This window comes from Lissotriton helveticus, chromosome 2_1 (genome assembly GCF_964261635.1).
Source record: "Lissotriton helveticus chromosome 2_1, aLisHel1.1, whole genome shotgun sequence".
In the NCBI taxonomy this organism is placed as follows: domain Eukaryota; kingdom Metazoa; phylum Chordata; class Amphibia; order Caudata; family Salamandridae; genus Lissotriton; species Lissotriton helveticus.
Window position 1 is genome coordinate 436,393,734 of NC_136059.1, and position 1,153,433 is coordinate 437,547,166.

The 1,153,433-nt window shown below is 43.8% G+C and overlaps 2 protein-coding genes across 2 annotated transcripts; both read left to right on the forward strand.

The window, feature by feature from the left end:
- Positions 1-16,866: 16,866 nt before the first annotated feature.
- Positions 16,867-215,030, forward strand: LOC144820123 (uncharacterized). The gene is made up of 6 exons (XM_078677759.1): positions 16,867-17,105; positions 36,365-36,638; positions 106,804-106,991; positions 132,527-132,841; positions 213,581-213,754; positions 214,998-215,030. The coding sequence occupies exons 2-6, from the start codon at positions 36,521-36,523 to the stop codon at positions 215,028-215,030; spliced, it is 828 nt and encodes a 275-aa protein (XP_078533885.1). The 5' UTR covers positions 16,867-17,105; positions 36,365-36,520.
- A 49,847-nt stretch (positions 215,031-264,877) lies between these two features.
- LOC144818033 (sodium channel protein 1 brain-like) lies at positions 264,878-753,104 on the forward strand. Its single transcript, XM_078675065.1, has 9 exons — positions 264,878-264,975; positions 265,074-265,134; positions 330,719-330,835; positions 358,243-358,515; positions 421,122-421,175; positions 437,868-438,005; positions 469,703-469,816; positions 693,788-694,058; positions 751,916-753,104. The coding sequence occupies exons 2-9, from the start codon at positions 265,132-265,134 to the stop codon at positions 752,875-752,877; spliced, it is 1,932 nt and encodes a 643-aa protein (XP_078531191.1). The 5' UTR covers positions 264,878-264,975; positions 265,074-265,131; the 3' UTR covers positions 752,878-753,104.
- The last annotated feature ends 400,329 nt before the right edge of the window (positions 753,105-1,153,433 follow it).

Sequence of the window (1,153,433 nt, forward strand, 5' to 3'; positions counted from 1 at the left end):
TGTAGGAATGAATGAATGAATGAATGTAATCTTGTTAAGCGCAGACTTAGCCCAAGGGCATCAAGGCGCTGGTGCGGAGAAAGGAACGGAACACAGAAAGGAATAGAGCGAAAGAAGGAATGTCAAGGAAAGAGCCAATTTTTTAAGGCATTGCGAAATAAAAGGAGAGAGACCAGGCCAGAAATCTCTAGAGGGAGAGAGTTCCACAGTTTGGGCGCAACCTAGGGACCACGAGTAGGTTTTTGTGAGCGGATCGAAGGGGTCTACTGGGGGCATAATGCTGGACAAGTGACATGATGTTTTCTGCGCCGGTATCGTAGAAGGCTTCATGGGTCAAACATAGGATTTTAAAAGTAATCCTACGATCCATCAGAAGCCAATGGAGGCTCCTAAGCGTGGCCTTGGCAGAACTGTATCTCAGGAGATTCAGTACTAATCTTGCTGCCGCATTTTGTGCCAACTGGAGCTGGTGGATAAGGCCCTTGTTAATGCCCATATAAAGGGCATTGCAATAGTCCAGTCTAGAGGACACTAATGCCATAGTGGCCTGCTCAAGTGCATGGGGGATAGATAGTGGGAGATCTTCTTAAGGGTCCTAATTCCCGAGCACGGAGGGCCACCACTCACTGGACCAGATTTCTGATCCTTCCCAAAGATCAGGGCCTCTGTCTTCTCTCTTTTTAACTTCAAGAAGTTCTCTACCATCCACTGAGAGACAGCCTCCATACAATTCCTGAAGTTGAGGGCACAGTCCCTTACCGTATGTGTGATAGAAACCATAATTTGGGTGTCATCCGCATAGGAAAACACCTCTAGCCCGAAAGATCTCACCACCCTTGCAAGGGGGGGCCACATAAATGTTAAAAAGCGTAGGGCTTAAGGCGGAGCCCTGAGGGACCCCACAGTGCAAAGGTTTGGGGGGAGAAGGAAACTGGCCCATCTTCACCCTCTGTTCCCTGTCACACAGGAAGGAGGCAAGGAGACTCAAGGCCGGACCCTCGACACCTATCTCTCCCAATCTGGATACCAGTATATGGGGAGACAGTGTGTTGAAGGCTGCGGTAAGGTCCAGCAGAATCAGGAGAGTAGTACGGCCAGAATCAACCTGGGTACGGATGTTATTAAAGACTGCCGTAAGGGCAGTCTCCGTACTATGATATCTCCTGAAGCCATGTTGGGATCTGTCAAGAAGATGATGGTCTTTTAAATAGGTGATGAGATGGCGATTTAAATGAGCCTCCAGCATCTTAGCAGGGGCAGGCAGTAGGGAAATGGGCCGAAACTTTTTCAACTCGCCCGGATCAAGGGAGGGTTTCTTTAATAAAGGCTTCACAATCGTGTCTTCCATACAGTGGGGGAAAAGCTCCCTCGGAAATGGCAAGATTCATGACCTCCATAAGATAAGGAATAACAGCTTCCGGGCAGGTTTTAAGCACCTTAAGAGTACAGGGGTCCAGGTGAGAACCTGAGGTGACACTATCAAGGAGCCTGTCAACCATCTCTGGGGACAGCCGGGGGAAGTTGGATAGTCTCGGGGTCGACCTCCTAAGCAGGCCCTCTTCAGGAGGAATGAGGATCGGAGAGGCCCGGGCTGATAGAAGAATTTGGAAGACCACGATGGGAGCACACTGCTAACCTCTCCTCCGGATCGCCCCTCTGCATTCTGGTATATGCAGTGCGTATAACTTGAAGAGTTTCGAAAAAAAATTGTGAATGTTTCACCAAAGTTGGTGTAAGTAAGTACTTAATATTTCCAGTATCTCTAGACACGAGACATGGCTCGTGTTTCGGAATAGTATCCCTCATCAGTAGAGAAAAGTTCTGGGGTGGTTGAGAAGGCCGCCAAACAACCGTCACAGGCTTCGTTGCCCATCTGGCGCGCAGGTGCATCTCCAAAAGCTCATCAGCTTAGGGGCTCACGGGAGCCCTTTAACAGGAAAACCACGATGGGAGCACACTGCTAGCCTCTCCTCCGGATCGCCCCTCTGCATTCTGGTATATGCAGTGCGTATAACTTGAAGAGTTTCAAAAAAGTTTGTGACTGTTTCACCAAAGTTGGTGTAAGTAAGCACTTAATATTTCCTGTATCTCTAGACACGCGACATGGCTTGTGTTTCGGGATAGTATCCCTCATCAGTAGAGAAAAGTTCTGGGGTGGTTGATAAGGCCGCCAAACAACCGTCACAGGCTTCGTTGCCCCTCTGGCACGCAGGTGCATCTCCAAAAGCCCGTCAGCTTAGGGGCTCACAGGAGCACTTAAACAGGAAAACCACAATGGGAGCACACTGCTAGCCTCTCCTCCGGATCGCCCCTCTGCATTTTGGTATATGCAGTCCGTATAACTTGAAGAGGGGCGATCTAGAGGAGAGGCTAGCAGTGTGCTCCCATCGTGGTTTCCTGTTAAAGGGCTCACGTGAGCCCCTAAGCTGACGAGCTTTTGGAGATGCATCTGCGCGCCTAAGAGGCAACAAGGCCTGTGACGGTTGTTTGGCGGCCTTCTCAACCACCCCAGAACTTTTCTCTACTGATGAGGGATACTATCCTGAAACACGAGCCATGTCTCGTGTCTAGAGATGCTGGAAATATTAAGTACTTACTTGCACCAACTTTGGTGAACCACACACGAACTTTTTCCGAAACTCTTCAAGTTATACGCACTGCATTTACCACAATGCAGAGGGGCGATCCGGAGGAGAGGCTAGCAGTGTGCTCCCATCGTGGTTTCATGTTAAAGGGCACCTGTGAGCCCCTAAGCTGACGAGTTTTGTAGATGCACCTGCGCGTCTAAGAGGCAACGAGGCCTGTGACGGTTGTTTTGCGGCCTTCTCAACCACCCCAGAACTTTTCTCTACTGATGAGGGATACTATCCCGAAACACGAGCCATGTCTCGTGTCTAGGTAATGCTGGAAATATTAAGTACTTACTTGTACCAACTTGGGTGAATCACACACGAACTTTTTCCGAAACTCTTCAAGTTATACGCACTGCATATACCACAATGCAGAGGGGCGATCCGGAAGAGAGGCTAGCAGTGTGCTCCCATCGTGGTTTCCTGTTAAAGGGCTCCCGTGAGCCCCTAAGCTGACGAGCTTTTGGAGATGCACCTGTGCGCCTAAGAGGCAACGAGGCCTGTGACGGTTGTTTGGCGGCCTTCTCAACCACCCCAGAACTTTTCTCTACTGATGAGGGATACTATCCCAGAACACGAGCCATATCTCGTGTCTAGAGATGCTGGAAATATTAAGTACTTACTTGCACCAACTTTGGTGAATCACACACAAACTTTTTCAGAAACTCTTCAAGTTATACGCACTGCATATACCACAATGCAGAGGGGCGATCCGGAGGAGAGGCTAGTGTTGTGCTCCCATCGTGGTTTCCTGATAGAAGAAGTTGCTGCTTCAAGTGAGATGTAAATGTCAAAATTTTTGGTGTGGCAGAAGCCAGAGATTTTATCACAAAGTTCTTGGGAACCTTCTGTGGAGTCCGCTGCCTGTGGAGAGGTAAGAGAATCAACGATCTTAAAAAGATCCCTGCGGAGTTTAACGAGGCTGTGACCAAAAGTATGATTTTTTTTTCTCAAGGATAGCGGATTTATATACTTTCAGGCAGAGCTTATTACGTTCTTTCTCCAGGGGCTCTATGTGGGCGCGCCACAGCCTCTCCTGTTTCCGACACGCTTGTCTCAGTGTTCTAAGTCTGTCAGAAAACCAGGGAGCGGACGGGCTTTTTCTACCAGAATAGAGTCTCTTCACAGGGGCAAGGGTGTCCATCGCTAGAGTAAGAGTATTGGAGAGCTCCAGGGCCACCGAGTTAGCATCAGCCTGATTAGAGAATACCAGCTTATTCAAAAAAGGCGAAAGGGTGTCAGTGCTTATAAGATTGAAATTCCTTCCTTCCTTGTATGTACTACCACCAGAAATAGGAGGTGAGGCTGCCTGATAATACAAATCAAATGAAACAGGGGGGTAGGCTGCCCCACCTTCAACCTCTGATCGTTAGAAAAAACCCCATCAAGGGTATGCCCTGCAGAATGGATAGGGCCTTCCACCCGCTGTCCCAAGCCGCAGCAGCCCAGTGTTTCCAGGAGAGCTTGAGTGTCTCTACATGAGGTGTTCTCCAAATGAAAGTTGAAGTCCCCCAGAACAGTAATATTAGGAGTCATAATAGGAGTCAAACTATTCCATAAGTAGGGGGACACAAATGATCCGTCAAAATATCCTTTCATCAGTAACATTGATCCTCTATCTAAAGTATGTGCTAGAGTAGTGGGTAAACGCCTGATATCTTGGCTTGTCAGAATGGGTATAGTACCTTATGAAAAGTGTGGCTTTTGAGAAATGTATTCACCTGTTGACTATTGCTTGGACCTTTTGGCAATTGCCCAAAAGTCAATTGAAGTAGCAAGGTAGGTTTGGATGCTACTGTTTCATAGACTTTCAAGCATTCAGCCTAGTAGATGATGAAATATTATGAGGTAAACATCAGCACTGAGAAAATCCATCATGGCTCTTAGTAAACTTACAGAGACTTCACTAAGGTAACTAGACCAGGGTGGAATTTGCTCAAAAAGCACATTCTAATTAAGAATGAATTAAAACAACGGTGTGAGTTAGCCCCTGCAGTTTCTGGATTGTATTTGGCAGATTTAGCTGAGATGTTTACTAATATCCAGACATACTCTCAATATAAAGGCCAAGCACATGCCCGCCACCCTGACTAATAGATGTGGATGATCTTCTCATCATGTACTATAAACACTTGAGCCTAAAGAATAAATTTGGAGAGGGAGAGACTGTGTGTGTGCGTACGTGTGTGTGTGCGTGTGTGTTTGTGTGTGTTGTGTGTTTTTGTGTGTGTGTGGCCAGCCCTCTTTGAGGACCATTTCCTATAGTGTCAACAAGTGTGTAAAAAAATGAACTGCACAGTTATATTTTCTTTGGTCCACTTTATAACCTACCATGGTATCAAAGTGCTTTTGGTGTTAGAATAGTAAGGACACACTCTATTACTGACAATTTTCCAGTTGTCAACGCTGTGTGTCACTCGTAGACATGCCAGAAGGAAAAAGGACAATAGAAATAAATACGTTTGACACTTCTCCTGATGACTGACAAACAATCTTGCTATCTTGTGATCTCTCAAAAATCCATACATCAATGAAATTATTTGGTGTGACCTTGAATTCAAGGAGAAGGAGTGGACTAAGCAAATATACTGCTGTCTCCATTAATTAGTTCTACAGTCTTGTGATTTCTTAACAATACCTGTGAGTGATTTAGCAAATACCCTTCTTACTTATCTAAACACCCCACTGTCCAAAATATATTTTGGATACTTCAATGTGCAGTGGATCATTATTGTCATAGGTTAAGCGTTTCAAACAAGAGGTACTTGCATTGAATAGTATAGGGTGTGAATTTCAGTTCAATCTACATTACAGAAAATTTAACATGATGGGGTTGATAGGGATGAAACATTTAACAAGGAAAATGTTAGCTTTCAGGGCTAAACTAGGGACAACAAAGCAGCCCTGGTAAAAGAAACTCAATCCAGCCCCGTTCTCTTCCTCTCCTCGCACAATCTGGCTACTGTGATGCATCCATTCTCTCTTTTCTCCCTCTCTGATTCCTTTTTCTCTACCTTCCTCCTCTGTCCCTCCCTCTTTTGAAGATTCCCCATGCTTGCTGCAATTAACCACAGGGGAACTGAGGAAAGTGACTGAGGCACAGGAGGTGTCCCGAGGCTTTCAAAATGGGTGGAATAAAAGCCCTTTCGACAGGGTGGCACCCAGTGCGACAATCTTTGTTAGCATCACACCATTAAAAAAAACATACTTCTCCACGAATTACTTCACTACCCCTCTCCACCAGTGCCACTCATCTCTTCATAGCCCCTCTATCACATGCATTGTAGCGCTACTCCGTCCTGTGTAGGTTGTCAGATTACTTTACATCACACACATTATACAGAGAAAATTAATCATACATGTGTAAATCAGTCTACAGGTAATGTTACATAAAACAATGAGGATTACAAGGTGTAGGAATTTCATCATCCATACTAGTGGGCCGTATATTTTAAGAGTGTTTGTTCTTGAGAAGCACAAACTTGGGACTTAAAACGTACCACAGTGGTTGACTTTACTAATAAGAATGTATTTCTACCCAAATTAACCCTTTATGACAATATAGGCTAACGAAAGACGTGGAAAAAACATAACATGCTACCCTATACAATGCTGTTTGCAAGCAGCTTTTTAATGACAGTCCATAGCTCACCGTGTTATAGAAGGGTTGGATATATGAACTGCAAGTAACAAAAATATCTCTGTGCCAAAAGCAATAACCTACTTAGCTATCCACTTAAAATTCAGTTCTGTGATTCGTGTGGTTACACATTCTTTGCAGCAGGAGCATTGACGTTCTTTTCTACTTTATGATGACTCAAAGCAGCTACTAGACAAAACTCTGATCTCTCTCCAGCAGGAACACTATCACAATATTTACAATTTTGAGCCACAGTTATATTGAGTGCCTTGGGCAGAATCACACAGTTTTGGCCAAACTAGGTTTAGAGCTCAGTTTTTTGTTAAAAAGTCATTACTGTTGACACTAGGCTATACAGCCAGTTGAATTCACTATGTTTATTACATTGGAATATCAACTTGTTTACTCGTCCATGTTTCTGAATAATCTCTGATGAGCATTACCGGATTTTTCCGAGCCGATGTTCATTTTACAAAATGTTGAATGCTATTCCAGACAGCTTAAAAAACAAACACGAACCACTGCTGCCTGCCTATGGCTAAATAAAGAGAATGCCTGACGCAGCTAATCAGATTTTGTGGTCAGTACTTTTACTAACAGTTTAGCATGGCATAGGAAGTTATGATTCCAAACCTGGCATAGTAATTATATTTCTAAATACATATGTTGGAATGTATATCTTTAGAGCCGTGTTCGGTCCGTGAATAAACATTACCAGTGCAGTGAATACCTGTAGCAAAAGGTTTGGGTACAAGAAGAAAATGCCTTATGGGTAATGTGAAGTAATTTAAAATCATTGCTCTTTTCGAAACAGTGAATCACTGCCTCCCTCTTCTCTTCGCATTCTCTGCTGCGCTGCTGTTAAAATAAATAATTTCTGCTGGGACTCATTTTCTCAGACTTTTTGATAAGGGGGCACCTTTATATTAGTCATAAATTGTGGCTATTGTTTGTGAAGCCACGAAGGCACAACTTTTCCTGGAAGTATCAAAAGCTAGACATGCAGTGCTGTAGTTAAAACATTATTACCATAATAGAGCGGTTTTATAAGATCCCGACTGAAAAGTGAGTAAAGTGTGTCCAACATTTATAGCATATTCATAAGACTGCATTTCAGCAGACGAATATGCAAATGTAGCTCGTTATTACAATTGTATATTCAAGTTCAATTTTCAGAATGGCGTTATGTGGTGTTGGCTTAAATTATACAATCTTTATCCTCCTGAACTGTGATCCAGTAGCAACACGTTGTGTTATTCTGCACTTATCATTTTGTTGGCGATGTGTCTTTCATGCCAGATGTCTGCAGGTTGATGGTTGTATCACCTCCGCAAACACGTTGATAGACAGACAAACAGATAGGCGGACGGACGGACAGATGGACGGATGCATGGATGGATGGATATATCCTTCGGTTTGGAATTGTTAGGTTTTGTGATTGTTGCTGGCTGTGGACGGAATGAGTATTAGCTCCTATTATATTTTTATGACAGTTCATCTCAGACAAGTGTCCTTGTAGTTCTATATTAACTCCTTAAACTGCTTAGGCGACCCCCTGACCACCATTTGTGGTGGGCCCTTTTTGGCTATTTGGGGTAGTTCACGCTTAGGCCCTCATAGCTTTTTGTCCTCATAAAGTACCATTGCAAATTTGTATCCTTGTTTTTTACACCATACTGGGGTTATCCAGGGTTTGTGGAGTCCCCAGGTAGAGACCCAGAAAGAATACAAAATATAACTACATTTTGAATTTTGGGGGAAATATTTAAAACAAGGGCTCTGGATAAAAGTGTGTGAATTGTTTTCTTAAAAATGTCATGGACTAACGGTTTGCTGTCCTAAAGCCACTCTCATCACAGCTTTCAAGAACATGCAAAGCTAACTTGAAAACCTAAATGTTTTCCACAATTATGGAATTTTTTCAAAGAGGTAGGGCATTTTTCCTATTTTTTGTGCTTTTAACCTACTTCCAGTTTGTGATGGAAACCATTGCAACACTCATAGGTGATCCAGTAAAGCTATACATCTCTGAACAATAGACACAATTATGAGTTCAGCAAGGGGTCATATGTGTAGATCACTCAATATTTTCCCAAAGAAACCAACTGTTGAAAGAAAAACAAATACTGAAAATGAGAAGGAAGAAACAGCAGAAGTGAGTGCTCTACTATCAAAAGCGGTGGTCTTCACATCTTTCCACCCCATTTTCTTTACTAACAAGGATCCCAGTCCAATAGTTCTCACATCAACAATTAATTCTGATTCTTTGGCTGTGTCAAAATACACCATGGTCGTGTAATATGCTGCAGAATATCTTCTCTTCTTTTTCTCACAATTGCCATGTTCCTAAAGTCTTAGGGCCAGAAATACGACCATGTTTGCATGCGCAAATGGGTTTGCATTTGCAAAAACAGCATGGGTAATGTACAAACGCTATTTTGCAAAATAGGGTTTTGCCACTAGCTATAGGAAGGGGTGTTCCTTTCCAAATAGTGAGCACAACCCTATGTAAGAATGTTTTGCGTCCGTAATTGCGGGCGCAAAACACTTGCAAATTACCACCCTCTTTAAGAGGGTGGTAATAGGGTCGCAAAAGGGAAGGGGTCCGCGGGGGACCCTTCTCCATTGGCAAATTTGCCAATGCAGGTGAAAATATTTTTTAAGGGCATTCAGTGGTCCCAGGAACCACAACCTGCCCTTGAAAAATTAAACGAAACGTTTAGTTTTTTTCTTTTTTAAATGCATCCCGTTTTTCTTTGAGGAAAACGTGCTGCATTTAAAAATAACTGCTTTATTTAAAAGCAGTCCCAGACATGGTGGTCTGCTGAGCCCAGCAACCATACCTGGGAGGGCCTGCCATTCCCAATGGGGTCGCAAATTGTGAGAGGCTCATTAATATTCATGAGCCTCTCTATTTGCGACCCCTTTGGGAATCGCTAACAGTGTGAAAAACACTGTTGTACATTGGAAACAGCGCCTCGCAAATTGCGAGTCGCAATTTGCGAGGCGCTATTACCTCGGTCGTACGTCTGCCCCTTAGTGAGTTACCAAAGTGACCAGGGAGGGTGGGCAGCCAGTTTCAGGTTGAATCTCCCACAGTAGGTGGCAAGACCAAGGAAATGTCTGACTTCCGATGGTGTCACAGGGGTCTGATTCTCTGATTTCAATCACTATATCTTGATCATACGGATACTGTCCCATGAAAATATGCAACCATAGAACTTTGCCTCTTGGTTTATGAAATTATATTTGACCTTGTTGCGTGTCAGATCCATTTCTGTGATCCGCTGGAGCATAGCTGTGGGTTACCAATGAGGCTCTTCAATGGATGATGCATAGACTAGAATGTCATCACTAACGTTTAAGACTCCAACAAGGCCTGACAATATCTCCCACACTGACTTATGGAATATTTTGGCCGCTAAAAAAATTCCAAAGTTGAGACAACAGTATCGAAAGAGGTGTTGAGAAGGCCATGACATAATGACAGTCTTCACTCAGCCCTAGTTGGTGATAGCTGGCATTTGGTTCCATGCTCATGAACCAGTGGGCAGCATTAAGATTGTGAATTGGGCATCAGTTGACGGCGAGATATGTTTTTCCTGCCAAATACCCTGGTTCTGCATTCTCATGTCAAAGCTGATGGGGATGCAGTTGTGTTGTTTGGACTTGTGAGCTAACACCATTTTAGAGACTTGTTTTCATCTATATAGGTACATTTAATGTGCATTTTAAATAAATAGGGACTGACTGGTTAAAGGATTGACTTTTTTTTACATATTAGGCAATTTGAAATCAAGTTGAATGCCACTGGGGAGATACTTAAATACTTGATAAAGACTTTAAACAACTACATTTTCTGGTAAGATATGCTAACTTTCTGTTTCAGGGGTTACCCACTGGGGACACTGTTATAGTGTCATTTATGCGAACCCACTGGACTTTTAGAAAAGAGGATAAAAAGGTTTTCGATTTTTTTGCTGAACATATATAATTTTTAGGTTGTGAAAATAGTGTAAATTTATGTATAATAATTGTGATATATGTATATGTGTTATTTGTAGCTCTGAAGAAGTCCGATGAAGGATGAAATGCGTTGGCTACGGCTACAGTCTTTTATTTCAAGAATAAATAAAGAAATAAAGAATGCACTGCAAACAACTCCACTGAATTGTTATCGTCGATTTGGAATAAGCATTGTACATAAGTTGTTATCACTGTTGAAATATTAGGGTATTAAAACAATTAGTGTGCTGGACCCTTGTGTGCTGTAATTCTTAAGGTGCTGTGCCAGTGGCATTATACTCCAGCACACCTAGCTAAAATGACGACAGGGAACAGTTCTCTCGACTGGGAGGGTGCATGGAGGAGGGGTCTCTCACTCATATAATCTGGTCTGATCTCAAAATAAAATCTTTTTGGACGTCAATATTATTGCCAAACCAGATTCCCTGAAGTAATTTTTGGGGGGTTCCCCATACCAGAAATGCTTTGGGCAAGTTCAAACAAACCTTATTGTGCCTTTGGGGACAGCAACTTTTGCCCACCAAACATATATGAGTCAAAAGACTATGGTGACATCGAAGAATGGTAAAAGTATTGAAACTGACACAATGTGAGAAGAAGGTGTAACTTAAGCAATGGGTCCTCCTTTTGGAATACTTTAGTGGATACTTTAAAAAACTATCCTGCCCAAACGTTTCTGAGCCCTAAAGTTGCTACAATCCTCAAAGCTAGATGACTACTATACAACAATATATTGGTGCCATGAAGGCCTGAGAAGTTCAGACGTACTTGCACTTAACACTTATGGGGGAGAGAATTCAGGCACTGGAAACTTGAATGTTTTCCTTTTTATAATCTAGGAATGGTGTGGCGGGTGTGGGGGGGAGTTATTTAGGGATAGCCTGCTGTTCATTGGCAGAGCCTGAGATATACATTTCTGTGGTTCAATGGATAATGAAAGTTCGTAACAAAATAATAATAAAAATGTATTCAAACTTACAGACGTTCTGGCGTGGTGCTGCTGTTGTTGGGTCACTCAGTTTGCCGAACAAAGGAAAGTGGGTTGCTGTTCCCCATAGAGTGAAACAGGAACACCCCACCAGATGGTCCCTCTCACAGTTGCATCATGTTGAGGCGCCTGGTATGCAGGGCAGCTGGTGTCTCTCCTGTCCTGAGCAGCAACTACATGCTTCACATAGGTGCTATAATATGGCCGACTGTCATCTGTGATTTAGCTGATAAAGTTTGACATCTAGGCCTACACCGTTAGGAGGGATATGACCGCTGCAGCCAGGGGGGTGATATGAAGGAAGGTGCATGAGGTGCATGAGGTGGCGTCTAAGCTGGCACACCGTGAGCTGAACTGAGTTATCTGTGCACAGATAATTTAACACTTGGTAGCAGTGGGTTATACTAACTTCTCATCCAATAAAATGTAAGGCAATATAGCCCAAACACACAATGTAATAGTAAAGGACCAAATATAAATGGGTTTTATATCAAATATAATTCCAAGATGTCCAAGAGCACACACTGGTATCTCATTAACCCGTCCGCATGAAATATGTATTTTGTTCTTTTTCCAATTCCACAATAGAAGGTGCTTTCACATAAGTTCAGCATACATTGGTGAAACATCTGTATTGCCTGGTAGAAATTGTATGTAAACAGGATCAGTAATGAAGTGCTGTGATCAGATTTTATTGCAGACTTCATGAAATACAAGTACCAGTTATGTGATGAGATGTATATGCATTTGAAAACTTTTTAAAAGGGAGAAACAGCAAACATGTGTTTTGTCTGAGCAACTTTTTCAAGGCTGTAAGATATCTATAGACAGATAATGGTTATCATATTAAAGTACCCGAAACCAGGAAGGTGGGAGGGAGTGCATTGTTACCAAAAGTCATGCTGAAAATAAAAGCAAAGAAGTGATATCAGAAGGGGTGTTTGTGAATAGTAAGAGAAAGACTATTCCCAAAGTAGATTTGTGAATAGAGTGTGAGAAATATGGTGTGCACAGAACGGAATAGGAGCATCCCTAAAAGTGTAGCCGGAGGAACAATGGTATTGATTGTAAGCACATGGTGGATGGAAAGTGTAGCAAGCAAGTCACATAATCACCATCTCACTTAGTGTCCCATAAAAGAAAATCATGTATCTGACTGGGTACCTTAAATCCATGAAGGAGCATGTAAGAATGAATGGTGTTTGTTAGGTAAACAATGTACTGAAAAAAAATGTCATACGGGTTAAGTAACAATAACTACTCAGGGAGATTATATGTAAATTAATATATGCATAGCATGAGACTAGTACTCCCTGAAAGTTGGGCAAAACTTCAACTAAGGTAAGAGTGATGACATGGTATGTGTCGTAGTATGTTGTAGTACACAGATGAATGGATAGGTCATCATTGTCTATAATAATTATGGCAACTAGCAGTAACAAGTTGGTTGCTGATATCACCTACGAGTAAAAAGTCTTTTGGTGGTCATGTCAAGGGGTGCGGTGAGGTCGGTGAAGTGATTGCATATGTTCTATAAAAGTGGCTTCTCGGTCGGTGTAAGAGGTCTACTTAATGGTGTCTCTGTGGATAATGGCAAGTCCTCTTTCTGGTTTATGGGGTCGTTCCTGGTGCAGGATTTAGCATCCAGAAGGGATTACTGTGGTGATGTCCGGTGCAGATGTGGGTTTGAGCCAGGTTTCGGTGAGGAAGGGGAGGTCCGGTGCATTGGAGTCAATGAGTTTCCAAATCTTGGTTGAGTGCTTGACATGTGAGAGTGTATTGAGGAGCATGCATGCGAGTGAGTGTTGTTGTCCAAGGTGGGTGTGTGGAGCTGTGTGAGGTCTTGACCAGGTGGAATTCATTGGTCGTGTAGATGCAGGAAGCGTATGGACCAAGGTTCTTGGTGCTGAGTATGATCAAGGCACAGACAGACACAGACAAGCTTGCCTTTGGCGAGCTGGTGGCATGCTCCCTTTGCAACCGCACTGCGTCCTTCATTAAGTAGGGCCTTGGAGAGTGAGAGATGCAGGGGGGGGGGGCATTGGTAATCTCAGCAAGAGTAGAAAAGCCTGGTGGGGAGAGTGGGAAAGTCCAGCGGGAGCATCAAGGCCAGAAAACATAATTAATGGAGCAAGTCGAGGTCACAAACTGACAGAAGAAGCAAGATGCAAGACGGAGCAGTAAGAGGAGCAAAAGATGCAACAAGGAACAGTTAAGAGAAACAAAGAATGAAGAGCAGTTACCGAGTCAAAAGCAGAACACGCTGCAAACAAGAAAAACAGCAGAAGACAGACACCAAGGTCAGTCAGAAGGGCAAGGCGAGGGCAATGCCGTACTGAAGGAGACAGGAGGCATCTGGGCACCTGTGGATGAAGAGAGAGGGGATGGTTTTAATATTTTTTACCAGGGCTGCTTTTCATTCCCAGTCTTTCCCTGATACCGGCCCATTTTGCATCCGACTTATAATGGGGTTCTTGTTATGGTCTAACTTGACAGTGCAGCTGTCGCCAGATAACTTTGTGTTAATCACCAGAAGAGGGCCTTTGGTTGTTGCTTGGATATGAATTTACATTGAAGAAACAAAGACAAGAGGTGTTTGCCAAAACAGTGGTTTGAAGAAACACTGTGGCGGGGAGTGCAGCATACAGATACGGGTCTGATAACTGACTCAAAGTATAATCGTTTCCAGGGTCTTTTTATACATTTCTTGAAGCATACATTTTTAAGGAGAGGAATGCAGGGCTAGTCATAGAGCCATAAATTATTCCTATCTGATGACAAATGCAGGTCGGTGCAACCTTGTGTGGACATAACGAGGGCCAGTAAGTAATGTGTCAAGATGTCCGGCATAGGGAGTGAGTGATCACTGCGTGTGCTATGTGTGCACAGCGGCATCTGCCAAAAACAAAAAGTGGTGGGGTGGTTGGAGGGAGTGCCTGAGGAGCATGGGCCATTGCGGAGGAGCTGCCCCTGTGTGTGCTATGTCCTGATTGGCTGAGTGTTCCTAACTTAAAGTGGCATCTAACTTTGTGGTGTTTTAGAAACGGGTGCGCCTCGGCCACGTACGTTTTTATTCGGGCCAATCTCCTTTGACCATTGTGGTGTGGGACTAATCTGGGTATTTGCTGTTCACACTACGTGCCACCCCACAAATACATATCCATTCCCATGCTATTTGTAATGCATCACCACCCCCTTTGCTGAATCGTTTTTGGCCACTATAGGTGTGGCAGGGTATACTCAGACATGAGTCCCTTGCTCACTGCTCCATCAGGATTCAAGCAAGCCGGGCCGACGAGGCTGAAATGCCAGAAACCGGTCCCCGGTAGCTTGTCTCCTTTCTGGTGAAGAATTGGCTTGGTAGTTTGGTCTGCCCTGTTCCCATGATGCACTGGGCCAGGGACAGACTAATTTGCAGATAGCCAGGTTCTGAGCTGGGATGGGGCAGTGAGCTAAATAACGGTGATGGATCAAGCCCTGATCTTTGGACTGGGTAAGAGTGGTCTGCTTAATTCAGACACTCTGTTCATCACCACCCCCTTTGCTGAATCACAATACCATACAACATTCCTTTAAAGCCAGACCAGTTGGCATTGCCAGTGCTTGTTGATAAGTAGACCAAATGGTCTGCTTTATTTCTCACCACTTCAAGATAAATTCGGGTATGTAATCCCTTCTCGTCCGGTTTTATTTTACAGGCGATACTTATTTCTCAGGTTAGTCGAATCATGGCGCATTATCAACTATCACTGTAAATATTTCTGCAATAGTGCAGCTATCCAAACAATAGCGGCTCCTCGAGGGAGTACTGCGGGTCGGTGGAGGGGCGGGGGTGGGGGAGTGGGGGGGAGGGGTAGTAAACTAAGGCATACGGCCGAACGGGGGTAAGTAAATCAATAAATAAAACGAATTACATTGGGCACGCTGCAACGCCAAATGGCGATGCAGCGTGCGCAATGTAATCCAGATCCAACCACAGATATTTCTCCCCTGGAAGAACATTTAGTGGCGCTTCACGTGCCCTCCCTCTCAATCCCTTCCCGTCAGTTTGCATGATAGCATGTTTATCACAACATGCTGGAAACTATATGAAGCAATTTGTTTCAGTAAAATAAGCTAAAACAACGCGTTCACTATATTGTTGAAGATAATATTAGACCGAGGACATTTTCTGAGGTACTCATAATGACGCACATCGAAATGAATGGCACACGCTGTCCTTACCATTAATGTTTGTTTGTTTTCTTTTAGCGCGCATTTGATGACTTAAAGATCCCCAGATGGAATTTTACTTCCTTCTACGCATCTTTCTTAATGGTTTTTCGGATTCTCTGCGGCGAGTATATGGAACCGCTGTTTGACTGCATGAGATGCTCCAATGCTTATTTTTGCATACCTTTATTCCTGATAACCTACGTAGCAGGAAACTTTTTGGTAAGATGTTTATATCATAAAACGGTATTAGATATACGTAGAAATGCTTATTTAGTTTGATAACCTAGTGGCCAAATTCATTTGATCGTGGTAAGTGACTGACAGAAGTATGATTTTGCTCCAAGTTACGTGTTGAACGGGAGTGAGCGCTATTTTGGTTGATTTTTAGTTTTGTTTGAAAGAGCACCTCAGTTCGAATTAGAACCACATGGACAGTTTGTGTATCTCTGATCCAGATATGCCGTTTTCTGCATGTGCAATGCCTGCAATGTTCTGCTCCATTGTCCACTATAATATTTTCATAGTGTTCTGTATAGAAATTCAAAGCATTGCTTGTCTTGCCTTAGAATCAATGTCAGCATATGCTCCCCATCCTCCAGATATAAAAACAAAAAACTTGCATCTATGTTCTTTACTGAGTTGCACCCTTATTTTGAAGAGCCACCTCACATTTTTAAAACATGTTTTTATTGATGTATTTCATATTCATTTGCATACAATTGTATTACCGTAGACGTTTTAGAAGATCCACGGCCTTAGGTTAGGGGCTCATTATAACCGGGGTGGAGTAAAGTTATATTATGATTTCATGAGTTAATTTCACACCATTTGATTAATTGTTGTTTGGTTTTTCGTCACCCCTTCATACAATGATTCTCCTTGCTAGAAAAACACTTTGCCTTCCCTATTCTATTCCCAACACTCTCCACCGAAGCAGCGACCCCTTCATACATTTACCAGCTCTTAAAAGTAGATGGTAAATGTTAGTGGAAAAATCTCTCGGAATGGCGACATCTGTGAGAATTTACACCAGGAAAAGTCAGCCTCACGTGGTAATTCCCTACTCCATTTGGAAAACGCCGTCAGGTGAGCAAAGCAAGTAACCGCTACCCACTCTAGATGAGGTCCCATAATCCAGCCTTCTGACTTGCGTACAGAGAAGCACCACCCATTCTCTTCACGGAGCAGAGCAGCAGAGCAGTAGAGCTGTAGAGCCGCCACCGCCTCCACCGACCGTGCCGCACTGCCCAGCCTCGGCCCCAGCATGAGCGAGAGCCGGTGATAGCCGCCAATAGCTGCGGAGAGCTGAGAAGCCCCGGCGCCGAGCTGTAGGGCAAAAGCAGTAGTTATCCACGGCTGAAGAAACGCGGCTGCAGCATACCGCAGGCCGCGGGGGGTCCGGTGAGCACCGCGAGTTGTGGGAGCTGTGGGTGAGCGGGAGCCTCGCCCGAGACCCGCAGCTGCAGCAGGACCGCCGGAGAGAGCCGGAGAGAGCTGGAGAGAGCGGCACAAGACCCGCAACCGAGGCGGGAGAGGAGGGAACAGCGAGTGGCGAGTCTCGGTGGAAGGAGCAGTCCAGCCTAGCTAGCTCTACCCCACGTGGGAGGTAAGTCCTGGAGGCGAGCGTGGCCGCCGATAGAGGCGGCTGCGAAGTAAGAGCCCGGGGGTGGACCAAGGGCCTGCCTGACTAGGTCTCCCAGCCCGCGGTTTCCCCTGAGTGCACCGCTTGCCCTCTCCTCCCTTTTAAGAAGAACAATGCATTTTGGATAAGTCTCGTCCAGAACCCGTTAAAAAACTTTGCACAGACTCGTTCTGACATTTCCTGACTCTCCTAAGGCCCATTACCTGTGCCTATTCCGTCATCCCTTTACACGCTCATCGCCGCTCCCGAAAGCAGGCCAAGCGCCGTGGGAGGCCAATCATTTCATCGGGTCGACTTCAGCACCCCTTTGCCAAGAGCACCCTAACGCATTCATTCCAAAACTTAAAGCTGCCGCAATTACACCACGATCCACGCCACGACACCCACCTCTAGTTCGAGCAACTAAGTGCTGACATAAAGGACTCTGGGTACTGTAGTCCTCCTCAGTAACTGTGTGCTTGCAGAATCAGGCATACAAATTAAAACCCGGGCCACTTTTCAAGGTCCATAAGCACTGAGTTACATCGCTCTGAGCCCCAGCAGGGGTGCCCGAGGATGTCGCTCAAGAAGACCCTGCCAAGCACGGAGGCAGGGCCGGGGGTGAACTCCGAAAGCACAGCACAAAGACGGATAACAAGGAGCATCAGCTCTCAAAAATCCCAGGAATTAGTTAATGGCAATACCCTCCCTCAAGGACTCATCACTCATTTTTTCCAGGCTTCCAGTGGCTCTACAGCCTTGGATGAGGGTCAAGTAGAGATAGTGCCAGAGATCATCCTTAAACTGGGTCCTCCAAAGACAATTAAAGATCAGAGGTGTCCTCCTCCCTGTGAGCTTGCTACCACTCAGAAAACTGGGTGTCCCGAGGCATGCCTCCAGCCTGTCGCTAGGGCGAAGAGCCCGATATGGATCACAGCCGGCATTCATGTGAGACCTATAGCGAGGGAGAGTGAGGAGACAGAGCATAAGGAGGCAGCTGCAGCTACTTCCCCAAAGAGTATACACAAACGATCGACCCCAATGGAGACTCCCCGCGAAAAACAGAAGACAACCCCATGGACGCATTAACAACATCATTCCTGAAAAAACTAGAACAGTCTATCGAACGAACACTGTAAGCAACACCAATAAACCCGGGCAGAACTGCCGTCCCGGGAACGTCTCAAACAGAGGGATGGAGCCCGCTGGGCCTAGCACATCAGCAAGACGCAGCGGAAGAAGTTACATTCAAAAAGTTAAATCTGTCAGCAATAAGAGAAGTACAGGACACAAGGGCTAGGGCGTTGTTATGGCAGTCCACAAAGATGGAAGTACAAATGGACCTGCTGTACTCAATTGCTCAGCACCTGGCGTGTCAAGACGATAAGTTGGCTAAACTAGACGTCCTACTCGAAGCCCAACATGCCAACGTGGTTAACACCGACGCTAATGCTGCCATCATTGAAAAATGGGCAAGTCTACCAGAAGTTTTAAAGGACATGTTGGCACTAGCCAAAGGACGAAGTGAGACGTCCCCCCCAGAACAAGCTACTCAAAAGCCATCAGCCTTGAAGACGGTGCATTCCGAACTGTCAAACTATTGCACTGCGGCTAGCAGCCCACGAAGGAGTCACAGGTAGGGCTAAGCAATAACCTCTCTTCGGTAGCACAAGGGAATGGGGAGCTCGAGGTCCTGGCACCTGATACTGCAAGTGATGACTCATTTGACACTGCCCCCCCAGAGGCGAAGGCCGAAGGTGCATCGGCAGGAATGAAAGCCCCACTGTCAGGGAGGGCCAAAAAAAGATTAAAGAAACAAATGAAGAAATCCAAAGCGAAAAGCAGACAAATATTACCAGTAACACAAGCTTTTGGCGACACGGTAAATAAAAGCAGTCCAAAACCTCTTTATCCCATTTTCAACTTCAAACAGGAAACCAAGGCCACGAAGCCAAGAGTTGTACCTCCCGTCCCAGATAAGGCCCAAAGTCTTCAGATCACCCATCGGGAGAGCAGACACGATGAGGAAGTTCAGCTGAGGATGGCACAGGAGGTACTCGGTACTCAACTCGGCGCCCCCAGCCCCCCTGGCTTGGTGTATCATCACAAGACTGTAATTAACTCCAACGTAAACCAGGGTGAGCTGCTAAGAGTCCAAAGAGAGGATGGTTCACTAAATGAGGTGTCAGGCAGACTGCGGCCAGGAGTCACCTACAAAAACCCTCTGATCACAAACTGCCAGAGTCACATCATTCTGGGAGAAGGGCAGACCTTGCACCCTCTTCAACATAAAAACCAACCTGCCATATACGAGGTGCTGCTGACCCCCAGATACACCGCCAGAGCCTCCTACGACATCTTAAACAGGTCTGATATTGTTCGCCTCTTTGGCTCCATTGCATCTTTGGCACAAATCACCTCAGATGAGATCGAGTGGGTAATGTTCAAAAGTCTGGAGACGGACACCCATGGCTACCCCACCTTACTCGGATTCGCACAACAGCAGGTCCAATATGCGGTCCTCAAGGAAGCCACACAACTCGCAGAATGGGGAATTGAAGTCACTGCCCCCAGGGCGCAAAAATATCCACATGTTCTCACGCCTAACCATGGCCAGCAAGAATCTACCTCAGTCCTCAAAGGAACTAGGCCCATAAGCCTAGACGGGGGATCGAAAATAGGGGGGAGGCCAAGAACTCCGCTAAAAATTAACATCTTGCATAAAGACACGCAGCGGAGAGTGCAGCGGCTTCAACAAGGTCTGGACAATCCGGAGGTTACACGGAGACAGGGTCCCTAACCAAATACATACCTATGGAAATAGTGCATACTTACATCCACCCAGGGGACAAGACCGTAAGCTCACCATCATTTCATAGAACGTAGCAGGGCTAAGCAACATTTTCGGAGACATAGCCTCACTTGAATACCTCGCATAGGGAGACATATTGTGCATCCAGTAGACCTGGGCGAGGTCAACCACTCCAATTGGAGGCTTCTACGAACACTTTAAATCAGCGACCAAAAGAACCATCTTTGGACGCCCGTCAGGGGGCCTTTCCATCTTTGTAAGCCACGCCTGCAAATTCAATATCACAGAACTAAAAGTGGCGTCACCCGATCCTCAAGCCATTACAATAGAGGGGTTGAAAACGGGTCAAAAGTCCCACCCCCTTTTATTAATCAACTGTTACATCAATCCAACTAAATCTCAAACGCATCAGGCCATGGAAGCACTCATTACCACGTTGGAAGATCTACTCATAAGCTCAGAGCAACATGACGTGATAATAGTGGGCGATTTCAACACTAGAGGCCTGGGTCTGTTCCCCGCTGCGCCTTCAAGCAAGAAGTCAGCCCCATTGACCGAATTCCTCACAAACTTTAACCTGCAATCTACTCATGGGTCACAAAAAATGCGCCATCCCTCCTGGACCGCTAAACCGACCTCCAGGAATATATCCACCGTAGACTATATCTTTACTAACGAAGGGCTGGCCCATAAACTTTGTGACTTCACTGTGGACGATAGAGAGGAAAGCCACCACAGGCCCCTCCGCGCCACTTTCAACCTGGTGCGGGAACAGGTGGAAGCTCAGCAAATAATCGGAGCAACCTCAGGCGAAGAACACCTTCGAGTCCTCAAAAGAATAAAATGGCCGACCAACCTCAGCCACAGCCTGTCACAGTTTGTAGCCAGCAGGGAGGCAGATCTAAAGACACAAGACATAAAGAACATCACATACTTCTGGGAAATACTGACCATGGATTTACTGAAGAGCTTGGGTAACTCCAACCAACCAAGAAACCATCAAAATAACACCAGGCCAAGACGCAAAAAACCACGGAGTTTGATACAAAGCAAGAAAGCGCTTAATAAGGCAATCAAGGAAAAAAAGAAAGGCATTCACCTGCCAGCAAAGACCCCTATCTCTGCCCTGCGAGCCAATTACAAAAAGAAAGTCTGGGAGCTCAAAAGGCAGTGGTCAGAAAAGAACTGGCTCAAAGTGTTTTCCCTAATGAAAGAAAAGGACAATAGCAAGCTATGGCGTCATATTAATAGCCTGACCCCCAGAGGCGAGCATAAGGAAAACAGTGTTGCAGGGGCTGTGTGGGAAGAATACGCAAAGGGGCTGTACACCAGTGGGGTAAACCAGACCATCCCTGGCAGCTCAGAGTGGTCCAAGGAGGCCGCTGTAACTATTAAAACTCAAAGCACGCCGAAAGACTCCTCAGGGCCCAGCCAATCCGTAAAGTACACAGAGGAGGAGATCTTAAAGTACATTAGGGCTATTAGAACAGATGGGGCTCCCGGCCCAAACGGTATTCCTGCCCAGGTCTTTAAAACTGCCCCTGCCTTTTTTGCAACCATTCTCACCCTGCTATTCAATCACTCATTTGCCACTGCAATCCTGCCAACATCCTGGAAAGGCTCGGTCCTATTTCCTATACATAAGAAGGGTGACCACTCGAATCCGGCTAACTATAGGCTCATAGCGCTTCTTGATATAGAAGCCAAGGTATACGCCCGCCTACTATTAAGGGACCTGGAGGCCTCGGTTGATAAGAACGGCATTCTCCTGCCTCCTGCCCTCACAGACTGGCTTTAGGGCCAATAGTTCCACCTTGGACAATATCATAGCGCTCTCTTACCTTGCGAAGCAAGCCAACATGAGGAATAAGTTGCCCCCTTTTGTTGTTTCATAGACTATTCTACCGCCTTCGACCGAGTAAATAGGAGTCGGCTTTGGGCAAAGCTTGAGACCTGGGGGCTCCCTCAAATTCTGCTCAAAGCCATAAAAGCTCTTTATGAGGGGACATGGGTCCAGGTGAAATTAAGTCCAACAATTACAACAGCAAGAATCGACACCAACTCCGGACTTAAGCAGGGGTGCGTGTTGGCCCCCTACTTTTCAACTTGTACACAGCAGACATGGGGCTAGCTTTGAAAGATGCAAACTTAGTACCCCCAAGACTAGGGAAGCTGGCCCTGGGCACCCTTCAGTACGCAGACGACATGGTGGTCATGGACCACACCAGGGTGGGGCTCCAAAGAGCTTTAAATAGTCTGGCAACATACAATAAGGAAAACAGCCTTCAGATCAACGAGAGCAAGACAAAGATAGTAATCTTCGGCAAATACCACCACAAAAAACAAGCAACATGGTCCTTGGGGGAGCTCAGAATCAGCACAGCCCCTTCCTATAATTATCTGGGTGTCTGGGTGTCAGAGAGGGCCACAGCAGTCAAACATCTAAAGGAGTTAAAACCTAGAATCGATAAAATAATTCTGTCCCTGAGATGTTTAAGCCACCGCCTAGCCAGCCCCTCGGTAGAACCTATGCTGACCATACTTAGGGCAAAACTGATCCCCTCTAATACGTACGGCCACATAGCTTATCCAGGAACATTTGAGAAAAAGATCAACGCGGCCCAGGTGAAAGCGTATAAACTCGTGCTACTTGCCCCAAAACAGGCAAGGAATAACAGGCTAAGGCTAGAAATAGGCTTGAATCGCCAAAACTGACTCTACAGGGGGACTTGTTAAAATATTACATCAGAGTGCTGAAAGCGCCCGAAAACAACCTTAAACACTTACTAAAAATAATTTTTGGACAAGCGGGCACCCCATGGCACGCTATGGTGGAAAAAGGTATTGCCTCTCTGAAAATCGAGGGCAAGAGCTTACCCCTCCTTGAAATTCCCTATTCAGCCTGGGCCCAAGCCGTAAAAGCGCCAAGTCCAGATCATCTCATTTGAGCTTGACTGCTCATAACTTCGGCACAACTCATTAACTCTGGCCCTGGATAAGTCTTATATTCCAGGCAAACCTCAACCATACTTGCAAGACTCGCTATCAATTCAAGCGAGGAAGAAAATTCTGCATCTGCGCCTCTTGGCCCTCAGGATTGTGGACTTTAACCCAAAATGGGCACGCACGGATGGTGCCATCGCCTGCCGGCTATGCAGCTACCGCAGAGAATCCTGGTTGCATCTTCTGTGCTGCTGTGCCAAGCTGGACAGCGATCGACATCGTCTGCTGCGCCCGGCCCTACGGAACCTAGGCTACAGAACCTATAGAGAGGTCTCGGACTGGTGCTTCTCGGTAACTACGACCTGCATACTATCTAGGGTCGGCAAGTTCATCCACCAAGTCAGGATGGCACTTGAGCTCCACCAAAAGGCCACAGACCCCAAGGGTCCTGATATTGTTTAAGGAGTACCATCTGGAATCCCCAACCATACTAGCTGATGGTTAATTTAGCTTGTAAAGTAAGTGGATTCACCGGACTCAAAAATCAAAGCAGGGTTGGTTTAGGGCCTCATGAAGAACACTCCGACTGACAGCTGGTATTGTGTCGAGAATAACCACGCCGAACTCCCACACAAGCTCTAAATTCTCGAAGGTGGGAAGACCAGGACCAAACAAAAAAAAAATTCTTTTTTTTTTTGTATTTCTTTTTTCTTTTTTTAATAGAAGTTTTAATGGACATAAAGTAGTGAAAATACTCGTTATGTTTTAAAGTTGTACACAGGGTTTTATTGGGCAAGGGCTCTTCGGGGGGGGACGTTCATGTGTTTTATATTGTAAAGATTTTAATTAATCGCACAGTTAATAAAGATTAATGCTTCCTATTCCATTTGCTTTTACGCTCGGTCCGATTTTACCCCATTGCAGTGGCAGATAATGTATTGCACAAACCTTATTTAATATGCAAATTCTTCTGACAGTAGTGATTTCCATATCTGGGAGACTTTGTCAAATTTCTATAGGCCCAGTGCTGCTTTTGTTTTAATTCAATACATTTCAGGTAGTAAGGTCCACCAATTCACATTGATAATACGCCCACTTCTTTTTACTATTGTCTGTAATATTTATAGCTCATTAGGAGTGATTATACATGTTAATTTGGTAATTGGGTTAGAATTAGGCCTGGGAGTAATTTTAATCACACTGAAGTAATCAGAGTATGTTCGGTAATACTGCATTACTCTTTGATGCAGAATTCCCAATAAGTATGCAATTACACCTGCTCATGTATTTAAGAATAAGTTGGCAGAGAAAATAATCTCAACATTGAATTTAGCGAGTGTGAGTGCCTGCTGATGTGCTCACGCTGCGGTTTCTGTAGTTTTGCATTTAGCTCCATTTTCATTTTGCAAAATGCATCCTTGTGTCCATTTTGGACACAAGAGTGCATTTTTTATCAAGAATTTAGCGGATAATTCCAGGAGTAAGGTGGGGGAAAATGACACTGCTATTCATGTTCTGTTGCATTTATATTTCCTAGTGAAAAATGCATTCTCAGGTCCATTTTGGATGAAAGGAGTCATTTTGGCCCTAAGAAAATAGAGCTAAGTTCTGAATTACTCTTCTTGCGAAATTAAGTGGAGTTCAAGTAAAATTATGCAAGATTCCACTGCTGCAAATTACCTGTGTTACGCCAAAGAGCAGAAAACAAGGCAGATGGAATTATTATTATTATATTTATTAAAGGGGCTTTTAAAGCGCCTGGTGATGCCTCCCGGCGTGTCCCCGCGCTGTGGAGAGAGAATCTAAACCAACCCGGGAAGGTGGCGGTTTAGAGGGTGAACAGATGTGTCTTCAGCAGTTTCCTGAAAGAGGCCTCATTATTTAAATAAGCCATTAGGAATAAGCCATGTTAGACCTGTTAGCCTTGGGGGGCTCTTCCCCCCAACTTTTTGCCTTCCTCCTCCATTTATCCAGACCTCGTTTTTGCTGGCCTTAGAACTGAGAGCACTGTATCACTGCTAACCAGTACTAAAGTGCATGTGCTGTCTCCTCTAAACATGATAATATTGGCTTATGCCAAATTGGCATATTTAATTTACGTACAAGTTACTAGTAAAGTGGTACTATATGTAACGAGGGCCTGTAAGTTAAATGCTACAAGTGGACCAGTAGCACTGATTGTGCCACTCACTTAAGTAGCCCTTTAAACATGTCTCAGGGCTGTCATTGCATAACCTGTGAGCACAGTTTTACCTACAATTTCAACCTGGCAATCAAACCTTTTGCCAGACCGAAACCTTCCCTTTATATACATATAAGTCACTTGCAGAGTCGGCCCTGGACGACCAAGCCAGCAGAGTGCAGTGTATTTAAAAGATAGTGCATGTACTTTTAAGTTTTACATTACCTGGTAGTAAAAAAACTCTTCAATTAGTTTTTTCAATACTGCTAGGCCTATCGCTCCGATAGGATAACATTGGAGTTACATTATTACATTTTAATGGTGGAATTTCCAAGTGGGAAGAGATAATCAGATAATATTTAGTGTCTTTGGAATTGTGGCAAACAGCCCTATTTTATGGTAAAGTCGGGTTTTCGACCGCAATTATAAAAAGCCACTATTAGAAAGTTGCCATTTTTCTGCCCTTAGTCCTTTTGCGCCTATAGTCTGGCCTGGGTCAGATGACTCGTTGTAATTGTCAGTTAGAGATTGGGAATTCATCCCAGACATTTGCCCAATTTAGGGTTAGGTGTCCCAGGATGGGGCATCTGCTGTCACAATGGGGGCGGAGGTGAGCACAGCCACACTTACACCTGAATAGGCTGTGTCCTGTCTCTAACGACCATGCACTGTCACTCCAGCCAGCTTTGAATGAGGGAAGGCAGGACAATCCATGCACTTCAGAGCCACTGCCTAAAAGCTTCTCCCACCTTCCAGAACCATGGGACCATGGTATAAAAGATGGACCTCAGGCTCCACCACTTCAGTACACTTCTGGACTTGTGGATACTCTGCGAGGAAGGACTGCTGTGCTGATAAAGGCCTGGCACTCTGCTGGATGGCTCTCTGCTGGACTCCTACTTTGCTTTGCTGACCTGCTGCCTGCTGCCCTGTGAGAGACGGACCAAACCTGCATCTCTTGAACCTAGAGTGATTCCAAGAGCTAGTTGGCTGGCCTCCTGATCTGAAGCCTCAGGGACACAGCATGCTTCCAACAACCTTACATCTGCGCCTGGACTCTGCCATCTGTGAGTTTCCCTGCTAACCAGTGGCATCTTCATCCTGGACCCTTGATAGTGGGCCTAAGATGCTCTGCGAGTCTGTGAAACCAGCAGAACTTCCATCTCCTCTGCTGCACGGTGCAAACCCGAGCAGAACCGATGCATCACAGCAGCTGTGTGTGTTGAACCTGCCGCAAAGCCTCGTATCACATTTCAGCCTGTTGCCGCTTTAAAGCCACCACTGCGCAACACATCCTCAGCGCTGGTCCTCACATCCCTCATCAATGGCAGCCTCAGTGATGGCGAAAAACTCCGCATCGCAGCCCTGTAAGCTCTTCAGAATCGCCGAATTGCCCCGCATGTGCACTTCATCATCGCCGCTGGACTTCACATCGCAAGCCCTGTTGGTGGGATCCTTAATGATGATGCAGGCCCTCGCATTGCAGCCTCATCGCATCTTGGAACCAGCGCATCGCCCGGCTGTGTGGTGCATCTTCAAAGCAGATCCAGGCAATGCTACACAAACCAGGTTTGAAGTTTCTGTGTTAAGCGGGCCTAACTGGGTCCCTGTAGTCGGCCTGCACTCCATGAAGATCAGTCTGAACTTGTGACTTTGTCCCATCCGGTGCAACCAAATACCCATAACTTTTGGCACTATTTTTTACTATGGGCCAGATGTACAACGGTTTTTTGTGTGCGCCAATGGGTTTTAACCCGTTTGCGCCCAAAAAAAACCTGTGGCCCATGTACTAATCCTATTTTGCGAATCAATAGGATTAGCGACCCGCTGTTAGGAAGGGACGTTCCAGGGGCATCCCATCCGAATAGCAAATCCTAAGCTATGTAGGTATGTTTTGTGTCCACAATTGTGGTTGCAAAACACTCGCAGTTTACCACGCTTCTCAGAAGGGTGGTAAAGCACTCGCAAACAGGGGACCCCTTCCCATTTGTGAATGCATGTGGAAATATTTTTCAAGGTCTGGCAGTGTTCCCAGGGACCACTGCCTGCCCTAAAAAATGAAACTGAAAAGTTTTTTTTTTCTTTAAATGCATTTTTTTTAAACTTGCTTTATTTTAAAAGCAGTCCCAGGCATGGAGGTCTGCTGACCCCAGCAGGCCACCATCCCTGGGAGTGCCAGCCCTACCCAAAGGGGTCACACAGTGCGACAGCCTCATTAATATGCATAAGGCATGCAATTTGCGACCGCATTGGGAATCGCAAACAGTTTCTCAGACACTGTTGTGCATCTCAATTAGCGAGTCGCAAATTGTGAGTCATGAATGCGACACAATTTGCAACTCGCTAATTGGCGGGTCGTACACCTGACCCTAAAATATTTAAAAATCAGTATCTTTAGTTCTACTAATTAATTATTTGTTGTTTTCATCTGGTTTTATTAATTAAATTCAGCTATATTTTCTGACCTGGTGAGGGATATTTGTGTGTGGTGTTTTCACAGTTTTACTGTTTGAAGTGTTGCACAAATATTATACACATTGCTTCTAAGTTAGGCTTTACTGCTCTGTGCCCTGCTACCAGGAGGTGTGCACAGGTTAATTAGGGGTTTGCTGGTGCCATAACCAGGTACGGAAAGTGCAACAATCGGTGACAGCCAGGTGCAAGAGAACACTGTAATTAGATGCAGAGAAACGCAGAAAAACATCAGCGGTGGCGAGAACCAGATATATAGAGAATATAATAACGTTTACCAGACCCCGAGTAAAGAGAACCATCTGACCTCAGCACCAGTTTCCACAATCCAAGCAGAAGCACAGGTTGTTCTTACGAGGCTGGTGAATCATGTCGGACTGACTCAATGGCCGTGGGCAGTGGTCAGAATAGTGAAGCTTTTTAATGGCTGCTGAAAAGAAGGGCAAATATGACGCTGACACTTCCTTAAAACCACCACTGCTGGATTGAAACCTTCAATGGTTTAATTGATGCGCTGCAAGAAACAAATGACAAAAATAACATTAAATATCTTAAGAATTTGGTGATGAAGGAGTGAAAGAAGTGATAAAAAAACTACCACATTGTGATGAAGTGACGCACCATCAAATCAAAGAGCTGTCAAACACCAACTTCAATCCAATGCCAAATGTCGACTATGAAAGGTAAATTACTACCTTTTTGATTTATGTTGACTTATTTAGATATAAACGTTTTGGAGTGTCATCAGCTGCCAAACTCTTTCAGGATGTCATTTGTAGCAAAATACACCCAGTTACAAATGCTTTCAATGACATTGATGACATACTGGTTTTTGGGGCCACACGAAAGGAACATGGTAATGCACTAAGCGTGTTGTATACTTACTGATGTAGGTCTCACTTTAACTGCAGCAAAGTGTGAGTTTCATAAAACAAAACTCAAGTTCTTTGGTCATATCTTTTCTGAAGGGGGGAATGACTCCAGATCTAAATAAAGGACACACTTTGTCATCCCCTTCTCCCCCGCAAGATGTAACTATGCTGCAATACGTCCTTGGTATGGGCAGTTACGGTTCAAGGTACATATGTGACTTTGCCACTGAAAGTGCCCCATTAAGAGACTTAACTAAATGTAATGCTCCATTTAGATGGTCATGTAAATGTGAACAAAGTTGCAAGAACATCAAGCATACGATTGAGAAAGCCACTGAAATGCCACACTTTGATCCGAAACTACAAACAAAGATTGTTGTTGATACCAGCCCACTGGGGTTAGGTGGCAGCAACATAGACATCCTCATGCACTAATGCACATTGGGGGAAATTCTCAAGAACGGGCGATAATTATCGCCAACCTAGATTAACGCAATTATGCATAACGCGTCTATCATGGGAAACTAACGGTGTGTTAACGGCGTATTCTCAACAGGCGATAGTTTCCCGATAAGTCGTCAAATGTCTGTGTTAAAATTACTGAGACGCCGATAAAAAAGGAAACCCAGACGTGAAAAAAGAGGCGATGGGCCCAAAATCGATAAAAATAACAGCGATAAGCAACGCCAAGCTAGCTATTCCCACATCATGTTGGAAAAATCACCATAAGAGCTGCAAAGAAAAAAAACACAAAACCCAAACAACTGAGAAGCACTATGGAGGAACCTGGAGCGACTGCAGAGGCCACACAGAAACCCACAACCTCCCCCCCCCCCCCAGGGGAACCATCCAGGGACTTCGGGGAATGGCATGGAGAAGAAGAAGAGCGACCCGCAATTCAGTCCGCAGGAAAACAAGATCCTGATTACGGTGTTGATAGAACACCAACAACTGTTCATCACCTCCACTGTGTCATTGGCAACTAAAAATGCGATATGGCAGTCCATCTTGGCAAAGGTGAGTGCAGTCGGAGTGAAGTGCCAAGTAGCGCTGGAATGATGTGAAGCGCAAAACCTAGCTGAAACTCGCTAACAACCCGAAAGCAATAATGCAGACTTAAGGTGGGAGTCCAGTGCCATAGCAGGAGATTGATAAGATGGAAGAAATGATGGTGTCCACAGTCATCAGTGGGGAGACGGTGGCAGGAGTTGGGGGACCAGACACTGCTCAACATGACCCGACCCAACAGCAACAGGGTGAGTAATGACCAGGGGAGATGGGCACAATGGCGCACATGTACATTTACAACTAAGTATAGCACAGTGCTCACCCACAATGACTCTGGATCATGTCCCTGATCTCCTCGGCATGCTGCAGCACACATAGAAACACCAAGTAGGCCCCTGTCAACAATGTGCCCAGAGGGGGCCCTCCGCACACATCACTAATCTTACAACAAACCCATGCACATGTGCTGAACCCAGCAAAGCTGATGGTCCATGAGCCACACTGACAATGCAAGCTACACTGCATGACAATTAGCATTGCTGCAGTCCAATTATTATGACATGGTGCACGCCATAACACTGAGGTGGCTGAGTGTGGACCACATCCTTAAAGGAGCAGGTCACACTCTGACACATCCACATGCACAAACAACCCCTGACATCATTCCCCTTACGTCCATGTTGCTCATGTTGTGGGACATGAGTCACAGGGTGCATCTCTGCATCAGGGTGGTTCATATTTGCTCCCAAATGACACCCTGTTGTCTTTGAACACCAATGACAGCCTTCATGTTATGTTTTTGTACACATGTGATACGCTGATGAGTGGGATTACGTACTACATTTGACACCCTGAAATGGCATTGCGAATACGTGACACCCTAAACAGCCTCTCTGTACAGAGGTGACATACCTACCATCTATTTGCTATTCATGAGCTTGTTAGCACCTAATGTTGCACTTACACTTGTCAGAGTGATGTGCTAATGTAGAGGACTGACATGCACACAGGGAATGTGCGTTGCAGTATATTTATTTGCACATGCTGTTCATGTGGGCATTTTGTACTGTTCTAAGATTGCTAAGGACAGTGACAATGTGACGTGTTAATGCTAAGAAATTGTTAATGATTGTGTTCCTTCGGCTATTCCTGCTGCAGCTGCAGTGGGGTGTTGTCCAACTGCCTCATCTTCCTCATCATCGTCCGGTGCATCTGGCACTTGGATCCATGGGGCATTGGTGCGTACACATATATTGTGCAATACACAACATGCAATGATCATCTTGCGCATTATTTCTGAGCTGTATGGGAGTCTTCCACCTGTGATGTCTAGGCATCTGAAACGTGAATTTAACACACCAAATGTGCGCTCAACAATGCCCCTGGTGCATTTGTGGCCCACATTGTACTGCCTCTGGGCCGGGGTGTTCGGGGCTCGGAGGGGTGTCATCATCCATGGGAAGAATGCATATCCTTGATCACCCGTGAGAGGTGAAATTAGTGTAAATTGGTGGCTCTGCATGCTGTGTTGGCAGACTTACAAGTTTTGTGGCATGTGATTTGTGCGACTTTGATATTCATGTTTGCCATGTATTGCTTCTGGCAAATGTGCGGGATCAATGTGTATTACATAGCCTCACAGCTGCTCCTCCCTCACCCGAGCCTATTTCCTTGTGTGCGCTGCGTGTTGCATCACTTGCACTCCAATGGCACACCATTGTCATGCCTGTCTGCGCTTGTCCACAAGCCTGACAACAACACTGTAATTTTGGCCGATGAAGGTGGGCGGCCATGTGTGTGTAGGCCTATGGTAAGGATATGGCAGACGCAGATGTAGAGTTCAGGCCTGGCTGAACTTGCACTGCGATTGAGGCTAGGCCTTTCGCTTATGCTGCGGCAATGAAGATACGCACACAACCATTTGCATGTATGAACCAAGACCCAGAGCGGGCTTGAGCTCCTTTATTTATCCATTCCAGGGAGCCCGACCTCCGGGTGCATGCTACATTGCAACATTGTCGATTAAGGGCCGGATGGCGCCAACACTACAACAGAGAAACCCGCCATTGTTACTTTTGTGGTCAGCCCAGAACGGAACCATGCCCATAGCCCAGATCTGAACTACGCCCAGAGCCCTGGGTCATTTCTTTCCACTCCTCACATGCCTATGCGTGGGCTGCCGCCACGGCGCTGGGATGTCATGTGCTTCTGAGTACGTATCCAGACGTTCCACCCAGGCTTTCCAGTGCCCTGCCTGGGACAGGGGTGGTCGGTGACTGTGAATGGCTCCAGTGGTGTTACCGAGGACATGCTGTTGGATACTGGAGGCGGACTTGAGGGGTAGCCTCACGGTACGATGACTTGTGGTGCACAGAGGTAGTGGCACCTGAGGCACTGCGTTCGGCACGGACCTACTGCCACATGGCGATGACTTGCGGTGCACTGAGGTAGGCCCACCTGAAGAGCTGAGTGGGTGCGCAGCCTGCGATGATGCAGTGGGCCTAGAGGTCCGGACTGGATTGGATTTGTCTGAGACCTGCTGGACCGCAGTGTAGGCCAGAGGGAGCAGTCAGCACACAGAGAACTCCGCAGTGCGGTGCTGCAGGGTGCGCTGGGGGCATGTTGCGTGGAAGCCCGCGATCTGCTGAGGAGGCTGCCAAGCTTGCAGGCCTTGGGCTTGAAGATTGCACCGGCACGTGGTGAACCCTCTTGGAGACATGCCGGTGGTGGCAGGTGAGCAGTGAGGCCTGGGTTCGCAGGTATGGGCAAACACCACTGGGTGCCTGACGGGTCTCGGGACCAGCGAGCTGGGGTGCTGCAGGCACACAGGATCATGCAGGCACCATCTGTCACGGCGGCGGCCTCATGGCAGGGTGAGGGGCGCCGCCCTGGCAGACATGCCCCTGCATGCGATGACGAGATGTGCACCTGGTGGCGTGTGACGTAGCCTCCTCGTTGCTGGTGTAAATTTGGCTGTTGAAGGTGTTCGGCCATGTGTGTGTAGGCTTATGGTCAGGATATGGCGGACACAGAGACACACGCAGTAGTTACTTTGGTGGCCATCCTGGAAGTGAACGACGCCCAGAGCCCCGGGCTCTTTATTCACACTCCTATGCTGGACTGGTGTACTCCGGCCCAGAGCACTACGCTTACGCTTACAGAGGGGGCTACATTGCTACATGTCAAAGGTCTTCCCCACTGCCTGAGGTAACATGGTTGCGTCCACTGTCTACAACACTACAAACACCAGCAGTATATGTCCACATTAACATGTCTGTGCTCTGCATACTCAAGACTGTTCAGCACATCATCGCCACACTTGGCATTGTGTACATTCTTATTCATGGATCCATTGCCTCCTTCACACATTCTTGGTTCCCACCTCTCCCCACATTCAGCAATTGTGTGGCAGAGGGGCTATGCCTTTGGGGATGGTTTGTCTACATGTTAGGCCCCAGTTACCACAGTTACTTGTGATGTCATGTCTGGTAGGTGGGCATGTTGATTGGCATGTTATATGTGACTTTGTTACGTGTGCATTCCCACAGTTGTGAGTTGTATGATTGTGGAGTTGAGGTGTGTGGTGTGTTCTGTTGGTACTTACCAACGAGCAGTGCATTTCCATAGGTGCCATCCTGAGAGCGCTGGTTGATGATGGACTGTTGGAAGATGTAGGAATCATGCACACTGTCTGGGAAATTGGCAACAACATTGGTGAACAGTCCCCGGTGGTCCACTATTGCCTGCACATCGATGGAACGCGTGTGCTTTTTGTTGCAGTAATTGTGTGCAATGTAGGCAGGGGGCACAAGTAGGACATGTGCGGGAAGCCAGCTATGGCGTAGAAGCCTTGCTTGGTCTCCATCTGTTCCTGCACAGTGTGGGGGAAGTGGAGGTGCTGGGGTATCAAGCTGATGATGGCATCCACGACAAGTGTGAAGAACTTTGATAGGGCTGGCTGTGAGATTCCTCCGACTCTGGCAATTTTTGGTTGGAAGGTACCAGAGGCCAACAAGTGCAGCACAGCCAGCAGCCTTGTCTGCTGGGGAATGTTGGTTGTCCGCTGTGTTGGTACTGTCAGCCTGTGGGCAATGTGGGTCAGTATGCAGAGGATGGTTGTCCTCTTGAGCCTGTAGTGGGCAATGACATCCTCTGGCGTTAAGTCTTTGAGGCTGGGGCATTTTCGGAAGGTTCGCTGTCTTGTTCTGCGCTACCTCGGTGGCATTCTGGTGGGGGTGGTCCTGGGGGTGGTAGTGGTCCTGAGGGTGGTGGCGGTGGGTGTTGGACCCTCGTGGGTCTCCACGCTGCATGATTAGTAGCTCCATGGCATCTGTTGGTCTTCAGATGCGGCTCTGGGCTGGACTCCCTTTAAACTGTAGGTTTTCGTCCTACTTAAGACCAGAAAAAAGCAGCTCTTATGTCCCTGCTGCTAATGTGCCTTATTGCCTGTTTTTGGGCCGTATCGCCGATCTGGCTGGTTATTGAGAATATCGCGAAGTGGTGTTATCATGAGTTTTTGCACCGGAACGCCTACTCGGCATATGATTAGCGTTGGTGGTCGCTATCAGCCTTGGCGATGTTTTTAGCTGTAGCTATTGCAGGCAAACTGATGATGTTGGCTGTTAGCGCAGGCTTGTGAATAAGGCGATTAATATATTGCCCCTAAATCGGCGATGAGTCCTTGAGAATATGCCCCATTGAGGCTTATGCTAGCAGGAGCTTGTCACTGATGGAACATGCTTATTCACAACCTGAAAAAGAAAGCCTCACTGTAGTGTTTGGCTTCTGAGAATTTTAATGTGTTCCTCGATGGAAAGCTCTTCACTGTTGTCACAAACTACCAAGAATTACTCACCATTTTCGGCATACTTAAAACCAAGATGTCCCCTTGCATTGAGACATGGGGTTTGCAACTGCAGAAGTATGAGTGTACGATTATGCTTCAACCAGGTAAAGATCAAAACCCTGCTGACTACTTCTCACATGTAACAATACCATGTCATAGCACCACTTCTAAAGCAACCGATGCTTATGTTATCTCCATCATAAAATACAGCACCTCTTCTGCCATATCAGTGGAACAAATGAATGCTACCTCGAGCAATAACAGAGATTTAATAATCCTCAAAGACATAATTTCCATTCAATTTTGTAGAAAACATACTTGACCTCTTCATGATGACTTTGAATACCAGAAGTTCAAAAGTGTGCAGAAAGAACTTTCAGTTACCCCAGAAGGCATTATATTACGAGGGTCAAGAATTGTTATGTCTGAGAGCATGAGACAACAAGTCATTGAACTAGCACATGAGAGACATAGTGGAGTTGTTGCTATAAATGAGCTCTCTGGGACCAAGTGAGGTTACCTTGTCTTGATGAAAGAGTTGAAAAGCAACTAAAGGCATGTCTATTGTGCAACTGCTTGTCATCCATAAAAACCTGCATCCGTTGCAAAACATGCCTAATCTTCCAAAGCAGGCATGGGAGAAGATTGTCATCATCTAATTGTAATTGTTTGGCAAAGACTCCTGTTTCGATCTGTTGTCAACCACTCACAGCAGTCAATGAGAGATTAGAAACTATTTCTGCAACTTGTGGTGTTCCTTCGGTTCTGAAATCTGACTATGGCCTACCTTTCAATAGTCGAGAATTTAAAGATATTCTCACTCCCCTAAATGCCAAGCATCAGAAAAGCACCCCTCTCTGGCCCCAGGCAAATGGTGTTGTCGAGCAATTTATGAGCACACTCAAGAAGACCATTAGAGCGCTACACAGTAAAGACTTGAAATCAAATTAGTTCTTCACTTTACTCTTCGTGCTTACAGGTCAACTCCTCAGGTGAATGCCCTGCCACCTTAATATTTGGGAGGGCCATTGAAACCAAATTGGACCACTGAAATATCTTTTGACATTGACAAACTTTGCACTACTGATTCGTCTTACAAATGCAAAATGAATAAATATGCAGATAGACACCACTGTGCTCAGAGTAGTGTTCGAAAGAGGAGACCAAGTCTTTGTCAAGCAGAAATGGAAACACAAGTCTGATTCACCTTTTGATGCTGACCAACTGAGAGTTGTCACTAGCAAAGGCCCTATGGTGACTGCTCATAATCCCGGAAAGTCCACAACAAGAGTTTCTTATTATTTCAAACACCTGCCTCACGGTTTGCTGACTTTAGATTTTCAGAGTGATACTCTTCCATCTAGGAGTCAGGAGAGCCCAAAGAATGCACCTGTGTTCTGTGTCATCTGTGCCTGCCGCAGATGCCTCTCCCATGTCTCCTCAACCTCACGCAATTAATTCTAGCACTTTTCGACAACTCATTTGTTATGATGTACATATGATTTTTTGCATACTTTTTTATTTAACAAGGGGTAGATGTAGTGTTGTGTGTGTTAGAGATAGCGGGACCCGTCTGGTCCCTGATGGACTCCGTGCAATAATGACTTAGATAATTGGGTGTGGTTAAGAAAATTCATGACAAAGTACAGGCTGTTAACAGTTACACCTTGAAGAATAAAGATGTGTAATACCGAGCTCAGTGTGTGGCGTGATCATTTACATGTATCCTGGCTGGGGAGGATGCTACAAGAGGCACCTTGAAGTTCCAATAACATTTATAGGTGATAAAGGGTGTGAGTGCCAGAGAAGTACAATGCTCGAGTAAAAGACAAAGAAAGAGAAAGGATGGCACGCATTTCCGTGCTTTACTAAGTCACAATTGTTTTTTTAAATGAAGTAGTCGATGAAAGCTAAATTCTTCAGGGGCACGACAAAATTAGAAATAGTAAGGAAGGTCTTTGATTCAAGAGCAGGGAAGTGAGATCGACATGAAAGCAATTGAATGATGATTTAGAGGCAAACCCGAAGACTACTTTAATAAGTATTGGTTATAATGCTAACTGTAACAGATAGCTACAACTGGCTTATGCTTGTTTAATTTCCCTGTAGGTGCTGAACTTATTTCTTGCTGTCTTGCTAAATCGTTTTTCTGCTGATCAGCTGACTTCAAAGCAAGAGAAAAAGCCTGTGCATTTTAAAAAACAAATTCGTAAGATAATCCTATTGGCAAGATTTAGAAAATCAAAAAAACTGTATCCTGGCAAAATGAATTCTGAAGAAAATATCCTCTCATCCTCAATGAACACTCTAAAAGATGAAGAGTTGGGGAATAAGAATGTTGCATTTGTGGGAATTACCTTTAACACAGAACCCATGGCACCAGGTAGGTCACATTTGTTTATCCTGTAGAGTAAAAACAACTAAAGCATATTTATATGAATTAATTATTGTTGTGTCGTTGTAAGCACAGCAGGTGCTAACACCAAAATGTTATTTTGTTTGCATTTACACAGTATACATAGAACAAAACACGGAACAGTATTACAAATGTTAATTATGGTATATTGAGAGAAGAGAAGATAACAGATAACATATATGTTTCATCTTATAGTGCATTTTAGGTCATCGTCACTTGTACAATTTTATATAGGAAGCTCAGAATTGTAAGCGTTGTAGATGCATGTTTTGCTATGTTGGGCTTATGACATCTGGATTTGTATTTTAGTGGGAATTGTTTTGTGTCATCTTTAAATGTTTATGTTTGTATCACTATGGCTTGTGCATTGGCTTTTGTCTAAAGATTCTAACTGGCCTCTGTCAGTTAATGCCAGGATCCTGACCATGTACGTGACATCCCTGTTTGGATTCTGTCTTTGAAATAAACATACCTTCCACTTTATACATTTTCTGTCCATGATTATAGTTCGGAGTATTTGCAAGTGTAAACTGCTAAACAATTAGGGAACTCAGGGGCATATTTAGGAGGGCCTTGCCTCATGCTTGTTCCACGCAAAGTGGTACATGTACAACGCAAATCCACAAATCAAATTTATGTAGTCACGCAAAGCCACTTTGTGTGGCTTTGAATGGGTTCACAAATATGGAGTAATACATCGCAGCGCAAATCACTGCATTGACCTATTCTGCTCAAGGGAGGCATCCATGGACATTGCAGTGGGTATTCCCAAACAACTCCCATGGTTTTTTAAGAATTCCAAGATTTACTAGGACAAAACAATCGTGGACAATTTGTATGGGAACATCAAAGAGGTGCAGGCATTTCAGGATGACATTATAGTGTGGGCAAGCATAGTACTAGATCACATTTATATGCTGCATAAATCTTTGCACATCTGTGAGAAAATGGTTTATTAGTTGGAGTGGATTGATTTCAATACAAGTAATAAAGTCAGTATCTTGCTATGTTCAGTGAAAGGTTTCACTCATTTTAAACCTGGGCTGAGCCCCTTGTAGCTGTGGAACAGAGCAGGCAGTCTTAATTTTGAGCAAATGTGTAAATCATTCAGAAGTACTTAAACAATTACAAAGTTGATAACAAAACACAGGAAAAATCCAGCTCTAATTTATGAAACTGCAGCAGAATTCAATAAACATCCAACAAGGAGAACTGGAGATGTGATTTTTTATGATTTAAGTGAAAACAGAGCCGGAAAGCCAAAATGCCAATGGTGGTCAAGGGTGGTGGTAGACTAGACCTAGATGTGATTTGAGGCCAATCATATTGTAATGTGTGTAGGATACACCATGCAGATTGGCCTAGTTAGGGCCTGGAAATAGGAAAGTTTGAAAATGTTTGTAGATCATAATTTTAAAATTGACTAACCTGAAATTCAGTCTGACACTGTGGAATTGCTGGTGTGATACTTTTCAAAGTTGATCCCCTTGAAGGTCTCGACCAAAGGTTTTGTAAAAGTTCTCAACTTCTTTAGGTGCTCAAACAACCACAGAGTACACTTCCAATGATCCTATGATGTCAGAGAAGCATGTAGTAACTCTCATGGTGTCAGAGCAACAGCAAAATTCAGTCTGGGATCAGTTACCAGTGGCCAGATGGGAATCACACAGTAATGTTCCTTTCAGATTTTTATGATCCTGCAGTCACCCAATGGAATAGACTTATGATTCTTGGAGAAACGTTTGTCTTTGGTCCTTTTCCCAGGTCACATATGGCAGGTACAGCAGGTTTAGTCTGCCTCGTATCCTTTCACAAGTTCAGCTGTATTATGAGGACGGCTGAGTAAGGAAGCAACTTTGTAGGGTTCAACAGCCTATGGGTGGGGGACACCCTAAAACACCCATAGTTCCTCTCTGACTGGTAGCGTAAAGGCTCCAGGGCCTGACCTACCTACTTTTGCAGTAGTTCCTGTTTTTTATGCAAACAGGCCAGAAATGCAATTGGAAGGGCAAATAGAAGATGACAAAATGATGTGGCCACACTAACCTTGGGTTGAAATTACGGGGGTGTGAGTGGGGAGTATATTATGGTAATCCTACTTTCCTCCCACATCTAACACTTATCTCCAGTCTGAAGCAGATGCTGTACCGACATCAAACCCAGAGATAGATGTCTGGTAGGGCAGAAGAGGGAACTTCAGCAACTTCAGCAACACGACAGGTGATATATAAGAATTGTCCTGGCATCCTGTTTGCTCCCTTTGAAGGACGCAAAAAATGTGCATGTGCTTCCGAAACAATAGTCAAGTAGTTTTTGACACTTGCATGCCAACAAGAGGGGCAAAGCCTTCACCTTGCATATACTTTTGAGCTCAGAGTAGTCTAGTCATGTCTGCTCATTCAGGACAGCCTATTGTGTGCTCCTACGAGAAATTGAACACCTCATTCCAGACTGAGCACTGGACGTAGCTGACAAGCTAATGCCTATTAACCTCCTGCAAGCTCGGGAAGGTGACTTTCTAAAAGTTACTTTTCCTAAAATCTCTAAATATTTGACGTCACCATTGAATTTAATTTTTAATAACTATTAAAAAATAGTAGTTTATGTTTTTTTCTAGCTAGTCCCTTTCCTGAGTAAACAGTAGTAGTATTTTACTTTGCAGTTAAACCTGCCACAATGAAAATAGTTTTCTGGGCCTTGTCCAGCGCTTAATTTGTAAAAACAAAATACGTGCAGGGGCACTTGTCTGCATGCCACTGCAGCTTGCACCATCCATTGCTCCTGCCAGTGCTGCCAATGACAATACACACTCAACTACTAACCATCACACAGTATGCCAATTCATACTATTTCAGCCTCCCAAATCTCAAAGGAATGGCTTGGGTGGCAGTTACTAGTCATTGTTAATGTATATTTAGTTAATTAATAATTGTTGTTGTGCTCATCCAAAGTTAGGCAGACTGTCATAAAAGCTGGTGCTGACATTTAAGTACCAGTGACGAGCACCTGAAACCACCGGCTCAAATTAAGCACTGTGGGGACTTTAACATTCATTTTCTATCTGTTCCACATTAAAATACATTTCACCCTACTTTGTGGGCTACACGGTCCAAACAGGGGGTGACTTAACATGCACTCTGCAGGTCTAAAACGCAGCAGTCAGGGCGCAATGGTAGACCTGGAGTCATGTTTTCCTTGTCACACTAGTGGATGGCATAATAAGTGCTGCACTCCACAGGTGACATTTAACTTTCCATGCCATAGGGGCAGTTTCTTTACCATATACTATTGTTTTTTTAGGAGAGTTAAATAAAAATCCAATTAAAGGTTAGCATATTCTACATGTTTGTGGGTGCTAGGAGCACACACACTGGGCAGTGCACAGAAAATAAATGCAAGGTTTAATCAGATGGGTTATCTTGGTCAAAATAGTCTCAATAACTAAAGAGAAGGATTGTTTTAAGTCCTTTTTAGGAATTAGTGAATATTATGCGTGGTTCATTTGTGGTTATGCCGAGAGTATTGAAACATTAAGTATGATACTGAGAAAAGGTAGAAAGTATGCTTAGGGTAAGGGACAAGATGAAGCATTTGTACAAGTTAAAGATTAGGGGCCTCATTTATGAAAAGTGACACATGGCAGCAAGAAAACAGCAATGCCTCATTTTTCATTGTGCCCTCCGTGGGACACCAATTTTCCATTATATTTACAATGTGACGCATTATGTAGCTAGGACTTACAGATACCTCAGTATTTCTGACGTATCTGCAGGCGTAAAAATGACGCATTGCTGGAGTGTGTCACAAAAGTGATGCAACTCCAGCAATGGGTCATTACACATGGGCAAGTCCCATGTTAAATGTTTCTGCGTCAGTCTTACACCTGCAGGCGTAAGATATTGACGCATTTGAGTCCTAGAAGTGGAGCAGTGAAATCTTATAGATTTACAGCGTCACTTCTACAACCCTTTCTTGCATCGGAACGCCCCCCCCCCCCGGCATACATTATACCTAGTGCAGGTAAAATGTGGCACATGGGTTTACGAAGTGACACATCTACCTAGATGTGTCACTTTGTAAATATAAGGGCCCATATATAAGCCCCTTGATTGTGACTGCACCAGTTTTAAAACCATATGTGAGTGGTGTAAAATGCACATTAACTGCTGATGGTAGTTCTGTTAGAATCACAGCATTTTTCTTCAAAAGGTGAACAACAAAGAGAACAATGTAGTGTGTATTTAACATGCTTTGCATTGTGCCTAAAAAAAATTATAGCACCATCAAGAGAGCGGCACAGCCTGTATGTGGGCTGTTGAGTAATGTAAAACTAATCTCTAGTGGTCTTGTTTTAATTTTGACATGCATGACAAGCAGTTGGTGTACTTGATGAGTGATATTGATGTGGGAGATGGCTGTCCCTAGTAAGGAGTGGATAGAGTCAAATGGTAATGATTTTAGGTCCTATTCAAAAACTGCATTTTGTAGTATGTTTTGTAGTGCTGCAAAACGTACTAAAAATGCTATTCACAATCCCTTTGCAGAGTTTACACTACCACCTCTCCTGACTTTTTCTGTGCAGAGATCTCCACCACGAGTGAGGAGTCTCCCCACACATAAGTCTATGCTTTAGTAATAACGGTGGAAGTGACAGAGGGGAATTGCTGGAAATCTAGAATACTTTCTACTAAAGAGAAAGAGACCTAGGAAGGGTTGCAGAGGTCTTTAGAGAGGGTTGTCCACCGCAGTGCTTAATTTGTAAAATATTAAGTGCAGGTGCTCAAATTTGTTTGAGAGGCCAGACCCACTACCCCTCGGCTTCACCCACTTCTTCCAATGGCCCCACCCACTTACTCTATCAGTACTCCACATATGTCCTCAACTGGCACTGATGAAAGCAGATGTAATAGTGTGAAATAATCTATCCTGCAATCCTAGATCGTGCACAGGGTAGGTGGTGTTCTCCGCAGCGCTGAAGGTAGGATAGTTGTGCATGTGTGCCACTGCTTTAATAATGGGGTTCCTTTTAAGTGGTTGCGATAGACACCCAAAGAGGATAGAGGGATTCCTGCTTTGTTGCAGTTTCCTGTGTTTGCGAGGGCGGGCTAAGTAAGTTGCTTTCAGGGCTGGAAAGGCAGACCCTTTCTGGAAGTAGCCTCCTAGCCACCATTGAAACAGGGTAAATAACCCTTACAATCTAGTGGCTCAGCCCCTCTGTGTATTCAAACCCTGTGACACATACTAGGGGTAGTTAGATAACACTTGGAACCACATTACATTTTGGAAAATACATATAGTAACATAGTTGAACAGTTACATTCAGGGTTATTTTTGTTTTGGTACCTGTATATGTTTATAGTTGTCTTTTTTAGATTCTCACACTCTGAGGCAAACAGCGAGTTTCAGGTGGCTGGATTTCTATAGAACACCACATAACACATGATCGGATCACTGCTCACCAAACTATGCTGTGACCCCATGAAGGCAGAAGGTTGAAGAGATGAGATCCCTTGTTTCAGTGGCTAGATTGCTTTGCTGGAATGCAAACCAAGGGAAACAATAGTCAAAATAGAACACAACTGTGACCAACTTTCCAACAGGATAAACGACCCCGCACAAACCGCAGCCAAAGAACCATGTGCTACTCAATCCAACAAGACAGATATACTACTATTTCACCCAGAGTACAAATCCAGAGGCAGAATGGACGTCCTAAACAGAGGGAACATAATTAAATTGATCAACTCACTTGAAGGCCTGGAGGGCATTTCCTCAACCGACCTACTCAAACTTGAATTTCAACCGGCTCTGGCACAGAATAAATCAGAAACAACTAAGACAACATGGTCATCGAACAACCTGGTCGATCGCATATTAGGAAAACTGAACAAATTTGCACAGTGGGGAATAAAACTAGAACCAGGAAGAAGACCATTCTACCCAACACCATTTTTAATCGAAAGCGCAACAGAGCAACGTCCCAAAGCTACATCAATATTGAGAGGAGCACTCAGTCAGACACCGGACCACCTAGGGAGGCCTCTACACATGAAAGCGGGACTAACAAAACCACCAGCCTTGAACTCAGGTACAATACTACGTACAATAACAAACAAAGGTGAGCAGTGACAAGAATGCCTAGCAAAGCCCCGGGAACTCGCAAACATGACCACCCTTAGAATATGCATCTGGAACATCAACGGACTGACTGACAAATTGGAAGATGAGTAAACATCAAAATATCTGAGGTCATTTGATATAATATTACTGCAAGAAACCTGGGAAACAGAAGAGATAGCCCTGGAAGGATATACAACGCAAACTGTCCCAGCAACCAGGTCCTCATCGTTTGGACACAGCTCAGGAGGATTGACGATCCTTGCCTCAGTACTCACAATAGGAACAATGAAGGAAATCAAAACTAAAACCATAGCCCCAAACATGATACAAGCGGCTGATATTACAATCAACCCAATGAAGCACGACCACCAACTTGTAATAATTAACTCTTATATACACCCGAAACACAAGCAGAGGGGAGCAAGAGAGCTGGTTAGGGAAACAGCAAGAATCTTGGATGAGGGGGACGCCGACGATCTAATCTTGGCAGGAGATTTTAACCTCTTTCTGCTTGGAAGCACAGAGGACGAGGAACTCGCACAAGAACTCAATAGAGCCTGGGGAATCCCAACGCAAGCACAAGTGCAGGCGATCAAACAAACAAAGTGCTCAAAGCAATTATTAAAAGATTTAGAGCAACTAAACCTGAGGGCACTGAACGGCCGGTTTAAATAAGATACCCCTCCAGCATCGACCTATCATACTTCCACAACCTCCTCTTACCTAGACTACACATTTGTAACCCTCTCTTTCTTCGACAGCATTAGATCATTGCAACTAGGCGCCAGTGAACAAAGCGACCATCTGTCGCAAGAAATCGTTTTAAAAACCCCTAGTGAGAACCCCAACGAACCCAGTGCAACTATAGGTAATGAGTACACAACAGACTTCAAACGTATCAGACTTAAACAAAATAACAATGAAGTTCTGTTCGCCGACGTGCAGGTGATACTACAGCAAGGCCACATGGCTGCAAACGAAATAGAGGCCTGGGAAGGGTTCACCAAGGCCCTCGGGATAAAATACGCAACCAAATCAAAGACATCAAAAGGCAAACCCCGATGAACATACTAAGAAAGACATCTACACCGGAGATAAAAAGCCTTAAAAGGGACATAAAGCACACCCTAAAACAACTACGAATAAAGCCTATAAAAGAACCTCTACAACACACCCTACATGGTCTAAAAGTAAGCTTAAAAAAAGCAATTTGGGAAAACAAAAGGCAAGCGAACGACGAACTATGGGCAAAAATAAAGCACGATTCCAAACTAAAGAACAGCGCCAACTTTTGGAAAACAATTTACAGCTTGCAACACCCAGGGCACCAAGGGATAAGCTCATACATAGCAGAGCCAGCCTGGGCAGACTACCTGCATAAACATTTTAACAAACTAAACGAAGATACAACCACATCCTCATCAGCAAAAAAAAGAGACCACAGCAAAGAGAACAGAGTAGCAATAAAGGTAGAAAAAGGGCTCAGTAACGTAGCAGAAGGCAAAAGATCACTAGTCAACGAAAAAAAGGCAAGGGGAGAAAAGGATAACAGCACCCTAACACTCAACACTGATTATGACATCAAAATATCCGCGACCCGGCTAAAAACTCAAATAAAGAAGGGGAAAACGGAGGGAGCCCCGGGTCCTAATGGGATTCCACCGTCAATATTTAAGCACGATACCGAGTTCTGGAGCAACACACTAGTTCCACTTTTTACTAGCATACTGGAACTAGAAGCATGCCCGGAATCCTGGAAAGGCTCCATTATAAGTCCAATTTATAAGCAAGGAGACAGGAGCAACCCAGGCAACTATCGGCTGATAGCCCTTTTGGACATAGAGGCAAAGTTCTATGCCGGCATAATACTAGAAGAACTGACACAGTGGGCGGAGACAGAGCACATAATCCCACCAACTCAAACAGGATTCTGTAGAGGGCAGGGAACAACCACCAACATCATGGCTCTGTCGTTACTAACAGATGCGGCAAAACTAGGAAAAACCCCACTGTTCCTATGCTTCATTGACTATAGCTCAGCGTTTGACCATGTGGACCGGGGCAAACTATGGCAAAAACTTAAAAAATGGGGGATTCCAGAACTACTCTTGAAACAACTCATCCTACTCCACACCAACACCTGGGTCAGGATCAAGCTGGGAAAAGGGACACACCTCTCAAGGCGAATCAACACCTACAATGGCCTAAAACAAGGGTGCGTCCTAGCCCCCACCTTATTCAACCTTTACCTGGCAGACCTCCCAGAGAAATTGGATAAAACCAACTCGCACGCGCCCCGGTTGGGGGACATCACGCTGACCAATCTCCTTTATGCAGACGACCTTGTCCTAATAAGCCGCACCCCAACAGGCCTTCAACATCTCATAAACACCACCAGCTCATTTTCACATCGTAACGGCCTAACCATAAACTTGAAAAAAACAAGAACCATGGCAGTGAACAACAATAAGACCAGGAAGAACAGCTGGTTCTTGGATGGCCACAAATTGGACCAAGTGATGTGCTACAAGTACCTGGGTGTTCTGGTGGACAGCAGAGGGTCATTCAAACCCCAACTAGAGACACTTTACCAAAAAGGAACCATGAGTTATCTCGCAATGAAACCCTTTAAGAAGATTCTGCCAGACCACACGCTCGATCCCTTCCTACAAGTACTGAGAGCTCGTCTCCAACCAACATTAACATACAGGAGCGAATCAACCCTAGGAAAGGATGCACAGACACTAGACAAAGTGATCGGCAAAACCTACAGGTCACTCTTTCAGCTTCCTAATTATGTCTCACCAGCACAAATTTGTCTCGAATTTGGGATACAAAAGCAAACGGTGGAAAGAAGGGGCAGCTTTATAAAATGTTGGCACAAGATCAGAAACGGAGAGCCAGGCACCCTAAACAACCACCTCTGGACTGAACTGCAAAAACGTGAACGATCACATGCTAGAGAGTACTTGATGCAATCACTAGAAAGCCTAGAACTGACCGGCCTCTGGAACAGCTCAGTAGATCACAAAAGTTTTAAAAAGCAAGTAACAAAAACAACGAAAATAGTATCGCTACTTGAAGACAGAGAAACCCTGGCGAAAAGAGCCCATGGCTGGATAGTCTTAAACGACTATAAAACCCTCAAACCACAAGCATACTTAGACCACGGCTTCAAGCAAAGGACAAAGGAGAAATTCTTAAAATTCCGACTAGGTGTACTACCGATCCTCCCTCATCTGGCGCCATGGGAAAGGAACCTTAAAGATCAAACCTGCCGTCTCTGCGGGGCAGGACCGGAAGACCTAACTCACATAATATGTATTTGTCCCAGCTTAATGGACATATGGAGAACACTACTACATGTAAAATGGAACCAGGAGGGGGTCAGGTCGTGCCGACAGGCAGTTAAACTGTGCTTCAACCCAAGCGAGATCCAACTAAACTGCAGAACTACAAAATTTCTTGATGCAGTGGCAAAGAGAATCAAGGAGGCACAAAAAGAAACACCTGCCCCATAGCTGGAAACAAGTCCTAGGACATTTTTAGAACTTACGGCCTGAATGCAGAAGAAGTAGAACTAGTGAATCATCTCAACTTTTGATACTTATACTTTTATTTCCGTCAGCAACCACTTTTTCTTTTAACAATGTATTTTAAATTGTGAGTTTTAATTAACTGTGCAATAAAATTTACCTTACAGCTTTGCTGGAATGCAACCAACCTTGGTTTTGCAGCTTTTTTGCATATGTCGCAAACTCAACCCAAAGGTTTTGTAGCTCCTTAGATGAGCACCAGTTACATTACACAAGGATAGGTCAATTTCTGGTAGGCACAGGGAGATTAAGTGATTTGCCCAGAATCACAAGATGTTGAGCTGACGCCATTTCATTTATGCAATGATTAATACCTGCATTTATCTCTTTGCCTGCCACCCTACCTCATCATCTTGTATCCATGACGGTGACACATGATTCCTTACAACATGAGATATATAATCTGCTGGATGACACGCTGCTTGCGCAGTTTGCTGGGGCGGGCAAAACAAAGTGGGGACATTGATCACATTGGTCAACTTGGGACCCTTGACTGTACAACTCCAAGAAGGGCCATGCTAATAATTATTTGCAGCAGTCCTTGGTAATGCCCTAGCACAACTATGATTGATGATGGATGGACCAGTTACGGTCTCTGAGGCAGAAACCCCCCCACGCAGTTTCTGGCACTGTGTACTTCATCTTAAGGCGGATGGCGTAAAATTTAAAAAACGTCTACGCACTGTTCGGCACACAGTGCCAAATCCAGCCCAATCAGTGATCCAGTGGGGCTTTTTTCCTGCACAAATGAGAAAAATGTCACCCATTTGTCTGTGAAATCACACATTCTAGCAACACTGAACACAGGCATGGATTTACCACATGTATGGTATCAGCTAATCACCGAGAGTCTGGAGACCGTGTGAAGTGAGCCTATATCGCGTGTGACACACATTGCTACTAAGTGAGTTGGCACGTGGCAGGCAGGAATGTCAATAGACCATGAGAACTAAGTGCTGTTGCTAAGCACCACAAACCAAAGGCAAAAATTAAGCACTTAAAAAGGGGAGTTGCTCTAGCCCACTGGTTAAAACGAAATTTGGGTTGTGCAAACTGTTTATGCCATTTAGTATGGGATGTGACCGTAATGCCTTGATAATCTATGTCCCGAACCCTGTCAATCGAATTACTATAATGGTGCAAGTTGATTTTAAATATGGGTTTAAAAGAGGTTGTCCCTCAGTAACTGGACATGAAGTTGGTGCATCACTCCATGTTTTCAGTTAAGTAATCCACGTATAACAACACATTTCAAAATCTCAGCACTGGAAACAAGATCCTTTTTCAGTACTGAAAGATGTGGCAAACTTACTAGTAATTGTCAGCACAGGGACCATGCTAACAACCCAACAGATACAACTGCAAGAAAGTTGGCAGACTGCTGTACCCAGCTGAAGTACAGTTAATCACTCACTTCTGTCTTTTGCCACCTCCAGTATTCAGAACTGAAATTTGCTGCACATGAAACACAGGTTCAACACCAGTTTACATTGCAGTGAGTAGCATTATTTGAACAAATGCACTTCTCATTAAAGGCACTATGGGGCATATTACCAACAACTAGCGATAATTTTTGTCTCTAACTTGTTTAGAGACAAAAATTATCGTCGCACATCGGCGATTTTTATCGCAGATAAACCTTGCTATTAGCAAGGTTTATCGCAAATGCGATAAAAAACGGCTGCAATGCATGAATATCGCTGAAAAGTCAGCGATATTCATGCATTATCGAGCAAATGCTCTTAGCCATGTTATCCACCTCCCATTGGATAACATGGTGAAGAACTGCTCAGGGCAGGTGTTAGCTTTTGGAGATATTCGCGCTTAGCGCGAATATCTCCAAAAGTTGGTAATAGGAGATAGCGATGTTAGCGACTGTTTCCAGTCGCTAACATCTTGGCACGCCCACTTTGCATGTCATTAGTGATAAATATCACTGACATGCAAAGCGGGGCCCAAGATGGTCGCTATCTCCTATTAGCTGTCACTAACTGGTGTTAGCGACAGCTTGGTAATAGGGAGATAATTTTATCTCCGCTTTCTTGGCTTTTAAAGCCAAAAAAGCGGAGATAAACCCCCTTGATAATATGCCCCTATGTTTGTCTGCTTTCTGGGAGTCATAAGGACAGAGCACAAAGCACCATGATAAGACTAGTCGAATGGAAATGTATGGGCTTGTTTAGAGTGTGACAGGTGACCTGCCAGCCTATTGGGTCAACAAAGGATACCTGCCACATTTAGTGATCACTAGCCACCTGGTGGAGATCTCTAGGATAAGTCTATCATCCACTTCAACACAACTCAGTATCGAATAAGTCACAATGAATTTTCGCAAACTCTGTACTTGGACCAAGTAGTGAAGGTTTATGCTACTCTAAGGTTGGTGAAATGCATGACTTTTGCATGAATTCTATACAGTAGTGGCCATGGTGGAAGTGCAGCCGCGCGCTGACATGGGGAGGGGCAGGGTGGGGGGTAGTAGACTACAGAGTATGGTCGAAGAGAGGTAAGTAAACATATAAATAAATAGAACAAATTTCATTGCGCACGCTGCGTCCTCAAATGCAAAGATTCGTCAACTGGCGCCAAAGTTATTGGGAAAAGAAAAAATGCTTTTCCTATGGAAACTAGGTCCTAATTATAACTACCTACTGGCGACCGCCAGTAGGATATATATATATATATATATATATATATATATATATGTATATATATATATATATATATATATATATATATATATATATTAATTGAAAAAACCATAGGTTTCACACCAGTTATAGTTATCTGGACATTTTACTCATACAAAACCATTGAAATTCCCCCATTATAGTTAGTTGTACTCACTATAACTTGCGCGCCCGCGATCCACGGCTGATGATGTCACATATTACATCATTCATGACATGGTCAGTGACATCACTGATGACATCACTGATGACATCTCAAATGACATCACTGATGACATCACTGATGACATCATCCATGTGACAATCAAATACACCTCATCACACACTAGTATAATCTTTCATCACTCACTGTAAAATAGAAAGAGCCATATTTGAAACCATTGAGACACCAATAGAAATTTCTAAACACCCACTCAGTTATTCATAGAACTATACACACATCTAATCACTTACCTATAGATTTAGTGTTATATGCAGTAAATAATCAACAGAACACTATCAAATATACTTATACACCTATTTCAACATTACACACCAGCACACATTGTATTCACTTATAAAGACATCCTTCTGACTTATGCAAACAATTGATTATACTTACATTTTCTCACCCTCATACTTATACAAACACCACTTCATCTATTTATATAGATAGTAACTCACACTTAGTGTGCTATAAAATCACTATTACAAGTATACAGTTATCCATATAGTGACTCATACAATCACTAAGTCTTAGGCACACTTAATTAGATATAACTGTCACATACACTGCCTTTTTTTCAAGTTTAATGGAGATGTACCATTGAGAGAAATATTTCATCACCACCACACCCATAAACATATACACTCACTGAAACAACTGTTATAACATGTAGTCTTAACCTCATATACCTACTGAATGATCTATTCAAATATTTTCTGGCAATCACACCCCCCCCACCAAACCACATAGACATTCATTTACCCATACAAATACTCAGTTAAGAAACCAATAACAAAAATAGTCTTTAACATAGCTATTAAGACAAAGCAATAAAGACTTTCACACAGTTTAGTAACTACACATTATATATAGTGAGACTCTACAAATTAGTCAAGGAAACAGTCAATCACACTGTTACTAAATCCACCCTCCACACATTTATATTTATATATCCACTCATTCTTCAATGCAAAGTAGTGTATTTATAATACATATTTAAATATCAAAGCAAACCACATTCACTGGATGATGTAATCAGTGATGTCATTTGAGATGTCATCAGTGATGTCACTGACCATGTCATGAATGATGTAATATGTGACATCATCAGCAGTGGATTGCGGGCGCGCAAGTTATAGTGAGTACAACTAACTATAACGGGGGAATTTCAATGGTTTTGTATGAGTAAAATGTCCAGCTAATTATAACTGGTGTGAAACCTATGTTTTTTTCAGTGAATTTCAAAGGTTTTTTAAATGCTAATTCCTAACTATAACGAGTGTGAGACCTATGGGGCCTTATTTACGAGCCCCTCCGCCTCCGGAACGTCACTTTTTGTGACGTTCCGGTGGCGCAGAAGACTGAGTGATATTTATCAGGCAGGACTTAAGCCACTTTTTGTGGCGTAATCCTGCCTGATAAATATCAGTCCCTTTAACGCAGTGTCCTGCATTAAAGGGGCGTGCAATGGGTGTTGCTGGGGGCGTTCCCAGCAGCATCCATGGACTTGAGTAATTTAAAGCATCCTCAAAGTCAGTCTTTCAAAAATTCCAAAGTATAGGACATGATAATCCAAATCCAAATGTTTCTCAAGAAAAGTCATAAACCGTGTCCGTGGGTCATATCTGCCAAACGCCGATATTCCGAACGATTGAAAATGACTTTTCTTGAGAAACATTTGGATTATCATGTCCTGTACTTTGGAATTTTTGAAAGACTAACTTTGAGGATGCTATAAATTACTCAAGTCTGCCCAAGTTATGTGGGTAAAATTGATACCTAGTCACTTTGAATAAGAATGTACTTACGACTCGTCTAACATTTGGAAGAAATATCTAGCTATATGACAGCAGGATACCGACATAACTTGATGGAAATGAGAACGCCCTGAAGAAGTTCTGTTGTACAGAACGAAACGCGTCGGCTGGCTGTGGTACATAAACTTAAGGAAAATAAAAGCATTTGAATATACACCATTATTCAGCGCTTCAATAAGGACTCTAAGTGATATGATTTGATTGGACTTGTTGTGCAAGTGGTGCTGTGCCAAACTTTGGAATATTCTCCACTACTCTCTACTATTCACTCTCTACTACTGCACTACTCTCTAATACTCACTCTCTGCTACTCTTTCTCTACTACTCTACTACTCTCTACTACTCTCTCTCTACTACTCACTCCCTACTACTCACTATCAACTACTCTCTACTACTCACTCTCTACTACTCTCTACTACTCACTCTCTACTACTCTCTCTCTACTACTCACTCTCTACTACTCACTCTCTACTACTCTCTCTCTACTACTCACTCTTTACTACTCACTCTCTACTACTCTCTACTACTCACTCTCTACTTCTCACTCTCTAACACTCTCTACTACTCAGTCTCTACTACTCTCTCTCTACTACTCTCTACTACTCACTCTACTACTCACTCTCTACTACTCTCTACTATTCTCTCTCTCTGCTACTCACTCTCTACTACTCCCTCTCTACTACTCCCCCTCTACTACTCACTCTCTATTACTCACTCTTTACTACTCACTCTCTACTACTCTCTACTACTCACTCTACTATTCACTCTACTACTCTCTACCACTCACTCTCTGCTACTCTCTCTTCTGCTCTCTACTACTCTCTACTACTCACTCTCTACTCTCTATTACTCACTCTCTACTCTCTATCTCTCTCTACTTCTCTCTCTACTAGTCTCTACCTCTCTACCTCTACCTCTCTACCTCTACCTCTCTACCTCTACACCTCTACCTCTCTACCTCTCTCTACACGCACACATATACACATATATATATACATATATATGCATATGCATTTATATATATGTATGCGTATATATATATATATATACATATATATATAAACATATATAATCTGCATATCTATATAAATACAAATATAGATGCATGCATACATATACATATATGCATACATATGCACGTTATTTACATGAAAATTTGAAAAACACTAATAAAAGCAAAGCTAAAAAGCCACCTCATTACAAACAGAATGGCTTCAACTTAAACGAGGGCGAGATCTATTGCATTTTCAATGCTTGTTTACTTTGGTTCCATCAAGAAGGCATTCAGTTGTGTCACACATTTGCCATACATTCTGAATGTTAGCACTCTAGTTGCTCATTAGATCACTGGAGTAAAGCTACTGCTCACCAGGGAAGTCTGCTGCTGGTATTCAAAGTGCATGTTTCAGTCTGCATGTCAGAATTTTTTTAATGAAATAGAAGAGGATTTGAGAAGTCAAAATGTGCCCTAATTTTTCTTTCTTCAGCACTAATCATAATTTCTATGGCAAAATGAACCCCCTCATTTTGTTCCTTTGCAAATTAAATGTTTTAAGTGTTACCACTTTATTCCAATCAAGATGACTTCAGGTGTGCCATACTTTTGTCATAAGTAAGACTGTTAGCGCTCTAGTTGTTCTTTAGAACACTCTGGGACATTCTGTCATTGGGCTATACTTGGGCTACATCTGGGGGATATTTGTGCTACATTTGGGCTCTTTTGTCTCTGGTGGCCATCTTGGGAGACTTATTTGTTATGAAGTTTCCTAATTTCCTCATTTACTACAGTCCCCTCAGTAGGAAATACTTTCAGTGTTCTACTTTGATTCCATCAAGAAGGCATTCAGATTTGACACACATTTGCCATAAATTCAGAATGTTAGCACGCTAGTTGCTTATTAGATCACTGTAGTAAAGCTACTGCTCACCAGGGAAGTCTGCTGCTGGTATTGAAAGTGCATGTTTCAGTCTGCATGTCAGAATTTTTTAATGAAATAGAAGAGGATTTGAGAAGTCACTCAAAATGTGCCCTAATTTTTCTTTCTGAAGCACTAATCATACTTTCTATGGCAAAATGAACCCCCTCATTTTGTTCCTTTTTAAATTAAATGTTTTCAGACTTACCACTTCATTCCAATCAAGATGGCTTCTGGTGTGCCATACTTTTGTCATAAGTAAGACTGTTAGCGCTCTAGTTGTTCTTTAGAACACTCTGGGACATTCTGTCATTGGGCTATACTTGGGCTACATCTGGGTTATATTTGGGCTACATTTGGGCTATTTTGTCTCTTGTGGCCATCTTGGGAGACTGCATGTCAGAATGTTTTAATGAAACAGAAGAAGATTTGAGAAGTCACACAAAATGTGCCCTAATTTTTCTTTCCGCAGCACTAATCATACTTTCTATGGCACAATATACCCCCTCATTTTGTTCCTTTTTAAATTAAATGTTTTAAGAGTTACCACTTTATTCCAATCAAGATGGCTTCAGGTGTGCCATACCTTTGTAATAAGTAGGACTGTTAGCGCTCTAGTTGTTCTTTAGAACTCTCTGGGAAGCTGCAGTAGAACACAAAGGAATCAACTGACAGTCTCTGTCCTTGTTGGATGTACATGTTTTACTGAGAATGTCAGACTTCATTCTCACATGACTGAGAAAGATAATGTGAATTTACAGAAAATATGCTTTCAGTTTAGCTTATAGATCCCCTTCCAAACCACTGTGGGAAAAGCATGAGATAATAGTTTTCTTTCAAACATGATTCATGATATCCCAGCAGAAGGCTTTTTCACATGGTAAAATCACCTTAGAACATACTACAATTCCTAAAATGAGTATGGTACCATCAACAAATGATTTATAATGTAACTAAAGTCCTAAAACCTTCTATTAACTGCAATTCTTTTTAATGAGGTGCTATCATGTATATTGGTCCCAAGATGGCTGCCAACACTTCTTGGATGAAGTGCTGACAGCCAATCAGATCTCACGATGAGATGTGTGGTTAGGCTCCGCCCAGATATATAAATTGTCTCACATTTGATTTTCTCAACAACTACTGGAGTGATATACACCATTTAAAAAAAGGCTCATCTGCAAATCAGACTCTACCATTTTGCCAAATTTCTTGTAATTCCGTTCAGCCGTTCGGGCTGTAGCCGTGTCTAATCGTCCTATGGAAATTAACATGGGGAAAACACGTTTTGGGACCCCCTTTTTTCTCGGCCCCCGCTCGACACATCTTCCCAAAACTTTCAGGGAAGGAGCGGAGCGGGCCATCTTCTTTGAGAAATTCGCGAAGATTCAACATCCGGCGCCAAAGTTGTTCCCAATAGAATATTTCGGATTTCCTATGAAAACTAGGTCCTACCGACCGCCAGTAGGTAATATATATGTATGTATATATATATATATATATATATATATATATATATATATATATATATATATATATATATATATATATATTACCTACTGGCGGTCGCCAGTAGGTATATATAGTTAGGATTTTTTCTCTATGGGATTTTTGAAAATTCTATGTCGAATAACTTTGGCGTTTGAGGACGGAATTGGCTGAAATATTCCGGAAAATGGAACATTTTGTTTCTGAGCAGCCCCTGAAAATTGGGGGGGGTTTTGTCAAGGGGGGGCCGAGAAAAAAGGGGGGTCCCAAAACGCGTTTTTCCCATGCAATTTTCCATAGGGCGGTTGGCCTCACTTTTAGCTCGAACGGCTGAATGGATTTCCACGAAACTTGGCAAAATTGTAGGGACTGGTAGCCCGATGTGCCTTTGCTAGGTCTCAATATATGTGTTCCAGTGGATTTTGAGAAATTAACGTTAAAAAAAAAATATATATCTGTAAGCGCGCTCCAGGCAGCGCCCCGGTTCGCGTACCTGACGCGTAACGGAACTTCGCGAAGCGAAGCTGATTGGCTCTCCGGTGTCTGTCAACATTCTAAACAGTCCGGAGCGCCCGCCATCTTGTCTCTCGGTAGGATCGAGAGACAAGAGGAGGCCAAAACAAAGGGGTAAATGACCATAAGGGGGCATAGCAGATCCTCCCTGACCCCCTGGGTTTGATGTGGAGGCTTTAAAAGGGCCCCGCGAGGGAAAATAAAAATTTTTTTTTTTTCGTTTTTTTTGCGTGGGGAGCGCCCAGTACGCGCACCGGGAAGCGGTCCGGGGAGCGTATTATAAGGAAAAAAGAATGATAGACTTTTTAAATATTGTATGTTTATTGATTGTTCGTTTTGTTGTTTTTTTTTCGTTTTTTTTATTTAAGTAGCAATATGTAGGTACCAATGCAGAGTCAAAAAATTAATATACACCGTCTCCTTTGTAGATATCTTGCATGTTGTTTCAGAAGTTATTGTGGAATATGGAATTTATACCATAGTGTGTCAGGAAAGCAGAAACACTATGGAGGCAGGAGATGATAAAGAGATGTTAAATACACATTGGAGATAATATAAAGTTGCACAGTATACTATAAGTCTGACTTTACATTATAATCAATTTGGTACTAGTTTATGAATTAGATATAAAAATGATTAAAGACTCGAACAATTTTTGATTATTAAATATAAATGTATTTTTCTGATTCTTTTTCAAAATTTAATAGAACGTCTAACATTTGACTGTCCGATATGTCTTCTTTTTGACTGAACATAACTTCCCACATTTGACCGTCCTCATATTGAAGTAAGAAATCCACAGATTCTACACATTGTAGAAGTTCATGGTCTCGTGATTCATCCATGAATTCCAAGTCAATGGGTTCAATGATTTCCTCATTGTTCATCTCTAGGACAATTTCAAAGGAAACGTTCTGTTCTCCTTCCATTTTTGTGCTGAAATTTGCATAAAAAATAAATATATCAGTAGAGATAGGGCACTGTTGGGTTTAAGTTCAGACAGGTACTTTTCAGGCGTGAAGTAGTACTATTAAAAAGTGCCTGTCAAAAAGCCTAAGTAAATTCATAATTATACCACAGAAACCTAAATCAATCCATAATTATAATAAACAAGCCTTTCTCAATGTCTAACTCTTACAGAGGGATAGTATATAACTATCTGAAAATGTTTTCAAATTTATAAAATAACATCTTACCTTTTAAAAACAAGTTTAAGTTGTCAGTGAAAATGATCTTGCAATGTAGTTCAGGAAGTAGTAGTCAAAATGGTTGTGTTTCTCTCTCTTTCTTTATATATATTCAGGTACATAACCAATCAAATGTCAGGTAAAAAAAGTAGAAAATGAAAGTAGCATTTTAATTGGTTGTCAATTCCAACACTTCAGATGTGTTTTGTGAAGTAATTTACCTCAGGGTATTTAGAGAGGTCTACAGGCTAAATGGCTAAATGGAATTCCAACCAAATTTGTGAAAATGGTAGGGATTGGTATGTAGTATGAGCTAATCTATATTTGGTGAAAGTGTCTCCAGTGGTTTTTCTGTATATTACTTTCCCACCTTTTTTGAGCGAGCGCTTCCCGGTGCGCGCCCCGGTACGCGAACCGGCAGCGTTACGGGAGTCCTCCATTTTGTGTTTCGGTAGATTTGAGATACAAGATGGAGGGCAAATAATGTTGAGAATGGGTAGAAGGGGGCACGGTAGACGTATCCTGACCCCCTAGGTTTTCTGAGGGTGGCTGAGGAGGCCCATATGTGCGAAAAAAAAACATTTTTTTTCAAATTTTCGCGCGGTTAGCGTCCGGTGCGCATACCGGGTAGCGCTCCGGGGAGCGTACTTTGGTGAAAATTAGTGAAAAAAGTTAGAGTAAAACAATAATTGTGAGTGATCAGATGTAGGGTAGCTCTGAAAAGAGCTTTTGGGTCCTGTGGCTGATGTAGGTACCTACAAGTAGGTACCAATACACAGTCTTAAATTGAGGATTAAAATTCTGTTCCCCTCATCTGAGAAGTGAACTCCATCTGCTCTGTAGATATCTTGCATGTAGTAACGCAAGTTATTGTTGTAGATGGAGCCCATTCCATGGTCTCTCATGTAAGCTGAAACAGATTTATTTACATGCTTCCTCGATTTCTCAATTTGTGGACAACATTGGTTTGACCACCTCCATTTCTGTCTTTGGCATATATTTGAATATACCAAGGCAGTTTGAGGAAATAGTGCCATCAATTGCTCAAAGGTGTCCTTTAAAAGCATTTCCAGACCTACCCCAGTCAAAGTGCCCAAGTCATTTCCTCCACAGTGCACAATTAACAGGTCAGGTTTTGGCAAATGCAAAAAGGTTTTCACCAATGGTATCAATTGGTGACATCTTAATCCTCTGTGGCCAATCCAGTTGATTTCCACATTTTGTAAATTGAGGTTGTGTAAATTTCTGTTATCAGCATACCTTTGAGCCCAGTGGATATAACTATGTCCAACAATCCAGACAGAAAACATGGTGAGAGGAGGTTCTGCTGCAGTCAGATGAAGTGTGGTAATGAAATGGCAGTTGAAACAGTAGGAGTATGTAATGAAAAAAACTGTGGAGTTTCTGTGGTAATTAATCAGTAGCAGTGATTGGTGGATTTTGATTGCTGAAAACAGAAAGTTAGGGTGCATGGATGAGTTCTTTGAAAGATGTAATTTGAATGGTCAAGAAAAAATCATTTTATGAAAGATTGCACTGGATACGCAGGTGTACTGAGAGTTCAGAGTTCAATTGAAACATTGTTGTGTGAACTTGCAAAGATGAGAGGTCTTTCAGGAGGTGGTTGCTATGGAAAAAAGGCAGAAAGGGAAGAGGGGGGAAGGGTGTTGATTTGAAAAAAGTGAGGGAAGAGTTTTGATTGGGTGACATGAGAGATATGTGTGATGAATTACAGCATTTCTGTGCCATTGTTGGTTGCAGCCTCTGGAGTGCATACCTTTTGCTCTGCTGAAGACAAATTGGTGTGTGTCTGAGACTGTTTTGAAACTCAAAAAGTATTTGCTAAGGTGAGAAAAAATTCATTTAATTTAGATAGAGAATAGTATGCTTTAAGGAGAAAATTACGAAGAAAGTTGTGTATTTAAAATGTTGCTAGAGTTTCATAGGTTGCTTGGGGCATATTTACAAGGTCTTTGAGTCCCTTTGATGTTATTTTCCCCATTTTAATTTAAGTCATTTCCCCGTGGTGCAAGGTCCTTGTAAATACGCCCCCATGTGTGCTTGGCAAATTTAGATTTTGTTGTTTGAGTTACATAGCCATGTTAAAATTGATGGAAAAATGGTGCAAGGGCCTTCAAAATACGCTTTCATGTGTGTTAGGGCATTTTAAGTCACTTCCCCTTGAATGTAGTTGAATAACTGCTTTAGTTGATGTGTTTAAAAACGTTTATTGAAGTCATTTAAGTTTCTTGATATGTACTGCTAGAGTTTCATAGGTTGCTTGGGGCATATTTACAAGGTCTTTGAGTCCCTTTGATTTTATTTTTCCCATTTTAATTTAAGACATTTCCCCGTGGTGCAAGGTCCTTGTAAATACGCTCCCATGTGTGCTTGGCAAATTTAGATTTTGTTTCTTTGAGTTACATAGCCATGTTAAAAGTGATGCAAAAATGGTTTAAGGGCCTTCAAAATACGCTTTCATGTGTGTTAGGGCATTTTAAGTCACTTCCCCATGAATGTAGTTGAATAACTGCTTTACTTGATGTGTTTAAAAACGTTTATTGAAGTCATTTAAGTTTCTTGATATGTACTGCTAGAGTTTCATAGGCTGCTTGGGGCATATTTAAAAGGCCTTTGAGTCCCTTTGATGTTATTTTCCCCATTTTAATTTAAGTTATTTCCCTGTGGTGTAAGGTCCTTGTAAATACGCCCCCATGTGTGCTTGGCTAATTTAAGTACTGATAGGATGTGCTTCTACATAGGACCTGTGTTGTGTTTTCAAATTATGACCAGAAAATCGTTTTTTTTTTTTTTTAAAAACGCTTTTCACATTTATGAGAAGGTCATATTTTGTGGGCTTATTTAAATAAATATTGAACTGAGAAATATTAAACTGAGGCTTCTGTAAGTGTCAAAGGAGGTGAGTAATGTACATTGGTCTGTTGGATACAGTCCTCATCCTCTGCGTACTCTTGGATATGCTAGACTAAATCTGCTCAATGAGATAACTAAGCTGAGGAAACACAGGTTATGTGATTCTGAAATGAGGAAAAGAAATTCCACATTTTTCGATTACATCACCTGTGTTTCCTAACTTTACGAATCACATTGTGCAGATGAGGTTTAGGCCTGTCCACGGACACAGAAGAGGTCTGGCCTTTGTTCAAGAGTGAAGTGGACATGACTCACTTCATTGGTAGGCCTGCACATGTATTATCTCCTCTGTACTCTTCAACAAGCCTAAATTTCATCTGCAACCCTGAGTAGGCCTCACCTCAAACAAACCTCTGGATAGGCCACACCTTATCGTCATCCTGAATCAATCATTTAAAATGTTAGGGGCAGATTTATGATGGCCGTGTGCCTCTTTTGCACCACTGTGCGTCACTTTTGTGACGCAGCGGCGGTGCAAAAGATTTGCTATGTTGCGACATATTTACAACTTGATGCATCTAGGCAGATGTGTCATGCTGTAAAGTCCTGTGCCACATGAAACCGATGCAGCAGTGATGCAAAAGATGCACCATGTTGCAAGATAGGCCTCACTTCATCTCCAACAAGATACCGTCAGTTTAAACTGTAAACATTTAGGACTGTGTAGGGGGCATGGAGAAGCTGAATCTTCTGTAAATGTCAAAATTGTTGTATACAGTGCTCAACTTCTGTGTACTCTTTGATATGCTAGTCTCCATCTGCACAATGAGATACCTAAGCAAAGGAAACACAGGTGATGTGATTGTGAAATGAGGAAAAGAAATTCCACATTTTTCAATTACATAACCTGTGTTTCCTAACTTTACGAATCACATTGTGCAGATGAGGTTTAGGCCTGCCCACGGACACAGAAGAGGTCTGGCCTTTGTTCAAGAGTGAAGTGGACATGACTCACTTCATTGGTAGGCCTGAACATGTATTATCTCCTCTGTACTCTTCAACAAGCCTAAATTTCATCTGCAACCCTGAGTAGGCCTCACCTCAAACAAACCTCTGGATAGGCCACACCTTATCGTCATCCTGAATCAATCATTTAAAATGTTAGGGACAGATTGATGATAGCCGTGTGCCTCTTTTGCGCCACTGTGCGTCACTTTTGTGACGCAGCGGCGGTGCAAAAGATTTGCTATGTTGCGACATATTTACAACTTGATGCATCTAGGCAGATGTGTCATGCTGTAAAGTCCTGTGCCACATGAAACCGATGCAGCAGTGATGCAAAAGATGCACCATTTTGCAAGACAGGCCTCACTTCATCTCCAACAAGATACCGTCAGTTTAAACTGTAAACATTTAGGACTGTGTAGGGGGCATGGAGAAGCTGAATCTTCTGTAAATGTCAAAATTGTTGTATACAGTGCTCAACTTCTGTGTACTCTTTGATATGCTAGACTCCATCTGCACTATGAGATACCTAAGCAAAGGAAACACAGGTGGTGTGATTGTGAAATGAGGAAAAGAAATTCCACATTTTTCAATTACATCACCTGTGTTTCCTAACTTTACGAATCACATTGTGCAGATGAGGTTTAGGCCTGTCCACGGACACAGAAGAGGTCTGGCCTTTGTTCAAGAGTGAAGTGGACATGACTCACTTCATTGGTAGGCCTGCACATGTATTATCTCCTCTGTACTCTTCAACAGCCTAAATTTCATCTGCAACCCTGAGTAGGCCTCACCTCAAACAAACCTCTGGATAGGCCACACCTTATCGTCATCCTGAATCAATCATTTAAAATGTTAGGGACAGATTTATGATAGCCGTGTGCCTCTTTTGCGCCACTGTGCGTCACTTTTGTGACGCAGCGGCGGTGCAAAAGATTTGCTATGTTGCGACATATTTACAACTTGATGCATCTAGGCAGATGTGTCATGCTGTAAAGTCCTGTGCCACATGAAACCGATGCAGCAGTGATGCAAAAGATGCACCATGTTGCAAGACAGGCCTCACTTCATCTCCAACAAGATACCGTCAGTTTAAACTGTAAACATTTAGGACTGTGTAGGGGGCATGGAGAAGCTGAATCTTCTGTAAATGTCAAAATTGTTGTATACAGTGCTCAACTTCTGTGTACTCTTTGATATGCTAGACTCCATCTGCACAATGAGATACCTAAGCAAAGGAAACACAGGTGATGTGATTGTGAAATGAGGAAAAGAAATTCCACATTTTTCAATTACATCACCTGTGTTTACTAACTTTACGAATCACATTGTGCAGATGAGGTTTAGGCCTGTCCACGGACACAGAAGAGGTCTGGCCTTTGTTCAAGAGTGAAGTGGACATGACTCACTTCATTGGTAGGCCTGCACATGTATTATCTCCTCTGTACTCTTCAACAAGACTAAATTTCATCTGCAACCCTGAGTAGGCCTCACCTCAAACAAACCTCTGGACAGGCCACACCTTAAAATGTTGGGGACAGATTTATGATAGCCGTGTGCCTCTTTTGCGCCACTGTGCGTCACTTTTGTGACGCAGCGGCGGTGCAAAAGATTTGTTATGTTGCGACATATTTACAACTTGATGCATCTAGGCAGATGTGTCATGCTGTAAAGTCCTGTGCCACATGAAACCTGCGTCAGATTTCATGTGAGCGTTTTGTTGTAGGGTGGCCAGTCATTTGCATGAAAGCCCTGTAAAACTAACACAGTAAAATTAAGAAGATTTCACTGAGTCACATTTATGGCATTGCTGAATCAAATCCTTACGCTTGTTTGAAACAGGCATAAGGAGTGATGCACCATGCAATGTGTGGCTTGCCCCTGTGCATTGCAGTAGACATGTCGCGCTTACGACGTGATTCGTGCAATGCGCCGTTTTTGTGGAACAGATGCGTGACGCATCTGTGCTGTTTTTGCTCAATGGTGCTCTGCATTGTAAATGCCGCACATCATGGGTGGCAGAGCAGTGGCGCACGTTAACTGGTGCATCCCTGGGGATGCGCCAGTTAACATAAATCTGCTCCTTTAAATTTAAGTATTAGCAGGGGACACAGTGTTGGTGAGGCTTATCCAAGGTTAAGAAGAGATGAGTCCTGTTCACTGAAAAATTGGACATAGGCCTCACCTCCTCAGCATCGCTGGACATGGTTAAATAATATCTGCAAAATGTTACTCTTGTTAAACAATTTTACAATTATAGTCTCTGAGATTTGTCTCTTACTCTGCAACATCTCATTGTTGTTCTCTTTCTTTAAAGATAACGACAATATCAAGCATGAGTGATAATGAGCAATCTGTTGATCTCGATATTATCATTGAAATTGTGATTGAAACATCAGTGGAAGTAGATCCCTTGGATGATTTAAATCCTGAGGATGATGAAGAACATGATGAGGATGCCGATTTGTCACAATTGTATGACATAGGGTGGGAAGCTGACCTGCTTGAGCCTATGGAACTATAAACATTTATTTTTAAAAGTTACTGGAAATGAAAAGTAAACATGTAAACCGTTTCATTTAAAATTAAACACAACTTCAAAAACAGTTTGTGTGTAGTGTCTTTAATAAAATAGTCAAATATGCTCATAAAATTAGTTCAGATTCACATATAAAAGAGCACAGGTCAAATGTAGAAGCATTCCATTTCTTTGCTACTATTTGTGACTACTAAATTTGCCAATGCACTAAAAATTATTGTATGTAAAATTGACAAGTAGTGTGTTAAATTTTTGACGACTGTTATTGATTTACTGTTTGGTAATAGTGGTTAATAACATTTTTTATTATATTTGACCACAGATTCAACTGCAGATCATTTCAAAAGTACATAATGCCATCTAAAGAACGAAACCGAAAGGCTACAAAACGTCAAAGACAGCAGATTACTAAATGCTTGCAGCAGTCCTCTACAATAAAAACTCGTCAAGTCACCAAGAAAGCTCCGGGTAAGACAACAAAATCATTCCTAAGAAACATTTGTAGAAAAAAAAGTAGTACTACAGAAAATGTTTTAGTCCAGAAAAAGAGAACCAATTGAAACGGAAAGGAAAGGCCAATCAAAAATGTTACTGCTAGAGCAGGAGATAACTCTGTGCATGGTAGTAGAAGGAAAAATCAGTTTAGGGACATTCGTAGACGAATGTTCCGCAACAGGATAATTGGCAATTTGTTAAAAAATATTAAGAAAGGTCAACAGAAAGTGGTTTTTTATAAGAGAAAAAAAAGTTGAGAAAATTATTGATCAGGCATTTGAAATTAAGCGAAAGTTATTTATTTTGATAATCAATAGAATTAGGAAGCTAAACAAGGCAATTTATGATTTCAAAAGAAATAGTAGATGGAAGAGAACAGTTAATCGTAGTCATTTTTGTGAAGTTTTTTCAGGAGAATGGATGCATAGTTCAAGTTGTGAGGCATTTTTTAATGAGGAGAGTTATTTCCAGGATAATGATTTGGTGCATGCAGTTGACACCAGTGGTCGAGCTTATGAGGTGAAAGATGGTTGTCCAGTTGAAAAAGAAAAACTTGTGACAACAGAGGCAGAAGAGGTGTTAGGTAATGAGGTTTTAGGAAGACGTCCTAAGGGACCAGTGTATACCTGGAAGTGTAGTAGTATTTGCAGTGTGCGACAGGATTCCATCAATTTGCTTTGTGATTTTGTACGGACATTTAATAAGAAAACTTTAAAACAGAAAATGAAGTTGTTGCAAGAATTAGATCCTTGCAGAGTGAGAGAAGTGACTGGTTTGCATGGTCATTCACTGGCTTGTCTTTCCAGGAGAGTATGCCAGAGTGTTTTTCATCATTTCAGGATGCTAGCAGTGCATCATAATAAAGTGAGGAAATTAGTTAGAATGTTGTATTATGCTAAGAGTCCAGCAATTATGCTTAAACAATTATGCACTGCTCTTTTGCATGGTTCTGAAGTAGATGTGAAGAATATTTGTGAAGAAATTGAGTTTTGTTACTTTGCAAGTAAAGAGGAGAATGTTGAAATTGACCCAGAAGAAGAAGGTAATGTGGAAGATAGTGTACAGGTTTCCAGTACAGATAATTTTCAGAAAGAAATTGCCACGTTTCAGGTGAAATCAAGTGAGAGGCCTAATTTTACTTGTGTGTGTTGTCGACGCACTTATTATAAGAATCAGACTAAGTTAGTGGATTTATATGCGAAAAGTGAAAGTGAAAATAATAGTGAATGGAAGGATTTTGCAACATACTTGATGGTAGAAAATTGTTTTGATTTGGGATTGGATCAACGTGTGTGTACTTATTGTTGTAACAAATTAAATCAAAACCGGATGCCTGCTAGAGCGGTTCATAATAATCTGGAATTGGTTGAGATTCCTTCTGAATTGAAGGATTTAAATACTTATGAATCTATTTTGATTCAAAGTATCCATCCCTTTCAGGCTATTGTACGAATGGAGCCAAAGACAGGGAAATTGCCTCCATCAGATTTACAGAGAGGATTAAAGGGAAGAGTTGTTTATTTGCCTCTAGATTTGAAGAAAAACATTAATACAATTGGAGTAGAGAAAGTGGAAGAGGAACCTCTGGTTATCTTAGTTAATGGGGTTCCGACAAAGAGTAAGAAAATCTGGCAAGATTTAGTGGATGTTAGGAAAGTCAAAAAGGCAACATTGTATTTGAAGAAAAACAATGAGTACTACAAGAATGTATATGTTGCAGAAGAGGAAGTAAGTGAATAAGAGGATAGCGATTTGTGTGCTGGTCAAATTGAGAAAGTAGAAGCCTCTAAAAATGAAGAAATATATGAACACTATAGTGTTCATCCTTTGCATTCCAAGGAAGTCATGGGGAATGCTATTGAGTTGTTTCAAATGAAACAAGCCAAAGGAAGTCCCATTAGTGTTTGGGAGGAAAGTTTGGAAGCTCGGTGTTTCCCACAGCTATTTCCAACAGGTCAAGGAGGAAGATATGATGAGCGACCTGATCAAATTCCTGCTTCTGAATACCGGACTTTACGATTGTATGCAGAAGATCCTAGGTTTCGTCAATGCATTCCCTATTTCTTTCATCTACTGTTTGAAAGCGATCTGTCTGGACTGTCATATGCAGTGAACCACATCTTGAAAAGTGGTGTACAGAAGCAAAATATCTCGGCAAGTGACTTTATGGATAAAGTCAATGTGCAAGACAGTATTTTGGATTCTCACCTGATTAATCTCATGGCGTGTCAGCGTGGTACTAATGAGTACTGGTACCGTCGTCATGGTGATTTAAAATGTATGCTGAGGAACTTAGGAACTCCCACATGGTTCCTCACTCTCAGCTGTGCCGAGTATGGCTGGGAAGATTTACTTGAATTTCTACGAGAGGCAAATGGAAACATTGAAAATATCGAATTCAAGACACCCGGAGAACTGTGCTCCTTGGATCCAGTGAATGTATGCAGGTACTTCAATCATAAATTTGAAGCTATGATGTCTTTCATCATGAACAAGAAAAATCCACCTCTTGGAGAGGTGTTGGATTTCGTCTGGAGAAAGGAGTACCAAGCAAGAGGTGCTCCTCATATACATATGCTGCTGTGGATCAAAGATGCATCCAATTTTGGAACAGATCCGGATGACTTAGTGATACATAGAACAGTATTCTACATGTGCTGTTCCAAAGGCAAAGGAACACAAAAGCCTAAGAGAACAAGTTTTACGCTTCCAAAGCCATCGTTGTGGAAAGTACTGTTGTCGTAAATTCAGAAACAAGGACAAGTTCTACACAAAATGTCGTTTCGCCTTTCCACGACCGGTGATTTCTAAAGGAAGAGTGAACAGTTTGATGTCTTCACTGCGACATAATGTGATGAAGAAATCACCCAAAAATACGTACAATTTGAAAAGGAACGAAGAGTCCAAGTACATCAACGACTACAACCCAGTGATTTTGTCCATGTGGAATGCTAACATGATATACAGTTTGTGGCTGATAACTGTATGGCTGTGGCTCGGTATGTGACATCTTACATCACCAAAAAAGAAAAGACAGAATTGAAGGATATGTGGGAGGACATTTCCCATGAAAAGAGCCTCAGTAAGAAGTTGTACAGTTTCAGTCTGAAGATGTTGTCGCATCAAGAAATCGGAGCTTACGAATGTTCTGACCGGTTGTCTTCAGCAAGTCTCTATGCCAAATCCAGGAGTATCATTTGGGCGAGTCTTGGTCTTGCTGCAACGCGTAATCGAGTTCTGAAACCTGTACGGGAAATTGAGTATTTGGCGGAAAAGGAGCCAAACAGTACAGATATTTTGAAGACCAACATGTTGGATACATATTATCCAAATAGAAGCAGTCACCTCGAGAATGTTTGTCTGTATGAGGTTCTACAAAATTACATATTCAAGAGGAACATCAAAGAAGATATTGATAAAGGAGTGTATGCTGTAATTGGAAGTGAGGGATGTCTGGCCAAGCAAAGAAAATGCCACTTGGTAAACCATCGAAAATTGATTGGCGAATCTCCTGAAAGAAAAGAGTTTTTCTATTTAGCACTTTTGCAACTTTTCAAGCCTTCGCGTGCAGAAGAGGAACTGCTTGGAGATTTCCTCTGTTACGAAGACTCTTTCAATGCCGCCAAGGAGACCATAGAATGTCCTGTTTTTCCCAAATATCTAGAAATGTTGAATGCGGAAATCGAGCAGGAAGCAACGATTGCAGCCGAGATTGCTAGAGGCAGTTCTCAGGACAGTCAGAGTTCTGTTTCATTGAGTCTGGATCCACTAGGAGGACTAGTTATCGAAAATGAAGCTGCCACTGCCATGATTGAAGTGGAAAGAGCCATGGCACATGCTCAGGAGGATGCGGTTAACTTAGAAGACTTTGAAAGACAACTCAACGTTGAGCAGAGGAAAATATATGACGAAGTTACCAACCAAATAGATCATGGATTAAGTCATGAGAAGAAAGAGTGCTCATGTACGTCGTTGTAGCCTGTCCGACTGTACGTGAGTGGAGAAGCGGGAACTGGAAAAAGTTTCCTCATTAAAGCAATTTCATGTTATTTGCAGAAAAGGACTGAGTCATCGCTGTCTTGTGTTGTCACCGCTCCAACTGGACTGGCAGCACATAACATTAAAGGTATTACTTTGCATCGTCTACTGATGCTGCCAGTGGAGCATGATAACAAATTACAATACCACAAGTTATCTGGAGATGCTTGTTGTGAAGTTTCAAGAGTCTTGAGGAAAATGAAACTTCTTATCATTGACGAAGTAAGCATGGTTTCCAATGTCATGCTTGCCTTTGTGCATTTTAGAATGCAAGAAGTTCTCAAAACAGAGTATGAGGTGTTATTTGGTGGCAAACACATCATTGTTTTCGGTGATCTTCTGCAGCTTACACCAGTGAAAGGACAACCTGTGTTCAAAATGCTCACGCATGAAGATACCAGGAAGTGCCTAGGGAGTATTGGCAACGTCAATATATGGTTAAACTTCAATTATGCTGAACTGCGTGAAAATATGCGTCAAGCGAAGGATGAAGATTATAAGAATATTCTACAAGATGTTAGAATCGGAAAAGTGACCGAGCATGGGAAAGAAGCTTTACATGCACGATTTCTGTCAAATTTGTATCCAGAAGAAGACGTTGTGCCTGAGAATATATTTCAGAAAATTACTGAGAAGAAATCTGGAATATGTTTGATGCCAACTCTTGCAGAATGTGCCATCTTCAACAACAAAATGTTTCATTTAGAAAACCAAGAGATTGTGAAACTGGAAGCTATTGACAGAGTAGAGCATATGGGAGCAACAATTATTTTGTCTGAGAATTTGAAATCAAAATTGGATTCATTAGAGAAGACTATATCTAAAACTGCTGGTTTTGAAAAGACTCTGAATGTGTGCTTAAATTGCCGTATAATTTTAAGAAGGAATTTACATGTTGAAAGAGGTCTGGTAAATGGATCAATGGGTAATGTTGTTGATTTTGAGAAATACAGAAATAGAGATGGAATTGAATTTTTAAAAATTAAATTTGATGGCATTGAGGAAGTACAGCTAATTGGTCGTTGCTCTGCTAGGTTTTTGCTTGTAAAAGACTTATATGTTCGCCGTAAGCAGTTTCCTGTTTGCTTGGCATATGCGGTGACAATCCATAAATCGCAAGGTTTAAGTGTAGACAGTGCATTGGTGAATATTGGCAGTTCTGTGTTCAAGGAGGGTATGGCATATGTGGCATTGTCACGAGTCAGAACTTTATCGGGATTGTACTTGATTGAGTGTGATGTCACAAACATTTGTGCGGATCTAGATTGTGTTAAGGAATACAATAGGTTAAGAAGAGAGTATGCGCCACATTTGCCTCAATATCCTTTGTTTGAGAAACGTGTGGTAGGCCGGAAACGAAGAAATGTGACCAATAGTAGAGAGGTTGTAGCAAAAAGACGAAAAGTCGATGAACCAGAAATTATAAGCAGAAAGAAAAAGGATTTTGTTGAAGATCTTTTTGGTTTTCAATTTGAAAACAGTTCTGGTGTCAACTGCTATGCTAATGTAGTGGTTAATGTTTTGTTTTCTCTAGAAAATTTAAAAGAAGAGATTGTGGTCAATTCGGATCAAAGATTTTGCAGTTTGTTGAATTCTGTGTTAGAGAAATGTAGCACTGATAGAACAAAAATAGAAAGTGTGTCTGAAATTCGAAATCTGTTAGACAAATGTTCAGGTCAAACGCAATTCTCTCAAAATATTCAGCAAGATTGTCAGGAGTTTTTAATGTATATGCTTGATGTATTGCAAGATGAAGGTGTAGATGTAGATCACCTGTTTGGCCTTTCTTACCAATGGCAGCATGACTGCGAGAACTGTAGGGTATCAAGTACTACTAGTGTAGACTCAGAAAAATGTATATATTTAACTTTGCCAGACAGTAAATCAGTGTCCTTTAATAAGCTAGTAAAAGCAGTCGATCACAACATGGAGTGTAGCCAATGTAAGTCTGAAATGTTGTCCACATTATTTATATGAACATATGGCCAGTATGTCATTTTAATGTTCCAACGATGTAGGCCTGATGGAACAAAATTGACAACTTTAATTAAAAATGTTGTGGCTTCGCAGTTGTCAATATCAGGAAGGACTTTTGTAACTGCAGCAATTATATATCATGACGGTCCTTCAACAACATCAGGACATTACACAGCTTATTTGAAGTCTAGAAACGGCTGGTCATTCTGCAATGATTCTGTTTTAACTTTCAGAAAAAAATTGCCTTTTGACCTTAAAAATTCTTACCTGGTGTTTTTACAACCAAAATTTTAGGGAAAGAATCTCGGGATTTGCTCTGAGGAATTTCAAGAGGTTCTAATGGCTCCTACACTATTTGGCCTTGAGGATAAGTGTAGTACAGAGTCAAAAGTTATTTTTCAGTTTTAAGTAGTTCCTGAAAAAAAAGAAGGTTTTCTTACAGAAAGTGGTGGGCACGGATTAGTTAAAGGACAACAGAGTATTTCCCAAAGCAAACGGTGTTCTTACCATAACACTTGACATCATGGAAAAATAACTGCACTTTGAATGTTTCTTTTAATAAGCTAATTCAAGCAGCCAATCAAAACATGGAGTAGAGGTAATGTAAGTCTGCAATGCTGTCAACATATTTTGAACAAACTTTTGGTTATAATGTCATTTAAAAATTCCAACTATATAAACCTGATGAAAATAAGTTTTCAACTTTAATTTCAAATGTTGTGGCTACACACTCGTTGATTTTAGAAAAAAAATTCTAACTGCAGCTATTATATGACATGATGGTCCTTTGACAACATCCACTTATTACACATCTTATTAAAAATATTCTTACTTCCTGTTTTCAGAAGAAAGAATTTAGGGTAGGTAACTGGCCTATAATGATTCTAGGGGTTGATATAATTTTATGTACTGTTTTAAATTGCTTTGTGATTAAAAGTGATGTAGAGAATTAAATAATTGTAGTAGTCATAGAGGTAGTGTAAGTCTGCTTCATAGTAAGCAGTATCAGTTCATAGGAAATGTGGAACATGAGTGAGCAAGAAGGGTGAGATATTACTAGTACAGGATTCTGAAAGTGATCTTGAACGTTTACTTTCTGAAAGTTGCGGAAAAAGAAAATGACGGGATTTGCTTAGAAGAATTCCAAGAGTTATAAATGGCTCTTACACGATTTGGCCTTGTGGAAAAGTGTGGTAGAGAGCGAGAAGTCATTTATTGTATGTAACATATTTGTCAAAACGATGGAGCTTTTCTTTCAGAAAGTGGCGGGCTGAAAATAATAACAGCACAACAGAGTGTAAGCTGTTCATAGGATATCCTTCGACGTCATGGAAAGTAAGTTAATTTTAAGGAGTTCTGATTTTTGATTGGTTATGTTATATGGGTTTTTTAAACACAATCATTTTGATTGTGGGTTTTTTTCCCCGCTGTTATATGATGAATACCTTTAAGTCACTGTTTTTAGTGAAATTTGATATATTCTGAGAACAGCAAAAATAAACCATTTAACATGTATAATTAATTCTGTACTTTTTGTATTTATGATATACATTTAGAACTGTGTAGGAGGCATGGAGAAGCTGAGGCTTCTGTAAGTGTCAAAGTTGTTGCATACAGTGCTCACCTTCTGCGTAGTCTTTCATATGATAGACTACATCTGCACAATGACATACCTAAGCAAAGGAAACACAGGTGATGTGATTGTGGAATGAGCAAAAAAAATTGCACGTTTTTCAATTACATTACCTGTGTTTCCTAACATTACGCATCACATTGTGTAGATGAGGTTTAGGCCTGTTCCAGGAGACAGAGGAGGTCTGACGTTTGTTCAAGAGTGCAGTGGACATGACTCACTTCCTTGGTAGGCCTGCACATGTATTATCTCCTCTGTACTCTTCAACAAGCCTAAATTTCATCTTCAACCCTGAGTAGGACTCACCTGAAACAAATCTGTGGATAGGCCACACCTTATCAGCATCTAGAAACAATCATTTAAAATGTTAAGGGCAGATTTATGATGGCCGTGCGCCTCTTTTGCGCCGCTGTTCCGTCACTTTTGTGACGCAGCAGCAGTGTAAAAGATGCACCATGTAGCAAGATAGGTCTCACTTCATCTCCAACAAGATACCGTCAGTTTAAAATGTATATAATTAGTACTGTGTAGGGGGCATGGAGAAGCTGAGGCTTCAGTAAGTGTCAAAGTTGTTGCATGCAGTGCTGAACTTCTGCGTACTCTTTCATATGCTGGACTACATCTGCACAATGAGATACCTAAGCAAAGGAAACACAAGTGATGTGATTGTGAAATGAGCAAAAGAAATTGCACGTTTTTCAATTACATCACCTGTGTTTCCTAACATTACGAATCACATTGTGCAGATCAGGTTTAGGCCTGTCCAGGGAGACAGAGGAGGTCTGGCCTTTGTTAAAGAGTGCAGTGGACATGACTCACTTCATTGGTAGGCATGCACATGTATTATCTCCTCTGTACTCAACAAGTCTAAATTTCATCTGTAACCCTGAGTAGGCCTCACCTCAAACAAGCCCCTGGATAGGCCACACCTTATCGGCATCCTGAATCAATCATTTAAAATGTTAGGGGCCGATTTATGATGGCCGTGCGCCTCTTTCGTGCCGCTGTTGCATCACTTATGTGATGCAGCAGTGATGCAAAAGATGCACCATGTTGCAAGATAGGCCTCACTTCATCTGCAACAAGATACTGTTAGTTTAAAATGTATATATTTAGGACTGTGTAGGGGGCATGGAGAAGCAGAGGCTTCTGTAAGTGTCAAAGTTGTTGAAAAACTGTTTGTCCTTCAATCTTTTCCCTTGTCTTTTCTAATTTTTAAATACATGTTTTAATATTTTTCAAATTTTTGTTCTTTCTTTCACAGATTGAAAGTATAAAAATAACAAGTGACTAAGTTAACGACAATTATAAGGTAAATGTTTTGTACTCTTTTCATTACATTTCTATCACATTTAACTTCTATTAGTTCCACTGCTTCATTTCTTTAACCCTCAGTTTCCTGCCTTTGCTACTTCTCTCATTCCTTTCTCTATTACTTACTTACTCTACTCCTTCCACTCCTTTTCTCAGTCCCTCTGTTCTCATAGTTCCTCGCTCCTGTTCACTCACTCCGTCTCTATTACTCTCACTGTCTCTGACTGATCACTCTTTCACTAATAGTTCATTATGCTTTCTCCCTGTAGTTCAAGCACACTAAGGGGCATATTATCAACACAGGCAATAAAATTATCGCTGCTTTTATCGGCAGAAAACTGCCGCAAAAGCGGCTTTAGCGGCAGATTTCTGCCGATAAAAGCAGTGATTATCGGCAGTTTTCTGCCGCAAAAGCGGCTTTAGCGGCAGTTTTCTGCCGCAAAAGCGGCTTTAGCGGCAGATTTCTGCCGATAAAAGCAGTGATAATTTTATCACCTATGTTGATAATATGCCCCTATGTTATTTACATTTCTTTGCTGTTTCAATCATTCCTTTTCTGTTACTTCTTCTTTTCTGCTTTCTGTTTTTTCTCTCTGTTATTCCACATGTTTTAATCTTATTTTGAACATTCACTCACATTCTCTAAGAAACTCTTGTTTATTATTCTTCTACTCTCCTTTTTTTCTTTCACTTCCTTATCTATTTTGTTTTTCACAATTATACCCTCTTCCATCTTTTCTTCGGTAAATAGATCTATTATACAGTATCTCTGTGTTACTCCCTATAGCTGTCTTTCTTTTAACATTACTCTCTGTTTCCTTCCCTTACACTTACTCTTCTTTTTTTTAAAAAAAAAAAAAATTTGTTTCGCTTCCGGTTCGCGTACAGGCGAGCGAACCGGGAAGCGAACCAAAAGAAATAGAGGTTGCCAGAGTGCTAAACATTTTAGCAATTTTTAATATAAAGGGGAAGTAGTTCTGAAAAGAACTTTTTTTTAATTATGTTTGTTGTTTTATATTTTTTTATTATTTTTCTGATATTTTTAAAACTTTTTTTGTATTTTTTGAACGGTTTTATATATATATTTTTTTTTTTGGGGGGGGAAACGAAAACGATTCATTGTAAAGGGCTCAACAGGAGCAACAAAAAAAAAAGAATTTATTCTCTGGGGCGTTTCGGACAATCATGATTATCAATTGCTAAGTTGATTAAATTGATGCTACTTTCTCTGTAGCAAATCAACTGACCGCAACGCACGCACACTTGTTTGATTGTCCCGAACCTCATCTGTATATTTGGGACCATGTCCCTTGCCTCTGGTCCCGTCACTTCCTCTACATTTGATCTTCGGACCACAGGAGGGGGGTTGTCCTGCAGGTCATGTAGCTGCCCAGCACTGTAGTTGATAGGGTGCCACCTCTCCATATGGCGATGCATCGTATAATTGCCATAACTGTATTTTTTATTTGTCCCTCTGGACAGATCTTTCTTGCATATAAGGCAAGTTACATACCGGGCATTCACTTTTTTTTGGCCCCAGGGATATTTAAAAAATTGCCAAATGAAACTCTCTTTGACACAGGACGTCCTAGGCTGTTCTTGCAAAAACTGCCTCCTCTCTTGCTCCTCTTCCTCTTCTTCCTCTTCTTCCTCCTCTTGATTGAGGATTACCTGAGGAGGTGGTCCTCTCTTCCTAGGAGGTGGTGGTGGTGGTGGGGGTGCACCAGCTGAAGCTACAACACTTGCCATTGCTAAGTGATGAAAAAAGGTCTTCCTCTCACAAAGATGAAAGTCAGAGTGAGGAAACAAGGAGGGGTTTTCATCATTTGGGAAAAAAAATAGTTCTTAACCAATGAAAAGTGTTATTTTTAGGTCACATGACCTAGCCTTACATCATTAGGAAACCAAAAGTGAAATGAACCAATGAAAAGTGTTATTAACAAGTCACATGACCTGTTATGCTTACGTTACGCGCTCCGCGCCGCGTCCCGGATCGCTTCCGGGAAGCTGCGCTTCGCGTACCGGAGCACTTCCGGGTGCGCTAACGCGACGCGTCATATGACGCATTACGCGACAACGCGATACGTCGCGTTTACGCGACGCGTCACCATGTTGTTTTCTAACGCGGCAGTTGCGCAAACAGAACGTTTACCGGTTCGCGGACCGGGTCGCGGCAGCAAATTGAGCTAACGGGAAGCTACCCGGTTCGCGGACCGGGAGCGAAACAAAAAAAAATATTAAAAACAAATACATTAAAAAATTGTATTAAAACATATAAAATATATTTTTCGATTTAAAGAAGAATACATTTTAAAGCTTTTGATATTTACTATTAAAAAGCCATTGAAATTCACTGAAAAAACCATAGGTTATAGACCATATATAGTTAGGAATTAGCATTTACAAAACCTTGAAAATTCACTGAAAAAACCATAGGTTATAGACCATATATAGTTAGGAATTAGCATTTACAAAACCTTATTTTACTCACACAAAACCATTGAAATTCCATATATAGTTAGTTGCACTAACTATATATCGCGCACCCGCAATCCACTGCTGATGATGTCACATATTACATCATTCATGACATGGTCAGTGACATCACTGATGACATCACTGATGACATCTCAAATGACATCACTGATGACATCACTGATGACATCTCAAATGACATCACTGATGACATCACTGATGACAACATCCAGTGACTGTATGTTTCTGTAAAGTTAAAATATGTCTTACATATTGAAGAATGAGTGGATTTATAAGTATCTGGATGAAGGATTTAGTAGGTGCATGACTGACTGTATGAGTGAGTGATTAAATGTGTCTCACTGAGTGCATGGGTTAGTGACTAAACTGTCTTAATTTGTGCATCATCATTATATCTGTTGTTCTGTAAACTGCTGCATGTGTTGATCAGTAGCTATATGAGTAACTATATGGGTTATTGATTGGTTGCCCATGTATTTGTATGGGAGACTGAGTGTGTGTGTGTGGGTGTCTGGGAGGTGTATGACTCTGTGCATAGATGTGTGAGCAGTTGATTCACTAGATGTATGGGTTCAAAAGTGCATGTGGAAACAGCTGTATGGGCGGTTGACTGTGTGCATGTATTGGTGAGTGAATGGATATCTCAGTGCTACATGTCAAAGTAAGTACATATGTAAAACACAGTACATGTGAGAGTTGACATATATAAATAACTGTGCATAAGAGCCAGTGAATGTGTGAGTGGCTGTATGGATCATTGTGAACTTGTATCCGGGATTGTATAAGAGAGTAAATATGTGTTAGTATGTGTTTGAATAAGTAAGGTGTGTATAACTGTATAGTTGAGAAAATGGAGGTGTGATTGATTCTTTGCATGACTGACTAGGTGTGTGTGTAACTTCATGGATGAGTGACAGTCTGTGAGTGTCTGTTTACACTGAGTGTATCTAAGGTTATATTAGAGTCTGAAGAGGTTCATCGTATTATCACATGAATGATGTCATCAGTGATGTGATCAGTAATGTCAAATGAGATGTCATCAGTTATGTCATCAGTGATGTCATTTGAGATGTCATCAGTGATGTCATCAGTGATGTCATTTGAGATGTCATCAGTGATGTCATCAGTGATGTCACTGACCATGTCATGAATGATGTAATATGTGACATCATCAGCAGTGGAGTGCAGGTGCGCGATATATAGTTAGTGCAACTAACTATATATGGAATTTCAATGGTTTTGTGTGAGTAAAATAAGGTTTTGTAAATGCTAATTCCTAACTATATATGGTCTATAACCTATGGTTTTTTCAGTGAATATATATATATATACACATGTATATATATATATGTGTATATATACATATTATATATATATATATAACCTACTGGCGGTTACTGATGTATATATTATATATATATATATAGAAGTTAAGGCGTCGATTCGGAAATGAAATCCAGAAATATGACAGCGGACCCAAATTTTCAAAGGTGCGATTTTATTCGTGCATGAAACCCTACACCTCAGCCATGACGCGTTTCGGGCCTCCTTGGCCCTTGATCACATGACGCGTTTTGGAGTACAGATCAGATATTTAAAGTGACAATGCAGTTACGTTTTGATAGTGTCATCATAGACATAGAAAAGTGATTTGATGTCCATCAACTCGCCATGAATTCAAGGCATGAACAGTATTAATATTAAAACCTGTTTGTATGCAGTGACATGTAACAACACTCAAATAGTGCATATTGTATTAATATTAAAACCTGTTTGTATGCAGTGACATGTAACAACACTCAAATAGTGCATATTGTAAAAAGGTAAGGGTCAGTAAAATTGTGGCTAAAATAGCGATAGATCTATTACAACACTGACTGACTGTATATATATACCTTACCTTTTTGTCATTGCGCCTGGAAGATTATTGTGAAATACAATAAGACTAAGTAAAAACTTGCTTCATATATTGATAAAAACAAGCCATCAATGACATTGCTGACTTCTTAAGTATCAAAAACAGCCCGTAACTAGCAAAGATATATACAATTAATAAATAAATAGAAGAAGCCTGTGCAAACCGCAAAAATGTGCAAAAATGTGCTAATAAAATATATAAGTAACCACTTAAAAGCTTTTAAATAGAAAAATTACTTATATATGATATTGGAATAAAGGAAAACATTTTTTTATATATTATTCTTTGATAGATAATTATATAATCAATTTGTATCAAAAAAGTTTTCCTAAAAAACTAGAAAATACATAGACAAACATTTTTGGTAACAGATAGACTCGAATAAAATACCAGCAATGAATGAAGGTTTGGTTAATGCTCACAACAATGATGTAACCTTATTTTATAAACATGTATACAGATCCTCCCATGCATTCAGACCATTAGGTTGTTTGCTATCCAGATTGAGAATGTAGTGGGTTTCCAGTCTGTGGAGAATTCCTTCTCTATCGCCACCTCTTCTGAGTGGCATAACCGCATCTACCACATAATATTGGAGTAACTGGAGATCTCTATTATGGCAGGCATTAAAATGTCTTGCGACAGGATAAGCCTCATCACAATGAGTAATAGCCCTCATGTGTTGAAGTATCCTCCTGTGGACGGGGAGCTTAGTACTCCCTATGTACCTTAGTCCACAAGGGCACTCCAACACATAGATTGCAAATTCAGTTTTGCAAGTTAGGTATTTAGAAATATTGATCTGTCTATCTGAGAAAGGGGAGGTATAGCTTTTTTTGTTAACCCCATGCTGGCAGGCTTTACAAGTGGTGCATTTGTAGAAACCTTTGCGGCTACTCAGCCAGTCGGTCTTGGCCAAGACCTCCGGACAACTGCTAACCAGGCTATTCTGCATTGACCCTGACTTTCTGTAGGTAATGGTGGGTGACCTGACAGTTCCCATGTTAAGTACTGGATCATTTTGAATTAATGACCAATGCTTGCTCATAATTTTTCTTATAGACTGGTGTTGTTGACTATAAGCGGTAATAAAACGAATGGTGTTATCTTCATTCACAGGTTGGTTATCTTGTCTCATGGCTCTGGTAATGAGGGCTTCATTCCTAGATATAGTCTGGGTACGTGCCATAGCTGACTTGATGGTTTTCTCACTGTACCCCCTTGCCAAAAAGCGTAAACGAGAAGCAGATTGTGCCTCTTTCAGATCTTCTGCTCTACTACAGATACGCTTAATGCGCAGCATCTCTCCATAGGGGATGCTGTGGATCAGGTGACGGGGGTGATGACTAGTGGCATGTAATACTGTGTTACCTGCAGTGGCCTTACGATGCAATCTAGTATGTATTGTCTGTTGGTCAATAAATACTTCAACATCTAAAAAGTTCACTGTAGACTTATTGACATTGGAGGTAAACTTAAGATTTAAGGAGTTACTGTTGAGATTCTCAATGAACTCATTCGCCAAATTTTCCTCCCCTCTCCAAATCATAAACAAGTCGTCAATGTATCTATATATGCATACAATGTTACTACGTACTATCTCAGCAAATTGGACTCCGAGGACCTGCTTCTCCCACAGTCCCATATGCAAACAAGCATAACGGGGGGAGAAGCAGGAACCCATCGCCACCCCTCTCGTCTGCTGAAAGCACATCTGCTGAAACATAAAAAAGTTATTGTACAGACACATTTCAATCATGTTGATAATCATGGTATTATGGGCATGGCAATGTAATGGCCGTTTGTCCAAGAAGTGTTTTACAGCTTTAATGCCGTCCACATGATTAATACTCGTGTATAAAGATGTTACATCTAGGGTTATGAGTAGAAAGTCCTCCTGCCATGAGATGTCTTTTAATTTCCTGAGGAAATCCCCAGTATCCTGGATATAGGTAGGCAAGCCCATCATGTGTTCCTGAAGGAAAAAGTCAATATATTTCGAAGTGTTCTCTAATAAACTGCCACAGGCAGAGATTATAGGTCTACCCGGAGGATTTAAAGGGTCTTTGTGTATCTTGGGTATAAAATATATACAAGGTACAACTGGGTGTTCGTTCTTCAAAAATTTAAGTTCATCAGAGCTTAACAATCCCAAGCCTTTCCAGGCCACTAACTTCATATAAAAATTGTTCCAAAATAGTTTGATGGTGGCTACATCTACCCTTCTATAGCAGTCTTTGTCATTCAGATGCCGCCACGCTTCCTCCATATATTTTTCCCTCGGCCACATGATCACATTGCCGCCCTTGCCCGCTTGGCGGATAATCACCGATTTATTGGCTTGTAGTTTATTTATGAGCGCATGGTATTGTTGGTCACGTTTGGAGTAGTAAGATTTGTTGCGTGACACCTTATGATGTAACTTCTTAATGTCAGTGGTAACCAGATCATGAAAATAGTCAATATTGTCCTTGACCAATATCGGACAAAAAGTAGATTTCGCTTTAAAATCAGTTAGGCCTGCTCCCACTGGGGCCAAATTCGTTTCCTTAGCTGACAGTTGAGTACTATCACTTTGTAGGCTAATCAAATCCATTCTAAGGTTCATATCACCTGCTGTGAGAGCCACAGGGCAAGCAACTACAGCCGCAGTAATGCCTGAAATCGTATCGTTTGTGGATTTTGATGCAAAATACTTTCTAAGTTTCATTTTACGCACAAATTGAAATATATCAACCCTGGTTTGTGCGTACCTAAAGTTGTATACAGGGCTATATGACAAACCTAAGGATAAAATCTCTATCTCTGCCTTACTCAATTCAACGTCAGATAAATTTACCAGAGATAATGCATCTATATATATATCACGCTCAAAATTTTCACCTTCAGCAAAAATTACAGCACTCTGGAGGGTCAGGTCCAACAGTTTTCTTTATTTAGGAAGCACACAACAAACGCGTTTCGGCGTTTAGCCTTCGTCAGTGTCAATGACACTACGTTCATGAGCTGTTAATAAAGTTAGTCGAATCATAGTGGAAACAGATAAGGGACTCACTCCTCTGTGAAAACACCAGCGCCATATTTGAGTGTATATTCTCCTTTTACGTATACGCAAATATTATATAGCTGTGCATCCGTTTTTGTGTAAAAACAGAGGGTATAAACACGTTAACGAATGGAACATACCATACTATCTAGCCGTCGATCGGCTGATATCCCTCATCAAATTATCCACTTTGTTGTAAACTTTATCAATCATCACAAAAACTGAAATTCATGATTATACCTACTATCTTTTTATCAGAATCAACACTGTGCAGCTAAACTTCAAATTTCCTCAAACAATTCATTAGTTCCTACATCTAATTAATCATTTATATCCCCATACCTAAATTCATACAATAATGCATAAACAGTACATGTGGGATTCACTCTATCTCATATGAAAAATCATATTCGTAACATATCAGATGATGTGTCATACATTTATCTTCATTCCCTTTTACTTTCCTAGGTGAACCGCCATCTCCTCACCACTGTTCAGTCCTCTAGGATGTTTGGTCGACACATCTATAATATATCTCGACTCTAGCCTGCGCAGTCTTCTCAGCCGGTCCCCTCCCCTTACATTCAATGACACAGAGTCCAATCCGAAATACTGCAGCTTGCTCCTATCCTTTCCATGTAGTTCCGAAAAGTGGCGAGCTACCGGATATGCCGGATCTGCCTTATCGATAGCTCGGAGATGTTCGAGTATTCTCATTTTTAATTGGTTGATTGTACTCCCAATGTAGCGTAAGCCACATGGGCAAACCAAGCAATAAACTACATAGGAGGTACTTCAGGTGAAGAATTTCTGTATCTTCATGGTTTTCCCAGTGTCATATATATCATATGTGAGGACCCTTCTGCTAGCCGCACAGGCCTTGCAGCGGCCACAGGGGTAAAATCCCTTCATTTCCCGTAAGGTATTGGTCCTGGGAGTAGGTTTCTCTAGATGATGTCCCACCAACATGTCCCTCAATGACCTAGCTTTGCTAAAGGTCACCAAGGGATGTGGTGGTAGGTCGTCCTTCAGCACATTATCCGTCAGGAGAATGTGCCAATTTTTCTTCAACATAGCTCTCAACTGGTTTTCCCCAGAAGAGAATGGGGTTACCATCCTGAATTTCCCTTCATTCTTAGAACAGTCATTCTTAGGAGATTTCTTACTCAGAAGTTCTTTCCTTGGGATTCGTCTCACCTTTTTAAGAGTGCTTTGTAGCAATTTTTCATCATACCCACTAAGGCTGAACCGTGTAAGACATTCCGAGGCAGCCGCCTTGAAATCCTGATATCTCGAGCTGTTTCTACGCAGTCTTAATAGTTCGCCATAGGGTATGCTTCTGACCAACTGGGGTGGATGACTACTGCTGGCAAACAGAATAGAATTACCTGCAGTTTCTGTTCTAAAGAGTGCAGTCTGTATGTGGCCACTATCAATAAACACCCTCAGGTCCAAATAGCCCACTGCCACTGGACTAATGGATCCTGAGAAATGTAAATTGTAGTCATTCTTATTCAGGATCTCAATATATTCCTCTGCCGTATTCACTGCCCATTGCCACACAATGAATAGGTCCTCTATATAGCGGTACCAGCATACAACTTTCCCACTATCCTAACCAACCTTACAGCTCCTGGGCACCTGCTCCTCCCACCAGCCAACGAACAGGTTCGCACAGCTGGGGGCAAAGCAGGTGCCCATCGCCGTCCCAGACCTTTGTATGAACAGTTGTTCTTCAAACAGAAATATATTATTGGTGGGGCAGAATTCCACAAATTCAAGAATCATCCTATTATGTTGCGCAAAGTGCATTTGTCTTTGGTCCAGGAAGTGCTGTACCGCATTCAAGCCATGTTGATGTTCTATACAAGTATATAGGCTAGCAATGTCCAGCACCATTAATTGATAATCAGGGTCCCATACCATGTCCTCGATTTTATTTAGGAAGTCCTTGGTGTCCTGTATATAGGACTCTAAATTTGCCACAAAAAGGAACAGGATATTGTCCACAAATCTGGACATATTTTCCATGAGGCTGTGGATAGAAGACACGATTGGTTGACCGGGTGGACATACCCTGTTCTTATGTAGTTTGGGAAGATGATAAAAGGTGGGAGTCATCGGATTGCTGTTGCGCAGAAAAAGATGTTCATCCCTGCCCAGCATAGATAGATCATACCACTTGCGGATTAGGATAGCATATTCTTTAATACTTTGTTGATATGCTACGTTGTTGCTCGCCATATAGTATTTCTCATCCGATAACTGTCTGATAGCTTCTTGCCTGTAGTAGTCTCTACTGAGAATGACTACATTTCCTCCTTTATCGGAGGGTTTCACTACGATAGTATTGTCATCCATCAGATCTTGTAGCGCAATCCTCTGGGCATCAGTTAGATTGTGACTGTTCAAATTTGTAGCCTTTCTGTACCTTAGTAGGTCGTTGGTCATTGCCTCAGTAAAAACATCAATCGCATCCCACGGTGTTTGCGGGATGAAAATAAAAACCGGTTTTAAATGGCTTTCTTCCCTCTCTTGGTCCACTCCTTGCAGTATTGCTTGCTCAGCCATATCCAAGGCACTAATATTGGAATCTTGTTCCATTCTTAAATCCTCAAGGGCCTCCAGACCAGGTAAATCTCTGCTGCTAAGCACGTCTGTTACTGTCAATCTGGCACCTTTTTTTATTGGATCTTTGATGTGTGGTCTCAGCTTGAAGTGTTTATGGAGTTTCAACTTCCGTGTGAACCGAAAGAGGTCAATGTGCGTCTGGGTATACTCCAGACTGTGACTTGGGCAGAACGTGAGACCGAGGCTTAAAAGTTCCATTTCTGTGTCTGTCAATGATCTTTGCGTGAGATTGACCACAGTCAAGTTGGTCACATCCCTTTGTTCTTGATCCATTACTTTTTCATGTTGCGACTGGCCCAGCTCGAGGTTTTTGCTTTTGCTCTTCCTCTTCCTCTTGCTGCCGCCCCCTGCCCTTCTGATCTTCCTGTTGTGGCCTCCGGTGGTTTGTTTTTCCCCCCTCGTAGCCACGACTGCTTTATTATTTTGAACTCATTGTGAAAAGGGGTTGTACTACCCCTGCCCCTTTGGGTGCCCTTGGGGTCTAGTTGAGCATCGCTGGAATCATTCTCCGTTACCTCTGATTCCAAGGTTACTGCGTCAGGGTCTGTTGATATTTGTGTGTTCTGGAGGAGTGACTTTCTAGCGGCGTCAAACTTCTTCGCAAAAGTCAGTACGCGACCTTGTAGCCATTTTCGTCGTGATCATATTTCTCCAGCTTTCTGACTTTTATTTTTTGTTCATACTTCATCAAGCGAGATTTCAGCAACCCCTTAAGTTCTGCCACTTTATCAGTATCTTCCTCCTTTTCCAGCTCTTCCTCAATACTTTTAATCTCCGCCAGAGCCTTCTCCCTATCGCTCCAGGCGTATTTGATGAGAATTTTCAATGTTCCCTCACAGTATAGGGCTGTATGTTCCGCCCAGTCTGTGAGGAAATGGGGGTCAGGGTGTTCATATGACAGCACAGTATACACTCTTAAGCCACGTGGCACCCGATTCTCCTCAATATAGCTTGTCAGACTAGTTGCCTCCCACCACTTGCGAACTTCACGTTCGTAAAGTCTCTCAAGCTTAGACATTTTGTCCTTCAATTCGTTGCTTTGTGGCTCTGCTGCTTTCGCTGCTGATTCCGTCTGCTTTTCATGCCGTTTAAACATACCTTTCGCCGCAGCGCGGCGTTCAGTCTCAGAAAACATGCTCATGTATAGAAGTCAAGCTCTTTCAATTGTCGATTCCTCTGTGGATACTGATGCCCTCCAAGATGCCCTGCCGCTGTGTTAAACTGCTCCATGTTGTAAATACAAGAAAAGGGCTCACCGGCAGACTTATGCGTTGGAGACCCACCTGAACTCCCAACGGCGCGGTCCTTTGCTCCGTATATGTATATATCTTACGAAGGGACGGGAGGCAAACGCAAGACCAAGGTGCCAACAACATCAAACAGACAAAGGCTGAACTAGAAGCAGAAAGAACAGAGAAAGTGTGCAGCCAGAGGTACAAAGCCAAAACAGCAAAATGGACCTGTGTTTGCGGCCTTTGGTACGTAGGTAGCACCATATTGTAAGTACATTGCTGCATTCTTCAACATCTGAAAACGGTCAAGAACAGAGACTGTTCATATCCAGTGGCTAGATATGTTCATGATATACACAATATCAATATGGAGTCCCTAAGGTATTTTGTGATTGATGTGGTTCTGAAATCCATTAGAGGAGGGAACAGTTGGAATGCAAGTATATACCAAGTTCCCAAATGGGTTAAATGTTGAGGAAGAATGATATACATTTCTCTAAAATTGGTTACACTGGTATGGAACTTCCCGGTCAAAGGTGCCCAAGAATGATCTTAGTATATATTTTAATGCAGAGAGGGGGACTCTTCAACCATGCAATACAAGATTATGTAACATGAAGGTTCATGGATATACATTCAAGATTCTGAAATCAACCTACATGGGTTAAAGTAATTTGTAAAAGCATTTATGCAGGTATTATTTTGAACAATATACATTCACAGTAATCGTAGTGGACATTGGTTGGCTTTAATAATCAGTTAATGCATATAAGCAGATATTATTGTGAAAAACAATCAATCAACATGCACATGCCAAGCAGCAGGTTCTTTGAGATGTTAAATATACAATATGACCTTAACATTTGGGTATTTACAATTTTGATTAAGTTGTCATCGTAGAAGGAAAGTGCAAGAACACAGTATTTTGCAGTTATATAACTGTTTGATTTATAATCAAATGAGGCAATACTGGTTAGCAATTTAATTAAATGAATTTTGATAATGGAGTACAAACAAAATTACCTAAATACCACAATAACCAAAGTTAAATGCATCAACATCTTGACTGTGATTTAATAACATTGCAAATGATATGTGACTATATTTTAAGGGCAGTCAATAGCCACTCGTTGTGTGAACAAGGTCACTTGGTTGACCGAAACTCGTTACGGCGGAGTGGAAAAATAACCAACTTTAATTTAGAAGAATTGTGGAGTCTGTGTCTGGTCAATTTGGATAAAACAAATACGGGAGGAAATATATATATATATATATATATATATATATATATATATATATATATATATATATATATATATATATATATATTCACTGAAAAAACCATAGGTTTCACACCAGTTATAGTTACCTGGAAATTTTACTGACATAAAACCAATGAAATTCCCACGTTATAGTTAGTTGGACTCACTATAACTCGCGCGCCCGCAATGCACTGCTGATGATGTCACATATTACATCATTCATGACATGGTTAGTGACATCACTGATGACATCTCAAATGACATCACTGATGACATCTCAAATGACATCACTGATGACATCACTGATGACATCATCCATGTGATAATACAATACACCTCCTCACACTGTAATCTAACACATTATGCACCTAGTGTTAAATAGAAACTACCATTCTTGAAACCATTGACACAGTAAAACCACTTAACCACATATGCACTCACTGATTTTTAGGTCTACACACATATCCACTCATTCACCCATACAATCTTTCATACATACAGTCACTCATCAATACAAGACCAACATATACACTCATACACCAATACAGGGACTCACACACTGCCACTCATCCATTGAGTTACTTCTACACCTAGTCAGTTATGTAGAGAATCAATCACACTCCCATTTCCACAACTATACAGTTATACACACAAAACCTTGCTTATTTAAACATAGACTAACATATACTTACTGTGTTTTACAATCACTGATACAAGTACATATTGATAGATATAGTCACTTATGCAATCACAGGCTGTTAGATATAGTCATTTATATATGACAACTCTCACATGCAGCAGCTTACACAACAACAAACATAATGATGTACACATTCAGACAGTTTAGTCAGATACCCATGCATTCACTAAGACACATTTAATTACTCACTCATGCAGTCAGTCATGCACCTACTAAATCCTTCATCCAGACACTCATTGATACACTTACTCTTTAATATGTAAAACATATTTTAACTTTTACAGAAACACACAGACACTGGATGAGGTCATCAGTGATGTCATTTGAGATGTCATCAGTGATGTCGCTAACCATGTCATGAATGATGTAATATGTGACATCATCAGCAGTGCATTGCGGGCACGTGAGTTATAGTGAGTCCAACTAACTATAACGTGGGAATTTCATTGGTTTTATGTCAGTAAAATTTCCAGGTAACTATAACTGGTGTGAAACCTATGGTTTTTTCAGTGAATTTAATAGGTTTTTTAAATGCTAATTCCTAACTATAACTGGTCTGAAACCTATGGTTTTTTCAGTGAATTTCAATGGTTTTTTAAAAACTAATTCCTAACTATAACGTTTGTGAAACCTATGGTTTTTTCACTGAATTTCATAGTTTTTTTAAAAGCTCATTTCTTTGCATATCGACTTTGCAACCTAAGTTTTTTTTTATTAGCTGTTTTTTACAACAATTAATTATCAAGTTTTTTTGTAAAAAAAAATTATTTGTTCAATGTATATATATATTTTTTTTAAATTTCCTCGGTGCGCTCATGGTGCGCGCACCGGTGTGCTCACCGGTGCGCTCACCCGAGAGTGCACCTGAAGCGCTATTTCCCCGTGCGTAAAAAAAAGATCGTCAAACGTCATTTAGGCGCTCCGCGTAAGCGCCCCCGGAAGCGCATCCAAAAGCGCCCACGTTCGCGCCGCGTACGCTTACCCGGAAGTGCTCCAGAGCGCGTAGCGTAAGCGTAACAAGTCATATGACCTTGAAATAACTCTTTTCATTGGTTCCTAACTTTTTTTTTTTACAAAGACTGAAATCCCCACCCATTTCCTTCACTTCTTGTTTCACTTTTGTGAGTGCAAGACCTGCTTTTGGCACCTGTGTCATATTTACTTCTATTATCATGGCTGCAAGAGCATCCAGCAGCAGTGAAGAGACTGAGGGTTTCATTGATGAGGAGGTTCCTGAACGAACTGTGAAGGAAAATTTCATTTGGAAATTTTTCAAAATTCCAGAGGGGGAGAAGAAGGTAAATGCTCCAAAGGTGGAGTGTAAAATATGCCACACCATCTTATCGAGAGGAAATCCCAGAAAAAAATACAGCTTCGGGAACTGGACGATGATACGCCACGTGGCAAGGAAACATCCCCAGAACTATGCATGGGAGAGTGTCAGGGCTCTGGCACGAGAGGCTCCCAGGGATGGTGGCTCTACTTCTACCGGTGGAGCAACACCTTCTGTGCGTCGGCGTGAGCAGGAGATGATACCAAATATTCAGCCTGCTTTTAATCAGGCTATAATAAAATGCCGAAAATGTGACCATCTTCTTTGCTATGGGGAGCAAAGTGTCACACTCATGGTTCGAGCTCTCGAGAACCACCGCTGCTTTTTTTTGGCTCCTGTTGAGCTGTTTCCAGTTTCCAGTTCCCTGTTTTTGTTTTTGTTAAAAAAAAGATGAAAAACAAAAGTTCTTTTCAGAGCTACCTCCAATTCTCATCAAAGAGCTGTGTTCTTAAAAAAATGAAAAAGAACTACCTCCAATGTATTAAAAAATGCTACATTTGTAAAGAAGTCTGTCATTGTTTTTTCTCCAGGGTACGCTCCCCGGTACGCGCACGGGGGCGCGTACCGGGCGCTCCCCTCGCGAAAATGCGGCGGGGCCCTTTTATGACGCCCCCATCAAACCTAGCGGGTCAGGGGGGTCTACCCTGCCCTCTTTTGGTTATTTCCCCCTTTGTTTTGGCATCTCTTGTGTCTCGATCCTACCGAGACACAAGATGGCGGCCGCTCCGGTCTGTTTGGAATATTGACAGACACCCGTGAACCAATCAGCTTTCCGCTCGCGTACTCTCGTTACGTGTACGGTACGCGCCCCGGTGCGCGTACCGGTGCGCGCTTATAGATATATATATTTTTTTGAACCTAAATTACTCAAAATTCACTGGAGCAAATATCTTGAGACATAGCAAAGGCACATCGGGCTACCAGTCCCTACAATTTTGCCAAGTTTTGTGGAAATCCATTCAGCCGTTCGGGCTAAAAGTGAGTCCAACCGCCCTATGGAAATTAACATGGGGAAAACACGTTTTGGGACCCCCCTTTTATCTCAGCCCCCCGCTTGACAAATCCCCCCGAAACTTCCAGGGAAGCAGCGGAGCGCAGCGAGGCAAATTTGAGGAAAATTACAGGCAGATTCCTCAATCGACGCCAGAGTTATTCTCAATAGAATGTTGCGGATTTCCTATGGAAAACAATCCTAACTATAACTACCTACTGGCGACCGCCAGTAGGTAATATATATATATATATATTTATATATATGAACAAACGATCCGCTCCAATGGGAAAGATCAGAGGACACAGCAGGGGATGTTCAGGCAGCTGTTTATTCACAGAGTGCAGGGCATAATGCATTTCGGCGGGTGTGCCTTCCTCAGATGCCTGTTGCACTGAGCCTTGCTCTGTCCCTTCTTTAAATGCTACACGGCCCTCCCATGTGTGGGAGTCCAGCTTGAATCACTATTGATTGGTAGCAGCTGCAGCCTTGATGTCCCGGACTCCAGTTCCCATAATACATCACTTCAGTGAGTGTCAATAGCAGCTCATCGTATGCTGTTGTCAGCGCTATGGTACCTGTGTTGTAAGGAGGGAAAGGTTTAATGGCAACCTAGCGAGTCCCAAATTCAAAGTGTTCCCGGTTGCCTTGGGTCCCCAAACGCCTCAGCCACAGTTCTGGATCCAAAGTATATATATATATATATATATATATATATATATATTCGTTCCAATTCCTGATAGCCACCGGGAAAGATGCTTCTTGCCGTTGGCCCTTGAGTCGAGGGAGGGGTCCGCTGCTACTGAGGAAGCTATCCCGGTAATAAATCCCAACAGTTCTCGCCACGCCAACAGATGAAAGGACGAAAAATGCAGACCCAAAATTTAGTGCAAAGTTGGTTTATTCCAGAAACTCCCGCACATCCACCATTACGCGTTTCAGCCTCAAACGAGGCCTTAATTACATGACACGGATCAGAGAAATTTTTTCATTTTTAAAGTGCAAGTGCAAAGAAACATACGTGAATTGGCATCATGGACATGGAAGAAATATTCAATAGTTGTAGACTTCTCTCTGTACAAAATATATAGTTCTTAAATAGAGTATAATAAATATGTGCAAAAAAGTGGAATGAGCAATTAATAAATATTCAAAATAATATATAAATATTTAAAACAGAAAACACATAGTTATTATTTGGGTAAAATGCAATAAAATTATATCCCGTAAAACCATATGCCATTTTGTCGCCATGTTTTTTCTCTCCCTGTAAAAAGGGGGCATGGCCTTGGACCACCTCCCTGCAATGCAGCTCTCTGGTGCATAGTGGAAGTTTCTGGTGAGCTAGTTGGCCTCCAGGGACCCTTAGGGGCAGATTTATGTTAACTGGCGCATCCCCAGGGATGCGCCAGTTAACATGCGCCACAGTGCGCCACAGCTCCGCCACCCATGGTGCGCCGCATTTATGATGCGGCGCACCATAGGGCAAAAACGGCACAGATGCGTGACGCATCTGTGCCGTAAAGGTGACGCATTGCTGGAGTTGCGTCGCAAGCGCGACGCAGCTCCAGCAAGGCTGGGGGGTGCCCCATCTCCACAATGCTGCGTCAAGACCTACGCCTGCTTCAAGCAGGTGCAGGCTTTTGACGCAGCATTGGCCTGAAAGTGACTGAGTGAAATCTTATAGATTTCACTCAGCCACTTTTGCGAGGCGCACCTGCCCCGGAACGCCCACCCTGCGCCGGAACGCCCACAAGCGGCGCAGGGCTTTACAACGTGACGCATCTGCCTAGATGCGTCACGTTGTAAATCGTTCGTAGGGATGCGCCACGTTTACGCCGCCTTGCGTGACGCAACAGCGGCATAAACGTGGCACAAGTGCTTCATAAATCTGCCCCTTAGTATTCAAGGGGAACTAATTCCCCAACATACAACACGCGAGGGGGGGCGCGTTTGCAGAGTGCTGCAGGGAGGGGGCAGGGCCTCCGGCACGATGCTGGCTTTTTTTTCACTCAGAAGGGTGGCTGTGTGCCCCCCTTCTTGTCCCATTTTTTGGTCCCTGGTGACCCCATCCCCCAGGGCCTGACCCCTATTTTAAAAAATGTTTTTATTATAAATAATTGGGAAGGGGGCCGCCTGGCCCCCCTCCCGAGGCCATTTCGGCCCCGGGGACCCCATCTCCCGGGGCATGGCCAGACTTTTGTTTAAAAAAAAAGATATATTATTTGGAGGGGGGTCGTGTGGCCCCCCTCCCAGGCCACTTCTGGCTCCGGGGACCCCATCCCCTGGGGTCTGGCTGCCCCATTGGGAACCGGTGGGGGAGCCGCAATGTCCCCATGGTCCCTGCCTGCTCCCTGCCTCCTGCGGGAGCTGGAATTGCTTTTCACAAGGGGAGCTGCTGACATGCAGCTCCCCTTGTGGAAAAGCAATTCTGCTGTGCTTCATTGAAGCGAGAGCAGGTTTCCCTGCTCTCGCTTCAATGAAGCAAAGCAGAGTTTGCTATGACAGGGCGGGAGCCGCACTTCTCCCGCGATGCCATAGCAAACAGCAGGGTCCCAGGGGTGGGCACCCCGGGACACTGCAGGAGCCTTCCTTTGGGGGTGGCGGTCTCCAGGGCCATCAAGGGCTCCTGGAGGGGGGCCACGCGGCCCCCCTCCCTTTGTCAAAATAGCCCTGGGGTGGTGGTGGTCCCCAGGGCTGGTGGTCCGCTACAGCCCCCCGAATTCAAATAAGTATGTTCCCCGGGGAGGTGGGGGTCCCCGGGGCATGTGGGGGGGCTCTTGCCCTCCCACAAATATATATAGTTTTTTAAACAAGAGCCCCTGGAAGGTGGCTGTCCCCGGGGTTGCGGGGGGGGCACGTGCCTCCCGCATCCAATTAACAATGCCCTGGGGAGGTGGCGATCCCTGGGGCAGCGAGGGGGGTGGGACCCCCAAACATTATTTCTGCAATAAGCCACGGGGAGGTGGCGGTCCCTCCACTATTATTTTCACACAATGCTCCCAGGACCTGGCCAACCCGGCGGCCTCATTAAAATGAAGCACAGGAGTTACATATATGCATAGATAAATGTATACATATATAATTAGATGCATATATAGGCATGTATAATACTAATAATCCAACCTTATGATCATTGGAGAACTTTCTGTGCTTGGATTTCAAGTGGAAGGGATCCAAACTCTGCAGATGCCAAGTGCAGTAGGTTCATACTGCCTGATATGCTTTCACAAGTCCAGCAACGTACGCCGGGTGAGTGTCCAGCTATGCAGGGTTCACCATCCAGTGGGTGGATGAAATCCATAAGCAGTCCTAGTTCCTCTCTGACCAATAGAGTAATGGCTGTGCGCACTTAGGACACTTGGCATCCCCTTTCCTGTTGACACTCATAACACCAAGAGGAGGAAATTAAACTTCGCGCAGCTCGCGCCCACAATAAAAAGAAGCAGCATGCTCACCACATTTGGGCGAAAAGCATGCTTGTCAAATCGCAGCCAACATCGCACATCTCACAGCGGCTGTTGACATAGGGTGCTTTGAACCTTTATACCTGTTTTTTATTACAATCATGTCCACCATAGTTGCAATTAAATGTGTATTGCTTGCATGTGTATGAGTGTCCTTGCACGTATAAGGGACACTAAGTGTATTCAGCACCATTTGGGCAATAATGGAATGGCAGTTAAATATCATACAGAGCCTATGTTTACAAACGTTCTCATATATGTTATATGTTGTATTGTCCTGTCTATTCTCTTTTTTACAGGTATTTTACCCATGATGGACCCTACACCACGGTTTGTCCATCTCAGCATGACATGCACACCTTAGCGCGTGTGCTAAATATGTATTGACACGTGGTGATATTTTTATCACTCAATTTTGCACTTGACACCACCATTCACTAGAGAGGTCCTGAGGAAAGATCCTTTATTTTTACCGTGATCTGAAACATGTTGACCAAGGGATAATTCAGACACAACTAGTAGCTCTGACACATTATCCATCTTGTTTATTCATTTTTTTAATAAACCCTGGGCCACTAGCAATAAAGTTTTGGTTAGTGAGATTCCCAGAGGTATTTTTCATTCTAGGTTCACTGCACTTTATCACTTCATCACACATAACATCTCAAAAAACCCCGCTTCACTGTAATCAGGTGTCGTAGCGCAGCTGGGTAGCATGCAACTACCCAGCTGGGAACCCGATGATGAAGCATGACACCAATCAGGTTGGCGTGTGAGGGTTCTTTTAAAAGCCGATTCGGTGCCATACACTAATAGGGTGACCCCACCACTCTTCAGTGGTCCGTCTCAAGGACGGTCCACCTACTGTCCTAACTCTCCCTTTTGTTTACTGCACGAAAGAACTGCTGCAATCACTTGACTTTGTTTCCTTAGCTCTGATGTCCAGTTCATTTAAACTCAGCTCATGGGCCATTCTCCTTTCCGCCATGGCAACTTCTTCTCCTCTAAGGCTCTCTCAGCCTTTGCTTTCTCAATTGTGCTTTGCTCTGTATCCCCCCTCCAACTTTAGTTTGGCAAGTTCCAACCTACATTTTTTCTCCTCCCTCCTGTCCGCCTGCTCCTTTGGGTACAGGGCCTGGTGGGAACCCCTACTCCTACAGGATGTTGGACCTCTGCTCCATGGGGAGACCCATACTTTCATTTGAGTCCTAGTTCAGCTCCTCCTAATCATTCTGAGATGCGGCTGTTGCGAAGGCACTGCGCCGGGTTTCTACATGCTTTAGAGGCAATGCGTCGATCTTCTCCAAAAAATGGTGGGCATGCGTTGGTTTCGAAGCTGCGTTTCTGGAAGCAAGCATGGGTTCAGGCAGATGATGCACTTTATACTCACTTCCAAGACCCAAGAACTGGGTTGGCACCACCTGGCAATGCAATTCCTGCAACAAGCAAAGTCTAGGTGCTGTTTGTAGGGTGAAGAGATGTGTTTGATATCCCTGAGACTTCAGAACAGGAGGCAAGCCTACAAGCCCTTGGTGATACTTATGATCTGGGATGTAGAAGTACAGGTCTAACAAAGCAAGCCAGCACAACAAAGCAGTCCAGCACAGTGGCATCCCCTCCAGCAGCACAGCAGTCCTTCTTTCTGGTAGAATGTCCTCATTTCCAGAAGTGTTCTGAGCTGGTGGTGCCAGAGGTCCAGTAGTTATACCCAGTTGGGCCTTTGAAGTGGGGAAGATTTCAAAGAGACGCCTTTGAAGTGCACAAGTCCCTGCCTTTCCTGCCCTGGCTCCAGACTCACTAAAGGGGAATTGGGAGCCCTTTGTGTGCAAGTGTCAGCTCCTCCCGTCTAGCCTGCCTAGTGTTGCCCATCAGAATGTGGATGGCCTATCAGTCACACCTAGGCTCCCACTGTGTGTGGCTGACTAGAGGGAATCCACAAAGCCAACTGTCTCCCACCCCAGATGTGTCTTCCGTTACAAGCTGAAGACACCAAATGGTTATAGTAAAAAAATGCCAATGTTTCAAAAGTGCCATTTTCGGAATTGCAATTTAAAATCCAACATCTTTATAAGTTGTATTTTTAAATTGTGGTTCCCGGGATACCAAATGTGGGGTTCCCACCTCTTCCCAATTGTAAATTTCACTTTCAAAATGTAATAAGGCAATCCCAATGTTATTTTATGGGAGAGATAGGCATTGCTGTAGTGAAAACAAATGTAAAGAGTATTTCACTACCAGGACATGTAGAACTTAAAAAGTACCGGGCCTGCTTTTCAAATACACTGCACTCTGCTCATGGACTGTCCAGGGCCTACCTTGGGGGTGACCTATATGTAATAAAAAAGGAGGGTCTGGGCCTGGCAAGTGGGTTAACTTGCCAGGTCGACATGGCAGTTTAAAACTGCACACAGGCTCTGCGGTGGCAGGCCAGAGACAGTTTTAAAGGGGTACTTAAGTGGGTGGCACAATCAGTGCTATAGGGCCACTAGTAGCATTTAATTTACTGGCCAGGGGCACATGTAGTGCACTTTACTAGGGACTTATAACTAAATGAAAGCCAATGTTACTATGTTTTAAGTACAGAACACATGCACTTTAAAACTGATTAGCCATGGTAAAGTGCCCAAATTCCTAAAGCCAGCAAAACAAGATCAGCAAAAACAGTAAAAACAGGATATAGTGCATCAATGAATTGTCTGGTATAGAGATTCTTGAAGGAGGGAGTACAGACTGCTTTGGCTGCAGGAACTCATTTGTGATAAGAAGAACTCTTGGTATATATATCAACAATACTCATACCACAACAGGGGTTTCTCCATTTGTGTTGTTAGGGAGGAATAATGAAAGAACCACATTTAAACTATGTTCTCATGCAGATATTTGTTTTCCTATTCCTGTATTACATCTGTGACAAAGCAGTGATGCAGTGCTTCTCAGTGTACCCTCCTTGCGACAAGATGGATGCGTGATATTTACTGTATGACGCATCATGTCGCAAGGAATGACAGATACGTCAGTATTACTGATGTGCCTGTCAGCACAAAACTATCATTGCTGGAGTTGCGTTGAAAGTGTGTCCCAACTCCAGCAATGCAGGGGAGCGGGTTATCATTATAGTAGTGCGTCACCCTTATGCCTGCTATGAGGCAGGCGTAGGGTTTTCACGCAATGGCGTCCTAGAAGTAAAAGACACACGATTGATGGACGGAATGCAGACCAAATCAAACCATTCACCCCCAGTCAAGTGATCTTGGTTAAATCTAACATTGTCTTGCTCACCATGACACCCCAGTTTAGACCTGGTCATATTCAAATCAGTCTTGACCCTGTGCCTCATGAGAACAGTGCAGCCCGAACTGCCAAGCCAGGTCCTCCCTGGACCGGAAACAAGCATCCTAGGACCGGTTTCGGAGTTTCACCCCTCATCAGCCAGGATAGCTTGATTCCGGTAGCACAGTGAGCCCAGGACCCACGTCTGGGCATACCTGGCGCACTTAGGGTGAGAAAGCAAAAGACACACAATTGATGGACGGAATGCAGAATAAATCAAAACATTCACCCCAGTCAAGAGATCTGGGTTAAATCCATCATTATTTTGCTCACCATGCCACCCCAGTTTAGACCTGGCCATATGCAAATCAATCTTGACCCTGTGCCTCATGGAAACAATCCAGCCCGAACTGCCAAGACAGGTCCTTCCTGGACCGGAAACAAGCATCCTAGGACCAGTTTCGGGGTTTCACCCTTCTTCAGCCAGGATAGCTTGACTCCAGTGGCACAGTGAGCCCAGGACCCACGTCTGGGCATACCTGGCGAACTAAGGGCGAGAAAGCAAAAGACACACAATTGATGGATGGAAGGCAGAATAAATTAAAACATTGTTTTGATTTGTTCTGCATTCCGTCCATAAAATGTCTTTTGGGTCCTAGAAGTGGCACACTGAAATCTTATAGATTTCAATGTGCCACTGCTAAGAGGCTTTGATGTGGAGTAACGCCCACGTGATGCAGGTATAATGTGGTGCAGGGGTTTACAAAGACTTGCATCTGCCTAGATGCATCTCTTTGGAAATAGGGTCCAAAATGGCGCATTTTTTACGTCACCGGTGCATCACAACAAGTGATGCAAAGGTGACACAACTGTGTCGCAAGGGCTCATAAATAAGGCCCTATAAGCCTCATTCAAAGATTAGTGGACAGAGTACTGTCTGTTGGGATGTCAAACCACTTTTACCTCCAATATCTAAAGGGTACTCTGCCCACCAAATTTAGAGATTACTGCCTGTCCTGCACTCATCTCTCTACGTTCAAAGAAACTGCCACCAGAGGGGTTCCTTTCAATGTATTAAATGTTTGGTGCACTACATTATTTTATTTTTCAAAAGCAATGTCCCAAAACAGGAGTTTGTTTATGAAAAAAAATAATCTAATGACCTTCAGATTCTGGAAGTTTTCTTCCAGAGTGTAGCACCATTATTATTTTTTTCCTGTTCTTTACTGCTAGGTTTTCTTGAGGGTGACGATTAGGAGAAAAAGGTGTTAAACCATCCGACCGAAATAGGATGAACAGTGTAATGTCCTTCCTCCTGAGGTCCCTACTGCATCGAGCATTCTGAAGACGTATTCTGTTAATGGAGCCAACGGGGGCACCAGCAATGAAATATTTACGATTAAGCCGTCTCTAAACGAAGCACCCAGACACACAGTTTGACAGGCAGGGTACTTCTTTGCATTTGCAACGGAGTACATTGTCTGACAATCTCTAAATTTGGCCCAATATTACATATTTTATTCATTTATTTTTCGAAGCCTTAATTAGCATTTTATTTGTAAATTCACCTAATTTTTCCTTAAGATGGAAATTATTGTATGTGCTTACCGGCACGTTTTGCTATAATGGTCTTGCAACCTCTGGCTCTGTATTCTATTGAGATTTGTTCAGTGTCATCTTTGAATGTTTCTGTCTGTTTCTCTAGGGTTCCTGCATTGATTAGCATCGTATGGCTCTAACTGAACTCTGTCACCTGGTGCCAGGATCTTATCCAGATGTGTAGCCTTTCTGTGGACTCCTAACAGGCGCGCACCACCCATTGGACTCACCGGGCTTCAGCCCCCCCTCGTGTGTGGCAGCCCGGGATGAGACAGATCCAGGGCACACACAGAGCCGCACCCGAACGTTTCACAGATCTTTAAAAGACCATTTGAATGTTAATTAGGCCTTGCAGTTGTTTCACCCCTTCCAAGAGCCCCTGCAGCTCCACTCTGCCTACTGATTAAAGGTTCACCCCCCCCCCGAAATATTTTCTAAGCCCCCCGCCCGTCCCCCCCCCCCCCCGCGCCCCCCCCCGAAATTTGGCTCTAGTTGCACCTCTGACTCCTAACAATCTTTGGGATAAACCAAGTTTCTACTTTATCCGTTTACTGTCTATTATTCCACTTTTCAATAAATAGTGTTGAATAATAAATATACCTTTGAGTTTAATCCTTTGTCTATGTTGCCAGGAAAAACCTTTTGAAATGAATGCGGGGTTGGGGAGGGGGATTTGTTCGTAGGAAGGGGGTGTTGGGCTGGGGAGCACAACATGGGAGAAATACCGGTGAGATTTAGGACCAAACAGCAACTCCCACGGTAAATCCTCATTTTCCAGTTAGAAGATCAGAATACTATACTAATTCTGCAAGCGTAGCTTATGCAGTATTAAACTTTTGGTGCGGTTGTACCATCTTGCTCGATTACACATGCTACATTTTATGTCGAGAATGAAAGAGCAATTCAGACAGAATTTCTGGTCTTTTTCTTTAAGGTGCCTCTCAACACACCTTGCAGTGTTTTACCCACTCAAATCATCGGATATTTTGAATGTGTACAGTGGCTACAAACCTTAGCAACAAATGCACCGTTACACTACTGCTGTAATATTGAATAGCGGGCACACTAATTTGTGAGGACCTGTTAACTGCAGTCTCAACTGGGAAGAAGAGGCGACCATTGCCCTGAAATCATTTGGTGTAGGGAAGATGCTTGCCATATTAGGGTTTGGTTATATATATATGGATGTATGGAGATGTTCTCCATGTACCAAGTAGCAGTGTTTTTGACCGTATTGCAGGAAATCAGCACTTGCCGGAAGACCTTGAGGCATTTATCGGATGTCAGTTTTAAATAGGGCTCCTCTAAGCACGAGAGTGCAGTAGACAAAGTCAGCTCGAAGTAATTGCTCACTGACGTATGCGATCAATTTTCTTTAAAAACGTACTCAAGCAGTGACTCAGGCAGTGTGTTTACTGCTCATCCAAATGCCTCTTCAAGGCGGATCCGGTAAGAGGGGTAACAAAGGAAGCAAGAGGTCGGCGCGCTGCGTTTTGTTTGGTATCAAAGAAAGTGAACACTGAGGGGTAGATTTTGAAACATTCAGCGCTGGAGTTGCATCTTCAAGAGTGAAGCTAACCACCACAAAAGGTTTTTTTTGAAGAATTTATTTCAAACAAGTTTTGCGCTGGAAAGTTCCCCTAAAAGTAGCACTGCTTTGCGTCATTTAGCACCAAGGCGTTGGTACATGGGTGGTACATGGGTGTTCCCATGCAACCACTCTGCCTTTTGACGCAAAAACCTACCTACAAACAATTGTAGAGAGGATTGAGCACTAAAGTTAACACTAAAAGGAGAAAAGTTTTCATTTCTCCTTTTTTTCGACTTTGCATGTGTGCCACACAGTGCAACACATATACAAAGTGGGAATTGCTTTAAAACTTGCCTAGGTTTGGTATTTTATACAGGAAGGCTAGCCTTCCTTTACAAAACCTATGTTAGATTCCCACCCACACCCTAGCGCTATGGCTCTACGGTGTGTGCGTGGCGCTCGGCTGCTGAAGTCAGCGGCGGCGCTAGGAAGGGATGAGGAGAGCGCCATATCTCTAAAGATATGGCACTCTCCTGCTCCCGCCCTGTCATGCAATGCAGTGTAGCCTCTTTGGATGCTGCGCTGTGTTCCATGACTTTCTTGACCATCTGCCCTTGCAAGTGCTAATTTAAGGTGGGTCAGAGGTGTGTATCACAGAGAATGAGATCTAGGGAGGGCTATGTTAAATCAAGGACTAGATCAACAAACATTACTGAGTCGCACTATCTCATGTTCTTTTTACCGTATTATGAAAACGGTATTCTGGAGGTGGTAATATGTGATAAGAACATGTGTATGCATTTGTTGTGTGGTATATTGCAGGGGTGATGTCTGTTATTTGTTGTGCTGCTGTGGTTTCGTTCTGCATTACTGCAATGTGATTTTGTTGTGTTGTACTGAAGTTGTGCTGCTTTTTTTAAAAACTATTTTGCTGTGATATGCCATGTCTTGGTTTAATTGTGTTTTGTTGCCTATCCAGCAGAATGTTCAAATGTTTAAGTAGGAGAGTGTTACATGCATAAAGAATAGAAACATCTGATGGATCTTTCTTGTAAGAGATTCTTTCTCATTTTCCTAGCCTCAAAAAAATTTATTTGCTACAGGGACAGATTACATTCCGCAGAGATGCTATTTTCCATTGTGCTAGTTGTTAGAAATGGGGGTCTCCAGTTGGCAGAGATAGGTACCTATTGCCCCAATAGGGACCCTTGCTTCTAGTCAGGGTAAGGGGATACATACTTTAGATAACCCCTGCTCACCTCCTGGGTAGCTTGGCACGAGCACACAGACTTATCCCAAAGTCAATGTGTAAAGTATTTGTACTCAAAACACACAGTAATATAGTGATAACTCCAGTTTAGGAAAAATAAAGTGTCTTTATCTAAATTCAACAAGACCAAAAATCCAACAGACATGTAATAAGAATTTGACTTTAAAAAGGTTTCAAACAACTAAGTTCATACAAAACTAAGGATGTGTGATTTCTAACAAAGTACCTGTAGATGATTCAAAATTCACACAGTCAAACAGCCGCAGACAGGGGAAGCATTAAAAAACAAAGAGATGAATCAGTTCCTGAGACTATGGGGAGGCAATACGTCAGTTCTGCTGCATGCTGGAGAAGTGATGAGTCAAGTCTGGTCTGTAGGGGGAAGTGATGTGTCGACTCCAAGACAATTCTGGTCCGTGGGTGAAGCATCGGGAAAACTTGCCGCACAGGTGCAATGCATGGAAATACCGGATGCGGCGGTGGAGTGGGGTGGCGCTGTGTCAGTTCTTGCAGCGGCGACAGGCGCTGCATGCATGGAAATTCTTCCCGCACAGCAGTGCTGCTTCGGAAAAACAGCCACAAGAAGAGAGATGCATCGATTGCTTCAGTTCATTAGGTTTCTTACAGCTCCCAGCAGCAAACACAACCTCATGAAGGCCCGGAACTGGAACAGGCAACTCCTGGCAAGTTAGAACTCTCAGCAGCAGAGTCAGGGGTGCTGTGGGTGAAGTATTTGTGTGCCTGAGCCTTCAGAACGGGGTCTAGCACACACAGGCCCTAGGAGATCTTCTTCAAGCAGGTTCAAAGCAAAGATTCAGTCTTTGTCCTCTTCTTGGCAGAAACAGCCACTGCAGGCCAACCCCACACAGCACACAGCAAAGGGGCAGTCTCCTCCTTACAGCTCTTCAGCTCTTCTCCATGGCAAAGGTTATTCCTGAGTCCAGAAGTGAGCTAAAGTTCTGGGGTTTTTGGTCTAATACTTATATTCCAAAATGTATTTGTTCTCTTTGTGCAGGGGTCTCTTAGCCCAGTCAAAACCAGTTCTGTCCTCACTGGTACAGTTTGACCACAGGGGGTGGAGACAGCATTGTGCAAGGAAGCCAGGCCCTGCTAAAGTGCAAGGAAATCTCCTCCCACTACTCTAAATTCAGCCCAAGTATATTCAGCCCAGCTCTGAGTCATCCAGGAAGGGACAGACATACCTAAACCCCTCCAGTGGCTGTCTACAGTGCATGCACATCCCCAGCCCCTGTCACTCCAAAACCAGAGAGTCAATACACAAACAGGTAGAAGCACACAAAATGGTTAACCAAGATGATGCCTACTTTCTAAAAGTGGCTTTTCAAACACACAATTTAAAAACCATATTTACTAAAACATGTGTTATATAATCCTGAGTTCAGAGAGACTAAACTTTATTTCTCTCTCTTGTCCCAATGGGAAGTTATACTTGTAAGATGTTACAAAGTATTTACCTTTCTATCCTATGAGGCAGATAGACTTTCAATATTGAAAAATGAAATTGGCAGTATTTCACTATGAGGACATGTCACACACACCTGTACATGTCCTACCTTTCACATACACTGCACCCTGCTCAGGGGGGTACCTTGGGCCTACCATAGGGGTACATTACATGTAAGAAAAAGGAAGGTTAGGGACTGGCAAGATGCACTTGCCAAGTCGACATGGCAGTTGACTAACTGCGCACAGACACTGCAGTGGCAGGTCTGTAATACCGTTTCAGGACAGCTCGGGTGGCACAATCTGTGCTGCAGCCCACCCTGGCACACTTCAGTGCACTTTACTGAGGACTTACCAGTACATCAAATATGCCAATCAGGGAGAACCAATTGTAACAACAATTACACAGGGAGAATTTCCACTTTGATACTGATCAGCATTGGTAAAGTGCCCAAAGCATCTAAGCCAGCAAAACCAAATCCAGTACTGCATCAAAATATAGGCGGCAGAGGCAAAAAGTGAGAGGAAACCATGCAAAAAGATGCCAAATCTAACACTAGTAGTAAGTGTTGTTAGAGGCCAGAAAGAGTCTACCGGCCTGCCTCTCATAAACATGTAGACCTCTTCAAGCAGGGGTGTGCATACAACCCACAAAGGGCACAACACAATGAAACTAATATGTAATTCCTTAGTTGATCCCTTTACCTGACCACTTAAAGACTACCAGAGCCCAGAACCTAGCACTGTTCTACCTCCTTCACCACTGAGAAGTCCAACAGTTGAAGAACACATTCATCACCAAAGCTAAATAAAATTGCTAAGCAGCATTAGTATGTTCAATTTGACAAGATAAGTGCGACAGACGCCTGCACTCCCTCCCCAGAGCGTCTGTCATTGACACTGGGGAGATACTTAAAGGAGTCCCTATTAGCCTAAACCGCAGGTTGCAATTAGCTCAAAATCAGACAGCTGGGCTGGTTTTTTGTTAGCCTAGACATTGCCGCACTAACCCTTTGATGGAAAAGCTACAATGGCTTCCTTCAGCTCAGAGGACTATCTTCAAAACACCTAGCATTATTTTCTAATCTTTTCATGGTGAAAGCCCGGCCTTCTTGTCCTCTAGAATTCAGCGCTAGACCCCTTATTGCCATCTTACAAAAGCCCACCTGAATGTACTAACTGTTTCTAGAAGTGAAAGGAAGAGGATGAGATGGGTTAAGTTTTCAGCATTTGCTCCCCACACCTGCAACACTCTTAACTCTGACATTAGAACTTCAGGCAATTAAGTGGGATTTAGGAAACTCCTAAAAACCAGGCTGTTGGCTAACTTTGATGCTAATTGCTGCCTCAGAGGCCTCACAAGCAAAAATACCATCCTGCTTGAGGTATCCAATTTGAGAACTACATCTGCACAGGAACTATCCTTAATTGGTAACCCCTCTGCCATCTGGAACTTTTTACTGGTCGGAATTAGAAAGACGCTCTTCAGAAAGCATCTCAAAATCCAGCTTTTACACAAGCTCCTAAATTAATTTTCCCTGAACATAAAAGCCAAGAGAACCAGTCAGATCTGTGCAAATGCTGTCAGTGAGCTTGAAGTTGAGTTACATGTAAAGTGCCCTGTTACCATTGCTGTCATGGAGCACTATATAATATTTTTAAAATAAAGTAAATATCTGACAGCCATGTAAAATATGTGATCTGAGGGAGAGCAGATATGATAGTGCATGCAACAATCTGCAGTGAAAGGCGAGAATCTCATGATTAAAAGGATTAAAAAGCACAGGTATTCGCTTCGCGAAAAAAGCAGTCAGATAACACAAAAATACCACCCACACAGAAATAAGATCACAGTGGACATTATAATAAGTGAAGCAGGGCCAAATACACAAATTATTAACCAAAAAGCAAACCACGCAATACTCAATATTTACCATATACACTTACTCCTATGGTTTAGTTAGAATATTCTGACAATTCAAAATAGTATCAAACAGTGATCTCTTAGCAAAGTATATACAACAATGCATTTCTTTAGTACAGTAAAGTTATGGGTTGTGCATGCAACATATCTCCTGATACGAATATTGCATCCACTACATCGATCTACACTATATCGTAACGTAAATATATAATTACTGTTCTTAAGTCCACCTATACTTTCCTACTTGTGTAACTATAGGTAGAGTTAAAAACAGTAAATGTGTACCTAACTTACCACGTAGCAGAAGATCAATGTAGTGGATTTTACAGTGTTGTAGGTTGGCATTGTTGACCTTGATATATTTTTATTGTACTTTATTTAATGTATTTTGTAAAGTGGTGCATACCACTCAGTAGTGGCTTTGGAGAGGGGGTCGCATGATTAGAAAATGCATTCGGGTTTCACTGCAGGGTCAGAGAAGGAACCTATAATACAATTTTCAGCAGAGACTGATGCAAAAGAAAGTACACCAATAAATGCAACCAGTTAAGAAGTTACATTTATTTTACAAGAAGAGTGAGTCCATATGTCCTGGTGGAAATGGGCCAACAAGTCTTGGGCGATTGTAGACGGGACGACCTAACTGACGTGTAATGTGAGGTAATGATGAATTTGCAATCAAAAACCTAGGTGGAGCAATACTTTTTTAAGGCTTGTATGAACTTGAGATGGCAACTTTCTAGACTGAGATGAAAGGGCAGGGAATTCCAGAAGGAAGAGTCTTGGATGTGAAAAGACCTGAGACACTGAGATAGTTAGCAGTCATGCAAGATAGTTAAGCATCACTAAGCAGAGAGCTCCAATGTTGCTCTGTACTTTACCAAAAGCCATTTAGGGGATATGGGAGCAGGAGCGACTCGGTCCATCTCACTCAGGCTAAGCAACAGTGGAGAATAAATAGTATTCTTAGACTCGCTGGAGTTTCATGAGTGAAGTGAGAAGGAGATCCTTCCACCGCTATTGAAGTAGTGGGACTTCATCACTGTGAGGATAATGGTGATTGCCTGGGAGCAATAACGTAGGGGCAGGTCCCTCTTCAACAGTCAAAAGTGATGGAATGCCAGTTGGAAAACTGTATTTTTCCGGGATGAAGGTGTGATTGCCACAGAGAATCACGCCAATGTGACAGGCCTTACCTAGTATGGTTGGAGAGGTGCCTAAGACTAAGAGCCAAGTTAGGTGGAATAGCACAGGATTTACTGAGATCAAAAGTGGAATTTCAGTTGTGTTGGCATTAAAGCAGTTGGGCTTTACTGGCATTTTATTCTCTTGGGCAATAAGTCTGGCATAAATAAGGAAACTGTTTTAATTTCTCTAAAGATTTTAGACGTGCATGTCTGCTGCACTATTAAACATACATGCTAATTGTCTCAGGATAGTATTTTGTACTGGAATGGTAGCCTTCCAGTACAAAACCTATGTTGGCATGGCGCAGACACCTTTGCTCCATAGTGCCTGATTGTGTGCCTGTCTATAGAGAGAGCAAGACTGCACCATATCTTAGTACACTTGGCAACTTTGGTTTCTTGAGTTGTTAGTAAATCTACCCTGTAAGGCAGATGTTTCCCAACTGTGTGGTGTGCACCCCCCTAGGTGTCCGTGGCTGCATTCACAAGGGCGGGGGGGGCAAAAATGTATCTCCAAGGCCTTGTAAATGAAGAACGTCTGGAAGCACGACCTTGTTTATTGACACGTTTTCAGAGTGTCTATATTTATATGCAGAGATTGAAGTGCATAAAAATAGGGGAACTTTAATCTTGAGTTGCCAGGGGCACAGTCAGTAAGAGTGGCGTGGTGGGATCAAAGATGTGGCTAAAAAGAACAACATACTCAGTCAATATTTTGGTGTTTTGTGCACTTTGAAGTAACTGCATGTAAAAAAACACACATATACCTGAAATGAAAAAAAAAAATGCAAGTTAAACTAATCAGTGGAAAATGTACTCATACATTATGAATCCTGTGCGTGACCTGAAACTCAAAGTTTTGAATCCTGGTTGGTGCAGTGTGTAATAGTGACTTGTGTATTTTCAGCACTATGAGGTCCCAGCCAGTGGCAAAAAGCAACGGGCATATGTCAATCATTATTTATATTTACTTTAATAAAAGTAGCCTTAAATCAGCCTTAAAGTTTTGTGGTTTACCAATTGCACGGAGCTAAAAAGCATGAGTGGCCAACTACATCCAGGGCCACTGGAATTATGTGGCAGGGGAGTACTAAGTCATTTGGCAGGCTTGACTAAATTATGTGGCAAAAAAAAAATGATGTGGCGTAATGCAATACTTTTTATGATAGTATCACTTCATTATTTTGTCATTTATACATTTGCTAAACACTGCCTGGCATAAGTTTCACCTCATCAGTACCAGTTTACAATCAAATCTAACAATAAGAAACAGAAAGACAACCAGTCAACTTTTGCATAGGGACTTTTACTGTGCAGTAACATATGTTGCCATGTTTTTAGCAACTTTTGATCCATTTGAGCTACGAAACACATTTTTTGTTGTTGAATTCTACAGAATTTTGAGCAGACCATGGAATATTTTATGTGGTAAATATGACAGCCCGATCTCGGCGGAGCGAGGGGTAGGACTATAGCCTGACACGCGGAAAGCTAAAGCCTAAATCTAGAGGCATCTTTCACGCTGTACAACCCGCCGAGTATTGATGGGGCGGATTATTCCTGACCTTTAGGCAAGGAACATTATAACTGAGGTAAAAACTCTTCCCACAATTTGATGTATGAGCCATCTCAGTTGACAGAAGTCAATTTCTTTTGTAGACAACACCACACAGGTCCTGACGAATCGCAGTCATTGCACATAGCGAGAAACATGTCGACCATCTTTTTACATCCTAGTCTAGTCTAGTACAAGGAAACATTATTTTCCAGATAGTCTAGTCTAGCTTCACCTTTTAATTGTAACGAGGGACCACCCGAATAAAGTAGTCTCAGGTACCCTACGCTACATTTTAACTCAGTAACTAGTCTACAATCCCCCTGGCCCCATACCCACACTTCACCCATAGGCAGTTGGATTCAAAGGATCTCCGCCAAAGAGCCCCTCTTTGAGGTGAGCCCGTTGGGAATTGCACCGCCTACCCGACGAGGAGCAACGCCTATGATGAAGCATGACACCTGCAAGGGTGTGTGAGGCAAACATACCAACATGTTTGCAAAATCGCATAATTACAATGGCCTTTTACTGTCCTTCTTTCCAAACATGAGGTCCCCTTGCTGTGCCTGTGTTGCTTTTGATCTCAAAACAATGGCCCATGGACGGGGAAAATTGAAGCAGAGGAGAAACCTTTGTTTGGGCGCCAGAGAGGTGGCAGCAAGTGGGATGGGGCAAGATGGGAGCCCATTTGTTTAAAAAAAGGGCAAAGGATACAGCCCACTTCACAAAGCAGTAACTATTATTAATGAAGAAGGTGCAGCATCACTGGGGTCCAGGGACCCACTGTATCACAATTATGACTTTCCTTCTCTGAACAAAAGTATGGGTGTTCAATTTCATTGGTTGCATTACACCAGAATGCACTTTTGATACAAAATGGGGGAAGAAACACATTAAAGCTATTTTTTTTCTAAAAGGGAGGAAATGTGGCCTAACACTGTGAGCTGCTGACTTTGGAACTGGGGAACTAGGTTCAAGTCCTCGCGTCAGCTCGATATTCTTGGATTTACTCCCCGTGTCTAAAAAAATTAAAAGAATGAACTTGACCTTTGACAATGTTTCTGGTGCTCATGTAAAGTGTTCCTGTGCCCTTGCGCTGAGTCCACTATATAATAAACTGATGCACAAATTACAAAAAAGGGACAGAGAACCTACTTCAAGATTGGAGTGATCGGGCATGGCGGGTAAGGGGTGAAAGAGGCAAAGGAGATAGAATGCTACTCAGTGCCACAGTTATCATTAATGCACTAGGTGCAGTTGCATTGGGGCGCCGGAGTGCAGTGGACTCACAACACCCAAATTATAGGGAGCACATTTTTTTGGTCAATTCCTGTTTCCGTTTGATGAGTTTGCTCTAGTCTATATCTCACATTATTGTGGATTATAAACTGTGGGAAAAGTATCTATGAAATGATCTCATAAGCCCCACCCCACTGCTCATCCCTGCTTCTCCAAGTTTGGAGGGCAGGGCCTGACTTCAAAACCTTTTGCTTTGAGGGCTCAGAGCAAAAAACAGTTTGAAGACCTCTGCTGGAGGGTCTCATTCTGAAGGTGCTCAGTTTTCAGTCCATATGCAAACATAGGCTGTTTATGACATGCACAATTTATCTTACCATTTAAGAAATAAATAGATGACTGCCAAAAAGTAGAATTGGCTAACAGACCTGGTGGGGGAAGGTAAGACTTATAAAAAATGTATTAATGAAATATATGTTTTAAAAATATGTAAGATATGTTTTAACATCAACCCAAGTTAAAATAAATAACATTTGCAAATCAAAAGTGATAGTGGGCAACATTGCTCTGACCTCAAATTTGTAATTCTAATGTGTCATCCCTTTCAATTTAGCCATTAATATCAGGAATATAGTGACCAAAGGCGACGGAGACTGTACATCATGTGGACCAGCATGTCACTGCCACACTGACCATTTCACTCCGGGTTCGCTGCCTCAGATAGAAGTGTCAACAGTCAGCGCTCTGTGTGACACGACATCATTCCCACATGAGGGAGACAAAGGGACGACTCCATTGGAGGTAACCACCTATGAGGTGTTAAACAATTGTTATTGAAAATCTCGCTATTGAACTTTGACTGCATTGTATAACATATTGCTTGACCAGGGATCGTTATAGGCATTATGACACCTAGAACAGAATTTCAAACTGCTGTTTCTTGTATCACAGGGTATTTTACTTTGAGCTGGAACATTTTATCAGGTTAGTGCTGCTTAATCTGTGCCTCTGCAATACATTAATTGGTTCCATTGGACGGATTTAATACCATTTCTTGAAACGCAGTGCAGCAACCAAAGTTGTTGCGCCGCTTCGTGTGAAGGAGAGAGAGCAGCACGGCGCCATATCTACTAAGATATGGTGCTGTTCTTTCGGTCTCCGTCCGCTGGGACACTAAAGGCTGCATGCACCAATGTGCACATCCCTTACACTACTATTGTGTGTTCTCTTAAGCATAAGTTTTGTCTTGGAGGAGACACTTTCAGTACAAAAACTATGCTTTAATACTTTTCTCACTTCGTAAGTGTGCTGTAAAGTGCAGCACACATACAAAGTTGGAAGAAGAAGAGTTTTAAAACTTGCTCCACTCTTATACCTACCTCAAGGAGAAATTCAGGCACATGCATCAAACTCAAAAATAGCGATTCCAAAAAAGTGAAAAAGAAGGAATCGCAATTTAGAAATCGCTATCCGCAATGCATGAAGCAGTAATGAAAAAATACTGATTCACTAAAAATCACAAAAACGATTTGTGAGATACCAAATGCGACGCGCTAAAACAGAAAAATACTATTTGCGATTTCACTTTTAGGGAAATCGCAAATAGCGAAATCGCTATTTGCGATTTTGCAAAAAGCGTGTCGCATTGGAAGCATGCTGATGACATCACAACAAGGAAGTCATCCAGCCCATGCTTCATTTAGTGCTCAGAGGAGCTCAGAGGAGGAGGAAGAGTACCGGAGCTGAGCTGAAACACACCCAAATCTGTTTCCTGCAACATTCTGTGCCCCAGGATGGACAAAACAGCATCAGGGGATTCTGCCACGCCCAGAAAGAGGAAGATGAAGTTCAGTGAGAGAGAATTTGGAAATCTCATTGAGGAGGTCTGCAAGAGCCATGACAAGCTCTTTGGGAAAATGTCACTTAAAGTGCCAGAGGCTGAAAAAAGAAGCATATGGCTGCGCATAAAGACCAAGGTGAATGCTGCGGGTGTCACAAACCGCAGCATCGATGACCTAAAAAAACAGTGGTACGACCTGCGGAGCCGTGCCAAGGAGCACATTGCCGAAAGGCTGAAGGAGGCAAGTGGCACTGGAGGGGCCCCATCTACTGTACCCAACAACACAGCTCTGGAGAACCTGGTGGAGGTGACAATTCAGCCTGAGGCAGTGGTTGGAGTCACCCAGGTGGACACATCCAGTGCAGCAAGTATCCCACACTGTAAGATGCATGCAACCATAAACCTCTACATAATGCTTAATCATGCACATACACACAGGCAAAACACAGTGTACAGGTCAGACTCCAGTCCTCGTTTTCTCTCATACACCCAATGCATAATTGGAGCAGTAGGCATGTCAGTCAAGTGGGCATTCCAACCCAAAAATGGCAAGCAGAACACGCCAACACTGCATGGCAGTCAGTAATTTAATGTGAGCCAAGGATACAATTGTATTTATTTATTTATAAATTTTTGTATAGCGCGAGCAAGATCCCGAAAGATATCAGAGCGATTTACAGTTGTATGAAAGAGAGGACATGAATGAGATATCAACATCAATTGGGAAAAAGAAAATAATACAGTAAACTGATGAATTCAAACAACAAAAGGGTGTAAAAATATGCAGTAAAGAGGAGCCATATCAAATGGAGGTAACCCTGGTGATAGCAACAAAGTCAACCAGTCAAGTGAGCCTAGCCACTTAAGGTAGGCATTTGCTCATCAGAAATCTCTTAGCTTCCATGTTGAACTCCGTCATCGAGGAGAGACTAAGTACTTCCGGTGGGAGAGAGTTCCATATCTTTGGGGCAGCACCAGAGAAGGCTCGGTGACAAGTTCTCTTTTTGCTAAGGAAAAGTTCATGGGTCACACACTACTCCACCTCAACAGCGGGTGTAACCCAAGAGCATCACGGTAGATGCAGTCCTTCTAGGCGTGTGCGCCTTTCGTAGACCTGGAAGTGTAGAAAGCAAAGTTGCAGCACCAACTCTGTACACCGGTGTTTCGGAATTATTGTTCCTCATCAGCAGAGCGTAGGTTTCTTCAGGGTTTGCTGTGCAGGCTGCCAAAGTATTAACAGGTCTGGTACCACTCATGGCGCGTAGGTGCGTTGTCCGACCTCGTCAGCTCAATGGTTCGAGGGAACTATTTATAAGTGAAAAGTTCATGGGTCGCACACTACTCCACCTCAACAGCGGGTGTAACCCAAGAGCATCACGGTAGATGCAGACCTTCTAGGAGTGTGCGCCTTTCGTAGATCTGGAATTGTAGAAAGCAAAGTTGCAGCACCAACTCTGTACACCGGTGTTTCGGACTTATTGTTCCTCATCAGCAGAGTGTAGGTTTCTTCAGGGTTTGCTGTGCAGGCTGCCAAAGTATTAACAGGTTTGTTACCACTCATGGCGCGTAGGTGCGTTGTCTGAGCATGTCAGCTTAATGGTTCGGGGTAACCATTTATAAGTGAAAAGTTCAAGGGTCGCACACTACTCCACCTCAACAGCGGGTGTAACCCAGAGCATCACGGTAGATGCAGTCCTTCTAGGCATGTGCGCCTTTCGTAGATCTGGAAGTGTAGAAAGCAAAGTTGCAGCATCAACTCTGTACACCGGTGTTTCAGAATTATTGTTCCTCATCAGCAGAGTGTAGGTTTCTTCAGGGTTTGCTGTGCAGGCTGCCAAAGTATTAACAGGTCTGGTACCACTCATGGCGCGTAGTTGCGTTGTCCGAGCTCGTCAGCTCAATGGTTCGAGGGAACTATTTATAAGTGAAAAGTTCATGGGTCGCACCCTACTCCACCTCAACAGCGGGTGTAACCCAAGAGCATCAAGGTAGATGCAGTCCTTCTAGGCGTGTGCGCCTTTCATAGATCTGGTAGTGTAGAAAGCAAAGTTGCAGCACCAACTCTGTACACCGGTGTTTCGGAATTATTGTTCCTCATCAGCAGAGTGTAGGTTTCTTCAGGGTTTGCTGTGCAGGCTGCCAAAATATTAACAGGTCTGGTACCACTCATGGCGCATAGGTGCGTTGTCCGAGCTCGTCAGCTCAATGGTTCGAGGGAATCATTTATAAGTGAAAAGTTCATGGGTCGCACACTACTCCGCCTCAACAGCGGGTGTAACCCATGAGGATCTCGGTAGATGCAGTCCTTCTAGGCGTGTGCGCCTTTCGTAGATCTGGAAGTATAGAAAGCAAAGTTGCAGCACCAACTCTGTACACCGGTGTTTCGGAATTATTGTTCCTCATCAGCAGAGTGTAGGTTTCTTCAGGGTTTGCGGTGCAGGCTGCTAAAGTATTAACAGGTCTGGTACCACTCATGGCGCGTAGGTGCGTTGTCCGAGCTCGTCAGCTCAATGGTTCGAGGGAACCATTTATAAGTGAAAAGTTCATGGGTCGCACACTACTCCACCTCAACAGCGGGTGTAACCCAAGAGCATCACGGTAGATGCAGTCCTTCTAGGTGTGTGCGCCTTTCGTAGATCTGGAAGTGTAGAAAGCAAAGTTGCAGCACCAACTCTGTACACCGGTGTTTCGGAATTATTGTTCCTCATCAGCAGAGTGTAGGTTTCTTCAGGGTTTGCTGTGCAGGCTGCCAAAGTATTAACAGGTCTGGTACCACTCATGGCGCGTAGGTGCGTTGTCCGAGCTCGTCAGCTCAATGGTTCGAGGGAACCATTTATAAGTGAAAAGTTCATGGGTCACACACTACTCCACCTCAACAGCGGGTGTAACCCAAGAGCATCACGGTAGATGCAGTCCTTCTAGGCGTGTGCGCCTTTCGTAGATCTGGAAGAGTAGAAAGCAAAGTTGCAGCACCAACTCTGTACACCGGTGTTTCGGAATTATTGTTCCTCATCAGCAGAGTGTAGGTTTCTTCAGCGTTTGCTGTGCAGGCTGCCAAAGTATTAACAGGTCTGGTACCACTCATGGCGCGTAGGTGCGTTGTCCGAGCTCGTCAGCTCAATGGTTCGAGGGAACCATTTATAAGTGAAAAGTTCATGGGTCGCACACTACTCCACCTCAACAGCGGGTGTAACCCAAGAGCATCACGGTAGATGCAGTCCTTCTAGGCGTGTGCGCCTTTCGTAGACCTGGAAGTGTAGAAAGCAAAGTTGCAGCACCAACTCTGTACACCGGTGTTTCGGAATTATTGTTCCTCATCAGCAGAGTGTAGGTTTCTTCAGGGTTTGCTGTGCAGGCTGCCAAAGTATTAACAGGTCTGGTACCACTCATGGCGCGTAGGTGCGTTGTCCGAGCTCGTCAGCTCAATGGTTCGAGGGAACTATTTATAAGTGAAAAGTTCATGGGTCGCACACTACTCCACCTCAACAGCGGGTGTAACCCAAGAGCATCACGGTAGATGCAGACCTTCTAGGCGTGTGCGCCTTTCGTAGATCTGGAAGTGTAGAAAGCAAAGTTGCAGCACCAACTCTGTACACCGGTGTTTCGGACTTATTGTTCCTCATCAGCAGAGTGTAGGTTTCTTCAGGGTTTGCTGTGCAGGCTGCCAAAGTATTAACAGGTCTGGTACCACTCATGGCACGTAGGTGCGTTGTCTGAGCATGTCAGCTTAATGGTTCGAGGGAACCATTTATAAGTGAAAAGTTCATGGGTCGCACACTACTCCACCTCAACAGCGGGTGTAACCTAAGAGCATCACGGTAGATGCAGTCCTTCTAGGCGTGTGCGCCTTTCGTAGATCTGGAAGTGTAGAAAGCAAAGTTGCAGCACCAACTCTGTACACCGGTGTTTCGGAATTATTGTTCCTCATCAGCAGAGTGTAGGTTTCTTCAGGGTTTGCTGTGCAGGCTGCCAAAGTATTAACAGGTCTGGTACCACTCATGGCGCGTAGGTGCGTTGTCCGAGCTCGTCAGCTCAATGGTTCGAGGGAACCATTTATAAGTGAAAAGGTCATGGGTCGCAAACTACTCCACCTCAACAGCGGGTGTAACCCAAGAGCATCACGGTAGATGCAGTCCTTCTAGGCGTGTGCGCCTTTCGTAGATCTGAAAGTGTAGAAAGCAAAGTTGCAGCATCAACTCTGTACACCGGTGTCTCAGAATTATTGTTCCTCATCAGCAGAGTGTAGGTTTCTTCAGGGTTTGCTGTGCAGGCTGCCAAAGTATTAACAGGTCTGGTACCACTCATGGCGCGTAGTTGCGTTGTCCGAGCTCGTCAGCTCAATGGTTCGAGGGAACCATTTATAAGTGAAAAGTTCATGGGTCGCACACTACTCCACCTCAACAGCGGGTGTAACCCAAGAGCATCACGGTAGATGCAGTCCTTCTAGGCGTGTGCGCCTTTCGTAGATCTGGAAGTGTAGAAAGCAAAGTTGCAGCATCAACTCTGTACACCGGTGTTTCGGAATTATTGTTCCTCATCAGCAGAGTGTAGGTTTCTTCAGGGTTTGCTGTGCAGGCTGCCAAAGTATTAACAGGTCTGGTACCACTCATGGCGCGTAGGTGCGTTGTCCGAGCTCATCAGCTCAATGGTTCGAGGGAACCATTTATAAGTGAAAAGTTCATGGGTCGCACACTACTCCACCTCAACAGCGGGTGTAACCCAAGAGCATCACGGTAGATGCAGTCCTTCTAGGCGTGTGCGCCTTTCGTAGATCTGGAATAGTAGAAAGCAAAGTTGCAGCACCAACTCTGTACATCGGTGTTTCGGAATTATTGTTCCTCATCAGCAGAGTGTAGGTTTCTTCAGGGTTTGCTGTGCAGGCTGCCAAAGTATTAACAGGTCTGGTACCACTCATGGCGCGTAGGTGCGTTGTCCGAGCTCGTCAGCTCAATGGTTCGAGGGAACCATTTATAAGTGAAAAGTTCATGGGTCGCACACTACTCCACCTCAACAGCGGGTGTAACCCAAGAGCATCACGGTAGATGCAGACCTTCTAGGCGTGTGCGCCTTTCGTAGATCTGGAATTGTAGAAAGCAAAGTTGCAGCACCAACTCTGTACACCGGTGTTTCAGAATTATTGTTCCTCATCAGCAGAGTGTAGGTTTCTTCAGGGTTTGCTGTGCAGGCTGCCAAAGTATTAACAGGTCTGGTTCCACTCATGGCGCGTAGGTGCGTTGTCCGAGCTCGTCAGCTCAATGGTTCGAGGGAACCATTTATAAGTGAAAAGTTCATGGGTCGCACACTACTCCACCTCAACAGCGGGTCTAACCCAAGAGCATCACAGTAGATGCAGTCCTTCTAGGCGTGTGCGCCTTTCGTAGATCTGGAAGTGTAGAAAGCCAAGTTGCAGCACCAACTCTGTACACCGGTGTTTCGGAATTATTGTTCCTCATCAGCAGAGTGTAGGTTTCTTCAGGGTTTGCTGTGCAGGCTGCCAAAGTATTAACAGGTCTGGTACCACTCATGACGCGTAGGTGCGTTGTCTGAGCTCGTCAGCTCTTTGCTAAGGTTTCAGGAGGTAATTTGTGGTGCTTCTTGAAGCTCTCTCCCCACAGGATAGTTCACGTTTTTGCGCCAGGTACCTGTCAGTCTTGAAGTGGATGGCTGTGTGCGCCAGAACTGCAATCTTTGGCTGAATTCGTGCTTCAAAGTGTAGCCATTTGAGAGATTTTAAGACTGGGGATATGTGCTTGTTTCATTTGAAACCTGCCACCGGTCTAGCTGCAGTGTTCAGAGAGGCCCTTAGTGGAGCCAGGGCGTATTTGGGAAGGCCACAGAGGGTAGCACTGCCATAGTCTAGCCTCGGCAAGACAAGCGCTAGGACCACCTGCTTGATATCACTTTGTGGAAGGAATGGTTTGATATTTCTGAGAGTCCTCATCAAGTGGTCTGCTCCCTTATATACATTGCTGATATGAATATTCATATTCAGGTGCTTGTCCAAGGTAACTCTGAGAGATTCGGCTGTGTCTATGATGATCGGCGTGCAGTTGAAGGCAGTGAGCTGAGTCAGCCAGAGATCTAGCTCGGGGAGGTGGTTCGACGGGGAGATGAACAGGAACTACGTTTTGGAGGTGTTGAGCAGGAGATGGTTCTCGGTTAACCAATTTTGAGTAGACGTTAGGATAGTGTTGAGTGAAATGATGTTATCCGGGGATGAGATTTTCAAGTATGGTTGTGTGTCGTCGGCATACATGTGGAAGAGAATGTTTGTGGAGTTTAGTGAGTTAGCAAGAGGTTCCTAGAAGAGGTTGAATAGGATAGGAGGAAGGGGGGACCCTTGGGGGAACCCCCATGAGAACTGGAGAGGGCTGGGAGAGGGAGTGGTTTGCCTTGAATATTTGTGTTCTGTGATGAAGGAAGGATGAGAACCATTCTAGCACCAGATCGGAGAAGCCCATTCTGTTTTGCAGGCTGGATAGGAGATTGACATGATTAACCATGTCGAAAGCTGAGGACAGGTCAAGGATGATAAGTAGACAAGATTCACTTTGGTCGAGCATTTTCAGAATGTCATCCATAACGTGTGAGAGGGCCGATTCGGTACTGTGCAGCTTCCGAAAACCGGATTGATGCTGGTCTAGAAGTTGATAGTTCTCTATGTGAGCTCATAGTTGGGATTGTACACATTTTTCTAGGAGTTTCGCTAGGGTGGGTATGTTGGAGATGGGACGGAAATTATTGAGTTCGGATCTCTCCGCGTTGTTTTTTAAAAAAATAGGTGATACCTGAGCTGCTTTTAGGCAGTCAGGGATCATGCCTTGAGATAAGGAAGCATTTACAATCCTAGTCCAGGTGGCGATGAGAGTGAACTTGATCTCTTTGAAGATGGCCGGAGGCAGAGGGTCACCAAAGTGGTTGGACTGCTTGATAGTCTGAAGAATTTTGTAAATGTCTTTTTCACTAAATGGGGTAAAGGAGCCCCATGACACATTGTTCTTGTTGATAATGAAGGTCGGGTTGCACTTTTCAAAGAGGTTAGTGGGTGCGGCTGCAATAGAAGAGGGTAATAGGGCCTTCTTGAAAGCGAGGTCAGCGGAGATGAGTTGAGATTTCTCCGTGAAGAAAGCATCAAATTCTTCGCAGGAGGGAGGATTGCCACCCGAGTCTAAGAGGTTTGGACCAATAACTGATTGCTGTTTGACCAATTCGAAAAGTTTCTTGGGGTGGTTTGCCGCTTGGTCTAGTTGTAATCGGAAATAGTTCACCTTGGCTTTCTTGATCTGCTTGTTGTAGAGGCTCCTGATAACTCTAAGGAGTTTTAGTTGGTCCGAGGAGGGATTTGATCGCCAGGAGCGTTCAGCTGCCCTAAGGTTGCGGCGTTCAGTGTTTAAGTTATTATTAGACCACGGTTTGGATATTTTTGAAGAGGCATGTTTTTGTTGGAGTGGAGCAATGTCATCCATGATGCCTATGGTCACACTGTAGGCGTCAGTGAGTGTTTGCACCTCAAACAAGTCAGCCTGGGAGGAGAGGATGGATTTAAAGTGGGCTGCGAGATCATTGTGGTTTATTGATCTGAGGTCCCTTTTCCATATCTTTGATTTCAGAGGTTGAGCCTTCCTCAATACCACCTCCTTGTTAATATATAAGAGGATGCGGTGGTGGTCGGACCAGTCCCACAGTGTTATGGAATCTAAGGTGATGGTCTGTTCCTTGGAGATGATGAGGTCTAGAGTTTCTCCCTTAGTGTGAGTTGGTTGGACACAGTGTTGAGTAAATTCTAGATCATAAAGAAATGATTTAAGGCAAGAGACTGTGGGGTCATTGGAGTTAGACCAATGCAAGTTGAAGTCACCAAGGAAGATTTTTGGCATAGCTGAGTTGACATTGCTGGAGATAATTTCCATTAATTGGTCAATGAAAGGGAGATTGTCTACCGGGGGGGTGGTAAAAGGTGTGTAGTAGTTTGCAGATTGGTAGGTTCTCACTTGAGTGGGGGGTACAAGGAGGTCTAAGATAGTAGTGGAAGCATGATTAAGCCAAGTTTCAGTGAGGATGATAATATCTAAATCATTGTGTTGGATGAGGAAGAAGATAACTGAGGCGTGTTTACTGGCTGATCTGCAATTTAGCAGAACACATTTGAGACATAGTGGATTAGGGGGGCAAGGAGTCTGGGTGACATTGACCCTGATGAGGTTGACCGTTTTGCTGCATCTCAGATTGCGGGGAGGTTCTCTGTAAGGGTTGGAAAGGATAGAATTAATTGCCTATTCAAGATCGTGTTCATTTTAGACCAGATAGTGCTAGAGTTGACACGGTCATGGAAATCAGAGGGCCCGGGTGCGTCTCACTTTTGGGGCTGGATGGGGAGTTTAGAGACGGAATAGATTTCGAGATGGGGTTGGGAGGGAAGATAGAAGAGGGAATAGAACTAAAAAAGGAAGGGGCTAACAACTGACCACTGTTCTCGCTATCAAAAGTAGCGGATCTGGGCCATTTTGTAGAGGTGAGGAGAGGGCTGATCATGGGGAAGAGATCATTTGAGAGGGCTTTCATATAGCTCCGAATTGAGATGGCTCAGCTGTAGAGATATATAATCTATGCGCCCCACCAGGTCTGAGTGTTGGGCGAGGGTTGTAAGGTGTGAAGGAGAGGCTACCAGCGATGGGGGGAGTCAGGGAAAGCCTGAGAGGTCCGTGATGGTGGTGAGTATTTCATGAGAAGGAAGATGAGCAGTAAGTATTAGAGGGTCTTTTAATGGTGATGAAGGGACCTTAGCCCAGGGGGAGAAGTCAATGAGCTGAGGGTTGGTTAGAATAGGTGCCAAGGAGGAACGTTGCCAAGATTCGATCGGCGAGGAGTTTGAACCCAACTGAATGTCGGCCGTCTGGCTTGGAGTTCTCGGAGGTTCACATAAACCAAATGGGGACGAGGCAACTCTGGGGTCATCTGTCAGGGAGAGGCTTGGGGAGAGTGGAGAACTCAAAACTGTTAAGGGGGAAGTACTGGATAAATGCAGCGAAGTGGTAGTGGTTGTCGTGACCACAAGAATCTCCTCAGGATCTGGGTGATGCTCAAAGGGGTCCACCTCTTGTCATCCCACAGCTTTGACCAGATAGCCACAGAATAATAAGGCGATCAAGCAAGGAATAGGAATTAGGATAGGAACAGCGGGGAAAGGGATACCTGTAACAAAAAATCATAAGATTAGTATACTTTTACCATCCCACTGTCTACTGTCATATGGTCTCACTAGTGTAATTCAATACCTGTTTACTGCTCCCTTCGCTGTGGAGAACTTCCTCTATTCTCAGTGAGATATCTTCTCTCAACCGGAGGACAACTATCTATAGATAAAACCAAAACTATTACAACACCACTCCAAGAAATGAGGAACCACAAAACACATACATACCCTTTTTCTCATTCCTTAGGTATACTAGGACAAAACAATAAAGTACAGGACAGGAAAGAATAAGGAAATAATGTCTTGCAAAATTAAACGGAGAGAAAGGTAATCACAAGCTAGCACAGAAAGGTGCTTCTGATTCTGTTTGCTCCAAATAATCCTGAAGGAGAAAAGCCAGCACAAAAGTCTTGATCCCTAAATGTCCAGAATGATTAAGAACTTCCCAGCGTTCCCGCCAGGGATTCACACTGAAATGACAGCTTTCAGGGAAAGTTGCTACTGACTTACGTGACCTTTTCCTGGTGATAAAACCGACTCTTCCAGAAGTCGACCGGTACCTCCACACCAATGTTCTTTTCTGCAGCCGCAGAAAAGAAAACCAAACCCAGATGTTTCCGCTCCTCCGAGCGGTGAATGGAACAGTGATTCCCCTCAAGCAGAACAGCTCAATGGATCGCAGGCAATGCAGCTCCTATCCCGGACAGCACCAAAAACCCAGCGTGCGCTTGATCACGGCACGCAACTAAGTTTTACTCACAGAGCAACCACTCTGCAACAATTGAAAGCCAGAATTGAGCACAACACTCTGCGTGCTGGCCATAATTTGAACAAGACATTGCCCCTCCCAGAAGGATGGCCTTCTGGGACGGGTAGTTCCTCTGATATATGCCCAGTTTCCTACATGTAGCTGGTGCAATCAGTCATGGCCTGACAGTACGCACACCTCCCCGGCGCCTCCTAGATCCAGGCTTGCCCGGATTGCGAGCATGGAAGAGCCGGACTGCCCGAGGGGCATGCACATTGGTGCAAGGGTCCCAGGAATCATCTTCAGATGGGTACCCCTTCCAAGAGATCAGATTCCACAACCACCCCCACAGTACTTGGAGTCCAGGATGCGCTGCACCTCGTCTTCTTGGTAGAGAGCCATACCCGGTCTCCTGTTTGATACATGGGCTCTTCTTGTCTATGCCGATCTGCCCACTTCTTGTAGAACTGTTTGGCCCACTCCAGATTAGTTTGGATAACGCTGTGTATCTTCCGGGGAGCCGAGATTCTGGCCATGACCATAGGGTGATTCATAACCTCGCTGGGTATAGTCAGAGGTAAAGTGTTGGCATCAAACCCTGTGTTGGCCCTCAATCGGGTTTCCTTGATGGGACTATACCAGGCATTGTTGTACAACAGTTCAGCCAACCACAGTAAGGACACCCATGATTCAGTTGCCTCTATGGAATAGCATCGCATATACTTCCTTAGAGTCTGGTTCAAACACTCCATTTGGCCATCAGTTTGTGGGTGAAAGCTAGTCAACAGGGCCACCTCCACGTGCAAGGCTTTGCACCACATGCTCCAGAACCTAGCAATAAACTGAGACCCTCTGTTTGACACAATGACCTTAGGAAGCCCATGTAAGCTAACCATGTGAGACAGTAGTAATTAGGCTGTTTGACCAGCCGTGGGAAGGATCTTACAAGGAATAGAATATCCCATCTTAGTGAGACTGTCGATGACAACAAGAATCACATCATATCCCTGATCCAAAGGCAATCCTACGACAAAGTCTATACTGATCGTTTGCCATGGCTGTGATGGTTTGGGTAATGGCATCAGTTTCCCCTTGGCCTTGGCTTGTTCCCCTTTAGCACGGGCACATGTCTCGCATTGTGAGACCAATTGCGCTACCTCCTTCTCCATTTTCTCCCACCAGAAACAACGTTGAAGTAGATGTGAGGTCTTCTTATGACCTGGGTGTCCAGCCAGCACCGCATCGTGACACCAGTTAAAGGCCTTCAATCGGAGTACATGAGTAGGTAGGTACAATTTGTTGTTGTGCAGTGGCACCCCATGTTTGAGAGTTCGAAATTGTTTTGTTCAACCCATCGTTGCCATTGATCTTGAGGTTGATGATTGATGATCTGATCAATGAGTTGGTTCACGGTTACAGCACATAACACTCTGTCAGGACTGACAATGGCTTCAGTAAGTTCTTGTCTTGGCTTATTGCTTTCTTCCTGTCGGGACAGCGAGTCCGCCTTCCTGTTCTCGGATCCTGTCCTGAATGTGATGGTGAAGTCATATTCTGCGAAGAATAACATCCACCGCATTTGTCTTTGTGAGAGGTGTCGGGCGGAGGTTTCTGTGGTAAGTGTACACTGTGATCGGATGGTGTGCCCCACACAAGTATTGTCTCTATTCTTGAAAAGCCTTCTTGATAGCCAACAGCTCTTTTTCGGCTACTGTATAGTTGATTTCTGTGGTGTTCAATTTACGAGACAAGAAGGCCACTGGATGCAGTTGTCCTGTATGTTTATCTCGTTGAGACATGCATCCGCTTGCACTATGAAAGGAATGTCGGTGTGTGGATGTCGTAGGATAGGTGCAGTGCAAAAAGTAGTTTTCAGATGATTGAAGGCCTCCACGGCTTCTGCGTTCCAGAGAAGAGGCGGTCCTTTTCTCAACAACCGGGTGACTGGGGAAACCAACTGAGAAAAATGAGAGATGAATCTTCAATAGTAGTTGGGGAACCCTAGCAATCACTGCACTTCTCTCACGTTTTTGAGAACCAGCCACTCTTGACCGCCTTTACCTTTCGCTCTGCCATACTAAAACCCAGGGGACTCAGAATAACTCCCAAAAACTCAACCTCGGCCACACTAAACTCACACTTGCTGAGCTTACAAAACAGGCTATGTTCTTGCAACCTTTGAAGGATTAGTGTCACATGTGTCACATGTTTATCATGGGAGGATGAATATATCAGTATGTCATCTATGTATACGATGACAAACCAATCCACATACTCTTTGAGTTCGTCGTTGAGAAAATACTGGAAGTCTGCCAGGGTGTTGCAGAGCCCGAACGGCATTACCAAGTATTCAAACAAACCGTTTTGCGTTTTGAACACCGTCTTCCACTCATCCCCTTCGCGTATCCAAACCAGGTGGTAGGCCACTCTCAGATCAAGCTGGGTGTAAACAAACGCCTCTCTTACCTGATCCAGCAACAGGGGTATGAGTGGAAGCGGGTGCAGATTTCTCACTGTTTTTTTGTTCAACGGGTGGTAAATTATACTAACCCTGGGCGAAGCACTACGCTACGCTCGCGTAGTTTGCGAAGTTAGCGCAACTTTGCACTACGCGAGCTGCACGTAGCACAGTGCGAACACGCGTAGGGCAGCGGTCATTTTTTGCTTGTTCGCGGTACTCAACGTCATGTTCGCGACCGCGAGCAAGCAAAATGACATCCCGGCGAGATTCTCAACGCGGGGAGGTCAGGTTTCTCATTGCGAGTGGTCATGCATGCTCGCGACCGCTCGCGATGAGAAACTACCAGTCCGCGTTGAGAAAGCTGCCGCTCTAGTAAAAATCTACTCGCGCGGCAGAAAACTACAGCTTGCACTGTGCAAGATGCCAATTTCAATGATTGCACAGTGCCGGATGCTTGTCTGCACTGTGCAATCATCGAAAACGCATTTTGCACAGTGCGAACATGCTACTACGCAGCTCGCGTAGTGCTATGTGAAGTTTGCGTATTTCGAAGTGCACTTCGTGTAGCGCTACTTTGTGAACTACGCCCACTGTGAAATGATACACATCCTTAGCTCACCGTTCGCCTTCACGGTGAAGAAAAGAGAGGCAGCAGGCGAACAAGAGGGTCGGATGAAGCCAATATCTATGAAATGATCCACGTACTCACGCAGGTATTTGGTCTCGGGTTGGGACAAAGCATAGACTCTGCAGGAAGGAATAGTGGCTCCTGCAACCAAGTCTATGCAACAGTTGTAGTCCCTGTGGGGAGGTAACACATCTGCCTTGGTTTCACAGACCACATCTCTGTATAATGAATACTCTGGGGGAAGGTCTGTCTCTTTCTCTGCGCTGCAGAAGCAACATGGTATACCTGTGCCAGAGCCAAGGGTTGAGAACAGGCTTTTCTCATGCAATGTGACTTACACTCAAGTGATCGAAAACATAAGGTCTTCAAGCTCCAAACGATGGTGAGGTTGTGTTGCCACAACCAGGGCATGCCCAATATAACCTCATATTGAGGGGCCTCTATGATTTACAGTGTTAGATCATCTATATTGTCTAGGCCCTTCAACACCAGTTCCACCACTTCTGTGTGCTCCGTAATGGGTCCTGACTTCAGTGGAGTACCGTCCACTGCCAACACCTTTTCAGGCTTCTCACTGGTTACTCTTTGCAATCCCAGAAGCTGTACCAGCCCACAATCGATAAAGTTCCCGGTGGCCCCTGAATCTATTATACTCGACACCTGGTGTCGTTGTTGACCTGTCTTAAGGATCATGGATAACACTATGTGTGGTTATGTGTTTTTCACTTCCGCTAACGCTAGTGAGGGTAATTTCAGTTCTCTCTCTTGCCTTTCCTCTATGGGTGTAAATGGCTCTGTATTATCTCGGTTCTCGGCGGACAGTACCTCCACCACGGCTACCTTCTTCCACGATTAATAGACATTCTTTTTCTTGGGCTTAAGGGTGCAGTCTCTCACATAGTGGCCTTTCTTCCCACAGTACATGCAGTCCTTGAACTCTACGAGCCTCCCTCTCAGTTTTCAATAATGGAGGTATAACAGCTCACAGATCCATGGGTTCTGGCCCTATTTCTGATGAGGTATGTGTGTTTCGGCTGTCCTGTTCCCAGCCGGCTACAGATCTCTCTCCTCTTTTCTGCTCCCCACCCCTTTTTGCTATTCTATGATCCAATCTCAAAGTGAGATTGATCAAATCAGTGCAAGTGGTGGGTTGGGGGTTTATTTGCACTAACACATCCTTCATCTCGTCCCTTAGTCCCTGGTAATACAGAGACATTCTTTTCTCCTCTGGCCAGGCAGTTTTGGTCACCAGTCGATCAAAAGCAGTCAGGTAGATAATCAAATCTCTCTTCCCCTGTCTTAGCTCTAGTAGCTCTCTGCTCTGAAAGTAGTGGCCCTGCGATCAAGCACCCTCTCGAATTCTCTATGGAAAGCCGTCCAATCAGTGAGCAAAGGATCATCGTTTTTAACCAAAGGCACTGCCCAATTGGCAGCATCACCGGTCAAATACGAGATGGCAAAAGCTACCCTTGACAGATTGTTAGGAAAGGAAGCCGGTTTACAGGAGGAGTGTAATGCTCTCTGGGTTAGGAATGTTGTATTTTCAAAGGGTCGCCGGAGTACCTTTCCGGGCTAGCCAAAGGAATGGGCGGAGATAGCGTCACTTGTATTTGAGGATTAGACGTTGAGGCATCAAAGGGATTCCTGGATTGTCTGTCCACTCTCTCCCTAAGTGCCAGTGTTTCTGCTCTAGAAGTAACCAACTCTTTCTGTACTGCCACCAATGCCTGTAGTACGTCATCCAAGGGCGCCATCCTTGTGAATGGCCCAGACCGGGAGGAGAAGTATTCGTGGGTGCCTAATTCTGTCGTGACCACAAGAATCTCCTCAGGATCTGGGCGATGCTCAAAGGGGTCCACCTCTTGACATCCCACAACTCTGACCAGATAGACACAGAGTAATAAGGCGATCAAGCGAGGGATAGGAATTAGGGTAGGAACAGCGGGGAAAGGGATACCTGTAACAAAAAAACATAAGATTAGTATACTCTTACTATCCCACTGTCTACTCTCATATGGTCTCACTAGTATAATTCAATACCTGTTTACTGCTCCCTCCGCTGTGGAGAACGTCCTCTATTCTCAGTGAGATATCTTCTCTCAACCAGAGGACAACCACCTATAGATAAAACCAAAACTATTAGAACTCCACTCTCCTTCCAAAGAAATGAGGAACCACAAAACACATACATACCCTTTTCTCATTCCTTAGGTATACTAGGACAAAACCATAAAGTACAGGACTGGAAAGAATAAGGAAATAATGTCTTTCAAAATTAAACGGAGAGAAAGGGAATCACAAGTTAGCACTGAAAGGTGCTTCGGATTCTGTTTGCTCCCAATAATCTTGAAGGAAAAAAGGCAGCACAAAAGTCTTGATCCTTAAAAAGCCCAGAATGATTAAGAACTGCCCACTGTTCCGCCAGGGATTCCCACTGACAGCTTTCAGGGGAAGTTGCCGCTGACTTACATGACCTTTTCCTGGTGATAAAACCGACTCATCCAGAAGTCGACCGGAACCTCCACACCAATATTCTTTCCTGCAGCCGCAGAAAAGAAAACCGAACCCAGATGTTTCCGCTTCTCCGAGCGGTGAATGGAACAGCGATTCCCCTCAAGCACAACAGCTCAAGGGATCGGGGGCAATGCAGCTCCTATCCTGGACTGCACCAAAAACCCAGCATGCGCTTGATCACGGCACATAACGAAGTTTCACTCACAGAGCAACCGCTCTGCAACAAGAATCCATTGAAAGCCAGAATTACGCACAACGCTTTGCAAGCTGGCCGTAATTTGAACAAGACGTTGCCCCTCCCAGAAGGATGGCCTGCTGGGAGATGTAGTTCCTCTGATATATGCCCAGTTTCCTACATGTAAAAGAGAAACAAGGGAGACCCTACTCACGACGGAACCAGGGTAATGTGTTTATACAAAGAACAGTGGTTCCTGTGGTATAGTAACTTGTACAATTTATATTTAGTACAACAGCTAAATAGCGTTTCTAAGTTAACAAAGAGGAGGGGTTTGGCAAAGAAAAAAGCACACTCATAGCAAATTATAGAAAATGCTTTTGTATTTCAGATAAGACAGATAATACTGTAATCATATCAGCGACATATATACAAAAAGGTGCGATGTGTCCCCAGTGATATTGTGAGCGAAAAAACACAAAACATAGACAGTAAGTGGTCTGTACAATTTTCAGCTATGGATATTTACAAAAGGGAAATGACCAAACGCAATAATAAATCAATTTATAGTCAGTGACTATCTACAATCAAAGAACACTGTGTTTGAGGGGTTCATTCCCTATGGCGTCAACGGCGTTTCGACCTATTGGATGAGGGTCTCGTCAGGACTAAACATTGAGGGACATCTAAAGAAAAAAGTGAAAAGTGTATAAATATGTATATAGTCACATTAATTGATGATTGTATATGGATAGGATTTTAGGAAATGTACCTCGTGGTGTCTTTTAATAACACAACCCATGCGTGACTAATTACTTGAATCAACTTACAGTGAACCCAGCCGGGCACTGTCAGGGAGCAAAGCAAAACAAACATTAGTGATGCAGCACTGACTTCAGTGTAGGCATTTATTTATATATGAGCAATTGTCACGGTCTATGACTTACCACTGTCGTGGAATTACGTGGTAGTCCTATATAGAGGACTGGCGGTCAGTGCCGTTAAAGCGAGGAATGAACAGGGGTGTGCCTGTTAATAAAAAATGCGCTTGTTAGTAAAAGTGCGCCCTAGTGTTAGCATAAAGTTCCGATGTTATTCGTGATGTCTATAAGGATCTTAGAGTAAGCTCCTACCTGCTCGCAAGGATAGAACCGCTTGATCGCGTTTTCCCGGTCGTCTGTGTAATAACAGAATGAGTTCCCGGTGCTAACGTCATCACGCTTATAACGTGATGCGCGCGGTGCGCGCGCAGTGAGCAAGGGGTGGGGGAATGCACAAATCCATTGTTTGTAAACATGATAAGACTTCCTGCTTCGATTTTGCTCATGTAATCTTAATGAAATTGTTCATTATTTACAAGCATGATATAACATATAGCGATTTTGTACTTAGTCAATGATGCTCGATATTTTACAAACAATTCAAACTCAAATACACATGACAGTTGAGAAAAAGAAATGCATTTACAAAAAACATTCACAAGTACCCCGTACTTCATATCATCATTGTTACAATGCACAATTCAAAAAAATGAACCTTTTATCTCATCTTTACATTATTAGAGATCTTTACAAGAGCCAATAGAGATCCCTTATTCTCATTATCAGAGTACACCCCACATTTTATCTCAATTATGCAGCTCTTAATTAGAGATAATTAGTTCTACCAGGTCTAATCAGGTCGTCAGAGTAGAGACAAAACCCCTCCATTCATCTGCAGAGTTTAACCCTTCATTAATTGAATTGATTCTATCAATCCAGTGGCACTCACATCGTTGTAATATTTGTGAAATGTCACCCCCTCTCTCAGGCATCCACAAAACGCAGAGCCCAGACCCCTTCACTGCAGCCAATAGAATGCGAGCTGTCTTCTGCACCCACTACAGGGACCAGCCAGCCTTGTGTGGCAAAACCACCTACACCACAGACACAGGTCCAACGTAAATGGCGGCGCAGGTCAAGGGCCCGTATTGCTGCACATGAAGACCAGGCTCCGAATGTGTTTGGTGGCATAGTGTCCCAGATGTTACGCGTTCAGCAAATGCAGGGAAGACACTTGGGCTTAATACAGCTACAGATTCCCAAACTTGCAAAGAACATCAGCATAATGACAGACAGTGTGCATGAGCTGACCACAGCGGTTGTTGAGGGGAATAGGCAGACAAACTCAAGCCTACAGGAGCTCACCCGGGCGATGCTTGTGGAACAAAGCACAAAGAGGAGAAGGCATCGCCAGAGCATGATGCGCATGTCAGCCTATACAAGGGCCAACAACAAGCTCTGCAACACCACTCTGCTGCTGGCATGTTGCTCCGCGGCCCGCAAATCGATCTGGGCCATTGCTGTGGGGATGTTGCCAGGGCCCTAGGACAAGTGTCCACTGCTGTGGAACATGTCCAGTCCGGGACTGTTGGTGGCATCAACTTGACAGGGGAGGAGGGGAGTGAGGAGGCATCCAGTCTTAGCAGCCTGTCGGTGCCAGTGACCTCTGCTAGGAGGCGCAGTTCACGCAGCACAACATCTTCCGTTACACATCAGGGTGATATAACCGAAGCAGGCGAAAGGCATCTGGGGGCGCGTAGCAGGAGACGCTAGCCAGGCAGGTCCTCCTTTGTTTGGCCATGGTGACGTAACCATGGTCAATGACATCCTAGTGATTGCTATCCAGTGCGTGGAATTGTTCATTTGACTTTATACCTCAATGCAATCACAGTTAGAATTTTCACACATCTCTGTGTGGCTACACATTGATACATGGGCTCATGTTAATAAATACGTGTGTGTTCGCCATTTAGGTGTTATATCTCATTATTGCCTACCTCAGAAATAATGTTGGGTGATGTGTGAACGTCTCCTTTGCCCTTCTGCTGAGTTCGCCACATGCACTTGTCGGTGTTGTGCGGGTGGTTGGTTGTCCCCATCAGACCCACTGTCGGACATCTCGATGTGTATGCCTCTTCTGGAGGCAATATTGTGCAACATGACACATGTAGTCACGTTTCGGCAGCAGGTCTCTGAACGGTACTGCAACTCTCCACCAGTTTTGTGCAGAATGCGAAAGCGACTTTTCGGTATTCCAAACGTGCGTTCAATCACATTCCGTGTGCTGATGTATGCAGCATTGTACCTCTGCTCATGTGGTGCGGTTGGGTTGAGGTATGGTGTCAAAATGTAGTTCTGCACGGCGCATTCGCTGTCACCTACAGGGTGGAAAACAAAGGGTTAGCCACAGTTATGCATTTACATTTGTTTGATTAATGTTGTAAATAGGTATATGTGTGTACCAAGTAGATGTCCTTTGCCAAATTCACACCTGAGCAGACGGGTGTGGATGCCACAGTGTAGGAATATATAGGAGTCATGGGTGCTTCCAGTGAATTGTGCCACGATGTCCGTTATGATATTCTTAGCATTGCACACAACTTGTACATTGATCGAGTGACAGGATTTCCTGTTCCCGAAGATGTATTCATTAGCTGCTGGGGGACAGATAGGGACATGCGTACAGTCTATGCAGCCGATCACATGAGGGAATTGTGCTACCTGGTAGAAGTCCAGTTTTGTCTTATTCAAATCCTGTGGGGTTGTGGGGAAGGTGATGTGGGTGTAGATCCTTGTCATCATAAAGCTTCAGTTTTAGAGTGGCATTGTGTCTCTCTACCATGCCCTCTGATTGGGGGTGGAAAACGGCATGGAACTTTTGCTTTACCCCCAACCCTTTCATTATGTTCTGTATAACTTCTGCTACGAAGTGGGGGCCATTGTCGCTCCATAAAATTCTACAAAGGCCATATCGGGGGAAGAACTCTTTCAGTAATACCTTCGCAGTAGCTAAGGCGGTGTTGTCACGGGTGGGGTAGGCCTCCACCCATTTGCTAAAGGCGCACACGATCACTAGTACGTATTTTAGACCATAGCACCTCTCTAGCTGGATGTAATCCATCTGGAGGACTTCGAAGGGGTGATCAGGGATTCCAAACCCTCCCCGTGGTACTACGGTTCCTTTCCCTGGGTTGTGTTGCAGCCATACTATGCATTGCTGTACTAGGCGTTTTGCTGATTCTGCTATCTTGCTGTTATGCCATACACTGGTGATCAGTTCGGTCATGGGGGCAGATCCTATGTGTGCTGGTAAATGTGCCATGGTCAATATGGGGATCAGATAGGCATTAGTCTCGTGGTTCTGTCTTGGGCTGTGGTTCGGGCAGTAATGTCGGCTAATGCATTTCCCTGTCCAATGAGGTCGGTCACTTTCTTATGTGCCTGGCATTTATTCACTGCTAGCTGCTTGGGGAGGAGGACTGCTTCCGTCAATGCGGAGACTAGATCTCCATGTTGGATGGGTGTGCCCAGTGAAGTCAGGAACCCTCTTTCTCTCCACAGGAGCCCAAAATGGTGAACCACCCCGAAGGCATTCTGGCTGTCGGTGTATATGTTTACTGTCTTACCAGATGCTAAAATACATGCTCGTGTGAGGGCAATGAGCTCTGCTGCTTGGGCGTATTGTTGGGCAATGCGGGCTGTCTCTAGGATAGTTCGGGCTGTGGTGACGGCATATGCAGCTGAGGTGGTGCCATCGGGAAGTTTGATGCACGAGACGTCTACCCATAGTTCCCCATCTGGCTCTGGAAAGGCAGCATCTCGGAGCTCTACTCTACTCTTTGTCTGTTCGTCAGTGAGGGTTACACAGTCGTGCAGGGGAGTCACACCAGGGTCAGTTTCGGGTAGAGGTAACAATGTGGCTGGATTGAAAGTGGTGCATCGCTTCAGGGTGATGTGTGGTGCTAGCAGGGTCAACTCGTAACCTGTTAGACGTGCGCTAGTCAATTGTTGGGTTTTGGTCTGGTTTAGTAGCGTGTCGACTGCATGGGATACTAACACAGTGATTGGATTGGAGAGCACTATTCCTTCGCTCTGGCGTATGGATACTGCTGCAGCTGCCACAGCGCGCAAACCGGCTGGCAACGCTCTAGCTACTGGGTCGAGGGTGGCAGAGAAATATGCACAAGGGCGATGTTTGTGACCAATTGTTTGCGCTAAGACGGACAATGCACATCCCTCCCTTTCATGTGGGTAGAGGAAGAATGGTTTGGAGTAATCTGGGGTTCCTAGAACAGGTGCCGAACAAAGGGCATCTCGCAATTCTTTGAATGCGGACTGGCATTCCGGTGTCCAGGGGAAAGGTGAGGGGGTGTCTTTGGCTAGGAGGGAGAGAAGGGGTTTGACAATGAGGCTAAAGTTTGGTAACCACTGTCGGCAGAATGAGGTGAGGCCTATCAGAGAGCAGACTTGCTTCTGATTCTTGGGAACGGGAGTCTCTAGAATTGCCTGGATCCTGTCGGGTGTGAGTTTTCTCCCTTCTTTCGATAAGAGGTGACCCAAATATGTTACCTGTGGTTTGCAGAACTGCAATTTCTTTCGAGAAACTTTGTGGCCCTTTTCTGCAAGGAAGTGTAGGAGTTGGATGGTGGCTGTGATGGCTAGTGGAGTGGTGTCTGCTGCTAGAAGGATATCGTCTACATACTGTATCAACACCACCCCGTCAGGTAAGTTTATGGCATCTAACTGTCTTTTGAGTGCCTGGCTATAGATGCTCGGGCTCTCGGTGTATCCCTGGGGTGCTCGACAAAATCTATATGAGCGGGATCTTAGAGTGAATCCGAAAAGATAGCGACTGTCTTGGTGAATGGGTATGGAGAAGAAGGCATTCTTGAGATCAATAACGGTGAAAGTGGTAGCAGTTGACGGAATTAGGGTCAGGATGGTGGTGATGTCAGAAACGACTGGGTACTGTGGTACTACTATTTTGTTTATCTCCCGCAGGTCGATGATGAAGCGGTATGCTTTTCCATCTCCCTCTCCCTGTCTCTTTATGATCGGTAAAATAGGACTATTACAAACATTTCTCACTACCTCTTCTACCACTCCTGCCTCTACTAGTGACTATATGATTTCGGTCAAGTCTCTGCCATGAATGCGGAGAACTCGCAATCATAAAGATGCTAGTCGTAAAATTCCTTCGTGAATTGCAAAAAAATGTAAACCTACACAAAATATGTACCTTTACTTTTGTCACTCAGTTGCTTTATGCGTAGACATACTTCCAAGATTTCCAAGTTTGGATGTGTGCTGTGCTTAACAGCGCACATGTGAAGTTTGAAAAGTTCAGAAAAAAGCAAACCTTCTCCAGCGTTATGCCTGTTTCGAAGAAGCATACACTTTTGCCACAATGCCAGTCTACCATCATTTTCATAGATAGGGTTCTGCATTGAAAAACACACATAGTTACATAGGAATGCCCATGTAAAACCCATGCGATGCCCCTTTGATGCAAATTAGTACACAGTAGTATCAGGGTCGGACTGGCCACTAGGCGTTTCATTCTAAGCAATCAATCCAAAAACAAATGGCTTTAAAGTATGCTTTAAGCCTTTGTCATGGTTTGCGTCACTTTGCACCTACACAAAAGTTTCATAAATGTAGCCCTAACTATTTTTTAAAGGCATGTATAACAATTGCTTCTGCATAGAGGCTGTTATGAATTTGGTTTAAAAGTTGTTCCATTGACATGGGAGGAGCCGGTTGCCACCCTTTTTTGTAGACTCAGCCCACTACACCAGGCCAAAATATTTTCACAGTCAAGGCTCCGGAAAGAGAAGTTGGCTTTAAAAAACAAAAATGCCATGTCCCTAGCACGCTGGAGGTTTGCTTCCAGGGAGTGGATCAATAAAGCATATTTCACGCCCTGGGTCACCATGGTGCACATGTTTTTTCTGAGCATGAAATATACTGTTAAGAATTATGTTAAAAGGACCACTTTAAGGTGCCCCATCCAACACCATTCTAACAGACTGGTTATGAGCGATAAAGACAGTTTCTAGTACTGGAGCTGGCTCGGACTACAAATTCAGGTAAGCTGTTTGTCATCCTTCTATAAATGTGATTGAGATATCAATATTTGGGAGGACAGGGCATCTGACAATGTTTGGTGAATGCTCCATCATTATCTAACGCCAAACAAGGCTGTATTAGACTTACTTTTGTTTAAGCCGAGGGAGAATTTTCGTTAGGCGGATTTATTCGTAGTAAAACATATGCTTTAGTATTAGCAGTATCACATGTATGTATGTAACACCTCAAAAAACGTTCTATAAAAATGACTTTAAGTTGGAAGACAGCACAATAAGTGACATCACAATGTTTGGGTAGTAACATCACAGGAAGCAGATATAAAAAGCATGTGCAATGCAATAGGTCTTTAATTTCTGATAGTTTGCGGTATCGACATTGCAAATAATAATGCAACGCCAATAGCTCATACTTTCTGCAATGTGAGACCTAGTGCATTGTAAATGCTTCTGTAGTGAACCAAGAACCACTATTTTATGTCTCAGTGCAGTACCGCAAGCCTTTCCTAGAGGTTCAAAGTGAGCAAGGCACTAGCATTGTATGTCTCTGTGCAGTGCCGCAAACTGCTCCTAGATGTCCCTAGTGAGCAAGGCACCAGCACTGCATGTCTTGGTGCAGGACCTCAAACTGCTAGTAGAGGTCCTTAGTGAGCAAGGCACCAGCACTGCATGTCTAGGCGCAGTACCGCAAGCCGCTCCTAGAGGCCCCTAGTGAGCAAGGCACCAGCCCTCTATGTCCCGGTGCATTCCCGCAAACTGCTCCTAGACATCACTAGTGAGCAAGGCACCAGCAGTGTTGACTTCTTTTGGTCACATATGGTACTGCACCCTGCAGAAAATATGGTAAATCCACCCTACCCATAATGCATTGCATGCAGGACAGTACTACGAGTACATTCAAATAGCTATGTCCATATATACAATTAGTAGCTTTAAAACATGACAAAAGAATTATTACATTAATTTCGTTCTAGATTGTACTCTGTGTGGAGCTGATAAATGGAAATTTATAGACAGTCTCATATAAATGTGAGATGTTCTAGTGAGCGAAGTAACCCCTGCCAGCTTAGCTTATGACCAAATGTGTGTCTTGCCTGAAGCCTTTTAAGAACGTAGTGCCTCAAGGCTGTAATTAAAACCTAGGGAGTAACAAGACATGTAACAGGGGGTGTGCTCATGGTAGGCTATAAGGAGAGAAAAGGCGGTAATAACGGCGGACTACTAGGCCTATTGACCAATGAAAAGCCACCATTTTCAAAGGACAGGGACAGGAGCCAATTAAAAAGATGGGTGAGAAGTTGGCGGATCTTTTTATGCAAGCACGTCCCTAGGCGAGACCTTAAATGATGGAGTAAAATAAAAAAATAAGTACAATATCTCAGATAAATAAATAGAGAGAGGCACCAAAGTTTGAAGCAAAAGTAATGGGTTCCTAGTTACAACTCACTGACCCCTAAATAAGGCCCATGACATTTACTGTGCAACGGAATGGCTGGTGGTCAGTTTTTAGCTGGTTACTGCAGTTGGGGGGGTGGAGAAAATAATTGTGAATGTCTTTGGTCCAGTGAGTGATAGATACTCAGATGAAAGCTCATCTGAAAACCTACGGTTTGGTTTGAAATTTAGTGGCAGCTGAAACTCATTTATTTTATGCAGGAAGTGCTAAATGTAGTGGACACAGCTCAGGAAAAATGTTCTTTGTTATATGGATGGTATGGTGGAGGAAATCCTGCTAGTGGTTCTCCACCACTGCATCTCAGAAGATTTTCAATTGAAATGAAATACCCGAAAAGAAGGCACTGATTCTCTTTGGAAAAAAACATTTGTATCAATACCCGTTTTAAACTGAAACATGTTATTTTTCCAACAGTTGGAATGTATAAAAGGATTGCCTTCAAAAACTCCGAATGATCCAAAATCAACAGCTATCAAGAAACTACAGCCACTCAAGAATGGCCTTCGCAAACCCAAGGCAGTAGTGGTAATAGCTAACCAGGAAGAAATGAAGCCATGCGTCCCTGACTCCTGGTCCCATTGCTGCTGTCGTTGTTGTGGAGATGCATTTTGGAATTCCCGCCTTGGACGGACCTTTCAATTATCGAGAAAACTGGCTTTCAAAGTTGTTCAAAATGGAATATATAACAACGTGGTCTTTGTTGTAATTCTGGTGAGCACAATAACTCTGGTAAGTTTTTTTGATTGAATGTGATATGCTGGTTTGCCTCATTCTGAATTGTTCTAATTCACATGTAATTTACAGATATGACCCCTCGGGATATCCTGAGGATCTGTACTGTACTGCATTGAACTGTATTGTGGCTTCACAAACATTACCCCCCTTTATTCACGATTATGCAGTGCTACACTCAATTCACATTTTTATGCCTGAAAAATTGCACAAATTCTTACAAAGATGAGACCCTAACACCCGTGCAAATCTCAAGTGGGCCTGATGTGTATAGGTATAGGCCATAAACATGTTTAAGGAAGATGATTTGATGGAATTGATGTATGCCTATTTTGGAGATGAGTGGTGTCTGGGACAAGACTCCTGACAGTAGACAATGTTTTAGTTAAGGTCGAGGTTAGGTGTTTGTGTGCCTTGGTCCACGCTGTGCTGCCTCCTGGGGCTGCTCCACAGCTCATTAAATGTGGTCCCTAGCCGGGGACATAACAGCACGTATGTTTACAACAGTACTTCAATGCATGGAGCGTCAAATATATAAAAAATAAATTTTTGTTTCTGCAAACGGCGGTTGTCACTATGGGCCTCATTGCAAAAACCCTAGAATAGCATCACAAGGAGCCAGATGTACGACCATTCACTTTTGCGAGTCGCAAATTGCGTCGACTTGCACCTCACAATTTTTCACTCGCAAAAGTGCATATATAACAGTGTCTCAGACACTGTCTGCGATTCCCAATGGGGCCGCAAATCGTATGCCTCATTAATATTCATGAAGCAAGATCAATTTGCGACCCCATTGGGTCCCAGCACTCCCTGGGATGGTGGCCTGATGGGGTCAGCAGACCACCATGTCTGTGACTGCTTTTTCAATAAAGCAGTTTCTTTTTTTTAAATGCAGCCCATTTTCCTTAAAGAAAAACAGAATGCATTTAAAAAAGAAAAATGAAACTTTTCAGTTTCATTTTTTAAGAAAACACTGCCTGCTCTTGGGCATGATCACCCTGCTTTTCTACTGTTTACTAGAGAAGACATGCATGTCTGTCTCGCTCGCCATTTTTGCCTGCTGAATGTCTATTGCAATACCTTGCCTGTTTCTTATGTTTTAAAACTCAATAAAAACACTTTGAAATTAATTTAAAAATATTTTCGCACACACTCACAAAGGGGAAGGGGTCCACTGGGGTACCCTTCCCATTTGAGAGTGGTTTACAACCTACTTGTAGTCAGTGACTTTCAAAACAGCGTTTGTACATTCCAGGACCCCAAACGGGCCGATCTCTTGATTGCAAGCGCAAAAAAAGGTTGTTAATATGGCCCAAGATCTTTATGTTTCTGCTCCCAGAGAAACCGGGGATAACTGGGCAGAGACACAGCTCCACCTCCCTCCATATTATCCCTCTGGCTGTACCCTGCTATGCCGTCCCATCACTTATCAACCCCTTCTCCTCGAGTAACATCCAGCAGGCACCATTTGCCACCTGCTGAAATTGGAAAACGAGTGAGGTACCAGTCCCACAATAGCTGTGGGAATCAGGAATGACATGCAGAAAAAAACCTAGGGCCTCATTTATGAGGCCGTGCGTCACTTTTACGCCGCCGGTGCGTCACTTTTTGTGACGCACCAGCAGCGTAAATAATGTGCCTTGTTGCACCATATTTACAAAGTGACGCATCTAGGTAGATGCGTCACTTTGTAAACCCCTGCGCCACATTATACCTGCGCCAGGTATAATGTATGCAAGGGGGCGTATTGACGCAAAGAAGGGTCGTAGAAGTGACGCAGTGGAATCTATGAGATTCCACTGCGTCACTTTTAGGACGCCGTTGCGTCAAAATCTTGCACCTGCCTCACAGCAGGCGTAAGACTGACGCAGGCCCTTTCACATGGGGCTTGCCCCATGTGAAAGGGCGCATTGCTGGGGTTGCGTCACTTTTGTGACACACTCCAGCAATGCGTCACTTTTGCGCCTACAGATACGTCAGAAATACTGACGTATCTGTAACTCCTTGCGACATGATGCGTCATACATTAAATATGACGCATCATTGGTGTCGCAGGGAGTGCGCAGTGAAAAGTGACGCATCGCTGTTTTCACACAGCGATGCGTCACTTTTCATAAATGAGGCCCCTAGTATCCCCAAGTCTGCATCCTAGTCACCATTCTAGGGTTAACTACTTGTAATTCCTGTTATTTTGTGCCAGACACTAGCTTGATTCCCCTCCCCAAATTAATGGCCCACTCATAATTAGTGCGTGTTTAATATACTTCTCAACATTTTTAGATAAGAGGGAGATTGAGATTCAGTTGTTAAGAAGGCACACATATTGTTATCGATTGATATTCTTTTTAAATGGAGGGTGGGGAAGATGGTAGCTGTGGTTCACCCCATCAATGTCTGTGATAGGCACTGTGCCTGTTTTGAGGGTGATTATGAGTCGAAGGACAATGATTCCCTTGGGTAAGAGAACAAGTTGAGAGTTATGATACAGTAGGGAACTGATTGGAGGGAATTCACCTTTTTTGCTTGGTCATCTAAGATTTCTCACCTATTTCTGGACCCTTCTATGCTGTTCTTAAAACTCTGTATACAGTAACCCAGGCTAAACAAGAGTATAGTGCCGGTGCTCCCCCTATAAACATGTCAAAATTGATCTAAACCTGATTGGATATATTTTCTTTCCTATAAGGCTATAGTATATGATTTAGAAATACACATCTGGTGTGAAAAGTTGCATGCCGCCTGCAAAGTGCAGCACCTCCTGTACCATCCTCTACAGTGATAAGGAAAACATGGCTTCTGATTTACCCTATGCAGCAAGACAGCAGCACTTTCAACCCAGTTGCACAGACCTGTCAAAGGTAGCCCTTTTTATCAATTAGAAAAACCTGATTTTAAAGATTAAGTAGGTCACCTCTGAGGACACCTTGCTGTTTACAAGGTGGGGTGCATACTATTCAAGAGTGAAATATAAATGACATTAGCAATGGTATATGTCCCCAGTGACTAAGCCCAAAACGACATTGTCACTACTCAGGTTGTAACTTACACAAAGAAAAGGTCAAATTATAGATTATATACCTTATTCCATGAATATTGACATGTGCCAGCTGTAGACTCTCTTCAAAGATTCAAGACTTTTTTTATATTTAATTAAGATCAAATTGTAGCACGTTGGGCTCCACCCATTTAGTCCCCTATAATTTTTCACATTTGTCTACCCAGTTTTGGCCCTTTGTTGTGAGTGAGCCTCACTACATGAGTCTCACTGAGTGTGCTAATCCCCAGTGTCCGCCTTTTACATTAGGACCGCTGCTACACAACTAGGGTAATAGGATCTAGGCTGTTTATGTGCGAATAAATAAACACACATACGTGTGCATGTGAATGGGCTGCATGTGTGAGACTATTGTTGAGCTCATCCCAAAATGTGCACACAGGTATCCCATCACAGAGATACTCTGCAAGGATTGGAATTAACCTGGGGTAGGACTTTTAATGTGAGTTGGCATCCATAGTGTAGGTCTGTAGAGTTTACTGAGGTAAGTGGTGTTTTATAGGTGAAATCTTTCCTAAAGTCCAGTTTTGCTCCAATTACATCAACATGATCCAGCGATGTATCAATGTGGAGTAAAACCTGCTCACCAATTTTGAATCTGCAGTCCCCAATAACCTACATCTTATGGGACGTTAGGATTTATTATATTTCCGTGGCTGAGCCCTTAATCAGATTCCAGGCCTTCCCCCTCCTACTGAGATAAGTTAATTACTCTGCTCCCCAGCAGATGTATTAAAGGCCTCACAGTCATTAACAGTGATTCTCCCAGTCCCTGGGAAAAGAAGGGGAGGGTAGGAAATCTGCATTTTTCATTATCTTGTCTCACTACACCTGGTCCAGGACAGCCCATGCCCAGTAGGACAAAAGAGGAAGCCTGAACTCTGATGTCATCACAGGAGGGGCTCATCTTTGAAGTTTTGGTAGGAAGTGAGCAGGCAGGTGTGTCAGTGCATAGCTTTCAGGGAACTCTTTCCAGTGACAACTTGAAGTCTCCATTTTGGATTGCCCCAGAATGCTGGGCTGGAGGGTTTGGACAGGATTGGAGGGATGAGGCAGGATTTGAGAATTGGCTAGGGGTGCTTGGCCCCTAAAACTTTCTGCCTCCACTTAGATAGCCCTATACATGTAAGAGATATTTGAAAAGATGCTGGGCCTGGGAGAGATTACGGTGAAAGAAACCCCAGCTGGAAGGAGAAGCCACCTAGTGCCTTTCAAGGACTTTGACTTGAGCTAAACCCCAAGGACTAGAATGGTTCTCTCCAGGACCAGTGCTGATGGCCCTTTTTGTCTCCTGAGGAACAGTTGGGGGGAAGACCTGCTGGGGGACACTGGATGGCTCAGCTAGGACTTCTGTGGACTGGCACTTGACTTTGCTAGCGCTCTGGTGCTCTTCAAGAAGCTAGGAGGCTGTGTGGCCTGGCGACTGCACCAGGAAGCGTAATTTGGAGGCTGCCTTTGAAAGGGCCGCTCGCAGCAGTAGTGTGTGGACAACCTGTTGGAACTATCACGTTATTTCTCCTACCTGCTTTGAAGTTCGCCGGGGTCAATTGGAGGCATAGGCGTACTCCTGCTCTGGGTGCGGGACTGCGAGGACCAGCAGCCGCAGCGAGAGAGATCATTGGGCACAGCTGGACTCTTCCCGCCCGCTTCTGCCTGCTTCCTATGAAAACTGCTCACGGCCCCCGCTTCGCAGAAGCCGCTCGCAGCAGTAGTGTGTGGACGACCTGTTGGAACTATCACGTCATTTCTCCTACCTGCTTTGAAGTTCACCGGGGTCAATTGGAGGCATAGGCGTACTCCTGCTCTGGGTGCGGGACTGCGAGGACCAGCAGCGAGAGAGATCATTGGGCACAGCTGGACTCTTCCGCCCGCTTCCGCCTGCTTCCTATGAAAACTGCTCACGGCCCCCGCTTCGCAGGAGCCGCTCGCAGCAGTAGTGTGTGGACGACCTGTTGGAACTATCACGTCATTTCTCCTGCCTGCTTTGAAGTTCACCGGGGTCAATTGGAGGCATAGGCGTACTCCTGCTCTGGGTGCGGGACTGCGAGGACCAGCAGCAGCAGCGAGAGAGATCATTGGGCACAGCTGGACTCTTCCCGCCCGCTTCCGCCTGCTTCTCTTGAAAACTGCTCGCGGCCCCCGATTCGTGGGAGCCGCTCGCAGCAGTAGTGTGTGGACGACCTGTTGGAACTATCAAGTCATTTCTCCTACCTGCTTTGAAGTTCGTCGGGGTCAATTGGAGACATAGACGTACTCCTGCTCTGGGTGCGGGACTGCGAGGACCAGCAGCCGCAGCGAGAGAGATCATTGGGCACAGCTGAACTCTTCCCGCCCACTCCCGCTTGTATTTAGGAACGCCCACAGGCACGCATCGCGGGACGTGCGCGGGAGAAGCCTGGGACAAGGGCGGGACCGTCTGAGGCCGTCCGAGGATGATTGAGGCCGGGCAGGGCTACCTCCCCTTAAGTTATGGGTCGTTCTGTGAGTGTTTTTGTACATTTCTCCATTCTCTTGTTAATACCTTGTGTATATTGCTTGTATTCCTCCCTGTGTTTCTCAAGAATTAATCCCAAATGGCGTTACGCTCTGGGAAGAGAAGAAATGTTACACTCTCCACCACTGGGGGGGGCGGTAACTGGGACGATTGATCAATTTATTACGAGGCCTGCCGCGGTATTGGAAAAGGAAATAGCCCTAACAGAGAAACGCCTGTTCCTATACCTGTTAACGGGGAAGCGTTCGTCATTGGGAACCATTGGGTCTGCGGTCACTCCGGAACAAGCAAGACCTAAAGATCTCCCAGGTGCCTCGAGTCCTAGTCCCAGCTTACTGCTGGTAGGGCTTGACAGTCCTGTGGCATGTACTTCTCTAAACTTAACCTCTGACAGTACTGTATCTAGAGGATCCCGGAGAAGGGACTCCAAATCGCCATCTCCACCTAGCCTCCCAAACAATAAGCAAACCCCTGTTACACTAGTAAGCAAAGATTCTAAGGTCACTCATCTATCAGGCAAAAGGAAAAGAGGGGGTGGCCCCCAAAAAGGTGGCTTTTCAAAAATATTTTTTTTAAAAACAGTTTAAACCTTGCGCCACCACATCCAGTACAGTCCCCAGCCCGACTACAACTACCCTCCAATCAAACCACTCATCTACTCAATGTACAGTAAACGAGGGGTTTCTAGGAAAAATGGAAAAATTAGTGAAATCGCTAATGTTACCACTTCTGGAAAGAACTAAACTGATAAACAAAAAATTGGAGCATCTTGAAAAGTTAGTTCTAGCGAATTCCAGTACACTAAATAAAGCAGTGAAGGGTATGGAGGGTTTTAATCCCAAAACCCCTGGAGGTCAAGTCCCAGGGCCTGGAGTTAGTGATATGGTTTCCCAGCCAGTTCAAACTGATTGGGCCGATAACCGGAAATCCCTGCCTTGTGCTGAGATGTGTCCGGTAAAGAGTGAATCACTGTGTACAATTAAGGAGGGGGATTCAGGGGCAGGAAAGGTAGCAGGAAACCAGCCTGCTACATATGTGCAGGTAGCAGAGAGGATGTCAAACGGGATAACATCCTTGGGAAACGAGGGTATAAAACAGCGGCTGCCCTGTATAAACCTCCCCCCAGAGTCCATACTGTATACCGTTATATTGGCAGGAGTTCCCGGGATTAGTGTAGATAAACAGGAATCACACAGGGAGCTGAAAAATAAGGCCACTTACTGGCTTAATAGGAACAGAACACTCCCAGCCGTCTCTAACGCTGAGATTTTAAACGTCAGAAGGGTGAGTTGGCTTGGCTGCAGGGTAAAGGACATTGAGGGTGACTGCGTAATTGTAAATGTTAGAGATCCATGGGTGGTTGAGTACATATGCTATGAGGCTGGGACAGGTAGAATGGGAGATATCCAAACCCTGGACCTCAAATATTTCTATGCTTGTCCTTCTCGAGGCCCAACCAACCACACTTATAACCATCAGACAAAGAGACCCCATGGTATCAATCGTGACAGAGTTGAGCCTTTTCTCTCTCTGGCAAATCGTTTTGAGCCATTTATTGGTCTAGAGGGGGTGGATTGACACGAAAAAATCTCCACTGGCAATAGTGTGGTCCAGCTATTGGGCAGGGATCATGATGATGGACGACATAGCAGGGAGGTGGCTCAATTGGATGGAGGTACGACTTTGGTTGGCGAACGCGCTAGTAGTGGTATAGGCTTCTGTCTTTCCCCCGGGGTAGTCCCAGCGCTTTTTGGGGAAATTGCTCTGGAGATGAGTAGGGGAGGTTGGAGGGATGGCCAAGGCTTGGAGAGGTTGATTGCAGCTCCCCCTGACAGTGGGGCCCCCACTGTGGGAAGCAGGGTAATAGGGCAAAATCCGATGGAGAGTGTACAAAAAAAGCTGTATAAATCGGAACCCCCCCACCTGCTTAAAATTGTCACCTGGAACATTGCAGGGTTGAAGAGTAAAACCTCTGTAGCAGAGTGGTTGGATTTCGTGGACGATCACAATATCCTGATCTTTCAAGAAAGCTGGGCTCTGGACCCTATTCACCGCCAGGGGTATCTACATTTCTATAAACCTGCCATTAGAGGCAAAAAAGGTAGATCCTCAGGTGGTTTAACAATCTGGGCGAGGCAGTCTCTTAGTTATAATCCCTTTGAAATAACGGAGGACACCATGACATCCTTGTGGTAAAGCTGATTCGGCCCAACCAAATGGAGATTACCATTGTTAACATCTATGCTAGAGGCCAGCCGGGAGGGCGGAGCTCGGGAATCACAAAAGAGCTGGATCTCTTCTTTAAATCTGTTGGGCTGGAAGGCCTTGTGATTGTGGCAGGGGACTTCAACTCCACATTTGAACCCTTAAACCTTGAGGGGGAAGATATCTTAGCAGAGGAGGACGCACAATGGAATATCCCCCACCTTGACCTAAACCCAATAAAGAAGTGGACAGAGGCCGCCCTACAATGGTTGGGTCTCTGCCTCGAGTGGGGTCTGAGAGCTGTAAATGGACATTCTATCTCTGATAAAACTTGTATGGCAACGTTCGATAATGGCACCAATAAAAGTAGAATATATTATATCTTATTAAAGGTCGAGTACTGGTCCTTTCTTGAGGAAATGATAATATCTGCTCGTCCTGAGAGCGACCACAACCCGCTTATACTTGGCCTAAGAATTGATGGCGGCCCGGAGAGTGTTAAAGCTACCGAGATTGCCACAGCGGAGGCCTTGATTACAAACGATATGCGCAGGGTTCGGTGGGATAGGGTATTTGACGACCCCTCTACCTAAGGTAAGATTTCTCTTGAGGTTTCTAGCACCCTGAGTGCCCTACAGGCACTGAAAAGCCAAGATGAAATCATTGCAAAATCTACTGCACTTCATGAGCAGCTTTTCAGGGAAATTAAATCCCATTTCTTTAAACGTGGCAAACCCAGTAAGCTGCCATCTAAAAAACCAGGTAACTCATGGTACAACAAATCGTGCCGCGTGGCCTATGGCTGTCTGGTGATAGCCATAAAATCACGAATCACAGAGGACATTAGGAGAGCAAGGCTTGCTTATAGGAAAACCCAAAGACAGGCCAAAAAGGATTGGGATAACCAGCACTGGCAGGAACTACTCGAGGCTAGCAGGTTGAAAAACCAGACAATGTTCTGGCAGATAGTCAAATGGGGAAAGTCTGCGGAAACGCAAGTCCCAGCAAACTATGGGGCCGATTAGGATGGCGGTTAATCCGCATCCCCCGGGCCGGCGGAAGCCACCGCCGGCCTGGAGGATGCGGATTAACCGCCGCGGCCACAGACAACACCCACTGCCAGATTAGGATGGAGGTGGGATTGCGGTGAGACCAGCGGCGGACGGCTGGTCTGTCCGTCGCTGATCCGCAGGGTGGGGAGGGCTATTTGGTGACGGTGTCTTCAAGACACCGTCAGCCAAATTAGGATGTACACGGACATATGCTTTTCCGTGGCTGCTTTTCCGCCGTGGACATTGGTGTTTGGGGTCCTGTTGCGGGCCCCCAGAGTGTCGGGGGATGGTGGGTGCACATGGGGGTTACCTATGCCGCTTTGTGCATGTAAATGTAAAACATGCAGTTTTAACATTGCGGCGTGTGCTGCTTCAAGCAGCACCCGCCGCAATGTTAAACATACAGGATGTGACCGCCAGGGTGGCGGTCACATCCTAATTTGCACGGAGGGACCGCCGCTGCCCCTGCGGACGGTCCCTCCACCTCTGGGGTGGCGGACGGACGCAGGTCTGTCCGCCATCCTAATCGGCCCCTAAGTGTCTGCCGGAGATTGGGTCGAATATTTTGAAGTCCAGTTTAGGGGTCCGGTAGCAGAAATAGTTTTTGCCTGTGATTAATTTTTTTCAAAGCTATCGACTCCCATCCACCCCCTGGTGTTTGATAGAAAAGATGTAGAGAATGCACTTAGGATGGTTCAAGGTGGAAAAGCACCAGGGATGGACTGCATTCCGGCAGATCTTTTTAAATCTGACTTAACTAATTGGGTGCCCTATATCACCTTTCTAGCCAATGCTATTGTGAAGGGGGCCTCGATCCCGGATTCTTGGCAGGGTGCTGAAATCTTGCCCATATTTAAAGAGGGGGTTCGTTCAGTTCCGGGGAACTATCGCCCCATAAGTTTAATAGATGCTATTCAGAAAATCCTTGCCAGGATGGTGCTTGCTAAGATCCAGTCCTGGATGGATCTAGAGAATGTTTTATCCCCATTACAAGCAGGCTTTAGACCCGTGTCAGCATGATTGAACAGGTGTTTAAGTTTATAATAATTTATCGGAAGGTTGTTATTTTGGGTGGAGGCACTATTTATGCAGCGTTTGTAGACCTAAAGTCTGCCTTCGACTTAGTTCCGAGAGCTAAGCTATGGGCTGCTCTAGGAAACATGGGAATGCCACGAGAACTCCTTGATATGGTAATCAGACTTTATGAAGCAAATTTTGCACAGGTCAGATGGGGCAAACAAGGGCAGGTTACAGAGAGATTCCCGGTGTCCCGCGGTGTACGCCAAGGGTGTGTACTTGCACCAACCCTGTTCTTGTTATTTATCAACAGGGTCGTGCAGCACTTTGCAGCATTTCCAACCCATGCCCCCACCTTAGGTGGCACCAAATTCCTGCTACTTATTTTTGCGGATGACACCTTAATTTTATCAAAAACTCAGATGGGTCTCCAGTCCGCCCTAGACAAGTTTGAGGAATTCTGCCAATCCAACGACCTGCAGGTCAACGTTACAAAAACTAAATTCATGGTTCTAACTAAAAATGGGCTGCAGCAGGGCCTTGTTATTATGAATGGCTGTGATCTAGAGCAGGTAAAAGTCATGACATACCTAGGGGTTGTGTTGGAAAACCGGCTCAGCTGGAAACCGCAGCTTGATATACGCGCCCTCAAGTTTGCTCAGTTAACAGGGTACCTGATCAAGGAGCAGAGATCTTCATTGACAAAAAGGATAGGCCCTGCTATAAAAATCTACAATGCTCAAATTAGTGCAGCGATTTTGTACGGCGCGGACTTATGGGCTTACGCGGACTTATCACCGCTAGTCAGAGTCCAAAACAAATTCTTAAGAAAACTTGTAGGCCTTCCCCAATCTAGTCCCTTGAAGCCCTTATTAATTGATCTAGGCTGTCACTCTATTGATGATGTGACGCGTTTTAAAACAGTGGCCCTGTGGAGAAGAAGTTGGACAAACCCTGAATTGGCACTTTTTGCCAATGACTTTTTGGACGTTAGATCTGCTTTGGGCTCGGGTAATATCCCATGGTTTAGACAAGTTAGATTGCTCTTAGAAGATATGGGCCTGAGCAACCTGTGGACAGACCCGAATAAAAATGCTTTTCCTTCAAAAAAGGTTTTTAAAGCACTGTATTGGTCTATAGTAAGACACCAATATATTGACCAGATAGATACTACATCCTTGTCCGGCAGGTTCTTGGAGCATAAACTCGATCCTGCCCTAGAAGAATACTGGGATGTTATTGTTAAGAGTGGAGACAGGAAGCTATACCACCAGTTCAGAGTCGGGTCGCTTCCGATAAGATCATTCACTTCCAAATGGCGAGGACAGGCAAATGAGTCCTGCCCTTGGTGTAGGGACCAAAAAGAGTCACTTGGTCACTTCTTCTTTGCCTGCCCCGCATACTCAGCCCCCCGGTGTAAATGGTTAAAACCTATTTGTAAAAATATGGGCACGAGGGTGGGGATAGAGGCCTTGCGGATCATGAGGGCAGACACTACAGAACCACTGGTCATTGCAGTAGCAAAGTTTCTGGGTTGGTCGTGGATAATTAGAGCCAAGCACTCAATAGATAGTTAAATTGTTGTCCTATTCATGTTCTTATACACACCCTTGCATGTTTTACATTTATCTTATGTCATACCTGCTGCAACTGCAAAAAAAAGAACAATGGAGAAAGGAGGAACAAATACTACACTCTTTAAAAATAGGAGACTACTAATTCACTCATTTTATGCCAAATGTGCATTATGAAATTAATCAAACATTCTGTACTTCATCACTCATACACGGGGACATGATTACACATTTTTATTTTTTGTAATCAGCATAAATTATTTTTCTCTTATTTCTTATTCTCTTTTTTTCTCTCTACAAAACAAGAAGTGTTTAGCCAACTCTTAATACATCATACAACACTATATACATATCTATATACACACCTATGTACAACAGAAAGCAACACAAACAATTTTGACAAAAAGGAAAAACAAAACAAATAAAACTAAATAGTTTTTCACCCTCAAAGAACAAATGTAGCAACAGCTAAGTGCCCTCCTATTAACTCTAGGGGGTGCACTAGGAGGTAGTCCGACATCACTGGTTCAGTGCACAGATTTGCAGAACCTAAATCCAAAAGTGTGTCACAAGGCATTAATCTCCAAAATTAATTTTCATATAAAGACTCCTCCGTATGGAAACTGTCGACGCGGTCGCATTTCGGCCTTCCAATAGGTCTGGCCTCTTCAGGACAGGGCGATAAACAACAAGCAAGCTCAATCCGGCAGCGGCAGGAGAACAATCATTTAGGGTACAATCACTATTTCTTATGACTCCCTGGCAGGGGTGCGTCTTCATTCATATCGAAATTAGTCTCTTCTACAAGCTGTCAACTTTCCAAGGGTCACTCCGCTGTACGTGATGTTCCTTTAATCTACAACACACGGGGCCGCCATCGTGGTCGGGATAAACTGCAACAGCACCTTGCCTGTTTGTTACCTCGTGTAATTTTATATAGACGTCAATTGTGTCTCTTAACCCTTATTTTTAGTATTCAATGTTATATTAGATTGTTTTTTAATATATATGATTATAATGTGTCAAAGGATGATGTACGAGCCTATTTTTATGATTGTCTTTTATGATGAAATACTTCGAAATAAAGACGTATGAACTGAACTGAAAGGGCTGTGTAAGTTTCCCCCACCAGCAGGAGAAAAGCTCCAGGAGCCAGACAGAGGAAAGGACTGGAGCAGGGAGAGAGAAATCCTGCTTCCCACAAACTGTGTTACCTTTTAGAGATAAGGAGGCCTAAAGAGAATCCTCCTGGTGGCTAGGGTGGTCCAACAGGAGCAACACAGCTTTTCGAGCCAGGGATTTGCCGCTCTAAACATTTGCCTGCTTAAAACCAAAATTGAAATCAAACTGCTGCATAGCACTCTGCTATACTTTCTCATATTACTCCAAGTTGGAACTGTTTTTATTAAAATTTCTTGGGGAAGGGGTGCATGTGAAGCCCCCTCCCCAAGCCAACTTGTCTGCCCCAGGCAACCCATTCCCTGGGGCACAACACAACAATGTCACTATTTCTCCATTCCTTGGGAGTGAAAGCAGCATTTACTGGGTGTGTTACCTGCCCCGTGAACAATGCTTGTGCTTGGTAGTTTGGTCTGCCCTGTTCCCATGATGCACTGGGCCAGGGACAGACTAATTTGCATATAGCCAGGTTCTGAGCTGGGATGGGGCAGTGAGATAAATAACGGTGATGGATCAAGCCCTGATCTTTGGACTGGGTAAGAGTGGTCTGCTTAATTCAGACACTCTGTTCATCACCACCCCCTTTTCTGTATCGTGTGTGGGTGGAGGCAGGTTGTACTGCCCATTCAACTCCCTGCTCACAATCAACAAAGGCAGGTGTTATTGCCCAGCTCTTCCTGCAGGCAGGCCAGATGAAAAATACCATGCTCCGCGCACAGTCTAGGAGGGCCACATATCATCATAGCTAGCAAGGATGAAGCGGCCTTGTGACCCCCCTACAAATCTCACCAGCATGTGGGTGTTGTAGTTAGACAGGGACACCTAAGATAAAAACAAAAGGAAAGAACGGGCAAGTAGCAAAAAATCGCAGTGAACAACGAACAGCAGGCAAACCCACTATTCAGATATTCACAAACATGAGGAAAGAGCATCCTTTAATGTTCTGTAGGGGCTTGAATTTACATGTCATACTTGTTTGTCAGCCCCACAATGGGGAGGGACACTACCAACAAGCTTCAAACATGTTGTGGGGGCTACAAGAGTTGGAGCAGCCCCCAACCGAGATATATTACCAAATTACCCTAAGTGTCCTGGGGACTTATGCACATGGCTCCTGGGGAATTTCCCTACCATTTTAAGCACTCATAGAGTCTGTACCTCTGTACAGAGTCTCTAGATTGTAGGTATCTCTTGTAGTTGGTTATGTTATTGCAATAGCATTCTAGTAGAATTAAAAATACTTTATTTGAAATGTTCATCTTAACAATATAACATTTACTAGTACAATGAATGCTTGTCGCTATTGATATTGTCATCAACATAAATTATTTTGTATTATGACTTGTAGTGATTGTTCTTAGTGAGGTGGCACCTTAAAAAAGCCAGTAGGCCTGTCTTATACATACTGACACCCCTTATGTTGTGATATTGCATGTGGTATAGGTGGGGGTATTATGATTAGGATTATAGGGTTCAGGACCCTGATATGTGATATGAAGGTGGCACCAAAGATATTTGCATCTATCTAATATACATATGTGTAACATAATGCGTAGTATTTCGTAGGTGTGTGTGATAACCCCTTTCAGAGGGCAAATGGGGCTAGCAGATGTTACTGGTCCCAAATGGGGAGGTTGTGCCCTTTTACTAATGCTGTCCTAATTGGAACCCAACCTACTATGGATCTAGAGTAACTGGGCGAAGTACTACCCCGTTCAGCGCTTGACTCTTGGTTGAAGTGTGGGTTGAGCAGACTAAGGCTCTTCCTGAGGGAGGCTCAAGACTGAAAGTACAAACAGTAGTGTTAATAAGATGATTATCTAGCCTATCTGAAAAAAGTAGTATTTTAATGTGATCTCACAACGCAAAGAATCGACACACTAAATAATCCCAAAAGTCTCTTAGGATCAGCGCGCTAGTCTCAATATTCATAACAATAACACCTCTCTGCCTCTAGTTCTTGTACTTTCTCAGCATATCGCAGGAGGTGATTCTCAGTGTTTAATATCACAAACCAATCACTACAGAGCTGATGCAGCCATCATGGTTGTGGATAGATTCCATCTCCTAAGGGTCCTTGCTAAATCCCATGACACCTGACACAGCCTTCTCCACCTATGGTGAAAGGTAGTGTTGAATAAGAGGAGCAAATGTGCAGCATCTTAAGGGAAAATTCTTCTGGTTTCTTTCAAACAAACAGCAAGGTTTAGCTCTATGTGCTCTTTGCAGCTCAATGTGGCTCAGTTAAGACCCATAGGCCCAATAGCCCCAGTGCAGTCCCATCTGAGGTATAACAATTTGTGGTCAGTCATAATGTTTTTGCTAATACATATTCACAGATAAAGTTCAATGTAAGAGCTTTTTTAAATAAAAATACACCTCCACATTAAACATTAAATAAAGACCTCGCAGTTTTTATTGGGGCTTGAGAGATATCCCTTCTACTGACCTTTTTGTTTTCCCCTTTCATTTAGAGTGCTGCTATCAGCTCTGCCATTTTGACCATCATGAGATCACTTGCAATGGACACAACACTTGCAGAAATGGCATTGAGGCATCCTATTTAGGGAGGCCACTCCTGATAGTGTCCATTCTGTTCTGGAATGACATGTCAACAAAGGTGGTCCCAGACACCTAGGGGCAGATTTATGTTAACTGGCGCATCCCCAGGGATGCGCCAGTTAACATGCGCCACAGCTCCGCCACCCATGGTGCGCCGCATTTATGATGCGGTGCACCATGGGGCAAAAACGGCACAGATGCGTGACGCATCTGTGCCGTAAAGGTGACGCATTGCTGGAGTTGCGTCGCAAGCGCGACGTAGCTCCAGCAAGGCTTGGGGGTGCCCCATCTCCACAATGCTGCGTCAAGACCTACGCCTGCTTCAAGCAGGCGCAGGCTTTTGACGCAGCATTGGCCTGAAAGTGACTGAGCGAAATCTTTAAGGGGCAGATTTATGAGGCCCTTGCGCCACGTTTACGCCACTGTTGCATCACGCAAGGCGGCGTAAACGTGGCGCATCCCTACGAACGATTTACAACGTGACGCATCTAGGCAGATGCGTCACGTTGTAAAGCCCTGCGCCGCTTGTGGGCGTTCCGGCGCAGGGTGGGCGTTCAGGGGCAGGTGTGCCTCGCAAAAGTGGCTGAGTGAAATCTATAAGATTTCACTCAGTCACTTTCAGGCTGTGGCGCACTGTGGCGCATGTTAACTGGCGCATCCCTGGGAATGCGCCAGTTAACATAAATCTGCCCCGTAGATTTCACTCAGCCACTTTTGCGAGGCGCACCAGCCCCGTAACGCCCACCCTGCGCCGGAACGCCCACAAGCGGCGCAGGGCTTTACAACGTGACGCATCTGCCTAGATGCGTCATGTTGTAAATCGTTCGTAGGGATGCGCCACGTTTACGCCGCCTTGCGTGACGCAACAGCGGCGTAAACATGGCGCAAGTGCCTCATAAATCTGCCCCCTAAAATTTAGAAATGTCAACCAGGCTCTAGGAAAAAATTACAGCAGCTGGTATATATTATGGATGTCATTTCTGAAGATGATGCCCATTTTGAGGAAGGGGCGTTGTCTTTAGAAATTCGGTAAGTGGCATGGGAGACCTACTGTTAAGTTTTTATTCCCCAAACATTTGTGGGAAGTTCTCTAACAACAAAATGGCCCCTTTTATAATTGGAAGACTAGCCACAACTAGGAGGGTGGAGTTGTTGCCCCTGCCGTACTAGCTATATACTGCTCAGCCCGTCAATCTCAAGTGGCTTTCTGTCATGAAAGGCTCTATTTTCAAAGCCATTTGCTATTGCCATAAAGCTTTCTTCAACAAGGACACATGCGGTTACAGAAATACCTTCCTTCTCTCCCTTTGCTTTCTGCCATCTGATTAGCATTTCAAAAATACAGAAGGGTCCATCTGCTGCTTTAGTGCTCAATACTGGAATCATCTCCTTCCTTCATTACACCACAACCAAATCCTTTTTCTTATTGTAAAAAGCTCAAGACTTTTCTTTTGCCTTTTCATGGGTGTTTCATAAGTGGTTGGTTTTGAGCTTCAGCTAGAGGACAGCTTTTTGGTTCACGGAAAGCCCTATAAATATGTAACCACACTTAAAATGATGCCCTACATACTTATTTGATGTATTCTAGCTAGTCATGGTGTTTACTTCTTGAGTTTTGACGAGCCTTGGAAAAAGAGAGAATGTAAACACATAGAAATCGTCTACATTTCTTGACATCAAGAGGTCGTGGTAGGGCCCTATCCTTATTCTCTTAAATTAAAGAGTGATTTCTTCCTGACGCTTTACTGTTTGTTCCAACAGTACCATAGACAGCAGATAGATGTCCACCGGTTAATAATATCAAATAGCACAAACATGAAAAAGTCACTAATGCACAATAACTCTTCTGTGAGAAAGTCCCTAAGGCAGGACCAGTTCATGTACTGTAATTTCTATCTTTTTAAATACTCACTTGAAATTGTATGATAGACATCTGAACATCAGAAGTAGTCATAACTGTAGGTTAATGAAATTGAGTATTTAGTGATAAAACTGTAGTGGCAAACAGCAGACAGGAATTCTCAGTTCTGCAGCACTAACAAAATATGTAAGGATTGAACCTGATATCTCAGAGGGACAAACTAAAACAACTGTAGCACAACGAGGCATGACATCAGAACTGTTGAAAAAGGCATATTAGAGGAAACACTTGACAGAAAGAGGCAGATTTAAAAGAGGCATGTTGGATTTGTCTTAATTCCAAACAGACAATGAGCTAAGCACTACAATTGATGAACTTTTATAAGCACACTGGTTAAACTCCTGTGCTAAAATGGAAATTTACTATATTTTAATACGTAGGAAAAATTTGAATTTACCTGACTCCTAGTCAACACATTTAAAATATTAATCTAGTACTTGATCGACACATTTCTTTTACCATGATAACCAGAGGTTATCACACATTGGGTTCACAAAAACCAATCAACATTTCACAATTGACTGAATGTCACAATCAAATATGAATTTATTTGTTGGTAAAGAAGACAGAACAAAAATCCAAAATAAACATATCCACTATTTCAGATAGTGTGAAGAATTTCTTGGACATATCCAACAAATGAATAATTGTACATCTCAATTTCAAATGTCGTCATCTCAGATGTACACAAAATTACACCAGTAGTATTATCAAAGGCATTGGTCCCCTCCTAGAAGTCTTTTGGCCAGATTGACCCAGGTGAATATACACACGTATAGTTCATATGTAATGTTTGATTGATGCTAAAAGTGGCAAACAATGAAAGCACAATAAAATATTTACATTCATTCACATTTTCCCTTTTTTTTCCAATTTCACAATTTTTAACATCAAATATTATTTCAGCCAAACAATCAATACTAAACAATGAATTTAAAACTTATTGATTTGAAATAATCTACATGATGACTGATATTTATTTTTAATAAATACCTCATTTTTAAAACTACCTCTTATACCTTTTAAATTAATGAATATTTTATAAAAATGCTTCTCAAATATTGCAATGTGTATATGTTTTCAGATGTCAATATGTATTCTAACATGGGTAATATGTGAGAAATATTCAGTTTCTTCACTGTAAGTATAAGCCCAATCTTCCCATCAGAATGCAAAATGGTGCAAAACAGATATGGTGCTGTAAAGTTAAGTGTTCCTTCTTACACAATAGCATGACATAGATGTCTTGTTTTCACTGCTCATGGACGACAAAAACTGATAGCAGGATTTTTCACCCCCAGTGCAGGGGGCCATGAGGATGCAAAGCTCTCTTCTCCTGATGGCCCTTGATAAGGTGCAAAACCTAATGAAAAAAAGAAGGCTACACTGCACAAGCAGGAAAGACACAAGAAAGTGGAATACCACCCCATCCCACCCCCAGCTACAAAGGGTGAAAACCACATCAGAAGAAGGCGGAAGTGCCAATGCATTCACCCAAGACATTTCGGAAGAGGGGGAGATGGAGGCAAGATAATCCAGGAGTATTTCACTCCCCTGAGGAAACAAATCTTTCCAGAAAGCCCCTAGAGCAGAAGCTGCCCTATTAGGACACCATGGTTGGAGATCTTTCAGTGATATCGCTGTCACCTTGGGCTCAATATGGGGAAAAAAGCCCACCTACAATCGAGTGCAAACGTCAGTGCCAGATCTCTTGAAACAAGCAGGATCTCCAACAAAAAATCCACAAACTAGTTGATTATAGCAGAACACCAGTTCACCCAAATGGTGTCAACCGTTATCTCCAATTGTAATTTCAAAGGGTCGGTAGGAGCCTCCCATGGTAACAACTGGGTCCCCAGCAACAAGTTGGAAAACAGACAAGGAAGCTCAATCAAAACAACCAGACAGGTTCTCCTGGGCGAACTCACTCACTCAAGAAGTACTAGAGGAAGTCCTCAACCATGAGAGAGGGACGGTCCAAGAGAACGCTAATGCCCAAAATGACTCTCTGGAGGAACATTTTAAGCAGTGCCCTCCAACTCTACAACAATTATCAGGAATAACCCCAAAAAGAGGGGGCGCAGTTACAGCAGAAACACCCCTCTTGTCAGGTCGGGAGCCTCTAAACAAACTCTGATTGCCATTACTATTTCAAAAATACTAAACACAGATAAACACAGGCAACTATCTCAGTGGCAACAGATATTAAGTTAGACAAGTTAAACGCACTAATCAAGAGAGCACAGTCTCAGTTGGAAGCAAAGGCTGCTTTAGCAATCCAGGCCGGTTAATTCAGGGCCATTCTTGGTAAAAAACCTACCTTTGTACATCAGGGACACTAAACACATTTTAGGTATCCTATCGGACCTCAACTGGGATGACAGTATGTACTTAGTAACCCTAGACGTTACAGCATTATACACCAGCATTAAGAGGGAACCTGGATTATTAGCTATAAGGAGGATGCTAAACAAAAGGGCAGCAAGTGCATGAAAACACACAGAAATGCTTATTGAGATGGTTGAACTTCTCCTCGACAATAATGTTTTCTTATTTAAGGATAAATGGTTCAGACAAAAACAGGGAGTGGCCATGGGCTCCAGATTTTCTCCCTCGTATGCTAATCTCTTCATGGGTTGGCTCGAGGATAGGAGAATCTGGGGTCCAGAGGGCCAACAGTGGAATGACTCCATTTTATACTGGGGACGCTATATAGATTACTGTATAATCATATGGACAGCACCCAGGAGAAACTAACAGGTTTTATCAAATATATGAATGACAATGACTGCAATATTCAATTCACCTCAGATTTTAGTAAAACTAACATTTCTTTCTTGGATATTGAACTCTTTATAAAAGAAGGAAAAATTAAGAGCAGGATTTTCAGAAAAGAAACAGCATGTAATGCACTATTGCATGCCACAAGTGCGCATCTGCCACATCAAATTAATGCAATCCCTTATGGGGAATTGATGAGGGTAAGGCGCAATTGCAGTGTTAATACGGACTTTGAAGAACAGAAGAAAGGAACCATAAGAAGATTCCGCAATACAGGCTATGATGGAATCACGCTAAGGAAGGCTGAGTCTAGAATAGACAAAATTAAAAATGAGGATACGTTAAGGGACTACCAGAAAAAGAGTAAGGGGGAAGACACCATTAGGTTAGTTACTGGATACACTAATTGGTCTAAAATATTGAGTTGTCGCTTGAACAAACACTGGCACCTACTAAGAGCAGAATGATGTCTAGAAAAATACGTGACGAAAAGGCCCGCAATCACTTATAGAAGGTGACTCACACTCAGGAACATTTTGAGGCCAAGTTACCCTACAATGCCCCATAATGATAACTGGTTAACAAAACATGGCAAGGGTTTTCACAGTTGCAACCAATGCACAGCGTGCAAATGGGCAACCCCCAGAGTAACACATTTTAACAGTCCCAATGGCAAGAAATATGAGATAAGGACCAACATCAATTGCCTTTTCAAATTCGTTGTGTATGCTATTGAGTGCAAGTGCAAGAAAATATACATTGGTAGCACAATTAGAGCATTACGAGAAAGGATATGTGAGCATATGAGGGCGGTCAAACTAGGGGATATGAGGTACCCCCTAGCAGCGCACATGTCAATATGTCCATTACAAACTACAAACAGGCGCTTTGAATAATATTTAATAGACCAGACTCCCAAGAGGGGGTAATAGAGAACGTATGTTGCGCAGGAAAGAAGCATTATGGATACTGAAAATGCGTAGCACTGAGTGGGGCCTTAACATTGATCAAGAATTACATTACTTTCTGGGTGATGGTAGATGACAACTATCACGCATGATTGCGAGTATGCCTGAACATATTACTTTATGCAGTCATTTACTGTTACATGTAAAAGGAAACGTTCCATATGTTAATGTGCTATTCTCACTGTATTGTGAACATAATGAATGACCAGTAATTCTGCAATTTATGACATTCACCTTTCAACTTTGGTGACACTTATCGTTTTATTAACTACTCATCTGAATCTTGGATAAATGTCGCTATAGTACCGTGTTAGGTACAGTAGGTGATGGAGAGTTCTTGGTTATGCATATTTCCCTTACTCGATTATAAATTTAGACACTTCATAGTTCACCCTAGAATATGATTTTTATTTTTAGCGAAGAAATGATAGATGTTTCATATATACCACTATTTAACTGAGGCGAACATCACATCACTAATGTCCTGAAACACACAATTTCAAATACCATATTTTATTGCCACAAATATAATGAATTGCTAACTATTTTGTTTTGTTTATTTTCCTAACTGAAGTTTAGCTATCATCTTAAAATTTGGGAATCACGATATAAATTACTGTATCAACTCCATGACATACAAGAGAGTTGCATTAAACACTTATAGATCGATATGTGGTGTTTTAAGACTTCCAAAGGTTACTTCCAAGATGTCTGCCTCATTAGACAACAACTCGACGGTCCGTTGTATATGTTCTCATTTCCGTAATCGGAAAGAGCATCCAATAGGAAGTAAGGTTAGTAAGCTTAAAAACAAATGGCGCCGAACGCTGGGAGCGTACACACGGGACACAGGAGAAGCAGGAAGTACTCTTCTTGACGAAGTAGGTAAGAGGAAACCACGATTCTGAGTGTACTATACAAATAACGCTGTTGTGAGATTTGTAGTTAGCGGGGGACTTTTGAAATCAATACCATGGTTGCTATTTGAGGATTTAAATGCATGGCGCAGCACTATGCCGATGTTTAAAACTTGCACCATAGAATAACTATTGTTTTACTGTAGTTCTGTTGTTATCATTTAAGGTGCTAATATGAATTAGCCATAATATATATATTGCCAATTAGGAGGTGACTCAATATATGGGCTGTTTTGTGACAAACTTTGAACGACTTAGTGGATTACGAAATCAGCCGTTGGCATGATATTATATGGGTTTATGTGATTGACTCATTTGGTCTTCGGGTGTTATTGTACCCAGTCTGCCTGTGTATGGATAGTCAAATACACAGCTTTCTGATTAGATGATATTAATTTTAGAAAGAAAGGATTTAAATGGATGAATAACCTTGACTGGATGTACTAAGGATTTGCGCATATATAGCGACTTCCACGATCATCAGAACACCTGTGTGGGTCGGAAGTATCACCGCACTTACAGTAGGTTGATCTTACATATATACTTAACTAGCACTAACTAGCTAGTACTTTGTGGTACTTATAATATACTTACAGTTGCTTTCATTTTCTCCACAGAGATTTTACTCTGGATTTCATAGGTATTGTAACTTAAATATAAACATCACATAATCTGAATTAGTGGCTTACTCATTCCACTTTCCTGCACAAATCATGATGAAAATAACTATGACACTACGGACATTGCTACATGTCTCTCAACACGGGTGAAAAGTATTTGATTAATGAGCACAGTTTCCAAATTATCTTATTCTTTGGGGGATAAGGTTTGAAATATCGCGAACAATTGGTAGCTTTTATTTTCCGTTCACTCCATCGTATACTTTGCCTTGAATCTCATGTTACTATATGTTACTATATGCTTTGGAAGTGAGTCATGTTTTGAATTTAATAATCAGGATTATCACTGAGATGAACCCTCTGTTTTGAGCTTAATACTCACTGAAATTGTATATTCTGTATTTATGCTGATTGAGAAAATGGACGGTACGAGTAAATACAACACAATTTTGTATGTTTATTTTGTACAGCCTTGAGAAAGTCGCAGGATTATAACCTGTTGCGACGAAACGCGTTGGCTGTTGCTGGCTGTTTTGGAAAAGATCCGAATAAAACGAGACAAAGAACATTGGAAATAAATACTGTTTACTTGTGTCATCATATCTCTGCATATGTTTAGTATATAAATTGGGTGATTGGTGGAGTCCAGTCTCTGATGGTCTGGATCTTGCTCTCCAGTGTTTGAACCTGACCCCCACCTACCAGGTGGCCCAGGTACACAACCTTGCTCTGCCCTATCTGGCACTTTGTAGCCTTGATAGTGAGGCCTGCCTTTTGCAGAGCCTCTAAAACATTCCTCAGGTGGCCCAGGTGATCCTCCCAGGTGGAGCTAAAGACAGCAATATCCTCTAGATAAGCTGCACAATAATCATCCAGTCCTATGAGAACTTGATTCACCAACCTTTGGAAAGTGGCAGGTGCATTCTTCAAACCAAAGGGCATTACCACAAATTGATAATGTCCTCCTAGGGTCGAAAATGCTGTCTTGGCTTTTGCATCCTCAGCTAACCTGATTTTCCAGTAGCCTGCTGTCAGGTCAAATGTGCTCAAGAACTTGCAGAAGCCAATATAGACAGCATTGAGACCTCTGTAGTTCACACAAAACCTCATCTCTCTCTTACCATCTTGGGTGTGAGGTTTTGGCACCAGGACTACTGGACTGGTCCAAGGGCTCTCTGAGGGCTCAATAACTCCCAGCTCCAACATCTTTTGGACCTCTGTCCTAATGCAGTCCCTGACATGGTCAGGTTGTCTGTAGATTTTACTCTTGACAGGCAGACTGTCACCAGTGTCCACCTCATGGGTGCACCAGCTTGTCTGACTTAGGGTCAGGGAAAACAGATGTCTGAAGGACTGAAGAACTTGTCTGCAGTCCTGTTGCTGATGTTCAGAGAGGCTGTCAGCAAAGACAACACCATCTACTGACCCATCATCAGGGTTCTGAGTAAGCAGGTCTGGGAGAGGGTCACTCTCTTCCTCCTGCCCCTCATCTGTAGCCATGAGCAAGTCCATGTCTGCCCTGTCGACAAATGCTTTTAATCTGTTGACGTGAAGCACCCTGTGGGGGCTTCTGGGAGTCCCAAGGTCCACCAAGTAGGTGACATCTCCCTTCTGTTCAACTATTGTATGGGGTCCAGACCATTTGTCCTGGAGTGCTGCTGTGGCCACCGGCTCCAACACCCATACTTTCTGTCCTGGCTGGTACACAGTCAGCACAGCCTTTTGGTCATGCCAAGCTTTCTGAAGTTCTTGGCTGGCCTCAAGGTTTTTGGAAGCCTTCTCCATATACTCAGCCATCCTGGAGCGGAGACCAAGTACATAGTCCACTATGTCAAGTTTAGGCTTTTTGAGAGGTAACTCCCATCCTTCCTTCACAAGACATAGGTGTCCTCATACAGGATGCCCAAACAAAAGCTCAAAAGGGCTGTAGCCAACCCCCTTCTGTGGGACCTCTCTGTAAGCAAACAGAAGGCAGGGTAAAAGGATGTCCCATCTTTGCCTCAGCTTTTCAGGTAACCCTTTTATGATCCCTTTGAGGGTCTTTTTGAATCTCTCCACAAGCCTATTGCACTGTGGGTGATAGGGGGTGGTGAACTTATAGTTGACACCACACTCCTTCCACATTGCAGTTAGATATCCTGACATTAAGTTTGCACCTCTGTCAGAGACAACCTCCTTTGGAAAGCCCACTCTGGAGAAAACTCCAAGTAGGGCTCTTGCCACAACAGGAGCTGTTGTGGTCCTCAGGGGAATAGCTTCTGGATACCTGGTGGCATGATCCACTACCACCAGTATAAATCTGTGCCCAGATACTGTTTCGGGGTCCATTGGTCCTACAATGTCTATCCCCACTCTCTCAAAGGTATCCCCACCACAGGTAGTGGTATGAGGGGGGCCTTTGTTGTGCCACCTGATTTGCCACTGGCTTGGCAGGTAACACTGGAGCGTCAAAACTCCTTGGTATCTTCTGACATATGGGGCCAGTGAAAGTGAGGGACAAGCCTGTCCCAAGTCTTGTTCTGGCCCAAGTGTCCTGCAAGGGGAATATCATGGGCCAAGGTAAAAAGGAAGCCCCTAAATTGCAGAGGTATAACCAACCTCCTGGAAGCACCAGGCTTGGGGTCTCTAGCCTCTGAATAAAGGAGCCCATCATCCCAATACACTTTATGGGTACCTTGAGCATTCCCAGCAGCCTGTTGTCTGAGGGGTTCAAGAGAGGAACAATCTAATTGAGCCTGCCTCAGATCTGCCCTTGAGGGTCCCACTGTCCCAAAAAACTCAACCTGATCAGGTTCAAGTTCTTCCAGGACAGTTCCCTCTTGGATCTCAGAATCATCCTCCAGGGAGGGCTGATCCTCAACCTGAGGCAGGGGGGAAGGCACTGCCTTAACCCTCTTGCTCTTTCTCTTAGGTAGTGTCTGGTCTATTGTTCCAAGATCCAGCACTTGTTCAGGTAAGCACTTTTTGGTCTGTGACCTGGTCACAGCAAGGACATGTTCTGATATTCCCAGCATTTCTGCATGGGTCCTATACTCCACCTCAGACCAAACTGAGGTTTCAAGATCATTACCTAACAGATACTCTACTGGAAGGTCTGAACTCACAACAACTCTTATGAGGCCATTTACCCCTCCTAGGAGAAGTTAACAACTGCCATACAATGGGAGGTAGTGGCATTGCTAGCGTTGGTCACTAGGTAGGTTTCACCTAGTATGATCTGGTCAGGGTTCACAAAGTTAGGTGTCACCATAGTGACACTGGCACATGTGTCCCTGTAGGCCTGAGCCATCTTGTCATTAATAAAAGGTGTCTGTCTGTACTTGCTCAGATTACTGGGACTTACAGTAGAGGACATTGCTATGTCCCCATCACAGACAAGAACAGCCTGAGTTGGTACTCTGACTAGGCCAGAGTCCATCTCAGTTCCCAGGGTTAACCCTACTACACCCTTTTGCTGGGAACCACCACTTACAGCTGGACTAGGGGGAACAGTTGCCTTAGGGGCATTGAGGGTTGGTGCTGTGCCCTTCTTGGTGCACTCACTAAACCAGTGAGAGACTGACTTACAGTATCCACACCAGGGCTTCTTTGGACCTTCTTGTTTCTGTTTGTTCTTTTTGGAGCCACCCTCCCCCTGTGCCTTTTGGGGGCCTGGTGAAGACTTCTGGTCTTTTTGTTTCTGCTCATTACCCTCTGGTCTGCCTTTTTCTGATCACCCCCTTGGTTTGGTTTTTCTGCTTGATCCTGGTTCTGACCCATTTGTCTGCCTTCTTTCGCAATTCTTGGTGAGAGATCAGATCAGAGTCAATCAGGTACTGATGCAATAGCTGGTTTTGACAGTTGCTAAGGATTTGCTCTCTCATGATCAAATTATACAATCCTGTATAGTCCCTAACTTGACTTCCCAATAACCAGCCTTCCAGAGCCTTAGTGGCACAATCAACAAAATCAGTCCAGTCCTGAGTCTGTGTCTTCTGGGTATCTCTGAACATCAACCTATACTGTTCAGTGGTTAGGCCAAACCCATCAATCAGAGCACTCTTCAGGACAGAGTAGTTGTTAGCATCCCCATCACTAACTGTGAGGAGCTTATCTCTACCTTTTTCAGAAAAGGAGAGCCATAAGATTGCTGCCCACTGACTTTGGGGTACCTGCTGCACTTTGCAGGCCCCCTCCAAAGAAGTAATCCACTTGTGGATGTCATCCCCTTCTTTATAGGGGGGCACAATCTTGCTTAGGTGTCTATTTTCATAGGACGTATCTTTATCCTTAGGGATATTGCTGCCACCAGTGGGTTCTAACCCACTCTCTCTATGCACCCTAACACGAGCAAGCTTCTCTTTGGCCAGGGCAACCTCAAGTTCCTGTCTTTCAATCCTAAGAGCAGCCTCTCTCATCTTTGCCTCATGGTCCCTTCTCTGAGGGGAAGTCATCCCTCTCTGAGGAAGGCCATGAGAGCTATTGAAGCATGAGATCTGAGAGAGTCCCTGGAGTGGGATCACCCTCTTCTCCGCCCCTGGTTAAGCCCACTTGGGGGTCTGTATGAGGGCTGCCCATACTGACTCCCATGTATGCTTAAGTTAGCCTGACTAAGTCTTCTGAGTATGGTCTGACTGTTTGTCTCAGGATCAGAATCATCTCCCTCTCCCCCTTCCTCCTCTTCCTCATCTGGAACTGGAGTATCAGTGGTATCATCTGTGGAGGGTAGGACTTCCTCTGAGCTACCTGAAGCACCTGAGTCAGGTGTCTTTTAAGCATCATACTCTTCTAAGAGCTCAACTAAGAACTTTAGGGTAGGGGTTGAAACCTGTTTTAGCCTTCTAGAAGTACACAGTTGTCTCAATTCTTGGAAGGCTAAGGCTTCATATCTTGAGGCAGTCCCCAAGGGATCTACCTATGCAGGCAGAGAACCACTGGGGTTCGCTGTCTGAGACATGGTTTCTAGTGTGGTGGGGTGTTGCACCTACCTACACTATGTGTTTTCCTACATAACCTATCTAGGAGTTGTAGTCAGGGTGTGCTAGGCCCAGGCTCTACAACAGCTAAATTCAGTAGAACTTAAGTATACTAAGACTTGTTTTTATATGTACCTACAGGTACCTATGTGATCTTTCAAATGATATCTCAAGATTACAAGTGGTAAAACAACAGCAAGCTCTAATCCCAACCGCTGCACACCAATGTGAGAAGTTGGCCTGGAATATGAAGTTCACTATTCTAGTGAGCACCTTGCACCAGTCCAAACAACCCTTATGGTGATGGTTGTAAGTCAACCTTATAGACCAGCCATCCTAGTGGTAGCGTGGACAGATCAGTCTTAGGCTAAAAGACTCTTGAGGGCATGTAAAGCCAGCTGTTTTACCCTATGTAACCCCTTGAATATCAAATGAAAGGACACCACACAGGATATATATAAAATATATATGTATTTATTCACTAACACACTCCTCTGAACTCTTTATGAGGTCAGAGGCAAAAGCACATAAGTTATACTCAGAAATACTTTAAATAGCACAATTTACAGTTAGGCCCTAGGGGCGCGTAAAACCATATACTAAGTAAGTGGTATAAGAACCACGACTTTGGAAAGGGAAAGGCCTAGGGCCTAGAGGATCGCTGGGGCTACACTATCTGACCCTTAGGTTAGGAGGCCCACAGGCGGCAGAGTCAGTACTCTCACGCGAGAGTCAATAGAAAGTCAATAGGAACGTAAAAAGGTAAGTAATGAAGTTTTAGGACACTTCCGGTCCAACTAGGATTACACAACTAGCAAAACTGGACACTAGTATAGTCAATCCCTACAGGAGCACCGAAGTACTCGCGTTAACTCACCCACGGTCGGCGGGTGCATAGGTGTCAAAGTGTGTCGGGTTTTCTCGTAGTTTCCTATGGAGCCTCGGAAGAAGATGCTACAGGCGACCAGGAGGAAGATGTACGGGTGGATCCCAGGGTGGATCTAGGATGAAGAGGACCTGAAAGCAGAGGGGACAGAGTCTAGGTCACTAGCCAGTGACCGGGTGGAACCAGGAAGGAACCAGATGTCGTCGAGGAGCAATCAGGTGCAGATGTGAAGCTTGTCGTTGCAGCCATGCGGACCAGGAGGGGTGGAGGACAACCAGGTGCTGGAGGGGAGCTGTCCCACGAAGGTTCTCGCAGATGGAGGGATCGACTTCAAGATTGGAGCCGACAAGCCTAAGCAAAGGCAACCCACGCAGGATACACAAAAGGCTTCTGGTGCAGACCAGGAGGTTCTGAGGTACTTCACCTTTTCAGGGAAGCGAGGGACAGTCTGGAGCAACCAGACCAGCGATGGATTTTCACAGAAGTCGTCGTCAGAGGGCTACTAGCCAACGGGCCAGCAACCGGAAAACGCATCGAGCAGAACACAAGCAGAAGGGCCCCACGCAGATCTCGTGAAGTGTGGAGGGCTGGTCTTCGGTGCAGGTGGAGCTCCGTGCCGGGGTGTCTCAGTCCCCAGGGCACAGCTTCAAGGTAGCCTCAGGAGCTGCGCTGTTATCAAGTTGAAGACTTTCCAAGTTGCCTGCTTCCACGAATTCCGACGCCTTCCACGGAGCTCAGCTGTGATGGAGTCGTGCAATGGGGTCAGAGGAGTCCGGGAGTTGAGGTCTTGTCAGGCTCTGCGCTCGAGTTCCGGTGGGAACAAGGACAAAGCAAGTTGTCGAGTTGCTGGATGGTGCCTGGTTGCCCAGGGTGGTCACTCCTTGGCCACAAGGGAGATTCTTCAGTCTTCAGCTTCAGTTGAATGTCGAAGGGTCCAGAGTTTCGTCTTCAGTTCGATTCCAGGATTAATCTAAAGTCTCCTGGGTCAGCTCCTGCCTTTATACAACTAAATGGGGCTGGTTTACTCACTAGGTCCCTCCTATGGGTGGGACCAGGAAGGGGGGTGGTTACACCCCCTTTCCTTTGTCCAGTTTCGCGCCAGAGCTGGGGCTGGAGTGCCCCAGCACCAGTTTGAACTGGACTATGCATGGAGCACCTAGTGTGCCCCAGGCAGTGTCAGTTTCTTTTCAGCCCTCCCTGTCCCAATACACAAAATCCTGTCTGGGGTGGTGCTCGCACCTCTCCAGGCAGTAAACCTATTGTCCAGGCCTCCCTCGCTCGAAGGACTCCCAGCACCAGGAGGTCAGACTTGTGTAAGTGGCAGCAGCATCCATTTTGTGACGCTGGGGCTCTGGTTAACTTTAACCGGGATAGTCAGAACTAACATGTCTTCTCCCTCTAGAAGGGTGGAATGCTACCCCCGTCGCCAGAATTGGCGAGGGGGTAGTATTCCAAAGCGTATGACACCTTACACGACATGTTTGGATAAAGCCAAACCAAAGTTAGCATTTAACCGCGAGGTTCATAATGCACTTAAGAGTATATGGTATGGCAATATCATAGAACAGCTAATAGGACATGGTTCTGAAAGCTGCAGACAGGCTCAGCTCATGCTAGAGCACCATTTCACACATAACCAAGCACTCTGCCTCAAGGATTGTTAAGGCCTGCCATAGGAGTGACTTATAGGTTACTGTGTGTCTATATTTAAGGGTAGCTTTAAAGGACTACTATACATAAGCAAGGGGTGATTACACAACCTTGCCCCAGCTGAGTGATCAGCCAGTTGTGTCAGTTTGAGTGGCCAGCCAGGGGTGGCATAATACATGCTGCAGCCCCTGGTAGGCCTTAGTTACACCTATGCCCTGAATACCAAGGGTACACTTCTACAGGGGCTGATAAGGTGAGCCAATTCCCAATTGTGGATGTACCTAGAGTACATTGTGTGAATTTTGAGAGAGTGCATCTGGGCTGTGGGTTGGATTAGCAGGCCCACAGCCACATCTAAGTCGAAAACCAGTAAAGCAAAAGCAAAAAGTGGGGGTGACCATAGGAAGCAGATCCTACTCTCCTACACTTCCGTCCTCCATGTATCCAGCTGCCAGCAGCAGTCAACCACTCAATTAGCTGCAACAGGCGCAAAGTGATCTCAAGGTCTTATCTTCTGCTTTAGGTATAGCTCACAGGGCCTCTGAGATAGCCTCAAAAGGGGCAACATACTGAGATATGCAATTCACTGCAAGGCCTAGAACATGTGAAGAGTAAAGATCCAGAATATGTCACTTTTCCAGGTCCTGAGAACAAGGAACCTAACCAGAGCACTGAGCAATCAGGAGATCGTGTTGGTACTGATGTCCAACTTTTTTAAAGAGATAATGGAAACCCAAATACACTAGGGACCTTGGGTGCGTAATTATTACTAAAGACAGGGGTCCCTAGAAAATTAATATTGGAAGGTGAATCAACATATGCTAGATAGACAATATGCTCTTTGTCCAGCCGGACAGAGTTTATTTGATCAATATAAGTAGTGACACAATTATTATCAAGGGAGCAGAGCCTGTGACCTACACAGACAAGACAAAACAACAATAGGGAAGGGAGGATTCAGGCAAAAGGAAAAGAGGTCTGTTTTCTAGTAATCAGTAGACAAACTCGATTGTGTGTATGTAACATTGCGCAATACATTCAGAATATTGTAAGCCATATGGTACATTAGTGTCGATGTTTCGATCCCTTAACTCAGATATATGGGATCATCTTCAGGAGAGTGGGTATAAAACATGCCTGTCTTGAATACATGAAGATCCTTTTATACATGCATAAAAACATAAATCAGTAACAAGAAAGATTGGAGAAAGGGGGCAAGAAGAAAGAGATAATGTTAAAACATTTGCTAGGCATGGACCAAGACTAGACAATTAAATGGTGACTTTAAGTGATTTTTGGTGAGCGAGTGGAAAATCAAGCAACTTCAGTCAATTCCTATGACTCGACGAATATAGGCAGGAAATTCAGTGACTTTTTGTGACTAGTTATATACATATTGACAAAGTAGAAGGAGGAGATCCAACTTTCTGGTAGCCCGGATTTAAAAAATGGAAGGCGATAGGCTCAGAAACATGTTTGAGGCACAGCGAGTGGCTATAAACGGTGAAGAAAACCCGTGTCTAAGCGAGGTGTAGTACGCGAAAACATAGTGAGCATGGTGAAATGGTTGTAACGTCAGTGAATATTAGTGCCATAAACCGACAGATATGGTTGAGCCAATGCAGCGAATATTAGTGCCTGAAGGCAACATGTGTGCCTGGGTCTAAGGAGGAGGATATTCGATGCAACCGGAGTAGGGCTCGAGTGACGTGACAGGATAATGATCCAATGATATTAAGTCAGACAAATAGCCAATTTTCTTAATTTCCCAAAGGGGCAAAGAAACGGTTCGACGTGTTTCACTAATCAAAAACTGGTCTGAAAATAAGAAGTCAGTACTGCACCACGCCCAGCGCACAACATCAGACTTTACCAGCCCCCCACTGGAATGTATTGTAACCACAACCCCATGTCCATCAGGCAAATGTTACTGCAGGATATTGAATCTCCAAAACAAGTAGTCTTCTCAGCCGGATGATCTTCATCACCAGTCCGGACACGGTCAAAAGCAAAGGGATATTTCCCCAATCAACAATGCCAAAGAAAACCCTGATCATCCAAACCCCCACCAACTCTGAACCGCAAATGATAAAGCTGATTTCATGGAACATAGCTGGGGCCAACAAAATGACTTGAGATCCAACTCTTGTACAGTTCCTGTGAAATTTCCATATCATCTGTCTTCAAGAAACCTGGTACGAAATTAAGAATCTGTTTCCAGGATGTGTGGAACTTTCAAAGACAGCAGAAAAAAGCAAAAACCAAAGGACACTTGAAAAGGGGCTATCAATTTATATAACAACCAGCAAAATCCTTAACATGAGTCAACTTGATTTGAGATGCTCTCACATGTGAGCAATTATTATTATGAATTGGGAATCAGGATTGGATGCAACTCAGAATCGACTTTTGGCTATACCTTCATCCCTACCACAGTATTTCCGGAACACATAGAGGTCAGATGTGAGAATTATCATCATCCTCGGATGACAAGAATATCTAACAACAAACGGCTTGCGGACTACCTGAAACATCTTGGAACACAGGATTTAGGAAGCCGCTGGCTGTGAATAAAATGGTCTAAACTATCTGGAAACCTTTGAGACATGGAAAGCCAACAAAGCAAAAGAGAAACATGGACACTTTCTCAAACTGAAAGTCCATGCTGGCTTCACTGATGGGTCCCCAACAATGGCAACCCTTAGCAAAGGGGTTCATAAAAAGTGACGGTTTTTATGATAGTTTAAAATTCTCTTAACTTTTTAAATTTTTATTTACCAAACCCAATTCTAATCTTAGAACGTGCACTGGAGAACCTTGCCTTAGACCCATTCATTTTTGCCAGATAGCTCGAATTTACGTTTCCTCTTTGTTCTTAAACAGCAGGACACTGAGGGCCTGATTCAATAAGGCAAACTTACCCTTTTGTTTAAGTTTACTATTTTTCTTTCATTGCTTATTGTTAGGATTTCACAGGCTTTTGAGAAGGTGGCTTTAGATTGAGTGACTTGACTATTCAGTACCAAACTGGTATTTTTTTGTCCAAGTGAATCCTCTTTTCTAGTCCTGTTTTTGTAATTATTATATTTCTTTTTGGGTTAAACTTTTCATCCTCATATTTTTTGTTGTATTTAGTTGGGAAATCGCAAACTGACTTCAAATGATTTTTTAAAGATTGTTTTTATTGAGGTTTTGCATATATTAACAAAGCTTATCAAGGAGAGCAGTAGACAGATATTCTTAAATAACCAGGTACCATAGGAAATATCAAGTCTCAGCGTGTTTTTCTGGGTTACTATCTATAGTATAGCCTCCAATGATATCAGAGTATATATAAAAAGGGAGGAAAAGGGGGAGGAGGGAATAAGTGAACTGGGGAACTAGAACTGAGGAGTGGGGCGAGGGTTTGGAGGCCAAGAAGGCAAATAAGCAGGAACTGCTAGTCTGAAGAGCAGATAGTTAATTGATCATGGTCTAGGAGAGGTGTAAGGATGAGGTCCCCTGTGTCTAAGGAGCAAATGCAGGCTGGGGGCGAGAAGGAGGTGTTGCCAAAGTGAGTTAAGTGGTCAGTCATGTCGGGGTAGGAGAACGGGCAGGGGGTGAGCTACAGGCTCGTGGACCAAAGGTGGTCAGGTAGGGGAGTCAAGGAGAGAGGTCGCCTGTTATGTTAGGTTAGGTTATGTTATATAATTTGTCGGGCGCATGGCTGCCCCTGCAAAGGGGCGTCCCAGTGCTAATCACAGACAGTAAAAGGAAAACCGGCGGAGCCAATGCTCCAATCCATTAATTAGAGAAAAGATAGGTTTTTATAGCCTTACGGAAAGCTATATGGTCATAAATGCATCTAATGTTCACCGGGAGGGAGTTCCAAAGTTTAGGACCTAAAGCTCAAAACAAACGTCCTCCGGCTCTGGCTTTCTTAACCAGCGGTATAACCGCCAGGTGTTGAATAAAGGAGTGCAAGAGACGGGATGGCATGTACAGTGTAAGAAGATCTGCAAAACATTCTGGGGATTGGGAGTTGAAAATCCGGTGAGTAATACACAGAATTTTAAAAAGAACACTCTTTTCCACAGGGTGCCAGTGGAGTCTATTAATGAATTCTGAAATATGGCAAGTCCTGGGGAGCCCAAACACCAGTTAGGATGCTGCATTCTGTATTCTCAGTAGGCACTGGGTCTCTGCTCTATGAACTCCCAAATATAGAGCGCTAGCATAGTCCTGCCTTCCAATATGGTAGCCTGGACAATGACCTGCTGGATTTTGGGTTAAGACAATACCAACAGAGGTTTAAGACCTCGAAAGAGTCTGCAGCAACCTCTGACCACAGCCTTCGTTTGTGGCTGTAAGGAAAGGGCTGAATCAAACCAGATGCCCACATTTTTAACTGTTTGCTTAGCTGAGGGTGGAGAACCAAGAACAGAAGGCCACTGTTGCTCACTCCACAAATGTGTGTTTTTTCCCACCAGCAAGATTTCTGATTTGGTGGTGTTAAGTTGAAGGCAATTTGATGTCATCTAGTATGCAACCTCGGTTAAATCCTCCCTAAACTTAGCAGCATCCAGGTCGGGGTTATTAGACAGAGCGATCACTAACTGTGTGTCATATGTGTAGGAGACAACAGTCAGGACCCTGATGCCAAGGGCTGGATATAAATGTAAAAAAGGGTCAGACTCAGGGCAGAGCCCTGTGCAACACCCTGGCGGATACTGTGCGTCTGAGAGCAGAAGGGGGGGGGTGATCCCTTGAAATGATCTTTCCGAAAGGAAAGAGGAAAGCCACCCCAGGTCAGTGCCACTGATGCCGATGTCCTCCAGGTGCTGCAGAAGAATGTGGTGAGACACAATGTCAAATGCGGCACTTAAGTCTAATAAAATCAGAGCACAAGTGCCTCCAGAGTCCAGAGAGTGCCGCAGATGTTCCTTGACCGCCAGGAGAGCTGACTCCGTCCTATGATGTGGATGAAAACCATTCTGAGAATGGTCCAGCATATTGTGGGTGTCAATGTAGCTAGAAAGAATATAATTGATGTAAACTTTGGTGATTTTGGCCATCAAGGGAAGGAGGGAAATAGGTAGAAAATTAGAAGGCTTGGAGTCATCCAGTGTGGGTTTCTTGAGGAGAGGAATCACTTTGGCATGTTTCCAGGCCCTGGGAACCGTAGCAGAGGTTAGGTACGAATTTATAAGGTCACAAAATACAGGCAATAACTGTGGTAAAAAAGCCTTGAATTGGTCTGGTTTAAGAAGATCCACCAGCGATACCGATTTAAGTTTGTTGCAGATAGACCTCATGGCTTTCTGGGGAAGTGCTGGAAAAACTGAAAGTGATGCACCAGTAGCTACCAAAGGATAGAACCGACCTGTACGGGGCATTATGTGAGGGAAAGTTGTTTAGATATTGTCAACCTTTTTAATAAAAAAGGCAGCAAGGATCTCTTATGGCTCATTTAAGTGAGGGGGGATGATGTGGAAGCGAGGGGGAATGAAGTGAGTTGCCCAGAAGTTCTAAGATCCTTAAGAAGGGAAAATATACATTTAGTGGGGTTACTGCTGTTTTAAATTTCCCTGGAAAAACGTCTGCTCTGACTTTCAGGATGGACTTATGATATTGTTTATTGCGTGCTCGATATTGGAGTTTCAGAATGGGGTCATACTGTCTTCTCCAAACCCTTTCCAGGGCTTTACACGCCCTCCTATCCTGGGCTAGTTTGTCGTTGAACCATGGGCAATATCATGTTCTACGGCTGTTGGTCGACTTAGCCGGGATCAGGGTGTCCAATGTGGATGAGAGCCAGTCTGATAGAATACTGTTAGCTCTGTCCGGGTTATTAGGGAGACTAGGCCTTTGAGTAACAAGGAGATCGCAGGAGCGATCAGCGTCCAACTTATGTCATGGACGTTTCAGAATAGGTCTCTGCGGAGCCTCTGAGGGAGGGCCTTTACCTTGTAGCATCAATGACACCAGATAGTGATCCATCCAGCTCATAGGGAGGGGATGGCGGGCTATGAAAGTCGGTATATTAAAAAAAAAGGGCCTAACAGGAGGCCGTCTGCATGCGTACTATTGGGGACATATTGGGCCCGATTCACAGAACTAACTTAAGACTAAATCCTAAACTTACTACCATTTTCGTATTCACAGAAGGCACTTACTCATTTTGGTATTCACAGAAGACACTTACTCATTTCGGTATTCACAGAAGTCAGGAGTCCTAACTTTAGTACTCCTAAATGCCTTCTGTGAATACCGAAAGTCTTAAAATTAGGATTTTTCTCAATTTAGTAGTAGTAAAGTTAGGACTCCTAACTTTAGGGCTCCTAAATGCCTTCTGTGACTACCGAAAGTCTTAAAATTAGGATTTTTCTCAGTTTAGTAGTAGTAAAGTTGAGAAAAATCCAAATGTTAAGATTTTCGGTATTCACAGAATGCATTTAGGAGTCTGAAAGTTAGGAGTCCTAACTTTACTACTACCTAATTGAGAAAAATCCTAATTTTAAGACTTTCGGTATTCACAGAAGGCATTTAGGAGTTCTAAAGTTAGGAGTCCTAACTTTACTTCTACTAAATTGAGGAAAATCCTAATTTTAAGACTTTCCGTATTCACAGAAGGCATTTAGGAGTCCGAAAGTTAGGAGTCCTAACTTTACTACTTCTAAATTGAGAAAAATCCTAATTTTAAGACTTTCGATATTCACAGAAGGCATTTAGGAGTCCTAAAGTTAGGAGTCCTAACTTTACTACTACTAAATTGAGAAACATCCTAACTTTAAGACTTTCGGTATTCACAGAAGGCATTTAGGAGTCCTAAAGTTAGGACTCCTAACTTCTGTGAATACCGAAATGAGTAAGTGCCTTCTGTGAATACCAAAATGGTAGTAAGTTTAGGATTTTGTCTTAAGTTGGTTCTGTGAATCGGGCCCTTCGTCTCAGTTGGAACGCAGCTAGATCCGCTAACAAATTGCTTCTCCCTATACTGATTGACTTCCAGATGGAGATTGAGGTCCCCAACAATATTGAAGTTGGCCGTCCAAGTAGCCAGCAGCCCCACTTTAATAACCAGGGCTTCCATAAAATCTTTAGACAGCTCTTGGGACCGGTAGATTAGAAGGCCCAAAAGGGTAAAATTGGCGTTAACCCCAATTTGAAATAGCGTACATTGAGAATCTGTAATGCTTTATGTCTGGAGACAAAGGGGCTCATTAGGATGGCGGGCAGACTTTGTCCGCTTGCCATCCCGTTGTAAAAAGGGACCGCCCGCCATAAAGGCGGGGGTCCCGTGGGTGCCATTAGGATGCGCCCGCCAGAGTGGCGGGCGCATCCTGCATTCCTAACATTGTGGTTTGCGGTGCACTCAGCACTGCCCACCACAATGCCAGGAAGGCATGTCATGCACTCCCATGCACAACATGGCAGGCACCGCGCGGTGCCTGCCATGTTGTGCATGGAACTGCAGGGGGGATCCATAGGTACACCCCATGTGCTCCCCTCAGAGTCCCTGGGGGCCAGGCAACGGGCCCCCACAATCAATTCCCCCATGCCTTTCGTGGCAGCAATGCTGCCACGGAAGGGCATGTTTCCGCCCGCATAGTAATTTGGCTGGCGGTGTCTAACAGACACCACCACCATATAAACTGCTTTTACGCCCGGTAGGCAATCAGGCAGATTGCCTACCGGCAGAAAACCGGGGGACGGTCTTCCAGTTTTACGGGGTCCCCCCACCATGCCAAAAATGACCATGGCGGTGGTGAAATTGGTAGCAGGCAGATGTTTTTGGCGGGCGGATTGCCACCGCCATACAGGCGGTGGCGATCTACCCGTTATCCTAATGTGCACCTCAATGTGTAGGAATTGTTAACAGGCCGTTTCATTCCGGGGTTTTAGGACACCTTTGAAAAGAGCATGGCTCTTCATAGCGAAGGGCAGCACCATCTGCAGTTCCACATTTGCAGAGAGTGGTGGAGCTGAGAGTGTTCTCTTGGCCAACAACAAGGCCAGGCCAACGAAACAGGTGTGAATGGTGTGTCGCTTTGTATGTTTCAAAATGCCGAGGGCGCATGCTTCCCTAGTACAGATGTCAGGGAGTTCAGTAAGTTCACGGAGCGCAGCATGGACATCCCACCAGTCGCTGGCCCAGAAGGTGCAAGACCACAGCATGTACTGGGAATCTGCACTGTCTGTGTGGCAGCGGGCAAGTGGAGGTCGGCAGTGGGAAAATTTTGGTTAAGCTTTGTAGGTATCAAATAGGGGCGAAGGAGAATATGGATCCAAATATTTTTAAATCTGCCATTTACAGAAACTGTGTGAGGGAACACTAACGCTTGTGTCCATTCTGCATCATTTAGCACCATTCCGATATCTTCTTCCCACTTAGTACGAAAGAGCCCTATGGAAATGCTGTTGTGTCTGCAAATTGCCCTATAGAGCTAAGTCACCAATGACTGCCTTCCTCTATGATGAGGAGAGCTTGCAGCACTGCATGTGTGCAGGGCTAGTTGTCTCTAGTTCACCAAAGTGTATGACATGTGCTGTGGAGTTCACAGCAGGTGAGAAACTGTCCCACTGGGAGAATAAAGTCTGTTTGGAGCTGCTGTCTGAAAACAGGTTGCCAGTTGTGGTCAGGAAGAACTCCTGCCAGTTGTGCAAGTCAGAGGCGGTGTATGTGCCAAGGTAACAGGGGAGGCCATGCTGAGAAAATCCTTGAGCATACGGGAGAATGTGTTGTGTTTAGGTGCAGGCTCTAACCAGACATTTGTGGGCTATCTGCATTTGCAATAAACATGGAGGAGACAACTGCTGCGCCTGTGATAGTGAAAGGATTCTAATGGTTGTGGTGGAGAGCGGTAGAGATTGGTGGCAGGTTTTCCCAAGATTAATCGAATACCCCCTGCAGTTGAGCCACCAAAAAGTAGACCTCAAAGGAAGGGGCACCTAGTCCATCACATGTGGTAGGCAGCCTGCGACTTCTTTAAGGCAATTTGACTAGGACCACTCCCCCATATAAGTTCAGTGAGTATGGAGTAATGTTCCGGGAGGCAACTGTGGCAGTAGGGTATCACTGGGAGATTGGCAATATAATTCAGAAGCAGAGGAGGGATCACCATTTTCGATAGTGCAATCCTCTTATTTGTCACCAGGGTAAGTCTCTTCCAGAAAAAAACCTAGGATTTCAGGGAAGCCAGGGAAGGACTCAAGTTACCATTGGACTGATCAGCCTAGGTATAATAGAGGTGGATACCTAAGTATTGAACTGCAGACTGGTGCCAGGTAAGGGGGGTACCTCGCAGAATGATCTCTTGAGGAGGCAGGTCAATATGCAGTGGGTATACAGAGAATTTGTTCCAATTGACCGGTGGAGAAGATGCTTTGGCAAATTACTGTAGTGCTGTTTGGATGGGGGCAAGGTCCGTGCTGGCGTCCCGGAGGAACGGTAAAAGATCTCCTGCGTATAGTGGTACTGTCCGTGTCCTATCTGCAAGGTAGATGCACCAGTATGTGTCTTCCTTGCAAAGGTGGATGGCAAAGGGTTCAATAGCTATCTCAAAGAGCAAGGGTGAGACCCTTGCTGAATGCCACGTTCAACCGAGAAAGTGTTAGGGATATATTGGTCTATCCAAACATGCAAAAGTTGGTTTGTGTATAAAAGTCTAGTGCAGACTAGAAGATGCTTGCCTATACATTGAAAAGGACTCAAAAAAGATAATTCCATTTATTGAGTCAAATACTTTTTCCAAGTCCAGGATCAGTCTCAACGTGAAGGGGAACCATCCCTGTACCTGGTCCTGAACAGTGGAAGAGAAGGCTAAGGTTTTGGAAGTGCTGCAGCCAGGAACAAGCCCATTATGGTCAGGATGTAGGAGTTCCGGTATCAACTGAGCCTATCTGTTGAATAAGGTTTATGCAGTATTTTGTAGTCCGTTCCAAACATAGTGATTAGGCGATAGTAGGCAGCATTAGTTGGACAGTGGTCAGGCTTGGAGATGGAGACTAGCAGAGATATACTGAGGGAAACTGGTGCCAGGATATTGGCATATGTCCTGTTTTGCAATAGGAGGGACACCAAGACCCACAGGCTTGTTCCTTTGCCTGTTTAACATTCTCTGGTGTTATGATTGCTTGAGGGTGTCTCGTTAAGTCGCAAGGGGTCTGAGAAAAGAATCAGCAGTTCTCTGTGTAATCGCCCAGGGTGCCCTAAAAATGTGGGAGTAATATCTATGAAACTCTGAAAGATGTCATGTTGTGTGGGAAGGACAGTATTACCTAAGGAGAGATCAATTTGAGGATGGGAGCTTCCCTTTGTTCTTGGAATAGTAATCATGCTAAAGGCAACCTGATCTCTAGGTTTTGGCTCTGTAGGTTGTGAAGTTCAAATAGCGTAAGTGATCCAGTAGGGAGGCATGTTGATGCCTGGCTTGTTCCAATGCGGGCTGTCCTTGTACCACCTACTCAGTGGCACGTTCTAACGATGTTAAGTAGCACTTTAGCTCTGTGAGCTCTGTGTTAAGGGTGCACTTGACTCCCACTATTTCTTTAAGGCAGATACCTCCTGTAACCACCCTAGTTATCAGCAAAGCAGTAGCACATTTGTGTTTCCTGGGTGACCCGCAATGCAGGGTCTTCGAGGCAGCCTTGGGGTAGATGCCATGTGAGGTCTGGAGGTTGGAGGGCTCCCCACAGTAAGTCAACGTAATGGGCATTTTGGTCACACACTATGCAGTGTAGGTAGTTTGCTGCTAGGAAGGAGGATGACAGGGCATTGGAGTACAGTATGCGATTGAGGCACAAATACAGATTGTGGAGCTCTGAATGAAAGGGTAGATTCTGGTAGCAGGATGGAGAGCTCGCTGTCAGCTCTCAGTGTGTTACTCAGATCACAAAGGGGTCTCTCTGAGCATAAGGCAAGGGCAGGTGCCAGCTGCCGAGCTATACGTCTAGGATGCAATTGTAATCCCCTATTAGGATTCATGAGATAAGAGTCTTCTGGGCCAGTTCTGCTGATAATGTCATCTAAAATGTCTCTTGGTCAGTATTAGGAGCGTGTATACTCCCAAATAAAAAAGGCAGGCCGTTGAGGTGCCCCTCAAGTAGGACACAACCCTGTGAACTACCACATCCGAGGCATAGAAAGAAATCGCTACCCAGACCCAGATCATAGCACCCAAGGCGTATGTGGAGAATGTGGTAGCATAGATAGATCCACACCAGCATTTTTGAAAGCAGAGCAGTGCTGTAGAAGTAATGTGTATTTCTTGAAGAATGGCTATGTGGATTTGGTGCCGTATAAGATAAGAGTATATAGAATACCACTTGCATGCAGTGTGTATTCCCCTAACATTGAGTGTAAGAATCCTGGTGGTAGTCATTGGCACCATGTGGACTGTGGTGAGAGAGCAGCAGCATTAAAGTCAGGGCGAGAGGGATAGGCTCTGCCTTGTGACTGTAGTATAGCTTATGGGTCCATTGTCGACATTTGCTAAGTTAGCATGAGCTTCGCTGCCATGAAGCTGCTTTACGCGCACAATACTGCAATCATATATTTCGCAAGACTCTGTTTGTGCACATTTCACATGAGAACTGTCTGCTTTTTGCATACTCTGCCGTGTTCTGAGGTTTAGTCTGCACACCATGTACAAGGTCGATCAACAATGCCCCTTGTTATTCTGTTCTAGTCAGTCCCTCGCACCTAGACATAACATACTACCCACAGCTGTATTACTGAAAATCGTGTGATTTAATATTGCAAGCTAAACATGTTTTATGCTTGTGCTGTGACGTGAGCCTTTCATCTAGGCTTTGAGATGTGGGGTCTACTGACAAAGCCCAGAAGTCTTCTTTTTTATAATAAACTATTTCTTACAACGGGAAGAGGGGTTAGGTCTCTTAATCCTTTTTCCACTCTCTTTATAAAATGATATCCCCGTTTGTATTCTATGGAATTGTGACAATGCTGACTATATTGTGTTTATGCATTTTGCTGCTAGTAACAGCACATGTACTGTAGGGACCACTGACAGAATATCGAGGAGCAAAATATTGACCTGCCAAAATATCAAGCAAAAAATATAGAATGCCAGAATATCGAATTGCTATCTGCAAACAGGTAAGTACAAAAATATTGAATCCACAATGTTGTTGTAAATAATATAGGGGCATATTATCTAGATGTGCGTTAAAAAACGCACATCGCACATTTTCATATCGCCTGATTTTTTCGCCGTGATAGCGCGTAAATATTAACGTGCATCACGTAGGCGAATTCAAATCCGGCGATAGTCGGTGATATGGAACATTAGCGCATGAAAACAAGCGTTGTTTTCACGCGCTAATGTGTGCCTTGATAATATGGGGGGGTGGATTCAGCTTTATGATCCACACCCCCATGTTATCTATGCCTAACACCTGATCAAAGCAGACGTTGGGAGACCTGCGATAAACGAGTTTATCGCAGGTCTCCTTCTCCCAACGCCTGCATTGATGATAGGGTGTTAACACCTCCAACCACATTTAACATGTGGTTGGACGTGGGAATGCCCACCCTGCATCCCATTAGCGTTATCTATCGCCCCCAGCGCGGGGCGATAGATAACGTCAAGAATACGTCTCTAACTCAGGTTAGAGACGTATTGGGAATAGTGCGAAATGAAAATAAATGCGTTAGCGACTTTAAAAAGTCGCTAACGCATTTATCGAGGGCTTGGTAATATGCCCCATAGTTTGTTAAAATATCGAATATTTTAAATGTCTTAAAAGTAATGTAAAATTAATGAAATAATAAATATAATTAATTAAAACATAGTTCAAAATACTTAAATTAATAAATAATATGTACGTTAAATAAAAATAAACATGCATTTTTATTTTTTAATACATATATATATATATATTACCTACTGGCGGTCGCCAGTAGGTATATATAGTTAGGATTTTTTCTCTATGGGTTTTTTGAAAATTCTATGTCTAATAACTTTGGCGTTTGTGGACGGAATTGGCTGAAATTTTCAGGAAAATGGCACATTTTGTTTCTGAGCAGCCCTTGAAAATTTGGGGGGGGTTCGTCCAGTGGGGGCCGAGAAAAAAGGGGGGTCCCAAAACGTGTTTTTAACATTGAGTTTTCCATAGGGCGGTTGGCCTCACTTTTAGCCCGAACGGCTGAATGGATTTGCACGAAACTTGGCAAAATTGTAGGGACTGGTAGCCCGATGTGCCTTTTGTAGGTCTCAATATATGTGCTCCAGTGGATTTTGAGAAATTAACGTTTAAAAAAAGATATATATCTGTAACAGCGGACCGGTTAGCGCTCTGGTTCGCGGACTTTTCGCGCAACGGAGCTTTGTGAAGCGAAGCTGATTGGTTCTCCGGCGTCTGTCAACATTCCAAACAGTCCGTAGCGGCCGCCATCTTGTCTCTCGGTAGGATCGAGAGACAAGAGGAGGTCAAAACAAAGGGGGAAATAACTATAAGGGGGCATAGTAGATCCTCGCTGACCCCCTAGGTTTGATGTGGAGGTTTTAAAAGGGCCCCGCGGGGCAAAAAAAAATAATAAAAATAATAATTGAACGGCTGAATGGATTTGCACGAAACTTGGCAAAATATTAGGGACTGGTAGCCCGATGTGCCTTTGCTAGGTCTCAATATATGTGCTCCAGTGGATTTTGAGAAATTAACGTTCAAAAAAAGATATATATCTGTAACAGCGCTCCGCTTCGCGTAACGGAGGTTTGCGAAGCTGATTGGTCATTCTGTCACTGGGCTATAGTTGGGCTACATCTGGCTGATATTTGGGCTACATTTGTTTTTTTGTGTGTCTGGCGGCCATCTTTGGGCTACATTGGGCTACATTGGGCTTCATTGGGCTACATTCGGCTAATTAGCAAATAGCTCATCGCAAACTAGGAATGGTAAAGAATCGCTATTTATTCCTTAAAGTTCGCTATTTAGGAAATGCAAATAACTTTGATGATACATATGGCGGTTCATCTCTAACAAGATAAGAAGCATAGGGATAGATTTATGATGACTGGCGCATCACCAGGGATGTGTTAGTCATTCTGTGCCGCTGTTCCGTCACCTATGGTGTGCTGCATTTACAATGCGGCGCATCACGGGGCAAAAACAGCACAGATGCGTGATGTATCTGTGCCGTAAAGGTGGCGCATTGCTGGAGTTGTATCGCAAGTGTGATGAAGGTCCAGCAAGGGTCGGGGGTGCCCCTGTCGCAGGGTTTCTGTTCTCACACAGAACTGTGGACAGAGGATTGGAACCTCGGCGAATTAGGGTGTCCCAAAACTCACGTTAGTAATCAAAAACTATTTAGCAAGCTAGGTACAGTGTCACATTGGATATAACAAACTCTCAATGTTTAGACAATCCAGAATATGAACTTATAGTACCTCAGGATACGTGGAACTCATGAACAGTCGGTCGTTATATATTTCTTAGAAACCAGAACATGGAGTTAAGAAGAACACATGTGTATTTGAAATGTTTATTTACTAATGCCGTCTTCTCAGGCGTAGTACCTTAGATAATAAAAGTACACATATTATCAGTAGCAAAATTACCAGCATAGTTACTAGTACATAAAAAGTGAATGGTGATAGTATGTTAACATGCTGTAAATGAATAAGAGTTAGCAACACTTATAAGCAGCCGCGGGCCGTGGAGGGAGTTACGGTGAGGCAGGGAGGCGGGGAGGGGGAGAAGCAGGGTGGAGAATACAAGTACACATATTATCAGTAGCAAAATTACCAGCATAGTTACTAGTACATAAAAAGCGAATGGTGACAGTATGTTAACATGCTGTAAATGAATAAGAGTTAGCAACACTTATAAGCAGCCGCGGGCCGTGGAGGGAGTTACGGTGGGGCAGGGAGGCGGGGAGGGGGAGGGGCAAGGTAGAGAGGGCTCCACCCTGCTTCTCCCCCTCCCCGCCTCCCTGCCTCACCGTAACTCCCTCCACGGCCCGCGGCTGCTTATATCTCACCCTCCCTAATACACATATTATATTATTTGCTAAGAAGGTCTCTTTGTGTTGGTTTAGGGCGTGTCCATACTTTAGTGTCTTAGATTTGAAGGAATCACATCAGCATACACCAGCTCTCTCTTCATGTGAACCGCATCAACTGTTGTGTATGTGTGTTCGGCAAAGCAATATAAAACCCGCCTCATGCCCAGAATTGGCAGAAGTTGCACTTATGTTATGAGTATGAAGTCGTGGAGATCAGACCTCATAACAATTCTGTATCGTGTTGTTCTTGAAACTTTAGCACTCGCTGTACAGATATAGTTTAACAAGTAAAGCAGATAGTAGACCAATAACATATTATTCTCATGTAAACCACGATGAACTACTAGGTGGAAAGCTAAAGCAACAACTAAATGTCGTGTGCAGAAGTTGCAAAAAAGGAAAAATGGCGTTTAAACCGGTAATGAGCCCATGCTAACTTAACACGGTGTAAAGATATCCAGGACCTAGATGACACCTCCTCATGATCCGGAAACGAACTGAATAAGATAATAGAAGTGCCATCTCATGAGAGCAGATTGCAAGTTTATATGTGGACGGTCCGCAAGGTAAAGCATTAAAAACTAGGAAAATTCAATGCTAAAGAAAAATAAAACAGCCAAGTACTTTATCGAGTCTTAAGCCAATAGGCAAGGTAAATAATAAAAACTTGACAATTAAGTCAATGAATTGTCAATGAAATGCTAGTACTCAGCATATGAAACATGAAAAAGGTCTATGACATAACTGTGTATGCAAAATAAGCTGCAACAGCCTCCAACAGAAAGTCACCGTCTTCATCCGAAAACAGTTCAGCCATCCAATTTAAAAGCGGAAAAGAACATACGTGCTCTCCCAGCACCGGATCCTCTATCACCATCAGAGGACAGCTCGGTGGGTTTTCAAGAAAGCTGTGTTCCAAGAAAGACTGTGCTGCCGCCAGTAAATTCCAGGGACCAAGTAGTCCATGCATCAATGCCACAGCCATAATCCTTTCGCCAGGACAAATCAACTCGTGAGTAATGATAGGAGTCATCAGCTGATTAAAGTCGACGTCAGGAGAAACCGGTCCGCAGAGACACAAATCAATGGCCCAATCGAAATCACAGGTCAGGCAGTGAAATACAGGCTGGACACAGGTGAAGTAGGAGAACCGAAAAGATAATCCATATGCCGTGCTTAATATCGCCAACGGCATTGTGCCATAATATTCTAGCATGCGATTGCGGAACAGTGTCAGCAGCTGCAGGGTCGGAGGTTGCATAGGAGGGACATCCATATTTAAAAATGTAAAAAAGCACAAGAGCGTCCGCTGGTAATGCAAGTAAAAATGCAATCCACGAACCAGAGTGGAGAAAATGGAATGAAAGGGAGCAGGGATGACTCCAAAGATTTTCTCAAATGAAGTCACGAGACCACTGGTAACAACTTTAAAAAAGTGTGCCAGGGATTTTGTGGAGGATGCGTTAAAGATAGTCGGAAACATGTTGCTGAAATTGAAAGGCAAACCTGTGTACGGGTGTTCGCTATGTGAAGTACGAAAGTTTCACGGGCCGAACTCAAGGCCACCTCTCTCTGAGACAAAAGAGCTCTTATTCTTGTCATGCCGTTGAAACGTGTCCCAAGGTTGGTATTTGTGGCCAGATTGAAAACTCCCTATGTTCATGTGTGGGAGGAAATAGAACATTTCTGCAGCAAATAACCCGTTCACTTACTGTTACGATAAAAGGAATACTTTTAATTAACTCAGAACAATCTTCATTATTGAGCATCAAATAACTACCATTTTCCAACAACTTGAACGTGGGGATGATAGCAGGAACTGGCGTGCCTTGCAACACGCAAGCCATATTTGGTCGGTGTTTGTTGCATGAATCGTGTAACTGTATGTGCCTACACATTAGTGAATGATCTGGCGTCTCAGTGCATTCCTCTCCATTCAGATAAACTTCTTGATCATCTTTGAAACATCTGTATGTGTATGGAAGCGACCAGACCTCATGAACAAAAGCACTACCTAAAGGTTCATAAAGACCTATTGGTATATATTTCATACAATTTGAAAACTTATATAAAGCAAAAGGCAGCGTTATTAAACCGTGGATAAGGCATGTTGCCAAAAAACCCGCAATCCTCTGCTGATGATGTCACTGAGCATGTCATGAATGATGTAATATGTGACATCATCAGTAGTGGATTATGGGTAATAGTATCTCTAGTTTACTCCCCTATAGCTGTCTTTCTTTTAACATAAGTGTGTGTTTCCTTCCCTTATACTTACTGTTTTTGGTTCGCTTCCAGTTCGCGTACCAGCGAGCGAACTAGGAAGCGAACTAAGAGAAATAGAGGTTGGCACAGTTCCAAATATTGTACCAATTTTTTAATAACGGGGAGGTAGTTCTGAAAAGAACTTTTTTTTTTATTTTTCTGAACATTTTTTTAATGTTTTTGAATTTTTCGGAACAGTTTTATATTTTTTTGGGTTTTTCTTGGAGGGGGCAATGAAAACGATTCATTGTAAAGGGCTCAACAGGAGCAACAAAACAAAAAAAAGAAGTATTTATTATTTTGGGCGTTTCGGACAAACTTGCATATGATAGTCAATAGCTCTGTTGATCAGAGTGATGCTTCTTTCTCCGTAGGAAATGAATCCATCGCAAAATACGCAGGTGTGTTTTACTTCACCAAATCTCATTTGTATATTTGGCACCATCTCCCTGCCCTCTGGTCCCGTTACTTCCGGTACAACAGATCTTCTGGCCATAATAGGGAGATTATCTAGGTCGTTCCGAAACTGTGCAGCACTGTAGTTGTTAGGATGCCACCTAGTCATATGGCGATGCATTGTGTAGTTTCCGAAACTGTATTTTTTGTCGGTCCCTCTGGACAGTCTATCTTGACATATAAGGCAAGTTACGTATCTTGCATTTACTTTTTTCTGACCTTTGGGAATTTTAAAAAATTGCCAAATGAAGTTTTCTTTCCGGTGAGACGTCTTGGGCTGCTCAGGCAAAAACTGCCTCTCTTCGTGCTCGTCCTCCTGTTCCTCTTCTTCTTCTTCTTGTTGAATTACAACTTGAGCAGGTGGTCCACTCTTCCTTGGATGTGGTGGAGGTGGTGGGGAAGCACCAGCTGAAGCTACTAAAGAAGCCATTGCTCAGTGATCACAAAGGGTCTTTCTCTCACAATGATGAAAGTCAGAGTGAGGAAAGAAGGAGGGATTTTCATCATTTGGGAAAAACAAGAGTTCTCAACCAATCAAAAGTGTTCATTTTAGATTATATGACCTAGTCTTACATCATTAGGAAACCAAAAGTGAAATGAACCAATGAAAAGTGTTATTACCAAGTCACATGACTTGCTGTGTTTACGTTAAGCGCTTTGCAGGGCCTCCCGGTTTGCTTCCAGAAACCTGCGCTTTGGCACTCGCTTCGCGTACCAGTTCGCTAACGTAGCACGTCATATGACGTATCACGCGACAACGTGGAACGTCATGCGGACGGGAGGCGTCACGATGTTGTTTTCTAACGCGGCACTTGCGGTAAAGAAACGTTTACCGGCTCGCGGTCTATTTCGCGGCATCAAGGTCAGCTAACGGGAAGCTTCCCGATTCGCGAAGCGGGAACGAAGAAAAAAAAATATTTTTAAAAAAAATTATTCATAAACATATAAAATATATTTTTGGATTTAAAGAAGAATACATTTTACAGCTACAGATATTAGCTGTTAAAAAACCAATGAAATTCACTGAAAAAACCATAGGTTATAGACCATATATAGTTAGGAATTAGCATTTACAAAACCTTGAAAATTCACTGAAAAAACCATAGGTTATAGACCATATATAGTCAGGAATTAGCATTTACAAAACCTTATTTTACTCACACAAAACCATTGAAATTCCATATATAGTTAGTTGCACTAACTATATATCGCGCATCCGCAATCCACTGCTGATGATGTCACATATTACATCATTCATGACATGGTCAGTGACATCACTGATGACATCACTGATGACATCTCAAATGACATCACTGATGACAACATCCAGTGACTGTATGTTTCTGTAAAGTTAAAATATGTTTTACATATTGAAGAATGAGTAGATGTATAAGTGTCTGAATGAAGGTTTTTAGTAGGTGCGTGGTTGACTGTATGAGTGAGTGATTAAATGCGTCCTACTGAATGCATAGGTTAGTGACTAAACTGTGTGAAACTTTGCATCAGTATGTCTGTTGTTGTGCAAGCTGCTGCATGTGTTGATCAGTAGCTATATGAGTGGCTATATGGGTTATTGATTGGTTGGCCAAGTATTTGTATGGGAGACTGAGTGTGTGTGTGGCTGGTTGGGAGGTGTGTGACTCTGTGCAGATCAATGTGTACTTGTATCAGTGATTGTATAAGAGAGTAAGTATGTGTTAGTATATGTTTGAAAATGTAAGATGTATGTTTAACTGTATAGATTAGAAAATGGAGGTGTGATTGATTCTTTGCATGACTGACTAGGTGTGTGAGTAACTCCATGTATGAGCAACAGAGTGTAAATGTCTGTATAGGTGTATGAGTGCATATGATAGTGTTGTAAAGATGAGTGATTGTATGTATGAATGATTGTATGGATGAATGAGTGAATGTGTGTGTAGACGTAGGAATCAGTGAGTGCGTATGTAGTAACTAGTATTGGTGTGTCAATGGTTTCAAAAATTATACTCTGTATTTAACACTGGTTGTAACAGAGGTTATATTAAAATGTGAGGAGATGCATTGTATTGTCACATGAATGATATCATCAGTGATGTGGTCAATGATGTCAAATGAGATGTCATCAGTGATGTCATCAGTGATGTCATTTGAGATGTCATCAGTGATGTCATCAGTGATGTCACTGACCATGTCATGAATGATGTAATATGTGACATCATCAGCAGTGGATTGCGGATGCGCGATATATAGTTAGTGCAACTAACTATATATGGAATTTCAATGGTTTTGTGTGAGTAAAATAAGGTTTTGTAAATGCTAATTCCTGACTATATATGGTCTATAACCTATGGTTTTTTCAGTGAATTTTCAAGGTTTTGTAAATGCTAATTCCTAACTATATATGGTCTATAACCTATGGTTTTTTCAGTGAATATATATATATATATATATATATATATATATATATATATATATATATATATATATATATATATATATATATATATATAACTTATTATTAATAAAAAATATTCAATATTTTTAGCATAGGATAGCGGGAGGGTAAAATGTACTATTCCTACTCCAGTGAGTGCAACAGTAGAGAAAGCGTTGGATAGTGGGACGGTTAAAATTACTATTCCCACTCCAGTGAGTGCAACAGTAGGGAAAGCGTTGGATAGCGGAAGAGTAAAAATTACTATTCCTACTCCAGTGAGTGCAACAGTAGGGAAAGCGTTGGATAGCGAGAGGGTAAAAATTACTATTCCCACTCCAGTGAGTGCAACAGTAGGGAAATTGTTGGATAGTGGAAGGGTAAAAATTATTATTCCCACTCCAGTGAGTGCAAAAATAGGGAAAGTGTTGGATAGCGTAGGGGTAAAATTTACTATTCACACGCCAGAGAGTGCAACAGTAGGGAAAGTGTTGGATAGCGGGAGGGTAAAAATTACTATTCCCACTCCAGTGAGTGCAACAGTAGGGAAAGTGTTGGATAGCGTAGGGGTAAGAATTACTATTCCCACTCTAGAGAGTGCAACAGTGGGGAAATGTTGGATAGCGTAGGAGTAAAAATTACTATTCCCACTCCAGTGTGTGCAATGGTAGGGAAGGTAATGATTTAATATTTAAATAAAAATAAATGAACTATCAATACTAATACAATTGTAATTAAAATTAATGACATATTACTAACTATTCAATAATGATTTAATTATAAATATCAATAAATATTATTATTAAAAGTTAATGACCTATTAATAATTATTTAACAACTAATTAATTTTCAATACCAAAAATTAATAAGTATTAAAACAATTACTAATTAATAAATAATTAACATTACATTAATTATCAATACACAAAAATGATTTCAATAATTACTTAATTACAATTAAATTACTACCCACACTTTTCCCCTATAAACCCACAACCCACTCTGAATAATAAATTAATACAATTAATATAATTATCAATTACTCAATTAATGAAAATTAATTATCAATTAATAAAAAATAGTTACCAATTAACAAAAAATAATTACCAATTAATAATTAATTACCAATAACTTAATTATCAATACCAATACATAAAAAAATAATTACTTATTAACAATTAAATTACTTCCCACCCTATTCCCCTATAAACACACAACCCACTACATAACTAAAACGCAAAATTAAATTAAAAATAATTATTAATTCCTAAAAATGTATGTTTAATTGACTATAATTAAATTACTTTCCACCCTATTTCCTTATAAACCTACAACCCGCTACGGAATAAAAATATGCAAACATTAAATAACATAAAATTCATTACTTTAAAAAAATTCAAACATACATTACAAAAATAATACATACTTTTAACACATATACTAACACTTAAAACGCTAGAAAAAAAATCAATATTTTTAACAATTATATTATGACTGTCGATATTACTAACTTTGATATTATGGAAATCGATATTTCTTACCTGAATTTCGATAGTCTGCACCACTATATTTTGCAATTCGATATTTTTTCCATTCTATATACAAAACTTAATATTCTGTCCAGTCGATATTTTTTTTCCGATATTATGACTGTTCACGGTACTTTAGCATAGAGCGTGTTAGTTAAAATAAACATTTTAAACTTTACTGCGTCTCTGATTATTCACAATGTGGACAAATATGAGTGAGTGAGCGAAAGAGTTGTCTGGCTCCCGCAATTCCCAAGACAGTGTGACATGTTCTATTCACTGAGGTCCCATTTTCCTGTGCATAGTTCTGTATATGTGCAGAATCCCTGCAACATGGCGCTGCCAACATTTGGTCTGGCTCTTATCTGCAAGACGCTTGAGTACTGCTTGTGCTTGTCCACAATCCCCTCACTTCTGCCTCCGGAGACAGCTGTGACGGTGTAGCCTCCTATATTGATGTTATTATAGGCTCTTTTACGCTTGAAGTTTTAATAAAAAGGTTTCTCTCTTTATTCTTAACCCTTGTTGTGCTGCCGCTTTTAAAGTTGTACTGCTTTGCTTTTCGTGATGGCGCATAATATTTCGCCACATAATCGCACTCCGCTCATGGATTATTTACGACTTCATGGAGCCCCTCGAATGGAACTGATTTTTGTAGTAGAAGCAGATCCAGCATACCGCTTTGAAGTCCTTTACTCTTGGGTCACCTTTCCGGCGGTGGACAGAGCAGATAATCTGTTTCATGAATACACTGCCAAGGCTGTTCCAATTGCGTATCAGCCTTATCGGACCCTTGAGGTTCCACTCACAGCTTGACAACATCTAATGTGGTTTAATGGCACCATTCCACACTCATACATGCTGGTCCGTTTAGTTCCTTTATCAATTGAAGGTGCCACTTGGTCAGTGTTGGCTGGGTATACCCATCACCCGCGTGGGTTGACGGCAGCTTCGCACTCCGGGTGTTATATGCTTCTTTGATACAAGTGCATGGAGCTGTTATACAGTTCATGTTGCGCAATTCCCAGGTGGCTCCACCTGGCGTTGCTGTGCAGCCTGCGGGACCTGTTGGGGTAACAATCAGTCTCATCATGGTTAATTCAGTGATGGGCAAGCGCCCACAAAATAAGGATGAATTACCTTATTGGCTTGCCGAAAAATTTGGACAGCTTGATGCTGTTTTTCCGAATACATCTCCTGTAGAAAAACACCGGATTTTAACTATTAGTTTGCCTTAAGACTGACTTCCTGAGTTAGCCGATTGCAACACCTGGGGTAAGGTTATCGCAGCTGTGTTTTCAAAGTGTTTCGGCACTCCCTCTTTGACTGTACTCCCTCCAAGCTTAAACGTGTTCAAGATGTACGCGGTGCTGAAGCGGCTGTGGAATTGGGGATGAAACTGGTGGGAGTGTTGGACGTGGTTGTTGATATGACCCTTGCCAATGTCAAGGGCGATGCAGTAAGCTTTCATGTCGCTAACGGCTTAGAGGCTATCCCTGATGTGGACAAATCACGCAAATTACCAAAAACTATTGCAAAAGCTTATAAAACCATTGGCCGCAATAGTTTGGGAGTTAAGCCTTTTACTCATACTCAAACACAGTCACAAATACAACAGAAAGCTCAATCTGACACATGGGCATCCAGTCTTTTCTAAAAAAGAACTGGAAAAATAAAAAAACTGTGACAGAAGCAGTGGTTGCGTGCTGGATCACCGACTCTTGAAGCTTCTGAGCCTACTTATGACTAGCGCAACCGCACCAAAAATAAGACTCCTGATAGATTTCAGGTTTTTGATCCGCGTTCTCCTCGTTCTTCACAGGACTCATCTGACTTACTGGTTAGTGGTGGGGAGCACCAGGATCGTGGCAAAAGTCTTAGGGGCATATTAGGATGGCGGGCAGGTTTTCGTCCGCCCGCCACCCTAGTGGTGCTGGGACAGGCCGCTGGGACTATACTGCGTCTCTGATTATTTGCATTGTGGATAAGTATGAGTGAGTGAGCGAAAGAGTTGTCTGACTTCTGCGATTCCCAAGAGAGAGTGACGTGTTCTGGGTTGTCTAATCATTGATAGCTTTGCTGTAGGCGGACCACAAATGAGACACTATAGCTGGTCGGTTTCGAATTTTGGGTACTAATGTGGTAGGTTGGTACACCCCTATTCACTGAGGTCCCGATTTCCTGTGTATACTTCTGAATATGTGTAGAATCCATTGATTCATACCAGATGGAGTAGAATTATTCCAATAGCCTCCATGGTCTGGGATCAAGAAGAGGTGGTAGTTAGGGTTAATTGTGAAATGAGGAACTCGCAGAGTCTACCGCAACAGGCAGAATGCCCAAACTGTGTGTCAACAATAGCCAATCGTTTGTGGGGTCAGCCATAGCAAGGCTGAGGAAGCAGCTGAATGGAGTCTACCCTATGTGCATCGAGGCAGTTATCATGTGCCTATCATCATGAGTATAATGCAATTTGGAGTACAATGTTCGGTGCCGGGGCTTCTGGATATGTGGGTTAGGCAATGAGGTACAAAAATGGGAGGGGGCAGAAGGATGGAAAGACAAAGAGAGCGTTTACATTATAGTTTCTGCGGTTTGGGGTGTTACCAGTTGGGGTGATTTTTTTGTAGAAACAAGTGAAGAGTCACATTCTCAGGCAGCTGAGAAGATGAGTGGAACACTGTCCATGTCCATGTTCCATGGGTCTGCTTCCGACCCCAGGTTTGCCACTGCCCGGAAAGCCTGTCTACTGTCTTTAAATATTTGTTCCAGTGCTGGGGTTTTCAAAAAGGATGACCACAAGGAGGATGGATGTGAGTCTCCCAGAGAGTGGCTCCGACGTTTCCGGTGTGGTCTGGATGGCTTGCTCATTTTGTAGTTTTTTCATGGTAGGGAGGTGCCAGCGTTGGTATCTATCCAGTCCCACAGCTCCTCGGGCTCTGTAAAGAAATGAGATACCCCCAGATGAAGGATTTTAGCTCTGGCTGGGACCGGAGGGAGTTTGAGACCCCCATTTGCCTTAGACATTACTTGACTCCTAGGAAGGTAGTGCGTTGAAGTTGGACTTTCAGGGCATAATCCGGAAACAGCATAACAAGCTTGTCCTCCAACAGCAAGTGATCATGTAGTCTGGCCTCTCATTGAATGGAAACCCAGTCCTGAAAATGAAAGAGTTTGGACAGCATTGGTCGAGTCAGCACTCCCAGCGGAGGCGAATTGCTGGGTTTCGGTGGGCCCACTCCAGGGCAAAGAAGATGGTGAGGTCAGAAGCGGGGTTAAAGGTGCAAAACCAATTATCCAGGAAATTGAGTTGGTCAGTCCCATCCGCCTCCTCCCTCTCCCCACCGGGTACACCCAGGATTTCTACATTGCTTCTATGGGAACAGCATTCCCCATCATCCACTCCATTAAATAGACCTGTTCTTGCAGGTCCTGGAGAGATTATAGGTAACCTACCATTTGAGGTTGTATTGTCCCCAATGTCTTCTCACTCTCAGTCACTGCATCAGCGAGTTTCAAATGATCATCTCTGAGGAAGTTCAGTTCGGAGGCCAGAGATCCTAGAGCAGTCTCCATGGATTTCTGAGAGCTTTCATTTGCTGCAAGAACTTGATTCAGTGTATCCAATCATGGCTCTGGGAGCTCACTAGTTGAGTCTTGTTGAGGAAAGTCAGGCACAGTAGAAGGTTGATCTGGTTCTTCTGGTTTCATTGTGGTCATAGAAGTTTTCATGCAGCCCATGGTGCAATATGCCCGGCAGCAGATCACGCTGTAATTGGCAATATGCCCGGCAGCAGATCACGCTGTAATTGGTTGCTGAGATGCTATAGAAGTAAGGTGTCAGTTCCGAAGGCCACATGCCTCTAGTGAAGATAGAATCACAGGTCAGAGGATCACTGTAGGTCTAATTGAAGCTGCATGAGAGAAAGGTAGGGGGGTTGTCTCAACCGTGTTCTTGGGTGGCGATAACATGGGGAGTGGTAGCTCATGCAGAGTAGGGGGCACAAATGCTAATGCCATTGATCCACAGGGCCTGGGGGCTCTATCCAGAACCCCAGGCAATGCCCGAGCTGGACATCAAAGGCGTAGAATCGATGCAGACACAGACTGCAGTCACTGCAGGTGGTCAGTACCAGGAACTGGCTTCTGAAATTTCTAAGGGAGAGACGGGGAAACACCCTTGCAAGGTGCAAGTTGGAAAGAGCAAGGATGTCACTCCGGTCACATATCTCTCCTGGGGCGTTGAGGGTGGCCACGCTCCCCGTAATCAGCAGCCCAGAGGATCATGTATCTTTCCACAGTTCCAGGAGGCAATAGCAAAGAGAAGGTCAGTGTATTCTGAGGTAAGTATCCAGAGTTTCTGCTGAAGGTGCCACACCCTATCAACAGGGTCAGAGAGTCTTAGGTTCAGTACAGTGTGGGGATTCTCCTCATGTTCATGTGATGGAAGATATGCTACCATACATGCTATCTGCAACCTGGTCAAGCAGCCAGAGGAATGGCATCAAGTGGGAAGGCAGGCAGAAGGGACCAACGCCTGAGTTCTGGAGCAGTGGGGGACTGCACAGCCCACAGGGTCTCCCCTCTACCAGGTACAGCTCCATACCTGTCTCCATCTAGTATTTGTGGTGATCTTAAACTCCACCTGGACCAGATCCAGGAAAATGCCACTTTTATAGCAGACTTAGGTGCCCTCCAGTTGGATCAATTAGTCCCTGGACCCACGCACTCAGCGGTACACCTGCTTGACCCAGTATTTTCCAATCTTCATTCTATAACTATGGAACGACCCACTCCCATGGGCTGGACTGACCACTTCCTGGTCAGATGGTTCATCCCGCTCACTGAGCCCTCTCACAACGGAACCCCAAGATCGGTCTTTAAACGCCCTTGGCACAAACTGAAGCTTGATGATTTTCATCACTTCTTAACGCCAATCCTCTCGACAATTGCCTAGACTACGACCGGTTTTGCAAATGGATCTTATGAGGTCTTGATGCCCTAATTCCGGCCAAATGGGTGAAAGGTCGCATTTCCACTTCCAATCCTTGGTATAACAACTCTTTAACCATCTTGCGAAAAGCCTGTAAACAGGCTGAACGCTATTGGAGGAAAGATTACGCATTGGAGAAAAAAAGGTACTACCTGGTGAAGATTAAACTCTATCACAGGGCGATCTGTAAAACACGCGCATCTTTCTATTCCATGGAGATTAGCTCCAGCCAGAACCCCACTAAATGTATTTTTAAAATCCTTAAAGACCTCAGGACCAGGAGAGTGAATACTCCTGTTGTACCATCCACGCTTTAATGTGACGAATTAGAAACCTTCTTCGTCAACAAAGTGCGTACCATCTATCTATCCTTTCCCGATCCCTACACCCCTCCGGCTCATGTTAGACCTAGTGCAGAACCTAGGATCTCCTTGATGTTTATCCCGCCCCTTTTGGAGGCCGAATTTATTCGACTTAGTGGCAAAATCAGATCGAGTTCCCCTCGGGACCACCTGCAGCCATCACAATTTAAGGATTCCCTTTCCATCTTTTGGGAGCCCCTTTGCAATATAATCAACAGCTCCTTCTTATCCGGGACTGTCCCGGCACCCTGGAAGCATGCCTGGGTGTCTCTCATTCTGAAAAAACCCAACGCAGACCCCAATAAACCGGAGAATTTCCGACCAATATCCCTCCTGCCTTGGGTGGCAAAAATCGCTGAAGCTCATGTTAACAACGTACTAACTCAGTTCGTGAATAATAACAACATTTTAGATCCCTCCCAGAATGGGTTCAGACCGGGCCATAGCACAGAAACCGCCCTCCTGGCCACTACCGAGCGATTGCGATCTCTCATGGACAAAGGTCAAAATGCGGCGCTGATTTTGTTAGAACTCAGCGCCGCCTTTGATACGGTGTCCCATGAGATTCTACTTCGGAGGCTCGAGGAAGCAGGGATAGAGGGCTTAGCCTTAGATTGGCTTCGCTCATTCCTGACTAATAGATCCTTTCGAGTCTCGGTACCCCCCTATTCCTCTCAGATCCATGCCATTGATCAGGGGGTGCCTCAGGGCTCGACATTGAGCCCACTGCTCTTCAACTTATACGTCCAGCCTCTAGCTGCGGTTGCCAAGCTTTGGGACCTTACGATAGTCTCTTATGCTGACGACACGCAGCTAGTGGTCACCTTGGCGGACGGTTCTTCCGCCTCAGCCTCCAAATTCAAGGAGGCATGACGGCAGTGGCCGATTGGATGGCAGCCAATTGTCTACAGTTAAACGCCGGGAAAACGGAGGTTCTGTTGGTGGGTAAGAACGCCAACCTGTGGAATGAGCAGTGGTGGCCGTCAGCCTTAGGAGCAATTCCATCCCCCAAAAATGTAGTAAAAAATCTTGGGGTCATGATGGACTCTTCCTTTTCCTTTCAGGCCCACACCAAGCAGTTAGCTGCTGCATGTTTTGGCACCTTGCGAGGCCTGAGACCCATCTTAAAATACTTTGCCCCCTCGGTGCGCCAACTCATCGTGCAAGCCACCATCCTCTCACGCTTTGACTATTCGAGCTCCCTCCTTCTGGGGGCGAATAAGGCAGAAATAATGAGAATGCAGCGCGTTCAAAATGCTGCTGCTAGAGCTTTGGTGGGCTTGCCGCGTTTTTGCTCGGCCTCCAGCACCATTCGTAAGCTGCATTGGCTTCCCATTGATAGACGCATTCACTTCAAGACACTTTGTCTTTCTTTAAAAATTCTGAAATGCTCAAGTCCTGCCCTGTTGAGCAATCTGATCTCCCATTATGTTCCATCTCGCCCTCTCTGTTCGGCAGAAATACATCTGGCAACGGTGCCCAGAATTAGGCTCTCTAGGACCGGCGGTCGGGCTTTCCGGTACCTTGCGCCCAAGCTTTGGAGCTCTCTCCCCGTACATATCCGTGCCATCGATTGTCTGTCTTCTTTTAGGAAGGCCATCAAGACTCTTTTGTTTCCTTCACCCTAGCTTATCTCCAGGTTGCTTTTTCTGTTTTTCTGTTAGGTTGGTCTTCATAGTTGTTTTGTCCTCCCGTGGCAGCGCCGGGACGCCCCTTTGCTGGGGCAGCTGTGCGCTTTACAAAACGGATAACATAACATAACATAACCTGAATGGGTCTGGGACATGTTAAGGGCCTCTACTGTTACTGTCAAGGTGTTCCAATTAGAGGGGTGGCTGCAGAGCACTGCCATCACTGTAAGGGGTCCTTGCAACCTTAAACCAGGTGTGGTCCAGATAGGGGTCCTTCGAAGCACCAACGCTCCCCACTGAATCAGTGGTGGCCAGAAAGGAAGATAAGGCAAAGTGAGAGAGGCCATGATGTCCCTGGGCTCCCCGTCACTCAAGGAACCGGGAGTGCTGGACAGGACAACCTTCAATACTTGCCTGAAGGTCTCGCAGGGCAATGCTAGTGTCTTGGGGGGCCTCCTCTAAAGGCAGAATAGCTTGGCAATTGCAGTGGGCTCGGAGCAGCTCACCAGCACTCAGACCGCCGCGTAACGGCGTGCCAAAGCAGTAAGTGTGGAAGTGACCGTATCCTTATTCGGACACCCAGGGCCCGCAGTTGGCTGATCTTTCCTCAATCGGTCTGCAATTATCAGGCGCATGTAAGCAGATGGTCGAGGTGAATGCGGGGAATGTCAGGCAGGGTGACCCCCCCATGTGTCCCCAGGGACTAGGTCACCAGTTCTTAGGGGGGCCCTTCTCTCAAGGCATGATGGTCCAGTGGTGGTGATGGGTTTAGTGCCAGCCTATTAGCAAGTATGCAGCCATGCAGCCTCGAGCTGACAGTGGGCATGGAGCAGTGGTAGTGTCCTTATATACACACTGAGGGTCCACTGTATTCTGCTCACCTCCTCTCCATTCCTTGGGGGCAGCAGCATACCGGGAGACAGTTGAGGTAGATGTGGCTCCTACTGGTGTGCCTCAGCGAGCCACGTCGTCCATCATGACAGAGGCCAGGGCAAGGAGACCCACAAAGTAGCAAGGCAAGGAGAGGAAAAGATTTGCCCTTTCTCAGGAAAGCTGTCTGCGCACTCATAACCAGCAGACTGGACTATGGTAACGCCCTCTATGCCAGAATCTACAAAACCTTGCTACAAACACCGCAGCCAGACTCATCCTCGGAACCCCAAAACACTAGCACATGACCCAGCACCTACGGGACCTCCACTGGCTCCCCATTGAGAAAAGAGTAACATTCAAATTACTCCCCCCTGCCTACAAATCTCTCTACAACACCGGACCCAAATACCACAACAAAAGAGTCTCCTTCCACATACCCAAAAGGAACCTCTGCTCCGCCGACCTCGCCCTGGCAGAGAACCCATGCAACCGCAGAACCAGAACAGGTGGAAGAGCCTTTTCCTACATCGCAACAAAGACCTGGAACAAGCTCCCAGTCAACATCAGATGCTCCCCCACACTGCACACCTTCTGGAAGAGCCTCAAAACCTGGCACTTTGACTGATCCGGAGCTGCACTCCCCCCAAAGCACCTTGAGACCCTAACGGGTCAGTAGCGCGCATTATAAACACATGATTAATTTATTGTTTCGATGATTCCCAGGGAACAGAAACTGTTTGACTTTAAAAAGATAGTCCAATCATTCTTGTTTTTAGGGAAGCACACTTTTTTGATATCACCAGATCGTATATTCTACAGGTGGAGTGCAGAATTGTTAATTGTCTTCAGCAATTTAAACTTCCGATTTCTTCATCAAATAAATATAATGGAAGATTAAAACTTTTGAGTAAGCAGAGGTTTCATTATTTGAGATATTATGTTTGACCATTTATAGATCTGTTAATGATTTATCATTAATTACTACCTCAGCAACATCATTTGTCTCCATCTCTTCCACATTAACTCTCTTCTCTATTTCACATTGTTACTTATTGCTCTGCAACTGCAACTTACTTCACCCCTGTTAACAGCCCATGGTCTTGAAAATGCTTCATCAATTTTCATCTAATGAAAAATTTATCTTGGACAAACAAAATTTGCCAATGGATTTGATATTTAGTTATTGTGTTCTCTCGAACTCCCTCATCCTTTTCATTACCATATAGAAATCTGAGTTTACACTTTTTTGTAACCTTTTTTCTCCTCTGATTGATACTTTTTATAATGTTAATTTTTTTCAGTTTTTACATTTATATTGCGCCTGCGCTTTACCATTAAAGATTATGAACAAATTCAGTCTCAGTTAATTTTCAAAACAAACACAAGGAGATGAAGGACGGAGCGCAGAAACTTTTCAGACACTCACCCCCAGTCACAGATCTGGCTTTAATCCATCATCATTCCCCTTCCTAAAACCTCCGAAGTTAGTCTTACACCATTGAAAAACACTGTACTGTACTTCTTAGGTAACTGAAGAGATGAAAAATACCAATAAAACACCTAAATTGTGGTAATATGCTGCTAATGAACATCAAAGAATGACAACGACAAAATCCATCATTGTTTTAGTCCCAAAAATATACAACACAATCATAGTCAGTCAAAATTCTTTATTCAGCTGTAGGCCAGCCATAAAAGCGAACATCTTAAAACATTTCATATAATAAAACTACAAATAGATCAATGGCAATAACAATTAGAGGTAGCCCGATGTCATTCTCTTGTAGCAAGCTGGTCAGTATTAAAGCCAAAACATAGCAGCATTTTAGTCTGATCGATACCGGGCACACGGTCTAACATCTATATACAAAAACCATGTAAGTGTTAATAATAATTCCCTTAGTAAACAATATCATGTTATATTTCCACATAAATAGTCTTAAATCTTTAGGCATGGAACAGTAAACAAAGACGCACAATGATCATTTTCCAACAATATTCCGATGCCAAACAGCCGAGGAAATGTACTTATACACCATGAGACAGATACATTTGTCATTTAAAAGTTGTAAATGATGTAAAGCAGCCCGACACTTTGATACATTTAAAAATCGTAAAAGTGGTTTGAAAAAGGCACGTCTTAATTTCATATAAAGTTTGCAAAAAAACATAAAATGCAAGGTGCTCTGAGCTGACTTTGAATCACCAGGGCACAGATCCAAGTTAGCATCACAGTGCGCATTACGTGGCTATGACACTAATAAGTGGGAAGTGCCCATCCTAAATCTTATCAGGTAAAACATTTTGACATGATTAAAATATAAAGAGAGATAAGGCACAGATTGAAGAACCCTGCTCTATGTTCTATATTCAATATCAAATATGATTGGCAACTTTTCGGCCGACCTCCGGAAAGTTCAATGCAGGGTCCCTCAAGGCTCCTCCCTTTCCCCTCTTTTATTTAATTTGTATATTGCCCCTCTCATTTTGCCCTTCAGCAAATGGAGGTCTCCGTCTATAACTATGCGGATGACCTCCAGCTTATCTTTAACCTATCCCCTTCCCCTGAGTCCATGGTTAATTTCCAGTCTATCATGATCTTTATCCGGGACTGGATGAATCACAACCACCTTAAGTTAAACCCAGATAAAACAGAACTGGTTTTGACAGGTGGTTGCTCCAGTCCCTGGACTTCTCTCTTCTGGCCCCCTTCCCTAGGTTCCCCCCCTTCTCCATCTTCCTCTGTGAAAACACTTGGGATCAAGCTGAACGACCAACTCACTCTGCACTCCCAGGTCAGCCTAGTGGTGTCCTCTTCTTTTCTTTCACTCCGCATCATCCACAAAGTTTCCCGTTTCTTCTCTTTCTCTGCCTTAAAACTCATCGTTCTGGCGATGGTAATCTCGCGCTTAGATTACGGCAACGCTCTATACTGTGGCATGCCAGCCTACAGCATGCGTCGGCTACAGTTGGTTCAAAACCAGGTTTACAATCTGGCCAAATTTCACCACGTTACTCCGCTCCTCAAATCCTTGCACTGGCTCCCCATCCGAGAGCGAGCTCAGTTCAAGATGGGTTGTATCACTTTTCAGGCCCGGGTCGGCGAAGCCCCTGCATTCATCTCCTTGGAAATCAAAGCCTATGCCCCCGCCAGGGAACTGCGCTCATCTTCCCAACAACTGTTGACAGTTCCCCGCTTTAGGCGCAAAAAGTGGGGGGGCATGAAATTTTCCACTCTTGCCCCTGCCTTTTGGAACTCTCTCCCTGCTCACCTCAGATCTTTTACTCAATATGCACTCTTCCGAAAGGAGCTAAAACTTTACTTTTTTCACAAGCCTTTCCTTTATAAACCCTTTTCTTTGCTTTTCCCCTGATCTTCCTGCCTCTCTAGGTTTTGTACACCACAGCGCCATGAAACCGCCAGGTGAACGCGCGCTCTATAAATGCTTTAAACTCAAACTCAAACTATGATTGCATTCTCCTCATCATTTAAGAAGCCAGAATTACAACATATGTAGTATTTATACAACAGGAAGCCATGTCTAATTCCATGCTGAGAGCTGGACTGTTTTTTTTTTAAGGTAGATCTTAAGTTTCACCATAGACACAGATTCCAACAAGACTGTATAGAAATTCCTCCTAAAAACATTGTCTTGCTTTTGCTCGATAAAGAACTCCCTTCAGAGTATTCTGCTTAAGGAATTCACATCTGATTGACTCAGTTTGAGACCCTTTCATAACACTGACGCCAGGCCCTGGACAAAAGTACTTGCAAGCCCTAGTCCTAAGTGGAGGGCAGCAATGGTGTGTAAGGTACATAGTCTCCTTTAAACGTTTTCCTTCAGCCAAGTTCATGAAAGACCAAATAATAATTGACAAGACTTCCATCACGTACAGCATGGTAAGAGAGGTTTTTAAGCGATAAAGCTGAATTACAAATGAAAAATGTCTGCGGCCATTGGCATTAAAAAAAATCTCAGTCTATTTGTGTGGCACATTGCTTTATTGTGTAAGTGGGAAATAGGATTTCTATCAGATAAATTGGAACTGAAAAATGTCCCTAAATACATATAGAACGTAACCACCTTTAAAATGTCCAACTCCAGATGCCACATATACTTTATTTTCTTTGCAAGATATTTTCCTGCAAAAATTTACATTTTACTTTTTGAAATATTTATTTTTAGAAACTGATCTTCAGCAAAGGATTTAAGGAGGTCCTACCTTTTTTGCAGTCTCCTGCAGTCTCCTGGGCATCAAGTTTAACATTATTGTCATACGCATACAGCAGGCAAGGTATTTTCTCACCGCCTACCTTGGTGGAATTTCTCCCACATACAGAGAGGACGTAGGAAGATTTATTACATATAGGGAAAACAGTAAAGGTGCTAAACTGCAGCCTTGTTTCATTTCATTTTATTGTGCGTATTTTATTTGAAAGGACTTGGTTCCTTCTCAATGACACTTGGCACCATGTGGAGGAATATAGGTTCAGTTTAAAATGTAGTGGAATTTTTTTTCCATAACATGGACCTATCCACTTAGTCAAAATTGGTTGGGAAGTCACTAAATGCTGCCTAAATGCATTGACCTCTTGTCTTCAAATATTTTTCTGCGATAGCCTGGACAATGGAAATATTATCCAGTGTAACACAGTTGGACCCAAACCCTGCTTGTTCCCTAAAGAGAACACCCTGAGTGTCCACCCATCATTGCAGATGGTTTAAAAGGCTTTTACTGAAGACCTTTTCCACTTCATCGAAGAGTGCTATTTGGTAATCGATAGTGGGAGAAGCTCTATCACCCCTTTTCCACTTCATCGAAGGGTGCTATTTGGTAATCGATAGTGGGAGAAGCTCTATCACCCTTTTTATACAAGGGTACAATAATACTGCCTTGCCAAGATGGTGGAACTACACTCTTCTCGTAACAATGTTTAAAAATCAGGGCAGAGATCAGGGACCAGAGCGAAGCCACTTTTTCAAAAATATACTTGAGACAGAGATTTTGATTGGCCCCATTTCACTATAGTAACATACTTTCAGAATAAGGATTTTTATTGCAGCTGCTGATAGGGACCATATTAATTTTTATGGATGCCATTGTAGTCCTCCACCCCTATAGCCATAGCATTGGTATTATAAGTAGCTGCATACAGTTCCTTTAAATACTACATCCAGGTTGAACTGCTGCTGGATGATGGTGTAACTGCCTTACTGTTTTCACAGGTTGCCACTACCAAAGATCAAAAATTCCTAGTGTTTTTAGTGACAACTGCCTCTCTCATGGCTATCCATTTTAAGTCAGCTTTGCATTGCTTATAGACTGCTTTAAGCCTGCTACTCTTTTTATTACTGGCCTAATTATTTTGCCTCTTACTGCAGAATAAGACAGGAATTGATCTCTGATCATTCAGTCTATGACCCTTCATAAATCTGTAATTACTTTTGGATCTTGACTAGGGACTATGTATTGCTTAGTTGGAATAAACATTAAAGAGTCAAATTTCTTCCTTACAAATGATTTCATCCAAATGCCAAATTTTTCCATAGGGCAAACTGGCATGGACCTTAAAAATTCTGTAGCCTTATTGAGATTTTTTTTTAAGCAATTACCCCACTCTCATTCCAATTGGTATGCCCATTATTGGTGTTCGGTGAGAGATGTACACCATGGTATTTCCAAAGGAGGCATTTCTCCACAGACAAGTCAAATTAAAAAAAGGAAAATATGTTATGGCCACTCAACGAGTTGTCAATGACTTTAAAATTAGAGAGTAGCCCAAACATGAGAAAAGAGCAAGTTACATAGTGTAAAACAGATAATTTTGACTTACATTTGTAGATGAAGTTAGCCAGAATATCACTCTAAATTCTCCCATTGGAGATTAGACAATAATGTTTCTGCAATAATTGTAGGCGCTTGGAGCATCAGCCTCTAGCATTTAATATATATGTGGCTGGGACTACTTAAAGCGTCTCGTTTTCCAAAATCTTCAAAGCCTTTGAAAGTGGAATTAGATGCCTTTGCATTCAAGTGCCCTACCATAAGAACGAATGCCCTCTCATTCCTATTGGTAAATAATATAAAAAAAATACTGAATACTTCTAAAATTAAATGATGGCTTCAATGTTTCACAGTCAAAATTACATTGGCTTTTCATCATCATCATCATTTGACTTGATTTCAGTTATAAAAAACTATAAAAGTATACATAGCAGCAAAGGTTTAAAAACATGACAGAGTATGATGAACATTTCAATCCAACAAACTGCTTTAAAAGAAAATTATATTTCCAATGAACAAGAAACTTAATAAAGCCATTTGACAAAACCCTATCATCTAGCAGCAGTTCATGTGCAAGAGAATAAAAGTCACTTAAAATCACTTACAAGGACCCATAAACCCAATTAGATTTAAGGTGCATGGTGCTTTAGGGTATTAATATCTCTTTTTCTGAGCTCCCATATAGAGTTTAAGTAGCAAATGAGTAAACAACACAGGGGCATATTAACAAGGCGGCGTTATAAAATTATTGCCGCTTTTGCGGCAGTTTTCGGCCGAAAAGTGTAAATAATCTTTTCGCCTTATCAGCAAAGACACACTATTTCGTGTTTTGCTGACTTAGCGCCCGTTTCCAGCACGCATAACTTTGGATCGGTAATGAGATGCAAAGAAGGCGTGGCTGTGAAACCAACCTGGGAAATTATTACGAAGGCAGCTTTGCGATATTAACTAGGAAGGGTAGCGATTATTTAAATCGCGTTAAGTATGCCATAACGCAGGAATTTAACGTCTGTTAAATTCCTGACTAAGGCATACTTAATGTATGGGGAGGATTCTGTGGCCTAGACCACAGGCCCTATCATCTAGGAGATCGCTATTTTCCACCATGGAAAACAGCGATATCCCCACTATCTCTGTTATTTTTATCGCCTCGGCAATGCACGTTGTTGATAACACGTTAACCAGGCGATAAATTCCAGAGATAGCCGGCGATAAATATGCAAGCGCTAAGGGCGCTTTGTGATATTTATCGCTCGCCCTTGTTAATATGCCCCATAGTTTGTAGTATCTGCCCTGCAAATCTTCAAGGCATAGTGCCTATCATCAAGCCCAAGGAGAGGAAACAGAGGGTTAATCCAGCGGGCACGCTGTTTGTTGTAGAATAGTAGATGCTCATCATCCTCTACTGACTGACAACCCATGGGGCAAAGATTGAAGGTGTTAACATTGGTCCTCCAAGAGGAGGTAAAAAAAAGCAGCTGGTAAAATCACATCTAAATTTAATATAAAGAGACCTAAGAAATGGCGTATTCACATAGTCCATAAAATCTTTGAAATAAAAAACACATTTAAAAGATAGGTACTGGTCCATTATACTGCCCGAAGGAATGACAGACATTTTATAGCCAAACACAACATTCCAGTAGTGGTCCTTAATAAGACCGCAGGAGCCGCTGATCATTGATGTTGGTTGGAGTCAAAAGTTGGGCAATCATAGCTTAACCAGCCATACTTTAACATGGGTTATCCATGGGATCCTACAGGTCAAGGGGTGAGGTAAGATTTCGGGAAGGCATTTTGTATATGGTGCAATTTGTTTGGAAGTCCATAACCTTGCCCAAAATAAAATAGGCTTAAGATGGGCTGTGTCTGAAATTTGCCTAACATTTAGGTCAAACCTGATGGGAAGTCATGGTGGACCTTTTGGTAGCTACGAAGATAATCGTATAAAGTATTATTCACCTTTATCTAACACATCAAGATTACAGTAGCCCCACAAATCTAAACCATAGAGAGCAGCACTATAAGTTTAGGCTCTATATTTTTCCTTTGCCAGTGATACGTGATAAAAAGAGGTTTTATCCGCTAATCTGGGGATAGACCCGGCTTTGTGGTTAAGGGACAGGGAGCTTTTACCTATCTGCACTGACCAACAAGTGGAGTCAGATAACCTCACCCCTAGAGAGTCAAGTTATATCTCCATATCTAATTTGGTTAATATAGAGGCACATTCCCTTTAATTTTATTGCTATGTATGAAAATCATGTATTTTGTTTTGGACTTGTTTATTACAAGGATGTGGTATTTACAAAATTTGTTGACCTTCCTCAAAAGGACGTTAAGACCCACAGCAGTAATGGATAAGAGAAGTATGCCATCTGCAAAGAGCAGGCTTGGTATTTTGTAGCCGGCAATTTTGGGAGCATCATTCACACAATTAATTAAATGGGGTATACTTTCATTAATGAATAACTAATGTGTGTTTCCCCCCCATGGGCCCCATCTGACTCTGGCAAAAAAAACTGTGTACAGATTCTGATTCAAAATCAGTAGATTTGAGGAAACCCTGATTTTTCTAAGGACCTCCTAAAGTTTTGCCCTTTTTATAAGGTTAAATGCTGCACAAAGTCCAACGAAGGCTACAAAGAGCGCGCCCCATTCCAGGTCGACAACGTTCCATTTTAAGGTAAAAAAACAAAATATCTGGTCCACAGTTCTTGTTTTGAGAATGAAGCTGGCTTGAACGTGAGATAGGGCCTTATTGCATCTAATCCAACCACAAAGTTTTGCCAGGAATTGTTTGCTGTGTATTTCTTGGATGTTATCGATCAGGGATATTGGGAGATAATTTTCAGGTTCTTGCCAACAACCCTTTTTATAAATAGGTATTATATCGGCCCCTCTCCATGAGTTAGGGATAGGGGCACCCACTGTGATTGAATTTGTCATGATAATATATAGGGAGCCCATATAAGAGGTTTGGCACAAAACAAGTCCAAAGGGATCCCGTCAATGCCAAGAGCTTTCCCCACTTTCTGGTCCTTCAATGCATCCAAGGATTCTTCGATGGTAAAAGACACTACCTTCTCGGTGGAGTGAGCAGCACAGCATGTGAGCTCCAGTCGACGGGCCGCCATGCAGCTCCATCCTGAGATCTCCAATGCAGAAAAACCCTCACAAGGAACTACCATGGATGCGGAGAGTGTAATGCAGTTGCTGCTGCCGGCAAAAACGTCTTTCCTGGCAGGAAACGAAGCAGCGGCCCTTAGGCTCCCAAAATGGCCGCACCTGCCGGACAGCAAGTAAGAACAACACAGCAGTAAAATCGATAAGAGCGAGGGCAGCGGTGAGATACTTGGTGGAAAAGAGATGTGCCCTCTTCTGTGGGCTGTGCATTGAGCCTTCCCTCCCTGCTGGAGAGCGCTGGGGAGCGAAACACTAACCGCCAGAGGGTCTGCGAGACCCTCAAGAACACTGCTCCTGAGAAATATAGAAGGGCAGCTCCAGGGGCGGAGCTGGCAATGGTTGCCACGGCCCTGCAAATGGACAAGACAAAGGCGTGGAAAGGCAAACACCTGACATACAGCCCGCTGAGCAGGGGGCTCCCTCTGAGCAACGACACCCCCCCTTCCCTACCAGAGAGTGTGGCGGCGAGAGGCAATGGAACAGCAGGAGCCGTGAAGGGGCCTAGGAGGCACCTTGGAAGACCCATCCTGACACAGGCAGTGAGGCTACTGCTGAGGTGAGACGTGTCACGGCTGCGGACTGCAGTGAGGGAAAACAACGGAGGCCCAAGACAGCGGGCCCTCAGGCCTTATTACGTTAAAAAGGGACCCGGCGGGAGAAGGAAGACAGAAGGGGACCTCTACAACTGTCCCAGCACGGCCTGGGAATACCGGAAAGGACAAAGTGGTCAACCTGGGGATCGAGCAGACAAGATGGTGAGGTAAAGGCCAGGCGCAACAACAGAGACTTTCAGGCCTCAGAACTGTGGGGAGTGGGCCCGGCCTTTAGCGGGGTGGTGGGGCTGGCAGAGGAGACCGTGTCACCCCCAAAGTAAAGTGGCCAAATGTGCAGGGACAATCATAGCAGGAACTGACTCAGGCTGGGTGCAGCCCTAGGAGTGGACTGGGTACACACCCGAAACTGGGACCTTGAGTAAGAAGCAGTAGGGAGAAGGTGCAGCACGTGCTAATTGTGAAGCTGAACCCCGATGCTGAAGGGTCCTCGAGGGTGCTGGAGAGGCCAAACCTATTACACCACATACTCAGCCCACGCAAGGGGCGTGTTATACACTGGTTCCTGGGAAGATTTATGGTCCTGGTTCTGTACCCGTACGATTGATACGGCAATCGACAGTAGGGCTGAGAGTTTTTCCTTGCCAGCCGGTATGAGAGGACGTGGGAAACATCCTATACAACGCAACTTTTACCACGCAGTGCTATTACAACGCAGGTTTTACAACGAAAACCATTACAACGCATTGCGCTGGGGGGCGCTCTAGGATAGGGAATAGATTTAATTTACTATCCAACACCTTCCCTAGTGTCCACGGGGACTGGAGTTGGAATAGTAAATTAAACTATTCACTATCCAGCACCCCAAAGCGCTATGCGTTGTAATGGTATGCGTTGTAAAAACTGCGTTGTAACAGCATGCGTGGTAAAAGCATGCGTTGTAACGTCATACATCCGAGGACATGGCTGGTTGAGGTTTCCATAATGAAGATGTCCAACATTGGTGCGGTGACCGAGTGATGAGCCCTGATGAATCTGCCATAAAGTGTATAAGGCAGTGATACATGTTGGTTACAGGTATTGGTATGCGACATTAAGCTGTAGTGTGTTTATATAGGGACCGGTATCGATACTCCAATTTCTGACCCTTGTCCGGTTATAAATCACTATTATCCATAAAACGGCACAGAAACCCGTTTCATAAATCAGTCATAGCGCATGCTGTCACATTAAGCAAGCACTATTCCTCCAGCCCCCTAGAAAGCACACCGAGTTCTCTAAACAAACCAAGCCTCCAGCAAACCTGGGAAATCCCCACTGCTATTGTTTTGATTTCGTTCGAGAACTCCTGCAAAGAATGTAAGAACGACCAGTTCTTAATTGACGTCTTATGTCCATCCTTACGTCAAATCCGGCACCTCTCAGGTATAAATATACCGGCACTGCCCTAAGTAAACACACGGTGGTGATGAGCTTGGAGCAGCGACTACTTGCCAGAGAGCCCAGCTGATGCGAGAGCCCACGGACGCTGCCCCTCCCTTTTTGACGCGCTGAGGAAAGACGCTGTCTTTTCTCTTGCCGAGAAATCCAGCCTCCAGCGTTTCCAGCCCACCTTCGCGGGTGACTGGGATACCGAGTCCTGAGAAAGAGATACCAGCCCTCCTGCCTTCTAAATCCCAGGTACTGAACTGACTAACCCCTTACAGAGAATTCTTGAGTCAGACTCTTGGCAAAACAAACTTAACTTAAACTGCTACTTACTTACTCCCTCCCATGTATTAGGCTTAGGTCAGGTACACCGGGGTAGGCGTAGTTAGAAGCACCAGTTGAGTACAATTAGTCAATGTATATATGTATGTATATCTTTTATCCATTTTAAAGTAACATATGGCTAAGAAACCATATCAATGCTTTTACAGTATTATTTTATAATCCTGCTCTTACTGTATGCATTTTACTTAACCATCAGTATTACAATTGTAGCAATTCATTTCTCTTGTATGAGAAAAGAGACTGATCAATAAATAACACCTTTTATTGAAAACGCCCATCTCTTCTTTTCTCTACAATCTGGTGAAACTAAGTATGCACGTATTGACTGAGTAAAATAGCTGTCTTTTGTTTTCACACGACTCTAGAGATATACTCTTGATCAGGGAGAGCAAAGTTGTCATGTTCTATGGTTGTCAGAAACGAAATCCCTTCTTGTCTATCCAGGGAGGTTAAACTCCTCCTCGATTATTCGAGAAAGTTTCTAGTGAACTCTGAGCTAGCTGGCACATAAAACTTTAAGTCTAATATCGTCAGTAAAAGACCTAGTTAACCTCAGTCCTACGTCTACACTACTGAAAATATTATTCCAATGCGCAGAGCCTATTGGGAATATAGGAACTACACTACAAAGCTACCAGCCTTTTTATTTCACCAGTACACACCAGATCTAGTAATAAAGTTGTACCATTGGTGTGTCTGCTGATTTTAATCACTTTCTTTTGTCACATCAGGGAGCGATTCCTTGAGCTTCTTGTTTTGCACCTGTCTTTCTGCACAATTCGGATGGTTTTGTTTTGGACACCTGTTTTTCTTCATTTTACTTTGAAAAGGAATGGCGACCGATGATGAGAAAGGGGCAGGGAATTGGTAACATCTGCCAAACGCCCCGAGGGTTGTTCGCCCATGAGGGGCCTTCCTTTTCACCACACATTTTTCATTGTGTTTATTTTTCAGGTGTGGGTTGATGAACTGTCTTAGGTGAGCAGACATCATTGGATGTGTCGAGTTGAATTCTGCCCGGAATCTCCCGCTTGCAGTTACAAACAACGGTTTGATTTGGACGGTCAGGCACAAGATAGCGTACACCGATCTACATATAGAGAGGGGTGGGGCTGGATTTAAAGAGTGTATTTTTTCCAGTAAATAGTGTTTTGATGCCTATTAGATGAATGCTAACCAACGTCCAGGGTACAGGGATTTTTTGGTATTAAGGGTAGTTGAGTGGAGGGCTATCCCGGAGGTTACCTTATTTCCCTCTTAGCTCCTTTGTGTATTATATGGTTCCCACACACAACCAAAAACAAAATGACTGGGAAATTCAAAGACCTCGCATATGTTCTGGCCAAACTGGAGATAGCTAGGAACTGGAAAACTCAAGGAGGAGTGCGGGCGGAAACATGGAAAAAGGAGTTAGAAAAATGGGCGGGCGGAAGGAAGTCTCTTACATAGAGAAGCGAGGTGGGGTATAGGTAACGTGGACCAGGCGAGAGCATGGGAGCACCTAGTGGGAGAATTAACAGCTAACAAGCATGGATCCAGTAGAGCGGAATCCCCGAAGCCAGCAGCACCAGACCGAAAGGAGGGAGGAAGTGAAGTGGCAGACCAGGGACAGGGTCTGACTCAAGGGGCAATTATAGCTACATATGCACCTTAACATCTAGAATCAAGGCAAGGTCCATAGCGCGTGCAATGCTTGACCAAACATTTTTTTGGAACCAACTGCAACTCAAGGGAGGGAGGGGGGAGAGTTTCTTAGTATTAAGATTAGAGTGTACTGGAGGATAGATGCCTAATTGTACATGCATAAAGTTGATGGATGTTTGAAAACCCAATAAATCTGGTTTAAAAAAAAATAACACTATCTCCTCCATTTCGGCCCTCCTAGGGAACTGGGCATTAGGGTTAGTTGGGGGTGTTTTGAGGAGTGGCTCTGCATAGAGGGTCATGAAGTGCTCCACCCAGACAGTCTCTGGGATGTGGCATTCAGGTGAAGTATACTCTTTGCAGCCATTGTGTGTACCCAAATGCCAGAACAATCTAGCGTCTCTCCCCCTAGCTGCTTCCAACAGATCCTCCCAAACCTTGGTGTACCACTGGGGCTTACTAGATTTAATTGGTTGGGCATTGTTTTGTATGGCTTGTAAAATATCTAGCCTCAAGTTGCTTTTTAAGGCTTCCACTAGGGCTGTGTTTATCGACACTGCATTTTTTGTCAAACCATTCACGTGTTCTAGTGGCCACTCTACGAGGTAGGCTTTTTCTCTCAATAAATGGTTTCAATTCCCCAAATAAAGATTTGTACCTCGACAGTATCTGAAGGGGAGTGCAAGCCTGATCTATACAATTAGTTAGTGCGCTATTAGCAGCACCACACACCTCTTTTGCACCTGTTGTTGCTTAGGGCCACGGTGTTAAGGGATGTTATCCCCATATAAGCTCTATCCATGATGTGGGTCCTTTGTAGTGTAAGGGCAACGGTAGGTGATTGCTCTCCAGGTTATCAATAATTTTAATATTCTTCATTTCATGCAAGATCTTAAGGTCGAGAGATATGTAATATGTAATCAATGTCACTAGAGAAGTCACCCCTCTTAAGGGTTGGCTTGGCTGTAAGATTCGATGGGGTTCTCCAGTTACAAGCTGTTTGGCCATGGGTTGCGATAATGTGTAAAATCTAGATGGTTGTTGCACTCATCTTGGGTCTCTTCCTGGCTGCAGAGTAGGTGGGAACCCCCCAATCTGTACTTCGATGTTTAGATACATGTTGCCACACTCTGCTGTTTCCTAGATGACTTGCACACATATACATGGGGGACAGGCAGAGGCTTGAGACTGCAATGTATTGTGGTTTTTAATATTGAACTTCTGTATGTAGTACTAGAATATGTACTACATTATATGGTGTCTGATTCTGGACCTGTGTGCAGAGGCTCGTGCCTAATTTTACCTTAAAGTTTTAAAACCGCTTCTTTTCTAACCATTTTAACAAGTGCCCACTGCACAGAAGTTTCTGTGACAAAAAGCAGACCCCACAATCTATAAGTAAATTCTCAGGCTTAAGCCAAGGTTTTATACATATGTAGCAGTTCTTGGGTGTAATAACAAGAACACCTTGAACCATTTCCTTTAGTCTTCCAAAACTACATTTAGTTTCGTAGTCTGAATCTTGAATGTATCAGAAGCCAAAATGGTTTCATTCCCAATCCCAGCAAGTAACAGACCCACTCTTTTTGTCTCAATATTTCCAATAGTTTCTTGAGTCACCATTGTATGATTTACATTTGAGAAGCTTCCTAATCAGGAGCACAGAAACTCACAAGAGGCACTATAAGAACATTTTAGTTGTGATTAGAATAAAAACAAAGGGGCATATTACCAAGCAATAGCGATAATTATCGCTATTGCTTGGTTAGAGACAAAATTTTACCGCTGAGCTGTGGCGATTTTTATCGCAGATAAACCTTGGTATTACCAAGGTTTATCGCAAATGCGATAAAAAACGGCCGCAATGCATGAATATCGCTGAAAAGTCAGCGATATTCATGCATTACCGAGCTAATGCTCTTAGCCATGTTATCCACCTCCCATGGATAACATAGCTAAGAACTGCTCAGGGCAGGTGTTAGCTTTTGGAGATATTCGCGCTTAGCGCGAATATCTCCAAAAGTTGGTAATAGGAGATAGCGATGTTAGCGACTGTTTCCAGTCGCTAGCATCTTGGCACGCCCACTTTGCATGTCATTAGTGATAAATATCACTGACATGCAAAGTGGGGCCCAAGATGGTCGCTATCTCCTACTAGCTGTCGCTAACTGGTGTTAGCGACAGCTAGGTAATAGGGAGATAATTTTATCTCCGCTTTCTTGGCTTTTAAAGCCAAAAAAGCGGAGATAAATCCCCTTGATAATATGCCCCAAAGTAGCTCCACCTGCATGATCGGTATGATTATTTTTTATCAAGATATTGAAGAATCTTGAAATGTGTTTGAGACCTTGGAAAGCTCCCCTTCTCACTAAGGGGCAGATCGATGCTAGCCATAAGAGGTCTCTGCTTCTTATTTGCATAGTTTAATTTACAGAATTAGAGAAAAGCCCAGAGTTAAATACCAACACATGCTTATAGATCAAGACAGATTAGGGTGACTATCCTTTAATTGTTCCATTTCCCTCCTTCTTTCAAATACTGAATTATGAATATGCAGGATCAGACGAATCAATGTAGCAAAAGCAAAGCAATTCATATTCAATCTCTGCTTGTTGAGCTTTTCTTTGAAGTGTCATCTAATAGTTATCTGTTTAAGGCCATTTATGTGTAAATGAACCATACTCTTGAGTTTTCAAAAAGAGGGTAGATTTTCACTCAGAAAAAGAAAATTGTGAATATAACCACTTGTTTTTAACATGAGTCCAAAGCAGCAAATATGAGTGCCCTGGAATGGAAGGTGATATTTATCGCACCTGATAAACCCTATACCCTGGGGTTCTGAAGTTATCATGTGTCACAAATAGCACCTAGTACAGGGTTTGTCCTAAAATGGGACATGAGATGTGGATGTTAATACTGTCTGTTCAAAATTCAATGTGTAAATTCAAAAAGGAAAGGGTCCCCCTGCAACAAGCTATCTTGCCCAAAGCAGGAAATTGAACAAATATATTTCAAAAAACAACTTCAGGCAAGTGATAATAAACTCAGGATAAGGGCACAATCAAGGTCGCAAAACAATATAATTATATTGATACAAACATAGAAAAATCATGTTCATTTTATAAATAACAATGTCATTGTGTTATTAGAAATACATTTTGACTATAAGGAATTCTTGTATACATAATATAAACAGGCTATATACTCTAAAACAGAAATACTGATTCTCATGAATACCCATGCATTCATCCAATTGTTGGTTGATATATCTAAATACGCACGTTTCAGCAAATTGCCTTCATCAGGAAGCCACAGGATGGATATATAAAAGAGATGTCTTGAAGGTTCATGTTTATAGTCAGGATCTGCTGTACAATGTAGGCATAAATAAACGATTAATTCCTCCGGGAATGTACTCCGAGATATTGTATGTAGGACTCTGACGAACAATGTTTTGAGCATATGTTCATAAATGTTTATGCCAAAAGTCAATCCAGATTACATAGACTGGCGAAGATCTTCAAGTGAAAAGAGTCGGATGAAATCAGTGCATAGATTACAATTTTTGAAAAAATACTTGCCGACTCTCTGAGATGCTAGACGCGAAGGCGAAATGGGGGTGCCACATAACAGGGCCCGATACTGAAAGAAGAAGATACTAGACACGCCTTTCATGCTGCTTTGAGCATATAGAATATAGTTTATCAGCTTATACATATGGAGCTGCACCAAGTGTACAGGGTTTTGCATGGGCATATTAGTATGTACCCAAGCATGTGGGAATATGCCTGTGATTTTGGAGTGCAAGAAATTGGGTTATTAGGTGAGATAGATAAGGACCCAAATCAAATATTAATCTTAGCCCTTGTCAGGTGAACACCTAAAGTCACCAATAAACCTGAATTTAACTGCCTGGCAGCTATGGCACAGAGCAGATTGGCTTAATTTAAAAACAATGTGTAAAGTATTGATGCAGTACTAAAATAGTAATAAAGTCAAAATGCAAAACAATAAAAATCCCAAAATGAATGTAGAAAATAGAGTAAAATGTTATAAACAAAATTATATAAAAATGACAAAAATCCCCTCCTGGCGGATGGGGTGGGAGAGACGAATTTTTAAAGTTTTAAGTAGAAATAGTGCCTAGATAGTCAAAGGTTACTGTAGAACAGAACGTCGTTGCAATTTGATGGTGACCTTGATAGGTTGTTGGGTTGAATACAGTAATGCCGTTTGTCCTGGTGCAACATTTTACCTTCTGACTTTAGTCCTGTAAGTCCCTATGCACCACAGGAGTACAATTTTAAAGACCTCCAGGACATCATTCGAGGTATTTAGAGACTCACATGGTGGCAGGCATAGACAAACACTACGAGCCAGTGTAGGTCAAGTTGGCACTAGTCAGATGGGGAGTTGCAGGAAAATGCCTCTTTTAGCTGTTGTGTCCATGTAGCTTTAAAAGGAGGTCAGCCTTACCCCCCTTGAAGCCCTCTTCTTTGTCATGGGTATAAGGGAGAGAGCAGGTCCAGTCCTCCAGCGTGCTTCTTCTTTTGCAGACAGCAGGTTCAGTCCTCTTCTTATCTTCCTCAGGCCCAGGAGTGTTCTGAAGTGCATGCCTAGAGATGCCACATTTATGCCCAGCATGAGATAGCACATGGAAATGACCTCTAGGAAAGCCCTACCCACATTTTTGAAGATGTCAAACAAAAATAGGGGAAGAGCGAGGAAAGGTCGGGGGACATCCCTATCCCCAAGTTTAAAATACAAACAATGTAGACGTACCTACTTGATGAGCAAAAGGTTATGGACTCACTGTAGTAGTACCCAGTGCCGAAGAACGATTAGGTTTTATTAAAAGACCCCTGATACACCAACCTGGTTGGTGTCATGCTTCATCATTGGGGTCCCAACAGGGTGGCGGAATGTCGCCCGGTTGTGCTATGACGCCTGATTACAGTGGAGCTGGAGTGGTGTATTATTGTAATGTGATAATGTGCAGGTTAAACATATCTCTGGGAATCCTTGCCAAATGTGTTTATTTGTGGCGGCCTAGGATACGTTAAAATCCAAGAGCTCAACTAATAGAGTGATTTGACTCATAGTTGTCTGTAGTAGGTCTACATGTTTCAGCTCAGAAAGAAATTGGATTGGGCTTTCGTCCGGACTGTGTGAAAAAAGTGAGTGAGTGGCAAAATCTGGCCACATGAATAGTGAAATCTCAGCACACGTGCTAAGGTGTGTTGGGAAAAATTACATATTTTTAACCAGCATGTTATCACATCACACTAATACACCACACCAGCTCCGCTGTAATCAGGTGTCGTAGCACAACCTGGCGGCATTCGGCCACCCGGTTGGGACCCCAAGCATGACACTAACCAGGTTGGTGTGTGAGGGGTCTTTTAATAGAACCTAATGGTTCTTTGGCACTGGTTACTACTGCAGTGAGTCCATAACCTTTTCCTCATCAAGTGGGTATGTCCACAGTGTTTGTAAATTTTTGAAGATGGCCAATGTCTTCAGCCAAACTCAAATTGGGCTCTGACTGTTGTGTGTATGTGTGTGAGGGGAAGCACACTATGGTAATCCTTGTGTCCTCCCACATCTACCATTAAATTCCAGTTTTAGGCAGTTCCTGTACCCCCAACAAACTCAGGGAAAGAGGTCTGGTATAACAAAGCTGAGCTTTCAGCAACCTCAGTGGATATACACAAATTGTTTTGCCATTTTGTTTCCCTCCACCCCAAATTTCGTATTAAAAACCCCAGCAGACCTATCAAGCATAATATGATATTGAACTTGACACTTTCATGTAAAAAATTATCTTCTCAGCCCCCAACACATTTTATCAGGTTCTGAGGGATAATATCTGCCATTTAGGTCAGCCTCTTGTTTTGCTCCTGGGGGAATGTCACGCCTCTTTCATACCTATTTAAATGCTAATCACTGACTAGCCGAAGTGGGAGAATAAATGCAGATTTAACTTCCAGGGACATTAGGCACTGCAAAGCTAACTTTCTGAAAGTTACTTTTCCATAATATTCTGAAAAATATAACTTTACTATTGAATTGGAGTTTTAATAACTATTAAAATAGTTATTTAATTCATTTTCTAGCTTGTCCCATTCTTTGAGATACTCTATAGGTTTTTAATGCTGCATTTCAGTGCTTCACTATGGAAAAGCCAGCCCTGCTACAGTCAAAATACATTTAAGGTGGAAGTCACTGTTAGTACATGTTTAGCATTAAACCTTTACATGTTCTACTTTTAAATACCATGCACCCTGCCTTTATGGGCAATTAGGCCTACTTAGGGGTGTCCTATAAATATTCAAAAGTGAAGGTTTAGTCCTGTCAAAAGGGTTTATTTAGACAGGTCAAATTTGCAATTTTCAAACTGCACAGCCAGGCTACAATAGTAGGCCTGGAGGTACTGCAGTAGGTGTCACAATAAGTGCTACAACCCATTGGTATTATTTAATTTACCCCCCTTGGGTACACTTGGTGCTATATACTAGGGCCAAACACAAATTGCCCTAATTTTCAAGGCAGTTTTTATTTACTGATCTGTAGACATCACTGGTTGTATCACAATTACAACACACCTCTCCTTTTGCAGAAAATGAAAGTAGGGGATGTCTCAGTCTGCTGCCATTATTAAAATAGCCCACCTCTGATTAACAAACATTTACACCAACATACAGCCCACATTCACCTAGACTGACAACAGGAAAAGGTGAGAAAGGCAGAATGGCACCTCACGGACGCACCACCAATGGGACCCCTGGTAGGTACTCACCAGGATGGCCCTATTATCATCATTGGTGCCATCAAGCCCAAACGGAAACGTGTCCTAAACCCAAATAAATGACAGTGAATGGTGCAGTGAACAAAAATTATATGTACAACACTTACAACATTTAACACTTAACATATAACCACTGAGCAACCAGGACGAACAACTTTACTAATGTTCCTTTTTGTTGCAAACAGCACACAAAACACTTATAAAAAGGAAGGTGTGGATACTCCCTATCGATTCACACCTTACTACCAGCCGACATGTTTCATTGCCTTGGTCTTTATCAGACAATTTCCTCAGGGCAAACCAATTTTTCAATGCCACTGCGAAGGACACTGGGCCTTCAAACAGCTACGCCTCTCATACCAGCCGAGAGGAATAAAAACGGAATCCGGCCCCGTGGGTGAGCACGGTCCAATCTCCCCTCGTTTCGGTGGAGAGTAACTATTCGGCGTCTTCTCAGCACTCGAACCTTTACACGCTATATACTAGGGACCTATAGGCAAGATAAATAACCATCAGGTATATATATAACTTGTAACATATTGAAAAGAGGAGTACAAGCATTTTTCCACTGGTTAGCAGGAGTAAAGTCCATTGGGATCTATAGGCAGCAAAAATAAGGTTCAGCAAAAAAGGTAACAGAATACCAGATGACTCTACATAAAGTGCACATTTCCAACATGGAGCTATAACTGTGCACATAGCACATGGTTGGACCAGAAATATTTCAAATCAAATCCATGAAAGACGTAGATTTTGTTTGCAGCAATTAGTGATGGATTGTTGAGCATGTCTGGCGAGTTTACCAGCTTTCACATGTACGTGAGTCGCAATGGTTAAGAATTTGATCAACTCAGCTTTTCCATCTGAGCTTCCTTAAAACTCGTACACAAATCCATTGGATATTTCCCAAGTGGACTATGCTATTGACATTTATGGTTGGGTGTCAGCACATCGGTTAAGTGACTAGATACTCCTGACCAATGGTACCAGGAGTGGCTCAAGGAGACCTAAATTGACAAAGTTAGGTAGGATGCTCGTATACCCTTTTAGCTAAGATGGACTGCTTCTGTTGCATTCTTAAAAGTCTTGTGAAATTCAGGTGCGTTAGACAAGTAGAATAGGCATTCACCAAGTAAATCATTGCATTCTAGTACATTTTACAGAGAAAACCTCAATAAAGGCAGAGTAAAGTTTGTGTTTGAAGCAATAATTCTCTGTAATATACAAACATTTGAACTTCACTGAAAACACTTTAATTGAAGTAGCACTGTGGTTCTTATGAAAAATGTCTAAACTTCTGAAAATCACCTGTTATTCACTCATTACATCGCCATGGACCTGGCTTCTCAATTTGCCAAGCTACACTAGGCTGCACTAGCCACTCTCTATCAACAGAATACCCTCACAGGTGATAGTGAGCTTTACAAATACACATAACATAACATTGCTTATGACATCAACAATTACAATAGCAATGACATTTGAGAACACATAATTTAACATTTCCTAAAATTACAGTTTCCACTTCCTTACAGGATACCTTTTGTTTAGAAAAAAAGGCATTACTGATCAAACTTTTGGGATATAACTGAATTTAATGTTTTTTCTTCATTTAGACAATGGATGATAAATTTGCAAAGAACAATGAAACTATGCAGCTGGCATTGAGATACCTGGATTTCTTCTACACCACCTGTTTTGTTCTGGACATGTTAATCAAAATGTTGGGCCTAGGTCTTGCACAATATTTTACAGATAGTTGGATGCTTTTAGAATTTGGTCTTACTGTGGTAAGTTATTGTTTATATTCACTTCATTTATTTCATTTAGACAATGTAAACATTTTCTTCAGACTCTTTTTTTATGTTGTACTGACCATCTAGTGTGTTTTTAGTAATTTATGGGAAGTTCTAGGAACTGTAAATATACACTTAGAATTATCTCCTGTTGTAATAGAAGCAATGAATTGTGTGTAACCTTCACGCCACAGTCTTTACCCAACATTGCTTTTACCCCGAAGTCTTTACAGCGGTAAGTACAATGCAGGTAAGTACATATGAGTTTTTAACTTCACCATGCTTCCTTTACCCCATCGTGTTTGACAACATAGGTAATTATATATATTTTTTTGAATAATGAAAAGGTATATAGTATTTAAAAACAAAGGGGTTAGGTGCAGGTAGGGGTAACACGGCTGATTTTTAGGGTAAAAGGGTGGCATTAGACCCGGTAAATTTTTAAAGTTTACTTGTCCTGGTAGTGAAAAACTCTTAAACCCGTTTTTCATTACTGCACAGCCTATCTTTCCCAACAGACTTTGAAGGTGCCTTATTACATTTTATAAGTGTCATTTCTAAATGGAAAGAGATAACCCGTCCATGTATGGTGTCTTTGGAATTGAGGTGAAAAGTCATTTTTAATGGTGGGATTGGGTTTTTGTTCACAATTAAAAAAAAGAGACTTTTAGAAAGTTTTTTTATTTTTTTATTTATTTTCTATTGAGAGTTTAATTCATGATTCAATATACATATACATAGTAAAGTTCTTAAGTGCTCGATATAAATTATGGTTATTATCTTCTTACCACAGATATAGATCAATCTTAGAACAAATCAAAATAAAAAAACAATGAATTAAGAGTACATAAAAACAGAAATATCAAAAGCAAAAGAAAGTCGTAAATTGGCACAGTTCCTAATTAAAAATTATTTTTACCATGATCACACACTAATTTCCTATGGAATTCCAGCGTTTCTCAAATTTTTTAAGAGACCCTAATCTTACAGCATAACATCTCTCTCACTATTTAACTGTATAGAGTTTAGCTCTCCAGGCTTGGAAAGTGGGTACAGTATTGCTAAGCCACTTTTGCAAAATTAATGATCTTGCCACCAGGCCTGATATAAATACACACTCTTCTTGTATTTTATTCATCGTTGTTTTTGGAGTGCATCCCAGAACTGCAGTGTAGTTACCAATAGTTAGGGATTGTCCTTTAGTAGTTCTGAGATATTTCTCAACTTCCTCCCATAGGTGCTTGATCTTTGGACAATCCAGAGAATATGAGACCCAGTGCCTCCTCCCTCCCTGGAGCAGCGAAAACACCTATCTTTAATCTGAGGGTATATATTATGTAGAAATGATGGGGTCCTACATATTAACCCTTTCATAAAAAATTGCCTTCACTTACAATTAGCACCTCTAATTGTTTTTGCATTACGTTTATTAATTCTTTTCTACGCTGCTCTAGATATTGGCAGACCTTCTTTTTTCTGCCATTTATCTTGAGCTTTTTCATAAATAGTGGTAGATTTGCTATCATTAAAAATTCTCACCTAAGTGCTTACTGACCGTTGGTATGTGGTTTCTAGTGCTCCGCTTAATTCTAAACTTGCTATTAACACTCTAATGTCAATACTTTCTAAAAAATGACTGGTTTAGATAAATTAACATTTAAGCATGTCCCTGGAGTGAAGCAGCCCAATTTCTATCTTGGGCCACTTGTTCCAGGAATCTGAGTTAAGAAAGCCTTTCACTTGCCTATACCCGTTCTCCTCCCATTTGTTTAATACACTGGTTTGCAACAACTCGTCCTCCCCGGTGTAGAGATGAGCCAATCTTTTGGAGCCATTTAGCCGGGGGATACTATAAAATGCTAACAATTGTGTTTTTTGTTTAAAAATCCATTTGGAGAAGTTTATACCACACTTTCTTCAGGTTCTTGACTATCCTCATTGGGTCTGTAATTTTGTACTCATTTAACATTTTATTCATAAAAAAGTTATCCATCTCTGGAAAGTCAGGCAGGTATAAAATCTGTGGTTATGTGCAAATTTGCGTGATAATCTTTGGGAGGGACAATCCTCGCTCCTCAGTTGGGTAGTTTAAAGTGGGTAATGCTAGTCTTGGTACCTTATTGGCCCATAGGAAAGATGTAAACAAATTATCCATCTCTTTTAAAAAAAGATGTTTGTTGTGCACATGGGGCTGCTGAAAATAAAAAGTTGAAAAGTGGTAGGATTGTCATCCGTATAAGTGCTGCCCGGCATATTATTGATATTGGAAGTTGATTCCATTTTGATACTTTGGGGCCTATTCCGATGTGGGACGGACCTAAGTCGGTCCGACATCGGGCAGGAGCTGTAACCAACCAAACTGCTGTCGTCGGTTACAGCCCTGCTAGTGCGATGCGACCGTACAGGGTTTGGTCACATTCATACACCTTACAACGCAAGCATGCTTTCCGACCGGAAAGCATGCTTGCAATGTAGGACGCAGAGGTGCAGTTCATCCCTGCACTCTGTGGCGGGCACCCAAAGGTGCCTGCCACCGGGTGCAGGGATCAACGGAGGGTCTCCATTAGTGCCCCCAGGCCGCCACCTGGTGGCCTCAAACCCATGGGGGCCCTGCCGGGGGCCCCCAGAGACAGCTTCCGACTGCCTTTTTGTGCCAGACAGACCGGCATGAAAAGGCAGTGAAAAGCTGCCATCGTACTTCCTCGGTCGCACAGAGGCGACCGGGGGAGTACTAGAGGATTTCCGGTCTGCAGACAGGCTCGTCTGCAATCCGGAAATCTGAGTCTGATTCCTTCCTGACTGAGCCCATCGGAATGGCTCTGTCGGGAAGGAATCCGTCCGGCACTGACCGGAAGGGCTCCAAACATCGTTCGGAGCTCTTCCGGCTGAAATCGAAATTGGCCCCTAAGTGTTTAACTTTTTGCCCCAGGGGGACATCGTTCAAAATATATAGCTCCTCTACCCTTTCAGACATCCCCAGGTATCTCTTCATATGGGAGTTATATACTAGTCTGAGACTTGGCAGTAAAGTATCAGCGGAGCAGTTACATAACAGAATTTCTGTCTTGGCCCTATTTATTTTATAGCCACCTATCTCCTGAAATGCTGAAAAGATCACTAATATTTCCTCCTGAGTATGCTCACCGGATTTAAAAATAGAACAATGTCATTGGCATAAAGTTTTATATTGGTCATGCCTTGTAGGGGTGCAGTGTGTGGTAATTGGTGTCTAAAAGCTATTGCCAGGGGTTCTATGAGTAGGGCAAATAAAATAGAGGATAAGGCACACCCTTGCCTTGTGCCCCTGCTTATTCTGCAGGTGCCCACATTTCTAGAGTTGATTGTTATTTGTGCCTGTGAACCCTGATAGAAGCTTCATACTATTTGTATAATTCCTTCTGGGAAGCCAAATCTAGCGAGGATTAAATAAAGATAGCCCTAAGACTCCAAATCAAAAGCTTTCCCTGCATCTAAAAACAACACCTGAGCCTCTATACTATTCTTAATAAAATAATCCAATGCTTTTATTAAGAATTTCGTATTAGTAGAGAGTTGCCTTCTCTTCTATTAAGCCTGTTTATAAGGAGCTTTGTAAAAATCTTATAGTCAACATTAAGAAGACTTAATGGTGTATAGGAGTTGATATTTTCCCTGTTTTTATCCCTTCTTCAGAATGCTGACTGCCACTGCTGTGTGGAGGGAAGCCGGAGGTACACCTCCCTTTAATAAGTGATCAAAAAGTTTAAGGAGTTGTTCGTGGGGCAAACCTTTTGTAGAATTCTACTGGCAATACATCCTTCCCAGTCGCTTTGCAATTAGCCATTGAACCTATCGCTATATCTATTTCTTCAATAGTGAAATCTTCAAGTAATGTTCCTCCATTCTCACTGTTCAGTGATGGGATTGGCAGATTGTCAAGAAAGCTTACAATGTGGTCTGGCAGTTTTCGTTGAACTGTCTGCTAAATTTCCTTATAGTGCCTCAAAAATGCCTCCCTTATGTCCCAGGAACTGGTTAATTGTGCTTTTGATTGCTCATCTCTAAGGGATTCAATTTTATTTTGGACCTGTTTCTCTTTTGCCTGCCATGCAAGTAATCTCCCTGTGTATTCGCTCTCCTCGTATGTCTTTTGGAGATATGCCATATTTGCTGTGTCCCCTAGCTGGTAATAATATTACTGCATTTCTAGTTTTGCTTGCAGCAGCTCTTGTTTTGTTGCTGGGTTTCTATCATTATTATACTTTGTATTTGCTTGTGCAAGCCTTAACTCGATCTCCAGCCTTTTTTTCCTTTTTGGCCCTTTGGTGAGAGATTTATTTAGATGTGATTATCCCTCATAGCGTAGCCTTGAACGCATCCCACACTGTGCTTATCAAGGCAGTATCTGTATTACTAACAAAGAAACAACTAATTTTGTTAGCTACCTCTGTGCACCAGTTCTTGTTTTCTAAGTTAATTTTATTAAAATACCATCTCTTAGGCATTTTATCTGGCCCTGCTCCAGCTATTACCATTTTAATAATACATGGTGTGAGAAGGCATTCTGAATGTGATCGTTTATATTCATTGCAAGACAATGGGAGATCAGCAAGAAATCTATCCTGTAATCTGTATTGTATTTTGCTGAGAAGCATGAGAAATCCTGTTTCCCTGTATTTTGGAGGCGCCACGGATCCATCATGGCTAAAGCACTTTTACAGCTGGCCATAGCATTAGCCACCAGGGGCCTGTTTGAAGTACTGGGTTTTTCAGAACCGGTACTGAACCGGTAACCCAGCGGTGCCAGGGAAACACCCTATGACTTAGGGTCCTTCCTGTTCCAGACTACAGAAACACAGAGTCTTCTAGGTGAAGTCAAAGATCGAATTTATTGGCTGCAACCAAGTAACAGGTATCCTAGAAGTACAACACAGTGTATATTCTTAGGAGACTGCTCAACCTTACAAAGCCAGCCTTCTCTTTTTATACAAAATATTATGCTTCAGGCAAACATTCTTTACATTACAGTTGACCATTCACATATTTTCACTACAAAGAAAAAGCAGAGTCATGATGACAAGCCCATATTTTAGTTTGTTCAGCCCACAATCAATTACCCGGCAAGGCCCAGTATTTTCATCAGATATCGACGGACCCCCAATAAAAACGGGCACCTCCTCCTTGTAAAGCAAGTCATAAAGTAGGAAACAGGGACAGGTGTGTGCAAGATTAGGCGTGGGTTGTGTGCGATGAAAGGTTTATGGCATGTTGTGCCTTGATACTATCTCGTTCGGCCACTGGGAGAGGAACTGACCGAACAGGTTTGGCCTTGGGCAGTGGAGTCAGCTTGCCCAGGTCGCAGAGAAGTCAACAAAGGTGTACGTGTCCTTCAGGACCGTGTTTGGCCTTAATCATTGGCCTATGTGAGGGCAACTCACAAAATGGCTGCCGTACACAAAATGGAACCCGAGGGTTCAGGACGAAAACTATGATTTCAAGGTGAAATCGTCACTCGAATATGACGAAATTGCTTGTGCATAGTGTACTAACCATTCTCGGTCTTCTGATATCAAAATCGTCATGATACGATGATGTTTATAACATGGGCCCAGAATTTCAAGTACTACAGACCCTCCTTTTGCCCTTACATAGGCAATAACCTATACTCATGCTAATCTGAGTCCAGGTCTATATTCGTAAAGTCATTGAGATGTTGCTGTAGCATCATCCTATTACTTAGCTCGTCCCTCGATACAGGCTTCCTTACACACGATGTAGCACAGAGGCCACATATAGCAGGAGCACACTGTACGCACAGATAGAACAGGAAAAGAATGGCTAAGATCATCCCAATGACCATCAGAATTTTCCAACCCCAGCCGGATACCAGTTCCCAGAACCATCCCATTAACGACCAATCTCATTTGTCTACATGAATAGATTCGGAAATCTTATGCAGTTTGGAGATGGCCTGGTACACTGTTGGAGCGTTATCTGGAATGAAAACACAGCAACTCGATTGGATCACCCTACATAAACCACCTCGGTCTGCAAGTATGACGTCTAACGCAACCCTGTTCTGAAGGGTCATAAGACGATCCGACTGGAGCTCAGCAGTCAAGTTACTAAGGGCACCGGCAGTTTCAACCACGGTGGATTCTACCACCCTTGTTAATTGCCTTATGTTCCTGCTGCTACCCATGGGTCCCCAGAACGGCAGAAAACCCCTCACGAAGTCCCCAAATTCTTGTTCTGCAGTGTTCTCTTCACTGAAGACACCTCTAACTATCCTTGTCTTATGGTAATCTGCCGCAGCTGTGTAGGTGGGAGGCAACAGGAACGAAACAAAGCATGTGCCCGAAAAGTCAGGGGGCAACCATGTATAGGCTCTATCATGGCAGATGAAATAGGTACCCTTAGCTGCTAAGAACGAAGGGGAAGTCTGGGATGCAAAAACATATGTTTCAGTACAGATACTTTTCCCTAATTGAGCTCTGGGATTCTTGCCAGTACCTTGCAGACATAGATGACCTTGATGGGGTACAATCCAAATCGGGGAAGATCTCTCCGCTTGCTGTTTCTCACTCAGAGTAACTCCATATCCGGTCACGTTCCATCCTATATATACTAGTGTCTCTTCCCTCGGGATAGTCTCATAAGAAATATCTTCCTTAATCATGTCTACTATACCCTTAACTAGAGCACTATTCTTAGGATTATCTTCCACAGAACGTAGGGGGTAGGTCTCATGTGCGTAAATGAACATAGTTCTGTATGCCCACAAGGAACCATTATGGCTGAAAGGCAGAACCAGATAAGGGATACCTTTATCTGTTGTGTGAGGCATAAGACCACACACCCAACAGTTAGTCGTGTTCATTACTAGTTGGTGTTGCTGCAAAAGCTGAACGAAGGAGTTATTAATAAACTCTAATCTCCTAGCGGATTCATGTTCAGGAAAAGGGTGGAAAGAATGCGAGGAAACAGTAGGAGGAGGTATGGGCGATGTAGTGGGTGCAAATGTCACTCGAAAAGAGAATAAAACATATCCTACTAGAAACATCATGACAATGAACAACACAAAAATGCACAGTATCAAAAAACGTTTAGTGGTCATCATTTTACACATTCTGGCTTTAAAGTTCATTGTTTTGGCAGGTCTCTCCATCTCGAAAAACTCCATCCTCTCTAAAATGCTGCTCGCGATGGTAGGGTGTTCTATGCTAAGGAATGCTTCTGTCAGTCCAGGGCAAACTCCCTTAGACCAACCAGAACTGTCGACCTAAGCTGCACCCCAAAGACTTGGGCAACCGCGACCCTACAGCGGAAACCGGATGATGGTTCGAAAAACAAAAATAAAAAAGTTTCTCAGATGAGAGAGCTGCGCTTTCAAAATTTTAGCAAAGAAAGGAAAGTTTTTTTTATTTGTCCATAGTTTTCGGCCTCAGATTATAGTGTTGCTTCCCAGATACTGTCTGGTCTTGAAACAGGAGTTCAGGCTCTGTAGTGTCCAATCGAATTGACGGTGGCACGGCTTCCTGCAAAAGATTGTCACTTTCTTGTTCAGAAATTGTTCCTTTTATGCGTGCATCACTGAAAGGCAGAAATCGAGGAACAGTCTCAGTCTCAGAGTCAGCAACACCCTCCTGGACCCACCGGTCGTACGGTAGAGGCAAAGGCACCCTCTTGCAGTGTACGCCGTGGATCCAGTTCTTTTTGCCTTCCACTCGCACGGCGGATCTCGTTGACAGCAGGACTAGGTGGGGGCCGGTCCAGCGGGGCTGATCGTTTTTCGTCCGCTGGAAATTTTTCACCAGAATCCACGAACCAGGATTGATGGTGTGGCCTGGATCTTCAGTTACCTGAGGCAGAGAATCGTGAACCTGTTGGTGTAAAACACGCAATTTAGCCGTCAATTCGTACAAATAGTCAAGCAGTACAGGGTGTTCGATCTCACTGAATTTTTTCGGCCTTGGCACTCCCCATATGTTGGCCGGACGGCCGAACACTATTTTGTACGGACTAAGTCCCACTCGCGAATGCACAGTCATTCTTGTTGATAGGAGTGCCAAAGGCAGAGCGTCAGGCCATTTAAGACCAGAGCTCGCTTGAATTTTGGCCAATTTTAGCTTTAACTTGCCATTGTAACATTCTACTAGTCCAGCTGATTGGGGGTGATTTGCAGCGTGAAATTTCTGTTGGATGCCTAGCCCTTCACATACTTTCTTCATCACTCGACCCACAAATTCACTCCCATTGTCACTCCAGACCATTCTCGGCATTCCAAATCTAGGGAAGAACTCTTTCACAAGGGCTTTAGCTGTAGATAAGGCAGTGTTGTCCTTCAAGGGATACGCTTCTACCCATCTTGAAAAGGCACAAACAACAACGAGTACGTTTTACAGATTGTTGCACCTCTCCATGTGGATGAAATCTAGCTGCAAAACCTCGAACGGATACTTCGGAGGCGTAAAATGACCAGCTGGAGTTGGGGTTCCCCTACCAGGATTGTATTTCAGGCACACCATACAATTTTTGACCACATTCTCTGCACACTTGGGAATTCCAGCGTTTTGCCATACTGGAGCCAACAACTTACAAATCCCTTTCACACTGATGTGAGCCATTCCATGAGCCATTGTAACAACTGCAGGCACATACGCATCGGGTAACAACCATCTCTGATGCTCTGACAATTCAACCCAACAACCATTCACATCCAATTTCCCCTTACTCTCTCTCCATGTACTCAACTCTTTCTCTGTAGCTTCAGCTTGAATAGACTTTACACTCTCTATCGTGTCTTCACACATTCCAACGTCACCAATCCATCTTGCTGGGCCTGCAACATACATTCGACTCATCACATCCCTCGCTGTTTCTTTTGCGACTTCGTCAGCAAATGCATTTCCACGACCAACATCATCAGTCACCTTCTTGTGTGCACTGCATTTCACAATCGCGACTTGCAACAGCAAAGTAAGTGACTCGAGGAGCTCATTAACCAATTGACCATGCTGAATCTTAGTTCCATGCGAAGTCAGGAACCCACGTTCTTTCCACAATCGTCCAAAACTGTGGGCCACACCGAATGCATACTGGCTGTCAGTATATATGGTCACTTTCATTCCTTTCGACAACACACACGCTCGTGTAAGTGCAATCAATTCTGCTGCTTGAGCTGAACTATGTGGGATATGTGCAGCTTCAACAATCGTATGCAAAGTCGTAACAGCATATGCCGCAGTCGTATCTCCATTCGGAAGCTTGAAGCATGAACCATCCACCCATAAGGTACCATCACACTTTGCAAGGGGAGTGTCACTAAGATCTATTCTCCCTTTCGTTTCTTCTTCTGTTCTGAGAAAACAATCATGCTGTTCAGAATTATCTAACTCTATTTCAATCGGCAACAACGTAGCTGGGTTAAGCGTGTTGCATCTTTTTATGTGCACATGGCTCGCTAACAGTGTTAACTCGTAACCTGACAATCGAGCACTAGTTAAGTGCTGTGTCTTGGTCTGGTTTAACAACGTGTCCACTGCATGTGGAACCATCACAACCAATGTATTATTCATGACTAAACCAGCAGACTGCCGAATAGAAACAGCTGCTGCCGCTCTCAAGCAACTCGGCAATGCTTTAGCTACCGGGTCCAAAGTTGATGAAAAATACGCACATGGACGCTGCCTGTTTCCGAACAACTGTGTCAACACTGATAATGCACAACCTTCTTTCTCATGGACATACAATGTAAAAGGCTTACTGTAGTCGGGGGTACCCAACACAGGAGCCGAACATAATGCATTGCGCAATTCGGAAAAACTTTTCTGACATTCTTCAGACCATAGAAGGGGATTCGGTGTATCTTTACAAGTTAATGCCACCAAAGGTTTGGCCAACAACGAAAAATTTGGTATCCATTGTCTATAATATGATGTAATACCCAAGAAAGCACGCACTTCTCTCTGTGTCTTTGGCACACTCAATTTCGCTATTGCCTGAATTCTCTCTGGGGTCAGTTTCCTTCCCTCCTTCGATAAGAGATGACCTAGGTAGGTCACTTCTTGTCGACAATATTGCAACTTTGAAAGAGACACTTTGTGGTGTAACTCAGACAAATGATGCAACAATGACAACGTTGCTTCTTTACAGATTTCCTCAGTATCTGCAGCAACAAGTAAATCATCGACGTACTGAATAAGGGTAGCACCATCAGGTAAAACAATCGTATCAAGTTGTGTTTTCAAAGCTTGACTATATATTGATGGGCTTTTACAGTAGCCCTGGGGAGCGCGTTTGAAGCGGAAGCTTCGACCTCCTAAACTGAAGCCGAAAATATCCCTACTTTCCTCAGCAATCGGGATGCTGAAGAAAGCATTCTTCAAGTCAATCACCGAGAACCAAGTCGCAGAAGCTGGAATCATAGTCAATAGGGCAGTGATATCAGGAACAACTGGAAATTGTGGCACAACTATTTTATTGACCTCTCTAAGATCAATCACGAATCTATAAACAGGTGGCTGAGAAGGATCGGTACGCTTCAAAACAGGCAGAACAGGTCTATTGCAAACGTTGCCTCTTGTCACTTCAATTACATCCTTTTCAATCAAATCGTAAATGATCGCTAGCAACGCTTTCTCACCTTCACTAGAAATCTTATATTGGGGAATGCGTGGCATTTTCACATTGGCTTTCAATGTTACAACATATGGCGGTATTTCCAAAAGACCCACATCATTAGGACCAGTAGCCCAAAGAATATCAGGAAGAAATGACAATTCTGTTGGAAGTTTGTCCTTTGACAAATACATCGGAGAAATCACTTTCTTACCCAGTGTAAGTTGCACTCCTGAAGGAGAACAATACAAAGTCGCATACAATCTTTTTAAAAAATCCAATCCCAACAAATTTTCACCACAACCTGTTGTCAGAATAAGGGGTGCTTCTAATTCACAAGGTCCAACAGAAAGGGACATAGGACTAGAAACTGGGTTCCTAACCGGGGCGCCAGAAAAACCTACTGTAACATTCGTTTCGCCAGACAAAGGTGCGCCAGGGAGTTTAGAGTGCATAATAGAACTCTTTGTAGCACCAGTATCCAACAGAAAAGGTTCTGACACACCTGATGTAATTACCTCAACATAAGGTCCACTCTGATCTACTGGAACTGAAACAACTCCCTCTCTTTGTCTACGGCTGTCCTAGCAATCATTACCTTCCATGTGCTCATCTTCTGCATAGAAGTCATCAGCATAGTACTGAGCTGTCCTACCAGACTCATTATTCTGCTGATCAAACCTATTCATTGAATTTTGAGGCGGAAAGGAACGCGCGTTCTGGGGGAAATTTCCACGTCCTCTACCTCTAGGTGCTTGTGAAATACCTCGACCTCTTGCGCTAGAAACACCATTCATACGCTGTAATAAAGCAGGAGAGCTACTTTTAAAATGGCCCTCTTCTTTACAATATGCACACTGATTAGGGCCTACAGGAAAACGTTGTTGAGGATATTCGGTCCTTTGTGTGTCTCTCTGAAACTGCTGAGGCTGCTGATAGTTACTCTGACCACTACGAGGCGGGTACGCCTGCTGTAAAAGAACCTTTGTTTTTAACTCTTTCGTTTTCTTGTCTGCTCTATCTTTCTCATCTTTATCTCTATGTTCATAATACTGTGAAGTAGCCAATATCTGTGCTGAAGAGGAAACGGCCCAAGAACCCTCTGAATCTTTCAATTTCTTACACAATTCGGGAAGCAAATTATGTACAAACTTGTCAACGAGCAACCGTTGACCACCTTCTGTACTCATATCCTGACCGCTGTAGTCGATAAACGTCTCTTCAAACCTAGTGAAGAAATCAGACACTGTTTCATCTTTCTTCTGCTTACACGCAGACAATTTGTCCCAATTCACTCGCATCGCAGGCATTAAAGTCTTCATGTAAGTAATTATCCTACCAGGGAGGTCTGCCACTAAAGGTTCGGGTTTAGCACCACCAACTTGTCGGTCATTTGCAGCACTAATATTAGCCCATGAGTCACCTAACTCTTGATCATGATCCGCATGACAAATCTTTCCCCATAAAGGCTGTGGAACAACATTTCCAAACAACATGTCTATGTCAGCTAAATTCATAATACATGAGCCTGCAGTCTGTGACAATTCCTTGTAATACCCTGCAGGATTTTTACGGGGATCAGGTAAAGTCTGCTTAAGGGCCAATACTTCAGCGCGCTTCCATGGAACATGTACCCAAACACGCTGAAAGTGTGCTGGAACAGCGTCAATATTACGACCCGCATCAGCCTGCACTGCTTCCTTCCATACCGGAGGAACTTCTCTCATTGGATACTGTCTTACCTTCTTCTTGACAGAGGAATCAGACTCAAACAACGACCGAGAAACACCTTCACTCCTAAATGACAACAATGTCGCAACTGCTTTCTTAACATCTGAACCCACAATTGCGCCTTTCCCAAACTCGAACCGTATATGACATAACTCAGATGGATTGGGCTCCAAATCATTCTCCTCTAAATCCTCACTCAGGAAAGTACACATTTTCTCAAAAAGGTATCTCTGTTTTGGTGCTTCCCACTGATGGAAGACATCCATAACAGACTCTAGCTCATATCTCGGCGGTTCGGTAACCCATTTATGTGCCAAATAATTCAATGTTTCCTTCTCCCTAGAATCAGGCAGTTGGCTACATAACTGTTTACGCTCTGAGACAGGAGATACACCTGTTGCTCCAAAGAGAGGATATAGAAGGCTAGCAACAGTGCTAGTCATTCTCTGGCGAACAGAGGGAGAAGTTGATGAAAGGACAGGCGGAGGAGCAGAGTGAGGCAAGGCAGATGCAGAGGCAGTGTCAGGAGGAATACCAGGAGTGGTAGTCGATATAGTGGTCAAAGTTGTAGGAAGTAAAGGCAGAGCAGATGTCAAAGTCGGTGGCCCTTGAGGAGGCTGCACCGGAAGAGTAGGAGCCAACTGAAGAGCAGCTGGTGGCTGTGGAAGAACTTGAGGCACAACAATCGGGGGTTGCACAACTAAAGGTTGCGGAGGTGCTGTAGCACTCTGCGCATAAGGGGGTGGCGAACTCAATAAATGCGACATTAGGGGGTCTTTTTCAAGTTCTTTTGCTGCATCTTGCTGAAGAGGCGGCAAAACTGGATAACATTTATCGATTGCCATTTTATGTTGCCTGCGCAACTGTTCATTCATCTGTTCTTCTTCGTTATCTTTAAACTGCATGGCAGCTTGCATTATCAAGATACCCTTTTCTCTTTTATTTTTCTTCTCTAATTTAATTTCCTTCTGTTTGGCTTCCTTTCGCCATAGGCGGAAAGAGTCAAACATCGCCGGCCGGGCTTTCTTCTTAAAAAGTTTCACCTCGAGATTATCTAAAACCTCCGTGTCAAAGCTACCATATTGGGGCCATTTTAAAACACCATCCTTCCTGGTGTATTTGATCCATACTTCATTATATGTGATGGGGCCTACTCCATGTTTCACATATAATTCATAAGTCGGAGTTCCAATCGGAGGAACCGGACACGAGTCCTCCAATCGGGAATCCCTATTACAACCAAGACAAAACAAATTTCCAAGTCTGCTAAGACCAGGCATCTTCGCTCTCTAGTCTAGCTGCAAACTTCAGGGGGTTATCGATTACGATAGTCTCGTGAATACACGAGTTCCTCGGCTTTGGTACTTGCAAGTTCCAAATCAAAGATCCCAAGGGGATACCAAAAACTAAGAACCAACTAAGGACTGGGAGACGCTCCACACTTATACTTAACTGAGGTATCGATGACGTCAACAGAAGACTCGTCTATCGTTTCACTCTACCAACATCAAGGGTCCAAAACAGGGCGATAGTCAGGGCAGCAGTCCTTCGTAGCCGTCGGGAAGCGGGGAACCTCGCAGCAAAGACTTTCGGACCACGTCGACATGCAGGGTGTTCGATGAAGTGGCGGCCTTCCTCCAGAATTTTCACACGAAGCTCCTCACGAACCTCTGGCTTGGACCGGTACCGCTGATATCGCCCCACGTTGGGCGCAAACTGAAGTACTGGGTTTTTCAGAACCGGTACTGAACCGGTAACCCAGCGGTGCCAGGGAAACACCCTATGACTTCGGGTCCTTCCTGTTCCAGACTACAGAAACACAGAGTCTTCTAGGTGAAGTCAAAGATCGAATTTATTGGCTGCAACCAAGTAACAGGTATCCTAGAAGTACAACACAGTGTATATTCTCAGGAGACTGCTCAACCTTACAAAGCCAGCCTTCTCTTTTTATACAAAATAGTATGCTTCAGGCAAACATTCTTTACATTACAGTTGACCATTCACATATTTTCACTACAAAGAAAAAGCAGAGTCATGATGACAAGCCCATATTTTAGTTTGTTCAGCCCACAATCAATTACCCGGCAAGGCCCAGTATTTTCATCAGATATCGACGGACCCCCAATAAAAACGGGCACCTCCTCCTTGTAAAGCAAGTCATAAAGTAGGAAACAGGGACAGGTGTGTGCAAGATTAGGCGTGGGTTGTGTGCGATGAAAGGTTTATGGCATGTTGTGCCTTGATACTATCTCGTTCGGCCACTGGGAGAGGAACTGACCGAACAGGTTTGGCCTTGAGCAGTGGAGTCAGCTTGGCCAGGTCGCAGAGAAGTCAACAAAGGTGTACGTGTCCTTCAGGACCGTGTTTGGCCTTAATCATTGGCCTATGTGAGGACAACTCACAAAATGGCTGGCGTACACAAAATGGAACCCGAGGGTTCAGGACGAAAACTATGATTTCAAGGTGAAATCGTCACTCGAATATGACGAAATTGCTTGTGCATAGTGTACTAACCATTCTCGGTCTTCTGATATCAAAATCGTCATGATACGATGATGTTTATAACATGGGCCCAGAATTTCAAGTACTACATGTTTTGTTTTCAAGCCCCCTTGATAGAATCAACTGATGGATCCTGGAGAAAATTAAAATCGCCCCCCCCCCCCATATGATAGGACCAGGGATACAGGATAGAGCCTGCTTAAGCTGAAGTTGCGGTAAAGAATTGGTGCATAAATTGTAGTCAAATAAGATTTCACTGATTCAGGTGTCCGTGCGCGAGAACCCATCTGCCCCCTGGGTCCACCTGCGTACCTTTTACTTGGAATTGCACGTGTTTACCTACATATATTCACACACCTTTCTGCGCACACCCAGCGCTTGATGAACAATGGAAGGCGGCCCATTTCTGGAAGATCTTCTTCTCATCCAATGCATTCTGGAAGTGGGTTTCTGGTAGAAGTATAGCATCCAGATTGTGGCTTCTGAGCCAGCTTTCTTATGCCTGGAATTTACGTTTATTATTCAGTCCATAGGCATTAAAAGAGAGTACAGTAGAGTATTTTCTACTTAGTATCAATTAGTACTTAAGCTGAGAATGGCCCGCATTATTCTAAGCACCAAATGCTGTAAACATATATACCCCAACCTCTCAAACAGCGCTAAGTGTGAGCCTGACTCCCCATTATATCTAACAGTTTTTCCATGTAGATGCCGCAGCAGCTGGGATAATCTAAAGGAACTTATGCAGACACAATAGATAAACAGGTCTCCAATCCGTAGAGAGATTATTACACATATACCCTGCTGATCTTATCCTGCATCTTGACATAGTTAAAATCCCTCCAGTCAGATACTTCAGCAGCTGAGGATATAAAATACATGTCAAAGGGCATCTGAAGTGCATAAAGTGCATAGATTAATTAAATTTCATAGCAGCTAGGGATCTAAAGTGCATGCAAGGTACATAAAGTACCTAAAATATCTAAAGTGGCTAGTGCTATCATTGGCCAATACTGCAGACTTAGACTGTACCCCCCCCCAGACTAGCTTAGCAGGCGCTATATACAGATAGGGCGTTCTAAAGTGTATATGCATATTTTAAAAGTGACATGAGTCTTCTTATTAACCTATCCCTTATTGTGAGGTGCATCTCAAGTACATCTACAGTACATAAAGTGCATAAAGTGACTTGCGCTGTACAGAGAGCATCCAATTGAATGTCACAGCAGATAGGGATCTAAAGTGCATACAAGGTATATATATTACCTAAAGTATCTTAAGTGATTAGTGCTATCATAGACCAATGCTGTATGCACAGAGTGGTAGAGTGATCAATTGTGATAAGGTTGGTCTCTCTGTGCGTGCAAGTGTATAATGCTTGGAATGTACAGAGGTCTCAGGGTCCAGCAGTAAGAAAGTTCAATTCACCAGTCCAATAACTCCTTTCTCCTGCATTGTACTGCGCTGTATTATAGAGGAGACCAGAGAAATGATAGGGGGAGTGGCGTAATAGATCTGCAGTATTGCGTGAAAGTTATTTGCTATAGTTATTGTCCAACTTGATTCCAGTTTTGCAGCTTACTCTCCCCACCACCTGGCTTACTTGACCCATGCCTGGGTACTCGTGCTCATTTTGCTGTGACAGCACTTGTAGGCGGCTTCCTTCCCCCAGCCTGCTGCGCTTTGTAGAGGGGGGCTGCAGTGAACAGCTGCCGCTATTTCCCTCCCGTTGTCCTCATCCTTGCCCGTAGCCCACACAGTCTTCACTCGATCTTCAGAGACATGGAGATACGTGGAGGGGATTGCCGCCGCTTTCTGTTGTTTCTGTCATTCACAAATAAAATACACGGTGCCTCCTGACTCTGCGAAGGAACTCCGACCTGCTTCAGGACATACAGCGGTCAGTCGTCATCGATCAGCGCTTGGAACAGCAAGTGGGCAGAGTGGGGGAAGCCGCGGGCGCTAGCGGCGACATGCGTGGGCCACATCTGCCGCCCCCATGTTCCGATACTTTTAGAAAGTTGCCATTTTTCTGCCCTTAGAACTTAGCCCTTTTATGAATATAGCCTGCCCATATTCTTTGTGAATTCCTCTCAGACAGTCAAGAGGATTTAGGTGTGCCAGAGTGGGTCACCTTCTGGCAGGATGGGGGTGGAGCTGAGCACAATCCCACTCTCACCTGATTAGCCTCGTCTCTGACTTCACACATAGTGCCTAAAATCTCTGCATTGTCACTTAAGCCAACTTGGAACCAGGGCAGGGGAGTCAGGAAATTACATTCACTTCAAAGCTACTGTCTAGAAGCTTCTTTAACCTTCCAGAACCAAGGCACCAGGTTATAAAGGAAGGACCTCAGACACCAACTCTTCAGTAGAATCTGGACCTGTGGATACTCTGACAGGAAGAAGAACTTCTGTGCTGCTACAAGGACTGCCATTCTTCTGGACTTCTTTTCTAAAGGAACAGCTGCACTGCTGTGCTGACCTGCCGCACTCTTGTTAAGGGGTCTAAGAACTGGATCTGCAACTTCATCTTGACCCAAAGACCCTGGAGTGACTCATAGGGCTACTCTGCTGGACTCCTGATCTGAGAACCAGGTACATAAAAAGCTCCTCAGCCAGCTCTTGAACATAGCTGCAGTAAGCTCCCGTTCCCCAAGTTTTGCTTACCAGATCCAGACCCTTGGTGTGGCTCAAGGGCTCTTGCAATGAAACTTTTGAGCTTTTCTTGACTATGAACAGGCCTGTTCACACCAGAACCACGCCTCTCTCACTGAAATTCAGCACGAGCCACCTCCAGACAATCTTTTCACACAAATAGCTTTGTTCGCCTGTGAAGCTTCTGGAGGCCAGACCAGCCAATCCGTCTGTGACACCCAGCCTGCCCTTCTCACCACGCCAACCACTGCCCACACCGCTCTCTCTACTCCCTGTGATCCTCTTCAACATGAACCAGACTCGGGCACAAATTTTAGAAGGTAAAACTTCAGTGGGACTAATCTGGGACTGTATCCAACACACGCTCCATCGCAGTCGGCCTAAACTTTTGACTTTGACCCAGTCCAGTGTGACCAGATGACCTTGGTTGGTACTTTCTGCTTTTGAAAGATATTTTACAGAGTATGCTCTGATTCTACTGATTAGAGTTTTGTACTTTTGGTCTTTTTGATTGTTAAATTTTGCTTTATTATTCTAATCTGGTGTGGGATCCCCCCCCCGTTAAAGTTAGTTCAGCTAACTATATCTCGCGCGCCCGCAATGCACTGCTGATGACGTCACATAATACATCACTCATGACATGGTCAGTGACATCACTCATGACATCACTGATGACATCTCAAATGACATCACAAATGACATCACTCATGACATCATCCAGTGAATGTTTGTCTTTCTGAAAAATAAATATTTTTATTATATGTATATCTAAAGGTCGATGGAAGACTAAATGGGTAAATAAGTGTCTAAATGGATGTTTTTTTTGTAAAAATGATTGCATAACTGACTTATTAAGTGTATCTTAGGGAATACATGTATTAGCGAGTAATGTTTAAATATGTAAATATCTGTATCAGTGTCTCACTTTGTCTTTAAGTGATTGCATGGTTGGTGAGTAGCTACATGAGTGTCTATATGGGTTATTAGTTGGTTTTTTGAGTATCAGTATGAGTGTCTGTATGGTTCGGTGGGGGGTATTACTTAGCGCATAGATGCATGAATGAGTGACTCACTGCTTGTATTTGGTTTGAAGACAGCATGTGTGCAGGACTCTATGGGTGGATGAGTGTGTGTATGGGTGTGTTAGTGAGTGAATGACTATCTCAATAGTATCTTTATGAGTAACTACATATGTTTTAATCTAGTATATGTGAGTATTGATGTATATAAGTCTTTATATGTGAGAGTGAGAGATTGGAAGAGATCCTGTATAAATAAGCATGTGTTTCTATAAGTGATTGTTTGAGAGAGTAAGTATGTATACGTTTCTGTAAAAGTAAGTGTAGTGGTGTGTGTATAGCTGTATATGCAAATAAATGGATGTTTGATAGTTTATTTGCATGTGTGAGTAACTATGGATGAGTGTCGGTGTGTAACAGGATGTGTAGGTGTATGAGTACATATGATGAGTAAGTACATGTACGAGTGACTATATAGAACTGTTGGGGAATGAGTGGATGTGTATGTAGATGGTGGAATTACTGAATATGTTGTAACTGGTATTGGTATCTCAATTTTTTTGCAAATTTTAATTTCTATTTTTGAATGTGTGTATCAAAGGTTATATTATGCTGAGAGGAGGTCTGCCACTCTTTCACAAGGATGATGTCATCAGTGATGTCATCAGTGATGTCATTTGAGATGTCATCAGTGATGTCATGAGTGATGTCACTGACCATGTCACGAGTGATGTAATGTGTGACGTCATCAGCAGTGCATTGCGGGCACACGAGTTATAGTTAGCTGAACTAACTATAACGGGGGAATTTCAATGGTTTTGTATGAGTGAAATGTCCAGCTAACTATACCATGTGTGAAACCTATGGTTTTTTCAGTGAATTTCTAAGGTTTTTTAAATGCTAATTCCTAACTATAACGTGGCTGAAACCTATGTTTTTTTCAGTGAATTTCTACGTTTTTTTAAATGCTAATTGCTAACTATAACGTGGCTGAAACCTATGGTTTTTTCAGTGAAATTCAAAGGTTTTGTAAATGATAATTTTTAAATGTATTAATTGTTATTTTTTTAATACTGATTTACTGTATTGTTTTAAAGTATTTATTTTTAGATATTTTATTTTTTAAATTACATTACATATTTTTAAATTTGAAAAAAAATGTTTTTAAAAATATTGATAATATTTATTCTTTTATTTTATATTTTTTTAATTTAGATACATTTTATATAGCAGGCAATGATATCCTATGGAAGGAAATTCAAGTTACTGGTAAGTACGGTTAAAATTACTTTTCAGGGACAGTGGGGCATATTATCAAGGGGGTTAATATCCGCTTTTTTGGCTTTAAAAGCCAAGAAAGCGGAGATAAAATTATCTCCCTATTACCTAGCTGTCGCTAACACCAGTTAGCGGCAGCTAGTAGGAGATAGCGACCATCTTGGACCCCGCTTTGCATGTCAGTAATATTTATCACTAATGACATGCACAGTGGGCGTGCCAAGATGTTAGCGACTGGAAACAGCCGCTAACATCGCTATCTCCTATTACCAACCTATTACCAACTTTTGGAGATATTCGCGCTAAGCGCGAATATCTCCAAAAGCTAACATCTGCCCCTGAGCAGTTCTTAGCCATGTTATCCAATGGTAGGTGGATAACATGGCTAAGAGCATTAGCTCGGTAATGCATGAATATCGCTGACTTTTCAGCGATATTCATGCATTTCGGTTGATTTTTATCGCTTAGGAGATAAACCTTGATAATATCAAGGCTCCTAAGCGATAAAAATCGCCGCAGCTCGGCGATAAAAATATCGCCGCTAAACCAACATAGCGATAATTATCGCTAGTTGTTGGTAATATGCCCCAGTATTGAGCTGAAAGATGCAGCACTGAGGTTTCTCCTGATAACAGGTGAGTAAATCGGAATTCGTAGTTCCGCTGGTTTTAGAGGAATATTGGGGCATATTACCAACGTTAAGCGATATTTATCGCTAACGATGCTTAGCAACGAATTTTTTAACGCTAAGCATCGTCAGAAATTATCGCAGATAAACCTTGCTATTATCAAGGTTTATCGCAAATGCGATAAAAAACGGCCGCAATGCATGAATATCGCTGAAAAGGCAGCGATATTCATGCATTACCGAGCTAATGCTCTTAGCCATGTTATCCAACTCCCATTGGATAACATGGCTAAGAACTGCTCAGGGCAGGTGTTAGTTTTTGGAGATATTCGCTCTTAGCGCGAATATCTCCAAAAGTTGGTAATAGGAGATAGCGATGTTAGCGACTGTTTCCAGTCGCTAACATCTTGGCACGCCCACTTTGCATGTCATTAGTGATAAATATCACTGACATGCAAAGTGGGGCCCAAGATGGTCGCTATCTCCTACTAGCTGTCGCTAACTGGTGTTAGCGACAGCTAGGTAATAGGGAGATAATTTTATCTCCGCTTTCTTGGCTTTTAAAGCCAAAAAAGCGGAGATAAACCCCCTTGATAATATGCCCCATTGTGCTTAATAGTGAAGGAAGGGGGCGGGACCTGAGTTGACATGTGTGCAAACACACCCTGTGGCACGTTTTAGGTTGGGGAATTAATTCCTCTTCAATCCTGAGTTCCCCTGTGAGCCAACTAGCCCACCAGGTGCCTCCAGTATGCGCCAGGGAGCTGTGTTGCAGTGAGGTATTCAGAGGGCACGCCCCCTTTTTGCAACACTCTGCAACGCAGCTCCGTGGCGCTTACTGGAGGTACCTGCTGGACTAGTTGGACCCTGGGGGACCTGTGGATTAAAGAGGAATTAATTCCCCAAATTAAAAAGCACCACAGGGCATGTTTGCACACATATCACCTCAAGCCCCGCCCCCTACCTTCACTACTGTGCAAACGCACCCCGTAGCACGTTCTAAGTTGGAGAATTAAGTCCCCTTGCATACTGGGGGTCCCTGGAGGCCAACTTGCTCACCAGGAACCTCCAGTATGCGCCAGGGGGCTGCACTTCCGAGAGGTGTAAAAAGGGGCGTGGCCTCATTACACCTCTCTGCAATGCAGCCCCCTGGCGCGTTTGCAGAGGGGAAACTAATTCCCCTTGCATACTGGGGGTCCCTGGGGGCCAACTAGCAGACCAAGATCCTCCAGTATGCACCAGGGGGTTGCGTTGCAGAGAGGTGTAATGAGGCCAAGCCCCTTTTTACACAGCCCCTGGGCGTGTTTGCAGAGGGGGAACTAATTCCCCTTGCAACTGGGGGTCCCTAGGGACCAACTAGCCCACAAGAAACCTCCAGTATGCGCCAGGGGGCTGCGTTGCAGAGAGGTGTAATGTGGCAATGCCCCTTTTTACACCTCTCTGCAACGCAGCCAACTGGCGCGTTTGCAGAGGGGGAATTAATTCCCCTTGCATACTGGGGGTCCCTGGGGGCCAACTAGCCCACCAGGAACCTCCAGTATGTGCCAGGGGGATGCATTGCAGAGAGGTGTAAAAAGGGGCGTGACCTCATTACACCTCTCTGCAGCGCAGTCCCCTGGTGCATTTGCTGAGGGGAAACTAATTCCCCTTGCATACTGGGGGTCCAGGGGGCCAACTAGCCCACCAGGAACCTCCTGTATGCGCCAGGGGGCTGCATTGCAGAGAGGTGTAATGAGGCCACGCCCCTTTTTACACCTCTCTGTAATGCAGCCCCTTGGCGTGTTTGCAGAGGGGGAACTAATTCCCCTTGCATACTCTGGGTCCCTGGGGGCCAACTAGCCCACCAGGAACCTCCAGTATGCGCCAGGGGGCTGCTTTGCAGAGAGGTGTTCTGAGGTCATGTCCCTTTTTACACATCTCAGCAAGGCAGCCCCCCGGCACGTTTGCAGAGGGGGAACTAATTCCCCTTGAATACTAGGAGTCCCTGGGGGCCAACTAGCCCTCGAGGAACCTCCAGTATGCGTCAGGGGGCTGCGTTGCAGAGAGGTGTAAAAAGGGGCGTGGCCTCTTTACATGTCTCTGCAAGGCAGCCCCCTGGCGCGTTTGCAGAGGGACAACTAATTCCCCTTGAATACTGGGGGTCTTTGGGGCCAACTAGCTCACCAGGAACCTCCAGTGTGCGCCAGGGGGCTGCGTTGCAGAGAGGTGTAAAGAGGCCACGCCCCTTTTTACACCTCTCTGTAACACAGCCCCCTGGCGTGTTTGCAGAGGGGGAACTAATTCCCCTTGCATACTGGGGGTTCCTGGGGGCCAACTAGCCCACCAAGAACCTCCAGTATGCGCTAGGGAGCTGTGTTGCAGAGAGGTGTAATGAGGCCCTGCCCCTTTTTACACCTCTCTGCAAGGCAGCCCCCTGGCACGTTTGCAGAGGGGGAACTAATTCCCCTTGCATACTCTGGGTCCCCGGGGGCCAACTAGCCCACCAGGAACCTCCAGTATGCGCCAGGGGGCTGCTTTGCAGAGAGGTGTTCTGAGGTCACGCCCCTTTGTACACATCTCAGCAAGGCAGCCCCCTGTCGTGTTTGCAGAGGGGGAACTAATTCCGCTTGAATACTGGGATTCCCTGGGGGCCAACTAGCCCACGAGGAACCTCCAGTATGCGTCAGGGGGCTGCGTTGCAGAGAGGTGTACAAAGGGGTGTGGACTCTTTACACGTCTCTGCAAGGCAGCCCCCTGGCGCGTTTGCAGAGAGGCAACTAATTCCCCTTGAATACTGGGGGTCCCTGGGGCCAACTAGCCCACCAGGAACCTCCAGTATGCGCCAGGGGGCTGCGTTGCAGAGAGGTGTAAAAAGGGGCATGGCCTATTTACACGTCTCTGCAAGGCAGCCCCCTGGCGGGTTTGCAGAGGGGGAACTAATTCCCGTAGAATACTGGGGGTCCCTGGGGGCCAACTAGCCTACCAGGAACCTCCAGTATGCGCCAGGGGGCTGCGTTGCAGAGAGGTGTAAAAAGGGGTGTGGCCTCTTTACACATCCCCGCAAGGCAGCCCTCTGGCGCATACTGGAGGTTTCTGGTGGGCTATTTGGCGCCCAAGGGCCCCCAGTTTTCAAGGGGAAATATTTCCCCCTCCTCAAATGCACCAGGGGGTGCGTTTGCAGAGTGGTGCCTTAATTTTTTGGGGGGATCGGCAGGGTACGCATACCCTATGCATGTCCCTAGATTTCCCCCCCCCCAAATTTTTGGGGGGGCCTTGGGGGTCCTGATGGGACCCCCTGCAGCAGGCCTAGGTCAGGAACCTCCAGTATGCGCCAGGGGGCTGCCTTGCAGAGAGGTGTAAAAAGGGGCGTGGCCTTTTTACACGTCTCTGCAAGGCAGCCCCCTGGCACGTTTGCAGAGGGACAACTAATTCCCCTTGAATACTGGGGGTCTTTGGGGCCAACTAGCTCACCAGGAACCTCCAGTGTGCGCCAGGGGGCTGCGTTGCAGAGAGGTGTAAAGAGGCCACGCCCCTTTTTACACCTCTCTGTAACACAGCCCCCTGGCGTGTTTGCAGAGGGGGAACTAATTCCCCTTGCATACTGGGGGTTCCTGGGGGCCAACTAGCCCACCAAGAACCTCCAGTATGCGCTAGGGAGCTGTGTTGCAGAGAGGTGTAATGAGGCCCTGCCCCTTTTTACACCTCTCTGCAAGGCAGCCCCCTGGCACGTTTGCAGAGGGGGAACTAATTCCCCTTGCATACTCTGGGTCCCCGGGGGCCAACTAGCCCACCAGGAACCTCCAGTATGCGCCAGGGGGCTGCTTTGCAGAGAGGTGTTCTGAGGTCACGCCCCTTTGTACACATCTCAGCAAGGCAGCCCCCTGTCGTGTTTGCAGAGGGGGAACTAATTCCGCTTGAATACTGGGATTCCCTGGGGGCCAACTAGCCCACGAGGAACCTCCAGTATGCGTCAGGGGGCTGCGTTGCAGAGAGGTGTACAAAGGGGTGTGGACTCTTTACACGTCTCTGCAAGGCAGCCCCCTGGCGCGTTTGCAGAGAGGCAACTAATTCCCCTTGAATACTGGGGGTCCCTGGGGCCAACTAGCCCACCAGGAACCTCCAGTATGCGCCAGGGGGCTGCGTTGCAGAGAGGTGTAAAAAGGGGCATGGCCTATTTACACGTCTCTGCAAGGCAGCCCCCTGGCGGGTTTGCAGAGGGGGAACTAATTCCCGTAGAATACTGGGGGTCCCTGGGGGCCAACTAGCCTACCAGGAACCTCCAGTATGCGCCAGGGGGCTGCGTTGCAGAGAGGTGTAAAAAGGGGTGTGGCCTCTTTACACATCCCCGCAAGGCAGCCCTCTGGCGCATACTGGAGGTTTCTGGTGGGCTATTTGGCGCCCAAGGGCCCCCAGTTTTCAAGGGGAAATATTTCCCCCTCCTCAAATGCACCAGGGGGTGCGTTTGCAGAGTGGTGCCTTAATTTTTTGGGGGGATCGGCAGGGTACGCATACCCTATGCATGTCCCTAGATTTCCCCCCCCCCAAATTTTTGGGGGGGCCTTGGGGGTCCTGATGGGACCCCCTGCAGCAGGCCTAGGTCAGGAACCTCCAGTATGCGCCAGGGGGCTGCCTTGCAGAGAGGTGTAAAAAGGGGCGTGGCCTTTTTACACGTCTCTGCAAGGCAGCCCCCTGGCACGTTTGCAGAGGGACAACTAATTCCCCTTGAATACTGGGGGTCTTTGGGGCCAACTAGCCCACCAGGAACCTCCAGTGTGCGCCAGGGGGCTGCGTTGCAGAGAGGTGTAAAGAGGCCACGCCCCTTTTTACACCTCTCTGTAACACAGCCCCCTGGGGTGTTTGCAGAGGGGGAACTAATTCCCCTTGCATACTGGGGGTTCCTGGGGGCCAACTAGCCCACCAAGAACCTCCAGTATGCGCTAGGGAGCTGTGTTTCAGAGAGGTGTAATGAGGCCCTCCCCCTTTTTACACCTCTCTGCAAGGCAGCCCCCTGGCACGTTTGCAGAGGGGGAACTAATTCCCCTTGAATACTGGGGGTTCCTGGGGGCCAACTATCCCACCAGGAGCCTCCAGTATGCACCAGGGGGCTGCGTTGCAGAGAGGTGTAAAAAGGGGCATGGCCTCTTTACACGTCTCTGCAAGGCAGCCCCCTGGCGGGTTTGCAGAGGGGTAACTAATTCCCTTAGAATACTGGGGGTCCCTGGGGGCCAACTAACCCACCAGGAACCTCCAATATGCGCCAGGGGGCTGCGTTGCAGAAAGGTGTAAAAAGGGGCATGGCCTCTTTACACGTCTTTGCAAGGCAGCCTCCTGGCACATAATGGAGGTTCCTGGTGGGCTATTTGGCCCCCAAGGGCCCCCAGTTTTCAAGGGGAAATATTTCCCCCTCCTCAAGTGCACCAGGGGTGCGTTTGCAGAGTGGTGCCTTCATTTTTTTGGGGGGGATTGGCAGGGTACGGATACCCTATGCGTATCCCTAGATTTTTAAAAAATATATATATATTTTTTTGGCCTTGGGGGTCCTGATGGGACCCCCTGAGCAGGCCTAGGAGGTCAGGAACCTCCAGTATGCGCCAGGGGGCTGCCTTGCAGAGAGGTGTACAAAGGGGCGTGGCCTCTTTACACGTCTCTGCAAGGCAGCCCCCTGGCGCATTTGCAGAGGGGAAACTAATTCCCCTTGAATACTGGGGGTTCCTGGGGGCCAACTGGCCCACCAGGAGCCTCCAGTATGCGCCAGGGGGCAGTGTTGCAGAGAGCTGTAAAAAGAGGCATGGCCTCTTTACACGTCTCTGCAAGGCAGCCCCCAGACGCATACTGGAGGTTGCTGGTGGGCTACTTGGCCCCCAGGGACCGCCAGTATTCAAGGGGAATTATTTCCCCCTCTGTAAATGCGCCAGGGGTGCGTTTGCAGAATAGTGCCTTAATTTTTTTCCTCAAAGTAGAAGTTAACAGAAACGCTGGTCACAGACAAAAGGGGAAATGCCAAGAGTCAGGGCTGTGGGTGACTAACCAGAGCACATCCTGCAGGGAGAAGTTGATTCAAGATTGGGTAATGCATGGACGTCAATTCATCAAAATGCCAGGTGCAGCGGAAGTGACATCACATGCCCTTTGACCTTTCAATTTCACTCACACACATGCTAAAATGTACACATGCATTTACACTTACAAATACTCTCTCTTTCACACACAAACACTCTTTCAAACGCAACATGCACAAAACATTAATTTGAAAGCATATTTTACTTACATCAGCTGCCATGGAAGGTCACATTCCAGCTAATTATAGTCCATTTTTTTATTACACTAATAGTGAATCATTTGGATCAGTGACTAAATATTGAGGGACAGAATATTGATTGTCCACAATATCGATTCAAAAATATCGAGGAACAGAATATAGAATCCCTATCTACAAACTGGTAAGTACTAAAATATCGATATTTAAAATATAGTTAACTAAAATATTGAATTTTTTAAATGTATAAAAATAATATAAAAGTAATTAAATACAAAACACAATTAAGAAAACATAGTTAAAATAATGTAAAAAAAAGCTTAAAATATAAAAATAATAAATGTAATGTCAATAAAAACATATTTTTTTAACATTTATGTTTACCTAATAATATTATAAAATAATTATTAATCTTAATTATAAAATATTTAAAACATTATTAAAGATATATTTACATATATATAAATAAACCTATTATATCAATATCAAAATAAATATTATATAATAATGTTAAAAATTAAAGTAATACTTTTTATGTTAATTAATAATTTACACTACATTAAATATCACAAAATTAAAAACATTACATAGCTAAGGGAATCAAATTAGTATTCACATTCCAACAAGTGCAAAAATAGAGAATTTGTTGGATAGTAGGTGGAACAGTAGGGAAAGTGTTGAATAGTGGGAGGGTAAAAATTACTATTCCCACTCCAGTGAGTGCAACAGTAGGGAAAGCATTGGATAGGGTAGGGGTAAAAATTACTATTCCCACTCCAGTGAGTGGAACAGGAGGGAAATCATTGGATACCGGGAAGATAAAAATTACTATTCCCACTCCAGTGAGTTCAATAGTAGGGAAAGTGTTGGATAGCGTAGAGGTAAAAATTACTATTCCCACTCCAGTGAGTGCAACAGTAGGGAAAGTGTTGGATAGCGGGTAGGTAAAAACTACTATTCCAACTCCAGTGAGTGGAACAGAAGGGAAAGAGTTGGATAGCGTAGGGGTAAAAAGTACTATTCCCACGCCAGTGAGTACAACAGTAGGAAAAGAGTTGGATAGCATAGGGGTAAAAATTACTATTGTCACTCCAAGGAGTGCAACAGTAGGGAAAGTGTTGGATAGCGTAGAGGAATAATTTAGGAGACCCAGTCCTGCAATTTAATTAAAATGAATTTAAAAAAAAATTATTATTTACATTTTTCTACCTCCCACTATTATCCACTATAAACATCACCTCCAATAATCTAAAATATTAATAAATTAACATGATTAGTTGACATTTAATTAATTAGCTAATCACAATTAACAAAAATATAAAAACAATGATATATAAATTAACACAATTACCAGTATGAAAGAACTTCGATTAAATATTATATAAATGTTAATAAAAATGTATTTTCAAATATTTTAATAAACACCATACTCCCCTATAAACACTCAACACACTCCTCAAAAAATGTACAGAATTAACATATTAATACATGAATTATTAATATTTAATATTTAAATAATTAATAATTAATAATTTACACAATTTACATATTTATCAATTAATTAAACAATTTTATTAATAACTTTATAAATATTTAATAATAAATTAATTAACTTAATTCGCAATATTAATTATTAACCATACATTATTGATTAATAAATTATAATTAATTTTTCAATTTAAATCACATTACTCCCTACCCTATTCCCCATAAACCCACAATGCGCTACGGAACTAATATACGCAAACATTAATTACCAATATTAATTATTAACCATAAAATATTAAGTAATAAATTATGTTTGTTTTTTTTTATTAAATTACTTCCCACCCTAGTCCCCTATAAACCCACAACCCACTACGGAACTAATATACGCGAAAATGAATTACCAATATTAATTATTAAACACATTATTAATTAATACATTATGATTTTTTTTATTTAAATTAAAATACTTCCCACACTATTCCCCTATAAACCCACAACCCGCTATGGAACTAATATACGCAAAAATTCATTAACATAAAATTAACTATCTTAAAAAAATTGTAACATACATTAAAAAAATATTGTATACTTTTAGCACATATACTATCATATAATAAAATTTAAGAAAATTCAATATAATAACATTCTATATCATAACATACTATATAATGACATTCGATATAATAACATTTGATATTATTTACCTATATGTCGATATTATTTCCAACTATATTATGTCCATTCTATATTCTGTCCTCTCGATTTTTTTGATTCAATATTATGTCCTCTCGATATTTTTTATTCTATATTTTGGATGTTTACTGAATCATTTAATATCATTTACTATTAGTTTGATTAAACAAAGTTGACAGAACGCAGAGTGGATCACCAGCCAGTGTCCATAAAGACAGACGAGCTGCCACTGTATTCCTGGTTCTGATTTTGTCACCTCTGAGGCCACGGATCACTAAGGCAGTGCCAGTGGTCGCAACTGTGACCCTCTGCCAACCCTAAATGATGTTTTTTGGGTAATCCTACTGTATGGATCACCAGCAGCACTGAATGGCCTAAATCTTGGACATAGGAATGCAGGGAGCAACAGAAAGAGGGTGCTTTTAGCAACTGCCTCTGGCAGTGTTTTCAATAATTAACTGTGGCTTATCCTGCCGTTCAGTTTGTCATTAGCAAAACCAGGACTCAGCCTCTGGAGAACAATGGGGGCCCCGTGTGAGTGTCATGGGCAGAGACACAGAGGAGAACCTTGGCAAGGGCCATCCCCTTCTGAGAAAGTCTTTTTTGTTCTTTCTTTATTATTTGCCATCAGCAAACATACTGAATCAGTGAAACAGAGCTCAAAGAACCATCCAGGGCTTCCTATGAGCCCAAACAGTCAGGAGCCCAAGGGTAAGGAGGCTTAGGATTCCTAACTTTACTACTCCTAAACTAAGACAAAATCTAACTTTACGACTTCGGTATTCACAAAAGGCATTTAAGAGTAGTAAAGTTAGGATTCCTAACTTTACCACTCCTAAATGCCTTTTGTGAATACCGAACGTCGTAAAGTTAGGATTTTGTCTCTTATTACTTTCATGCCCTACATGTGATGCTTTTTAAGTAGATTGCATCCTGTCTTGTGGGCTGTTTAAATCCTACTCTAGGGTTGGTTTGTATATATTAAAAAGACAGGTTTCTGTCAGGTCAAAAGGGTAGTTTAAATTGCACAAATATGCTGCAATGGCAGTCCTGAGATATGTGTAAAATGACTGCATAAGTGGGTGGCACAATCAGACACATTATATTTACATGTATTACTACTTTATTAGGGACATATAAGTAAATTAAAAATGCCAATTAGAGATAGGCCAATGTCACCTTTGAGGAAAGACCACCGTAAGGCTTACAGGTCTAACACTCCCCAATTAAGAGGCAGAAAATAATAGCGACAATGAAGCCAACAAATGGTAGTCAAAGCCCATTTCGTAAACAATATCTCTTGTAAGGAAGACGGCATGCAGCATATGCGCTGTCAAAGATTAGACCTAACTAGCTCAAAGGCCTCTTTATTTCTCATACCTTGCTAAACTACTACAGGATTATCTTGGGGTTGCTGTAGTACCTCTCACACCCCTACTTCCTTCTCCCCGAACTCCAGTTATCTTGAAATCTCCATCTAGAAGAATTATGAATCCAATTGCAGCCTGTAAATACATCAAAGAGAAATTTGTGGGGCACAAAATAATGCCCAGAAGTAGCTAACAAACATTGACAAAGCACATGGGTCTAATGTTTCATGGATGTAAAACTTGTCTTGCATGGTTTAACCACTTGTTCCAAGATATAAAGCTTCCTACCCATAAATGCTCAAAAACTGAGCAGCCAACTATGCTGAAAGTTCCAATAATATAGCACATACATTGGTCAAATATGCACAAATGGATCGACAAACACTGTTACAGAAAATAGAGCAATTAATACTGAATAGTTGCTTCATACTGACCAAAACGTCACCCAGGATTTTAAAGGTGAATTCCAAAAACATTTAAATGAAATAAAAAAAGATGAGAGTTAAACCAAAACAACTCTACAAATTTCAGAGAGACTGCAACAATAATGTGAATGGATGAATATATAATTTTTTCCAAACAATTTACACTAAGGGGCATATTCTCAAGGACTTATCGCCGATTTATCTGCACTTTAGCGCCGCAAAAGTAGCTATAGATTTTTAGCCCAATTCCCAAGCTGGTGCAAACTGCCGATATCACCAGTTTTCCAGTGATAGCTGCCGCAAAAAACGTCGCCACGGGTGAGAGCGACATCTAACGCTAATGATATGCAGAGTAGGCGTTCCCGTGCAAAAACACCACTTTGCGATATTCTCAACAACCAGCCAGATCAGCGATGCGATCTAAAACCTGGCGATAAGGCACCTTAGCAGCAGCCATTTAACACCTGCCTTTTACTGGTGTTAAGCAGGACGACAACCTGCAGTATGAAAGAAAGCCCAACCTAGAGCCACATCTGAAGCCCAAAACATGTCATGGAGCTACTGATCATGCAGCTTGGAGTCCTAAGAGGGACATAATATCCACCCTCACCCCTCCCATGTCACCTCCACCGTTATCACTGGCTGCACACCTGCTGAGCGCTTCAGGTGCCACTAACTCTGTGCAGCTCAGTCAATGCCACGTGGCTGTGGGCCCTTGCTGACCGCTGCCTCCAGCCTACACTGTGGTCAGCAGGGCTCACACATATCAAGTCCAATCCTGGCCTGCAAGGACACGACACTATCGCTGGCTGCGCACACGCTGAGCTCATCAGGTACCACTAAATCCGTGCATCTCAAATGAACGCCACATGGCTGTGGGCCCTTGCTGACCGCTGCCTCCGGCCTACACTGTGGTCAGCAGAGCTCACACATATCAAATCTGTTAGAATTGGGGGTCTCTGGTTGGCACAGGTAGGTACTTGTAACAAGCAGGGACCCTCTCCTCTAGTCAGGGCAAGGGAATTACTCTCTCAAAATAACCCCTGCTCACCCTCTAGGTGGCGTGGCGCGAGCAGTCAAGGCTTATTTTCAGAGACGCTGTAAGTTAAGCATTTGTGACCACATACAGTAACCTAGTGACAACACTACAAATGGACACCACACAGGTTTTATATCAAAAGTAAGTTATACTTTATATAGAGTTACCACAAGACCAATAAACAACAAACAGAATCCACAGTACTATTACATTTCAAGAGTTCTGGTTAAAACGGTGTAAATCAAAGTTCTGTGCGAGTCGGTAGCCTTGTCTGGCTACAGCGTGCTGAAAGAACACTGAGTCTAACAAATCCAGTGGACCGCGGTGGTCCGGGCCCACTCAAATGTCGACCGACTCAAACACAACACCTTTTCCTTGGGGTGGCCGGCACGGATGTGCAAGCCGGTTCCGGTGATCGTTGCGGTGCAGAAAGGAAGCATTGCAGGTCGCGTTGTCCCTGGATGCGGTGCAGGCAGCGGCCCATTGACAGAGTCGGTGGATCCAAGGCTTGTGTTGCAGGGCGAGACGGTGCTTCGGTGCAGGGCTTGCAGCTTGCGGTGCGGCGAACGAGCCGAAGTTTGGGAGCTGGCGTCGATCAGTCCGGATAGCGGTGCGAGTCGGGCGGTGCGTTTGCAAAGCATGCAAGGCGGTGCCCAACTCCGGTGCGGTCACAGGACTTGAAGTCAGCAGCAGTGACCGCGTCTGTCAGACCAGTTTGATTCAGTGTAGCGAGGCGTTGCACGTTGCGGTGTCCTTCCAGTCGCGGTGCAGGCTACGGCTCGTAGACGGCGTCAGGACAGAGTCGGTGAGCGCAGAGCTTGCGTTGTTCGAGGCAGACGTTGCTTGGTGCGGTGCCTACAGGACACCGGGCCGGTCGTGAGAGTCGGTCACAGCTCCCTGCCTCTGTAGCCACTGGAATAGTAGCAATTCACAAAGGCTGGTGAAGTCCACTGGTCCTGTGACTTCGGTCAGGGGGCAAGCTCGCTTCCAAGCCCTTGGAGATCTTTTTAGCACAAGTTGAAAAGCAAAGGTAAAATCCACAAAGCCTTTCTCCTCTCTAGGCATCCAGGCAAACACTACAGGCCAATCCCCAATCTTGTGAATGGTCTCTCCTCAGTTTCTTCAGGTTCCTTCTCCTCAGCAGAGGTTTCTTCTTGTCAGTTCCAGGAGTGATCTAATTTCATGGGATCAGGGTGCCAGTACTTATACCCCAAAATCCTTCGTTCTATGAGGGGAGAGGGGCCTGTGCCCAGGTCAAGCCAGTTCTGAAGCACTCTGTTTACCAGACTTCTCCTTCCCTTTCACAGCACAGGGCAGGCACATCAGACGCCCCACAGGAGGTGGAGCCAGCATTGTGGAAGGCAAGTACAGTCCAGGAGCACTTTGTTGACAGTCTTCCTACTCTTCTTTCAGTGTGCAGGGCAGAGACATCAGATGCAACACAGGGGGTGGAGCAGCACTGTGGGGGCGGGCACAGTCCTATTCAAGTCCCAGGTGCAACTCCTCTCTCCTATCTGGTTGCAGATCTCCCTATTCTCCACCGGGCTGCCCCAGCTTGTCTCCCGGAATTCCCCAGTCCTGTCACACACAAACCCAGACAAGGAATACATAACCTAGCAGAGGCGGGCTCAAATGGTTAGGCATGCAAATACCTACTTTCTAAAAGTGGTATTTGCAAACACAGAATATTAAAATAAACTTTACTAAAAGATGTATTTTATTATTCTGAGTCCAGGCATACTAAACCCGAATTTCTACCATGTTCTCTGAGTCTGCTAGGATTATAAACATGTAACAATTCAGCAGCCCATTCTAGCCTATGGAGAACAGGTAGCCTTGCAATAGTGAAAAACGAAAATAGCTGTAATTCACTATTAGGACATGCCACACACATCAGGGCTTGTCCTACCTTATACTTACAATGCACCCTGCCCTTGGGCCTACCATAAGGGTGTCTAATATGAAGACAAGAGAAGGTTTAGGAACTGGCAAGTGGATGCACTTGCCCAGTCAGCAAGACAGCACCAGACTGCACGCAGGCTCTGCAATGGCAGACCTTAGACACATTTTACAAGGCTGCTTCTGTGGGTGGCACAATCAGTGCTGCAAACCCACTAGCAGCATTTGGATATACATGCCCTGGGCACACTTAGTGCACTGTACTAGGGGCTGATAAGTAAACCAACAAGGCCAATCAGGGAACCACTAATCAATACATCAATTTACAGTAGGGAGCACTTGCACTGTGGCACTGAATAGCAGTGGCACAGTGCCCAAAGCATCTAACACCAGAAAAACACATGAAGCAACAGCAAAAAATGGAAGGGAGACCCACGCCAATGGTGCCAGGTCTAGCAAAATCCAATCCTGACCTGCAAGGACACGCCATCATCGCTGGCTGCGCACATGCTGAGCTCATAAGGTGCCAATAACTCAGTGCACCACAACCCAAGGACCCTTTATGATTGTGTTTTGTGCTGTGGACAGCGGACGCAACAATGTCACCTCAGGCAGTGGAGAAGACCTGGGATGAGGATGATGAAGATGAGGCAAGTGTATCACACCCCACTGCAGCTGCAGCAGGAATATCCCAAAGGGACACAACCATTAACAATTTCTTCACATGAGCACACTCAGCTCTGGTGCCCCTACCTCAGTGCAGCTCAAGTCATCGCCACGTTGCGGTAGGCCCGTGCTGTCCACAGTACATCCGGTGCCACTAACTCAGTGCACCACAAGTCTTGGACCCTTTATGATTGAATCTTGTGTGTGTGAATTCAGATCTAGTGCCCCTACCTCAGTTCACCACAAGTCATGGACCCTTTATGATTGAATCTTGTGTGTGTGATTTCAGATCTGGTGCCCTTACCTCAGTGCACCACAAGTAATGGACCCTTTATGATCGAAACTTGTATGTGTGATTTCAGATCTGGTGCCCCTACCTCAGCGCACTGCAAGTCATGGACCCTTCATGATTGAATCTGTGTGTGTGATCCGATGATCACTGTTCTCTATTGTTGCCAGCACCAACCACTCCCTGAGGGCTGGCTTACACTCAGCCCACACCCCTCAAGCACAGGTGTCACTGGACATGTGACCCTGATAATAAAAAGGGGCCAGGCACACGTGCCCGTAACCAGTTCCACTATCTATCTAAGTGTGTCTGTGTGGTCATTATGTATGCATGATGGCCCGAGCCCTACCACATTACATTGTGCTGTGGACAGCAGACGCAACCATGTCACCCCCAGGCAGTGGGTAAGACCTCGGAAATGTAGCTTTGTCGACCCCTCTGTAAGTGTAAGCGGAGTGGGCTGGGCCAGCATACGCCAGTCCAGGGTAGGGGTGTGAAGAATTTGCCCAGGGCTCTGGGAGTGGTTCAGTTCTGGCCTGGACAAGGAAGTAACTAATGCGTGTGTCTCTGTTGTAGTGTCGGCGCAACCGATCCTGCAATCAACAATGTTGCAATGTAGCATGCAACTGGAGGGCGGACTCGCACGAACGGAAAAATGAAGAAGCGCAAGACAGCTCAGGGCCCTGGGTTCTACATGCCAAGTATTGTGTGTATTTACCCTGGGCATAATTCTACACTGGAGCATGCAAAGTTTGTACTAATTCGCACTTCACAAATTGCACGTAGTACATGATCACGTAAATCAACAACATCCTCAGATGCTTTGAAAAAGCAATTTTACATGCTTAAAAGCATTTCACAAAAGTGAACTATTACAATGACAACATTAGGCAATGAGAGAGCTGATGATTTCGGGGTCCCCCCTAACCTAGGGGGAGGACCAATCAGATGTCTTGAACACAAAGCGCATATACAAAAGCACGTCAGTGGTGGTCCCATCCTCTTAGGACCACCCCAAGCACAGTTATTGGCAAAAAAAATCCCAACCAAAGGCCCTGCAAAGCATTATGGGACGAGATTAGCAGTGGGCAGTGAATATTATAGTATCCAATATCAAAATAATTCTACAAAGAGCTGCAGTTCACCTAGTCGTTACTAGATGTCCCTCAAGAGTCAAATGCAAAGCATTGAAATTGTTCTTACATCAAGCTGCAGTTCCTCTAGTCGTTACTAGATGTCCCTCATGAGTCAAATGCAAAACAATTGAAACCCTTTCATCAAGCATTTGCGCCACCACCAGCTTCGCTATGAGCGTGCTCATGTCCACCAGTCTGCGCGTCGCCCTAGGTAGCTTTTTGGAGTATCCCAGGAGTGCTGCCGCGGGATCCGGGTCCAGCGTCACCTCAACTATTCTACTCAGTTCCCTGAATATATCTACCCAGTATGCGTATATTCGAGGGCATAGCCACGCTAAATGTAGGAAGTCTGCTGTTGGAGCACGGCATCTCTCCCATGTCGCTTCCTCCCATAGCCCGTACCTACATAGACGCTCCCGGGTGTAGTATACCCTATTGATGTACTTGAAGTGTATGAGTCGGTGCCTACCATGAAGTGAGATTCTTCTAGTGTTCGTGCAGCAGTATCGCCACATATCATCATCTATCGGTACTTGCAGATCTCTTTGCCATGCAAGCCTCGCTGCTGTGTATCGGTTCTTCCTATGGGACATTGCAATTTTATAAATATTGATTAATATCTGACGCGGTGAGTCTGCCTTAATCACATAGGTGAGTTCCGGCACCTCTGGTGGCTCATCTAGGTCCTCACCTAACTGTTCTGACAGGGCCCTGCACACTCTGTAGAAATGGAATTGCTGTAATGCGGTACACGCTCCGGCCGTCCCCTTTGCCTGTTCCCAGGTCTTTACCTTCCCGTCTTGGAACATATCCCTTGCCGTCCGAATGTTCAGTTCGTGAAGTGCATTTATCACTCCCTTGTCTCTACAGGGGGTCAATCAGAGGGCCCACTCCATCGGCATAGATGGGGAATATAGTAGTGCTCCCCTTGTTGCTTCAATAGGCAATGCCATGCATGATTAGTGGTAGTTATAGAATCTAGTATCCCAGTTCTGTGGTCGACCGGTTTGAATATCATCGCTGCTAAAGGGAGTGGGTCTGCAAATAATCTTTCCATTCTAACATGTGGGATATTTGAGAGTCCATGGATCCAGGTGTGCATATGCGCCCCTGTGAGACTCTGTAATAGAGCTCAAAGTCTGGAGCGCCCAGGCCTCCCATACCGTACGGTAGCTTGAGGACTTGCCATTTGACCCGTGCCTGTTTGCCCGCCCAGGCGAACTTAAGCATGGATTGTTTCAGTCTCTGAAAAAAGACTTGCGGAAGCACCATGGGGATATTTATGAACAAGAACAGCAGCCTAGGTAACACCACCATCTTCATAATTGAGATGCTCCGCCATCAACTTTTCTCTGCGGGAATGCTGGCCATTTCAAAATGGATGACAGAATGTTGTCTTCAACTCAACCCAGAAAAAAAGAGCTTATGCTCCTGGGAAGAGCCATTAACATCTGCGTGACCGACTGGTGGCCATCCCAGTTAGGTGTGGCCCCCAGCCCTTCTCCTCGGTAAAAAGTTTGGGAATACAACTGGATGATAAGTTCACCATGAAGGATAGTGTCAAAAACATCACTGGCTCCTGTTATTACAGTCTTCGCCTACTACGTAGGCTACTCCTCTACCTGCCAATGGAACATCGCAGAACGGTGGTCCAGGAGATGGTTGTGAGTTGCCTGGACTACGGGAATGCGCAACTGGAAGAAGTGGGAGAAACTATGCTAGCCAAGCTTCAAGTTATTCAAAATACTGCAGCAAGGTTGGTCCTAAATCGTCCCCCAGGATCTCCATCAGTCTCCTTGCTTAGAGAGCTTCACTGGCTTTCAGTGAAAAAGAGATCCTTTTTTAAGATTTTCTGCCTCACCTTTAAAGCCATCAACGGAACGGGTCCTGGCTATTTGCAAAATAAGATCTGTAAGCAGACATCTAGTCGTAATCTTAGATCAAACTCATTGGCACTTCTGAAGATCCCCCGTATTCGGCGTGGCCACACAGGGGGCAAAGCTTTCTCATACATTGCTCCTAAGTATTGGAACTCGTTACCTGAGGCTTTACGTAAATCTACCTCTTACTTGGTTTTTAGAAAACAACTTAAAGCTTTCTTGTTTTAATGCTGTCTCCCTGACAATGTTCCCTGTGTCTGGATTTTCCTTTTTGGTTTTCCTCTAGGTAAGCACTGGGATGCCCCTGGGTGAGTCATGCGCTATATAAGAGGTTACTAACATAACATAACATAACATAACATAACATAACATAACATCAATGACAGTGGGAGGCGACACCAGGCTACCTCATCCTCCAATCTGCTAATGGGCACACCATAGTTCTCCCGAAGCACTATCTCCGAGTCCATATGCAGTTGGATTCCCAAGTATCTAACGGAATCCACAGACCACTGCAGGGGGAACTCCATCTCAAATTCTTTTGTGGTCCGCATGAGAGGGAAAGCTATGGACTTCGCCCAGTTAACTCTCAAGCCTGAGAGTGCTCCAAAGTGTACTACTTCTCTAAGTACCACTGGCAAGTTATTCTCTGGGTTGCGAACATATAGCAGCATATCGTCAGCATAACTGGACACCACGATTTCGAATGTAGGGAAGCCAATGCCCTCGTTCCCATGATATTCTCGGAGCGCACATGCTAGTGGTTCCACCACTAAGGCATACAGCAAGGGCGACAGTGGGCAGCCCCGTCTAGTCCCTCTGGTTATGGCAAAGGGTTCCGTAACTAAATTGCCCACTCTAACCCTCGCTCTGGGGCTGTTATACAAGGTGCCAATCATTTGCAAGTATACCGTCCCTAATCCCATCCTCGTATGTACCTGCCTCATGAAGGGCCACTCCACGGAGTCAAAAGCCTTCTCCATGTCTAAGAATACCGCTATTGCCTTAGTTTCCTACCTGACATGCTGCATCGCCCCGAAAACCATGCGCTGTTATAAATCCAACCTGTTCTGGGGCTACTAGCTGTGGAGCCAGGAGTGCCAGTCTATTAGTCAAGATTTTTGCATAGATCTTAGTGTCCATGTTCAAGAGTGAAAGGGGGTGGTACGTGCTACACTCCTCCGGAGGCTTACCCTGCTTGCGGATAGCCACAAAAATTGCTTCTTGCATCATCTGTGGCATGCAGCCCATTGTGCACAAGTCGTCAAAGAATACTGCCAGGTATGGGAGCAGAAGATCTATAAACTCCTTATGGAAACCCACTGTGAGGCCGTCAGCGCCTGGGGCGCTCCCAGACCTCATGTGTGCCAGGGCCTCCACTATCTCGTCCTTCTCTATGGGAAGCATTAGGAATTCCCTATGCGTGTTTGTGAGTAATGGGAGGTCGATGTGTTCCAAGTAGTCTAGGATCTCCTCATCTAGGTCCCCTTCTCTTGAGGTGTACAAGTCTGCGTAGTAATGTCAGAACCTCTTTGCTATGTCAGCTTCTTCTGTTAGGGTCTTTCCCTCCTCTGACTTCACTGCAGTGATTTGTGTTCTTCTCCGTTTCTCACTTAGCTCCCTTGCAAGTACCGATCCTCGTCTGTCACTCTCTTCATACGTGCGTGCTGACGCATATTTCCCCATATGCTTAACTTCCGTGTCTGCCTCCTAATGGTATTCGTCTAGCAATACCTTAATCTCCTCCTCTAGTTCCCTACCATTGACCGTCACCTGACGCATTTCCAATTGCCCCAGTTTCTGTTCCAAGTCGCTCAATCTTTGTCTTATAGCCTTAAGGACCCCTGAGTATTTAGTCATCGCTGTGCCTCGAATATAAACCTTAAACGCCTCCCTTATTGTTTGAAAGCTGTCAACTGAGCCTACGTTTGCCTCAAAGTACGTTTCTATCAAGCTCCACCTTGAAAAGTCGGTTTAGAAGCAAGTAGGGTGGAAAACGCCATGTGAATGGTCGTATCGTTTTCTTAGGGGTAGTGAGGGTTAGCAGTAACTATGAACGGTCTGAGAGCGTACGTGGCAGAACTCTGCATTCTCAGATCTGGCCTAGCAGTGACGCAGAGTCAAACCAATAATCTATGCGGGTGTGTATGTTGTGGAAGGCCGAGTAGTGTGTGTAACCAGCCGGTTCCAGATTGCGTATTCTCCACACTTCCTCGAGGCCCATACTGACCATCCCGATGTCTAACATTTTCGCAGCCGCAGCTGACCTCCGTGTGGGGCCCGCCAATCTGTCCAGGTCCAGGTCCCTCACCATATTGAAATCCCCACCCCATAAAAACTGTGCTGTGTGGTATCTACGAGTGGCTGCTGCCATCATTGTGTAAAACTCTGGGCAATCATTGATAGGACCGTATACGTTCACTAACACCAGGTCCATCCCCTGTCCCACACATCAAGATATTACAAAACGCCCTTCCAAGTCCGCCCTCAGCAATTCTAGTGAGTACGCTGACCTGGGGTTCACCCATGTCAGCACGCCCCTGGAATGTGTAGTGAAGCCTGCCGAGGTTATATTGCCTGCAAGTCCCTTGCTACGCAGCTTCGCGCTCGCCTGCGGGAGGTGGGTCTCCTGGAGCATGGCTATGTCGATATTCTGCCTGTGCAGGTAGCTCAAAACCTTGCGCAGCTTGCGGTGGTTGTTGAGCCCCCTGACATTCCACATCAGCGCTGTTATACTGTCTGCCCTGCAAGCGCTATACGCCTCCGCCTGTCCTGCCATCTGTGCCATCACTGTATATAGTCGGTTCTAGTGTGCCGTGCGTACTCAAATTGTGTCCTGTATTCAAAAACCAAAGCAATCCCTCTGAACATTCCTCAATCCCCTTTCGCATCTCATCCTTCCCCTCCCCCCTCCCACAGTTGACCTCCCCCAACATTGTCACACAGTACCCCAAGACCCACCCTACCCGCCCCTTAACACTCCCTCCAAACACACCCCGCAACCAGTTCTTTGTGGAGCTTAGCACACGTGGGCAGAGGTCGCTCCGTATACAAAAAATTTAGTTTTATCTTCCTTTGTCCTGTGCCCTTGCACCCCGTGGTCGTGCCACCCCATATGCATCATTTGATACTAGAAAGTCTCATGCACGCCTGGTGCATACTCGTACACTTTGCATCGCCTATGAGCCCCTTCACTCCTTAGGGGGGCAGTGCGTTCTCTGGTCCAGGCCAGAACAGTCTCACTCTGTTGGCTCCTAGCGGCTCTCTAATCCCTCCCTTCCATAACTGTGTCTGGCGCTTCCGCCCCGCAGCGATTTGAGCACTTCACTTTGTCACCCATCCGTCCCTCCCCCCCACCAGCAGGGAGCGGGACCAGTCCCCACAGGGCTACGGCCCCCCCGACTTCCCTCCCCACTGCAAATGTTCTGCATTATCAGTCCTGCTCCTCCATCGAGCCACCAGTTGCCTCATCAACCACCTGCTGCTCCGGGACTTTGAGTTGCTCTTTCAACCACCCCTTTAGTGCCTGCTGTAAGGCCTTCAGGTCCGTGAAGATGTGGGATCGTCCCTGCCGGTTCACTCGTAACTTTGCAGGGTACAGCATAGCATAGTCGGTACCCAGGTCTCGCAGTTGCCTCTTTATGGGTGAGTGTTTACGTGCTTCCTGCACCTTCGCTGTAAATTCTGGATAGATCGCAATATCCGAACCCTCAAACTACAGTGACTTCTTCTCCCGTGCCATGTGCAACGCCGCATCTCTGTCCCTATAATTCAGCAGTTTTGCAATTATGGGACACGGAGGGGCACCGAGCCGAGGCCGGGGGGCCGAGGGATCGATGTGCTCGTTCCACTACGAACATTGCAGAAAATCCTCCTTCTCCAAGCAGCGTGACCAACAGCTTCTCTACAAACAGTTCCATATTCCCAGTGGGGGTCGTCTCTGGCAGGCCAGTAATTCTCAGGTGGCAGCACCGCGAGTGGGCATCCAAATCCTCAGTCTTATCCTGCAATGTTTGCATGAGTTTCCCCAGTGTCTTATGGTCTGAGTCCAGAGTGGTTTGCGCCTCTTCCACCTCCGTGATCCGTCTTTCCTACATGTCCAGTCTTTCTGCGTGCTTGTCCATCCTTTTCGCCATTCTATCCATTCTGTAGGTCAGAGCGTCCATTTTCATGCCCAGTGACGCTATCCCGGTCTGTAAACTTTTCTCCATAGATAAGAGTAAACTGCATATGTCCGTGCCAGCTGGTTCGTTCTCTGCTGCAGGCATTCTCGCAGCATCCGCATCAGCTGTGTCGTGGGATTTCGAGCGTTTTTGTTCAAACGACAGTTTTGCCTGTGTCTTATCTCCTCTTCCCATGTTGCCCCGAGATCCAAAGGGCCCGCACGCGGATCCCCAATCCCAGTCTCGTTCATGGGTTGCCTGCACTACACAGAGGCAGGGGGGAGGGGCAGGAGGGGAGAAGACTCCCCCCAGCGACTTTCTCAGGAGGATAACTTGTACGTATTGGCCGGTTCTAGTTGGCGCTGGGACTGTTATGTTCCTGGTACTTTTCGCTTCCTCTTCGCATCACAGGTCACTCGCCCCTACGGTTAGCTGCAGCTTATCCTCCTGTGCCTTTGCGGGCCTGTCTCCTCCGTGGGACAGCTTCCGACCTGTTTGTATAGGAGTTGGGCGGCTCCAGCCATTCATAAAATGCGGTATTCGGGTTATAAGGCACTCTTCTGCCATCTGTATAGTTTTAATCTGCCCACAGCCTCGTTAGTCCTGCCCCCGCTCCCCTAGCCAGGGCCTCTCCAGACCCCCCCACCCCCAGCTCGTGCGTATACCATCCGCTGCACAGAGAGGGGGGAACTCGCCGCCTCTTTGCGCTCCCCGCACCAATATGCCTCACCGCAGGGCAGCAGATACCGTCCTCGCTCCATACTCGCGTCTGCCAGGGGCACATCTCGTGCTCTACTGCTCGTCTCTCAAGCGGTGTCGAGGCACCTCCTGTCTTCCTGCTCGCATCAGCTCTCCCTGCACAATAATTCTCACTCCATGGGGGCAAACACCCGCTGCTTCTCCTCTCTCTGGGGGCCTCCGAACCCACCGCAGGCTCCCCTCACTTTCCCCGCTGACTTCGGCACCAAGGGGGTCAGCTGCCACAACTCCTCCTTCCCTCCGGCACTCGCAGTATCTTCAGGGCACCGGAGTCCATAGCCAGATGCCACGCTTGCCGCCACCACACGCCCAGTGACTGAGCTCCGTCTCACTACCCACTCCAGTCTTGGCGGCCCGGGAGCCGCTCCTGCTTCCCTCTGCGCGTTCTCCGGGTTGCCACTGCCGAATTCTCTCGGGGTTTCGCCCGCCTGCGTCGCTCAACCTCCGGTTACTTTATCCGGGACGTAGAGCCCATGGAACATCAAATGATGCAGGATAATTGATGAATATATGCACGAGTAGACAGAGCTCTGGGCTCAAGCGGCCATCTTGGTCGCGAGCAAGCTCCGCCCCCCCCGGTGTCCTATTTCCTCATAGCAGTACTAAATATGGATTAAAAAATCCACTGCAATATATTGGTTAAGCAGGTAGGAGTCATGTGGTCCATTGCTGAGAAAGGTACAGCATCTAATAGACATGAGAAGAGAGATCACATGATTGAATAGGTTGTACACCACAGCCGTAGTGAAACATAGAAACTATGTTGATGTTAAAGTCAATGTACTGATCTCTGACATGTAGAAGATTTATTAGTGGCCAGACACAAAACTGTTGAGAGGATATGTAGTAAACATGTGGCTTTGGCCAAGAAGTTAATGGACAGGAGAATCGCAAAGGCAGTAAAGTGAACTACACGATGTAAGTGCATATGTATCTAATTAGTTGAGGTAGGATCAAATCATATGGTAGGGGAGAGGACAACATCTTAGGAAAAAAAAATTGGAAAAAGGTTAATAATGTAAAAAGTTTCCATGACGAAATGAAGCCAGATAGAAATTCATTCTATTGTATGTGTTAATTTTGTCAAGTGTAACAAAAAGCTGTGAGCAAAAAACATGTTAAACATATCATAATTAATTAATAATAGTTTCCCCAAAAAATTCCAGATAGTATATTTTGAGTAATACTTGTTTTATGTGTTTAGAAGTCAAAATCAGTTTGAGATATATTTTGGCTTGTTGACATTTAAAAAAAACTGGAAATGTAGGGGTGGGCAGTTTCTAGACAATATGTGTTGCAACCAGTAATGCATCTCAGCATCTTTGTTGGGGCCCTTCTTGATGGTATTTAATATCAAGATCAATTCGCATTCATGTCTTCTCATACGTAGTTCACCTGAAATGTCTGGTTATGGGGAAGAAACTGGTTATAGTGCTCTATTAGCGGTGGGCCCAATTTTAGTTTGTTGCTGTTTCTAAAATGTTCTTGGATACAAGCTTTAATGGTTGAATTGTGCTTCCCACATATAATTGGGAGCACGGGCAAATGATGATATAGGTAATATATGTGCTGTTGATGTGTATCCAATCTTTCATCAGGAATTTCGCCCCTAGAGTTGGTTTGAAGTGTTTATTTTAACGAATGCCCAGTTTGCATATGTTGCAGTTGTGATAGCTATAGAAATCCACTGGTTTGTCTAGAACAGTGTCTTGTGTTTTTGTTTTGTTGGTGTATTGTTTTTGACTCATCTGAAGCCAATTTCTGGATATTCATTATGTTGGTGTTGCTAGATGGGTTATTAGTAAGTAGATGCCAGTAACGTTTTTGTATTTTTATGGTAGTCTTTTAGGAAGGGATATTTTTTTAATGTTTGTCTGTGCCTTGAAGATGTTTTGTTTGTAACAGTGTTAGACAATATGGGCGTTCACAGAACTAACTTAAGACAAAATCCTAAACTTACTACCATTTTGGTATTCACAGAAGGCACTTACTCATTTTGGTATTCACAGAAGACACTTACTCATTTCGGTATTCACAGAAGTTAGGAGACCTAACTTTAGGACTCCTAAATGCCTTCTGTGAATACCGAAAGTCTTAAAATTAGGATTTTTCTCAGTTTAGTAGTAGTAAAGTTAAGACTCCTAACTTTAGGACTACTAAATGCCTTCTGTGAATACCTAAAGTCTTGAAATTGGCATTTTTCTCAGTTTATTAGTAGTAAAGTTAGGACTCTTAACTTCAGGACTCCTAAATGCCTTCTGTGAATACCTAAAGTCTTAAAATGAGGAATTTTTCTCAATTTAGTAGTAGTAAAGTTAGGAGTCCTAACTTTACTACTACTAAATTGAGAAAAATCCTAACTTTAAGACTTTCGGTATTCACAGAAGGCATTTAGGAGTCCTAAAGTTAGGACTCCTAACTTCTGTGAATACCGAAATGAGTAAGTGTCTTCTGTGAATACCAAAATGAGTAAGTGCCTTCTGTGAATACCAAAATGGTAGTAGGTTTAGGATTTTGTCTTTTGTTAGTTCTGTGAACCGGGCCCTATGTTCTTTCTATTGTTTTTTGCTGCTGTCTGTAAGTGAGTTTTTTTGTATCCTCTTTCTTGTAGTCTATCAATTAAGTAATTCGAAGCTGCTCGGTATGGCTCCTCATCATTGCAATTACATTTGATTTGTTGTAAATCTCCTTTTTGGGATATTTACAATAGTACTGCATGGGTGACAGTTATCTGCTCTTAAGTTTGAGTTTGCTATTGTACCTTTTCCAAATATCTTTTGTGTTTAATTTCTTCTCTTCAATGTAGATTGTGATGTTCAAAAAGTCTACTTGTTTGGTAGAAAGGTTGAGGTTGTCCTGCTGCTCCATATATTTTTGTTAATTTTGTCCAGGTTTGTTCTCGGGGTTTGGTTGTGGGTCTTGCCTGATGCACAGCCTATCGTCAATATATCTGCCCAAAAATATTATGTGGTAGGTTTGGTCACTGAAGCGACTGCCCCAAAGCCAGTATCACTCCGCTTCGCCCATGAATATAAAGGCGTACGAAAGAGCAAATTTTGCAACCCTCACTGCCCCTTTTATCTACCTATACTACTCTCCAATTCAATTTAAAGTATTGTTTGATAGACCAAATGACAACATTCCAATGATAATTTTGTTGTATTCCAGAAATTCAACTAGCTTGCTGCTCAGAACCTTTCATACCGCATTCATTTCATCTCTATGTTTTATTGAAGCGTAAAGGTTTACTATGTCTATGATGACCAGTGTACAATCTGGTTCCCATGTTACAGCTTGTAATTTCCCCAAGATGTTTTTGGTATCTCATACATATGAGGGAAGATCCTTCATGAATGGCTTAGATATCATTGTCAATAATTTCACCATAACAGGAGCAGATTGAATTGATGCCTGCTATGATAGGACATCCAGGCAGCGGGAAAACTTTTTTGTGGATTTTTGGTAATAAGTATAAAGTTTCCATGAGAGGGTGATCAATATGGAGATGGCATTTTTCCCATGTTAGTAGCTCGTGGTATACTACTCATCTAGTTTGGGTTTCAAATGTATTTGTATTTCTTTGGTTGGAGTGTTAGGAGGTTTCTCATAGCAGTTTTTGTCTGAAATTAGTCATAGTGCTTGTTGTTCATAGTTTTCTGTATGGAGGAGGACTATGTTGCCTCCTGTACTGCGTCTTTGATAATCACAACTTTATTGTCTGGGAGCAGTCTTTTCCCTTTGACCTAAATCCCTAGGTAGAAATCTGCTTTTTTATTGTAAGTGACAAACCGAATATTCAGGTCATGAGTAACTGCAATGTGGAATAGATCTATTGTGTTGCCAAGTGACCACTGAGGAGTGAGGGTTGATTTTTTTCGAATGGTGTAGATCATAGTTAAGAATTTGCCAATCCCCATTTCTTGTGCTAATTGTGCAATGTCAAAGCGGAATCTACTGAGTGTTAGGTGATTAGATGTATATCTACCAAATCTTCCATGGTAGTAGATCCAAAGTTCAAATTGTGTTCCTTCATTGTTTGTGGTAGTTTCTCATTGAAAATTGAGGTAAGTTTGAGTTTATGTATACATTTGAAAAGCTCAACTTAAGTTTTGACAAGGTCCCAAAAAGCTTTTGGGCAAAAAGGTAATCTCTGGTCTAGTACCTCTGTCAGGTGATTTGTCAGTGTTGTATTAGATACATTGATTGTTAGTTGCTGGAGGTGTTCTCTTGTTCCATTCCCCTTCTGCCTCATGTTGTTGCTCATGAGGGAGTTGATTTGTTTCCTTTTGCTTGTGATGTATCTGGGCATGTTTTTGCATCCATGGTGTTTATATTCCTTATAAATAATGAGTAAAAACCTGACTTCCTCTAAGAAATCCATTAATGTTTTAGAAGTAGTAGCATGATTGTCGCTAACTGGTGAGTCTAGATCCATCTGGGTTCTGTGGAAAACCTAGTGTCGTCTGGTTCTTTTGAGGTCCCAGTTGTAATATTGTTGAATTGTTTGGCAAGTGTGCATACTCTCCCCTGTTGGTAATCGTATTGATGCTTGTGAAACTTTTTTTTCCTATTTATGAAATCTTTCTCCATCATTTCTACCCGCGGTGACCTATTTCAGGATGGCCATTTACATGATTTTCTAACGCTATATCTGCACCTTGACTTCCATAAAGCCCAGTTCTTCTCCTATACAGCTATTAGTCGTGCCCTTCAGGGACAGTGGGGTACCCGAACCTATCACTCAACAACTGTTTCACAACCTTCAGACATGGGAGAGGCCGCTAACATATACAATGGTTTACCAGGGCCTCAGTCATCTAGTTCCAAAATCTCCTCCTTTTGCTGAGAGAGTCCTTGGAGAAAGAATTCAATAGGGTGCTTCATGACAAAGAGTGAGCAAGGGCTCTGGATTATCTTCGAAAGATTTCCTTTGATATCTGTATATACTTATCCAATTCCATGTTCTACAGAGGGCTTACTTTTCCATCAAGTGTCTCCACAGAATTTTCCCTGGAATCTCTCACAGATGCCCCAGAAGGGACTCGGCGGTGGCAGATCCCACACATGATTTGGAACTGTTTCTGTTTATTGTCATACTTGGGGAAGTGTAAAAAGAGTGTCACTCACACACTTGCCTTGGGGGGCTTTGTGGGTATCTACAAAGGCTCTAAAAAACTAAAGATGGCCACCACACAATTTTATGACCTAGCTCATATCATCCTGTAGCACACGATCACAAAATATTGGAAAAGTCAACAACCTCCTCTCACGGTGGCCAGTCATAGTTTCCTGACGCCTGGGCCAGAGTAAATTATGTGGTACTCCACAGCAAAGAGGTTAAGGGCATGCAATGCATCCTATTGGTCACACATAAGATGACCTTTTCGCCAGATTCTTGATGACCCAGCCCAAAGTTGCCAGGTCCCAATATTCCTGCCCTATCCACTTCCCTGATGAAAAGGTACCCTCCTCTCCTTCACGTTAGTCCTGTTTTGTCCAGGTTGTCAGCAGTTTTGGTTGGGTAGACTTCTCATTACCCCTACGAGGTACCATAGAATTTTTGGACACATACCCTCAATTATTTTGGGTTTTGCGCCTCACATATCCCTTTTCCAATTTATGATACCTTGATAACAGGTCCACACACCCAGTAACACACAAACTAGTGTAGGTATCTCTTTCGGTTCTTCAGGCCCTCTCTATCTATGATGAACTGCATGAGATTGTGATAGGGCAGCCCAGAAACATGAAGAGGCAGGTGCTACTTTGTGCCCTACTAAGTGTTGCAGATAGCACAATTTGAGCAAACAGGTGCTTGGACCTGTTCTGAGCCTGTTCACCAAAGTGAAACATGTTCATAATGCGACTCAGGATCAGCAAGTTTAACTTCCATTGCTTCTGCGCGCATGTCAAAAACAAGCCTGGAACTTACACTGCCTGAAATAGGATTGACAGTCAGCAAAATTACCTGTACAACCATTGCCACCTTATTTAACGGAAACACATTGAGCTGTGTCTATTCTTTCGCCCAAGATGGAAAATGCACTAGAATAGTGAATGCTGCACAGAACACAAAGGTAAAGTGTTTTGGGCAACTCTCACACAAGCCACGTGAGAGCACTTACCCAGCAGTGCTTTCAATTAAACAAACACACACATGCGTGGCTAAAATAAATGCTGAGCAATCCTCACGCTGCCTTTTAAATAAACACAGAACCCCCATAGGGATAGCACAACAAATTAAAAGAAACTTCACAGTTTGAGCTGCACAGGCAAACAACCGAAGGCATCATGCAAATTAAGAAGTTCGGGACATATTAACAAGGGCTTTATCTCCGCTTTTTTGGCAGAGATAAAACTATCACCCTATTTACAAGAGGGTGCTAAGATGAATAATCGCAGGTTAGCACCCTTTTTCCCAACGCCTCCCTTTGCATCTCTAATGAGATGCAAAGTGAGCATCACTGGGCGTACCCCGGATGGACTGCCTTGCAAATATCGCTCATGTTCACATAGCAATATTTACAAGGCTGCCCCAGCATTTTAGCACATGTTAGTTTTTGGAGAAAACGTCTGCTAAAATGCAGAATTACCTATCCCTAACATTGGGGTGGATTATGCTGATACGACCCTCAGCAAGGTTATCGCGGTTTTGCAAAGAACATCGCTGGAAAACCAGCGCTGTTCCCTGCAAAATGGCGATAACCTCACTATCTCTGGAATTTTTATCGCCCTGAAGAAACGCGTTGTTAATAACGCGCTACCAGGACGATGATTTCCAGAGAAAGCCTGCGACGCGGACGCGCTCGAGGTTAGCTATCAGTGTTGATAAGGCGAATACTGGTGAAAGGCTCCACATTGACTCTCCCCCTCTGATGCTCACATGCTCGCTATTACCAGATTGCTCTGTGCGCTATAGAGACCGCTCTGTTTGATGCTATTGCCTCTGCATTTTTTTTCAATCATAGACTGCACATGCATTTTTAAAAGAAGTCACAGATTGCACACTCGCTTTTAATAAAACTTACTGTACTTTGCTCTACTGTGCCTCATGTAAGAGCGCCTCCCCGTTCTACCACGGAAAGTTCTGCTTGTGTGGAGGGAGTTTCACGCCACTGGAAGTGACAGGCAGTGACCAGGTCAGCTGGTCTCTGCTGGGAACTTGAAATTCCCATGCCCTGGTCGACGCGCTTTACAGAAATAAGGGTAGACCCTTGGGAGTCACTGGGTCCTGGGTTCGAACTGGTACATGTAAAGGGGTCCCAGAACTAAATGTGTCTAAGAAAAACTAAAAAAACTTGAATATACATATACATAACAATTCCACAGTATTACAGTTTGTGAAGGACTTAAGAGTGACTTTGTGATGGTTGTGTATGAACTCTTTAGTCTGAATTGTATTTGCACACACTTTACATGTTCCACATCTGTGGTGGCCCAAAATGGGCGGTAGATTCCATAGGGTAAGAATTGTTGTTGGTTCCGGTTCTGGTGGTTCCAAAAAGGAACGAACTGTAATACTGCAAACGTAATCTACCTGATAAGATGTCCCTGCGGCCTGGTGTATGTTGGGCAGACCCAACAGAAAATTAAAGTTAGGATAATGCAACATTGCAGCAGGATACGTTGTACTGTACTCGGGACACCCCTTATTGAACATTTCACGAGTCAAAGGCATGCACCTGAGGATTTCGAATGGATTGTACTGGAGAAAGTATCCCTAGGAGCACGGGGAGGCAACATGAACATGATACTAAACATCCGTGAATCCAAGTGGATGACAATTCTGGACTCCATTAACAGCGGTTTAAACGAACTGGACAGTAGCCATGCACAATTAGCTACAATATGCTGATAGATCAGGGCCCTATCTGAGGTTATCCCCTTCTTTAAATCCACAGGTCAGCTAACAGCTTCACACACTGTTTCCATTTTTGTTCTTTTGACCCTATAAATACATCAGTTTACATTTCTCTTCCGACTATGTCATATATGAGACGCTTTTACCCTCATGCTTGAGAGGTACGTGTCTCTGTTTAATTCACTGATTGATTGTTTGTTGAACATTTGAATGACTTTCTTGCATTACCCATTATGTTTAGGCTTTTTCATTTATTTTGAATTACTTCCATTTCATTGACCCTGTTATTGGATCGGCGCTTATGCTAAATATGTTTGGCTTTCCATAATTCAGTGTGTTGTGTGCTTTTTAAGTATTATTACCCTCCAGTCTGCCGTCACCCTCATGCTCGAGAGGTGCGCGACTTGCAATGAACACAATGCCATATGTTTACCGGCCCTCTGTAAAAGAATCGTGTCATTTACAAACATGTTGGGGATGTTTTTACATTGATACAATACATATTTCTTTTACTGTCCCTCCCTGAATATTATTGACTAACACTGAGTGCACAGTCTTTTTACTGTGGCTGTCTACACTTCCTGCGTGAGACAGCGTGCACGCGCTCAACGTGCTGCTCCGTCTTAAAACGCTGCCCGCATACCTCTCGGATGACTTCCCCGTCAAGAGGTTTCCCGGAACCAAGCTCGTCCGAGCTCGAAGGTATGCCCAGCCCCACCCAAAATTCTGTCTGCATTAAGACCCGAGCGCCTCCTAGATGCTCTTCAGCTAACGCTATTCCCTCCGTGTCCTTGTTTTGTAGAATTCTGCTGATTCACTCGGCAGTGTGTTTACGCTGACCCTCGTGGCGGCGGTGATCTGGAATAATGTATGCTGGATTTGACTCGCACTAATCCACGTGAGTGTAAACGGCTTCATGTCTGTTTCTGGCTTCTCTAGTTTAACCGCATTTTTGCTGGCATTTTGGAGCTCATGAGCCCATATTTGTTTTCCCAGATATTTCCGGATCTCGTGGTTTTGGAGCCGGCTGGCCCATACTTATCCTTTGAAGTCCATGGTACAAACTTTCGCCTTTATTCATTTTGTGTTTTTTAACCCAGTAATTCACGTTCCTGTTTTAACGACTATGTTCACCACATTTCCGTAGGTTCCCTTGCCCCTCAATACAACCCCAGTCCTGATGAAGACCCCTTCCTAGGGTCCAAGGGCACCTAGCTTTGTTTACGGGGTCGAAACGTTGACAACTTTACCCCCACACCAGCTTGCGCCAATTCTAAAGAATAACCGACTAGGCCCTTAAGCGTGGTCATGTTTAAATATTTTACTGTACATTTATTGTGTTCTCTGGCTCTGTAATGCCGTCAGTGTACAACGGTATTTGAGAAACTTGATCTCACGACTAAGCACTTATTTACCTATTAACGCTTCCTTGAATCTTTTGCACGTACTTCTGCACACCTCCTTTTACCTTTCCTTCACGTCCTACTTGGGGCACAAATGCGTTTGAATTCATGTAATTTATGGATGATGAATTGTACATCACAGGACATTGTGAATAAATAACAGTGTACCTCTTAAGCTGTGGAATTGTTTTGTATATGTATATTCAAGTTTTTTCAGTTTTTCTTAGACACATTTAGTTCTGGGACCCCTCTTACATGTACCTGGTCGACACGCAGCAGACGCGCTAGAGGTTAACTATCAGTGTTGATAAGGCGAACGCTGTTGAAAGGCTCCACTTTGACTCTCCCCCTCTGTTGCTCGCACGCTAGCTATTGCCAGATTGCTCTGTTTGATTCTATTGCCTCTGCATTTTTTTTAATCACAGACTGCACATGCATTTTTAAAAGAAGTCACAGATTGTAAACTCGCTTTTAATAAAACTTACTGTACTTTTCTCTACTGCGCCTCATGTAAGGGCGCCTCCCCGTTCCACCACGGAATGTTCCACTTGTGTGGAGGGAGTGTCATGCCACCGGAAGTGATGTGCAGGAACGAGGTCAGCTGGTCTCTGCTGGGAACTTGAAATTCCCATGCCCTGGCTGACACGCCTAAGGCAAGTTCGTATGCGCCCGTCAGCGCTAGACCGTCGCCAGGAGCCAAGAACCGTACCGGTTTCTCCCCTGGTCAGGCCAATGAACCCAAGGTGAGCGCTATCTACTCTAGGCAGGAGCTGCTACTTATTAGGGATCTCACCCCCTCTCCTATCTCTGGCAAAGGAACCTACCCATGTACTTACCAATTTCCTCCTACTATTGAAGCCCCTCTAACGTGTATTCATTGTGTTTTTCAAATATACCACCATTATCCGATGATCCCACCATGCTTACAGCCACAACACAATCAAAGCCAGCTGGGACTGCTTCCTGGCCAATGTTTTCTCACTCCCCAATCATACCATCAATATCTGGGAGTTACTCTCTTCATCCCTTCCAGATATTGGATTCCTGACGGAAACATGGTTAAAACCATCCTTCACCCTAGCCATCGCTACCGCCCTACCAGATGGCTACCGTATTCTGAAACTCGACAGGCCACACAAGGCGAGCGGTGGGACTGCTGTTATATACAAAGACCCAATAAAAGCCACAATTTTGGACCAATATAGTAGTGACATAATAGAAATTCTCATATTTCATTTAGACCTCCACTCACAGCTGAGCTGGAAGGAAACCCTCGTCTACCGCCCCCCCCGGGTGTCTCCCCAATTCCATTTCACATCTTCTGGACATGATTGCTCCCTGATCATGTGATTTCCTCCAATAAATCTCTTCTTCTGGGTGACTTCGATTTCCTCAGTGTAAACCCCTTAGACTCAGAGGCTGCTTTTTTCTGAGGGAAATGTCAGCCCTAGGCCTCACTAAAAGGAACGATGCTCCCACACACATCGCAGGCCATACTCTGGACCTCTCCATTTCATCTGATACAGTCTATAAATCTACTAATTCTTTCACATGGTTCGATAATCTCATTTGACCTTGTTGGCCCTCAGGAACATAGTTAAAAAAGTTCCAGTAACTCGTACCTACAGACGGTGGCACAAATTAACAGCAACTCTTTTTCATGATGCATTTATCCCTCTCTGTCTGTCATCTTTTGACACAGTTGATAAATGCCTGACGGCTTTCCAAGACACTATCAAATCCACCATAGATGCCCTGATCCCTGAGAAAAAATCTACCGTGGCCTCCACCCGCATCTAGACCCACGGGTATTCGTCGGATCTTCGATCAGAAAAAAGTAAAAGCAAAAAGCTTGAACGCCAATGGCGCAGAACCAAAGACCCCATGGACAAGGGAAAGTTCAAATCGGCCTTAGATACATACCATAAAAATTTTAAATCCACTCGGAAAAATCACATAGCCACCCAACTTGAGCAATCGGATAACACATCTAAAACTATTTTTCACATTCTCAACACCCTTATTAACCCCAAAGCCTGCAATCCTGATGAGGAACCAACCCAATTACTATGCGACAACCTATGCGACAACATAACTGATCATTTTTCACAAAAAATTGAGGACATCTACAACAATATAACTACTTTTAACACCAACTCCAGTCACAACCTGATGATTGATTATGCCCCTTACCACCCACCCAGACTGCTCACTTTAAAAGAATTTCCTCTGCTCACTATTCAGGACACAGAATCCTTATTAAAATCTGCCAAATCGGGCTCTCCCAAGGACCTAATTCCGGCTAAAACTGCTAAAAAACTTGCAGCTGAACTGGTCGAGCCTATCTGTTCCATTCTCAACAGCTCAATTAAAGAATGTAAACTCCCTAAAGAATGGAAAGCTACTCAGATTATGCCTATCAGGAAAAACCTTAAACTGCCTCCTAACGTCATAACCAACTTCATCTCACTACTCCCCCAATACAGTAAACTGTTGGAAAAGCACATTAACACACATCTATCTGCATTTATCAAATCCTCCAACTGCCTTGATCATTCTCAGTCAGGATTTCATCCCAGGCACAGCACTGAATTAGCCCTGGTTAATGTAACAGATGACATTCGAAAGCAGACGGACACCGGCCGAGCAGTAATTCTCATACTGTTCAACTTGTCCGCCGCATTCGATACTATCTCACACCAGATTCTGCTGGATAGAATGCACTCTATGGCATTCAGAACACAGCTTTAGACTGGTTGAGGGACTTTCTCAAAGGCAGAACTGAAACGGTGAACCTCGAACCCTTCCAATCCTAGACCACCTTAGTAACTAAAGGGGTACCCCAGGGCTCCTGTCTTAGCCCCTCCCTTTTCAATGTGTTTGTTGCCCCTCTTGAAGCACTCCTTAGGAACATCGGGTTTACCCAGATTTCCTACGCAAACGACACACAACTCCTTCTTTCTTACAATAAAGACACCTCCAGCATCCAAAACATATTCGCAGAAGGCATGAAAGCTATAACATCTTGGATGAGCAGCAATTTCTTGCAGCTAAACGCAGGAAAAACAGAAATAATGTTCTTCAAAGACGCAGTCACCAGCTGGTCCCCAAGCTGTTGACCAGAGGAACTAGGCCAGGCATCATCTCCTAAGCCAGTAGTTAAAAGTCTAGGGGTCCTAATAGACAACAAATTGAATTTGGATGAGCACATAGCGGCAACAAAAGGAGTTTGCTTTCATGCCCTCAGCCTGCTCCGTAAGGTCTTCCATTTCCTCCCTTCTTCAACATGCGAATCCCTGATTCATGCCCTAGTACTTAGCCACCTGGATTTCAGCACTGCTTAGCTGATCTCTGCTAAGGAATCTGCCTTGCATAGTCTTCAGGTGGTGCAGAACACAGCAGCCCGCTTGGTAACCAGTGCACCCTACTGTGCCTCCTCACTTCCCCTACTATGTAAACTCCACTGACTACCCATACGCAAAAGAATCAATTTCAAAATCTGCTGCATAGTGTTCAAAGGAATCTATGACATATCGAAAGACACAATATCGTAGTACAAAAAATTGACACAAATATATCGACATCAATAATATCGACATCCTATACATAACTAAAAACATACAAAAATATCGGACATTAAATATCAAGCTACATAAACCTCGATATCACTAATATCGACAACATATATATCACAATATTTAATTATCGACTACTAAAAAATATAAACACTAAGTAAAAAATATTGAGAGTAAAATTATCGACAAAATAATATAGTAATTTTAGAAATATCGAAAAAATGTATTAATATTCTATAACACTTTTTAACATTTAAAAATACAATTCACACTAAAATACACATCTCATAACAAACTAAAAATATAATTACATTTCACAATTAAAATATAATAAATTCAATTGAAATTTAAATAAAAGTATTTCAACACATTATATAAAATTATCTCTGCAAAACATTAATTAGCGTTTGCCTTATATGGAAAATAAATACACAAACTGTTTTTCAAAAATACAAACGAACCAATAAAAACACTGCTAACATAAATTAACCAATAGCAAACTAATTACTAACTCCAAACCACTATATAAACAATTAAATCCTACAAACAAACTACCTAACAAAAAGAAAGACAGGAGAAAATACTGTGGATACATTCAACTACACCTACAAGAACATCAAGATTCAACCTACAAATCAGAGGATTAAAAGTAAGTAGCTAAAATAAACTTAATTAAAGTAACTGCTAAAATGTTAAAAATAACAAACAAGAATAACTAACTCATACATATCTATTGTATATTATCTCCTACCACTACAGAATACTCTACTAATAAAGAACAGAGAACAACACTGAGAAAACCAAGATACAACTAACAAAGTAAGCATGTCCATAGATTTGTATAAAAACATTAAATAAGTTAAAAATAAAACCTAGAGCATAAAACGTAACTGCTACCTAAACGATGTATCTAAAAATTTAACAGAAATAAATGTGTTTTTTTACAGATAAAGAAAAAAAAGAAAATACAGGCCACAACTGAAGATTAGATACATTCGACTACACCTACAAGAACATCAAAACTCAACATAAAAAACATTTAATAAAAAGTAAGTAAATAAAATGATGTCACTAAAACTAACTGCTACATTGCTAAAAATTACAAACATGATTTAATAACTAATACATATCTACTTTTTATTTTCTAGCACCACTAGAACATACCCTACCAACAAATATCAAAGAACAGAATTCAGAAAACCAAGATACAACTAACAAAGTAAGTATATCCAAAGTCTTTTCAAAAAGCTAAAATAAGTCTAAGATAAAACCTATAACAAAAACTGTAACAGAAACCCAAAAAATATACCTGAACAATTAACACAAATAAATGCATTCTTTTTTCAGGTAAAGAAAAAACTGAAAATACAGACGACAAGTAAAAAGTAAAGAACATCAAAATCACAGACTGAATTTCAACAAAGGTAAGCATGCACAATATAAATGTTTTTAATTTCACCTTAAAATACATATATCTATACTTTAATTAACTATAAAATATATTTCTTATAGATTAACAAACAACAAAATGACAGAAGGAGCAGAATTTGTAACCAGCCAAAAAGGAAAACTATTACTCTGCTACATGGGTTACACTTATACCCAAGAGAAACAATTTGGGAGGAAAGTTAATTGGAAATGTTGCAAATATTACTCCAACAAATGTTATGGAAGGGCAACAACTAGAGAAGCAACTGTCCTTTTTACCAGGGAACACAACCACCCACCAAATATAACCGAAATAGAAGTCATAACAGCATTAGAAAAACATTAAAGAAGCAAGTACAGGTTCCCAAAAACCAACAAGCATAATCTTAAAATAACAAATTCCCCAAATACCTAAAACAGCCACTACCCAAATGCCTAATATAGTTTCCTTCAAAAGAACAATATCACGTACCAAAAGAACAACTACCACTACCACTCCACCTCCTAAAACATATAGCAATATAAATTTAACTCCTGACCAAACTATAACTTTAAACAAAAGACCTTTTATTATTTACAACAACGAAAACAACGAGAAAAGACTAATAATTTTTGGTACATCCATAAACCTAATCAAACTCCAACAATGCCAATATTGGATGATGGATGGAACTTTTAACATCTGTCCCAAACCTTTTTACCAACTCTACACAATACATGGCTTATATCAAAACTGTAACATACCTCTACATTATGCACTGCTTCCAAATAAAACTAATTCAACATTTATGGAATTATTAAACAAAAACTAATGACTATTCCCCAGAAAAAATCATACTGGATTTTGAACAAGCAATGCTCTCAAGTATTTTAAAAATACACACCCATACCTGTATCCAAGGCTGCTATTATCACTTTAATCAGTGTCTTTGGAGGCATTTACAAAAGACAACCCTAAGCATAGAATATGCAACAAATTCATCTTTTGCATATCAAATAAAAAAAAACTGACAGCACTAGCTTACGTTCCTGAAACAGATGTGGCCGAACACTACAGCATTTTAATAGACAGCACATTTTACAAACAAAATGAAGCAAAATTAAGTCCCCTCTTAGACTACTTTGAGGATACTTGAGTAGGTAGGCTCCATAGATCTGGCCACAGGAGAAATCCAAAATTCTTAATACCCTGGTGGAACGTTTACAGAAACACCTTAAATGGAGAATCTAAAACAAACAACGCTGTTGAAGGTTGGCACAATGCCTTCCTCCAATCAACAGGCAGAACTAAACCAACATTAGAAAAATGTATTAAATGCCTCCAGAAAGAGCAAAGTTATCAAGAATTCAGAATGGACCAATCCATTACTGAACTAACTCCAAAAACATCAGAAAAAAACAAGCAAATGCACAAATACCTAGAGCAACAAGTAAAGCTCTACCCTAGCACAAAAGGCATAGAATACCTCAATATAATAGCCAAAACACTACTCTAAAGTACTCTAAGCAACAAATAATTCCTTTAAAAATATAAAAAAATACAATATAATACCAATCATATATTTTATCTCGAAAATAATTAAGGTGTGCATTTTATATTATATTTAAAAAAATATATATACACACATTAATAATCTTTGAAATAAATAAAACAAAACAATATTCATAAAAGCATTACCCACCCACAATAAATAACATTTAAAACACTTACCAAGCATATCCCAAAAGCTGTAGAATCCATTTCCACCAAAACAATCCAGTTTCGAAAAAAAGTTGCCCAAAAAAAAATGAAAAAATACAACTGTCCCACAACAGATAAATCCATTCTACGAAGGTCATTCGAAATACCATAAAAAACCTGAAAAATATAGAATACGCTCCAGGAAAACCGAAAAATTTAAAGAAGTGTATAAAAAACATTAGCTGATAAAACTAACAAACACTTCTTTAAAAAAAAAACTCTTCCTTCCGACATCACAAACTCCTGCAACAGAAATACATAAAACATACATTCCCACCCACATAAAATAACACATAAAGTCCTACTAAAAGTAATACTAACATAAAATTTCACTTATTAAACTTTAAGCCTATACAACGCTAAAAAGTACGTAAATTCATCACACGCAAATACAACATATCAAAACGCCTAATACAACAAACTTACATCTAACAACACTAAATAGTACCAAACTACTCTCTAAATTAGTTTAAAACACACTTGAAAGATATAAAACAAACCTTACCTTCAGCGACGTGAAGTGTTTCCCAACCGCGAGCTCAACTTCATCCAAATGACACAAAACGACCTAAAGCGGTTACAAAATAAATGACCCAAAACTAAATAAAAAGATAGAAATGACAAACTTATTAATTAATGTAAACAAATTATTCCTTTACAAAATAAAAAATAAATACTATGTTAAAACAATTGTCTTTTTTTACTTGTATTAAAATACTTAACACAATGTACATATTTTGTAAAATTATAAAAATAAATATTATAAAATACATAATATTTATTATTATAATTGTAAAAATCTTGAAATTGTGTTTAAAAATGTTTCAAAAAGGTTTTTCAAAATGTATATAAATAAAGCTGTAATACAATATTTTCTTCATTTAAAAATATTGTTTAAAAAATTAATATTAATATTTTTATATTAATATTAAGAGAAAACTATTATGTACAACATGTATTTCAATATATACATTGTATATATTTTTTGCAAACATAGGGACCCATTATGATAAGTCCGCCCGCCATCATATCGGGACCCGGGACCGCCCGCCATAAGGGTGGGGGTCCCGATCAGGGCATTAGGATGCGCTCGCCACAAAGGCGGGCGCATCCTGTATGCCGAGCAGAAATCTTCGCCCGCCGCATTGTTAAAAGTGCACGTTGTGCTTTTCAAAGCGCAACATGACAGGCACCGCGCGGTGCCTGCCATGTTGCACTTTGAAATGCGGGGGGGTACCATAGGTACCCCCATGTGCAACCCCCCAAGCCAGGGACTACCAGGGGGCCCGCAACGGGCCCCCGCAGGGAGTCTTCGCATTCCGCCACGGAAATACATTGGTGAAAGCCCATTGTAATATGGCGGGCGGTGTCTAACAGTTTTCCGCCCGGCCGCAAGGCGACCGAGGCGGAAAACATGCGGGCGGTGTTTCTCACCGCCACGGTCCCCCCCGCCATACTAATATGGCGGGGGGGAATTGGGCTGTGGATGTCGGGTGGATTTCCTCCACCAGGCTGGCAGTGGCTACCTCCAGCCTGGCGGAGGAAATCCGCCCGACATCCTAATGGAACCCTTAGTATTTTTTTTTTTATTCTAACAATACTTATATCTATATTAAACATGTTTTCTTTTTAGAAAAAAGTAATATTTCAAAACCAATTGAAAATGGAAAATGAAACATAAAATATTTTAACAAATATATGAATAAATATATTTGTATTAAATAAAAATGTCATACTAATGTTTAATGTTTATTTTTTGTGATGTTAATAAAAAAATAAAATTTTCCAACAACACACAAATTGTATGAAATGTTTTAATTCTCATAAATAATGTTCTAGTTCCATTCCAATCTACATTAATTGGGGTAAATGCTAGACACTAATTACTTAGAAATTCCTATTCCCACTCAAATCTACATTAATTTGGGGTAGGTGCTGGACACTAATTAAATATAAATTACTATTCCCACTCCAGTCTACATTAATTTGGGGTAGGTGCTGAACACTAATTAAATATAATTTAATATTCCCACTCCAGTCTACATTAATTTGGGGTAGGTGCTGGACACTAATTAAATATAATTTACTATTCCCACTCCAGTCTACATTAATTTGGGGTACGTGCTGGACACTAATTAAATATAATTTAATATTCCCACTGCAGTCTACATTATTTTGGGGTAGGTGCTGGACACTAATTAAATATAATTTACCATTCCCACTCCAGTCTACATTAATTTGGGGTAGGTGCTGGACACTAATTAAATATAATTTACTATTCCCACTCCAGTCTACATTAATTTGGGGTACGTGCTGGACACTAATTAAATATAATTTAATATTCCCACTGCAGTCTACATTATTTTGGGGTAGGTGCTGGACACTAATTAAATATAATTTACCATTCCCACTCCAGTCTACATTAATTTGGGGTAGGTGCTGGACACTAATTAAATATAATTTACTATTCCCACCCCAATCTACATTAATTTGTGGTAGGTGCTGGACACTAATTACATATAATTTACTAGTCCTACTCCAGTCTACATTATATTGGGGTAGGTGCCGGACACAAATTAAACATAATTTACTATTCCCACTCCAGTTTACATTAATTTTTGGGAGGTGCTGGACACTAATTACATATAAATTACTATTCCCACTCCAGTCTACATTAATTTGGGGTAGGTGCCTATAATATATGTTTTTTCCTAAAATAAAAACAACCCTTAAACACTATATACACTACTACTGTATCCTATTTATTATTTTTAATTATTACATTTTAAATTTACATTTAAATTTTTTTAAATTGTTCAAAATTGTATTCATTATAGATTTTGTACAAACTAACTCATTCCTTATCCTCTATGAACAAGACAACTCCATCATAATTTTTTAAAAATATTAAATACATTTTACAAATAATAGTTGAAATATTTTTAAATTTTAAAAATTCTTCATACAATAAATACATGTTACAATTTTATTTAAATTTTAGTTAAATTTGTGTAAATTATTTTCAAATTTAATTTAAATTTTAAATTTTGATTTTTTTTAGTTTTTTTAATTTAAAATTTAATAAAAAACATTTTAAAAATTACAAAATGTATTCAAATTACTATATTTTTGAAAAATGATTTTCATTTTTTTAAATTTTTTAAAATTCAATATAATTTTTTAAAACACTCCCCACCCTTATCCCCTAAAAACCCAACATCCCGCTCCTAAAATATTTAGTAAATTAGTAAATTTAATTATATAAAATTTTTACAATATTATTGGTTTTTAATTTTTTTTGATAATTTACATTTTTAAATATATACATTTTTAAAACACTCCCCACCCTTATCCCCTATAAACCCAACATCCCACTCCTAAAATTATATATGATTTTTTTAAATAACATAAAAAATATATTTATATATACACATAACTATTACAATATTTGAAAAAAAAAATTTTTTTTAACAAAAAACAACACATATTACTAAAAACTACACATTATCGATATTTTAGCACATTATCGATATTTTAACACAACGATATTTTGTCTTCGATATTTTTACTTACGATATTTAAACAAACATACTAACTTTGATATTTTTGTTGTCGATATTTGGAATTTCGATATATTTGACCATCGATATTTAAACATCGATATTATGTCACATCGATATTTAAATTTCGATATTATGCCTAGTTACCGTTCAAAGGCCTAAACCAGATGGGTCCTGTATATCTGGCCGATAAACTGGTCAAATACACACCATCGCGTACCCTTCGCTCGGAAGGGAAAGGCCTTCTTGTCATCCCCAGTATCAAGCAAACCAGATTGGGAGTAAAACCTTACCTGGCCCCCGAACTATGGAACCAACTACCCCTGGATATCCGCCTCTCCACTAACTATCTAGGCTTCAGGAAAAAACTTAAAACCTTGCTTTTCTAAATACTGCATGCCTTACCTCTATACGTTCTCAGCCCAGAGATACCCCCATTTGGGGTGATTCATGCGCTCTACAAATGATAGAAATAAAAATAAATAAATAAAATACCAAAATTATCGCTAAGCACGGCCAGCGATAATTATCGCTGGCCATTGATAAAATGCCCCTTCCTTTGGTAACGCAGCTGCTTCTTTATGCTGCAGCACACTTTCCTGTTACCAATGCCCACCTAATTACTCGTGTGCATATTAATCAAGCAGGCCTCATCCTCTAATCATGTAGTACCAAATTAGATTCAGAACAGATGATAGAACTATGGGGCATATTAGCAAGAGCTTTAACGCCGCTTTAGCGGCACTTTTTGCCGCTAAAGCAGCGATTTCTTTTATCGCCCTATCCGCAAGCTGTCGCTAACAGGCGTTAGCTACAGCTTTCTGGCGATAGCGGCCAGTTTTCCTATCGCCTCGCATGCCAGCGATGATTATCGCTAATGACATGCAAGGTAGGCGATCCCAACTAGAAGCGACTGAAAACAGTCGGTAACACAACTTCCTCCTATTAGCAACGCAGGCAAAGCGATAAAAAAAGCTGCGCTTAGCGCGATTATCGCTAGTATTTAACACCTGCTGAAAACCTGACTTACCTGTATCCTCAATGGGAGGAAGATTTTCAGGCCACCATCGCGTTAATGCGTGAATATTGCTGGATTTACAGCGATATTCAGGCATTTCGCCGCTATCGCTGGATAGTTTATCACAGTGGAGATAAACGTTGCTAATAGCATGTTATCTCAGCTAAAATATCCAGCGATAGGCGGCAATAAAAACAAACACGCTAAGCGCGTTTTGCGATAAATATCGCACGTTCTTGCTAATATTCCCCTATATTAGCCCATTCCGTTCTTGGTATCTCTAGGGAAAAAAACTGGGCTGTGTGACAAGGTTTGCACAAAGCACTCAACAATACATATTTCGTGTAATCTCCTAAACAGAAAACCTTCAGTCGACCTTTGTCGTTTTTCTGAGGAACAGAGCCGCATGACGTTGTCTTAAATGTTCACCATTATTTTTTTATTGGCTGCAGTCATATCTAAAAGAGGGTTAAACCTATAGGCATCCTTTCACATTCTGGAAATGGGTGGTTCAGCTTGCCTGAAAAAGGAGCTTACCTGCGGAAAAATTACGCCAGTGACGTTTTATCTGTGAAGTAGCTGACTTCGTTTGCCATCCACCGGCTGCATACATCGTTATGATTAGGACCCAGCATTGTCATCAATGCGCAGATCGTGTGTGCAATTGCCTCTTGTCCATTCTCCAGGTGTTTGCAGTAAAGTGTGCGTATTTCTGGTTCCTGAGTTTCCATCCCTCAAATCGGTAGTGCAGCTCTTTTCACACCACTATAGATCAAACATTGCCCTGTGAGATGCCAAAAGCCTTGCTTACGTCTGAAAAAGGTTTGCAGCAAACCAAAGGCTGAGGGTGCGTATGCTCGAACAGATTTGGTTTACTTTGGGCCACTTCCCCAGACGTAGCGTGGATCCCATTCGTGAAAGTGAACGGTTTTTATTGATGCTTGCCACATCACATTGGTTCAGTGCAACCGATATAAGTTATTATTCAACGGCCATATCATCTTTGACGAATAAAATATTGTTACCAAGGCATTACCAGGGGCAGTCTTGTTGACTTTCGATCCAAATACCCTTGAAGAAAACTAATGACTGAAACGTGCCGGAGATTAATTTACAATTATTTTCTCTTTTTAAGTGACCCTATCTCACCTGAAAAACAGCTCACCTGTATAATAGCACTTCCAGCCTCAAAGCTGTGACTTTTACTCGTCTTTTATCATTCAACATTTTTTTAATTGAACTGTAAAGATTTTATTATTAGAATGATCAACTTTATCTTATTATGTGAATGTATATTTATCTCGTACAACTTTTATTGCAATGGTTTTAAGTAACCTCGCAATTGTTTAAAGAAACCTAGTGGCATGGTAAAGTGTAGGGAAATATTCGAAATTACTTCACTCAAAAGTAAATATTAAACATACTTTTATGTTAAATACTAATGTAAATTTAAATGTACACCAAAACGGAAAAAATGCTACAGCACTATTAAAATAATTTGGAATTAAAGCTTACATTTTTTTCTAAAGTTTAACTTAAAAAATAGATTCCCACCTGAAGAAAAAAATATTTTTAATGTAATTCATAATTATTAAAAGTGACATATACAATTAATCAAAATGAACACAATTATTTTTAATACAATTGAATGTTACATTGTGTTTTACATTAAAAATAGGTTATTAAATATTGTATTATTAAATATTTTAAATAATGTAATATCATTTAGCATTATTCCCTATTGGATTTTATTTTAATTCGCAAACTCTGTTATTTTTATTGGAGGATGTGGCAGTACTACTAGTTGGCCATGTTTAGTGCTAGACATACTACAAAAGAGTAAATGAATGCAAAAGTGCAGTTCGTGCATAGCACTTTGTAGAAGGTTTTAGGACTACCTTTGAACTACAAATCTTACTACAAAGTAACGTTTGTGAATCAGGCACATTCTCTAATGTCACATGTACATATGCTCGTATTCAAGCATGTTCTGCATGTAACATATACCATTAGCATGCAACACAAGACACATCCGAAGGCTGCGAGAAATAGTAGGAAAGGAGGGGGAAGCTGCTTGAATGTCGCTTCTGAATATTCTGCAGTGATTCCTCTATCCGTTGTTAATCCCTATCTCTTTTCTCCATGATAAAGTCAAATTTAATAACATGTTAATTTATTCAACCTTTGACCTGCACCTCTTCAAAAGTGAAAAGCTCATGCTTCAGGCAGCCAAGCAAACTATTAATTGATTTCCCTTTGCTTACTGTAGCCAAAACTTATGCTTTTGAGACCCACTTGACAAATACTCTTTCTGTGATTCTTAGAACTGCATCTTCAGTCAGTCTTGTCATATCAAATATGTGTAACTTAGACATGTCTGGGGCCATTGTCACAGATGGTTGAAAAAAGCCCTGGGTGTGTCATTGTTATATAAGACAACTTCCGACCTCCTATATTCTCTGCAAATATGTGTCCTATGTCACGCCTCCGTTTCTTTGTAAAGCTCTTGAAAAGCATATCAATACCTGCTATGCATTCCATGTCAATGTACTGTCTGTTCAGGACCTTGCCGAATCAGAGTTTTAGCCCATTCTTTGCATCAAATTTGCATTACTCTTTGCTGCAGACGAGCTCAGCATGGTGGTACACAGACTAGTTGTGCTGCCTTGATCCTCCTTTATCTGTCCTTGGCTTCTGATATGGTGCTTCATTCCAATTTTCTGGCCCATCACAAAGCTTGGTGCATACAAATAAAAGCTCTGGTCTAACTTTCTGCATGTGTTACTCATCATTTCAAGCAGTTCAACTCTCACATTTCGTTCTGCATTTCACACTGTATCCTGTGGACTGCCACAGGGTTCTTCTCTTAGCCCTACTCTATTCAATATCTACATGACAGCCTTGGTCAAATTATCCAGTCCTGTGTAATTCAACAATATCATATGCAAATGCCACTGAGCTAGACTATGACTAGATGGTGACTGTTTTCTCTCAACATGACCTCTGCTCAGTTTGTCTGTAGCCACCAAGTGAATGGATAACAACCTATCTTAAACTTAACTCTGAAACAAATTAAGAAACTTATTGTGGGAGGTCCAATGTTTATATGGTCACTAGAGTGGTGGCCTTTGAGTCTGGGTTCCCTCCCTAATCCGTCAAAAATCTGGGATTTCTTTTTGACTGAGGCTTGTCTTCATCTGTAGAAGTCAAACGAGGACCTCCTCCTCGTTTTATTGAATTTGTATTTTATCTTCTGACTGTCAGAAAGAGCATTCTTGGAGTAATTTTATTAATGCCTGTGTAATCTGAGTAATTTTTATATATCTGCTGTGTTCTTTAGAGTGGAATTAGCAATGATTACGCAATTACACCCCTAAAGAAACAACGTCTCAAGTAAATGTGAGCAGCGACATGCACTGCTGTTCATACTGTTGTGCATTTCACATGATTTTTTGGTGTAAAATGTTTTCTCGCGTCCATTTTAGATGCAAGGGTGCATTTTGCACTAATAAAATAGCGCTAAATGCCAGGATTAAGATGGGGAAAAATTGCGATGCTATTTGTACTCTGGGGCATATTACCAACAAGTAGCGATAATTATCACTAAATAGGCTTAGCGACAATTTCTTTTATCGCTGCCTATCGCTGGATATGTTAGCGGAGAAAACATGCTATTAGCAATGTTTTTCTCCATTGTGCTAAAATATCCAGCGATAGCGGCGAAATGTGTGAATATTGCTGAGAATACAGCGATATTCACTCATTAGCGACGAAATGCTCTTAGCCATGTTATCCACCTCCCATTGGATAACATGGCTAAGAACTGGTCTGAGCAGGCGTTGGTTTTTGGCGATAGCGGGAATATTTCCATCGCTATGCCTGCCTTGCTAATAGGCGATAGCAACATTAGCGACTGCTTTCAGTCGCTAACAGGTTGGGTACGCCCACTTTGCATGTCATTAGTGATAAATATCGCTGACATGCAAAGCGGGCCCCAAACCGCTCGCTATCGCCTAAAAGCTGTCGCTAACATCAGTTAGCGACAGCTTGCTAATAGAGCGATAGAATTATCGCCGCTTAGCGGCCAAAAATGGCCGCTAAACCAGCGATAATTGCCTATCGCCACCCTTGGTAATATGCCCCTCTGTTCCTTTAGCTCTATTTCTTAGCGCACAATGTATCCTCTGGCTCATTTTTGATATGAGGGGGAATTTTTGCTCTAAGAAAATAGAGCTAAATTACTCTTATCGCGTAATTTCAGAGAATCTCGCATAAATTTGCATAAAACTGCTACAGAAAATTAAGTGAGTTAAGCCCACCCCTAATTCTTTGTTGTGTGGACTATGGGAATTCTTTCTATCTGGACCTACCTCTTTACCTCATCAGTCAGCCTCAGATAATCCAGAATATGTGAATCCTCCTCCTCTTCTGCCTCCCTTGTCCCTACTCTGTTTCCTCTTCTCAGAAAAATCTCCAGTAGCTCCTACTAAATAAGCGCATTGCCTTGAAGGCCATTTGTTTTTGTCATCAAACCTTACATGGCATCTGCCCTGCCTACATTTAACAGAAACTTAAGAGTTATATCTTAGCATGCTGCCTATGACAACAGATAATCTTTCTTAGACCACAAGATCAGTAAGCGCAGAGTAGAAGGACATTCCAAACTTGAAAAACTCTCTCTTTAAAGCCCCACCAATAATGTTTTTTTGTAGTATTCTATAAAAACTGAAAAACACGTGGGTTTATTTAGCATAGCCGTTTTTTTCTTTGTGTTTCCTTCCATGTATCGTCTGGACACCCTTTGGGATAATCATACGGTCTACAAAACACCAAGTTAATCAATCAATCAATGGTTACAATTATTGACCCCCCCACCAGAGCAGGACAAGTTCGGGATGACACCCTCATCATGAACCACAACAAGTCAGGCTGATATTGTTCATTTCAAACCTGAAAGCAGTTACATTGTTTTGGAAATTGCCACCAGTAGGACTTTGAATAATCTATACAGAACGTGCAGTAGTGTCAGGAACAACAGGACAAGAGCTGCTCCATGGCTTGATGCTCTTCATATTCTTCATTGAGAACTGACTGGAAAAAGAAGCCACAGCTTCTATGTTACTTAGCTGTCAGAATATTCTGAAGTGAAGAAAGGCCACTACCATTTGCACTGCACACAGTGGTCAACCACAAATTATGTGCTATAATTCTTGTGGGTCCATACATATCTTTACTTTAATCAATGATTCCAGATCATTTTGAGTTTTGCAGATGTAGGGCCCTATTGATGAATTTGTGCATACATATCTCTCCGATAATGTTCCACATGCCAGAAGCAGCCACCCTCCAGCTGTAGAAAAATGGTAGGAAAAGAAAGGGAAACTGCTTGAATGTTCGGTGCACTTAAATAATCTGATTGACGCCCACAAGTGACCACTGTTGCTGCTGTACTCCTTGGGTGAACTCTCAGAAAATCACAGATGTGTAGTCTTGATACCACCAAGGGTCTTATTGGCTGGCCCGTTGTAGAATGTGATTGTGGTAGATTTAAATGATGAGTCAGGCACTGATGGGGAATGTGTAAGCCTCAAATGGGGATAGTGGGACTGTGGCCTTGTTATGCACCTTTGGGAGGACCCCTTGTTGTTAGAACTATTTCGAAGTGTTGTGTCTAGGACATCTCTCTCTGTTTTCAGCATGAAATATGAAAAATGCAATTTCTGCTATACCCTCTTTAATCTGTAATTTGAGGATGTTGTTTGTAAGATCCTGATTGATCATTTTTCACTTTTGCAGAAGGTTTACGTAGGTCTTTTCATAGTAGACCAACATTGATTGCAAATAACTTGTTTTTACTATCCAAAACGGTGCCTTGAGGATCATCCACAGTCAGTCAGGGTCCTTAAGACCAGGTGTTAGACATAGAGAAATATTAATTGACAATGCTGGTGAAGCACTGACCAATAAACACCACTGGGTTCGGGCTCCCAACAGTAAGGCAAAAACCACTGACCACTAGAAAACTGAACAATGGTCTATTTCCGCAAATGTAGATGTTCGGAAGGACCTCCAAATGGTCCTCCGGAAGAAGCCAAAGCCAAACCACTCTGCGTGTGGGCTTGTTTGTGCACTGCTATGCAGAGTCGAAGTACTTTGGCTTCTTCTGGAGGACCATTTGGAGGTCCTTCCGAACATCTATATTTGCGGAAATAGACCACCTTTCAACAAAACAAGTTTGCGAATTAAAGAGCGGACATACTAGCCGAGGGTGATCGTGTTGGATCACTTGTCAAGCGACAGCTAGGATTTGTCTAGTTTGTCCTCATTTAAGCTCTGGGTCCTGATGAGAACTCCCAAAACAGATATTCGAAACGCGTAGACCAGTCTATTGTTGAGCCATAAGATTCTCGAATCTAAAAACAATTTATAGCTCCAAATTGAAGAAAATAAGATCAATTCTTTTTTCTATGGCTTTTGTATAAAATTGTAATGTATTTTCAAATGTATATATGAGTGTTTGGGTGTTTGTGGATTTCAAATGGTAGAATGTGTGAATGATTGTGAAGAATGAGTATTTGTGAATATGTACAAAATTGATGTGTTTTTTAAAGTAATGTGTTCTGTGTTGTAGATGTTTATGAGGCAAATTTGGTGAAATGTAACCAACAAATGTATATGAAGTAAATAAAGTAAATGATTAATTCAAAGTGAAGTATAATTCTCACATTCACATGCAGTGTATGTCTAATCAAATGTGGATTAGAAAATAATTGAGTGAAGAGAACAGTATTGGCAATTCTTCTGGTGAAGCAATGAGGCATCAAGTTGCAGAGTGATTTTATCCAAATAACTCCAGGTTTTCATCTGGATGTGAGACCAGCAAGAGGTTGATGCAAGGGCTCCACTAAACCAGGTTCCATCAATGACTGCCAACCATTACATTTAAGTGAAAAAGCTGTTCCTGTAAAAGCAGAGCTCCTAGCCATGTCTGCAATATTGTTCACATTTATCATTAATTAATTAGGTCCTTTCACTGACATTGGATTTTTATTACAGAGACTCGAGTTCACATCGATATTTAATCTTCTTCTTAAACCAGTCCTTTGGCAACAGCAGTTAGATCTCTAGTGGGGTGTGTATGTATTGAGCAGGATAGGGTAATTTGAGATCATTCAGGGTAACACATGGTAAGTTATTTTCATATTTTGTAAAATGCCATGCAGATTAACTTTTCTTCAAAGCAATCGAGATCGTGGTTATTGCCTCCTTTGAGGCTGCTGGGCACATTAGAGCAAAGCCAGCAGTTCAAGGAAGTAAGACCCTTTCAATAATGATGATCATGGATCTGTGAAGTACATTTTCCTAACTCCAAGGCGCAGGAACAGTTGAGTAAAATGTATGTAAGTAAAGGCTTGTCAGAATTAGTTGCAGTAGCTAATCATTGTTTAGCAACCCAGGAGAGAAAGAAATAATAAACTTAACTTATCTGAACTGGATTAATATTTGTCCAGTTGAAATCTTTCTAGCAGATTGGAGTGAGTACATGAGGACTGAGAGTCAGTCAAGGGAGGGGTCAAGCGAGGGAACTCCTTCAGTTTCAGCTGTGACTCATTAGGCCACTGTAAGAGGGACTCCCCAATTGCCCCCAGGTGTCATATGAGCAGCATGAAAAGTAAAGTTTTCTGTCTCCTCATACTACACAGTGGCTCCCTGCCTCCAAGGTTAGTCCAAAAGAAACTAACTGCTCCTCGCACACCTTAATACCCGTAAATCAAAAGGGGTCATCCAATGTATGATTAAAGGTAGGCCCTCTCCCTGCCTTATTGATACTGACACAAGCCGATCAGCAGTATAGGTTTCTGATTTTACTGGGCAAAACTGTTGATATAGTTGGCATTAGTAATTAGAGCATACCTCTCAGTCAATCAATCAAGTGTATTTGTAAGGCGTTCGGCTGTTTCAGCAGAAGTGCCCTGGCACTTAAAGGAGAGACTGGAAACGTGCCAGGTCATCAAGTACTAATCTTGTAAAAAGCCTGGTTTTATGCTCTTTTTTAAAGCTATCAACTGACTGAGCTATGTGAAGTTTAAGCAGTAACATGTTCCAAAGCTTCGCAGTCAGTACAGTGAATGAGCTGCCTCCGCACCGGACCTTGGAATATCTGGGGATTCAAATGAGCCAGGGGTTATTGGACCTCAGCATTCTCTCGTGCTTGTACAGTCTGAGTCTGTTCCTTGGGAAGAAAGGGCCCTTGCCTTCGAGGGCTAAGAAGGCCAGGGCCTGACAATGTTACTTGCAATGTCACTGCATCCTTAGTTCCTTGAAATAACAAGAAAGCTTTCCTGCAACGTATGCCATCCTCTGCTCATTTTTCCAGAGGAGATCTTTTTGTGCGATTTGTACTGTGTATTGTATTCCTTATGGTGTTTATTTCAATGTATCGTTAAAAATGTAAATGCTTCTTTGGCTTTTTAAGTGAATGTTGTTCCTCTAACACAAGTGGAGCTGCAAACGCTTGAGAGGTTTATCTGCTCTGTTAGAACAGGTTCTCTCTTCCCTGTTGGCAAATCTTGCTAGCATAGTAGTATGAAGTGGTAGAACCACAGGAAGAAGCTCTACTATATGCTCTAATATATTCTGCGATGTTAAATTGAAGAAGGAATTCAGCCATTTATATCGACATTATTATATATGGGATAAAGTACCCCCTGCCGTATATTATAAAGATACTGCAAGTATGAGGATACTGCAAGTCACAGAGGAAGTCCCTAACCATGTAGAGTAATGAGGCTGAAGGCCAAGCATCTTTATAAGGTTATGAAACACTAAGATGGCTTACAATATCTTTATCAAGTACGGCAGAGAGTACTTTATCCTATATAATATAGAGTCCCAGCATCATCTTTCCCACAAACAACTTAAAACCTTGGGACATAGCTTTTTTATTCGAAAGAGAGATTATGTTTGCAAACATGAAGAATAAAGTAGAACCTCTAGTGCAAAATTGAAAACATCAAAAACCTTTTAGATATTTGTTGAAAAAAGATATATGAACTGAGATTTCCAGCATGGATATAAAGTCAATCCACCACTTCCTCTTCAACTGCTGTCAGTAAGTGCACATTGTCCTAGTTGAGTTTTCAACTCAAAATATGACATGGCCTTCCACAGGGTCCTCTCTCTCTCACCCCTTCTATTCAACTTGTATGGGGTTCTAATGGGTCAAATACCAGAGACTGCCCAGTCAAAATTCAAATGTACATCAACAATACCTACATTGTTGAGTTTCAAAACAACGAACCATTAAACCTGATGAACATTACTGAATGTATTTGTCACATATTCTTTTGAATATAGGACAACTTTATTGATCTAAAAGGAGCAAAAACTGAGATCCTCGTAGTTTGAGCTATTGCCTTTTGGAACTTCTGTTTGAAGAGCTCACAAGTCACACCACGGCCAAGTATGAAGTAAAAAAATCTGGAAGGATGTGGTTCATTTGTGGCACAGATTGGCCATTCCCATCACAAATCAACTCAGTAGTCAGAGTCATGAACCCACAACTATGTATAGTTTGCAAAGTATACCATTACTGCAAGTCAATCACTACTAGAGCTGAGCTAATAAATAGAGATGCTGGACTATATTCTGCACATGGCTCCCTAGAACTCTCACTGACGGACTACAAAGGATTGAAAACGTTGAAGCCAAATTATGCCTCAGCCTCGGTAAACTAGCCCTGAAAGAACTACACTAGCTTCCAGTGGAGTGAAGGATAGCCTTAAAAACGCACTGTACCATCCACAAGGCATTCTGGAACAAAGGAGCCAGACATCTTTAAAACATGGGTCCCAACACACCATTATGCACATTCAGTTAAAAGCAATACAGTGGCAAATCACTGTCACTCCACGGCCCCAAACTCGGAACTAATTTGACTCATATTTTGAGAGCAGAACTTACCACACCCCTTTTAGTAAATTCCTGAAAACTAAAATATTCAAGACAGCATTCGGATAAAGGCTTGTAAACTTAGTGTAGTACGCAAGATTGAAATGGTGGTGAGCAAGGAATATTGAATCAGGATCATGGTTTTCATTCAGTTAGACTCTTATTATCTCAAATGTTCAGAACTGTATGGTGCTCTGAAAAACTGCAACGCAACATGTAAAAACCAAATAGATAAATGGGATAGAGGCTATTCAGTAGGATTCCATGATATACTATGCAATCGGCTATTGAGAGCCCTGACAGTATCTGAATAGTGTCCAAACCATTATCTAGGCTGATATTTTCTAGAACAGTTTTTGTGCCTTGCATAGTTCAGACGACTGGTTGTAGGTCATGCAGGAGGTGGTTTTGCTTCATATAGTATGCATCCTGCTTATTAGCTTCTTCTCCAGGTTTCTGCTAGGAAGAAATCGGCTGGTAGTGGGAGAGGCCTTGTGAGGTTGCAGCTGTTTTAAATACGTTTATTATGTCAGCTCCTAATATAGGGAGGCAATTGTTTGAAATTGGCTGCAGGACATAGCTCTGCTTCCAAGATGCTTTGATTTTCCTTGCTACAAGCAGGTCATCGTCCATCCAAATCAATATGGAGGGGAATTCCCAGAACAAGAGGGTGTGTGTTGATGGAACATTAGTTTTTGGAGGTGTGCACCACTTACTGACCTCTGCAAGCAGGCCTCTTTGAGAGCATTAGTCGTACAATTCTACCCTGCTTACTCTCAGGGTTCCAAGAGGTTAATGCATTATGGGTGAATTCCCTGTGTTTCCCTTGATCTCCTCTTCTGATCTATGCTTTGTTACCATTTTCCCTGATTTTCACAGGTTGGCCCTATCTTGCCTCTTTATGGGAGGATTTTTCCTGCTGTGTTCCATTGCTGTGGCCCTGGAGATGAAATTGCTTATGGATCCTTTACCTCTGTCAAGTCCTCTTCTTACTCCAATCTCCTTGCTGGCTGCTTGGATCTTGAAAGGATGGAACTTCAGTAGTTAGGATCCTGATCTTTCTTAGTGGGTCTCAGAGGGATCCGATCTGGAAGTCTTAAAAGAAACATGAGGCCTCCATTAGTTCTTGCGAATCATTGTGACTGTCTTCCATGATGCAGTTTGCCTTCAACAGCGGCCTCGGGGCCTATTTAACAAGGATTCACTCAGGGCAGCAAGACACCTTGCTGCTCTATTTTGCGTGGGTGGGCAGGAATGTGCCATATTTAATATCATATGGCACACTCCTGTCCTCTCCTTGCGCTGGAACACAACTTGTGGCAATGTAGGCAGCCTTGTGCCATGGTGCTTGTGTTGTAGGCGGGATTGTTTTTGTGCAGGAAGGAGCACCTTCCGGTACTATATCATTCCTCAAAGGCATTTTCTTAATTCTAAGCATGCTGCAGAGTGCACAATTTGGATATATAAAGGAAATACAACATATTTCTCCTTATTGTGCCTCCCCTAGGAAAGTGTAGCATTTTGACACACTCCCAGGTTTACCAAGCTTACTAAACCTGTGAAAGTGCCATAATCCATGGGTGGATGTGTAGGAACAACCATGCTCCACCCATGAAACGCCTTCCCAGGCCACAGTAACGCAAGCCAGTGCAAATGCTGCCTTGCATTACTCTAGATTTACCAAGCTGTGCAGGGCCACGCAATGTGGCCTTGCATAGCTTGGTAAATATCATTCAAGGTTTTGCTGTGCCCTGCACAGCCTTGAATGGTGCAAGGGCATTGCAAAACATTGTGGTGGCTTTGCTGACACAGATGTTTTTAGTAGCCTTCTCCAATGAGGTTTTCTCTTCATTTGCCTCCTGTTGTGAACACTGTAACATGGCTTGTTTAGAACACTTCTATTTTTAGCATGTGATTGCTTCTATGTTCTTTTATCTCTTTTATGAGAAAGTGTTAAGTTGTAGCCACACACAGGAATGTAAGTATCATGTCTGCCTCCTATCTAGCCTGACAAAATATGTGGTTTATGTTATGGTCGCTTCCATAACATTATAGAGGCTTATTGTCAAAGCTGACATGTGTCTATTGTTTTATAGATATAGAGCTAAATTATCTACATTTAAATCTAGATCATGTATTATTTGGTTTTCTTTGTTGAGACTTTAGTTTCTCTAAGTGTGGTTTTATTTTATAAACATGAGAGAAAATTGGCGGTCAGATACTCTAAACCATTTATTCATGCTGAAACTATCAAGCCATAGGTCACATCGGTTTGCAGCTGCAACCAGCCTCAGTTGGGGACTGGTCTGAGAGCAGTGCAGCAAAGTGGCCTTCAGCCTGCCACTGATTTTGTTCAAGGTCAAGAGCTAGAGACCTACTTTTTACTGGGGGAAGAAAAACTCTGTGACCCATCTTAAGAAACAAAATTGATAGGCTTGCTAGTTTATTCTTAAGCAAAGTATTTGAATAGCGCTTATGCATAGCGATAGGGCCTTGGGAGCTAGAAACATGCTAACCATGTTAGGAATGTTCACATTGTTTTTGCTGGCTCTGTGAAGCATGGCTGCATTATTCTCTCATTCTGTGTGGTTACAGTTTTATGCATGAGACTCGAATTTTGGAAATAAACAGCTTGAAATTTCTCATCCCTTGTTTCTTAGTGCTATTTCAAGGGTATTATAAATTTAATAAAGGGGGTTTGGAGTTCCACTGTTCCACTGTGCCCATGAACAGTGTAGAGTCAAAATATCGAGTTTTAAATACCGACTGGACACAATATCGAGTAAAAAATATAGAATGGACATAATATCGACTAGACATAATATAGACAACCAAAATATCGACTTGAAAAAATTAATATCGAATAGAATGGACATAATATCTAATCAAAAATATAGAATGGGACATAATATCGACTAGACATAATATAGACGACAAAAATATCGAATTTAAGGTAAGTTGTTATTATTTTTTTATTTTTTGTGTAATATAATTCTGTAGCGGGTTGTGGGTTTATAGGGGAATAGGGTGGGAAGTAATTTAATTATAATTAATTAAATATGTTAATTTATTTATTGTTATTTAATAAGAATTAATTGTTAATTAATTATTAATTGGTAATTAATTAAAATATAATTGAAAATTAATTACAAATGACTAATTGATAAATATGTTAATTATAGTAATTTATTTTCTGTAGCGGGTTGTGGGTTTATAGTGGAATTGGGTGGGAAGTAATTTAATTATAATTAAATATGTTAATTTATTTATTGATATTTATTTTCAATTAATTGTTAATTAATTATTAATTGGTAATTAATTAAAATATAATTGGTAATTAATTATAATTGAATAATTGATAAATATGTTAATTGTATTTTAAAAAATTCAGTAGCGGGTTGTGGGTTTATAGGGGAATAGGGTGGGAAGTAATTTAATTATAATGAATTAAATATGTCATTTAATTTATTGGTATTTATTTAGAATTAAATGTTAATTAATTATCAATAGGTAAATAATTAAAATATAATTGGTAATTAAAATTAATTGATTAATTATTAAATTGTAAATTAATGTATTGTTAATAGGTAATTAATTAGTATTAGTAGGTAATTTTTATAATTCAATAATTATAATTTGTATTTATAAATAATTATTTAATATATTTTATACAATTGTAAAATATTTTAATAAATTTGTAATTGATATTACTATTTATGTTACTTCTATTTATATATGAAGTATTTACTTCCCCTACTATTGCACTCACTGGAGTTGGAATAGTAATTTTTACCCCTACGCTATCCAACTCTTTCCCTACTGTTGCACTCTCTGGAGTTGGAATAGTAATTTTAACGTCTACGCTATCCAACGCTTTCCCTACTGTTGCACTCTCTGGAGTGGGAATAGTAATTTTAACCCCTACGCTATCCAACTCTTTCCCTACTGTTGCACTCTCTGGAGTGGGAATAGTCATTTTAACCTCTACGCTATCCAACTCTTTCCTTACTGTTGCACTCTCTGAAGTTGGAATAGTAATTTTAACCCCTACGCTATCCAACGCTTTCCCTACTGTTGCACTCTCTGGAGTGGGAATAGTAATTTTTACCCCTGCGCTATCCAACGCTTTCCCTACTGTTGCACTCTCTGGAGTGGGAATAGTAATTTTAACCTCTACGCTATCCAACTCTTTCCCTACTGTTGCACTCTCTGGACTGGGAATAGTAATTTTAACTCCTACGCTATCCAATGCTTTCCCTACTGTTGCACTTTCTGGAGTGGGAATAGTAATTTTTACCCCTACCCTATCCAACGCTTTCCCTACTGTTGCACTCTCTGGAGTGGGAATAGTAATTTTTACCCCTACGCTATCCAACGCTTTCCCTAATGTTGCACTCTCTGGAATGGGAATAGTAATTTTTACCCCTATGCTATCCAACGCTTCCCCTACTGTTGCACTCTCTGGAGTGGGAATATTAATTTTTACCCCTACGCTATCCAACGTTTTCCCTACTGTTGCACTCTCTGGAGTGGGAATAGTAATTTTTACCCCTATGCTATCCAACGCTTTCCTTACTGTTGCACTCCCTGGAGTGAGAATAGTAATTTTTACCCCTACGCTATCCAACGCTTTCCCTACTGTTGCACTCTCTGGAGTGGAAATAGTGATTTTTACCCCTACGCTATGCAACGCTTTACCTATTGTTGCACTCGCTGGAGTTGGAATAGTAATTTTTACCCCTACGCTATCCAACTCTTTTCCTACTGTTGCACTCTCTGGAGTGGGAATAGTAATTTTTACCCCTACGCTATCCTACGCTTTCCCTACTGTTGCTCTCTCTGGAGTGGGAATAGTAATTTTTACCCCCCCGCTATCCAACGTTTTCCCTACTGTTGCACTCTCTGGAGCGGGAATAGTAATTTTTACCCCTACGCTATCCAACGATTTCCATACTGTTGCACTCTCTGGAGTGGAAATAGTAATTTTTACCCCTACGCTATGCAACGCTTTACCTACTGTTGCACTCGCTGGAGTGGTAATAGTAATTTTTACCCCTACGCTATCCAACGCTTTCCCTACTGTTGCACTCACTGGAGTCGTTACAGTAAATTTAAACCTCTTGCTATCCTACGGTAAAAATATTGTATATGTCTTGTTAATAATATGTAAATATATATATATGTATTGAAAATAAATAAAAATTTTTAAAGTTACATTAATTATTTTTTAATGTTACGTTAAAGTAAGAAATAAAGCTTTTCCCCTCCTTATTATGTGGTTAGGTGATTTTAACTGCGATCTGTGTAAATTTAGTGGGTCCAGAGCCTGTGGGATGATGGACTTAGATGACCACCCTATGGCCCATTTTTCCCATACAAAACAAGGCGAGGCCCTAAATAGTATTTTAGTAAACAATAATTTATCTATCCTTGATGCGAATAATTTTATGGGTAATATGAATATGAATATGAACATACCCACTTTTCAGGGCATAAGGGGCAGAACTAGCACAATTGATTTTGCTATAGTATCCATGTTTTTTTTTAGTTATCTAAATGATTTTAAAATTGAGGTAAATCCGGCTAGTGATCATAACCCCCTAACCCTGAGTTTCATTATTGCTGCTGATTCAAAATCGTATCAGGAACAACCAGTAGCATATAATAGGAATCAGGGTATTACTGTAAAATGGAATAAAGTAGCCGTGGGGGAATTGGAAAAGGACATTTTTAAAGAAAATGTGGCTGAGATAGACATATGTCTATCATCCGATCCCGACCCAGTTTATATAATTAGGAGCTTTGAGAAGCTAATGGAAAATGTAGCTACACATTTACTAGTAAAGGTAGGGGGGAAGAATCAAGATCATGGGCCCAAATGGTTTAACGCAGAATGCTCTGCAGCCCAAACTACCTTGGCTAAAGCATTGCGTAAAAAACCTAGAGATGGAAACATGGTTATACTAGCTAGGAAACAATATAGGCAGGCAATTAAAAAAAGGAAAAATGAATTGAAGTCCAAAGCATGGGAAGATTTGGATAAGGCATCTGACTTAAGGGATAACAGACTCTTTTGGGAAGTTATAAATAGGCCCTTTTTAAAATCAGGGGAAGAAAATACTATCCGAGTTCACCTACCAGAGGGAACTTGGGTAACTCATTATAACAAAATCTTTAATCCCAAAGAGAAATTATATACTACTGTCCTGGAGGAGGATGATTCCCGTTATCTTAATATGGACTCAGCTAAGAAGTTTAGCGAATCAATAACGCTTACCGAAGTAAAGTTAACTTTGACTCTGGGGGCAGCTTCAAAGGCCCCAGGCCCTGATTCAGTACCTCTAGATCTTTTTAAATCTAATCAAGAGTTTTGGTCTCCTCTACTCATGAATGTATTTAAGGCAATAATAACTGGCCCCATTCCAACCTCATGGAAAGAGGCAGTTCTGGTCCCAATTTTTAAAAAAGGCGACAAGTATGATCCAAGATGCTATAGACCAATATCGCTAATAGACTCAACATGTAAGTTGATGGGTCGGGTGATATTGGCACGGTTGGAAACATGGGCGGAGTCATCAGGGGTAATTGTAGAATCACAATATGGTTTTAGGAAAGGGAAAGGAACCACCGAGCAATGCTTGAACCTTGCTTTGATTATGGGCAAGTACATGGGTGCCAAGAATGGTTCTATACACTTGGCATTCATGGACTTGTCCAGCGCCTTCGATACAGTGTGTAGGGAAAAATTATGGCGTATGATGGACTCCATGGGTTTTGAAGAACCACTGGTTACCCTGCTGCGCAGGCTACACACTGCTACAACGGTCAGGGTCAGATATGGCCGCGGTGGGGAAAAATCACAACCAATTTTATCTACTGAAGGCGTCCGACAAGGATGTATTTTAGCACCTTTCTTATTCTTGATTTATACAAATGGTTTGGAGGGTTTTTTGTTAGAAACATCTGCTGATTTCCCAAAGATAAATGGAAAAAGAATCCCAATGTTGTCTTATGCTGATGACACTGTTTTAATGGCACTTACCCCGAATAGCATGCAGATTTCTCTGAATGCTTTTGACACTTTCATGGGCAACTTAGAATTAGGTGTTAATTTTACTAAATCTTTTGCCATGACCTGCGGTCCAAAAAATGTTAAAACACGGAAATATATGGTAAACAATGCTACCATTGAGAAGGTGGATAACTTCTGTTATCTGGGTAACCTCTTTAATAAAAAACTGAGTTGGGAACCACTGCTGACAGCACGGGTTCAGAAGGTTGCACAGTTAACCGAAGCTCTTTTCCGCTTTTCTAGTAAATTAGGCCAGCGGCGTGTAGCAGAGATTATATCATTATACAAGGCCAAGTGTGTTTCCGTTTTGACCTATGGTTCAGGGGTGTGGGGTTCGGATAAATGCGAAAAAATACAAATTGTGGAAAATAAGTTCATCAAGCGTTTGTTATCTGTCCCAATGGGTACATCTAATATATTTTGCCATGGAGAAGTTGGTATCGAGTTTATAAGTGACATCATTTACGTTGCCCCTCTAATACTATGGGCAAAGGTTTGGCAATCTGAAGATCTAAAATTAACAAAAGACATCATCCAAGATTGTCTTAAACTTGATTATTATACCCAAATCCCGTAGCTACGATATGTTAGAGAGACCTTTTCTAACATAGGTCTAGGTAAAATGTTTACAAACCCGGAACTACTTGGTAGGGATGCCAAGGAGATTATTAAAAACGCCTTTAAAACTAGTTTGGGTTCTCTTAGGACAAATGACTATGCACTGAGCGCACGAGGAAAGCCAGTTTGCCAGTTTTATTTGTCATATATTATGAACACGCAATGGCGTTTTTATCTAACAAGATTTCGTCTTGGTACCCTACATTTTTTGTTCGCTTTTCCAAAGCAGGGGGGCTGGTGGGAAAAGCTACCCCACTGCCCCTGTAACAACAGGGTCTCACAGAATACTCTCCACCTTTTGTTTTTCTGTACCTTGTATAAAGTACCAAGAAATGTTTTTCTTAAACCTTTATTGGCATCATTTCAAACACGTTATTATAAAGAAGCGTATGATTGTTTGTTATCCCTGTCAACTGCACATATCTGTAATGCCGTCTTAAATTTTATCAGATCAGCTCTGGTGATTCGAAATAGATACTGTTGACATTTGGTTTTAAGAAAAGTGTGTAAACATGTACAATGTCTGATCAATTTCATTGTTTTTTAAATTTTTTTTGCTATGTATACTTTTATGGTTTCTATATGAAATCGAAATAAAGTTTTTTGAAATGAAAAGTATTTTAAATAAGTTAAAATCAATTTTTTTTATTATTATATTACTTTTAAATTACATTTAAGACATTTAAAAAATTCGATATTTTGACAGTCTATATTTTTTACACTCGATATTTGTACCTGTTTGAAGATAGGAAGTCGATATTTTGGCAGTTGATATTTTTACCTCGATATTTTGTCCTCTCGATATTTTGACTGTCGATATTCTGTCAGTGATCCCCCATGAACACATCCTACACAGTATTGTTCAGCGGTTTGTGTAGGAGTTGCAGTCTATTTGGATATTGCATTTGTTTTAGTGCATTAGACTGAGTCCTTGCAACTGGGTGTTACTAATGGGACCCCTGAAGACCTGGGAGGGCACAGATCGTAACACTCTGTCATTTATCACTCCTTCCTGGGCTTTTCCTTTTCTTTTCATGGTCTTTCAGTGTCCCCTATTTGAAATTCTGGCTAAGATTGCATTTAACTTTATCAACCATTTGAGAGGCTTATGTAAGTGAACACCTTGCACTGATCCAGAAAACCCTTACAGTGATTTTAGAGGTCTTAGACAACCTTAGAAACCTTCTAAGTGGTAGTTGTGGGGACCAGCCTTCAGGCTTAGTCCAAAAGGAGTGTGAAGCAGCTTGTTTTACCAGCATATAATCTTATAGGGATAGATTAAGTGAAAAAGTACCACCCAGTGTATTTATAAAAAGATATCTTTTTGCATTGTGAATCTTTCTGGATTCACTATGATGTGCATTATCCGCGGTCTAGTGGTTGGGTCCGGAATCATAGTCTTTTCTCTTTTTTTGTTTTTCTTAGCCCAGGTGGGCGTCAACGTCCCACCTTTTGGTGTCCTTCCTGTGATGTCGACACGCTTCCTGCGGAAGCTCCCACCCTTGGGCGCCATCTTCAGATTCTTTTTTCCGCCGCTGAGTCTGGATCGTCACCATGAGGTTCCAGAGTTTTTGGGAGAAAGGAAAAGGAAAAAGACACCAAAACCACGAAAAGGATTGGAGAATACTTCTCCAAGCAAGACCACAGAACCAGGACGACGAAGAGGAAAGAGAACATCGAAAACTTCAATGTCCAAGGGAGAATGCGCACACAGGGGGCCCCTTGAGTGCAGGAATGGACAAAACACCTTTCAAATTCTGCCGCAATAGCCACCACAAGTACACGCAGAAGGACCGCCATCCGGTTTGCAACCTCTGCCTGCCTGTCGACCACGAGAGCAAAGATTGCAACGCCTGTTCTGTTTTTTCCCCGAAGACGCTCAGGGTAAGAGAGAGACAGAAGAGAGCCAACTACAACATGCAAGGGCAAGGTCAAACCCCGTTGCTCCGGGACTTGGGCCTCTCCAATGGGGAAGAAGACAACATCGTTGAGGGACCAGTTGACTACACGGTCGTAGAGACCGATGCTAAAACAACCAAGGAGATAAGAGAGACGTCGACCCCTAAGACCCTGACAGATTCTTGAAAATCATAGTCAGACTCTCGAAAAACAGAGTCTAAGGCCACAAAAGGAGCACTGGCACCGAATATTCGACGGACGCAGCCACCGTTCCCTCTAGGGCGCACCTCCCCTTACATCACCGCACACCGAGTCGCTAGGAGCGCGCACACAGGACGTCGCGCGACAGAGTCGCGCCGCCGGCCGCTTTGAAGAAGCGAGCGGCGGGAACATGACAAGTGTAGGTAAGGAGGCAGGAGGGCTGGTGGCTATGTGGGAGCTCGGGGCAGACTGTGGCCTTTTGTTTAAATATTGCTGTTAATCGGAGCCCCTTCACGGGCTCCGATTAACATCAATACTTAAACAAAAAGCCACAGTCTGCCCCGCGCTTTAATAACAAAAGCGTAGAGACAGTTTCCAAACACAGCGTGTGCTAAAGTACACGCTGTGTTTGGAAAGTGTCTACGCTTTTGTCATTAAAGCGCAGGGCAGACTGTGGCTTTTTGTTTAAGTATTGATGTTAATCGGAGCCCTTGAAGGGGCTCTGATTAACAGCAATATTTAAACAAAAGGCCACAGTGGGCAGTCAGGAGGGCGGGGCTGCAGGGGGCACAGCAGCCGGGTAAACGAGCGGAACCAAAGGCAAGTGGGACATAAAACAAGGAAAAAAACGAGTGGGACAGAGGGCAGAAGGGCACAAAAATGAGTGGGACAGATGGCAGAAAGGCACAAAAACTAGTGGGACAGAGGGAAGAAGAGCACAAAAACGAGTGGGACAGATGGCAGAAGGGCAAAAAAACGAGTGGGACAGAGGGCAGAAGGTCACAAAAACGAGTGGGACAGAGGGCAGAAGGACACAAAAACGAGTGGGACAAAGGGCAGAAGGGCACAAAAACGAGTGGCAGAAGGGCACAAAAACGAGTGGGACAGATGGCAGAAAGGCAAAAAACAAGTGGGACAGATGGCAGAAAGGCACAAACGCGAGTGGGATAGAGGGCAGAAGGTCACAAAAACGAGTGGGACAGAGGGCATAAGGGCACAAAAACGAGTGGGACAGATGGCAGAAAGGCACAAAAACGAGTGGGACAGAGGGCAGAAAGGCACAAAAATGAGTGGGACAGAGGGCAGAAGGGCACAAAAACGAGTGGAACAGAGGGCAGAAGAGGGCACAAAAACGAGTGGGACAGATGGCAGAAAGGCACAAAAACAAGTGGGACAGAGGGCAGAAGGGCACAAAAACAAGTGGGACAGATGGCAGAAAGGCACAAAAACAAGTGGGACAGATCGCAGAAAGGCACAAAAATTAGTGGGGCAGAGGGCGGAAGGGCACAAAACGAGTGGGACAGAGGGCAGAAGGGCACAAAAACGAGCAGGACAGAGGGCAGAAGGGCACAAAAACGAGTGGGACAGATGGCAGAAAGGCACAAAAACGAGTGGGACAGAAGGCAGAAGGGCACAAAAACGAGTGAGACAGATGGCAGAAAGGCACAAAAACAAGTGGGACAGAGGGCAGAAGGGCACAAAAACAAGTGGGACAGAGGGCAGAAGGGCACAAAAATGAGTGGAACAGAGGGCAGAAGGGCACAAAAATGAGTGGGACAGAGGGCAGAAGGGCACAAAAACGAGTGGGACAGATGGCAGAAGGGCACAAAAAACAGTGGGACAGAGGGCAGAAGGGCACAAAAACGAGTGGGACAGATGGCAGAAGGGCACATAAACGAGTGGGACAGATGGCAGAAAGGCACAAAAACGAGTGGGACAGAGGGCAGAAAGGCACAAAAATGAGTGGGACAGAGGGCAGAAGGGCACAAAAACGAGTGGAACAGAGGGCAGAAGAGGGCACGAAAACGAGTGGGACAGATGGCAGAAAGGCACAAAAACAAGTGGGACAGAGGGCAGAAGGGCACAAAAACAAGTGGGACAGATGGCAGAAAGGCACAAAAACAAGTGGGACAGATGGCAGAAAGGCACAAAAATTAGTGGGGCAGAGGGCGGAAGGGCACAAAACGAGTGGGACAGAGGGCAGAAGGGCACAAAAACGAGCAGGACAGAGGGCAGAAGGGCACAAAAACGAGTGGGACAGATGGCAGAAAGGCACAAAAACGAGTGGGACAGAAGGCAGAAGGGCACAAAAACGAGTGAGACAGATGGCAGAAAGGCACAAAAACTAGTGGGACAGAGGGCAGAAGGGCACAAAAACGAGTGGAACAGAGGGCAGAAGGGCACAAAAACGAGTGGAACAGAGGGCAAAAGGGCACAAAAATGAGTGGGACAGAGGGCAGAAGGGCACAAAAACGAGTGGGACAGATGGCAGAAGGGCACAAAAAACAGTGGGACAGATGGCAGAAGGGCACATAAACGAGTGGGACAGATGGCAGAAAGGCACAAAAACGAGTGGGACAGAGGGCAGAAGGGCACAAAAACGAGTGGGACTGATGGCAGAAGGGCACAAAAACGAGTGGGACAGAGGGCAGAGGGGCACAAAAACGAGTGGGGCAGAGATGCCGAAAGGCACAAAAACGAGTGGGACAGAGGGCAGAAGGGCACAAAAACGAGAGGGACAGATGGTAGAAAGACACAAAAACGAGTGGGACAGTGGGCAGAAGGGCACAAAAACGAGTGGGACAGATGGCAGAAAGGCACAAAAACGAGTGGGACAGAGGGCAGAAGGGCACAAAAATGAGTGGAACAGTGGGTAGAAGGGCACAAAAACGAGTGGGACAGAGGGCAGAAGGGCACAAAAACGAGTGAGACAGATGGCAGAAAGGCACAAAAACGAGTGGGACAGTTGGCAGAAAGGCACACAAATAAGTGGGACAGAAGGCAGAAGGGCACAAAACGAGTGGGACAGAGGGCAGAAAGACCCAAAAACGAGTGGGGCAAAGGGCAGAAGGGCACAAAATGAGTGGGACAGAGGGCAGAAGGGCACAAAAACGAGTAGGACAGAGTGCAGAAGGGCACAAAAACGAGTCGGACAGATGGCAGAAAGGCACAAAAACGAGTGGGGCAGAAGGGCACAAAAACGAGTGGGACAGATGGCAGAAAGGCACAAAAACGAGTGGGACAGAAGGCAGAAGGGCACAAAAACGAGTGGGACAGATGGCAGAAAGGCACAAAAACGAGTGGGACAGAGGGCAGAAGGGCACAAAAACGAGTGGGACAGATGGCAGAAGGGCACAAAAATGAGTGGGACAGAGGGCAGAAGGGCACAAAAACGAGTCAGACAGATGGTGGAAAGGCACAAAAACGAGTGGGACAGAGGGCAGAAGGGCACAAAAACGAGTGGGACAGATGGCAGAAAGCCACAAAAACAAGTGGGATAGAGGGCAGAAGGGCATAAAAACGAGTGGGACAGAGGGCAGAAGGGCACAAAAGCGAGTGGGACAGAGGGCAGTAGGGTACAAAAACGAGTGGGACAGATGGCAGAAAGGTACAAAAACGAGTGGGACAGAAGGCAGAAGGGCACAAAAACGAGTGGGACAGATGGCAGAAAGGCACAAAAATGAGTGGGGCAGATGGCAGAAAGGCACAAAAACGAGTGGGACAGAGGGCAGAAGGACACAAAAACGAGTGGGACAGAGGGCAGAAGGGCACAAAAATGAGTGGGACAAAGGGCAGAAGGGCACAAAACGAGTGGCAGAAGGGCACAAAAACGAGTGGGACAGATGCCAGAAAGGCAAAAACCAAGTGGGACAGATGGCAGAAAGGCACAAACGGGAGTGGGATAGAGGGCAGAAGGTCACAAAAACGAGTGGGACAGAGGGCAGAAGGGCACAAAAACGAGTGGGACAGAGGGCAGAAAGGCACAAAAACGAGTGGGACAGAGGGCAGAAAGGCACACAAATGAGTGGGACAGAGGGCAGAAGGGCACAAAAACGAGTGGAACAGAGGGCAGAAGAGGGCACAAAAACGAGTGGGACAGATGGCAGAAAGGCACAAAAACAAGTGGGACAGAGGGCAGAAGGGCACAAAAACAAGTGGGACAGATGGCAGAAAGGCACAAAAACAAGTGGGACAGATGGCAGAAAGGCACAAAAATGAGTGGGGCAGAGGGCAGAAGGGCACAAAACGAGTGGGACAGATGGCAGAAGGGCACAAAAACGAGCAGGACAGAGGGCAGAAGGGCACAAAAACGAGTGGGACAGATGGCAGAAAGGCACAAAAACGAGTGGGACAGAAGGCAGAAGGGCACAAAAACGAGTGAGACAGATGGCAGAAAGGCACAAAAACGAGTGGGACCGAGGGCAGAAGGGCACAAAAACGAGTGGAACAGAGGGCAGAAAGGCACAAAAACGACTGGAACAGAGGGCAGAAGGGCACAAAAATGAGTGGGACAGAGGGCAGAAGGGCACAAAAATGAGTGTGACAGATGGCAGAAGGGCACAAAAACAGTGGGACAGAGGGCAGAAGGGCACAAAAACGAGTGTGACAGATGGCAGACGGGCACATAAACGAGTGGGACAGATGGCAGAAAGGCACAAAAACGAGTGGGACAGAGGGCAGAAGGGCACAAAAACGAGTGGGACTGATGGCAGAAGGGCACAAAAACGAGTGGGACAGAGGGCAGAGGGGCACAAAAACGAGTGGGGCAGAGATGCCGAAAGGCACAAAAACGAGTGGGACAGATGGTAGAAAGGCACAAAAACGAGTGGGACAGTGGGCAGAAGGGCACAAAAACGAGTGGGACAGATGGCAGAAAGGCATAAAAACAAGTGGGACAGAGGGCAGAAGGGCATAAAAACGAGTGGGACAGAGGGCAGAAGGGCACAAAAGCGAGTGGGACAGAGGGCAGAAGGGTACAAAAACGAGTGGGACAGATGGCAGAAAGGTACAAAAACGAGTGGGACAGAAGGCAGAAGGGCACAAAAACGAGTGGGACAGATGGCAGAAAGTCACAAAAATGAGTGGGACAGATGGCAGAAAGGCACAAAAACGAGTGGGACAGAGGGCAGAAGGACACAAAAACGAGTGGGACAGAGGGCAGAAGGGCACAAAAATGAGTGGGACAAAGGGCAGAAGGGCACAAAACGAGTGGCAGAAGGGCACAAAAACGAGTGGGACAGATGGCAGAAAGGCAAAAAACAAGTGGGACAGATGGCAGAAAGGCACAAACGGGAGTGGGATAGAGGGCAGAAGGTCACAAAAACGAGTGGGACAGAGGGCGTAAGGGCACAAAAACGAGTGGGACAGATGGCAGAAAGGCACAAAAACGAGTGGGACAGAGGGCAGAAAGGCACACAAATGAGTGGGACAGAGGGCAGAAGGGCACAAAAACGAGTGGGGCAGAGGGCGGAAGGGCACAAAACGAGTGGGACAGACGGCAGAAGGGCACAAAAACGAGCAGGACAGAGGGCAGAAGGGCACAAAAACGAGTGGGGCAGATGGCAGAAAGGCACAAAAACGAGTGGGACAGAAGGCAGAAGGGCACAAAAACGAGTGAGACAGATGGCAGAAAGGCACAAAAACGAGTGGGACAGAGGGCAGAAGGGCACAAAAACGAGTGGAACAGAGGGCAGAAGGGCACAAAAATGACTGGAACAGAGGGCAGAAGGGCACAAAAATGAGTGGGACAGAGGGCAGAAGGGCACAAAAATGAGTGGGTCAGATGGCAGAAGGGCACAAAAACAGTGGGAGAGAGGGCAGAAGGGCACAAAATCGAGTGGGACAGATGGCAGAAGGGCACAAAATCGAGTGGGACAGATGGCAGAAGGGCACATAAACGAGTGGGACAGATGGCAGAAAGGCACAAAAACGAGTGGGACAGAGGGCAGAAGGGCACAAAAACGAGTGGGACTGATGGCAGAAGGGCACAAAAACGAGTGGGACAGAGGGCAGAGGGGCACAAAAACGAGTGGGGCAGAGGTGCCGAAAGGCACAAAAACGAGTGGGACAGAGGGCAGAAGGGCACAAAAACGAGTGGGACAGATGGCAGAAAGGCACAAAAACTAGTGGGACAGTGGGCAGAAGGGCACAAAAACGAGTGGGACAGATGGCAGAAAGGCACAAAAACGAGTGGGACAGAGGGCAGAAGGGCACAAAAACGTGTGGAACAGTGGGCAGAAGGGCACAAAAACGAGTGGGACATAGGGCAGAAGGGCACAAAAACGAGTGGGACAGATGGCAGAAAGGCACAAACAAAAACGAGTGGAACAGTTGGCAGAAAGGCACAAAAACGAGTGGGACAGAAGGCAGAAGGGCACAAAACGAGTGGGACAGAGGGCAGAAAGACCCAAAAACGAGTGGGGCAGAGGGCAGAAGGGCACAAAATGAGTGGGACAGAGGGCAGAAGGGCACAAAAACGAGTAGGACAGAGTGCAGAAGGGCACAAAAAAGAGTCGGACAGATGGCAGAAAGGCACAAAAACGAGTGGGACAGAAGGCAGAAGGGCACAAAAACGAGTGGGACAGATGGCAGAAAGGCACAAAAACGAGTGGGACAGAAGGCAGAAGGGCACAAAAACGAGTGGGACAGATGGCAGAAAGGCACAAAAACGAGTGGGACAGAGGGCAGAAGGGCACAAAAACGAGTGGGACAGATGGCAGAAGGGCACAAAAATGAGTGGGACAGAGGGCAGAAGGGCACAAAAACGAGTCAGACAGATGGTAGAAAGGCACAAAAACAAGTCGGGCAGATGGCAGAAATGCACAAAAACGAGTGGGACAGAGGGCAGAAGGGCACAAAAACGAGTGGAACAGATGGCAGAAAGGCACAAAAACGAGTGGGACAGAGGGCAGAAGGGCACAAAAACTAGTGGGACAGAGGGCAGAAGGGCCCAAAAACGAGTGGGACAGAGGGCATAAGGGCACAAAAACGAGTAGGACAGAGTGCAGAAGGGCACAAAAACGAGTCGGACAGATGGCAGAAAGGCACAAAAACGAGTGGGACAGAAGGGCACAAAAACGAGTGGGACAGATGGCAGAAAGGCACAAAAACGAGTGGGACAGAAGGCAGAAGGGCACAAAAATGAGTGGGACAGATGGCAGAAAGGCACAAAAATGAGTGGGACAGAGGGCAGAAGGGCACAAAAACGAGTGGGACAGATGGCAGAAGGGCACAAAAATGAGTGGGACAGAGGGCAGAAGGGCACAAAAACGAGTCAGACAGATGGTAGAAAGGCACAAAAACAAGTCGGACAGATGGCAGAAAGGCACAAAAATGAGTGGGACAGAGGGCAGAAGGGCACAAAAACGAGTGGAACAGATGGCAGAAAGGCACAAAAATGAGTGGGGCAGAGGGCGGAAGGGCACAAAACGAGTGGGACAGATGGCAGAAGGGCACAAAAACGAGCAGGACAGAGGGCAGAAGGGCACAAAAACGAGTGGGACAGATGGCAGAAAGGCACAAAAACGAGTGGGACAGAAGGCAGAAGGGCACAAAAACGAGTGAGACAGATGGCAGAAAGGCACAAAAACGAGTGGGACAGAGGGCAGAAGGGCACAAAAACGAGTGGAACAGAGGGCAGAAAGGCACAAAAACGACTGGAACAGAGGGCAGAAGGGCACAAAAATGAGTGGGACAGAGGGCAGAAGGGCACAAAAATGAGTGTGACAGATGGCAGAAGGGCACAAAAACAGTGGGACAGAGGGCAGAAGGGCACAAAAACGAGTGGGACAGATAGCAGACGGGCACATAAACGAGTGGGACAGATGGCAGAAAGGCACAAAAACGAGTGGGACAGAGGGCAGAAGGGCACAAAAACGAGTGGGACTGATGGCAGAAGGGCACAAAAACAAGTGGGACAGAGGGCAGAGGGGCACAAAAACGAGTGGGGCAGAGATGCCGAAAGGCACAAAAACGAGTGGGACAGAGGGCAGAAGGGCAAAAAAACGAGTGGGACAGATGGTAGAAAGGCACAAAAACGAGTGGGACAGTGGGCAGAAGGGCACAAAAACGAGTGGGACAGATGGCAGAAAGGCATAAAAACAAGTGGGACAGAGGGCAGAAGGGCATAAAAACGAGTGGGACAGAGGGCAGAAGGGCACAAAAGCGAGTGGGACAGAGGGCAGAAGGGTACAAAAACGAGTGGGACAGATGGCAGAAAGGTACAAAAACGAGTGGGACAGAAGGCAGAAGGGCACAAAAACGAGTGGGACAGATGGCAGAAAGGCACAAAAATGAGTGGGACAGATGGCAGAAAGGCACAAAAACGAGTGGGACAGAGGGCAGAAGGACACAAAAACGAGTGGGACAGAGGGCAGAAGGGCACAAAAATGAGTGGGACAAAGGGCAGAAGGGCACAAAACGAGTGGCAGAAGGGCACAAAAACGAGTGGGACAGATGGCAGAAAGGCAAAAAACAAGTGGGACAGATGGCAGAAAGGCACAAACGGGAGTGGGATAGAGGGCAGAAGGTCACAAAAACGAGTGGGACAGAGGGCGTAAGGGCACAAAAACGAGTGGGACAGATGGCAGAAAGGCACTAAAACGAGTGGGACAGAGGGCAGAAAGGCACACAAATGAGTGGGACAGAGGGCAGAAGGGCACAAAAACGAGTGGAACAGAGGGCAGAAGAGGGCACAAAAACGAGTGGGACAGATGGCAGAAAGGCACAAAAACAAGTGGGACAGAGGGCGGAAGGGCACAAAACGAGTGGGACAGATGGCAGAAGGGCACAAAAACGAGCAGGACAGAGGGCAGAAGGGCACAAAAACAAGTGGGACAGATGGCAGAAAGGCACAAAAACGAGTGGGACAGAAGGCAGAAGGGCACAAAAACGAGTGGGACAGATGGCAGAAAGGCACAAAAACGAGTGGGACAGAGGGCAGAAGGGCACAAAAATGAGTGGGACAGATGGCAGAAGGGCACAAAAATGAGTGGGACAGAGGGCAGAAGGGCACAAAAATGAGTCAGACAGATGGTAGAAAGGCACAAAAACAAGTCGGACAGATGGCAGAAAGGCACAAAAATGAGTGGGACAGAGGGCAGAAGGGCACAAAAACGAGTGGAACAGATGGCAGAAAGGCACAAAAATGAGTGGGGCAGAGGGCGGAAGGGCACAAAACGAGTGGGACAGATGGCAGAAGGGCACAAAAACGAGCAGGACAGAGGGCAGAAGGGCACAAAAACAAGTGGGACAGATGGCAGAAAGGCACAAAAACGAGTGGGACAGAAGGCAGAAGGGCACAAAAACGAGTGAGACAGATGGCAGAAAGGCACAAAAACGAGTGGGACAGAGGGCAGAAGGGCACAAAAACGAGTGGAACAGAGGGCAGAAAGGCACAAAAACGACTGGAACAGAGGGCAGAAGGGCACAAAAATGAGTGGGACAGAGGGCAGAAGGGCACAAAAATGAGAGGGACAGATGGCAGAAGGGCACAAAAACAGTGGGACAGAGGGCAGAAGGGCACAAAAACGAGTGGGACAGATGGCAGACGGGCACATAAACGAGTGGGACAGATGGCAGAAAGGCACAAAAACGAGTGGGACAGAGGGCAGAAGGGCACAAAAACGAGTGGGACTGATGGCAGAAGGGCACAAAAACGAGTGGGACAGAGGGCAGAGGGGCACAAAAACGAGTGGGGCAGAGATGCCGAAAGGCACAAAAACGAGTGGGACAGAGGGCAGAAGGGCACAAAAACGAGTGGGACAGATGGTAGAAAGGCACAAAAACGAGTGGGACAGTGGGCAGAAGGGCACAAAAACGAGTGGGACAGATGGCAGAAAGGCATAAAAACAAGTGGGACAGAGGGCAGAAGGGCATAAAAACGAGTGGGACAGAGGGCAGAAGGGCACAAAAGCGAGTGGGACAGAGGGCAGAAGGGTACAAAAACGAGTGGGACAGATGGCAGAAAGGTACAAAAACGAGTGGGACAGAAGGCAGAAGGGCACAAAAACGAGTGGGACAGATGGCAGAAAGGCACAAAAATGAGTGGGACAGATGGCAGAAAGGCACAAAAACGAGTGGGACAGAGGGCAGAAGGACACAAAAACGAGTGGGACAGAGGGCAGAAGGGCACAAAAATGAGTGGGACAAAGGGCAGAAGGGCACAAAATGAGTGGCAGAAGGGCACAAAAACGAGTGGGACAGATGGCAGAAAGGCAAAAAACAAGTAGGACAGATGGCAGAAAGGCACAAACGGGAGTGGGATAGAGGGCAGAAGGTCACAAAAACGAGTGGGACAGAGGGCGTAAGGGCACAAAAACGAGTGGGACAGATGGCAGGAAGGCACTAAAACGAGTGGGACAGAGGGCAGAAAGGCACACAAATGAGTGGGACAGAGGGCAGAAGGGCACAAAAACGAGTGGAACAGAGGGCAGAAGAGGGCACAAAAACGAGTGGGACAGATGGCAGAAAGGCACAAAAACAAGTGGGACAGAGGGCAGAAGGGCACAAAGACAAGTGGGACAGATGGCAGAAAGGCACAAAAACGAGTGGGACAGAAGGCAGAAGGGCACAAAAACGAGTGGGACAGATGGCAGAAAGGCACAAAAACGAGTGGGACAGAGGGCAGAAGGGCACAAAAACGAGTGGGACAGATGGCAGAAGGGCACAAAAATGAGTGGGACAGAGGGCAGAAGGGCACAAAAACGAGTCAGACAGATGGTAGAAAGGCACAAAAACAAGTCGGACAGATGGCAGAAAGGCACAAAAACGAGTGGGACAGAGGGCAGAAGGGCACAAAAACCAGTGGAACAGATGGCAGAAAGGCACAAAAATGAGTGGGACAGATGGCAGAAGGGCACAAAAACGAGTGGGACAGAGGGCAGAAGGGAACAAAAACAAGTGGGACAGAGGGCAGAAGGGCACGAAAACGAGTGGGACAGACGGCAGAAAGGCACAAAAACGAGTGGGACAGATGGCAGAAAGGCACAAAAACGAGTGGAACAAAAGGCAAAAGGGGCACAAAAACAAGGAAAAAAACGAGGAGGGCAGAAGGCACAAAAACGAGTGGGGCAGAAGGGCATAAAAACGAGTGAGACAGAAGGCAGAAGGGTACAAAAACGAGTGGGAAAGATGGCAGAAAGGTACAAAAACGAGTGGGACAGAAGGCAGAAAGGCACAAAAATGAGTGGGACAGATGGCAGAAAGGCACAAAAACGAGTGGGACAGAGGGCAGAAGGACACAAAAACGAGTGGGACAGAGGGCAGAAGGGCACAAAAATGAGTGGGACAAAGGGCAGAAGGGCACAAAACGAGTGGCAGAAGGGCACAAAAACGAGTGGGACAGATGGCAGAAAGGCAAAAAACGAGTGGGACAGATGGCAGAAAGGCACAAACGGGAGTGGGATAGAGGGCAGAAGGTCACAAAAACGAGTGGGACAGAGGGCGTAAGGGCACAAAAACAAGTGGGACAGATGGCAGAAAGGCACAAAAACGAGTGGGACAGAGGGCAGAAAGGCAAAAAATGAGTGGGACAGAGGGCAGAAAGACCCAAAAACGAGTGGGGCAGAGGGCAGAAGGGCACAAAATGAGTGGGACAGAGGGCAGAAGGGCACAAAAACGAGTAGGACAGAGTGCAGAAGGGCACAAAAACGAGTCGGACAGATGGCAGAAAGGCACAAAAACGAGTGGGACAGAAGGCAGAAGGGCACAAAAACGAGTGGGACAGATGGCAGAAAGGCACAAAAACGAGTGGGACAGAAGGCAGAAGGGCACAAAAATGAGTGGGACAGATGGCAGAAAGGCAAAAAAACGAGTGGGACAGAGGGCAGAAGGGCACATAAACGAGTGGGACAGATGGCAGAAGGGCACAAAAATGAGTGGGACAGAGGGCAGAAGGGCACAAAAACGAGTGGGACAGATGGCAGAAGGGCACAAAAATGAGTGGGACAGAGGGCAGAAGGGCACAAAAACGAGTCAGACAGATGGTGGAAAGGCACAAAAACGAGTGGGACAGAGGGCAGAAGGGCACAAAAACGAGTGGGACAGATGGCAGAAAGCCACAAAAATAAGTGGGACAGAGGGCAGAAGGGCATAAAAACGAGTGGGACAGAGGGCAGAAGGGCAAAAAAGCGAGTGGGACAGAGGGCAGAAGGGTACAAAAATGAGTGGGACAGATGGCAGAAAGGTACAAAAACGAGTGGGACAGAAGGCAGAAGGGCCCAAAAACGAGTGGGACAGAGGGCATAAGGGCACAAAAATGAGTGGGACAGATGGCAGAAAGGCACAAAAACGAGTGGGACAGAGGGCAGAAGGACACAAAAACGAGTGGGACAGAGGGCAGAAGGGCACAAAAATGAGTGGGACAAAGGGCAGAAGGGCACAAAACGAGTGGCAGAAGGGCACAAAAACGAGTGGGACAGATGGCAGAAAGGCAAAAAACAAGTGGGACAGATGGCAGAAAGGCACAAACGGGAGTGGGATAGAGGGCAGAAGGTCGCAAAAATGAGTGGGACAGAGGGCGTAAGGGCACAAAAACGAGTGGGACAGATGGCAGAAAGGCACAAAAATGAGTGGGACAGAGGGCAGAAAGGCACACAAATGAGTGGGACAGAGGGCAGAAGGGCACAAAAACGAGTGGAACAGAGGGCAGAAGAGGGCACAAAAACGAGTGGGACAGATGGCAGAAAGGCACAAAAACAAGTGGAACAGAGGGCAGAAGGGCACAAAAACAAGTGGGACAGATGGCAGAAAGGCACAAAAACAAGTGGGACAGATGGCAGAAAGGCACAAAAATGAGTGGGGCAGAGGGCGGAAGGGCACAAAACGAGTGGGACAGACGGCAGAAGGGCGCAAAAACGAGCAGGACAGAGGGCAGAAGGGCACAAAAATGAGTGGGACAGTTGGCAGAAAGGCACAAAAACGAGTGGGACAGAAGGCAGAAGGGCACAAAAACGAGTGAGACAGATGGCAGAAAGGCACAAAAACGAGTGGGACAGAAGGCAGAAGGGCACAAAAACGAGTGGAACAGAGGGCAGAAGGGCACAAAAACGACTGGAACAGAGGGCAGAAGGGCACAAAAATGAGTGGGACAGAGGGCAGAAGGGCACAAAAATGAGTGGGACAGATGGCAGAAGGGCACAAAAACAGTGGGACAGAGGGCAGAAGGGCACAAAAACGAGTGGGACAGAGGGCAGAAGGGCACAAAAACATGTGGAACAGTGGGCAGAAGGGCACAAAAACGAGTGGGACATAGGGCAGAAGGGCACAAAAACGAGTGGGACAGATGGCAGAAAGGCACAAACAAAAACGAGTGGAACAGTTGGCAGAAAGGCACAAAAACGAGTGGGACAGAAGGCAGAAGGGCACAAAACGAGTGGGACAGAGGGCAGAAAGACCCAAAAACGAGTGGGGCAGAGGGCAGAAGGGCACAAAATGAGTGGGACAGAGGGCAGAAGGGCACAAAAACGAGTAGGACAGTGTGCAGAAGGGCACAAAAACGAGTCGGACAGATGGCAGAAAGGCACAAAAACGAGTGGGACAGAAGGCAGAAGGGCACAAAAACGAGTGGGACAGATGGCAGAAAGGCACAAAAACGAGTGGGACAGAAGGCAGAAGGGCACAAAAACGAGTGGGACAGATGGCAGAAAGGCACAAAAACGAGTGGGACAGAGGGCAGAAGGGCACAAAAACGAGTGGGACAGATGGCAGAAGGGCACAAAAATGAGTGGGACAGAGGGCAGAAGGGCACAAAAACGAGTGAGACAGATGGTAGGAAGGCACAAAAACAAGTCGGACAGATGGCAGAAAGGCACAAAAACGAGTGGGACAGAGGGCAGAAGGGCACAAAAACGAGTGGAACAGATGGCAGAAAGGCACAAAAACGAGTGGGACAGAGGGCAGAAGGGCACAAAAACGAGTGGAACAGAGGGCAGAAGGGCCCAAAAACGAGTGGGACAGAGGGCATAAGGGCACAAAAACGAGTAGGACGGAGTGCAGAAGGGCACAAAAACGAGTCGGACAGATGGCAGAAAGGCACAAAAATGAGTGGGACAGAAGGGCACAAAAACGAGTGGGACAGATGGCAGAAAGGCACAAAAACGAGTGGGACAGAAGGCAGAAGGGCACAAAAACGAGTGGGACAGATGGCAGAAGGGCACAAAAATGAGTGGGACAGAGGGCAGAAGGGCACAAAAACGAGTCAGACAAATGGTAGAAAGGCACAAAAACAAGTCGGACAGATGGCAGAAAGGCACAAAAACGAGTGGGACAGAGGGCAGAAGGGCACAAAAACGAGTGGAACAGATGGCAGAAAGGCACAAAAACGAGTGGGACAGAGGGCAGAAGGGCCCAAGAATGAGTGGGACAGAGGGCAGAAGGGCCCAAAAACGAGTGGGACAGAGGGCATAAGGGCACAAAAACGAGTGGGACAGATGGCAGAAAGGCACAAAAACGAGTGGGACAGAGGGCAGAAGGACACAAAAACGAGTGGGACAGAGGGCAGAAGGGCACAAAAATGAGTGGGACAGATGGCAGAAAGGCAAAAAACAAGTGGGACAGATGGCAGAAAGGCACAAACGGGAGTGGGATAGAGGGCAGAAGGTCGCAAAAATGAGTGGGACAGAGGGCGTAAGGGCACAAAAACGAGTGGGACAGATGGCAGAAAGGCACAAAAATGAGTGGGACAGAGGGCAGAAAGGCACACAAATGAGTGGGACAGAGGGCAGAAGGGCACAAAAACGAGTGGAACAGAGGGCAGAAGAGGGCACAAAAACGAGTGGGACAGATGGCAGAAAGGCACAAAAACAAGTGGAACAGAGGGCAGAAGGGCACAAAAACAAGTGGGACAGATGGCAGAAAGGCACAAAAACAAGTGGGACAGATGGCAGAAAGGCACAAAAATGAGTGGGGCAGAGGGCGGAAGGGCACAAAACGAGTGGGACAGACGGCAGAAGGGCGCAAAAACGAGCAGGACAGAGGGCAGAAGGGCACAAAAATGAGTGGGACAGTTGGCAGAAAGGCACAAAAACGAGTGGGACAGAAGGCAGAAGGGCACAAAAACGAGTGAGACAGATGGCAGAAAGGCACAAAAACGAGTGGGACAGAAGGCAGAAGGGCACAAAAACGAGTGGAACAGAGGGCAGAAGGGCACAAAAACGACTGGAACAGAGGGCAGAAGGGCACAAAAATGAGTGGGACAGAGGGCAGAAGGGCACAAAAATGAGTGGGACAGATGGCAGAAGGGCACAAAAACAGTGGGACAGAGGGCAGAAGGGCACAAAAACGAGTGGGACAGATGGCAGAAGGGCACATAAACGAGTGGGACAGATGGCAGAAAGGCACAAAAACAAGTGGGACAGAGGGCAGAAGGGCACAAAAACGAGTGGGACAGAGGGCAGAGGGGCACAAAAACGAGTGGGGCAGAGATGCCGAAAGGCACAAAAATGAGTGGGACAGAGGGCAGAAGGGCACAAAAACGAGTGGGACAGATGGTAGAAAGGCACAAAAACGAGTGGGACAGTGGGCAGAAGGGCACAAAAACGAGTGGGACAGATGGCAGAAAGGCACAAAAACGAGTGGGACAGAGGGCAGAAGGGCACAAAAACATGTGGAACAGTGGGCAGAAGGGCACAAAAACGAGTGGGACATAGGGCAGAAGGGCACAAAAACGAGTGGGACAGATGGCAGAAAGGCACAAACAAAAACGAGTGGAACAGTTGGCAGAAAGGCACAAAAACGAGTGGGACAGAAGGCAGAAGGGCACAAAACGAGTGGGACAGAGGGCAGAAAGACCCAAAAACGAGTGGGGCAGAGGGCAGAAGGGCACAAAATGAGTGGGACAGAGGGCAGAAGGGCACAAAAACGAGTAGGACAGTGTGCAGAAGGGCACAAAAACGAGTCGGACAGATGGCAGAAAGGCACAAAAACGAGTGGGACAGAAGGCAGAAGGGCACAAAAACGAGTGGGACAGATGGCAGAAAGGCACAAAAACGAGTGGGACAGAAGGCAGAAGGGCACAAAAACGAGTGGGACAGATGGCAGAAAGGCACAAAAACGAGTGGGACAGAGGGCAGAAGGGCACAAAAACGAGTGGGACAGATGGCAGAAGGGCACAAAAATGAGTGGGACAGAGGGCAGAAGGGCACAAAAACGAGTGAGACAGATGGTAGAAAGGCACAAAAACAAGTCGGACAGATGGCAGAAAGGCACAAAAACGAGTGGGACAGAGGGCAGAAGGGCACAAAAACGAGTGGAACAGATGGCAGAAAGGCACAAAAACGAGTGGGACAGAGGGCAGAAGGGCACAAAAACGAGTGGAACAGAGGGCAGAAGGGCCCAAAAACGAGTGGGACAGAGGGCATAAGGGCACAAAAACGAGTAGGACGGAGTGCAGAAGGGCACAAAAACGAGTCGGACAGATGGCAGAAAGGCACAAAAATGAGTGGGACAGAAGGGCACAAAAACGAGTGGGACAGATGGCAGAAAGGCACAAAAACGAGTGGGACAGAAGGCAGAAGGGCACAAAAACGAGTGGGACAGATGGCAGAAAGGCACAAAAACGAGTGGGACAGAGGGCAGAAGGGCACAAAAACGACTTGAACAGAGGGCAGAAGGGCACAAAAATGAGTGGGACAGAGGGTAGAAGGGCACAAAAATGAGTGGGACAGATGGCAGAAGGGCACAAAAACAGTGGGACAGAGGGCAGAAGGGCACAAAAACGAGTGGGACAGATGGCAGAAGGGCACATAAACGAGTGGGACAGATGGCAGAAAGGCACAAAAACGAGTGGGACAGAGGGCAGAAGGGCACAAAAACGAGTGGGACTGATGGCAGAAGGGCACAAAAACGAGTGGGACAGAGGGCAGAGGGGCACAAAAACGAGTGGGGCAGAGATGCCGAAAGGCACAAAAACGAGTGGGACAGAGGGCAGAAGGGCACAAAAACGAGTGGGACAGATGGTAGAAAGGCACAAAAACGAGTGGGACAGATGGCAGAAAGGCACAAAAACGAGTGGGACAGAGGGCAGAAGGGCACAAAAACGAGTGGAACAGATGGCAGAAAGGCACAAAAACGAGTGGGACAGAGGGCAGAAGGGCACAAAAACGAGTGGAACAGAGGGCAGAAGGGCCCAAAAACGAGTGGGACAGAGGGCATAAGGGCACAAAAACGAGTAGGACAGAGTGCAGAAGGGCACAAAAACGAGTCGGACAGATGGCAGAAAGGCACAAAAACGAGTGGGACAGAAGGGCACAAAAACGAGTGGGACAGATGGCAGAAAGGCACAAAAACGAGTGGGACAGAAGGCAGAAGGGCACAAAAACGAGTGGGACAGATGGCAGAAAGGCACAAAAACGAGTGGGACAGAGGGCAGAAGGGCACAAAAGCGAGTGGGACAGATGGCAGAAGGGCACAAAAATGAGTGGGACAGAGGGCAGAAGGGCACAAAAACGAGTCAGACAAATGGTAGAAAGGCACAAAAACAAGTCGGACAGATGGCAGAAAGGCACAAAAACGAGTGGGACAGAGGGCAGAAGGGCACAAAAACGAGTGGAACAGATGGCAGAAAGGCACAAAAACGAGTGGGACAGAGGGCAGAAGGGCCCAAGAATGAGTGGGACAGAGGGCAGAAGGGCCCAAAAACGAGTGGGACAGAGGGCATAAGGGCACAAAAACGAGTGGGACAGATGGCAGAAAGGCACAAAAACGAGTGGGACAGAGGGCAGAAGGGCACAAAACGAGTGGGACAGATGGCAGAAAGGCACAAAAACGAGTGGGACAGAGGGCAGAAGGGCATAAAAACGAGTGGGACAGAGGGCAGAAGGGCACAAAAACAAGTGGGACCGAGGGCAGAAGGGCACAAAAGTGAGTGGGACAGATGGCAGAAAGGCACAAAAACAAGTGGGACAGTTGGCAGAAAGGAACAAAAACAGGCACAAAAACGAGTGGGACAGAGGGCAGAAGGGCACAAAAAAAGGTGGGACAGAGGGCAGAAGGTCACAAAAACGTGTGGAACAGAGGGCAGAAGTGCACAAAAACGAGTGGGATAGATGGCAGAAGGGCACAAAAATGAGTGGGACAGATGGCAGAAGGGCACAAAAACGAGTGGGACAGAGGGCAGAAGGGAACAAAAACGAGTGGGACAGAGGGCAGAGGGGCACAAAAACGAGTGGGGCAGAGATGCCGAAAGGCACAAAAATGAGTGGGACAGAGGGCAGAAGGGCACAAAAACGAGTGGGACAGATGGTAGAAAGGCACAAAAACGAGTGGGACAGTGGGCAGAAGGGCACAAAAACGAGTGGGACAGATGGCAGAAAGGCACAAAAACGAGTGGGACAGAGGGCAGAAGGGCACAAAAACATGTGGAACAGTGGGCAGAAGGGCACAAAAACGAGTGGGACATAGGGCAGAAGGGCACAAAAACGAGTGGGACAGATGGCAGAAAGGCACAAACAAAAACGAGTGGAACAGTTGGCAGAAAGGCACAAAAACGAGTGGGACAGAAGGCAGAAGGGCACAAAACGAGTGGGACAGAGGGCAGAAAGACCCAAAAACGAGTGGGGCAGAGGGCAGAAGGGCACAAAATGAGTGGGACAGAGGGCAGAAGGGCACAAAAACGAGTAGGACAGTGTGCAGAAGGGCACAAAAACGAGTCGGACAGATGGCAGAAAGGCACAAAAACGAGTGGGACAGAAGGCAGAAGGGCACAAAAACGAGTGGGACAGATGGCAGAAAGGCACAAAAACGAGTGGGACAGAAGGCAGAAGGGCACAAAAACGACTTGAACAGAGGGCAGAAGGGCACAAAAATGAGTGGGACAGAGGGTAGAAGGGCACAAAAATGAGTGGGACAGATGGCAGAAGGGCACAAAAACAGTGGGACAGAGGGCAGAAGGGCACAAAAACGAGTGGGACAGATGGCAGAAGGGCACATAAACGAGTGGGACAGATGGCAGAAAGGCACAAAAACGAGTGGGACAGAGGGCAGAAGGGCACAAAAACGAGTGGGACTGATGGCAGAAGGGCACAAAAACGAGTGGGACAGAGGGCAGAGGGGCACAAAAACGAGTGGGGCAGAGATGCCGAAAGGCACAAAAACGAGTGGGACAGAGGGCAGAAGGGCACAAAAACGAGTGGGACAGATGGTAGAAAGGCACAAAAACGAGTGGGACAGAAGGCAGAAGGGCACAAAAACGACTTGAACAGAGGGCAGAAGGGCACAAAAATGAGTGGGACAGAGGGTAGAAGGGCACAAAAATGAGTGGGACAGATGGCAGAAGGGCACAAAAACAGTGGGACAGAGGGCAGAAGGGCACAAAAACGAGTGGGACAGATGGCAGAAGGGCACATAAACGAGTGGGACAGATGGCAGAAAGGCACAAAAACGAGTGGGACAGAGGGCAGAAGGGCACAAAAACGAGTGGGACTGATGGCAGAAGGGCACAAAAACGAGTGGGACAGAGGGCAGAGGGGCACAAAAACGAGTGGGGCAGAGATGCCGAAAGGCACAAAAACGAGTGGGACAGAGGGCAGAAGGGCACAAAAACGAGTGGGACAGATGGTAGAAAGGCACAAAAACGAGTGGGACAGTGGGCAGAAGGGCACAAAAACGAGTGGGACAGATGGCAGAAAGGCACAAAAACGAGTGGGACAGAGGGCAGAAGGGCACAAAAACATGTGGAACAGTGGGCATAAGGGCACAAAAACGAGTGGGACATAGGGCAGAAGGGCACAAAAACGAGTGGGACAGATGGCAGAAAGGCACAAACAAAAACGAGTGGAACAGTTGGCAGAAAGGCACAAAAACGAGTGGGACAGAAGGCAGAAGGGCACAAAACGAGTGGGACAGAGGGCAGAAAGACCCAAAAACGAGTGGGGCAGAGGGCAGAAGGGCACAAAAACGAGTAGGACAGAGTGCAGAAGGGCACAAAAACGAGTCGAACAGATGGCAGAAAGGCACAAAAACAAGTGGGACAGAAGGCAGAAGGGCACAAAAACGAGTGGGACAGATGGCAGAAAGGCACAAAAACGAGTGGGACAGAAGGCAGAAGGGCACAAAAACGAGTGGGACAGATGGCAGAAAGGCACAAAAACGAGTGGAACAGAGGGCAGAAGGGCACAAAAACGAGTGGGACAGATGGCAGAAGGGCACAAAAATGAGTGGGACAGAGGGCAGAAGGGCACAAAAACGAGTGAGACAGATGGTAGAAAGGCACAAAAACAAGTCGGACAGATGGCAGAAAGGCACAAAAACGAGTGGGACAGAGGGCAGAAGGGCACAAAAACGAGTGGAACAGATGGCAGAAAGGCACAAAAACGAGTGGGACAGAGGGCAGAAGGGCACAAAAACGAGTGGAACAGAGGGCAGAAGGGCCCAAAAACGAGTGGGACAGAGGGCATAAGGGCACAAAAACGAGTAGGACAGAGTGCAGAAGGGCACAAAAACGAGTCGGACAGATGGCAGAAAGGCACAAAAACGAGTGGGACAGAAGGGCACAAAAACGAGTGGGACAGATGGCAGAAAGGCACAAAAACGAGTGGGACAGAAGGCAGAAGGGCACAAAAACGAGTGGGACAGATGGCAGAAAGGCACAAAAACGAGTGGGACAGAGGGCAGAAGGGCACAAAAGCGAGTGGGACAGATGGCAGAAGGGCACAAAAATGAGTGGGACAGAGGGCAGAAGGGCACAAAAACGAGTCAGACAAATGGTAGAAAGGCACAAAAACAAGTCGGACAGATGGCAGAAAGGCACAAAAACGAGTGGGACAGAGGGCAGAAGGGCACAAAAACGAGTGGAACAGATGGCAGAAAGGCACAAAAACGAGTGGGACAGAGGGCAGAAGGGCCCAAGAATGAGTGGGACAGAGGGCAGAAGGGCCCAAAAACGAGTGGGACAGAGGGCATAAGGGCACAAAAACGAGTGGGACAGATGGCAGAAAGGCACAAAAACGAGTGGGACAGAGGGCAGAAGGGCACAAAACGAGTGGGACAGATGGCAGAAAGGCACAAAAACGAGTGGGACAGAGGGCAGAAGGGCATAAAAACGAGTGGGACAGAGGGCAGAAGGGCACAAAAACAAGTGGGACCGAGGGCAGAAGGGCACAAAAGTGAGTGGGACAGATGGCAGAAAGGCACAAAAACAAGTGGGACAGTTGGCAGAAAGGAACAAAAACAGGCACAAAAACGAGTGGGACAGAGGGCAGAAGGGCACAAAAAAAGGTGGGACAGAGGGCAGAAGGTCACAAAAACGTGTGGAACAGAGGGCAGAAGTGCACAAAAACGAGTGGGATAGATGGCAGAAGGGCACAAAAATGAGTGGGACAGATGGCAGAAGGGCACAAAAACGAGTGGGACAGAGGGCAGAAGGGAACAAAAACGAGTGGGACAGAGGGCAGAAGGGCACGAAAACGAGTGGGACAGACGGCAGAAAGGCACAAAAACGAGTGGGACAGATGGCAGAAAGGCACAAAAACGAGTGGAACAAAAGGCAAAAGGGGCACAAAAACAAGGAAAAAAACGAGGAGGGCAGAAGGCACAAAAACGAGTGGGACAGATGGCAGAAGGGCACAAAAACGAGTGGGACAGAAGGCAGAAGGGCATAAAAACGAGTGGGCAGATGGCAGAAGGGCACAAAAACGAGTTGGACAGATGGCAGAAGGGCACAAAAACGAGTGGAACAGAGGGCAGAAGGGACCAAAAACGAGTGGAACAGAGGGCAGAAAGGTACAAAAACGAGTGGGACAGAAGGCAGAAAGGCAAAAAACGAGGGGAAAGTGAGGTGGAACAGAGGGCGGAAAGGCACAAAAAACGAGGGGAAAACTAAGTGGATAAGGCAGAAGGGCACAAAAATGAGTGGGACAGTGGGCAGAAGGTCACAAAAAAGAGTGGCACAGAGGGCAGATGGGCTCAAAAAACTAATGGCACAGAGGCAAAATACAGAATACAGAAATATAGGGGCAGCTACGGGCAGAGAGGCACGGGGCAGCGAGGGGAACAGAAGGGAAAACTGTGCAGAGACACGGGCAGCGAGGGGTACAGAAGGAAAGGCCGGGCAGAGAGAGCACAGGGACAGCGAGGGGAACAGAGGGAAGAAAAAGGGGCACGGACCACGTACAGGCAGCAGGGAAGACAGACAACAGCAGTCAGAGACACAACAATGAAAATACAGGCAATACAATAAATTTGCAAACTGCCTTTAAGACCTTTATTTTGGCTCTGTATGTGTGAAAATGCACCATCTTTTCACTTTTTAAAGTAAACGTTTTGAGTGCCATTTGGCGCCGCAGACACGCACGTTTTTATTACTGGTGCACATAGCCATGGTGGCAGCGCACAGAGACCCTCCACTGCCGCACACAGAGGAAAAAAATTAGAGGGAACATTGGACGCAGCTACATCCAGGGACAAACAGCCCAGCAAATCCTTCGAAAAGGACTCCCAGTCGGCAAAATCCCAAAACAAACCTAGGTCGTCGAAGCTTGTCCCCGAAAAGGTGCGCACGACGCCGAAGGAAAAAGACCCAAAAGCGACTTCGACGTCGACATCAAAGAGATCTTCCGAAACCCTCGACGCCGAACAGGTCACCGAGATGGAGAGGAAGAAGAGAAGGCTCGAGGCCGAAGTGGACAACATCCTGCAAAGGAAAAAGGATTCCGGCGAACGGATGAAAAGATTCACCATCCCGTCGAAGCCGACGACCATCGTCGAGGTCGAGGACGAAGAGGAGTTCGACGCCGAAGAGCCGCCGAAAACTCCGGAGCCCCAAGAACACCAAGCGGAAGAAGGCCTGTACTATTGCAAGGGAGAATGCGAGGAAGACCGGCAAACAAGTTTGGGCTCGGCATCCTCGATGGCACAGGACCTAGATTGGCAGGACCTCGACGCCGAAAGCCCAGATGAGGCCGTTGATATGTATCCTTCGAGGCCTTTGCCGCCAGATGACATTGACATCTATAATATGGTCATCAGAAACGCAGCAACAGCATATGGGTTGAAACTTGAGGAAGAAAAACCTGAACCCTGCTTCCTCTCAGAGACACTGCTCCCAACACAAACTAGAAGTCAATTCCTCCCCATGCTCCCAAGTGTCCCGACCAGGGAAGGGAAGCATTCAAGGAGCCCTCAATCTGCAGGTCTGCCATACCTAGGACAGAGAAGAAGTACAAACACTCCTCTAAGGATCCACCATACATACAGGGATCCATCACAGCTGACTCCATCATTGCAGCAACAGCCAGAAAGAGGGCCAATGTTCCCACAAACTCGGGTCCACTACCAGACAAGGGTACTAAGAGGATAGACCTCACTGGGAGGAAAATGGAGAGGAATGCAGCAGTCCACTGGCGCATTGCCAACTATAATGCCCTACTCAACAGGCATACGTACCAGCATTGGGAGGAGGTCGGACAGCTACTCAAACACCTCCCTGAGCAATACCAACAGAGAGCAACACACCTGGTGGAGGAAGGCAAGAATATAGCAAACTCATGCCTAAAATCAGCCCTGGATGCGGCAGACACATCCAGCAGACTCATGATGATTGGGGTTCGGATATTGCATAGAACTGGAAAAGAGGCCTCCAAACAGGAAACCAAAAAGAAAGGCGCGCTCTGCAAAAGAACTAGCGCTACTCCTGGAGGAAGCACAAGAACTTCTCCACAAGGAGGCAATAGAAACAGTACCATTCAAAGAAAGAAACAAGGGAGTGTACTCCAACTACTTCCTCGTGCCAAAATTGGACGAAACATTAAGACCCATCCTGGATCTACGGTTCCTTAAACCAATACATAAAAACTCAGAAATTCACAATGACATCCCTACAAGAAGTCATCCCTCAGATAAGGGACGAAGATTTTATGTCCACCATAGACCCCAAAGATGCCTACCTACTCATACCCAACAGACAACACAAACATCTACTGAGATTTGCCATAGACGAAGCGCACTACCAGTTCACCGCCCTGGCCTTCGACTAAAATCTGGACCATGGGTCTTCATCAAGTGCCTCGCTGCAGTAGCAGTGCACCTACGAAGGGAAGGGATTCATGCATACCCCTACCTCAACGACTGGCTAATAAAAGCAAGTTCCTACAAACAATGCCAAAGACATGCACAGTGGGTCACACAGGCGCTGACAGAACTAGGACTCTCCATACACTGGGGCAAATCCTCTATGGAACCAGAACAAGTGAAGATCTTCCTAGCAGCACAGATCAACACCATACAGAGCAAGGTGTTCCCCCGTGACAAGAGAACACTTGCCCTGCTGAAGGAGACACGTCTATACCAGAAGGGGCGAGCTTTGACAGTGAGGACAATGAGCAAGATCATGGGGAGAATGGCGTCCTGCATACACCTAGTCCCCAATTTACGACTCTACATGAGACCATTCTAGGATTGGCTCCAAAAGCAATGGTCACAAGCTACAGGGAGTTGGGAAGATCTAGTGGTTGTAACACACGCAGTGCAAGAGGAGATAGCGTGGTGGAACAAGGAGAACATAACAAAGGGGAAGCCTTTAACACCACCAAACCCAACAGTGACCATCACAACAGACGCATCCCAGAGGGGATGGGAAGCACACATGAACCAGCGCAAGGTGCGGAGTCTGTGGACTACAACAGGTGCGATCAAGCACATCAACTACCTAGAACTAAAGACTGTGGGACATATTATCAAGACAGGCGAAAATATTATTGCCGCTTTAGCTGCAGAAAACTGCTAAAACGGTGATAATGGGCTTTATAATATGCTCTATGGAATTCCAATTGAAGCCCATGTTAGATGTCCTACACATCTATCATGGGCTTCAACTGGAATTCCATAGAGCATTTTATCAAGTCCATTATCGCTGTTTTAGCATCAGTTTTCTGCCGCTAAAGCGGCGATAAATTCATCGCCTTTTTGATAATATGCCCCGTGTTCCTTGCCCTAAAAGCCTTCCAGAAAAAACTGTACAAGCAGAGAGTGTTGATACAAACTGACAACACAACAACAATGTTCTACATCAACAAACAGGGAGGAACACAGTCAGTTGCACTATCCAACCTAGCGCAGGATATATGGAGATGGGCCATCCCACTAGAAATAGACCTCCTGGCTATACACCTACCAGGAAAGGACAACGTGGAGGCAGACAGGCTCAGCAGCTCAGCAGGCATCCATCAGCATCCCACGAGTGGGAACTCAATGCACAGGAAGCGCAAAAGCTATTCAAAAAGTGGGGGACACCGAAAATAGACCTATTTGCAACATGCCAGAATGCAAAATGCCAATACTTCGCATCCAAGCAACCAGGGGAACAGTCCCAGGGGAATGCCCTATGGATAAGCTGGTCGAAAACATTTGCCTATGCTTTTCCCCTAATACCACTGATACACAGGGTACTCAGCAAATGCAGAACCAGCAACATGACACTGATTCTGGTGGCACCACAGTGGGCCAGACAGTCCTGATACTCACAAATAGTGGAGATGGCATAGGGACCACCTCACAAGTTCGCGAAAAGAAAAGACTTGCTCACCATGCAAAACGGGGAGGAACTCCACCACGAGCCAGAGAGCCTCTGCCTGGCGGATGTATGACATTACAACGCATGCTTTTACCACGCATGCCTTTACATCGCGGTTTTTACAACGCATGCCTTTACAACGCATAGCGCTTTGGGGTGCTGGATAGTGAATAGTTTCATTTACTACTCCAACTCCAGTCCCCGTGGACACTAGGGAAGGTGTTGGATAGTAAATTAAATCTATTCCCTATCCTAGAGCGCCCCCCAGCGCAATGCGTTGTAATGGTTTGCGTTGTAAAAGTTGCGTCGTAAAGGCACTGCGTGGTAAAAGTTGCATTGTAAAGGATGCTCATCTTCCACCCAGCCGCCACAAACATAACAAACCGCTGCAAAGTCTATGCACAGCATAGTGAATCCAGAAAGATTCACGCTGCAAAATGAATAGTTTCTTACCTGTCGTGTTGTTTTGCAGCTTGAAGATCTTTCTGGATTCACAAGCGAACCTACCCTTCTGCACCAAAAAGATGAGACAGGAGGAAAAGAGACTACAAAGACAACATACAGTCAAACTCTTTAAAAGAGACAAATCAGGAGTTCCTTAAAAAGAAGAAATAACCTGAAATGATTGGAAAAGGATGAATAACAATGACAAAAAAACAGGAGAAAAAAGAATCCGAAGATGGCGCCCAAGGGTGGGAGCTTCCGCAGGAAGCGTGCCGACATCACAGGAAGGACACCAAAAGGTGGGACGTCGACACCCACCTGGGCTACAAAAAAGAAAAAAGAGAAAAGACTACAATTCCGGACCCAACCAATAGACCGCGGAATAATGCACATCATGGTGAATCCAGAAAGATCTTCAAGCAGCAAAACAACACCGACAGGTAAGAAACTATTTGTTATTAAAAGACACTTCACTAACACATACAGATATTTCCTAGCCGGAGATATACACAAAGCACAAAGGGCCATATTACCAAGGTGAAGTATCGCCGCTTTTTCGGCGAATTGTGCCGAGAAAGCGGCAATACTTCTAGCACCCTATTAACAAGGGCCTGCTAACGCCTGCCTCAAGCCCACTTCGCATGTTAGCGAGAAACATCGCTAATGACATGCAAAGTGGGCGTTCCCACGTCCAACCACATGTAAAATGTGGTTGGATGTGGTAACACCCTATTACCAAGGCAGGGGTTGGGAGAAGGAGACCTGCGATAAACTTGTTTATCGCAGGTCTCCCAATGCCTTCTCTGATCAGGTGTTAGGCATTGATAACATTGGGGTGTGGATCATAAAGCTGAATCCACCCCCCCAAATTATCAAGGCACACATTAGCGCGTGACAACAGTGCTTGTTTTCACGCGCTAATGTTCCCCATCACCGGATTTAATATCGCCTACGTGTTGCGCGTTGATAATGACGCGGTAACACGGCGATAAAATCCGGCGATAGGGAAATGTGCGATGTGCGTTTTTTTAAAGCACATCTTGGTAATATGGCCCAAAATACTTTGCGAATGAAACAGGTAAGTAACACAGAATACACAGTGGTCCCCAGGAGGAGACCAAACCATATACTTAAATAGTGGTATGCCAACCACGACTTGAGTCAAGACAATTTTCAGTGGAGGTACAAGTGTCGGGTACACAAGGAACCACCCAAGGTGAGTATCGTGGAACCCCACGGAGGTTGTGTGCAGTGTATGAACCTAATTGCATTCCCGGTACAAATCAACCTGTGAGGCCTGGTTGCAATTATAAAGAAAGAGGACCCTTCCCCGTGGACCCTGAAGAAACCCTGTGGCAGACACGAGGCTGGAGAGCCACCCCACCCGTGGATAACTTATGAACCAGGATACCTGCTCCAGGGAAGCCGGGTGTATAGATGTGGAATGGTGTCGGAAGCTGCCGTTGAATCCAATGGAGGACTTCAGAAAGATGCCGCAGCTGGAGCAGGTGAAAGTATTCGGTGGAACACAAAGGTGGATTTAAGATGTGAAGAACCTGAAAGCAGGGGGAAGACTCTATGCCACTCAGGAGTGACCATGAGGCACCGAAGAAGAATGCCCACATATGTCAGGTGTTGCCGGAGAGCTGATGGTGACCTTGGAACTGCAGCTGTGTGGGCTAGGCAATGCTTTGGTTTACCAGGAGCTGTATAGAAGCTGTCCCACGTCAGATGTTGAGAGTTGAGGGGTCAGTGTCCTACGGGGGCACCAACGACCCTTGGCAACTGCAATCAACGTGGAAGTTGAAGAAGGTGCAATGTCAAGACCAGCAAGGTCCAGTACACTCACCACAAGTAGGAGAGTCAAGGCAGGCCCGAGCAATCAGGGGAGCACAAAGAATTTAAATGTGACCCTCGATAAGACCCACAGGCTGGAGGCCCTGGAGTCGCAAGAGGACCTCGAGCAGCTTACCAAAGAAGCAGGCCCACGGTGCAAGCACTGCGGTGTGGTCAAAAATTCTGGTCACTGGAGATGCTTGTGGTTGAGGCTATTTGGAGCCGGCAGTTCTTGATGGAAGGAAGCCAACAAGCCTTTGCAATGGCAAGTCGACACAGTGCACAGCCGTTCAGTTCCTGCAGCTCCGATGAGGCATACTGGCCTCAAACTTGGTGAGAGGACCTGGCAGGCCTCGAGGGATGTAGAGAACCATCACCTGTGTTCCTGAGCATTTCGTAGTCTGAAGGAGCCCAGGATCAGAAGACCAGTCAGCTTAGTTGCAATGCCTGCAGATGTTGGGAAGGTACTTCTTCACTTCAAGGGAGATTCCTTCAGATGTCTTGGATGCCAACAGGCCTTGGAAGTTTTCCTGTATGGAGCACAGGCACGGATGTTGCAGCAGACGGGCAGGTTGAAGAGATCAGGAGCAGAAGGAGTCTTCCCGGTTGCAGCCTTGATGCCCAAAGCGAAGTCCAGAATGCCCAGACAGTCGTAGTCAAAGTGGTGTTGAATTGAATTTTGTCCCATGACGAATCTAGGGACCCACTCTCAGGTAAGCCCTTAAGTACCCTATGGAAAGGGTTGGGGCGATTTATGATTCCCTCCCCGGAGAGGGTTTGGACAGTGGAAAGGATACTCCTATGTCCAGTTTTGCACCCGAGTGGGAGACAACTGCTCCCTGAGCTGGTTTGAACTGGACTATGCAAGGAGGGCACCAAATGTGCCCCTCAAGCAGACTAAGTGGAGCTGGCAAGAGCTCCTACCCGGCCCCAATATGCTAAACCCTGTCTGAGAGGTGGTCGAGCTTGGCTCAGCAGCAGGAGGGCAGAATTGTGTCTCTTGTCGGCAGTCTGGAAGACTGGCATCAGGAGCACTGAGGACCTAACAGAGGGTTTTACAGTGCTTGGAATCATACCTCCCACACCCTTTACAGTGTGGAAGGTATGGTTCCAACATGTTTGATACCAAACACAATAGGGTTCGTTACAGTCAGTTTTGAGATGGTCATCGCGTAATGACGCAGTACCCCTCTATAGGTGTAATGGCTTCTCACTGACAACCCAGGAGAATTTTCTCCATAGGATGTAGGGGTGTCCTGCTCACGCCAGGGCTCCCACACACTTAGAACCAAGCACCCTGCCTTCAGGATTGAAAAGGCCTGCCGTAGGGGTGAGTTATAGGTTTTAAGTGCCGTGACCTTAGATATAGGGAAACTATATCTTTCATGAGTGGTGCTAGCACCAGATTACACAGGCTGCAATGGCAGGCCTGTAGTTACAGTTTGAGTGGTCCCGAATGGGTGGTATAATGTATGCTTCAACCCATTGGGGAGCCCTGTAGTACCTACACCCTGGGTCCCTTAGTGCCATATACCAGGGACTTATAAGAGTACCCCAATATCCAATCTGGGACGTACCTAAGTATTTACTAAACCAATTTGGCTGGGGGAAACTGGGGTATTCATTTGCAGGATCCCAGTCAGACTAGTCAGAAACAGCATAGAACCAGGCAAAAAGTGGAGGTAACCAGAAACGCGGACCCTACATTCCTACAAACCTCTACGAAAATTCTTTATTGTGGCTATTACATCTTCCAGGAGGACATGGTAGTAGGGATCTTAGTCTATCTGGGTTCCCCTTTTGGGCTGTGTTCCCAACCTCATTCTGCTGTTCCTGGATAAAGGGTTTAATTTTAATGTTATCTTTGCTTCTGTCAAGGCGGCAACTTGGCAAATTCTTGATATCACTAGTTTTGCGCACGTCTAACTCTCCAGGACTTCTTCCTCTCTGTAAATGGCTTTTTGTCATGTATGGTGTTTTGTAACATGACTATGGGCCAGATGTAGGTAATCACAATTTACCGATTCTTTACCCCTCCCATGCTCATGACGAGCTGAGCTCGTCATGAGCCACGGTGGCTGTGTGCTCATGACGAGCTGAGCTCATCATAACTGCCACAACGCTCGCATGCGGGGCTAATTCCCCCGCTGTGCTGAACGTTCCACAGAAATGGGACTGGCCGTGATGAGCTGAGCTCGTCATGAGCACCGGGGAGCTGTGCGCGCCCCCAGCACAGCAGGGGAATTAGCCTCGCAGGCAAGGGGTTAAATACTGAGTTTTACCGATTCGGTATTTAAGAATCGGTAAATGTGATGTAGGTAATAAATCGGTAACATTTACCCATTCGGTACTATTCCTTATTACCTACATCTAGCCCTAGATCCGTGGTTCTCAAACTGTGCACCGCGGCACCCCGGTGCACCGTTATGAGTTGTCAGGGGAGCCGCGGGACGATGTGGGAAATTCCAGTGGCAAATATGCAACAACAGCGTGCCTCTGACACCATGAATTGAACAAATATTTGGAAAACCAATGGCAGCGCTAGAAATTTAGAAATGCCACCTGCATTATCGTGTAAAATCCACTGCTTTAAGGAAACAGAAATGGAAAGAAAGGGTAGTATGATCTTTAAGCAACATGCGGAGTGTGTGCCCAGGATGTCTTATCCCCAGGCTGCCACACATGACTGGGGGAGGGGGCTGAGGGGGCTGAAGCCCTTTGAGTCCAATGGGAGTTGCGCGCCTGAGTCTTAGGGCACAAAGAGAACAGGCATGGAGATAATGGATAGAGGGCACGAAGGGAGCAGACATTGAGAAAAGGGGCAGACTTAGAGCACGAAGGGAGCAGGCATGGAGGAAAGGGGCAGACTTAGAGCATGAAGGGAGCACTCATGGAGGAAAGGGGCAGTCTCAGCGCACAATGGGGGCAGGCATGGAGGAAAGGGGCAGTCTCAGGGCACAAAGGGAGCAGGCTTGGAGGAAAGGGGCAGTCTCAGGGCACAAAGGGAGAAATCATGGAGGGAAGGGGCAGTCTCAGGGCATGAAGGGAGCAGGCATGGAGGAAAGCGGCAGTCTCAGGCAGTCTCAGGGCACGAAGGAAGAAGGCATGGAGGAAAGGGGCAGTCTCAGGGCAGGAAGGGAGGAAAGGGGCAGTCTCAGGGCACGAAGGGAGAAGGGATGGAGGAAAGGGGCAGTCTCAGGGCACGAAGGGAGCAGGCATGGAGGAAAGGGGAAGTCTCAGGCAGTCTCAGGGCACGAAGGAAGAAGGCATGGAGGAAAGGGGCAGTCTCAGGGCAGGAAGGGAGGATAGGGGCAGTCTCAGGCAGTCTCAGGGCACGAAGGAAGAAAGGCATGGAGGAAAGGAGCAGTCTCAGGGCACAAAGGGAGCAGGCATGGAGGAAAGGGGCAGTCTCAGGGCACAAAGGGAGAAGGCATGGAGGGAAGGGGAAGGGGAAGCCTCAGGGCACAAAGGGAGCAGGCATGGATAGAAGGGGGAGTCAGAAGGCACGTATGGAGATGGCATGGACAGAAGGGGTAGTCGAAGGTCATGAAGAAAGGTGGCATGCACAGAAGGGGCAGTCTGAGGGCGCGAGGGCAGGCATGGACAGAGGGGGCAGTCAGAGTGCAACAGAAAGTACTCCCGAGGTCGTGCTTACATCCCCACCCACCCGTCTACCGGTAAAAAAATGGGGTGGAGCCACGGCCAACTGCCAATTAGGTCAAAGGGCCACGGGTCAAAAAAGTTTGGGAACCACTGCCCTAGATGACGACTTCTTCCCCGCTGAATCAGGTCTGTGACCTGTAATGTTTATGACAGCCAGAGCCTAGTGCAGTGCATGTGCAGTCCACTCATGGTGTTGTTACCTTGTGGATGGGTGGCACCTCTATCTAGGATATCTAGGTTCACTGTCTGAATATAATCTACAGAAGAGTTGTCTGACACAACAGTGTCCTAAATTTCGTTTACATACATATTCTCCCATTGGGTGTAGATTTTGTATAAACAACAATAATGTGGTATTATACTTTGATGTCTTCTGCTCTGCTTTTACCATCTTTACTTCCCATTATCGGCTAGATATTGGGGAGCGATGGACGTGGGAGAGCCTGAGTCTTTGGGGATTGAGACCTGACGGCTTGTGGATGTTCTTCCTGATTTAGTGTACTCCTGTTGTACTGGGATTCTTGTGTGAGCGTACTTTGTTGGGATCGGGTCCTGGATTTACTGCTCTGGTATAGTAAGGACTTGGATGAGGATGGGTGATCGGGGTATTGAAGATCAGAACATCAAAGCAAGAGTGTAAGCCTCAGTGTCTTTTACTGGCAAACGAGTGAAAGGTGGAATAAAATTTGAAGGGAGATTTGGTTAATAGCAGAACAAAACCGAGTGCAATATCTAGTACATAATTACAAAAAGGGGGTGATGATGGACAGAGTATCTGAGTTAATCAGAACACTCCTACCCAGTCAACAGATCAGGGCTTGATCCATCACCGTTTTTTAGCTCACTGCACCATCCCAGTTCAGAACCTGGCTATATGCAAATTAGTCTGTCCCTGGCCCAGTGCATCATGGGAACAGGGCAGACCAAACTACCAAGCCAATTCTTCACTGGAAAGGAAACAAGCTTCCGGGGACCGGTTTCTGGCATTACAGCCGTCTTCGGCCCGGCTTGCTTGAATCCTGATGGTGCAATGAGCAAGGGACTCATGTCTGAGCATACCCTTCCACACTCATGGTGGCCAAAATAATTACAAAAAGGGGGTGGTGATGGACAGAGTATCTGAGTTAATCAGAACACTCCTACCCAGTCAACAGATCAGGGCTTGATCCATCACCGTTTTTTAGCTCACTGCACCATCCCAGTTCAGAACCTGGCTATATGCAAATTAGTCTGTCCCTGGCCCAGTGCATCATGGGAACAGGGCAGTGGAAGGGTATGCTCAGACATGAGTCCCTTGCTCATTGCACCATCAGGATTCAAGCAAGCCGGGCCGAAGACGGCTGTAATGCCAGAAACCGGTCCCCGGAAGCTTGGGATGGTGCAATGAGCTAAAAAACGGTGTTGGATCTAGCCCTGATCTCTTGACTGGGTAAGAGTATTCTGCTTAATTCAGAGACTCTGTCCATCACCACCCCTTGTTGTAAATAATTTTGTCCACCCTAAGCGTGGAAGGGTATACTCAGATGTGAGTCCCTTGCTCATTGCACCATCAGGATTCAAGCAAGCCGGGCCGAAGACGGCTGAAATGCCAGAAACCGGTCCCCGGAAGCTTGTTTCCTTCCCAGTGTAAGAATTGGCTTTTGTAGTCTGGTCTGCCCTGTTCCCATGATGCACTGGGCCAGGGACAGACTAATTTGCATACAGCCAGGTTCTGAAACTGGGATGGTGCAATGAGCTAAAAAACGGTGTTGGATCTAGCCCTGATCTCTTGACTGGGTGAGAGTATTCTGCTTAATTCAGAGACTCTGTCCATCACCACCCCTTGTTGTAAATAATTTTGTCCACCCTAAGCGTGGAAGGGTATACTCAGATGTGAGTCCCTTGCTCATTGCACCATCAGGATTCAAGCAAGCCGGGCCGAAGACGGCTGAAATGCCAGAAACCGGTCCCCGGAAGCTTGTTTCCTTCCCAGTGTAAGAATTGGCTTTTGTAGTCTGGTCTGCCCTGTTCCCATGATGCACTGGGCCAGGGACAGACTAATTTGCATACAGCCAGGTTCTGAAACTGGGATGGTGCAATGAGCTAAAAAACGGTGTTGGATCTAGCCCTGATCTCTTGACTGGGTGAGAGTATTCTGCTTAATTCAGAGACTCTGTCCATCACCACCCCTTGTTGTAAATAATTTTGTCCACCCTAAGCGTGGAAGGGTATACTCAGATGTGAGTCCCTTGCTCATTGCACCATCAGGATTCAAGCAAGCCGGGCCGAAGACGGCTGAAATGCCAGAAACCGGTCCCCGGAAGCTTGTTTCCTTCCCAGTGTAAGAATTGGCTTTTGTAGTCTGGTCTGCCCTGTTCCCATGATGCACTGGGCCAGGGACAGACTAATTTGCATACAGCCAGGTTCTGAAACTGGGATGGTGCAATGAGCTAAAAAACGGTGTTGGATCTAGCCCTGATCTCTTGACTGGGTGAGAGTATTCTGCTTAATTCAGAGACTCTGTCCATCACCACCCCTTGTTGTAAATAATTTTGTCCACCCTAAGCGTGGAAGGGTATACTCAGATGTGAGTCCCTTGCTCATTGCACCATCAGGATTCAAGCAAGCTGGGCCGAAGACGGCTGAAATGCCAGAAACCGGTCCCCGGAAGCTTGTTTCCTTCCCAGTGTAAGAATTGGCTTTTGTAGTCTGGTCTGCCCTGTTCCCATGATGCACTGGGCCAGGGACAGACTAATTTGCATACAGCCAGGTTCTGAAACTGGGATGGTGCAATGAGCTAAAAAACGGTGTTGGATCTAGCCCTGATCTCTTGACTGGGTGAGAGTATTCTGCTTAATTCAGAGACTCTGTCCATCACCACCCCTTGTTGTAAGCAATATCTAGTACAACAGCTATTGTGTGTCAAACCACTTTAAAAGCCTCGTCCTTGTGTTTTTTTTCCCTGCAGAATGGTGCCCTGGCAATTTTAGGGAACAACATTCCATCGCTTAGGTCCCTAAGTATCCTTCGGCCGGTGAGAGCCTTGAGACCACTGCGAATCATTTCCCGCTGGGAAGGAATGCGGGTAAGGTGATTCTAACAAACCATATTTACCACGTCTCTTTGTAATATCAATGGATAGACAAAAGATGGTGTGCTCCAAATAATGGCACTGTGTATTATCTTGAGTTTCATCGGAAAACTCGGAAAGTTTAAAGTCTATAAGTGAACACATCAGCTACTGACAATAAGAAGGGACAACTCCAATAGAGCTGGCATTGTTACAGTGTGAACAGTTAGACAAATGTACAGGCATACACAGAGAACATACATTTAATCACAAATGCCAGTATAGCTGGTGGCTGGGCACTCCACTTACTGAGGCTACATTACAATCACACATAGCCAACATTGTGGAATGATACTGTTTATTGTGGTACGTGTTTTTGCTAATATATTAAAGAAACTAAAGTAAACTAAATGTAACATGTTAGTTCATCAGTCGGAGCGGTCAGTAATGCGGGGAAAGGTAGATGAAGAAAAGAGAATCCTCTTCATTAAAGGCATACTAGATGGTCTGCTTAGAAATTTAGAAAAAGATAGATGTTCACAAATAAAAAAACACACCAGCTAAAATAGCTCAGAATATTTGCTTATATCTGTGTATTGCAACATACAATTGCCCTCCTAATTTAAGTTCCACATCCCAGCTGAGGGTTAATGTTCCTTGTCCTAAATATCAGTGAGTGGCACATCACAGGTTTGAATTCCAGCACGATAAAGTAATTACAACAAAGTTAGGTAAAACAAACATCTGTTATGTCTAGTGCTATGTAACCACAATACTGTAGCAAAAAGAAAACAGAACCATGAACATTGAATTGGTGAAATGCTGTATTATTCTCAGGCACTGGTACATACTCTGGGCCACATTCCAGGCCATCATTTCTTTTCTTTGCTCAATCTATTTTTGGGTTGGGGTAGTGTAGGGGTGGGAGTAGTGTGGGTTGTGTAGTAGTGTTTTAGGGTTTTGGGTAGTGTAGGGGTGGGAGTAGTGTAGGTAGTGTAGTGTGGTAGTGTTTTTGGGTTAGGGGTAGTATAGGAGTGGGAGGAGTGTGTTGTGTAGGTGTAGGGGTAGGGTTGTCACTTGCATACTTTTACCACAAGTATAGCTTTACCACGCATGCCTTTGCGTTGTAATGGCATGCGTGGTAAAGGCATACTCGTGGTAAAAGTATGCGATGTAATGGAATGCGATGTCATTGACATTGCGTAGTAATACCCGTGTTGTAATGGCATGCGTGGTATTAGTATGCGATGTAATGACATACATCCGTCTAAAGGGGCAGGAGGAAAAAAAATAATTTACTACGGTTCATACAAGATGGACAAGACACCGCTGCTGATTCCCTAGCTGTATGACTCAGAGCTGAAAACACAGAGCTCCATGCATTAGGAGAAATTGGTGCACACTGGTGTACCAGCAGTTATTGGCAGATTCAGGACCGTAAATGTCAAGTTGGCATTTCAGAATGGAAGTTTACCATACAGTGCCACAAGAGCCTCAGCTTTAAAAGGGAAATGTAGAACAAACTGGTTCAAACAATTAAAATTTCATGTAAGTATTTTAGCATCGTTTACACAATACACAAGGCCTGATTTGCTGACTGCTATGGAGGATTTTAGGCAGGGACATGCACCCACCCACAAAGGGGTAAGCACACTGCTCTTCACAAACTGCCCTTCTAAAGTTATTTCAGCCAAAAGGACACAAAACAATAGTAAATATATGTGATTCCAGTACCACATATAGCCAATCATTGATGCTGCAACGCCCTCCTGTAGAAAATAATGACAATAGGGACTTCAAATAAATCTTCAGTGGAAATAATGATGTATTACATTGAATTATTTAAGCTAGTGAAATCATGAAATACATTTAATTTAATGTTAACTAAATTAACTAAAAATAAAACCTTAACAGGATTATTTACAAACTTCTTGCGCCACCTGTGCATCACTTTTTGTGACGCACCAGCAGCGCATTTTACTGCGCTTTCAAGGACAGGAAAAGCAACCCTCTGTGGCTTTTTTTGTCCTTGTAAATACTGCCTCTTTACATGCAGCACTTTTCATGAAAGGAGCGTTCCATGGGTGTTGCTGTGGTTGTTCCCATGCAACACCCATGGAACCTGACACATTTCCAAATCTACGAGAAATCATAAACCTGGAAATGCATTTGAATGCTGCGCCTCCCCACGGGAGGCGCAACAAGGAGAAAAGTATTAATTTCTCCTCTTTTTTTTCTCTTTCTATGCATGCTGCCTTTTGAGGCACGCATAGAACGAGGAAATCACCTCTTATTATTGTTTATGTGCAGGAAGGTGTCCCTCTCGAGGAGCCTTACAAACGCAATCAAATTGGATAAAAATAAAAATGGGCAAATCCACGCTTACAGCTGACCTAGAAGTCTACTTACAGGTCAACAATGCCTCTACGACGGAAAGGCAGGGATTTGCCTTGTTTGAAATGATGGGAGCATCACCGAATTATAGCACTGGTACTACTATTTAACCTTCCATCGTGGATTACTTTGAATTTCCTGAAAAAACTTCAAAGGAGATAGATTACTTCCAAACAGGGCTGTCATGACTGAGATAAGTCCAATTAATCTTGACTGACTAATACCCTATTGTCTTACCACCCAGGGAATGGTCTCAGCAATAGGTTCTCAGCCAAATGTAATTCAGCAGGCAATACAAGCAAACAGCTGACAGATACTGCTGAAACACCAGCATTTGAGTTGAGTTCTCCCTCAATAATTGTAAAGGCTCAAGTACATTGCAACCAAGGTGTTTGTCTCACAAGCCTCTCCCAGTAAAGTCCTGCTTTACCTTCAACATTGAGTCAGCAAAAATAGCAGAAAGTTCTATTGAAAGAAGGTTATAGATCTGCCGTCCGGAATACAAAAAAGTTTGGATTTGAGTATGAATATGAATAAAACCATTATTAAATTATCATCCGGCACCGATACAAACATAAGCCCACAGACACCCTTACGCCCAGTAATGCCACTGCCACAGCTGCCACTGGTTGATAGGACTATACCAGGTGCTAACTTTGTTCAGGAGGTGCAAGATGTAACAGGCCTCAGGTGGCCCAATTGGAAGCCAGATATAGATCCCTTTAGTGTAGGTCCTATAACTGGAAGGAAACAGCTTGATTTAAAACTGATCCTCATCCACAGAAAATAAACTTTGATCACTTTCTTACAGAGCCAGGCCCTTTTAAAGAGGATCACTCAGATTCTATGAATAATTCGCTCAAATCAGCCAATCTCTCCCTTCTGGCAAAATAGGACATAAGCAACTATGTGGATGTTAACTTTCCTTAAGCACTTCCTCAGGCCCATACCAGTATTTGGAGAAATATACTTAATACTATGAATGTGATAACTGCAGCATCACATTTTCATTCAGATAAACTGAATATACAAGGACACCTTAGGAAGTCTAAACGATAAGCTAACGAGGGGTGACCTTCCGAAAAATATAGGCAAAGGGATGTAAGAGAGGGAGAAATAGATCTAACTCTTAATGAAACACCTAGATCCTCCATTGCAGTAAAAACTCCACGGAAGGAAAAAACAGGGGGGGTGGTGGAAGGCAAGAGATTGGACACTGATGAAAATGGCTCACACAAGGGCCCCGGTAATGAAGGGCTAGGAAAGATCAGTGTAAAGAAATTGCACCCTAATTTAAATTTACCCCCAGATTGTGCCCCATACGTCGCGGTCTTAATGGGGATCCCGGAATTGAATGCAGAAGTGTAGGAATCCTATGACCATTTAAAAAACAAAACAATACATTGGTTAAACTGTAATAGGCCTCTGCCCCAAGAAGCAAAATGTAAGATCTTGCACGCTAGGAGAGTGGGTTGGGTGGGAAATAACAAGAAAAATAAAACTGGTGACTGTATTGTGGTAAACTTTAATGATCCCAGGGCAGTCCAGCATGTTACTACCACCCAACAGAAAGATATGCGTACTAACATAGAAGTGCAAGACCTAAGTTATTTTTATAAGCCTCATCAGCTTGGGACCACCGGAGGGCAACGGGGAGACTGCGAGGGGTGGACACAGCAATCTAATAGAGGGAGGGGCTGGATACATAGAGTTAGGAATGAGAACCCGGTTTATCAAACCAAGGGGTTACAGACACTTGAGAGTTGGGATGCCCAAAAAAAGGAAGGTTGTGCCATATCACTATATAACAAATATGCTCCACTGAGCTGGGGTTCACACCTGACCGAAGTGGACTGACTGTCCAAGACTACAACAGCTAAGGAAAGTGACCCACAGTTAAGGAAAAATGATAATGAGATAATAAATGGAGTGCTGCCAAATATGACACAGGGGGCACACAGCAATATACCAGGAGGAAGAGTAAGTGACACTAATATAGTTAACGGACCCACCTCTGCTACTGGTTCTATATCGATGAGCAAATGGAACACCCTAGAATTACTGTCCTGGAACGTGGCGAGGCTTTCAGCCAAATTTCAAAATACTGAGTGGCTGGAATATGTAAATAATTATAATGTAATTTGTGCCCAAGAAACCTGGGAAGTCGAACCGACTAATTTTAATTTGGACGGGTTTAAAATTTTCGGAATCCCAGCTGTCAGATCCACGGCAGGTAGAGCTAAAGGGGTCCTCCTTTTGTGGGTCCGTCTGACTCTGGAAGGGACCTGGAAGGATCTTAACTGGAAGTCAGACTGTATGTTAGCGGTACAGTATAAAACCAAGGATTTAAATCTGATTATAGTTAATTTTACAACGCTGGCGGTTGTAGAGTGGGGGAGCTGGAGGAAAGACTAGGGATACAGAGAGAGCGGGGGAAGGATGCTTTGGCTCTATGGATTTTAATTGCAGGGGATTTTAATTGTCATTTGTGCCCCCAGTTGATACCTTTCACGGAAAATTGATCTTCTTGTAATATAGAGGAGGGAGCCAATTTTGACCATACGGTACAAGGGGTCAAACTCAGCATGATGATGAAAATTTTGATTTGGAACATTCTATGGACCTGTTATCTTTCAATTCCAATAGAGAGGTCAACCCTACCTTTAAAGGAAGAGGGTACTGTTCCTTCATTGATTTTGTAATTGTTTGGCACCTGCTAAGACAACGTATTCTGGGATTCAATATTGACTGTAGTGGTGTTAGTGACCATAACCCCCTAACAGTGACAGTGGCAGTGTCACGGGTGATCACTGAAATAAGGATGAGAACATCAGATGTTAGGGAGACGGTCACGGACCAGGGCCGACGTCTAAAATGGGCAAAATTGGATGGAGATAGCTTTTACAAATCACTACTGGCAGAGGGGAAACAACACCTAGAGGTGTGCCTAAACCTAGAGATAAATGGGCCCCCGCTGATCGAGGCATTTGAAGGAATACGACGGTTGATGGAGGATGCTCCCTAGCCCAAAGAAATCTTAGAGCAGCCCTCAAACATAAACCCAGAGATTGTCTAAGGGTCATTCACTGTAGATTACAGTACAAACAAGAAGTAAGACGCCGGAAGAAAGCCCTCCAAATTCAAACGTGGGAAGACCTACATGAGGAAGCAGAAAGAAAGGATCTTTCCACTTTTTGGTCAATAATCAACAGACCCTGCTTCCAAGACGGAAATAGCCCTAATATAGCACCGGATGTACTCCTAGAACAGTGGGTGGAACATTTTGGTGGTCTATATAATAGAGGGACACCGATGGATGGTGAACAGGATGTAAACAGGGAGTTTGGCTCAGAGGCGACAGTATTCACACTAAAGGAAATTGAGGGGGGTATTAAGGGCCTAACCCGAAACAAAGCCCCTAGCCCAGATGGGATCCCGCCAGACCTCTTTTTAAGTAAGGTATAATTATTTGGTCCGGTATTGACTAGAGTAATAAATGCGGCCACAGTCACGGGCCTACCCCGGTCATGGTCGACGGTCACAATAGTACCAATATTTAAGAAGGGCAGTAGGGATAGCCCCCAATGTTATAGGCCCATTTCTCTGATAGATGTAACAGCTAAAGTAATGGGTAGGGCCATCCTGAACCGTCTGATGAGCTGGGAAGAGGAAAACCATATCCTTACAGATGTTCAGAATGGTTTCCGGGCTGGCAGATCCACGACAGACCAGTGCTTAAATTTATATTTATTGGTCACAAAGTATACAGTAGCTAGTAATGAAAAAGTATAACTAGCTTTCATGGACCTGGCAGCAGCATTCGATTGTGTAAACAGAACAAAGCTGTGGGCCATAATGTCTGGTTTTGTGGTCGATGTTGGTCTCATTAATATCTTGAGAGCCCTTCACCAAAATACAACAGCTAAAGTGAGGTACAACTTGGAGGGAGGTCAAACTGAGTCTTTTAAATGTACGAGTGGGGTCAGGCAAGGATGTATATTGTCACCCTTCCTGTTCTCCATTTATATTAATGGTCTAGAAAGTTTTTAAACTAATTTAAAAGTGGACTCACCAAGAATTGGAAGCAGATCAGTCCCCGTCTTGCTCTACGTGGACGACGCGGTCCTGTTGGCGCGCACACCATTGGGACTGCAGTGTCTGATAGATGGGTTCGTGGAGTTTATGAACAGTTTAGACCTATCTGCTAATCTGACGAAACCATATGTCATGGAGGTGGTTCCAAAACATTCTGGGAACAATTTTAACTACAGAATAGGCTCTGCAAGCTTGGCAAAGGTACAGACCTTTTTATATTTGGGCATTTTATTTGATAGGAATTTGAGTTTTAAACCATTGATCGAGGAACACTGTAATAAGTTAGCAGCTAGCTCAGGAGCTGTAATTAATTTTGGCCGCAGATTGGGGCGATGGTTCCCTGAGCAAATGCGGACTATGTATAACTCAATCACTTCCGCCAAAGTTTCATATGGGGCAGAACTGTGGGGGATGGCGGATGTTACCAAATTACAGACAGAGGAAAACAAATACCTGAGGAGGCTCCTTAAAGTTGCCCAATGCGTATCATCATACATAGTACATGAGGAACTAGGCTGTAAGTATCTGGAGGATAGGGTGAGGAACAGGCCCCTTGTGGCTTGTTAACGATATGGGTAAATCATGAAGCAAACCTGACTCAGCAGATAATTACAGACTGTTTGGGTAGGGAGAAAGGAATGTCCATTCCTTGGCTGAAATATGTGAAGGTGGGCCTTAAGAGTATTGGCTGTGCAAATCTTTTTTTAAACCCACTGCGTATTACTAAACAGGACCAAGTCAGAATAAATGAGACACTCCAAAAATATAAAGCTACAGCAAGGGAAGTGGATGTGAGCAATAAGCAGTCAGTTCAGGCACACGCTGTAGTGAGGTCCTGCAGCGGGTTGGAGCCCTACCTTGCCCATGTATATAATCCCCAGGATAGGTTTTTATTAACACGTTTTAGGCTCAACCTCTTCCATCATTTATTAGCTGAGCCTGCGGGTTTCACTAATTCAGTTGAGTCAAAGGGTCCCTGTGGCTGCGATCATCGATCTCCGCAGGACACCCTTCATTTTGTATTATTATGCCCATTTAATCAAATGCCCAGGCGTCGCTTTTTAGTAGATCTATTTAAAAAAGGCCAACCTTAGCTCAGTGAAAGATGCTCTTGTATTTTAAAAAGTGTCCAGAGATCCCCTGACTCTATTTTGTGTGACAAATTTTCTAAGAACCTCAGTTAGAAACCCCTTCCACGCTAATGACAAAGCCAGCTCGTCATGGGCGTTACCTGTGCTGCGCTCATGACGAGCTGGCTTTGTCATGTAAAGTGGGATTTATGAACCTTCAGTGCACAGCGGGAAACCCCGCTAGCACTGTAGTGGTTAAGGGCTACTATCGAAACGGGAGAAATGACACTGTAACACCTTGATTTAAAATATTGTTTTTATATACGCCTGATGAACTATGTGAGATGTATCATCGTGGATGTCATTTTAAAGGAATGTTTGTATATTTTTAATAGTGTACTTTTATGGTGTTAATGAAATACCGAATAAAGAATATGAATAAGAATATACAAGTAGACTTATTTAATACACTTGCTCTCTATGTCATTTGGATAGACTCTGAGCTACTTAAACTGACCAATTTAGCGATGAAGGTGCAATCAGATAGAAACAACCAATGAATCACTTGTGCTCATATTATTGACAAAGTCTCAGACCTCCCACAAAATAGTTAATCCCTTGTTGGACAAAGTCAAAACCTTGTACGGTACACAGACATAATATCGACTCCAAAATATCGTTTGGACAGAATATCGAGTTTTAAATATCGTTTGGAGAAAATATCGACAGGACAGAATATCGACAGCCAAAATATCGTTTTTAAGGTAAGTGAAGTAATATCGACTGTAAATAATATCGAAAGTAAAAAATATCGTTTTTTATATAATATGTAATTATTTATAGTGTTTTTATGTTATAATATGTGTGAAAAGTGTCATTTTATGTTATAATTATTTTTAATTAATGATTTTTTTTAAATTATTGTGTAATTTTATTCTGTAGCGGGTTGTGGGTTTATAGGGGAATAGGGTGGGAAGTAATTTAATTATAATTAATTAAATATGTAAATGTATTAATTGGTAGTAATAATTAATTAATTGGTAATTAAATAATATATGTTAATTATTTAAAATTTAATTGGTAATTAATTTAATTTAATTTATTAATTGCTAATTATGTAAATTAAATTAATGTATTTCCTGTAGCGGGTTGTGGGTTTATAGGGGAATAGGGTGGGAAGTAATTTAATTATTATTTATTAAATATGTAAATGTATTAATTGGTAGTAATATTTAATGAATTGGTAATTAAATAATATTTGTTAATTAATTAAAATGTAATTGGTAATTATTTTAATTTAATTGATTAATTGCTAATTATGTTAAATTAAAGGGGTATTTTTAGGGTTCAGGGTCACTTTTTAGTTTTTGGGTAAAGGGGTATTTTTAGGGTTCAGGGTCAGTTTTTAGTTTTTGGGTAAAGGGGTATTTTTAGGGTTCAGGGTCAGTTTTTAGTTTTTGGGTAAAGGGGTATTTTTAGGGTTCAGGGGGTATTTTTAGGGTTCAGGGTCTGTTTTTAGTTTTTGGGTAAAGGGGTATTTTTAGGGTTCAGGGTCAGTTTTTAGTTTTTGGGTAAAGGGGTATTTTTAGGGTTCAGGGTCAGTCTTTAGTTTTTGGGTAAAGGGGTATTTTTAGGGTTCAGGGTCAGTTTTTAGTTTTTGGGTAAAGGGGTATTTTTAGGGTTCAGGGTCAGTTTTTAGTTTTTGGGTAAAGGGGTATGTTTAGGGTTCAGGGTCAGTTTTTAGTTTTTGGGTAAAGGGGTATTTTTAGGGTTCAGGGTCAGTTTTTAGTTTTTGGGTAAAGGGGTATTTTTAGGGTTCAGGGTCAGTTTTTAGTTTTTGGGTAAAGGGGTATGTTTAGGGTTCAGGGTCAGTTTTTAGTTTTTGGGTAAAGGGGTATTTTTAGGGTTCAGGGTCAGTTTTGGGTTTTTGGGTAAAGGGTTTTTTTAGGGTTCAGGGTCAGTTTTGGGGTACAGGGGTACAGTGTAAAAATAAAGTAAAATTAAATTTACATTAATTTAATTTAATGAAATGAAATTAAATAAAATTATATTTAAATATTTTTAAATAATTTAAATTAAAAAAAATTATTATATACTTACCAATACTTACGTTGTAATGGTAGTGCGTTGTAAAAGTTGTGTTGTAACGTCATATATCCACTGTTGCACTCTTTGCAGTGGGAATAGTAATTTTTACTCTTTTGTATTTGTACGTTAATAATATTGGCTATTATTTAATTAAATTTTGTTACTATATATATATATGTTTTAAGAAATATGATAAAAAAATATTATTTTTTTACTTTCATTAATTATTTAATTATTAAAAGTTAATTTAAGTATTGTTAATTATATTTTAGTAATTAATTTTTTATATTAATGTAATTAAACATTGTTTTTATTAAAGTCGATATTTTTTACAACGATATTTTTGTAAACGATATTTTGTACTCGATATTTTTGTACTTACCTGTTTGTACATACAAACTCGATATTTTGGTTGTAGATATTTTTTCCTCGATATTTTGGGTAGTCGATATTTTGGTAGTCGATATTATTTCAGTGATCCCCTTGTACATCTAACAAAGACCTGAGCCAGTAGCAACATTGGGTCCAAAACAAAGTGTCTGTCAAGTTCATGATGAGTCCATGGTACAGTCCACCCAGTTGAGTCTGAGTGATAAAATCCTTAGGGTAGAGTCAGACAAATCACTTAATGTTCAGGATAATATAATAATTGAAAAGTCCAAAGTGGTGGCATTAGTGACGAAGCAAGAAAGTGGTTCTTCATTTAATAAATACTACAAGCTCATCACCTTCCTCTAAAATAAATGGCTAACAAAAAGAGCCAGGAAAAGGCTAAGAAAAGCAAAGAACAAAGTTAAGAGATAGGCTAATACTGTCACGGTTGATAGACCAAATGATTGCGACCCAATTTTTAAAACTACTATACAGGATAATTGTCAGTCTAAAACTCCTGCGGTTGAGAAGGGCAAAGTTCAACTAATCCCTAACCAGATTATACCTTCTGAGGACAAAAGAGGAGATGTTCCCCTAAATATCAGTGGCAGGGCTTTGGCTGACCATCATACAGGTACCTGAAAAGAGGTAGTGTTATTGGTAAATGAGAGAGTTCTGGAAGCGCCTTAAAAAAAAAAAGAAGGATAGAAAAAAAAGTCATAGCAGTGCTACAAAAAAATATTGTAAATGAGACTGAATCAATAATTAATTGCTTTACCACACAAACAAATAAATTAGAGCGATCACAAAACACCCTAATTGATAGATAAACATCATCCCTACATAGAGGGTCCCCTATGCGACTAGTGATACAGGGCTCGAAATGTTATGTTATGTTAATTGGGCTCTTCTATAGCGCAACGGCTACTCACGATGGAGTGTCCCGGCGCTTTGGCGAAGAGGACCTTTATTGGAAAGGAAACATAACTGGGATTAAAAGACTTCACAATTCATACGTAAAAAGCCAGGTTTTTAATGCCTTTCTAAAGGACATCAGACTAGGGGCCTGTCTAAGAGCGAAAGGCAGTTCATTCCAAGCGCGTGGAGCCAGGTAGTGGAACGAGCGCCCCCCTTGTCGAGTGCGTTTGATGGGTGGAACAAACATTTTGAGCAAGGAGGCAGAGCGAAGAGCTCTGCTCGGTTTGTAAAGAACAAGACGCTTTCTAATATACCTGGGGCCCAAGTCATGAAGAGCCATCAGAAATCAGAATCTGAGTATCTCATCAGCAAAGAATCAAGCACAAATCAGGCTAATCTCTCCACTACTCCTATCAAGAGCCTCTTCCTCCCTCTGTACAAATCAAGAGGACCACATGATTTTCTTAATTGTGTCAATATTTTTTAATTAATTGCTTCAATTCTAGTGCTGTCATATCTTCCATCCAATGATCTTGAATCATTTCAATTCAAACCAGACCCCTCCATCTCCTCACGAGAAATTGCCTGCACTGCATGACGAAATAATAATATTGCTAACCTGGTATTATAATGTGGTCCGTATTTTACAGGGTTGGGTATTGAGGTTAGGAAGTGTGATAATGCAAATTGTCCAACATTACTGATCCCTACAGTGCAACCAAAGAATAATTAGCAGCTATTGACCCACTTTCTAATTTAAAAATATCATCAGGTCTTATAATTACAGATTCGATTTCTGGTCCACGTAATTGTGAACAAATTCCAAAGAGGCAAGTTCTTATGGAGCATTGGGCTTGGCTTCCAACAATCCTTACAAAAGCAAAATCTTAGGGAGATTGATGGTTAAATAGTCCAGCCAAATCTCCATTGTCCATCAGTATATGTTCCTGGAATGTGCATGGCCTTACAAGGCTGCTGCAAGATTGAGATACCACCACTTTTTTACAGAATGTAGAAATGTTGATGTTCCAGGAAACTTTGAAAGAAGTTGACATCCCAATATTTTGATTAAAAAAATCTCCATCTCAGCCACTCGGTCATCTTCGCTTGGCCGTGCGAAAGGACGCCTTTCAATATACATATTTCTGGAATTATATACCAAGGTCCAAGAAACTGATCAATTGCTGTGGCTGCAATACGTAAAAGTAAATTTCTATACTCGAGTTATTCTATTGGACATCTATTTGAGTACAAAGAGATCTATTAAGATAACCACTGTTTGGGAAATTGCTAACACTCTTACCTATCAATAATACACAGTTGCAAGTCTAATTATTTTGGGTGATTTCAATACTCACATTGCAGAAAGGAAAACAATTGATAATTATAGAAGTGCTATAATTAAGTCTTGTCATGACCATCTACAAAAACTGGGCTTAATAATTCTGATTGATAATTCTCCAAATGAATTAACAACTATGCCAACTTTCAGAAACTCCAAGCTCCACTCTATAATAGACTATACAATCTTTTCCACGGACTTAGCCTCCCTTATTGTTGGGTATGATGTTGATCCATAAGTTGAAAGTGATCACAACCCCCAAGTGATAACATTGGAGCTAAACGTACGTCGCCAGCTGAAATCTAATATTTTCCATCGAGTCTCAGGATCCTATAATTTGAAAAGGCTGGATTGGAAGTCGATGAAACTGCCTGAAATATTGAGCTTTGTGGTAAAAAAAATTAAAGCTGCTTCATCTGAGGCATAAAATGAAGCATCTATGGTGGTGGTCTGCCACTAAGTATGTAAATCTTTAATTAAAAACGTTCCAGCCAAAAACACATGAAGGGGAATCCGTATTGTAAAATCCCGCAATGGGTGGTATTCGGTTTAGCTCTACCAACAAAAGAAAGACCTCAATAGAGCGAAAAGAGCAGTTTTCCGGCAAATATTTCTGAACAGAAACTCTTCCCAAAAGCACACATTGAAATCCCTGATAAAGGCACACAGACAAGAATTATAGAAGGGAAAGAGGGCATATCACAAGGTGATATGGAAGAAACTGCATTTTGCAAGTACGACAAATAATATTAAGGAGTTTTCCAGGTATCTTTAATGACCTGGAAGATGGTGGATGTAGGGCCAGAAAGCTTTTATCTCTGGCTTGTATGGTGAGCACTCTGAATCCAACATAGAACAAGGTGTTAAGTAGAGAATATTAACCCTGGTGGGTTTAAATGACCAACAAGAAAATATACCCTGAGAAGCTGGAGCTCTCACACAGAACCAACTTCATCAAATGAGCTATTCATTGAGGATTTAGTATTACCCTTATCAGTTGGATTAGGTCAAATAGAACACTGGGCCTAAACGCCCTCCCCAATGCCATTCTTAAAACTAATCTAGCACTGTGGGCATCAGTGCTGACCCCATTATTTAATGAGATCTGATTGACAAGATTGGTCACATAATCATGGCAAGGGAGCATTTTGCAGCCAATTAATAAGAACGGTCCCCTGGACAATCCAGCAAAAAACAGCGTATAGCTCTAACAAATGTCGAGGCAAAGGTTTTTGAATTATGCTTACTTAAGGATCTCGAAGAGTGGGCAACATCATGTCACGTAATACATATCTATGAAAAGGAAAGTCAACAACTATAGATCTACACTCTTACTCTAATGGCTGAGAGAGCAATTTATAAAAGGCAAAAATTATACATCTGCTTTGTTGATCTGACTGCAGCCTTTGACACTGTTCAATGCAAGCTGTTATGGTCAAAGCTTGCGACATGGCGAGTTCCGTGTAAACCCCTTGATATGATTATACTCCTATATTCACATAACATATGGGTCCAGGTGAAGTTGGGAGAAGGTACCCGCTTGACCCAATGATTTAACAGCTTTAGCGGCCTAACACAAGGGTGCATGCGCGCACTATCACTATTTAACCTCTTCATGGCGGCTAGTCCTCTCCAACTGCAAAATGTAAACGCACACTCTCCTAATTTTGAACGTTGTAATGTAAAGTACATACAATATGCCGATGATACAATACTACTCAGTCATACTCCAATAGGCCTACAGTGTCTAATCGAGTACTTTGATGAATATATATCCGAAATCGCCTTGAGTTGATTATAAAGAAAAACAAACTAATGTCAGTAGTGCGATTCAGTCCCAGATCTGTGAATGGAGTGTGCAGGGGATGTCGATTGACTCAGTCAGGTCTTATCAATATCTCGGCTTTTTATTTGATAATACAGTGTCATTTATGAGCCATTTTAACCTTCTAATGGCTAAATCTGCTTATCTCGTCTTTGCTTTTCGAACATTGCGGGACAAGCTAATCTGCCCTAGCTACAAGCATCTAGCAAAAATCATGAAGGTAATTCTTATTCATGGCTCGGTAATCTTTTGAGGTCTGGATGCTAAATTATGTGACCTTCTACAAATTAAAGATTACAAATCTGTCTTCAAGATACCGCAGAACATAGGCCACGTGGCAATTCGCTTGGAGTACGGTCTACAAAGGTATGCTAGTGAGACATGCCACCTTTTTAAAAAGTCTTCATGTCTTGTTTTTATCCGAAGCTGGCTCTCTGGCAAATTTGTGTTGAAAATTACTTACCAATCCTGATTTTGCAAGTCTTTTGGGATTCAACTTATCTACGTGCCTCCATACCTTTAACTACCATCCATTTTTGCTCTCAGAAACAAATAAAGCCTCTTTTGAGAGCTTTATAAATCAAGTTACAAATCTTCTATCTCTTACATTAGATAAAGAGGCCTTTTCTGCAAAAAAGCAAGCCTGTACTGTAATGAATTCATTTGAAAAGCTTGAGGTCCAGCCTTATCTACGGGCACACTTTCCACCATATATGAGGGACTCATTTCTCATATTAAGACTCAACAAGTATTTAACTGAGTACGGCACTCCAAGGTGGGTGCAACAATGGTCAACACATTGTTGTAAAGGCTGTGGCCATGCAAAAGAATCTATATGTGTCTGCCATTATCTACTTCAAACAAGACAACATTTGCTGAAACCGTTGTTTATAGAAGCAGGTGTGAGAATTTGCAGTCAAGTCATCATGCTTTGCTTATCTGGCAGATCAACTCCTTTAATTTGCCGATTTATCAAGTTTATGCTTTTGGTGGATAATATGTTGAATCAGTTTCATAACTAGCCAATCTAAATGGATCATTATGGAGAGGAAGCATTTCACTTTAGTTCTACCTTATACATGTTTTTATTATTATTACCAATTTCTATTAATATTATTGCCCAGAACTATCTGACACAATTTGAAGAGTTGGTGTACTTACTTGGTTTGCAGTATTTTCAGGAGCTTAGTTTTATTTTTCTGGTGTTATTGTTGCAAATGTTCCACAAAATGTAAGCACTTTAGGCAATTTGCTCTAACTCATGAAATTTCAAATTTGTAGCAAATAGTGGCTATGAGCTGCCTGTAACTGCTCGAGCACTTTAAAGTTACTTTGCACTATTCTGATGTCGAGCCGATTCTAGGTTCATCGCAATTAATGTTCTATTATGGATTGAAACTGTTGAAGCACTTTACGTTATTTTTCACTCATTTCTGAATAATAATTGATAATGTTTGAGAAGTGAACCTTTATTGACTAATGAATTTGAAAATCTCTCTTTTTATAGGTAAGTACCATATTTTGTTTGTGGTTTGATCCTGATTGTGACTGATGTATTGTTGAGTGAAATGTTGTAATTAATGTTTTGATATGTATTGTAATGTTTTTTATTAATCAGACAGTAAATCTAATTACTGTGAATTTAAATCAAAATCATTCCTTAAAGAAAATTGAGGACCCAGAGTATGCCATGAGTGCTTATTTTTCTGCAGGACTAGCAACGCGCACATGGGGGCTTGTCTGGATTGTCCTCCTTTTTGCTTCTCACGTTGTGTACGACCAGGACCATATTGTCAGCCTTGACCCTAGGCTTATTGTAATTGGCATCTGGGGCTTCTTCAGATATAATTTCTACTTTTTAAAAATATTATAACACACCCTGGAGAGGTGACCCAGTCCGTCACAGTTGGTATACTCACATCTGAGTCTTGGACATCACTTGAATGATGCCACGTGGTTTCTGTTAACACAGCTGTAGCAGGCACTTTTATTCTCCTGCTGGTTTTATCTTGGGTATCATTTGATTGTCTATGTTTTGCCCTACAGACATCACTGGCATGTTTCCTTTCAGTTTTCTCTTCATTAATCTCTTCGACACATGAAACAGATTATTCATAAGCCTTTGCTATCTTTATGAGCTCTTCCAGAGTGGGTTTCTTGGTACCCAGAGTATTTATTTTATTCATCTGCCCATGGAGGAGATATTGAGTTGGTTTCCTAGTATTTCATCATTGAATGCTCCAACTCTACATGTGGTACACAGGCTCCTAAGAGCAGTTAGAGTATCAAAAGTGTCACCCTCCTTTTGTCGCCTAGTGTAGAAGTGGTATCTTTGTAAAGTGATGATTATGGCAGGTTGGAAGTAATTTTCTAGGCTTAGCATTACCTAGTGTAGAAGAAGGGACCTAGCCATAACTGCCTCATTACCACAGCCCTGTTGGCACTGGTAGAAAGGTATGGGTTGCTTGGGTGTTAGGTGTGTGGCTCATGGTCTCAAGGCCTATGTGTGCCTTCTGCCCACACAGGTCCGGCTGTGAGTGTGGTTGGGCAGATTAGGCACAGCCTGTTTTAAAGAACAGGCTCTGATTACAGTGACATTCTGTGAAATGTGCTGCATATAAAAAACAATCTCGCCAATAGTGTGTGTGGGACTCTTCAAGGAGGGGGGTCTGAGGTTATTTGCCCATTCCCCTTCCTCTTCTGATGCTGGTGAACGTGCTCTATGAACTAGGAACTCTTCATTAATTGCAATTGCAAAAGGGGGTTGGCTGTTTCATCCTGGAGTTTTGTACTTCTTGTAATATGTATGTTTACATAAATCGTACAACAGTCCTTTAATGCCTTTCATTCCCTCTTTATTGTGTTAGATACCTGTGTTGTACCAGTATATGTAAGCTAATTGTGTGGTGTTCCTTATGCTACTACCACCTCTCCTCAACCTATGTTTATGTTAGGGAAGGTTGTGCTGCTGCTTTCCATATTGTGCCTCTATTGTGTAATAGAGGCAGCTACACAGAAAACAACGATTTGTATTACCAATGCTTGAAATGAGTGAAACAGTGAACCCTCACAATATATTTGAGCAGAGATTACTTTTGGTTTCATATATGAAATGGACTGGATGACTTTGGAATTGTTTTTAAACATGGCTGGTAAGTGACTCCTTGACAAGTATAGCCCTTTCATACAATTCTGGAATTTTAGGCAACAACACTTTGCATTGTGAAATTTTGAATCTTAATTGAAATTGTCAAAAGAAAAACTAAAATTCCCCCAATGCAACACGCTGCTGGCTGAAAAGCCATGAAAGATGCAAGTATCATACATCATTGTGACTTTGAAAGACATTTATATTCACTGTGCACCAGCCTTGAACATATGTTGCAGGGGCTGCCCAGCAAGGGCCGCCAATGGAAGGGAGATACAGAGGGGGAGAATGTAGCGTGGGGAGGATGTAGAGGTGAACTGAACACCAGCACAATGCATGGGAGGAGGGAATGGGGAGGAGGGAATGGAGAGAAGGAGGCAGGGTCTATGAGTGAAAGCAGGTATGAAAGAAGGCAGAGAGAATGGCAAAGTTGTAGAAGGAGGGTGTGTTAAAAGTTGGCGTGGGTAGTGCTCCAAAAGGATCGAGCTACTAAGTGGAGATTCAAAAATTGAATAGTCCCATTGAGTTTTCTATAAGTGAAAATGCCATTGAAACCAAGAAAAGGAAGGTTCCTTGACATTACTAGGGGAAGCAAGGATACAAGTCAGCCAATCAAAACACTCTGGGGCATACGTAGAAGCCCCTATCACCACCACAGTGTCACTTTTCCCGACATTGTAGTGGTGATAGGGGCTGCTCTATATGTACAAGGCAACACTGCTTGTACATAAGGCACCCTTTCACGCTATGGTCAGCGTGAAAGGGGTGTGCAGTGGGATTTGTGGTGGGCGTTCCACCGCAACACCCATTGTATTTGACAATACCCCTTATGTAGAAGGGTGGCGTACATAAGAGGCAGCGCCAAAATTAAGTCCTGGTCTTAAGTTGGCGAAACAAGAGAAATGCATTATTTCTCTTTGTTTTTGCTTTTTCCATGTGTGCTCCCTTGTACCATGGTTTGTTTATGTACAGGAAGGTGGGAGGTTAATCAATTTAGGATATGCTCTTTAGTTGTATTTTAATGGAGGGTATTATTCTTTATGCACGATCATTGTTTATATCACTGAGAATTTTCAAAGTCTTTGTGAATCATAACACTGAGTATGCTGATCGGCTTAAAGGATGGGCGCAGACATATAAGTGAGTCCCTCTTTGCTATCTGTAGTCGAATAGATGAAAGGGTTATGCCGGCCTTTCCGAAGATTGCACAGCTTCATTTTTTGTTCTGGTGAAGTCGTCGTTTTGCAGTAGCTCGGGTGACTGTTATTCATTTAATTGGTTTTCCGACAAGGTTAAAGTCGCGTTTTGAAGATACAGAGATTTTACATCCGAGTGAGACTATAGATAAGATAGATAAGATATTGAGAGTCATATTTATCGTGTTACTTAGTCTAACCTGTAAGGATCTCCTTGATATATGCAATATGTGCAGAGTAAAGGGAAATCTTTTAAGTTGGCGGCAGTGCAATTTGTGTGTCTTTAGGCCTGGCACGGTATTCAATACATTGTTAGTGAAGGTTAGCAAGTTAACGGGTCATAGATTTAGTAACAGATAACACAGTCACGGGGCATGAGCTTCACAAATAAAGGGAGCTGCAGTTTGTTTTTGACGACCCGATTTCGAAAAGACAATAAATGTAGGCGATCAGAATACAGTTTTAAATAGATGGGAAGTTAGATCTATCTATACCTAGGTTTAGACATGGGCAACATAATTAATTTTGTCCAATAAGATAGAGTGTTATTATCCTTCTGAATTTTTTTATAAAGCTGATGGAATAACAATGAATAGATGTCTATCCCCTAAATAAAGATAGAAATATTATGATGCGAGAGAACATATGTTGTCTCCATACTGTGTAAATGAATAATTATTATTCAGCTTGACAACAGGATCAACAAAAGAGGTAAAAACTATACTTTAGAATAGACATCCCTCATGAGTCAGAGTTTAATAAATAAGTGGTGAGATGACAAATATAAGAACATATCTCATCCATGTTATTCACAGGGCATTTTCTTTGGATCAATTACTGACCACGAATTGTCTAAACCCGAATATCTATTTTGTGAGGTATGTGTGATACCTGGCTGTTGTGTCATCCGCCTGACCTTGTATGTGTACAGGGCAGGCGGAAGCGGTTAGGAGGGGCAAGGGAAAGGGAAATTAGTTCGGGGATCGAGGCAAAGAATAAAGCCACTTTAAACCCCAGCTCCGGGTATGAGTCTTCTCTAAAAGGGGGCCCGCAACAGAACACTGGCGACGAGTGTGGGATATTGCTGATCCACGCTTTGCCCCTCGCTGCAGCCGCAGTGCATGTGTCTGCAACCAGAGACCTGTACGAGACGTCGAAAAGAGCGCGAAAAATGCGATCGCAATCGCGCTGCAGGCTGTGAGCCACGGGGGTGCCAGGCAGCAGAAATCAGCAGCACATGAAGGGTGAGTCTGAGTAACGACTACCCTTGTTTTGACCACTGCCAGAAATGAAAGCAAACACTGTGTAAAGAAGGACCTGTGTCCTCCTCAGCAGCCATTTTGAAGTCAGGCACCGTGCATAGGACTTCATCAGCTCCTGACACGGCGGCCATCTTGAGGTCAGGCAAGTGCAAGAAACCCTTGAAATAAAGCTTTGCAAAGCCAAGTGAGCCTATTTCTACACTCAAGATGCCTGGTGAACCTGACACTTCATGCACAGAAGCAACAGGGTCCACCCTGCAAGCCCCGCAACCGCACCCGATGATGATGGGAGTGTCAGACCTACGCCCGCCGTAGCCCCTAGAATAAACGTCTGGGAACAGCATGGGGCCGAAATGGAAGAGCTGGGCAGAAGATTTTGAGGACTTTATGACAGGGTCCCAGGTGCAAGACTCCAAGCAGAAGCTGATAGCGTTGCGAAATCTGATAGGAAAGGACATCGCGCAGATTATAAAAGAATTACCCGCCACCACTGCCATTTAATATGAGGATGTGAAAGGAGCCCTGGATCGGAAGTTTCTCCACAAACGAAACTTAGACTACGAGCGGTACACGTTCAACCTTGCTTCCCAAGAAAAAGATGAACCAATGTGCGATTTCATCGCTCGCATTCGGCGTCTAGCCGGTACTGCGAGTTTGACGCATTTAATACTGAAGATGCCCTACGACTGCGCATTATTGAGGGATGCCAATCAGAATCACTGCGCCGCAGATTGCTGAAGAAACATTACACGCTGGAAGAAATCTAAGAACTCACTCGCATTAACAATCAAGCCGAAGACCGTGCTAAGAAAATGGAAGCCAGCAAGTCGGAAAAAAAGAACAAGCTTTTCGAATGCAATCGCACATGGACTCGAAGCGCTATCGTGACCGTCTCAAATCAGAAAGGCCGACGCCGAAAACCCGAGCGACTTCATCACACCATGGAACCCGAAGTTATCCCACAAATAGGCCAGCCTCAAAATGTTACAGATGCGGTCAAGACTACCCACACTTGGGACAATGTCCTGCCATAGGACAACAGTGTCACCGATGCAGGAGAGAAAATCACTTTGAAGCAACCTGACAAACACGTCGGTCAGAAACAAAGACAGCCAAGTCAAGTCCAGAACCCGCCACCACGCCAGAGCAGTAAGAGGGAGAAAAAGTCGCTCCTCTAGCTCGTCAAGGTCAAGCCCTCACTCAACTGTTTCACGTAAATCTCAGAGGTCGACGTCCCGGGAATCATCCTCCCCCACGCCTGTGTCACAAGACAGTGACGAATATGTATATATGGTGTCGGACCCCGACAGACTGAAAAAATACCCACGGATGAACATTCGAATAGGAAGTCACCCGGCCAAATTTGTTTTAGACTCAGGAGCATCCTTAAACTACATTTGTGCCATGGAATACAACAGTATGAAGCCTCTGCCAAAATTAGAACCGTCCGCTGTTCGAGTTTACACGTGGATGTCCAGGAAGCCCCTACCCTGCCTAGGACAATAACGCACGACTCTAACTTATAAAGACCGACAGATCCAAGCACATATCCATGTGATTGAGGGTCCTGATGCAGGGTATTGCCTCCTCAGTCTGCCGACAGCAGAGCGCCTCAAAGTTGTTGAACTTTTGTACACCGTGAATGATTCCCGGAAATATCGTCAGCAATTTCCCGAACCTATTCAAGGGCCTCGGAAAACTCAACCAATTCAAGGTCAAATTACACATTAATGAGCAGGTGTCCCCGGTAGCGCAACACCACAGAAAGGTGCCATTTCATTTACAACAGGATTCAAAAGGGGGTGGTGATGGACAGAGTATCTGAATTAAGCAGAACACTCCTACCCAGTCAAAAGATCAGGGCTTGATCCATCACCGTATTTTAGCTCACTGCACCATCCCAGTTCAGAACCTGGCTACATGCAAATTAGTCTGACCCTGGCCCAGTGCATCATGGGAACAGGGCAGACCAAACTACTAAGCCAATTCTTTACTGGAAAGGAAACAAGCTTCCGGGGACCGGATTCTGGCATTACAGCCGTCTTCGGCCTGGCTTGCTTGAATCCTGATGGTGCAGTGAGCAAGGGACTCACATCTGAGCATACCCTTCCACACTTGTGGTGGCCAAAACGATTCAAAAGGGGGTGGTGATGGACAGAGTATCTGAATTAAGCAGAACACTCCTACCCAGTCAAAAGATCAGGGCTTGATCCATCACCGTTTTTTAGCTCACTGCACCATCCCAGTTCAGAACCTTGCTACATGCAAATTAGTCTGACCCTGGCCCAGTGCATCATGGGAACAGGGCAGACCAAACTACCAAGCCAATTCTTTACTGGAAAGGAAACAAGCTTCCGGGGACCGGTTTCTGGCATTACAGTAGTCTTCGGCCCGGCTTGCTTGAATCCTGATGGTGCAGTGAGCAAGGAACTCACATCTGAGCATACCCTTCCACACTTGTGGTGGCCAAAACGATTCAAAAGGGGGTGGTGATGGACAGAGTATCTGAATTAAACAGAAAACTCCTACCCAGTCAAAAGATCAGGGCTTGATCCATCACCGTTTTTTTTAGCTCACTGCACCATCCCAGTTCAGAACCTGGCTACATGCAAATTAGTCTGACCCTGGCCCAGTGCATCATGGGAACAGGGCAGACCAAACTACCAAGCCAATTCTTTACTGGAAAGGAAACAAGCTTCCGGGGACCGGTTTCTGGCATTACAGCCGTCTTCGGCCCGGCTTGCTTGAATCCTGATGGTGCAGTGAGCAAGGGACTCACATCTGAGCATACCCTTCCACACTTGTGGTGGCCAAAACGATTCAAAAGGGGGTGGTGATGGACAGAGTATCTGAATTAAGCAGAACACTCCTACCCAGTCAAAAGATCAGGGCTTGATCCATCACCGTTTTTTAGCTCACTGCACCATCCCAGTTCAGAACCTGGCTACATGCAAATTAGTCTGACCCTGGCCCAGTGCATCATGAAATTATTTCATTTACAACAAGCAGTGGATGTAGAGCTCCAAGACCTACTGCGGACGGACATCATTCGAAAGATCCACAGGGCCCACTCCTTGGGTGTCTCCTCTGGTAGTAGTACCTAAGAAAGGACATGACAATAAAGTACGCCTCTGCGTTGACATGCGTGCCAACGAACACAGCCATCGAGAGGGAAAGACATCCTGGACCTCATATCAGTGATATGATTGCTCGTCTCAATGGAGCAACTGTGTTCCCAAAGCTAGACCTCAACAAGGGATACCACAAATTGGAACTACATGAGCAATCCCGTTATATCACCACTTTCACCACCCATCAAGGTCTATTCCGATATAAACGCCTAAACTTCGGAATATCTTCCGCTGCGGAGATCTCTCTGGAGGCCATTCGGAGGGTCATACAGGGCATCTCAAATGCCTTTAATTACAGCGACGACATCCTAGTGTTTGGGGAGAACCAAGTGGAGCACGACAAAGCCTTGGACCGGGTGTGCCACGCCTTACTCAACGCCAACCTCACCCTCAATCCGGACAAGGGTGAATTCCACAAGTCCACGCTCAAATTTTACGGACATATTTTCTCCGGATGTATGTCAGTACAACGCGATCTTTTAGATCGCGGTACTTGACATCGCAGGTTTTACAACGCAAGTCGTTACAACGACTTGCGTTGGAGGGCGCGGATTTAGGAATTTTTTAATTTTATATTCCAACACCAGTCCCCGTAACAGTAGGGAAGGTGTTGGACTATAAAATTAAAACATTCCTTATCCCACAGCGCCATCCAGCACAAGTCGTAGTAACGACTTGCGTTGTAATAGCTGCGGGGAAAAGGTCGTGCGGTGTAAACACCGCGTTGTAAACGACGTTTCCCATTTTCTCCAAAGACGGCATGAAACCAGATCCTGAGAAAGTGTCTGCCCTCGCAGACACTCCACAACCGCAGGACGTCAGTGATCTCCGCTCCTTCCTGGGAATGGCAAGCTAATGTGCCCGCTACATTAAAGACTATGCCACCATCAGCTACCCACTCCGGGAACTCACCCACCAAGGCCAACAATTCCTGTGGTCACCTGCATGGGAACACGCATTCAACACAATCAAGGACGCTGTGAGCACTGCCATCAATGTAGCCTATTTTGACAACAAACGAAAAACCGAAATCACTGTAGACGCCAGTCCGGTGGGATTGGGTTCCATCCTGGCTCAGTACAACGATGACACAGATCAACGCCACGTGGTCGCCTATGCCAGCCATAGTCTCACTGACACGGAGAAGGCTTACTCTCAGCCCGAGAAGGAAAGCCTCGCGGTCGTCTGGGCCTGTGAGCACTTTCATCTGTTTATATACGGAAAGCACTTCACTCTCATTACGGACCCCCAAGCACTCATCACCATCTTTGGCACTCCACGGGCGAAAATGCCACCATGAATAGAAAGATGGGGCCTCCGTTTACAAGATTACATCTACACCATCATTCATAAACCTGGAAAAGCCAAAAACCCAGCAGACTACATGTCAAGGCATCCGCAATCCCACACGCGTGAACGATCCTCTGTAGTGGAGGAGTACATTCACTTTGTCATCTACAGGGCACGTCCCCCAGCTGTGCCCCTGGAAGCCATTCAAGAAGCCTTGGTCCAGGATCCTACTGTTCAGGCCATCACAGGTCGGATACGCACCAACTCCTGGAGACACCTAGACACCAGCCGCCACGATTCCTCTGCGGATGCTCAGGATTTGATAGCATTTAAGCATGTTCAGGCAGAGCTATTGATCAGCACGGATGGTCTACTGTTAAGAGGAGGGAGGATAGTCATTCCTCAACGACTTCGCCAAGGAATCATCAATCTCGCTCATGAAGAGCACAGAGGAGTCGTAGCCACCAAGAAAGCACTCCGAGAACGTGTCTGGTTCCCATCCCTCAATCACATGGTGGAAGCCACGCTCAAAGACTGCGCCTCATGTCAGCTCGTTGGTCGAGAGGAACCACCTGCCCCACTGCAGATGTCTGAACTACCTGATGGGGTATGGCAACAAGTGGTCATCGATTTCTTTGGGCCATTGAAGTACATCATCGTCATCATGGACGAATACTCCCGCTTCCCCATCGCACAACAAGTGTCTTCCACGAAAGTGTTGGCCGTCATCCCTGTCATTGATGAAGCGTTCGCAGCATGGGGAATACCCATAGGAGTAAAGACAGACAATGGACCACCCTTCAACAGTCACGAATTTGCTGAATTCGCGAAACACCTCAACTTCAAACATCGGAAAATCACTCCCCTGTGGCCCCAGTCCAATGGTATGGTCGAGCGATTCATGGGGACTCTTAAGAAGACAGATCAGCAAGCGGAACTCGCTCACCGTGACATTCAGCAAGCACTAAACGAAGTGTTGCGAGCGTACAGGACCACACCACACAGCAACACAAATCAATGCCCTGCCACTCTGATGCTCGGGCGAGTTCCTCGCACGCGACTGCCTACATCAAACACCGTCCCGCAACCCCGAATTGTGACCACCGATCATGACACCCTGGTAAAACTAGACCAGGCAAAGAAAGCAAAAATGAAAGACTACGCCGATCAGCGCAGGCATGCGCCACAGAGGGACATTCATTTAGGAGACTGGGTGCTGGTGAAGCAAGACGCAAGACTAAGGCAGACAGCCGATACCTCGCCCACCCAATGCGAGTCTCCAGTCGAGTCGGAAGGAAAAAGGATAACTCGAAAAAGATCCCATTTCAAGAGATGCCACTCCTCAGCTCATGTTCGATCCCAAGACAGTGAGTCCAACACAGACTCATCGTGCCATGGAGGAAACAGTGATGGAGCACGCCCTAAGTCAGTGAGGTTAGAAGACACACAAGACTGTCCCACTCCTGATCAAGCACGAAACAGTTGCCCAAGAAGAGTGGTCAAACGACCTGTTCGACTCATTGAAGAACTCTGAGAGACAGTAAGCTTTATTGTATAAAGGGGGAGGTGTCTTGTCGTCCGCCTGACCTTGTCTGTGTACAGGGCAGGTGGAAGCGGATGGGGAGGGGCAAGGGAAAGGGAAGTTAGTTCGAGGATCGAGGCAAAGAATAAAGCCACGACAAACCCCAGCACCTGGTATGAATCTTCTCTATAAGGGGGGCCCGCAACAGAACACTGGCTAATAAACCAAGCAGGAAAGTTTAATGTATATTTTTTCTATATTGATATAAATGTGGGCTATCCCATGTCTCAAATAGGAGCTTTTATCTTAATGTAAAACCGTGACCGGTTGGTTGGTTTTGAACAGGAAGGAGGAGAAATAAATTTACTTCCCTCTGTTGTTTTGATGTCCACACGTTGATATTACAGTGGGTTCTTAGTTGTTAATCCCTTTTATTAGTAAAATGTGGGAACATCTTGAGAAGTTCAATTTGTCATGCGCCCATCCTAAGACAGGGGGACCCCATTTGGCACATGTGTCTGTCTTCCAACAAATAATTGATACCGTTCTAAGCTATATTTATAGCTCGAGCTTATCGGAAGACATATATAAATGAAAATATATTCCTGGACTGTATGATATATGGTATGTGTGGCACATAGAAGTGTTTCAAATATGGCAATGCCAATGGTTCTGTATATGGGTATTTTTTTCAATGGGAATGCTTTGTTTAAAATATAAGATGGTGTTGTTAAACAAAATGCCATATCCATATACATATATATTATTCTCTTTTAATATAGATGTTAGAATTCCTGGACACATTTTTATAGAAAGCCTGAAGAAGGTGGTTTGGACCTGTTACTGCCACCGAAACGCATGGCCTTTGGTCGTCTTTTGTATCAGATTGATGTATATTTCTCTGTGATGCTATTTAAAGAAATGTTTTTTAAGCATACAATATGGTTTTAACTGTGAATTAAATATCAATGTTGACTGATTAAATTGTACACATTTTGATACACTAACCTGCTTAATGTGCATTGTAGGAAAACTTTTTAAATGTTAGATTGTATTTTATCTTATGATTTTTATTAATCCTTGTTTAATGCATCTAATTTATTTATTTTAGAAAAAGGTTATTAACGTTTTGCATTCACCTTGTTAATAAAGCATTGATATACTGTCCTTTTAGCGATTGCTATAGTTTTTATAAGAATGAGGTGTGATTGAAATATTGGTATGTCCATTTTTCCTTTCAGAATATTAATATTGCTTTAAGGATTTTTTAACCTTAAAGCAATAATGTGGCTTCAAATCTTTAAAATATAGTTCTGCAATTAGCACGATCGGATTTAAGATTTCTGGTCTTTGAAATAAGAGTGATCAGGACATATTCCATAGAGAATGGTTTGACAAAAGTCCAAAAATAACACTGCGTACATAGCAAAGCAAAGAAGCAATCATTGAGTAAAATTAGGAGCAAAACTCATTTAGTGAATCACGAAGCTATGGCACCTTCCTTAACCAGCTTCGCCAAAGGTAGGAATTACATTTTCTCCTATTGTATATTCATGGCTTACAACAGCTTCTTATTATCCTAACTTATAACAGGGACACAGTTGCACTCGAAAAAGATGTTATTGTTCCACCTTACTGTATTTTCTCTGTGGCCCACTACTCGTCACTGATTTTACTTACCAAATTAATAAATCAAGACTATTTTAGGTTCCTTAAAAAAAAAATCTTATGTTTGCAATCCTAATATATTTTTTTCTTTTTTCCATTAGCTTGTTGTAAATTCATTGGTATCATCAATTCCATCAATTTCCAATGTAATGCTTGTATGCCTTATTTTTTGGCTGATTTTTGGCATTGTTGGTGTTCAGCTGTTTGGTGGAAAATTCTTTGCATGTTTCGATAAGAATGGAATCCGCCTTCCCATAACGATTGTGAATAACCGTACAGATTGTGAAGCCAATTTTAACAATGGATATTCTTGGAGGAATTCAGAAACGGGCTTTGACAATATACTTTTCGCATATGTGTCACTCTTTCAGGTGGTAAGTATAATTGTGCCAGCTTTCAGCTTCCCAAATGTAATGTATAGTTAATGTTATTGATGGATTAAAAAATAAATATTGTTATGGATGAAATTATGAATGATGTGCGGTAGTAACCGGGCGCATGTAGTAAATGTGTGAGTTAATTGTGCTTTTATTGTGCAAACATACACTGCACATCTCTTTAGATCAAATGTTTAATAATATACCTTTTTTCTGTTTAAATTCTCTCACACATGCACAGGTGAGTATGTATCTTGGTGGACGTTTACAATTAAACTATAGAAGTCACAACTTTGTACTTCAATGTCTCATGTAACCCATTACAAAGCCATACATTTCTGAGCCTGTTTGGTGAATACAATATAATTGAACCTTTACAGCTGCTCTTGAGATTGTACAATGTCAAAATTGTATAGGTAGAGTTAATGATGCATATAATGTCATTTTATTTAACCTTGAGACCACAGTTTGACTGTCTGTTGATTGTATCACCCAAGGGAGTCACCCCCTTCCACACTTGCTTTTTGTACCCTGTACAAGCATGCAGTGAAAATACAAATAACATACAAATGTGTTTACAAAAGAAGTTCTAATACTTCAATATATCAAAATTCCTATGCAACTCTGCATAGGAGATATCAGCCCCATAATAAAGACAATTTACTTAGTTTCACCCGGGGACACTGGCAGCTTAAAAAGCAGTCACAATATCTGAGTTAGTTTCTGGAGTGGCTAGGTGAATTCGACTTCTATTCCAAATGTGTCTGACCTTCAGTGTCACTGGTAACTCTACACCTGTTGCGCTACTGGTTATTCAAGTATTTTTAACTGTAGTTGCATGGAGTTACTACTACCAAATCCAAGACACTTGTACTGAGCCCCTTAAGGGTGTTGATTTTGGCCCAAAACCAACTCCTCTTGTAAGGCTCAGAAAATCTTGCAACCCACTACCAACAGTTGTTGCTGTGCTGATCCACCACTGCTAACTGTGAAAAAAGTCTATGCAGGTATTGTGTTTATACAAGTAACGTATCATAAGAGATAGTGCTATGAGTGCTGTGTCTCAGTGAAGAGCCTATCGCTACAGAGCCACTTCACCTCCTTTCTTTTCTTGATGCCATATTTTTTGCCTTAAAACTTCCCATTGCCCCCTCCTTTTTTTAACATCTGCCCAAGATCCATTGTGTGCACACTGAGGCACCAGGCATCAAAGATGTGTTGATGAGTATGCTGCCTCCAAATGAATACTTAAGTTCGCCTACTTGCCTTAACCCTTTACTGAATCCTGAAGGGGTACTGATTGTTGTGTGTCCATTATTCCCACCTTCTGAGACTTCTTTAGATTCCTTTACCGGCTTTCTTGGTTTCCTATTATCTTTGTCTTCTCACATGGTGTTATGTACTTGCTGCTCCTGCTGCTCATGACACTGAATCTACAGAGCTAGGCTGACTTATTATTGCCTACTCTTGATGTACACAGCCTGTCTATCTGGGAAGTTGCTAGCAGATCTGGGTACCAAAGCTAATTGATGTTTGATATGTTTCTTTTCTTTATGATATGCCAATAAAAAGATTCAAACACAGATATGTGTTGTTAGACCACTTTCAAAACTAACAGAGACATGGTTATGCTTTTGACATTGGTCTTTTCAAGATCTACAATGTAGGAGACGAGCAGCAACATACATTGTTTCCTTTATCACTTCCACAGAGCCACAGCCAGCCCGCAAAGCTGTGGGATTTGAGCATCTTCTTGCTTCCTGCTGTCAAGAGGGTTGAAGTGAATCTAAGCACTGGTCAAGAAAGCTTGAAACACCTAGAATATTCCTTTGCATCCAGAAAATCTTTGATCTGTCCTAGAAAGCCAGCCATACCCCAACCGATCTTGGGAAAAATAGAGGTGACTAGGACCTGTGGGTAGGCAAGGTCGGAACCAAGGATGGATGCATTATGATAAAATGCAAGTATTTTTCCCTGGTTGTTTCCAGTGCTCTATCTGGTGGAGGTTTAGGAAGTTCATATAGTTTTTTGGTAGGGCTGCCACCCTTGTGCAAAGACTTGTATTGCCAGGGTCTCTGACTCTTAAAGTGTCGCAGGGATTCTTCTCCTACACATAATTGTGCACAGAGACCCAGGACCTCAGTGATTTGGGGTGTACCAAAAAACTCACCTTAGTGCCTGGAAACCCTAACCAGCTAGCATCAGTGTCACATAAGCTCTTCGTCCTATAGCAAAGGAACCAATGATTAGACAACCCAGAACATGCAACTTAGGTTATACTCAGGAATGGTGGGAAGCAAGAATACTCTTTCATTATACTCTCATACCAGTCCACAACAGGAGTAAAAAAGAGACATGGAAAGGTTCAAATATTTATTTTAATGACATGCTTTAAGATGCAGTATCTTTGCTAACCCATGCAGACATATAATTAGAAATATTATGAGCAGCATTGTTACAATTCCATAAAACACAAAGGGAGAAATCATATTACAATGATGGTGAAAAAGGTCCTATAGCGCCTAGTAAATCACCCTCCCTAGCTAGAAACTATATTTTATAAAATATAGAAGGTCTCTTAGGCTTGTTTGGGGGACCCCATGCATCCAAGATCAGCAGGTGTGAATCACATCAGGATCTGCAAAAGCTCTCTGTCTCTTTGGAAGAATGGGCTTCTTCCAAGTGTCTGAAATCATGCCTACAGTGTGATATTAAAGACGCCAGAATCACGTTGGTTTGCAGCTGCATATATGTTATGGCTAGAACGTGAGCCGATCAGCCCGGACAATAGCTACCTTGTTATGATAACCTTGGAGGCTTTAACATTCAGTGTGCAGACTAGAGTCACGATGTAAGTCTAGGGATGCTGAAAACAAGCCATTCTCATATGAAGCATTTCATGCAGCCTAACTTACAACAGTTATATTGAAGGTCGTGTGCAAAAGCGGCAAAAAGGAAAAATGGCGTTTAAACTTCAAATAAGTCTATGCTAACTTCACAATGTGCGCAATAAAGCCCAGCCCACACTACACCCTCCCTTGATCGGAGAACGGACAATAGCGGGGGCAATTTCTAGAACGCAGAGTTCAAGTTCGAATAAGATCGAACCAAGTTCAACATTTTGCCAAAGTGGATAATTGGGAGTACAATCCGAATTAGTAACCCACATTTTTTTTTAAATCCATCAGGGATGTATAGTGTCAAAACACATTTAACTTGAAAAGTGAAAGAGAAAAAAAGTGAAGGAAAAAAATAATCAGTCCTTTACGTGTCTATGAAGCAGAAAAAAGATCATAACTTCAATCCAACAGAGTATAGACACAGTACGTTGCAACCGCCTCCAATAGGAAGTTGTTGTTATCGACTGCGAACATTTCAGCCACCCAATTCAGTAAAGGAAAACAACACACATGTTCTTCAACAGCCGGAGGTTCTAGCACCATCAGAGGTCAACTCGGGTTTTCTTCAAGATAACTGCGTGCCAGAAAGTCATTGGCTGCAGTCCAAATGTTCCAATTGCCTAGGACTCCATGAGCCGCTGCGCAGGCCATAATCCAGACTCCAGAACAGTCTAGTTCATGAGCAACTAAGAGACTCATTAGTAGATCATAATCAGGGTTAGGAGACACCGTGTTGCGGAGTCACAATTCCAGGGCCCATTCAAATCTGCAATCCAAGCAGTGGAAAACTGGCTGCATGCATGTAAAGTAAGAGAACCAGAATGATAAACCATATGTTACACTCAAGAGTCACCAGAGGTAGTGATCCATAGTATTCAAGCATCCGGTTATGAAGTTGGAGCAGCCGGGGCAGACCGTCTTGGGTCACAGAATGTTCTACCATTTTGGAGTAAGCAAATTAACAGCAGTACACTGGCATTCAAAGCGAGAATTAATGGGAAACGGCCAAAGACTCTGGAAGAAATAGAATGAAAAAATGGCGGTATCACACCAAATATAGCTTGGAATTAAGTCACAAGGCCAGAACTTACTACTTTAAAAAAATGTGCCAAGCCTGTGGTCGATGAGGCATCAAAGATAGTGTGAATACACGCTCCAAAATGCAGGGGGAGATCTGTGTTTAATTAGGCGTGTACCTCAGTACGAGTATTAGCCACGTGAAGGACGAATGTTTCACGCGCAGATGTACGGGCGACTTCTTTTTGAGACAAAAGGGCCCTTATTCGACTCATCTTGTTGTGGAATGGAAGGCCAGATGGATACATCGAGCTTCGCATGTGGAGGTAGAAACAGTACATTTTTACAACAGACAACACGTTAAGAAACAGTCACTATGTATGGAATTCCCGCCAGCATACCACAGCAATCTTCATTATTCAATAATAAATAACTACCATTTGCTAACAATGTGAAAGTCGGTGTAATAGCTGGAGCTGGTGTACCTTTTAAAATGCACGCTAAATTCAGTGCTACCTGGTTGCAAGAACCGTGCAATTGTATATTCCTACAGACCAATGAGTGATCGGGTGTGGATGGCAATCATCACCTTTTAAATAAACTTCTTTACCCTCCCTCAGACACCTATAGGGGAACGGAAGAGACCAAACTTCATGGAGATTTGCGCCACCTAATGGCTCATATCTGCCTATGGCATAGTGTTACATGCATGCTTTAAATTTAAGTCACTGACATAAATTGTTGTTTAACAGTCAGAGTAAATGGTAAAAACAGTGAAGAAGTGTTCTATAGTCCTAAGGCACCTTCCCAGCCCTTAACGTTTGTAAAGTCCATGCAAACTGCATAATAGAACGCAATTGATTTTGACCATGGTACAAAACTGAGATTTCATCTTGCACAATATCAACAACAGAAGAAACAGTATTATCTAATGTATAAATCCTGGAAGAAAGTGTGTTAATGCTATTATCTACAACTGCAAGCACTTTTTCTAAATTAGCTTGATCAATAGCTCTCAACCTAGAAGCAACTTCAATTTGGGACTGCTTCCAAACGTTGTTATAAACTGCATAAATCCATCTTTTGGACCTGCCTCTTGAAGGACCTTTCACAAAATCGTTCAAATCAACATCATCAGATAATTTGGACAACTGATGCTAAGGTGGAGTGTTTAAGCCATTTCTGACATTTATTTATTTATTTTATTTATTTTGAGAGTTTTATATAGCGCGAACAAGATCTTTGCAGATAACAGAGCGCTTTACAAAGGCAGATGGAAGGGTAGGGAAACAAGGGGGCATAGTAGGGAGGTAGATCATCAAGTTCATGTACATAGCAAAATATTACGTATAGTACAGGTATGAGGTAGCAAGGCATAGTTGGAGCGTAGGCCATTAAAACGCTGTAAATAATACAGAATATTATTATTATAAAAAATATTACGTATAGTACAGGTATGAGGTAGCAAGGCATAGTTGGAGCGTAGGCCATCAAAACGCTGTGAATAATACAGACATCGAGAAAAAACTGATATGAGGGAACAAGGATCTTAGGGGCAGATTTATGAGGCCCTTGCGCCACGTTTACGCCGCTGTTGCGTCACGCAAGACGGCGTAAACGTGGCGCATCCCTACGACCGATTTACAACGTGACGCATCTAGGCAGATGCGTCACATTGTAAAGCCCTGCGCCGCTTGTGGGCGTTCCGGCGAAGGGTGGGCGTTCCGGGGCAGGTGCGCCTCTCAAAAGTGGCTGAGTGAAATCTATAAGATTTCACTCAGTCACTTTCAGGCCAATGCTGCGTCAAAACCCTGCGACTGCTTGAAGCAGGCGTAGGTCTTGACGCAGCATTGCAAAGATGGGGCACCCCCGAGCCTTGCTGGAGCTGCGTCGCGCTTGCGACGCAACTCCAGCAATGCGCCACCTTAACAGCACAGATGCGTCACGCATCTGTGCCGTTTTTGCCCCATGGTGCGCCGCATTGTAAATGCGGCGCACCATGGGTGGCGGAGCAGCGGCGCAAGATAACTGGCGCATCCCTGGGGATGCGCCAGTTATCATAAATCTGCCCCTAAGCACTTTAGTCTAATATAAGTCAAAACACACGTGCATAGGAATATATAGGCTATATCATAACAAAATACTGATAGTACTGTTCGCAATGTAAATCAAACGAATTGTTCAAGTGTATTTAGCCATAAGGATACTTTTGACTTCTTTCTTAAAAAGAATGGAGGAAGAGAGGAGCCTCGTTTCAGGAGGAAGTGCGTTCCAGATCCTGGGCGCCATTCCAGAGAAGGAGCATTTGTAAGTTTTTTCCTTCCGGAATCTTCGCGGTTTCAGCAGAAGATTGTTTGTGCTCCTGGTAGTTCTGGAACCACCGGAAATTGTCAACTTATGAGTGAGGTAGCTGGGTGATTTCAGGTGTATAGCCTTGTGCGTCATGCAGGCAATTTTCAGCTGTATTCTGGCTTCCAGAGGCAACCAGTTCAAGGATTTGAAGTCAGGGGAGATATGCGAATGCTTTTTTGATCCAGTGATGAGTCTTGCAGCCGCATTTAGTGACGCTCTGAGGGGTGCAGTTGTCGTTAGGGGGAGGCCGCAGAGGGCCACGCTGCCGTAGTCTATGCGAGGGATGACTAGAGCTTGTACTGCTGTTTGGAAGTCTTTTGCTGGGAGGAAGGGTTTCAGTTTCCTCAAGGTATTTATTTGGAAGTTCGCCCCCTTAGTAGCCTTGCTGATATGCTGCTGCATGTTGAGGTTGGTGTCGAGTGTTATGCCTAGGGATTTTGCTGAGTCCACGATGGTCGGTTGGACATTGAGTGCTGTTAGGTGCTTAAGCCATGTTTGTGCGGAAGATATTTTCGTGGGAGATGAGATTAGGAGGAACTCAGACTTCATTGCATTGAGTTTGAGGTGGTTGTCGGCCAGCCAAGATTGGGTGCTTCTGATCGTTGAATTCAGACTCAGGATGTCTGTGGGGGATTGTAACTTGAGATATATTTGAGTGTCATCAGCGTACATGTGAAAGTGTACATTGGATGCTTGTAACAGGGTGGTGAGAGGTTCCATAACAAGGTTAAACAGAGTAGGGGATAGGCAGGATCCTTGAGGGACACCTAACGATACCGGTACTGGGGAAGACATCAGGTTTTTGCTCTTGAATTTTTGAGACCTGTTGTGTAGAAAGGAAGTGAACCAACGAAGCACAGTCCCAGAGAAGCCCATTCTTGTCTTAAGGAGTTCGAGTAAGTTCTCATGTTTCACTGTGTCGAATGCTGAAGAGAGATCAAGAAGGATGAGGAGGCAGGTATTATTTTGATCTAAGATTTGGATGGCGTCGTCAATTATGTGAGTCATCGCTGTTTCAGTACTGTGTCCTGCTCGGAAGCCTGATTGGTGTGGGTTGAGGAGATCAAACTGTTCTATGTGCTTTGTCATTTGTAGTTGGACGCATTTTTCTAAAAGTTTGGCGAGAGTGGGAATGTTGGTAATCGGACGGTAGTTGTTTAGATCCGTGGGGTCGGCTGTTGGTTTCTTCAATAACGGTGTAACTTGTCCAACTTTGAGGGAGTCCGGGATGGTTCCTTGTTGTAGTGAGCTATTGATAATTTTAGTCCAGAGTGGGAGTAGCAAAGGGATGAAGTCTTTTACGGCGTTAGCAGGAAGAGGGTCAGTGAGGTGATTCGATGGTTTTAGGGTGCTGAGTATTCTGTCAATTTCTTCTTCAGAGTAGGTGTCAAAGGATGACCATGTCACATTGTTTTTTAGTTTATTTGGTGTTATGCAGTTGGGTATTGAGTAAAGGCTTACATCAATGAGGAGGTCGCTCCTTATATTGTCAGTTTTTTTGTTAAAGAAAGCTGAGAAATCTTCACAGGAAGGAGTAGTGCTCATGATGTCGACAGCTGGGGGTTGTTCCTTAGATTGAGATCGGATTAGCTCGAACAATTTACTTGGACGGTTTTTTGCTTGGTCTAGCTGCATTCTGAAGAACTCTGACTTTGAGCGTTTTATTTTCCTGAAGTATGCATTTCTCTTTTTCCTCAGAGTTTTGAGATGCAATGTCGAGGGAACTGCTCTCCAGGTGCGCTCTGCCGTTCGCATAGCCCGTCTCTCACCGTTGAGACTCCCGTTGTACCAGGGGTTGGATATCTTAGTGGATACTCTTTTCAGTTGCATTGGAGCGGCCTCATTGATTATTGAGGCCATGGAGTTGAGATAGTGGTCAGTTAGGTCCTGAACGTCAATACCGTCGGTAGGGGGGAGTAGGAGATTGCAGCTGTTGGGGGGTAGAGAGTTTGGATTGAGTTACCTCATGTCTGTTTTCCAAACTTTGGGCATGGCGAATTGCACCGGGATGAGTTTTACTTTTTCCTTGATGAGGAATGTGATAATATGGTGGTCTGACCAGTCACAAGGTTGTATTGAGTCAAGTTGAGTGGTGCCTTCTTTGGAAATGACCAGGTCGAGGATAGAGCCTTTGTCATGTGTCGGGGTGTTGCAAATTTGAGTGAGGTCAGAAGCGGTAAGGAAACTTTTGAGGCTATTAACTACTGCGTCACGCAATCATTCCAATGGAGATTGTAGTCACCAAGGTAAATTTGTGTGTTTTGCCGTCCTGCGTTGATTGATATTGTGTCCATGAGTTGTTGGGAGAAGACGAGGTTGTCCCCCGGGGGGTGGTACATGATGTGTAGTGAGCATACAGGTTTGTTCTCACTGGTGACATCAAGGCAGAAGTATTCACAGGAGGTAAGAGAAGGAGCGGTGACTTTATTAATAGAGAGGTTGCTCTTGTAAATGCAGGCGATTCCGCCACCTGTCTTGTTGTTGGACCTGTCAAGTCTAGTGATGCAGTAGTTGGGGGGGACTAGGATATCCATGATAGTATTGGAGGATTCAGTTAACCATGTTTCAGTTAGTATGGCCAGGTCAAGGTTCCTAGACAAGATGAGGTCAGCGACCTCCGTCGAGTGTTTTTGGGCCGATCTACAGTTGAGAAGTGTGCATTTGAGTCTGGGGGTACAAGGGGAGGTGGAGGGTTCCGTAGCGAGAGGGACTTTAGTGAGGTTGTTGGGAACATCTGTTGCTATGCGTGGGGTGCCTGATAGGGTTGGAGAGAATCGTGGGAATGGACATGTTCGTGGTGGCTAAGCTGTTTTGGGTTGCCGGGACATATGTGCTGAGTAGGGTGTGTATGTCGGGGTCCGATAGAGTCTTGATTGCACGCTGGGGGCGGTTGGCGGTATTGCGAGAGGGGATAGAGGTCCAATGCAAGGAGCGATTAGGATGTGTCTTGATAGTGCGCTTAGGCCTGTTGGAGGTATTGCGAGAGGGGTTAGAAGTCCCATGTAAGGGGTGCCTAGGATGTGGGGGGGAGTTGATCATTCGTTGAGAAATGGTGGTGAGGGGGGGTGCTCGTTGTGCGTGAGGAGTAACTCTTTGAGTGAGTGGAGCTCTTCTTTCACTTGGAGGAGGGTAGTCATGATTGTATCCAGCGTGCCGTTGGGAATGGGTTTAGAGTTATTCGAAGGGTAATCAGCGACAGGAGGGGTAGGGCAAATGCGGGACGAGTGGAGACTGGTCATTGCGGGGGGGCAAGTGTAGTAATGGGGAGTGAGAGTGGGGGGAGATGTTGAGGGGGGAGTGGGGACCAGGAGTGGAGGGGGGGCTAGGGGTGGGGAGTGAACTGTTGAGGGAAGAGTGGAGGCTTGGAGTGGCGGGGGTGCAGGTGGTGGGGGGGAGATGTTGAGGGTGGGGTGTAGGTCTGGCATGGGTTGAGTGCCGAGAATATGGGGGGCGCTGATGAGGGAGGAGTGAAGGCTAGGAGTGGCGGGAGTGCAGGGGGTGGGGGGGGAGATGTTGAGGGAGGGGTGTATGTCAGGAGTTGTTTGAGTGGGGGTGGGGGGGAGATGTTGAGGGTGGGGTGTAGGTCTGGAATGGGTTGAGTGCCGAGACTGGAGGGGGCGCTGTTGAGTGAGGAGTGAGGGCTTGTTGAAAATGGCAATGTGTATGTACATAAGCGGCGTTCATTTTGTGTTCAATGTACCCCTTGTTGTAAGCAGAACGGATATCGCTAAAACACTGACTGTGTTATCCCGCTAGCATAGACCTATGCACACACGTACACGACAGCCATTTTAGGTATCATGGTCCCCTTGTTCACGATCGATCATCAGCCCCTTCCCTGACCCTGCAAGCTTCCCCCATGCACCCTGACTGCCCCCCCCCGCTCTCACATGTACAAGTCATGAGCACCTCCCCTCCCGCATGACTCTGTCTCTAGGGATCACACCCCGCGCCTGACCAACACCTCCTTTCCTTCCATGAATACCCCTCCTTTGATGACCTCTTCCTCTGAACCTAATTGTTTGCACGGACCGCTGGTCATCCCTTAGCCCGAGGATACAGTTTATTGCCCACTACTGTATGCACTCGTCTTTCTTGAAAGAAGCCACTATTGATCATGGCCACCCCACCCCCTGAGATTTGATCAGACACACACATTCCAATGGAATCAGCAGAACTCTCAGCTGCGTGACAGCCCCCTCCTATTGCATGAAGGATAAGGGCCCCTACTGTAGCCACGTGTTGGAATATCTCCATACTTCACAATGTATTGATTGTAATAAAGGATGCCTGTGTGCCACAAACCTGTGTATAAAAGGCAAAGCCTCAGAGAAACTTGTTAGAGCACCTCCCGAAGACACTATGCGAGTGTCCGAAATGACATGCTCTCCTCATGAGTAATAAACTCTGTTCTTATTTTCCTACTTCCAGTGCCCGTCTCTTCATTTGGTAATTATTTATGATGGGAACGAAGAGTCGCCCTGCACCAGCAGCCTGGGCATCGGGTGCGATATGGGCTGACTTTTCTACAATTGGCGTCCCAACGCGGGGTCCATCAGCGACATAAGGTCCGGTAAGAGAGGTCCAGACGATGAGGTGAACATCTAAATGATTGGAGTATACCTGCCTTGAGAGAGCCCTCGTCCGGCTGCCGATTGAATGAACTTCACCGATTCCGAACGGACCTCTCTCAAATGACCTATTGTCCTGACTGGAATCCCACAGGAATGCTGCGGTAAAAACATGGAGAAAGAGAACGATCGGGCGCTGGAAAAAGGAAGGCGAAGAACTGTCCACATGGTCCGGTCCGGGTAAGGTCGTGACACACGACAAATTGCGAAATTGATTGATTGATTGTTTGAAAATACTAGTATTACTTATTGATTGTCTCTGAGAGATTCTCTATTTGCAAACAAGCACAGAGTCGCCATACTCTGTTTAGTCTTTGCAGATAGTGAAGGATAGGTAATGCAGACTTTTGTCCCCATTGTAATCCGTCATACCTATTTTTCTCCCCATTGATTGATTGTTTGAATCGAGCATTGAATTGTTCGAAGTTGGTTCTCTTAAGGATCTTCTCTGCCTGCAAACGGGGAAGAATAGGAATATTCTCTCTCCCTTTGCAGATAGTGAAGGGTAGGTAACGCAAACCTTTAACACGTCGTGCCTATTTCGTTCCTCATTGATTGATTGTTTGCCCGAACATTGACTGTTAGGGAATTGGTTCTTTTTGGAGGTATTCCCTGTTTGCAAATAAACGTAGGAAAATCTTTGCAAGTAGTGAAAGGGTAGGTAATGCGGACCTTTGTCCCCCGTTGTAATCTGTCATGCCTATCTACTCCCCACTGATTGATACGCCAGTTTCACCCGGACCATTTACTAGAGGTAGGTCATCTGGCCCGACCAGAGAGCACCCCTAGTGAAAAGGACATATGCAATAATAACGAAGTGATCACTGTATCCTGTTAATAGAAACTTTAGCATGAAACAACCTGGAAAGAAAGGAATAGGAAAACGAAATCAGTAGGCCACTGATGAACTTTTTATTAAATAACGAACAAGGAAACGATAACAATACTTAATGATAAAACCTATTATTGTCCTAGAAACAAGAAACGTTAGAAATAAGCCCGTAATAAGAAACCTGAAAACAGTAAGAGAAACCAAGCGTGACATTACAACGGCCACAAGGCAACGAGGCTTCATCGCCCCTCACTGCCCCAAACATGTCTGTCCCACCGCCTGCCACGCCCAATAACGGCAACCTGAGAAAGATACAAAGCAACAGACATCCGCCCCCATTCTGGAAACTTCCAAAGTGCAACAGGTTTGCGGCTACGCCCAGCCGGAAGCAACACATATAGGGCGGGTCCTACTGCCAACCGTCGGCCGGAGATCATCACATAAGGTGTAGCCGGAGGAGAGGCCGAGGCCGAAGGGACCCGGCCAAGGGGACTGCTACGACAACCCTGGAGAGTTGCAGGGGGGGGAATGTCTATGTCCTCGACCCTCCCCTCTCTCTCCCAGTCTGGACCAGCATCCATGGAGGGCCTGGGAGTGGAGAGGCCACTACACGAAAGGCCCAGGAGAGGCGCCAAGCGCCATGGTCTGTCCCAAGCATGGACTAAGGGACCCGTTCCTGGGGCCAGGGCGAAGAGCGTCCGGCCGCCATCAACCGGAGGCCCGACCCGAAAACATGCCAGGCGCCACTTCTTTCTTTTTTCTTCCATAATGGCAGCGACAACACTGGGGGGGGATGTCTTGCACATGCCTCCGACCCCCCCCCTCGTCCTCATCGCCTGGTCCGGCCATAACAAATGTCAAGCGAGACGCCGTGGGGTGCACTGGGAGGGAGAGACGGTGCGAACAAGCCTCTCCCGCCTCCCCAGGTGGAGGCTTCCCAGCTGCACCCTCAGCGCTCCAGGCGCCCGGAAAAGGGTTCTTCCACTGTGGCGATGCTACAACACCTCGCCCGGCAGGGTGGAGCCCGTCCGCTCATTTGACCCCGCGATCGCCGGTAGCTGCCGAACTCTCAAAATGGCGATCGACCTGGCAAGAGCGGGCCCAGCATGAAGGAATGGCCCGGTCACTTGTTGACTCCACCATCATAATTCTCCACGACCTTGAAGATTCTAGAGGAGCCGCGGGAGTCCCCGACCCCCGCAGATACCCCCGATGGGGAATGACTGCCATGATTGCCCACGGAACGATGGAAATGTAGCCGCAGGACGTCGGCGCTCCCATGCTGTCGCCAGCCTCAGTTTGAATGACTAGAATCCTGCAGACTACAGTTCGGATCAGTTCCGGTGAAAGCACAGTATGACCCGGTAGGAACATTGTTGCCTCCCTCCCCTTTTGATTGATGGTTCAGACCACCGATCCTTTCTTTTGCCCTTTTAACGGAACTTTTGGACTGCCAAAAGAAGCTCTGGGCCAACCACGAGTTAGTAGAAATTTAGACTATGCCTGGTTCTGCCTGACCGCACCCAAAATGGCGCCGATGCAAATGAAACTTTCAACTCCTTGTTATACCCCGATTGTTCAGCCCTGGTGTCATGAGATATGTATGCAGGGTTTTTAACCACATGGATTGATATAGGATGTGTACTGATTATATGTTCGGACAATTAATTGATTCAGGATGTGTACTGTCAGTTCGGGAAATGAATTGATATGGGATGGGTACTGGCTATATGTTCGGACAATGAATTGATATTGGGTGGGTACTGATTATGTGTTCAGACGGTAAATTGACATCAGATGGGTATTAATTGAACATTCGGACAATGAATTGTTGTTAAGTTTGGCGCATCATGATTATTGAAAGTTGGAAGCCCAGCACTCATGACACTCGCTCACACTGAAGTCTCGACATGATTTTGTTGCACTTGTCGCACTTTTAGATTATGAAATAAACGACCACCGACTCCACTAAAGTTTTTACTAATAAAGTATCCCCACATCTACAGTTCCAGCCTGCTCCGTGGCCGGCCCACGGAGTTGTAAGCCCATATTTATGCACCGACATTCTTATTAAAGATTTTCTGGAAAAAGCAAACGTAGTTGTCACGTGTGAATTAGTAAGTTTCGAATAAATGACCACTGTTTAAGGATTAAAAAGTATAGTACGCAGAGATACTGCAAAAATGAATGGTACAGGTTTTGTTGTATGTACTTTGCACATCTTTGTACGGCCTAAAGCAACCGCTAAAAGACCCTGGAATTCAGTCTATACTTTATATGCTACCTGTATCAGAAAAATTGTGCTAAAATGCCCCTAAGTCGCTCCAAAGGAGTGCCATCTGGCCTCCCTACATACGATCCGTAATACCACACTTGGGTGACCTATGCTATCCACCGGCTTCCGATAATCATCTCTCGCACACTAAAAGGTTCATCTGGGCTTAAATGCCGAATTGGCAAGAACTGCGTTCCGGGGAGATAGACCGCGTATGTAGTAAGTAAAAGCCTTTTCGGGTTTATGCGCGCTGATGTATTCTTAAATGCTGCCCCCACCCCCTTCTTTTTCCCTCTTTTCTGCAGGTCACTTTGGAACATCGGTTAAAAATACGAAAAAAGAAAATGGTGATCTAACGGACGAAAAGACGGGAAAAAGGCGTTCGATTATGGTGCCCACGCACTCCGAATAATACAATCTAAACTAATGTGCGCACATGATTAAACACCCCACACTTAACTAAATAGGGAAACGTTAAGGAAAATTCCGAGGTAAGGATTACACAAGTACCCTCCGACGGGAGGACTAGGGATATTGCCGACACTTAAAGACCTACTACCTCCTTTTCGCATCCTCATAGACAAGTAACTAAAAGCTGCCCCATTGTTCTCCAATTGACACCAACCGTTGTCTCAGCCTGGAAACACATTTGCTAAAATAACTCGAAAATACCGCCGTGAGCATTAGCTCGACCAGGTCAGTTCATGACCAATTGCCAACGGCGTAAGTGTGTACAATCAAAGCCACCAGTAAGGGCAGCCGACGAATAAAAGAGAAGAAAAAGGTCAAAAAAAAGAGCTTAGGATGACAAGGATGCACAGCATACAGAAAAGGATAATTTTGGCCAATAACTGTTTTATGTTTTGTCGTGGATTTTTGTGTATAATACATGTACTGTCTTCCCCGTCTGAGTTTGTGTGTACGTAATGTATGGATTTCCGTATTACTTAACCCCTGTTGTTCTATGTTGTGCGCGCACTGAATGGTCCATTATTGTACACGTCTCTCTCTCCCTCTCCCCCTCTCTTTCTCTCTCCATGTCACACGTGTACTGAATGAACCACTTAGAGTGCGGTCTCTCTCTCTCTCTCTCTCTCTCTCTCTCTCTCTCTCTCTCTCTCTCTCTCTCTCACCCTCTCTCTCTCTCTCTCTCTCTCTCTCTCCCTCTTTCCTCTCTCTCTCTCTCCCTCTCTCTCTCTCTCTCTCTCTCACTCTCTAAAACCCCCCTGTTCCCTCTTTCCTTGTATGGTAACGTTGTGCCCCTCCCGGCACAACACCTAATTGGGTTTCCTCGAACACAAAGGTGTTTGGAAAAATTGACAGGAACTAAAACGACTGTAACTTGCCATATTACTACCTCTCCTTTCTGCAAAACAATAGAACCCGAGTTGGTCATGAAAGAAAGGACGGGTCAGACGACTAACGTCCCCTAATCTGCCCTTTATAGGGGGACTATAACGTCAATGGCCTCCTGTTTCTCAGTTCGCTAAAAATGCAATTCCCAATGCACAGATTACTTCGCTCCTCTGCACTTAAGTGTGGATGTCCAGAGTACCCCACTTCTCCCGATCGACCCCAGCTCCCTGCCCAAAACGTCCCCGTTTCCCCCGATTAACCCCAGCTTCATGTCATTTACCCTCGAGAGCGAAATTGATGACCTTGATTAACGTTCACTCCCCAAGAAGAGCATGTTTTACGTCCACCCACTCCCCCTTCTTCATGCCGATAACGCCCCACTTACAAGAGTTAGCCGACCCCGAAGGGAGATGTAAGATTGTCGATGCTTGGGTTAAAGGGAAGGGCGAGTCTCTACATAAGGACTCGACTTTGAGTTTGATATAATACACTGTGTATAAAAGTCCAATTTCTCTCCACGTACGTCACGAATGAGCGCCGAACAGGGTTATGAATTCCATAGCAATGCACTCCTACAGACTCCATAAATGACGACTTCTGACTGTGACCGATGAACTTATCCCCCACCTACCTAGGATTGGGGACGGAATTGAGATGTATAAATGTCTTCTCCTGCCAGTTTTTCTAAAAACTTGTTTTCTACTCATTTAAAGATATAATAACCGGAGGAAAGGAGCTGGACGTGACGCACTGTCTGGCCACAGATCATGAAGCACATGTGACCGCAACCAAAGGTGGAGCCGCAGAGCAACGAGACGCGGGACGAGGCACAACTCTCAAACTCGGCAGATGAAAGAATGAAGGGCTACCTTGAAGCCCTCGACTTGCTGACCCACTCGTGCCTGAAGTCCCCGTCCCCTTTTGAGTCCGACTGATGGGCCTGCCTGCTCATTGTCCTTTGCTCCCTTGGTCTCTTGGTGTGTTCGAAGATCTGGCCCCACTCCGCCCTCTCCTCCCTCGATTATTCAACAAACTCTTTCATATAAACTTTTGACTATGGAATGGGATTTTGCCACGGAAAAAGAAAGACACGCAGGTGCCCAGCATGAGGCACCCCTAAGAAAATGAGTTAGGAAACAGGACTGTGATCTAACAGCAGAGGACTGATCACACCCTGCAACGCGTAAGGATGATTCCGAGCTGGACTTATAGCTCCACCGCCGGTGCTCAAAAGCGCCAACGAAAAGAAAACGGACTACCAGAGTCTACCAGTGGTGGCTCGTCGTTGAAAAAGACATTTTCACTAAGACCCCCCCTTCCTGAACTTTCTACCCACCCCTTGACTAGTTGCTTACATCGAATTGCATTCCCCCCCTCAATTTTATTGCTTACAAAAATGTTTCATCGGTCACCCATGTATCTAGCTTTCCAAAGTACTGATAAGACCAGAAGGTATCAGATTACTCTTAATTAATGTCACCGGAGAAAAAGTCTGAACTTGATGCTGTAATGTTTCGGAACCTCTTTTCTTGACTCCGACTAAAATATTATGCCGATCTCTAGGATTGTATGAAGAATCCAACAAATGTAAATTAACATGTAGTGCATTTTGCCTATCGCATTTAACTATGTAGAAACTGAACTTGCTTATGTAAAAAAGCGGCGACTGTTGAAAATGGCAATGTGTATGTACATAAGCGGGGTTCATTTTGTGTTCAATGTACCCCTTGTTGTAAGCAGAACGGATATCGCTAAAACACTGACTGTGTTATCCCGCTAGCATAGACCTATGCACACACGTACACGACAGCCATTTTAGGTATCATGGTCTCCTTGTTCACGATCGATCATCAGCCCCTTCCCTGACCCTGAAAGCTTCCCCCATGCACCCTGACTGCCCCCCCCCCCCGCTCTCACATGTACAAGTCATGAGCACCTCCCCTCCCGCATGACTCTGTCTCTAGGGATCACACCCCGCGCCTGACCAACACCTCCTTTCCTTCCATGAATACCCCTCCTTTGATGACCTCTTCCTCTGAACCTAATTGTTTGCACGGACCGCTGGTCATCCCTTAGCCCGAGGATACAGTTTATTGCCCACTACTGTATGCACTCGTCTTTCTTGAAAGAAGCCACTATTGATCATGGCCACCCCACCCCCTGAGATTCGATCAGGCACACACATTCCAATGGAATCAGCAGAACTCTCAGCTGCGTGACAGCCCCCTCCTATTGCATGAAGGATAAGGGCCCCTACTGTAGCCACGTGTTGTAATATCTCCATACTTCACAATGTATTGATTGTAATAAAGGATGCCTGTGTGCCACAAACCTGTGTATAAAAGGCGAAGCCTCAGAGAAACTTGTTAGAGCACCTCCCGAAGACACTATGCGAGTGTCCGAAATGACATGCTCTCCTCATGAGTAATAAACTCTGTTCTTGTTTTCCTACTTCCAGTGCCCGTCTCTTCATTTGGTAATTATTTATGATGGGAACGAAGAGTCGCCCTGCACCAGCAGCCTGGGCATCGGGTGCGATATGGGCTGACTTTTCTACAGGCTAGGAGTGGCAGGAGTGCAGGGAGTGAGGGGAGAGATGTTGAGGGAGGGGTGTATGACAGGAGTTGTTTGAGTGCAAAGAGTAGGGGGGGGTGTTGAGGGAGGAGTGGGGGCCAGGAGGGGGGCGCAGGGAGTGGGGGGAGAGAGGACACGGCTAGGGGGGGAGCTAGGTGCGGCGGGGGTGTAGGGAGTGGCGGGGGTGGAGAGATTGGGGGGTATTTGGGATGGCATAGAGTCGGGTTGTGAGGGTCAGAGGCGGTGGGTCGTTCTGAGACGTTAGTTGGAAATGAGGAGTTCTGGTTCAGTTGGATTGGGGTATGTGTGGAGGGCCGACGATTGGAGAGGTGCTCTTTGAAAGTGGGGAACAGGTTGTCGAGTAGTTCCAGGTTCCTGTCTGTGGATTGAATTAGAACAATCCCGTTATTGTAAATAGTGATGGCTGTAATGCCTGGGAAGAGTTTGGATGGAGCGATGGAGAGTGATAGTCCATGAGCGGATTTCCTGATGGTGGAGACGTTGAGTAAGGCATGGAAAGTTTTTCTCCATTGAGCTCTGCGTGCGGTGTGGAAGAAGATATCAGTGTTCAGGGATCCATTTACCGGAGAGAAGTAGGTGTCGGCAAAGGGTCTTTCAGGGTGGGACCTCAGGAGGTTGTGTTTAAAGCGTTTAGCGGCTTTTTTTGTGAGTGCAGGTGGGTAGATTATTTTATATGTGTGCTTGCCGCAGTGATCCATGTTAGGAAGGCGAAAGGTGGGTGTGGGAGAGTGAGCAGAAGAGATGTGCAGGATCGCAGATATATGCAGACAAAATGTAACAAATAACTGTAGACAGTATGTTACATAGGTCAACAAAGATAACTGCAGACCATATGTTACAAGGGTCAGAAGAGGCACTAGTGAGACAGTATGTTACATAGGTCAAAAGAGATAGCTGCAGACCATATGTTACAAGGGTCAGAAGAGGCACTAGTGAGAGAATTAAATATATGTGTTAGCAACTAGGTGCATTATAGGCATAAAAAGAGATGGGAGCAGCAAACATAGATATATTACTATATATATAAAACAATCAGATATGCGTATAATACTGCTGAAATATTGTAGCAAAAAACATATGCCCACTGCAAGTTAATGCGTCAAGTGACGCTAATGAGCAGGGTGAGTTAGGTGCAGAGTGAGTTAGGGGTAGGTAAATATATCCAAGGTACACGTAGAAGTATAATACTGCAATAAAGGCATACACTCTATCACACGGAGGTGTAGGTACATAGATATGTGAAAGTGCGCTGTAGATGACATTAGTCTCAAAGAGTCCAGATCTTACAGTAGGGTCACTTTAAAGTGGAAATTACTGGTCCATAATGGGGGTACGGCAAGGGAGATATTACTACAGATTACTGTCCCCAGACAAATTAGACAATTATGAGCAGATGTGGTAAACAATGTACTCGAGTGTGGTGATGTAAATACCTTTTTTTTTTTGCAATCACTGCTGCTTAGCAGGTTGTTCAAGATGGCTGCCAAAAAAGTATATAAGGCAGCAGTGTTAGTCCTTTGTCAGTTGTTGTCAGTATTCGGATTGAACAGTTTCCCTTTCTGCTGAGGGCGAGTTAGTCCTATTTCTGTGTTGCTACTTCCTGGTTGCTGCTTGGAGGGAGGAACGAGACTTATCTTCGTTTTAGTGCCCCTTGAACTAGTTGGAATGTATCCTCGTGGCCGAAGTAGGGGCGGTGGTGTAATTTATTGCTTGTTTGATGATGCTTTTATGGCCCCCGCCATTTTACACAAAGGAGACCATGGCGATGCAATCCAGCCGGCGAAAATCGTTTAAAATGCACATCCCCCGATAGAAAGTCTGGCGGCCGATCGCAGCGTCCCTGGACCCTCTGCAGCTCCGCTTCCGCTAGTTCTCTGTGGCATCCGGGGGGGCACATGGGGGGTGTCTATATTCGATGGGGGCGGCCGGGCTCCGTCCAGCTCCCGCTCCAGCCGCCCGACCATGCGCGGCGCTCCCTGTGAGCGCGCCCTCCCAAGCTCGAGCTGATGGTGGTGAACCTCTCCTCAGGAACTGTAGCAGACCCACCGTCCCGCCCTGGGATCCGTCGTCGGTCCGGTGCAGGCAAGAGGACCCTCCGATGAGGACCCTGCTCCAGCCCCTCTCACCAGCCGGACATCTCCGGGGCTCCGGTGCAGGCAAGAGGACCCTCCGATGAGGACCCTGCTCCAGCCCCTCTCACCAGCCGGACATCTCCGGGGCTCCCGCAAATCTCCCGCCGAGCTCAGGCTGTGCCCCGCGGCGCCGGTGGTTGCAAGTGCTCAGATGGCCCACTTGCTCGGGACACCCGGGGCGATCACGTCGGCTGTCACAGGTGGGCAGGACTGCTCCGCACTACGTTCCCGCTGTCCTACCGGCGCCTCTTGGGGTCGGTCCCTCGGGTGACGGCAGCCGATCCGAGTCCACTTCTACGCCGTCATAGCTTACCTACTGAATAGGTAGTGACAGAATAGTCACTCTGAAAACGAGGATCAACTCTAACCTGTGTATAGCCAGGGTCCTAACCCAGAAAACGATGCTGGCATGCATCTACACTTTTGTGCCACAACAGCCAACCTTGGGGATGATCCATACTGGAAATGTTAAAGGACGAATTTAGTAACATTGCATTTAAGTCACTAAGGGACCTACTGGTGTGATTGTTTCAATTAGGGTAATCTCCCAAATCAGGAAAAGACGGGCATTTAATTTTTTAGATGTAGCCAATCAAAAGCAGGTGGTTTGTGAAATAGTCGAGTTCAGAAACAACATATGGTTCGGGATGAGACATGCACGATGCAAATCCTCAGTGCCTTGCACTTGCCAATGTTTAGAACCCCAAACAGATTTAAGATCAATGGTATCTTTCCACAGCTCATAGCCCCCTATGGCCAATGGCCTATAAAGGACTTTGAATACAATAATTTAGTGTGGGTAAGTCTAATCTTGGAAGAGGACTTTTCAGTCATCTTAAAATAAAATGGCTCAGGGTTGGATTGATTAAAATCAGTAAAATACGAAATCTTTTTAAAAAGAGTTTTGAAGCTGCCTTCAATAGAAGGGGGGCAATGTTCCTACTGTGTGCAATTAACCACATTTCTAAATGTGTTTGCTTTGTGCAGGAAGTGATTTCCCTACTGTTGGTAACAAAACAAATCAGCATAGTTAGCAGAATCTAAATACAAATCTTCAGCATCAAAGGCAGCATAATATTTCAAATCAGAAAATAAAGCCACTACGGCTTGGACGTCCCAATCATCAGAGCAAATATTGTGTTTAACCACATCCCCCATTGAAACACGAAGCACATTAGGGATATTAATAACCTCTGTGGGTCCGTGGATTTGAAATTTTACAGCATCCTATGCTATCCCATCCAGGACAGGGCAAGCAGTGATATTCACAAAAGTCTGGTCCCTCTTCATTCTCTGTGAAGAGGAGTGGGGAGCCAAAGTTCCATCAATTAGTCTAATTGTAGTTCTTTTTTTAGCATAGTGTCCATTCACAAGACAGAAAAAATACACCACAAATCCAATGGACATGAATAAAAAATTGAAAAAAGCACCAGCCAAATGTAAGTCCATGGGGGAATTAAAAATGTTTTTTAAACCAAACAGCAAAAATCGAAACTTTCAAAGGAGACTTTGATGTGGTAGAGTTAGTGTCAAATGAAAAACGTGATTGATTAGCCACACAGGTCTCTAAATCAGGCATGGATAAATCTGTGGGATATGTGTACTCAGTATCATCAAGAGGATCAGCTGCTGGAGGATTCAATAAAGGATTTGTAACTGTAGGCATCTCGATGGCAACATCGGGTCTGGCTGCAGGTGTCGGAACCAAAACAGAATTTCGCATCATAGCTGGACAAGAGACCGCAGGTGTCGTGCTAAGAAGAACCGGCCACTCTGTGTACTTTGACATTGTCAATGGAGATGTACCTGTTTTCCTTTCGGCCAGGAAGTGGAGACAAAATTACTGTTCTTGTACCCTGCATGCCAAGCACAGGAACTGGAGCACTACATGAGGGACCAAACTCCTTCTTGTTTGCGTCCTTTTCTTGGACCAGTTCACCAACTCGGGGTAGCCAGCCAACTAACGGAATCTGCAAAGCAGCATCAGATGTGGAGGGCAAATGTTCCTTTGCAAGACAGTCTCTGGTCTTTTCTAGGTTCTGTAAAATATTAGAATGTTCATCTACGTCAAAGGGTGCGGCATGCACCGCCATGTCTAGACCCTCAAGGTCCGGAACAAACATTTTGATGCCAAAGAGCATTCGTATGGGGTCTGCCCACCCAGAGACCTTCTAGGGAGATTATTACGTCACAGTCTTGATGGTCAAAAAATTAAACACAGCCTGGATAATAGATATCAACCTCTCTAGAGAGAGGAAATACCTTTGACGTTCATTTTTTAGAATTTTCCTTACGAACTGAATCATTTTTACTACAACCAGGTAAGACAGAAAGAGAGAATACAGATCTTTAGTTTAACTTCTTTCCATTAACAGTGATCTCTGTATGGGTAACAGTGGACTTTCTGCTGTTTCTTGAAGGCTATAGAGGATATTTCTCATGGTCCAGTGGTGCCACTGAGTCCAAATGGGATCATTCTATACTATTATTATTGATTTGCTACCATTAACTAATGTTACTACCTGTGCTCCTTCAGGACAGGAACATGAAATTAAGTCATTTAAGCAATATGCCATATGCGATAGCCTAAGCAGCTGCCAGAACCTGATCCAAAGTTATTGCTGTTATAATCTGAAGGAGTATTTACATGTTCATAATATTAAGGCCTAAGATGGGCTGAACCCTACTCCCCTTTCTTCTAGAATTATTTAACACAAATAGTATCCCTGTCCACTTTCTGGTAGTGGAGCCAGCTTATTTGTTTCTGAAAGTGGAAGTATCTTTACATCCTGTAGAAGTAATTGGGGGGCAGATTGGGGCAGTGGAAACCTGCATAGTGTTTGCCATATAGACTACAGAGATTTGTCATTTATGTATGTAGTTGTGTTGTATCATATTTTATTGCAGAGTTTCAATGAAATATTTACAATGTAAAACAAAATGGCCAGGACAGACTTAGCCCTCCTTTAAACAGAAGTACAAAACTGTTAGTCTCAGTCTCAACTGTCAGTCTAAGTTAGACCAAATTACTGATCAAATGGTCTAGTACTACTGTAAAGTCAGCTTTATCATATGTGTTTAAAATAGACGATGAGGCTGAGAAAGATGGCTACCAGAGTCAGGGGCTCTACAACTATGAGAGACAATCTGGACGCACCCAACCTTTGCAAGCACTGGTTTTGGACCAAAACTACCTCAGAGCCTTACCAGACTGAAAAATTACCAAACATACAGAATTTACCTGTTGGTGCAGTTGTAATGTATATAGTCAGAATCTGAGAACTTCAGACTGTCAGTTCCACTCAAGATGTTGCTTATAAGTAAATATCCCTGCAATCCCAATTGATTACTTTTTGTGAATCTTCCATCAGAGGCTGTGATCTGACTCTGAATTCTACACTTCTGCCAGTCTCATTGTCTGTTCCTGACTTACCATTGTGGCTTAGCACTTTGGACTGAAAAGGTAAGTAGGTTTGCATCTGCTGGCTAAGAATGATCTCCTCTAAATCTATGCAGGGCTGTGCTACTCTGCACTGTGCCATACTACACTGCCCCAGGACTTACAGCTAGTGCAACTTGAGTACACGTTGAGTACAGGTAAAGCTTTTAAAGTAGGCAGTGTACGTAGTCAGGACAATTCATATCAATTAAACAAGATTCTGTTTGCTCTCTTCTTAGTTGTTTAATAGCGTTGATCTTCAACCAGCTTCCAACAGCCAACATTTGTTTCGTCGCATACTGGGAGGTTATCCTGGGACTTTTTCAAGGCTATATCTCCTTAGTAGAAAACCTTTAATTTGTGGTGATACTTCCAACTCACAAAGGGTTTCAGTCCAGGCGGCGTCACAAAGTCCGTATTTCTATAAATATCTAGGGATATCAGTATGTCCCTTCTCCAATAGGCTTAAATTCAAATTTTCAAAATTGCCGGATGCCGCTACTTGTGCGGTGCTGAGTACCGTACATATGGGTGGATATTATCAAGGACTGCCGATAACTATGGCTAACCTAGGTTAGCGTTAGTTTTTATAATGCTGTCTATCGCCTTTTTCATTCGCCTTGTTAGCAACGTATTATCAACATGTCGCTAACAGGTGATAGCTTCTGCGAAAACTGCCGCTAACCGCTCCGCGATGGCGATAGGAAAACCGGCAATAGCGGGAAAATCAAGCTACAAGCTTTTAGCGATAATAAAATGCACGCTAACCCGCAAGTGCGGACTTTGAAAAAATAGCCTATCAATCCAACTACCATAGGAAAGATGAACAAAAAAAAAGTTAAATGCAGATTTGAGCACCCAGGGCCAAGTGCAGCACACATCAACAACCCCCTCAAGCCACCCAACATCCAGGATTACCAGGATGAGAGCCTGGATGCCCCGCTGTGCAAGAGGTGTGGCGTAGCGGCCAGGGCAACTGATGCTGGATGTTGGGGATCACGGTTCGATCCCCGGCTCCGGTGGCAGGGGTCTGCCCAGCATCATGTGACGTTGGGCAATATCTTTTGGGCTTAATCTTCCATACCGCCCCCAACGCCTTGACACCTTTGGGGAATTGTTCGCGCTTTACATTTACTGAACTGGCACCTGGATGCCCCGCTGGACTTGCGCCTGGAGCCTGGATGCCTCACTGGACTTGCGCTTGGAGCCTGGATGCCTCGCTGGACTTGCGTTATGTGCCTGGATGCCTTGCTTAACTTGCGTCTTGCGCCTGGAAGCCTTGTTGGACTTGCGTCTAGTGCCTGGATGCTTGATGGACCTGCGTCAGGTGCCTGGATGCCTGCTGGACCTGCGTCTGGTGCTTGGATGCTTGCTGGACCTGCGTCTGGTGCCTTGAGTGGGATATGGAGTAGCTGTGGAGTCGATGACCCGTGGCGGGATACCTTGATGTATGACGATCGCCCGTACCTGGTGGTGAAGTCTGACAGGTCGCATGGAGACACCTTGATGTCCTGTGTGAGAAGTCTGCCTTGCTCATTTTGGAGTAGTCAATGATAGAGGCACTGCTGCGCACCAACGTAGTGAGGCCCGCATCGCATACTACAATCCACCACCACAACGGGGTGCACAAAGTGGATTACCAACGGAAGGTGCCGTCTCCCTGCATCACAGGACGGATGATGTTGGGATGGCCAGACACTGTGGAGGGTGAGGCCCCTGTGCTACGCACAACTTGTGTGGTCTAAGTGCTGCAACTTCACGCCTAAGGGAGCCTTGCTGCATCAACTGCATCGGGAGATCCACCAGCGGACTAGGTGGTGACTACTGTACCCTACCCAGTGAAATCACACTTGGCTGAGGCTCTTGCTGGCTAAATCATAGATTTGGAGAGAGTGCCATGGATTGTGCCACGGTGTCAATGTCCAGGTAAGGAGAAGGTGGGACAGGTAGCGCAGGAGAGCCGGGGGGTGAGTCACTCATGCCTATCACACGTAGACAACGCACCCCCAGTAGCGGCCATACCGCTATGGCGGAAGAGCTTTGCCCCACCGCCTCAAGCAGTGCAGTAGAGGAACAATCATCACATGACGACAACTTAATACATCAATCAATCATGGGAATTGTAAACACGCTACTCCCTGTGAGGGTCTCAATGCACTGAGGGGGTGGCAGCAGATCTGTTAGCCGAAGAACCAGGTCTTGAGGGTCTTCCTGATGGTGCACCACTGATGTCTGCCGGCAGCTCTTTCCAGGTCTTGAATGCAATGTGGGAGAAGGATCTTCTGCCTGCTGTGACGATGCACAGGGTTTTGGCCAGTGTGAGGTTGTAAGATTGGATGTCTCATTTGGGTACGTGGAAGTAGAGTCTGCCATTGATGTATTTGGTTACGTTGTTGTGTAGGCATTTGTAGGCGAGAGTGAGGATTTTGAAGGTGAATCTTCTCTCCACGGGGAGCCAGTGGAGTCTACGTAGGTGTTGGCTGATGTGTCTGTGCCAGAGGATGCCGAGGATGAGTCTGTTGGCGGTGTACTGTAATGTCTGGAGTTTGCGGAGTAGGGACTTGTAAATGCTGGCATAAAGTGTGTTTCCATAGTCCAGTCTGCTAGTGATGAGTGCATGGGTGACTGTCTTCCTTGACTCCGGCGGGCTCCATTTGAAGGTCTTTTGGAGGATGTGGAGGATATGGAGGGTGCTGAATCAGCTGGAGGTGAAGGTGTGGACCTGTTGTTTCATGTTGAAGGATGGGTTGAGTACGATGCCGAGGTTTTTGGCGTGGTCCGAGGGGTTAGGTGGAAGTCCGAGGGTGGCGGACACCAGTTGTTGTCCCATGCTAAAGGGTTGGTTCCATGGACGAGGACAAATGTCTTCTCGGCGTTGAGCTACAGGCAGCCGTTGGTCATCCAGACTTCGATTTCGTGCATTCCTTTCAGGAAGTTGAGTCTGGAGGTGGTGGGGTCTTTGGTGAGGAAGAGGATGAGCTGGATGTTATCAGCGTAGGATACGATGTTGAGGCCATGTTGTCGGACGATGATGGCGAGGAGGGCCATGTAGATGTTGAAGAGGGTCGGGCTCAGAGATGACACCTGTGGGACTCCGCAGGTGATTTATGTGGGATCGGAGAGGAAGGGTGGCAGTCTGATCTTTTGACTTGTTCCGGTGAGGAAAGATCAGATCCAGTCTCGGTCTGTTCCTTGTATGCCGGCATCGTGTAGTCTGGCGACTAGTGTGCTGTGGGAAACGGTGTCGAAGGCCGATGAAAGGTTGAGTAGGATGGGGGATGCAGAGTGGGCCTGGTCCAGGAGGGTGCGAATGTCATCTGTGGTGGCGAGTAGGGCAATCTCGGTGCTATGGTAAATGTGAGGATGGCAGGGGTCGGTGGGGACCCCCGAGTGGATGCCTTTCATGGTTGAGGCAGTGTATACGGGTGTGACCGGCATCCAGGTGGAGATGGTGGGCTGGCTGGTGTGTCGGAGGAGCCAGATGTGGTGTCGGGTGGATGGTCAGCGAAGTTGTTGTAGAGTTTGTTGATCTTGAGGTGGAAATAGGTTCCATGCTAATCGCAGAGGTCTTGGGAGGGGTGATGTCTGTGGCTTTGCTGTGTGGGTTGGTGAATTCATGAATGACCTTGAAGGGTTGCTTCTAGTTGGTGGAGGTGTTGAGGATTTGGTTGTGGTAGTCCATCATGGCGTCCTTGTAGGTGGTGTAGATTTCGGGTGTCTTGGTATTTCTCCAGTTCTACTCCAAGCATCTGCAGGTGCGTCTTGCTTTTTGGAGATCTGTGGTGAACCAGGCGGGTTTCCTGGGACTGTTTGTTGGACTTGCATAGTGGAGCGAGCTTGTATGCGCAGTTGGAGATCCAAGTGTGGAGTTCTCTGGCTGCGATGCTGGCATCAGATGTGTTAGAGGCTGGGGTGGTGGTTAAGGTCTGGCGGTAGTGGAGCCAGGAGAACTGGCCATGGGTCGTGTTTTATCGAGACCTGTTGTCAGTCTCTGAGTTTTCTGTGGTTGAGTGCGTGGAGGGTGGCTGAGCTGTAGCAGTGGCTGGCTCGAGATCCAGGGTTTCTGGCGCTGGTCGCGGTTGGGTCATGGACGGACCCAGACGGGTTTGGCTTGCGCTCGCCTTCTGTGCAGCATCCGCCATTTAGTAGGGGAGGGGGGAGGAACGATCAGCTGGGAGGCGCCAATAGGCAAGGATAGTGGTGCAGGTCCACAGGGGCAGCAGCGGAGTGAAGCGGGAAGTGCGGGCTCTGAGAGACCAAAAAACAGATCAAAAGTTAATAACAAGCAATAACTAACCAATGTAATCATGCTATGTATTCTCAGGGGGTGGCAGGGTGGTAGGACGGCTCTAAACACAGAGCAGGGCATGAGCGGATTGGCATGCCCACTTAAGTGCGCAATACCTGTTTGGTCGGCCCACTCAGGCCACCCAAAGCAGTCATGCACACTTCCCTGTTCCCAATGCAGGCTGCAATGCAGCCTGCATGGAGAACATGGCCACCCCTCCAGCCCCTGGCTGCATGACTTGTCCCATTGCCGATTACCAATCCCTCTGCTGCTGCTGCATCACAGCATTGTGATTGACTCAGGGGAGGGAGTCTGGCTGCCTACTTCCCTTTCCTGGAAGCAGATGCAGGAGAGCAGGAGCTACAAAGACACAGGACACAGCTTCAAGGTAAGACTTCCCTCGAAATATTCTTACCAAAACACGCTCACACACACATCCCCGCGTCCACGCACCATCCAGTGTTATTTCCCGCATTTACCACCTCACAGCTGTCCAGCCCCCCGCACTTCTCAATGGTGGCCGCTGTGCGCCCAAGCACAGCTGGCATACCAATCGTGTGCCAAAGGCACATACATAGTTGCGATGCATGCCATCACCTCACGTTACATTCCAATCCATACTAATACTAGGCACATTGCAACAGTAGAGTGGGTGTTGCGTAGCGCAGACATAAAGATTACTGTTCCCACTTCAGTGATTGCAACCCAAAACTAACCTTTGCACCACAAACCCAACCGTGGACCCTGGAATTTCTTTTTTACCCCAAAATACACCCCATTTTTCATATTGTACCCCAAAATGCACCACATTTTTCGTAATTTACAACAAAATACACCCAAAATGTAAAATTTTAATTCCGAAACCCATACCCACCTGAAAAACGTTTAATTACCCCATTACTGTCCTCACAATGCATTGTAATCAAATACGGAGTTGCGATGTTGACGATGTACTGCCTGCGTTGTAATGGTCGTCTCCCGAGCCAAAGGCAACCATAGGGTATGCCGTTTGCATCCGACTGCCCTTGGACCGCACTCAGCAACAAGGATCATTCCTTTTGGACCCTCCACCGATACGACGCCAGCAACCTTCTCGCCATCAACCCTGGACGCCACCTCACCTGCCAGGACAAACCTCTGCTCCGGACAGCGCCATCGCTATCACAGACGGCTGCAGTGTCACCCGCAAGGAGCCCCCCCCCACTGTCAGAGAGGAGGGATTGCCATCACCTACAGAAGCACACTCTGACTGACCATGCATTCTAATGACTCAAGGGTGATTATGGACTACGGCAACTCCAAGATCCGGACCAGACCCATGAACATGCTTTGTGGCACCCTCATTTGCAAGCCCCCTGGGCCATGACCCGTTCTCCAATTCATTGTATACCTCATTGCACCCCAGACTCTCCTATCCACAGACGACATCCAACTCAGTCACCGACATCAGATGCAAGCAGCAAGGCACCACAACAGGCCACATAGCAAGACACACAGTCGATCATGTCAGCTACGCCAGCGGGTACTTCCACTACAGCCGTGACTCTGGACTCTCCTGGTACTACCATCATTGGATGAATCATGTCTTCACCTTGCCCGCCAGCGCCATCATCGCACCCCCTCGTAGCTCAATCAAGGCCACCGCAGAACATCTCGTCAACTCCCTCCGCACCGACAGTCCACCAATGCTTCCAAATGATGACACCGCAGTGCACAACCACCACCGATGGATCCAACAAGGCAGACATTCGGGCACCCCTCATGAACGGCACTGTGTCAGTGGGGCAGTGCCATAGGGATAGGCGGACCCCATGCATTGCTGGAGTTGCACCATGGTTATGACACAACTGCAGCAATGCGTGACTTTAGTGCAGAGAGATATGTCAGGATTCCTGATGTATCTGACATTAATTGCATCATAGAGCGCTGTTCAGTGAGTACAGCGCATGCATGGTGTTGCAAGGTGGGGCGTAATGACAAGTGTTGCAGCACTGTCTTGTCGCAACGCAGCAACACTTTTCATGACTGGGGCCCAGGAATGCGCACTATCTTATTGATGGTGCGCATTCCTGCACTATATTTTTGTCACAGGGCAGCACTGCAACATTGCTTGCAGCGCTGTCCAGCACCAAAAACATGCATAGATGTGGGCCCAAGTCTTATTCACCTTCTTAAGACCAGCTATTTTCTGGTCTTAGGTTCCTGCAGCTGACTGGACTTAGCGCAACTTTTTTCGTCGCTTCGCGGGTCCGGGCAATGCTTTCTAATAGGGCGAAGTGCAGTTAGCTGGAGTTTTTGAGATATTTAGAACGCCTACCTTGGATGTCATTAGCAAAATTTATCGCTGGCATTCAAGGCGATAAAAAAACGTCTGCTATCGCCTGAAAGCTGTCGCTAATGCCTGTTAGTGACAGCTTGCTAATGGGGAGATAAATACATCGCCACTTTAGCGGCAAAAAAGTGCTGCTAAAGTGGCAATACGCCCTTGCTAATATGCCCCATTGTTCCCTATCCACATGGTTGGTTCATGCCACACTGTCTACAGTCTTACAACACAACTGGGTGCACTATCCTAAGTCATTGACTTGTCATTATGCTTAACACATAATCCTAACCATAAAGAGCACTAAAATATATCATCCTTTCAACTTAAATGCTTCTCTAAATCACATACAAAAAATAAATGTGCTACCAACCATACTTTACACACACACTTTCTGTACACAATTCAGACACATCAACTTATAACAATACTGCCAAATAACATGAGGCTACTGGCAAATCCTCCTGGTATTCACACTAATTGGATTATCAATAATGAATCACCAAAAATATTATTCATGTTTTCTAATTCTATTGGTCTTTCATTGAATCTGAGAAAGATTTTCCTTTGAGCTAACTAAATTAATCAATGAAATGGAGTTCTTTGTAAAGTCCTATAGATAAGATCACACCGGTAACACTTCACTATCTAATATTGGGGTGTACAATTTTTTAATATTTATTCATAAAGTTACTTCTTTTATTAAACAGTGTGAGCTGTCTAGCTTGGTTGATGTTATAATATACCTTTTTCAATGCTGCTTCACTATTTGACAATGTGGCACAACTCTATGCTTTTGTAAGCTGAATATTCAAGTTAGTTCTTCCATGTAAATTTAGAACTGTCTCACTTTGGCTACGAAGGTTATTTCTGCTCATTGCCAGAATCTTTGAGGGGAAAGATACAGAGGAGGGATGGAGACAGACTTTCATAATTCATTTGCTTACTTGCATTTTCTCTCCTTATCTTTACTCTTTTTATCATCTCAAGACTAACACTCTGGATTCCTGGTCATCAACACAGTCCGGTATAGAAAGGCCCTGACTGGTCATAGTGGGCACTGGGCATTTTCCTATTGGGCCGCTAGGTTGGGGGACGATTTTGGGCCCCTAGGGGCCGTTTTTGTTACAGGGACGTTTTTGCAGCATATCGGCCCGTGTAACAACATCGGCAGAAACTGGCCCTGTCAAACAGCTCGGCCTCTCCCCCAATCACCCGGGGGGCCGGCCGGCTTTGGTTCCTAGTCCGGCCGCCCTGGATATAGATCTACAGGGTGGGCCCGCTAGACTTACACTCAGTACTGCCAATGCTCCACTAAAGTTTTACCAATTTGAAGACAGACGATGCACTCAATATACTGTCTCTGAATTCCAGGGGGCTCAATCATTCAGTGGAATGAAAAGAGATAACAGAATACTGTCACAAGTGTAATTATATATTATTCTACTGCAAGAGAACAGTATTAGAAAGAAATAAGCTCTTGGCATGCGGAGCTTATGGATTCAGGCTTCTACTTCCCCGACTGTGACCATATAACCTATAGTTGTCACTTATGAGTCTACCTTTTACATATCCTGTTTGTGTAGGGTGTATTAATATTGTGAAGGTATTACATACATACACCAGACCTAGGGTCCTCAAATGACCCTCTGTGTTTGCAACTTTGCAGCAAAAAAACAAATTACCTAAACTTGACTTGTATTCATTCCTTAATCTCAAAGCTGCCCTGAGTAACTTCAACAAACGACATGTGGCCAAACATCTCGTTTGGCTTCCCAAATTGTCTATGCAGTGACACACAGCCTCACATATTTATGAAATGAATGACAATAATATTGCAAATTTCAGCACAAATTCCGAGGGTAAATGGAACAACACCTGCTCTAAACTGAAATCCCAATCTTTAGTTGACAATGCCTTGGGCAAAATATTGACATTTTCAAATGTAATCACTGCTAGCCTACTGCAAATTCTTGGGGTACTCGCTTGCCCCAACTTGCTGGTATACTATTGGGTGTCGCATGTTCATTATATCTCGGAGTGGGTGTCTCACGCAAGCAAAAAATATTGGTTTCATATGTAATAGGCGGTGGCATATAGACCTCTCTGGTACTTGACGTGTCTCCCAAAACAGACTCTACCCCGCAGCACATACATAGCCACCCCCATAAAAAAGGTCCTAGACATCTTGGACACAATTGCAATTCCCAAGGGCCTCACATCCTTTCCTTCACCCAATACCGCACTGGCCCTTAATCCTAGCTTCCCCTTGGCCTTACAACCCCACTCCTTTCCAGCGAGGGGGAGCACAACGAAGGAGTTGGAGCAGGCTCTTCCACCCGCTCTGGTTCTGCGGATGCATGGGTTTTCTGCCAGGGTGAGGTTGGTAGAGTAGAGAATTCTTTTGGGTATATGGAAGGAGACTCTTTTGTTGAGGTATTTGGGCCCGGTCTTGTAGAGAGACTTGTAGGCATGGGTGAGTAGCTTGAAGGTTATTTTCTTGTCGATGTGGAGTCAGGGGAGCTCTCACAGGTGTTGGGTGATGTGCTCATATCGTGGGATGTCGAGGATGAGCCTGGCCACAGTGTTCTGGATGGTCTCGAGTTTATGTTGCAGGGATTTGTTGATTCCAGTGTAGAGGCCGTTTCCTTAGTCCAGTCTGCTCGTTATGAGTGTGTGGGTGACGAACCTTCTAGCTTCGAGGGTATCCACTTGAAGGTCTTGCAAAGGATGCCGAGGGTGTTTAAGCAGTTGGAGGTGACGGCGTTGATTTGGTGGCTCATGCTGAGGGAGGAGTCAAGTATGATGCCGAGGTTCAGGGCATGGTCTGTGGGGTGGAAGGGTTGCAGAGGGCAGTGGGATACCAGGAAGTATGGGCGAAATTTGCGAATTCGCGGTCCTCGAATTCGGGCGAAATTGCAAAAAAAGTCAGCGAGTTGGCAAATTTTCCGGCGAACTCACGTATTTTTGTGCCATTTGCACAAATATGTGACCACGTGTGCCTGTAACTTTGCCAGCGTGCCAAAAGTCGCCGAGGTCCCTTGAGTGAGCTGCCCATTATAGTGGGGACGGGTGGGAAGACGTTTCATACCGCTAGTGTGTGGTGGATGGGGCCAAACGGGCGGGGCTGCTATGCGAGTTCACATGCATCTTGTTTATAAAGGGTCAGAGACCGAGCAGAGCAGCAGATGAGGAGAAAGCAGCCTCCTGGTCACAGGAGCTACACGGGGATGGCGCTCGGGAAACTCATGGATGCAAAAATACGTTTGGCACAGGACCTCAGAATACTTCAGATGTCCAAGATAGCTCTGCTGCACGTTTTGGTACAAAGCCATTCTGATTCTGCTCAGTGGGTTCAGGCGCATGCAGCTGCAGCTGCTGGACAATGTCCCATCTCATACTAAACTACCCCGTACAGGCTTTTGCTGGCGCTGGGCAGTAGGGTGCAGTGGCATGCGGGTGCTCCACGCCTGGTACATGCGCATACCGGTGCCAGGGGTGACACATGTTTATTGGTGCTGTGTAGCAAGTTATGACTTTACATTTTGACTGTACCAGACGGTGGTACCACCTACACGGATCAGGAGCATCCAGGCACCAGACTTCATGGTGCAAGAGCATAATGGTGCTGTGCGGTACGGGTATATATGTACTGCGGGCAGGGGGACACTTAGCACAATGTGTGCTCACACCCAGAGGGCTCCCAGGCAATTGAGCACGAATGATTTTCACACTGAGAGGGCTCCTGGGCAGTTCAGCAGCACGGGGGCTCACACCCACTGGGCCCCGGGGGAGTTCAGTAGCGTGTGGGCTCCCAACCCCTGGGCAGCTCAGCAGCACAGGGTCTCACACCCACAGGGCTCCTGGGCAGTTTAGCAGTGCCACCCTCTGGTTCATCACTGCCACCCTCTGGTTCATCACTGCCACCCTCTGGTTCACCACTGCCACCCACTCGTTCATCACTGCCACTCTCTGGTTTACCACTGCCACCCTCTGGTTCACCACTGTCACCCTCTGGTTCATCACTGTCACCCTGTGGTGTATCACTGCCACCCTCTGGTTCATCACTGCCACCCTGTGGTTCACCACTGCCACCGTCTGGTTCACCTCTGCCACCCTCTGGTTCATCACTGCCACCCTCTGGTTCATCACTGCCAACATCTGGTTCATCACTGCCACCCTCTGGTTCACCACTGCCACCCTCTGGTTCACCACTGCCACCCCCTGATTCACCCCTGCCACCCTCTGGTTCATCACTGCCACCCTCTGGTTCATCACTGCCAACATCTGGTTCATCACCGCCACCCTCTGGTTCACCACTGCCACCCTCTGGTTCACCACTGCCACCCCCTGGTTCACCCCTGCCACCCTCTGGTTAATCACAGTACTCTCTGGTTCACCACTGTCACCCTCTGGTTCACCACTGACACCCTCTGGTTCACCACTGCCACCCTCTGGTTCATCACTGCCACCCTCTGGATCACCACTGCCACCCTCTGGTTCATCACTGTCAGCCTCTGGTTCATCACTGCCACCCTCTGGTTCATCACTGCCACCCTCTGGTTCATCACAGCACCCTCTGGTTCACCACTGCCCCCCTCTGGTTCACCAATGCCACCCTCTGGTTCATCACAGCACCCTCTGGTTCACAACTGAACCTTCTGGTTCATCACAGCACCCTCTGGTTCACCACTGTAGATTATGGTGAGAAAGCACACCTGCACAGACTCAACCGGGGGCTGGTTAATGTGTTACTGAATTTGAGCTTCAAGTCCGGCACCTGCTTCCTTATCTGTAAGTGCTTCCTGTTGTGGTTTAATTTTTGTGACAGCCTGGAGCATTGTGCCATGTTGCAACTATTCTCTGACCCTGCTTCGAGGGTCAGAGCAGGGTCAGAGAATAGTTGCAAGTAGGCAACAACTCTGGAGGCGCCGCTCAGGAAGCACGTACAAGGTTACAGCAGGTGCCCAAGTTCAAGTTAATTTCTTTGTAACCATTTTGTAAATGGTTACAAAGAAATTAGCTTCAACTTGGGCACCTGCTGTAACCCTGTAAGTGCTTCATGTACTTCAATTTTTGCAAATCCGTCCCGAACGCGATTTAGCGGATTTTTCTGCAATTTCGTGAGATTCGCGGACCGCGAAATTGCAGAAAATCCGCAAATTCCACGAACGGAACGGATTTTACGCCCATGCTTAGATACCAGGTGTTATCCCATGCTGAGGGGGTGGTTCCGAGGACAAGGACTTCTGTCATCTCCAAGTTGAGCTTCAGGCAGCTGCTGCTCATCCAGGCTGCAAAGTCTTTCATTCCTTCCTGGAAGCTGAGTCTGGTGGCTTCGGGGTCCTTTGTGAGGAAAAGGATGAGCTGGGTGTCATCTGCGTAGGGTACTATGCTGAGTCCATACTATCTGATGAAGGTTGCAAGGGAGGCTATGTACATGTTGATGAGAGTGAGACTGAGTGACAATCCTTAGAGTACTCCACAGTTGATATCTGTGGGCTCGCTGGGAAACGCGGGAGTCTGATCCTCTGGGTTCTGCCGGCGAGGAAGGAGCAGAGACACATGAGGCTGATTCCCTGCATGCCGCCATCGTGGAGTCTGAGAGCGAGAGTGCAGTGGGAGACGCACTTTTGTCTCCCACCGCATGTCATATATATCACACCTTTACACTCATTACTCCTAGAAGCCCATGATGTAAACTAGACCTATATATACGAAAAACTAAACCAGCCAGCATCATATGGCCAGACTATGAGTGCTACACAGTCACTCATCCATATTTCACAACTTACTTACATATCTGGTTCTTTTTAGAGCCCTAACTCCCTCCTCTGTTGTTGTTGTCATGCAGAGATTATGGATTCAGGCTTCTACTTCCCAGACTGGCCATATAACCTATAGTTGTCACTTATGAGTTTACCTACTACATATCCAGTTTTGTGGGTGTATTATTATTGTGAAGGTATTATATACATACACCAGACCTAGGGTCCTCAAATGACCCTCTGTGTTTGCAACTTTGCAGCAAAAAAAAACAAATTACCTAATGCATTCCTTAATCTCAAAGCTGCCCTGAGTAACCTCAACAAACCACATGTGTCCAAACGTCTCTTTTGCCTTCCCAAATTGTCTATGCAGTGACACACATATTTACAAAATAAATGACAATAATATTGCAAATTTCAGCACAAATTCCCAGGGTAAATGGAACAACACCTGCTCTAAATTGGAATCCTAATCTTTAGTTGACAATGCCTTGGACAAAATATTGACATTTTCAAATATAATCGCTGCTAGCCTAATATAAATTCTTGGGGGACTCGCTTGCCCCAACTTGCTATCGTGGAGTCTGAGAGCGAGATGCCCATACATACGAAAAACGAAACCAGCCAGCATCATATGGCCTGACTATGAGTGCTACACAGTCACTTATCCATATTTCACAAGTTACTTGCATATCTGGTTCTTTTTAGAGCCCTCTCCCCCTCATTTGTTGTTACAAATTTTCTGAAAATTTTCAGCCCAAAAGTGCATAAGGGAAGACGTGGTTTACCCTCTGTAACCCTCTCCTTCAATTAAAACAACGTTACTTGAATGTATCTGTAAAGTTTTATGAACTCCTAAAATTCGTTTCTGAGTGTATACCTAATTGTTATTTGGAAGGGGCATGTTGTAGGAGTACCTTACAAACTGTTTTTCAGATCCTTATGTATCAATGTTTCCCAATCACAAACAATTGATTAGCTATCGACTCCTGAGTTGGGATGGTAACTCACTCTAACAATGGGAAGGTGTGACCCTTTTACCTTACAAGATCAGGGTGACAGCTTCACAGGGGGTAAACAGTGGTTATTAGACCACTTAAAATTCTCTCTGAACTTTTCCAAACATGTTTTTTAGTTTTTAAAGCAGCCCCGATTATCTTAAATAAAAGCATGCTTCTTTACAAAAAGAAAGGTTTCATTTTTTAAAAGCCCCCAGAGGGTTGGTTGTCTGTTGGCCCTTGCAGGCCACCATCCTTGTGACTGGAGTAGAGCAGTAGTGGGTCCTAATTTGCAACTTGCCTTATTAATATTTATTAAGCAGGCTAGACTGCAAACCACTACAACGCAGTGTTTTGCAAACCAACCTTCAAAGTGAGATCTCACAAAAACAGTTGTTGGTTGCAAAAAAAGAATCACAATTTGCTACCACTTTTTTTATGGCTAGTATCTTCATATGTCTAGCCTCTAATTGTTAAATTGAGTTTAGCACAACCGATACACAAAGGGGGCAGATCTACAAGAAACTAACTCAGCGCGATGCAGCAAGTCATTTTGCTGCGCTGTGCTGCGCTGAGTTAGTTTCGAAGCACAGGGATGCAACATATTTACAACAATATTTTGCATCTCTGTGCTTCCCACCGCGCTGGAGTACAAACTGCTGCCATGAGCCGACGCAGCCACCCTTGCACCATGGTGCAAGGATGCCTGCGTTGTGGGGAGATTGTTTTTGTGCAGGAAGGGGTACCTTCCTGCACAAAAACAATCAATTGAGGTGATTTCTTCTTCCAATGTGTGCTGTAGAATGCAGCCCGCATTGAAAGAGGAAAAAAATGAGGACTCAACATATATCTTATTTGGTCATTATGAAGTGATTGTTCGCCTGTTTTCTTGCCTGTAGAAGTTTCATACTTGATTTATTCTAGCTATTTTGGCTTTCCCATGAGTCAATTAAGGGTGGGCGTAGTTGGCAGAGCATCACCACACAGAATTCTGCGGAATTGATCATAAACTCTGTGTATTTCGCTCCGTTGCATCTCACCCCCATTATTATGATAGAAACCTCACATGCCCTTGGGAAATCAACAAGTATCTCTATCATTACATGCAAAAATGGATATAGTCATCTCACAAAAGTGAAAATTAAAATATAGTAAGCAGTGAGAGAGGTGATGATTTTGGTGTCCTCACTAACCTAAGGAGAGAACCAAGCAGATGCCTTGAACACAAAGAGCACATCATGCTGAACGATTGGTGGTGGTCCCATCCTCCTTGGACGAGATTGTAGAGTGCAGTGAATATAATAGTATCCAATATCAAAACATTTCTCAAGGGGCAGGCTCTCCAGGCTCAGCTGAGAGCTAATACTACAATATTCACTGCACTCTAGAATCTCGCCCCATAATGCTTTGCTGGGCCTTTGGTTGGCATTGTATTTTTGTCCAAAACTTTGCTTGGGGTGGTCCTAGGAGGGTGGGACCACCACAATCATTGAGGATGATATGCTCCTTGTGTTCAAGGCACCTGCGTGATCCTCCCCCTAGGTTAGGGGGGACCCCAAAATCATCACCTCGCTCATTGCCTGATATTTTTCAAAGCTCACTTTTGTGAATTGGTTATATGATTTTTAGCATGTAAATGTTAAGTTGTTTTATCCAAGGGTTGTGGGTGCAGTAGCTTACTCCAGAGTGTTGGCATGTGCTCTGTGTTATGCATATTAATAAATAATGCCCTATATTAATATGAGCATATTAATAAAACAGAAATCTCACATACCTTTAATAAAAATAAAAAAAAGATATTCTTACATGCTAAAATACATATAGACATGTCATGAAAATGAAAATATAACATGCAGTGCCTTCACCTAAACAATAATCAATTCTATCATTACATGCTAAAATGCATATTGTCATCTCACAAATGTGAAAAAGAAAATATAGCAAGCAGTGAGAGGTGATTACTTTGGAGTTCTCCCTAACTATGGGGTCGATTATGTTGGCGGTGAATCCGTATCCTCCGGGCCGGTGGAAGCCACCGCCGGCCCGGAGGATGTGGATTCACTGCCGCGGACATTGCAAACACCCACCGCGACATTAGGATGCCGGTGGGATCAGCGGCGGACGGAAAGTCCGTCCGCCGCAGATCCGTGGTGTATGCACGCAAATATGGTGGCGGTGTCTGCAAGACACCGCCAGCCATATTAGGTTGCAGGCGGAAACATGCTTTTCCACGGCGGCTTATCTGCCGTGGAAAAGCATGTGGTCTTTTGTGTTTGGGGGCCCGTTGCGGGCCCCCAGGGTGTTGGGGGGTGCACGTGGGGGGTACCTATGTTACCCCCCTCCTTTGGCATGCACAAGGTGGCAGGCACCACGCGGTGCCTGCCAAGTTGTGCATGCCAAAGTGAAACATGCATATTTTAGATTGCGGCGGGTGCTGCTCAAAGCAGCACCCGCCGCAATGTAAAATATACGGGATGTGACCGCTAGGGTGGCGGTCACATCCTAATTGCTATGGAGGGACCGCCGCTGCCCCTGCGGTCGGTCCCTCCAACTCGAGGGTGGCGGACGGACGCAAGTCTGTCCGCCATCCTAATCGACCACCTAGTCAAAGAACCAAGCAGATGCCTTGAACACAAAGAGAGCATCATGCTGAAATGATTCGGTGGTGGTCCCATCCTCCTAGGACCACCCCAAGCACAGTAATGGGCAAAAATACAATCCCAACCAAAGGCCCTGCAAAAAATTATGGGGCGATATTCTAGAGTGCAGTGAATATTACCACCAAAAGTTAGAGTATGATGCTATGATAGAATTTGGTAGGTAAATAATCTTCATAGTTGCTGTCAACAGTCTCAGGAGGTAACATGTAAAATTATTGCAGAAATATGACCTTCAGTGAAAAGACCATGACAAAAAGACCAAATTGAGAAAAAACATCATGCAGAAAGCATTGAAAGGAGATAAGACTGATTGTAGGAGATATATTTTAAAGTGTAAATGGATGATGTAGATGAGCAGCAGAAACAATACGTTGGAATAGTCTGCTGTAAATCATTGTAACTGGGGGGCTGGGTGGTCTCTTCCCCAGTTGATAGTTTGTAATGCCGTAACAACATGGATGCACCCTGACCAAGCGCTGAGGCCAACTCAAACCCCAAAATCCCCACAGACTACCAGCAAGGAACAACAGGGTCAGGGACGGTCAAGGAGAAGTGGGAGAGGAAGATGGGCTGCAGACCGCAGGAAAACAAGACCAGTGTCACGGAGGTGACAGAACACTACCAGCCACGACCCACTAGCAGACCACCAAGATTGCAGTCGGAGTGCCGAGGAGGCCAATCAAGGAGGCCAAGAGGTGCATGACGTGAGAAACTAAACCAGGCACCAACCTGATGCCAACAGGAAGACAGCAATGACAACAGGAGATGGCAGTCCAGCGCCACCGGAGGAGCTGGAGGAAACCCAGGCCACAGTCATCAGTGTGGGGACGGTGCAAGGAGAAAGGAGTACGGACACAGCTCGAGAGGACCTGACACAACATCAACAGGGAGTTCAACGAACAGGGACTAGGGGGGCGGGGGGAGATGGGCATAATGGCATACACGCACAACGGGGTGTAGCACACTGCACACCCACAATTACCCAGGATCATGTACCAAACCCCCTTGGCATACTGCAGCACACACACATAGCAAGAACAGCACACCCACATTGACAACAATGTGGTAGAATGCGCATAGCTGACACTGCAGAACAGAGGACACAACTGGCTCCGCACATGCACAGAAACATGCCTACTACATCTGACAGAGCCGGAAACTGTGATATTAAAATCTACTTGTACGACCTCATATCTGTCATGCTGTCCAAGTGTACACAGTCCCACAGAAGAATCCAGCTCCCCAAACAGTCACAATATACATTGCCATACAGTCTGCATGCAAACCAGCACAATGCGCCAACATACAAGTCAACACAAAGTCAACATACATCTCCCCTTCACATCGCATAGGGGCACACAACACCTTCAGCGGAGCACAGAACACAACACATCTGTGATGCCAGAGATGAACACAACACTGTCGACGCCAACACCCTACATCAGCCCATGGATAACCCACGCAACCCCCCACCAGGACCCGGCCAGCCAAGATACTCAGAGGAGAACACCGAGCCTGCAACAGACCACACAGCAGGAAGCACCCGCATGCACAGCTGGCTCACAACATTTCACCCACCCACACATTGGCACCCCAATGCCATGTGTCAGCATACCAAAAGGAGGTGGCCCAACAGGTGTTGGTGGGGGCTGAACCCATGGAATGTGAACCAGGACACATACATAGGTGTCTATCACCCTTCAGGGCCCACGTACACCCCACTAAGGAGACCCACACTGCTATAGAGACACATGCAGATGCACATTCACAGTACAGAACCACACCCATGTTGGCTCTGCGTACTACGTCCCTGGCCACTCCCCTTACAAATTGAGTGTGTGACGACAAAACTACATGTCCAAGCTCCAACCTGCTTCCTGTGGGGCATGTCTGTATCTGATGTACACAGCACAATGTAATGTCTTAGGGCCCAGGGCCCTCATGCATACAACAAGACCACAGGGACACACAAAGATATCATGTTGAACTGGCTACGACCACATGCGCCGGCCCTCTTCATTGGCAGGGCCACATGTACAGTGACGCCTGTGCTGGATGTGTTTGGGGTGAGTGTAAGCCATTCCGCATGGAATGTCTGGTGCTGGCAACCACTTGAACATTGGACACCAGTGCATTGGAAACAGAAAACACATGCATCACAGAATCAACTTCGGAGCAACATGGAGTGAGCCAGAGAAAGTCCAGAGGACAGCCAACATGCAAATAGCAGTGTCCATGAGTTGAAGTGCACTGGGGTTGGGACACTTGAGATGTGCGCACTCATGTGAAGAAAAAGTCTTGGATTGTGTCCCTCGATACATTCCTGATGTAGATGCAGTTGGGTGTGTTAGACCTGCATCATCTTCCGCATCAACGTTTCAGGGCTGGAGTATAGGCAGGAGGCAGCGGTCAGCAGTGGCCCACAGTCACGTGGCGTTGGCTTGTGCAACACAGAGTGAGTGGCACCAGGGCAGTTGTCGGTAGTGTACAATCACCTCCGTAACAATGCTCCGTTTTTCTCCGCTAAGATGCAACGCCTCATCCTTTTGCGCCTCTCCTTGTGTGTAATTATATGTAATCTGCCTTTGCATAATCAATGTTCAGTTCCAAATCTGTGACCTACTCCAGCGTAGCCTAAGCCGAGAGCAGTGTAGGCCGGAGGCACTTGTCAGCACAGGCCATTCACCGAGTGTCGCCGCCATAGGTTGATGGCCCCACCAACCTGGGTAGTTCAGGTTCAGTGGCACCACGTGTCCGGTCACCTTTGTGACTGTGACCCGGATTTTGTCCGGACTGAGCCGCATCTTCCTCTTACTTCTCTCCATGCGACCACTGGTGTGGACTCCGCCATTCGTGATTCGCGAATGGGTGCTGGATGTAAGACCTACTGGTCCACAGGGTAGTCCTGGTCCCTCATCCACGGGTCGCCGGCTGGTGTTGAACAGGGTTTGTGGCAGCACGTGTTGCCGGCTGGCGCTGAACAGGGTTAGTGCCAGCATGCGTCGCAAGATGCTCATATGGAACTATGCCTCACTGATTGGGGGTCCGGGGCTGTGGGCGCTGGCCCTGATTTGGGGTCATTGCCGTTCAGGACCCAGGACACCATTTCACATATGGGAGCTACTGGGCAGCATTGGACTCCGGTGGAGTATGTAAATGAGGAAGGAGTAATGTGAACCAGCGTCAGGGGGCCAGCGATGATCTGAGAGACTGGCAGGGTCACAGGCCTCAAGCCTGGAGCTTACACAGGCACCTGGTGGGCCCTCCTTGACACACACCGGGTTAGTGGCCCAGCGGGCCGGGGTGCGGCAGGCACACAGGATGGCAGGCAACTCCTCTAATAAGGACAGCATCGGTCTCATGCCGGGGTGGGAGGCACCGCCCTGGCAGAGATGTTGGGCTTTCTGGGAGACGACCATGCCCAGGGTTATGTGCTTTTTATTCACACCCCTACGCTGGCCTGGCGTATGCCGGGCCATCCCACTCTGCTCATGCTTACAGGGGGGGGCACAACAGGTAAAATTTCCCGAGAGGACCCCCCTGGCTGGGGTGACATGGTTGCATCCACTGACCACTACACTCCATACACCAGAGGTGTATATCACCGTGGATATGGGGGTGCTCTGCATACTGTGGTCTGTCCAGCACATTGCCGCCACTCTTGGCATTGTGTACTTTCCCAATCATGGTTCTACTGCATCCTTCATACATGCCTGGTTGGCACCTCTACCCACATTCAGCTATTGTGTAGCTGAGGTGCCATGCCATTGATTGGTCAAATTCACCGCTTGCCCAGGTTACCATTGTAAGTTGTTCTGTCGTGTCTGGTGGGTGGGCATGTTGTTGTGCATGTTGGTTGTGATTTCGTGACGTGTGAATTGCCAGAGTTGTGAAATGCATGGTTGTGGAGTTGAGGTGAGTGGGGTGTTAATTTGTAACTTGCCAAGGGGCTGTGCATTTCCCTTGGAGCCATCCTGGGAACGCTGGTTGCTGATGGACTGTCGGAGGGTGAATGTTTCATCCACACTGGCTGTATATTTGGAGGCGACATTGGTTAAGGTCCCACGGTATTCTGATGTTGCCTGCAAATTGATGTGTGACGTGTGTTTCCTGAAGCGGTGATTGTGTGCTGTGTCACCAGGGGGCACAGGTGGGACATGTGTGCAGTGGATTGCCCCCAGCACGTGAGGCATCCGGCTATGGCGTATAGTCCTTGCTTGGTCTCCAGCGGTTCCTGCGTTGGACGTATTGGGACTGGGGTGCCAGGTTGATAGTGATGTCCAGGACAGGTGTGGGGGACTTGGATGTGGCTGGCTGTGAGACTCCGCTAAATCTGGCGGTTGTTGGTTGGGGTGTGCCAGGGGCCAACAGGTGCAGCACAACCAACAGCTTGGTGTGGGGTGGGATGTTGGTTGTCAGCTGTGTTGGTACAGTTGGCCTGTTAGCCGATGATGGTCATGGTGCGTAGAGTGGCTGTCCCTTTCAGCCTGTAGTGGGAAGTGACATTGTCATATGTTGGGCCCGTGCGGCAGGTGCGTTTCTTAGGGGGCCGCTGTCTTTGTCTGCGCTGCCTCTGTGGTGGTCCAGGGTGGTGCCAGGTGGGTGTTGTGGCCCTCTTGGGTGTCCGGGCTGCATGATGAGTGGCTCCATGGCATCTGTTGCCTTTCCGATGACGTCCTAGGCTGAGCTCCCTTTTGTGGTGCAGGTTGTGGTCCGACTTTACACCAGGTCAGAGCAGGTGTAAATTTCCTGTTGTTAACATGCCTTATCGTGTGTTTTGTGGTTTTATCACCGATCTGGCTGGATGTTGTGAATGTTGAGGTATGGTGTTGTCGCGGCTTTTTGCACGGGAACGCCTACTCTGCATCTCATTAGCAATAGTTGCGGGATCCTCTGTGATGCTGTTTTTTGCGGCTTCTATCGCGGGAAAACTGGTACTGTGGGCTGTTAGCACCAGCTTGTGAATGGGGGGGATAACGTATCACGGCTTTGGCTGCGATAAAGTGCCGTTAATTTGTTGATAGTTCCTTGTGAATATGCCTCTAACTTTTTCAAGTAAATACAACTTCAGAAATTCCTTGACTTGGTAAAGGTCAGTTGACCAGCTGTTTCACCTTTCAGATACATGCTTCCCACAAATCTTCAAGAAAGTTCCTTTAGGAGCAATGTTTAAAATACTTACTATAAACCTAAGATAAAACATCATTAAACACAGAAGAATTTTCCAGAAGAACTCAGGACATCTTACTTATGACCACTCTTTTAGAAAAACAACCTTAATCCTCCTGACCCAAACTATCATAGACCGTTCCTCAAAAAACTGATAGAAGGAGCAGCTCTCATCCACATTTCAAACTTCATTGAAGAGTACATGCTTCTATCTGACCAACAGACAAGTCTCCTCTCAGGGAGGTGGCACAGAGTGTGCACTGATCTCCACCTGGTCTGATCTCAAAACCATGATAAATATATAATTCAATGCCTGCAATTCTACTGATAGATGTATCTGCAGCTTCTAACACAGTGCATCATGAGGAAGTGAAAAAAGAAGCCAGCTTCGATGCAGCCATCATACACTGGGTCATTCTTCTAACTTACCGGCATATATAGTATTATTTCCATTCCACTATTTTTCTCTGCACCTTATAACCTTAAGCAAGGCAAATTCCAGTGACCTCTCCTCTCTTCCTCAACGTATACATTAACCAACGTCTATGTTATCCCAGAGAGTATTAAATATTTTCATTAGATATTCTGTGACTATGCTAATGATCCTCAAACTAGAAAAACCTACAGTTAATAGATAGGTGAGTGACTTAGATCTACTGAACTCCGGATAATATCCATCCAGCTAAAAATAAAAGGCATCAAAATCAGAGATTCTTACATGTAGAGAATAAAAGGCTTTGGTCCAATCTCTATTTGAGCAAAAACAAGAGGGTCCCCTCAAACCAAGGGGACAGAACACTGTTTAAAACTTATATATCACACAGCATATAGATCAGCACATCAAACTAAAACCAATCAATCAACACACAGACTCAATCTCTCAATGAAACAAGGACCACAGGGATATAATAAATGCACAAAGTGTTAATGGTTTGTCTTTTACTCAATATCCTTAGACATATATCAATATGCAGAATTCATCATGTTATGCATATCACATCACAATGAGAAGAATTTGCATTACACCATCTAAAACAATCTCATTAGAAACCACCCCAATTTGGTGCAAATTAACACCCACAAAACAAACAAAACATGTTCTTTAAAAGCAGAATCAAAGAGAGAAGCATGAAACAGTACAAATATGTCTATTTAACTGTTGCTGATCGGCTATAAGCATAAAAAAGAATCCTGGTGAATAAGGTTTATTGCAATTACACAAAAATATTTTACTAAAATAATGTGAGAACAAGGCCTATATTTTATTGTCATTCTACCATATATACACTCATGAAAATAATTAAGCAAAGGTTAAATATTATAGTTCGGTGTAATAGAATATATCTTTTTTGTTTTTAAAAAACCTTAGAAATACACTAAAAAACTAAAGGTTAAAGTAACATTGTAGTTAGGTGTTAGGTGAATTTGCCAGTATGAAGATTAACATTTAAAAAAAAAAACACAGAAATTCACCAGTTATAGTTAGAAGCTCTAGCTATAGCCTGCCCCCTGCCATTCACCGCTTATGTCATCACATATGACATCACTCATGACATGTTCTATGACATCATTGGCAATGTAAAAAATGTTAAACCAAAAAAGACATTTGCAAAAAATCATAAACATTAAAAAAAACTAAAAATATAATCACATATTATAACATTTTAAAATAAAATAATATTAATAAATATATTTAGCCAATACTAGGAAGAGTATTAGAGTCTGGAAATACTGTATATGCTATTCCCACTCCAGTGTTACAGTTGGGAAAGTGTAAGACTATGTAGGGGTCAAATGTATTATTCCCACTCCAAACAGCACAACATTAGGGAATGCGCTGGACTTGGTTTGGGTATGATTTACTATTCCCACTCCAGTCTAAGCAACAGTAGGGAAATCTTTAGATATTTGAGAAATTAGATTTACTATTCACACTCCAGTCAGCGCAACATCAGAGGAAGTATTGCACTGCTGATTTAAATGTACTATTCCCACTCCAAACTGAGCAATAGTAGGTAAAGTGTTGGATTTCAGAGGTGGAAGATTTACAATTCCCATTCCAGTCAGCACAATAGCAGGGAAAGTAGGGACTTTGGAGCGTTTAGAGGGGTTATATGTACTAATCCCACTCCAAACAGCAGAATTGTAGGGAAAGTACTGAACTTCAAAGGTGTAAGATTTACTATTCACACTTCAGTCTGTGCAACAGTAGACCAGTAAACGTTCTGGTTTGACTTTGTATACCTACGCCGACGACTCACAAATAGTCTTTTCCCTATATCAATCTGACCAGACCTCCACTTCCCCCTTCAAGTAGGTCTTAGGGAGATATCCGACTGGATGAATCTCAACCTACTAAAACTAAATGGTGGGAAGACTGAAGTCCTGGTCCTTGGGCAAAAACTCGACCTTTGGAGTTCTAGGCATTGGTCATCTGAGATGGGTTTACTTCCATCTCCTTCAGAGTATGTGCGCAACCTGGGTGTAATTATAGATAATGGATTAACAATGAAATGTCAGGCCAATAAGGTGGCACCCACTTGTTTCACCATCCTGCGCTGGCTAAGGAAAATTTCTAGTGAACTCTGAGCTAAGCTGGCAAACCCAAAACTTTAAGTCTAGTATCGACAGTAGTAGACCTAGTTAACGTCTGGCCTAGGCCTTTACTGCTGTAGGTATTATTCCAATGCGCAGAGCCTATTGGGATGATAGGAACTACACTACATGGCGCCCAACGCGTTTGGAAAGGGCGATAAAACTAACGTAAGACATTTAGAGTAACTCAGTCGTGCTTTCTCACTCAGACCCATTTTCCAAAATACTCCAAAGACGTCTGGAGTGGGTGAAAGGTTATATCCGCCAGACCTCGCAGGAGGGAACTCCTATGTATGGTTCTTGGTATAGTCAACGTTGAAGGATACACTGTTCCAAAATATTGTGCATCTAATCTTTGTTTCCATAAGAAACCTGATCTGCAAACAAAAGAAATAACCTTCAGGACAGTAAAATGTCAGACAATGAAGAAGAAAGAGAGGCAGTTAGATTAGCAGCTGAACTCGCAGCGGCTGATGCTGCAGCACTAGATGCGGACGGGGATATAATACTCATCCCGGTCATCAAAAGGAGATCTATAACCCTGAAACTTATAGAAAATGGACACCTAGAGGTGGCACAGTCATATTCGTAATTGAGGCACACGAATATCGGCAGACAGAGGTATACTATTCATGGATACATTTTCCAGCAGCAAATGCTGTAACAAAGTACTTCCACTATTACAAAATAGAGGAACCTCCTAATGAGTACACTCCTTTCGAGGAGGTGGAAGTACCACTCAAATTTCAAGAGCATTTGCTCTTATTTGATGGCGCCCTAAAACATAACAATCACATCACCAGGCTCGGTCCTTTAGGTAGACCAGGAGCAACGTGGCCGGTCCTAGCCGGATACACACCACATCCAGACATCAATGGGATGTCTGCAGCAGAGCTGTTAACACAGCTAAAACAATTAATAAAAATTCATAGACAATTAGTTCAGTATGTGATGCGGACATCAACAATTCAGCCAGCGATTAAACTTCCACAGCTGACCCCTCACCAGGGGAACACAAATAAAATTACACCACAGAACATCCAATCCTGCCTAGGTAAAGTACCGGCTAAACGGGAACAAATACCATTCTGGCTAGCGCAAAAAATCACCCAAATAGAGGCGGTGTTTCCTGACACCACCCCGCTAGAAAAGCACAGGATTCTGACTATCTGCCTTCCAATGGGAATCGCACCACACATTGAGGACTGTGACACTTGGGGTACAGTCTTTGCTTCCACCTACACAAAAACGCACGGTGTTCCATCCATTTCGGTAATACCAGATGTGCTAAAACAAATTCAAGATGAATATGGACCTGAACCCGCTTTAACTCTTGGTATGAAATTACTAAAAGACTTCAAGCAGGTCTCGGCTATATTATTAGCCAACATAAAGGGAGAAGCAGCAAACGTGGCGATCCGCCAGAGGTTAAAAGAGACAGATATAGCAGACCAACCAGCTGAAATTGCCAGAATCATAGAAAAATCCTATGAGGAACTAGGTAGAGATAGTTTAGGTGGAATACCAATAAAACCACAACTGACTGAAAGTCCAGAAAAAATATTTTTTAATAATAATTCACCAAAAAAGAACTGGGATGGAAACAAACAATCCAATCCTAAAGAAAAGAAATTCCAGTCCAGAGGAAGGTCTCCTAGGCGAAGAGAGAAATCTCCGAACCAAAGACACAGGTCACCCCAGAGTGACCCCTCTGGGAAAAGATATAACCTTAGAAATAGGGATAATATAAAAAAGCCTGATAGATATCAAGACATTGATACACGTCCCTCTCAATCTTTTCAGACTTCCTCGCAGAAATCGGAAAGAAGAGGACGATCAGAACAAAGAGAAGAGCACGCCAAGTCCAAAGACAAGGAACCTGCTCAACTAAAAAAGAAATTACAATTTCCAAAAAAGAAGGTAGCCAGTATCAAGGTAGTTAACAATGCCGAGAATACTGAGGACACAACTGAAAAACGGAGAGTGGGCTCAGACAATGCTAGACAGCGCAGCAGAAGTGAGCATAGCTCGCAAAGTCCTTATGAATCATCTGGAGACAGTGGACACGAATGAATATCTTCAAGTGGAAACTGCGGACACCAGAATTAGCAAACCTCACAAAATATACGAAATAACATTGCGTATAGAGGGGGATAAGACTAGGAAAATAAGGGGACTATTTTGGGATAATCTCTCCAAGGGCTATGATATCCTTCTAGCTGAAAAAGACTGGCCACCAGAGTTTGTCAGGGAGTGCCCTCATGGCGAAGAAGTAATTATGCCTGCCTTCTCAAATCAAATTCCAATTCATAAAAAATACACACTTGCTAGAAAGTGGGCAGTGGCTCTAGCTCCTGCCTTATATAAAAATCATGTAGGATGGGATGAGGACTCTCCTCCTCACAAAATCCAGTTAAAATCACAACCAACTGCACAAAGGCAGTACCCAATTAAGCAAGAAGCTAAAACACAGGTAAATGAAATACTAGATCAGCTAGAATACCAGGGGGTGATTGAAACTTGCACCTCACAAATGAACAACCCTTTGTTTCCGGTCTCCAAACCAGACAATTCATATCGTCTAGTTTTGGATTACCGACACCTTAACACATGTTGCAAAACTTTTGCAGTGCAAAACTCACACAGTGCTGCACTAATGAATAACATAGTGTGCAAAAAATACAAAACAACCTTGGACATCTCTAATGGATTCTTTTGTCAAAACATAGCACCAGAGAGCAGATATTTAACTGCATTCTCAATAAATGGCACTCAAAAACAATTCTGTCGGTTAGCCCAGGGGTACAAGAACAGCCCGGGGGTATTCTCAGCGAGAGTAACAGAATTACTACAACTATATGATGATGAAGCATTATCTTATGTCGATGACATTTACTTAACAGATGATGACTTGGAGACTCACTTGAAGAGAGTGAACACCATAATACTTGGGTTCGCAGCAGAGGGTTACAAATTCAATTTTAAAAAATCCAGAATTGCCCATCTAACAGTCTTGTACGTAGGATATGAATTATCAAGTATAGCCTGGTTGACAATTTTCTAAGAACTAGAAGAATTGAAAAATCTAGAATATGAAGAAACATATCCTCTGCCAATCGATATTCTGCCTTTACGACATTACGCCTGTGTAATTTATACAGACGGACATGCTCAACCTCCCGTTTGGGGAGAACAAGCATACAACCCCACATGTGGGATTACAAAAGAAGTGTGGCGCGGAGGTAAACTAAAACCTCTATTAACAAAAACACACTCAGTAGAAACTAATTCTGAACAACAAACAGAAATAATAGCATTGAAAATGGCGCTAGATAATGCGGATCGCGAATTCCCGACACTTATAGTGTCAGATTCATATTACTGCGTCAAATCATATAACAAGGATTTGCAGACATGGATTCAAAACGGTTACAAAGATGACACAAATGCACCAATAAAGCAGAAACTGCTCTGGGAACAAATAGCTCTTTTACAAAAAGAACTACCAAAGACTCACGTGACACACTCACTGAGTCATCAGCGTGATGGCGTTCACGTTGCAGGGAATTCATTGGCTGAAACAGCCACAGCGGCAGCAACTAAAACGGCTCCCGTAGATCGAAAAAAGCGTACATTAAAATACATTGACGGTGAAACAGTGCTGGCAGTGAAAACGTCATCAAAAGGCGACTGCTCAGCGTTACCGATCAACTATCCACTCAATTATACATACATAATCGATGCAAACTCCGTCCCTTTTGCTCGAATCCCTGGAGTGGGGGATAGAGTGATTCCAAACATGGACAGGAGAAACTTGTTAATCGCAGACGCACATATGGGCGAGGGTCTCAGACACCTCAAACTAAAAAATTCTCTGGAAGAATTACAATCAAGGTACTGGTGGCCAGGCATGAGCCTGCGTCACACCATGTTTGTAAAAAACTGCCCAAACTGCAACAGAGATCGCAGTGGGGAGAGAAACAGTTTAATACCTCGTCGGTTTACTCCAGGAAAAATCAGGAGTAAAAAGGAAGGGTTGCGATTAACTTATACAGGCTAGTTCCACTTATAATGTAGATCACCAGCACTCGGCTGACGTCCGGACTGTTATACAAAGATTTGCGAGTCTAAATGGCATATACGCTAAGAGCATGCTATGTTTGACCATTGTCTCCACTCTAGCCCTCAAGCATGGGGGGAAACATGGCCAAATGAGCATAGCCCAGCGGGAATCTTCTCACTTCCTTCCTGAGGGTACGGGATGGTGTAAAGAAAAAACCAAGGCATAAAGCAATCTATAACGGAAAGGATATTAGGTACGGGAGCTGGGTGGGTCAAACATCTAATAAGTGTCCAACGTAGTCTCAATAACTTGCCAAGAAATTCTCTGAAGGGATTCAGTCCGTACGAATTATTATTCGGAACTAGGATGATTATCTCTGACCTTGACAGTCAGACTTCAGTGGTGAAAGAAAAAAGCTTTGATATCAAAGACCGTTTGGCTATTTTGCAGGACTTAAACAAAACAAGAAAAGACCTGAGCAACATAAAGTTGATACAACAGCCAACAACCACTGAAGAACCACCACCTGTCCCAGCAAGACCTGTCTGGATTCCTAAAGTCGGGAATCTAGTCAGGGAGAAGATCGCGGTGAAGAAGGAATTTGGGCCTTCTTACAGAAAAGCAGTTCCTGTCTTGTCTGTCAACGGGACAAGATCAGTTGTACTACCGCCACTTGCTGGTAAAAAGGAGTACCGAGTTGTATCCATCGACCTGGTAAAACCACAACATGTGGCCGATAACAAACAGTAGGCCAAGTGGACTCCCAATAAGTAGCAGAACACCAAGGTTTGCTACCAGTACAGAGGTCCTAACGAAGAGGCTCATCACATTCGAAACGCCTACAGAAGAACAACAAGGACTATGCAACAATGCAATAGAACTCAGACCTCTGAAAACCCAAATAAAAACATTTAGCAGAGACACACCAATCTATAATGAAGTACCAAGTGAAAATGCAAGAAACAGTAATCCTGAAGCAATTGGAACAATTGACAGAACAGCATCTGGCTACTTCATAAACTTCGATGATTCCTCTGAAGGCTTCAGTGAATCAAAGACACAGCCATCATCAAAAACCTTTAAAGATAAAGCCAAAGAACTTTTGAAACAACTGAAAGAAACATATCTGATTTCTCCATGGATTGAATTTTGGGTGGGTTTTGGTGCATTTATCCTCATACTTTGGCTCATCATGATACTAACATTGGGACGCTTTATTGAGGGAAAATATGCAAGAATGGACACAGCAAGTCAGAAAATCAACTTGATCCTCAAACCACACACATCTTCACACGTCGAGAAAAGAGAACTTTCTTCAGCCAACTTCACAGCCAATCCGATACCTGGTGGGGTAGCCTGGGACAACACTGACTATGAAATTTATGGTCCGGTCGAGATCCTGAAATATCCACACCAAATTAAGATCTCCTTGGGTGACTTTGTAAAACCAAACTCATTTGCTGATGATTGGGACTTCGAAAGCATTAATAATATGATGTCTGATTTAGTAATGTCTGCTAAATTTACCAAACATGATTATTTGCAGGGTTCTACCAATTATGATAGTATGTACTGTTATAACCACTATGGTAACCATTTTTTACATAGATCTGCACAACCTAGAAATGTTTTAAACTATAATCAATGGGAACATTGTGCAACACCTCCAAAAGGGAGCTCAAGAACCGTTTACGACAAATATTCATATTTTTCAGGTTTTAACACAAGTAATGCTGAAGCATTTTATTTTAAATTATCAAATAAGACAGGGACCAAGACCATGATAACCAACACAAAATTGTTATATTCAGACTCATTCTTTGAAAAAATGAATACCTTTGGATTTGATTATTGGGACAAAAATGTTGAATTGAAAAGTGTTTGGGGTACAAAAGATTGGCAAGTACAGGGTATAGAAGCTTTGTTTAGAGCCTGCATGATCCCAGAACAAATGATATTTTTAAATGACACTGTTCAACAGACCACCTGTCTTGGCTTAGCCAAAATCAAAGATTTAAATAAACCGTCCATTCCAAAGCCAACAATGTTTAGCAATAACTCTGATACAGATGAAGAGATAGACGTAAACCATATATTAAACCAAAACAGAACACATCCTGATTGGAAACAGTGGTTGATCTGGCCCACAGATACTAATAACTGTCAAGACAGATTCCTGAACAAAACGCAGGGGTTCAAAATGACCAGGCCAGACCCTAGATATCCTCAAAGACATCACCCAGGGATAATAACCACCTACAGTGTGGGCAAATTATGCCTTCAATGGCTACAAACTTCCACACTGGCAGAAATTAAGCAACACCTAACTTTACTTACTGATGGTGCTAACTTGCGTGATTTCACTATGGGACCACGCAAACAGCGTCAAAAGCGTTTCATAGCAGCCTCTGTATATGCAGCATACAATGAGGCCTGGAAGGTTACTCAAATTGAAACAGCAGAGAGAATACGGGAAATTGACCGTATTAATTTGGAAAAATCACTTTCTGTAGTGGACAATGGGTTAATGACTCTGTCCTCCAGAATTTTTTCTTTGGACAGCATTGTGTCTTCAGCAATCGATATATTATCGCAAGACTTACTGTTATTACAACACGGTCAGTCACAATTGCGTTCTATTGTACAGCTTGGCTGGACGTAACAAAATCTGCGTTCAGGCTATGTGCCTTGGCGTCTAATCAACACAACGTCATTATTCCAAATCTTTAACCTTACTGATAGACAAATCAGTATGGCACAAAAGGGTGCTGATTATACAATCTTGAGCATTGAAAAACTCGAAAGATTACCAGTGACAATGTCAGAACGACCTGTCAGTGAATGGATAATACATGGGATAATAAATATTCCAATCTCAACCTTCAGGTTTCAATACTGCCAAAAATATATACAGGCTGGCATGTACGAGAAATTGGGAAAGGGGTACCTTAAAACAACATGGAACCTGCCCTATTCACATGCATGTGTCAGTAATAAAGGACAGAAAGTGTTTCTTAGTGGCAACAATTGTGCGATGTCACTAAGTGGCACACTTCTATGTAACGGAATTAGTTTGCATGGAGCCTGTGAAGGGAATTCATACAACCTTTCATGTCACCAGCAAGGCGCACCTGCAACAGAAATAGAACCATTCTTTCAAAGACTCTATAATGGGAATTACATTCTAATTGTAGACCGCAGATGTTGTAGTCTTATGCCCGGGACTCCTTATCTAGTAACTACCACTGCGAAGGTCAAGTGCTGTGGACGCTCGTTGTTCCCCCGCTCCTTCCCAGACAGGGAGGCAAGGGCATGGCCCGATTTGAAAATTACTTCTATTCGAATAGATACTTTAAGCAGAATGAAAACAGTGCTTCTTCAGACGCCTACCAGGCTCTCGTCATCAAAAGAAACGTATGATCTACAAGTCGCAAGGACGACTGCAGAGATACATACATTATTATCAACTAATTCCCCCGTACATTTCGCGGAAATCCTGAATGAAATCTTAAATATTTCTGATACCAATGGGGTCTCAAAGGTATTTAAGACAGTATTTTCAATGGCATTAACACCATTCAAAGCCATACTGGGTATTTTTCCAGATTTCGTCCATTCGATTTTTGGCGGACTTCCCCTGATCTTGGGACTAATTGCAGGAATTCTATTCTTAGTCCTTATTTTTCGTTATGGCAACCCATGTCACAGACAAAACTCTGGCGACAAGAGAAGAAACAATCCTAGCCATTGGATACCGGGACCGGATATCAAAAATCCTGGGACTCACCTGAACATGACTTGGTTTCTATCATTTCGACCAATGTGGCAAAGATGTGTTTTACCTGTATTGAGGTGTCTGCTATGCGGAGAAGAATGCGTGTTAGACACATGTCTGACGCTACAATCGGATGCGCCGATGGATGCAGAAACATTGTTGAGCCCGATCAAGGTTCATGCTTTGTGCTGCCCTCAAAGGCTACCAATCCTGATGACGGCATTCGTGGAAGCTTCACCACTGCGATTGATGGGTAGTGAAGTTCAAGATGAAAGCAGCATCGAACAGGTACGACCTTCTGTCAGCAATGCGAATCAGAATGTCAATGGAGACAATCATGCACAAGAATGCATGATTACACCTATTTCCGAGTCAGTAGAACTTTCCCAGGAAGCTGTTGACAGTTTTTTCGAAAGCCTAAATGATATGATGTTCTCACCCGAACAGAAATAGAGACTTTTGAGCAAGCTCGCACACGGCGTTCCCTGAATTCGGCCTTCAACTTTAAATAATAAAGTCACATGAACTATTTTTCACTCCAGTTCACGGACAGCAACTCTTTCAGAAGCCCCAATTCTTTTTTTCGGTTTTTCGGGACACTTATCTTCTGCTTAAAGTAAGAAACTATTCCTAAAGAACTAAGATTTCTATTTTTAGATACTTTATAGACTTTAGCTGCCCGCTGGTATGTTCACAAATATTTTATTCTGTGATGGAATGGTCTCGAAACTTTTTTCTGTATTTGAGAAACCATTTCATGTGTAATTCTCATATACCAAATAAGCAATAATGTATACAAATGCGTGATTACTTTAGCATTATTCCATAGCTTGAGTGCATACAATATATATGTCTGCAAATTTTCCGTATATATTTGAAGAATTTCAAAATGCATTTATGTATTTTGGGGTAGTAAGGTATACACACTACTCTATAGTATGTTGTACTATGTTATACTATGCCTAGATTAGTAAATATGTCCATAGTTAGCGTGGAGAGGGTGTCATGTATTCCTATAGGTTCTGAATCGATCCCCCTATTCCTGACCCTATTCTAGTTAAACAAACCAACAAGTTAACTAGCAGTCAGCCCATGAGGCAGAAAACCCCCATGATGCAGATACCGTTATCTGACGCAGTCACACTACGGCACAGGAACGTGTTATCTGATTAGGTCATAACGCTTGCGATCTAATTAGACAAGCGATATTCCTCCAGCCCCTGATAAGGCATACGGAGTTCTCATAACAAATCAAACCTATGACAACCTGGGCAAAACCCTGCGGCCATTGTTTTGATTTCACCGAGAACTTCAGTAAAAGAATGTGCTAACGAGCAAGTCGTATGACATCCTTATTGACGTATCTATGTCCATCCTTACGTCAATCTCGGCACCTTAAAGGTATAAATATTACCGATCTTGCCCTATGCAAACACACGCGTGGTGACGAGACGGAGCAGCCATACTTGCCGAAGCCAAGAGCAGAGCAGACCCCGCTGGCAGCAGCCCCGCCTTCCTGACGCGCTGAGAGACGCGCTGATTTCTCCTGCCGAGAATCCAGCACCGGCGTTTCTGGGTAGCCCTCGCAGGCAGCCTGGAATATCGAGACCAGAGAGAGAGATACCATTCCTCATTCATCCTAACTTCCAGGTACAGAACTGAATAACCCCTCACAGAGAATTCTTTAGTTATTCACTTGGCAAAAACAAACTTAACTTAAACTGTAACTTTCTATTCCCGCCCACGTATTAGGCTTAGGTCAGGTACACGGGGTAGGCGTATCTAGAAACACCAGTTGAGCACGTTTAGTCAAATGTATATGTGTTTGTAATATATTTTATTCATTTTAAAACATCTTATGGCTTAGAAACCATATCAATGTTTTTACAGTATTATTTTATACTATTGCTTTTAATGTATGCACTTTACTTAGCTATAAGTATTGCAATAATATCGATCCATTTCTCTTGTATGAGAAAAGAGACTGATCAATAAATAACACCTTTTTATTGAACACGCCCGTCTCTTCCTTTTCTCTACATTCTGATGAGACTAAGAATGCACGTACTGACTGAGTAAAATAAATTGCCTTTTGTTCACACGACTCTCGAGATTTACTCTTGATTAGGGGAGAGCAAAGTTGTCATGTTCTATGGTTGTCAGAAACTAAATCCCTTCTTGTCTAATCAGGGAAGTTAAGTCCTCCTTGAACATTCGAGAAAGTTTCTAGTGAACTCTGAGCTAAGCTGGCAAACCCAAAACTTTAAGTCTAGTATCGACAGTAGTAGACCTAGTTAACGTCTGGCCTAGGCCTTTACTGCTGTAGGTATTATTCCAATGCGCAGAGCCTATTGGGATGATAGGAACTACACTACAATATGACGCATCATGTCGCAAGGAGTTACAGATACGTCAGTATTTCTGACGTATCTGTAAGCGCAAAAGTGACGCATTGCTGGAGTGTGTCTCAAAAGTGACTCAACTCCAGCAATGCGCCCTTTCATATGGGGCAAGCCCCATGTGAAAGGGCCTGCGTCAGTCTTACACCTGCTGTGAGGCAGGCGCAATATTTTGATGCAACGGCGTCCTAAAAGTGACGCAGTGAAATCTCATAGATTTCACTGCGTCACTTCTACGACCCTTCCTTGCGTCAATACGCCCTCCTTGCATACATTACACCTGGCGTAGGTATAATGTAGCGCAGGGGTTTACAAAGTGACGCATCTACCTAGATGCGTCACTTTGTAAATATGGTGCAACAAGGCACATTTTTTACGCTGCTGGTGCGTCACACAAAGTGACGCACCGGCAGTGTAAAAGTGACGCACAGCCTCATAAATGAGGCCCCATGTTGTTAAATGTATTGCACGATTTGAAATGGTCACATTTATCGAAAATGTCAACAGAAGTTAATTTCAGAGTGCTGATCCTCGAATGCAATACGATCCACCTCCCTACTGTGGGATTTTTTTGTTTGGCACAAGAAAAGTGATCTCAATAGTCAAGTGGGTGAATGTTTCACGAATCTGTCAGAGCAGAAAAGATGGCATTGAATGTTTTGTGCATTAGGCAGATTATCTTGAACTGTAAACTTGTATTCACATAACTAATACTGTTGTTCACTGTGAAAGGTGACAAGGTAATAACCAGCCTAACTGCCGTATTTTGCAGTTTGGGAGACCCAGGTACACATAATTCCGATAATCCTCATGTCACTGGATAAATGAGTTAGCTACATCAACTCTTTAGGTAAAAGAGCGATATGGAAAAAATCCCTATGAGTTGTTTCAGTGACAAAAAACAGGATTGTGTACTAGCTGAGGTCAGAGACTGTAAAGATTGATTGGAGTCAAATATGATGCCAAGATAGCGGGCAATGTCCACAGGAATAGAACAGGGGCCCAAAGTATATGGCCAAGGGTTAGGTTCCCAGATGTTTATCTTATTGGTCCTACTAGGCTAAGTTTATAAAAAGGTAGATTTCATCCATTATTTTGGGTCATCTCTAGCACAGTGGCGACATCCGGGTAATTCATATCTGAATTGGGTTACAAACAGATAGGTTGTGTGTCATATGCATAATATAAGATTCACTATCATATTATTGTAACAAAAATACCAAAAGTGCCAGGGGACTCCGATGTAAATTACAAAGGTACCGGAGAAATTATGGTCCTTTGAAGAGGCAATTTCTTCACTGTTATGTAATCTGCAAGTATTTGAATATTAGTTTTGACCCAGTATTACCGTTGAGCCATTGCTCACAATTGCCTGGATTTGTCACCCTCTGTGTTTTTTTTCGAGGGTATGATGTTTGTTTCAAGAACAGCTGCACATTAAGCTCAATTTCAAAGGATAGGAGCATCTTTTCCTCTTAGGTGAAACCAGGCCTCATGCTTGTAACAGCATGTGTGGTACAAGGTGGTGTCACTGGGTGTTGTCTCCAGTGCTTAGAGAAACGTGCTGTTGTAGCCTGATGACTGTGTAGGGGGAAGCCATGGGCTGCTGCTTTGTGAGGTCGTCCTTGAATGTGCCCTCTTGATGTTCTGGTCAATTGTGAGAGTATGCAGCTGTAGAGGTGAATACATTTATCTGAATGTATACTGAAACCAGTTCATGGCACAGACATGTACAGAATGAGTACGGAAACCAACTTGTAGTGAATTAGTTATTTTAGAATCCTAATCTGGGAGGAGTATGTGCTAATTTGCTGGATTCAGTAGGATGCGGTATAGGTGTGGGTGGGTTGTTTGTAAGTATCAGATGCAAAGTAGATAGTGATTGCTTTTCTAGAGGTCACAATGGCTAGCCAGTGTCACCTTTGCATGGTGAGAATCATGCTGTGAATGGGGTCAGATATATCTTCAGTGTGTACTATCTATCGTTAGGAGGCCTGTTGTGGGCAACACACCGGCTGACTTTGGTAACATGCAGTTCTACTTACAGAGGAGTTGCATTGCAAGTCCTTTGTAAGTGTGGTATAGGAAGGACTGTGACCATTAGGCAGGACTGTGAGCATTCATAGTGTTGTGTATTGTGTTTATTTCCAAACAAATGAGTGAAGCAATATTTGCATAATTACCAACTAGATGCATCTTTGGAATGCTGAATCCTAAATGCCTTTTTTCCTAGCATTCAGCTAATGTGAGTGTGTGTATATTCTGCTGTGAAGTTCCCAGTGACTTTGTGTGCCATTAAGGCTCAGATAGAAACTCCGGGGCTTATTTATGAGCCCCTGCATCACTTTTGCGCCACTGGTGCATCACTTTTGGTGATGCACCAGTGGCATAAAAAATGCACCATGTTGCGCCATATTTACGAAGTGACGCATCTAGGTAGATGAGTCACTTCATAAACCCCTGTGCTACATTATACCTGCGCCAGGTATAATATATGCAGGATGGGCGTTCCCCCGCAAGAAAGGGTCATAGGAGTGGCGCAGCGAAATCTATGAGATTTTGCTGTGCCACTTCTAGGACGCCAATGCGTCAAAACCTTACGCCTGCCTCATGGCAGGCATGAGGGTGATGCAGGCCCTTTCACATGGGGCTTACCCCATGTGAAAGGAACATTGCTGGAGTTGCGTCAGGATTCCGACACAACTCCATCAATGCACCACTTTTGTGCTGTCATAAAGTAAAGGAGGACCCCGCTCAGACTTGTAGGGGACTGGGGGGGAAACAACGTTTAAAAGGACATAAAGGTGTCCCCACAAAGAATGGACCGATGATCAACGTCCAGTGACAAGAGTCATCACCCAAGTGGAATCTAGTAATTTTTGTTTTTAACACAGCATGCCATCAATTGGGCGGAAAAGGTAAAGTTACAATGTTGTATCTTCAATTTCTTGTGGGAGATTCAACGTTTTTACAGAACCCTAGGAACACACTCACATTGCTTGTAATAGTCTAATACAAATTTAAAAGTGAACTTCAAACTAATAGAGTTCAATTTCTAAAGGACTAGAGGAAAAACTTTGTATAAAAAAACATGCATAAATTCAAAGAAGAGAGAGATGTATTTTCCACACTATGTCTTGTAAAAATATATATTTGCACTTTATTACATCACATTTATTTTACAATTTTACAATGTTAAAATCACATGATCACACATTTAAAAAAATTCATCTTTTTATAAAAACAAAGAATCAAAACAGTCGACGCGGCGTTTCGGTAATTTTTGATGGTAGACCTTCCTCAGGACTGATTCTTATTCATTGAAGATGTTATTCCTTCAATCAATGGTCATATTGCCTTCCCATGTATCAATTGTGGGTTTCGGGAGGCTCTGGAGCATGAAAACGGACCGAATTTAAAACGGACCCTTGCACTGAACCTGAACCCGTACTCAAACACCCAAATCATAAAGGGAAAGAGACAGCAACCAGTAATCTGAAAACGGTGGCTCCTCCTGGTAGTCAAAGATACGGCAAACGGAATAACGAAACCAGAAATATACGTGCTGAGTGGAAGAATCGAGGGGAAAACTAACTACTTCATGGAAGTTTGAGTAAATCTCCCCTACTATAGAGGAACAGTATAATCTTACCTGGTGCAACACGGTCTATGATCCCGAAACCCACAATTGATACATGGGAAGGCAATATGACCATTGATTGAAGGAATAACATCTTCAATGAATAAGAATCAGTCCTGAGGAAGGTCTACCATCAAAAATTACCGAAACGCCGCGTCGACTGTTTTGATTCTTTGTTTTTATAAAAAGATGAATTTTTTTAAATGTGTGATCATGTGATTTTAACATTGTAAAATTGTAAAATAAATGTGATGTAATAAAGTGCAAATATATATTTTTACAAGACATAGTGTGGAAAATACATCTCTCTCTTCTTTGAATTTATGCATGTTTTTTTATACAAAGTTTTTCCTCTAGTCCTTTAGAAATTGAACTCTATTAGTTTGAAGTTCACTTTTAAATTTGTATTAGACTATTACAAGCAATGTGAGTGTGTTCCTAGGGTTCTGTAAAAACGTTGAATCTCCCACAAGAAATTGAAGATACAACATTGTAACTTTACCTTTTCCGCCCAATTGATGGCATGCTGTGTTAAAAACAAAAATTACTAGATTCCACTTGGGTGATGACTCTTGTCACTGGACGTTGATCATCGGTCCATTCTTTGTGGGGACACCTTTATGTCCTTTTAAACCACTTTTGTGCTGACCTTCCTTGTCCTTCCTTGCGACATGATGCGTCATATTGTAAATATGACACATCATTGGTTTCGCAAGGAGGGCGCACTGAGAAGTGACGCATCGCTGCTTTCACGCAGCGATGCGCCACTTCTCGTAAATGAGGCCCTCCATGTTTTTTCTAAAGTGTCTTTCACTATGTAATGTATTTGCCCACAACATGTTTACTATGCGCTATAAATGTTATCACTATCATTGCTTCTTGGCCATATGTTAGCTGTCATACACAATTGTCTTCAATTTGACTCCTTGTTTGGAAGTGTGTGTGTGTGTGTGTGTGTGTGGTTGTGTCTGTGTGTGTGTGTGTGTGTAATTTGCAGTTAATTTCATGGAAGAAATCCGTGGTGCTCAAATACCCATACAAAGAGCAAGGTGCATGAGCGTGCTAGTTATGGCTCTCTAGTTGTTGTGCAATCAGAGGAACGTTGTGGGATTTGAATATGTGCATGCATGAAAGATATTTGACATATTACTAATTATATATTTGTCAGGGTACTTTCTACAGATGGATATGTGCACATTGTCATTTTACCTAATGAATTTAAATAATTGGTCCAGAACTTTGACTAACATAGGCTTACAATGTACAGAAAGAAAAAAATTGTATGGAAATTTATGAGCAACACACATAACTATCTATTAGCAATAATTCATTTGAATAAACTAAATAAAGAGTCAGTAAATTCAGTTAACATCCTCTATTTGTATTTCATATTCAGGCTACCTTTGAAGGATGGATGGAGCTAATGGCTAGTTCTTCTGATGCTAGAGGGGTAAGTGTGTTAATTTCTGAATAAGCAAAAATGGAGAGATGCATTATGCATCGTTTAAGAGGACTTTAGAAATGTGAGACTAAAATTATTTCTAAATCTCTTTTGCAATGATGCAAAAACCATAGCATAACCTTCTACCTTAGGATCACTCCTATGTTGGGTTTAGACTGCCTTCTTGTATAAGATTAGATGGCTAGGTAGATAGCACATTTATATAGTGCACTATAGAGCCAAGAATGCCTCAAGGCACTAGACTGAGAAGAGAGTGCAGCCAATATTTTTTAGCTCTTTCTTAAAATGTAAAACGTTTTTTGGGGCATGTCGGATATGAGCCCCAAGAGACATGAACTGTTTATACTGGTGGTTACCAAATTATATAGCAGAGGTGAACACATTGACAAAGAATCAGGTGAAATTTCCACTGTGTGTGTAAAATATTCAACATGAGTAAATTATTTTAAAATACACATTTTCAAAATTACATATTTTCCTGAAGGTTAATTATTTACCGGTTGAATTTGAATGGCCCATTAATTGTGCTCCTTATCATAAACGTCTGAATGTCTTGCGTGTATCACAATAGTGGATTTTCTGCATTCATATGTGGCTATCTGGATTCATATGTGATCCGTGTAAATCAGGATTTCTTTTTGTTTTTGTGCATTCTTATTTCTGTTCACCTATGTGGAGCTTATGTATACAAAATCCATGAATCAAGCAACATATGTTTTCATATTGTGCAGGTGGTCCTGCAGAAGTGTGTGGAATTGAGATATCTACCTTTAACTGGTGCATATCCCTTACTGTCCAGCTTGCTGATCCCCGCCTCATTTAGATTTGGGAAGCTTCTTTGTTACCAATTTCAGAGCCTCATCTGACCCGTCCCATTGGGATCAATCTGAATTATTCTGCCCAGGGCAGCCACTGTGCTTTTGGCATGTGCCTCATTGGTAAAACTGTGCGTTTGTTGGACAACATAATAGTCCTGCTAGCTCACAGTGCACCATTTGCACCTCTAACCTCACAGGGTAACAAATGTCTGTACAACTTCAGAACATGACAACCCTGACTCTCCAAAGAACATTTGTGTGTTGCAATGTGTTAGAATTCGAGGTCTCTGGTTGGCATAGGTATGCACTTGCGACAAGCAGGGACCTTCTCCTCTAGTCAGGGCAAGGGAACTACTCCGTAAGAATAACCCCTGCTCACCCTCTAGGTTGCGTGGCACGAGCAGACAAGGCTAATCCTCTTTCATGTGGGAATAGGAATTGTAATCTTCGGAGGGAAGATCTAGCAGGGTGTCCCGCCCCTCAATAAGGAACCACCCCCACAACCCCGCTCCCCAATCTCTCTCAGGGACCCGGTGGGAGGACATGGCTACCTCGTAGGCCCGAAACGACTGCCCTATGTCATCCCCCTTAAAGTATTCCTTAACCACATCTTTCGGTACGTAGACCCTTGACTCTACCTGCACCGGCGTTGTGCTGCCACCAGGGGGAGTTGTTTCCAAACTTTTGGCTTTCAGTTCCAACTCCTTCACTCTCATTTCGTGGTCTAACTGGAGTTTCTTTTCCTCCATTGCCAATCTTTGCTTTTCCATCTCCATCTGTCCATTCAATCTTGCCATCTCTACTTCATGCGCTCTTGTTGCGGCCCTGTCCGCCAGCTCCTCTGACGACAGGACTCCGTGCACCTCGACAAGGCTATCTGGTGGATACACCACCAGCTAATTCTCTGGTTCTCTTGATTCTTTCCAGGCTCTCAGCGCCTTGATGAGTTAGGCTTTAATTTTGCACCCGGTTTGGGCGACTCGGAACTTTAGGCAGAAACCTTTTAGCAGCTCCACTTTGTAGCTTTCAAGCCCTTACCAATCGACATCATCTAATCCAGAGATGATAGAGGCTGCTCTCACGGGGAGTGAACCAGGCATGATTCGAAGATACGAGATCTCTCGACAAGAATTAAAAGACAATAAATCTGTGGCTTCGTTATAGGTCTGCACTCACTATGTGGTGATCAATAATTTACTGTACATAAACCATAAATACAAATTCGGAATCCCCACCACTGCCTCCAATGTTAGAATCAGAGGTCCCTGGTTGGCACAGTTATGCACGTGTGACAAGCAGGGACCTTCTCCTCTAGTCAGGGCAAGGGAACTACTCCGTAAGAATAATCCTTGCTCACCCTCTAGGTTGCGTGGCGCGAGCAGACAAGGCTAATCCTCAGGGCGATAGTTAGTTAAGCATTTATGATCACGTACAGTAAACCCAATGACCCACCACAGACGGACACCAGCCATAAGGTTGTATCAAAAATACGTAGACTTTATACAAAAATACTTAGTTGCAGGATTATCACAAGACCATATAACGTTTAGCGAATGAGGCCACCAGATTTAAATAGGCAAAAGTTCTTAAGTGTTCTTATCAGCAAGGTACGCTGCGGGTCGATGCGCGCTTCGCGCTGGTGAAGCGACCCGATGATGAATGACGGATGACAGGGAAAACAAACGTTGCGGACCCTGGATCCGATGTGAACTCGAGATCGAGTTCAAATGTATCTTGTTGTGGGTGTCTGAGGCGTTTCAGGCGCAGCCACTGGTGAGGGCGGACCCGGGACTGGGCTGACGGTTCTCTGAAGAATCTATCCGGCTCGAAGCCCACTCGAGGTGCGAGGCGGGTGAACGGGACGGTGTGGAGGGTTGCGACTATCCGGGGTCTGGAGCAACTCACAGGGCGAGGCACCGTTCAGGCCTGCGGGGCATACTACTTATTAGTACGCCGGGTCGTACCTGTGGATCTGTGTGGGGCGTCGCGATCTCGGTCAGACAGGTGCAGCACCGGGCCTCCGGTACCAATGTACGGAAGGCCTTCTTGAGGTGTTGCACGAGCCTTGGTATGCAGGAGGGCAAAGCGAGACAGTCGGGTACGTAGCGAAGTACGGACCATCCAGGGCTATCAGATGCGCTCCATGCAGATTCCGGCGGGAGCAGATGAGAGGCGCACAATGCGCTCCGTAGCAGGTGAGGTGACAGGAGAGCGGGCGGCCCGGCACTGAAGCAGGGAGCGACTCAAGCTTGAGCGGGGCTCTCGGTGGCGGGGCGACCAGGCTCCGAGCTGTCACGACCTTAGGAGGGGCGAAGGCACCTGGGTCACAACTCCGGCGAGGGAAGAGAACTTAAGGCCCAGCAGCAGAAGGGCACAGGCAAAATTGAACCCACTGGTCCTGGGGTTCAGTTCAGGGGGCAAGCTCGAGATCAAGCCCTTGGAGATCGTTTCAGGCACAAGTCTTCAAAGTCCTCTCTAGTCTTTTCCTCTCCTTTCTCAGCAAGGGACCACTGCAGGCCAGTCCCTCAAGACAGGGACAGGTTTCCTTCCTTCAGCTTATCTTGGTCCTTCTAGTCAGGCAGAGGTTCATCGTGGTCAACACAGGATCTGATTTGCTAGGAGCAGGGCTCCTACTTTTATACACGGTTTCTTTTGTCTTTGCAGGCCAGCGGGCCTGAGCCTGGTTCAACTCGGTTTTGGAGCACTCTGTTGACAGGAAGCTGCCATCTTCTTTCAGGGTGCAGGGCAGGGACATCAGACGCTCCGCTGGAGGTGGAGCCAGCATTGTGGTGGTGAAGCACAACCCTATTCAGAGTCAAGGGCTACCCCGCCCACCCATCCTGGTGTAAGTACTCTATTCACCACCTGGTAGCCCAGACTGTCCCCTGGAATTCGCCCAGCCCTGTCACTCACACAATCCAGACAGCAGATACACATCCTCCCAGAGGCGGGCTGAAATAGTCAGTTGTGAAAAGGCTAACTTTCTAAAAGTAGCATTTGCAAACACAGGATATTAAAGTAAACCTTATTGAAGGAAGTATTTTATTATTCTGAGTTCAGGCATACTAAACTTGACGTGCCACCGTGTTCCCTGAGCCTGCTGGGACTATAGCGTGTAATAATTCCGGCAGCCCATTCTGGCCTATAAGAACAGGTAGCCCTTCAATAGTGAAGAACGAAAAAGGGCGGCAATTCACTATTAGGACATGCCACACACCTCAGGGCTTGTCCTACCTTATGCTTACAATGCACCCTGCCCTTGGGCCTACCATAGGGGTGACTGATAGGAAGTTAAGGAAAGGTTTAGGGACTGGCAAGTGTGTGCGCTTGCGCAGTCAGCGTGGCAGTACCAGACTGCACGCAGGTTCTGCAATGGCAGACCCTAGACACATCTTACGAGGCCGCTTCTGTGGGTGGCGCAACCAGCGCTGCAGGCCCACTATTAGCATTTGTATTTACAAGCCCTGGCACTCCTAGTGCACGTTACTGGGGACTGATAGTAAACCAAATAAGCCATTCATGGAAATAAATTACGGATATACTTTACATTGGGAGCACTTGCACTGCAGCACGGACTGGCCATGGCGCAGTGCCCTGAGCAGCGAACCAGCAAAACATCTGAGGCACATCAGCAAAAAAGTGGAAGGGAAACTCACGCCAAGGTGCCAGGTCCAACACAATGACTAATAGAATGAAACATATTAGCATGATTAGCAAAATGAGAACAGTGGAGAGGATAAATAATTCCAGCATTGTACTAAAACAATGAATATATGCCTGCATGTATGTGGTGTAATATAGTGTGCTCCATTTTAGCGCAAACCTAGTTTTGCCCAGGGTGGGTGATCTGACTAACTGCCCATTACCTTCAGGCAAGTGTCATCAGGCTGTCCGTCCTGTTGTAGAGCGGGACATACTTCGTGGAGATGACAGGGATCAGCTGAGCTGGAATTCCGGCTTTCCATGACCTCATGGTGACAGCAGAGTGCTCCTCTGATTTAAACAATGAAGCAGATTTGTATATGTAATAAACAGTGCCCATGCTGACATGTCGAGGGCTATGTCAGGCCTCAATTTTTTTATATTAGCTAGATAATTTGTTGCCTACCGGGCAAAAATAGCCGTGCCGTGAAGTCCATACATCATACTGAATGTTCAAGGTGTCATGACAGTGTGCCTACAAAGTTGAAATGGAAGCAAAAACATTTTCAGAAAACGCTATCCTGACTTGTTACATACGCAAACGTATGTCAAAAGTCACCGCCTTGCAGAAAGAAGGCAACTTAAGAAACATGAGCATGAAACTAGTTTTGTTACTGACCAGGCCACATGACACCCACACCTTGAATGTAAGGCAATGCAAACAAGTGCTAAAACAAAAGGGTCATGAAATAAAAAGAACCCCTAAAATCTAGAAGGCATCAATGCCTCTTTGATACCTAAAAGCATAATTAAAGCTACATATTTCTTAACATTTCAAAAATATTAAATAGCCATTCAAGTAAAGGCACTATAAAAGAAAGGGTTAAAAAGGCATATGTTTAGCAAGAAAAGCAAAGCTGAATTAAAAAGATCCCCCTACTCAAAATGGGTGACTGTTTAAATGTTCCGAGAAGTAGACTAAACATTGCTGCTCCCAGCTACCGCACACGATGTTCCAATATTCACCCATCAAATCAAATCCATGGAGCAAATATGTTTTCATCCAGCCCCCTCAGAAGCCACTAAAGGGGGTGCAGCCAGTGCATAAATAGAAGCAAAATCCAGTTCACCAGGAGTAGAAGCATCCAAGGAGGACTTGTAAAATGCATTCAAGAGGAGCAATGGCAAGGGCCATGGAAAACAGCACAGGTGGACCATCAACGGACCTACCAATAGGTCAATGTCCTGTGACTGAACCATTTTCTTCCCTAGGCATATGTCCAAAGTACACTTGAAAGTGCAGAGAAGACAGCAGAATATGTGCTGTGTGCAGTGTAGCCACACAGGCTGGAATGGCAAGACCCAATGTGCAAGGGTGCGCCAAAGCACTGCATTATTCGTTAATTGCACAGAAGCACATGTTGAGCTGCAAGTGAAATTCAGCCTCATAATGGGACATCCATTGTGGAGCTGAAAAAATAAAAACACAGGTCTGACAATCAGAAGCAGGAGCATGACCAGCGGAAGACCTCCAAAAACACAGAGTATACGACTGATGGAATAACTCTGAAGACTGTCTGGAACGTGCTAAAGAAACCAGTGCCATGGGCCTTAAAAAGTACACTACTCTTGCTATATTTGACATATTAAATGCAGTTCACAAGCTCGCCAAAATGGTGTGAGAAATTTGCGCATAGTAGCGACTGTATATCAGAAGAGGACCGTGCAACTTGAATATCAAATATCTCCCACTGCTCCCACTCCGCATTTTCATTTGGTTCACTTCCTGCTCGGCTCTAGCGGTACACGCATGTTAGGCGGGTCCGCACTGCACCAGGGTCGACGCACTAGTTGTTTACGCATCAGAAACCATTTAAGGCACACTGGTGCGTCCGCACAGCGGGCACGCCAAAGGCGCGCCAAAGGCAAGCCCGTCGGCGCCTGGAGCGCATCCAGCGCCAGAACCCCTGGCCGTTTAAAATCAGGGATGTACAGCAGACAGCAGTTGCTGTACCTAGATTCAGGTTCATTCAGATGGCATGATATGGCTCTGCAAGACAAGAACTTAGGTGAGCCTGCCTGCCCAAATGCTCTTTTTGGCTGAGTCTAGCCACTACCAACAGCCTTGACCAAGCAGGGAGGAAGGGGAGACTCTTGAATGCTGGAAGGCCGGAAGCTCTGAGGGACAGAAATGCGGGAGATACACTTAATAAACCCCCCCCCCCAGGGCAAGACCTTCTCAGAGGCCCTAAGCTAGCCCAGGAACAGCATAGACAATGCGTTCTGTTGAATGTACGGTCTGTAGGGAGGCACAAATATCAGATTGAAGATCTGATTCAAAACACAACACCCAATATAATTTTTCTGACTGAGACCTGGAGGGATAATGCCTCTAGTCCAGACTGGACTATAATGCTACTGAAGGGCTATGCAGTCACCTCACAGGATAGGGAGGAAGATAGAGGAGGGGGCATAGCGATAATCTACCGAGATCATTTAAAGCTGCGAGTAGAGGGGCGTGGCTTGAGGCGTCAAGATGGCAGCCGCACTCTAAGAGTGCTCCGGACCCCCTCCGTCATCCGCCTCCTATCCGCCTGCTTCCAGCTGCCATCGGTCCCTGTTACCGACTGCTGTGGCTCCCCGGCTCGCCTGCCTTTCCCCGGTTTCTTTGTGGGGCTGCCCGGTCCCTCCACAGCCCTCGCTGGAGGCCTTCTCTCCTGAGGCCAAACACACCTAAGATGGCGGCCCCCTCCTCACCTCGACTCGGGCCTGAGACTCCTGCCGGGGCGGCCCAACGTGCTGTGTGCCCTCGTTGCCTGTGACTCTCTGGCGGCGGGGGATTGAGTGGCGCCTGCGAGCTGGTACTGTTGGGAGCGTCCCGCTCCTGTGGCGATAACCTGAGCGACGCCGGGGCGAGCGCGGACACACTGCATTACGGGAGCGGCCCGCCGCCCGGCGTTGCCTGGGGCCTCCGGATGAAACTGCGCCCCTGAGGGGTTGGGCTTTCCTCCGGCCTCTGCTAGAGGCTTCCCTCGACACCCGGCTGGTGAGCTGCCTGGAGCGCTGTGGTTGCTGATCCCAGGGAGGCATGGCCTACGGCCCTGGGTTGGCGCCCGGATCGTTGGGGGCCCTGAGGTGGGGTCCCTGCCTGCTCCGGACTGAGTTGGTCCTTCTGCGCTGCCTGCCTCGAGTTGGGGGCGGGCCCTTGCCCCTCGGAATTAGAATTTGTGAATTTGTGAATAGCAAAAAAAAAGTAATACCCTAAAAGCGTATGTTTAATTTTGTGAATAAGGTTCTTAATGTTCACTAATACAGATTGTACATCGTGTAATGAGAAAATGTTGCAAAGAGAGCCCTGAGTCTTCTGCCTTTACCTGCAATCAAAAGACTGTACATCTAAAGATTACTTGCTTCATGTGGGATACAATCTAGCAATAAGTTCAAGTAATAATTTGTATCAATATCTAACACAGCGTGGGGCAGATTTATCTTATTGTTGCATTGCCCATGTTTATTTAAAGTAACACAAGGGCAACACAAGTCTAAAGTCACATTTGCCAAGCAATGCAATTCCACCTTGTGTGCCCTTGTGGTGCTTGGTAAATCTGGGGTTACACAAGGCAGTGCAAGTCACTGCTTTGCGTTACTGTGTGCCAGGGAGGCATTCCATGGTGACTGGCTGTTCCCACACATCCACCCATGTTGGCCCAGTTACAGATTTACAGTGAGTGGTAAACCTGGGAATGCATCAAAATTCTATGCCTCTCCAGGAGAGTAGTACGTTCAGAAATATGCTTATTTCTCCTTGTTTTTCATCTTTCAACATGTGCAGTATTCTGCAGCACACTTCGAGAGAGTGAAAGGCTTCATAGGATTGTTTTCCTGCAGTAAAGTGCTCCTTACTGCACAAAAATAATCCTGCCTACAACACAATCACCTCAGCACCATGGTGCAAGAGTGCCTGCTTTAGCGCAAGGCAACACATTATGCACCAGCGCAAGGAGAGGACAGGACTGTGCCATATAATGTTAAATATTGATGCATTCTGCCATTTCACACAGTGCAGCAAGGTGTGTTGTATATTTCCCTTATTTATTGTTTTAATGTAGGTCCTTGAGTTTATGACATTTTCTCTGGGATGACAGTGACTAAACAGAACTCTGGCATAAGTTATCTTTCATAACTGTGTGTCTTAGATATCGCAGTGCAGCTCCTCCTACTCTGCAACAGGTCTGACTGCTTGTTAAGGTCACAGACTGGCACTAGAGGATAACTTCTTATTAACATCTAGGGCATTTTAAGAAAACTATAAAAGTGCTGTTCAAATGGCCTGCTGTAAAGGAATCCATAAATTATGTAGGCCATTTTTCTACTATTTCTAGTGAGTGCCATGCAGCTAATAACAGGTCTGCCACTACTGAAGATAAAGTCTTAATTAGGCTCTCAAACATCGTGGTTCCTGCCAGTGGATTTCCCTACAAGGCAATTCTGGAATTAGCAAAGTCTCCAAAGCATGTTTGATGTGAAAACCCGCTGAGCTAAGCGTCACATTTTTTAAATTTGTTAAGTTTGGTAATTGGGGAACTATGACAAATTGCAAAATTACCCAGTGTTAATTGACATGAAAGAAACTCTACTTTTAAATATTAAGTAAGTCATTGCTAAGTAGGCCTTGAATGCCATAAGGTAGGATCCCTGGTATTTAAAAGTGGAACATGTAAGAATGACACCTTTTTCGTGTTCACAAACAGCCCAATTTTCAGAATCTTGCTGTTTGGAAGCTCCAAAAGGCTTTTTATATTTCGTATGGACACAAACTGTGCGTCAGTAGCATATCACTAAATTTCAATTTGGATTTGCCAACAAATACTGATCCAGTATGTGAAAGGGGCATGTTTAGGGTATCCTTTCCAAATACTGAATCAGATTGGTATGTACCAATGTTGTGCAACCAAATCTGGTCAAAAGACAATGATGCTTTGCCAAGTACTGAAAGGTAGTGTTAGGGCATTCCTAAATAGGAAGAGGTCACCAAGGATACAAATGCCTTATCTAAAAGCAATCACGGACTTGGTGGGTCTGCTGACCTCAGCGGGCCACTAGCCCTGGTTTTGTAGTGAGACTGGTATACAGTGACATAGTTTGTAGTGAGGTCAACAGAATATGCTGCACAAGTGGGAAGGCTTGTCCTTTGGAACCATTTGCCCATTGATCAGGAAGTGGACAGGAGTCACCCCCACCCAATGGCTAATGAATTAAACAAAAGTAGCACCTCCACACAGTCCCTCTGTAACACTTTCTTAACCGGGGCCAGAAGAAGATTGGACCTGCTGTATGTAACCCTGTGTGGAGGCCTGACGGGTGGGACTTGCTCCCACTTGTTCCTAGGACTACGAAATAGACTCCAGGGTGCAATTGCCTGTTCTCCTGTTTGGCTACAGGGAAATAAAAAGCTCCACATTACTTTTTTCATGGAGTGACCATTGGACCAATTACAACTGGAACTGGACTGGACCTTGCTGGTGGCCTCTGCTGGAGTGTGTCCTGACCATTTTGTGCTGCTTCAGAGGTCATGAGAGCCTTTGAAGTGGCATAGAGGTACTACCCCAGAAAGTATGAAAAATTGGGACTAGCTCCGGAGCTTCAGTGGGAACATGCGGCAAAGGTGTTCATTTACAGGGCACAGTTGGAACTGGCTTCAGGCTTGCACTGCTGGAAGAGATTGATCTCCAAGAGAAGAGAGTAAGTCTGAAGGTTGAAAACGTGGCCTGATGAAGGCACGAAAATTACCTCCCTGACGAGGCAACTTTGCCAGCCACGAAAGTTGAATTTTCCCGATCAGATTTTTCCTGAAAACCCAAATACTTCTATGGGACCTTATCCAGTGGTTATCAGGATTCTTAGAGAATTTGTTGGATACTGCCTTCAATCGAGCTTTCCTTGAGTATTTTGACTTTCATGAAAAAGTCTAATTCAGATGGTAAAAACTTTAACCGTGGTGATCGGCCTGGTGTGTCCAACCTGTGCTTCATTGTGGTTGCCCTGAAATTGCTACTAGTTCCCAGTGAACTGCAAACAGTGATTTCTGGTTTGTGTTTTACTTTTTCTTCTGTTATTTCCCCTAATGTTTTTTAATTCATAGCTCTATTCCCCTTTATTGGAAGCTAGTCATTTAAGTATAAGGTGTGTTATTACTTGTTTCTTAATTTATAGAAAATGCGTATGAGATGTTACTGGATTGTGTTTTGAATGTTTGAATGTTTTATTGTTTCTAAATATGTTACATATTTCCCTAAACCTGACTGCTCTTTGTCATAGCTTCCAGGGGTTGTTGAAATGAATGAAACTGTGTGTTTGACCTAACAGTATTTTGGAACTTTTTACTTGGGTAAGACGCACATCCTCCCCAACTTGGAACACATTTTCTTACAACATATATTGCCATTTTCTCCAGCAAATAACTGACAAGCAAAATAGGACTCTCTGAAAATGTAACTGCAACTCTCGTGCTAGCACCAGGAAACACAAGAAAACCATCTGTAATGAAGCCCCTGGCATCGCAGACAGCCTGCATGTTGATGGAGTTCCAGTGGTGTCCGTTTTGAAAGTGGTTGTTCCTATGGTAGATTGGCTGAAGTGCAATGAATGGCAACTAATACCCAAAGTTGGGCAATGAAATTAAACTCCATTGCTACCCATTGCCTTTCCACCAGTGATGGGTATGGGGATAAACTGGTGCACCCGCCTGGGGATTCATTGCAGTATCTTGCACAAGCAACACATTTGGCTTGCCTGGGAGATGTCTACCGTCCCCACTGACTTTGTGCAGGGATGGCCTGTGAGCAGGCTATAGGTGAAATTAGTTGCTCCCAGTCTACCACCATATTAAGGTTAACACCAGGAGAGAAGCTGTATGTAGCAATTTCTCCTTCCCCTGACATACCTAAGATGTTGCCCATCTGCCTCTTTTGATCCCCAGCTAGTAGTTACTCCACTAGATGAGCAACAAGGCAACAAAGTACTTCACTAACATTGTAAAAACAATTTTTGTGTCTGTGGAATTCTCTCTTATGTATTCTCACTGTGTGTGATTGGTCCATGTTGTAGTACGATTTATCTGATGATGGGTGTGGTAGCGTAATGACTTTTGAATCCCCCGCCCCCTTTCATTAATAGGCACACTGAATGTGACTGAATCTGTGCTCATATATGTGTTGTTTACTAATTCTATTTATCTTTTCTGTTATGTGCCTGTGTTTGTACTGGAAAATGACATTTTAAATGTAAAAAACTAAATAAAGTAAATGTAATAATATATATGTTTCCCTACATTTCTCTGTGTGCTGCTAGTCGTTTTCCCAGCTACCATTGATTTCTGTGAGGTTTTCCTTCTGCTATTAGTGAGAGACCATATGTGGCATGTAACATACTTCAAGGCTAGGCTGTTGTAGATTTGAGCCTTTTTGGACTGTAGTACTGTTGGAATATATACAGGTGTAAATCTGGTGAAAATCAACAGACTTACTGTTTAGTGGGTGTATTTTTGTATGTGCCTCCATGTACCTCTCCTTATTCGTCCCTTCCCTCCTCCCATTTTGTAGTAGACAGTCTCAGTTGTTCTACTGCTTCCCAACCCCTCCCACATTTGCAGCACAAATTTAAACTTCTATACCTGGAGTTCTCTGCACAATGGAGAATTCTGCACATAAGAGATATGGTGGATGTAGGCATAGATTTCTTCCTGCATGGTATTAAATAGCATTTATGAGTAAACAATATACTACTACTGGATTACAACTATATGTAATCGAAAATGCTTTGGTGAATGGGTAACTGTGAGTTTAAACGTTCATAGTTCATGCATTTATACAATTTGGGCTTTCTGCTTTAGAACTGATGATTTTTTTAGTTGTCAGTTTGAAGTCTCATTCAGCATTATCTACCCCTCATGTGCTAATAGTGTCTGTTGATAGTTTACAATCTGCAAATAAAGTTATTAAATATCCCTTAATTCTATGTAGGACGATTTGCTTTTGAGCTTCTTCCTAATGGGGTAAGCCGTTGTATACCGCAAAAATCGCTAGATCGATTTAGCACCATGGACTATCTTGCTGAATTCTTTTGCATATTTGTAATTACTTGAGCCTTAGGCTGTTATGTAGGTGTGCTATGTTATGTAGATTTGTATGGCACAGCTTATCACCTGTGAGGGTATCCAGACTCTGGAGCACAAGCGAGCCTTGACGGTTCTCCTAATTTAACAGCCAAGGGGCTTATTTACAAGCCCCTTGCGCTGCCAGTACGTCACTTTTTCCCATTTTAAAGTGACGCACCGATGGCGCAAGGGACTTGTAAATAAGCCCCCAAGTCTTTAGTTTCTTGCAGTAGTTCAGAAGTGGAGTGGCAGCCCTTATATGTTGAGGAAGTTTGTTCCATTTTTTGCAGCGATGAAGGAGAAAAAAGTCCCTCCCATCTTGCTTCTGCAGAAGTTGGGGATTTGTACAAGGGAGAGAGAGGTGGAGTGTAGCTGTTTGGAGCGTTGGTTGAATTGGAGTCGGTCAGTGAGTTACACTGGTCCTTGTTCGGGGAGGGCTTTGTAGGAGTGGATGAGCAGCTTGAATTTGCAACATTTCTGAATGGGAAGTCAGTGTAATTCAGGGATGTAGAGAGTGATGTGAGCACTGCTGGGGATGTCTAGAATTAGTCTGGAGGTGGTGTTTTGGATTATCTGGAGTCTTTGCCTGAGTTGGTTGGGAATGCAGATGCAGAGTGTATTACCATAGTTGAGTCTGCTAGTGATGAGGGTCTGGGTGACCTTGCGTCTTGTGTGCTTGGCAGCAGGATGCAATAACAGCATTGACCTGTTCATCTGGAGTTTTTTGTGAAGGATGATGCCAAGTTTCCTGATGTGGTTTGTAGGGGTGGACATTGGACTTAGGTCAGGTGGCCACTAGGAGTAATCCTAGGGGGAGCTCTTACTTCTGAATATCAGGATCTCCATTTTGCCCATGTTGCGTTTGAGTCAGTACTCTCGCACCCAATGGGCCATGTTAGGCATTCAGGCAGTGAAGCTGGTCCTAGTGATGCTATTCATGTCAGTGAGGGAGAGGATGAGCTGAATGGCATCGGTGTAGGAGATAATGTTGATGCTGTGGGTTCTTCTGATGAGGACGAAAGGTACCATGTACACATTAAACATGGTTTGCTAAGGGTAAAGCCGTGTGAAACTCCGCAGATGAGCTTCTTGCATGCAGAGGTGAAAATGGAGAATCTGACCCACTGAATCCTATTGGAGAGGAAGGAAGGTGATTCAGCTCAGGGTGGGGCCTTTGATTCCTGAGTCCTGGAATCTGGAGATGAGGATGCCATGGAAGACATTGTTGAACGTTACTGAGAGGTTGAGCAAGATAAGAGTGGCAGTTTCTCCTCTGTACATCATGGACCGCATGTCATCTGTTGCTGCCAGGAGGGCGGTTGAATGCTATGGTTTCTGCAGAACCCTGACTGGCACTACTGTTATGGGTGAAACCCATTGCATCGGACCAGAAGAGTGCTCGATGATGTTGAACTTTCATAATGTTTCAAGCTCTTTCTCAACAGCCTCCTGTAGAGGAAAATCAATCTGACAGTTTTTGATGAGGAACAGGACAAATGTCCTCCTTAATGGGAAGTTGCTCCTTCATTGCCCTGAGTTTCATTAGTCCATAAAATAATGACAGGAATTGACTTACTATTTTAGAATGTGTATTGAGGTTGTAGTTACTGGATATCAGTCTCATGTCAGCAGCAGTGCTGAAACTGAGTAAACATGCACTTGACAAAATACCTTGAAGAACATTAATTGATGCTTGAAAAGTTTTCTTAAGCCTCATGGTCACTACTATTGACCCTTGACTTGTCAATGGCATAGAAGCAGCCCACATTTACACCTTTGTTTTCAATGGCATTAAATGTGGTACCAGAGACAGTTTGTTGTTCTGCTGGCACGATATTGATCAATGCAACACAGTCTATAATAAAAGTTTAGGACAGCCATTCAGCTTTAGCGTGATCTTTAGGCATCGGCTAAATGAGTTCACGCAGCAATCTCTCTTTGACTAGTGTTCTTTTTTGCAAGCAGCCAATCCTACATGTGCATGTTTTTCTGTGGTTGACATCATCAATGCACACACATCGTCTTCACTGTCACAAGGTGATGACGCTGAAGAACTTTTGGAAGAGGACTTTAATGATGATTGACTTTGTTTAGTGTCTACTTGTTTCAATTGTTGTTGCTGTTTGGCCTTGTGGCCATGGCTAGAATGCATCTTTTCTCATTGTGACACACTTAGTTTCTCTTTTGCTTTACAGACTGTTATGAAATGGTTTTCTTTTCCACAGCCTTTGCATATGTGTCCAATGGCGGGACATTTACCTTCTTGTGGATGCAAGAATCCACTTGGGAAGCACAATTTCTCTTTCTTTTGAGACATCTTCTAGGCTTCCACTTTATGTTTCTGCTTACTTTTCATGATCAGCGCTGATTCATTCTGTGTTGTCACAGCTTCCAGATCAGTAGACTGTCCATCTGCATGTTCCTCAGCTCTCGCAGCCATGAGTACCTTTTCTAGAATGAGTGTCTCTCTGTGCATGCATCGTCTGAATAATTCGGAGAGGCAACCATTGATGGCTCTGAGACCCATGGCTTCTTCATCATGTAATTCACTGAACTCGCGAAGCTTAATGAGAGTATCAGGTCTTTCAACAAACGCATCCATGATTTAACCAGTTTGCTGTCTTGCCTGGTTCAAAAAGTGTCTTTCATAGTCGACATTAGGTAGTTGATTAAACGTGGCTTCCAACGTTTCCTGAATTTGACAGTACAATATTTCGTCAACTTGTGAGATTTTCTTCATCACTTTTTCACTCAATCACCTGCAAGGTTCTTTAAGTATTGTATTATGTTTTTGTCATTTACGTCTTCAAAGGCATCAATCTATGAAGTCAGCAAACATTTAGATTCATGCAATACATCTGGCACCAGTAGTCTGCTATTTGACATTATTGAATGGTGGTGGGGGTTTCAGGAACACGGCTGCGCTGCATTTGGTGCTCTTTTCACCAACCATTGAAAGCCTTTCAGTGTATTGTATGCCACTTGCCACTTTGCATGCATCAGCGGCTCAACCGGGGTTGGTCGTTGGGCCTGATTAAATGTTGTGTTGCACGTCCCTCGCTCATACTGGCAAGTACAATTGTACTTCTGTACTTTCTGTACCCGGTTGTCACTGCCTTTAGAGCTTTCTCATACTTGGTTGCCTATTGCTTTAGTGCTTCTTCGTACCTGGTTGTCGCTGCCTTCAGGGCTTCTTTGCATCTCATCTCTGCGTCAAGCGCTTTCATGCACCTGGCTGTCTCTGCCTTTAGCGCTTATTCGTATCTGGTTGTAGCTCCCTTTTGCTTTTCTGTTTTGTACAGTTTCGGCTTTACTCTGTGGTTCAGTATCTCTTCTTTCTGGCTTACCAGCAGGCTTACCGTTGGCTTTCTGACGGTCCTCCTCTGTAGGGTCTTCACTTTCTTTGATGCTCTTGTATGAGCTAGAGCAGCACTTTGACTCCAAATACTCCAACTGTAGCTTACTTCTTGGGGCAAACGTGGCACGCACAAACAGTTTTCTGGACCTCTGCAAACTCTCAGAGTGAGCAGACTCGTTTCTTCAGGGCACCGACCCCTTACTTCTTGCCAGTTGTAGCCTTCACCCCAACTCTGGAGCACGCAAATGACAACACCACACACAGAGTTCTGTACGACATGTCTACTTTCCTCGACACACACTTGTTAACTGGATTTACTATGTTATAGACTTTATTGAACAAACCCAGACACACCCTAATACCTCCTAACTGACTAGGTAACTTTGGAAGGAGTCTGCCTAGGACGACAAGGGTCCTACTGCACATGATCACACAACACTACACCCCGCACCATGCAATTCATAATCATGCAATGGTAGGGTTTGTCACTGAAAATATTGCACAGGGCTACACATATAGTACTCCACTTGCACTTGCACATGCAGGATCTTATCACTGAACAAACGTTTTTTGCCTTGTAGTCATGATGTAAGGAATCAACCGTTCTGCAAATTGCAATATTTAAAACAAAAATATAATGTTCGTGGATTCACCAACGTGTGCGTATATCTGCTAGATAACTGTACTCAATATGCTTTCGCTTTCAGGTTGACTTGCAGCCCGACACTGATTCAAATACCTACAGTCTACTATATTTTGTTGCGTTCATCGTTGTGGGAACCTTCTTCATACTGAATCTTTTCATTGGAGTTATCATTGAAAATTTTAATACAATGCGCAAAAAGGTAAGTGTTTCTTTTGTTCCTTTTTTTATAAATGTTTATTCTATTAAATAAATAGTATAGGAATTAGAGGATAATTGAAAATTATTGATCACATTTGGGCACATACAGAACTTGTAATCAGTCACACACATAGGTAACCAATTGCAATGTATTTTAAATGCTCTTTAATTAGAGAAATGTTTGCTTCAGTAATTGAGATGAGCTGAGTATTTCCAAACATTTATTAACAATCACCAAATAGCCACACCATCTCAGATAAAAAAGGGTTCATATTGCAAATGGGATGCATCGCCCCATTTTGTTCATGTGTGTATTCAAAGTGGGTGCAATACAGGAATGCCAGGGTGTTGCCCATTGTTAACAAAAACAGTCTCATGAACATACACAAACAGTCAGAGTTGCTGCATCCCAAGCGATTGAGCACCGGACACGTTTTTGGGAGTGAAAGCACCATGTTATGTGGACCTTGTCTCCTTCCCCTTGTGTGTAGGACCTGAAGGCCCCACTACAGTAAGCATGGTCATTACTACCCACGCCCTTAAAAGAAGAACACAGCATTCCCATGCACCAATACTGACAGTGCTTCCTCACAAGTGTGCACTATGGACCAGATGTACTAACACTAGTAATAGGGATGTTTTAGGAATTACTATTTGGAAATTGCTATTTTTAATGTCTTATGAACATACACAAACAGTCAGAGTTGCTGCATCCCAAACGATTGAGCACCGGACACGTTTTTGGGAGTGAAAGCACCATTTTATGTGGACCTTGTCTGCGTCCCCTTGTGTGTAGGACCTGAAGGCCACACTACAGTAGGCATGGTCATTACTACCCACCCCCTTAAAAGAAGAACACAGCATTCCCATGCACCAATACTGACAGTAATAGACCTAATAGACCTACCTCATAATTATTTATGGGGTAGATCGCAATTTGTGATCCACTAGGATTCACTGCCATCTCCGGGTTGTGGCATGCTGGGGGCAGCAGATCACCATGCCTGTGATTGCTTTTCAATAAAGATATTGTTTGTTTTTTAAATACAACCTGTTTTCCTTCAATTGAAGAAAAAAAAGAAAACATTTATTTTTTATTTTTGTGCAACCACTACTTGCTCACAAAAAATATATATTTCAAACATTCTCAAAGGGGAAGGCGCCCCAAGGGAATGTTTTGCAACCACATTTCTGTCACAAAGAATTAGTACATACCATTCGAATTCCTTGAACACGCCCCTTCCAAATAGCTACCCTGTTTTTCTTCACCAACCCAAGCTGCGATTCACCAGAATTGCAGTTTGGTCTTTGTACATTTGAAGTACCATTACTTGAGTTGCAAACAGCCTGATTGCAACCGAGAAAATGCTTGGTACATCTGGCCTTACGTCTTTTGCAAGTCGTGGGCACAGAGCCTGGCAGAAGACCATGCCATGCTTGTACTACGTACAAGGTTTGGTAAGAGACCATGCATATCTTGTATGCTCTAGTCACCTGTTAACAGAAGGCAAAAAAACTGAATGACACAGTGCTCCTGAAAGCAAAATCATATTCTAAATAAAAATCCACTGTTAAGTGTACTATGTACAGGGTATTTCTACAGGGACTTGCCAAAGAGCACTGTAATAGACAGTATAACCAGGATAAGTATTGAAGGACGTCAGGTCATGCACTGTGCATTATATGCATTGCCAGCTTGGATGCTTGAATCACAACTAATCTACAGGCCACACCTTCTGCCCAGTACCCACAGGGTAAAGCTGCAGGCTCTGCCCAAAAAATATAATGTAGAAAGTATATAATTACAAAAAATCTCACTCAAAACATTGACAAAAAGACCGTTGCGGTTCTCTACCAAGTAGATATATTAACTTTCAGTTGAAGGAAGATTATGTTTTTGGTCCAAAATTAAGAAACCATTGAATTTCCCCAGTCACGATTTGCCTTATACTACTTATAACATTAAATTTGAGATTGCCTATGCTATCATAAATATTATTAGCATGTTATTGCTACATGTAGTTCATAGGGACTCAGTGGCTCATAACTAATACATCCACTGCAGGAACCTGTGGTAGTCATCATGGCCATTTGTATAACTGATGTGGTCACTCTGCCTTCCATCCTTCTATGGTTCGCTAAAATGAGTATCAATGGGTTTGGTTACAATAATAATCTGTCATCTGTCAATAGCATCAGGATACCACTTGAGGTGTATATACACATTACAAATACACATAAATTAGGCTAGGTTATGCCGTATATCTACATCTGCTAACTTCTTGTCTGGACAATTCCCTGTTGTCTGTTCTTTGTGAACTTCCTGCTATGTTATTTTCAAAGCATACATAGAAAAATCGGAGTACCTGTCACTGCAAGAGGTTTTTGATATAGTTACATCAGGACACAGCCTTAACAACGCAGGCTGAGCCACACGTGTCATTGATATAGTTACATCAGGAAACAGACTTAACAACACAGGCTGAGCGACGCGTATCATTTCCTTGCAAGCCATTCCTCGATTGCCTTTACCACCATGTGCATTAACAATGCATATAAGCTTTCCAGTTGCAGATCAGCGGCACAGGAAGGTGAAAACAGGTAGAGGAAGGACTATTAGTAATTGGGAGAGGAGACGTGAGGTAAGTGGGGCTGGGGCTTTGTCTTGGGGAGTGAAGGGTTAGTTTTTCGGGGTGGGGTAGGTTTTAGGATTCAGGAGGGGGTCAGGGTAGCTTTTAGTGTGGCAGACAGTTTTTAGGGCTAAGGATACGATCAGGTAAGTGGAGCTGAGGCTGGTCTTTGGCTATGTAAGGGTAGTTGTTTGGGGTGTGGATAGGTTTTAGGACTCAGGAGGGGGCTGTGGTAGTTTTTAGGGTGGACTAAGACCAGAGTAAGAAGAGACAGTTGGAGTAGTTTAGGGATGTAGGGGATAGCTTTTGGGCTCAGGGCAGAGGCTCAGGGGTCAGGGTTGCGTTTGGGTCATGGGCTGATTTTTTAGGGCTCAGGGCAGGGAAAGAAGGGATAGTTTACAGGGCAGTGTCAGAATCGGTATAATTTGGGAATGTAGGTGATGTCTAGGGCTTAGGGCCGGGGGGCGAGGGTCGGTGTATTTTTTGGGGTGTGGGTTTTATTTTTTGAGGGCAGGGGGGGAAAGGACGGTTTACAGGGCAGGGGGCAGAGGTATGATCTTTATACTGCATGCCCCTTTACCCATCATGTCTTTACCACAAAGAAATTGTAGAGACAGTGTGGTACAGGCATACATTGTTCAGACATGCATTGTACAATCATACAACCAGTATCTATTGCTTCATTTGATTTACAACTTGTTCTTATGAAAAACCTAAAGGCACATTTTTATCAAGATTTTACACATTGCAGTGCAGTAAGACGCTGCGCTGCGTCAAATGGAGATGGCAGGAATGCATCATATTTGCTAACATATCTGTTCTGGCACACTCGTGGCTGCTAAGTGCCAACACAGGCCCCCATGCCCCATGGTGCAAGAGTGCCTGTTCTACACCCATTATTGTTTTTGTACATGAATGGGCACTTTACTGCACAAAAACAATCCAGTTGTTGCCTCTTTTAAGAGTGCTGCAGACGCCTAGGCAACACAATGCTTTGATAAATCTGGCCCTTAATATCTTGCATTGCTGAGTTAAAGTCCTGCCATATAAACTGTACAATAATAACATACACAAACACATGAATAAATAACTAAATACATAAATAAATAAATATTAAGTTCAAAGTTCTTGGTAAAACATAAAAATATGTGCCCAAAAGTGGCACACTTCATATACTAGTGAGCAGTCATAAGGAATAAACATGTAGCACAGGGACCAAGACATTGACCATACTGTACCCATTTGCCATGACTAACCCGAACTACCTCCTTTTCTGGAAATGGCAAAACACAGAACCCTACCATTATGCTTTCAGCTAAACCCTACGTTCACATGGAGTAACCTTTCTTTTTCTTACTCTTTCCTCAATTATTATTTCAGCAGGTGGCTGGCAAACATACTGGCTTCCCATTGTGGGCTGAAGGCAGCATGATATCCTCCATAATTGCTGATGTTGCCATAAAACACTGTTTCTGTAGGTATTTGTAGACCGCTGAGCAGTGAATTGCAGCTAGTCACCCAGTGATGAAGCTTTCTGACTAGAGAGGCTCAGTCATGCAACCCTTTTTAGACGTTTAAGGATGTTAAGAGTAAAATGTATTTCTACCCAGTCCATAAACAAGCTAGGAAAGAGTTTATTTAAATGTTCTAATAGGAATGCACCAACCAAGACTGATATACTCTCAAATGAACAAGTAAAGCTAGAATGCATCACCTCTTACAAGTTTACTATACCCATTGGTGATAATAGCAACCCCAACTTGAACACTGTGGATTGTTTCAAATACTCTGCCACTTGCAATAGGTAGCATTCGAGTTGTAACATATCTTAAATATAGGCCTATATTCCCAGATTGCAAACAACCCAACTGAAAGACTCACAGGGAAGAATGGGAGGTTGTCTGACCTTACAGATTTAGGTGGCAAATGATGAACAAGGAGGCAGGTTTGACTTTGAATGCCGACAAATGTAAGTTCCTTAAGACAAAGCTAAAACTGTTTGGCCAAATCTTTTCTGTTGGGAGCATGACATACGATCTAGCTAAAGGGCAAGCGCTGTCCACTGCCAATTCCCTCACAGGATGTTTCCATGTTACATTCATTCTTTGGCATGGCCAGCTACTGTTACAAATACAAAGACTTTGCTACTGTAAGTGCTCTGTTGAGAAACTTGATGAAAAAGAATGTTTAATTTCATTGGTCACATAAATGCGAGCAAACTTTCAAGAGATTCAAACATGGTATTGAGAATGCTGCTGTAATGGCATTCTTTGATCCAAAGCTTCATACAGAGGTTGCTGTTGGCGCCTGTCCCTTTCGATAGGCACCATCCTTGCACAGCAAAGCATACACCCAAATGCTGAAAGGCATATTGTGGCATATGCAAGCACAAGTTTGTCCCAAACAGAACATACTTATTCATAACCTGAGAAAGAAAGTTTAGCAGTGGTGTGTGCTTTTGAACATTTCCATGTGTTCTTATATGGAAAGTGTTGGACCCGGGATCTCCGGTCCACTTAGGGTAGCTTGACTTCAAGTGGAAAGGCTTAACTCCAAGACATTTGTGTTGTACTTGCGTCACACTCAATGCAGTAACACAGTGAATCACCACTAAAAATGACACTACACCATATTAGAAAAGAATGAAATACTTTATAAAGAACTTCAATTTGGTTTACTCTCTAACAGGGTATAACGTAAGCACAATTTGCACTTCTACATTTGAACAATTGTTTCAATAGATCATCACCTTAGTTATCAACTTTCTCTCCCAGAAGGAAGAATTCCAAAAGATCTCTTAATACTTCCCCCCCAGTAAATACTACACAGCTTACATAAAGCCAACAGTGAGCAATAGGTTTTCACTTAGTAAAACCAGGCAAAACATTACTTTGATATGAAAACAGTATTACATCGTCCTTCAGTCAGATGGGTTTCTGCTGTAATAAAACAGGACCAGAACTCTCATGGAAACGAGATATGCCTTAGTGTCGATCAATGCATGTAACCTCTCCAATTTCTAATCAGTTGTAGAAATAGGTCAGAAGGGTTTTTAGGACTGGTAGGACCCCAAGCTTCTACAGGGGTGGTTTCAATAATGTAAGCTCATTCAGTTCTTGTCACATCTACAACCAGAGAACAGGATGTTTGATCAACCACTGGGCTCTACAGCGTTATCTCCTGGGTATATGTCCCACACCAGCCCCAAGTCCCCGCTTACGTATAAGTTCAAGGCTGTCAAGGAAGATCTTAGCTGTTACCAGTAGCTTGGGGAGCTTAATTCTTTGCCATTCGGCCCCCGGCGAGTTCGCACCGAGACCCAAGCCTTCTCTCCAAACCACGAAAACCCTCACGGGGCCCACACGGTTGGCGGTCACCTCAGCACTGTACCGCCTCTACTCCGTGGAACCGCCCAGCCCTCCACCAGACCTGCGCAGCAATCGAGACACTGCCGCGCTGCTTCCCCTCCTCAGTGCAAAGCGGATGTAGCCCAGTCTCCACCACCAGTTCCCCGCTCCGGGCAGAGAGTTGCGGCGCCCCACAGGAGGGCGCTGCCAGCCTCTTCTCATAACGGCCTTGCAGAGCTCCCAGCCCGTCACCACCACCGGGGACCAGACGCGAGGGCGCTGCCGGCTCCAACCCACAGGGAGACTCGAAGTCTGGAGGCAAGTAATCCAGTAAGTTCCTTGTCACAGAGTTCAGTCTTAGGCGGGACACGTCGGAATAGCCATGAGTTTGGTCACGCAGGGCACTTGGGGACAGCAAGAGTAGGAGACTACATCCCCACGGGTCTTGGCTTCATTAAGAGGTCAGCCTCAGTCGCCCTCACCTGGCAATCTCTCACAGTCCTCGCCTCGACCGCCCCACCTTAGGTACCCACAGGCCTCTTCTGCGTCAGTGGTACCACATGTCAATGTTCTTGCAGGGTCAGGTCAGCAGGTGAGGGATAGCATTGACCAGCAGGGATAGCAGCCCCAAGAGGCTATCAAACGCCCACAGTGCGCCAACCTCCTCACTCCACAGCCCGTACTCCAGACTGTTCACTCTCCTCTCTAAAATGGCCGCTCAATGTTCCACCTTTTATTGCCTGTGCTCAGAGTGACCAGAAAGGTCCAGAAGGTTCTGGAACCCCTCGTGGTACCCTATGGCCCAGAATTATGAGGTGAAACTTGACAGCTGGTGGTCTCCATTTTGTAGTTGAACCATTACTCCTACCTCCATCTCAAAAGGAGCACCTGTGCCTCTTGTTGTTGTAGGAATAAGGAGGCACCTAAAACCCTAAAGACAACACCAAAAACTTTAGTGGACATAAAAATAAAAGAAGGTTAGGAGGCAAAAAGGAGACAAAATAAATAAATAAATAAATAAATAGGAGGGACCACCCAAAGGGCTGACAGGTCTAACAGAAAGCATTTCACGTGTGTGATCGATCATCAAGAGTTGTTGACCATCTGTAGCAATCCAAAGGCCAAGATGCTTCCTCGCATTGAACGCCAGGGTCTATGACTACAAGCATACAACTACACAATTCTGCACTGTCCAGGGAAAGATCGTAACCCTGCTAACTGCTTCTCATGAGTGCCTCTACAGTGCCATGGTAACCTTACTAAGACAGCTGAAGCCTACATAAATTTCATTGTGCAATCAAGCACACCTGCTGCAATTTCATTGGAAAAAATTGTCACTGCCACAAGTCAAGATAGTGACATGTTAAGACCTCTTACCAGTGACAGTGAATACCAGAAGATTAAAAATGTCAAAGATGAACTGTAGCTTACTCAAGAAGACATTTTCCTTAGAGGTTCAAGAATTGTTATTTCAGAGAGTCTGCAACAAGAGATTATTGAAGTGGCCCGTGAAGGACATAATGGAATTGTTGCCACAAAACGAGCTCTGCTAGATGAATTCTGATTTCTCCATCTCAATGAGAGAGTTGAAGGCCTGTCATCTATGCAACTGACTATCATAGAAAACCACTCATCAAACCTTACACATGTCAGGGCTGCTATAGGATGCATGGAAACAATTTGCCATTGACTTCTTTGGTCATTTTGACAATGGACATCACCTGATGTTAATTGTTGATGAATACTCCCACTTTCCATTGTTACAAGATCTCTCATGCACCACTCAAGAAAGAGTCTTCAAGAGATTACACAGCATCTCCCCGACATATGGTGTTTCTGCGATCCTAAAATCTGACAACGGCCCACCTTTCAACAGTCAAGAATTCAGAGACTTTCTCATCATCTTAATGTAGATATCAGAAAAGAACACCTCTTTGGTCACATACCAATGGTCTTGTTGAATGTTTCATGTGTACCCTCAAGAAAGCTGTTCAGCGTGCCTTAGTGGAAAAGCTCAACCTTAAAACTGTTTTAAATTCTACTCTTCGAGCTTACTGTTTGACTCGTCACTCAACCATAGTTGAAAGCCCTGCAACCTTAATGTTTGAAAGAGCCATGAACCCAAGTTACCTAAATGGACCAACAGATCAAGTACTGAGTGTAGGAGAGTAGGGCCTGCTTCCTATGGTCACCCCCACTTTTTGCTGTGATTCTCTGGTTTTTCGACTTTAGTGTGGCTGTGGGCCTGCTAATCAGACCCACAGCCCAGCTGTTCTCTCTCTAAATTGATACCATGTACTTTAGGTACATACCAGATTGGTTACTGGGTCACTCTTGTGAGCCCTGTATAGTGTACCATAGGTACCCAGGGCATAGGTGTACCTTAGGCCTACCAGGGGCTGCAGCATGCAGTGTGCCACCCCTGGCTTGCCTTCCAACTGACACCACAGGTCTGTTCACACTGCCTGGGTAAGGTGGTGTAATCACCCCTTACTTAGATATAGTATACCTATATCTACCTTTATATATAGACACATATACACCTATAAGTCACTCCTATGGTAGGCATCGACAATCCTGGAGGCAAAGTGCTTGGTTTTATGTGAGAGGGAGCCCTAGCATGAGCTGAGCCCCTCTGCAGCTTTCGGAACCATCTCCTTATAGCTGTTCTATGATATAGCCATACCATATACTCTTAAGTGCATTATAATCCTCGCGGTTAATGCTAACTTTGGTTTGGCTTTATCAAAACATATTGTGTAAGGTGTCAAACACTTTGGCGGCAGTGGTAGCATTCCACCCTCTAGAGGGAAAAGACATGTAGCTTACTGCTTTACCCGGTTAAAGTTAAACAGAGCCTCAGCATCACAAAATGGATGCTGCTGCAACAGACACGAGTCTGACCATCTGTTGCTGGACGAAACTCTGGCAGGGGAGGCCTGGACAATAGGTTTCCTGTCCAGGGAGGTGCTGGCACCTCCCCAGACAGGGGTTTTGTGTATTGGGGCAGGGAGGGCTGCGTTCAGTGAATGCATCTAGACACTGCCTGGGACACATAAGGTGCTCCATGCATAGTCCGGTTCAAACCAGTTACTGCGGCACTCCAGCCCTGCTCTGGTGCGAAACTGGACAAAGGGAAAGGGTTGTAACCACCCCCTTCTCAGGTCCACCCATAGGAGGGACCTAGGGCTAGATGTAGGTAAATAATTTTTACAGATTCTAAAATACCGAATTTTACCGGTTCAGTATTTTAGAATTGGTAAATCTGATGTAGGTAATTTTTCGGTATCTTTTACCGAATCGGTAAGATTCGGTAATTACCAGATCGGTATTTACCGTTTTGGTAATTGCCATTCATTCCTATGGGCCTTGAGGCCCATAGGAATGAATGGCAGTTACCGAATCGGTAAATACCGATTTGGTAAATACCGAAAAATTCAAGGGTGGCAGGGTGTCACTTTGACACCTTAGGGCATGTATGTGTGCCACATGGCACAGGTGTCAATGCACATATTTGCATTTGCATAGGAATTCGTTATTTACCACCAACTAATAGTTGGTGGTAAATAACGAATACTGAAAGCCCTGTAGTACTGTTTAAAGTGCTACCTACATGTCAAAATAGAGATTCTGTAATTTTACCGAATCGGTAATTTTACTGAATCGGTAAATTTACCGAATTGGTAAATTTACCGATTCGGTAAAATTGCCAATTCGGTAAAATTACTGAATCTCTATATTGACATCCCCTACATCTCAGTATCCAAATACCGGGTGGTAACGGCCGAAAATCTGTATTTTCAGCCGTGACCGACAGGTATTTGGATACCTACATCTTACCCCTAGTCAGGTAATCCAACCCCCATCCTTAGTATAAGTATAGGAGCTGTGTCCCCGGGACTTTAGATTATCCTGGACGAATCTTTGAAAAACATATCTTGGACCTTCGACATTCCATTCTGACTGGAAGACAGAAGACATTTTCCTTGTGGTCAAGGAGTGCCCACCCAGTGCAAACAGGCACCAACAACAACTTTGCAAGTCTGCAGTTTTAAGGCTCCCGTTAGAACCCGAAGACTTTGTGACTCAAGAACTGGACTTCCAGACTTCTGTGACCTAGATCCACATCCACAGCAAAGCTGAGACCCGTGGCTGACACGAGAGACGTGGGACCGGACATCATGGACATCCTACATTTTGCTACCTGCACTCTTTTTCTGAAGCCTCAGTAAGTTGTGCATTGGGGTACGAGAAGCCCCAGCCCCGAGTACCATTTGAACCAAAGCCTAGGCCCCCACACTCTGCGAGTGTCTCGTCGGCCCCGCCTTTGCATTTGAGCTCGACGTGTCTACCTGGTTCCTTGCCCATTGGCTAGTGAGGCCCCTGAAGATGCCATATTGAATTTACTTTGCTTTCCTGGTTGCTTCAGGATTTCTCCAGCTTCCCTAAAAAGGAGAAGTACCACAGACCTTGCTGGTCTGCAACAGAGCCAACCTTGACATCCTGCCTGGGTTGAGGCTACCGACACTCCAGTCATCTAGATCCATTGTTGGACAGCTTAAATCCAGCCCCTGGTCATCATCAATGCCGGACCTCGTGGCTGAAGAGACAAACTCACCTTCTTCACCTTCAAACACCCAACATCGCCCGGTTCCTTCCTGGTACCTTCCTGGTCACTGGCTAGTGACTCAGACTCTGTCTCCTCTGCTTTCAGGTTCTTCACATCACCGATCCACCCTTGGATCCACCCGGACACTTTTCCTCTGGTCACCTGCAGCACTTCTTTGCAGCTCTCCATAGAAAACGACAACGAAACCCGACACGAAAAGAAACCTATGCACCTGGCTTCCCTGGGTGAGGTAACACGAGTACTCCAGTGCACCTGTGGGTCTTGACCCTCGAAGTGTCCAAGTTTAAAAGGGTTCTATCCTAGTCCATCCGGAAGTGCCCTCAAATTGCATATTTGTAACTTCTTCGTTTCCCATAGAAAGCACGTTGTTTAGCTTTCTATAAGGTTGACTTTACAACCGCCATCAATAAGGGTCGATTAGACTGGTGCAAGGTGCCCACTAGAACTAGTGGACATCATATGCCAGGCTAACTTACCACATTGGTGTGCAGCGGTTGGGATAAGAGCTTGCAATTTGTTTTACCAAATAATCTTGAGATACCATCTGAAAGATCATATCAAGGTACCTGTAGGTACATATAAATCAAGTCTTAGATATACATACCTTCTACTGAACTTAGTAGTTGTAGGTGGTAAGGGCTTAGCACACCCTGACTACAACTCCTAGAGAGGTTCTAGTAGGAAACCATTTAGTGTAGGTAGGTGCACACACCACACCTCACTAGAAAATGTCCTTGGAAGCAGACCCTAGTGGACCTCTTCAAGAGGAAACGCAGAGGGTGCCTTCTAAGTATGACTCATTCACTTTTCAAGAACTGAGAAGCCTGTTTGCAATCAGAAAGTTGAGACAAGGACAGAGTCAACCTTTAACCACCTGGTAGATATCTTAATGGCTCATGATGTAGAGAATGTATCAGACCCAGGTAGCCAAGGGTGTAGAGAGGGGGGCCATCTCTCAACAGAGGAAAATACAACTGGGGAAGATCCAGTATTCTCTGATGAGGATGATGACCAGGATGCAGTTGATGAAACTGACCTGGGCAACCTAGGACTATCTGGAGGTGGAGAGGGCCAAGAGAGGCTCCCCTCCACTCACCCCAGTAGGCCTAACCTTGGAAACAGAAGGCGCAGATCACTGTCCAGTGGTTCTGATCATTCTGATTCCTCAGTAGGGTCCAATGCCTCTGCTCTGAGAAGGATGTCTTCCCCTCAGAGAAGAGAGCATAACGCTAGGATGAGAGAAGCCAAGAGGCAATAATTTCCCCCTGCAAAGGAGACCCCAGTTCTTGAGAGAGAGAAGAAATTGAGTGGGCTAGAGCCCACTGGTGGCAGCATAATTCCTAGAGATAGGGAAAGGTCTCATGACCATAACCTGAACAAGATTGTCCCTCCCTATCAGATTGGGGATGACATCCACAAATGGATAACTTCTTTGGAGAGGGCTTGCAAAGTACAGCAGGTACCGCAAAGTCAGTGGGCAGCAATCTTGTGGCTCTCCTTTTCAGATAAAGGCAGAGATAAGCTCCTGACAGTTAATGAACAGGATGCTGACTACTATGTCCTGAAGAGTGCTCTGATAGATGGGCTTAGCCTAACCACTGAGCAGTACAGATTGCTGTTCAGGGATACCCAAAAGACACAGACTCAGCACTGGACTGATTTTGAAGATTGTGCTACTAAGGCTCTGGAAGGCTAGTTGCTGGGCAGTAAAGTAAGTGAATATACAGGATTGTATAACCTTATTATGAGAAAACAAATTCTTAACAACTGTCAAAACCAGTTATTGCATCAGCACTTGGTTGACTCTGATCTGACCTCTCCCCGAAAATTGGGAACGAAGGCAGACAAATGGGTCAGAACCAGGGTGAAGCAGAAGGTACAGAACCAAGGTGGCTAACAGAAGAAGCAAGACTAAAAGGGTGGGGAGAAAGCAAAAGACCAGAAGTCTTCTCAAGGTCCCCAAAAAGCTTCTAATGGAGGGGTTCCCAACAATCTAAGAAGAAAGAAGGCCCAAAGAAACCTTGGTGTAAGATTTGTACAGTAAATACTCACTGGACCAGTGATTGTGCCAAAAAGGAGACAGCTCCAGCCACCATTGCCCCTAAGGCAACTGTTCCCCCTAGTTCAGCTTCAAGTGGTGGTTCTCAATATAAGGGTGTAGTAGGGTTAACCCTGGGAAATAAGATGTATTCTAGCCTAGTCAGAATAACAACTCAGGCTGTTTTGATCTGTGATGGGGACACAATTCTGTCCTCTACTCTGAGTCCCAATAACTTGGGCAAGTACAGACAAACTCCTTTAATTAATGACAAAGTGGTTCAGGCCTACAGGGACACCTTTGCTAGTGTCACAATGGTGACACCTGGCTTTGTGGAGCCTGGACAGATCATACTAGGTGAAAATTACATAGTGACCAATGTTAGCAATATCACTACCACTCATAGTATTGAAATTGTTAATTTCTCCTGGGAAGGGGTAACTGGCCTCAAAAAGGTTGTGGTTAGCTCAGACCTCCCTGTAGAATGTTTGCTCGGCAATGACCTGGAGACTTCAGCTTTGGCTGAAGTGGAGTATAGGACCCATGCAGAAATGTTAGGGATATCAGCAGATGTCCTTGCTGTGACTAGGTCACAGGTCAGCAATTGCAACACTGAACAGGCACTGGATTCTGGAACAATGGACCAGTTGCCTACTAGGAGGAGAAGCAGTAGGGTTAAGGCAGTGCCTTCCCCCTTGCCTCAGGAAGAGGATCAGCCTTCGCAGGAAGCTGATTGTGAGACCCAGGAGGAAACTGTCCTAGAAGAGCTTGAGCCTGACCAGGTTGAGTTTCTTGGGACAGGGGGATCCTCCGGGACAAATTTTCAGGCAGGCGCAGTTGGATTGCCCTTCTCGTGAACCCCTCAGACAGCAAGCTGCTGCTAAGGCTGCAGGGAATGCTAGTGGGACCCACAACATTTACTGGGATGGTGGGCTCCTGTATTCAGAGGCTAGAGACCCCAAGCCTGGAGCTTCCAGGAGGTTGGTCATACATATGGCATTCAGGGGCTTCCTTCTCACACTAGCCCATGATATTTCCCTTGCAGGACATCTTGACCAGAACAAGACTTGGGACAGGCTTGTCCCTCACTTTCACTGGCCCCATATGTCAGAGGATACCAAGGGGTTTTGTCGCTCCTGTGTCAACTGCCAAGCCAGTGGAAAATAAGGCGGCACCTCAAAGGCCTCCCTTATACCACTACCTGAGGTGGGGGTTACCTTTGAACGTGTAGGGATTGACATTGTTGGACCAATGGATCCACAAACAGCCTCTGGGCACAGATTTATTCTGGTGGTAGTGGATCATGCCACTAGATACCCAGAAGCTATTCCCCTAAGGACCACAACAGCACCTTTTGTGGCAAGAGCCCACCAGGGAGTTTTCTCAAGAGTGGGTTTTCCAATGGAGGTTGTCTCAGACAGAGGTGCAAACTTTATGTCTGGATATCTGACTGCTATGTGGAAAGAGTGTGGAGTGAACTACAAGTTCACCACACCCTATCTTCCACAATGCAATGGTCTAGTTGAGAGATTCAACAAGACCATAAAGGACATGATTAAGGGTCTCAGGTGGAGATGGGACATCCTGCTGCCCTGCCTTTTGTTTGCTTACAGAGAGGTCCCACAGAAGGGGGTTGGCTACAGCCCTTTTGAACTTCTGTTTGGGCATCCTGTAAGAGGACCCCTTTGTCTGGGTAAGGAGGGATGGAAGTTACCTCTCAAACCTCCCAAACAAGACATTGTGGACTATGTACTTGGTCTCCGCTCCAGGATGGCCGAGTACATGAAAAAGGCATAAAAAAACCTTGAGGCTAGTCAGGAATTGCAAAAGGCCTGGCATGACCAAAAGGCTGTGCTGACTGTTTACCAGCCAGGACAGAAAGTGTGGGTGTTGGAGCCTGTGGCCCCAGCAGCTCTCCAAGACAAGTGGAGTGGACCCCACACTATTGTTGAGCAGAAGGGAGAAGTCACCTATTTGGTTGACCTTGGAACTCCAAGGAGCCCCCACAGGGTGCTTCATGTCAACAGATTGAAACCATATGTTGACAGGGCAGACATGGGCGTGCTCTTTGCTACAGATGAGGGACAGGAGGAAGAGAGTGACCCTCTCCCAGACCTGCTTTCTCCGAGCCCTGATGATGGTTCAGTTGATGGTGTAGCCTTGGCAGGCAGCCTCACTGACCAACAGCAGCAGGACTGCAGACAAGTTCTACAGTCCTACAGACATATGTTTTCTCTGACTCCAAGTCAGACTACCTGGTGCGTGCACTCATAAAGTGGACACTGGGGACAGTCTGCCTGTTAAAAGTAAGATTTACAGGCAACCTGATCATGTTAGGGACTGTATCAGAACAGAGGTCCAAAGGATGTTGGATTTGGGAGTCATTGAGCCCTCAGAGAGCCCTTGGGCCAGTCCAGTAGTCCTGGTGCCTAAAACCTTACACCCAAGATGGTAAGAGAGAAATTAGGTTTTGCGTGGATTACAGAGGCCTCAATGCTGTCACTAGGACAGATGCCCATCCAATACCCAGTGCAGATGAACTGATTGACAGATTGGCATCTGCCAAGTTTTTGAGTACCTTTGACCTGACAGCTGGCTATTGGCAGATCAGCCTAGCTGATGATGCAAAAGCCAAGACAGCATTTTCAACCCCAAGAGGACATTATCAATTTGTGGTAATGCCCTTTGGTCTGACAAATGCACCTGCCACATTCCAAAGGTTGGTGAACCAAGTCATCTCAGGTCTGGATGATTATTGTGCAGTTTATCTACATGATATTGTTGTATTTAGCTCCACTTGGGAAGACCACCTGAAGAATGTTTTGGAGGCCCTGCAGAAGTCAGGCCTAACTATCTAGGCTACCAAGTGCCAGATAGGGCAGAGTCGGGTTGTATACCTGGGACACCTTGTAGGTGGAGGCCAGGTTCAACCATTGCACAGCAAAATCCAGACCATAATGGACTGGACTGCTCCAACCACCCAGACTCAGGTCAGAGCTTTCTTGGGCCTGACAGGGTATTACAGGAAATTTGTCAAGGGGTATGGTTCCATAGTGACACCCCTGAATGACCTAACGTCCGAGAAAATGCCAAAGAAAGTTTAGTGGACAGTCAGCTGTCAAAAGGCATTTGATGACCTGAAGCAGGGCATGTGCACTGCTCCTATTCTGCAAAGTCCAGACTACTCCAAAGAATTCATTGTTCAAACAGATGCTTCTGAGTTGGGGGTGGGTGCTGTGCTTTCACAACTGAATAAAGATGGTCAATACCAGCCAGTAGCTTTTATTAGCAGAAGCGTGACCCCTAGAGAGAATCATTGGTCAGCTATTGATAGGGAGGCCTTTGCTGTGGTTTGGGCACTGAAGAAGCTGAGGCCATACTTGTTTGGTACTTACTTCAAGATTCAGACAGACCATAAGCCCCTCTCGTGGCTAAATCAGATGACTGGTGAAAATCCCAAACTGCTTAGGTGGTCCATTTCCCTACAGGGGATGGACTTTACAGTGGAACATAGACCTGGGACTGACCATGCCAATGCAGATGGACTCGTCAGATATTTCCACATAGAACATGAAGACTCAACTGGTCAAGGTCAGTTTAATGTCCCTGCGGTTGGGGGTGGGGGTGTGTGTAGGAGAGTAGGGTCTGCTTCCTATGGTCACCCCCACTTTTTGCTGTGATTCTCAGGTTTTTCGACTTGAGTGTGGCTGTGGGCCTGCTAATCAGACCCACAGCCCAGCTGTTCTCTCTCTAAATTGATACCATGTACTTTAGGTACATACCAGAATGGTTACTGGGTCACTCTTGTGAGCCCCTGTATAGTGTACCATAGGTACCCAGGGCATAGGTGCACGTTAGGCCTACCAGGGGCTGCAGCATGTATAGTGCCACCCCTGGTTTGCCTTCCAAACTGACACCACAGGTCTGTTCAGACAGCCTGGGTAAGATGGTGTAATCACCCCTTACTTAGATATAGTATACCTATATCTACCTTTATATATAGACACATATACTGTTAAAAGGTAGGGCCGAATTCGACCAAGAACCCTTCAGTGTTTGCCCGGCGTTAGCCGCCTCTCATACCATTCGAGATTACCAAACAAAAAGGCAGGCGCTGGAGACGGTAGGCAGGAAACAGGAGTTTATTCCGACGGAGCAGAGCACGTCAAATCAGACAACAGGGTATCTGCTCGAGGTGCTCTAAACGCATCCTTGAGGCCTGGCCTCTTATACACAGGTTTATTGCTTTATTACATGAAACACATTCTTGTCAATACTTTGATGTACGGAAAGGCATCTCTGGAATCCCCGGTTCAGGCCCGTTCTCACACATATCTACAGTAGGGGTCCCCACCCAAGTCTCAGCATGATGGCTATCGCGTAGCTGGACATTCCGCTGGGAACAGGAATGCGGGCGATCGGTCGGATCTAAGGGTGTGGAGGCATTGATTAATCCCCGCTCCTTTGATGTGAGGCGAGGTCTTACTGGAGGGGGCAATAAACCGTATCTGTTGGGCTAGGTGATGTCCTGGGATCAGGCCGGACAATCGGGCAGGGAGGAAGAGGTTATCAAAAGGGCCTGTTCTATGAATGAGATGAAAGAGTGAGGGGGTTCAGTACGGGATGTGGCCCGGGGACAGGGTCGCGCTGGAGGTGCGTTTATGGCCCAAGCAGGAGAGGCCGGGGGCTGTCGGGGCGCGGGGGGTGCTTGCGAGGCCGGGGAGTGAGGGGGAGAGAGACACGCAGGCTATTGACAGTGGGCAGAGAGACCATGGCAATCAAAATGGCTGCTGCTTACGCGCACGTATGGATTTGAAAAGGACAAGATGGCGCCGATAATGTTTACGCCACAATCCAGATTTTAACAGTCCTCCCTTTTCAACATATCTAGCCAGCTTGTCACTTTATGTCTATCCCCATTATATTACGTATTTCGATATCATACAAAGCTTTCATGCGTTCAGCTTCGAAGTTCGGAGTCTTTGGGCAAATACAGTTAGCAAACAGTGAGCACAGAGGCGGCAAGCATTGAATACCCAGGCAGAGTCCACATATTACGACGATTGGTATCAGTACGATCATGAACAACCTCCATCCCCAGTCTTTTACAGCACTCCAGAACCAACTCCCAAGTGACCATCCGTCTTGTTCCTGATGAACTTCTGAGGAGAGTCTGTGGAGGTGTTCAATGGATTTGTAGACTGATGGCGAATTGTCTGGTATGTAGGTACAACAGCTGGACCCGATGATACGGCATGCTCCTCCACGGTCCGCCAGAACTACATCTAGAACAAGGCGGTTTTGAAGAGCCACCAGACGGACCGATTGAAGCTCGGCTGTATTGTTTGTGAGGATGCCAGCTGTAATGTTCATCGTTGTTTCGACTGCCTGGGACAAATGCCGAATGGCACGACTGTTCGCCATCGGACCCCAAAGTGGAACAAGTCCCTTTATTGCATCCAAGAATTGTGCTCCAGTGGAGTCCGCCTGCTCAATGTCCTTTGCTCGTTTTTGTCGGTGATGGTTTTCCGGAGCCACATAGGTCGGAGGAAGGATGAAGGCAATGTAGCAGGTACCTCCCCAGCCCTTTGGGAGCCAGGTGTAGGCTTTTGTACCGCAGATGAAGTACATGTTTGGAGAGGTGACAAAAGAGGGCGGGTCGGTTGAGTCCAAAGTTCTGGTGATGCGGCAAGCGCTGTGGCCCACCAGTTGTGTCCCATGGCCTGTGATGCATACAAGGCCCGAGACATTGACGACAGATAGGGCCACAGTCAGGGTGGCAGCCGTTCGTTTCCAGAGGTAGGAGAAGGTGGGTCTGGCTGGATTGTTGAATACTTGCATCTCCACCCTTTCTTTAGCGGGGATGTCCATGTGAACAGAAGCATTGGCGGATAGAGGGCAGAAGGGAGCAGCAGTTCTTCCGGTTTTCTTCAGCCAGACCCCATGATAAAAGTGCGACATAGTTCTGCTGGAAGTGGCATTGTCTCTGTAGCTCTCTTGCAAGAGGATCAGCCAAGCAAGGCAGGAACCATGAACAGAGAAAGGTGAAGGGATGAAGGGGATGGAATGTCCGGTGGCATGTGGTATCAACCCACAGATCCAGCAATTCGTGGCATTGGCAGCAAGGTTGTGTTGGTGCAGCAACTGTACGAAGGAGTTGTTCCAGAACTCCTTACGCCTTTCTTGGATTTGAGGTGAAAGAGAGACCAGGTAGTGTTCTTTCATGGTGGTAGGCTGTGCAGTCGTTAGAAATGTCTTATGAGCCGGTGCGTTCTCTTCCACGATCTAGAAGGTAGTCATGAGAAGGAGGCAAAAAAGAAGAGCGATAAAAAGAGCAATAGTCTTTGAGCTGTGCAACCTGTCAGTTTTCGGGTTTCTGTAGTGGGTCTTCGGATGTCCGGTTGCTTCCATCATCTTCGTATTGGGCGCTTCCATCATCTTCAAGGTGCTCGGTAGTGGGCAGAACCACAAACTTCGTTGGGCTTTTCTCCTGGCAGCCTTAGTAGTGTTAGGCCACCAGTCTGAGAATTGTAACTTAGTCAGTGGTCTGCTTAGCCGAAGCTCCCTTCTTTCGTCGCAGGTTATACCCTTCTCTGGATGGCACAGTGGGATCAGGGAATTCCGCCAATTCGAGTGTCTCTGTCTCAGGGTAGCAGCTCAGGGATGGTTGGTCTTTGTTCAGGAGTTCTTCTTGGGTGGTCACGTCTTCGGTCGACGTCAGGGTCGGAGAGATTTTCTTGCAATGATGTGCATGCAGCCAATTTCGCTTCCCCTCCACTCGAAGAGCTGTTCGGGTGGTGATCAGGACTTGCCAGGGGCCCGTCCAGCGGGGTTCCAGACTCTTCTCCCGCTGGAAGTTCCGAATCAGGACGAAATCTCCAGGCTGGATGGTATGTCCGGGGCCCCTGGAAGCATCGGGGATGGCCTGCAGCACCTGGTGATGAATAACAGACAGTGTTTTAGTTAGGTTATACAGATAGTCAGACATTAGGACGTCCGGGACGTCGTGAATAGATGTCGGTTTGGGTGCAGACCAGATACTCATGGGTCGGCCAAAAACAACCTCGTAAGGGGTCAAGTGGTGTTTGGTGGGGCTGGAACGCATTGACAGCAATGCCAGGGGAAGAGCGTCTGGCCATTTTAGTCCTGTGGTAGCCACTATTTTTGCCAGTTTTAGTTTCAATGTGGCGTTGTGTCGCTCGACCAGTCCAGCTGATTGGGGGGGAAAAACTGCGTGGAACTTCTGTCGTACCCCCAGCCCCTTCAGGATAAGCTGGATAACCTCGGCTACGAAATGGGGGCCATTGTCACTCCATAAAATACGACAAAGGCCGTAGCGAGGGAAGAACTCTTTCAGTAGTACTTTTGCAGTGGCAATGGCAGTGTTGTCACGCGTCGGGTAGGCTTCCACCCATTTGCTAAAAGCGCATACAACAACAAGTACATACTTCAGTCCTTGACATCTCTCTAACTGAATATAGTCCATCTGTAGGACTTCAAATGGATGGTTGGGGACCCCGAACCCTCCCCGGGGTACGACAGTTCCTTTCCCAGGGTTGTGTTGCAGACAAACTAGGCATTGTTGGACAAGACGTTTGGCTGCGTCTGTAATTTTGTCGTTATGCCACACTCGGGAGACAAGTTCAGCAATAGGGGCTGCTCCTATGTGTGCAGGGGAGTGAGCCATAGTCAGTATAGGGATCAAGTATGAATTGGGTAGCAACCATTTGTTCGTGTCTTTTGTCCGCCAGCAGCCTTCATCGTCCTTCAGTCCCACCCGTGCCCATTCAGTCAATTCGTGTGGTGCACTGGCTATCTGGATGTCCCTAATGGTCTCCCTAGCGTCCTTCCATTTTTCTGTTTGTGACCTGGTCACGTATATGCGTGTTGTCGTCCTATTCTCTGCTGTCGTCCAGGCGGTGATGTCCGCCAGTGCATTCCCCTGTCCGACAATATCTGTCACCCTTTTGTGTGCCTGACATTTGATCACAGCAAGTCGTTTGGGAAGGAGAACTGCTTCGGTCAGAGCGGAGACTAGATCTCCGTGTAGGATGGGGGTGCCGTGTGAGGTCAGGAATCCCCTTTCTTTCCACAGGAGCCCAAAATGATGCACCACCCCGAAGGCATACTGGCTGTCCGTGTAAATGTTTGCTGTCGTCCCTGCTGCTAGGATACAAGCTTGTGTGAGGGCAATCAGTTCTGCTGCCTGTGCAGATTTCTGTGTGATGCGGGCGGTCTCAACTACAGTTCGGGCTGTGGTGACTGCATACGAAGCTGAGGTGGTGCCATCGGTGAGTTTGATGCAAGAGCCATCCACCCATAGCTCTCCGTCAGGATCTGGGAAAGCTGTGTCTCGAAGGTCCACTCTACTCCTAGTCTGCTCGTCCGTGAGGGTCACACAGTCATGTATAGGGGGCACATCGGGATCATTCTCAGGCAGAGGCAACAAGGTGGCTGGGTTCAGTGTGGTGCATCGTTTCAACGTGATGTGAGGTGCGAGCAGTGTCAGTTCGTACCCAGTCAGTCGTGCGCTGGTCAGGTGTTGTGTCTTGGTCTGGTTTAGGAGGGTGTCAACAGCATGGGGCACTAGTACAGTGAGGGAATTCGAGAGTACGATCCCCTCACTTTGTCGGATAGAGACAGCAGCAGCAGCTACTGCTCAAAGGCAGGCAGGCAAAGCTCTCGCTACAGGGTCAAGAGTGGCAGAGAAATAGGCACATGGTCGTTGTTTGGGGCCGATGGGTTGGGTCAGGACAGACAAAGCGCATCCCTCCCTTTCGTGAGTGTAGAGAGAGAAGGGTTTTGTATAATCAGGGGTTCCTAGGACTGGTGCTGAACAAAGGGCGTCTCGTAGTTCCTTGAAGGAGGATTGGCATTCAGGGGTCCAAGGGAGCGGGAAGGGGACATCTTTAGACAGTAGGGAAAGTAGTGGTTTCACAATGAGGCTGAAATTTGGCAACCATTGTCGACAGAAGGAGGTGAGGCCTACCAAAGAGCGGACTTGCTTCGGGGTTTTAGGGATAGGGGTCTCTAGAATAGCCTGAATTCGATCGGGTGTGAGTTTTCTCCCATCTTTGGACAAGAGGTGGCCTAGGTAAGTGACTTGAGGTTGGCAGAATTGCAACTTCTTCTTGGAGACCTTGTGGCCGTTTTCCGCGAGGAAGTGCAGGAGTTGGATGGTGGCTGTGACTGCGAGTGGAGTGGTGTCGGCCGCCAAAAGGATATCATCGACGTACTGTATCAATACCACTCCATCCGGCAACTGGACGGCATCCAGCTGTCTCTTGAGGGCCTGACTGTAGATGCTTGGACTTTCAGTGTAGCCCTGGGGTGCTCTACAAAATCTATATGAGCGGGATTTTAAAGTGAAGCCGAAAAGGTAGCGGCTGTCTGAGTGGATGGGGATGGAGAAAAATGCGTTTTTGAGATCGATTACCGTGAAGGTGGTGGCAGTGGAAGGAATCAGAGTCAGAATGGTGGGGATGTCTGAGACTACAGGATACTGAGGTACGACTACTTTGTTGACTTCTCGTAGGTCGATGATGAAGCGGTATGCTTTTTCATCTCCCTCACCCTGCTTCTTTACAATGGGTAGGATAGGGCTGTGGCAAACATTGCTAACTACTTCTTCTACCACTCCTGCGTCTACCAGGGACTGGATGATTTTTACCAATGCCTTCTCGCCTTCGGGCGATATCCGATACTGTGGGAGTTTTGGGAGCACTGCGTCCTGTCGAACAGTTATGTGTACAGGGTCTATCATCATGCGTCCTACGTCCGAGTCAGTCTTTGCCCATAGGTACAGAGGTAGGGTGTCGAGTAAGGACAAGTCAGCGTCAGTGATGGAAAACATGCGTTGTGTGTGACAAGATCTGAGCAGCGTTGGGTTGTCATACAGGATGACTCGAACTCCGTCTTGTGAACACCTAATAGTAGCTCGAAAATGTTTCAACAAGTCAAGTCCCATAATAGTGTCGGGGGTGTTGGAGGAGAGCAGAAACGTCGTGTTAGTAGTGTTATTGTCCAAGTTAAAAGAGATCGGTGTGGACAAGGGATTAGTGGAGGGCGTTCCATCAAAACCTATTGATGTCACATGTGAGCCAGACAAGGGTGCCCTGGGAATCAATCGTTTAGACAACGCGCTACGTGTTGCACCAGTATCTACCAGAAATGGAGACTTCGTACCTAGGACCTTAGCGGTGACATAAGGACCTTGCTGGTCAACATAGAGCTCGACTGGATCCCTTCCTTGCCCTTGGCAGTCCTATGCAAAGTCGTGGGCATTGTCGCAGTCAGACTGTTGGCACTGATTCTGTCGGGGACGGTCAAACATGTTCGGTCTGCCAGGTCTGTCATTGTTGGTGTCGTTTGTGTGCCCTCGTCCCTGTCCTCTATTTCTCGGCCCGCCCGCTACGTCTCTCGTGTCTTTATTTCTGAGCGCTTCTTGCAGCGCTGGACATTGAGATTTCCAATGGCCAAATCCTTTGCAAAACGCACACTGGTTCTCATCGAGGTCTGTTCGTGGTGCGCCAGGTGCGGGTGTGCGGTCTCTAGGGGGTGGATTTCTAGGAGCATTCGACTGGTAGTTCCCTCTATACTGTTCCCTTCCTATAGTCACCCCTTGCAACTTAGCAATCATTACCCTCTCTTTCAAGTCCTTTTTCTTTTTCTCAGTCGCTTGATCATTCTCGTTCTTTTGTCGCTCACAGTATTGAGCCATCTGAAGGATAGCTGCGGGCTTGGAGGCCGCGCAACTACTCTCGCTAGTCTGTAGTTTCTGCGAGACTTCTGGTGTCAGGCCTTTCACATAGTTCTGGACAAACAAGTGATGTCCGGTTGCAGTGGTCATGTCCTGGCCGCTGTAATCGGAGAACACCGTTTCAAACCGGGAGAAGTATTCTGATACGTCTTCCTGGGGTTTCTGGCGACAGGCCGTTACTACCGACCAGTCCACCTTCCTTTCTGGGACTAAGGTTTTTAATTTCTGCACGATCTTATCTGGTAGGTCTAGAATGGCTTTCATAGGTTTCTGTCCCGGCTCTCGCTGTTTGTCTACATCACCGAGTTGTATCCAGGTATGTCCAAACAGCTCAAGGTGGTCGACTTTCCGGATTTGCTTCCACACATCAGCTGGCAGACATAACCCGAAAAACAAATCGATATCCGCTAGGGTCATAATCGTTGAACCCAAAGCGGTGGCTAATTCTGTATAGAAGGCTGTGGGGTTCTTTCGCAGATCAGGCAAGGAGTTTCGGAAAGTCAGGATGTCTTGCCGATCCCATGGTTGGTAAACCCAGTTGTAAACTACCCTCCCTCTCGCATCTTGGTGGTTAATATCGTCGTGTGTTCCCTGTCCTCGTGGGGGGACCCAATAGGGAGCGGCCTCCTTTATGGGCATCATAGTGTCAATTTTTTCTACTCTGGCTTCAGTCGCTGCAGGAGTCGTGGTGTTAGTCTGTGGTTTCAGTTCCGTGAGGTGGCGGAAAACTTCAAGCGTACGCGTGAAGAGGTTCGCCACATCACACTCGCCTCCATCTCCGACATCAATTTTCCTATACAGAGTCGTTAGGTTTTCAGGGCCTTTTCCTTGGTATCGGTCCTCGTAGGCATTAAGGGTGTGGTAACAAAGGCGTACGACAAAGTGTCGTCTGTGGCTATTGGCATATGTTTTGTACATATCCGTTACATAATCCTCACTTTCCTTTCGCACCACCAGTGTCTTTACAATCTTATCGATCCCAGCTCGTTCGTCCTTACTTAATCTATTCGATCTCGCGGGGTCTTTCCTCCCCGCTTCAGGATCACCTGAAGTTGCTGCTTGTGCTGCACTGAGTGCAAGGGGTTCGGTCGGCGCAGAGGCCGTGAGGACCGAGGCTCCGGCACTACTCTCGCCTGTCGTTGGGGGTTGCGGGTGCTGTGCTAAGGGTTGGGAAGGGGCATATGGAGGGGGCAAGTAGATGATCGGGGGACCTAGTAGTAAATCATCGTTTGTTCGCTGTTTCGAAGGTAGCTCGGGGTAAAGTGGAGAGGGTGTCCTGATGGGACACTGGCCCGATGATTCGGAATCTTGTTTTAGCTTGGTTTCCTCTCTTTCTTTTATTTCTTCCTTCAATTTGTTAGCGGCTAGGTGAGCTGCTTTGCGCAATTCCTTTTCTAACCTGACCTCATTTCTCTTTTTCCGTTGTTCTGTTTCTTTGCGCCACATGCCGAAGCTATCGAGCATAGTGGGTGTTGTCTTATTGTTATAAAGGGCTGTTCCCAGTGCGTTTATTTTATCGTTATCAAAGGATCCTATCAGTGGCCACTGATTTTCCCGACCCTTTCTCGTGTATTTATGCCACAGCTTACTATAAGCCATGGCGACTAGTCCATATTTAGTAAACATGTCCTTATTAGGGGTGCCCTCCAGTGAAGCCGGATGGTTCACCTCTAATAAGCGGTCCGGGCTGAACCAACTACCAACAAACGGGGTGAAGACAGGCATGACGGGTTACAAAGGGGACAAAAGTCTGCACTACCTATCCTTCACTATCCGCAAAGACTAAACAGAGTATTGCGACCCTGTGCTTATTTGTGAATAGAGAATAACCCAAAGAGAACCAATTCCGAACGATCAATGTTCGGATAAACAATCAATTAAATGAGGGATAAAAATAGGCACGACGTATTACAATGGGGGCAAAAGCCTGCGTTACCTATCCTTCACTATCTGCAAAGACTAAACAGAGTATTGCGACTCTGTGCTTGTTTGCAAATAGAGAATGATCGAAAGAGAACCAATTCCAAAACAGTAAATGCTTGGATAACAATCAATCAAATGGAGAGGGAAGCAGGCACGACGGGTTACAATGGGGGCAAAGGCCCGCGTTACCTACCCTTCACTATCTGAAAAGAGAGAATACTCCTATTCTTCCCTGTTTGCAGACAGAGAATCTCTCAGAAACAATCAAATGAGTAATACTAGTATTTTCAAACAATCAAACAATCAATTTGCAATTCGTCGTGTTACACGACCTTACCCGGACCGCATGGACGGTTTCTCGTATTCCGCTTCCAGCGCCCGATCGTCCTCTATTCTCCGTAATTGCCGTGGCACTCCAGATGGTTCCCAGTCAGGACCGTAGATCACTCGAGAGAGGTCTGCTCAGAACCGGTGAAGTTCGGATGATCGGCTGCCAGACGAGGGTCTATCGGGCAGGAGCTCTTCCCGATTGTTGCAGTTGTTCACACTGTCGTCGGGACCTCTCCCACTGGATCCACGTGTCGCTGATGGGCCCCACGTTTGGGACGCCAATTGTTAAAAGGTAGGGCCGAATTCGACCAAGAACCCTTCAGTGTTTGCCCGGCGTTAGCCGCCTCTCATACCATTCGAGATTACCAAACAAAAAGGCAGGTGCTGGAGACGGAAGGCAGGAAACAGGAGTTTATTCCGACGGAGCAGAACACGTCAAATCAGACAACAGGGTATCTTCTCGAGGTGCTCTAAACGCATCCTTGAGGCCTGGCCTCTTATACACAGGTTTATTGCTTTATTACATGAAACACATTCTTGTCAATACTTTGATGTACGGAAAGGCATCTCTGGAATCCCCGGTTCAGGCCCGTTCTCACACATATCTACAGTAGGGGTCCCCACCCAAGTCTCAGCATGATGGCTATCGCGCAGCTGGACATTCCGCTGGGAACAGGAATGCGGGCGATCGGTCGGAGCTAAGGGTGTGGAGGCATTGATTAATCCCCGCTCCTTTGATGTGAGGCGAGGTCTTACTGGAGGGGGCAATAAACCGTATCTGTTGGGCTAGGTGATGGCCTGGGATCAGGCCGGACAATCGGGCCGGGAGGAAGAGGTTATCAAAAGGGCCTGTTCTATGAATGAGATGAAAGAGTGAGGGGGTTCAGCACGGGATGTGGCCCGGGGACAGGGTTGTGCTGGAGGTGCGTTTATGGCCCAAGCAGGAGAGACCGGGGGCTGTCGGGGCGCGGGGGGTGCTTGCGAGGCCGGGGAGTGAGGGGGAGAGAGACGCGCAGGCTATTGACAGTGGGCAGAGAGACCATGGCAATCAAAATGGCTGCTGCTTACGCGCACGTATGGATTTGAAAAGGACAAGATGGCGCCGATAAGGTTTACGCCACAATCCAGATTTTAACAATACACCTATAAGCCACTCCTATGGGAGGTCTCGATAATCCTGAAGGCAGAGTGCTCGGTTTTATGTGAGAGGGTGTCCTAGCATGAGCTGAGCCCCTCTGCAGCTTTTGAAACCATCTCCTTATAGCTGTTCTATGATATAGCCATACCATATACTCTTAAGTGCATTATATTCCTCGCGGTTAATGCTAACTTTGGTTTGGCTTTATCAAAACATGTTGTGTAAGGTGTCAAACACTTTGGAATACTACCCCCCTGCCAATTCTGGCGGCGGAGGTAGCATTCCACCCTTCGAGAGGGAAAAGACATGTAGCTTACTGCTTTACCCGGTTAAAGTTTAACAGACCCTCAGCATCACAAAATGGATGCTGCTGCCACAGACACGAGTCTGACCTCCTGTTGCTGGATGAAACTCCAGCAGGGGAGGCCTGGACAATTGGTTTCCTGTCCAGGGAGGTGAATGCATCTAGACACTGCCTCGGGCACACAAGGTGCTCCATGCATAGCCCGGTTCAAACCAGTTTCTGGGGCACTCCAGCCCTGCTCTGGCACGAAACTGGACAGGAGGGACCTAGTCAGGTAATCCAGCCCCCATACTTAGTATAAGTATAGGAGCTGTGTCCGTGGGACTTTAGATTATCCTGGACGAATCTTTAAAAGACATATCTTGGACCTTCGACATTCCATTCTGACTGGAAGATGGAAGACATCTCCCTTGTGGTCAAGGAGTGACAACCCTGTGCAAACAGGCACCAACAGCAACTTTGCTGGTCTGAAGTTTCAAGGCTCCCATCGGAACCCGAAGACTTTGCGACTCAAGAACTAGACTTCCAGACTTCTCTGTCCCCGATCCACATCCACAGCAAAGCTGAGACCCGTGGCAGACATGAGAGACGTGGGACCGGATATCTTGAACATCATGCATTTTGCTACCTGCTCTCCTTTCCTGAAGCCTCAGTAAGTTGTGCATTGGGGTTCAAGAAGCCCCAGCCCCGAGCACCATTTGCACCAAAGCCCAGGCTCCCACACTCCGCGAGTGTCCCATGGGCCCCACCTTTGCATTTGAGCTTGACATATCTTTCCAGTTCCTTGCCCGTTGGCTAGTGAGCCCCCTGAAGATGCCATCTTGAATTTACTTTGCTTTCCTGGTTGCTCAAGGCTTGCTCCAGCTTCCCTGAAAAGGAGAAGTGCCACAGACCTTGCTGGTCTGCAACAGAGCCAATCTTGGCATCCTGCATGGGTTGCAACTGCCAAGGCTTGTTGGGTCCAATCTGGATACCAACACTGCAGTCATCTAGATCCATTGTGGACAGCTCGAATCCAGCACCTGATCATCGTCGATGCCTCCTGGACCTCGTGGCTGAAGAGACAAACTCACCTTCTTCACCTTCAAGCACCCAACATCGCATGGTTCTTTCCTGGTACCTTCCTGGTCACTGGTTAGTGACCCAGACTCTGTCCCCTCTGCTTTTAGGTTCTTCACATCACCGATCCACCCTTGGATCCACCCGGACACTTTTCTTCTGGTCGCCTGCAGCACTTCTTTGCAGCTCTCCATAGAAAACGATGACGAAACCCGACACGAAAAGACACCTATGCACCCGGCTTCCCTGGGTGAGGTAACACAAGTACTCCAGTGCTCCCGTGGGTCTTGACCCTCGAAGTGTCCTAGTTTAAAAGGGTTCCATCCTAGTCCATCTGGAAGTGTCCTTAAATTGCATATTTGTAACTTCTTCGTTTCCCATAGAAAGTCAATTGTAACTCGCGACCCTGTTTAGACACTGCACGCGTCTCCTGTGGGCCTCCTACTTCCTAAACTTTGGTTGCTTAGTGTAGCCCCAGCGATTCCACAGGCCCCAGGCCTGATTTCTAACTCTCATATGGTACTTATACCACTTTCTTAGTATATGGTTTGTGAGGCCCCTAGGGCATTACGTATACTGTGCAACTTATCGTATATTAACTGTGTGACTTGTATTGTATTTTTACCTCAGACTTCATAAAGAGTGCAGAGGAGTTGTGTTTTGATTAAATACATATATATTTGATATATACCTTGTGTGGTGTCCTTTCATTTGGTATTCAAGGGATTATATATGGTAAAACAACTTGCTTAAATCGCCTACTGAAGTCTTAGCCTGAAGACTGCTAGTTCATGCTACCACTAGGATAGCTTTCTATAAGGTTGACTTTACAACCACCATCAATAAGGGTCGCTTAGACTGGTGCAAGGTGCCCACTAGAACTAGTGGACATCATATGCCAGGCTAACTTCTCACACTGAGGAAGAAAAATAAAAGCCTATGCAGATAAGCACCAACATGCAGAGGACATTACCGTCACTAGAATAGATCGAGTGCTTGTCCGTCAGCCTAGAAAACGGAAATCTGAGGCTCCCTTCTATGCGGAGCCATTTCATATTGTGACCAGAAAAGGACAACGCCCTAGGAAGTCTATCATGTAAGATTCCTTGCATTTCCAACATTTGGCTCATCGCTCATCAGGACAATTGGAGACCTCCTGGCTGCTGTTGTTCCTATGTTGTCAATGCAGATCATGGACCCTACTACTGCCTGTCCTCAGTTTTTGAACACACGGGCGGGACGTGTGATCAGAGCACCATGAAGACTCATTGAAGAGTTATCTATATATATAAAAACGAATGTATGTCTGTCTGTCTGTTTATCCTTTTTGCATTACTACACCATTCATCCGATCGCCATGAAACTTTGGGAAGTTGTTGAGTACACTCCCGCGAAGGTTTCAGGCATACATTTTTTTAAAGTATCGGCCCCCCAGGTCCCTCATAATCTTTCGAATATCTCGCGGAATTACAAAAATCATCAGTGGCTCAGTGCACGTGCTATATTAGCAGCTACGAACAACGATGTAAATACCATCAATTTCAGCATTCAAAACGGAATACCAGGCGAAGCGACAACGTATAAGTCCATCGATACTGTGATGAAACAAGACGAAGTTGTCAATTACCCAACGGAATTCTTGAATTCACTGGATTTGCCCAGTATGCCACCGCACATTTTGACATTGAAATTTGGCGTGCCTATCATTCTTCTCCGAAACATCAATCCACCACGACTTTGCAACGGTACAAGACTTTCGGTGAAAAAGATGATTAATAATGTCATTGAATCTACAATTTTGAATGGGAAATTCAACGGGGAAGATGTACTGTTGCCACATATTCCAATGATACCAACAGATATGCCATTTGAATTCAAACGTTTACAGTTTCCGGTGCGACTCGCTTTTGCAATGACCATCAACAAAGCACAAGGACAATCGCTGCAAGTGTGTGGACTCCATTTGGAGAATCTGTGCTTCTCACAGGGACAACTGTATGTGGCCAGCTTACACGTCGGAAAACCTTCTGATTTATTGGTGTTCGCACCAGACGGAAAAACAAAAAATATCGTGTATCCACAAGCACTCGAATAAATAAATAGAATTAAAACGATACTTTGAAATGTTTTTAATATTAAAATGAATACGTTTCAATAAAAATGACACAATGTAAATTGAATGTCATCATAACAACTTTCCTTGAATTTCCTTTCTTCTGAGATCGCAGCAACGCGCGACGGGTAAGCTAGTAATTATATATATATTGATGGAACATTTTTGGTTACTGATGGACTCCGTAGAACTGTGACGTAAGCATTAGAGAATAGTGAAGTGAATTTAAAATTTAAAATGTTGAGTTCAATATTACATGCAGAAGAATAAAGATGTTTTATACTAAGCTCCATGTGCAGCGTAGTAATTAGTGGGTACCTGGGCTGGGGAAGACACTACAGGAATGACCTTCTCTCAGACCTGGAATATCGAATCATACTAGTGATGCCCTTATTGCTACGTTGGTGAGGGGCTACTAGGCTCTTCTGATTCATCTTTAATTCCATTACAGAAATCAAGTTTTCACTCTCCTTTTTACTGAGACTGCTGTGATACATTTTCTTAAATGTGCCATGTGCTATGACAGAAGGCTGCAAGGAGATTGAGCATCCCGCCATACTAAATGTAACATAAACAAATGTGTGCCAAAGCACACCCGCTGCAATATCTTCTGCAAAAATGCATTTCACTTCCTGTCAGATCTTATTTCATGCAATTTTTTTTTGTTTTTGGACTGGCACCTTCCTGCACAAACATCTACCAGCGCTTGCCCACATATGCCCCTAAACATTGCGCACTAACAGCTAATACATCAGCATGTTGGTGCCATAGTATTTGGCCCTATTACGAGCATGCCAATAAATTGCCATATGTGTGGTATCTCCTTTTACCGCACATACTGGATTTATGAGTTTTGTAATAAATAGAGACCGTCACCAATACAGCCAATAGTTACAATGGGGGGAATTATCTGGCAAACACCAGCACAGATGGATTTGAGTTGGTAAGCAAAATCCGGAAGTTATTCTCCAAAAGCTCAATATCGACCACCTCAGTGTTGAACGTTTACAGTGCGATAATTGTAGCATCTAATAGTGGCCAGCACGTAATCCGGGCCTTATACCTAGTAGTTGAGCAATTTTAAGCAGTTCTTGCACTGTAGTAGAAAGTGGAGCACCTTAATTTGCACCGTTGTTAACGCTTGCACGATAAGCATGTTTCTCCTGTTGATGGTGCTTAATATGTTTTCCAGGACAGAAAAGAAGGACATAAAGTGTGAAAAGTGCAAAGACAATGGGAAATCTACTGCATATTGAAGCGTTGTATATGTGTAGTAGAGTTATTAACAAAAAAGACAATACATCAAACTCATTGTCCATTAAGTTACTTGACAAAATTCCAGAGCTGCACACATATTGACTGAGTTATATATCTATGGTATTTCAGATTTTTTTTCTTGTTTCTTGCCTTTCCTACTTACACTGCAGACTGGAAAGGAAGGAGCACTTGTTATGCTGCTTAGTGAAGATCAGAAAAGGTTGTATAACACCCTTAAAATTCTTACAAAAGCAAGACCCATCAAAGTAATTCCTCCACCTAAGGTAAATTAGGCTTTTAAAATTGCCTTGCATTTTATCAATTGAATCAAAGGTTTTCCACAAAAAATTGCGTTTAAAATGCACACATCTTAAATGTTGTAGGAACGTACAAATGATATTTATCAAAATATGTTTTCGAATATTAACTAAGCTACTATTTATCATTTGAGCTAACAACTATCTCAGCTGGCATTCAAACGTTTACTGGTCCAATTGGCGCGAATTTCTGTGTTAATTTTGCTACTGTTTTCTTTTTTTAAATTGTCTAAATATGTCTGATACACGCACAAATGCAGATGCCCAGTCTTACACATTACGAAGTTGACTCTTTTCTCCGTTGGTCAGTAAATCAGTCAAAATATTGATTAACTAAATTGACTTGAAAGCTGTTAGGTGAGTTAGATCACCTCCTTTGTCTTTGACATAAAAAGCACTTCGGGGTATATTACCAACAACTAGCGATAATTTTTGTCTCTAACTTGTTTAGAGACAAAAATTATCGCCGCACATCGGCGATTTTTATCGCAGATAAACCTTGCTATTAGCAAGGTTTATCGCAAATGCGATAGAAAACTCCCGCAATGCATGAATATCGCTGAAAAGTCAGCGATATTCATGCATTATCGAGCAAATGCTCTTAGCCATGTTATCCACCTCCCATTGGATAACATGGCTAAGAACTGCTCAGGGCAGGTGTTAGCTTTTGGAGATATTCGCGCTTAGCGCGAATATCTCCAAAAGTTGGTAATAGGAGATAGCGATGTTAGCGACTGTTTCCAGTCGCTAACATCTTGGCACGCCCACTTTGCATGTCATTAGTGATAAATATCACTGACATGCAAAGCGGGGCCCAAGATGGTCGCTATCTCCTATTAGCTGTCGCTAACTGGTGTTAGCGACAGCTTGGTAATAGGGAGATAATTTTATCTCCGCTTTCTTGGCTTTTAAAGCCAAAAAGCGGAGATAAACCCCCTTGATAATATGCCCCTTCGTTTTTCCTACAGTGCCTTGAATTGGAATGTTTAGCTCCGTTATGCTAGGTTATTCGTTTAATTATCTTGCTGGCGCTATTTTGTAAAGAACTAAGGGGCATATTATCAAGGGCTTTATCTCTGCTTTTTTGGCTTTAAAAGCCAAGAAAGCGGAGATAAAATTATCTCCCTATTACCAAGCTGTCGCTAACACCAGTTAGCGACAGCTAATAGGAGATAGTGACCATCTTGGGCCCCGCTTTGCATGTCAGTGATATTTATCACTAATGACATGCAAAGTGGGCGTGCCAAGATGTTAGCGACTGGAAACAGTCGCTAACATCGCTATCTCCTATTACCAACTTTTGGAGATATTCGCGCAAAGCGCGAATATCTCCAAAAGCTAACACCTGCCCAGGAGCATTTCTTAGCCATGTTATCCAATGGGAGGTGGATAACATGGCTAAGAGCATTTGCTCGATAATGCATGAATATCGCTGACTTTTCAGCGATATTCATGCATTGCGGCCGTTTTTTATCGCATTTGCGATAAACCTTGCTAATAGCAAGGTTTATCTGCGATAAAAATCGCCGATTTGCGGCGATAATGTTTGTCTCTAAGCAAGTTAGAGACAAAAATTATCTCTATTGGTTGGTAATATGCCCCTAAAGGAAATATTAAAGGAAATATTGGGGCATATTACCAACCAATAGAGATAATTTTTGTCTCTAACTTGTTTAGAGACAAAAATTATCGCCGCAAATCGGCAATTTTTATCGCAGATAAACCTTGCTATTAGCAAGGTTTATCGCAAATGCGATAAAAAACGGCCGCAATGCATGAATATCGCTGAAAAGTCAGCGATATTCATGCATTATCGAGCAAATGCTCTTAGCCATGTTATCCACCTCCCATTGGATAACATGGCTTAGAACTGCTCCTGGGCAAGGGTTAGCTTTTGGAGATATTCGCGCTTAGCGCGAATATCTCCAAAAGTTGGTAATAGGAGATAGCGATGTTAGCGACTGTTTCCAGTTGCTAACATCTTGGCACGCCCACTTTGCATGTCATTAGTGATAAATATCACTGACATGCAAAGCGGGGCCCAAGATGGTCACTATCTCCTATTAGCTGTCGCTAACTGGTGTTAGCGACAGCTTGGTAATAGGGAGATAATTTTATCTCCGCTTTCTTGGCTTTTAAAGCCAAAAAAGCGGAGATAAAGCCCCTTGATAATATGCCCCATTATTTTACCATGATGGGCTGGAATGTGAGAGGAGAAAAAATTCTCAGGTTTACTGGAGCTATATTATATCGGTATTAAAAAGGAAACCAATGACAGATAATAACAGAGCCAATAAAGAGTCTTTTACTGAATTAGAGTGCAGTAGCCAAAAGGTCTTTCTTGCAGATTTTGGAATAGAACCACATTAGAATTAACAAAGTCAACAGCCCAGGAAAATAGTGAATTTTTATTGGAAGCATATGTGACAAAAATAAAACAAGCATTTACAATGCAACGGTTTCGCCCTTGGAAAAGTTTGAGCTATTGGCATTGTGAATGACAAACTTTTTATTTATGTGTTGGTTTTGAAAACAGATAAATAAATGGCATTGTCATTTACAATGGCAATAGCTTAATCTCTCGCAAATGCGATTTCAACGTTCCAAGCACATCAGCCAGCGTAGTGAGGCCAAGCTGTGATAGAAGACTGTCCCGGGAAATATGGACCCCTCAGGACTAAAGGCCTGCAATATTAACTGGACTCTTCCCAGGAGCGACTCGGAAAATAGTTGTTCTTGTTGAAAGAGATAACAACTACAGCACTAATACTCTGAAAAGTGGTCACCATGGAGAGAAAGCAGACAGAAAAAGTGGTAAACAGAGATTAAGCACTGCACCGAGTCTTGTCCAAAGACACCGCTTGTTTTTTTCCTTTCATTTTTAAAAAAAAAAGTGAATTTATTATCCATGCTTTCTTTTACAAAGTAGAAAAAAGAGCGATGCAAGAAGGGTCTGGAGAAATTTGGAGCAAATATACTGGCATCTGACCAATAATATATTGTATACATAAAACTGTCAGCTAGCCAGAGATATTTCCTCAAGCCTTATGAAGCATACTCGACTTTCTTTGGAAATCAAGGACCTGCCTGCAAATGAACAACTGGTCTGGCAACACTGATCAACCAAACCAGACCACCTTCCAAGTAGATTAACGCTTTTGGGTGAGGCACAGAGAACAGAAAATGGGAAACTGCTTGAGGACATAAGGCTGGTCCAGACCCTATACTCTTAAATGAGCTGTGTGACAGAGATGCTGCGGATTCCTTCTAAGGCGCAAAAAATCCAGATGATTGTTATAGATGTGAATATTAGCTCCTGAAAGGCTACGTAGACGATGATGTAAACTCATAAACCATTAAATGAAAATGCTGTCAGGCTCTCTAACCCCTCCTTCATGCTGATATGAGATATTAACAGAATATACATATTTAGTTCAGTAATATTTCTCTATTGCAAGTAAAAGTGAGCAGTAGAAATAGAAAGCTTGTGGAAAGGTTAATATAGAAAAAAGGGATATGGGGATATGAAAAACAGTAAATAGGACAAAGTGATATAAATGTGACTTTAGAAATAGATGAAAGAGAGAGGGCGAAAGAAAGGGGTAGTGTGCTGGGGAGCATACATTTAGGAGTAGCAAAAGATAATGAGTTTGAGGAAATTAGAGACAATAAATAGATGTAATAGTGATATAAAGAACAGAGGGAGTGTTGCAAAGGATTAATAGGAAAAGTGATGGAAGATAAACAGACGAGAGGGTGCAGGGAAAAGTGCAAAGGAGTGAGTGGCAGAAAGAGGGATCTAACAAGAAAGACAGGAAGAGGATTTGTGAAGAGGCTGATAGCCGGAGTGGGATGTCAGGACTGCAGTACGCCTTTGCCCTTGATGAATGAAGCTTACTTACTTGAGTTTTACATTTAAAATATACATTTATTTTCTCTTATTGATTTTGAATAAATTCTCCTGACGGAGACAAGGAAGTGGATCTATTATTCTGCAAGTAGATGGTATAAATAAGACATAGATCAAGGGCAAGTTCTAATCTCCAAGCGCTACTCAGGTCCACCAACAGCAGGCAACAGAAACTGCAAATGTCACACAATTAACATCACGTTGACTCGTGGCAACACTGTCAAACACACACATGAAGCTACACACCCATTCGTCGCACATGCAACCATACACACACATTGCTGCATGTTAACTCTCACACATACACATACAGCAAACACCAGCAATCTCATGCCCACCTGTCATTAAACTATCAATCACACACACATGGTCACACGTCCATTCATTAGACACCTGTCCCTCACACACAGTCACATATTCACTCTCAGACATACAGATTTCCATATAGGGTGACCTAAAGTCGTCTATGGAGGCATGGTACTTTCAGATGGATACATTTTAGGGAAATGAGTGTAACTCGATTCGTATGTTAGTTATTCCTGTCACTTTTTCTGAAGGAATCCATACTTTTTTGCACACTGTAAACCATTTATTTTAACATACCGAACTTGTCTTTCCTTAATGTACGAGGCCCATAATTTCCCACCCATACACTTTGTATTAGTCAGCGACTGCCAGGCAGGGTGTCCCCTCGTGCGATGCGCTCGCCGCAGGCCTTGCAGACGGAGATCCAAAAGCCTTTAAAGTCTGGGTAATAAAAAAAGGTCAACACTTAAAGGAAAACCATAAAAGCACGCATGTCAGAGCATAAAAATAGAAATTTGGGAAACGAGAGCAGGTCATGGGATGAACAGGAGCGAAATGCAGCTGGAGGAGAGCAAGGGAAGGAGGGACGAAAGGAGGAGGAGAGGGTGAAAGGAGAAGGAGGAGAGGGTGAAAGGAGGAGGGGAAGAGAGGGTGAAAGGAGGAGGGGAAGAGAGGGTGAAAGGAAGAAGGAAGGTGGGACGAAAGGAAGAGGGGAGGGACGAAAGGAGGAGAGGGCTAAAGGAAGAGAGAAGGAGCGGGCAAAAGGAGGAGGGAAAGTGGGCGAAAGGAGGGGAGGAGAGGGCGCAAGAAAGAGGGTGAAAGGAGGAGGGGAAGAGGGCGAAAGGAAGAGGGGCGGGGAGGGACGAAAGGAGGAGGAGAGGGCAAAAGGAAGAGGGAAAATGAGGACGAAAGGAAGAGGGAAAGCAGAAGGATAGGTGCAGGCCTGTTTGACATCTGAGCTGCCAAAATCCAGATGTAGAAATGACCCGTCCAAGGGCTTACGTCAGAGGGCAGCTAGGATTTCAATTTACGAAGTGCCTTTCCAGTACCTAGGGTCTGACACATGCCTCTAGCCTGCTTCTGCTTAGAAGCGGGTAGCAGATTGGTTGTATTGGAGGCGAAGGGGGGGCGGGTGAGGCCCCCGTGTGTACACTGTACACGGAAAGCAGTAAAGCGCCGGCAGGGTGTCCCCTCGTGCGATGCGATCGCCGCAGGCCTTGCAGACGGAGATCCAAAAGCCTTTAAAGTCTGGGTAATAAAAAAGGTCAACACTTAAAGGAAAACCATAAAAGCACGCATGTCAGAGCATAAAAATAGAAATTTGGGAAACGAGAGCAGGTCATGGGATGAACAGGACCGAAATGCAGCTGGAGGAGAGCAAGGGAAGGAGGGACGAAAGGAGGAGGAGAGGGTGAAAGGAGAAGGAGGAGAGGGTGAAAGGAGGAGGGGGAGAGAGGGTGAAAGGAGGAGTGGAAGAGAGGGTGAAAGGAAGAAGGAAGGTGGGACGAAAGGAAGAGGGGAGGAGAGGACGAAAGGAAGAGGGGAGGGACGAAAGGAGGAGAGGGCCAAAGGAAGAGAGAAGGAGCGGGCAAAAGGAGGAGGGAAAGTGGGCAAAAGGAGGGGAGGAGAGGGCGCAAGAAAGAGGGTGAAAGGAGGAGGGGAAGAGGGCGAAAGGAAGAGGGGCGGGGAGGGACGAAAGGAGGAGGAGAGGGCAAAAGGAAGAGGGAAAATGAGGACGAAAGGAAGAGGGAAAGAGGGTGAAAGGAGGAGGGTGAAAGGAGGAGGGGAGGAGAGGGCAAAAGGAGGAGGGTAGGAGAGGAAGAGGGAAGGAGAGGAAAAAAGAAGAGGGCGAAAGGAGGGGGGAGGGTGAGAGGAAGCGAGAGGAGAGGAGAAGAAGGGACACAGCGTCCTGAGCAAAGTTCTCTGGTTAGGATTTGACCTCATAATTAGCAGGGCTTCCTGTTTTCCTGCCTTATGTCTGGACACTTAGGACCTCATTTATGAAAAGTGACGCATCGCTGCGTGAAAACAGCGATGTGTCACTTTTCATTGCGCCCTCCTTGCGACACCAATGATGCGTCATATTTACAGTATGACCTATCATGTCGCAAGGAGTTACAGATACGTCAGTATTTCTGACGTATCTGTAGGCGCAAAAGTGATGCATTGCTGGAGTGTGTCACAAAAGTGACGCAACTCCAGCAATGTGTCCTTTCACATGGGGCAAGCCCCATGTGAAAGGGGTTGCGGCATTCTTATGCCTGCTGTGAGGCAGGCGTAAGATTTTGACGCATTTGAGTCCTCATAGATTTCACTGCATCACTTCCATGACCCTTTCTTGCGTCAAAATGCCCCCCTGCATACATTATACCTGGAGCAGGTATAATGTGGAGCAGGGGTTTACAAAGTGACGCATCTACCTTGATGCGTCACTTTGTAAATATGGCGCAACAAGGTGCATTTTTTACGCCACTGCTGCGCCACAAAAAGTGACGCACCGGCGGAGTAAAAGTGACGCACAGCCTCATAAATGAGGCCCTTAATATTTCCTTTTGAGTGCTGTAGGCAGTGTTGGTATTGGATGCACTGGATTGATGTTCGCAATGTTGTATTTTTCTCCAAAACCTTAAAAAGAACACTCATGTCCTAAAAATCGAACTGCAGGAAGCAATCCTATTATTTCTCAGAAATACAGAAAGTTTACTTGTCAACAACATTGACACCCCCCTTCTCTCTCCCCCCTTACTCACGACGACGCATCGAGCAGTGGAACATACATGCCACGGTATAACTAGGTTAGATTTCCAGTCGTAGGCACGGACATTTTTGTGAAAATTCAGAAAGTCGGAAACCTAAACAGATTGTAGGTGTAAGCCTATGATTAATAGGGTTGAGACTTTCCGGTACTTTTTTATTATGAGGCGGGTCCACACGACAGATGCACCGGATTGTGCATGTGACTGCTGGAGTGCACTCTGCATAAACACAGAGTGCACTTTGCATCCTTCTAGAAGCCAGCCTGGGGCAGGCAGGGGACAAGGTGAGGTCTTTCTTGTCAGGGTGAGGGTGCTGAGGGGCACAGGAGATCAGGTGAGTCTGAGAAGATTCTGAAGAGGAGAGTCATGCTGCAATGCTGCATTCCATGCACCAAACAAGCAGTCCTACATTTGAGGACACTTTGGGAGTTGAAGGGGCGTTTGGGGTCCCATGCCAATTGCCCAGAGCGGCAACCCTGGGTGAGTGGTATGGTATTGCTAAAGTCAAATCAGGAGTTTCTGGACCCCACATTACTGAGGCTGGAAGCACCAAACCTGATTTCACCAGCTGCAGTGAGCACCCTGAAAAACATTGACCAACTTACATGACCTCCACAGTCCCTGCCAACACTCCAGATGTGCACAAACACCCTCTCAGCACCTGCAGAAATTTGTCACTTACTTATCTCACATGGTGTCTATCAGTGTTCAGCCAGAATCAGAGAAATCCTGTGCAAAAGGACCTACTAATTCAGGGTCCAGCAGGTTATGCCCAGTCTGGGCAACTTACTGGCCATCCCTGTTACTTCAGATGGAGCGACCTACCAGAAGTGGTAATTCTAGGATCTGTACCTCCCTGCAGAGGTAATAAGATAGAAGGTGGAGGGGACTTTCCTTACTGATCCCTAGAATGAGGAAACAGTATAGGAGCGCACCCAGATCAGACTGGCCTGGAAGAGCTTGGGAGAAGTGCAGCTAGCACCTTAAGAGCCACCTATGTTACAGCACTGTGTGACATCCTGTTTCAGGTCTGTGAGCAAAGGACTCACTAGGAGGAAGTCCTTGAATTTGACACATCGCAGATGTAGCACTCCTTCGTGTATGTGTTCCGCTAAATGATACAAAGGGCGGGGCTTGGCTGGCTGCAAGATGGCCGCACTTTGAGTGAGCTCTGCTGTCGTAATCTGCCATTATCCTGTAGACATTTGGGTCTTACATGACTACAACCGGCATTTCCTGAGTCAGGATCCTCTGCTAACCAGACTGCTGCCATTCTGATCTCCTGGAGGTGATCGGGGACCAAAGAACCCTGCTCCGACGTCGGCGCCAGCTCTGGGTGCCTGGGCCGTCGGGCCCAACCTTCCTCCACTGTGTCCCGAGTGCGGCTGCTGAGGCTCACTGCTGCTGACTGGAGGACATGGGTCCTGACGTGGCATGATCCAGTGAGTGGTGCTGTTGTGGAGGGGGCCTCTGGCGGGGTGGGGATTGCGGGCTGTACCACCCGGCCCGGTGCCGTAGTCCCATCATCCTGACCCGGCTGTGCCGCATGGAGGCTGAGCGTGTCTGGGCCGGGCGACGGGAGCGGTGAGCCCCCCGCATCTCCCTGCTGACGGGGCTGCTGACCGCTGCGCATCCCCCCGGTCTCTCGCCTGCAGTGTTGCTGGCGGCGTCCACACCTCCGATATGCCTCTGCCTCTCCTGACTGCGGACTGAGGTACGCGGACGTTTGCCACAGCGGAGGCCTACCTTTCCCTGACTGCCTGGCCCTGGAGTGATTACTGCCATGATCAGACTTGCTGGGTCGCTGCGCCTGATATTTGGGCGGGCCTGTGAGTTGGCCCTCGGCCCTGGTGCACTTCTCAGCAGCTCGCCTAGTTTGCCGCATCAAGGCCTCCGCCATTAGCGCCTGATAATGCTGGGGCTCCTATCTCCCCATTTGCCTTGCACCTCCCCTGCTACTCACCCCCCGGAGTGGGGGCCTGTTCATCTACCTCAGCATTGCCTGCTCTACTTGGGGCCCATGCCGCATTGACCTGCCCCTTGGCATGGTGTGTTCTTGCCCCAGGGTTCCTTCATCAATGTGATTGCGTCCTTTCAATCTGCACTGCCATCCAGTACTCCACCAGGATTTCCCAATTTTCCACGCGACCCCGCAGCCTCCGGCTTGGGGTCCGCCCGGCCTCCCTTGGTGCCTTCTTCTCTTGTATGGCGCTTCGTAGGTGGGACATTCACTGGTGTTATTGCTTCCTAAGACCCTCCTCACCATTTGTCTCCTCCACTGCCCCTCCTGGTCTCGCTCAGCTTGGTGGCGAGGAGAGGCCCGTTAGTCACACTTCTTCCTGCAGCGCACCTGGGTTACTCCAACGCTCCTCTGCTGCCCGGTGAGGCCCGAGGTCTGTCATTGGTGGGACGGATCCAAAGCAGCCCAAAATTACATTTGAGCAACGCAGGTCAACGCACCAGGACGGCGCCAGCTCGGACATTGGTGACTCTGCCCCATTATGGATGCGCCTCTAGCTCGCGACGATGATTTAAAGGCAATCTAGCTTGATGTGAAGTGTACAGTCACTGGTAACAACGCTCAACTGGATCAGCTCTCCGCCCGCCTGGACTCAGTTAAGGCTCAGGTTGATTCCCACGACAATCGCCTCCTCCACGTCAAGTCTAGGGTCTTGGATGTCGAGAATGCCGCCACACAAGATCACCAGAAACTGCTGCAGATGAACAAGATTTTGGCAGTCATCCGTAAGAAAAATGAGGATTTGAAGGCGCGCTCCCGTCTGAGCAATCTCCGCATTACTGGTGTTCCAGAATTCACAAACATCGCTCGCATGGAGGACTTCGTGGAGCAACTGCTCAAGGAACTCTTCAGCGATGTTCTTTCCTCAGTTTTTATTGTTGAACGCGTGCATCGCTCCATTGGTCCTCGTCCGGGCCCAGAGCTTCCACCTCATCCCATCATCGCAAAAATACTCAACTTTAGAGACCGGGACGCTATCCTGCGTGAAGCACGCGACAGGGGCAAAATCACTCATCAAGGCAACTCGCTGTCTATTTACCAGGATTACACTCAATGGGCCCGATTCACAGAACTAACTTAAGACAAAATCCTAAACTTACTACTTTTGGTATTCACAGAAGGCACTTACTCATTTTGGTATTTACAGAAGGCACTTACTCATTTCGGTATTCACAGAAGTTAGGAGTCCTAACTTTAGGACTCCTAAATGCCTTCTGTGAATACCGAAAGTCTTAAAGTTAGGATTTTTCTCAATTTATTACAAGTAAAGTTAGGACTCCTAACTTTAGGACTCCTAAATGCCTTCTGTGAATACCGAAAGTCTTACAATTCTAATTTTTCTCAATTTAGAAGTAGTAAAGTTAGGACTCCTAACTTTCGGACTCCTAAATGCCTTCTGTGAATACCGAAAGTCTTAAAATTAGGATTTTTCTCAGTTTAGTAGTAGTAAATTTAGGACTCCTAACTTTAGGACTCCTAAATGCCTTCTGTGAATACCGAAAGTCTTAAAAATAGGATTTTCCTCAATTTAGTAGTAGTAAAGTTAGGACTCCTAACTTTTGGACTCTTAAATGCCTTCTGTGAATACCGAAAGTCTTTAAATTAGGATTTTTCTCAACTTTACTACAACTAAACTGAGAAAAATCTTAATTATAAGACTTTCGGTATTCACAAAAGGCATTTAGGAGTCCGAAAGTTAGGAGTCCTAACTTTACTACTACTAAATTGAGAAAAATCCTAATTTTAAGACTTTTGGTATTCACAGAAGGCATTTAGGAGTCCTAAAGTTAGGACTCCTAACTTCTGTGAATACCGAAAAGAGTAAGTGTTTTCTGTGAATACCAAAATGAGTAAGTGCCTTCTGTGAATACGAAAATGGTAGTAAGTTTAGGATTTTGACAAAATCCTGGGTCTGTGGGATTGCCCCACGTTTCACTGGGGTCTGGATTTTGATGTTTTGATTTGCTTATAATCAGACTGCATCTCTTTACTGTTACTCCTGTCTTCCACTGCTGCAGGAAAATATATGACATTCCTCTCTGTTCAATGGCACTGTGCTTTCCCCATATTCACTTCTTCCTTGGTACCTGTGCACCGGGGGTTCCCATATGGACTCGGCCTGCCTATATAACTAGCTCCCAACCTGCCCAAGAGTTTGCTGGGGACGACCAGTCTGCTTCCTGCGCGTTCCGCGCCCTTGAGCAACTGCTCGCCAACCAGTGTCATCTGTTATCTATCCTATACGCTCAGAGACACATCGCTCTCACATACATACATGACTGACAACATTTGTTGGACCTGGAACATCCGTGGTCTTAACGATCACCGAAAAGCAAGGCTCAATCACTCTCAACTGCAGCGACATAAGGTAGACATTTGCCTGCTTCAAGAGACACATCTTCTGACCGCAACCTCCTCCAGACTCCGGTTGCGCTATTGGGGAGAATCACACTTCTCGTTCTATTCCACATATGTGCGGGGTTTACATTCTGATACGTAGGGGCCTCCCCTGGCAGGCTCTGCAGGTACTCACGGATCCTGAAGGTAGATACGTGACTTTGCATGGCGTCTTATTGTCCAAGCCCTTGACGATCGCCACGGTGTACGGTCCCAACTCAGATGATCCTGACTTTTTTATAAATGTATGGCACCTTATTTCATCCCTCGGCCCGGCGGCTCTTCTCTGGGGGGGGGGATTTTAATGTTACTCTTTCAGCGGCATTGGACGGTTCGGGCCCTCATTCCTCCCACCCCCACGCTACCAGCCTGTTCCAGTCTTTACTGATTGACAATTCGCTGTACGACGCCTGGCGCCATGTTTGACCCAACGCCCGCGAGGGCACCTGCATCACAGGGGCTCAGGGCTGCTGGTCCCGCATTGATCTTTGGATTACTTCCCCTGATGTCCTCACTTGGCTCACATCAGCTACTCTTATGGCGCCCACCTTTTCGGACCATGCTCCGGTTCAGGTCTCTCTCCATCTCCTTCACTCCACCCAGCGGGCATTTACATGGCGACTCCCCCCGAATGCTCTCCACGCCACAGTCTTTTGTGCCGAGATCCAAACAGCAATTATCAACTATTTAGACCTCAATGTGGGCTCTGTAGACTCTGCTTCTGTCCTGTGGGAGGGTTTCAAAACAGTTATTCAGGGCAAGTACATCTCTAAACAGGCTGGGGTCCTTCGTTCCATCCGTACTGCTTTGGACAAGGAGGAAGCCGAAATTAGGGCTCTGGACGCCGCTCAGGCGGCCCTCCCTGGGCCGGAGAATCCTGCGCTTCTACAACAAAAACACACTGCATTCACTGGAGAAGCTGACAGAGAGCTCACCTTCATGGGCAGAGCGGCTCGCACCTGCCGTTTTGGAGAGGGCGATCGGCCCGGAAAGACATTGGTGAACTGTCTTCACCCTCCCGCGCCGCGTCATACAACATTTTACGGACTAATATTCGCACCTTTACACCGCTGGTACCCCCCATTGCCCGAGGCCTATGAGCAATATTTTGACACCATCGGGTTGGTATGTTTGGAGGACTATCATCGGAAATCTTTAGACGAGCCCTTCACTAAGGAGGAGATACCGGCTGCCATTAATAGCCTACCCAGAGATAAGGCCCCCGGTTTGGATGGTCTTCCAGCCTCTTTTTATAAAACTTTTGCATCGCTTCTGGAAACATACTTGGCTGCCATGTACAACGAATCCTTTGATAATGGCCTCTTCCCTCCGTCCCTCCATGAGGCATTGATTACGCTTCCACCCAACCCCGACAAACCAGCTGACAGTCGTGACTCATACCGCCCCCTCTCCCTCATTAATATACATAATAAAATCTTTGCTAAGTTCGTGGCCTCCCGCCATCTCCTCCTCATGCCCATCATTGCTCTCCCGGACCAGTCTGGCTTCATTTCTGGTCGCGCCATCACATAATCTTAGGACGATTTTCTCGGTCCTCCACCAGATCAACCCCGGTCTTCCCGCGGTGGCCGCCCTTCTCGATGCCACCAAGGCATATGACACACTTGAATGGCCCTTTATATTCTTTCTCCTACCGCGCCTTGGTTTTAGTAATATATTCATACGAAAGATATCCCTTCTCTATACCCGCCTCTTGGCTCGCCTCCGAATTAATGGTCAGATATCGGGCCTCATCTTGATTGAACGCCGTACTCGGCAGGGATGCCCCTAATTGCCCATGCTCTTCGCCATTGCAATGACGCCCCTGGTGGCCAGAATCCGGCAGCATCACACTCAGAGGGGTATAGGTTTTTCGTTGCAAGCCCTCCTGGTTTCCATGTACACTGACGATTTTACACTGTACGTTCGCCATCCCCAAGACAATCTCAGCCCTCTGGTGCGTGGATAATTCGCTTTGGTGGTTTGTCGGGCATTCAGGTGAACTGGAGCAAGTCTGTGTTGTTCCCCTCACAGATGCCACTAAGCCATTTCAGCTGGATTTTCCCTTTGTCTGGGCTTCTGGCCCCACCCGCTACCTGGGCATCTGGTTGAGTAGGGATTTGGATGACCTCTGGAGGTCTAACTTTGGGCGTGAGGTGGATTGGCATTGGAGACGGCTTCCGCTGTCCTTGGCCGGCCGTATAGCCATTGCTAAGATGGTTATCCTGCCGAAATTTCTCGACCTCTTTTTAAACATCCCCCTTCTCCTTACTGCTCATTTCTTTCGTAAAATTTGTTCTTTGATTAGGCTAGCTTTCTGCATTTTGTGATCCACCCTTCGCCGTATCAACCTCATGTGGCTGTGGAGACTGATATCGCATCCCCCTGGCCGTTGACTACCGCCCTGTTTGCTAAGGCGGTCGAGACTTTGCGCTGGGCCTGGTCCTGTCTGCGCCAACTCTCTAATGCCCCGCTGTTATCAGCAGACACCATGCGAATCGTGCGGCATCCTGCTTTTTCCCGATTCCAACCATCTGGTATGTTTAAACATGCCTCACGCCTGGGCCTGTCGACACTGGCAGATCTCTACCCTGTTGGCTTTTTCTACTCCCTTTCCACCCCCTCTGCCTTGCTGGATACCATCTTATTCTATCAACTGTATGCTATATGCAGGAAGTTGCACCCTCCATTTCCCCTGCCCCCGCCTACGATGCCTGCTCTGGATCTCATCTAGACTTCCCCGGCCACCCACAAAATCATCACTAAATTATACGCCCTCACCTTGTCATCCACTTCCAACTCGGCAGACCGGGCCCGTGTGGCTTGGGGTGAGGACTTGGGAATGGAAATCGCTCAGACTGACTGGCTCTACTGCTGCAATCAGACGAAGAATCTGTCACCTAATTACAGGCTTCGTCTTATCCATTTCAAATATCTGCATAGACTGTATCGCACTCCTGCCCAACTTCACAGACTTGGACTCATTCCTAGCGATAGCTGCAGGAGGTGTGCCTCCCCTACTGCAGATTTTGCACATCTTGCCTGGCTGTGCCCTAAGGTATCTGATTTCTGCCAAGCGTTGTGCGCTGCCATCTCTGAGACGACGTCTGCATCGGGGCACCATTGTGTCTGCTAGTCTTCGTTAAATTCTGTCCGGATTATTCTCACCGCCTGATTGCAATGCTGCTTGTTCTGGCCATGCTGGGTGGCTATGTGCTGGGGGCGCAGACCGGCACCTCAATTCGCTCACTGACTTGAGGACGCCTCAAGGTACCAGATGTTGCTTTCTGAATTCTGGGACTTACTCCCCATGAGATCTTGGCCGTTGGTCATATGTTGTCCTTTAGTCACATATCTTCATGCCCGCCTCCCCTCGAGCGGTGCTGCCTCTCCCGTGCTCCCTGCCTGCACCCCGCCCGCGGTGGCCACCGGTGCTGGTCAGTAACTGTCTCCCTTTATTTCTATGCTTTACCTGCTCACTGTGTCTGCCATTACTTTTATATTGTTTCCCCTTCCCCCTCCTGTACCTGCAGGTGTTGTGGTGCACTAGCAGCACCTCATGGTCTTCTAGTATTGGTATGCTGGTAATGTCATTACATTTATGATATTTGGCTATAATCTCACTATGTAAGTTGCTCTGATTTGATGCAATTGTATCCTGACTGTAATGAATTTGTCAAATAAAGGTTTTGAAAATTAAAACAAAAAATGATACATAGGGCACAGGGCTCACAGTCTCTGTGCAAGCCTGTTTGATTTTTCTGATAAATTTGGCTCTTGTGGCATATTTGCTATACCAGAGTGACAGGCAATAACATCACACTCCCTTCTTTCTTCACTGTAGTTTCTCTTTCCTTTGCCCATTTCCTTAGATTTTGTCTTGCTGGTACTTGCTCCTCTTTCCCGTCCCACCTTGTAGCAATGTGTGAGTAGGCATGAGGGTGGGGTGACCATCTCACTCCTTGGAAGTAGACTACCACGTTTACCACCAAGTTTTACTGTTCTGACTCCACATACATTTAGATCACCATGAAAGTTGCAACATTAGAACAAAGTAAATGTTCCTGCATTGAGTTTGAACAGAAATGGACTTTTAAAGCATCATTTCCTGTGTCCTGGAATTGTTGAATGATGTGACATGTGACAGGATCACCAGCCCCATCAGGAATTTGCAGGTCAATAGACTCTCCACTTGAATTGGGAAAGTAAACACTGAAGCCGGGCAGGCATTTACAAATAGCAAATTCTCAAAAAACGGACTCTGCTGGAGGGTGCTGTTGTGCAGTTGAGTCGCGGAGCAGCGGAGCAGTCGAGAGCGGGACCGAGGAAACGAGGAACGAGGAGGTGTAACCCGGTGCAACCCGGTGTGACCCGTGTGCATAGGGGAACCCGGTACCGGTACCGGTACGGCATCCTGAACTCCCAGAAGTATATTGGAGCAGTATCTAAGCTGTGCTGGTGCTGCGTTGGTGCACGCAGAGTGGTGGGCCGGGAGTCGGGAGCCGGGAGCCAGGAGCCGGTGCCGGGTGCCTGGAGCCGGGAACCGAAGCGCCCCGCCTGAACCCACGACAAGGTTGGAGCCTGAATAGGAGCAGGGGCCAGGGGCAGAGCTGGATGCAGAGCCAGTTGCAGAGCCGCGTCACCAGCCGAGCCGAGCCACCAGCTACTAGTCGGTAGCAACTTTCAGCCAGCCAGCCAGCCCTGAGTGTGGAGCAGGAGCAGGGCGTAACCCAGGCAGAGCAGTGATCGTGGAGGGAATAGAACAGCCCGAAGACTGCACCAACCAAACCAGCGAAGGAGTAGCGGCTCTCATCAAGCAGCAGACACGGTGAGGAGCGGCGGAGGGAGCAGAGCAGTGTGGGCAGATTGAGTGGAAGCGGCAACTGAGGTGGGAGAGGTGGTAGAGGTGGTGTCTAACAGCAAGGCAGACGCAAACTATTTTCAACTATTCTCACTGATCAACTTGGAATTATTTTCAAGGAATCACCGCCTGCAGGGGTTGAGAAGCCACGGAATTAAGCCAGCTGGAACAATGAGTTCCATTGACCACGAAACGGAAATCTAAAACTAAAGGCCTCACTGGCCCCTCCGAAGGCATTGCAGCCAATCCTCCTACTACCCCACTGTTGCCCCCTATTTTTCCATCTTCGGCCCATCGAAGCCTATTGGAAAATTTACTTTTTTCAAAGATCCCGTAACAGCAATCTACACAATGCCAATATTACCAAATGGTCTTCAAAAACCCTTGACGCCGAGCAAAGCATCTGCACAATTAGCAGTTCCACTAATGCCCTTGTCTGGATTAAACACTACTTTATCAAAGGGCATTATACCAGCATCCCAGACATTGCCTATAAGGAACAGCCAGACAATCACTCGACTCCAAGAATGGAGTCATGTCTAAACCAAATCAAGCAAAAACCTAGCAAAGGGAGTGAGAGGTGTTACTCCAGGTTGGAGTGCAAAATGTCCCCCGGGAGGAAACAAAGCAAACTGTTTTGCGATGTAAATCGGGACGAATAAACAAGAGCATTAGGCCCTAAGCAAATGAAACTACTTAATAATTCGGCAGAGTTCGCAACAGAGGCACATAAAGGAAGTTTAAAAGTACAGCACCCAAGCAACTTAACGAACTCAACGAACCAGGAACCAGCAAACAATAATTTAATTGAGATATCTAGTGGGTCGAATTGTGAAGTGGAAATTCACGGTCACATAGACTTGGCTCTGATGCTGATCGTCATCAGGAACCTCTAATTATAGAAATCTCAAGCGTGTCAATATTAAATGATCAAATATCTACAAAAACTGTCGGAAATATTAGTCCTCCTAGCAAATATAATGTTGATCGTCGAAATTCCGTGTTTCTCAATGAACATTCAAATCGTAAACCCATCACAAATATTAACAAAGTAGACAAAATCCAGCAAGTAGGAATGTCCGGTCTTAATAAAAACCTGGAATCCATAATCACCCTACATAGTGCATTAGGCAATATACTGGAAACTTCAATCAAAACTTTGAATATGCAATCTGACAAACTCAATATTCAAATACACTTGATGAGTACAATAGCAGAACATATTTCCAGCATAAACGAAAAATTGGATATTATGGCAAATAAGTATGATACCCTTCGGGGGCCCTGCACACAGTCCCCAAAATGCACCTGTAGTCCTATACTAGATAAATTAAAGGATTTGCCTTCGATTCTCAAAGACAAACTTCAGGAACGCAAATATGCAAATCATGGCCCCAATAGAACACTAAATGAAAGAGACCTCATTACCTTTGCCAACCACAAAGACGAGGACAAAGAAGAAATAGCTATACGTGATAAGAGGAATGAAGCCCTGTCTACTGTAGTAGATTCGCAAACAATACATAAAAAAATGACTCAACAAAGGTTGATAAAAAACAGAAATCAATGAGCCATTGGTTGAACAAAACCTAATAAAGGGCAACCGAGTCGCCCGAAATAACAACAGTCACGAATTCTTGGAATATGAACAGTTCGAACAGGGCGGCGAAAAAAAATTAGAACATCAAACAACCGCTCACTAAACGACAGAAAAAACGTGCGAGGAAAAATAGAAATCAGCGACTAAGCCGCATACTAGTAACCAAGCAGCCCGTGACCAACTTCACGATTTTCAATTGTCCAAACAAGTTATTAAAGCCTAAAGTAGACATTGAAGAGGGGACACATCAGTCACCAATAACATCAAAACTCAAGGTAGACCTCGGACGCACAGCTCAAAAGAAGAAGGGCAACAGTTCATCGCCGGTGAAGCAAGTGCCAATGAGTAAGCCCAAATCAAAAGGCTAAAAACATCAACGCACATAGAGGAGATCGTCCACGCAACAAGCTTAGGTACGGAGAACTCAAATAAGGTCCATTCTGCGACCCCATCGACAACATCAAGTAACGCAGACTGGAGTCTGGAAAGTACCGATGGTGATCCTTCACAACTGAACATAACACAAGGGAGGCAAAAGGGTGAACGGAAAAATAATGGGAACAAACTACGACAAAAACTTTGGTCCATTGAGCAAGGGATTAATCACTACACAAGGACACAGGAGTGCAGTAGGCTCGAGTCAAATAAGCATGGTGGCCAAAGGGCAGTGACTCCTAAAAAGGATAACAAAAACATAAGACAAGTTACAGCAAAAGTTGATAAGACTAAGCAGGATCGGTTACAAGTAAAGACACTTACAGAGCACTATGTTGACCAACGAAGCATAGGACTGAAAAAAGACGTAAGGTCAGATCTTACTACTACCACTAATGACTACACGTTTAATACTGAATTACGCGGTCACAAAAGAGCAGGACTGAAAGTAAAAATGAATGCGGGCAAACAGTGAATGATGATGATCATAGCCAGCAGAGAAAAAATACAAAGGATATTGCAAAGGCTAATGGAAGCAACAAATCAATGAGAATTCGACCGGTTAACAACTCACGGCTCATTCCAGAGCAGCAGAATATCACAAACTCTACAGCAATGGCAAAGTTACTTTTTATACACAATTACGAAACACAAGGCGCACAAGACTATCTAAACCGAGGAAACATCTTACATTTGATATCGGCAATTCGGAGCCTCACCCACATAACATCTACCGACCTACTAGAAATTGAATTTATTAACCTTGGCAATAACGCAATCAAGGAAGGTACCCTCACAACTTGGAGGAATGCGGAAATCGTCAAGGACATACTCAATGAAATTACAAAATTGGAAGAGTGGGGGATCACGCTCAAAGAAGAGGAAACCCCAGGTTATCCTTCTCCCCTGTTAAGAAAGCGTATTAAAAGAGATGATTATATTTGGGCACGTCGAACAACATACTCGGTACTGCAAGGTGCCAGGGGTGCGAAAACTACAAAAATTGGACAGCAGGCTAGACAAAAGCACAGTCTAAACGACCACTGAATAAACAGTGGTGCGGGTAAAACAGAACGAAGCATCGAAAAAGTTCTTTCCTGGAATATTGCTGGTGCTAGAGAAATATTAAATGATAATAGTAAAATGGAAATCTGGGGTTCCTATGACATCATAGCCCTGCAAGAAACATGGCTAACAGAACCAATTGATGTTCCAGGCAGAATAAGTTTTCATGTCAACGCTACACGCACACAGCGCTATGGTCGAGCGAAGGGGGGTCTGGCGGTCCATATAACAACTGCATTAAACATCAAGGCCTCTCAGTTGGCCGCCACCACAGAAGAGATGCAAATTATTAAATTTGAGAGAACAACACATACTAGCATCAGTACCATCATCTTAATAAATGTTTACGCTCACCCAAAAATTAAAGTAAAAAAAGATTTATTCCAACATATCAACAACGTTATATCTGGGATCCGTCTTGATCAGCCTGCATGGGAGATAATCCTTACGGGTGACTTTAACGCAAATCTAATACAGTTATCAGAAGATGAGGAGAACATCATTACCGCCAACGAATTCTGGGCTGTTGAAGTACAGGAGATTCCGCCAGCTAAGAAGATTGATAAAGCTGGCAGGCAGCTGATGTGGGACCTCGAGAATCAAGGGTTGAGAGTACTAAACGGAAAAATTAAACAGCATAACCCCCCTCAAGTACCTATATAGGCCCTAGCACAAGTACAATGTCGCTCCCCTTGTTGGGATTGATAAAAAGTTTCAAAATTATAGGTGCCGCAGATAGCGATCACTCAATGCAGCATATTGAGATCAATTTGCCACTGTGTCAACATCTACAGGCCCCAACATATGTGGGGGAAATATCAACAATCAATCTAAAACGTTTAAGGTGGACTTCCGCAAATAGCACAGGAGGCAAAGCATCTACTACAAACAATAAGTAAGGAAAACGAATTGTCTATAGAAACATGGTCCGCCTTCGTGAATAAATTACCTAAGACTGGCACCAACCTGAGCGAGAAGGCTAATCAAAAGAAATATGGTAATTTCAACAAGACCACACTTGCAATAAGAAGACGTCTGAGGAAGTCAATGAGAGTAGTGCGAGGCCATAGCTTAAATTCTCACGTCTGGCAAACAGTCCGATTAATAAGGAAACAATATAGGAAACAAATTTGGACGGAAAAAAAAGATCGTACTACTGACTTCTGGACCAAAATGCTGCACAATATAAAAAAATCTGATTCCAGAGCATTTTGGACACAGGTAAATTCATTAAGCAGGTCAGTGCAAGCAATAAACATGACCTGTGATACGGAAAAGGCTTGGGTTCAACATTTAATTGACTCTTTTCGATAAATAGAGTGATGCCGCCACTCCGAGAAGCTTGGGGTTTGGCATGATTTCGGTGATCTTCTCCTTTGTACTGATTCGGCTGTTTACACCATAAGCGCTTAGAGACCTATCGGTGATAATTGCGCTATACAAGTTGAATAAATAAATAAATAAATAAATAAAACAAAGCACACTGCACACCTAATCAAGAGAATCAGGAGAGCTTTGTTCTAGAACACTCAAACAACCCAAGTTATGAACAGCAAGGCACTGATCATATATCCAATTCACACGTGGAACAAGAAATCTTAAGAATAATAAAGAGAAGCTGGCAAGACAGTGGACCAGGACCGAATGGTGTCCCTCAGGCTATCTACAAGGAGGATCCCCAGTTTTGGGCCTGTAAGTTCAACAGCCTGTTCAAATCAATAAACAACACAAGTCGGCTCCCGGAAAGTTGGAGAGGGGCGATTATAAATCCGATCTATAAAGGGGGAGATCGTAAAAATCCAGCCAATTACCGCCTGATAGCACTTATAGACGCCGAAGCAAAATATTACGCGTCGCTAGTGTTAATCGACCTCATAAAATGGTCTGAAGCTAATAACAAAATTCCGGCCAATCAGACAGGATTTCGTCGTGGCACAGGCACCATGGCCAATGCAATGGCGATAAGTATGATCGCCGAAAAAAGCAGTCAAAGTCATCAAGCACTGTATTCTTGCTTTGTAGACTTCAAGGCAGCTTTTGACCGTGTTAGCCGACAGCTACTCTGGTCAAAGTTAAAGCAGCAGGGCCTGCCAGACACAATACTGAATCCTATAATGGCTCTGTATACGGATACCTGGATGCAGGTCAAGATCGATAATGGGCGCCGGCTAACAAGGACGATCATCACTTATGATGGATTAAATCAAGGCTGCGTCTTGGCCCCGCAATCTTTTCAATGTATTTATGGCTGACCTGACAACAATGCTGGATGGGATTAATGCCCACCCACCCCGGCTAGGAATCCTACTGTTAACACATCTTTCCTATGCCGATGATGTTGTCCTTCTCAGCCAGACGAAAATAGGCCTGCAACGCCTTCTGCTCGAACTAGCTGGATATACAAAACAGAACCTTCTTGAAATAAATAGCAAGAAAACAAAGATCATGGTAATAACTCACCGTCATAAAGCATCGCCACTCTTCGTAATAGATAATAAAAAACTGGAAGTGGTAGATAGCTGTAAATATTTGGGAATACAACTGGACAGGCACCTCAATTTTTCTTTGCATTTTTAGGACATCGAAAAGAAGGGAATAACATTGTTGTATGCTTTAAACAGTTTATCGAAGCAATTAAAAGGTCCCCTACTTAGTCCCCTTTTGACAGTCATCAAGGCCAAGCTGCTTCCTACAATATCTGGCAGTGTGTTACATCACGGTAGAAGCGCCAAGCTTCTAGATAAAATTCAAACGAGTGTCTACAAGCGTGTCTTTAATTTACCGTGCAATGCTTCGCCGGCACAGGTTCGGCTCGAGTTCGGCCTGCAGTCTCAAGAACTGCAAAAAAATATGAGACTGGTAAGTTTTGGTATGACATCTGGATGCATAGGGAAATAGAAATCAATTCTGCAATGTGGGAAGCAATGCAAAACAGCCCCGATTCTCTATATACCAAGTTTTTAAAAATCTCCCTAGAAACCACCGAACTAACATCCCTGTGGCACACCAAGCTACCTGTATCGACTTTCAAGCTGGTAGCTAAAAAGGCGGCAAAAAGCCAAACCCTGATTAATGATAAGTCAATCCTTAGCCACCGTTCACATGCCTGGATGATACTTCAATCGTATAACAAGCCCAAACCTGTGGCCTATCTAGGGCTTGCCTTTCCATCATACATCAAATTAAAATACCTTAGCATAAAGATGGGCAGCCTTCCAACAAATGCCGACTGACCGGACTGGAGGACCCCAGGCACCAAGGAGTGTGACCTATGTGGTGCCGCAAAACAAGACTTTATTCACCTGATTTGCATCTGTCCGGCTTTGGATCAGGAACGTCGGAGCTGGTTAAAGGCCAAGTTCAATGAACACGGAATACGTACTTGCCGTTCCGCAATAATATATGTCCTGTGTACAGCGGACCCACAAATGATCTGTAGAACAGTCAAATTTATTAAGAAGTTTGAGAACAAAAGAACATTTATCGTACAGAGCTAATAAATAACATCGAACTATACATGAACTCTTGCGGATCCATACAAATCATGACCATGTGATCTGTAACAGCATTGATAATGCATAGTAGTTTTTTCTTTTTTTTTGGTTTTAATTTTCAATTAAGCATGCACACTGATCAATTTTAAATGAGGTATTTTAATTTTGTAATGGTTTTTATTAACTATACAATAAAAAGAATTACTATTTGACTCTGCTGGTGCAGGGCAGACAGGACCACCTCACCTTGGCCACTCAGTTGCCCCTCTGGTATCTATGCCCCTGATGGAGCAGAAAGACAAGATCACTCTTGTGTGCTTGTGGTAAGTTCTGACAAGGCCTAAGATTCTGCAACCAGTGAACACCTGTAAGTAAACAAACATGTCTAAAACCCCAAATAGAGTATACCATAACAGACTTCTGCAGATAGCTTATTAACAATTATATAAACACACACACACAGATATTCACACATACACACACACCAAAGGCACAGGCACAACTCATCTAAGCATTTCCACTCCTACATCTGCTTTTAAACAATAACCTGCAATCTCACTAATGCTACAGGTATCAAAACACCAGCACATCTACCAATCTCATCTCCCCCACCAATTAACACGCCAACATACACTGCTAAGTTATAACCTGCAACCTCACTAAAACTCATAACTCATTGATTCTTTATTGGACACTCAGTAGAGAAAATAGACGCCATATGATAAACCTGACCCACATTTCATCATTGATATCTGGTTGAATCCCGCCTCCCTTTGTTAGTGCGCTCACACCTCTGCAATATCGAACAATTTTTCACAAAACAGAAAGTGTCACAATCATCTTTGCTTAAAAAAAAATACAGTGGCTCAATATTACTGCCATACATTCGAATCTGGACCAGGCCTGGACAGGCCATTCTGCCACTCCATATATTTCCTGGTGGTATGCATGTTAGGGAGCTGTTTTCAACACTCAAGGGAACGCCATGACCCGACTATGCCATCCATGCCCCCATACTTTTTGCAGCCTTCAGCAGTGTGGGGCTGACTTGAACATTGTTGCCAGGGCTAAAGATCATTTCCAGTACAGCCGTGATATGGACCTTTCATTTTGTCATTTTGCCACTGACATGTGCTCTGGATTTACAACATACATAAAAATTCCAGCCCACACCAGGACCATGAAGTAACATTGCTTGGTCTCCCAAAGTCACTGAACTTCACCCCACACATGCATTTCCAAAAGGTAACTGCTAAATCTCATTGTGTATTGAATTTAACATACTTTGCAAGCACATCAATATGTTTACACTCATGCTATTACCGTGTCTCACATCCCAAATTTACTAAAATCATCCACCAAAATCATCCCACTCAACTCTGTGAAACATGCACTACTCTTAATAATATGCTCCAAAGAAAGCCTCAAGACCATGCTAGACTACTCAACAAAAAAGTTTAGATGTTGCTTGGATGTAGGTGATTGATGGGTAACAAAAGGTACTTTCAGTAGAGCTTAAAATAATGGGTTGTTCCCTAGGATATTTTTTTAATGCAGTGTGCCACATGCAACAGCTACGTATTTTACTGAGATGGGGAACATCAGTAGGCCTGTCTCTGCTCAGGGAGGATGTAATAGTGGTGATGGGGGCAACAGTGGGCAAGGAATCTGTCGGCGTTGTGATAGCATCTGCCCTTGTACATAGTACAGAACTAATCATAAGTAGCAATTCAATTGGTCTACCCATACCTTTCTCATTCACCTGGTAGAAGGGCCTTGACTTCTTCTACACAACCGGGGAAGTGTGTTGCTTCTTTGAAGTACTTCACTGGCTGTAGTGAGGAAAGGAGCACATGGGTGGGGATGGTGTGCCACTCTCTGTCTTTTGTAAGGTGAAAAAACAATATCTACTATCATTAATTCCCACAAGTGATTGACACTCATCATTTATACTGGACAATCAAGCCCACGTTCACAAATCCGTGTACAATCAATGTCTTCATAAGAGGAATATTTAAACTGGAGAAACACTGGAATGCATTTAAACAAGAGCTCATCTGCTAAACATGACTATCTATCTGAAAGACAGGGACACCTTGTCACCTTTATGCTATTGATAAAGCCAATAATGAAAGCATGATACTCTTTAGATCACTGCATAATCTCATTACTGTTAGAAATGGGGGTCTCTAGTTGGCAGATGTAGGTACCGTTGTCCAAATAGAGACACTTGCTTCTAGTCAGGGTAAAGGGGATACCCTTCTAAAATAACCACTGCTCACCCCCTTAGTAGCGTGGCACAAGCAGACAGGCTTATCTCAGAGGCAGTGTAAAAAGTATTTGTGACCACATACAGTAATACAGTGAAAACATTACAAATGGACACTACGCCAGTTTAGAAATATAAGTAATCTTTATCCAAACCAAAACAAGACCAACGATAAAAATTCACAATACAGTATTACAAATATGATTCTTAAAAGGTAGAAAATGTTCAGATCCAAGAAAATGTAAGATGCAACACTTTTACACAAAGTACCTTGGAAGCGTCGAAAAATGCAAGCAAAAAGGGTCACAGGAAAGGTGATGCATCAGTTCCTTACACTCAGGGAAGGTGATGCGTTGGTTCCTTGCTCCGGGGGAGGTGATGCTTCGGCTCCTTACTGCTGCGCAGGGGAGGTGATGTGTTGGTTCCTTACCAGAGAGGAGGTGATGAGTCGGTTTCCTACTGCGTAGTGAGGTGATGCGTCATTTTTTATGCATCCCCAAACGATGCAACAGACTTGGCACTTTGATGTGATACGTGACGATCCTGTACGTTCCATTGTTTCTTCTCCCACTGGGCCTGGTCAGAATCGGTGTGGTGATCTCCGACATCCGAGATTGATGCACAGGATTCGTCACACTGTAGACACTTCAGCCGCGAGCAAACGCTGCGTCGATTCTTTGGGGGCGGCGATGCGTCAAAACATATCTCTCGCACTGCTGCCATGTGTTGGAAACAGGTGATGGGTCAGCAACAGGCGATGCATCGATGTTCACAGTTCTTGCAGTTTCCAGTCCCAAAACAACCTCCAGAAGCCCTGAACACTGGCAGGCATTTCACAGCAGGTCGAAACTCCCAGCAAAGGAGTTCAGGGAGGATTGGGGGTGAAGTGTCCCTGAGACTTCAGAACAGGAGGCGCGCTCAATTCAAGCCCTTGGGAATCTTCCTCAAGCAGGGGATGCAGCAAACAGTCAAGCCCTTTTCTCTTTTCCTTGGCAGCATGTAGCCACCGTGGGCCAACCCCAGACAGCAAACAGCACAGGGGCAGTATTCCTCCTCAGCTTCTCTGGCTTTTCTCCTTGGCAAAGGTTCCTCTTGATTCCCAGAAGTGATCTAAAGGTCTGGGGTCTGGACCCCAATATTTATACTATAAAGTTCTTTATTCTCTGGTGGCAGAGATGCCCTGTGCTCAGTCAAAACCATTTCTGTCCTCTCTGGTGCAGATTACTGGCAGGAGTTGGAGACAGCATTGGCCTTGGCAGACAAGGCCCATTCAGGTGAAAGGAAATCTCCTCCCCCCACTCTATATGCAGCTCAGGTTTATTCAGCCCAGCCCCGACTCATCAGACTCTCTGGAGCCACTGCAACCTCCCCATCCCCTGTCATCCCAATACACATCCTGGCAGAGGGACACTGGATGGCTAAGCAAGAAAAGACCTACATTCTAAAAGTGGTATTTTCAAACACAGAATGTAACAAGCATTAGAAATGCAATAGGTCTCGCATTTTTTGAGTAAGAGCTATTGGCATAGCTCAATAGCTACTGAACAGAAATTGCCACTTTGCAGGTGCCGGACAAAAAATTGCTCGGTGAAACGGCTTGAAAGCCTTAAACGATGTTGACAGCCTACAACTGCCATATGCAAATGGTCCCAGGATGCTTGTTTCCAGTCCAGGGAAGGCCTGGCTTGGCAGTTCGGGCTGGACTGTTCCCATGAGGTACAGGGGCAAAACTGATTTGCATATAGCTGGGTCTGAACTGAGGTGGTGAAGTGAGCTAAACAACGAAGATAGATTCAACCCAGATCTCTGACTGGGGGTGAGTGTCTAAAACGTTTCAGCGCTCCGTTCATCATCACCTTGTGATTGCCTTAGCAGTAACACTTGTCATTTCCCTATGAAAAGGGCATACAAAAGTGCAGAGAAACTGCAGCCAAAAAAGCATAGCGGGCAATACAAAGGACAAATTGGATAGAAAATAAAAAACACGTTATTTGCAGAGCTTCTATCTTACAGGCACATGCATCAAAGGATTTTGTGATCGCAAACGGTGTGAATCGCAAAAATCGTCCGTTTGCGATCGCAAAATCTGCTTTTGGAATGCATGAAGGGTGAAGGCCCTCGCAATTTGAGAATTCGCAAATATTTGCGAATTCTCAAATTGCGATTGCATTTAAGGAATCACATTTTGCGATTCCTTAAATGCAATGCATGAAACTTAAAAAATTGTGATTTCGCAGTTAGGCGGTGCAAATTACCATGAGGTTAAACCTGATGGTAATTTGCGAAAACTTTGAAAAATGCACTTTTGTGCATTTTTCAAAGTTTCATGTTGTTCACATGCCCTTAGGGCATGTGTGTGCACAACATATGTGCACAGATTGATTTCAGGGGTGCAACAGGGTGTCCTTTGGACACCCCTGCACCCTTGAAATCGCATTCTCAATTTGCGATTCGCTAATTGCTAATCACATATTGAGAATGTCTTCCCATTCATTCCTATGGGCCTTTTGGCCCATAGGAATGAATGGGGAGGTATTCCTTAATTGCGACTCGCAATTAAGGAATATTAATAAATCGCAATTTTTTTTGCTATTTCTTGATGCATTGCATTTTGCGATTCCTTAATTGCGATTCCTTATTTTTTGCAGGTAAGGAATCGCAAAAAGCAATATTGATGCATGTGCCCCTTAGTGTTTCACGTTTATTGACAAAGCTCTTGCAGATTCATGGGCACATCAACCATTTTGCATAATGCTCCAAGTCTCTTCAATGTCACTGCAAGCTGACCACTGTTCTGGTGACTATTTCAGCTCTAGGACTTTCCCCTGCAGCACACGAGTCTTGTGCTGATCTTATTTAAAATATTTAAAATTTCAGCAGGATCAGCTTCTTTTGCTCCTGGTAAAAAGTTTACAAGTTTTTTAAAAATAGATGTGAAATCAATGCAACACGAAATCAAAAGGCAACTAACTGAAAATTTAAGAGCAAGGGTTTATAGCTTAAAATGGGTGGGGACAATGATAAATAGTTAGTGTTGAGAATATCCTTAGTTCTCAGCTATTACTTAAGTAGCATGTAATGCAATTTGGTAAATTTACATGAAAAGCAAAAGGACCACCACATACTCTTGAGAGAGGGTTTCTGTGTCTCCTAAGAGTATTCCTAACAAAATAAAAAAGTATCGTAAGCCATTTTAGGATGTACTGAATTGACATTCTCTGGCCACCGGAGAGCAAAGTCTTTCCTTGCTAGCATCTGGGATTGTCTATGTATCACCAAGTTTTCGAATGGAGGTCTTGTGAATTCCCACTTGACACGTCATGGCCTTGTTGCTCCAGGCTGGCACAGGACTAAAATCAACGCAGAACTTTTTAGCTTAGCACAAAGTCAACTTCAGAGGACCCAAAAAGAATTCATGTTTAGCATATCTGTGCAACTAGGTTTCAATGAAGTGGCCACACCACCCCAACCCATTACTCTCTTTGTGTTTGCAGAGGACTGGAAAAAAATTACGCTCTGCAGTGCGGTTTTGAGGGCTTCAGGGTAGAGTATGATATAGTATGGGAAAAAAAATAGTCCAACAGGCATATTAAAGCAGATTCAATCCAGGGTTGGAGGAAATCCAGCAAAATACCCAGATTTGTGTGAAACACCGCAACATTTAGCACTAATATACAGTCAACGTTCAACAACCTTACTCTCTTTGCCAAAGACCCAGAAATTGCTTCGCCTTGGCCTTTTGTGCCAACGCACTTCCTATCTCTGCATCCGACCAAGTGCCGGTGGACCTAGCAGTGGATGGTGGGTGGGGGTGGGGTTGAGGGTGCATGGGGGGCAAAATGTGTAGCCTATGAAGGTTGATGGCGTTTCTCTAAGTGGAACTAGCAACAGTGTATGATATAAAGTGAATGGTGAAGTGCTTTGCCGCAGTAAACGCTAGCCTACCAGCCTGACATAGATACAGTACAGCATATCAGTCTCAACACTGAACAATGAACAAAATCCTTTACTCTGAGGCACATCGCTTTCTAGGGCTGGTATCCTCAGCACAATCACCACATCCTCTGCGTGGCTGGAACACCATAGCCATGTGACCTACTATACAGCACCCGAGCCGGCCTCCCCAGAAATAGGTGGAAATGATTATGGGGAAGGTGTGAGACCACTTTAGTGCCCTCTCCATACCAATAAGCATTCTGTAAGCTTTCTTTTTAAGTCTTACATTTTAAGGAAAACTGATCAAAAGAAAAAATGGTACAACCAGGCAAGAAGACCACTGCACGCGATCATTCAGAAGCAATGACTGAGGAAAAAAACCTGTAGTGCAATAGAAAGGCGAGGTCGGAGTGCAGTTATGCAGTGCATGTACATGAACCGTCAGTTTTTTTTAACCAACATTAGTTCAGCTTTATGTGCCGCCCTGTTATTCATTCTTACATTCTGGAAGACTCCAGATTAAGTTTGACACCCTAAACCCATGGAACCCTCAGTTCAACGTATGATTTGCATACTAGTGCATGGTGCCATCAAAGGTAGCTAAAAGATACCCCAGCAGTTCCAAGTACGGTCCGAACATTACATCGGATGTCACTGACCTCTGAGATACTCCTACCGAGACTGTAAAAATCAGACTTCAAGACAGGCCACAATGAGAAAACAACTGTGAATTAATATGTTAAAAAAGAGTCAGACACTTTACGACTGTTTCGCCCAAAAAAGCACAGAGATACTGTTAGCATAATTTATGCAGCTGAGATTTAGCAAGACCAAAACAAATGCTCTATTACATTATCATATTTTCAACAGGCATGACGTAGGATCTGAGCTATAACTGAACCCCTCCTTCAACAAGTTCCAGATTATAAAAGATCCAGCTACAGTAACACTCTTTTCCTGGCTTCTCCTATCGTGACCTTTTTGCTTCCACTTAGCTTTATTTTGTTTGCTTCATCTTATCCTATTCTATTGCGAATGTCTTTATTGCAATGAATTCTCATTTCCGGAATGACCGTAGGGCAAATGTATTCTGCTTCTGGACTGCTTTAATTAAGGCTGGATACTGGTGTTTCCATAGAAACAGGCATAAGAAAACACCTAGACAACAACCACGACTGCACTGGTACACTACGTTTCAAAACAATAAAACCGGTTCTTTTAACGCACCTGTTGTTAAATGTTTTAAAGTAGTCTCTCCCTGGTCCTCAAGCTTCTCCCACCTCAATGCTTCAGTTGTCTTTATCTTTATTTCAATCTGTGGACAGAAAAAAGGCGAATAAAATAACAGATTAAAAGTGATAATACAGGGCACTAAAGATGAAGATTTCCAAAGACAGACGGATAGTGTTAATGTCTGCTCCGTCTCTCGCAGCACTCACTGTTCGTCCCCCGCCCTCTCCTATTCTGGGTGAGGTCACAAGCGAAGTGCCTGGAACAAGTCTGGATTACAGGGGAAAGCAGCGAGGCTGCAACAATTGTAAACACGGGGAGGAAAATCAGCACCGCCATGCAGGCTCCATGAAGAAAAGAGCCCATCAAGCAGAAGGGAGGTGGGAGAGGGCATCTGCAGCCCGAGAGGGAGCGAAGACCAGCTGTTTAGAACAAGCAGCGACCAGACTTTAAAAAGTAGTCCCTAAATGAATGGATAACAGCCAGCAGCGGAACTAAACTGTAGTTGGTCCGTGCTGCTTCCTGCAAAATGCAGGCAAAACGGAAGTGAGGTATCAGATCAAAAGCCAACCATAAGCCATATAAGAAGACCAATACCAAAATCAACCAATGATAAGCAACAGGAGAAATTACCCTCCATATTTATGTTTACTACAGGTCTTGCGACAGCGCATGCGCTGTCTATGCGAGACCTAAAAATAACCTTCACTAAAAGACCCATTTTACATTCTGAGTTCAGACATACTAAAGTTTATTTTCCTATGTTTTTCCCAGGGGTAGTTACGTCTAAAATAGATGTTATAAGCAAACTCCCCATTCTGTCCGATAGGAACAGACAGCCTTGCAATAGTGAAAAATGAAATTGCCAGTATTTCACTATAAGAACATGCCACGCACACCAGGGCATGTCCTACCTTTCTCATACACAGGGGCACATTGGGCCTAGATTAGGGTTGACTACTATGTAAGAAAAGGGAAGGTTAGGGCCTGGCAAGTGGGTGCACTTGCCAAGTCGACATGGCAGTGCTAGACTGCATGCTGGCACTGTAATGGCAGGCCTTAGTTACATTTACCGGCTGATTATGTGGGTGGCACAAACAGTGCTGCAGGCCCACTACCAGTATTTGATTTACAGGTCCTGGGCACACACAGTGTGCTGTACTAGGACTGACTAGTAAATCAAATAAGCCAATTAGGGAAACACCAATCCATAACAACAATTTAGAAAGGGAGCACTTGCACTTTGGCACTGAACAGCAGTAGCAAAGTGCCCAAAGCATCTAGATCAGTAAAATAACAGGAGGCAAAATCAAAAATACAGGGGACACCCATGCCAGTTATGCCAGGTCTAATAACTACCAACACCACTGCCTCAATCAGTAGAGAAATCCATAACTAGCTTCATTATTACCTCAGCATCTGTCAGCAACAGTCCAACTGACAGCAACATCATCCTTTCTTTATTGGTATTCACAAATACTCACCACCAAGAACAAAGACGGATTCCTCTCATTCTCTACAATAAAACCCTACCAAGCCAGGAGTCTTCATAACTATTACCATCATAGTAGCAACTTCCTCTTTTTAGCCTCATTATTAGAGGCGGGAGGAAATTCACCTTCGCTGGTAGAGTTTGCAGAATTTTGCCTACTCTGCGCTCCACATGGAACGTGGAGTTCTGGCAAACTTCCACCAACTGCCATGTGCAGCTTGCCAATGTTAAGTTGATAAGTGAGAATTTGCAACACCTAGCGCGCTTTTCGAACACTAGAATGCCTCCTGTGAGATTTCTCAATGCGGGCGGTCGTGGTTGAGGAAGCTGCCACTCTAGTAGAAAATCTGACAAAAGCTGCATAAAGAAGCAGTGCCTTCTGGTGCATCACATGGTGCTGTTTGTGTAGAATTTACAGCGCGGAACAAGCTCCCAGCTGTAAAATTCTGCGCGAGCAGTGTGATGTGTCAAATTTCACCTGCTAGCTGAACTCCACAGAATTCCCCAGAGCTTTTATGACTCCGCGGATTTCAGCAGAGTGAAACTCCACAACTTCCACCCAACCCTACTCATTATTGCCCTCCATAAAACAATTACATCTTACTACCCTTAAAGAAACCCCAACTGAACTCAAATGGTCGAACCAGTATGACAGGAATCCCAAGAGATTCCTTTGGCAACCCAAATATCTATAGGAAAAAATGTTGGCTATTTGAATGCTTATTTCCTTTTTGCCACATTTTTTCTTTAATAGGTCGCCTAGGGATTCCCTACCTGTTCGTATAATGAGTTAGTATATTTTATCTGTCCTAGTTGGCAATATTGATTTATTATAACATCTCGCAAAAGAAATGCACATGATTAGTTAAGAAGTATTCTTGCATGGTATATTACTTTTGACTAAAGGATTGCATATTGCAGTGATTCAGCTGGGTTCCTTGCAAACATTGATATACTTGATTCGGAGGAGGTTCTGAGTTCTGTCAGAGTGCTTGTGGGCTTCATTTGCAGACGTATCTTTGATGATATGTGAAAGTGACATCTTGATTTAATTTCTGTTCAGCGAGAAGCCCATCTCCTGGCTTCCGTTTAAAATAATCCAGAATCAGCTTTTGGACTATATGTGGGCATGGTGGGGGCCGAGAGCCGGGCTGGAGAGCATCCCTGAGTGTTTGTATAATTCTTCTGCAACATATATATATAACTCTAAGTTGAGACTGACTGTCTTGTGCCAAGCTACCAGCATTAGTTAATTTGACGTTTTCTTGTGACTTCTCCCTGACGCCGATTGTGGTTTCTGCTTGAGTAAGGTATTACCCCATCAACCAGCAAACCAGTTTCTTAAAGATGCAAACACATAAACGCTGGCAGTTGGAAAAGAATGACTTGGTGGAAGAGATGGTGAATGTATGGGAGACTAAGAAGCACCTCAGTCTCAATGATGAGCATCATTGACATCATAGAGCTCCTTGAACTCCATTCAATCATAGAAAATCCTCGTTCAAGGGTCTGTATGATAGAGGTTTGCCCCTTTGCCAGCCTTTTAATGCCTTCAGGGACTGCCTCTAAAGACACATACTGGTGGAATGGTAGACTGTGCTCAAAAGAGTACTCAGCAGTGTCTGGGGTAAAGTGCATCCTCAGCCACTACTGGCTCTGCAGACAGGCCATTTAAGTAGGAGGTGGAGGGAAGTGAGAGATAGACTCTGGACCTGATGGCAAAGCAGTCAGTTCCATGGTGGGACGGATGGCACCAGGACCTGATGTTGGGAGGGCCTGTTCTCTGGAACTCACCAGTTCTTTCCAGCTAGGGGACCCAATCCCGCACGGTCATCTTGACCTGTGGTGCCTTGACTGACCATTTCTCCCTATGTTAAACCCTCTTGATAGAGGTGGCTGCTCACAGAGTGTGTCTATGTCCGGGTGGCACATTCTCATTTTAGAGGAGATTTCTTGCTCTTCCTCCTTATCTTTGTTTCCTTGGTGGTGTTGGTGTATGCACACAAATATTGCCTGACTTAGAAGTCCTCAACTCACAACATATAGGTGTTGGGCGCCTAAATGTTTGAATAATATCTAAAAGATTACAAAATGCACATAACAAAACTTAGATTATGAGAGATGACACAACAATTTATAACATACACACATATATGATTTAGTAGATTAAGTAGACCAGAACCCTGGGGTGATTTCAGGTCAACCTTGATGGAACGCAGGTTCGATACACCAAACATGTTCTTCTTAGTCAAAGATTTTACCTTCTGACTTCTTAGTCAAGTCAAGTCAAATCAGCTTTATTCGGTGTAAAATGTATACAACCATAAAAGCCTACTAAAAACAAACATTCTTAACCAAAAAAAATAAAATCAAGAAAGGCAATGTACATGTTAAAAAAAATTCAATTGATGTACACTTATTTTTGTAAAATACCAATGATTCACTACTAGAAAGAAAGCATACTAATTGATCAGGGAGTATAATACAAGTTAAAAATTTCCAACTGACATACAATTATTTTATACATTCTATATATTATTATAAAATACACAACAATACAATAAAATCTAGTACCAAATATCCCATGTATAAAGAGATACATCATGTGCAAAATTGCATTTTAAACTAATTCATAAACAAACATAGCTAATTACTCTCATCAAGTTTCTCATATAGTAATGCATCTAGGTGTGATAAATCCTTTCTTTTCCTGACTGCCTTTACTATGAAACGAATGACGGAGTACACAGTTTTCATATTATCCAGGCTGCATGAAAATATAAAAGCATGTTTATAGTCAAAAAGCCTATTAGTTAGAAAAAGTGGTTTTAAAACAGTTTTCCGAATGTCACTATAAAAGGTTCAAAATTGTAAAAAGTGCAACGTAGACTGGGGGTATTTCCATTGCACAGGCAGTTTGGTAAATTGTAAGACCACTTTTCCTTATTAGAGAATGCAGTTATATAATGTAATGTACCAAGTCTAAGTCTATCTTACAACATTTTAGTAAATTATGGATATGCTCTAGCCAGGGGATTTTTTTACAAGGTTCAAGGGCCAGACAGTCCTTTATCAGGTCTGTGGTAAGTTTGATCCATTCTTTTACCCACAACCCTCGCCTGAATGTAAGTCCCGCAATATTAATAAAATCACTTATATATGGTACCGACAGTTCTTTATGTATTATGTAGTTGGCTGTAGAATTTGGGACTGCCAATACTCTTTTTAAAAATGTATTTTCTTGTGTTTGTAAGGACGTGGTATTTGCTCTCCCCCATATCGCTGACCGAAAATAGGCCCCCTTCACACACTTGGTTCTATACAGTGTGAGAATTTCCCTTACAGGTTTATTTCCCATTTTAGCCGAAAACCAAAAAATTCCTTCAATATTTGCTAAAAATTTCAGTTTACATGAGTCAGTGTGTGTTCTCCATGTGCACTTTCTATTAAAAAGAAGACTTAAATTGGAAAAAATTGGAACTCTGCCTATTGCTTCTCCTCCCATGGGGTGTGGTCTATGCTTCAGCTTGGTGTTCCCACATGTCATTACAAAGGTTTTGGTAAGATTTAGCTGTAAATCCTTTTCTAACGTACTGAGCAAATTTCTCAATCTAATGTTGTAGTCCATTCGCTGTCCTTGATAAAAGGACAGCATCATCAGCAAAGAGTAATACCGGGGTAGTGCTTTTTCCAACTTTTGGGGCATCTACAATTTCCTTTTGTAAGAAAGGGTCCACATTATTAATTTATAGAAAAAAAAGCAGTGGCGCCAGTACACAACCCTGACATATTCCCCTTGTAGCTCTAAAATCCTCAGTACATTTGTCCTTTGTTTCAAATCGTACTCTGAAAGTCAGAAAAGTGTAAATCTGGGATAAGTATATGACAATATCAGTTGGTGCTCCTTGCTCTTTCAAAATTTGCCACAATTTGGCATGATTAAGGAGATCAAACGCACTTGTGAGATCTACGAAGCAAAGATGTAGAGCCCCCTCCTTTGCTAGGGTATATTTTCCTATTAGTAACTCCAAATTTAAACACTGTTCTATCGTTCCAAAACCCCTTCTAAACCCATACTGGGCTTCTGAGAGAACATTATTCTCATTGACCCATTCTTCCTGCCTCCCCAGAAGAATTCATCCCATCAAATTCCAGGTTAAGTCAAGAAGGGATATGGGATGGTAGCTATTTGCCTTCCCTCCGTCTCTTTTTAAAAAAAATAGGTAGGATAGTGCTTTCTACCCAAGATGCAGGCAACACCCCCCTATAGCAGCATTTAAAACATTTAATAAAATAGGGGTCCGAAAGTCCATATTACATTTAAAAACATCAATGGGTACCCCATCTGGTCCAGCGGCTTTTCCACTAGCACTTTTTTGAAGGGCAGATTTAATTTCTTCTGGCAAAATTGGTATAGATTTTAAGGGGTCAACTAATATAAAATTACTATTTATTGTTTTGGTGACTTTAACAGCTTCTGGGTTAAAAATACCCTCGAAGTGTGTAATCCAATCTGCAGGAGGCACATCAATTTCTATTCTCACTGTTGCGTTATATTTGTAAAATGGATGGTCAATTATCTTCCAAATTAAAACCTTGTTTCTTGTTTCTGTGGCCTGTACTAAACTGGCCCAAGCATCCTCACGTATTTCACTTTTCCTTTGATTTAAGATAATCTTGTAATCATTACTCAGAGTTCTAATTTTGGCACTATCCCTTGGTTTTACTTTAAGGGTTGTTTTTAAATCCCTGTTTAGCATAGAACATTCCTTATTGAACCATCTTGGATTGTTTTCTTCTTTTTAAGTGTTAAATCACCCGCTATTTCGGTAATAATATTACAAAAGGCATTTATAGTCGCTGTGTCTATGGAGAAGCTATTCATACAGATGTTAATATCCGTTTGTCTTTTCCCTTTCAGGTTATCCAAAAAGGTTGTTGGGTCTATGTCTGACCATTCAATGGAAGCCTCATTGTTTCCTTTAGGTTTTAAATCTGTGTCTGAAGCCTTACCCCTTAGTTTTTGAGCCAGGCTAAGCCTCAGCCTCAGTGTTAGTTGGTGATAGTCACTAAGCAAATTTTCGCTAATTATACATTTTTCCACCAAAAGTATTTGTAGCTATTTCTCCATCTGGATTTTCAGGTTCCATGATTGCTAAATTACATTTAAAAATGCTGGGGCATATTACCAAGCTATAGCGATAATTATCGCTAAGCTTGGTTAGCGGGCAATAAAATATTGCCACACTCCGACGAATTTTACCGCTGAGATACCTTGATATTATCAAGGATTATCGCAAAAGCGGTAAAAATCGTGGGAAATGCATGAATATCGCTGTAAAATCAGCGATATTCATGCATTATCGTGACAATGCGTTTAGTCATGTTATTCACCTTCCATTGGATAACATGGCTAAGAACTGCTCTGGGCTGGCGTTAGCGCGATTATTTCCAAAAGTTGGCAATAGAGGATAGCGATGTTAGCGACTGTTTCCAGTCGCTAACATCTTGGCACGCCCACTCTGCATGTCATTAGCTATAATCATCACTGACATGCTGAGTGGGCCCCTAAATGCCCGCTATCGCCTATTAGCTGTCGCTAACTGGTGTTAGCGACAGCTAGGTAATAGGGCGATGAAATTATCGCCGCTTTAGCGGGAAAAATTCCCGCTAAAGCGGCGATAATGCCCTTGGTAATATGCCCCGCTGGTATTTATTGCTTCTCCATAAGTGTCATGTGGAAAATGAGGGATTAAGTCAGCAAAACAATCACTGTAACCGCATGGTTCACCCAATAAAATATCAAAAGTTTCAGAATTAAAATCATCCGCCCAAATAAGTATATTCTCCCCTCCCAGTTCCTTTACAAAATGCTCCAGATCTTCTTCTAAAGCCTTATTTGCCATTGGTCTAGTGCTATTAAAAATATTACTGTAGAAATTAATTAAAACCATTGTCTGTTTCCCTTCCGAACATAAATATATCAGCTGATAATATTGTGACTTCATATAAACTTCTTTTACTGTCAGAGGCGCAGTAACAGCTATTCATGTCGCTAAGCCTCCTTTTGCTCTCCCCCTTCTAGAGGGGCTAGCATTAGTGCAAATTACTTTAAAGCCATTTATAAAAAAGGGCTCAATATTCCTTGTTTCCTGGGTCTTAATTACATCTCACCACTCTATCGTTTTATACCATTCATCATTATTTATATTACTTTTAATTCCTGCTACGTTCGAAGACATAATATTTGTGGACCTGTGAATTTGTGTACCTAAACAGCTTAAAACGTCTCCCTTCATATCCCTGATAGAGGTATCATACCTAATATGAGGTGTTAAATAACATTGGTCCTCACTAAATATTTGTGAGCATGGGCTACCATCTGACTTATTTGCAATTGGAATGTGCTCTGGGATTCTAACAGAAACACTTTCTGCGTCCTCCCCAGGACAATCAATCTCGTAGCTATTATAAGTAGGGACATTTGACATTGATCTATACAAATTAGGATTAAAACTATTTGCATTAACATTTCTATGACTTGGCCTATAAAAATAACTCAGCGGAATACCAGTTACGGCTTCATCAATATTGGAATTTGTAGCTGTAGCATTATTGGCAAGTGTCTCCATCAAATTCCCTACCAGTTCTTTACAATGGAAATTCACCACCACACAGTCTCCTGCACATTGTTTCATGGAGCCACCCAGCTCACCCTTCTCAGCATTATTATGTTTCTTTGTAATACATTAATATCAATGTTCATATTTACTGTGATCCAGTGTATCACTTGTTTTTTTTAGTGTCTCATAGGATTCACGATTCTTATTTTCCAACCTGGACACATTTTTAAGAATAATAACGTAAGGTGTCGCCTAAGGTGGGAGATGTAAAGGAGGAAGGTGAGGAGGCTTATCCCCAGTGGTGCCTGAGTTCACAATCCTGCTTGGGACATCCATTTTCTTGTATTCTTTAGGTGTTGTGGGGGGAGATTGATGTTCATTAGTCGACCTTTGATTTTGAATGAATCGAGTACTTTCACCTGTAGGGAGCTTGATGGAAATAAGACGTTGCTTAGTTTGGACTGCAGTTGAAATACCAGAGTCTTCTTTCTGCCTTAATGGTGGGTTGTCACTCACAGTGGGTAGTTTCAAATGTTTGGAGGAGATTAGTCCTGATACCAAGTTAGTTAAAAAGGTTACGTCTTTTTGGACCAATTTAATCTCTGACATTACTTCAGTTCAATTTTATCCAATTTAGAGTGCAATTTTTTGCATAATGTCTCAAAATTATGCATCCCTTGGTCTCTCCCTTGTAGATCCCCCCTCCCGTTTGACAGTCCATCTGGCTTACCACCTTTCTTTGCCTTCTCCTTTGTTGTGGATTTCCCGCCCTTACTTTCATCAGAACTATTCTTTGTTTTTTGGTAGTTGTTTTGCTTCTTTTGCTGGTGGTGAAACTAGGTCTGTATTATTAGATAAAACTGAGATCTCCAACGTCGATGTTAGGATGCACAGATTATCTAAATTCGGGGCTATGTCCTTTTTAGTTACAGTATTACTGGCTAGCACTACCTCTGACTCTAAAGCCTTCTCCTTACCAATGGACACATGTTTCATAGAATCACAACTGATATCAGCAGAGCGGCATCTAGTGCTGTTTTAGTCGCCACCAGTTGTTCCTTCACAAGCACAATCTCGCTGTCAATCATACTCACAGCAGATTTTAAATACTTCGTAATGGGCATGTTATCTGAGTGTGGTTCCCCCATAGAGTACGGTTGCTTCCTTTTGCCCATTTTCCCACGTGAAGGGAGACTCAAACAGTTACAAAGCAAACGATGAATCACCTTACCTATGTTAGATCTTTTAACACAGCCAAGGGGGTGGCCCAGCCCTGTCACCTCTTTGCGCTGACGGGCGCAGATCGGCCCTTAGGCTTTACTCGGGTGTAGCTGAGCACGGCCCCCGCGCATCCCGCACCACTGAGGTCGAGGCTGCGCTTTGTAGCGCGATGAACACGCCTCACTGCACAGCTGCTGTTGGGAATTGACGCGGTGCACCCTGGGACTCCGAGTCCCACCAGGGTGTTGCGGGGGCAGAAATTTGTGCTGCAAAGGACCGCAAAAAACATGAAGTTGGCAGGGTGTTCCTTAGCCCAAACGGATCTTGTCCCAGCTATAACGGTGAGCCAGAAGCGAGTCTTAGTCTTTTTTATGGAGCTTGAGGGAGATTGTTGTGCATTTAAACTTTAATGTGTATTAATATCAGTCACTTTGCACCCTAATCCACACATGTATACTGACATGGAGCTATTGAAACAAAACCATTACAATGTGTTTTCTGGGATTCAGTAAGCCCTCAATGCCATCTTGTTCAAAATAGATGCCGTACCATAGTATTCATTCTGTGTTTTTACTACTTACCTGACAATATGCGCAGTAGGATGTGAATTGTTTATTTCTGTATGAGGCTGTCTGTTCTTGAAGAGCTCATTTGAGGCAATCCTTTTGTTACAATCTCATGTTTCTTCTTGCTTGCACGCTGGATTGAATTTATTCACAGTGGTTCTCTGTTGTTTATGTAGCTTTTTTGTTCTTATACCACCGGTACATATTAGGTCAGATGGAGTGAACTAATGTGCCTGTTGTGGTTGGTACTAAGGTGATCGGATTATGTGACTTTTTAAAATGTGGAAATGTGATTTGTTTGACTAATGATCATACCATCCTGACTTTGCAATTTGTGTAATTGTCATGGAAGAAAACTGTATATAAACCCTTGTATTTATGGGTGAGCAAACAGTTCTTTTTGAGACCTTTTCTGAGTTTCTTGGGGTACTGTCTGACAAATTGATTTTGCTACACATTTAAAACTTAGCATTTCTCAGATTTTTGCCCATTATTTTATTATTCTGTTTTACCATAATTCATGGCAAATGCCTTCTACATAATTTATTGAGTTTTCAGCTTCATCTGCATTTGTTATTTCTGTATCATAACCTTAAATTCTGTAATGAACTTTCACGGTTTTCTGATATCTAATCTCAAACTCTCTTTCTGAGCTAGCCTTTTCTTATTCATTGTATTTCGATATGCTGTTTTGAATCTCTATAGACACAGCCTCATGGACTTTGAGTTTAGCACCATTCCGATTTCGATTTGTTCTATGTTTGGGCGCACTACTATCATGCAGATTTACTTAGGGCCCTTCACTCCCACCAGCACAAATCCTCCAGTAGTTAAACCTGAAGCTGTATCCGAGGATGGTGCCTCAAAATCGGAAACATTTGCCATGTGGTCCGCCAGATAGCTTCATAGGTCTTGAAAGTCCGAAAACCTTCTGAGTCCGAAACATTATGAGTTTCTCAAGCTGCTCCTCTGGGTCCCTTCTAAGGCTCCCAGGACCTCTTGGACCACACTCAGGGGCTAGGACTCACTCCAGCTGAGCCCACCAGCAAGGTCTAGTCCGGGTCCAGTTGGTACTGGTCACTGTAGGAAAAAAGTTATTGGCATCATGTAGGTTCCCTGTAGCCACACTAGAGGTCATTCAACTGACCCTTGGAGTCCACGTTTTTGTCCCAGGTGCATGAGGGAGCTTGCCCAGTCCTTAAGGGCTCCTCTCAGACCACAAACAGCAGCTCTTATGATCTTCCCCAGGTCCAGGACGGGTGCTACTTTTTTGGTTGGTGATAGCCAGTGAGTGGGGGTGAGTTCTGAACAATCCCTAACTAATCTGAAAAAAGTTCCCGGAGGCAAACCTTCCCACTTATCAGCAAATCCTTTTCATCCTACTGCAATAAATCTCACAGTGCCCCCACTTCTAAAATCCAAGATGGAGAAACCTTTTTTACTTTGTGCAGACCTGTTATTATTTTATGTTATGTTATGTTATGTTATGTTATGTTATGTTATGTTATGTTATGTGAAGAACGGTCTGATGTGCAGGGGCAGGACATTCCAGGCTTTAGGAACAAGGCAGGAGAAGGCACAACCACCGGATCTAGTTCTGAGTATACAGGGGGGTGCAAGTAGGAGTCTCATTGAGTGAAGGTGTTTGGTCCCACCACCGTGGTTGCTTGACACATCCACCTCAGACCCCTCCACCAGTGTTGCTTGCCTCCTCTTCTCCTGCCAGAAAAAAAACAGCCAAAAGTCAAGAAAAAGTGTTTCAAGATGCGCCAAACATGCAAACTATACTGCACTAGCTGCTCCGCATGGCCATTTTGACACTGTACTCATGCCGGGCCACCTGGCGAACTTCAACTAGATGACAGATAATTAAATGATATTTTTGTGACGGAATAGAATAATGTCATAATAAGAAAATGGATCACTGCCCTCACAGTCAGTACTGGCCATGTCATATTGCTTTTTTTCTCTAATCATCAGCCAGGCTGCACAGCAGTAGCACTACTTTACAACATGGCTAAAATAAATTGACAAATCCAATAACTCTCCCATAGGTGAGACCTATTGCTTTGCTAATTCTTTGTAAACTCTGAGGGTATTTTTCAAACCTCATTAAGGTCAAGCACTGGCTGGCAGGAGCAAACAGGCTAATTAGCCTCCAGGTGCTACGGGCAGGGAACGGGTAACTTTCTAAAATTTACTTTTCCTAAATAATTGTTAAAAATCTAACCACTGATAAATTAGACTTTTAATACATATGAAAAATAGTCTCTGAATGTTTATTTCAGACAGTGTCCTGTCAAATGTTTCAGATTAATGTTTATAATCAGAGGTTTGACATTTTCTTGGACTTAACTACAGCCGTGCTAGTAAAAGTAGCTATAGGGGCCTCATCACTGAAGGAACATGCCAATTTGTATTTTGCGCATGTGTTATTTTAAAATATCAGGCACCCTCCCATGTGGGCAATAAGGTGTACTGAAGGGTGACCCATTAAGATTTATTAGGAGGGTTTCCCGCTAGTCAAAAATGGCTATTTTGGTATGTCTGACAGAAGGTTTTTACACTGTTGCAGTCAGGCTAAACATGGTAGCCATGTTTTACACACCTCTCTGTTGATGCAGAATAGGTTCTGCAGTCAACAGGTGAGATTTACCTTCAAGTCTCTTGGTGCATTTTCTATACTTTACACTAGGTACTTACAGGTAAATTAATTATGTCAGTCAACTAGAAACCAGCTTTATCATGTATAAAGAAAGAGGGAGCACAGGCACTTTAATCCTGTTTAGCTGGGGACACAGTGCACCAGGTACTAAACCTAACAAAAATAGGGTCCTAAAGTAAAAAGGCAAAACATCTGGGCTGATCACGCAGAAAAGGCAGATTGCCTACACGTTCCCTTCTCAGTAGTAGGTTTCCAACTATAATTATGCAGATTAATCAGTAACTTTGTTGTATTATTAAGCTAAGATGTCCTACTGAGTAGATGTATGCATGTGATTTACCCTTTATTGTTATTACACGTTCCTAAAATGTCAGGGATAACATCCACAGTGCAATAAGGAGATAAGGACAAAATAACAGTAACGTGCACATTTGTTTTCGCTACGTTTTATTTATTGTAAGGTTGGGTGTAACTTGGGTAATTTGTGATAGCGTAATCAAGCAAAATTACAACAAAATTACGCACGATTATGCAACGTTTCTTGTTGCTGTGCTTCTGCAGTAGGATTTTTGTGCCAAATTACTTCAGTGTAATTAAAACTTCGCCCAGGCCTCATTTTTTGGGAGAAACAGAGGGGCATATTACCAAGGCCGGCGAAATGAAATTATCGCCGCTTTTGCGGCCGTTTTCGGTCGCAACGCGCCGATAATTTCATCACCCTATTAGCTTTTAGGTGATAGCGAGCGGTTTGGGGTCCACTTTGCATGTCAGCAATATTTATCGCTAATGACATGCAAAGTGGGCGTACCCAACCTTTTAGCGACTGAAAGCAGTCGCTAACATCGCTATCGCCTTTTATCAAACCAGGCGTAGCAATTAAAATATTCGCGCTAAGCGCAAATATTGCCAAATCCTAACGCCTGCTCAGACCACTTCTTAGCCTGTATATCCAATGGGAGGTGGATATTCAGGTTATGTCCCTATTAGCGATAATGCCTGAATATCGCTGAATTTTCAGTGATATTCACGCATTTCGCCGCTATCGCCGGATATTTTATTGCTTTGGAGATAAACGTTAATAATAGGATGTTATCTCTGAGATAAAATCCGGCGATGCGCGGCGATAAAAAAAATGTCGCTAAGCCTATTTAGCGATAAATTTCGCTAGTTGTTGATAATATGCCCCAGAGTGAGTTCTACGTTGTTTGCATGTGCTTCAGAGACCAATGGAGTGAATACAAATAGTAAGGTCAACATCATGGGCTCCATTCAGAATGATTTTGCTAAGAGTAGGAGTGACCTACTTTTGCATTGCACCTGGTAATTAGGAGAAGTAAGCCAGATGTACTCCAGGAGTAAGCCACTTCACAATCTTTGTGAAGTGGGCTAAATATATTTATGATTGTGTTCAGGTGTTATGTGTAATCGCACATAACTTTGCATCAGAGTAAAAAGAATGGACATGTGTAATTTTTTCTGTTTTTGCGAAAAGAACTGCAACAGCAAAACGAAAGACAGACAATAATCTTAAATCTCCTTTACTCTGCTAGTATGCTAAAACAGTTGTGTAGAAAAGAATGTAGCGCACAGATGACATTTTCATACCGCCCAATCTTAGCAGAGGCCCCAAAACTGATTGAAACAAAACATGTGCAAGTCTTTTCCCTCTGCCCTGGAAAAGCCTTAATCATTGTCAATATGTCTGTTTCCCGTTAGGTCCTGATTTATAGCTCCACTGGGTGCACTCCTTGCCCCATGCTGATTTGGGGCACATTGATGTTCTGGTAGATATACACTTCAGAACGAAGGATTGTCGAGTGCAAACTGAGATGACTTAAGCAGCAGCCTGGTTTATGGCCTATGAGAGCCCCTCCCCTATGACATATGCTGTTCTTGACATTCCATGTGGGTGTGCTGTAGTCGGTCTCTTCGCCCACTGTAGCAACCAGTGTTGTACAATAACACAAGAGTGCAATTTGTGTGCAAAGAAAGAAAAAAATTCACTTGCTAAAACATGCTGATAAAGATGACAATGAACAAAGGAAATTCTCGTTACTCATCGGGACAGTCAAAGGCAGAAAATATTTGATTAATAAACAGTGAGGAATGGGAACAGCCTTTAATTTGTTGTGTGGCTTCATTCATTTAAAATAAAGATCCCGGCGTCTTCGCATTGTAATTGCTCATTTCAGGGCTGAGTCACTGAAGATCATCGTGTCGAGTGAGGTATGTAGTTGACTCAACAATTGCTAAAGGTATTCCGTATATCATATTGGTATTGTCATAGTGAGTGACTTTGTAAACCGAAACTGCTTCCTGTTATCTGCAGTTTCTATTTTCAAAGTGATATTTGATATTAGCTATTTTCAAACGCTAAAACCCTGCGCGATAAAGAGTTTTGTGTCGCAAGACTCGGGTCCGCTTCCGTTCCTTCTTTGGAACAAAATAATGGCGTGGCGTCACTAGAGGGGTGCGGGGGGGGGAGGGGGGGGCCCGCACCGGGTGACACCAACACATGGGGTGACACCAATCTGCACTGCAGCCTCGCCTCTGCTCTCACCTTTACTGTCGCTCCCTGTGCAAGCTTGTTCCATCCTAATGCTGTTCACACTCGCCAGCGTCTCGCAGGAGATCTGCAATGCTTCACTACAATTTTCTTTGCTCACAAGGCAACTGTATAGCAGCCTAGCTCATCTGAGGGTGCATGGTTTCCTATTTTTCAGTATCTTGCAGTCTTCAGTTTTCCAGTGAACAGTTCCAAATTTCAGCTTGCTCTTCACTACAGTGCCACCCACCTGTTGCTCGCACTCTTGTTTATACAAATCCAGGGAAGACAGATGGAGTACGAGAGAGAGGGAGACAGAGGGAGCTAGAGGGAGTAATACAGAGAGAGGGAGCTGGAGAGAGCAAGACAGAGAGAGAGGGAGCAAGAGGTAGTAACAAAGGGAGAGAGGGAGCTAGAGAGAGCAAGACAGAGAGAGAGGGAGCTAGAGGGAGGTAGACACAGAGAGAGGGAGCTAGAGGGAGTACGACAGAGAGAGAGGGAGCTAGAGGGAGTAAGACAGAGAGAGAGGGAGACAGAGGGAGCTAGAGGGAGCAAGAGAGAGGGAGCTAGACAGAGAGAGGGAGCTAGAGGGAGAAAGACAGAGGGAGAGGGAGCTAGAGGGAGTAAGAGAGAGAGAGGGGGAGATAGAGGGAGCTAGACAGAGAGAGGGAGCTAGAGGGAGTAAGACAGAGAGAGAGGGAGCTAGAGGGAGTAAGACAGAGAGAGAGGGAACCAGAGGGAGCTAGAGGGAGTAAGACAGAGAGAGGGAGCTAGAGGGAGCTAGACAGAGAGAGGGAGCTAGAGGGAGTAGGACAGAGAGAGAGGGAGCTAGAGGGAGTAAGACAGAGAGAGGGAGACAGAGGGAGCTAGAGGGAGCAAGACAGAGAGAGAGGGAGCTAGACAGAGAGAGGGAGCTAGAGGGAGTAAGACAGAGAGAGAGTGAGCTAGAGGACGCTAGACAGAGGGAGCTAGAGGGAGTAAAAGAGAGAGAGGGAGCTAGAGGGAGCAAGACAGAGTGAGAGGGAGCTAGAGGGAGTAAGACAGAGAGAGAGAGCTAGAGGGCGCAAGACAGAGAGAGAGGGGGCTAGAGGGAGTAAGAGAGAGAGAGAGAGCTAGAGGGAGTAAGAGAGAGGGGGCTAGAGGGAGTAAGACAGAGAGAGAGGAAGCTAGAGGGAGTAAGACAGAGATGGAGCTAGAGGGAGCAAGACATAGAGAGAGAGGGAGCTAGAGGGAGTAAAACAGAGAGGGAGCTAGAGGGAGCAAGACAGAGAGAGAGGGGGCTAGAGAGAGTAAGACAGAGAGAGGGGAAGCTAGAGGGAGTAAGACAGAGAGGGAGATAGAGGGAGCAAGACAGAGAGAGAGAGGGAGCTAGAGGGAGTAAAACAGAGAGAGGGAGCTAGAGGGAGCAAGACAGAGAGAGAGGGAGCTAGAGGGAGTAATATAGAGAGAGGGAGCTAGAGGGAGTAAGAGAGAGAGAGGGAGCTAAAGGGAGTAAGAGAGAGAGAGCGGGAGCTAGAGGGAGTAAGACAGAGAGAGGGAGCTAGAGGGAGTAAGACAGGGAGGTAGAGGGAGTAAGACAGAGAGAGTGGGAGCTAGAGGGAGTAAGACAGCGAGAGAGGGAGCTAGAAGGAGTAAGAGAGGGAGCTAGAGGGAGCAAGACAGAGAGAGGGAGCTAGAGGGAGTAAGACAGAGGGAGAGGGAGCTAGAGGGAGTAAGACAGAGACAGAGGGAGCTAGAGGGAGTAAGACAGAGAGAGAGGGAACCAGAGGGAGCTAGAGGGAGTAAGACAGAGAGAGGGAGCTAGAGGGAGCTAGACAGAGAGAGGGAGCTAGAGGGATTAAGACAGTACCTAGCGCCATACATTTCCGGCAGAGGTGGTCCATGCCATGCGGTAAGTCGTGAGGGGATAACACCATGAGTTACCCGCACCGGGTGACACCAACCCCAGTGACGCCCTATTTAACATCCAAAAATATTACAGGCACGGTGGTCCGACTGGTCTGTACTGGCACCGAGGTATGCTATAAAAAAATGAAAATGCACATTTTATCTAGAAGTAAAGCAACAAACACCTTCTGTACTTCCACATCCCACTGCCATGTTTATCGTGGCACGAGTAAGGCGTTCTGTTCTAAGAAGCGCACTACACTCATCAAGAAAACAAGGCAGTGGACTGCAAAGCTTGGTGGCTCCAGCTACTTCTACCGGGACTCAGATGATCACCCATAGTGAATTTATTTATTTATTTATTTAGTGTATTTATAGAGCGCAGTCCTGTCAACCAGAGGGCATCCTGGCGCTTGAACTAGAGCAGTGGCACTATTCACTTACACAGCAGAACCTTCAGACTAACCCGAGTGTGGTTTGTGGAGAGTAGCAACATGGAAGGCAAGAGGCAGAAACTGATTGAAGAGTATAAGTGATAAGCATGAAGGCATTCAGTATCAACGAAGCACGAGGGCTGAAGGGGAGATGTAGCAATTATTTATAATTCAGCCTACACTAGGGATTACAGTCTCTTCAGCTTGATTATATTTTTTTCATGCTTGCATTCTTTTTGTTATCCAATTACATGACTTCACTTCATTATAGTGTTTAAAATATGCGGCGTGGGCTTCCTTTGAGTTCTTTGCTTAGGACTCAGCCTTGGATTGGAACTAGAGGTATGCGAGTTCAAGTCTCACCATTGGCACAACACCCTGTGATTCTGGGGGAATCACTTAATCTTCACTCCCTATAAACAGCGAATGGTAACCTTGAGTAATGTAACTGATGGTCGTGTAGAGTGCTCCAGTACCTTCAGGTTCTTTTCCAGTTATATGCTACAAATAGAAAAATTTACGAAGAGGAAAAACTAAGGGTATATTTTCAAGCACCTATCGCATTCGTAATTCACATTTTAAGACGTTGTGGGGGTGATAGGGGCTTTGCCTTATTTACAAGGCGGTTCAAAAGGGGGTGGTGATGGACGGAGCATCTGAACCAATCAAACACACACCCAGTCAACAGATCTGGGTTTAATCCATCATTGTTCTTTTGCCCACTCTGCCACCCCAGTTCAGACATGGCCATATGCAAATCAGTCTGACCCTGTACCTCATGTGAACAGTCCAGCCCGAACTGCCAAGCCATGCCTTCCCTGGACCGGAAACAAGCTTCCTAGGACCGGTTTCTGGCATTCCAGCCATCTTCAGCCAGGTTCGCTTGAATCCAGTGGCAAAGTGAGCAAGGGACTCACGTCTGAGCATACCCTGCCAACTTATGGCGAACAAAGTGGTACAAAAGGTGGTGGTGATGGACGGAGCATCTGAACCAATCAAACACTCACACCCAGTCAACGGATCTGGGTTTAATCCATCACCGTTCTTTAGCCCACTCTGCCACCCCAGTTCAGACATGGCCATATGCAAATCAGTCTGACCCTGTGCCTCATGGGAACAGTCCAGCCCGAACTGCCAAGCCATGCCTTCCCTGGACCGGAAACAAGCTTCCTAGGACCGGTTTCTGGCATTCCAGCCGTCTTCAGCCAGGCTTGCTTGAATCCAGTGGCAAAGTGAGCAAGGGACTCACGTCTGAGCATACCCTGCCAACTTATGGCGAACAAAGCGGTACAAAAGGGGGTGGTGATGGACGGAGCATCTGAACCAATCAAACACTCACACCCAGTCAACAGATCTAGGTTTAATCCATCACCGTTCTTTAGCCCACTGTGCCACCCCAGTTCAGACATGGCCATATGCAAATCAGTCTGACCCTGTGCCTCATGGGAACAGTCCAGCCCGAACTGCCAAGCCATACCTTCCCTGGACCGGAAAAGCTTCCTAGGACCGGTTTCTGGCATTCCAGCAGTCTTCAGCCAGGCTTGCTTGAATCCAGTGGCAAAGTGAGCAAGGGACTCACGTCTGAGCATACACTGCCAACTTATGGCGAACAAAGCTGTACAAAAGGGGGTGGTGATCATCTTGTGTGTTTTGCTATTCACCCCATGTGGGAAGGGTATGCCCAGACGTGGGTCCCGTGCTCACTACGCCACTGGAGTCAAGCTATCCTGGCTGAAGACGGCTGATAGCCAGAAACGGGTCCTAGGATGCTTGATTCCGGTCCAAGGAAGTCACGGCTTGGCAGTTCGGGCTGGACTTTTCCCATGAGGCACAGGGTCAAGACTGATTTGCATATGGCCATATCTGAACTGGGGTGGCTTGGTGAGCAAAATAACGATGGATTAAACCCAGATCTGTGACAGGGGGTGAATGTTTTGCCATTGTGCAGCATTCCGTCCATCATCTTGTGTGTTTTGCTATTCACCCTATGTGGGAAGGGTATGCCCAGACGTGAGTCACGTGCTCACTACCCCACTGGAGTCAAGCTATCCTGGCTGAAGACGGCTGATAGCCATAAACCGGTCCTAGGATGCTTGATTGCGATCCAGGGAAGACACGGCTTGGCAGTTCGGGCTGGACTGTTCCCATGAGGCACAGGGTCAAGACTGATTTGCATATGGCCATGTCTGAACTGGTGTAGCTTGATGAGCAAAATAACGATGGATTAAACCCAGATCTGTGACTGGGGGTGAATGTTTTGCCATTGTGCAGCATTCCGTCCATCATCTTGTGTGTTTTGCTATTCACCCTATGTGGGAAGGGTATGCCCAGACGTGGGTCCCGTGCTCACTACGCCACTGGAGTCAAGCTATCCTGGCTGAAGACGGCTGATAGCCAGACACCGGTCCTAGGATGCTTGGTTCCGGTCCAGGGAAGACACGGCTTGGCAGTTCGGGCTGGACTGTACCCATGAGGCACAGGGTCAAGACTGATTTGCATATGGCCATGTCTGAACTGGGGTGGCTTGGTGAGCAAAATAACGATGCATTAAACCCAGATCTGTGACTGGGGGTGAATGTTTTGCCATTGTGCAGCATTCCGTCCATCATCTTGTGTGTTTTGCTATTCACTCTATGTGGGAAGGTTATGCCCAGACGTGGGTCCCGTGCTCACTACGCCACTGGAGTCAAGCTATCCTGGCTGAAGACGGCTGATAGCCAGAAACCAGTCCTGGGATGCTTGATTCCGGTCCAGGGAAGACACTGCTAGGCAGTTCGGGCTGGACTGTTCCCATGACACACAGGGTCAAGACTGATTTGCATATGGCCATGTCTGAACTGAGGTGGCTTGGTGAGCAAAATAAAGATGGATTAAACCCAGATCTGTGACTGGGGGTGAATGTTTTGCCATTGTGCAGCATTCCGTCCATCATCTTGTGTGTTTTCTTATTTACAAGGCAGTGTTAAGCCAATTACTATGGCTCAAGCTGCCTTGCAAATAAGGCATCATTTCACGATATACTTAATGTGAAAGGGGCGAGCAATCGATGTTGTGATGGGCGTTCCACCGCAACACAAATTGATTTTGATGCTGCCCCAGATTTACAAGGGTGATGTAAATATGGGACAGCGCTAAAATTAAGACCAGTGAAAACCTGGTCTTACCCTGGCGCAACGAGGAGAAATGTTTAATTTCTCCTCTTTTTTGCTGTTTCCATGTGTGCTCCATGTGTGCTGCATTGTGTAAAAGCAAAAGGCCATTGATTGTTTATGTACAGGAAGGTGTCCCTTCGTGCACAGAAGCAATCATTTATAAAAAAAATGACAGTTTGCAACTTCTATGTGTGCTGCCTTAAGCAACACAAAAAAGTAACAAAGGGCAATCTAAAGATTAATTATGTGCAGGAAGGTGGACCTTCCTGCACATAAACAATCTTCCCCGCAACCCAGGCACCCTTGCACTGTGTGCAATTTAGTCACATGGTTATTTTACCAGTGCTGTGTTTTAAACAACAAATCTTCTGCTGTTCCATGCTTTACAAAAAATAGTGTTTGCATTATTGTTTAGAAAGGGGACAATAATAAATCACAACCTAACTAAACACTCAACCCAAGGCAGGTACAATGTTACAAAGCCACTTAAGCACTTTATAACAGCAAATTAAAAAAGCAGACTGAAAATAAATACCAATCTAACTGGAATCTGCAATGCAGACAAAATAAATAGCTGGTATTTAATGTTAAAATAAAAAAATTAATTAAAAAGCACACTTTGAAAAGGCTTTTCATCGGCCTGTATGTAGAGCACATCTCATTATTATGTTAGCAGTTTTGGCCACATGTATAATCAGTATTGTTTGTATTTTTCAACCCTTAGCGATAACTTCAGGACATGCTAGTCAGACGTTAAGACATAATCCTGCATCAAGCCTGCATGTTATAGTAACCACAATTATGTGATCCCTGAAAAGACTATTTTTGAAAAAATTCTGTTAATGAATACCTGATTTTAATGGGTAATGAATTTTAGGAGCTCGTAGCAAAGTTCACGGTATTGTATCATTAAGTCCCTTGGTGTCACTGCGCAGTTTAAACACCCATTTTTGTTCTTTATCAAAAAGAAACTTGGTTCTGTCACTCACATGAGGTGGTATGAAGGTTTTTTCTAAGACCGTCCATGCAAAATCGTCTGGTTGATGGTTGAATTCAGTAAAGTGCATTGTGAGTTTAGTTTTGGTCTTCTTACACCTGAAGGTGCTATTATGACCTAACATACTCAGTTTCACCTTCCGAGTTGTCATTCCGACATACTGGTATCCGCAAGGACAATGGATCAGGTAGATAAGATTGTCACTGTTGCAATTGGAAAAGCTTGTTTGTGTCCATGGCCTTGATGTCCCAATATCAATCGGTTTTGATTGTTGGGTTTGTGGGCAGATAGCACAAGCCCTGCAAGGAAAATGGCCTTGGACAGGTGGTAAGTCCCACAGTGTAGTAAAAAATAGATGGAGGAGTGTCTAAGGGGAAAACAAAATCTTTACAGACCAGAGAGACAGGCTACACCCCCATTCAACATATAGAAAAAACAAAAAGACTGTCACTGGTCTCAACTATAACAAGGGCGAAGCAGAAAGGCTCTGTATTTACCTGTGAAGTGTATACAACCAAAAGAAAATGAATCCCATCAGCCCACCCATGTGGCAGAGCATCATCATCTGGGATTACTGTGAAGATGGTCCGGATAAGGAGACACACCTGTTGGTATTGTGTGCTTCTACAATCCGCGGGAACCACTAGTGATGTGCCCTGCCAAAAAGACCAATCGTGGTTATAGTGGTGTGAAATGTTGATTGAAGTGAGAAAAAGTGTGAAAAATAAGTCAAAAGTGCAATATAAAATTAACTACCATGATATAAGGGAAGGCTTTATTAGGGAAATATCATGGTGTCAATATTAAAAATGAGTATATGACAGTTTGAAATTATAACTGCCAGTTAAAGATGGTATTCGGTCAACATGTTTCTGCCATTGTAGGATTCACTCACCTACCAGGCTTTTGTCAGGACCTTAAGTACACTACTGCAATGAAGTAAATGTGCAACAAAACATTTTTTTACACCTACCATATGATACCGAACATCCTACCGTACGTAGATTTTTCATACGTTGAATGCCTGGTTCGCAATTAATGTGGATTCTTTCCTCAAATGAAGTATACACAAATATATACAGGTAACAAACAGGTAAAACACATATACAATCAAAAGTTGCGCCACATGTTGTGATAGCTAAAGAGTCATTCTTCATAGTGATAGTTATATTACAATTTACAAGTTTTTAGTTTACTCACCCAATAAGTCTTGGGAGAAAGCCTCGCCTCTCCTGGCCGCTGCTCAGGAAGTGGAGGCCCGCTCTATTGTGAAATAGAAAAAATATATTGGATTTCTAATTAGGTCACACCCAAACGATCTTTTTACTGAAATGTTAAACCTAGGTATTGGTTCTGAGATTAGCAAGAGGCAGCACCCTGGAGGGCCGCCATGAGACTGTGACTGAGATGGTGTTGGTAAGTCATTCAGCCAACAAAGCACTGTACTAAAAAGCACAGAAAATCCTTTTTTTTTTTTTTTAAAAAGGACTTGAAAAGTTGGAACAGAATGGTACCATGCGGGCACTCAAAGATGCACCATTTCAAATTGAAAAGTCGTCCCAGCATAAGGACAAGCGATGAAAAAACAGGTAATTAGGAGAAAGATGGAGGAAAAAGCTCTGCTTGGTGTGCTGCCTCACCTGTCCGTCGGTACCTCTGGCCTGATCCTATGCCAAAGGGGGGAGGTACCGACTTAGCGCGGCGAGGAGGTTTTTAAAGGGCAAAGTAGCCAATAAAACGGCAGTAACGATTCACACAAGTGTCGGACCACAGAGGGCCATCTAGTATGAAAAATAGAACATTTCCCATTGTGCCCGATCGTGCTGTAGCAGACTAGAAAGGAGCCCGTAGGAAGGACTCGCTCATCGTAGCTGACTGTTGCAGACCTCAATGGGCGCTGCGGGGGGAGCTTAATGCGCATGGGCAGAAGATAATGCATATCATTTTTATTTGCATGATGTTTTTATTCACAGTGCCAATACGGCGATTTTCATATATCTTATTTGAGCGCTTGTGGTGACATTGCGCTCAATCGGCCGATATAGTAATGTTGTAATGTCTCATTATATGTGCAATCACAAGACATTATGCTCAAAAAGGCCGATACAGCGGTTTTTGCGTTTCACATTTTAACGATTCGAGGTGGCGGACCAGATGGAGAACTGTGAACTGCGCGGACGTCCCTTAAGTGAAAGGCAATCAGCCCGGCTTGTTCTAGCCAATCAGGGTACTAGCCAATCAGGGTACCCGGGTCACAGCGCACCACAATAGAAGTGCAACATTGTAAACACCATTACGTCTGGAGTAAAGCGGGCACAGTGCGTGCGTGCCTAATAAGGCCCTAAGGTCGATGCGCCAATTAAATGCGTATATGCACGGTGTTATACTACGAGGCAGCACCCTTAAGCCAAACACGGCCCAACAGAAGCAAATGCTTAGGTGGGAGAAAAGAGCCTCTTATGTGTCAATATTAAATGCAGCCCCTCGACCTACCGTCAGCGCCGCGCCACTTTCCGGCAATACGTCATAGTAGGCAGAGGGTCCCTCACTCTAATTGGTCCTGAATTCATGGCCACTAGTAGGTCAAAACGCATTTATGCGTGTGGCCATGATAATAAAATACTAGGCAAGATGTCCAGAGAGGGAGGTTATGTCGGAACATCTGTCTCTACGGTAGACTCACAGAGGAAAATACACTTTACCGGAAATGAGATGAACCAGATAATGTTGAACTAACCAGTAATTGATGTCAAAATTCAAGGAACACAAAGAGTCCGCTACACAGGAAGGCTCACTGTACAGCATATGCCATCTCCGGATGTAAAGTGGTCGGGTTAAGAAACGCACGGAGGTGGTAGTAGGCCCCGTGCGCAAACCCAGATGCCACATGGAAAGTTTAAACAGAGAAGAAAGGGGGGGAATTACTGTTAGTACCACTGAACACATATGTTCTCCGAGATAGAAAGTTGTAATGTATCCGTCCTATGTCCAGATGGTGATAATTATGTATGGGATACATATGACCGTGGTGATTTGGTCCAGACTAAATAGACACACACGGGATATCGTCATTGAGGCCCTCTGTATCACTCCTCAGTTTATATATCTACTTTTGTTCTCTGAGGAAGAGGTACCGTGAGACGTCTCTCACATGGGGAGGCACAAAGGGCTGCTCTAAGACTGTCCTTGCATTAATAACATTCTCCAATTGACAACACTTTTTACTTAAGTTCCCACAGCCACATACACTGGCAGGAAAACATAGACATTTAAAAAAAAAAAGTAAAATCTTCCTCCTAGTGTTTCAGATTCCAGTAAGGGACTGGTCATACACTTCAATAATTTTTTATATGTCATTTTTGTATATATAATTGTATTCTATATATTTTGGTGGTAAATATGTTGAAAAATCATGTGTTGCCCTTCATGATAACATGAGTAAAATGCATAAAACATTTATCTGAATAAAACAAAGAAAAGTGAAATAAATCACCTGGGCTTATGAATTAAGGACCTTGGCTTGTCTATTGTTAAACATTTGATAAGCAACACAATTAGATATTAAGTTTGTATACAATTTAGAAGTGGTCCTATCTAGTTTGCGCAAGGACCCAAACATCCTTTGGGTTACAACTTTTAGCAAGTGATTATTTTTCTGCACTTACTGCTCTATGTGCCTGAAAGCCTGCCTCCAAAACACATCTGGGTTGGGCTGGGTGACAGCTACATTTATGCATTTCCTCTAGACAGCCACAACTCAGGTCACTCAATTGCATCTGCATTCATCTGCATTCTGATAGGTCTTCTTGAGCTGGGAGGGGTTTGCACTCCACTTGAATAGTTAGTGTCCTGCCCACACACAAGGTACTGATAACCCCCCATTGATAGCCTGGCAGACAGGAGTGGGTTGAAAGGGACCCTTGTGCACGTCATAGAACTCCTTTGAAGTCCCACCCTACATCAAAAGCACTTTTGGGTATAAGTACTGGGTCTCTGACCCCTAAAATCAGATACAGTGTTGGAATTGTTACCTATGTTCCTGGCTCTTCAACTGTACTTTGCCAGAAGGACTGCCGTGCTGCCAGGAGGGACTGACAATGATTTACTGTGTTGGCCTGCCACTTTCTGATTGCTTTTCTGAAGGAGAGACTGCCACTCTACAATCTGTGTTTGTGTGCTGGCCAGCTGCTGGCTTATCAACATACAAGCACCGCAGTGGGACTCTGAGTCTGGCAGCTGAAACCTCCTCAGACTCCTTGCTTTACTTCTCTAGAGCAGACCCTCCACCTTGGGTTGCCAATGCTCTGTGCCTCCCTCCCACATCCGCACCCTGTAAGCAGAGACTCCAGACGAGAGCAGTGCTTCGGGCTGGGTGCTGAGTGGATCAACTGTATTCCCTTTGAATACATTGCCTGCGCAATGAGAGTGCACCGCCTACGTCATCCCCACTCCAGCCACCTTGGGCTGTCCGACACCAGAGACCCACTTCCCTTATTTGCAGCACCTGGAGCAGGTATGGATTCACAGCAGAACTATGAGGTCCCAGAAGCTTTTGTGCTCCCACTGATAGGTGGCAGAGTCTTCCTCAGTAGCAGTCCATGTTGTTCAAACTCCTGTGTAGTTTGCGCCTAGAAGTGTAAACCAGTCAGCGATACTGTGACTGCATGCCCCAGCACACGTCTTCTTTCGGCACTCCAGAGTTTGCTAATCTTGCATTTTTTTACTACTTTAATCAAAATGCTTTGAACTTGGGTGTTCCTTTAACACTCAAGAACTACTGAACATCTTGAGTCATGTTTATTTTTAATAGTGCATATCATTAGAAATATTTGTGCTATTTCAATCATTATGGTATCGTTTTGCTACTAATACAGACAACTATTTTTATAAACCTGAGTGGAGTCTTTTTGTGGTGTATTTATTCTGTCGCTGTGTGTGTGCATTGCAGGAATACTTTACACATTGACTCTTTAGATAAGCCTGATTGCTCTGTGCAAAGCTACCAGAGTGTGAGCACAAGTTATCTTTTAGTGTGTACTTAGCTTATCCTGACAAGAGTGGTGATTCCTGCCTGGCTTGGGTGCATACCTCAACCAACCACAAATTCCATTTCTAACAAGCAGATTGTAGCATGACTATATTGATGATGTACTTTCGGTCTATAGTGAAGCTGAACATGGAGCTAACAATTTCATAAACTGGCTTAATATTAGAGATGTCTTGAAATTCACCCACATCATGAGCCACATGGAATAATCTTTCCAGGACATTAGGATCAAACCAGATTAGTAGGCATTGACCGCTGATGTTTATCATAAGCCTACTGACAGGAATGGCTTACTTAGATTTGATAGTTACCACTTCTTCTCTCTATCAAAAATGCAATTTTGGGCAATTAACTGAGACTTTGACAAAATTGTTCCAACATTAAGCATTATGGCCAACATGCCAGTGAGTAAACATCACAACTAGCTGTGCAACAATATTCTAGATAGAACATTAAAATGGGGTGCAAAATTACACAAAATAGCCATGGAGATACTGTTCATGAGGACCAACCACTCCCTCAAGTAGAAAGAATTATCCATGTCTTCATTCAACCAACATGTTTCAATTTGAGAAAATCATAAACAAGAATTGGAAGATCTTGAACAGTGGAAAAGAACAGTATTTTCCTTTGGAGAGGTAAAAGCCTAGGTAATCTGCATAACATGTTTGTCCACACACAATCTTGCCCTCCACTTAAAAACACAGGTAGAATCCTATGGGGTTTACCCCAGTGGTTGGCTACGACCCATGAATCTGAAAACATCTTGGGTTGCGGATGCTGATGTGATGATGCAATCTCCAGTCATCATGCTTGCAACCAAAAGAAATCCCTCCTCATCCTCTTTAGGTACGTTATTGATCATATTATACATCCTAAGTTTATGATGAATAACACACAGATTTTGGTGTTTAACATACCAAAATCTGTATGATTTGGAAAATACTGTATGCTTTCCCCCATTACATTTTGGCAGGTGTGACATGCCGAAAATTAACAAAGGTTGACTTATTTAAAGCATCCGATAATTATCGGGTGCGGAAAATACCTTCAAACTTGTAACTCCGACTCATGCATACACCAGGGTTTATGTATGATTCGATATTAACCAAACCACTTATAATCAAGCCCAAAGAAGGATACTGCCTTGATTCTATGAACACCAAACAGAATGACCTCAATACAAATGTCAATAGGCCTTTTTTTCCGCTGAATTAATCCCCTAGCCCATCTGACAGCATACAATTGTAGTTCATTCTAACCTTTGCCCTAATCTCACATTAAAACATTCTGATGATTTTTCTGCCTTTTCAGGCACTTCTTACTGAGAGACCAATCTTTTGTTAGCAAGGACTAGCTGCTGACACTATCCAAGGTGAATACAGACACAAATAGTGCCATAAAGTGGGACTGAGAATGAGTGAAACTGAGTATAAGACTAAGGCTAAATTAGACCAACTCAGGACTTAAGTTAAATATTTACTTGTACATACAGCTATTATTTTCATATCGCAAGGCTAATTGAAAATGTTGGTGTGGATATTAATGCCTTAATATTTTGCTGATTTCAGTTTACTTCTGCAAATATTTGACATAACGTTGTGCAGCGTAAACTGGGAGTAGTTTGGAATTTTTTTTCAATTAAGGATACTTACACTGTTCCTGTTTAACATATGGAAAAAAAGCATATTCATCAAATAGTCCAGATTTACTAAGGGTTTGTGTTTCACGCAGGATGACACAAGAGCAATGCAAGCTCGTAAGTGAGTTTATTATGCCACGAAGAGCCTCCTTGAGTGCTCTACATGGCATAGTAAATCTGGAGTAGCACAAGGCAGTGCAAGTTGTTGCCTTGTGTTAGTCTAGGAAGGCGTTCCATGGATGGAGTGTGGGTGTTCCCTTGCATCTACATGTTTTTTAGGCATTTCCCAGATTTACTAACAATAGTCAACCTACGAATGTGTAAAAGCTATACAATCCTAGGGGAGGTGTAACAGGGATAAATATGTTTATCTCTCCTCTTTTTCCCATTTCTACATGCGGCATTCTGTAGTACACATAGAAAGAGGAATCATCCTCAGAGGATTGGCTTTGTGCAAGTGGGTGTCCCTTCCTGCACAAAAACAATCCTGACTGCATTGCAGGCACTCTTGTACCATGGTGCAAGGATGCCTGTGTTGGCGCTTGGCAGCCACTAGTGGACCAGCACAGAGAGACAGCAGGAATGTAGAAATAGTAGATATGACGCATTCCTGACCCCTCCATTTGATATTGTAGTGTAGTTCCTATATTCCCAATAGGCTATGCGCATTGGAATAACATAAACGATAGTTTAGACGTAGGACTGAGGTCGACTGGGTCTCTATTGAATATGTTAGACTTAATTATGAATGCCAGCTAGCTCAGAGGTCACTAGAAACGTTCTCGAGTAAATAGGAAGGTGTTAACTTTCCTGAAAAGACAAGAAGGGATTCGTTTCTGACAACCGCATAAACATGACAACTTTGCTCCCTCCAGAATAAGGAGTATGTCTCCAGAGTCGCGGAAACAATAGATAACTATTTTACTCAATCAATCGTGCATGCTAAGTTTCACCAGAAGCGCAGAGAAATAGAGAGACGGGCGTTTTCAATAAAAGAGGTTATTTATTGAACAGTCTTCTTTCTCATGCAAGAGAAGTGAGTTGCCACAATTGCAATACTTGTCATAAAGTAAAGTGCGTACAGTAAAAGGAGTATTATGAAATAATACTGTAAAAGCATGGTATGGTTTCTAAGCCATACAGTGTTTAAAATAGATAAAATATATACATATATAAAATCATGACTAAACGTACCCAACTGGTGCTTCTAAGATACGCCTACCCCGGTGTACCTAACCTAAGCCTAGTACGTGGGAAGGAGTAAGTGAGCTGCAGTTTAAGTTAAGATAGTTTTTGCCAAGAATCTGAATCAAGAATTCTCTAAGGATCTAATCAGCTCCGTACCTTGTTTATAGAATGAAGGAGGCCTTGTACCTTGTTCTCAGGACTTGATCTCCCAGCAACCCGCAAGGGTGACTGGAAACACTGGAGCTGGATTTCTCGGTAGGAGAAAAGACAGCGTCTCTCTCAGTGCGTCAATGGGAGGGTCGGCTTCCTTCGGCACTTGCCACAGCAGGGCGTCGGGCAAGTAGATAGTCGATCTGCTCCAAACCACCGTGTGTTTGCTAGGGCAGCTGTTGGTATATTTATACCTGGAAGGTGCCGAGTTTGACGTAAGGTTGGACATAAGACGTCACTAAGAACTCGCAGTTCTTTTTAGGACTCCAGGAGTTCTAGGACAAATCAGTACAGAAGCAGGAGGAATTCCCGGGCTGCTGGAGGCTTGGTTTGTTTAAGAACGCGTTGTGCTTTCTAGGAGTCTATGGGAGTAGTCTTGCCGTATTTGGACTGCATTGGCTATGACTAAATATGGATATGATTCTTATGCCTATATAAGGATATGATTTGTTATAACCACATAAGGGCATACATCGGGAATATTTAAATAGGGTCCTAGATACGTGTGCAGCTCAGCAAATTATCGTGCTGCATTGTGCTCCGTCAAATATTAGCAAATCTGCCCCCTTATGTTTTTATGTAACCTACTTATGCAGGTTGATGAGTTTAACTTTGCTAAAAATAACACTGGACACAGGCCATAAAACAAAGTCAATTGAATGAAAGATGGGATTAAAACATGGTTAATAAACATATGCCTTGCGGGTTACATGTTCTATCTCAGCAGCACTTGCTGAAGCTGCACTTAACTCTTCTTCTGTTAATTTAGAAGAGACCGATGATTCTTTCATCCTCTAAACCCACCTTTTTCTGAGTTTCTTATCCTAGAACATGGCTGTAATAGGAAAATTGCTCTCTCTATTAAAAAAAAAGGTCACCCTCTGACTCTTTAACCTTTCTTTATGTGGTCATTAATTCTATTGATCCAGTTGTATACACCGGGGCTTATTTACAAGCTGCAGGTGCATCACTTTTTTGATGCGCCGGTGGTTCAGAATGCAGACCTGCATCTAAGAGGCAATGCAAAGCCAATTTGCATGGCTTTTCATGGCCTTGTAGATATGGTGTAAGGAAATGTAGCGTAGAACAAGGAAAATGCCTCAATGGATTGTTTTTGGGCTGCACAAAAGCAGTGCTGCCAACAACTCAGACACCCTTGCAACATGGTGCAAGGGCGCCTGATTTGGCTAGGCACCAAATTGGGAGCTGGTGCTGGCTGAAAGGACAGGAATGCGCCATATATCATAAATACAGCACATTCCTGCCCTTTCCTTTTGATGCAGGGCAGTGCTGCAAAGGTACTTGCTTCGCTGCCTTGCGCCAAAACCACGCAAATGAGACTTACCATTTGCTGTCATTCCGTAGACACTGAGGGTAAGAATTTTGCACCAGGTTTGATTCACAGAAGTGACAAAAATAAGCACAACATGTTTATTTGGAATTTACTATCCAGAATAAAGCTCTATTTGTGCTAGAAAGTAGCCCAAAGAAGGGCTATTGCTGCATTTCGTTGCTTTAGGTCAATAGGGTATATCATGGGCCTTCTCACGCAACCAACCATAACTTATTTATTTGTAAAGTTTTATAAAGCTTAAAAATAACTCGAGGGTATCAGAGCACAGTACAGATAAAAACTATGCTGCATTACATACACATATAGTATCACTCAATAGAAAGCACCACATAAAAAACATAACATTCATTGTCCATGATCACCCGGTTGGAGATGTGACAGCCAAAACCAATGATAGCTGTGTTTCGGCGATCAGATACCCTGGGAGGCAGTCAGTCCTGGGGTCAACCCTGGCCCAGATAAATTACCATAGTAATTTGTTTATTAAAATCCTTTAACCCTACTTCCTTAAAGCGATGGTTAATAGGGCCTTCTGAATTTGTAACAGGAGAGAGTTTTAAATTCCCAGGACTGATTTGGCATCTAGAGTAGGCTTTTTTTTAATGTACAAGGTTCCAGCAGGAGGGATCTGTCACTCCAGAGATGTGGTGGCTTCCTTAGTTCGTATGATTTTGAGCTAGGTACATCTGTCATCTAGTCAAGATACGACTAATAGCACTGCAATCGTGAGGCCTGTTAGCGGGATAAACAGGTTCACCTCCGTGAGGAGGTTGAGTTGAAGAAATGCACTGCAACAGGATGAGCTGATGCTTGCTTGCACGGTAGGGTTTTTATCCAGGGTTATCCCATGGCATTTTATTGATTTGATGGTTTTCAGTTCGGGGCACCTTGGGGGTTGGTCCATTCTTGTATATTGGGGACCGGTGGGGTGGATAGATGAGCAAGAATTCACTTTTGAGTTGGTTTCATGATAGCCAGGTTAGGATTTTCATGAGAGTCAATTTATATCTTCCAGGGAGAATATCTTGAGTATAGCTGAGTGTCATGTCACGGGCATACATGTAGTACGCAAGATATGTTTGTTTTAGGATCGCTGTCAGTGGTCTCATATATATGTTGAACGTTTACATGTTATCAGGTTAACATGTTGACATTGACATTAGCTTTCAGATTAAATCTTGTACATTTCTTTGCCTATCATTTAATCTCCTCATGGCCCATATAACCTAACTTTATTCGTCACTGCCATTAAATACTTTTCCAGATGTTTTTTTGTGGCAATTATTATAAAGAAAGCTACTTTAGAGCAGTGGCACCTTGGAAATTGTACATACAACTGTGTGCATCTAATCAGCATTCATCTTTCCATTCAACCAGGAAAACAGCAAAACAACATGTAGAAATGGCTGTGTAGGAAACAAACACATTTTCGTTAATGTGCCACCAGATGTTTACCTTGTCTGTTTTGCTGGCTGTAGAACATTATGCTCACCTACTAACTAGTAGTAAAGCACCTGTGCTCCCCCTTTAAACATGGATAAAATAGCATAATGCTTAGTGGCATGTTTAACTTACATGTACGTCCTAAGTATATGGTACAAAGCAAACCCAAGTCCTGTCATGTAAATGCCACTAGTGGACTGCAACATCTACTGTGGCCTCCACAGCAGTGGCAGTGTAGAACATGGCCTCGGAACTACCATTGTAGCTTGACTCAATCAGATTAAAACTGCCATTTGATCTGTGAAAATAAATCCTTTTGATAGCTCTAAACCCTTCTTTTAAATAGTAATAAGTCACCCCTAAGTAGGCCGTATAGCAGAGTGCATGATATTTAAATGTAGGACATGTGGGTAATTAATGTTAATCATGTCCTTAGAGTGACTAGCTCCCAAAAGCGATGTTCACTGTACTAAAGCTGTCTGTTCCACAGAGAAACACTGGGATGCACTATAAGTCTCCCCTAAGTAGGACTTATAGCAGAGTGCATGATATTTAAATGTAAGACATGTGGAAATTTATGTTAGTCATGTCCTTACAGTGATTAGCTCCCAAAAGCACTTTTTACTGTAATAAAGGTGTCTGTTCCGCAGAGAAACACTGAGATGCACTATTAAAATTATTAATGCTATCTTGAACTACGAAACCTCTACATATCTCATTCTTGGAATTGGAATATTTATTAAACTCCCTTTTATAAGTGGAGTCACATTTTTAAGACATATTTAGGAAAGCTATTGATACGAAAGTTACCTCTACCTTGCCTCAGGTCTCTAGAGATAAATTTGCATTAGCCTCTTGCTGCAGCCTTGTGAGCACTCAACTATGAAGGAGGTGTGAAAACTGCTCCTAAGGTTTGGGTGTGGGAGATTTTTCTTCAACCCTGGCACAATGAGAATTCAGGTGCAACCCAGGAAATCATTTAACTTCAGAGCTCCCCACTACTTTAAAGGTTGATGTCAGATGACACCTGCGCAGGCTCCTTCTTTGTTACCCCAGTCAGATAGGCTCCTATCCCGGTGGGGAGGGACCTGCCCAAGGATTGGTTTTGAAGTGACCATGTAGAAGGGGTTGCTCATTTTCCTGGTGGGCACAAAGGCTCGGCACAAGGGGAGAAGGGTTTCACCATCTTGGATTGAAACAGAGAAGGACTGTGGGGTTGCTCACAGTAGGTCATACAGGAAATGCTGCAAAGGTGGGCAGGGTAACCCCTAGTGACTTTGCCCCATTGGTTAAGGAGGAGCTAGGAGTCATCCCCACCAACGATCAGGTGCCAGGTATTAAATGAGGCATCCTCAGTACCCTCTTGAGAACAGAACAGGACCTACAGAAGATCAGAAGAGGACTGAGCTTGTTGTCTGAGGAAAGCCCTGAAGGATGGACCTGCTCTGTTTTGTACCCAGGACGAAGAAGTGGACTCCAAGGGTCACACGGCTGACCTCCTGTTCAAGCTACAAGGAAGCAACAAGTTACAAGAGGCCTTTCCAGCAGCTTCCCAGCAGATCACTTCCAACTGGACCTGCTCTGGACCCTTTTGTTAATCTCTGATAGAGTGAGTCTAAGCCTCCAAGAGTGTTTCAGAGGTCCTGGAACCTTGGGCTGTGTCAAAGTGTACTCCTATATTCCTGAGACACCTTGGACTTAGAAACTGTTTTTAAAGGACCCTCCCTTGACATACTAAGACGTAAGGTTACAACTGCACAAGCTCCTTCTTTGTTCCCCCATTCATATATGAACCTTGTTGTTGCCCTCTGCTTGAGTGAGTACTGACCCCCTAAGTGCTGATTCTGAGGTCCTAGAACTCTTAACTTTGTCTGGATATTTTTTTCACACACCCGGAAAACCTAGGACTTAGAAATATTTTTTCTCATAAGAGCTCTGGAGGATCAGAACCAGAGTGTCAAGCCATTTCAACTGGGGTGTGTTGCCGCTGGGTTAGAAGTTCAGGCTTCCGCATCAGCAACTAAAATGTAGCTGGAGTGCTCAGAGAAGGTATCTAGCAAATTGGAACTCTTATCGCCCACAGCCTGCAGCCTTGCTCTGATTAAACCGAGCTCCAAATGAGTAACTAAGTGGGAATGAAGAAATCATGACTGGGTGAAGGCACCAAAAGTATCAGTCTGCCAAGGAACCTTCCTTGGGAGCACAATTCCAATTTCTCCCCCTCTGATCTGTCCTGTAAAGAAACAGTAGCTTCACCAAGACTTCGTCCAACAGCTATTCTGAACTCATAAAGCCCTGCTTGGCAACAGCCTGCTGTCTTGCCCGGATGAAGATAAAGTCCAAAGGTAAAATTTCCAACCAGGTTGAACCTGGGTCCTGTATCCTACTAGTACTCTATTGTGGCTGGCCTCAAGTCACGCTAAAAGTGCAAGTGCACCCTGACCAGTTGGTTGCAGCTAGTGACTAATCCTTTTTGACGCAATTTTTATTCAAAACTTTTAAAATGTATATCCCTGTTTTCCCTTACTGGATTTTTGTCGCTTTGTTGTCAGTATGTTTATCAAAATGTCCTCTTTTTTTCTAAATTAGTTTTTGATTTTTATTGTGTTGTGTTTTGAATTTATTACACTCTTGGTACTATATGAATACTTTACACATTACCACTAAGTTGAGCCTTCCTGCTCTGAGCCATAACTACCAGGGGCTTGAGCTCTGGTCACTTTATTAGTTTACCCTGACAAGAATTATGTTTATTGCTTAAGATGGGCCATCATCCCCCTTAATCATTAACCCAGTTTCTAATAGTTTGATTCACTTCTTAAACTGGGGATTGGAAGCTTAATATGTTGGTAGGATTGAAAATCGGAATGTAGCAAAAAACCTGAATGGTGGGGAAATGTTAACCCTGCAAGATACAGTACCATGGAATTTGCCTCCAAAATAAGGATATTGGATCAGTGATCAGTCCCCTGGCAGATTTCAACCTGCTAGAAATCAGAATATTGCCATCGTAACCCAATCCCAAATTAGAACCTATGTCCTTTTTCACGCTCATCCTATTGACTTGGAAAGGGAACCACATTGGGAAGGTAATAACCTTTCCATCACACTTGCCTCAGAGGTAAGCTTTGAATTAATGTGCCACCATGGTTGGGTCTAAACATTTTTTACAGTTTTGAATCCAGATTAGTGCCTGAGTTAAGTGAACTTTCATGATTCTATGGGCGTTGCTAATTTTGCTTCTTAACATGAGGGCATTTTTATATATGGAAAAATGAGGCGGTGGCTCGATCCAAAGAGACCGAACTTCCTCCAGTGGTTTTAGGATTTCAGGTGTGCACTAGACAGAGCGTACTCCTTTCTTCAGCATTATTTTGTATGATCAATTTGCAGCTTGTTGCAAAGGATGTTCTAAATAAAATTTCACAAAAGCAGTGACTCATCTTTAAACTTTAGCCTGTCTAAAAGAAGGGAATGTTTAATTTTATCATCTCAGGCTAAGGTGCACCACGGCCTTCTGCCAGAAAGACGTTTTTAATTTTTCAGATGTGCTTAGCTCTCACAGGGCAGCCTTTCTTTGATGCCGCCGTTTTTCTGACTTGTGCAACATCTTTTTCTCATTGTTATATTGTTCATACTTAGCAAGCTCCTCATCACTCCTGGGTTACATTACGGCGGCATTATAAAAATGTACTTAAATATTATGGGGCAGATTTATGAGGCTCTTGCGCCTCCTTGCGCCGCAATTGCGTCACGTAATGTGACGCAACGGCGGCGCAAACAATGCGCCCTATTTACAACGTGACGCATCTAGGAGATGCGTCACGTTGGAAACCCCTGCGCCATAAGGAGGCGTTCCTGCGCAGGGGGGGGGGCGTTCCTGCGCAGGAACGCCTCCTAAAAGTGGCTGAGTGAAATGTATGAGATTTCACTCAGTCACTTTCTACGTCAATTCCCTACGCCTGCTTGAAGCAGGCGTAAGGGTGACGCACCATACATTGAACAGGTGGCCCCTGTGCATTGCAGGAGTCATGTCGCACTTGCGACATGACTCCTGCAATGCGCTGCCCGTGCGCCGAGAGATGCGTCACGCATCTTCACTGCCTTGCACCATGGTGCGCCGCATCATAAATGCGGCGCATCATGGGTGGCGGAGCAGTGGCGCACTGTGGCGCATGTTAACTGGCGCATCCCTGGGGATGCGCCAGTTAACATAAATCTGCCCCTATATATTTTTTTTTTACCATTCGACATCTTGCTCTATATTACATAAAAATTAAAATACTGCTACCTTTATGGTCATTTGATAGTTGAAGTTCACAGCTGCAGATTAATTGTATGTCACTCTTAATCTAAAACGATGCTCACTTTGTACAGTTTTGCATTATGTCTTGGTGTGTTTGGTAAACCCATAGGGCCTCATTTATGAGGCCTTGCGTCAGCTTTGCGCTTCCGATGCGTCACTTTTTGTGATGCATCGGCGGCCTAAAACATACCTCCTGTTGCACACTGTTTACAAAGTGACGCATCTAAGCATTCAAACCCCTGCGCTACTTTATACCTGCGTCAGGTATAATGTGTGCAGGGGGGCGTTCCCCGGCAAAAATCCTTGTAGAAGTGATGCAGTGAAATCTATGAGATTTCACTGCGTCACTTCTAGGACGCCGTTGTGTCAAAATCTTGCGCCTGCCTCACAGCAGGCGTAACACTAACGCAGGCCCTTTCACATGGGGCTTGCCCTATGTGAAAGGATGCATTGCTGGAGTTGCGTCACTTTTGTGACACACTCCAGCAATGCGTCACTTTTGCGCTTACAGATACGTCAGAAATACTGATGTATCTGTAACTCCTTGCGACATGATGGGTCATACATTAAATATGACGCATGAGGTATGTTGCAAGGAGTGCGCACTGAGAAGTGATGCACCGCTGCTTTCACACAGCAATGCATCATTTCTCATAAATGAGGCCCCTAATTTCTCTTAAAGTGGATGACCCTATTTGCAAACCATATTGAGGTGTACATTTATTAGTTTTTTTCCTCCTTCTAATCTTAACATGGAAAACACAATTCCCTTTAAAGAACTGTTTCTCCACACTCTCTAACACAATGGATTGTTTAGAGCCCACACTTGGGCCCAAAACATACACTTTGTGGAAACACTGTGCAGTAAGACGGCAAGTTGTGTCTGATGATGCAAGCACTAATACATGTGATTACCGGTTCCATGGTATTGAAATGCTTGGTGTGATTTCTGTGGAGGGATCATGATGAATAGTCTCTCTGGCCAGGAGGGACAGAAATGAAGTAAGGACAACAACATGTTCTGGGTGTTAATGTGCCCATAGTGACTTAAAGACACCTTAGCCAGGAAACACTTCTAAGGTGGATGTTACACCATCTGTGAATGAGACTTTCTCCAAACTCTTACTGGAATGATGCATCTATACACTAGTTCATGTGTGTTTATTTGGGTGTTACTCTGTCTGTGGACCACAAGATGGCAGAAGTATTTCACTGATAGCCAACTCCCCATGCATGTGACCGCACAGTAATTGCAATTGTAATTGTAATTGTAAAAATATTTGTAGAGCGCATGGCTTTCCGGAGGCCTCCCAGCGCTGTGGACTATTGGATGTGAATGCTCCATTTAGCTAGATGGAAATAGCAATGTTTTCAATCGTTTGCGGAAAGCCAGATGGTCATCTACCAGTCTAATGTAGTCCGGAAGGGTATCCCACCCTTTGGAGGCAACATAGGAGAATCGTTGACCTCCACTTCTAGTTTTCCGGATTTTGGGGATCGTTGCTAGGCACTTGTTACCAGAGCGCAGAGATCTATTAGGCTGGTAGGGGACGATGGTTCCTTGTAATATAGGAGAACATTTTGCGATCAGGATCTTGTGGGTGATGCAGAGGGTTTTGAACTGGATCCTCTCTGCAACTCGTAGCCAATGTAAGGTGGTTATGGCTCTTCTGGCCGATTCTCTCCGGGGAATGTCCATGAGAAGCCTAGCTGCACAGTTTTGTACCGCCTGAAGACTCCTTATTGTGGACCGAGGTGAGCCCGCATAAAGGGCATTCGTGTAGTCCAGGCGTGAAATAATTATTGCCTGGACTACTAATTTCTTGGACTCCCAAGAAAGCAGTGAGAAGACTTTCCTCATCATCTTCATTAGTCCAAAGCAACATCCTGCGACTTTCTGTGCTTGGGCTTTCATGCTGAGTTTGTTGTCTAGCCAGACACCCAGGGATTTGATTTTATCTTTGGGAGTTGGAGCTTTGCCTAGACAGTTGGCCCAGAGGGTGGTGACCCTCATGGGGAGTGATTTACCCAATAACATCAGTTCGGTCTTAGTTCCATTGAGTTGTAAAAAGGAGCTTTCCATCCAGGATGCAATTGTTTTCATACAGTTGGCTAGGGTGTCTGGGCTATTTCCTGGTTGATTAAGAGAGACAATCAATTGGGTATCATCTGCATATGTGATGATCCGAATTCCCAATGGTTTCACTATTTTGGCCAGAGGGCTCATATAAATGTTGAAGAGAGTGGGGCTCAGGGAAGAACCCTGTGGCACCCTACATCTCAATGGCCAGCTCCTAGATGTGACTTCACCCTCATAGACCCTGAATGATCGGCCCTCTAAGAAGGACTTCAGCACTCCCCGATACCCCTGCTTCTCTAGCCCTAGAGATAAGCAGGTGATGGTTAACGGTATCGAAGGCCGCACTTAGGTCTAAGAGGATGATGGCTGCCGAATCACCGATATCCACGATTTTTCTGGTTTCCTCAGTCACTGCAATCAAGGCTGTTTAGGTGCCTTGTTGGGGTCTGAAGCCAGTTTGTGTCGGGTGGAGGCAGCCGTTTTCCTCGAGAAATGCTGAGAGTATCCCATTCACATGTTTCTCTGTGATTTTGGAAATAGCTGGCAACAGGGAAATGGGTCTATAGTTCAGAAGGATATCTGGGTTGGCTCCCACTTTTTTTAGCAGTGCCTTCACCATGGCTTGTTTCCAAGGAGAGGGAACAGTGCCAGTGCTTAATGACAGGTTTATCAACTTGAGTATGGTGGGTGCCACAGATTGAGAGACTTGGTTGAGGATGGTGGGTGGGGCTGGATCACCTGGGGAGCCAGATTTTAGTTTATTGACACAAGATTTTAATGTCTCTAGATTCATTGGGTGAAAAACTTCCAGAATTTTTCCAGCCCTACTCTCAGTGGTATACTGATGAATGGGGTTTGGAGGGATGGTTGGAGGGGTGAAGGAGAGATAGATTGATTAAATTTTAGAGTGAAAAAATTCCGCTAGATCATTGCATCGTTTGAGTATATTATCTGACAGGGGGGAGGGGCTAAAGTGGTGATTGTCTTAAAAATTCTGAAAATTTCCCGAGGGGCATTGGTAGCTGAGGAAATTTTGGATTCATAGTGATTCGCTTGGGTTTTACGTATTTCTAGTTTATACAATTTTATGGCCTCTCTATAAATTTGTTTTTTTTCTTTGAAAAATCTTTTCTCCACTGTCTCTCTGATTGTTTACACTTTCGCTTAAGCTCTCTAAGGGTCGGGGAAAACCAGGCTATCTTTTTTTGGCTTTTCTTCTCTCTTCTAAGTTTCCTAGGTGCCACCAAGTCTAAGGATCCTCCAAGACAGCTGTTAACAGCTTGATTGGCTGAGTCTAGATCCCTTTTAGTGAAGGTCGGGAGTTGTTCAGGATGTTTATCCAGGACTTGACATTGATCTTGGCCAGATTACGTCTAAGTTTTTTTCTAGCGGGCTCAGAATGGTACCTGTTCGTCGATACCCAGGTGAAGGGTATCAAGTAATGGTCACTCCATGGTAGGGAGATAGGACCTTCAGCGATTACATTAGTGTTTGAAAAAATTGGGTCCAATAAATGTCCTTTGATGTTGGTGGGGCTGTTGACTTTAAGGTCAAGGGCTAGGGTTCCCAGGCTCTTCGTCAGTTCCTTGGAATAGAGAGGGGAGACATCATCGAAGTATATATTAAGGTTTCCCAATATCGAAAAGTTGGGCAGAGAGCTAACTAAAGTGGTTATATTTTCAGGAAAATCCAGGTTAAAATTTCCCAGGGGACCCGGCGGGTGGTAGATTAACCCTCCGGAAAAGGTGCATTCCTTAGAGAAGCCGATGGCGAATACTAGGCTTTCACATTCCCGAATCGACCCCTCATTCGTGCGGCAGCTAAAGGTGTCTCTATATATAATAGCTAGACCTCCTCCACTGTTAGTTGGGCGGTCTTGTCTCTGTATAAAGTATCCTGGTGGCAGGGTTTGGATGACGTCTGGGTCTGATCTGTCCCTGAGCCAGGTTTCTGTCAGGAATAACACATCAGGGTCTCTTTCTTCCAGAATCAGCCTGATTTCTGTGGTGTGTTTAGGCATAGAGCGGCAGTTCAGCAGTAGCATATTGAATTCTTGTCCTGGGGGGGTTCTCTCCCATGTCCCTTTGGCGTTCAGGACACTTGTTGATGGGGAAATGATGGACCAAGAATGTGTTGACAGCCATGAACATCCCTGAGGCTAGTCAGCTGTGTGACAGAGTATGGTTTAGACGGCTGTGCCCCAGGATCAGGGTTCGTGGCCCCTGGTCCCGGCCGGTCGCGGACGGGCGCTGACGGGCTTTCCTTTGGCACGCCTTCGGCGCGCCAGCGGCACGTATGCTTCATGGTGATGTTAATGTATGCTTCCCTGCCATCTAGCAACGAGGCGTCGGACGTGCCATGGGGTGTGTCAGGCCGTGTGTGTCCGCCCTCCACTCAATCAGCCTCAGCTGTGGTGGACCGGGGCCAGAGCACACAAGCCTGCTACGGGTAGGTAAAGTACCAAGTGCAATGTAAAATCACAAAACGAAAATACAATTTTAAAAGCAGTTTCCAGGTGATTTAAAAAGCAGTTTTCAGGTGATTGGCAAAGTACAATTTAAGGTTTCCAGCAAATTTTAAAACAGCGCGCCGCTCGCAGCACTCACAACTAAGTCCGCTGCTCGCTCTTCCTGCCGTCTTAATGTATGCTTCCCTGCCGTCTAGCAACGAGGCGTCGGACGTGCCAGGGGGTGTGTCAGGCTGTGTGTGTCCGCCTTCCACTCAATCAGCCTCAGCTGTGGTGACCGGGGCCGGAGCACACAAGCCTGCTACGGGTAGGTAAAGTGCAAAGTGCAATGTAAAATCATAAAACGACAATACAATTTTAAAAGCAGTTTCCAGGTGATTTTAAAAGCAGTTTTCTGATGATTGGCAAAGTACAATTTAAGGTTTCCAGCAAATTTTAAAACAGTGCAGCGCTCGCAGCACTCACAACTAAGTCAAACTCAGTTTGAGTAGAACATGATTTCAACCAAATGTGCCACACTTCCTACATCAGATGTACTGAGCAGGCCAATATTTCATTCATCTATATTCACCAGAAGTGCTCTTGTGACCCTGACTGCCTCTGCCTTTGTAGGCCCCGCCACATCAAAGGAAAGGGAGCTGGCTGCGAGCTCTGCTTTCGACCCCTGATGACACAGACAGAGCTGATCCCTGCACTGATGAAGTTAAAATCTGGATGCCCATACAATACCTGCCCGATTGCCACATTACACAAATTGTCCACTGGCGTCCTAGATTCCTTGTGTAATTATATTAACTCCTCACTCTCGGACGGGAGCATTTGTTACATCTGCAAGAAAAAAGTGATTACCTCTCTATTGAAGATCTCAAAATCTATTGACCTATCACCCTGCTCCATATTTTTCTCAAAATATTGTAGCAACACACCCCTAAGTGGTTGTCTGACACATTGGAATACTTAGACGCCCTAGTTGATCAGAGGTGAGCTTTAGGCCAAAACACATGACTGAAGCTGTTCTGGTGGCTCCTTTGGATGAGCTGTGCTAGTCCCTGTAGGGAAACAGCCTTTATAAATCTTTACCATGCAATGCCTTTACCATGCAGACTTTATCAGGGAGGTAAGTGCCACACAGTTAAGTATTTTTACCTTTACCACACGTCTTTAACATGCAGCTAGGTATTTTATTTTATTATAACATAATTATTAAGTTATTAAAAAAGGGTAATTTTACGGTTTACGGGTGGGCAATAGTGAAGGGAGGCCAGGTTAATTTTAAGGGTTTAAGATTAGGTAGTAGAAAAGGGAGTAAGGGTAATTTTAGTTTTTTGGTTTGGAGTGTGATAAAGAGAGATAAGACAAATTTTAGGGTTGAGGAGTGGGCAGTGGTAAAGGAAGCTAATAGTCATTTTAAGGTTTGTTTGACACAACAGTGGAGAGGCAAAGCGTATTAGTACTTATTTGTGGCTTTAAATGCCATACATATAAATCAACATGGATGACAGGAGTAATGGTTTTCCAAACGATGACGTGATTTTCAAGTGCTTTTATTGTGTTATAAAATCCACAGCCTACGCGTTTCGCCCAACACGGGCTTCTTCAGGGCTTGGTATCATATTTCGGTACTACAATAGCTTCAAAGCTGGATTTTTCCATTTATGTGGTTCCGGAAAATGGCGAATGTGTCCCCCTTGCTTTAATTAAGAGGTCAGGTATTATCTCGTGATCCTTTGTATGCTTGTAAATTCCTTATTTCATAGGTTTTTGAGAAAGACTTCAAGTTTAGCCGTGTCGCTATACCGTGCCAATTAAGGCATAGTGTACTATCTCCTGTCTCGGAGCCCTTCTCCTTCGATATTCATTCCGGAAGCTCTACGCTTCCGGAATGAATATCGAAAGAGAAGGAATTTACAAGCATACAAAGGATCACGAGATAATACCTGACCTCTTAATTAAAGCAAGGGGGACACATTCGCCATTTTCCGGAACCACATAAATGGAAAAATCCAGCTTTGAAGCTACTGTAGTACGGAAATACGATACCAAGCCCTGAAGAAGCCCGTGTTGGGCGAAACGCGTAGGCTGTGGATTTTGGCTGTGGATTATATAACACAATAAAAGCACTTGAAAATCACGTCATCGTTTGGAAAACCATTACTCCTGTCATCCATGTTGATTTATATGTATGGCATTTAAAGCCACAAATAAGTACTAATACGCTTTGCCTCTCCACTGTTGTGTCAAACAAGTTTATATGTTAAGACCATTTTTGGTGGCTGGTCTTAGGAGGTGGGCAAGAGTGGAAACTATAGCGTGAACCAAAGAACGGTTGTAACAACTGTCAGTTAGTGCAGCAACAGTACCTGCCACCTTCTCTGTGCTACAAATCATTTTAAGGTTTAGTGGTGGGCAGGTCAGCTTTGATGTTTCATCCTTCGAGGCAATGGCCACTTGTTTATCCTGGAGTCAGAAGAAGAGCTCAAATGGGAATCCCCATCTGTGGCGATCTGTTTTTCTCGTTGATGAACTGCTTTTGGTTTAAATGCCTTGTGTTTTGCTAAGGTCAGACCAGAAGTATCTTGGTGGATCACAAATGTTAACCCCTGAAGATAATTGAGTCGGTTCTCCTGGCTGCTTTCATGATATCTTATTTAATATGAACAAAGTAGATTCAGACAAGGATTTCAGGCGTTATGTTATTTTTCATTTGAAAAGCATTGAAGATCCCATCAAATCTAATTGTTGCTCTCCCATCATCCTGAGGAGGGAACAGAACAGGGATTGGAAGTATTCCATTAAATTAGCTCCAGTCACTGAGTCAGGGATTCCATGAACACTTAGATTGTTTCAGCTTGATCTATTTTTCACCATCTTCAATTTGTTGAAGACAACTTGGCATCGCTGTTCAAGTGCATGAACCCGAAATCTGAGTACTTCAGTGCTGTGTCTCTCTTCTGCCATGGCCACCTCCAGCAGGTCCATTTGTAGATCCATTCTTTGTTAAGCTCAGAGATGGCCTTTGCACAATCCTGGCCAATGGTGCCCAGGTTTTTATTAAATTCATCCATAAAATAGCAGATATCATCATTCATGGGGTTAGACCATATCAGCCAGATATGAGTGATGTAAAGATGTTTCCTCAGACGATGTGTATCAGATGGCAGGTGGGGCTCTATTCACCAGTTTCTGTTTTCAAATTAAATCCCCAATACGGGGACTCCTTTGCTGATTTCTGTTTCTTTGTCAGCATTTAGTGGAGCCTATGCTTGAGAAGCATGCAGATGGTTGTGGAACAATGCTATCACTGCCTTACTAGGAAAAGAAAAATTGGGAGAGACTGTGGTGGGACTGTGCTGTAATCTTCCAAAAGGAGGGCTCGATGAACACTCTCAGAAAAATGAAATCTGCCTTGCGGTAGTGAAAAATATGTATGGGTCCATCTCTCTTGAGCTCACATCCTGAAGCCCTCATGTAAAGGACAATATCTTAGGGGTGGGAGTTTGAACCTCACAAGGGCCCAGACTGTGGTCTCTGTTAATACACAGCCCTCTGTAAGATGTAGAACAGTGTGGGGCCATTATGGTGTAGCATCAATAATTTGGATATTTCACATCAACACCGTGTCAGTTTCTCCGGATCGTGCCTCTCACTATGTGAGGCTCCCTAGATGATTTTCCCAAGGCTCATTGGGCCACAGCTTTTCCCAATTGCCTACCTCAGTCCCACTGTAGCCGAAGGGCTGAGGCACATTTGTGAGTAGGCCACCCAACCAGAGTTCTGAGCAAGCAGCAGAATGCAAAACTGTTGTACCTCCTCTCTTCCCAGTGGATTTTCTGGGTTGCTGCCCAACCTTTGCAAACGCTTGGTCACTCCATCTGATGACCCTCCCTCGACAGAGGAGGGGATTGCACTGCTGCAAGGCAGTTGTCAGCGAGAGGAGACTATTTGAACTATTTGCAGCCATCTTGGATTACTGGTGCCGGCGGGGGAGGTCAAGCTTGGCGAGTCCAAAGTCTACTTTCTGTTCCTAATTATAGCTGAGATCTGTCATATCTGTACTCCCCTTCAATCCTTTCTCGGAGGAACCTCTGGTTACTTCATGATGGGGCTAGATCATGCACTAAAGGAGATCGTTGCAATGACCAGCCTAGGGAGCTCATCGAGGACATGTCTACATGGGTGCTAGCTGTAGCCACCCTCCTGAATTAATTATTCTTGCCAATTCCAGATGAGTGGTTTTTGCTACCTGAACTAAAGACCTTCCCACAAAAATTAAACATCTTGTTTATCAATAGTTTGGTCAAGGACAATTCATACACCTATCCAATCCTGACAATTATAGACTAATCTCCAACTGTCCATTCTTGGAAAAATTTATTGAAAGTGCAGTCTTTGCCTAAATATCTAACTATGTTAAAGAAAATAATATGCTCACTGACCAATAATCTGTGTTCCCCTCAAGACAGAGTTTCAACTGTTATCTGTCTGGGGCAGTCTGGGACAACCTTAACCCAAATGTCAACAAAAATGAAGAGACAGCACTATACGTCATGAAGCTATATACACATTCAACACCATTCATCATCAGATACTAGGACTTGAAATGCTTGCATACATGGAAGCACGTTAAAATGGATATCTTGTTATTTTAAATCCTTTTAACTAAGCCACCTATCACCCTGGCTCCTCATACATCACACTGCTGCATACCACAAGACTCCATAATCTCTCTACACATATTTAACCTTTATCTCACTTCTGTGCTAGACCTGATCAGATCATTCAATTTCACTTGCTACATCTATGGAGATGACAAACAGATTATCCCAAAGCTTGAAAGCCTTGCAGACATAAAGACATCTAGACTTGACAAGTAGATCTATGCTATCGAGGACTGGACAATGCACAACCATGTTTAACTCAACTCTGCAAGAGATGAAATTATGACATATGGACAATAGCAAAACCACTAGCCTACAACAAAATGGGCCAAACAATTAGAGGTATACCTGCAACATCAAGAGAAATCAGGGAGTGACCTCGGACTGACCCCACATGTTAATGTAATTACAAAGAGCACCTTCTACTCCATGCAGACACTAAAATGCACATGATTATCTACCTAGGACACCATCAGAAATGACAGGCTATTTTCAACTTGCTAATAACTCACATTGACCATGCTCACAACCTGTAATTTTGTACTCTTACTTACCTATTATAGAAACTACAAATGATTCAAAACCCATTAGCAAGAATATTACTTCACCTCCACTCAAGGATGTGAAATGCTCCTTTTCTTCCAGCATTACATTTACTATGAGTTAAAGACATTCTGCATTTATGGTACTCTACATCTTCCACAAAACCATTCATGGAAGTTGCCTGCTATACCTACAACTAAAGTCCCAACCATATGCCAATGAGGACTCTGTGCTCAACACTAGCACATTGACTTATCATTCCTTCCTTTACTAAAAAGTCTGTTAGGGGATCCTTCTTCAGTGTACAGGTGCCCAAACTTTGCAACTACTTGTCAACCAATAGATGAAATATACAAGATCACCTTAATTTCAGGAAGGACATACAAACATGGCTATTCCTGAGATAATGATCCAGAACAAGAGGATACCCTGATGCCTACATCAGACCAGTCATGATCCCCACATGAACACTCTGCCAAGGAGTTGCCAAATCCCAGAAACAATACATGAAGAATCAGGTCTGATGATGATGAACAGGAATGTGTAAAGTGCACAACTGCTCCAAGGAGTATCCTGGTGCTAGTCATGTGCAGTACTCTTTTCCCAAAAGTTATAGAATGATCATTGTAAGCCACATAAGAGTTCACTCCTTGGCCAACTGTAAACATTACAGTGTGGCCAGTAGTGATCCACAAACTGCAAATAAATCATTGCAACTCAATTCCATGACAGTCAATTGTTCAGTTTAGGCTACATATTAAATATATGCATTGGAAGTCCTGGTAAGGACCGATGACAGATCAAAACTGTTTTGGGATACTGTGTACTTTGAGAAAAACACTAATCATCTACCTATATCAACCACTCAATAACAAGTCCATTAGTAGATAAAGAGATCTGCTACCATTACCTTCCAAGATCTTAGAGAAAATCATCAATTCCTCAGAAAACACCATCTTATCAACACCACTCCGTCTGGTTTTAGACCCAATCATCGCTGCCACGGTTGACACTCATTTGATTCTGGACAGAGTAGACATGGTGGCCCAAATCCTCCTGAACCTCTCCACAGCATCACCTACCATCCTCATCCAACGCCTCCCCAACCTCAGGATGCAAAGGCTCGCACTCCCATGGATATGTTCCTTCCCGACAAGAAGGACCCAGTCAGTCAGCCTGGCACCGTACACCTCAGACGCCTGCAGCTTCATCTGCAGAGCTCCACAAGGATTCTACCTGACCTTGACCCTCTTCAAAGCATAAATGATCCCTCTAGCAAGCATCATCCACTCTCACAATATCAACATCTGCTCCTATGCTGATGACACACAACTCATTTTCTCCTTCACTGACAAGACGCCCATAAGCCGGTTTAAGTTCAATGCCTGCATGACTAAAATCACCCACTGGATTAAGACCAACTATCTAAAGCTGAACACCAACAAGAGTGACATTTTGGTCTTAAGGAGGAGCACACTGTGGTGGGACTACACTTAGTAGTCAACAGAGCCAAAACTAACACTCCTCCCCTTCACCCATGTCAAGAACCGTGGGATCATCATCAACAGCAAACTTAACATGACCACCAAAGTCAATGCCATCACTCCCTCATGCTTTCAAACCCTGAAAATGCTGAAGATTTTCAAATGACTCCCAATCAGCACCTGGAAAACCCTGGCCCATACCTTGGTCACAACCAAGCAGGACTCTATGTCGGGATCGACAAATATATCACCAGACTGCTGCAGACCATTCAGAACTTGGCACTCACACCACATCTGAAAGAGCTACCTTGGCTCCCCATTCACAAACTAGCACAATATAAACTCCTCGTCCACCCTTTCAAAGCACTGCACAAAATTGGCTCAGTATGCCTCAACAATCACATCTGCTTCACAGGCTTTTCAGACACCCCTTCTTGTTTGGACTACTGCTTACACAAATCTAACACATACAGAAATCCAGATCTGGCAGTTGAGCCTTTTCCTAGAGCCCTCCAAGAGCATTGAATAGCCTGCTGCTACACATAAGAGCCTCCTCCTAACGTCTTGAATTCCACAAAAAGCTGAAGACATGGCTTTTCGAGTAGTTCCACTAGGCCGTAGGTGTGTCTAGACTCAGAACTGCTAAACATTACGGGCCACATTAATGAAAAAGTGACGCATCGCTGCGAGAAAACAGCGATGCGTCACTTTTCATTGCGCCCTCCTTGCGACCCCAATGATGCGTCATATATACAATATGACGCATCATTGCGCAAGGACTTACAGATACGTCAGTATTTCTGACGTATCTGTAAGCGCAAAAGTGACGCATTGCTGGAGTGTGTCACAAAAGTGACGCAACTCCAGCAATGCGTCCTTTCACAATGGGAAAGCCCCATGTGAAAGGGCTTACGTCAGTCTTACGCCTGCTGTGAGGCAGGCGCAAGATTTTGACGCTACAGCGTCCTAAAAGTGACGCGGTGAAATCTCATAGATTTCACTGCGTCACTATTACAAGGCTTTTTGCGGGGGAACCCCCCCTCTGCATACATTATACCTGACGCAGGTATAATGTAGCGCAGGGGTTTACAAAGTGACGCATCCGCTTAGATGCATCACTTTGTAAATAGTGGGCAACAGGAGGCATGTTTTACGCCGCCGATGCGTCACAAAAAGTGAGGCATCACAAGTGCAAAACTGACGCAAGGCCTCATAAATGAGGCCCCAGGATACCCTCTAGAGTGACAGTGTGCTCTAGAAATTTACATAACATAACATACCTGTTAGACCTGGCATCATTGGCATGAGCCTCTCCTCCATTTTTTCTGTTTGCCTCCTCTGTTTACGATGTTTTGCTGGTATATTGCTTTGGGCACTGTGCCACTGCTGATCAGTGCCACAGTGCAAGTGCTCCCTATGTAACATTGATGTATTGATTGGATTCCATGTTTGGCTTATTTTGGTCAGTCCCTAGTAGAGTGCACCAGGAGTGCCAGGGCTTGTAAATACAAATGCTGCTAGTGGGCCTGCAGCACGTGTTGTGCCACCCACAGAAGCAGCCTGGTAAATTATGTCTAAAAGGTCTGCTATTGCTAGACCTACGTGCGCAAGTACACCTACTTGCCAGTCCCTAAAACCTTCCCTTAACTTCATGTTAGTCACCCCTATGGTTGGCCCACGGGCAGGGTGCATTGTAAGCATAAGGTAGGACAAGCCTGACAAGGTTGGCATGTCCTAATAGTGAATTACAGCCATATTCGTTTTTCACTATTGTAAGGTAACCTGCTCTCCATGAGTTAGAATGGGCTGCCAGGATTATTAATGCTATAATCCTAGCGGGCTCGGGGAACATGGTGCAATGTCGAGTTTGGTATCCCTGAACTCAGGGTTTAATAACGCATCCGTTTGGGTGGATGGTTTTTAAACTCTGTGTTTGAAAATAGCACTTTTAGAAAGTGGCTATTTTCTTGTCTGACTGTCTACTGGTCTCTGCTGGTTTGGTGTGCGTGTGACAGGAGCTGGGTGGCTCCAGAGGTCTGAATGAGTCAGTGTGGGGTGAGTGGGGCATTTGCATTAAGAGTAGGGGAAGAGTAGCTCTTGATAGCCTGCCTTGCCTGACACAATGGTGGTTCCACCCCCTGCCACGCGACTGATGGCTCTGTGCCTGCCAGGGACGATCCTGGCCCCACCTCCTACCGGGCGACTGATGGCCCTGCCCCTGCCAGTGACAATGCTGGCTCCACTCCTGCTGGGCGGCTGAAGACTCTGCCCTGCACAGTGAATAGGCCAGGTGCCTCAGCCTGGCAACACCCACAACAAACCCAGGATGGGGGGAAATTCCCCTTGCATGGACAAAGGGATCAAAGCCAAAAAGGGGTATAAAAGAAGGTGAACAACGTTTACAACTAAATTTTTACAACGCACTACCATTACAACGCAGGCATTACCACGCATACCATTACAACGCATTGCGCTGGGGGGCGCTCTAGGATAGGGAATAAGTTAAATTTTCTATCCAACACCTTCCCTAGTGTCCACGGGGACTGGAGTTGGAATAGAAAATTATACTTACCACTATCCAGCACCTCTAAGCGCTATGCGCTGTAAAGGTTTGCGATGTAAAAACCGCGTTGTAAAGGTATGCGTGGTAAAAGTATGCGTTGTAACGTCATACATCCATAAAAGAAGGACACCTGAACTGAGAATTTCGATCACTTCTGACAAGGAAACCTGAACCAAGGACAAGAAGCCTGCTGATCCAAGGACTTGCCTACCCCTTCTGCCAGGGTGCTGTTTGTTGGGGGAATCCTGCAGTTGCTTCTTTATTTTTGCCAAGGAACCAGGAGAGAGGAACTGAGTGTGTACTCTCAAGCTTTGCCAAGGAAAATCTCCAAGGACTGGAAGAGTGCCAGTCTCCTGTTGAAGTCACAGGGTCAAAGGACTTCATTTATTTGCTGAAAGTGCTTGTTGCTGGAACCTGAAAATCCAGCACCTCTGAAGAATCCAGCAAGCCCGACGCCGACGGATGCCGCCGAATCCAGCTCGACATCGTGAGTGCAGCTCCCTTGTCCCGCACCTTCGACGCCGGCCGCCGGGCCCCATCGACGCCAGTAGCGACGCCAGTGAGTAGCGAGTTCGGCTCCAGCTCCAAGTGACCCCGTAGCGCTCCTCGCGGTCGACGCCGAACCTTTGGATTAATTTTGCCTCGACATCGTGTGACTCCCGTGTGGGTTACATTGTTGCCAAGAACTGTGTTTTAAAGAAGAAGAGTTGCTTTTGTTACTAAAGACTTTGGGCTAAGAAGAGACTACAATTGAACTGTTATTTTTCCTTCCAAGAGTATTTATTAAGATTGTGGTATATTTTTGTCGTTATTTGGTCTTGTGCTAAGCCTTATATAAACATCCTTATTTTCATAATACTACTGTGTCGTGCATTTGTAGTGTATTCAATTTATTACTGTATGTGGTCATAAATGCTTAACGCACTGCCTCTGAGATAAGCCTGTCTGCTTTGCCAAGCTACCAAGGGGGTGAGCAGGGGTTATCTAAGTGTGTGATCCCCTTGCCCTGACTAGAAAAGGTGTGTCCCTATTTTGTCAGAAGTGTATACCTCTGCCAACTAGAGACAGCCGCTTCTAACATTGGTGGGTCAGCGGTGAGGATTTGAACTTTGCATTTATGACCCATGTGCAGTGATTAGTGTGCGCTACATAGTGAAAGCAGACCATAGCGCAGCCACAATCTATTTTGGTAGGATATTCTATTTTTGTTCTCCGCTTTCCTGGAGCTTGATTTTTGAAACTGCCAGTTTTGACCATGAGTGATGCCGGAGTCACTACCCCTGTTGTTGTGGAGGAATTTGATAGAAGTAAGATCAAAGATTACAAGCGAAAGCAATTGGACTATTTTTGCAAGCAGTTGAAAGTTCCTACCACAGGCTGCAAAAACAAAGAGGAAGTTCTTAAAGCTTTGGAGGCCTGGTTAGAGGCCAGAGATCCCTCTAATGCGGTGGTGGTACCGCTAGAGGAAGGGGCAGGGGAGGTGCCAGTGAATGGGCCTGAATCCCCTCCCGGCAGCAGTGTTTCCTCCAAAGGTCTTTCTCGAGAAGAAAGAGAAGAAAGGGCGAAGGAGCGAGCATACAACATGGAAATGGCAAAACTTAACATAGATGGGCAGTTGGAGATAGAAAATGCAAGAGGCAGGAGAGAAGCTGATATGGAGATCAAAAGGTTGGCGTTTGAAAGAGAGAAGTTAGCTTTTGAGCGTGAGAAAATGGTGAGGGACATAGAGCTCAAAGCTAAGGGCCCGATTCACAGAACGAACTTAAGACAAAATCCTAAACTTACTACCATTTTGCTATTCACAGAAGGCACTTACTCATTTTGGTATTCACAGAAGGCACTTACTCATTTTGGTATTCACACAAGTTAGTTGTCCTAACTTTAGGACTCCTAAATGCGTTCTGTGAATACCGAAAGTCTTAAAGTTAGGATTTTTCTCAATTTAGTAGTAGTAAAGTTAGGACTCCTAACTTTAGGACTCCTAAATGCCTTCCGTGAATACCGAAAGTCTTAAAATTTGTATTTTTCTCAATTTAGTAGTAGTAAAGTTAGGACTCCTAACTTTCGGACTCTTAAATGCCTTCTGTGAATACCGAAAGTCTTAAAATTTGTATTTTTCTCAATTTAGTAGTAGTAAAGTTAGGACTCCTAACTTTCGGAATCTTAAATCCCTTCTGTGAATACCGAAAGTCTTGAAATTTGTATTTTTCTCAATTTAGTAGTAGTAAAGTTAGGACTCCTAACTTTAGGACTCCTAAATGCCTTCTGTGAATACCGAAAGTCTTAAAATTTGTATTTTTCTCAATTAAGTAGTAGTAAAGTTAGGACTCCTAACTTTAGGACTCCTAAATGCCTTCTGTGAATACCGAAAGACTTAAAATTTGTATTTTTCTCAATTTAGTAGAAGTAAAGTTAGGACTCCTAACTTTCCGACTCTTATATGCCTTCTGTAAATACCGAAAGTCTTAAAATTATGATTTTTCTTAACTTTACTACTACTAAACTGAGAAAAATCCTAATTTTAAGACTTTCGGTATTCACAGAAGGCATTTAGGAGTCCTGAAGTTAGGAGTCCTAACTTTATTACTACTAAATTGAGAAAATTCCTAACTTTAAGACTTTCGGTATTCACAGAACGCATTTATGAGTCCTAAAGTTAGGACTACTAACTTCTGTGAATACCGAAATGAGTAAGTGCCTTCTGTGAATACCAAAATTAGTAAGTGCCTTCTGTGAATAGCAAAATGGTAGTAAGTTTAGGATTTGGTCTTAAGTTAGTTCTGTGAATCGGGCCCTAAGAATTTAGAATTGAATCCCTCTGGTGGCAGCATCCCATCTGTGCCTGCAGAAAGTAGGTTTTTATTTTCCAAAAGATGTGATCAAAGATTTTCAGAAGCATGAGGATATTGGTCAATGGTTTAAAGCATATGAGTTAGCATTGTTGGCCCACCGGGTCCCTGAAAAGGATTGGGGAGCGGGGTTGTGGGGTCGCTTTGTGAATGAGGGAAGAGATACCCTGTTGGACATTCCTGTGGAGGATAGGATGTCTTATACTCATATGAAAGATGCTTTAATGTTAAGGTATGGCCTAACCCCAGAAAAGTACAGACAAACCTTTAGAGAATGTAAGAAGTTGCCTGGTACTACGTGGGTTGAATATGTGTCATTTGTTTGCAGAGCCATGGATGGTTGGGTAAAGGGCAGCAAAGTGGAAAGTTATGATGCTCTTTATGATTTGTTTGCTTGGGAGCACTTGTCTAATAACTGTTTTCCAGAGCTGCGCCAGCACCTTATTGATAGCAAGATATGTAACCCTAGAAAACTTGCTGAGGAGGCGGACCGCTGGGTCAGTACCAGGGTCCACAAGGGTCCAGTGGGAGACTCAGCCAAAGGTGGGCAGGGTCCCCAGCAGAAGGGTGGGGGGGGGCAAGGGTACACAGAGGGAGTTCCAGAAAGGGCCCCAAAGTAATCCCCAAGGGAACCAAGGGAAGGGTTCCCAGCCTCCCCCTGTGAAGAAGCCAGAGGCCCCGACAGGTAAACCTGTACATAGGGGCCCAATGACCTGCTATGTTTGTAAGCAGGTGGGACACCGTTATTATGATCCACAGTGTCCCCTGAAGAACTCTAATGCGCCACCTCATGCTCTAAAAGGTCTGCCATTGCTAGACCTACGTGCGCAAGAACACCTACTTGCCAGTCCCTAAAACCTTCCCTTAACTTCATGTTAGTCACCCCTATTGTAGGCCCACGGGCAGGGTGCATTGTAAGCATAAGGTAGGACAAGCCTGACAAGGTTGGCATGTCCTAATAGTGAATTACAGCCATATTCGTTTTTCACTATTGTAAGGTAACCTGCTCTCCATGAGTTAGAATGGGCTGCCAGGAATATTAATGCTATAATCCTAGCGGGCTCGGGGAACATGGTGCAATGTCGAGTTTGGTATCCTTGAACTCAGGGTTTAATAACGCATCCGTTTGGGTGGATGGTTCTAAACTCTGTGTTTGAAAATAGCACTTTTAGAAAGTGGCTATTTTCTTGTCTGACTGTCTACTGGTGCAAAAACAAAAAGGAGCCAAGAGGGAATGGAAAGGTATACAAGGGATCGCCCTCCACTCTCAACAGTCAATCTACAATAAGATCCCTATACCTGGGACGGTTAGTGTATTTAACTGACATGAGTACACATAACTCTGGTTGTATTTTTTCCAAACATACCAGAGTGAACCCCCTACTCTATATCGCAGTGGGGTGTGAATTCTCTAATGTCTTATTGTCCCCATAATATACTGTTCCAATCTAAAAAAGTACGTAGGTTCTCAACTCGAACAATGTCCAAAGATGCCTGCCTTCTTCTCTGGCAGCACATACACCCACACTCAACCACATGTGCACGTAACTACGGAAAAAATGTGTGGTGGAACGGAAGGCACCTCACGGGCGAACAACCCTCGGGGATCTTGGCAGATGTTACCAATTCAATGCCCCTTTCTCATCATCGGTTGCCATTCCAATTCCAAAAGAAAACAAATTTGTTACAACACATAAAATAAAATGCATGTGAAAGGTGCTAAACAAAGAGTTTTACAACAATAACTCATAAATGTGACCAAAAGGACAGAGTGATATAAAATCAGCAGACACACCCACTCAATTACTTTATTCTTCGTATTAGTGTGAACTGATTAATTAAAAAGAGGTTGGTAGCTTAATATCGCCTACCAGTACCTGATACCGACATGTTTCACTGCCCCAATATTTTCGGCAGATTAATCAGGGTATTCAACACTCGGTCACTGCACCAATTTTAGAACATCTTTTTTGGACACTGTTGAGTTGAGACACAAATAAAAACCAGAGACAAAACCTGTAGTCAATCTGAATATTTAGGTTTCCAAAAGAAAGTAATGGTCACAAATATAATTACCCCAGGTCAGCATTAACATCTCATACCGGCTGACCGAATCACACTCCGATTCATTTAGAGTCGATTGATATATCAATCTGTGAAGAGTAACAGATAAAAAATTGAATTGAATAAGAATTCAAATTAGTGCGGAAATGCTCTTTTGTATCATTTGATATGCAACCATTTAGGGAAGGAGTGAGGGGCAACAATAACCGAGTATTATCCACCGGTAAAGCAAAACTTCCCGGCCGTGTGCAGTAATAGCCTTTACTCACAATCCCAAATACGTTGTATCATCAGAGTTCATTTACAATTCGTGAGGCGCGGGACTCCAGAGAGAAGTTCCCATCGCCTACCTACTCATTTTCTTAGGCCGTCACTCGTAACAACGTCACTGAATGTGACTGCCTGACCAACGCCCCTACTCCACGCGTCTATCTACAGTCCCTCTCCTCACCGTACATCGAGGTAACTGGACCATACATCATCCCAGGAACGCCGGGCATTCGCTGGCGTCTGTTTTTAAACCCTGTTTTCCTTACAACGTTGCCGGCAGTGTCCGGTCACATGTAGTATCGCGCATGCTCAGAGGGGTATGTTCCTGGATGGAAAGTAAGCGCCATATTGGAATGGTGCTAAGGGTCAGCCACGTTGCCTAACAGTCAGTTCCAAGTCTTCAACCTAGTGCCACATTCTTACCACAGGGAATCAAACCGCATAATTATCTAGTATATAATGGAATTAAGTATGCGATATAATTACAAACGGTCTGTTTGGCAATGAATTCACACGATCACAGGACAAGCCTAAGTAATATATTCACTGCGCCATCTCAAAGTGGAGTCACTGACCCAGTACCAAGGACGGTAGTGCAGCACTGACGGGGATATATTTACAACCAGTCATACCTATGCCTCAATTGTAGTCATAGATCTGGGGCAGTACTCAACCCCTGAGTGTGATTAGGGTGTTATGATTACAAACTCTGGAGTTATGATTAGAAATTCAGAATAGAGCCACTCTTCACATGTCAGAGCCTATGGGTACACCACACTATTGAATAGAAGTAAGTACCATGCAGGTGCATTCAAGACAGAGCACCACCCGCGGAACAGGGGAGTCACTCCGCAACCCTTTGAGTCCCTGACCGGGCAGCAAGGAGCACCCACATACGCTGAGGGGAAAAGCGTAAAGGCTAATATTATGCAAATCTCCTTTATTACCACAGCTCAGTAGCAACAATAGAATGTAGAACATCAATGAACATTCTGAGTAAGAATAAAGTCCCATAGAAACCATCTCCCATCCTTCTTTGTTCAGAAACTGCGAAGAAAGATCAACATGAGATAAACTTGAGGATCCAAAAACATGAAGATCCAAATTCCACAGTTAAAATCCAGAATCAGGTTATTCTGAAAGAAAAAGTAAACATCATAAAATTATTCCAAATGGGAGGGTATAATAAAGAGGTGGGATAATATTAGCCTCCGTGTCCTTAATAAAATCCAGATTTTCTGCCCAGCAGGCTGTAAAAAATCTAAATTTTATGGCACGACACGGAGGCCATATTATGCAAGTTTTAAGTGCATTAAGAACATTGTCAATCACATTAGGTATTGGTTTAAAATAACATGCTCTAAACATACTATCATTTGACCAATCTGCAGCTCTAAGGATGTCTTGTAATCCTCCTCCTAAACAGAAAGCTTTTGAGGCTGAAGCACCTCTTAAGGAATGAGCACCAAAAACAGAAATATCACACCACTTTCATGCATGACATTCTTAACCCACCTGGCTAAAGTTGGAGAAGAGACTCCTTTATGAGGAGATCTATAAGAAATCAGTAGTTGTGATTCATTCATTCTAAGATGTTTAGTTCTTTTTTCATATTCCTTTAAGTATTTGACCACACAGAGTCTATCATTGGCAGAGAAGAAGGGATAGAAAATTGTAGAGGACATGGTTTTTGTTCTTTTCTTAAGGAAGAAACAAACTCCTTCGGGTTGGAAGGCCCTACTTGAAATGTCTAAAGCTTTAACGTCAGAAGTTCTACGAAAAGACACGAGACATAATAAGACAGTAATCTTAATAGAGATGCGTTTAAGAGATAGAGAAGAATTATCTCCCCATGACGATAAAGTCCTAAGAACAAGAGTGACGTCCCACAATGTAGTGTATTTAGGTCCAGGAGGGTTTATAACTCTCATGCTTCTCATTACTTTTTTAGTAAGAAGATTTTGTCCAATAGAAATTCCGTTAATTAAGGAATGACCGGCAGAAATAGCGGACCTATAAATGTTAACAGTTCTATAAGAAAGACCTGAGGTAAAGAGATCCGAAAGATAGTTGATAACATTGACTAGATCAGTTGAAATGGGATCGTAACTTCGTTGAAGGCACCAGCGAACCCATTTGTTCCATGCCAGTCTATAAGCTTTCCTTGTGCCAGATGCCCATGACTCTGAAATGAGTCTGAAAGCATTTGGCGAAAGTCCAGGGACATTCCACTGTCTCCTGAAATCTTCCATGCCGTCAGAATTAGAAGGTCTTGCTCCACAAGGGGTGTGTATGACCTTCTGGATCTAGAAGGATTTCCGTGAAAGAAGGAATTAGAATTGGAAAATCTATGCTCATTTCTAGGATGATAGGAAACCACGCTTGGGATCTCCAGAGAGAGGCAATCACGACCATGCTCTGATTGTAACGTCGAGCGTGAAGAAGAAGTCGAGGGAGCATTGAAAAGTGGGGAAAAGCATGAGGTGCTAGGTTCGTCCAGTCTTGTAGAAAGGCATCTACTTTTATGGCTTGAGGGTCAGGCCTCCAACTGAAGAATTGTTTCAGATAGGTGTTTATACGGTCTGCAAATAGATCCGTTTTGAATGGGCCCCATCTTGACTGGATGGATAGAAACACATCTCTGTTCAACCTCCAGTTGCTGGAGTCCCTGAAATTCCTGGAGTACCAATCTGCAACTTTGTTTTTCAGTCCGGGAATATGTTACGCTACAACTGAAATACCATTGTTCAAACAATAGTTCCATAGGCCCTTCGCTAAGTCTGTCAAGTCTTTGGAGTGAGGGCCGCCCAGTTTGCTGACATAGCGGAATGCGGATACATTGTCCATTCGTAGAGTTACAGAGCATTTGATTGAATCTTGAGTAAAGCAGCGAATCGCAAAAGAACCTGCTAGTAATTCTAAGCAATTGATATGCAATTCTTTTTCTTGTTGGGTCCAGCAACCTCCTGTTGATAAGTTCTCGCATCTTGCACCCCAGCCTTCTAAACTCGCATCGGATTCTATTATCAGATCTGGTAGATCTCCGAAAATGGCTTTGCCATTCCATGCTTCTAAATTCTTGAGCCACCAAAGTAGTTCGGTCTTTGATTCTTGGTCTAGGGAGATCAATTGGGAGTACGATCCGTTGGATCTCAAGTGTCTCGATTTCAGTCTCTGTAGAGCCCGATAATGAAGGGGACCTGGGAATATAGCTTGGATTGTGGAGGAAAGAAGGCCCAGGATCTTGGCTAAGTATCTCAGGGGAAAAACTTTCAGAAGAAGTGTTTTCCTCACTTCTTTTCTGACTTTTCTGACTTTTTCGCTGGGAAGGCGGAGTTCTGTCTTGATGGTATCCACCATGAAACCTAGGAACTGGGTTTGTTGAGAGGGAATTATGCAAGATTTCTTTAGGTGTATGACAAAACCCAGGTGTTGTAAGAGGCGTATCGTGAGGTCTGTATGAGACGAGACAGTCTTTCTTGACTGTGCCATTATAAGGATATCGTCGAGGTAAATAATCATCCTCACTCCCCTCTGTCTCAACCAAGAGGCGACGGGTCGCAGTACCTTGGTGAAACACCAGGGGGAGGCCGAAAGGCCGAAAGGAAGGCTGCAAAATTGGTATAGACGGCCTTCCCATGTAAACTGAAGGAACCTTTGGTGGGGTTCCCAAATGGGTATCGTTAGGTATGCATCCTTTAGGTCGAGTCTCGTTAACCAGTCTCCTTTCCTTAACACGTCCCTCAGGAGGTGAATTCCCTCCATTTTGAAGTGTTGGTAAACTACCCATTGGTTTAGTTCTTTCAGATTTATTACTGGTCTCTGTTCTTTGTTTTTCTTTTCTACCAGGAATATGTTGCTGAGGAACCCCAGAGAAGAACTCTCGACTATTGCACCTTTTTTTAAGAGTTCTTGAACTTCTTGGGAGACTAGAGCTTTGTCCTTGTCCGAGAATGTTATTTCTCTTGGTGTTCTTGTCTGAGATGGAGTGTCTATAAAGTCTATCTTGTAGCCTTTTACTGTATTGAGTACCCATGGGTCTTTTGTCACCAAATGCCAGTTTCCAGCAAATTGGAGTAGTCTCCCTCCCACCTTTGGAGGGGTATGTAAATGGTCTGGTAAGGTTCTTACCTGCGGAGAAGGAGCGTTGTCTCCTCTCGCCTCTGAAGTTTCTTCCACGGGATCTTTGTCTCTGGGGATAAAATTGTCCAAAGTTGTTGGAGTTGTTGGAGTTAAGTCTGCCACCGCCACGAGACATGAAGGGTCTTGAGTTCGAGTTTCCTCGGCCGGGAAAACGACCCCGCATTCTCCCGGCCCGAGTGAAAACACGATCTTGGAATACTCGCTTTATATCTTTTTGTGACTTTTGGATGGAGCTACATGCTCCTACGTATCTAGCCATGTCTTTAATGAAATCTTCGCCAAAAAGGAAGCCTTGGGTAGTTTGACCTCCATCATTTTTTGCTAACTCAATTAGTTTAGGGTCGATTTTGAATAGGACTCCTTTTCTTCTCTCTATAGATAAGGCGGTATTGGCATTCCCAATTAGGCATATAGCCCTTTGGACCCACTCCCTTAGTTCTTTAGGGTCGACCTGACGGTCCTGCAGATAAGCTGTTTCAGCCATCTCGAAGATTTTGGTTATAGGGCCAATTGAGTCTAGTAGGCGGTCCTGGCATGACCTAAGGCCTTTGTCTAACCCCTTCCTAGGGTCTCGGGAAGATTTAGTGATAAAGGCCACCACTTTGGGGTCAAGTTCGGGGGTTGTGGTTATTTTATTAGGTAAAGAGGGTCTGGGGCATTCTGACCGAAGTCTTGCCCTGACTTCTTGTGGGATTTCTCTCCGCAGCCAAAATGACAGGTAGTCAGCAACATGTTGGGAGGGAGCCCACTCGGGGGATAGAGGGTGCTTTATTAGAAGTGGGTCGAACATAGGGTCACCAAAGGGGTCTAGTAGGGCCATATTTTTCTCTGGGACCTTAGGTGTCCCTTCTGAGCTCCCCGTTCCTCTTTTTTGATATTCATCTTCATCGGTGTTAAATTCCGATGAATAGGACAGGTCTATTTCTGGATCCGAGCTATCTTCGGTGTCCATATTAATAGGGGGCTCCGGGCCTTCATTTTGCCCACATGGAGTGCCCGAGGCACCGTTCTTGTCACCACCACGAGGGCGTGAAGGGGCGGAGGTGGCCTTAGGTTTTTTTTAATCCTTACGATCTTTCCCTCCTATTGCCCTTTTTTTGGGAGCCTTAACTGCTCCTGATTGGGTACCACTCGTAGAGGGGAATGTAAGGCCTCAAGCCTTTTATTAATATGGTCATCAATTGAATTAAGGACCTTTTCGAAGGCCTTGTTAACCAGTTTTTCTAGGTGACCTTCAATATTGGGAATGGGTTCCGACATTCTAGAGTCTTACCGGAGTCAGAATCTCAGTGAATGGTGAGAAGAGGAGTAAATATTAAGGTAGTAGGGCAATGGGTCTCTTGAGGTCGAAAACGCTGTTTATTCTTGAGAGGGCACGTTATGTGTGTGGATAACTGTCACCCGATCGAGGTAGCAGGCTGAACCATCGATTTAAGATGGCTGGATAATGAAAAAGGATAGGAATTGCCCAATGCCCTAAAATGGCCGACACGCACGCGTCACGTGCGCGTCGGCCGTTGCTAAGGGCAATTCCTCTAATCCGGCCCCTCTCGAGTGACGTTGGCGAGGGGGCCGGAAATTCGACGAAATGTCGGGCGGACGGCGATGCCGTGGGGTGTTTATCCGCGAGTCGGAGAAGTGTCTCCAAGCGGAGAGGGAGTCGGTGGAGAGGCGCGAAGGTGAGCGCAGTCTTTGTGGAGAGGCGGCGCGCGGCGCGCGGCGCGCGTGTGTGTTCAAGCAGAAGCAGAGAGGCTGACAGTTGGTAACGAAAGTTGAAACTGGTCCGAAATAGGACCGGGAGGGGGGATAGAGGAGGGTGAGATGCCGGAGAGGGGCATAGTGGAGGATGAAAAGTCAAGGCAATAACCAGGGAAAGTAAGGTGCAAAAGACACAGTTGTATCATGGAGAATAAGGAAAATAACACGTTAAACATGTAAAGCTATAAAGAGACATTATAATGTTCATATGGAAACAGTCACCATATAATAATAGCCCTTATAGGGTAGATATATAGTAAAATTAATAAGTTAGTCAGAGTGTAAAGGAAGAGCTACTTATCTTTCTGAGCAGCAGCAACAAAGAAGGATGGGAGATGGTTTCTATGGGACTTTATTCTTACTCAGAATGTTCATTGATGTTCTACATTCTATTGTTGCTATTGTATAATGCTACTCACTGGATAATTAGTTTTAAACCCCACAATGAGATTTAAATAAAAATGCAATAATACAATATAATATGATACAAAAAGCCAAAATTCCTATTTCTACTCACATATTGCTGGGACCTGTGATAACTTGATTAACCCGTATATCTGATTTTCTCTTCCCAGATGCATGCTTGTTGACAGGTGACACCTTTTGGCCCTAAACACAAGCCTTTCTAAGGTGTGGGAAAGCTTAGAGTGGTGAACAAGCATTGATAGTGTTCTTATGTTTTCTGAGATGATAGCACTAATCAATATATTGCCCCACAATCTCACTACCAGTGCACCGTGATCTGGTGTGCAGGTGGAGCCAAGAAGTATGTTTGGTTGCCTTAAGTGACAAAGGGGGCTTATACCCTCGGAGAAACATATGCAATAAAATCAGGCATTGTCCATTACAGTCAGCAAGAGGCCTCCTTAATATATGGACTGAGGATCTGAAACAACATTCCCATATCCATTAAGTCTGCCCCATCTGTTGATAAGTTGTGCATCTTATCCACCTGTGGTCACTATAGCATAGTTGCATGTAGGACAGCAGAGGTAGGCCCCTAAAAGGGCAGCACTTAGCACTGGATCGTCTTGGCCTCTTTCATAGCACTTTGTAGTTTGCCTCAGTACAGTGGGGGTCTAGTGCTATGGAATCTGTGGAAAGAGGCAGCACAGATATATGTTTGCATTTGTATAATGAATGTCTCCTTGGGTTGGCTGGGCAGTAGCAACCACATTTTTCTTGGTAAGTTCTTTGACCTCGGGCAGCTGGTCTTACAGAAATGTCATGAAATGTTGCGTAATTTTGCATAGTTTTTGCATAGTTTTACGAGTTCTCCAGACCAGTTACAATGCCAATTTATATGTCCATACAGTCCCAATTGGAACCAGGTAAAGCATCCACTCAGGACTTATATAGTGCTTAAAAGGTTGGATGGAACCAATCAAGTCCAGTCCCATGGTAACACGTATGCCATAATGCTTACAGTCTTGTGGATTTTATAATTATGGCAAACATCCCATTATGTAAGCAGCGAATGTGTATCTCTTCCAGACAGACATCCAGAAAATGAGGGGTTGTTTATTGGCTTCAACTTTCTTTGTCTTTGTTCAGGTGGGAACAGAGGCCATGTCCTTGTCTACTGTTTTCTGAAAGTGTACAATCTGCCCTTCCTAAACTGGCTCAGTCCAGTGGAGTTAGACAAAAAAGTCCCTCAAATTCGAATATATCAGCCTGAATAACACAATCTCTGCAACTGAGGGAGGAGGGGCAGCAGCAAAGGACATTGTAAAGAATGCTACCAAAAGAACTTACAGCAGTTTCCACCACATATGGACCCACCTGCCATGCCTATCACTACCTCTCACATGCATGTGACATGCCATTCATTTACCTCTAACCCTAAAGGCAAAGTAAATGAGGGATCCCAGTCATCAGACATGACATTAATTCACAGGCGAGGTCCCACAGACAACTTTCCTAAATTTGGGATTAGATTAAAAGTCCTACACTTCACAAATATCATGCTGGAACCATCAGAGGTTTCATAGAGCAGACATTGTCACACTATTTACCCATGCTAAAAGGCATTCCACTTTGGATAGATTCCTAACTACAGTCCTCCACTGTATTCAAATCGAGTAGAGCATCAATGCGTGGACCCATGTCACACATTTCTAGCACAGGAAAGCATACGGGAATGTTTGAAAATGATTACATCAGATTTATGGTGAAGGGACGTACTGTGATAGGGGCAATCAACACTACAGTTGCCAACACCAACCTTAATTCATCAACAACACTGGCAAAAAACGACCTGAAACCTTCCTGTTCTTATCCAGAGCATTAGCCAGTTGGAAATGTGACCCAAATTCAGCTATGCAAATTTGTTTTGAACTCTCTGAAAAATCTCTTGGTTGAGCAGTCCATACACACGGGGTTCAACGCATTTCACGGTATAGACAAATGACGCCTTGAATTCCCTAACTTAAAGAGACATCATACAGTAAGGCATCATCCCAAGAATCACCAACTCTAGCCCTAAACTTTCAAGCACTACTTTCATAATGCACATCAGCATAATGTACTTAGCCACGTTATCCCTCTGCATTCAGATGATGCATTGTACAACTGAGCTGCACATTTTTCCAGACGCCAAGAAGAAGGTATGCTAACAGTTTGTACAGACAGCCTGTATAGGTCTAGGACTAGGAAAGCTCCCTTTAACATGGCATAATGACCTGGATAACATGAAAAAGAAGAAAGCTGTAATTTCTGCATTTCCTCTGACTTCACCCATTAGAGAAGCCTCACCTCAGTCCAATGTATCCTCAGTAACCAAGTGCCCAATAGCATACACATATGTATTGTATTGTATTGTATCTTATATTTATATAGCGCATACTGTTACCCAACGGGTATCCTGGTGCTGCAACTTGCCCAGATGACATTGTGCGTGAAGATAGCTTGTTTATCAATATGGGTTGCTTGGATATCTAGTTCTTGGGAAAGAGCCATGTCTTCAGGTTCTTCCTAAATGAAAGCAGAGATTTGATTTGTCTGATGTTCAGGGGAATATCATTCCAGAGTCGTGAGGCTGCTTCCCCAAAGGCTCTGCCACCTGTCCTGGTCTTCTTAAATCTGGTGGTGGTTACCAGATTTGTACTTGATGAGCGTAGGTTTCTCCCAGGGGTGTGCCAGGTGAATTTCTCCTGCATAGATATGGGACCTAAAAGAAGGAGAGAACTCCGGGTAGTTCTCAAGTTTAGGTGGAAAGCAACCCCTGTAAGAGCACTCTCAACACCAGCGACACTCTAGATCTGCTCACCTCAAATGTCTGTTTTTCTATCAAAGTTTTAAAGCATAGGATTAACACAGGGCTATCCACTCCGAGATAGAAAAAGACAAAGTCTTTTGCAATTTATACAGCAAAGTCTTTAAGCATAGGACTAGTACAGTGCTGTCCTTGCCGAGCTGTAAAATTACAAAAGCCATTTATCACTCCAGGCACAATATTACAGCTTTGAATTAGTGAAATACCAACTCAAGCCAACCTGTGTCGCTGGTGTTGAGAGTGCTCTTACAGGGGCTGCTTTCCACCTAAACTTGAGAACTACCCAGAGTTCTCTCCTTTTTTGCATAATTTATGCGTCACTCTATGCCTGAAAGGGTTTTGTTTTGAGATATTGGACCTAGTCCATGCACTGCTCTGAACACCATACAGAGAGATTTAAAATGAATTCTCTAATTTATGAGCAACCAATGAAGGTCTTTCAGAGCTAAAGATGTTGACGATCTACGCTGCCTATTTAGCGCCAGTTTTGCCACTATGGACTGGATCCTATGTAGCTTCCGTAGTACTGACTGCGGTGCTCCCAGGTACAAGGAGTTCCAATAGTCCAGCCTACTCAGTATTAGACTCCTCACCACCAGAGGTCTGGAGGTGGCGGGCAGGAGTTGGAGGATCTGGCGTAGTGCTCTTAGCAAGGTGAAACATGTACCAACTATTTTGTTAACTTGTGACTCAAGTTGTAAATTGTCGTATATTAGGACCCCCAGGTTGCACACTGTTCTGACTGGAGTTAATGGTTTCTCCTTCGGGGTAAGTCTGAACTCGGTGGGATAAGCCTGGGCAATTTTGGCTGCCGAGCAGTAGACTAACTCATTTTTTTTCACCGTTGAATTGTAAGGAGTTTTTCCTAAGCCAACTAGAGGTTCTGAGCATGCATTCCTGGAATTTCTCAAGGGATATTGTCTGCTTTCCTTCCAGAGAGAACACCAGTTGCATATCGTCTGCATAATTGACTAGGTCAATGCCAAAGGATTTAATAATTGGAATTAAGGGGCTCAGATAAATATTAAAGAGAATTGGGTTGATTGCTGAGCCCTGTGGCACCCCGTGTCTCACTGGGGTCTTAGGGGAAGTGAACGGTTGAATGTTTTTTTTTTAAATATTTCTTTATAAGTTTTATTTCTTCGAACCATTGGAGCATGCGGAAATACAAACACACAACATTTTCATCTCAGCCGGGGTAGTGTTCGTGCCCACAGTAATACATGGCAGTGTGTAGACTGCATAACACCTCCTTGGAAATTCCGCTATCTTCAGTGTTCTCCTCTTCTTTTAGTGTTTAAACATAACTCAAACTGTAATGAACTCTCCTCTCCCCGCCCACCCACTGCACTCTCCTTGTCCCCCTCAAATCCTCCCCCCCCGCCGGGTCTCTATAAATTGAGGTCTGTTCTTCATAATATTTATCTTGGGTCTCCATGCGCCTCTCCCTTTTGTCCTGAGGCCTCCCCTCTCCTAGAGGACATCTTCCCTGAGCTGTCCAGTGTAGGTTGTGATTGGTTGAATGGTTACCACTTGCTGCCTGCCCATAAGGTATGATTGCAGCCACTTTAGCACCCGTCTTTTCACTCCGATGTTCTCTAGTCTTTTTAGCGGGATGCTGTGATTTACCGTATCGTATGCAGCTGACAGATTGCCATTGTCAGCACGCATTCTCAGGTTATCCAGGACCGTTGCAAGGGCCGTTTCTGTTCCATGCCCTGGTCGGAAACTGAATTGATCCTTGTCTAGCAGCTGGTCTTCTAGGTAGATGGACAGGGACTTACTAACTGCCCGCTCCAGAATTTTTACTGGATACAGTAGGAGGGATATTGGTCTAAAATGTGATGGGCAGTCAGGATCAAGTGACGTCTTCTTGAGCAACAGGGTCACCACTGCCTGCTTCCAGACCTCTGGGACAATTTCCCTTTCTAATAACTGACAGCAAATCTGCCACAGACCGGGAAATAGTTCTGACTGCAACTCTTTCCAGATCGCCTCTGGAAGGGGTCCAAAGGGGACCCGGAGGACACGTTTTGAGCTAAGCTGTTGAATATATCCTCAGTTGGGATTTGAAAGTCCTCCAAAGAGGGTGGCTAGTGATTCTTGGATGGCTCGTTATGTTGCTCCTTTGCATGTTCCGCATAGCCTCTGCAACACAAGTCTCACTAATTGCAAATACTACTGATCAGCAAAGGCTTGGGCTGAGAAAACAATTTTACCAGCTAATTGACCAACGTTAAAATCAGCTTTGGCACAACTGCTTCAACTATTTTTTATCCCTCTGTATACATTTGTATGCTCAACTCTGCATTCCAATATTTCCACGACTAGTGAAAGCAAACTTCACTGATGTCCAAACATGCATGTCAGGCAGCCTGCGGGCATCTTTATATGTGTGTGAGCAGCCTGTGGATGGAGCATCCTGTAGCCCTACATCATCATATTTCGGATAGACCTTTGGCCGGCACCGTGTTCTAAGCTGCAATAAGGCATTAAGCATTGATTTTATGCAACCTGTGCCCCTCAACTCATTGCACTTCTGCCTGTTTCTCTGGCTCTTGCTAAACAAACATGTAAGGCTACCACAAAAATCAAATAAATTAGGGCCGAAAATATAGCAATAAAATCGATCAAACAAATATGTATTGTTTTTCTAGAATAAGAAATAAATGTAAAATGTACAGATAGCGTTGCATCTGATTGATTCTTTTATTCATTTGAGAATACAAAATATCTGAATTTAACACTGGTTGGACCCGCATAGCTTCTTCAGTGTATAAATGTGAATTTACAAGACCTTACACGCATATCGTTTAGATGATTCACATATAATATTTATGTAAAGGGAGTTATCTGCAAAATAAAGAGTCTGTTCTTTCATTTGCCTTGGCAGTGATCCCAGCAAGCTAAGTAGTTAGGCCATTTGTATACAATGCAGTTACAGTGTATTTGGGTTGTATTCATCAGCTGTATATGATTAAGATGAAAGGCAAGAAAAACACATCATTGTTACCTTACCAATCATAAAAATATTATAGGAAATAAACATATTTTGCCAAAAATAACAAAATTACGAGCTACCACTCTAACTAACGTGGGGACTATAACAGAAATCAAGCTGAGATCTTGTTAGAAACTGCAAAAGACACTGAGAAAGAGAGGGGAGAGAGATAAAGTATGGTGAGAGAGAGAAAGGCAGACTGATTACAGACACAGACGTCCAACTTTGAAAGTGCCAGGAGCAGAGGATGTCGCATCAGCCTTCCATGATCGGGTGATGTTGATGTGTCCAAAACTTAAATAAAATGTTAAAAAAGAAAGATATTTAGTAAGTTAAGCAGTACCTGTGAGACTCCATTATGAGGATTTTTTTGCTAAATGCAATAAGATTCTTTTTCTTTGTTTATGGTATCTTTAGTATCTTGCATAGGAATTTGAGCTTATATTTTCATGTGAATTCACTCTATAATTGCACCGCGTTCAGTTGTACATCATGTTGACGCTTTGAAGAATTCAAAAAAAGAAAATCAAACTGGGCCGCCACTTGGATATCTACACTTTTCGAGAGAACTGGATGTTTTTATTTATTTATCTCATTGAATTGGTAAACCACCTCAGAACAAATTGAGGCAGGGGGAAGAAAATATGAAAAAAAATTGTCCTGCTACAATGTAACTGTAATACTGCAAGCAACCAATGTGGACTGCCTTAGACATCTCACTATAGGTGTAAATGACAGCCTCAAATGGCCTGGGTCAGAGGTTGGGTTGTAGACTTTCAGAAATTGAGATGTTAAGGAATGTGCAATGAAATGTGAATATTTCTTAATTGAGAACAATAATTCAGAGTTTAGAGAAATAGCAAATTGAGGACAAGGAGGTTACACAATTTTAACTAGCTGTAAGAAAAGAGAGGTGCAAGAAAAGATTACTATCACTGAGCATTCTTCCTAAACTAGAACAGGTCATGTGGAATATCTGCCTGAGCACACCTACAACTGCAAAGCAATTCCCAATCTTTGAACTACTACACAATGAGTAAAGAAACTACTTGCTCTAGGAGTAGCAGCGTAGAGATGGATGGGATTTACTGTAAGTATTGATGCACTGCATACAGTAGTGGTGCGACTAAGGCTTCAGCAAACAGGTTCCAATGGAGGAAATAGCTGTGACTAACCCTCTTCAAGCCAAAATTCCAGGAGGAGACACCTGGACGCCAATGAAAACCACACCAGACAGGAGATGTGGGGTGACACAGAGAGGAAAAGGTACCAAAACGTACTAATACACAAAACAACACCAGGAGAATGTAAGGAGGGCAAGCAACCCAAAGGAACTAAATAGGAGAAAAACAACAAAGGTGTGGTGCGCAAGAAACAGGTACAGACTAGTAACTAAGAACACTTTGCCAGGCATCATCTACATATTTAGCTAGATCCTTAATATTGGCTCTACTCCTTCTACCACAGAAGTGGATAAGACAAGGAAATCAGTGTATCCAGGTAATACGTACAAAAGAATCAATGACTTTGCCTTATGTCCATGATTTATAAGGTGTAAAATTCCTGCCTTAAACTTAGCAATAATGTTGTAGCTAAGGACTAATAATTTGAATTGGTAGATTAAAGAATCCGAGCAATGTGATTGAGTCACAGAAACTGGAAATATGTATTGTTATAACCATTACAGGAAGCCCAACGCCAAAGCCTGCATCTTAAATAGACAGTGATTGAGATTATATAAGGGGACTGAAGGAGCATTACCTTACCTCAGAGATGTCCACAAATGTAAGAAGGCTGTTTTTCTTGTGGGAATTTTCGGGTCTAAATTTGGATGTGTGGATCTACACACTGACGGGAAGGATCATGTTTTTTACAAAATTACAATATTTATTACTTTTGAGAATTCAGAATAAAAATCAAAACAAAATAATACATGCCATAGTGCCACTGTGCATTGAAAGTATGCAGTATGCCCAGAAGCCACTGTGAATTGCCAATGGAACAAAGGTTGGTGACACTGAGGATCAGATAGCATCTAGCTTCAGAGGTGCACCCAGAGTGTTTTGTGTTCTATTGAAGAATGTGCATAGCTGGTTCATTGTACCCAGAAACTGGTGTAGCACTTGCATCTAAAGATCTGGGGGAATATCACAAAACAAAGCTACAATTATCCATGCCTCAATCATTTTATATCGGATAGCTCCACATACATCTGATCATCTCTCCTGTTTTACAATAAAAACATAAGCTAATGCTTTTTAGCCCTTCCATATGCATTGTATACAAAACTTCATTGCCATCACCTTAAAAAGAAGCTTCTTTTAATCCTTCCCACATATTTCTTTAGTATATGTTATTGGTATATCAATGCTTTTGTTTATTAAAGACAAATCTTAAAGTTGGTGGTTATTTTTGCTGTTGTTTTTTTTAAAAAAACGAATGGGAGCGGACAGACTTTGGGAGGTGAGGAGTTTTTTTGTTGATTGTTTTTTTGTAGTGTTAGGCTTTGGTGGTGAGTTGGGAGGTTTTTGCAGTAGTCTCACATAGTCATTTTGAGGTGTTCGAAAATCCTCAAACATAAACTGTTCTTATCATTGGACTGAATTTTCATGATTTGAAGCTGTGCACATTTATAGTAGGTTTTCTAAGGCCGCCACAACAGTTGGCAACATTGATTCAGTGGCCAAGTTGAGAAGGTTACTTATGGTGCTTATAGCATTTGAACTAATATTGAAATCATCTATGATCGTTTCTGGTTTCGTAAATATGTTATTGAATATATTTTATTAACACTTGACATAACTAACATACTTCCAATGAACATAAGCACACACAAGATTTCGTTGTCAATATAATTTTCAGCTCACACTTAGTGGGAAGTGTGCATTACTTTACATTGCATCAAAGATATTATCATCATTTCCAAATTTGGATGCAAATGGTAGATCATAATATGTGCACAGTTGTTATCATACACTACAAAGCCTATAATGTACCTAATACTATTCACTTAGAAATCGAAGATGGCATGTCCATTACAAGGTCAAGTAGAGCATGCACTTAGACCAGAGGACATGGTGTTTATTGGTCTATACATCACTGGCGATGGCAGCTTCTTCTCTTACTTTATTTCTCATTCAGTGAATTTAAAGGTATTAGTAAAATGTGTACATTATAATGTATGTGTGCTTGATCACTGGCATTGATAAAGAATGTTATTAATGCTATTGTTCAAATGTATACACATTCAGTTGCCCAATTTATATTAGATGACTCTCTAAAACAGTTTACAAAGAAATGTGCGGCAATTTGTTTTGTTAGTATATGTATTGGTGGTGCACCCACTACATGTCTTATAAAGATGCAAATCCAGTATGTGTACATTATGAAACATCATAGCAAAACATCCCTTCTAATTCTAGAGGGTCATATAGGCAATTATATTCCTGTTTTTCCCAATGCAAAGGGTCAGTGATAACCCACGATTTGGAAATGCACTGTCTCTGCTATTATTATAGAAAGACCTTTTCCTGCATTTTCCGTGCTCTCCTGCACCTAGAAGTGATTCATTTATGCAGTATGTGCGTTACAAATATCGATAAATAAATACTCTGAAGTGCATTCACCTGGGGCCCCCTACAAGTACTCTAATAACATTTCTTAGGGCTCTGGGGGCGTGTCCCGATAGCATGGCCGGCTAGACGTGTTTCTGTGGTGCTCCTGCTCCGATTAGCGTTAATCTTGCAAAATTCTGGTGTTATGGTGACCCTCATAGCGCAAACCAGTAGCAGAAGCTTCCCCTGACTCTGCGGTTCCTGGTAATATTGGCCTGCAGTGGGAGACCGTCGATACGGGCCGCGGCAAACCTGGGGGAATCCTGATCCCCTTAATGGCGGCCGCCATCAGACAATGAACGGAGGGAATCAGCGGGCAGTGGTGGAGGCCCCAGACCTCGGGGAGTCCTGCCACGAGGCTGAAGACGGAGATAAGACCCCAGGAGGAGAAAAGAACACTGGACGAAGGTGACCGCAGTGCGGGACCGGCAGGCGGGTCTCCACGGACTGGGGGCGAGCGTTGAGAGAGGCTGCTGCGGTGCGGCCTACCTGCGCATCGAGGGCCACGACTGCTTTGGAGACTCCTGATCCCTGTGACGGCGGCCTCTTTGCGGCACTGAGAGGCAGGCATCAGGGGATAGTGGAGGTGCCCCCGAGACCTCGGTGAGTCCTGCAGCAAGCCTACAACAACTGTACAGCCCCAGGAGGGGGGAAACAAACCGCGAGTGGAAGGAGACGGATGGCGGGACCCCCACAGGTCGGAGGCGGGATCTACGGGAGGCCGCTGTGGTGCAGCCTACCTGCATTCTGGTGGACCATGCCGGATTACAAAGTGGAGACCGCCTGGGGGCCCGGGTGCGGGCCTGTACTGCCTGAATCTAATCAATCAATCAATCATTACATTTGTAGAGCGTGCTACACACCCGTGAGGGTCTCAAGGCACTGGGGGGAGCTGCTACTGATCGAAAAGCCAGGTCTTGAGAAGTCTTCTGAAGGCCAGCAGGTCCTGGGCCTGCCGTAGGCCGGCAGGGAGAGTGTTCCAAGTCTTGACGGCGAGGTAGGAGACGGATCTGCTGCCGGCAGTGGTTTTACGGGTGCATGGAACTGTGGTGAGGGCGAGGTTGGCAGAGTGGAGGCTGCGGGTGGGGGTGTAGAAGCTGAGTCGGTCATTGAGGTATGCTGTTCCGGCATTTTGTAGGGCTTTGTGTGCGATTGCAGTGGTGTGCGCAGCCCCACATGCCCATTCAATGACTTGACCCCTATATCCTTGCAATAATCAATCTGGAGGCCGGAGACAGGCCTTAACTGAGGCTGAGGGGACGAGGTGAGGCCTACCTGCACTCCAGCTGGTGGGTCTGGGACGTGGCTTGACGACTGCTTGGGGGCCAGACAGCGGTGCACAGTGCCGAAGGCCGGGGGCTGTAGCCTAGGTGGTGAGGTAGGGAGTCCACCTCTGATTAACGTTACCCCCTGGAGTGAGGAAATAGGCTGGAGGCATTTGTTCCGCGGTTCGGCGGAAGGCCAGGCGCACGAGTGAACTGCAATGGAACTGTCCGGCGCAGCTGGTGAAGAGTGACGGAAGGCCAAGTAATTGCTCCGAGCGGCGGACGAGAGGCCTGCCTGACATAGACAACGCTAAAGCCCCTGAGGTGAGGTGGACTGTCGGAGGTAACCAATCCCCTGGCCGGTTGATGGCAGTACTGTACTTTTTGGACAGAGGCGCCACTTAAAAGTACCGTAGGATGGCGGATAATGAGGAAGGACCGACCCCTAAGAGGCGCACAAATGAATAAAATCGTGCAATACACGGTTCCGGGGCCTAATAGGATGGACCGCCCTCGTGTGGACATGGAGCAGGGGGCCCACCAGAACTCAGCAGCTCGGGATAAAGCAGATATTTTGGAAGCGATTCGAGACCCCAGGGGGGCATTAAAAACCAAAATGGATGGGATGGCCATTGACATGTGCCTGGATCTTAGGAAGGTGGCAGACAGGGTTACCATCATGGAAGGAGATCTGAACGCTCTGCAGACGGAGGTCAGGCAGCTTTGGGAGACGATGACAGCACTCCAGGACCATACGGCCCGGCTGGAGGACAGGGCCGAAGATGCAGAAGGACGATCTAGAAGGAACAATCTCCACTTTTTGGGATTCCCTGAAAAGGCAGAGGGGCCGGCAGCAGACCTATTTCTGGAGGACTGGATTGGTAAAGCGTTCCCCAACCTCAGGCTCTCCAAAATGTTTGCTGTGGAAAGGGCACACAGATCTCTGGGGCCACCACCAAAACCGGGATCCCCGCCCAGAGCCTTGATTGCCTGGATGTTCAATTTCAGGGACCGGGACATGATATTACAGCACATCCGTGCCAATGGCACACCTTGATTAGAAAACCAAGACATTCACATATACCCCCACTATACTAAAAAAGTGCAAGAACTGCGGAATGACTTCCTGAGTGTTAAAAGCCGGCTGCGTAGCCACAACATTAAATACAGCCCGATGTTCCCGGCCAAGCTCCGAGTGCAGTACGCAAACAAAGTACACTTCTTCGGTTCCCCATCGGAGGCGGCAGATTGGATGGACTCGCTGGGCCTGGCCGGCCCAGACCACACCCAGGAATGCCAGGAGCAAAGATGCCAAAGCAATCGACAGATGAACCAGCAACGTTATGTAGAAGGACAACAGCTGCGGGAGCGAGATCGGGCAGATGAAGGACGCATCGTGGTGGGCCCAGATGGCACTCTCCCTACGGAGCGAGAGGCGATCCCGACGCAGAACCAGTTCTCCCCACTCTGTTTGGTGCAGGAAACACAGTCGGATTTGGACAGTGCCACTGGCCCGGCTGTAGAGGGCTCTGGAAATGAGTGAACCAGGGACTTGATGCTGAGATTGAGAGGTTCTAAACCATAGACACTGTAAGTACCGGGTTTGGCCCACGAGGCACTTGACTTTACTGTGAGACCCATATGAATGGACACTGAGCCCAATGGACTTAAGAGGGGGTTTGATAAAGGATGGAGGAGGGTACACTATTTCGCCTATATACTGGTTAGGTTCACCGGCTGTGGAGTGCCGAGGCAACCTGGCTAGACCTCGGTCGGGCGGGGCTGCACGGTGCCAGTCAGTCGACTGATTCACAGAGTCTAAGTGGGGAGGGAGGCTATACGGACCTGGGTGGGTAAAGGTAGTTGTTCTCATTCTTTCAAGTTGAGATGGGTATTCTAGGGGATGGGTGGAGATTTGGGGCGGGGTTCGGAGTCCACAAACCAGGAATGGTTGTGAGAATGAAGGACTACCGTCAGTGGGTGGGGGTGGGGGGAGTTGGGGTTTCCAGTTATGGGTTTGTTGGGGTTGCTGCCGGGTCTGGTCTATGTTGTCACACAGGAGATCGAAGATGCCCTCCTATTGTTGGGGCAAGCTATGACACTACTGGAGAGTCCCCACACCAAAGGCGGTGAACTGTGATACCGACAATTGCTCACTCATGCCAGGGGATAACCAGAATTACAAACTGATCACATGGAATGTTCAGGGGTTCAATAATAGGGTGAAATGAATCCAGGTGGCATCATACCTTAGACGTTATGGAGTCAGCATAGCTCAACTCCAGGAGTTGCACCTGTGGGGAGATTGTCTTAAATTCGTCCAGCGCGGATGGTGGGGTCAGTTTTTTGCTACATCCTACTCGGGCTTTGCTAGGGGAGCACTTATTTGGGTGGCACCGGGAGTCCCCTTTAAGGCTTTGCATGTTAAACAGGATCCTGATGGGAGGTTTGTGGTGGTGGAGGGGACCCTAGATGGGTGTAGTATATGCCTTGTAAATATTTACCCCCGAATAGCGATGATGGTGGGTTTTTGAGCCAAGTTATGGGACAGCTGGATCTGGACCCGGATACAGAATTGGTGTTGGCAGGTGACTTTAATTGTGCCCTGGATGAGGAGCTCGATCGATTCCCCCAAAAACTGGGTGCCAAACCTAGAGTCTTAGAAGCGATAGGCCAACTGCTTCCCAATTATGGCATGTTGGGCGTGTGGCGCCACCGTAATGCTAGTCGTAGAGTGTACTCATGTCACACACCTGCTGCTAATACCTATAGTAGATTAGACTTCTGTAGTAGGAGATCTCTGTGTATAGTCATAATCTAGTGAATAGTAACCCTGGGCGGCCAGATACGCTCCGTGCACGGAGTGCACGGAGTGCCGTCTCCTACGCATTTTGCGTAGCCGGCGTAGCCAGGCGGCACTACGGGCGCTCCGCACACGGGGCGTAGCCGGCCGCCACCCGCCTCCCTCCCGCCCTCCCTAAATACATAAATGAAGGCATAAAAAGCTTTTAAAAACACTTACCTTGTCTGCCGCGTCCCCGGGGCTCCCTCTCGCCGTCCCGCGATGCGCGCCGCCATTTCGGATTCTAATGCGCGGGCGGCCGCGCATGCGCATTTCTCGTGAGGAATGCGCATGCGCGGCCGCCCGCGCATGCGCACTAGGATCCGATGCGGTGGCGGCGCGAATCGCGGGACGGCGAGAGGGAGCCCCGGGGACACGGCAGACAAGGTAAGTGTTTTTAAAAGCTTTTTATGCCTTTATTTATGTACTTAGGGAGGGCGGGAGGGAGGCGGGCGGCGCGGAGTGGGGCTACGCGGAGTGCGTGGGTGGGCGTAGTTGTGCGCCCACTTCACGTAGCTCCACGGAGCCCCACTCCGCCCACTACGCCCAGGGTTAGTGAATAGTCCCGCCCAAGTGCGGGGACCCCGGAGCAATCAAAAATAATCTCTTAAGCTGTCTTCTTTGCAGTCCAGCATAGACACTTAAGAGAAAATCAAAAACAATATTGCAGCCTAAAAATACAAGGCTACGCTGGCCAGTACTTCAACTTAAAGTGAAAAGGATAGCCAAATAAAATCAAATTTTACACATATTGCCAAGTTTCACCCATAGAGAAACTTCCCTTCACCAAAATCCTTGAAATGATAGAGAGGAAGGGTTGGACAGACAAGTCCCCATAGGCTGCCATTATGTGTCTGAAAAAGGGATACCGCGCCTTTAAGGAACTCTCCAGAGACCCTCGGTATCCCAGGATGCACAGCCAAAGTCCTTTTACTTTCAGTTCTTTTTTCCGGCTGCTGCTAGCAGGACCCTGGAGCATTGAGCTCTCCCTTTTTGGGTATTTCTTCAATTTTTGGCACTTTTCCAGTGTTTTGAGTGTTTCACTCGACGTCTGGGGTCTTCCTCTTCCTTTTGCTGTGTTTTTTACCCAGTTGTACCACCTCTTTCTGTCGAAAATGCCAGCTTTATTCGATAAGTGCCCTGAGTGTGGTAGGAAGAAGGCTAAATCCGACCCCCCGCAGAGTATGAATACTCTGTCTCCCTTCCACCCATATCCCTGACTCCTGTGATATCTGTCACTCTTTCTCCAGGAGGACCCTGCGTGACAGGGAGAAGATTAGTCTCCAAGGCCTGGAGCAGAGGAGACATGAAGAACCAGGTGGGACTTCTGGGCATAGAGGGACTCAGTCATCATCCCCTGCCCGTGCTTCGGCCTCTGGGGGGCTCTCCAGTCAGGAAAAGGCCCAGAAAAAGCACAGATCCCGGTCGACGTCGATGGCTTTGACGTCGGCGTCAAGAGGTATGACCACCATCTGCTCTCCGTCGACCCAGGGCTCTGGGTCCAAGCGGCGTCGCCGCTAGACGTCGAGGGGCAGGACGTCGAGACCTCGGACGAGGTCGATGTCGAGGACTTCAACGGCGTCGACACACCATCGACGTCGAGATGAGTCCAGTAGGCGATGGAGTTCACTGTCGAGGCTCTACCGCCGTTCGCCGTCAACGTCGACACGAAGGTCGACGTCAAGAAGAGGCAAGTCGACGTCGAAGAGAAGACATTCGACATCGAGGAGTGCATCGGCGTCTAGACGTTCAACGTCGAGAAGTAGAAAGTCGAAGAGATCGACGTTGAGGAAGGATAAATTGACGTCGAGGAGACGTTCAAGGACCAGGACATTGTCCCCGGCCTCAGTGGTCAGTCTGTCGTCTTCATCAGCGAGCTCCCGGTCGCTGCGGAGCCGGCACTCGGCCAAAAAGAAGTCTGCCTCCAGAACATCTTCTTTGAGGCCTGCTCAGAAGAAGAGGAGAGTGGTGAGGTCATCGGAATCTGGGTATTCACGGACCTACTCACCTTCTAGGGCCAGGATTCCTCCACCTCCACCGCTGCCTCTGAGGATGCCTCCTCAGCAGCTTCCTGCTCCAGCGATGACGGGATGGCCCGCATGAAAGAGGAAGTAGAGACATTGAAGACCATTGGTTTGGAGAAACCAAAGGAACAACGGAAGTTCTTCCGTCCGTTCCAGAGGAGATATGGTTCCCAGAAGCGAGGACAAGGGCGTTTGTGCTGGCCAGCAGCAACAACAGCAACAGGAGTACCATCGGCAGCCTTTCCAGAAGCGTCAGAGGGGCAGAGGCGGCCAGCAGTCCTCCTCGGCAAACAAGGGCCCGGCTGGGTCTAAGCCCTGAGGTGCTACTTCCCCCTCGTCCGTTACCCGCTCCGGTGGGAGGAAGCATACAAAATTACCTGGCAGAGTGGAGAAAAATTACTCAGGACAAGTGGGTGCTGAATATTGTTTGCAATGGATACAGTCTTCGTTTTGTCAGCCCTCCTCCAGCAATTCCACCGGTTTGTTCGCAGTTCAAGCTGCGCGAGCTCCAAGCGAAGGCCGATACCCTGTTAAGAAAAAGGGCGATAGAAGACGTCCCTTTGTCTCAAAGGGGAAAGGGCCTTTACTCACGGTTCTTCCTGGTGTGCAAAGGGACAAGGACGAGTTCAGGCCCTTTCTGGATTTGCGACAAGCAAAAAAATGGATTTGCAGGGAGAAATTTCGCATGCTGTCTTTGCACCAGATTTATCCTCAGCTACAAAGAGGAGACTGGCTTTGCACAATAGATCTACAGGATGCGTACTTCCATGTGCCCATTGCACGGAAACACCGGAAGTTCCTGCTCTTTCTAGTCGACGCCAATCACTATCAGTACACCGTACTACCGTTTGGACTGAAGTCTGCACCCAGGACTTTTTCAAAGTGTGTGGCGGTGGTGGCAGCGCACCTGAGTAAGAACAAGGTGTTTGTCTACCGGTAGCTGGACGACTGGTTGATCAAAGCCTCCACCTTCCAGGAAGCGCAATTGCACTTCAACAGGACGGCCATTCTGTTGAGCCAGCTGGGGTTGCACATAAACATGTCCAAGTCTGTTCCGACTCCTGTCCAGTGCCTATAGTACTTGGGAGCCTCCATCGATACTCTTTCAGCAAGTGTGTCTCCTTCGGAGGAGCGACGCTTATCGATCCTTCGGAAATCTCAGGCTCACATAGCTGTTCCATCTACGACAGTGAAGACTGTGGTCATCTTCCTCACGCCACACGCAGGCCTCCACATGAGGCCACTGCAGGAATGTCTGGAGGATCAGTGGGACCAGAAGCGGGGGAGCTGGGACGACAGGATCCGGCTGTCCCTTCATGCTCAGCAGTCCCTGAGATGGTGGTGCTCAACAGAGAATCTCCTCAAAGGGGTTCCATTCCACAAGGACATTCCCATTCAGACTATCATCGCGGATGCTTCTCTCCACGCTGGGGAGTGCATTCAGACCATCTACAGATCCAGGAAACGTGGTCCCCGGCGGAATCCACATATCACATCAATTTCATGGAACTCAGAGCTGTTCACTTGACACTGAAGGCCATTCATCCTCCCTTCCAGACCAACTCCTTGCTTGTACAGACATACAATACAACCACAATGTATTACCTCAACAAGCAGGGGGGCTCGAGATCGCACACACTGTCACAAGAAGCGCAGGCGATCTGGCACTGGCTGCTAGCCAGAGGCCTGATGATAACGGCTACCCATCTGCCAGGTGTGCAGAATGCTCAGGCGGACGCACTCAGCAGGCTGGTGCAAGAAAACCACGAGTGGGTTCTAAACGGCGAAGTGCTAGAAGACATCTACGACAGGTGGGACACTCCAGACATAGATCTGTTCGCCACCGCCGAAAACAGAAAATGCAGAGACTTCGCCTCCAGGTATTACCAACCGGTGACTCTGGGGAACACGCTATGGATCAGCTGGTCGAACAGCTTTCTGTACGCTTTTCCACCCATTCCCCTGATTCCGGCGGTACTCATCAAGCTGTCTCAGTCCAGAGCACGGATGATCCTCATTGCTCCAGAGTGGCCCCGACAGTGGTGGTTCACGGACCTGCTTCACAGGTCTCTCCTACCCCACCTGCGGCTGCCGTGTCGGCCGGACCTTCTCACGAAGTTCGGGGGCAGATGGTGCACCCCAACCTCTCATCGTTGAGTTTGGCGGCATGGCTCCTGAGATAGTGCAGTATGGACACCTGAATCTGCCTGACGAGTGCATGACTATCCTCAAGGAGTCTAGGCGACCTTCCACTAGGACTTCCTATGCCTACAAGTGGAAGAAGTTCTGCATCTGGTGCACTTCCAAGAACTATGATCCGACGACCTGCAAGGAAGATGTCATTCTTCCATACCTTTTGCATTTGGCCCAGTCTGGCATTCATTTTCATTCTATTAAGGTTCACCTCGCAGCATTAACTGCGTACAGGAAATGCCCTTCACAGATATCCTTCTTTCAGATCCCTGTGATTAAAGATTTTTTGGAAGGATTGAAGAAAGTGTTTACTCCTGTTCGGCATCCTTCGCCTTCATGGGAGCTGAATGTGGTGCTGTCCAGGTTAATGAAGGAACCTTTTGAACCTATACATAAGGCTTCACTGCAGCACTTATCGTGGAAGGCGGCTTTCCTCGTGGCCATTACATCGGCCCGCAGGGTGAGTGAAATTCAGGCATTGTGTTGCCAAGAACCTTATACTGTATTTCATGCTGCTAAGGTTGTGATGCATACTCACCCTAACTTCCTTCCTAAGGTGATTTCTGATTTTCATGTCAATCAGACTATAACTTTACCTACATTTTTCCAAAATCCTTCCACTCCAGCGGAAAGGTCTCTAAATTCCCTGGATGTCAGAAGGGTGTTCAAATTCAACTTGGATAAGACCAAGGACATTCGTAGGTCAGACCAATTATTTGTCAATTATGGGTCGGTCAGGACTGGTATTCCCACCTCAAAACAGTTCATCTCGAGGTGGATTGTGTCCTGTATCCAGTTATGTTATCAGAAAGCTAACAAGACCTTAGGGGGTAAGCCTAAGGCTCATTCTACCAGGGGCAAAGCAGCAACAACGGCTTTGCTACGTAATGTTCCTATTGCAGATATCTGCAGGGCTGCCACTTGGAAGTCGGTCCATACCTTTGCTAAGCACTACTGTCTGGACTCTGATGCCAGAGCAGATGCTCAGGTTGGGCAGGCTTCGTTGAGAAATCTGTTTGCACAGTAGTGGTGTTGTCTTTTTCCTCCACCGCCGGATTGGTTTGTTGGAATGGGCTTGCCATTCTATTCACTAGATTATGACTATACACAGAGATCCCCTACTACAGAAGGAGTAGTTTCTTAACTGTAACTCCAGTTCTGTAGTAGGTGTATCTCTGTTAGAGTCATAAGCGCCCGCCCTCCTCCCCGGTGGAGAAAATGATAATGTACTGTATGCTACAGGCCTTGCTTTATACACCTTCAAAAAGAACTGAAAGTAAAAGGACTTTGGCTGTGCATCCTGGGATAACGAGGGTCTCTGGAGAGTTCCTTAAAGGCACGGTATCCCTTTTTCAGACACATAATGGCAGCCTATGGGGGCTTGTCTGTCCAACCCTTCCTCTCTACCATTTCAAGGATTTGATGAAGGGAAGTTTCTCTATGGATGAAACTTGGCAATATGTGTAAAATTTGATTTTATTTGGCTATCCTTTTCACTTTAAGTTGAAGTACTGGCCAGTGTAACCTTGTATTTTTAGGCTGCATTATTGTCTTTGATTTTCTCCTAAGTGTCTATGCAGGTCTGCAAAGAAGACAGTTTAAGAGATTATTTTTGATTGCTCCGGGGTCCCCGCACATGGCCGGGACTATTCACTAGATTATGACTATAACAGAGATACCACTACTACAGAACTGGTGTTACAGGTAAGAAACTTCTCCTACTTCTTCATTTAAAAGACGGCGGTGTATCAGGTAGCAGAGACGCAATTCCTGGCCCGTTAGTTGTCTGATCATTCCCCGCTCCTAATTGCTTACTTGCTGGCCCGACCGAGATCTAAGGTACTGCTCTAGAGGCTCAATATTGAAGCTTTTGGCGACTCGATCTATGAGAACGCCTTATCGACTGGGCTGGACGATTATCTGGAGGTCAACTGGGGCTCCGCCAGCACTAGAGCCTACGGGGGATATGTATGTCCAAGGAGGTAAGGTTACAAAAGTGTTGGAGCGTGATCTGCGGCAGCAGGAGGAACGATTAGCGGCATTGGAAAAGGAACTTCCCACGAACAGAGAGGGGTCTGCTGAATGGGATGAAGTGCGGTGGAAGATCGGGGACATATGGGACTTGCTAGGCAAATATGCTAGAACTGAAAGTAGGCGTCGCTGGTATACAGAAGGGGATGAGGTAGGGCGGCTGTTGGCACACATGATTAGGGCAAAGACTCAGCCTCACCCAATCCTGGCACTTAAAAACGACCTTGGACAGTTGGTGTATGCTCAACATGAAATAAATAGCATATTCCTGGCCCACTTACATAAAATATACTCCGAGGCCCAGTCACTCATGACCCTTGAGGCTGTGGAGGCCTATCTGGCAGGGGTGGAATTGCCTAGTATAGACGCGGACAGTCAGGAGGCCTTGGGGGGCCCCTTTAGTGGGGAGGAAATATAGGCGCAATCGCCCACTTAAAGACGGCGAAGTCCCCAGGAATGAATGGTATAGCAGCCGAACTCTATAAAGAGTACGGCAGAGTCCTGATCCCCAAACTACTAGAGATCACGGTGGAGGCCGAGGAATGTGGTATGCTCCCAGATTCCATGCGGGAAGTGATGATTGTGATGATCCCCTCCTCCCGGCTCTTATAGGCCCATTTCTATGCTGAATGTAGATCTTAAAATTATGAGCCAAGTGTTGGCGTCTCGGCTCCTCCCCTATCTTCGGCGGCTGGTCCATGACGACCAGTCCGGGCTCATACCCGGCAGAAATACGTTGCGGAATATCCGCCGCCTTGCACACATTATGCAATCTATAGAGGGACAGGCCCAACAGAGCACCTTGGTGTTCCTCTCGATTCGATCAGATGGGACTACCTATGGCAGGTACTTCTTAAAATGGGCTTGGGAGAGGGGTTTGTAAACTGGATTAAATTATTATATGCTAGTCCGATGGCGAGGGTCCGCATTGGACGTTACGTGTCAGACACAATTCCTAAAGCGAGGAGGACACGGCAAGGTTGTCCGCTCTCCCCCTTGCTATTTGCCCTGGCAATGGAGCCGTTGGCGTGTCATCTGCGCAGGATCCTTGTAGGACAGGGCATATGTGTGGGGGGTTCCGAACATATGGTGTCAATGTATGCCGAAGACGCGTTAATATACCTGAATCGATCGACCCATTCATTGTCGAAATTGATAGCGGCGCTGGCCCAATTTACTGATGCCTCCGGGCTTTACATTAACAGAATAAAGTCGCAGCTCTACGCGATTGGTAAGCAGAGCGGCTGGGGGGGCAACGCCCGGTGCTGGAGGTTCCATGGGCAGAGGACACGGTCCGCTACCTAGGGATAGATACAGATAGGTAGGACTGAGGCAGTGTTTTATCGGCACAACATGGGAGGATAATCCGAGGACTGCAGGGTAGTATTGCTTTTTGGAACACGCTTAACCTCTCCCTGAGGGGAAAGATTGCACAAATAAAGATAGTAGTCCTACCCCAATGTCTCTATACCATGCAAGGATCCTTCTTTAAAATTCTGCAACGGGTATTCAGGGAACTCAATACACTGCTGGTCCAATTATTATGCAATGGGAAGTGATGCAGGATTAGTTTAGGTGGGGCAAAGGAGGTTTAGAGATCCCAAACTTGGAACTTTATCATTTTGCATCGCAATTGCAACATGCCCTAGCCTGGTTGGACGCGTATCCCTCTTGGGAGAGGTCCCTGCTGGCAGGTACGTACGGGGACTGACAGCAAGGGGCGTTGTTATGGCGGGCCGGGGGGCTTAAGGTGCACTATCCACCTTTGGTGCGGCTTGGGGCTGCAATTTGGAATCGGGTGGTCTGTAGAATATTCCAGGAAAGACCTTTTGACCCGGAGGCAGACTTCTGGCTGATGCCGCACTTTGCTCAAAGTGACCAGGTGATGTCAATAGAGGCTTGGAAGGCGGGGGCTGCCTGATCTTGTCTGACCTCTAACCGGACGGTAAATTTATCACGTACCAGGAGGCAGTGACCACCTTTGAGTTGGGGGCAGGGCAGTTTTTGCAATATGCAAAAATAGCAGCATTGGCGCGGCAATTATGGCCCACATTCCCGGAAGCCCCGGGGCACACCCAAACCCTGGTCACTATGATTGCTATGGTGGGAGGGCGAAAGTGCGTTACTCACCTCTATAGGGCACTGAGGGACGATAAAAAGAACATCCCCCTAAAAATTGAAGAAAAATGGCAGCAGGAGTGTCCACAGGAGGTCACGACACGAGACTGGGAAAAAATACACAGGAGTGTACGGAAGGTGTCGGTGAGCAATCGCTTTAAGCAAATCCAGTACAATATAATACATATGACTTACCTCTCACCCAGGAGGCTGCAAGCCATTGATGGCTCCAGAGATCCACACTGCCCTAGATGTTGCTATGATCAGGCAGATTTTCTGCATATGGTATGGATGTGCCCAACGATCCAGACGTCTTAGGGGCGGTTCTTGATGATCTGACCAGGATAACGGGGTGTACAATAGCCTTGCATCCACACGCTTGTCTGCTGAACTTGTTTCCTCAGGATCCGAAAGGTAAGATAAGCAGGCGGTTCCTGGTCCTGGTCCTGGGTCTAGTTATAGCCAAGAGACGTATTGCGATCCACTGGTTAACTAGGCAAGGACCGCTACTGACACAATGGAGGACAGATCTACAGGAGTGGGACCTAGCAGAGGAGGGGCACATACAGAACACCAGGGGAGATCCTAAACTGCCCGAGGTGCTAATGGCATGGAGAGCGATGATGCAGAAGATAGCAGGACAGGCCTCCCAAGTCACCATAGACAGCGCAGATAAGATGTCTTCATTAGAGGGGGGGGCAGGACAGTGGAGGGAGATACAGGGTGGCCCCACATGAATACCTCGATATGTGGAACTTGAGTAACATAGACCCGGCAGAGGGGGGGAGGCTTTGAGGGGGGATATTGGGAAGGGGGTGGATGGGAGGCGGGGGGGAGTTTAACACAGTTGGGGTTGATTATGCACATAAAAAGACAAATCCAAAGATAATGTTGAAGATAGAGGACTCTCCACGGTTGCGAACTCAGGCATTATCGTTAACATGTATTCTTATTGTGATGTACATCACCTCGGCTGAGGTGGACGAAATGTATACTGATTTGGATGCAAGCTGCTGATTTGGAGAAAACCTAATAAAGAATTAAAAAAAAAACATTTCTTAGGGCTCAAGAGTTTAGTGGGTGCAATTTTTTTTGGCCTCGAGTGCACAGGCACATATGCGCATAGTCCTATAATCATTGTGTCGGCCCCTGAAGTAATATAATATACAGATTACCTCTTCCTTGTGTTCCTACATTAAAAGCTGCCTTGATTCCAATCTCATCAGGTTCATAAGATCAATGACACCCACCCACTCTGTTCTGCCTTTGTATTACATGGTCATATACACAGAGAGTACTAAGATGGCTACCGCATAGGAGCACCTGCCGGGGAGCTCCGAGGCTAGGAATAGCCTTATGGAGTGGATCGCCGGAGGGACCCCCCCACCTCAGAAGGTCCCAACTTCTCGGCTGGCGAGCAGCATTGTGGTGTCGACTGCAGATTGCTGGTCGCAGCAGCGGGGACCCTGTATTGGCGAGGAGTGTTGAGGCGGGTGCTTGTTCGGGCTCAGCTCGTCGTCGGCACAATTCCAAATGAGTGCTAGGAGAGGTGCCTGCAGATGGCTGTGAGCCCTTCGACACCTAGGCGCCTATCTCCACTTGCAGGGGCAGCGGTTTGAGAGCTGGTAGGTCACTGCCTTCCCCAATCCCCCATGCCCCTGTGACCTGTCAGTGGGAGAGAGCTGGGCGACTATGCTACGGCAACGTGGGCCCCCCGCTGTCCTCCGTTGGCTGACTGCTGGATGTCTGCAGTTGGCCTCCAGTCCTGCTGTGCTGTACAGCCCTTTCTGGAGAGGATGGGTTTCCGAGCAGAAACAGAGCTGTGGGGGCGCTCCAACACTGCCTCTCTGCTCACCTGCATGTCGGTGATCTCCCGGTGGGGGGGATGGTTGAGCGAGGGGCAGTCATGATAATGAGGTGGCCAATGATGTCCCAACCCCTACACTCCTCAGTTACCTGTGAGTGCAACAACACCCTGAAGGCCTGGCTGAACGAGCACCACAAGAACTCTAGCGAAGGCAAGAAGAACGTTCTCTGTAAATATGTAGGGGCGGATTTACGAGCCCTGTGCGCCACATTTGCGCCGGCGTTGCGTCACTTCAGTGATGCAGCGGTGGCATAAATCATACGCCACGTTGCACCCTATTTACAACGTGACACATCTAGGGAGATGCATCACCTTGTAAAGCCCTGCGCCACATGAAACCTGCATCAGGTTTCATGTGGGGGTTGCGGCGCCGGGGGGGGGGGGGCGTTCCGTCACAGGATTGCCTCAGAAAAGTGCCTGAGTGAAGTCTACAAGATTTCACTGTGTCACTTTTCTAACGCTTGCTGCATCAAAACCTTGTGCCTGCTTGAGGCAGGTGTAACAAAATGGGGGTGGTGATGGACGGAGCATCTGAACCAATCAAACACTCACACCCAGTCAACAGATCTGGGTTTAATCCATAACCGTTCTTTAGCTCACTCTGTCACCCCAGTTCAGACATGGCCATATGCAAATCAGTCTGACCCTGTGCCTCATGGGAACAATCCAGACCGAACTGCCAAGCCATGCCTTCCCTGGACCGGAAACAGGCTTCCGTGGACCGGTTTCTGGCTATTCAGCTGTCTTCAGCCTGGCTTGCTTGAATGCAGTGGCAAAGTGAGCAAGGGACTCACGTCTGAGCATACCCTGCCAACTTATGGCGAACAAAGTGGTACAAAAGGGGGGTGGTGATGGACGGAGCATCTGAACCAATCAAACATTCACACCCAGTTAACAGATCTGGGTTTAATCCATAACCGTTCTTTAGCCCACTCTGCCACCCCAGTTCAGACATGGCCATATGCAAATCAGTCTGACCCTGTGCCTCATGGGAACAGTCCAGCCCGAACTGCCAAGCCATGCCTTCCCTGGACCGGAAACAAGCTTCCGAGGCCCGGTTTCTGGCATTTCAGCCGTCTTCAGCCCGGCTTGCTTGAATCCAGGGGCAAAGTGAACAAGGGACTCACGTCTGAGCATACCCTTGCCAACTTGTGGCGAACAAAGTGGTACAAGAGGGGGGTGGTGATGGACGGAGTATCTGAACCAATCAAACACTCACACCCAGTCAACGGATCTGGGTTTAATCCATAACCGTTCTTTAGCCCACTCTGCCACCCCAGTTCAGACATGGCCATATGCAAATCAGTCTGACCCTGTGCCTCATGGGAACAGTCCAGCCCGAACTGCCAAGCCATGCCTTCCCTGGACTGGAAACAAGCTTCCGAGGACCGGTTTCTGGCATTTCAGCCGTCTTCAGCCCGGCTTGCTTGAATCCAGTGGCAAAGTGAGCAAGGGACTCACGTCTGAGCATACCCTGCTAATTTATGGCGAACAAAGTGCTACAAGAGGGGGGTGGTGATGGACGGAGCATCTGAACCAATCAAACACTCATACCCAGTCAACAGATCTGGGTTTAATCCATAACCGTTCTTTAGCCCACTCTGCCACCCCAGTTCAGACATGGCCATATGCAAATCAGTCTGATCCTGTGCCTCATGGGAACAGTCCAGCCCGAACTGCCAAGCCATGCCTTCCCTGGACCGGAAACAAGCTTCCGAGGACCGGTTTCTGGCATTGCAGCCGTCTTCAGCCCGGCTTGCTTGAATCCAGTGGCAAAGTGAGCAAGGCACTCACGTCTGAGCCCACCATCGCTAGGCCACGCCCCCGCCAAAAGCATTTAAGACGCGCTGAACACTAGCGCGAGCCAAAGACAGCAATCTCCTGAGGCGGAAGCCGGGAGAACGATCGCTTGCATTTTAAATATTTGAGTGTGATATTGTGTATTTTAACTTCCTGACCCTCTCCCCTTGGGCACTTACTATTACTTGTTCGCCACTCACTGGGCATCCCCGCGCAGCGGATCTTAACGCTGCTGCGGGCTACAAACTAACTTTTGCCGCCATCACCTGGGATCCCTCAGGCCACGCCCACCATCGCTAGGCCACGCCCCCCCCGCCGAAAGCATTTAAGACGCGCTGAACGCTAGCGCGAGCCAGAGACAGCAATCTCCTGAGGCGGAAGCCGGGAGAACGATTGCTTGCATTTTAAATATTTGAGTGTGATATTGTGTATTTTAACATCCTGACCCTCTCCCCCTGGGCACTTACTATTACTTGTTCGCCACTCACTGGGCATCCCCGCGCAGCGGATCTTAACGCTGCTGCGGGCTACAAACTAACTTTTGCCGCCATCACCTGGGATCCCTCAGGCCACGCCCACCATCGCTACGCTACGCCCTCCGCCGAAAGCATTTAAGACACGCTGAACGCTAGCGCGAGCCAGAGACAGCAATCTCCTGAGGCGGAAGCCGGGAGAACGATCGCTTGCATTTTAAATATTTGAGTGTGATATTGTGTATTTTAACTTCCTGACCCTCTCCCCCTGGGCACTTACTATTACTTGTTCGCCACTCACTGGGTATCCCCGCGCAGCGGATCTTAACGCTGCTGCGGGCTACAAACTAACTTTTGCCGCCATCACCTGGGATCCCTCAGGCCACGCCCACCATCGCTAGGCCACGCCCCCCGCTGAAAGCATTTAAGACGCGCTGAACGCTAGCGCGAGCCAGAGACAGCAATCTCCTGAGGCGGAAGCCGGGAGAACGATCGCTTGCATTTTAAATATTTGAGTGTGATATTGTGTATTTTAACTTCCTGACCCTCTCCCCCTGGGCACTTACTATTACTTGTTTGCCACTCACTGGGCATCCCCGCGCAGCGGATCTTAACGCTGCTGCGGGATTCAAACTAACTTTCGCCGCCATCACCTGGGATCCCTCAGGCCACGCCCACCATCACACGTTGCCTTTGGCACTACGCAGCACCTCTAATTTGCTGACTTTTAGGAAGGGCCTCAAAACGTGGCTTTTCGCACAGTAGCTCGCTTCTTTTGTCTGTTGCTGATCCACCTTGCTGTATTGTGTTGTGTTACTCTGCTATTGGTTTTTAATAAAAGCGCCGGGACACTCTATGGAGTAGCCGTGCGCTATAAAAGACAAAACTAACATAACATAACATAACATCCCCGCGCAGCGGATCTTAACGCTGCTGCGGGCTGCAAACTAACTTTTGCCGCCATCACCTGGGATCCCTCAGGCCACGCCCACCATCGCTAGGCCACACCCCCTCCCACGTCCCCCCTCACCTATAAACCATGTGTATCTATCGGACGCGCAGCGGACGAGCGCAGGTGGCGCGCTGACTGCGCGCCAAAGGCGCGCCTAAGGCAAGCCCGTCTGCGCCCGTCCGCGCCTGCTCCGGGCCTAGGGCCAGCCATGCTGCCGGTTCCCATCTCGTTCAGAGGCAGACATGGGCTAGATCGCAGCTTTTGGATTTAAGAGTGAAAATCTGCACTCCATCTGCACGGTGCAATCTCCCACTGACTAGTCCCCCTTATTTTAAATGTAACAGCTGTTCTTTCTCCCTCATTCCTCACATAAAATGTCCCCTTCTACCGACAAAAATCTTCCCCTCACCTATACGAACCTTCTCTATGGGATTATTGAATTGTCGCTCTTTGCCATGTCACTCTAGTGACATTTGGCTGCTGCTTTCATCAATGTCCTGGAATTTACTCTTTCTTACCGAGACATGGATCAAGGACTCTTCCAACCCAGACATTTCCCTTGCTTTGCCCCCGGGATATCACCTCACAGGAGTAAGCCGGGAAGGCTCTAAGCCCGGAGGTGGAATTGCGGTTATCTTACAGTCCCATCTGACAATCAAGTCCAGGAAAATCCCGAATTTAGGGCCCATAGAGGCACTATACTTTTCCATTTCGGATACCATCATGGCCATCTTTTCGGGGGTCCTGGTATATTGTCCTCCTAATACCCCACAGCCTCCCTTATCGGCACTATTAGCAGTTATTGCTGATCTCTCTCTTAAACACCCGCATTTCACGGTACTGGGAGACTTTAACCATCATGTGGACGTACCTGACTGCTCTCGAGCCATTCATCTTTTAGATTCCATGCAAAGTCTGAACCTGACCCAATGGGTTAGTGGCCCCACACACTCTGCTGGACACACCCTTGACCTGATTTTCTCTAACTGGACGGAGCTTAAGATCCTCCCCTCCACACCTTTGACTTGGTCTGATCACTTTCTGATCCCGTTTGAAGTGTCCATTTCCCAGCCTTCTAGGAGGGAATCTGCCATTAAAGAACAAAGCAGAAAATGGCATAAGGTCTCACTGAATGCCCTGGAGCAAACGTATAAGAATAATTTATACTCATTCCCTGACGACCTCAATGAAGCGGTATCTATATTTAATTTATTTATTTATTTATTTTTAGCATTTATTAAGCGCGAACAATTGCCCGCAGGCGTCTCGGCGCTATACTATTGATACTCTCCTGAATAATCTTATAGATTTTTTTTTCAGAGGTTAAATAACCAAGTCTTCAGTTTCTTCCTAAAGGACATGAGATTTGGGCTGGATCTTATAGTTTGCGGGAGTGTATTCCACAGTCTTGGGGCGGCAACTAGGAAACGTCTGTCTCCCCAGTTGACCAGCCTAGTCCGTGGCACTACCAAGTCATTCTGTCCTGCTGATCGTAGCGTTCGAGTGGGAATGTATGGGACAAGATGGTTGCACAAAAATTGAGGCGCTTGATGGTGTAGTGACTTGTAGACGATGCATAACGTCTTGAATTTAATTCTATTCCTAACAGGGAGCCAGTGGAGACTCCTTAAGGACTCAGCTATTGGCTTGAATTTAGGGATGTTGAGGAGAAGTCTAGCTGCTGCATTTTGGATTGTCTGCATTTTCTTGATAATCCTGACTTGGGCATTAGCGAACAAGCCATTGCAGTAATCCAATGCTGATAGAACCATAGCGCTGACCAATGTCTTTCCTACATTTTTGGGAAGAAAAGGAAGAATCTTCCTGACCAGTCGTAACTTATAGAAGGCAGTGGAAGCCGTCTGATTGGCGTGAGCCATGAAATTTAGATTGTCATCAAAGATGACACCCAAATTTCTAACTTTCGTGACTGGTTTGGGTGAAGCTCCAAAGGAAGGTGGCCACCAAGTTGGGGACCAGCTAGGGCTGAGATGGCCAAAAGTGACCACCTCGGTTTTATCGGAATTAAGTTTCAAACAGTTCGCTGACATCCATTTTCCAATGGCCAGCATACCTGTTTTGAAACTTTCCGCCACTGTTTCCCCATCATTTCTGACAGCCAGTATCAGCTGTGTATCATCCGCATATGAGGTAAGGTTCATCCCATGCGCTTTGATGGTTTTTGCGAGGTCCGACACATATATATTAAATAGTGTCGGACTAAGGGATGAACCTTGAGGTACCCCACATGGCAGTGATAACTCAGCAGATTCAAATTTGCCCAGTATAACTGCCTGAGATCTCTCCGCCAGAAAAGATGCCAGTAGATCTTTTGCTAGGCCTTGCACGCCCATCTTTTCGACACGGTTGACTAAGATCTTATGGTCAACCGTGTCGAAAGCAGCCGATAAATCTAGAAGCACCAATAGTGCTGTGCCACCTTGGTCTCTAATTAATCGGATATCGTCTGCCGCTTTAATAAGCGCTGTTTCCGTTCCATGAAACTTGCGGAATCCGAATTGTGTTTCGTCGAGTAGGTGATATTGCTCGATGAATTCCGCAAGTTGAGTATTCATGGCTTTTTCGACTATCTTAGCAAAGAAGGGTAAGTTCGCGATGGGCCTATAATTTTTAAGTTCTGCTTTATCTAAGCCGGGTTTTTTCAGGAGGGGTTTAAGTAAGGTCTTTTTTAACTGATTAGGGAAGATGCCTGTACGGAACATTAGATTGGTTATTTGAGTAATAACTGGAATGACAGTGTCTATTAGTGAACGGAGGGTATTTAAAGGACAGGGATCCAGAGCTGATCCAGATTTGATAGTTTCATTATATCCTGGATTTGATCTTCAGTGACCTCTGTAAAGCAAGAAAAATTATTGCTTGGAGATGGTATATTTATTTTTTCAGTGCATTGGTTATCACCCAGATTGAATGCTGAAAATATGTCGTTCACCTTGGTGAAAAAGAAGGATGCCAGTGAATCACAGAAATCTTGTGAGCAAGGGGGGTTAAGGTCTGGGACACATCCCGCAAGATGTTTAGTTATTTCAAAGAGCTTTTTATTCGAATTTTTGGCGCTTTCGATTTGCTCAGTGTAGTACTTCTTTTTTGTCTCTGTGATCAAGAGTTTATATTGGGTTAACAATTCCTTATACACTATCCTATTTTCCTTATCATACTTTTTCCTCCAGTTTATCTCTTTGTTTCTGCATTGCTGTTTTAGTTTTTTTAGCTCCTCGGTGTACCATGGTGCTGAAGGGGAGCTTCTATTCCTGGACATTATTTTTTCTGGTACCAATTTATTAGCCGCCTGGCCCACCCATGTATGGTATTGCTCAATAGCAGTTTCTGGGTCAGTAGCCCATATGGGTGTTGAATTATGTAACGCCTCCTTGAAACAGGGAATGTTGATGTCTTTCCAGACCTTGAACAATTCTCGTTTAGGGGAGGATGTTGTGGCGGTAGATGTTTTATTAATTTGTATTGTTGCCAGTACCAGGTGGTGGTCGGTCCAAGTCATTGGCAAGACATCGGTCACTAGAATATTTTCCAAATTAGTAAAGATACCATCTAGGGTATGGCCTGCAGTATGAGTAGGTCCTTTCACCAACTGCGATAGACCAAAGACCTCCATTTCGGACTGCAGAGATGTAGTATCCTTATCTTCACTACAGTCCAAATGGAAATTGAAATCACCTAACAGTGTTACTGATTTATCGGTAACTGAAGTTTCTAGAATGGTGAGAATTTCTGTGAGGAATTCCGACCGGGTTTCTGGTCTTCTATATAATAGTACGCCTTTAAAGTTATTTGAGGGGGACAAATAGATATCAAATTGAAGCGCCTCGCATGTCTTAGAAGGAATTGCAGTAGTACGAATTTTAAAGGTGTCACGGGCAATTATAGCAATCCCACCGCCTCTTTTACCGGTTCTGTCTAGTCTATAGCATTTGAATCCTTGTGGAACAGCTATTACAAGGTCTGGGTCGGAAGCTTTATCCAACCAAGTTTCCGTCAAGAACATTATATCTATGTTCCTGTCTGTGAGTACATCGGCTATTTCTTGCCTATGTTTGGCTAATGAGCGCACATTAATGAGGGCTATGGTGAACATTAACTTTGTCTGGTTAGAATTATCACTACCTGCCCTTTTATTTAATAGAGGGATGGACGTTTGACAGTGTTTACAGTCCAATGCCGTTTTAGATGATATGGAGTCAGATGATATGGAATCAGGACTATACCTTGTGCATTTTTCCATAGGTTGTGGGCGGAGGTCAATCAGCGCAGTGCGCGGGTATGATGTGAGGCATACAGGAACAGTCTGACCAGGGGGGGGTGGCCCTAGGCCCGTGTCCGGTGCGGACGGGCGCAGACGGGCTTGCCTTTGGCGCGCCTTCGGCGCGCCGCCGGCGCGCCCGCTGCGCCCGCCTGCTGCACGGACGGAATGGCCTCAACATTTTATGTTCTGTAGAGGAGGGTGGGAGGCGTCCTGCCACTGGACCGCCAACCCTTCCTTCCTCCAAGATGGCGCCTTTCCCCGCGATGATAGCCCCTATTCGGCCACGCCGGGAGGATAAGGTGAGCAGAATGTGCCTCGGTTCAATGTAATCTTGCACACGAGAGCGCGGTGATATATTACTAATTAAAAGCGTTACTGTTTAAAATAATTACAATTTTTAAAAATGCCGCTTTCGTCACCTATAAAGAACAGAAGGTAGAACCCCCGGCTTTCCGCCTCAGGGGAGAGTAATCTAGTACACAGTGTTAAGGTCTGACCTGCTTAAGTACCCTGGAGGGCGGGAGGCGTCCTGCCACTGGACCGCCAACCCTTCCTCCCTCCAAGATGGCGCCTTTCCCCGCGATGATAGCCCCTGTTCGGCCACGCCGGGAGGATAAGGTGAGCAGAATGTGCCTCGGTGCAATGTAATCTTGCACACGAGAGCGCGGTGATATATTGCTAATTAAAAGCGTTACTGTTTAAAATAATTACAATTTTTAAAAATGCCGCTTTCGTCACCTACAAAGAACAGAAGGTAGAACCCCCGGCTTTCCGCCTCAGGGGAGAGTAATCTAGTACACAGTGTTAAGGTCTGACCTGCTTAAGTACCCTGGAGGGCGGGAGGCGTCCTGCCACTGGACCGCCAACCCTTCCTCCCTCCAAGATGGCGCCTTTCCCCGCGATGATAGCTCCTATTCGGCCACGCCGGGAGGATAAGGTGAGCAGAATGTGCCTCGGTGCAATGTAATCTTGCACACGAGAGCGCGGTGATATATTGCTAATTAAAAGCGTTACTGTTTAAAATAATTAAAATTTTTAAAAATGCCGCTTTAGTCACCTACAAAGAACAGAAGGTAGAATCCCCGGCTTTCCGCCTCAGGGCAGAGTAATCTAGTAAAGACCTCACGGCCGCCATTGAGCGAGTCGCGCCCTTGCAGACCCTCACCTCCCACAGATCTAAACCGTCAGCTCCCTGGTTTACTCAGGAATTAAGGGAAAATCGAAGCAGGTGCAAAAAACTAGAGCGCCTATGGCGTCGTACCTATTACCCGGCTGCCAAATCCCTCTATAGACGGGCTCTTAAAGAGTTTCATAAACTCAAACGCAATACGATGAGTCAACACTTCGCAGAAAAAATTATTGCCGCGAAAAACGCCACTAAGACCCTCTTCAACATTGTTAAAGAGTTCACTATCCCGGCTGCTCTGTCTGTTCCTGTCACCCCCACCCAACTGCTCAGTGAAGGCCTATCAGACTTCTCTGAAAAAATTGCCAATATTGCGGCAACAATTCTTCTGAATCGTACAGAAGTTAGTTTGGATCCTGACTCCTCCTGTACTAAAGCATTTACTTCCTTTAAACCCCTGACTAAAGAGCATGCCCTGACTCTATTTCTAAATTGTAAATCAGGTTCACCCCTTGATCCAGCCCCGGCACTGATCCTAAATGACATTGCCCCGCTAATCATTAATCCCATGCTTGAAATCTGGAATACCTCCCTACAATCGGGAGTTGTCCCTTCTATATGGAAACACGCGCTGCTGATTCCTATTAAAAAAAAAGCTGGTGTCGAGCCAATGTGTTTTAGCAACTACCGTCCAATTTCTCTCCTCCCCAAGCCAGCCAAAGTACTCGAGATAGCGGTACAAGAACAACTGTCCGACTATCTTGAATCAAATCTGCTGTTACATGACTCTCAGTCAGGTTTTAGGCCGGACTTCAGTACGGAATCAGCCTTACTAGAAGTGTCCGAGTCTATTCGGGAGTGCACGGATAGGGGAGAGGAGGCCATGTTGGTCTTCCTCAACCTATCCGCAGCATTTGATACCATCTCCCATGAAACTCTGATAACTCGTCTTCAGGAGGTGGGAGTTGGTGGGACCCCGCTGGCTTGGGTCAGGTCTTTCCTCACGGATAGATTTCAACAAGTGATGCTGGGCTCCTTTTTCTCCACCAAGAAACCGTTGACATGGGGGGTTCCGCAGGGATCTGCTCTCAGCCCTCTCCTGTTCAACGTATACCTGAAGCCTTTGGCAAAAGTGGTAGAATCATGGGGGGTCAGAGTGATCTTTTATGCTGACGACACTCAGCTTGTGTTTTCCTTTAAAGATCACTCTGAAAGCTCTCTGTCAAATTTTCGCCAATGTTTGGTGAATATCGCCTCTTGGATGTCCTCAAATAACTTAAAACTAAACACGGATAAGACGGAAGTCCTATTTTTTAATCAGAAATCCCCCATCCCCACTGGCCTCTGGTGGCCAGCTGAATTGGATCCTCCCCCAGTACCCGTCCAATCTGCCCGTAACCTTGGCTTCCAATTTAACTCAGCCCTCTCCTGCAAAACCCAAATTAATAAAGTCTCGGCGTCCTGTTTCGGAAAACTTCGCATGAAATTTTTTTTGATCCCTTTCCTACCACTCGATTCTCGTAAAATAGCAGTCCATGCCCTCATACGATCCCACTTGGACTACGCCAATAGCCTGTATGTGGGAGCCCCGATGTATCTCATTAATCGACTGCAGACAGTACAGAACTCAGCGGCCAGGCTGATCTGCAATATCCCCTACCGCCACTCTATCTCTCCCCATCTTATCAAACTGCACTGGCTCCCAGTGAGACTACGTATCCAATTCAAATCTCTGACCATGGTTTTTAGAGCTCTCAATGGACGCGGCCCTGCCTACCTGAGACACAGACTGAAGCTCTCACAAGCAACATGCAATCTTAGATCTAACCATCTTCGCCTAATGTTTTGTCCCCGATTTCGTCTTGCGCGTACGGGAGGGAGGGCCTTCTCAGTGGCCACCTCCAAACTTTGGAATCATTTGCCACTGGAACTTAGATTCCTTACATCAGAGCAGCTGTTTCGAAAGAAACTTAAGACCTGGCTCTTCTCCCTGATCTAGCCCACTTAATCTCCCTGGACTTTATTGAACCTCACTAGCTGTTGTCTTTAGCGCCAGGACACCCCCGTTGGGGGTAGCTGTGCGCTCTACAAGCCTCAAAATAATAATAATAATAATACCCTGCCAACTTATGGCAAACAAAGTGGTACAAAAGGGGGGTGGTGATGGATGGAGCATCTGAACCAATCAAACACTCACACCCAGTCAACAGATCTGGGTTTAATTCATAACCGTTCTTTAGCCCACTCTGCCACCCCAGTTCAGACATGGCCATATGCAAGTCAGTCTGACCCTGTGCCTCATGGGAACAGTCCAGCCCGAACTGCTGAGCCATGCCTTCCCTGGACCGGAAACAAGCAGGTGTAAGGCGTGACACACCATTTTGAGGATAGGCCAGGTTGGAACAGTGCTGGAGTTGCGTCGCACCCGCGACACAGCCCCAGCCCTGCGCCAACCTTACGCCGGCAGATGCGACACGCATCGGTTTATCCTTGCGCCATGATGCGTGCATTGTAAATGCGGCGCATCTGTGGTGGTGCAAGGGTAAACTTGCGTCATACAGCTTTCCAGGCACATCCCTGCTGATTGGCAGGGATGTGCCAGGAAACGTAAATCAGCCCCGTAATATATATTTGTTCAACCATAATCGCTTCAACTTTTCTTAATAGGTAATCTAGAGTGGATTTGCAACTTGTATATATGTAACTCTAACTGCTAGTATCTTTGGTAGACACATGTAATTCCTACCCTTATTTGTGAGTTTAGAGTTTATCTGTTTCATATATTTTATGTAATTCATGTACTTATGTAATATAGGTAGCTGGTTCTATTGTAAAGCACGCTGACAAATCCAGGTAAAGTTCGCGCTAAATGAAAACGCATAAATAAATAGAAGCTGGGCCCCCTCGGGAACTGCTCCCTCTGAAGATGTCACCAGAATATGTTTCAAAGACCACACAGGATCCTACTTTTGTGTACTGCTTACAAACTCCATGCTATAGTCTTCTCCTTCCTTAATACTTTCCATTTAAATGCAAATCAATAAATCAGTAGATATGTAAAACCAACAGCAAAACAAGGGGAGAGGTAATTAGTTGTACAGAGCTGAAATAACAAATGTGTGAGAATATGATGAGAGTAGCCTTTCTTTTCCGATCCACTACACGTCTTTCTAGGGTTTCAAAAGTAAAGTACATGTATTTTCAAGTTATTTAATAAGAGCCTATTGGGTTACCTAGAATAAAAAGTTAATTTGACAACTGATTGTGAAATTGGGGTCATGGTTCCATTTCTCATTCCCAGAGGCAGAAACAAGATTATAATTGGAAAGCATTCCTTGCTTCCTAAGCGGTGAGTAAATACTTTGCTACACTTAATCTGGCCACCATGTAGCAATCCAAGACAAAATGATCGAGTGTGGAATTAGCCAAGGACGATGGAAACCTTCTTAATATAGGATCCTACACGTTTGCACGTTTGGAACTTTTTCAGAATGTTTATTTAATGAGCACATAAAACATACATATTGGAGGCTCGTCATCATTTTTAGCTTGTTCCACCTTATTTTGGCTGCCCTTGTGCTGACACAATGAGGTCAAAAAGTTGAGAGTGAATAATACACTGTACCTCTGGGCTTGCAAGTATAACCAATAAGAACTAAAATGAAAAGAACTCGTACAAAATAATGCTTTGTTCTTTTTGATACCTGTTTCCGTGGCCTTAAACACTTTTTAAAAGAATATGCTTTGCTTTATGAGAAATTAAAGCAAAAAGGGTTTATTCCAAAGTTAAAATGCTGTGTTTACGCAATAAAAAAAAATAAGTAAATGCATCTTTCTCCACTTTTCTTTTCAAATGCTAAAGATAGGACGTGGTATGAAACAAAATAAGTTTTTACCTTTTGTAAATAAATTATCGGAAGAAATAGTACAATTTGAGTTTACTTCATTTTTTAAGACCGCTTACTCATGGACCTGGTTCTAATACCCGTTAGGCTATCTGTAAAAGTAGTAGATGCGCCATACATGTGTTGCAATGAATTCCAGTGGGAGCCAACTCGGCGATGAAGCATGTGCAAGGTAACTTGTTTTATTTATTGAATTACTTACCGTACTCTTGTCCGTCGTATGTCGGACTCCACTACACCACCCCTCCCCCGCCCTGTCTCACCGCCCCACAGCACTCCCTCGGCGACCTGCCACTGATGATTTCACAATCGTTTCTTTCACTTTTTCCCTGAGTTATAATTCCTCTTGTTTTGTGTACTGGGGAAGCTTTTAATTCTATCAACTAATATGTGAACAGCTAAATTATTACTCAATGCATATACCTCTTAGATATTTCGGAACTAGTGCAAAGTTAACATGTTCTGCCCCTTAAACACATGTCGACTATCATACATTCGAACAACTGGTACAGACTTGGATTTCTCTAATGACCTCATTGATGACATCATCATTAGAGCCCTGACAGTAAGTACAAAATAGCTCAGGTGAAACCCAGGCAGCATTAGTGCCATCACAGATACAACTCCCTTGGGTGTATAAAACAACTATTAAGTGCAACACTGACCCATTACCGAACACTCTGCAGGTAGTAGGATTCACATTAACAATCATATATAGACATATGGGAAACGCTCTTTGATTATGGTGTTCAATCTGTATGCGACTGTTCAGAAAAGCCACGTTCCTAAAAATACTGAACATCTGTTCCAAAACGAATGACCCACTACAGACAGCTTTTATCTGTATCAAACTGCTGACACTCACAGAACCTACATTGAAAAATTAAGTTGATTTGAGTGGGGAAGTGGGTACTGTATTCATTCTATGGAGTTTACCCTGTACTACACTTTTTTTACAGACAGCGAAACTCTCATCAGAAATACACCTCAGAGTATTAAAAGGTATCTACTAAGAACAGTGTACACTCTTTGAATTGGAAAAAATACACTATTTGCTAAAAATAACTACAATCTGAAGATGCTAAACATCATACTGCTGCACTCTTCATACTCTAGTAAAGACTTCACAGCTAGCCCATACAGCTAGCATATCTTCTCTAGCAACCATAGGTTTGTACCTTGGGCACATAGTATTCTATGTTATGTAGAAATTGTCATGCTGACTCAACTCTGTCTAATAACTCAAGGCTGCTTACAAAAGTTAGGGGCATATTATCAAGAAACTGCGTTAAAATTATCGCCGCTTTAGTGACAGAAAACTGTCGCTAAAGCGGTGATAATGGGCTTGATAATATGCCGTAGAGAATTCCCATAGAAGCCCATGTTCACGCCAGAACATGGGCTTCTATGGGAATTCACAAGGGCATATTATCAAGCCCATTATTGCCGCTTTAGTGGCAGTTTTCTGTCGCTAAAGCGGCGATAATTTTAACGCAGTTTCTTGATAATATGCCCCTTAGTATCTACTATGAAGGATCTTTCTCCTGTGGAAAACGTTTCTGCAGAACAAAAAAACGTGTTAGGCCAAGGGATTTTAAAACGGGATGGGAATATGCCTGTTTGTCGTAATAAAGGTTGTGATCTACCTGCAGCGGTGTGCGGCCTCAATTTCTGAGCAAATCTGTGGAGACATGTTACACGGCGGTTCCAGGCTGCTGAGGGATTGCACCACCCGAGTGAAAAAAATGAAAGGGTCCACATGAGGGGAAAGATTCACTTTGTGACTGGCGCAGCAGGGGATACTATTAAAGCAGGCAGAGTCTCATCCGAGGCTCAATGGAGGGCTGCTGAAGATGTCCCTAAATTGGCGTGAATAACCTGAACCCACTGGAGGGCACTATTGAACAGAAATGAACTGCAACTCCAAGCATACATTTAGAATGGAATTGCATTGCGGCACACTGTAAACCAATTAAATATATTTAGGTAGCACACAGGGGATACTGCAGAGTACGTGATTTGCAGGCTATCCACACGGCCTCTGAAGAAGGAGAATGGACTCTTGTGCTAGGCCAAGGGATTTTAAAACGAGATGGAAAGCTTCTTTTTTGTCGTAAAAAAGGTTGTGACCTACCTGCAGCGGTGTGCAGCCTCAATTTCTAGGCAAATCTGTGGAGACATGTTACGTGGTGGTTCCATGCCGTGGAGGGATCACACCACCCTAGTGAAAAAAATGGAAGGATCCACATGAGGGGAAAGATTCCCTTTGTGACAGGTACAGCAGGGGATTCTATTAAGGCAGGCAGAGTCTCATCCGAGGCTCAATGGAGGGCTGCTGAAGATGTCCCTAAATGGTGTGAATAAAGGAGGACACTATTGTACAGAAACTAACTGCAACTCCCAAAGTGCACTTATAATGGAATTGCATTACGGCACCCTAGAGGCCAATTAAATATATTTATTGGGCACACAGGGGATAATGCTGAGTACATGGTTTGCAAGCTATCCATGCTGCCTCTGAAGAAGGGGAATGGACTCTCTGAAATGTGTTAGGCTAAGGGATTATAAAACGAGATAGGATGCTGCCTGCTTGACGTAATAAATGTTGTGACCTACCTGCAGCCATGTGTGGCCTCAATTTCTGGACAAATCTGTGGATATTTATGTATATATATATATATATATATATATATATATATATATATATATATATATATATATATAACTGCAAAGATCTTCAACAGAAGAACTCGGAGGCCAAGGGGAGTTCAGGGTAAACAGCTCGCTTTATTGACCGGTTCCCAGTGGCGGCGGATGCATTTCGGCTCAATAAGCCTTCCTCAGCGCCCAATCACTGTGGCATGTCCTCCCCCAAATGAGTCCAACCTGTGTAAAATACCTCCCAGCACCTGGATCTCCTCCCCCTAATGTGGTCGTCACATCCTTTGTAGTTCGTGTCACATGTGGAACCACAATCCCAGAAAGCACTGTGGTGGCTCAGTCCGGGTGGATGTCGTGGGGGAGTGAGTAAACGGTAGGTTCGTGCTGGAAACAGGTAGGTGGTGGTAGTCGCGCAGCCATAGAGCCGGACACTGTCCACGGCCGTTTTCCTTCGTCCCCTCGTGACTGCTACAGCCCGCATTAGCACACAGTAAGTCCAATGGGCAGGGGCAGTCAATGCGGACTGGAATCCCGAGTCGGTAAAATACCAAAGTCTCCCCACTGGTGCTGTGCGAATCAAGGCGGTCACCGGAGCTATCGATCACTCGATACCAGGAAATGCTGCAAGCAACATGGTGCCAGCCTTGCTCCAGGACGCTTTGATGTAGCAGGGTCATCCGTGCTGCGTCGCAGGCAGGCGCAGGATACATGACTGCAAAGATCCTCAACAGAAGAACTCGGAGGCCAAGGGGAGTTCAGGGTAAACAGCTCGCTTTATTGACCGGTTCCCAGTGGCGGCGGATGCATTCCGGCTCGATAAGCCTTCCTCAGCGCCCAATCACTGTGGCATGTCCTCCCCCAAATGAGTCCAACCTGCGTAAAATACCTCCCAGCACCTGGATCTCCTCCCCCTAATGTGGTCGTCACATCCTTTGTAGTTCGTGTCACATGTGGAACCACAAGTCCCAGAAAGCACTGTGGCGGCTCAGTCCGGGTGGTATATATATATATATATATATTGAATATAAGATTATCCAAAGGGAAACAGACAACCATCCGGCACTCCAGGGTAGGATTAAAAGTCCTCTGTTTATTTATAAAAATGACAAGTTCACATCAACGCGTTTCGGGAGTTAAGCTCCCTTGTTCATATATATATATACAATTGGTTTTGATCGGCTAGGTAATTGATGCCACCAAGCGCAATGAAATAGAATTTCTACAATGAGCTTTTCGTATATAAAAAATCTTTTCCTGCAGCATATTCAATTAAGATACATTAGTCAATTGCTAAAGATCTTGAAATGTAATTGGGATATCGTTCCAAGATGGCCGCTGTGTATATGATTTGCACTTTAGTCCTTTGTTTATGTTCACATGAGGAAGTGGTATGTGAAAACTTTATTTATTTGTTTTGTTTGAGAACACAATTCACCCGTGACCAAGGCGAGCAATCGCTGAAACGCGTTGGGTTGGTTCCATACACTGTCTTGTCATGCTGGAAATAAATTGAACAAATACGAACTACTATTGAATGGTTTGATGGAGTGATGATTATCGCTGGTTTAGAGTGCGCATTTACACTACTTTTGGAGCGTTTGGAGCGTTTGGTGAACCGGACTATATTCGGCAGGGAACCCTCTGACCCTGCATTTGCACCGCAGTCTATGTGTCCCGGTTTAATTGGAGGAAGTGAAAAGGATATATATATATATATATATATATATATATATATATTACCTACTGGCGGTCGCCAGTAGGTATATATAGTTAGGATTTTTTCTCTATGGGATTTTTGAAAATTCTATGTCTAATAACTTTGGCGTTTGTGGACGGAATTGGCTGAAATTTTCAGGAAAATGGCACATTTTGTTTCTGAGCAGCCCTTAAAAATTTGGGGGGGGTTCGTCAAGGGGGGGCCGAGAAAAAAGGGGGGTCCCAAAACGTGTTTTTAACATTGAGTTTTCCATAGGGCGGTTGGCCTCACTTTTAGCCCGAACGGCTGAATGGATTTGCACGAAACTTGGCAAAATTGTAGGGACTGGTAGCCCGATGTGCCTTTTGTAGGTCTCAATATATGTGCTCCAGTGGATTTTGAGAAATTAACGTTTAAAAAAAGATATATATCTGTAACAGCGGACCGGGCAGCGTCCCAGGACGCGTACTTTGCGCGCAACGGAGCTTTGTGAAGCGAAGCTGATTGGTTCTCCGGCGTCTGTCAACATTCCAAACAGTCCGTAGCGGCCGCCATCTTGTCTCTCGGTAGGATCGAGAGACAAGAGGAGGCCAAAGCGAAGGGGCAAATGACCATAAGGGGGAATAGTAGATCCTCGCTGACCCCCTAGGTTTGATGTGGAGGTTTTAAAAGGGCCCCGCGGGGCAAAAAAATAAAATAATAATAATAATCGAATGGCTGAATGGATTTGCACGAAACTTGGCAAAATTGTAGGGACTGGTAGCCCGATGTGCCTTTGCTAGGTCTCAATATATGTGCTTCAGTGGATTTTGAGAAATTAACGTTCAAAAAAAGATATATATCTGTAACAGCGCACCGCTTCGCGTACTTTTCGCGTTACGGAGCTTTGCGAAGCGAAGCTGATTGGCTCTCCGGTGTCTGTAAACATTCCAAACAGTACGTACCGGCCGCCATCTTGTCTCTCGGTAGGATCGAGAGACAAGAGGAGGCCAAAGCGAAGGGGCAAATGACCATAAGGGGGCATAGTAGATCCTCGCTGACCCCCTAGGTTTGATGTGGAGGTTTAAAAAGGGCCCCGCGGGGCAAAAAAAATAATAATAATAATAATCGAACGGCTGAATGGATTTGCACGAAACTTGGTAAAATATTAGGGACTGGTAGCCCGATGTGCCTTTGCTAGGTCTCAATATATGTGCTTCAGTGCATTTTGAGAAATTAACGTTCAAAAACAAGATATATATCTGTAACAGCGCTCCGCTTCGCGGAGATAAAATTATATCTGTATTACCTAGCTGTTGCTAACACCAGTTAGCGACGGCTAGTAGGAGATAGCGACCATCTTGGGCCCCACTTTGCATGTGAGTGATATTTATCACTAATGACATGCAAAGTGGGCATGCCAAGATGTTAGCGACTGGAAACAGTCGCTAACATCGCTATCTCCTATTATCAACTTTTGGAAATATTCGAGATAAGCGCGAATATCTCCAAAAAGTAACAGCTGCCCTGAGCAGTTCTTAGCCATGTTATGCAATGGGAGGTGGATAACATGGCTAAGAGCATTAGCTCGGTAATGCATGAATATCGCTGAGTTTTCAGCGATATTAATGCATTGCGGTCGTTTTTTATCGTATTTGCGATATACCTTGGTAATAGCAAGGTTTATCTGCGATAATTTCTGACGGTAAAAAAATCTTTGCAATGCATCGTTAGGGATAAATATCGCGTAACTTTGGTAATATGCCCCAACGTCTGTTAACGTTCGATTCGAAGGAAATCAGGAAGTGTTGAAAAACATTGTCTGCGCCATCTTGTCTTTTTTCAAATGCCACACTTTTGTCGTGCACGGCAGCCATTTTAGATGCCTTGACCAGACCCACTCTGTGCACGCTGTCGATCCTTAGCATGGCTCCCCACCCTCGCAAGCATCTCACCCAGGCAGTGGTCACCCCCGCTCTCTGTCTTATGCATGGGTAATAAACCTCCCCCCATCTGCGCTGCTCTTCCCTGAGAATCACACCCTGTGCCCGCCCGACACCTCCCTTTCGCCCTATTCACTACCGCACCCTCTGACACTCCTTTTCCTCTGTGTCCGATTGTCCAGGCCAGTCCTAGGCTATCAGCTAGCCCTGCAGATGTAGTTTATGGCCACAGCTGTAAAGAATCACCCCTCTTCAAAGGAGTTATAGTAGATCAAGGCCCACACTCGATGAGATCCGTCACAGCAGAAGCGTTGCTATTATCTGAAAACCATCCTGTATTGTGATTGGGGAGGGGACCGAGCGTGAAGCGGAAGATTCCAGGGATGACTCTTTGTACATCAAAGTGTTTACAATTATGTGTCACATTAAAAATATATAGCACTCCGACAAAGTAGTAAGATTATAAAACTTTAATAATTTATAAATATATACAAGAAAACAAAAATAGTAATAACATATAAACATTTTTAGGGAAAAACAACGAAGTAGCGGTCGGCTGTGCGAATAGTCCCAATGCAGCACAACGTCCAGATTTCCGGCGTGGGGCGTCGCGGGGGGTGGGTCATCAGTAGCAAACTGTTGTGCGAATAGTTCCAAGGCAGCAAAACGCGCCGAAATCTAGATGACACGAAAGTGATGTCTAGTAAGTTGCCACCCAGCAAATAACGGCGTGGGGCGTCGCGGGGGGTGGGTCATCAGTAGCAAACTGTTGTGCGAATAGTTCCAAGGCAGCAGAACGATGGCACCAAGGTGATGTCCAGTAAGTTGCCGCACTGGTTTTGGTATCCTACAATGCTGCTCCGAATAACGGCGTGGGGCGCCCCGGGGGAGGCGGCGTGAACGGGCCTCTCCAGGTGGAGTGTCATCTGTTGTAGTGGGGCGCCCCTTTACCGTTTCAGTTGCCATTCCGTCCGTTTTTGGTCCACTGTGTCAAAAGCCGCAATTCAGCTGAGTTGCGCCCACTCTTGCGGTGCAGCGATAGGCGGCTGTCACAGGACTCTCAAAATGGCGGCAGGCTCTTTCCTTTTTGGGCCTGGTCCACTGAAATGGCCCTGGGACACCTTGGAAATCGGACGCTTGTCTGCTAGGTCTTGGACCCCATTCTCAAAAGCGTCCCCTCCGCCTTGAGAATTCATCAAAAGTTTTGGGGGCCCCGACTCCTGCAGGCTTCTGGTGGGGAGCGGCTGCCATGATTGCTCGCGGAATGACCACGACGGAGCTACGAGATGGTGGTGCTCTCATGCTGACGCCAGTTTAGTCTGAAACATCCAGAAACAAGGTGGGGCTTTCATCGTTTGGGAAAAAAAAAAGTTTTCATCCAATGAAAAGTGTTGTTTTTAGGTCATATGATCAAGCCTTCCATCATTAGGAAACCAAAAGTAAAATGAACCAATGAAAAGTTTTATAAACAAGTCACATGACCTGTTATGCGGCATAGGGTATAAAATGCGGAGAAAATACGTTGGCACGTGAGGCGGCGTCAGTAGCGGACCGATGTGCGAATAGGCCGAAGGCAATACAACGCGCCAAGATCCGGATGGCACCGAGGTGGTGTCCAGCAAGTTGCAGCACTGGTGTGGCCATCCTACAATGCTGAAAGTCGGCGTGGGGTGCCCCGTTGGCCTGTGAGTTTGCGTCAGTAGCGGACCGATGTGTGAATAGGCCGAAGGCAGCACAACGCGCCAAGATCCGGATGGCACCGAGGTGGTGTCTAGTAAGTTGCCGCACTGGTGTGGCCATCCAACAATGCTGAAAGTCGGCGTGGGGCGCCCCGTTGGCCTGTGAGATGGCGTCAGTAGCGGACCGATGTGCGAATAGGCCGAAGGCAGCACAACGCGCCAAGATCCGGATGGCACCGAGGTGGTGTCTAGTAAGTTGTCGCACTTCTGTGGCCATCCTACAATGTTGAAAGTTGGCGTGGGGCGCCCCGTTGGCCTGTGAGATGGCGTCAGTAGCGGACCGATGTGCGAATGGGGCCAAAGGCAGCGCAACAATATTTTCTGACTGACACCACAAGGCGCTGAGATGCCAAGATCCGGATGGCACCGAGGTGATGTCTAAGTTGCGGACTGATGTGCGAATGGGGCCAAAGGCAGCGTAACAATATTTTTTGTATGGAAGATACCACTAGGCGTTGAGATGCCAAGATTCGGATGGCACCGAGGTGATGTCTAGCAAGTTGCTGTACTGGTGTGGTCATCCTACAATGCTGAAACTCGGCGTGGGTCGCCCCATTAGCCTGTGAGATGGCGTCAGTAGCGGACCGATGTGCGAATAGGCCGAAGGCAGCACAACGCGCCAAGATCCGGATGTCACCGTGGTGGTTTCATAGTTGAGAGGCACTTCATCTGCAGTGGGGCGCCGAGATCCGGATGGCACCGAGGTGATGTCTAGCAAGTTGCTGTACTGGTGTGGTCATTCTACAATGCTGAAAGTCGGCGTGGGGCGCCCCATTAGCCTGTGAGATGGCGTCAGTAGCGGACTGATGTGCGAATGGGGCCAAAGGCAGCGCAACAATATTTTCTGAAGAGAAGACACCAAAAGGTGCTGAGATTCCAAGATCCGGATGGCACCGAGGTGGTGTCTAGCAAGCTATGCAGTTGAGTTGTGTGCGCACTTGCGGCGAATAGGTCGAAGGCAGCATAACAATGTTTTTTGAATAGAAGACACCACAAGGCGTTGAGATTCGGTTACCACCGAGGTGATGTCTAGCAAGTTGCCGCACTGGTGTGGCCATCCTACAATACTGCTCCGAATAACGGCGTGGGGTGCCCGAAGGGGGGGGGAGCCGGCGTGAATGGGCCTTCCTAGGTGGAGGCTCGTCTGCTGTAGTAGGGGGCCCCTTTACCGTTTCAGTTGCCATTCAGCTGAGTTTCGGCTGCTCTTGATGCTACAGCGACAGGCGGCTGCAAGAGGACTCTCAAAATGGCGGCCTGTTCTTTGGATTTGGGCCTGGTCCACTAAAATGGCCCTGGGACACCTTAGAACTCGGATGCTCGATTTTTTTTTCCTTTCCTGTACATGCAAAAAAAGGTAAATGCCCGGTACGTTACACGCTTCATCTGCCACGATGAACTCTCCAGAGGAACCGAAAAAAAATATAGTTGTGGTAACTATACCATGCATCGTCATATGGAGAGGTGGCACCAATTAATTATAGTGCTGCATAAAAGAGAGATTTGGAGGAGAACCCCTGACCTGCTAGTACATTCATCAAAGAAGTGGCACTGAGAGCTTCAGAGGCAAGGGAAACGGTCCCAAATATTTAGAAGAACTTTGGAAAGATTAAAATGACATGTTTAGATTGTGGCAAATTAATTTCATGTGGACAGATGAGTGTTACTCTAATAAATACAGCATATAAACATCATCATAGTCGATGGTTGGTAGAGACATTTTGACTATATCCTGGACCTGCCCGTCCTCGCCCAAAATGGCGCCGGAATAAATGGGACTCGTAACTCCTTGTTGTGTACTGGTTGCAGAACCTTGAAATCACGAGATACGTATGCAGTTTTGAACTACATGGCGGGCGGGGACGAGAATTGATTGACTATTTCGACATCCCTATTGATATTAAGTTCTGATGTGTTATTGATTACTGTACTGTTGAAAGTTCGAATTAACGTCACCCATGGTACTTGCCCGCAAATGTATATCTAGATAATTTTATTGTAACTGGCCCTGTCGTATTTTAATTATAAAATGTACGTCCACCGATTCCGTAACTGTTAGACACCTTAGTTCTTGCAACCTAATGGCCCGCCCGTTACGTTCCTCTACAGTGTAAATGTCTATTCATCATATACGATTACAGTTTGCTCTGTGGCAGGCCCACGTGGTTATAGGCTCGTATTTGTATAATGAAATTTTCACAATAAAGGTTTTTAAAAGAAAACATGGTAGTAGTATATACATTGGTAAAGTTTTTAATAATAGTGACTGTTTTAGAATCATTAAAAGGCAAGTGAAATAAAGCAGACCAATTACATGAAGGGTAAAAGGTATAATACGAAGGAACGCAGTAAAGATAAATGGTCAAGGGCTGTTGTGTTTTCTATTCCTGCAACATAAAGTGATCGATAAGAATCTCATATTCAGGCGTATCGGCGACTAAGACAGCAGGTCGACCCTCTTTTGCTCAACGGCTCCGTCATGGGACGAAGAAACGCTCTTTTTCTCGAAAAAAGAATATATTTTACTTGCAGGACAGTTGTAAAATTTCCGGGAAAGTACATTAGCCTGGAACATTATAACATATATTTAAGAAAAAATAATGTTCGGAAGTAATGAACAGCGTAATTTTTAGGTCCTATGACCAAGCCTTTCATCATTACAATAAGAAAAGTAAAATAAACCAATGAAAAGTTTTATTAACAAGTCACATGACTTGTTATGCTTACGTTACGCGCTGCGCGCCCCGGATGACTTCCGGATGCGCTAACGCGGCGCGTCATATGACGCATTACGCGACAACGCAGGTCCAGAATATAGTCAAAATGTCTCCACCAACCAGCGGTCGGAACACAACCCCTTTCAGCAGGCTAAATAGTTCTGTTAAATGACAACAGAAGGGACAGGCAACAAGAACCATCAGTCAAAGAGGGGAGGGCTAGTTCTTCTCTACCGGGTTACATTGGGGCGCTACCGGAACTGATCGAATTGGTAGTCTACAGTGTTTCTGGATGTTTCAGACTGAAGCTGGGGTTAGCATGAGAGCAGCACCATTTCGTAGCTCCGTCGTGGTCATTCCGCAACCAATCATGGCAGCCGTTATTTATCGTTATTTTGGGCGGGGTGGGTGGCGGAGCCGAGCTGTTTTGCAGCCATCATTGTGTGGAGTTCAGTTCATCTCACTAGTTTTGTATTTGTCATGAGGGGTTGTTCCTAATGTTTCTATTTTAGCGAGGTCAAAAAGAGATCCCATTAGTGGCCTACTGATTTTGCTCGATTCCTTTTCTTTTTTTTTTACACGATTTTTCGTTATCTGCAAAGACTAAACAGAGTATTGCGACTCTGTGTTTGTTTGTAAATAGAGAATGAACCAAAGAGAACTAATTCTAAAACAGTAAATACTTGGATAACAATCAATCAAATGGAGAGAGAAGCAGGCACGACGGATTACAACGGGGGCAAAGGCCTGCGTTAACTACCTTTCACTATCTGCAAAGAGAGAGTACTCCTAATAGAAATGAGGGGGGGGGCACCATTCAAAGCAGATCAGTGTGCATAAACACGAAAATGTTTTCACTTACCACGTACTTGACATTCGACAGCTTAAGATATTTGCTATTAAAAAACCATTGAAATTCACTGAAAAAACCATAGGTTATAGACCATATATAGTTAGGAATTAGCATTTACAAAACCTTGAAAATTCACTGAAAAAACCATAGGTTATAGACCATATATAGTTAGGAATTAGCATTTAAAAAACCTTATTTTACTCACACAAAACCATTGAAATTCCATATATAGTTAGTTGCACTAACTATATATTGCGCACCCGCAATCCACTGCTGATCATGTCACATATTACATCATTCATGACATGGTCAGTGACATCACTGATGACATCACTGATGACATCTCAAATGACATCACTGATGACATCACTGATGACATCTCATTTGACATCATTCTTGTGCTAATACGATAAACCTCTTCAGACTCTAATATAACCTTAGATACACTCAGTGTATACAGACACTCACACACTGCCACTCATCCATGGAGTTACTCACACACCCAGTCAGTCATGCAAAGAAACAATCTCACCTCCATTTCTTCAACTATACAGTTAAACACACCTTACTTATTGAAACATATACTAACACATATTTACTCTCTTATACAATCCCTGATACAAGTTCACAATGATCGATACAACCACTCACTCATTCAGTGGCTCTCATGCACAGTTATTTATATATGCCAACTCTCACATGTACTGTGTTTTACATATGTACTTACTATGACATGTAGCATTGAGATATCCATTCACTCATCAATACACTCATGCACACAGTCAACTGCCCATGTAGCTGTTTCCACATGCACTCTTGAACTCATACACCTAGTGAATAAACTGCTCACACATCTATGCATAGAGTCACACACCTTCCAGCCACCCCCACACAAACAATCTCCCATAGAAATACTTGGGCAACCAATTAATAACACATATAGCCTCTCGTATAGCTAATGATCAACACATGCAGCAGTTTACAGAACAACAGACATAATGATGCACAAATTAAGACAGTTTAGTTACTAACCCATGCATTCAGTGAGACACATTTAATCACTCACTCATACAGTCAGTCACGCACCTACTAAATCCTTCATCCAGACACTTATACATCCACTCATTCTTCAATATGTAAGACATATTTTAACTTTACAGAAACATACAGTCACTGGATGTTGTCATCAGTGATGTCATCAGTGATGTCATTTGAGATGTCATCAGTGATGTCATCAGTGATGTCACTGACCATGTCATGAATGATGTAATATGTGACATGATCAGCAGTGGATTGCGGGTGCGCAATATATAGTTAGTGCAACTAACTATATATGGAATTTCAATGGTTTTGTGTGAGTAAAATAAGGTTTTTTAAATGCTAATTCCTAACTATATATGGTCTATAACCTATGGTTTTTTCAGTGAATTTTCAAGGTTTTGTAAATGCTAATTCCTAACTATATATGGTCTATAACCTATGGTTTTTTCAGTGAATATATATATATATATATTACCTACTGGCGGTCGCCAGTAGGTAGTTATAGTTAGGATTGTTTTCCATAGAAAATCCGGAACATTCTATTGGGAATGACTTTGGCGCCGGTGGACGAATCTTCGCGAATTTCTCAAATAAGATGGCCCGCTCCGCTCTGCTCCTTCCCTGAAAGTTTGGGGGGGATTCATCAAGCGGGGTCCCAAAACATGTTTTCCCCATGTTAATTTCCATAGGGCGGTTGGACTTTTAGGCCGAACGGCTGAATGGATTTCCACCAAACTTGGCAAAATTGTAGGGACTGGTAGCCCGATGTGCCTTTGCTATGTCTGAAGATATGTGCTCCAGTGGACTTTGTGTAATTTAGGTTAAAAAAAAAATATATATCTATAAGCGCGCCCCGGTACGCGCACCGGGGCGCGTACCAGCGTGTAACGCGAGTTCGCGACTGGAAAGCTGATTGGCTTTCGGGTGTCTGTCAACATTCCAAACAGTCCGGAGCGGCCGCCATCTTGTGTCTCAGTAGGATCGAGACACAAGAGGTGGCAAAAACAAAGGGGGAAATGACCAAAAGGGGGCCATAGGTTTGATGTGGGGGCCATAAAAGGGCTTCGCGGGGCAAAACATATATTTTTTTCCGATATTCGCAGGGGGAAGCGCCCGGTACGCGCACTGGGGAGCGTACCGGGGAGCGTACCATGGGGACAACCAAGTGAAACAGTAAAATAATAATTTAAAGTGCTTAGAGGTAGGGTAGCTCTGAATAGAGTTGTTGTGTTGTGTGGGTGATTTAAGTACCAACATGTAGGTACCAATGCAGAGTCTTAAATTCAATGTACACCTTCTTTTCTGTAGATATCTTGCATGTTGTTACAGAAGTTATTGTGGTATATGGAATCCATACCATAGTCTGTCAGGAAAGCAGAAACAGATCCTTTAAGGACTCCCCGAGAAGGCCTAGGGGATCATGGGTAGTCTACCCTGCTCCCTTATGATGTTTTAAAATTGCACAGTATACTGTAAGTCTCACTTTATATTATAATCATTTTGGTACTACTTCATGAATTACATATAAAAATGAATAATGTCTCAAACAATTTTTAATTATTAAATACAAATTTATTGGTTAGAATGTTCATAGTTTAATAAAACTTCAAGCATCAGATGATCTGGAATCTCCTCAAAATTGCATGATTCAATTTCTTGTAAATAGTCAATAAATTGTTGGTCCAGAGACTCATCCATAAAATCATTGTCAACAAAATCTTCTTGAACAATCTCCTCATCGGTAATTTCGAAAGAAATATTGATGATTTCTTGTTCTCCTTCCATTTTCTTGCTGTAAATTGCATAAAAAATAACTATATCAGTAGAGTTAGGGCACTGTTGGCTTTAAGTTCAGAGAGGTACTTCTGAGTTTTTAACAGTGAAGTTATCTTTGGGCAGTGTATGGTATCAGCCAGGAAGTAGAAATATAAAAAAGTGTATGTGAGGAAGCCTAAGTAAATTTATAATTATACCAGCGAAGCCTAACTTAATCTATACCTATAACAGAGAAGCCTATCTTAATCTATAACTGGTAGGGACTGGTATGTAGTAGGGCCTATTCTATATATGGTGAAAGTCTCTCCAGTGGTTTTTATGTAAATTAACTTTTAAAAAATTTTGGGAGCGCTCACCGGTGCGCGCCCCGGTACGCGTACCGGCAGCGCTACGGGAGTCCTCCATCTTGTGTTTCGGTAGATTTGAGACACAAGATGGAGGACAAACAACATTGGGAATGGGTAAAAGAGGGCACGGTAGACACCCCCTGACCACCTAGGTTTTCTGAGGGGGGCTTAGGAGGCCCATATAGGCAAAAAAATAATATATTTTTTTTAATTTTTCGCGGGGGGAGCGCCCGGTACGCGTACCGGGGAGGGTACTTTGGTGAAAAACAGTGAAAAAAGTTAGAGTAAAGTAATCATTTTTAGTGATCAGTGGTAGGGTAGCCCTGAAAAGAGCTTTTGGGTTCTGTGGCTGATTTAGGTACCTACAAGTAGGTTCCAATGCAAAGTCTTAAATTTAGGAGGAATATTCTATTCCCCTCATCTGAGAAGTGCACACCATCTCCTCTGTAGATATCTTGCATGTTGTAACGCAAGTTCTTGTTGTATATTGAACCCATTCCACAGTCTCTCATGTAAGCAGAAACAGATTTATTCACATGTTTCCGTGCTTTCTCAAATTGTGGACAAAATTGATTGGACCACTTCCATTTCTGTCTTTGGCATATATTGGAATATACCAAGGCAGTTTGTGGAAAAAGTGTCATCAATTGCCCAAAGGTGTCCTTTAAAAGCATTTCCAGACCTACCCCAGTCAAAGTCCCTAGGTCATTTCCACCACAGTGCAAAATTATGAGGTCAGGGTGTGGCAGATGGTAAAAGGTTTTCACCAATGGTATCAATTGATGACATTTCAATCCTCTCTGGCCAATCCACTTGATGTCTACATTTGGTAAATCAAGGTTGTGAAAATTTCTGATAGCTGCATACCTTTGAGCCCAGTGGATGTAGCTATGTCCAATAATCCAGACAGAATACATGGTGAGAGGAGGTTCTGGTGCAGTCAGATGAAGTGTAGGAATGAAATGGCAGTTGGAACAGTAGGAGTTTGCAAAAAAAAACTGTGGAGTTTCAGTGCTCTTGAATCACAAGCAATGATTGGTGGATTCATATAGTTGAAAACTGAAAGTTAGGGTGCATGCTTCTGTTCTGTGAAAGAAGTAATTTGAATGGTTAAGAAAAAGTCATTTAAAGAAACATAGCACCGGATAAGCTGGTGTATTGAGAGGTCAAACATCCTTGCTGAGTTCATTTGCAACATTGTAGAATAAACTTTTAAACCTGAGAGTTCAGTGAGGAGGGAGTTGCTATGGTAACTGGTAGAAAGGGCTGAGGGGGGAAGGGGGGTTGTTTTGAAAATAGAGAGGGAAGAGTTTTAATTGGTTAACATGAGGGATATGTGTGTAGAATTAGAGGTTTTCTGTGCCATTCATGGTTGCAGTGCCTGGAGTACATACCTTTTGCTCTGTTAAAGAAATATTGGTGTGTGTGTCTGACACTGTTCTCAATCTCCCAAAGCATTTGTAAAGGTGAGTAATGATTCATTTAATATAGATAGAGACTTGTATACTCTATGGAGAAGATTTGGAAGCAAAATGTGGTTTTTTAATGTGACTTTCTTCATGTTTTTTGAACATGCTTGATAAAAAGTTGTTGCTGGAAAGAGGAATTGTATTTTGAAAAAATGTGATGTTTCAGTAGTGACCTGGAATGCTTGTACATATGACCTGCGCTTTGTTTCTAAAATGTTATTTAAAAAACGATTTGGGGGCAAATTAATGGCTTTTACATTTTTGAGAAGGAATAAATAGTGTCTGCATGATTAAATAAATATATTTGAACCATTCACAATCATGTCACCTGTGTTACCTCAGATTCGGAAGCACGTTGAGCTTCTTTGCTGTTGGTTTGTGTCATGTTTTTTGATAATGCTTGGTGTCAACATTTGCAAGATAGAGGATTTGTATTTTGTGAAATAGTGAGGTTTCACTAGTGAAAATGAATGCTTGTACATAGGATCTGCCCACTGTTTCTTAAATGTTATTTAAAAAACGATTTTGGGGCAAATGAATGGCTTTTACATTTTTGAGAAGGAATAAATAGTGTCTGCATGATTAAATAAATATATTTGAACCTTTCACAATCATGTCATTTAATGTGACTTTCTTCATGTTTTTTGAACATGCTTGATAAAAAGTTGTTGCTGGAAAGATGAATTGTATGTGAAGTTTCAGTAGTGACCTGGAATGCTTGAACATATGACCTGCGCTTTGTTTTTTAAAATGTTATTTAAAAAACGATTTTGGGGCAAATGAATGGCTTTTACATTTTTGAGAAGGAATAAATAGTGTATTGGGTATAATTGATGGTAACAGGGTGCAGATGAGGTGAGGCGTGTCCAGGGGTGTAGATGAGCTGAGGCCTGTCTAGGGGTGCAGATGAGGTGAGGTTTGTTCAGGGTTGCAGGTGAGGTGAGGATTGTCCAGGGGTGCAGAGGAGGTGAGGCCTGTGTTCAAGAGTGTAGTGGGAGAGAAGCCTGTCCAGGGGTGCAAAGGAGGTGAGGCCTGTGTCTAAGAGTGCAGTGGGGGAGAGGCTTCATGAAGTCCATTCCACTGCCCTCTTAGACACAGGCTTCAACACCTCTGCTCCCCTGGACAGGCCTCACCTCATCTGCACTCCTGCTTAGGCCTCACCTTATCTGCAACCTGTTACCATCAATTATACCCAATACATTGAGGCCTGTCCAGGGTGCATGGAGGAGGTGAGGATTGTTCAAGGGTCAGACGAGGTGAGTCCTGTCCAATGCACCCTTTGACACAGGCCTTACCTCCTCTGCACCCCTGGACAGGCCTCACCTCATGTGCACAATGTACTTACTAATCTGAGAAAACACAGGTGACATGATTGTGAAATGTGCTAATATATTTTTTTAATCATGCAGATACTATCTAATCCTTGTCAATAATGTAAAACCAATTCATGTGCCCGAAATCTTTTTTTAAATAACATTTACAAATTAGAGCACAGGTCATATGTATAAGCATTACACTACTGAAATCTCACTCATTTACAAAATACAATTCCTTTATGCACCAACATTTCTTTACCAAGCATTATCAACAATGTATTAGTCTCTATTATATTCTCTTCCTGACTTACTCTATTTTTCCACCTGTCCCCTTCTAACACCCTCTCTCTGACTTATTCCTTTTTACATCCTGACTCTGTGTTACACTCTCTTACACTCTCTCTTTGACTTACTTTCTCTTACACCCTGTCTCTAATTTATTCCCTCTCTCTCTTTTTTACAGCAATTTGTAAGTCATACTTTCTCTTACATCCTCTTCCTGATTTACTCCATCTTACAACCTTTCTCTTTGTAACATTCTCTCCCAGACTTACTCCCTATTACACCTTTTGTCTGTTTTACACCCTCTCTCCCTCTTTATGACTTTTTTATTCTCTTCCTCTTTTCGTGTTACACCCTCTGTCTGATTTACTCCTTGTTACATTCTCTCTCTGATTTACTTCCTCTTACACCCTCTCTCAAAGTTACTATCTCTCTCTCCCTTTAACAGCCTCTCTGTGTTTTAGTCTCTTTTACATCCTCTCCCATTCTAATACCCTCTCTCTGTCTTACATCCTCTTACACCCTTTCCCTATCTTCCACCCTGTTACATCCTTTTTCTGACTTACTCCCTTTCTCCCTTTCTTTGACTTACTCCCTCTCCCTATTACATCCTTTTTCTGTCTTACAACATATTATACACTCTCTCTGTCTTACTCCTTCTCTATGTTTTACTCCCTCTACTTGTTTTTTTGTCTGACTCTCTCTGTCTCTTTGTGTTATTCCCTCTAGCTCTTTTTCTCTGTCTTACTCCTAGTTACATAGTTGCTGTGGTATAAACTTAGATATGTTGTAAACTAGTGTTTATATCATTTGCGTATTGTCATTGCTTTGTTGTTTGGTAATAGTGGTGTATAATGTGTTTTATTTTTTTTGTTTACCACAGATTGAAAACAAGATTTCAATAGTAACAAAATATGCCCTCAAGGCAGAGGCGAAGGAAAGATGCCAAGCGGAAAAAATCAAAAACAGCAACGGAATTAAAGCACTCGTCTACAACAAATACTTCAAAAAACAGGAAAAAAGCTCCTGGTCAGACAACTAAGTCTTTCTTTCGGAACATATGTAGATAAAAAAAAATGTTGATGAGGATCGGAATGTACAGAAGGAGAGAGCAAATTTGAAAAGGAAGGAGAGGCCCCCCTACTACTGGAGCAGGAGAGAATAATATGTATAGGAATAGAAGGCAAAACCAATTTAGGGACATTCGTAAACGAATGTTTCGCAATAGGGTGGTTTTAAATGTGTTAAAAAATATTAAAAAAGGTAAACAGAGAGCTGCTTTTTATATGAAAAAGATAAATGTAGAGAAGATTGTTGATCAGGCTTTTGAACTTAAGAAAAAATTATTTATTTTAGTAATCAATAGAATTAGGACACTTAACAAGACAATTTATGTTTTCAAATCAAAGAGTAGACGCAAAAGAGTAATTAATCGGACTCATTTTTGTAAAGTTTTTTCTGGAGAATGGATGCATAGTTCAAGTTGTGAGACATTTTTTAATGAGGAGAGTTACTTCCAGGAGAATGAATTGGTGCATGCAGTTGACACCAGTGGTCAAGCATATGAGGTGAAAGACGGTTGTCCGATTGAAAAAGAGAAACTTGTGTCTAGAAATGCAGAAGAGGTGTTAACTGATGAAGTTTTAGGGAGACGTACTAAGGGTCCAGTGTACACTTGGAAGTGTAGTAGTATTTGTAGTGTGCGACAGGAATCAATCGATTTGCTTCGTAATTTCTTACGTACATATAGTAAGAAAAGTCTAAAACAGAAAATGAAGATGTTGCAAGACTTAGATCCTTGCAGAGTGAGAGAAAACACAGGTTTGCAAGGGCATTCACTGGCTTGTCTTTCTAGAAAAGTATGTCAGAGTGTTTTTCATCATTTTAGGATGTTAGCAGTGCATCATAACAAAATGAGGAAATTAGTGAGAATGTTGTATTATGCAAAAAGTCCAGCACTTAAGCTTAAACAGTTAAACAGTGCTCTTTTTCATGGAACTGAATTAGATGTGAAGAAGATTTGTGAAGATATTGAGATTTGTTACTTTGGTGAAAAAGAGGACAGTGTAGAAATTGACACAGTAATAGAAGACAATTAAGCATGAGCGCTAAATCCGCTCCGATCGCGGATTTTGCGAATTTTCGGTAAATTCGCGATCCGCGAACTCTCGCGAATTTGCCGAAAATTCGCAATCCGCGAGCGGCGGATTCCGGGGGCAAAAGTTCAACCATTCCTGGTCTGTTGTAACTAATTTACGATGGCGCCGGCAAGCTTCCAGCGCCATCCTAAGATAGCTACTAAATTAGCTTCAACAGGAAGCTCTAATAGATAAGATAAAGCAGGTCATCGAGCGCCTGCTTTATTTAATCTTTTAGAGCTTCCTGTTGAAGCTAATTTTGTAACTATCTTAGGATGGCGCTGGCAGCTTGCCGGCGCCATCGTAAATTAATTACTACAGACCAGGAATGGAATAATACCGTTGTGGAGGCTGGGCAGGTGTGCCTTCTTCCCAAATATACCGTCGAAAATCAGCTGTGACGCTGGACAAAGGCCTTTGCATCTTTGACCTTCACGAGCGCAATCCCCGTGCTGTTATGTGGCCAGGGGCTTCTGTCTCTACATCTGCTGCTCTGATCAGTCTCTGACCTTGTATACACACAAGAGCTATGTGCACTCGCATGGAAGCGCCGTCCGTTTGGCCCCGCCCACACACTCGCGGTGTGCACCGTCTTCCCGCCATTTACCCACTATGATGGGCAGATCACTCAAGGGACCCCTGCGCCCTTCGGCGCGATTGCATAGTACCACACACCTGGCCGCTGTAGACAACTCTCTGCCACTTTAAGCAGCTGTAGTGTAGTAAAAGCACTATACATTTACCCAACGAGGTAGCACTTACTGATCATCCAGTAGAAAGTACTCCAGTTGAGTAGAGGTATGGCACAAAACGGTGGCGTCTTCTTGAATAAATACGAAGGGCAGGGTTCAATCTGGCACGATGGTCCACTCCTGGCATGGAAGCCACGCCCCAAATCCGCCGATCCGCTAAATCTGCGGATTTTGCGGATCCACGATCCGTGAATCCGCAAATTCGTGAATCGTGGATCCGCAAAATCCGCCCATGCTTAAAGACAATATACACATTTCAAGTACAGAAAAGTTTGACCAGGAAATCACCAAGTTTAAGGTGAAATCAAGTGAAAGGTCTAATTTTACTTGTGTGTGTTGTCGACGAACTCATTATAAGATTCAGACTAGGTTAGTTGATTTATATGCAGAAAGTGAAATGGAAAATAATACTGAATGGAAGAATTTTGCAACTTTTTTGTTGGTGGAGAATTCTTTTGATTTGAGTTCTGATCAGCGTATTTGTAAATATTGTTATAATAAATTAAATGAAAACAGAATGCCTGCTAGAGCTGTTCACAATAATCTTGAGTTGGTAGACATTCCTCCTGAATTGATGGATTTAAATACATATGAATCTATTCTGATTCAATGTGTCCATCCTTTTCAGGCTATTGTTCGCATGGAGCCTAAGATAGGGAAATTGCCTCCTTCGGATTTACAGAGAGGATTAAAGGGAAGGGTTGTTTATTTGCCTCTAGATTTCAAGAAAAATATTGATACAATTGGCGTAGAGAAAGTGGAAGAGGAACCTCTGGTTGTTCTAGTTAATGGGGTTCCGACAAAGAGTAAGAAAATCTGGCAAGATTTAGTGGATTTTAGGAAAGTCAAAAAGGCAACGTTGTATTTGGTAAAAAACAATGAGTACTACAAAGATGTATGTGTTGGAGCAGACGAAACAGCTGCAGAAGAAGACAGTGATTGTTCAGCCGGCCAAATGGAAAAAGTTGATGTGTCTAGAAGTGAAGAAATATATGAACATTATACTGTTCATCCTTTGCATTCCAAAGAAGTAATGGGGAATGCAATTGACTTGTTTCAAATGAAAGCAGCAAAAGGAAGTCCCATTAGAGTATGGGAAGAAAGTTTGGAAGCTCGTTGTTTTCCACAGCTATTTCCTACAGGTCGAGGTGGACGATATGACGATCGACCGCTTCAATTTCCAGCATCTGAATACCGGACTTTAAGATTATATGCTGAAGATCCAAGGTTTCATCAATCCATCCCATATTTGTTTCATCTACTGTATGAAAGTGACTTGTCTGGGCTTTCTTATGCAGTAAACCATATACTGAAAAGTGGAGCACATCTACAAAATATTTCGGCGAGGGACTTTATGGAGAAAGTCAATCTGCAAGACAATATTTTGGAATCTCATCTAATCAATCTCATGGCATGTCAGCGTGGTACAAACGAGTATTGGTACCGTCGTCATGGAGAATTGAAATGTATGCTAAGAAACTTAGGAACTCCTACATGGTTCCTCACTCTTAGCTGTGCTGAGTATGCATGGGACGACTTACTTCAATTTCTACGAGAGGCAAATGCAACCATTCAAAATATAGAATTCAAAACACCTGGAGAACTGTGTTCTTTGGATCCAGTGAATGTATGCAGATATTTCAATCATAGATTTGAAGCTATGATGTCTTTCATTATCAACAAAAAAAATCCTCCCCTTGGAGAGGTTTTGGATTTCTTTTGGAGAAAGGAGTATCAAGCGAGAGGTGCTCCTCACATACATATGTTGTTATGGATTAAAGATGCACCCAAATTTGGAACAGATTTGGATGACACAGTGATGAGTTTCATTGAAGAGTATTCAACATGTGCTGGTCCGAAAACTACCGAAGAAAACAGTTTAAGGCAACAAGTTTTACGCTTTCAATCACATCGTTGTGGAAAGTACTGTCGTCGAAAATTCAGAAACAAGGACAAGTTCTACACAAAATGTTGTTTCGCATTTCCACGACCAGTGATTTCTAAAGGAAGAGTAAATAATTTGATGTCTTCTCTGTGACATACTGTTACGAGGAAATCACCAAAAAATACATACAATTTAAAAAGAAACGAAGAGTCCAAGTACATCAACGACTACAACCCAGTGATTTTGTCCATGTGGAATGCTAACATGGATATTTAGTTCGTTGCTGACAACTCTATTGCTGTGGCTCGATATGTGACGTCTTACATCACAAAAAAAGAAAAGACAGAACTGAAGGAAATGTGGGAGGACATTTCACATGAAAAGAGTATAAGTAAAAAATTATACAGTTTCAGTTTGAAGATGTTGTCGCATCGAGAAATTGGAGCATATGAATGTTCTGATTGGTTATCATCAGCAAGTCTCTACGCCAAGTCTAGAACAATTATTTGGGTGAGTCTAGGTCTTGCTGCAACACGAAACCGAGTTTTGAAATCTGTACAAGAAATTGAGTATTTGGCGGAGAAAGAACCAAACAGTACAGATATTTTGAAGACAAACATGTTGGATACATACTATCCAAATAGAAGTAGTCATCTTGAGAACAGTTGTTTGTATGAAGTTCTATAAAACTATATTTGTAAGAGGACCATCCGAGAAGATATCAATAATGGAATACATGCTATCATTGCGTGTGAAGGATGTCTAGTGAAGCAGAGAAAAGGCCATTTGATTAATCATCGAAAATTGAGTTGCGAAAATCCAGAGAAAAGGGAATTTTACTATTTAGCTCTTTTGCAACTCCTTAAGCCATGGCGTACAGAAGAGGAACTACTTGGAGATTTTCTCTGTTACAAAGATTCTTTTAATGCAACCAAGGATACCATAGAATGTCCTGATTTTCCAAATTATCTGCAAATGTTGAACGAAGAAATAGAGCAAGAAGCCACAATTGCTGTAGAGATTGCTAGAAACAGTTCTCAAGACAGTCAGAGTTCTGCTTCATTGAGTCAGGATCCACTAGGAGGACCAATTATCCAAAATGAAGCTGCCACTGCCATGGATGAGGTGGAAAGAGCCATGGAACAAGCTCAAGATGATGTAGTTAACTTAGAAGATTTGGTGAAACAACTAAACCTTGAGCAGAAACAGATATATGACGAAGTCACAGAACAGGTTGAACATGGATTCAGTCATGAGAAAAAAGAGTGCTCATGTACATCATTTAAGCCTGTGCAACTGTACGTGAGTGGAGAAGCGGGAACTGGAAAAGGTTTTCTGATTAAAGTAATTGCAACTTATCTGCAGAAAAGGACTGAATCACCGCTGTCTTGTGTTGTTACCGCTCCAACTGGGCTGGCAGCACATAACATTAAAGGGATTACTTTACATCGTTTACTGATGCTACCAGTTGAGCATGATAACAAATTACAATACCGCAAGCTATCTGGAGATGCTTGTTCTGAAGTTTCCAGAGTCCTGAAGAAAATGAAACTTCTTATCATTGATGAGGTAAGCATGGTCTCAAATCTAATGCTTGCTTTTGTGCATTTGAGAATGCAAGAAATTCTTAGAACAGACTATGATGTCTTATTCGGAGGAAAACACATTATTGTTTTTGGAGATCTACTGCAGTTGACTCCAGTGAAAGGACAGCCAGTGTTTAAAATGCTCACGCATGAAGATACCAGGAAGTGCCTAGGAAGCATTGGAAACGTTAATATATGGTTAAATTTCAAATATGCAGAACTGCTTCAAAATATGCGACAGGCAAAGGATGAAGATTATAAAAATATTCTACAAGATGTAAGAATCGGAAAAGTAAGTGAGCATGGAAAAGAAGCATTACATGCATGATTAATTTCAATTTTGTATCCAAATGAAAACATTCTTCCAGAGAATATTTTTAAGAAAATTACTGAGAACAAATCTGGGATATGTTTGATGCCAACTCTGCAAGAATGTTCCATCTTCAACCACAAAATGTTAAAGTTAGAAAATGAAGAGATTGTGAAACTGGAAGCTATAGATAAAATAGATCATATGGGAGCAACAATTATTTTGTCTGAAAATTTGAAATCAAAATTGGATTCATTAGAGAAGAGTATATCTAAAACTGCTGGTTTTGAAAAGACTCTGAATGTGTGTTTAAATTGTCGTATCATTTTGAGAAGGAATTTAAATGTTGAAAGAGGTCTGGTAAATGGAGCAATGGGTCATGTTGTTGATTTTGTGAATTACAAAAATAGAGATGGAATTGAAATTTTAAAAATTAAATTTGATGGCATTGACGAAATAGAACAAATTTGTCGTTGTTCAGCTAGGTTTTTGCTTGTGAAAGACTTATATGTTCGCCGAAAACAGTTTCCTATTTGTTTGGCATATGCGGTGACAATTCATAAATCTCAAGGTTTTAGTGTAGATAGTGCTTTGGTGAACATTGGAAGTTCTGTGTTTAAAGAGGGTATGGCATATGTGGCATTATCACAAGTCAGAACTTTATCAGGATTGTATTTGATTGAGTGTGATGAAACAAATATTTGTGCTGATCTAGATTGTGTTAAAGAATACAATAGGTTAAGAAGAGAGTATGCTCCACATTTGCCTCAATATCCTCTGTTTGAAAAACGTGTGGTAGGCCGAAAAAGTAGAAATGAGAATAATTGCAGTGAGGTAGTAGCAAAAAGACAAAAAGTAGATGAAGATATAATTGTAAGCAGAAAGAAAAAGGATTCTGTTGAAGATGTTGTTGGATTTCAGTTTGAAAACAGTTCTGGTGTCAACTGCTATGCTAATGTAGTGGTTAATGTTGGTTTTTTTCTTCAAAATTTACAAGAACAGATTGTTGAAAATCGGGATCAAACATTCTGCTGTTTATTGAATTCTGTGTTTGAGAAATGTAGCATTGATAGAGGAAAAATAGAAAGTGTTTCAGAAATTCGAAATCTTCTAGACATATGTTCTGGTCAAAATCAATTTTCACAGAATATTCAGCAGGATTGTCAGGAATTTGTAATGTATATGTTTGATGTATTGGAAGATGAAGGTGTAGATATAAAACATCTTTTTAGCCTTTCTTATCAATGGCAGCATGACTGTGACAACTGTACTTTATCAAGTAGTACTACAATAGACACCGAAAGATTTATATATTTGACTTTACCAGACTGCAAATCAGTGCCTTTTAATAATCTAGTTAAAGCAGCGGATCACAATATGGTGTGTACCCAATGTAAGTCTGCAATGCTGTCCACATTATTTATACAAAATGATGGTCAGTATGTCATTTTAATGTTCCAACGATGTAGACCTGATGGAACTAAATTGACAACTTCTATTAAAATTTTTGTGGCTTCTCAGTTATCAATTTCAGGAAGAACTTTTGCAACTGTAGCTATTATTTATCATGACGGTCCTTCAACAACATCAGGGCATTATACAATTTATTTAAAATGTCAAAAAGGTTGGACTAACTGTAATGATATTCCTTTGACTTTCAAACAACGTTTGCCTTTTGACTTAAAAAATTCATACATAGTGTTTTTACAACCAAAATCTAAGTAAAGGTAATTGGCTTATGAAGACGGGAGCAGTTAATAAAAGTTAGTCTGCTGTTTAAAATTATATTGTGAGTAAAAGTGATGAAGATAATATAAAAATTATAGTTCTCATATAGGAATGGTAAGTCAATCAATCAATCAGGAGTTTGTTAAAGCGCGACTACTCACCCGTAAGGGTCTCAAGGTGCTAGGGGTGGGGAGGAGTTGGGGGGGGTGCAGGTTCCATTCCATCAAGGAGGGGGTCTGTCGAAGAGCCAGGTTTTGAGGTTTCTGGCGAAGATGGGGAGCGATGTTGTCTGTCTGAGGTGGAGCGGAAGGGCGTTCCATGCTTTGGCCGCGAGGAAGGAGAAGGAGCGGCCTCCCGATCTGGTCTTTCTGGTGCGGGGGACCACAGCGTAGGAAAGCTGGGTAAGTGGATCGCATACTAAGTGATATCAGTATTATAGGAAATGTTCAACATGAGAGAGCCAGATATGGAATTATGAATATTTAAATATTGTGAAAATGTTGTTTGAGCCTTTCTTTCAGAACGTCGGGAAAACAGTAATTTTAGAGTTTGTTTTAAGTAATTTGAAAATATACTGCTACATCTGACACTATTTGGCCTTAAGGAAAAGTGAAGGAATGAGCAAAGAGTCATGACTGAACACAAGGAGTATATGAAAACATTCGAAACATATTTCAGATGTTCTTGGAGCTTTTCTTCTAGAGAGTCGATGAAATGGAATTTTTAGAGAACAGCAGAGTACCTTACAACGAAAAGGACCTTCATGATGTACTATTTGGCCTAAAGGAAAAGTAAGTGAATCAAAGATTAGTGTACATATGTGATTTGTAAGTTTATATGTTTTTTTTAAACACAATCTTTTTGATTGTGTTTTTTTCCCCGCTGTTATATGATGAATAGTTTGAACTCACTGTTTTTAGTGAAATTCAATATGTTCTGAGAACAGCAAAAATAAACTATCTAACATGTTGTACAAATTATTCTATAGTTTGTATTGTGTAATTTATATTGTATTCCCATTGTCTCACACTCATTTTCCTTTTTTCTCTCTCTTTCAGCTCTCTTTCAGCTCTCTTTACTCACCCACACTGCCTTTCTCTCATTCTGTTTCATGGCCATTCGTTTACTCAACTTCTTTCACAACCCCTCATTTCCATTTCAACTGTCTGCATCCCCTCTCTCCCTTGCACCACTTTGCAGCTTTCAGTCTCTCTGTTTTACTTCCCTTTTCCGTCTTTTCCTCTTTTGCTCTTTTAGTAATTCCTCTTTACTCACTCAACAGTATTGTCACACTCTGTCACTATAACTCACCCACTCTCCCTCGCGTATCTTTGTTTGCTCCTTTTTTTGACCTCTTCTCTCTATTTTCGGTTCACTACCTCTATGTCCTCAGTCCCTCACTCTCCTTGTGTTATGTTCACTTGTGTTTATCTACCTTCTATCATTTCTCTTAGAACAACTTCACTGCTCCTCTCTCATCGTTCTTCACCCCATTTCTTTTAGTCCGGTTCCATTACTACCCCTCATTTCCTAACTTTCAATGTTCTTCTCTTTACTTTCATCACCGAATCACTTTCTCTCAGTACCACTGCTTTAGTCCTCTTCTCCTCTCTTTCTTTCTTTTGCTCCCTTACTCATTTTCCTTTCTTCACTCATTGTACTCCACTTCACTCAGTCCTTCCCTTAGTCTCTCTGTGTACTAAATTCCTCACTCCTTTTCCCTCAATCCTTCTATATTATCCTCTCTCCCTTCATCCCTTCACTCTATGACTCTGCTTCACTTACTCTCAGTTATCTTCCGTTCCTCATTCTTCTAAATGCATCCTTAATTAGACTCCTTTCCCTCTGTCATTGTCTTTTTACTTACTCCTGTTTCCTGATTTAGTTTTGCTAACTTACATTCTTTTAGTATATTTCTTACCTTCAGTTCATTTCTCTCTTCTTATCTTCCTCTCTGTTAGTGAATCTATATGCCTTACTCTTAGTAATTTGCTCTCCTTCTATTTCTTTTACCCTCTTTTTGTCCTTTTACATCACTTTATTTCCCTTTCTGTGTCTTTCACTCGTACTTTATTTCTTAATACACTGTTATGATTTTTAACCTCTTCATTTGTATCTTTTATTCTTAAAATATATATTTTACTAATTATAACTTATTTTTTCTTCTCTCTTTCGCAGATACAAAGTGTAGGAAAAAAAATGTAATTAAAGTTACATTAATTATATGGTAAGTGTGACTAAAAAAATGTAGTTTGTCATCACCCTTTCCTTTAACCTCACTATTATTCTCTCACCCTACCTCACTCCTGTTTCCTTACTCTGCTTCCCTCACTTATTCTTATCCTCCATCTTTACTCCACTTTCCCTAACTCCCCTCCCACATTCAACTTCTTTCAGTTCCCCTGCTTTACCTCCCTTACCCTCTGTTCCCTTCCTTTGCTCCCTCACTCATTCCCTTTCCCTTAATCATTTACTTCACTCCTGTCACTCCTTCTCTCAGTCCGTCTGTCCTTACAGTTCCTCACTTCCGTTCCCTCACTCTGTCTCTCTTATCGTCGCTGTCTCTCTCCCCTCATTCTGTCAATACTCTTTCGTCATGCTCACTCCCTACAACTCACCCACACTCCCTCACTTACCTTTGTTTGCTGCTTCACTCACTCCCTTTCAGTCACTCCTTCCTTTACTCTCTCTCCTTTCTCTCTGTCACTCCCCATGTCTTACCCTTATTCACTTTTATCCACCCTCTTTCACCCCTCTTTACTTAGAGTCACTGCTCTTTTCTAATCCTCCCTCACTGTTTTACTATCTAATACACAGTCCCTTTGTGTTGCTCCCTCTAGCTCTCTTTCTCTTAACATCACTCTCTCTGTCCCTTTCCCTCATGCTCACTCTTTCATTCTGTTTTTTTTGTGTTTTTTTTTGGTACGCGTACCGGGGAGCGTACCGTTACGCGTACCCTGGAGAAAAAAGAATGACAAAGCTTTTTAAAAATGTTGTTTCTTTTTTATAAATTAGAGGTAGTTCTAAAAAGAACTGGTTTTTTATTCTTTTTGTTGTTTTATATTTTTTTTATTGTTTTTTTGAACATTTTTTACTTTTTTTGGCTTTTCTGAACAGTTTTATATATTTTTTTTATTTTTTATGGGGAGAAACAAAAAACAGGGAATTGAAAACGGCTAAACTGGAGCACAAAAAAAATCAGGAAAAATGATGGTTTCCTCGGGCATTTGTGGTTATCCATAGCAACATTGATTAGTGTTATGCTTTGCTGACCATAACTAATTGTTTTGTTACAATATATACAAACAATTTTGTATCCCCCAAACTTTGTTTGTATATTTGGAATCACCTCACTTGCCTCTGGACCCGATGGAGTGGGTTCCTTGGATGTTGAGGGTCTGGATGATGATTGGGGTAGGTTTCTGCAGAGGTCCCTTACCTCTGCTGCAGAATAGTTGTTAGGGTGCAAACGCATCATGTGCCGAATCATAGTATGACTCCCAAAGGAATATTTTTTTTAGGGTTCCCCCTGGATAGCACAGCACCACAGATGAGACAAGTCACCTTCGCAGCGTTGACTTTTTTGAAACCCCTTGGGATTTTGTAAAACTCACATATGAAGTGCTCTTTTGGTTTGTATGGGGGATTATCTTCAGGCAGGAACTGCCTTCTCTCTTCCTCCTCTTTATCCTCCTCCTCCTCTTCTTCTTGACCACCAATGTGATCTTCTGGTGGTCCTTTTGATGGTGGTGGTGGTGGTGGTGGGGCAGATGCTCCAGCTGCTGATATGACTGTAGTCATCTCTGTAAGGAAAAAGCAGGTCTTCCTCACTCAAATAACAAAGTGAGAATGAGGAAAAAAGGTGGGGGCTTTCATCATTTGGAAACCAAAACTGATCTGAACCAATGAAAAGTGTTATTTTCAGATCACATGACCCGACGCGCTTATGCTACGCGCCCGAGGCGCGCCCGGCGGCGCTTAGGTTGCGCGATCGTGTGCGCTCGGGTGCTTCCGGGTGCGCTTACGCCGTGCGTCATATGACGCATCACGCGGCTACGCAATACGTCACGATGTTGTTTTCGTTCGCGGCAATAGCGCTAACGGGACGCTCACCGGTACGCGCCCCGGGGCGCGCCATAACATAGTGCTCACCGGTGAGCGCATCGGTACGCGCCCAGGAGCGCTCCGGGGCACAAAAAAAATAAATAAAAAATAAACATAAAAAAAATTGTATTACAGAGATTTGCTATATAAAAACCTATGAAATTCACTGAAAAAACCATAGGTTTCCCATCAGTTATAGTTAGGAATTAGCATTTAAAAAACCTATGAAATTCACTGAAAAAACCATAGGTTTCACACCAGTTATAGTTAGCTGGAAATTTTACTCGCATAAAACCAATGAAATTCCCACGTTATAGTTAGTTGGACTCACTATAACTTGCGCGTGCAATGCACTGCTGATGACGTCACATATTACATCACTGAGGACATGGTCAGTGACATCACTCATGACGTCACTTATGACACCATCCTTGTGACAGACCTCTTTTCACTGTAATGTAACCCTTGAAACACATATTCAAAATTAGAAACTAAAATTTTCAAAAAAATTGAGATACCCATACCAGTTACAACAACCAATTCAATAATTCCACCATCTATATACACATCCACTCATTGACCAACAGTTCTATATAGTCACTCATACATATACTCACTCATCATATGTAGTGATACACCTATACATCCTATTACACGATTCGATTCAATTAGCTTTATTCGATTTTTAAATATAAAATCATAAAAGCACATTGCAATATATATACACCATTACATTTCATTTCACAGCATGTAACATTGTAGCATAACATCTTTAAAAGAGATCAGGTAATCATTTAGTTCATTACGAAGTATATCAAATCAAAGTCTGGATATCATCGCCCCTCACCCCGGGGCCGTTTCAGCCCAACCAGAAGTTACTCTCTTCGTTGATCTTATTTGGGGGAGGAGTGATACTCTGGGATGAAAATCAGATAGTCCCCAGGTGTGTATAGGTCCATCTCCTATCTGTGGCTGCCAGGTCTGAAGGTATGGGACAACGTTGTTATTTCTAAACTTTATTAACACCAGGTCGCCAGGTATCTCTTTTCGAAGCGGACCTAGCCAACCCACCCTTCGTATTCTTCCGTCGATATCAGGAGGCAGGGGTCTATTTTTTGTTAACCAGAACACTGCCTTATTTCTTAGTTCCTGTTGGCTTTCAGATTTTCCATTTGTAAGTGCTGGCACTCCAGAGAGGACGCACACAAACGGGGCAGCCTCCGGTGGTAATTGTATATGGTTAGATTTTCGTGGCATGTTCCCTGAATTGGGAAGTGACCCTTTGGGTGGAATGGTTTCCTTGTTCAGCCCTGTTTTAGGGGAAGAGCTATGTGCTATTGTAGGTTTGGCGGGCACTTTCAGGGTGTGTGAGGGTAACATGTGTGGGGCTGCTGTTTGGTATTGGTCAATATTACTTTGAGGAGTTGTTAAGGGTACTACAGTGGTGCATAAAGACTGTGTGTGATTGGAGCCTGCCATACTTTTTAGGAGTAGCGAGATAGTCTTAGTCATTTGCTCAATTCCCACGATCCTATCCCCTAGATCGTTCATTCTTTCTATCAGGGGGTGTATCAAAGAGTTGATCATGGTTTCTATCTGGGCCAACAGGGTTGGTGAAAGAGGGTGCAGGAACTAACCGTTTCACGGAATCCTTACATGTTTCCGGGGAAAGGGTGATAGGCAATAGAGGGCTCAAATTCAATTTTTGCTGTTTTGCTTGGCTGCCTGTATGTTTATCCACAAATCGTTTTCTTTTACCAGAAAGGTCCGGAAGAGACATTATGGAATTCATGTTACCTATAGCAGGTGGACAAAGGGGAGCACCCAGGAGTCTTCCATTTGGTGGTGATAATACACTAGACTGGGGACTTATGATTACTGTAGGGCAGATAGAAGCACTAAGTTGCTCAAATGTCGACTCGACAGCGGCATACTTGGATTTACATAAACTATTAAGTTCCTCCAGCAGTGATGAGTTTTGTGGTGCGGCGACTATCTGTGGGGGGGATAAATCACTGATGGAACAGTCTGTAGACAGTCGTCGTCGTTCTGTTCTTACTATTTGTTGGACAATGGGTGGTGTTGTCTTATTTAAGTAGTGGTCCAACGTCCCCTTAGCCAAGTCCCTTGTGAGAGTAGAATTTTTTCGCACCCCCTTGCATGTCATGATGTAAATAGCACGTATACGGCAGCAAACACCTACAAGGATCAGAGAATGTCTCTAAACACGATGTAGCTAAGTATAATGTACCAAGTTCTTTAACGCCTTTTGTGGCGCGGCCAGGGGGGGTGGCCCAACCCGACCTCCTCTGGCCTATGATGGCCTTGGATAGTCCCGCCCTTGTCCCGGGCTTCTCCCGGCGCCGACCCGCGCGCGATCCCGCGACGCGGGGGCTGGTCTGCTTTTCAGGTGCCTCCTGGCGTGGGAATTGGGTGTGGCGGCGTGTTGCGCCGCTAGGGCGTCTGGGCAATGGAGTCCTGTAGTCTTCAGGCTCCCCTCAGGCTGCGGCCGCTGGGATGGGCTAGCGGCAGCAGGAGGGAGCGCTGCTGCTGGGCACTGGAGTATGTTCCCACACGAGTTCTGCAGTCCCCCCAACCAATTCAATAATTCCACCATCTATATACACATCCACTCATTGACCAACAGTTCTATATAGTCACTCATACATATACTCACTCATCATATGTAGTGATACACCTATACATCCTATTACACACCGACCATCCAAAAGATACTCTCACACATACTCACACATGCAAATAAACTATTGAACATCCATTTATTTGCATATACAGCTATACACACACAACCACCTTACTTCTAAGGAAACTTACACATACTTACTCTCTTAAACAATCACTTATAGAAACACATACTTATTTAAACAGGAACTCTTACAATCTCTTACTCTCACATATACTCACTTATATACATCAATATTCACATATATTAGATTAAAACATATGTAGTTACTGATAAAGACACTAGTGAGACAGTCATTCAGTCACTAACACACACATATATACACTCATCCATCCATACAGTCCTGCACATATGCTGTCTTCAAAACACATACAAACAGAGAGTCAGTCACTCATGCATCTATGTGCTAAGTAATACCCCCACCAAACCATACAAACACTCATACTGATACTAAGAAAAATATCTAATAACCCATATACCTACTCATGTTGCTACTAACCAACCCATGCAGCCACTTATACACAAAGTGAAACACTAATACATATATTTAAATATTTAAACATTACTCACTAATATATGTATTCACTAAGATACACTTAATAAGCGAGTTAACCAATCAATTTAAAAAAAAAAAAAATCCATGTAAACACTTATTTAAACATGTATTCTTCCATCAACTTTTACATATACATATATAACACATTCACTGAATGGTGTCATCAGTGAGGTCATGAGTCACTTATCATGTCATGAGTGATGTAATATGTGACGTCATCAGCAGTGCATTGCACGCGCAAGTTATAGTGAGTCCAACTAACTATAACGTGGGAATTACATTGGTATTATGCAAGTAAAATTTCCAGCTAACTATAACTGGTGTCAAACCTATGGTTTTTTCAGCGAATATATATATTGATGTGAACACGGAGCGAAATGCATCATGGATGACATTATGTTGTTCACTTTCTTTTGTGTGAAATAAATATTCTGCCTTCACTAGAAAAAGACTTGCTGCCTCTCTTTGCTTGGATTGTTTGAAAAGGTCGTTTGGAAGAGGGCCTTACCTGGTTTTCCTCACCGTGGAGTGGTGAGCAGGAACATTATTGCATATATATATATATATATATATATATATATATATATATTACCTACTGGCGGTCGCCAGTAGGTAGTTATAGTTAGGATTGTTTTCCATAGGGAAATCGCAACATTCTATTGGGAATAACTTTGGCGCCGGTTGAGGAATCTGCCTGAAATTTTCTTCAAATATGCCTCCCGGCTCTCCGCTCCTTCCCTGAAAGTTTGGAGGGGATTCGTCAATCGGGGGCTGAGATAAAAGGGGGGTCCCAAAACATGTTTCCCCATGTTAATTTCCATAGGGCGGTTGGACTCACTTTTAGCTCGAACGGCTGAATGGATTTTCACCAAACTTGGCAAAATTGTAGGGACTGGTAGCCTGATGTGCCTTTGCTATGTCTCAAGATATGTGCTCCAGTGGATTTTGAGTAATTTGGGTTTAAAAAAATCTATATATCTATAGCCGCGCCCCGGTACGCGCACCGGGGAGCGCTCCCGGCGCGCACCGCGAGTAACACGAGTTCGCGCGCGGAAAGCTGATTGCCTCTCGGGTGTCTGTAAACATTCCAAACAGTCCGGAGCGGCCGCCATCTTGTGTCTCAGTAGGATCGAGACACAAGAGGTGGCAAAAAACAAAGGGGGAAATGACCAAAAGGGGGCAGGGTAGACCCCCCTGACCCTCTAGGTTTGATGTGGGGGTCATAAAAGGCTCCGCGGGGCAAAAAAAAAAAAAGAATCGATTTTCGCGGGGGGAGCGCCCGGTACGCGCACCGGGGAGCGTACTTTGGGGAAAAATAGTGTAAAAAATTAGTGTAAAATAATAATTTTGAGTGATCAGAGGTAGGGTAGCTCTGAAAAGAGCTTTTGGGTTCTGTGGCTGATTTAGGTACCTACAAGTACATCCCACACACCCCCAGCCGCACACACCCCACACACACACCACACACACCCACACACACAGTCCTCACACACACACACCCACACATCTCACACACACACTCACACCCCACACACATAACCCTACACTCCCACACCCACACACTCCCCACACACACCTCACACACCCACACCTCCACCCACACCCAAACACCCCACACACCCACACCGACACCTTACACATCCACACCCACTCCCACACACCCCACACACCCAAACTCACACACACACCTCACCCCCCCCACACACACACACCTCACAGACACACCCCACACATCCCACACACAGACCTCCCCCCCACACGCACACACACCTCACATACACATCCACACATCCCACACACACACACACACACATCCCACACACTTACCCCCCATACCAACACACCCCCCACACACACCCACACACACACTCCACACACACATCTCACACACACACACACACCCCACACACATAACCCTACACCCCCACACCCACACACTCTCCACACGGGGAGCGTACCGGGGAGCGTACCAAGGGGAAAAGTCAGTGAAACAGTAAAATAATAATTTGAAGTGCTTAGAGGTAGGGTAGCTTTGCATAGAGTTGTTGTGTTGTGTGGGTGATTTAAGTACCAGCATGTACGTACCAATACAGAGTCTTAAATTCAATGTACACCTTTTTTTCTGTAGATATCTTGCATGTTGTTACAGAAGTTATTGTGGTATACATACCATAGTCTGTCAGGAAAGCAGAAACAGATCCTTTAAGCACTCCCTGAGAAGACCTAGGGGATCATGGGTAGTCTATCCTGCTCCCTTATGATGTTTTAAAATTGCACAGTATACTGTAAGTTTCACTTTATATTATAATATAAATATAATCATTTTGGTAACTTCATGAATTACATATAAAAATGAATGTCTGAAACAATTTTTAATTATGAAATAAAAATGTACTGGTTAGAATTTTCATAGTTTAATAAAATTTCCAGCATTAGTTCATCTGGAATCTCCTCAAAATTGCATGATTCAATATCTTGTAAACAGTCAATAAATTGTTTGTCCAAAGATTCATCCATAAAATCCTCGTCAACAAAATCATCATTAAGAATCTCCTCATTTGTAATCTCGAAAGAAACATTTATGTTTTCTTGTTCCCCTTCCATTTTCTTGCCGTAAATTGCATAAAAAATAACTATATCAGTAGAGTTAGGGCACTGTTGGGTTTAAGTTCAGACAGGTACTTCTGAGTTTTTAACAGTGAAGTTATCTTTGGGCAGTGGATGGTATCAGGCAGGAAGTAGAAATATAAAAAAGTGTATGTGAAGAAGCCTAAGTAAATTCATAATTATACCAGAGAAGCCTAACTCAATCTATAACTATAACAGAGTAGCCTATCTCAATCTATAACTATAACAGAGGGACAGTAAATAACTATCAGAAAACATTTTTACAAATTACCTTAAAGTGCCCCTTACAAATTAACAACTTACCTTATTGAAAGGTGATGAAGATAAATGGAGAAAATTGTTTCAAGATGTACCTCAGGTAGGTGTAGTCAAAATGGCCGTGTTTCCCTCTCATTTTTCATATATATTCATGTACATAACCAATCAAATGTCAGGAAAAAAAAGTAGAAAATGAAAGTAACATTTTAATTGGTTGTAAATCCTAACTGTTCATATGTGTTTTGTCATGTAATTTACCTCAGGATATTTAGACAGGGCTACAGGGCAAATGGCTCAATGGAATTCCACCAAATTTGGGGAAATGGTAGGGACTGGTATGTAGTAGGGCCTATCCTATATTTGGTGAAAGTCTCTCCAGTGGTTTTTATGTAAATTAACTTTAAAAAAATTGTGCCCCGGTACGCGTACCGGCAGCGCAACGGGAGTCCTCCATCTTGTGTTTCGGTAGATTTGAGACACAAGATGGAGGACAAACAACGTTGGAAATGGGTAAAAGGGGACACGGTAGACACCCCCTGAGCCCCTAGGTTTTCTGAGGGGGGCTTAGGAGGCCCATAAAGGCCACACAAAAAATTTAATTTTTTGCGGGGGAGCGCCCGGTACGCGCACCGGGGAGCGTACCGGGGAGCGTACTTTGGTGAAAATTAGTGAAAAAAGTTAGAGTAAAATAATCATTGTGAGTGATCAGATGTAGGGTAGCCCTGAAAAGAGCTTTTGGGTTCTGGGGCTGATTTAGGTACCTACAAGTAGCTTCCAATGCACAATCTTAAATTCAGGAGGAATATTCTATTCCCCTCATCTGAGAAGTGCACACCATCTCCATCTTGCATGTTGTAACGCAAGTTGTTGTTGTATATTGAACCCATTCCATAGTCTCTCATGTAAGCAGAAACAGATTTATTCACATGTTTCCTTGCTTTCTCAATTTGTGGACAAAATTGGTTGGACCACTTCCAATTCTGTCTTTGACATATATTGGAATATACCAATGCAGTTTGTGGAAAAAGTGTCATCAATTGCCCAAAGGTGTCCTTTAAAACCATTTCCAGACCTACCCCAGTCAAAGTGCCTAGGTCATTTCCACCACAGTGCAAAATTATAAGGTCAGGGTGTGGCAGATGGTGATAGGTTTTTACCAATGGTATCAATTGATGACATCTCAATCCTCTTTGGCCAATACATTTTATGTGCACATTTGGTAAATCAAGTTTATGATAGCTGCATACCTTTGAGCCCAGTGAATGTAGCTATGTCCAATAATCCAGACAGAGTACATGGTGAGAGGAGGTTCTGGTGCAGTCAGATGAAGTGTAGGAATGAAATGGCAGTTGGAACAGTAGGAGTTTGCAAAAAAAAACTGTGGAGTTTCAGTGCTCTTGAATCACAAGCAATGATTGGTGGATTCAGATAGTTGAAAAGTGAAAGTTAGGGTGCATGGTTGTGTTCTGTGAAAGAAGTCATTTGAATGGTCAAGAAAAAGTCATTAAAAGAAAGATTGCACCTGATAAGCTGGTTTATTGATAGGCCAAACATCCTTGCTGAGTTCATTTGCAACATTGTAGAATAAACTTTTAACCCTGAGAGCTCAGTGAGGAGGGAGTTGCTACGGTAACAGGTAGAAAGGGCTGAGGGGGGGAAGGGTGTTGATTTGAAAATAGAGAGGGAAGAGTTTTGATTGGTTACCATGAGGAATATGTGTGTAGAATTAGAGGTTTTCTGTGCCATTCATGGTTGCAGTGCCTGGAGTACATACCTTTTGCGCTGCTAAAGAAATATTGGTGTGTGTATCTGAAACTGTTCTCAATCTCCCAAAGCATTTGTAAAGGTGAGTTATGATTCATTCAATATAGATAGAGAGTTCAGATTAAAAAGCACATTGAGCTTCTTTGCTGTTGGTTTGTGTGATGCTTTTTGAAAATGCATGGTATCAATATTTGCAATAGAGAGGAAATGTATTTTGTAAAATAGTGAGTTTTCAGTACTGGAATGGAATGCTTGTACATAGGACCTGTGCTCTGTTTCTAAAATGTTATTCAAAAAACGATTTTGGGGCAAATCAATGGCTTTTACATTTTGAGATGGAATAAATAGTGTGTGCATGATTACATAAAAATATTTGAACCTTTCACAATTAATCACCTGTGTTACCTCAGATTAGGAAGCAGAATGGTCTTCTTTGCTGTTGGTTTGTGACATTTTTTGGGTAATGCCTGGTAGGAATGTTTGCAATAGAGAGGAAATGTATTTTGTAAAATAGTGAGTTTTCAGAACTGAAATGGAATGCTTGTACATAGGACTTGTGCTCTGTTTCTAAAATGTTATTCAAAAAATGATTTTGGGGCAAATCAATGGCTTTTACATTTTTGAGATGGAATAAATAGTGTGGGCATGATTACATAAAAATATTTGAACCTTTCACAATTAATCACCTGTGTTACCGCAGATTAGGAAGCAGAATGAGCTTCTTTGCTGTTGGTTTGTGACATTTTTTGGGTAATGCCTGGTAGGAATGTTTGCAATAGAGAGGAAATGTATTTTTTAAAATAGTGAGTTTTCAGAACTGAAATGGAATGCTTGTACATAGGACCTGCGCTGTGTTTCCAAAACGTTATTCAAAAAACGATTTTGGGGCAAATCAATGGTTTTACATTTTTGAGAAGGAATAAATAGTGTGTGCATGATTACATAAAAATATTTGAAGCTTTCACAATCATGTCACCTGTGTTACCTCAGATTAGGAAGCACACTGAGGGCCTTATTTATGAAAACAGCGATGCGTCAGTTTTCACTGCGCACTCCTTGCGACACCAATGATGCGTCATATTTAACGTATGACGCATCATGTCGCAAGGAGTTACAGATAAGTCAGTATTTCTGACGTATCTGTAAGCGCAAAAGTGACGCATTGCTGGAGTGTGTCACAAAAGTGACGCAACTCCAGCAATGCGTCTTTTCAAATGGGGAAAGCCCCATGTGAAAGGGTTTGCGTCAGTCTTACGCCTGCTGTGAGGCAGGTACAAGATTTTGACATAACAGTGTCCTAAAAGTGACGCAGTGAAATCTCATAGATTTCACTGTGTTACTTCTATGAATTTTACTTGCGTCAATACGCCCCCTTTGCATACATTACATCTGACGCAGGTATAATGTGGCGCAGGGGTTTACCAAGTGACGTATCTACCTAGATGCGTCACATTGTAAATATAACTCAACAAAAATATATTTGCACATTTCACAATCATATCACCTGTGTTTCCTCAAATTAGGACGTGGATTGTGCAGATGAGGTGAGGCATGTCCAGGGGTGCAAAGGAGTTGAGGCCTGTGTCCATGAGTGCAATGGAGAGGACTTACCTCCTCTGAACTTTAGACAAGCATTATCTAATCTGTGCCCCTTTAACAGGCCTCAATACATTGAGTATAATTGATGGTAACAGGGTGCAGATGAGATGAGGTGTGTTCAGGGGTGTAAATGAACTGAGGCCTGTCTAATGGTGCAGATGAGTTGAGGTCTATTCTGGGTTGCAGATAAGGTGAGGATTGTCCATGGGTGCATAGGAGGTGATGCCTGTGTTGAGAAGTGTAGTGGAAGAGAGGTCTGTCCAGAGGTGGAAAGGAGGTGAGGGTTGTGTCTAAGAGTGCAGTGGGTGATAGGCTTCATGAAGTGCAGTCCAGTGGACTCTTAGACACAGGCCTCACCACCTATGTTCCCCAGGACAGTCCTTACCTCATGTGTACAAACTGCTTACTAATCTGAGGAAACACAGGTGATATGATTGTGAAATGTGCAAATATATATTTTAAATATGCAGATACTATCTAATCCTTGTTAATAATGTAAAAGTAATTCATGTGCCCGAAATATTTTTTTAGAATTATATTTAAAATACAGAGATAAGGTCATATGTAGAAGTATTATAGTGTTTATATTGTTTGCTTATTGTCATTGTTTTGTTGTTTGGTATTAGTGGTCTATAATGAATTTTTTATTTTTATTTTTGTTTTCCACAGATTTAAATCAAGATTTCAAAAATAAGAAAAAATGCCCTCAAGGGAAAGGAGACGAAAAGATTGTAAGCGGAAAAAATCAAAAACAGCAACGGAATTAAAGCAGTCTCCTACAACAAATACTTCAAAAAACAGGAAAAAAGCTCCTGGTAAGACAACTAAGTCTTTCTTACGGAACATATGTAGATCCAAAAAAAATGTTGGACAGTATGTAGAAAAAGAGAAGGAGAGAGCAATTTTGAAGAGGAAGGAGAGATTCCCAAAAAATGTTACTACTGCAGCAAGAGACAATAATATGTATAGGAATAGAAGGCAAAATCAATTTCGCAATAGGGTGGTTTTAAATTTGTTAAAAAATATTAAAAAAGGTAAACAGAGATCTGGTTTTTATAAGAAAAAGAAAAGTGTAGAGAAGATTGTTGATCATGCTTTTGAAGTTAAGAACAAATTATTTATTTTAATAATCAATAGAATTAGGACACTTAACAAGACAATTGATGTTTTCAAATCAAACAGTAAATGGAAAAGAGTAATTAATCGGACTAATTTTTGTAAAGTTTTTTTCTGGAGAATGGATGCACAGTTCAAGTTGTGAGCCATTTTTTAATGAGGAAAGTTACTTTCAGGAGAATGATTTAGTGCATGCAGTTGACACCAGTGGCGAGCATATGAGGTGAAAGACGGTTGTCCGATTGAAAAAGAGAAACTTGTGCCTAGAGAACCAGAAGAGGTGTTAACTGATGAAGTTTTAGGGAGACGTACTAAGGGTCCAGTGTACACTTGGAAGTGTAGTAGTATTTGTAGTGTGCGACAGGAACCAATCGATTTGTTTTGTAACTTCTTACGTACATATAGTAAGAAAACTCTAAAACAGAAAATGAAGATGTTGCAAGACTTAGATCCTTGCAGAGTGAGAGAAAACACAGGGCATTCACTGGCTTGTCTTTCTAGAAAAGTCTGTCAAGAGTGTTTTTCATCATTTTAGGATGTTAGCAGTGCATCATAACAAAATGAGGAAATTAGTGAGAAGGTTGTATTATGCAAAAAGTCCAGCACTTAAGCTTAAACAATTAAACAGTGCTCTTTTGCATGGAACTGAATTAGATGTGAAGAAGATTTGTGAAGAAATTGAGGGGCATATTATCAAGGGGGTTTATCTCCGCTTTTTTGGCTTTAAAAGCCAAGAAAGCGGAGATAAAATTATCTCCCTATTACCTAGCTGTCGCTAACACCAGTTAGCGACAGCTAGTAGGAGATAGCGACCATCTTGGGCCCTACTTTGCATGTCAGTGATATTTATCACTAATGACATGCAAAGTGGGCGTGCCAAGATGTTAGCGACTGGAAACAGTCGCTAACATCGCTATCTCCTATTACCAACTTTTGGAGATATTCGCGCTAAGCGCGAATATCTTCAAAAACTAACACCTGCCCTGAGCAGTTCTTAGCCATGTTATCCAATGGGAGGTGGATAACATGGCTAAGAGCATTAGCTCGGTAATGCATGAATATCGCTGACTTTTCAGCGATATTCATGCAGTGCGGCTGTTTTTTATCGCATTTGCGATAAACCTTGATAATAGCAAGGTTTATCTGCGATAATTTCTGACAATGCTTAGCATTAAAAAATTCGTTGCTAAGCATCGTTAGCGATAAATATCGCTTAACGTTGGTAATATGCCCCTGAGATTTGTTATTTTAGTGAAAAAGAGGACAGTGTAGAAATTGACACAGAAATTCAAGGTAATGTGGAAGACAATGTACAGATTTCAAGTACAGAAAAGTTTGAGCAGGAAACTATCAGGTTTAAGGTGAAATCAAGTGAAAGGCCGAATTTTACTTGTGTGTGTTGTCGACGAACTCATTATAAGCATCAAACTAGATTAGTTGATTTATACGTAAAAAGTGAAAAGATAAATAATTATGAGTGGAAGGATTTTGCAACTTATTTGTGGGTGGAGAATTCTTTTGATTTGAGTTCTGATCAGCGCATTTGTAAATATTGTTATGATAAATTAAATCAAAACAGAATGCCTGCTAGAGCTGTTCATAATAATCTTGAGTTGGTAGACATTCCTCCTGAATTGATGGATTTAAATACATATGAGTGTATTTAGATTCAATGTGCCCATCCTTTTCAGGCAATTGTTCGCATGGAGCCTAAGATAGGGAAATTGCCTCCTTCAGATCTACAGAGAGGATTAAAGGGAAGAGTTGTTTATTTGCCTCTAGATTTCAAGAAAAATATTGATACAATTGGTGTAGAGAAAGTGGAAGAGGAACCTCTGGTTATTCTAGTTAATGGGGTTCCGACAAAGAGTAAGAAAATCTGGCAAGATTTAGTGGATGTTAGGAAAGTCAAAAAGGCAACATTGTATTTGGTCAAAAACAATGAGTACTACAAACATGTATGTGTTGGAGCAGAGGAAACAGCTGCAGATGAAGTCAGTGATTGTTTAGCTGGCCAAATTGAAAAAGCAGATGTGTCTAGAAGTGAAGAAATATATGAACATTATACTGTTCATCCTTTGCATTCCAAAGAAGTAATGGGGAATGCAATTGACTTGTTTCAAATTAAATCAGCAAAAGGAAGTCCCATTAGTGTATGGGAAGAAAGTTTGGAAGCTCGTTGTTTTCTACAGCTATTTCCAACAGGTCGAGGTGGACGATATGACGATCGACCACTTCAAATTCCAGCATCTGAATACCGGACTTTAAGATTATATGCTGGAGATCCAAGGTTTCGTCAATGCATCCCATATTTGTTTCATCTACTGTATGAAAGTGACTTGTCTGGGCTTTCTTATGCAGTAAACCATATACTGAAAAGTGGAGCACATCTCCAAAATGTTTCGGCAAATATACAAAATATAGAATTCAAAACACCTGGAGAACTGTGGTCTTTGGATCCAGTGAATGTATGCAGATATTTTAATCATAGATTTGAAGCTATGATGTCTTTCATTACCAACAAAAAAATCCTCCCCTTGGAGAGGTTTTGGATTTCTTTTGGAGAAAGGAGTACCAAGCAAGAGGTGCTCCTCACATACATATGTTGTTGTGGATTAAAGATGCACCCAAATTTGGAACAGATTCGGATGAGACAGTGAGGAGCTTCATTGAAGAGTATTCAACATGTGCTGTTCCAAAAACTACTGAAGAAAACAGTTTAAGGCAACAAGTTTTACGCTTTCAATCCCATCGTTGTGGAAAGTACTGTCGTCGAAAATTCAGAAACAAGGACAAGTTCTACACAAAATGTCATTTTGGTTTTCCACGAGCAGTGATTTCTAAAGGAAGAGTAAATAATTTGATGTCTTTTCTGCGACATACTGTGACGAGGAAATCACCCAAAAATACATACAATTTAAAAAGAAACGAAGAGTCCAAGTACATCAAACACTACAACCCAGTGATTTTGTCCATGTGGAATGCTAACATGGCTATTCAGTTCGTTGCTGACAACTCTATTGCTGTGGCTCGATATGTGACGTCTTACATCACAAAAAAAGAAAAGACAGAACTGAAGGAAATGTGGGAGGACATTTCACATGAAAAGAGTCTAAGCAAGAAATTATACAGTTACAGTCTAAAGATGTTGTCACATCGAGAAATTGGAGCATATGAATGTTCCGATCGATTGTCATCAGCAAGTCTATATGCCAAATCAAGAACCATCATTTGGGTGAGTCTAGGTCTTGCTGCAACACGAAACCGAGTTTTGAAATCTGTACAGGAAATAGAGTATTTGGCGGAGAAAGAACCAGAAAGTACAGATATTTTGAAGACAAACGTGTTGGATACATACTATCCAAATAGAAGTCCTTATCTTGAGAACGCTTGTCTCTATGAAGTTCTGCAAAGATATATTTATAAGAGGGACATCAGAGAAGATATCAATAATGGAATATATGCTGTCATTGGATGTGAAGGATGTCTAGTGAAACAGAGAAAAGGTCATTTGATTAATCATCGAAAATTGAGTTGTGAAAATGCATTCAAAAGAGAATTTTACTATTTGGCTCTTTTGCAACTCTTTAAACCATGGCGTACAGAAGAGGAACTACTTGGAGATTTTCTCTGTTACGAAGACTCTTTTAATGCAACGAAGGATACCATAGAACGTCCTGTTTTTGCAAATTATCTGCAAACGTTGAATGAAGAAATAGAGCAAGAAGCAACAATTGCTGCAGAGATTGCGAGAGACAGTTCTCAAGACAGTCAGAGTTCTGCTTTATTGATCCACTAGGAGGACCAATTATCCAAAATGAAGCTGCCACTGCCATGGATGAGGTGGAAAGAGCTATGGAGCAAGCTCAATAGGATGTAATTAATTTAGAAGATTTGGTGAAACAATTAAACCTTGAGCAGAAACAGATATATGACGAAGTCACAGAACAGGTTGAATATGGATTCAGTCATGAGAAGAAAGAGTGCTCATGTACATCATTTAAGCCTGTCCAACTGTATGTGAGTGGAGAAGCGGGAACTGGAAAAGGTTTTCTGATTAAAGCAATTGCAACTTATCTGCAGAAAAGGACTGAATCACCGCTGTCTTGTGTTGTTACCACTCCAACTGGGCTGGCAGCACATAATATTAAAAGGATTACTTTACATCGTTTACTGATGCTGCCAGTGGAGCATGATAACAAATTGCAATACCACAAGCTATCTGGAGATGCGTGTTCCGAAGTTTCCAGAGTCCTGAAGAAAATGAAACTTCTTATCATTGATGAAGTAAGCATGGTCTCAAATCTAATGCTTGCTTTTGTGCATTTGAGAATGCAAGAAATTCTTAGAACAGAGTATGATGTGTTATTCGGAGGAAAACACATTATTGTTTTTGGAGATCTACTGCAGTTGACTCCAGTGAAAGGACAACCAGTGTTTAAAATGGTCACGCATGAAGATACCAGGAAGTGCCTAGGAAGCATTGGAAACGTTAATATATGGTTAAATTTCAAAAATGCAGAACTACTCCAAAATATGCGGCAGGCAAAGGATGAAGATTATAAAAATAGTCTACAAGATGTAAGAATCAGAAAAATAAGTCAGCATGGAAAAGAAGCTTTACATGGACGAATAATTTCAAATTTGTACCCAAATGAAAACATTCTTCCAGAGAATATTTTTAAGAAAATTAACGAGAAGAAATCTGGCATATGTTTGATGCCAACTCTGAAAGAATGTTCCATGTTCAACAACAAAATGTTAAAGTTAGAAAATGAAGAGATAGTGAAACTGGAAGCTATAGATAAAATAGAGCATATGGGAGCAACAATTATTTTGTCTGAAAATTTGAAATCAAAATTGGATTCATTAGAGAAGACTATATCTAAAACTGCTGGTTTTGAAAAGACTCTGAATGTGTGTTTAAATTGTCGTATTATTTTGAGAAGGAATTTAAATGTTGAAAGAGGTCTGGTAAATGGAGCAATGGGTCATGTTGTTGGTTTTGTGAATTACAAAAATAGAGATGGAATTGAAATTTTAAAAATTAAATTTGATGGCATTGACGAAATAGAACAAATTTGTCGTTGTTCAGCTAGGCTTTTTGCTTGTGAAAGACTTATATGTTCGCCGAAAACAGTTTCCTATTTGTTTGGCATATGCGGTGACAATTCATAAATCTCAAGGTTTAAGTGTAGATAGTGCTTTGGTGAACATTGCAAGTTCTGTGTTTAAAGAGGGTATGGCATATGTGGCATTATCACGAGTCAGAACTGTATCAGGATTGTTCTTGATTGAGTGTGATGAAACAAAGATTTGTGCTGATCTAGATTGTGTTAAAGAATACAATAGGTTAAGAAGAGAGTATGCTCCACATTTGCCTCAATATCCTCTGTTTGAAAAACGTGTGGTAGGCCGAAAAAGAAGAAATGAGAATAATTGCAGTGAGGTAGTAGCAAAAAGACAAAAAGTAGATGAAACTGTAATTGTAAGCAGAAAGAAAAAGGATTCTGTTGAAGATGTTGTTGGATTTCAGTTTGAAAACAGTTCTGGTGTCAACTGCTATGCTAATGTAGTGCTTAATGTTGTTTTTTTTCTTCAAAATTTACAAGAACAGATTATTGAAAATTGGGATCAAACATTCTGCTGTTTATTGAATTCTGTGTTTGAGAAATGTAGCAGTGATAGAGCAAAAATAGAAAGTGTTTCAGAAATTAGAAATCTTCTAGACATATTTTCTGGTCAAAATCAATTTTCACAGAATATTCAGCAGGATTGTCAGGAATTTTTTATGTATATGTTTGATGTTTTGGAAGATGAAGGTGTAGATATAAAAAATCTTTTTAGCCTTTCTTATCAATGGCAGCATGACTGCGACAACTGTAGTTTATCAAGTAGTACTAGAATAGACACTGAAAGATTTATATATTTGAGTTTACCAGACGGCAAATCAGTGCCTTTTAATAATCTAGTTAAAGCAGCTGATCACAATATGGTATGCACCCAATGTAAGTCTGCAATGCTGTCCACATTATTTTTACAAACTTATGGTAAATATGTGATTTTAATGTTCCAACGATGTAGACCTGATGGAAGTAAATTGTCAACTTCTATTAAAAATTTTGTGGCTTCTCAGTTATCAATTTCAGGAAGAACCTTTGCAACTGTATCTATTATTTATCATGACGGTCCTTCAACAACATCAGGGCATTACACATGCTATTTAAAAAGTTGTAAAGGTTGGACCCAGTGTGATGACAATCATTTGACTTTCAAACAACGTTTGCCTTTTGACTTAAAAAATTCATACCTAGTGTTTTTAGAACCAAAATTTAAGTAAAGGTAATTGGCCTATGAAGACGGGAGCAGTTAATAAAGGTTAGTTTGCTGTTAAAAATTATATTCTGAGTAAACGTGATCAAGATAATATAAAAAATTGACTTGTCATATAGGTACTGTAAGTCGATCTCATAGTAAGTGATATCAGTATTATACAAAATGATGAACATGAGTGTCACAGAGATGGTTTTACGAATATTTAAATATTGTGAATATGTTGTAGGAGCCTTTCTTTCAGAACGTCGGGAAAACGGTAATTTCAGAGTTTCTTTTCATTAATTTGAAAATATACTCATACATCTGACACTATTTGGCCTAAAGGAAAAGTAAAGGAATGAGTAAAGAGTCATGACTGAAAAAAAGGAGTATATGAAAATAATGGAAATATTTCAGGTGTTCTTGGAGCTTTTCTTCTAGAAAGTCGATGAAATGGATTTATTAGTGAATAGCAGAGTACTTTACAACGAGAAAAGGACCTTCATGATATACTATTTGGCCTAAAGGAAAAGTAAGTGAATCAAAGATTAGTGTACATTTGTCATTTGTCAGTATCTAAGGTTTTTTTCAAAACAAAATCTTTTAGATTGTGTTTTTTTTTCCCGCTGTCATATGATGAGTAATTTGAACTCACTGTTTTAAGTGAAATTCAATATATTATGAGAACAGCAAAAATAAACTATGTAACATGTTGTACCAGTTATTCTATACTTTGGATTGTGTAATTTAAATTATATTCCCATTGTCTCACACTCACTTTCCTTTTTCCACCCTCTTTCAGCTCTTTTTACTCACTTATAATGTTCTCTTACTCTCTTTCACCCCCATTCCTTTACTCCACTTCTTTCACAACCCCTCATTCTCATTTCAACTGTCTGCATCCCCTCTCTCCCTTGCATAACTATTCAGCTTTCAGTCTCTCTGCTTTACTTCCCTTTTCCGTCTTTTCCTCCTTTGCTCTTTTAGTAATTCCTCTTTACTCACTCAGCAGTATTGTCGCACTCTGTCACTATAACTGACCCACTCTCCCTCGCTTATCTTTGTTTGCTCCTTTCTTTTGACCTCTTCTGTCTATTTTCCGTTCACTACCTCTATGTCCTCAGTCCCTTACTCTCCTTGTGTTATGTTCACTTGTGTTTATCTACCTTCTATCATTTCTCTTACAACAACTTCACTGCTCCTCTCTCATCGTTCTTCACCCCATTTCTTTTAGTCCGGTTCCATTACTACCCCTCATTTCCTATCTTTCAGTGTCCTTCTCTTTACTTTCATCACCGAATCACTTTCTCTCAGTACCACTGCTTTAGTCCTCTTCTCCTCTCTTTCCTTCTTTTGCTACCTTACTCATTTTCCTTTCCTCACTCATTGTACTCCACTTCACTCAGTTTTTCTCTTAGTCTGTCTGTCTACTAAGTTCCTCACTCCTTTTCCCTCAATCCTTCTATATTATCCTCTCTCCCTTCATCCCTTCACTCTATGACTGTTCTTCACTTACTCTCAGTTATCTTCCATTCCTCATTCTTCTAAATGCATCCTTAATTAGACTCTTTTGCGTCTCAGTCATTATCTTTTTATTTACTACTGTTTCCTCATTTAGTTTTGCTAACTCACATTCTTTTAGTATCTTTCTTACCTTCAGTTCATTTCTCTGTTCTTCTCTTCCTCTCTGTCAGTGAATATATATGCGTTACCCTTACTAATTTGCTCTCCTTCTATTTCTTTTTCTCTCTTTTTGTCCTTCTACCTTACTTTATTTCTCTTTCTGTGTCCCTCACTCTTACTTTATTTCTAAATACACTGTTATGATTTTTAACCTCTTCATTTGTATCTTTTATTTTAAAATAGATATTTTACTAATTATATCTTATTTTTTCTTCTCTCTTTCACAGATACAAAGTGTAGTAAAAAATGTAATAAAAGTTACATTTATTATATGGTAAGTGTGACTAAAAAAATGTAGTTTGTCATCACCCTTTGCTTTAACCTCACTGATAATTTCTCAAGCAACCTTACTCCTGTTTCCTTACTCTGCTTCCTTGACTTATTCTTATTTTCCATGTTTACTCCCCTTTTCCTATTTCTCCTCTCACATTCAACTTCTTTCAGTCCCCATTCTTTAGTTCACTTACCCTCTGTTCCCTTCCTTTGCTCCCTCACTCATTTTCTTTTTCTTAATTATTTACTTCACTCCTACACACACACCTCATCCCCCTCCCAACACATACACACACCTCTGACATACAGCCCACACACACACCACACACACACCTCATACACACACACACCCCACACACACTCCTCACACACACACACATTCCATACACACACATACATCCCACACACATACCCCCCACACCGAAACACCCCACACACCCACACCCACAGACACACCTTACACACCCACACCCCGACCTACACCCACTGACTCCCTATAAGTCACACACACTGCATTACTTACCTTCCTTTGCTGTTTCACTCAGACCCATTCAGGCACTGTTTCCTTTACTCTCTCTGTCCTTTCTCTTTGTCACTCCCCATGTCTTATCCTATTTCAATTTTTCACCCTCTTCCACCCCTCTTTACTTACACTCACTGCTCTTTTCTCACCCTCCCTGCCCGTTGTTCATTTATCCCGGTTCCGTCACTACCCTTCATTCCCCATTTTTTACTGTCCTTTCTTTTTCTTTCAACACCCACTTACATTCTCCAACTATTTCTACTTCAGTCTTCTTCCTCTCTCTTCCCTTCTTTCGCTCCCTTATTCATTTTACTTTTCTCACTTTCACCCTATTACACCTTCTCTGTTTTTTACTATGTAATAAACAATCCCTCTGTGTTTCTCCCTCTAGCTCTCTTTCTCTTAACATTACTCTCTTTGTGTTCTTCCCTTATGCTAACTCCTTCATTATTATTTTTTTTTTTTGGGTGCGCGCCCCGGTGCGCGTACCCTGAGGAAAAAAAATTGACAGAGATTCTTTAAAAATATAGGTTTGTTTTTATAAATTAAAGGTAGTTCTAAAAAGAACTGTTTTTTTCTTCTTTTTGTTGTTTTATTTTTTTTATGTTTTTTGGAACATTTTGTACTTTTTTTGGCTTTTCTGAACAGTTTTATATTTTTTTTGTATTTTTTATGGGGAGAAACAAAAAAAAGGGTTTTTTGGGGCAATTGTGGTTGTCACCAGCAAGGACGATGAGCTTTACGCTCTTTTCACCGTAGGAGATGTGCTTACCACAATAAATACATGTAATTCGGTAATCCTCAAATCGTGGTTGAATGCAAGGCATCGTCTCCGTTGTCTCTGGTCCCGATGGAGTGGGTCTCTTTCTTTTGGAGGTGGTCCTTGAAGATTGGGGGAGGTTACTGGCCAGTTCCCTCATCTCTGCACGAGAATAGTTGTTCGGATGCTTGCGGGTCATGTGTCTAATCATGGTATTATTACCAAAAGAATACTTCTTGTTAGGGTTCCCCCTTGAAAGTTCCATGCCACAGATTAGGCAAGTCACCTTGGACGCATTGACTTTTTTCTTGCCCTCTGGGATAGAAAAAAACTCCCATACAATGTGTGCCCTTGGCTGGTATGGGGTATTGTCTTCATGCAGCCATCTTCTCCCCTCCTCCTCTTCCTCTTCCTCCTCCTCCTCCTCCTCTTCTTGACCACCAATATAATGTTGTGGTGGTCCTCTTGGTGGTGGTGGTGGTGGTGCAGATGCTCCAGCTGCTGCTGCCACTGTAGCCATTTTAAAGTACAAAATATTTTCTAAGTTGTTCAAACAGGTCTTCCTCAGTCAAAGGACAAAGTCAGAATAAGGGAAAAAGGTGGGGTCTTTCATCATTTGGAAAACAAAACTGTTCTGGACCAATGAAAAGTGTTATTTTCAAGTCACATGATTTGGGCTTTCATCATTTGGAAACCAAAACTGATCTGCACCAATGAAAAGTGTTATTTTCAGATCACATGACCCAACGCGCTTACGCTACGCGCCCCGGGGCGTGTAGCATAAGCACGTCATGACGTTGCGCGATCGTATGCGCTCGCGTGCTTCCAGGTGCGCTTACGCAGTGCGTCATATGACGCATCACGCGGGTACGCGAAACGTCACGATGTTGTTTTTGTTTGCGGGAATAGCGCTAACGGGACGCTCCCCCGTACGCGCCCCGGGGTGCGCCGTAACATTGCGCTTACCCGTGCGTTCACCGGGAGCGCCCCAGGGCAAAAAAAAAATTACATAATTATACAATATAAAATTCGTTATAACATTTTTTACTTTTTATACCTATAAAGATTTGCTATTAAAAAACCATTGACATTCACTGAAAAAAACATAGGTTTTACACCAGTTATAGTTAGGAATTAGCATTTAAAAAACCTATTAAATTCACTGAAAAAACCATAGGTTTCACACCAGTTACATTTAGCTGGAAGTTTTACTCGCATAAAACCATTGAAATTCCCACGTTATAGTTAGTTGGACTCACTATAACTTGCGCGTGCAATGCACTGCTGATGACGTCACATATTACATCACTCATGACATGGTCAGTGACATCACTCATGACATCACTGATGACACCATCCAGTGAATGTGTGTCTTCTGAAAAATAAATATTACTGAGTAATATATCCCTGAGACTTTGACTTTTGCGGTATGTAATTTTGGGTCTCTCACTTAATGTGGGTCCCACAATATGATCGCTTTTAAGAATGTTCCAATTCTCATTGAGAATGTTTTGTATTTTCTTGGAGGTATTGTTATATCTGAGGATGATACGTGTCTCATACGAATCAGTTTCCTTACTCTTTTCTCTCACAGTACTTGCTTTGTCAGCGTTTTTGATTTTATCAACTACTCTGTTAAGTACCGACTCAGGATAACCCCTTTCCATGAAACGTTTGATCATGATTGCCTCTTCTGCTTTATAGTTTTCTTCTGTACTACAGTTCCTTTTTGCTCTGAGGAGCTTTCCATAAGGGATGCTCCATTTTAGGCTTTCCGGGTGGTGGCTGTGAGCATGAAGGATGCTGTTCCCAGCCGTTTCCTTGCGAAACAGTCTGGTTTCCAAAGTATGCTCAACTGCTTTGACTTTAACGTCAAGAAATTCTATTTCCTCTCTGTCCATATGATATGTCAGTGTTATGTTATACACATTGGTATTCAGTTTGAAGATTAATTCATCTTCGCTACCCTCCCAGATTAGAAAAAGGTCGTCAATATACAGCAACCAGGTCTGAACGTTCTTGAAATGCTGGAATGAGGTTGATTCCTTTCTGATCTCTTCCTCCCGTAGGCCCAAGAAAAGACACGCAAAACTGGGGGCAAAACATGTGCCCATGGCTGTCCCCAGTTTTTGCTTCAATAGTTCCCCATTAAACACAAAGATGTTATTCTGTAGACATAGTGACATCATGTCTATCAACATTTTAGTATGTTCCAAATATTGTATGTTTCTTTCATTGAGAAAGTGGGTACATGCATTGATGCCTTGGTTGTGGTCAATAACAGTATACAGACTAGAGACATCCATGGTTGTAAATAGGTAATTAGTTTCCCATTGTATACTGTCTATTTTTCATAAGAAGTCTTTGGTATCCTTAACATACGAAGGAAGTTTGGTGACATACTTCTCCAGTAAATGGTCCACATATTTAGAAACATTTTCGAATACATGCCACAATGATGACGCAATAGGTCTACCTGGTTGTACTAGTGGATTTTTGTGCACCATGGGAAAGAAATAGATGATGGGTTATTTAGGATAATCTCTTTTCATATACAGATATTCCTCCCATGTGATTAACCCTTCTTCATGCCATTTAGACAGTTTACTCCATGTGGTGATAATACTGTCATTGTATGTCTTAGTATCAGTTTTATGATAATATCTGCTTTCTCCCAACTGTCTCATGTCACTACCTAACGTACACAGCATACGTATCAATACTAGCGCCCAGTGGCAATTTGGATTATGCGAGTATGCTAATGCCAGTTTCCATATTTATCAAATGCCTATCTTTAGCACAACGGTAAAGCTTGTTAACTGAGCTTCTCAGTTTGCCATCCATTTCATACCTACAATCTCGGGTGGCATTTGATAAATACGGAGACTGGCATTAGCATACTCGTATAATCCAAATTGCCACTGGGCGCTAGTATTGATACGTATGCTATGTACGTTAGGTAGTGTACATGGGCTCATCAGGGCTTTTCGCAGTTCTGCTTATCCCCCCCCCGGGGTTTTTCACTATACAGTACTTACTTTCTGGTCATACACTCGCCGGATTTATTTCTGATACGAATAGGGTGTAAATTTCTAAACGTAAGAGACTTTCACACAGCCTGGGGACCGCCACCTCCCTGGGGCTTGGTCTAAGAGTTGCGGGGGGCACACAGCCCCCCGCAGTCCTGGGGACTGCTACAACCTGGGGTTAATTTGTAAATGTGTGGGGTTCTCCAAGGCCCCCCAAGCCCCATGGATCGCCACTCCTCGGGGCTTTTATTAATTATTTGCCCCCCGGGGACCACCAGCCCGGGGCTTTTTTAATGAATAATTAAACGTGTAGGGGGGCTCAAGCCCCCCACACGCCCCAGGGACCGCCACCTCCCTGGGGCACTAAGATGCAAATGTGGGGGTCTGTTACAGAGCACCAGTGACCACCATAGAACAGTTAGCTTTGCTAACATTGGGAGGGGGCCACGTGGCCCCCCCAGAGCCCTTCATGGCCAATGGGCTCACCACCCCCCAGGGCCAGCTCCTGCAGTGTCCCGAGGTGCCATAGCAAACAGGGTTTCCTGCTCTCGCGTACAAAATTCAAACCACATTGCTTTTCCACAAGGGGAGCACGCATAGAAAGATGAAAAAGTGAGGAGAAATAGTGATTTTTCTCCTCATTGCATTTCCCCTGGGTGGTGTAAGGGATTGGCGCATTCTCAGGTTTACAAGGTCTTACAAATCTGTGGATGCGTCAAAATCCATGGGTGTTGCATGAGAACACCCATTGCAGAACCCATAGCATGCCCCCTGGAGCAGAGTAAGGCAATTCAGCGTTTTGCACTACACTGCCTTACTCTATATTTATTTGGCCATTCAAGGCCAAGTACAGTGGCTTTGCTTGACTTCATGAATATGATTTAGTGCTTTGTAATGCTGTTGTGCCACAAAAATGTGACTCAATGACAGCGCAAGGGCCTCGTAAATATGGGCCATGGTTTATAGTGCTACTTCAGTGGGTGGAGCAATGAGTGCTGTAGGTCACTAATAGCTATTAATTTGCAGGCCTTGGGTACAAGTAGTGCTTTATAATAGGGACTCATAAGTAAATTTAATGTGCAGATCAGTTGCATATCATGTTTGACAGGGGGCACATGCACTTTAACCCTGGTTAGCAGGGGTAAACTGCACAGAGTTCTGCAGCTAAAACAAATATGGTGCAGTAAAAAGGCAAAAATATCACAGGTGACTCTGCAGGAAAGGCACATTTCCAACTTGGAAATAAAGGTATTTGTTAAGTATTTAACACATATCCAGGAATGGGTGGCTCAGAGATGCATTCTATGTTGGAAAATACATTTCTTCGAAGCCTAGGGGTATTCAAGAGCTGGTCTTGGCTATGTTGAAGACCCAGTGTATAAAAACATTACTGGCCTCCAGCAGCTCTTGATTACCCCTTCTAAACACACTCAATTAAATAATTTTATTATGAACATGCACAAAACTAAGATCATGGTGTTTGGGAGGGTTGAGCATGTGTGTTCTTGGTTAGCAAATGTGCACTACATTGAATTTGTAAATTATTATCTTGTCAATAAATTAAAATCATTTTTGTCCTAAATTTCAACTGATGGCAATCCTGGTGATCACATGTTTCAGAACTGGGTCAGGGATCCACAACTGCTAGGCTGCCTTTGGGGCTATATTTTTGTACCCCTGTTCTTTGAGAGCTATCAATCCAATATAATGCTACTGCTTGGTGGTTTGTGATTGAAAGTGCAATGAGAAGTTAGACCAGACTGAAAGTAGCAGATTATGCATGATTTTTGGAGTGAGACACTTAACATCAAAAGAGGTAGTTTGAATCTGGCAAAACCTCAAAAGTTAGTTGATGGCACAGGTTCAAATTATTTCTTCTGCTAAGATGTAAATCTTTTTTTGTATAACTTGTTTTGTTTGGTACCATTGCATCATATCACATCATGAACATTTGTCATATATATATATATAAATATATATATATTTTTTCACTGATAAAACCACAAGTTTCAGGTACGTTATAGTTAGTTAGATATTTCACTCGTACAAAACCAGAGAAACTTGGGCGTTGTAGTTAGTTCAGCTAACTATAACTCTTGCCCCCGCAATGCACTGCTGATGATGTCACATATTACATAACATCAATGATGATATTACTGATGACATCTCAAATGACATCATTGATGATGGAAGGAAGAGAAGTGCAGAAAGAAGCAACAGAGGTGCTGAAAGAGGCTCAAAGGGTGCAGAAAGAGTCAAGAAAAGTGCAGAAAGAAGCAACAGAGATACAGAAAGAGGCAAGAGAGGTGCAGAGAGGGAGAGAGGTGTAGGAAGAGTTTAGAGAGTTGCACAAAGAGGGAAGACAGGTGCAGAAAGAGGTAAGGGGGTGCGAAACAGGCAAGAGAACTGCAGAAAGTGGCAAGAGAATTGCCTAAAGTAGTAACAGAGGTGTAGAAAGAAACAAGAAAAGTGCAGAAAGAGGCAAGTGAGATGCAGAAACAGGCAATAAAGTTAGCAAGAGAGGGAAGACAAGTGCAGAAAGAGACAACAGGGGTGCAAAAAGAAGCAAGACAGATGCAGAAAGAAGCATGGAAAGTGCAGAATGAAACAAAAGGGGTGCATAAAGAGGCAAGAGAAGTGCCGAAAGAAGCAAAAGAGGTGTAGAAAGAGTAGGAAATATGCAGAAAGAGGGAAGAGAAGTGCAGGAACATGTAAGAAAAGTGGAGAATGAGGCAAAAGAAATACAGAAGCAGGCAAGACATGCGCACAAAAAGGCAAGAGATGTGCAGAAAAAAGCAAGACTTGTGTAAAAAGAGGCAAGAGAAGTGCAGAAAGAGGCAAGAGAAGTGCAGAAAGAGGCAAAAGAAGTGCAGAAAGAGGCAAAAGAAGTGAAGAAAGAGGGAAGAGGGAAGAGAGGTGCAGAAAGAAGCATGCTTGGTACAGAAAGAGGCAAGTAAGATGCAGAAAGAAACAAAAGAAGTGCAAAAAGAGGCAAGTGAGGAACAGAAAGTTGCAGGATAGGTACAGAAAGAGACAAAAGAAGTGAAGAAAGAGGCAAGAAAAGTGCAGAAAGAGGCAAGAGAAGTGCAGAAAGAGGCACGAGAAATGTAGAAAGGGGTAAAAGAAGTTCAGAAAGAGGGAAGTGAGGTGCAGAAAGAGGCACGAACGGTACAGAAAGAGGCAAGTAAGGTGTAGAAATAGGCAAGAGAAGTGCAGAAAGAAACAAGAGAAGTGCAAAAAGAGGGAAGTGAGGTACAGAAAGAGGGATGATAGGTACAGAAAGAGTAAAAAAAACAGCAGAAAGAGGCAAGAGAAGTACAGAAAGAGGCAAGTGAGGTGCAGAAAGAGGCAGGGTAGGTACAGAAAGAAACAAGAGAAGTACAGAAAGAGGCAATAGAAGTATAGAAAGAGGCAAGAGACGTGCAGAAAGAGGCAAAAGAAGTGGGGAAAGAGGCAGGTGTGGTGCATAATGAGGCAAGAAAGTTACAGAAAGAGCCAAATAAGGTGCGCAAATAGGCAAGTGAAGTAGTACAGAAAGAGGCAATAGAAGTGCAGAAAGAGGAAAGAGAAGTGCAGCAAGAGGGAATAGAAGCGCAAAAAGGGGGAAGATAAGTGCAGAAAGAGGCCAGAGATGTGCAGAAAAAAGCAAGAGAATTGCAGAAAGAGGTAACAGAAGTGCAGAAAGAGGCAAAAGAAGTGCAGAAAGAGGCAAGTGAGGTACAGAAAGAGGAAAGAGAAGTGCAGAAAGAGGGAAGAGAAACACAAAAAGAGGGAAGAGAAGTGGAGAATGAGGCAAGGGAAGTGCAGAAAGAAGAAGAGAAGTGCTGAAAGAGGAAATAGAAGTACAGAAAGAGCTAAGAGAAGTGCAGAAAGAAGCAAAAGAAGTGCTAAAAGAGGCAAGAGAAGTGCAGAAAGAGGCAAAGGAAGTACAGAGAGTGGCAAGTGAGGTACAGAAAGAGGCAAGAGAGTTACAGAAAGAGGCAAGTAAGGTGCAGAAATAGGCAAGAGAGGTACAGGAGGAAGCAAGAGAAGTGCAAAAAGAGTCAAGAGATGTGCAGAAAGAAGGAAGAGAAGTACAGAAAGAGGAAAGAGAAGTGTAGAAAGAAGCAAGAGAGGTGCAGAAAGAAGAGAGTGGGGTGCAGAATAGAGAAAGAGAAGTGCAGAAAGAGGCAAGAGAGGTACAGAAAGAAGAGAGCAAGGTGCGGATAGAGGCAAGAGAACTGCAGAAAGAGGCAAATGAGGTGCAGAAAGAGGCAAAAGAGTTACAGGAAGAATCGAGAGAAGTTCAGTAAAAGTCAAGAGAAGTGCAGAAAGAGGCAAAAAGTATAGAGGCAATTGAGGTGCAGAAAGAGGCAAGAGAGGTCCAGAAAGAAGCAAGAGCAGTACAAAAAGAGGCAAAAAAAGCACAGAAAGAAGAGAAGTACAGAAAGACGCAAGAGAAGTGTAGAAAGAGGCAAGAGAGGTGCAAAAAGTAGAGAGTGGGGTGCAGATAGAGACAAGAGAACTGCAGAAAGAGGCAAGTGAGGTGCAGAAAGAAGCAAGAAAAGTACAGAAAGAGGCAAGAGAAGTGGAAAAAGAGGCAAGAGAAGTGGAGAAAGAGGCAAAAGAACTGCAGAAACAGACAAGAAATGCGCACAAAAAGGCAAGGGAAGCACCAAAAGACGTAACAGATGTGCAGAAAGAGGACATAGAAGTGCAGGAAGAGCCAAGAGAAGTGCAGAAAGAAGCAGGAGAAGTGCAGAAAGACACAAGAGAAGTGCAGAAAGAGCCAGGAGAAGCACTGAAAGAAGTAAGAGAAGTGCATGAAGAGGCAAGAGAAGTGCATAAAGGGGCAAGAGAAGAAAGGGGCTAGTGAGGTGCAGAAAGAGGTAAGTGAAGTACAGAAAGAGGCAAGAGAAGTGTAGAAAGAGGCAAGAGAGGTGCAGAAAGAAGAGAGTGTGGTGCAGAAAAGAGAAAGAGAAGTGCAGAAAGAAGAGAGTGAGTTGCAGAAAGAAGCCAGAAAATTGCAGAAAGAAACAAATGAGGTGCAGAAAGAGGCAAACGAGTTACAGGAAGTGTCAAGGGAAGTTCAGAAAAAGTCAAGAGAAGTGCAGAAAGAGGCAAAAGAAGTGCAGAGAGAGGAAAGTGAGGTACAGAAAGAGGCAAGGGAGGTATAGAAAGAGGCAAGTAAGGTGCAGAAAGACGCAAGTAAGGTGCAGAAATAGGCAAGAGAGGTACAGGAGGAAGCAAGAGAAGTGCAAAGAGTCAAGAGATGTGCAGAAAGAAGGAAGAGAAGTACAGAAAGAGGCAAGAGAAGTGTAGAAAGAAGCAAGAGAGGTGCAGAGAGAAGAGAGGGTGCAGAAAAGAGAAAGAGAAGTGCAGAAAGAGACAAGAGAGGTACAGAAAGAAGAGAATGAGGTGCCGATAGGGGCAAGAGAACTGCAGAAAGAGGCAAATGAGGTGCAGAAAGAGGCAAAAGAGTTACAGGAATAATCGAGAGAAGTACAGAAAAAGTCAAGAGAACTGCAAAAAGAGGCAATAAAGTGTGGAGAGGCAAGTGAGGTGCAGAAAGAGGCAAGAGAGGTGCAGACAGAAACAAGAACAGTGCAAAAAGAGGCAAAAGAAGCACAGAAAGAAGTAAGAGAAGTACAGAAAGAGGCAAGAGAAGTGCAGAAAGAGGCAAGAGAGGTGCAGAAAGAAGAGAGTGGGGTGCAGATAGAGACAAGAGAACTGCAGAAAGGGGTAAGTGAGGTGCAGAAAGAGGCAAGAAAAGTACAGAAAGAGGCAAGAGATGTGGAAAAAGAGGCAAAAGAACTGTACAAACAGGCAAGAAATACACACAAAAAGGCAGGGGAAGTACCGAAAGACATAATAGATGTGCAGAAAGAGGAAATAGAAGTGCAGGAAGAGCCAAGAGAAGTGCAGAAAAAAGCAAGAGAAGTGCAGAAAGACACAAGAGAAGTGCAGAAAGAGCCAAGAGAAGCACTGAAATAAGGGAGAGAAGTGCAGGAAGAGGTAAGAGAACTGCAGAAAGAGGCAAATGAGGTGCAGAAAGAGGCAACAGAGTTACAGGAAGAATCGAGAAGTACAGAAAAAGTCAAGAGAAGTGCAAAAAGAGGCAAAAATTGTAGAGAGGCAAGTGAGGTGCAGAAAGAGGCAAGAGAGGTGCAGACAGAAGCAAGAACAGTGCAAAAAGAGGCAAAAGAAGCACAGAAAGAAGTAAGAGAAGTACAGAAAGAGGCAAGAGAAGTGCAGAAAGAGGCAAGAGAGGTGCAGAAAGAGGCAAGAGAGGTGCAGAAAGAAGAGAGTGGGGTGCAGATAGAGACAAGAGAACTGCAGAAAGGGGTAAGTGAGGTGGAGAAAGAGGCAATAAAAGTACAGAAAGAGGCAGGAGAAGTGGAAAAAGAGGCAAGAGAGGTGCAGAAAGAAGAGAGTGTGGTGCAGAAAAGAGAAAGAGAAGTGCAGAAAGAAGAGAGTGAGTTGCAGAAAGAAGCCAGAAAATTGCAGAAAGAAGCAAATGAGGTGCAGAAAGAGGCAAAAGAGTTACAGGAAGTGTCAAGAGAAGTTTAGAAAAAGTCAAGAGAAGTGCAGAAAGAGGCGAAAGAAGTGCAGAAAGAAGAGAGTGGGGTACAGATAGAGACAAGAGAACTGCAGAAAGGGGTAAGTGAGGTGCAGAAAGAGGCAAGAGAAGTGAAAAAAGAGGCAAGAGAAGTGGAGAAAGAGGCAAAAGAACTGTAGAAACAGGCAAGAAATGCGCACAAAAAGGCAAGGGAAGCACCGAAAGACGTAATAGATGTGCAGAAAGAGGAAATAGAAGGGCAGAAAGTGCCAAGAGAAGCACTGAAAGAAGCAAGAGAAGTGCAGGAAGAGGTAAGAAAAGTGCATAAAGAGGCAAGAGAAGAGCAGAAAGAGGCAAGTGAGGTGCGGAAAGAGGTAAGTGAAGTACAGAAAGAGGCAAGAGAAGTGTAGAAAGAGGCAGGAGAGGTGCGGAAAGAAGAGAGTGGGGTGCAGAAAAGAGAAAGAGAAGTGCAGAAAGAGGCCAGAGAGGTGCAGAAAGAAGAGAGTGAGTTGCAGAAAGAAGCAAGAGAATTGCAGAAAGAGGCAAATGAGACGCAGAAAGAGGCAAAAGAGTGACAGGAAGAGTCAAGAGAAGTTCCGAAAAAGTCAAGAGAAGTGCAGAAAGAGGCGAAAGAAGTGCAGAGAGAGGAAATTGAAGGACAGAAAGAGGCAAGGGAGGTATAGAAAGAGGCAAGTAAGGTGCAGAAACAGGCAAGAGAGGTACAGAAGGAAGCAAGAGAAGTGCAAACAGAGTCAAGAGATGTGCAGAAAGAAGGAAGAAAAGTACAGAAAGAGGCAAGAGAAGTGTAGAAAGAAGCAAGAGAGGTGCAGAAAGAAGAGAGTGGGGTGCAGAATAGAGAAAGAGAAGTGCAGACAGAGGCAAGAGATGTACAGAAAGAAGAGAGTGAGGTGCGGATAGAGGCAAGAGAAGTTCAGAAAAAGTCAAGAGGAGTGCAAAAAGAGGCAAAAAAGTGTAGAGAGGTAAGTGAGGTGCAGAAAGAGGCAAGAAATGTGCAGACAGAAGCAAGAGCAGTGCTAAAAGAGGCAACAGAAGCACAGAAAGAAAGAAGAGAAGTGCAGAAAGAGGCAAGAGAAGTGCAGAAATTGGCAAGAGAGGTGCAAAAAGAAGAGAGTGGGGTGCAGATAGAGACAAGAGAACTGCAGAAAGAGGCAAGAGAGGTGCATAAAGAGGCAAGACAAGTACATAAAAAGGCAGAGAAATAGGAGTGCAGAAAGAGCCAAGAGAAGTGCAGTAAGAAGCAAGAGAAGCGCAGATAGACACAAGAGAAGTGCAGAAAGAGCCAAGAGAAGCACCGAAACAAGCAAGAGAAGTTCAGAAAGAGGCAAGAGAAGTGCATAAAGAAGCAAGAGAAGAGCATAAAGAGGCAACTGTGGTGCGGAAAGAGGTAAGTGAAGTACAGAAATAGGCAAGAGAAGTGTAGAAAGAGGCAAGAGAGGTGCAGAAAGAAGAGAGTGGGCTGCAGAAAAGAGAAAGAGAAGTGCAGAAAGAGGCCAGAGCAGTGCAGAAAGAAGAGAGTGATTTGCAGAAAGAAGCAAGAAAATTGCAGAAAGAGGCAAAAGAGGTGCAGAAAGAGGCAAAAGAGTTACAGGAAGAGTCAAGAGAAGTTCAGAAAAGTTCGGGCTGCATTGTGGATGAAACCAGGGCTCCTAGCCTCGCCGCTGCAGCTCCTCTCCTGCAGGGCCCGAGCTGACAGCCTAACTAAATTTGACGTTTGCTGCAACAGGCAGGTTGAAGACAGGTGTTCTGTTATGGCTGTTGCAGCCTCCAGAAAGATTCCCTCACAATGATGTCTTTCTGGCTGTTGCAGCCTCCAGGCAGACCCGAGTTTCCTGCTTCAGCATAGACACACATTTCAGGGTCATTTCAGCCTGTGGCCAACTACAGGACCGCAAGGGGTACTTGTTTTGTTACGGTCTTATGCAGCTCGCACAGAATGAAGTCAAGTTGACTGAGGAGGACACCTTCATGACACAGGTTACCCCTAGTTTCCAATATCTAGGCAAGTCAACTTTCAGTGGGAGCTTCTGATGACAAGAACATGCTGGTATTCTCCTCCTGGACAGCCATTACTCCTGCAGGGCAAGGCAGACTCCTGTCTTGTCTCAGCAGGCAGACAGGTATCTCAGTACTTCCTATACCCTGCAGCATAAAATGCAGACTTCAGCGGAAGTCCAGTCACCTCTGGGAGACTGGCTGTTAGGCAGATGTCAGCCCTGGTTACAGTAAATCGTAGAGTACTCTACTGAGCACTCCTTTCCTTGTTCAAGTGCTTGGGGCTGAAACAAAATGGGCTGGCTTAGATCCTAATTGTGTACACATTTTTAGACAGGGGATGTGGATCCAATATCTAAGGCCTCAGAACCTTCTTGTGTTTGGTCTCTTTCAAACGTCATTCTCAGTCTGCTCTCCAGAGACATCCTTTGTGCAATGAAGGCAGGAAGCAATGGGGTTGATTCCAAGCAGGAGTATCTAAAACATGGGCACAATGAAGTGTGAGATCTTTGCACCTTGATGCCATCAATCTTCCTGTAGCAGTAATCATAGAGAGAACAAATAGAAGAGCCGCTCTAAAAATGTCCTCACTTTTAACAACATAAACTGCAGGTACGCCCATTACCATACTAGCTCGCAAATGGCAGTGCTCAAGAAAAACTAATGTGCAGCACTTTGCTAACAGGGTTTTTATTGAATCTCAAAGGGTAGCTATTTTGCCTTCCACCCTCAATTCAGTGTCTACGTCTTCACCCTCTAGCTACAGGAATACAGACAATACATTTCCACTGGGTGGGTGAAGCTGCCCTCATCCTCCATCTTGTGCTATGTTAAAACCAGGGGAATCCAAAATAGATCCTACCGTACCAGACTCATACAACACAGTGTCCTATTAACATACATGTACTACACTCTTGACATGCACATGGGATGCCAGTACATGGTCCTGGGTGCCCAGTAACAGCAACATCTTTTAAAGAGGTGAGCTGGCAGGCTCGCCTCTTCTTAACACAGAGAAAAAGGTCAGGTCACACTATGTATTCAAAATACACAGTACTCTACCGCCACCACTTTATTTGATGCACCCAAGGCATGGACAGTATTCCTGTAACTACTATCAGGGCACACTATGTACACATCACCAGGTCACAGGACTGGTGGATGGGCCAAGGCCTCTGAGCACCTGTGAGATTAGAGTGACGCCAGGGTGAAAAAATGTAGGCTACAAGTTTTACATTCAGGGTAGGTGTACATGCCTGTTCACCGTTTACTGGACATTCCTGTCCCAACAGCATTAAAATTAAAAAGGGTGACCATAATTTCTCTAAGTACTTCTCCACTGAAAGCCTTTACAATGGTCAGTTTTATTTTAAAATATCTATATATTTTAAAGCAAGTACATGGCTGCCATATTTGGGAAGCGTTAAGTTTCCCTTCTTTGTTAGGCATATACTTGAAACAAATTATAAACAAATTAACAATCTCGCAAGTTTCCTAAGGCCAGACGGTTATAGATTAAAATAATATAAAAAAGGTACAAAATAAATTTTCTGAATCAAAAAAAGTGTTTGACTTTAAAGAGGGTAGCTACATATGGTTACTGTTAATTAAATAGCAGGCCTTAGGAAGTGTATTTGTTGAGTTATTCTGTAGTTATGCAGAAAGGTCGCCCAAACCTTATAGTATGACAAGAGTATGATATCATTTCTCTCAGATTTTGAATTTATGTAGGTGGGCTTAAAGATTAATAATTTAATATAGGAGTGGATATACAGATATGTGGCTTTTTGTCATGATACATAAGTAAGAAGGAATACAAAGATTCCACTTTAGCCCAAGAGAGTGCTTTCCTCATGTAACAAACATTGGCAAAGCAAACCGATCTGAGTTTCATAAGATGTACCATGCAGTATACGCACATTATATCAAGACAATGAAGAAAAGGTTGTATGTATCCCTTGCCTCCAGTCCTATTTTCGTTCTTTGTCAAATAAAGATTGCTCGCAAAGAAGCCTTGATTGTAGTACTCTGGATTCTTTGGGGAAAAAAGAAAAACTATGATGAAGGTTCTAAGCTTGTGATCAGTTTGGTGGTGGTGGATCATTTGCTCTCTTTCTACAGTGAATAAATTGTGACCCATTTAAGGAAATAATTCGTAATTGGAGGACAGTTTTTGCTGGCTGTCATTGCTCCTAGAAGGCAGACAAAGGAGATTTTGAGAGGCCTTCTATGCCAGGCTCTGAGGTTTATAGATAATATGCACTTTGATGCAGTACATTGCATTGATGAACTGAAATTAGATTCGCACTAAGGCTGCACTTGAAAACGAAACCAAAATTTAAAATGAATCTTGTGACATTGAAGCATAGCGAAACTGTTCGGTCACCACAGTGAGCAGCATAATAATATTTTCCAGAATATCCTCAGCCAAGGTAGTTTATTTTTTGTAGATGTAACTTCAAACACTGCTGTATGGGATTGGGTCTATTGCAGTCGTCGGTATTGAGATGCACATATTAAAAACAATTGCAAAACTGTTGTCAGCTCAAATTGGTGTTCTGGAACGTTTTTGATAAAAATGTGGCATTTGCCTTAAATTTTGGCAAACGTTTTTAGATTTTTTACATTTTCCACCTTCTGTTGTTAAGATTGAAAACATGGGATTACTGGATGAACCAGCCAAGGATGCACACTGCTGGGTGCTATTCCCATTCCAAATGTGCCTGCACTTAGAACAGATGTTCAGCAACAGAGGGAAACAGTGTGATCATTACATTACCTCCCGTCTCTCCCTCGCCTTCCTTCTTATCCAATGATGCACACTTGCCTCCAATAGACCCCTCCTTCCAAAAATAAAAACACCCCACCTCCGACCACCATCTCCTTCTGTTCTTTCTTGTCTCCAATGAGATTTCCCATCTTTTTCCCCCATGGCAGGGCCTAGGGGACCTCGAGTTCCTGGTATGAGCGGTGATACTGGCGTTGGCCTCCTAGCTCATCAGCAGGTTCCGGGTTACCTCGTCTAGCAGGGAAAAAGCTCTGACACTCAGACGCCGTGACAGAGTCCGGCTGTCCTGGGGTGGCTGGGGTTGCACTTCTTGGTTATCACCTCGGTGCTAGATGGCTCTGAGGGGGGGCATGTATTCTGCTTGCTGGCCCGGTAGGAACAGGTTTTAGGCCAGTTTTTAGGTCTTGCTGAGCCAATGCGCTTGCGCATTGCTGGCGAGATTCTAGTAAGCGGTCCGAAAAGTCTGCCAAAACTGCGGATTAGCCACAGTTCATGAGACAGGAGTGTGCACGAGGCCAGCCACGTCACACACCACCATTTGTATGTGCCTCGGCATCAGACGTCAAAGGCTGCCACTCCCCCTCAATCAGACTTCAAAGGCTGCCGCTCCCCCGCCCCGCATCAGACTTGAAAGGAATGCGGTCCCGCTCCCCCGCCTCTCCCCCACAGCAATTGCGAGAGCTTGTTTAAACCGTTCTCTCCGTGTCGCCCTGACTGCAAGACTTTATTCCAATCTATATTCTTATAGAGCTTTAATTTCTCAAGCTTGCAGCATTAGAGGTGCAAAGCAAAGTACAGTTGAATCCATGCTGCATAATGTTGGCAGCGTGATTCTGCATAATGGATGCCGCTTTTGATATTGTGAATAGAAATTTTGTTAAGTGGATTTATCCACAAGTGTCAGCCTAATTGCATTTTACAACAAGTGTTCATAGTTTAATCTTGATTAGAAAAGAAAGTAGAATTTTTAGAACACTTTTCTTTAGGGAAATGAGTGTGTTGTTCAACCAAAATGCTGTTTATTATTCTGGATGAACCAGCAGTTTTGCACTTGGTAAGAACCTCTATCTGTTAATAGGAAGATTGCTATGCAATCGAAATCAGTGTGTCTAAATAACTGTGAGACTCGCATCTCCCTTAGGCTATGCTTATCACATTGACATCAATCATATTCAGATTTGGAGTATTGTATATCAAGCTTGAGATTTCCAAAAATGCTGTACTTTTTTTTAAAGAGAGTTGCTTGGCTTACTTCCACCTACATTGAATTCACTGCCCCCGGTGTAAGGAAAAAAAAGTACTGTTGACATGGACAGAAATCACTTTTTAATGCAGTAGGAATCAGATGCTGTGCAAACTACCTTACACAGTTGTATTCCACTATATCGAGTGCCACAACACCATGGGCAATCCATGCCTCCACTTGCAATACCACAGGGTGAGAGCCCCTGGATTTAATTATGTTACCCATATAACAATGTTCATTGCACCCACGATCATGTTTTTGCTGTGTTTTTAATGATTTGTTCTCTTTCATGCACAATATGCCTTTCTGTAAGGCAGCACGGAGAACGCTTCTTATATTCCGCTTTCACATCATGCTTTTACTTTACTCGTGCCTTTCTCTGTTGTGCACCTAAACATTGTATTTGTACTTAAATTAACAGCACAGCACCGACTCAACAATGGCCCCTGCTGCCCGCACCCCGCTGACGGGCGCCACGCTTTTGGTTTCAGCACAGCACAGTTTTTACAATAATATGGGCATACAGTCAACAATGGCGGCTGCTACCCACAGCACTTTCATTTAAGGCTCTGCACCAACGTTTGTGGTCTTGCTCCACAGAATTTCACAGACCTGATGCCCAAGCCCGAATTGACCCAATATGTATATTTCTTCTTCTAGCCAACTCTGTTACTCTCTTCTTATGTTTTGATCTCTTCGCCAGGAGTGTTATTAGTTGCCACAAGCCGGGCACGCAAGCAGCAGTAACGACTGCGTCATCTTGAACATGGCGTTTGCTAAAAAATAGCAGTGCCAGCAGAAACATTGTAGGGGGAGCAAGAAACAACGTGGTTACATTCCATCAAAAGAATGTATTTGAAAAAACAAACCTGCAGAAATATTCTTCGATGTTCATTGCACCTACGATCACGTTTTTGCTGGCACTGCCAAATTGGAAAGAAGCAAAATGGGTGTGTCTTTCTGCATCTCTCTGACTCCTCACCCACCAACCCCCTCACCTCTTCCGCCTCTTCCTGGTCACTGCTTGTTTCTTAGGGCAGCTTTACGAAGTTTCTGAACTTAGCATTCCTCGCTGTCACTTTACCCGATATTATATCAATATTGCCGGAACATGAAATCAAATCCAGTGCATCAGCTTGCACATTGGCTTTGGTAGCTGTCCAATCCTGGCTCGCACACTGATCTGGATGCTGACGGGACTGCCTGCCTTTGCGTGTGCTACCCAACTACCTTTAAAGTGCCCTGATGGCCTCTGTACACATCGGTGGCACATCAATTTTATGCCTGCATTCTCCTTCTCTGCATGGCTGGCAGCTGCAACTGCCCTCCCCACACAGTGCCATGATGGCCTCCCACACAGTACCGTGATTGGGACCTGCACAGAGACACGACCGGACCCCTTCTGGCTTTATCTGTGTCTCCACTGCACAGAACCCAGCCGTGAGCAGCACAGAGAACGTCTGCCTGCATAGTGAATGACAACCCTGCAAAGGGCTACAGAGTGCTGAACGACGTCGGACCGAGCCTCGGCTGTTCTCCACAGAGGGCCACCATTGTGCCCTGCTAGGAGCCTACCCTGCATTTCATCTTGTACCCCTGCTTGCACAGAGCCCATCTGCTGTCCTGTCCCTTATTTGCGGTCTCATGATCCTGCTCCTCATGCATTCCTCAGTATTGTACGTGTCTGAAGTATTGGCACACTACTGCTTTTCCTTGCTGAAACCGGATACCGCTTTTGGGGGCATATTATCAAGGGGGTTTATCTCCGCTTTTTTGGCTTTAAAAGCCAAGAAAGCGGAGATAAAATTATCTCCCTATTACCTAGCTGTCGCTAACACCAGTTAGCGACAGCTAGTAGGAGATAGCGACCATCTTGGGCCCCACTTTGCATGACAGTGATATTTATCACTAATGACATGCAAAGTGGGCGTGCCAAGATGTTAGCGACTGGAAACAGTCGCTAACATCGCTATCTCCTATTACCAACTTTTGGAGATATTCGCGCTAAGCGCGAATATCTCCAAAAGCTAACACCTGCCCTGAGCAGTTCTTAGCCATGTTATCCAATGGGAGGTGGATAACATGGCTAAGAGCATTAGCTCGGTAATGCATGAATATCGCTGACTTTTCAGCGATATTCATGCATTGTGGGCATTTTTTATCGCATTTGCGATAAACCTTGGTAATACCAAGGTTTATCTGCGGTAAAAATCGCCGCAGCGCAGCAGTAAAATTTTCTCTCTAACCAAGCAATAGCGATAATTATCGCTATTGCTTGGTAATATGCCCCTAGGTTATTTTGACCTCTGTTGGGCTTGCACAAAACCTTGCTGTACTGGTGATATATTTGCTGATGTGTTCCATGTGATTACACTGGGATTACACTTGCCTTAATTCTGAGTTCTTCATTTTGCGGTGATTAACATCGGAGCCTATATTTTCAAATAATTTAGGTTCATAAATTCAGATCTTTTGGGAAGTGAGTTTTGTTTTTAAAATTTGTGCTAAGTTATATGCTTTGCGTCATTCACGGGACATGGCATGGACAAGGAGCAGGTGGAAGGCAGAGCTTGAAGATGACAGATCATAGCACAGGGACTATATAGACCAGAAAAATACATCCACTGACATCTCTGGTCCTTTGGAGTAGTAAGTTTAGAACTGTCACTGTTTGACCTTTCATAGCTCCTCGTGTGATCACCTCCAGAGCTCACTGACTTTTCTTATCCCCCGTCGCCCTCACTCTATCTATCGCCCTCACTCACTCTATCTATCTATCTATCTATCTATCTATCTATCTATCTATCTATCTATCTATCTATCTATCTATCTATCTATCTATCTATCTATCTATCTATCTATCTATCTATCTATCTATCTATCTATCTATCTATCTATCTATCTATCTATCTATCTATCTATCTATCTATCTATCTATCTATCTATCTATCTATCTATCTATCTATCTATCGCCCTCTATCTATCTATCTATCTATCACCCTCACTCTATCTATCTATCGCTCTCACTCCATCTATCTATCGCCATCACTCTATCTATCTATCGCCATCACTCTATCTATCTATCGCCCTCACTCTATCTATATATCTATCGCAATCACTCTATCTATCTATCTATCTATCTATCTATCTATCTATCTATCTATCTATCTATCTATCTATCTATCTATCTATCTATCTATCACACTCTATCTATCTATCTATCTATCTATCGGCATCACTCTGTCTATCTATCTATCTATCTATCTATCTATCTATCTATCTATCTATCTATCTATCTATCTATCTATCTATCTATCTATCTATCTATCTATCTATCTATCTATCTATCTATCTATCTATCTATGTATGTATCTATCTATCTATCTATCTATCTATCTATCTATCTATCTATCTATCTATCTATCTATCTATCTATCTATCTATCTATCTATCTATCTATCTATCTATCTATCTATCTATCTATCTATCTATCTATCTATCTATCCATCTATCTATATATCTATCGCCCTCTAACTATCTATCTATCACCCTCACTCTATCTATCTATCTATCGCCCTCACTCTATCTACCTATCGCCATCACTCTGTCTATCTATCGCTCTCACTCTGTCTATCTATCGCCCTCACTCTATCTATCTATTGCCCTCACTCTATCTATCTATTGCCCTCACTCCATCTATCTAACGCCCTCACTCTATCTGTCTATCTATCCCTCGCCCTCACTCTATCTATCTATCGCCCTCACTCTATCTATCTATCGCCCTCCTCTATCTTTCGCCCTCCCTCTAACTATCTAGCGCCCTCCCTCTATCTATCTAGCGCCCTCCCTCTATCTATCTATCGCCCTCACTCTATCGATCGCTTTACCACAGCATCACTCAGCACCACCACAACATCACTCAGGGGCACCACAACATCACTATGCGCTACCACAGCATAACTGAACGCCACAGCATCACTCGTCGCCACCACAACATCACTCAGCACCACCATAGCATCAATCTGTGCAACCATTCAACAACAACTGGTTCAAATATGTTCTCTCAATGTTTCAAGCTTTATTACAACTGTCACAAAAAGATGTTAATATTTCACATCTGTTCTTGGATTTTCTTCACAATAAAATACACTGAACATTATCTTCACAAAAGTTATTTCCAAAAGTTTAAGCTATTGCCATTATACATTACAATAATTTCTATTTAAGTATTATTAAAAAAATTTAAAAGCCATTGTAATTTGTGATATCAATACATATAAGTCACGTAAATACAACACATATTGCATTACAAATGCTATAGGTGTCACATTTGCGAAAGTTACAACTATTGGTATTGTAAATGACAAAGCTATTAATTTCGCTATTTTCAAAACCTACACATAAATAAAAAATGTGTCATTTACAATACCAATAGCTCAAACTTTCCTAATGCGAGACCTATTGCATTGCAAATCCTTGTTACCTTTAATTTGGATTTTGCTGTTTACGAGTTGTCACGTAAGGCACTCCTGATTGGTAAGGAGATATTTCGTTGATGTTGTCAGCTCCTTATTGGTGCTGGTGGAGTTGTATCCCCAGTTTTTAAGTATCTTGGTCGTTTGACTTCTTTCATTCTTGTTGGTTCATGGAGAGAAAGAGGGTGATGAAACGGAAGCATTCTTCCTGGGAGGAAGTAGTTCTGGTCCCCCGCAACAGGACAAATGTTGGACATTTTCACTCATGCATGAGAGAACTTTTGTTTTCCTGTTTTTCAACTTTCAGAGGAAGGCGGTTCCCTTTTTCCCAGTATGTTAAACCCTCTCGGTTTGCACTGCCTTTTCAGGGCCATGTTAGGAATATGGTTATGAGGGATTGGAAGGATATCGAAAAGATCTAGGCCACTCGGTTTCGGCAAAAGAGGTACTTTTGGAGGGAAATTATGCTTTGCCACACTTAGGGGTCGATTATGATCCAGTAAAAAGCGATCCGAATCGTCGTACGGAGCGCTTTTTCCCCGTACGAATCGTACCTGTAAACGTCCCGTACGTACGACGAAGTACGATTCGTACCAGGAGCCGTACTCCGTACGAATCGTACAGAGACCGTACGAATCGTATCCCCGTACGATTCGCCCTCGGAACCCGCTGTACGCGATGTCTGTACGGTTCGCGGCTGCTTTTTCCGACCCGGCAAGTACGATTCGTGTTGGGTACACTCCGTACGACCCTTTTTCTACGAGAGCTGAAAACTCCCGTAAAGGCAGAGTTCGCCCCGAAACAGGTACGGAATAGCCCCCCCCGGGTACGGTGCGTAGCCCCCATGATCGTAGGGGTACGGCTCGTACACCCTATGATCGTAGGGGTACGGCTCGTACACCCCATGATCGTAGGGGTATGGCTTGTACACCCCATGATCGTAGGGGTACGGCTTGTACACCTACAATCATGGGGTATGGCTCGTACACCCCATGATCGTAGGTGTACGAGCCGTACCCCTACGATCATGAGGTGTATGAGCCGTACGGTGTGTATGTGAATGTGTGCTTTTCCGTACGAATCGCCCTTACCTGACGTGGCCCGTACGAATCGCATCCTGATCACCCGGTCTGGATCGTACTCGCGAGTCGTGTGGTGTGTGTACGAGTCGTACGGAAACGGCTCCGGATACGAATCGTACGGACGGTTATTTTACCGGATCAGAATCGACCCCTTAGTGTGCCTTGACTCTATCGTTGCTACTTTGATTAGTAAGACGGAGGTCTGTACTCCAGCCAATGCCACAGATAAGAAGGTGGACATTGGCTTTAAGAGGGCCTTTGTTGCTGAGAATTTGGCACTGAAAGCTAGTTTGTTCTCAGTTTATTCTGCCCAATCCCTGAAGATGGATTGTGATACATTAGCTGTAGCTGTTCAGGAGGGCTCGGAGTGTTCGGATCTGTTAGCAGCCATGGAGCAGCAGGCTAGGTTACTGTCTGACATTCCCTCGGACATTATTCGCTCCTCGTCCATGCCCACAGGGCTGTTGATTGCAGCTAGGAGATCACTGTGGCTGCAGCAGTGGAAGGCAGATGCTGGGTAGAAGACCGCCATGATAAAAATTACTTTTGAGGGTCAGGCTGTCTTTGGAAATCACTGTCTGCCATGATTTGTAAGGCCTTCAAGGATAGAAAGCACACCTTGCCTTATAAGGTTGTTTATTCATCCAGTAAAAGGTGGAATTAGTCCTCCAAGGCCTCTCAAATTGTCTTGTTACTCTACTTTAGGCAGTGTAGGTTCTAGCTGTGCTTTTCTCCAGAGCCTAATGAGCCAACTCAGAAATTGACATCTAAGAAGGGCCCCTGACAAACACTTTGGAAGGCAGAATCCAGCATTTTCTTTCTGAATGGCAGCAGGATGTTTCAGATCGAAGGGTCCTAGACACTGAGGCCAATGGCTCCTTAATCGAGATCAAGCACATTCCCCTAGATACTGGCATCCGGCTCACTCCGGTTCTGGCCAATATAGAGAAGGGGATAGCCCTTCTGGGGGGTGTCTGAAAAAAAGGGGCTATTTGCATAGTTCCAGGTCCAGAGTTTGGTACAGGGGCCCATTCCATCCTATTTTTTGTGTGGAGGGTTTCAGGGAAATTTTGGGCTGTTCTGGATTTGAAGTGGGTCAACTTGTGGATAAGATCTGTTCATTTTCGGATGTTGAATTTTCAGGCCATCATTTCTCTGATAAGACCAGGAGATTTCTTGACATCATTAGATCTCGTGGATGCCTGTCTTCATGTCTCTGTCGCAGTTCCCCCTCAACGGTTCTTTCGGTTTGCAACTGGGGACAACCATTTTCAGTTTTGTGTTCTCTCTTTTGGCCTCAAATCCTCTCCCAGGGTGCTGGCCCCTCAAATAGCTTACCTTCATGGTGTTTGTTTATCCTTATTTAGACAATGTGTTGGTGTAATCCCCAAAGGAGTCGCAGTGGTGGCTCATGTTGACAGAGATTTGCATGTCCTACCGGGAAACAGATTTTTGCTCAATGGGGGAAATCAACTTTGGGGCTGTTTTAGGACATGGTCTTCATTGGAGCATGTTTTTTGCCACTCAGTGGTTGAGTTATTCTGTTGAGTAGATTGGTCAGCTTTAAAAATTAGGAGCAGGCCTTTGTTTTTCAGGAGTGTCCTCTGGCTGTGGAGTGGTTGAGAGTGTAAGGTAACTTGATATCAATGGGGTTTCTGGTCCCTTGAGCTAGATTTCACCTGCACAAGCTGGTCAACTGTATTCTCTCCCTTGACTCACCAGGCAACCAGGATCTTCTGGCTCTTCTCCGGATGTCAGCACAGGTCCGGCTTTCTTTGTCTCCTCAGCTCCGATGGTGGTAACAATGGATACCAGCCTCTCTGGGTGGTGAACTTGATTGGGAATTGAGCACGTTCAAGGGTTGTGGTCTCTCCAGGACTCTTGCAGGACTTCTGACTTGAGGGAGTTGAAAACTGTTCTACTCGCTCTGAATCATTTTCAGGCCACCCTGAAGAGGCGAATCGTACTGATGCAGACAGACAATATGGTGGCGAAGTCCTACATCAACAGACAAGAGGTACCCAGTCCAAGTCCCTGAAATTAATTGCACACAACATACTCCTCTGGGCTCAGGACTCAATTCTGGGACTGAGCGCTCCTTACATTCGAGGGGAGGAAGAAAATGTCAGCGTGGATCTGCTAAGCTGGGAAATGCCATAGTTAAACATTTCTCTCTACTCCCTTATCTGTTTGTTCTGATGGGTCAGATGTGGGGCCGTCCGGTGTTGGACATGTTTGCTTCCCCTGAGAAAGCAAAGGTGGGGATGTTTTGTACCCGGGGACAGTGTTCTCATGCTTGAGAAATAGATAGCATGGCTTGTTGTGGCCTCAAGGTCTGCTTTATGTCTTCCCCCCATATCAGTTGATATGGACATTTCTGGTGAGGCTCAGGAGGGAGAGGACACATGTGATCTTGGTTGCTTCTCATTGGACGGTGCAAATTGTCTCCTTCTTCTGGAGTTGTTCAGGGGCTCTTAGGAATGGATTCTTTCAGTTATCCCGTCTCTACTGCTCTTTCCAGCTTTTCCCCTGGTCTCATTATGGAGGTTGCACTTGATGGCAGGGAGGTTTAGAGGAGAGGCTTAGCAGGTCTGGGGATATCTGAGTCATTGGCAGTGACTTTGCTGGTGTCCAGAAGGTCATCTATACTGTATTCTTATGCCAGACATTGGAAGGCGTTTTTGGCCTGGAAAAGCAGGCAGATCCGACACTGGCTTATCTTTTTCTGATCATGCAGTTCTTGCAGGGTGTATCTAACATGGGTCTGTCGGTCACTACATTAAGGGATCACTGGGTGACAATTCAGGCGGTTTGTGGTTCTTGGCAACATTTGAACGATGAGAATGGGCTGAGACCTAGGTTTTTTTCAGGGTCTTTTGAACTTGTTTCCTAGGATGGTGAGGTATTTACCTAGTTGGAAGTCACAGTTGGTCTTGGAGGCATTGACTGGTCCCCCTTTTGAACCCCTTGAGGGGATTTGAAGCTCCTGATTGTTAAGGCTTGTTTACTCATTGCCATAACTTCTCCTAGGCACTTGGGGGCTTTATGTTGTCTGGGTCCTTTTTCTAAGGTAATTCCGGATAGGATTGTTCTGGTCTTGGTCCCTTAGTTCAAGCCTAAGGTGAAATCAGCTTTTTCATGTCAGTCAGGAAGTGATTTTGCCTGAATTTTTCTCCTGAGCCTTCTTCAGCGGAGGCGAGCAAATTGCATTGTTTGGATGTGAGACACACTTTACGGTGGTACTTGGAGATGGTGAAGTCATTCCGGAAAGGGGACGTTTTGTTTGTCAATTTTGGTCCTGCCAAGAAAGGGGAGAAACTGTCTACAGCCAGTTTGTGTAGATGGATTCATTCCATGGTCTTGTTGCCCTATGAGGTGAAGGGTGTGGTTCCTCCACCAGGTCTTCAGGGGCACTCTACGTGCAGTATGGTAGCTACTATGGCTGAATTGCAGGGTACTTCAGTGGTGGAGATTTGTAGGGAAGCAACCTGGTCTACCCTTTCCACTTTTGTTCGCCATTATAGGATTGCTGAGTTGGAACGTCTGGATAATGTGTTTCTGATGGAATAGAGGTGTTTCTGTATATGCTCTGGGCACTGTATTAAAAATGTGATGTTCACAGCTCAGTTGTTCATCTCTGTTCCTCATTGGGTAAGAAGGAAGGCGAGGGAGTGGGACTAGGAGTAATTCCGTTATCAATAAGTAATGGATGCATTTCCACCCACAAAATCTCCCTTGCTTATTGTAAGGCAAACCTAAAATTAACTAAACTTAAATGTGGCAAATGCGTCCCAACAACAGCACTTGTACACTGTTAGTAAAGATTAATTTCAATCAGGTTGGTAATCCAGAAATCTGAGCTCAGTGGGAGTTTGCAGCTGTATCAGGATTACATGCAGTGTGAAATTACTGAACTATTCACCCACACGTTTGGGAGATTGTATCGTAATTTACTTTCATCAGCCCTCACTTGCAGAGAAGATCCTCCACGCCTGCTCTGATACCTACACATTATCTAAGGCCATCAGGGTCATACCTTTAGGATTTTTTTACAGACTCTGTTCAATGGCTACATCTTTTGAGAACCAACCCCACTCACAGCCTAATGAAACATCATGCCCACAATATGATAATGATTGTAGGAGAGGTAATAGGTTTGGATTTTTGAGTGATCTTTGCGGCCAAGTTTGACTACATTCAATTTAGTCACAGCCTGTATGTTAATCCCTTGGCTCTGATCCTGTATTGTGTGACCTATCTACTCTGCCCCTATCTAATGCACCCATCATAACTAATGAGATGTTACACCCTGAGTGTAGGAAGGTGGATATCTGACTATATGGTTATCCCAACTTTTTGCCTAGTGTTTTGCTGGTTTTCAACTTAGTTGGCCTGGGATCCTGCTATTCAGGGCCCCAGGCTATCTGCTCTCCCTATAAAATGGACTACATGTACTTTAGGTACATACCAGATTGGGTATTGGTTGACTTTTGTGAGCCTCTGTATAGTGTACCATAGGTACCCAGGGCATAGGTGCATCCAAGGCCTACCAGGGGCTGCAGCATGTATTATGCCACCCCTGGCTGGCCATCCAAACCGACACCACAGGCTGATCACTCAGCTTGGGTAAGGTGGTGTAATCACCTTACTTAGATATAGTATACTTATATCTACCCATATATATATAGACACATATGCACCTATAAGTCACTCCTATGGTAGGCCTCGACAATCCTGGAGGCAGAGTGCTTGGTTTTATGTGAGAGGGTTCCCTAGCATGAGCTGAGCCCCTCTGCAGCTTTCGGAACCATCTCCTTATAGCTGTTCTATGATATAGCCATACCATATACTCTTAAGTGCATTATAATCCTCGCGGTTAATGCTAACTTTGGTTTGGCTTTATCAAAAAATGTCGTGTAAGGTGTCAAAGACTTTGGAATACTATATCCCCCCGCCAATTCTGGTGGAGGGGGTAGCATTCCACCCTTCTAGAGGGAAAAGTCATGTATGTTACAGCTTTACCCGGTTAAAGTTAAACAGAGCCCCAGCATCACAAAATGGATGCTGGTGCCACAGACACAAGTCTGACCTCTTGCTGCTGGACGAAACTCCGGCAGGGGAGGCCTGGACAATAGGTTTCCTGTCCAGGGAGGTGCTAGCACCTCCCCTGACAGGCAGATGTGTATTGGGACAGGGAGGGCTGCATCGCCAGATGCTTATTGAGACACTGCCTGGGGCACACAAGGTGCTCCATACATAGCCTGGTTCAAACCAGTTTCTGGGACACTCCAGCCCCGCTCTGGCCCGAAACTGGACAAAGGGAAAGGAGTGTAACCACCCCATTCCCAGGTCCATCCACAGGAGGGACCTAGCAGGTAATCCAGCCTCTTAACTTAGTATAAGTATAGGAGCTGTGTCCCCAGGACTTTAGATTATCGTGGAACGAAACTTTGATACTGAATTCTTGGACCTTCGACGTTCTATTACGACTAGAAGACTGAAGACATCTCCCATTGTGGTCAAAGAGTGACCACCCTGTGCAAACAGGCACCATCAGTAACTTGCTGGTCTGCTTTGTCGATGCTCCCACCGGAACCCGAAGCATCAGCGACACAGGAACTGGACTTCCAGACTTCTCTGACTCCGACCCACATCCACAGCAAAGCTGAGACCCGGGGCGGAACGAGAGACGTGGGATCGGACACCCTGGACATCCTGCATTTTGCTGACAGCTCAACTACTGAGGTATCCTTGCAGTTGTGCATTGGGGTACGAGAAGCCCCAGACCCGAGCGCCATTAGCACTGAAGCTCAGCCCTCCACACTCCACGAGTGCCGCGTGGGGCCCGCTCTTGCATTTCAGCTCAATGCATCTTCCCGGTTGCTAGCCCGTTGGCTAGTGAGCCCCCTGAAGACAAACCTTTGAAACCAAACTGTTTTCCTGGTTGCCCCAGGCTTGCTCCAGCTTCCCTGCAAAGGAGAAGCCCCTCAAACCTTGCTGGTCTGACCCAAAGCCCATCTTCACTTTCTGCGTGGATTGCATTTGCCAAGGCTTGTTGGGTCCAGTCTACATACTGATACCGCAGTCAACTAGATCCTTTGTGGGACAGCTCGAATCCAGCTCCTGGTTGTCGTCGACACCTCCTGGTCCTCGTGGCTGCAGAGACAAGCTTCCCCTCCTTACCTGTGATCATCGCAACATCACCCGGTTCCTTCCTGGTTCCTTCCTGGTCACTGGCTAGTGACCCAGACTCTGTCCCCTCTGCTTTCAGGTTCTTCACATCTTAGATCCACCCTTGGATCCACCCGGACACTTTTCCTCTGGTCGCCTGCAGCACTTCTTTGCAGATCTCCATAGAAAACGACAATGAAACCCGACACCAAAAGGCACCTATGCACCCGGCTTCCCTGGGTGAGGTATCACAAGTTCTCTGGTGCTCCCGTGGGTCTTTACTCTCAAAGTGTCGTAGTCTAAAGGGGCTTTGTCATATTCCATGCGGAAGTGCCCTTAAACAGTAACTTTGTAACTTCTTCGTTCTCCATTATAAGTCAATGGTAACTCGCGACTGTGTTTAGACACTGCACGTGTCTCCCGTGGGCCTCCTACTTCCTAACCTTTGGTTGTTTAGTGTAGCCCCAGCGATTCCCTAGGCCCTAGGCCTACTCACTGTTTCTGTCGTGGTTCTTATACCACTTACTTAGTATATGGTTTGTGAGGCCACTAGGGCATAACTGTATTTGTGCAACTTATCGTATGCTAATTGAGTAACTTGTGATGTACTTTTACCTATGACCTCATAAAGAGTGCAGAGGGGTTGTGTTAGAAATAAATACATATATATTTGATATATACCTTGTGTGGTGTCCTTTCATTTGGTATTCAAGGGATTATAATTGGTAAACAGCTTGCTTCACATGCTCTCTGAAGTCTTAGCCTATGACTGCTGGTCCATGCTACCACTAGGATAGCTTGTCTATAAGGTTGACTTCGCAACCACCATCAATAAGGGTCATTTAGACTGGTGCAAGGTGCCCACTAGAATAGTGGATATCATATGCCAGGCTAACTTCTTACACTGAGTAACCATCGTTGATAACAAATCAGAGTTTTGTGAGTGACTCAAATGTAGTAGGGCTTCTATCATGGCAGGGTTAAAAAAAAGCTAAACATGGCTGACTGGAGGGAATATATCTATAAATTTCATATTCTTTGTTTCCAATAGACATGGGTGATGCAGGGAGGATACATTGATGATTATGCGGTGTATTCCACACCGGTAAAGCTTTCTTGTTCAGGAATAGCCAAGGGAGGGCTCACAACCTATATCACAAACACTTTTTCTGGGAAGATGTTAAAGTTTGTTACAATTCCATGTTTTTTCCTTTACTTGTGTTTGACTTGCAGAGAGAGTGCGGTATGATTATGATCAATTTTATACTAACTGTTTTGATGCTAAGAGTAGTCGGTGGTGGTTGATTTGGGTGAGTCATTTAAGGGATTATCAATGAGCACTCTAAATCTTTGAGTAGTCTGCACAGGCGATTTTAATGTCCACCATTGTAAATTGCCAGCTAATTCAGTGTGTGGCTTCACAGATTCAAATGGGAAGGACGTGGCCCATTGTCTTCATGTCACTTACGGGAACACACTGAACAACCTGTTAGTTAAGTATAATCTGATTGTGACCAACGATATGGGTGCAGTTTCCCCACATTTAGCGCCTACATTTTCAAGCAAGCAGTATACATCTATTACTGATTTGATTTTGGTCTCTAACATTATGAATGATAGTGTCAGTGACTTTGAATCTGTATTCACATGTCACAGCGACCATGCTGCTATACTCTTAAGGGTAGGGATTGGTGCCCTGCACAAAGCACAGTCTAAAGTTAGTCATAATCCCGTCCTTGCATGTAAAAATTGTTTTACCTTGTAATGGGCCAAGGTGAATACTAATAATTTCTTCACCTCCATTATCCAACAGAAACATGTAGCTGTAGCTACCTGTCTTTATACCGATGAGAGGTCAAAGAGATTAGCTCAGCTTTTATTGAAATGTCAGCAAATATAAGGCAGTCCTTAATGAGCTCCAAAAAATGTGCTCTATGTAAGCCTTATGGGTGGTTTGACAGTGTCTGCTTCAAAGCCCACACCGCCCCTCATACTGCCCTACACATGATGTGTAGTCAATTAGGAATGCATGTACACTTTACAAATTAGCTTTTGCAGCTAGGAAAAAGCAGATAAAGGAGGATGTCTGGAATTCCCTCCATTTAGCTAGTATGCATATACATATTTAGCTAGTATGCGTATACATAGGCTTAAGGACTGGGCGCCAAGAATGACATTTTAACCGACACCCAATACTGTTTCAACAGATGCCTCACTCTGCAAATCAGTTCCTAAACCTGAGCTTAGTCATAGGCAAGTGTACAGCAGCTCTGAAGGGAACGATACATTTGTCCTTCATGGACCTTACAGCAGCTTTAGACTGTGATTCACACTTCAAATTATGGTCCATTGTGACTGAGTAAGGTTTGGGGCAATGCATAATTGCAGTTATTAGGCAATTATATAAGGATGACGCCTCTTGTGTCCACTATGGTAAAGATGTTGAATGCAAAGACACTTTTAGTATCAGATGGGGAGTAAGACAAGGGTACGTTTTTCCCCCATTTTACTCTCCAAAGTTGAGAGTAAAGGCTACACCCTACATTGGGGCTCGTCCTCTCCCTATTCTTTTATATGCTGATGATGTGGCCTTAGTGGTCAGAACAGGGAAAGGGCTCCAAAGTTTAATTAATGATTTTATAACTTTTATAAAGGATCTTGACACTGAAAAAAATGAGCGAAAAACGTTTACCATGATCTGTGTAGCAAGACTGGCCAAAACATATGCTCATTTTTATTAATATCTGCAAGGCTTCGAAAGGGGGGCACCTTTTCTTACTTGTGTATCTTGTTTGACAACAAATATAAATGGAATTTAATGTTATCTAACAGGGAAGCTCTCTTTGAAAAAGCTATCAATTGCCTGTACAGATTTTGTAAAAAGTTGGTCTCGAAACCAGTGAAAGAGATGTTTTCGCTGTATGCAAGTAAATGTGTTTCTATTCTATTTTATGCACCCGGTCTATGGGGCAAGTAGAAAACTCCTATTTCAAAATGTATTGGTTGTCCCTGGTAGTTGTGAAAATACCATCTGTCTAGAGGAATTGGCTATCCCCTAAATAGAGAACATATTGAAACTTTTCCCCTCTTACTGTGCCATTCTCTAAGGTAAGGGAGGAGACTGTCCATAACAAGCTTATCATAATGAATTGCTTACATCTCCATTCCGCCCTAAATATTCATGGCTCACATACGTGAAGCTGTTATGTGAGGTCAGCAGGGCCTTTTAGCTGTGCCTGAGCCTTCCAACTCCCTAAAACAAGTGTGTATGAGAAGGCTGAAACGTAGAAGACATTGGCCAATCTGCTTCACGACTTCATTCTGATCAAATTTTATGGCCAAGTATTTAACCTGATCTCTATTTGGAAAATTAATGAAATCAATCACATTACCAACAGCATCATTTACTAATCCTTCTTCAACATTTAAATTACCCTGCAAAATTACCCAGCTGTTCTTACACACATGTAAATGTTTTTCTAATCCTGCAGTCATGGACACAGACAAAAATCCAGTTTCCCTTGTGGTTTTTCTGTGAGAAGAATTGTCACTCTCTGATGTTCCATTTTTTAAACAGTTGCAATTTCCAGAATATTTTCTTCCTCAAGTTGTAATATTTGTTTGTTGAAGTTGGAGCACTCTTGAAGTTTAGGGCCATATGTATCATGCAAAATTGCATTCGCAAACGCCGATATTCGCAGAATTTCGGCGATTGCGAATGCAATTTTGCCAAATGGTATGTATTAAGACAAAATAATGAATCGCAAAATTTGCGATTCCTTATTTTGCGATTGCATTTAATGAATCCCAAATTTTGCGATTCCTTAAATGCAATGTAAGAAGCACCAAAAAAGTGATATTCAACTTCAAGCAGGTGGTAATAGCGATTTCTTTGAAAAATTCACTTTTTTGCATTTTTCAAAGTGCAATGTGAATCACATACATGCCCTGAGGGCATGTATATGCGCCACATGTGCACCCATGCATATTTTAGGGGTGCATCAGGGTGTCCTTTTGACACCCCTGCACCCTTGAAATTATTCTCAATTTGCGATTCTCAAATTGCGAATCGCAAATTGAGAATAAATTCCCATTCCTTCCTATGGGCCTCCTGGCCCATAGAAATGAATGGGAAAGTATTCCTTACTTGCGATTCGCAATTTGCTAATCGCAATTAAGGTATATTAAGAAATCGCTAAAAAATTGCGCTTTTTTACATACATCCCTATTTGCAATTCTCAAATAGCGATTTCTAAAAAATCGCTATTTGAGAATCGGAAATCAGGATGTTGATACATATAGCCCATTCATCATTAAGCAGACTACGGATTTGTTCTTCAAAAACATTGTACATTAGTTCTGCTGCTGTATTGTTAGTCAACTTACTAAAGTATGTTTTCCATCATTTTTTAGAACTACTATTCTATGAAATTAAATTAAATGAACAAATTACTTTTATTTGATTTAGTTTAAATCATAAAAGGGCAGCACATCCACCAATGTACATAAAATTTGCAAGCAAATATTCTGTTTGTTAGTTGTCTTAAATCTCATTAAAATGTATAATAAAAACAAGTTACACTGGTTTCCTACAGTCCTATTAGTAGCCAGCCATGCTGAAAAACCGGGCTTCTTGTCGGATTCTGCTTGAGCTGTGCACAGCCACGCTTTGTTAGTTGCCTTAAATCTCATTAAAATGTATAGTAAAAACAAGTAACACCGGTTTTCTACAGTCCTATTAGTAGCCAGCCATGCTGTAAAAAGCGGGCTTCTTGTGGGATTCTGCTTGAGCTGTGCACAGTCATGCGAGGTACATGAACTCTGAAAGAAGACCTAGAGCGATAGACAAATGTAATTGACAGTGTTCATTTCAGTAAAAGAATGGTTTTAGAAGACAAGGTCGAGTTATATTTCTATTATAAAGTGCTGTGGCTAAAGATACGTTTGACCTTGTTATCTAAGATGAGGTGCTGATGCTGTTGATAGTTTACTGTGATTTCTCCAAGGTAAAGTGCATGGTGCTGTAAACAAATGGACTGCAGAGTGTTCAATTGAACTTTATCACCTTGCATGCACTACCAGTTTGAGTTTCTGCGGCTATTTTCTAGTTCATTTGCTGCTAGGCTCAGAAACTGTATTGCCCTGCATGCCAATTGGACTGTTGAGCCTCGTAAGCTTTTTATTACAGTAGATCTACAAGTCCTTATTTGTTCTCTTTTTAATATTATCCATAAGAGGACTTTCCTTATAGATAATAGTACCGGGCAGATATGGTACATAATAGGTGAAGTATTGACTCATCTCCTTGTCCACAAAGGCGCAATTCATTGTGGGCCATGCCCGATTCCATTTTGGGATAAGATCTTTCAATGGGTAAACACCCAGTCTCAGTAAAATGAGTTTACGCTTATTTTGATTTGCAAAATGTTCTATTGGGTATGGTTGAGGTTTTAGCATTTTATATGTTGGCATCACCATCCATACGATGGTTTTAGAGGTCCAAGAGGCTTTGTCTGTGACCTGGCATTGTCGATTGATGGGTTTATTGACTATATGATTAAACTCCTGATAGGATGATATTGTGTGCCAAGCATCCTCTAGCTTCGGAGCTGCAATGGATTGTTTTGAAAACAGGTGAACTGATTTTCAACCTCCAGCCAGCAGTAGTGTGCTAGAGATTCTTCCTCTGCTGCCCTCATTCTCCAATAGTGTTTGGCAAGGGCACCTTGTCTTGTCGGTATCTGTTTTCTTAACCCGAATTCCAATCTGATCCGGGCTTGTGAAATGTGGTGCGGAATTGAAAATAGATTCTTGAAAAGGCTAGTTTGTGCAGTGTTTAAGACTGTTGAGTCCTTTATGTTTAGGGGTTCTGATCCATATGTGATTGATGGCAAGAATTCTGCTGCCACGACCTTTAGTAAATGGGTTGTCGAACAGTCACTGAGGGTTTTTTCAAGGATTTACATGCAAATAGTAGCAATTTTACTTTTACTTTCTGTATTTATAGATATTGCTTGTAGTTGAGATGTCTATATAATAGTACACCCAGATATTTATATGTTTCCACCTGGTCGAGGGTCTTGCTGTTAATCGTCCAGGTGAATTTTGGTCGTTATTTATGTGAGCTAGAAAAACACATTCGATTTTTGGGCTGAGGCTGTGTATTCTGCTAGTTTGTTTCTCAATCGCTGTCGGCCTCGAGGCGTTTGAGAGAGCAGCAAGATGTCATTGGCATATTGCAGGCTTGATATTGGGACGTTTCCCAATTTTGGACGGTCCCCTTATGCTAGGCGGAGGTTATTGTCTAGGTCAGCTGTATAGATGTTGAATAAACAGGGGACGAAGACGCACCCTGTTTTAAGCCGTTGATGGTCATGATTTTGTTTGTTAGGCTTTGGCCATCCCCCATTTTTATTTGGACCCATGTTTTTGAGTAGGGATTAATAATTGCATCTAACAATTTTGTGAGCGCACCCCAGAGTTTCAATTTTTGTCCATAATATGGATCTAGGAACCTTGTCGAAAGCTGCTTTGGTGGTCTACAAAACAGGCGTGCAAACATTTTTAATTAGCAATGGCTTAATTGTCCAGGAGCGTGACAGCAGAAAAGTTCATTAGGATGCCCATCCCAGCTCGAATACCTGTTTGTGTGTTAGGGATTAGGTGTACTATCGACCCAGTCCTCTAGATTTTTCAACAGGTTTGTGGCGTAAATGTTTGCCTCAACATCAATAAGGGCTATTAATCTGTAATTTGATGGATCTGAACAAGCCCCTGATTTTTATATTTGTTGTAGGATACTTCCTCGCCACAAGTCTGGAATGGTGCAAGTCTCCAATGTGTGAGCAAACAGCGAAGTTAGGTGGTTGGTCCAAAAAACTAGGTCTTTTTTAAATAAGGCATTGGGCAGGCCATTTGTACCTGGGGCCCTATCAGATCTTTGTTTTTTTATGGAATTCAATACCTGCTTTTGTGTAATCTGTAGATGGTAGTCTAGTGGGTCGGACCCTGGTGTTTCAGGTAGACCCGACTGGAATTTGCCTTCTGGCTGTTTAACTTGGGAATAGACATGGTTTATCGGTTTTGATGGAAAGGTCGTAAAATCTATTTTATGGTTGCTTTTGGACACTAGGGCCTGGGAGCTCAATCTCAGGGTAATGGCCATCCGGGTCTCTTTCTTTGGAGAATCCTTAGAAGTTGTTGTACCTGAAGCAGACTGGGTCACCTTTGATGTTTCGTTATTAACCTGTGCGCCAGAGACAGTCCGGGTGTTAAATATTGCTACTATGTGAGCTCTCCATGTATGTCCAATTATGTCAGAGTTAAAGTGCCGGTTTCTACCATTTGATAGGAGATACATTTTTGCCCAAAACTGTTTTGAGTTTCATTGCTGGCTGGCACAGAGCATTTTCATCCAAAATTGCTTGTTGTATGTTCGCTTTGCCACTCTGATCTCCTTTTTTAGGTCTCTTTTCATTTGTTCAATTATTGTCAGGGACTGCCGGAAGGGGGTTTATGGGCCCTGGGTTTGCATTAGACTGAGAAATGTATTTAGTTGTCTTTTTTTATCCTTAAAGTGTGTGTGTACCAGGCTGCCACAGTTATCATAGATGGTTTTTGGTTTTTAGGGTTATTCAAGAATTTATTGTTTATATTTTTGACAAAAGACTCCCAGGCCTCTGTCCCTAATGGCTTTGCGTCGGTAGGAGCCACTAAAGCAAAGCATGACCCCATGATCGCATATGTGTTGTTTTTATTCCATATTAGTAGTTAAAGTTGAGTTGATAAAGTAAGGGCTCCAGCTGGCGAAGACCTTTCTTGGATATTGGTTAGTATAAAGAATTGAGAATAATAGTCGCTGTCTGCTCTTTCCTTTATTTGGAAGTTCAATATGAAATGGAATAAGTTGGGATCCACTAAGGTAAAATCAATTGTTGCTCCTGATATAGCCGTCACTCTTGTGAAAGCTGCTGGGCTGTTCTTCGGACTTCGTCCGTTTAAGGTGAATAATGAAAGTTTGTCCAATAATGCAGTGCATCTTTTACGCAAAGTATTACATCTGGTTGTATTGCCGTGCATTAAAGTAGCGGCTCCTGGATAGAGTGTTGCGGGGCGGTGAGGTGTGGTGGGGGAGGGGCAGGGTGGGGGTTAGTAAACTAAGGAACACGGCCGAACGGAGGTAAGTACATAAATAAATAAACAAAGCGAATTACACTGTGCACGCTGCATCGCCAAACACGAACACCGCTGAAGTCGGGAAGACGCAAGATGAACAGCACGTACCACCCGAATTGGAAGCCTTGCACCAAAGAACGCTAAAGAGAAAAAAGCACTCAAAGAGTAAACCGTGATGCTGCACCATGGCGTTGTGATACCACAGCCAGAATAAGAGACTATCTGACCCACATTAGTGTCCTACACCGAAGTTCCCAGCCCTGAAGAAGACATTCTCCAAATCCTCATGGTCCCCACTCGAAGGTCGAAACACATCGGCACAAACACTCCCTCTCTTTTTTTCTTCACTGAGGCCAAGAGTATCTATTATGGAATTGACGAGTCACCAAGGACACAAGTTAAGCCGAATATAGGTGGCTTATCTTCCCAAAATACACCCAGGTGGTCTCTGACCTTTCTCTTCCGGACCGGTTCATGTACAAGTATCGAGGAGAAATAGATCCCTAGATCCCGAAACATAACAAGATAATAGGACCGTCTAGATTCACAATAAGTTTATGTATTGTATACAAAGTTTTGCACTTTCCTTAGAATGCACTGTATATAGAGTTTTTAATGTGTAACAATCACAAATAGGTCTGGACAGACTTCTATCGCTAGACTTCATCACGCTGTTGAACCACGCCGATAAGATAAGTTGAAATAACTCCATATGTGAAGCCCACACCAAGACTTTCTGCTGGTGTCTCTAAACAGTAAACATTCTATACCAGACCATAAGTGACAACGCGGTTTCTGGATTGCCAATCATAATCAAGTTTACATCTTTGGTTCCATGCCCTACCATTATAATCGAAGGGTTTTATCTTGCAAAAAAACAATTGTCCTGATGATGGTCTAAAGGATTGATGCCAGACAGACCGAAACGTCGACCTTCTCGCCAACTCCAAGAAAAACTTCTCAGTTTCTGTAGTAATATTTATTCATTTTTGGATAATAGTTGCTTTATTATCAATCTAGGAGCTGATGTAGGTTATTAATTGTGTGTCCAAATTGAGTTGCACATCTCTTCATAATTTTGATTTACTGATACCCTGTTCTTTCTAAGATGTACTCCTTCTGAATTTGAAATTTGAAAACTATATAAATTTATTTTATATATATATAGGACTTTCCATGTGCTGTGTATTTGTATATAACATTCATTGTGTGTGAACATCTAACCTGGGCTTCGATTGAAATTTGAATCGCATATTATCAAGCCCATTATCGCTGCTTTATCGGCAGTTTCCTGCCGGTAAAGCGGCGATAAACTACCGCAGCTTCCTTGATAATATGGCCCAAAATCCCTTGTAGACATTCTTTACCTTGATACTGTTTACTGCCCAAGCCTACAAGGGTATATTGGGTTCCCATTTTTTTCAAACGTCTTGATAATGTGTCATCCTCCATATATGTTATATCTTGAAGAACACATATGTTTTTATAATAAATATTATTTTGTACCAGATATAATGTTGCTTTTTTAAAATTTACTAAGATCCACTACTTCTTGTCATATTGTTTTGCTTTTGGTTGGGACACCAAAGGCTAGAATATGAAGTGTGTCCTCTTAAATCTCTCAAAACCCCTACAGTTTCAATATTCTGCTTGAAATCTAGTGGCAGCTACACAACTCTATCTTTAAGACCTTTCTTTAACTCTTCTGGAGGAAACTTCCCTGCCTTTGGCTCCATACAAACTTAATCTTGGAATGGGTGTATACATTGTATTATAATTGATTCATTAAACATTTAAATCTGGAACCTCTTGTGGGATTGGAGCTAATTCTAAGTTGTTGTGGACTGGTCTAGCTGTCATTTTATTATCCTCCAACTTATTATCACAGTTTTTATATATAATGTGTCATGTGAAACCATCAAAGTGTTCCTCATCCAATATATAAGCTTCAAATTCTTGCCACTTATTCTGTTCTCTTCTTCAGTTTTTGAGCAAACAACAACATTATGAGTTTAACTTTTGTAGTGAGTGCCTCAACCACATATACAAGCACAGATCGGTTTCTCTAAACAAACTGTGTTAAACGTTGTAATCTCTTCTCTAAAGTCTTAAACAGTAATACCTGTGCCCCATTCCTCTGTACCTGCAGATACAAAGTCCTCATTATCCCTACATTCCTGTTCAGGGCCAAAGAAACGAAACTGAACATCATTGCAAATGTTTTGTACCTCTGTTACCATGCAGAAGAGCGGTATTCATGTTTCCGAACCCTAGAGCAGGAATTTGCACACAGTAAAGCATCCTAACTAAATTTCACATTTTAGAATGATGAACAGTCAACATTTGGAAGTGAGGAAAAGTGCTTGTACACACCTTCTTTCAGAGACATGCTAGTGAATGACCTTGTAAATGAATACGCCTACTTGCTTTGCAACATCTAATCCTTGCAAAGCCACAATTTTTGGTTTCAGACTTTTGCTTGAAAACTTATGTAGGACGTTTTCAATATATCTGTAGAATCCTGCCGAACACTGCAAACATTGCTACAGTTATATTTATGTACAGGGGCATGTCTATGCCTTTCCTGCACCTCTTCAGCTATCAGTTTCTCTACATTTCTAGCTACCATCACCTCTTTCGGAATAAGAGTACCATCCTTTAGCTTAAAACATTGTCCACAATCCTTCACCTACATGCACGAATGTGTTCTCTTTAGAGTAGCTTTCTTTATTAGACAAAGGCTCAGTACTAGATGTATGACTCTGTTCTCCAATGAAAAGTTTGCAACAGTTACTTCTATTGACAAGTCTTTGCTTTTGGCTTCTTTTCCTCATAGACAACACTATTTTATTGAGACTCCTCGTTCTGTTTAGAATCAAAATAAAAAGCTTCCTCGTGAGAACAATGGCTTTATCAACTTCCGTCTTAACACATTCCTTTTGTTTGACTGCTTCTCTTCTTCTTTTATACTTCTTCAAAATTCTTAAAAGATTCTGAATTAGTCCACTACAGAACATTCAACTCTGACTTATTTAAACTCCTTCTGTTTTCTTGTTATTTTCTCAGCTTTTTTTTAACACTATCATACTCTTTATATCATGTAGTTTTTCTCCTTTCTGAGTTAATCTCAAACGTTCTTTTTTATTTACTTTATTATCGCTGACTTTCTAGTTGTCCACATACTATTTTAAGAAGTGTCTTGGTTCTCTTACCAACAGCTCTTTCCTCTTTCACCACTTACTCCACTTACTTACTCTGGCCTGACAATATGCTCCTTTTGTTTCTCAGTTGTGAGGAGACAGTATCCTTGGTTCTGTTTATTTCTTCTCTCACATTTTGATGGCATTCTAACAGTCAGCACTTAATTAGAAATTGATCTCTGAAAAGGGAAAAAATAACTACGCTTAGCTTTTCATTATGTTATGTTATATTATGTTATGGGTATTTATATAGCACATTATCACCAAAGAGGTCTCTAAGCCCTGTCCGAGAGGAGACCATGGGGTGAGACGGAGTCAGGAGGAGTGCTTTACGTGGAACGCCAGGCTTCCAGGAAGAGAACTGTTTTTACAAGGGACATATAAGTAAATTAAATATGTCAATCAAATTATGTTTTAGGGGTGTGAGCATAAGCACTTTGGCACTGGTTAGCAGGCAAAATGTTTGCGGGAAGACCAATCTAAGGCGGACAGGTCTAATAACTGATTAAAAAGGAAGGGGCATATTACCAAGCAATAGCGATAATTATCGCTATTGCTTGGTTAGAGACAAAATTTTACCGCTGAGCTGCGGCGATTTTTACCGCAGATAAACCTTGGTATTACCAAGGTTTATCGCAAATGCGATAAAAAACGGCCGCAATGCATGAATATCGCTGAAAAGTCAGCGATTTTCATGCATTACCGAGCTAATGCTCTTAGCCATGTTATCCACCTCCCATTGGATAACATGGCTAAGAACTGCTCAGGGCAGGTGTTAGCTTTTGGAGATATTCGCGCTTAGCGCGAATATCTCCAAAAGTTGGTAATAGGAGATAGCGATGTTAGCGACTGTTTTCAGTTGCTAACATCTTGGCACGCCCACTTTGCATGTCATTAGTGATAAATATCACTGACATGCAAAGTGGGGCCCAAGATGGTCGCTATCTCCTACTAGCTGTCGCTAACTGGTGTTAGCGACAGCTAGGTAATAGGGAGATAATTTTATCTCCGCTTTCTTGGCTTTTAAAGCCAAAAAAGCGGAGATAAACCCCCTTGATAATATGCCCCGAAATGCTTTAAACATCATTAACAGATTTTTTCACAAGATTCCCACACACAACAGAATCAATCCTGTTAATGTAGAGATACAGTACTGGCAATGGTTTCCCTCTTTGAGAACGTATCACTGATTGTATTTTTGGTGTCAGGAAATCCCTTTGTTTCTGGTACTAAACATACCGCCATCCACTCGCTTTCTTCACAAGTTTGTGTTTTTTCTTTTCATGATGGGGTGCGTGTTAACATGGTATGTGCATTGCTGCTATTTGCATCTCCTTTGTTTTTTCTTGCATGTCTTTCAGATTGAATGTCTGTGTTTGTCACATGTATGTATAGTTCTTGGATCCTGCCCTCAGTATGCAGGATTACTGCAGGCCCCTGAAGCCTACATGCCTCCTGTGTTATATCGACTGAGCAGGATGAGAACGTCTTTGTGGGTGCACATATGCATGCATGTATATGTTTGTGGGTCCAGTGCCCTGTACTGCGCTCGACCACTATACCCAGTAAAGGCTTTCACGATCCTAGCATAGAAGTGCCCACGTTATGGTGCTATTCAGGTATTGCATGGACATGCTGGACACAATCCTGTAAACTCTGCACCTGAGACCTTTATGTACTACCTACACATTTGGAAGTATGTGGCCCAGAACGCCTTATTGCAAAACATACACCTTCCCAAATACTACGGCAAAGCAGCTTTGGTCCTTGATCTCTTTAGCTTTGTAATGGAATGCAGTGTTGCTATGCCAAAATAGGTAAATACATTCTCTGTAATAGCAAATTCACTTTTCCGTTTGGTCCACTGGTTCATTAAGCACAAGTGACATGATTGCAGGTGGGTTTTTACTTATAAAAAAATGCTTAATTTAAATGTGATACAGTGAGCATAACTAGGCCACAGTTGGCTTGCACTGACAGCTAATTATATTTGCGAATAATAGTGCACATGTATTTTATGAAAGTGGGCTTTTCCCTCTCTCTGTATGCTCTTCCATTTCAGGCAAATTATCTTGTGGTGACTGTAATGAAGTGTACATGCTGTCTTGAGAAAGCAATGCACAGGATGTTTCTTTATTTTGTAACTTACCAAGGTTTTCTTGCACCTTGCAGTTTTCTGTGTATATCATTCATTAGCAGATTAACCATTGTATTGTTGTGTTACATAACATGTCAATTTGTTTCCTTAATTAGTTATGCATAGCCTAACCAATGAAGTGAATTAGGAAAAAGGCGTTTCTAGAAGTATCTTGTTTACCAGAATGGTTTACTTGTCTGCAACACTGGTAGTCCAGCTCTGTCATGTCATACCACACCACAAAATGTGTGTGCCTTTTAAACTCTCAAACATTATAAAAGGTGATTTATATTGGAGAAAAGTTAGTACTTTCTGGGCTTTCCTTTCAATAGACTCTATGTCAGTCTGTTTACTAATTGATACTTTTTTCTTATTTCTTTCAAGGCAGACTCTGCGCTGGTCTGTTTAGTTCTCAATACTTAGGGCCTAATTTCAACTTTGGGGCTGTTCGACTAGGACCGTCACTGCCGAAATCCCAGGAAGACCACCAAGGCAGTGGGATTCTGAGTTGAATCCAGGGCGGGTGATCGGTGCTGCGGCGGTCTCATGGTGGCAGCTGTGTTAGGCTCATAGGAGAGCTTTAACAGCAGCCCGCCACCATGAATGTGCCTGCAGCACATTCCTGCATGGTGTGGCCTGCACCATGTTGTTCCTGCCGTAACATGCAGGAATGAGGGTGCAATTCCAGATAGGCACACCATTTTCTCCACCCCATGCACTCCCAGGCCCAGAATCAGAAGATGGGGCCCTGTCAGGGCCCCCTTACCTTCATCTCCCCCACCTTTTTCATGGCGGTCTATCCATTATGAAATGGGCGGTAGATATGCAAGCCAGCATGTGCTCGGCCATTTTGCATCTGCACTGCCAGAATATACCTGCCCCTTTCCTCATCGCCACTACCTTGTGATCTTAGATCCCACGCAGTCAGGGTTCCTGAGGCGATCCGACTGCCACACTCAGAATACAGTGGGCGGACCCGCAAGGGTGGCGGTGATTGGACTGCCACCGTAAATATGGCGGTTCCAGGACTGCCATACTCATAATAAATCCCTTGGACTCTTTTTGCCTTTCAAACTTAGATCTTATGTCATATCTGTCCATTTGATTTGTGTCTATTCTTTCTCTGAGTTTTCTTCAGAGGAAGACCTTACATTAGCCCTCTTGCCGAATTACGCTATTTTTTTAACTATGATAATTCCAGAAACTACTGCAAGCACTCTTGATAATTTCCACTGCTGTAAGCATACATGACTATCCCTGCTAAGCAATAATTTGGACCGTGTAGTGTGGAAAACTGGGCAGTTCCTGCAAGTAGGTTGGTGCTCAAGTCTCTGTAACCACGACTTTTAGTGCTCTATACAGTTGCAACACTATTGTGTTCAATGCTAGAAATGGGAAATATTAACTCCAGGAGCCATACATTGGGGTTAAGGGGTGCCATCAGAAAGGGGCAACGTCTCAAGTAGTGGCACCTGACAGTTAAAATGCATTTATTCTTTTTTTTAAAACTACTCCAAAGGAATTGACAAAAAACGGCTTACTTATTTATCACAAACAGACAAGACATGTGGGGTTACGTCACCTGCTGCAGAGCTCTTTGTGTACCCCTCAAGTTCAGTGGTATAATAGCACTCAGCTAATTATAGTGGTCAATGAACTTGTTAGAGTGATATGCATGTATTTGTCAGAGATTTGACTCATCATCAAATATCAAAGAGGTTTTATGTGCCTGTTACAAGGCATAGCATGTACCAAGGAGGGAGCAGATTTGTATTTTACCTTGATACCTCAATGGGATACTGCTCCTGTTGCAGAAATCCCAGTGTGACCTGTAGGCTACAAGTAATAACCCTTGGAATAAAGTTTAGTAAGTTATGAAGTGACAAGAAGGAGCTGCATACAAACTGCAAAGTATTTATTTAGATCCTTATTGTTTTGTTTCCCAATCTTTCTTCATTATATTTTTGCAAAAAAGGGTTCCTTTGGGTGGTAATAAAGACCTATTAGTAAAAATGGCCTCATCATGTAATTACTCATATAGATACACAATTGTCATTCTTTAAGTGCATGCATATCTCTTGCATTCAAAGCTTTGAAAACCCAAAGAACTGCAGCCAATCAAAGTTTGTCTCTTGAACACTTGTGAAATGAGAAGCAAATTGTTTCTGTTTCCTTGCTTCAAGGTCTTAGGCTCCAGAAGCTCCCAGTCAGGAGAAGACTTGTACAAAATTAGTGGTGAGGGCCTTTTAAATTATGCATATGTGGGTTAGGCCCTGCTAGACCATATATTAAAAGGTTCCATCACCCCTTCAGGTTGATGGCTGAAGGAAATGCACATAGGGGCATATTAGCAAGGGGAAGTATCGCCGCTTTTTCGGCGATTTGTGCCGAGAAAGCGGCGATACTTCTAGAGCCCTATCCACAAGGGCATTTCAACGCCTGGCTCAAGCCCACTTTGAATGTCGGCGACAAACATCGCTAATGACATGCAAAGTGGGCGTTCCCACGTCCAACCACATGTGAAATGTGGTTGGAGGTGGGAACACCCTATTACCAAGGCAGGCGTTGGGAGAGTGAGACCTGCGATAAACTCGTTTATCGCAGGTCTTCCAACGCCTGCTCTGACCAGGTGTTAGGGCATTGATAAGATGGGGTGAGGATCATAAAGCTGAATCCACCCCCCCATATTATCAAGGAGCACATTAGCGCGTGAAAACAATGTTTGTTTTCATGCGCTAATGTGCCATATCGCTGACTATCGCCGGATTTCATTTCGCCTACGTGATGCGCATAGATAATTGCGCGCTATCACGGCGATGGAATCCAGCCATAGCCGGCGATATGGGAATGTGCGTTGTGCGTTTTCTAACGCACTTCTAGGTAATATGCCCCATAATGCGCTGGAATGTCCAACTGTGCCTAGGTGTCTGCATCAGCTTGCCTGGATAACGCATTTACCTCAATGTTAGCTGCTGAATCTGGGATCCAAATAGATCCCCCTCACCCCCAGCACTAATGGGATTCCCTCCTGAGACACATGAAGCGGAGGGTGCACTTCTAACTGCTGCAGCTATCCCCTCTCAGCCAAGGAATATTGTACTGTCTGCTGGCACGTGCTTTCTTCTTGTGCCTTATTGGCAGTATATTTGAATGGACTGCTAGCCCTCAGTCTACAGTGGATTTAGCATCATTCCAATGTAAACCGCACCTGGGCTGGTTCACTCGGTCTGTGTGCTAGAGTAAATTAAAAAGGTACGCCCCTTCAAGTGTACATAAGTACATGTACACACCCTCTACTGGATGAGCCTGCGACACTGTAGCATGCTGAAACGTATGTCTATTCTAAGTTAGTCTGGTATTAGGTTTTTGTTTGATGTAATATATGTTACAACCCTGACGTACTATGTTTTTCCACTGTGAAACAAGTCAGGCAGAATACCTTTTCATCTGGTGCTTCATACCACATCTTTGATGTTTCTTAGCGTTGTAAATATCACATGTTACTATTGTCCAACTTAACAGCACTCAGTTATAAAACTTGCATACCTGTGTTCTCTACAAAAGGGTGCACTCCTTGTTCTTACAATGGGTGGGCATCATGATGTACTGTAAAGTCATCAATTGCTATGCTTTGAAATGTATGGCATCTGAATATGTAATAATTATATATGTGTTGTAAAATGCATCATTTTCTTCATTTGGATTATTTAAAACAAAATTCATTAGGTCTAAAAAAAAGTAGTTCTGATTAAGCTCCATCGGATTTTAAATGCACCTAATGTTTCTTCACCCAAATGCCACAAAAGAACATTTTTCATTGAATGCAACGGTATGGGAAGTCTTTCATTTCATCCACTCATCTCCACTTTTCCTTGTTTTTCTCTTCCAGGAAAAATGCCTGTTACCATTTTATAAGTTGGTTCATTCAAAGTACTTCGAAGTCTTTACTAATTGCCTTATAGTTGCCAATACATTGACTATGGCATTCGATCACAATAACATCTCCTTATTGCACTCCACCATCCTCAACTGGATCATCGTTACCTTTACCGCTCTATTTACAACTGAAACAACTCTGAAGCTGATTGGCTTAAGACGGTATTATTTCACTCAGGCATGGAATATATTCGATATTGTGATCATTGTACTCTCGATTGTAGGTAAGGTGAACAATAACCTCTTCTGCATTTATTGAGATTTTCACTGAATGATTACTTTATAAGAAAATATACCTGCACTTTTTTGTTGTCTCTTGTGTCTTGAAAAGAATACTGAAATTCTCCTCTTCAAAGACTGAGGACTACTACTCAAACCCTAATCCCATGTACTCTAGAAAAATTGAATATCTTTGTATCCCAGTGCACAGCCTATTACAAGAGGTCTAGCCTAACTGCATGCCGGGAAGTAAGGTTGTCAATGGGAATTGACAAAACAGTAAAAGTAGTCTTTGTAAGGAAATGATAGCATTGCATGATGTCCACATGTCCTATAGCAGTTAGAGATAAGTTCAAGCAAATGTGTTCAGGTCTGCAGTTCATCTGCCATAGAACTGTTGGGAAGGTTCTATTTGTTGTATAGTAGCTTATTGTGCTTGCATGACTGTCAAGTTTACTGCATACTCGGGCAGTGACCGTGTCTGCATTACCGTGTATATCACCTTTTTTTTCTAGTTCTGTTTGAGCTGGATGCTACAGTTGTGCCCCCCCTCTGGAGTTTTGCACCCGCAGTTCCTGCACGGGAAGGAATGCACGATATGGTGCATTCTTCCTGTGCAGAAGCGTGCACTGGCGATCCCTCAGTGATGCTGTTTATGGCTTACAATGAGACTTTAAACAGCACTGCCGTTGGGCCACCATGCCGCCCGCCAGACCACAAATCTACTTGTAATCTGGCGGGTGGGTGGCTGTGAGTTTCGGCAGTCCTGGAGCAGAGCCATGGCGTGCCACACGCTCCGGGACCATCTAAACTCGTAATCCGGCCCTAGAGAAAATCAAGCTAAACTCCTTATTGGGGCAACATAAACAAGCTCATTTAATACTGTGCTGGTTCAATATATCAGCATATTTAATGATAGCTTGCCCTTTGTATTTAATTTCACACCAGACGTCTGCTGATTATAAACAGAGCAAACAATTGTTGTTGTTCCCACCTTTTACTGTGCACCAGAATTGAAAAAAGGGAAGGCTAAGTTCACATTGCCGATATTTCAAATCAAGACTTGCGGATCACCACTTGTGGTGGCAGTGAGTAATTAACTCACTGTGCCTCCTGTCAGAAATGAGCAATTTGCCTTTCAGCACACAAGACTCGTTCCATCCATCTTTATTAATTGTCCAATGTTCAAATGCAAGTTCAGTCAGTTGACTGTAGCTTCATCCTGTTGAGGGGTCCATGCATTATGGTTTTCAAAATCCTACCAATAGGGTTCACAGACAAAATATTGAAACCACAAATATTGCGGTATATAAATATAGTGTCAAAAATATCAGGCACAAAAATATTGTTTTCCTATGCTAATAATACACATGACAAAAATATTTAAAAACAAATATTGTTGGACACACATATCAATTACAAAAATATAGTTTGTTAATATATATATATATATATATATATATATATATATATATGTATATATATATTTTTGCATCTTTGAATGTAGAAATTGCACACGCGGAGGCCAAGTCAAAATAAATCAAACTTTTTTATTACCGCAACACTGCTACGCGTTTCAACACCGTAATGTCTTGATCACGCAATACGATGCAGTACAACACACCGTGCCTAAATACCATTTATTTCATTTCCACAGTAAAGCTAGAAAAGGGGTTAGATTAGTAATACCACAATCTCCTCCTCCTGTTGGCTTAACATATTAATCCGCCATTTTGTAGTGGTGTACATCCATAATAAATTTCATTAATTTTTATGTACTTATTGCGAGACAATCGTTCTTAATCTGTTATCATTGAAATCATTATAATAAATTCATTATAAACAGAAAAGAGATAAAAAAATCACATAAACAGTGCTATGTTCCTTGATCATGGAATTCATTGCGGTCTTACCCGCATAGCCGTTATATTCATCCCATTTGATGGCTGTACATTTCCAACCCTCTGCATCTACAGATATACAATTTTACGGACTAGTGCCTAACATCAATCTCATGTGTTCATAACTTTGTTTCCTCTATTACGAGTTATTTTTGCCCTCGGACTAGTGCCAAGTTATTTCTATGTAATTTTTATGTTCAAATGCAAGTTCAGTCAGTTGACTGTAGCTTCATCCTGTTGAGGGGTCCATGCATTATGGTTTTCAAAATCCTACCAATAGGGTTCACAGACAAAATATTGAAACCACAAATATTGCGGTATATAAATATAGTGTCAAAAATATCAGCAAAAAAATATTGTTTTCCTATGCTAATAATACAAATGACAAAAATATTTAAAAACAAATATTGTTGGACACACATATCAATTACAAAAATATAGTTTGTTAATATATATATATATATATATATATATATATATATATATATATATATATATATATATATATATATATATATATATATATATATATATATATATATATATATATATATATATATATTCACTGAAAACAACATAGGTTTCACACAGGTTATAGTTAGGGATTGGCCTTTAAAAAACCTTAGAAATTCACTGAAAAAAACATAGGTTTCACTCATGTTATAGTTAGCTGGATATTTCTCTCATACAAAACCATTGAAATTCCCCCGTTATAGTTAGTTCAGCTGACTATAACTCGCGAGCCCGCAATGCACTGCTGATGACATCACTGATGACATCACTGATGATATCATCCTTGTGAAAGAGTGGCAGACCAACTCTTGGCGTAATATAACCTTTGATACCCACCTTCAGAAACAGAAAGTAAAAATTGGTTTTCTCAGTGAATTTGCAAGTTTTTTTAAATGCTAATTCCTAACTATAACGTGTGTGAAACCTATGGTTTTTTCAGTGAATTTGAAAGGTTTTTTAAATACTAATTCCTAACTATAACGTGTGTGAAACCTATGTTTTTTTCAATGAATTTGCAAGGTTTTTTAAATGCTAATTCCTAAATATAAGGTGTGTAAAACCTATGGTTTTTTACATGAATATAAATATAACACAACAGCTAAATACTCAAACTAGTTATTTAATTTTCTTATTTTTTTTACGTGCGCGCAACGTGCACGCACCTCGCATATTTTTTTAAAATATATATATATTTTTTTTTTGCCCTTCCAAGTTCTTCAGGGACTCCCTGAGAAGGCCCAGGGGGTCAAGGAGTCTCTACCCTGCCCCCTTTTCACGTTCTCCACTTTTGTTTTAAACTCACTTCGGCCTCGAGGGTGCACGCAAGGTGTGCGCACCTCGCGATTTAAAGAAAAAAAAAAAAGGTTTTTTTGCCCTTCGGGGTCTTTCAGAGACCCCAAGAAAAGGTCTAGGGGGTCAAGGAGTCTCTTCCCCGCCTCCTTTTCACGTTTTTATAAGCTTTTACGAAAATTAGGTAAATCGTCATATTTGCGCCGGTCGCGCAACGTGCGTGTATGCGTGCGCATACGTTGCGCACACGTAAAGTCATGTGACATGAAAACAACACTTTTGATTGGTTTATAGTAGTTTCTGTTCCAGAATCTTGAAAAACTCCACCCACTTCCCTCACTATCTCTTTTGGTTTCCAGAGAGAAGGATCTGGGACCTGTGCCAACGCGGTCGCTCCCCGACTCGAGATCCCTGGTCGAGCTCCTCTGTGCAGCGCCCACAGCTGAAGCGCATTGCCGATCACGTTGCTGCGTGTGGTATCGTAGCCTAATTTATTCAAACATATTTACAACAAGGGGTGGTGATGGACAGAGTCTCTGAATTAAGCAGAATACTCTCACCCAGTCAAGAGATCAGGGCTAGATCCAACACCGTTTTTTAGCTCATTGCACCATCCCAGTTTCAGAACCTGGCTGTATGCAAATTAGTCTGTCCCTGGCCCAGTGCATCATGGGAACAGGGCAGACCAGACTACAAAAGCCAATTCTTACACTGGGAAGGAAACAAGCTTCCGGGGACCGGTTTCTGGCATTTCAGCCGTCTTCGGCCCGGCTTGCTTGAATCCTGATGGTGCAATGAGCAAGGGACTCACATCTGAGTATACCCTTCCACGCTTAGGGTGGACAAAAATATTTACAACAAGGGGTGGTGATGGACAGAGTCTCTGAATTAAGCAGAATACTCTCACCCAGTCAAGAGATCAGGGCTAGATCCAACACAGTTTTTTAGCTCATTGCACCATCCCAGTTTCAGAACCTGGCTGTATGCAAATTATTCTGTCCCTGGCCCAGTGCATCATGGGAACAGGGCAGACCAGACTACAAAAGCCAATTCTTACACTGGGAAGGAAACAAGCTTCCGGGGACCGGTTTCTGGCATTTCAGCCGTCTTCGGCCCGGCTTGCTTGAATCCTGATGGTGCAATGTGCAAGGGACTCACATCTGAGTATACCCTTCCACGCTTAGGGTGGACAAAAATATTTACAACAAGGGGTGGTGATGGACAGAGTCTCTGAATTAAGCAGAATACTCTCACCCAGTCAAGAGATCAGGGCTAGATCCAACACCGTTTTTTAGCTCATTGCACCATCCCAGTTTCAGAACCTGGCTGTATGCAAATTAGTCTGTCCCTGGCCCAGTGCATCATGGGAACAGGGCAGACCAGACTACAAAAGCCAATTCTTACACTGGGAAGGAAACAAGCTTCCGGGGACCGGTTTCTGGCATTTCAGCCGTCTTCGGCCGGGCTTGCTTGAATCCTGATGGTGCAATGAGCAAGGGACTCACATCTGAGTATACCCTTCCACGCTTAGGGTGGACAAAAATATTTACAACAAGGGGTGGTGATGGACAGAGTCTCTGAATTAAGCAGAATACTCTCACCCAGTCAAGAGATCAGGGCTAGATCCAACACCGTTTTTTAGCTCATTGCACCATCCCAGTTTCAGAACCTGGCTGTATGCAAATTAGTCTGTCCCTGGCCCAGTGCATCATGGGAACAGGGCAGACCAGACTACAAAAGCCAATTCTTACACTGGGAAGGAAACAAGCTTCCGGGGACCGGTTTCTGGCATTTCAGCCGTCTTCGGCCCGGCTTGCTTGAATCCTGATGGTGCAATGAGCAAGGGACTCACATCTGAGTATACCCTTCCACGCTTAGGGTGGACAAAAATATTTACAACAAGGGGTGGTGATGGACAGAGTCTCTGAATTAAGCAGAATACTCTCACCCAGTCAAGAGATCAGGGCTAGATCCAACACCGTTTTTTAGCTCATTGCACCATCCCAGTTTCAGAACCTGGCTGTATGCAAATTAGTCTGTCCCTGGCCCAGTGCATCATGGGAACAGGGCAGACCAGACTACAAAAGCCAATTCTTACACTGGGAAGGAAACAAGCTTCCGGGGACCGGTTTCTGGCATTTCAGCCGTCTTCGGCCCGGCTTGCTTGAATCCTGATGGTGCAATGAGCAAGGGACTCACATCTGAGTATACCCTTCCACGCTTAGGGTGGACAAAAATATTTACAACAAGGGGTGGTGATGGACAGAGTCTCTGAATTAAGCAGAATACTCTCACCCAGTCAAGAGATCAGGGCTAGATCCAACACCGTTTTTTAGCTCATTGCACCATCCCAGTTTCAGAACCTGGCTGTATGCAAATTAGTCTGTCCCTGGCCCAGTGCATCATGGGAACAGGGCAGACCAGACTACAAAAGCCAATTCTTACACTGGGAAGGAAACAAGCTTCCGGGGACCGGTTTCTGGCATTTCAGCCGTCTTCGGCCCGGCTTGCTTGAATCCTGATGGTGCAATGAGCAAGGGACTCACATCTGAGTATACCCTTCCACGCTTAGGGTGGACAAAAATATTTACAACAAGGGGTGGTGATGGACAGAGTCTCTGAATTAAGCAGAATACTCTCACCCAGTCAAGAGATCAGGGCTAGATCCAACACCGTTTTTTAGCTCATTGCACCATCCCAGTTTCAGAACCTGGCTGTATGCAAATTAGTCTGTCCCTGGCCCAGTGCATCATGGGAACAGGGCAGACCAGACTACAAAAGCCAATTCTTACACTGGGAAGGAAACAAGCTTCCGGGGACCGGTTTCTGGCATTTCAGCCGTCTTCGGCCCGGCTTGCTTAAATCCTGATGGTGCAATGAGCAAGGGACTCACATCTGAGTATACCCTTCCACGCTTAGGGTGGACAAAAATATTTACAACAAGGGGTGGTGATGGACAGAGTCTCTGAATTAAGCAGAATACTCTCACCCAGTCAAGAGATCAGGGCTAGATCCAACACCGTTTTTTAGCTCATTGCACCATCCCAGTTTCAGAACCTGGCTGTATGCAAATTAGTCTGTCCCTGGCCCAGTGCATCATGGGAACAGGGCAGACCAGACTACAAAAGCCAATTCTTACACTGGGAAGGAAACAAGCTTCCGGGGACCGGTTTCTGGCATTTCAGCCGTCTTCGGCCCGGCTTGCTTGAATCCTGATGGTGCAATGAGCAAGGGACTCACATCTGAGTATACCCTTCCACGCTTAACAATTTTTTGTTACCTGTTTACTGTTTTTGTTTGAAAAAAAATCCCCCAAAAATATAACATTTTTAAAAAACTACAAAAAATACAAAACAAAAAAGACAAAAAAACAGTTCTTTTCAGAACTAACCTCACTTGTCAAAGAAGAGCTATATCTTTTATATACGGTGTCATACTTTTTTTGAATGAATGTGTAGTGTATAAATGAATTTCTGAAATGACTGAGTGAAAAGGAGGAAAGGATTAATGGAATGAGTGAGGAAAGGGTAGTATGGTGAGTGAGGAAAGGGGAGTCAAACAGTGACTGAAACAAGGGGACTAAGGGTAGGGGAGTGAGGTAAGTGGAGAGAAAGAGTAAGGGAAGGGCAGTAACGAAAGAAAAGTGAGAGAGGACGAGTGAGAAAAGGGGAGCATGGAACAGAGACAGAGAAGGGGAGTAAGAGATGGAAAGAGAGAAGTAGAGCAGAGTGAAGGCAGTGAAGGTAAGAGAAGTGGACTGACGGTGAGGGAAGGGGTATGAGGGTGAGGGAAAGGGGGTAATGGAAAGTGAGAGATGGGAAGTGAGGGAGAGAGAAGTGGAGTGAGGGGATGGAGGAACTTAGATAAGGGGAGTGAGAGAAGGGGAGTAAAGAATGGAGTGAGAGAAGGAGAGCGAGGGGGAGTGAGGAAAAGGGAACAGGAAAGTGAAAGGGTGAAAAATACAGACAGGAGAAAGTGGAGTGGGGAAGGGTAGTGACGGTGAGTGAAGGGCAGTGGCACTTAGGCAAGGTGTCTGAGGGTGAAGGAAGGGAATGAGAGAGAAGGAAGGAGATTAAGAGAGAGGAAAGGGGTCTGAGGGATAAAGTAGGAGTGACGGAAACAGAAAGAGAAAGACAGGAAGGGTGAGGGAGAGAAAGAGAGAGCTAGAGTGAGAGAGAAAGAAAGGGAGAGCAAGTGACTGAGAGGGAGTAAGGCGGTTAGACTGAGTGAGATAGAGTGAGAGAGGGAGTGACAAATGGAGTGAAGGGGAGTGTGGGACTAAAGGAATGGGAGTTAGCAAAAGTGAATGTGGAAAGAGGAGTAAGGGAAAGGGACTGACGGATGGAGTGAGGGAAAGAGAGTGAGGGGGAGTGAGAGAAGTGGAGTGAGTGAAAGAGAGTGAGGGATGATATGAAGGAAAAAGAGTAAGGGGAGAGTGAGAAGAGACTGAGCGATACAGCAAGACAAGGGTAGTTATGGAGGAAGATAGGAAAGAGAAGTGAGGGACAGAGAGGGAAAAGACAAAGTGGGACAAGGTGAGTGAGGATGAAGGAAGAATACTGATAGTGAGAGAAGGAGTGTAAAGGTGAATGAAGAGGAGTAAGGAGAATGAGGAAAAGGGAGTAAGATGAAGAAAAGGAAGGTGAGTAAAAGAGAGAGTGAAGAAAGGGAATGAGAGATAGAGAAATAATAGAGTAATGAAAAGGTATTTTTTGTTTGTCATACTTACCTTATAAATAATGACAAGTTATTAGTACTTTTTATTATAAATATAGTATCTGTGGAAGACAAGAAAAAATTGAGTTATAATATATAATTCATAATACAAAAGAAAGTAGAAGTGAAAGAAACAGAAAGGGAAAGAAAGGAAGGGTGAGGAAGAGAGAGAGAGGGAAAGAGTGAGACAGAAAGAGAGGGAGAGCAAGTGAGTGACAGGGAGTGAAGTGGTTAGACTGACTGAGACAAAGGGAGAGAGAAAAGGAGTGAAGGGGAATGAGAGACTAAAGGAATGAAAGTTAGCAAAAGGGAATGAGGAAAGGGGAATAAAGGAAGGGTATTGTCGGATGGAGTAAGTGAAAGAGAGTGAGGGTGTGTGAGGGAATGGAAGCAAGAGGAAGGGAATGGGACTGATGCACAGTGAGGAGAACATGAAGTGGGGGAGAGGACTCAAATTGAATGAAGGGCAGTGACAGTGCGGGAAGGGATATAAGATTGAGGAAAAGGGAGTGATTGTGTTGTGTTTCTATCTAGGACCCTAATTCGATATGCCCGATTTATGCCCTTATGTGGCTATAATAAATAATACCCTTATAAAGGCATAAGAATCATATCCATATTTAGTAATAGCCCATGCAGTCTAAATACGGCAAGGCTACTCCCCTAGACTCCTAGAAAGTACCACGCGTTCTTTAAACAAACCAAGCCTCCAGCAGCCCGGGAAATCCCCCTGCTCTTGTTTTGATTTGCACAAGAACTCCTAGAGTCAGAAAGAACTGTTAGTTCTTGGTGACGTCTTGAGTCCAACCTTACGTCAAACCAGGCACCTTTCAGGAATAAATATACCAACGTTGCCTTAAGCAAACAAACGGTGGTTTGGAGCAGAGCGGCTATCTACTTACCCGAAGCCCAGCTGATGCGAGAGCCGAAGAAAGCCGACCCTCCCTTGACGCACTAAGAGAGGCGTTGTCTTTTATCTTGCTGAGAAATCCAGCTCCAGTGTTTCCAGTCACCCTTGCGGGTTGCTGGGATATCGAGTCCTGAGAGAGAGATACAAGACCTCCTTCATTCTAAGAACCAAAGGTACGGAGCTGACTAAACCCTTAAGAGAATTCTTGTTTCAGATCTTTGGCAAAAAACCCAACTTAACTTAAAATGCAACTTACTTACTCCTTCCCACGTATTAGGCTTAGGTCAGGTACACCGGGGTAGGCGTAGATTAGAAGCACCAATTGAGTACGTTAGTCAATGTTTATATGTATGTGTATATATATTTTATCCGTTTAAAAGTATCATATGGCTAAGAAACCATATCAATGCTTTTACAGTATTATTTCATAATACTCCTTTTACTGTACGCACTTTACTTCATGATAAGTATTGCAATTGTGGCAATTCATTTCTCTTGCATGAGAAAGAAGACTGCTCAATAAATAACACCTTTTATTGAAAACGCCCGTCTCTCTATTTCTCTGCACTCTGGTGAAACTAAGTATGCACGATTGACTGAGTGAAATAGTTGTCTATTGTTTTCACACGACTCTAGAGATACACTCTTAATTCTGAGGGAGCAAAGTTGTCATGTTATATGGTTGTCAGAAGCTAATCCCTTCTTGTCTATCCAGGGAAGTTAAACTCCTCCTTGCTTACTCGCGAAAGTTTCTAGTGACCTCTGAGCTAGCTGGCAAAACTAATTAAGTCTAGTATAGTCAGTAGAGACCTAGTCGACCTCAGTCCTACGTCTACACTGCTGTTTATATTATTCCAATGCGCAGAACCTATTGGGAATATAGGAACTACACTACAATTGAAAAATAAGCATATTTATAGAAAGAGAGAGAACATAAAAGGAAGAGTAGTGAAGAGAGAGGGAGATAGTGAAAGAGACAAACAGAAGGAGAGTGAGGGAGTGTGAAGGAGTAAATCAGTTATAGTGACTGAGACAGAGGAAGAGATTTAGAGACAGATGGAGGAAAGGGTAGTGAGGGAGGGAATAAAGGAAGGGAACTGAGCGAAAGGGAGTGAGGGAGTGAGAGAAGTAGAGTGAGTGAAGGTGAGTGAGGGTTGATGTTATGGAAAGAGAGTAAGGGGGAGTGAGAAGAGACTAAGCAATACAGCAACACAAGAGTAGTGATGGAGGAAGATAGGAAAGAGAAGTGAGAGACAGACAGGGGAAAGAGGGAGTTGGACAATGTGAGTGAGGGTGAAGAGAGAGTACTGATAGTGACATAAAGACTGTAAAAGTGAATGAAGGGCAGTAATGTGAATGAGAAAAGGAGAGTAAGATGAGTAGAGGAAGGGGAGTAAGAGAGAGATTAGCGAATAGGAAAGAGAGAAAGAGAAGTAAGAGAGTGAAGAAAAAGTATTTTCTGTTTGTCATACTTACCTTATAAATAATGACAATGTAATAGAATATTTTTGTATAAATATAGTATCTGTGGAAGACAAGAAAACATTGAGTTATAATATATATTTCATAATACAAAAGAAAGTAGAAGTGAAAAAACCAGAAAGGGAAAGAAAGGAAGGGTGAAGGAGAAACACAGAGGGAGAGAGTGAGAGAGAAAGAGAGGGAGAGCGAGTGACTGACAGGAAATGAAGTGGGTAGACTGAGTGAGACAGAGGTAGACTGGAAGAGAGAAATGGAGTGAAAGGAGTGAGAGACAAAAGGAATGAGAGTTACCAAAAGGGGTTGAGGTACGGGGAATAAGGGAAGGGGATTGACGGATGGAGTGAGCGAAAAAGTGTGAGGAAGAGTGAGGGAATGGGTGCAGGAGAAATGGAATGAGAGTGATGCAGAGAGAAAAGAACATGAAGTGGAGGAAGAGGACTCAGATTGAATGAAGGGCAGTGACAGTGAGGGAAGGCATATAAGGGCGAGGGAAGGGGAGTGATGGAAAAAGAAGCATATTAAGAGAAAGGAAAAAGAAGTAAGTGAGAGAGAAGGATTTATGGAAAGATAGAGAAAAGAAAAGGAAGACTGGTGGAGAGAGAGGGAGACAGTAAAAGAGAGAAACAGAGGGAGAGTGACGGACTGTTAAGGAGTAAATCAGTTATAGTGACTGACACAGAGGAAGAGACTTAGAGACAGATGGAGTAAAGGGGAGTGAGCGAGAGGGAGTGAGGAAGTGAAAGAAGTGGAGTGAGTGAAGGTCACTGAGGGATGATGTGAAGGAAAGAGAGTAAGGGGGCAGTGAGAAGAGACTGATCGATACAGCAAGACAATGGTAGTGATGATGGAAGATAGGAAAGACAGACAAGTGAGGAACAGACAGGGGAAAGAGGGAGTTGGAAAAGATGAGTGAGGGTGAAGGAAGAGTACTGATGGTGAGAGAAGGAGTGTAAAGGTGAATGAAGGGGAGTAAGCAGAATAAGGGAAGAGGAGTAAGATGAGGAAAGGTAAAGGAGTATGAGAGAGTGAAGAAAGGATAGAGAGAAAGAGAAGTAAGAAAGTGATTTTTGTTTGTCGTACTTACCTTATAAATATAATATCTGTGTAAGAGAATAAACAATTGAGTTATAATATATATTTCACAATACAAAATACAAAATAATTTTTACAATATGTTATATATTTTATTTTGCTGTTCTCAGAATATATTGAATTTCACTAAAAACAGTGAGTTCAATACTACTCATCATATGACAGCGGGCGAAAACCCCCCCAATCAAAACGATTGTGTTTAACAAACCCATACAACGTTTCAATAAATAATGTAAAAATTACAAAAAAATATCTTAAATGTTTTCTTCCAAACACCAATTTCATACGTAAATATCAACAATCACTAAGTAATAAAACATTATTACTTCTTTTTTATACTCTCTAAGTAAAGTTATGTACAAACATATATTAACAACATTTACCCCAAATACTAATTTTTGATTGACATACTTTTCCACATGGCCAAATAGTATATGGAAAGTCCTTTGTTTGGAAGTTACTTAATAGTAATCTTAAACTTCCTTTCCCCGACCTTCTGAATTAAAAGCTCCAACGTCTTTTCTATCATCTAACAATAGTTATATCTCCACCCGATGCTATTTATCATGTACATAAAACCCTAAACAACAAGTAAGCTATCAGAATCTCAACGTCATGTGGTATGCTGATGACACTCTGCTCATCCTTTATCTTAGCAAGAAGCTGTATACTAATAAAATAAACCTCTACAAGAGAATACAAAATGTCACCAACATCTCCAAGAACTACAACAAATCTAAAACACCTCTGCCTCAATCATGATCAACATTTCTTGTAATACTCATATCACTCACTATGTGATACACTTCACTACCTCTATGACAAGTACATTTTTTTTCTATCTTGATCACCCTCACTCACAAAGTAATTCTCAACACCAGACTAACCTTTTTTAACAGCACTAATCTTCCTAGGCCAATTATTTTCCCTAAAATTTGGGTTGTAAAAACACTAGGTAAGAATTTGGTAAGTTAAAAGGCAAACGTTGTTTAAAAGTCAATTGAGTATCATTACAATGAGTTCAGCCTTTTGCACATTTTGAATAAGCTGTGTAATGTCCTGATGTTGTAGAAGGACCATCATGGGAAATAATTGCTACAGTTATAAAACTTCTTCCTGAAATTGATAATTGAGAAGCCACAAAATAAAATTAAAGTTGTAAATTTTGTTCCATCAGGTCTACATCGTTGAAGCATTAAAATTACATACTGTCCATATCTTTGTATAAATAATGTTGATAACATTTGTGAGTTACATTGGGTACAGACCATGTTTTGATTTGCTTCTCTAACTAGATTATTAAAATACACTTATTTGCAGTCTGGTAACGTCAAATATATAAATCTTTCAGTGTCTATTTCAGTACTACTTGAAAACGAATAATTGTCACAGTCATGTTGCCATTTATAACAAAAGGCCAAAAAGATTTTCAATATCTATACCTTCATCTTGCAATACAACAAGCATATACATTAGAAATTCCTGACAATCTTGCTGAATATTCTGTGAAAATTGATTTAGACCAGAACATATGTCTAAAACATTTCGAATATCAGAAACACTTTCTATTTTTGTTTTATCACTGCTACATTTCTCAAAGACAGAATTCAACAAACAACAAAATCTTTGATCCCGATTTTCAACAATCTGTTGTTGTAAAGTTTGAAGAAAGAAAACAACATTAACCACTACATTAGCATAGCAGTTGACACCAGAACTGTTTTCAAATTGAAATCCAACATCCTCTTCAATACTATCTTTTTTCTTTTTGCTTACAATTACTGGTTCGTCTAGTTTTTTTCTTTTCTCTACAACCTCGCTACAATTTTTCTCATATCTTCTTTTTCGACCTACCACAAGCTTTTCAAATAAAGGATATTGAGGTAAATTTGGAGCATATTTTCTTCTTAACCTATTATACTCTTTCACACAATTTAGATCTGCACTCATTTTTGTCTCATCAAAATCAATCAAGTATAATCCAGATAAAGTTCTGACTCGAGATAAAGCAACATATGCCATACCCTCCTTGAACACAGTACTTCCAATATTCACCAAAGGACTATCTACGTTTAAACCATGAGATTTATGAATAGTCACTGCATATGCCAAACAAACAGTAAAATGTTCACTCACTTTTCCAATTCTTATATCTTGAAGAATACTTTTATAATCAGCATCCTTTGCCTGTCGCATATTTTGAATGAGTTCTGAATATTTGAAATATAACCATATATAGTAACATTTCCAATGCTTCCCAGGTACTTTCTGGTATCTTTATGTGTAACGGTTTTAAACACTGGTTGTTCTTTCACAGGAGTTAGCTGTAGTAGATCTAAAAAAAACGATGACGTGTTTGCCTCCAAATAACACATCATACTCTATTTTAAGAATTTTTTGCATTCTTAAATGCACAAAAGCAAGCATTAAATTTGATACCATGCTTACCTCATCAATAATGAGAAATTTAATTTTTTCCAGGACTTCACAACACGCTTCTCCAGATAGCTTGTGGTATTCTAATTTATTTTCATGCTCTACTGGCAGCATCAATAAACGATGTAGAGTAATCCCTTTAATGTTATGTGCTGCCAACCCAGTTGGAGCGGTAACAGCACAAGAGAGTGACGACTCTGTTATTTTCTGTAGATAAGTTGCAATTGCTTTAATTAGAAAACATTTTCCAGTTCTTGCTTCTCCACTCACGTACAGTTGGACAGGTTTAAATGATGTACATGAGCACTCTTTTTTCTCATGACATAAACCATGCTCAATCTGCTCTGTCACTTCATCATATATTTGTTTTTGCTCAACATTTAGTGTTTTTTCAAATTCTTCTAAGTTTATTACATCCTCCTGAGCTTGTTCCATTGCTCTTTCCACCTCATCCATGGCAGTGGCTGCTTCATGTTGGATAATTGGTCCTCCTAGTGGATCCTGACTCAACGAAGCAGAACTTTGACTGTCTTGAGAACTGTCTCTAGCAATCTCTGCTGCAATTGTAGCTTCTTGCTGTATTTCCTCGTTCAACATTGTAGTGTGTTTATCTAGGTACCTATATTGAGACTCCTATTTCTGACCCTTGTCCGGTTATTAATTCACTAATGTCCATACACCGGCACAGAAACCCGTTTTCAGATTAGGTCATAGCGCATGCTGTCACATTAAGCAAGCACTATCCCTCCAGCCCCCTAGAAAGCACACCGAGTTCTCAAAACAAATCAAACCTCCAACAGACCTGGGAAATCCCCCGCAGCTATTGTTTTGATTTCGCTCGAGAACTCCTGCAAAGAATGTAAGAACGACCAGTCCTTATGACATTCTTGCTGACGTCTTATGTCCATCCTTACGTCAAACACGGCACCTTTCAGGTATAAATATACCGACGCTGCCCTAAGCTAAGACACGGTGGTGACGAGCTTGGAGCAGCGCTACTTGCCGGAGAGCCCAGCTGATGCAGAAAAGCCCACGGACCCTGCCCCTCCCTTTTGACGCACTGAGAGAGACGCTGCCTTTTCTACTGCCGAGAAATCCAGCCTCCGGCGTTCCCAGCCGCCCTCGCGGGTAACTGGGATATCGAGTCCTGAGACAGAGATACCATCCCTCCAGCCTTCTAAATCCCAGGTACTGAACTGACTAACCCCTTACAGAGAATTCTTGAGTCAGATCCTTGGCAAAACAAACTTAACTTAAACTGCTAGGGGCCGATTCACAGAACTAACTTAAGACAAAATCCTAAACTTACTACTTTTGGTATTCACAGACGTTAGGATTTTTTCTTAAGTTTGTCTTAAGACAGACTTAAGACTGACTTAAGACAGACGTATGTTAGGATTTTGTCTTAAGTCTGTCTTAAGACAAACTTTAGACAAAATCCTAACTTCTGTGAATACCAAAAGTAGTAAGTTTAGGATTTTGTCTTAAGTTAGTTCTGTGAATCGGGCCCCTACTTATTTACTCCCGCCCAAGTATTAGGCTTAGGTCAGGTACACTGGGGTAGGCGTAGTTAGAAGCACCAGTTGAGAACGATTAGTCAATGTATATATGTATGTATATCTTTTATCCATTTTAAGTATCATATGGCTAAGAAACCATATAAATGCTTTTACAGTATTATTTTATAATTCTGTTTTACTGTATGCACTTTACTTAACTATAAGTATTGCAATGATAGCGATTCATTTCTCTTGTATGAGGAAAGAGACTGATCAATAAATAACATCTTTTTATTGAACCACGCCCATCTCTTATTTCTCTACAAACTGGTGAAACTAAGAATGCACGTACTGACTGAGTAAAATAGTTGTCTTTTGTTTTCACACGACTCTAGAGATATTCTCTTGATTAGGGGAGAGCAAAGTTGTCATGTTCTATGGTTGTCAGAAACTAAATCCCTTCTTGTCTATCCAGGGAGGTTAAACTCCTCCTTGCCTATTCGAGAAAGTTTCTAGTGAACTCGGAGCTAGCTGGCACACATAACTTTAAGTCTAATATCGTCAGTAGAAGACCTAGTTAACCGCAGTCCTACGTCTATACTATTGAAGATATTATTCCAATGCGCAGAGCCTTTTGGTAAAAAAATAGGAACTACACTACATGGCACCCAACGGTTTGGATAGGCGATAAATCTAACGCAAGACATTAGAGTAACTCAGTCGTGCTTTTTCAAACAGACCCTTTTTTCCATAAAACTCCAAAGACGTCTTGAGTGGGTGAAAGGTTAAAATCCGCCAAACTTAGTAGGAGGAGACTCCTATGTATGGTTTTTGGTTTATTCAACGTTGAAGGATACAGTGTTCCAAAATATTGTGCAACAAAAACCCTTCTTGACAGTAAAATGTCAGAAACTGAAGAAGAAAGGGAGACAGCTAGAGTAGCAGCTCAACTCCTAGCGGAAGACACAAGTCTCGTACAGCAAGACCCGGATGCAACACTCATCCCGGTCAGCATAAGGAAAACTATAACCTTAAAACTTATAGAAAATGGACTGACACCAAGAGGTGGTACAGTCATATTCGTAATTGAGGCACACGAATATCGGCAGACAGAGGTATTCTATTCATGGATAAATTTTCCAGCAGCAAACGCTATAACAAAGGAGTTCCATTATTACAAGATAGAGGAACCTCCGGATGAGTACACCCCTTTCGAGGAGGTGGAAATACCACTCAAATACCAAGAGCACCTGCTCTGGTTTAAAGGCGCCCTAAAACATAATGATCACATCACCAGGCTCGGTCCACTAGGTAGACCAGGAGCAACGTGGCCGGTTCTAGCCAGCTACACACCACATCCAGACATTGAAAAAATGTCAATACCAGAACTTTTAACTTAGTTAAAACAACTGATTAAAATACACAGACAACTAGTCCAATATGTAATGCGGACTTCAACAGTCCAACCAGCTATTAAAATTCCACAGCTGACCCCTCATCAGGGGAACACAAATAAAATCACACCACAGAACATACAGTCCTGTCTAGGTAAAGTGCCCATTAAAAGGGAACAAATTCCATTCTGGTTAGCACAGAAAATAACTCAAATAGAGGCGGTATTTCCAGATACCACCCCTGTGGAGAAACACAGAATTCTGACTATCTGTCTCCCAATGGGGATCGCACCACATGTGGAGGACTGCGACACTTGGGGTACAGTCTTTGCTTCCATTTACACAAAAACACATGGTGTTCCGTCCATGGCGGTAATACCAGAGGTGCTAAAACAGATTCAAAATGAATACGGTCCAGAACCTGCTTTAACTCTGGGTATGAAATTACTGAAAGACTTCAAGCAGGTCTCGGCAATATTACTAGCAAACATAAAAGGGGAAGCAGCAAATGTGGCGATCCGCCAAAGATTGAAGGAAACAGATATAGCAGACCAACCATCTGAACTTGCCAGAATCATAGAAAAATCCTATGAAGAACTAGGAAGAGATAGTTTGGGTGGGAAACCAGTGAAACCCCAACTAATAGAAAATCCGGAAAAGGTATTTATTAAAAATAATCTAAACACTTCAAAAAAGAACTGGGATGGAAATAAACAATCCACTCCCAAAGTAAAAAGATTCCAGTCCAGAGGAAGGTCTCCTCGGCGGAGAGCAAGATCTCTGGACCAAGGACACAAGTCTCCCCAGAGGGAGCCCTCTGAGAAAAAATACAACCTTAGAAATAGGGATAATTTGAAGAAACCTGATAGATATCAAGATATTGATACCCGTCCCTCTCGATCTTTTCAGACTTCCTCGCAGAAATCGGAAAGAAGAGGACGGTCAGAACACAGGGAAGAGCACGCAAGTCCAAAGACAAAGAACCTGCTCATCTAAGTAAAAAGTCATAATTTCCAAAGAAGAAGGTAGCCAGCATTAAAATAATCAAACATGCCGAGGATCCTGAGGACTCAGCTGAAAAACGGAGATTGGGCTCAGACAATGCTAGACAGCGCAGCAGAAGTGAGCATAGCTCGCAAGATCCTGATGAATCATCTGGAGACAGTGGATTCAGGTGGAAACTGCAGATACCAGGGTTAGCAAACCTCATAAAATATATGAAATAAAGTTACGTATAGAGGGAGATAAGACTAGGAAAATAAGGGGTCTATTTTGGGATAATCTCTCCAAGGGCTATGACATCCTTCTAGCTGAAAAAGGCTGGCCACCGGAGTTTGTCAGGGAGTGCCCTCATGGCGAAGAAATGATTATGCCTGCCTTCTCAAATCATATTCCAATTCATAAAAAATATACACTTGCAAGGAAGTGGGCAGTAGCTCAGGCTCCTGCACTATATAAAAATCATGTGGGATGGGATGAGGACTCTCCTCCTCACAAGATCCAGTTAAAATCTCAACCGACTGCACAGAGGCAGTACCCAAATAAGCAAGAAGCTAAAAAACAGGTCAGGGAGATCTTAGATCAACTTGAATACCAGGGGGTGATTGAAACATGCACCTCACAAATGAACAATCCTTTGTTTCCTGTCTCCAAACCAGATGATTCATATTGTCTAGTTTGGGACTACAGACACCTTAACTCATGCTGCAAAACGTTTTCAGTACAAAACTCACACAGTGCCGCACTAATGAATAGCATAGTGCGCAAAAAATACAAAACAACATTAGACATCTCTAATGGATTCTTTTGTCAAAATATAGCACCAGAAAGCAGATATTTGACCGCTTTCTCAATAAATGGCTCGCAGAAAAATTTCTGTCGTTTGCCACAAGGGTTCAAGAACAGCCCAGGATTATTCTCAGCGAGAGTAACAGAGTTACTACAAATATATGATGATGAGGCATTATCTTATGTCGATGACATCTATCTAACAGATGATGACTTGGATACTCACTTGAAAAGAGTGAACACCATAATACTTGGGTTCGCAGCAGAGGGTTACAAATTCAACTTCAAGAAGTCAAGAATTGCCCACCTGACTGTCCTATTTTTAGGATATGAATTATCAAGTGAAGGCAAAAGTCTGGCTGACAATTTCCTAGAGAAATGTGCTGTAATCCAAGCACCTAGAACACTGAAAAACATGCAATCAATTCTAGGTTTCCTGAATTTCGGAAGAACTTACATTATAAACTATGCAGAGAGGGTTAAACCTCTCTATGATCTAATAACACCAGATTTTAAAAGAATCAATTGGACTCAAAAACACACAGAAATTTTGAGATCTTTACAAACAGACATGTTAGTTAAAACAAAACTGCAAACACGCGATAACACACGCAACCTTGTGATTCGAGTCATCCCAGGAAGATGCGGATTCACATACCTAACCTCTAATGAGGGAGAAACGGTACCAATAGCATACAAATCACACTTGAACACAAAAGCTGAAATGAAATTTAGCCCAACTGAAAAAATTCTAACCGCGGTACAGACTGCTGTAGCGAAAGAAAGAGCCCTGGCACAAGGTAAACGAATAATCATCGTGACACCAATACCAGCCCTGGAGGCGGTAACAAAGGCAAGCATTCCGAATGCTAAAGCACTACATCCGAGATGGATACAGTCGGCTAATTCCCTTGCTGCAACAGACGTGGTATACGAATTTGACCGTAATTTAAAAACACAAGAATTTCTCCAATATGAATTTGAATGTCCTCTGCCGACTGAAATCCTGCCTCTAGAACGCTACGGCTGTATAATATATACGGACGGATCAGCACAGCCCGCAGTTGGGGGTAAACAAGCTTACAGTGCTGCGTGCGCGATTGTTAAAGGTCGCTGGCACGAAGGAAAATTTAAACCACTGGTCACTAAAACGCAATCTCTAGGAGATTGTACAGCTCAGCGAGCTGAACTACTAGCATTTAAGATGGCGCTTGAAAATACCGATCGCGAATTCCCCACACTCATAGTGTGCGATTTATATTATTGCGTTCAGTCTTACAATGAATACTTGCAAATCTGGGTTCAGAACGGTTTTAAAGATGCAAAAGGTGGCACAATCAAGCATAAAATGCTGTGGGAACAAATAGTTCTTTTACAAAAAGAACTACAAAAGACTCACGTGATACATACACTGAGTCATTAACGTGATGGCGTTCACGTTGCAGGGAATTCATTGGCTGACGAGGCCGTGAAGGCAGCTGTGCAAACGGCTTCCGTAGCTGCCATCACCTGGTCAAAAACAAAAATAGACAGCGAAATATTACAGGCTGTCTGCGCTACGGTAAAAAATACGATAGAAACACTCCCGAAAGGCTTTCCAGTAAAGTACTCATACATAACTGATGCTAATAACGTTCCATTTTCTCGAATCCCTGGAGTGGGGGATAGGGCAATTCCGAACATGGAACATAGGTTAGGACTCATTATAGCGACACATGAAGGGCTTGCTTCTGTACATGCTGGCGTTTCAGCCACAGTATCGTTATTAAAACAGAGATACTGGTGGCCACGAATGAGGAGACAAACTAGGAACTATGTTCTAGAATGTGAAATATGTCAAAGAATGAAGGTATCAACAGTGAAACGACCAGCCCAGACGCCCCTTCTAATCTCAGACAAACCATTAGCCTGTGTTTACCTGGACCACTGCGGTCCCTTACAAAGGGACGGCAACTATAAATATATCATGGTCACAGTGGATTAATGCACGAGATTCATATGGATGTGGCCCCAGCGATCGGCTGACGCCAGAACTGTTATAAAAGATTTGCGAGTCTTTATTGGCACATACGCAATTGGCATGCTACATTCTGACCAGGGTCCTGTGTTTAGCTCTCGGGCTTACAAGGAGGCCATGACCAGCATGGGCATTGCATTGCGGTACTCTTGTCCCTTTCATCCTGAGGGAAACGGAATTGTGGAAAGAAAAAACCGTGACATAAAGCAATCTATAACAGCAAAGGTATTAGGTTCGGGAGCTGGGTGGGTCAAACATTTAATAAGTGTCCAACGTAGTCTTAATAATCTGCCAAGAAATTCTCTGAGAGGTCTCAGTCCGTACGAACTATTGTTTGGAACTAGAATGTTAATCCAGGACCTTGATAGTCAAACTTCAGTGGTTAAAGAAAAATGCTTTGATATCAAATATCGTTTGGCTATTTTACAGGACTTAAACGAAACGAGAAAAGACCTGAGCAACATAAAATTGAAACAGCAGCCAATAACCACTGAAGAGAAACCAGCTGTCCCAGCAAGGCCTGTCTGGATTCCAAAAATCGGGGATCTGGTCAGAGAGAAGATTGCGGTGAAGAAGGAATTTGGGCCTTCTTACAGAAAAGCAGTTCCTGTCTTGTCTGTCAACGGGACAAGATCAGTAGTACTACCGCCCCTTGCTGGTAAAAAGGAGAACCGAGTTGTATCCATCGACCTGGTTAAACCACAATCATGTGGCCGATAACAAGTAGTAGGCCAAGTGGACTCCCAAGAAGTAGCAGAACACCAAAGTTTGCTACAAACACAGAGGTTCAAACTGAAAGAAAAATCACAATTGATAAACCTACAGTGAAACAACAAGGACTATGCAACATAGCCATGGAAATTAAACCTCTTGAAACCCAAATTAAAATCTTAAATCAAGAAACACCAGTCTACAATGATGTAACCACAGACTATGCTAATGAAAAAAAGAAAATTCCAAAAACGAAAAGGAATCCAGAAGCAATTGAAACAATTGACAGAACAGCATCAGGCTACTTCATCAACTTCGATGATTTTTCTGAAGATCTGAGTGAACCTGAGGAACAGCGGACAACAAAAACTTTTAAAGATAAAGCAAAAGAACTCTTTCATCAACTAAAAGAAACCTATCTGATTTCTCCATGGATTGAACTTTGGGTGGCACCAGGAGTATTCATCCTCATACTTTGGCTCATCATGGTACTATGCTTGGGACATTTCATTGAGGGAAAATATGCTACAATGGACACAGCAAGTCAGAACATCAACTTGGTCCTGAAACCACACAAGTCTTCACACATCAAGAAAAGAGAACTTTCTTCAGTAAACTTCACAGCCAATCCTATACCCGGTGGGGTAGCATGGGACAAAACTGATTACGAAATCTATGGTCCGGTTGAGCTCCTGAAGTATCCTCATCAATTCAAGATTTCATTAAGTGACTTTGTAAAACCAAGCATGTTTGCTGATGATTGGGACTTTGAAAGTATTAATGATATGATGTCTGATTTAGTAATGTCAGCTAAATTTACAGAACATGATTATTTGCAAGGTTCATCTAATTACGATCAAATGTTTTATTACAACCATTATGGTAACCATTATCTGCATAAATCTACTCAACCTAGAAATGTTTTAAAATTTAACCAATGGGAACATTGTGCGACTCCACCAAAAGGCAGTTCAAAGACATATTTTGATAAATACTCATACTTTTCAGGGTTCAACACAAGTAATGCAGGATCATTTTATTTCAAATTGTTAAATAAGACAGGAGTGAAAACCATGCTTACAAACACAAAATTGACATATTCAGACTCATTCTTTGAAAAAATGAATACATTCGGTTTTGATTTCTGGAACAATAACATTGAAACGAAAACGATCTGGGGCACAAAAGATTGGCAAGTGCAAGGTATAGAATCATTATTTAGAGCCTGCATGATCCCAGAACAAATTATATTTTTGAATGATACAATTCAACAGACATCCTGTCTTGGCCTAGCCAAAATTAAAGACTTAAATAAACCGTCTATTCCAAAACCAACACCTAACAGTAATAGCACTACGGAGGTTGAGATAGACGTATCCCATATTTTAAACCAAAACAGAACACATGCTGATTGGAAACAATGGTTGATCTGGCTCACAGACACAAATAACTGTCAAGACAGATTCCTGAACAAAATACAGGGGTTCAAATTGACCAGGCCAGACCCAAGATACTCCCAGAGACAACATCCAGGGATTGTAACCACTTACAGTGGGGGAAACTCTGCCTCCAATGGCTACATACATCCACACTGTCAGAAATTAAGCAACACTTAACATTACTTAAAGAAGGTGCTGACTTGCGTGATTTCATCATGGGACCACGCAAACAGCGTCTAAAACGTTTCATAGCGGCCTCTATATATGCAGCTTACAACGAAGCTTGGAAAGTAACTCAAATTGAGACAGCACAAAAAATACGGGAAATTGACCGTGTTAATTTGGAAAAATCACTTTCTGTTGTAGACAATGGGTTAATGACTCTGTCTTCCAGAATATTTTCACTGGACAGTATTGTATCTTCTACAATCGATATAATAGAACAAGACTTACTGATGTTGCAACACGGTCAGTCTCAATTACGTTCTATTGTACAGCTTGGCTGGACGTTACCAAATCTGCGTTCAGGCTATGTGCGTTGGCGTTTAATCAACACAACGTCACTATTTAATATCTTTAACTATATATACAGGCAGGCCAGTATGAAAGGTTGGGTAAAGGATACATTAAGTCCACATGGAACTTGCCCTATACACACACATGTGTCAGTAATAACGGACAGAGTGTATTTCTTAGTGGTAATAATTGTGAAAAATCACTAAGTGGTATACTTCTGTGTCAGGGTATTAGTTTGCATGGGGCCTGTGAAGGGACTTCAAATAACCTTTCATGTCACCAGTTAGGCACACCTGCAACACAAATAGAACCATTCTTTAGAAGACTTTCGAACGGGAGTTACATTCTAATTTTGATCACAGATGTTGTGGCGTGCTGCCGGGAAAACCTTATCTTGTAAGCGTGACTTCCAGGTTCATGTGCTGAGAAAGAGTGTTGTTCCCAAATGATGCTCCAGACAGGGAGGGAAGGTTATGGCCCAGTTTAAAAATCTCTTCTATTCGAATTGATACTTTAAGCAGAATGAAGACTGTGCTCCTACAGACGCCAACTCAGTTGACGTCATCAAAAGAAACGTATGATCTCCAAGTTGCAAGGACAACGGCAGAGATTCATTCAATGTTATCAACAAATTGCCCCCTACACTTCGCAGAAATGCTGAACAAAATCTTAAATATTTCTGATACAAGTGGTATCGCAAGTGTATTTAAGACAGTTTTTTTGGGAGCTTTAACCCCATTCAAAGCGATCCTGGGTATTTTTCCAAATTTCGTCCATTCCATCTTTGGCGGACTTCCACTCCTGTTGGGACTCGTAGCAGGCGTTTTATTCTTGCTACTCTTGCTTCGTTATGGCAAACCATGTCACAGACAAGACTCCAGCAACAATGGAAGATACGATCCTAGCTATCCGCTACCGGGACCACATAACTAAAGTCCTTGGCTTAGCCCGGCTACGAGATCTAAATATGACCTGGTTTCTTTCATTCAGACCCATCTGGCAGAATTGTGTTATGCCAGTATTAAGGTGCATGCTACGCGGCGAAGAATGCGTGTTGGACACCTGTCTTACACTACAATGAGAAGTACCATTGGATGCAGATACTTTGTTGGGTCCAGTAAAGGCTCATGCATTGTGCTGTCCCCAGGTGCTACCTATCCTGATGACGGCATTCGTGGAGACTTCACCACTACGATTGAAGAGTAGTAAAGTACAAGATAAAGGCAGCATCGACCAGGTACAACCTTCTGTAAGCAGTTCTGATCGAACCATCATTGAAAGCAATCATGCGCATGACTGCATGGTAGCGACATTTTCCAACCTAGTCGAACTTTCACCAGAAGCTGTAGACTGTTTTTGAAATGATGTTTTCACCGGTACAGAGAGAATGATTTTAAACAAACTTGCACACGGCGTTCCCTGAACTCTGAATTTGGCCTTCAGTCTTTTGAAAACAAAGTGACTGTGAACTATTTTTTCTCTTCTCCCCTGAATAGCGAAAACTTTTTTTCCAATTCCAAAATATTTACCTTTTTGGCACTTATCTTCTGCTTAAAGTAAAACTATTCTTAGAGAACAGAGCTTCTATTCTTAGGAATTCTAGAGACGTTACATTACCTCAACCTCTAGTTTATTTGCAATTAATTGTGTTTATATGTGATGAGATGGTCTCGCAACTTTTTTCTGTATCAAGAGCCATTTCATGTGTAATTTCGCAACTCATTCATGCTGATATACAATGTGGAACTCCTTTTTGAATGATTAGACTGCTTGAATGCATACAGTACCTATACTCATTTCGTGCATTTTGCGTACGCCATTTTTCAAAACAAACAAAGTTATTTTTTGGGGTGGTTCGGTATACACATGCACTGTTAGTTATGTTTACTATTGCTTAGTTTAGTAAATATGTACATAAAATCGTGGAGTGGGTGTAGTGTGTTTATCTAGGTACCTATATTGAGACTCCTATTTCTGACCCTTGTCCGGTTATTAATTCACTAATGTCCATACACCGGCACAGAAACCCGTTTTCAGGTTAGGTCATAGCGCATGCTGTCACATTAAGCAAGCACTATCCCTCCAGCCCCCTAGAAAGCACACCGAGTTCTCAAAACAAATCAAACCTCCAACAGACCTGGGAAATCCCCCGCAGCTATTGTTTTGATTTCGCTCGAGAACTCCTGCAAAGAATGTAAGAACGACCAGTCCTTATGACATTCTTGCTGACGTCTTATGTCCATCCTTACGTCTAACACTGCACCTTTCAGGTATAAATATACCGACGCTGCCCTAAGCTAAGACACGGTGGTGACGAGCTTGGAGCAGCGCTACTTGCCGGAGAGCCCAGCTGATGCAGAAAAGCCCACAGACGCTGCCCCTCCCTTTTGACGCGCTGAGAATGACGCTGCCTTTTCTCCTGCCGAGAAATCCAGCCTCCGGCGTTCCCAGCCGCCCTCGCGGGTAACTGGGATATCGAGTCCTGAGACAGAGATACCAACCCTCCAGCCTTCTAAATCCCAGGTACTGAACTGACTAACCCCTTACAGAGAATTCTTGAGTCAGATCCTTGGCAAAACGAACTTAACTTAAACTGCTACTTATTTACTCCCGCCCAAGTATTAGGCTTAGGTCAGGTACACCGGGGTAGGCGTAGTTAGAAGCACCAGTTGAGAACGATTAGTCAATGTATATATGTATGTATATCTTTTATCCATTTTAAGTAGCATATGGCTAAGAAACCATATAAATGCTTTTACAGTATTATTTTATAATTCTGTTTTTACTGTATGCACTTTACTTAACTATAAGTATTGCAATAATAGCGATTCATTTCTCTTGTATGAGAAAAGAGACTGATCAATAAATAACATCTTTTTATTGAACCACGCCCATCTCTTATTTCTCTACAAACTGGTGAAACTAAGAATGCACGTACTGACTGAGTAAAATAGTTGTCTTTTGTTTTCACACGACTCTAGACATATACTCTTGATTAGGGGAGAGCAAAGTTGTCATGTTCTATGGTTGTCAGAAACTAAATCCCTTCTTGTCTATCCAGGGAGGTTAAACTCCTCCTTGCCTATTCGAGAAAGTTTCTAGTGAACTCTGAGCTAGCTGGCACACATAACTTTAAGTCTAATATCGTCAGTAGAAGACCTAGTTAACCGCAGTCCTACGTCTATACTATTGAAGATATTATTCCAATGCGCAGAGCCTATTGGGAAAATAGGAACTACACTACAACATTTGTAAATAATTAGTAAAAACAGGTCATTCTATAGCATTTTTGGTTGCGTTGAATGAATCTTCATAACTGAGAAAATCTCCAAGTAGTACCTCTTCTGTAGGCCATGGCTTAAAGAGTTGCAAAAGAGCTAAATAGTCAAATTCCCTTTTGTCAGGAGTTTCGCTACTCAGTTTTCGATGATTAATCAAATGTCTTTTCTTTGTTTCACCAGACATCCTTCAGATTCAATCACAGCATATACACCTTTATTGATATCTTCTGTAATATTCCTCTTAAAAGTATAGCTTTGCAGTACTTCATAGAGAGAAACGTTCTCAAGATGATTACTTCTATTTGGATAGTATGTGTCCAACATATTTGTCTTCAAAATATCTGTGCTGTTTGGTTCTTTCTCTGCTAAATACCCAATTTCTTGTACAGATTTCAAAACTCGGTTTCGTGTTCTTGCAAGACCTAAACTCACCCAAATGATTGTTCTAGATTTGGCATATAGACTTGCAGATGATGAGTGATCTGAACATTCATATGCTGTAATTTCTCGATGGGACAACATCTTCAAACTGTAGCTGTACAATTTCTTAGGCTCTTTTCATGAGAAATTTCCTCCCACATTTCCTTTAGTTCTGTCTTTTCAGATTTCGTAATGTATGGTGTTACATATCGAGCCACAGCAATGGAGTTGTCTGCAACATATTGAATATCCATGTTAGCATTCCACATGGACAAAATGACTGGGTTATAGTCATTTATGTATTTTGACTCTTCATTTCTTCTTAAGTTGTAGGTATTTTTCGGTGATCTTCTTGTGACAGTATGTCGCAAAGATGACATAAAATTGTTCACTCTTCCTTTTGATATTACTGGTCGTGGAAACCCAAACGACATTTTGTGTAGAACTTGTCCTTTGATTTGTACTTTCAACGACAGTATTTTCCACAACGATGGGTTTGAAACCGTAAGACTTGATGTTTTAAAATCTTTTGTTCTGTACTTTTAGGAACAGCACATGTAGAATACTGTTCAATAAAACTCTTCACTGTGTCATCCGAATCTGTTCCAAATTTGGGGGCATCTTTGATCCATAGCAGCAAATGTATGTGAGGAGCACCTCTTGCTTGATACTGCTTTCTCCAAAAGAAATCCAGAACCTCTCCAAGAGGTGGATTTTTTTTGTTTGTGATAAAAGACATCATAGCTTCAAATCTATGATTGAAATACCTGCATACATTAACTGGATACAAAGAGCACAGTTCTCCAGGTGTCTTGTATTCTATATTTTCTATGTTTGCATTTGCCTCTCGAAGAAATTGAAGTAAATCTTCCCAAGCATACTCAGCACAGCTTAGAGTAAGGAACGATGTAGGAGTTCCTAAGTTTCTTAGCATACATTTCAAATCCCCATGACGATGGTACCAATACTCGTTAGTACCACGCTGACATGCCATGAGATTAATTAGCTGAGATTCGAAAACAGTGTCTTTCTGTTGGACTTTATGTATATGGTTCACTGCATAGGAAAGTCCAGACAAGGATGTATGACATTACAACGCATGCTTTTACCACGCATGCCTTTACAACGCAGTTTTTACAACGCATGCCATTACAACGCATAGCGCTTTGGGGTGCTGGATAGTGAATAGTTTAATTTACTATTCCAACTCCAGTCCCGGTGGATAGTAGGGAAGGTGTTGGATAGTAAATTAAATCTGTTCCCTATCCTAGAGCGCCCCCCAGCGGAATGCGTTGTAATGGTTTGCGTTGTAAAAGTTGCGATGTAAAAGCACAGCGTGGTAAAAGTTGCGTTGTAAAGGATGTTTCCCTTCAGACAAATCACTCTCAAACAGAAGATGAAACAAATATGGAATACATTGGCAAAACCTTGGATCTTCTGCATATAATCTTGATGTCCGGTATTCAGATGCAGGAATCTGCACAGGTCGGTCATCATATCGTCCACCTTGACCTGTTGGAAATAACTGAGGAAAACAACGAGCTTCCAAGCTTTCTTCCCATACACTAATGGGACTTCCTTTTGCTTCTTTCATTTAGAATAACTCAATAACATTCCCCATTACTTCTTTGGAATGCAGTGGATGAACACTATAATGTTCATAAATTTGTTCACTTCTGGACACATCCACTTTTTCAGTTTGTCCAGCTGACAAATCACTGTCCTCTTCTACAGTTGTTTCCTCTTCTCCTGCATATACATTTTTGTAGTATTGATTGTTTTTTACCAAATACAACGTTGCCTTTTTCACTTTCCTAACATCCACTAATTCTTGCCAGATTTTCTTACTCTTCGTAGGTACGCCATTAACTAGAATAACTAGAGGTTCCTCTTCCACATTTTCAACACCAATTGTTTCAATATTTTTCTTTAAATGAAGAGGCAAATATTTTATTATTTATTCCTCTCTGTAAATCTGAAGGATTCAATTTCCCTGTCTTAGGCTCCATACGAACAATAGCCTGAAATGGATGCACACATTGAGTCAAAATAGACTCATAGGTATTTAAATCCATCAGTTTAGAAGGAATATTTACCAACTCAAGATTATTATGTACAGCTCTAGCAGGCATTTTGTTTTCATTTAATTTATTATAACAATATTTACAAATACATTGATCAGAACCCAAATCAAAACAATTCTCTACCAACAAATAAGTTGCAAAATCCTTCCAATCATTATTATTTTCCTTTTCACTTGTTACATATAAATCAACTAACCTATTCTGATTCTTATAATGAGCTTGTCGACAACACACACAAGAAAAGTTTGGCCTTTCACCTGAAATGACCTAAAACCTTGTAATTTCTTGGTCAAAATTTTCTGTACTAAAATTCTGTACATTTTCTTCCACATTTCCTTCTATTACTGTATCAGTTTCTGCCCTGTCCTCTTTTTCACAAAAGTAACTAACCTCAATTTCTTCACAAATGTTGTTTACATCTAATAAAGATCCATGTAAAAGAGCACTGTTTAACTGTTTTAGCTTAAGTGCTGGACTTTTTGCATAATACAACCTTCTCACTAATTTCCTCACTTCAGTATAATGCACTGCTAACATTCTAAAATGGTGAAAAACACTCTGGCATACTTTTCTAGAAAGACAAGCCAGAGAATGCCCTTGTAAACCCGTTTTTTCTCTCAGTCTGCAATGGTATAATTCTTGAAACATTTTAATCTTTTATTTAAGACTTTTCTTAGTATACTTACGTAAGAAATTGCGAAAAAAATCAATTGAATCCTGTCGTACACTACATTAGACTACTACAATTCCAAGTGTACACTGGAGCCTTAGGACGTCTCCCTAAAACTTCATCAGCTAACACCTCTTCTGCACTTCTTGGGATAATTTTCTCTTTCTCAATCGGACAACCGTCCTTCACCTCATATGCTCGACCACTGGTGTCAACTGCATGCAACAAATAATTAGTCTGAAAGTAAGTCTCTTCATTAAAATATGGCTCAAAACTTGAACTATGCTTCCATTCTCCAGAAAAAACATTACAAAAATTAGTTCTATTAATTAGTCTTTTCCACTTACTTTTCGCTTTCAAAAGATTGATTGCCTTGTCTAGTGTATGAATTCTATTGATTACTAAAATAAACAACTTATTTTTTAATTCATAAGCCTGATAAACAATTCTTTCTATTCTTTTCTTTTTCTTATAAAAAGCTGTTTTCCTTTTAGAATTCTTTACATTTTTTAATAAATGTAATACAACTCTGTTATAAAACATTTTCTTGCGAATTTGAACAAACTGATTTTTTCATCTATTACTATAGACAATTTGATCGCCACATACTTTTCCAACATTTTTCTTTTTTATCTGCTTTTTCTTAGTAGTTACAGATAATTTTTTTATCGTTTCCACATTATCCACACTTTTTTTTACCTTGGGTTAATTTCCTTATAAAATCCTTTGTTGTCTTACCAGGAGCATTCTTCTTTTTCTCTGTACAATGTTCTTTAGATAAATCTTGTAATTGTGTTTTCTTGGAAAAGTAAGCCTGTTTATATTGATTTCTTCTGGCATTCTTTGTAGGCATGTTGGTTTTTCTTTCTGTAGATAATAACAATCTATTGTGAAGGAAAAAAAAACATGGTATAGGCCACTATTAACATATTACATAGCAATTAGAACAACTATATGATGTAAATACTGGTTCACTTCATAAGTAAGTTTAAGGTACAGCAACAGTGTCTGAGCAGAGTAGGAAATCATGCAGTGAGTGCTGTTTCTGAGTTTATGGCAGTGCAGTGGTGTTTCAACATTATAGGGGAATTTGCTGAGAATGGTGTTTCAGGTTGTAGAACAGTGCAGTGGTGTTTAGGCAGTGTAGGGGGTCGTGGTGGGATTGATGTTTCTGACTTCAGAGCAATACAGTTGTGTGTAGGCAGTATCAAGCAAGGGCTACGAGTAAAAATCACTGGATGTCCTAAAGTCTAACTCACTCCATGAGAACATGCATTCCCATGTCTTAAAACACATACACTGAGCAAGTGATTCTGACACAATATCTAAAAAAACACACTGACTTGCATTCTAAATGAAAAAAGCTAGAAATATGCCTTGAAATTCACTGAAATGATTACTACATGTTACAGAAAGAGTTGGTAAGGCATTTCTACAGCACAGCCAGGATCTTCAGTACACAGCATGGAGACTATTTGCAAATTAAGAGGCCTGACAGACGTACTGAATAGCAGTTTCTAGCACTACATATCCTAAAACCTGACTCACTTCATCAGAACATGTATTCCCATATTTTTAAACACATCAACTAACCAAATTATTACAATAGTACAAAAAGACTCTCTTGAATCATTTTTAATTCTAAATCATACATTTATTCTTCAAACATTTCATACTGTATTAAAACATCCAGCATGACTTCATCTGTGATTTTGTTTGCATTGTCCTCAACTTCAAAATTTGCAACTTGAAACTCAATGTCATCTACTGCTTCTATCAACTCACTGTCCAAACTTTGATCAAAGAAATCACTGCTTAAATCTCCTTCTCCATTATCTTCTTTATCAATGTTGTCTTCAAAAGGTACATTTAAGTCCTCTATGACTCCGTTGGAAATTTCAAAATTGATTTGAAAGTTGTCCTGATTGTGATCCATTATATATAGTACAATGTTGCTAGTCCTTGCAAAAAAATATAAACACTTAATGATATCATTTTGACTAATAGATAATAAAAAACTACCTTTATCAACTTCATAAGTACATGTATTCCCATATTTTTAAACACATCAACTACGCAAATTATTCTGCCACATTCTTCTGAAATGAAAACTGACTCACACTGTGATCTTAGACACTTAACACCATCCCTTGCAATTCAGTAAAATATTACTACAATGAAAGGGAGTCTTGCTGGGAGTATTCTTTCAGGGTTTACAGCACTGCAGTTGTGTTGCAAGAGTTTAGAATATTTTTCTAGGAATGGAGTTTCAGGGTTTAGGACAATGAAGTGAAGTTCAAGCAGTGTGGGACTGAGAATGTACAAAAGAAAATTCACTGAAATGATTTCTACATGCTACAGACACAGTTGCTTTTGCATTTCAACAGCACACCCAGCATCTAAATTGCACAGCATGAACACAATTTGAAAATTAAGAGGCCTGAGACACATACTGCATAGGACTTTCTACAACTACATCACCTAAATCATGACTCACTTCATGATTTAGGTGATTTAGCACACAGAGGGAGAGAAAGTACAAACAGAGACAAAATGGTACAGGCAGAGGGTGAGAGACTACAGGCAGAGAGGGGAACATTTTTAAATGGTAGCGCTGTTTAATACACACCAGCAGCCATATCATAATAGGCCTCTGCAGATGCACATGAGAGGGTGCAGGCAGAAGGTGCAGGCAGAGGGAGAGGGATGGTGCAGACAGAAAATGAGATAATGCAGGCAGAGACTAAACTGGTACAGGCAGAGGATAGATGGTGCATGTTTACAGGCAGAGGGATGGATGGTGCAGTCAGAGAAAATATGGTGCAGAGAGAGGGTGAGATGGTTCAAGCACAGACACAGATAGTGCAAGCAGACACAGACATGGTACACACAGAGGATAAAATGGTACAACAGAGAAGTAATGCTGTAAACAGTGAGAGAAATGTTACATGCAGAGGCTAATTGGAGCACACAGGGGGGAGATAGTGAAAACAGAGAAAAAATGGTACACGCAGAGGGTGCGAGACTACAGGCAGAGAAGGAAAAGATTTAACATGGTAGTGCTGTCTAATACACACCAGCAGCCATATCATAATAAGCCTCTGCAGATGCACATGAGAGGGTGCAGGCAGAGGGAGAGGGTTGGTGCAAACCGAAAATGAGATAATGCAGGCAGAGACTAAACTGGTACAGACAGAGGATAGATGGTGCAGGTTTGCAGGCAGAGGGACAAATGGTGCAGTCAGAGAAAAGATGGTGCAGAGAGAGGGTGAGATGGTTCAAGCAGAGACACAGGTAGTGCAAGCAGACACAGCCATGGTACACACATAGGATAAAATGGTACAACAGAGAAGAAATGCTGGAAACAGTGAGAGAAATGTTACATGCAGAGGCTAATTGGAGCACACAGAGGGGGAGAAAGTGAAGACAGACATAAAATGGTACACGCAGAGGGTGCGAGACTACAGGCAGAGAAGGAAAAGATTTAACATGGTAGCGCTGTCTAATACACACCAGCAGCCATATCATATTAGGCCTCTGCAGATGCACAAGAGAGGGTGCAGGCAGAGGGTGCAGGCAGAGGGAGAGGGTTGGTGCAGACAGAAAATGAGATAATGCAGGGAGAGACTAAACTGGTACAGGCAGAGGATAGATGGTGCTGGTTTACCGGCAGAGGGACAGATGGTGCAATCAGAGAAAAGATGGTGCAGAGAGAGGGTGAGATGGTTCAAGCAGAGACACAGATAGTGCAAGCAGACACAGACATGGTACACACAGAGGATAACATGGTACAACAGAGAAGAAATGCTGGAAACAGTGAGAGAAATATTACATGCAGAGGCTAATTGGAGCACACAGAGGGGGAGATAGTGAAGACAAATATAAAATGGTAAAAGCAGAAGGTGGGAGACTACAGGCAGAGAAGGAAAAGATTTAACATGGTAGCGCTGGCTAATACACACCAGCAGCCATATCATAATAGGCCTCTACAGATGCACATGAGAGGGTGCAGGCAGAGGGTGCAGGCAGAGGGATAGTGCAGACAGAAAATACATTTCCAATTTACAGCACTATTTCTATACCGGCATTTAATCAAAACATGAGACACAATATCAAAATAAAGAGTACCCTATAAGCAGAGAGATGCAAACTATGAGGAGACACACGTGACATTATAGAAAAAGGTGCAAATATAATTCTTTAATTTACACAGACACTCAGTGTGATCCTAGTCAAAAATGTTAAAACCATACATTTTACCAAAACGCATATACCACAGTAAATCGTTTCAGAGACAGAACACAGCCCATGTATATGAGCACTACATTACAATGCAGAAACCTAACTCATTTCTAAAATACATTTCCAATATGCACCATTAGTTTTTTGCCAGTATTACAACCAAACATGAGACACAATGCAAGAAGAAAGAGGCCCAATATGCTTGTAAATCTGCCCAAGAGTGTATACAGCACTCTATATTAAGTGGGTCATTGCTAAGAGGAGGTCTAATAAAACAGAGAGTATTATGAAGAAAGCAGAGGAGGGAGTATAAAAAGAAAGGGGAACATTAGGGGACAGTAAAGACAACCACAACAGAGTGAACACAAGAAACAGTTAAAAAAAAACTAGCACTCTCAAGAAAGACCAAGAAAAAATAAAGTAAGAGTGGAAATTTCAGAAAACAAAGGACAGTATAAGCAGAGAGAGGTAGACTGTGAGGACAGACGGGAGATTGTAGAACAAGATCAAAATGTAATTCGTTCATGTAGACAGACACTCAGTGTGATCCTGGACCAAACATTTGAAACCATACTTTACAACCAAAAACAATACATGATGCAGGGCTGCAGGCAGAGGAGAGTTGTTGCAGACAGAGGGTAGATAAAACAGAGATCGGGTAATATGGTTCACACAGAGAGACACATGGTGCACACAGACACAGAGATAATGCACACAAAGGGATAACATGGTACAGCAAGAAAGAAATGCTGCAAACCGAGAAAGAAATGTTACATGCAGAGGGGAGAAGAAACAGAGAGAGAGAGAGCGATAATACATACAGAGAGAAAATGGTACAGAAAGAGGGTGAAAAGCTACAGGCAGAAAGAGAAAAGTAAATTATTCTGCCAGAATCTTCTGAATTGAATATTGACTCACACTGTGATCTTAGACACATAACAGAAATCCTTGCAATTCAGTCAAATGATTACTACAGTGAAGGGGGGGTCTTGCTGGTAGTGTTGTATAAAGAGTTCAAGGGTGAGGGAGAGAGAAAGAGGGAGACAATGAGAGGGAAGGAATAAACAAAAGGGAGTAAATCAGATGGAGAGAGGGAGTTAGAAAAGAGGAGTAAAGGAAAGGGATAATGACAGTGAGGAAAGAGATATGAGGGTGAGGAAAGGAGAGTGAGAGAAAAAAAGCATATTAAGAAAACGGATAAAGGAGTAAGTGAAACAGAAGGATTTATAGAAAAAGAGAGGAAGGAAAAAGAACAGTGGTGGAGAGAAAGGAAGACGGTGAGACAGAGTGAAAGAGAGGGAGAGCAATTAACTTCCACATTAGAACACATTTTTATTATTAAATTAAAATACACAACATATATCCCCTTACAAATTAATAACTCACCTTTAAAAATGCTTTTGAAGATTTAGAACAGTGTCAATCACACACCAGATTTTCTTAAGCAGAATCTCTGAAATGTACCTCAGACACTGCAACCACAAAATGGCCCTGATTCCCTCTCATTTTTCACACATATCCATGTACATAACCAATGAAATTTCTTCCCACACGAATTCAAAACCAAACTAACATTTTAATTGGTTGTACATTTCAACCTTCCCCCACTGCTCTCTCGGCCTGTTACCATGGTAACTCTCCATAGAACACCTAACTGAACTCAAAAGGTGAAAAGTTTACCACTCAAACCAAACAAGCAAGTGTGTTTGACTTCTCAATATTCCAGCTTATCCTGTGCAATGTTCTTTTCAATGACTTTTTCTAAACCAATAGTATTATTCCTTTTAAAAACCAGTAGTATGCACCCTAGTTTTCAATGTTAAATTATCAGAAACCACCAATCATTTCTTTTTTTTTCTAAACTCCTACTTTTCAAACTGCCATTTCATTTCCAGAGCCCATCCGATTACAATCTGATCTGCCTTCAAGATGCTTAGAGTGTGGATTGTAGGACACAGTTTTATTTTCTGGAGTGAAAGGTATGCAGCAAATAGATGCTTTCTCAACCTTAATTTACCAAATGTGGATAGTATGTGGATTGGCCAGAGAGGATTGAGATGTCACTAATTGATGCCATTGGTAAAATCCTTTTTGCATCTCCCACACCCTGACCTCATAATTGTGCACTGTGATGGAAATGACCTGTGCACTTTGACTGGGGTAGGTCTGGAAATGCTTTTAAAAGACACCTTTGGGCAATTGATGTCACTTTTTCCACAAACTGCCTTTGTATATTCTAATATATGCCAAAGGCAAAAATGGAACTGGTCCAACCAATATTGTCCACAGATTGAGGAAGCAAGGAAATAAGTGAATAAGTCTGTTTCTGCTTTCCTCAGAGACTAGGGTATGGGTTCTATATGCCACAAAAACTTGTGTTACAGATGAAAGACATCTATAAGAGAGATGGTGTACATTTCACATATGAGGGGAACAGAGTCTTCCTTTTAAACTTTAGACTCTAAATCTTGTAGGTACAAAAAACACTCAATGAACACAACGGCTCTTTTTAGAGCCAACCAACATCTAAACACTCAAACGTGTTATTTAACTGTCTTTTTTTTGTTGTTTTTTTTCCACCGTGCGCGCACCTTGCGATTTACAAGGAAAAAAAAGGGTTTTTTGCCCTTCCTGAGAAGGCATAGGGGGTCAGGGAGACTCTACCCTGCCCGCTTTTCACGTTCTCCACTTTCGTTTTTCACTCTCTTCTGAAACTACACAAAATGGTGGCTGAAGGGTCCGCGCAACGTGCGCGCGCCTCGCAAATAAAAAAAAATTAAAAAATTGCCCTTTGGGGTCCTTCAGGGACCCCCTGAGAAGGCCTAGGGGGTCAGAGAGTCTCTACCATAACCCCTTTTCACGTTCTCCAATTTTGTTTTTCACTCTCTTGAGCCTCGAGGGTGCGTGCACCGTGCGCGCACCCCGCGGTTTAAAAAAATAAATAATTCTTTTGGCCTTCGGGGTCCTTCAGGGACCCCCTGAGAAAGCCTAGGGGGTCAGGGACTCTCTACCCTGCCCCCTTTTCATGTTCTTCACTTTTATTTTGCCCTCTTTTCAGCCTCACACTGACATAATGGCGGCCAACACTTCCTGGTTACCACCGAATCGAATGTTCACAGATGTCTAACAGCAAATCAGAATTCCGCTCGCGCACACCCGATGCGCGCACGGTGCACGCTTATAGATATATAAATTTTTTCAAATTCGATTTTCCCAACAACTACTGGAGGGATTTACACCATTTAAAGAAAAGGGCGATCTCCGAATCAGACTCTACCATTTTGCCAAATTTCTTGTAATTCCGTTTAGCCATTCGGGCTGTAGCTGTGTCTAATCGTCCTATGGAAAATAATACGGGGAAACCCCCTTTTTTCTCAGCCCCCACTTCACGAATCCCCCCAAAACTTTCAGGGAAGGAGAGGAGCGGGCCATTTTCTTTGAGAAATTCGCGAAGATTCATTAACCGGCGTCAAAGTTATTCTCAATAGAATGTTGCGGATTTCCTATGTAAACTAGGTCCGAACTATAACTACCTACTGGCGACCGCCAGTAGGTAATATATATATATATATATATAGAAATACAAATGCCCTGTGCATTTGAAAGGCACACGACAGCGCCCTGCCCTCCAGCTTAATCACGCAGCCTTTCTCTTTGCTCTGCTTTTCATTCCTCTCTGCCGACGCGTTTCAGGGCCAGAAGGCCCCTTCTTCATGGGCAAATAAACATTACACTCGAGGCTTTCATTATTGTTTCCGGTATTTTATTCATTTCCATGACCTTTCAGAGGACGGATGCTGAGTGCATGGCCCCTGATGATTTATGGGGCATGGAGTCCGTGAATGAAAGTCATTATTTTCTTTAAGTAAGTTCGAGCATAAGTTTAAAAATTAAAATGTCCGTTATTTCCTTAAGTAGGTAGCAAGCCTCAGATCTGGCTCATTAAGGCGTATGAAGCACTGTGCCATTTTCAGCTCCGATAAGTTCGAAACACTGGCCTCACTCAGCAGGTGCAAGGGTCTCTCCTGCTGATGATGGTGCACTTTCCACGGCCAAGGCTGCCGTGTAGAAATGTAGAAATACAAATGCCCTGTGCATTTGAAAGGCACACGACAGCGCCCTGCCCTCCAGCTTAATCACGCAGCGTTTCTCTTTGCTCTGCTTTTCATTCCTCTCTGCCGACGCGTTTCAGGGCCAGAAGGCCCCTTCTTCATGGGCAAATAAACATTACACTCGAGGCTTTCATTATTGTTTCCGGTATTTTATTCATTTCCATGACCTTTCAGAGGACGGATGCTGAGTGCATGGCCCCTGATGATTTATGGGGCATGGAGTCCGTGAATGAAAGTCATTATTTTCTTTAAGTAAGTTCGAGCATAAGTTTAAAAAATAAAATGTCCGTTATTTCCTTAAGTAGGTAGCAAGCCTCAGATCTGGCTCATTAAGGCGTATGGAGCACTGTGCCATTTTCAGCTCCGATAAGTTCGAAACACTGGCCTCACTCAGCAGGTGCAAGGGTCTCTCCTGCTGATGATGGTGTACTTTCCACGGCCAAGGCTGCCGTGTAGAAATGTAGAAATACAAATGCCCTGTGCATTTGAAAGGCACACGACAGCGCCTACCTTGTATGAATCCTTCTCCGCAACATCAGTTAACCCTGAGGCACCTAATGCTGGAAGCACTCTTTCTCCGGACGTGTCACTGATCCATTGCAATCCCGGGATCGTAGGAAGACAAAGCGAGCCGAGTGTTGACCACATGGATGATCTGCGTAAGGAGGAACTCCCGCCTGCACCTAAAAGCGAGCTAGGGAGTCGCGTGGATGCCGAGCGTGAGAGAACTACCTGCGAGAGAACTTACCAGCCCGCCACTCTCCCCGCGATTCAGCCCGGAATACAGACTGTTCCAGGCACGGAACTCCAGGCAGTACAGGTATTGGGTCAAGCAGATGTGGGGTCCGAGCTGCAACCGCAACCGCGTACAGTAGCTGATGACGGCTTAATAACTAATGTCAGCGTAGGCGGCGGGGGGCCTTATTTCAGGACACTGACTCGACCAGTGAGCTGGGCACTTTGGCCATTACTGTTGAAACAAAAGGAAGTATTAGAGACTCTTTTAATGACCCCACTGTTGCGGCTGCTGGAGACACAGGAGAAGAGCCTCTCCCTGGAGGGGTGCAAGTAGCTCCCCCACACACATTGACTGCTCCCGCCAGGCAGGCTGTCCCGTTGCAGAGAATGGCTCCCCCAACTCAGTCCCGGGTTCTCCCAACGATGATTGCTTCTTTTCCCTGAATGGTGACTCAGGGTCATTGCTATCAAGTGGGGAAAGTTATACTGGGGACTCGGACTCTGTGCTCTCTGCAGTAGAACGCACCTCAGTCCAGAGGGTTTCGGCTATTCAGAGGTCCAAACACCAGAAAGACAGACCCCGTTCTAAACTGAAGGTGGCAGGGAGCCCATCACAATCAGAGGTGGTTAAGAAATTAGATTGGGACTACTACACTACCTCTCAGCTGTACCAGGAGGATGGGGGTACGAATGTACAGCAGTAGCATCACCCTTCTTGCCCTTCACAGACCGTCCCATGGACTTGCTATACACCACCTTGAAACAAATGCAGGGGGAGGCCAGGTCAGAGAGTCGAAGGGCCAAGCAGGCAAATAAAAAAATGCAGGGATCATTAAGAAGAATGAATAAACTTTACGCAGATATGGCAGGAAGAGTTACCAAGGTGGAGGAAAGGACGGGGAAACTGGAGGATGACGTTTCTAAATAGCAGGAGTTCAAGGAGGCACAAGAGATAATCTCGGAGGATGTACAATGGAAGCTCGAAGATTTCGAGAACTTCCAAAGACGGAATAACATTAGACTGCTAGGTGTGGCGGAGGGGACGGAAGGGCAGGATGTCTGGGCATATGTCATCGCCTTACTCAGGGGGCTTTCCCTGAAATAACAGCATGGAACTGGGAGAACAAAGTGCAGCGTGCTCACAGGTTTCCTTTGACTCAGAGGAAAGGATACGCAGCCTTCCTGTTATTTCCATCTCGACTGAAGGTGTTGGTCAACGGTCAAGTCAGGATGTTCTTTTCAGAAATAAAGGCCCAAGCATATTTAACAGAGCTAAAGTAAAAAAAAGGGTGCAAAGGGGTACCAGTGCCGCACTGAGATAATTGATATATCTAAGCTTGCAGCATTAGTGATGTAGTAATACATTTATCAGTGAGAGCACCGCGACAGCACAAGTTTACTAGGTTAGGACACACAGGGAGGGAGGGGGGTGCACGATTTCCTGTGGGCTTTAGCTGTCACACATAGGTCAGGATTGAACTATTTGCCTGTAAGGGGGCAGGGGTTCTGAGGGAGGGGGATTGGGGTGGAGTGGGGAGGGGTATGGGCACAGGGCACAACATATTTTGGCACTGTTTTGAATATATGTATACACATGTTGGAGTATGCAACATAAATTGAATGTGGAACTGGATTCTGCTGGAATACTAGATGCTAAAGGAAAGCTGATCATATTTTGGCTAGTTAATTGGCTAGGTCAGGCACCAGAGGTACTTTAATGTCTACACACATAGTTACGCTTAACGTGTGCGACCTAAATTATCGCCTTAAGAGACAACGAGTATCTGCACTGTTGAGAAATACGCTAGCAGACTTTGTGTGTCTGCAGGAAACGCACATTGAGGGAACCAAGGGATTTTTACTAGAACAATTAGGGTTTCACCTGCTTGCCCACTCGAAAAAGGGGGTTAACACTAGAGGGGTGGCTATATTGTCTAGATTTAAAGATGTTGTGGTGAGAAAAGAACTCGAGGATCAGTGGGGCAGATGGTTTTTAATAGAATGTCTGATTAATGGGGACTGGGTTACCTTAGGGTCAATGTATGGCTCAACGGAGGATGACCCGGAGATGTTTGCCTTTTTAAACTTAGAGTTAGCCACATGGGCCCTCGTGTTATTCTCTATGGGGACTTTAATTTCAATGGGGTATGAGGTTTGGGTCTGGACTTTATCGGAAGATATCAGGGCCGGAAGAAGAGAGTGTGTCGTGCAATCCTTAGTCTGGCAAAGAATAAGGCATTAGTGGATGTATGGGAAAAATTAAAACCTAGTGATTCTGTGTTTACCTACTACTCAGCTCCCCATAAGGTCTGTGTCAGATTAGACTATTTTTTTGTCTCGAACTGTCTACTATCACAAATTGAAAAATTGCCCTCGATCATTTCTGACCACACCCTCTGGTTTTTTCCTTTGATGGACCAAGGAAAGTCAGGCAGGAGCATGTGTGGACTTTTGAGAGGAGGTTGGTAAATGATGATAATTATGTTCGGCACATGAAAGAGTGGATTAAAGGCTTCTGGGAAATGAATAGGGGTAGTACTGCCTCAGGAATCGCTTGGGATGCCTTTAAGGTAGGGGTCCAGGAGGAGACACTAAGTTTTAGCTTGTTTAAACAGAAGCAGGAGCGGTTAATGATCGCAGAATTAACCAGAGTGCTTGTAGAGGCTGAAGAGGACTTGGCCCTGTGTACGGTCATGGTGCACCGCTTGAGCAAGTACTCATCAAGGTCGCCAGGGCAAAAGCTAAGGCAGAGGAGAGTGTATCTAGTAAAGCGGCTGCCACTTTCCTAGCAAAAAGGGAGCAGTGTTATGAACTTAGCGTACGTGTGGGACATACTTTAGCAGTTCAAGGCAGGCAGAAGGCAGCTATAGGCGAAGTAAAAGAGATCATGGATAGTTCCAGGCGACTCCTTACAGACTCAGAGGGGATTCGCGAAGTCTTCAGGCAGTTTTATGTCACACTTTGTGATGAGGTATAACCAAAAGACCCTTGCAAAATCCAATCATATCTTAGTGACATCCCCATCCCTACAAGGAAGTCCTAGATGCACCCTTGGAGGCAGAAGAGATTATGGCTGCCTTGTCAAGCCTGCCTTCTGGTAAAGCAGCAGGGCCAGATGAGATCCCTATGGAATTTTTTTTAAAGTTTTCAGGGATGTAATGAGATTGGATCTGATTACCACAATACAACAGGCTCAGCTAGGGATATCTGTTCCGGGCACCTGGGCAGGAGCGTATATTGTGATTATCTTAAAGAAAGGGAAGCCACCTACAGAACCAGGGTCCTATAGGCCAATAACACTGATGAACTCAGATGCAAAGATCTTTTGTAAAGCATTGGCAGTCAGGTTATCAAGGGTAATAGATACACTGGTCAGCACAAATCAGCATGGTTTCGTCCCAGGAAGAGGTACGACGCAGCATATCCGTAAAGTTATTACTCTATTTGACGCCATGGAGGTTCCAGGAGACTCGATGGCAGTTATGTTACTGGATGCTGAGAAAGCATTTAATCGGGTCTCCTGGGAATTTCTTTGGTTAACTTTAAGACGATCTGACTTCGGAGAGAGCTTTATTAAAGCTGTTCAGGCATTATACATAGCTCCTACAGCTTGAGTTCGTGTGAACGCTGGATATACGATGCCCCTTCAGATTAAACAAGGTACAAGACAGGGATGCCCGTGTTCATCCCTCCTCTTTGCTATGTATATAGACCCTTTAGTTCATAAAATGGAGGTGAATGCTTGGATCCCTCCTGTAAAGACCCAAAGTGGCCATTGTAAGATCCTGGCGTACACCGATGACATGGCAGTTATCACCCCAGCACCCGCAAAGGCTATAAGAGAGGTGGAGTTGGAAGCCGCACGTTTTGGCCAGGTTTCTGGATATGCCCTGAATAGGTCCAAGACGCAGATAATCAAGATGAGAAGGCAGAGTGCTCGGACCCTCGGGTGGTGTAATCTGGAGTTGAATTGGGTGTTAATATCTCCGCGGATTTGGATACCTTGGTGGAGACGAATATAGAGACGATAATTAATAAAAACTAAGAAGGATTTGGACAGGCTACATAATCTGCATTTGTCTATAGTAGGGCGTACTAATATTGTCAAAATGATCCTCCTGCCAATGTTTCTCTATCTTTTCAGGGCAATCCCGCTTATGTTTGAGGCAAAGTGGTTCACTACATTAGAACAGATGACAAATAGATTCATTTGGGCACACGGAAAGACCAGAAGGGCTCTGCGGTATATGTTGCTCCCTAGTGATAGAGGAGGGTGGGCCCTACCTGACTTTAAAATGTACTACTGGGCAGCAGCCCTACAGTACATGACTGGGTTGTTAGGGGGAGGAGAGACTGAAACAGAGGATGCTCTAGGTTCTATAGCTATATATGCGTTGTTGCTTGGTGGGGATACAGAGAATGCCTTTTTGAAATACACAGACCCCAGTTACTTTAAAAGACCAAAGTTTAAAACAGTGATTGCAGCACACAACATTTGGACAGCATTTCGGAAAGAAATTGGTTTGGGGAGGTTTAATGCATATACCCGGTTGTTTGGGAATCACACCGACCCACGGGAAATGTTTGCAGATTCTGTTTTTTCAGAGAGGGGGCAGCGGGGGGTTACGAAGGTGGGGGACTTGATGGGGTGGATGGAATGTGTCAATTTTTTGATATTCAGTCAATGTATGGAGTTGACTCAAGGAATTTCTTTAAGTATTTACAGGTTAGGAGTTTCCTAGTTACTAAAAAAGGAGGACCGGCCGGGTTTGGGAAGAATGCAATTATGAAAGTGATTCAAGCTAGAGTCGGTTGTACGATCAAAATATTTTATGCCGAGTTGATTGTGAGTAAAGAATATGATCTGGGGAAATATGAAACCAAATGGGCTGATAAGCTAGGGATAGGGCAGGAGTGTTTCCGCCTATCTTTAGAGGTAGGTCGAAACACTCTCTGCTCAGCGGCCCTTCAGGCCCAGCACTATAAAACAATGTATTCACTATATTATACGCCTTCCAGGATTGCGTAATGGGGAGGAAAACCTGGAATTAATTGCTCTCACTGTGACAGCTTAGACGCTGATATAGTACATATTTGTGCCACGTGCCCACACTTGCAACCACTTCATAGAGCCATAGAATCATTCTTAGAAAGATCATTGAGAGTAAAGACAACTTTAACACCATCTAGAATTTTGCTTGGTGTAAATGGTGTTGGAATACAGGCTCCATCTGGCCACTTTATATTTTTAGCTATGACAGTGTTATGAATCTGTATAGCCTCGGCATGGCTTGATCGAATGCCACCTACCTTCCACCAATGGTTGGCTAGACTGTTCTCTGTTTATAACCTTGAAAAGGGGATATATGCAAGGAAGGGTAAAAGGGGAAGAAGACTAGGGCTACAAATATGGGACCCTATAAATAAGTGGAAGGAAAGGCAAGCCCCGACCACTTAGTTATTACTCTCTTTGCCCTCCTTGAATGGGTTTCCTTATATTACTTATACTGTAACTTTTGCTTGTTTATTTATTTGTATCTTTTGTTTTGTTTTCTTTTAGTGTGCATATATATGCAGTTATGATTCTGATTATAACATGTGCTTCAGTTTATATGTTTGTTTTTGTACATATTGATTTTGTTTTCCATGACTAATGTGCCCTGTAATAAAAGGGGGGAAAATACTCTAATAAAGATATATTTTTTTAAAAAGCAATATTAACAATAATTTTGCTAACCATTTATAAAATATAAAATTACAATTATGCTAAGATACATTAAAAAAAATAAGAAACAATATTATTAAAATCAATATTTTAGTAAACTATACTAACACCATAGATATTTTTAACATCATTATTAACAACATAAATATTTTTAACATTGATATTACTTACCTTAAGATCAATATTCTCATCAGCGTTATTTTTGCACTCCATATTTGTGCATCACTATATTTTCAACTTCATCTTTCTGCATATCAATCTTTTTTTTCGATATTTTGTCCAAATAGGCAACTTTACACGTGCAGATCATAAATGTACTTGTGTAACATTGGAAAAGCAAATACATTCTAGGGCTTGTTGAATAGTTCTTTCTCTCCATGAAAGTGATTACTCCCAATCATCAGTCTTGGAAGTGAAGAAGGTAGTGAGAAATTGAGGAATCAGATAATGTTGTCACCAGTTATGTGGAAAGGTTTGCCCAATGGCATTGGTGGAGTTTTACTTTCATCTATCCTCCCTATATAGCACCTCTAAATACTGCATACCAGTCGTAAAAACGTGGATTATTATTTGCGGTGGGAGGTCGCCCGCCTCAAGGGATAATAACACAACCTTGTCAGAGTCAATGCCCAAAAGTTAATAAATTAACCTTAGCTCAACGCGGTTTTAGCTACGACACAGAGTAGGCAGAATTAAATAACAATATGTAAAGTATGCAGTGACCAGACAAAAATAAAAGTTGAAACACCCAAAAATAAAAAATTGAATTAGATAATAGAGCACACTTTCATTACAAATATGCAGCTAACACAATACAAATCCAACAAGCAGAACTGGAGACATGAATTTTAAAATCTTAAAATAAAAATAACACCAAAAAGCACTAAGCACCTTTAATAGTCTAAGGAAGCAGTGGAGCTGGACAGAAGTGCAATTTTCCCCCCACTGTGATGGAGGGCGGGTTGGATACACAAATCTGGTTCTTCCTGGTCAAATAATTAACTTTCTGACTTAGGCATTTTGTATGCACCTCAAAATCGCCCTCTAGGGCAAGCCTGAAGTTGTTTCCGAGGAAGTGCTTTGAAATCAGACATGTTTGCCACAAGGTCCAGCTGATGCTCAAGAGGTCTTGGAAATCCAAAAATATTTCAAGTTCCAACTTTTCAGAGTTTCTGGAACAGCTCACATGAGTCACTTTTAAGGCTTCAGGAACATCATTTACATGCCAGGACTCACTTCAGCAGAGTCCACCAGACAGGTTCTGTCCAGGTTCATATGTTGCTGGTCAACTAGTCCCTTCAGGAAAAAGGTCTATTGCAGCTTGTTGTGTCGCTGTAGCCACACAGTAGGTTAGAAATCTTACTCATGGAAACCACTAAATTGTCCTGGGTTCAAGAGGAAGCAGGTCCAGTTGTTCAGGAATCTGTTCAGGTTACAACAAATAGGGTTGAGTACTCTCCTGATCTTCCAGAGTTCCAGCAAGTGTTCTAATGTGATTGAATTATTAAATTACAAGCTTTCTTTGAACGTTAACACTTGATCATAAAACTCAAATTAAAAACATCACCTGATAAAGTAAAACATATTAAAACACTTTAATATCACACAAAGCACTGCAATATCAAGGTGCATCCGAGTCATTAAGATTCCTATGACAGCAACAGTTCATCAATCCCTCAATAACAAAAAGCCACATCTTTTCTTGCATATATAGCATTTTTTTAAACAAAGCGAATATTCAAATAGGTCTCCGGGGTACTCAGCCTTTGCTGATATAATAATGCCAATTTACATTTTTTGAAAGCTAATCCTTTTAAAAAAGGAATTTAAAATCACTTAGTAAAAGAGGAATAAAACCCATGAAAATAAATCCAACAGATATTGCTTGGAGCTTTTATCACAAGGGTAAAGCAAAACTAAAGAGCTATCAAACTGTCCAAGGGAGAACCTTAATTGCCATCTTATAGTTCCTACATAGAATCTAGTAACAGGTGTTCTATCCCAGCAGTGTAACATAAATTCTAAATAGGGCTTGATCCCTGAGGAAATAACCAAACAGAAAGGAGACCCAGTTGATCAAAGGCAGGTAAATGGGAAGAAAGCAAAATAACAAAAGAAAAAGGGGGACCTGCCAGGCAAATTAGATATAGGCCTCACATGGAGGTCCTTTAATATATTCAGAACCACCCAAACCGAAATAGATACGTTCAGCACATGATGAAAAGTAAATACAATATTTATTCCATAGAAAAGTAGTTTTTTTCAATATATTAGGAACGACCACATAAAGATTTTTCTAAAAAACACAAAATTTAACAAATATAGTCCCACATATCAACATCAAATACAAACTCTCAAACCTTCATACATACCACATATCAAAAACTCTCATACCACAACCAAGCATCCAATACACAAGTACATAATGGCCATGAGCTGATCTAACAATAATAGATGAAAGACAGTCATCAGAGGGATGGACAGGGGGTCAGTCAAATAGACCACAGATGACAAAAAACACAGACGCAAGGTTCGGTGTAATGCCCCGGACGAGGCTACACCTTCTTCAGGGCAAGGATGTACAGTTCACAGTGGGACAAACAATCTGTAAGCAAAAAATATATATATGTATCTCAGAAGACAATCAATAAAGAATCATGAATGAATTTAACATAATAGTGTGGGTGGTTAACTAAGGAGCACAGATATTCAAAGTTTTGAAAAGAGTTAAGGGCTAAGGACATACTGCAATCTTATATAAACCGACAGTCGAGGTGTAATACATAAAGTGCCAGTTCACATTGTAAGTGAATAAGGATAACCATAAAAAAATACAAATATCCAAAGATAGCGCAGATAAAGTAAAAGGCAGAGTTAGAACATCAAAGCAGAACAAATAAAGTGCCCAGGAATAAAGTGATAATAAAGAGAAAAGAGTGAAAAGAATGAATAGGTAAGACCATCAACCCATTTGATTAGGTCATACAAATAAGAGACCAAGGATCTCAGAACGGTTCACACCAGTCTAAAAATGAAGACACAGACAGATCTCGAAGGGGATCCAGTGATACTAGGGTCCTCAAATGGAGGGCTTCAAGAAATGCTCAAAAAAAGGAACAAAAGATGGCGACATAGATCTAACTATTTGAACCAATTAGAGCATAAGGCTACTGAAGTGAGAAGCTCCCCATCAACAAACCCCAAAGAGTTAAATTACAGGCATATTCAAAGGACGGGGAGCCTACCATTAAGGATGAAGGTCATTCTTATGGCTGATCCCCATCGTACGTTCAGTCCAGCAACGCCACCCCAAGAGGGAGATGTGAAGCAGGAGATATCGATAGTTCAAGAGATATTCTCCGTGAGTAGATACAGCTCAAACCAGTTTCTCCGTTTTCTAAAGAAAAAATTTGAAAACACATCAGTCAATGTGAAGCAGTAGGTATTACCAAAAACCCTGGCACCCAAAGTTAAAAACCGCAATCCAGGAGGACGAATACTAGGCGAAGTGGACTAGGGTGCCGATTACATAATGCACACATACAAGTGAAATCACTATTGGGCGAACCAACGAGATGCCTCTGGGGTCTAAACAGGGACAATATCCGCACATACCGGGAGTCGAAAACATAGCACTATATTACAGCAAGGAGTTCCTATAGGTTAAAGCGCGCAATTCCACCCGTCTAGAGGGAAGAAACCGGAGATATTAAAGAGCTGAAGCTTAACGACCACACGCGCTTAATATCGAACTTACCTGCGGAGGCAACGATACCAAGAAGTACACGGTCTTCAATTCAACAAAAGAAGGGTCAACCGCTTCTCATGATGGAAGGCGTCCAACGGAGGGAGACCCGGCGCACGGATTTAAAGATCACGGGTCGGCGCAAACACGCCTCGGGTAGCGTCATGTCACTAAACATAAACAGAGGACTAGCAGGCCAATAGGAGGATAACATTAACTAAATTCAGCGGCCATCTTATAGAGTAGTCTGTGTCCACAGCGGTTAAGAAACTAACGTCACGCCAGATATTTTTATATCTTCAAAAATGCCCGACACAGGCAGTTACGTCAGCAACAGTTTCATAAAATATAAAATATACAAAGAAACAACATATTCGTCTATCGGTGGAGTCCAGGAACAGAATAATAAGGCTACACAGAAGAGTAAAAGTAATTCAGTAGCAAAGAAAACAGATAACATGGGGGAAATTAGATTCCAGAGGCGACCCATACCCGCCAAACGAGGAACAAGGGTCGGGCTAACTAACAGGTGGCATGGCATTCAAGGTCGAACTGTATGCAGAAACCAAATAGAAGATATGCAATAGAATACCAGTCCCTCTCAAGCACAGCTTCAGTGCACAATGGGACTGCAAACATAGAAAAAGTTATGCAGGAATGGTTTTTCAAGTTGCTTCAGAATCCCGGGGGTCCAAAAAAAGGACCAAGAGTAAATACACAAGATAAAAAAGGTAAAACAAGGAAGAAAAAAATCCAAGCCTGGGGATGTCAGTCACAGAATCGCATTCGCCCAGTGGCATTCCTCATTAAGACCGCTTTCAATCGTATTCAAAAGATAAATCCAAAAAACCTTCCTTTTTTTGGGGAGTGCCATGGAGTCAATGCCAGGGTAGGTCTGGATTTTCTCCTAGACGGAACACTTAAGGTCATTTTCAGAGTGGTTCTTTAGTTGCCAATATGCCACAATGGGGGCACACAATTTATTGGTACGGATATAAGATTTGTGCTCCCCTATTCTAAGGCGGACCTCACGCCCAGTTTCACCAATATATGGGAGGTCACATGGGCATAAGATTATGTACAAAACATTAGCCGTGCGACAATTTGTCATTTTGGTTAGAGAGATGGTACGTACAGGTGTGGTGATAGTCTCCCCAGTGATTGCATTGGGGCAAGTTTGACAATTGCCACATCGGTGGTTGCCCATGATAGGGCCCAGGCCATGTATCGATCTCTGAGGAGGACTCTGGAATTCCTGAAGCTTCCCTCTGACGAGGTAATTTTTCAAATTTTTGTTCCTCATAAATGCAAAAATAGAATTAGACAGTTTTTCTTTAGTATCTGGCACGATTGAAGGATTCTTTAATGAGTTTGTGAGGGTATCCACGATATCTCAATTGAGATATCGTGGATACCCTCACAAACTCATTAAAGAATCCTTCAAACGTGCCAGATACTTCAATCGAGAGTCCATGTTTGAACCTAAAAACAGAGAGCCTCTGGACAAAATAGTTTGTTTGACCAAACATTCAAACCTCAACAACAAATTAACACAAGCTATTAACTCATGTTGGTATCTCCTGAATCTGGGTAATGATAAAGAACAACTGTTTTTGCATTTTCATCATGTGCTGAACTGATCTATTTCGGTTTGGGTGGTTCTGAATATATCAAAGGACCTCCATGTGGGGCCTATATCTAATTTGCCTGGCAGGTCCCCCTTTTTCTTGTGTTATTTTGATCTCTGAGGAAGTTTGAATCTTGATGTAATCCATGATCCACCATTTAGTGAGTTGCAACAATAACTCCCTCTCCCTTCTCCTTACTGCCAGGATTTATTTTTGCCAATGCCCTTTCACCGTTTGAGAGTCCCACCGGGTTAAAAAAAATAGTTTAACCAGGGCAATACATGTCGTTCTAATGTAAGCAAGCCAAGGGATAAGAAGCCACCTAGCGCAAGATAGGCAGTCCTCAATGATTTATCTATTGAAGACTTTTAGAGGTTTAGTCAATACAGAGCACCACAGCAAGAGCAGTGTGAAGTGTATAAGGTCTTCTACATACTCAAGCCCTTGTTCCTCATGCAGACTGTAGGAAGGGGAAATAGGCGGTAGGCAGAGTAATCTTCTACAAATACTTTTCTTTACTATCTGGAGAATATGAACATTTTTATATCCCCAGATGACAGACCCATATCCCAAGAATAGGATACACTCCCTCTGATCCACCTCTAAAAAGAGGGCGATTAGCATCATGCCTATGCTAGTGGCTAGGTTGGCCAAGAAATCGACACCATGCAGAAAGCGATTTCTGACTGTACTAATAAATGGAGACCAGCCCCAAACTGAATCAGAAGTTACCCACAAATAGTAGAACTCACAGACTTTGGAGATGGGCTTCTGACCTACCAAGAGTTGCCTTGTTTTTACAGTCATTGGGCTACACGCCATAACAAAGATTTTGCTGGCATTGACCTCCAAATTTAAATTTGACATAAAGTCAATTTAGCCCCCTATCACAATTTAAACCGCCAAGGAGTCCATGACAATGCAACTACATCATCTACACAGCTTCAAATTGAAATTTGAGCCTTTTTAATAACTAGGGCATCCACAATCTTAGTTAGCAAAGCCTTCTTCAACTCTATAACATACAATGGAAAGAGAATTGGGGCAAGCATTCACCCCTGTTACATCCCCCCAAAAAGTAAAAGAGTCGGTACACTACCGGTTTTCTCTGTATCTAACTACTGCTGAAAGGTCATAGTGGAGAGCCTTCAAGAATCCCAGAAGTCCCTTTTTAACTCCAATGACCTCCAATTTGTCCTACAAGGGGGACCTTGCCACACAATTGAATGCACACAAGAGGTCCATAAAAGTTAAGTAAATTGACCCCTGCTTAGCAATGGTGTATTTACTTTACAGTAGATGAAGGTTAAGACATTGTTCCAGAGTCCCCTGACCGTTTCAAAATTCATACTGTAATTTAGAAAGAACACCCCTGTTTTCAGTCCAGGTCACCAGTATATTAAGACCAATCCTCCCGATTATTTCAGGTGGGTTCCTTGGGGTGCAACACTTATGGTTTGCATTATCTAGACTGTGGGAGGTGACTCCTTGCCCCTTACTAACCAATGGGATAAAAGTTCTTAGAGGTAAACCTATTCACTTTTTCAGCAACTCCTGTTTGTCCTACTGCAACTTTTTCCACAGTCCATGTTACTCGCTTATGTAGAGCATTATGTCCACCCAGAGTTTGACCAGAAAAATAAGCAGTCTTTTCCCCTGTGTCCTCTATAAACTGACTTAGGTGAGTGGCTGCCCTGCCACTAGATTTAGAGCCATTCTCACGAGTGCAGGACTGGGGAACAAAGGCTTTCCTCCTCCCGGGTCTCTCATTACACTAGTCCATGAATGGGCAGAATTCATCTATTTCCCTCTCAAGTTAATGAAGTTACTGGACCTCCATGTAACCAAGCTGCTCTTCCTCAGCCTATAGGGATCTTATGCCCCATATCCAGCCCATCCTGTCACCAGGCCTTAGTCATCGTTCTGCTATGGGAACAGTTTTCACAGGTCAATAATGTCAAGCAGTGCCTGGCTTCCCACGGGCAGACTAATGCAAATTATCCCCCAGGAGCCTCAGACAGAGATAAAATAACTTTCTAAAAGTCACGTTCATTAAATATTTAATAAAAATCTAATTTCACTTATGAATTGGATTTTATTAAATATGAAAATAAGACTTTGAATGACTATACTACCTGTTTCATCTCAGATGTTACTGATTACAATCTATAATCTCTACTTTGGCATTTTCTAGGATCCTTGCCAATGAAAATACTTTTTGGGGGCTGGTCACTGAAAGAACATGGCAACTTTAATTTTGCACAAGTTCCACTTTTAAATATTAACCAGCCTACCCTGTGGACCACATGGTGTACTAAAAGGTGACTTAATAATATTTAAAAGCAAAGCTTCCGGTCTGTCAGATAGAGTATTTGTGTCAAGTTTGACAGCAGGTTTAAGTCTGCTGTAGTCAGGCTATACATGGTAGGCCCTCACTTTCCTTGATATTATTAGAAATCATTTAATTTCCTCACAAGATCCTGTAGTATGGGTTGGTGATTTTAATATTGTGCTTAACCCCAAATTAGATAAATCACCCAGCTCTAGAGCGTGCGTCCCTTCTAAGTCGAGGCAGTCGCTTATAACAGCAATGTCGCAACTTGGACTAGCAGATTTGTGACGGGAAAGGTCGGGTAATAAACTTGGGGTTTCCTTCCGTAACTTGAAATACAAGCACAAATCTAGGATAGATTATGCTTTATTCAGCTACACCCTCAAGGATATTTTAACCACCATTGAATATCTCCCATCTCACCTGTCGGACCACCCAGCTCTAATGTTTGTCCTCAAACTAGAGGCTCAGGCGAAACATCCTTCCTGGTCATTTGACCGCACGATACTGTTGGAAGAAGAGGAAGTGGCCTTTCTAATATCTGAAACTACTTCCTTTTTGGAGTTTAATTTAGACTCTGCAGCAGTAGCTATAATCTGGGAAACTTTAAAAGCTTTTCTCAGAGGATGTATTACAAATAGAGCCTCCTGTAGGCGGAAAGTATATCGGGAACTGATAAACAGGCTTGAGCTGGAGATGAGGCTCTTTGAGGATAAGCTGGGGGACTCAGTTGGGTCCCAGGAGGAGCAAAAGCAACTAGAAACAATGAAAAGACAGCTGGAGAATATTCTTCAGGACAGAGTATCAAAAAGATGGGAGGCAAGTAAGATCTCGCACTTCGAATTTGGGGAAGCGGCAGGCAGGATCTTGGCTTGGAAAGTTAAGACCGAGCAAGCCAAGAATTACATCAGAGAGATGAAGGTGGAGGGAGAGGCCCTGGCAAGGACCTCTAAGCAGGAGATAGGGCAAGCATTTTTTGTTTTTTTCGAGGAAATCTATAGGGAGGAGAACCCGAATGACACGGCCAAAAGAGCTACATAGCTGGATAACATCACTTTGCCCACTGTCTCAACAGTACAGAGTAACTGTCTGGAGATGCCCATATCGGAGTCTGAGGTCAGTAAGGCCATGAGACAACTGAAGTAAGGGAAAGCAGCTGGCCCGGATGGCCTGCCAGGAGAGCTATATCGAACCCTGGGCGGCGCTGTAGTTCCAATATTGACGACCCATTTTAATGGAATACTAAGGAATGGGGAGGCCCCTCCAAAATCTTGGGGAGAGGCGACTATTGTCTTAATCCCCAAGCCAGGGAAGGATCTAACAGAATGTGGTTCCTACAGGCCAATCTCGCTTTTAAATAGCGATTACAAGATCTTCGCATCTATTATGTCAGCGAGACTGGGGGCTGTTATTGGAGAATTAGTACAGCAAGATCAGAAGGGATTCATTAAAGGGAGGCAGTTGTCTGACCTAACATATGATCTCGTTGGGGCAATCGATATAGCTTCGACCTTCTCTCTCCCTCTAGCCACTCTTACTTTGGACACGACAAAGGCCTTTGACAGGGTCAATTGGAGCTATTTGGAGGCGGTCTTGAAGAAGTTCGGCTTTGGTGAGCGTTTTTGTCGAGTTATCTCTCTGATGTATAGCGCTCCATCGGCAAGGCTCTTGATAAATGGTGTCCTGACCGATCCTTTTAAAATGTATTTATTTATTTATTTTATTTATTAAAAGTTTTGTATAGCGCTGGCTGGACCCGAAGGTATCAGAGCGCTTCACAACCATGTACAAGAGATAGCCTTAACGGCGATGGAAGACTGATATCTGAACAACTCAAAGGGATTTCAAATAACAAAATACATACAAATCGTATTGGTTAAACGGTTAGGTGGTAATGTGAGCATCTCTTACAGTTCAGGTGTCTTCCAGGAAGAGGGCTTTGAGTAGAGTCTTGAATTTTGGGAAGTGGGAGGTCATTCTGATGTGGGGAGGGATGGCGTTCCATATCCTGGGTGCATTGCCTGCAAAGCATTTATTTGAAGTTTTGCGTTTCCGCGATTTCAACGGAATGAGAAGAAGTGTGTTGGAACTTCTAAGGGTCCTGGACACGCCAGCCCTTTTGAGTTTCGCGGCCAGGTATTCCGGTTTACCTGTGTGGAGGGCTTTGTGTAAAATCACAAGGGGAACGCGGCAGGGATGCCCGCTTTCTCCCCTCCTCTTCAATCTATACATCGAGCCGTTTGCCCAGATCTTGCGGGGTGATGAAAATATCCCACCATTCAAATTCGGAGAGTGGGAGAGGAGGGTCGCATTATATGCGGACGACATTTTAATATTTACGTCAGACCCAGACAAAGCATTTCCCACAGTAATTAAGAGGGCGGAAGAGTTTGGGGGTATTTCAGGGTATGAAATCAACGCCAGAAAAACGGAGATCATGGCGTGGAACATCCCCAATTTACATCTTGGGGTGACAACCTCCATGAGGTACCTCGGCATTAGGGTGGTGCAAGAAATAGGGGACATCGCTCAAATCAATCTGGAGCGTACATATAAGGAGTGCAAGAAGCTAATGAAATCATGGACTCACCTTCCCTTGACTATCCTGGGCAGGGTTAATCTAATCAAGATGTCTATCCTCCCTAAATTTACCTTCATCTTTAACACCATCCCTCTGGCCTTCGATGCTAAATTTCTGGATAAAAGTCAGCGAGAAATCAACTCCTTTGTATGGAACTACAAGTCCACTCGATTAGCATGGAAAATGTTGAGGAGGAGGAGGGCGAAGGGTGGGCTTGCCCTCCCGGACCTGCAGTACTATGCATGGGCTTTTCAGCTGTCCCATACAAGAATGCTTCTAAAAACACCAGTGGGCACATCATCCGGGACGATGTATAAAGCCATGCTGAATGGATCGGACCTGTCAATCGACGGGTTCTTATTCAAATTCGGGGACCAGAAATTTTTTAAAAAGGCCAAATTAAAAATTTGAGGATCCTTGGGGATAGCATGGTCTCAGATCAGGAAGAGAATAGGGCTGGCTTATTATTCCAACTATGCACCGATATGGGACTCCCCTGGGTTACCATTATGCTTGCAAGATAGATTGTCCACTCCAGTCAGGGATGCTGGGGTGGTAAGATGGGGGGAGCTTGTGGCTGAAGGGAGGTTGAGGGCCTGGGAGGAATTACGGGAGTTGGTGGGCACGGGCTTCTCCAGATTTAAATATCTACAGCTAGAAAGCTGGGACAAGGTTTTGATTAGGAACGGGGCCCCATTGGGAAAGAACTGTAGCTTGGAACAGCAGCTTGTAGAGCGCCCAGGGGGGGCAAGGAGGTAGCCCTTTGGTATTGGAGCCTGTTGGAGGAGGTGGACGGGGACCTGGTTCTCCCAGATGAATTGTGGGGGGAAGAGTTAGGGTTCCCATGTGAGGCGACATGGATAAAATCCTTTACCCTCTTATATAAAATTGTGAAACCAGCCTGGCTCAGGCGTACTCATCTGTTCACAGTACATCGGGCTTACCTCACGCCCCTGAGACTGCCTAAATTCCTCCCAGGAAAGAAATGTAATAAATGTAACTATAGTGAAGCATCTGACGTGCATATGTTCAGGGACTGTCCCCACATTGCCAGCTTTTGGGAGGAAGTAAAAAGGTCCTTAGACTCTATCCTAAATACCTTGCTGTCACTTACTCTGCCATTATTCATTTTTGGACTCAAGGCAGGCATAACTGGCCAGGCAAGGTCCTTCTTATTTTATGCGATTCTCCTGGCTAGGAGGCAAATCTGCAAAGTCTGGGTGGAGAATACAGCCCCGGCACACTCGGGTTGGCTAACATCGTTATACGAAACATCTAAAGTGGATCTTGCTAGATCTGGTAACAAAAGAAATCTGGCCTTTTGGGACTTGTTGGTTCAGTGGAGAGGTTGATCCCGGGGTTTTTTGTTTTTTGTTTTTTTGTTTTCCCCCGGATCCAATGATTATGCCTAGAATACTCCATGGACCAAGTACAAGGGCGCCCTTCGAAACACCGTCAGTCCGGCGGGTCGTAAAACACAGAGATGGAGATGGAGTTATGGTGTGCTTGCACTCTATCCTCCTCCCCTCATTTCTTTCGGAACTCTCCTTCCGCCAGTAATAACATTCGTGTCTTGATGCAGGGGAAGGCAAAGATCTGAAGTCTTCTGGCATGGGACACGCAAGGTGGTCGGCGATTCTGAATGGAGGGCAAGGCAAATGAGGATACAAAAAAAAAATAAGAATATTTAAAAGCAAAGCTTCCTGTCTGTCAGATAGGGTAATTGTGTCAGGTTTGACAGCAGGTTTAAGGCTGCTGTAGTCAGGCTACACAAGGTAGGCCCTCTCTGTGGATGGCACAATATTTGCTGCAGTCTACAGGTAGCATTTAGCTTCCAGGGCCTGGGTGCATTTTCTAAACCATATACTAAAGACATATGTGCAAGCTAAACATGTCAAACAGGGTTAATCAAACATATAACCATGATTAAAGAGGGAGCAAATGACCCTTACTCCTGTTTAGCAGGGATAACAGAGAGATTTCTGATTACAGCAACAATTGATTTTAAAAACAGTCAAGCAATTTGGAGTGACCATGCAGACAAGGTAGATTTCCATCATAGAAACTAACCAAAAGAAAAAATATGATTAACACCATGATCTTTTATCAGCATGCTATTCTATTATGTGACATTGTACCAATCAGCAATCTTTCCCCAAGCTGGCTCTTCCTCATTTGTTTCATCCTTTACCCTTCTTTTGTGAAGTTAAGGCCTCATCACCTCTAAGTTGGTTATTAGACTGTTCAAATTATTTACAGAATGGAATGTCCCATACATGTTTATCAGAATTTTTAATATTATTAGGAATGTAGTAAAACTGCTAGTTTGACCTTTTGTACCCCACTAAGTCTACATAAGAGCACACCTGTTGTAATTTGACATTTACATCTCTGTCACCTGACTGGATAAACATCAGAAATTGGGGCAGATGCAGTGCAGCAACCAAAGATGTGGAGAAAGCCGCACAGAGTCACATTTAGATCAAATGGCCTGCTGCTGCTCACTAACTATACGCACAACCTTTGTATAGTGGTGCAAAGGTGTGTGTGCTGTGTCGCATAGTATTCGCATTGAAAGCATGCCTTTCCGGTATAAAATATTACACATTGGTACTTTCTTAAACATTCCACATATTGTATGTTTAATATACAGTTCAACACACATGTAATATGTGGGATGTTTGGAGAAATTAAGACTTAGGGTGGGCAGTGGGTGTTGTGGTGGGCGTTCCACCACAACACTCATTCATTTTGACACTGCTTCCTATGTACAAGGGTGGCGTATATAGGATGTAGCGCCATTTTATGAAGTTTGAGAAAATTTACAGATTTAGAGATTTAGCCATTTTTTGTAAAGCAACCATGTATATTGTTTATTAAAAGTTTGTTTGCAAAATCAATGACTAGGAAATACAGCCACGTGCTTGAAGCAGGCACATTTTATTATCTACCCAGTGCTGTTTAATTTTCATTCTTTCTCTCAAGAAATAATAAAAATAAAAAAAGAGAGAGATGATGCCTTTCCTCAGCAAAAATTATGCCTAACTTAAACAAAAAAGTAAGAATATAAAGATACATTAAATGTTTATTTGTATTTGCAGGGATCGTGCTGGAAACCGTAGCAGACCGAATCAACTTCTCGCTGACTATCCTGCGAGTGTTCAGAGTGGCAAGACTGGGGCGACTGATTCTGCTCATCCGATCCATAAGAGGGATCCGAAACCTTCTGTTCACGTTGATCATATCCATTCCTGCTCTTTTTAACATCGCGCTCCTCCTGGCAATGGTGATGTCCATCTATGCTGTGTTGGGCATGGCTCTCTTCTCCAACCTGCCAAGGACAGATGTCATCACCGACATGGTGAACTTTGAAACCTTTAAGAATAGTGTCATCCTTCTTTTTCGGCTTGCGACAGCGGCGGGGTGGAATGACATCCTGAGACAAATGCTACAGAGCCAGCTGCAGGCGCCTGTTGTCTGCATATTGTTTATGCTATCATATGTGCTAATCACTTTCATAGTTATCATCAACATGTATGTAGCTGTCATCATAGAAAACTTCAATGAGGTCCAGGAGCAGGAGCTAGCAGGACTGACAGATGATGATTTTGCTGTGTTCTATGCAGTCTGGAGCAAGTATGACCCAGATGCTACTGAATTTATTGAATACGGGCAGCTCTCCAGCTTCCTTGATGAGCTGAAGCCCCCGCTGAGGATTGCAAAGCCTAACTCAGTCAAAATCGCTGCCCTGAATTTCCCGGTCACATCCAACAAGAAGTTGCACTGCCTTGACATTCTCAAAACGCTCAGCGTTGTCATTGTGGGGGGAGTGAAAGAAACTGCAACATGGAGGGAGCTGTACAAACGCATCAATGAAAAATCGCTGAAGAGGTTCCCGAGGCGCGTGCCCATGCGCACGATCACCACCACGCTCATGATCTGGAAGGAGTTCAAGGCCGCCATCACCATACAGCAGACTTTCAGGCAATGGAGGATGACCAAGGCACTTGCGAGTAGGCAGAACGGCCAAGGGCAGCTGCCATCGAGTTGTGATGAATTGTGATTACACTCTGTGGAGTGGAGCCTTCCTAAGTCTGATAGATATCGTAGAGTCTGTGTGTTGTGCTTTGAGAATCTTTAAATACACTGCTTCCTCAGATTGCAAGGCAAATGAACATTGAGAAACAGCACATCTTCCTTCAAAGCAAGGGAAAAGGGAAAGTATCTTTATTGTTTACATTTAGTAATACAAGGGTGTCATAATAGAGGAGTGCTGCATGAAAAATACAACTGTGAAAAATAAACTTGATTATATGTATTTTGAATTTATGGGAGTTGTTTGTGGCTGGGTATAGCACAGTTATTTTTATCCTTTAATTTGTTAAGCATGTTCATCTGCAAAAAGGACTGAAAAAAGAAAGGGTGAGAACAAATTTCTAGTACGTTCTTAACTGACACTTCTTTCTATACCAAAATGAATGTCCATAATGCCCATTGCATATTTACGAAACAAGAGTGCAACGTCTCTCAATCATAGTATTGTTCATATAAGCAGCAAAACATACTTAGGGCCCTATTCTCAATGAAGTGGCCGAGAGAGGCATTAGCCTTCGTGGCTTAACGCCTCTCTCCGTCACTTCGGAAACGCGAGGCTGCACCCTATTCTCAAGGATAGGGTGCAGCCTCGTGTTTTCCCCTGCCGTGGCGCTAAGTTTCACAACTTAGCACGAGCGCAGGCACCCTTACACCAGAGTGCAAGGGTGTTTGCAAGCAGGGAGGTTTGTTTCTGCACAGGAAGGTGTCCCGTCCTGCACATAAACAAACCTAAAATGCCAGTTTCTAACTTACATATGTGCTGCTTCGTGCAGCACTCATATAAGATACAAAACTGCATTTCTAAAAAAGGTTTATTTGTGTAGAGGAAGGGGTCCCTTCCTGTTCATAAACAAACCATGGCCTGTAGCTTTTTCCATGTGTGCTGCATAAGACAGCACACATGGAAAAAGCAAAAACGAGGAGAAATAAAGCATTTCTCCTCATTTTGCCACCTTAAGACCAGATTTTTCCTGGTCTTAGGTTTGGCCCTATCTCCTATTTATGCTGACCTTGAGAATAGGAGGTAGCGTCAAACTCTATGGGTGTTGCGGTGGAATGTCCTCCGCAACACCCACTGCGTGCCCCTTTCATACTAAAAACAGCATGAAGGGAGCCCTATTCAGAAGGCAGCGTTAAGCCATGTTAAACCACTTAACATGTCTTAAAGCTGCCTTGTGAATAGGGCTAAGCCCCTAGTTCCACAACAAGATCACTGAAAGTGACAGTGTGGTGGTGATAGGGGCTTGAGAATATGCCCAACAGATATTTTCAAAATGAGTGTGTTGTACTGTGCACTCCTTCGTTTCAGACTTTTATATACTATGCGAGTATTAATTTATCTCAGTTTAAATCGGGCGTGCTACGAGGGGAAGAGGTAGCTACCCTCCACCATGAAAACCAACCTATACTGCAAGTGACATCCAGCTACTTTTCCCTACCTGCACTGCAATTGCAAACCCTGTCGTTTGCTCTTTTTTATAACCATAATGTACTTTTTCTCAAAAACCTATATTACTTTGATTCTTAAATTTAACTTTGTTTTACAAAAACTAAATTGCAACCAATAAACGTTTACTGTATTTATTCTTACAGAATTCACACTGGTGTCAGTATTATTATTAGTTTTCCAACAAAACATAACAAATATATGTAGTTCTGTTATATAACATAAATATTTTTTCCATCAACGCTGTTGTATATCCCAATGCATTTCGGAATATAGGGGCATATTACCAACCAATAGAGATAATTTTTGTCTCTAACTTATTTAGAGACAAAAATTATCGCCGCAAATCGGCGATTTTTATCGCAGATAAACCTTGCTATTAGCAAGGTTTATCGCAAATGCGATAAAAAACGGCCGCAATGCATGAATATCGCTGAAAAGTCAGCGATATTCATGCATTATCGAGCAAATGCTCTTAGCCATGTTATCCACCTCCCATTGGATAACATGGCTAAGAACTGCTCCTGGGCAGGTGTTAGCTTTTGGAGATATTCGCGCTTAGCGCGACTATCTCCAAAAGTTGGTAATAGGAGATAGCAATGTTAGCGACTGTTTCCAGTCGCTAACATCTTGGCACGCCCACTTTGCATGTCATTAGTGATAAATATCACTGACATGCAAAGCGGGGCCCAAGATGGTCGCTATCTCCTATTAGCTGTCGCTAACTGGTGTTAGCGACAGCTTGGTAATAGGGAGATAATTTTATCTCCGCTTTCTTGGCTTTTAAAGCCAAAAAAGCGGAGATAAACCCCCTTGATAATATGCCCCATAATTCCTTCTGCAGGGGAATTGTAAAAATGAAACACGGTACATCGCATTCTATATATATGAACAAAGTGGGTCAGGACATAGTCCTCGTGAACAAACAAAAATGATTGACTTCAACTACACAAGAATCGCCATTTGTCAGCAATGATGTGAAAAAACCTACACCAAAGTAGTAAAGAAACCATCACCCCAAAAAAGTGATATCAGTGACTCTTGTGCAAATATTGATGAAGAACCGCTTACCAACGTGTTCAAGCTTATGTCACCTATGAAGGTGACTATGTTCACAGGGTGTAGAGCGCACACTGCAATCCCTAAAAAATATGTATGCAGGACATCCAATTATTCAGCCCGCGCTTACAGTTGAAACTAGAAACCAAATATCACCACAATTGAAGTATGCTCATACCTGCACGCCACACAAATGCAGTCTCTGAGGTACCACAAAACCGTCTATTAACGATGATTGACACCTTGGAAAATAGTCACCTGCAACTCAGAAAATATTCAATGTTGAACGTGCGTATTTAGGACCCAGAATGGTTCCATAATTTACCATTCACACATCAAGAAAATTGTTTAACTAAGCTACCTCACACTTGCAAATAGACGCTTGACACTGTTATCAATGCTGCTTTCAATTGACTGTCTGAAGTTGACTGGACCTCTCAACCCTCCATCTCTCTGAAAAATAAGGACAGGGTTCACAAACATTGCCGACTATTAATAACAAGAAGAAACCTCTAAAATAATCACAGTCCTTCTCTATCGAAAGCATACCTCTAAGTCGCCTATGCAGTGATCATCTCCTTGTAGCTTCAAGCACAACAATGTTGTTTAGCGCTCCCTGTCCCTCTCTCGACTCTACAAAATATAGTTGTTTCCAAGGCCAACTCGTCCTACTTGCTCACAATTGCTTTGGCCCCTCTCGATAAAAAAACGCACTCCGTACCTCAAATCTAAATCTTTGCTTTCCGTGTCTACCTCCTGTGTAAGACGCCGTTTTCAGTAAGCACCGTTCTCGACTTCGCCACATCAGATATTTTTGCCACATAACCTAGTACTCACAGAGGAAGATCAACCAGTGCTCTGTTGAGATGCTGCATCCAGTTATGCCCTGACAAGCTGCATGCCACTGGTGTTCCCCTGACGAACACAACCCAATGCTCCTGTAAAAAAAGTTCAATCGGGTCGGGGACAATCGATATTTGCCCGGCGGTATTGCCTCTGTGACCCTCTAGTTATTAAATCAAATGAAGAGGCAGGCGCTGGAGACTGGAAAGCAGGAAACAAGGTTTTCTTTATTCTCTCCGGAGGAGAACACAACGAAACGGACAGAAGGTATCGTTCTGAGGTGCTCTAACTGTATTTCTGAGGCCTGGCCTCTTATACCCACATTTATGACTTTATTGTAGATTACACATACATGTAAAAGCTTTGATGTACGGAAAAGACATTCTCGGAACTCCCCTTTGGGCCCGTTCCCACACACATTTACAGTTGAAGTCCCCACCCTAGTCACAACAGGTGATGAGCATCGCGCAGCTGGATAATCCGCCGATTCACGGAATGTGGGGAGTTTGATTGGATCTCATGGGGTGGGGGCTTTGATCAACCCGGGGATTTCTTTGATGGGGGAAGCTTTCTATTGTACGGGGAGGGGCAAGGATGGTATCGGCAGAGCTGGGTGTCGGCTTGGGAACGGGGAGGAAAAAACGGGCACACGGGGAAAAAGGGGGTTTGCATCTAAGGGCCGGAGATCATGAAAGGAAAGCAGGGAGGTGTCGCGCTGGGAACAGGATGAGGGCCTGGGGCAGAGCAGCGCCGAAGAGGGGTTTATGACTCAAGGCAGGTGCAAGCAGGGGGTGGTCAGCGTGCAGGCTTAGCGAAGGCAAAGGGCTATGTCAGGGGCCAGCGGCATGCAAAAGGGTTTGTTCTGATCGGGGCATCTTAAAATGGCGGGCGCGCACGACAAAAGTGTGGCATCAGGGGAAGAGGCAAGATGGCGCAGATAATGTTCACCAAAACGCACTAATTTTCCACAGTCCTCCCTTTAACATATTCAAGACATCTTGCTGGTTCATTTTCTATTCGGTTCTACTGTGGTGAGCATGAGAAAGAAAACGGTAGGAACCCTAGATGAAAAAGAGTTGTAAACAATACATTTTGAGGTTTCTAGTTTTTAGGAGGTGCACCTATTTGATAAACTTTGATAAATTTGTTCAGCAGGAAAGTCATAGGAATGAAATACAAAAACGGCGAGCAGCAAGTACATATCATAACGTGAACTGGCAGGTTAATACATATTTCGGATTCGGATTGGAGCAGGATCAATACAATGGTGGCTGGGAGAGAAATGAGGCGTAGCAAAACGGCGGTTGAGGATGTCAAATGTTCGAAGTTTACGAGTTCTCATTGTTCTTTGTGGTCTTTCGTTGGCGCTGTTGAGCACCGGCGGTGGAGCTACGAGTCCAGCTCTGTTCTAAGTTCTGCGTTGCAGGGCACGACCCTTTCCTCGCGTCTCCGGTCGAAAAGGTCCTTTTCGCCCTGTGTCCTTTGAGGTGATTGTCAGAGAGTTCAGATGGAAGAAGAGAGTACAAAACAGTCCATAGGGTAGGTCAGAGGAAAAGGGGGATGGAGCAAGGCCAAATTAGGAACAAACTAGGAGAACGAGAGACTTCAAATAGGCGAGCATGTGACCGAATTCAGAGAGCGGGGACTTGTCGACAAGTACTGGACATCGAGCAGGGGCATCAGGTCGACCCTTTCTTCTCATGTTGTCAGAAACAGTGCCTCGTCCTGCAGCTCTTTTCAGTCGTGGTCTCGCCTTGGCTAATGTCGCAGGTGTTCCTTAGTCTGCAGTCAGGCCTCGTGCTCCCACATCCGGTCCTTCTCTCCTCCAACAGCAGTACCCTTAAACAAGTTTGAAAAGACAGTCTTTAGAAAATTTGCAGATGGAGATAATCAAAAAAGTCTATTTCTCTCCCAGCTCCAGGCAAAGAATGAAAATGTCCGTTATATTTAATGTTCACAACTGGCATATGAATGACCGGTGGCGGACCTGTTGGATTTACTATGACTTTCCTTCATAATTATTTATTACAGGCATGACAGTTCATCTGATGGTAACCCACCTTCGGGAGACAAATCTGGCAAAGATATGCCGTTCTCTAGAGTTTCACATTTTACAAAAGGGTACAGTGAGTCGTCAACATGGTACTACACAGGTATTTTGCTGAGAGACGAACATGGCTAAACATTTCCTTTCTATCGGTGCATCCTGTTTTTCAACTACTGCGGGGTTCATTTTGATGATTTCTTTACCTTGGTCTAGTCTGTTAACCTTGTAAAACATCATTCTGGGTCCTACGTAACCTTTTTCAGCCCGGTTACTTAACTAGGAAGGACAGGGGTTTTATGGGAAACAACCAGGGACATAGACAGGGGAGGTAACGGGGGTGATCGTTTTTCTGGTTTGGGTATTGCGACAATTCGGGGAGGGGAGGGTCGCGTATTCTGAGGTCCTTGTTTTATACTATAGGAGCCGTTGACATGTAGTTCCCTTATTTCGGGTCAGATTAGGGAACCTCTGTCGTCTTACCTGTCCTTTCCCTTACGGCCCAACCTGGGTTCATTGACTTCTAGCGGAAAAGGAGAGGTAATGACGCGGCTTCAGGGTGATTGTATTAGAGACAAGTTTTTGTGCAAATACTGACGGTATTTGAAGCCAATTAGGTGGTGTGCTAGGGGTGGCAATCTGCCAATTTCGGGGCTAACCACTCGGAAGAGTGGGAGTGCAGAAATAGAGAGAGAGAGAGAGAGAGAGAGAGAGAGAGAGAGAGAGAGAGAGAGAGAGAGAGAGAGAGAGAGAGAGAGAGAGAGAGAGAGAGAGTGCAACGGCAGGCTAAATAGTACACGTGCAACAGAGAGGGTGGCAGTGTATTCAAGAAAGGCTATTTAGTGCATTACACAGTAAAGGGCATTCACGAGTCTGCGTTAGAATCTTGTAATCATGCAGTTTGAGCATTAGACAGGGTAGAGGGGACGTGCCTCGAGAAAAAGGAAAGAAAAAGGAGGTACCATGTTGTCGCACTTTCTCGCATTCTCGGTCCTTCGACCAGTTGGGCCAACGCCTCAGTCACACACACACACATTCCCTCACAGTTTCGCATCATACGTGACATGGGTTCATTCGTCCGGTCTGGTTTAAGGGTGATCACTTTCTATCAAGTTGTGCTAATTTTCCGGGTCTGTTCGATACGTGAGTAGTTTGCAGGCGTGCTTAGACACCACCCTGCGGCGCTAGTCCGTTTCGTGTATTTAGACATGGCAAGGTCTCAGATCTTCGCCACACCTTGGCTGTAATCTCTGATGTAACCTGCAGAGGGAGGAAAAAAAGGGGGGTGGGGGAGACAGCATTCGCGCGCATTCAAATACATGGATTCATAAGTCCTTTACTTACCTCTTACTCGTCTTTCCTCCTTGGGGCAGGGTCCCCGGGGATATGGTTTCCGGAGTCGAGGGGGGGGGGGGTAGTGCGTTCATGTAGGGCGTGTGCGGGGAAACATAAAAAGGAAACCAGAGGTGCCTAGTGCGAGGTATCTAGTCAAAGGATATATCTCACTATCGGGATCCTTAAACCTCTTTCAACGCCGTGGCGTTCTAAAGTTCTTCAGTTCTTGGGTCCCTGCTACTTTGGAACGTTGTACTTTATAATATTTACATTATTTCATTTCACCCTCCTTTTACATTCCCTCATTTACACCATTCGTTTTACCCATCCTTGGAAGTCAAGGTCTTCCTCTACGCGAGAGTTCATGAGTCAGTCGCGTACTTTGAAGGCGGAGTGTCGTGTTGTCGATCCGATCCGTCCTCCAGGGCTGGGCAACCATCTTCTTTTAACCTTAAAGAGAGAGCAGAGTAGGGTGCACAGAAAAGAACTTTCCCACCCATCCCATATTGTTTTAAAATAAAGCATGCAATACCCGTCCATAGTTTCAAAGACTTTATTTTGCAAAATCATTTCAGCATATGGATTATGAGGGTGCGGTCGTATTTGGTCGGTCGTGGCAATGGCTAAAGTGCGTACAGTGGGGGGTGTCGTTTGCAGCAATAAAAACATCGGAAAGTTTTACTCATTCATTTGTAAGAGACTAAAACGTCTATTAATTGGCTGGGGGTTCGGGGGCATATATTTTCATAATTTAGAAGCATAATCATAACAGTTGTAATCAGATTTCCTATATGCATACCGTACGTGTGCGTCGTAAATGGGGTTTACATCAGTTATAAAAATATAATACATTGTACATTCGTAATCAACATTTGTAACGGGGATCTTTTCATACTGTTCGTCGAGTGAGTTCTCTTTGTCTTTTCTAGCCAAGTGTACAAAGGATCGTATAAAATCTCAGAACATCAAGTTTATATTAGTGCGAAGGAACACCACGAGGTGTTCGTAAGTTCCGATTGATACCAGCGCCATTTTGGGCGGGGCCGGCTCAGTCCGGAAGCAGCATCAGGGGGAAATGTTTCCATTACTGGCAGTTTGGACCAGAGTCCTTTTCGGCAGTTCTAGAATTCACGCTAACAGAAGGTGTGGCAATGTCATGTTTGTTTCGTTGGCGATCAAGGCAGCCGTCCCTTACCGGAAACCTGCAAAGGCCGAAGGTTCCGCCGGGGACCTTAGTATGATCTTCAAGGCTGCGGAGATGCTGTCGGAGATGGGGGCTCGTGCTCCATGGGACAAATGTTCGAGTTATATGGCTGGCCAAAGTTACTCTAGTGGCCGGGGCCCGCCTTCCAGCGGATCCAGACGCCATTTTGAGGCCCCACAGGGGCCACTCTCGTCGAGGTTGCAAGAATGGAAGAGATCCTTCGGAGTGAAAGGAAGAGGTCCCTGTTTTGTGTAAGCGGGACGTTCAGCTGGGGTGCAGCTGTGATGCCCCCACCTGGGGGGGCAAGGGAGACTCGTTCACATCGTCTCCTTCTCCCGGTGCACTCCATGCCGCTGCTTTTCATCGCCCCGCATGAAGGTCTCTCCCCATCCGGTGTTCACCAAGTGCCACCATTGTACGTTCGGTGCTGCGCAAGTACTGGGGTGCCACCATTGTACGTTCGGTGCTGTGGAAGTATGGGCACCATCGCCTGACTGGGGATGTTCGGCGTCGGGCTGGGGGCTGGGAAACCTCCTACCGGTGGAGGTGGGAGAGGCTCGTCCGCGTCGCCTCTCCCTCCCAGCCCAACTTGGACAAATTGTTGTGGAGGTACGTGCAGGACATCCCGCCGTCCAGGACTGCTGCGGCTGTGACGGAAGAGAAAAGGAAGAGGTGCCTCGTTCTCCTCTTGACATGTGGCGGGACTACCTTAGTCTTTCCAGGCCCGTTGCGGCCGGCCAAGGAGACATGTGGCGGGACTACCTGCAAATGCCCAGGCTGCGGGCTCCTGCCTCTCCTCCGGCTCCCCCATACGTTAAGATTTCCTGACCAAGAGTTGGCGGCGGGGCTCGCCTTATATGGGTTGCCGTTGGTTGGGCGTAGCCGTAACCCTGCCCTACTTTGGAAGGTTCCAGAATGGGGGGGGGGGCGAATGTTCTGTTTGACTTTCATTTTCTACAGTTTATCGTTATTATTCCTTGTTTGTTGTGTTAAATTAAAAGTTCAAGTTCATTAATGGTCTACGGATTTTGTTTCACCATTTCTTTCTTTCCAGGTTGCTTTTATGCTAAGTTTCTGCTAACAGAGGTCGAGTAACACGGAAACACGTGTAGAGGGATGACGCAGATTTGCACATTACATACACACAAACTCAGACGGGGGACAGTACAAGTACGACATACAAAGACCCAAGACAAATATAAAAACAGTTATTGGTCATAATTATCTCTTTCCGTCTGTGAATTTTAAACGAGGCTGGGTTCCCGTCTTGACATTGCCCGACCTAGGAGAACTTGAGCATGCCGCTGAGATTTTCCTGGCGAAATCTGTGCCATCGGGCATAATCAAACGTGGTGGTTCTGTCTGGTCTGTCTATGTAAGTCGGGTTCTTCTCTGTCTCGCGCCTTTTCTCGTACTGTCGGTCTGTCGTTCGTGTCGGCCCTTTGCCTTTACTCACGCTCAGTAGAGTCGGGCATTGGGCTTTCCAGTGTCCGACATACCTACAAAAAGCGCATTGGTCTGACCCTAAGTCTGGTCGTCCTTTGCATAGTGTCGGGGGATAAGTTGTGGGTAGCGGTGTCCTGGGGTTGTCCTGTCGGTATATTTCCCTACTTGGTTTATCCTCGTCTTTTCTCTGTCGTTTCGTAGCCTCTCTGCGCCACATACCGAGACTGTCGAGCATAATTGGCGTCGTCTTATTATTTCGAAGGGCTATTTCTAACGTTTCTATTTTATCAAGGTCAAAGGATCCTGCTAGTGGCCACTGTTTGTCTTGGCTATCTTCGGTATACCTGTGCCATAATTTATTATAAGCTATGGTGACTAACCCATAGTTTATGAACATGTCCTTATTAGGGGTGCCTTCTAGTGGAGCCATATGGTCCACCTCTAACACCCGGTCCGGGCTAAACAGGCTATTTATCAGTGGGGAGAAGACAGACATGACGGCTCGTTACGAGGGACTAAAAAGTCAGCACTGCCTATCTTATCACTAGGTGCAAAGACTAGACAGAATATTTCTATTCTACGTTGTTTGCAGGTAGTGAATACCTCATGGATCAAAAAAAAATATAAAACCAAACGACCAATAAATAACAATGGGGAGAATGAGTAGGTCCGCAAAGATCTGCGTTACCTGCCCTTTTCACTATCTGCAAAAAGGGTGGTCTCTTCCCTGCTTGCAGACAGGGAATCTCCAGGAAACAATAGTTTGTGAACAACAGTTCAGTTTCAAGCAATTATTGAGTGGGGGAGAAAAAGAACAAGCACGGCTGCTACCCTACCTATCCTCCACTGCTTGCAAAGGGAGAGGGAGCCTGTTGTTTCTCCGTTTGCAGACAGTGAATCTCCAAATAAAAATAAACAGAGCAATACTAGTATTTTGAACAATCAAGCAATCAAAACAAATTTCGCAACTTGTCGTGGCAACACGACCTTACCCGGACCATGTGGACAGTTTCTTGTCTTCCGAATCCAGCGCCCGATCGTCCTCTTTTTCTCGTATTTCTCACGGCACTCCTGATGGTTCCCAGTCAGGACCGTAGATCACTCGAGAGAGGTCTGTTCGGAACTAGTGAAGTTCGGATGATCGGCTGCCAGACGAGGGTCTATTGGGCAAGAGCTCTCCCGATCGTTGCAGTCGTTCACTCTGTCGTCGGGACCTCTCCCACTGGATCCACGAGTCGCTGATGGGCCCCACGCTTGGGACGCCAATTGTAAAAAAAGTTCAATCGGGTCGGGGACAATCGATATTTGCCCGGCGGTATTGCCTCTGTGACCCTCTAGTTATTAAATCAAATGAAGAGGCAGGCGCTGGAGACTGGAAAGCAGGAAACAAGGTTTTCTTTATTCTCTCCGGAGGAGAACACAACGAAACGGACAGAAGGTATCGTTCTGAGGTGCTCTAACTGTATTTCTGAGGCCTGGCCTCTTATACCCACATTTATGACTTTATTGTAGATTACACATACATGTAAAAGCTTTGATGTACGGAAAAGACATTCTCAGAACTCCCCTTTGGGCCCGTTCCCACACACATTTACAGTTGAAGTCCCCACCCTAGTCACAACAGGTGATGAGCATCGCGCAGCTGGATAATCCGCCGATTCACGGAATGTGGGGAGTTTGATTGGATCTCATGGGGTGGGGGCTTTGATCAACCCGGGGATTTCTTTGATGGGGGAAGCTTTCTATTGTACGGGGAGGGGCAAGGATGGTATCGGCAGAGCTGGGTGTCGGCTTGGGAACGGGGAGGAAAAAACGGGCACACGGGGAAAAAGGGGGTTTGCATCTAAGGGCCGGAGATCATGAAAGGAAAGCAGGGAGGTGTCGCGCTGGGAACAGGATGAGGGCCTGGGGCAGAGCAGCGCCGAAGAGGGGTTTATGACTCAAGGCAGGTGCAAGCAGGGGGTGGTCAGCGTGCAGGCTTAGCGAAGGCAAAGGGCTATGTCAGGGGCCAGCGGCATGCAAAAGGGTTTGTTCTGATCGGGGCATCTTAAAATGGCGGGCGCGCACGACAAAAGTGTGGCATCAGGGGAAGAGGCAAGATGGCGCAGATAATGTTCACCAAAACGCACTAATTTTCCACACTCCTATACAGCACATCACCCTATGTATATGTATGTGTTTGTGAATATACACATACATCTACCATCTACACATATACATGTACACACACACACATATATATATATATTTATATATATTCACTGAAAAAAACATAGATTTCAGGGACGTTATAGTTAGAAATTAGCATTTAAAAAACCTTAGAAAATCACTGAAAAAACATAGGTTTCAGGGACGTTATAGTTAGTTGGAGATTTCACTCATACAAAACCATAGAAATTTTCGGATGTTATAGTTAGTAGAACTAACTATAACTCGCGCCCCCGCAATGCACTGCTAATGACGTCACATATTACATCACTCATAACGTGCTCTGTGATATCACTGATGACATCTCAAATGACATCACTGATGACATCATACAGTGAATGTGTGTTTCTGTAAAGTATAAAAATGTGTTTTATATTCATATGCCAAGGTGTATTGAAGTATGAGTGGGTGTATGAGTGTCTGAATGGATGATTTAGTAGGTGTGTGACTGACTGTATAAGTGAGTGATTAAATGTGTCTTAAATGTGTCTTACTGAATGCATGGGTTAGAGACTAAACTGTGTGAATGCCTTTATTAATCTGTTAGTTGGTGTGTGGCATGCTGAATAGCTACATGAGTGTCTATATGGGTTATTTACTGGTTGTCTGAGTATCTGTATGGGTGTCTGAGTGTCTTTGTGGGTGGGTGGGTGGGGGTGTGACTGTGCATAGATATGTGAATGGTTGTTTCACTGGATGTATAGGTTCAAGAGTGCATAGGTAAACAGTTGTATGGGTGGGTGTGTTGGTGAATGAATGGATGTCTCAGTGGTGCATGTGTGAGTAACTACATATGTTTTAAAGCAGTATATGTGAGTGTTGGAGTATATAAATGACTATATGTGAGAGCAAGTGATTGCAAGAGTATCTGTATGGATAAGTGTGTGTTTCTGTGAGTAATTGTTTAAGATAGTAAGAATGTGTTAGTATCTGTATAAATAAGTGCGGTGGTGTGTGTATGACTGTATAAGCAAGGAAATGGGTGTGTGATAGTTTCTTTGCATGACTGACCAGGGGTATGAATAACTCTTTGGGTGAGTGGCAGTGTGTGAGTGTCTATATGGGTGTATGAGTGGATATATCAGTGGCTGTATAGATGAATGACTGTGTGTATGAGTGACTGTATGGGTTAGTGGGTGGATGTATGTGTAGACGTATGAATCACTGAGCACGTATTTATTAATTGCTATTGGTCTGTCCCTGGTTTTGATATTGGTGGTCTGTATTTTAGAGGGGGTGTATGAAAGGTTTTATTAGGGTATGAGGAGGTGCATTAGATGATTATATGGATGATGTCATTTGAGATGTCATCAGTGATGTCACTGAGCATGCAGAATGTGATGTCATCGGCAGTGCTTTGTGGGGCGCGAGTTATAGTTAGGTCTACTAACTATAACGGCCGAAATTCTATGGTTTTGTACAAGTGAAATCTCCAACTAACTATAAAGTTTTTTAAATGCTAACTTCTAACTATAAAGTTTCTGAAACCTATGGTTTTTTCAGTGAATGTCAAAGGTTTTTTTAAATGAAAATTTCTAACTATAATGTCCCTTAAACCTATGGTTTTTCCAGTAAATTTTAAAGGTATTTTAAATGTTAGTTTCTAACTATAACATCCCTGAAACCTATGGTTTTTCAGTGAATTTCTAAGCTTTTTTAAGTGCTAATTTCTAACTATGCCTACAAACGTAGGACATGTGAAGAAAGAGGAAGAAAAGCCCAGAAAGAAGCAAGACAAATGCAGAAAGAGGCAACAGAAGTCCAGAAAGACAAAGAAAAGTGCAGGAAGAAGAAGAGATATGCAGAAAGAACCAACAGAGAAGCAGAAAGTCCTCCTGTGCCCCCACTTTCTGCTGATGTGTAATGGTGGTAACTGACTCTGACTAACCAGGCCTAGAGCCAGTGTTATGCTAAAAGACACTTAGAAAACAGTGAAAAATACCTACATACACTAGGGAACACCTGCGATTAGCATGACCTCCTCTGTATTTGCCATGAGTTAATGCCTGGGTCATTGCATGAGTACATGAGCAGTGACTGGATGATTAGAGTGCTAAAAGGAGAGTGCATGGTTATTTTATATGTGGTTGGGTTTTGGCCCAGTGTTTGGATAAGCACATAAGATTTCCTGGGTGATTGGAGGACTGCATAGGTAGTACCGAGAGATTATTGGACTCCATGGGTAGTCCTCAAGGTATTGCAGCAGTGCATGTGTTAGTGACTGGGTCATTGCATGAGAACATGGGTACTGAGTGGATAATTAGAGTACTGCAAGGAGAGTGTGTTGTGAATTTGTAAGTGCTTGGGTATTGGAGGAGTGTTTGGATTAGTACATGGTAGTGGCTGGGTGACTGGAGAAGTGCAAAGGGAGCGACAGTATGCTTGCAGGACTGCATGGGTACTACCTGGGGATTGAAGGAGCAAATCAGAAGTGTGTAAGTGGGTACAGGCCTGTATGGGTAGGGCATATGGGATTGTAATTGTGACCAGTTAGTGCCTGGATCATTGCATGAGTACATAGCTACTGACTGAAAGATTAGAATACTGCAAGGAGAGTGCCTGAGTGAATTAAGTTGCCCGTGGCATGTTTTAAGTTGGGGGATTAAGTCCCCTTGAATCCTGAGGGTCCCTGGGGGCCAACTAGCCTACCAGGTACCTCCAGTAAGTGCCACAGTGCTGTGTTGCAGAGAGGTGGTCCAAGGCCGCGCCCCTTTTTACACCTCTCTGCAATGCAGCTCTGTGGCGCTTCCTGGAGATACCTGGTGGGCTAGTTGGCCCCCAGGGATCCTCTGGATACAAGGGATCTTAATCCCCCAACTTAAAACGCTCCACAGAGCGCGTTTGCACACTTGTCACATCAGGCCTCACCCCCTGCCTTCACCACTGTGCAAACGTGCCACGTGGCTCATTTTAAGTTGGGGGATTAAGTTGCTTTAAATCCTGAAGGTCCCTGGGGTCCAACTAGCCCACCAGGTATCTCCAGGAAGCGCCACAGAGCTGCATTGCAGAGAGGTGTAAAAAGGGGCATGGCCTCGGACCACCTCTCTGCAACACAGCCCTGTGATGCTTACTGGAGGTACCTGGTAGGCTAGTTGGCCCCCAGGGACCCTCAGGATTCAAGGGGACTTAATCCCCCAACTTAAAACACGCCAAAGGACATGCTTGCACACATGTCACATCAGGCCCCGCCCCCCTCCCTGCAAACTCACCCTGTGTCGCGTTTTAATTTGGGGGATTAAGTCCCCTTGAATCCTGAGGGTCCCTGGGGGCCAACTAGCCCACCAGGCATAGTGGTGAAGGGAGGGGGCGGGGCCTCCGGCGCAATGGCGCTTTTTTTTAGTTTTTCAGAAGAAGGGCTGTGTGGCCCCTCTTATTTTCCCTTTTTTGTGGCCCTGGGGACCCCAACCCACAGAGTCTGACCCCTATTTTATTTATTTTTTTTTAAATGGGAAGGGGGCCGCTCTGAGGCCAATTTCTGCCCCGGGGACCCCATCCCCCAGGGCATGGCCACAAACATATATATATTTTTTTAATTTAGAAAGGAGGGGGGCCATGTGGCCCTCTTTCTGAGGCCTATGTTAGCGCCCGAGGACCCCATGCCCCGGGGTTATGCCTAATTTGTTTGTGTTTTTAAACATTTTATTGGGGAGAGGGGCCTCGTGTCCCCTGTCCCAGGCCTCTCCTGGCCCTGGAGACCCCATCCCTCGGGCCTGGCCTTTCCATTGGGGACCGTTGGGGTTCCCCAATTTCCCCACAGTCCCGTCGGCTCTGCGCCGGCATTGCTATTCCACATGGGGAGCTGCTGACATGATAGGGTGGGTATCATAGCAAACAGTAGTGTCCCGGGGGTGGGCAACCCGGCACACTGCAGGAGCCAGCCCTGGGGGGTGGCAGCCTCCAGGGCCATCACTGGCTCCAGGAGGGGGACCGTAGGCCCCTTCCCTTCAATTAGGAAGCCCCGGGGAGGTGGTGGTCCCCAGGGCTTAGGGGTCCGTAATGGACCCCCCAATTTCCAATTTTTGTGCCCCAGGGAGGTGGTAGTACCCGGGCCGTGTGGTGGGCTTGAGCCCCCCACCAGAATTTTTAGTATTACATATGTTTATTGAGGGTACAACAGGTGATAATACATAGTGGCATTTCCCAAATGACGAAACAGTTCGAGCACAGACCAGCCATACAGTGTTGTGGTGGGACCTGAAACGGGACCACCTGAAAAAAATGCGAATTAATACACAGCAAGCCACCTACAACCCAAACCGGGCCGGCCGCGTCATAAACCTAAGGTGGTCGCTGCGGTGACCTGCTGCGTATCTGTCTCCCCTTACATTGATAGGCCAGAGTTCTAGCTGACCTGAGTCACTGCCGTTGGCGGAATGGTGCTCCATCTGCAAACGCTGATAATTGTCATTATTACATGTTCAACACCTGAGGCCCCTCGTCCTAAAGAGTTCCGGAAAGAAATAACACAAAACCCAAACTGGGAGGCAAAGGTAGGGCGGACCTGTCGTAAACATTCGGAACGTCTTATGAACCCCTAGCCCTCCCCCTCCCCCCCTAAACACCCTCTCCCCCCCACCCCCCCGGTCCATGGTTCCTATGTGTGCTGATCCGGGGACTACAAAGCCAGAGATGGCAAATCATCGAGAGTGAGGCTCCGTGTCGGTGTCTGTCAACCTCAAAAGCCGGAGGTACTTGGGACAGGTGACCTCCGTGAATTCAGACGTCAAAAGGGACAAGAATGGTCTCCACAGCTCCACATAGCGTGCTCCCTCCCCCACCCTTGCTAGAGACAGTTTCTCCATCCCCAGAACCATCCATAAGCGATGTAGCCATCCCAAGTGTGTGGGGATATGTTTGGATCGCCAATGCGCCACAATATTTTGCACGGCCGAACCCAATGCAATCGCAATCAGTCGACCTCTCCGTGACTTCAGAGGATATGTCAGCGCGTTAGGTAATCCTAAGAGCACGTATGCAGGGAAGCGTGGGATATCTGTCTCAAAGTGTGTATCTATTTCCTACAGAATCTGAGTCCAGTAGTCCTGTAGGAGTGGACATTCCCAAAGTATATGTGTCAGCGTGCCGATCTGGCCACAACTGCGCCAGCACAGGGGGTCTTGCTTGCTGTCCATCTCATACAGCCTTTCAGGGGTGTAATACCAGTAGGAAGCAATTTTCGTGAGGGTGTCCGTGAGTCCCATGTGGTAGGCCGAGTGTCGTGCCCTGTAGTAGACTCCCTCCTACTCTTTGTGTGACAGTGTTCTCCCCAGCTCTCTCTCCCAGCGCGCTCTGCCCGCATAATAGGTGTGTCGGTGTTTCTGCATAAGCATCCGGTAGAGGTCTGTGATCAATTGTTTGTCAGTGTGGCGGGAAATTAACCAATATTCAAAGTTGGTCAGGCGTCTATCTCCCATCGGTCGAACTGTGGAGCCTAATGCCCAATGCCGCACCTGTAAATAGCGGAGCCTTTCCGTCTCCGGCAAGCCAAAGTCTTGTCGAAGTTGCTGGAAGGGAATCACCCCTTCCGAGTCATAGACGTGGGAGAGGGCCCGGCACCCGGCCTGCTTCCAACGCGCAAATGCCTTCTCATCCAGCCCTGGGTGGAACTCCGGATTCCCTATGATGGGTGTAAGAGGAGATGGGTGGGTGGTAAACTCCTGCCTAAACCCCACCCTATCCCAGATTTCTAGGGGAACCCGTGTAATGTAGGATGCATAAAGGTTGGGCGGTCTATGTTCCCGTCTCATGAAGGGAATTTCCTGCAAAGTCCGTCCCGCTACTGCCTGGTCTTGAAACAGCCAATGCTTCCCTGACTCCCACCTGACCCATTCCACCAGGAAGCGGAGTTGTGCTGCCTGGAAATATGTCTCGAGGTCTGGTATTCCAATTCCGCCCGCTCTGGCGCCAGCATGGCGATTCGGCGTTTTAGACTGGGTTTTCGCCCGCTCCAAATAAACTGGGACAGGTCGGATTGCGTTTGTTTGATCCAGCCTCGGGGCGGTGCCAGCGGGATCGTTCGGAAAAGGCACAGGACCTTGGGAAGGATCGTCATCTTTGCAGCAGCTACTCTGCCTAGCCAGGACAGAGGATAGTATTTCCATCTGCCCAGCTCGCTTCTGATCTTCTGCCGCAGCTTGACGTAATTAACGTCCACTGTTCCCTGAAGGGAGGGTGCCAAGTGAATACCCAGATAAGGGACCGTGTCCGACGTCCACGGTATGGGGAACAGTGCCTGTAGCTGAGTGCGAGTGGAGGGTTCCAGCGAAAGATCAAGGGCCACCGATTTTGTCAGGTTGACCTTAAAGCCAGAGACACTGCCGAACCTCTCTAGCACTGCAATGCACGCCGGCAGGGAGCTTCGGGGTTTAGCGAGGGAAATCAACACATCGTCGGCATATAGGTTAACGGTGTGTACGTCGCCTCCAAACTTGATACCCTGTATATCCGAGTCGGAGCGCAGGAGGTGTGCAAGAGGCTCCATATACAGGGCGAACTGCAGGGGGGATAGCGGACACCCCTGTCTGGTGCCGCGTTCGATGTCGAATCGGGGGGAGGTGCACCCATTGACACGGACCGCCGCTGTAGGGAATTTGTAGCAATTAAACACTCTGGTATGGAATATAGGCCCTATCCCTGCTTTGAGTAATACATTTTCTAAGTATGGCCAATGTACCCTATCAAACGCCTTTTTGGCGTCTATGGTGAGCATCATGTTTTCTCCCTCTGTTCTTGCGGCTTTCTCTAGGAGGTGAAAGGCCCGTTTCGTATTATCCGTGGTCTGGCGTTCCGGAATAAATCCGGATTGGTCCGGATCAATCAATCCCCCCATATATTGCCCCAGTCTGGAGGCGAGTATCCCCGTGTATAGCTTGAGGTCTACGTTTAAGAGGGAGATAGGTCTATATGCTCCGCACTCAACTGGATCTTTACCTGGCTTAGGTATCACTGCGATGGATGCCTCCAACAGGTCCCTTTGGATTGCTCCCTCCTCCGCGAAGGAGGTGAAGAGTCGGGCGAGTAGGGGGGCCACCTGGCAACAGAATGTTTTGTGGAAACTCGCCGGGAACCCATCCGGACCCGGGGCTTTACCTAACTTAAGCCGGGAGATGGCCGAGATCACCTCCTCCGGTCGGATGTCTTTCTCCAGGCAGTCTATCTGGTCTTGCGTCAGCCTCGGTAGAGAAACACTCTCCAAGAAGCCAGACTCCTCCTCCGGGCTGGTGGGGTCCGCTCTATATAAGTCCGCATTGAACGAGCTGAAGGCCTCCGCTATGTCTTGACTCCGGTTTACTGTGACGCCATCACCCCTTCTTATCTCCTTAACTTCTCTACGCTGCGTGACTTCGCAAAGTTTGTGCGCCAGCAGGCGCCCACATCTATCACCGCCTGTGTAATAAGAGTGGCGCAGCCGTAACGCTGCGTACTCCGCTCTGTCGAGGTCGAGCGCTGCAAGCTGCTGTCTGACCACTTTTAATTGGCGCCCCCGTTCTCCGGTGCATCTGTTCTAATTCTCTCGTTTGCCGTGTAAGTTCCTCTCTCTTAATTCGACGTTCAGTGTTGTCAGCCGTGGATAGTGAAATAAATTCCCCCCTGAGAACCGCCTTCAATGCAGACCATTGTGTGGAGAGAGTGGTGTCAGTGTTGCTGTTATGCGCAAGATAATCAGTGATCGCGCTGTGGATTTTGGTGACCACCGCCTTCCATTGTAGGAGCGAGTCCCGGAGGCGCCAAACTCTATGTGGGTGTTGGGTGTCTGGCATGGATAGTACGGTCCGGACGGACCCATGGTCAGAAAGAGACGCGGTGTTTATGTCAGTACTTATGGCAAGTGACTTAGTGGCGTTGGACACTAGGAAATAATCGAGTCGTGCATACGTCTGGTGCGCCGCCGAGTAATAAGTGTAATCTCTCTCGCCAGGGTGCATGTCACGCCACAGGTCCGTAAGCCCCAGGTCTCACAGTCTGTCTTTGCCCGCTGTGGAGAGTGCTCCCTCCTGTGTAGTGCGTTGGCTAGATCTGTCTAATGCATTGTCGAGGACTAGGTTTAGATCCCCGCCTAGAACTATGTGATGATCAGTGGTGTCCGTGATGTCTGTGAGTACTCTATGGAGAAACTGCTCCTGCCCCTCGTTAGGCCCGCACACCGAACCAATCGTGAGCGTCCTGTCTCCCACTGCAAATCTGTAGACTAGCAAGCGCCCTCTGGATTTGGCAAGTTTCCCCAACACCTTGCCCCTGAATTTTTGCGCCACCAAAATCGCAACTTCTGCTTTTTTGGGCCTGAGGAGAAAAACTGGTATGGGAACTTACAGGATCTCAACCTGTGACAATCTTTAGTTAAAAGGTGTGTTTCTTGTAGCAGACATATGTCCGCACCTGACTGTTCTAGGTGGAGCAGGACCGATTTACGTTTGATGGGGTTATTGAGGCCCCGGACATTCAGCGTGAGAATGATTAGTTCATTGCCCTTCATTTAAAAGGTCTACTCCTCTCCCCGCCTCTGGTGTGTCCCTGTAGTGACTATACCCGCGAGTACCCGGCCTGCCTCCCTCTTGTGGGTCCGGCCCCGTGTCCCAGCGCCGTCTCCGACAAGTATCGAACCATGGACCATCCACCCTCCCCGACTCCGGTTCCCTCCCCCCATACCCTCCCAAACCATTGTAGGTAGTCAATGTCTCTCATCCAAAGATGAAAAGTAGAGAAAAGGGTAAATGTAAGATAGTCTTACTAGTCTGATCGGGAACGCCTGTGGCCGGAGCGAACAATCCTACCGGCAGGTGACTGCGAGTCTCTCATCCCGTGGCGCCGGCTCCGCTATCTGTGGATACCGCTTCCACCGCGGCCCGCTGACTCGCCTCGATTTCGGTGGCGGGCGGCTTCTTCACACGTTTCCGTCGTCGCTGATGACTCCACTGCGATGTCTTTCCCTCTGTGCTTGGTGCAAGGCCCTGGGCTTCGGCATCGTCTTCGGGTTTCTCGATTCCCAGCAGCGCGCAGGCCTCCGAGACTGAGCGAAGCTGGTATTGCTTGTTCTCCAGCTGGAAAACAAGGCAAAACGGGTGGCCCCAGCTATATGGGATATTTTTCTGCTGTAGATAGCTCGTGACGGGTTTGAAGAGCTGACGCTTATGGAGCGTGAGTGCCGCCAAATCCTGAAACAGCAGCGGAGATGTGCCTTGGAATGCTATCGGATGTTTCTGGCGCGCTTTTTGGAGGATCTCTTCTTTGGTACGAAAGTCCTGTACACACACCAGGATATCCGGAGGGGGTGCCGTCCCCGCGCAGGGCGGACCGGCCCTATGAGCTCTGTCCAGCTGTATAGGAGTGTCCAGTGGTCGTCCCAGCACGTGATTGAAAAGTTCCTTGGCATAGCGAAACACGTCTTGGGTGGCATCGGAAGTGGCGACATTGCGGATGCGAATATTATGTCGTCTGGAGTGATTTTCTAAATCTTCCAGGTGGAGCTGTAGATCTACCTGTTGATCGTGAAGCCGAATGATCTCCTGTTGCTGGGCCGCCAATTCCGCGTCCCTGTTGTCGCTCTTGGTTTCTAAGTCCGCCACTCTCTCCCCTATGCCATCCATCTCACGCCGTACCTCCTGAAGTTCATTGGCGAATTCCGTCTTGAAAGTTTGGATGTAGTCCCGGAAAGATGCAAAGAGGGACTCCAGGAAGGCCTTTGTGATGGGCTCCGTCCCTCCCTCAGAGGCCTGGTCCATCTTCATTGGCGCAGGGCCCCCCGAGTCCTTCTGAGGGGGGTCAGATTTTTTGTGAACAGTTCCTTCACTGTTTTGCCCCTGGCAAGTCTGGCTGTCGACATCTCGTGCGGCGGGCATCACCACCGCCTGAAGCTATCTTCACCGCGTGTGCCTCAGGGAAATGTGGGCCCACGCCGTAGCCCGGGTCCGGCGTCAGCTTCCTATGGGCCGGCGGGACCTCCAGGTAATCCCTCGCCGGGGCGCCCTCGTCACGTCACGGCCCGTGCGCTCGGCCGATCTCCGTGTAAGCTGGCTCCCGGGACGCAGGCCTCCCCCGGCGTATTGCCGCTGCCTCCGGTGTCTGGGGGAGTCACTTTAACGTCACTTTAGTGTTGAGGCGTGTTTGCCTCCAGTGTCTGGAGGGGCTCCCGTCGTCGTCTAGCAGCTGTCGCTTGTTGCTGCGGAGGGAGGGTCCTGGCTAGCTCCGGTACCGTGGCCCCGCACGCCGCCACCCAGCAGGCCCCGCTAGTCTCAGTCACTGTCAGGGGAGGGCAAATCCTGCCAGGCCTCCGGCAAGGGCGATGCAGGTGGAGGATAACCAGATATTGGATTGCTGGACGCCGGGCCGATCCGCCCGTCGAGAGGTCTGTCGTCCCGTATACCCAGAGGCCACCCAGGATCCGCTAGTGCGCCGCCCGCAATGCCCAGGATCGACTCTCACCTCTGGATTCTTTCCCTGCGGCCTGCCTCAGTTTGCTTCCGGGCCTCGTGGTGTCTCTGCCTGGCCCCGCCGACTGTCGGCCCAACAGCCCGCCTCCGCCATTCTCTGGGCGACCTCCGCTAGTGTCTCAGGCCCCGACACGGCCTCCAGGTGAACGTGGGCGGGACCAGCTTCAGGCCGCGCTGGGACGCCGCTTCCGGGGCCGTTCTGCCCGGCCGCGTTCACTGCTCCACTTCGGCCTCGCTCTCAGTCCGGAGGGGGGGGGGTGTCTCGCGCCTCCGGGCCGCAGTTGATCCGCACTGCCGCTTGCGGTGCCTCCGGCGGCACGCACCGGGTCCGCTCCGCTGAATGTGCGCTACCGACAGCCCTAAGCCCAGATTGCAGGCACAGAAGGCGTCGGAACCGGTGCTAATAACTGGCCATTGGCAGGAGCTGGGGCGATGTGCGTCCGCTTACTCCGCCATCTTGGCCACGCCCCCCCACCAGAATTTTTATTTTAAAAAAGAGCCTGAGGGAGGTGGCGGTCACCGGGGCTGCCGGGTGTCCAAGAGCCCCCCGCGGTTTATTAAAAAAGCCCCGGGGAGGTGGCCGTCCCTGGGTCAGCATGGGGGGGGATTGGGACCCCCCACGCATTTTTTTAACAGCCCCGGGGAGGTGGCGGTCCCCGGCACTCCGGTGGGCCGTAGTGCCCCCCGCATACATTGTAATAAGCCCCGGGGACGTGGTGGTCCCCGGTGCTGTGAGGGCCCCCATGGACCCCCACTATTATTTTTGTGGCAGTGCCCCCGGGACCTGGCCCACCCGGAGTCACATTGAACTGAAGTGCGGGATGCCGCGCTTCATTTTTAAAAAACGTCATCGGGATTCGCGACCCCAGCATGAATTCCACCGATTTTTAAAACAAAAAATGCTTTTTTTGGCCCTGGGGATCCTTGTGGAACGCCCTGAGAAGGTCTATGGGGTCAGGGTGTTATTACCCTGCCCCCTTTTCTTGTTTTTCCTGCTTAATTCTCTGTTTTCTTGTGACTCGATGGCTGCCAACAATTCCTGGTTTGGAGTGTTGACAGCCAATTAGAATAAAGCTTGTGATCTGGAGGGTTCGCAAATCCACCGCGGCCATAGATATAGAAATTTTCATTTTTTTAATTTCTCAGCAACTACTGAACAGATTTACATCATTTAGAAAAAAGGTCACTTTCTGAACCAAGCACTACCTTTGCCAAATTTAGGGTAATTCCTTTCAGCAGTTTGGGCTGTAGCCTGTCTCAAAATTTCCTATGGAAATGAACACATGAAAAATATGTTTTGGGACCCCCTTTTTTCTCAGCCCCCGCTTGACAAATCTCCCCCAAACTTTCTGGATAGGAGCTGACTTGGAAAGACTCTTGTTTGGGAGAATTTCGCAAAGATTCATCAAACGAGGCCAAAGTTATTAGCAAATCAAAAAACACTTTTCCTGTTGAAACTAGGTTCTAACTATAACTACCTACTGGCATCTGCCAGTAGGTAATATATATATATATATATATAAATATATATATATATACACATATATATACACATATATATATATATATATATATATATATATATATATATATATATATATATATATATATATATATTCACTGAAAAAACCATAGGTTATAGACCATATATAGTTAGGAATTAGCATTTAAAAAACCTTATTTTACTCACACAAAACCATTGAAATTCCATATATAGTTAGTTGCACTAACTATATATCGCGCACCCGCAATCCACTGCTGATGATGTCACATATTACATCATTCATGACATGGTCAGTGACATCACTGATGACATCACTGATGACATCTCAAATGACATCACTGATGACATCATCTAGTGTCTGTGTGTTTTTGTAAAGTTTAAATATGTTTTACATATTGAAGAATGAGTGGATGTATGGAAGACTGAGTGTGTGTGTGGCTGGCTGGGAGGTGTGTGACTCTGTGCATATCAATGTGTACTTGTATCAGTGATTGTATAAGAGAGTAAGTATGTGTTAGTATATGTGTGAAAAGTATGGTGTTCTGTGTTTAACTGTATAGATGAGGACATCGAAGTGTGATTGATTCTTCACAGGACTGACTAGGTGTATGAGTGCATATGATAGTGTTGTAATAATGAGTGACTGTATGTATGAGTGATTGTATGGGTGAATGAGTGAATGTGTGTGTAGACGTAGGAATCAGTGAGTGCGTATGTAGTAACTGGTATTGGTGTGTCATGATGTCATCAGTGATGTCATTTGAGATGTCATCAGTGATGTCATTTGAGATGTCATCAGTGATGTCATCAGTGATGTCACTGAAGTATGGTGTTCTGTGTTTAACTGTATAGATGAGGAAATGGAAGTGTGATTGATTCTTTACAGGACTGACTAGGTGTGTGAGTAACTCCATGGATGAGTGGCAGTGTGTGAGTGTCTGCATAGGTGTATGAGTGCATATGATAGTGTTGTAATAATGAGTGACTGTATGAGTGATTGTATGGGTGAATGAGTGAATGTGTGTGTAGACGTAGGAATCAGTGAGTGCGTATGTAGTAACTGGTATTGCTGTGTCATGATGTCATCAGTGATGTCATTTGAGATGTCATCAGTGATGTCATCAGTGATGTCATTTGAGATGTCATCAGTGATGTCATCAGTGATGTCACTGACCATGTCATGAATGATGTAATATGTGACATCATCAGCAGTGGATTGCGGGTGCGCGATATATAGTTAGTGCAACTAACTATATATGGAATTTCAATGGTTTTGTGTGAGTAAAATAAGGTTTTTTAAATGCTAATTCCTAACTATATATGGTCTATAACCTATGGTTTTTTCAGTGAATTTTCATGGTTTTGTAAATGCTAATTCCTAACTATATATGGTCTATAACCTATGGTTTTTTCAGGGAATTTCATAGGTTTTTTAATAGCAAATCTTTATAAAAATAATACATTTTAAATCTAATTTTATATTTTATAATTTTTTTATTTTTTTTTAATATTATTTTTAGTGCGCTCCCGGGGCGCGGACAGGTGAACGCACGGGTAAGCGAAATCTTGCGGCGCGCCCCGGGGCGCGTACTAATGCGCGTCCCGGAAGCGCTATTGCCGAGAACGAAAACAACATCGTGACGTATCGCGTAGCCGCCACGCCTTGCGTCATAAGACACGTATCGCGTAGCCGCGAGATGCGTCTTATGACGCACCGCGTAAGCGCACCCGGAAGCGCATACGATCGCGCAACGTAAGCGCCCCGATGCGCTTACGATACACGCCCGGGGCGCGCCCCGGGGCGCGTAGCGTAAGCGCGTCAAACCATGTGACTTTAAAATAACACTTTTCATTGGTTCCGAACTTTTTATTTTCCAAATTGTGTGAAACCCACCCATTTCTCTCACTATTGCTTTGTACTTGGAGAGAGCAAGAGCTGTTGTGTCTACTCTATCTCCTACTTTTCTGATCTCCAGCAATGGCTGCAAGAGAGTCATCCAGCAGTGATTCAGAGGGATTTTTAGATGAGGACCCTCCTCAGCAAAAGAAAAAAACCCATTTCATCTGGAAATTTTACGAAATCCCAGAAGGACAGAAAAAAGTCAACGCTCCCAAAGTAACATGCAAAATATGTGGGAGTAGTTTATCCAGAGGCAATCCTCTGAAAAAATATAGTTTTGGGAATGCTAATTTGATCCGGCATGTGAAAAGAAGACACCCTAACAACTTTGCCAGGGAGAGTGTCAGAGAGCTGGCACGGAATGTACCCACAGATGGCGGCAGCACCTCCACTGGTGGAGCAACACCTTCGGGACCACCCCGTGGAAGAATGATCCCTAACATTCAGCCGGTGTTTGCGGGCATCAAATTTTTGTGCGCAGAGTGTGACGAACTGCTCTGCTATGGGGAGCAGAGTGTTGAACTGATTGCCCTAAAGAAACAGCAACACCGCTGCTCTTCCAGTCCCTAAATTTTCAATTTTTTTTGCTCCTGTTGAGCAGTTTTGGAATCCTTGTTTTTGTTTTTCCCTTGAAAAAAATCCAAAAAAAATATAAAATTGTTTTAAAAAGTCTAAAAAAATATAAAACAACAAAAACAAAAAAAAATATATAAAACAACAAAATGAAAAAAAAAAGTTCTTTTCAGAACTACCTCCAATTTTTAAAAAGAAGCTTTATTTTTTCAAAAGTCTGTCATTTTTAATCTCCATGGTACGCTCCCCCGTACGCTCCCCGGTGCGCGTACCGGGCGCTCACCCCCGCGAAAATCGAATTTTTTTTAAATTTTTTTTTTCACCCGCGGGAGCCTTTTATGGCCCCCACATGAAACCTAGGGGGTCAGGGGGTGTGTACCCTGCCCCCTCTTGCTCATTTCCCCATTTGATTTTTGCCACCTCTTGTGTCTCAATCCTACCGAGACACAAGATGGCGGCCGCTGCGGACTGTTTCGAATGTTTATAGACACCCGAGAACCAATCAGCTTGCCGTGCGCAAGTCGCGTGGCGTGCCTGGAGCGCTCCCCGGTACGCGTACCGGGGAGCGCTCCAGGCGCGGCTCTAGATATATATCTTTTTTTGAACGTTAATTTCTCAAAATCCACTGTAGCACATATATTGAGACCTACAAAAGGCACATCGGGCTACCAGTCCCTACAATTTTGCCAAGTTTCGTGGAAATCCATTCAGCCGTTCGGGCTAAAAGTGAGGCCAACCGCCCTATGGAAATTAACATGGGAAAAACGCGTTTTGGGACCCCCCTTTTTTCTCGGCCCCCCCTTGACGAACCCCCCCAAAATTTTCAGGGGCTGCTCAGAAACAAAATGTGCCATTTTCCTGAAAATTTCAGCCAATTCCGTCCACAAACGCCAAAGTTATTAGACATAGAATTTTCAAAAAACCCATAGAGAAAAAATCCTAACTATATATACCTACTGGCGACCGCCAGTAGGTAATATATATATCCTCTCAAATGCCCTGAGCTCAGGGCATTTGAGAGGAAAAAAAAAAAAATATATATATATATATATATATATATATATATATATATATATATATATATAGATATATATATGCATGTGTGTTTGCTGTACTTAGTAAACATTCTGTAGGTGTTATGATCACTTTGCATCTGTAACAACAAAAGAGTTCCAGAGGGTCTAAAACAATGTGTGAGTCTATGGTGAGCAGGGAACAGACAGAGAATAAATGACCCCAACCGACTACTGAGACGGTTCACAGTGACAACCTAGTGGATAATCAAGAATACAATGGATGCTCGAAAATACCCATCAGTCACCACTCGAGACCGCCCTTCATCATTTGGGATTTTTTGAAACCATCCTTATTAGTAGGTAGTGTCACAAAACGTGAGGAGACTCGATGGTAAAAAGTACTCCCCCGCTGAGTAGTCTAGGTATGGTTTATCACTTACTAAGACTGGTAAGTGGTTAAGGCGTGGTGTGACTGAGGGTGTGCAGTGCAAACCAAAATTAAAGTGAAAAAATTAGAAGAAAAAGTGTCTAAAATGGGATAAGGGAGCATGCAACAGACTTTATTGAGGTAATGCTCGCTTTGCAAGATTAAAAGTTATTATGTAAAGACAGTTTGAAAAATGCGCTGTCAAGAGGTGGAATCAGGCCAACATGTTTCAGCAATTCACGGACATGATTGTCCTTGCTTTCATCAGGACCTCATAATAAACAAGTGCTACTGCAACCAAAATAAATGAGTGAGTATAAAAAGACAAATATTACAGTTCACCTGCAGTTTCCAGGTAAAAAGAGTTTTGTCCTACCTCACAGCTAGTGTCGTTCACTGTGAATTCAAAAAAACACAAAGGTCAGGTCTCTGTCTGATTATAATGCTCACCGCAACTCACAAATGGAACTAGGTACACAAAATGTAAACCTTAGATCAAGTCAATCAAATGACTGCTCATACTCTTAAAAGTAGTTAGAATAAGTACTCAATATCAGGATATTAGTTCGTATGCCTAATAGAATAAAGACACATCTTACCATAGTCTGTGGGATGTGAAGACCTCACCCCACCTGGCAGCGGCTCAGGATAGGAGTGAAGCACCGCTCTAAGAAACATGCAAATCAAAGGAAAACATATTTACCACACTGTGCAAACAACCTTCTATCAACAGAAAACCTTCGTCACCCCACTAAAAAGGAGGGCAAATCAAGGGTGTAATATCACAGCCCAACGTTTAAAAGTGGTAATAGACCTCATGAAATAGTCTTATCATTCAGCGCCCTTTTAAACCAATGATGCGTTCTGAATTCTGGGAACCACGTCTCTGATCTTCAATTATACAAAGTCTACTCAAGCGGGGACGCGTTTCCGCATAAGCCTTTCTATGCATGACCAGCAAAGGTGTTCCAAATAGTACATACTCGACTCAAATAGTGCCCAAGTATTCGTAAGCGCTAGTGCGCGACTCACCTAACCGTCGGTACTTCCTGGCCGGCGTTTGAACCGACTGGGGAGGTACCGAGCGGCTGGGAACTCATTTGTTAAAAGGGGAACGGTGATTTGCTCGGCGTTCACATGACCGGCAAATACTCGTTCCTGATTCGTTACCGCGAGTGAAGAGATCGTGCTGGCTATTGGTAGTAAGGCTTCACCATGGTAACCAGAGTCAGAATAGTGTACTCCGACCGGATTTCAATTATATTATCGTGTGTAAAGGCTTTTATTTACACAAATGGAGAGTATAACATATAGATCAGCTAACATAATAGTAAGAATAATTATTGTGTATCCATTTTAAGAACAACTTAAATATGCTCAACGTGACGTAAAATGAGGGGAGAGATCACGCTGGATGTTTAAAAGGTAAACATCACCGCAGTGATCAGGATCAACTAGGTGCAGTCTAGCCGATTAATGGTTGCATTATATCGTTGTCACATGATGGTGGATATCTCGTGTGAAACAACCTTTCCAAAATCAGTGATGGTTAAGTTCCCTTATTCAATAGGAAAATTAACACTAAAGCCGGACAAGTGTGCAAAAATAGAATTACAAAAATAGAACTATTCGTACGTCCCAGAGGCTTATTATAGTTCAGATATTCATAAACACATGGGCAGGGACACTGGTAGGAAGATACTGCTATTCAGAGAGATTTCAAATATGGAATAACAGCTCAAAATTATAGGCTGGACCAAGGAATATCATCATTGAGTCCCTGTTTATGAGTGTTAAGCTTCAGGACCCATTTTTGTTCCTTGATCAACAAAAATGTTGCTACATCTACGGTGTAAGATGGAATGAAAGGTTGTTCTAACACAGTCCATTCAAATTCGGTAGGCAGATGATTTGCTTCCAAAAAGTGGTTAGTCAGTTTGGTAGCTTGTCTCCTGCACCGGATGGTGCTTTTATGTTCTGATATTCTAATTCGTATCTTACGGGTGGTCATGCCCACGTACTTAAGTCCGCATGGGCAGACGATCAGATACACTAGTCGGTCGCTGTTGCAGTTTGTAAATTTTACTTGTTTCCATGGTCTAGATGTTCCTATATCCAACTCCAACGATTTTTTTGTTTGTGGACATGCCTGACATGAACCACAAGGATGGTGTCCTGCAACCGGCGGAAGATCCCAGAGTGATCCAACAGCCCTAGGTTGGACTTCAGGAGGTCTAGTGTGGACTAATCTGTCTCTCAGATTTGAACCTCTTTTAAAAGAGAACAAAGGCTGCTGTAAAGTTAGTCGTCCAGAGTTGAGAATGGGCCAATGTTTTTTGGTCAATTTTTGAATTCTGTTTGACATAGTTCCAAATGTCTGTACAAATGTGAGTCGTTCCAGTGGTACTTTAGGAGTCTTAGGCTCTAGAAGGGCTAGGCGGTTATTGTTCATAGCCCGTTTCATAGATTGTTTAACAAGCTTAGGTGGATAATTGCGCTTGATCAACTGATCGCATAAGGTGTTTGCGTGCTCTTTGTAGGCTGAAGGTGTAGAGCAGTTTCTTTGAACCCTTGCATCTGTGCCTGTATGTTGTGAAAGGCTGTGTATGTGCTCCATAGACAGCCGGTCATATTCTGTTGGCCACGACTTGTTTGACAGAATATGTAGGGTTCATATTGCCACACAGAGGGCGTCATTTATGAGGCCCAACCAGCACATTTGCACTACTGTAACGTCACTTTTTTGACGTTCCAGTGGCGTAAATATGGCACTGGCATATTTATAAGGCCACGTAAAGTCACGTTACCTGACTTTTCATGGTCTTTGTAAATATGAATCCCTTTCTCACAGAAAACTGAGTGAAAGGGGCATTCCAGGGGCGTTGCTGGGGGCATTCCCAGCAACATCCATGGCTTTTGGGCACTGCTCCAGATTTTTGAGAAATTGTAAGTCTGAGGCAGCGCCCCAAAAATTACGCCTCCCCAGGGGAGGCATAAGGGAGGCACAACGAGGAGAAATATCTTTATTTCTCCTTGTATTTCTTCTTTCCATGTGTGCTGCATTCTACAGTACACATAAAAAGAGGAAAAAGCCTATTGTGATTGTTTTTGTGCGGGTAGTTGTCCCTTCTGGCACAAAAATAATCATCAACGCAACATAGACACTCTTGCATCATGGTGCAAAGGTGCCTACGTTGGCGCACGGCAACCCATTGTGTGCCTGTGGAGGGGAAAAGGACAGGAATGTGCCATATTGAATAGATATGGTGTATTCCTGCCATTTTCTTTTGCCATAGGGCTGCGCAGCAGCAAGGCCTGCTGCACTGACCTATGGCAACAAACCCATAAATAAGGCCCATAGCTCTTTGTTTTGCTACTCATACTGCTCATAAACATTCCAAGCGCCTAGTTATTCATGCACCTCTGACTGTTAAATTATGATTCCACTGTTTTAATTAAGTTTGCATAAGGCTAAAATACATAATCATACATATTATCTATCATTAGCAATCAGGATGAATAGATACTGCAGCTCATATTTGTGGGACTCATCAGTAGTGAAAGATGGAAAAACACACAGGTGCAGGTATGTGCTGCCAGCTAATAGGCCAATTGAACATCTGTTTCACACGCCCAGAAAAATATACTTTGGAGTTGTTATGATAAAATGAATGAAGGGGCATATTACCAAGCAATAGCGATAATTATCGCTATTGCTTGGTTAGAGACAAAATTTTACAGCTGAGCTGCGGCGATTTTTATCGCAGATAAACCTTGGTATTACCAAGGTTTATCGCAAATGCGATAAACGGCCGCAATGCATGAATATCGCTGAAAAGTCAGCGATATTCATGCATTACTGAGCTAATGCTCTTAGCCATGTTATCCACCTCCCATTGGATAACATGGCTAAGAACTGCTCAGGGCAGGTGTTAGCTTTTGGAGATATTCGCGCTTAGCGCGAATATCTCCAAAAGTTGGTAATAGGAGATAGCGATGTTAGGGACTGTTTCCAGTCGCTAACATCTTGGCACGCCCACTTTGCATGTCATTAGTGATAAATATCACTGACATGCAAAGTGGGGCCCAAGATGGTCGCTATCTCCTACTAGCTGTCGCTAACTGGTGTTAGCGACAGCTAGGTAATAGGGAGATCATTTTATCTCCACTTTCTTGGCTTTTAAAGCCAACAAAGCGGAGATAAACCCCCTTGATAATATGCCCCGAAGTTCTTACTTAATAAAGAAATTGCTTGGGAAAGAGTAGGAGTGTGGTGCACATCTGTAAGAGTAAATGATTTATAAGGGCTCAAGGAAGGAATACTCTTTATTTCCCTTCAAATTTCTCATTGGAAATCCACTGCAGTGTAGGGTGCAACATGAAAGGTTTTGCCACCAGCCCTATATTAATAATGGCTAGTCTCCATTAACTGGAAATGGTAGTGCCACACATCCTAGAGAAAGGTTAGTGATTGAGGTAACGTTTAAAATGATATTTTATACAATTAAATCCTTTTTGAGGTCTATTTATTGACCTTAATGTTGTTTTACTACTACTACTACAATTTACCTAATTTTCTTTAGACTTTAGACTTAGTTAGAATCCATTGCTGACCTACTCACCACCAACCAAGAAGGCCACCTGACCAAATGGACAACCGTCACAAGAACCGACCCAGTGGCAGTCATGTGGGCCATCAACTCAGGGGCCCAACATATCCATTCCCCCACCACATTCACAACCAGTGAACATCACCAATCGGCCCCACCCTGTCCCACATCAGCAACACCTCCATTATGTCCTCCATATTCTCAGATGAATAAAAACGTACAGAAATCAACGCCCTCTTCAAGAATCCACAGCCAACCAGAATCAACTGAGCAACTTCTGACTCATCTCCCTGCTCCTCCATCCAGCCAAAGTGAGTGAAAAGGCCATCAACAAGCAACTCAGAACTCACCTTGAGCTTCACCATTAAAGACAACACTCAATCAGGATTCAGAAATAGCCACATCACCAAAACAAACGTCATTGCAGCCACTAAAGACTGTAAAACCATCCTGGACAAAGAGAAGCAGCCTTCAACACTGTCCCACAACTCATTCATCAGAAGATTCCATAAGATTGGCATATAATGTTCTACTCTCAAACAGAGCTGTTCGTTCCTCTCAGGAAGAACACAGAGGGCCAGGTTGTGACCCTTCATACCAGAGACCAAGTAACTGATATGTGGAGTCTTTTCCTTCTTCACAGGAAGAGCCCAGAGGGTCAGGCTGCCATCTTTTACATCAGATACCAAGAAACTGATATGTGGAGTCTCATAGGTTCATCCCTCGGCCCCACCCTTTTCAACGTATACATGACCCTGCTCACCAACATCATCCGATCACAAGACATCACCATCATCTCCTACACTGCTGACATCCAACTTATGCTCTCTGTAAAAGACAAGATAACCACCGCCAGAACCAATTTCACCAACTGCATGACCATTGTTGCAGAATGAATGCAAACTAATGGCATGAAGAAGCTGACAAGATGTAAGTGCTAGTCTTTGGCAACAAGACCTCCCCCGGGACTCTACCTGGGGGCTGTCATGCAGGAAATCTAGGAATGATCCCCAATCGCAGGCTCAACATGATGGCTCAAGTTAACACAGTGAGCACCTACTGCTTCCAGGCCTACACATGCTGCAATAGATCTTCAAATGGTTGCCTCAAAACAGTAGACAGACCGTCACACAAGCACTCATCACCAGCAGGATGGACTATGGCACCACTCTCTATACGGAATCTACAAAGAAATCCTGTACAGCATCTAGAATGTTGCCACAAGACTCATCTCGATCTCCCATGTTACACCCACATCACACCACACCTTGGGTAGCTTCACTGGCTCCCCATTCACAAGCAAAGCCAATTCAAACTTCTCATATACACATACAAAGCCCTACACAACAGAAGACCAGAATACCTAATGAGCCTTGTATACTTTAAACAAACCACCAAATAACTCACTCTAATCCACACACACTCCGCACCTCTGAAAAAGCAAACAAAAGGTCACTCATTCTCTACACCACACCCAAGGCATATAACGGCCTCACTTAACACATCAGATCCTCCTTCTCCTTCTCACTTCTCAACTTGTGCAAAAAGCTACACACTTGGCTCTTCGTACATGCACCTTGGGCACCACACACCCACACACCCGCCTAAGCACCTGGATACCTTCTCGGGTGAGTTGTGGGCTATAAAAATCTACAAAACATAACTTAGCATATTCTAATGTACCATAACATAGCATAACATAGCTAGGCTGTCTGGTGTTAGATTTAAACCTATAATAACTGATAAACCCCCCTGATAGGAAAATAGCCATCACCAGTGTAAATGCATAAACATTGAAAAAACACCTCCACAACCACAAATTAAGTGCCATTCAAAGAAAGGAAAAGATGAGTGAAAATGTATTTCTTCCTGCAGGGACCAATCCAATGTAAATTTGGTATACAAGGCAGCAGCGAGAAAGACTGGGCTAACATTATTCTGCTTGAGTTTTGTTGTTTAGGAATGCCACTAAAATATTGTTTCTTCTTCCATCTGTTTTTTTCAGTTTTGTGGTCTTTGGTCTAAAGATGCAGTGTTAAGAAGCATGATTTAGGTCTTATTTAGTTATTTTATAAACTGTAGAGAATCATATTTAATAGTTTGGCTACATTTGATTTCACTGATAGGTTCACTGATAGGCAGGTTTCATAAGAATCTTTCACAATTTATACCATCACATTTACCCATAGACAGAGAATGGGTGAAATCCTTTGAAACATCAGCCCCCTTTTCTAGCGAGTCATTATTGATTGTAGATACATTGCCAAACACTCCAGGCTTTAAACATTCAATGTAAGGAGTAGTGACAGGTATATACGAAAGAGTGTTATCACCAAACATCAGTGGAAGAGGTATGGCGCAGCGGCCAGGGCAGCTGACTCCGGAACACCGGCGCTCATGGTTCGATCCCCAGCGCCGGCGGCAGGTTAGCCCAGCACCATGTGACTCTGGGCAATAGCTCGCTTAATCTTCCCAATAGCCTCCAGCACTTTGACAACCTTAGGGGTAATTGTTCGCGCTTTAAAAATACTGGTATTTCATTTCATAGTGGTGAAAACATGACACCAGAAATGCACTGGATGTTTTGGCTTTGCCCATTTCAAGTACTACAGCTCACACACCTGGCTTACGCCGATGATATTGTTCTCATGAGCCTAACGAAGGTGGGCCTAACCAGATTAGTAAAAGAACTCTCAGTTTTCCTATCGGCAAACAAACTGGCTTTAAACGTCACAAAAACTAAAACAATGTTGATAACCAAACGCCGTGTCTTAAAACATGACATCTGGTTAGACGGAAAACCGTTAGAGAAAGTCTCAAACTATAAATATCTGGGCTTTTTCATAGATGACAAGCTGGATTTAATAGACCAGAAGAAATATCTGATGCAAAGAGCAGGAGCACTGATATTTGGTCTAAGTACTCTGGAGAAGAAATTGGAAGGTCCATCATTAAAACCTCTTTTAATTGTGATGGCGAACAAGGTTCTTCCCACTCTGAACAAGTGTGGCAATGCATGGATAAAGACGCGGACCTACTAAACAGCTTAATAACTAAAATGTATAAAAAAGTTCTTCGACTACCCATCATGTCCTCACCAGCGCAAATGCGACTTGAATTTGGCTTAAAAAAATGAAAGGCTGGGCAGACTATATTCATACATTAAGATGTGGTACCAGATTAAGCAAAAAGCAACCGAAAATAATCTTAATACCTACCTATGGCAAGAGTTGAAATCAGACAAAAAATCTAAAGGAAATCAATTCCTTACATATGCTTTGAAGTACACATGCTCAAAAGATCTTCGGGATAAAAATTTGCCATTTCCAGCATTAAAACAGGCACTAAATAAAGTGGCCAAATTTTGCTCATTGGTTACGGACAAAGAAACTTTTTCCCATCGTTCTCATTCCTGGGCTGTTATTAATACTTATAAATCACTAATGCCAGCATACTATTTGGAAACAACTTACTCCATTTTTATTAAGAAAAAGCTGATGCCATTGAGATTTGGTAAATTTCCTACCGTGGCTGAGGAACCAGCATGGAACAGCATGCTGCTGTCACATGCCGACTGTGTGGTAGCCCCAAAGAAGATCTAATACATATAATCTGTCATTGCAAGATGATGACCAAGGAACGGATATATTTTTTAAAACACATCTTCCGATCCGAGAGGCTACAAACATGTATATCCGCTATTATTGGAGGCTTGAATGCGATTGCCCCTCTAATACACTGCAAGTTGGTTAAGTTTTTGCAGGCATTAGAGAAACGTCTAAACAAAAAAAAAACAGAAAGATTTTAACTGTTAACTGTTAATGAACTACTCTTTGCCTGACTGTTTTTTATCTTGATCTGAAGGATATAATCCCGTTTTAAATCTGTTTTACTAAATGTTCTTTCCCTCTTTAAAGAGAATCTTAAATATTTTAATAATTGTGTGATGTAAATCAAATTGTTATGATTTTAATTAACTAAACAATAAAGATTCAAATTTCAAGTGCCAATGTTGAGAGGGCCTTTTCCCAGCTAAACGTTTACATAGGAAGGAAAGAGCGAGCGCGCATGACCACAGACTCACTAAATAGGTATTGTATTGTGTACTACAAGTTTGTAAAAATGTATTTGGATCCTGTATACCCTATACACAAGCTGTCTAAACACATGCACTATCAGTGCAGAAAGCAAGCAATAATGAAAAGCAAAACAATCCATAAACACCAGAAAAACACTGTTTCTATTGTTTTTAATGGCGCAAAAAACCTAAACATAACATAACATGACATAGCTTGCCAAAGGAGGATGACAGAGGCTTGTAGGAAGAAAGCAATAAATAATTCCCCAGATCCAGGAGCTTCTTTACCTACAGTTTAAAATTGACGAAGCACAGCAGTGAAGGAAGAGTATTTTTTATTTGTAAATACAAAGAGACGGCGTGGCAGCCAACTGAAAACCGGTTAACAGTTGCAACCATGAAATCACCGGATATATGGATAAATATGTTGTCCGCGGGCAATGGTATTATTCTCTTCTGTGTGTGGCAGATAATGGCACAACCCTTCTTCTTGTAGAGGAACGCAATGGTTAAAGAATGAACAGCAAAGTACCCCCAAATTTACAATCAGCAATGTATTCCCACACTTAGGGGCTCATTAGGATCGCGGACAGACTTGAGTCCGTCCGCGACCCCAGAGTAGGAGGGAACGTCCGCATGGGCAGCGGCGTTCCCTCTGTGAAGAATAGGATGTGACCGCCAGGGTGGCGGTCACATCCTCTATCTTTAACATTGCGGCGGGTGCAGCTTCAAGCTGCACCCACCGCAATGTTAAAAATGCATACATTGCATTTGTATGCAGAAAGCGGCAGGCACCGCGCGGTGCCTGCCGATTTCTGCATACAAATGCAGGGGGGTACCATGGGTACCCCCCAAGTGCACCCCCCACCCCCCCTTCACCCAGGGGGCCCGCAACGGGCCCCCAAGTCAAAATCCGTATGCTTTTCCACGGTGGAAAAGCCGCCGTGGAAAAGCATCTCTTTTACACTATCCTAATATGGCTGGCGGTGTCTGATAGACACCGCCAGCCATGTTACAGCTTTTCCGCCGCGGTTGTAAGTCAACCGCTGCGGAACAGCGGCGGACTGAAACCAGGACCCACCAGCCATCCTAATGTGGCGGTGGGTCTTTGGTGGGTCCACAGAGGGTTTTCCGCATCCTCCGGGCCGGCGGAAGCCACCGCCAGCCCGGAGGATGCGGAAAATCCTCCATCCTAATGAGCCCCATAATCTTTGAAATTAGTATTCATTAATGTGGGTCTTCATGTGTAGCCAGCTGAAAATCTATGGTAGGTATGTTCCATATTGCCTTTTAGGATCCCCATTTCACAAACCAGATAGAGCAATTCTGGTTTTATCTCCATTATTGGTCTAAAGAAATGAACCAGAAGAATTCCAGTAATGAATTAAAAAAAACAGAATTTGAACATTCATTGGACTTATGTGGCAACACTGTAAGACTGTTATCTGCAAAGTTGTCAGATACATTACTATGCTGGTGGCCAAAACTCACGTTGTCAGAGGCATATCCCTTAATTTTGCAAGCTCTGTGGACATTCCACAGTTTGCGTCTTTAATGTACATTTGTACTGACTGTAATACCTGTCAGCCTCAGAGTTTTCTTCCCCCCAAATCTTTTGCCTACTTACGTCTATTTTCTGACATTTATGTTTGTTGGCCTGCACACTTTAGCACTGCTGGAGTGTTTGTGCTCACGCCCCTCAACATAGTTAAATTGGGTTACATCTGATTGGAACATTTAGTTGATTTATTAGTCCCTTATAGAGTCCTATAACAATAAATTGGGGCAAGTAAATTAAATGCTACTAGTAGGCCTGCAGCTAATATTGTGCCACACTCTTAAGTAACCCCTTAGAATATGTGCCAGCCCTGCCATTGCTGCCTGAATGCAGTTTTAAACTGCCAATTCAACTTGGCAATATAAGCCCCTTGCTAAGTCTTTAACTCTACTATTAATACATACAAGTAACCCCTACGTTAGACCCTGGGTATCCCCTAAGGCATGTCCCATTTGCAGAATTTTACTGATTGAAATACCTGTCAGCCTTAGAGTGGTCTCCCCCCAAATGTTTTGCCTACTTACGTTAATTTTTCTGCTGACATTTCTTTTGTTGGTCTGCACACTTTATCACTGCTGAAGTGCTTGTGCTCACTCCCCTAAACATAGTTAAAAAGGGTTACACTTTATTGGCATATTTAAGTGACTTACAAGTCTCTTATAGAGTGGCATACCATATAACCAGTAATCCCTTAAAATATGCCCTTAGCCCTGCCTTTGCAGCCTGAATGCAGTTTTTCAATTTGACAAGATAGGCCCTTTGCCAGGCCTTAAACTCCACTTTTAATGCATACAAGTCACCCCTAAGGTAGGCCCTAGGTATCCCATAAAGCATGGTGCATTTTAATTAAAAGGTTGTACATGTCCTTTTATGTTTTACAAGTCCTGGTTGGGCAAAACTCCTAAATTTGGTTTTCACTGCTGTGAGGCCTACCTGTCCCATAAGATAGCATTGGGTTGCCTTATTTCATTTACCATTTTGATTGGGACCATGTAAGCATTACATGTTTGCTATCTATGGAATTTTAATGACTTGTAACAAAAAGTCCTTCCTAATACCAAAGTCAGATTTTTTTATTACAATTTTGAAAAGGCCACTTTTAGAAATTTTGCATTTTTCTGCCCTTAGCCATTTGTTGCCTGCAGCGTCCCCTGAGTCACATGACTGGTGTTACCTGACAGACTACATTATTTCTCCCGTGCACCTACACAATAGAGGGATTAGGTGTGCCTGAATGGGCCTTCTACAGGCAGGGTGGAGGCGAAGTTGGGCACAGTCCTAACAGCAACTGAATAGGCCTCCACACAAAGGGTTTGTCACCTCCACATTGTCCCGGTAGCCAGCTTGGAGTCAGGGCAGTGGAATCAGGATATTCAAATAGAAACCTTTAGAAACTTCTCCCAACTTCAAAGAAGGGATCCAGTCTAAAAATAAGGCCCTCAGATACACTTTTCTGTTAACTTTCTGGACCTCAAAGGACTGCCTGCTGCTGTGGCCTGCTATGTACTCCACAAGAATGCTTTGCTGCACCTAGAAGGACTACTTTGCTGCTGCTTGAAGCTTGCCTTAAACCCCCAGAGGCCAACCCTGATGTTTGATTCCTGCACCTTTACCTGAAACCAGTACTATTCAGAGCTACAGGGATATAAAAGGCTCTCACCATCTTGGACTTCCACATGGACCCAGCCTGAGTGAGTCTTCAACCCCCACATGGTGTCAGACCAGTCCTGTACCCTTGGTTGTAGGGCAAAATTTGCCCAGATAGCCAAAATCCACAGCTTGGGACTTTGAAAACTTTGGCTAAAAGCTGCCATGAGAAGTGAAGGAAGACCGGGACAAAGTGTCATTATGAACTTCCCCCTGCCATTTCCTCATTCAGAATTAATGGATTCTGTGAGTACTTTGTAGTATGGGGTATCTTGGTCATCACTAGGGCCAGAGGGATTGAAATTCAAAATTATTTCTGAAACTACATACTCTGTTCAGAATCTTGCTTATTGGGGACTATTACATTTTTTCTCTTCCTCTGTGTAGGTTCCCCGTTTGCCTGAATCCTGTTAGGATTCTAATGACACTCCCCTATCAGTGCCCAATCTTCCCACAGAAGTGACAAGATCTATTCTTTTTTATCATTTCAACATTCATATTCATAACATCACCTCTACCTTTCATTGAATCCACTCCATTCATACCATACTGAACAAAAGGCATATTTAAACCCATCTGATTCTGGGGTCCTTTTTCTAATTGGTTTATTTGGGTAATCATCAACTTCTCATTGATCCTTTCCTGTTTTATTTCAAGATATTCACTGCTATATTTCACCAATTTCGAAATCTCATCTCAGCTATTTGTCTGCCAAAAAATTTGTTCTGCTGAATGTGATTTCTAATATTTCCCCGAACACCATTCACTAAAGCAGACACAAATCCACTGTCCCATCCCTTTTGGGACCTTTAACTCCACTATGTCTCTTGAAAAATCATAAGCCTCTCATAAAAGGCATGCACTGACACTTTTGGCTCTTGTGAAAATAAGAGCCAAAAATTCTGAACGCTTTATTCCAATTTACATCCTTCTCAGGAACTTGTTCTTTCAAATGCTCAATCATATTGTTGTATTTGGTAGCTGCCTCTTCAGAAAGAGCACCCCTAAGAGTAATCCTTGGCATTTCTTGTGTAGGCCATCCAACAACACCCTTACACTCAACCTACAAATTACTAGGACCCACAGCCTCAAACATTTTCTGGAAATAGGTGTAAATTTATGCATCTCTTCATACAATTTCCCGGATCCTCTCTCTATTTCGTGACATTCTTAGTAAAAGCATACAAATGAGATTGAGTGCATGGCACATGCACAAAATCCCCTCCATGAACTACTCTCAAGGGAAACTCTAAAACTACTCCTGTACCAAATCACTTAAAACACCTCGTGTCCTATCTTCAGTTCATTTTATTCTGTTTTTATTTGCTGTCCCTTTCTTCCATCTTTCTTTATATCTTTGTTTTCTCAACTAAATCAATTCAATTCAATTCAAAGAATCTTTATTCGGTGATTAAAAAACACCATAAAAGCACACACATATATACACATGTATAAAAAGTCATTAAACATTTCCAAGATCCTTGTACAAAATATTAGTGTTAACATGAAACACCGACAGAAAAAATATAACAATTTTAAAAATATAGAATCAAAGACATTTCATTCGTCTCCCCTGGTTAGCCTTAAACGGACCGCTACCTTAATAAAATTCATTATACAACACAAGGTTAAGGGGTCCGAAGCTTTTTGTAAAAAGACTAGTGCCTCCCTGGCATGTTCCTGTTTAGCTTTTTTTAAAATATTTACAAGAAATCTACGCCTGGGCATTGTAAAAAAAGGACAGAGTAAAACAAAGTGAAGGGAGTCCTGCGGAGACCTGTTGTCGCAGCCGCAGGGTCCCTTCTGCTCAATTGAAGGTGTAAATCCTGCTGGTGATGCCAACATAAATGGGAGTAAGTTCAGTCTGAAACGGCACATCAGGAATCTATCCTGTGCATTATGCATAAGGTATAGATAAGGCTCCATACCCTCCACGCTCTTCACCAAGTTGTGGGCCCTCACTGTCTGTTTAAACCCTTCAGCCTCAGCTCTACGTTGGCTATTCCGCTCTAGAAAGGTTTTCCTTACTTGCATCTTATGCTGGGCTACAATTGTTGCAGGGTTAGTGAAGAGATTCCCAAAGCCTAGTTCCTCCAGGGTAGTCTTAACAAAATTGAGCCAGGGAATGCGCATACATTTATCCCTCTCTAAACAGTCCAATAGGATTTCTCTGCTAAGAGACGCATCAGGATTAGCCCAGATTTTTAACCAGGCCACAATTGGCCTAAGTTTTACCAGGTCATCTAGGTATGGCCTCCCTAGTTCCCTATGTGCTACAATTCCAGCAGTACTTGGGGGTGCCCTCAAAATAGATTTCAAATATTTGTTTTCTTCCCGTTGGATTCTTGTGATGTTCGCAAAGCCCCAGACTTCTGCCCCGTAAATTACTTTGGAGCATGATACGGAGCTGTACAAATTCATCACCTGTTCCGGGCTCCATCTGCCTAGTCTCCTGCCGTAGCTAGCTATTGCCCCGTTAGAGGCAATCATTTTACTACAGCGCTCCTCCACCAAGGAATTAAACTGTAAGGCGCCATCAAAGGTTACACCAAGATAGGAAAATGTTTTAACCTCTTCTATTGTGTGACTTCCTATTGTGTAGGTAAATTTAGAGGAAGTTTTTTTGCCAGCCAGGAGCACATACGATTTACCCAGGTTAACAGAGAGATCTAGGGCACCCATGAACTTAACAAATCCATCAATCAGGATTTGTAAGCTCCTAGGTGTGCGTGCAATCAGGACCGCGTCATCTGCGTAAAGCAGAACAGGAATATGACGCGGCCCCACCCTTGGAGAGTCTGCCTTAAGACCCAACAGAAACTGCTCCAAATTATTAATGTAAAGGGAGAACAAAAAAGGGGCGAGAATGCAGCCTTGTCGGACTCCACTCATACAGGGAAAAGAGTCGGTCAATCCCCCCTCCCTGTTAAATCGAACCTTAGCCGTGGTGTCACTATGCAGTTCCCTTAGAATATCAATTAAACCGCTCTCAATCCCCATGCTTGACATCATGTCCCACAGTTTCTCCCTAGTAACATGGTCAAATGCTGCTGCCAAATCCATAAATCCCATGTAGATCGATTCATCACTGGCCAGGGTATATTTGGCAGTCAGCATATACAAATTCAAGCATTGATCGCTAGTGGACCTCCCTGTCCTGAATCCATATTGGGTGTCCGAGAAGATGTTATTTTCATCGGTCCACTCAGTTAGTCTGTTGAGGATCGCCCTGCCCAAAAGTTTGGCCGATACATCAATCAGGGAGATGGGGCGATAGCACTTAGGGTCGTCCCTATTACCCTTCTTGAAAATCGGCACAATGATCGCTTTGGACCAGGACGGTGGAAGACCACAAGTGATTGCAGTATTTATGACCCTAGTCATTAAAGGGGCCCATAATTCTATGTTGCTCAAAAACAGGTCGGGAGGAATTCCATCGGGGCCCGGGGCTTTGTTTTTAGTTAGACCCTCTATCCCAGCAGTAATCTCCTTAATGGTAAATACAACCAGTGAGGCCTGAGTTGGAGTTACAGATGACTCTGCAGAGGTACCCTGCTCATGGTTATATAGATTCTATAATGAGTGACCCACTGTTCTGGGAGGATGTTAGACCCTATCTCAGGTGTATCGTTTTCCTGGAAGGTCGGTTTGTTGATAATTCTCCAGAAGCCCACTAGATCCTTTCCTTCCCCTACTTCTCTTAATTCTGCCCATGCTTCTGCCTGCAAGGCAAGTTTCCTCCTCTTGGTCTCTTTTTTGTATTTTTCCCTACACACCTTGATTTTTTGAGGCTCCCCTGGTTTAGATTTAAGGCAGTTTTTCAGCTCCCTCAGTGCTTTGGAGCAGTCGTTATCAAACCACCGAGGGTTATCGTGGTTCCTTGTGGGCGCACTGGTTTTAAGTAAGCCATCGATCAGGTTCGCAATCTCACCGAATGCTTCCAGTAACCTTAAACCGTGGACTTCTGTGTCTAGACAGTCATTGATGGCAGATTTGCCCTTGACTACCAGGGCTTTGTAAAACTTTTCACCATCTATTTTGGACCATTTTAGTCTCCTGCCTTGATCAGTTACCCTCTCCGTAATTGTGCGGTGATCTCTAGTTCTAGCGCCCGCCCTATACATTAGTTCCAAAACAAGTGGGTTATGGTCGCTAAAACTGCTCCAGTCTATCCCTACACTAATTATCTTATTTAGCAGGGATCTCAAGGCCAAGATATAGTCTATAACGGTTGTACATCCCCTACCCTTAAATGTAGGTGGGAGTGTGCCATCCTTCTGTGTGCCTATCATGTTAATAGTATGCTCAAGATCATGCTTAAGCCGGAGCGTACTAAAAGCTGACCCTGTCGGCGTATGGGAAAAATGCGGCCCCTTCTCCATGGGACATTGGGACCAGTCTGTATTTGTTTGGACCAGTGCCGGACAAAAATGGCAGTTGAAATCCCCCATGACTAGCAGCGCGTGTGATTGCCCCTTTTTTTGGACTGTTATTTCCTGACCCAGCCTGTAATCCAGCTCAGCTACTAATGAGGTATGGTTTCCCGCTATCTCGTTATTATAGATGTTAAAAACAGTAAATCTTAGCCCCTTCCCGAGGAACCGAACTGCCTGGATCCCATGGGAGTTCCAGTCTGGAGAAGACCAGCTACCCGGCAGGTCTAGATCTATATAAATAGATAGTCCACCCATGGCCCTCCCTGATCTGGATTTTTGCGCGGGTACAAAGAAACACTTATACCCCTGTAAGTGATAGTTATTCACCGGGGCCCATGTCTCCTGCACGCAGATTACGTGGAATTTTCTAATGTAATCCAGCCACTCTTTGTTATTAAATTTGCCTGCCAAACCTGCTATATTCCAAGAAATCAGTCTCAGTGCCTCACCACTCTGTTCTAGTCCCCCATGAGGCCTCGTTTGTGACTCCCACTCTGACTCATGCGAGTCCAGCCCATGTCCCCCTCCTGTATATTCAATATCTACAGCCCTAGGTCCATCTAGCACAGGCTTCCCGACACAACTCGGTAGGATTTGCTGTGCCAGGGGACTATGCTCCTCCATCTCCTCTGCCAGAGCTGCTTTTTCTCCATCTCCCAGAGGAACATTATCCGTTTGTCAATCCACCCCCTCGAGGCCGTTCAGACAGTTAAACCGGTTAAAAGAATGAAAGAATGGCACTGGGCGGCCAAGCAGTGGCCTGGGGTTAAATTCGTGATGTCTCCCCCTCCGACCAACCCTCTCCCAGTTGTCATAGGTTTGGAACGGATGCACAGAAGCGGGGATAGGGGGAAAGAAGAAAGACACATGAAGGGTTTGAATGGTTGAATTCCTAGATCTATTCTTTCCTTGGCATATGTGAGAGACAGTACCGGCATCCCTGAAGCTCACCAATATGCAATCCCCTATTATAGATTTGTATGTTCTCCCCACCCATGGCACCCTTCTAACCATTATAATTTCGTTGTTTAGGTGTACCGGGAGGGGTCTGTTTGTGTTAAGCCACTTGATTACCCTGCTTTTTAGGGAACAAAAGTCCTCAGGTTCACCTACTTCAAGTGGAGGGACACCCGCCATAACTACAGTAAAATCATTTGACTCCGGGGGTAAATTTGGTCTACGTGATCTAGGTCAGAAACTCTGTCCATCACCACCCCCCTTTTCCAAAATCGGTTTTATCCACACTATGTGTGGGAGGGTATACTCAGACGTGAGTCCCTTGCTCATTGCACCATCAGGATTCAAGCAAACCGGGCCGAAGAAGGCTGTGATGCCAGAAACCGGTCCCCGGGAGCTTGTTTCCTTCCCAGTATAAGAATTGGCTTGGTAGTTTGGTTTGCCCTGTTCCCATCATGCACTGGGACAGGAACAGACTAATTTGCATATAGCCAGGTTCTGAGCTGGGATGGTGCAGTGAGCTAAAAAACGGTGATGGATTAAAACCATGATCTCTTGACTTGGTAAGAGTATTCTGCATCATTCAGAAACTCTGTCCATCCCCACCCCCCTTTTCCAAAATCGGTTTTATCCACACTATGTGTGGGAGGGTATACTCAGACGTGAGTCCCTTGCTCATTGCACCATCAGGATTCAAGCAAACCGGGCCGAAGAAGGCTGTGATGCCAGAAACCGGTCCCCGGGAGCTTGTTTCCTTCCCAGTATAAGAATTGGCTTGGTAGTTTGGTTTGCCCTGTTCCCATCATGCACTGGGACAGGAACAGACTAATTTGCATATAGCCAGGTTCTGAGCTGGGATGGTGCAGTGAGCTAAAAAACGGTGATGGATTAAAACCATGATCTCTTGACTTGGTAAGAGTATTCTGCATCATTCAGAAACTCTGTCCATCACCACCCCCCTTTTCCAAAATCGGTTTTATCCACACTATGTGTGGGAGGGTATACTCAGACGTGAGTCCCTTGCTCATTGCACCATCAGGATTCAAGCAAACCGGGCCGAAGAAGGCTGTGATGCCAGAAACCGGTCCCCGGGAGCTTGCTTCCTTCCCAGTATAAGAATTGGCTTGGTAGTTTGGTTTGCCCTGTTCCCATCATGCACTGGGACAGGAACAGACTAATTTGCATATAGCCAGGTTCTGAGCTGGGATGGTGCAGTGAGCTAAAAAACGGTGATGGATTAAAACCATGATCTCTTGACTTGGTAAGAGTATTCTGCATCATTCAGAAACTCTGTCCATCACCACCCCCCTTTTCCAAAATCGGTTTTATCCACACTATGTGTGGGAGGGTATACTCAGACGTGAGTCCCTTGCTCATTGCACCATCAGGATTCAAGCAAACCGGGCCGAAGAAGGCTGTGATGCCAGAAACCGGTCCCCGGGAGCTTGTTTCCTTCCCAGTATAAGAATTGGCTTGGTAGTTTGGTTTGCCCTGTTCCCATCATGCACTGGGACAGGAACAGACTAATTTGCATATAGCCAGGTTCTGAGCTGGGATGGTGCAGTGAGCTAAAAAACGGTGATGGATTAAAACCATGATCTCTTGACTTGGTAAGAGTATTCTGCATCATTCAGAAACTCTGTCCATCACCACCCCCCTTTTCCAAAATCGGTTTTATCCACACTATGTGTGGGAGGGTATACTCAGACGTGAGTCCCTTGCTCATTGCACCATCAGGATTCAAGCAAACCGGGCCGAAGAAGGCTGTGATGCCAGAAACCGTGCCCCGGGAGCTTGTTTCCTTCCCAGTATAAGAATTGGCTTGGTAGTTTGGTTTGCCCTGTTCCCATCATGCACTGGGACAGGAACAGACTAATTTGCATATAGCCAGGTTCTGAGCTGGGATGGTGCAGTGAGCTAAAAAACGGTGATGGATTAAAACCATGATCTCTTGACTTGGTAAGAGTATTCTGCATCATTCAGAAACTCTGTCCATCACCACCCCCCTTTTCCAAAATCGGTTTTATCCACACTATGTGTGGGAGGGTATACTCAGACGTGAGTCCCTTGCTCATTGCACCATCAGGATTCAAGCAAACCGGGCCGAAGAAGGCTGTGATGCCAGAAACCGGTCCCCGGGAGCTTGTTTCCTTCCCAGTATAAGAATTGGCTTGGTAGTTTGGTTTGCCCTGTTCCCATCATGCACTGGGACAGGAACAGACTAATTTGCATATAGCCAGGTTCTGAGCTGGGATGGTGCAGTGAGCTAAAAAACGGTGATGGATTAAAACCATGATCTCTTGACTTGGTAAGAGTATTCTGCATCATTCAGAAACTCTGTCCATCACCACCCCCCTTTTCCAAAATCGGTTTTATCCACACTATGTGTGGGAGGGTATACTCAGACATGAGTCCCTTGCTCATTGCACCATCAGGATTCAAGCAAACCGGGCCGAAGAAGGCTGTGATGCCAGAAACCGGTCCCCGGGAGCTTGTTTCCTTCCCAGTATAAGAATTGGCTTGGTAGTTTGGTTTGCCCTGTTCCCATCATGCACTGGGACAGGAACAGACTAATTTGCATATAGCCAGGTTCTGAGCTGGGATGGTGCAGTGAGCTAAAAAACGGTGATGGATTAAAACCATGATCTCCTGACTTGGTAAGAGTATTCTGCATCATTCAGAAACTCTGTCCATCACCACCCCCCTTTTCCAAAATCGGTTTTATCCACACTATGTGTGGGAGGGTATACTCAGACGTGAGTCCCTTGCTCATTGCACCATCAGGATTCAAGCAAACCGGGCCGAAGAAGGCTGTGATGCCAGAAACCGGTCCCCGGGAGCTTGTTTCCTTCCCAGTATAAGAATTGGCTTGGTAGTTTGGTTTGCCCTGTTCCCATCATGAACTGGGACAGGAACAGACTAATTTGCATATAGCCAGGTTCTGAGCTGGGATGGTGCAGTGAGCTAAAAAACGGTGATGGATTAAAACCATGATCTCTTGACTTGGTAAGAGTATTCTGCATCATTCAGAAACTCTGTCCATCACCACCCCCCTTTTCCAAAATCGGTTTTATCCACACTATGTGTGGGAGGGTATACTCAGACGTGAGTCCCTTGCTCATTGCACCATCAGGATTCAAGCAAACCGGGCCGAAGAAGGCTGTGATGCCAGAAACCGGTCCCCGGGAGCTTGTTTCCTTCCCAGTATAAGAATTGGCTTGGTAGTTTGGTTTGCCCTGTTCCCATCATGCACTGGGACAGGAACAGACTAATTTGCATATAGCCAGGTTCTGAGCTGGGATGGTGCAGTGAGCTAAAAAACGGTGATGGATTAAAACCATGATCTCTTGACTTGGTAAGAGTATTCTGCATCATTCAGAAACTCTGTCCATCACCACCCCCCTTTTCCAAAATCGGTTTTATCCACACTATGTGTGGGAGGGTATACTCAGACGTGAGTCCCTTGCTCATTGCACCATCAGGATTCAAGCAAACCGGGCCGAAGAAGGCTGTGATGCCAGAAACCGGTCCCCGGGAGCTTGTTTCCTTCCCAGTATAAGAATTGGCTTGGTAGTTTGGTTTGCCCTGTTCCCATCATGCACTGGGACAGGAACAGACTAATTTGCATATAGCCAGGTTCTGAGCTGGGATGGTGCAGTGAGCTAAAAAACGGTGATGGATTAAAACCATGATCTCTTGACTTGGTAAGAGTATTCTGCATCATTCAGAAACTCTGTCCACCACCACCCCCCTTTTCCAAAATCGGTTTTATCCACACTATGTGTGGGAGGGTATACTCAGACGTGAGTCCCTTGCTCATTGCACCATCAGGATTCAAGCAAACCGGGCCGAAGAAGGCTGTGATGCCAGAAACCGGTCCCCGGGAGCTTGTTTCCTTCCCAGTATAAGAATTGGCTTGGTAGTTTGGTTTGCCCTGTTCCCATCATGCACTGGGACAGGAACAGACTAATTTGCATATAGCCAGGTTCTGAGCTGGGATGGTGCAGTGAGCTAAAAAACGGTGATGGATTAAAACCATGATCTCTTGACTTGGTAAGAGTATTCTGCATCATTCAGAAACTCTGTCCATCACCACCCCCCTTTTCCAAAATCGGTTTTATCCACACTATGTGTGGGAGGGTATACTCAGACGTGAGTCCCTTGCTCATTGCACCATCAGGATTCAAGCAAACCGGGCCAAAGAAGGCTGTGATGCCAGAAACCGTGCCCCGGGAGCTTGTTTCCTTCCCAGTATAAGAATTGGCTTGGTAGTTTGGTTTGCCCTGTTCCCATCATGCACTGGGACAGGAACAGACTAATTTGCATATAGCCAGGTTCTGAGCTGGGATGGTGCAGTGAGCTAAAAAACGATGATGGATTAAAACCATGATCTCTTGACTTGGTAAGAGTATTCTGCATCATTCAGAAACTCTGTCCATCACCACCCCCCTTTTCCAAAATCGGTTTTATCCACACTATGTGTGGGAGGGTATACTCAGACGTGAGTCCCTTGCTCATTGCACCATCAGGATTCAAGCAAACCGGGCCGAAGAAGGCTGTGATGCCAGAAACCGGTCCCCGGGAGCTTGTTTCCTTCCCAGTATAAGAATTGGCTTGGTAGTTTGGTTTGCCCTGTTCCCATCATGCACTGGGACAGGAACAGACTAATTTGCATATAGCCAGGTTCTGAGCTGGGATGGTGCAGTGAGCTAAAAAACGGTGATGGATTAAAACCATGATCTCTTGACTTGGTAAGAGTATTCTGCATCATTCAGAAACTCTGTCCATCACCACCCTCCTTTTCCAAAATCGGTTTTATCCACACTATGTGTGGGAGGGTATACTCAGACGTGAGTCCCTTGCTCATTGCACCATCAGGATTCAAGCAAACCGGGCCGAAGAAGGCTGTGATGCCAGAAACCGGTCCCCGGGAGCTTGTTTCCTTCCCAGTATAAGAATTGGCTTGGTAGTTTGGTTTGCCCTGTTCCCATCATGCACTGGGACAGGAACAGACTAATTTGCATATAGCCAGGTTCTGAGCTGGGATGGTGCAGTGAGCTAAAAAACGGTGATGGATTAAAACCATGATCTCTTGACTTGGTAAGAGTATTCTGCATCATTCAGAAACTCTGTCCATCACCACCCCCCTTTTCCAAAATCGGTTTTATCCACACTATGTGTGGGAGGGTATACTCAGACGTGAGTCCCTTGCTCATTGCACCATCAGGATTCAAGCAAACCGGGCCGAAGAAGGCTGTGATGCCAGAAACCGGTCCCCGGGAGCTTGTTTCCTTCCCAGTATAAGAATTGGCTTGGTAGTTTGGTTTGCCCTGTTCCCATCATGCACTGGGACAGGAACAGACAAATTTGCATATAGCCAGGTTCTGAGCTGGGATGGTGCAGTGAGCTAAAAAACGGTGATGGATTAAAACCATGATCTCTTGACTTGGTAAGAGTATTCTGCATCATTCAGAAACTCTGTCCATCACCACCCCCCTTTTCCAAAATCGGTTTTATCCACACTATGTGTGGGAGGGTATACTCAGACGTGAGTCCCTTGCTCATTGCACCATCAGGATTCAAGCAAACCGGGCCGAAGAAGGCTGTGATGCCAGAAACCGGTCCCCGGGAGCTTGTTTCCTTCCCAGTATAAGAATTGGCTTGGTAGTTTGGTTTGCCCTGTTCCCATCATGCACTGGGACAGGAACAGACTAATTTGCATATAGCCAGGTTCTGAGCTGGGATGGTGCAGTGAGCTAAAAAACGGTGATGGATTAAAACCATGATCTCTTGACTTGGTAAGAGTATTCTGCATCATTCAGAAACTCTGTCCATCACCACCCCCCTTTTCCAAAATCGGTTTTATCCACACTATGTGTGGGAGGGTATACTCAGACGTGAGTCCCTTGCTCATTGCACCATCAGGATTCAAGCAAACCGGGCCGAAGAAGGCTGTGATGCCAGAAACCGGTCCCCGGGAGCTTGTTTCCTTCCCAGTATAAGAATTGGCTTGGTAGTTTGGTTTGCCCTGTTCCCATCATGCACTGGGACAGGAACAGACAAATTTGCATATAGCCAGGTTCTGAGCTGGGATGGTGCAGTGAGCTAAAAAACGGTGATGGATTAAAACCATGATCTCTTGACTTGGTAAGAGTATTCTGCATCATTCAGAAACTCTGTCCATCACCACCCCCCTTTTCCAAAATCGGTTTTATCCACACTATGTGTGGGAGGGTATACTCAGACGTGAGTCCCTTGCTCATTGCACCATCAGGATTCAAGCAAACCGGGCCGAAGAAGGCTGTGATGCCAGAAACCGGTCCCCGGGAGCTTGTTTCCTTCCCAGTATAAGAATTGGCTTGGTAGTTTGGTTTGCCCTGTTCCCATCATGCACTGGGACAGGAACAGACTAATTTGCATATAGCCAGGTTCTGAGCTGGGATGGTGCAGTGAGCTAAAAAACGGTGATGGATTAAAACCATGATCTCTTGACTTGGTAAGAGTATTCTGCATCATTCAGAAACTCTGTCCATCACCACCCCCCTTTTCCAAAATCGGTTTTATCCACACTATGTGTGGGAGGGTATACTCAGACGTGAGTCCCTTGCTCATTGCACCATCAGGATTCAAGCAAACCGGGCCGAAGAAGGCTGTGATGCCAGAAACCGGTCCCCGGGAGCTTGTTTCCTTCCCAGTATAAGAATTGGCTTGGTAGTTTGGTTTGCCCTGTTCCCATCATGCACTGGGACAGGAACAGACTAATTTGCATATAGCCAGGTTCTGAGCTGGGATGGTGCAGTGAGCTAAAAAACGGTGATGGATTAAAACCATGATCTCTTGACTTGGTAAGAGTATTCTGCATCATTCAGAAACTCTGTCCATCACCACCCCCCTTTTCCAAAATCGGTTTTATCCACACTATGTGTGGGAGGCTATACTCAGACGTGAGTCCCTTGCTCATTGCACCATCAGGATTCAAGCAAACCGGGCCGAAGAAGGCTGTGATGCCAGAAACCGGTCCCCGGGAGCTTGTTTCCTTCCCAGTATAAGAATTGGCTTGGTAGTTTGGTTTGCCCTGTTCCCATCATGCACTGGGACAGGAACAGACTAATTTGCATATAGCCAGGTTCTGAGCTGGGATGGTGCAGTGAGCTAAAAAACGGTGATGGATTAAAACCATGATCTCTTGACTTGGTAAGAGTATTCTGCATCATTCAGAAACTCTGTCCATCACCACCCCCCTTTTCCAAAATCGGTTTTATCCACACTATGTGTGGGAGGGTATACTCAGACGTGAGTCCCTTGCTCATTGCACCATCAGGATTCAAGCAAACCGGGCCGAAGAAGGCTGTGATGCCAGAAACCGGTACCCGGGAGCTTGTTTCCTTCCCAGTATAAGAATTGGCTTGGTAGTTTGGTTTGCCCTGTTCCCATCATGCACTGGGACAGGAACAGACTAATTTGCATATAGCCAGGTTCTGAGCTGGGATGGTGCAGTGAGCTAAAAAACGGTGATGGATTAAAACCATGATCTCTTGACTTGGTAAGAGTATTCTGCATCATTCAGAAACTCTGTCCATCACCACCCCCCTTTTCCAAAATCGGTTTTATCCACACTATGTGTGGGAGGGTATACTCAGACGTGAGTCCCTTGCTCATTGCACCATCAGGATTCAAGCAAACCGGGCCGAAGAAGGATGTGATGCCAGAAACCGGTCCCCGGGAGCTTGTTTCCTTCCCAGTATAAGAATTGGCTTGGTAGTTTGGTTTGCCCTGTTCCCATCATGCACTGGGACAGGAACAGACTAATTTGCATATAGCCAGGTTCTGAGCTGGGATGGTGCAGTGAGCTAAAAAACGGTGATGGATTAAAACCATGATCTCTTGACTTGGTAAGAGTATTCTGCATCATTCAGAAACTCTGTCCATCACCACCCCCCTTTTCCAAAATCGGTTTTATCCACACTATGTGTGGGAGGGTATACTCAGACGTGAGTCCCTTGCTCATTGCACCATCAGGATTCAAGCAAACCGGGCCGAAGAAAGCTGTGATGCCAGAAACCGGTCCCCGGGAGCTTGTTTCCTTCCCAGTATAAGAATTGGCTTGGTAGTTTGGTTTGCCCTGTTCCCAACATGCACTGGGACAGGAACAGACTAATTTGCATATAGCCAGGTTCTGAGCTGGGATGGTGCAGTGAGCTAAAAAACGATGATGGATTAAAACCATGATCTCTTGACTTGGTAAGAGTATTCTGCATCATTCAGAAACTCTGTCCATCACCACCCCCCTTTTCCAAAATCGGTTTTATCCACACTATGTGTGGGAGGGTATACTCAGACGTGAGTCCCTTGCTCATTGCACCATCAGGATTCAAGCAAACCGGGCCGAAGAAGGCTGTGATGCCAGAAACCGGTCCCCGGGAGCTTGTTTCCTTCCCAGTATAAGAATTGGCTTGGTAGTTTGGTTTGCCCTGTTCCCATCATGCACTGGGACAGGAACAGACTAATTTGCATATAGCCAGGTTCTGAGCTGGGATGGTGCAGTGAGCTAAAAAACGGTGATGGATTAAAACCATGATCTCTTGACTTGGTAAGAGTATTCTGCATCATTCAGAAACTCTGTCCATCACCACCCTCCTTTTCCAAAATCGGTTTTATCCACACTATGTGTGGGAGGGTATACTCAGACGTGAGTCCCTTGCTCATTGCACCATCAGGATTCAAGCAAACCGGGCCGAAGAAGGCTGTGATGCCAGAAACCGGTCCCCGGGAGCTTGTTTCCTTCCCAGTATAAGAATTGGCTTGGTAGTTTGGTTTGCCCTGTTCCCATCATGCACTGGGACAGGAACAGACTAATTTGCATATAGCCAGGTTCTGAGCTGGGATGGTGCAGTGAGCTAAAAAACGGTGATGGATTAAAACCATGATCTCTTGACTTGGTAAGAGTATTCTGCATCATTCAGAAACTCTGTCCATCACCACCCTCCTTTTCCAAAATCGGTTTTATCCACACTATGTGTGGGAGGGTATACTCAGACGTGAGTCCCTTGCTCATTGCACCATCAGGATTCAAGCAAACCGGGCCGAAGAAGGCTGTGATGCCAGAAACCGGTCCCCGGGAGCTTGTTTCCTTCCCAGTATAAGAATTGGCTTGGTAGTTTGGTTTGCCCTGTTCCCATCATGCACTGGGACAGGAACAGACTAATTTGCATATAGCCAGGTTCTGAGCTGGGATGGTGCAGTGAGCTAAAAAACGGTGATGGATTACAACCATGATCTCTTGACTTGGTAAGAGTATTCTGCATCATTCAGAAACTCTGTCCATCACCACCCCCCTTTTCCAAAATCGGTTTTATCCACACTATGTGTGGGAGGGTATACTCAGACGTGAGTCCCTTGCTCATTGCACCATCAGGATTCAAGCAAACCGGGCCGAAGAAGGCTGTGATGCCAGAAACCGGTCCCCGGGAGCTTGTTTCCTTCCCAGTATAAGAATTGGCTTGGTAGTTTGGTTTGCCCTGTTCCCATCATGCACTGGGACAGGAACAGACAAATTTGCATATAGCCAGGTTCTGAGCTGGGATGGTGCAGTGAGCTAAAAAACGGTGATGGATTAAAACCATGATCTCTTGACTTGGTAAGAGTATTCTGCATCATTCAGAAACTCTGTCCATCACCACCCCCCTTTTCCAAAATCGGTTTTATCCACACTATGTGTGGGAGGGTATACTCAGACGTGAGTCCCTTGCTCATTGCACCATCAGGATTCAAGCAAACCGGGCCGAAGAAGGCTGTGATGCCAGAAACCGGTCCCCGGGAGCTTGTTTCCTTCCCAGTATAAGAATTGGCTTGGTAGTTTGGTTTGCCCTGTTCCCATCATGCACTGGGACAGGAACAGACAAATTTGCATATAGCCAGGTTCTGAGCTGGGATGGTGCAGTGAGCTAAAAAACGGTGATGGATTAAAACCATGATCTCTTGACTTGGTAAGAGTATTCTGCATCATTCAGAAACTCTGTCCATCACCACCCCCCTTTTCCAAAATCGGTTTTATCCACACTATGTGTGGGAGGGTATACTCAGACGTGAGTCCCTTGCTCATTGCACCATCAGGATTCAAGCAAACCGGGCCGAAGAAGGCTGTGATGCCAGAAACCGGTCCCCGGGAGCTTGTTTCCTTCCCAGTATAAGAATTGGCTTGGTAGTTTGGTTTGCCCTGTTCCCATCATGCACTGGGACAGGAACAGACAAATTTGCATATAGCCAGGTTCTGAGCTGGGATGGTGCAGTGAGCTAAAAAACGGTGATGGATTAAAACCATGATCTCTTGACTTGGTAAGAGTATTCTGCATCATTCAGAAACTCTGTCCATCACCACCCCCCTTTTCCAAAATCGGTTTTATCCACACTATGTGTGGGAGGGTATACTCAGACGTGAGTCCCTTGCTCATTGCACCATCAGGATTCAAGCAAACCGGGCCGAAGAAGGCTGTGATGCCAGAAACCGGTCCCCGGGAGCTTGTTTCCTTCCCAGTATAAGAATTGGCTTGGTAGTTTGGTTTGCCCTGTTCCCATCATGCACTGGGACAGGAACAGACTAATTTGCATATAGCCAGGTTCTGAGCTGGGATGGTGCAGTGAGCTAAAAAACGGTGATGGATTAAAACCATGATCTCTTGACTTGGTAAGAGTATTCTGCATCATTCAGAAACTCTGTCCATCACCACCCCCCTTTTCCAAAATCGGTTTTATCCACACTATGTGTGGGAGGGTATACTCAGACGTGAGTCCCTTGCTCATTGCACCATCAGGATTCAAGCAAACCGGGCCGAAGAAGGCTGTGATGCCAGAAACCGGTCCCCGGGAGCTTGTTTCCTTCCCAGTATAAGAATTGGCTTGGTAGTTTGGTTTGCCCTGTTCCCATCATGCACTGGGACAGGAACAGACTAATTTGCATATAGCCAGGTTCTGAGCTGGGATGGTGCAGTGAGCTAAAAAACGGTGATGGATTAAAACCATGATCTCTTGACTTGGTAAGAGTATTCTGCATCATTCAGAAACTCTGTCCATCACCACCCCCCTTTTCCAAAATCGGTTTTATCCACACTATGTGTGGGAGGGTATACTCAGACGTGAGTCCCTTGCTCATTGCACCATCAGGATTCAAGCAAACCGGGCCGAAGAAGGCTGTGATGCCAGAAACCGGTCCCCGGGAGCTTGTTTCCTTCCCAGTATAAGAATTGGCTTGGTAGTTTGGTTTGCCCTGTTCCCATCATGCACTGGGACAGGAACAGACTAATTTGCATATAGCCAGGTTCTGAGCTGGGATGGTGCAGTGAGCTAAAAAACGGTGATGGATTAAAACCATGATCTCTTGACTTGGTAAGAGTATTCTGCATCATTCAGAAACTCTGTCCATCACCACCCCCCTTTTCCAAAATCGGTTTTATCCACACTATGTGTGGGAGGGTATACTCAGACGTGAGTCCCTTGCTCATTGCACCATCAGGATTCAAGCAAACCGGGCCGAAGAAGGCTGTGATGCCAGAAACCGGTCCCCGGGAGCTTGTTTCCTTCCCAGTATAAGAATTGGCTTGGTAGTTTGGTTTGCCCTGTTCCCATCATGCACTGGGACAGGAACAGACTAATTTGCATATAGCCAGGTTCTGAGCTGGGATGGTGCAGTGAGCTAAAAAACGGTGATGGATTAAAACCATGATCTCTTGACTTGGTAAGAGTATTCTGCATCATTCAGAAACTCTGTCCATCACCACCCCCCTTTTCCAAAATCGGTTTTATCCACACTATGTGTGGGAGGGTATACTCAGACGTGAGTCCCTTGCTCATTGCACCATCAGGATTCAAGCAAACCGGGCCGAAGAAAGCTGTGATGCCAGAAACCGGTCCCCGGGAGCTTGTTTCCTTTCCAGTATAAGAATTGGCTTGGTAGTTTGGTTTGCCCTGTTCCCAACATGCACTGGGACAGGAACAGACTAATTTGCATATAGCCAGGTTCTGAGCTGGGATGGTGCAGTGAGCTAAAAAACGGTGATGGATTAAAACCATGATCTCTTGACTTGGTAAGAGTATTCTGCATCATTCAGAAACTCTGTCCATCACCACCCCCCTTTTCCAAAATTTGTTTGGACCAGTGCCGGACAAAGATGGCAGTTGAAATCCCCCATGACTAGCAGCGCGTGTGATTGCCCCTTTTTTTGGACTGTTATTTCCTGACCCAGCCTGTAATCCAGCTCAGCTACTAATGAGGTATGGTTTCCCGCTATCTCGTTATTATAGATGTTAAAAACAGTAAATCTTAGCCCCTTCCCGAGGAACCGAACTGCCTGGATCCCATGGGAGTTCCAGTCTGGAGAAGACCAGCTACCCGGCAGGTCTAGATCTATATAAATAGATAGTCCACCCATGGCCCTCCCTGATCTGGATTTTTGCGCGGGTACAAAGAAACACTTATACCCCTGTAAGTGATAGTTATTCACCGGGGCCCATGTCTCCTGCACGCAGATTACGTGGAATTTTCTAATGTAATCCAGCCACTCTTTGTTATTAAATTTGCCTGCCAAACCTGCTATATTCCAAGAAATCAGTCTCAGTGCCTCACCACTCTGTTCTAGTCCCCCATGAGGCCTCGTTTGTGACTCCCACTCTGACTCATGCAAGTCCAGCCCATGTCCCCCTCCTGTATATTCAATATCTACAGCCCTAGGTCCATCTAGCACAGGCTTCCCGACACAACTCGGTAGGATTTGCTGTGCCAGGGGACTATGCTCCTCCATCTCCTCTGCCAGAGCTGCTTTTTCTCCATCTCCCAGAGGAACATTATCCGTTTGTCAATCCACCCCCTCGAGGCCGTTCAGACAGTTAAACCGGTTAAAAGAATGAAAGAATGGCACTGGGCGGCCAAGCAGTGGCCTGGGGTTAAATTCGTGATGTCTCCCCCTCCGACCAACCCTCTCCCAGTTGTCATAGGTTTGGAACGGATGCACAGAAGCGGGGATAGGGGGAAAGAAGAAAGACACATGAAGGGTTTGAATGGTTGAATTCCTAGATCTATTCTTTCCTTGGCATATGTGAGAGACAGTACCGGCATCCCTGAAGCTCACCAATATGCAATCCCCTATTATAGATTTGTATGTTCTCCCCACCCATGGCACCCTTCTAACCATTATAATTTCGTTGTTTAGGTGTACCGGGAGGGGTCTGTTTGTGTTAAGCCACTTGATTACCCTGCTTTTTAGGGAACAAAAGTCCTCAGGTTCACCTACTTCAAGTGGAGGGACACCCGCCATAACTACAGTAAAATCATTTGACTCCGGGGGTAAATTTGGTCTACGTGATCTAGGTGGAAGCTGCATTAGGGGAGGCAGTGTAGTATTGTCTACGGGATGTGCCAGGGGTACGGGGTCTACAGGGGGAATAGGCCTATTAGAGTTAAAGGGCTTAGTTGATGCGTGATTAGTCCTAGAGGGTTGTGGAGGGGCCGCAGCATTCGCGACCTGTAGGGGGGCTGGGCTCATTGCACTACTTGGAGGTTGGTGGGGGGCCAGTGGAGTGGGAATGAGCTCCGGTGACTTCCTTGATGGCCAGCCGAGATTTTAATGCTACTTAATGTAGCCTCCAAGATGGTAAGTCTGATCTCGACCTTTTTGATACTCTCACTAATTGGTAATTTTTTTTTTTTATAATTTTTTTTTTTTTTTCAGTTTAATAAAGTTTTATTGAGCATAAGAGAAATGACACATCATAATATAACAACATGAGATAACGCAAAGTCAATAGGAGAAAATCATGAAAGATATTTGGAGATATAAAGAAGAAAGAAACGGGGTAGTAAAATCATGTAGTTGAAGAAAACCGTAGAGAAAAAGAAGGAAGAAAAAGAAGGAAAGAGAAAAAGAGGAAGAAAGGAAAAGAAAGGAAGGAAGGAGGGTTAAGGGGGGGAGGAGAGGATAAGAAGTTGGAGAAAGGTAGCCAGGTAAGATCAGACTTGATTTTTAAGGAGACAGATCAAGAAGAAGCAATAGCAATTCTATGCTCATCACACACAAAATTCCACCATGTCTGCACAGACAGTTTAGAGTTATCCTTCCAGCAAGATAAGATTACTTTGTATGCAGTTGCAATGAATAGGTCAAACAATTTAGCACTATAAGAATGTAAGTCCAAAACATCAGACAGAGAACCTAGAAAAATATGTAACGGTGAAAATGGTTCAGAGAAATGAAAAATACGCATACAGTATTTCCAAACTGAGTTCCAAAAGTTAAGAACTGATAGGCAATCAAATAAGAGGTGTTTAAGTGTGCCTGGGTGAGAGGAACATGACCAACAAAGGGGTGAGGAGGATGGGGAGAATTTTGTAATGCTTACAGGGGTAAAAAGAGCTCTATGGTACAGAAAAAAAAGTGATTGAGTAATACGGGCCGAAACTGAAGTCTTAAACAGTTTGGACCATAACCGATCCCAAATATCAACAGATAACGAGAAAGAGAAATCAGTTTCCCAAGCAACTTCATTAACAGTTTTAGGTCTAAGACCAACATTCTCTAATAACATTTTATAAATCAGAGCAGCTTTGGGTATTTGTTGAGTAAACATAGGGTATAGAGGGGTGGAAGGAGTAAGGGAAGGAAGGATATCAAACGTAGGGAGGGTAGAGAGGTGAGACACAATGGCATTGGTAATGATGTCAAATTCATTTCGATACTGTACAGATAGATCAAACTTAGTTTGCATTACATCAAATGAAATAATGGTTGAATCTGAAAAAAATTGGTAGACAAACATAATATCCTTTTCTTTCCAATACTTGAAGTAGAAAGATTTACCCTTGTACTTAAGATATTTGTTATACCAAATACTGGAGGAAAGAAAAGTTTGTAAGGGCGAGGAGTCTTTTGAAAAGATATTGTGTAGCAGTGTATGGGAATATTTCAACACAGGGTAATTTGTCAAGAATGAACAGTTTGACATAAAAAGGGATTGTTGAAAAGTAAAATCCTTTAACAAAGATCGTTCAACTGCAATCCATCTGGATAACGGGGAATCAGTAAAATCAAACGCTAATGAAAAGGCTTGTTTGATTAAGAAGGCAGAATGGTACGATTGGAAATCAGGGAAGCGAACCCCCCCTTCAGATTTGGGGCGTATAAGTTTTGGTAGGGAAATTCGGGGTCGCTTATTGTTCCATAAAAATTTAGAGCAGATGGAGTTTAGCCTATTAAAATACAATTTAGGAATTTTTACAGGAAGCATGGAAACAGTGTATAAAATATGTGGAGAAATCATCATTTTGATGGTGTCTAAGCGACCCCACCATGAAAGGAAAAGAGGAGACCATGTCTGAAGGAGTGATTGAATTTTTTGAGTAAGGGAGGTAAAGGTCAGTTTGAGTGTGTCACGCAGGGTGGAGGAGAACCAAATACCCAGGTATTTGATCTTGGAGGGACACCATGCAAAATCGGTTGAAGCAAACATATATTGATAACAGGATGAGTTAAGGGGTAGGACTTCCGTTTTGGAGAGATTAAGTTTATAACCAGAGACAGATGAATATAAGTGGACTTCTTCTAAAAATGGGGGGAGGGAGGAGACAGGGTTAGCCATGAAGACCAGAACATCATCGGCATAGGCCGAGATTTTTGTCTCAATCGAGGACTGTTTGAATCCCTGAATGAGGGGGTTAGAGCGGATTTTAATAAGGAAGGGCTCAAGGCAAAGAATAAAGAGTAAAGGGGAGAGAGGACAGACTTGTCTTGTCCCTCTAGATAAGGGGAAAAACTTAGAGAATTGATTATTAACAAAAACACTGGCACGGGGAGCAGAGTAAAGGAGTCTAACCAAGGAAATGAAGTGGGGGCCAAACCCAAACCAATGCAATGCCTTAAACATGAATTTCCAATTAATCCGATCAAACGCTTTCTCTGCGTCTAGTGAAAGGGCAGCTAGAGGGGCCTTAAAACGGTTACTGTGGGAAATAATATTGGCAAAAACACGGGCATTGTCTGCTGCAAGTCTGCCTTTCACGAAGCCAACTTGATCGGTTGTGATTAACAGAGGAATAAGGGAGTCATGGCGGGCTGCTAAAATTTTGGCAAAAATTTTACAGTCGTAATTAATAAGGGATATGGGGCGATAATTTTTGCATAGGGAATGGTCTTTGTCAGGTTTGGGAATTATGATTATGAGGGCGTCCAAAAATGAGCCCGACGCTTTGGCATTTGCAATAAAGGAATTAAAAAGTTGTAAGAGGTGAGGAACAAAAATGGAATGCATGTTGGCATAAAATTCAATAGGGAGACCATCTGGACCAGGGGCTTTCGCTTTCTTAAGGGAGGTAATAGCCTTGAGTATTTCCTGAGGGGTAATGTCAGATTCTAATTGATGGAATTCTGTATGAAGAGATGGGGGAGGGGGAAGGTCTTCGAAGAAACGGGAGAGATCATCATCACCTGGTTGTGTATCATCTGTATATAGGAGTTTATAATAATTATGGAAGACCTGTGCAATATCCTCATCAGAGGAAACCTTTGTATTAGTGTCTTCATTAAGAATAGAGCCAATTGATTTTCGTTCAGATTTAATTTTAAGATAATTTGCTAGCATTTTCCCCGCTTTATTTTGACCCCCATGAAATTTGGATTTTACCTTTAAAAGGGTGTTGCAAGCTTCAGCTGTGGCAATTTGATTAAGTTCAGATTTGGCTTTAATAAGTTGGAGGAGAGCGTCAGGGTTCTTGGATGAGAAGTAAGAGTGTTCTAGGGTCTTAATGTTGGCTAGTTGGGCGGTGTATTTGTCCCTGTTGAGTTTCTTTTTCCTAGATACATAAGAGATTGTGAAACCTCGCAATGCAGCTTTAAAAGCATCCCAATTGTTTGAAACTGATGTGTCTTGGGGCAAATTGAGGGAGAAGTACTCAGAGATGAAACTTTTAACTTTAGACATATAAATCGAATCAGAGAGAAGGAAAGTGTTAAATTTCCAACGATTGAAAGAGGTGGCAGTGTGGGACAGGTCAAAAGTGGCATATACAGGTGCATGGTCCGAAAGGAAAATGGAACCAATTTCAGAGTTCTGAATCGCAGGGAGAAGAGATTTACTGACTAGAATATAATCAATTCTGGACCTGGTATGGTGTACATTAGAGTAGAATGTGTATTCGAGTGAGTCAGGATTACAGGTTCTCCACACGTCAAAAAGGGGACGGGAGGCAATTGCAGATTGGAATGCTTTATGAGTCTTATCCGGCTGGAATTTGGAGGAGGATAGTCTATCCGAAAATGGGTCCAACCATTGGTTAAGGTCGCCAGCTATGACAACATTAGGGCAGTCAATAGATGAAATGAGGATTTTAATATCATTCCAAAATTTAGGGTCAGGACGGACAGGACCATAGATGTTTAGGAGCACCATAGTTTTGCTTTGTATAGACACTTTTGACATAACCCAACGACCCTCAGCATCCGACTGAGATGATAAAATTTGAACAGCGAAACCTTTACGGAATAAAATAGCAACACCCCCTTTCTTATCAATCGCAGGAGAAAACACCACTTGACCCACCCAAGCCCTCTTAAGCTTCAGCGATTCGACATCTGTACAATGCGTTTCTTGGAGAAAAGCAATCTGAGCATTCAACTTGGATAAGTGGGATAATACCTTTTGACGCTTAACTGGGTTGCCGAGACCACGAACATTCCACGTTACGAAGTTACACATGGTGGGAGGTAAGGGAGGAGGGTAACAGTTGGGACCAATACACTGCAGGTAGGAAACTAAAGGGAGAGACAAGGAAGACAAACATGTTAGCAATACAAATCGGGTAAATATAGGAAAACAAAACATGAAGGAGCATCACAATCCATAAAAAGAGTAAGGAGTAACCATGAGGAGCACTAGAGACTACAAGAAGAAAGACAAGAAGAGAAACAAGGAAGATAACGGAACATGAATGAGCAAGGAATATGCAATAATGGCCTGTGAAAAGGAGGAGAAAGAGAAAGGAGGAGAAAAGAAGGAAACAGCTAAGAAACAGATCAAGGCAAAGATGCCAGACCTGAGAAGAAAGAGAAGATCTAAGTAAAGGAAGCATGGAGACGCCAACGCGGGCGCCTATCCAACAGAGCAAGGAAAACGCGGGAATATATGTATGATATATTCGATAGGAAGTGAAGTTATAGCAAGACATGACAAGAAAGAAACCGGGACAAGGCCACAACAGTCGTCAAGACAGTAGAAAAATGATTGCAAAGAATAGAAGAAATTTAGTTTCAGTCATTGGTGTCCATCGTGGGTGAAGAGATGGTGAGAAGATACTCTCGAAGCTTCTGCGGATCATCAAAGGTACGGGAACGGCTATTGTGGGTTATTTTGCAGAGACAAGGATGAAGGATTCCATATTGGATGTTGAGTTCCCTCATGCGAGGACGCAGATTAAGGAATTCCTTGCGACGTGCATTTGTAGCATTCGAGAGGTCCTGGGATATGTAGATGGTGTGGCCCGACCATATGAGGCGACGTTTTGCTCTTGCAGCTTTAAGAACAGTCATCAGTTCGGTGAATTCCAGAAACAGCAGGATGATACCTCTGTGTTTGGCCGGATTGGACGTTGGTCGACCCAGACGGTGTGCACGCTGAATGTTCAGTGGGATAGATTCTGGTTGAAGACCCAAAAGCTCGTATAGGAGTTTGCGGACGAAGGTCACCATATCGCCCTCCCCAAGGGACTCCGGTACACCATAAATACGAAGGTTGTTCCGCCTGTTACGGTTTTCAAGGTCCTCAGTGTGAAGTTTCAGCTGCTGTATCTCCTTTTCGAGAAGAGGAATTTTTGTGGATACATCCTGGACGTCACTAATACGTTGTTCTAGTTGCAGGACTTTATTTTCCATGACAACCCATCTGTCTTCAATCTGCTTGAGCTTCTCATTAGTTGCCAACATGAAAGGTTGTAAGCCACGAACCTCTTCTAAAATAGAGTCCAGCACCGGGTTATGAGAGGTGCGAATTGGGGACGGAGGGTCATTCTTGAGGCGTTTTGGATTTGTTCCGGTGGCAGACGCTCTCGCATGACCTGCGACCTGAGACATGTTGCCAACAGAGGGGCAGACTTAGGAGGACCGCAGGAATAGGAGCCAATTCAAATAGTAAAAGTTGTGAAACCCTAATAGTAAATATGTAGAGAGTACTTGTTGAAAGAGGTCCTGGGCGGGGTAACAGGCAGCACTGGAGAAGCACTAACTTCAATCTGTACGACAGGTGTCAAGAGGCAGCAAAAATCAGGAATTCACAGCCAAAGAGCCAACCAGGAAGAAAGTGGAGAAGAAAGCAGCAAAGCGTCCATGGGGAATGGAAACCATGTGGTTTATTCGTTGAGCAGCGGAGGGTTAATGGTGACAGAAATGGAGGTATATAGCAAGTGCGCAGGTATCACCTCAAAATGGCCGCCGAGAGGTAGAGCTAGGAGTTATAGAGAAGCTGAGGAGAACTCTGGTGCCAAGGGTCATAAGAATGCAGCGGAGACATGATGCGCAATAATTATGACATACCTTGTCTGAATGCGACCTGTGGCGGCAATATACGAGCAGGGACAGTCCTGGAACCGCCAAAAAAAAAGAAAAACGGGACGCGAGCGCGGCGGCACAAAATGGCGGCCGCTCGCGTCCCTGAACTCGGACCAGAAGCTGCAGCTCGAAAAGACGTCAAAGCGGCAATTTTAAACGCCGCTGCCGCTCGCAACGCACGGGGACCATGTTCCGCCGTGCTAGATAAGCTTTTCCCGGTGTCCGTAGGTGGAAAGGAAGCAGAAATCCAGGAATGACTCCCGCGTTGTCACGGAGCTCAGCCGGGCAGCGCCATCACTCGCCGGCGCGTAAGCCACGCCCCCTCACTAATTGGTAATAATAATGACCTGAGCAGGAATTCCAGGTTGCCAAGTGGGGCAACCGAAAGGGGGACATTAGCAATATTGTTTCCTGGGTCATTTATCAGAGCAGGGGCCAAGCCTTCCTGTACAGTAGGTTTGGGGTGTAGTTCATCCACTAGCCTCACAGTCGGTATTAAGGGTTTTAATGACCTCCCAAAATCCGAATGAGAGATTTTGGGTTTATTTTTGCCCTGGGTACCCTTCGACTTTCTCCTACGTTTGTTTGGGAGGGGCCCATGTACTACTTGTGCTCCTTGTACGTTGGCTGGCTTAGATTTAGCTTTCCTAGCTTTCGAAGCTGGGGGTGGTTGAGAGACTAGATCAATAGTCACCCTACTAGGGCTTGGGCTGGTGGCTGGAGTTAGACTCGTGGGTGGAACAGATGGGGAGATCGTACCATCCCTCAACAGGAATGGGACATCATCTGTTAAGGTCGACTCCTCACTAAGTGTGGTTGGATATTCTCCAAGGGGTCTGTTTTTCAGGTTATCTATAGAGCGTCTCCGCTCTGTCCTTAGCCGGGTTAAGGTACTCTCCTTATCCCCCTCCCCCACAGCCCGGGGAAAGTAATTCTCTAAGGTCCTATTTTTTGCTCCTCCCTGCTTCGCAGGGGTACCCTCCCTTACCGGGGACGGCATATCAACAGTTGTTTAATAGTAATCAGTGAGGGGCTATGACAGCAAATTGGGCCAGGGTTCAAATAACCAAATCAAGAGGGTAGGCCCAGCCCGGCCTATGACGGCCTTAGATGGTCCCGCCCTTGTCCCGGGCTTCTCCCGGGCACGCTCCTGTGCGCTCCCACGCAGCGGCTCCTACCACTCCTATTATAGGGAGGAGGTGCTCAGGGGCGGGACAAACAGGGAGAGCGACCAGGTGCAGGTGATGACAGCGCAGGGACTCCTGGGCAATGGAGTCCCTGTACCTCACCTGGCGCTCGCAGCCCTGTTGTCCGCCTCCAGTCCAGAGAGTAAATCCACCGGAAAGCAAAGCAGCCGCCCAGGCACACGGGCGAAGCGGGACCCGCGCAGCGGGTACCGCGAGGTCTCCAGGAAAGAGTGAGCAGTCTTTGAGGGCAGAACAACACGCAGAGGGCTCTCCTGCCTCCGGCCAGAAAACAGCAAGTGTCTCCCACAGGACGGTGATCCACAGGCACCTTTGACTCGGCGCTCAGGGGCGGGACAAACAGGGAGAGCGACCAGGTGCAGGTGATGACAGCGCAGGGACTCCTGGGCAATGGAGTCCCTGTACCTCACCTGGCGCTCGCAGCCCTGTTGTCCGCCTCCAGTCCAGAGAGTAAATCCACCGGAAAGCAAAGCAGCCGCCCAGGCACACGGGCGAAGCGGGACCCGCGCAGCGGGTCCCGCGAGGTCTCCAGGAAAGAGGGAGCAGTCTTTGAGGGCAGAACAACACGCAGAGGGCTCTCCTGCCTCCGGCCAGCAAACAGCAAGTGTCTCCCACAGGACGGTGATCCGCAGGCACCTTTGACTCGGCGCTCAGGGGCGGGACAAACAGGGAGAGCGACCAGGTGCAGGTGATGACAGCGCAGGGACTCCTTGGCAATGGAGTCCCTGTACCTCACCTGGCGCTCGCAGCCCTGTTGTCCGCCTCCAGTCCAGAGAGTAAATCCACCGGAAAGCAAAGCAGCCGCCCAGGCACACGGGCGAAGCGGGACCCGCGCAGCGGGTACCGCGAGGTCTCCAGGAAAGAGGGAGCAGTCTTTGAGGGCAGAACAACACGCAGAGGGCTCTCCTGCCTCCGGCCAGCAAACAGCAAGTGTCTCCCTAAATCTTTAATATGGGCTCTCAATGTGATCGACCCCATCTCTTTAATTTCAACATGTTTCAAATTCCATTTTATAATTTCATTTTACATTTTTTATCTTGCCGATGTTAACTTCTAATGCATCAGCTAATTGTTTCTAATTTATCATGTGCATCATTTGTACATCTGGCTGCTTCATTAATCACATACCTCATTGCATCAACATCGTAGGGCAATGATCCATTTAGGTCAACATTTCCCAGCAGCATTTCACCAAATTCAATTTTTAAAACAACAAAATGAATTTCTTTAGAAGCTACCACTGTTTTTAAAGTTACAGCAGCTTGAATCTGTATTCTCAAATGTGTATCTCCACTAGTGCTAGGCACAGCAGCTATCACTGTCTCGGTTAGTGCACTTGGCACCACTACTAGAGTAGCAAAGCTCTGCATAACCACACGCCCATTTCTGCCAGCACCTGGATCAGGTTCTGACCTAGTCACTCCTTTACATGCTGGTCTTGCTATGTATGGCGGAAGACTAGAATTCAGAAGCTCATTTTAAAATTATTCTCTGCTTCAAAATCCTTATTCTGTTTTTCTTTCTTATTTGTCTTGTCCTTCTCATTTGTTTCTTTAGTTATTGCAGGAATTTAATCACATCCTCCCTCCAACATTTTTCTTGTCTCCCCCATTTGCTCTCTAGCCACTGTCTAAAGGAGCTCTTCACCTGTTTTGCCATCTACTTTCTCTCTCGCTATTCTGTCCCACTGTTAAAGAGCCTCAAATTGTGTAGTTCAGGGCATCTGTTTCATGTTACACATTGTTTGTTGAAGAAAATCTAACTTTGTAGTGTTAAAAGTACCTTCTAAAGGAAACTGGAAGTCTTTGTCAGAAGTTGTATATTCATTCCATTCAGAGATCCAGGTACATGTGTGAAACTCAATGTCCCTCATCATTTTGTATGCATGCATTCCATCTGCTGGTATCTTCTGACCCTCCATAGCAGTCACATCTTAAACCATAGGCTTTTTCAAAATGTTACCCATTATTTCTACCTAAAACAAACTCAAACATTACCTCAAAATCACAACAAACAAACAAACTACCATACAACAATAAATCCCAGTGTGCCTTTGCCAAAGGTCAACATATCATAGCACTACTTCTTCACCACCCAAACAGAGACCTGCATTATGGTTAAACCTCACCATTCCCAACGCAGCTTCCCAGCTAACTAAACTGCTTTTAAACAACCAGGAATCTGAATAAACCCATGTCTTCTTACCATAGAAAGGAAGAAAAGTCAGTTAATAAAGTAAGACAATTCAATGGGATGGTTTGAGATTGGGTCACACTCGAGAACGAGAAAGGGAAAACCCTGTGTATACCACATGTCACACTAGGTAGACTCCCATCCAGCAACAATCTTCCTTAGTCATTGTGCTTGATCCTGTGCACTCAAGAGCAAGAATCATGAAGACAAATTAAACATCCAATCTAGAAAAGAAAACGTGTTAGTTCAGAATCCCTATCAATGTGTATGCAGAGCCTCGCTCTATGAACCACAATTAAAGACAAGAAAAAACAATATATCGCAAGATCTTGGTTTTTGAAGAAAACAATAACAAAACAAAACCAATCAATAGAAACAATAGATCCTCAAATGATATTCAAATGTGTTTACAAATATCAATAATACATCAATACGACAGTAGTCAGTCCACCAATTGAGCTCAAAATCATCATTGCATGTCAATACAACCCACAACTGAAACTGAAATCTATCTGTCATACACATACTCCAACATATATAGAAAATGCAAACACCATACACAATACTATGCACCCCTTTCTCACTAACACTCTAAATCATTCAGGAATACACAACAAACACAGGGGTATATTATCAAGGGGTTTTATCTCTGCTTTTTTGGCTTTAAAAGCCAAGAAAGCGGAGATAAAATTATCTCCCTATTACCAAGCTGTCGCTAACACCAGTTAGCGACAGCTAATAGGAGATAGCGACCATCATGGGCCCCACTTTGCATGTCAGTGATATTTATCACTAATGATATGCAAAGTGGGCGTGCCAAGATGTTAGCGACTGGAAACAGTCGCTAACATCGCTATCTCCTATTACCAACTTTTGGAGATATTTGCGCTAAGGGCGAATATCTCCAAAAGCTAACACCTGCCCTGAGCAGTTTTTAGCCATGTTATCCAATGGGAGGTGGATCACATGGCTAAGAGCATTTGCTCGATAATGCATGAATATCGCTGACTTTTCAGCGATATTCATGCATTGCGGGTGTTTTTTATCGCATTTGCGATAAACCTTGCTAATAGCAAGGTTTATCTGCGATAAAAATCGCCGATGTGCGGCGATAATTTTTGTCTCTAAACAAGTTAGAGACAAAAATTAGCGCTAGTTGTTGATAATATACCCCACAGTGACTTGTTCGAACTTCTCTGTAGTCTTCAGCACTGGACTTTTAGCGGAGTTCCAAAAACCTCTTTCTCGTTTTGGCTGGGAAATCACTGGAAATGTCTTACAGCCATCCTCTGCTTCCACTTTTGTGGGAGCAGAGCACCAAAATTTAGATCACCCCATACGTTAACTCAGTCAATTCTTCTCCAACACCCTTAATCTTGAGATAAGAGTCACCACCGTCCACCAAATCCGGCATAACAAATTAGCAATACAATGTAGATAGTGACTGGGTCCACTCAATAACTGAGTTCTAGATCATGGAAAAGTTAAAGGGTTTTATTACAAAATTCTCAAAATATACATTACAGAAAAAAGAAAATATATGCCATGAAGGCTCAGATACAGAGTACATTGTCAATAATCTGAATTATTCAAAGTCCTAATAAGTAGCAAAAATCATAAAGGAACAGACAGCATCCCTTGCTAATGAATGTTCAGAAAAATTACTGGCTCATCCACAGAATCAAGGGGGGTTATACATATGCTATGAATAGGTAATAAACAGAACTGCACATTCAGCATTCCATGAGTAGCAATAACACATAATGAGCCAATCAGAATTAAGATTGTCACAAGCAAAAATTTAACATTAATTCATTCTAAGGAAAGGAAAAATCCTGCAGCGTCAACAGCAACAGAACATGAAACATTTTCAGAAGAGACTATTATATTCTAGCAGGCCTACCTCCGAACTGCCAGTGGAAGTATCCTTCAGTTTGATACATCCAGTACACAAAAAAAATTTCATTCACAATACATGGTCTCTAAGGAAAATAACCAGTTGTGTCACAGCATTCTGTACTTAGAGAAGGCTGTTGGAGGAGAAATCATACAAGGGAGAATAGATTGGAAGGGTTAATAAGCAGAAGCAAGATGAACAAAACACTAAAACCGCACCCATATTAATGAAATGGTGTTTCTGCACAATTGTGTAACTAAACTATTTTAAAAACACATTTCTAAGAACCTAAAAAAACTGTTTCAAAAGCAACATTAATAATTCATTGGTTACGTCTAGATTCATCCTAAAAATCTTTAGTATTCAAAAATAATTTGCCACCCAAAAGTTAGAATAGGCTGCCACAACTGTGTATTGTACAATGTGCCCATGTACATGCTGTAAGGCTTCCTTTACATCACAGCCACATGCTAAAGCCCATTGAATATATTTCCTTTAAAATGTTTTTTACACTGGTATAAAATATTGTAATCAAGTCAATCTTGCTAAACATTTAAGGTTAGCTACTCCAGAAAGAATTTGTATGAGAAGTTTGTGATGACTTCTTAAAGTGCCCTGAATGTTTTGCCTACCATTTTCTACCACCCATGGATGCGAATGTTTCTTTTTTTAAAATGACAGAATGTTTATATTGTATTCAGCTGGACACAAATGCAAAGACCTTTATTATCTCGGCCATTCATTTGAAGCATTATGTCACCGATGCCACACTAACTAGACTCAGGAGTAATGATGTAGTATAAGACAGGATTAAAGTATTTAAGCTGTGGCAATGTATGTTTTAATTTTTTAGAAACGATTTTAACTTTACTAATCTATACAAAAGTCAAGTTCTAATTTAAGTAATTGTTTCAAGACCTCTGTTTTGTTTGCAAAATTAGGTATGAACATACAAGCCCCAAGCAATTTGCCCCATTATCAGAAATAACATGAAGTAAGAATTCATTTTCTCTTCTTTTGAAAACACTGTTGTCTTAATGTAAAAATAAGCAATTCTTTTTAGAATGGTTTAAGTTTCCTCCAATGCATTGTCGTGGTCTTCTTCAGTTTCTCTGTAATCCCGAAAGGAAGTTATGCCTTTTCCTTGAACAAACATCTAAAACATTAAACACGAAAAAAAGCGATTTGGCAGACATTAGGCCAAAAGGGAGAGGCCCAGATTTACTGATGTTTTAGTCATATTAGTGCTACTTTTGTAACACAAACCCAATGCAAGGTGTAAAAGTAGGATTTACTACACATCTGGATTTGTGTTGAAAAATATTTCAAAGTAAAGCAATGTGATACAGTGCACTGCCTAGTGTTACTTTGCGACATTGGGGTGTTACATGGGTGGTGCATGTGCTATCCCATGCAACTACCCATAGGATTTGATGTAACTCCCAATCTACAAAAAACTTTAGGCAGGGATTTGTGCCAAAATCTTACTCCTCCTCAAGACAGGTGCAAGAAGAAGAAAGGTTTTCAATTTCTCCTGGTTTTTTCTACTATGCATGGGTGCTGCATAGTACAGCACACATGCAAAGAAGGAAAAGCTTTGAAGCATATATTTCAAGTACCAAATCTATGCTTTTTGCACTATGGCGCAAGGGTGTCTGTGTTGGCTCATGGCTGCCGAAAGTGCACCAATTCAGGCAAAGAGTGGAACAAGATCATAACTTAGTAGATATGGTGCTGTTCTGCTCTTTCATGCAACTCAGCACATCATTTTTAGCTGCTGCATGGTCCTTTATGTGTGATGAAGGCTGTTAAATCCTTAGATTTCTTTCCAATTCAATTTGATGATAGACTTGTTTCACATTAAGGGCTCCGAACACTGCTGTGCATAGTAAAGCTGAGTTCATTTCTTTTTGGCAGCAGATGGCACTCTTTTCATATGCTGCTGTTCTGACATGATATTTATGTTTTCTGCTCATATGCCCTATTAGATTTTTTATATTCAATATACCCATATATCTCAGTGCACATTATTCATTCATAAATAAATGATGCGGTCATGGTAAAATCTAGTGAAAGTGCAGCAGAATGAATATGCTAATTCTTGCATTTTTATATAATTTATCACAAGGCCAGTCTTTTTCAAAATAATCAAAAAAACATACTTAGACCTGTTGCAGACAAGTATTAGGTAGAGAGGAATATTCAACTTTCTTCCTAGGATATTGGTTTTTGCAAGCTCATCTGCAAGCATCCTAGTCAGGCAAGTCAACTTCTCCCAGTCAGCATGGCTTTAACAGCTCACTCAAGAACACTGAAACTAAGACAGAGAGAGACCTTTTCCAAGTATAGAACAATAGATTTCATGTTTAGTTAAGTTATATGGACTTGTGGCCACCTCAAGAAACTCATATGGACACTTTTGTACACCATCAGCTTTACTAGAAGCTCGAAGGGAGGGGTTGATTAAGAAAGAGTGTTTCTATCATACAGTGCCATCTGACTTAGAGGTTTGCATCATGCATGCACAGCATTGCTTTGTGCAAACATGATCCTGGGGTTTTCTTTATTTTAAAGGGCAGGGGGCCTGCTTTCTTTGTTAGTGTTACTACAGATCCTCTGTGAAATTGCAGTAAAAGTTTTTTTTAATAAATGTTTTGGGCACCCGAGAATCCCTCTTGGACCCCCTCCAAAACTTCTTAGGGTGTAAGGATATCCTTCCCCTCCCCTCCTATGTTTTGTATCCTTTTAACAGGGCAGGGGAGTGATTCCCAAAGTCCTAAAATTGCTGCCTCTTCATCTGTGTTAATGTGATGGCAGTCAATCAGATCTTGTCTTTAGATATTCCTACTCAATGGATCTGCCGGAGTATGATATATGCATACATTTCTGAAAAACTACTGAATGGATTTACACCAAATGTTAAAAAGCACACTTTCTCAACCAGGATCTATCTTTCTGCCAACTCTGGTATTTGTCCGTTCCGCCATTTTTGAGATATCACTGTTCACATTTCCAATTGAAAATTGGGACTTTCCCTTTTTCTCAGCCCTCACTTGACAGATCATCCTGAAAATTCCCAAGAAAGAGTGACATGGATGAGACCTTTTTTGAAAGTTTTGTGAAGAACGTCAAACCGCTCCAATGTTATAAGCAAACCAAAAAATTATATGGAAATGTGGTCCTAACTATAACTACCCAGTTGCGACTGCCATATATAAATTTGTATGTCGGTCGCCACTGTGTAGTAAATATTTAGATTCACAGTTTCCATATGAAGAAGGTTTTTAGTTTTATTAATAACTTTGGCACTGTTTGATGAATATTCAGGACATTTAAATCATGTACCTCAGTTCCTTCATGGAATGTTTTGGGGTGATCTGTCAAGGTGGGGGGGCAAAACGAGTTTACCCCATGCAATTTCCAAGGAGGAATTTTAGACAGCACTACAGAGAAACAGATGGATACCAAATTTGGCAGAAGGCTAGATCCATACACAGAAAGGGTACCTTTTTGATTTTGTATAATTCTCTTCTTAAGATTTAGAGATATTAAGATTCAAAATAAATAGCTTCTCCTTAGAAATCGCTATTTAGGAAATGCTAAATGGTAGGTACAAAAATAGAGATTTCCTAATAGTGATTCCTACAGAGTAGGAATCGCTATTAAGACATTGCTATTTAGGTATTACCAAACCATTTGTACCAATGGGCTAAAGGCCCATAGGTACGAATGATTTTGCATTTTCCTAATTTGCGATTTCCTAATACGAAATAGGAAATTAGGAACTGTTTAAAGGGTGACATTCAGCCTAAGGCCACCCTTGGTGCACCCCATAAATGGGGTGCACATGTAGATTCCACACATGCACTAGAGCAGCGTTCTAATAGTGATTCCTACAGAGTAGGAATCGCTATTAGGACATTGCTATTTAGGTATTACCAAACCAATGGGCCTAAAGGCCCATAGGTACGAATGATTTTGCATTTTCCTAATTTGCGATTTCCTAATACGAAATAGGAAATTAGGAACTGTTAAAGGGTGACATTCAGCCTAAGGCCAACCTTGGTGCACCCCATAAATGGGGTGCACATGTAGATTCCACACATGCACTAGAGCAGCGTTCTTCAATCTGTGGGGCGAGCCCCCCTGGGGGGCGTGACACCATCCCAGGGGGAGCGCGCTCTGCACAGTAAAATCCTACCTTTGTTTATCCTGTACTGTGCTACGATCGAAAGTCGTGCCCCATTTCAAATGGGTATTTTTGATAGAACTCCGGAGCAGCAGCAGCAAATCAGCAGATAGGAACGTCACAACTGACGTTCCACCAATGATGGGACAGCAGCAGAGATTGCAGGTAGTGCCGCGAAATTCACGTGCATAAAGTTCCTGCATTCCACTGCTTGCTGCCTTTTCTTCTTTGTTTCCTGGGTTTTACCATCGCCTGGCTATGAAGGACTTGGCCGAAATTAAATCTACATCAGATAAGAGGGCTTTTTGGAAGGGAGGTGGGGGGCGGGTTGGAGAAGAATTGGGCGAGGCTTTGGCAGCAACGGAGGGTTTGGGGGAGGGGGAGGGAGGGAGGGGAAATCGATGGGGCACGACGTACTCATTCTTTTTTTAATTCCACGAGCATCCTAGAGCAGTCTAATCATCTTCCTGATCGTATTATTTAGACTAGCAAAGCTTGATTCCGATAAAACTACCAAAGTCACAGAAGGAGAAATAACCTTTAAGAACCAGAACCAAGCCCTTGCTCAAACTGCCCCAACAACCTCTTTTCTAATGAAATTGTTCATTCCTAATGCTTTAGCTGCAGTGGGAGGAAAGGAGTCTCCTTTGCTAAAACCGAAAGCGAAGGAACACACAGTCCACTGTGGACTGTCTGTTCCTTTGTGTTTAGTTTCATAGCAGAGGAGACTCCTTGCCTCCCACTGCAGCAGAATCATTTCAGCCTTAGGAATTTAACCCCCTCCTCTTCCCAGAAAGGAGACCACATTTCTTTTAAAAAGACACAGGCAGGCGCACATCGTCCACAGCAGGCTAAAATGGCTTCAAGTTGCCAAAAGAAAATGCCATGTATAGTTTAAAGAGCCTGCAAACTGCTTGTGCTTGTCTTGACACTAACTACAAGTTATAAATAAAGATGTTTGTATTAATTTGTAATATAACTTTTCTGTCTTTGTTCCCTTTAATTATCAGTCAAGGATCATTCAGGCAGCCCTAGAACAAAATGTGCTTTCTATATATATTTGCTGTTCAAGGTACGCAAAGATAAGTACTGAAAATATAGCTTTAGGTGGCTGCTTATTTGTGTACCCTACGCCGCTATCAATAACATGCTGAGTTACCTCAAGTGTCTGGGAAAGTACCCTGCATTCAGGCAACTCTCTCCTCATTCTCGCCCTTCACTTTCAAGCTCACCCTGCACTCACAGCGATCACAATGCACTCACTTTGATCCCCATGCACTCACAGCATTCACCAGCTCAACCTGCACTCACAGTGATCACTCTGCACTCACAATGCACTTTCGCAGTTCGCCCTGTACCTCACCCTGCAGTCACACGAGCAAACTACTCAACCTGCACTCATGTGACACTTCACTCACCTGTCCCCCTCACTGCTCAATCTGCAGTGTCACTCAAGCAAGCCCATCACTAACCATACATTCATTCGTCCCACTCTGCACTTACATCCGCACCTCAATTCATATGGTCACCTCACTCACCCTGCAGTCACTCCTCTCACCTCACTCTCACACTGATGCATTGCTCACTGTGCATTCACATGCGCACTCCTGCTACCCAATCAGCGCAGGGGGATAATGTGCCTGCTACAAAGAACGTGAACCATGAAGCTCAAAGAACTGAGTCTGAGTAAACTATTAGTAGGGCTATAAAAAAATTAAATGTGTGTCAGAAAGGTGCTATAGAGAATGAGGTGCACTGTTGGTGAGTGGTAGTGATGGAATTCATGGAGAAGGAGGAAATGGGGGCGGGGGTGCCAAAAATACTATTGCACTGTGTGCGACCAGTGCTATGGCCATACCTGGCTGAAAGTGTTAGCCCCCCACATATTAAAGGGGGCCCCTTGATAGAGACAGCTCTGTTGTTTTTGCCCTGATGGCGTGGAATAATTCTCAAACAGATTCTTGTGAATACCGTTTTTTTCCTATTTCTTTTGAATGTGATTGATGTGGGAGAGTCTTACTAATTACAGAGAAATGTGTTTGTTTCATGCAACAACCATAAAAAAGTTTTTTTTACATCAAAACGGGCACTCACAAATGAGAAATTGGAGGATTTCACATATTTTATTCGCTGTAAAATTAGTGGATGTGGAGCACAGCTTGAGAATGGCAATAGAAAAAATCCATCCACAGATTGACCGTCTCTGCGGCGAAAAATAGGCACACCTGTCACATTAATGTTGGTGGTGTTATTATCAATTTAGGTCTTGTGTAAAATAAAGCATCCTTGTAAAAACAATTTGCGCACAATTTATCATGGAAAATTGTTTTTGAGCTTTGTAAAAAGCCTCTGTCATTTAACCATACTCACTCAAAAACCTGCAGTTTACTAGACACTCTTATTGTGTTGAACATTGTTTGTCAGATATGGCCCGGGATATGCGAGTGGCGGTCGAATATGTAGTGTGCCAGATTCCAGAAATTTCTGTCAGGCGGTGGGGGGCCCGACATCTAAAAAAATTCAGATGGGGGGGCTCAACCTTCTAAAGTTTGAAGACCTCTGCCCTAGGGGCTTTATTGCACTTAATAAAAAGCATTTTGGAGTGCTTTTTGAAATTGCAAATGGTTACCATCGAATTTGAGCCAATGGTATGCGCATTTTCAGACAACCCAATTCGTATTTTGGAAATGTTTGTATATGTGCATAGGAAATTGCAAATAGGAAATCCCTATTTGTCATTTCCTAAATGGGATTTCATCTGGGTAGAAATCACATTTTGCATTTTCCAAACAGCCTTTGTACATGCCAAAAGGCTATTCAGCATTTCATAACAGCCCCAAATAGCAATTCTGCTAAATAGCTTTGTACATCAGCTCTAGGTCCCCTATCCTGAAAAGCATAAAAAAATATCCAAGGGTAATGGTTAAGATACCCTGACCCTCCTAGCTCTTATGGGGAATGGGAGTCCCAGAAGGGCCACTGGGACTAACACAAAAAAAGTTAAGGTTTCAGAAAATATTTTTTTAAAATAGGGAGCTGATATTTTGGTTAAATTTGTCCCTGGATGGGCCAGGCCATAAGAGATGAGGAGGCATACATGTGGCCCCCAAGTCAGTTTGTGGCCCGAGGGTTCTATAACCCCAGGACACCAGAGTGGCATTGAGAGTTTGTTGTCTCCCCTGTGCATGTGTCTGGGGAGGTGGGTTACCTTGGTGAATTCGCTTCTTCTGGGCAGAGGAAAGCACTGCCCCACCCGGCGAAAGCAAAACAAATTATATGCCAAATCCTGCAGAATGTAGAAAGCCAGAATGGTCACTGGCACTTTGGAGCTCCCCTCTGGGCTTCCAATGAAAAAATGCCCGCTGTCTGAGGTGGGACCAGAGCACCCCACATTATGTAGGTGCTTAGTGCAGTGAGCCAGCAGGGTCACTGGGCCTTCAGGCTTCTCTTAGCCTCCAACAATGTAGAAGCTGTGGGTGGCCCAAGTGGGACCAGAGATCCCAGAATTAAAATTAAACAATGCAGTGCGAGGTTGAAAAAATAATAAATGAACAGCTGGTGTTGATCATTTATTGTTCATTGCTCACAGCCAGGAGCAGACTATAATGCCCTTTGTGGGCTTATTGACATATTTGTTCTGCTTTGTAGGACCCCAATATGGGTAGGGAAACCATCAACATCTTCTTGGATTATGCGAGGGGTCGAGGGAGTAGACTAGCCTACAAAAAATATTTATTAAAAGTAACTCAATGTTTCCTTGAGGCTATAGAATGTAACCTCGGGAAAGGTTTATGCTCTTTTCAGCTTTCATAGAGCTCGAGCTTTTGCTCCTCAGCTGAGCAGAGACTTCTTGTCTAAGCTGGTCCTAAGGCGGCATTATGGGTCCTAGGAAATATGAAAGAATGACTTTGACACTAGTTTAATGTTGTTTTGAATGCAAATGCTTTCATTAAAGAATTATAGATAAGCATTGGGACACTTTTTATCAAATATAAATGTATTAGAATATGGTTTTGTGTTCCATTGGTTTTAATGATGAATCCTAACTTGTGATTATTGTTTCATTAAGGTAGTTATCTCTTGACAAAGACTATAGGCATGCCTTGTATTTTGAAGTAATCACCCCTTGACAGTCAATAGGCCTGCCTTTTATATATTGATGTGGTGAATCCTTGACAAAGCCAGGATGCCTGCCTTATTTAAATGGCACTCCCTTAAATTGTGATGTTGCATCTGTTATAGCCGCTATTAATATCTTCATCATGTACAGAGATCTTGGCAGACATGCCACTTTACTATGCACAGCCTGCATCCTATTCAGAGGTCCTAATGGAGAGGCAGGTCTCACAACAAAGCATACTATGAATCAATCAATCAGTCAATTATTAGGTATTTATAAAGCACAGCTATTCACTCATGAAGGTATCAAGGTGCTGAGGTCGTACTGGGTTCAAAAACAACAGTTGATGGACAGAATGCAGAACAATGTCATACATTCACCCCAGTACAGAGATCTGGGCCTAAATCCATTGTTGTTTTGCACTCCAAACCACCCCAGTTCAGACATGGCCATATTCAAATCAGCCTTGACCCTGTGCCTCATGGGAACAGTCCAGGCCGAACTGCTAAGCCATGTCTTGCCTGGACCGGAATCAAGCATCCTAAGACCAGTTTCTAGCTATCAGCCATCATCAGCCAAGATAGCTTGACTCCAGTGGTGTGGAGAGCACGGAACTCAAGTCTGAGCATACCTGTCGCACTCGGGGTGACAAATGCAAAAACAACAGTTGATGGAGAGAATGCAGAACAATGTCATACATTCACCCCAGTACAGTGATCTAGGCCTAAATCCATCGTTTCTTTGCACTCCACACCACCCCAGTTCAGACATGGCTATAAGCAAATCAGCCTTGACCCTGTGCCTCATGGGAACAGTCCAGCCCGAACTGCCAATCCATCTCTTCCATGGACCGGAATTAAGCATCCTAGGACCGGTTTCTGGCTATCAGCCGTCATCAGCCAGGATAACTTGACTCCAGTGGTGTGGAGAGCACGGGAATCCCGTCTGAGCATACCCGTCCCACTCGGGGTGACAAATGCAAAAACAACAGTTGATGGACAGAATGCAGAACAATGTTATTATTTGTGTCTCCTGGGAACAGTCCAGCCCAAACTGCCAAGCCATGTCTTCCCTGGGAACCGTCAAATAGCCAGGTCTTGAGTTCCTTTCTAAACTCTGTGTGTGTGAGATGGAAATGTTTGGAGGTGCGGCAACGTCGTTCCAAGATTTGGTAGTGAGGTAGGACAGAAAAAAAATGCCACTATGGCTACTGGGAATGCAGGGGTATGAGCGAGGGTGCTGCAGGTAGAACGTAGGTGTCTTGAAGGTAGTTGGAAGTTCTGGTGGTGGTTATTGTATGCAGGTCCTTGGTCGTGTAGGGATTTTTTGTCATGTGTGAGTATCTTGAATTGACATCTCTTCTGGATGGGGAGCCGGTGGAGGTTCTTGAGGTGGGGGGTGATATGGCTATACTTGTGGAGGTTGAGGATTAGTCTAGCCACTGAGTTCTGTACCATCTGGAGTCTCTTCAGTAGTTGGGTGCTGATTCCAGCATAGAGGGAGTTCCTGTAGTCCAGGCAGCTGGTGATGAGAGCTTGAGTGATGGTTTTCCTTGTGCTGACAAGGAGCCATCTGAAGATCTTATAGAGCATGTGGAGGGTGTGGAAGCAGGCGGACGAGACAGTGTAGATATGGTGTTTCATGGCAAGTTTCTGTCGAGGCTGTGGGTATGGTCTGACAGGAAGGGTGTGGGTTCCAGTTCAGCGGGCTACCATGTGCCGTCCACGGGGATGTGTTATTTCCAAAGATCAGTTTTCCCGTCTTGTATGTGTTGAGCTTCAGGCACTTTGTCTTCATCAATTCGATGACATTCTTTATAACATTTTGGAAGCTGGTGCTCGTGGTGGAGGTGTCTTCGCTGAGCAAGAGGATGAGCTGGGTGTCATCTGCATAGGATATGAAGTTAAGGTCATGGTTTCTGGTGATGTAGGCCTGGGGTGTCATGTAAATGTTGAACAGGGTCAGACTGGGGGATGAACCTTGAGGAATGCCGCAGATGAAGGGCAGTAGCCAGACTTTGTGGGTGTTTCCTGCTAGGAAGGATGTGATCCATTTGAAGGTGTCTCCTTGGATTCCGATGTGGTGGAACGTCTTGATGAGGGTGTGGTGGTATTTGGTGTTGAACGCCGTCGAGAGGTTGAGGAGAATCAGGGTGGCAATTCCCCCAGTTGAGGAGGGTACTGATGTCAGTTGTAGCAGGGATCAGGGCTGTCTTTCTGCTGTGCTTGGCCTGGAAGCTCCACTAGGAGGCATCCAGCAGGTTGTTGCTTTCCAGTTGTGCTGTGAGCTGGTGGTTGATGGCTTTCTTGAGCACCTTGGTGGGAAAAGGATTCAGTGAGATAAGGCAGTAGTTCTTCAGTTCACTGGGCATTCACCATTTACAGAGGTGTTCACGGACTGATCAGTCCCTAACGGAATCCCCCTGTGTGCAGCTTTCACCCTGTACAGAGGTTTCTGCAAAGAGGTCAGTTCCTCATCATAGCCTACACGCACAGCCATTACCCTTTAAGGAGGTTTTCATGGCACGATAGTCCCTCACCAAACCCTACAACACACAGCCTGCACTCTGTACAAAGGTTTTCACAGAATGAACAGTTTCTCTGCAAACCCTACTATACACAGGCTATGCTATGTTGTGTAGAGCGGGTGCCAAGCCCACACCACCCAGACACTGAAGCCCCATTAGGTGGGAAGCCCCAACTACACACAGCCGGTGCTTTCTGTGCAGGTCTTAGCATAGAGCGACTTCCTCCACATATTCAAGCTTCATTATGTAGCCAATACCCAACTATGTACAGTTAAGTATGGTACTCACCTTAAAAAACATCGAAGGTCACTGAAAAAATACAAAGGTTAAAATGACGTTATAGATAATTGTGGTATATATTACTTACATAATGTTAAAAAACACTAGAAAGTCACTGAAAAAACAAAGATTAAAGGGATGTTATAGTTAGGTGAAAATGTCAATGATACCATAATGTTTTCATTTGAAAAAAAAAACCACTGGATTTCGCTAGTTATAGTTCAGTGAGCTAAATATATTGTTCGTGCCCACAATTAACTGCTTACAATTGAACATATACCTCATGACATGTTGAATGACATCTTTGATGACCTCACTTATGACATCTCAAATGACATCATTGTTGACATCACTCATAACATCACTGATGAGTGTCACAGTTTGATATACGTATACCATACTACAAAGTATTCATTAAAATACACATAATATGTGAGGTCATAAGCAGTGCATGCTGAAGGAGCAAGAAATAGTTAGCTTGATGAACCATATCTGGTGAACTTTAGTGGCATTTTGGCTTAAAACATCACGTTATCACTGACATTGTCACCTAACCATAATGTTCCCTTACCTTTGGAGGTGGGTAGTTATTGTTATGACCGTGTGTCCATGGGAAAAGTATTTTAATTTTCGTAGTAACTTTGGTGTCGTTTGACCAATATTCATTAATCTTTCCTAAAAAATGTTTTTCCACTTCAGCTCCTAACTGGAAAGGCTTAGGTGGATCCGTCACGCAAGCGTAATCCTCATTCATTTTTTTCATAGGAACCATACACACAGCTGCAGCCCAAAATGAACCGATTTACACCAAATTTGACAAAAATTCAGACCTTGGTCGATAGAGATAGCTACTTTTCATTTGATGTAAATCTGTTCTGTAATTTCTGAGGAATTAAGGCTAAAAAATATTGTATATATCACCCTGTGAGGGTCCGCAGGGCCAACAGATCTCATGTGAGAGCTGATTGGCTGCCACTTGATGTACAACAATGTGAAAACAGCCATCCCAGGACTCAGGGCTCTGTCCCTGAGTCCTAGAAAAAAGTTTTAAGAAAAGTAAGGATACCCTGGCCCCAAGGCTTGGTAGTGGGGTACCAGAAGAACAATGCCTGGGGTCAAAAATGTTATTCTTAAAATAATTGCACAAGTTTGTGGTAATATTTTAAAAAACAGAGGTGCGTCCACCAGCGCAATTTAAAAAAAAACACCCCCTGGGGTAGGCTAGGGCAGAGGGAGAGGTGGATATTCTATTTAGGGGTAGGTGGCGCATTGCCCACCTCCCCAAGCCTCTAAGAAGCTCTTGGATCCCATCCCTAGGGCTCATATTTTAAAATAGAGCAGGAATCACTCACCCCTTGATAAAGCCAATAGGCTCACTTTTATATTTTGGTGTTACAGACGGCTGTGCGTGGCTCACGTTGGGCTGTTTGGAGGCCCGGTTCTGTGGCAAAACCGATGCCATGCACAGGGGGTCCCTATAGGGGGCTTGGAACAGGGCGGTGGGTTGGCTACCTGCTATAGGGTTGCGGGCAACCCCATGCTGCACACGGCCGAAAGTCATGAGTTGCAGGACGTTGGATGCCTGCAGGGTGTTGCTGGTGAGAAATACATTTTCTCTGATACCATTACCCGCCGTCTTCCTTCCAGGTGACGATGAGGACGGGATTCAAACCTATTTGTGCAAAGCACAAGGGATTCAATTTTTTTTCCTTCCTGTTATACCTACATTATCTTTTTTTTCCTTTTATTACATGGTTTACATTTTTGGTAGCTGACTTTTTCCAGTTTGTAGCCTCTAGTTCACTTATTTTCTGCTTTGTTGGTAATCTTTCCATCTCTCCTATATATCGTGTTGTATTGTGAGAGGAAGAATACAAAACAACACCTTTTGGTACTATACTGTCTACCATGAAGATTGGAGGCCCAAGTAAGCTAGTAATAGAAATAATATTCGCCATGTATCTTTTTTGGGAAACCTTTCTATTTCCTTCTCATGCTCTAACAGTTGAGTTCACGAGAGAGTGGCTATAGTCATGGACCCCCCTCCCAATGCTTTATGCTGTGCCATTGACTTGTACAGTGTACCAGCAGTTTTTCATGACAGTGGAGCACAGCTGGAATGAAATATGAGGTCCCACTCCCATTGTATGTGACAACTAACACCATATGTCTTTCATTGACAATTATTCCACACCTGGCTTGTCGTAGCTGTCCGCTAAAATATGTATAATGTTTTATTCTAGCTACACAGATCACTAGTGATGCCGGTCCAGTGCTGCTGGTAAGTCACATAATTATTTGCTTGCTAACAATTACTATTATACTCACTAGCTAGTACCAGGGCATGATCAGCTCATGACTGAGAACCCCCCAGCTTTACCAGCTGAAGCGGTGGTTGAGTTATTATGGCCTCTTCTATCTGCAACTCGCCAAAAGCTTTCATAATGTGCATGATGGCATAAGGGATGGTATATAAGTGAAGCGTGGGTGGATGAAAGGGTGCGTGGGTCAGTTAAGGGATGGGTGGGCAAAATGATGGTTGGAAGAAAGGGTGGATATTAAATGGATGGATAGGAAATTTGGGTGAAAAAGTGGATGAGAGAAAGTAAAGCTTAATCATGGTGAATATGGGTGAATTAGAATGAAAGGATGAATTAATATTTGGATTTTTTGGTTGAAGAAGCAAGGAAGCTCTTCTCATGGAGAGAGGCATGCTTCTCACCTACTTCACTTACTTTGTTTATGTAGGGTTATCAAAGCTATGGTTCAAACTGGGGGTATTTTTATTTTTTATTCTAATCCCTTGACTCACTATTTTTGTTTGTTAAGTGAGCCAGAGGTATCCCACCCATCATTCACCAACCCCCCCCACCCATGGCCATTTGTTACCCATGACCAAAGTGCAGTATGGTTCAATTTGTGACTGCAGTGTTGGATGTGCAATGTGCGTCTGCTTCAGTTAATGGTTCATTTACACAGTTTTCAATCCATTGCAAACAGAACACACAAGGTGTGTTTCCCTTCGCCGACTCAGTCCCCTCTAAGTACTTCATGCATTTATTTTTTCCCTAAATTCTGTGGCATATTTGATGTAATCTGCAAACAGGTCTTGACCCAATACACGTTGGATTGTACATAATCTTGAACCGCTGTCTTTCATATGAGAAAAGCCTGGAGGGCATTCGTTGAAATATAATGAAACATGAAATTATGTAAAGGAAAAATAATGGATGATCTTGGGATTATATTGTGATATACATCCTGCGTTTGGTGCCTGACAAGGTTCCAAGTGTTAGCTGATGTAATTTACATGCACAGACAGAGCACGTTGCAGGATAGCATGCTGTGATTATTGCCTGGAGCATTAAAAAACATTGAACACATTGACATGATGATGTGCATTCTAACATTTCTAATGAGTTTAACATTTGGTGTTATAACCATGTGAAGTGAAGTGATTCCAGAATATATTTCATGGTTTCCCATAACAGATTTTTTTTACACCTTGTTAGAAACGGAATTCCCTAGTTGGCTGAGACAGGTACCTTAGGCTAAGTAGGGACCCTCGCTTCCACGTCAGGGAAAGAAAGGACTCCTTCTCAGATAATCCCTGATCACCCGTTTGGTAGCTTGGCATGAGCAGCCAGGCTTATCTTCAAGGCAAATGAGTAAAGTATTTGCAACCACGCTTCCAGTGACCCAATGGTGACACCACAAAAAGACTCCACACAAGTTTCATATATAAACAAGTATAAGTTTATATAAAAAGATATACGATGAGACCACACAATAAAAATCCAACATATGCGTATTTGTAATATACCTCCTGACCAGTTATTAGGTCAGCCAGCTCTGGTAAGTTCTGGTGGTATTAATAAGCACTTCTAGGTGATCCTATGCAGTCCTAAGGCAAGGCTATGCAGTTCGTAATGCTAGAATCAGGCACTTTACAATGTAAGAAAAATGCAGTTTGTGATGCAACTAGTGCAATACGTAATAAAACCATCCGGCAGTTCGTTATGCAGAAATAATTCAATGCGTAATGCAACAATCAGGTAGTTCGTTCTGCAAACGAATGCAATGCGTAATACAACAATCAGGTAGTTCGTACTGGAGAATTAATGCAATGCGTAATACACTCCAGCACCAATCATGGTGCTTCAGACAGTCTCTCTGCCCCTCTTACTGACTCACGGTCAGTTTCTGTCACCATATGCCCCAAACACAGATCTGGTGTTAACCACAGTGCAGCTCCCCGCTCCAGCGCAGTACTGCCACTCCTTGGCACGTACAGGCCGTGACTCGAGCTGGGACAGAGGCTTGCACTACCAGAAGGGGAGAGGTCGAGAACTCTCTCTCCGAGCTGGCACCCTGCCCCATCTGTCGACACACGTTACCTGGGGGGTGCGACCTTGCTCTCCTCTCTGCCTCTCGCGACTTGGGCCTCCTATGCGACGGGCCAATGACGAAAACGAAGTTCCCAAGCTGCACCAGGGCACACACACATAGTGTAGCTGAGACTCCCTTCACTTATGGTGCCCCCGATCAAAGGGCAATTTTTCCGGGGGTCTCAGGCTGCTAAAAGCACACGCACACAGTGATGCTGAGACACACTTGCACTTCTGGTGCCCACGATCACAGGGCAATTCTTCCAAGGTTCTCAGGCTGCAAAAAGCACATGCTCACAGCGCTGCTAAGACACACTTGCACTTCTGGTGCCCACGATCACAGGGCAATTCTTCCGAGGGCCTCATGCTGCAAACAGCACATGTTCACAGCGTTGCTGAGACACACTTGCACTTCTGATGCCCACGCTCACAGGTCAATTCTTCCGGGGGTTCAGACTGCAAAAAGCACAGGCACACCACGTCGCTGAGACACTCTTGAACTTCTGGTGTGCACGGTCACAGGGCAATCCTCACGAAGGTCTCAGGCTGAACGGAGCACACGCACACAGCGTTGCTGAGACTCGCTTGGAAGTTAGGTGCACACGATAACAGGAAAATCCTCACGAAGGTCTCAGGCTGCAAAGGGCACATGCACACAGCATCGCTGAGACTCGCTTGAACTCCAGGTGCCCACGATCACCGGGCACAGCTTACGAAGGTCTCAGGCTGCAAAAAGAACATTCACACAGCGTCGCTGAGACACTTCTGGAAACTTTTTTGTTCCTGAGTTTCCACAACAGGGAGCCAGTTCACCTTGGGCCCTTGAGGTTAAGTTACTACAGGACATAGCACAGCAAAGTCCTTTCAAGCTGGGGGTCACAGCACACAGCAAAGTCCCTGTAGCCTCTGCCTTGGTTAAAACAACAAACTGCAGGCCAGCCCCAGAACACACAACAAGGGTCAGTCGTTTCCTTCAGTCTCTTCAGTTGTTTCTTCCTTGGCAAATGTGCCTCTTGACCACGAAGTAGCTTCAGTCTTGTTCAAACTTGATCAATCCATTTCTTCCAAGTCAGGGGCTTCAGCTCTCATAGTTATATCCCTAAATGTCTTTGAAGTCTTTGTGTTCCGGGGGGCACTGACCCCTTTTCAAACCAGTTCTGAGTGCCTCCCTGCCAGTGACACCTTCTTCCTTTGATTAGTGGGGCTCTGGAGTCTTAATCACTCAGCAGGGGATGGAGCCATTGTTTTATGGCTACAGCCCAGGCCGCTTCACCTCTAGAGGCTACTCCTCCCCCTGCACTTCAGATGTAGGTCAGCCTGTTGCTGTCTCACCTCCTCCCCTGGCTCAAGCCATTCCCCAGATCTTATGACTTTTAAATCCAGACAGTCAATCCACAACCAGGCTGAGACACACAGAAATGTTAGAGCACAACAATTCAGCCACTTCTAAAAGAGTGGCTTCTAAACACCCAATGCAAAAACCACCTTCATAAAAAGATGTGTTATTACATTGTGAGTTCAGGCATACTAAGCGTCACCTCTCCATCTTAAGCCTTTGGGAAGATAGGCTGGAAAACATATTACACAGCCTCCCCATTTTATCCTATGGGCAAGATGACCTTTCAACAGTGAAAAATGAAATGGAGATTATTTCACTGTCAGGACATGGTACACATCTTAGTACATGTCCTACCTTTCACATGCACTGCACCCTACCCAGGGGGTACCTTGAACCTACCATAGGGGTGTCTAATGTGCATAGAGAGGGAAGGGTAAGGTCTGGCAAGTGGGTGCACTTGTCAGAACAACATGGCAGTTTACCAATTGCGCACATGCACTGAAGTCGCAGGCCTGAGTTTCTCTCTTTAATGCTACTTGTGTGGGTGACACAATTAGTGCTACAGGCCCACTATTAGAATTTTCATTACTATCCCTGGCACACATAGTGCACTTTACTAGTAAGGTATTCATACCAATCATGGGCAACCAACTACCATTATACTTTACATAGGGAGCACTTCCACTTTGACACTGATCAGCAGTGGCAAAGTCCTTAAAGCATCTAAGCCAGCAAAATGAAATCCATCACAGCATCAAAAATAAAGGAGGTAGTGGTAAAAAGTCTGGGGTAATCACGCCAAGAAATGCCAGGTCTAACACACCTGTTTTCCCATTCGACTTCCGTAAACTAGTACAGTGACTAAATGAGACAAAGATGACATATCGATGATCAGTGTAGTGACCTCTCTTTTCTATAAATTAAAAGCTCTACCCTACCTGCTTAATCCCTCCCCCTTACCCTGCTGTAGAGTAAGTCAAGCTTCCTTTCCTTACGTAATTCCCAGCAAATTAATTTGTTGGAAATAGGTGATGCAAGTGAGGAAAGTAGAAGTTATGGCATGATTTGATGTCATGTTTGGCGCATGAGATGCACTGTGAAGAACGTGCCAAATACAATCAATATAGGCCGTTCTTTTCCCTGTAGTGCAGTCCATAATTTTTCCCAACTTCCATTTATGGCAGACAGGATAATATCTGTCTTTCATATGTGAGGTGTGTGACATAGTATCTTATTTATTATTCATCTGTCTGTATAGAGTTAGGGTAGAAAGAGAAATGCATTTGGAGAGGAGCAGGGCCAGTACAGTTAAAATAGATAATTGACAACTACAGCTGCCCCAACTGCAGGCAGTAGCAAAATACCCTATGTTCGGGCTAGCAATAAACATAGCTACATTATTTTAACACACAACTTGTACTCCATAGTGCATAATGCTGCACTTATTCATGAGAGGTAATTTATTTTTCCACTCAACGTGTCTGTTTATATTTAGTTGGAAAGCATTTAAAAGAAAAGAAAAATCAAATCACTGTTTTTTAAAATCTGGTTTTATTCAGCCTTAATACTTTTCTGCCATGCAGTGCTTTTTATGAAAGGAAAGTGTGGGTAAAACAAAATTGGCCTTGTAACTCTCCCAATCATAATCACATCAAATTCCAATGGTCCTAGGGGACCAGCAATGTACTGGTACTGTGCCACCTGCTAATTTAAAACAATTGTTTGCACAGAGCATTATTTACCATGCATCTTTTTTTCTTTTTGGTTTTCTCAATATAGCTTCTTGTGCTGGTCCACTCGTAGGACACACCAGGCAGGAGATAGTGCCCACTTTGTGGCAGCAGAGGATGGAGCATATCCAGCAGATATACCGGTGGCTGATGGTCCTGGAAAAGGAGAAGAAGGGTGAAATAAATGTTTCTCAGCCCGGCCCCAGTGCAGTCAGTGTCCCTCAGCCTCCAGCTTCCTGGCCATCCCATCGCCGGTGCAACCACCAGCTGACATCAACTGCTGCCAACCCCCTCCCACACCGACAACAGCAGGTCATTACTGCTGCGCATCCTGCAGCGGCTGGATTTCATCATCCATGATGGAGCAGAGCCTGTACCAGCTCCAGATCCAAATCCACGATGCCTTCTTTTAGCCCTTTTTTAATCTTTTGTTTTGGTGGCAGGTACTTTTTGTGGCTGGGTGGAGAGGGTTGGAAAGGGGTTGCGACTGGGTTTCTTTGGACATTTAAAATGTTTGGACATTGGTGCTTGGGTCAGTTTGTTTGTGAAAGGGGTGGCCATGTTGTGTAGATGGAAAGTATGGGTTTCTTTGTAAAATGATGACGGGGAAACTATATTTTATCAAAATGTATGCCTCAAGTAGTTTGTTTTACTTTTACATTGCACTGCTGCCTATAGCCAGTTTATGAATTAAAGTCCTCTAAATATCTTGACCATTGGGGGGATGTTGCCATGACCGTTATTTTCTACAACGATCTAGAGAAGGGATTACTTGTAGTAGCAGTTAATTTCTCACTTACTAATTTAATTAGTTCACTTCACTCCATAGTTGTCATACATTAATATTGATGAAGCAATAACAGGGAAGGCATCACAATTTCACAAGCGAGGTCCTACTCCCACCCAGGTGAATTCCAACTGTAAGAATAAGCGGAAGGATTATCCATTGTAGACAACTAAACGGAAAAACACTGACTTAGTGGGTTATATTTATTTATTTATTTATTTATTTTTAGAATTTATTAAGCGCGAACAATTGCCCGCAGGCGTCTCGGCGCTGTATTGTATTACTCACTTGTTTGATACTGAGGATGTTTTTCAGAGGTTAAACAGCCAGGTTTTCAGTTTCTTCCTGAAGGACATTAAGTTCGGACATGATCTTATGATTTGTGGGAGAGAATTCCACAATCTTGGGGCGGCAACTAGGAAACGTCTGTCTCCCCAGTTGACCAGCCTAGTCCGAGGCACTGCCAAGTCATTCTGTCCTGCTGATCGTAGCATTCGAGTGGGAATGTATGGGACAAGATGGTCGCGCAGGAATTGAGGTGCTTGTTGATGTAAAGCCTTGTAGACGATACAAAGTGTTTTAAATTTAATTCGGTTCCTGACCGGGAGCCAATGAAGACTCCTCAGGGATTCTTGTATTGGCTTAAATTTAGGAATGTTCAGGAGAAGTCTGGCTGCCGCATTCTGGATTGTTTGCAATTTCTTTATTATCCTGACTTGTGCGTTTGCAAACAAGCCATTGCAATAGTCCAGTGCTGACAATACCAGAGCGCTGACCAGTGTCTTTCCCACATTAGTAGGAAGAAAAGGAAGAATCTTCCTAACCAGACGTAGTTTGTAAAACGCCGTAGAGGCCGTCTGATTAGCATGAGCCAGAAAATTTAGCTTGTCATCGAAGATGACACCCAAATTTCTTACTTTCGTAACTGGTTTGGGTACGGCTCCAAAAGATGATGGCCACCAGGTTGGGGACCAGCTAGGACTGAGGTGGCCAAAGGTGACCACCTCAGTTTTATCAGAATTTAATTTCAGACAGTTTGCTGACATCCATTTTCCAATGGCCAGCATACCTGTCTTGAAATTTTCCGCCACTGTTTCCCCATTGTTCCTGACAGCCAGTATCAGCTGTGTATCATCCGCATATGAGGTAAGGTTCATCCCGTGCGCTTTGATGGTATTAGCGAGGTCCGACACATATATATTGAATAGTGTCGGACTAAGGGATGAACCTTGAGGCACCCCACATGGCAGCGATAACTCAGCGGATTCAAACTGGCCCAGTATAACTGCCTGGGATCTCTCTGCTAGAAAAGACGCTAGCAGATCTTTTGCTAGGCCTTGTACACCCATCTTTTCGACACGGTTGACCAGGATTTTATGGTCAACCGTGTCGAAAGCAGCAGATAAATCTAAGAGTACCAACAGTGCAGTGCCACCTTGGTCTCTGATGAGTCGAATGTCATCTGCAGCTTTGATGAGTGCTGTTTCCGTTCCATGATATTTACGGAATCCAAATTGTGTTTCATCGAGCAGGTGGTATTGCTCGATGAATTCCGTAAGTTGAGTATTCATAGTTTTTTCCACTATTTTAGCAAGGAAAGGTAAATTCGCTATAGGCCGATAGTTTTTAAGTTCTGCTTTGTCCAAGCCAGGTTTTTTCAAAAGGGGTTTGAGTAAAGTTTTTTTTAACTGGTTTGGAAAGATGCCTGTGCGGAACATGAGGTTAATTATTTGGGTAATGGCTGGGATAACCGTATCCAGTATTGAACGGAGGGTGTTTGAGGGACATGGATCCAGGGCTGATCCAGATTTAATTGTTTTAATAATGTCCTGAATATGAACTTCCGTAACCTCTGCAAAACAGGAAAAATTTATACTTGGGGATGGGGTATTTATTTTTTCAAGGCATTGGTTATCGGCTAGGTTGAAGGCTGAAAATATGTCATTCACTTTGCTAAAAAAGAATGACGCCAATGAATCACAGAAATCTTGTGAGCACGGGGGGTTAAGGTCTGGGACACTTCCCGCAAGCTGTTTAGTTATTTCAAACAACTTTTTATTCGAGTTTTTTGCGCTTTCAATTTGCTCAGTGTAGAATTTCTTTTTTGTCTCTGTGATCAATAGTTTATATTGGGTTAGCAGTCCCTTGTACACTATCTTATCCTCGTTCTCATACTTTTTCCTCCAAATTCTTTCTTTGTTTCTGCATTGCTGTTTTAGTTTTTTTAGTTCCTCCGTGTACCATGGTGCTGAGGGGGATCTTCTATTCCTGGACATTCTTTTTTCAGGTACCAGTTTGTTGGCCGCCTGGCCGACCCATATATGATATTGATTAGTAGCAGTTTCTGGATCAGTAGCCCATGTGGGTGTAGAGTTCTGTAACGCCTCCTGAAGACTGGGAATATTAACGTCTTTCCAGACCTTAAACATATCATGTTTGGGGGGGAGCAAAGTGGCTATGGGTTTTTTATTCATTAATATTGTGGCCAGTACCAAGTGATGATCAGTCCACGTCATTGGTAGGACATCAGTCACTAGTATATTCTCCAAGTTGGTGAAAATACCATCTAAGGTATGACCTGCGTTATGAGTAGGTCCTTTCACCAACTGAACTAGGCCAAAGATCTCCATTTCAGATAGCAATGAGGTAGTCTCCTTATCTTCGCTACATTCCAAATGGAAATTAAAATCACCTAACAGAGTCACAGATTTATCCATAGCTGTAGTTTCTAGGATAGTGAGTATTTCTGTGAGGAATTCCGACCGTGATTCTGGTCTTCTGTATAGTAATACACCTTTAAAATTGTGTGAAGGGGACAGATAGATATCGAATTGAAGCGCCTCACATGCCGTTGAAGGAATGACAGTAGTACGAATTCTAAAAGAGTCACGGGCGATTATGGCAACCCCACCGCCTCTCTTACCAATTCTATCTAATCTGTAAGACTTGAAACCTTGTGGAACGGCTATGACGAGGTCCGGGTCAGAGGCTTTGTCCAGCCAAGTTTCTGTCAGGAACATTACATCTATGTTCCTATCAATAAGTACATCGGCTACTTCTTGCCTATGTTTGGCTAATGAGCGTACATTAATGAGGGCTATCGTAAACACTTGATTTACCTGGATGGAGTTTTCGCTACTAGCTCTTTTATTTAATAGGGGAATGGACATTTGGCAATGATTACAATCCAATACAGTTTTAGATGATGTAAAGTCTGGGCTGTGCCTTATGCATTTTTCAGTGGCTTGTGGGCGAAGGTCAATCAACGCAGAGCGTGGGTAGGATACTGTGTTTACGCAAACACTATGGCCAGGGGGGGTGGCCCTAGGCCCGTGTCCGGCGCGGACGGGCGCAGACGGGCTTGCCTTTGGCGCGCCTTCGGCGCGCCGCCGGCGCGCCCGCTGCGCCCGCCCGCTGCGCGGACGGGAAGGTGGTCTGTTTTTATCCATCCAAGAGAGAGGGAGGAGGGTGGAGGGGCGGAGATCTGACCCGCGATCCTTCCCCAGGCCAAGATGGCGCTTGAAGATTGTGGAGTGGTGCCTGGCGCCTAGCAACAGTGGCGCTGCCAGACACGAGAGGGGGCCCTGGGGCGATGTAAGTCTCGTTCTAGGTGGGGCTGCTAAAAAGCTCCTATTTAAAATATTTACAATCCTTAAAAACACGAGTGCATTTTTTAATCAAATTACACCCAATGACAGCAATGACCTTCAATAAATGAACAGCGCGCAAGAGAGCGCGAAGAACCCCCGGCTTCCGCCTCAAGGGTGAGTGAGCATTCAATACAAATACCACGAGGGGTGTTGATGTCAGGCTTTAAATCTCCTCGGAGGGCGGAGGGGCGGAGATCTGACCCGCGATCCTTCCCCAGGCCAAGATGGCGCCTGAAGATTGTGGAGTGGTGCCTGGCGCCTAGCAACAGTGGCGCTGCCAGACACGAGAGGGGGCCCTGGGGCGATGTAAGTCTCGTTCTAGGTGGGGCTGCTAAAAAGCTCCTATTTAAAATATTTACAATCCTTAAAAACACGAGTGCATTTTTTAATCAAATTACACCCAATGACAGCAATGACCTTCAATAAATGAACAGCGCGCAAGAGAGCGCGAAGAACCCCCGGCTTCCGCCTCAAGGGTGAGTGAGCATTCAATACAAATACCACGAGGGGTGTTGATGTCAGGCTTTAAATCTCCTCGGAGGGCGGAGGGGCGGAGATCTGACCCGCGATCCTTCCCCAGGCCAAGATGGCGCCTGAAGATTGTGGAGTGGTGCCTGGCGCCTAGCAACAGTGGCGCTGCCAGACACGAGAGGGGGCCCTGGGGCGATGTAAGTCTCGTTCTAGGTGGGGCTGCTAAAAAGCTCCTATTTAAAATATTTACAATCCTTAAAAACACGAGTGCATTTTTTAATCAAATTACACCCAATGACAGCAATGACCTTCAATAAATGAACAGCGCGCAAGAGAGCGCGAAGAACCCCCGGCTTCCGCCTCAAGGGTGAGTGAGCATTCAATACAAATACCACGAGGGGTGTTGATGTCAGGCTTTAAATCTCCTCGGAGGGCGGAGGGGCGGAGATCTGACCCGCGATCCTTCCCCAGGCCAAGATGGCGCCTGAAGATTGTGGAGTGGTGCCTGGCGCCTAGCAACAGTGGCGCTGCCAGACACGAGAGGGGGCCCTGGGGCGATGTAAGTCTCGTTCTAGGTGGGGCTGCTAAAAAGCTCCTATTTAAAATATTTACAATCCTTAAAAACACGAGTGCATTTTTTAATCAAATTACACCCAATGACAGCAATGACCTTCAATAAATGAACAGCGCGCAAGAGAGCGCGAAGAACCCCCGGCTTCCGCCTCAAGGGTGAGTGAGCATTCAATACAAATATCAAAGTCTCATAAAGTATTGACAGCGCCTAGTGATAAAATAACAAAAAATAGCAATGGCAGTAAACTGGCTAATGGTGAGCTACTAGTAACTTACAAAATCCTCGAGTCATAAAAAAATGGACTCAAAGTCCGGAGTGGACGTGCTTGGGTTAGGCGTTTATGGTAGCGCAGCACATGGCCTGAATGATGATGCTGACAACTAATGTTCTTTATTCTCTATCTAAGGACAGTGTGGGCTATTACTTTGAAGATCCTGCAGTGAATTGGTGTTGCTTTCACCACATTTGCCCCACCAAGTGAGAAATCTATTGATAGTGTGAATTAGTCCACACCTCATTAAATCACACAGCCCGGGGAAGAGGGTTAGGGGTTTGGTCAAAGGATCAGAAATTAGATTAGGGGAAAGGTTTGACAAAGACAAACAATACACAAGGACAACATTCGGCTGGGCAATGAGCAGTACATCATTCATCATCAATCTGTTGTAGAAGGAAGCAAAGGAATGAGCATGACAGAGTACAATTAAATGCATTGCAAACAGTCCTTCTGCCCCCAAGACCAAAGTTATCAGATATGTAAATGTTCTGTCTTCTAGGTTGGGAGTGAACCTACCCACCCAATGCTCCCAATATAATAGTTAAAATAAAAACAATACTATATTGCACCATTAGTTGGATGATCTACACTCTCCTCTGGAATGTCCATCACTCCAGTAGGTAAGCAGGAGTGTTGAGCTCAGCTTTTGCCTTTTTTTCATGCAGGAGACTAGAAGGCCTGTGGATTATAATACAGAAACTGTAATTTAGAGTCAAAGTGAAGGACAGAAGGAAGGTAAGCTTCATGAGGACTGTATCAAGAAGACTCAGAGGCAGAGCAAGAAAAACAAGAAGGGGACTCGAGTTTCACTTTTCCCGTAAGTTCAACATGCACACACACACAGCAGCAGCATATCACAAATAAATACACCTCTCTACATTCCACACAGCTGAGTACTAGTACTCAGACTCTTGGTCTACCTTTGAACTGAAGTCTATATTTTCTTGCTTCTAGTTGTTGATGAGGTAGTCTTGCAGCTCCCGCCCTTAGTTTTTCCATCGACTTCCTGACTCTGAGTAACTCTTTCCCAGATCAGTCACCATGCCTGAGCAAGATAGACATGTAGTGTACTGCTGTTAAATGACTAATAGAGAAAAAGAATTGCAGTATTGTGCATAGGTTTTTGTTTTTTAACTAAAGTGATTGTTGTGGTCTTTGAAGAACCAGAAAAAAAGGAGAGGACCCTGCAAGTAAATCTGGTTAAGTATGAAAGGGCCAATCAATGTCTGGGGAAGCCATCCTAGATGATGAAAAAAACAAAAGGATCATAGGAGGGGACTGTAAAGGTTAATACATTTTTGCTAAGTAAGTTTGTAAGGCAAATTGCCTCCAGGGAAAAAATGATCACCCATCATTCAGGCCCCAACAATTTCAAATCGATCATCTCAAGAAAGCTCCCACTTTGCAGTTCAACACCCTTCCTCACTGTTTGCCACCACATGAATTATAAATCATCATCACTCACTCAATCACTCACTCACTGTTGCAATAGTTGTAGTTACCTTTCCAATCCAAGCACGGTTAGGTTAGGTATTAGGTATTCATCCTTGACGCAGCAACATATTGGAATTTGGTTTTCCACTCTTATAAATCAATGACCTTCTGGAGCAGACATTGTGTCCAATGTCATGAAGGAGTTCTGAAGGAATCTTTAATGCACACTGGCCCAACTGCAATCCGGAAATATATGTGACAAAAAATGGTGGGGCAGCATAAATCTGAGACAAAAATAATAATGTTCCACTAGCTACTTTTCTTTTGCTGCAAAGATCGACGTTCAATGAGAATTAATTAAAATGTTCTCTAGGGGCACTGGCATACGTAATCTGGGAAGTAGAGTTTGTCCTCAAATTCAGGCGGTTCTCCCAGAAGCTGATCTGCTGACACACTTGATTCAATTTCTGACCAATCTCCTCTCCATACTCCTGTGCTGTTTCAGGAATTGTGTAATTGTGTGGCATTAAAATGTTGGTTGATTTTGATCATAGTCAATCTCTCCATTTTTAGAGGAGAGAGACTCACTGTAACTCACGGTCTTCTTACTGTTACTACCACACCAGCTGCACTGAACGCACTCTTGGCAGACACACTGACTACAGAACCAGCCAGATCCATTATTGCCAGTCTGCTGAGCTCTGGTTTCTGGTGCATCCTCCCATACCAATACAATAATGGATTTTGATCCACATAGACCTCTTTTGAATCACCCAGATACTCCTGGAACATCCTGTGGATGGTCATTGGTGCTGCGACTTGTCATAATTACACAAATAAATGATGTAGAGTCTAAAATGCACTGCAGTCAGGGTATCCAAGAGGGAAATGAATTATATACCTACATAACTGAGTGGCTTATTTAAAAGCCCCTTGTGCTGCCAAAGTGCCACTTTTAATAGGAGGAAAAATGACTTACCGGCGGTGCATGGGGTTTGTAAAAAAGACCCTGAATGTCATTGGGCGACTGTGTGCCTATGGTGGATGGATGGATGAATAAATGATGGATCAACCAAAGCAAACATTAAAACGGGAAAAATAATCTGCAATAAAACAAATTGAAAAAATGCTGAGGGTCCTTGGGGCCTGTTACATCCAGTAAATCCCACACAGCCTGATTGTTGTGAGCTGGTCGGGGGCCCTGCCCGCTTTCTATACCACTCTGCAAGCATACCTCCTGGTGTACTAATGGTTGCTTGGATACTGAGGGTCTTTGGGGGCCACAAACCACTCCTGTTACCTCCAGTAAGTCCCACATAGTGTGGTTGCTGAGAGCTGGACAGAGGCACAGCCCCCTTTCTCTACCCCTCTGTAAATATACCTCCTTGTGCAATACTGGTTTTGGGGATTAAGTCCTCTTGGTTGCTGAGGGTCCTTGGGGTCAAGAACCCCTCCTGTTACCGCAAGTGATTTTCACTGAGCGTTATTCCTGAGAGCTGGTCAAAGGGCCTGCCACCTTTCTCTGCCACTCTGCAAATGTGACTACCAGTTAAAAAACAGTCGAAATTCACTTAAAAAACCAAAGGTTACAGGGGCATTATAGTTAGGATAAAAAAATCTGAAAACCCTTAGAAATTCACTGACAAAAACAAAGGACACAGGAACATTATGGTGAGGAAATATAATGTATAAAACCTTAGAAAGCCACTGAAAACACCTAAGGTGAATTTCTAGTAATTAGCATATGTCAATCCAACCGAGGGGCTGTGTGCAGCATGGGTTTGGCGGCAGGGCATGACCTGCTACCATGCCCTGCAGCCAACCCCCACATGTAGTAAGCCCCATGCCTCACAAGGCCTTTTGCAGTGCATTGTGGAGGGTTGGTCACAGGGCCTGGACGCAGGGCTTGGCCCTGTGTCCAATACCTTTCATGCACTGTATGTGGCTATGTGAGTTTGAGTACCTGTGTGAGTCTGTGAGGGAGTGTGTTAGTAGTTCTCTGGGAGGATGTATTAGTGACATTATGGCTGTGTGAATGACTGCATGCTTGTGTGAGTGGGGGTATGGATATGTGAGTGGGTGTGTGGTTGCTGTGTAAGAGAGTGTGTGAGTTTCTGTATTGTGGGTGAGTGGCTGTATGAGTGGCAGTGTGGGTGTGAGAATGGGTTTGTGAGTGGTTTTGTGAATCTCTGAGGGTTTGTGTGAGTGTGTGTGTGACTGGGTGTGTAAGTGTATGAATGGGGTAGTAGTGGGTGTCTGAGTTTATAAATGGGTGTGTGAGTGTGTCAGTGGCTGTGAATGGGTTTGTAAGTGGATCCGTGAGTAGTTTTCTGTGTCTCTAAGTGTATGTTCAGTGACTATATGGGTGTGTGATTGGGTGTTTTAGTGGCTGTATAGATATATGAGTTGGTGTATGAGTGGTTGTGTATGGTGTCAGTTACTGCATGACTAGGTCTTTGAGTGGATGTATCCACTTATCCATTGTAGATTCACACAGGGCCATGCTGAGCACCGTATGGATCCACGGGTGCCCCTCACAAATGTTTTGGGCAATTTCCTGCCTATGGGTGGTCCCTTATGGACCCCTCTATCAGACCCATGGAGTGATGGTATTTCTACCCTGACCCCTTCATTGAATTTCATCAGTTATTTTTCCCATTCGGACCAAGTCTAAATATACAAAACGGTAACCGCAACTTTCCTTTCAGGTTGCAGCCAGCCAATCACAGCATTGCAGGTGGGGCGTGGATCTGCATATCCATCGCGATGGATCAGAGATGGATCCACATATCTAGATATACATAAATCTTTTTTCTTGAATGACTCCAAAACTACCGAATCGATTTTCATCAAATTACAAAAGGCACTCTTTCTGGACCAAAATCTAGCTTTCTTCCAAATTTGGTATAATTCCATCGGGCTGTAGTTGTGTCTAAAATTCCTATGGGAAATTGCATAGGGAGTTTTGGGGCCCCCTTTTTCTTGAACCCCGCTTGCAGAATCACCTCAAAACTTTCCAGACAGCAGCTGAAGTGAGTGGCAAACAGCTTTCAAAAATGTCAAGTAGATTCGTAAAAAAACGCTTTTCCTATGGAAAGTGAAATTAGGAAATAACAATAGTAGTTATAGTTATTACCTAATTTCACTTTTGATAGCTGTTTGCCTTTCACTTCAGTGCTGTCTGGAAAGTTTTGAGGTGATTCGGAGCAGGGGTCATTCTAATGATGACTGCCAGTAGCTAACATATATATATGTATTTCTAACAACAGTTCTCCAATATCCAAGGAATAATCGCAGACATTCTTTAAGAAATGCAAAGGCGATTCATTACATGCAATTGCTTCCCACCTGGCATATTTCAGCAAAAACCTTTTTCATGGGTCAAAGTGCTCCATTCAAGACCCATTACAAATACAAGCTGGTGAAACCAAACATAAAGAAAGGATACACAGTGAACATGGAGCTGACTGGGGCATACCAACAGCAGCAATTTTGTAATGGGTTACCTTAAGAACATTTAAATAAACCAGTTAATTGTTACTCAAATGGTTTATGGACATGATCAGAATATGAAGATTAACAAATTCCAATTACCGTTCTCACATGTAGCTTACTGACACGAAACCAATAGATATAGAATTGTGAGTTAGAACATTCACAGTTCAAGATGATCATATGGTAGCAGACTTCATAATTAGGCCTGGGCGGACCTTGCGAAGTTTCACTCAGTTACTCTGAGTTCTGTGAGTGTGCAGTCGATTTCTCAGCCATACCGAAAGAGCGCCATGTCTTATGAAATAACATGAATTTAAAGTATGATAAGCAGGTATATAAACTGTTGCAATGTCCAGCCAGGAATTCACGTTTTCTGAGCATCCAGCCATAGCATGACACAACAAAAGATGATCCACTAAGGGGCATATTGAAAAGCGGCAGCGATAATTATGGCTGGCCACCCTTAGTGTGAGGAATTCTATCGCCTGCTATCTCAGATAATTATCGCCATGCTAGCGCTGCATTACCAACGCATAGCGCAATGGCGATAATTATTCCTGAGATAGCGATGTTTTCCATGGAACATCACTGGTTTTCCAGCGATGTTCCATGGAAAAGGGCGATAACCTTGTTGATAGGGCAGGGTGGTCTCAGCCCTTTAATCCACCCTCCATTGATTATCATTGTTTAGTCAAAGGAAAAGCAGGTGTAAGGAAAGTAGTGATAACAGAGGTTATCGCTACTTTGCTTGTCGCTCTTCAGGTTTGCGTCCCCCTTGTTAATTGGAGAAATGTCACTTAGCGACATTTCTACAGTTATGTCAGGGCAGGAACGCCCACTTGGCATCTCATTAGAGATTCAAAGCTGGGCGTTCAGTAAACAGGCACTGATGCAAGGTTCCACCCGATAGCATGACTTTGCTGATTAGGCGACAAAATTATCGCCGCTTTTCGTCCAAAAACGGACGCAAAAGTGGCGATAATTTTATATCGCCTCATTGATGATATGCCCCAAAGTGACTGGGCGATATTAGGTGGGATCGTCAAACTCGTACTGGTTCTGATCATCACTCCACTGAGCCGGAAAGAGTTTCTGAAATTAGTCAGGAAGAGACAGCCTCAGCCATTTTAGGCCTGATGGTCGAGGCTATGCCGAGAGACTAGAGAGTGGCGCGTAACAATAGTGCTCATCTAACATGTTCTATTCTTTTGAAATATGAAACTATCCGCGCTAATAATTCTATTCTTTTTGGTCGGACTGAAGTTCTCGAGCATCAGAGCATATCGCTGACAAATTAATTAAAAATTGCAATCACTGTAAAGAGATGTGTCACAGGTAGATTGGAAAGTCTTTATACTTTCTGATATAAACAGGTACCCTGGCAAATTGAAAAGGACTCTAACATTGCTGCCACTGCTAAAGTTGTTTAATGCGTCTTCACATTCTGCATGTCCTTTCCTATTGCCAATGGAGACTGATATGTTCATAAACACAATGAGACCTCAATACAACTTTGACAGTTCCCCTCTCACCAGTTTGTTAGGGAAATGTTGATGAGTTTTTTTTACTAAATGTAGAGTATTCACAAAGGATGCAGGTTACCTTAAAAACATTCGGTGGACCATTTTCTTTCCAATCAAATAGATATTGTCGTTGACCTTGGAATATTCAGGAGTCAAACATTGCTTTTATTTCACATTGGTACTAAGCCGCTTAGACTACTGCATCGCCCTCCTGGTCTCAGCTACGGAGTCCTCGTTGAGCATTTTGCAAGTGCTTCAAAACACTCCAGCGCGCCCCGTCTAGAACGTTCCACATAGAACGGCCTCTCTTCCCCTTCTGCAACAGCTTCACTGGCTCCCGGTACGCAAACTATTCAAGTTAAAAGGCCGTGAATAGCAAGGGCCCCAGCTATATTGCAAGGAAATTCAACCACTAGGTCACTCCGTTCATAACTGAGGGGCATATTACCAACCAATAGAGATAATTTTTGTCTCTAACTTGTTTAGAGACAAAAATTATCGCCGCAAATCGGCGATTTGTATCGCAGATAAACCTTGCTATTAGCAAGGTTTATCGCAAATGCGATAAAAAACGGCCGCAATGCATGAATATCGCTGAAAAGTCAGCGATATTCATGCATTATCGAGCAAATGCTCTTAGCCATGTTATCCACCTCCCATTGGATAACATGGCTAAGAACTGCTCCTGGGCAGGTGTTAGCTTTTGGAGATATTCGCGCTTAGCGCGAATATCTCCAAAAGTTGGTAATAGGAGATAGCGATGTTAGCGACTGTTTCCAGTCGCTAACATCTTGGCACGCCCACTTTGCATGTCATTAGTGATAAATATCACTGACATGCAAAGCGGGGCCCAAGATGGTCACTATCTCCTATTAGCTGTCGCTAACTGGTGTTAGCGACAGCTTGGTAATAGGGAGATAATTTTATCTCCGCATTCTTGGCTTTTAAAGCCAAAAAAGCGGAGATAAAGCCCTTCATAATATGCCCCTTAGTGTTAAATTCACTCACCACAGTTATCAATATGCACTCTTCTTAAGTACTAATTTTATGCACAAAAAAAACAATGAAAGTCAGACACAGTCAGTCAGTCAAAAATTTACTTTATTTGGTTTATCACAACCATAAAGCATACATGTACAAAAATGCAATTTAAGATAGCAACAGTTAAAAGTTCATTTAGTTAAAATGTGTTTTCTCATTCTTTAATTAAACACTTTCACCCAGACCTTATCTGTGGTCTGTTTCTACTTTTTGAAGCTGGGTCTCTATGGAGATCATGAATTTTACCCCGCGGCATATTAGGATGTTTGAACCTGCTCCCATCCAGCTGGTCACAGCTTGCCTGCAGGTACGAATCTGTAGCATATTAAAAATTGGTTTCAGTAAAATTTTCCTCTTTTCTTTGGAGGACTCACATGTGCACAGGAGATGGCACAAGGTCTCACTGTGATAATCACATAGTCTACATCTTTGTTCCTGGTGTGTGTCCTTCCATGACGGGATCAAGTCTTTAGAGAAATGGTCGCCCATTCTGAGGGCCATAAATTTTGTTTTTAAAGATAGCCGGAAGTGCGCCGTAAGGTAGGGCTGAGGTTTTAATCGTTTGTACGAGTTTAGAATGGTCCATGCATGTCGCCGTTTGGCCAAAGTCTTTTTATCTTCTACCAAAGATAGGGATTTTGCATTTAGCTTGCAAATCTTTTTAAAGGATGTTTTTTCCGGTGGATTTTTCCAGATCTCCTCTATTTTGAGAGTTTCTAATGATGCTCGCAGATCATTGCCCCATGAGTTGGATTCCTGTTGGTCATATTGTTTTTTAATTTCTTGCCAACATAAGTTGTTTAAAGATCCTATTTCCGCCGATCTCAATTTCCAGCACCATTTCACTAGGGCTGCTTTCCTTTGGTATATTTGATTTTGCAAACCAAATTCCAGCCTTATTTGGGCCGGGGCTGCTCCTTTGTATAGGTGAAACACAGCTTTGTATATTTTTGTCTGGAGGGTGTTTAAAATAGCTGCTTCTTTCCCATGCCATATTTCCAATCCATATGAGAGGGATGGTAAGACTTGGGCTGCCATTACTTTTAGCAGGTGGTTGTATGATGGACATTGCAGTTTCTTTTGGAGAACTTTGTACGCAAAGCTCAGTGATTATGCTTTTGCAGCAATAATTCTTTTTTGGTCTGAAAGGGACATGTTTTTACTTATTGTGACCCCCAAATATTTGTAAGCAGTCGTTTCCTCGATGTGTTTGCCTTTTGTGTGCCACTTGAAAGATCTTCTGCTAGTGCCCGTCAGTCTCACCACTTTTGTTTTTTTGATGTTTAATTCCAGGCCTTCTCTCTCGAAATAGTCTGTTAATTCGGATATTGTTCTTTGTAGGCCTATTGGTGTTTGGCTTAAGACTACAATATCGTCCGCATATTGGAGGAACTGGATGCTTTCATTAGCCAATTTGTCGTGTTTTGGCAGCTCCTGAGTTAGCGTTTAGCACAGCTACACAGTCTTTTCGTTTAACTTGACCAAAACGAACGGGGGCCATTTTGAATCCTTCTGGCTTCCATTTTCTGTGAACACGCTGCCTCGTGGTCAGTGTGCCCTTTCGTCCTTCCTCGATACTCATGGTCATCTATTCTGCCCGGCAACAGGCTATTTTTAGTATTGGTCAAGCGCACATGCGCACTATGCATCAACTGGTCATTCTTTAGGAATGTTAACACTAACTGACCAGTGCTATTGAACTCCTCCCACATGCTGGCTGTGTTCCAAAAATGACCTTATATGTACCTAAAATGTGTAACTTGTAACCGCCTATCTTTTTATTGCTATTAAACTGTATAAAAGAGGTCGCGCACCGATGTTCGGTGTGCTACTTCTTACATTACCGAAGGGTGCTGTAGGAATGTATCACCACCCCATGGGGTCTTAATAAACTCGTCTTTTGCCTTTTCCAGTGTCCGTGCCAACTTCTATACTAAGGTGTTCGAAAGTTTAGCAGAGTATGTAGGCCTGATTTGAACCCAACACCACAATTGGCGACCACGAAGGGACTCATCGGCGACTCGGATGCCCGAAGGAGAGGTCGTGACGAAGGTTTGGAAACTCGCCATGGAAGCGATCGCTGCCATTGAGTGACCCGAGTCTTGGCACCCACGGTGTTTCTTTCCTTCCTTCTGATCTGACCTTCCAGGTGGCGCCGGTCTTCGACTGAGATTCTGATCTTGGATTGTCGTGATGTGCCGTTTTGGCTGATTCGACCACAGAACTTGGCAGTTGGACCTTGGACGTTTGAAGATATTTGGTAAGCTTCTGACTAGTGAGGTAGTCTACTGACACTTACTGTAGCTTTTTGAATTTTGAATTTGAATTTGTTTGAAGTTAGCTAACGTTTGAATCTTTGACTTTGAATTTGAATATGTGAAGTGCACCTCACATAGGCAGGTATGTAGGGATATTTCTCTGATTTATTTGATTTGAACGGCACACCGTGTATGAAGCACATTAAGTGCCATTTTTGTGTAGTATCGCGTTTTCGTGGTACTTTTTGAACATGCCTGTTTTTAGCACGCTCCGAAGGATGTGCTGTTTTGAAAATGGTACCAATTATCGATTAAATGAATCACAGCCGGCTCCCCCAGAGGGGACTCCAAATCGTGAGATGTATGTTAAATTCGGTATTCCACCAATAATGTATAGTACGTTATGGCATAAGTATACTAAAACTGATCGTGAATTACAGTGGCCACTACATGGGTCATTTAGCCTTCGAAAGGTTCAGTATGTGGAGCAGTGTTTGTTTCAGCGAAGGTCTAGACAAGATATGTTTGATTGCGTACGTATGTGGGAGAAAGAGGCGCGTGAACGAGTGAAGCGTGAGGAAGCCTTGGCGGAGAAGGTACAGCGGAAGGTTGCACATGATAAAGCTTTACAGCTACAGGAGAAGGAATTACAGGAAAAGAAAGAGAGGGAGACGCGAGAACACAATTTGCAGGCAAATGGTCAGTTCCCTATTAGGCGTCCTCTTTATCCGGTCCTTACTAATGAAACAGATGATTTTTCATTATTAGATCGCTGTCCGCCTCCGTACGCCGCACCTACGGCTCCGAACGAGGAATCAGATGAGGATAGTGATCGTGTACAACGTACAAGGTTACATGCGGAACAAGCTGCGGAATTGCGTTCGTTTGCACGAAAGTTAAATATTAATACTGTTACTGTTTCCGAAATTAGTGCGAAAATGGAACAATGGTCTGATCAGGAGCGACTGTATTTCTTAGATCATTTTGGAGATGAGGTTGTTGACCGGTTCAGAAAATATTCTCTAGAGTCAGAAACCAAGGATATATCCAAGGGTCGTGAGAACTTTCGTAAAGGTCTTTTTGTTCTTTCAGATGCGGATGAATTTTTCAAACGGTTGGTTCAACTACGGAATGAGGCGACACAGCTACGGGAGTTGGAAAAATCGAAGGGTCCGCCTGCGTCCGGAGCGACGGGGATATCCAAAGAATGCCCTATCTTTGGATCAGATAAGATCGCTGCGATTAATGTTAAACCTATGCGAGAAGCTGCGCCTTTATATGTTCCCCACAAAGGGGATGGCACAGATGATGATAAACGCTCTAAAGACGCGAAAGGGTATTTTGTATATAACTGGGTTTATACGCCTTGGAATAGGGCAGATGTTATGGCGCTTAAGAATGCTTTGCCTGATCCCCGTAAAAATCCTGCGGCTTTTTATGAAAGTGTTGAAAGTGCAATTTCTTCGTGTATTATGACATTAGTTGATATTGATCTGTTTTTTGGGTTGATATTGCCCCCTGATATGTGGAGAGCGATTCGTAAGTTTGATGACCACACGACTCTCGGGGCCACTTGGAAAGATCTTGTTCAAGCTGATTTGGATAGGGAACCAGCATGTAAGCCTTGTCAATTAATATTAGACCTTCCAGGGGCCATACTAACAAAATTAAAGACTCTTGCTCCCGCTAAAAAGATTGATTGAACTATATTAGCCTCTTGTAAGCAGAAGACGGATGAATCGGTTTCCGATTTTTTCTCTCGCTTTGAGGAAGCGTTCCATGATTACAGTGGACAATCATTAACAGAAGATACAGGCAGGCATTTATTCGTTGATAAGTATGTGGCTAATCTCCTACCGGAGATTGCGAAACGATTAAAAGCGAGTGAAAGTTCATGGACCACAGCAACCCCTGCTTCTTTATTGACTATGGCTCAATATTATGAACGACAGGAATTGGAGGCAAAGGAAAGTAGTGAAAAGAAAGCGAAGGATTTGAAGACGAAGGTAATGTTAGCTCAGGTTCAGGCTACGAGAGGAAAAACCAGAGGAGGACGAGGATCGTACAATAACGCTCCTCCCCCTCGTTCTGACTTTTCTGTGAATCAATGTGCATACTGTAAACAGTTTGGGCATTGGATTGCAGACTGTCCGGTGTTTCGAGAGCAGTGTAATTTGAGGGGACGAGGAAGTGGAAGGTCTAGGAATAATTATGGAGGGCCAAGAGGATGGGGAACAAATGATCGAGGAGGTTATGGAACGAATGATCGTGGAGGATATGGAGCAAGGGGTCGTGGTCAGACAGATTATAATACGTTTGATAATCGCAATCAATATCAGATAAATGAGGGTGGCTCTGCTGAGCCATGTGATGAGCACTATGCATAGGATTGCGTAGGATGGGGTGTGGAATCGGTTGAGGTACCAGTTGATCAAAGGGGTCCATATATAGAAGCACATGTTTTGGGTTCTACTGATCAATTTCTGGTCGATACAGGAGCTACTCGTAGCGCTTTGTCCAAATACTTGGTTCCAAGGGCTCCCCTGTCTGGCGAGGTAATTACAGCTATAGGGTTCGATGGAACACCTACTTCTAGCCCACTGTCTCAACCCGTTGCATTTCATGTTGATAAATTTGCTGTCCCATGTCCCTTTTTGTTGTCTCCAAATACACCAGATAACATTATGGGACTCGATATGTTAAAACACTTTCGAGCTACTATTCGCTGTGCCCCAGAAGGAGTGCGAGTTGTGTTGAATGAGAATTACCCAGAAATTGAGCGAGTGTGTTTTCTCCATGAAGCTGAAGTATTAGCCTCCTTACCAAAAACGTTGTGGGCCACTTCTGACACAGATGTAGGGCAAATGATAATTCCTCCAGTACATATTACTGTAAAGGAGGGAGTATCTCTACCACGTGTCCCACAATATAAGATTTCGAGAGAAGGTGAAATTGCTTTGATACACATTGTGAACGATTTGATTTTGGCAGGAGTCGTTGAGGAAGTCCCCTACAATGTTTGCAACAGCCCAATTTTACCGATCCTTAAAAGAGATACAGATGCTAAGGTTTACCGTTTTATTATTGATTTGAGGGAAATCAACAAGATAGTAGTGCCTCAGTACCCGGTGGTGTCTGACATCACCACGTTGCTTACGTTGGTTCCATCGACGGCAACTACTTTTACAGTCATCGATTTGAAGAATGCCTTCTTTTCGATTCCTGTACATCCTGATAGTCGATATCTATTCGGCTTTACATTGAATAATAAATCGTCCAGATTTTGTCGAATTCCTCAAGGTTATATAGAAAGTCCTAGCATCTATAGTCAGGCTTTGAAAAGGCAGCTTGATTCCTTTGAATTGCAAGACGGAGTGGCTCTTATTCAATATGTAGATGATATCTTACTTGCAGCAGACACACAAGAACAATGTGAGAAAAGTACCTTTTCCTTGCTTTCCTTCCTAGCCAAAAATAATCATAATGTTTCAAAGAAAAAGCTGCAATATTGTAGACCCAAGGTGACCTACCTCGGTCATCTTTTGTCTAAGGAGGGCCGTGCATTGACACCAGATCGAATTCAAGCAGTTTTAGATACACCAGTCCCTCGCACTCAGAAAGATGTTCGTGCCTTTATAGGTTTGACGTCTTTTTGTAGGCAATGGATATTGGGTTTTTCACACATTGTTAAACCGTTGTTGGCATTGTTGTCTAAAGATACACCGATCCCCATTGAATGGACGGATGAATGTCAGAATGCTTTTGAACAATTGAGACAAGCTCTTTGTTCTGCACCAGTGTTAGGTACACCTGATTACACGAAGATTTTCACATTATATGTACACGAGAAGGATGGGTGCGCGTTGTCAGTTTTAGTACAGACACACGGAGACAAACAGAGGCCTTGTGCATACTTCTCGGCGGTACTCGACCCTGTGGCTCGAGGATTGCCTGGGTGTTTTCGAGCAGTTGCAGCAACAGCAGTAGCGATACGACAAAGTGAGGGAATAGTTTTGTCACACAAATTGTTGGTGTTAGTTCCCCATGCGGTAGATGCGTTATTGAATCAAACAAAAACACAGCATCTAACCAGTGCCCGTCTGACAGGATATGAGTTAACGTTGTTGGCGCCGCACATCACACTAAAACGATGTGCGACACTGAACCCTGCTACTTTATTGCCGGATCCTGTTGCTGAAACTCAGAAGGAAGAACAACATGATTGTGTTTTTCTGACTGAGGAACAGACAAAGGGTCGTATCGATTTACAGGATACACCCTTGCCAGATGTAGATGGGGAACTGTGGGTTGATGGATCATGCGTGAGGTTACCAGATGGTACGACTTCCGCAGCTTATGCGATCACGACACTTAAGACAATGGTAGAAGCAGCACGAATACCCCAGAAATCGGCTCAAGCAGCTGAATTGATAGCCTTAACGAAAGCATGTGAGTTAAGTGCTGGACTACGTGTGAACATTTACACGGATAGTCGTTACGCTTTTGGAGTAGTACATGATTTTGGCCTACTCTGGAAGGAACGAGGATTCTTGACTTCACACGGAGTACACATCATGCATGGAGAATTGGTACGCGATCTCCTGAATGCACTATTATGTCCAAAGAAAGTAGCAATAGTCAAATGCAGTGCACACAAAAAGGTGACGGACAAAATAGGACAAGGCAATGCTTTCGCAGATCGCATTGCGAGAGAGACCGCTATGCTACAAAATAATTTCCCCATGTACGTGGTGAAATCACAAGCCGAGCGGTGGCATGATGCTAGAGAAGAAATACTAGATATACAGAAGTCAGCATCTGAAGCAGAACTTACGAAATGGGCCACTGAAGGAGTATTGGATGATGAGGGTTGCTGGCGTAGTAAAGATATGGAGAGATGGAAACTACCCACGGCCTATTTACAAACAATGGTGCAAATGACACATGGGCTGGCACACATTGGAGCTTTCGCAATTACTAAATTGCTTACACGAGTTTGGGAGAATCTTGAAATTGCTAGCACGGCTAGGAGAGTAGTGCAGACCTGTCTGATATGTTTACAGCACAATCCTGGACAAGGGACTCATACTCCTAAAGGAGGGTTTGTTCCACCTACTGCACCATTCGAAGTACTGCAAATGGATTACATCCAGCTGGAACGCTGTAATAATCTCAAGTATGTCCTAGTGGTGGTGTGTGCCTTCAGCAAATGGATTGAGGCTTACCCTACGAAAGACAATACAGCATTGACAACAGCTAAGGTGCTACTCAAAGAGTACTTCCCGCGCTATGGTGTTTGTAAATTTATGTGGAGTGATAATGGTCCTCATTTTATTGGGAAGGTAATAGAGTACGTCCTGAAAGGATTGGGAATCAAGCAACGATTCCACGCTGTCTTTCATCCGCAATCAGCAGGTTTGGTAGAAAGATACAATGCGACTTTGAAGCTAAAACTAGCAAAGATTGTGGCATCCACATCTCTGAAATGGCCGGATGCTTTGCCTTTGGCATTACTGTCCATTCGATCAGTGCCACATTCTCGATCTGGCCTCACACCCTATGAAGTGGTGTTTGGAAGGCCGATGAATATTTGGGGAGTTCCAAAACCTCGTTTGATACATGATGTGCCTTGTATAATGATGAACGATTATTTGGCACGATTAACAAATGATTTGCTTTCTATTCATCAACAGGTTCGAGAAGCGCTCCCTGATAACTCCACTGGTGAGGCTCACGATCTTCGTCCTGGCGACCATGTCATGATCTGAGTGTTCGAGCGCTCCAGCAGTTTGGAACCGAGATGGCATGGCCCTGAGCAAGTGCTGCTGGCGACTCGGACTGCTGTGAGAGTAACCAATAAGAAGCGGTGGATACATTCAACGCACTGCCGACGTGTCTCTCCGGATCTGGTGAGCCCTGTGGTGCTATCCGACTACAGAAAGATTTTGGATGCAGAAAAGAGCCCAGCTGTCACGCCTGATGAATTGGAGGGAGCCTTCCCGGACCACACTGTTTCTGATAAAGTGAAGTACAATCTACGTCCTAAGAAATAAGATTCCTTTTTGCATTTTTGAACTGGTTGGTAACCGCTCTGAGGTTTGTGAAACGGAAGCCGGGAATATCAAGGGGGGGGGATCAGTTCTGCCCAGTGTAGCGACACCCGTCTTGAATCCCGGAGAACAAATCAACGGCAGCCTCGGTCCAGAACCATCGTTTTTATTTTTCGTTTAGTGTTGTTTTTGAAGAGTATTGTTTTGTGAACTATGGCATCTCCTTCGACACGAAAAGGGAGAATTCTCGGTGTTGTTTTGTTTGTCTTGACCATAGTGGTGATCGCAGTATTAGCTTGGACTATAGAACAATTGTTTCCTGCACGAGAACATTTGCTGCCCACCACTCCAAGCCCATCTGAACATTTTCATTTTACTTTGCCTTTTCACGAAGAAAGACATAGGCAGACTTATTTGAATAACAGTTTTATTCAGATTTTTGCATTATACTCATAATATGACCAATACGTCCAATTGTTGGGTATGTGGAATGTTGCCCGGGCATCAGAAGAGGGGAGGAACTCCACTCATTCCTCTCCCGTTTTCTCATAATGGTTCTTGCCATGCTTGGTACACTCTTCTTTTCACCCTGCGATGGCCAACAAAAGGTGGACTACTTTTTCGATTGAATAAGATATGCTATAACGATAAAGATGGTTATCCACACGCTGAAGGAACTAAATTCGAATGGGAAGAGTATCGTCCGGACAATGCCTCTGCACCTCGTGTATATACGAATCAAAGACTTATAAATGTGACGAGCTTGCATATGATAACAGTTATTGATACAAAAGCAGATCTGTGTATTAGAAATAAAGGTACAATCCCTGTAGGCCGCAGTGAATGTAATATTACACTTACCTTTGATACGCCAACTGGAATTGCATTCATAGCTTCACGTAACACATATTTTATTTGTGGAAATAAGGTGTCATATAGCTCCTGTATATCCTTATATCGTGTTAAGTTAGCATAGGTACATTTGAGGTTTAAACGCCATTTTTCTTTCTTGCAACTTCTGCACACGACACTTAATTGTTGACTTAGCTTTCAACCTAGTAGTTTGCCGTGGTGTATGTGAGAATAATATGTTATTGCTCTGATATCAGCTTTGCTTAATAAACTATGTCTGCACGAAGAGTGCTGAAGTTTCAGGAACAACACGATATGGAATTGTTATGAGGTCTGATCTCCACGCCTTCATAGTCATAACACAAGTGCAGCCTTTGCCAACTCTGGCTTCAGGCGGGATTGATATTGCTTTGCACGAGGCACATAGAACACACTTGATGCGGTGCACATGCAGAGAGAGCTGGTGTATGCTGATGTGATTCCTTCATGCTAGGACACTAAGGTATGGGCCCGCCCTGAAACAACCCAAAGAGACCTTCTTAGCTAATAATATAATATATGTGTTAGGGAGGGTGAGATATAAGTGTTGTTAACTCTTATTCATTACAGTATGTTAACATGCTGTCACCATTCGCTTTTTATGTCTTAGTAACTATGCTGATAATTTTGCTACTGATAATAAGTATACTTGTATTATCTAAGATACTGCGCCTGAGAAGACGGCATTAGTAAATAAACATTTCAAATGCACATGTGTCTTCTTTACTCCATGTTCTGGTTTGTAATGATAATATAACGAAAGAGTGTTCATGAGTCCCACGTACCCTGAGGTACTGTAAGTTCATGTTCTGGTTTGTCTAAACATTGGGAGTTTGATATGTCCAATGAGACACTGTAGCTAGCTCGGTAAGGGGTGAGTTGGTTGCTAAGGTGAGTTTTGGGACACCCTAATTTGCCGAGGTTCCACTCCTCTGTGCACAGTTCTGTGTGAGAACAGAAACCCTGCGACATGGCGCCCAACGGTTTCGGTGGTCTTATATCATGACACTCGAGTAGTTTATCGTTCATACCTTAACCCCTTCACCTCCGTTTCCGGAAAGCGGGGTGTCGGTGAAACCTACCTATTTTTTGTGATAGGTATTATTCAAGCTTGATTCTTTCTTAAACGGTTTCTTTGAATTACTACCCAGTTGTGCTACAAAGTATTCTTTGTGTTTTCTTGTTTCCAGTGTTGTCATGGCGGCGGTGGCCATTGCGCAGCATAGTCGCGTAGCGGTGCGCAACCATCTTCAGACGTACCAGGTCCCGGTGGATGGGATGGCTGTGATTTTCGTGGTATGTGCAGATCCGGCGTTCCCTTACGAGTTGTTTTACTCTTGGGTTACGTTTCCGGCTGTGGACGCTAATTCTGGTTTGTTCCACTCCTACACCGCCTCGGCTGTCCCGGCTGAGTATACACCGTACAGGGCATTGGAAATACCTATTGATCATTGGCAGCATCGAGTTTGGTTTGATGGCGCCCTCCCCCACTCTTTGTCCGCTGCGAGGTTAGGTCCACTCTCAATTCCAGGTACAAGTTTTACGTCCGCTGGTGTGCAAAAACGCTTCCGGCGACTTCCAATGGGCTACAAAAATAGTCCTGGAGTCTTCACCTCAAGAATAGTCACTATATTGGAGAGTATCGATCCAGATGCATGTTCTTATGTGGATGACATTTATCTCACAGACGACGAAATTTGGATGCATCTGTGTCGGGTGAATTCGATAATTTGTAACTTTGCTGATATGGGTTACAAGTTTAATTTTGCAAAATCGCACATTGCAGAACACACAGTGTTGTTCCTCGGCTATGAGCTGAACAATGAAGGTCGAGGATTGGCTCCTCACTTCCTGGAGAAATGCGCACAGTTGCGCGCTCCTACAACACTGAAGAAATTACAGTCTTTACTGGGCTTCTTGAATTTCGGCAGAACTTATGTTCCGGAATATGCCCAGCGTATCAAGCCTTTGTATGCTTTGATACAACCAACTTTTTCAAAATCATGCTGGCTGCCTGAGCATTCGGCCATTTTGCAATCTTTGCAGGCCGATCTGCTCGCTTCTAAATACTTACTGACTCGTGATAACCACACCAACCTGGTGATAAGAATAATTCCAGGGGTGGTGGGTTTCACGTACCTGACTTTTAATGAAGGTGACACAGTACCTATTGCTTACAAGTCACACTTGTATACTTCGGCTGATTTGCGGTTTCCCACTGTGGAGAAAGTTTTAACTGCTGTACAGATGGCGATTCTTAAAGAACGAGCACTGTCGCAGGGGAAACGCATGTTAGTGGTAACACCTTGTCCTCATTTGGAGGCAGTCACGAAAGCCAGTGTACCAAATTCAAAAGCTTTGCACCCTCGGTGGATTCAGTGGGCTGCGTCATTGACATCCACGGATGTCACGTTCATTTTTGACGCTTCCTTACGGTCGCAAGAGTACTTGCAGTATGAATTCGTTCATCCTGCTCCTCTGGCTATGCGACCTTTGGAGGACTTCCATTGCATCATTTACACTGATGGGTCGGCGCAGGTTGCGCATGGCTCTAAACATGCCTACGTTTCCGCATGCGCCATTGTAGTCGGTGCTATGTTGAATGATGAGTTCATTTCCAGGGAAGTGCACACCTTGCCCCTGGGCGATTGTACAGCACAATTGGCGGAGCTTCGTGCTCTCTTACTAGCGTTGGAGTACGCAGATCCTAGTGTGACTACTCTGATTGTAAGTGATTCTTACTACTGTGTCCAGTCTTACAATGAAAACTTGTTCTTTTGGATTCAAAATGATTTTCATGATTCCAAGGGTAGCGCAATAAAACATAAAATGATCTGGGTTCAAGTGGCAGGGCTTAAGGCTTTGTTACCGCTTGTTTATGTAATTCACACTCTCGGTCATCAGCGCGTAGGAGTTCACGCTGTTGGCAACTCGCTTGCTGATGAGGCAGCGAAATCAGCAGTATCTACATACTTAGTTGCAGCGGTTACTAGGTCAAAAACCAAGATCGATAGCGACATCTTGGCAGCGATTGCTGCCTCTGAGAAGGGAAGTAAACATCCTGCGGGATTTCCTTCGAAGTACAAATACCACTTAAGTCCCGAAAAGGTTCCTTTTGTGACGATTCCTGGTGTTGGGGAACGGCTGATTCCCAACTCGGATCGCAGAGCAGACTTGATTACAGCGGCACATGAAGGTGTGGCGTCTGCGCATGCGGGCGTCTCTGCCACTGTAACTCAATTACAACAACGTTTCTGGTGGCGGGGACTGTACAAACAGACGCGTGATTATGTCCTTCTTTGTGACATATGTCAGCAGATTAAACCTTCGACTGCTACGCGTCCGCCACAGACTCAGTTGTACATTTCTAATAAACCGCTAGGTTGTGTTTATTTAGATCACTGCGGTCCTTTTTCATCTGATACTGCGTATAAGTACATCTTAGTAGCAGTTGACTCATGCACGCGCTTTGTGTGGGTTTGGCCACATCGCAGCGCTGATTCACGGACTGTCATTAGAGATTTGCGTGTCTTTATAGGGATTTTTGCCTGTGGTACCTTCCATTCGGATCAGGGTCCGGCTTTCGCCTCTAAGGCGTATAAGGATGCCATGGCTTCGATGGGGGTCCAAGTCAAGTTTTCGTCTCCCTACAGACCTGAGGGTAATAGTGTAGTTGAGCGAATGAACCGTGATTTAAAGAAATCTTTGACAGCCCGAGTTATAGGCACTGGCAGAAACTGGCTGGCTCACCTCTATGGCGTGCAGCGTGCTCTTAATAATCTCCCTAGAAGGTCTCTGGGTGGGCGGACCCCATACGAAATGCTCTTTGGCATCAAGATGTACGTCCCTGACCTTGACGGTCTAGACTATGTGGTTCGCGCCACTTCCTTTGACGCAGATGAACATTGCAATGTTTTACAGAATCTACAAAAGACCAGAGACAGTCTTGCAAAGGAACATTTGCCCTCCACGTCGGATGATGCGTTGCAGATCCCGGTAGTTGGCTGTCTACCCCAAGTTGGAGAACTGGTTCGGGAGAAGATCGATAACAAGAAAGAATTTGGTCCTTCCTATCGAGCTCCGGTTCCAGTCCTTGGAGTGAAAGGCACAAGAACTGTCATTTTACCACCACTTCCTGGACGTAAGGAAAACAGGTTTATTTCAATTGAGAATGTCAAGATACACAGAGTGGCCGATTCTTCTTAGCATGACACCGGCTGTTTCCTGTCCTTCCATTGTGAGGAATTCAGTTATGCCCACTGCTTCTAATATTGAACTTGAAGTGGCCATCGAATTACCTGCTGTTTCCAGTCCGTTATTAAATAATTTACCCGGAACTAACATTGATGAGATAGACTATACCTACCCCACTGATTTGTCCATGCCTGACCTGCAAGCTCGTTTAGCCACGGAATCCAGATTTTCATTTGACTCTGCTTCCCTTGCCTCGAAGAAACCCTCTCGAATTGCAGTTTATGCTAGCCTGTGTAAAAAACATTTTTTGATACCCCCTTGGACTTACATTTGGCTGGTCCTTTTTTCAGTTTACCTTTTTATGTCAATTGGTTTTGTGTTTTATTTTTTTCGAATTATGAATGGACACTATGTCGAGGAGAGAACTTGCATTACTCATTTAAATGGAACTTTGGCCCCACTTTCCTCTTCACATTCTACACACAGATTAAAAAGAGACTTGACTTTGGTTAACATCACAGCATGGCCTGTCCTTGATGGAATCGTGTGGGATGCAGTTCGGTTTCAGATTCATGGCCCAACGGAAGTCGTTAATGTCCCTAATGTACTTAGAGTGAATATGGGGGATGTGGTGAAACAAAACATTCGTTCTGATGACTGGGATGTCAAAGCTGTAGAAAGTTTATTTTCTGATTTGCAATACTATGCTGCATTTGATGCTGAGGATTTATATTTAGAATCTGCTAATTATGGTGAATTATTCTGTTACCAACATTATGGCAATCACTTCTTACACAAAACATCATCCAGAAGGGATGCTGTTAACTTTACTCAGTGGGAACATTGCCCAGCGCCTCATCAGGGGAGTTCTGAAACATTTCTGAGAAAGTATACTTACTTCACTGACTTTAATCAGTCCAATCCCGAGTCCTTTTATTTTAAGTTTCGAAAAATGCCAATGTCCAAGGTTAGACTTACCGATACTAAATTGTTGTATTCCAAGTCCTTCCTTGATCAATTAGTTACTGGAGGCTATGAGTTATGGAAGGATACGATAGACCTTAAATCAGTTTGGGGTTCAAAGGCCTGGCAGGTACAAGGCACTGAGGCTTTGCACCGTGCATGTCTCATCCCGAATCATATGCTGTTTCTGAATGAAACAATTTCCCAGACCACATGCTTTGGATTGGCTACTTCTAAAAAATTAAACGCTCCTTCTTTCCCGGAGTTAGAGGAATATGATGGTTGGAGTAATTTTACTCAGTTATCCATTAGAGAATTACAGACTCTACTTCTTAATTCCTCCTTTAACATTTCCAGTGTAAATCCTAAGGGTTGGCTGCTTTGGCACCGTAGTGCTGATTCTTGCCAACATAGATTTTTGAATTTAACTGACGGTTTTAAAACTGTTAGATCTGATCCCCGTTTTGACTTAGGTCATACTGTCACATCGTATTCTGTAGGCAAATTGTGTCAAAACTGGCTGAAACATTCAACTTTACCTGCGGTTAAGAATCACCTTTCTAAACTAAATGCAGACGTGGACTTGAATGATTTCATTAAAGGCCCGGCTAGTGGCAGGTCGAAAAGGTGGTTATATGGGGTTTACAATGAAATTTGGAAGCTATCACAGATTGAGGCTGCTACACGCCTTAGGGCCATTGATCAAGCAAATCTTGAGAAAGTGCTTGCAGTTGTTGACAATAGCATTAATGTGCTTTCCTCTAGAATTTACACATTGGATAATATTGTGTCGTCAGTCGTCGATATTATACATGATGAAGTGTCAGTATTATACCATGGTCAAAATCAATTACGATCAATCATGCAGTTTGCATGGACCCTTCAAACACTGAAAATGGGTAAAGTTCCCTGGGGGTACATGAACGTTTCTTCTTTATTTGCACCGTTTAATTTGACTGACAAACAACGCTTACTTTCAATGCGTGATGCTTCCTTTTCTATGTTACATATTGAAAGGTTAGAATCTTTACCTTTTTCCGTGGCTGAAGCCACTGCTGCAACGTGGCTTATCCACGGTTTAATAACGCTGCCTTTTGCTTTATATAAGTTTTCAAATTGCATGAAATATGTACCCATAGGTCGTTATGAACCTTTAGGTAGCGGTTTCCTTCATGAAGTCTGGTCACTCCCATACACATACAGATGTTTTAAGGATGACCAGGAAGTTTATCTGACAGGGGAGGAGTGCACTGAGACGCCAGATCATTCTTTAATGTGTAGACACATACAGTTACACGGTTCATGCAACAAGGACCGACCGAATATGGCTTGCGTTTTACAGGGCACGCCAGTTCCTGCTATCATCCCCACGTTTAAATTATTAGAGAATGGTAGTTATTTAATGCTCAATAATGAGGACTGTTGTGGGTTAATTAAAGGTATTCCTTTCATAGTAACAGTAAGTGAGCGGGTTTTTTGCTGCAGAAATGTGCTTTATCCTCCCACACGTGAACATAGGGAGTCTTCCATCTGGCCACAGATACCAACCTTGGGAGCAGAATTCAGCGGCATGGCAAGAATAAGGGCTCTTTTGTCCCAGAAAGAGGTGGCCTTGAGCTCGGCCCGTGAAACTTTCGTGCTTCACGTAGCAAACACCCGTACAGAGGTTCAGGCTCTTTTGAATACTGATTTGCCTTTGCATTTCGGAGCGATGGTTCGAACTATCTTTAACGCATCCTCCACAAAAGGCCTTGCACATTTTTTTAAAGTTGTTAGCAGTGGTCTCGTGACTTCCTTTGAAAAGATTTTTGGAGTCATCCCTGCTTTCTTCCATTCTATTTTTTCATCCTTGTTTGGAGGGTTCCCGTTTTTACTTGCATTAGCAGCTGGCGCGCTAGTGGTTTTTTGTCTCTTTAAATATGGATGTCCATCCTGTGCAAGACCCCGCGCAACAGCTACTGACGCGGTTTCGCAACCGCATGCTTGAATATTATGGCACACTGCCGTTGGCGACATTGAGCACGGCATATGGATTATCTTTTCGATTCTCCTACTTCACCTATGTCCAGCCTGTATTTCACTGCCTGACCTGTGATTTCCAGTGGGCCATTGATTTGTGTCTCTGCGGACCGGTTTCTCCTGACGTCGATTTTAATCAACTGATGAGTCCTATCATTGCTCACGAGTTGGTTTGTTCTGACGAGAGGATTATGGCCTTAGCAGTGGCGCATGGACTAATTGGTCCCTGGGATGTGTTGTCGGCAGCACGGAATTTCTTGGAACTGAGTTTTCTTGAAAACCCACCGAGCTGTCCTCTGATGGTTATAGAGGATCCGGTGCTGGAGGAACACGTATGTTCCTTTCATCTTTTAAATTGGATGGCTGAACTGTTTTCGGATGAGGACAGTGACTTCCTATTGGAGGCTGTTGCTACTTATTTTTCATATACAGTTTTGTCATAGACACTGCTTCGAATTGACTTGCTGATTTATAGCATTTCGTTGACTTATTTGTCATGAATTTTTAATTTTTCTTGCCTATTGGCTTGAGCCACATTATATTTTTGGGCTATTTTTTAGCATTACCTTTTTGATCTTTAGTTTCAATTCATGCTCGTTTACTGTTGAGTTCTGCTCTCATGAGATGGCACTTCTGTTATCATATTTAGTCCGTTCTCGGATCATGGGGGGGTGTCATATAGCTCCTGTATATCCTTATATCGTGTTAAGTTAGCATAGGTACATTTGAGGTTTAAACGCCATTTTTCTTTCTTGCAACTTCTGCACACGACACTTAATTGTTGACTTAGCTTTCAACCTAGTAGTTTGCCGTGGTGTATGTGAGAATAATATGTTATTGCTCTGATATCAGCTTTGCTTAATAAACTATGTCTGCACGAAGAGTGCTGAAGTTTCAGGAACAACACGATATGGAATTGTTATGAGGTCTGATCTCCACGCCTTCATAGTCATAACACAAGTGCAGCCTTTGCCAACTCTGGCTTCAGGCGGGATTGATATTGCTTTGCACGAGGCACATAGAACACACTTGATGCGGTGCACATGCAGAGAGAGCTGGTGTATGCTGATGTGAATCCTTCATGCTAGGACACTAAGGTATGGGCCCGCCCTGAAACAACCCAAAGAGACCTTCTTAGCTAATAATATAATATATGTGTTAGGGAGGGTGAGATATAAGTGTTGTTAACTCTTATTCATTACAGTATGTTAACATGCTGTCACCATTCGCTTTTTATGTCTTAGTAACTATGCTGATAATTTTGCTACTGATAATAAGTATACTTGTATTATCTAAGATACTGCGCCTGAGAAGACGGCATTAGTAAATAAACATTTCAAATGCACATGTGTCTTCTTTACTCCATGTTCTGGTTTGTAATGATAATATAACGAAAGAGTGTTCATGAGTCCCACGTACCCTGAGGTACTGTAAGTTCATGTTCTGGTTTGTCTAAACATTGGGAGTTTGATATGTCCAATGAGACACTGTAGCTAGCTCGGTAAGGGGTGAGTTGGTTGCTAAGGTGAGTTTTGGGACACCCTAATTTGCCGAGGTTCCACTCCTCTGTGCACAGTTCTGTGTGAGAACAGAAACCCTGCGACAAAGGGATATCATCGTCTAACATTGGGATGGTTAGGAACGTGTTACATAGCTTTTGTATTACCACCTGTATTTATTGCTCCTCCTATGTACCACAATGATTACGTGCTGTACCATGATTTCGTACTGAACAGAGTTAAACGAACATTAGATCTTGATGAAATCGACCAAACTGATACCACTTTACAACAATATGTAGATTTCAACTTGGGTTTATTTTCATTTGTAGGAGCTGCACTGAATAGCAGGAAGATAAGGCGGCTTACACGTGTGGTGGAAGCTGTCGCTAATGAAACTGCCTCTGCTTTAGGGAATATTACTGAGGAATTGCAAATTACCAGAATTGTAGCGCTCCAGAACCGAATGGTCCTAGATGTGATACTAGCTGACAGGGGCGGAGCATGCCGCGTCATCGGAAGTAGTTGTTGCGTGTACGTGCCAGATAACTCACCTTCCGTGTATGATTCTATTACGAAATTACATAAAATAGCTGCTGAGATCCATCCAGAAAATGGAGCATGGACCTTTTCTGGTTGGTTCTGGACTCTCTTTAGTACTTGGGGTTGGAAATTATTAACGATTCTGTGTATTTTTATTGGGGTACTATTTTCCCTTTGTTTATGTATTCAATGTGGCCCTACATTATGTTCTGTATGTATCACAGCCTGTATTCCGTCTAAACGAGCTATTGTTAAGCAAGAGAAACTGATCAATGATGAAGTATTGAAAATAATGGCTATTAACATTGATGATGAACATTCTGATTACGTTCATTATGAGGTAGCTTTTGCTAAACGCTAAAAGGGCCGTCTGTCGTGTTTTGGCAGCTCCTGAGTTAGCGTTTAGCACAGCTACACAGTCTTTTCGTTTAACTTGACCAAAACGAACGGGGGCCATTTTGAATCCTTCTGGCTTCCATTTTCTGTGAACACGCTGCCTCGTGGTCAGTGTGCCCTTTCGTCCTTCCTCGATACTCATGGTCATCTATTCTGCCCGGCAACAGGCTATTTTTAGTATTGGTCAAGCGCACATGCGCACTATGCATCAACTGGTCATTCTTTAGGAATGTTAACACTAACTGACCAGTGCTATTGAACTCCTCCCACATGCTGGCTGTGTTCCAAAAATGACCTTATATGTACCTAAAATGTGTAACTTGTAATCGCCTATCTTTTTATTGCTATTAAACTGTATAAAAGAGGTCGCGCACCGATGTTCGGTGTGCTACTTCTTACATTACCGAAGGGTGCTGTAGGAATGTATCACCACCCCATGGGGTCTTAATAAACTCGTCTTTTGCCTTTTCCAGTGTCCGTGCCAACTTCTATACTAAGGTGTTCGAAAGTTTAGCAAAGTATGTAGGCCTGATTTGAACCCAACACCACAAATTTAGGCGGATGTCCGTTCACATTCTTGAGTTGGTCTTTCAAATCGGCCAGGTATATATTAAAAAGGCTTGGGGAGAGCACGCAGCCCTGTTTGAGGCCGTTGGTTATTTTTAGTTCTGCAGATATTCTTCTTCCGTCTCCCAGTTTTACCTTTGCCCATGTTCCGCTATATAGTGCCATTATTGTTTCCGTTAGTGCCGGCGGAAGACCCCAAAAGTCCAGTTTTTTCCATAGGCGTTTTCTGGGAACTCGGTCGAAGGCGGATTTCAGGTCTATGTAGCAGGCTATTAATCCGGTCTTCCTTTTCCCTGCTCCTTCGATTAGTAGTGACAGAGCTGACAGATTGGTTAAGCAGCCCATGCCTTCCCTGAAACCGGTTTGGAAATTGGGTATTATTTTGTTATCCTTTATCCATTGTCGTAGTAGAGACAATATACAAGATGAAAAAAGCTTTGCCTCCACGTCGATTAGAGCTATTAATCTATAATTCCCAGGTTCCATTCTGCATCCACTTTTGTGAAGAGGGTGGAAGATGTTTCCTTGCCAGGACAGTGGAATCTTTTTTTCTTTATGAATGTAATTAAATAATGGTGTCAGGTAATTTGCCCAGAAGTCGATGTCATATTTGAATAAGGCATTTGGCATTCCATTTGGGCCGGCTGCTCCTTTCGCTTTCAATTTCCTTATTAGGGCGGTTAGTTGTTTGATAGTTGTCAAAGGCGCTTGTTCCTCTTGGGCCGTGCCTTCCGGCTGGTTGTTTTTCCATTGTCCAAGAACTATTTATTTTTGTTCTTGACCTTTTTTAGGGTTTTTAGATGTTACTGTATTAATTGGGTAACTCTGGGTGTTATACAAATTGTCGATATAGGCGGCCCATGTTTTTTCACTTATTCCTATATTAGGTTGACCACCAGCTCCTTTCGATAATTTGTTTATTATATTCCAAAATTCTCCACTGTTTGGTAGTTTGCTTGTTCTTAACAGTTCTTCCCAGATTTCCTCTGTGTAAGATTTTTTTGCTTTTCTGCAATCCTCTTTGTATTCTTTCCTCATTTTTTGTATATCGTTATTATCTACTTCTTTTCCTAACCTTTTTTCTGCGGCCATTGTTCTTAATTTTTTCGCAATTTCTCTTTTCTTATCTCTTAGGTTGATGTTATACCACGGCTCTTTATTTGCTTTGTGACCATGAATTACTGGTGTATTTACTGCGAATTTTCCTAGCACAAATTTATGTAAATTCTCCCATTTTGTTATGGGTGATTGATTTTCTATGGCATACATAAAAATTCCGTGTTCCAGTACTGAGTCCATTATTTCCTTTTTTACTGGGCCCTTGCTTTTGATTTTCTTCAGTTTGTATATTTCCGGAATTGCGGTAAGAAATTCTAATTGTGTTTTCTCTTCGATGTTTTTCCTCATTGTTGTCTCTTGTGGGGAGTGATCGCTCTCTGGTCGAATTTGTATTCCAAAATAATCTATGTTCTTTTTTAGTTCGTTGCTTATTAAGGTGAAATCAATTGTGGAGTTCTTTTTGCCACTGGTGAAAGTGGTTTTGGCGGGTATGTCTGCCTCCGTATTTCCATTTAGGATTGTTAAACCTAGAGGTTCCAGATCACTCCAAATATTATGGGTTTTATCCTTGGTCCAATTGGCTTTTATTAGGTTACAGTTGAAGTCACCGGAGATGAATATCTCGTGGGATTGATAAGTTCTGTGTAAGGTTTTTATCAAATTTATTAGAGTTAGAGCTTTTTTCATTTTTGTGGCCTTATCTGGGTGGATATATATGTTTATAATTAATAAATTCCATCCGGGACTCTTTTTGCTTGCTTTTGGCTCTATTTTGATCACTTGTATCCAGTTCTCCCCTGAGTCGAGCAGTTCAGTTTTCCAGTCTAAATTGTTCGCAATAAAGATGGACAGACCTCCCCTTGGGTGTCCATACTTTGCGAATTTTTCTGCCATTATATGGTGTTCCTCATATCCCATGATTTGCCTCGGGGTTATATTCCATGTTTCCTGGAGTAGTATTATTTCGAATTTAATCAGGTAGTCTATTGTCTCTTGGTGTTGGGACATTTCTTTAAAGCCGTGTACGTTCCATGAGCAAATCCTTATTTTTATTTCTGGTTTTGAGAATAAATTGATGTTTTGTCTTTGTTTTTTTTGTGCTAATTTGCCTACATCAGGATCGATGGGAATTTAGTGCCTGTGCCACCCAAGACCAGTCTTTGTGTTCCTTCTGACCCTGGTATTGCTGCTTTGCTTTGGTACTGCTCAGATCTTGTTCGGAAATTAATTTGTTTCTTGCTCCCTTCAAGATTGATTGAGTTTTTTCCTTTACGTTGTTAGGTTGAGGAAACTTATTATTTAATAGGGGGAATGGATATTTTATTGGGGTGTGACGCTCTAAAGTTATTCCCCATTCTGAAAAGTGAGTCCTAGCTGAGAAAATAAGCTCTGCTATTTCTTTGGATACCCAGGTGGTATTGCTTATTTCCATGTCCTTGTCTTTGTTTCCTTGGATGAATTCTAAGGCTTTTAGGTCGCTTGCTGTTATTCCCCTTAATTTTGGTATCTCTTCGATTAATCGCAGGATATTTCCCCTGTTCAGCGTGTCTGTATTTCCTTTTGTTTGAAATTCCGGCTTGAACAGTAATTTACATTCTGTTTCCATACAAGCTGATTCGAGATGCCGGGTTTGATAGACTCTCCTTTTTCCCTCGGTTGGATCAAATCGAATGTGAGATATGTTATCATTCTGGCAGACCGTGGTTGTTAAATCCGGTCGAATGTAATCTACCATGGGTGCTTCTTTTAAGAGGTGCATTTCTTCTCGACCTATTTGTATATTACTTGCGTTTTGCCCTATTTTATCATTTGACTCAGTTTCGAAACTGTCTCTGCAAGTTCTTCCTTTATTTCCTGCCGTGATAATCAGACCAATATTTGGTTCCCTCGCTTGGTCTGCCTGTATTTTTTGGCTTTGCTCGTATTCCATTTTTTTCTGGATGAGTGGTGGATTTCCCCCAGTGTGCCAAATTGATCCTTTTTGGGCCAAAGTTTCACAAACCCTTTTTTGCTTATTTTCCTGTGTTTTTTGTTGTTCTGTGGCCTCTCTATAATTTGATTTTAACGTTTCATTTTTGTCATTGCTTTTGTTTATGATTGACTTTTCCTCGTCTTTTGATTTCCCTTGTGTACTTGCTGTTATTTTAATCTGATCTGGAAATCTTGTTTGTTCTTCTGCTTCATCTGTGTTTTTTTCTTTGTTTCCGTCCTCTTTGGTAGAGGTGTCTGTGATCTGATTAGTTGGGGCATCTTTTGTCTTTTGTTCGAAAATGGCAAAGAGTTGTTTTACCTTCTTACTTTTAGTAGCGTTTTTTCTTGCCTTCCTTGCCCGTTTCCGCTGTCTTTTGGTTAGGGGTTCTGACAAACCCGATGAACTCATTGTTTTGTTTTCTTCCAGGCCTCTCTTTAATGGTTCGTTTTTATCTGTGGCGTTTAGAGTTTTTTCTTCTTCGATGATGTGGATAGTTCTCTTTTGATTTCCGATTTTATTGGCCTCTATGGCCTCTATGTTGGGATTATCACCTTTGTCGGTTTTCCCGCATGTTACTGCTAATATTTCTTTCAAGATGTCTGGTAGGGTTACTAATTTATCTATTATGTCCTTGCAGATGCAATTTTGGTCTGTTAATTTCTCTTTCCATTGTTTTTCTTCCTCCTTTTCTTTTATGAGGTATAACAAAATTTTTTCCAGTTTCAAATTTATTCCCGATATATGAGTTGCAATTAGGTTCATTAGATCTACCTGCACGTCGAGTTTATTTGATTGAAAGTTCAGTGCACTAGTTGCTTGTTGTAAACTTTTTAGGAGCACATCCCCCCAGAGTGTGGATTTTCCTTCAGTTTGGTGCAACTGTGCCCCTGTTGACCTATTTAAACTTTCTGAGGAAGAGATAGTTATAGGGTGTTCTTCTTTTGTTGTATTCTTTGCTGTGTTAGAAACCTGGCTCTTATTTCCAGGTTGTCTGATTGGACTTGATGTAAGGATTATTGGGGAGGATGTTGGCTTCATTTTCTGTCCATTTGCATTTCTTTTACCCATGTTTTCGGGATATTCCAGTTTACTCAAATTTTCGAGGCTCAGTTGCGTTGGGTCGGCTTCCTTGTGGATATTTTCTTCGAGCATTCTCCGCAATTCTGTTTCTTCGAAGATCGAGAATGATTTGGACCACTCTATCTTTTGTGCGCTTTTCTGCAGATTTATTTGGGATCCTAAATTGCTCTGAATAATGTGTACTGGGTTATTTTCATTAACCTCGTCTGATGTTTTGTTTGGTGTTAACTTTGTTTGATTGCAGGGTGCATGAACTTGTGCCGAAGTTTTTATCAGCCAATTTTTATTGTCGATTTTTCTTTGAGATTAGGACTCGTACTTATTTCCGAGTCATTTCTCATCTTGCGTTTTTTGCGTGATGAAGTCAAGCAAGTTGGTTTTTTTGGACTTTTTTGAGGTTTTGCACCATTGCTGTTACTTGGTGTTACTGCCCCTTGCTCTTTTGAGAACTGGAAATTGTACGTCACTTTTTCACCCCCAAATTTAAAAGGTTCGGCCGTGGGGATATGTGCCTGGTCTGATTGTTCGTTCCCGGTTGGCTCTTCTGAATTGTTTTTATTCCCTTGTTCTTTTTTCCCTTTTACTGCCAACCTTCTTTTTGCTTTCTGTATTCGAGGCTGTCGGATTTTTCCTGACCGCATCTTCAAAACTGCAAATTTCCGGAATGTTTTCCCTTCCTGCTCCTATCCTGCGTTGTCTTTCCAAGAGCTCCCCTAGCCCGTCTGCCGCTTAAGCGACAGCTGCCGTCGGGGGAGTACACTTGGAAGTATGATCCGGGATTGGATGGTTGTGTAGATTGCTTTTTGGCAAGAACGGTGGAAGTATAGCTCTATGTTACTAAAAAATGGACTCAGTTTAAATGGATGATTCTGCTATCTCAGCACCCCTTTATGTCGTAATATGTCTTACTGTCCATAAAAAAGTGCATTTCTCATAGGTACTACTCTCCAGCTCCTTTGCTCTGGTTCTAATAAAAACTAGGTCGACTGGACTAGTACCAAACAAATACCAGACAAGTGCCGGTAATTTCTGCTGCCCCAATCGTTTCGGCTGTCCCCTTGGACCCTTGGACCCTATTCCTTTGCTACTCCTTACTTGTTTTTCGCTGAGTTCGTCGCTCGTCTTCTGGAACTTTTTTCCTCTGCCTCTTATGCTGGCTCTGGCTTGTCCCAACTCTCGAATCTCTCAAAAAGTTTCTCAAGGTTTCTCCGGGTTGATTCTTTAGTGTTTCGCGATCCCACGTGGCTCCTCCAACTCCTTCAGCCACTTTCTGCTCACAAAACCCAGCTCGTAACCAAGATTATGCTTTACTGCTCCACCTTGAGGTCCTTGATATTACTGCCCCTTTTCCTCGAACTTCAAGTGGGTTAGTGGTATAGCGGCTGCAATGTCGCCCGGCGTCTGTTCCTAGAGTCCGCCTACTCCCCTGATGTCTTAGTAGTTCTTGAAACAGTCCTTAAGAATCGCTTCTCGGCTCCCCCTCGGCTCCCCCGGCTTGGTGTCTCAGTGTCTCAGTGCCCTGAGCCTCTTGAGGGATGCTTTGCATTAGCTTTGTTTTACTATGAAGTTCGTCTTCTCAATGAGACGCCTAGAGCCGCTTAACTAATAAGGCTCAAGTCCTCTGTTCCCGCTCCTTCAAAAATCCCCTTTCGAGCTCAAGGGCTCAGAGGGCTCAGAGGGCTTCCCGGTACCCAAACTCCTCTGCCACTTTCACTGTCCTAAATTGCCGCTGCTGCTGTCCCTTGCAGCTCCACGGCAGCTCCACGAACACCGGCGGCACCAGCTCGCACTACTTGCCTCGGCTCTCCGCTCTCAAAGTCTCCTCTGCTGATAGCCGCCGCCGGCGGCTTAGCTGTTTAGCTGCTTAGCTGTTTGGCGGTTTTGCGGATTCTGCTTCTGCTTCGGTGATATTGTGGTGCCGCGCGGAGCTCCGCGGCACTCCGTGGTGCACTACGGCCTGCAAGCGGCTTGTAAGCAGCTCGCACTCAGCTTGTGTTTAGCCTCGGCATTCAGCTACGGTTCGATGAAAACGGCGCCGCAGCCCTTCGCCGCACCTCTGCTTCTCTGCGAACTCTGCGCACTCTCTGGTACTGCTCTCTGGCGCCACCTGCATGCAAAATCGTCAGACACCCTCCCATGAGGGATGTATACATTTACCAGTAGAAGGGTTGAGTACTGACCTTGTGTTACATTACCCAAGGTCTATTTTAAACACATACAAAGATTTGACAGATGGATAAAAACCAGGGAATTCCAGTCTACTGCTGCTAAGTAAAATAGCTTGACCTCCACCTGCATGGCCCTTTACTGAAGGTTTTACTGCACACAAAAAATTTCTAAACTGAAATCTACACAACTCTGTGTTTTCTGAAGGCAGATTATCTTTGGATCAATTGTCTTCAAGGAACTTAGCCTAAAGCTTTGGTGTTCTACACCTGTCACGTTCCAGGACATCATTTTTCCCAAAGGGGCTACCTCTGGAGCAGAGGGAGTTTTATATTTTCTTTAGAAGGATTCAGTGAACCAGCTACCCACCTCCACTGGGCCAATTCAACTTCCCCATTGGATTTGTTAGCCCTTTGGTCCTCATATCCTGCACTGTTAATCACTCTTTCCCCTATTTTATTTATTTATTTAAAGGCTTATTAGCGCTAGACTCGACTCCCGAAAGAGTATCTCTGCGCTTGGTTCGCCAGACGGCTGCAGGACAATGCTCTAAAGGATATACAGAGGCTTATATTATCTGAAACAAAAACGTCTTCAGTAGCTTCCTAAAATTTAGGTAATTATTACATTGTCTCAGATTGAGAGGTAATTTGTTCCACAGACTGGGGCCCAAGAACGAAAGTCATCAATATTTGTACTGTATACATATGGTGTTATTGTGGCTAATATAGCTATGAATTGATTAGAATTAAGGGATACCAGTACATTAATTGTTTTACTTGGGCAAGTGCATTTGGAAACTAGTGTCTAACAATTTTGAGAAAGTATTTTCTCTTAGCTGGTACAATGAATGCGGTTTTATTTAATATGAGATTTTAGATGCGGTATCTATGAAATATTTATGTAAATGAGTATTTGTAGGTATTTTATGAACCATTGAAACCAATGATACAAGGCCCAGTAGATGGACTATATTATGTAATATGGTTTCAACAAAGATGTACTATGTATTTATATACGTTCCAAGATGGTCACCCCAGTAACATGTTTGGTTTAGAAATGTTAGAAGTCCATTGTTTGTTTTCATGTAACCTCTGTAGTTCAATAGTGGTGTTGTAACATACAATGTGGGGAAAGTGAAATGGATGCTGACATTGACAAAGGCCAGGGGGCCAAAACGCATCTGTCTGTCTATTTTGTTGTAGTCACATGCACTAAAATGTATGAAGCAATCACTGTGTGGTATTCCTGTGGATAGTGGAATGTGAGACTGTCCTTGCAAGCCACAGCACCCACCATGCCTAAGAGCAGCTGCCTTGAAGTGGTAATGAGGAAATGTATATCTATCTATCTATCTATATATATTACCTACTGGCGGTCGCCAGTAGGTATATATAGTTAGGATTTTTTCTCTATGGGTTTTTTGAAAATTCTATGTCTAATAACTTTGGCGTTTGTGGACGGAATTGGCTGAAATTTTCAGCAAAATGGAACATTTTGTTTCTGAGCAGCCACTGGAAATTTGGGGGGAGTTGGTCCAGGGGGGGCCGAGAAAAAAGGGGGGTCCCAAAACGTGTTTTTAACATTGAGTTTTCCATAGGGCGGTTAGCCTCACTTTTAGCCCGAACGGCTGAATGGATTTGCACGAAACTTGGCAAAATTGTAGGGACTGGTAGCCCGATGTGCCTTTTGTAGGTCTCAATATATGTGCTGCAGTGGATTTTGAGAAAATAACGTTCAAAAAAAGATATATATCTGTAAGCGCGGACCGGGCAGCGCCCCGGTACGCGTACTTGACGCGTAACGGAACTTCGCGTAGCGAAGTTGATTGGCTCTCCGGTGTCTGTCAACATTCTAAACAGTCCGGAGCGGCCGCCATCTTGTCTCTCGGTAGGATCGAGTGACAAGAGGAGGCCAAAACAAAGGGGGAAATGACCATAAGGGGGCATAGTAGATCCTCCCTGACCCCCTAGGTCTGATGTGGAGGCTTTAAAGGGGCCCCGCGAAGCAAAAAAAATAAAAATTTTTTTGTTTTTTTTCGTGGTTAGCGCCCGGTACGTGAACCGGGAAGCGTTCTGGGGAGCGTACCACAATGAAAAATGAATGATAGACTTTTCAAATGCTGTATGTTAATTGATTGTTGGTTTTGTTGATTATTTATTTATTTTTTTTTTTTAAGCTTTTTTTATTGTGTTTCATAATTTATTAAACTTTCTAACATTTCATTGTCAGAAATTTCATAATAATCATGGAATATAGATTGTAGTCTCTGAGGTTGTAAAATGTCCTCATTTGCAAGGAGGTTATCTACTGCTTGTACACATTGCAGTAGTTCTTGGTCCCAAGTTTCATCCATAAATTCAATCTCATTTGGATCAATGATTTCTGTGTTGGACTCTGGAAGGACAATTTCAAATGAAATGTTTTGTTCACTTTCCATTTTCCCTGAAATTTGCATAAAAAAAATATATATTAGTAGAGGTAGGGCACTGTTGGGATTAATTTTAGATAGGCAGTTTTTAACAGAGAATTTCTCTTTGGGCAGTGTATAGTATCAGAGTGGAAGTAGGAATATAAAAAAGTGTATCTAAATTTATAAGTACTACAGAGGGATAGTATATAACTAACAGAAAAAGTTTGCCATATTAACTTAAAGTGCACAATATACTTCAGTTTTAAAAATAACAACTTACCTTTAAAAAGAAGTTGAAGTTATTAATGAAAATCCTATTGAAATGTACACCAGGAAGTAGTAGTCAAAATGGCTGTGTTTCCTTCTCTTCCTTTATATATATTCGGGTACATAACCAATCAAATGTGAGGTAAAAAAAGTAGAAAATGAAAGTAACATTTTAATTGGTTGTCAATTCCAACATTTCAGATGTGTTTTGTGAAGTAATTTACCTCACGGTATTTAGAGAGGTCTACAGGCTAAATGGCTAAATGGAATTCCAATCAAATTTGTGAAAATGGTAGGGATTGGTATGTAGTATGAGCTAATCTATATTTGGTGAAATTGTCTCCAGTGGCTTTTCTGTGAACTACTTTCCCACCTTTTTTGATGGTGCGCTTCCCAGGGAGCGACCCGGTACGCGAACCGTTGAGCGCCCCGGTTCGCGTACCTTAAGCGTTCCGGGAGTCCACCATTTTGTGTTTCGGTCGAATTAAGATACAAGATGGAGGGCAAATAATGTTCAGAATGGGTAGAAGGGGGCACGGTAGACTTATCTTGACCCCCTAGGTTTTCTGAGGGTGGCTGAGGAGGTTTATATGTGCGAAAAAAAAACATTTTTTTAAAAAATTTCGCGAGGTTAGCTCCCGGTACGCGTACCGGGTAGCGCCCCAGGGAGTGTACTTTGTTGAAAATTAGTGAAAAAAGTTAGAGTAAAATAATAATTGTGAGTGATTAGATGTAGGGTAGCTCTGAGAAGAGCTTTTGGGTTTATGGTACATTTTGGTACTTATAAGTCGGTACCAATGCACATTTTTAAATTCAGAGTGAAAACTCTGTTGCCCTCATCTGAGAAGTGAACTCCATCTCCTCTGTAGATATCTTGCATGTAGTAACGCAAGTTATTGTTGTACAGGGAGCCCATTCCATGGTCTCTCATGTAAGCTGAAACAGATTTGTTTACATGCTTCCTCGACTTCTCAATTTGTGGACAAAATTGGTTTGACCACCTCCATTTCTGTCTTTGGCATATATTTGAATATACCAAGGCAGTCTGAGGAAAAAGTGCCATTAATTGCTCAAAGGTGTCCTTTAAAAGCATTTCCAGACCTACACCAGTCAAAGTGCCCAAGTCATTACCTCCACAGTGCACAATTAACAGGTCAGGTTTTGGCAAATGCATAAAGGTTTTCACCAATGGTATCAATTGGTGACATTTTAATCCTCTGTGGCCAAACCACTTAATTTCCACATCTTGTAAATTGAGGTTAGGTAAATTCCTGCTTTCAACGTACCTTTGAGCCCAGTGAATATAACTATGACCAACAATCCAGACAGAAAACATGGTGAGAGAAGGTTCTCCTGCAGTCAGATGAAGTGTGGCAATGAAATGGCAGTTGAAAAAATGAGAGTTTGAAATGAAAAAAACTGTGGAGTTTCTGTGTTCATGAAGTAGTAACAGTGATTGGTGGATTTTGATTGATGAAAACAGAAAGTTAGGGTGTACAGATGTGTTGTTTGAAAGATGTATTTTGAGTGGTCAATAAAAAATCATTAAATGAAAGAAAGCACTGGATATGCAGGTGCACTGAGAGTTCAGAGTTCAATTGCAACATTGTTGTGTGAATTTGCAAACACCAGAGTTTCTCCAAGAGGTGGTTGCTATGGAAAATAGGCAGAAAGGGCAGAGGGGGAAGGGTTTTCATTTGAAAAAAAGTGAGGGAAGAGTTTTGATTGGGTGACATGAGAAATATGTGTGAAGAATTACACCATTTCTGTGCTTTTGATAGCTGCAGACTCTGGAGTGCATACCTTTTGCTCTGCTGAAGACAAATTGGTGTGTTTCTTAGACTGTTTTCAAACTCAAAGTATTTGCTAAGGTGAGAAAATATTTCTTTACTTTAGATAGAGAATAGTGTGCTTTAAGGAGAAAATTATGATTTATGTGGCGCAAATTGCTTGTAAATATGCTCTCACATGTGCATGGAAAATTTTGATTTTGAATGTTTGTGTTACATAGCCATGTTAAAAGTGACGCAACCATGCTGAAAAGCCAATCAAAAAATGATTTCATGTGTTTTAATGACATTTTAAGTCATTTTCTGATGTGCAGTGTTTAGAAATTATGATTTGAAAATCGTTTTTGTGGAAAAGGAATTGTTTTTAAATTCATGACAAGGATATAATGGTGTATGGTTCTTTATAAGGCAATTGACTGTCCTTGATGTTATTTTTCTCATTTTAGTGTAAGACCTTTCTCTGTGGCGCAAATTGCTTGTAAATATGCTCTCACATGTGCATGGAAAATTTAGATTTTGAATGTTTGTGTTAAATAGCCATGTTAAAAGTGACCAAACCATGCTGGGAAGGCAATCAAAAAACGCTTTCATGTGTTTTAATGACATTTTAAGTCATTTTCCCATGTGCAGTGTTTAGAAATTATGATTTTAAAATCGTTTTTGGGGAAAAGGAATTGTTTATAAAATCATGACAAGGACATAATGGTGTATGGTTCTTTATAAGGCAATTGACTGTTCCTGATGTTATTTTTCTCATTTTAGTGTAAGACCTTTCTCTGTGGCGCAAATTGCTTGTAAATATGCTCTTACATGTGCATGAAAATTTTAATTATCAATGTTTGTGTTACATAGCCATGATAAAAGTGAACCAACCATGCAGGAAAGCCAATCAAAAAACGCTTTCATGTGTTTCAATGACATTTTAAGTCATTTTCTCATGTGCAGTGTTTTGAAATTATGATTTGAAAATCGTTTTTGGGAAAAAGGAATTGTTTTTAAATTCATGAGAAGGACATAATGGTGTATGGTTCTTTATAAGGCAATTGACTGTCCCTGATGTTATTTTTCCCATTTTAATGTCAGACCTTTCTTTGTGGCGCAAATTGCTTGTAAATATGCTCCCACCTGTACATGGAAAATTTTGATTTTGAATGTTTATGTTACATAGCCATGTTAAAAGTGACCCTACCATGCAGGAAAGCCAATCAAAAAACGCTTTTATGTGTCTTAAGGACAATTTAAGTAATTTTCCCATGTGTAGTGTTTTGAAGTTATGATTTGAAAATCGTTTTTGAGGTAAAGGAATGTTGTTAAAATTTATGTGCGCCATATGCCCCCAAATTTCTTTTTCAGGGTTGCAGCAGGGTGTTCTTGAGACACCCCTGCACCTTTGGAATAAATTCCTAATTTGTGATGAGCAAATTGTTAATCGCAAATTGCACCTTCATTTATATGAGCCTCCTAGCCCATGGAAATGAATGGGTAATTTGCAATTAGCAATTTTCTCAAACAAATTTGGAATGGTAAAGAATCGCTATTTATTCCTTAAATTTCGCTTTTTTGGAAATGCAAAATAGTTATATGATACATATGGCGGTTGATGTCTAACAAGATAAGAAGCTTATGGATACATTTATGATGACTGGTGCAATGAAGTAGAAATCACTTACTTCATTGGTAGGCCTTTACAATAAATTATCTCCTCTGTATTCTTCATCAAGCGTAACTTTAATCTGCAATCCTGAGTAGGCCTCACCTTAAACAAACCTCTGGATAGGCCACATCTTATTGTCATCCTGATTTAATCATTTATAATGCTAGGGACAGATTTATGATAGGTGTATACCTCTTTTGTGCCACTTAGAAAACATTGTCCATGGGGAAATGACTTAAAATGTCATTAAGACACATGAATGTGTTTTTTTAAAACGTTTGCAATTTTTTTGGGTCACTTTCAACATGGCTATGTGTCTGAAACAGTCAAAATCTAAATTTGCAATGCACAGGTGGGAGCATATTTACAAGGAATGTGCTTCATGGGGAAAGGTCTTATAATGTAATATGGGAAAAATGACATTAGAGATACTGAAATGCCTTATAGAGAAGCATACACCATTATGTCCTTGTCATAAATTTGCAAACCATTATTTTTCCCCAAAAACGATTTTCAAATTATATTTTGAAAACACTGCACATGTGGAAATTACTTAAAATGTCAATAATTCAAAATTTGTGATTCCTTAAATGCAATGTATCAAAAAAAAAATATGTAAAAAATGATATTAAGGATTTGGAAACTACCACCTACTTCTAGTTTGTGGTAATTTGCGAATTCTTTTCAAAAAGCATTTTTTTTTTTAAAAAAAAAGGTCCCATATGACGCCCATACATGCCATTAGGGCATGTAGGTGTGCCATGTGCTCCCAAATTTCTTTTTCAGGGGTGCAGCAGGGTGTTCTTGAGATACCCCTGCACGCTTGAAAAAAATCCTATTTTGTGATGAGCTAATTGCTAATCACAAATTGCAACATTAATTCCTATGAGCCTCCTAGCCTATGGAAATGAATGGGTAATTTGCAATTAGCAATTTGCTCATTGCAAATTAGGAATAGTAAAGAATCGCTATTTATTCCTTAAAATTCGCTATTTATAATATGTAAAATATTTTGATGATACACATGGCAGTTCATCTGTAACAAGATAAGAAGCTTAGGGATAGATTTATGATGAGTGGCGCATCACCAGGGATGTGACAGTCATCCTGCGCCACTGTTCCGCCACCCATGTTGTGCTGCATTTACAATGCGGCGCAGCATGGGGCAAAAACGGCACAGATGCGTGACGCATCTGTGCCGTAAAGGTGGCGCATTGCTGGAGTTGTATCGTAAGTGCGATGCAGCTCCAGCAAGGCTCAGGGGTGCCCCATCTCTACAATGCTGCGTCAAGACCTATGCCAGCTTCAAGCAGGCGCAGGGTTTTGAAGCAGCTTTCTCCTATCTGATTGTAAATGCGGCACACCATGGGTGGTAAAGCAGTGGTGCACATTAACTGGTGCATGCCTGGGGATGTGCCATTTAATATAAATCTGCACTTTAACATTTGAGTATGTGCAGGGGACACAGAGTCGTTGAGGCTTATCCAAGGTTAAGAACAGATGAGTCCTGTTCAGTGAAAAATTAGACATAGGCTTCACCTGCTCAGCATCGCTGGACATGGCTAAATAATAGCTGCAAAATGTTACTCTTGTTAAATAATTTTACTATTATAATCTGTGAGATTTGTCTCTTACTCTGCAACATCTCATTGTTGTTATCTTTCTTTAAAGATAAAGACAACCTCAACATGAGCGACAATCTGCAATCAGTTGATTTTGACCTCATCATTGAACTTGTAATTGAAACATCAGTGGATGTTGATCCATTGGATGATTTAAATCCTGAGGATGAAGAAGAGCGTGATGAGGATGCAGATTTGTCCGAATTATATGATATAGGATGGGAAGCTGACCTGCTTGAGCCTTTGGAATTATAAACATTTATTTTTAAAATTTATAATCAATAAAAAGTAAAAAGGTAAACCGTTTAATTTAAAAATAAAGACACCTTCAAAAACAGGTTATGTGTAGTGTCTTCAATAAAATATTAAAATATGCTCATAAAATTAGATCAGATTCACATATAAAATAGCATAGGTAACATAAATATAAATGTCATTTCTTTTCTGGTATTTCTGTATTGTAAAAATGGCAATGACTAAAAAATCTTCAAATTAAAATGTCAAGTAGTGTGTTATGTTTTTGATCACTATTACTGATTTACTGTTTGATAATAATGTTTATTAACATTTTTTATTATATTTTTCCTCAGATTCAACTGCAGATCATTTCAAGATTTCAATATGCCTACAAAAATAAGAGAGATAAAGGCTGCAAAACGTCAAAGACAGCAGGAGAAAAAAAAAACGCAGCAGTCCTCTAACAAAAAGATTTCTCAAGCCATGAAGAAAGCACCGGGTAAGAGCTCTAAATATTTCATAAGAAATATTTCTAATAAAAAAAATATTAGTACAGAAAATGTTTCAATCCATAACACGAGAAGTAAATCAAATGGAAAGAAAAGGACAAATGAAAATCTTACTGCTAGAGCAAGAGATAAATCTGTGCATGATAGTAGAAGGAAACAACAGTTTAGGGAGATTCGTAAACGAATGTTCCGTAACAGGATAATTGGCAATTTGTTAAAAAATATTAAGAAAGGTCAACAGAAATTAGTTTTTTATAAGAGAAAAAAAAAAGTTGAGAAAGTTATTGATCAGGCTTTTGAAATTAAACGTAAGTTATTTATTTTGATAATCAATAGAATTAGGAAGCTAAACAAGGCAATTTTTGATTTCAAAAGAAATAGTAGATGGAAGAGAATAGTTAATCGTAGTAATTTTTGTGAAGTTTTTTCTGGAGAATGGATACATAGTTCAAGCTGTGAGGCATTTTTTAATGAAGAGAGTTATTTCCAGGATAATGATTTGGTGCATGCAGTTGACATCAGTGGTCGTGCTTATGAAGTGAAAGATGGTTGTCCAGTTGAAAAAGAAAAACTTGTGACAACAGAGGCAGAAGAGTTGTTAGGTAATGAGGTTTTAGGAAGACGTGCTAAGGGTCCTGTGTACACCTGGAAGTGTAGTAGTATTTGCAGTGTGCGACAGGATTCCATCAATTTGCTTTGTGATTTTGTACGGACATTTAACAAGAAAAGTTTGAAACAGAAAATAAGGTTGTTGCAAGAATTAGATCCTTGCAGAGTGAGAGAAGTGACAGGTTTGCATGGTCATTCACTGGCTTGTCTTTCCAGGAGAGTATGCCAGAGTGTTTTTCATCATTTCAGGATGCTAGCAGTGCATCATAACAAAGTGAGGAAGTTAGTTAGACTGTTGTATTATGCTAAGAGTCCAGCAATTATGCTGAAACAATTATGCGCTGCTCTTTTGCATGGTTCTGAAATAGATGTGAAGAATATATGTGAAGAAATTGAGTTTTGTTACTTTGGAAGTAAAGAGGAGAATGTTGAAATTGAGCAAGAAGTAGAGGGTCATTTGGAAGATAGTGTACATGTTTCCAGTACAGATAATTTCCAGAGGGAAATTGCGACGTTTGACATGAAATCAAGTGAGAGGCCTAATTTCACTTGTGTGTGTTGTAGACGCACTTATTATAAGAATCAGACTAAGTTAGTGGATTTATATGCAAAAAGTGAAAGGGAAAATAATAGTGAATGGAAGGATTTTGCAACATACTTGATGGTAGAAAATTGTTTTGATTTGGGATTGGATCAACGTGTGTGTACTTATTGTTGTAACAAATTAAAACAAAACCAGATGCCTGCTAGAGCAGTTCATAATAATCTGGAATTGGTTGAGATTCCTTCTGAATTGAAGGACTTAAATACTTATGAATCTATTTTGATTCAAAGTATCCATCCCTTTCAGGCTATTGTAAGAATGGAGCCAAAGACAGGGAAATTGCCTCCATCAGATTTACAGAGAGGATTAAAGGGAAGAGTTGTTTATTTGCCTCTAGATTTCAAGAAAAACATTAACACAATTGGAGTAGAAAAAGTGGAAGAGGAACCTCTGGTTATCTTAGTTAATGGGGTTCCGACAAAGAATAAGAAAATATGGCAAGATTTAGTAGATGTTAGGAAAGTTAAAAAGGCAACATTGTATTTGAAAAAAAATAATAAATACTATAAGAATGTATATGTTGCAGAAGAGGAAGTAAGTGAGGAAGAGGATAGCGATTTGTGTGCTGGTCAAATTGAGAAAGTAGAACCCTCTACTAGTGAGGAAATATATGAACATTATAGTGTTCATCCTTTGCATTCAAAGGAAGTCATGGGGAATGCTATTGAGTTGTTTCAAATGAAACAAGCCAAAGGGAGTCCCATTAGTGTTTGGGAGGAAAGTTTGGAAGCTCGGTGTTTCCCACAGCTTTTTCCAACAGGTCAGGGAGGAAGATATGATGAGCGACCTCATCAAATTCCTGCTTCTGAATACCGGACTTTGCGATTGTATGCAGGAGATGCTAGGTTTCGACAATGCATTCCTTATTTGTTTCATCTCCTGTTTGAAAGCGATCTGTCTGGACTGTCATATGCAGTGAACCACATCTTGAAAAGTGGTATACACATGCAAAACATCTCGGCAAGTGATTTTATGGATAAAGTGAATGTCCAAGATAGTATTTTGGATTCTCACCTGATTAATCTCATGGCGTGTCAGCGTGGTACTAATGAGTACTGGTACCGTCGTCATGGTGATTTAAAATGTATGCTGAGGAACTTAGGTACTCCCACATGGTTCCTCACTCTGAGTTGTGCCGAGTATGGCTGGGAAGACTTACTTCAATTTCTACGAGAGGCAAATGCTAACGTAGAAAACATCGAATTCAAGACACCCGGAGAACTGTGCTCTTTGGATCCAGTCAATGTATGTAGGTACTTCAATCATAGATTTGAAGCTATGATGTCTTTCATCATGAATAAGAAGAATCCACCTCTTGGAGAGGTGTTGGATTTCTTCTGGAGAAAGGAGTACCAAGCAAGAGGTGCTCCTCATATACATATGTTGCTGTGGATCAAGGATGCACCTAAATTTGGAACGGATCCAGAAGACTCAGTGATGAGTTTCATCCAACAGTATTCTACGTGTGCTGTTCCAAACGCAAAGGAGAAGAAAAGCCTAAGAGAAAAAGTTCTGCGTTTCCAAAGCCATCGATGTGGAAAATACTGCCGTCGTAAATTCCGAAACAAAGACAAGTTCTACACCAAATGTCGTTTCGGCTTTCCACGACCGGTGATTTCTAAAGGAAGAGTAAACAGTTTGATGTCTTCGCTGCGACATAACGTGATGAAGAAATCACCTAAAAACACTTACAATTTGAAGAGGAACGAAGAGTCCAAGTACATCAACGACTACAACCCGGTGATTTTGTCCATGTGGAATGCTAACATGGATATACAGTTTGTGGCTGATAACTGTATGGCTGTGGCTCGGTATGTGACGTCTTACATCACCAAAAAAGAGAAGACAGAATTGAAGGATATGTGGGAGGACATTTCCCATGAAAAGAGCCTCAGCAAGAAGTTGTACAGTTTCAGTCTGAAGATGTTGTCGCATCGAGAAATCGGAGCGTACGAATGTTCTGACCGGTTGTCTTCAGCAAGTCTCTATGCCAAGTCCAGGAGTATCGTTTGGGCGAGTCTTGGTCTTGCTGCAACGCGTAATCGAGTTCTCAAACCTGTGCGGGAAATTGAGTATTTGGCGGAAAAGGAGCCAAACAGTACCGACATTTTGAAGACAAACATGTTGGATACATATTATCCAAATCGAAGCAGTCACCTAGAGAATGTTTGTCTGTATGAGGTTCTGCAAAATTACATGTTCAAGAGGAACATCAAAGAAGATACTGAGAAAGGAGTGTATGCTGTAATAGGAAGTGAGGGATGTCTGGTCAAGCAAAGAAAATGCCACTTGATAAACCATCGAAAATTGAGTGGCGAATCTCCTGAAAAAAAGGAGTTTTTCTATTTAGCACTTTTGCAACTTTTCAAGCCTTGGCGTGCAGAAGAGGAACTGCTTGGAGATTTCCTCTGTTACGAAGACTCTTTCAATGCCGCCAAGGAGACCATAGAATGTCCTGCTTTTCCCAAATATGTAGAAATGTTGAATGCGGAAATTGAGCAGGAAGCAACGATTGCAGCCGAGATTGCCAGAGACAGTTCTCAGGACAGTCAGAGTTCTGCTTCATTGAGTCAGGATCCACTAGGAGGACCTCTTATTGAAAATGAAGCTGCCACTGCTATGAATGAGGTGGAAAGAGCCATGGCACATGCTCAAGAGGATGCGGTTAACTTAGAAGAGTTGGAAAGGCAACTCAACGTTGAGCAGAGGAAAATATATGACGAAGTTACCATGCAAATTGATCATGGATTAAGTCATGATAAGAAAGAGTGCTCATGTACGTCGTTGAAGCCTGTCCGACTGTACGTGAGTGGAGAAGCGGGAACTGGAAAAAGTTTCCTCATTAAAGCAATTTCATGCTATTTGCAGGAAAGGACAGAGTCATCGCTGTCTTGTGTTGTCACTGCTCCAACTGGACTGGCAGCACATAATATTAAAGGGATTACTTTACATCGTTTACTGATGCTGCCAGTGGAGCATGACAACAAATTAGAATATCACAAGCTATCTGGAGATGCTTGTTTTGAAGTTTCAAGAATCTTGAGGAAAATGAAACTTCTTATCATTGACGAAGTAAGCATGGTTTCCAATGTCATGCTTGCCTTTGTGTATTTGAGGATGCAAGAAGTTCTCAAAACAGAGTATGATGTGTTATTTGGTGGCAAACACATCATTGTTTTCGGAGATCTTCTGCAGCTGACACCAGTGAAAGGGCAACCTGTGTTCAAAAAGCTCACGCATGAAGATACCAGGAAGTGCCTAGGCAGCATTGGCAACGTCAATATATGGTTAAACTTCAATTATGCTGAACTGCATGAAAATATGCGTCAGGCAAAGGATGAAGTTTACAAGACTATTCTACAAGATGTTAGAATTGGAAAAGTGACCGAGCATGGGAAAGAAGCTTTACATGCACGATTACTGTCAAATTTATATCCAGAACAAGATGTTGTGCCTGAGAATATTTTTCAGAAAATTACTGATAAGAAATCTGGAATATGTTTGATGCCAACTCTTGCAGAATGTGCCAAATTTAACAACAAAATGTTGCATTTAGAAAAGCAAGAGATTGTGAAAGTGGAAGCTATTGATAGAGTAGAGCATATGGGATCAACAATTATTTTGTCTGAGAATCTGAAAACAAAATTGGATTCATTAGACAAGAGTATATCTTAAACTGCAGGTTTTGAAAAGACTCTGAATGTGTGCTTGAACTGCCGTATAATTTTAAGAAGGAATTTACATGTTGAAAGAGGTCTGGTAAATGGATCAATGGGTAATGTTGTTGATTTTGTGAAATACAGAAATAGAGATGGAATTGAATTTTTAAAAATTAAATTTGATGGCATTGAGGAAGTACAGCTAATTGCTCGTTGTTCTGCTAGATTTTTGCTTGTAAAAGACTTATATGTTCGCCGTAAGCAGTTCCCTGTTTGCTTGGCATATGCGGTGACAATTCATAAATCGCAAGGTTTAAGTGTAGACACTGCATTGGTGAATATTGGCAGTTCTGTGTTCAAGGAGGGTATGGCATATGTGGCATTGTCACGAGTTAGAACTTTATCGGGATTGTACTTGATTGAGTGTGATGTCAGAAACATTTGTGCAGATCTAGATTGTGTTAAGGAATACAATAGGTTAAGAAGAGAGTATGCGCCACATTTGCCTCAGTTTCCTTTGTTTGATAAACGTCTGGTAGGCCGGAAACGAAGAAATGAGAACAATACTGGGGAGGTTGTAGCAAAAAGACAAAAAGTGAATGAACCTAAAATTACAAGCAGAAACAAAGAGGATTCTGTTGAAGATGTTGTTGGTTTTCAGTTTGAAAACAGTTCTGGTGTCAACTGCTATGCTAATGTAGTAATTAATGTTTTGTTTTCTCTAAAAAATGTAAAAGAAGAGATTGTGGTCAATTCTGATCAAAGATTTTGCAGTTTGTTAAATTCTTTGTTAGAGAAATGTACCACTGATAGAAGAAACATAGAAAGTGTGTCTGAAATTAGAAATCTGTTAGATAGATGTTCAGGCCAAACACAATTCTCTCAAAATATTCAGCAAGATTGTCAGGAGTTTTTAATGTATATGCTTGATGTATTACATGCTGAAGGTGTAGATGTAGATCAGCTGTTTGGGCTTTCTTATCAATGGCAGCATGACTGCGAGAACTGTATGGTATCAAGTACTACTAGTGTAGACTCAGAAAGATTTATATATTTAACTTTGCCAGACAGTAAATCAGTCTCCTTTAATAAGCTAGTAAAAGCTGCTAATCACAACATGGAGTGTAGCCAATGTAAATCTGAAATGATGTCCACATTATTTATACGAACATATGGCCAGTACGTCATTTTAATGTTCCAACGATGTAGGCCTGATGGAACAAAATTGACAACTTTAATAAAAAATTTTGTAGCTTCGCAGTTGTCAATATCAGGAAGGACTTTTGTAACTACAGCAATTATATATCATGACGGACCTTCAATATCATCAGGACATTACACAGCTTATTTAAAGTCTAGAAATGGCTGGTCATTCTGCAATGATTCTGTTTTAATTTTCAAAAAAAAATTGCCGTATGACCTTAAAAACTCTTACCTGGTGTTTTTAAAACCAAAATTTTAGGAAAATAATCTCGGGATATGATCTGTGGAATTTCAAGAAGTTCTAATGGCTCCTACACAATTTGGCCTTGAGGATAAGTGTAGTTCAGAGACATAACTTCTAATCATAGGATTGGACATCATGGAGATGTATGTGCACTATGAATGAGTTCAGAAAAACTGTTTCTTTTCATAAGCTAATTGAAGCAGCCAATCAAAACATGGAGTAGAGGGAATGTAAGTCTGCAATGCTGTCTACTGTTTTACATTGCTTTGTGATTAAAAGTGATGTAGAGAATTAAATAATTGTAGTACTCATAGAGGTAGTGTAAGTCTGCTTCATATTAAGCAGTATCAGTGTCATAGGAAATGTAGAACATGACTGAGCAAGAAGGGGAAGATATTACTATTCCAGGATTGTGAAAATGATCTTCAACATTTTAATTCTGAAAGTTGCGGAAATGCCAAATGATGGGATTGGCTTACAAGAAATCCAAGAGTTATAAATATCTCTGACTAGATTTGGCCTTGTGGAAAATAGTGGTAGAGAGCAAGAAGTCATTTATTGCATGTAACGTGTTTTTAAAAACGATGTAGGTTTTCTTTCAGAAAGTGGCGGGCTGAAAGTAATAACAGCACAAAAGAGTGTAAGCTGTTCATAGGACATCCTTGGACGTCATGGAAAGTAAGTTAACTTTAAGGAGTTCTGAATTTTAATTTCTGATGTTGTATGGGTTTTTTAAACACAATCATTTTGATTGTGTTTTTTTTTCCCCGCTGTTACATGATGAATACCTTCAAGTCACTGTTTTTAGTGGATTTTGATACATTCTGAGAACAGCAAAAATAAACCATTTAACATGTATAATTAATTCTGTACTGTTTGCATTTATGATGTATATGTAGAACTGTGTAGGAGGCATGGAGAAGGTGAGTTTTCTGTAAGTGTTAAATTTATTGTATGCAGTGCTGCACTTCTACGTATTCTTTCATATGCTGGACTACATCTGCACAATGAGATACCTAAGCAAAGGAAACACAAGTGATGTGATTGTGAAATGAGCAAAATAAATTGCACATATTTCAATTACATCACCTGTGTTTCCTATCATTATGAATCACATTGTGCAGATCAAGTTTAGGTCTGTCCAGGGAAACATAGGAGGTTTCTACTTTGTTGAAGAGTGCAGTGGACATGACTCACTTCATTAGTAGACTTTCACAGATATTATCTCCTCTGTACACTTCAACAAGTGTAAATCTCATCTTGAACTCTGAGTAGGCCTCACCTCAAACAAATCTCTGGATAGAAGACATGTTATTGGCATACTGAAGCGACACTTTTCTGAAACAAGAGCAATGCAAAAGATGCACCATGTTTTAAGATAGGCCTCACTTCATCTGCATCAAGATACTGTTAGTTTAAAATGTATATCTTTAGGATTGTGTAGAGGACCTGTAGAAGCAGAAGCTTCTGTCAGTGTCAAAGTTGTTGAAAAACTATTTGTCCTTCAATATTTTCCCTTGTCTTTTGTAATTTTTAAATACATATTTTAAATTTTTTCAAATGTTGGTTCTCTCTTTCACAGATTGAAAGTATAGAAATAAAATGTGATTAATTTAACGGCAATTACAAGGTAAATAGTTGTACTCTTTTCGTTACATTTCTATCACATTCACCTACTATTAGATCCACTGCTTCACTTCTTTAATCCTCAGTTTCCTGCCTTTGCTACTTTCCTCATTCCTTTCTCTATTACCTATTTACTCAACTCCTTCCACTCTTTTTCTCAGTCCCTCTGTTCTCATAGTTCCTCAGTCTTGTTCACTCACTCCATCTCTATTACTCTTAGTGTCTGTGAATTACTTTCCCAACTTTTTTTTTTTTGGACCGCTTCCCGGGAAGTTGCCCGGTTCGCAAACCAGCAGCGTTATGGCAGTCCACCATTTTGTGTTTCGGTCGAATCAAGATACAAGATGGAGGGCAAATAATGTTCAGAATGGGTAGAAGGGGGCACGGTAGATGTATCTTGACCCCCTTGGTTTTCTGAGGGTGGCTGAGGAGGACCATAGTTCTTCACTCTTGTTCACTCTCTCTGTTTCTATTAATGTCACTGTTTATGACTGATCAAAAAAATGTTTTTTAAAAAAGAACAGTAACTATAAGGGAAGGAAATAGACAGTTATGTTAAAAGAAAGACAGCTATAGGGAGTAAACTAAGGATACTGTTACCTACAATCCTCTGCTGTTGATGTTACTGACCATGTCATGAATGATGTAATATGTGACATCATCAGCAGTGGATTGTAGGTAACAGTATCCTTAGTTTACTCCCTAGAGCTGTCTTTCTTTTAACATAACTGTCTGTTTGCTTACCTTATACTTACTGTTCTTTTTTTTAAAAAATATTTTTTTTGGTTAGCTTCCGGTACGCGTACCGGGTAGCGCTCCGGGAGCGAACTAAGAGAAATAGAGGTTGGCAGAGTTCCAAATATTCTACCAATTTTTTTATAATGGGGAGTTAGTTCTGAAAAGAACTTTTTTTTTTATGTTTTTGTTGTTTTATATTTTTTTTAGTATTTTTTGAACATTTTTTTACTTTTTTTGTATTTTCTGAACGTTTTTAATTTTTTTTTGGTTTTTTTGGGGGGGGGGGAAACAAAAACAATCCATTATAAAGGGCTCAACAGGAGCAAAAAAAAAAAAAAGAATTTATTTTTTGGTGCGTTTCGTACAAACATTAATATGATTTTGAATTGCTCGCAAAATCAAAGTGATGCTACTTTCTCTGTAGCAGATGAAAGTGCCACATTCCACGCACACTTGCTTTACGTGCCCAAACAACATTTGGATGTTTGCGATCATCTCCCTCGCCTCTGGTCCCGACACCTCTGGAACCACCGATCTTCTTGCCATTGGGAGGGGATTTTGTTGTTCGTCACGTAGCTGGGCAGCACTATAATTATTTGGGTGCCACCTACTCATATGCCGATGCATAGTATGATTGCCATAACTATATTTTTTATCAGTGCCCCTTGACAATCTATCACCGCATATACGGCAAAACACGTAGCGTGCATTCACTTTCTTTTGCCCCTCAGGAATTCTGTAGAATTGCCAGATGTAATTCTCCTTTCGATTGTACCTCCTGGGCTCCTCTGGCAAAAACTCATGCTCTTCCTCCTCTTCCTCCTCTTCCTGTTCTTCCTCTTCTTGCAAAATTACTTCTGCAGGTGGTCCTCTCTTTCTTGGATTTGGTGGAGGTGGTGGGCTAGCACCAGCTGAAGCTACTAATGAAGCCATCTCAAAGTCTCAATAAAGGGTCTTTCTCTCACCAAGATGAAAGTCAGAGTGATGAAAGAAGGAGGGGTTTTCATCATTTGGGAAAAACAAAAGTTCTAAACCAATGAAAAGTGTTCATTTTAGATCACATGACCTTGTATTACATCATTAGGAAACCAAAAGTGAAATGAACCAATGAAAAGTGTTATTACCGAGTCACATGACCTGCTATGTTTACGTTACGCGGTCGGCGCCGCGCCGCGGATCGCTTCCGGTTCGCGTACCGCTGCGCTTCCGGGTACGCGAACGTAGCACGTAATATGACGTATTACGCGAGAACGCGAAACGTCATGCTGACGCGAAGCGTCACAAAGTTGTTTTGTAACGCGAGAGGTGCGCAAAAGGAACGTTTACCGGTTCGCGTACCGGGTCGCGCCTCCGGATTGAGCTAACGGGAAGCTAACCGGTACGCGTACTGGGAGCGAAACAAAAAAAATAAAAAAAAAATTGTATAAAAAACATGTAAAAAATATTTTTCTTTTTAAAGAATAATACATTGTAAAGGTTTTGATATTAGCTATTAAAAAACCAATGAAATTCACTGAAAAAACCATAGGTTATAGACCATATATAGTTAGGAATTAGCATTTACAAAACCTTAAAAATTCACTGACAAAAACCATAGGTTATACACCATATATAGTTAGGAATTAGCATTTAAAAAACCTTATTTTACTCACACAAAACCAATGAAATTCCATATATAGTTAGTTGTACTAACTATACATCACGCACCCGCAATCCACTGCTGATGATGTCACATATTACATCATTCATGACATGGTCAGTGACATCACTGATGACATCACTGATGACATCTCAAATGACATCACTGATGACATCACTGATGACATCTCAGTAGGTATATATAGTTAGGATTTTTTCCCTATGGGATTTTTGAAAATTCTATGTCTAATAACTTTGGCGTTTGTGGACGGAATTGGCTGAAATTTTCAGGAAAATGGAACATTTTGTTTCTGAGCAGCCCCTGAAAATTTGGGGGGGGTTCGTCCAGGGGGGTCGAGAAAAAAGGGGGGTCCCAAAACGTGTTTTTAACATTGAGTTTTCCATAGGGCGGTTGGCCTCACTTTTAGCCCGAACGGCTGAATGGATTTGCACGAAATTTGGCAAAATTGTAGGGACTGGTAGCCCGATGTGCCTTTTGTAGGTCTCAATATATGTGCTACAGTGGATTTTGAGAAATTAACGTTTAAAAAAAGATATATATCTGTAACAGCGGACCGGGCAGCGCTCCAGTACGCATACTTTTCGCGCAACGGAGCTTTGTGAAGCGAAGCTGATTGGTTCTCCGGCGTCTGTAAACATTCCAAACAGTCCGTAGCGGCCGCCATCTTGTCTCTCGGTAGGATCGAGAGACAAGAGGAGGCCAAAGCGAAGGGGCAAATGACCATAAGGGGGCATAGTAGATCCTCGCTGACCCCCTAGGTTTGATGTGGAGGTTTTAAAAGGGCCCCGCGGGGCAAAAAAAAAAAATAATAATAATAATCGAACGGCTGAATGGATTTGCACGAAACTTGGTAAAATATTAGGGACTGGTAGCCCGATGTGCCTTTGCTAGGTCTCAATATGTGTGCTCCAGTGGATTTTGAGAAATTAACGTTCAAAAAAAGATATATATCTGTAACAGCGCTCCGCTTCGCGTAACGGAGGTTTGCGAAGCTGATTGGTCATTCTGTCACTGGGCTATAGTTGGGCTACATCTGGCTGATATTTGGGCTACATTTGTTTTTTTTGTCTCTGGCGGCCATCTTTGGGCTACATTGGGCTACATTGGGCTTCATTGGGCTTCATTGGGCTACATTGGGCTACATTTGGGCTCCAACATATATATAGGCCAATGTAGCCCAATATATATTTTTCAAAGTTAATTTTCGTAAAAACCACTGGAGCATATATCTTGAGACATAGCAAAGGCACATCGGGCTACCAGTCCCTACAATTTTGCCAAGTTTCGTGGAAATCCATTCAGCCGTTCGAGCTAAAAGAGAGGCCAACCGCCCTATGGAAATGAAGGAAATGAATGGGTAATTTGTAATTAGCAAATAGCTCATCGCAAACTAGGAATGGTAAAGAATCGCTATTTATTCCTTAAAGTTCGCTATTTAGGAAATGCAAAAAACTTTGATGATACATATGGCGGTTCATCTCTAACAAGATAAGAAGCATAGGGATAGATTTATGATGACTGGCGCATCACCAGGGATGTGTTAGTCATTCTGTGCCGCTGTTCCGTCACCTATGGTGTGCTGCATTTACAATGCGGCGCATCATGGGGCAAAAACAGCACAGATGCGTGATGTATCTGTGCCGTAAAGGTGGCGCATTGCTGGAGTTGTATCGCAAGTGTGATGAAGCTCCAGCAAGGGTCGGGGGTGCCCCTGTCGCAGGGTTTCTGTTCTCACACAGAACTGTGGACAGAGGATTGGAACCTCGGCGAATTAGGGTGCCCCAAAACTCACCTTAGTAATCAAAAACCCCTTAGCAAGCTAGGTACAGTGTCACATTGGATATAACAAACTCTCAATGTTTAGACAATCCAGAATATGAACTTATAGTACCTCAGGATACGTGGAACTCATGAACAGTCGGTCGTTATATATTTCTTAGAAACCAGAACATGGAGTTAAGAAGAACACGTGTGTATTTGAAATGTTTATTTACTAATGCCGTCTTCTCAGGCGTAGTATCTTAGATAATACAAGTACACATATTATCAGTAGCAAAATTACCAGCATAGTTACTAGTACATAAAAAGCGAATGGTGACAGTATGTTAACATGCTGTAAATGAATAAGAGTTAGCAACACTTATAAGCAGCCACGGGCCGCGGAGGGAGTTACGGTGGGGCAGGGAGGCGGGGAGGGGGAGGGGCCGGGTGGAGAGGGCTCCACCCTGCCCCTCCCCCTCCCCGCCTCCCTGCCCCACCGTAACTCCCTCCACGGCCCGCGGCTGCTTATATCTCACCCTCCCTAATACACATATTATATTATTTGCTAAGAAGGTCTTGGTGTGTTGGTTTAGGGCGTGCCCATACTTTAGTGTCTTAGATTTGAAGGAATCACATCAGCATACACCAGCTCTCTCTTCATGTGAACCGCATCAAGTGTTGTGTATGTGTGTTCGGCAAAGCAATATAAAACCCGCCTCATGCCCAGAATTGGCAGAAGCTGCACTTATGTTATGAGTATGAAGTCGTGGAGATCAGACCTCATAACAATTCTGTATCGTGTTGTTCTTGAAACTTCAGCAGTCGCTGTACAGATATAGTTTAACAAGCAAAGCAGATAGTAGAGCAATAACATATTATTCTCATGTAAACCACGATGAACTACTAGGTTGAAAGCTAAAGCAACAACTAAGTGTCGTGTGCAGAAGTTGCAAAAAAGGAAAAATGGCGTTTAAACCGGTAATGAGCCCATGCTAACTTAACACGGTGTAAAGATATCCAGGACCTAGATGACACCTCCCCATGATCCGGAAACGAACTGAATAAGATAATAGAAGTGCCATCTCATGAGAGCAGATTGCAACTTTATATGTGGACGGTCCGCAAGGTAAAACATTAAAAACTAGGAAAATTTAATGCTAAAGAAAAATAAAACAGCCAAGTACTTTATCGAGTCTTAAGCCAATAGGCAAGCTAAATGATAAAAACTTGACAAATAAGTCAATGAATTGTCAATGAAATGCTAGTACTCAGCATATCAAACATGAAAAAGGTCTATGACATAACTGTGTATGCAAAATAAGCTGCAACAGCCTCCAATAGGAAGTCACCGTCTTCATCCGAAAAGAGTTCAGCCATCCAATTTAAAAGCGGAAAAGAACATACGTGCTCTCCCAGCACCGGATCCTCTATCACCATCAGAGGACAGCTCGGTGGGTTTTCAAGAAAGCTCTGTTCCAAGAAAGACTGTGTTGCCGCCAGTAAATTCCAGGGACCAATTAGTCCATGCATCAATGCCACAGCCATAATCCTTTCGCCAGGACAAACCAACTCGTGAGTAATGATAGGAGTCATCAGCTGATTAAAGTCGACGTCAGGAGAAACCGGTCCGCAGAGACACAAATCAATGGCCCAATCGAAATCACAGGTCAGGCAGTGAAATACAGGCTGGACACAGGTGAAGTAGGAGAATCGAAAAGATAATCCATATGCCGTGCTTAATATCGCCAACGGCATTGTGCCATAATATTCTAGCATGCGATTGCGGAACAGTGTCAGCAGCTGCAGGGCGGGAGCTTGCACAGGAGGGACATCCATATTTAAAAATGTAAAAAAGCACAAGAGCGTCCGCTGGTAATGCAAGTAAAAATGGGAATCCACGAAGCACAGTGGAAAAAAATAGAATGAAAGAAAGCAGGGATGACTCCAAAGATTTTCTCAAATGAAGTCACGAGACCACTGGTAACAACTTTAAAAAAGTGCGCCAGGCCCTTTGTGGAGGACGCGTTAAAGATAGTCCGAACCATCTTGCTGAAATGGAAAGGCGAATCTGTATTGAAAAGGGTCTGCACCTCTGTACGGGTGTTCGCTATGTGAAGCACGAAAGTTTCACGGGCCGAACTCAAGGCCACCTCTCTCTGAGACAAAAGAGCTCTTATTCTTGCCATGCCGTTGAAATCTGCTCCCAAGGTTGGTATTTGTGGCCAGATTGAAAACTCCCTATGTTCATGTGTGGGAGGAAATAGAACATTTCTGCAGCAAATAACCCATTCACTTACTGTTACGATAAAAGGAATACTTTTAATTAACGCAGAACAATCTTCATTATTGAGCATCAAATAACTACCATTTTCCAACAACTTGAACGTCGGGATGATAGCAGGAACTGGCGTGCCTTGCAACACGCAAGCCATATTTGGTCGGTGTTTGTTGCATGAACCGTGTAACTGTATGTGCCTACACATTAGTGAATGATCTGGCGTCTCAGTGCATTCCTCTCCATTCAGATAAACTTCGTGATCATCTTTGAAACATCTGTATGTGTATGGAAGCGACCAGACCTCATGAAGAAAAGCACTACCTAAAGGTTCATAACGACCTATTGGTATATATTTCATACAATTTGAAAACTTATATAAAGCAAAAGGCAGCGTTATTAAACCGTGGATAAGGCACGTTGCCAAAAAACCCGCAATCCTCTGCTGATGATGTCACTGAGCATGTCATGAATGATGTAATATGTGACATCATCAGCAGTGGATTACGGGTAATAGTATCTCTAGTTTACTCCCCTATAGCTGTCTTTCTTTTAACATAAGTGTTTGTTTCCTTCCCTTATACTTACTGTTCTTTTTTTAAAAAAAAATTTTTGGTTCACTTTCGGTTCGCGTACCGGCGAGCGAACTGGGAAGCGAACTACGAGAAATAGAGGTTGGCACAGTTCCAAATATTGTACCAATTTTTTAATAACGGGGAGGTAGTTCTGAAAAGAACTTTTTTTTTTATTGTTTTTGTTGTTTTATATTTTTTTATTATTTTTCTGAAATTTTTTTTACTTTTTTTGAATTTTTCTGAACAGTTTTATATTTTTTTGGGTTTTTCTTGCAGGGGGCAATGAAAACGATTCATTGTAAAGGGCTCAACAGGAGCAACAAAACAAAAAAAAAGTATTTATTATTTGGGGCGTTTCGTACAAACTTGCATATGATAGTCAATAGCTCTGTTGATCAGAGTGATGCTTCTTTCTCCGTAGCAAATGAATCCATTGCAATGTACGCAGACGTGTTTTACTTCATGAAATCTCGTTTGAATATTTGGCACCATCTCCCTGCCCTCTGGTCCCGTTACTTCCGGTACAACAGATCTTCTGGCCATAATAGGGAGATTATCTAGGTCGTTACGAAACTGTGCAGCACTGTAGTTGTTAGGATGCCACCTAGTCATATGGCGATGCATTGTGTAGTTTCCGAAACTGTATTTTTTGTCGGTCCCTCTGGACAGTCTATCTTGACATATAAGGCAAGTTACGTATCTTGCATTTACTTTTTTCTGACCTTTGGGAATTTTAAAAAATTGCCAAATGAAGTTTTCTTTCCGGTGAGACGTCCTGGGCTCCTCAGGCAAAAAGTGCCTCTCTTCGTGCTCGTCGTCCTGTTCCTCTTCTTCCTCTTCTTGCTGAATTATAACTTGAGCAAGTGGTCCACTCTTCCTTGGATGTGGTGGAGGTGGTGGGGAAGCACCAGCTGAAGCTACTAAAGAAGCCATTGCTTACTGGTAACAAAGGGTCTTTCTCTCACAATGATGAAAGTCAGAGTGAGGAAAGAAGGAGGGATTTTCATCATTTGGGAAAAACAATAGTTCTCAACCAATGAAAAGTGTTCATTTTAGATTATATGACCTAGTCTTACATCATTAGGAAACCAAAAGTGAAATGAACCAATGAAAAGTGTTATTACCAAGTCACATGACCTGCTGTGTTTACGTTAAGCGCTTTGCAGGGCCTCCCGGTCTGCTTCCAGAAACCTGTGCTTTGCGACTCGGTAAGCGTACCAGTTCGCTAACGTAGCACGTCATATGACGTATCACGCGACAACGCGAAACGTCATGCGGACGGGAGGCGTCACGATGTTGTTTTCTAACGCGGCAGTTGCGGTAAAGAAACGTTTACCGGCTCGCGGTCTATTTCGCGGCATCAAGGTCAGCTAACGGGAAGCTTCCCGATTCGCGAAGCGGGAACGAAGAAAAAAAATATTTAAAAAAAAAATTATTAATAAACATATAAAATATATTTTTGGATTTAAAGAAGAATACATTTTACAGCTACAGATATTAGCTGTTAAAAAACCAATGAAATTCACTGAAAAAACCATAGGTTATAGACCATATATAGTTAGGAATTAGCATTTACAAAACCTTGAAAATTCACTGAAAAAACCATAGGTTATAGACCATATATAGTTAGGAATTAGCATTTAGAAAACCTTATTTTACTCACACAAAACCATTGAAATTCCATATATAGTTAGTTGCACTAACTATATATCGCGCACCCGCAATCCACTGCTGATGATGTCACATATTACATCATTCATGACATGGTCAGTGACATCACTGATGACATCACTGATGACATCTCAAATGACATCACTGATGACATCACTGATGACATCTCAAATGACATCACTGATGACATCATGACACACCAATACCAGTTACTACATACGCACTCACTGATTCCTACGTCTACACACACATTCACTCATTCACCCATACAATCACTCATACATACAGTCACTCATTATTACAACACTATCATATGCACTCATACACCTATGCAGACAGTCACACACTGCCACTCATCCATGGAGTTACTCACACACCAAGTCAGTCCTGTAAAGAATCAATCACACTTCCATTTCTTCATCTATACAGTTAAACACAGAACACCATACTTCAGTGACATCACTGATGACATCACTTTGACATCTGAAATGACATCACTGATGACATCTCAAATGACATCACTGATGACATCATGACACACCAATACCAGTTACTACATACGCACTCACTGATTCGTACGTCTACACACACATTCACTCATTCACCCATACAATTACTCATACATACAGTCAGTTATTATTAGAACACTATCATATGCACTCATACACCTAGTCAGTCCTGTGAAGAATCAATCACACTTCGATTTCCTCATCTATAGTTAAACACAGAACACAATACTTTTCACACATATACTAACACATACTTACTCTCTTATACAATCACTGATACAAGTACACATTGATATGCACAGCGTCACACACCTCCCAGCCAGCCACACACACACTCAGTCTTCCATCCATCCAGTCATTCTTCAATATGTAAAACGTATTTAAACTTTACAAAAACACACAGACACTAGATGATGTCATCAGTGATGTCATCAGTGATGTCACTGACCATGTCATGAATGATGTAATATGTGACATCATCAGCAGTGGATTGCGGGTGCGCGATATATAGTTAGTGCAACTAACTATATATGGAATTTCAATGGTTTTGTGTGAGTAAAATAAGGTTTTCTAAATGCTAATTCCTAACTATATATGGTCTATAACCTATGGTTTTTTCCAGTGAATTTTCAAGGTTTTGTAAATGCTAATTCCTAACTATATATGGTCTATAACCTATGGTTTTTTCAGTGAATATATATATATATATATATATATACACAAAAAAAAAAAGACTCCGGACTTTGGAGTCCAGGTACATCATCGGGTTAAAAACAACAATTCCCTGGGGTCTCAACAACAATGAGGAAATGTGGGTACACCTGGAATAACATCTAGATACTGTATAACATCATACTATCTCCACATTTCTGAAACTGTCCTTGTTGTGACGCACTCTCACGCATACTCCCCTCTGTACATACTCTTCTTTAAGTTTATGCCCATCCAGGGCTGAATGAAATATATTAATGCAATGGGATAGTATTGGCCTATTCAGGGCACAATCTCAACTCAAGTGATTGTCAGATGTATTAACACGGCTACTTTAACACTATGAGATCAGTACTATACCTATACTGTGATAAGAAGAGCACGGGAACGTTTGACAAAACTCAAAAATACATGCACTTTAGAAATATTAATGTATTGCTTACCTTTTGTTTGTAATTTGCACTGAGCACTTTATGTATTTACAAAACGCCATGAAATGTAATTACTTCTGCGAATTTTGCACACTATAAGATGGCCGCCACTATGTACATTTGAAAAATGGTATACCGTCATTGATTTCCATGATGAGCCGGCTTTAAATGGCGTTTGGTATTTTTAACACTGGTGAACACTGACGAAGCCTGTTGGCGAAACGCGTCTGTTGTGGGGGTAGGAGCTTGAATTAAACCAACTTTGATAGAAGGTATGGTGTGCTGGTTTTCTGTTCAGCCAGATTGGAGTGGACTGTCCTTTTGATATATATACATATATATATATATATATATTACCTACTGGCGGTCGCCAGTAGGTATATATAGTTAGGATTTTTTTCCTATGTGATTTTTCAAAATTCTATGTTGAATAACTTTGGCGTTGATGGACGGAATTGGCTGCAATTTTCCTGAAAATGGCACATTTACTCTCCGGTCCTTCCCTGAAAGTTTGAGGGGATTCGTCAAGCGGGGGCCGAGAAAAAAGAGGGGTCCCAAAACGTGTTTTCCCCATGCAATTTTCCATAGGGCGGTTGGACTCACTTTTAGCCCGAACGGCTGAATGGATTTCCACCAAACTTGCCAAAATTGTAGGGACTGTTAGCCCGATGTGCCTTTGCTAGGTCTCAAGATATGCGGTCCAGTGGATTTTGAGAAATTAAGGTTAAAAAAAATATATATATCTATAGCAGCTTACCCGTGAGCTTACCGGTGCGCTTATGGTACGCGCACGTACGCGTACGGTAAGCGTACCTCAAGCGCACGAGCTGCATGCTGATTGGCTGCCAATGTCTGTCAACACTCCAAAACAGAAACTGTTGAAAGCCATCTTGTGCCTCGGTAGATTGAGGCACAGGAAAGCAGAAAAACAAACGTGTAGAACTCAAAAAGGGGGCTGGGTAGAAGCACCCTGACCCCCTAGACCTGCTCAGGGGGTCCCACAAGGACCCCGAAGGCAAAAATATATATATATTTTTTTTAAAAAGTCGCGGGGTACGCGTACCGTGCGCGCACGGTACGCGTACCCCGATTTTTACAAAAAAAATTATAATTTTTTTTTTGCCTTTGGGGTCTTTGTGGGACCCCCTGAGCAGGCTTAGGGGGTCAGGGTGATTCTACTCTGGCCCCTTTGCGATTTTCACACCTTTGTTTCACTGCTTTCTTGTGCCTTGGTTCTAACAAGGCACAAGATGGCTGCCAACACTTCCTGGTTTTGAGTGTTGACAGACAGTGGCAGCCAATCAGCATGCCTTCCCGAGAAAGCTGCATGGTCATTGGCTGTCAACACTTCTAACCAGGAGGTGTTGGCATCTATCTTGTGCTAGTGTTGACAGACAGTGACAGCCAATCAGCATGCCTTCCCGAGAAAGCTGCATGCTCATTGGCTGTCAACACTTCTAACCAGGAGGTGTTGGCATCCATCTTGGGTCTTAGTAGACTGAGGCACAAGAAAGCAGAAAGTAAACGTGTAGAACACAAAAAGGGGGCAGGGTAGAAACACCCTGACCCCTTCGGGCTGCTCAGGTGGTCCCACTAGGATATTAATACATTTAAACGTTATCCGCTAATGGAATTAGCATTTAACAAACCTTTGAAATTCAAAGAAAAAAACATAGGTTTCAGGCCTTATATAGTGCAGTGCATTGCAGATAGCGAGTTATAGTTAGCTGAACTAACTATAACGGGGGAATTTCAATGGTTTTGTATGAGTGAAATGTCCAGTTAACTATAACATGTGTGAAACCTATGTTTTTTTCAGTAAATTTGCAAGGTTTTTTAAATGCTAAATCCTAACTATAACGTGTGTGAAACCTATGGTTTTTTCAGTGAATTTGCAAGGTTTTTAAATGCTAATTCCTAACTATAGCGTGTGTGAAGCCTATGGTTTTTTCAGTGAATTTGCAATGTTTTTTAAATGCTAATTCCTAACTATAAAGTGTGTGAAACCCATGTTTTTTGTGTGAATTTGTACGTTTTTTTAAATGCTAATACCTCACTATAACTAAATTAAAACCTATGGTTTTGTAAGTGAATTTCAAAGGTTTTGTAAAATATAATTTTTAAATGTACTAATTATTACATTTCTTTTTTATACTAATTGATCTTTTTTATAGTAAATATTTACATATTATTTTTCCCTTATTTATATTTCACATTTTATAGTAAAATAGTTTTAAAACTAATTACAAAAACAATTGTGAAAAAAAATTTTTGGGAAAACTTTTCTTTTTTTTGTTGTTTTGATCACAAGGTTTGCGCACCGTAAGCACACCGTAAAACCTATGTGCGCTCACCCCGAAAGTTTTTTTAATTTCAAAAACGTAATTTCTACGTGTTTAAAGTAATTTTTAAAGGTAGACAATATCTGGTATAATGAAGAAAATGGGTTTTTTAAACTTTTATATTACTTTTTAAAGCAATTAGGAATCTCGCGAGGGTACGTCACACCGTGAGAGCCCCGTATGCGCACCGTAAAACCTACGTGCGCTCACACCCGAAAGTTGTTTTAATTTCAAAAACGTAATTTCTACGTATTTAAATAATTTTCAAAGGTAGACAATATCTGGTATAATGAACAAAATAGGTTTTTAAAACTTTTAAGAACAGTATATTACTTTTTAAAGCAATTACGAATCTCGCGATGGTACGTCGCACTTGCACTCACCGTGAGAGCTCTGTGCGCACACCGTAAGACCCACGTGCGTTTCCCCCCGAAAGTTTTATACACTTAAAAACGTTATATCTACGTATTTATTGTACAATGTAAAGATACAGATTATCTGGGATAATGTAGAAAATGTTTTTTTATAATTTTAAGGATCGTATATTACTTTTTTAAAACAATTACGAATCTCGCAAGGGTACATACTACGTAAACGCACCGTAAATGCATCGTAAGCGCTACATAAGCGCACGTAAGCGCTACGTAAGCGCACCGTCAGATTACGTCAAACCATGTGACTTTAAAACAAGACATTCTATTGGTTTATAATACTTCCTACTCCAATTATTGAAAGACCCCTACCATGTTAATCATTCGTCTTTGACTTTCAGAGAAGGAGCATCTTTTTACATCAGCTCTTGGGCTTTGCATATCGAATTTGAAATGGCTGAACTTCCTGAACAATCTGATCATCCTTCCTCTGAAGAATTTGTAGAAGAAGACCCACGGCCAACCCAAAAAAAAGAATCTATTGTTTGGAAATTTTTTACCTTCCCTGAAAGTCTAAAAAAAGTTAACGTCCCACTAGTCACATGCAAAATATGTGACACTGTTTTATCGAGGGGTAATGCCAACAAAAAATATTCGTTTGCCACATTTAGCATGGAACGCCATGTTAAAAACATACACCCCAACAATTGGGCAAGAGCAGTGGTGCGAAGATCCGAGGAAAAGCAGGAATCTGCTCCAAGCACTTCAAGGGCACCACCACCAACACCAATACCATCAAACATGATTCCTAATATACAGCCAGAATTTAAGAATTTAGTGGTTCATTGCATGCATTGCAACCAACTAATTTCTTATGGTCAAGAGTCCATAGAAGTCATTCTCGAAAAGAACAGGAGGCACAACTGCTCCAAATAATTGTTTTCTTTTTTTATATTTTTTTGTTCCTGTTTAACAATTGTTTTGTTTAAAAAGTTCATTTTTTCTTCGTTTTTCAAGCAAACCAAAATACCCTCAAAAAACAGTTCTTTTTAGAACTACCTCTACTGGTCAAAAAAAGAACTATATTTCTATGTTTGTATGTAAAAGTTTGTCATAGTGAATGTCTTGTTCATAAATGAATGAATGAATATCAAAGTGCAAAACTATAAGGATGTGATACAGCATAAATCTATAGGGTGTTTACCTACAGTATACTGTAGTACTTCCAAAGCACTGAAATGTAACATATGTATATAAATATGTTACAACTCTATGCTTCCATTTACACTATTAGTGAAAGTGCATGGATAAATTTATATGTATTAAGGGCAGTTTTATAATCCCCTTGTGTGTCTTTTACACAACCATTGCATCACATTCGTAATGCAGCGGTGGTACAAAAGATGCGCCATTAAGTATGGTTTTTAAAATCTGATGTACTTGGAAGGTGCATCATATTGTAAAACCTTGCACCAAAAGGAAGCTTTCCTGCATACATGAAGAATGTTCTGGTGCAGGAACACCACCTAAAAGTGAATAAGTGAAATTTATAATATTTCATTCTGTCACTTTTGGACTTATACTGCGTCAAAATCCTGCACCTGTTTGAAACAGAAAGCAAAGGGGAGTAAGCGAAAGTGAGCGCAAAAGGGAAGGGGTGTGAGAAACAGACAGGAGGAAGTGGAGTGGGGTAAGGGGAGTGACGGTGAGTGAAGGGCAGTGACAGTTAAGAAATGGATAAGAGGGTGAGGGAAGGGGAACTTGAATTAAAATTAACACAGAGTGAAAGTGAGAGAGGGAGAGAGGGGGAGTGGTAGAAAGAGAGAGGGAAGGAGATTAAGTGTAAGGGAGAGAGAGGAGAGAGAGAGAGAGAGACAGGGAGAGCAAGGGACTGACAAAGAGTGAGCCAGTTATTCTGTCACAATAAGAGACTGATGAGAAAGTATTTTTTGTTTCTCATACTTACCTTATAAGTAATGAAAAGTTAGACAGTGATGAGAAAATATTTTTTTATTTGTCATACTTACCTTCTAAGAAATGAAAAGTTAATAAAGTATTTTTTATAAATATAATATCTGTGAAAGACATGAACAAAATGAATTATAATATATACAATATATGTTTCACATTACAAGAGAGAAGGAAAGAGATTAAGAGTCAGGAAAGGGAACTAAGGGATATAGTAGGAGTGAAGGAAACAGAAAGGTGAAGAGAGGAAAAATGAGGGATAGAGAGAGAGAGAGAGAGAGAGAGAGAGAGAGAAAGAGAGAAAGAGAGGGAGAGCGCCAGAGTTTGCGGCCATCTGTGTGCGCCAGGAGGCACTTACATATACATCAGGGCTCCCGCAGCGCGGGACACGCGCAGGCGAAGGCTGGTCCAAGGGCAGGCACATCTGTGCCTGTCTTAGCCAGGAAGAGGCTGGGCTGGGCCCCCCCTCTTGGTTCTGGTGGACGTGCCCAGACTTTCGTTGGAGCTTTTTAAAAAGGTACTGTTGTGAACAATATTTTTGTCAGCTAAGGACTCTAGAACAACCATTGTACTGTGGTTATTTTGTTGCTATTTATACCTTTGTGATTTCCCGAGTACTGGGTAAAGACTGAATTCTGGGTTTTCTCGTTGCAGCACATATAACTTAGCACTTGTTGCACCGAGATTTATACAAGGTTATGCGGAAGAGGAAGGCTCAAGATGAGAGTGGAGAGACAACTGAGGGAGGGCGAAAGCGAAACATCAGGAAAAAATCTAAAAAGGCAAGTAAGGCTATCATTAACAATTGTGTCATTGACCGGAGGTACATTTGTGAAGAGAAAGACACACAAGGAGAGAGAGAAAGAGAGAGAGAATGAGACACTGTGAGGGAGTGAGGCAGTTATAGTGACTGAGACACAGGAAGAGACTTAGAGACAGATGGAAGAAAGCGGAGTGAGGGAGGGTATAAAGGAAGGGGAGTGAGCAAAAAGGAGTGAGGGAGTGACAGAAGGGGAGTAAGTGAAGGTGAATGAGGCTGTGATGTTATTGATAGAGACTAAGGGGTGAGTGAGAAGATACTAAGCAATACAGGAACACAAGGGTAGTGATAGAGGCAAATAGGAAACAGAAATTAGAGACAGACAGGGTAAACAGGGAGTTGCACAAGGTGAGTAACAGAAAAGAGAGAGTACTGATAGTCACAGAAAGACTATAAAAGTGAATGAAGGGCAATAATTAGAATAAGAAAAGGAGAGTAAGATGACTAGAGAAAGAAGAGTAACAGAGAGATTAATGAATAGGAAATACAGAAACACAAGTAAGAGAGTGCAGAAAAACTATTTTCTGTTTGTCATACTTTCCTTATAAATAATGACAACTTAATAAAATTATTTTGCATAAATATAGTATTTGTGGAAGACAATAAAAAAATAAGTTACAATATATTATTCATAATACAAAACAAAGTACAAGTCAAAAAAACAGAAAGGGAAAGAAAGGAAGGGTGAGGGACAAACACAGAGCAAGAAAGGAACTAAGTAATGTTCTAAAAGGAGTGAGAAACTAAAGGAATGAGAGTTACCAAAAGGGATTGAGGAAACAAGGTTAAGGGAAGGGAATTGACGGATGGACTAAGTGAAAGAGTGTGAGGAAGAGTAATGGAATAGGTGCATGACAAATGGAATGAGAGTGATGCAGAGAGAAGAGAACATGAAGTGGAGGAACAAGACTCAGATTGAATGAAGGACAAGGATAGTGAGGGAAGGGATATAACAGTGAGGGAAGGGGAGTGATGGAAAAAGAAGCATATTAAGAGAAAGGAAAAAGAAGTAAGTGAGAGAGAAGAATGTATAGAAAGAGAGAGAAAACAAAAGGAAGACTAGAGGACAAAGAGGGAGACAGTAAAAGAGTGAAACAGAGGGGGAGTGAGGGACTGTGAAGTAGTAAATCAGTTATACTGACTGACACAGAGGAACAGACTTAGACACAAATGGAGAAAAGGGCAGTGAGCGAAAGGGAGTGAGGAAGTGAAAGAAGTGGAGTGAGTGAAGGTCACTCAGTGATCATTTGAAGGAAAGAGAGTAAGGGGCAGTGACAAGAGACTGATCGATACAGCAAGACAAGGGTAGTGATAGAGAAAAATAGAAAAGAGAAGTGATGAACAGACAGAGGAAAGAGGGACTGGGACAAGATGGGTGAGGGTGAGGGAAGAGTACTGATGGTGAGACAAGCACAGTAAACGTGAATGAAGGGGAGTAAGTAGAATGAGGAAACAGAAGTAACATGAGGAAAGGTAAAGAAGTAAGAGAGGCAGTGAAGAAAGGATAGAGAGAAATAGAAGTAAGAAAGTAATGAAAAATTATTTTTTCTTTGTTGTACTTACCTAAATATAATATCTGTGGAAGAGAAGAAAGAATTGAGTTATAATATATTTTTCACAATACAAAATACAAAATAATTTGTACAATATGTTATATGTTTTATTTTGCTGTTCTCAGAATATATTGAATTTCACTAAAAACAGTGAGTTCAATACAACTCATCATATGACAGCGGGCAAACAAAACACAATCAAATAGATTGTGTTTAAAAAAACCATTCAGAAAAGGGGGTGGTGATGAACAGAGTGTCTGAATTAAGCAGACCACTCTCACCCAGTCCAAAGATCAGGGCTTGATCCATCACCGTTATTTAGCTCACTGCCCCATCCCAGCTCAGAACCTGGCTATATGCAAATTAGTCTGTCCCTGGCCCAGTTCATCATGGGAACAGGGCAGACCAAACTACCAAGCCAATTCTTCACCAGAAAGGAGACAAGCTTCCGGGGACCGGTTTCTGGCATTTCAGCCGTCGTCGGCCCGGCTTGCTTGAATCCTGATGGAGCAGTGAGCAAGGGACTCATGTCTGAGTATACCCTGCCACACCTATAGTGGCCAAAAACGATTCAGAAAAGGGGGTGGTGATGAACAGAGTGTCTGAATTAAGCAGACCACTCTCACCCAGTCCAAAGATCAGGGCTTGATCCATCACCGTTATTTAGCTCACTGCCCCATCCCAGCTCAGAACCTGGCTATATGCAAATTAGTCTGTCCCTGGCCCAGTGCATCATGGGAACAGGGCAGACCAAACTACCAAGCCAATTCTTCACCAGAAAGAGACAAGCTTCCGGGGACCAGTTTCTGGCATTTCAGCCGTCGTCGGCCCGGCTTGCTTGAATCCTGATGGAGCAGTGAGCAAGGGACTCATGTCTGAGTATACCCTGCCACACCTATAGTGGCCAAAAACGATTCAGAAAAGGGGGTGGTGATGAACAGAGTGTCTGAATTAAGCAGACCACTCTCACCCAGTCCAAAGATCAGGGCTTGATCCATCACCATTATTTAGCTCACTGCCCCATCCCAGCTCAGAACCTGGCTATATGCAAATTAGTCTGTCCCTGGCCCAGTGCATCATGGGAACAGGGCAGACCAAACTACCAAGCCAATTCTTCACCAGAAAGGAGACAAGCTTCCGGGGACCGGTTTCTGGCATTTCAGCAGTCGTCGGCCCGGCTTGCTTGAATCCTGATGGAGCAGTGAGCAAGGGACTCATGTCTGAGTATACCCTGCCACACCTATAGTGGCCAAAAATGATTCAGAAAAGGGGGTGGTGATGAACAGAGTGTCTGAATTAAGCAGACCACTCTCACCCAGTCCAAAGATCAGGGCTTGATCCATCACCGTTATTTAGCTCACTGCCCCATCCCAGCTCAGAACCTGGCTATATGCAAATTAGTCTGTCCCTGGCCCAGTGCATCATGGGAACAGGGCAGACCAAACTACCAAGCCAATTCTTCACCAGAAAGGAGACAAGCTTCCGGGGACCGGTTTCTGGCATTTCAACCGTCGTCGGCCCGGCTTGCTTGAATCCTGATGGAGCAGTGAGCAAGGGACTCATGTCTGAGTATACCCTGCCACACCTATAGTGGCCAAAAACGATTCAGAAAAGGGGGTGGTGATGAACAGAGTGTCTGAATTAAGCAGACCACTCTCACCCAGTCCAAAGATCAGGGCTTGATCCATCACCGTTATTTAGCTCACTGCCCCATCCCAGCTCAGAACCTGGCTATATGCAAATTAGTCTGTCCCTGGCCCAGTGCATCATGGGAACAGGGCAGACCAAACTACCAAGCCAATTCTTCACCAGAAAGGAGACAAGCATCCGGGGACCGGTTTCTGGCATTTCAGCCGTCGTCGGCCCGGCTTGCTTGAATCCTGATGGAGCAGTGAGCAAGGGACTCATCTCTGAGTATACCCTGCCACACCTATAGTGGCCAAAAACGATTCAGAAAAGGGGCTGGTGATGAACAGAGTGTCTGAATTAAGCAGACCACTCTCACCCAGTCCAAAGATCAGGGCTTGATCCATCACCGTTATTTAGCTCACTGCCCCATCCCAGCTCAGAACCTGGCTATATGCAAATTAGTCTGTCCCTGGCCCAGTGCATCATGGGAACAGGGCAGACCAAACTACCAAACCAATTCTTCACCAGAAAGGAGACAAGCTTCCGGGGACCGGTTTCTGGCATTTCAGCCGTCGTCGGCCCGGCTTGCTTGAATCCTGATGGAGCAGTGAGCAAGGGACTCATGTCTGAGTATACCCTGCCACACCTATAGTGGCCAAAAACGATTCAGAAAAGGGGGTGGTGATGAACAGAGTGTCTGAATTAAGCAGACCACTCTCACCCAGTCCAAAGATCAGGGCTTGATCCATCACCGTTATTTAGCTCACTGCCCCATCCCAGCTCAGAACCTGGCTATATGCAAATTAGTCTGTCCCTGGCCCAGTGCATCATGGGAACAGGGCAGACCAAACTACCAAGCCAATTCTTCACCAGAAAGGAGACAAGCTTGGTGCAATGAGCTAAAAAACGGTGTTGGATCTAGCCCTGATCTCTTGACTGGGTGAGAGTATTCTGCTTAATTCAGAGACTCTGTCCATCACCACCCCTTGTTGTAAATATTTTTGTCCACCCTAAGCGTGGAAGGGTATACTCAGATGTGAGTCCCTTGCTCATTGCACCATCAGGATTCAAGCAAGCCGGGCCGAAGACGGCTGAAATGCCAGAAACCGGTCCCCGGAAGCTTGTTTCCTTCCCAGTGTAAGAATTGGCTTTTGTAGTCTGGTCTGCCCTGTTCCCATGATGCACTGGGCCAGGGACAGACTAATTTGCATACAGCCACTTTCTGAAACTGGGATGGTGCAATGAGCTAAAAAACGGTGTTGGATCTAGCCCTGATCTCTTGACTGGGTGAGAGTATTCTGCTTAATTCAGAGACTCTGTCCATCACCACCCCTTGTTGTAAATATTTTTGTCCACCCTAAGCGTGGAAGGGTATACTCAGATGTGAGTCCCTTGCTCATTGCACCATCAGGATTCAAGCAAGCCGGGCCGAAGACGGCTGAAATGCCAGAAACCGGTCCCCGGAAGCTTGTTTCCTTCCCAGTGTAAGAATTGGCTTTTGTAGTCTGGTCTGCCCTGTTCCCATGATGCACTGGGCCAGGGACAGACTAATTTGCATACAGCCAGGTTCTGAAACTGGGATGGTGCAATGAGCTAAAAAACGGTGTTGGATCTAGCCCTGATCTCTTGACTGGGTGAGAGTATTCTGCTTAATTCAGAGACTCTGTCCATCACCACCCCTTGTTGTAAATAAAAAACCCATTCAACATTTTCATTCACAATATAACAATTAGAAAAAAACATATCTTAAATGTCTTTTTCAAACCGCAATTTCTTACCTGAGTAAACAATCTCAACAACAATCACAAAGTAACAAAACATTACTACTTCTTTCTTATATACTCTAAATAAACTAATATCCAAACATATGCTAACAAAATGTACCCGAAATAGTCATTTGTTTGTGATACTATTCCTCATGGCCAAATAGTATTTGCGAAATCCTTAGTTTGGTAGTTACTTAATAGTACTCTTAAGCATCCATCTCCCGACCTTCTGAAACAAAAGCACCCACATCTTTTGGTCCATCTAACAATGGTTATACCTCCACCCAATAGTATTTATCATAAACATAGAACCTTAAACAAATAGCATGCTTTCAGAACCTCAACATCATCTGGTATGCTGATCACACTCTGCTCATCCTTTATATCATCAAGGAGCTGTATACCTTTAAAAGAAATCACCCTGACTTACAAAGTAATTCTCAGCAGTAGATTAACCTTTTTTACAGCACTAATCTCTGTATCTGCTTCCACTATCTGTGTCTCTGCCTGCACCATCTCTCTTCTGTGTGTACCATTTCTGTGTCTGCTCCCACTATCTGTGTGAGAAACTCAATTGAGTGTCATTACAATGAGTCCAGCCTTTTGCATATTTTCAGTAAGCTGTATAATGTCCAGATGTTGTAGAAGAACCATCATGGAAAATAATAGCTACAGTTACAAAAGTTCTTTCTGAAATTGATATTTGAGAAACCACAAATCTATTCTCTGTGTGTACCATCTCTATGTCCGCTTCCACTATCCCTCCCTCTGCCTGCACCATCTATCCTCTGTGTGTACCATCTCTGTGTCTGCTTCCACTATCTGTGTCTCTGCCTGCACCATCTCTCTTCTGTGTGTACCATCTATTAACCTTTTTTACAGCACTAATCTTCCTAGGCCAATTGTTTTTTCCTAAAATTTGGGTTCCAAAAACAATAGGTAAGAATTTTGTAAGTCATAAGGCAAACGCTGTTTAAAAGTCAATTGAGTGTCATTACAATGAGTCCAGCCTTTAAGTAAGCTGTATAATGTCCAGATGTTTTAGAAAACCCATCATGGAAAATAATAGCTACAGTTACAAAAGTTCTTCCTGAAATTGATATTTGAGAAGCCACACAGTTTTAATTAAAGTTGTCAATTTTGTTCCATCAGGTCTGCATCGTTGGAGCATTAAAATTACATACAGTCCATATCTTTGAATAAATAATGTTGATAACATTTCTGAGTTGCATTGGGTACAGACCATGTTTTGATTTGCTTCTCTAACCAGATTATTAAAAGTCACTGATTTGCAGTCTAGTAATGTCAAATATATAAATCTTTCTGTGTCTATTTGAGTATTACTTGAAAATGAACAATTATCACAATCATGTTGCCATTTATAAGATACTCCGAATATATTTTCAATATCTAAACCTTCATCTTGCAATAAAACAAGCAAATACATAAGAAATTCCTGACAATCTTGCTGAATATTCAGCGAAAATTGATTTACTCCAGAACATATGTCTAAAACATTTCGAATATCAGAAACACTTTCTATTTTTGTTTTATCACTGCTACATTTTTCAAAGACAGAATTCAACAAACAACAAAATCTTTGATCCCGATTATCAACAATCTGTTGCCGTAAAGTTTGAAGAAAAAAAACATTAACCACTACATTAGCATAGCAGTTGACACCCGAACTGTTTTCAAACTGAAAACCAACAACCTCTTCAATACTATCCTTTCTCTTTTTCTTTGCAATTACTGGTTCATCTACTTTTTTTCTTTTGTCTACAACCTCACAACAATTTTTCTCAAATCTTCTTTTTCGACCTACCACAACCTTTTCAAATAAAGGATATTGAGGTAAATTTGGAGCATATTCTCTTCTTAACCTATTATACTCTTTCACACAATTTAGATCTGCACTAATCTTTGTTTCATCAAAATCAATCAAATATAATCCAGATAAAGTTCTAACTAGAGATAAAGCAACATATGCCATACCTTCCTTGAACACAGTACTTCCAATATTCACCAAAGCACTATCTACACTTAAACCTTGAGATTTGTGAATAGTCACTGCATATGCCAAACAAACAGGAAACTGTTTTCGGCGCACATATAAATCTTTTACAAGCAAAAATCGAGTAGAACAACGACACAATTGTTGAACTTCTTCAATTTCATCAAATTTGATTTTCATAATTTCAATCTGATCAAAATTTGGGTAATTCACAAAATCAACAACATGACCCATTGCTCTATTTACTAAACCTCTTTCCACATCTAAATTACATCGTAAAATGATCGGACAATTTAAACATACATATAGATTCTTTTCTAAACCAGCTGTTTTAGATATTGACTTGTCTGAAGAATCTAATTTTGACTTTAACTTTTCTGACAAAATAATAGTAGATCCTTCATGCTCTATTTTTATCAATAGCTTCCAATTTTATAATTTCTTGATTTTCTAACTTCAACATTTTTTCATTGAAGATTCCACATTCTTGCAGAGTTGGCATCAAGCATATTACTGATTGTTTTTCTGCAATTTTTCTACATATATTCTCTGCACCAACATTTTCCTTTGGAAACAAATTAGAAAGTAATCGTGCCTGTAGAGCTTCTTTGCCATGTTGACTTACTTTTCCAATCCTTATATCTTCAAGAATATTTTTTCAATCAGCCTCCTTTGCCTGTCGCATATTTTGAGTCAGTTCTGTGTATTTGAAATATAACCATATATTAACATTTCCAATGCTTCCCAGGCACTTTCTGGTATCTTCATGTGTAACAGTTTTAAATACTGGTTGTCCTTTCACATGTGTTAGCTGTAGTAGATCTCCAAAAACGATGATGTGTTTGCCTCCAAATAACACATCATACTCTGTTTTAAGAATTTGTTGCATTCTTAAATGCACAAAGGCAAGCATTAAATTTGATACCATGCTTACCTCATCAATAATAAGAAGGTTCATTTTTTTAGAACTCTGGAAACTTCACAACAAGCTTCTCCAGATAGCTTGTGGCATTCTAATTTATTTTCCTGCTCTACTGGCAGCATCAGCAAATGATGTAAAGTAATCCCTTTAATGTTATGCGTTGCCAACCCAGTTGGAGCGGTAACAACACAAGAGAGTGATGACTCTGTTCTTTTTTGAAGATAAGATGCAATTCCTTTAATTAGAAAAAATTTCCAGTTCCTGCTTGTCCACTCATATACAGTCGGACAGGTTGAAATGACGTACATGAGCACTCTTTTTTCTCATGAAGTAAACCATGCTCAATCTGCTCAGTCACTTCATCATATATTTGTTTCTGTTGAACATTCAGTTGTTTTTCCAATTCTTCTAAGTTTATTACATCCTCCTGAGCTTGTTGCATTGCTCTTTCCACCTCATCCATGGCAGTGGCTGCTTCATTTTGGATAATTGGTCCTCCTAGTGGATCCTGACTCAACGAAGCAGAACTTTGACTGTCTTGAGAACTGTCTCTACCAATCTCTGCTGGAATTGTAGCTTCTTGCTGTATTTCCTCGTTCAACATTTCTAGATAATTAGTGAAAACAGGACATTCTATAGTATTTTTGGTTGCGTTGAATACATCTTCATAATTGAGAAAATCTCCAAGTAGTTCCTCTTCTGTACGCCATGGTTTAAAGAGTTGCAAAAGAGCTAAATAGTAAAATTCCCTTTTGTCAGGAGTTTCGCAACTCAGTTTTTGATGATTAATCAAATGTCCTTTTCTTTGTTTCACCAGACAACCTTCAGATCCAATTACAGCATATACTCCTTTATTAATATCTTCTGAAATATTCCTCTTAAATATATAGCTTTGCAGTACTTCATAGAGACAAACGTTCTCAAGATGATTACTTCTATTTGGATAGTATGTATCCAACATATTTGTTTTCAAAATATCTGTACTGTTTGGTTCTTTCTCTGCTAAATACTCAATTTCTTGTACAGATTTCAAAACTCGGTTTCGTGTTCTTACAAGTCTTAAACTCACCCAAATGATTGTTCTTGATTTGGAGTATAGACTTGCAGATGATAAGCGATCTGAACATTCATATGCTCCGATTTCTCGATGAGACAACATCTTCAAACTGTAGCTGTACAATTTCTTACTTAGGCTCTTTTCATGAGAAATGTCCTCCCACATTTCCTTAAGTTCTGTCTTCTCAGATTTTGAAATGTAAGATGTAACATATCGAGCCACAGCAATAGAGTTGTCTGCAACATACTGTATATCCATGTTAGCATTCCACATTGACAATATGACTGGGTTATAGTCATTTATGTATTTTGACTCTTTATTTCTCCTTAAGTTGTAGGTATTTTTCGGTGATTTTCTTGTCACAGTATGTCGTAAAGATGACATAAAATTGTTCACTCTCCCTTTTGATGTTACTGGACGTGGAAATGCAAATCGACATTTTGTGTAGAACTTATCCTTAGACTTGTATTTTCGACGAGAGTATTTTCCACAACGATGGGTTTGAAATCGTAACACTTGTTGTCTTAAATTCTTTTCTTCTGTACTTTTTGGTACAGCACATGTAGCATATTGTTCAATAAAACTCATCACTGTCTCATCTGAATCTGTTCCGAATTTGGGGGCATCTTTGATCCATAGCAGCATATGTATATGAGGAGCACCTCTTGCTTGATACTCCTTTCTCCAAAAGAAATCCAGAACCTCTCCCAAAGGAGGATTTTTTTTGTTTGTGATAAAAGACATCATAGCTTCAAATCTATGATTGAAATACCTGCATACATTAACTGGATCCAAAGACCACAATTCTCCAGGTGTCTTGAATTCTATATTTTCTATGTTTGCATTTGCCTCTCGAAGAAATTGAAGTAAATCTTCCCAAGCATACTCAGCACAGCTTAGAGTAAGGAACCATGTAGGAAGTCCTAAGTTTCTTAAAATACATTTCAATTCCCCATGACGACGGTACCAGTACTCTTTAGTACCACGCTGACATGCCATCAGATTAATTAGCTGAGATTCCAAAACAGTGTCATTCTGTTGGACTTTATTCATAAAGTCCCTTGCCGAAACATTCTGCAGATGTACTCCACTTTTTAGCATGTGGTTCACTGCATAAGAAAGTACAGACAAGTCACTCTAAACAGAAGGTGAAACAAATATGGAATACATTGACGAAACCTTGGATCTTCTGCATATAATCTTGATGTCCGGTATTCAGATGCTGGTATCTGCACAGGTCGGTCATCATATCGTCCACCTCGACCTGTTGGAAATAACTTAGGAAAACAACGAGCTTCCAAGCTTTCTTCCCATACACTAATGGGACTTCCTTTTGCTTCTTTCATTTGGAATAACTCAATAGCATTCCCCATTACTTCTTTGGAATGCAGTGGATGAACACTGTAATGCTCGTAGATTTCTTCACTTCAGGACACATCCACTTTTTCAATTTGTCCAGCTGACAAATCACTCTCCTCCTCTAAATTTGTTTCCTCTTCTTCTACATATACATTTTTGTAGTATTCAATGTTTTTTACCAAATACAACGTTGCCTTTTTGACTTTCCTAACATCCACTAATTCTTGCCAGATTTTCTTACTCTTTGTAGGAACGCCATTAACTAGAATAACTAGAGGTTCCTTTTCCACATTTTCTACACCAATTGTTTCAATATTTTTCTTTATATTTAGAGGTAAATATACAACTCTTCCCTTTAAACCTCTCAATAAATCTGAAGGAGGCAATTTCCCTGTGTTAGGCTCCATACGAACAATAGCCTGAAATGGATGCACACATTGAATCAGAATAGGCTCATAAGTATTTAAATCCATCAGTTCACAAGGAATATTTACCAACTCAAGATTATTATGTACAGCTCTAGCTGGCATTTTGTTTTCATTTAATTTTTATAACAATATTTACAAATACATTGATCAGAACCCAAATCAAAACAATTCTCTACTAACAAGTAAGTTGCCAATTCCTTCCACTCATTATTATTCTCCTTTTCACTTTTTAAATATAGATCAACTAACCTGGTCTGTTTTTTATAATGAATTCTTCTACAATAAATACAAGAACAATTGGGCCTTTCTCCTGAAGTGACCTTAACCTTTTAATTTCTTGGTCAAAATTCTCTGTACCAAAATTTTGAACATTTTCATCCACATTTCCTTCTATTACTGTATCAGTTTCTGCACTGCCCTCTTTTTCAGAAAAATAACTAACCTCAATTTCTTCACAAATGTTCTTTACATCTAATACAGATCAATATAGAAGAGCACTGTTTAACTGTTTCAGCTTAAGTGCTGTACTTTTTGCATAATACAACCTTCTCACTAATTTCCTCACTTCAGTATGATGCACTGCTAACATCCTAAAATGGTGAAAAACACTCAGACATACTTTTTTAGAAAGACAAGCCAATGAATGACCTTGCAAACCTGTTTTTTCTCTCACTAGGCAGGAGTCTAATCCTTGCAACATCTTAAACTTCTGTTTAATACTTTTCTTACTATTCTTACGTAAGAAATTGCGGAAAAAATCAATTGAATCCTGCCATACACTACAAATACTACTACAATCCCAAGTGTACACTGAAGCCTTAGCACGTCTCCCTAAAACTTCATCAGCTAAAACCTCTTCTGCATTTCTTGGTACAATTTTCTCTTTTTGAATCGGACAACAGTCCTTCACCTCAGATGCTCGACCACTGGTGTCAACTGCATGCAACAAATTAATAATCTGAAAGTAACTATCTTCGTTAAAAAATGGCTCAGAACTTGAACTATGCTTCCATTCTCCGGAAAAAACATTACAAAAATTAGTTCTAATAATTAGTCTTTTCCACTTACTTTTCCCTTTAAAAACATTAATTGCCTTGTCTAGTGTACGAAGTCTATTGATTACTAAAATATATAATTTCTTTTTTAATTCTAACGCTTCATCCACAATACCTTCGATTAATTTTTTTTGCTTATAAAAAGCAGTTTTCCTTTTATACATCTTTCCACTTTTCAATAAATTTATCATAATTCTGTTATAAATCATTTTCTTCCTTATTTCAACAAATTGACTCCTTCGTCTATTACTAAAGATGTTCTCATTGGCACACACTTTTCTACCTTCTTTTCTCTCTAATACATTTCTTTTCATTGTTTTTGAAGATTTATTCATCTTTGCAACATTATGTCAATTTTTGGTCCTTACAGTTAATTTCCTTAGAAAATCCTTGGTTGTCTTACCAGGAGCATTCTTCTTTTTCTCTGTACAATGTTGTCTGGATGCATCTTGTAATTGTGTGGTCTTGGAAAATTAACCCTTTTTATGCTTTCTTCTCTTCACCTCTTTACTAGGCATCTTGATTTTCTTTAGTCTTTTCTTTAAATCTATTGTGAAGTAAAAAAACATGTTATAGACCACTACTAACATACTACATAGCAATTACAACAACTACATGATGTAAACAAAGATTCACTTCATAATCAAGTTGAAGGTACAGCAACAGTGTCTGAGCAAAGTAGCAAACCATACAGTCAATGCCTGCAGCACTGCACCATCTATCCTGTGTGTGTACCACGTCTATGTGTGCTTGCACTATCTGTGTCTCTGCATGAACCATCTCTCTTCCGTGTGTACCATCTCTGTGTCTGCTCCTACTATCTGTATCTCTGCCTGCATCATCTATCCTCTGTGTATACCATTACTGTGTCTGCTTCCACTATCTGTGTCTCTACCTGCACAATCTATCCTCTCTGTGTACCATCTCTGTGTCTGCTTCCACTATCTGTGTCTGTGCCTGCACCATCTATTCTCTGTGTGTACCAACTCTGTGTCTGGTTCCACTATCTGTGTCTCTGCCTGCACCATCTCTCTTCTGGGTGTACCATCTCTATGTCTGCTTCCACTCTCTCTCTGCCTGCCTGCACCACCTATCTTCTGTGGGTACCATCTCTGTGTCTGCTTCCACTATCTGTGTCTCTGCCTGCACCATCTCTCTTCTGGGAGAAACATCTCTGTGTCTGCTTCCACTTTTTGTGTCTCTGCCTGCACCATCTATCCTCTATGTATACCATCTCTATGTCTGCTTCCACTATCTGTCCCTGTGCCTGAAACCCTATACCATCTATTTTCTATGTGTACCATGTCTGTGTCGGCTTCCACTATCTGTCCCTCTGCCTGCAGCCCTATACCATCTATTCCTTGTGTGTACCATCTCTGTGTCTGCTTCCACTATCTGTGTCTTTGCCTGCACCATCTATCCTCTGTGTGTAACATTTCTGTGTCTGCTTCCACTATCTCTGTCTCCGCCTACACCATCTATCCTCTGTGTGTACCATCTCTGTGTCTACTTCCACTATCTGTGTCTCTGCCTGCACCATCTCTCTTCTGTGTGTACCATCTCTGTGTCTGCTCCTACTATCTGTGTCTCTACCTGCACCATCTATCCTCTGTGTGTAACATCTCTGTGTCTGCTTCCACTATCTGTGTCTCTGCCTGCACCATCTATCCTCTGTGTGTACAATCTCTGTGTCTGCTTCCACTATCTGTCCCTCTGCCTGCAGTCGTATACTATCTATTCTTTGTGTGTACCATCTCTGTGTCTGCTTCCACTATCTGTGTCTCTGCCTGCATCATCTCTCTTCCGTGTGTAAAATCTCTGTGTCTGCTCCTACTATCTCTATCTCTGCCTGCATCATCTATCCTCTGTGTATACCATCACTGTGCCTGCTTCCACTATCTGTGTCTCTACCTGCACCATCTATCCTCTCTATGTACCATCTCTGTGTCTGCTTCCACTATCTGTGTATGTGCCTACACCATCTATTCTCTGTATAAACCATCTCTGTGTCTGCTTTCACTATCCTTGTCTCTGCCTGCACCATCTATCCTCTGTGTGTACCATATCTGTGTCTGCTTCCACTATCTGTGTCTCTGCCTGCACCACCTATTTTCCGTGTGTACCATCTCTATTGCTGCTTCAACCATCTCTCCCTCTCCCTGCACCATCTATCCTCTGTGTGTACCATCTCTGTGTCTGCTTCCACTATCTGTGTCTCTGCCTGCACCATCTCACTTCTGTGTGTACCATCCCTGTGTCTGCACCTACTATCTGTATCTCTGCCTGCACCATCTATCCTCTGTGTGTACCATCTCTGTGTCTAGTTCCACTATCTGTGTCTCTGCCTGCACCATCTATTCTCTGTGTGAACCATCTCGATGTCTCCTTCCACTATCTGTGTCTCTGCCTGCACCATCTCTCTTTTGTGTGTACCTTCTCTGTATCTGCTCCCACTATCTGTGTCTCTGCCTGCACCATCTATTCTCTATGTGTAACATCTCTGTGTCTACTTCCACTATCTATGTCTCTACCTGCACCATCTATGCTCTGTGTGTACTAAGCATGGGCGTAAAATCCGCTCCGCTCGCAGATTTTTCGGATTTTCGGCAAATCCGCAATCCGCGAACGCTCGCGAATTTGTCGAAAATCCGTGAATCCGCTCGCGGCGGATTTTTTGCTTGGTTGCGGCGCGCGGTGTGGTGCACGGCGTTCACTTTCCGTCATTTTAGCGTTTGCCGAGTTGTTTTTCTTTGCGAGTGACGCGCCATTTTAGATCTTGCTGCGTGTTCCCGCGGGAGTTTGTCGCCCGCGAATACGTACTCGCGGCTTGCCACCTTGCACAGCACACCTCGCGAGAGTTCGCAATTGCGAACATGTAGTTGCGGCGGAAAGGAACAATCTCGCACTTGCGAAATAGAGATTTTGCAATTTCGCACAAGAAAATCACCAGCAAACAGGATAAACCTTCAGAAAATTATGATTTTTATCAGAATCACTCCTCAGGTTGACATTTGCATGGCCTTTTTTTTGCAAGGAGTCCATTTTGGGGGGGGGGGAGGAAGGAAGTGCCCCACAGTCTCCAACTTCCTGTTCCTGTCCAGCAGGCTCCTCCCAGTGCTTTGTCCATCTCCTGGTCACTTTCATTTGGATCTGGAGCTGGAAGGATTACTTTTTGTGGGTGCTGCTGGATATTTGGATTTGAGGCCTTTTTGACTGTCTTTGGATCACTTTTGGATTAGAAATCAACTTTCACAAGTAAGTTTGTTTGGGGCATTACAGTTGCTGCAAGTACAATTTTGGAACTTTTTCAGAAAATTAAATAAATTATATTGTGGGTAGCCACAGTATCCAGTAGGACCAGGGTTGGTTATGGGTGCATGATACAACTGTTTTGTTGAATTTAAACACCATTGAGGCCATGGATGGGCTGGGATTGTGCAGATTTTATTGTTTTTTGTCGTTTTTTTGGGCCTGCTGGTGTGGCCCTTTGCCCAGGGGTGGTGAGTGTTGCATGGGCCTAGTCTTTCTGTGGGGTGTCTTCTTGAATTTAAACATAATTGAGGCCATGGATGGGCTGGGATTGTGCTTATTTTATTGTTTTTTGTCGTTTTGGGGGGGCTGCTGGTGTGGCCTTTTGCTTGCCCAGGGGTGGTGGTGGTGCATGGACTGAGTGTGCCTGTGGTGTTGTCTCACTCTCTTTGATGTAAACATCATGGATGGCATTGGATTGTGGTGATTTCTGGCTGTTTTTCTGTTTTTTGGGGGTGTACTGTTGATGTGGTCTGGCCATGTGGGTGGTGGTGGTGGCCATCTTGAGTGCTGGCTGGTACAGGCAACATGTGCTTGGGGTGTAAGGGGGCCATTTTGAGGAGAGGCAGTGTCTGAGGCCTGCACTTATTTTGCCTACTTTTCATCCCTTATGCCCAGGGGTAGTGAGTGTTGCATGGGCCTAGTGTTTCTGAGGGGTGTCTTCTTGAATTTAAACACCATTGAGGCCATGGATGGGCTGGGATTGTGCAGATTTTATTGTTTTTTGTCGTTTTTTTGGGCCTGCTGGTGTGGCCCTTTGCCCAGGGGTGGTGAGTGTTTCATGGGCCTAGTCTTTCTGTGGGGTGTCTTCTTGAATTTAAACACCATTGAGGCCATGGATGGGCTGGGATTGTGCAGATTTTATTGTTTTTTGTCGTTTTTTTGGGCCTGCTGGTGTGGCCCTTTGCCCAGGGGTGGTGAGTGTTGCATGGGCCTAGTCTTTCTGTGGGGTGTCTTCTTGAATTTAAACATAATTGAGGCCATGGATGGGCTGGGATTGTGCTTATTTTATTGTTTTTTGTCGTTTTTGGGGGGCTGCTGGTGTGGCCTTTTGCTTGCCCAGGGGTGGTGGTGGTGCATGGACTGAGTGTGCCTGTGGTGTTGTCTCACTCTCTTTGATGTAAACATCATGGATGGCATTGGATTGTGGTGATTTCTGGCTGTTTTTCTGTTTTTTGGGGGTGTACTGTTGATGTGGACTGGCCATATGGGTGGTGGTGGTGGCCATCTTGAGTGCTGGCTGGTACAGGCAACATGTGCTTGGGGTGTAAGGGGGCCATTTTGAGAAGAGGCAGTGTCTGAGGCCTGCACTTATTTTGCCTACTTTTCATCCCTTATGCCCAGGGGTAGTGAGTGTTGCATGGGCCTAGTGTTTCTGAGGGGTGTCTTCTTGAATTTAAACACCATTGAGGCCATGGATGGGCTGGGATTGTGCAGATTTTATTGTTTTTTGTCGTTTTTTTGGGCCTGCTGGTGTGGCCCTTTGCCCAGGGGTGGTGAGTGTTGCATGGGCCTAGTCTTTCTGTGGGGTGTCTTCTTGAATTTAAACACCATTGAGGCCATGGATGGGCTGGGATTGTGCAGATTTTATTGTTTTTTGTCGTTTTTTTGGGCCTGCTGGTGTGGCCCTTTGCCCAGGGGTGGTGAGTGTTGCATGGGCCTAGTCTTTCTGTGGGGTGTCTTCTTGAATTTAAACACCATTGAGGCCATGGATGGGCTGGGATTGTGCAGATTTTATTGTTTTTTGTCGTTTTTTTGGGCCTGCTGGTGTGGCCCTTTGCCCAGGGGTGGTGAGTGTTGCATGGGCCTAGTCTTTCTGTGGGGTGTCTTCTTGAATTTAAACATAATTGAGGCCATGGATGGGCTGGGATTGTGCTTATTTTATTGTTTTTTGTCGTTTTTGGGGGGCTGGTGGTGTGGCCTTTTGCTTGCCCAGGGGTGGTGGTGGTGCATGGACTGAGTGTGCCTGTGGTGTTGTCTCACTCTTTTTGATGTAAACATCATGGATGGCATTGGATTGTGGTGATTTCTGGCAGTTTTTCTGTTTTTTGGGGGTGTACTGTTGATGTGGACTGGCCATGTGGGTGGTGGTGGTGGCCATCTTGAGTGCTGGCTGGTACAGGCAACATGTGCTTGGGGTGTAAGGGGGCCATTTTGAGGAGAGGCAGTGTCTGAGGCCTGCACTTATTTTGCCTACTTTTCATCCCTTATGCCCAGGGGTAGTGAGTGTTGCATGGGCCTAGTGTTTCTGAGGGGTGTCTTCTTGAATTTAAACACCATTGAGGTCATGGATGGACTGGGAATGTGCAGATTTTATTGGTTTTTGTCGTTTTTTTGGGCCTGCTGGTGTGGCCCTTTGCCCAGGGGTGGTGAGTGTTGCATGGGCCTAGTCTTTCTGTGGGGTGTCTTCTTGAATTTAAACACCATTGAGGCCATGGATGGGCTGGGATTGTGCAGATTTTATTGTTTTTTGTCGTTTTTTTGGGCCTGCTGGTGTGGCCCTTTGCCCAGGGGTGGTGAGTGTTGCATGGGCCTAGTCTTTCTGTGGGGTGTCTTCTTGAATTTAAACATAATTGAGGCCATGGATGGGCTGGGATTGTGCTTATTTTATTGTTTTTTGTCGTTTTTGGGGGGCTGCTGGTGTGGCCTTTTGCTTGCCCAGGGGTGGTGGTGGTGCATGGACTGAGTGTGCCTGTGGTGTTGTCTCACTCTCTTTGATGTAAACATCATGGATGGCATTGGATTGTGGTGATTTCTGGCTGTTTTTCTGTTTTTTGGGGGTGTACTGTTGATGTGGACTGGCCATGTGGGTGGTGGTGGTGGCCATCTTGAGTGCTGGCTGGTACAGGCAACATGTGCTTGGGGTGTAAGGGGGCCATTTTGAGGAGAGGCAGTGTCTGAGGCCTGCACTTATTTTGCCTACTTTTCATCCCTTATGCCCAGGGGTAGTGAGTGTTGCATACTTGCATGTCCCTAGTCTTTCTGTGGGGTGTCTTCAATGTAAACATCATGGATGGCATGGGATTGTGCTCATTTTTCTGTGTTTTGTCGATTTTTTGGGGTGTATAACTGAACTGATGTTCCTCTGTCTTCCATTGCTTTTAGGTGCACAAGAAGACTCAATAGAACCACCAGTGCCAGGAAGAAGTCCTGCAGCGGTGTGTGCAGCATAACGTCACGCGACGTCACGTCTGGACACAGAACCCTCTGCAACTCGTGCAACTGCTGCCTGCTGACCTGCTCTGAAGAAGATGGCCCCAAAAAAAGTAACCCGTAGCTCCTCTAGCAAGAAAGGTGCCAGTAAGGAGCAGAAGAAGCAAGTTACCAAGGACACTGGTGTGCCGCCCGCCCCTTTTTTTGTGAGTAAAAAAAAAAGTATGCCTGCAGCAGCTGCAGCGGGATCTGCTGGGGACCAAGCTGGCAGCAGCACCCCCGCTCCATTGGGCTCAGTGCCACCACCACCACCACGCCAACTTAAGTCCAAGCCCTTGAGTGCTGCAGAGGCAGCCAGTATACTTCTTCAATCACCATCGACCAGTGATGTTGGCTCATCGCAAGAAAGCAGCAGCAATGTCCCTCAATCAACACAGGTTGTTGTAGCTCATCTGACGAGTGTTGAACAACCACAGCGGCAACAACAATCACATGTGCAAGTACAAGCCCAAGTACATGTGGAAGGAGAGGCAGCGCAAGGAGATGCGCATGCAGAGGTGCATGGAGGGTCACAACAAGTGCCCACAATAGTTGTTCCTCCCGAAGTAGGGGCACATCAGGAAATCGACAATCAAGGCGAGGTATCATTTGAGGAAGCCACTCCTCCTGATGATCCTTCATTGTCTTCCACAACCCTAGCAAGGAAGAGATCAAGGGTGGTGTCTACATCCTCTTCAAGCACACCTCCTTCTGATGATACGGATCAAACTTGGGAACCAGCACCACAGCCGTCTGAGAGTGAGGCACACCATGATCCAACAAAGGTACTTAAGCGTAAAAGGAAGCTCGTCCAAAGTCTCAGACTTATGGAGTGTGATGAGGCTCAACAAGAAGTGGCGGATACTGCTGCTGATGAAGACTCTGCCAACGACGACCCAGTCATCATAAAGGTCACTGCAGCCCCAGCGGGCATGCAGCAAACAGACATTTTGACCCTAGCCCGAAGAGCTGCTGCGCGTGATGATGATGATGATGATGTTGTCGATGAGGAGGCAGTGGAAACACCACAATCATTGGAGTTAAGTAGTACACCAACTCGTCCCGCTTCCATATTTCTTTCTGGCAAGAAGAGACCTGCGTCAACCTCGACCTTAATTAGTGGCGGTGAAAGTGGAAAACGTACAAAAGTTGGCCAATCCAGATCCTCCACTTCATCTGGCATTAGCTTCATGACCACCACCACCACCAGTATCGCCGCCTCCTCCAGGTCCCACAGACACTTCAAGTCCCCAGTTTGGGACTTCTTTACTGTTTGTCCCAAAAATCCAAGGTTTGCCATTTGTACCCTTTGTAAGCTTGCAGTTAGTCGTGGTAAGCCAGGTAGCAACTATGGTACCGGCGGCCAGAGTGGTCATCTTGACAGAAAGCACGGTGTCCAATGGTTTGCGCACCTAGCTGCGATCAAGAAAGGCCAAAATCAAGGAAACGTTGATGTTTCATCTGATGTTGACGAGCAGGAAGAAGACGTGTCAAACACTTCCCTTACACCCAGTACCCCTCTCAGCAGCACACCCAATGTGAGGCACACTAAGAGTGTTGGAGCGAGTGAGACACCAACGCACAAAAGTTCACCAGCGAGCAAAATTGGGTCAACGAAGTCATTATCAGCCCGTAAATGCTTGGTCCAGGCCAACATTAGAACAATGCTTACTTCAGACGTGCCATATGAACGCAACCACCCACTGACGCGTCTGTATAACACTAAGCTGGCTAAAATGCTAGCTGTGGACCTTCTACCTTTTTCTTTTGTAGAAGCGGTAGGTTTTCTTGAATTAGTTGCAACGCTCTGCCCTAAATGGAAGGTTCCGAGCCGGTTCTATTTTGCCAGAGTTGCGGTTCCAGCACTACATGAAGATGTGCTGCAGGCGATTGGGGCAGCTTTGCAGAAGAGTGCTGTTCACACAATACATCTGACAACAGACATGTGGACCAGTGGCCCAGGCGATGATTACATGTGCATCACTGCACACTGGGTCTCTTTTTCAGGTGTTATAGCAAAGCTAAACGCAGGTGTTGACCCGGACCAAGTTTTCAAAGCTGCTCGGAAACATGCAACACTAGCCATGTTTGCCTTGGAGAAAAGTCACACAGCAGAAAACCTTTTGGAAGAGTTTGACAAAAAGGTGTTGTCAATGCTATCCCCCCTAAAACGCAAGATTGGTTATGTTTCCACGGATAATGGCGCCAATGTAGTTAAGGCCATGTCACAGGGTCACCATGTTAGAGTGCCGTGTTTGGCGCACTGTATCAACCTGGTAGTTCAAAAATTCTTGAGTGATAAAGAGAGTCCAGCGTTCGAGGTAATGGCCACCTGCCGCAAAATGTGCAACCATTTCAGCCATTCTTTTAAGGCCCGGAAGCATCTGCGGAGACTGCTACTTCAACGTGGAATGCCAGTGAAAGCACTCATCCAGGAGGTGGCAACACGTTGGAACTCAACCTTCTACATGCTTGAGCGTCTGCATGAGCAGTATACGGTACTCGATCACTATTTCTTGACAGAGGCTACATCTCAGAAGGAGGACCTGCGGATGAGTAAGGCGCAATGGGCCATAGTTAAAAGCCTGACAGACATGCTTCGTCCTTTTGAGTTCTTCACGCGTGCAGTCAGCCAGGAGGACTGTAATTTGGGAAAAGCTATCCCATTGTTGTGCATACTGGAGCACCAACTGATGGCGGTTTCTTCTGAGTTTGAAAAAGATGAAAAAAAAAAAAAACATTTCATTTTGTCTGAGAAATTATGACATCGCCTACGTGGTGATGAACGTCTTAAAAACATCAACTCAGATCAGCATTACATTTGTGCTACTATTCTGGATCCACGCTACAAAAAGGCGCTGGCAGACAACGCATTCTTTCCTTTCGCTGATGCAGATGTTCAAAAGTACAAACATTGGTTAGCCTGGTCAGCCAAGAGGTTTGAAAAAGAACGGCAGGTTATTGAAGGAGAAGCCAGTACATCAGCATCAGCATCAGCAGGCCATCCGCAGTCACAAGAATCCACTTCTGCACCTGTGGCTGGGGCACAAGTGACCTCTCAGCCGTTAAAGACACCGGCAACTGGATCATCTGCACCACACACAATGACAACACTAACAGTGGCTGGGGAGGAGGATTGGCTAAGTTTGATGGGGTATGGTTCTCTAAAAAATGTCACAGGCACAGCAAAAAGTAAGCAAAGTGGAGGAACAGTTGATGACCTTGAGTCGATGGTGCAGGACTATCTGAATGACTCAACAGTGGTCTTTCTTAATGAGGAGCCATTGCAGTATTGGCATGGCAAAAAACAATTGTGGCCACAGCTCTACAACCTGGCTATAAACTATTTGTCTTGCCCACTCGCAAGTGTGTCTTCTGAACGTGTTTTCAGTGCTGCTGGTGGCATTGTAACTGCCAAACGGAGCCGCCTATCGCCCAAAAATGTGGAGCGGCTGACAATGATCAAGATGAATCAGCACCTCATACCACCAGATTACAAAGTGCGAGAAAGCACGCCACATGAAGACGATGAGGACAGCAACGTAGATGAGGGGATTTTTTCTCTGTTCGGTGCCACTGACCTCATCCAGCCTGAATTCGCAGAGTATGATGACGAAATCTTGTTCTTATTCCCTGACACCGAGCCCTGAAAATGAGACAATCAATCAAGAACTTTCTTTTTCGTCCTTATTCACTTTTATTCCTGTGTGCTTTGTGTCTCTCTTTCTTTGTTTTGCACAGTTAATTTAATTCAAACTTTAATCACCTAATCCCAAAAACAAGACCATCATCAGAACTGTCTTCACTTGTTTGCTTATTGATTTGAAGGTGCCGCAGTCTACATTCCTCAGGTTCACAAGTTCTGAAGAACATGCTCCTCTATCCTCCTCCTCCAGACTGCGATTTCCCTCCAAGCAGAGTGCTGGATTACGCACAATGAAGAAAGACTCAGCACTTGTGGGGGTGTTGTACTTCTTTGCGGGTGAGTTGACGGTTTTGGGCCCATTGCTGTGAAGCTCTAATAATGGACAAAAGTGTTTTGGACCAAATATGAGGTGGAAATTTCTTGCCGTTTTTGCTGACTTGCTTGCCTTTGAGGTGCTCTTTGGCGGGGTTCCGGGGGTTTGTGTGTAATTTTTGGTGTCTGTCGAAGCACTGCTGCGACAGTCTAATCTTGATTGCATTTGCTTTTCAGGAAATCCGTGGTGGAAAACAGGAGTTATGATGATTGATGATGACCTAGCTGCACAGCGCGTTACTTTGGACCGAAGGCCGAGAGATATTGTAAGTATGAGATTTAGCTTTTTCGCTGTTTGGGGGTGTTGTCGGGTGTTTTTTTGCGGGTGGGTTGGCGCCGGCGGGTCTTGCCTGGGGCATTCCTGGGAAGGTCTAATACCGGATACAAGTGTTTTGGACAAAATCCATAAGGAACAGCCTTTTTTTTGCCATTTCTTCAGACATCTTGCTCAATGTAGCGTTTTGGGGGGCTTCCTGCTGTTCGTGGGTGGGTTGCGGCCGGGGTCTCTGTCGAAGCACTGCTGCGACAGTCTAATCTTGATTGCATTTGCTTTTCAGGAAATCCGTGGTGGAAAACAGGAGTTATGATGATTGATGATGATGACGACCTAGCTGCACAGCGCCGCGTTTGGACCGAAGGCCGAGAGACATTGTAAGTATGAGATTTAGCTTTTTCGCTGTTTGGTGGTGTTGTGTCGCGTGTTTTTTTGCGGGTGGGTTGGCGCCGGCGGGTCTTGCCTGGGGCATTCCTGGGAAGGTCTAATACCGGATACAAGTGTTTTGGACAAAATCCATAAGGAACAGCCTTTTTTTTGCCATTTCTTCAGACATCTTGCTCAATGTAGCGTTTTGGGGGGCTTCCTGCTGTTCGTGGGTGGGTTGCGGCCGGGGTCTCTGTCGAAGCACTGCTGCGACAGTCTAATCTTGATTGCATTTGCTTTTCAGGAAATCCGTGGTGGAAAACAGGAGTTATGATGATTGATGATGATGATGACGACCTAGCTGCACAGCGCCGCGTTTGGACCGAAGGCCGAGAGACATTGTAAGTATGAGATTTAGCTTTTTCGCTGTTTGGTGGTGTTGTGTCGGGTGTTTTTTTGCGGGTGGGTTGGCGGGTCTTGCCTGGGGCATTCCTGGGAAGGTCTAATACCGGCTAGAAGTTAGTTGGACAAAATCCATAAGGAAACACCAGTTTTGGCACTTTGTAAGTTAGGGTTCGTTAGGGTTAGCCCTAGCAGCAGGATTGCATGTGTTTAGGGGGGTTCTATTGCAACGCGGTTCTGTTGTTGTAGAGCACTGTTGGAGCGATGCTGGCTATGGATACTTTTGCTTGCAGGCAAGTGGTTTGAATACAATCCACGGTCTGTATTTGGGTCTACTGTTACTTTCAAAGTACGTTTTGTAACCATTTTTCTGCTAGGCATCATTTTTGGAGATATGATTGGGTTCTTCTACATTTTTGCGACTGGCTTTAGTAAGGGTCTTGGTGGGAGCATTGCTGGGAAGGTCAAATTTTGTTCTAAAACACAGTAGTACAGCCACCTTGAGGGGAAAGATCCGCTATAATATTTTGGCCATACTTATTGATCCTTAAAAAGGTGACTCAGACAGAGCACGCAATTTCAAAAATATTGTACTGTCTATTAGGGAAATCAAAGTGTGACTTTTTGAACCACACAGCGTACATACCTTTTATTTATTTATCAGTGGTATTGTAATAGCACTTCCTGTTTTCCGTTCAATAATTACAGGCCGGGTTTCAGTCAACATCCGCCAGGCAGGCAGTGGACAGGGTGTCTCTTCTGTCAGTGGTCACCACCACATTGATGGACGAAGCGTCAGCTGGAATGGAGGAGTGCCGCCAATAAGAGGAATTGTTTGCTGCATGCAACTTACTTACCAATTTCAACAGGACAACTCCAACAACATACGCAATACAGATACAGTATCCATTGTTGTCTTTTATTCTATGAGTGTGACTGCATGTGCTTACCTTTACTTTGTAACCAAAGATTGTCTGTAAACTCTGTATCTTCAATTATTGTTTGTCCATGCTCTGCTTTTTTTTTCTTCTCTCAACAAAACCTACCCAAAAAGAAACCCCCATTCCCATCCATTTTACAAACCCTAACCCTCTTCCCCCGGGCTGTGTTGTTTTGCTTGATGTCTGACTAAAATGACATCAATAATTCCACACACTTGCTGGGGAGGATAAGGTGATAGCAGCAACAGGCTGGTGAAGGAATACGAGGATATCTTCTAGACTTACTCAGCTTCAGTACTATATCTTCTAGTAGTAGTAGCCAATGTCAAATAAATTCAACGCAAGTACTAGTTATACTTGCAATACTTTACCATTTGTTAGGCTACATTATGGCACTGTTCTAGTGTACTGTCACCTGCTATTTTCTCGATCGTACCGTAACCGTTGTAATGCTACAGTAAGGAGTACAAACAAGGTTTCGTTTTCTTTTTTTCCATAGGCATGCAACTGCCACTGTGTCACACCACTAGTAACACCGCAATGAGGAAATGTCACCCGCCCAGGAATGACAACGTTAATCCCCATTTCACCTGGAGCCAGCCCTGGGCCTAGCCCTAATTTCTAACACAAATTACAGGTAAGATAAGCGTTTGGTGGGAGGTAGTATAATGGAGTATTATTTCGGAGTAGACAAGAGTTTGACGGTTGTACTACTAAAGTCCTACGACTGTTCAGGAAAACAAAGTTACTGTTACACCCCCGCCCCCCACCCACCAGACTGAAAAGCAGTAAAAAACAGGTATGGTCAGATAAAGTAGTTGAAAAATATATTTATTTATCCCTAACAAAATAATCTCCCTCACCCACCCTAACCCCAACGATTGTCTCTGAAACGTCCCAAAACGATCCCAACTCCCAAATCCCACCCCCCAAAAGTCTATAAAAAAAGGGCAAGGGACACTCCACTACTGGAGGGTGCTGGTGCTGGTGCATGATGCGGCATGGGCATCATACTCCTTGCGGAGGGTGGCAAGCTCGGAGCGGAGGCCCTTAACCAAGGTCTTATACCTCAGGACCTCCTGCTCCAGGTTGGACATGCGGACTCGTAGGCGGTGTTGGCGTTCCTTGCAGCTCCTGTGGGGGGCAGCTGGTGTTTCGGGTGCTTGGCGGTGGCGGTCGGCTTTCTTAGCCCGGCTCGGTCCCGCTGGTTTAGTCACGGAGGAGGATGCAGTCGAAGATGTTGCCCCGCTCGACTGCGTGTCCTCCTCCTCCTCCAGGGCCACCAGCCGCCGATACTCGGCGACTGTGGCCTCCAGCCTCCGTTGCCGGGCCAATCTAGCCTGCTCCCTCCTTGTTGTTGATTTGGAAGGAGCAACTATATGAAGAAAGAAAGACATAGTCTGTAACCAATGCTCCTTATTAATAACACAAAGTGATTGAGCCGAAAGTTGGGTCACAGAGTACAAGTAGCAAATTGAAAGCACAGTACATAACTATTGAGGACAGTATCTATGTAACCCTCCCACTTCTGCATCCTTGCTCTAACAGTAGTGGTAGTTTAATGAACTAATTCTACGACCACTATGGACTTCCATTACAGTCGACTATGACAGTACACCAGTCTTATTCTTCTTCTTCTCTCTTGTTTAGGGAAATGGGTACGTTATCTTATGCAAGCCGGCAGAATGACATGGACACAGCACAGTGAAGTTGCACCCGAGAAAAAAAGTTGCACACCATGATGATGGAGACAGACTTGCGTTACTGTACCGGTCCAGTACATGCAGGTGGTGAAGCTATTACTTTTCTATTACGGGTGGCACTGAGAATACTCTGTTACAAGGGCTACTGCTTAATTAATTTACCTTTCACCCTACAGTGCAAATGAGTACTAGAAAAGGAAACTGAAGAAGCTAACTAATTTGATTATCTATCACTTCACATGGGACGTATTTAATGACAGATGAGATGACTTTAGGTGCTTTGCTTAATATTGAGTGAACACAGTGATACACCCACACATGAATGACGTACTACAAGTAAACTAAAGTTATTAAGAGAGGTACGGAGTGTCCACCGTAATAACCAGATATATGCTGTGAATGCAAACGCAATACAAAGTACTGCTACTATTCATGGTAGTATTGGACACATTTACAATTTCTTTTCCTTGCCTTCCCTGCACTGGGACGGACGTGCGGGTGCGGTGGTACATGCTCTTCAAGGTAACACTTACTTCACCTGGCGACCATCTACTCTCTCTAGATACACATTTGCTATGTAAGAGTCAGAGAATACCATGCTCCAGGCATCCATTCATTCAAAGTATACGCACACATACAGTTTCTGTTTCACCCACCCAGGCTGCTGTCCTTCCACCCATCCTTGCTTCATCATTGACCCAGCCATGCACCATACCATATTCTTTCCTTCCCAGCCACCTCTGGGTCCAAGCAAACACATATCGTTCTTCTTTGCCAGCCATCATACAAGTTCGCGTCCCACTTACTTACACCCTTCTTTCGCTTTTCGTTCATCCCATCCATCACGTTCGTCTAAGAACTTATTGGGATTCTTCTCACCAAAAACTTCACAGCTAAGTCGAAGTACATTTCGAGGAGGCTACTACCTGGTTGATTTGTAATTGTAATACACCCGTGCAGAAAGCACACTATGCAGTCTTCAATCTCAATAAGTAAGGAATATATAGCTTACCTGTTTCCGCCACCACCGTTTGATCCCCCACAGGAACGGCCACCAGCTCTTCTACCGCCGCATCCTCCCCAGAGGCCTCCGAGTCCAAGTCCAACACATCAGCCACCTCCGCGCTGGCCCCGTCACCAGATGTTACACCTACAAAGTACATTTAAGAAAGTTAGAATACACCACTCACTACTATATAATATTTGGTCTAGGAGAAATGTTAAAAAAACAGAATACAATGTAATAATTTGTGACTGTCTACTCCATAGTAAAAATGTCCCATTTTCCAGGGAAGGCTGTTGTCTTGCTGCACTTTTATGCACAACTGATGAATGCTTGCTTTTGATTTTTAACACGCACCACTTTTTCTCCTAACAGACAGAAGCTTGACTCCTGAGTCCTAAGAACACGACCAGGATCAAGTTCAAAGTAGGTGAGAGTTCGGCTCGACCACAAGAAATGTGTCCAATTAATCGTCAGCACTAACCACTTTTCCGTTTACAGTTAAATAGTTTTATGACAAAGTAGATTTCAATAAATGTGTTTACTTTTAATAAAGCTTTTACACTTAAATAGACTCTGTGGTTTTTGTTCCTCTAGACTAGAGTGGATGAGCTAAAGGTTTTGGAATTTTTGCAAGCATGAGTGCCTCTGACACTTCTTGACTGTGCTGTGACTCCGTACTACTCTCTTGTCCTGCGTACGATAATCTAGAGATCATTGGGGATCTATAATCGGTGACTTCGGGAGCTGAATGACTCTGCCACACTATCTAGTCAGTAAGGAGACAGTGCATAGAGGTATTGCTGAATATAATGGGAGTCCAATGGAATTGCCAAATGTCCAATCTTAGTTAGCTACACAGACAGACTAATAAGAATAGTCTAGTAATACCACAGGGAGTCATCATATTCGAGGCAGGATAAGAATTTATATCCAGTCTACAAGAAGATCAAAGACGATTTAGAAAAAATCGAATGAGGAACGCTAGGAAAAAATAGGTACTGTTTAGTAAAATGTAAACTTACTGGGGCCAGCAAAGGAGCCCTCGCCTGCCCGATCCTGGCCTGCATCCTCAGCACCCTCCTCCTGTGCCCTCTTGCCCTTGGGGGGAGCTGATGTACAACATGAAAGAAAGAAAAACCATAAAACATGGATGAGATTTTTCAACCAAATCAAACATTTCAAAAGAACAATAACAACATATTTTGGAAAAATAGCAAATAGATAGACAACTATTCCACGGGATCTATCTCATGTGGTATACTACGTTATTCGTATTGCCTGATTTGCGGAACGTTGACTTAGAAAGTTCCTATGTAACTCAATAAACAGACTACTAAAGAGGTTTGCCTAGGCCTGGCACTGCAGGCAGTAGTGCACAACACGTGACAGACAAAGTCCATCCTGCTTGCAGATCAGTGAATACTCAAACTATCAATCCACCCGCCACCACCGCCACTATTTCTTCTGATAGCCATGTGACTGTCTAAAGGAAGGACACTGGACTTCAGTCTGTTGGGGCTGATTTATAAGTCCCTTGCGGAAGTTGCGGCTGATTTTCCTCCATTGTTGCGTGCCTTTTCTGACGCAGCGGCAGAACAAAAGACTCGCCATGGTGTTGGTGCGGCGTATATATTAAAAAAAAAAACACATATGGGCATATGGGCGATGCATCACGTTGTAAAGCCCTGCGCCATCAGGGGGCGTTCCGGCGCAAGGGAGGGCGTACCTGCGCAGGAACGAATCCTAAAAGTGGCTGAGGGAAATCTACAAGATGTCAATCAGTCATTTTTATGACAATGATGCATGACTCAAACCCTGCGCGCTTGAAGCCGACGTACGGCTTGATGCAGCATTGGGGAGATAGGGTACCCCAGAGCATTGCTGGAGCTGCGCCATCGTTGGCACGCAACTCCAGCAATGCGCTGCCTTTACGGCACAGATGCGTAAGGCTTCTGTGACGTTTTGGGCCAATGGGTGGTGGTGGCATGGCACACAATTACTGCCGCATCCCTGCTACTTTGCAGGGATGCGCCGGTAATTGAAAATATGACCCTTACTGTCTAGCATTACGCAGTTCTTTTCTTTACAGTACACTGATACATAATTTCTCAGGCCAATGAAATGCTTCTGAACACAACATACAAAACAAAGAAGCATAGTAGCAAGCAAGGCTACTGAGAAGGAGAGCAGTGCACCTGAAAATGAAATGCATAGAAGATTTTGAAATATAATTTACCTCAATGTAATCGGCAGCATTATTGCTCTTGGTAAAGAACAAAGATTTGCAAATAACAGAGCAGGATAAAACAGAGTAGTAAATGTACTACTACTACTACTCACCAAGCCCGGGGACCTCTACGCCGAGCGCGTCCAGCAAGTCCCGCTCCCGGTCCATGACATCGGTCCAGCGGTGGGTGGCCTGGTTATATGTGCGCCGGACCCCAGAGATCTTGTACATGGCCCGGCACACCTTCTCCCACCGCTGGCGGCGCTCCCGGATGCCATAGCCGGTCGCGATCTTGCCGCCTCCCAGGATCGTCTTGGGGAGGCGGCGCTGGACATGGAAGATCAGTGCCGCCACTTCCTCCGCGCTAAAGATCTCCCTCGGGACCACTTGCTCCCCCCTTAAACGCCCGCACGGGAGCCGGGCACGGGGTGCGGGACCCTTCCCCTTCTCAGGGTGCTTCCCGGCTCCCTTTACCATGGTCTGGGCAGAAATAAACTTAAATGATAAAGAAGAAATAGAATAGTGAAGAAGAAAATAAAAGAGTTTAAAAAAGTAGTTTAAAAGTAACTAAAAGCTGCAGAAAACACAAAAATATAGAGCTAGAAAAATAGAGGGTTAGATAATAAGTAAAATTAGATCAAAAAAACTTCAAACAAGCAAAGGATGGCAGAGATTGAGAGAGGATAGAGAAAGCATGCCCAGAACCATAGCAATGAATGAGAAACAAGATGGCCGCGCCCGTTCACGACCGCGTGGGTAAGTTCGCGCGAGATTTTCCTTGCGAGTACGCGCGAACTTGTACTCGCGAGCAGCACACTTTGCGAGATTACACATAGCGGGCGGAAACGGAATTACGTCACGCCAACAAGATGGCCGCGCCCGTGTACGACCGATAGGGTAACTTGGCAAACGAATAGCTAGAAGCGCCTCGCGAACACGCGCAAGATCACGCGAACATACACGTCGCAACAAAAACAATTTTGTATTCGCACGTATTCGCGGCTTCCGAAATCGATCTCGCACGGATTCGCGCCCCAAATAACGCGCGAAATTGCAAAAAAAACGATTTTAGCTAAAATGAAAGCAATGAGCAGGTGCAAAAGTTCAAACTTAACATTAGTAACATTCAAGGTAGTGCTTCCTGATGGGCCCCTCCAGAGTTTGCAACAATTCTATGACCCTGCTATGACCCAAACAGCAGGCTCATAGAATAGCACCATAAAGGTCCTGTAAAAAAAAAAATTCACTGCAACAAAAAGCAAATTACAGATAAGGAAGGAAGCAGGTGCCAGCCAGACTGGAACTTTCAAAATTACTGACACATTAATGAAACACAAATTAATTGATGGCAGTTGAAGAAGGGCAGGTGTGCTAGCTTTTTTCAACCACCATAATCTACAGTAATAAATAAACCTAATAGGTGCCTGTGAGGATGTACTAGAGGGTGGCATGGGTGTCCCAGAGGGTGGCAGTGGTGAAACAGAGGGTGCTGTGAACCTGTGATGATAAACCAGACGTAGAAACAACATAGTCGCGGCCGTTGCAAGCCGAAAAGTAAGTTCGCAATTGCGAACTTGTCCCAAAATCGGCGCGAACACGCGCCAACACAAAAAACGGAAAAATCCGCAAGTCCGCTAGAGTTCGCGGATCTTCGCGGATTGCGAATCCGTAAATACGCAAGTTCGCGGATTGCCAATCCGCAAAATCCGCCCATGCTTAGTGTGTACCATCTCTGTGTCTACTTCCACTATCTGTGTATGTGCCTGCACCATCTCTCTTCTGTGTGTACCATCTCTGTGACTGCTCCTACTATCTGTGTCTCTATCTGCACCACCTATCCTCTGTGTGTACCATCTCTGTGTCTGCTTCCACTATCTGTGTCTCTGACTGCACCATCTATCCTCTGTGTGTACCATCTCTGTGTCTGCTTCCACTATCTGTGTATCTGACTGCACCATCTATCCTCTGTGTGTTCCACCTCGCTGTCTGCTTCCACTATCTGTGTCTCTGCCTGCACCATCTATTCTCTGTGTGTCCCATCTCTGTGTCTGCTCCCACTATCTGTGCCTCTGCCTACACCATCTATTCTCTGTATATACCATCTCTGTGTCTGCTTCCACTATCTGTGTCTCTGCCTGCACCATCTATTCTCTGTGTGTACCATCTCTATGTCTGCTTCCACTATCTGTGTCTCTGCCTGCACCATCTATTCTCTGTGTGTACCATCTCTGTGTCTGCTTCCACTATCAGTGTCTCTGCCTGCACCATCTCTTTTCTGTGTGTACCATTTCTGTGTCTGCTCCCACTATCTGTGTCTCTGCCTGCACCATCTATCCTCTGTATGTACCATCTCTGTGTCTGGTTCCACTATCTGTGTCTATGCCTGCACCATCTCTCTTCTGTGTGTACCATCTCTATGTCTGCTTCCACTATCTCTCCCTCTGCCTGCACCATCTATCCTCTGTGTGTACCATCTCTGTGTCTGCTCCTACTATCTGTGTCTCTACCTGCACCATCTATCCTCTGTGTGTAACATCTCTGTGTCTGCTTCCACTATCTGTGTCTCTGCCTGCACCATCTATCCTCTGTGTGTACAATCTCTGTGTCTGCTTCCACTATCTGTCCCTCTGCCTGCAGTCGTATACTATCTATTCTTTGTGTGTACCATCTCTGTGTCTGCTTCCACTATCTGTGTCTCTGCCTGCATCATCTCTCTTCCGTGTGTAAAATCTCTGTGTCTGCTCCTACTATCTCTATCTCTGCCTGCATCATCTATCCTCTGTGTATACCATCACTGTGCCTGCTTCCACTATCTGTGTCTCTACCTGCACCATCTATCCTCTCTATGTACCATCTCTGTGTCTGCTTCCACTATCTGTGTATGTGCCTACACCATCTATTCTCTGTATAAACCATCTCTGTGTCTGCTTTCACTATCCTTGTCTCTGCCTGCACCATCTATCCTCTGTGTGTACCATATCTGTGTCTGCTTCCACTATCTGTGTCTCTGCCTGCACCACCTATTTTCCGTGTGTACCATCTCTATTGCTGCTTCAACCATCTCTCCCTCTCCCTGCACCATCTATCCTCTGTGTGTACCATCTCTGTGTCTGCACCTACTATCTGTATCTCTGCCTGCACCATCTATCCTCTGTGTGTACCATCTCTGTGTCTAGTTCCACTATCTGTGTCTCTGCCTGCACCATCTATTCTCTGTGTGAACCATCTCGATGTCTCCTTCCACTATCTGTGTCTCTGCCTGCACCATCTCTCTTTTGTGTGTACCTTCTCTGTATCTGCTCCCACTATCTGTGTCTCTGCCTGCACCATCTATTCTCTATGTGTAACATCTCTGTGTCTACTTCCACTATCTATGTCTCTACCTGCACCATCTATGCTCTGTGTGTACCATCTCTGTGTCTACTTCCACTATCTGTGTATGTGCCTGCACCATCTCTCTTCTGTGTGTACCATCTCTGTGTCTGCTCCTACTATCTGTGTCTCTATCTGCACCACCTATCCTCTGTGTGTACCATCTCTGTGTCTGCTTCCACTATCTGTGTCTCTGACTGCACCATCTATCCTCTGTGTGTACCATCTCTGTGTCTGCTTCCACTATCTGTGTATCTGACTGCACCATCTATCCTCTGTGTGTTCCACCTCGCTGTCTGCTTCCACTATCTGTGTCTCTGCCTGCACCATCTATTCTCTGTGTGTACCATCTCTGTGTCTGCTCCCACTATCTGTGCCTCTGCCTACACCATCTATTCTCTGTATATACCATCTCTGTGTCTGCTTCCACTATCTGTGTCTCTGCCTGCACCATCTATTCTCTGTGTGTACCATCTCTATGTCTGCTTCCACTATCTGTGTCTCTGCCTGCACCATCTATTCTCTGTGTGTACCATCTCTGTGTCTGCTTCCACTATCAGTGTCTCTGCCTGCACCATCTCTTTTCTGTGTGTACCATTTCTGTGTCTGCTCCCACTATCTGTGTCTCTGCCTGCACCATCTATCCTCTGTATGTACCATCTCTGTGTCTGGTTCCACTATCTGCGTCTATGCCTGCACCATCTCTCTTCTGTGTGTACCATCTCTATGTCTGCTTCCACTATCTCTCCCTCTGCCTGCACCATCTATCCTCTGTGTGTACCATCTCTGTGTCTGCTTCTACTATCTGTGCCTCTGCCTCCACCATCTCTCTTCTGTGTGTACCATCTCTGTGTCTGCTCCCACTATCTGTGTCTCTGCCTGCACCATCTATCCTCTGTGTGTACCATCTATGTGCTTAGTTCCACTATCTGTGTCGCAGCCTGCACCATCTATCCTCTGTGTGTAACATATCTGTGTCTACTAGCACTATCTATGTCTCTACCTGAACCATCTATACTCTGTGTGTACCATCTCTTTGTCTACTTCCACTATCTGTGTCTGTGCCTGCACCATCTCTCTTCTGTGTGTACCATCTCTGTATCTGCTCCTACTATCTGTGTCTCTACCTGCACCATTTTTCATCTGTGTGTAACATCTCTGTGTCTGCTTCCATTATCTGTGTCTCTGCCTGCACCATCTATCCTCTCTGTGTACAATCTCTGTGTCTGCTTCCACTATCTGTGTCTCTGTCTGCACCATCTATCCTCTGTGTGTTCCATCTCTGTGTCTGCTTCCACTATCTGGGTCTCTGCCTGCACCATCTATTCTCTGTGTGTACCATCTCTGTGTCTGCTTCCACTATCTGTGCCTCTGCCTGCACCATCTATTCTCTGTATATACCATCTCTGTGTCTGGTTCCACTATCTGTGTCTGTGCCTGCACCATCTATCCTCTATGTGTACCATCTCTATGTCTGCTTCCAGTACCTGTGTCTCTTCCTGTACCATCTATTCTCAGTGTGTACCATCTCTATGTCTGCTTCCACTATCTGTGTCTCTGCCTGCACCATCTATCCTCTGTGTGTACCATCTCTGTGTCTGCTTCCACTATCTGTGTCTCTGCCTGCACCGTCTCTCTTCTGTGTGTACCATCTCTGTGTCTGCTTCCACTATCTATGTCTCTGCCTGCACCATCTATCCTCTATGTGTACCATCTCTGTGTCTGCTTCCACTATCTGTCCCTCTGCCTGAAACCTTATACCATCTATTCTCTGTGTGTACCATGTCTGTGTCTGCTTCCACTATCTCTCCCTCTGCCTGCAACCCTATACCATCTATTCTCTGTGTGTACCATCTCTCTGTCTGCTTCCACTATCTGTCCCTCTGCCTACAGTCCTATACCATCTATTCTCCGTCTGTACCATCTCTTTGTCTTCTTCCACTATCTGTGTCTCTGCCTGCACCATCCTCTTCGTGTGTACATCCCTGTGTCTGCTCCTACTATCTGTGTCTCTGCCTGCACCATCTATCCTCTGTGTGTACCATCTCTGTGTCTGCTTCCACTATCTGTGTCTCTGCCTGCACCATCTATCCTCTGTGTGTACCATCTCTGTGTCTGCTTCCACTATCTGTCTCTCTGTCTGCACCATATATCCTCTGTGTGTTCCATCTCTGTGTCTGCTTCCACTATCTGGGTCTCTGCCTGCACCATCTATTCTCTGTGTGTACCATCTCTGTGTCTGCTTCCATTATCTGTGCCTCTGCCTGCACCATCTATTCTCTGTATATACCATCTCTGTGTCTGGTTCCACTATCTGTGTCTGTGCCTACACCATCTATCCTCTATGTGTACCATCTCTATGTCTGCTTCCAGTATCTGTGTCTCTGCCTGTACCATCTATTCTTGGTGTGTACCATCTCTATGTCTGCTTCCACTCTCTGTGTCTCTGCCTGCACCATCTATCCTCTGTGTGTACCATCTCTGTGTCTGCTTCCACTATCTGTGTCTCTGCCTGCCCCGTCTCTCTTCTGTGTGTACCATTTCTGTGTCTGCTTCCACTATCTGTGTCTCTGCCTGCACTATCTCTCTTCTGTGTGTACCATCTCTGTGTCTGCTTCCACTATCTATGTCTCTGCCTGCACCATCTATCCTGTATGTGTACCATCTCTGTGTCTGCTTCCACTATCTGTCCCTGTGCCTGAAACCCTATACCATCTATTTTCTGTGTGTACCATGTCTGTGTCTGCTTCCACTATCTGTCCCTCTGCCTGCAGCCCTATACCATCTATTCTCTGTGTGTACCATCTCTGTGTCTGCTTCCACTATCTGTGTCTTTGCCTGCACCATCTATCCTATGTGTGTAACATCTCTGTGTCTGCTTCCACTATTAATGTCTCTGCCTGCACCATCTATCCTCTGTGTGTACCATCTCTGTGTCTACTTCCACTATCTGTGTCTCTGCCTGCACCATCTCTCTTCTGTGTGTACCATCTCTGTGTCTGCTCCTACTATCTGTGTCTCCACCTGCACCATCTATCCTATGTGTGTAACATCTATGTGTCTGCTTCCACTATCTGTGTCTCTGCCTGCATCATCTATCCTCTGTGTGTACAATCTCTGTGTCTGCTTCCACTATCTGTCCCTCTGCCTGCAGTCGTATACGATCTATTCTTTGTGTGTACCATCTCTGTGTCTGCTTCCACTATCTGTGTCTCTGCCTGCATCATCTCTCTTCCGTCTGTACAATCTCTGTGTCTGCTCCTACTATCTCTATATCTGCCTGCATCGTCTATCCTCTGTGTATACCATCACTGTGCCTGCTTCCACTATCTGTGTCTCTACCTGCACCATCTATCCTCTCTATGTACCATCTCTGTGTCTGCTTCCACTATCTGTGTCTGTGCCTACACCATCTATTCTCTGTATAAACCATCTCTGTGTCTGCTTTCACTATCATTGTCTCTCTGCCTGCACCATCTATCCTCTGTGTGTATCATATCTGTGTCTGCTTCCACTATCTGTGTCTCTGCCTGCACCATCTATTTTCTGTGTGTACCATCTCTATTGCTGCTTCAACCATCTCTCCCTCTCCCTGCGCCATCTATCCTCTGTGTGTACCATCTCTGTGTCTGCTTCCACTATCTGTGTCTCTGCCTGCACCATCTCACTTCTGTGTGTACCATCCCTGTGTCTGCACCTACTATCTGTATCTCTGCCTGCACCATCTATCCTCTGTGTGTACCATCTCTGTGTCTAGTTCCACTATCTGTGTCTCTGCCTGCACCATCTATTATCTGTGTGAACCATCTCTATGTCTCCTTCCACTATCTGTGTCTCTGCCTGCACCATCTCTGTTTTTGTGTACCTTCTCGGTATCTGCTCCCACTATCTGTGTCTCTGCCTGCACCATCTATACTCTGTGTGTAACATCTCTGTGTCTACTTCCACTATCTATGTCTCTACCTGCACCATCTTTGCTCTGTGTGTACCATCTCTGTGTCTACTTCCACTATCTGTGTCTGTGCCTGCACCATCTCTCTTCTGTGTGTACCATCTCTGTGTCTGCTCCTACTATCTGTGTCTCTATCTGCACCCCCTATCCTCTGTGTGTACCATCTCTGTGTCTGCTTCCACTATCTGTGTCTCTGCCTGCACTATCTCTCTTCTGTGTGTACCATCTCTGTGTCTGCTTCCACTATCTATGTCTCTGCCTGCACCATCTATCCTCTATGTGTACCATCTCTGTGTCTGCTTCCACTATCTGTCCCTGTGCCTGAAACCCTATACCATCTATTTTCTGTGTGTACCATGTCTGTGTCTGCTTCCACTATCTGTCCCTCTGCCTGCAGCCCTATACCATCTATTCTCTGTGTGTACCATCTCTGTGTCTGCTTCCACTATATGTGTCTTTGCCTGCACCACCTATCCTCTGTGTGTAACATCTCTGTGTCTGCTTCCACTATCTATGTCTCTGCCTGCACCATCTATCCTCTGTGTGTACCATCTCTGTGTCTGCTCCTACTATCTGTGTCTCCACCTGCACCATCTATCCTCTGTGTGTAACATCGCTGTGTCTGCTTCCACTATCTGTGTCTCTGCCTGCACCATCTATCCTCTGTATGTACAATCTCTGTGTCTGCTTCCACTATCTGTCCCTCTGCCTGCAGTCGTATACTATCTATTCTTTGTGTGTACCATCTCTGTGTCTGCTTCCACTATCTGTGTCTCTGCCTGCATCATCTCTCTTCCATCTGTACCATCTCTGTGTCTGCTCCTACTATCTCTATCTCTGCCTGCATCATCTATCCTCTGTGTATACCATCACTGTGCCTGCTTCCACTATCTGTGTCTCTACCTGCACCATCTATCCTCTCTATGTACCATCTCTGTGTCTGCTTCCACTATCTGTGTCTGTGCCTACACCATCTATTCTCTGTATAAACCATCTCTGTGTCTGCTTTCACTATCTTTGTCTCTGCCTGCACCATCTATCCTCTGTGTGTATCATATCTGTGTCTGCTTCCACTATCTGTGTCTCTGCCTGCACCATCTATTTTCTGTGTCTACCATCTCTATTGCTGCTTCAACCATCTCTCCCTCTCCCTGCACCATCTATCCTCTGTGTGTACCATCTCTGTGTCTGCTTCCACTATCTGTGTCTCTGCCTGCCCCATCTCACTTCTGTGTGTACCATCCCTGTGTCTGCACCTACTATCTGTATCTCTGCCTGCACCATCTATCCTCTGTGTGTACCATCTCTGTGTCTAGTTCCACTATCTGTGTCTCTGCCTGCACCATCTATTCTCTGTGTGAACCATCTCTATGTCTCCTTCCACTATCTGTGTCTCTGCCTGCACCATCTCTCTTTTGTGTGTACCTTCTCTGTATCTGCTCCCACTATCTGTGTCTCTGCCTGCACCATCTATACTCTGTGTGTAACATCTCTGTGTCTACTTCCACTATCTATGTCTCTACCTGTACCATCTATGCTCTGTGTGTACCATCTCTGTGTCTACTTCCACTATCTGTGTCTGTGTATCTGCACCATCTCTCTTCTGTGTGTACGATCTCTGTGTCTGCTCCTACTATCTGTGTCTCTATCTGCACCCCCTATCCTCTGTGTGTACCATCTCTGTGTCTGCTTCCACTATCTGTGTCTCTGACTGAACCATCTATCCTCTGTGTGTACCATCTCTGTGTCTGCTTCCACTATCTGTGTCTCTGACTGCACCATCTATCCTCTGTGTGTTCCATCTCTCTGTCTGCTTCCACTATCTGTGTCTCTGCCTGCACCATCTATTCTCTGCGTGTACCATCTAAGTGTCTGCTTCCACTATCTGTGCCTCTGCCTGCACCATCTATTCTCTGTATATACCATCTCTGTGTCTGCTTCCACTATCTGTGTCTCTGCCTGCACCATCTATTCTCTGTGTGTACCATCTCTATGTCTGCTTCCACTATCTGTGTCTCTGCCTGCACCATCTATCCACTGTGTGTACCATCTCTGTGTCTGCTTCCACTATCAGTGTCTCTGCCTGCACCATCTCTTTTCTGTGTGTACCATTTCTGTGTCTGCTCCCACTATCTGTGTCTCTGCCTGCACCCTCTATCCTCTGTGTGTACCATCTCTGTGTCTGGTTCCACTATCTGTGTCTATGCCTGCACCATCTCTCTTCTGTGTGTACCGTCTCTATGTCTGCTTCCACTATCTCTCCCTCTGCCTGCACCATCTATCCTCTGTGTGTACCATCTCTGTGTCTGCTTCCACTATCTGTGTCTCTGCCTCCACCATCTCTCTTCTGTGTGTACCATCTCTGTGTCTGCTCCCACTATCTGTGTCTCTGCCTGCACCATCTATCTTCTGTGTTTACCATCTATGTGCCTAGTTCCACTAGCTGTGTCTATGCCTGCACCATCTATTCTCTGTGTGAACCATCTCTATGTCTCCTTCCACTATCTGTGTCTCTGCCTGCACCATCTCTCTTTTGTGTGTACCATCTCTGTTTCTGCTTCCACTATCTGTGTCTCAGCCTGCACCATCTATCCTCTGTGTGTAACATATCTGTATCTACTTCCACTATCTATGTCTCTACCTGAACCATCTATCCTCTGTGTGTACCATCTATGTGTATACTTCCACTATCTGTGTCTGTGCCTGCACCATCTCTCTTCTGTGTGTACCATCTCTGTATCTGCTCCTACTATCTGTGTCTCTACCTGCTCCATCTATGATCTGTGTGTAACATCTCTGTGTCTGCTTCCAATATCTGTGTCTCTGCCTGCACCATCTATCCTCCGTGTGTACCATCTCTGTGTCTGCCTCCTCTATCTGTGTCTCTGTCTGCACCATCTATCCTCTGTGTGTTCCATCTCTGTGTCTGCTTCCACTATCTGGGTCTCTGCCTGCACCATCTGTTCTCTGTGTGTACCATCTCTGTGTCTGCTTCCACTATCTTTGCCTCTGCCTGCACCATCTATTCTCTGTATATACCATCTCTGTGTCTGCTTCCACTATCTGTGTCTCTGCCTGCACCATCTATTCTCTGTGTGTACCATTTCTATGTCTGCTTCCACTATCTGTGTCTCTGCCTGCACCATCTATTCTCTGTGTGTACCATCTCTGTGTCTGCTTCCACTATCAGTGTCTCTGCCTGCACCATCTCTTTTCTGTGTGTACCATTTCTGTGTCTGCTCACACTATATGTGTCTCTGCCTGCACTATCTCTCTTCTGTGTGTACCATCTCTGTGTCTGCTTCCACTATCTATGTCTCTGCCTGCACCATCTATCCTCTATGTGTACCATCTCTGTGTCTGCTTCCACTATCTGTCCCTCTGCCTGAAACCCTATACCATCTATTCTCTGTGTGTACCATGTCTGTGTCTGCTTCCACTATCTCTCCCTCTACCTGCAACCCTATACCATCTATTCTCTGTGTGCACCATCTCTCTGTCTGCTTCCACTATCTGTCCCTCTGCCTACAGTCCATACCATCTATTCTTTGTGAGTACCATCTCTTTGTCTGCTTCTACTATCTGTGCCTCTGCCTGCACCATCTATCCTCTGTGTGTACAATCTCTGTGTCTGCTTCCACTATCTGTCCCTCTGCCTGCAGTCGTATACTATCTATTCTTTGTGTGTACCATCTCTGTGTCTGCTTCCACTATCTGTGTCTCTCCCTGCATCATCTCTCTTCCGTGTGTACCATCTCTGTGTCTGCTCCTACTATCTCTATCTCTGCCTGCATAATCTATCCTCTGTGTATACCATCACTGTGCATGCTTCCACTATCTGTGTCTCTACCTGCACCATCTATCCTCTCTATGTACCATCTCTGTGTCTGCTTCCACTATCTGTGTCTGTGCTTACAACATTTATTCTCTGTATAAACAATCTCTGTGTCTGCTTTCACTATTTTGTCTCTGCCTGCACCATCTATCCTCTGTGTGTACCATATCTGTGTCTGCTTCCACTATCTGTGTCTGTGCCTGCACCATCTATTTTCTGTGTGTACCATCTCTATTGATGCTTCAACCATCTCTCCCTCTCCCTGCACCATCTATCCTCTGTGTGTACCATCTCTGTGTCTGCTTTCACTATCTGTGTCTCTGCCTGCACCATCTCACTTCTGTGTGTACCATCCCTGTGTCTGCACCTACTATCTGTATCTCTGCCTGCACCATTTATCCTCTGTGTGTACCATCTCTGTGTCTAGTTCCACTATCTGTGTCTCTGCCTGCACCATCTAGTCTCTGTGTGAACCATCTCTATGTCTCATTCCACTATCTGTGTCTCTGCCTGCACCATCTCTCTTTTGTGTGTACCTTCTCTTTATCTGCTCCCACTATCTGTGTCTCTGCCTGCATCATCTATACTCTGTGTGTAACATCTCTGTGTCTACTTCCACTATCTATGTCTCTACCTGCACCATCTATGCTCTGTGTGTACCATCTCTGTGTCTACTTCCACTATCTGTGTCTGTGCCTGCACCATCTCTCTTCTGTGTGTACCATCTCTGTGTCTGCTCCTACTATCTGTGTCTCTATCTGCACCGCCTATCCTCTGAGTGTACCATCTCTGTGTCTGCTTCCACTATCTGTGTCTCTGACTGCACCATCTATCCTCTGTGTGTACCATCTCTGTGTCTGCTTCCACTATCTGTGTCTCTGACTGCACCATCTATCCTCTGTGTGTTCCATCTCTCTGTATGCTTCCACTATCTGTGTCTCTACCTGCACCATCTATTCTCTGTGTCTACCATCTCTATGTCTGCTTCCACTATCTGTGTCTCTGCCTGCACCATCTATCCTCTGTGTGTACCATCTCTGTGTCTGCTTCCACTATCAGTGTCTCTGCCTGCACCATCTCTTTTCTGTGTGTACCATTTCTGTGTCTGCTCCCACTGTCTGTGTCTCTGCCTGCACCATCTATCCTCTGTGTGTACCATCTCTGTGTCTGGTTCCACTATCTGTGTCTATGCCTGCACCATCTCTCTACTGTGTGTACCATCTCTATGTCTGCTTCCACTATCTCTCCCTCTGCCTGCACCATCTATCCTCTGTGTGTACCATCTCTGTGTCTGCTTCCACTATCTGTGTCTCTGCCTCCACCATCTCTCTTCTGTGTGTACCATCTCTGTGTCTGCTCCCACTATCTGTGTCTCTGCCTGCACCATCTATCCTCTGTGTGCACCATCTATGTGCCTAGTTCCATTATCTGTGTCTATGCCTGACCCATCTATTCTCTGTGTGAACCATCTCTATCTCTCCTTCCACTATCTGTGTCTCTGCCTCCACCATCTCTCTTCTGTGTGTACCATCTCTGTGTCTGCTCCCACTATCTGTGTCTCTGCCTGCACCATCTATCTTCTGTGTTTACCATCTATGTGCCTAGTTCCACTATCTGTGTCTATGCCTGCACCATCTATTCTCTGTGTGAACCATCTCTATGTCTCCTTCCACTATCTGTGTCTCTGCCTGCACCATCTCTCTTTTGTGTGTACCATCTCTGTTTCTGCTCCCACTATCTGTGTCTCAGCCTGCACCATCTATCCTCTGTGTGTAACATATCTGTGTCTACTTCCACTATCTATGTCTCTACCTGAACCATCTATCCTCTGTGTGTACCATCTCTGTGTCTACTTCCACTATCTGTGTCTGTGCCTGCACCATCTCTCTTCTGTGTGTACCATCTCTGTATCTGCTCCTACTATCTGTGTCTCTACCTGCACCATCTATCATCTGTGTGTAACATCTCTGTGTCTGCTTCCAATATCTGTGTCTCTGCCTGCACCATCTATCCTCTGTGTGTACCCTCTCTGTGTCTGCCTCCTCTATCTGTGTCTCTGTCGGCACCATCTATCCTCTGTGTGTTCCATCTCTGTGTCTGCTTCCACTATCTGGGTCTCTGCCTGCACCATCTGTTCTCTGTGTGTACCATCTCTGTGTCTGCTTCCACTATCTGTGCCTCTGCCTGCACCATCTATTCTCTGTATATACCATCTCTGTGTCTGGTTCCACTATCTGTGTCTGTGCCTGCACCATCTATCCTCTATGTGTACCATCTCTATGTCTGCTTCCAGTATCTGCGTCTCTGCCTGTACCATCTATTCTCAGTGTGTACCATCTCTATGTCTGCTTCCACTATCTGTGTCTCTGCCTGCACTATCTCTCTTCTGTGTGTACCATCTCTGTGTCTGCTTCCACTATCTATGTCTCTGCCTGCACCATCTATCCTCTATGTGTACCATCTCTGTGTCTGCTTCCACTATCTGTCCCTCTGCCTGAAACCCTATACCATCTATTCTCTGTGTGTACCATGTCTGTGTCTGCTTCCACTATCTCTCCCTCTACCTGCAACCCTATACCATCTATTCTCTGTGTGCACCATCTCTCTGTCTGCTTCCACTATCTGTCCCTCTGCCTACAGTCCATACCATCTATTCTCTGTGAGTACCATCTCTTTGTCTGCTTCTACTATCTGTGTCTCTGCCTGCACCATCTATCCTCTGTGTGTACAATCTCTGTGTCTGTTTCCACTATCTGTCCCTCTGCCTGCAGTCGTATACTATCTATTCTTTGTGTGTACCATCTCTGTGTCTGCTTCCACTATCTGTGTCTCTGCCTGCATCATCTCTCTTCCGTGTGTACCATCTCTGTGTCTGCTCCTACTATCTCTATCTCTGCCTGCATCATCTATCCTCTGTGTATACCATCACTGTGCATGCTTCCACTATCTGTGTCTCTACCTGCACCATCTATCTTCTCTATGTACCATCTCTGTGTCTGCTTCCACTATCTGTGTCTGTGCTTACAACATCTATTCTCTGTATAAACCATCTCTGTGTCTGCTTTCACTATTTTTGTCTCTGCCCGCACCATATATCCTCTGTGTGTACCATATCTGTGTCTGCTTCCACTATCTGTGTCTCTGCCTGCACCATCTATTTTCTGTGTGTACCATCTCTATTGCTGCTTCAACCATCTCTCCCTCTCCCTGCACCATCTATCCTCTGTGTGTACCATCTCTGTGTCTGCTTCCACTATCTGTGTCTCTGCCTGCACCATCTCACTTCTGTGTGTACCATCCCTGTGTCTGCATCTACTATCTGTATCTCTGCCTGACCACCTATCCTCTGTGTGTACCATCTCTGTGTCTAGTTCCACTATCTGTGTCTCTGCCTGCACCATCTATTCTCTGTGTGAACCATCTCTATGTCTCATTCCACTATCTGTGTCTCTGCCTGCACCATCTCTCTTTTGTGTGTACCTTCTCTTTATATGCTCCCACTATCTGTGTCTCTGCCTGCACCATCTATACTCTGTGTGTAACATCTCTGTGTCTACTTCCACTATCTATGTCTCTACCTGCACCATCTATGCTCTGTGTGTACCATCTCTGTGTCTACTTCCACTATCTGTGTCTGTGCCTGCACCATCTCTCTTATGTGTGTACCATCTCTGTGTCTGCTCCTACTATCTGTGTCTCTATCTGCACCACCTATCCTCTGAGTGTACCATCTCTGTGTCTGCTTCCACTATCTGTGTCTCTGACTGCACCATCTATCCTCTGTGTGTACCATCTCTGTGTCTGCTTCCACTATCTGTGTCTATGATTGCACCATCTATCCTCTGTGTGTTCCATCTCTCTGTCTGCTTCCACTATCTGTGTCTCTACCTGCACCATCTATTCTCTGTGTCTACCATCTCTATGTCTGCTTCCACTATCTGTGTCTCTGCCTGCACCATCTATCCTCTGTGTGTACCATCTCTGTGTCTGCTTCCACTATCAGTGTCTCTGCCTGCACCATCTATCCTCTGTGTGTACCATCTCTGTGTCTGGTTCCACTATCTGTGTCTATGCCTGCACCATCTCTCTTCTGTGTGTACCATCTCTATGTCTGCTTCCACTATCTCTCCCACTGCCTGCACCATCTATCCTCTGTGTGTACCATCTCTGTGTCTGCTTCCACTATCTGTGTCTCTGCCTCCACCATCTCTCTTCTGTGTGTACCATCTCTGTGTCTGCTCCCACTATCTGTGTCTCTGCCTGCACCATCTATCCTCTGTGTGCACCATCTATGTGCCTAGTTCCATTATCTGTGTCTATGCCTGCACCATCTATTCTCTGTGTGAACCATCTCTATCTCTCCTTCCACTATCTGTTTCTCTGCCTGCACCATCTCTCTTTTGTGTGTACCATCTCTGTATCTGCTCCCACTGTCTGTGTCTCAGCCTGCACCATCTATCCTCTGTGTGTAACATATCTGTGTCTACTTCCACTATCTATGTCTCTACCTGAACCATCTATCCTCTGTGTGTACCATCTCTGTGTCTACTTCCACTATCTGTGTCTGTGCCTGCACCATCTCTCTTCTGTGTGTACCATCTCTGTATCTGCTCCTACTATCTGTGTCTCTACCTGCACCATCTATCATCTGTGTGTAACATCTCTGTGTCTGCTTCCACTATCTGTGTCTCTTCCTGCACCATCTATCCTCTGTGTGTACCATCTCTGTGTCTGCTTCCACTATCTGTGTCTCTGTCTGCACCATCTATCCTCTGTGTGTTCCCTCTCTGTGTCTGCTTCCACTATCTGAGTCTCTACCTGCACCATCTATTCTCTGTGTGTACCATCTCTGTGTCTGCTTCCACTATCTGTGCCTGTGCCTGCACCATCTATCCTCTATGTGTACCATCTCTATGTCTGCTTCCAGTATCTGTGTCCCTGCCTGTACCATCTATTCTCAGTGTGTACCATCTCTATGCCTGCTTCCACTATCTGTGTCTCTGCCTGCACCATCTATCCTCTGTGTGTACCATCTCTGTGTCTGCTTCCACTATCTGTGTATCTGCCTGCACCGTCTCTCTTCTGTGTGTACCATTTCTGTGTCTGCTTCCACTATCTGTGTCTCTGCCTGCACAATCTCTCTTCTGTGTGTACCATCTCTGTGTCTGCTTCCACTATCTATGTCTCTGCCTGCACCATCTATCCTCTATGTGTACCATCTCTGTGTCTGCTTCCACTATCTGTCCATCTGCCTGAAACCCTATACCATCTATTCTCTGTGTGTACCATGTCTGTGTCTGCTTCCACTATCTCTCCCCCTGCCTGCAACCCTATACCATCTATTCTCAGTGTGTACCATCTCTATGCCTGCTTCCACTATCTGTGCCTCTGCCTGCACCATCTATCCTCTGTGTGTACCATCTCTGTGTCTGCTTCCACTATCTGTGTCTCTGCCCGCACTGTCTCTCTTCTGTGTGTACCATTTCTGTGTCTGCTTCCACTATCTGTGTCTCTGCCTGCACCATCTCTCTTCCGTTGTGTACCATCTCTGTGTCTGCTCCTACTATCTGTGTCTCTGCCTGCACCATCTATCCTCTGTGTATACCATCTCTGTGTCTGCTTCCACTATCTGTGTCTCTGTCTTCACCATCTATCCTCTTTGTGTACCATCTCTGTGTCTGCTTCCACTATCTGTGTCTCTGCCTGCACCATCTCTCTTCCGTGTGTACCATCTCTTTGTCTATGGCATTTCTACAGCACAGCCACGATCTTCAGTACACAGCATGGAGACTAATTGCAAATTAACAGACCTGACAGACATACTGCATAGCAGTTTCTAATACTACATACCCTAAACCCTAACACACTTCATCAGAACATCTATTCTCATGTTTTTAAAACACATCAACGATCTAAATTATTACAATACCACAAAAAGACTCACTCGAATAATTTTTAATGATAAATTATACATTTATTCATCAAACATATCATATTCCAATAAAACTTTCAACATGACTTCGGCCGGTATTTCATTTTCATCAAATACAAAATTTCCATCTTCAAATTCTTAATGTTCTACCACTTCCACAAAGACACTGTCCAAACTCTCATTAAAGAAATCTTCATTTTCAGTATCAATTTCCTCTGGAAAAGGTCCATCTTTAACATCCTCTATTAATTCGCCTGAGATCTCAAAATTCAAAGCAACGTTCTCTTGATGCTCTTCCATTGCACCAAAATAATAATAATTCTGGTCCTTGCAAAAAAATATAAACACTTAATTATATCATTTTCACTAATAGATAATAAAAAACTACCTTAATCAATTTTATAAGTACATATATTCTGATATTTTTAAACACACTAACTACGCAAATTAATCTGCCACCTTCCTCTTAAATGAAAACAGACTCACACTGTGATCTTACACACATAACACTATCCCTTCTAATTTAGTAAAATGATTACTACAATCAAAGAGACTCTTGCTGGGAATTTTCTTTCAGGCTTTTTTGCACCATCTGTGCCTCTGCCTGCAGCCCTACAAGACCTATCCACTGTGTGTACCATGGCTGTATCTGCTTGCACTATCTGAGTCTCTGCTTAAACCATCTCACCCTCTCTCTCCACCATCTTTTCTGTCACTGCACCATCTGTCCCTCTGCCTGCAGCCCTACACCATCTACCCTCTGTGTGTACCATGTCTATATCTGCTTGCACTATCTGTACCTCTGCCTACAGCCCTCCATCTTCTATACTCAGTGTATACCATGCCTGTGTCTGCTTGCACTATCTGTCCCTATGCCTACAGCCCTCCATCTTCTATCCTTAATGTGCACCATGTCTGTGGGTGCTTGCACTATCTGAGTCTCTGCTTCAACCATCTCCCCCTCTGTCTGCACCATCTTTTCTGTGATTGCACCATCTGTCCTTATGCCTGCAGCCCTACACAGCCTATCCTCTGTGTGTACCATGTCTGTATCTGCTTGCACTATCTGTCCCTTTGCCTACAGCCCTCCATCTTCTATCCTCAGTGTGTACCATGTCTGTGTCTGCTTCTACTATCTGAGTCTCTGCTTAAACCATCTCACCCTCTCTCTCCACCATCTTTTCTGTCACTGCACCATCTGTCCCTCTGCCCGCAGCCCTACACCATCTACCCTCCGTGTGTACCATGTCTATATCTGCTTGCACTATCTGGAGGGCTGGAGGCATAGGGACAGTTAGTGCAAGCACACACAGACATGGTACACACTGAGGATAGAAGATGGAGGGCTGTAGGCATAGGGACAGATAGTGCACACAGATGCAGACATGGTACAATCAGAGGATAGATGGTGTAGGGCTGCACGCAGAGGAACATATGGTGCAGTCACAGAAAAGTTAGTGTAGAGAGAGGGTGAGATGGTTCAAGCAGAGACTCAGGTAGTGCAAGCAGACACCGAGAAAATATAAGAAAAGAGTGGAAATTCCAGAAAATAAAGGACACTATATGCAGAGAGAGGTAGACTGTGAGAAGAGACAGGGGAGATTATAGTAAAAGGTGCAAATATAATTCTTTAATTTACACAGACACTCTTTGTGATCCTGGACAAAAAGTTTAAAACCATACTTTTTACCAAAACACATTTACCACATGAAAAATGTAGGAGACAGAACACAGCCTATCTATTTCAGCAGTACAATACAGTGCAGAAACCTGAGTCATTTTGAAAATACATTTCCAATTTGCAGCATTACTTTTTGCCAGCATTACACCCAAACAAAAGACAAAATATTTTAATGAACTAAAACAGTATAACCAGAGAGAGGTAGACTGTGAGAAGAGACAGGGGAGATTATAGTAAAAGGTGCAAATATAATTCTTTATTTTACACAGACACTCTGTGTGATCCTGGACAAAAAGTTTAAAACCAAAGTTTTTACCAAAACTCATTTACCACACGAAAAAGTTTAGGAGACAAAACACAGCCTATCTATTTTACCACTACAATACATGCAGAAACCTGTGTCATTTTCAAAATACATTTCCAATTTGCAGCATTAATTTATGCCACCATTACATCCAAATATAAGACACAATATTTGCATGAAAGAAAACAGTATAACCAGAGGGTGGTAGACCGTGAGAAGAGACAGGAGAGATTGTAATAAAAGGTACAAATATAATTCTTTAATTTACACAGACACTCAGTGTGATCCTGGACAAAAAGTTTAAAACCAAAGTTTTTACCAAAACACATTTACCACACGAAAAAGTTTAGGAGACAAAACACAGCCTATCTATTTCACCACTACAATACAATGCAGAAACCTGTGTCATTTTCAAAATACATTTCCAATTTACAGCATTAATTTTTGCCAGCATTACATCCAAATATAAGACACAATATTTTCATGAAAGAAAACAGTATAACCAGAGGGAGGTAGACTGTGAGAAGAGACAGGAGAGATTATAATAAAAGGTACAAATATAATTCTTTAATTTACACAGACATTCAGTGTGATCCTGGACAAAAAGTTTAAAACCAAACTTTTTACCAAAACACATTTACCACACTAAAACGATTAAGAGACAGAACACATCCTATCTATTTCAGCGCTACAATACAGTGCAGAAACCTGAGTCATTTTTAAAATACATTTCCAATTTGCAGCATTACTTTTTAGCCAGCATTACATCCAAACATGAGAATCACACTATGACCGTAGACACTTAACAGAAACCCTTGCAATTCAGTCAAATAAATACTACAGTGAAAGGAGGGGGGGGAAAGAGGATCTTCCTAGTAGTGTTCCATAAAGAGAGCAAAGGTGAGGAAGACAAAAAGAGAGAGACAATGAGAGCGAAAAAATAAACAAAAGTAAATAAATCAGATGGTCAGAGAGAATTACAAAAACAGGAGTAAAGGAAAGGGATAATGACAGTGAAGAAAAAAAGGGTATGGAAAGGAGAGTGAGAGAAAAGGCAAAATGTGTAAATAAAAAAGAAGGATTTATAGAGAAACAGGAGAAGGAAAAAGAACACTGTTGGACAGAAAGGAAGACAGTGAGAGACAGTGAAAGAGTAGGAGAGCGAGTAACTTCCACTTTGCAACTCATTGTTATTATTAACTTAAAATACACAACATATATTCCCTCACAAATTAATAACTCTCCTTTAAAAATGCTTTTGAAGTTTGAGAACAGTGCCAAAAACACACCAGATTTTCTTCAGCAGAATCTCTGAAATGTACCTCAGACACTGCAACCACAAATGGCCCTGATTCCCTCTCATTAATTACACATATCTCTGAACATACACAATGAAATTTCTTCCCACACAAATTCAAAACCAAACTAACATTTTAATTGGTTGTACATTTCAACACTTTCAAACTCACATAATGTTCAACCTTCCCCCACTGCTCTCTCTGCCTGTTACCATGGCAACTCTCCATAGAACACCTATCTGAACTCAAAAGGTTAAAAGTTCATCTCTCAATGTTGCAAACCAAAGCAGCAGGTGTGTTTGACCTCTCAATATTCCAGCTTATCCTGTGCAATGTTCCTTTCAATGACTTTTTCTAAACCAATAGTATTATTTATTTACAAAAACAGTAGGATGCACCCTAGTTTTCAATCTTAAATTATCAGAAACCACCAATCATTTCTTCTTTTTCATGTGCACTGAATCTCAACCACTTTTTTTTCTAAACTCCTACTTTCAAACTGCCATTTCATTTCCACAACCCATCTGAGTACAACCACATCTGCCTTCGATATGCTGAGGGCCTCATTTATGAAAAGTGACGTATCTCTGCGTTAAAACAGCGATGCGTCACTTTTCACTGCGCCCTCCTTGCGAGACAAATGATGCGTCATATTTACAGTATGACGCATCATGGCGCAAGGAGTTACAGATATGTCAGTATTTCTGACGTATCTGTATGGTGCAAAAGTGATGCATTGCTGGAGTGTGTCACAAAAGTGACGCAACTCCAGCAAAGTGTCCTTTCACATGGGGCTTGGGCCTGCGTCAATCTTACGCCTGCGGTGAGGCAGGCGTAAGAAATTGACGCATTTGTGTCCTAGAAGTGGCGCAGAACGCCACCCCTGCATACATTATACCTTGCATAGGGATAATGTAGCTCAGGGGTTTACAAAGTGACGCATCTACCTAGATGCGTCACTTTGAAAATATGTGCAACAAAGCACATTTTTTACACTGCTGGTGCGTCATAAAAAGTGACGCACCAGCGGCGTAAAAGTGATGCACGGCCTCATAAACGAGGCCCTGAAAGTCTGGATAGTAGGACATAGCTATATTTTCTGGAGTGAAAGGTATGTAGCAAATAGATGCTTTCACAACCTTGATTTACCAAATGTGGATATTTTGTGGATTGGACAGAGAGGATTAAGATGTCACCAATTGATGCCATTGGTAAAATCCTTTATGCATCTACCACACCCTGACCTCATAATTGTGCACTGTGGTGGCAATGACCTGGGCACTTTGACTGGGGCAGGTCTGGAAATGCTTTTAAAGGACACCTTTGGGCAATTGATGTCACTTTTTCCAAAAACTGCCTTGGTATATTCTAATATATGCCAAAGGCAAAAATGGAACTGGTCCAACCAATTTTGTCCACAGATTGAGAAAGCAAGGAAACATGTGAATAAGTCTGTTTCTGCTTTCCTCAGAGACTATGGTATGGGTTCTATATACCACCACAACTTGCGTTACAACATGCAAGGCATCTATAGGAGAGATGGTGTACATTTTACAGATGAGGGGAATAGAATCTTCCTTTTAAACTTTAGACTCTGTATCGGTACCTACCTGTAGGTACAAAAATCTCCCAATGAACACAACGGCTCTTTTTAGAGCCAACCAACATCTAAACACTCTAACTTATTATTTAACTGTATTTTTTTAAATTTTTCTTTCTGACGTGCGTGCACGGTGCGCGCACCTCGCGATCTTAAAAAAACAAACAATGTTTTTTTTGGCCTTCAGGGTCCTTCAGGGACCCCCTCAGTACTCAGTTGGCCTAGAGGGTCAGGGAGACTCTACCCTCCCCCTTTTCACATTCTCCACTTTTATTTCTCACTCTGTTTTAAAACTACACAAAATGGCGGGGTGCGCGCACCCTGCGATTTTTTTCGAAAACAAAACATTTTTTGGGCCCTTCGGGTCCTTTAGGGACCCCCTGAGAAGGCCTAGGGGGTCAGGGAGACTCCACCTTGGCCCCTTTTCATCTTTCCCACTTTTTTTTTTAGGCTCCCTTCTGCATCGAAAACAAGATGGCGGTCAACACTTCCTGATTTCTACCGATTTGAATGTTGACAGATATCCAATAGCAAATCAAAATTCAGCTTGCGCACGGAAAGGTTCGCGCACCCGTGCGCGCACGGTGCACGGCTATACATATATATGTTTTTTCAAATACAATTTTGTCAAAAACTACTGGAAGAATTTACACCATTTAAACAAAAGACCGTACTGCGTACCAGTCCCTACCATTTTGCCAAGTTTGGTGTAATTCCGTTCAGCCGTTCGGGCTGTAGCCGTGTCTAATCGTCCTATGGAAAATAACATGGGGAAAACACGTTTTGGGACCCCCCCTTTTTTCTCAGCCCCTACTTGACAAATCCCCCAAAAACTTTCAAGAAAGTAGCGGAGCGGAACGGACCATCTTCTTTGAAAAATTCGCGAAGATTCATCAACCGGCGCCAAAGGTATTCCCAATAGAATGTTGCGTATTTCCTATGGAAACTAGGTCCTAACTATAACTACCTACTGGTGACCGCCAGTAGGTAATATATATATATATATATATATTCACAGAAAAAACCATAGGTTATAGACCATATATAGTTAGGAATTAGCATTTACAAAACCTTGAAAATTCACTGAAAAAACCATAGGTTATAGACCATATATAGTTAGGAATTAGCATTTAGAAAACCTTATTTTACTCACACAAAACCATTGAAATTCCATATATAGTTAGTTGCACTAACTATATATCGCGCACCCGCAATCCACTGCTGATGATGTCACATATTACATCATTCATGACATGGTCAGTGACATCACTGATGACATCACTGATGACATCTCAAATGACATCACTGATGATATCTCATTTGACATCAATGGTCACATCAATGATGATATCATTAATGTGACAATACAATGCATCTCCTCACACTTTAATATAACCTCTGTTACACCCAGTGTTAAATACAGAGTATAATTTTTGAAACCATTGACACACCAATACTAGTTACTACATACGCACTCACTGATTCCTACGTCTACACACACATTCACTCATTCACCCATACAATCATTCATACATACAATCACTCATCTTTACAACACTATCATATGCACTCATACACCTATACAGACACTCACACTCTGCCACTCATCCATGGAGTTACTCACACACCTAGTCAGTCCTGTAAAGAATCAATCACACTTCCATTTTCTAATCTATACAGTTAAACATAGAGCACCTTACGTTTTCAACCATATACTAACACATACTTAGTCTCTTATACAATCATTGATACAAGTACACATTGATCTGCACAGAGTCACACACCTCCCAGCCAGCCACACACACACTCAGTCTCCCATGCAAATACTTGGGCAATCAATCAATAACCCATATAGTTACTCATATAGCTACTGATCAACACATGCTGCAGTTTACAGAACAACAGACATAATGATGCACAAATTAAGACAGTTTAGTCACTAACCCATGCACTCAGTGAGACACATTTAATCACTCACTCATACATTCAGTCATGCACCTACTAAATCCTTCGTCCAGACACTTATACTTCCACTCATTCTTCAATATGTAAGACATATTTTAACTTTACAGAAACACACAGTCACTGGATGTTGTCATCAGTGATGTCATCCGTGATGTAATTTGAGATGTCATCAGTGATGTCATCAGTGATGTCACTGACCATGTCATGAATGATGTAATATGTGACATCATCAGCAGTGGATTGCGGGTGCGCGATATATAGTTAGTGCAACTAACTATATATGGAATTTCAATGGTTTTGTGTGAGTAAAATAAGGTTTTCTAAATGCTAATTCCTAACTATATATGGTCTATAACCTATGGTTTTTTCAGTGAATTTTCAAGGTTTTGTAAATGCTAATTCCTAACTATATATGGTCTATAACCTATGGTTTTTTCTGTGAATTTCATTGGTTTTTTAACAGCTAATATCTGTAGCTGTAAAATGTATTCTTCTTTAAATCCAAAAATATATTTTATATGTTTATGAATAATTTTTTTTAAAAATATTTTTTTTTCTTCGTTCCCGCTTCGCGAATCGGGAAGCTTCCCGTTAGCTGACCTTGATGCCGCGAAATAGACCGCGAGCCGGTAAACGTTTCTTTACCGCAAGTGCCGCGTTAGAAAACAACATCGTGACGCCTCCCGTCCGCATGACGTTTCACGTTGTCGCGTGATACGTCATATGACGTGCTACGTTAGCGAACTGGTACGCGAAGCGAGTCGCAAAGCGCAGGTTTCTGGAAGCAAACCGGGAGGCCCTGCAAAGCGCTTAACGTAAACACAGCAAGTCATGTGACTTGGTAATAACACTTTTCATTGGTTCATTTCACTTTTGGTTTCCTAATGATGTAAGACTAGGTCATATAATCTAAAATGAACACTTTTGATTGGTTGAGAACTCTTGTTTTTCCCAAATGATGAAAATCCCTCCTTCTTTCCTCACTCTGACTTTCATCATTGTGAGAGAAAGACCCTTTGTGATCACTGAGCAATGGCTTCTTTAGTAGCTTCAGCTGGTGCTTCCCCACCACCTCCACCACATCCAAGGAAGAGTGGACCACCTGCTCAAGTTGTAATTCAACAAGAAGAAGAAGAAGAGGAACAGGAGGACGAGCACGAAGAGAGGCAGTTTTTGCCTGAGCAGCCCAAGACGTCTCACCGGAAAGAAAACTTCATTTGGCAATTTTTTAAAATTCCCAAAGGTCAGAAAAAAGTAAATGCAAGATACGTAACTTGCCTTATATGTCAAGATAGACTGTCCAGAGGGACCGACAAAAAATACAGTTTCGGAAACTACACAATGCATCGCCATATGACTAGGTGGCATCCTAACAACTACAGTGCTGCACAGTTTCGGAACGACCTAGATAATCTCCCTATTATGGCCAGAAGATCTGTTGTACCGGAAGTAACGGGACCAGAGGGCAGGGAGATGGTGCCAAATATACAAATGAGATTTGGTGATGTAAAACACATCTGCGCATTTTGCGATGGATTCATTTCCTACGGAGAAAAAAGCATCACTCTGATCAACAGAGCTATTGACTATCATATGCAAGTTTGTCCGAAACGCCCAAAATAATAAATACTTCTTTTTTTTGTTTTGTTGCTCCTGTTGAGCCCTTTACAATGAATCGTTTTCATTGCCCCCTCCAAGAAAAACCCAAAAAACTATAAAACTGTTTCGAAAAATTCAAAAACAGTAAAAAAATGTTCAGAAAAATAAAAAAAAAAGTTCTTTTCAGAACTACCTCCCCGTTATTAAAAAATTGGTACAATATTTGGAACTGTGCCAACCTCTATTTCTCTTAGTTCGCTTCCTAGTTCGCTCGCCGGTACGCGAACCGGAAGCGAACCAAAAACAGTAAGTATAAGGAAAGGAAACAGACACTTATGTTAAAAGAAACACAGCTATAAGGGAGTAAACTAGAGATACCATTACCCGTAATCCACTGCTGATGATGTCACATATTACATCATTCATGACATGCTCAGTGACATCATCAGCAGAGGATTGCGGGTTTTTTGGCAACATGCCTTATCCACGGTTTAATAACGCTGCCTTTTGCTTTATATAAGTTTTCAAATTGTATGAAATATATACCAATAGGTCGTTATGAACCTTTAGGTAGTGCTTTTCTTCATGAGGTCTGGTCGCTTCCATACACATACAGATGTTTCAAAGATGATCAAGAAGTTTATCTGAATGGAGAGGAATGCACTGAGACGCCAGATCATTCACTAATGTGTAGGCACATACAGTTACACGGTTCATGCAACAAACACCGACCAAATATGGCTTGCGTGTTGCAAGGCACGCCAGTTCCTGCTATCATCCCCACGTTCAAGTTGTTGGAAAATGGTAGTTATTTGATGCTCAATAATGAAGATTGTTCTGAGTTAATTAAAAGTATTCCTTTTATCGTAACAGTAAGTGAACGGGTTATTTGCTGCAGAAATGTTCTATTTCCTCCCACACATGAACATAGGGAGTTTTCAATCTGGCCACAAATACCAACCTTGGGACACGTTTCAACGGCATGGCAAGAATAAGAGCTCTTTTGTCTCAGAGAGAGGTGGCCTTGAGTTCGGCCCGTGAAACTTTCGTACTTCACATAGCGAACACCCATACAGAGGTGCACACCCTTTTCAATTAAGATTTGCCTTTCAATTTCAGCAACATGTTTCCGACTATCTTTAACGCATCCTCCACAAAGTCCCTGGCACACTTTTTTAAAGTTGTTACCAGTGGTCTCGTGACTTCATTTGAGAAAATCTTTGGAGTCATCCCTGCTTCCTTTCATTGTATTTTCTGCACTCTGGTTCGTAGATTGGCATTTTTACTTGCATTACCAGCGGACGCTCTTGTGCTTTTTTACATTTTTAAATATGGATGTCCCTCCTATGCAACCTCCGACCCTGCAGCTGCTGACACTGTTCCGCAACCGCATGCTAGAATATTATGGCACAATGCCGTTGGCGATATTAAGCACGGCATATGGATTATCTTTTCGGTTCTCCTACTTCACCTGTGTCCAGCCTGTATTTCACTGCCTGACCTGTGATTTCGATTGGGCCATTGATTTGTGTCTCTGCGGACCGGTTTCTCCTGACGTCGACTTTAATCAGCTGATGACTCCTATCATTACTCACGAGTTGGTTTGTCCTGGCGAAAGGATTATGGCTGTGGCATTGATGCATGGACTACTTGGTCCCTGGAATTTACTGGCGGCAGCACAGTCTTTCTTGGAACAGAGCTTTCTTGAAAACCCACCGAGCTGTCCTCTGATGGTGATAGAGGATCCGGTGCTGGGAGAGCACGTATGTTCCTTTCCGCTTTTAAATTGGATGGCTGAACTGTTTTCGGATGAAGACGGTGACTTCCTATTGGAGGCTGTTGCAGCTTATTTTGCATACACAGTTATGTCATAGACCTTTTTCATGTTTGATATGCTGAGTACTAGCATTTCATTGACAATTCATTGACTTATTTGTCAAGTTTTTATTATTTACCTTGCCTATTGGCTTAAGACTCGATAAAGTACTTGGCTGTTTTATTTTTCTTTAGCATTAAATTTTCCTAGTTTTTAATGCTTTACCTTGCGGACCGTCCACATATAAACTTGCAATCTGCTCTCATGAGATGGCACTTCTATTATCTTATTCAGTTCGTTTCCGGATCATGAGGAGGTGTCATCTAGGTCCTGGATATCTTTACACCGTGTTAAGTTAGCATGGGCTCATTACCGGTTTAAACGCCATTTTTCCTTTTTTGCAACTTCTGCACACGACACTTAGTTGTTGCTTTAGCTTTCCACCTAGTAGTTCATCGTGGTTTACATGAGAATAATATGTTATTGGTCTACTATCTGCTTTACTTGTTAAACTATATCTGTACAGCGAGTGCTAAAGTTTCAAGAACAACACGATACAGAATTGTTATGAGGTCTGATCTCCACGACTTCATACTCATAACATAAGTGCAACTTCTGCCAATTCTGGGCATGAGGCGGGTTTTATATTGCTTTGCCGAACACACATACACAACAGTTGATGCGGTTCACATGAAGAGAGAGCTGGTGTATGCTGATGTGATTCCTTCAAATCTAAGACACTAAAGTATGGGCACGCCCTAAACCAACACAAAGAGACCTTCTTAGCAAATAATATAATATGTGTATTAGGGAGGGTGAGATATAAGCAGCCGCGGGCCGTGGAGGGAGTTACGATGGGGCAGGGAGGCGGGGAGGGGGAGAAGCAGGGTGGAGCCCTCTCTACCTTGCCCCTCCCCCTCCCCGCCTCCCTGCCCCACCGTAACTCCCTCCACGGCCCGCGGCTGCTTATAAGTGTTGCTAACTCTTATTCATTTACAGCATGTTAACATACTGTCACCATTCGCTTTTTATGTACTAGTAACTATGCTGGTAATTTTGCTACTGATAATATGTGTACTTGTATTCTCCACCCTGCTTCTCCCCCTCCCCGCCTCCCTGCCTCACCGTAACTCCCTCCACGGCCCGCGGCTGCTTATAAGTGTTGCTAACTCTTATTCATTTACAGCATGTTAACATACTATCACCATTCACTTTTTATGTACTAGTAACTATGCTGGTAATTTTGCTACTGATAATATGTGTACTTTTATTATCTAAGGTACTACGCCTGAGAAGACGGCATTAGTAAATAAACATTTCAAATACACATCTGTTCTTCTTAACTCCATGTTCTGGTTTCTAAGAAATCTATAACGACCGACTGTTCATGAGTTCCACGTATCCTGAGGTACTATAAGTTCATATTCTGGATTGTCTAAACATTGAGAGTTTGTTATATCCAATGTGACACTGTACCTAGCTTGCTAAGGAGTTTTTGATTACTAACGTGAGTTTTGGGACACCCTAATTCGCCGAGGTTCCAATCCTCTGTCCACAGTTCTGTGTGAGAACAGAAACCCTGCGACAGGGGCACCCCCGACCCTTGCTGGAGCTTCATCACACTTGCGATACAACTCCAGCAATGCATTCGCCGAGGTTCCAATCCTCTGTCCACAGTTCTGTGTGAGAACAGAAACCCTGCGACAGGGGCACCCCCGACCCTTGCTGGAGCTTCATCACACTTGCGATACAACTCCAGCAATGCGCCACCTTTACGGCACAGATACATCACGCATCTGTGCTGTTTTTGCCCCATGATGCGCCGCATTGTAAATGCAGCACACCATAGGTGACGGAACAGCGGCACAGAATGACTAACACATCCCTGGTGATGCGCCAGTCATCATAAATGTATCCCTATGCTTCTTATCTTGTTAGAGATGAACCGCCATATGTATCATCAAAGTTATTTGCATTTCCTAAATAGCGAACTTTAAGGAATAAATAGCGATTCTTTACCATTCCTAGTTTGCGATGAGCTATTTGCTAATTAGCCGAATGTAGCCCAATGAAGCCCAATGTAGCCCAATGTAGCCCAAAGATGGCCGCCAGACACACAAAAAAACAAATGTAGCCCAAATATCAGCCAGATGTAGCCCAACTATAGCCCAGTGACAGAATGACCAATCAGCTTCGCAAACCTCCGTTACGCGAAGCGGAGCGCTGTTACAGATATATATCTTTTTTTGAACGTTAATTTCTCAAAATCCACTGGAGCACATATATTGAGACCTAGCAAAGGCACATCGGGCTACCAGTCCCTAATATTTTGCCAAGTTTCGTGCAAATCCATTCAGCCGTTCAATTATTATTATTATTATTATTTTTTGCCCCGCGGGGCCCTTTTAAAACCTCCACATCAAACCTAGGGGGTCAGCGAGGATCTACTATGCCCCCTTATAGTTATTTCCCCCTTTGTTTTGACCTCCTCTTGTCTCTCGATCCTACCGAGAGACAAGATGGCGGCCGCTACGGACTGTTTGGAATGTTGACAGACGCCGGAGAACCAATCAGCTTCGCTTCACAAAGCTCCGTTGCGCGAAAAGTCCGCGAACCAGTGCGCTGCCCGGTCCGCTGTTACAGATATATATCTTTTTTTAAACGTTAATTTCTCAAAATCCACTGGAGCACATATATTGAGACCTACAAAAGGCACATCGGGCTACCAGTCCCTACAATTTTGCCAAGTTTCGTGCAAATCCATTCAGCCGTTCGGGCTAAAAGTGAGGCCAACCGCCCTATGGAAAACTCAATGTTAAAAACACGTTTTGGGACCCCCCTTTTTTCTCGGCCCCCACTGGACGAACCCCCCCCAAATTTTCAAGGGCTGCTCAGACACAAAATGTGCCATTTTCCTGAAAATTTCAGCCAATTCCGTCCACAAACGCCAAAGTTATTAGACATAGAATTTTCAAAAAACCCATAGAGAAAAAATCCTAACTATATATACCTACTGGCGACCGCCAGTAGGTAATATATATATATATATATATATATATACATATATATATATATATATATATATATATGAAGCGATAGACAGGTTGAAAAAGAGGGGCTACTGTGAAAAGCTTTTATCTAAAACCCTATCTAAGGTAGAAAAACTGACCAGACACTGCCTACTTAGAGACAAAGCACAATCTCACTAAAATAAAGAAGATGCAAGCAGATTCATAACCACTTATTCTAGTGAAGCAGGAATTTTGAGACAAATAATATGTAGGAATTTGCATATCCTTAAAACAGCCCAGATAATAGGTAGATCATTACCTGACTACCCGCAAATAACATTTAGGCGGAGTCAGTCACTCAGAGATCAACTGGTCAAGAGTAACCCTGGGCGAAGCACTACGCTACGCTCGCGTAGTTTGCGAAGTTTGCGCAACTTCGCACTACGCGAGCTGTGCGTAGCACAGTTCGAACACGCGTAGCGCAGCGGTATATATATATAACGCAATCTTCATACCATCAACTTCCTGTAATGAAGACACGGACCCAAGGCTGCAGTAAGGGAGATTTTATTCAACCTCTCCGGCGACGCGTTTCGAGCAACTCGTGCCCTTGATCACACACCATACACCTGGTCAACTAACAATTAAATACTTTTTTTCTTACGTGATGCTCCACCTCCTTAGTGAGTCACATGTTAAATAAACATAGATGAAATACTCATCTATACACCACATAGGTGCAAACCCATAAAAACAATAAGGGCACATAAAACATTATAACTGCATGAATGCACAGTTTTCTTCCTCAATCATATAAAGTATTGAACTATAAAGTACTGGAAATGAAATCATTTTTGAACAAATCCAACCAATAGAATGAAACAATGTATATACAAATAAATATACATAAATCTTATTTACAATAATTACATATAATATAACTATATATAATTTAATCAAAAATTTCATTTTCTCACAATAAATTTCATAACTTTATACCAGATCTTAGATAATAACATCTATAAATGATTTCAATAACTGTATATGATAATGCGATTATTAATTATTTCGCAAAAAGTCCTTTAAGTGCCCACAGTGCCAATATATATATTCACAAAAAAAAAACATAGGTTTGACACCAGTTATAGTTAGCTGGAAGTTTTACTCGCATAAAACCATTGAAATTCCCACGTTATAGTTAGTTGGACTCACTATAACTTGCGCGTGCAATGCACTGCTGATGACGTCACATATTACATCACTCATGACATGGTCAGTGACATCACTCATGACATCACTGATGACACCATCCAGTGAATGTGTGTCTTTCTGAAAAATAAATATTAGTGATTAATGTTTAACCTGTTCCATGCTCATGACAAGGTCAGCTCGTCATGCAGTACACTGGATGTGTGCTTATGACGAGCTGACCTTGTCATGAACAATGGTAAATATCCATTTGCAGCACAGGAGAAAAATCTCCTGTAGCATTGAAGGTGTTAAATATTTAAATATATGTATTAGTGTTTCACTTTGTGTATAAGTGGCTGCATGGGTTGGTGAGTAGCTACATGTGTATGTATATGGGTTATTAGATGTTTTTCTTAGTATCAGTATCAGTGTTTCTATGGTTTGGTGGGGGTATTACTTAGCACATAGATGCATGAATGACTGACTCTCTCTTTGTATGTGTTTTGAAGACAGCATATGTGCAGGACTGTATGGGTGGATGAGTGTGTATATGTGTGTGTTAGTGAGTGAATGACTGTCTCACTAGTGTTTTTATCAGTAACTACATATGTTTTAATCTAGTATATGTGAATATTGATGTATATAAGTGAGTATATGTGAGAGTGAGGGATGGTAAGAGTTCTTGTTTAAATTAGTATGTGTTTCTATAAGTGATTGTTTAAAAGAGTAAGTATGTGTAAGTTTCCTTAGAAGTAAAGTGGTAGTGTGTGTATAGCTGTATATGCAAATAAATGGATGTTCAATAGTTTATTTGCATGTGTGAGTATGTGTGTGAGTAACTTATGGATAACTGTTGGTGTCTAACAGGATGTATAGGTGTATCACTACATATGATGAGTGAGTATATGTATGAGTGACTATATAGAACTGTTTGTCAATGAGTGGATGTGCATATAGATGGTGGAATTACTGAATTGGTTGTTGTAACTGATATGGGTATCTCTATTTTTTGGAAAATTTTAGTTTCTATTTTTGAATATGTGTTTCAAGGGTTACATTATAGTGAAAGGAGGTCTGTCACTCTGTCATAAGGATGGTCTCATCAGTGATGTCATGAGTGATGTCACTGACCATGTCATGAGTGATGTAATATGTGACGTCATCAGCAGTGCATTGCACGTGCAAGTTATAGTGAGTCCAACTAACTATAACGTGGGAATTTCAATGGTTTTATGCAAGTAAAACTTCCAGCTAACTATAACTGGTGTCAAACCTATGGTTTTTTCAGTGAATTTAATAGGTTTTTTTAAATGCTAATTCCTAACTATAACTGGTCTGAAACCTATGGTTTTTTCAGTGAATTTCATAGGTTTTTTAATAGCAAATCTCTATAGGTATGAAACGTGATATTGAATTGAATTTTATATTGTATAATTATGTAATAGTTTTTGTATTTTTTTTTATTTGTCCGGAGCGCTCCCGGGGCGCGTACCGATGCGCTCACCGGTAAGCGCAGTGTTATGGCGTGCCCCGGGGCGCGTACCGGTGAGCGTCCCGTTAGCGCTATTGCCGCGAACGAAAACAACATCGTAACATATCGCGTAGCCGTGTCTGCGTGAAACGCACGGCGTAAGCGCACCCGGAAGCACCCACGCGCATACGAACGCGCTACGTAAGCGCCCCGGGGCGCGCAGCGTAAGCGCGTCAGGTCATGTGACCTGAAAATAACACTTTTCATTGGTTGTTAAATTTTTTTTTATAAAGAATGAAATCCCCACCCATTTCCTTCACTTCTTCTTTCACTTTTGTGACTGAAAGACCTGCCTGTTTTGCTGTTGGTTCTTTGTTGAATATCTTGGATTATCATGGCTGCCAGACCATCCAGCAGTGAAGATGACTCCAATGAATTCATCGATGAAGAGCCTCCTCAGCCAAAATACAAAGAACATTTCATCTGGAAAAAAATGTCCATACCTGATCACCAGAAGAAGGTAAATGCTCCAAAAGTGGAGTGCAGGATCTGTCACACAGTCCTGTCACGGGTTAGCCCCAATAAAAAATATTCTTTTGGGAACTCCACAGTGATTCGCCATGTGGAGAGAAGGCACCCCCAGAATTTTGCCCGGGAAAGTGTCAGGGCTCTGGCACAAAAGGTTCCCAGTGATGGTGCCTCTACATCAACCGGAGGACGAACACCATCGGTGAGGGGGAGATCACAAGAGCAGGTTCCGAACATTCAGCCTGCATTTAACAAAGGCGCCCTTAAATGCCGATACTGTGATCAGCTACTTTCCTGTGGGGAGCAAAGTGTTCTGCTCATGGTTCGAGCATTGGAGAACCATCACTGCCGTTACCAGCCCTAATTTTTTTAAAAAATTTTTTGCTCCTGTTGAGCAGTTTCCATTACCTGCTTTTGTTGTAGTTCTAAAAAAAGAAAAAAGAAGAAAAAAAAAATTATTTTCAGAACTACCTCCAATTCTCATCAAAGAGCTATATTCTTAAAAAAATGAAAAAGAGTAAGTGAAGTGGAGTGCATTGATAAATGAAAGGAAAATGAGTAAGAAAGAACAGAAAAGTATGAGAGGAGAAAGGAAGTGAAGTAGGGGGACTGAAAGAAGGTGAGTGTTGGGAACGAAAGTAAGGAGAAGGAGAGTGAACATGGGGAATGTGGTTATTCAAACAAAATCTAGAATAGGAACGGGGGTGTGGAAGGGTAAGAAAAGATGCATTGCAGGAGTTGCATCATTTTTGTGACTCTCTCCAGCAATGCATCACTTTTGCGCTTACAGATACGTCTGAAATACTGACGTATCTAAAAGTACTTGCGACATAATACGTCATATATTTAATATGACGCATGAGTAGAAGACTGAAGGCCTCATTTATGAGGCCATGCGTCACTTTTACGCCACCGGTGCGTCACTTTTTGTGACGCACCAGTGCTGTTAAAAATGCACCTTATTGAGTCATATTTACAAAGTGACGCATCTAGGTAGATGCGTCACTTTGTAAACCCCTGCACCACATTATACCTACGTCAGGTGTAATGTATGCAAAAGGAGTGTATTGACGCAAGAAAGGGTCGTAGAGGTGACGCAGTGAATGAACTGGGTTTTCCCCATGCTACGCTCCCCGGTACGCTCCCCGGTGCGCGTACCAGGCGCTCCCCCCGCGAAAATCTAATTTTTTTTTTTTTTGCCCCGCGGAGCCTTTCATGGCCCCCACATCAAACCTAGGGGGTCAGGGGGGGTCTACCCTGCCCCCTTTTGGTCATTTGCCCCTTTGTTTTTTGCCACCTCTTGTGTCTCAATCCTACCGAGATACAAGATGGCGGCTGCTCCGGACTGTTTGGAATGTTTACAGATACCCGAGAGCCAATCAGCTTTCCGCTCGCGAACTCGCGTGGCACGCTGGTACGCGCCCGGTACGCGTACCGGGGCGTGCCTATAGATATATATATATTTTTGAACCTAAATTACTCAAAATCCACTGGAGCACATATCTTGAGACATAGCAAAGGCACATCGGGCTACCAGTCCCTACAATTTTGCCAAGTTTGGTGGAAATCCATTCAGCCGTCCGTTCGAGCTAAAAGTGAGTTCGACGGCCCTATGGAAATTAACATGGGGAAAACACGTTTTGGGACCCCCCTTTTATCTCGGCCCCCGATTGACGAATCCCCCCCAAACTTTCAGGGACGGAGCGGAGAGCCGCGAGGCAAAGTTGAGGAAATATTCAGGCAGATTCCTCAACCGGCGCCAAAGTTATTCCCACTAGAATGTTGCGATTTCCCTATGGAAAACAATCCTAACTATAACTACCTATAAAACCATTGAAATTCCTCCATTATAGTTAGTTGTACTAACTATAACTTGCGCACCCGCAATCCACTGCTGATGATGTCACATATTACATCATTGATGACATCACTGATGACATCTCAAATGACATCACTGGTGACATCACTGATGACATCATCCTGTGAAAGTGGTTTGGTTTGATATTTAAATATATATTATAGATATATAGCAATCTGCCTTGAAGACAGAGTGGATGTACAAGTGGGTGAATGGAGGATTAAGTACCTATGTGATTGACTGTCTAAGTGAGGAATTATAACTGTCTCACTAAATATATGGGATAGTGATCAAACTGTATGAATACCTGTGTCACTCCATCTCTTGTTGTGTAAACTACTACACAAGTTGGTTACTACCTATGTGAAAGTCTACAATAGTTAGTAATTAGTTAAATGAGTATTTGTATGGAATTGTGAATAAATGTGTGTGTGGTTGGGTGGGACATGTGTGACTGTGAGTATATGAGGTTAAGACTGTATGTGGAAACAGTTGTTTGGGGGAGTGAATCTCTTTATGGGTGTGGTGAGGAGTAAATATATTTCTCAATGATATATGTCCAACAAACTAAAAATATAAAAGGCAGTGTATGTGACAGTTATCATATATAAATAAGTATACATAATACTCAGTGATTGTATGAGTGATGTATGGATAACTGTATACTTATAATACTGATTTTATAACACACTAAGTATGAGTTACTATCTATATGAATATATAAAGTGGTGTTTGTATAAGTGTATAGCTAAGTAAATGTAAGTATGATCAATTGTTTGCATAAGTGAGTAGGATGTCTGCATAAAGGAATAGGATATGTGCTGGTGTGTAATGTTGATGTGGGTATATAAATATATTTAATAGTGTTCTATTGATCGTTGTTAGCATGTATGAGTAAATCTATAGGTAAGTGTTTAGATGTGTATGTAGATGTAGGAATCAGTGAGTGGGTTTTTAGAAACTTGCACAGGTGTGTCAATGTTTCAAATATGGTACTTCATATTTTATAATGTGTGTTAAAAGATTATGCTACTGTATGATCAGGTGTATCAGCTTGTCACATGGATGATGCCATCAGTGATTCATTTGAGATGTCATCAGTGATGTCACTGACCATGTCATGAATGATGTAATATGTGACTACATCAGCAGTGGATTGCGGGCGCGCGAGTTATAGTTCGTGCGGGGGAATTTTAATGGTTTTATACGAGTGAAACGTCCAGCTAACTATCACACCCCTGAAATCTATGTTTTTTTCGGTGAATTTCTAAGGTTTTTTAAATGCTAATTCCTAACTATAACTTATTTGAAACCTATGGTTTTTTCAGTGAATTTCAAAGGTTTTTTAAATGCTAATTCCTAAATATAACATGTCTGAAACCTATGGTTTTTTCAATGAATTTCAAAGGTTTTTTAAATGCTGATTCCTAACTATAACATGTCTGAAACCTATGGTTTTTTCAGTGAATTTCAAAGATTTTTTAAATGTTTATTTTATATTTTCTAACTACATTTTTTTTATCTTTTTATTTTTAGATGTTATTTTTGAAATTACATCACACATTTTTTTATTACATTTCTCTTACATAAAAATATATTTTTTATTATTTTATATTGTTTATAATATACTTAAATTATTTTAATTATTTTTCCTTTTTTTTGCAGTTGCGCACCCTACGAACACCCTACTCATTTACTGAGCGAAATGTGTCCGCCCTTTTAGGGTCGCTGTCTAGGATCCGCGAAGGGTGTGGGACGGGTACAACTTTTCCCACGTGGTTGCTATGCGAATTGTGCACGACGCCTTGCGCATACGCGAGATGTACATATAACGCAACATGACGGACGCGCGGTAGCACGGGATGTCATATACATATCAGACGCGGTGTGTGCGTGACTTCCGTGACTTTTTTAATGTTGAAAAACTTATTTATATATATTTAATATACATATTAAGACAAGAGATTATCTGAGGTTATTATTTTAATAATTTTCTTTAACTTTCTTAAAAAGTACATCACTGTTATCCTATGGGTAGAAATTCACTTAGCAGGTAGTGTTATTGTTACCTTTTCTTACTCAGTGGTGGATCCTGGATAAAGCAATGCAGCATCTCCTCTAAACAGTTGGAAGATTGCAAATTACCGAAGAATCGTGGAAGCCCACATTTTTTTTTAAATATCGCTAGAATGCGCGGATCATACGCGCACCCCGCAATTTTTCCCGAAAAAAAGAAAAAAAATAGGGGCCCTGGGAGACTTTGTGGGACCCCCTGAGGAGACCCAGAGGATCAGGGTGTGTCTACCCTCCCCCTTTTCACGTTTTAAACACACATTTCACACGCTTCTTCAGCCTCCCTTGTACCGAGACATAAAATTGCTGCCAACAGTTTCTAGTTTTGAATGTTGACAACCACTTGACAGTCAATTAGCCTTCAGTGCGTGATCGGAAGGGTGCGCTTATGGTACGATGACTATAAGCGGAGTATACGTATTCAATTTTTTTATGGGAAGGGGCCGCGTGGTCCCCCTCCCGTGCCCAATTCCTGCACATGTAATTGATTGGTCAATGTTGTATTTTAGCGCACTCTCCATGTTTTTCAATAACCTTAAACTTCATTTGCCCCCTGTTCTATCTCATTATACAGATATCTCAACCATGAGACTTACTGGTCGCCACAAGCTGTCCTGCCCATACACTATACCACGCGGTGGTGAACAACACACCAGATCCACTGACTGCTCTCCATATGTTATCAGCCGAAAATTGCAATGGACCTAATGGAGTTATAAGGTTTGTCTTCAACATTTCATGATCGAAAACCATTTTCAGATAAGCACTTGTGTATTTCATGTGTTTGCAGACGGTTAACTGTGTTATTGTCATGTTTTACTAGAATTCGTAGGCATTCTGAAATCAGCAAAAAGTAAAAAAGCATGTCCTCCCAATTTTATTGCCCAAATATGTGATTTAAAATTGAACAATGTGTGAGTTATAATTTTTCTTGCTTCTATAAATATTTTTATAAAATATAAGTCTTATAGACGTTTCTTTCTGAAACCCATTTCTCATTTTAATGCTTGTTACACGTTTTCAGCCTGTACTTCAGATACAAAGTAAAAATGTTTTTATTTTTTTTTGTAAACTTGCCTTTAATTTTCCTTGCTATTTATTATTGAATTTCTAGATCATGGAAGTTCAAAAAGGGTTCTATCAGATCAAGCCCAGGAGTTTGTGAATGTATTGAGTGACCAATCTCGGCCTAACATTTGTATAATGCAATACTATTTCCTATTTTGCTGTCCAAATATAACCTCTGATGATTACTTTTCATCCCCAATCCTATTGAGAACAATTGTTTTTATGAACATGAAAATTAATCTTGGACATATGTACGACATATGCATTTTTAACTCTTTTTTTCAGTTACCACAATATTACATAAGTCAGCAGCAAGTTACCAACATTGAAGAAAGTATATCTTCCTGTTCCAGTTCATTTCACTGATGTCTCAAATATGGCATGAACCAGTTGTATGAAGCCTAAGAGATTCACATATTTTTAATGGACAACTCTAAGGTAAATACTCACAATACGACTACTCGACAAAGTTAAAAAGTAACCGATATAAGTACTTGAGGGGTTTTCGGTGGCAGATAATCTCAAATTCATACTTGTATGGATAGGTCTGATACAGGGTAGATCTCTGTATAACTAAAAGATGATTAGGTATTAGGATGGTATACAGAGCTCCCAACCTTCTTACTTTTTTCTTTAAGGGTTCCAAATTGGGGATGAATATTAGGCTGTGCAGTAGAGATTGACGGTGCTGCTCCACTGGTACTTTGTCCTCCTCATGAAGCAGGAGGAGCCTCTCTCAATCTCCTTTACTCTTCCCTTGCAAAGTTGACCTGATTCTTAGTCTGCAAGTGCTTCCGTATACTTGCAGTTATAATTATTATTATTATTATTATTATTAAGCGCTCTTATATAGCGCTCGATTACCCGTAGGCATCTCGGCGCTTGGCTTGGGAACCTGTCCTGGTTTTTCCCTGTGAAATACCCGTACTGGGCATCCCCGAGGTGAAAGCCAGGCATCCCGCCGCGGGGGGGGCCGTAGTGGAGAATAAGCAAGCTGATGCCCAGAGCTGCAGAGTGTGAGCCTGTGACTCGAGTAGGCACCGAAACGAGAATTATCGAGTCTGTGGATATTTGGGCTCAAGACCCTGCCGCGTCGGGAATTGAACCCTGGTCCCGGGTCAGACCTCTGCTTCAGGGTCTGCCGCCTCTAACCAGTGAGCCACACAGTTCCACACCCGTGCTCTTTATTGGGGACTCCTCTTGAAAGCAGTCTTGCATATGCGGCAAGTAACTTTTCTTGCATTCACCTTTTTTAAGACTTGTGAAAATTAATTTCAAAACATTCAATAAATACGGTGTCACTCTGCATTGTGTCAAACGCTTTATTAAAAATATGCAGAAAATGTTCCCTATAATTGTTGTTAACGTTTTTACAAAAGAATTTGAAAGGAGAAAGTAGGAGATGAATAACAGAGGTAGGACGTTATATCTCAAACTGCAAAAATTGATAAAAAGGGTGGACCAAAGTCGGCATGTACAATGTCAGTGGAAGCGTTTTAGGCACACTGCAAAGATTTAAAAAAATATAAATATTGTCAAGTGTTACTTTGACTTGTAATGTTTGCCCTCATTTTGTCACATCAATCTTATTTTAAACACTAATTTTCTTTTTTGTTTTGCAGATTAACTACAATACTTTTGGACTCCATATTATATGTTGTTTATTATATTGTTTTGTTAGTTATAGTTATAGTTATTTATTGTATTGTTATCTTTTAGTTATAGTTCCAGTTAATGTTTTAATAAAAGTTAATTTAAAAAGTACATACGTCTGTTTTTTTAGTAGGTGTGTGACTGACTGTATAAGTGAGGGATTAAACGTGTCTTACTGAATGCATGGGTTATTGACTAAACTGTGTGAATGTCTGTATCAGTCTGTGTGTTGCTGTGTATGAGGTTGTTTGGGTTGGTGAGTAGCTACAGGAGTGACTATATGGGTTATTGATTGCTTGTCTGAGTATCTCTATGGGTGCCTCAGTGTCTGTGTGGGTGGGTGGGTGGGGTATGTTTGACTCACTGCATGGATGTGCGAGTGGGTGATACACTGAGGGGCAGATTTATGTTGGTAATGCGCCACGTTTGCGTCACGCAACTGCGGCGTAAACGTGGCGCATCCCTACGACCCATTTACAACGTGACGCATCTAGGCAGATGCGTCACGTTGTAAAGCCCTGCGCCACTTGTGGGCGTTCCGGCGCAGGGTGGGCGTTCCGGGGCAGGTGCGCCTCGCAAAAGTGGCTGAGTGAAATCTATAAGATTTCACTCAGTCACTTTCAGGCCAATGCTGCGTCAAAACCCTGCGCCTGCTTGAAGCAGGCGTAGGTCTTGACGCAGCATTGGTCAGATAGGGCACCCCGAGCCTTGCTGGAGCTGCATCGCGCTTGCAACGCAACTCCAGCAATGCGCCGCTTTTACAGCACAGATGCGTCACGCATCTGTGCCGTTTTTGCCCCATGGTGCGCCGCATTGTAAATGCGGCGCACCATGGGCGGCGGAGCAGTGGCGCAAAATAACTGGCGCATCCCTGGGGATGCGCCAGTTATCATAAATCTGCCCCTGAGTGTATGGGTTCAAGAGTGTGTCTGTGAGGGGCTATGTGGGTGGGTGAGTGTGTGTATGGCTGTGTTGGTGAGTGAATGTTTGTCTCAGTGGTGCATGTCCAAGTAACTACATATGTAAAAGGCAATGTATGTGAGAGCTGGTATATATAAATGACTATTCGTGAGAGTCAGTGATTGTCAGAGTGGCTGTATGGATGAGTGTGTACTTGTATCAGTGATTGTATAAGAGAATAGGTATGCGTTAGTATCTGTATAAATAAGTGAGGTGTGTGTGTATAACTGTATAGGTGAGTAAATGGGAGTGTGATTGATTCTTTGCATGAATGACTAGGTGTGTAGGTAACTCCATGGATAAGTGGTGGTGTGTGAGTGTCTGTATAGGTATATGAGTGCATATGATAGTGTTGTATTGATGAGTGACTGTATGTATGAGTGGTTGTTTGGGTGAATGAGTGGATGTGTGTGTGTGTGTAGACCTAAGAATCAGTGAGTGCCTATGTAGTAACTGGTATTGGTGTGTTGATGGTTTCAAAAATGGTAGTCTGTATTTTACAGTGGGTGTAAAAGGTTATATTAGAGTGTGAGTGGCTGATGTCATCAGTGATGTCATTTGAGATGTCATCAGTGATATCACTGACCATGTCATGAATGATGTAATATGTGACGTCATCAGCAGTGCATTGCAGGGGTGCGAATTATAGTTAGCTGAACTAACTATAACAGCAGAATTTCTATGGTTTTGTAAGAGTGAAATGTCCAACTAACTATAACGTCCCTGAAACCTAAGGTTTTTTTAAATACTAATTTCTAACTGTAATGTGAGATGTCATCAGTGATGTCATCAGTGATGTCACTGACCATGTCATGAATGATGTAATATGTGACTTCATCAGCAGTGCATTTTTTAAATGCTAATTTCGAACTATAACGTGCCTGAAGTCTATGGTTTTTTTCAGTGAATTTCAATGTTTTTTTAATGCTAATTTCTAACTATAACGTCCCCGAAACCTATGGTTTTTCAGTGAATTTCAATGTTTTTTTAAATGAAAATTTCTATTATAATGTGCCTCAATCCTATTTTTTTTAGTTAATTTCTAAGGTTTTATAAATGCTAATTTCTAACTAGAACATCCCTATTAAGTTCCCTTGAATCCTAAATGGCCCTGGTGGCCATGTAGCCCACCAGGTACCTCCAGTAAGCACCACAGAGCTGCGTTGCAGCTAGGTGTTCCTAGGCCATGCCCCTTTTTACACCACATTGCAAACGCGTCTTCTGTCATAATGCTGCTCAGACGATGAAGTCTACTTGTGTCCTGAGGCCCTCAGGACTCAAGAGGACCTCATCGCCCCACCAGCAGTGCACCAGAAGTCGCGTTTGCAGAGTGGTGTAAAAATGGGCGTGGCCTCTGAATACCTCTCTGCAAGGTAACTCTGTGGCGCTTACTGGAGGTACCTGGTGGGCTAGTTGGCCCCAAGGGACCCTCAGGATTGAAGGGGAATTAATCCTCCAACTTAAAATGTTCCAGTGGGCGTGTTTGCACAGTGGTGCAGGGCGGGGGCGGGGCCTGATGTGAAAAGTGTGCAAACACACCCTTGGCGTGTTTTTAGTTAGGGGATTGAGTCCCCTTGAATCCTGAGAGTCCCCGGGGCCAATGAGCCCACCAGGTACCTCCAGTAAGTGCCACAGAGCTGCGTTGCAGAGAGGTAGTCCGAGTCCATGCCCCTTTTTACAACTCTCTGCAACATAACTCTGTAGCATTTAATGTAGGTACCGGGTGGGCTAGTTGCACCACAGAGCTGAACAGGGGCTACTGAAATTCAGGTACCTAGTGATTCTGAGGATGTCATCATAGCTAAACTGTAACAGAAAATTGCGGCTATGCTCGACCCCCTGTTGATAAAATTGTCCAGTATAGATTCAAGATTAGCCAAGATTGAGCAACGCCTTTTTTCCACAACCCCTATGGCGAGTGAGGGTGTGTCTGACAGATCGGTTGGACACAGAATACCAAGTTTGCCTGAAGTTAGTATCCCCACTAATGTGGTTGGTCGCCCTACCCTCACTAAAGCGAAGGCTCCCACGGTAAATTCACAGAGCATTCATGCACGCACAACCATTGTTATCCCTCATAATGAACGAGTAGAGTACCAAGTCTTAAGGCTGTTACCAGGAGGTGTAGTGAGTCCTAACAAATCTCTCCATCTTCCAACTGAAGCTACACCATACACTAATATTTTATCGAATGTGCCAGTACTTTCCCCAAGTGGTGACGAACACTGGCCATCACTCAAGAACAAGGCCCTTCATAATAATCCACATTTGTAAAGCGCACAATCACCCGTAAGGGTCTCTAGGCGCTGGGGGCCGTCGGGAAGATTAAGCAAGCTATTGCCCAGAGTCGCATGGTGCTGGGCTAACCTGCCGCCGGAGCCGGGGATCGAACCCTGATCCCCAGATTCCAGCGTCAGTCGTCCTGGCCGCGGCGCCACACCTCTCCCACTGTATGCCAGAACTGGGTTGGGTAATCACTTATTTACAGAATTTAAAATGATACAGAGAATTCCCTGGGTAGGGAAATCCCCAAAAACCTTTAGAGGAGACTGCGTGCTCCTGAGCTTTGGGTCACTGCGCCTTTTCAGAACCATTTTAGATAGGGCTGGGGCGGGACACTTAAGCAGCTACAATATTAATATTTTGCCGTTAGGCTTCTTCTATCGGAATATTCCACCCAATGTAAAAGGAAGAGATGACTATAGGAATGCAGAGCCACCCCCACAATTACGCTGTTCCCACACACAATAGATTTGAGCTTTTCTCCAATCTGGAGGATATTGACTGACTAGGTTCATGTATGGGTATTAATAAGATATTGCCCCCCATGGTTGAGTTGGGTGAGGGAGATTGGGATTTTGATTTTAACAACGTAGGAGGTCCATCCCCACCAAAACGTCAAGCATGCCCAACTTTCAGGAGCCTTGCTAAAGGAGCAGCGACTATCTCATACTAAACCCATTGCTCTGGCATTACAAATGTATTCATCAAAAATTCACGCTTCGATACTGTATGGGGCTGAATTGTGGGGTTATGCCAACATAGACTCATTCGTAACAGCACAACATAAATTCTTAAGGTCATTTATTGGCCTCCAGCAATCTGCCCTATTGCTGCCTTTGTTCTTAGATCTGGGATGCTACTCGATTGAGGATGTGGCACATTATTGGCCTGTGGCCTACTGGGGAAGGCTATGGGTCACACCAGAGCTTTTCCATTATGCCCAAGCCTTAATAGAAGTTAGGGAGGCTGATGGTATGAGCAAAATCATGAGGCTAAAATGAATAAAGGCCACCCTTTGTGATATGGGGATGACCTGTCTATAGGCTTCCCCAGTTGATAAGGTATTTCAAAAATGAATGTAAGGCAGCATATTGGAATATGCTAGTTATGAGGCGATTTGCTGCTCCAATGGGCCCCTCCTTGTCTAGAGACATCCTTGACTTTAAGCACAAAGTGAAATATGAGGGGTATTGGGATTTGATAACTACCCCTAAAGACAGGAAACTGTATCATCAGTTTAGGGTGGGTTCACTCCCTACTAATGTATTTACCAGCAATTGGTGTAGCTCGAATAGTAGCAATTGTCTACTCTGTCCTAACCCCTACGTATCACTCGCACATATTCTTTTTGCTTGTCCAGGCTATAGAAGACCCAGGTCTAGATGGTTGAAACCTGTATGTTTAAACCTGGGGACTAGGTCAAGTAGCGAGGCATTCAGGATTTTTAAAAAAGACCATATTGTGATTGCTGTCGCTAAGTTCTTTGGCTGGGTTTGGGTGATTCGTTCAAAGAAGAGGAGCTGTTAGTTAATGTTTTATGCTCTATAGTTTCTCTACTGACGATTGCTTATGTACCATGTACTTTTAGTATGATCCAAATGAACCTAATCTGATTTTATACGAATTAAGGGAAAATGTTCACCCTAGGAGGTAGTATTTCAGGGTTGAACTTCTTAGCTGGTTTGTTTTAGATGTTTTTTAACCATTTCTTGTACAATTATGTATTTTTAAGGAAGGAGTGATTTAAATCTATGTAACACATCTGTATGTTTAAGTTGGCTATATTCTTATATATTCTCACCTCTATGTACAATGCATTAACTTTTGTGATTTTATAAATCGAAATAAAGTTTTTGACTGACTAAATCACCCCGAAACTTTTAAGACAGGAGCTGACCTGAGTAAAAAAATGTTTTAGAAAATTTCGCGAAGATTCCTTAAGCGGCGCCAAAGATATTGGCAAAAGAAAAAATGCTTTTTGAATAGAAACAAGGTCCTAACTATAACTACCTACTGGCTGGTGACTGCCCAGGTTTGAAAAATCTCCACAGAAGTTTGCAGACCTATTGCTTCTTCTACATTAGCAGATGATGTAAAGGTTTGTGGTGATTTTTATAAGCGGCGGCAAAGAAAAAGTAGGGTCCCAATGCATTTTCCATACGCAAAATTGGCTGTACAGACTTTAGTAAAAATGTGGCCAAAATCTAGATTATGTTATGTAGATGATAAATTTTGGTATCTTGAGTTAGTTGGTTCAGAAGGCACAAAAACATAGTGATATATTGAGCCACTGCACTACTGTAGTTCATGGCGTTGGCAAAGCACAATTTCACTGGTAAATGAAAGTCCTTCCAAAATGATAAGGCAGCCATATTGATTACACCACACTATTGTTGTGTTGTGTATTTCATTGTGAAATATAGGAGATTACTGATTGTGTAGTGTAGAGGAAGGAATCAGCCACTGGATGTCACTCTATATAGTTGGAGAAATGTATACATTTCCGATTTCTTAAAAAACATTCCTGAGTACCTCCCTATTACCGCCAAACTATCTGGAAGAGCCTATGTTTGTTATTAAAACTAAACATATTTAAATATGTTGGAGAAGCCAAGTTTTGAGGTTTGAAAGGAAAATATTTTTTTCATAGTTTGTAAAATAGACACCATCTGGATGATACAGTGCTGTATTGCAGTATTTGGTTTCCAAGTGAAAAATAGTAGACATTCAGTGACCTATGCGGAGTTTGTCTTGTTGACATGTTTTTGAGCCTTTTCAAACTTAGCATCATCTAAACTACACCACTTCCCCTTTTGTCTATGACAAATGTTGGAGAAGACAAAATCTGTGTTTGGAAACATACACATTGAAGTGGGTAATGTCTCCTTCATGTCACTTTCTAGTTTAACTCCAGTTAAGTAGCCTATATCATTGCCACCTCAGCGAATAATCATAAAGTATGGATGCACTAGCAGAGGAAGGAAGAGGAAGTAACTGATTCTGCCACTGATCTATTTCCCTAATCCATGTAATGTAAACTTCTTTCAAACATAATTCGGCTTTAAAATCTAATTTGTTTGGCATGCTCTCTAGCTCAAAAAAATAAAACAGTGCCCAACAAGCCAAACACTAACCATCTTGAACCTGCTTTGACATACAGGAATGAGAAACACAGAGAGAGACATAGAAATATATAATAGTTGGATGATTGGTCAGTAGGAAAGTGCTCACTTTCGACAATTTTAAAATAAGAAGAATGAGTGGCATTCATTAAATTAGTGCTGCAATACTAGCAAAACCTCAAAAAATTATGTAAAAAAATAAACTAGCCTGCAGCAATGAAGTTTTACAAGTATTACAAAGGCATGACAAACAGCCATGTCTGGTCATATGAGAACAAAAATCAAATACAAATAGATAAGAAATGCAATTAACAGGTAGAGCATTATGTGCTTGGTTTTTAACAGAAAGTGACCTATAGATACATCCTAATACCACTAAACACATATTTCTGGTCACAGGTATGAAATCAAATGCAGAGCTGGATAAATGCAAAAAAGAAGTAAACCAAAATGCCACTGGTTTATAACACTAAGGGCCAGATGTAGGTAAATCTAATTTACCGATTCTAAAATACCGAGTCATACCGAATCGGTATTTCAGAATCGGAAAATGAGATGCAGATAAAAAATCGGAAAAAATTACCGATTAGGAATCACTCGGTATCTGAAATCGGTATTTACCGATTCGGTATTTACCGACTCGGTAAAATCCGAATCGGTAAAACCCATACATACCAACGGGTCCATGGCCCAGAGGAATGAATGGGTAGTACCGAATCGGAATATACCGAGTCGGTAAATACCGATTCGGTAAATACCGAGTCGGTAAATTCCGATTCGGAAATTTGAAACTGACAAACATGTGAGCCTGTGAACCAATCAGGAACTCCAACCACACCCAATTCCAAAGGCACTGGGGAATCAACCAATCAGATTCAAGCACCCCTCCCCAGCACCTGGGACTGGCCACGCCCATGCAGGTACAGAAACCAACAGTCAGGAGAGCAGGAGGACAGAGTGTGGAGCAGGCTTCCCTGAGCTAACCAACACAGCGCCATGGAGAGTCAGGGTGCACAGAGGGATGCTGCAGAGCGCAAAAGGAAGCAGAAGTTCAGCCAAGAAGAACTGCAGGTGCTTGTAGCAGAGGTGGCAAGAAATTACAGCAAGATATTTGGGAAGCTATCACTGCATGTAGCAGAATCCATCAAGCGCAGCACCTGGATAGAAATACAAGGCAAGGTAAATGCCATTGGTGTCACCCACCGTGACCTTGAAGATCTTAAAAAATGGTGGTATGACATCCGCATTATCACCAAGAAGAAACTTTCTGCCCACCGCAAGGAATGTGATTTAACAGGGGGAGGAAGAAACCGAGCCCCACGACTGAGCGACATCGAGGAGATGGTGGCATCCACCCTTGAGCAGGAATGCATCCACGGCATCGGGGACGCTGACAGCTCAGCAAGAGGCGCAAAGAAACAAGGTAAGATGCAAGTACATTGTCATTAACCCATTTACCTATTCCCCTCACACACTCTGTGTGCCCAAATCGTACTCCAGAACAGGTTGTACTAATGTCCTGCAATGCATCCTGGGAAATTTAGTCGTGGGTAGATACCTCTGAGCAGTCAGCGTGCCTTGCAGCAAGGGGAGCAACAGACAAATAGCATAGGCAAATTGAGAGACAGGCAAAAGTGCAATAGTATCATGAGACACAGGTGAACAACTCCACTGACACAATGTCCATGTCTGTCCACAGGAGAGTCAATGCGCAGCACAGCAGAGGATAGAGAGAAGAGGAGGAGGAGGGAAGGAGCTGGACCAAGCACATCACACGGAGGGAAGGACCAAGAGCAGGCAGCCCAGTCACCTGAGGAGCCAACAGCACCACATTCACAGCCCCCTCTGTTATTTGGGAGTCAGGAGACAGGAGCGGCTGCACAGTCCCCCACCCCCACAACTCCATCCCCAGTGCTGGGAAGGGCAAGGCACCTTGATGTGCCCCCTCGCAGAATACTGGAAACATCTGAGGAGGAGGAGGAGGTGGAGGGTGACACACAGGAAACAGCCAACACCGAGCAGCTGGCCACTCCCAGAGTTTTGCGGGCCAGTGTCCGAGGGCGAAGGCCATGTGAGGCAGAGGATGTGCGTCAGGATCAGGGGGTCTTCTGCGGACTGGAGGCCACCATGGTCAAAGTACAGTGCCTGCAGGCAAAAGCAATGATGGGGGTTCAGAGGCAGGCAAGCACAACAAACAAAAAGCTCGATGCAGTAGGCAAGGGCATAGGGGAAATATCAGAGAGCATGCAGTCAATGGCGTCTGGCATTTCTGACATAACACAGTGCATGACTGTCCTGTGTGACAAGTTGGACAGGGACCATTTGGAGAGACGCAAGGCTCGTGTTGACGTGCGGCAGCAGACAAAAGCCCTGAACAGGTTTGCTACTGCTACCACCATGCTGTGCAGACGGTCAGTGGCGATGCAGGATGCCATTGTGCAGTGCTGCACAAATTTATCTGTAGGAATGGCCAGGATGACCTCTGCAATGGAGCTCGTGCTCGCTCAGCAGACTGGCACTGGAGGCGACACTTGTGTGTTGGAAAGTGAGGGGTCCACCAGCAGAAGTGGCGCAAGCACTCCTGTGCAAGACTTACGTAGGAGCGGCAGGTGTCGGGGAAGTGAGACAGGCCACACCGAGAACATTGACACACAGCCACAGCAGTCCCGCCCTGTGGTCCGTGGCCACAAACATTGACTTTGCCCTCCACCCGAGGAAGAGGTCACGGTGGTGTTAACCGTGACAACACAGTCATGGACAGTTTGATATTGTGTGCCCAATGTGTGCTATCAATGCAGTAGCGTAGTGATTAATAAACTACGTACACCAATAACTTTGCCTGCCTGTGTCTCATTACTCACTCAGAAATATAGCTGTGTGACCTCTTCCCGTCTCAGTCTCCCATCTGTAGCTGCTGCTGCCACTGTACCATGGGGCTCTGCCGACTCTGTGTCGTCATCAATGTCCTCATGATGTGTGATCTCCACCTCTGTGCCTTCCTTTGTGGCGAGATTATGTAACATTGCACAGGTCGCTATGATTTTGCAGCAGATGATTGGGGTGTACTGCCGTGCCCCTCCACTCTTGTGGAGGCAGCGAAACCTGCTCTTAAGGAGTCCAAATGTGCGCTCCACAACGTTTCGTGTAGATCTGTGAGCCACATTGTATCGCCTTTCACTCCTGGTGGATGGGTTGAGGTAGGGGTGAGCACAAAGGACCGCAGGGCATATGCACTGTCGCCTAGGGGGAGAAAGAATGACATTAACTGCATGTACATGAGACGTAGATCTGCTGTGAGTGTCATGGTCTGTCAATGTGATTTACCTAGCAGGTATCCATTTCCAAATTCTCCGGCAAGTAGGCGTGTGTATATTCCACTATTCACTCTTCCAGCCCTACATCCCGGGACGACACTTGCGCTCCAGCCAACAGCAGCTCCTGCAGATACCAAGAGTAAAGAAGACCAGACAAGGTGGCCGTGCATTAGCTTACGCCGGCCCAACACTCTGGAATTCTCTGCCTCAAGAACTCAGGTCAATTTCCAGCCATCTGAGTTTTCGGAAGAATTTAAAAACGTATCTGTATCCTGACAAATAAATTACTTCCCTGCCTCGCTACCCTATATTAACCACTCTCTCGTAATTGCACAAATATGTGGTACAGCAATAGCGCGGAGATACCCCTTCGGGAGTCTAATCTGGCGCTTTATAAGAATATAAAATAATAAATAATAATAAAATAATATTCTGGAATATGTAAGAATCATGGGTACTTCCGGGGAACTTCGCAACGATGTCTGTGATGAGGTTCCCTGCATTACATATGACCTGTACGTTGATGGAGTGCGTTGACTTGCGGTTTCTGTATATGTGCTCTGTGGCTGCAGGTGGACAGAGTGGTACGTGGGTACCATCGATGCAGCCTATGACGTGAGGGAAGTGTGCCAGGTGATAGAAGTCTGTCTTTGTTTTTGCTAGTTCTGCTGCTGTAGCAGGGAATGAAATGTAATGCTCCATCCTCTGCATCATGGCCTCAAGAAACCTCCCGAAGAAGCGGGACAGGCAGCCCTGGGACACACCACCCACTGCAGCTATCACACTCTGGTAGCTCCCAGAGGCCTGCAGGTGTAAGCTACATAGCACCTGGACATGGGGAGGAATGGCGTGGGCCCTGGGTGTTGGGTGCTCCAGGAGTGGGTGTAGGTCCCCGATCAAGTCCTTGATGGTGTCGGGGTGTAGCCTGTACCTCTGGAGTATTTCTGGCTCTGTCAGTTGGAACAGTGTTATCCCCTGCCTGTACACTTGTTCCTCCCTGTGCCATTCTCTCTCTTCTGCTGCCTGTAGTCTTTGCCGCCTTGCTATGACGTAGAAAGCCGCCATTATGGTTCCACAGATGCATTTTGGGACTCTTTTTATGGACCTCCCCTGGTTACCACCTGCATTCAATCCATGGAAAATACCGACTCATAAATACCGAATTTCCGCAAATTCGGTATTTTTGGGCTTTCCTACATCTCCATGGCCATTTTTTACCGTTTCTTATTTACCGATTCGGAAAATAAGAATTCGGTAGATATGGATTCGGTATATTCCGCCTCGGTAATTATACCGACTCATATTTACAGAGTCGGAATTATACCGACTCATATTTACCGAGTCGGAATTATACCGACTCGTGTTTTCCGAATCGGTAAATTTTGGGCTCCTACATCTCATTTCATGGATACCGGTCAGTAACGGCCGAATTTACCGATTTTTGGCCGTTACCGACCGGCAATTGGTGACCTACATCTGGCCCTAAACGGTCTAAAAACACAGCCCAATACTGCTACATAACAGCAACTACCATAGCCACTCCACATTAAACAGAAATATTGATTTATGGAATAGTGCTATATTTCTTTATGCGTTTTCTAAAACAATGTTTTTCGCATTGAACACAATGCCTACAAAACAATACCTGCAGAAGAAACATTTACTTTGAATGGCACAGAGAGGAGAAAGACAATAATCCAACAGAGACAGAGGATGCTTACTGAAAAATAATAGTACTGATAAGTCAACTCAAAACCTATCAACTCTTTTTACACACCTTAACATTAGTATTGAAAAGGCTACTAGGAAGCAATTGCCAAAAATACCACAATTTACACCTAACCATTCCAATCAAGAAATTGCAGACCCTTGAACAAAAATATACACTTTCACAAAAGGAAACAAGATTTGAAATGTAACTGCAAAACAATATGAAACTTGTGTCCTCAAAACTCTGCTTCATTTCACAGGTAAAATGATGGACAAAGTAAATCTGAAACTGTATGTACAATATCTTCTTGAAAACTGTTTATTTTCATAATGAATCACATCAAAAGCCTGGACGGTTTAATTCCAACATATATAATACATAAACTATGCAAGAAACAACTAACAAGACTAAACTTAAGGAACATTTCAAGGGGACTTGGAGACATGCCTCCAGCACTAAACCATAGTTTCAAGAAGAGAGATATCATCCAATCATGCAATATCTTGTTGAAAAAACATTTGTTGTGAATTTTTTTTAAACTATGCTTCATACTTAACCATCAAAAAAAATCCATTGGAAAAGTAGTTCATTTCTTATTTTTTTCCCTATGCCCCCACCACTCAGTGCACCCCCCCTACCCTCCTCGAGGAACCCCTTCCCTATCCTAGGCGAATTGATCGCCTTAAGCGACCTCCCAAGCTCAGGGAGGGAATCCTTACAGATTGGTTAATGACAAATAAAAATAAATGAAGCGTGACTAAGAAACAACAAAATGATATTGCAGTTTGTGCGTAAGTTCTGGTCAATGCGGTTTGAACTAAAAAGAGGGACAATTCTCAAGTTTTTGAGTATTCTACTATGCACATCCATCCATCTTCGCCAGAAAGGCAGCCAGATCCTCTGGCTCCCTGATATTAGACATTTTGTACCGCCACATTATCCACAATATCACAGGAAACTTCATCTGCACCTGGGCCCCTTTGCTTCATAAATCATTCATTTTTTTAACCCAGCTCCCATTTTCTCTGCGATGTTCTCTTACGAACATCAGATCTTATTTGGTAGCTGAGGTCTCCATATTTCAAGGAATGCTCCTTCAAGGCACGCCCCAGTACTAACTCCTTAACAGAATAAGAAAGAAAATGTATCAACATTTTTCTAGGAGCTTTCCTAGTTGGATTTAACCTGAAAGGATCTCTGTGCACCCTTTGAATTTCTAAATCCAAGTCAATATCCCCCCTATCCTGCAGTAGGCCTTCTCCCGGAAGTTTAGAGTCAAATCGTTTAATGTCATTCTGTTCGGAGTTTTCAGGAATATTGAGAAGACTCACATTTGTATGCCTGGCATGTATTTGGAGCCCCTCCAGGTCTCTCTGCAATACCTAATTTTGAGTTTTAAGGCTTGAGATATCACTGGTATTCTCAGCCATGACGCTAGACAGGGTCTTTACCTCAGCTTTCAGAACTGAGGTGAATTGAGCTATCCCATCTAATTTTTCCTCAAGAATCTCACATCTTTCTTGGATGTCCTTTTGAGTGCCTTTGGAGATCTCAAACTTCCCCAAGATATACTATCTCAAGGTAGAAAATAGGTTCTCTAGATGGAGTCCTGGGAGAGACATCGCTGGAGGGCAATGCACCGCCCCAACCCCCGCCCCTCCATCATCTTGCGCTGGGCTAGGATTCTTATCCGTAGCCCTCTCCCCTGTTATGCGATCCTCCATTCCTTGACTATCTCCTGAATTTTACCACAACAGGGAGAACCGATTTTCCAACAGCAACGGTTCGGCCTGGGAAAAGGTCTCAATCTCTTTACTCCCTACTCTCTGCGAAGAGGCGGCAACCTGCTCCATTATTTTAAAATAGGACCTAGGAGATGGAGGAGGCCCAGGGGGTAACCCTGCTAGATGCTTTTTTTTACAGGGGATATACCTGTGGTTCTCTAGTTAAAGCGTCCCTTGCCCTTCCAGATATGCTTTTCCTCTCAGACGCCATATGCAAATGGTATCTTTTCTTTGCACAAGGGTTTTTTAATTCTTTATCAGGGAGAGAATTAAGAACATTATCCCTGATGGACGACTGCACCAACACTCCTTTCAGACAGTCAGCCCCCACCTCCTCATCCACTGCACTCATAGGGAGAAAAGGTACCTGAGAGGGGAGGTTGTTTTCCATCCACCGCCGTTTTACCACAATCTCCCTCATGCTCTTCTGCTGCTGTTATCTTCTCATTAGCCATGATAGAACTCGGGCCGCCACATCGTACTTCTGGACTGCTCAGATGTTACTGTTGCATTTGCCTTCAGGGGATGAAGGACTACTTCCTCAGTGAAGCCACCGCCCAACACCAATTTCATTTCAAAGCACTGATGACAGTGGGCCCCGTAGCTGCACCCATTCAAAAACCTGAAGCGGGCTAAATCAGGAAAACTTTAAATATGCTCCACACAAACAGCTTTTCACTTTGACCCTCCGATATCAGGTACCCCCATCACTTGCTCAGTAGCTCCCGCGACCGGCGTCAGCCAGCCGCCATGTTCCCAGTGCTAAAAAATATGTCTGAGATTTGTCATGTGTCTATACGGTTTCAGTCTTGGTAGGTTTCTTAATCTCCCCATGGGTGTCAGTTGACTATGACGGGGTTGTATGGAGACTGGGGGTGAAGAAAGGAAGATGAATAGATTAAATCTGGTTCATTTTATGTCATGGAATGTTAATGGTCTGAGGTCTGGACAGAAGTTGGACCGGGTATCAGAATTCCTTAAGAATAGTGTAGTGGGAGGAGGAGCTACGCTCGTAACCAAGATGGTCGCATAAGCTCCCGGCTCCGCCGACCTCCGCCAGAGGCTCATGAATCCTGACTCCTATCCTGATTTCCCGCTGGACTCCCGTGCAGGTGAACTGCGCCTGACTCGAAAGGTGCAATCCCGGAATTTCGAGCTGCTCAGACGACAAAGATATGTCGTGTGTCATTCTTGGCCTACCCCAGATTTGAAGCCGGGGCCTCGAGTTCTAACCCGGCCGGGTTGTAGTTGAACAACATCGGCCGCGGACCATGGGCGGTTCCGGTCTCCCGAAGTGGCGTTTTTCTTCTCCCGTTATGGATGGTAATTTGGTGACAGCTCTACCCAGCGACTACGGTGGCCTATTGTACCGACTATTTGTTCGGGGCTCCGCTGCCCGGAGGCCCTGTTGAGCTCCGGGGTTTTCTGGGCTCGGTTCCCCGTGGGCGGCGACGGTATTGATATCGTGCTTTGGACGTGTTAAAAGTGGTTTCTACATTGCTTCTGCCCTGTGCCCCGGAGAAGTCGACCTCCGAGGTTCGGACACCCGCCCGGTCGCTCATTGAGGGGCGATGGAGCGAGCTGAAACTACACCATCGCTACACACTGTACTGGCCGCCATTTTGGAGCTCCGCACACGATTCACCGCCACCTTCCAGGAGATGATCATAACTGTTGATCATATAGGCTTGGGACCGGATTCCGGCCCTTTATTCCTGGAGAGCCGAGATATTTCTTCCGTGGAGAACGCCTTGATTGTCACCGAGGACCCTGTCCATGATACCGACACGGAAAACTACTGCGACCCTAAGATGGCGGCGATCGAGCCCGAAAGAACTGGACGTTTATTTAGCCCTATGTCGACCCCGCCCGAGATGGATGTGACTATCTTCGTAAGCAATTGTGACTTCTCCAACGTCTGTCAGATCACACCTTTGCCTCTTTTCGTGAGTGATCAAGGCCGCTTTGCTGATTTATCGCTGGTGGGCAGTGGACTTGCTTTGACTTTTGGACTCTGTGGACGTCTATCCTGTTTTCCCTCCTATCGAATTGATTTTGACACTCTACTGTTTTCTATTATTCTTGTTGTGATGGCGGTTCGGATGGACAGAGCCTGCGTGGAGAAACGCAGCGACCTATCTGTACTGGACGGGGTCATCGTGATGGATCGTGAGGGTTTGGGCTGAACTTGATTGGACTTTGCTGCACTGTTTCTTTTGTCTTTGATGGGTGGTATCTGTGGGAGCGAGGGCCGGATGTGAATCTGATTGTCTGATTATTGTTAGTCTGATATGCTCGGGACGGGATTTGCTGCCTATGTGGTGCCGGGGGTCAGGCGGGATGGCCCTTTTTCTGTTTGCGGCTCCCCTACGGACTGTCTCTTGATTTGCTAAAACTTGCTTAACATTACGGTAGGGGGTGTCTGCTTTTGGCGGGGGGATGGGAGTCCGGGAGCTCATATCGTTTTGCAACATTCTCCTCCTCCAACTTTTTCCCTTACTTGGGGTGTAGTTTAGGGGGCGACAGGCACGCTGCTAGTGGGGTTAGGCCGTAGCCATCTGCAGGGGTGTAGGGTGGGGGGTTGTGTTTTTTTTTTATTTTTCCTTTGTTATTTTTTATGACCATTCTATTTCCGTTTTCCTTTCTTCACAAGAGATGTGGCGTATTCTCCTGATTTCTGCCTAAACGTATCTGGGTGTCATATGTCTGCCTCGTATATCCTGTACTCCTGGTGGGTGGGTGCTGTGGGGGGTGCCTGCGGTCACTGCTATCTACTTGTTTTACTTCTGCTTTACGCTGGTATTGATTTCTCTGCTGCTTCTGACTGTACAGTGCATCTTCACTTCATTTGCCCGTCCACAGCTGTGTTGTATTTCATTTAATGACACCCGATATGTATATTTTTCCTCTTGTGTTATAATAATAAAAAGATTTAAAAAAAATAAATAAAAAAAAGATTAAGGATCAGAGCACAGGACATCGTAAAACTTTATTGCACACAAATATGCCTTATCCTACTCTCACCTGTTTCTGCTCCTTTCTTTGTGGTCTGTTTACGATTGGGATGTGCCCTTTTTTATTATGGGTTCGTTCGACCTGTCTTAAGAAGAATGTTGGGTTTGACCAATGATTGATCATGGGCCGGGTAACTGAAAAGTGGGTTTTACCGTCATGCGATACTTTGGGTGTGGATACATGTGATTGGACAGTTTGTAAATGTTAGGTATTTGTCTGGAATGTGATTTTTGCCATAAAAAGGGATGACTTGCTTTGTAAAATTGAGCAGTCTCCTGAGAACTCATACCGTTTTGACTTCTAGGACTTCTGTTACTGGCTGCAGCCAATAAATTCGATCTTTGACGCCACTTCAGGGGGTACATTTGGAACGAGAGGAGTGTGAGTCTTCATTTAACAAATTGGGCTGGGTTCAGGAAATAGTGTATTCCGACCAGAGAGGCAACTCAAGAAAGGTGGCTATAATTATTAGTAATAATTCAGGCATTAATTTGTTAAGGTATGAATCGGACGCCTCAGGGAGATGGCTGGTTGCTATCTTAATGATGCAGGGGATGCCATTAGTATGTGCCAAATATTATGGCCCAAATGATGATTCCCCAGAAACGTTAGTGAAATTGGAATTGTGCCTTTTACAGGCCACTACACTTGTAATAATTGGAGGAGACTTCAATATAGTGCAAAATAAGATTCTGGATAGAACCTCTAAAGTCAAATATGTTAGCCTCCCCCAAGAACCCTAGCAATTTTGAAGGCCATGATATATGAGTTTAATTTGGTTGACATTTGGCAAAATAAGATGGGGGAGGTAAGAGACTTTACCTTCTACAGCAAACAATATGGCCACCACTCACGTATCGACTATTTCCTGATAGACAAAGATCTATTAGGAGAGGTAGAGGATGTTAAACATCTGCCCGCTATTCTTTCAGACCATTCGGCAGTTTTACTTTCCCTCAGGCATCGCTCTAATGCTGATCTGAAAAGATGGACCTTAGCTAAAACTATTCTGTTGGATGAGGGTGTAGTATTAAGTATAAATGATCAGGCTACGGTATTTTTTCAGGCTAACATTGGCACAGCTACAGTTCAAGTCATCTGGGATGCGTTTAAAGCCTTCTTAAAGGCAATAGGCAGTTCAGTAATGTTGGGGGTGAGGCAGGCATTGCAGATGAAAGAGGATGAACAAATAAATTGATCAGGTGTAAGGAACAGGACCTCCAAAATGCATCATTAGAGGGATCTAGTAGAGTTGCTCATCTTAACAAAGAGTTAGAACAACTCCAGGCGGAATATCAGGGGCAATTCAACAAAAGATTGTTTGTTGGGTGGAGAATAAGTAAGCTGCGCCATTTTTCATATAGAGAAAGTTGTGGCTCGCTTCTGGCCTGGAAAGCAAAAATGGACAAGTCGAAAAACCTAATTCGAAACCTGAGAGATGGTAAAAATGGAGCTCTATTAGATACACATTTTGAATTGTGTGCAGAAGCCCGTAGGCGTATGTGTGGATTATATAGTGATGATATTTCACATAGGAAGGAGACTATAGAGGCCTGGCTGGGGAAGACTGAGCTTCCGAGTCTAAATAATGACCAAAATAAGTTTTTAGAGGCAGAGATTACGGAGGCCTCCCTGTTGAGATCACTGATGACATCTCAAATGACATCACTGATGACATCACTGATGACAACATCCAGTGACTGTATTTTTCTGTAAAGTTAAAATATGTCTTGAGTGGATGTATAAGTGTCTGGATGAAGGATTTAGTAGGGGCATGACTGACTGTATGAGTGACTGATTAAATGTGTCTCACTGAGTGCATGGGTTAGTGACTAAACTGTCTTAATTTGTGCATCATTATGTCTGTTGTTCTGTAAACTGCTGCATGTGTTGATCAGTAGCTATATGATTAACTATATGGGTTATTGATTGGTTGCCCAAGCATTTGTATGGGAGACTGAGTGTGTGTGTGGGTGGCTGGGAGGTGTATGACTCTCTGCATAGATGTGTGAGCAGTTGATTGACTAGATGTATGGGTTCAAAAGTGCATGTGGAAACAGCTGTATGGGCAGTTGACTGTGTGCATGAGTGTATTGGTGAGTGAATGGATATCTCAGTGCTACATGTTAAAGTAAGTACATATGTAAAATACAGTACATGTGAGAGTTGACATATATAAATAACTGTGCATAAGAGCCAGTGAATGTGTGAGTGGCTGTATGGATCATTGTGAACTTGTATCCAGGATTGTATAAGTGAGTAAATATGTTTTAGTATATGTTTGAATAAGTAAGGTGTGTATAACTGTATAGTTGAGGAAATGGAGGTGTGATTGATTCTTTGTATGACTGACTAAGTGTCTGAGTAACTCCATGGATGAGTGACAGTCTATGAGTGTCTGTTTACACTGATTGTATCTAAGGTTATATTAGAGTCTGAAGAGGTTCATCGTATTATCACATGAATGATGTCATCAGTGATGTGATCAGTAATGTCAAATGAGATGTCATCAGTGATGTCATCAGTGATGTCATTTGAGATGTCATCAGTGATGTCATCAGTGATGTCATTTGAGATGTCATCAGTGATGTCATCAGTGATGTCATTTGAGATGTCATCAGTGATGTCATCAGTGATGTCACTGACCATGTCATGAATGATGTAATATGTGACATGATCAGCAGTGGATTGCGGGTGCGCGATATATAGTTAGTACAACTAACTATATATGGAATTTCAATGGTTTTGTGTGAGTAAAATAAGGTTTTTTAAATGCTAATTCCTAACTATATATGGTCTATAACCTATGGTTTTTTCAGTGAATTTTCAAGGTTTTGTAAATGCTAATTCATAACTATATATGGTCTATAACCTATGGTTTTTTCAGTGAATTTCATTGGTTTTTTAAAAGCTAATATCTATAGCTGTAAAATGTATTCTTCTTTAAATCCAAAAATATATTTTATATGTTTATTAATACATTTTTTTTAAATATTTTTTTTGTTTCGCTCCCGGTTCGCGAACCGGGAAGCTTTCCGTTAGCTCAATTTGATGCCGCGACCCAGTCCGCGAACCGGTAAACGTTCCGTTAGCGCAACTGCCGCGTTAGAAATCAACATCGTGACGCATCGCGGAAGCGCGACGTATCACGTTGTCGCGTAATGCGTCTTATGACGCGCTGCGTTAGCGCACCCGGAAGTGCTCCGGTACGCGAACCGAGGCGCGAAGCGCAGCGACCCGGAAGCGATCCGGGGCGCGTTCCGCAGCGCGTAACATAAGCGTGAGAGGTCATGTGACTTGTTAATAAAACTTTTCATTGGTTCATTTAACTTTTGGTTTCATAATCATGTAAGGCTAGGTCAGGTGACCTAAAAATAACACTTTTCATTGGTTTAGAACTATTGTTTTTCCCAAATGATGAAAACCCCTCCTTCTTTCCTCACTCTGACTTTCATCATTGTGAGAGGAAGACCTTATTTCATACTAGAGCAATGGCTTCAATGGTAGCTTCAGCTGGTGGACCCCCACCACCACCACCACCTCCTCATGGGAAGAGAGGACCACCTCCCCAGGTCATCACCAACACAGAGGAGGAAGAGGAAGAAATAGAGGAAGAGGAGAGAGAAGGACCACAGTTCTTGGAAGAGGTGCCCTGGGTTTCATTTGGCAGTTTTTTTCAATGCCTCCAGGCCAGAAGAAAGTGAATGCGAGGTATGTCACCTGCCTCATTTGCAAAGAAAAATTATCAAGAGGGACTGATAAAAAGTATAGCTATGGGAACTATACCATGCATAGGCACATGAGCAGGTGGCATCCACTCAATTACAGCCGGGCGGAAATACGAGACATGGAACAGAACCCAACAGCAACTCCTGTGGCCAGGTCAACTTCGTTGATTTCTTTGACAGCAGCAGAGGCACGGGAAACCGTGCCAAACATCCAGGATAATTTTGGGCATATGAAGTTTACTTGTCTGCACTGCGGTGCATTGATATCATGTGGCAACATGAGTATCAATTCAATAAACCTAGCTTACAACAATCATAATTGCCCTAACCGCCCCACACAGTAATTTTTTTTTTGCTCCTGTTGAGCCCTTTCAATGCCTGTTTTTTGTTGTTTCCCCCCCCAAAAAAAACAAAAAAATATAACATTGTTCAAAAAATACAAAAAAAACAAAAAATGTTCAAAAAATAAAAAAAATATAAAACAACAAAAACATTAAAAAAAAAGTTCTTTTCAGAACTACCTCCCCTTTCAAAAAAAACTGCTAGAATGTTTAGCACTCTAGCAAGCTCTATTTCTTTTAGTTCGCTCCCAGTTCGCTTCCCGGTTCGCGAACCGGGAGCGAACCAAAAAAATAAAAAAATAAAAAAAAAGAAGAGTAAGTATAAGGAAATTAAACAGAGAGTGATGTTAAAAGAAAGACAGCTATAGGGAGTAAACCAGAGATACTGTTTAATAGATATATTTACCGAAGAAAAGACGGAAGAGGGTATAATTGTGGAAAACAAAATAGATAAGGAAGTGAAAGAAAAAAAGAGAGTAGAACAATAACAAAGAAGAGTTTCTTGGAGAATGTGAGTGAATGTTCAAAATAAGATTAAAACATGGGGAATAACAGAGAGAAAAAATAGAAAACAGAAAACAAAAAATAACAGAAAAAGATTAATTGAAACAGCAAAGAAATGTAAATAACATAGAGCCATATCATCAACATAGGCAATAAAAGTTTTGCAGCTTTTATCGGCAGAAATATGTCACCAAAGCCGCTTTTGCGGCAGAAAACTGCCGCTAAAACCACTTTTGCACCAGTTTTCTGCCAATAAAAACAGCAATAATTTTATTGGCTGTGTTCATAATATGCCCCTTAGTGTGCTTCAACTACACAGAGAAAGCATTATGAACAAGTAGTGAAAAAGTGATCAGTCAAAGACACTAAGAGTAATAGAGACGGAGTGAGTGAACAAGAGTGAGGAACTATGAGAAGAGAGGGACTGAGAAAAGGAGTGGAAGGAGTTGAGTAAGTAGGTAAAAGAGAAAGGAATGAGGAAAGTAGCAAAGGCAGGAAACTGAGGGTTAAAGAAATAAAGCTGTGGAACTAATAGTAGGTGAATGTGATAGAAATGTAACGAAAAGAATACAAAACATTTACCTTATCATTGTCGTTAAATTACTCACTTTTTGTTTTTATACTTTCAATCTGTGAAAGAGAGAACAGACATTTGAAAAATATTAAAACATGTATTTAAAAATTACAAAAGACAAGGGGAAAGATTGAAGGACAAACAGTTTTTCAACAACTTTGACACTGACAGAAGCTTCTGCTTCTCCAGGCCCCCTACACAGTCCTAAAGATATACATTTTAAACTAACAGTATCTTGATGCAGATGAAGTGAGGCCTATCTTAAAACATGGTGCATCTTTTGCACTGCTGTTGTCTCAGAAAAGTGTCGCAAGACACTAACATTTTAAATGATTGCTTCAGGATGCCAATAAGATGTGTCCTATCCAGAGGTTTGTTTGAGGTGAGACCTACTCAGGGTTCCAAATGAAATTTCGAGTTGTTTGAAGAGAACAGAGGACATAATACATGTGGAGGCCTACCAACGAATTGATTAATGTCCACTGCACTCTTGAACAAATGTCAGACCTCCTCTGTCTCCAGGAACAGGCCTAAACCTCATCTACACAATGTGGTGTGTAATGTTAGGAAACACAGGTAATATAATTGAAAAACATGCACATTTTTTTGCTCATTCCACAATCATATGACCTGTGTTTCCTTTGCTTAGGTATCTCATTGTGGAAATGTAGTCTATCATATGAAAGACTACGTAGAATATGAGCACTGTATGCAAGAACTTTGACACTTACAGCAGCCTCTCCTTCTCCATCCCTCCTACACAGTTCTAAATGTACATCATAAATGGAAACAGTACAGAATTAATTATACATGTTAAATGGTTTATTTTTGCTGTTCTCAGAATGTATCAAATTTCACTAAAAACAGTGACTTGAAGGTATTCATCATATAACAGCGGGGAAAAAAAAACACAATCAAAATGATTGTGTTTAAAAAACCCATACAACATAACAAATCAGAATTCAGAACTCCTTAAAGTTAACTTACTTTCCATGACGTCAAAGGATGTCCTATGAACAGCTTACACTCTGTTGTGCTGTTATTACTTTCAGCCCGCCACTTTCTGAAAGAAAACCTCCATCGTTTTGAAAAACATGTTACATACAATAAATGACTTCTTGCTCTCTACCACAAGTTTCCACAAGGCCAAATCTTGTCAGAGCCATTTATAACTCTTGGATTTCTTGTAAGCCAATCCCGTCATTTGGCATTTCCGCAACTTTCAGAATTAAAATGTTGAAGATCATTTTCACAATCCTGGACTAGTAATATCTTCCCCTTCTTCCTCAGTCATGTTCTACATTTCCTATGACACTGATACTGCTTACTATGAAGCAGACTTACACTACCTCTATGACTACTACAATTATTTAATTCTCTACATCACTTTTAATCACAAAGCAATGTAAAACAGTAGACAGCATTGCAGACTTACATTCCCTCTACTCTATGTTTTGATTGGCTGCTTCAATTAGCTTATAAAAAGAAATAGTTTTTCTGAACTCATTCAAAGTGCACTTATTTCTCCATGACGTCCAGTCTTATGGTTAGAAGTTATGTCTCTGAACTACACTTATCCTCAAGGCCAAATCGTGTAGGAGCCATTAGAACTTCTTGAAATTCCTCAGAGCACATCCCGAGATTCTTTCCCTAAAATTTTGGTTTTAAAAACACCAGGTAAGAGTTTTTAAGGTCATACGGCAATTTTTGTGTGAAAATTAAAACAGAATCATTGCAGAATGACCAGCCATTTCTAGACTTTAAATAAGCTGTGTAATGTCCTGATGTTATTGAAGGACCGTCATGATATATAATTGCTGCAGTTACAAAAGTCCTTCCTGATATTGACAACTGCGAAGCCACAAAATTTTTAATTAAAGTTGTCAATTTTGTTCCATCAGGCCTACATCGTTGGAACATTAAAATGACATACTGGCCATATGTTTGTATAAATAATGTGGACATCATTTCAGATTTACATTGGCTACACTCCATGTTGTGATCAGCTGCTTTTACTAGCTTATTAAAGGAGACTGATTTACTGTCTGGCAAAGTTAAATATATAAATCTTTCTGAGTCTACACTAGTAGTACTTGATACCATACAGTTCTCGCAGTCATGCTGCCATTGATAAGAAAGCCCAAACAGCTGATCTACATCTACACCTTCAGCATGCAATACATCAAGCATATACATTAAAAACTCCTGACAATCTTGCTGAATATTTTGAGAGAATTGTGTTTGGCCTGAACATCTGTCTAACAGATTTCGAATTTCAGACACACTTTCTATGTTTGTTCTATCAGTGCTACATTTTTCTAAGACAGAATTTAACAAACTGCAAAATCTTTGATCAGAATTGACCACAATCTCTTCTTTTACATTTTCTAGAGAAAACAAAACATTAACCACTACATTAGCATAGCAGTTGACACCAGAACTGTTTTCAAATTGAAAACCAACAACATCTTCAACAGAATCCTTTTTGTTTCTGCTTATAATTTCAGGTTCATCGACTTTTCGTCTTTTTGCTACAACCTCCCTAGTATTGGTCACATTTCTTCGTTTCTGGCCTACCACACGTTTCTCAAACAAAGGATATTGAGGCAAATGTGGCGCATACTCTCTTCTTAACCTATTGTATTCCTTAACACAATCTAGATCCGCACAAATGTTTGTGACATCACACTCAATCAAGTACAATCCCGATAAAGTTCTAACTCGTGACAATGCCACATATGCCATACCCTCCTTGAACACAGAACTGCCAATATTCACCAATGCACTGTCTACACTTAAACCTTGCGATTTATGGATTGTCACCGCATATGCCAAGCAAACAGGAAACTGCTTACGGCGAACATATAAGTCTTTTACAAGCAAAAATCTAGCAGAACAACGACCAATTAGCTGTACTTCCTCAATGCCATCAAATTTAATTTTTAAAAATTCAATTCCATCTCTATTTCTGTATTTCACAAAATCAACAACATTACCCATTGATCCATTTACCAGACCTCTTTCAACATGTAAATTCCTTCTTAAAATTATATACGGCAGTTCAAGCACACATTCAGAGTCTTTTCAAAACCTGCAGTTTTAGATATACTCTTCTCTAATGAATCCAATTTTGTTTTCAGATTCTCAGACAAAATAACTGTTGATCCCATATGCTCTACTCTGTCAATAGCTTCCAGTTTCACAATCTCTTGCTTTTCTAAATGCAACATTTTGTTGTTGAATTTGGCACATTCTGCAAGAGTTGGCATCAAACATATTCCAGATTTCTTCTCAGTAATTTTCTGAAAAATATTCTCAGGCACAACATCTTGTTCTGGATATAAATTTGACAGTAATCGTGCATGTAAAGCTTCTTTCCCATGCTCGGTCACTTTTCCAATTCTAACATCTTGTAGAATAGTCTTGTAAACTTCATCCTTCGCCTGACGCATATTTTCATGCAGTTCAGCATAATTGAAGTTTAACCATATATTGACGTTGCCAATGCTGCCTAGGCACTTCCTGGTATCTTCATGCGTGAGCATTTTGAACACAGGTTGCCCTTTCACTGGTGTCAGCTGCAGAAGATCTCCGAAAACAATGATGTTTTTGCCACCAAATAACACATCATACTCTGTTTTGAGAACTTCTTGCATTCTCAAATGCACAAAGGCAAGCATGACATTGGAAACCATGCTTACTTCGTCAATTATAAGAAGTTTCATTTTCCTCAAGATTCTTGAAACTTCAAAACAAGCATCTCCAGATAGCTTGTGATATTGTAATTTGTTGTCATGCTCCACTGGCAGCATCAGTAAACGATGTAAAGTAATCCCTTTAATGTTATGTGCTGCCAGTCCAGTTGGAGCGGTGACAACACAAGACAGCGATGACTCTGTCCTTTCCTGCAAATAACATGAAATTACTTTAATAAGGAAACTTTTTCCAGTTCCCGCTTCTCCACTCACGTACAGTCGGACAGGCTTCAACGACGTACATGAGCACTCTTTCTTGTCATGACTTAATCCATGATCAATTTGCATGGTAACTTCGTCATATATTTTCTTCTGCTCAACGTTGAGTTGTCTTTCCAACTCTTCTAAGTTAACCGCATCCTCCTGAGCATGTGCCATGGCTCTTTCCACTTCATTCATAGCAGTGGCAGCTTCATTTTCGATAACAGGTCCTCCTAGTGGATCCTGACTCAATGAAGCAGAACTCTGACTGTCCTGAGAACTGTCTCTGGCAATCTCGGCTGCAATCATTGCTTCCTGCTCAATTTCCGCATTCAACATTTCTACATATTTGGGAAAAGCAGGACATTCTATGGTCTCCTTGGCGGCATTGAAAGAGTCTTCGTAACAGAGAAAATCTCCAAGCAGTTCCTCTTCTGCACGCCAAGGCTTGAAAAGTTGCAAAAGTGCTAAATAGAAAAACTCCTTTTTTTCAGGAGATTCGCCACTCAATTTTCGATGGTTTACCAAGTGGCATTTTCTTTGCTTGACCAGACATCCCTCACTTCCTATTACAGCATACACTCCTTTCTCAGTATCTTCTTTGATGTTCCTCTTGAATATGTAATTTTGAAGAACCTCACATAAACAAACATTCTCGAGGTGAATGCTTCGATTTGGATAATATGTATCCAACATGTTGGTCTTCAAAATGTCGGTACTGTTTGGCTCCTTTTCCGCCAAATACTCAATTTCCCGCACAGGTTTGAGAACTCGATTACGCGTTGCAGCAAGACCAAGACTCGCCCAAATGATACTCCTGGACTTGGCATAGAGACTTGCTGAAGACAACCGGTCAGAACATTCGTACGCTCCAATTTCTCGATGCGACAACATCTTCAGACTGAAACTGTACAACTTCTTGCTGAGGCTCTTTTCATAGGAAATGTCCTCCCACATATCCTTCAATTCTGTCTTCTCTTTTTTGGTGATGTAAGACGTCACATACCGAGCCACAGCCATACAGTTATCAGCCACAAACTGTATATCCATGTTAGCATTCCACATGGACAAAATCACCGGGTTGTAGTCGTTGATGTACTTGGACTCTTCGTTCCTCTTCAAATTGTATGTGTTTTTAGGTGATTTCTTCATCACATTATGTCGCAGCGAAGACATCAAACTGTTTACTCTTCCTTTAGAAATCACCGGTCGTGGAAAGCCGAAACGACATTTGGTGTAGAACTTGTCTTTGTTTCGGAATTTACGACGACAGTACTTTCCACATCGATGGCTTTGGAAACGCAGAACTTTTTCTCTTAGGCTTTTCTTCTCCTTTGCGTTTGGAACAGCACACGTAGAATACTCTTGTATAAAACTCATCACTGAGTCTTCTGGATCCGTTCCAAATTTAGGTGCATCCTTGATCCACAGCAACATATGTATATGAGGAGCACCTCTTGCTTGGTACTCATTTCTCCAGAAGAAATCCAACACCTCTCCAAGAGGTGGATTCTTCTTATTCATGATGAAAGACATCATAGCTTCAAATCTATGATTGAAGTACCTACATACATTGACTGGATCCAAAGAGCACAGTTCTCCGGGTGTCTTGAATTCGATGTTTTCTACGTTAGCATTTGCCTCTCGTAGAAATTCAAGTAAGTCTTCCCAGCCATACTCGGCACAGCTCAGAGTGAGGAACCATGTGGGAGTTCCTAAGTTCCTCAGCATACATTTTAAATCACCATGACGACGGTACCAGTACTCATTAGTACCACGCTGACACGCCATGAGATTAATCAGGTGAGAATCCAAAATACTGTCTTGGACATTGACTTTATCCATAAAGTCACTTGCCGAGATGTTTTGCATGTGTATACCACTTTTCAAGATGTGGTTCACTGCATATGACAGTCCAGACAGATCGCTTTCAAACAGGAGATGAAACAAATAGGGAATGCATTGTCGAAACCTAGCATCTCCTGCATACAATCGCAAAGTCCGGTATTCAGAAGCAGGAATTTGATGAGGTCGCTCATCATATCTTCCTCCCTGACCTGTTGGAAAAAGCTGTGGGAAACACCGAGCTTCCAAACTTTCCTCCCAAACACTAATGGGACTCCCTTTGGCTTGTTTCATTTGAAACAACTCAATAGCATTCCCCATGACTTCCTTGGAATGCAAAGGATGAACACTATAATGTTCATATATTTCTTCACTAGTAGAGGGTTCTACTTTCTCAATTTGACCAGCACACAAATCGCTATCCTCTTCCTCACTTACTTCCTCTTCTGCAACATATACATTCTTATAGTATTTATTATTTTTTTTCAAATACAATGTTGCCTTTTTAACTTTCCTAACATCCACTAAATCTTGCCATATTTTCTTATTCTTTGTCGGAACCCCATTAACTAAGATAACCAGAGGTTCCTCTTCCACTTTTTCTACTCCAATTGTGTTAATGTTTTTCTTCAAATCTAGAGGCAAATAAACAACTCTTCCCTTTAATCCTCTCTGTAAATCTGATGGAGGCAATTTCCCTGTCTTTGGCTCCATTCTTACAATAGCCTGAAAGGGATGGATACTTTGAATCAAAATAGATTCATAAGTATTTAAATCCTTCAATTCAGAAGGAATCTCAACCAATTCCAGATTATTATGAACTGCTCTAGCAGGCATCTGGTTTTGATTTAATTTGCAACAACAATAAGTACACACACGTTGATCCAATCCCAAATCAAAACAATTTTCTACCATCAAGTATGTTGTGAAATCCTTCCATTCACTTTTATTTTCCCTTTCACTTTTTGCATATAAATCCACTAACTTAGTCTGATTCTTATAATAAGTGCGTCGACAACACACACAAGTGAAATTTGGCCTCTCACTTGATTTGACCTGAAACGTCGCAATTTCCCTCTGGAAATTATCTGTACTGGAAACCTGTACACTATCTTCCACATTACCCGCTTCTTCTTGGTCAATTTCAACATTCTCCTCTTTACTTCCAAAGTAACAAAACTCAATTTCTTCACATATATTCTTCACATCTATTTCAGAACCATGCAAAAGAGCAGCGCATAATTGTTTAAGCATAATTGCTGGACTCTTAGCATAATACAACATTCTAACTAATTTCCTCACTTTATTATGATGCACTGCTAGCATCCTGAAATGATGAAAAACACTCTGGCATACTCTCCTGGAAAGACAAGCCAGTGAATGACCATGCAAACCTGTCACTTCTCACACTCTGCAAGGATCTAATTCTTGCAACAACCTCATTTTCTGCTTCAAACTTTTCTTATTAAATGACCGTACAAAATCACAAAGCGAATTGATGGAATCCTGTCACACACTGCAAATACTACTACACTTCCAGGTGTACACAGGACCCTTAGCACGTCTTCCTAAAACCTCATTACCTAACACCTCTTCTGCCTCTGTTGTCACAAGTTTTTCTTTTTCAACTGGACAACCATCTTTCACTTCATAAGCACGACCACTGGTGTCAACTGCATGCACCAAATCATTATCCTGGAAATAACTCTCCTCATTAAAAAATGCCTCACAGCTTGAACTATGCATCCATTCTCCAGAAAAAACTTCACAAAAATTACTACGATTAACTATTCTCTTCCATCTACTATTTCTTTTGAAATCATAAATTGCCTTGTTTAGCTTCCTAATTCTATTGATTATCAAAATAAATAACTTACGTTTAATTTCAAATGCCTGATCAATAACTTTCTCAACTTTTTTTTTTGTCTTATAAAAAAGCACTTTCTGTTGACCTTTCTTAATATTTTTTAACAAATTGCCAATTATCCTGTTGCGGAACATTCGTTTACGAATGTCCCTAAACTGTTGTTTCCTTCTACTATCATGCACAGGGTTATCTCTTGCTCTAGCAGTAACATTTTTGATTGGCCTTTCCTTTCCGTTTGAATTGCTTCTCTTTTTCTGGACTGAAACATTTTCTGTAGTAATATTTTTTTTACTACAAATATTTCTTATGAATGTTTTTGTACTCTTACCCGGTGCTTTCTTGGTGACTTGACGATTTTTTTTTGTAGAGGACTGCTGCTGTAAATGATGGACCTGCTGTCTTTGACGTTTTGTAGCCTTTCTCATTCTCTCCTTAGTTGGCATTCTCAAAATTTGAAATTATCTGCAGTTGAATCTGTGGTAAAATATAATAAAAAATGTTATTAACCACTATTACCAAACAGTAAATCAATAACAGTCAACAAAAACTTAACACACTACTTAACATTTTTACATATAATATTTTTTAGTGCTTTGGCAAATTTAGAATACAGAAATAGCAGAAAAGAAATGGAATTCTTCTTCATTTACCTGTCCTGTTTTATATGTGAATCTGATCTAATTTTATGAGCATATTTTAATATTTTATTGAAGACACTACACATAACCTGTTTTTGAAGGTGTGTTTAATTTAAAATTAAACAGTTTACATTTTTACTTTTCATTTATTGTAAATTTTAAAAATAAATGTTTATAGTTCCATAGGCTCAAGCAGGTCAGCTTCCTACCCTATGTCATATAATTCGGACAAATCTGCATCCTCATCACGTTCTTCTTCATCCTCAGGATTTAAATCATCCAAGGGATCAACATCCACTGATGTTTCAATTACGAGTTCAATGATGAGGTCGAAATCAACTGATTGCTGATTGTCGCTCATGTTGATGTTGTCTTTATCTTTAAAGAAAGATAACAACAATGAGATGTTGCAGAGTAAGAGACAAATCTCAGAGATTATAATAGTAAAATTGTTTAACAAGAGTAACATTTTGCAGCTATTATTTAGCCATGTCCAGCGATGCTGAGCAGGTGAAGCCTATGTCTAATTTTTCAGTGAACAGGACTCATCTCTTCTTAACCTTGGATAAGCCTCACCGACTCTGTGTCCCCTGCACATACTTAAATGTAAAGGGGCAGATTTATGTTAAATGGCACATCCCCAGGCATGCACCAGTTAACGTGCACCACTGCTCTGCCACCCATGGTGTGCCGCATTTACAATCAGATAGGAAAAAGCTGCGTCAAAACCCTGCGCCTGCTTTAAGCAGGCATAGGTCTTGACACAACATTGTGGAGATGGGGCACCCCTGAGCCTTGCTGGAGCTGCATCGCACTTGCGATACAACTCCAGCAATGCGCCACCTTTACGGCACAGATGCGTCACGCATCTGTGCCATTTTTGCCCCATGCTGCGCCGCATTGTAAATGCAGCACACCATGGGTGGCGGAACAGTGGCGCAGGATGACTGGCACATCCCTGGTGATGCGCCAGTCATCATAAATCTATCCCTAAGCTTCTTATCTTGTTACAGATGAACCGCCATATGTATCATCAAACTATTTTGCATTTCCTAAATAGCGAATTTTAAGGGATAAATAGCGATTATTTACCATTCCTAATTTGCGATGAGCAAATTGCTAATTGCAAATTACCCATTAATTTCCATGGGCCAGGAGGCCCATAGGAATGAAGGTGCAATTTGCGATTAGCAATTAGCTCATCACAAATTAGGAATTTTTCCAAAGGTGCAGGGGTGTCTCAAGAACACCCTGCTGCACCCCTGAAAAAGAAATTTGGGGGCATATGGCGCACATACATGCCCTAAGGGCATGTATGGGCGTCATGTGGCACCTTTTGTTTTTTGGAAAAAAAGCTTTTTGAAAAGAATTCGCAAATTACCACCAACTAGAAGTTGGTGGTAGTTTGCAAATCCTTAATGGCATTTTTTGCATATTTTTTGTTTGATACATTGCATTTAAGGAATCGCAAAATTTGCAAATCCTTCAGTGCATTCGCAAAATAGGTAATAGCAAATTTTGCTATTCCTTATTTTGCATCAAACTTGTTTGATACATACCATTTGTCTAATTAGCATTCGCAAAGGCCGAAATTCGCAGAATTTTGACCTTTCCGAATGGTAATTAGCTTGATACATATGGCCCCAAGTGAGGCCTGTCTTGCAACATGGTGCATCTTTTGCATCACTGCTGCATCGGTTTCATGTGGCACGTTTTTTTTACACCATGACACATCTGCCTAAATGCATCAATTTGTAATTTTGTCGCCTCATAGCAAATCTTTTGCACCACCGCTGCATCACAAAAGTGACGCACAGTGGCGCAAAAGAGGCATACACCTATCATAAATCTGTCCCTAGCATTTTAAATGATTAATTCAGGATGACGATAAGGTGTGGCCTATCCAGAGGTTTGTTTAAGGTGAGGCCTACTCAGGATTGCAGATTAAAGTTACGCTTGATGAAGAATACAGAGGAGATAATACATGTAAAGGCCTACCAATGAAGTAAGTAATGTCCACTTTATTGCGCCAGTCATCATAAATGTATCCCTAAGCTTCTTATCTTGTTACAGATGAACCGCCATATGTATCATCAAACTATTTTGCATTTCCTAAATAGCGAATTTTAAGGAATAAATAGCGATTCTTTACCATTCCTAATTTGCAATGAGCAAATTGCTAATTGCAAATTACCCATTCATTTGCATGGGCCAGGAGGCCCATAGGAATGAAGGTGCAATTTGCGATTAGCAATTAGCTCATCGCAAATTAGGAATTTTTCCAAGGGTGCAGGGGTGTCTCAAGAACACCCTGCTGCACCCCTGAAAAAGAAATTTGGGGGCATATGGCGCACATACATGCCCTAAGGGCATGTATGGGCGTCATATGTCACCTTTTGTTTTTTGGAAAAAAAGCTTTTTGAAAAGAATTCGCAAATTACCACCAACTAGAAGTTGGTGGTAATTTGCAAATCCTTAATGGCATTTTTTGCATATTTTTTGTTTGATACATTGCATTTAAGGAATCGCAAAATTTGCAAATCCTTCAATGCAATCGCAAAATAAGGAATAGCAAATTTTGAATTAAGGACATTTTAAGTCATTTCCCCATGTACAGTGTTTTCAAATTATGATTTGAAAATCGTTTTTAGGGAAAAGGAATGGTTTGTAAATTTATGACAAGGACATAATGGTGTATGCTTCTTTATAAGGCATTTCAGTGTCTCTGATGTCATTTTTCCCATATTACATTAAAAGACCTTTCCCCGTGGAGCACATTCCTTGTAAATATGCTCCCACCTGTGCATGGTAAATTTAGATTTTGACTGTTTGAGTTACATAGCCATGTTAAAAGTGACCCAAAAAAGTTGCAAAGGCTTAAAAAAAACACTTTCATGTGTCTTAAGGACATTTTAAGTCATTTCCCCGTGGGCAGTGTTTTGTAAGTGGCGCAAAAGAGGCATACACCTATCATAAATCTGTCCCTAGCATTTTAAATGATCAATTCAGGATGACGATAAGGTGTGGCCTATCCAGAGGTTTGTTTAAGGTGAGGCCTACTCAGGATTGCAGATTAAAGTTTTGCTTGATGAAGAATACAGAGGAGATAATACATGTAAAGGCCTACCAATGAAGTAAGTAATGTCCACTTCATTGCGCCAGTCATCATAAATGTATCCCTAAGCTTCTTATCTTGGTACAGATGAACCGCCATATGTATCATCAAACTATTTTGCATTTCCTAAATAGCGAATTTTAAGGAATAAATAGCGATTCTTTACCATTCCTAATTTGCAATGAGCAAATTGCTAATTGCAAATTACCCATTCATTTCCATGGGCCAGGAGGCCCATAGGAATGAAGGTGCAATTTGCGATTAGCAATTAGCTCATCGCAAATTAGGAATTTTTCCAAGGGTGCAGGGGTGTCTCAAGAACACCCTGCTGCACCCCTCAAAAAGAAATTTGGGGGCATATGGCGCACATACATGCCCTAAGGGCATGTATGGGCGTCATATGGCACCTTTTGTTTTTGGGAAAAAAAGCTTTTTGAAAAGAATTCGCAAATTAACACCAACTAGAAGTTGGTGGTAATTTGCAAATCCTTAATGGCATTTTTTGCATATTTTTTGTTTGATACATTGCATTTAAAGAATCGCAAAATTTGCAAATCCTTCAGTGCAATCGCAAAATAAGGAATAGCAAATTTTGCTATTCCTTATTTTGCATCAAACTTGTTTGATACATACCATTTGTATTTAGCATTCGCAAAGGCTGAAATTCGCAGAATTTAGGCCTTTGTGAATGCTAATTAGCTTGATACATATAGCCCCAAGTGAGGCCTGTCTTGCAACATGGTGCATCTTTTGCATCACTGCTGCATCGGTTACATGTGGCACGTTTTTTTTACACCATGACACATCTGCCTAAATGCATCAATTTGTAATTTTGTCGCCTCATAGCAAATCTTTTGCACCACCGCTGCATCACAAAAGTGACGCACAGTGGCGCAAAAGAGGCATACACCTATCATAAATCTGTCCCTAGCATTTTAAATGATTAATTCAGGATGACGATAAGGTGTGGCCTATCCAGAGGTTTGTTTAAGGTGAGGCCTACTCAGGATTGCAGATTAAAGTTACGCTTGATGAAGAATACAGAGGAGATAATACATGTAAAGGCCTACCAATGAAGTAAGTAATGTCCACTTTATTGCGCCAGTCATCATAAATGTATCCCTAAGCTTCTTATCTTGTTACAGATGAACCGCCATATGTATCATCAAACTATTTTGCATTTCCTAAATAGCGAATTTTAAGGAATAAATAGCGATTCTTTACCATTCCTAATTTGCAATGAGCAAATTGCTAATTGCAAATTACCCATTCATTTGCATGGGCCAGGAGGCCCATAGGAATGAAGGTGCAATTTGCGATTAGCAATTAGCTCATCGCAAATTAGGAATTTTTCCAAGGGTGCAGGGGTGTCTCAAGAACACCCTGCTGCACCCCTGAAAAAGAAATTTGGGGGCATATGGCGCACATAAATTTTAACAACATTCCTTTACGTCAAAAACGATTTTCAAGTCATAATTTGAAAACACTGCACCCGGGGGGAAATGACTTAAAATGTCCTTAAGACACATGAAAGTGTTTTTTTAAAGCCTTTGCAAGTTTTTGGGTCACTTTTAACATGGCTATGTAACTCAAACAGTCAAAATCTAAATTTACCATGCACAGGTGGGACCATATTTACAAGGAATGTGCCCCACGGGGAAAAGTCTTTTAATGTAATATGGGAAAAATGACATCAGAGACACTGAAATGCCTTATAAAGAAGCATACACCATTATATCCTTGTCATAAATTTACAAACCATTCCTTTTCCCCAAAAACGATTTTCAAATCATAATTTGAAAACACTGCACATAGGGAAATGACTTAAAATGTCCTTAAGACACATGAAAGCGTTTTTTGATTGCCTTTGCAGCATGGTTGGGTCACTTTTAACATAGCTATGTAACACAATCATTCAAAATCTAAATTTGCCATGCACAGGTGGGAGCATATTTACAAGCAATATGCTCCACAGAGAAAGGTCTTACATTAAAATGGGAAAAATAACATCAGAGACACTCAATTGCCTTATAATGAAGCATACACCATTATGTCCTTGTCATAAATATTATAACCATTCATTTTCCTCAAAAACGATTTTCAAATCATAATTTGAAAAGACTCCACAGCTCCTATGCACAAAAACACCCTGTCAGTACTAATACTTCACATTTTCTCCAATTACATTTTCTCAAAGAAACAAAATCTATTTGTAAAACACGTGAGACAAAGCAACATTTGAAGAACACAACTTTCTTCATAATTTTCTCCTTAAAGCACACTATTCTCTATCTAAATTAAAGAATTCTTTTCTCACCTTAGCAAATACTTTGAGTTTCAAAACAGTCTCAGAAACACACCAATTTGTCTTCAGCAGAGCAAAAGGTATGCACTCCAGAGTCTGCAGCTATCAAAAGCACAGAAATGCTGTAATTCTTCACACATATCTCTCATGTCACCCAATCAAAACTCTTCCCTCACTTTTTTCAAATCAAAACCCTTCCCCCCTCTGCCATTTCATGCCTTTTCTGCATGGCAACCACCTCTTGGAAGACCTCTGGTGTTTGCAAGTTCACACAACAATGTTGCAATTGAACTCTGAACTCTCAGTGCACCTCATATCCAGTGCATTCTTTCATTTAATGATTTTTTCTTGACCACTCAAAATACATCTTTCAAACAACTCATCCATGCACCCTAACTTTCTGTTTTCAGCAATCAAAATCCACCAATCACTGTTACTGCTTCATTAACACAGAAACTCCACAGTTTTTTTCATTTTAAACTCTTATTTTTTCAACTGCCATTTCATTGCCACACTTTATCTGACTGCAGGAGAAGCTTCTCTCACCTCTCACCGTAACGCTTAAGGTTCGCAAACCGGGGCGCTCACCAGTTCGCGTACCGGGTCGCTCCCTGAGAAGCGCACCATCAAAAAAGGTGGGAAAGTAGTTTACAGAAAAGCGACTGGAGACAATTTCACCAAATATAGATTAGCTCATACTACATACCAATGCCTACCATTTTCACAAATTTGATTGAAATTCCATTTAACCATTTAGCCTGTAGACCTCTCTTTAAATACCCTGAGGTAAATTACTTCACAAAACACATCTGAAGTGTTGGAATTGACAACCAATTAAAATGTTACTTTCATTTTCTACTTTTTTTACCTGACATTTGATTGGCTATGTACCCGAATATATATAAAGGAAGAGAGAGAAACACAGCCATTTTGACTACTACTTCCTGAACTACATTGCAAGATCATTTTCACTCACAACTTAAACTTCTTTTTAGAAGGTGAGATATTATTTTATAAATTTGAAAACATTTTCAGATAGTTATATACTATCCCTCTGTAAGAGTTAGACATTGAGAAAGGCTTCTTTATTATAATTATGGATTGATTTAGGTTTCTGTGGTATAATTATGAATTTACTTAGGCTTCTTCACAGGCACTTTTTAATAGTACTACTTCACGCCTGAAACCATACAGTGCCCATAGATTACTTCTCTGTTGTAAACTCACAAGTACCTGTCTGAACTTAAACCCAACAGTGCCCTATCTCTACTGATATATTTATTTTTTATGCAAATTACAGCAATAAAATGGAAGGTGAGCAGAATGTTTCCTTCGAAATTGTTCTGGAGAACAACACAGAAAAAGATATTGAGGACAATGATGACTCAGATTTCATGGATGAATCACGGGACCATGAATTAGTTCAATGTGTAGAATCTGTGGATCATTTACTTCATTATGATGACGGTCAAATGTGGGAACTTATGTTCACTCAACAAGAGGACATATCGGACAGTCAAATGCTAGACGTTCTATTAAATTTTGAAAAACAATCCGAAAAATAAAATTGTATGTAATATTAAAAAAAATTTTGAGTCTTTAATCATTTTTATATGTAATTCATAAACTAGTTAAATGTTAGAAATGTTATTAAATTTTCAAACACAATCACAATAATAAATAATTGCTTAAAAAATAAAAAAAATAAAAAAATAATCAACAAAACCAACAATCAATTAACATACAGTATTTGAAAAGTCTATCATTCTTTTTTCCTTATAGTACGCTGCCCAGAACGCTTCCCGGTTCGCGAACCGGGCGCTACCCACGCAAAAAAAACAAAAAAAAAAGTATTTTTTTTTTGCCCCGCGGGGCCCTTTTAAAGCCTCCACATTAAACCTAGGGGGTCAGGGAGGATCTACTATGCCCCCTTATGGTCATTTCCCCCTTTGTTTTGGCCTCCTCTTGTCTCTCGATCCTACCGAGAGACAAGGTGGCGGCCGCTCCGGACTGTTTAGAATGTTGACAGACACCGGAGAGCCAATCAGCTTCGCTTCGCGAAGTTCCGTTACGCGTAAAGTCCGCGAACCGGAGCGCTGCCCAGAGCGCGCTTACAGATATATATCTTTTTTTAAACGTTAATTTCTCAAAATCCACTGAAGCACATATATTGAGACCTAGCAAAGGCACATCGGGCTGCCAGTCCCTACAATTTTGCCAAGTTTCGTGGAAATCCATTCAGCCGTTCGGGCTAAAAGTGAGGCCAACCGCCCTATGGAAAACTCAATATTAAAAACACGTTTTGGGACCCCCCTTTTTTCTCGGCCCCCCCTTGACGAACCCCCCCCAAATTTCCAGGGGCTGCTCAGAAACAAAATGTTCCATTTTCCAGAAAATTTCAGCCAATTCCGTCCACAAACGCCAAAGTTATTAGACATAGAATTTTCAAAAAACCCATAGAGAAAAAATCCTAACTATATATACCTACTGGCGACCGCCAGTAGGTAATGTATCTATCTATCGATATATATACACACATATATATATTACCTACTGGCGTCGCCAGTAGTTAGTAATAGTTAGGACCTATTTTCCATTGGAAATTTGCCACATTCTATTTGCGATAACTTTGGCGCCGGTTGACGAATCTTCGCAACATTTTTTAAAACTGGTGGGGCGCTCCGGTCCGCTCCTATCCTGAAAGTCTTGCGGTGATTCGTCAAGCGGGGGCCAAGAAAAAGGGGGTCCCAAAATGTGTTTTCCCCATGCAATTTTCCATAGGGACCTTTAAGACGGGCTACAGCTCGAACGGCTGAACGGAATTACACTAAATTTGGCAAAACGGTAGAGTTTGGTTCGCAGATGGCGCTTTTTGTTAAATGGTGTAAATCCGTGCAGTAGTTCCCGAGAAAATCAAAAGTAAAATCATAGATATAGCTATAGACGAAGTACCGTCTGAGGATTTTACGCGTACCTTTACAAGAACAAACTGCCTGCTAATTGGCTGTCAACTGTCTGTCAACACTCGAAACCAGGAAGTGTTGGCAGCCATCTCGTGTCTCTGTAGGACCAAGGCACAAGAAAACTGAAAAACAAGTATGCAAAAGACAGAAAGGGGCGGGGTAGAAACACCCTGACCCCCCTAGGCCTGCTCAAGGGGTTCCTGAAAGGACCCCCAAGGCTAAAAAATGTTTTATTTTTATTTAAAAAATCGAATCATGCGCGTAGGATACGCGTATTGCATAGAAAAAAAAGAAAACCGTAGTCCGCTTTAGTGCTAGTTAGCCCCCGGGGGGGGCCAAGTCCTGGGGGCAATGTAGTTTATTATAATGGGGGCCAGAGGGGTCCCCCAGCCCCGGGGACCACCACCCGGGGCTTTTTTTTAAATATATGTGCGGCGGGTCTCACGGCCCCCTCGCAGTAAATGCAAATGTATATGTGTGGGGGGGCTCTTAGGCCCCCCAGCCCTGGGGACTACCTCCCCTCAGGGCTTTAAATCATTAATTGAGGGGGGGCTCTGAGGCCCCTTCAGCCCCAGGGTCCGATACCCCCGGGGCTTTAAAATATTAATTGAGAGGGGCGCTGAGGCCCCCAGCCCCGGGGACTGCCACCCCTAGGGCTTCTTGAAAGTGCTGGAGGGGGGCCGTGTGGCCTTCCTCCCGGAGCCCAAGATGGCATTGGGGACCAACTCCCCCCAGGGCCAGCTCCTGTAGTATCTCGGGATGCACACTGCCGGGACACTGCCGTTTGCAATGACAGAGTGGGAGCCTCGCAGCGCCCACCGTCATTGCACTGATATGTGTCCTCCTGCACAGTCATCTCTGGTCGCCAAAAATCTTGGTGTTAAACTGGACAATAAGCTTTCATTGCGAGCTCATGTCCTTGGTCTGGCCGGCACCTGCTTCGGCATTTTGAAGATGCTCCGCAAGTTCCTTCCACTGCTTTCTGCGGAGCATAGGCGGATTACCGTGCAGGCGCTTATTGGATCCAGGCTGGACTACGCCAACGCCCTCTTTATTAGCCTCCCTGACTACATAGTCCAGCGCCTGCAGGTGGCACAAAACTCTGCTGCCCGTGCCATCTTTGGCTTGCATAGGCGAGCATGAGCTTCTGGGCTGCTGCAAACGCTACACTGGTTGCCTATCCGGAAGCGGATTATGTTTAAATCCCTGACGCTGATGCACAAAGCACTTTTTGGCTCAGGGGCCGGGTACCTACGGCGCAGGTTGGCGTTCTATCGCCCAGTCCGCTCACTGCGGTCCGAATCTCTTTTCACTGCCGTGGTTCCGCGTGTGAGGAAGGCCCGTACTGGGGGCCGCTCCTTCAGTTGCAAGGCACCCCAGTTGTGGAATTCTCTTCCACTGGCGCTACGCAGTACCCCCAATCTGCTTCAGTTTAGGAAGAGCCTGAAGACTTGGCTCTTTAATCTTTAGTATTCTTTGGGTGGGCCTTTCTGTTTTTCTTGTATCTGTTTTTCTCTGTTATGTTATTCTATACTGAGCTGCCGTGGAAAGCGCCGGGACACTCTTTTAGAGTAGCCGTGCGCTATATAAACTTATTTTAACATAACATAACATAACATAACACTGTATTTATTTATCCTATTTACTTATTTAATGTTTTTGAAAAAATTTACACTCAACTTCAAACTTTGTGCCTTCATTTTCATAATAAATATGAAATATATTTCATAGGAAGCATCACATACGACGATATTACAGTAACAAAGTTGTAAAAATATTTTTAATGTATCACAATTATTGTCTGTGAGCACCTCAAACACTGAAATTACAGTACAGAGGTTTTTAAAATAGTTACAATGTATCAGAAAATATTTTACGTGAGCACCTCAAACGCTGAAATACAGTAAAGAAGTTTTTTAAATAGTTACAACGTATCAAAAAATTGTTTAACATGAGCACCTCAAACACTGATATTTCAGTAAAGAAGTTTTTAAAATAGTTTCAATGTACCACAAAATATTTTGTGAGCACCACAAATGTCGATATTACAGTAAAGAAGTTGTAAAAATAGTTGCAGTGTAGTTCAAAATATTGAACGTGAGGACCAGAAACACTGATAGAACAGTAAACAAGTTGTGAAAATAGTTTCAATGTATCTGAATAACTAATTTCACTTTACTGAGAACATTTTATTTACTACTGACAGATCTTACATCTTACAGATGGAAAATATCACTTACACAGCAAGCATTTCTTCTTGGCATGTAAGGCTGTATATCATATGGTTTCCTTAGTCCTGCCATCTCGTATTGTATTGGGCTGTTTGGAAGTTGTTTTTCTTTGAAGAAGTCTATTTAGTCACGTGGTAAGGCTGTCTCCTCCGGTAAGGCTGTCTCCTCCTTTTTATATATATCATCCCTTAATGTACATTAGCATTATTGTTGCCACCCTATCAACGTCCTGCCCTCCTCCTATCTTCCTCACACCTCCTGCTGTCACACCATGAATAATAGGGAGAACATTACATTAAGTTTAGCGTTAGACATGCATGGTTTTCGAGAAAACAGGCCAGGAACAGCCATGCGGCGTAGCACAAAAATGCAACACAGAAAAGTGAATATTTCTCTATTATGGCAAAATTGAGTGACCGTTTCAACTGGGGAGTCACTCCTTGACCACAAGGGAGATTCTTCCGTCTTCTAGTCGAAATAGAACATTATTAATAATATTATTATTAATTATTCATATTTTGGCCATCACCAACACAACGCTCAATAACTGTGCTGCCATTTTTAATAAAATTTGAACTTTTTAAATCTAGCTGTGTGTTTTAAAAACAGGAATATGAAAGAAGATTAAAAAAAGTTGACAACTTGGAACAAGAAATAAAGTATCCTCTACCGTTTGCAAAAGATGGAGGACGCCTTGGCCAAGAATATGACCGATAACTGTGCTGCCTTTTATAATAAAGTTATATATTTTTCAATGGAGGTGTGTGTGTGTGTTAAATTGGAAAAATGAATGAAGATTTAAGCAAGTTGACAACTTGGAACAAAAAAATAAAGTTTGTGTCCTGTAGGATGTTTGGATTTCCAGCCCATTACAAAGATATGTCCAACATGGGACGTAGTAGTCAATCGGCGTTGAGGAGTAGAAGTCCCCCGCCGTCGTCAGCTCGACGTTCTGCATTGAAGGCATACATACAATATACATACTCTACATAACCTCAGGACGATCGCACGTCCCCCTCAAGACGACGAAACGTTCAGATGTCTCCACTATCAACTTTCGATGCTACTTTCTGTGCCTACCATGGTGAAATATGAAAGAAGATTTGAGCAAGTTGACAACTTGGTAGAAGAAATAAAGTCTGTCAGCCACATGCAAGGAAGGCTGCAGAAGCGCAAACTACACACTCCCGACTCGGTGACGTAGTTACAAAAAATAACAACACAGGGCCCTTACAAGTCCCTGTAATTTGAATGAGCAAGTTGACATTTCATGTTGCTTAGTAACTTTGAAGAAGAATTAAAGTGGCTTTGTTATGCTTTTCATTCTACACGAATGCTAAATAAGGTAAAAAGGGATTGTAAAGTATGAGTCCGTAGAGGGAGCCTGAAAAACATCAGCCACATGCAAGGAAGGCTACAGAAGCGCAAACTACACACTCCCAACTCGGTGACGTAGTTTCAAAAAATAACAACACAGGGCTCTTACGAGGCCCTGTAATTGGAATGAGCAAGTTGACATTTCCTGTCACTTAACTTGGAAGAAGAATTAATGTGGCTCTGTATATGAAAGAAGATTTGAGCACATTGATAACTTGGAACAAAAAATAAAGTCTGTGTCATGTAGGATGTTTGGATTTCAGCCCATTACACAGATGTGTCCAACATGGGACATAGTAGTCAATCAGTGTTGAAGAGTAGAAGTCCCCCGCCGTCGTCAGCTCGACGGTCTGTGTTGAAGGCATACATACAAAAAACATACTCTACATAACCTAAAACAACAATACTGGACTCTATCGAGGGGTTGGAATTAGAATTAGAATAAGAATTGGCAACCACATCCAACGAAGGCAGCAGACGCGCAAATTACCCACTGCCTTGTCGGGGACGAAGTTACCGAAAACAACAATACTAAACTCTATCAAGGGCGTGTAATTGGAATTAGAATAAGAATTGGCAACCACATCCAACGAAGGCAGCATACGTGCAAATTACCCACTGTCTTGTTGGGGATGTAGTTGCCAAAAACAACAATAATGGACTCTTTTGAGGGCCTGTAATTAGAACAAGAATTGGCAACCACATCCAAATAACACACTGGTGACAGAAAGTTGAGCTGCGAATATTCTTTGCTGTCACTCTCTCACTTCCTCTCTCCTTTGATAAAAAAATTACACACAATGTTATCTTCCTTTTTATCTTACAGGTAGTGTTTACAAACTGGCATCACCCCCCCCCCCCCAAAAAAAACCTACAAAGCTCTACGTTTGTGTATTTCAGCGATGATGCATGGCCATTGTAACAACGACTGAAAAGCCTGCTTCGACACGTAGTGCACCCTCTTTGAATCTGCGAGTCAATGGGGTGCAACAGTCTAGGTACGCAATATTGAGAACATACTGCTATGCAGTGGGAGTGCATGGGATATACTACTTTGAAAGAAAAACAACGCACAGACACCTCCTTACAGTAGAACTTGATAACTTAACTTGGAAGAAGAATTAAATGGATTGTTCAAAATTACCTCAAACTTAATGGTGAGAAGACTGAGGTCTTGATCTTCGGGGACAACTCTGACATCTGGTCAAGTGAATGGTGGCCCATTTCCCTGGGTTCTTGTCCCACTCCTGTCTCCCAGGGAAAAAATCTTGGAGTGGTGCTTGATGAGGGCCTTTCCATGTCTCGCCAGGTCTCCAGAACAGTTGCCACTTGTCAATCGGTGTTGAGAAGTAGAAGTCCCCCGCCGTTGTCAGCTTGATGTTCGTCGTTGAAGGCACACATAGAAAATACATACTCTACATAACCTCGGGGCGATCGCACCTTCCCCTCAAGATGGCGAAACGGTCAGATGTCTCCACTATCAACTTTCGATGCTACTTTCTGTGCCTAAAGTATAAAAGGAATCCCTCCCATTACCACAATCCTTTGCATCACAGCACAGCTGGAACAAATAGGCACAACATCAGAAACAACAGAGACACACTAACACACATACAACCTGCACACCAACACACCCACCACACCAACCCTCACAGCACCATCCCTACATACCACACACCTGCACACCCCACATCACCAACACCTTGCACATCACACACCATGGCACCCAAGAAAAACCCCAAGTTCACAGAGAGTGAGTTGACGGTGGTCATGGTGGATGAAATCATCCGTGTGGAACCACATTTGTTTGGTACCCTAGTCCAGCAGACCACCTTGGCAACTAAAACCACCACGTGGGACAGGATAGTGACCAGAGTCAATGCCTCAGGGACCGTGCCACGCACCAAACACGACATCCAGAGGCGGTGGCTTGACCTCAAGACAAGGGTGAAGGGCATCCGGGCCAAGAACCACCTGCGGGCACACCACACTGGCGGCGGCCCTCCACCGGATCCCATACCATTTACCGAATGGGAGGAGAAGGTGCTTGGCATACTGCACCCTGAGAGCCTGGAAGGAATAGAAGAGGGTCTTGAGGCTGGTAAGTACATACCAATTACCATTATCACACTGTCATGTTCTGCCTTGCACAATTGCTAAGACACATCTCCCCGGCTCCAAACCATGCATGTGAATCACACAGTCACCCAAATGTGAATGGCAGGGCTCAAATGCACCCACCATGATCAACCACAAATGTTGCCTCCTACCTTCCCATGCTCGCATGTGGTCAAGCAGTGAACACTACAACTCCCAACAGGCCCACATGTCTCCTGGGAGGGTGGGGGTGGGGTCCAGCACTACAACTCCCAACAGGCCCACATGTCTCCTGGGAGGGTGGGGGCGGGGGTGGTGGTCCAGCACTACAACTCCCAACAGGCCCACATGTCTCCTGGGAGGGTGGGGGTGGGGGTCCAGCACTACAACTCCCATTAGGCCCACATGTCTTCTGGGAGGGTGGGGATGGGGGTCCAGCACTACAACTCCCAAAATGCCCACATGTCCCCTGGGAGGGTGGGTGTATGTGGGGGGGGGCTCCTGCATTAAAATTCCCAACAGGCCCAAATGTCTCCTGGGAGGGTGGGGGTGGGGGTCCAGCACTACAACTCCCAACAGGCCCAAATGTCTCCTGGGAGGGTGGGGGTGGGGGTCCAGCACTACAACTCCCAACAGGCCCAAATGTCTCCTGGGAGGGTGGGGGTGGGGGTCCAGCACTACAACTCCCAACAGGCCCAAATGTCTCCTGGGAGGGTGGGGGTGGGGGTCCAGCACTACAACTCCCAACAGGCCCACATGTCTCCTGGGCGGGTGGGGGTGGGGGTCCAACACTACAACTCCCAACAGGCCCACATATCTCCTGGGAGGGTGGGGGTGGGGGTGGGGGTCCAGCACTACAACTCCGAACAGGCCCACATGTCCCCTGGGAGGGTGGGGGTGTGTGGGGGGGCTACTGCACTATAACTCCCAACAGGCCCACATGTCCGCTGGGAGGGTGGGGGTGTGTGGGGGGTGCTCCTGCACTACAACTCCCAACAAGCCCACATGTCCCCTGGGAAGGTGGAGGTGTGTGGGGGGGCTCCTGCACTACAACGCCCGACAGGCCCACATGTCCACTGGGAGGGTGGGGGTGTGTGGGGGGGCTCCTGCACTACAACTCCCAACAGGCCCACATGTCTCATGGGAGGGAGGGGATGGGGGTGGGGGTCCAGCACTACAACTCCCAACAGGCCCACATGTCTCCTGGGAGGGTGGGGGTGGGGGTGGGTGTCCAGCACTACAACTCCCAACAGGCCCACATGTCTCCTGGGAAGGTGGGGGTGGGGGTCCAGCACTACAACTCCCAACAGTCCCATCCCAGAGCAAGATGTGGTCCCCCACCATTTGGTGATCAGTGCATCTCCCCCTTCAAACTTACAGATAGGTAGCCATCTGCACAGGGGCACCATCCAATAGCAGGACAGGACCACACATAGCCAAGTATTGTCTCCCCACCTCCACACCACCAACATGTCCACTCATGTGTGCAACACCAATATGATCAATCAATCAATCAATCATGGCATTTGTATCGCGCGCTATGCACCCGCAAGGGTCTCAAGGCGCTGGGGGGAGGGGGTTGCTACTGCTCGAATAGCCAGGTCTTGAGTGGTTTCCTGAAGGCGAGGTGGTCCTGTGTCAGCCGGAGGTGGATGGGGAGGGAGTTCCATGTCTTGGCTGCCAGGTAGGAGAAGGATCTTCCTCCGGCGGTGGCTCTTCGTATGCGTGGTATGGCGGCGAGGGCGAGGCTTGTAGAGCGTAGCTGGCGGGTGGGTGTGTAGAAGGTCATGCGGTCGTTGAGGTACTTGGGGCCCAGGTCGTGAAGAGACTTGTGTGTGTGGGTGAGAAGCCTGAACGTGATCCTTTTGCTGACGGGGTGCCAGTGCAGGTCCCTCAGGTGTCCGGAGATGTGGCTGCGTCGGGGGATGTCCAAGATGAGTCGGGCGGAGGCGTTCTGTATGCGCTGGAGTTTTTTCTGTGGTTTGGCTGTGGTTCCCGCGTAGAGGGTGTTCCCGTAGTCCAGTCGGCTGGTGACGAGTGCCTGGGTGACGGTCTTCCTGGTCTCGGTGGGGATCCATCGGAAGATCTTACGGAGCATACGCAGGGTGTTGAAGCACGATGAGGAGACGGCGTTGACTTGTCTGGTCCAGGATGAAGTCCAGGTTGCGTGCGTGGTCTGTTGGCTTGGGAGCGGTGCCCAGGGCGGGAGGCCACCAGGAGTCGTCCTAGGCGGAGGGCGATGGTCCCAGGATGAGGACTTCCGTTTTGTCTGAGTTCAGTTTCAGGCGGCTGTTCTTCATCCATTCGGCGACCTCTTTCATCCCTTCGTGTAGGCTCGTTCTGGCCGTGTCGGGGTCTCGGGTGAGAGAGAGGATCAGCTGTGTGTCGTCGGCGTTGGAGATGATGTTGAGGTTGTGTTGGCGTGCGATGGTTGCAAGAGGTCTCATGTAGACGTTGAAGAGGGTTGGGCTGAGCAAAGATCCTTGGGGTACGCCGCAGATGACTTCGGTGGCCTCGGATCGGAACGGGGGGAGGCAGACTCTTTGTGTTCTTCCGGCGAGGAATGAGATGATCCACTCCAGTGCCTTTTCTTGGATCCCGATGTTGCTGAGGCGTTGCACTAGGGTGCGGTGGCAGACGGTGTCGAACGCTGCAGAGAGGTCCAGGAGGATGAGGGCCGCTGTTTCCCCGTTGTCGAGCAGGGCTCGGATGTCGTCGGTGGCTGCGATGAGGGCGGTCTCGGTGCTGTGGTTGGCTCGGAACCCGGACTGCGAGTGGTCGAGTGATCCGTTCGTCTCGAGGAAGGCTGCAAGCTGTCTGTTGACGGTCTTCTCGATGGCTTTGGCAGGAAAAGGGAGGAGCGATATGGGGCGGAAGTTCTTGAGGTCGGTGGGGTCCGCTGTTGGTTTCTTCAGTAGGGCGCTGAGCTCGGCATGCTTCCAGCTCTCCGGGAAGGTGGCGGTGTTGAAGGATGAGTTGATGACGTCCCGGAGTTGGGGTGCGATGATGGAGTCGGCCTTGTTGAAGATGTGGTGGGGGCAGGGGTCGGTTGGGGATCCGGAGTGGATGGTGTTCATCGTGCGGGCTGTGTCTTCGGTGGTCACCGTGGTCCAGGTGCGGAGGGTGGCAGTGGGGGGCGTTGGTTCTACGATTGGGTGCATGGAAGGTGCGCCGAAGCTGTTGTGGATGTCGGCTATCTTGCGGTGGAAGTACGAGGCGAGAGAGTCGCAGAGATCTTGTGAAGGAGTGATGTCGTTGTTGCTGGTGCTGGGATTGGAGAACTCCTTGACAATGTTGAAGAGTTCCTTGCTGTCGTGGGCGTTGTTGTCCAGTCGTTCCTTCAGTGATTTCTTCTTGGTGGTGCGGATGAGTTGGTGGTGCTTGCGGGTGGCGTCTTTGAGGGCGGTCCTGTTGTCTGTGGTCTGGTCGCGGAGCCAGGCTTTCGCGAGGGTGCGGCAGTTCTTCTTGGAATTCTTGAGTTCGTCGGTGAACCAGGAGGCTTTCTTGCTTCTGGGTCTGCTGGGCGGGTTCTTAAGTGGCGCAAGGTAGTCGGCGCAGGCGGTCAGCCATTGTGTGAAGTTGCGGGCTGCTTCGTTGGGGTCCGTTGTGCTGGCGGGTGGGTTCTGGCTGAAGGAGGTGGTGAGCTGCTCGGCGGTGATCTTGTTCCAGTTCCTGCGAGGAACCTGTTGCGGGTGGTGGTGGGTCGTGGTTCTTCTGAAGCTGAAGTGGACGCAGCTGTGGTCGGTCCAGTGAAGTCCGGTGGAGTGGCTGAAGGTGATGTGCTTGCTGGCTGAGAAGACGGGATCAAGCGTGTGGCCGGCGTAGTGGGTGGGGGTGTTGACCAGTTGCTTGAGTCCGAGGTTGGCGAGGTTGTCCAGCAGGGCGGTGGTGTTGCGGTCCTTGTTGTTCTCAAGGTGGAAGTTGAGGTCCACTAGGAGGATGTAGTCAGCGGAGCGGAGGGCGTGCGGGCTGATGAAGTCCGTGATGTCTTCGCTGAATTGTGTACGTGGTCCCGGGGGTCTGTAGATGAGGGTGGCTGTGAGGGTCGTCTTTGGGTCGGTGTGTATTTGGAAGTGGAGATACTCGGCGGTGGTGAAGGTGTCGTTGGAGTCGGTCGTGATGCGGATGGTGTTCTTGTGTACGATGGCGATGCCTCCTCCAGTCTGGTTGGCGCGGTCTCTCCGGATGATCTTGTATCCGTCTGGGATGGCGATGGCGATGTCGGGTGCTGAGGAGGCGTTCATCCAGGTTTCCGTGAGGAAGGCGACGTCTGGTGAGGTTGTGTCGAGCAGGTTCCAAAGTTCGATGGCGTGTCTGTGGACGGAGCGGGTGTTGAGCAGGATGCACTTAAGGTGGTTGCTGCTGGTGCTTGGCTTTGTGGTGTTGGGTTCAAATCAGGCCTACACACTCTGCTTAACTTTCTAACACCTTAGTATAGAAGTTGGCACGAACACTGGAAAAGGCAAAAGACAAGTTTATTAAGACCCCATGGGGTGGTGATACATTCCTACAGCACCCTTCGGTAATGTAAGAAGTAGCACACCGAACATCGGTGCGCGACCTCTTTTATACAGTTTAATAGCAATAAAAAGATAGGCGGTTACAAGTTACGCATTTTAGGTACATATAAGGTCATTTTTGGAACACAGCCAGCATGTGGGAGGAGTTCAATAGCACTGGTCAGTTAGTGTTAACATTCCTAAAGAATGACCAGTTGATGCATAGTGCGCATGTGCGCTTGACCAATACTAAAAATAGCCTGTTGCCGGGCAGAATAGATGACCATGAGTATCGAGGAAGGACGAAAGGGCACACTGACCACGAGGCAGCGTGTTCACAGAAAATGGAAGCCAGAAGGATTCAAAATGGCCCCCGTTCGTTTTGGTCAAGTTAAACGAAAAGACTGTGTAGCTGTGCTAAACGCTAACTCAGGAGCTGCCAAAACACGACAGCTTGGCGGGTGCGGTGCAGGTCCGGAGGCAGGTGAACTTGCAGGCCTGACAGGTGAAGGGTCCGTGGGTGCGTCTCGGGGTGGCTCGGTGGCAGGCTCTCGGTCGGTTGGGTTTGAGTGCGATGAGGGTGGCGGTGTCGTTGGTCCGTCGGGGTCCTGGCACTGGGCGCGGTCCAGGCGCGGACGGGCGCAGACGGGCTTGCCTTTGGCGTGCCTTCGGCGCACAATCGGCGCGCCTGCTGCGCGTGCGTGGAGGCGACATAAGAAGGGAGCCGGGAGGGAGGGTCCGCTGGGTGGCGAGAGCGGGGGGGCCAATCGGCTGGCGGGGGGCAGGGCCGCAGGGAGGCAGCGGCGGGAAAAGGCGAGTGGCGAGTGGCGGCAAAAACAGCAACAGGAACCAGCAAAACAGGAGCAGGAGGAGCGTGGGGGCGACCCGGCCTGGCAAGGCACAGTGGTCGCTCCCGAGGTCAGGACGAAGTCCCCTTAAGAAGGGAGCCGGGAGGGAGGGTCCGCTGGGTGGCGGGAGCGGGAGGGCCAATCGGCTGGTGGGGGCGGGGCCGCAGGGAGGCAGCAGCGGGAAAAGGCGAGTGGCGAGTGGCGGCAAAAACAGCAACAGGAACCAGCAAAACAGGAGCAGGAGGAGCGTGGGGGCGACCCGGCCTGGCAAGGCACAGTGGTCGCTCCCGAGGTCAGGACAAAGTCCCCTTAAGAAGGGAGCCGGGAGGGAGGGTCCGCTGGGAGGTGGGAGCGGGGGGGCCAATCGGCTGGTGGGGTCGGGGCCGCAGGGAGGCAGCGGTGCGAAAAGGTGAGTGGCGAGTGGCGGCAAAAACAGCAACAGGAACCAGCAAAACAGGAGCAGGAGGAGCGTGGGGGCGACCCGGCCTGGCAGCACCCGCCCTGATGACACCAACAACCATGTCCTGATTCCATAGAGATTTGAAATGTAACTACAAGAAACCTGTCATGACCACAACATTGATTCTTACATTCTTGTCCCTCAGGTGATCACGACTTGACATGGCAAAACACCAACCGCCAGCACCAGTCGCCCCCCTCACAGCCAAGTCTCTCCGGAGATGTTACCCAGGACACCTCGGGTGCAGAGGATGATGCTGTGCCAAGCACACTTCCAGGGCCATCAGGCTCCCAGGACATCCCTGCCTCCACCACCTTGGCCAGTGGTACTACACAACCAACTGCCACAGTGAGCTGTGCAGCTACCACCACCAGCACCACCACTACCACCACCACCTCCCCTGCCAGTGCCACCCTGCCTGACCCATCGGACGATGATGGGCCATCAACGTCTCAGGCAAGCAGGGAGAGTGGACGTGGGAGGACATAGGTAAGGCCACAGCTCACCAACAGGCCATTGCCAGAGTGAATGCCTCCTACCAGCGGTCGCAGGCACATCAAGATTCTAAACAGACCTGCCAGCTTTTGAGGTCCATGGACACACATATGGGTCAAATTGTGGACCTCATGGGGCAGCAAACGGCACTTTGGAGGGAGTGGTTATCCCGCCCCACACCACCTCCCCCAAGTGCCCAGCGGGACAGGTCACCAACACCACCGCCACCATCACCTGAGGCCACTGACAGGGAGGTGGACCCAGAACAACCTGCTCCCACAGCTGGGTCTGCTTCGGCTCCAAGACGGAGGGGCCGTCCGAGGATGGACCCAGCACAGAGCAGTGGCAATGCCCCATCCACCCGCCCGAAGAGGGGTCAAAAAATGACTTCACCCTTCCTTGAGCCTGGCATTGACCCAGAGAACTATCGTGTCCCACATTGCCAAGCATTGTCAAACGTCTGTTGGACTAGGTGTACATCATACAATGTGGTGTCCCCATCGGTGTCTTCATCTGACATGACTTTCAACTCACTCTCACCCACCGCCTCCTTTTTGTAAATATGCACAAACTCTTTTCCACACCCTGTAAATAAAAATCACTGTAACACTCAATGCTGTGTGATCTCCATGTTTATATACAGGTATGTCTCAGTTGTTGTCATCAGCAGGTGCAGGGATCAATGTTGTGTTGAATCCTGGCTCGTGTGAGTGACCTAGGGACAAACAGAGAACAACAAGCACAGGTCAGGAAACTGAATCACAACCATCACAAAAGAACGTACTGCAACATCCCACAAACCACAATCATCACAAAGTCAGTGGATCACAGGACACACATCAGGGAGCATTGCTCGTACACCGTGACCCACACCCATGGGCAAACATAACATAAAAGGCAGCATTCACACACCACATCCAACCATCTACTGCAGACATTGGTCACACATTGAACAGCAGCACAAGAGGTAGTTACTCACATTCAAGGAAAGTAGCAAGCAATGAGCTCACGCCTCTGGTCCACACCTTCTTCCTCCCCACTATCCTCATCACTGGACATGGGTGCGATGGGAGGCGGAGCAACCTGTTGGTCTGCAGGGTCCATGATCAGTTCAATATTGTTGCGTAAGGTCAGGTTGTGGAGCATGCAGCAGGCAATCACTATTCTGCATACTTTGCCGGGTGAGTATGGCAGGGCCCCTCCGGTTTTATCCAGGCAGCGAAACCTAGACTTCAGCAGTCCAAATGTACATTCCACAACCCGACGTGTCTTCCCATGGGCCTCATTATAGCATTTTTCACCTGGGTAGTTGGATTCCGTAGGGGGCTTAGCAGCCACGGCCGGTTTGGGTACTCGGAGTCGCCTAGGTGGAGGGATGACAGACACATACATCATTACCAGGATTGTTTGGAACAGCATGGCACACATACAACACAATAGTCATCACAGCACACTCACCTACAAGCCACGCATGTTCTTGACGCAGATTGGCCATCAGTTGGGGGACAATGCTGCTACGCAGGATGTGGGAGTCATGTGCGGACCCGGGAAATCTGGCACACACATGGGAGATGATGTTGTCAGCCGGGCACACCACTTGCACGTTGATCGAATGGTAGTGCTTCAGATTGCGATATACGGGTTCACATGCCTGGGGTGGAATCAGACCAATATGTGTGCCATCAATGGCACCCACTACGTGTGGAATTTGGGCCAGGGCATAGAAGTCCCCTTTGACTGCTGCCAACTCTGCCTGCCGTGGGAAATGGATGTAATCATCCTTGTAATGCATCATGGCATCCAGCACATCCCGCAGTACCATGCTGAACATGGATTGTGACATCCCCCCGGCATGACCAACTGTGTACTGGAAAGTGCCTGTTGCGAAGAAGTGAAGTGCCGCCATCACCTTTGCTGTGGGTGTAATAGCTCCTGGATATGTTCTGCGTGGCTGCAGATGAGGTGCCAATTGGGCTACAAGCTCCTGCAATCTACGTTGGTCAAGCCAGAATTTGTGGATCACCTCCTCGTTAACCATGTCCTCCAGCATAGTGTAAGGTCGATGCACATTTGGAGCCCTCCTGTGTGGGAGTAGATGGGAGCAGATGTCAATTGACCAACACCGCATAGCTGTGCCACACTATCACATCTTGACCAACAAAATACAAATAATACATGTTGCAGACACTGATTGTATGTGTGATGTGACCGAAATATAAGGCAATTCAGCTAACTCCACACACAATGTTCACCCACAAACAACATCCTGTGTGCAAGCATGTCCAATGTAACGTGCACACATGTTGAGAGAACAGCCAACATCACATGACTGAGGGCACAAGTGTGGACAAGCGTCCCCACAGACACACATGGACGTGCACACACAACACAAACATGGAACACACCCTCCTTGTCTTCATGCACCCATGACCCCACCTAAAATGCTGGGCATCCTCACATGACATGCATGGGCACACAACAGGCGACACACATACGCATACACAGAATGCATGTATACCCCCATCATTGCTACTTGCACACACAAACAACACACTCACAACAGCTCCTGAATGTGGGTACACAGCCGTGATGTACTGTGTAGATGTGTACAAATAGAAACGTGTGTCCGCAAAACCAAGACGCAACACATCGCCCGGCACATCTGACGCAACTTGGGTACACATCACTGGCCTTTGTTAACCACTGGCAAGGTCAATAGTATGACCACACATGCAACAAATGGACATGTATGACACACGTGGCCACGGGCCATTAACTTGACATAATGATTCTTGATGCATCCCGGACATGTCCTGACACACATGCACAACTATGAACATTACATGTGTGCGGAGACATGCAGTGTGTTTACACACGCCATCCGGATACGCATTCCCCCAACACAGAGGATGAACCTTGATACTGCAATTGTGCATAACATATGCTGCATGGTCAAGGATCATCACGGTCACACCCCGCCAAACGCATGTGCGCTCAATCGCGACGGTGCATCTTTTGAAAATCACCACTCACTGGCATCGCAATGGCGGAGCATGCTTTCCGCGGGGGCAGGGCAGGCTAACACATAAATTTGAATATGCAAGTGGAAATGGCAGTTGGTACCCCCTTACAGTCACATTGCAGCACCCACCGCAGACCACCGGCCCTGGCCGGTCACCAACTGCCGGACCTGGCCGGTCACCCACCGCCAGGCCTGACCGGTCACCCACCCCCAGACCTGGACGGTCACCCACTGCCGGGCCTGGCCGGTCACCCACCGCCGGCCCTGGCCGGTCACCCAATGCTGGGCCTGGCTGGTCACCCACCGCTGGCCCTGGCCAGTCACCCACCGCCAGCCCTGGCCAGTCACCCACTGCCAGCCCTGGCCGGCCACCCACCTCCTGGCGGTAGGTGACCGGCCTGGGCCCGGCGGTGGGTGACCATCCAGGGCCATCCATCCCAGGGTGACCTCAATGCACAGGGCGCTCACCCACCGCCAGCACCCGGTGGTGGGTGACCGGCCAGGCCCGGCAGTGGGTGACCTGCCAGGGCCATCCATGCCAGGGTGACCTCAATGCACAAGGCGCTCACCCACCGCCAGCACCCGGCAGTGGGTGACTGGCCAGGGCCGGCGGTGGGTGACCGGCCAGGTCCGGTGGTGGCTGACCAGGCAGGGCCGGCGTGGCTGACCTGCCAGGGCCATCCATGCCAGGGTGACCTCAATGCACAGGGCGCTCACCCACCGCCAGCACCCGGCGGTGGGTGACTGGCCAGGCCCGGCGGTGGGTGACTTGCCAGGGCCATCCATGCCAGGGTGACCTCAATGCACAGGGCGCTCACCCACCGCCAGTACCCGGCGGTGGGTGACCGGCCAGGCCCGGCAGTGGGTGACCAGCCAGGTCCATCCATGCCAGGGTGACCTCAATGCACAGGGCGCTCACCCACCGCCAGCACCCAGCGGTGGGTGACCGGCCAGGGCCGGCGGTGGGTGACCGGCCAGGTCTGGTGGTGGGTGACTGGCCAGGGCCAGCAGTGGGTGACCAGCCAGGGCTGGCGGTGGGTGACCGGCCAGGCCCGGCAGTGGGTGACCGGCCAGGGCCGGCGGTGGGTGACCTACCAGGGCCATCCATGCCAGGGCGACCTCAATGCACAGGGCGCTCACCCACTGCCAGCACTCGGCAGTGGGTGACCGGCCAGGGCTGGCGGTGGGTGACCGGCCAGGTTCGGTGGTGGGTGACTGGCCAGGGCTGGCAGTGGGGACCGGCCAGGCCTAGCGGTGGGTGACCGGCCAGGGCCGGCAGTGGGTGACCTGCCAGGGCCATCCATGCCAGGGTGACCTCAATGCACAGGGCGCTCACCCACCGCCAGCACCCGGCGGTGGGTGACCGGCCAGGGCCGGCGGTGGGTGACCTGCCAGGGCCATCCATGCCAGGTTGACCTCAATGCATAGGGCGCTCAGCCACTGCCAGCACCCGGCGGTGGGTGACCGGCCAGGTCCGGTGGTAGGTGACCGGCCAGGGCTGGTGGTGGGTGACTGGCCAGGGCTGGCGATGGGTGACTGGCCAGGGCCAGCAGTGGGTGACCGGCCAGGTCCGGCGGTGGGTGACCGGCCAGGCCCAGCGGTGGGTGACAGGCCAGGGCCGGCGGTGGTTGACTTGCCAGGGCCATCTATGCCAGGGTGACCTCAATGCACAGGGCGCTCAGCCACCACCAGCAACCAGCGGTGGGTGACCGGCCAGGGTCAGCGGTGGGTGACGGCCAGGTCCGGCGATGGGTGACCTGCCTTGGCCGGCGGTGGGTGACCTGCCAGGGCCGGCGGTGGGTGACCAACCAGGGCCATCCATGCCATGGTAACCTCAATGCACAGGGCGCTCACCCACCGCCAGCACCCGGGGGTGGGTGACCGGCCTGGGCCGGTGGTGGGTGACCGGCCTGGGCCGGCGGTGGGTGACCGGCCAGGCCCGGCGGTCTCCGGTGGGTGCTGCAATGTGACTTGAAGGGGGTTACCAACTGCCATTTCCACTTGCATATTCAAATGTATCTGTTAGCCTGCCCTGCCCCCGCGGAATGCGTGCTCCGCCATAGCAACGCCAGTGAGTGACGATTTTCAAAAGATGCACCGTCGCGGTAGTGCGCACATGCGGTTGTTGGTGTGTGACCGTGACGGTCCGTGCACATGTAGCCAATGGGAACAGGTAATGCGGGCCGTGTAAGCGCATTCAAAAATAGCGGAAGCCGCGCACCAACACACCAGGGCCAGTCATTGGTTCATTTTGAATGAGGCATCCCGGGAAAACCAGTTGCTGCAGACGTGTGCCACTGATGTGAGCTCAGGGCCCTATAAATGTGTGAATTTCAGCAGCACACATTCACTGCTTCCAGCCACTGCTGCCTGCACCCATCACCTTGACCTGCTGCTGCTGAGCTATCCAACAACGGCTGCCTGCACCCATCACATTGACCTGCTGCTGCTGAGCTATCCAACAACTGCTGCCTGCACCCATCACCTCGACCTGCTGCTGCTGAGCTATCCAACAATTGCTGCCTGCACCAATCACCTTGACCTGCTGCTGCTGAGCTATCCAACAACTGCTGCTGTAGTGCCACAGGCCAGGACCTTGCCATGTCGAGATTGGAAGAGTTCTGGTCTCGTCCCTTCACCGCAGCGGAGCTGGATGTCCTTGTGGACAGTGTGCTCCGCCACTATGAACAGCTCTACGGTGCCCCTGGACAGGTGGTAAGTGCAGTGGGGGACATGTTGGTGTTTAGGAGGTGGTCACTGACTCCTGGCTTCTGCAAGCTTGGCAGTGTGCTGTGGGACCTTCACATGTGTTGTACTGTGCATGGCTACTGAAAGATATGTCTTGCTATTATGTTTGTGAATGTCCAACTGTCCACTGACGTTACCCTCTCGTCTCCCATCATGGTAGGTTAAGCTGCACCTTCGCAAGGCCGTGTGGAGGACCATAGCACGTGATGTACGGGCAGTGGGGTTGTGCACTAGACGACACACACACTGCCACAAGCGCTGGGACGACATCTCCAGGCTCAGCAAGAATGTAACAGAGATGACACTGGGGCTGATTCCAAGATCAACCCGACTTGCACAATGTACCATGACCCCTCTAATGCACCGTATCATAGCTGTGACGCATCCTGGCCTGTCCGCACGGCTGAGAGGGGATCAACAGCAAACTAGCGGTAAGCACACTGAATGGGTTTGTGACTTGTGAGTGCATGCATGTATTGACATCTGTGGTGTATATGTTGTGCTGCAATTGCATGTTGGTGCCATTAGCGGAGTGAGCATTAGCATCCATGTCCGCCAGGTGGACATACCAGTTGCATTGTAGTGCAGGGTCCCAGGACATGCCGTTGAGGTCTGTGGTCCCATGGCATCACATGTGTGGTGGTCTGCATGCACTTGCCCTGTTTGTTTGATGTAAATGTTTCACAGGCACCCCCTGTTCTTTGACATGAGGATGTCTGTTAGGGATGGTTCGTGTGCAGGATGGGTGTTACATGTTAGTCAACTGTGAGGAAAGTTGTGATTTTGTAACCTTCAGTACGTGAGTGTGGCACTTAGGTAAACCTCTTTTCTCTCTCTCTTTCAGATTTGGCAGAGGGCACTGAACCACAGACGACTGAGATGAGTGGTGCCAATGCTTCCAGATCCGAGATCACACACACGCAGACTGAGACTGAAGAGAGCAGCCCCGGAGAGGGGGACAGAACTGTCCATGACGAGTCACATGTGGATACACCATCGTCCTCATCTTCAGACAGTGTTGGTGAGTCAGCACTGTTGGTAACACAGGGAGTGGGCAATCAACACCTTCAGTCGGTACACAGCACACAGGGCCCACACTGCCACCAACTGCAACAAGTACTGCTCATGCTCGCCAGAGTAGGGGTAGCAGAGTTGCCTTCGGTGCAGGCACCGCTGCCCCTGCCCCTGTGACACAAAGTGCACTTTGTGCTGAGGCTGTTGATCTGCTGCGACAGCTGTGTGTAGGGCAGACCAACATGATCAATGCATTCCAAGACCACGATAGGAAGTTGGGGCAGGTGGTAGCATTCATGGAGGGGATGCATGGCGATGTTTCTGGTCTCCACAGAACAGTTCAGTCATTAGCAAGCACAGTGTCTGCAGCCATTCTACAGTCGCATGGACAAGGTCCTACTTCAGTTCCCCCATCCACACCACCTGATGTCTCAGGGGAGAGTGACATTTCGGACCAGGCCTCTTTTTCGGGTTATTGCACTAGAAGCAGCCACAGGGAGCAAGGCAGGGCAAGGAGGGCACAGACACCATCCCCTAGGACAAGGAAATCTTTAACCGAACACGACATCAGCTACCCTGGAGTTGACACACAGGATCCTCAAGGGGTGTTGAGGGACAAGGATTCACATGTAACACAAGCATCCCCCTCAAATGGTACTCCCAAGGCCAGGGACACTCCCAAGGACAAGAACACTACAAAGGAAAGGGCACCTCCCAAGGCCAGGGACACTCCCAAGGACAAGGACACTACAAAGGAAAGGGCACCTCCCAAGGCCAGGGGCACTCCCAAGGACAAGGACACTACAAAGGAAAGGGCACCTCCCAAGGCCAGGGACACTCCCGAGGACAAGGACACTACAAAGTAAAGGGCACCTCCCAAGGCCAGGGACACTCCCAAGGACAAGGACACTTCAAAGGAAAGGGCACCTCCCAAGGCCAGGGACACTCCCAAGGACAAGGACACTAGAAAGGAAAGGGCACCTCCCAAGGCCAGGGACACTCCCAAGGACAAGGACACTACAAAGGAAAGGGCACCTCCCAAGGCCAGGGACACTCCCAAGGACAAGGTCGCTTCAAAGGACAGGTACACTACAATGGACAGGGACACTACAAAGGACAAGCCTACTCCCAGGGACAGGGCACCGCCCAGGGATAAGGGACATTCCAGAGACAGGACACCTCCTACGGCCAAGGCACATCCCAGGGCCAAGGGTTCTACCATGGACATGAGCTCCATCAAGGACAGGCATATATCACCCCTGGCTGCCCTAAAGCTGATGTTATTGAAGGAACGAAAAACACATGTGTCAGCAGTGGAGTCCCCCCATACCTCTACTCCCATCCACACCCCACCGAAGCAGAGGAAGGAGTACACTGTTGTTGCATCCCCCATTACACATGATGCAGAGGGCAGAAGGCAGGGCCACAGCAAACGTCAAGCAGGGTCCAGCACGTTTCCAGAGAGCCTTTGATGGGTGATGTTTCTGATGAGGCAAATCCACTTACCAGTCCAGTCATGTCCTGTGTGCACCTACATATCCCAAAGAAACGGAGACACACACCAGTGACACCTGACCACCCCAATGTCGCTCCAGTACAGCTGTCCACAGCTCCCAGAGCCACCCTGCCTCCTGGGCCATACAGCCCTGTGGCTCATCATTTCAGTGGTCCTAGTGGGTCAGCTGCAGTTCACTCTCATGTGGCAGATAGTGGCACTGTGTCTGTTGTTCGCTATCATGCCTCATGAAGTGGCACTGTGTCAGTTGTGCCCTCTCCTGTTTCAGGTACTGGCACTGTGTGTGTCCGCCACTCTCATGTCTCAGATGCTGGCATGGTATTTGTTGGTCACTGTACAGGGACATGTCCTGACAGTGTGTCTGGGGCTATGGCTCATGTGTCAGTCACTAGAGGTGTGGCTGTGTCTCACACTCGTGTTTCTGGTGCTGGCAGTGTGTCTGGGTCTATGGCTCATGTGTCAGTCACTAGAGCTGTGGCTGTGTCTCACACTCCTGTTTCTGGTGCTGGCAGTGTGTCTGGGTCTATGGCTCATGTATATAACAACAAACTCTAATTGTAACCTTAATGTCACATATAGTGACTTATTTAGATTAGGAGAAGAACTTCCGGGTAATTCAACAAAGGGACAGCTAAAATAGGACCAACAGTGATTGTGAATGAAAACATAAACTGATATGTAGGATTCCCATCAACATCTTGCAATGATCAATATTATCATTTGGTCTTCCTTCAAGGGTCGTATGTCTCTAGATCACTGAGACAGTGTCACGTACCCTATGTCAGAATCAAGTTCCGACCCACAATCACTTCAAGACCAAATGAGCATTATCTGATGGAATTAAGTGCAGTGCAAAAAACGAAAAAAGAGGTGAATTAAAAAGGATAGGGGAAACAGGAAAAAACCTTTATTGAGCCCTGTCCACTTCCTATTAAAAACAAAGAACAGTGCAAAAAATCTAGCAGTTTAAACAAATAACTGCATGAGGGCCAACATGTTTCAGCCTCCCGGGAAAGGTACCCTAGGCTTTCTTCAGTGCCTCTGTTCTAAATCTTAATGCTACTGCAAAGTGAAATTAATAACCCAAATATGTGAAAAGGATATAATTAAACGGAAAACAGTTTCTTTTCCTCCATGTCAGATGATGTAACTTTACATCTGTAATAACAAAAACACAAAAACAAATGAGACACTGTATTAAAACTGTCTCACTCTTATTGCAACAATTTAGAAAAATATTGCAAAGCTTTATTGCTCACCCAGACTGACGGGGGACCGGACCTCACCTCTCCTGGACCTTGCTCAGGAATATTTGAGGCCACGCACTGTAGAGGTAAAGAATCAAGAGCTTGATATAGTGGAGAGCCCTATTAGGTTCAACTCCTATCTGTATCCAATAAACTCAAAATCGCATTTCTGCACTTCTACCTCATCTCTTACCGTTAAGTTCCCGCTCAATTAGTGATTCACCCCCCGGATGCATTCTTAGTTTAAATAGGCAGAAAGAAAGCTCTCTCTCTGAGTGTAAGGCAGTCTGGTAGATACCAGAAAGCTGCCTGATAGTTTTTGTCTAATATAATGAAGATAGAAACTCTCCTCTTGCAAACAATGGAACACACTGAGCCTCATTTGTAGTAATAGCATGAGGTGTTCAAAAGCATATAGTCTGACTAGTCAAACCGTATCTAGCCACGGCAAAGGAGAGAGCTCTCACCTATCCGTCGTTGCCTCTGACCGGTTCCTAAGTCAGGGGGAGGCAAAGATCGGATCTGTGCGGGCTCTTTTTAGGGTCGATTGGCCAATCAGAATTCATTACGACAAGCAAAAACCACTTCTGCTCATTTAAAGATAATAATGCGCTTGTACGTATAGTGACTAATGTTGTTTGAAGGCGCCCATTCAGACGACGGGTCCGTAAGCTCTCTTCGACAGATGTTTTCTGCTCGGTATGTTTAGAAGAGCCAAGTGACGACATCCCTCGAGAGTAGAAGGACTACGGAATGACGTCATCCCCTGTGTCATGGTAGTTTGTTAGGTTGTTAGTTTTACTTAGGCGGTAACGCATAGGCGAGGAATACATATCACACCTCCCTGTGATTTATAAACAATTTTTTTGGCAGTTAAGTTGATCAATAAAGTATCGAAAGCAAGGTAGCGGTGTTACATCGTATAACGACGTACTGGGCTCACATCATTGCAAAAGCCCACCCATGTCGTCATCAGTCAGCGCCAGATTGTGAGACTACTAAATGACGTCATCTTCCGGAGTTTTGTAGTTCCATCACCATAGAATCGGTAGAAGAAGAATTCAATAATAAGAGACGCTTGCGCTCTGATGTGGATGGCAAGTGACTCTAGAAAAACGCAAAGGGAATAATTTCTCCTGTAGATCTTTTAACTAATATGTGAATAAGTGCTACCGTAGAGGGTAGAACAAGTGAATGGTAATACAACAGACAAGAGAAAATCAAGATTGAGTCTTGTAGATCCTTAGCTGGCCCTGGTCTCTGTGTATGTCATGAGTATAAAGTCAATAGCCACAGGGTTAGTTGTGTGTCTGAACTTGGTGGACGTTCATTAGCTACTCTGCTGTCTCAGCATGTATACATAGAATATTATTATGTATATCCATTAAATCATCAAAAGAGACATAGGTCGCTAAAAATTAAATCCTTGCTATTGCTTAATTTACCATAAGCTAGTCCAGGGAATTTCATTGTTTAGCCCTCTAACATCAGTGTGTAATCTGTATATCCATCTTTGTTCTTTGATGAACAAAAATTTAGATATATCACCCGTGTGAGAGGGAATAAAAGGTTTCTCCAGGACCGTCCAGGTGAAGTCTGTTTCGCTGTGATTGTGTTCTAAGAAATGCTTGGTCAATTTGGAAACACTTTTTTTGCACCTAAATGCACTTTTATGCTCCAGCATCCGGGTGCGGACCTTACGGGTGTTCATGCCAATGTATTTCTCATTACATGGACATGTTATTAGATAAATGACTTGCATGCTGTCACAGTTCGAGAACTGTCTAAGTTCCCAGGGCCGGTCTGTACCTATATCTATACTGCAGGTCTTGGATGTTTGTGAACAAACCGAACATCCTCCACATGGGTGATGCCCAGTTACTGCTGGTAGGTCCCACAGAGTACCTATGTTCCTCCTAGGTGTTTCTTTAGGGCGAGTGTGTATTAAGCGATCTTTCAAGCTACTCGACTGCTTAAAAGCAAACAAAGGAGGTTCAATTTTATCGTTGCTACAGTTCAATACTCGCCAGTGTCGTCTGACTATTTTTTGAATGCAGTTAGACTTTGTATTGAAAGTACTCACAAATGTGAGACGGGTTAGGGGAGGCTTGACAGGCTGTGGTTCCAAAAGTGCATCCCGATTGTTGTTGGTAGCTCGTTTCAGGGAGATTTTGATAAGTTTCTTTGGATAAAGTCTGGCTTGTAATTGGTTCGACAAACCAGTGGCATGTTTAACAAAAGTTTCAGGCGTCGAACAATTCCGCCGAAGGCGGCGGAATTGGCCAAATGGCAGATTATCGCGTAGCGATTTAGGATGTTGGCTTTCATACAATAAAAGCTAATTTCTTGCCATTGGTTTTCGGTAAAGGTCACTTTCTAATCCAGTGGGGGTGGCATAAATGGACAAATCCAAAAATAGATTGTTTGTTTATTGATCTCTACCGTGAACCGAAGAAACCTATTTTGAGCGTTTAACCACTCTTAAAACTGTAGGATAGATTGCTCATCTCCTCTCCATACCACTAGAACATCGTCGATATAGCGTTTCCACCATATCAGTGAAGAATAGAACGGATTGTTGTCTGTCAGCACCACCTCATGTTCGAACGTATGAACATATAGATTTGCCGAGCTTGGGGCAAAAATGCTGCCCATGCTGGTCCCTGAAGTCTGGAGGTAGATGGTCTCCTCATACTTGAAAAAAATTCTCTTTCATGGCAATTCTAGCTAGAGCCAAGATGAAAAGAGCAGGAGTGATCGAGTTTAAATCAATTCCTCCCAGGATGGACCTGATGGTATCCAGAGTCTCATCCTGGGGGATGGAGGTGTATAAAGATTCAACATCTAGGGAGACCAGATAGTCCGTCTCTTGATTGTATTCTATCTCCAGGATCACACGTAAAACGTCTACCACTGATTACTTGAGTGAATTAGTGTTTATTTGTTGATCTATGGCTCATGTGTCAGTCACTACATCTGTGGCTGTGTCTCACACTCCTGTTTCTGGTGCTGGCAGTGTGTCTGGGTATATGGCTCATGTGTCAGTCACTAGAGCTGTGGCTGTGTCTCACACTCCTGTTTCTGGTGCTGGCAGTGTGTCTGTGTCTATGGCTCATGTGCCAGTCACTACATCTGTGGCTGTGTCTCACACTCCTGTTTCTGGTGCTGGCAGTGTGTCTGGGTCTATGGCTCATGTGTCAGTCATTAGAGCTGTGGCTGTGTCTCACACTCCTGTTTCTGGTGCTGGCAGTGTTTCCGAGGCGACTAGGTCAAGCAGTCCACCTGATTCTGTGCTGTGAGGTGTAGCTCCCATCACTCACATGTCATTTGACTTGGTGTCTAGATTGTCCATTGTAACCACCCTTGCATTATTAATGTCCTTGGGACGGGGCGCTTGACCCACATACTTGTGTTGCCTCTGATGTACCTGCTCTGTTATGGATACTGCCCTGTTGCTGTCATGATACTGCATTGTGCCCTCTCCTGTGCTGCCTCAGATGTACCTGCTCTGTGCCATCGACTGTTGATGCACTTAGCCCCTCTCATGTGCTGCCTCTGTTGTACCTGTGCCTTGCTATGGACTGTTGATGCACTTAGCCCCTCTCATGTACTGCCTCTGATGTACCTGTACCTTGCCATGGACTGTTGATGCACTTAGCCCCTCTCATGTGCTGCCTCTGATGTACCTGTGCCTTGCTATGGACTGTTGATGCACTTAGCCCCTCTTATGTGCTGCCTCTGATGTACCTGCTCTATGCCTTGCCATGGACTGTTGATGCACTTAGCCCCTCTCATGTGCTGCCTCTGATGTACCTGTGCATTGCTATGGCCTGTTGATGCACTTAGCCCCTCTCATGTGCTGCCTCTGATGTACCTGCTCTGTTATGAACACTGCCCTGTTGCTGTCATGATACTGCATTGTGCCCTCTCCTGTGCTGCCTCAGATGTACCTGCTCTGTGCCATGGACTGTTGATGCACTTAGCCCCTCTCATGTGCTGCCTCAGATGTACCTGCTCTGTGCCATTGCCTGTTGATGCACTTAGCCCCTCTCATGTGCTGCCTCAGATGTACCTGCTCTGTTATGGACACTTCCCTGTTGCTGTTCTGATACTGCATTGTGCCCTCTCATGTGCTGCCTCTGATGTACCTGCTCTGTTATGAACACTGCCCTGTTGCTGTCATGATACTGCATTGTGCCCTCTCATGTGCTGCCTCAGATGTACCTGCTCTGTGCCTTGCCATGGACTGTTGATGTACTTAGCCCCTCTCATGTGCTGCCTCTGATGTACCTGTGCATTGCTATGGACTGTTGATGCACTTAGCCCCTCTCATGTGCTGCCTCTGATGTACCTGCTCTGTTATGGACACTGCCCTGTTGCTGTCATGATACTGCATTGTGCCTTCTCCTGTGCTGCCTCAGATGTACCTGCTCTGTGCCATGGAAAGTTGATGCACTTAGCCCCTCTCATGTGCTGCCTCAGATGTACCTGCTCTGTGCCATGGACTGTTGATGCACTTAGCCCCTCTCATGTGCTGCCTCTGATGTACCTGTGCATTGCTATGGACTGTTGATGCACTTAGCCCCTCTCATTTGCTGCCTCAGATGTACCTGCTCTGTTATGGACACTGCCCTGTTGCTGTTCTGATACTGCATTGTGCCCTCTCATGTGCTGCCTCTGATGTACCTGCTCTGTTCTGAACACTGCCCTGTTGCTGTCATGATACTGCATTGTGCCCTCTCATGTGCTGCCTCTGATGTACCTGTGCCTTGCTATGGACTGTTGATGCACTTAGCCCCTCTCATGTGCTGCCTCAGATGTACCTGCTCTGTTCTATCCAGTGCCCATACTCTTGGCTACTCTAGGATTATACCCCAATTATGTGCAATAAAGCAAGTCAATCATGTGTAGTGGTATGTCGTTGTCATTCCTGGTTGTCTCCTTGCATTGTTGATATATTGATGATATCGTAAATGCTGTTTCCCCAACATGACCCTCCCCCTCCCCACGTCACGGCCCCGAAAGGTACTCCCCTTCCGATAGCAATTGGTGTGTTGGCGTACCTGCGTCGTCGGCGGCGATGGTCCATGACTTGCTGGTGGTGGAGCACGAAGAGTATCGGAAAAGCATGTAGCGCTGGGTCCATGACGGCGATCTATTTGTGGTGGGTATCTCTGCAATGTGTTGTATCTCCGCTGTGGTGAATCCGCCGTGTTCAGGCAGGTTGTTTTTCCTAGGCATGAGCGCAAAATCCGCTACGCTCGCGGATTTCGCGAATTTTCGGTAAATCCGCGATCCGCGAACTCTCGCGAATTTACCGAAAATTCGCAATCCGCGAGCCGCGGATTCCGAGGCCAAAAGTTCAAGCCTTCCTGGCCTGTTGTTGTTACTAATTTACGATGGCGCCGGCAAGCTGCCAGCGCCATTGTAAAATAGTTACTAAATTAGCTTCAACAGGAAGCACTAATAGATAAAATCAAGCAGGCGCTCGTGCATCTGCTTTATTTTATCTATTCGAGCTTCCTGTTGAAGCTAATTTAGTAACTATTTTAGGATGGCGCTGGCAGCTTGCTGGCGCCATCGTAAAATAGTTAACAGGCCAGGCAGCTGTGCCCTCTTCCCAAATATACCATCGAAAATCGGCTGTGATGCTGGACAGAGGCCTTTGCATCCTTGACTTTCACGAGCGCAATCCTCGTGCTGTTCCTGTGGCCAGGTGCTTCTGTATCTTCATCTGCTGCTCTGATGGGTCTCTGACCTTTAATACACACAAGAGATATGTGCACTCGCATGGAAGCCCCGTCCGTTTGGCCCCGCCCACACACTCGCGGTGTGCACCGTCTTCCCGCCATTCACCCACTATGATAGCTCACTCAAGGGACCCCTGCGCCCTTCGGCGCTAATGCATAGTAACACACACCTGGTCGCTGTAGACAACTCTCTGGCACTTTAGGCAGCTGTAGTGGAGGCCTGGAAGCCCCGCCCCAAATCCGCAAATACGCAAATACGCAAATACGCGGATTTTGCGGATCCACGATCCGTGAATACGCAAATCCGTGAATCGTGGATCCGCAAAATCCGCCCATGCGATTTGATGTGTGTTTTCCGCCATCGTGATTTAGAGGACGGTCGGAGACGTCATTCCGTATGGCGGTGTCTCTGGATTGGTTACGTCCGCCGCGGGGTTGGGTATAGTTCCGCGGCGGTGCGTGCTCTTCCATGGCATATGGACATTTAACAGAGTTTCCCATCCTAATATGGCGTACGGACTGACCACGGCTGGTGGACTGTAAAAAGGCATTTTCTGCCTACTCCAGGCCGGCAGTCGTCTTTCCGTCCGCCCTCGTAATCGACCCCTTAATGTTTGCCTTTGTGCATTTAAGAATGCAACAAATTCCTAAAACAGAGTACGACGTGTTATTTGGAGGAAACACGTCATAGTTTTTGGAGATCTACTACAACTTACTCCTGTAAAAGGACAACCAGTAACTTTTGAAAATCAAATTTGATCAAATTAAATAAGTACAACAATTTAGTCATTGTAGAGCTCGGTTTTTGGAAACTTCTTAAAATATCTGCTTCGGGCTGTTGACTTATGTAAGAAAATGCAAACAGGGTCAATATCTGGGACATTATTAGTGTCAGCATGTATTGCTGTAATGTTCAGCTATTCATTAACATGTGTCCTCCTGCCTACCGCGCCAACACCTGTGGTTGTTTGATGTTACTATTTATTTTACTTACGCATTAACAACTATATCTTAAACATATTGACTCCATTATCAAACTTGTGTGTGAATAGAAAAAATGGAGTCGATGTCCACACAGAATAAAAAAGAAGAGGAGGAGTGACCTTACTCGCAACTTGAAAGACTTCTTCAAATAAATACTACTTATGATATTCCGGACGCAACACTAGATGGCAGGAGTATGCAGAACATGTAATTCTACAGCTGGCATGCGATCACATCTTTACTTTCTTAATACATGCATTTGTTACATTTGTAATATGAAAAAGGTAACTAAGATCTTGCATTCGTTTTGATACATTCAAGGTGGACCCATCTGCAGCATTCTAAACATTGTGCCTGTTGGGAAGAAAGTGAAAATTAATTTGTTACTCTATTTGCATTGTATAAAGGTCAATAGCTTTTTGTTATGCTAACTTAAACTTATTTACATAGTAAACATAGTGAACTGTCCTCAGACAGTGGCAAAGTGGTGTTGAGTCCATTACTAGGAAGGGTCATAGCCAGTGAACCAACATGGCGGACGCAACTCAGAAAAGACTCTTACCATAAAGTTTTCCGTATATATTGCTGAAGCTTTTTGGTTGCAGACACCACAATACTTTTCAACAGAGTCTAAATGTAAAAAAGATGTACATTAGTGCATCATAACAGCAATGCTAACCATTGAAAACTTAGGACAGGCGATACATTATCGCTGCTTTTATCAGCAGGAAACTGCTGATAAAGCGGCAATAATGGCCTTGATAATATGCTCTATGAATTCCAATCGAAGCCCATGTTAGATGTGTTCACATCTAACATGGGCTTCGATTGGAATTCATAGAGCATATAATCAAGGCCATTATCGCCGCTTTATCGGCAGTTTCCTGCCGATAAAAGCGGTGATAATGTATCGCCTGTCCTTGATAATATGCCCCTTAATTTTCTATATATTGTACATGTTTCCAAGTGTTTTCAAATCAAGGAAATGAGTCAGTCACAACTGTTCCAAAGAAATTGTAATTGCTAGACAACGAACATATTTGAAAATTCGCAAACATAATGAAAATGTCTTCCTATACTATGTTAAAATGTAAAGCTTTGCCTTTTTCTAAAAAATTTATATGACAAAACAAAATACCAAATAATCCAATCTTCATGACATCACTAGAGTATTACACCTTTTTTATCATTGAAATGTTAAAGTCAAACCTGATGACTCCATTAGGTCCATTGCAATTTTCAATAGATAATTCTCCAGAAATATTTCATTAATAAAAATCTGGGCAACTGGCAGCTGACTTATGTAACATTCTGCAAACTGAAAAGAGAGTTAAAAATGTATATGTTGTACAAATGTCCAACCTGAATTTTAATTTACATAAAAACAATTGTTCGCAATAGGATTGGGGTTGAAAAGCAATCATAGGTTTCAGAGCAACCGCATTAGGACCATAGTAGTGGTCTGACAAAATCATATGTGAATAGCAATATGCTTCCGACGGGCCCTATAGACACGTTCAGTAGACGTTCACAAATGTCATCCCTAAAAACCCTCTTTCCTGTTTACGAGTATTCTAAAGAAGTAAGCTATTAAGATAAAGTAATGTATCTTTTACAAATTAAGATTTAAAAAAAACATAATGGAAGTATCATTACCAGCATGCAAAAAACACCATAATTGTAGTTGGCCTGTTGCTTTTGGTTACATTCTACGACTAACTGCCATTGGTCATAGTCGGGACACTTCAATTGCTGTAGGAGACATATGAAGGGTTATGTTAAATATTTTGCTTTTTTTAATTTGATAAAGAGAAATCATATTAACCATTTTATATTTATGCAATATAAGAAATAATAAAGAGATAACGGATATTTTTTTAGGGAAAGGTTACCTTCAATTTAGTAAAAACTCTTGATAGGTCTGAATTTTGTTACTCAGTGAATCATGAACAATTATTGTCTTGGTTAAAGGTTTCAAAATCTATAAAAAACATTATAGAAATACGATGTTTAGTATGCAGAGTTTACATTGTATGGTACAGATGTCTAATCTAAATACATTATACAATTATTTTAAAATATTAGCCTTTAAAGTATTTGAAGAAAAAAATGTAGGCACTTTAAACTATTACAACCAGTCAAATGTTCCAACAATAACTTTCAGAACGGACTGATAAATGTTGAAAAACTTGCACTTACTAGAAGTATCTAATGACAGCCAGTATTTGTTGGACAAAGAACAATGTCCATTTTCTCAAAAGGTACCTGTGGTTAAAAATGCAATCATGAATAACTTTACATTACAACCCAAATACATACGTTTAGACTTACAGCAATTCAAATATGTAAATATCAATGCAATATATATTCAAAATAGACAAACTTCCCTTGAAAAACATCTTATATTTCTCATAGTCTTCTAAACGTTACTCAATTCTACTCTCAAGCGTTAATTCAAAGAATCACTAACTTTCAATATTCCTTTACATATGTAACTCTGAAAAGTCACATAAACAGATATAAATATTTACCCGAAAAACAGAAGAGCGATATTTGCCCAGGAATATACAGGACGAAACTGTTGCTGAGATTGCTAAACACTAAGGTTAAAATATAAGGTTTTCAGTACATACATTGATGAAGAATTATTATTTATGGCTAGGTAACTGGAACATCATTACACCATACATCAAAATTATGTCCCATTACTTAAAAAAATGTACCCTTTAATAGATTACCTTTCACACTCGATTTATAAGGCTTCAACATGTCGAGATTGTAAGTTCTACGTAAAGGTATGTTGCTACCATTGACTAACTTTACACGCTTTCCTTGCATTTCGGAAATACAGTAGGGCCCAGTAAAGTTGTGCTCCAAAATCCCTCCTTTCCTCGTTTTTCGACTGCAGTTTTTTAGCAGCAGTAAATCTCCTTTTCTGAAGGTGCAAGTCTTATATTTCTTGGAAATTTTCTTTTTATATTTTTCTTTCTGATTTTCTTGAGCAAGCTCAATTTTCTGCTTTGTCTGATTCTGCAGGTCTGCTTTTCTAATGTTTTTTTCTGCGATAATGCTTGCATATTCGCTTTCTGTTGGTAGTACAAACTCAAGCTAATAAAGGAAACATAAAACTCAATCACTGTTATTTACCATTTAAAAATATATATGCTATTCAGATTTTAAAAAGTAACATTTTTATAAATACATTTTATGACAAAAACAGAAAGTTGTGCTCCAAAATCCCTCCTTTCCTCGTTTTTCGACTGCAGTTTTTTAGAAGCAGTAAATCTCCTTTTCTGAAGGTGCAAGTCTTATATTTCTTGGAAATTCTCTTTTTATATTTTTCTTTCTGATTTTCTTGAGCAAGCTCAATTTTCTGCTTTGTCTGATTCTGCAGGTCTGCTTTTCTAATGTTTTTTTCTGCGATAATGCTTGCATATTCGCTTTCTGTTGGTAGTACAAACTCAAGCTAATAAAGGAAACATAAAACTCAATCACTGTTATTTACCATTTAAAAATATATACGCTATTCAAATTTTAAAAAGTAACATTTTTATAAATACATTTTATGACAAAAACAGAAAAATTAGCACAGCAAAAAATAGATGTCATGTTTTTAACAAGTAAAGTATTCAACAAGTAAATGTATGTATAAATACATACAACATAAATTTCCAGATAAAATACACATTGTAGTACTCTAAATTTGACATTGCAATGATAAATCAATACTCAGAGAATGATACTACCGTCAACTGTGAATTTTTTAGACAGTCTACGCAATCCATGCTTCTGGACTTTATTGAAGCCTTCAGGATACACATTATGGGTTGCATAATCCAGAAGCTCTTGGTACTTAGTGGCATCCATTTCTATTTCAAATAAAGATAAACGGGAAAAAAGTGAAGAGAATTGCATGATAGATGTAAAGAACACATTTTACATGCTCACATTCAATTACAAAGACATAAATAAAGGTGTGTGAATAAACAATTACTAAAAAAACTGTCACTCCGTCTTCACATCTCAATCCGCCCACAAACTTTAAGTGAGGAACAGAGAGTACCTACCATTACATGCGGGGAAGCAATTTCCTGAGTGGGAGAAAACTTACATTAACTTTGGGGTTATGGCACGCACAATTTATAAAAATAGAAGTCTGGGAGGGCCACGTGACGCAGCAAAAACTATTAAAATCATGCACGCCCGATTTATAAGCATAGAGGCCTGGGAGGGCCAAGTGACGCAGCAATAACTATTACAGTCATGCACGCACGATTTATAAGAATAGAGGGCTGGGAGGGCCATGTGACACAGCAATAACTATTACAATCATGCACGGACGATATAAAAGAACAGAGGCGTGGAAGGGTCACGTGACGCAGCAATGACTATTACAATCATGCACGCACAATTTATAAGAATAGAGGCATGGGAGGGCCACGTGACGCAGCAATAACTATTACAATCATGCACGCACGATTTATAAGAATAGAGGCCTGGCAGGGCCACGTCACGCAGCAATAAGTATTACAATCATGCACGCATGATTTAAAAGAATAGAGGCCTGGTAGGAGCCTGTGACGCAGTAATAACTATTACAATCATGCCCACACGATTTATAAGAATAGAGGCCTGGGAGGGCCACATGACGCAGCAATAATTACTACAATCATGAACACACAATTTAAAATAATAGAGGCCTGGGATGTCCATGTGATGCAGCAATACATATGACAATCATGCACTCATGATTTACAAGAATAGCGGCCTGGGAGGGCCACATGACGCAGCAAAAACTATTACAATCATGCACGCACGATTTATAAGAATAGAGGTCTGGGAGGGACACGTGGCGCAGCAATAACTATTACAATCATGCACGCACGAATCATAAGAATAGAGGCCTCGCAGGGCCACGTGACGCAGCAATAACTATTACAATCATGCACACATGATTTAAAAGAATAGAGGCGTGGGAGTGCCACGTGACACAGCAATGACTATTACAATCATGCATGCACAATTTTTAAGAATAGAGGCCTGGGAGCGCCATGTGACGCAGCAACAACTATTACAATCAAGGGAGGATTAAGAGAGAGCACATTACATTAACTTCAGTGTCAGACTTGCATGAAATAAAAAAAAACAGGTCAGGAACGGCCACGCGGCGCAGGAATAAATATGAAAGTCAAGGGAGGATTAAGTGATTGGCCCACCACAGAACTAGGCTTAAACCTTACACTACCATTACATACAAGGAAGCAAAGGGCACATGGTGCAGCGCAAAAATGCGACAAAGAAATTCACAAGAATCAATTTCCTGAGCGGGAGAAAACTTACATTAACTTCGGGGTATGGCACGCACGATTTATAAGAATAGAGGCCTGGGAGAGCCACGTGACTCAACAATAAGTATTATAATCATGCACGCACGATTTAAAAGAATAGAGGCCTGGGGAACCACGTGATGCAGCAATAAGTATTACAATCATGCACGCACGATTTAAAAGAATATAGGCCTGGGAGGAGCACTTGACGCAGTAATAACTATTACAATCATGCACGCACGATTTATAAGAATAGAGGCCTGGGAGGGCCATGTGACGCCACAATAATTACTACAATCATGCACGCATGATTTGAAAGAATAGAGGCCTGGGAGGTCCATGTGACTCAGCAATAACTATTACAATCATGCACGCACGATTTATAAGAATAGCGGCCTGGGAGGGCCATGTGATGCTGCAAAAACTATTACAATCATGCAGGCACGATTTATAAGAATAGAGGCCCGGGAGGGCCACGTGATGCAGCAATAACTATTACAATCATGCACGCACGATTTATAAGTATAGAGGCCTAGGAGGGCCACGTGATGCAGCAATAACTATTACAATCATGCACGCACGATTTAAAAGAATAGAGGCGTGGGAGGGTCACGTGACGCAGCAATAAGTATTACATTCATGCACGCACAATTTAAAAGAATAGAGGCCTGGGAGGAGCACATGACGCAGTAATAACTATTACAATCATGCACGCATGATTTACAAGAATAGCGGCCTGGGAGGGCCACGTGACGCAGCAAAAACTATTACAATCATGCACGCACAATTTATAGGAATAGAGGCCTGGGAGGGCCACGTGGCGCAGCAATAACTATTACAATCATGCACGCACGAATCATAGGAATAGAGGCCTGGCAGGGCCACGTGACGCAGCAATAACTATTACAATCATGCACACATGATTTAAAAGAATAGAGGCGTGGGAGTGCCACGTGACACAGCAATGACTATTACAATCATGCATGCACGATTTTTAAGAATAGAGGCCTGGGAGCGCCATGTGACGCAGCAACAACTATTACAATCAAGGGAGGATTAAGAGAGAGCACATTACATTAACTTCAGTGTCAGACTTGCATGATAATAAAAAAAACAGGTCAGGAACGGCCACGCGGCGCAGGAATAAATATGAAAGTCAAGGGAGGATTAAGTGATTGGCCCACCACAGAACTAGGCTTAAACCTTACACTACCATTACATACAAGGAAGCAAAGGGCACATGGTGCAGCGCAAAAATGCGACACAGAAATTCACAAGAATCAATTTCCTGAGCGGGAGAAAACTAACATTAACTTCGGGGTATGGCACGCACGATTTATAAGATTAGAGGCTTGGGAGAGCCACGTGACGCAACAATAAGTATTATAATCATGCACGCACGATTTAAAAGAATAGAGGCCTGGGAGGAGCACATGACGCAGTATTAACTATTACAATCATGCACGCACAATTCATAAGAATAGAGGCCTGGGAGGGCCATGTGACGCCACAATAATTACTACAATCATGCACGCATGATTTAAAAGAATAGAGGCCTGGGAGGTCCACGTGATGCAGCAAAAACTATTACAATCATGCAGGCACGATTTATAAGAATAGAGGTCCGGGAGGACCACGTGATGCAGCAATAACTATTACAATCATGCAAGCCCGATTTATAAGAATAGAGGCCCGGGAGGGCCACGTGATGCAGCAATAACTATTACAATCATGCACGCACGATTTGTAAGAATAGAGGCCTGGGAGGGCCACGTGATGCAGCAATAACTATTACAATCATGCAGGCACGATTTATAAGTATAGAGGCCCGGGAGGGCCACGTGATGCGGCAATAACTATTACAATCATGCACGCACGATTTATGAGAATAGAGGCCTGGGAGGGCCACGTGATGCAGCAATAACTATTACAATCATGCATGCACGATTTATAAGAATAGCGGCCTGGGAGGGCCACGTGACGCAGCAAAAACTATTACAATCATGCACGCCCGATTTATAAGAATAGAGACCTGGGAGGAGCTCATGACGCAGTAATAACTATTGCAATCATGCACGCACGATTTATAAGAATAGAAGTCAGGGAGGGCCACGTGACGCAGCAATAATTACTACAATCATGCATGCACGATTTAAAACAATAGAGGCCTGGGAGGTCCATGTGACACAGCAATAACTATTACAATCATGCATGCACGATTTATAAGAATAGCGGCCTGGGAGGGACACGTGACGCAGCAATAACTATTACAATCATGCACGCACGATTTATAAGAATAGAGCCCTGGGAGGGCCAAATGAAACAGCAATAACTATTACAATCATGCACGCACGATTTAAAAGAACAGAGGCATGGGAGGGTCACGTGACGCAGCAATGACTATTACAATCATGCAGGCACGATTTATAAGAATAAAGGCCCGGGAGGGCCACGTGATGCAGCAATAACTATTACAATCATGCACGCACGATTTATGAGAATAGAGGCCTGGGAGGGCCACGTGATGCAGCAATAACTATTACAATCATGCACGCACGATTTAAAAGAATAGAGGCGTGGGAGGGCCACGTGACGCAGCAATACGTATTACATTCATGCACGCACGATTTAAAAGAATAGAGGCCTGGGAGGAGCTCATGACGCAGTAATAACTATTACAATCATGCACGCACGATTTATAAGAATAGAAGCCTGGGAGGGCCACGTGACGCAGCAATAATTACTACAATCATGCATGCACAATTTAAAACAATAGAGGCCTGGGAGGTCCATGTGACACAGCAATAAATATTACAATCATGCATGCACGATTTATAAGAATAGCAGCCTGGGAGGGCCACGTGACGCAGCAATAACTATTACAATCATGCACGCACGATTTTTAAGAATAGAGGCCTGGGAGGGCCACATGAAACAGCAATAACTATTACAATCATGCACGCACGATTTAAAAGAACAGAGGCGTGGGAGGGTCACGTGACGCAGCAATGACTATTACAATCATGCACGCACGATTTATAAGAATAGAGGCCTGGGAGGGCCACGTGACGCAGCAATAACTATTACAATCATGCACGCTCGATTTATAAGAATAGAGGCCTGGCAGGGCCACGTCACGCAGCAATAAGTATTACAATCATGCAGGCATGATTTAAAAGAATAGAGGCCTGGTAGGAGCCTGTGACGCAGTAATAACTATTACAATCATGCATGCACGATTTATAAGAATAGCAGCCTGGGAGGGCCACGTGACGCAGCAATAACTATTACAATCATGCACGCACGATTTTTAAGAATAGAGGCCTGGGAGGGCCACATGAAACAGCAATAACTATTACAATCATGCACGGACGATATAAAAGAACAGAGGCGTGGAAGGGTCACGTGACGCAGCAATGACTATTACAATCATGCACGCACAATTTATAAGAATAGAGGCATGGGAGGGCCACGTGACGCAGCAATAACTATTACAATCATGCACGCACGATTTATAAGAATAGAGGCCTGGCAGGGCCACGTCATGCAGCAATAAGTATTACAATCATGCACGCATGATTTAAAAGAATAGAGGCCTGGTAGGAGCCTGTGACGCAGTAATAACTATTACAATCATGCCCACACGATTTATAAGAATAGAGGCCTGGGAGGGCCACATGACGCAGCAATAATTACTACAATCATGAACACACAATTTAAAATAATAGAGGCCTGGGATGTCCATGTGATGCAGCAATACATATGACAATCATGCACTCATGATTTACAAGAATAGCGGCCTGGGAGGGCCACATGACGCAGCAAAAACTATTACAATCATGCACGCACGATTTATAAGAATAGAGGTCTGGGAGGGACACGTGGCGCAGCAATAACTATTACAATCATGCACGCACGAATCATAAGAATAGAGGCCTCGCAGGGCCACGTGACGCAGCAATAACTATTACAATCATGCACACATGATTTAAAAGAATAGAGGCGTGGGAGTGCCACGTGACACAGCAATGACTATTACAATCATGCATGCACAATTTTTAAGAATAGAGGCCTGGGAGCACCATGTGACGCAGCAACAACTATTACAATCAAGGGAGGATTAAGAGAGAGCACATTACATTAACTTCAGTGTCAGACTTGCATGAAATAAAAAAAAACAAGTCAGGAACGGCCACGCGGCGCAGGAATAAATATGAAAGTCAAGGGAGGATTAAGTGATTGGCTCACCACAGAACTAGGCTTAAACCTTACACTACCATTACATACAAGGAAGCAAAGGGCACATGGTGCAGCGCAAAAATGCGACACAGAAATTCACAAGAATCAATTTCCTGAGCGGGAGAAAACTTACATTAACTTCGGGGTATGGCACGCACGATTTATAAGAATAGAGGCCTGGGAGAGCCACGTGACTCAACAATAAGTATTATAATCATGCACGCACGATTTAAAAGAATAGAGGCCTGGGGAACCACGTGATGCAGCAATAAGTATTACAATCATGCACGCACGATTTAAAAGAATATAGGCCTGGGAGGAGCACTTGACGCAGTAATAACTATTACAATCATGCACGCACGATTTATAAGAATAGAGGCCTGGGAGGGCCATGTGACGCCACAATAATTACTACAATCATGCACGCATGATTTGAAAGAATAGAGGCCTGGGAGGTCCATGTGACTCAGCAATAACTATTACAATCATGCACGCACGATTTATAAGAATAGCGGCCTGGGAGGGCCATGTGATGCTGCAAAAACTATTACAATCATGCAGGCACGATTTATAAGAATAGAGGCCCGGGAGGGCCACGTGATGCAGCAATAACTATTACAATCATGCACGCACGATTTATAAGTATAGAGGCCTAGGAGGGCCACGTGATGCAGCAATAACTATTACAATCATGCACGCACGATTTAAAAGAATAGAGGCGTGGGAGGGTCACGTGACGCAGCAATAAGTATTACATTCATGCACGCACAATTTAAAAGAATAGAGGCCTGGGAGGAGCACATGACGCAGTAATAACTATTACAATCATGCACGCATGATTTACAAGAATAGCGGCCTGGGAGGGCCACGTGACGCAGCAAAAACTATTACAATCATGCACGCACAATTTATAGGAATAGAGGCCTGGGAGGGCCACGTGGCGCAGCAATAACTATTACAATCAAGGGAGGATTAAGAGAGAGCACATTACATCAACTTCAGTGTCAGACTTGCATGATAATAAAAAAAACAGGTCAGGAACGGCCACGTGGCGCAGGAATAAATATGAAAGTTTAGGGAGGATTAAGTGATTGGCCCACCACAGAACTAGGCTTAAACCTTACACTACCATTACATACAAGGAAGCAAAGGGCACATGGTGCAGCGCAAAAATGCGACACAGAAATTCACAAGAATCAATTTCCTGAGCGGGAGAAAACTAACATTAACTTCGGGGTATGGCACGCACGATTTATAAGAATAGAGGCTTGGGAGAGCCACGTGATGCAACAATAAGTATTATAATCATGCATGCACGATTTAAAAGAATAGAGGCCTGGGGAACCACGTGATGCAGCAATAAGTATTACAATCATGCATGCACGATTTAAAAGAATAGAGGCCTGGGAGGAGCACATGACGCAGTAATAACTATTACAATCATGCACGCACGATTTATAAGAATAGAGGCCTGCGAGGGCCATGTGACGCAGCAATAATTACTACAATCATGCACGCATGATTTAAAAGAATATTATTATTATTATTATTATTATTATTATTCTGAGTTTTGTATAGCGCCTGGTTACCTATAGGCATCCCAGCGCTTACCAGAACATAACACTACTAGAGAATGAAGGGATTAAACAGAAAACAAAAAAGTTTTTAAAAGTTTTCGAAACCGAAGAAGGCTAGCTTCCGAGCGCAGTTGTAGGGGCAACGAGTTCCACAAAGAGGCCACATTTATTGAAAACCTTCTGCCACCCGTTCTTGCCTTTTTCACCCTGCCAACCTGAAGGAGATGTTGATGGTCAGAGCGAAGAGAGCGAGGGGCCTTGTAAGGCTGGACCATCTCCTCCAGAATAGGTGGGCCTACCCCGTGCAGAACTTTGTGAGCGATACAAAGTGACTTGAATTTCACCCTGTCCCTCACAGGGAGCCAGTGCAGTGCCCTCAACGCCGGGCGAGCAGATTGACGCCTGGGGAGACCCGTCAAAAGCCTGGCCGCCGCGTTCTGCACTTGCTGCAGTTTATTCAGGGTAGATTCGGGTGCACCCAGGAATAACGCATTGCTGAAGTCCAGCCGCAAGATGATAAGTCCCTGGATGAGAAGCCTTCGGGTGGTCACTGGGAGCAGAGGCAGAATCTTCTGGGCTGCGCGGAGCAGGCCAAAGCACACGCCAGCAGTCTTTTTGGCATGAGTTTTAAACGATAGGTCCTGCTCCAGCCATACCCCCAAGCTCTTGATCTCCTGTTTGGGGGGGGGTACCGGTCCCAGACAGTCTGGCCAGCTGCTGGGGGACAGAGATGGAGAGGAGTTCCCCAGCAGCATCAGTTCCGTCTTGGAGCCATTTAACTTTAGGGCTGAGCTGCACATCCACGTGTAGATCTTCTCGAGACACGTGTGCAGCCGGTCGGGATGGTGCGCCGACTGGGAGAGGCCTACCACCAGCTGAGTATCATCAGCATAACTGATGATTTTAATACCCAGCGGCAGTACCACACTCTCCAGGGGGGCCATGTAAACGTTGAATAAGGTAGGGCTCAATGAAGAGCCCTGTGGCACACCACACTGGAGAGGGGTTGAAGATGATTTTTCATGGCCTTCCCACACCTCAAATGAACGATCTTCCAAAAAGGAAGCGAACCATTTGAGGGCCAGACCCGTGACCCCCACCCCTGACAGCCGTTGGAGAAGCACCTGATGGTCCACGGTGTCAAAAGCAGCGCTGAGGTCCAGGAGGATCACTGCCACTGATCCCCCCGAATCCAGCATGCTCCTAGCATTCTCCACGACCGCCAACAGGGCAGTGTCAATCCCCTGACCGGGACGAAAACCCGTTTGGGAATCGCCCAGGAGGGAATTGGCTTCCAAGAAGTCCGAGAGGCGTCTGTTCACCAGCTTCTCAGCCACCTTACTGATACCCGGCAGCAAGGAGATAGGCCGAAAGTTGGCGAGATCGGCGGGATCGAGATTAGGCTTTTTCAAAAGGGCCTTAACCACCGCCCCTTTCCAACTGGGGGGGACTACCCCATGGGCGAGGGACAGGTTTATCAGGTCCGTCACAGGGCCGCCAATCGCAGAGGACACCTGTTTGAGATATTTAATAGGTGCTGGGTCTTTCGGGGAGCCGCTCTTCATAGAGCCCAGAACCGCCAGAACTTCCTCCATAGTGACCGGACCCAGGGAGGCCATCTCCACCGATTGCATCTTAGATTGAGAGCTGGAATTGTCCACCAAGGAGGGGACCTTGCCTAGCCGGGGGAGGGAAGCCAATATGTTGTCAATTTTTCTTTTGAAAAACGAGGCCAGTTCTGTGCATTTTTTGCGAGGGTCCTCGTGTAAAACCTGGGGTTCAGGGGCATTAAGTAGCTCCTTAATAACCCTGAATGACTCTTTGGAAGAGTTGGCCGCAGAACCTATACGCTCTTCAAAGAATCTTGATTTTGCCACCCGTATAGCGGATTTATACCTGCTCAGAGCCGTACGGTATTCTTCACGACTCGCCTCACTCCAGTCTCTCCTCCAGGACCGCTCTAGCTTCTTGCACCCCTTCCTCAAGGTTCTCAATTCCGACGAATACCAAGGTGCCGAGCCCACTCTCTTCCCCTTTGTAAGTTGTTTCTTTTTGGGAAGGAGGGTGTCCAGAGAATCCACGAGCCAGGTATGTAGATTCGCATCAGCGACTATCGGATTAACTCCTTGAGGGGGCCGCGTAGCCTCCAGGTGTGCCGCCCAAGTGTCAACTGGGAGCCTCGACCAGGCTCTCTCCAGGGTGTGAACCCTTGGGGCTACCGCAGCTGGACTATCAAATTGCCAAGTCGCGGACACCAGAAAGTGGTCTGTCCAAGGCATGGCAAGAGCCGGAGATGGAATAAGATGGTCCAAGTTAGAAAGTATAGGATCGAGCAGGTGGCCCTTCTCATGAGTCGCGCCCGAGTTGACCAGGTTGATTCCAAAAGAGTTGAAATCGTCGATCAGATCGACTCCCGCGGTGTTAGTAGGGTCATCCAGATGGATATTAAAATCCCCGAGGACAACAAAGTTGGCAGTAGAAGAGGCGAGAAGTGCGGTAGTTTCTAAAAGAGAGTTAGGGAAGCTACCCAAGGGTCCAGGAGGGCGGTAAATCAACAAGCCTACCAAAGACACTGTAGGTGACAACCGAAGGGAGAACTGTAAGCTCTCACAATCAGTCACCCCTCCATTCTGGATCTTACAAGCGAGCGTGTCTCTGTAAAGAACAGCAATTCCTCCTCCCCTCCCTTTAGGTCTATCAAGGTGGAGTATGTGAAAGCCCGGAGGGAGTGCTCTAACCATGTCAGGGCCAGAACTGGGGGAGAGCCAGGTCTCAGTGAGAAACAGCACATCGAGCTCGTAGTCCAGGATAAGTGAGTGAATTTCAATGGCATGGCTCGGCAAAGACCGACAATTAAGTAAGGCCATGGAGAGAGCACATTTCACAGCCACTGAATTATGGCCAGAGGAACAGGCTCTACACGGTAGAAATGGAAAGGTTCCCACCTGTGCAAATCTACAAATACTAGGGTGGGGCGGACGTAAGGCGATGAGAGCGTCCCTCCCATATCGGAGCCTGGTAGTAGATGATGGCAAAGAGTCGGGCATGGTGACAGGCCCTGGGCCCGTCTGGGCCCGGACGGGCACAGACGGGCTGAACTCTGGCGTAACTCCGGCGTCAATTCGGCGTCCCCGCTGCGCGTGACCGCTGCGCGTTGGCATGGCTACCTTTATACTGAACCAGCAAGGTAGAGAAAGGACTGACTGCGCGCTGCTCCCCCTCAACAAAGATGGCCGCCTCGAGACAGGGCGAAGGACCCGCAAAGAGCGGTGAGTTGACCAATTAGGGTGCAAGCTAGGATGGCAGAGGTGGGGGTAAGTGGGCCAGGCAATTTAAAAACGAGGATTAAGTATCCTAAATTAACTGCAAAAGAAATACAAAACGGGAGCTTAAAAACGAGCGAGCTGCCACTCCACACACACTTCTACGAATAGCGCCACACGCTGGTAAAGGACGCACTGAGCAGGGTTGCCTACCTTTATACTCAACCAGCAAGGTAGAGAAAGGACTGACTGCGCGCTGCTCCCCCTCAACAAAGATGGCCGCCTCGAGACAGGGCGAAGGACCCGCAAAGAGCGGTGAGTTGACCAATTAGGGTGCAAGCTAGGATGGCAGAGGTGGGGGTAAGTGGGCCAGGCAATTTAAAAACGAGGATTAAGTATCCTAAATTAACTGCAAAAGAAATACAAAACGGGAGCTTAAAAACGAGCGAGCTGCCACTCCACACACACTTCTACGAATAGCGCCACACGCTGGTAAAGGACGCACTGAGCAGGGTTGCCTACCTTTATACTCAACCAGCAAGGTAGAGAAAGGACTGACTGCGCGCTGCTCCCCCTCAACAAAGATGGCCGCCTCGAGACAGGGCGAAGGACCCGCAAAGAGCGGTGAGTTGACCAATTAGGGTGCAAGCTAGGATGGCAGAGGTGGGGGTAAGTGGGCCAGGCAATTTAAAAACGAGGATTAAGTATCCTAAATTAACTGCAAAAGAAATACAAAACGGGAGCTTAAAAACGAGCGAGCTGCCACTCCACACACACTTCTACGAATAGCGCCACACACTGGTAAAGGACGCACTGAGCAGGGTTGCCTACCTTTATACTCAACCAGCAAGGTAGAGAAAGGACTGACTGCGCGCTGCTCCCCCTCAACAAAGATGGCCGCCTCGAGACAGGGCGAAGGACCCGCAAAGAGCGGTGAGTTGACCAATTAGGGTGCAAGCTAGGATGGCAGAGGTGGGGGTAAGTGGGCCAGGCAATTTAAAAACGAGGATTAAGTATCCTAAATTAACTGCAAAAGAAATACAAAACGGGAGCTTAAAAACGAGCGAGCTGCCACTCCACACACACTTCTACGAATAGCGCCACACGCTGGTAAAGGACGCAGTGAGCAGGGTTGCCTACCTTTATACTCAACCAGCAAGGTAGAGAAAGGACTGACTGCGCGCTAGAATAGAGGCCTGGGAGGTCCATGTGACGCAGCAATAACTATTACAATCATGCACGCACGATTTATAAGAATAGCGGCCTGGGAGGGCCACGTGATGCAGCAAAAACTATTACAATCATGCAGGCACGATTTATAAGAATGGAGGCCCGGGAGGGCCATGTGATGCAGCAATAACTATTACAATCACACACGCACGATTTATAAGAATAGAGGCCTGGGAGGGCCACGTGATGCAGCAATAACTATTACAATCATGCACGCACGATTTAAAAGAATAGAGGCCTGGGAGGAGCACATGACACAGTAATAACTATTACAATCATGCACGCACGATTTATAAGAATAGAAGCCTGGGAGGGCCACGTGACGCAGCAATATTTACTACAATCATGCATGCACGATTTAAAACAATAGAGGCCTGGGAGGTCCATGTGACACAGCAATAACTATTACAATCATGCACGCAGGATTTATAAGAATAGCGGCCTTGGAGGGCCACGTGACGCAGCAAAAACTATTACAATCATGCACGCCCGATTTATAAGAATAGAGGCCTGGGAGGGACACGTGATGCAGCAATAACTATTACAATCATGCACGCACAATTTATAAGAATAGAGGCCTGGGAGGGCCACGTGAAACAGCAATAACTATTACAATCATGCATGCACGATTTAAAAGAACAGAGGCGTGGGAGGGTCACGTGACGCAGCAATGACTATTACAATCATGCACGCACGATTTATAAGAATAGAGGCCTGGGAGGGCCATGTGACGCAGCAACAACTATTACAATCAAGGGAGGATTAAGAGAGAGCACATTACATTAACTTCAGCATCAGACTTGCATGATTTTGAAAAAAACAGGTCAGGAACGGGCACGCGGCGCAGGAATAAATATGAAAGTCAAGGGAGGATTAAGTGAATGGCCGCCGCAGAACTAGGATTAAACGTTACACTACCATTACATGCTGGGAAGCACAGGGAACGTGGCGCAGCACAAAAATGCGACACAGAATTTCACAAGAATCAACTTCCTGAGCGGGAGAAAACTTATATTAACTTCGGGGTATGGCAGGCACGATTTATAAGAATAGAGGCCTGGGAGGATCACGTGATGCAGCAATAACTATTACAACCATGCACGGACGATTTAAAAGAATAGAGGACTGGGAGGGCCACGCGACGCAGCAACAACTATTACAATCATGCACGCACAATTTATAAGAATAGAGGCCTAGGAGGGCCATGTGACGCAGCAACAACTATTACAATCACGGGAGGATTAAGAGGGAGCACATTACATTAAGTTCAGCCTCAGACATGCATGATATTTGTAAAAACAGGCAAGGAATGGCCACGCGGCGCAGGAATAAATATGAAAGTCAAGAGAGGATTAAGTAATTGGCCGCCACAGAACTAGGATTAAACCTTACACTACCATTACATGCGAGGAAGGACAGGGAACGTGGCGCAGCACAAAAATGCGACACAGAAATTCACAACAATCAATTTCCTGAGTGGGAGAAAACTTACATTAACTTTGGGGTATGGCACGCACAATTTATAAGAAAAGAGGCTTGGGAGAGTCATGTGAAGCAACAAAAACTATTACAATCATGCACGCACGATTAAAAAGAATAGAGGACTGGGAGGGCCACGCGACGCAGCAACAACTATTACAATCATGCACGCACAATTTATAAGAATAGAGGCCTAGGAGGGCCATGTGACGCAGCAATAACTATAACAATAATGCACGCACGATTTATAAGAATAGAGGCCTGGGAGGGCCACGTGACGCAGCAATAACTATTACACTCCTGTACGCACAATTTAAAAGAATAGAGGCCTGGGAGGACCATGTGATGCAGTAATAACTATTAAAATCATGCACGCATGATTTATAAGCATAGAGGCCTGGGAGGCCACGTGATGCAGCAATAACTATTACAATCATGCACGCACGATTTAAAAGATTAGAGGCCTGAGAGGGCCATGTGACGCAGCAATAACTATTACAATCATGCACGCACGTGTTAAAAGAATAGAGGCCTGGGAGGCCACATGACGCAGCAATAACTATTCCAATCATGCACACACGATTTATAAGAATAGAGGCCTGGGAGGGCCACGTGACGCAACAATAACTATTGCAATCATGCACGCACGATTTAAAAGAATAGAGGCGTGGGAGGGCCACGTGACGCAGCAATAACTATTATAATCATGTGCACACGATTTAAAAGAATAGAATCCTGGGAGGGCCACGTGACGCAGCAACAACTATTACAATCAATTAAAAAACGGGAAGGAGAAAAACAAATTAGATATAAAACAAATCATATAACAGAAACCTCGTTCAAAGAAAACGATCTGCCAGTTGAAAAAACACAGCTCATATTTAAGCCTGAATATGAATCCAGAGGTAGATATGACATATTGAATAGAGGGAACATCTTCAGGTTATTCAAATCAATTCCAACATTAAACAACATTAGGAACGATGATATTACTTCGATTGAATTCATTGCCGAAAACAACAATCCCCAAGAATTGACTCTGATAACACTTAAATCAACATCAATAGCAGAACAAATATTAAAAGAGTTTTCAACATTTAAGGCCTGGGGAATACATATCACAAAGCAGGTGCCGAAAGTGTATCCTACTCCATTTATTAATGAAATAAATCTGCCCATTACGTTAAGATGGAGCACATTACGTTAAGTTCAGTGTCAGACATGCATGATATTTGAAAAAACAGGCCAGGAATGGCCACGCAGCGCAGGAACAAATATGAAAGTCAAGAGAGGATTACGTGATTGGCCCACCACAGAACTAGGATTAAACCTTACACTACCATTACATGCGATGAAGGACAGGGCACGTGGTGCAGCACAAAAATGCGACACAGAAATTCACAAGAATCAATTTCCTGAATGGGAGAAAACTTACATTAACTTCGGGGTATGGCACGCACGATTTATAAGAATAGAGGCCTGGGAGAGCCACGTGACGCAGCAATACCTATTACAATCATACATGCATGATTTAAAAGTATAGAGGCCTGGGAGGACCACGTGATGCCGTAATACCTATTACAATCATGCACGCACAATTTATGTGAATAGAGGCCTGGGAGGGCCACATGACGCAGCAATATTTATTACAATCAGCACGCATGATTTAAAAGAATAGAGGCCTGGGAGGGCCATTTGAAATAACTATTATAATCATGCACGCACGATTTAAAAGTATAGAGGCCTCGGAGGGCCACGTGATGCAGCAATAACTATTACAATCATACAAGCATGATTTATAAGACTAGAGTCCTGGGAGGGCCATGTGACGCAGAAACAACTATTATAATCAAGGGAGGATTAAGAGAGAGTACATTAAGTTCAGCGTCAGACACGCATGATATTTGAAAAAACAGGCCAGGAACGGCCACGCGGCGCAGGAATAAATATGAAAGTCAAGGGAGGATTAAGTGATTGGCCCACCACAGAACTAGGATTAAACCTTACACTACCATTACATGCAAGAAATCACAGGGCATGTAGCGCAGCGCAAAAATGCGACACAGAAATACACAACGATGTACGGGAAGCAATACAGTACTCATAGTTACAGTATAGACAATTACAAAATAATGCAAATTTCTCACCTTGCAAGAACAGGAAAAAGATGAGGTATGCACTCGAACTGGACGAATAAGGTATGCACACGATGAACTGGATGAATGAGGTATGCACTCACACGATTTACCATCATCATTATTGCAGGTCCTTCACCCGCTCAGTCCTTGCGGTACCACTAACTCAGTGACCAATGAGGCCACGCATGTAGTAGTGGGCCTCCTTGTTCGGTAGTTCGGGCCTACATGAAGCTTTCAAACCACTAGGATGGACCATCACAGCGGTTGGGATGGAAGCAACTCTAAAATGGCATAGAGCACGTGCGCCCCGTTTTATTTATAGGTAGGGTCACGTGTGCAGTGACGGATGCGGTGGATGGGTGTGGTGTGGGTGTACACCAGCCCTGAGGGGGTGTTTGTGGCGTTCTGACAACTAGACCTGGAACTAAGAAATCACTACAATGGAAAAGTGATTATGGAGAAGTGTGGCTCACTGGTTAGAGGAGGCAGACCTGGAAGCAGAGGTCAGCCCGGGACCAGGGTTCAATTTCCGGCTCGGCGGGGTCTTGAGTCCTAAAATGTCCATGGACTTGACAATTCTCGCTCCGGTGCCTACTCGATTCACGGGTTCACACTCTGCGACTCTGGGCAATAGCTTGCTTAATCTCCACAACAGCCCCTCGCGGCGGGATGCCTGGCTTTCACCTTGCGGATACCCTGCCGGGGTTATCTCACAGGGGAATACCAGGACGGGTTCCCTAAGCAAGCGCTTAGAAACCGCTCGGTGATTTGCGCTATATAAATTCCTGTTCAATGGAAATCTGGGCCATGTGGTGTTGTTGTGTTTTCCTTGTAGCGTAAGCGGAGTGGGCTGGCCTGACATACGCTAGTACTGCGCAAGGCCCCGAAGCATGATTCCAGAGCTATGGGCATGATTCTGTCATGAGCTATATGAAAATTCATGCTCTTCGTGTGTCCGTTTTCTAGTGCTGACGTTACCCGGGTCTTAAAAGTAAATGTGTCATTATATCTGTAAAGTTCCACAACTTGGCCAACATGGAAGGTACGAGGTATCACTGACTGTATATTCGCCGTACAAACGTACATGACGTCACGCAGAAGCGCCAATGCGACGCGTAACGTCAAAACCTATCTGTGCCGTATGCGCGGGTACGCGTACACTACGATTACAGTGTGCAAAGACGGTACGCGTACTCTACGTTTACCACACACAAAAAATGTTGCATTTAATTTTAATATGTTGAAAAAAATATAAAATAAAAAAAATGATTTGTTATATATTTTTTTTAATTATTTTAAATTAAAAAATTGTAATGTAATTTAAAAAATAAAATAGCTAAAAATAATTATTATAAAAAATGTAGTAAATTAGTATCAAAAAAATAAATATAACAATGCATTTAAAAATTGGCATTTACAAAACCTATGAAATTCACTGAAAAAAACATAGGTTTCACACATGTTATAGTTAGCTGGACATTTCACTCATACAAAACCATTGAAATTCCCCCGTTATAGTTAGTTCAGCTAACTATAGCTCGCGCGCCCGCAATCCACTGCTGATGACGTCACATATTACATCACTCATGACATAGTCAGTGACATCACTCTTGACATCACTGATGACATCTCAAATGACATCACTAATGACAGCACTCATGACATTACAATACTTTATACATCTTTATTTGATTCACAGAACCATCAAAGCAATGAGAACTCTTCAGTTACATTAAAAAGTATGTATATAAATAAGCTAAAAAGAGTCTATATAAAATGCACATTTCTAGAAGCAATTTCAATAATTTACAAAGTGCAATTTTCTTTAAGGCACAAAATAAAAGACATTTCCATGTAATTATAAATTTTAGCAGCATGTGAGAAATAATTGTGTAGGTCTATAAACTAACAACACTAACGCTATAGAATCATAGCTCCTGAATACACTACTGGCCACAAGGATTATAACCTATAGGCATTAGAATATCTACATGATCTAAAAAGAATATAAAAACAATTCCTAAAGCGAGTCCTGGCATCATACGTTAATACATTACCTCTGATATTAAAGTTTTAAACCTCGTTTTAATCTTATAAAATTGTCTGCAAGTAGGAATCTACTCAGTCCAAATACAATCAGCCTAGAGGTATCAGTTTTGAGGATGTGTAACATTTCAATGTACAGTCTAATTCCAAGATTCCTGCCCAAAGGGTGGATCCATTTTTTCCTTAGTACTTCATAACAAGTACAAAAAATAAAACATGAGATAGGTCTTCTTGCCTCCCCAAAGCACACTCAGTGCAGATAGAATCATTTTCCACGTTAGCATTTTTTCCCACCTTGACGTGAATTTCTTAATTTGCAAAGTACCATATCTAAATTTTAGATACAATACTTTGGCTAGGAGAGGCTCAATATCATCCATAAAGGACTCAAAAAAGGGGCTTGTTTTAAAACTTACAAAACTGTTTGTAAGTGAACCATAGCCAGGGTATACTACAATACTTTGTTCAATGCAATTCCAAAAAATGGTTTTACACTCCATTTTTGAGTCAGGGGTGAGCTGTTCCGGGTATTCCCAGTATCTGCTCAAACCCAGGCGCAAAAACCACGTACATATATGGATCAACCAAGGAAATGTGACAAATGTATCAAGAGTAATTAATTCACTTAATGCTTGTCTATATGTCTGCAATTCTTCCGTTGTTCATACTCTGATCCAGTAGGCAAGAAACATCCATACGGCCCTGTGTCGATCCGCTTAAAACCCAGGTCCAACATAAGAGGGATCACCGGGGTGTTTTGTCCTCAAGATTTTATTCTCTGCTGAAGTTAATGTAGATAGAGACCCACCTCCCCATAACTCTGAGCCATATAAGGCAGCTGATTGGGCCCTGGATTTATAAACTAGTAGAGATGGGGTAATTGCCTTGGATGATGTTTAAAAACGTTTTTTTACAATTGGGCCAGCATTTTGGTTGAGAATGATTTTAGATTTCGCAATCTGGGGGTTCCATGAGAGGTTGTGATTTATGGTCACTCCTAAATAAATACATTTTGACACACGCTCCAGATTGACTCCATTCGACTGAATTTTATTTTTAAAACCTTTGTGAGGTCTGATGGTCATGTACTTAGTTTTTGTCGGGTTATGCTCAAGACCCTTTTGTCTACAATATCCATCCAATGCATGTAAAAGATTTTGGAGACCCCTAGGGGTTTGAGGCAATAGGATGGTATCGTCGGCAAAAGTTAATGCACAAATATGTTCACCTCCTAATTTTGGGGAATCGTGGTTAGCTTTTTTAAGTGCTGTGGTCATGTCATTGACATACAGGAGAAACAGGATTGGCGCCAGGACAGAGCCCTGGCGCACACCCCTTTTTACTGGTATCTCCTCACCGCCGCCAAACATATAGGGCGGTTCTGTGGCTTTGGGAGTGTGAAGCCATGCGGACTCCTGGGACGCTCTTATATGGCATGGTAAATACACTGTGTTTCTTCTACCGTATCAAGGGTATTTATGAAATTTGGATGACATTGAACAGCAATTCAGTGTGATAAAAGGAATAGGACTTTATTTACCAGCATGCACTGTGTGACACGTGATATTTACTTGAACAGTATTAAAGGAGATTAACAAACAGTGCTTTGCGGTCTCTTGTGATTTCAGAATCTGCTGCTGCCCGTGAACAAGGAAGTCAATTTTGAAACGCGTTGGGCAATTTGAATATTAACGAGGGAACTTGCTGACCTTTACCATGCTGAGCTTTATTTTTGAAACCCGGTGAGGAGTGCACTTGTTTGGGCGAACTGTAGAAAAGAATATATGCGGCTGGTCTGCACCGCCGCCAAACATACAGGGCGGTTCTGTGGCTTTGGGAGTGTGAAGCCATGCGGACTCCTGGGACGCTCTTATATGGCATGGCAAAGACACTGTGTTTCTTCTACCGTATCAAGAGTATTTATGAAATTTGGATCACATTGAGCAGCAATTCACTGTGATTAAATGAATGGGACTTTATTTACCAGCATGCACTGTGTGACACGTTATATTCATATGAACAGTATCAAAGGGGATTAACAAACAGTGCTTTGCGGTCTCTTGTGATTTCAGAATCTGCTGCTGCCCGTGAACAAGGAAGTCAATTTTGAAACGCGTTGGGCAATTTGAATATTTACGAGGGAACTTGCTGACCTTGCCCATGCTGAGCTTTATTTTTGACACCCGGTGAGGAGTGCACTTGGTCGGGCGAACTGTGGAAAGGAATATATGCGGCTGGTCTGGCTGCTGAGTGCACCGCCGCCAAACATACAGGGCAGTTCTGTGGCTTTGGGAGTGTGAATCCATGTGGACTCCTGGGACGCTCTTATATGGCATGGCAAAGACACTGTGTTTCTTCTACCGTATCAAGGGTATTTATGAAATTTGGATGACATTCAGCAGCAATTCAGTGTGATTAAAGGAATGGGACTTTATTTACCAGCATGCACTGTGTGACACGTGTTATTCACTTGAACAGTATTAAAGGGGATTAACAAACAGTGCTTTGCGGTCTCTTGTGATTTCAGAATCTGCTGCTGCCCGTGAACAAGGAAGTAAATTTTGAAACGCGTTGGGCGATTTGAATATTAACGAAGGAACTTGCTGACCTTTCCCATGCTGAGCTTTATTTTTGTAACCCGGTGAGGAGTGCACTTGTTTGGGCGAACTGTGGAAAGGAATATATGCGGCTGGTCCGGCCGCTGAGTGCACCGCCGCAAAACATACAGGGCGGTTCTGTGGCTTTGGGAGTGTGAAGCCATGAGGACTCCTGGGACGCTCTTATATGGCATGGCAAAAACACTGTGTTTCTTCTATGGTAACAAGTGTATTTATGAAATTTGGATGACATTGAGCAGCAATTCACTGTGATTAAATGAATGGGACTTTATTTACCAGCATGCACTGTGTGACACGTTATATTCATATGAACAGTATCAAAGGGGATTAACAAACAGTGCTTTGCGGTCTCTTGTGATTTCAGAATCTGCTGCTGCCCGTGAACAAGGAAGTCAATTTTGAAACGCGTTGGGCAATTTGAATATTAACGAGGGAACTTGCTGACCTTGCCCATGCTGAGCTTTATTTTTGAAACCCGGTGAGGAGTGCACTTGTTTGGGCGAACTGTGGAAAGGAATATATGTGGCTGGTCTGGCTGCTGAGTGCACCGCCGCCAAACATACAGGGCGGTTCTGTGGCTTTGGGAGTGTGAAGCCATGCGGACTCCTGGGACGCTCTTATATGGCATGGCAGAGACACTGTGTTTCTTCTACCGTATCAAGGGTATTTATGAAATTTGGATGACATTCAGCAGCAATTCAGTGTGATTAAAGGAATGGGACTTTATTTACCAGCATGCACTGTGTGACATGTGATATTTACTTGAACAGTATTAAAGGGGATTAACAAACAGTGCTTTGCGATCTCTTGTGATTTCAGATTCTGCTGCCCGTGAACAAGGAAGTCAATTTTGAAACGCGTTTGGCAATTTGAATATTAACGAGGGAACTTGCTGACCTTTCCCATGCTGAGCTTTATTTTTGAAACCCGGTGAGGAGTGCACTTGTTTGGGCGAACTGTAGAAAAGAATATATGCGGCTTGTCCGGGCGCAGAGTGCACCGCCGCCAAACATACAGGGCGGTTCTGTGGCTTTGGGAGTGAGAAGCCATGCGCACTCCTGGGAGGCTCTTATATGGCATTGCAGAGACACTGTGTTTCTTCTACCGTATCAAGGGTATTTATGAAATTTGGATGACATTGAGCAGCAATTCAGTGTTATTAAAGGAATGAGACTATATTTACCAGCATGCACTGTATGACACGGTATATTCACTTGAACAGTATTAAAGGGGATTAACAAAGAGTGCTTTGCGGTCTCTTGTGATATCAGAATCTGCGGCTGCCCGTGAACAAGGAAGTCAATTTTGAAATGCGATGGGCAATTTGAATATTATCGAGGGAACTTGCTGACCTTTCCCATGCTGAGCTTTATTTTTGAAACCCGGTGAGGAGTGAACTTGTTTGGGCGAACTGTGGAAAGGAATATATGCGGCTGGTCTGGCTGCTGAGTTCACCGCTGCCAAACATACAGGGCGGTTCTGTGGCTTTGGGAGTGTAAAGCCATGCGGACTCCTGGGACGCTCTTATATGGCATGGCAAAGACACTGTGTTTCTTCTACCGTATCAAGAGTATTTATGAAATTTGGTTCACATTGAGCAGCAATCCAGTGTGATTAAAGGAATGGGACTTTATTTACCAGCATGCACTGTGTGACACGTGTTATTCACTTGAACAGTATTAAAGGGGATTAACAAACAGTGCTTTGCGGTCTCTTGTGATTTCAGAATCTGCTGCTGCCCGTGAACAAGGAAGTACATTTTGAAACGCGTTGGGCGATTTGAATATTAACGAAGGAACTTGCTGACCTTTCCCATGCTGAGCTTTATTTTTGTAACCAGGTGAGGAGTGCACTTGTTTGGGCGAACTGTGGAAAGGAATATATGCGGCTGGTCCGGCCGCTGAGTGCACCGCCGCAAAACATACAGGGCGGTTCTGTGGCTTTGGGAGTGTGAAGCCATGAGGACTCCTGGGACGCTCTTATATGGCATGGCAAAAACACTGTGTTTCTTCTATGGTAACAAGGGTATTTATGAAATTTGGATGACATTGAGCAGCAATTCACTGTGATTAAATGAATGGGACTTTATTTACCAGCATGCACTGTGTGACACGTTATATTCATATGAACAGTATCAAAGGGGATTAACAAACAGGGCTTTGCGGTCTCTTGTGATTTCAGAATCTGCTGCTGCCCGTGAACAAGGAAGTAAATTTTGAAACGTGTTGGGCAATTTGAATATTTACGAGGGAACTTGCTGACCTTGCCCATGCTGAGCTTTATTTTTGACACCCGGTGAGGAGTGCACTTGGTCGGGCGAACTGTGGAAAGGAATATATGCGGCTGGTCTGGCTGCTGAGTGCACCGCCGCCAAACATACAGGGCAGTTCTGTGGCTTTGGGAGTGTGAATCCATGTGGACTCCTGGGACGCTCTTATATGGCATGGCAAAGACACTGTGTTTCTTCTACCGTATCAAAGGGTATTTATGAAATTTGGATGACATTCAGCAGCAATTCAGTGTGATTAAAGGAATGGGACTTTATTTACCAGCATGCACTGTGTGACACGTGATATTTACTTGAACAGTATTAAAGGGGATTAACAAACAGTGCTTTGCAATCTCTTGTGATTTCAGAATCTGCTGCCCGTGAACAAGGAAGTCCATTTTGAAACGCATTGGGCAATTAGAATATTAACGAGGGAACTTGCTGACCTTTCCCATGCTGAGCTTTATTTTTGAAACCCAGTGAGGAGTGCACTTGTTTGTGCGAACTGTAGAAAAGAATATATGCGGCTTGTCCGGGCGCAGAGTGCACCGCCACCAAACATACAGGGCGGTTCTTTGGCTTTGGGAGTGTGAAGCCATGCGCACTCCTGGGAGGCTCCTATATGGCATGTCAGAGACACTGTGTTTCTTCTACCGTATAAAGGGTATTTATGAAATTTGGATGACATTGAGCAGCAATTCAGTGTGATTAAAGGAATGGGACTTTATTTACTAGAATGCACTGTGTGACACGTGATATTCACTTGAACAGTATTAAAGGGCATTAACAAACAGTGCTTTGCGGTCTCTTGTGATTTCAGAATCTGCTGCTGCCCTTGAACAAGGTAGTCAATTTTGAAACGCGTTGGGCAATTTGAATATTAACGAGGGAACTTGCTGACCTTTCCCATGCTGAGCTTTATTTTTGAAACCCGGTGAGGAGTGCACTAGTTTGGGCGAACTGTGGATAGGAATATATGAGGCTGGTCTCACTGCTGAGTGCACTGCCGCCAAACATACAGGGCGGTTCTGTGGCTTTGGGAGTGTGAACCCATGCGGACTCCTGGGACGCTCTTATACGGCTTGGCAAAAACACTGTGTTTCTTCTATCGTATCAAGGGTATTTATGAAATTTGGATGACATTGAGCAGCAATTCACTGTGATTAAATGAATGGGACTTTATTTACCAGCATGCACTGTGTGACACGTGATATTCACTTGAACAGTATTAAAAGGGATTAACAAACAGTGCTTTGCGGTCTCTTGTGATTTCAGAATCTGCTGCTGCCCGTGAACAAGGAAGTCAATTTTGAAACGCGTTGGGCAATTTGAATATTAACGAGGGAACTTGCTGACCTTTCCCATGCTGAGCTTTATTTTTGTAACCCGGTGAGGAGTGCACTTGTTTGGGCGAACTGTGGAAAGGAATATATGCGGCTGGTCTGGCCGCTGAGTGCACCGCCGCAAAATATACAGGACGGTTCTGTGGCTTTGGGAGTGTGAAGCCATGCGGACTCCTGGGACGCTCTTATATGGCATGGCAAAGACACTGTGTTTCTTCTACCGTATTAAGGGTATTTATGAAATGTGGATGACATTGAGCAGCAATTCAGTGTGATTATAGGAATGGGACTTTATTTACCAGCATGCACTGTGTGACACGTTATATTCATATGAACAGTATCAAAGGGGATTAATAAACAGTGCTTTGCGGTCTATTGTGATTTCAGAATCTGCTGCTGCCCGTGAACAAGGAAGTCAATTTTGAAACGCGTAGGGCAATTTGAATATTAACGAGGGAACTTGCTGACCTTGCCCATGCCGAGCTTTATTTTTGAAACCTGGTGAGGAGTGCACTTGTTTGGGCGAACTGTGGAATGGAATATATGCGGCTGGTCTGGCTGCTGAGTGCACCGCCGCCAAACATACAGGGCGGTTCTGTGGCTTTGGAAGTGTGACGCCATGCGGACTCCTGGGACGCTCTTATATGGCATGGCAAAGACACTGTGTTTCTTCTACCGTACCAAGGGTATGTATGAAATTTGGATGATATTCAGCAGCAATTCAGTGTGATTAAAGGAATGGGACTTTATTTACCAGCATGCACTATGTGACACGTGATATTTACTTGAACAGTATTAAAGGGAATTAACAAACAGTGCTTTGCGGTCTCTTGTGATTTCAGAATCTGCTACCCGTGAACAAGGAAGTCAATTTTGAAACGCGTTTGGCAATTTGAATATTAACGAGGGAACTTGCTGACCTTTCCCATGCTGAGCTTTATTTTTGAAACCCGGTGAGGAGTGCACTTGTTTGGGCGAACTGTAGAAAAGAATATATGCGGCTCGTCTGGCCGCTGAGTGCACTGCCGCCAAACATACATGGCGGTTTTGTGGCTTTGGGAATGTGAAGCCATGCGGACTCCTGTGTCGATCTTATATGGCATGGCAGAGACACTGTGTTTCTTCTACCGTATCAAGGGTATTTATGAAATTTGGATGACATTGAGCAGCAATCCAGTGTGATTAAAGGAATGGGACTTTATTTACCAGCATGCACTGTGTGACACGTGATATTCACTTGAACAGTATTAAAGGGGATTAACAAACAGTGCTATGCGGTCTCTTGTGATTTCAGAATCTGCTGCTGCCCGTGAACAAGGAAGTCAATTTTGAAACGCGTTGGGCATATTGAATATTAAAGAGGGAACTTGCTGACCTTTCCCATGCTGAGCTTTATTTTTGCAACCCGATGAGGAGTGCACTTGTTTGGGCGAACTGTGGAAAGGAATATATGCGGCTGGTCTGGCCGCTGAGTGCACCGCCGCAAAACATACAGGGTGGTTCTGTGGTTTTGGGAGTGTGAAGCCATGCGGACTCCTGGGACGCTCTTATATTGCATGGCAAAGACACTGTGTTTCTTCTACCGTATCAAGGGTATTTATGAAAGTTGGATGACATTGAGCAGCAATTCAGTGTGATTAAAGGAATGGGACTTTATTTACCAGCATGCACTGTGTGACACGATATATTTATATGAACAGTATCAAAGGGGATTAACAAACAGTGCTTTGCGGTCTCTTGTGATTTCAGAATCTGCTGCTGCCCGTGAACAAGGAAGTCAATTTTGAAACGTGTTGGGCAATTTGAATATTAACGAGGGAACTTGCTGACCTTTCCCATGCTGAGCTTTATTTTTGTAACACGGTGAGGAGTACTCTTGTTTGGGCGAACTGTAGAAAAGAATATATGTGGCTCGTCCGGCCGCTGAGTGCACCGCCGCAAAACATACAGGGCGGTTCTGTGGCTTTGGGAGTGTGAAGCCATGCGGACTCCTGGGAGGCTCTTATATGGCATGGCAGAGACACTGTGTTTCTTCTACCGTATCAAGGGTATTTATGAAATTTGGATGACATTGAGCAGCAATTCAGTGTGATTAAAGGAATGGGACTTTATTTACCAGCATGCACTGTGTGACACGTTATGTTCATATGAACAGTATCAAAGGGGATTAACAAACAGTGCTTTGCGGTCTCTTGTGATTTCAGAATCTGCTGCTGCCCGTGAACAAGGAAGTCAATTTTGAAACGCGATGGGCAATTTGTATATTAACGAGGGAACTTGCTGACCTTTCCCATGCTGAGCTTTATTTTTGAAACCCGGTGAGGAGTGCACTTCTTTGGGCGAACTGTGGAAAGGAATATATGAGGCTGGTCTGGCTGCTGAGTGCACCGCCGCCAAACATACAGGGCGGTTCTGTGGCTTTGGGAGTGTGAAGCCATGTGGACTCCTGGGACGCTCTTATATGGCATGGCAAAGACACTGTGTTTCTTCTACCGTATCAAGGGTATTTATGAAATTTGGATGACATTGAGCAGCAATCCAGTGTGATTAAAGGAATGGGACTTTATTTACCAGCATGCACTGTGTGACACGTGATATTCACTTGAACAGTATTAAAGGGGATTAACAAACAGTGCTTTGCGGTCTCTTGTGATTTCAGAATCTGCTGCTGCCCGTGAACAAGGAAGTCAATTTTGAAACAAGTGGGCAATTTGAATATTAACGAGGGAACTTGCTGACCTTGACCATGCTGAGCTTTATTTTTGAAACCCGGTGAGGAGTGCACTTGTTTGGGCGAACTGTGGAAAGGAAAATATGCGGCTGGTCTGGCCGCTGAGTGCACCACCGCAAAACATACAGGGCGGTTCTGTGGCTTTGGGAGTGTGAAGCCATGCGGACTCCTGGGACGCTCTTATATGGCGTGGCAAAGACACTGTGTTTCTTCTACCGTATCAAGGGTATTTATGAAATGTGGATGACATTGAGCAGCAATTCAGTGTGATTATAGGAATGGGACTTTATTTACCAGCATGCACTGTGTGATACGTTATATTCATATGAACAGTATCAAAGGGGATTAATAAACAGTGCTTTGCGGTCTATTGTGATTTCAGAATCTGCTGCTGCCCGTGAACAAGGAAGTCAATTTTGAAACGCGTTGGGCAATTTGAATATTAACGAGGGAACTTGCTGACCTTTCCCATGCTGAGCTTTATTTTTGTAACCCGGTGAGGAGTGCACTTGTTTGAGCGAACTGTAGAAAAGAATATATGCGGCTCGTCCGGCCGCTGAGTGCACCGCCGCAAAACATACAGGGCGGTTCTGTGGCTTTGGGAGTGTGAAGCCATGCGGACTCCTGGGACGCTCTAATATGGCATGGCAAAGACACTGTGGGGCAGATTTATGTCGGACTTGCGCCACGTTTACGCCGCCGTTGCGTGACACAACAGTGCGGAAACGTGGCGCATCCATGCGACCTATTTACAACGTGACGCATCTAGGCAGATGCGTCACGTTGTAAAGCCCTGCGCCACATGGAACCTGCGTCAGGTTTCATGTGGGCGTTCTGTCGCAGGGTGGGCGTTCCCTCGTAGGAAAGCCCCGTAAAACTGACGCAGTGAAATCTACAAGATTTCACTGAGTCAGTTTTACGATGCTGCTGCGTCAAATCCTTACGCCTGCTTGAAGCAGGCGTAAGGAGTGACGCACCACGTTATGTATGGGTGGCCTCTGTACATTGCAGGAGTTGCGTCGCACTTGCGACGCTACTCTAGCAATGCGCCACCCGTACACCACAAGATGCGTCACGCATCTGCCCTTCCTTGCACCATGGTTCGCCGCATTGTAGATGCGGCGCATCTATGGTGCCGCAAGGAGGGAATTGCGTGACGCATCAGTTCTGGCGCATCCCTGCTGATTTGCAGAGATGCGCCAGAACTCATAAATCTGCCCCTGTGTTTCTCCTACCGTATCAAGGGTATTTATGGAATTTGGATGACATTGAGCAGCTATTCAATGTGATTTAAGGAATGGGACTTTATTTACCAGCATTCACTGTGTGACACGTTATATTCATATGAACAGTATCAAAGGGGATTAACAAACAGTGCTTTGCGGTCTCTTGTGATTTCAGAATCTGCTGCTGCCCGTGACCAAGGAAGTCAATTTTGAAACGCGTTGGGCAATTTGAATATTAACGAGGGAACTTGCTGACCTTGCCCATGCTGAGCTTTAATTTTGACACCCCGTGAGGAGTGCACTTGTTTGGGCGAACTGTAGAAAAGAATATATGTGGCTCGTCCTGCCGCTGAGTGCTCCGCCGCCAAACATACAGGGCGGTTCTGTGGCTTTGGGAGTGTGAAGCCATGCAGACTCCTGGGACGCTCTTATATGGCGTGGCAAAGACACTGTGTTTCTTCTACCGTATCAAGGGTATTTATGAAATGTGGATGACATTGAGCAGCAATTCAGTGTGAATATAGGAATGGGACTTTATTTACCAGCATGCACTGTGTGACACGTTATATTCATATGAACAGTATCAAAGGGGATTAATAAACAGTGCTTTGCGGTCTATTGTGATTTCAGAATCTGCTGCTGCCCGTGAACAAGGAAGTCAATTTTGAAACGCGTTGGGCAATTTGAATATTAACGAGGGAACTTGCTGACCTTTCCCATGCTGAGCTTTATTTTTGTAACCCGGTGAGGAGTGCACTTGTTTGAGCAAACTGTAGAAAAGAATATATGCGGCTCGTCCGGCCGCTGAGTGCACCGCCGCAAAACATACAGGGCGGTTCTGTGGCTTTGGGAGTGTGAAGCCATGCGGACTCCTGGGACGCTCTTATATGGCATGGCAAAGACACTGTGTTTCTTCTACCGTATCAAGGGTATTTATGGAATTTGGATGACATTGAGCAGCTATTCAGTGTGATTTAAGGAATGGGACTTTATTTACCAGCATGCACTGTGTGACACGTTATATTCATATGAACAGTATCAAAGGGGATTAACAAACAGTGCTTTGCGGTCTCTTGTGATTTCAGAATCTGCTGCTGCCCGTGAACAAGGAAGTCAATTTTGAAACGCGTTGGGCAATTTGAATATTAACGAGGGAACTTGCTGACCTTGCCCATGCTGAGCTTTAATTTTGACACCCGGTGAGGAGTGCACTTGTTTGGGCGAACTGTAGAAAAGAATATATGCGGCTCGTCCGGCCGCTGAGTGCACCGCCACCAAACATACAGGGCGGTTCTGTGGCTTTGGAAGTGTGAAGCCATGCGGACTCCTGGGACGCTCTTATATGGCATGGCAGAGACACTGTGTTTCTTCTACCGTATCAAGGGTATTTATGAAATTTGGATGACATTGAGCAGCAATTCAGTGTGATTAAAGGAATGGGACTTTATTTACCAGCATGCACTGTGTGACACGTGATATTCACTTGAACAGTATTAAAGGGGATTAACAAACAGTGCTTTGTGGTCTCTTTTGATTTCAGAATCTGCTGCTGCCCGTGAACAAGGAACTCAATTTTGAAACGCGTTGGGCAATTTGAATATTAAGGAGGGAACTTGCTGACCTTTCCCATGCTGAGCTTTATTTTTGTAACCCGGTGAGAAGTGCACTTGTTTGGGCGAACTGTGGAAAGGAATATATGGGGCTGGTCTGGCCGCAGAGTGCACCGCTGCAAAACATACAGGGCGGTTCTGTGGCTTTGGGAGTGTGAAGCCATGCGGACTCCTGGGACGCTCTTATATGGCGTGGCAAAGACACTGTGTTTCTTCTACCGTATCAAGGGTATTTATGAAATGTAGATGATATTGAGCAGCAATTCAGTGTGATTATAGGAATGGGACTTTATTTACCAGCATGCACTGTATGACACGTTATATTCATATGAACAGTATCAAAGGGGATTAATAAACAGTGCTTTGCGGTCTATTGTGATTTCAGAATCTGCTGCTGCCCGTGAACAAGGAAGTCAATTTTGAAACGCGTTGGGCAATTTGAATATTAACGAGGGAACTTGCTGACCTTGCCCATGCTGAGCTTTAATTTTGACAACCGGTGAGGAGTGCACTTGTTTGGGCGAACTGTAGAAAAGAATATATGCGGCTCGTCCGGCCGCTGAGTGCACCGCCGCCAAACATACAGGGCAGTTCTGTGGCTTTGGGAGTGTGCAGCCATGCGGAATCCTGGGACGCTCTTATATGGCATGGCAGAGACACTGTGTTTCTTCTACCGTATCAAGGGTATTTATGAAATTTGGATGACATTGAGCAGCAATTCAGTGTGATTAAAGGAATGGGACTTTATTTACCAGCATGCACTGTGTGACACGTGATATTCACTTGAACAGTATTAAAGGGGATTACCAAACAGTGCTTTGTGGTCTCTTTTGCTTTCAGAATCTGCTGCTGCCCGTGAACAAGGAACTCAATTTTGAAACGCGTTGGGCAATTTGAATATTAAGGAGGGAACTTGCTGACCTTTCCCATGCTGAGCTTTATTTTTGAAACCCGGTGAGGAGTGCACTTGTTTGGGCGAACTGTGGAAAGGAATATGTGCGGCTGGTCTGGCCGCTGAGTGCACCGCCGCAGAACATACAGGGCGGTTCTGTGGCTTTGGGAGTGTGAAGCCATGCGGACTCCTGGGACGCTCTTATATGGCATGGCAAAGACACTGTGTTTCTTCTACCATATCAAGGGTATTTATGAAATTTGGATGACATTGAGCAGCAATTCAGTGTGATTAAAGGAATGGGACATTATTTACCAGCATGCACTGTGTGACACGTGATATCTACTTGAGCAGTATTAAAGGGGATTAACAAACAGTGCTTTGCGGTCTCTTGTGATTTCTGAATCTGCTGCTGCCCGTGAACAAGGAAGTCAATTTTGAAACGCGTTGGGCAATTTGAATATTAACGAGGGAACTTGCTGACCTTTCCCATGCTGAGCTTTATTTTTGTAACCCAGTGAGGAGTGCACTTGTTTGGGCGAACTGTGGAAAGGAATATATGGGGCTGGTCTGGCCGCTGAGTGCACCGCCGCAAAACATACAGGGCGGTTCTGTGGCTTTGGGAGTGTGAAGCCATGCGGACTCCTGGGACGCTCTTATATGGCATGGCAAAGACACTGTGTTTCTTCTACCGTATCAAGGGTATTTATGAAAGTTGGATGACATTGAGCAGCAATTCAGTGTGATTAAAGGAATGGGACTTTATTTACCAGCATGCACTGTGTGACACGATATATTTATATGAACCGTATCAAAGGGGATTAACAAACAGTGCTTTGCGGTCTCTTGTGATTTCAGAATCTGCTACTGCCCGTGAACAAGGAAGTCAATTTTGAAACGTGTTGGGCAATTTGAATATTAACGAGGAAACTTGCTGACCTTTCCCATGCTGAGCTTTATTTTTTAAACCCGGTGAGGAGTGAACTCGTTTGGGCGAACTGTGGAAAGCAATATATGCGGCTGGTCTGGCTGCTGAGTGCACCGCCGCCACACATACAGGGCGCTTCTGTGGCTTTGGGAGTGTGAAGCCATGCGGACTCCTGGGACGCTGTTATATGGCATGGCAAAGACACTGTGTTTCTTCTACCGTATCAAGGGTATTTATGAAATTTGGATGACATACAGCAGCAATCCAGTGTGATTAAAGGAATGGGACTATATTTACCAGCATGCACTGTGTGACACGTGATATTCACTTGAACAGTATTAAAGGGGATTAACAAACAATGCTTTGCGGTCTCTTGAGATTTCAGAATTTGCTGCTGCCCATGAACAAGGAAGTCAATTTTGAAAAGCGTTGGGCAATTTGAATATTAACGAGGGAACTTGCTGACCTTTCCCATGCTGAACTTTATTTTTGTAACCCGGTGAGGAGTGCACTTGTTTGGGCGAACTGTAGAAAAGAATATATGCGGCTCGTCCGGTCGCTGAGTGCACCGCCGCAAAACATACAGGGCGGTTCTGTGGCTTTGGGAGTGTGAAGCCATGCGGACTCCTGGGACGCTCTTATATGGCATGGCAGAGACACTGTGTTTCTTCTACCGTATCAAGGGTATTCATGAAATTTGGATGACATTGAGCAGCAATTCAGTGTAATTAAAGGAATAGGACTTTATTTACCAGCATGCACTGTGTGACACGTTATATTCATATGAACAGTATCAAAGGGGATAAACAAACAGTGCTTTGCGGTCTCTTGAGATTTCAGAATCTGCTGCTGCCCATGAACAAGGAAGTCAATTTTGAAACGCGTTGGGCTATTTGAATATTAACGAGGGAACTTGCTGACCTTGCCCAGGCTGAGCTTTATTTTTGAAACCCGGTGAGGAGTGCACTTGCTTGGGAGAACTGTGGAAAGGAATATATGCGGCTGGTCTGGCCGCTGAGTGCACCGCCGCAAAACACACAGGGCGGTTCTGTGGCTTTGGGAGTGTGAAGCCATGCGGACTCCTGGGACGCTCTTATATGGCGTGGCAAAGACACTGTGTTTCTTCTACCGTATCAAGGGTATTTATGAAATGTGGATGACATTGAGCAGCAATTCAGTGTGATTAAAGGAATGGGACTTTATTTACCAGCATGCACTGTGTGACACGTTATATTCATATGAACAGTATCAAAGGGGATTAATAAACAGTGCTTTGCGGTCTATTGTGATTTCAGAATCTGCTGCTGCCCGTGAACAAGGAAGTCAATTTTGAAACGCGTTGGGCAATTTGAATATTAACGAGGGAACTTGCTGACCTTTCCCATGCTGAGCTTTATTTTTGTAACCCGGTGAGGAGTGCACTTGTTTGAGCGAACTGTAGAAAAGAATATATGCGGCTTGTCCGGCCGCTGAGTGCACCGCCGCAAAACATACAGGGCGGTTCTGTGGCTTTGGGAGTGTGAAGCCATGCGGACTCCTGGGACGCTCTTATATGGCATGGCAAAGACACTGTGTTTCTTCTACCGTATCAAGGGTATTTATGGAATTTGGATGACATTGAGCAGCAATTCAGTGTGATTAAAGGAATGGGACTTTATTTACCAGCATGCACTGTGTGACACGATATATTTATATGAACCGTATCAAAGGGGATTAACAAACAGTGCTTTGCGGTCTCTTGTGATTTCAGAATCTGCTACTGCCCGTGAACAAGGAAGTCAATTTTGAAACGTGTTGGGCAATTTGAATATTAACGAGGAAACTTGCTGACCTTTCCCATGCTGAGCTTTATTTTTGAAACCCGGTGAGGAGTGCACTTGTTTGGGCGAACTGTGGAAAGGAATATGTGCGGCTGGTCTGGCCGCTGAGTGCACCGCCGCAGAACATACAGGGCGGTTCTGTGGCTTTGGGAGTGTGAAGCCATGCGGACTCCTGGGACGCTCTTATATGGCATGGCAAAGACACTGTGTTTCTTCTACCATATCAAGGGTATTTATGAAATTTGGATGACATTGAGCAGCAATACAGTGTGATTAAAGGAATGGGACATTATTTACCAGCATGCACTGTGTGACACGTGATATCTACTTGAGCAGTATTAAAGGGGATTAACAAACAGTGCTTTGCGGTCTCTTGTGATTACTGAATTTGCTGCTGCCCGTGAACAAGGAAGTCAATTTTGAAACGCGTTGGGCAATTTGAATATTAACGAGGGAACTTGCTGACCTTTCCCATGCTGAGCTTTATTTTTGTAACCCAGTGAGGAGTGCACTTGTTTGGGCGAACTGTGGAAAGGAATATATGGGGCTGGTCTGGCCGCTGAGTGCACCGCCGCAAAACATACAGGGCGGTTCTGTGGCTTTGGGAGTGTGAAGCCATGCGGACTCCTGGGACGCTCTTATATGGCATGGCAAAGACACTGTGTTTCTTCTACCGTATCAAGGGTATTTATGAAAGTTGGATAACATTGAGCAGCAATTCAGTGTGATTAAAGGAATGGGACTTTATTTACCAGCATGCACTGTGTGACACGATATATTTATATGAACCGTATCAAAGGGGATTAACAAACAGTGCTTTGCGGTCTCTTGTGATTTCAGAATCTGCTACTGCCCGTGAACAAGGAAGTCAATTTTGAAACGTGTTGGGCAATTTGAATATTAACGAGGAAACTTGCTGACCTTTCCCATGCTGAGCTTTATTTTTTAAACCCGGTGAGGAGTGAACTTGTTTGGGCGAACTGTGGAAAGCAATATATGCGGCTGGTCTGGCTGCTGAGTGCACCGCCGCCACACATACAGGGCGCTTCTGTGGCTTTGGGAGTGTGAAGCCATGCGGACTCCTGGGACGCTGTTATATGGCATGGCAAAGACACTGTGTTTCTTCTACCGTATCAAGGGTATTTATGAAATTTGGATGACATACAGCAGCAATCCAGTGTGATTAAAGGAATGGGACTATATTTACCAGCATGCACTGTGTGACACGTGATATTCACTTGAACAGTATTAAAGGGGATTAACAAACAATGCTTTGCGGTCTCTTGAGATTTCAGAATTTGCTGCTGCCCGTGAACAAGGAAGTCAATTTTGAAACGCGTTGGGCAATTTGAATATTAACGAGGGAACTTGCTGACCTTTCCCATGCTGAACTTTATTTTTGTAACCCGGTGAGGAGTGCACTTGTTTGGGCGAACTGTAGAAAAGAATATATGCGGCTCGTCCGGTCGCTGAGTGCACCGCCGCAAAACATACAGGGCGGTTCTGTGGCTTTGGGAGTGTGAAGCCATGCGGACTCCTGGGACGCTCTTATATGGCATGGCAGAGACACTGTGTTTCTTCTACCGTATCAAGGGTATTCATGAAATTTGGATGACATTGAGCAGCAATTCAGTGTAATTAAAGGAATAGGACTTTATTTACCAGCATGCACTGTGTGACACGTTATATTCATATGAACAGTATCAAAGGGGATAAACAAACAGTGCTTTGCGGTCTCTTGAGATTTCAGAATCTGCTGCTGCCCATGAACAAGGAAGTCAATTTTGAAACGCGTTGGGCTATTTGAATATTAACGAGGGAACTTGCTGACCTTGCCCAGGCTGAGCTTTATTTTTGAAACCCGGTGAGGAGTGCACTTGCTTGGGAGAACTGTGGAAAGGAATATATGCGGCTGGTCTGGCCGCTGAGTGCACCGCCGCAAAACACACAGGGCGGTTCTGTGGCTTTGGGAGTGTGAAGCCATGCGGACTCCTGGGACGCTCTTATATGGCGTGGCAAAGACACTGTGTTTCTTCTACCGTATCAAGGGTATTTATGAAATGTGGATGACATTGAGCAGCAATTCAGTGTGATTATAGGAATGGGACTTTATTTACCAGCATGCACTGTGTGACACGTTATATTCATATGAACAGTATCAAAGGGGATTAATAAACAGTGCTTTGCGGTCTCTTGTGATTTCAGAATCTGCTACTGCCCGTGAACAAGGAAGTCAATTTTGAAACGTGTTGGGCAATTTGAATATTAACGAGGAAACTTGCTGACCTTTCCCATGCTGAGCTTTATTTTTTAAACCCGGTGAGGAGTGAACTTGTTTGGGCGAACTGTGGAAAGCAATATATGCGGCTGGTCTGGCTGCTGAGTGCACCGCCGCCACACATACAGGGCGCTTTTGTGGCTTTGGGAGTGTGAAGCCATGCGGACTCCTGGGACGCTGTTATATGGCATGGCAAAGACACTGTGTTTCTTCTACCGTATCAAGGGTATTTATGAAATTTGGATGACATACAGCAGCAATCCAGTGTGATTAAAGGAATGGGACTATATTTACCAGCATGCACTGTGTGACACGTGATATTCACTTGAACAGTATTAAAGGGGATTAACAAACAATGCTTTGCGGTCTCTTGAGATTTCAGAATTTGCTGCTGCCCGTGAACAAGGAAGTCAATTTTGAAACGCGTTGGGCAATTTGAATATTAACGAGGGAACTTGCTGACCTTTCCCATGCTGAACTTTATTTTTGTAACCCGGTGAGGAGTGCACTTGTTTGGGCGAACTGTAGAAAAGAATATATGCGGCTCGTCCGGTCGCTGAGTGCACCGCCGCAAAACATACAGGGCGGTTCTGTGGCTTTGGGAGTGTGAAGCCATGCGGACTCCTGGGACGCTCTTATATGGCATGGCAGAGACACTGTGTTTCTTCTACCGTATCAAGGGTATTTATGAAATTTGGATGACATTGAGCAGCAATTCAGTGTGATTAAAGGAATGGGACTTTATTTACCAGCATGCACTGTGTGACACGTGATATTCACTTGAACAGTATTAAAGGGGATTAACAAACAGTGCTTTGTGGTCTCTTTTGATTTCAGAATCTGCTGCTGCCCGTGAACAAGGAACTCAATTTTGAAACGCGTTGGGCAATTTGAATATTAAGGAGGGAACTTGCTGACCTTTCCCATGCTGAGCTTTATTTTTGTAACCCGGTGAGGAGTGCACTTGTTTGGGCGAACTGTGGAAAGGAATATATGGGGCTGGTCTGGCCGCAGAGTGCACCGCTGCAAAACATACAGGGCGGTTCTGTGGCTTTGGGAGTGTGAAGCCATGCGGACTCCTGGGACGCTCTTATATGGCGTGGCAAAGACACTGTGTTTCTTCTACCGTATCAAGGGTATTTATGAAATGTGGATGACATTGAGCAGCAATTCAGTGTGATTATAGGAATGGGACTTTATTTACCAGCATGCACTGTATGACACGTTATATTCATATGAACAGTATCAAAGGGGATTAATAAACAGTGCTTTGCGGTCTATTGTGATTTCAGAATCTGCTGCTGCCCGTGAACAAGGAAGTCAATTTTGAAACGCGTTGGGCAATTTGAATATTAACGAGGGAACTTGCTGACCTTGCCCATGCTGAGCTTTAATTTTGACAACCGGTGAGGAGTGCACTTGTTTGGGCGAACTGTAGAAAAGAATATATGCGGCTCGTCCGGCCGCTGAGTGCACCGCCGCCAAACATACAGGGCGGTTCTGTGGCTTTGGGAGTGTGCAGCCATGCGGAATCCTGGGACGCTCTTATATGGCATGGCAGAGACACTGTGTTTCTTCTACCGTATCAAGGGTATTTATGAAATTTGGATGACATTGAGCAGCAATTCAGTGTGATTAAAGGAATGGGACTTTATTTACCAGCATGCACTGTGTGACACGTGATATTCACTTGAACAGTATTAAAGGGGATTACCAAACAGTGCTTTGTGGTCTCTTTTGCTTTCAGAATCTGCTGCTGCCCGTGAACAAGGAACTCAATTTTGAAACGCGTTGGGCAATTTGAATATTAAGGAGGGAACTTGCTGACCTTTCCCATGCTGAGCTTTATTTTTGAAACCCGGTGAGGAGTGCACTTGTTTGGGCGAACTGTGGAAAGGAATATGTGCGGCTGGTCTGGCCGCTGAGTGCACCGCCGCAGAACATACAGGGCGGTTCTGTGGCTTTGGGAGTGTGAAGCCATGCGGACTCCTGGGACGCTCTTATATGGCATGGCAAAGACACTGTGTTTCTTCTACCATATCAAGGGTATTTATGAAATTTGGATGACATTGAGCAGCAATTCAGTGTGATTAAAGGAATGGGACATTATTTACCAGCATGCACTGTGTGACACGTGATATCTACTTGAGCAGTATTAAAGGGGATTAACAAACAGTGCTTTGCGGTCTCTTGTGATTTCTGAATCTGCTGCTGCCCGTGAACAAGGAAGTCAATTTTGAAACGCGTTGGGCAATTTGAATATTAACGAGGGAACTTGCTGACCTTTCCCATGCTGAGCTTTATTTTTGTAACCCAGTGAGGAGTGCACTTGTTTGGGCGAACTGTGGAAAGGAATATATGGGGCTGGTCTGGCCGCTGAGTGCACCGCCGCAAAACATACAGGGCGGTTCTGTGGCTTTGGGAGTGTGAAGCCATGCGGACTCCTGGGACGCTCTTATATGGCATGGCAAAGACACTGTGTTTCTTCTACCGTATCAAGGGTATTTATGAAAGTTGGATGACATTGAGCAGCAATTCAGTGTGATTAAAGGAATGGGACTTTATTTACCAGCATGCACTGTGTGACACGATATATTTATATGAACCGTATCAAAGGGGATTAACAAACAGTGCTTTGCGGTCTCTTGTGATTTCAGAATCTGCTACTGCCCGTGAACAAGGAAGTCAATTTTGAAACGTGTTGGGCAAATTTTATATTAACGAGGAAACTTGCTGACCTTTCCCATGCTGAGCTTTATTTTTTAAACCCGGTGAGGAGTGAACTTGTTTGGGCGAACTGTGGAAAGCAATATATGCGGCTGGTCTGGCTGCTGAGTGCACCGCCGCCACACATACAGGGCGCTTCTGTGGCTTTGGGAGTGTGAAGCCATGCGGACTCCTGGGACGCTGTTATATGGCATGGCAAAGACACTGTGTTTCTTCTACCGTATCAAGGGTATTTATGAAATTTGGATGACATACAGCAGCAATCCAGTGTGATTAAAGGAATGGGACTATATTTACCAGCATGCACTGTGTGACACGTGATATTCACTTGAACAGTATTAAAGGGGATTAACAAACAATGCTTTGCGGTCTCTTGAGATTTCAGAATTTGCTGCTGCCCGTGAACAAGGAAGTCAATTTTGAAACGCGTTGGGCAATTTGAATATTAACGAGGGAACTTGCTGACCTTTCCCATGCTGAACTTTATTTTTGTAACCCGGTGAGGAGTGCACTTGTTTGGGCGAACTGTAGAAAAGAATATATGCGGCTCGTCCGGTCGCTGAGTGCACCGCCGCAAAACATACAGGGCGGTTCTGTGGCTTTGGGGGTGTGAAGCCATGCGGACTCCTGGGACGCTCTTATATGGCATGGCAGAGACACTGTGTTTCTTCTACCGTATCAAGGGTATTCATGAAATTTGGATGACATTGAGCAGCAATTCAGTGTAATTAAAGGAATAGGACTTTATTTACCAGCATGCACTGTGTGACACGTTATATTCATATGAACAGTATCAAAGGGGATAAACAAACAGTGCTTTGCGGTCTCTTGAGATTTCAGAATCTGCTGCTGCCCATGAACAAGGAAGTCAATTTTGAAACGCGTTGGGCTATTTGAATATTAACGAGGGAACTTGCTGACCTTGCCCAGGCTGAGCTTTATTTTTGAAACCCGGTGAGGAGTGCACTTGCTTGGGAGAACTGTGGAAAGGAATATATGCGGCTGGTCTGGCCGCTGAGTGCACCGCCGCAAAACACACAGGGCGGTTCTGTGGCTTTGGGAGTGTGAAGCCATGCGGACTCCTGGGACGCTCTTATATGGCGTGGCAAAGACACTGTGTTTCTTCTACCGTATCAAGGGTATTTATGAAATGTGGATGACATTGAGCAGCAATTCAGTGTGATTATAGGAATGGGACTTTATTTACCAGCATGCACTGTGTGACACGTTATATTCATATGAACAGTATCAAAGGGGATTAATAAACAGTGCTTTGCGGTCTATTGTGATTTCAGAATCTGCTGCTGCCCGTGAACAAGGAAGTCAATTTTGAAACGCGTTGGGCAATTTGAATATTAACGAGGGAACTTGCTGACCTTTCCCATGCTGAGCTTTATTTTTGTAACCCGGTGAGGAGTGCACTTGTTTGAGCGAACTGTAGAAAAGAATATATGCGGCTTGTCCGGCCGCTGAGTGCACCGCCGCAAAACATACAGGGCGGTTCTGTGGCTTTGGGAGTGTGAAGCCATGCGGACTCCTGGGACGCTCTTATATGGCATGGCAAAGACACTGTGTTTCTTCTACCGTATCAAGGGTATTTATGGAATTTGGATGACATTGAGCAGCAATTCAGTGTGATTAAAGGAATGGGACTTTATTTACCAGCATGCACTGTGTGACACGATATATTTATATGAACCGTATCAAAGGGGATTAACAAACAGTGCTTTGCGGTCTCTTGTGATTTCAGAATCTGCTACTGCCCGTGAACAAGGAAGTCAATTTTGAAACGTGTTGGGCAATTTGAATATTAACGAGGAAACTTGCTGACCTTTCCCATGCTGAGCTTTATTTTTTAAACCCGGTGAGGAGTGAACTTGTTTGGGCGAACTGTGGAAAGCAATATATGCGGCTGGTCTGGCTGCTGAGTGCACCGCCGCCACACATACAGGGCGCTTCTGTGGCTTTGGGAGTGTGAAGCCATGCGGACTCCTGGGACGCTGTTATATGGCATGGCAAAGACACTGTGTTTCTTCTACCGTATCAAGGGTATTTATGAAATTTGGATGACATACAGCAGCAATCCAGTGTGATTAAAGGAATGGGACTATATTTACCAGCATGCACTGTGTGACACGTGATATTCACTTGAACAGTATTAAAGGGGATTAACAAACAATGCTTTGCGGTCTCTTGAGATTTCAGAATTTGCTGCTGCCCGTGAACAAGGAAGTCAATTTTGAAACGCGTTGGGCAATTTGAATATTAACGAGGGAACTTGCTGACCTTTCCCATGCTGAACTTTATTTTTGTAACCCGGTGAGGAGTGCACTTGTTTGGGCGAACTGTAGAAAAGAATATATGCGGCTCGTCCGGTCGCTGAGTGCACCGCCGCAAAACATACAGGGCAGTTCTGTGGCTTTGGGAGTGTGAAGCCATGCGGACTCCTGGGACGCTCTTATATGGCATGGCAGAGACACTGTGTTTCTTCTACCGTATCAAGGGTATTTATGAAATTTGGATGACATTGAGCAGCAATTCAGTGTGATTAAAGGAATGGGACTTTATTTACCAGCATGCACTGTGTGACACGTGATATTCACTTGAACAGTATTAAAGGGGATTAACAAACAGTGCTTTGTGGTCTCTTTTGATTTCAGAATCTGCTGCTGCCCGTGAACAAGGAACTCAATTTTGAAACGCGTTGGGCAATTTGAATATTAAGGAGGGAACTTGCTGACCTTTCCCATGCTGAGCTTTATTTTTGTAACCCGGTGAGGAGTGCACTTGTTTGGGCGAACTGTGGAAAGGAATATATGGGGCTGGTCTGGCCGCAGAGTGCACCGCTGCAAAACATACAGGGCGGTTCTGTGGCTTTGGGAGTGTGAAGCCATGCGGACTCCTGGGACGCTCTTATATGGCGTGGCAAAGACACTGTGTTTCTTCTACCGTATCAAGGGTATTTATGAAATGTGGATGACATTGAGCAGCAATTCAGTGTGATTATAGGAATGGGACTTTATTTACCAGCATGCACTGTATGACACGTTATATTCATATGAACAGTATCAAAGGGGATTAATAAACAGTGCTTTGCGGTCTATTGTGATTTCAGAATCTGCTGCTGCCCGTGAACAAGGAAGTCAATTTTGAAACGCGTTGGGCAATTTGAATATTAACGAGGGAACTTGCTGACCTTGCCCATGCTGAGCTTTAATTTTGACAACCGGTGAGGAGTGCACTTGTTTGGGCGAACTGTAGAAAAGAATATATGCGGCTCGTCCGGCCGCTGAGTGCACCGCCGCCAAACATACAGGGCGGTTCTGTGGCTTTGGGAGTGTGCAGCCATGCGGAATCCTGGGACGCTCTTATATGGCATGGCAGAGACACTGTGTTTCTTCTACCGTATCAAGGGTATTTATGAAATTTGGATGACATTGAGCAGCAATTCAGTGTGATTAAAGGAATGGGACTTTATTTACCAGCATGCACTGTGTGACACGTGATATTCACTTGAACAGTATTAAAGGGGATTACCAAACAGTGCTTTGTGGTCTCTTTTGCTTTCAGAATCTGCTGCTGCCCGTGAACAAGGAACTCAATTTTGAAACGCGTTGGGCAATTTGAATATTAAGGAGGGAACTTGCTGACCTTTCCCATGCTGAGCTTTATTTTTGAAACCCGGTGAGGAGTGCACTTGTTTGGGCGAACTGTGGAAAGGAATATGTGCGGCTGGTCTGGCCGCTGAGTGCACCGCCGCAGAACATACAGGGCGGTTCTGTGGCTTTGGGAGTGTGAAGCCATGCGGACTCCTGGGACGCTCTTATATGGCATGGCAAAGACACTGTGTTTCTTCTACCATATCAAGGGTATTTATGAAATTTGGATGACATTGAGCAGCAATTCAGTGTGATTAAAGGAATGGGACATTATTTACCAGCATGCACTGTGTGACACGTGATATCTACTTGAGCAGTATTAAAGGGGATTAACAAACAGTGCTTTGCGGTCTCTTGTGATTTCTGAATCTGCTGCTGCCCGTGAACAAGGAAGTCAATTTTGAAACGCGTTGGGCAATTTGAATATTAACGAGGGAACTTGCTGACCTTTCCCATGCTGAGCTTTATTTTTGTAACCCAGTGAGGAGTGCACTTGTTTGGGCGAACTGTGGAAAGGAATATATGGGGCTGGTCTGGCCGCTGAGTGCACCGCCGCAAAACATACAGGGCGGTTCTGTGGCTTTGGGAGTGTGAAGCCATGCGGACTCCTGGGACGCTCTTATATGGCATGGCAAAGACACTGTGTTTCTTCTACCGTATCAAGGGTATTTATGAAAGTTGGATGACATTGAGCAGCAATTCAGTGTGATTAAAGGAATGGGACTTTATTTACCAGCATGCACTGTGTGACACGATATATTTATATGAACCGTATCAAAGGGGATTAACAAACAGTGCTTTGCGGTCTCTTGTGATTTCAGAATCTGCTACTGCCCGTGAACAAGGAAGTCAATTTTGAAACGTGTTGGGCAAATTTTATATTAACGAGGAAACTTGCTGACCTTTCCCATGCTGAGCTTTATTTTTTAAACCCGGTGAGGAGTGAACTTGTTTGGGCGAACTGTGGAAAGCAATATATGCGGCTGGTCTGGCTGCTGAGTGCACCGCCGCCACACATACAGGGCGCTTCTGTGGCTTTGGGAGTGTGAAGCCATGCGGACTCCTGGGACGCTGTTATATGGCATGGCAAAGACACTGTGTTTCTTCTACCGTATCAAGGGTATTTATGAAATTTGGATGACATACAGCAGCAATCCAGTGTGATTAAAGGAATGGGACTATATTTACCAGCATGCACTGTGTGACACGTGATATTCACTTGAACAGTATTAAAGGGGATTAACAAACAATGCTTTGCGGTCTCTTGAGATTTCAGAATTTGCTGCTGCCCGTGAACAAGGAAGTCAATTTTGAAACGCGTTGGGCAATTTGAATATTAACGAGGGAACTTGCTGACCTTTCCCATGCTGAACTTTATTTTTGTAACCCGGTGAGGAGTGCACTTGTTTGGGCGAACTGTAGAAAAGAATATATGCGGCTCGTCCGGTCGCTGAGTGCACCGCCGCAAAACATACAGGGCGGTTCTGTGGCTTTGGGGGTGTGAAGCCATGCGGACTCCTGGGACGCTCTTATATGGCATGGCAGAGACACTGTGTTTCTTCTACCGTATCAAGGGTATTCATGAAATTTGGATGACATTGAGCAGCAATTCAGTGTAATTAAAGGAATAGGACTTTATTTACCAGCATGCACTGTGTGACACGTTATATTCATATGAACAGTATCAAAGGGGATAAACAAACAGTGCTTTGCGGTCTCTTGAGATTTCAGAATCTGCTGCTGCCCATGAACAAGGAAGTCAATTTTGAAACGCGTTGGGCTATTTGAATATTAACGAGGGAACTTGCTGACCTTGCCCAGGCTGAGCTTTATTTTTGAAACCCGGTGAGGAGTGCACTTGCTTGGGAGAACTGTGGAAAGGAATATATGCGGCTGGTCTGGCCGCTGAGTGCACCGCCGCAAAACACACAGGGCGGTTCTGTGGCTTTGGGAGTGTGAAGCCATGCGGACTCCTGGGACGCTCTTATATGGCGTGGCAAAGACACTGTGTTTCTTCTACCGTATCAAGGGTATTTATGAAATGTGGATGACATTGAGCAGCAATTCAGTGTGATTATAGGAATGGGACTTTATTTACCAGCATGCACTGTGTGACACGTTATATTCATATGAACAGTATCAAAGGGGATTAATAAACAGTGCTTTGCGGTCTATTGTGATTTCAGAATCTGCTGCTGCCCGTGAACAAGGAAGTCAATTTTGAAACGCGTTGGGCAATTTGAATATTAACGAGGGAACTTGCTGACCTTTCCCATGCTGAGCTTTATTTTTGTAACCCGGTGAGGAGTGCACTTGTTTGAGCGAACTGTAGAAAAGAATATATGCGGCTTGTCCGGCCGCTGAGTGCACCGCCGCAAAACATACAGGGCGGTTCTGTGGCTTTGGGAGTGTGAAGCCATGCGGACTCCTGGGACGCTCTTATATGGCATGGCAAAGACACTGTGTTTCTTCTACCGTATCAAGGGTATTTATGGAATTTGGATGACATTGAGCAGCAATTCAGTGTGATTAAAGGAATGGGACTTTATTTACCAGCATGCACTGTGTGACACGATATATTTATATGAACCGTATCAAAGGGGATTAACAAACAGTGCTTTGCGGTCTCTTGTGATTTCAGAATCTGCTACTGCCCGTGAACAAGGAAGTCAATTTTGAAACGTGTTGGGCAATTTGAATATTAACGAGGAAACTTGCTGACCTTTCCCATGCTGAGCTTTATTTTTGAAACCCGGTGAGGAGTGCACTTGTTTGGGCGAACTGTGGAAAGGAATATGTGCGGCTGGTCTGGCCGCTGAGTGCACCGCCGCAGAACATACAGGGCGGTTCTGTGGCTTTGGGAGTGTGAAGCCATGCGGACTCCTGGGACGCTCTTATATGGCATGGCAAAGACACTGTGTTTCTTCTACCATATCAAGGGTATTTATGAAATTTGGATGACATTGAGCAGCAATACAGTGTGATTAAAGGAATGGGACATTATTTACCAGCATGCACTGTGTGACACGTGATATCTACTTGAGCAGTATTAAAGGGGATTAAAAAACAGTGCTTTGCGGTCTCTTGTGATTTCTGAATTTGCTGCTGCCCGTGAACAAGGAAGTCAATTTTGAAACGCGTTGGGCAATTTGAATATTAACGAGGGAACTTGCTGACCTTTCCCATGCTGAGCTTTATTTTTGTAACCCAGTGAGGAGTGCACTTGTTTGGGCGAACTGTGGAAAGGAATATATGGGGCTGGTCTGGCCGCTGAGTGCACCGCCGCAAAACATACAGGGCGGTTCTGTGGCTTTGGGAGTGTGAAGCCATGCGGACTCCTGGGACGCTCTTATATGGCATGGCAAAGACACTGTGTTTCTTCTACCGTATCAAGGGTATTTATGAAAGTTGGATGACATTGAGCAGCAATTCAGTGTGATTAAAGGAATGGGACTTTATTTACCAGCATGCACTGTGTGACACGATATATTTATATGAACCGTATCAAAGGGGATTAACAAACAGTGCTTTGCGGTCTCTTGTGATTTCAGAATCTGCTACTGCCCGTGAACAAGGAAGTCAATTTTGAAACGTGTTGGGCAATTTGAATATTAACGAGGAAACTTGCTGACCTTTCCCATGCTGAGCTTTATTTTTTAAACCCGGTGAGGAGTGAACTTGTTTGGGCGAACTGTGGAAAGCAATATATGCGGCTGGTCTGGCTGCTGAGTGCACCGCCGCCACACATACAGGGCGCTTCTGTGGCTTTGGGAGTGTGAAGCCATGCGGACTCCTGGGACGCTGTTATATGGCATGGCAAAGACACTGTGTTTCTTCTACCGTATCAAGGGTATTTATGAAATTTGGATGACATACAGCAGCAATCCAGTGTGATTAAAGGAATGGGACTATATTTACCAGCATGCACTGTGTGACACGTGATATTCACTTGAACAGTATTAAAGGGGATTAACAAACAATGCTTTGCGGTCTCTTGAGATTTCAGAATTTGCTGCTGCCCGTGAACAAGGAAGTCAATTTTGAAACGCGTTGGGCAATTTGAATATTAACGAGGGAACTTGCTGACCTTTCCCATGCTGAACTTTATTTTTGTAACCCGGTGAGGAGTGCACTTGTTTGGGCGAACTGTAGAAAAGAATATATGCGGCTCGTCCGGTCGCTGAGTGCACCGCCGCAAAACATACAGGGCGGTTCTGTGGCTTTGGGAGTGTGAAGCCATGCGGACTCCTGGGACGCTCTTATATGGCATGGCAGAGACACTGTGTTTCTTCTACCGTATCAAGGGTATTCATGAAATTTGGATGACATTGAGCAGCAATTCAGTGTAATTAAAGGAATAGGACTTTATTTACCAGCATGCACTGTGTGACACGTTATATTCATATGAACAGTATCAAAGGGGATAAACAAACAGTGCTTTGCGGTCTCTTGAGATTTCAGAATCTGCTGCTGCCCATGAACAAGGAAGTCAATTTTGAAACGCGTTGGGCTATTTGAATATTAACGAGGGAACTTGCTGACCTTGCCCAGGCTGAGCTTTATTTTTGAAACCCGGTGAGGAGTGCACTTGCTTGGGAGAACTGTGGAAAGGAATATATGCGGCTGGTCTGGCCGCTGAGTGCACCGCCGCAAAACACACAGGGCGGTTCTGTGGCTTTGGGAGTGTGAAGCCATGCGGACTCCTGGGACGCTCTTATATGGCGTGGCAAAGACACTGTGTTTCTTCTACCGTATCAAGGGTATTTATGAAATGTGGATGACATTGAGCAGCAATTCAGTGTGATTATAGGAATGGGACTTTATTTACCAGCATGCACTGTGTGACACGTTATATTCATATGAACAGTATCAAAGGGGATTAATAAACAGTGCTTTGCGGTCTATTGTGATTTCAGAATCTGCTGCTGCCCGTGAAGAAGGAAGTCAATTTTGAAACGCGTTGGGCAATTTGAATATTAACGAGGGAACTTGCTGACCTTTCCCATGCTGAGCTTTATTTTTGTAACCCGGTGAGGAGTGCACTTGTTTGGGCGAACTGTGGAAAGGAATATATGGGGCTGGTCTGGCCGCAGAGTGCACCGCTGCAAAACATACAGGGCGGTTCTGTGGCTTTGGGAGTGTGAAGCCATGCGGACTCCTGGGACGCTCTTATATGGCATGGCAAAGACACTGTGTTTCTTCTACCGTATCAAGGGTATTTATGAAAGTTGGATGACATTGAGCAGCAATTCAGTGTGATTAAAGGAATGGGACTTTATTTACCAGCATGCACTGTGTGACACGATATATTTATATGAACCGTATCAAAGGGGATTAACAAACAGTGCTTTGCGGTCTCTTGTGATTTCAGAATCTGCTACTGCCCGTGAACAAGGAAGTCAACTTTGAAACGTGTTGGGCAATTTGAATATTAACGAGGAAACTTGCTGACCTTTCCCATGCTGAGCTTTATTTTTTAAACCCGGTGAGGAGTGAACTTGTTTGGGCGAACTGTGGAAAGCAATATATGCGGCTGGTCTGGCTGCTGAGTGCACCGCCGCCACACATACAGGGCGCTTCTGTGGCTTTGGGAGTGTGAAGCCATGCCGACTCCTGGACGCTCTTATATGGCATGGCAAAGACACTGTGTTTCTTCTACCGTATCAAGGGTATTTATGAAATTTGGATGACATTCAGCAGCAATCCAGTGTGATTAATGGAATGGGACTATATTTACCAGCATGCACTGTGTGACACGTGATATTCACTTGAACAGTATTAAAGGGGATTAACAAACAATGCTTTGCGGTCTCTTGAGATTTCAGAATTTGCTGCTGCCCGTGAACAAGGAAGTCAATTTTGAAACGTGTTGGGCAATTTGAATATTAACGAGGGAACTTGCTGACCTTTCCCATGCTGAACTTTATTTTTGTAACCCGGTGAGGAGTGCACTTGTTTGGGCGAACTGTAGAAAAGAATATATGCGGCTCGTCGGGTCGCTGAGTGCACCGCCGCAAAACATACAGGGCGGTTCTGTGGCTTTGGGAGTGTGAAGCCATGCAGACTCCTGGGACGCTCTTATATGGCATGGCAGAGACACTGTGTTTCTTCTACCGTATCAAGGGTATTCATGAAATTTGGATGACATTGAGCAGCAATTCAGTGTGATTAAAGGAATGGGACTTTATTTAACAGCATGCACTGTGTGACACGTTATATTCATATGAACAGTATCAAAGGGGATAAACAAACAGTGCTTTGCGGTCTCTTGAGATTTCAAAATCTGCTGCTGCCCATGAACAAGGAAGTCAATTTTGAAACGCGTTGGGCTATTTGAATATTAACGAGGGAACTTGCTGACCTTGCCCAGGCTGAGCTTTATTTTTGAAACCCGGTGAGGAGTGCACTTGCTTGGGAGAACTGTGTAAAGCAATATATGCGGCTGGTCTGGCTGCTGAGTGCACCGCCGCCAAACATACAGGGCGGTTCTGTGGCTTTGGGAGTGTGAAGCCATGCGGACTCCTGGGACGCTCTTATATGGCGTGGCAAAGACACTGTGTTTCTTCTACCGTATCAAGGGTATTTATGAAATGTGGATGACATTGAGCAGCAATTCAGTGTGATTATAGGAATGGGACTTTATTTACCAGCATGCACTGTGTGACACGTTATATTCATATGAACAGTATCAAAGGGGATTAATAAACAGTGCTTTGCGGTCTATTGTGATTTCAGAATCTGCTGCTGCCCGTGAACAAGGAAGTCAATTTTGAAACGCGTTGGGCAATTTGAATATTAACGAGGGAACTTGCTGACCTTTCCCATGCTGAGCTTTATTTTTGTAACCCGGTGAGGAGTGCACTTGTTTGAGCGAACTGTGGAAAGCAATATATGCGGCTGGTCTGGCTGCTGAGTGCACCGCCGCCACACATACAGGGCGCTTCTGTGGCTTTGGGAGTGTGAAGCCATGCGGACTCCTGGGACGCTGTTATATGGCATGGCAAAGACACTGTGTTTCTTCTACCGTATCAAGGGTATTTATGAAATTTGGATGACATACAGCAGCAATCCAGTGTGATTAAAGGAATGGGACTATATTTACCAGCATGCACTGTGTGACACGTGATATTCACTTGAACAGTATTAAAGGGGATTAACAAACAATGCTTTGCGGTCTCTTGAGATTTCAGAATTTGCTGCTGCCCGTGAACAAGGAAGTCAATTTTGAAACGCGTTGGGCAATTTGAATATTAACGAGGGAACTTGCTGACCTTTCCCATGCTGAACTTTATTTTTGTAACCCGGTGAGGAGTGCACTTGTTTGGGCGAACTGTAGAAAAGAATATATGCGGCTCGTCCGGTCGCTGAGTGCACCGCCGCAAAACATACAGGGCGGTTCTGTGGCTTTGGGAGTGTGAAGCCATGCGGACTCCTGGGACGCTCTTATATGGCATGGCAGAGACACTGTGTTTCTTCTACCGTATCAAGGGTATTCATGAAATTTGGATGACATTGAGCAGCAATTCAGTGTAATTAAAGGAATAGGACTTTATTTACCAGCATGCACTGTGTGACACGTTATATTCATATGAACAGTATCAAAGGGGATAAACAAACAGTGCTTTGCGGTCTCTTGAGATTTCAGAATCTGCTGCTGCCCATGAACAAGGAAGTCAATTTTGAAACGCGTTGGGCTATTTGAATATTAACGAGGGAACTTGCTGACCTTGCCCAGGCTGAGCTTTATTTTTGAAACCCGGTGAGGAGTGCACTTGCTTGGGAGAACTGTGGAAAGGAATATATGCGGCTGGTCTGGCCGCTGAGTGCACCGCCGCAAAACACACAGGGCGGTTCTGTGGCTTTGGGAGTGTGAAGCCATGCGGACTCCTGGGACGCTCTTATATGGCGTGGCAAAGACACTGTGTTTCTTCTACCGTATCAAGGGTATTTATGAAATGTGGATGACATTGAGCAGCAATTCAGTGTGATTATAGGAATGGGACTTTATTTACCAGCATGCACTGTGTGACACGTTATATTCATATGAACAGTATCAAAGGGGATTAATAAACAGTGCTTTGCGGTCTCTTGTGATTTCAGAATCTGCTACTGCCCGTGAACAAGGAAGTCAATTTTGAAACGTGTTGGGCAATTTGAATATTAACGAGGAAACTTGCTGACCTTTCCCATGCTGAGCTTTATTTTTTAAACCCGGTGAGGAGTGAACTTGTTTGGGCGAACTGTGGAAAGCAATATATGCGGCTGGTCTGGCTGCTGAGTGCACCGCCGCCACACATACAGGGCGCTTCTGTGGCTTTGGGAGTGTGAAGCCATGCGGACTCCTGGGACGCTGTTATATGGCATGGCAAAGACACTGTGTTTCTTCTACCGTATCAAGGGTATTTATGAAATTTGGATGACATACAGCAGCAATCCAGTGTGATTAAAGGAATGGGACTATATTTACCAGCATGCACTGTGTGACACGTGATATTCACTTGAACAGTATTAAAGGGGATTAACAAACAATGCTTTGCAGTCTCTTGAGGTTTCAGAATTTGCTGCTGCCCGTGAACAAGGAACTCAATTTTGAAACGCGTTGGGCAATTTGAATATTAAGGAGGGAACTTGCTGACCTTTCCCATGCTGAGCTTTATTTTTGTAACCCGGTGAGGAGTGCACTTGTTTGGGCGAACTGTGGAAAGGAATATATGGGGCTGGTCTGGCTGCAGAGTGCACCGCTGCAAAACATACAGGGCGGTTCTGTGGCTTTGGGAGTGTGAAGCCATGCGGACTCCTGGGACGCTCTTATATGGCGTGGCAATGACACTGTGTTTCTTCTACCGTATCAAGGGTATTTATGAAATGTGGATGACATTGAGCAGCAATTCAGTGTGATTATAGGAATGGGACTTTATTTACCAGCATGCACTGTATGACACGTTATATTCATATGAACAGTATCAAAGGGGATTAATAAACAGTGCTTTGCGGTCTATTGTGATTTCAGAATCTGCTGCTGCCCGTGAACAAGGAAATCAATTTTGAAACGCGTTGGGCAATTTGAATATTAACGAGGGAACTTGCTGACCTTGCCCATGCTGAGCTTTAATTTTGACAACCGGTGAGGAGTGCACTTGTTTGGGCGAACTGTAGAAAAGAATATATGCGGCTCGTCCGGCCGCTGAGTGCACCGCCGCCAAACATACAGGGCGGTTCTGTGGCTTTGGGAGTGTGCAGCCATGCGGAATCCTGGGACGCTCTTATATGGCATGGCAGAGACACTGTGTTTCTTCTACCGTATCAAGGGTATTTATGAAATTTGGATGACATTGAGCAGCAATTCAGTGTGATTAAAGGAATGGGACTTTATTTACCAGCATGCACTGTGTGACACGTGATATTCACTTGAACAGTATTAAAGGGGATTACCAAACAGTGCTTTGTGGTCTCTTTTGCTTTCAGAATCTGCTGCTGCCCGTGAACAAGGAACTCAATTTTGAAACGCGTTGGGCAATTTGAATATTAAGGAGGGAACTTGCTGACCTTTCCCATGCTGAGCTTTATTTTTGAAACCCGGTGAGGAGTGCACTTGTTTGGGCGAACTGTGGAAAGGAATATGTGCAGCTGGTCTGGCCGCTGAGTGCACCGCCGCAGAACATACAGGGCGGTTCTGTGGCTTTGGGAGTGTGAAGCCATGCAGACTCCTGGGACGCTCTTATATGGCATGGCAAAGACACTGTGTTTCTTCTACCATATCAAGGGTATTTATGAAATTTGGATGACATTGAGCAGCAATTCAGTGTGATTAAAGGAATGGGACATTATTTACCAGCATGCACTGTGTGACACGTGATATCTACTTGAGCAGTATTAAAGGGGATTAACAAACAGTGCTTTGCGGTCTCTTGTGATTTCTGAATCTGCTGCTGCCCGTGAACAAGGAAGTCAATTTTGAAACGCGTTGGGCAATTTGAATATTAACGAGGGAACTTGCTGACCTTTCCCATGCTGAGCTTTATTTTTGTAACCCAGTGAGGAGTGCACTTGTTTGGGCGAAATGTGGAAAGGAATATATGGGGCTGGTCTGGCCGCTGAGTGCACCGCCGCAAAACATACAGGGCGGTTCTGTGGCTTTGGGAGTGTGAAGCCATGCGGACTCCTGGGACGCTCTTATATGGCATGGCAAAGACACTGTGTTTCTTCTACCGTATCAAGGGTATTTATGAAAGTTGGATGACATTGAGCAGCAATTCAGTGTGATTAAAGGAATGGGACTTTATTTACCAGCATGCACTGTGTGACACGATATATTTATATGAACCGTATCAAAGGGGATTAACAAACAGTGCTTTGCGGTCTCTTGTGATTTCAGAATCTGCTACTGCCCGTGAGCAAGGAAGTCAATTTTGAAACGCGTTGGGCAAATTTTATATTAACGAGGAAACTTGCTGACCTTTCCCATGCTGAGCTTTATTTTTTAAACCCGGTGAGGAGTGAACTTGTTTGGGCGAACTGTGGAAAGCAATATATGCGGCTGGTCTGGCTGCTGAGTGCACCGCCGCCACACATACAGGGCGCTTCTGTGGCTTTGGGAGTGTGAAGCCATGCGGACTCCTGGGACGCTGTTATATGGCATGGCAAAGACACTGTGTTTCTTCTACCGTATCAAGGGTATTTATGAAATTTGGATGACATACAGCAGCAATCCAGTGTGATTAAAGGAATGGGACTATATTTACCAGCATGCACTGTGTGACACGTGATATTCACTTGAACAGTATTAAAGGGGATTAACAAACAATGCTTTGCGGTCTCTTGAGATTTCAGAATTTGCTGCTGCCCGTGAACAAGGAAGTCAATTTTGAAACGCGTTGGGCAATTTGAATATTAACGAGGGAACTTGCTGACCTTTCCCATGCTGAACTTTATTTTTGTAACCCGGTGAGGAGTGCACTTGTTTGGGCGAACTGTAGAAAAGAATATATGCGGCTCGTCCGGTCGCTGAGTGCACCGCCGCAAAACATACAGGGCGGTTCTGAGGCTTTGGGAGTGTGAAGCCATGCGGACTCCTGGGACGCTCTTATATGGCATGGCAGAGACACTGTGTTTCTTCTACCGTATCAAGGGTATTCATGAAATTTGGATGACATTGAGCAGCAATTCAGTGTAATTAAAGGAATAGGACTTTATTTACCAGCATGGACTGTGTGACACGTTATATTCATATGAACAGTATCAAAGGGGATAAACAAACAGTGCTTTGCGGTCTCTTGAGATTTCAGAATCTGCTGCTGCCCATGAACAAGGAAGTCAATTTTGAAACGTGTTGGGCAATTTGAATATTAACGAGGAAACTTGCTGACCTTTCCCATGCTGAGCTTTATTTTTTAAACCCGGTGAGGAGTGAACTTGTTTGGGCGAACTGTGGAAAGCAATATATGCGGCTGGTCTGGCTGCTGAGTGCACCGCCGCCACACATACAGGGCGCTTCTGTGGCTTTGGGAGTGTGAAGCCATGCGGACTCCTGGGACGCTGTTATATGGCATGGCAAAGACACTGTGTTTCTTCTACCGTATCAAGGGTATTTATGAAATTTGGATGACATACAGCAGCAATCCAGTGTGATTAAAGGAATGGGACTATATTTACCAGCATGCACTGTGTGACACGTGATATTCACTTGAACAGTATTAAAGGGGATTAACAAACAATGCTTTGCGGTCTCTTGAGATTTCAGAATTTGCTGCTGCCCGTGAACAAGGAAGTCAATTTTGAAACGCGTTGGGCAATTTGAATATTAACGAAGGAACTTGCTGACCTTTCCCATGCTGAACTTTATTTTTGTAACCCGGTGAGGAGTGCACTTGTTTGGGCGAACTGTAGAAAAGAATATATGCGGCTCGTCCGGTCGCTGAGTGCACCGCCGCAAAACATACAGGGCGGTTCTGTGGCTTTGGGAGTGTGAAGCCATGCGGACTCCTGGGACGCTCTTATATGGCATGGCAGAGACACTGTGTTTCTTCTACCGTATCAAGGGTATTCATGAAATTTGGATGACATTGAGCAGCAATTCAGTGTAATTAAAGGAATAGGACTTTATTTACCAGCATGCACTGTGTGACACGTTATATTCATATGAACAGTATCAAAGGGGATAAACAAACAGTGCTTTGCGGTCTCTTGAGATTTCAGAATCTGCTGCTGCCCATGAACAAGGAAGTCACAAGGGGTTTATCTCCGCTTTTTTGGCTTTAAAAGCCAAGAAAGCGGAGATAAAATTATCTCCCTATTACCAAGCTGTCGCTAACACCAGTTAGTGACAGCTAATAGGAGATAGCGACCATCTTGGGCCCCGCTTTGCATGTCAGTGATATTTATCACTAATGACATGCAAAGTGGGCGTGCCAAGATGTTAGCGACAGGAAACAGTCGCTAACATCTTCTATCTCCTATTACCAACTTTTGGAGATATTCGCGCTAAGCGCGAATATCTCCAAAAGCTAACACCTGCCCTGAGCAGTTCTTCACCATGTTATCCAATGGGAGGTGGATAACATGGCTAAGAGCATTTGCTCGATAATGCATGAATATCGCTGACTTTTCAGCGATATTCATGCATTGCGGCCGTTTTTTATCGCATTTGCGATAAACCTTGCTAATAGCAAGGTTTATCTGCGATAAAAATCGCCGATGTGCGGCGATAATTTTTGTCTCTAAACAAGTTAGAGACAAAAATTATCGCTAGTTGTTGGTAATATACCCCTCAATTTTGAAACGCGTTGGGCTATTTGAATATTAACGAGGGAACTTGCTGACCTTGCCCAGGCTGAGCTTTATTTTTGAAACCCGGTGAGGAGTGCACTTGCTTGGGAGAACTGTGGAAAGGAATATATGCGGCTGGTCTGGCCGCTGAGTGCACCGCCGCAAAACATACAGGGCGGTTCTGTGGCTTTGGGAGTGTGAAGCCATGCGGACTCCTGGGACGCTCTTATATGGCGTGGCAAAGACACTGTGTTTCTTCTACCGTATCAAGGGTATTTATGAAATGTGGATGACATTGAGCAGCAATTCAGTGTGATTATAGGAATGGGACTTTATTTACCAGCATGCACTGTGTGACACGTTATATTCATATGAACAGTATCAAAGGGGATTAATAAACAGTGCTTTGCGGTCTATTGTGATTTCAGAATCTGCTGCTGCCCGTGAACAAGGAAGTCAATTTTGAAACGCGTTGGGCAATTTGAATATTAACGAGGGAACTTGCTGACCTTTCCCATGCTGAGCTTTATTTTTGTAACCCGGTGAGGAGTGCACTTGTTTGAGCGAACTGTAGAAAAGAATATATGCGGCTTGTCCGGCCGCTGAGTGCACCGCCGCAAAACATACAGGGCGGTTCTGTGGCTTTGGGAGTGTGAAGCCATGCGGACTCCTGGGACGCTCTTATATGGCATGGCAAAGACACTGTGTTTCTTCTACCGTATCAAGGGTATTTATGGAATTTGGATGACATTGAGCAGCTATTCAGTGTGATTTAAGGAATGGGACTTTATTTACCAGCATGCACTGTGTGACACGTTATATTCATATGAACAGTATCAAAGGGGATTAACAAACAGTGCTTTGCGGTCTCTTTTGATTGCAGAATCTGCTGCTGCCCGTGAACAAGGAAGTCAATTTTGAAACGCGTTGGGCAATTTGAATATTAACGAGGGAACTTGCTGACCTTGCCCATGCTGAGCTTTAATTTTGACACCCGGTGAGGAGTGCACTTGTTTGGGCGAACTGTAGAAAAGAATATATGCGGCTCGTCCGGCCGCTGAGTGCACCGCCACCAAACATACAGGGCGGTTCTGTGGCTTTGGAAGTGTGAAGCCATGCGGACTCCTGGGACGCTCTTATATGGCATGGCAGAGACACTGTGTTTCTTCTACCGTATCAAGGGTATTTATGAAATTTGGATGACATTGAGCAGCAATTCAGTGTGATTAAAGGAATGGGACTTTATTTACCAGCATGCACTGTGTGACACGTGATATTCACTTGAACAGTATTAAAGGGGATTAACAAACAGTGCTTTGTGGTCTCTTTTGATTTCAGAATCTGCTGCTGCCCGTGAACAAGGAACTCAATTTTGAAACGCGTTGGGCAATTTGAATATTAAGGAGGGAACTTGCTGACCTTTCCCATGCTGAGCTTTATTTTTGTAACCCGGTGAGGAGTGCACTTGTTTGGGCGAACTGTGGAAAGGAATATATGGGGCTGGTCTGGCCGCAGAGTGCACCGCTGCAAAACATACAGGGCGGTTCTGTGGCTTTGGGAGTGTGAAGCCATGCGGACTCCTGGGACGCTCTTATATGGCATGGCAAAGACACTGTGTTTCTTCTACCGTATCAAGGGTATTTATGAAAGTTGGATGACATTGAGCAGCAATTCAGTGTGATTAAAGGAATGGGACTTTATTTACCAGCATGCACTGTGTGACACGATATATTTATATGAACCGTATCAAAGGGGATTAACAAACAGTGCTTTGCGGTCTCTTGTGATTTCAGAATCTGCTACTGCCCGTGAACAAGGAAGTCAACTTTGAAACGTGTTGGGCAATTTGAATATTAACGAGGAAACTTGCTGACCTTTCCCATGCTGAGCTTTATTTTTTAAACCCGGTGAGGAGTGAACTTGTTTGGGCGAACTGTGGAAAGCAATATATGCGGCTGGTCTGGCTGCTGAGTGCACCGCCGCCACACATACAGGGCGCTTCTGTGGCTTTGGGAGTGTGAAGCCATGCCGACTCCTGGACGCTCTTATATGGCATGGCAAAGACACTGTGTTTCTTCTACCGTATCAAGGGTATTTATGAAATTTGGATGACATTCAGCAGCAATCCAGTGTGATTAATGGAATGGGACTATATTTACCAGCATGCACTGTGTGACACGTGATATTCACTTGAACAGTATTAAAGGGGATTAACAAACAATGCTTTGCGGTCTCTTGAGATTTCAGAATTTGCTGCTGCCCGTGAACAAGGAAGTCAATTTTGAAACGTGTTGGGCAATTTGAATATTAACGAGGGAACTTGCTGACCTTTCCCATGCTGAACTTTATTTTTGTAACCCGGTGAGGAGTGCACTTGTTTGGGCGAACTGTAGAAAAGAATATATGCGGCTCGTCGGGTCGCTGAGTGCACCGCCGCAAAACATACAGGTCGGTTCTGTGGCTTTGGGAGTGTGAAGCCATGCAGACTCCTGGGACGCTCTTATATGGCATGGCAGAGACACTGTGTTTCTTCTACCGTATCAAGGGTATTCATGAAATTTGGATGACATTGAGCAGCAATTCAGTGTGATTAAAGGAATGGGACTTTATTTAACAGCATGCACTGTGTGACACGTTATATTCATATGAACAGTATCAAAGGGGATAAAAAAACAGTGCTTTGCGGTCTCTTGAGATTTCAGAATCTGCTGCTGCCCATGAACAAGGAAGTCAATTTTGAAACGCGTTGGGCTATTTGAATATTAACGAGGGAACTTGCTGACCTTGCCCAGGCTGAGCTTTATTTTTGAAACCCGGTGAGGAGTGCACTTGCTTGGGAGAACTGTGTAAAGCAATATATGCGGCTGGTCTGGCTGCTGAGTGCACCGCCGCCAAACATACAGGGCGGTTCTGTGGCTTTGGGAGTGTGAAGCCATGCGGACTCCTGGGACGCTCTTATATGGCGTGGCAAAGACACTGTGTTTCTTCTACCGTATCAAGGGTATTTATGAAATGTGGATGACATTGAGCAGCAATTCAGTGTGATTATAGGAATGGGACTTTATTTACCAGCATGCACTGTGTGACACGTTATATTCATATGAACAGTATCAAAGGGGATTAATAAACAGTGCTTTGCGGTCTATTGTGATTTCAGAATCTGCTGCTGCCCGTGAACAAGGAAGTAAATTTTGAAACGCGTTGGGCAATTTGAATATTAACGAGGGAACTTGCTGACCTTTCCCATGCTGAGCTTTATTTTTGTAACCCGGTGAGGAGTGCACTTGTTTGAGCGAACTGTAGAAAAGAATATATGCGGCTTGTCCGGCCGCTGAGTGCACCGCCGCAAAACATACAGGGCGGTTCTGTGGCTTTGGGAGTGTGAAGCCATGCGGACTCCTGGGACGCTCTTATATAGCATGGCAAAGACACTGTGTTTCTTCTACCGTATCAAGGGTATTTATGGAATTTGGATGACATTGAGCAGCTATTCAGTGTGATTTAAGGAATGGGACTTTATTTACCAGCATGCACTGTGTGACACGTTATATTCATATGAACAGTATCAAAGGGGATTAACAAACAGTGCTTTGCGGTCTCTTGTGATTGCAGAATCTGCTGCTGCCCGTGAACAAGGAAGTCAATTTTGAAACGCGTTGGGCAATTTGAATATTAACGAGGGAACTTGCTGACCTTGCCCATGCTGAGCTTTAATTTTGACACCCGGTGAGGAGTGCACTTGTTTGGGCGAACTGTAGAAAAGAATATATGCGGCTCGTCCGGCCGCTGAGTGCACCGCCACCAAACATACAGGGCGGTTCTGTGGCTTTGGGAGTGTGAAGCCATGCGGACTCCTGGGACGCTCTTATATGGCATGGCAGAGACACTGTGTTTCTTCTACCGTATCAAGGGTATTTATGAAATTTGGATGACATTGAGCAGCAATTCAGTGTGATTAAAGGAATGGGACTTTATTTACCAGCATGCACTGTGTGACACGATATATTTATATGAACCGTATCAAAGGGGATTAACAAACAGTGCTTTGCGGTCTCTTGTGATTTCAGAATCTGCTACTGCCCGTGAACAAGGAAGTCAACTTTGAAACGTGTTGGGCAATTTGAATATTAACGAGGAAACTTGCTGACCTTTCCCATGCTGAGCTTTATTTTTTAAACCCGGTGAGGAGTGAACTTGTTTGGGCGAACTGTGGAAAGCAATATATGCGGCTGGTCTGGCTGCTGAGTGCACCGCCGCCACACATGCAGGGCGCTTCTGTGGCTTTGGGAGTGTGAAGCCATGCCGACTCCTGGGACGCTCTTATATGGCATGGCAAAGACACTGTGTTTCTTCTACCGTATCAAGGGTATTTATGAAATTTGGATGACATTCAGCAGCAATCCAGTGTGATTAAAGGAATGGGACTATATTTACCAGCATGCACTGTGTGACACGTGATATTCACTTGAACAGTATTAAAGGGGATTAACAAACAATGCTTTGCGGTCTCTTGAGATTTCAGAATTTGCTGCTGCCCGTGAACAAGGAAGTCAATTTTGAAACGTGTTGGGCAATTTGAATATTAACGAGGGAACTTGCTGCCCTTTCCCATGCTGAACTTTATTTTTGTAACCCGGTGAGGAGTGCACTTGTTTGGGCGAACTGTAGAAAAGAATATATGCGGCTCGTCCGGTCGCTGAGTGCACCGCCGCAAAACATACAGGGCGGTTCTGTGGCTTTGGGAGTGTGAAGCCATGCAGACTCCTGGGACGCTCTTATATGGCATGGCAGAGACACTGTGTTTCTTCTACCATATCAAGGGTATTCATGAAATTTGGATGACATTGAGCAGCAATTCAGTGTAATTAAAGGAATGGGACTTTATTTAACAGCATGCACTGTGTGACACGTTATATTCATATGAACAGTATCAAAGGGGATAAACAAACAGTGCTTTGCGGTCTCTTGAGATTTCAGAATCTGCTGCTGCCCATGAACAAGGAAGTTAATTTTGAAACGCGTTGGGCTATTTGAATATTAACGAGGGAACTTGCTGACCTTGCCCAGGCTGAGCTTTATTTTTGAAACCCGGTGAGGAGTGCACTTGCTTGGGAGAACTGTGTAAAGCAATATATGCGGCTTGTCTGGCTGCTGAGTGCACCGCCGCCAAACATACAGGGCGGTTCTGTGGCTTTGGGAGTGTGAAGCCATGCGGACTCCTGGGACGCTCTTATATGGCATGGCAAAGACACTGTGTTTCTTCTACCGTATCAAGGGTATTTATGAAATTTGGATGACATTCAGCAGCAATTCAGTGTGATTAAAGGAATGGGACTTTATTTACCAGCATGCACTGTGTGACACGTGATATTTACTTGAACAGTATTAAAGGGGATTAACAAACAGTGCTTTGCGGTCTCTTGTGATTTCAGAATCTGCTGCTGCCCGTGAACAAGGAAGTCAATTTTGAAACGCGTTGGGCAATTTGAATATTAACGAGGGAACTTGCTGACCTTTCCCATGCTGAGCTTTATTTTTGAAACCCGGTGAGGAGTGCACTTCTTTGGGCGAACTGTAGAAAAGAATATATGCGACTCGTCCGGCCGCTGAGTGCACCGCCGCAAAACATACAGGGCGGTTCTGTGGCTTTGACAGTGTGAAGCCATGCGGACTCCTGGGACGCTCTTATATGGAATGGCAGAGACACTGTATTTCTTCTACCGTATTAAGGGTATTTATGAAATTTGGATGACATTGAGCAGCAATTCAGTGTGATTAAAGGAAAGGGACTTTATTTACCAGCATGCACTGTGTGACACGTGATATTCACTTTAACAGTATTAAAGGGGATTAACAAACAGTGCTTTGCGGTCTCTTTTGATTTCAGAATCTGCTGCTGCCCGTGAACAAGGAAGTCAATTTTGAAATGCGTTGGGCAATTTGAATATTAACTAGGGAACTTGCTGACCTTTCCCATGCTGAGCTTTATTTTTGTAACCCGGTGAGGAGTGCACTTGTTTGGGCGAACTGTGGAAAGGAATATATATATATATATATATGATCAAGGCGGAGGCTTCCGCCGAAACGCGTCCATGCAGCAGAACAGGGAATAAAATTGACTTTGAATTGGAGATTCACGGTGTCAGTGCCTTTACTTGAATGCGAAGTTTGATTGGTAATGAATATATATATATATATATATATATATATATATATATGCTTCAAAAGCTCGCCTCCACCACAACTTCACCACGGACTTGCAAGTAAGACGAGGTAGACCCAATTCTGTGCTGATTTTTAGTTTATTTCATGAGTGCCACCAGCCATCACAATGCATTTCGGCAGATCCCTGCCTTGATCACATGACAACAATGTTGTGAGACACACCTCTATTTAAAGTGACTGTGCATGATTAGACATGAAAGAAATACTTATCATTTGTCCTTTCCTTTTTTCAATACTGTTTGAAAGGTAATATTTATATACATGTAAAATACAGATAAAATGCAAGAAAAAAATATAGGTAAAATACAATGAGTCTGTCCCATATCTGCTTAAATGCATTTGAGGACAAGCACAGATGTAATTGTATAATACATTATTTCATTGTGTCCAGATATCTAAAATATACTCTTCGATTGTATAAAAATGCCCTCCAACTCAAAAAGCATATTTATCTATAAATAGTACGTGGTTTTATGGCATTTTTGCATTTGCCATTGAACAAAGTTTTATCCAGGATTTTCATGTTTGTCTAAAAAACTCATTTACAGTGTGTATCCCCAGAACCCCCATAAATGATGTACCATAGAGTAAAAAAAGTGCAAAAAGTGAATTAAATATTGTCATACTTGTGACACCCTAACCTTTTAAAATTAATTTCAATCAAATATTGAAACCATTTCAACAATCTAAAGTTCAATATCCACACATTTGTTTCAGAGACAGTTTTTTTAGGGGGCTACCTTGATATTGATTTCATAACTTGACATGCATGAATGATTCCCGCAATTAATTACACCACTTTTGAGTATTAGCAAGGTCATAATTCATTCATTCATTAAAGTGTTTAAAATCATCATAAATACCCATTATAAAAAACCATCATAAAAACCTAGTTATACATCTAAAGATAAAACTTCTATTATATAAAAGTACCATCTAATTACTTATACAGTCCTATTTCATGAATGCACTTGATATAGAAAACAATAAGACATTCGGAACAGATATTGCTGATCAAATACTGATGTTTCATGGATATACCCTCCTACATTTGCAGCAAGCTAAGTGCCATAAGCCCACTTTTATTGTGGAAAGACCTGATCTAAGGCAGTCAGTCCAAATAGGTATAAAGATGCTCACTCATATTCAGTCCTTTTGGCTGCTTACTGTCTAACATTAATATGTAGTGGGTCTCTAACCACCTTAATAATCCCTCCCTGTCCCCACCTCTTCTCTGTATTGGGACAGTGTCTATAAAGTAGTATCTCAGATCCTTTGGTTTGCCCCCGTGAGTTTCCTGAAAATGACGTGCTACCGGGTAACTAGGATCATTGTTGTTTATTGCCCTGGTGTGTTGTAGCACTCTCTTGTGGCCTGGTAACTTTGTACTTCCTATATATATATATATATATATATATATATACTGAAAAAGAAAAGGTTTCAGGGACGTTGTAGTTAGGCTCAGATTTCACTCATACAAAACCAGTGAAATTCAGCAGATATAGTTACCAGAGCTAACTATAACTTACGCCCTTGCAATGCACTTTTTATGACACACATATTACATCAGTCACTACATGGTAAGTGACATCAATGATGAGATCTCAAATTACATCGCTGATGACATCATCAAGTGAGTGTAAGTGTTTTGAAGAGTTTATGGGTGTTAAACATATATACTAACCTGCTACAAAAGTTAAATTAATATATTAGGTGCACTACTACTGAGTGCTACTACTTCTAACATACATTATGAGGAGCTGTGTGACTGTATGTATCCTTATGTGGATGAGTGTGTGAGTTGGTGTATGGGTGTATAAGTGGGTGTGTGAGTAGCTTTGTGGGTGAGTTAGTGGCTGTGTGAATGGCTATTTGTTTAAGTGAGTTAGTGTATGTGAATGGCTGTATTGGTGCGTGATTGTCTGTGTGAATGGCTGTATGGGTGAGTGAGCAGATGTGCGAGTGCTTGTATGAATGTATGAATGGGTATGTGATTTTGTGTGAGTGAGTGTGTGAGTGCTTGTATGGGTGAGTGAGTGCTTGGGTTGAGAGGCTGTATTGGTGAGGGAATGGTTGTGTGAGTGGTTGTACAAGTGAGTGAGTAGGTGTGTGAGTGGTTCTATGGTAGAGTGAGTGGGTTTCTGAGTACTGGTATGGGTCTGTGAATAGGTATGTGAGAGGTTGTATAGATGTACGAGTGGGCTCTCAAGAGGTTTATGGGGTTATGAGTGGCTGTGTATATAGTTCTGTGAATGATGTCATCAGCGATGTCATTTTAGATGTCATTAGTGATGTCACTGATAATGTCATGAATTATGTAATATGTGAGTTGATAAGCAGTGCATTGTGGGCGGCATACGTTATAGGTAACTATAACTGCTGAATTTCATTGGTTTTATACAAGTGAAATCTGAGTCTAACTGTAGCATCCCTGTAACCTTTGGTCTTTTCAATGAATGTCTAAGATTTTCGTAATTCTAATTCCTAACTATAATGACCCTGTAACCTTTGTTTTTAAGTGAATCTCTAAACTATTCAAAACTATTTCTAAACTCTAATGTCCTTGTAACCTTTAGTGATTAAGTGAATTTCCATAGTTTTTAGGCCAGGCCTTTGCAGCACACATGGACTGTCTGCAAGACCTGCTTTAATCAATAGAATGACATTTTGCTGCCTGCTACTTACCATATGCTAACTCTAGTGTCCATCTTTGCTGCCTCCTGACTGGTTCCTGTAGTTGATATGCCACTTCCGTAGAAGGCCAAGGAGCACAGGTCAAGTATATTTTCCTTACCGTTTCAGGGCATATCAGTTGTTTGGAAGAACTGTTGCCCACCCTGCACTACAAGCCCAGCTTGTTTCTTTGGTGCCCCTGCTCGTCGCTACCTAACATCTCTGTGCGATGCCCTCACCACCACCTCCTCCGGTCGCTCTTTAATTTTTTTCTTGCTCCTATCGAATTGTGTCTGGGGTACCCCTGCTAGTCGCTTTATAATATTTCCGTGCAGTGCCCTCCCTTACCACCACCTCCCGTTTCTTTTTTTTTCATGCTCCTATCAACATGCCTGCAGATGCGCTCTGCACTCACTGCTCGGTTACATAGCTGTTATCCTGACACTGAGGAAAGTTCCTCAAGCAAGTCAAAAATAATTCTGGTGTCCTTTATCAAGCTGCAGATGTTACATACTGAGAGAGAGATCTACTGTTTACCTTGAGTGAAGCTCATTCATTAAAGCACAGGCATTACACTACAAGAGATAATTGTGCTATTTACAGCAGAGAGAAGCTCCTTTCACACATCACATGCAGTAAATCAAAACCTTTCCTTAATTCCGGTTTCAGTGCACGCACGCATGTGCCTGCCCCAACGAGCGTGCCCATGGGCGTATGAACATCTATATCATTATGGGAAATGAATTATTAGGGGTGATAGGAACATGGTGGTGAAATATGACAAATTCTGTTGACCTTTCAAAAGGAAAGCAACCGCAATGAGAAAATACTTCCCTTAGACACGGGAAACAACAGCATATGATATTTTTACTCGCTCATGTGTGCCACAATATTGCGTAATGCCACAATTTATATTGACAGCATTTGTTACTTGTCATGGCCCCAAGGGTGTCGATCTAAGCTCACATTTGAAAATGCTAATTTTACTGCTACTTCAGAGATCCAGGTTTTCACATTGCACCCGACAATGTAGAGACACCCCGTGGCTGATATTCCCTAGTCCCCTTGTCTGCCTTGTCCCAGCATCTCGCAACCCTCACAGTCAAGCTGTTGGAATATCTTTAATTTATAAAGAGGGATATTTCTAAATATAAAAGTTTTCAGACTTGTGGCTCCATGAAGTGCATTTTAGGTGAGCACCAGGCGAACATTATGCAATAGACAAGCATGCTGATGAGAGATTGTATATTCGGTTAATCTCTGACCTATTATCATAATCTTGAAATATTATTATGATAACAGAATGAAAGATATCAATAATTTGCACTGAACCAACACAGAAAACAGCTACAATAAGCTTCTAATGATGTTTTTATTTCCGCTTGTTTTTAGATCATACTGTTTTTAGTACATTTTAAGAAAATAAACTGATTGTATTGAATTAATCCTGAAGAAGGTAGAGATAAACTAAACAACCTGCCGAAACGCTGCATCGATAATTTTTCAATCACAACCAATAGAGATGTATTCTGTAATAGGAGGTTTAGTTTTTGTTTGTTTTGAATTGATACAAACAAATGTTTTAAAACGGATGTGATACAATGCAGATCATTTTATATATGCTTAGATTTGTGTAATAGGAATACAAATTGTACATCTGGATAACAAAATTGATTGTATTGTATTTTATAAATGAAAAAAATTTCACAAAGAAAACTTTGGGAGAAAATTGAATAAAGATGATTTCATGAAGGAAGAAAATTCAGGAATTGTTTATTCCTTAGATTCAGTTTAAAAATATGTGTTTCACTCTGACTGTGGAAAGAGGTTTTGGTTCAGCGCATATCTCTTTGATTATATTGTAAATTACAAACCAGCAACACATAAGGGATTCCTTGATGTTTAAGTTTAAACTACCCAGTCCCTTTTTGGCACAACTGGGGTAAGTCTCTCTTGATTGAGGACTATATACAGCTTTGGAGCTGGAGAGTAAATAGATGAGTTTACTGTACCAACTAATATGGACACTCTAAAAACATTTGGTTTCTCGGAGGAACAGTTTAACAAAATATTTAATGGGGCATCTAAAACCATTAGTACGGTCACCTTATCTAAGAATAAGAAAATATTTTGCACGGTGTTGCATTCTGATTTCCTTATTGAGTATTGTAAAAAGGGAATCATCCCCAAAGTGTTACAAGTGAAAAATGAACCCGGCCTCTTTGTAAAAAGTTAAAAATTCAAAGAGAATTTTACACTAATAACGAATAGATGCAGCCATGATTGAATGCTCCTTATCATTGAGACTGCTCAGGAAATAATAATTATTATTGAAAGGAAGGAAATTGAAAGCCTAGAGAAACATTTGAAGGAGAATGTAACATTAGAGGAAGCCAAACGTAAGCTGAATGAGATACAAGATGATTTATTGGGGTATAAAGAATATTTGATTCATAAGAAATCAAATAAATTAAGAAAAGACATAGCAAAATTTAAAACAGAGATAGTCTACCCATACCTACAAAAGCACTATTATGATCAACCCATATGCAGGGAATATTATTATAGAAATAATAATTTCAACAGAAATATAAATTTAAAGTTCACTTCCACAATGAGTTGATCTTCAGTGGCCTTTCTTGATATAAGAATTAACCGTGGCTGGAAAACTCCGCTCCACCCGGGCAGTTTGCTGAGTTTTGCCTACTCCGCATTCTGTGGAGAACGCGGAGTAGGCAAAACCCTGCACACTCCGCAGCGGACCTGAGATGTCCCACCGCCCACCTCCACCTCCCTATTAAGATATATGTTAGCAATAATTTAAAACAATGAAAAACCACTCATATTTTTACAGCGGCGTCCCTGGGCTGCACTCCTCCTTTTCCTTGCCATTCGGATACAGCTTAAGAAAGCTGGCACTACGTGCACGCCTGCGCATGCGTATTTCTCACGATGAGAAATACGCATGCGCTGGTGTGTATAAAGGCCACTAGTACAGCGTATCTCTAGGGAAATCGGATATACAATAGCAAATATGATTATCCCAAATATGGATGAACTTGTTTGCCATAAACAAAACCACTTGTTACGATAATAATATCTCAACGGAAAGATTAGATAATAACAAGCCTGACTTTATATATATATATATACACAACGGCATCACCCACTTCGGTTTGATTATGGTTTAAACTGCAAATACCACATTGCTTTGCGGCATACGCCAAGATTAGGCGGGAGAACTTGCTGTGAAGGGCGGGACTCTGTTTAAATAAAGAGCAGGTGTTCTGAACCACGTTTGGCGTTGTCTTACCTGTTAATGGCTCTGAAAGAAGGATTAATCTCCAAACCGTGTCGAGCCTATGAAACTTTTACATTGTTTTTATGGAGAGAAAGAACCTGCTGCTGACCTCACTGTAAGGGATTACGTTTTCGTGAGGGCTTTCTCACATGTCAAACTGCTGAACAGAGTTACGCTAGATTTGGCAGGGAGAAAGGTCTTTGTCCAGAAAGCATGTTTTGGTTTAAATGGGATAAATCCGTTCAGTAGTTTTTGAGCAATATCAAATTTTACAGGTATCGATATTTGAGAATTCTGACATCTGGTTGGCTGAGGGTTTACGAGCACGAGCGTGTGGCTCATTGGCTGTGAACAGTTGAAACTAGGAAGTGTCGGCAGCCATTTTGTGACTGAGTTGAAAGGAGTTGGGGACAAAAAGAGAAAAATTGTATGAGGTTATAGTAGGAACACTGTGGAGTTACTTTAGGCAGTCTGTATGGTGCAGAGGCAGGGAGTTTGAATGTTGTGTTGGCCGTGGAAATCACGTCCGCAAAACAACAGTGCGCAGTATTGCGGCAAGGTTGCCTAGGCTCTGGAAAGCATGTTGAGTAAACAATGCGCCGTATTGCGACAATCAGTGTGTGTTGGGTGCACACACAGGTAGTGTGAATGTTGCGTAGGCCGTGGAAATCACGTCCGCAAAGCAACGATGCGCGCTATTGCTGCAATATTCAGTAGGCTGTGGAAATCATATCGGGATAACAACAATGTGCCGTATTGCAGCCTTCCTTTAATATAATGCGGAGTAATGTTTACTCATAATGCGGTATTCACTTTTATCACAGATAGTGTCACTTTGTTCGAGGAAATGTAATATTATGTGGGAGTGCGTGTTCTCTCCCTGTGCGTTAAACAAAATTAACATTTAATTGGCTGAGGTGTTCCAACAATCAGTTTAATGTTCATTGGCTGTGAACCATTGAAAGTAGAAGTGTTTCAAGCCATTCCCTTCCCCTCCGCGGCGTAGCAAGGACATCTAATTGGCTCACATGTTCCAAGGAGGACCTTCCAGAGCTTAATGTTCATTGGCTGCGAGCCATTGAAAGTAGAAGTATTGCCAGCCATTCCCTTCCCCTCTGCGGATTATCAGGGCATCTCATTTGGTAACGTATTCCAAGGAGGACCTTCCCAAGCTTAATGTTCATTGGCTGTGAAGTATTAAAAGTAGAAGTGATGGCAGCCATTCCCTCCTCTTCTGCGGAACACCATGGACATTTTATTGATTAAAGTGTTCTGGGTTCAAGTTTCCTCCTTATTCGGCGGGAACGGTTCATTTTTGTCAGCCATTTTGTGATGCACTTCAAAGGAGTACGGGGTGTGGTAAATAAATAATTAATTACCGGTTCTATTTTTGACTGGATACAATAAACGGTTAGCTCAATAAATAAGAGTCAAGATACGAGGTAGCTAGAGTGTACAGGCTTTAATCAGGCATAAAAGGACTGGAACAGGACAGCCTGCATGGGAATGGGATGGCAGGGCCCGGCAGCTGCCGGGGCAGGATCTGGGAATGGCTAGCAAACTTTAATAACAGTGCACGATATATATAGTTAAACAAAATACATTGTATTCAATACAGTAGGCGTAGCAGTAGGCGGAGTTTGTAGCAGTCGCGAAAGATAAGGCATAAAGTGGGTGTAACAAGAGGTGTGTACAGGGCGTATACATAGACATGTGATACAAACGTAACAGAATATGTCATAAACGGGGCGGAAACATGGAGGGGGCTACCTGAGCAGCTGGGACCTCTAACCTAGTGGTGCGCGCAAACTGGCAATGACGTGTTACTAGGGAGGACTGGGGGCTATGACTTCTGCGCTAGAAGAGGAGACGAAAGTCTGGAGTGTCAGAGCGACATGTACCTAAAGCCTATCTAGTATCTCGTGTTTAGAGAACATGTTGATAGAATCCAAAAGTTATCAGGGTAAAGGCTAACAGACATTAAGACTGGTGCATGCATAATTCTACATGTAGTGTGTGTGCGAGGAATATTCTTTGAACATTAATACAGTATTTCTCTTTCATGGAGACATAAAGGCTAGACCATGACGGAAACTATTGATGTGATTCAGTAGCTTAGGAATGCAGAGAAGGAGGGCTGGACTGACAACTAGAAACATAACATACTCTTGGCAGACTGGGAGGCAGAGCCAGGCCGAGCCGGGCACTGTGAGGCATGAAAGTAAGTGAAGGGTCAGGGATACAGGTGGGGGCTGTATCGCTCCTCGGAGAGGGTTCAGGAAACAGGAGCTGAATCTGAGTCCGGGCCCTTTTGAGGCCTAGAAACGGGGACAATTCAATGAATTAACGTGCACACTGTAAAACGTGGCAACGTAGGATTACATAGGCCTGATATTCGTTGTATTCACGATAACTGGAAACTGACATACTAGAGATGGACACAACTGTAATTGCGTCTTTAATCGATCAGGGGGGAATACATGCATATCGGTCATGCACATATAACATAACATGGGGAACACGTAGGCACATACAACATGGCAAAATGTACTTTTCCACATTCCCTCCTTGTGCCCTACGTTTCCATCAGGAAACATCAATATTCATGATACCATCTATTATTTCATATAGCATCATTTGCTCGTCTCGAATTGTCTTGGAACGGGATTTAGGACTAGGAATACAAGAGGTAGCACAAATGCCGCAAATCGCAGGGCCACATTGTATACAGAGGCAGCAACTGAATATGATCATTACTGCAATACCTAGGAATGACAATACTTTCCATCCCCAGGCAGATATGATACTCCAGAGCCAACCGGACCATGTCCAGGTGCCTGGATTCTGGTGTAACTGATGGGCAATTTTATGAAGTCTGGTTATAGCTGAATAAACAGACGGCGCGTTATTAGGAATGAAAATGCAGCAACTAGATCCGATGACTCTACATGCTCCTCCTCTATCGGCCAGTATGACGTCAAGAACGAGACGATTTTGGAGCACGACAAATCTCATAGCAGATTGCTCTTCGGTTAAGTTACCTAGAGCAGAAGTAGTCTCATTCACTACTGCTTCAAGGGTTCTGGTTAACCTACGTATTAACTTACTATTCTGGACAGGTCCTATAAAGAAGAAGAAACCTTTATTAAAGTCTTGATACTGTTCTAGAGTAGTTTCAGTTTGATCGACAATTGGGGACTCGATCTCCCTTCTATGTCTGACGTGTACTAGATGTGTGTTTCTGTGATAATCTGATGGGGCTAGAAAAACTGGTGGCAGTAGGAAGGCAATGTAACAGGTTCCATCCCAATCGAGGGGCAGACAAACATATGCGGTCTGACCACAAACAAAATAAGAATGACGTGAGGCTTTGAAGATAGATTTCCCACTGTCACTATACTCGACAGTAGTAGTACAATCACTATGTCCTACATGTGCGGAACCATTCTTTCTGACACATAATTCGCCTTTTACTGGTAGTACTGAAATAGCAGGTCTGGAGTAGTATCAGACTGAACATTCAGGACCATAAAATTCGAAGAATAATTACCTAAATCATATACTTCATTTTCTAGATCTAACCCTGTTCTATGGGGGAGACCTTGCTTGTCTGGAAAACATGTTCTATTCAGAAGGGACATATCATTTGAAGATGACGTTAACATGGACCATGCTCCACACGAACCATTATGTGAAAACGGATAAGGAAAGAGTGGCAGAACTCCCTTCGGTGTCTGGTAAGGGGGGAGTCGACCACACACCCAACAATTAGTAGCATTGCTGGTCTGGTGTGAATAGTGTAACATTCTTATAAATGTATTGTTTCTCATAGCAAGACGATAGGATAGCTCGTGAGGAGGCAGATCACTAAATGTGTGCTCTACTGTAGCATTAGAAAACTTATTTACATGAGAAATTGGAAAACATAAATGCAATGCATAACTTGTGCAGGTAACCATCAAACTTAGGAACAATAGAAAACTTAGAAAAACGATACATCGGATAGAGTTTTGACTAACTTTCTCACTATGGGGGTCTATCTCATACATGTCAGATACCTGTCTAACCGTTTCACCCGAGAGGGACTTAGACAATTAAACTGGCTGACTTATTTTACTAGACCGGAGTTTTAACTTATACTCTTGTTGCGGAGTTTTCTCTAACAGAGGAACTTTCAGTTCGGGATTCAAATCAATGTCTGGTTTGGAGTCTGGCTTCAGGCAGTCTTTGGAAATGGAACAGTCCTTGGAAATGTTCTTGACAAGAGTTTTATCACGGAGTCCATGGAATTTCTTGATATGCGACAGATGGACCCAACCCTTGCGGCCCTCCAACTTCACGGCCGTACGGGTGGTCAGAAGGACTAGTTTCGGCTCCTTCCAGCGAGGCTCCAGCGGACTTGAACGATCAAAGTTCCTTATGAATACGAGGTCGCCTGGAATGACCTCATGCGGTTTTACTTCGGTATTGTCTGGAAATGCAGCGGCAACCTGGGAACGACAAGAGTGTAGGGCAGACATCAAGGAAGCTAGGTAATCTGTCAACATATTACTGGAAACATCTGTAATACTGCGGGGTCTAGGTGTACCCCACATATTTGGGGGGCGGCCGAATACGACCTCATAAGGGGACAGACCTGATCTGGAATGTGCGACCATGCGCATAAAGAATAAAGCAACTGGCAGGGCAACTAGCCAGTCTACACCTTTCTCTTTGCATACTTTGGCAATACGGATTTTCAGGGTCTGATTATGTCTCTCTACGAGACCGGCTGCTTCTGGATGGCGCACACAATGGAACTTCCACTGGTACCCTAACAAAAGGGAAACATGTTTCATAAGTTCAGATGAGAATGGCTGGCCGTTATCAGAATACACGACCCTAGGGAGTCCATAACGGGGGAAGAATTCACGAACCAACTGCTTGGCAGTGGTCGCGGCTGTGTAATCTGGAACTGGATATGCTTCTGTCCACCTGGACAAAGCGCATACAACTACAAGAACATACTTGAAACCTCGACATCGCTCCATCTGAATATAATCCATCTGGAGGACTTCAAAAGGGTGGTCAGGGGGTTGGAATCCACCTTGTTCCACCGGGACACTTTTACCTGGATGAACTGGCAACATATCATACAAGTACGGACTTTCTGCTTGGCTGCAGCTCGTAAGTGCTTGTTAAACCAAAGGTTCTGTATACTGTCTAACATGGCTTTTTCTCCTAGATGTGCTGGACTATGTGCGGTATGGATATTGACTTGAACCATAGAGTCGGGGAGAAACCATGTGGCTTTTCCCTTCGTCACCCATCCCTGATCTGTCTGGACCCCTCCTTGTTCGGACCATTTCTTGATTTCTTCAGGAGTAGCATGTAACTGTATGTCTATGACATCTTGTGTAGGGTCCTTAACTGTCATACAAGTAGTCGGATCTAGAATGCATGTCTGTGTCTTGTTAACTGGAATGTCTGGAGTCTGAGCTGTAAGCTTGGCTGTTCGATCTGCTAGATCGTTACCTTGGGAGATGATATCAGTAACTTTCGTATGTGCCTTGCACTTCATGATAGCGATAGCTGTCGGTAAATGTATTGCATCTAACAGAGCTTGAATGAGGAGACCATGCTGAATCTTGGTTCCATGAGAAGTCATGAAACCTCTCTCCTGCCAGAGCACTCCAAAGTCATGTACGACTCCGAATGCATAACGTGAATCTGTATATATGTTTACTTTCAGGTTCTTGGCACGTATGCAGGCTTGGGTCAGAGCGACTAGCTCTGCTGCTTGAGCAGACAGGGTGTCAATACGGTGTGTTTCTATAACTTCAGTTTCAGTGGTCACTGCATACGCGGCTACTAGTTCTCCTGTACTAGTTCTCATACATGAACCATCCACGTAAAGTGTCAGGTCGGGATTAGGTAATGCAATGTCTGTCAGGTCTTGTCTTGGCTTGGTCATAGTGTTAATAACTTCCACGCAGTCATGTGTGGCAGGATTTGAAGTAACTGACGGTAACAGAGTAGCAGGATTTAAAACGTTGCAGCGTCTGATTTCTATGTGTGGCTGGAACAGTGTCAGTTCATAACCTGTTAAACGTGCAATGGTCAAGTGCTGGGTCTGTGTTCGGTTTAAAAGAACTTCCACGGAGTGTGGAACTTGTACTGTCAGGGAGTGTCCTAATACTATGGAATCACTTTGTCTGATTGCTAGAGCTGTGGCTGCAACTGACTTGAGGCACGCAGGCAGAGCCTGGGCTACTGGATCTAATGTGTTCGAAAAATAAGCACAGGGCTTGTACTGTCCGGCTTGATCTTGTGTGAGAACAGATAATGCAGTACCATTACGTTCTGTGACAAAAAGTGTAAAAGGCTTACTGTAGTTCGGTGTAGCTAGAACAGGTGCTTGGCATAAGGCTTTCTTTAATTCATTAAAACTAAGTGTATGTTCAGATGTCCAAGGGAGAACAGTCGATACGGCTGCCTCCTGTGTCGTTAACTGTATCAGTGGCTTTGCTAGAAATGCATACTGAGGAATCCATTGTCTGCAGTAAGAAGTAAGGCCGATAAAAGCACGTACCTCCTTCTGTGTCTTGGGCTGTGGAAGACTCGCTATTAACTGGATACGGTCTGGTGTCAACTGCCTACCCCACTTGGACAGTAAGTGGCCTAAGTAGATCACTTGCTGGACACAGAACTGGAGCTTCGAAGGGGACACCTTGTGCCCCATCTCGGCTAGGAAATACAGAACTGTAAGTGACGCTCGCTCGCAGTCACGTTCAGAACGGGCTGTGATCAGTAGATCATCGACATACTGGAGCAGGGCAGTGTCAGCTGGCATGTGAATATTGTCTAGTTGTCTTTTAAGTGCTTGACTGTAAATACTAGGACTTTCTGTGAAACCTTGAGGAGCTCGTGTGAATTTATAGCTCCTTCCATTTAAACAAAAACCGAAAAGGTACTGGCTGTCTGGATGAATGGGAACACTGAAAAATGCATTCTTGAGGTCTATTACAGTAAAAAATGTAGCTTCAGAATCAATGGCTGTTAATAAGGATGAAATATCTGGGACTACTGGATACTGGGGTATGATACATTTATTAAGTTCTCGAAGGTCAATCACTAATCGGTATACTGGAGGTGCATTTGGATCAGTACGTTTCATGACTGGAATGATAGGAGAATTACATACATTGGAGTCAGTTTCTACAACCACTCCTTGAGCAATGAGCTCATCAATAATTTTGGATAAGGCTGCTACAGCCTCAGGTGGCAATCTGTACTGTCTGATTCGTGGCAAAACTATACCTTGCTTGAGAGTCACACGATGGGGTGTGATTTGCATAAAACCTACATCAGTTGGACCTTGCGCCCATAAATGCTGTGGTACATTTGATAGTCTCGGATCAAAATCACGTAATACATAGTGACCCTTAAAGTCTCTTAAGAACAATCGTATTCCTTCTGGGGAGCAGCAAATTACTGCACCTAATTCTTTCAATGTTTTAATGCCTAACAAATTTTCTGGAAATGATTTCGTAAGTAATAAATCAGTAGTTCGGGACAATGGACCAACTTCTAGAGTAACTGGCTTTGATATCTCGTTTACAATAGGCTTTCCTGAAAATCCAAGGGAAACATTTCTAGAGCCTGAGAGCGGAGCCCCTGGAACCTCGTCATGACTGATAGTAGTCCTACTTGCCCCTGTATCAATCAGAAACTTTCTGTCTTTCCCTAATACTTGACTGTGTACATAGGGACCCTCTTGATCTACAGGTATCTCGATGAGAGGCAAGCCTACCTCCCTCTCTAGGCTATTTCATAAATACTGTTGATACTCTGGATACTCTGTCTGGGCATACTGGTACATCTGCTGTGTAACATGCTGTGTTGCAGCGATAGGCTGCGGTGCTGGAACTGTCTGTTGTGCATTCTGTGGTGACTGAGAAGTCTGTGAAACTTGTTCTTGTCTAGGCGGACGTGGTCTTTCTTTAGTTTTACCAGTGGCTATGTTGTGTTTCAGAACTGCACACTCGTTTATAAAATGACCTGGCTGTTTACAATAATTGCATGTCCCTTTAACGGGAGCTGCAGGATGACTGGCTTGATTCGGACCCCTCTTCTGACTGTCTTGTGGAACAGATTGTGCAACTAGTACTTTCATTTTTGTATCTTTCATACGTCTCCTCTCGTGTTCTTGCTCTTCCCTGATTCTGTTCTGGTGGTACTGGAGCATCTGTAACATTTGTGACGGGGTACTAGCTTGCCAGGTACTTTCGACTTTCAAAACTCGATTTTTAACTTGTGGGCTTGAATTCTCGACTAGTTTAGTAACAAAAAGATGAGGGTATGACTCGCTACCTGTCTTTAAACCACTGTTGATAATGAAACATTTTTCAAATCTAGAATAAAAATCACTAGTGTCTTCATCCTGTTTCTGTTTACATGCTGAGATTGCATCCCAATCTTCCTTTTTCGTGGCTAATAATCTTGGCAAAACTTGAATCAATAACTCTGGTAATTCTTTACATTTCTCCCCAAGACCGGTACCTGGTACTCGTATTTTATCTTCAGCTTCTAGAGCTGTCCAATCAATCTTTTTCTCTCCCACCTCCCATTCTTTTTCCTTGAGTTTTTCATATACCCCTGCGGGCAACAGGACCTTTAACATTTTAATAATATCTGGATATGTGTATTCTCCCATACGGAGCATGTCTTTTAATTCTCGATGGAACCCTGCTGGATCTTTGTCGTGACAGGGAATTAATTTCTTCATCTCTAAGAGTTCCATCTTTGTAATAGGGGTGTAAACAAATACTCGTTGCATTTCACCATCCGGTGTCCTAACTGGATGTACTTCTCGTAGCGGATGCTGTCTATCTATGTAAAATGATTTACTTTCTGGAGGTGAGACATGAACAAAATGTGGATTCAGAAACGTTCTATATTTGTGGCGCTGTTCTAGAATAACACTAATTAAATCGGTACCTAAACCTTTCCATTTATACTGGAGTAACTCGTTCAGGACATCATGTAACAGACCTGGATCAGAATGTTGACCCTCATACAGTGTAATGAGGTGCTGGATCATATACATACCCACCAGTCGCTGCTCGGCTGGGGGCAGTTTCAGAAACATTTGTGCCACTATTTCGTCTGGAAAAGTGGTAGAATCAGTAGCCCATCGGACTGCTGATCGGGCTAGTTCTTGTTCATGCATGGTACTAAGTTCACTATAACCGATTCGTGATTTCAGAATGTGATCGGTAGCTTGAAATACTTGCTCAAGAGACCCTTGTTCTGGTGCTGGAAGAGGAAAAACTTTCTTGTGTTCTAGGCGTAAATGTCGGTCTGGAAATCTAGATCTACCTACATACGCTATTCTGGTAGGATTCTCGTCGTCTACCTCTTCAGTAGAAGAGTCGTTTTCTTTCTCGCTTACTTGTGCTGCTTTACGATTGTCATGTAACCTTATTATTTCCTTACGAATTTTCTTGTACATACTTTCTATACTACTGAGTGTCTTGTGTCTACCCTCGGCTATATTATCACTCCACCTTGTCAGGACTTTCATTTCGGTCGGATCTTTAGTCGGACAATCTTGTTCCCTTACTAAACAATTAATTAGAAATTTTAATAGCATGAGCTGAGTCTCAGCTTTCCTTAGAGACATGATTTCACCAATACTTTCTGGATCGTCTCCTGTACGGATGAAACTATATATTCTGTCTACATCTTCTTTCATATTCGGTAGGGTGTCCAAATACTCGGTCACCCGTCTTACACGCAATGAATATATAACCATATTATCATCGCCTGGGACTGGATCATAACGGCATTCGGTAAGAGCTCGCTTGATATCTGCAACGGACTGATATTTGGGCGTACGCTGTAACGCACGTTCATGTAACTCGACTAACGTTACACGTTTGTGTGGCGGCGGGGTACCAGGAGGACCTCCCCCCGCGGCCCCTAAACTGGAATCGTCGACTGATACTCTTCGTGCTGGCAGAGTGACCGATGTAGCGGGAATTTGTACTATGGGCTGGACCGGGGGTACCGTAACAGGTGCTGTAACAGGTGCCCCGGTGGCTGGAAGAACAGGAATTACATTATTTACAGGAGCTGGCGGAGCAGGATTTGCATATTCTGGGACTGTGTCGTCCAAATAGGACGAGAGAAAAATATCAGCTGCAGTCGGTTTGTGACGCAGCTTAATCGGAACTAATGGCGGCGGAAAATTACATGGTGCTTCCGGGGTTGCTTTCGGCAAGCCCTCAGCAAGAAGAGGATACATACCCTTAATGAGGGCATTTCTCTGTCTGTCTGACTGTTCGGTTTTAACTCGTTCACCTATTTCGATCAATTCCCTTTCTTGGGCTCTTTCTGAGGATTCTCTACTTAGCTCTGACTTTCTGATTTCTTTCTCTGTTCTTTTATGAGATTCTTTGCGCCATAACTCGATGGCATCTTTCTGGGACTGTCTTGATTTCCTTTTCCATAATGCTTCTTCTATTCGCATGATGCACTCGGCATCCCATGTACCTGATACAGGCCATCTATATTTCTCTTCTAGATCTTTAGTATACTCGACCCATAAGTCTAGATATAATATGGCACTTATGCCATGTTTATGATACATAAAATGACCTGGACTGTCCCTAGGCGGGACAGGAACTGCTTCCTCGAGCAGACCTTTTCTAGTTCTTAACTGACGTAACTTCGTGAACAGAGGCATAACTAAGGCTGGAGTCTGGACACAAATACAACACACGATAAAACACAATAATAATAACTGAAACAAATCACTCATACCACGACATTGAAAACACATGAAATAACATTTAAAAATAACGGTTCGGACAGAATACTATCTGAAATACTGAAAACAGAACACATGGATTTCTCGAGAACAGAACTTACTAGAATGGCTAGATGCACTGCTAAAACAGTACGAAACTTACCGGTCTCATAAAGAGACAAGTCAGGACCCGCATCCACCTAAGTGGATACTTCGTGTTGGATCTGTGTACCCAAACCCACGGACCAGAGACAAATTAATTGACCCTGTCTAGATACTACCCCAGCAACGGTACTCACCGGGCAGCAAGAACGGAAGGCCTCGGACTGGACTGGACTGCTACGACGACGGACGGACGAACTTCGGATTTCAGTTACAGGTGGGCCTCCGGATACCTCGGACCTTGGACTCTCGGCTTGGGCTCTGGTCGGGACTCGCCGCGTTCCTCCACCGCCTCGTCTGGACGCTGGACCGCAACCTCCGTCTCCTCCGTGGGCCTGAGGGATACTTGAAGCAGAAATATCTGCACGTGCACGGTATGGTTCCGTCACGGCTGCAGAGGATCAGGGGGCCTGCGTGGCTTCTCCGGCGCGTGGGGAAAGGGCAAGTCCCTGTTCGGGCGCCATTATGTGGTAAATAAATAATTAATTACCGGTTCTATTTTTGACTGGATACAATAAACGGTTAGCTCAATAAATAAGAGTCAAGATACGAGGTAGCTAGAGTGTACAGGCTTTAATCAGGCATAAAAGGACTGGAACAGGACAGCCTGCATGGGAATGGGATGGCAGGGCCCGGCAGCTGCCGGGGCAGGATCTGGGAATGGCTAGCAAACTTTAATAACAGTGCACGATATATATAGTTAAACAAAATACATTGTATTCAATACAGTAGGCGTAGCAGTAGGCGGAGTTTGTAGCAGTCGCGAAAGATAAGGCATAAAGTGGGTGTAACAAGAGGTGTGTACAGGGCGTATACATAGACATGTGATACAAACGTAACAGAATATGTCATAAACGGGGCGGAAACATGGAGGGGGCTACCTGAGCAGCTGGGACCTCTAACCTAGTGGTGCGCGCAAACTGGCAATGACGTATTACTAGGGAGGACTGGGGGCTATGACTTCTGCGCTAGAAGAGGAGACGAAAGTCTGGAGTGTCAGAGCGACATGTACCTAAAGCCTATCTAGTATCTCGTGTTTAGAGAACATGTTGATAGAATCCAAAAGTTATCAGGGTAAAGGCTAACAGACATTAAGACTGGTGCATGCATAATTCTACATGTAGTGTGTGTGCGAGGAATATTCTTTGAACATTAATACAGTATTTCTCTTTCATGGAGACATAAAGGCTAGACCATGACGGAAACTATTGATGTGATTCAGTAGCTTAGGAATGCAGAGAAGGAGGGCTGGACTGATAACTAGAAACATAACATACTCTTGGCAGACTGGGAGGCAGAGCCAGGCCGAGCCGGGCACTGTGAGGCATGAAAGTAAGTGAAGGGTCAGGGATACAGGTGGGGGCTGTATCGCTCCTCGGAGAGGGTTCAGGAAACAGGAGCTGAATCTGAGTCCGGGCCCTTTTGAGGCCTAGAAACGGGGACAATTCAATGAATTAACGTGCACACTGTAAAACGTGGCAACGTAGGATTACATAGGCCTGATATTCGTTGTATTCACGATAACTGGAAACTGACATACTAGAGATGGACACAACTGTAATTGCGTCTTTAATCGATCAGGGGGGAATACATGCATATCGGTCATGCACATATAACATAACATGGGGAACACGTAGGCACATACAACATGGCAAAATTTACTTTTCCACAGGGGAACAAAGTAGTAGAGGGGTGGGTAGGAACACTATTACCTCTGTACAGTGGTCACAAGGTGGTGGACAGGGACTGTGAAGGTAAAAATAGTTTTTTATATATTTTAAGGGACATTTATATAATTTGCGTGGGGCCTACAAATCAGGTGGGAAAATAACAGAGGGGCATATTATCAAGCACGGGCGATAAAATTATCGCCGTTTTAGCGGCAGAAAACAACTGCTAAAAAAACGCAATTCATAAAATATCCCTTAAGCGTGGCCACACCTTCCTTTTTTTTGTCGCCTATAGTTTGTAAAAGAGTTGCCCCATATTCTTGTTAATATAAGAGGGCATCACTTACTTTTAGATAAAGTAGAAAAGAAGAGCTACAAGAAACATTCCAGATAAAATAAGTATCGTGCTTTACAGTATGAGTTTGGGGAACATATGGGAAAAGTCCTTGCTCACAAGGTAGCCGATGATCGGGCTAAAACCTATATTAAAGAAATAAAAGCGGAAAATGGGATTACTTACACGGATCCGAAAGAGATTCTAGAACATTTTTCTGTTTTTTATGAGAAGCTATATCCCCCTGAAACTGTAACAAACGAGGAAGATTTCAACATATTTTGAAAATATAGTATTTTCAAAATATATATTTGCCAAAACTGAAAGAAGAAAATACTGTTACCTTAGGTAAAGATATCAGTGAGGAGGAAATATTGTTAGCAATATCAGCGCTCCCTTCGGAAAAAGCAACAGGGGAAGATTCTTTACCTTTGGAGTTTTACAAAGTTTTTAAGGAGCAGTTAATTGAACCATTTAGAGAGGTAATTCAATACATTGGTAACCACGGTATTGTACCAGAATCCTGGAATCTGACACAAATAGTTTTTTTCCTAAAGAAAAATAAACCTTCTAATGAGTGTGGCTCTTATAGGACTATTTCACTTATCAATTCTGACGCAAAAATATTCACCAAAATTCTTGCTATTCGATTGGCACCAGTTATGTCCGATCTTGTCTTAGTCCATCAACATGGTTTTATTCAAGGAAGGGAGACTGTGGCACATATAAACACTGCTATCTCTGCTTTTGATCTGGCCGAAAAAAACAAGATTCAATTAGGTATGTTGCTCTTCGACGCAGGAAAGGCGTTCGATAGGGTGGATTGGAAGTTTTTATGGGCTGTATTGGAAAGAGTGGGGATTGGGAAAACTTTTAAACAGTGGATTCAGGCTTTATATGGTAAACCACAAGGAAAATTAATGTATTTAGGGATACAATCAGAAGTATTCTCAATTTTCCGTGGTACCCGACAGGGATGTCCACTTTCTCCCCTTTTATTTGCCCTTTATATTGAACTGTTTATTTTTTCATTACAATCTAACCTTCAAATTATACCACTAAGCCAGGGTATAAACTTACTAAAGATAACTGCTTATGCAGATGAAGTAGCTATTTTTACAACTGAACCAATTGGAGCAATGGAAGAAATTGAAAAAGAAGCAGTTGGGTTTGGAGCAGTAGCCGGTTATAAACTTAATACGAATAAAACACAGATACTGGTAAACTTTATGTCTAGGGAGTCCATAAGGGGGGTATGCATTGTGGCTACATACTTGGGGGTTTGAATATCTTCACAGATCAGTCAAATAGTCTCTTTGAACTATAAGCCATTGATAAAGGAAACGGCCATTCTGATATTATAGGCTGAGCCAATATCATCAAAATGAAAATACTTCCAAAATATGTGTACCTTTATAGACCCATCCCTCTGCGGGTTCCTAATAGCTTTTTTAAAAGATTGGATGGTCTTTTTCGCAGCTTTATATGGGGCTATAAGAAGGTGCGTAGAGCAATGGACTTACTGAAATGTCCTTTCGAACAGGGGGTTATAGATTTTCCAGACTTCAAGATGGATTTCTGGTCTGCATTCGCAGGTCATTTTCGGAGTCCATTAATTCCTTCATGCACTACCTTTTTTCATCAATTACTACTGGCAGAAAATAGTTTGATGTATTTGTATAAAACTACTGATCCGAAATATTTCAAGCGTGTAAAATTCAAGACTTTATGGGACACTATTTCTATCTGGAAAGCTATTTTGATCAGATGTGATTTATCATACCATATGATTATGGGGTTTTTGCTTCATTTGAGAATTTGCACTTTTGTTTAAATTACCAAGGCATATGTTTTTCAAATATTTGCAAATTAAGAGTTATTTGTTGACACATTTAAAACTGACAAATATAACTAAGTCGGAGATATGAGATATATTATATCAGGTTAAAGCTAAATCTATGATTAGTTATATGCACAAAATATTCGCTAGTTTTAGAAAAGGGGATGGTAATAAACTAGTCGACAAATGGAGTGTAATATTGGGGGAGGAGGTTACAGTAAACAAGATAGAGCAAAGTTTAAAGGCAGTTAAGAAATCTGTACATGCTACAAATTTACAAATGCTTCGCACTATCTGTACCCTTTATTACACACCTGAGAAAATAGCTATATAGGCCAATATGGGGTCAGCTAGTACGCGAGTAAAATTTCCTCAATGTGATCTTTTTGCTGCGAATATGCGACATATGTTTGTAGAATGTCCTAAGGTTGACGACTTTTGGCAACAGGTATGCCAAATCTGTTCTCAGAAGCTAGTGATAGATTTCTTCCCTACTGTGGGGGACATTATGCTGGGGCCTGAAATTTTTAATCATAGACAGAATCGGCTTTTACTGATTTTTTGGGTAATAGCTAGTTTGGTGATTGCCCGAGTTTTGATTAGTTTGTACCCTCCAAATATCAGTGATTGGTGGATGTTGATGAAGGAGATATATGAAATGGAATACACTCTGGTGAAAGCAAGGGGAACACAAGCTTTGAATAAATTAAAATCTATATGGAGACGTATATTGTAATGTATAGATTAGAATTAGGATCGAGGGTATTAACGTATCTACTTCCCTGTGTTGTTGTTTTTTCTATATTTTTGTGCGTGATATATGTAATCCTACCTGTGGTCTATTGTAAATGCTGACTTGTTGAAGAATAAAAATATTTAAAAAATAATTTTAAAAAAGAAACACTCCTGCACTACATCATCTTAGGTCACAACAACAATACCAAGTAAAAAACTGTTAAACACAAATGATGTCATATTACCTAGTAATGTATGCTTCATCAAAGCATTAAATAAAGCACTATGTATACAACTTTTTTTTAGGGACTCCTATGTTATAAAATATTAGCAGTGTGTGGTAGTAAGTTATCAACGGGAATAACTGTAGTAAATGTTGTTAATATGTCGCAGAGATAGATCTCCAACTCCTCTGAAGTACTATAACTTCACAGTATTAAAATGTACAGGGTGAGTTTATAGTATTCCACAGGAGAAGAAGGAGCACAACAAAAAAAGCAACATTTTTACAATTTCTATTCTGTAGAAGTCGGGAAAGTTTTGGCGTCGTGCTTAGAGGTAGCTCACTGCTCTACTAACAGATCACGTACTTCTTTAAGAATATATAAGAAAGTAGTAATATATACAATACTGTATTTCAGATGGTTTACTCCTGGCGGCGACAAATTTCCAATTCCTATTGTGTGAAAATATGACACTCCACTATAATAGTATCCCTGATGCCAAATCAAAAAAAGGAAAAGGAATATAAAATAAAAAACAGAAAACAAGATCAACATCGAAATATTTTGCAGCTTTGAATACTTTCAATGCTTTTTTCCTACTGAACTTCGAAATCTTTCATCTTCGCGCAAATGTCATCAGTGATTTCATTTGATATGTTATCAGTGATGTCATCAGTGATTTCACTGACCATGCCATAAATGATGTAATATGTGACGTCATGAGCTATAACGGTTGGGTTTCTATGGCTTTATATGAGTGAAATGTCCAGCTAACTAGAATGCCCCTGAAACCTATGGTTTTTTCAGTGAATTTTATATACATATATATGTATATATGCAACACCTCGCAACCATAAAACCCCGCCTGAAAGCGGAATCACGAGCGTAGACCAACTTCATGTGCCAGCATTATTTTATTTTCCTTTTCATGTCAGGACGCGTTTCGGCAGTCCAAGTGGCCTTGATCACCTCTAATATACATATATATATATATATACATACATAGTAGGTAGTTAAAGTTAGGACCAGTTTCAATAGGAAGAACATTTATTGTTTTGCTTATAACTTTGGCGTCGTTTGATGAATCTAAATGAAATTTTCCAAAATAATTCTTTGTTCATATCAGCTCCTATGTTGAAAGTTTGGGGGTGATTCATCAAGGGGAGGCCGAGAAAAGAGAGGGGTCCCAAAACATGTATTCTCCTTGTTAATTTTCATGAGAAACTTAAGACAAGGGTACAGGTCGAACGGGTAAACAGAATGACCCCAAATTTGGCAGAGAGAAGGGTCTTGGTCTAGGAAGAACGCTTTTGTTTATTTGGTGTGAATCCGTTCAGTAGTTTTGGAGAAATATCAAAAATTACAGATATCGTTATTTGGGAATTCTGCTATCTGATTGACTGAGGCGTTACGAGTACGAGCTTGCTGCTTATTGGCTGTGAGCTGTTGCAACTAGGAAGTGTTGGCAGCCATTTTGTAATGCCGTTGAAAAGAGTAAGGGGAAAAAAGGGCAAGAAGAGTAGGAAACAGGAGGATAGGAGCACTGTAACCTCTGTGAGGGAGTGCGAAGCGTAGTAGTCACTCCTGCAGGTCTGAAAGTGGAGTGTTGCTCAGTGTGACATGGTGCTGAGATGATATGCTGCTACACTCGGGTATGAAACCAAGAGCCTAAACTGTGAGCTCATTGCTGTAAAGTGATGTGCTCTGGTCTTTGTAGCATATGTGTGCAAGTAGTGTTAGTAGGCGTTTATACCATACAGGGAGTGGGAAGCGAACTACTGACCCCTACTGTGCATTTATAATATACCGGAAGTGGGAAGCAAAGTACTCACGCCTACCGGTGTGAAGACTCAGGGATCAAACCGAGCTGATTGCTGTAAAGTGATGGGCTCTGGGCGGTGTAGCATACATGCTGCTGTAGTATAACTGTGTAAGTAGTGTTAGTATGCGTTTATATTATAGAGGGAGGAGGAAGCAAACTACTCACCCCTACTGGTCTGAAGACTCGGGGATTAAACCGTGAACCTACACCGTGAGCTCATTACTGTAAAGTGATGTGCTCTGGGTGCTGTAGCATACCTGTGGAAGTAGTGTTAGTTTGCGTTTATACAATACAGGGAGTGGGAAGCAAACTACTCTACCGGTCTCAAGGCTCGTGGATGAAACTACGAGCTCATTGCTGTAAAGTCATGTGCTCTGTGTAGTATTCCAATGTAAGTCATGGTAGAATGTTAGTATATAATGCTACTAGAATGTTAGTATGTAATGTTAGAATGTAGGGCTGTCATGAGGGAAATTTTGGGGAGTTTGTACACAGTGCTGGAGAAGATGGTTGACTTGCTCCTGTTGGTGGCTGTTTAAGCTGTCTTGTTTTCCGGCAATAAATCTACTTATCGGATCCACTGCTTCTGCATCTTCACTACATTTATTTGGCGACAAGCGGGAGAAGGTAAAAAGAAAGCAGCATTCACCAATATTTCGAGCTTCCTTGCGTTCTGCTGAAGACTCGTTTTCTTCATGAAGCTGTTTTTACTCATCCCAGGGTCATCGGCTCATCGAACTATGTCATCTGACCTCTGGTAGGATTTATATTTTTTGATTTTTGGCTTCCTCTGCCTCTTCACTACACTCTGGTTGCTGTACTACACATGTGCAAGTGGTGTTAGTATGCGTTTATATTAATTCTGTAGTTATGCAGTAACTAATGCATCATGGCTCTATGGAGTGCCACCTCCCAGGCGCAGCTCATACAATGTCCCGGGGTGTGCATCCATGGGACATTTATGTTTGCTATTACAGGGCAGGAGCATGACTTCCACCCTGTGATAGTAAATCCGTGTTTGCCTCGTTGAAGGGAGAGGAGGAAAACCTTGTATCACTTCAATGAAGCGGATCCGGATGGTAAAAATGGAGAAAAAAATGAAGCAGGTTTCACCCGTTCATTTAAATGAGCCACTTAGTGGGTAATGTTCGGGGCCAATCCTATTATTATATTGCGGGGTCTCTGCAGCACTCGGGACCTTAATCTCACTTGTAAATTAGGCCCGGGAGGAGATAGAGAGACGTTTCCCAGCTTAGGGGATAGCCACGTCCCCGGGTATTGTTTACTAATTGTTCGGGGGGCTTTGAGGCCAATTCAAGTCCGGGGATTGAAACCCTCCGGGGCTTTATTTAAATATGCAGGGTGGGCCTCACCAGTCCCTGTAGCCTCGGTGGACCTAGGCAGTGCCTTATTGGTTCTGTATTCACACGGGCAGTACTCATGGTGTGATAAACTGATACACTCATAGAACCCCTGCAGTAGTAGAATTACCCAGGCTTCATTTATGTAATAGTCTGTTGGATTATATTTGGTAGGTGCACCACACAATTGCAAATGTTTTTCTCATAACCTCCTATCACCCGCCGATTTTCACAATAAACTACAGACAAGTGTTGTCAGAAAAAGAAGACCCACACACTCACATATTTATTGTTAAAAAAATAGCCTTTATTAAAAGAACACAAATAAATGGAAACACAACTTTATTTGAACAAACAACAGTATAACATGAAATAAGTGTGTCTGGGACGCTGGGGTCCGCGAGAAAGAGTGCGGTCTAGCAAGTCCTTAAAATGAAACAGAGATATGAATGAGGCTAGAGATTAAATTATTATCTACTGCAATATCGCTTGCCTGCACGTGTGTACCCAGGCTGTTGCACCCCAGCCCCTTCCCCCGCACTGTGTTCAATTGCAGCTCCTGCGCACAGAAGCTTTACTGCTCACCTGCCACCACCAGTGTGTCCAATGACATGCTGGTGCAAGCTCCGATTCCGGGGTGCATCTCTCAAGGTGGCAGAGCAGGTCTCCAGTCGGGACAGTGTCTTGATACCACGATGGAAGGCATCAGAAAGCAAAGGGTATCATCATGGGCTGAGCACCCGCTCTGCCCATTTTGGCACAACAGACTCAGTATCTGAAAAGGGAGAAATTATATAATGCTGGAAACGTCTTGGTGTAAATGAAGGTTTACTTCAAGCTTAATAGAGAACACCAGTTGAGTGCATCCTTCCTTCTTGAAGTACGATCTACCAACTGTTAGTGGTAATTGTGGTTCAAAGAGGAGTTGGAGTGCACGAGAATACACAAGGTTAAATATTATGTTATGCTAATGTTCACATACAAAGGAACAGAGTGCATGCTAGAAGCATAAAGTGCGTGTGTAATGCAGCGGCGCAAGCCTGTGTGCATGTACACTTATTAATCTGCTCACTACAGTGCCCCAAAAGCCAACGCCACGTGTCTGTATGTCAGAACTGCACGCTGGCTCAGGCCTACAGTATGGTCCAGCAGGTCCTTAAAATGAGACACAGATGTGACTGAATAAGGACAGAGATCACATCATTACGCACAGCAATATCGCTTGTTCGCACCTGCGCACCCAGGCTGATGCACTCCACCCATCCCGTCGCACCGCGCTCAATTGCAGCCCATGTGCACCCAGGCCCACTGCTCACCTACTGTCATTGTTGTGTGTCCAAACACGACGGCCAGCAGGATTCACAATTCAAATCTAGTTTTGATTGCCAGGATGGTGTACACCTCATGGATCCTTTTTTTTTATTGTGCATTGTAATATGCGAGGTGGATGCGGCCATATCACCTGAGGCAGTGTGGAAGAACTAGGACATGTGGCGTCATCGTTCTCCTATTTATATGTACGCGAAGGGGGCTGGGGTTGCGTACGCCAGGTCAGCGTAATGTTGTTCAGTTCCTGCCTGGCCAGGAAGTGCACTTATGTTTGTGTCCCTGTTGCAGTTTTGACGTCGCACAATCTGCAATTTAGATCATGTAGCATGGGCCAGGAGGGCGGCAACTCTCGCTAATGAGATGCTGTCCGAAAACATCACATGTCATTGTCAAGTTTGTGGATATGCGCAGACACGCATGTTAATGGTGTGCGATATTATTGAAAGTGTTGCTATCGCGAAGCGTACACTTGTGAATGTGGTCGGATGGAGGGAGGATCAGGAGTGAGGTTACGTTATACACAGTGATAACACTCATTACAGTCAAGGAATGTCAAATGTGAATCTGAAAGTCTCACATGTAACACACCAGTATATTGGTAAAACCTGTCAACAGAGAGTACAGCAAAAGAAATCTATACTTTGCTGTTTACCGTTTGTCACATGTGATCTAGGATGTGCACTTTGCCCGTGGCTCCTGATACTTCTTAGGGCCACGAATACCCAGGCCGAAAGTCAGCACAATAATGCACACACACACTAGGGGCATCGTTTAACACACATTTGTTTTTTGAAGTAACATTTCAGATTCATTGCCATCACACGTGGAAGGCTACTGTACAGACCATGAATATTGTTCAACATGACCGTTGCATGTTGTATATAGAATAAGATATGTGTACACAGCAAAAAACTTTTCAAAAAAGTTCTCTAAGCAGAAGTGGTGTCTCTCATCAAACGCTGTAGAGAGAATGACTAAAATGGGTTGGGTCCTCCAACTGTTACAATGGGAAATGTTACAAACCAATCAAATGTTTTTTTTTAAGGTCACATGGCAATCGCGCACCGAGCGCGCAAGGAGGCCGCACCTGATGCAATTTTGAGAAAATATATTTACCATAATATAAGTTTATTACAGTTAGAAATATATAAATGTTTAAACTATTTTAGATTATTGCTTGCTCTCATATACACTTTAAACTTATTTAGATATAGTTTTGAAGCATAAAAAAAAGGGAATGGTGAACCCGGCGCGACACCATACGTCTATGATGTAACACAGGGCCTGGCAGCGTGCACTCGTCGAATACGCAACGCGTAGCAGGAGCGACCCCATACGTACATGACGTAACGCGCGGCTTGGTACTGCATACCCGTCCCATACCAAAGTAGCAGCTGGAGCAGCCTCATATGTATATGATGTTACGCGGGACGCGGTGCCACGAACCTGTCAGATATGAAATGCGCATCATTTACGAGTTTAGCAGTATGGCGGATAGGATTTGCATGCTAATAGAGCTTGGTACAGTGCGGGACTCCAGTTTTCTAAAAAAAAAAAAATACATATTTTTTGGGAGGATATAAAACATTACATAATTTTTAAAGATAAAAAAAGGATAATAGAGTTCCAAAATATTACAAAAAAAATAAACAAAATATAGGTTTTATAAATATTAAAATATGAAATTAACATTTGAAAAACTTTTGAAATTCACTGAAGAAACCACAAGTTTTACAAACGTTATAGTTAGGAACTAGCATTTAAAAAACCTTTGAAATTCACTAAAAAACCATAGGTTTCAGTAACTGTATAGTTAGTCGGACATTTGACTCATATAAAACCAGAGAAATTCGCCCGTTATAGTTAGTTGAGCTAACTGTAACTCGCACTCCCGCAATGCACTGCTGATGACGTCACATATTACATCACTCATGCCATGGTCAGTGACATCACTGATGACATCTCAAATGACATCACTGATGACATCACTGATGACATCATCCACATGATAATCTGATGCACATACTGATGCCCTAATATAAACTTTGATACACCCACTCTAAAATACAGACTACTATTTTTGACACCATACACACAACAATACCAGATGCTACATACCACCCACTATTTCCTAGGTCTACACATACATCCAGTCACTTATACATGCAGTTACTCATCAATACAGTACTATTATATGCACTCATACACCTATATGGACAGTCACACTCCACCACTCATCCATAGGGTTACTCATACACCTAGTCAGTCATGCAAAGAATCAATCACATACCCATTTACTCATGTATTCAGTTATACACACCAACTCAGTTATTTATACACACACCACATCACTTATTTATGCAGATACTAACACATACTTACTGTCTTATACAATCACTGATACAAGCAGAAACTCATTTATACACTCTTCAAATAACTTACTCTCATGTATAGTCATTTATATACTCCAACACTCACATATACTGCCTTAAAACATATGTAGCTACTCGCACATATTTTGGAAAACACTACGGGCCCCTGAAAGAAGTATAAAAATCCTAACAGGGAGATCAATTGCGAGTTCAGTGCTTATAAACAATATGAGTAGTGTGCGGACTATAGACACACAACAACAACATAATACACACTAAAACCATACCATTTAGAAAATATTTTTGATTTTTTTATCTTTTTGAATTTTTTGTAGATAGAAAAAATATATTTATAAATAAATTCAATTTTTTACATGATATGATTTAAGACATAAATAGATGTACATCACAGCATATATTGCACTGGTTACAACTTGCAATGGACTTAAGGTTATTTCTGCACAACACTGGTAGTGATTTGAGGAATACCACCAACGCGTTTCAGCAAATGCCTTCTTCAGGATTATCTGTACCAGTGAATTCTAAAAATGGAAACAATGTAAGAAATACACAAATGACAATTGTCATCTAGAGTTGAGACGCACTAACTCAATACAAAATCAATATACAATCATTAAATACATAGCTGATAGTTCTGGAATATGATCTGGGGTAGGTGAAACCGAACAATACTGATAACTACCAAAGTGAAGTGAATAACATTACATATTCTCATACCTCAGTGATTGGTTCTATTCATTCTACTACAAATCTTATTCATGAACGATATGAAATAAAAACAGAGGTGAATGGGGATTAAAAACTTGCTGTATTAACGCAAGTGTTGCTTATCAACTAGTTTTGTGGGCTATTGTAGCCTATTTTACTTTATATATTAATTTTATCACAGTCCTATTTAGGCTGCTAATACTCTTTTTATCTTAAAGTCTTCCTAAGATCATTTGTTCCTACTTAGTGCGATGTTAGTCTAGGTATTAGTTACCTGTGCTGAATTCTTGAATGATATTACCAGTCACCGCCCTTCATCATTTATTCGATTATGGATGGAAATGACAGCTCTGTTTAGCACTAGATTATAATCAAGAAAATAAAGCAATCCTTTATTATAATGAAGCATTTCATGTTTGTAGCCAGTCTATCAATACTGATTTAGATCTTACTAGGTTTAGGTTTTCTATATAACCACATAAATAGGTCTATGGGGTACCTTTTTCTCACCAAAGATGCATCTTCTATTTAAAAGTAATGGTCGGAATGCTGAGATGACTTTGACGTATTCAACCTGTGTATAAATACAAAGGCATGGATCTTGGCAATGTACGATCGATCCCAATTTCCTAATAAACAATTTCTGCTAATGGGCTAGATTTCAGCTTACCGATGTGATTGCGTTATCTATGTCTGCCTCCGACCAGTCCTTCCGTCTACCGAGGCGGTTTGCTAACTCTTCCGGGTTAAGTATTCTCCCGCGACCCAATGTAACGCTATGACATCATCACGTCATGCTCTCCCTTATACATTACGGCATTAGCCGCCATCTAGAGTGGTTCTCCCTTATTCTACACAGTAAACCTATGGAGTTAAAACACGACACATTGTGCTTTCTTAAATGTACTACATCTAGTTATAGGCATACATCGTGAATATCAATCCAACTATTTATTCCCTATAACAGTTTCTGCAGACTGTTTCCATTTACAACCCACTAGAGAGTTTACATCCCGTTGTTATTATGGCCGCCATTTTCAAGTGGTTATTTACAGGTATCTTAATCCTGTTTTAACCTTACAACACGATGCATGTGACCTTTTTCATGAATACTAATTTCATTGACAGAGTGTATAAAATGACAATATTTTAGTGAACACCTCCAGTGCTGATCATATTCGAACAGATGTGTGGTAACCAATGTATGCAGCCAATCTGCCCCAATCTTTATTAATTAATTACTGTCAGACTATCAATAAACATTGTAGCTATAATCCTACATTTCAGAAGAGCTTCAATATTTAAGGATTGATTAGAGGAAAATGCTCTTACATCTAGTGTGGTCAACCTCCATTTAATTGCCTGTAAATTGCTAAAAATGAAAACGACAATCCTGCACTACAGTTTTAAGGAGCCTTAATATTTAAAGATCGACGGGTAAGGAAACTCTTTTTTAGGTCGAGCAGCGTAATCTGCTCGAGACCTTTTGTTGGCCGTATCTGGGAATGTGGACAGCAATGTGCCACGCGCTTTTCCTTTCCAGTTTTCACCGCGGGAGCGCGCCACTCAGACGCGCTTGCGCAGACACGCACACACAGCCCCTGCTTTCGCTTGGCTTGCATGCTAATACGGCACACACACACAGCCAGCCCCCTGGCGCGCGCGCACATACACACGCTGCCGCCCCCCTGCACACACACATACAGACACGCACACACAGCCACGCACGCATACACACGCACGCATACACCCGCCGTAGCCCCCCCTCCCCCTCCCGCCGCCGCCGCCACCATACAAGCGCCCCCCCACCCCCCTCTTACCGCCATTCTAAACTTCTGCAGCCTCCGCGGGGCTCTCCCTCGGGCATGGGAGCCTCGCGTCACCAGCACTGCTTCTCTCCGTGGGCGCTTCCCGAAGTCCCGCCCCATGGAAGGTTTCGGTTTCGCGCACGTCGCCCTGCCGCACTAACCCTGCTAGCACGGTCAGATTGCGCGAATTGTTTTCAGGTCTCCAAGTGGCTTGACTAACTGAGCTACCGACTGAGAGTAAGTGAGGGCATGGTGAGTAGGCTAGGGAAGCGACTGAGTAAGCGAGTAGAGGAGTGAGTGTATGGTGTGAGTGAGCGAATCAGTGATTGAGTACATGAGCTTAGCGAGCGTGTGAGCATGGGCTGAGTAAGGAAGTGAGTGGATAGCTGGAGCGAGGGCACAAGGAACAAATTGAAGGACTGAGTACTTGGATGCGCTGACCGTGGAAGTAAACACCGGGATGGTGAGACAGCCGACGCCGTGTGTGAGTGACAAAGATAGTGAGGACATCGTTACTAAACGGAGGAGCGAGAGGCGATAGTATCACTAAATATGAAAAGTGAACTACCTCCAGGCGCTGGCTGGTTTAACTGAACAAGAAAATAAAGCCGCAGGTTCAGGGGTGCAGGCGACAAGTAACCTCCCTTGGCGTTCTAAGGAGTGACTGCCATGCGCGGGAGTTCAGAGACGAGTCCCTCTGCTCCTCGTGCCCCGTTAGCTGGGCATGGTCCGGCCCTTTATCACTGACATAAAAATGTTTCGTCACCTTAAAGCACCCGCAGCCGCCGAGCCTCCTCGAAGCGCCTGACCTCAGAGCGGAGACCCGGTGCAGGCAGATCAAGTCTGTGAGACTGCTGCAGGGAGGGGCGTCGGCCTGCTCACAAGCCCTACGCCTGCCCCTGTGCTCACTTCAAAGCTGAGGCGCCTTGATGCGCCGGATGAGATCAAGGCACCTGCGTGTTTCCAGGCCGTGCGAGGCGCCAACCGTGCCGCACGTGGGATCGCAGCAAGTGTATGTGGGGTACACCAGCGCTATGCGGGAAAACTACAGCGACAAAACGACATGTGCCCCATCTGTCTGCCCATCTATCTTTCCACCCATCCATTCATCCGCCCATTTACCCCTCTGTCCATCCATTCACACCTACATCCATACAAATGTTCATCCGTCAAGTGTTTCTGACCGTCTGTCATAGATGTATTAGTGTTCGTATTCATGCATTCATCCAGCATGCAGTCTCATTCCAGTGTTTGTCATTGTTCCGCCCAGTCTGCAATATCCACCCATGCAGCCAAACAAACCGTAGTCTAGTATGTCTGCTCAGCCATTCTGCAATTTATATCAATCCATCAGTCAAACATCCATTCAACATGCTTTACCCATTCTGCCTGACCAGCTCTTCAATCAACAATATCTATCCCTCACGCCATCAGTTCATCCATCCAACCATGCGTGCAATATGTAGGATCGATCCAATGTGGTGTTCTGTAGGCAGTATGGACAATCTACCCTATCCATCCAATCAAACATCCATCCATCCAGCCATCAGGACATCTGTCCATCCATCCATACGTCCGTCTTCCCGTCCGTCCCTTCATCCATCCATGTATTCGTCCGTCCGTCTTTCCATCCATCCAGCCATCTATCTGTTCATCCAGTATGTAGTATCCTTCCAGACAGTTTGTCTGCTCTTTCTACAGTATCCATCTAGATGTCAATAAGCTGCACCAACAAACCCACCACATCTGGTACCCTTTGTTCAAACTACAAAAACCATCCGCATAGCCAGTAAGCAATATACATCCACTCTGTCTGCTCTCTGGCCACTCCATCTATCCATCATCCCATCCATCCATTTACTCATCCTATCCATCTATCGCCCTCACTCTATCTATAGCCCTCACTCTATCTATAGCCCTCACTCTATCTATAGCCCTCACTCTATCTATAGCCCTCACTCTATCTATCGCCCTCACTCTATCTATCGCCCTCACTCTATCTATGTATCGCCCTCACTCTATCTATGTATCGCCCTCACTCTAACTATGTATTGCCCTCACTCTCTATGTATCGCCCTCACTCTATCTATGTATCGCCCTCACTCTATCTATCTATCTATCGCCCTCACTCTATCTATCTATCTATCGCCCTCACTCTATCTATCTATCTATCTATCGCCCTCAATCTATCTGTCTATCGCCCTCACTCTATCTATCGCCCTCACTCTATCTATCTATCGCCCTCACTCTATCTATCTATCGCCCTCACTCTATCTATCGCCCTCACTCTATCTATCTATCGCCCTCACTCTATCTATTGCCCTCACTCTATCTATCTATCGCCCTCACTCTATCTATCTATCGCCCTTACTCTATTACTCTATCTATCGCCCTCACTCTATCTATCAAAAGGTTAAAATAAGTTCTTCAATGTTTCAAGCTTTATTACAAATGTCACAAAAAAGATGTTAATATTTCACTTCTGTTCGTGTATTTTCGTCACAATAAAATACACTGAACATAATCACAAAAGTTGTTTACAAAAGTTTAAGCTATTGCCATTACAAATTACAAAAACTTTTATTTAAGTATTAATTATTAAAAAAAATAAAAGCCATTGTTATTTGTAATATCAATACATCCAAGTCACGTAAATACAACACATATTGCATTACAAATGCTATAGGTATCACATTTGCAAAAGTTAAAACTATTGCCATTGTAAATGACAAAGCTATTAATTTCGCTATTTTCAAAACCAACACATAAATAAAAAAATTGTCATTCACAATACCAATAGCTCAAACTTTCCTAATTCGAGACCTATTGCATTGCAAATGCTTGTTTCTTTTTGTGTGGTTTTTCTCTATTAAATTATCTGATCCCGGACTTTTAAGAGAAAATGTAAGGATTTAGAGGAAAATGCATTTTTATCTAGTATGGTCAACCTCTATTTTAATGTCTGATCTCAGATTTTTTTTAAAAATTACTAAAATTAAAAACCACAATCCTGTAGTTTTAAGGAGCCTTAATATTTAAAGTGGGACAGATAAGGAAATTCATTTTTTTCTTTTTGTGTAGTTAGTCTCTATTAAATTATCTGATCCCAGACTTTCAAGAGAAAAAGTGTGGTACCAAAAATTCTGCAGGTTCGGTGAAACTACATGTATAACAATGGAAAGGAAGGCAACTCTGTATGGCCCATCACTATTTTATTGCCTGGTCCCAGGGTACCTCAGGATTAAGTCCTTTAGTTGAGGTTTCCAAAACAAAGATCCAGTAAACCTCTCTGAGTTTTCTGATCTTGTCTAATTGTAAAACTTCTCTCTGACTAATTCTTTCCAAGATGTACCATTGCATGTCTTCCGGGGCATGATTCTTTTCAATATAGTGATTAACCATAGGTGCTGTCATTTTCTTCGTTCTAATTGCTGACATATGTTCTGTCAGTCTCACATTTAACGCTCTACCTGTCTCCCCTATGTGGTAAAGAAGCTAGAGACCACGAAGGAAGTACAGCTGGTTTATTGCAGGAAAGTAACAGGAAGCAACCACGACACAAGCTGGCCAGGCACAAACTGTCGCCACCTAGAACACTAGGAGGGAACAGAGCCAACTACATTCTGGAATGGAGAACACAGGTAAGGATCGTGGTACAGCATAGAAACAGAAGAAAGGTTAATATACAACACATCTCCTTCCGTAGAATAGAAAAGAAAACATGTCACAAAAAGGAAACTTAACGCTTAAAGTAAACATGTCATGGAAAGGAAACTTAGCCAAAAAACTTAGCCAAAACTAAAGAGAGTTAGCCGAACTAAAGAAAGCTAGAGATGTCAGCAATGTAAATTGAGCAATCAAACAAGAAAGGATTACCAGTGAAACTAAGCATTGAAATGGACACACGCCACCCCTCTAAAAAAAAAAACTAATCACAACAGAAATCATTCAGGTGTGCAGGGGGTCTACGGCACCTCTGAGGCCTGGAGGCAGACAAAGGAGTGTTGGAATCAGGAACGGGGCTAGAAGAAGAGAGAACGGGATCAGGAGCATCCCCACCCCCATCGCCCAGCACCAAAACATCTACAGGAGCAGACGCAACAGGAGCTGGATCCTGAGAGGGAATGAGCATGAACCCAGAGGATGGGGAATCCTGGGCAGGAACAGAGGAGGAAGGTGAAACAGAAACAGGACCAGTGCCAGCTTTCTGATAGAGAGCGACCCTCCTTAAATTCCATTTTTCTCCATTAGAGAGAACTACATAATGAGGATAGACCATCTTTACAAGAAAGGGACCACGGAATTTGAACAAACCATCCGAAAGGCGACCGGACTTTATTTTGACGAGATCACCTTTGGCAAGTTTGCTTGAAAAAGGTCGAGGAGGGAGGCACCCAGAATCCTTACCAGAAGGCAGACACACAGAACCCTTACCAGAAGGCTTAGGAACACCTTGGGCCCGTATAGGACGACTACCAGAAACACCCTTAGTAGCAGGTAGGCTCACAGAACTCTCACCAGGAGAACGCTTAGTAGGCAGACCCACGGAACTCTTACCAGGAGGCCTTGGAACACCAGGCACCTTACCCAAAACTGACTGACAAACCATGTCCTTGAGCCAAGAGGGAATAAGCTTGGTGCTGGGAATTCTACCCCTCATTATTTCAAAAGGGGATTTGGACTGAGGGGCATGAAGAGTGGTACAATACGCATACACCATCTCACGAACAAGGGAAGAGACAGAAGAACTGCTGGAGAGAGCCATCTGAACAGTGCCCTTCACCAATCTGTTAAGGCGCTCACAAAGGCCATTGCCTTGGGGATTGTAGAGAGAAGTCCTATGGTGAGAAATACCGCAACCAGCCAAAAAGGCCTGCATGGCATGCGAGACTAACTGAGTACCATTGTCAGTTATAAGAACACTTGGAAAACCCTCCATAAAGAATAAGGACTTCAGGTGTTTGATGGTAGTTTCTGTAGTAATATCCTTCATGAGTTCCACGGATAACCATTTTGAATGGCAGTCCACAATGACAGCGGCAAACCTCTGTGAAAGAGGTAACGCGGCCATAGGACCTATGAAATCCAAACAGATGGTATGCCACGGGATCTCTGGAAACTGCAACGCACCCTTTTGGGACCCCACAGCAACCTTCAGTCTCTTTTCACCCACTTTGCAAGTATGACAGTCCTCAACCCAAGAAGACACCATAGAGTCCATACCGGGCCACCAGAAGTTTAACTTGAGACGTTGTTGTGTCAGGGTTTGGCCAAGATGACCCTCATGGGCTAAAGAAATGAGTTTGGATCTCAAATCAACAGGAGGCACAAACTTATCACCACGCATCACAACATTGTCACTGCATACAGACATTTCACCAACCTAGACAGACAGTCAGCCTGGAAATTCTTCCAACCAGAGATGTGGGAAATGTCAAAGTGGTACTCCTGGAGTTTGGAAGCCAATCTCGCCAACCTTGGAGAACCAAAAGCCCCCCCGCCAGGAGAAAGGATGCGGATAAGGGGTTTGTGATCCGTCTTAAGATTGAAACGAATGCCCCATAAGTAGGGTCGAAAATGGTGAACACCCCACGCAGCAGCCAGAGCCTCCTTCTCAATAACAGAATAATTCTGTTCACACTTGGAAAAAGTGCGTGAAGCGAAAGCAACCGGCCTGTCACCATCCCTATGAGACTGCAGCAAAACAGCGCCAAGACCATGAGCACTGGCATCCACCAAGATAGTGGAAGTCTTGGAAGTATCAAAGGGTGCCAGCACCTTCGCACTGCAAATAGCTTCCTTGATTTCTTTGAAACACATTTCTAGTTCTGGGCCCCAAGTAAATTTGCAACCCTTCTTTAACAAAGCCCTCAGAGGCAAGGTCTTCTCCGAGAACCTCTCCACAAATTTGGAGTAGTATTCGATTAAGCCCATGAACGACCGCAACTGGTCCTTGTCAGACGGGCAAGGGGCTAGGCGTATTGCGTCAAGAAGATTCTTCTTTGGTTTGACTCCGTTGACTGAGATCTCATGTCCCAAGTACTCAATGTTCTGGACGAGAAAAGAGCACTTCTCCTTACGCAAAGTAAGGCCAGTGTCCCAAATTCTGTGCAAAACATTTCTTAGCACAAGGTTGTGGTCCGTCACAGAGTCTCCAAAAACCAAGATGTCATCTTGAAAGAACACCACGTTCTTCAGCCCCTTGAATATTTCACTGACAAGTCTTTGGAAGACACTCGCTGCCGATATCAACCCGAAGGGAAGGCGAGTAAATTGGAAAATCCAATCAGGGGTGATGAAGGCAGTAAGGTGTTTCGAAGATTCATGGAGTTTGACCTGATGGTAGGCACTCTTCAGGTCGAGCTTGGAAAAATATCTGGCCCCTTGAAGAGTGGACACCATCTCTGCAATGTTGGGTAAAGGGAAGGTGTCCGCAACGACACACTTGTTCAGGGACCTGAGGTCCACACAGAATCTCAATTTTCCATCTGATTTTTTAGAAATCACGACGGGCGAAACCCATGCTGATGCTTCTGTAGGCTCTATCACACCGGATTGAAGCATCTCCTCAATCAGGAGTCTCACCTCATTACGGATAGAGATGGGAATCCTCCTTACACGATGCTGCACAGGCAAACTACCCTTCTTTAGTTTAATAAGATGGGCATACCCCCGAAGCTCACCCAACTCCTCCCTGAACACAGACCCAAATTCAGAGAGGATAAATTCGATAGAGTCATCATCTACAACCATAATTTGATTCTTTGCCCTTGGGTTGATAACTATATATAGGTCATATTGATGTACCCAACCCAGAATGGGGGGCCCATCAATCGAAACATAAACCTTCCCAAATATAGACCTTTTCTCAAAGACAATCTCAGACTCGAAGAACCCAAGGATTTCAATCTTCTGACCATTGAAACTCTTAGGGGAAATGTCACTGTCATGTAAATTCACCCCCTCCCAAAAAGCGTCAAAGGTAGACTTTGGTATGATGGTATGGCGAGAACCAGTGTCAACCATCAACAGCACCTCATGGGAATCCATTTTAAAAATGGCTTTGGGTCTGTTTTGTCTTGGATCATCACAGATAACATCGACATCGTCAATGACCAGGAGTCTATCAGGTTCAGTTACAGAGTCATCGACGTAGTCATCAACGATAGCAACTCTCTGCTTAGCTTTTGCCTTGCACATTTTGGAGAAATGTCCAACCTTTCCGCACTTCAAACATTCCTTGTTTGTGGCAAAGCAAAACCTAGCTTCAGAAGAGTGGCTACTACTGCCACACCTATTGCAGAATCTACTTGTTGGTTGTTTCTTCGCAGGAGGTTTGGGTCTGTTTTTCACTACAGCAACATTGTCTCCACAGCAATGTTCACACTCCGCCACAGTACCTTTGTCAGAAACAACAGAGACCTCTTGATGAGGAGAAGACTTATGTGAGTCTAGGACCTTCATGCATTTGCTGGACTCCTCAATAACTTTAGCCAAGTCAATTGCATCTTTCAAGGTCGGGTTCTTAGCAGCCCATAACCTCTCTTGAATCTTTCTGCTTGAGCACTGGACTACTAGTTGGTCTCTAATAAGTTCGTCGTTCATAGCACCGAACTTGCACTTTATAGATAACTCTCTAAGTCTAGCCACAAAGTCATCTATTGTCTCTGAGTCTTTTTGGCGTTGTGTGTAAAATTTATAGCGGTTCATAATCAGGTTCTCCTCCTTGGCAAATCTGATCTCGAGACGATCAACCGCTTCCTTAAACTCATCAATATCTTGTGGATTAGCTCCTAGTGTGATCGGTAAGAATCTAAAAATTCTTTGCCCTTCCTTGCCCAGAGTACTCAAAAGGATAGCTTTTTTCCTTTTGGGCGAAAATTCCTGTCCGTCTAGCGCTTCAAGATAATTGTCAAACATTATATACCAGTCTTCCCATGGTATCTCAGGAACCCCAGGTTCGGGTAAAAACTGAGGAGGTAAGGTAACCACAAACTGTTGTGCCATTTAAAAGGTATAATTAAGTCAAAGTAAGGTAAAACGAATGAAATTAGCACAACCAGGTTAGAGATGTGATTATAGTATAAGCATACCTCTGTTGCATGGAGATTGACAAAAGTCCGCAAAACGATGCCTTAGCGCTGTGACAGCTGTGACAGGAATGAGGAAGGAAGGGTTTCAGCGATGAAAAATCGCGTTCAAATAGGCTAAGATGGCCGCCACCGCAACTCGATCGAAATTGAGGCTTGGCAGACAAACAAAAGGAGCTAAGATGGCCGCCGCTAGGCAACAGCGAAAACGAGGCTTGAAATCCGCCTATCGAGGCTTGAAACGCAAGCTTGAGCGTTGACGGAGCTTGCCGATGAAGGGTCTCCTAGGCAACAAGCGCCAACAACAGTGAGACGATGACGTCGGAGCCACTGCCGTTGTTGGGGCTAACGCTGCACTCGAGCTTCAAGAAGTACTCACAAGTACGCCACAGGAGCACCATCAGCCGGATTTGAGGGGTACTACGTGGAAATAGGCGGAGTCCACACGCTGCAGGTTCGTTTCTTGTCGAGGATGTTCCGCTGTGTACTGCTAACTGGAACGATGTCTTCAACACATCAAGTATCAGCTGGAGGTCTACAAAGCTTGCTGGCCAGCGTTCAAGACGTCGCCAAAAATTGTGGTAAAGAAGCTAGAGACCACGAAGGAAGTACAGCTGGTTTATTGCAGGAAAGTAACAGGAAGCAACCACGACACAAGCTGGCCAGGCACAAACTGTCGCCACCTAGAACACTAGGAGGGAACAGAGCCAACTACATTTTGGAATGGAGAACACAGGTAAGGATCGTGGTACAGCATAGAAACAGAAGAAAGGTTAATATACAACACCCTACATAGCCCAATCTGCAAGGACGTATTATCAGATAAATTACTTTCGATGTCTTGCAGTTATTGAGACTCTTAGGTGAGATTACTTGGCCATTGAAATGCGACGTTGACGCTACTATAGCTGTTGCACAAAATGTACAATGCGTGCATTTCTATATGCCAACCACAGGTTTGTTCGCACTGATGCTCATTTGTTGAGAGACATTAATTTTCTTCATACGTGAGTGTACCACATGATCTTTTATGGATTTTTTGCGTTTAGACGCGAACATTGGTTTGGGCATCTGTTCTGCTTTAGATGTATTTACATTAAGTATGTGCCAACTTGCACAAACTGCCTGTCTGATTTTCTATCTACAAAAAATTCAAAAAGAGGAATAAAAAAATGTTGTTGTTGTGTATCTAGAGTTCGCGCACTACTCATATTGTTTATCAGCACTGAGCCCGGTGTTAAAGCCTTTTTCAAAGAAGTTACTCGCACATTTACCACTGAGACATTCATTCACTCACCGACACGCCCATACATACACTAACTCACCCATACAGCCCTTACCAGATGTACTTTTGAAATCATACAACCAGTGAATCACCAACTCAGACATCTAAGCACAAAGTCACACAACCCCACCTACCCACACAGACACTCAGGCACCCATACAGATACTCAGACAACAATTCAATGACCCATATAGACCCATATAGACCCTCATGCAACCTTTATTTTGCCTGTTTTGCCTGCCGTCAGTGGCACCTGAATTGTCCTGGGGAACTGCCTCGAGCCTGCTGCTGACGCCGCCTGGACCCGCCCGCTTGTCTCCCGCTGCCTCACTCTCACTGACCACCTGGAGCGAGGCAGCCCAGCGGAGACGAGCGAGAGGCGAGAGGAGTACCACAACTCCCAGAGCGCACAGCGGCCTGCCGTGTCACCTTGCAGCGCCAGGAGGCGCTTAAAAGCGTCAATACTTTCACTGAGACGGGGGAAACCTTTATTTTGCCTGTTTTGCCTGCCGTCAGTCGCAC

Bases quoted from the DNA above. Each gene is read 5' to 3' on its own strand.
- LOC144820123 (XM_078677759.1), top strand. From the start codon at position 36,521: ATGAATTCTGAAGAAAATATCCTCTCATCCTCAATGAACACTCTAAAA. The intron at 132,842-213,580 runs GTAAGTTTTTTT...TTCTTCATTTAG, and splicing joins TGGTGAGCACAATAACTCTG to ACAATGGATGATAAATTTGC. The intron at 213,755-214,997 runs GTAAGTTATTGT...TTCCTCCCATAG, and splicing joins TAGAATTTGGTCTTACTGTG to GTGCTTGATCTTTGGACAAT.
- LOC144818033 (XM_078675065.1), top strand. The intron at 421,176-437,867 runs GTAAGTGTGTTA...TTTCGCTTTCAG, and splicing joins GTTCTTCTGATGCTAGAGGG to GTTGACTTGCAGCCCGACAC. The intron at 438,006-469,702 runs GTAAGTGTTTCT...CTTACACTGCAG, and splicing joins TTAATACAATGCGCAAAAAG to ACTGGAAAGGAAGGAGCACT.